The sequence below is a fragment of the Ictidomys tridecemlineatus genome, chromosome 4 (assembly GCF_052094955.1).
Source record: "Ictidomys tridecemlineatus isolate mIctTri1 chromosome 4, mIctTri1.hap1, whole genome shotgun sequence".
NCBI lineage: Eukaryota > Metazoa > Chordata > Mammalia > Rodentia > Sciuridae > Ictidomys > Ictidomys tridecemlineatus.
Genome location: NC_135480.1, coordinates 192,900,649 through 194,029,884, shown reverse-complemented (window position 1 = coordinate 194,029,884; position 1,129,236 = coordinate 192,900,649). Strand labels below are relative to the sequence as shown.

Sequence of the window (1,129,236 nt, the reverse complement as noted above, 5' to 3'; positions counted from 1 at the left end):
AGTATAAACTAATTCTAAAATGTTACTCCTCCTTTTTGGGGGATCACCATTGAATATATCCTGTGGCCTAGACAAGCGCAACACACTCATCACGAGTCTTCCAGTGTTCAGATTCATATCTTCCAAAGTCTCATCTTCCAACTCATCCTTACATCTTACAGTCAAAATCATCTTCCCAAGGAATGAACAGGAGTGCTTCATGCCTTCTTAATAAAGTATTGAGGCTGTCTGTGGTCTAGACCTCAGGCCTTTAGAGGTAGATGTAGAAATTAAATAAATCTAACATGGGTCAGTTGTGTCCTATTTTGATTTCTTCCTGATTATGTAGTGTCAAATACTTCTTCTACAAACCATGTAAGAAGAAGGAATGAGCATGTATATTATTGCAGGCAAGATATAAATACACCCCAGAACTAGAATAAAAGGAGTGAATGATTAGAGAAATAGAAGTAGGTGAAAAAGAAGTGGTCATTCTCTCCATCTTTGGAAAGGTGAATCTTTGATGGTCAAAAGGAAGACTGGGAGAAGATCTTCTAGACTGCTCTGTGAGACGTTAGCACTTGTGTCTTTTGGAAGTCTTTCAGGAAAGCTTTCTTATGGTGTCTGGAGAATGTCTTATAGTGCTTGAAAAGATGGTTCTTTTTGATGAGAAGTTAATGGGATTAATATAGTGTAGTGTACTGAGGCATACTAACCTTAATCAAACGAATCTCAGTTCTGTATGCCTCTTCCAGAGAGCAACCCATGTGTCCAATACAAATGACAGACTTTAAGCCTGCTGGCTATTACACCTTATTTTCTTACCTTAATAGACTTATCACTGCATTATTACAATGGAAGGCAGAGGTGATTAATTACTATGTGGGTAATTCCCAGTAGGGTAATAATTACCCCCTGAGCACAGATGCATGGAAAAACCACTTAGTTTCCCACACCTTTCATATGCAACAATTCAGCTCAAAACCCATATTCATTCGGTCGATGGAGGAATCCCATTTTTGTTAGGGACTTAGAAATATTTGATACTAATTAGCAGATACTACATATTCAGTTAGAAGTCAAAATAGAACACAACTGATCAATGCGGTATTTAGTTAATATTTAGTTAATTCTACATCTATCTCCAAACTAAAGTGATTTAATGTAAGAAAAATTTATTTCTTGCTCATGAAATGCTCAATGAGGATATTTGTGATCAGGAGCAGACTTGGAATGATCCACTAATCCAGGTTCCTTTTATTTCATTATTCTGCCACATTCCATGGGCAGCTCCTAAGTTTGCTGCAGAATGTATGAAGAATGGGGAAGACATCCAGACACTTGAATCCCTCTACTTTAATCATCTCTGACATGTATCTCCTCTCATTTCTTTTTTTTTTTAAAGAGAGAGGTGAGAGAGAGAAAGACAGACAGAATTTTTAATATTTATTAGTTTTTTGGCGGACACAACATCTTTGTTTGTATGTGGTGCTGAGGATTGAACCCGGGCCGCACCCGTGCCAGGCAAGCACGCTACCACTTGAGCCACATCCCCAGCCCTCCTCTCATTTCTTTGGCCAGAGCTAGTCTCAAGACCACACCAACTGCAGTGGCTCTCTGTCTTAAGTTTTAGTTTCCTGAATCACTGTGAGCTCCACTTCACAGCCCCAATTCTGTGATGTGGATGGGAACACAACACTTTGTTCATCACTGAGATATCTAAATCACAAACTTACTACTTATAAGGTCCATTCCATGCAAGTAAAAGAAAATAAGAAGAGTAACAATCATAACATAGTCTGGTTCAGATTTATCCTTGGCATATCTAGAGCCAAATCTGATTCCATCCAGCTTTCTAACACTTCTAAATTTCAATTTTTTTTTCACATACTGACACCTCTTAAATCTGAATGTCTCATAGTAGATAATGTATTAGAATTATATTTGGCAGAGCTTTTTTTACCTTAGTGCTACATAAATTAATAGTATATATTATAATCAGTGCATACTATGTTCAATGAAGAATAGTTTGTCTAAGAGGGAAAAAATAAGTTCTGTTCAAGTCAATAAAGGAAATAAATGGCTAAACAGAGAAAAAAAAGAAACTAGTTTCTTAAAGACACTTTAGGACATTTATCAGACTAATATATACTTTGCATCTACTAAAGGAGTAGAGTACTCAATGTTGCCCAACTTTTTGGACCCATGCAACTCTTTTATCCTTCGGCACTTGTTTTCAGTTCAGAATTGGTTCATGTGCCATGATTCAATGCTTCTGTGGTTTGTAAGACCTTACATTAAGACTTTGACTCTTATTAACACATGCCCAGCCTCCCCGGAGAGCTCTGTCACTTGCTCCTCAGCATTCACATAGCAACCATCTGTCATGCTCAATGGGGACAAATTGTCATCCTTTCTCACTAGGCTTCAGTTCCTTGATGACAGCAGCCAACTCTGGTCTGTCTGTGCACACACCACACCTGTCACAATGTCCCATACCTGGGAAGAAATTCAATGCACACCACGTGTATTAGTAATTATGATAATAATTTTGGAAAATAATATCCATTGACTTGAGTCTCTTTGCAGAGAGAGGCTAATAAGATACAAGAAAGGACAGATTGTCTCTGTTACCTTCACATTTCCAGCCCTAATGTATATTTGCTATCCATATGTAATAAGTGCTCAAAAAGCTTCAAAAGAAAGAATGAGTAAATTATATATAGTCAGCTAAATTTCTCCCATTTTTATCAACGGCCCCCAAGAAAGGAGAAATGTAAATGCCTTTTTTGACTCTCCCCCACTCCGTTTTTCTTTTTTTTCTAGAAGGCAACCAATGTCAAAATACTTGAGCAGGTTTCTGATGCAATCCTGCACTCGACGTACAGAACATTTCATAAAGCATTACTTTGCGTGACCCAGGGTTCTTTGATAGGTATCTTTGGAAGGAAGTGGGCAATGACGTGGGTAAATTGCATTATTTGTCAGGTAGCTGGTCAGTTGCACAAGGGGCTTTCCTTTCCTTCTATCTTTCACACGGGAGGAACCTAAGAAACGGGAGGTGAACAATATCCCAGCTGTGGAAAATAACACATGGAACACTAACAAGGATCCCATGGATATTTTCCTTGAGGGACAAGAGACATAATTCAACCTAAAGAGTCTGAATGCTAGTCAGAATTGAGATCAACAGCCCTAATGCAATGACTTTATTTCCCAGACCTTGTACAGGTCCTGCTTTACCTTAGCCATTATGAGAACCCTACTTTCATTACAAAAAATTGCATTAACTCTGCATTAGTCCATTTTTGGCTGCTCATGACACAATCCCACATTTTAAAGAAAACAAGTGTTTTGCAACTCACAGTTCTGGAGGTCCAAAATTAAGGTGCTGCATCTGGAGATGGCTTTCTTGCTGGCAGAGTCCCTAATGGCACAGCCATTACATAGTAAGACCAGGAGCATGTGTGTGTATGAGTGCCTCTTCAGCTCACTCTACCCCTTCTTTTAAAATCACCAAGACTCACTCACGCCAACTCCACCCTGAGTAGTGTGATCTGATACTAATTGCCTGTCAAAGCACCACCTGTAAACATCAGAGCAGGATTATGATTTCATCTTCTCAACGTTTCACATTGGGGATTAGATTCAACACAAAAGACCTTGAGGGACACACCCATACCACAGCTGAACCAAACAATAGCTACCTCCAAACTCTGTTCCTCATGTGTTTTCTCCATAGTGACTCCTGGGCCTTATGTTTTTGTTTTTGTTTTGTTTGTTTTGTTTTGTACCAGGGATTGAACCCAGGGGTGCTTAACTACTGAACCACCATCCCCAGTGCTTTTTTTGTATTTTATTTAGAGACAGGGTCTTACTGAGTTGTTTAGGGCCTCACTAAGTTGCTAAAGCTGGCTTCTGAACTTGTGATCCTTCTGCCTCACCCTCCTGAGCCACTGGAATTACAGGTGTGTGCCACCACGCCCCGCCTGCTTTTCTTTTTAAAGAAGTCCAGGCAAGGTATTAGTCACAGAGTTCAGCATGCATGGCTAGCTATACCCTGCTTGGCTTGGAGCTGTTGATGGGTGGGGAAAAGGGAAGTAATCCTACACGGAGAGGCTCTTCGCCTTGACCGAAGAGCCGGCAAGAGTGGAAAAGGGACACAAATAAAAGTAAACTAGCAAGTGGGCACTTGGTGAAGGTGAAACTATTTCAATCGACTCTTTTACATTTTATGCTGATGCAAGTATCTGCCTCCTTTCTTGTTTTGAGTCAAAAAGGAAAAAAGGGGGGAATCCCCGCCCCCACCTTCATGGTCTTAGAAGTTTGAAGAGGAGGAAAAGAAAGAGAAAGAAAGCAAAAGTTTGGATGTGACACGGTGGAAAGGATTACACTTAGGGTAACATGAGAATAGGTTTCAAACACTGAACATAAATGCGCTTCCATCTTGACTCTGCATTTTGAACCTCATCAAAGTGACGGTGCCTTTTTCATCTGGCTCCTCTGAGATCACGACAGGGAACTGATTCGAATAAACACCTCCTGAATGCCTCAGTAAAGGAAAGACTCAATGACACACGTGCATTTTGGCACGGACTCTGGGTGAGATTGGGAGTCCTTGCTTCTTGCACCTGCCTCCCCTCCTCCTTCCCATGTGACTTCAAACAAGCCACTTACCTCTGGAGACCTTTGTTTCCCTCTCTGTATTAATCCTGCTGCAAGGAGACAATGGTCAATGCAGGCTAAGACTATGGAACTGTCATAATTTTGTCTTCCATTAATGCTTCATGAAAGTTTCTTACTGCTTGTGCAGGAGTATCACCCTGTGCTCCTTTCTGAGCACAGTTTAATCTAGACTGGTGTCCTAATATCCTCCATCTTTAGTTAGATGGAGACTTGCATGGCTGAAAGGATGCACAGTCAATGGCACATGGGACTCCTGTTCCTTCGTGGGTCAGAGTTTCATTTCTGTAATTGGTTCCAGTCACTAAATGAGCACACACCACCTTAACCAGGGCTACTGGTATTGACTATGAAAAGGAGATGGTGACTTAGGGTGTTTTGGGACAACATACAAATAAATAATTAAACTTGTCCTCTCAGGTTCCAGCCTCTGCTTGAAGAAACTCCTCCACATCATCTTCTCCAGTGCTACATTAAACATCTGCTCCTCCCAGTCCCACATATGTACCCACACCAAATCCAAGTGATCTTGCTCTACTTTAAACATATTGTCCTGGCCCTTAGGATTATTGGTCTATTTTGAAAGGTATTTTGTCTCCACTCATATCTCTGCAGGGATACCAGAATAGATAATACATCAACCTATAGTAAAAAGAAAATCAATTAATGAAAGACAGGAAGGAGGAACTGTTAAAAATCATGTTTTTACTTGTTTGTTTAGTTTTACATTTTTTTTTTTTTTTTTTTTGCAGTGTGGAGATTGAACTCAGGGCCTCATGTATGCCAGGCAAGCACGCTGGCACTGAGCCACATCCCCAGCCCTAAAAGCAAATTTTAAAGGTTAGAAAACAATTCATAGTACAACTGCCCCAAACAAAATAAATTGACTTGAATCAACAATAAAATACAATATTAAGCTTAAAGGTGAGGAAATTAAAGGCAAAAATAAGTTGTGTGTGTAAGGCATTAAGTGAATACTCCATTTTCTTTTCCTGAGCTGCTCTGGGACTCCAGTCAGCATTGCCCGAGGAAGGCCAGAGCCCCTGCTGCCTGTGAGCCTCTGCCCAGGTGTCTGCTCCATTTCCACCAATCACATGCCTTTGCATCTGCTTCTGCCTCAGCCCAGCTGGAGAACACATGCTAGGGGACAAGCACTCTGAAATCTCTCCTCTACTCTTGGACACTGTTTCCATGGAGGTAGTTCATTCCCAGCTAAATCCCTCACCTTTGAATGTGCTGAAAAGTAACTTTGAAATTACACTCAGAGCCATATGGCAAAGCCGAGGGGCAGCATATGGTCACAGATTGCTCAGTGCTGATCTATAGCATCTTAAGCTCACCTTCTATTTCTCTTTACTCAGAAGGCAGCAGTAGGGTTGGCATTCTGTATTTTGAGCTACTTTGTCCTTCTTGTGGGAAAATGAGTCTCCTAATCTGCATCTGTGATAGAATTACTTTAACTTTTATGGTCACAGTAAGGGCAGTGTACAGAGAAATATTTATATTTGTGATCCCTGGGAAGTAAACTGATAAGGAATATTTACAGTGTGGTCTGTCCAATAAAAATGTGACTCTCTGATAAGCTTTCACCTGTCAACTCATGTCATACCCATAAATCCTGCAGATTAGGACAGATGAGTCCCCTGCAAACCAATGCACAGGTTTGTGCGTGAGATGGCAAGTGGAAAGAGGGACTCTGCTGTCAAACCATGAAAGCTGAGTTTTTTTGTTTTGTTTTGTTTTTTTAAGGAGCTAAAATGTTTGAAGAGAAGGTAGTATAAAATAAAACTGGGAGATCAGACACAAGGAATCAAAGAAGAAGAATAAGTAGGCAGAAGAATGGGTGACTCAGGACCTATCTCTGAAACCACTGGCCCTTCCTATCCCACCTCAACATCAATACCAGTGTAACTGTAAGGACAAAGAATGCTACCATAGTTGCAATACACTCCAGAAAGCAGGACTGGGCCAACAAGTAATGGTTTGGCCACACTCTATCATTAGCCTCTTTCATGGAGTTGAATTACTGAGAAGCTGTTGGTGAGCAGGGGCTCTGTCCTTCCTCGGGCAAATTACTGAGATGTTGGTGAGCTGGGGTTCTGGAGCTCAGGTTGACACAATGAATGAAAGACTTCTCTCTGAGCAATATCTCCAACATAGGAGTTGAGTGTTCAGTGGATGAGGATAGGAGTAGCCTCATATCTCCTTATCTTGTCTATATCAATAGGTATGACTGCTTTACCACCTGGAATAAGGATGACTGGGCTTTCAGTACTCTAAATGCATAGGATAGAGCTTCCCTCCAATTCATGGGGCTGGACAGAAACAGTGAGCACCATATCTTCGAGGCACTCATCAAGAATTCAAGCTCAAAAAGGTAGGGAGAGCGATGTGAGGAAAGCTGACATCCTGCCCTTCCTGGAAGATCACTCCTCTGCTAGGGGCTGGACTGGGGACAGAGGGGATAAAGCCTGTGTCCTTGGTAGCACCTGCCTAGAGTCCAGTTTTTGTCTCATGGAGATGGCGGTGGGAAGTGAGTGTTTTGGTTCACATGCTATAGCTCTCACTGTTCCCACTGAGTATTAGTAGATTTTCTTAAACAGATGTTTATTCACTTGCTATATGCCCTTTGGACTATTCCAGAGACCTCAAATGCCTGTGTGGGTGTGTAAATAATTTTCATCAATTTCTAAGAGGGACATGTCCACGGAGCACTTCATGATACCATGACAGAAGTGGCCTATAGGCTAGTTGTACACCAAAGTTAACATCTCAAGCATAAGACCTATAATCATACATAGGCTATCAGAGAGAAGAAAAGGAGGTAAAGAAATAGAGAAAAGGAAAGAAGAAGAAGAATGAGCAAGATGAATAAAAGGGGAAAAATAAAAGCAAGGAGATAGGGGGGAAATACATAAAAATTAAAAAGAAAAAAATACCCAAAATGATTGAAGTTGGGTCAAAGATAGCATGTGTGTGGAGTAAGTGACACAGTGTGGACCTCACTCACACTGGCCCTCAAAAAATCATTTTGCCTTCTAATATTGGCCATTTATTTCCCTGTTCATAGCAATGCTAAGTTTCTTAAAGGATATAATAAGTTCCTGGATGGAGGGGTCTTCTATTTCAACATAATGAATCTTTCTATTCTTAAAGGACTAGCTTACATACCATTTACTCCAGAAAGCATCCCATATTCACCAATACATCCCTCAATTTCTGTTTTTTTTTTATTTTTTCTACTGATTTACCTATACCTCATTTCTTGATGATAACTTCTAGATTTCCTTGTCTCCTGCTTATTCCCAAGTTCAATCTACTATAATATCCTTGAAGATTCTTCTAATGTGTTTCTCTAATGTTATTCACAATGAACATAATGTCAATAACCCTAACTAAGAGATAGATAGATAGAATGTGCAGAGGGAGATTGGCACATAATGTGCTCATATTGTCCCATCCATCATAGGAATGAATAACTCTAAATGAACAGATGAATGAATGGCAGAAATAATGAAATGTGCATATGAGCAGATTGGAAAACCAAGAAAAAAATAACTCAGTAACCTCCGAGGAGAAAAGAGTAAAATCATAGGAGGAAACTGAGATCTGTTCTTCTGGGCCATGCCACCATAACTTGCTCTGTGACCTTGAGCATAATACCTACATCTCCCCTTTAATGGACGGAGGTACACTTTCTTGCTCAGAGTCTGACATGCTATGCAAAGGGATCTGTAATAAAACAAAATGGGAAACAGAGCAAAACTCTAAGGAATTGAAAATTTAAGAAAACCATGCTTTAACTGAATTTTAAAAATATATAAAGAGAAGATGACTGCTGCTATAAGATGCTACACTCTAGGTTCCAGAAAGATGTTTTCCTTCCCTTCCCTCCATTACATCATCAACTCAAACAAAGAGCCTATAACTTTGAAATGTTTATTTTTAACAAAGAGAGAATGCTGGACATAACCTCACAGTTTGGAAAATCTTATGTCTCCAGAGTTTTCAGGCTAGATAATTGGATCAGCCTCATCTCACAAATACCGCTAGCTCCCAAGTCCATGGAGAAATTTGGTTTAAAATTGCCACTCAGAGCTGTGAGGGACCTTAACATCTCAATTAAATAGTTGACATAAGAACAAAAGGCAAAGAAAATGAGAAGGTGGACTGACTAATTCCTGGAGGAAGTGAATTCAGTTCCTCCATTGCACAAAACATAATATTCATTTAAGTAGAGGTTGTCAGAAGTTATCAGCTCTGAATACAAACATATAAAAGTGCAATAACGAATAATTCAGCAACACAAGGTATCCAATTTCTACATGGGGGATTGAAAATTCAATATCTAATTATACAAGGGAAATTGGGGCCCTTTGGACTTCTTCCAGGTAGCAGAACACATCACTCTGGATTTATAATAAGGACTCCCCAAATTAGCCCAGACTTCTAGATAAAAATTTACTAGCAATCAGCTGTGTCAAATGCCAGGAAGGAATCAGAATCACATTGACATCAAGAAGAGAAGATGCCTCCCATAGATTATATAAAAAATTTGACCTTCAGAAAACATTTCCATCTAGAGTTTCTTCTGTCTTCAGAATTCATGTGGCATCACTGAAGTAAAAACATACATCTAAGGAGAAGAGAAGGAAGTTAAAATCTTGTCCTGAAAATAACTTCTATCCAAATCAATTAATAAAGATCCTTTAAACCTTAGACAAAGAGCTATGGTCAAATGTGGAAGTAATAAATGGTGAGGACAAGACAGCACTTCATGTCACAGTCCTATTCCAACTTAGTAAAGAGGAATAGAATGAAAGACCGGCAGAATGGAAATTCCATGGTGGAATGGAAATGGAGCATGTTTTAGGGACAGGTAAACCTGACTTTGAGTCACTTCTTTGCAATTTGCCAATTGTGTAACTAGGCTACTGCTCTAGTCCCATCTATAAAAATGAGTAAAAGGACTTTTTAAATGAGTTTTCCCAAAGGATAACATAAAAATATGCAAAAATATAGTACAGAGACTGGTACACAGTACATTTAAAATACCATTATCTTCATTTTTCTTTCCTTCAACTTACAACTTAAAGGTTTTTATGTCCATAATTTTCTTCTCTGGGTACTATTGGTAGGATTAGAGCATATAATGATGGTGATTGCAAAGGAGATCATGTGATACACCTCACCATGCTCTGTTTGGTATTTCCTTCAGCTTAGATGTATATTAGCCAAGGGTATTGAGGTTAGAGAGGGAAATTAGACCTGCTATCAAGACACTTGAATAGTTCCCCGATGCATTTACAGTATAGCCTGAAGAACATCATTAACCTTTTAGGAACTTAAATTATGCCATCCCTAATAGGGACCCATAATCTAAACTCTGTGCGATAGCTAATCTGCACTGACAACTTGATTGGATTATGAGATGCCTAAAATTAAGAGACTTCTTGGTGTGTTCATGAGTGTGGTTTCAGAAATGATCGGCATATGTGTCAGCAAACTGAGTAGGGGGACCTGTCCTGAATGTGGGTGACACAGCCCAATAGGCAGGGGCCTGGATGGGAGACATGAGGAAAGAAGAAGGAAGCCAACATAGACACAAGCCCCATCCTTCTCCAGTGGATGCTTAGATTATTGCTGTGATTGCGTGAGGACATCATAGCCCAGCTCCTTCACTCTTCCCAAGCAGACTCCGATCAGTGATTCTCCAGGGCGCTTCCAGGCCTCCAGTTTCAGACTGGAGCATGATTGATTCTTCTTATTCTGAGCCTTCAGATTCCTGGACTGTGCAGCTACTGGTTCCTCCAGCTCTTTAATCTACAGAAAGCCACTGTGGACCATCCAGGATCCAATCGTGGGAGTCAATCTAATAAATCCCTTTTTTTGTAATCATACATATACATACACATTTCCTATCTGTTTCTCTAGAGAACACTGACTAATACACTTTGTATTCTGCTATTTGGATTTTTAAAAATCTTCACTGATCTAGATCTGCTCATCAAATTATTCACATACCTTACATGAAATTTCCAGTACTTGTCTTAAATTCATAAACCATTTTACAATTGAGAAAGTGCTTTCTCATTCACAAACTCAAAATAAGCCCTAATAAATGTTCTCAACTGTGATGTGAGAAATAAACTTCTCTTCTATGTGGAATTTTTTTTAATTTTTAAATTATTTTTTAATTTTTATTTTTAGATATATATGACAGGAGAGTGATTTTGACATATTCTACATACATGGAGTAGAATTTATTCTAATGAGGGTCTGATTCTTGTGGTTGTACATGATGTGGAGTTTCTCTGGTCATATCCTCATATATGAACATAGGAATGTTATGTCTGATTCATTCTACTTTCCTACTCTCATTCCCACTCCCTTCCCTTCATTCTCCTTTGTTAAAGCCGATGAACTTCTACTCCTCACCCCCTTGTTGTGTGTTCGCATCCACATATCAGAGAGAACATTCAACCTTTGAAATCTTTATACTTTTAAAAAATTTTTCCTTTGTAGCTCTTATTCTACTTTAGCACAGTAATTTTAGAGAGGGGTTAATTTCCATTGACCTACCTGACTGGCTTGTTTGTTAAATTAACTAATTGCCCTCACCTCACCTTCAACAGGTTCATGGAAAAACAAAATGAGGCAATGAACTATGGGATGAAGGACTCAGATGATAGTACAAAGCTTTATCTTACAGGCTGCTATCTCAGAAGTAAGGCAGAGAGCTCAAGATACCTCACTAACTTGAAAGTCATTCCAAAATGAAAATGTATTAGGATTACATTAAGTGGAAAAAGAGATACTCCTTGTTCTTGAAGACATATGGTTTTCATGAGATGATAGATATTTATCAACTAAAGCCAACTTAAGTGAAGAAAGTAATTTGAACATAAAGGGCTAATTTTCAACATGATTTTTCAACCTATGATAGTAAGAAAGCACCTGTTCTACCACCTCTAAGCCCACTCAAAACATTCCTCTCATCTCCTATAAAATGGATCAAGTATAGATGTTTTGTCTAAGATATAGATATTCTTAACAGTAAAAACATCCTAATTTTGCCAATAGTTTTCAAATTATATGCAGTGAAGTGCTGCAGTCAGCTAGCTAGACAAGGGAAGTTCCTAAGTCTTGGTGTAAGCTCCGCTACCACTTAATGTGTGAATGAGAAAACTAGGTTTCCACTTTTTCGCCCTGCATTGATTTCTGAATGTCCTTTTCCTGCATTGTTCTATGATTCTATTTTGCAGTATATTTTAATTTGCAACATTATTAAATACTTTGATTGTAAGTTTTTACTCATGACATTTGTATTTTTGCTTTTCCACTTAACTAACCAAGTGCTTTGATTAAGTTAATAAACCTCCCTGTGCCTCACTTAGTTTCTCCTAGAGAGCTGGTAGAATAATTATAGTGATCCTATGGGTTAGGTGGAAAATAAGAGATGACAAATCTAAAATGTACTCAGAATAGTTTATGGTACACCCTTACATAAATAAAAGTAAGCCACAGCTGTTATTCCTCAAATAAATTATAAGATCGTTGCTACTTGGACCACATATTTCATGTCTCAAAGTGCATCTCTGTAAATCCCATAGTAGATAGGACAGTGCTGGATATGGAAATATTCACCTAATAAATCAATACTGACTTATTGTAAAAATTAGTCATGGAGGTCTCCAGGGACCTTATCAGACATCTTTAAAATATTCAGTAATAGAGGTCTTCATTAGTGAGGAAAAGAGAAATATTCTCCCGAAACAATAGGCAGGGCAAGTAATTGTGTGTGTGTGTGTGTGTGTGTGTGTGTGTGTGTGTGTGTTTACATTAACACCCCTACCTCTAGGCGAAGTCCAGATAACAAGAATTCAGCACATCTTCACAAAGGCTTAAGGTTCTGTGTTCTTAAGCATTTATTGCTAAAATGGACTCTACTCTTCATGAAGTCTAGTGGAGAAGCAGGCCTACAGAGATTTCATAAGACGTCAATAAGGGGTGTGTACACAAGAGCACACATGACAAATGCTTAGATATTTTTTTTCGCCTAGTGCTGGGGATTATGTATGTTATGCTTAGATATTTTTATTCTATACATTCTTCAGTTCCAAGGTCATCTCCATAAAGCTTTTTCTGATAAATTCATCTAGAAGCATCTGCAACATTCTCCTTAGTTCTAGAGAAATATTATCTGTTACACCTCCCAGTTTTTATATGCATGACTAGGTAATGTTATTTATGCACATACCTTAAATAGAGGCAGCAGAGTGTGGACTTTGAAATCAGGCAGATCTAGATTTAGAATGCCACTCTGTTACTTAGCATCTAAGCATCCTTGGGAAGATTCTCTAATGGCACCTATACATAAGAGGATCTGGGGGAACGTTGAAATAAAATAGTATATGTAGATGAGCAATAAATCTGCTTCTTCCTCTTCATTCTTTTTCTCTTAACCATATGTCTGGAAGTTCTTTGATGACAGGAACTACTACTATAGTGAAATTCCCTTCTCAGAGAAGGACAAGCATCTTAACGAATTAAAATAAGACAAAAGAAAATAAAACCCCAAGGTACATCCTGCTTGTTAATGGAGAAAGCAAATTGACTTGTTTTTAGAACACTTCAAAGAATTATTGAAGAAGATATAACATTGAATGAAGGAGAATCATAGATTACCCCTGACTTTATGTCTTCATGTTCAATAGAAATTATATATGTTTTGAGAAGTGACAGGGGATTAGAGTTCCTTAGTTGAAATAAAATCTACATATGTACTGATAATAAGTCTAACAGAAAAAAAAATTAAAAACTCACAGATTTAAGTACCATGTACACACACACACACACACACACACACACACACACACACACACACACCAGAGTCAGGGACCTGAAATAGTCTGTACTCCTAAGGGAAAACTAGTAATTAAACCAACAGGTAAGGAACATTCAGAGATAATTACCAGTAATACTCAGACACACGTCGAATGATTAATAGCAATAGATACCAGGGAGGTGATTAATAAAGAGGCAGGTATGTAGAGATAAAGCATAAATGATTAGAATAAAACTCTCTTCAGGCCTTGAGGAAAGACGAGGCAAGGCAGAGGAGTTTGTCTTTCTAATCATCTGCCACTAACAGGGTCATGTGGCATCCAGAAAAACAGGAGAAGTCTGAGATGAAAACTGAAAAACTGAGAAATTATTCATATGAAAGCCTTGAGCAAGTTCTTAAACCACTCTGTCTCAGAATCCTCCTCTGAAAATGGAACACAGTAATATTTCAGGACTTCCCCAGCTTTGTGAAAAGACTGATTATTGCTGATTTCCTTCAGTGTTAATTTCAAATACTGAAATAAGCAGTTGAGAGACTGAAGGAAGACTGGGACAAAAGTTGAAGAATAAAATTTACAAGGGACAAATATTGAATATTTGCCAAAAACTGAAACTAAGAATCTCTGAGCTTCAAAATTCCAAGTGTTGATTCATGGGCCAGGAAGTAGGTGTTGAAAAATTGCCAGTTAATAGCGTCTCTGTGTAAATTCAACAGGTGGGACGTGTGCTCTGCCTTCCTGGGCAGGATGCCTTTCAAAGCTCTGAGGAATTCCTGCTTTCCACTCACTTACCACAAGCTCAAAAATTAAGTACTCCCATGTCTGTATCTCAGGATGGTCCTCACAGGCTACCAGCACAGGTAGATTCAAGAACAGACCATAAGTAAACACCATCATGGGCTTAAAACCCATATCTATAATGCCAGATAGTTGAAAGGGTTTCCTCTTTCCAAATAAATTCTTCTTTACTTATTGACTTACTTTTTCATTGAGTATTTGTATTTTTTCCTTTATTTCATTTTTTAATGGGCACATAATAATTATACATAATTAGAGGGTCTCATGTGATGTCTCAACACGCCTACATTATATAATATTCAAATCAGGGTAAGCATATATCAGAGTAAGTATATTAGCTCCTCAAAACATTCATTATTTTTTGTGGTGAAGACATTCAATACTTTCCTCTAGGTGTTTTGAAATACACAGTACATTATTGTTATCTATGTTCACTCTGCTAAGTAATAGAAAGAAAACATCATCATGAACAGACTTCTACCTCTTCCAAGATCTATTTCCCTGACACTATTAGGTCATTTGTCAATTAATTCTTGATTAAATATTTCATTTTCTTGCTATATGGGGACCTCTCAGGAGAAAAGACATTTGGTTTAATATTTTGGGGCACTGACTACCTAATTTGGTTATTTATAAGATTTGCAGAGATTGTTTTCACCCAACTTGAACAAGTGAATTTAAAGATTGCCCATTATGTTGCTGTGCACAGAAAACTCTTCCAAGGCTCCATCACTCTTAGCCATATTTTTTGCCTGTGTTTATAAGAACCATCTTGTCTCCCAAACTTTGTCCCTATAAGTAGAAGTCATTCTCCACAATATTTATTTGGCAGTTAAAACTGAATGTGGTGGAAGAGAAACAAATATTTCTTGCACATTTCTCATTAAATCTCCAAAACCTCTTTGTAACTTATCTTTAATCTTTTAGAGAAAATTATATTACTAAAATCGTCCAGCACTACCAGAAGTTATTACTTTTTGTCTCTTGGTCATAGAAACTGCAACCCAGAAAAAGTTCTTGTTTCCTTTGCTAGGATGTAAGAATTTTGTTATCTTGGTGAAACTGCAGTTGAGTTAAATCAGGAGAAAAGAGATACCCAAAGAAAGTATTCTTCAAAATGTTAATATCACCCTCACCACTGTTGAAATTCACTATTGTAACATGCATACCTCTATTTTTGTCTTAGACAGAGTTTTAATTACATTCCACATACTAACATAATGAATAGAAATAGAAATATACATCTGGCTTATAAAATGTACAGTTATACATACTCAACTTGTAAATCTCCTCCTCTGACCATCCTTACACAGATTTATCCTTTACAAAGCTACCCTAGAAATAAGAGTACCAGCCATTGGTGATGTATTCACCCATTAACATTACCTTCCCCTCAGATTTTTCTTATGTTCTCCTGTAGGAATAACCATATTGCCTTTCACTAAGGAGGATTTAGTTTTTCAGCTGCAGATGGGCTCCTTGATTATATTACTGGATCAGGATTTTTCTTTCCCCCTGATCTTGGTCATGGTTTGTGGAGGATCAATTATACTTCTGCACTCTGATGACTTTGGGCCTAGTCACGTGATTTGCTCAGCCAATAACATTCATGTGCATGTAAATTAAGCCACAAGGTTTGCAGTGGGTTGTTTAGATTTGTCTCTTGCACCCCTAACCTGTACTACAAGAAGATTTTTAGACCATATAAAATGGTCAGAACACAAAAATTAACTATCAACTTCATCATCATTATCGTCATCATCATCATCCATCACATTTCAAAGCCCATGAGCAGAGTCTGACCTACATTAAGGCTTGCTGCTGTGTGTGCTTAAAATGAAGTCACCGCTACATCCATCTAATGAGGTGATAAAAGCACTACCTATAATTCTAGACTACATATTACTATTTTAAATGTACTTTAATACTCTTCAAATAATAAAGTCTTCTGAAGAACACTCTAAGGGGGGAGATAAGGGGCAAGTAGTAATACTCAAATTTTAATGATTAAAAAAAAAAACCTAAGGCTGAAAGAGATTAAAGGATTTACTGTGAAATGTCACAAGTAGTTGTGCCAGAGCGTAGGTAGAAGGAATGGGCTTAAGAACATAATTTTTTTAAAAAGGATGACTTACTTGTAAGTCAATTCCAAGCTCTTTTGGGATTTAAGTGTTACTCAAAATGTATTTGTTAAAAATAAATATAAAAGTCCTTAGGCTTTTAGCTCCTGTGTGTCTCCAGAAAAGGATGGGTCACTGTCCTTTTCCTCTCTCCTTGGGGATATTTGACCACTTCTCCTTGTCAGTACCTTGAGTTGGCTTTGAACAAATCAAGTAGACAGTGAAATTAGACCTTGAGTATTTAGAACCCAAGAATTCAACTGTCCCTTGTAAATGGATCGTCTCTGATCTTCAAATCCTCTACTGGATGATTTGGCTACATCTTATAACAGTCCACATTTATTTCCTAAAGTCTGCAACCCATTCCATCTGGTTAATCCTCTGGTTACATTCAGAGCATATTTGTCATATTTTGCTGATTTCTATCTCTGTGAATTTACCTTTATCATTTTCCTTATTAGGAATGATTCTGGCTCTCTCTGAGCAGGACAGCATTTCTTAAACATTCTGGTTAAATCTCAGTGCCTCCACAACTTTCCCTCTAATTTACTCTTGCATATGTTGACCCACCCTTTCAGTCTGTAAGCTTTCAATATGACACAGTAAGTGCCAAAAAGAGGTCTGGGAAAGTGGTAATTGCAATTAAGATGAAAAAAAAATTGTATATGTATAATATTAGTGCATTTCATTACAGTCAGTCTTTGGTCAGTCATAGTTCATCCCAGTATTTTTTCAGGGCAAAAGTTGACTAAGAGGAAGAGAGAGATGTTAGCATCAATGTTTCATATTTATATAGGGTCAAGTATACTTTTTCAAATAAAGCAATCATATTAATAAAGTCAAACTAGCATTAGTATTTTTAAAATAAAATATTTTTTCTCATTATAAAATAGAAATATATGAATATTCCTAGAAAAACTTGGAAAATATCAAAGAAAAAATGGGAAGGAAGGAAAATGATACCCATGTCAATGACAAGACTCAGATACCTATTTGTTACAACATTTGACAAAATATTGCTAGTAATCTTCTATTTCACATATTGACTTTTTGTTTATCATTCCCAACAATATAAAATTTAAAATACATAACAATTGTAGGAAAAGATGCTTCCATTTCATATACACAAACATTTGAATTGCAAAGATAACTCACTCACTCTAGCTTCTAAGTGAGAATAATCCAGGAAAGTCAATCTCTTCATTTCTTGTAAATAGCACATTCACATCTTCTCCATTCTCTTACAATCTGCCTCCTCCATGTGTGGAGAATTTCCTCTGCCTTTTCTGCTTAACTAGTCTATTTATTCCTAAAACCCACATTGATGTAATATATAACATTTACGTTTTGGAGTCAGTTAATATTCACACTTACATTTTTGGAATTAGTTGCCTCTAAAACTTAGAATCTTGCCTCTGAATTTTGTGTCCCTCACTTATAAAATGGGGATAATATACTTGAGCCAACAGGTGACAATGAGGTGTGGTTCATGACTAGTACCTGGTGGAGCCAGAATTTAAACTAGGTTGGCTGTATCATAATGCCCCACAAGGATGAGAAGCTTCATAAAAATAATGCTGTTCCAACTACCCCCTGTAAATTCTATAAGCAAACTGTGACATTAAGGAGGTGGTCTTCCCAGATATGTACGTACCACCTCCATTATCTTAAGCCAATTCTGACATCTACACCTAGGTTCTCATCTGCAAAATGAACACACTAATAGTCCCTCCTTCACAGGAATGTTATGGAAAAATAAATTAAGTGATGCATGTATCTGGCACATAGTAAGACTTCAATAAGCTGGGCACAGTGGTGCACGCCTGTAATCCTTGGGAGGCTGAGGCAGGAGGATCTCAATTCAAAACCAGTCTCAGCAAAAGCAAAGCACTTTACCTTTATCATTTTTCTTATTAGGAATGACTCTGGCTCTCTCTTGCGCAGGACAGCATTTCTTGAACATTCTGGTTAAATCTCAGTGCCTCCACAACTTTCCCTCTAATTTACTCTCACATATGTTGACCCACCCTTTCAATCTGTAAGCTTTCAATATTACACAGTAAGTGCCAAAAAGAGGTCTGGGAAAGTGGTAATTACAAATAAGATGAAAAAAAAATGTGTAATTTTTTTAAGCAACTCAGTGAGACCCTGTCTGTAAATAAAATACAAAATAGGGCTGGGGATGTGGCTCAGTGGTCAAGGGCCCTTGAGTTTAATCCCTGAACTCCCCTGCAAAAAAAAAAAAAAAAAAAAAAAAGATTTCAATAAGTGACTCAATTATTTTAATTATTTTATCATAATAATCGCAATGAGAAAATAATAATAAAGGTGAATCCTTGGGCCTTTGAGGTACTCAGGGTTTTTCTCAGCCTCTGTAGTTTTCATACCATGTGTCTTTTATCATTCCTCTTGAAGGATGTCAGCAAAGCTTCCTTAAAAGAAAGAAAAAGAAAAAAAAACTTAAATGCAGACATTTTATGAAAAGGAAAAATGGGTAAAAAATTGATGGTCATAGGAGAGCCATCTTCCGAGACTGGCTGCTGGCCATCTCTCCTTCTGATCCACTGCTCCCTCCCAACCCAGTACATCCACTTCATCAAGAATCTTTGCAGGGAAAGGAAGAAAGAAAGACAGGGGTGTTCTGGAGAACACAGGGACAGGACAAGAGGGAAGGAACGAGAGCATCAGAGCAGAGAGTAGGACAGGCCAGGTGAAGACAGGAAGGGGAATTCAGAAACTGGAAGGAGAGAAAGAGAGGGGAAAGAGAAAGAAAGGAGGAAGTGGAGGAAAGAGGAAGACGAGGGCAAAGCGAAGCAGAGGTAAAAGAATTATGAGTATGGAGTTACATTCTAAGAAAGAGAAAAACAGTAAAGTCAAGGGAAATTGGTAATAATAAAAAGAAATACAGGACAAGGGGAAGGGAAAGTGGAAGTGATGAAAAGAAGAGACAAGAAAGGAGAGTGTGAAAGGAGAAGGAGAGGGCGGAGAAAACAGAATGATGAGCAGGAGACTGGCAGCTAGAGATGCGGTAAAGGAGAAAAGCAAGAGAGAGGAGGAGGAGAGAAAACCAGACCAAAGGCAAAGAAGACACTGAAGGAGAAAAAGAGGTGCTAGAAACTAAGGCATTACTGCTGAGGCCACCAGTGCCATCTCAGCTGGGATGACATGAGATATCACAGATTGGGTGGCTTAGATGACAGTTTTCTCCTGGTGCTGGGGAACGGAAGGCCCAGATCAAGGGTCAGTTTCTGAGGATGGCTGTGTCCTTGTGTCATGGATGGCCGTCTTGTCTTCCTGGAGGAAAGAGAGACAGAATGAGAGTTACCTCTCTGGTTTCTCTCCTGGGGTCATGGAAGTATTTCCATCTTGAATTTTCCAACATCAAGAGCTCAACTAAAACCAAACGTCTCTCAAAGGCCTCACCTCCTTGTATATGCAAATTTGGGTTTCCACACTTAATGGGAGTCAGTCTATAACAACTAATACTGGTAATAACAAACACACTGAGGATGGAAAATAGTAAGAATGGATTTAGCACAGTTTATATACGTTGGTCTCCAAATGAAAGATTCTGTTATAGTCATTCTAATAACAAAAATAATTAAAGTAGTCCCTATGAGCTCTCCTGTCTCTAATGGCAAATCACAAGTTATTTTAAACTGAACGCCTCCCTATGGATTCCATAGCTCTCTTTTTTATATTGTGATTTTAAATGTAAGATCATAAATGACTTCATCCCTCCAGGGTTATGTAATTTAAAGTCATTTCAGAATATTTCATGAATAGCTTACCTTGCTGAGTCACAACAGGTATATTTAGGCAAAAATGTGGAGGGGAGAAGGAAGGATGAGCCTTAGTTCAAGGTAGTACCATATTCTTATTTCACTTAAATCATTTTGATCAATGCTTTAATCAATGTTTGGTCAATTTTGTGTCCTGAATAATTAAACAACACAAATGAGGAATTATTTAAGAGGAGTGTAAGGATGAGGTCTGGAATAATTCTTGATGATTCAGGGGTATACCATAAGAAAACAAAGACTAAAACCATGGATTGCATAAATTTATAATCTCACCATCCATATTTTATCAAACCATGCTATCTAAATAAGCCATCTCTTTCCCCAGTCCCAAGGAATAATTGACAAATTTCTCTGGAAAATGGAGCAAGTCGAGATCTGCCAAACTTTGTGGATTTTTTAAAAATATTTTTATTTATAGATGGACATAATATTTTTATTTTATTTATTCATTTTTATGTGGTGCTGAGGATTGAACCCAGTGCCTCACACATGCTAGGCAAGTGCTTTACCACTGAGCCACAATGACAGCCCAAATTTCATGTTTACTTTAAGAAAAAAATAGAAAACTTTTATATAAAATATATGGAATTTTCTTATATATTTTAATTTCCACTAATAGCACTGAAAAATCCAAAGTTTAATTCCTGAAAATCATTTATTAACAGGCGATGAAGATGAATATGTTCCCTACCAGTCAAACTGTATGCTATTTCCTGGTGCAGGGTCTAGAATGAATTTTTGCAAGGAAAGCATATGATGTAGAAAAGTCATTATTTTAGGCGGGGGGGGGGGGGGAAAGACAATGAAAACAGAGCAACTTTTCTTCTAGAAATGAGTCCCAGAGTGACTTGTTACAAGTTCCAGAGATATCTGTACAAAGATGTTCGTCACAGTGTTCTTTAGAAAATTAAATCATGCACACACACCAATACCTGAAAACAACTTAAATGGCCATCAATAGGGCCCCTCACTAACTGAAGAGCAATCTATGCTCATACAGGGACATATTAAGTGTCCGTTAAAAAATGGTCATTCTACATTTTTGATATGGAAAAATAACAACTTGTTAAGTGTAAAAAGCAAATAAAGTAGGAGTGGATAGTATGATTTCATTTGTGTGGAATTGTGTGTGTGTGTGTGTGTGTGTGTGTGTGTGTGCAGGTACAGGAAGAGAACGAAACATCCACAAGAATGTTTGTTGAAATATTAACAGCAGCAGCATTAAGGTGACTTATAGAAATTCTTTCCTGTAATTCCTATATTGTTTAATTACTTTTATTAAACACTTAAATTCTGAATGAATACATCATGATACAGTAATATATGCATAATTATAATTTTTAACAATAATGAGGGAGAATAAACAAAAATTTTGGTGGGTACATGTAGATAAGATGAATTGTTCAAATTCTTCACAGTAAGTTAGTATGACTTTGTAGTCAGAAGAATGGGTATATGTTTAGAATAAATAAAAGTGAAAAGTTATATGTGTCATGAACACTCTATGGTGACTGTGCTTTTCTCCTCACTTGACTTTGACCTCCTCACTAGGTCAGGCCACAAAGGAAAGTGGATTTCACCTTCTCATTTCCCTTAAGTGCAGACCAAACCTCAATGGAGTCCTGAAGTCCCTTTCACAAGTTCCACAGATCTATCCCTAGTAGCCAGCGAAAGGCTAGCACAGGGTAGATGGTGGGTAAAGGTGAGTTGTTTAAACATATAATATATCACACGTAGACAGGTAAGAAGCTTGTTACAATCAGTTTTCTCCTTAATCCACAGAGCCCTTCATTTTCACTTTGCTGCCCTGGTTCCACACCTGAGTCGTCTGCCCAGGAGTGGTCATGAACATTCCATTCCACTAAGCTCCTGTACACTCCTCAGAACCCTCTCTTAATCTAGTAAGGATTTCTTATCAGTTCTCCCTGAGCTGCGTCTATGTGCCATACACTGCACTGGGTTCTAGACTTCTGTGTGGAAGTTTGTGAAAAGGGTCTCATGACTACCAGGGAGACACAATTAACAGACTGCTAGAAAAAAAATGAAAAAAATCAAGCTTCAAAGAAAAAATTGGGGACTGGGGATATAGCTCAGTGGTAGAGCATTTATCTAGCATGCCTCAGGCTTGCCCTGGCATCAATCTATAGCCAAGGAAGGAAGGAAGGAAGGAAGGAAGGAAGGAAGGAAGGAAGGAAGGAAGGAAGGAAGGAAGGAAAGAAGGAAAGGAGGAGGGAGGGAGGGAGGGAGGGAAGGAAGAAGAAAGGAGAAAAATTCATTTCATCTATAAAAGTCCCATTTTATTCTGTAATTTTTGGAATATTCTGTCCTCCCTTAAACTTTATTCCAAATGCTACCATTAACTCCCACAATATTTTTCTCTCAATAAGAACAAGCAACTTTTTTGGGGGGCGGTCTCTCCTACCATTTGCAAGACTTTCTTAAAGTCAAACTCTCTCTCTGTCCTGGGGTTCTTTTACATCACTAGGATCTGTATAAAGTATATTGTTTTATTAATTTATTTTGTTTTACATTTTGCATAGGCAAAAAGAAGATGTCATTCGTTGTTCCTTTCTATGCTCCAATTCCTGTGCTAGCTGCTTTAGATGCAAGATCGCCTTCAATCCTAAAAAGAAAAGAAAAGAAAAACAAACAAACAAACAAAACAAAACCCACTAGGAGCTCTGCATAATGTGATGATGGGACCCAAGTCAACCTGCCTCCCTCCATTTCTGAGGAGAAATAGTTCACAAAGACTGAAAGCAGGTTTGAAAGCCTGGTCTGTCACTAAAACCCCTTTTTCCAACTCTACTCTTCTAAAATCCAAGGCATCTTTACAAATAAAAATTAAAGGGCCATGAGAACCAGTTTAAAAGAATTACTTTGGTACGCTCTTTAATGGGTACTATGACATGCTTTCATTTAGCACATTTGTAGTAAGTAAATGAAGTTGGAAATTGGGTGGAAGCAGTCCTGGGAAGTGATTCCATCTTAATTCACTTCGGGAGCTCTTTGTTTTACCTGATAGTTTAAAGGTCGACTTCACCATTTTGGCTGGTAAGTTCTCTTGAATTCTTATTTTGTGGCATTTAAATGGACATACTCCTGGGACTGCATGGTAAGGACAAGTGTAAATCTGGGAGTTCATCCTGCTTGTGGCAGGAATGATATCCACAGTCCAGGACTTTGATGTTCCTCAGTTCTTCTCAAATCTGCCAGTGTGCATCCCTCTCTCCCAACTCACAGGGTTTTTCAAACATACCTATACATGACAACGAGTACGTCTTTATCTAAACCATCCTTTTCCATTTTGCTTATTATACTTGAGAGCAATTTTTTTATTTTCTTTTCTCCTCTGTATCATAAACTTGTTTCCACCCTTAAACATCTCAAGACGTTGAGCATTCTGAAAGACTCCTGTCAACATGTCAAAGTATTCAGAGGGGCACAATGTGTGGGACTGTCATGTAATTGGAAGAGATACTATATTCTATAGAGAATGATAAAAATAACTATGACAATGTTAATAATTGATTCATTTAGGTGATGCTGTATAGACATTATATTCTTCTTACAAAGTAAGAAATACAAAGTATTTTAAGATAACAACAAAGAAGAAACTTTCTTTTCAGAGTATTTTTTTTTCTTTATGAAAATTGTGTCTTGCATAATCCTAGCCTACAATATGTAGCAGTAATTCTTTCTCTCCCATGGATGAGTAAATACCATAGTAATCCTATTCTCCCTTGCCATGCTCTATCCCAGTCTAATTAGGAAGATGGGGATACAGATGCAAAGATTTTACTCTATTATGAACCCAGTGAATAAAGACAGATACCTGTGCTTGGCTCATCTCTGTGTTGCTCACAATGTCTAGTACTGCAAGACATAACTGTCTAGTTGCTGAATGAAAGATGAACTAATCAATGTCATTGGACATTCCCTACATGTCCTTAAGCCCAATTATGTGCTTCCCCCATATCATCTGATGGCTCACCCACTTTTTGATACACACCAGATGCCCATGTGCCCAGAGAACACCTGGAGAATCATAGGTGGAGAGACCCAAGGTCTTCAAAGGTAGGATCAAAAGAAGTGCAGTTCACTCAATTTTATATTATTAGTCAAAGTATCTGAGAGAAAAAGCACCATTCTCCTCCCCAACATTTGAAAGCATATATCAATGATGATTACACTACAAGTTCATATTTACTGAGCACTTACTGTATGTCAAGCACTGTTTCAAGTCCCTTATATACATTAATTAATTTATTTCTCACAATAAGCCAATGACATAAGTGGTATCATCTCAATTTTATAGATGACAAATCTGAGGCATAGAGAGGTTAAGTCACTTGTCCAAGGTTGAACTGTAAAAACCAGACAGAAAGTCTGGTTTTATGAACAATTTTTAGCACAATCTTCTACCTCTGTAGACACAGGAATCAGTCTAAGCTGATATTTAAGATATCTTTAAAATCTCGTTCCAATATAATATACTTGTAATGAAGAATCAGAAGGAATGCATTATTAATTCAGAGACTCTTGCTCAAGACCCAGGGAAGAAGCCCATAGATATGCAGTTCAGATAGACACAGGCAAACTGGAATAAATGCTACTGCAGCTATACATACAAAGAACAGAAGGAAAAACAACACAGGAAAATATCTAGAAATATATTGTGGGAATAGAAAGGCCCAGAAGTATGGAGGTTCACGATATGGTTAATTTGATATGTCAACTTGGTTAGGCCACAGTGCCTAAGGTGTTTCGTCAAATACTAATCTTCAGGTTACTAGACCAATAATTTTAGATGAGATTAACATTTAAATCAGCAGAAGACTTTCAGTAAAGCAACACTCCATGATGTGGGCAGTCACCCTCCAAACAACAAGGGTCTTAGAAGAAAAAGGATGAGATTGCCCAAGAAAGAGGGAATTCTGCTTCCCCACGACCTTTGGATGAGCACTGCAACATCGACTCATTGTTGGGATTCCTGCCTCCTATCCTGCCCCATAGATTTCAGACTCACCAGCCCCATAATGAGTCAAGATAATTAAATCTTGCTTGTTCTCTGTATTTTTTCTGGTTATCTAAAGAACACTGACTAATACGATTCATCTTATGTTTTCCAGTGGCAAGTGTTCTGATACAGCTGAAGTGTAACACTGTGTAACGAGCATGCACAGGGTAAGACAGGTTGATAGAAGCTGGGTCATAGGAGGCCTTAAACACCAGCTGAAGAACTTGTATTCCAATGGAGGAGGGAGCGTCACAAAGACCTCTAGAAAATCTGATGAAATAATGGATGGATTCAAAGGGAGTAAGACAGGAAGCAGGGTCCCAATTAGTTGGATATTGAAACCACCTATGTGAGAGAGTCACTCAGACATTGGAAGCCCTCTCCCCACAGTACCAACAAGTGTGACTGAGAGACTCCTAATCCTGAGGCCCACCTCCTGCAAGAATCTTGCACCCACCCTCCAGAAGCCTGTTGCCTCTAACATCCTGAGATTGAAAAGGAACAGGGTGATAAAGACCTCAAGAAACCACTTTGAGAGCCCCCAAGAGCACAAAACACCCCCATATTTGGAATCTCAGACCTTAAGAGGTAGAAAAAGACTTCTTTGCTGCTTAAGCTTCTGCAGGTTATAATGATGAAAATTCTATAATCTTTCCCCAGGGAAAAAAAATCACATTTATACTTACATAAGATTGTACAGGCAAATTCAGGATTCACAGAACACACCTCTTCCATCCACAGATACTCTAGGATACCTGACAAGAAAGCCTAATGTCTGGAAGAAATGCTAGCCAATGCAGAACTCAAAGCTGAATGAATAGATCTGAAGAGTGTGGCTCTCACTAAGGACTTCTTCACTCACATCCAGTGAACCGTTCTGGAGGTGAAGACACATAAATAGTAATGAGATAAAATAAACCAAAGACTCCTTCTCCAAAAAAGTTGTATTAAGAAGATGAAGGAGACACAGACTCACGAGAGACATCTGGTTCTGGGGATTTAGGAGAAAGTATGCTCCACTGACCTGGGATCAAAGCTCAGCTTGCTAGTAAGATCTTCTGAAGATGTCTCAGTCCCTTAGAGATTTGGCTTTTCATTTGTAAAGCATGAATAATATTTCCCTGGAAGAGGCATTCCAAAAGCTAAAGGAGAGACTACAAAAGAGTCTAATGCTGGTAGTGCTGACATCAAATACAGGTAATGAAAACCAGGAATAAAAGTGATTTTTGCTTTGCTCAGTTACTACCAAAACCACCAGAGATGTACAAGTCTCTTTGCGTGTTAATGACGAATATAGCCTTGTCCATCCTTTAAGAGGGCTGCAACCACCACGGTCTTTTCTTGGGAAAACAGAGGAGGTGTGGGCTCTCAAGAGGTTGTGGGGAATCTCATAGGGAACACAGTTTGTCAAGATCAAAACCCAGCTCTTTTAAACTCAACTATATGTTAGATTGATGCCTGGGGAACATCAAAAATAAACAGATGCCCAGCACTCCTTATTTCAAGACCTGAATCTCTGAGCTATGAGATTAACATTTAAATCAGCAGAAGACTTTCAGTAAAGCAACACTCCATGAAGACCTGAGACAGGCCTCTCCCATCTGAGCAGTACATCACCCCAATGCCTAATAAGGTGCTTCTTCAAACCTATTTCACAGTCCTCATATAGTGGGAGGCAGATGAACCGAGGCAGGAAGTGAAACACAGTGTTGCAGTACAGCTGTTTAAATTAAGGGAGTAGGGCTTAGAACCAAATTATTATTGTGGATTCCCCAAACATATTGTGGAGGGAAGTTGCTGTGAGGACCAAGTAGGTTGCAAAGCATCATCATTTTTGTAAACACAAGTGAAAGCAGAAGGATTTCCAGGGGCAAAGGTCTGCTTTTCCACTCAGCTTCTTATTAAATGGAAATTCAGAGGCCGGAGCTGCGGTCAAATGCAAGGTCCCTTGAAAGATGAAATACATGCAAATGTTTGGAAATTCTAATGTTTGATCTCAGAGGTTTTCATAACCTGCATGAGGTGGTTCAGACTGCCAAGTATTCAAACCATACATGCACAACGAGATGGGCATGCCTGGTGGGGAAATGATAACTCTGGATAGATAATATTAATACTGATTATTAGTATAACGAAGTGTGATCAAACCGCAATCAAAGATTCACTAGCATTATCAGCACCATGAGTTTAGCATGCATTTAATTTCCTCTGGCCAGACAGTTTATATGTGACATATTGCCTTGCTCACTGCTAATTCTCCAGCAGCAAGAATATTTTGTGGTACAGAAGAGAGGCTGACATACACACATGACATAAATATAAATACAAGGAAGTCCCCACTCACTAACTCGTAAGGGGTCATTATTATTTTTATTACACAGAGAAAGAAGCAGACACTTAGATACAATAGATGCCATGTCAGAGTCCACATGGGGCCAGGTTCCCACGCAACTGGATCAGGCATAGATCCTCATGATAATTAGGGATATTGAATATTTATTTTGAGCCAAATACTGCACTTAAAATTTTTCATATTATATTTCCGTCTTCCAACTCCTTGCAGGATAGACATTAGTGCTCCCATTTACACACAAGGAAAATAAGGCTTTCCAAGTGTAGAAGCCTGTTCTGTGCCACTATAAAAGAATTCCTAGAACTAGTAAATTATAAAGAACAGAGTTTTGTTCCTCACAGTTCTGGAAGCTGGAAAGTTCAAGGTCAAGGGGTGTGCATCTGGCAAAGACCTTCTTGCTGTGGCATCCCATGGTGGAAGTTGGAAGGGCATGAGAACACATGATGGACAAAAAGAGGAAGGGAGACTAAACCTTTCCTTCCACCAGGAACCTACCCCTGCATTAACAAAGCTACTCTCAGGGTAACAACATTAGACTTCTTGACCCAGTCACCTATTAAAAGGTCCCACCTCTCAAAATTGTAGCGCTGAGGATTGAGCTTCCAAAACATGAACTTTGGAGGATGCATTCAAATCATAGCAGAAATATTAAATGATATTTCTCCAGAATTTGAGTCCTTGGAGAGTAGCAACTCCTGTTTCCATCTCTAGCACCCTGTTCCTTAATAGGTGCCTGCCACATAGAGGTTCTTAAAGAAGACTGGAATTAAATAAATGAGCAAATTAGTAGTTAGTTGCTCTGTAATCCTTCCTTCAATTTATAGCACTAATACCATATACAATTCTTAGAATCTTGAGAATTAAAATAGACCTATGATAAACCATCTCATCTTTTGTCCCATGAATAGCTGTAGAGGAGATAAAATAAAAACCTACAGTTTCCAGCTAAGACAAAGAAGTTAATAATCTGGGAGGCTGGGCCCAGAAAGAATCTCTTCCTAAGCCATATATGTACTTTCATTCATTAAAATTAGACTATTCCATAAATTCACCAAAAGCCGATTCATGAGTGGCCACTGTAATTGAATTGTACTGATTCTAATCATTGGCAAGAATCTAAGTAGCTAGTTTAGCTCTATCACCCCATTGGGTGGGGAAAAATGTTGTTTTTCAGAAATAGTATTTCAGTGATTTTCTCATTTATACTCTGGTTTGAATATGAAGTGTCTCCCACAAGGTCTTAAGACCATGTAGCCATAGGTGAGATAATGAGATTATGAAAGCTATATCCAACACCTAATTCATTTAATCACATGCCTGACCCAATAACATCCCTGAAGCAATGTACTCTGAATGTTCTATGGTCCCCAAATTCAACACTACAATAGCAGTATCTACTCGTGAATCTTTCTCTTGGTTTACCATGATGCATCTGTCAACCTAAAAAGGAAGAACTGTGAAAAAGCCTCTGAACCAAAAAATCCAGCATGTTAACCTACCAGCCATATTCCCATAACTTAGGTCATTCTAGAAGATCCAAATAGATATTAAGAAACATTACCACTTTACTTATTCTCTCATTTATTCTATTACAAATGCAATAAGTCTTATTTTCAGACATAATCACTAATAAAAAGTCTAATCAGACTATGAATAAATAGAACTTTCATAAGGTTTGAACAAATTCTATCAAATGTCTCTTACTAGAATATATTCAAAGATACAAATAATATTTAGAAATATTTTTAACCACTAAAAAGTTCAAACAAATGACATTTGCTTATAACCATTACATGTTGTCGAGAGTCTAATATTAATTTTAAAAGATTAATTAAATGATCAGATACATTAACTCTAATAAGTAGTTATTACCTACCAATTACCCATCAGTATCAACATTTATAAAATAAATTCATGTATTTTTTTTCGTGATAACTGGAAGTGTGTGCATTCCAAGGATATTGCATAAAAGCCAAACCTAGTTCAACACTGTAGATAGAGAAAGGTGGCTAGCTGGGGGCTCTGGATTCTCAACCTTTCCCCCATGGGTAGGATAGTGGGGCCTCCCAAATGAAGTATGATTTCCAGGTTTTTCAGCCCATAGAAGATTAAAAGCAAAAAAAAAAAAATAGAATCTGGATTAAAAAAAAAAAGTCATTTCCAAACAATAAGTCAGAAAACAGGAAAAAAACATAAAATTCAGGTAATTGATTTAGTCAGCTTTTTGTTGCTGTAACTAAATAATGCCACCAGAGCGATGTGGAGGAGGAAAAGTTTATTTAAGGACTCACAATTTCAGAGGTCTCAGTCCATAGACAGCTGGCTTCATTCCTTGGGGCTGGAAGTGAGGTGGAACATCATGTCTAAAGAGCGTGGTGGAGAGAAGCAGTTCACATGATGAATACGAAGCAGAAAGAGAGAATCCACTCATCAGATACAAAATATACCCCAAAGGCACCACCCCCAGTGATGCACCTCCTCTAGCCACATCTTACCACCTGCAGTTACCATTCAGTTAATACCATGATAGGATTAACTTACTGATTGGGTTGAGGGTCTCATAACCCAATCATTTCTTATCTAAACCTTGCATGTTCTTACACAGGAGCTTTTGCAGGATACCTAATATTTAAACCATAATAGTACAAAAATATAGCAAAAATGGAACTATTTGGTAAAGAGAAAATAGTCTCTGCATGCCTCAGTAAGATGTCTCTTGTGAGAATTTCAGTGAAATCACAGATGAGACCATGAAGCACAGCAGCCCATGAGGTAGGCACTCAGTACCTGGAAGATATTAAAGGTTCCAAGACTCAAGACACAAGAGCAATAGTGGGGCCAAATGTTTCATTGGGCCAAATGCTCAGGATGTCTATTTCAAACAATCGCATGAAGACAAATTGTGATCTGATGTTCCTATTGATAATTTCAGAATGTTTGCAATTATTTTTTCAGAAAGATTTTCATTTAAATTGTTAAAAAGAACAGTATGTTCTCTTAAAGTTTCAGTTTCAAAAAGAGTCAAAGCAGAACACTTGATTTACTGAGAATGCAAGATAAATAAAAACAGTCTCGCAAGTATTCATCATCATAATCTCCTCCACACTTTTACAATTCATTAGCGGCTATATGTATCTTACCCCAGGGAATGCTGCACTTGGTTCCTATCTGCTCTCCTGAGCCACTTCATGTCCCTGTGGATATACAGGTTCACTCATGGTTTATGTAAAACCTACCTCACTGCACAAAGGATTCCAGGCACTTGTAGGGGAAACATACAACACAGGAGTAAGAAAAAATAAATCCATACAAGGGAAAATGTATACACGTGTTTCAATGGAAATACTTGCAGATAGGTTGCATCCAAAAATAAGGATCAGACGTGGTAGGCATATCTAACAAGTCCAAGTTCTGAGAAGCACCATAGGTTGTGAGTGGCGAAGGCAGTGTAGTTGCCCAGAGAGCGAAAAAAAGGGAAAGAGGGAAATCTGTGAGATATCTATGTAGGTATGAATGTAGATACATAGGTTTGTAGCTACATTATAAATATCTATATTTAATGGAGGGTAAAATTGAAGGGTCTAGATCAGCAAATGCTCTCAATCATGGAGAAACGGTGCACATTGCCATAAGAATTCTCTAACAGAAAGTAACATGAGTAGGGTGGGGTAGGGGCGTTAGTATCCCCTTCAACTTCACCTTGGGCTTCTGAGAATTTTTTTCTCTTGAGGGCTCAAGGGATGGTCCATGGCAACCACTAGTAGGAATTTTGAAGCAACAGAAGAAACTATCCTGCACAGTGGACAGATGACAGAAATACCCTCCATGGGAAGCCATGCCGATGGTAAAGAGGGGTCAAGGCTGGGGGCAGTGAAACAATGTTTGTCACCAGTATAGCAGGGCTAAATGAGTGGCAGTGACGGTGTAGATGCTACATCATCTGGGTGGGACAAAAATGCTCTTGTCCTGCTTGCTCCCTAGATTCAGGCTCTGTCCACCACTTCCTCTCTAGCCTCTGCCCTTCAAAGACCACGCTAAAATTGCTGTACTGGGTCTCTAGGTTTTCATGATGCAGAAAACAAGAACCATAGAGACCTGAGAAAAGGAGGAAGGAAGCATAGGAAGTGCAGGAATCACAGCTGGAGGTTAAGTGCATTCTTGAAGGACATAAAAAGCCTGCACCAAAAAGGGACAGAGAGTTTTTAGTTTCTCTTTAAATTTTTCTTTCTTTCTTTCTGCTCTTGGTTTGTTTTCAGGAATTGTGCTAAAAACCGATAGCTGCAAGGAACATGGCTTGAAGGAAAATGAGGATTTTAAGGATTTTAAGGATGGTGGATGTGGTCCACCTATGCCATCCCTATCATGGTATTTAAGGATTGCAAATAAATGTGAATTTATGCTGAAAAATATTTTTGGTGATTTTGCCATGTTACTAATTATGGTAACTAAGACTGGACCACAGAGGGCATGGCATCGGAAAAACTGCCCAGAAAGGTCATGGAGCAGGGAAGGTACAAGAGCAATATGTGTTGGTGGGCATCTGTGACAAACTTCCAAGGACTTAAAAAAACAAAAAACAAAAAAAACATGAGGACAAGAGTACAACAGCAAAACTCTTAAGGGGATGGGAGAAGAGGAGGTTTTGCAGATAGGAACAGAATCCCTGGTCCTGTGTCAAGAGGTGGAGACAAGCGCAGTGTGAATTACTGCGGTTAATGAATTCACAGGCTCGTAAAGTGGGAAAAGGTGGATTCTATGTAAGTTATAAAAAGAGGATTTCCCCATGTGCTTATAAGAAGATTGTTCCCAATCACCTAAAAGGGAAATTGAAATTACTTTAACATGGTAGCAGCAGCTCATCATAATGTGACTTTCTTTCCAGCCTCCTCTTTGACTCGTTCCCCCGCAATTGACATCCTACATCAGTGACTTCCAGCTGCAGAAGGGTTTGATCCCCTGCTCTGGGCATTTGGCACAATCTGGGGGAAGGTGAGGGTTGCTCCAGGCACTGATCCACTGGATGCAGGAAAGGAATGCAGCTGGCACCTGGCAATATGCAGGACAGCCCGCTGGACAAGAGTTATCTGCCCTAACCATCCGTGCAAATGGTGACAAATGTTACTTTAAATGCACTGAACTTTAAAAAATTCTCCAAGCTTGCCTTGGTTTCTCATGGAGCCATACTGTGGTACAACTCTTCTTTCTTCCTGGAAAATATTTCTCTTTTCTTAAGTTACTAACTGCACCACATTTCCACTCATATCGGTTCATCTATTTGAGAGTTTCTTTGGCTTTTGGAGAATAATGGAGGTGCTATTGCTTGCATCCTGCTATTGTATTTTGTATTGTATTCTGCTATTGTGGAAATTCTGTGATCTGCATGTCTGTTCACCTCAGGGACTCAGGAGGCTGAAGGAGGAGGTTCACAAATTTGAGGCTAGCCTCGGTGATGTAACAAGACCTCAACAATTTAGCAAGACCTATTGAAAAAGTAAAAAAAAAAAACAACAAAAAGGACTAGGGATGTGGCTCAGTGGTAAAGTTAGCCTGGGTTCAATCTCCAATACTAAAAGAAAAAAAAAGAAACTCCATAATTATTGATAATTGCTTATTATTTTCTCTCTAAATCTATCACTATAAGTCCACAAAGATATAATGAGGTGGTCCCTCATTATATGAGATGAGGTGGCTTTTCATCTTTTTGTCTCTTAACTCTCGGCATTGTGTGATCAATAACTGTTGATTGAATGGATAAGCAACTAAAGTTTCTTAATCTCTGGGGTGGTTTATTTCATTTTAAAATTAACACACTAATATCTACTGTACATTCCCATATTTCTTGTCATGGTAAAATAAGACAATAGATGGTATGTTGTTTAATATTTTTCAGAATGATGATACCTTCTGTTTACCAACCACCTTCTATGAGTTTTCCCCTGGGTCAGATGATTTCCAACCTCCTCCCCACTTTCATGTGGAGCTAGGGATCAAACCCAGAATGTGGTTCATATTTGGCAAACATTACCACTGAGTGACAGCCCCAGCTCCATGTAACACTTCTAGTTGTCCCAGTTGGTAAGATGTAGTACCAATTGAACAGACAGAAACAGCTAGGCATAAGGAATCCAGGTGATTTGCTCAAGATCACAGACGGAGTCAACAGCGCATCTGAGGCTCAAATACAAATTTTGGGAGCAGAGAGATGGGTGTAGATGTAGACATCACTGCAAACACCCTACGTGTCAAAGATAGGGAGATCCCCAAAGATAGGAAATGCATCCAACCTAGTAAAGGAAAAGAATTTTTCTTTCTGTCTCCTGACCCATGGAGATCTCTCTTGAAAAATCTGGAGCTTTAAAACCACAATTACCCCACCTGATTAATCAGAATTGTTTGTTTGTTCAAAGAGGATAACTCATTATGGAAAATATGCATTATAAGACCATAATATATGTATTTATTCAATTAAGTCTAATGTATTATTTAAGGCTTGGTGGGTGATATTTATCACTAGCAAATGCTAATTTATACAGATTATCAGAGTCTAATTAGGTGCACAGCTTGTGGGGACAGCCTGTACTTGGAAGGTGCAGCCATGACTTGGTCTACTCTGGGCTGATGGATTTATCACAAGGTCTGTCAACCTATGCCACATACTCATTTTGGACCATAAGCAGGTTTAAAAGTAAATGGCTGAACCCAATTACCATGGCTCCTTCTAATTGCTTGTGTGAGCACCTTGGTGCTCACTCACTCCTGAGGGCTTCCTGTGTGTCACACACCCCCTTGTGCATCACTGCTCAATGTCACTCTGCCGAGCTGAGATAGTATTGGTGAAACTGTGGTCTTCCCCCTAAAACCAGCACAGCTATAAGCTATATTCAGGAGACAAGGGGGCCCATCTTACAACCTTCACTCAACAAACAAACATTGAAAAGTTACTCTGTGCCAGGCTTTGGGCTGGGGCTAGAGGATATGAAGATGAATGAATGAATGACCTCTGTATCAACAGGAAGGTGTGGCACACTGCTGGGGCACACCCTTTCACATCCTACACTCTAGAACTAGAGTAGAGGCCTGACTCTGCCCAGTACCCGTTGTATGGCCAAAAGAGAGTGCTTTTAACTCTTGAATCCCTGTCTCCTCATCTATAATGGGGAAAGAACGGGTCATTCAATGTCACTATTCATAAAAAAAGAGCCTCAGGGGCTGGTCTGTGGCTCACTGGTGGAGTGCTACCAAACATGTGAAGGTGCTGGGTTCAATCCAGCACTTCCCACTTTTTGATGTTACTTGCAAACTTGCCCTTTTACCCTTGAAGATCCGCCCTCTGGCTCTTGGTCTCTCCTCCAGATATTCAATCACACCCATCATTACTTGATTTCTGTTTCAGACTTACTGTAAGTTTTCCTGTGAGATGAGAATATGCTGTTTATATTTCCTATTCTGAGCCATCTACATTAAAAAAAACTCTTAACAGAAATGTTCGTGTTCCCAGGGAATCTATTTCTCCCTTCACCCTAGCAGGGACAGCTTCTATGTCTTTCCTTAGATTAAAAAAAAAAAAAAAATACCCCACTCTCTGTGGTCCTCGCCGGGCCAGAGCTCTCTTCACAATTTTCTGAAAGAAACTCGTCAGAGAGAAACTCCTGAAGATTGCAAGGCCCAACTCGGCCAAGAGAACCTGGAAAAGTCCCCCTGTGTTGACTGTGACTCTTGCCTATTTGCTTGGGATGTGCTACACTTGAAGAGAAAAAAAAAAGGACCAACTTCACAGAGCATCACTGTGTGGGAGCTATTCCTGCATGAAGATATCATTTCTTTGCAACTAAAAGAAGAGGGAAAGAAAGACCTAGATGGCCTCCAAACACAGCAAATATGCTACCAAATTTAAATCCTGAATGACCTCAGAAAGGGCTGTCTCGGGCTTCTAAGGTAAAAGTCTCAATGCCTGGGAGCATCCGGCTGAAGCACAGTTTACAGGAAGCAGCAATTGGAATGAAATATTTAGCAAGGTGAGAGAGCAAGTCTGCCCAATCTTAGTGCATCTATTTCTTCCACAAAGAAAAGTTGAACTCATGGTACTGATCACATGATATGCCCCACACCAGGATTCTGTACTCAGCAGTCTTACCATATCTTACTATATTAATGTCACCAGTGAAGTCAGCAAGACATCAGGAAAGAAAGTAAGCCTCTCTACACATCCTTCCACCTGGTCTCCTCATCCTTACTCACCTGCTTCCGCCATTAAAGGTCACTTCTAATCCTATCACTGAGGGACAATTCCTGTGACTTGGTTTTTCTCTCATTAGTGTCTTCCTTAGAAAACCTAGCTTCATCTATACGAGGCCTGGATCTCACTCATCCTTCAGAACTCGACTCAAAAACAATTAACATGTTTTAAGCCCATGCTTCCTACTAGACACCAGTTAGGCATTTTGTTCAACTCTGAATTTGTGCAATTCTTTCTTTGTTTTGTTTTAAACGTTTTACTGGTTTTTAATTAGTTTTACATGAATCCATTTATGCACTTTGATCTATCATACATTGATGGAGTATAATTTCTCATTTTTCTGATTGTACATGTTGTGTGATCACATCTGTCATGCAGTCGTGTGTATACATAAGGTGATAATGTCTGATTCATTCTACTATCCTTCCTATCCCCAAATCTCCTCTCCTCCCCTCCCTTCACTGCCCTCTACCTAATCTAAAGTAACTCTATTCTTCCCTAGTCCTCCCACCACTCTGAATTTATGTGATTCTTGTGAGCACTATTATTATCCCCAATTCACAGATGAAGCAACTGAGAACCAAAACAAAGGACTGATATGTGGGAGAGGTGAGATTTGAAGTTTGTGATTCAGTCTCCCATTGGAGTCTCCTTCCCTACACTTCTACAAGGATGCTGTCCATCTGTGAGTGTCCCTGGGAGGTTTCTCTTGCCTTTGATCTTCCTTCCTTTAGATAAGGAAGATCCTTATCTATTCCTTTCTGCTCAGTTCTCCTAAGGTGCTTCCCTTGCATTTAAATCCTCTCTCTCTTACCTTTTTCTTACTGCGCTAGTTCAGGGCTGAATTCATGTCAGTTTTATTTTACTTCCTAAGAAAGACACGCAGTGGGGACTCAACAAATATCAGAGCATGGAAATGGTATTCCAGAGCAGAGCTTCACAATGTTTGTGCAGAATGGATGCTATTCATTTTAACATCCAAGAGGTCATTCTGTAACACTGAAAATCTAGGGAAATATTCTGTGATTAAACAAAAGATTTCCCCTTTCCTCATTTCTTCTCTGTGCAATACTTTGGGTTGAAAATGTTCTCTAATAAACATGCTGATTATGAGTGTGTTCAGGAGTTTTTGTTTTTGTTTTGTTTTGTGTTTGGGGTTTTTTTTTGTGGGGGGGAGGGGGGAGATTTTATCTCCGCAGCAGGAAATGAGGAGGGAGAGAGAGAGGCAACTGTAAAGAAGCCAATTTGTTTTTTTTCAAACATGAATAGAAAAAAAAATATGACTTAACCAAGAAATTATCTCTAAAAGCCCAGGAAACCCCCTGCCTGTCCAAACAGACAAAACACACAAATATCCTATGTGTGCTTTCGTGGGTTGTTAATTTGGTGCTGACGGTGAAAGGGAGCAGTATCAGGAGGCCATAAATACACACATGCAAGACAGGGAGCAGAAGAGTCAGCAGTAGTGGATGCACAAACTATCAAAGCAGTGTGGAGGGGCTGAGAGCAATTCTTATGCACAGGTGACGTGTCTGGGGTGTCTGGGAGTGGGCCTCAGTTCTCTCATCCTTCATCGGCTCTTGAGTAAGTTACCTTACCTTGCTCGGTATTAAGGATCTCATGGATGGCTTTTCAAGATCCAGATGCTCAAGCCTGCTGAGTCAAAATCTCTCCAAGCGGCACCCAGAAATCTTTAAACCCCCGAGGGCCCCCTGTAAGTCCTAGAACTGAACTGAGGTGCAGAAATTTTGCCCTAGGCAATGGGTGTTGGATTCCTATTTTGTGACTGGCTGGGGGAACAGGAGATAGAAGGTCCACGTACCCTGGGTACAGCAGCAGAGAAGGGCTAGATTAGAAATTGGGAGAATCGTGGATCACTGTGGCTCAGTGAGGTATCTGGGCCTGATGTGTAGAATTGCTGTCTATATCACATTTCCCCAATTGTCCATGTACTGTCGTCCATGAAGCTGACCTTCTGGGTTTTGAGGGGCTATTTTCCAATAGCTACTTCATTATAACCATTTTAACTAAAAAGTTGAGATCTTCTCAAAACCAATCCCTAAATATGAAGCTCCTTGTCCTTATAGGTATGGGTTTTGCAACAGCCAACATCCAATTTGGCCCCCAAGGGTTCTGGGAAACCGGCACTCCTGCTCCTGTGTGGCCTGCTTCTACAGTGAATGGAGCCAACCAAAGTAAACCAACAGATAACTTAAGGTGGTGGAACTGTGATTTCTAAAGCTGACCATAAATGACACTGAACCTTGGCCTTGTTCTCACGGATCACCCTCCCTAGGAGAAGTCAGGCACTGCGTTGTGAGGAAATTCAAGCAGCACTGTGAAGAAATCCACAGGGCTAGGAAATGAGGCTTCTTGCAACAGTTACGACCAAGCTGCTGGTTGAGCCATCGTGGAAACAGATTGTCATCTGTCCCCATCATCGGATGGTGTCAGCCCAGGCAAACACACAGGCTGCAACCTTCTGGGAGGTGCCGAGTCTGAATCACCCCTAAAAGTTTCCTGAAATTCTGATCCACGTTATCATTGTTTTCAGTTCCTAAGTTTTGTGGTATTTATGTAGCATTAGTTAAAAAACACACTTTCTCTCTCGCTTGTGTCTGATTGTGGCTCAAAGAGAGCCTAGGACTAGGTGATGCCTGTGGATGTCACCTGGCATAAAAACAATGGCTCTATATTGAACACTAAGCACTTCACATATAGGATCTCAGTCTTCTCCAGAAACAAACACCTTTATCCTCATTTTAAAGATAAAGAAATTAAAGCTTAGAGAGGTCAATATGTCCAAGGCTTTGGATTTAATGGATGAAATCAGAACTTGGGGGGGAAAAGAAAACCCAAACCTGAACCTCGGTTGCCTTCTAAGTAAAATGGGGAAAATGATAATACAAGACAGCCGCTGAAAGAATGCTATTTCATGATGCAGATGTTAGTGAGTTACTATAAACCTTAACAGCTAATACAAGAGTAAATTATTGTTTTTATTATTATTATTTTTGTCTTCATACACCAAGCTCGTGGAGATTATTGGATTAGAAGAACCAATAATGACTGCCCACCCTGTATCCATGGAAAGGCCCCTAACTTTAAAGGCAGTCAATACGCCCTTCTTCCCCAGAACATTACAAAAAACACTGAATAGCTATTTATTGTCTTCCAGCTATAATTGATTATGGGATGAGAGTTGTTTTGTCGATCTTCCATCACAGTCCTTGAATAAAAGGTTAGTAAATAATAATGATAACAAAAACCCACAACACATTCTCTCTCACCCACGCAGTCTCTCCAACTCGCATCTCTTTGCAAAGTCTTTACAAACACCAATGTCGGGAAAAAAGAAATTTTCCTTACATTGCATCATACATAGTGAAGAGAAAAATCACACGAAAATGGTTCTCTTGATTCCCCACCCTCACATCACCACTGGTGTGGATGAGTGACCAGGGGACAGCGGGTCAGAGAGGAGGAAGGAGAGAGAAAACCCACGCCCAGAATTTCCAAGCCAGAGGGAACAAGATTATTATTTTTTTTGTATTAAAATAAAAAGCACAAATCAATTTCACTCAAACTCTAAAAGCAGAAAGGAATGGAGAGTTTGACTGATAGTGCTTAGAAATAAACAATTTCTGGAAACTGACTGTGACTTAAAAATGGAGGAGATTTGCCTTCACAAAACAAAATTGGAGGATGGCTACAATGTCCACACACCAGCACCGGTCTCCTGCACACATGCCCCTCTCTGGACATTGCCTAGGCTTCCTGCTCTGCAGATGTGCTGCGGGGTCTCTTCCAGACACCCATCTTCCTGATGTGGGGACTGATCTGCTCGTCATTCCTTTCCCCTGGCACTGCCTCCCGTCACCTTCCAACAACAACAAAAACAACACACACACATCACAACACACAACAAACCACACACGCAGTACACACACACCACACCACAAGCCAGGGTGCATCGAGTCCCCTTCTCTTTTCTTGTAAGTCCTGTAAATTCTGCCCACCTCCCCTCTCTCTTTCAGTTTCTACTCCAGAGCAACAGGAAAGACAGCGGAAGTCAGGGCAGGGGCTCCAGGAGGGCCTGGGCAGTGGCCACTGGGGCAGAGAAGAGCCAGGCTCTCATACACAGGGTGCAGGGCGGGGCAGGGTATGGAAGAGTGGGAGCAGCGCAGGGGTCAACAAAAATCTAATCTGAAACTCATTTTGCCAGAGACTCTAATCAAATCATCTCCTCAGCCCAAGGAAACTTCTGGGAATCCGTTGCTGTGCTCTTCCTCTTTCTCTGTCTTATACTATGCTCCGTACAGAGCCCGACAATGACCTTGACCTTGGTGCTGACACTCCTTTCTCCATCCCCTCCACTAACACACACCTGCAGCTAACACAGAAGCCACATTCCCCTCATGCAGGCCACAGGAAAGCAAGACAGTGAGGACGCGACCTGAGCAAGGCAACACCAGGTGCAAGGGGGAGGTCCTCTCCGCTGATCCTCTGGGGGCCATGCCAATATTTTATTCCTTTCCCCATCAATACATTGGATAAACTCCTCAATTGTCCACAACCAACGCATCAGCAAGCCACCATCCTTTCTCTCCCACAGACAAAATCCCTGACCGAGAAGGAGGACACTTGGGGAAACTGAGAGTGGGGTCTTACAAGACTTCTTATTTTTTTTAAAAGTGGATAAAACTCCGAAGTTCTGCTTTCTTTGTGGGCAGCATATTGGGCCACATGTAAATTCTTTCCAGAGATTCTGAACAGACCAGAGATTCAAAAGAATGGAGCCTGCCTTTCCACTTCTGAGAGCTACTGTCCTCTCCTGGCCGTCCCTCCAAGCAGCTCTGGCCTCTAGTCCTGGGCACCCTTCTCTCCTGGCACTTTAAACACAGCCTTGAAAAAAAAAAAACTTCAGATTTCTCATTTCTTTTGTGGCCCTGCACTGCCATCATGTGGCAGACATTGGCACTGCACCCACCAAAACTATGAAAATCAATGAAAACTTAAATGGGATAAGGAAGAGCAGGGATGGCCTACAAAAGGTTTCAGGTGGTGAATTTCCATACTCCTTACTGTCCTTCAAAGATACTTGGAGGTTTTTTTACACATCTTTTCATTCATTAGTCCCTCTCATGGAATGTCTTTCCCCACCTGAAGTACCTTGAGAGAACATATAAACAAGCAATAAATCACCTTTCTGACCTTCAAACACAAATTTTATTCATTGTGATTGTAGCACATACCAAACTCATAAATTGTTCAAGAATTAAATGGAAGTGAACTGACAGACAGTGGAGTCTACGGGGTTTTCGTCACTTCCCAAATACTCAGAAGTCTAAAATGCATATGGAAGGAAAGGTAAAACACCACGAATAAATGAGTAGTTAATATTTTAGCTACCCTGAACTTCCTTAGTTGGATTACCCCTTCTTTGCAGTACCCTGGATTATATCTGAGATGTCTTGTCCCATGACTTAACTAGTGGAAATTTGGGTGTATTCAGAGAGACAAGGTGAACCATAGTTATAATCGTTCCCCATCTACACCAAAGCACATGACCTAATTACACATATTAGGGACTCAATATAGATGTTGGTGAAAAAGATAATAGATAGAAATAACACAAAATTTGATAAGAAAGCAAACTGGCTGCAGAATGGATATGAACAACACCAAAGACATCACATTCATGACTGTCAATCTCTTGATAGGAAAAAAAAAATCGTCAAGGATTGGTGGTACTAAATGAAGACCACGGTGGACTTTTCAGAAAGAATGTCTTAGAAAGCAAGTTAAAACCAATAGGAATCTGCCTTAGATGAAGGAGAGGATGGTATTGGGGATGCGTGGAGGACAACATACTGAGAGCATTCCAGAGCAGACATAAACCATAAGAACCAAAGGGCAGCAATATTAGCCACAGACTCTCAGGCTGGCACCAGAAGCCTCTCTCAGGCTATAATCTAAATGGGTATCCACTGCAAAATCACCCTGCTCCCATGACCAGACAAGCGAGCAGAATTCCCCTATGGCTCGACACATTCGATTTCATAGATTGTTAGGCACATCCTGCCCAGCCTCTTCTTTTTATAGAGGCATAGAGGGCAAAAGTCTATTCTGGTTCTGAAAGATCACTTCCTATGCCTTGCCATGGGTCAGGCACATTGAATGTGCTTAATAAGTTGTTCAATACAATAGCCTCGTGGCACTCTTCTTTCAACAAATATTATCAATTCTTCTAGAATATGCCAGGCAGACATCTGCTTTTACTGCAACCACATGCAAAAAGACTCATACCACTGGAAGCACAGTCAGGCAGGACCTGGCAGCCTCTGCCCACCGTGGTGGATGCTCCCCGTCTCCAGTGAAACAGTCACCACGAAGCCCTTGGAGTCAGTCAGCGAGAGTCTGGAAGTCTCAATACTAATTGCTGGCTTATGCATCCCTTCTGTGCATATTTTCCTGATGAATAGAGTTATGATTATTTAATTTGTAATGGACCAGAAGGGACTGATTTTTACCATGGCTGATGGCCAAGAACAGAAGATGCTGAGACCAGGAATATTTCAGAATGTATCTCAAAATAAAAGAGAGTAGCCAGGAGTTTTCTTTTCTCATTGACAATATTGTGGATGCCTCCTTTTCTATTGACATGGAACAGATTACCTCATTTCCTCCTCCCGCTGTCTGGTAGAGCTGAGCACTAAGGCAGGAGTTATCACAGGAATCACAGAGGATGGAGTCCAGAGAGACCATGGAAACGGACTTCTTTGGGGTAGCGGATCTACAGCACTGGCGCTGCTGTGCTTGAACAACCCACCCACGTCAGACCCTGTTGATCTGTCCTGAGGCATCTCCTTGACTCACTGCTCCAGTTTCATCAGCGTTGGCATGTAAGATCAGACGCACCAAGCCCGCGATCTTGGAAGGATGACTTCTCAAAGCTGCAGGTAGGATCAGAACGAGAACTTGGGTTATCTGCTACCCAAAATATCTTTTCACTCTCTCTTCTGAATGCAAGCTTCCTGAAGATAAGCTTGAAAAATTCCCTTGGGATTTTAGTAGTAGTAGTAGTAGTAGTAGTAGTCGTCGTCGTCTTGGTATTTATTAGTATTCAATCAACATTAAGTTTGATTCCTATTCCGCACCTGTCCACCCAGTCCTGAGTTCAGAACAGACGGCTGTTCTCTGCCCTCTGGAAGCAACTCTGCACCACACCCAGCTCCCCCTCTGCCTTTGTGTCCTTCCTCCTATGGTTTTAATTGCTGAAAATGCCCTTTTTGCTTCTTCTCCAGGATGCTCTGCTCAAAATTCACCAGGATCCCAGCTTCAACTTTATGTAAGATCATCTTCTCCAACAAACATCAACGTCTGCTCTCTCTCTCTGATATTTTCTAACATTTTGTTCCACATCAAGATTCTCATTTGACTACTTGTGCACCTGCCTGTCGGCCCCACCAGACTGCAAGCACAGAATCTGGATCACATGTTTTACTTGCTGATGAATTGAAGGTGCCTGGGATTCCAGAGGCTCCGGAGGATACATTTTAGTCAGATTAAATCTAGTTCCTAGGAGTTGCACAATAAAATTTAAAAATCATATAATTTAAAGTTGGAAGGGGGTCTTAGAGATTCTGTGACTCAAGATGGGAAATAGGTTTTACTTTAAGCCTAGTCCCAATCCAATCATAGGGACTTCCTGACCAGCATAGTCAGACAGAGGCAAGGTCCTGCTTCAGCTGGAAAGAGAGCTGCACTTGTTTTGTGAAGTTGGCCAGAAGTGATAGAGGAGGAGTGTGTGTCTCCTCTGCCATCGAGGATTCAGTTCACTTCTTCCTAGTTTATTTTAAAGCCTGCAAGCCATGGTGGATGAGGAGAATTTGGACTGTCACTCTGAATTTGAATGCTCTGCCAAACCTCATCCTCCAGGAACTTCGGTTTCACGGTGTGTGAGATGAGCACACCCGTTCTGCCTCTTCTCTCCTCCCCAGCTCCTTGTGGTCCTGAAAGTATTTTACAAAACCATGAAGCAGTGTATAAATGCATGGTGATCTCATCCCACAGGGCTCTTCCCTCAGCAACCTCAGAAAGAGGGAATTCAGTCCTAAAAAAAAATGATATTCTATGATGGAAGCCGGCCCCTTGTGGGTCTCCCCTGTCCCATGCTCTCCCTAAGCTTCCTTCAGTTCCTGGAGTAAACCTCTTCCCAGCTTTCGGCCTTTGCCCCTGCAGCTTAGCAATGCCCCCTGTGCCCGAAACTTCCACAAACTCAAGGGGATGCTGATCTAGCTCTGAGTAAAGAAGTTAATGAAAACTGAACTCAGCTAGTTTCCAGAGACACAGGCCAGAGGAAAAATATACATATTTTTAAATGATGAATATGAGCCAGTAATTGAGATTACTTATTAGTGTCTGGTCCCACACACCCCAGCTCTTCCCTGAGCTGCTCAACCCTTCTTTCCACACGTATTCCCTACACACTCTCCTTAAAGTTCCATTAAGCAGGTCACCATGTCCCCACCTGTTCCCACGCCAGCCCTCCTCCACCTCTCTCTCTCTTCTTCATAGCACTTACCACTGTATGGAAGTGTTACAGCTATGTACCTGCTAAATGTTTACCACTTATCTCCATCTTCTAGAACTCAAGCGCCACGAGGGAAAACACGCGGTTCCTCCTGTGTGCTGCTGTTTCCCCATGGCTAGGAGTGATTACGAAAGGCGCTCAATACGAACACATTTGCTAAATGAATAAATTGCTTCATCTGGTTGTTCGGAGAATGTCTGCTGAATGAATTAATTAATAATTACTTTTTCTTGGTAGCAACTGGGTATTTTTTTTCCTATTTTAAACTTAAATTGTTTTCAGTTATCTAGGGGATAAATTATTCAAGATTTTAGAATATCCACCAAGGTTCCTGAAGCTCTCCTGTCAGCCTTATCTCTGCAAATTCAGCTCTTCTTAAAGAGAATAAACAGGGCAGGTAACTCAATCCAATCACAGTAACATCTTCCCTAGCACTTCTGGACAATAAATAAATAAGCTAATTCTCTTGTTGGTGCCAGGGTTGAACCTATATGCTGAAATGAAGCTATTTTCCAAGGACTTTATTTCATTTTCTTTTTTTTTTTTCCTGTTTTCTCCTACTTTCTCCTACTCTCTTCCCCACCCACATGTAAGCTTAAAGAGAATTAATTTTGCTGAATTTGTCATGAGCCAGAAATGGCAGTTCATTACCCAAGGACAGCAGGAGCAGGGGGGAATCAGGGCAGTAGGTGAGGGTAGGTGAAATATACAGTCATTTAAGAGTGCACAAATCATCCATCTGGCATACAACCAGACTTCCTGACATCTAAAATGTCTCTAATCCCAGTTCTGCTTGGAAGGAGAGGCAGAAACAGATCTGTTCTTCTCTAAAAGTAGAAAACTGGGGAACCCAGAGAGGTGACATGACTGACCCAAGGTCACTTGTCCCTCCTGGTGACCAAGTTCTGCTGTGAAGACAGAAACAGGTCTCCCTAAAGCTGCTATGGAGCTTGGCCACATGTGTGTAATTCTCCTGTCCCTGAATGAGAAGAGAACTATGGAAGAGAAACCACGCTAATAAAAATCAAATCCACCCAGACCCTGTGGGGACAGGCAGATCAGAACAGACTGTTTATTAGTGGTTGAGATGGTGCAGAAAGTGAGAGCATTTATTCGTTATTGGTTTATACTTGCCTAACTCTCTCTCTCAGAGCTGCCCAAGGCTCTTTCTGACTTAATTTTAAAGTTCTAAATTCTCTCATGGACCTTTGTGAACCTGGAAGCATCTAAGAAGCACAACAAAATAGTGGTGGAGGGATTGTGAACAAGGATGATTGCATAAGGTTGGACAGGTTACTTAGACTTGGAGATTGAATGGCTTCCTCCAGCTGAACCTGGAAGGAGGTACAGAATCCAGATCTGACTAACTGCAATGTGATTGGTTCCAAGATAAATACGTGACCCAAGCCAAGCTAACATGAGCACACCCTGGGACTTCATCAGAATTATTTGTAGATATGCACTCTCTTTGGGATTTCAAACTGTAAGGAATAGAGAGTCTTAGAGTGTGGAATCAATATTCCAAGGTCCAAAATAAAAAGCTCACTATAGGATGTGGAGGTGGGGCTCATCAAGGCTGGAGGGATTGGGGCTTTTGAAGGAGCATCAGTTGGCACAGATGCTTTCTCTATCCACCTACAACCCTGTCACCATACTTTATTGTGCCCACACATACATGGCCCCAGAAGTGCACACCTTCCCTGCCAATGGCAGGCACGTCCTGCTCGACCCTCCGTGGGATACAGCTCTGACAGTACCTCTCACAGTCTCTCCTGCACCCTTACTTGCTCTCGCCTCTTGTGCTTTCTGACCTCCCAAGGGGTTTTTCCATCCTAACTCTGTTCCTCTCAGACTCTCCCTCACATTGATCCTGACCTCCCGCCAGCTCCAAGCCTGGCCCATTGCTTCCCTTCCCACCCCCAGGGGCCCTAAGTTCTCTCCATACAGAGTTTGGTATAATCCAAAGAGAAGAAGCCCAAGTGGTCAACGAGGGGCAGATACTGAGGGTCCTGGTGAAATGTCAGTTCCACCTCAGGAGAGATGGGGAAATGCTGAAATAGATTTCAACAGGGCCTTCAACTGAGAACCATCTTCATACAACTTTTCTGTCCCTCCCTGTCACCTTGGGTCTTTTTGTTGCCCCTTGCCCTTGTCACTCTTGGGTCCACACACGTGAGCTCTGTGACTCTAATTCTTTTTTCTTCTCGAAATTTGATCATCCTTCATCTTTGGAGCCCTGGGAGCCTGACCGACTTTAAGGGGCTTGGAAGGGCCTCTGGAGGCTGGTCATAGGTTAACATGACTTAATCAGTGTCTCCATGAAATTCCCAGGGTCGGCCAGGGTCTCACATTTTTTAGGTGTCTTTCATGGGCTGCACTTACATCTTAGGTGCTATTGACCCAAGGTAGCATTTTAAAGCTCTAAATTTTAAAGTTTGAAGTTCTAAATTTTTGGAACCAATTCTCTCCTTAAAAACCAATTCTCTTCTTAAAACCTTTGTGAACCTGGAAGCATCTAAGAAGCACAACAAAACGGTGGTGGAGGGATTGTGAACAAGGATGATGGCGTAAGGTTGGACAGGTCACTTAGACTTGGAGATTGAATGGCTTCCTCCAGCTGAACCTGGAAGGAGGTACAGAATCCAGACCTGACTGACTCCACTTGTGGTTGGTACCAAGAAAAACACCAAGCTAACAAGAGCACACCCTGGGATTTCATCAGAATTATCTGTAGATATGGGCCCCCTGGGTACAAGGCCTCAGGACATTCTGTTCCCCTCAGCAGGAATGCTCTTCTACTCCTGTCCCCCCCCCCCCAGCTGGTTAAGGCTCCTCTCTCTGCCAGGACTGTTTACAAGTTACTTCCCCTGGAAGGCTTGCCTTTCTCCATCTTTATCTTTCATCCCCAGGCTGAGAGTCAAGATGACCGTGAAAGTTCTAAGAAATGGGGCCAGGATCCAAGAAGACCTGAAAGCAATTACTGCCCTACTGGGGTAGGAAGGGAAGCAATGGGCCACGGCTGGAGCTGGAGGGAGGTCAGGATCCATGTTAGGGAGAGTCTGAGAGGAACAGAGTTAGGATGGAAAAACCCTTTGAGAGGAGGTCAGAGGGACAATAGGTGAGAACAAGTGAGGGGTACGGGTGAGATTATTGAGGTACTGTCAGAAGGTCTACCTTCTCCTAAAGTAGAACCCGACCTCTTCATAATGACACTCAGTATCTGCCCCTCATGGACCATTCGGGTCTACATCTTAGTTGCTACTGTTTTCTACTTTGGATTATCACATTTTTGTTGGCAGGTCTCTGTTACTTGGCTGGCATGTTTCTCATTATTCTCAGTATCTCTCTTGGTGATCCTTCATCTATAAGAGAATCCATTGGAACCAACTCTCTCCTTCCATTCTTAAAAGCTAAAACTCTTAAGTTAAAATTAGAAGATTTTATGTATTTCTCAAGCCAAGTTTTACTTGGAACTCAGTGAAGAACAGATGTGATCATCCATTGGGTTTGGTGCATATCAATCATCTCATCTTGGCCAATGAGATGTAAAGAAACATGGAGGCTGGACTTGTAGGGCAAAACCTTAAAAGTCATTGGGCAAGGTAGAATTAGCAGGGTATACTTCTTGACATTGACAAGACAAGGGATGAGATTACTTTGTGACGGTTCAGGAAACCACATTTACTTAGGGAAATAGAGACCCCAAAGAAATTCAGTGACAGATTCAATATTTAATAATACTGCCCATACACAGGTACTATGTTGGGAACTATAAACAGTTAGTTATAAAGTCCCATTCTAGGATTAGAGTAGGGAAAAAGACCTACAGACGGCAAGAAGGAAAGACACACAAACATTCTTTCACTCTGCCAGTCATTGTTTTATGCTTCTTGTAGAAGAACAGCAGAGACTAACACACAGTTCCAATCCTTGGTGTATGCAGGTGGATGGAGACATCAATGTTCTGACTGAAGGGATTGATTTCTAGAAAGGACCTATCTTACTGTTACAATGGAGAGTCAATGACAAACTTAAATAGAAAATTGACTTTGGTATGGCTTTAGAAACATTGTTCTGGTAGTGTGGTAGAAAATAAACAGCAGAGGTCAAGAGGGAGTTTGGTAGATAAGAGAGAAGGTTGTTTCAGGGTTGAGGGTTAGATATGACAGCCCAAAGGGCTGTGAGACCCAGTTGAGGATCTACCCCAACTGGTTTTGAGAGAAATATAGAAGCTAAAACTTTAGGACTTAAAGAATGAGGGGATATGTGGTATATGGAAGACCAAGGAATCTGTAGAATATAGCAATACAGTGTTGTAAGCACTACACAGGGAGGAAACTGGTCAACCAAATATGGCAGAATGGCCAGGCCCAAGCACTGCAACAGGTGCATGAAATCCTTGTCTTAAAATGCTTAGGTGGAGAGTCCAGAGGAATGCAGGCAGGCATGACAGCCTAAGAAAAGCAGAAGGAGTGTAACTGGTCAGAGGAGCATATGGAGCCAAAGACTGGCTTAGGTCTGGAGGAAGGTTGTGAAATCTTAGTTTGGAGTTTAATATACAGGCAAGAGTGGATTTTAGGAAGTATAGAGAAGCGGTCAAATGAAATGTGAGCTTTATATGTCACTCTGGCTGTTCTTTGGAGGATGAGATTAAGAAGAGAGTGGTTAAAGGTCTACCTTTAAGCTATTATTATAGTAGTAATTATGAAGGACTAACTTTGGTAATGATAATAGCCTGAACAAAAAGGAAGTAGTAAACACATGAAATGTTAAAAAAAACACAATGCCAAAACTTACTGAACTTACTGAAGAGATCAAGAATAACACCTTTGAAACAGACATTATTACCTTATGTACATATATGACTGCATGAAAGATGTCATTCTACAACATGTACAATTAGAAAAATGAGAAATTACACCCCATTTGTGTATGATACATCAAAGTGCATATATACATTCTACTGTCATGTATAACTAGTTAAAACAAATGATAAATTTTACAAAAGGAATAACATATGTGTTTGTGATTTGGGTGACAGATTGGATGGTCATGACATTAATGAGATAGGAAAATCATGAGTTTTAAAAGAAGATTTCTTCTTGTTTAAGCACATTGCTCTTGAAGTGTCCATGGGACATTCAGGTGTAAACATTATAATTGTAGTTGTGGGTCCAGAACTGGATATTGAGATATGATATTTGATAGGGGATAGCAGAAGCCATGAAGTAAGCAAAAGTACAAGTGTACAAGATTTAAAGCAATTTTTAATGTTTTTGTTGTATGATAATTATACATAATAGCTGGGTTCCTTGTGACATATCCATGTATACACATAACATAATATGCCCATTTTAAGTGTAGAGTTTCAAAAGATTTGAGGAAGCAGATGATACATGTATTCATAATTGAGATACAGAATATTTTCATCATCTCAGAGAGTTTCCTCATGCCCAGTTACAGTAAATTACCTCTTCCCATTCCCAACACTTGCTGCAATTAATTTGTTTTCTGTCGCTTACAAATTTGTCTTTTCTAAAATGGCATATACATGGAAAAATGCAGTATGTTATCCTTTGTGCATGGATTTTTTTTAACTTTCAAAATTGCTTTTAAGATTCATCTGTGTTGACGTGTATGAAGTTTTTTATTGCTGGGTAGCATTTTACTGTACAGTTATATCACAATTCATTTATGCACTCATCCGTTGATGGACATTTGAATTCTTTCCAGTTTTTTTTTAACTTGGGAATTAGCTGTTAGTGATATCTAGATCCAAGTATTTCTGTAGACATATGCTTTCAACTCCCTTAGTAAATAATAATGGAACCTCTATAATACAATCTATGAACATTGAAGAAAGAAATTGAAGAAGACCTCAGAAGATGGAAAGATCTCCCATGTTCATGAATAGACAGGATTAATATTGTTAAGATGGCCATACTAATCAAAAGTAACTCAGATTCAATGCAATCCCCATCAAAATACCAATGTCATTCTTTTAGAGAATTAGTGGGAGAAAAGACCTAAAATTCATTTGGAAGATGTGAATTTGGTGTCAACATATCTTATATACAGAGATATGATAAATTGTAGTATAAAGGTGTATTAAGAATTGTAATGCAAAATAACAATGACAATAATAATAAGAGAGTTCATGTAAAAAAAATAAAAATTTTTAAAAATAAAAAAATTAAAAAATAAAAATAAAAGACACAGAATAGGAAAAGCAGTTCTAAGCCAAAAAAAGCAATCCTGAGGGAATCACAACAGCTGACTTCAAATTGTACTATAAGGCTATAGTAACAGAAACTGCGTGATACTGGCATAAAAATAGACATATAGACCAATGGTACAGAATAGAAGACACAGAAATAAACCCAAACCTCTACAGTCATCAGATCCTTGGCAAAGGTGCCAAAAACATACACTGAAGAAAAGAGAACTCTTTAACAAATGGACCTGGGAAAACTGGCTAACCAGAATGCAACTAGACCCTTCTCTCTCTGCTTGCACAAAAATCAACTCAAAGTGGATCAATGACCTAAGAATTAGACAAGAAACCATGCAACTCCTAGAAGAAAACAAAAGGCCAACACTTCAGCATATAGGCACAGGCAACAACTTTCTCAACAGAACCCCTAAAGTCTGGGAAATAATGTCAAGAGTTATTAAGTGGGATGTAGTTAAATTAAAATATCCTGCACAACAAAGGAAACAATTGGTAATGCGAAGAGAGAAACTACAGAATGGGTGAAAATCTTTGCCAACTCCCCTTCTGACAGATGATTAATATCTGAATATACAAAGAACTAAAAAAACTCTACACCAGCAAATCAAATAACCCAATTAATAAATCAGCAAATGAATTAAATAGACACTTCTCAAAAGAAGAAAAAAGTAGCCAACAAATACATGAAAAATGCTCAACATCATTAACAATTAAGGAAATGCAAATCAAAACTACAACGAGATCTCATCTCACGCTAATCAGAAAGGCAGTCATGAAGAACCCAAATGATAATAACTGCTGGAGAGTACGTGGAGAAAAAGTAACGCTTTTGCAGTGTTGATGGGTTTGTAATTAGTACAACCACTATTGAAATCAGTATGGATGTTCCTCAAAAGGTTAGGCATGGAACCACCACATGACCCAGCTATACCACTCCTCATATTTATTCTGAAGCATTAGAGTCATTATGCTACAATGGTATCTGCATACCCATGGTGACAGTAGCACAATCCATAATAGCCAAACTATGGAACGAGCTTAGGTTTATCAATGGCTCAATAGATAAAGAAAATATGATATACATACACAATGAAGTTTTGTTCAGACAAAAAGAAAAATGATATGTCATTTGCAGGAAAATGGATGGAACTTGAGACCATATGTGAAAAAAACATAAGTCAAATTCAGAAAGTCAAGGGACACATGTTTTATTTCCTATGTACAGAATAAAAGACACAGAAATAAACCCAAACATCTATAGTCATCGGATCCTTGAGAGGAACTAGAGAGGAAAGAGGGAAAAAAAAAAGGTGGGGGTGAATCTCATGGAAATCAAAGGGCAATCAGTAGAGGAAACCGACCAAGGGGTAAGGAGTGGGGAGAAGTGCCAGGGAGTAACATTGGCCAAATTATATTGTTATATCATAGGCATGCATGTACAAATAAATGTAACAGCACATCCTATCCTTATGTACAACTATAATGCACTAATAAGATATGGAAAAAAAATAACTAATGGAGTTGTTGGGTTATATATTAAGAGTTTGGTTGACATATAAAATTTCCAAACTATTTTCCAAAGTTGCTATGCTATCTGGCATTCATGCCAGTAGTATTTGAGATTTTCCAGTTGTTTAACAGCATTGTCAACCCTAGGAATTGTCACCTTTTAATAGTTTTGTCATTCAAGTAGATGTGTGGTGATAGCTTTGTTTAATTTTAGAATATATATGCTGAGCATTTTTATATGCTTAATTGCCAATCTCATGTCTTCTTTACTGAAAAATTGATTCAAATTTTATTCTCATTTTTAAAAATTGAAACTGCTTTTTTCTCTTGACCAAAATATTCTTTATATATTATGGATACCAATGCATTAATCAGATATATACTTTGCAAATATTTATTCTCAGTATATGGTTTAACTGTTTTCTTTTATGTTGTGCTGGAAACCAAAATCTTCAAAAATGCTAAGCAAGCTCTCTACCACTGAGCTACCTCCCCAGCTCAGACTTACTTTTTTTTCTTAATGGTGTTGTTTGAAGAGCAAAGTTTTTCATTTTGATGAAGCCTATTTTGTTTATTTAAAAAAAATGTTTGTGTCTTTTGTGTCTATTTTTAAAGGCTTGTTCAATCTAAGACCACATTTTCACTAATATTTTCTCCTATAGTTTTTATAGCTTTACCTTTTACATTTAAGTCTACATTTCACTTCATGTTAAGTTCTGGGTATTCTATGAAATCAGGGGCAAGGTTAACCTTTTCCCCATATGGATATACAACTGTGCCAATATCATTGTGGCAAAGATCATCCTTTCCATGTTTAATTGCTGTGAAAACTTGTTGAAAATCAATTGAGCATGAATGTGTCTATGATAGTATATATGTCTTCATGCCAATACAATTGGCAATTACATTGTCCCAATTAATGTAGCTTTAAAGTGAGATTTGAAGTTAGCAAATATGAGTTTTCCAACTGTTTCTTATTTTCAGAAAATTTTTTTTACTTTAGCATGGCTTACACTTTTATATAAATTTTATAAGTAGCACATCAATTTTTTTTCAAAAACACAGCAAGGATTCTGATAATACAAACAGGGGAATTGAATATGAAGGTAATTTGATGGAGAATTGACATCTACAGAATATTGAGTTTCCATATCTAAGAAAATTATCTCTGTCTTTACTTAGGTCTTTAATTCTCTCAGCAACATTTTGCTGGTTTCAAAGTAAATCTATGTATTTTTGTTACATGTATTCCTTTTTTATACTTTGGATGGTATGGCAAATGGTCTTATTTCACTTTCAATCTTTACCCATCAGTATATTAAAATATAGGTAATTTTGGTGTATTGACCTTATACCTTATGTTCCTGATATATTCAGTTATTTACACTCAGCTTATCTATCTATCTATCTATATTCTGAATACTACGAGTGAGATTCACTCACTTGGAACAGTCAGAAAGATTTAGAGTTTCCGCCCAGAATATGTTCAGACACTCCTTGGAGAAGCAGCCCCTAAAGTCCTAAGACATTGATTCTATGGAGAAACTCCTGCAGATAAATAGACTTTTTTAATTTCCATTTTTCAAAATTACTAAGAAAAGTCTCATTGAGAGCTAAGAGTTAAAGATACATATAAAATATCGCTGCCTACACCTGCATGTATTGAAATGATCAGGGCGTGAGAAAGAAATGACATCAGTGTGAGATTTTTCTTAAGGCACCTACCCTACCTCCCATCAAATATTTCTCACCCTGGATTCAGTGCAGAAGTCCTGGGGGGCAGGCCCACAGGAAAGGTGGAAGATCACAGGGCCATAAGTGTAATCCAACCACCACTTGCAGGCAGAAAACGAGATTTAGAACTCCTTACCTCCAGATTCTAGTCTCATCAATTGTGCCCCTCATAACCTAGTCATCTCACTCCTTATTCCAAGAGCCACAGTTGCATGAAGTTCTTCGGGGTAGGGGCGAGGGTTCGTACTGGAGGTGGGAAAGCAACACTGGCGGCTATTCAGTATTTTCCAAGGAGGTTCCCGTCCTTCAGGTTGATAAACCTGACACAGAGTGCAGCTCTAAGTTCCCTTCTTCTCAACCTGTCCTCCTTCATTGGAGGACAGTAAAATATAAGGAGGTAGAAAGGGAAAGGATGAGAGTTCCCTCCCTTTGACATGGATGTCCTGGACTTTTGCCAGGAAGTTTTCCATCCAACCCCTTGGACATGAACAAGCTCAGGTGAGAGTCTAAGCAAGAAGAGTTCCCTGTGGAAGATGAGCTGGAGTTGCCCCCAAACTCACCATCTTCGCCTTCTTCTCCACTGCTAGAGTCTGAGGAGCTTCTGCCTTCCTCCTCTTCTATGTTGTCTCTCTTCCTGTCCTCTTTTGATCCCTTGAAGGATGACAGTTGGCCTGTGTAGTCTCTGAAGACTCTGACCCTGGAACCTACAGCCCTCACTCCTCCCCAAGCCCTCCTTGAAGACTCTTCTGATGAGGACTGCAGATCTTTTCATCTAACCTTGGAATTTGGGCCTCCACTCATGCTCCCATTCTTAGATTTATTAAAAGTACACTCTGGTATGCAGAGTATCCCTTAGGAGACAAATTCTGAGCCAGACAGAGATCCAGATCCACCTTGTACTGTTTCTGCAGCTCCTCAGCCTGGCTCTGCAGGATATGCCACCAACATCTGCCCATGCATTCCACAGGAGTACATGTTGCAGCTGATTACTAGAAAATACATCCTTGTAGAACTTGTGGTAGCCATTCATGGATGGCTTCTTGGGTTCTCCATGAAATTTCACCTTTTTGGGGAAAGTTATAGTCTTTGGAAGAGATTTCATTCTTTGGCATTTCCTGAAAACTTTTGTGTTCCAGATTGGCACCTACTGGGGACAACCAATTTCTTGTAGTTCTGAACTCCTTAGAGAAGTTCAGATGTTTCCTGCACGTTTATTTTTTCCCCTTTAGGAATGTTGTTTATCATCTAAGGCTAATGCTTTCAAAGTGCACACTGTTTTTTAACTCTTAAGAAATTCCTAACCATTAAAGACTTTACATTTCCCTAGACAAATCTTTAAAAGCTACTTTTTTCCCAGTCCAGAGATGACTGGGTTATTTTGAAGTGCTGGCCAACATTGAATGGAAAGTTACTTAGTATGCATTCCAGTAACCTCAGGGTATCCTTCTTGGACCAGGGGTCTTGGCCCTGAGATGACACTGTTTCAAGTTTTTTGAGCAGTGTATAAGGTCTAAGTTTTGCAGACATAGCAGCAGAACCTCAAGGTTCTTCTCTCAGACTCAGCAGGTAAATTATTTCTGCCAAGTCATGTAGTGTGTACGATTCTATATTTCTGAAGATTTTATAATTAGCTTATAATTGGTTTTTATGAGCATTTGAAGCAAAATCCACCTAAGATACATTCAGTTAGCTTAAGAGTTCTGTTTTCCCTGGAGGGCAACCAAAACCCCTCTGAGGGCTTCACAATCTAGTCAATTACAAACGTTTCTGAGCATCTGTCCAGAAAATTGTTACTGAGTTAAGAAAATTATCATTTTTATATTTCTAGATGCTGGAATCTGTTGACTTACTTTAAGGAATACTGGATTTTTTTTAATAGGACATAAGCTACTTTATGAATAGTTTAGCTATTTGGAAGGGGGATAAGCAAATTTTTATGTCTTAAGACTATGTGTTCCACCCCATGGTCCAGTTTAAGAACTCTCTCTAACAAAAAGCATAGACAGTGATAAAACTCACACACTTTGTTTCCATTTACTTGAAACTCACAGCCCTATGCTGCCTCTGCACAATTTTTACAAATAATTGTTTCCTGTGTTTTCTCTAGTTTTCCAGTTGGTCATACTGATAGTCTACGCCATCTTACTTTTTCATGGCTGGAAGTAGCCATCCCTTCAATACTGGTGACAAGAAGTTGAACTTCTTTATATTATTTTATCCTTACAATGACTCATGGATATATACATTTATTTTCCCAATTTGACAGACGAAGTCATGTAAGCACAGAGGGTTTCAGTGCTTGCCGACTGCTGCACAGCTAGCAAATACAGTTCTGAGATTTAAACCAGGTCTTCTCATACCAAAAACCATGGCTCATAATGACAACAAGAGTAATTCTGATACCCAAATAAAGCTGTAATTTCTTTATTATTTTTTTTGCAAAGAAATAAACTATGACAGATATTATTTAATAATATTTTTTTAATCAGCATTAAAAAATATGCTTTCTAGGACCAGAATTTCATAAATTTGCCTAGTCATAAAAATCACTTGGGGAACTTGATAAAAACACATATTTCCAGTCCCTACTCATGGAGGTTTTGTTTTGGCAATCTTAGGATGGGGCCTACATTTTTACAAATCACACCAGGAGACTCCTGTGATCAGACAAGTTTGTCAAACATTCCATATGAGATGCTTTTTATTGGCTGCATGAGATTTAATTATGTAGATATTCTATAATTTAATTTCCAGTTCTCTGCTGGTAGATTGTGGGGTTTAATGACATTTTAATACTGAAATAACACTGTGATGATCAGACAAGTGCATATCTCTGATTATTTCCTCAGAGAACCATGGCATTTAAACTCATCTCTCCAGCTCTATGATTGAGTTTCATATTCATGGGAATCTACATCAGTGCTTCGCTACTGCAAATTATTCTAAAAATGTGGCCACTCAGGGATGGAACACAGCCTAAGAATTGGGGGAAAGGAGATGTATGAAGCCTAACTGTATAAACTTCATTGTTTGACATTTCCCTGACATTTATCAATTTACATACTTTAAACATCCATTAGCATTATCCTGGGTATTTTCCTATTTTTCTTCTTGGATCATCTCTGCAACCTCACAGGAAACTATTACCCTGGTTTCACAGATAAGTAAAACTGAATTTTAAAGTGTTCATTGTCCATAGTTAGTAGAATAGTAATTGAATATATAAATTGAATATATAAATGTGTAGGGATCAGTGCTAAGTATAAAATTTTATATCACTTAACCTTCAAGAAAACTATGTCACTAGGTGTGTTTTTTTCAAAGACAAAGTAGTTACCATTATCCTCTTTATTCAAGTGAGGAAAGAGAAAAAAGCTCAGAGTGCTAGAAGATTTTGTTTACATTACTATAATTTGTAAGTGGCAGACCTAATATTTGGAGCCAGATATATTTTATTCCCCGACAATTTCTGTTTCCCAACATGTTATAAATGTCTTCAATTCAGCCATCATCAAACTCTTATTTACTTTCAGATTTAAAACAATGTTCCCTATACCCTCTCTAAAAGTCTAATAAAATGTGGAATTTAAAAAAGTGTAGGAGCTGTCAGTACACTTGTTTTCTTGGAAGATGGGAGAGGGTAAGACCCTATTACTAGAGTCTGAAACAGAGATAAGATAATTTCTTTTGGAGCATTTGGGAGAAACAGACCTAAAATCCCCATAAGAAAGATGAGTTGGGGAGCTCTATGTATTTAATCTTTTTTCTCTTCTCTTTTTTTTTTTTTTTTTTTTTTTGGCAGTGCCAGGGATAGAACCCAGGTCCTTGTACATGCTAGGCAAGCACTGTACCAATTAATTTTAATGTTAATGAAAAAATATATCAGTGCATCTTCATTCTTACTCTGCCGGTGGGAAAAGAATGGTCCAGAGGGTGTGTAAGAAGAGGGAGATGAGGTTCAGATTTTAATATTGGCTTAATAATAGCCAGGTGAACCTGAGCTGACCATGCTATCTCTCTGACTTTCATTTTCTTCATTTGACAAACTAGACCAAATCTAATCAGAGAGTGATTGCAATAATCAAATGAGATCATATATCTAAACAGCTAAGTTCTCTATTGGATTCATACTACACCCTTATTATTTGGCTGTTCTTTGCCTTCTCATAAGGTTTCCTCTTCACAGTGTGCTTGACCCAGCTCTGCCAGGAGACTGCTTTCAAGCCAGCCCACTATGGTACCTGAGACGGTTTCTGAGAAGGTTTATGCCTTAGTCAGAGGCAATGGTTTGCAATAATAGAACAGAAACTCTTCTTCATCTTCAGCTCTTTACTTTATAGATAGTAATTCTTTAAAATCTGAGCTTGCAATTGTAAGACTAGTTCCAGATTGTTATTTTAACCCTGATACTTAAGGACCTTGGTAAGTCACATTGGATGCATGTGGCATTGTTTTGAAATGGAGATGATAACAAATGGAGATGATAACACCCACATGACAGGGACATCTCAAAGGAGATAGTGGGTTGGGTGTTTTGGACACCACCTGTAATCCCTGTAGCTCGGAGGCTGAGGCAATAGGGTCACAAGTTCAAAGCCAGCCTCAGCAACTTAGTGAGACCCTAAGCAACTTAATGAAATCCTGTGTCAAAATAATTTTTTAAAAAAGGCTGGGGATGTTGCTCAGGGATTAAGCACCCCTGGATTTAATACCTAGTACCAAAAATAAAATAAAATAAAATAAAAAGGAGATACTGGTGTGAAAATGTAGTGTTGAGAGTTTGTATTTCTTTCTTCCTTCCTTTCTTTTTCTTTTTGCAAGAGAAAAATCTTCTACCTTTTTGAAAATTATTCATTGGTTCTTTTTAATTATACATGATGGCAGAGTCCATTTTTATGTAACTCTACAAACATGAAATATATCTTATTGTAGTTAAAGTCCCATTCTTATGGATGCACATGGGAGTGGGATTCACTGTGTAGTTTTCACATATGTACATAGGAAAATTATGTCAGATTCATTCCACTCTCTTTCCTTTGCTTACCCCCTCTTCCTTCCCTCCACTCCACATTGTCTTATCTATTACACTTTGATTCTTCCCCTTACTGCCGCCTTTATTTTGTGTTGACATTCACATATCAGAGAAAGCATTCAACCTTTCATTTTGGGGAATATACCGGCTTATTTCACCTAGCATGATAATCTCTATGTCTATCCACTTGCTGGAAAATATCATAAAGTCATCATTCTTTATGGCTGAATAATACTCCATTATATATGTATACCACATTTCTTCATTCATTCATCTGTTGAAGGGCACCTAGGTTGGTTCCATAGCTTAGCTATTATTGAGCTGCTATAAACAATGATTTTGCTACATTACAGTAGAATGCTGATTTTAAATCCCTTGAGTATATACTAAGGAGTGGGATAACTGGGTCAAATAACCCCATCAATAAATGCGCAAAGGAATTAAACAGACACTTCACGGAAGAAATATTAATAGTCAACAAATATACGAAAAAACAATATCTTGCAATTAGAGAAATGCAAATTAAAATGATACCTAGATTCTAACTTACTCCAGTCAAAGACAAAAAGAACAATAAATGTTGGTGAGCATGTGGAGGCAAAGGTTCACTCATACATTGCTGGTAGGACTGCAAATTGGTGCAACCACTCTGGAAAGCAGTATGCAGATGTCTCAGAAAACATGGAGAGATTGTGCTTCTAATCCTGATACTGCCAATCTATAGTTTTGGCTCTGACATTTTTTTCCTCTCTGGACGTGCACCTTGCACTTCTGGCTAAAAATTTCTTTGAGCTCTCTGATAGTCTTTGATTCTGACTTGACCAAGGTCTTATCCAGGTAGATAAAGCCCACGTTGTCACACTCCTGGGCTTTCCTCTCTCTGATGTGGCTTGGAGGGAGATGTTTCAAGAGCAGCCTGCTATGTTATCTCCAAATCAAAACCGCTAATGGACCCCCACAAAACCTTCATCTGATGTGCATACCAGGAAGCTCACCTGCCTGCTTCATCTGTGTTATTCCCTTGTTGGGAAGTTTATCAAGTTTTGATTTGCACTTATGTTAACAAAGAAACCACTTTGCCCTTATGTCACGAAACCTAGTTTCCAGTGCCAGCTATTCTACTGTGTGATCTATGGCAACACTTTCCTTTAGGAGGAAAAATGTCAGAGGACATAAATTGAAGATTTTTACGTCTGCTGTGCCAACAAAGACAAGTAAGTGTGACTCATTGATGGAACAGCGAATAGTTCAAGACCCCAAACCCACACATTAAGTTTAGGTGAAAAGGATCAAGGAATAGCATAATTATTGCCTAACTTAAGTTACTCCTGGTGACTGATGTAGCTGGAACTATAAAATCCCACAGCTTTAGGTTCCTCGGACCTAAGAAACATCTCACTTCACACAGGAAGTGAAAGTCAATGACTCATGGGTACATTTCTATGAATGTAAGAGAAACCACAGGAGTCCTCTTCTCTCACCTGAGTCCTTACCTCAAATACAATATTTTTTTTCTACCTTAGAGACATTAAAATAGAAACAAAGTTAAGAAAGCATTGAATGAAGTCCATGTTGTGATTTTTCTCTCATCCTCAGCCCCTGTTCGGACTCTGTGGCATGGGCTGGTTTGCTGAAATTTCTTCACCTTCGGAACTCAAGTTCCTCTAGTTCTAATCTGTAGGAACTATGTTTTCTTGGCCAAGATCTACTCATCTGGATCCAGCTGTGCCTGAAGTCTAAATCTACATTTTCTAAATACACAAATTCTAATTACATGTCTGTTTCCCAGGAGAGTTTGTGATATCCCTATCCGTTACAATTTGAAATACATCTGCTTGATGGAAAAAAAAAATGTCTGGCTGATGAAAAAAAAAAAATAATACTTGCTCTTTCTTCCTCATAGGAATGTTATAAATATCTGATAAGTTAACAAATTCTTTTCACCAGCTGTGGTTCAAGCTTCAGATGCTACAGTAGGGGCTGAGAATACAGTGATGAATAAGATAAAGACCTTGCCCTAGAGGAGCTCAGGCTAGTCAAGGAGACAAACTCCTACTAAAATAACTACAGTGTGATATTTCTGACCGTATTTATAATAAAGTCGTGAAAGGGAATGAATTCATTTCTCTAGAGAAATCAGAAAAGATTCCACGGAAGAGTGAATGAGAAGAAGCCAGGAACACTGGAAAACATATCACGATACACAGGCAACTTCTGGCTGAAAGCATATTATTTCCAAGCTTGAGAAACTCCAAAGAAGAGACATTATAAGAGAAGAGCTTCCAGAATAAGGTGATCATAAAGCTGAGAGTTGTGATCAGTTCAAGGTGACAAAAATGTCTATGTGAAGGAACGTTAGATGGAAGAATATTAGATGACAGTTGATCTCCGAGAATGAGGACTTTGCACCTCACCCTCTAGGGGTGGGAAGCTATCAAAGTCATTTTAAGGTTGTGATCATACAGAGGGATTCTGGAGCTTGCAGCCTTGAAAGTGGGACAGTGCTACAAGAGGATCAGCTCCTTACCTGTGGCTTTGGTTGTGTTGGGCTGACAAGAATTCATGAAGGCAAAACTCGCTTCAGGAGAAATCTGTAGTGAAATGTGAGGTTTGGGCACTGCCTGGTTTAACTAACAAGACTGAATACTGATGATGAAGGAAACCATTGGATTCAGCTTCCTTCTAAGAAAGTTTATTGGATTCTGGGAAAAGTAGAAGCCCACCTGCAAAACTGTCTTTTCCATTTCCCCTGCACCATATATATATATATTTTTTTGCCTTTCTTTGGACATTATGCCAATTCATCTCAGAAGAATTAAATATTTTTATAATGAATCAAATGCTCTTGACGGGTGCCAGATTGAGGAATCTGGAGGAGGAAGCTTGACATGCTCAAGTTCCTCATACCGCGATGACAAGGAGGAGACTTATGTGTGCTGAAAGATGTATCATCAAGCTGTCCACGGGCACCTCTCTGGCCTCCAGATACTGGTTTAAAATTAGACACAATCTGGAAGGCTTTCCAAGCCAAAACCAGAGTGTGACGTCATGTGAACATTCTTCCTTCTTTTTAAATTTGGTGGAATAAAATTGGAGCTTGTGTTGGATCAAGTTCTAGAATTATACTGAAAAGGTTGCACAGGGAGTCTTCTGCCTCCCTTCTTTGCCATGTTCCACTTTGCAGGGTCCCTGAGTTGTAGAGTTCAAAGATCCTCCAGAGATCACTAGCTCGGCATTTTACTAAGGAGAGAAGCAAAGGTGAGAATCAGGCTCACAATTTGGAACAACTCCACAGTGGCCTTGAAAATAAACAGAGAGGCCACTAAGTCTTTTTCTCTTTTGATGACCACGCCACTGGACTTTTACTTAAATGGTCATCCCCTTCGCCAACCTGAAAACTCCTTCCTTCTTATTCTCACCTTCTCATCACACAACTGTTGATAATAGTAAAAAAAAAAAAAAAAAAAAAGGTCATAATATCATTATGGAGTGTTTGACCTGGGTCTAATACATGCCAAATGCTTCACACATATTAACACTGATTGAATAAAAGCTTTATGAAATAAGTATAACTGTATTCACTTTACTAATTAGGAAGGAGTCTTATAGAGTTTGAAATGTCCCCAAATCAGACAGTTAATAAATAATAAAGCCAGAATCCAAGTCGTGATCTGTATCAACTTGTTATGCCATATAACCAGCTCAAGCCTGCTCCAAATTAGTCCCCTCTATTTCTCTCATCTTAGCAACTTCCATCAAGTAGAACTTTTAAGTAGGAGTTAGAAAATCCAGTTGATTAGTTGATTAAACAGTTGCTTTTTTTTTTTAAGGAAGGAAACTGATCAACTTTTATTTTTTTTCTTTTTCTTCTTCTTTTGTACTGAAGATTGAATCCAGGGGCACTCTGCCATTGAACTACATACCCCTCCCCAGTCATTTTTATTTTTTATTTTGGGACAGAGTCTCACTAAGTTGCTGAAGCTTGCTTTAAATGTACAATCCTTCTACCTCAGCCTCCCCAAGTTGTTAGAATTACAGGTGTGTACAATTGCACTTAGCTTCGTCCTCATTCCCCTTTCATCTGAAGAAAGTTCCACTTTCATTTGGGGGATGAGCTCTTCCTTCTCCTATTGTTTTTTTAGTGTATTTATCATAATAAGGTATTGGATTTAGCCAAATATATTTTCTGCCTATATTGAAATTAGGTGGTTCTTTTCCATATACTTAACATTAATTGTTTATTTTATGTTGAACCAACCGTGCATTCCTGGTATGAACCCCACTTGTATATAGCTTATAAATTTCCTTTTTATGATGACTTTTTCTTGCTTTGTTTTCAGGATAATACTGTTGTCATAGTATGAGTTTTCCTTTTATTTTATTGAATAATTTAAGATGGATTGAGATGAAACCCCATGCAAAGAGAAGTGGAATGACCTGATTGCTGAGATTAGAAATTATTAAGCAACCTCTGCTTCTCTCTTCCATTTGGAGTTGAACTCATCTCTGCTCTTCAATGCCATCAATGTCAACAAGGAAAGACCTGTCATCATCTACCAGTGATATGTTCCTGTCTTTCCTAGGATTCACTACCATGATGACTATTTCATTGCAGTGTAAGTCATTTCCTTCAATATCAACTTTAACTGTAAACAAAGTTTATATTTTACATTCCATTCACCATCATTCTTTGACTTTTTTTTTCTCATTGGCCTAAAACTTGAGCTGGAAAGTTTCATTCACCTTTCAGAGCTTTTGGATTTTGACAATATTGAAAAAAGAAACAATTTGATTATACCTCCTGGGAAGGACAGTGGAAATAATCAGAGGTAACTAACCAAAAGTTACCATAGCCATTAACAGAAAGAATATAGGATTTGGAATTGCAACACTTGGATCAGGATTAAAAGATAAATATGCTAAGTAGTATGTGGGATATTGTCTACGGTGTTTTGTTTTGTAATTGTTTTATAGTAATAGATAGACAGAATTGCCTTTATTTTATTTATTTTTATGTGGTGCGAAGGATCAAATCCAGTGCCTCATACATGGTAGGCAAGCGCTGTATCACTGAGCCAGAACCCCAGCCCTTTCTACTGTTTTAATCTACTATTTTTCCAACGGGCTAACTGCATTAGGTTAAGGTAAAACTTTTCATTCTGCTAAGCCTCTGTTTTCTCTCTGAAAATGAGAAAATATTTATATTTATATAAATATTATATATAAATATAAATATATATAAACACAAAAGGTTTGCTAGAGGTGGTTCTAATTGGCTCACAAGGGCTGATTGTACCCACTTCTTTTCAATTCCACTTTGGGAATAATTCTCCATAGATATTGGAAAATGTTACATAAGTGCTTTTTTCACCTAAAGACCCAGCTGTTAAACATCAGGAGCCCAGACCCTATCATGTTTCTCTCTAGCGTAAGTACACGTGAGGGATGATGCTGCCCCTTCTATTTATAGCTGGGAAGTTCCTGGGTTGGATTTATCTCTTGATAGAAGATAGGCAAAGTCAAGAAGAATGCAACCCCTGGTCATCTGCCATTTAGTTTCCCAGTAAACACAAATCCCATGATTTCAGGTCCCCTCACCCCTCACTTATTCTCTACCAACTGCGGCTTGGAGGACTGAGTCACCCACATGAATAGATACCTTCTGGTTTCTTTCTGGTCTCCTTCCAACCAATCCATCTCCTCTAGATATCCTTTCAAGGCTAGCAAACCAATAATTAGCTTGGTAATTAGCCGTTTGCAAAGGGCTCCTTGGACTTCACTACTTTTAATCTATGCTACTTTCTGGTAAGTGATGATTTTATTGCCACATTTTTTTCCCCCAGGGGGAAAAAAATGAGACTGAAAAGCCATTTCTACCTACTATCCCTTGAAACCTTTCCTCTTTCCTGTGGCCTTGAAGTAATCTGCCAATAAGACTCTTTCCCTTTATACTTAACCTTTCTTTTATAGGGCCTTTACCTCACTATAAACATGATCAGATTTGATAGATCATTTAAAATATAATCTGACCTACAGTTCCTGCTCACTCTCTACTAAGCATGAGACTCTGCCTCTCCTTTATCCATCTGTCTTTATCGGTGAAAACTTGCTATGCTCATGTCCTTCTCCTTCCCTCTTCCCCATTCACTCTTTAATTACTCCCAAAAGGGGAGAAAGTATAGGAGGTTGACAAGGATCACATATTCCAGAGTCAGACAGACCTGAATTTGAGCCAAGCTCTGCCACTGACTAGCTTTGTTTCTGAAACCAAAGACTCTTCCATGAGTCTTGGTTACTATCTATTAGTGGAGAGATAGCATCTCCTTCACAGGACAGTCAGGAGGATTCCTGGATGCATGTAAAGCCCTTAGAGCAAGACCTGAGAGTCAGAAAATATCAACTATTATTATTGGTAGTCTGTTGAATTGGACATTTTGGAGTCGTTGAGTCTTGATATTTTATTTTCCTTGACATTTAAGGCTGTGTATTCATCTTCTTCCTATCTCCTATAGGACAATTTTCTCTGTCTACCTTAAGTCTCTGTTATGTTTCTTTATTCTTTTTTTCCTTTTATAGGTTAGTGGTCATTAGCCTGACCTTATTGACCTACTGTTCATGCTACTGCACACTCACTCTGAGTTATCTCATTGGCTCCAAGTCTTATTTATAAATGGTGCCTACCAAATAATTGTCTTCCATCAGACCCCACTTTTCAACTTTAGAATTTTTGTCTTTTCTTGGATGACCAAGAGGAATTTAATCTCATTAGGTCCAAAATAAGACTTAGCATCATAATTTTTAAACTTTTCATCTTTTAGTATCTTCTATTCCACTTGGTAGCATAATCATGCACCCAGTTATCTAAGGTAGAACTGTATATATCGGACTTGACTTTTCTTCCTGATTATTTCTGATACTGAGTTTTTTATCCTATATACATATGCTGGGAGTCTTTGTAGTGGGGTCTGTTGCTTTCAAAAATATGTGCACATCCTGATTTCGGGAACTCATAAATATTCCCTTATTTTGGAAAAGGGTCTTTGCAAACATGACTAAGGATGGAGATGAGAAAACCATCCCAGATTATTGAAATGATTCCTAAATGTTGTCACCAATATCCTTACAAAAGAAAGGCAAAGGGAGATTTACGACAAAAAGAGAAGAAGAAGATGTGTGAATATAAAGGAAGAGATTTAGAGTGATGTGACGCAAAGCAAAGAACAATAAGCAATGCCAATGATCACCCAAAGATAGAAGAGGTAGAGACCCATTTCCATGAATCTCTGCAGGAAGCATGGCTCTGCTGACACGGGGATTTTAAACTGTCCTCCAGGCCTGGGAGAGGATAAATTCCTGCTATTTAAACCCTTATGTTGGTGGTGATTTATTACAGAGGCCACAGGACACTCATGTAGCCCTCTTTTCTCCATCCCACTTTATGACTATATTCTGAATCCCACTTTTCAAATCTGGATGATGATAATAGTTTGTCTCTCCTCAATTTGAGTCTGATCTCCTTTCAAACTAGCATCCAGCAGGTGAAAATGTATAACACAATGGTTTTTCTCAGCCTTAAACATGGCAAACTCCTGTACCCTCACACAGCACTTGATCTTTCAGTCTAAAGCTGCCATTCTCTCCATGGACACAAAGTGTCCTCACTTCATGCTTCATGAACAGCCACTCCCTGTGTCCCTTGCACTCACAGAGGTGCCTGTTATCTGCCATCAATCTTTGTATACTGCCTGCTCTTTTTATGCCTCTCTCCTCCTCCGCCTCTTCCTTGCTACTCTGAACTTAGTACACATTTTAATAATTAAACGTTTTGTTTAATATTTATTCTTCAACAAGCTGTCGGCTTCTTGAAATGAGAGGCAATATTTTATTTATTACCATAACACTTATTTTTCTAATACACCTTATTTATTTTCAAAATTTCTAGTTCTTCCTTGAGTCTGGATATGAACAGATGCTAACCAGAATTGGATTGCTGGAACACAGCTAATATGAATGTTGTCTTTTCATCTAACTGAAATATCTTCCTGTGATTAATTGTCATGATGACTTTAATGGTATCTTAAAAGGGTTGTTCCACATACATCCAAGCCTGCTTTTAGATGCTGTGCTAGTGGTAGGACCACAGGCTCCCTGTCAGTATAAATCCATAAGATTTTTAGCATACTCAAATAATTAATGGAATTCTACCTACTTCAGGAAGTCTTCAACTAGTGAAGTTGAAATTGCTCTTTTCGCCACTTCTAACTTATTTTGACACAGTGTCCCCCTGCATTAGATATTCCTAAGTTTCCTTTCTTATTTCCCTATACACATAATTTGGAGAAGTATACATATATCTGTGTACATATAGATATTTAGATACATTTGAACATGATTTTGTATAAGTATGTATTTTTATGAACAGAAATATCCATCCACATGTAGGTATAAACATATGCACATATTTATACTTGCATACATATATATTTCTTTATATAGTTGCCATGTTTCCAGTTATTTCATATAATTGAGTAAAGGTATAGGAAAACATACTTTAGAAAAGGATCAAAATAGGTACAACTGTGAACCATACTTTTTTAAACAAGAGAATTTAGCATTTCATAGTTCAATCCCTTATTTAACAGATAATAAAAATTGAAATACAGTGAAGAATACTGACTTACCTGTTGTCACTGCATGAAAGAGGAAAATAATTGAAACAATTACTGGTATGTTAATCCCATTTTTTCCCTCTAGTTTGTTGGTGTGCAAGCTCTTAATCTGCCCTTCTCTGAAAATGTTTCTAACTCTATTGCTTAAGACTCAAAATAATTCATTCCTTGTCTGTAACCCCTAACCTCCATCACCCTTGCCAGTTTCCAAGTGAAATCTTAAAATTTCACACTTTAGAAAATAAGAAAGATCCACTACTCAAAGGCCCAAGTCAGATGGATCTCTTCAACAAGTATGACACTAATAAGATTTACCCATACAACCAGGGTTTGAAACTAGTGGTGATAACTAGAGAATTACCCCCAATAAATATTTGACATGATTTTGGGAGCAATAAAAAATATATATGTATTTTTCCCACGGTTTTTTCTTGGATGAAGGATAGAAAGACACTAAAATGTCAGATAATTGTGCCATAATTCTTGCTGGGGAAGATTATGGTTGTCTAACAATGGGCCAATTTCTCTGCAGGTATGAAGATGTGTCAGACGGGGCCATGAGTCACCTTTCTCCACAACAACAATGTCAGAGTCCATGGGAAACAATTTTTGGAATCAATCATGAGGTTTTGGGTAAGGAACAATTTCCTAAACTGTTTTCACACTTGGATAAAAATTTTCTACAATCCATAAATTCTTAATGTTTTGTTTGTTTGATTTCCCCACTGCTTAAAGATGTATATATTTAATCTCAAGACTCAAGAATCCAAGAATCTGGAGGAATCTTAAAGCATATGCCAGTCTGTCCCCAGTAGATGGTCAGCTGCTATTTAATATCCCTGCTAAGAAGTCACCAGTTAAATGCCATGTAGATATATCCATTGATTAGGAACTTACTGATTCATGAGGTAGACCAATACAATCCATGATAAATATGACTCAAAAATCTTTCTTCCTTTTCTGAGCTGTACTTCTCTATAACTTTCATTTTATGATCCTATTCTGTTTTCTAGAGTTGCATGAGTTTAAATCATATCTTTCTTCTCCATGATAAGTGTCAGATAAGTGAAGATAGATTATCTTCTAACCATTTATAGAAGGACTGCCAAAGTTCCCATCATATGTCCCAAAATGGGGCCAAAATGGAGCCAACACTGGACATTGGCTGACACGAAGGGTCTACATGTTCATTGGTTTGGGGTCCCCTCAAAACAGAATCTGAGGCAAGAATTCAAGTTCAAGTTGTTTATTAGGGAAGTAATCCCATACAGGGCATAAGGAAGTGAAATAGGGCAAGAAGTAACCTATAAGAATGAGTTATCAAGCGAGTCACCATTGAGCAAACTGGACCTAAATCCTGGGAATCTTTGGGGAAAACATGGACATACATGCCAGGATGACTCAGGAGGAGAAGGAGCTGGGGTGTTTATCCACCAACTCTTTTCAATCATTGCTTAAAGACTTACCTGGGAAATGTTAATTCCCTAGACTTCCAATTCACTACTACAAAAGAAAAATAGGATCTGGAAGCCAGACAGCGGCCTGAGACAAGGAATAGAGGTGCCGGTGGTTGGAAGAGATCCAGTTTCCCTAAGAAAGATAAGAACTGAGAAAAAAAATGGATGGGACATTAGCAGCGTCTGCTCCTCCCATGGGTGGTAGTCTAAGGAGTGGTGAGAACACAGTGAGAATACAGCAAATTGACCATGGGTTGACATATGGAAAGCTTCTATCTCCTCTTCTCAGCAAATGGAGATGTGAAAACAGAGGAGTAGCAAATTGCATGAAAAGCAGACCATACATCACCCTCTTTCTCTAACTTCACAGACTGTAAGCCAAGTCAAGCCTGTTCTGCTGGACCTGTGGACGAGGTTAAAAAAATAATAAGTGTCTTGACATGGTAAAGATTTATGAAATTCAAATTTCAGTGTATGAAAACTTTATTAGAAGAAAATGACACTTATTCATTTATTTATTGTGCATGGCTGCCAAAATTTCTGTAGACCCCTGTACTAGAACCTTCCACAAGTACTGTCTGTACTGAGGAGGTGAGAAGAATTAAAATCTCGAAGATAGATTGGAATTAATATTAAGGTGACTAACACTAGTAATTAAATATAATATATAGAACATTCTAATACCTGAAAGTGACTCATAAGTAAAGGAATAAGCCCATAAGTTTGTTAATGAGACTTCCCCAGAACACAGTTGAAGAATTAAAACCACTCTTATTTAGACTCCAGGGAGGATATATTCACAAACATCCATCCTTGATGCATGTGTTTAGAATTCTTTTGATATCTTCATACGCTGAAAATGAAGCCCAACAACCAGATAGTGCCTGTAAGTCCCCTGCCCACTCCTCTGACCACAGCCTCTGTCACTGTTTTCCTTGCTTGTTGGGATTTATCCCTCTTTATTGCCACTCAACTTGCTACTCTTCCAATGGAATTCTTCCCATAACTCTATCCTTGTGGTGCCCTTCCTGATTCACTCCATTTGCAGCCCTTTGGATGGCTAATCCCTTCTTATGTTTCTATGTTCAGCTTAAATATCACCAGCTCGGGGACACCACTGGAAGTTGACTCCATCCTGCCAGGCTATGTTTTCTGCCGAGAGTCAATATGTAAGTTAATTTCATATTTCTCAAATTGCTTGCATACTTAAAACAGACTGTGAGCTTCAGGAGGACAGGAGTGTCATCTCTTCTGTGTCACTGTATTCCCAGCTCCTTAACAAGTTGCCAATACTAGGTGCTCAGTAAATACGCTTTAAAGAAATGAATGTGCAGATTTTAGGATAGCAAAACGAGAACATTCAAAGATATTGTCATTTGGAAAAATGGTGTTGATCTTGCAGACCTGATGACTATGAATCCTAGCTACACTGTTCAATTAGAATATAACATTCCTGGGCAAATTCCTTGACTTCTTAGAATTCCTAATGTGGATAGCAATACCCACTTACCTCAGAGCTCGTGAACATGAACAGGATAACAATGTCTGTAAAATCCCTAGGTACATGGTAGGTTCAAAAGAGTAGCACTTCCTTCTTCATTAGTACTAGGCTGAAGTTGGTAAGGGTACTATAGGAGGGAACCCTGTCCAACAATCTCTGATCACAAGACCTAGATATTCAGAAAGAGGAAGGGGATGAACTGTCCCTTCATCAACAACCCAGCTGCAGAGTCATGACTGAGATTCACATTAGCAGTCTCCAAGTCCTGAATACATTTTATTCTTCAGCCTGTCTCCATCTTAACACCAGACATCAATTGTCCTCATTCTCCAGAGATCTTAGAAGTCAAATGAGATGCCATGTGTAAGGCTCCCTGTGCTTACCAAATGATGTTTGTGTGAAACACTTTTGCAGCAAACTCAGAGAAGATGTCCCTCATTCCCACAGCAGCCTGCAGCCTAAGCAGAGTTTAGCATTGCAGACTGATCATATTCTGATTTCCCTAGTACTCATATATCCAGTTTGAGACTTTCCATGTTCTGGGACTTTAATGCTCTCTCTAAATAAAGTAGAAAAATGACGAAGCCATGTTGTCTCCATTTCTTTCCCTCCAAAGTATCTCATGAGGACGAATCCTCTACCATCTCTGGAGCAAACTAAACTCTGCAGAGAGCATCACTCCATGAAAATAAGGATTACTCTGCTCTAAATAATAATTGGCCTGGAGAGTTGAGATTTGACTGTACTTTGGTCTAGCAGAGAATTAGCCCCCCAAAAAAGTGAAGGAGAAAGTTATGATACAGTGGAATCATGTACTAGAGGAAGCACAGAACTGAGAGTTTGGAGACCTGGGTTTAGTACTGACTCTGCCAAGATCTCTGTGTGGCTTTTTGAGAGTTCACAGAAACATTCTGCATACTAGTTTTCTTGCCTATAATAGTAGGTGGCTGGAATAGATTATGTCTCCCTCCCTTCTTAGTCTAACTTGCTAGGACCATTAGTTAGATGTGACGGAAGGGATCAGAGACAGCAGGTAGGCACGAAAAGCTCAGGGACCTATACAGGAGAAAGTGAAGAGGGGGTGGGAAAATCAAAGTAGAAGGGATAGAGAGACGAAACAGAATCGGGTTGGGAGAGGCGGGGTGGATTTTACAGATCACCCTTGGAGCTTTGTACACCAGACACTTGAGAAGGAGGTGGCTGAGGAGATTGGCTCACATGCTTGAAGAATCTCCATGAGAAATTGTGTTAATGAAATCTGCACGCGGTTTGCCCCTTTCTTGTGCCTTCTGCTGCCCGGTGGATTATCTTCCAGATTGGAGTGTTTCTCATCTCATTTTATTTTGTTTCCAGAGAGAGACAAGGGCACTGAGACCATCTGTTCTGGTGTTCCCCTCTGGATTACTCCCCACCTAGGGGCTTCATGGGAGGGAGGGAACCGCATCCTCACAATTTCTCTCCTCTGTGCAAGAAAACTCCTGCGAATTTAGAGTCCCACACGTCCTACCCTCTTGTCCCCAGCCAGCAGCACCGCCTCCACCCCACCACCAAGCACACAGCTGGCAACAGTGCTGTTTCCATGGTGATAATGAGTGGCAATAGGCAGTAATCAAGAAGGGTCGCTGGAGTCATAAGTCATTAGATTGTATTTAAAGGGACACCGGCACGTTTTAAATAGTAAATTATTTTCTTATTGCTGCCTCCTCCTGCTCCAGTTTTCCAGCAAACACTCCACTGGCCATTTATTTCACAGACTTCATTTTCTGGGAGTTTGTTTGTTTGTTTGTTTGTTTATTTGGTTTGGTTTGGTTTGGTTTTTGCATTTGGACAGTAGAATCAGATTGGTCACATTCCCAACAAGGAAATCCTATGCATAGCAGATAGCTGTCTTCATATTAAGATTTAAGGTGAAATCAGAAAGGTAGCCTACTCACCATAGTGTGCATCCACAAGAAATTAATTAAAAGATATAACTATGGGTAAATGGCAGAAAGATCAATAGAGGGAAGGGAGAAGGGAGGATAGAGAAGGGGAAAGAGAGGTAATACAGTCTGAATTAGAACAAGATATATTCCATGCTTATGTGATTTTGTCAAAATGGATTCTGTTGTCATATATAACTAAAAAGAATCAATAAAAATAAAACAGACAAAAAGATAGCCCAACAAAACAACAAAAGTCCTTTCCTATCCCTGGCAGTACTTAAAATTTCAATATGGCGTGTTCACTTATCTGGTCCTTTACACTGGAGTTTCATGTGTCTTACTGAAAGTCAAATGGTCTTAGGGATTTGGCATCAACTCACCGGTAGCTACATTTCAGAATAACAGAGCCTTACATTAAATGTGCACTCAGGATACATGGGCTAGAATTTGAACCATGGCCACAAATGGATACCTTGGGAAAGTCAGTCTTAATCTTAAAGATAATCTCCACATCCTGGATTATGATATTTAGCTTGAAGAGTTTTGGGAAGATCAACTGAGATAAAATATGCATATTCTTCATGCAGCATGCTTTTAAAACTCATTTTTATATACCAAGTTCAATATTGGTAACATTGGTCATCTAGTAAGAAAACATTTCTCTGATGTTGATGAGGCAGAGTGTGGGAGGGTATCTTACTGTGTGACATTGCTTGTCTTTTCTGAATTATTTGTTTCCTACTCTGCAAAATGGTGATGGTAATTGGTGAGGTCTAGATTATAGAAGACATCAAATGACATAAGCCACGTGTATGTGCCCTCATATACACTGCTCAGTGTTACCCAAAGGTAAGCTAGGGTCATTTACAAAGAATCTAAAAACAAGATTTGTTTCCACTTTTTTTTTTTCCTGCTACAAACCTTCCATTTGAAATCTAAACTAGTGTCTCATTAAAGTCCAATCTTCTATGAGGTTAAAAATAAATTTCTCATTTCACCCTGTAATTTACACTTGTATCTTTACTGCTTCCTCTTGGTCTCCAAAGCTGAATGTTGTCTAATGGTCTTATTGACAACCTGAGATAAAATAAACATGTTAATGCAGAAAAGACATTCATTTGATATGGGGAGTGAGGGAATTGGTAGTGAAATGGTTTTACATAACAGGTATTCCTCATGGCAAAACATACAATTATTTTAGAGATCTCTTTATGAAACAAGATTTAAACTAAATTGCATCCCATTAATATTTCTCCCTGACTGTTGGGCTCAGTTTTTTAATTAGGTAACAGCCGAGGCAGGGCACAATTTAGATACACAATGATCCATCTTCTATATTAAGAGATATTAATAATAATATTAGTGATTAATTATACATGTCACCTCACAGAAGTCCTAATGCAAGTATAAACAAGCCTCAGCAACCTGGGAAATTCAGCTTTGCTTATTCTCACACTGAGAAGGTGTGCATCTGTAGCTTTATTGCATAAATCTTATCATTAAATTCTCCTTTCAAATCACCTCATATTTGGTGGCTTATTGCAAAAAAAAAAAGAAAAAAGAAATATATTATAAATGTTTTCCAGTGTCTTGTATTTGGAACTTTAGCAACTTATATTTCATCTGAAAATAGCACCAATAAAGGTTTTATCACACAATTTCTTTTATCACTATAGAAACTTAATTTTAATTCCTTCATTTCATAAAATTCTTCAGGTTAAGGGTTATATATTAATTTAAACCACTATCAAAATTGTTAGTATTACCATCAGTGTTGAATTGAATTTCTGTTACTTGAATTAATCTGATCTTATATGCTAAGGTTATAAATTTACAGTTCTAGAAATGCTCTTATATATTTCTTGCATTTATTTATTGCAAATCTCTTTTTCTGTCTCTGGGAGCAATAATTAATCTATTTGCAATACGCACTTAACAGAAAGAAAATTGTCGAATGTCGAGCAGAGAGAGAAGTTTCCTCTGCTTCCCCATATCCCTCTTGTCAGCCGTCAACCTGATTACTTCACATCTGGATGGCCAACAGCCTCCTGAAGTTTATTTCATACCCAGCTGCCCAGTGTAGTCCAGTTCTTCTATAGTTCATGCTCATTTCCTACAAGTGCACCAAGTGATAAAAAGAAGGGCATGCTTATTCTTGGTACTTTCTTACTGGCTTGTGGTCCATCTTGCTTTTTTTCCTGTCTCCCACCTATTGACTAACATTAGAGTACTTAGCTTTTCTGTTACCATCCTTGCTCTGGCCCTTGGATTATTCTGCATGAGTATTACCTCAGCTATGAAGCAAGTTTTCTCAACATTATCTCTACTGACATTTTGGATTAAATAATTGTGCATTGCTGGCAATTTCCCTGTGTACTATAGGATGTTAAACAGCATCCTTAGCCTCTATCCTCTAAATGCCAGTAACATCCTCCTCTAAAATTGCAATACTTTAAAATTCCCCCTGGAGAGCCAGACCACCCCAATTGGTAACCAATGGTCTAAAGGGGAATTAGAGTCAAAATTTACCAAGAAATCTTGACTACCATGACAAACAATAAGATACCATGTAGTAGATGCTATAGGGCAATCAAAAGTTGGTACAATTAGAGCTACTTCAAAAGACATCTTTATTGGAAAGCTAAAGTTTAGAGGACACTGGTTAGGAAATCTGCAATAGCCTGGGATAGAGATAATTTGGTTCTGAATTAGAATAAGAGTAATGATAACAGAAATGAGGGTTTGAGTTGAAAAATATTTTGGCAGTCAATGTATTAGGATAAAGCAAATAATTAGATGAAGGAAGAGAGGTAAAGAATAATTAAAATGACTCCTCACGCTTTCTGTTTGAGTGGCAGGAGTAACAAGTGATGGTGTGATCAAACTTGGATTTGCAACCATCCTGCTTTATGGTAGTAACCAGGTAATAGCACCTTGTTGACAACATGGCAGCCACCCAGAGCACCAGGTGTGTATCTATTTACCTTTTTGTCCTCATACATATACAATATCTGAAATTACAGAATACTAGTTTCATTTGCATGTCAAGAATGGCTGAAGACATTGAATATTTGTTCATAAAATGTTTGGCCATTTGCACTTCTTTTGAGAAATCTCTATTTGGCTCATCTGCCCATTGGTTGAATAGTTTTTTTTGTTCCTTTATTGGAAAGGTTATTTATTATCTGGTTTTGAGTGGTTTTTTTAAAGTTCTTTATATATTCTGAATGTTAATCCTCCATTGGAAGTGTAGCTGGCAAAGATTTTCTCCTGTAGGTTGGCATTTTATTTTGTTGATTGTTTTCTCTGCTGTTTCAGAAGGTTTTTAATTTAATACCATCCATCTATTGGTACTTGCTATTATTTCCTGAGGAAGTCACTGCCTGTTCTTGAAGATTGAAGTGTTTCCCCTATGTTTTATAGTTTGAAAGTTTCTGGTCTTGTACTAAAATCTTTGAGTTGACTTCTTTGCAAGGTAAGAGATGGGGATTTAGTTTAAGTCTTCTACATATGAACATCCAGTTTTCTAGTACCATATGTTAAAGAGGCTATCATTTCTCCAATGTATTTTTTTACACCTTTGTCAAGAACAGATTCCATCTCACTATAGTCAGAATGGCCATCATCAATAGTACAGGTGCTATAGAAATAGGTATGGCAGGTTCCTCAAAAAACTAAAACCAGAATGACCATCTGATCCAACTATATTACTCCTTCATATTTATCCAAAAAAATTAATGTTAGCACATTTTAGAGTTACATGCATACCCATGTTTATTGCAGCACAATTCATAATAGCCAAGTTATGTAATCAACCTAGGCTTCCATCAACAGATGACTGGATAAAGAAAACATGGTTTATATACTCAATGGAGTTTTATTCAGCCATAAAAAAGAGAATAAAATTATGTCATTTTCTGGAAAATGAATGGATGCCGGATGGCATCATGTTAAGCAAAATAAGTCAGAAATACAAGTACCATATGTTTTGTCTTACATATGGGAGCTGGTGGGGCGGGGAGAAGAAAAAAAAAAGGGAGTCATCATGGAGCAGAGAGAACAATAGGGTAGAAGAAGGGCTGAACAGGAGGAAAGTGAATTAAGAGAAGCTATTGGAGAGGGAAAGTGAACAGATAAGGTTATATTCATGGATTAATATCATACTAAAACCCAAAATTCTGTATATTTAACATTTACCAATAATTTTTTTATAAAGATTGAAAAAAGAATACTAGCAGTTGTCTTTTATTGAAAGCCAAGCAATGTGCTAGTATCTACATGAAGTTCCCCATAAGTCATACAAAAACCTTAGGAAGACAGGGACTTGATTCCCATTTTGAAGCTAAGACAACTAAGAAGCTGGGAAGTTGAAAAATTTGAATAACAGGACACAGAAGACTAAAGGCAGAGCCAGGTCTCAGATCTCAATCTGCCCAAGGTCAATGTTTCTTCCTTTGTGCCACCTTGTGCCTTCAATTAAAACCCTTCCTTGATTTCTTGTGTTCTCTTACCCATGAACAGATGACTCCCCAGTTTGGAATGAAGAGGTAATCAAAGGATCAAAAAGGGTTTCTATAATCACCTCCCACTTTTCTTCCTCTTTCCCTTCCTCCTCTTTCTCTTCCTCCCTGTTCTCCTGATTTGGGCATTCCTGTCCATTGCACAGAGGGATACCTTCCCCTCTCCGAAGCACAGGGCAACAGCTTAGCAGCTGCCTAAGGCATCTGTGAAATTGGACTGTTCTTACAAGGCCAGAATGTTTGGGCTGAATGTCAATGAATCTAAAACATGATGGAATAATGTACCTTTCACCACCACATGTGAGTTAAATGATTACGAGCAAAATTGCTTGGAGCAAAGCTGTGATATTTGATCAAAGCCAAAATGTTAGAAAAATGGCTGCAGTTCGTTTTCCAAAACCATGACTGGATTGCTTTCCACATTCCCAGCTGAACCTTCTCTCTCTCTCTATCTGTCTCGGAATTTTTCAGAAAAGGAGGGATTGCATAATCACTGAGTTATTTATCAGGTCTGTGTCTCATACAGAACTGTAAGTAAACACAAGCAGGTGTGCAATGGGAATGATTCCCCCAGGAGACGACAGGAAGGGGCAGGTCCATGTCAATCATCTCTGAATGATGAAGAGGTCTGTGCCTCTGGAGATCTCTTATACAGCAATCATAATGCTGCATTAGTGGTAGGATATGGCCCATGGTGGTTATGGCTTTCAGTAAGAAGTAGACAAGGCTTTGTAATGCTGAAAATAAAAATAATTATGGTGTCAGAGGTAACTGTAGACTATGGGCATAGAACAGAAGGTTCTGTGGCTAGGGAACCGTATATACATCAGCAATAAGAAAAATGACAATCATGACTTTCTTAAGAAAATCTTCACTGAAAACCTTACCTTATCCAGAAGTCTTTTTTATTTTATTTTTTTTCTTCTTTTGGAAGAGCTGGAGATTGATTCCAGAGCTTCAAGCATGCTAGGTAAGCACTCTACCACTATTACAGTGTTACAATGCCTACCTTCCAGAAGTCTTAAATGCAAAATTTGACACCTTTATTATTGAAAATTGATTCAAGGTAAGAATGTCTTCTTTGCAATGTCAATAAAAGGTAAATCAAAAATCACAGCCACCCATGTCAAAGGAAGAAGAAGAGAGGCAACATTTTCATGTGGTCTCTAGGTTTAAAGTGGCCTAAACTGTCTGTGTCCAGTGCTAAATAAGTAGTAAGGACAGTAGAGATAGCTAGACTTCCCATTCAAGTAGAAAGTACTCATCCTTTCAAACAGATGAGCACTAATTAGTAAAAATAGATGGCATAAAGTACAGGAAGTGATAACAAAAAGTAGCTCAGAGCCTGGTTCTTATATTTAAAACATGGAGACCCTATCCTCTAATAAAATGCGATTGTGGTCTTTAACTTATGGGAATAAACTAGTAAAAATGGTAGGCAATGGGAGAAAATGAGAAAGAGGGTACAACAGAAATCTGCTTTCTCCACTCTAGCCTATGCACATTCTTTCTCCTTGAGATTAACAATAAAATATACCACAAAAGATATGAGTAGACATCTTAACTCCCATTAATATTATTTAACAAAGAACAGATGCATAGGAGAAAGCTCTGTTTTTGATAAGAACTTCCCAAGAGCTAACCTGAGAAAAAGATAAAGGAATTTTCACAGTGCTTTGGTAGATACCTTTTAGCTTCGGGTTTCCCCCAGTTATTGACAGCAGCCCAACTGAGGTGTGTTATGTGTGAGGACAGATGGGTTTTATCATCCAAGCATCTTATCAGTCCCCTTCCTTCACATGTGTTCCATTTAGAGATGGGTTTTGGAATATATGCACACTGCCTTAATCGCTTAGAATGGAGATGTCGAATAGCAAAGTGAATATATATTAGCAACCAGGAACTCAATATGTTGAAAATTCCAAGTCTTTGGTGCGTCTGGATTTGCCTTTCTCTTGTCTTTCCAATTGTATGGTAGAACTTTGAAAATCAAAACCATCAGACCTCCTTAAAACAAATTGACCTGGCCTCACCATTTCTGGGCCACTTGTCTTTGAGCAAGTTACATAAGTCCCTGGACCTTTACTTTCAGAGAGAGTTACCTCCATTATATAGACAAAGAACTGAGATGCAGAGAAAGTAAATGACTAAACTAAGGTCCTAGAGCTGGAAACAAATGTTTTAAGTGATATAGGTTATCTCACTTTGTGCTGATACTCACTCTGGGGAGTGCATCCCATTGGACTCTGCTTACCAATGAGCTAAGTTATGTACTTTCAATGTTCATTACTCCATGTTTGCTAATTTGCCTACTTGCTAAAATTTATTTGCAACCCCAAAATCTGTACTAACACATTTATTTGTGTGGTCATTCACAGACATGTGCTAACAGTGAAGAATTTGAGTATTCCCAGGTACACGTTTCCAGCTAAGGCAGAACCAGGTGTCACTCTAGCCTTTTGTTGCACCCTCATTCTGTAAACAGGTGGCCTTTTCCCGGTGTATTTAGTACCACATTTCTTGCATTTTTTGGTGACATATTTTGTTGGTGGTGGTGATTTCACTGATAAAAATGTTCCCCAAATATGGTATGAAAGTGCTATCTAGTGTTCTTAAGTGAAAGAAAGTTATAATATGCTCCGTAGGGGTAAAAAAAAAGAGTGTTAGATAAGCTTTGTTCACACCTGAGTTACAGTGTGGTTGGCTATTGAGTTCAATGTTAATGAATTGGCAGTGTATATGAAATAAGGTGTCTTTAAACAAATGCACACATAAAACAAGGCTATATGCTAATTATTTAATAAAAATGTGGTGGCCAGAGCTCGTTGGAACCTGATCTTATATTTTTCTTAGGAGCACTGGTTCAATATCTGCTAATTCCAGCACTTTATAGAACATAACCACTATAAGTGGCAAGGATTGATGTATTTGACATACATTTCCTCAAGCCACCTGTGTGCTAGTAGGATGGTCAGCATGTCTCCTTATGACAGATAAGGAAAGCGAGAAGCAAACACATGCCATAACTTGTCCAATCTGCTAATTCAAGTCCAGGTCTCATTTCCAGGTGCCTGAATTCTTTGCCAGGAGTTTTCTGCAGCAGATTGGCCTTCTAGTAATCTCTCTCCCATTATTTTGTGTGTGCCCTACAATAGGCATCTCTGGAGGAGATACACATTAGAACCAATTTCCTTATCTGCTTTGCTTCATGCATTCAAAGGTACTCTTGGAAATGTCTCTCTATTAGAATGGGCTCCCATTCCAGTGATTGACAGTTGTTTGCATAAATAACAGCTAAGCCAGCTAGTTCTGGACTCTGAGGTGAGATCTAGTGCGACTCCATCATTTATAATTCATAGGGCCTTAAATACTTGGGCACTCTGATCCTATTTCTTCAAGCAAAATATTCCCTGCTCACCTTTTCTCACAAAATGATTCAGTTTCTGAGATTTCAGGGGCCAGGCGCTGTAGTGTTTCATGGCGAGAGTATATTTAAATTAAATTAAAACACAACTGCTTTCTTTTGGAAACTGTCAGCTTATTAAAGAAGACAAGGGATGTATATATACCAAAAAATAAATAAATAATGAATATCAAACACTAAGTAAAGGGTCATGGAAATGATACCATCGGTTACTGTGAAAAGTCCTGCTTCCTCCAGTGTTGAAGTATAACACCAGAGAAGATGCCAAGGCAAGTGAGGAGTAGAAAGTAAGAAGCTTTATTAAGGGATAGTACAACAGACTTCTCCTGGGTGGAAGAAGGGGACCCAAAGGTGGAATCCCTGGGATGAGGAAATGCTGTCCCTTTTATGTGGGTAAAGTTTCCCTTGTTCTCCTGCATTCTTCTCCCTTACCTGTTCACTTCCCCTCATCCTGCATAGTGACTGGGGGATGTGGTGGACTGGCCAGGGGGTGAGCAGGTGGACTGGGGTGAGGCAGGAAGGGAGTTGCAGCCCAGGGGGTGTTGATTAGCAGCTCCCCTCTGCTCAGGAGTTGCTTAATTAACAACCTTTTGGGGAGGGGGGAGTATCAAAGGGCTTTGGAGACATGAACATTCCATTCTCCCAGGGACTATTTCCAATTTCCCAGGCTCAAATCAGACTCCATTTTCTCCATCAGACCCGATTTACCTAGCCTCACTGACCACCTGTCTTTATATCTAGCTTTAGAAAGAGAAGAGGGAAATGTTACTTCATCTGGTATGAAGGCAAAAGAAAGAGAAGACAAAGTAGGAAATGGGTCTAGGAGTAGCAGTGATAATGAAGATAGCTGTTAATAGTAGAGTATTGAGTATGTACTTGACCTTTGCAAGCACCATATCATGTCTATCTACAAGAATACATTATGGACAATTCATGCAATGGAATTCACAGAGCAGTGTTTCTCAACCTTGGCATGATTGATATTTGGGGTCAGGTAATTCTTTCTTTCGGGGGTATGACCTGTGTATTATAAGATACTTTGCACTATCCTTGGCCTCTATCCACTAGATGCCAAAAGTGCCTCCCACCAAAATGTAACAACTATATTGTCTCCAGAAGCTGTCAAATATCCTCAGAGAGGCCAAAGCACCCTGGTTGAGGACCAAAGCTCCACAGTAAATTCACATGTTGTACTAGAAAAGGAGAGAGTCCTATGAGTTAGACAGATGAGTGTTCAGATCTTGGTTATCTGGTCATTTGGGGATTTCTCTGACCATCTTTTTCAGCTTTGAAATGGGAGAAATACTAAGAAAATCAAGGTAAACAAGTGAAATTAGATGCATAAAGTGCTTACTTTGGCAGTGGATACACAAAAGGTACTATTTTTATTTAACCTTGCAATAACCTAGAAATTGGGAGTTTATCTCCATTTTTCAGAAGATCCCACTGAGAACAGACAAGTTAAAGAGCTTGCCCAAGGCCACTTTTTCCTCAAGGACAAAGGCAAGCAGACCTGCCTGGATTGTTTTAGCCAATAACTGTTTCCATAGATGAAGGTAAGATTGGCAAAGGAAGAGGGATGTGGGGTATAAATCAGTCAAGAAGGGTAGGCATTGGAAGGGCTGGTGCCCAAAAGCTGCACTGGGGATCACATGAGGTATTTCTGGTCTAAGAAATGAGGAAAGCTTTTAATCTTTCCATTAGAGAACTCTGACCAGGTAGAGAACCAAGAAAAGAGAGACTGGAGGAAAGTATATTTAAATTAAAAATTCAACCCAAAGATATAATTTGGTGAACCTTACAAACACTAAACCATTTGCAAAACAACACTAAATAAATACATGAATCTACCCCTGAATATACCAAAAGGAGTTTCATGAGTCACACCTTTTCTCGGTCCCAGATTCATGCTGTCAAGAAGGTATAGTGGCCTTACTCACATTATTTATTCTAAGATACTAAGCCAGAGGTTGGTCCCTTTTGGGAGTGGAAGGATTTCACTTTAATACATTTCTCATTTTCAGATCGTTCCTTGCTTGCTGATCCAATCCACATTTTTTGTATCCACTGCATTAGTTTATGACTGTATAGACTGTCATCTGTTTAATTGATCATTTCAAACAAATTTGCTACTGAAGTACATATACTGTCCCACCTTGATATTTTTTAATCTTTTTGATTCATTGTTATAATCACAGTCTCATTTCTGTTTTTCATTTGGGCCTATTTTCTTTTCTTGATTATGTGTGCCAGAGGTTGGTCTTTTTTATTAGCTGTTTCAAATACGAAGATACTAAGCAAGTGGCAGATTGAAGAAAGCTGGTGGTTTTCCTAAAGGAGGCAATACGCAAGCAGAAAGATAGAGAAGTTTGCTCTTATTCAAGCAACAATGAGAAGTGCCTTCAATGTCCCAGAGTCCTAGGGCCCAGTCCTGGCTCTGCTGACTGCAATCTCTGTGATCTTGGTCACCAATCCCATCCCCAATGTCCCTAAAAACTGCAAAGTAGGAGAAGGGAGATGGACCAGGTATAACCAGGTCCCTTTCTAATGGAAGGTAACAGGAATCTGAGTTTGCCCCACCCTTGTGGGCTCAGGGGCAGCTTCTCCAGCTATCTACTTTTTAAAAGGCCACCGTGTGGCAGCCCTGGCTCGGCAGAGCACTGACCTTTTCAGAAGAAGGCGTTGTTGTCGGACATTTCCGTGTTCACTGCTCCAACCTGCTGATCTGCCCTGCCCCTTTTCTGCTGAGAAACTGAGCTTTCTTCTTCCCTCTCGTCTCGCCTATTTCCCACACTCCCACTCACCTGAGAACTGTTCAGCTTCCAAGCTAGAGAGGGCAGGGCTCATTGTGGGGGCGAGTTTTCTCTCACCATCTGTGTCTTACCACCTTGCAATTAGGAAGATCTCTTCTCAGGCAGGCTTAACCCTCTCAGCACCAAAAGCTACTCACAGGTCAGGACCAAGAAGGAGCACAGAGACATAAGGAACTGAGGCCCAGGAAAAATATTAGAATACCTCTAGTGGCAAAGCTGGTAGAAGGGCCAGGAGCTCCCACTTCTCAGTCTGGTTTTTACTGTCCTTTCCTGAGCCAACATGAGTTAGAAAGAGGTCTTATTTATACTGATAAGCTGAGAAAATAGAAGAATTTCAAACCAAAGATTCTAAATCACCGAAAGAAAAAAAAATAAATGAAAATTAGTCAACTTCATGATTTGTTAGTGATGAAAGGTGAGAGGCATGTTCAATGTTAATAAAATCTACCTTGACGGCTGGTCACTAGGATGATGCCCACCGGATCGTGGCTTTTCATGAAGCCTGGATTGCCTGAGCACTTTATGACCACGACCTTTTCCAGTACTGGTTTTCAGAAAGGGAAAGTACTGACCTTGATTTGCATGTGAAGGTGCGTGTGGAATGTTGCTCTGTTACTGTTCAGTGATGTAGCTGACATGTCTAAGGCAGAGCCTAACACATAACAGGTACTCAGTGAATATCTGTCAAAGGGCTTTCTGGTCCATGCAGAAATTAATATTTGCACAGCTTGTTTTGGTAGGGAAAAAAAAATCAACCTGAAACCAAAATATCTGATTTTATCTGTAAATATATTGCCATATCTCATCTGGGCATGACATATCTCACTGAGGCTTAGATTTCTCAAAATCAAAATAATGGTTACCAATTTTAAACAGTTGCAAGGATTCAGTGTATTGATGAATGACCAAAAAAATAAGCCAGACTGATGAAAATTTGAGATATCCGTACTATATAAAACAGGTTTTCTTAGTCTGGGGATTGGCTTCGTGAAACTATCTCAATCCTAGTAAGAGTGTATAAAATCATTTGGATTTATTTATTTTTCTGACAAACAGATCCTCAGCTTTCATCCAAGTCTCAAGAACATTTATGACATCCAAAGTGAAGTGCCACTCACATAAAGTAAGTGTGGCATCATGGCTTTTAAAATAGCCTAGCAAATCCTAGTTGATGTGCCAGTTCTCCATCGATGGCTCCTCAGCCAGCTGGATCTCTACTCCTGGTCCTCTCAAATGGGCTCCTGAGGCCCACCCCTTGCTCTGACCCTCCACTCCCAATACCTGGTCTGAACTTCCGGTCACCTATGATCTCTGCTTTAATTCCCCCATTCACCACTTCCTCTGAGAGTTCCAACTGACCTGTTTTGAGTCCAGAGACCGCAGAGGCAGCTGGCCTCTATCTACACTCTGAATCCATTGCAATATAACATGATCTTTCTTCCCCAGATGTTTCCCTCCATCCCTTCCTTCAAGAAAGATTTATCAGGCACCTAACATTTAGTATTCCATACTCCCTTAATGAGTTAATTAATGTTTTTACGCAACAAATATCATTTGAGTGCTTATTATCATTAGTGCCAAAGAATAAATCCTTTCCTTCCTGATGTTCACATGAGTTAGAGGACAGAAAGATGAGTTAGGTCTTGCCCCAGCCTTCCTACTGGACACAGGATGTCTGGAACTTTGGCAGCATTCGTCTCCAGAGTAAGATTTTTCAGTCTTTAATTTGCAGACAATGGGGAGTCTTGAAGTTTTTAAGCAAAAAAAAAAACTGACACGTGTAAAGTGATATTTTAGGAAGTTCAATCTGGTGACATCTGCAGGGTAGACTGGAAGTGGCGGAGCCTGGGGGCAGGGAGTCTATTACTGTAATTGTCAAAAAGAAAGGTAATTGGACGTCTAGGCTAGGACGGTGACTTTGGGAACAGAAATAAGAGGAGAAATATTGAAGGCGTTACAAAGAATCAGAAAGATGAAGAAAAGATATCTCCATCACCCTAACAGACAACGGGCAGAACTTCAGCCCCCTCTCCCCAGCTCTCCTGCCTGTTTTCTTCACTTCAAGATAGTTATATGGCTTTTAATATCTCCTTGGCATGTATTTTAAACTTCAACTGCCCTGTCACCATCCATCGCCCACACTGTCATTAGGGACTTGTGTGATGCGGCTGCACACTCATAGAGGAAATTGCAGGCTTGCATGGCTCAGGTGTCACCCAGAAAAGATGGTTTCAAAGGTCATCTCCTCCCCTGGTATCTAAGGACCCCTTCATTTCCTCTGACTCCCCTCCCCTAGTTGTATTTCAAGGGTTCTGTGGGGTAAAGAGAAAAGGAATCAACAGGACACCCCTGTTGTGTCTGCCGCCTCACCAGGACCAGCAAGAATCTGCAGGAAAAATGACAAGGGCACCCAAGGAGAGTCAGTCTGAAGGAGGAGCAGGGTGGGTGAGGGAGGCGCCGTCACCTGCCATCTCAGCCTGCTGAGCGCAGTTGCAGCTGGTAATTACCAGGAAGCGACGGGATGCCCTACCCTCTGAGAAAGCCAGCTCTGGGAAAGTTTTCAGTGCTTGGGGCTTCCAGATTGATCTCTTCTCTGTTCCTCATGTGTAATTCTCCCAAAGGACTTCCTCCCCCACCCTACACACACACACACCTAGGCCCTTCCCATTCAGGACAGAAAATATATCTTTAGCTTCACGTTCAGCATTTAAGATGTTTTGGGTGAGCCATAGATACCTAGGCAGTCTCAGAATTACACCAGTCCCCCTCCTTCCCCAACACCTCGCTTTGCACTGAAATTACCACTATTGGTAAAATAGGTTGTTGCTATCAACTATCAAAGTATTCCTGGAACAGTAGCCCTCTAGATCAAACGGTACTGACTCAAGGAATGAGGATCCACCATGACCTTTAGTCTTTTCCTAGGCTCTTGAGACTGTCTGATCCTTGCTTGCTTCTGCCCCACAACTGCTCTCCAAATCCCCAACAACAGGACCGGTATTGATATGAATGGGCAGAGCTCAAAAAAGCAAAAGCTGTACTTCTGCCTGAATCTCTGTTGTTACTCTGCCTGGAATTTTCTGCTACCTGGTCCCTGTTTTTGGAATGTGCTAGAAGCAGAGAAAGCAGCCAGGCAAGAATGGTGATGTAGGGGGTGGATGATATCAAGCTCAGAGGCAGGGTCCCCGCCATAATGTTCTCACCGTTAAAGACGCCCCTCATGTACAGCGGTTCTTGTGCAGCATCTGGCTTATCCTACTCAAGAAAAATCACTTTCTCCTGTCATGCAGATGACTGACAAAAGCCTGAGAAAAGTCACAGGCTGCTCAAAGTAATTGACACAACTCGGAACCTCAACCAAAGCTCCTGAATCTGGTGCCTTGGGTGGGCTGGAGAAAGTTCACTTGAGTGACTTTATCATCTTTCTTAGGGCTTATTCTAAGCAGAGTCTTCAGGCTGTTGGTGAACCAGGGCTAAGATGTAACATGTACACACACACACAGAGATACACACACACACACACACACCACACACACACACACACACCCCACAGTTTGGTAAATAAAACAACATGAAGTTAAATACTCTATAGTGAATTTTAGCCTGTGTCTGCTATGCTATTTCAGAGAAGAGGAAGAGGAATCTTACATTAGCTACCTGTCAGGTACTAGTCTCAAGTTACTAGTACAATGTTCCTTATAAACAAGTCATTTTCCCATAAATGTCAATAACTGTTGGCCAGCATTGCATAAAAATCTAACAGACAATTCAATAAAATGGACAAGGGCTATATACCCTGAGAGTAGGTATGGACTCAAAGCAGGCACCCAGGTGTCAGGCTTGGGTCATATCATTACTGACAACACTGCCATTCAGAGAAGTCAGTCTATTTGTCCAAAGTCATAAGGACTGTGGTAAACTCTTTGTGCACTCATAAGGAACAAGCTCCAAGATATATTGTTCACCCAGGTGTAAAATAGTGTGCATAATATATTATTATTTGTTGTGAGGAGTTTGCTTACTTATTTATGCATTTATTCATTCATTAACTTATACATTCATATAGACTTTTTCCGGGGGAAAAAAAATTGCAATGTTACATCCAAGTAGAACCCTGGAAGTTAAGAAGGGGAAAAGATTAAGGTTTTGCTATAAAATTCTTTGTACCGTTTGAATGTTTTGGGCTATGTGTATTGTATTACTTGAAAACAAGAGCATAAAACATGGCCAAGTTAGTAAGTAGTGGAAGTGAGATGCAAACCCAGGACTCAACACACTGTTTGATGTGTTGAAGTAAGTAGGGCACTGAAAGTGATATGAAGGAGCTAGACAAGACCACAGAGCACCTGGGGAGACCTGTGAGCCCAGACGCAGACACAGAGATGTGAATGACAGCGGCGAATCTGGACGACTGTCCTGCTAGGACAGCTGGCATGTAACAGGCTCCCAGGGAGAGGAAGTTGTAGGGAGAGACGGGGTCAAACGGTAGAGGTGCTGGAAGCCCACCTTCCTCCTTTAGACAGGTCTCCAGCTGTCACCAGGAGAATGCTATATTTGGAAGCTACTTTCCTAAATGGGAGCATTATTAGCAATTGTGTCAAATTGCCTTTTCCTAAAGGTCCCTTCATGGCTGCCAGAACTTTAATGTTAATTGGACAGATTGTCTTTGGATTTGAAACACAAACTGTGATTAATGAAACAACTGTTAACGAGTTTGGCCGGAGGTGGTTTCTCCACCTTTCTTCTCCCGCTGATACAGAATCGACAAGGTCCTGCTGTGTGTTTCTGCCCATGCTGCCTGCTGAGGGAAAACTGGCAGCTTGGTCTGAGGAGGAAGATGTTTTAGACCTGGACTCCAGTGTCGCTCACTTTCTAGATGGGGAAACTGATTCCCAAAGAGGGCTGGCTCTCAGAAAATCCAGGGAGTGAGTGGCAGGGAAGAGTTAGAATCCAGGACCAGCATTTTTTTCTAAAAAGATCTGTATCCACCTTTGATCCTTCCTCTGTCTTTCCCAGCTTCTTTCTGTTTCTTTCCTCAGTCATTTTATGAGATTTGTCCCTGTCTTGCCAATCAGTGTGTCACACATCATTCCCATTCCTCTATTGTCCTCAGTGCAGGAATGGAAGGATGGAGGAAGGGGTTAAGGAAATGGACTTTCGAATCATGGAAAACGGGATTTGTAGCTCATCTCTCCTGTGTAGGGGCTTGGTGATCTTGAGCAGTTTCCTCATCTCCAGTACTAGCATAATGATACCTTACAGGGCACTGCAAGAATTAGACGTGTAAAGTGTTTAGCACACAAACTAAGTGATAGTGCATATGGTAGCCATTCACATCACCTGTTTTCACCTGTCTCAACCACAAATCCATCCTCATATGCCAGCCCTAGAGCATCCTGTAAGGTGTGCCTTGGGACTGTGATCTACTGTTCTGGCATCCTGGCAGTATGAAATAATACACACCCATCTTGCATGAATGCATGGAATCTCACAATAATTTTAACAGCGAAATGTTAAAGACAAAACTTAGTTTAAAAGAAGAAAAAAGCTAAAATTTAAAAAAAAGAAATCCTGACATCCCAGAAACAAAGAAGAAAGAATGACAAAAAAAAAATGTAGGGCTGACCAAAGAAAAGTGTGGTTAGCGTTTGACCCCTACTTTTGTCCTTTGGGATTTAAGAATGTGATTTTAATATTTTTGGCAGGTTTGGTCCTATGAGAGGCAAACAACAACAAAAAGTGGTGATCAAGACCTTCAAACAGAACTGAGACTCTGAAGGGGGTGAGGCCCATTCATGAAAGAAGACTAAAAGGAATTCCAGCCCATTGCCCATAAAGCTGCCGAGAAATTTATCTCTGGTCAGAGATTCAGATAGCAAAAAGAAAAATGAGAGTCCCATAGTGTTTGGGTGGTAGTTAGTCCTGTCCTGTGTAGCTCTACTAACAGAGGAGAGTCCAAATTTATACCCACTCTTAGTGCAGGAGGGCCAAGCTAAGATAAAAGAGAAGGGACAAGGACCTTCTCCTGCACAATGCCCCAGAGTGCCTCCAGCCGCACTCTAGCTAAAGAGCTCCTCTCTGCAGTCTGTTGACAGCTGAGTAAGTTTTAGTCTCCATCACTGCTGCATTTATTTGGGGGAGGGGGGAGCGCTTTGCACAATAAATAGGATAAGCAGCAGAGCAGGCAAAGCTGATGAGATTGGTATTGAACTGAAGACAGATCTGAAGACCTTGTTCGAAATGTAGCAGAGGAGAAAAGATGAGGAGAAAAGAGATTATTATATGCATAAGACAAAATGAGAATGTTCCAGTTAATTTCTAGAAGAAAACAGCAGAAATACAGTGAAACAGTGAAGCAGCAATGTTTGCAAAGAGAATTTCTGACATTTTATAGTATTGAAAACACAAAACAAAACATGAATGTTCTTATTAAAGAAACATGGATTCCAAGGATAAGAAATAAAAATGAAAAGTGTCTCTATAGATTTTGTTCTCCTGCATGAAATGGTCCATAGAGCCTTATTTGGGGTCTCTGACTTGGAGTTGAAAGGATACATGTGCCTGGTCTTTTCATAAGATAAAAATGCCTGATTTATCAAGTCTGGTACCTGTACCTATACTGAATCCTTACTATCATGAATCGCCTGTACCACTGGACACAATTTTCCCCATTTTTCCTTCAGAGAGACAGTCCTGAGGCGCTTTCTACAGAGCTTCTCGGGGATTCCTATGGAAGACAGTTAGCCAGGTTGGAAGAGCAGACTCCCCCACTGGAGAGATTAGCAGGCACCCAAAAAAGATTTAAGGACCTAATTATCATCAACTGGGAAATCATGTGGATTGGGATTATGAGAGTTTGAGTCTGGAATGTGGAACACAGGTGGTTAGGGAGAATTCCTTGACATGTGAGGCTTTTCTGGGAATTGGACTTAAAATTCTGTACATGCTCTCTCTAGGTGAGTGTGCCATAGTCCTTCAAAAAACATGTATATACTCTGCTTTTATGAATTGTGTCAAACTGACAATGTTGTTCAAAAGTTCTGCAGCTAACTTGTGTGTTACAATTTCAAACTATAATTGCTGTTTGTTTCTCCTAATACGTCCATAAACGCACTTTGAAACTCCTTTGTTAGGGAGACACGAGGTTTTTGTGTCTTCTTGAAGAATTGACTCCTATGATTTGAAATGCCCCTTTTTACTTTTTCCCTTGAAACCTACATTTTTGATGTTAATACAGCAGTACCAGTTTTCTTTGGTTTAAAATTTGCATATCAGCTCCATTTTCCATACATTTACTTTGAATTTCTTGGCATCTTAATAAAGTGTGTCACTTATAAGCAGCATATACTCAGGACAATTTTTTTAAATCTGTTGTTTTGGGATATGCATGACAGTAGAATGTATTTTGATATATTATATATGAATGGAGTATAACTTATTCTAATTAGGATCCCATTCTTGTGGTTGTACATGATGTAGAGCTACCTTGGTTTGTGTATTCATATGCAAGAATAGGAAAGTTATTTCCAATTCATTCCTATTCCCCTCATATTCCTTCCCTTCATTCCCCTTTTTCACCCAATGAAGTTTTGTTCTTCCCTCCCTAACCTCCCTTGTTGTGAGTTAGCATCCACATATCAAAGAAAACATTCAGACTTTGGATTTGGGGGGCTGGCTTACTTCACTTAGCATCATAGTCTCTAGTTCCATCCATTTACTGGGAAATGCCACAGTTTCATTTTCTTTATGGCTGAGTAATACTCCATTGTGTGTGTGTGTGTGTATATATATATATCACATTTTCTTTATCCATTAATCTGTTGAAAGGCACCTAGGTTGGTTCCATAGTTTGACTATTGTGAATTGTGCTGCTATAAACATTGATGTGATTGTCACTATAGTAAGTTGATTTTAAATCATTTGGTTTTAAACCATGGAGTGGGATAATTGGGTCAAATGGTGGTACCATTCCACATTTTTCTAAGGAATCTCCATACTATATTCCATAGTGATTACACCAAATAGCAGTCCCCCCAGCAATATATGAGCACATCCTCAGCAGCATTTATTATTACTTGTATTCTTAATAATTTCCATTCTGACTGGAATGAGATGGAATTTCAGTACAATTTTAATTTGCATTTTCCAATTGCTAGAGATGTTGAACATTTTTTCATATATGTTTTGACCATTCATATTTTTTTCTGTGAAGTCCTTGTTCAGATCTTTTGCCCAATTATTGATAGGGTTAACTATTTTTGTTGATTTTGTTGTTGGTGGTAGTGGTGGTGTTAAACTTTTTGAGTTCTTCATATATTCTGAAGATTTATGCTCTGTCTGGCAAAGCATTTCTCCGTTCTCTGGACTCTCTGTTCAGGTTCTTGATTGTTTCCTTTGCTATGAAGAAGTTTGTTAGTTTGACTCCATCCCATTTATTGATTCTTGAATTTACTTCTTGTGCTTTAGGATTCTTATTGTGGAAGTCGGTCTCTAAGCCAAGATGATGGAGAACTGGGCCTAGTTTTACTTGTAGTAGGCACAGGGTCTCTGGTCTAATGTCTAGGTCCTTGATCCACTTTGAGTTGAGTTTTGTGCAGGGTGAGAAATAGGGGTACAATTTAATTCTACTTTCATTGTAGAGGATTTCCAGTTTTCCCAGCACCGTCTTTTCTCTAATATATGTTTATGGCACCTTTGTCTAGTAGGAGATGACTATATTTATGTGGTTTTGTCTCTGTGTCTTCTGTTTTGTTCCATTGGTCTTAATGTCTGCTTTGGTGTCAATGCCCTGATGTTTTTATTACTATAAAATAAAAACTATAGTATAATTTAAGGTCTGGTATTTTGATGCCTCCTGCTTTACTCTCTTGCTAAGGCTAAGTAGTGCTTTGGCTATTCTAGGCCTCTTCTTTTTCCAAATGAATTTCATGACTGCTTTTTCTATTTCTATGAAGAACATCATTGGAATTTTTATAGGAATTGCATTAAAACCTGTATAGCACTTTTGGTAGTATGGCCATTTTGACATTATTATTTCTTGTGTATCCAAGAACATGGGAGATCTTTCTGTTTTCTGAGGTCTTCTTCAATTTCTTTCTTTAGCATTTTGTAGTTTTCATTGTAGAGGTCTTTCACTTCTTTTGTTACATTTATTCCCAAGTACTTTAAATTTTTTTTGAATCTACTGTGAAAGGAATAGTTTTCCTGATTTCTCTTTCAGCTGATTTGTCTTTGGTATATATAAATGCCACTGGTTTATAGGTGTTAATTTTATACTATGCTACATTGCTGAATTCATTTGTGAGTTCTAGAAGCTTTCTGGTAAGGTTTTTTGGGTCTTATAGATATAGAATCATGTCATCAACAAATAAGGATAACTTTAGCTCTTCTTTTCCTATTTGTATCCTTTTAATTTCTTTCTCTTGTTTAATTGCTCTGGCTAGGATTTCAAGAACTCTATTGAGTAGGACAGGTAAGATAGGGCATCACTGTCTTTTTCCAGTTTTTAGAGGAAATGCTTTTAATTTTTTCTTTCATTTTTAGAATGATGTTGGCAATCAATTTAGCTTATATAGCTTTCACAATGTTGAGGCTTGTTCCTCTATCATTAGTTCTTCTAATGGTTTGAGCATGGATGGATGCTGAATTTTGTTACATGCATTTTTCTGCATCTATTGAGATAATCATGTGATTCTTGTCTTCACGTCTATTGGTGTGATGAATTATGTTTATTGATTTCTGAGTGTTGAACTAACCTTACATCTCTGGGATGAACCCCATTTCATTATTGTGCACTATTATTTTAATAAGTTTTTGTATGTGATTTGCCAGTATTTTATTGAGAATTTCTGCATCTATGTTCATCAGTGATATTGGTCTGAAGTTTTCTTTCCTTGATGTGTCTTTGTCTGATTTTGGTATCAGAGTGATACTAGCCTCATAGAATAAGGTTGGTAGGGTTCCCTCCTTTTCTATTTTATGGAATAATTGAGGAGTATTGGTCCAAGTTCTATTTTGAAGGTCTGGTAGAACGCTGTTGAGAATTCTTCTGGACCTGGGTTTTCCTTTGTTGGTAGGCTTTTGATAGGGTCTTCAATTTCATTACTTGAAATTGACGTGTTTAAATATTTTTATGTCTTCTTGATTCAATTTGGGTATGTTGTACATTTGTTGATGTCTTCATTTCTGTTTTATTGGAGTATAGAATTTCAAAGTAGTTTCTGATTATCATCTGTATTTCAGGGTTGTCCATGATGATATTTTCCTTATCATCAAAAATTTTAGTCACTTGAGTTTTCCCTCTTTCTCTTTGTTAACGTGACTAAGGGTTTATCAATTTTATTTATTTTTTCAAGAAACCAACTTTTTGTTTCATTAATTTTTGAATATTAATTTGGTTCAATTTCATTAACTTTGGCTCTGGTTTTAATTATTTCCTGTGTTCTACTGCCTTTGATGTTGATTTGTTCTTTTTTTTCTAGGGCTTTCAGATGTAAATTTAAGTTATTATTTGTTGACTTTCTGTTCTTTTAATTAATTAGCTCAATGCAATGAATTTTCCTTTTAGAACTGCCTTCATAGTGTCCTGGAGGTTTTGATATGTTGTATCCAAATATCAATGTCACTTAACTCTAAGTATTTTTTTTTAATTTCATCCCTAATATCCTTTGCTATCTGTTGGTCATTCAAAAGTGTATTGTTTCATCTATAAATGCTAGGGTAGCTTCTATTTTTCATTCTGTCTTTGATTTCTAAATTCTTTCCATTATGATATGATAAAATAAAAGGCATTACTTCTATATTTTTGTATTTGCTAAGAGTTGCTCTGTGGCCCAAGATACAGTATATTTTAGAGAAAGATTCATATGCTTCTGAGAAGAAAATTTATTCAGTTTTCAGTGGATAAAATATTCTGTATATGTCTATTAAATCTAAATAAGTAATTGCATGTTTTAGTTCTATAGATTCTTTATTTAGTTTTTAATTTGAAGATCTATTGATTGGTGAAAGAGGCAAATTGAAGTCACCTGGTTATTTTGAGATTGTGAGGTGTTTGTTTTATGTATGTGGATGCTCCATTTGGGGGATCATAAATATTTAAGATTGTTATGTCTTGTTGAGTTATAGTTCCATTAGGCATATGAAATGTTCTTCTTTGTTATTCTGGTTAATTTTGACTTGAAATCCATTTTATCAGAAACTCCTGCTGGTTTAAGATATCCATGTGACTGATGAGATTTTTTTTGCATCCTTTTCCTTCAATCTATGGATGTCTTGGCCCCTCAGATGAATCTCTTGGAGAAAGTTATGGTTGGGTCTCATTTTTAAATCCAATCTGCCAGTCAATGTCTTTTGATTGATGAGTTTAGGTCATTTACAGTCAATGTTATTATTAAAATATGATTTTTATTCCTTTTCATTTTTAATTATTTCTCATTTTTAATTTGATTTAGTCTATCCTTTGATTGACTATTCTTCTAGCATAGTTCCTCCCTTTGTTGGTTTTTAGTGTTATTTTTCATTTCTTCTTCAGAAATAATTTTTCAGTATGCTTTGTAGTTCAGGCTTTGTAGCTGTGAATTCTTTAACTTTTATTTATTATGAAAAGTTTTAATTTTATCATCAATTTGGAAGCTTAATTTTGCAGAGTATAGTATTCATGGTTGACATCCATTTTCTTTCAGAGCTTGGTATATATTATTCCAAGACCTAACTTTAAGACTCTGGGTTGAGAAATCAGCTGAGATCCAAATTGGTTTTCCTCTAAATATGACCTGTCATTTCTCTGGAAGCCTTTTGGATTTTATTCTTATTCTGTATGTTAGGCATTTTCAAAATAATATGCCTTAATTTTGGTCTGTTGTAATTTTGCATATTTTGAGTCCCCATATGCCTCCTGAATTTTATTTTACATTTCATTACTAAGCTTTGAAAGTTTTTCAGATATTATTGCATTGAAAAGATTATGCATTCCTTTGGTTTCTATCTCTGACTCTTCATCTATCCCAACAAATCTTAAGTTTGGTCTTTTCATATTATCCCATATTTCTTGAAAATTCTGTTCATGGTCTCTTAACATGTTTTCTCAACTTTGTTTTCAAGATTATGTGTTTTGTCTTCATTTCCTGAAATCTGTTTTACAAGTGGTCTAGTCTGCTGGTAATACTTTCTAATAAAATTTTGATTTGGTTTATTTATTCCTTCATTTCAAGAATTTTTACTTGGTTGTTCTGTTTTATTTTGTTTGTTTGTTAACCAGAATATCTATTTCTTCATTGAAGTACTCTTTTTTCTTTCTGTATTTTTTCCTTTACATGTACTTTACCTCACAGATCGATTTAACTATGAACATTCTAAACTACTTCTCTGACATTTCTTCCACGGTGGTGTCAGTGAATTCTATTACTGAAAATTTTTGGAGCAATTTGTTCACTTGCTTTTTCTTATTGTTTGTGTATCAACTCATCTCACAGTGGACTTTGAGGAAGTAGAGTTTCTACCCTGTGGACTTAAGGCTTCCAGTACCTTTTCGTTTAGGGAGTGTCTTAGTCAGCTTTTTCACTGCTGTGACTAAAGGACTTAACAATTGTAGAGTAGAAGAGGTTTATTTGAGGGCTTACATTTTCTGAGGTCTCAGTTCATAGAATGTCAGCTCCATTTCTCGGGGCTCAAGTTGAGGCTGAGCATCATGGCAGGAGTGTGTGGAGGAGGAAAGCATTTCACATCATGGTGAGTCAGAAAGGTGACAGAGACTCCATTTTCCAGATACAAATATATACTCAAAGTCATGCCCCCAATTCCCTCCTCCTCTAGCCAGACCCCACCACTTTAGTCACAACTCAATCCCTATCAGAGGATTAAATCACTGATTGGGTTAAGACTCTTACAACTCAACCATTTATCCTCTGAACCTTCTTGTATTGTCACACATGAGTATTTGGGGAATACCTAACATCTAAACCATAACAGTGGGAGAGAAATAATAACAACAACTGATGCAAGCAATTTATCACATTAAACCAACTAGCTCTTACTATAAAATCTACAATGCTGATTGTCAAAGTAACCAGAAATTATATGATCAGTTATTGCCCATGATGAAAACAGTAAATTTATAAAATGTTTTACAACTTTAAGTACTAAACAGAGATAGAACAGCTGTGATGTGGATGAATTTAAAGAAGAAGGAGAGAAAATAGGCATAAAAATTTAAAGGAAGAGTGAAATAAAGAATAGTAGAGGTTAAATGTTAGCAGAGAAGAAGAAAGAGAGTTAAGGGAAATTGATAAGTGAGATTAAAATGTATAAAATAAAAATTTAAAAAAGAAAAGATTACAAGAACAAAATCAACATATAATCAAACATCTTAGTCCTCAAAATACTGAACTGTGTAAAATAACTGCCTTCAACAATACTAGAAATGCAAAAAATAAAGATATATGAATATGTACAAGTGTCCAGTTAAAGATAAGAGTTTTTTTAAGAGGAAAGAAGAAGAGATGGAGTGGTAGAAAAGGGTTTGTAAATCCAAGAGATGAATAGGGAAAATGCAGAGGAGACTCAGGATGTGTATATGAGGGGGGAGAACAAAAAAAAATGAAAGTAAAAGAATTCGAGGAAGAGAGAGAGAGAGAGAGAGAGAGAGAGAGAGAGAGAGAGAGAGAGAGAGAGAGAATGAGTGTTTGGCTGTAGCAAGAAGAAAAAAGAAATAGAAACATAGGAAAACAGATTTGTGAAAGAGGAAATAGAAAATCAATCCAATATATAATAATCAAAAACCCTAACCCTCATAAAGCAGTGCACAAAAAAGCTACCTTCAAGAAATGCTAAAAATGAGAAAGAAGAACCAAATATGTATGTGTACAAATTTATAAATATCCATCTTGATTTTCAGCTTCCTTTCTCAGTGGGATGCTATGAGGTGCTATGGAAGATACATTTGGCTTCGCTTCCTAGGTATTGTTGCTTCTAGGTTCCTTGAGATGAGTTTCTGTAAGTGGCGTCCCCAGGGCTGGGGATTTGCTCTGGTATAGTCCCAGGTGTTTCACTTTGTGGGAAGCTTTCAGGCAATAATGAATCGAAACACTTGTAGGACTATACCCCACTACTGTCCTCAGGACACCACTTGTGGAAAGGGGTAGTAAGTCCTTCACTGGTTCTCTTGTTCAGGGATTGTTGTGGTCTGGATGTATGGTGTCTCCCAAAAGCTCATGTGTGAGACAATGCAAGAAGGTTCAGAGGAGAAATGATTGGATTGTGAGAGTCTTAATCTGATCAGTGAATTAATCCCCTGACAGGTATTAACTCAGTTGTAACTGAAAGTGGGTAGGGTGGGGCTGGAGGAGGTGGGCATTGGAGGTATATCTTTGAGGTACGCATTCTGTATACGGTGAATGGAATCTCTCTCTGCTTTCTGATCATCATCATGGGATGCTGCCTTCCTTCTCTACTCTCTGATACCGTCCTGTTCTGCCTCACCCTGAAACCCAAGGAATGGAGCAGCTGTCCAATGACTGAGACCTCTGAAACCATGAGCCCCCAAATAACTTTTCTTCCTCTACCATTGTTCTGGTTGGTTCTTTGAGTCACAGCAGTGGAAAAAAAAAAACTGTGTAAAATAGTGATGCTGCCCTTTCTTGGCTTCTCAAGGACTGTTTCTGAGCACTTAGCTCCGTCGCCCTGCCCCATTCAGTTTCTCTTTGCACACTGCCAGCTTCAAGGGATAGGAGAAGAGGAGCAGGATTTCTCCAACCTCTCTTATCTGTATTATCTGTATTCAGCCATGTTCTTAAAATATTAAATGGAAAATTCCATAAAAACAATAATCCCTAAGGTTGAAATTGTGTGCTGTTCTGAGTAGCATGATGAAATCTCACACTGTACCTCTCCACTCTGCCTTGTGTGTGAAGCATGCCTTTGTCTAAAGGATTCATTCTGTATTTACTTTCTGCTCATTTTCACTTAGTAATTGTTTCAGGTGTCAGGTCAACTCCTGAAACATCTCAGTGCTTGCATTCCAATAACCCTTTTAAGTTAACAACTACCCCAAAGCAAAAGAGAAATAACACTGGCAATTGTATTAGTGTATTTCTATAATTGTTTCTTATTACCATGAGTTATTGGTAATATCATAATGTATCTAGTCCATAAATTAAACTTTGTAGTAGAAATATATATATAAAAAAGCATAATATATGTAGGGTTTGGTATAATCCATGGTTCAGGCATTTACAAGGGGTCAGGGAATTTATATATCCCCTGTGGATAAGGGAGGAATACTGTACCATCTTCCTGTTTGTTTTGTGATAGTAAAAGCAAATGTGACTCCATTTTGTTTTGTGACTCCATTCTGTAAAACAACCATGCCAGGTAGAAGGATCATGACTGGGGCAAGATGTTCTTTTCCTTTTGCTATAGAAACCTTTAAGAACACGGAACTACCTAATGGGGCATTGTTTCTGTAACTAGGGTAACGTGGCTCTGTTTCTGTAACTGGAGTGATTGGGCTAACTGTGATTGGTTAGGCTTCCCGCCGCTTGACTGCACTGTCCTGCTTCTATAATCTGGCTTGCTTGCATTGGCTGGACCCCCAAATATCCCTTTTGTAGTTTTCAGGCTTATAAGGAGCTCATCTGCAATTGTTCGGGGCTGATCAGGGGAACAGCTTTATATTCTGGTCAGTCGCCACCAGTGTGCTTCAATAAAGGCTTGATTTGATTATGCGTGAGTGGTCTGGAAGTCAGTTTATGAAACCCTGGGATGAAGCTTTAACTATAACAGTTTCCCACTTATATCCCTTACTGTTTATTTCTATGTTGTTTGTATACATTGGTATTTAAAGTTAATCAAATACTATTAGTATTTTATTCTAACCTCTAGCACTTAAAAACAAACTAAAAAAAAAAACTATGCCTCTGTTGTTCTGCTAGTTACTCTAGGTATTTAAATAATCTACCCTTAACTTCTCACAATATAGTTTGAACTAATATTTTACCATCTCATGTATATTTGAGAACTTTATTATAGTGTAATTCCACTTATATGCCTTTTGTTCTTCCATTTTATATTTTATTTTTATATATGTCTCAAATACATTGTTATGACTTTTGCCTTATCCAATCAATTTGATTTTTAAATAGTCTAAGGAAGAGAAAAATGTATTTTTATATGTATTTACTCACAAATTTATCATGTTTAGTGTTCTTCCTTGCTCTCTATACATCTGATTTTTTTGTGTTACAATTTTCCTCCAGCTCAAGTAATTGTTTTTAGTTATTTATCAGAGTGGAAAACATGCTCTTGATTTTTGTTTTCCAGAAAACAATTTAATTTTTAAGTAAATATTTATTGGATTGGTGATCCCAGTTAATAGTTACTTTGGTTAATTTTTGATGAGCACATTGATGTCTGTCTTCCATTACTTCCTGCAAGAATTCAATCAGCATTTCTCATATGTGATATATATATATATATTCATTCCTCTCTCCTTCTACTATTCATGTTTTTTTCATTTTTTCTCCCTGGATTAGGATAAAATTTAACCATGGGAATTAAATGTGGTTTTCTTCATGTTTTTCTGCATGACATTTTCTGAACTTCTTGGATCTTTGAGTTGCTATTATGGAAGTAGAATACATGTTAAAATATTACTCTTTCTCATTTCATTCTCTGTAACGCCAATGAACAATACTTGGTATTACAACATTAGTTACAAAGGGTCTGATATATCTTCTTCAATATACTTTTTTTACATCCAATTATTTTTATTTCAGGTAACATTATTATTTTCAGTTATAAAATACTTTTTGCTTCCTTTTTGAAATTTTATAGTCCTTCCTGAAATTCCACAACTTTCCTACAGTTATATTAAACTTTTCTTACACATTTCCTAACCTACCATTTTTGCTTTTAAGTTCTTGTCTGCTAATTCCAACATGCTGGGTATCAATAGGTCTCCTTCTATTGGATGGTTGCTTTCTCTTGACTACAGATTACATTGCCATGTTTGGTAGAAAGCCTAATAACTGTTTTATTATGAACTGGATATTATAGATGATGAAGTATGAAGATTCTGAATTAAGTTATCTTCTTTTATAGAGTCTTGAATTCTATTCTGGCAAGTAATTAAGTTACTGACAGATCACCTAATCTTACAGGCTTAGATTTGAGTATTGGAAAAATTGTTGATTTTAGTTTTCTCCTAAATCTTTAATCTTGAGACCTCTATTTTCTTCATTTCAATGAAAGGCCAACGTATTTACAATTTCTTCTAATAACTAAAGCCCAACCCCAAATTCTGTCTACCATGAGGTGGACAGACAGCTACTGGAGTTTATTCTCAGAAATGTAAGGCTCCCAGGTGCTGTTCTGTTCATAGGCTACTTAGATTCTCCACTAATTGATGCACAGTGTGAATAACAACAATAGCAGCTGAAGAACAAATTCTTTCATTCTGACATCAGGGCATGTAACTTACATGTCATCAAGCTTGCTAGCTTTCCAGTGTAGAATTCAGGTTTTTGGAACACCTTCCTCTGGGGTTCACTCTTTTTCAGTGTTTCTCCCTATTAACTTCAAGTTGCTCTCTTGTCCCAAGTGCTATCCTTTAGGTTTTTAGGCAAATAAGACTGAACATCCGATATAGTTTCCAAGGCATGTGAATGGACAGTGTGTTCTTCATGTTCATATAATATTCCATGAGTTCTTGCATGTCTTCTAGGGAGATGACACAAATGATGATATTGATGAGAACCAGGGAATAGCAATCTCAAGATAAATGAGTGACTGAACAATGACATGAAGTCAAACTATACCTTGCACTATTGTGTTAATGGGAAACAAACTTTGTTGGTTATTGGTTATTGGTTACTATGGTGGAGCCAATTTAACACTGTACAATGGGATGTTAAATGTGTATAGGCATATTTACTTATTTATTTATTTAAATGCACATAAAATTTTCAAAATATATTTGCTCAAAAATTGATTTCTAGTCTCCTATTAGATAATATGTTCCCCCAAAAGAGGCATGCTGTGGCTGTGTTCAAAGTTTAAATATAGCACTAATTGCAAAGCACAAGTCAGGTGCTACTTGCTTCTGTTGTTTAAAGAATACCAGTATAGGCCATCTGACAATTCCCCCACTACTGTTCTTTGTTCTAACTGTCGGGACTGTCCCTATAATTTGTCATGAGGGCATTTGGGCTTCACTGGATTTGCAAGTGCACTGTTTATTATGAAGTATTTGGCAGTACAATTTTCTCATTAGCCTGTAATATTTAAGATAGTGTGATACTCCCTTCCACTACATCATTTCCATGATGTCACATTAAATCCCTAATTTGCCAACTAAGCCAATAAATTAATTTCTTAGTGCATGGAAATATCTTTGGTTACAACCCATTGCTGAAAAATAATAGTTTTGACATTGTAAACATTAAAGTGAGGATAACGATAATGGCAGATGAAGAACAAATTCTGTCATTCTGACACCAGGGCATGTGACTTACATGTCGTCAAGCTTGCTTGCTTTCCAGTACGTTAAAAGACATCAGAATCTGGCATTGACACAGTTATGAAAAATAAATACAAACATGAGCTCTTCAATTAGGTGACAGTCTTAGTTATAAAGCAATAATTTGGAAAATCTAAGGAGTGCTAACAGTATTTTTAGGCTATCAACATATTAATTAGCATACAGACCCCCAAATCAATATATTTTCTTTAGCTTCATATAATAATGAAGAATTTAAACCAAGGTGATGGTTCATCAGATTAAGAATCTGATTTCTGACATTCATACATTGTAGATGGGACTGCAAATTACAACCACTCTGGAAAGCACCATGGAGATTCCTCAAAAAGCTAGCAATGGGAGGTGGGGGTGGGAACTCATGCCTGTAATCCTAGAAACGCAGAAAGCTGAGGCAGGAAGATTGCAAGTTTGAGACCAGCCTCAGCAACTTAGCAAGAGCCTGTCCAAAAATTAAAAAAAAATAAATAATAAAGATTTAGGGATGTAGCTCAGTGGTAAAGTGCCTCTGGATTTGTTGAGAGCCACAGCCAAAGGGGCCCCAGCAAACTTCCAGCTGCCAGCAAACTTCCAGCTGCCGGCTGATGATTGGCTCACAGCGGCCCCAGCAACATCTAGCTGATTGGCTCCTCCACGGAGCTGCTCATTGGGCTGTTTCCCTGCCCTTTCAGACCACGGAGCTGCTCATTGGGGGACTTCTTTGGCTCCGCCCACGTGACCCAGCCAATCGGCCTCAAGAGCAGGAGGATTGTGGGTGGTGGTGAGGTTGGTGTGGGTGAGAGGCTTGTGGAAGCCGGTGGTGGCAGTTGGGCTCTGAGGGTTTTTTTCCTGAGGAGCTGTTTTGCTTGGCGTTTGTAGTTCTAAAAATAAAGTTAGTTTCTTTTGACAAGTGGCTCCTGAATTGTGCCCAGCCAGACTGCGGCATGGATTCAATCCCTGATACCAAAAAAATAAATTTAAATTAAAATTAAAATTAAACAGGGCTGGGGATGTGGCTCAAGCTGTAGCACACTGGCCTGACCCGGTTTCGATCCTCAGCACCACATACAAACAAAGATGTTATATCTTCCGAAAACTAAAAAATAAATATTAAAAAATTCTCTCTCTCTCTCTCTCTCTCTCTCTCTCTCTCTCTCTCTCTCTCTCCCTCTCTCTCTCTTTAGAAAAATTAAAATTAAACAAACAGAAAAAAAGTTAATCTTATGACCCATCCATCCCATTTCTTGATATTTATCTGAAAGAACTAAAATCAGCATAGTATAGTGATATAGCCACACCCATATTTACAGCAGCACCATTCACAATAGCCAAATGATGGAATCAGATAAGATGTTCATCAATCGAAGAATGGATCAAGAAAATGTGGACTATATATGCAATGGAATTTTACTCAGCCATAAAGAAGAATGAAAGTTATGGCATTTGCTGGCACATGGTTGGAAATGGAGAACATCCTACAAAGTGAAATAAGACAGACTCAGAAAACCAAGGGCTCAATGTCCTCAATCATATGTGGAAGCCAGAGGGGGAAAAAAGGCAGGAAGGGAGAGATCAGATATCACAAGGATATAGGGAAGATCAGTGGAGTAGAAGAAGAAGATGGAGAGTGAGGGAAGAGAAGGGATGAGAAAGGGGAGGAAATATGGAATGAATTTAACAAAATTCCATTAAATGCATATATAAATAAACCATAGGGAATTTCACCTTTAGGTCTGTGTAAAAAAATATCAATCAAAAATAAATAAGTGAAAGGAATGTCAGTAGAACAGAGAAAGGTGAATAGGGGGAAGGAGGAGGAGAGATAACGGGGAGGGGACTGGCGACTGAAATCAAATTCCATGCATGTACAGTTTTCTCAAGATGAACCCGACTACTTTGTATAAATATAACAATCTAATTAAAACAATAAATGAAATAGAGAAAAATTTTTAAAAATAATAATAATAATCTGACCTCTGCAGTCAAGCTTTGCAAACTCAAATGCTTATCTGTTGGGGTGTGATCTTGGGCAAGCACCTTAAATCTTAAATCTTTGTGGTTTTATTTTGTTTCTGTTTCCTCAAATTTAAAATGATAATAATAATCGGATTGAGTATTGTCTGTTCAAATTCACAGCATCCCTGTGTTCCTAACCGCTCTCCCGGATGACAAGGCCTAGAGGATTATGATCCACATTTCTATACCATCTTGCCAGTTTCATTCCAATATGATTTTCTACCAATGAGCTGGACTTCTGCAAGTTTACAGGACAAAAAATAAAGGAAGACGACGCATTCTTCTCTCTACTCTAGCCTTCATGGTGGCAAAAGACTTAGCAGATGCTGGGAGCAGCAGGCAAGAAGATTGTCCCCTCCATGGAAGGTGGTGGCCTTAGTAGCAGACTCCTCCAGTAGGTATGCAGTAGCTGACACCTGCAGTCGCAGCAGCAGACCCTGCCAAGGAACTAGTCATCATCCACTCCAGGGTGTGTCTCAGACTCCTGTTCCTTCATACACCAAGTTAATTTAGAGTTGAACTCTGAAATTGTAGATATTATGATCTGAAGAGGGAAGATTCTGTCATATTCCAAAGAAAGTGAGTTAGTATTTGTTTGTATAAATAGAGGTTAATTTAGTTGGGAGAAAAATACAAACTGCATGTCTGTGGGAAAAGCCTGAATCTCAGTTCAATTATTTTGGCCATAGTTGATTCACTTAATCCCTTATCAATGCAAGAGTGATTTAATGGTCAATCAGATATTTGAAAATAATTTATAAGCTGAATCTGGGCTCTCTATATCTACCTCTGTGCTTTCTAAGATTTGCCTCTCACTTTCCAGCAATTGAGACAGCTCCCAAATTTTGACTTCTGCTTTTGAAAGCAAAACTACCAAGAACATTCTATCAAAGCTTTAGATCCTCTGAATGATGCCAACTAGGATTTTCCCTATGCTGAGATACGCCATGAAAAAGAGAATTTAATTTTTCTTTTGTGTGTCAACTCCCTCTCTGATATAACAAATTTGGATCATTCTTTATTGCTTCAGATAATAGTTTGTAGAAGTTAATCTTAATATTTTGTCCATTGTTATAGTTCAGATAGGAGCTCATGTACAAAAGAATGCAAGAATGTTCAGAGGTGACATGATTTTAAATTATGATAGGCCTGCTCTATCATAGTCTAATCAGTAGAATCCACAGCTATAGATTAACTGGGTGGTAACCACTGCCGCAGTCTGGCTGGGCACAAATCACGAGCCACTGAAGTAGGAACAAACTTTATTTCTGAACTCCACCAGCACATTCCACACACGCTGGGTGGGGGGGTGAATGCCGAACACCACGCCATGCAGCTCCTCCTGGGACACACTACTCCAACAGGAAATCCCCTCTCCGGAATTCCCTCCTACCACACTTCCCAAACCAATGGAAACTCTCCCGCTTGAGAGCTCCAAAGTAGCAGGCCTAGGCAGACAGCAGGGGTTTAATCTCCAATTGAATGCACTTCTTAACACATTATCATCTCAATGGCTTGCTGGGGTCACCTTTCAACCAAAAATGCCATGCGTCAATCCTACTAGGCTATGGCTCTCAGCAAACCGTAGCAGGTAGGTTGTGGCTATATGAACTAAGTCAATGGGGGTGTGCCATTGGGGTTTATATTTTGTCCCTGGTGATTAAAGCGCACCCTCCTAACCCCCACCCTCTGTAATTGCTGATTACTGGGTCTTCAGCTGTTTCTCTCTGTCACACACTTTCCACTAGGATGTTCTGCCTCACCTCAAGCTATGGACTAAGCTGACCATGGACTGAACCTCTGAAACCATGAACCCAAGTAAGCTTTCCCTCCTCCAAGTTGTTCTTGTCAGGTTTTTTGAATGTAGAACTAAAAGGTGATTTAAACATTCATTGTTCACTGTTGTAATCAGTGGGAGAGCAAGTCAGACAGAGATCCATTTGATCGTTAGTAGAAGCAGTTGTTGATTTGCCCTCTTTTTTTTGGTGTAAATATTTTTGTATATTTAATTGATATATAGCTGCATAACAACTTTCTCCAAAATATAGTGGTTTGAGATAATAGTTCAATCCCCAGTACCTTTTTTTTTTTTTGGTACTGGGGATTGAACTCAAGGGCACTCTACCACTGAGCCACATCCCAGCCCTATTTTGTATTTTATTTAGAGACAGGGTCTCATCGAGTTGCTTGGAGCCTTGCTAAGTTGCTAAGGCTGGCTTTGGACTCATGATACTCCTGCCTCAGCCTCCCGTTGGGATTAAAGGTTTGTCCACTGCACCTGGTCAGCTGGTCCTCTTACAAGAGAGCTGGCTTGGCAGAGAGAAGAATCAAAGGCTTTTAGTCTCTTAAAATCTGGTTCAGAGCACCTAAAATGCCATTTCTGTTGCCTTCTATAGGCCAATGCATGTACCAAGCCTGGATTCAAGAAGAGGAGAAATGGTCTCCACCTCTTGTTGGAATAGTGTCATCAGGGAGGAACAAATGGAACCTATTTTTAGAGACTATGTAAAGAACTAACCAACTATGAAAACACATGCCCTGCCCCCCCCCCCACACACACACATACTCACATATATAACATTTTGGTGAACTGAAAGAAGAGAGAGCTGTGAAAGTACAAACACTTCAATTTTTGTGTTTTGCACCTGAAGTGTTAGACAAAGCAATAAAATTTAAATACTTATTAATTCTAAGCAGCTGAGTTCGTACATAGTCATTTGCAATACCATTCTGTTGGTTTTCTGTTTGTTTGTTTTATAGGTTTAAAAACTCTTCCAAATAAAGGGCTTTTAAAAGTCTTGAATCCCTGTGTCTGTTTCTGTGGATCCCACAGACTCCCAGACACACCCAGGACCTGGGTGTCCAGCCTCCTTCTGGCTCTAACAGACTGCAACTCCACCTCAAGGAGAAACCGGCAGGATCCCTCACCACCCCACCCGAGAGCCCTGCTCCTGAGCTCCTTCTCCAGTGCCTGGGGCCATTCAACTCCCAGGCTGCTCCTAATCACGCTCCCAGTCACTCTGCTCCATGGAGGTCCTCTTCATCAGGATGTTTCCAAACCCTGAACGCTGCTCATCTCGCCACTCCCCACCTCGTTACCAGCATTGCTCACTTAAAAATGATCTACCAAGAGAGCTCCAGACACCACACTACCAACAGGGTCTATCTCCCTTCACCATCCATCAAGCTGAGGAGAGTGATTAGAGAAACTGTAGGAAAACAGGACTGTCTCTGCTGGGGTCATACCGGGGATTTCGATTCCCTACAACACCTTCAAGGAGGTCCACTTTGAAACAAATGAGAGTTCTGAGAAGCTTTGCTGACGTATGAGAGGGAATTTTATTCATTAACCAAGTTTCCTGATCCCTTATATGAAAATAATGATAATGTGATATATGAAAATATCCTGAAGGTTAAGTGCAAAGAAACCCAAGTCACAAGTGTTTACTCAACCTTGTTTGTAAGAATTGAGTATATGAAACAACCTGACTGCCCCTGTCTGGGTGAATAATGACATAAATCACAGTATTTGCACACAAATGATCAGTATCAGCCATTTTAAGAATTGAGGTAATATCATATGCCCTGACAATGGAAAGATTCTCGTATTTTAAATTAAGACCAAAATTTATAGAGGTTCTATGGTTATATAGTATGATCCTACTTTTTAAAAGGTAAGATTTTGTTCACAGGTATATACTGTTATATGTTCAAGTAAGAAAAAAGTTAACAATAACTTTCTTTCAATGAATACCCCTTTCTGCCACACTGTCATTTAGTGTGCACATATACCTACTTATTAAGTCATTAATAACCCTCACAGCATGGGGTTGGTTTTATTATTGCCATTTTTGCATACGTGGAAATTAAAGGTCAGAAAAGTTAAGAAAATAATTTCTAGTCTTCTAGCTAGGAAATAATCAAGTTTGTAGGTGCTTATTAATTCACCTACCACAAGAGCCCACATGCAGGCCTAGGGTTGGAGCTCAGTGGTAGAGCAAATTGCCTAGCGTATGTGAAGCCCTGGGTTGGATCCTCAGCACTGCATAAAAATAAACAAAAAACAGATACTGTGTCCATCTATAACTAAAAAGATTTTTTAAAAAAAAATGATCCCACACGGTTGACCAGTCCACCTTACTGCTAGACTTCTCACTTTTCCACTGTACTAACTAACAACATTATCTTACCCATGGCTTTGCCAATGTTCTTCTTTCCTCTAATATTCCTATCTGACTTCCTTTAGTCTGGAGGAAGATTTTTTTTATTGAAGCATCCTTACAAATGGTAAGATTTGCATTAAGATTCTTAAATCTATTTTTTGAATAGCTAAACTATACACATTGTTCAAAATGCAAAAAAAAATGATATTTAATGCCATTCCTCAGTTCTCCACAGCAAAGTTGACCAATATGCTGTTTCCTGTGTAGGTTCTCTAGAAGAATTTCATTCATAAACAAGAAAGCACATACAGGTATTCCTTTTCACATTTTTCCACACATACCAGAACACTATTCGTATTCATCTTATTTCTCACTTTTTATCCACCCTGTATGACTTAGATAATTTAATACCTACATGTGAAAAGAGTCCCCATTTTTTCAATTTCTTTATATTCCATTATATGCAAATTATCTATGTATTTAAGGTGTCACCTATTGTTAGACATAGGAGTGGTTTGAAATCTTTACTCCTACAAATGGTGCTACAAATTATTAATAATTTTGCATTCATTTATGTACCTATGTACAATTCATTACTAGAAGTAGCATTGTTAATGTATAGATGTATTTATAACTTAAATATGTGCTTTCTGATTGTGCTCCAAAATTTCTTACCAAATTAGACTTCTACCAACAATGTACAAGATTGCTTCTCTCCTAATACCCTCATCAGTAAAAGATATGGTCAGAGTTTTGGGTCTTGGGTAATTTGAAAAGCAAAAAACATTGTCTTAGTATAGTTTTAAATAGCCTTTCAATAGAATCCAAAAGCTGAGAAAATTTCAGATAAGATCAACCCAAAGAAATCCATGCAACTATTATATATATATATATATATATATATATATATATATATATATATATGCCAGCTGAAGGATATTGAATGTTTTCCCCATAAAGAAACCATAAATGTTTGAGGAGATAGATTTGCTTAATATGATTTCAACAGTATACAATGTATATTGAAACATCACATGGCACTCCACAAATATGTTTAATTTCTACATTTTATATATCAGTTATTTTTTTAAAAAAGAAATATACACAAAGAACAATTACTGACAAATTTCTAAAAAAAAAGTGTCTGAAAAACTAAATTCTTAAAACAGTGAGGGAAATAACATCTTACCTATTGAGGAAAAGCAACTTGAACTGCAGCATATTTCTCATACAGACTAGAAATGCCACAATATTTTTCAAGTGCTGAAAGAAAAGAATTACCAGCCAGAATTCTATATCCAGGAAAATATCCTTCAGAAATAAAGGTAAAAGCAAAACATTTTCAGACAAAGAAAACAGAGAATTTGTCACCAGCAGTCTAACTCTATAAGAAAAAGTAAAAAAAAAAAATTCTCTACAGAGAAAGGAAATGATAAAAGAGGAAATAATTGGGAAGGAAGAAAAATCAATGGAGAAAGCAAAAATATGGGTAGGTGAAATACATTTCCTTTCTTTGGGTTTGTCTATGTCTATAAAACTGACGTTGTTTAAAATGTACATGGAGGAACTACTTAGGCAATATATTATAAACAAGGGAGGGTAAAGGAATGTGAAGTTTCACACTTCAAACTGGCAAAATGTCAATACCAATATGCTAATTAAACTAGGTATATATAATGTAATACCCAGAACAAACACTGTACTCTCAAAATAACTCTAAGTAAATAAAATGGGAATTCTAACATTGTTTATATAACCAACTGCAAGGCAGAAACATCAAAATAAAAAGAGGAAGCAGAAAACATAGATAATAAATACAAAATACGACATAAAACAGAAGATTTAAGCTCCAATATAACAACTACCATATTAAATTTAAATGATTTAAATACACCAAGGACAGAGACTAGAGGAGCAGATTGAAGATATCAAATGTATGCTGTCAACAAGAAACACTTCAGATGTAATGATGTGGGTAAGTTAAAAGTAAAATGATAAAAATATGTATTGTAGAAACACTAATAAAACAAAACAGAAATGTTTATATTAATATTAAATAAATACAGAATTATCAAAGATAGAGGGACATTTTCCAATGATAAAAGGTTCATTCCACAAAGCAGACACCAACGCTAAGTGTATGTGCTTCAAACAAGAGAATTGAAAAATACATAAAGCAAGATTTGATGGAATTGAAAGAAGAAATACACAAATTTACAATGAACTTGAAAATTTCAATACCCCCTTCTTAGCAATTGACAGAAAATCAGTAAGGGTATAGAAGAACTAACTCTACAGCAGTACTTTAGTATCAACAGTAACATACACGAAGACCTAGTTGAAATTTATAGAACATCATACCTAACATCAGAACACATTTTTTTTAAAGACAGAGTGTGTGTGTGTGAGAGAGAGAGGGAGAATTTTTTAAAATATTTATTTGTTTTTTTTTTAGTTCTCAGCGGACACAACATCTTCGTTTGTATGTGGTGCTGAGGATCGAACCCAGGCCGCACGCATGCCAGGCGAGCATGCTACCGCTTGAGCCACATCCCCAGCCCAGAACACATATTTTTTAAGCACCCATGAAACATAAACCATACTGTAGTCCATATCCTGAGACATAAAACAAACCTCAACAAATGTAAGAGAAGGGAAAAAACACATAGAAACAAAAGAGCAAAATACAACCAAAGCAAGCAGAAGGAAAGAAATAATAAAGATAAGAACAGAAATCAATAAAATTGTAAGTGAAAACCACAGAGAAAATTCATGAAAAGTTGACTATTTTAAAAGATTAAGCCAATGACAAAGATAAAGAGAATGCACAAATTGTTAATATTGTAAATGAAAAAGGACATCACTACAGATCTCAGGATATAGCACCAGGGGAAAAGAATTTTGGGCAACTATACACACATAAATTTGCCTACTGTAAGTGAAGTACACCAATTTTTTAAAAGGCACAAACTATTCTATTTTACCCAATATGAAATAATCCTTAAAAATTTTTAGGACAGCCCAAATATTATTAAGAATTGAATTTATAATATTAAAACTCCCCGAAACAAATCTTCATGCTCAGACATTTTCACTGGAGCTTCTACTAAACAAAGAAGAATTAGCCAGGTGCAGTGGTGCAGCCTGTAAACCCAGTGGCTAGGGAGGCTGAGGCAGGAGGATCATGAGTTCAAAGCCAACCTCAACAATGGTGAAGCACTAAGCAATTCAGTGAGACCCTGTCTCTAATAAAATACAAAAAAAAAAGGCTGGGGATGCAGCTCAGTGATTGAGTGCCCCTGAGTTCAATTTCAGGTACCCCTACCCAAAGAAAAAGGAAAAAAAAAAGAATTAGCACCAACTCTACATGTGTCTTGAAGAAAGTGAAGGAGGACAGATCACTTTCCAATTTGTGTAATGGAGTTAGAATCACTCTCATACCAAACCCAGACTGTACAAAGACAGCCCAAAGATTTAAAAAAAAAAAGAAAGAAAGCTATACGCAAATATTCTTCATGATCATTGATGTAAAAATCTTTAATAAAACATTAGCAAATAGGATTCAGCAATACAGACAAAAACTTATGCACTATAACCCAGTGGGGTTTATTATAGAGTCATAGGTTTTTCAATATTCAGATACTTCAGTATCTCAGTTTCTGAAGACTGGTTCAACATTTAATGTCAGCCAAAATAATTCAGCATTTTAACAGACTAAAGAAGAAAAATTACATGATCGTATCAATTGACACACACAAAAAGCATTTGACAAAATTTGTTGAAAGACAATATGTCCTTCTCAACAAGATCAGAAACAAGACAAAGACGCCCATTCTCACCACTCTTACTCTACACAGTACTGGAAGTTCTAGCCAGTCAGAAATCAAGAAAAAGCAAATGGAAGTCAGATGTATTGAAAACAAAATGCAAAATTATCACTATTTACCTGATATGCTTGTACCCATAGGAAATCAAAGGGATCTATAAGACCAACAACAAATTTCTAGAATTAATAGACTAATTTTCAGCACATTCACAAGACATGAGATAAACCTATGAAATTCAATTGCATGTTCTTATATTATCAAAGAATATACAGACACCAAAATGTAAAATACATTACTGTTCACAATAAATAAAAAAAATCTTTAGGTGTTAACTTAATGAAAAAAAAAATAGCTCACAAATTTTATACTGAAAACCTTAAGATGCTATTGAAAAAAAAAAAATCTAGTGAAGTTACTCTGTTCATGGGTGGGGAGACTCAGCACACTAAAGTTATCAGTTCTCCACAGATTGATAAACACTTTTAACACAATTCTGGGTAAAAAACCTCAGCAACATTTTTTGGTGGGTATTAACAAGGATAGTTTGAAATTTATAGGAAAGAAAAGAACTTGAATGGGCAAAACAAGTTTTTAAAATGAAGAATGAAATGAAAGGAATTATTCTACTTGACTAAAGACTGTGCATCCACAACAGTTCCAAGTATATAATATTGCATAGAGAGAAAAACAGATCAATTCAACAGAATGAAAAACTTGAAAAATAGATCCATCCAAATAATGCCAACTTATTTTTTATGAAAGTGCAAAAGTATCACATTGAAGAAAAGACAGACTTTTCAACAAACAGTACCAGAGCAATTAGACATCCATAGGCAAAGGAGCAGGATAAGGAGGGGAGGGGAAAAGAGACAAGGAGAAGGGACAGAAAAGGTTTTGGAAGGGGAAAGGGCACACACATTACAAATACATTCACAACAGATTACAGATTTAAATGTGAAATGTAAAACGCATTTTTTTAAGAAAAAAACATAGAGGACATCTTTGAAATCTGAGGGTAGGCAGAGAATTCTACAAATGCACAGGCACTTTATTAAAGAAATTCATAACACAAAAGACTATACACAAAATTTATAGAAACTTTATTCTTAATAGCCGAAAACTCTAAACTACACTGGTGTCTATCAAGGAGTAGATGCTTAAAAGATCTGTGATGTATGATGTCTTAGTCCATTTGAGCTGCTATAACAAAATACCTAAGACTTGGTAATTTATAAGCAATAGAAATGTATTGCCTATAGTTCTGTTGGCAGGAAAGTTAATGATCAAGTTCCCCAGCAGCTTTTGTGTCTGGTTGGATGGTTTTCCATAGATGGCACTCCCCTGTGTACTCACGCAGCAGAAGAGGGAAGGAAGATGCCTCAAGCGTCCTGTGTAGAGGCCCAGTTCCCATTCATGAATGTGATGCCCTCCTAACTTAATTCCTACCAAAGCCCTGCCCAACAGTGGCTATTAGCTTTGTGCATATGAATTTGCAGTGAGAAAATCCAACACTAAGATCACAAACATGGAACACAAGTTAGCAATGAAAATAATAAAACATTAATGCACAGACCTCTAGATGAATGTTTAGATAATTAGGCTGAGGGAAAAATCCTTCCCAAAAATTGAATACTCTTATGATTTCTTTTATAAGACATTCTTGAAGTGACACAGTTATAAAAGTGGAGACCATATTAGCATTGCCAAGGGGTTAAGGCCAGGGGAAAAAGAGAGATCACCATGAAGATAGAAAGTCCTGAAACCTAACTGTATTATGTAGACATCCTGTTTGTGATGTTGCACTATGATTTTGCAATATGTTATCATTGGGGAAATAAGATAAAATATACATTGTTTCATACAACTGTATGTGAATCTATAAATATATCAAAATGAAAATTTAGCCAGGCGTAGTGGGGCACACTTGTAATCCCAGTGGCTTGGGAGGCTGAGGCAGGAGAATTGCAAGTTCAAAGCCAGCCTGGACAACTCATCAAGGCCCTAAGTAATTTAGCAAGACCCTGTCTCAAAAAATAAGAGTTGAGGATGTGATTCAGTGGTGAAGCACTCCTGGGTTCAATCCCTAGTACCCCCTCCAAAAAAAAAAGTAGAATGAAAATTTAATCGGTATACTGAATTTTCCTATCTAAGGACATTGTCTTTCTACTAGTCAAATATTTCACAGAATGTTATGCTTTCCATTCATACAGATCTTCGGTATTTCTTATTTGTTGCTATTATAAAAGCACTGTTTTATTTCATTACATTCTCTAAACGTTTATTGTTCGTGCTCATGGAAGTTATTGATTTTGGTATGTTAATGTTATTCTCATACACTTCATGGAATTCTCTTATTATTTGTAGGTTTTCAGTTTATTCTCTTAGGTTTCCCAAATACACATTATGTCATCTGCAATTATAATCACTGTACATGTCATTCCCAGTGTCTATGCTTCTGTTTATTCTCTTGTCAAATGGCACTGCCCAGCATCTTCTGTAAAATAATATTAAATCATTGTTGAGGGTCCTTTTGTTTTTGTTGTTCTTATTGATGGTAGACTTCTTGTTTATTTCTAACTTTTAATGGAAACATTTTAGAATTGGTTCTCTTCATTAAGCTGTATATTTGTCAGATTAAGGAAATAGCCAAGTCTCAATAATACTGTTGAGTCTGATAGTATATTCCCTTTTTCAAAAGCCCTCAATAAAGTCAATAGAAATGCCAAACAACATCGGGTGCAGTGGAGCATGCTTTTAATCCCAGCAGCTTGGGAGGCAGTATAGTAGCATCCCCTTTCTCCACAGATAAGTCTTGACTGGCCTTCTCCAGAAATCTCCACCATAACTGACTTTAGAACTGTCAGCAAAAGAATCTCTACAAAAGAATTCAATGTAGCTCAACTTTCAATTTTCGTGTTGCCCTGTTTTACTTGGCCACTGGCGGGGAAGAAATCAGCACTCCAGGTGCTGGACACACCCTTATTAGTTTTTCACAAACATGTATCCAGTATAGTTGTTTGTAGAAATGTGTGAACAAGGCCTCTGGCCTTGAGCTGGGGCTTCACAGAGATGTCTACATTTCTAAGATAAATTACCAACTGGGCTCCATGGTAACAGCTGGCAGGGGGAGGAAAGAAAGAGAGAAGAAGCTCTCCCCTTCTCAGGTGCTGTCCTTGAAGGGTTAACTTGCCCAGAACAGTGATAGAAAAAGCTGCTTTTATGTGACCTTCTACAGATTGTGAACTTCTGAGCCCCTCCCCTTACATACTGGGTATAAAATTCTAAAAACTACCTGAACTCGGGGTTCAGGGGATTTATTGATTGAATACAGCAAAAGCTGTGCCCTCTGAACCTGGCTGCAGCCAAATAAAAAACTGTTTCCTGCTGCCCTGCCTTGTCTGACCCTACAGCAGCAGAGGCAGGAGGTTTGCAAGTTCAAAGCCAGCCTGGGCAATTTAAGGAAGCCCTCATCAACTTAGCAAGATGGTGTCTCAATATTTAAAAAAAATTAAAAAGGGCTGAGGGTGTAACTCAATGGCTAAGTGCCCCGTGTTCAATCCCTGCTACCAAAAAATAAAAATAAAGAGAGAAACAAAGAAAATATTGAGCAAACCATAAATGCAAGCCCCATGTATCTTTTTTAGTTTTCTAGTATCTACATTTTAAACAGTAAAGAGAAATAGGTAGAATTATTCAATTATAATTTTACTTAACTTAACCTAATATAGAAAATAATACTACTAATATATAATTGAGACAATAATTTTTAATGAGATACTTTGTATTCTCTTTAGTCCTAAATCTTTGAATTCATTGTGTATTTTACAGTGTCAGCACATCATTAGGGCTAGTCCAATTCCAAGTCTTCATAATCACATGATTATTCCATAATAATGGAATAATTATTATGGAATAATAAATGAAGTAGGGGCTACTTTATAGAAAGCATGGTTCTAATGGTGTTCTTTTGTTTTCAGGAAAATACCTAAATACCTTACCCTGGAATTAAAAGGACTGCCCAGGAGGTCCTCTGCTGGAAGCTCTGTTTCATCACTGATTTCCTGGGCCTCCAGTGACCTTCTGCTCTTCTTCCTCCTCTATTCTAGATATCCCTCAGCTCAAAGCCAGACTGACCTCTTATGGAAAAGCCCCTTTTCCTCAAGTCCAAGTTGGGTTTCTCTTTTCTGCATTCCCATCACAGCCTGTTTCCAACATTCTCCCACTTTGCTCCCATTTGGCAGTCTAAATTCTGTCTTGAGACTTTATCTTGCTCCCCTTATCCCTAATACAGAGTGCAATGCACATAGTGGGCACTCAGCACTCATTGCATTATGAAGAAGAGTGACTGCAGGAGAGAGAGGCCTCCCCACAGAGCAGAGATGGGTAGTCCCGCTCGCATTTACCAGTGAAGGCAGTGGAAACTTTGAATACAATGATTAAGATGGAAGAGTTAGAACAGAGTCTTAGAAATGGAGGAAATATCAGAAAAGAAAGTGACATGATAGGCCCACATTAAAACCTATAAGTCATGACAGCTCAGTGTCCAGGTTGCAGTGTTAGAGAGCGAGATGGCAGAATGTGTTAGCTTTTGCCCACATCTTGTTTGGAGACAGGATGTAAATTCTAGGAAGTACATAACAAGAAACATTGATTTCTGCTTTTGAACCGTTTGTTGGGTTAATGGTATGAAAAGAAAGAACATCTACCAATCACTATGCTGAAATTTTAGTCTCTTTTCCAGGTAGAGTGACCGCTTTTAAAGGAAGATCCCTGCCCATAAAAACCTGGACAGAGGTGTTGCTGAGGTATTTTGATGCCGAAAGTCTCTCTTTCTCACTGGGCTTAATATTTTTTGTATTTCTCACTTTTTAAGAGATTTCTCATTGCTCCTGGCCTATCTTATGGCCCTTCAAATGGAAGAAAGATGCATTTGCTCTCAAAAACTGATAGCCAGCCTGACCCATGTGGTACGTATCTTTGGAAAATTATTTTAAAATAACAATGAGAACAATAAAAATGGATACTGTGTGCCACACAATTATTATGTGTCAGATACTGAACCAAGCACTTTATCTACATCATCTCATTTAAATGTCATGAAATTTTACAAATAAACGATGAGCTTATGGTCACATACCTAATAATTAAGTAAGCTGGGACTTGTTCCAATCTAATTTCAAAGACTACATATTCCTACACTCTTATTTTATTACTTGCAATTTATCAAGCCATATAGAATTCTGTTACTGAAAATCTCAGTCATTAATCTTTGCTTTTGGACAACTCCAGAACATTTGGATTCATACTTATTTTCAGGGAGAACTCCATCCCTGGTTGCTTCTGGCCTTATTATTAAACGGAACAGAGACGCTTCCATGTGTCTGCTACTTTCATTCCCCATGAGAGGATGGACAAAATGATTGACTGAGACCCCTTCACACATGGAGCCCACAGCAGCTCACCATCAGGTGCCTTCTGTGTAAGGGTCAATTAAGATGTGTGCATGATTGTAAACCAAGGTGATGAGGGACAGATGGAGGAATCTGGTCACCGTGACTGAAGACATTCTAACAGCTGTTGTGTGGGCATAGCTTCACAGCCACTTAGCCTTCGGTGGAGATGGTATCTTGTCAATAACTCTTAGACAAAAGCAAAAACATTTGTCTTTGTGATTCCATCTTTAAATGCTGTAACACAGGGGAGAAATATTGCCAGACCCTGGTTCAGTGGTACTCAGCTTTGGCTGCACATGAAAATCACTTGGAGAGCTTTCAAAACTCTTATACCCCAGGAGAAACACCCTAGAGACTAATTTTCCCAGAATCCCTGAGAGTGAGAGCCAAGCATCCGTATTTATGATAGCCCTGTTCCCCGTATGATTCCAATGCTCAGTCAATGAGAAAATGACTGCCCTAAAAAGTATTTCTCTTCCTTTATCATAGTTATCAAGTGGAAAGTAACCCAGCACTTAACATAGTTTTATTGTCAAGGTCTAAATTAATTCTATTGCAGAAAGAAAATGTAGTCTATTCAATATCAATTCTTTGAAATATTTTATGCTTTCTTTATGGCCAGGCATGTCATTAATGTGTGTGTATATATATATATCTTACATGCTTCATATATGTGTGCACTTCATATATTTTAGAGAAATTATATTTACTGCTTTTGAATATATAGTGTGTTTAATTATATACTCATATATGTACAAATAGATATATAATGAATTTTGTTAATTTTGTTGACTATTTCTTTCTATTTAATCTATTGGTTTCTGAAAATGATATTTTAAAATCTCCTAAAAGTGCCAGGTTCCATAGTGCACATCTATAATCTCAATGGCTTGGGAGGCAGAGACAAGAGGATTGCAAGTCGAAAGCCAGCCTCAGCAACTTAGCAAGACTTTGTTTCAAAATTAAAAAAAAAAAAATATTTTAAAAAGCGCTGGTGGTGTAGCCCTGGGTTCAATCCATAGTACAAAAAAAAGATGAAATAAAAACTTCTTATAATGGTAGGTTGCTTGCCAGTAAAATAATAATATAAATTTTGCTTTTCTAGTATGAGAATAAGTTGCTAAGTGCATCCAAGTTCTTTATTATTTGGCTTACTGGGTATTTTTTATTTTGTTGAGTGATGTATTTCTTTATCACCAGTAATGTTCTGAACCTGGATACTTTTTGATGGGGGCCAAGGAGGTGGGGGTGGGTATCCAGTATTGTCTCATTCTTTGCCTTCAGTTTAATATGTCATGTTACTTTCCTTTATTTTCCAAACTTATGTGATTCTTAAATGGTTTGTTTTAAGGAACACTGTAACTGGATTTTCAAAGTCCAGTCTGATACTTTACCTTATAATGACAAAATTTGTTCATTTAAACTAAGTGAAACTACAGATATATTTAAACTTATTTCTAACAACTTTTTCCTTTTTCCCCCCCTTGATTCCTCTTGTGTGGACTTTTTTAATAGCATTATTCTCTTTTGAAATTTTAGGAGTTCTGAGTTATATGCCTAAATTTTAGTGGTTTCTCTTAATTTTTTTTTCCACATGAAAAAGTAATCTTAAATTTTAACCACTTCTATAAGTATTCCAAGTTTAAATATTTCATAAATGTAACAAATAATTTAGAACAGATAGTTTTTCACTGAACACCAGTCCCTATCATGGCACTTATTGTCTATTTTTCATTATTCATATAATTATGGTTAATGTTACAATCAAAGTTTAGTTATATTGGCTGGTATTTTATCAATTACTGAACTGAAATTTTTTCATTCTTTTTTTTTTTTTACCTTCATTATCATTTCTTACATCATCCTTCTGTGTCCACATTTTTCTTCTGTAAATGCATACATTAATTCTTCTAGCAACAGGCTGAAAGTGTGAACCTCTCAGTCTTTGCATTTTAAACAAATGTTTTATCTTGCCTTTAAACATGGCTGATAGCTTAGATGGATGTGAAATACTTTTCCCCAAGACAGTGAGATATTCACCCTTTGATCTTTGCACACCATGGTTGCCAAAGGAAATAAGTCATCTCAGTCTATTTTTTATTTTATTTATCTATCTCTATCTACCTATTTATTTACTTACTTATTTATTTATTTTTGGTACTAGGGATTGAAAACCCTGGAGAACTTTACCACTGAGGTAAATCCCAGCCCCTTTCATTCTTTTATTTTTAATTTTGCGACTGGGTCTGGCTGAGTTGCTTAAGACCTTGCTAAATTGCTGAGATTGGCCTTGAACTTGTGATCTTTCTGCCTCATCCTCCTGAGTCACTGGGATTATAGGTATACACCACCACACCTGGCCACAGTCCTAATTCTGTTCCTCTCTGTCCAGTTTGTCTTTCATTGCCGGTCAGTTTTAAGACTGGTATTTGCCTTTTTTCCCACTGTTTCACTTAATGAACAGATGTTGGTTTGTAACAATGAATTCTTCTGAGTTAACTTTCAATTTGTGGAAATGTGTTTATTCAGTTCTAGAAGAAGCCAGAAAGACTTCTTGAAATTTCTCCTCCATTTTATGGGGATCCCTCTAAGGTCTGTGTACCCCTGCAGGGTTTAGTTGGAGCTCTAAATGTACTTGATATCTTTTTTTGTTTTCTGTTTGCTTTCCTTAATTAATTCCCTGGAGAATTCTAGATGAGCTTCTTCTTATTCTGTTTCAAATCATTATTTTCCACTTTTTTTTTAACTAGGGTTTAATCCATTATTTATGTCTTTATGTAAATGATTAATTATCCATTTTCAAACTTTCTAATTGTTTTATGTGTGTGTGTGTGTCCATATTCTCCTTTCAGATTTCTGCTTGTTTTCTAATTTCTGCTGTGATTAATGTCTTTCTCTCCAAGATCTACCTACATATTCTGATTATAAATCTTCAGCAAATATTCTAGAGAAATAATTTTTTCATGATGAATTCATGTGTTGTTGTTTTATTGTGGTCCTGGGGATCAATCGCAGGGCCTGACACATGCTAGGCAAGCATTTTACCACTGAGCTACATCCCCAGGCCCAAAAGTGTATGTGCGTACCAGTGTATGTGCGTACCGGTATATGTGTAGGGGTGTGAAGCAGCTCCCTCCCTTCATGGAGATTTCAGTCCTGAAAGAGGGTCAGCTTACATGTGTAAGTCATATAGCACATTAATAGTCTGGAAATTACCTGCACCTGTTCCTCCTGGCTCCAGGCTAGAACGTTTGCTAGGGGCTTCTACCTGTGTAGTGAAACCCATCAATCTTATTCAAAGTGTGGCCACAGACTGCTCCACAACAGTTAGTAACTTTGGCAAAACAGGCATAGAAATTTACACAAAGGTGCTTGAAGCTTTTATATCAATTTGAAAAAGTAATTTCATTTCTATCAAATCTAACACAATACTATATCCTTGTATTTTGTACACCCATCTATATTTCATTTTCTATCTCATTTTAATTGAATTTCCTCTCCCCCCTAAAAAAAACCCGCATTGTTCATGATTAAAATAAATACATATCCTCTGTTCTGCACCAACTATTCAAGAAACATTAATTTGGAAGTTCTTCAGATATGTGATGTATAGCAGCAGGGGCTGTGTTGTAGTTTTCTTGATCCTAAGACTATGGTCTGTGCCCTCCTTCCTCCCTAATTATGCAGCAATGTGGAAATGACAACCTGCAGCAGCAGTCAGAAGCCTGTGTTTTCCAGTTTCCCTTTATGTTGTGGGTAACTTGAAGTAAATCAATTTGACATAAAACGTTTCAGTTTCATTTATCTGATGGGCATAGAGGGTAGTCATCAAATATATCTCTCTGTACCATTTGAAGAAAAAAAAATACAGTCTCTTCTGTACTCTGAGACTTCTGCCTGGTTCAGACTGGCCCCAGAAGGAAATAGTACAAAAGCCTACTAAACCAATAACCAATATTCTTAAGGTCAAAGGCTGGCTTGGATGCTGACTTACTGACTGACATTACTGACAGATTAGCCTTTATAAAGGATAACTATTCCTTGGGATAAGTAATAAGCAAGGGAGAGGTTTTTGTTGTTGTTGTCGTTGTTGTTTTGTTTTGTTTTGAAAAAAAGAAAAAGGAAGAAAGAAAACACATTTAAAAAGTACAGGCCTCCTGCACTGCTATCACCATCGCTGCCAGCCTGAGATCCCCTGTAGGTCTTCTTTCTGGATGCTGCTGCCACAGAAAAAACCACTGCCCTGGATGCAATTGAAGCCCACACTGCTGCTGATCTCAGAGATTGCCTGGAGACAATATCCCCACAGCTGTAGTTGTAGCTGCTGCTGCAGCTGCAGCTGCTGCTACTGCTGACCCTCTGCCTGCTGCCAACAACCACCAACACTACTGCTGCTACCACAGTTTAGAGGACTGCTTAGGTGGAGACTTCAGGTTGGACTGCACCCATTTTGGTACACCAGCCATGGCCTGGGGCCTGGGTGCCAGCAGGTTTACCACCATAAGAGTCTCTGTCTGGGGATTCCAGCTGGGACCTGAAGGTCCAGTGTGGGGAGCCTGCAGGTTTGGAGGAAACTGGGGTCCTCCTGCTGAGAGTGCTGGTGGTCCTTGTCTTGCTGCTGCATCTTGGGGTTGCTCCTTTGCATGTGTGTATCCCAGGTGGTCTCTCTGCAAGTAGAAGCAGCATTGAGATTTTGAGAGTGCAGGGGGGCTGAGCCTGAGTTATCTGAAGCCCAGATCACACGCGTGTGATAGAGACTGGGTTTTCGAGGGCTGATCTGGGTTTGGTGATCCTGAGAGACCTCAGAGACAGGGATGAAAAACTGTTGAATACTAACAGAGACAGACTTTCCAACAAGATTGGTTTCATTTTTTGATACACTAATCTCTCTACCATATTTGGGACAGGGTGTTTTTTATGCATCAGTGTGTAGAGGACAATGATATATGAATGGTGTTTTGCATTTTTGTTGTATTCTTATATCTTTAATTTTTTTCTCTTTGTTCATACTCTTCCTCTCTCTTGTCTATTTTCTTGGATTTTCTTTCAAACTTTTCTCCAACCAACAGCCTATCTCTGTTGGCGCCTCTTCCGCTCTTCCTGTGAATTTTTATATCTAGCTTCTCTCTTCCTCCATTGCGAATAGTGTATACTACTACACTACTTCTATTCTCTTATCCAGCATTTGAAATTTTAAATCGTTTTAGCAAATATTCTGTTTGTAATGTAGATAGTTATTGAACTCATCATTTTGGTTTAATGCAAGAAAGCAGTAGACACCTTAGTGGAAGCTATTAGGTTTAAGGCTATATATTGTATACACTGAGTGCTGTTGATATTGGTCTCACCTGTAAAGGCAAAGCACAGGAAACCTTCAGGGGCACTATAGGTCTACAGGATAGAATTTATTCTGCCTTAGATCCGTACTTTTAGATGGGATAACAATAACAACATGAAAAAACAAGGGAATAAAGCACCCCAAGCAAACCAAGATGCTTCAACAACAGAAGCTACTGATAACACAGTAGAAGAAATGTCCAAGAAGGAGTTCAGATTGTATATAGTTAAACTGATATGTGAAATAAAGGATAGTATAAGGAGTGAAATCAAAGAAAAAAAAACAGGAAGTGGAATACAACTTCAGTAAAGAGTTAGAGATCATGAAATGAAACCAAGCAGAAATCCCTGAAATGAAGGAATTAGAATTATAAATTCTGAACCAAATTATAAATTCAACAGAAAGCATCACCAACAGACTAGACCACTTGGAAGACAGAACCTCAGACAATAAAGACAAAATATATAATCTTGAAAGTAGAGTTAAACATGTAGAGAAGATGATAAGAAACAATGAACAGAACATCCAAGAATTATGGGATAATATGAAAAGACCAAATTTAAGAGTTATCAGAATAGACGAAGGAGCAGAGATACAAACCAAAGGAATCACAATCTTTTCAATGATATAATAGCAGAAAATTTCCCAAACCTAAAGAATTAAATGGAAAAACAAATACAAGAGGCTTATAGGACCCCAAAATATACAAAATTACAGCAAACCCACACCCAAGACACATTATAATGACAATGACTAATACAGAGAATAAAGATAAAATATTAATGGCTGTGAGAGAAAAAAAAATCAAATTACATATAGGGGGAATCCAGTTCAGATCTCAACTGATTTCTTGACACAGACTGTCAAAGCTAGGAGGTCCTGGAATAATATATTTCAAGCTCTGAAAGAAAATGAATGCCAACCAAGAATTTTATATCCAGCAAAATTGTTTCAGATTTGAAGATGAAATTAAAGCATTCATGATAAACAAAAATTAAAAGAATTCACAACTAGAAAGCCTCCACTACAGAACATTCTCAACAAAATATTCCATGAGGATAAAGTGAAAAAAATAAGTAAAAACCAGAAAAGGGAGGATCTACACTAAAGGGACATCCAACCAAATGAGAAACTATTTGGTATTTCATCTCACTCCAGTCAGAATGGCAATTATCAAGAATACAGACAACAATAAATATTGGTGAGGATGTGGTAAAAAAAAGGTCCACTCATACATTGCTAGAGGGACTGCAAATTGGTGCACTCACTACGGAAAGCAGTATAGAGATTCTTCAGAAAATTAGGAATGGAACCACCATTTGACCTAGCTATCCCACTCCTTGGTTTATACTCGAAGAACTTAAAATCAGCATACTATAGTGACACAGCTACATCAATGTTTGTAGCAGCTCAATTCACAAGAGCTAGACTATGTAACCAACCTAGGTGTCCCTCAATAGATGAATGAATAAAGAAAATGTGGTATATATACTCAATGGAATATTACTCAGCTTTAAAGAAGTGTGAAATTATGGCATTTGCCAATAAATGATTGGATTTGAATAGAATCATGCTAAGTGAAATAAGCCCATCCCACAAAACCAAGGGCCAAATGTTTTCTCTAATATGCAGATGCTAATTCACAATGGCAGGGAGAACTAGGGAAGAATAGCATTACCATAGTTTAGGTAGAGGGGAATGATGGGAGGGGTGAGGAGGGGATGTGGGGATAGGAAAGAGTAGAATGAAAAAGACATTATTACTGTATGTATATATGTGACTACCTGACCAGTGTGATTCTGCAACATGTATACTCATAAAAGTGAGAAATTATATCCCATCTATGTATGATATATCAATGTGCATAAATGCATTCTACTATCATGTATAACTAATTAAAACAAATAGAAAAAAATTTTAAATAAATAAAAAATAAAATGTACAGCGACTTGCTGAAGACTATCATTAAAGTTTAGGTCCATTCCAAAGTCTATATGGGCTATTTTGTAAAATATCAAATCTGGACAAAGCATTCCCCTTGGCAATAAGAGAGGTGGTAAAATTCAAACACTGTTGCAAAACACCAGCATTATTTTCATAGCAGGGACTTGGAATCTCGTCCCAGTTGGAGAGTGCTCACTGAGCCCTGCCTCTGGCTTCTGTCACATTGCTTGCAGATGCTTGTATATAAGAGCTGACATGTCACTAAACTCTTCCCTTTGTCAGAGCTCAGAAGCTGTGACTGACAGGCACTAGACAAGGCAGGGGAAGCGCACGGCCTTGACAACTAACAATGTGTGTTTACCCAGATGTGGCATGCAAGTCCTTGGGGAAAGGATGTGATTCACCTGCAGGCTGATCTGTGCCATCCTCTCTGGGTACTGCTTCCCTCCTCTCCTTCACACCACTCTCCTCCACTTTCTGTTGTCTTCTGCATATCCTGACTCCAACACTCACCAGCCACATTATCTCTTGATTACAGGTCAAAATCTACATCAAAAATGCGATAACAAAGAAGAATCCTGTAGAACAAAGCCTTGTCTGTGCTTTGGTAATTTTTTCCTCAGTGATGCTTTCTTTCCTTATCTGGTGACACCATAAACTGAGCCTTTGTATAAACCCTTCCCTCAAATGCTATCCGTATATTAGTCACTCTTAAAGCACTATTTACTCACGTGTGCATCCCTCGTGGAAGATTAATATACACATTCAAGTATTATTTGGTTTGATCTTCATAATAGCAATCCGTTATCAATAGGTCAATTGCTAGATATGTCAATTTAAAGATTAGGAAATTGAGGTTAAAAGTAGTAAGTCAACAAATAAATTATAACCCTTATGTGATTGGAACCGGGATTATTTTTTTTACCTCCAACTATGCTCTTTCCTGTGTAATAGTCTAATTCACATAGAGTTCTATGAGAACCCTATTGTCCAGGAAACTTGGGGTAGAAGGATCAAGGTAGTAGATAAGTTGTTGGTCCTGCCACTTTATGTCCTGCCATTGAGGGGCAAATGCCCAGGAAGCAAGTTTCCAAATACAGGAGAGGGTATGGTATTCCTTCAGCATCATATATTTATTTGCATTTCCGATATGCTAACTGCCAAAAGAAAATTGGGAATGAGAATATTCAGATGATAAAGATAAGAGGTAATGGAGATAATAGGTTTTCTACCATTCTGCTTTGTGATGTTGGAATTCCTATGAAGAAGGGTTCTTCTCAGGCATTCCTGTTTGTCTTACAGGTTTAGGAATGTCATGTTTGTGCTAGATCAGTGCAGGCAGAATACTGGAAATAGCCAGCTATGAGGTGGGTCGGAAGCAGCCATTCACTTAGTAGCCTAAAACAAGGAGCATAAATCCCTCTGAACCATAGTTTTTCAATCTATGCAGAGACAGTGGCCACTGTAGCATACATATCAGCTTGTACAGATTGGGTGAAATATGTCCAAGGAAAGCGGTTTGTAAACTATAAATTGGAATACAAATATTAGTTCTTATTTTGTTAATTTTGCCTTTTTTTCCCCAACAGCATAAGTTTTATTCTAAATAGTGGGTTAACTTATTGAAACTCCAAACTTTCATGGACACATGCAGAAATAGCAATTGCAATTAAATATAGCATGACCTTGTGGAAACCATTTAACTTTTCTACATCACTGTGCTCCCTCTTAGAACAATCAGACAACATTATCCTCAGTCTCACCTTGAGATGATCAAGGTTGTATATAATTAGGACTGTATAATCACACATTTAGGATCCTGGGTAAGTGTGTATGTGGGGAGGGGGGTGTGGACATATCCTCTGTTTGCAAATGAAGTGTAAATTCCTTAAAGTAAGAAGCCATATTTCTTTCTGTCTATAAATTTCATAGCATTGTGGAATGAAAATAAAATTACTGACTATCAAAGCAGGATAAACTTTAGCCTCATTTAGCCTAATCCGATCATTTTATAGATAATGAAATAGCATGTCAGTGTCCTGAAAATAGGTGATTTGCCTAAGATCACTCAGCAAAGGTTGGCTTTAAATGAGACTTTTGATTTCCAGCTGCTCCTACATCCCATTATACCTTAGAATAGGCTTTTGACCTATAATTTTCAAATGAGTAAGGAGCAACTAAAGGAATTTACCATTTCTTACACTAGAAAGTAAATCCAGTGGCCAAAGACATTTTAATAAATACTGTGCTTTCATGGCTTTTTTTAAAAAATGAGATATGATTTTCAAAATCTCCAAAAGACAGCAGTTGGGTTTTTCCAATGTTCTTTGAAAACAGACTCCTTTTGGAGGACAACAACTATTGGCATGTAGTAAATATCAAATAAACATAAATAGATAAACAAGAACTAAAAACAGAAAGTCTTAGAATTCAGAACCTGCTTCTCTGTCTTGCTAGCTTCTTATAACCTATAGGATCTTCAGCCTCTTCCCATCATCTTCTGCCCTATAGTGGAAATAGGAGGACCTACCCTACCCAATTCAGGAGGAATCTGTGAAAGTGAATTTCCTTGGACCCACAGAACCCAAGGTAGTAACTCTCATTTTTAAGCACCAGCTATTCTTTAATTTGGGGAAACAGTTCTCTCTCTCTCTCTCTCTCTCTCTCTCTCTCTCTCTCTCTCTCTCCCCCGCCCACCCCCCTCACCCCAGAACTACAGGTTCCTTTACATTGCTCTACACGATTCTCAGTGGAGTTACATGTTCTGACCTCATCCTGATCCCTTGGTGGGGTAAAGAGGTAGAGGTTAGAGGTGCATACCACCCCAAGCTGAAGCGATCATTCTCTTCACTGCTATTTTCACTTTGGAGCTGAGAGGGGGCCAGGCAATCCTCTCTAGCTAGAGCTATAAGAGCTCTCACCTCTCTCTAAACTTTCCTTTCTTCACTACCCACAAGCTACAACTCTGACACCCCAAACTGAGTTCCCATTTCCTGGCTTTTCCACTTATTTCTTCTCCCAAGAATGTTCTTCTCTCGGATATCTGCTAAGCTTACAACTCCCCATCATCCACGCCCCAACTCCCATATCACGGTCTCAACGTCCTTTCTAATCACTGATGGATTGATTGGCTTCCCTCATCCTTCTGTATCCCATGACTTCATTTTATCCAGGATTCATCTTCTGGAAGATCATGGATTTTATATTTGCAAGTCCATTTTATGGGGGTTTTGGGGAGGGAGAGGTGGAGGGAGATGGTTGAAAAGAAGTGTGAAGGATCTGACAGATGTCAAACGCCAATCATTTAAAGCCATTAGTCAGCACGGGGAATACCCACCATAAAACCCAGGAGTCCTCTTCCCCTGTCTGTGTTCAGACTTCTTTTCAGAACACTTCCTTCTGACACGTCTGGGTCTGGGTTATTCTGGAAGGCCCTAGCTATCTCTATGGCTCAGCTGAACACCTTCTAACATGCAATTGCTTTCTCACCGACAGGCCTGGGTAAGCATCAATCACAAGAGAGAAAGCAGAAGCCTCCTACGCCTGCTTCCATGTTGAACAACAACCGGCTTTGTTTCACCAGTGAAATATACTTTTTAAATGTGCAGTAAAGAAAACCAATAGTTGGCAGAGCAAGAATGACCCCTACACACGCTTCTCCCTGTGGGGATTTGGAGTACAGTTGTTTATTTGATTTTCCAAGGAGTCAGACCTAGCTGAAGTTGGCTCAGACAGCTTACTCTCACTTCGACTCAGCTTCCAACTTAGGAAAATATCCACGTTCTGGCCCATGGTTCATGTTGGATAAACCTCAACAGAGACATGAAGAAGAAGAAATCCAAGGTTATGCAGACAGTCAGATAGTAGCAATTATCTAAAACGTTTTACTTAATATTTGACACTTAACTCATTTAATATTCACAGCAATCCTGCAAAGTTGACTTTGTTATTTAAAAGGGAGTTGAACTCAAGAGAGGTTAAATGACTTGTCCAAGATAACGCAACTGGTAAATACTATCCAATGTGGGCCTAGGAGGGCTGGGTCATTTCTGTGTCCCCACCTGGTTCAACTCAGCTGACTGCTGCCTTGAAAGACGGGGTCCTGTTTGTGATATTCTCACTCTCATGGTGTCACTGGAGAGTGTCCCCTTTCACACACTTTTGTGTCACCACTCAGAATCAACTGTACAAAGACTCCCACATTTCCATGGCAACTGCCACCTCTGTTCTCATTTCCCACTTTATATTATTCATCTCAGAGCAATTTTGTAGACAGGTGTGATTCCAGGTTACAGATGGGGAGGCACAGAGGGCAGAAGCTAGTCAGCAGCACATCTCGGGGCCAGGATGCACAGCTGTTCCCACAAAGCCCCCAAAGTGGCAGCCAGCATCATATCTGGCTTAGATAAAAAGGTTAGTGACTGCATATTTCCCCAACAATCCTTCATTGAGCCTGTAAGGCTCCCCACCCATGTACCCTGTGAGCCCAGGTAGGTCATTTAATCTCTTCAAGTTTAAATTTCTCCTCTATAAAATAGTGACAGTGATAGTGGTAGTATCTTTTCTGTAAGGTAAAGGAGCAGATTAAATGTTACAATGTGCATGAAATATCTAAGTCAATGCCTAATATTTTAGTAAATGCTAAAAAAATAAAATAGCATTTCTTTGCAATCTCTGTTCAGCTTCTGTTTTCATGAACTTAAGAAGAGCTCAACTTGATGCACACTGACAGACAAAATTTTTGAAATTTCTTTTTACCTATGAGGATAATTTTAATATCAATTTTTCATTGTCCTAGATAAACATGTGGGACTTGTTTTGGGGGGAGAATTTTACCTTGACTGCCTATGAAACCAGTAAAAATGGCACAAGTTCATATAACTGTCCTGTCTCCATTACCATAAGACCAATGCTGACCTAGGCACAGTTGCTGGGCTTCAGTCAGATATGCCACCTCCTGAGACCCAGACCCAAAGCTCTCCCTGGACTGATTGATTAATCCTTAGAAAACTCCTGAACACAATTCCTGCACCCAGGAAGATCCTTGTGGGGGACTGTTCTGTGTTTCAGAATCTGCCTCAAGCCTAACATATACATTTCTCAGGATGTGTTTGCTGAGAGAGTTTCTACACAAAGCATGCTGTAAGCTCCTTGACAACAAAAACAACAACACATAAATTGAAAGATACGTGGTGAGGCATCTTACGTGCATCATCTTAGAAAATACACAGTGCAAACCTATGGAAATGTAGCCGGAAATGAGGGTCAGGACACTGAAGTTTGGAAGCAATACTTTACTAGTGGCACCGCAGCCCAGAGAGATAATTCCCAAAGTCTGAGCCCCAAGCACACCAGGACTTTTAGTTTTCTACATAAGCAAGTTTGGGTACATCAAGGCAAGGGAGTTGGTGCGATTTTATTGGAGTGTGTTCTACATTCCCTATATGGGTGCAAGTTTGTTAGGAGCCAAGGGACTTATACAGCTTAGGGAATTTTATTGCACTAAGTCTACAGGGGGATTATTCTGTCCCCACTGTTTTGTTCCCTGCTTCTGTTACTGTGGTTATCTATAAGGACCTGTTAACCACTGCAGTCCTCTGTGGTTAAATGTCAGTATGCAGAGCTGCTGTGTCAGTGTGCAAAAGCACAACCTATCAGCTCTTGAACTGCTGAAGTTTCCAATTTGCTCCACCACAGAAACACCCTATCAGTATCCCCATTTTACAGATCAGAGAACTAAATCTCAGAGCAGATAACAGTGACACAGTCAAGATTGAGCCCAGACTCAAAGTCTCCAGAGAGAGAGATTTTAAGGGGCATCTCTTCTCATCTTCACCTACGCACCTGACTGCAACAAGCCAGCCCCTCCCTTAGGGGGAGATTGCTGCTTTGCAAGATGGTATGGCTTTGGGTGTAAAGAGTGATAACTGTTAGAAAGTTGTTTCTTTACTGTGTTTGATCATGATTTTGGAGTTTATCCCCATTTAGTTGTGGATCAGTCCTCTGGAGGAAATGGAAACAAATTCTCCTGCCTTTCCCATATGTTAGTCCTTGCGCTTTAAATAAATCAGTCCATTGACTCCAACTCTGGGAGATGGATTTAAAGCAGGGAAAGAGAGAGTATGTTAAAATAAAATAGTCATTAAATACAACAACGATGATATTAATAGTAGTTAACACTTTATAAACTACTATTTTTTTTTCTAAATACTATCTCTCAATACCTATGTTTCTACTTCCAAGTTTCCAAACAAAATGTTCCTCCCTTGCTGTTAAAATAACCATTATTTTACCTGTGAACTAGAATACCTAATGACAACTCTATTAGCAAATTTTGCATTTATATTCCATGGAGTTAAACAGACTGGACTTAGTGGATTGTAGCTATTTAGCTCTGAATTCTTTCCTCCTAAAATGTACCACTACAGGTGGATGGAAACCAGGGCCTTGGTTGGGCTCTGACATATAGGGAAAAGAGATCTCTTGGAAAATTTGGAATGATTCGTTAATGCACCTTCCTAGAGACGGCTTCCAGTCTTCTCTTTGACTCCAGGACTGAAAATGGTGCTGAGTAAAGAAAACAGAGGAATAAATAATAAGCACTAGGCAGAAAAAAAAATCATCAAGTATTATAGACTTTGCTGTCGGTGTCTATGGCATACACTGTCCCAAACATATCCCTGTGGTCCATGCCAGAGTTCATCTGAACATTCAGAAGACACTTCCTGTAGACATCATCAGCTTCCTATCTCCAGCATCTGTTCATCCTCTCCAAAGTTTTTCTCTGTCTTCAGGTATGGTATCGGCCCACATGGGCAGAATGAAAGATCCAAGGGGTTAATAATGACAGAGGAGCAAACTTAACCAACAGGAAATAAGAACTGACAGCCAAATACCGGAGCTTCCTTGATCCTCGGCGGGCGGGACAGTGATGATGCATGCTCTGCAGCCTCTTGATGGTCCCTAGAGGGATCAGGAGCCGGTTGCCTCCGCTGCAGCACATTCCTTATTGACCGACCTCCTTCTCTTGGATGGCTTGCTCATCTCTCACCTGGTTTTCTGGAATTGCCTCTCAAGCAAACTGTTTGCATTCCAATGTTTGTCCCAGCATCTGCTTGCAAAGAAATCAAACCTAAAAGCCTTATTGTTAATATTCAAATGGTGATCATAGCTCCATAGGTCTAGTGAGAGCAGTAAATAATATTTACAATGTTTTGGCACAGAGCCTGGACCATGAGTTCCTCTTGGGTGAGGAAACCCTCCCTTCCCTCAGCACATCTCTCTCTTTATTCTCCTGTTCCTCTTCCTCCACCTGCTTCCTCCTTTCCTCCTCTCTTCCCTGATGGGGGCACTGTATCAGTCATCACATAAAAGGTTTAAGAACAAATACTCAAGACAAATTAAAATTGGTGGGCACAAAATTAAGTTAGAATTGGGAAGCAAATATCCATGACTTTAAGGTGAAAGGCTGCTGTATCTGGAGCTCACTTGTATTGGGTACTGACTCTACTGAGTATAAGTAAATGTAACTTACTGAGCAAGTCTCGTTAAGTGATTTTAATAAATATCACAGTGCTCTGTGGACTGTGTTTTGTATACAAAACCAGATACAGACCATTTTTACTAACAATAAAACCCTGATGATATTAGATTTGGAGGGTCTCAGACAAGGGTCAACAAAATGTGGCTCACCACCTGTCTTTGTAAATAAAATGTATGGTTTTATGGGAACTCAGTGATAATCATCTTTTTACATACTGACTGTGGCTGCTTTTGAGTTGAGTGGTGGTGACAGAGACCATGTATCCCATAAACCCTAAAATATTTATTATCTGGCTCTTAACCGAACAAAATCTCCTAATTCCTGGGAAAGGAAACTGCTTTGATTAAAAAATATATCTAAAGTACAAAAGAAAGCACACACTCATACACACACACACACACACACACGCACACACACACACATTATATATATATATATAATTCCACACCATGAATCCATGAATAGTGTTAGCTGTCCCACATTTTCTCATTTTTTTCCTTTTTGGTCCAAAGAACACTTTAGTGGGCAGTAGAGCATGCCATCCAAAACCAAAAATAAAACAGGCATTGCCTTTTTTAATTATAATAGAGAAATAAAAATTCATTTTGGGTATGATAAGATGTGACAAGGCAACATTGTTGACCAAGGCACAGCCACTACACCTCCATCTTCATGCTAATGGGCAAATAAAATCTATTCCAAGAGTCGCCCAGGCCTTCACAGTTCTATATATAACAAACATGATCCTTTTAAAAACAACCCAAATTATACATAATGCATGCTCATATTCTTAAACTGATCTTTTAGAGATGCTAAAAAAAGATTGCATATATTTCAATTTTCCCAAAATGTCTCTTTCTCTAACACCAAATATTTTTTTTTCCCTTTACAGAGCTCCAAAAATTCTGGAGAGTTTTATAAAGAAAAGAAAGAAAGAAAAAGAAAAAAAAATCAGGTCTGAACACAGTATTCTACTGCCTGGAAATCTCCAACAATTACTTTTTTTAAATAGGACTAACTTCATATGCTTTGATTCCCTTGTCTGCTTAACTTTTTCATTTCATATCCTGATGATGACATCTCCATATGGTGACACCTGGCATACCCAATGGCATGCCCTTTCCTGCCATTTTCTGAACCATGTCCTTCTCCATTACCAAACTTTTGTTGAGTTTATTCTTTCTGCCTAGAACACCCCACTTCCTCACATATTAATCTTTTGAAACATCTTCCCTCCTAACCCCTGTCCAGATATTGTCTACTCATAGGGACCTTCCTGGGTTCTCTTGGTCAGAAATAATCTCTTCTCCATTCTTTCTCATTTTAGTTAATAGTTTTTTTTAAATCTACCTACTTTTTTCAGCCCAAAATTTAGCATCATGCTCCCTCTTCCTTTCCTTTGCCTCTCATATCTAACTCGTCTCCCAGCTTAACCCTAACATACACAGTTATGGTTAGGTTCACCCTAATGTACACAATGAATCCATCATGCCTATCATGAGACACTCTCAGTTGACTACTGAACAACACTTTACCTTTCCTTTCAACCCAGCATTTTTTTTCCCTCCAACTCAGCACTCCACTTCAGTAGACTAATGTGTTTCAAAACAAGATCATGTCATTCCTCTGTTTAAACTTTCTTGCAGCATAATCTTGTATTTGGAATAAAATGCAATCCTTAAGAAGCCCCCGGAATAACCCATGCTCTGATTCTGACCACTATTCTCCAACCAACCAGCATCATATACTCTGCATTCTTTCCCCCACCTCTGCAATACTCTTTCCCTCACCCTGTACTTTCTTAGACTAATTTTTATTCATAACAAATAAAAAAAAGTCTTCTGGGAGGTCTTCCATGACTCCTGAATGCAAATCAGGGTCCCCTCTATTACCTTGCCTTATGACACTTGGTTTCCTTCATTCAAAGAGTCCTTGCAAGTTGTCATTATATATTTATTAATGAGTAACTCTAGAATGTTTGCCTTTCCTTCTATTCTGTTAGCTGTAAATTTATGAGCCATATTGTCTTGTTCAACACTGTATACCTAGTCCTTCTCAGTATTTTGTATACAATAAGTTTTAATTAAATATTTGCTCAAAGAGGAAATGAATAATTGAATGAAGAATTATATACTATACTGAACATATATGATATTATTGAATTTGATTTATTCATACTCACTGTTGAATATCAGAGTTTTAAAAAATGTGCACTTATTTCCCCTTTTCCCCTTGTGGCTCACAGGCAGGTAGAATTCATTAATTCATCATCTTGGTGTCTCCCACAGATTCTGGAAGCTGAACTCTCAATACAAGGCTGATAGGAGCCAGATGTCTACTTATTGGAGTATAGTCTTACCTCTTTGAGACTGTAAGCATAATAGTAAAGGTTTTAATCTCCAGGGCCTGGTGCATAGTAGTTGTTAAATGCTGGATTAATGGACACATGAACACATGTATCTCTACCAGGATGTCAATGAATCAATATCCTACCAATGAATTCAGAAATGCAAAAATAAGCATGGTATTTGACTTTTTTTTCCTATTGACATTGTTTTTGGCATTGCTGGATCATTTTATTGCAGATGATTTCAAGTCATGAAAGTCCCTGATTGGGGCACTATGCTGGGTCTGGAGGTCAGAAAGCTAAGTAGGATCTAGCCAAACTTGAGTTGCCCACCCAAGTCTCTGATTTAAGTAACTCATGGTTTAGGAAGGTAGAGAGAAAATTAATGCATATGGATGATACAGAGTGGACGATGCTGTTTGGGGCCCACACAGATGCCTATCACAATCTGGATGCACCTAGGTCTAGCTGCTGTGAATACAACGGTTGAATTAAGTTTATAGGATACCCTTAGTCCCTTCATGGGAAAATTGCACTTGTATGCCCAGGGCACTCACCTCCATTAAAGGGAAGCCCACAGCCAAATGGATACCAAAAGGTACCAAAGGTAGCTATTTTACTTCAACAGTGTGTCCTGTCCCTGTGGATCATGCTAAGAGTAGGCTATGCCTCAGATCATACCATAATGGTAATTAATTCTTTCGCCTCCTTACTCTGCTTCACTCCATCCCTCTTAGAGTATATTACTGAAGCTCCTGACTTCTATTAATCCCATGGAACCAAACCTCAGTCTCAAGGCTGAGCTTCTAGAGAATGCCACTTAAGCCTTCAGATACTAGGTACTGTGGCAGGGAAGGTTATAGATCTGTGAGAGCAGGAGAGAGGTATCAGATGTGGTCAGAAATCCAGAGCCTGAGATGTCTTCTTGGGTGAGAGCCATCCTGAATAGAATCTTATTTCTAGGCAGGGAGTATTTTAACTTTGGAGTAGGGAAAAGTAGAAGAGTAACACAATATAATGAAATATGCCCTCTGACTAGATTTAACTAATGTCAACAATTTTTCATAAATGCTTGTCAACTTACACAGAATTAAAGATCACCAATATAATAGAAAACCTCTATGAGCAGTTTCAATTGTAAACTTCCTCTTATATCATCAGAAGCATTTTTCATCCTGGTAATATTGTTAGAAGCTTGCAATCATATATTTTTTAGTATTTTTACATTTCCACAAACCTCACATAGCATGATTTAATGCATTAGAAAAGGCAATATGTTAATACCATAGGGATACCCTGTGAACTTTCTCTTTTAGTCTGAATGTTATGTTTTGGTGATATGCTCACGTTAATGCCTGAAGATCTACACATTCATTTACATTACTAAATAGCAATCCATTAATGTGCCTTATCTTGATTTCATTTTTCTTCTTTCTTACCTTCTACTAGATTTATAGTGTTATCTTTATTCCCTCTTTTTCATTGGAAATTATATATTCCATTTGGATTAATTTAGAAAATACTCTTCAATTCAAACATGCACGCTATATTTAATATGATTTAAAATTAATCAATGTTTCTCCTTTCTAGGTGAATACTGTGAGATGCATAGGATCCTTTCTTCTCTTATCTTCCATGTTTATTGGCAAGTATTTTTAACATATCATTTTAGTGGATGTGCATATGTATATATGGATACGTATGGAGGCATATATTTGAAGTTTATACTTACCAGTATTTGCTGCATTAATTTTAGTGCTATATACTCAACATTGATTCTTATATCCCACACTGTCCATTTAGGTTCAGTTTCCTTCTTACTCCAGGTTTTCAACTACTAGTTCTTTTGGAGAGGCAAGCGAGCAGACAACTAAGTCTTCTTCTCTTATTTCTGAAAGTGCTTTCATTTTAATCTTCCTTTTAAGTGATAGATTAACCTGTGTATAGGATGTGTAGTTGCCAGTAGTCAGGTGAATAATCATCACTTTCTTATGGATCTCTCTGTCCTTTTTTGTAGCTTTTTTCAATTTGTCTTAGATATGCTATCATATTGATAGAAGATATTTCAGGAATGGGCTCGTTTTTCATTGTCTTACCTAGGACTAGATATGTTGTTATATAGATAACGGAAATGATCCATTTCCATACAATTACCACTCTGACTTGGATTTAGGTTCTAACAGATATGTGCTAGATGTTCCTATTCTATTCTTTAGGTATAATTTCATTTTTTAATCTTGTATCAGTAATCTATGTTCTGGGTGACTTTCTCAGAGCCTTATTCCACTTCACTATTTTTCTTATCTTCTAGTCAACTGTAATATTCATTTGATAATTTTTAATGCTGCAACCTTCTTTATTTATTTATTTATTTTTGTACTGAAAATTGAACTCAGAACTCACATAACCACTGGGCCACATTCCCAGCCTGTTTCTAGTTTTTTGGTTGTTTTTGTTGTTGTTGTTGTTGTTGTTGCTGTTGTTGTTGTTTGTTTTCTGTTTTGTTTTTGAGACAGGATCTGACTAAGTGGCTTAGGGCCTCGATAAGTGGCTGAAACTGGCTTTGAACTTACATTCTCCTGCCTCAGTCTCCAAAGTGGCTGAGAGAACAGGCATGTACCACCATACTCAGCTTGCAACTATGTTCCTAGAAATTCTTTTTAAATCTTGTCCTCCAGGTGCTCCAGGTTCAAACTTCTGTTCTTTCTATATATTCGTCTGTTCTTCCCTTATAAATTCTACCTTCATTAGTCTCTTTTTGCCACATCAAACATGCTTACTTGAAGTCTCTTTTACACTATACACTAGTCAAATTTATATAGCATGGATTATTCCTTTTCCTTCACATACTTCCTCCCCTTCATTGAAGTTTGTTTCCCTGTAAGTGCATACTAGCAAGTCATCTCATAAAGGTTTATTATTGTTTTTTACATTCTGTATTATAGAAACATCCCTATAGATCTAACAGATGGGAGGCCTACTCTTAATACCAACGCTTTACTTCTGATTTTAGCACTCCAAAGTTCACGGACAGTTAAATCCCACAGGCCTATTAGAAACAGGCCAGGGATTCTGAATGCTCACAGGTTACACTTATTCCCCTGGGAGTGAAGCTGGTACATAGTCCTCATTCCCTACATGGGGTGTTCTTTGAGGATACTGTCTTCAGCCATGACTCATATCCACATATAACCTCTTTCTGGATTCTCTATTTGTTGTTCCAACTCCGGGTCCCCCTTCATTGCTGGCTTTTCAGATTTACCTTTCTATGCAAAACAGTGGCTGTGTGGTGCTTGCTTTTATTATATTTAATCTAGCATGATTATGTGTATAGAGTAGGAGCTGAGATGAGTCATTTCACATATGCTCAGGCCTCTACTTTCTGGATCTGAGCTAGACCTTAAGACATGAGTGAGTTAATCAGGCCAAATGGGGAGGGAAGGCTATTTCAAGTAGAGAAAATTACATAAGGAAAGAAGTAAGAATTAGCATTGTGGGTTCCTTCTTGTAGACTGTAGATACAGACTGCTCCCCAGAGCCAATGGAATGAGTCACCAGAAGGGGAGGTATCTGAAGACAAATGTGAGAAAGAGACCAGACTGGGTCAGAGTCAGAAGCACTGTCAGCCATGGGACCAGGAATACTGAGGTGGGGGCAGGAAAGTTATTGTGGCAAAAAGGATGAGTCCATATCATGATTATCTCTTGGAAAGATGCTGGGTTAGGGAAGGGTAGACGGACCTCTCTGACCAACACAGCTCCTGTGGTTGAGCAAAACACATACCCTGCACATGTGGATGAAACGTGTTCATGTACCTTATTCAGGACAGGGTTAGAGGTGGGGAGAAAAATTTTTCCAGCACAGCATAAGGTTTCTCTGTTTTCCCCATGGCTGGACTTTCCTGATAGATGTGGGGCAGTATAAAACTTGGCTCTGGAACATGGGAGGATCTTGGTGCCAGTGCAGGAGAAGTTTGAACCTGGAGCATCTGGAGGACAAGGAGAAGGAAAGATAGGACCTGTGTAGGAGTAGCCACTACCCTCACTATGCAGAGGACCTAATTCTGGAAAAAGGTGCCTTAGGGCCTTCCAATATGCTTGGCAGAGGGCAGAGGCAGAGCCCACTTGGAGGGGTGAGGTTTTGGCTGCTGGTTTCATATTGGCTCCCCAGAGCCTTAGGGTTTTCAGCAGTACCTCAGGGGTTCCCTCTTTGGAATAAAAGCCAGGGAGAGCAAAGTAGGCTGAAATGAGCATCTTCCCAAGCCTGTGTGCAACAGAGATGTTTCTGCTTCTAACCAGAAAAACATACAAACAAACAAAAAAAAACCACAAAGGAGGCTTTTTCTTTGTAGATTTTTATACATTTTTTAATTGACATAAAATCAGCATAAAAATTCACCATTTTAACCATTAAAGCGCAATGCAGTCACTTTTAGCACATTTAAAATGCTGTGAAATTATTGTCACTACTTACTTCCAGAGCATTTTCATCACCCCAATGAGAAATCCTGTACTGGTTTCCCATTCCCTCTTTCCTCTTGCTCTTGACAATCACTAATCTATTTTATCTCCATGGATTTGTCTATTATGGATGTTTTATATAAGTGGAGTCCTATAATATGAAGTCCTTTATGACTGGCTGCTTCCACTGAGGATACTGCATCTGTGTTATAACATGTATCAGTGCTTCATCCCATTCTGTGGCTGGATATTGTTTCATTGTATGGATATGCCACATTTTTAAAAAATACATTTTTAGTTTGTAGATAAACATGATATCTTTATTTTTTTCCCTCTGTGGTGCTGAAAATTGAACCCAGTGCCTCATACATGCTAGGCAAGCCCTCCACCACTGAGCCGCGACCCCAACCCCGACATGCCACATATTTTCAACTATTCAGGAGTTGATGGATATTTGGGTGGTTCTCACTTTGTAGCCATTACAAGTAATGCTGCTATGTAAATTTGTACACAAGATTTTGTTTGAACATATTTCAACATTCTTGGGTTTAAAGAGTTTTAACTGAAAAAGATACCATGTCTTTTTTTTTTACTCACCCAACCCCCCAAAATGATGCTTCCTATCATAGATTCCAGATGTAATTAATGTTTCCTGTTCTTTAACTTTTAATTTTTATTGTTTTTTAAAAATTATGCTTCTTAAATGGAAATATGAATCCCTCTAGAGGTTTGTGGTGATATGCTTGTGGGCACAGGAAACCAAAAGAGAAATACTGCTTAACTTTTTTGTAGCAAAAATTATTTAAAATTGAAAGAAGAGGAAAAAATGTTTTTTATACAAAATACAGAAAATATCCAATCTTTCATTGATTCTGAGACAGTCATGTTTTAGCACCTCTGAAATTAGAATGTATTTTACAATCAATGCTATGCAACGGTTTAATTTGCAGTGTCTTTTTCTTGGTGACAAAATAACAATGCATTAAAACAAATATGTCTTAGATGGAATGGATTGGGGCATTATGGAGTACAAGCTACAATTCGCATAAGATTTTAAGACAAAAATGGGGGACTTTGGAGCAGCCCATCAATGCCTATAATGTTTGCAGTGTTCCCCAACCTCTCCCTGCCTGTAAGGCTATGGGACACAGTAGAATAAGTTGTGCCTGGCATCATACGGTTCCCAAAGCCCTGTGTAGGTGGCTTTGCCATGGCCCACTTCAGGGTCCTTAACTCCTCTTGAAGCCAGAATTAGACAGGCAGTCAATACAGATAGGTAAATCGAGTCAGGTCAGATTAAGGAGGCCAATTTTGAGTGAGTCTGGGAAGTTGGAGACTGTCGCCTGAGGGACTGAAATGTTAATTCCTTCAGAACCTTTCCTCTACCCTTATCAAGAACCTGTCCCTCGCTAACCTGTTGCTAAGAATTGCCCCTCCCTACAGGGAGTTACAAAAGTTGCTATTTAATGTGACCTGGGCTGCTCCATCTTGCAGAAGGTGGGCAGAAGAGAAGAAGAATCTTCTGCCCACCTGTTTTCCACCTTTTGTCCATCCCACCCAGCATTCCTGGGCCCAGTCAGAGGCAGGAAAGAGAGAGATAAGGGGAAGAGAGCAGGAGAACAAAAGAAGCCTAAGACCTATAAAAAGGCAGAACACCCTCACTTCTTGGGATACCAGGATACCAGCCATGGCCCTCTTCTCCCTCCTGGGAGCAGAACTGATAACCAGCAGTACCACTCTCTGACTTTGTGTGGCCACCTGACCTCTAGGATCATGGTGCCCACTAACATCAACTCCAGTGTTGGATAATTCCCCCTCCCCCTTTTTGTGTGTGTGTATCTTCCCCCTACAGAGTTGAGACGGACATTGTTGACACGTATTTTATTTTAAAAAGCCATGGGAAAAGCAAAAGGAACAAAAGAAGGAAATGCAGACCCTACGCAAACTGTCAAATTTTTAATATTGTGTTTCTGTTGTTACCATCCTTTAAAAAAAAAAAAAAACTTTTGGTAAGGGCTCAATTTTAGCAGAAGGCAAATAATGACCATAAGGAAGCCTTGGCTCATGTTCCCACCCAGTGGGGGGTCAGCTGTTCCTGCCATTCAAGTTCTCCTCACCCAGGAAGTGAGTGCCTGGGCTTCCTAGATTCTTGGATCCCTGCATGGCCAACTTCCTACAGCTTGGCTCTTTTGAAAAAAAAAAAAAAATGTGGTCTGAACAAAATGCCTCGCCTTTTGTCCATAAAATGGCTTGGGAATCACTTGACTAGCTAGGAGAGTAAGGAGTCTTGCCAAAACTAGAGAGAAAAAAATAAAAATAAAAACAGAAGCTCAGTATTTTAGCTAAAAAAAAATTAGTTCTGCATTTTCAAAGTGCTATATTCACTGAGGAGGGTTGTTGGGGATTGAGCAGTATAAGCTGGTGAAGCACTGCTAAAGGATAATCATCATCTCTACAACCATTCAGGTTTTCTGTTTGTTTTCCAGAGCAATCTCTAGGAAGAGATCATTTCAAAACTAATGAATAAATTTTCACAAATTTAATTTTAAAAAACAGAAAACAGCAACAATTTATCACTAGATTTAAACCAAACATTCAGTGTTGCAATAACCAGGGGAGTGTTTTTTAATCAGATGAGGGGTACACAGTGGCCAATCCCTCTCCATATGCACTTCCTGGTTTGGGGGTTTACACTTCTAATAAGAGTATGAGGGCTTCTCACTGAAAACAGATTATTTCTGACATCTGAGATTATCCTTTCTCAATGCCTCTTGCCTAATGAAAGAAGCACACGCAGCAGTATTCATTCTGGATAGCAACTCAAGGAAGGCAAATACAGGTTGAGCCATGTTTCTAAAATAAACTATTAAAATTATTAGTGGAATCAAAACCCTCATCTATGGAAAGGCTGAAGGAAATGGGATTATGTAACAGAAGAAGGAATACTCATGCATGCTGTGGATGCTGTGGGTGGGAGGGCTAGAAAGGAAATGTCTGCAAATACGTAAGACATTGAGTGAGAGCAAGATTTGGACTCACTGCCACACAAAGGAGACAGCTGCTGGTGTGATGTGAAGTGGACAGGCTATGACTTTCTAATACTCAATTTGTCTCAAGAGATCAAGGTGAGCTTTAGGAAAAAAAATCTCAGTTCTTCAAGAAAGGAGAGGTGCCAGCTAAGGCTGCTCACTATCAGTCACTGGATCTCCTTCATCGAAGTCTGTCAGTTCAGTGAGAGAACTTCATGACCCTTAGCACCCCTTTAAACTTGAAGTTCTAATGTCCCTCAGCCTATGAGGAGGAAGTAGATCCTCAGCTGTCCACTGGCTAAGGAGGACCCTAGGCTTTCAGCATTCAGGGCTCTCTAATGCAAGTTGCAAAGCAACTCAACCCAGCAAGATCTTGGAGAACAACAATGAAAGCAAGTCCCACCTGTCCCTTTCTAGCAATCATTTAGTCATACAAATTAGGGATCACAGGTCACTTCTTTTCAGCATGTTTACATCTCCCTTCTGAATCCTCAGTCTCTCTGCAGGTCATACCTAGTCCATTGAAAACTCTGCACTGTTCCCCAGGCACTACTTGGGAGGAAATTGCTGGCCCTGGCACCAACAGCATTCAAACCAGCAGTGTCCTTTTCTGGTGCTGCAACTCAGGCAAAAATGTTATCTTTAAGATGGATGACCCTCCTGCCAGCAATTGCTTGGATGGAGTGTTCATTCAAACACCCTGGGCTACTTACCAGCTCAGAACACGGAAATTGTGCAGGTAATTTCTACCCACCATCCAATCTGTTTCTTGCCCACCCTCATACCAGCTCCTATCCTGTCCTCCCCAAGATAAATGTGACATTATAAACACCAGTTTAGGATCTCTGACACAGCAGGTGCAGTTAGAGACTTCCAACACCGTATTAATAAGAGTCCTAATGAAGAGCCAAAATAACCTACCTGTCACAGAGGTTATGTCACCCCCTAGGAAAGTTAAAGTGGCAAGTCATACCACACGTGGCGAATTTTTCTTTTGTCTCCACTTCATTCCTTCTGCCTCTCCTCAACCCCCTCTTCTTTATGTGTCTCAGTTCTTACAGGATGGTTTCAGTAGACCTGAGCTGAGTTGCAAACTGCCATTCATCGTCTGTGCCATTGTTGGGATGAGCACTGAAATGGGAAACAGAGGAGCTGAGGGGGAGTTCTCCAGCACTCCCTCCACCTCTCTGTCCAGCGGGAACCTGTCATTTTAGGAATCTACCCCCAGCCAAGAATAAATGATGCTGTTGCAAGGATGGCAGATGTAAGCTTTCGCCAGAGTGACCCTACCTACTCCTGCAGATTTAGAAATGAAGGGCAAGCTTCTGCCCTGAAGAATTTCATAGCCTAGTTGCAGGAGTCAGCAAACATTTTCTAGAAAGGACAGATAGTGAATACTTTGTGTTTTACAGGCCAGACACTCAGATTCACTGTTCAGTTCTGCTGCTCTTACCGCAGAACAACCATAGACAATATTTAAACAAATGGCGATGGCTGTGTTTCAATAAAATTTGATTTACGAAAACAGGTGGTGGGCCAGATTTGACCCACAGGATGTCATTTTTCAGCCCGGATACAGTGGGAGAGACAAATAAATAATACAGCTATTGCAATTTTTGACAGTGAGTGATAGGCTAAGAGAGAAGCAGCAAAGATAGCAAGGGAAGGCTTCCAGGAAGAGGTGAGTTGGAGCCATCACTTGAAGGACAAAGAGCTTCCATAAACATGCTTGCCATTTTTTCCTCCTCCACCAACATCTTCCCCAGTAGATGGATTATCTGTGAGGTCGGACTTTGAGGTCCCTGTAAATGATAACTGCATCTTAGCCACCTCTATAAACTCCATGGTCATGTTTAGAGCTTATACTTATTCAGGATTCAATCAAAAGTTGAAGGGCATGTAACTTTCACCTCTGTTTGTACCACTGCTGATTTTCCTCCATTTCCCTGGAGGATGGAAATCCTGCTCCACTCTGTGCTACAGGCAGGGAGAAGTTTTGTGGCACTGCAAAAGGGTCTTAAGAGCTTGCTGGCTGTTAATCTCTATCCTAGAGCCCAACTGACATTAGCATCATGGTCTGCACTGACTAGCTGTGCAACCTTGGACAGGTAACCTTTCTATGCCTCAGTTTTCTCTTCTGTTAAAAGAGCATAATTATAGTATTTACCTCAGAGAATGTTTCGAGGATTAAGTGAGTACAGTATTTCAAATGATTCCTGGCAGAGAGCAACCATTCATTACGTGCTGGCTGTTATTAACATAGCAAAGCTAGGCCCTGTCTCTTCATAATAATCTTGCACCTCTGTCGGGGGAGGGACAAAGAGGAGCTGCTGGTAGCTGGTGACATGCATTTGAGAATTCTAACCCACTTCTTCACTCCAGCCTTATTTGTTTGTTGTTTTAATCTCTCTGCCCTCGGCTGCTGCACAAGGAGAGGGGTTGATTGGCAGCTTAACTGTTTAAAATCAATATAAGGAGCTCTTAGAGATTAAAGCAATTTAAGCAAGGTACTGGCTGAGGTTGGGAGCTAAAACCGCTCTTGAAGAAACAAGGGAAGGAGATGAGGAAAGTGGGTCAGAAATGAACCGGCGCGGAACTGTGTGAGCGGAGGTGAGATTACAAGGCAGCAGCACGACGTTTTCTTCAAAGACCGTTTCTTTTTATAAAAATAAAATAAAATAGAACCCAAAGCCTAATCTCAAAATTGTTCCCACCTAGCACCGATTGTTCCAGGGACTTAAACACCCGTCTCCACCCTCTCCCTGCCCCCATGACCCCCACCCACACATGCACTCACCTTCCCCTGCTTTAATCTCTGTGGGAACCTCCTCGACAGGTAGAAATGGAGAGATTATTACATCTCAGCTTTGTTACTGATGCCACATAAGATTAAATCCTATCCAGCCCAGGGACCAGAAGAAGGTGCAAGGGAGTCACCATGAACAATCTGGGGCAGCCCCAACCAGGTATTAGATTTAGTTCACCCAGGCTGATCTGCCTTACAAAGGGAACTCCGTGGAGGGGAGGTGAATTTGTTTAATTTAGATACATTTAAAGAATTCCAAAGAACAACAGGAAGCCTCAGTATTTTTCTTTCCCATTTGTCTCTGGCATCCACTGGAACTTCCATTTATTGCACATTCTCTTTAGTACCTCTTTTCCTTCTTGCTGTGCTCAAGAAGTTAAACTTTATAGACTTGACAGTGTTTCATGAATCCAGTAATTACAACTATTGCAACCTGGCCCCTAATAGTCCCTGCCCTATTTGCACCCCACGTGGGTCTCTTACTGACTTAACCACATAACCTCTCCTAGCAATGAATCATGTGTACAGTTAACCGGAGTGTTTCCCTACCTTGATTCCTGGGTAGATTTCTCAAACTCCTCCTACAACACAGGTAAATTCTTCATGCAGGAGGAAGCCCACATCTGTGGTATTCACTCATATGAAGGTCTTGGAGGCTTGAGATCCATGGCAAAGACCACTTATAAAGAAAAGAATTCAACCAAATGAGGATTCATTTAAGCAGGTTGGCATTGATAGTATAGACTTCATCCCTATGTATTTTGGAGTCTTCTTCAAGTCAGAATAATACACAAACACACACAAACACACACACACACACACTCACACATACACACACAAAAAATGCATGCACACAAACACATCTGAAAAAAACAGTTCTTTATTAAAGAATATATGTAATGCGATTAAAGAAGGAATAATAAAAATAGAAAAATTGCCATTTTGCTACCATGAAAGAAATAATTTATTCAATAAGGGGCCAGTAAGAGAAGTCAAAGCCATAGGGTGGAAAGTTCTTGGATAACAGGATGTTCACTGAAATACAAGCAATCATCCCACATGTCAGCTTTTAATTACAGGAGAAAAAAGATCTCTTGTTATGTAGAAACCTGGTGGCCACCACTGTAACCAAGTGATGAATCATAACAACACCAGTAATGGGGTGAATTGGCATGATGTGCCTGCTGATGTCAGTCAGTGCTAATTACACAATATCTTGCCAAAAATGTGAAAAAGTATCTTGTGATGAGAGAAAACAAAACCCCCACATTTGAGGACATTGTTAAATACAATTAGCTCAGACTCTCAAAAATTGCCAATAACAAAATACAATAAATAGTGTAGAGATAGACAGATACATAGGTCCACGGGCACATACACAGGTACATTACATATATGCATGAATGAATCAGATGGTGATTGTATATGTATTAAATGAGAATGAAGAAATGCATAAATCAAATGCAATGAGAGCTCTATAATTGTATCCTCTATTTTTAAAGGAACTCTGAAGGACATTTGGAGAAGGCTTGGGCAATTTAAATGTGAATTACATGTGAGGCTGTCACCACATCTGTGTTGCATTTCTTGGGAGTGATAGTGGTAATACTGTTACATAGGACAAAGGTCTTAGGCTCTACAAATAAATCCTCAATATTTAGTGTTGAAATGTCATGGTGTCTGTTAACTTCAAATGGTTCCAAAAAAAAAAAAAAAGCCCATGTGTATGTGTATGTGTGTGTGTGTTGTGTGCATGCACACACATGCAGATAAAGCAAATGTGGCAAAATGCTAGCAACTGTCAATTTAGATGGAGGCTACAAATGCTTTCACTAGAGTTTTCCTTTAGTTTCCATAGTTTCTTCTGGTTTTCAGTCGGAAATGTTTCAGCTACAAACTAAATGAGATGGAAGAAACACCCAGCTCTTTTCAAATGTAGCTACTTCTTAAAGGGTATACCAAACTTGGGGGCAACGATCCTGAGTTTCCTCACCCTTTTTCTCTTCCTTAACCATTGCCCTCAGATTTCCTCCCCTCTTGACACATGTGTTCTTGAATCACAAGGAGGATTGACAGTGCATGTCACAGTGCTGAACCTGGATAGGGAAGGGAAGAGGATAAAAATGTGTGGCTAAAGTGGAGAAAAGTGTGTGGAGGGACAGTGGAAGGGAAAAGCCCAGCTTATGCTGGTGAGGGGCTAACACAAGTTAGGAGGACCAACCTGGCTTCCAAGTGACCCTTTCTCTTCCTTCTCTTCCTATTTAGCCTCACTCTTCCTGGCCTCCACCTGGCCTCCCACTATTCTCTTAACCATTCCTGTTGCCCTAGAGGGCCAGAGGCTCTCCATCCAGTGCCAACAACTGGATTAGAGGCTGCAATTATAGATGTCTTTGATGAAATATCCCCAGGTGTCATCAGGGATGAAGTCTGACTGTTCAGAGTCCTCTTTCTGATTCTGTCTTGGAAGCTCTGAAGACCACAGTATCCTCTTAGGCCACAGTATCTGCCCTTCCTTCTGCATTGCCTGCCTATTGAGCAGGGAATCCGAATACCTAGGAAGCGGCCTCCTCCTCCACTGTCCAGCAGACTGATTGCTCCAGGGACCTTTGCTCTGTTCATTTGCCTTTTGAAGATCCCCTCTTAATGTTCTATTTTCCAGAACAAGCGAGGGCTCTCGACTAGCCAGCTTCTGTTGTTGTTGCTATTGTCTTGCCCTTTAATTAAATCTGACGGCTGGGCAGGCATGTTTGAGCTGGAGGCAAACCGAGGCCAAGTGGAATCAGGGCAGGGTGCTCTACCTCTTGAAAGCTGGAGTCTCAGCACAAAGCCCAGAGTAGAGCAAAGAGAAATCGATAATTCTCAGCCAGACTCATTTTTAAATGTGAATGGTGTTTGCTATTAGCAAGGGAGGCGCATGGTGAGGAGTTTCTCTCGGGTTGTTTTTGTTGTATTCTTGGCTTTTGACTTATGGTCTTCACCTCGCGGTCCAATTCACCATTGTAATATCAGTTTTAAAGGTAGAGAGTGATTCACCCAGAAAAATGACAGTTACCACATTAATGAGTGTGTGTGTGTGTGTGTGTGTGTGTGTGTGTGTGTGTGTTTTATGGGGATTGAACTCAAGGGTGCTCTACCACCAAGCTGTTTTTATTTTATTTTGAGGCAGCATCAAGTTAAGTTGCTCAGGCTAGCCTTGAACTTGAACTCTGCTTCCTGAGTACCTGGGATTGCAGACATAAGCCACCATGTCTGCCTCACTGGGCAATTTTTTGATAGCTTATGGAGTGCCCTGCAGTGTGGCAGGTCTATACTCATGGGAAGAGGGAAAAGAACATTTATCACATCACATCACATCACACATACAGTTACCTATGATAAGATAAGCAGAAACAACTAAGGAATATCTAATAGGAGAAGAAGCGAGTCAGGATAGGGACAGAGAAGGTACTGGTGAGGAAGTGATGTAGAGCTGAGATATTCAAAGTCACAGGAATTAACCAAGTAAAGTGTATTTGCACAAGTGTGCTGTGTATGCTCAGGTGTGTGCAGGCAATGTGGAGGAGTGTGATTGGGAAGAGAGAACAGTGCTACAGATAAAGGGAATAGCTTAGGCACAGACCGTGAGCAGGGAGCTAGGAAGGTAGGTGCTACCTTCACAGACTGGCTGCTAAAGGAGAAGGTGTGGAAATCAGGAGATGACAGTTATATATGCTACTAATTGATAGCATCACTCTAGCATTTTGAGGATAAAAGACTCAATTTCCCCAGAAATATATACATCACCCAATATCAGTTGGACCTTAGATTCCACTACTAGCCAATATCATCTTTGCCTTCTTCTGACCCTTTATTTAACAGTGCAAAGCATAAGCCAGTTACTCATTGATGTTTCTTGCAGCTAATATTGAGTGCCTACCATGAGGCAGGCTAGATTCCACTCTGAATAAACCCCACAGAAACACCTCTCCTCACAGAGTTGTGCTGCTTCTTTTCCACTGTGTAGAATTCTGGATTCTTGGAACTACTTCTAGGAGTCCAGGAAGCATGATCATTCCTCTCTCAAGTAATGGCTTTGCCATTTAATTCCAGTGGTTGCTCTGATTAACAATGTACAATGCACTGGAAATGGATAGGCAAAGGGCCAACTTCACCACTCTACATTAAAAAATGGGAAGGATTTTGAATTTGCTGGGAAACAAAGAAATAATAGGGATGAGGTATCAGGTAAAGAAAAAGGAGTGTGTGTGTGTGTGTGTGTGTGTGTGTGTGTGTGTGTGTGTGTGTGCTGTTGTTGTTGTTGATGATGATAGAGTCTTGGGAGAGAAGGGAGTTCAGAGGCTTTTGCACATAAGGAAGAGATGACCCATGAGAAAATAGAGGGGCTTTGATTACATGGAGTGTTAAATTTACATAGAATTGGTTTCGAGGTTTGGGAGAGATGGTGAAATAGCAGCTACCTCTTCCCTACAGAGAAGCAAGCATAAAGCAGAAAAAATAAAGAGAAGAAGAAATGAACTTCCCCAATTAAAACATCTCACTGTCACATTCCATCTAAGTTAGCCATGATGTAATTCAACCTCTTTCTGAGTGGTATATTACTTCAAGAAAGAGATGCCTGCACCCAAAGTTTTCATGACAGGAAGAAAGGAAAAATTGCAAGCAATAAGATGAAAATGAGATAAGTAATTTTCATGCAAAGAATAATAAAAAGATGTGATAAGAAAAATGAAAGAACCGTGAAGCTAGGAGGCTGTTGATATTTTAGAGATCACCAAAGATGCATTTGATTCTTCCCATGGGTGATGAGTGAATGTGGTAGAACTCCAAAGACATGAAAAGAAAAATAGTTTCTTGAACAACATTTTTTTATATTTCCTCAATATTTCTCACAATAGAAGCAGCCAGTTATAACTTTTCCTTTCTCATATGAAGCTCTGTAAATTAGACTTCCTCCTCTCTCTAGTAGAAATATTGTAGAGTAGGTCAGGTTTTCCTCTTAATTAACAGAAAAATGACGAGTAGTAAGTATGAAATGCATGATGTCTTTATGGAAGACAAAAGGCTGCACAATGTCTCAATATTTATCTTCCACTTGTAGGATAACTTACATAAATTATCACCTGAGACTTGAGGTCCTACACCTTGTATTCTCTGTTCTCCAGGTAAAAGTGTATCTAGTTGGTTCTTGACCTCAGATAAAGGAATGCTTGTAACTTTGAAAATTACTTTCTGGGAAGGATTTTCCTAGAGTATCTGACACATTTAGTTACTTAATTTTTGTTACTAATTGGAGGGAAAAAAGTGAAAGCAGTATTCTTTAGCTCTTGAAGACCCTGAAACCCTTGTATTTGGCTAAGATCCATGCTTAATTAAAGAAAGCTGGTATTTCCTGCAACACAGGGCCACTAAAATAACAATGAACAACCCAGCAATGAAAAATGGCCAGGTGTGGATGGGGAAATTGTACCCTAGAAGCTCAGAGATCCTAATTTTCAATTGCTTGTCCATTTGTGTGTGTGAAATGTACTATGGGTATATAACAAATACATATATATATATATATATAGTTATATATATAGTTATATATATAGTTATATATATATATAGTTATATATATAGTTATGTATATAGTTATATATCCATTGTAATTGGTATGTACACATAGTAATATTGAAGTAATATACCACTCACAAAGAGGTTGAATAACATATATAATATAATATGGGTATATAACAAATATACACATATATATGCATATAACAAATATACATAATAAATACATATATATAATAGATCCATAGTATATTGTATATGCACTTACAATATATAGGTATATATAGTGTATTAATATGTGGGTATATGTGAAATGTACGTAGAGTATATTACATATGTTTGTATATATGTGTGTGTAGATAGATAGTTGTGTTCATGTATTTTCTAATTTTTGCAAGATGACATATAAATGAGGAAAATTATAATTCGGCTTAGAATGTTAAGTTCAACAATGGCACACTCCTCAAGAGTCCTAGCTCAAGACTTTGACTGAACTCTGTAGCCCCTCTCTGATATATGCCAATTATCCTCAGGCAATATGGTGGTACTCACCATCAGGGATCCCACAGCCTTGAAGCAGTTGCCTCTCATGAGCACTGGCAGATGCACATTTTACTAGCTTTCTTGGAAACAGAGAGTTTCTGGGCCCGGTCCTGGAATCACCTCATCTTTTCTCAGTATTAGAACCATGGTCTTCTATAACACCCCCACTGTTCCTTGAGCAAAAGCAGATGATTTCACAGAAGCCACAGTGAACAGGCCTGTCAGACTGCGAACTGATCTGGGAAAACAGAACCTTAAGTCCAGCAATGTACACCCCAAAAGTGTGGCTGCTTAGAGTGGTTACAAATTTAACACAATTGCTTGGAAGAATGAAAGTAAAATGATACTTCTGGGGGTCATGTCCAGACAATGTTACTTCCCAGCCAGATTTTACTTTTTTTACACCCAGTAGACATGTTGTAAATAAAATCATACCCCAGACATGAAAGCACAGTTTTTATCTAGCTCCCTCTTATTAACTCCCTAACTATTACCCATTTTTCTTCCTGTATGGACCTACAAATTGTATAGTATGACTCATTTTGAAACACTGCTTTCCGTTTTTTTTAAGCCTATAAAACAGTTTTATTATCCCTGCGGTTATTTTGCCCAATTCACAATTTCAGTATGTTGGGCACTGATGTCTTTTTGGAGAGTGTAGCCCATTATCCAGCAGCTAAATGCTTGTGAGACATGGCTACAAATTCCCATATCAACCCCTTCCCTCCAACCATGACCTCTGGAGCAGAGTTGAGGGGTTTTGTTTCTTGTTTTCCCCCCTTCAGGAATTCTGCAAGTCTACACGATATCTTAATTCAGTTTAACATGATTCTGTGTTACATAGAATTTTTAATGGTTGGAAGGCTTCAGAGCAATTTGGGTAAGTTTTATCTACCCCAAAGCCATCTAGGTTAATAGAGAGACTCACACACTCCATCCTTTCACCTCCTGTCCTTCACAGTTCTGCTTCCAAAAGGGATCAAAAGGTTGTGCCCTTCTCTTTGTAGGATTCCAATTATCTTGGATAGGTTCATTACCCCAGACAGAGGTACAGAAAATGGCTTCTCAGAAGGCCTCTGCTGCTCAGAGTACCAGTGAGCACTTGCTGAATATTCTTTCATGTTAATGGAGATATTGACTTTAAAAGTATATATCACTCATTATCCTCTGGGATACTCTTTAAAAATTATGTTCACACATCCATCAGCAAACGATTGCCCTGTGATTTCAGCTCAGTAATTATCATTCATACATTGATGAATCATTCATGCCCACTGATTGCTTTCTCCATCTAATAAAATAGACAATATGACTTTGTGGTGGAGGGTTCCAGGGTTTCCCCAGTACCCAGTTCCACTCTCCTCTGGGGCACAATTTAATTTTCTACTTCCTCACTGCTTTGTAGGTAGGACCACAGATCTAGTTGTAACCAATGAAACAAGAGAGGAAGTGATATAAGTTATCTTTGAAATGAAATTTACTTATGAGACTGCCTTCCACATTGAGCACGGAGGCCACACTTCTGGAAGAAATGTCCTGGGTCCCTGAGTCACCATATGGAAGATAGTTGCTTTGGATGGCCACTTGGAATTTTCATGAGTAAAAGTATACCAGAGGTTTGCTAAAGCATCGGAACCTTCTTTGGGTTTGCTATCATCACAGCATAATCTGTTCTTTCTTAAGCAATAAAGAATTCTGCCATAATTAGGCATAATATCATGTGGCCCAGGGTAAGATCGGGGCCATTGTAAGATTTAGACTTTATGACTGGCCTCTGTTATACATACTGTCCAGTTTATGCCAAAGCAGTTACATGAGGTTCTACCAGAGATGCAGTAAACTGAATGGTTTCCTACAGTCCAGGGTCTACACATACAAGAGACTATAGCAATTCCTGTGATGTGAATAACTTCACTCAGAACAATACTATTCATCATTAGAAGTAACAAGTTCATTGGTTGTATGGTTTGAACATGAGATGTCCCCCCAAAACTCCTGTGTTAATGCAAGGATATTCGTGGGTAAAATCAGTGCCTTGTGAGATCTGCAACCTAATCAGTTCTTCCTAGTTTGAATGGATTAACTGAGTGGTAACTGTAGGCAGTTGGGGCTTAGTTGGAGGAGGTGGATCATGGCCCATCTTGCCTGTGGCCTCTCCCCTTTCTCCCTGCTGTTTGACCACCATGAGCTGAGTAGTGTTTTTCCATCACACCCCTCCACCTTGATGTTCTGCCTCATCTTGGACTCAGACCAGGGGAATCAGCTGACCATGGACTGAACCTCTCTGAAACCATGAGGCAAAATAAACTTTTTTTTCCTTAAGTTTTTCTTGCCAAATATTTTGGTCACAGTCATAAAAAGCTGACTAATACATGGGGGCTGTCGTAATCAAATATTACTTTGATGACATTTCATAAAAATCTTAGTGGTTTCCACCGGAATCATTTATGTTCCTGATTCACTCATGAGTTATAGGTTGTCTACAAAGTTAGGGAAGAATATTCTTTGCTTCAGGTTGTCAAATTAATGTAAGTTTGTTGTTTTTGTTTTTAAATTCTGGGCCCAGAGGCTATCTGAGGCATTTTTTTTTCTGCCAATGGAATGGAGGAAAAGAAAAATACAGGAGGCCAACACAAATCAAGAAAATCAAGGAAGCACATTTATATCCTCTATTCATGGCATGTCTGTAGAAAAAATATGGAACAAAATAAGCCACGTTGCCAAGCTCAAAGTGATTGGGGTGAGGTAGAGTATGGATGTCATCTCTATCTGCTCTATTGAAGACACATCGGAGGCACATGATAAAGGACATTGGTGTAGAATTCTATTAAAGGGAAGGGTAAATATAAGAAAATAAAAGTGATTCTGCCAAAGGAACCATACTCATATAGAGAAAACTAAGTGAAGATTGTTTATTTGAAATGTTTGTGAAATTTTAAATTATCTTTCCTATCTTAGGGTTCTCTTCTAGAGGGAAAAAAAACAACTATATATATACATATATATGTATGTACATTATATGTATGATTATAAATATACATGTGTGTGTGTGCATGTATACATACACACATATATATTCTAAGTCATATACATATGATTATAAAAGGGGATTTATCAGATTGACTTATACAACCAGAAGCTGGATAGTCCCACAATGGCCACCTGCAGGCTGGAGAGTTAGAGGAACCGATAACTTCACAGCCCAAGATGCTGAAGCCTCAGAACAAGAGAGATCCACGATATTACCCCCAGTTCAGGACCTGAGGCCTAGAAACTCCCTGGAGAATTACAGGCCAAGTCTGTTTTGGAAGAGTGAAGGATCTGGAGCCTGATGTCTTCAGGCAATCACAGCAATAATTAAGAACCCCTTCAAGAAGAACCAGGCTTGCATCTGCTAAACATCTCAAAATTCCTCCCACCAATTCCAAAAAAGCTCCAAGAACTTACAGATCACATTGTCGGTTAGCCATAGCAGTGACCCCACATCTGGGTATCAGTTTCTGTTTTAGTCAGCTTTTCACTGCTGTGACTAAAAGACCTGATGAGAACAATTCCGAAGGAGGAAAAGTTGATTAAGGGCTCATGGTTTTAGAGGTCTCAGTCCAGAGACAGCCTGCTCCATTCCTGGAGCCTGGGTTGTGGCAGGACATTATGGCTGAAGAGTGTGGTGGAGGGAAACGGCTCACATGGGGATCAGGAAGCAGAGCAAGATAAAGCCTCCACTCATCAGACACAAAATATATGTCCCAAAGTTACCCCCAGGGACCTACCTCCTCTAGCCACACCCTGCCTGCCTTCAGTTATCATACCGTTAATCCCATCCGGGGGATTAATTCACTGATTCAGTTAAGGATCCCATAACCCAATCATTTCTGCTCTAACACTTCTTGCATTGTCTCACACATGAGCTTTTGGGGGACACCTCACATCTGAACCACATTTTCCCAACATCTCATTCAACGACATATTCACTGTTGCATGGTTCTGAGGCCTTGTCTATTGATATATTATGTGTTTGTTTGCTGTTTATTTTACTTATTGCTTTTTGTATCATGGTCACCTGATAACTAACACTTATCTTACCCCCTAATTTGACAAAGAACATTTTCATTTTCTTTATTTTGATAAATTATCAAATTGCATATAACTCCTGATTTGATCAATTGATTTTCATAATGTTGCTTCCCTGGATTGTAAAACAAATGTACACAGTCAATGCTAAATGCTTTTTTTAATTTTCCAATTTACTGTTTTTTTTTTGTTCCTGTTTCAACCAATACACCAGTTGAGTTATAAGTCATTTTTTATTCTTTCCATTGTCATCCCACAAAGAAAAATCCAGACCCCTCTTTTGGTTTTCATCAGAATCATTCCTAGGATTCTGTTTCAGGGAATAGCCATCATGATACTTGTAGTCCATCTTTTTTTAACCTATCTTTTAAATGTGGGGAGCCTATGACAGGAGACACAGTAGGAGAACCATAAATCTTCTGCTAAACTTCTAGCTACTGTGGTTTTGAACTGCAGCCTGGTTTTACTGTGCTTGCCTGGTTTTACTGTCCTTACCATTTGGGAGAATATCTGAGGCAGGAAGAACCACTGATATTCAGACTCTGAGCCTGTTCTTAGAGCATATGTGCTGGGAAATAAGTTTTCTGATTCTAAGTCAAAGAACATGGGCTGAACACCTATGTGTTAGGCTCTGCTCTAAATTCTGGAAATAGAGCAACAAACCAAACAGGAAAATCCCTGCCTTTATGATTTTCCTGTTTGGTTTGTTTTAATTATATAATTTTAATTATATAATTAAAAATAATTATATAATTTTTACTATAATTATTAACATATTAATTGTACAAATTAATGAGATGCACTGTGATATTTCCATACCTAATACACTCAACATTCATTGATCATGCCTATCCACCCTTCTCTTACCCTCTCCTCCTTCCCCCAGCTTCCCTCCCCTTCCCATAAGAATTCCTCTTCTTGTGTCAGTGTCTTTTATTTGTCTTCTTTTTCTTTTTTTCTTTGTTTCTTTCATTTTATTTTGTTTAAATTTTCACCTATAAGAGAAAACATGCTCTCTGTGTCCAGCTTATTTTGCAGAACTATTACTTTGATAAAATCCTAAGGAATCAGCAAATATATTTTTAATAATTTCAAAGTAAAACTCTTTTGTTTTTTTTAATCTTCCATGGCTTCTTTTACTGGGAAAACAGCCTCATGATCAAACAAAGGGGAAAAATAAAGTTTTACTCCCCTTTCAATATACACTCCTTTTTTCTTTTCAGTATTAGCAGCAAGGCTAGATAGAAATTCTTTGAGACATCTGGAAGGCTGCTATTGGATGTCCACAATGGCAGCAATGAGAATGCTTTGTTTTCCAGGTTCTCCTGGTTAGGAGAATGCACACCCCTAGGCTGTTCCTCCAGCCACGTACTTTCAACCTGCCTAGCTGAGCCCTGGAATCAGCATGATTTCCAATGGACGCCTCAGCCATTCTTATGATTAGCTACGCTTGAGAATCATGGCAATAGGAGGAATGAAACCACAGGTCCAGGCCCTAAGCTCCATTTTCTTCCATCACAACAAAAGTGCAGTATAGATATCTTTGTCTTTCTTTTATAAACAACAGTCGTATTTACAAGATCACATGGTTAATAAGTGGCAGACCTAAAATTTGAACACAAAGTCCCAAGTTCATCTCCAAAGCTCACACTTTCTCTTTCACACCAGGCTTCCTCTTTATCTTCTTATTAGTTCTCCCATTCACTCATTCAACCTTTTCTTCAGGCATTCATTTATGGAGTGTTAGAGATACATGACATGGGACGAAGGGGATGAAAAGTCTAGTAAAATTCAAAGAACTCAAAGTTTACCAAGTAGACTTTGATTGAAGTCTTTATAACCTGTCATGGTAACTAAGTGGAGAGGAAGCTCAGCTGCAGCTGGGGAAAGCCTTCTGGAAGAAGAGGCCCTGCAGAATGTGCATAGTTAGGGCCAGAGGGCCAAGCATTCAAGGTAGCAGGAACAGCAAGAAGAGAGGCCAGGGGTCAGAAAACAGAGCTTAGAGGAAACTGCGAGACTAAAGAGGTAAGGTTTTCACAGCTACATACTAATGTTGGAACATTTGAAACAGTAGTTGAGATGGTCAGGTTTCACATTTACATCTAGATTTCAGAATCTGTTTGAAAATGGGAAGATATTGCAAGGCAGGACCTATATCCCCAAGACACAATCCACTGAAACTAAGCAATAGCCTTTCCCCTCGCTGATTGTCCTGAACATCTGTACACATTCATATTTTGTGCTCCACCACTGTGTACATTTGAGCTCGCTGCTCTTGAGGAGATGTGGAGCAAGTGGTGAGAGATGGAACTAGAAAGATAGCTTGTGAGTTTGCATGTTTCTTTCCCCAACGGGCTAGCTAATGAAAGAGCCAATGGAAAATATTGAGCCTTCCTATTGTTAACATCTTAAATGAACTCTTAGCATCTCCTACTAGGGGTGGATAGAGGCAGAATGCAGTGGTAACCCTGGACAAGTTCACTTCTGCCTAAAAATTTACAGTCTGCTAACTGATTAGGTATTCTATAGACAGAGAGTGGGCATATAGACAGGGTATGGGGCTGTGGGGCAATGGACCTAGCTAACCAGCCTTTTCTTTCAAGGTAAATTAGTTGGTGATTGGTGACATCCTAATCATCCATTATTACATTGCAGTTTGTTCTGAGACTTACATGTTTATTTGGCCAGTGAGAGAGACAGTAATGGCTCAGTAAAGGAGAAGACCCATGAATGTTTTGGCATTTTTGTAACCTAGAGATAAATGCTGGAACATAGGGCATTGGGAGTCAGAGAGAGAAAGATAGGGAGAGGAAGAAAGAAAGCCAAAGAGAGAGGGTTAGAACTACAAAAAGAAAAAACATCAGCAAATATATAATGAGCACCTACTATGTGCTAGAAACACTTACTTTCGTCCAACTAAGGGCTAGACTTGTTTTGTTTTGTTTCCTTCTTGGTTTTTTGCTTCTTTGTCTGTTGTAGAGGTAAGTATTCTGCAAGTTATTTATCTGAATATAAAAATAGACATATATGAAGTTGATGGGGTAGTTAAGCCAAAAGCAGATGGAAATTATTTGACAGGAAACATCCAGTTGTATTCAGTTTAAACACCCTTGAAGATGGGCTTTAATAAATAAGTAAAATACTGACTCAGCTCTGTGAAGTTGAGTAAGGGCAAGAACATGAGTTTTGAGTCACGAGTCCATGGCTAAAACACTGCTGTGCCACGGACAATCTCTGCAGTGACATACATTTCTTGGAGTCTCAAATTTCTGTTTTATAAAATTGGAATCATAGCTCCTTTTTTATATTACAGAGTTAAGTGTGATTTAAAAGAGATCTACATTTTCAGACACACAGTAGGCACTTTGTAAATAAGGCATCATCTTTCCTCTTAGTCTTCCTTAATAACATGGGCCAAGTCATTAGCAGTTCTGACTAGCTTTCTTCAATCTGGAAGATAGGAAACAAAATAAATTCAGGTCTCCCAACCTCTAAGTGAAAGCTCATGAAAAATAGATGTTTTCTTACATCCTTATTTGGCTGCCTGCAAATTATGTTTCCTGATGCATGCTGGTTCTTCTGCTATTCCATGACTTCAGACACTGAACTTTGAGTCTTTGTCACATCAACAGCACCAAGTAATTCCATACAGAAGTCTGACATTTCCAGTTGAAAAAAATAAATTGATTAAAATTCAACAGGCATGTAGTGTTCGGCATTTAAAGGTCGAGGAATCTGGGGAACTATCAACTGTAAGATAATTCAACATTTAATGTGGGTGGGGGCAACCAAGATGTGTTTCTTTGCTTCTCAGACCCAGCATTTGACTGCTAAGAACATAATTGTGACAAATTTAATTACAGCCTCAAGACAAGCCATTCATCTTGGAGGGGTCTTTGTGGCTGAGCTCCCCCAGAGTAAGGAAAGATCAATCTGACTTTCCTTGTATTACTTTTTCACCTCTTTGTTAGGCAAGAAAGCATCCTTTTCCTTGCCTGAGCTCTCTGGATCAACTATTCCTTTCCTTTTGGAATTCTCAGGATGACGGCAAGCCAATTGGTCATTTGCTTAAAGACCAAGAGGATCTAGACATTCTGTAAATCCTGAACTCTGACATGACTTGTTATGCACCATGCTTGGCATTACATAGGCATTATGGATGTCTCCTGCTCCTGATTATATAGCAAACTGGTAGCATCAGACTGGCATATTGTAGGTAAACCTGCAATGAACTCTTGTTGATTGAATGAATTAAAAGATCATATTTCAAATTTAGGCTCTTTTAGATAATATCAGGTTTGGAGCCAGTTATCTACCCTGAGCTTCAGGTTGCATCAGAAGCTTCAGGCATTACGGTAACGCCTGCTCACAGTTGTTGTGCTATCTACCAGTTGGGCTTTAAATTAATGGTTCCTCCCGCAGACCAGGAGCTGCTTTAATGAAGGATGGGTCTCGCCAGCTGTCCACACTGACAAGGTGTACTGGGTTCAAAGGAGCTGGCTGCAATATGAAACTAAGAAAACAGTAAAGAAATCATGCAGCACCTGGGCATGAGTTTCTCAGGTTGAGGATGGGACTGCTCCGAGACCTCAAGGGTCCTCTTGCAGGCTGGAATCTCTTTATTTTATAAGGGGACACACAAAGGGGCTTCAATGGAATGTTTTTCACCAAATAAGGCAGGGGATAAGGTTTCAAAAGGGGGGTTGTCCAATCCCAATGGGTAACACCCAAGTCTAGGGCTAGAGCAACCTTCTTTACCAAGTGAAGGTGGAGGTCACTTGCTTCACATAGCACGTGGCATGTGATGCCAGACCAAACAGAGCCCTTACTCAAGGCTGGGAAACAATGCTCAGCCCATGAGCAGGATGGCCTCCTACAGATGGGTCTTATGGGTTAACCCATCTCCCCATTTCCTATAGTACCCAGCACAATACCAGGAAAACGTTAGGTGTTCAAAAGTTATACAATGCACTAGAATCTAGACTGTGGTAGCGCCAAAGTTCTGAAATGGGATTCAGGAGGTGAGGTCAGGTCAGAAATGACCTCTAGGTTTTAATTTCTGTCAAATGACGGATGGATGTTCAAAAGAAAAACTCCAAGGTCCCATTGAGTTCTGATATGCTTTAGTCCTTATTCCTGTTTTACCAGGATTTCAATCACTAGGGAATATTTATTGACACTTAGCAGTGACTGAAATTACAGCAAATAAAAGAGTTGTCTTGTGAAAAGATGAGATGTCTGAGGGGTGATGGGACTGCTCTTTGCAAATATCTGAAGAGCTTTTATGACAGGGCTGCTGATCGCTTGTTCTCATTTTTACTAAGAGGCACAGGCCTCGGTTATTCCAGGCGGGGATGCAATTAGACAGAAGGAGAGCTTTCTTGATTACTTCAGGGATAAAATGATGCCGACTTTCAGTCTCCTCTACAGGTGAGAGCTGGAGTCCCCAATGAGTCAATCAATGAATCAACAAATATTTGCTAAGCCTGCTTGCTGCTCATTTGCTTCCTCATGACATTTTACTCAAAGTATGGATCGTGAACCACCTGCATCCGAATCACCTGGAGTTCATGTTAAAAATGCAAATTCTCAGACTCGCCTCTACTGAATCTGACTCTCAGGGCTTAATATTTAAAATCTGTCTCTTAATAAGCTGCCCGAGTGATGTTTCTGTACGTCCTAAAGTTAGATAAACACTGTCCATTGAGTTCACAGCCATAATCAATATATTCTCCCAACCCGATGGCTATTAGATCAATAAAAATGGCACATGCCATTACGTACATCATTTATTGCAGTTGCATCCACCCTGAGAAGTAGGTATGATCTCAGCATAAGAGATGAATAAATGGATGCTAAGTGACAAAATGACACACCAAGAAGTGGCAGGATCAGGGCTTGAACTCAGGTCTCTTGACTCTCAGTCCACTATCCCACAGCTGCTTTCCTGACATGATGGGTTCTGGGAAGGGCATTCTCTGTGAGAATCCAGTTCTGCAGCCATGACCTTGCATGTGTCTGAAAGAGGAGAGGAGGTCAAAGAAGGTCACAAAGAGGCAAGCTTATCCATATTCATGTTGGTCTGCTAGCTGTAACTTCCAGAGAAGAGACCAAGCAAGGGATGGATCTCTAGCTCCCTGAGGAGATGCTGAGTTCTCAGAACACAGACTTTTTCCCCTTTCTTTTAAGGAGGACATGGGATTTGGTGTGTGATCTCACTGTGACCCCTACAGGTTGCTCAAAGCCAAAGAAGCTGATGACCTCCATCACAGATCTCGGCACACAGGAAGGACTCCAGGGAGCCACTTTTCAAATGGCCCCCATTTACATGGCTCCTTATAATTGCAAAATAAAGTCTCCCTTTGGATTCTCAGTTTCTGGAGGTCAGCAAAGGGCATAGAGAAGCAGGCCCCTCCTTGCTTTGGACAAGAAGGCTAATGGGCGATTATCAGCTCGCAGAACTGACGATTCCACAGTGCCTTTACCAAATAACCATTTATGTCCACTATCAGAGATCACCCATGTGTGTGTCTGAAGTGCAAGGCAGACTTGAGGCAAATGAAGTGGATTTTAGGGGGGTTCTCTGAGCCTCTTCCTCAGCAGCTTTTTGATATTTGGTACATAGACTCAAACCTTTAATGCGTTTCCAACCTGATTTTTAAAGGGTTAAAATGCCACCTGGAATATGTTAGGGAAAGCATTACTGAGGCAGAGAAATGTCTGGGATGTCTTCCCTTCTTAATATAGTTATTTTATTCAGCTTGCATTTAATTTCAGATGAAGGAGCTGGGGCTACAGAAATGACTACTTAACAGTCTCAGTTTGGAAGAGCTCATGCTCTTGCAAAGAAGCAAAAAAAAAAAAAAAAAAGTAACCTACCACTGAGGATGGATTAATAGAAGAGATGACAGGGCAGGATTATCCCAAGGGGGAAAAAAAGATAAAATTAAGGTCATGAGAACTGGGCAAAGGGAAGAAAATTGCAGGGGTGGCTTGGAAAAGTTATTTAACCTTTCTGGACCCTGGTTGCTTTATCTCAAATGTAAGGAACTCAGATTAGTTTATCTCAATGGTCCTTTCTGGTTTTAAGTCTGTGATCCCACTTCTATTTTTACAAATATAAAAGCTACTAAACTTAGATATATGACTTGTTAAAAAATACCAAGTATGCCACAATGTGTTTCCCCACTCCTTGACAAAAACATGAAAGCTGCCTTAGACTCCTTAATGAGTACCTAGAATAACGGTACCCATTTAAAGATGAATAAACTGAAGCCCAGAGAGGAAAAAGCACATGTTCGGTGACACCTGAGAGTTAGTGGTTGGCACTCTTGGCAGGCAGCTTTCTGGATTGTGAGTCAAGAAGAAAGCTGATGCAATGCATCTCTTTACTGCCTTTTGTGCTGTCCTGGGTATTTTTTTTTTAGAAGACATTTTCAGATATAAAATCACTTTATTAGTTTTGGAACATAAAATGCATTATGCATGCCCAGGATTGCTTTTAGAACCAACATGTTTAACAATATGAAAGGTGCATGAAAAAAAAAGGAAGACAGACTGTTTTTTAAATGGCAAAAATATGAAGAGAAAACAAGTATCTCTTTGCCATGCTCCTGTACTTCTTTCCTTCACATCTGCAATTTGATCTCTAATTACAGACTCTCAGAGGTGAGGCTGTGAATGTTATGGAGACAGTCAAGGAAATGGTAACGGTGAGAAATAGTGATGTTGGTGTTGATGAAGTTGCCAAGGACATCAGTGTGATTATACGACTGTCCATCTATTTTATTAAAAACGAAAGAAAGACTAAGATAATAAATTAATTTATTGCTGGGCACAGGGTATAACAGCTGTAATCCCAGTGGCTTGGGAGGCTGAGACAGGAGGATCAGAAGTTCAAAGCCAGTCTCAGCAATGGTGAGGCACTAAGCAATTCAGTGAGACCCTGTCTCTAAATAAAATAAAAAAAAAAAAAAAACAGAGCTGGGGTAGTGGCTCAGTGGTTGAATGCCGCTAAATCCAATCCCTAGTACCCAAAAATAAAATAAAACAAATGAATTTATTGTATCATATACATGAAATGTAGATTGGTAGTACAAGGTTCAGGTTAGAATTGATCCAGTAGAGCAGCAAAGTCACCAAGAAAAATACCAAGTGTTTTCTTCTCCTTTTTCTATTTCAAGGTGGGCTTCATATTAACTTTTATCTCACTGATGGCCTTGAAGTGGTTTAATGCAACCACCTGTGATACCTACACCCTAATTTGTCTCAAAGGAAGGTTGAGCCTCACTGACAGGTTCTGAACCTGTCAATCATTGGGCCAACTTCAAGCACTTATACATTCTCAACCAATAACTGTTAGAGTGATAGCATTACGTTTGTTGAATTACTGAAATCCCTGATACTTCCTTGTGCTGGGGGAGAATTTATTTCCTCCCAAAATTCTATGGATATGATACAGTGTGTAAGAGGGTAGTAAAGAGGCTGAATCACCAAGTGCATTAAAATACTGAGGGTGGAGGCAATGGTTAGGGGTGATGCAGATGATGAAGGTGGTTATGCTGATGAAGGTGGTAAAGCCGCTGAGATAGTAAAAGTGATGATCATAATAGCAATGGTGGCAATCATAGAGAGGTGGTAAAATGAAGTTGACGAGAGTATGACATTAGTAATCAGGAAAAAATAACAATAGGCCAATATTCAATTATCAGAAGCTCAGTGAATTTCATGCTTATTGCATGTGACTTTCTAAAGTAAATTGCCCCTGGTCACAGCTATCGTTAATACCTTTATTTTATTCAATTGCATCTCTCTTTTCTGGCCAAAGGTGATTGGCCAAAGGATGTACACCTGATCCAGGAAAATCAAGCCACAGTTTGGGCTATAATAAGTGTATTAGACACTTTTGATCAAGAATTTTCTCCTTCAATTTTTACAAATTGTAGACAGAAGTTGAAAGGCTCCTGGAATGGCCAGCCCAATGTGCCTCATTATATAGGTCATTTTGTTTGTTTCCTCCCCACCCTCACTATGCTTCCCTGCCCTGTTGCCTTGAGGTGTTACCATGTGACATAACCAGACCAGTGGGATGTGAGCAGTCACCATGCTAGTCCCACAGGACAGGAAGCTTCCAACTTGACTATATAAATTGCCTGGGTTTTTGCATACTAAGCCAGGCCCATAAAAGCAGCATGTTCTAATCAGTGGCTTCCTTTTCAGCCTGGCTTCCAGAATGAGAAGACACTTAGAATCTGGCAAGTCTAACAAGATGATAATTGAGACAAACCTCAATAAATATAAGAATTAAATATTTAAGTTATTTGTTATACAGCATAACCAACATAATAGCTGACTGATACATTTATAGACAGCCCTGGAGCTAGCAACATTGTATGTAACTATGAGAGAACATAGAACATGTAAGAACTCAAAGGAAGTTGGTCTGCAGAAGAATTTAAAAAATGTTTTAACCTTTTTTTTTTTTTTCCCTTGGAAGAGCTAGAGGATCTAGGGTTTGATCTCAGGCCATGAAGATGGCAAGATAAATGTAATAGTGGACAAAATACATTGAAACAGAGCTCAGGCTTTTAATAGTGTAGTAACTTCACTTCTGCATCAGTCACCCATCAGTCATCAGAGCAGCAGCAGGTCCACATGGGACTGAGAATCTCCCATTGTGAGAGGCTGACTAGTCTTTGACTTACTTCATCTTAAGGGCAGGCGTCTCACCACAATTGACTCAACCCCCTTCCCTTATTGAACAAAATACATAAAAAGAATCATGTTTAATACTTAATGAATCAAATATCCTTCAGCCTGGATCCTGTCTCCCAACACAATTTTATCTCATGATTCAGTTACAGTTTTTGTTAAAACATAGACATTCAGTGAATGGTGGCATTTTCTCTGTTTTCTGTAAGAGAGAATTTCTGGATATGAAATATTTTATAAACAATCTGAAGCCTGCCTTACCTTTTCAAATGTCAACATAAACATTAGATAATCACCACCAGAAATTTAAAAAAAAATATTTCGGTAGAATCTCAATTTTCTCATCTGTAGAAAAGACACAAGAATCCCTTCATCTCAGGGATTGCATGCCCATTACGTAAGAGGGCATTGGGGTAGGCTGCCTGACAAGATCTAACTACCCTATAAATGACAACAGTTTTTAATATCAGGGGAAATAGGAGGTAGGACCACTGAAAATAAAGGAAGTTTGGAGAATTTGTGAATTAAATAGCTAAGGCAGAGACCCATAGGAGGCTGTGCAGGAGAACAGGGAGAACAAGTGAGGTAAACAAGCCTGCCCAAGCGGATGGGAAAGGAAACCCAGAGTGTCATCCATCTGTCTTCTGCCTGCACCTGCTATTTATTTACTTTTCAGCTTCATCAATTGAGGACAAATTATTTTTTTCTAAAATCTCAAAACATAAGGAGAAAAGAGAGAGGTGGAGATAAGAGCAAGCAGGGAAGGGAAAAGAATAAGATAATAGCTCACATTTACCAGACGCTTGAGCACTTTGCATGAATTAATACGTTTACTATTCACTGCAACTATAAGGGCAGGTGACTCTTGTCCCTATTTTATACTTAAGAACGGATGCAGAGATATGAATGATTTGCCCAAGATCTAATAGTAAGAAAGAGGGAGAACACACATTTAACCTCAATGATCTCATTCCAAAGAAAGACTTGAAATCCCTACAACATACAGCATCACAAAGTGAGCTGGCATGTCATGGATCAATGTCCTAGGGGATGGAGGAACAAGAAAAGAAATATCATCCATCCTCTGCAGTTGGACAGCTCTTTATGTATACAATAGTAAGAGGTTTTATTTGGAAGCAAAACAGTTTAGAGAAACCATTCCTGACTCTTTTACCTACAGGTGGCATTTGGTTTGGGGTATTTCATAAATTTCTTTGAACCTCAGTTTCCTCATGTGTACAACCTGTAGATCTCTTACTTACTTGTGTGGATCAAACAATAATAGGACAATCATTATGTGACTGTTGTAAAAATTAAGTCATACGATGTAGGTGATTAGTGCGTGGTAACTGCTCAATAAATGATACCTGTTATTATGATAATTGCATGTTATTATTAAATTAGTTGCAGAGAAATAATCAAGAAGTTCTCTATCAAACTGTAATATTTTTCCAACTTCTAGTGACTGGGGAGTTTTTCCTTAGTGTCAATATGGTGGGTTACATATCCTAGAGGAATAAAAAGTATGAACAAGGCTTGGAGGTTAGAAATTCCAAAACTGGTGCTCTGAACCCACTATTTCAAGAATTGGGGAAGCCTATGCTACATATGAGAAATTAACTGCTAAAAAAAAAAAAAAAAAAACAAAAAACTTTAAAGGAAATCCTTAGGACCTTAATGTTTCAGACCTTTGTCACTTAGGAATTTCTGCTAATGGGAGAAATAGTCCCCGAGGGATTTCCATGCCAGATGTCTTACCATAGGAAGACCAAATAGATGCAGGAACTACTTCTGCCACATTGCCAAAGAGAGGCCATGGAAAACTCTCTTCTATTAGAATATTTCTCCATTTATTGTTTACTGAAAATTTTGGAGGTGCCACGAATCAAAGCCATTATTTGATTGGACCCAGTTTCTAGGATTTTATTATTTAGATCATGTCCAGTTGTAACCAAGTGTTTTCAGGTACATCTCCTTGTGTGTCATACTTGTTTAGTCAAGAATCTGAGTCATAAAAATAGCAGTATCTTCCCACAACATACAATGGTGAGATAGAAACCAAATAGCCATAGAGGAAAATCTTTAAAAAAAAAAAAAAAAAAGGTGAGAGGCAAGAGTGCTATTTCTGTCACAATTCTGGATAAATATTTTTAGACTCTCCCTAACTTAGAGACAGATAATATTCTCTGATTAGCAAATAATGGCTGTCTTATTCATTCTTTTCTTTAGTTCATGGCCAAACCTGCTGGCATCTTGACTTTGCACCCTGAGGTGTTAAGACTATGACAGTCTTTGTTTACAACCAAGTAAATATCTTAGCCTATTTCCTTCCTGTAAGAAGCTAAAGGCTTAGAGACTTTTTAGAACATGAGTAATGTCAATTACTTTTAGCTCAAGCTGGAGGCCCATTGTTGATACAACTCCCTTAAAATCTTTGTGGACTTACTATATATCAGATTAGAGTCCAATTCTTCTGCCAGAAGTTGAAATTATAATTCTTTTGATATGCCTCTCCTTGCTTTAGCCATGCTTTGTGTTCTATGCTTTCCTTGAAAAAAAAAAATGTCAAGATACAGAGAAGCCCCTCTCTGTCTGACTGAGCAGGGCCACCTTAAATATTCTGATGCGTCACAACCACACTTCTTACCCATCAGACCTTTTTTTTTTTTTAACCTTATGAATTATTTACAATTTTTGCTAAAACCAAATTTTGGATGAAAATGAATTTTCTTATTCATACTTCTGACATACCATTTTAGTACACAATGAAAATGGTACAACAAACTTTCATGCATCATTAAGCATTTTAATCTATAAATCATAGTTATGAATTTTTTGGACATTTTGATTAAAAAAAATTCAATTCAGTATTACCCCCAAAGAATATTTAATTGTAAAGACTTTTGACCATAGTTTATTCCCTCACTTAATCCCACGGTTACATTCATGAAATAGGATTATAATTTCAATTTGACTGCTAAGGAAAAGGCAGTTCAGAGAGATCAGTGCACATTCCAAATTATAATGCCATTAGCATAACTGGCATTTAAACTTCAATGTGTCTCTCTTCAAAGCTAAAGCATTGACCATTTAGCTCCATTGTGTCTCATCATCATAATCTCCCCCTCTGGTGTTACACTTTACAGATTACCAAGCATGATTTCATTTGATCTCTTTTAATCCAAGCCTGAGAGATTGAAGAGAGGGGATTATCCATCAGATCAAATAGAGGTCTATACTAAAGTATTAAAAATATAAAACTCACTCTTCTCTTACCCTTAACCACAAAACAAAAATAAACTACTTCAAACCATCTGCCTCTGTGCTTTTAAAAAATGCTTATGCCTCATCATTTCAACCAACCAACATGCCTTTCCTGATAACTGGCAGGTATAAGTATTTAGCTGCATCTTATATCTTTCGTCCTTTGTCTTTCCTTTTACTGAGTTTGGTGCAGTAGAAAATATGTGTCTACAGTTGGGGAAAGGTGTCATCATCTGTGAAAATGGCGAGTGTTCCCGTTGTGGCATAGTCACAATATTGTTCACCTAAACAGTGCTCTCCAGGAGGGTGACAACAGTGTACAACAATTTATTTTGCATTTTATAAAGAACTAGAAGAGAGGAATTTGAAGTTTCCCGATACAAAGAAATAATAAATGTGTAAGGAGAGGGAAATACCAATTGCCCTAATTTAATCATTACACATTGTATACAGGTACTAAATTATCTGTACCCCGTGGTATAATTATTGTGTGTCAATCAAAAAAGGAGAGTGTGATATTCTGGCTGATGACCAGTATCAGCTGGATTCATACTCAAAAGCCAACAGAAGCAATCTTCTACTGTGCTTTTTAAATTTCTTACTCAAAAACATTTTTAAAAATTGGATTTGGACTTCTCTGCATTTGCTGATCATTCAACGTTTTGAGCTACCACCTAGTGGCACTGCATGCCAGCCAACAGTTCAGGGCGGGCAGCTTTGCTATGATCTCTGTACACCAGTTTGCTTATTTTTTACATTTTGGCCTTTGTGTCTTATAATTGTGAATGGAAAGTAGGAAAAAGCAGGTGCTGCTACTTATAACAAAACCAAAGATAGAATAAGCTAATACAATCAAGGAAAAGATGGAAATAACTCCACAACCGTGGATCAGCAATTGTGTGTGTTCTGAATATAGGCTGCTTTGAATTTCAACTCAATCAGTTAATGACTGGAAGATCTGACACAGACTATTTTTCCTTCGTGTAAAATGGGGATTATGATAATCCCTTCCTCATCTGTTGTATGAGGGTTAAATTACATAATTATAAAAGGTAGAGAGATTCTTTAAGGCGGTGGTTCTCAAAGCAGAGTCCTCTCACCAGAAGCATCAGCAGCGCCAACAGCACCTGGGAACTTGTCTGAAATGCAAACTCTTGAGCCCCACTCCTCAGCTCCTGAATCAGAAACTGAGGGGATGGACTCAGCCACCTGTATATTACCTTGCCATCCAGGTGATTCTGATGCACCCCAAAATTTGACCATTGTTTCTGTAATTTGTGATGAAGAGACACAGACTCAGAAGTTAGATATTCTAAGTTTAAATCTCTCTTCTGCCCTTTAGTAGTTGCATGATTGGACGTGAATGATATAACTTGTTAGTGTCTCGGGTTTTCTCAACTGCAAAATAGGATGATATTTTTCCCAGATCTGTAATGAGAATTAAAATGCATATAGATGCATACACATACACGTGTGTGTGTGCATGTGTGTATGTATAAGTGTGCATGTCGTGTAAGCTATCCATAAATGATGTTTTGTGATTCTCATTGTTTTATTACTTTTGACTTTAATTGCACTTAATATAGTTTTATAATTAATTGTGAAAGAAAATCAAAATAAAAATATTTATATGAAGTATTGAAAGTATATTGGAAAGATTTTTTTCTAACAGTAGATGCAAACAATTTTATTAATTTTTCTAGATATATAGGAACAGGACCTCCTGCACAGCATGGTAGTCTGTAGTGACATGTGTATACTTTTGACCATCAGGGACTTTTTAAGGAATATGTCATTTCAAAATGTGCTATCCTAGGAAAACATCACTAGCCCCAAGCTAGATTCTCTCACCAGTGACTTCCTGGGCTGCCAAGAAGGAAGAGTTGGATGGAGAGAGAAAGAGGGAGAATGCCCAGAGCCTGCCAATCAGAGCCCTGAAGGCCAACCCTCCCCCCCACTCCACTCCACAGTGCTCTTACCCTTGGCCAGAGGCCCACTCCAAGCAATACCAGTGGGACAGAGAGGCTGATGTCCCTCCTTCCAGGTACAGCCAGAGCAGGTGTGACCAGCAGGCTCTCTGAGGACCCCTGCCTCTGGGGCTGCAGACAGGCATCTCTTGAGGAAGCCAAAAACAAGGGAGACCGGGAGAAGGCAACTGCAGGCCAGGCCTCAGGCCATGGAGGCTTTAGCTATGCTGGGCCAGGACTCAGAGCATAACAAGCCCTAACCTGCAGAGGAACAGGAAATAGCACAAAGGAGCTAATCCAGGTGCCTACTCCCTTTTCTGCCACTAACTCCTTTTCAGACTCTGGACAAGTCCCAGGCCCCCTTCGAGTTCCTCCAACTAAAAAAATAAAGGGATTGCTGTTGGGAAAATATAGGATTTTAATGATTTTTATGCAAGCAGAAAATCTACCCTTGATGGATGTGTTTTATAAAAAAAATGCCCTTGACCTTGCTTTACCTTCTGCCAGCCCCAGTAATCACCCTCGTTTCCAAAGTTGGTACATATCTCCCCATGTGCCATTGCTGTTGTCATGGCAACGCTGGCATCTCCACATGCCTGACCCCAGGCTTTTTATGTACATGACTGAGTTTTTGGATGGCAGTGTTATCTCCCCCTCCTCCATGATTGGCATGGCCATAGCCATCGCTGTAAATGTCCCAGGTGGATCTTTACCCGCAGGATTTATGGGCAGCACTGATCTCCTAATATTTCCTAACTTAATAAATTTGCAAAAGAAGGATGCACTCATGTTTCTCCTAGTCCCCTTCGTTTTTAATTCTCTTTGCTTTCTCTATGCTCACATTTCCTCTGAACCTTGATTAGGAGAGAATATACATGATTTGGGGTCATAGCTGAACCTCAGAAAGTCACATAACTTCTCTGAGCCTCTGATTCCTCATTTATAAAATCAGAGCAGTGACATGTATAGCCCAATGCAGTCCCTGGGAAAAGCAAATGAGTAAATTGGCATAAGGTGTTTGGCCCAGGACATGGTGCCTAGCAAGTTCTCAACAAACAAGCACTAGCATTATTAACACCGTCACCTCCATCATCATCAGGAACTTCTCTATTTCATGTTTGTCTCCCTTCAAGACAGCAAACCCCATGAGAACAAGGATATTGTGTTCTGCTCACTACTGGTTCTAAAACCAGTGGCTGCTACAAGAATAGGATCACAAAACATTTGTGAAATAAACATTGGAAAGCAGAAGCCAGGCAGAGGCTTGGGAAGCATGGTGTGAATACATGAGGGAGTGGGCTTCCGTGTGCTGTCAACCTGGAGGGACTGGTTCTCCCCTACGGCACATGTAGCTCTCTCTTACCATCAGCTTCTCATCATCTGGACTGGCTTCATGGGAACTCTTTATTGCCACTCTTTGTGTACCTTCCCTAAGCCATTCCTCCTGCCCACCCCCACTCCCAGGAAGCCACCACATCAGTACTGGGGACATTTATTACATGCATTTCCTAACCAGGGTAAAATCTGGTGGCTTCACATTGAAGATAACAAATAATCAGATTATCCACAATTGATTTTTTTCAAAACTAACAGAAAACCAAGGCTATTTATATGACATCTAATACCCCAGAATACAACGCTTCAAAACATCAGGCTCATTTTGCCTCAGCCATTGTGTGGAGCTATTAAATGCCTTCTGAGAATGTACTGGGTGCCAACCACCGCGCTGAGCACTCAGGGAAAAAATGCAAGTCCTTCTTGGGAATAAGAGTAACAGTACAATGGGGCGAATATGGCAATACAGGAAGCATAAGTGGCACATTATTTTGCTGGATGAATCAAGGAAGCCTTTCCTGAAGGAGAGATGGTTTAGTCAGCTCTAGGACTATAGGACCCAACGAGAAGACCTGTAGAGGAGAAAAGGTTTATTTACGGCTCACGGTTTCAGAGGTCTCAATCCGTAGACAGCGAAGTCCATTCCTCGGGGCTCAAGGTGAGGCAGGACATCCTGGCAGAAGAGTGTGGCAGAGGGATCCAGCTCCCATGTCTATTAGGAAGCAGAGAGAAGTTCCACTCACCCCCAAGCCACTCCCCAATTCCCACCTCCTCCAGCCACACCCTACCACTTCAGGTACCACTCAGTTAATTCCTATTAGGGGATTAATTCATGGATTGGGTTAAGACTCTTACAACCCAATTATTTCTCCTCTGGACCTTCTTGCACTGTCTCACATGTGAGTTTCTGGGGAGACCTCACATCCAAACCATAACAAGGGACATCTGAGCTAGGCCTCTCAGGAACGTGTGAATTAATGTGAGAAAGGAGAGGTGTGTGTCAACGTGCAGATAGTAGAAACCCGATGCTTGCTTGAAAATCCAGGTAGATCCAGGGGAATGCTGATAATGACAGTAAGACCTACAATAACAGTAATAGAAACACACCAGTAACTCATCTGGGCACTTGCCAGATGCCAGACCTGTTCTTCGTGTCTACATGCAGGGACTCACAGAAGAAATAGAACTGAGGGCAGCAGGGTGGAAAGGGGCTGGGACCAGCAAGACTTCAGAAATAAGGTCTACAGCTCATCAGTTTTGTGAGTAGGGTAGGCATGAGGGGGTTGGGGTTTGACTTAGGGTGATGGAGAGTCATGCAAGGGCATAATTCAATCTGATCAAGTCAGTGTTCTAGAATGATCACTCTTACGACATGATGGTGGACAGACAGGTCTGGGAGGCAGAGGGGAGGCTTGGAGAACAGTGAACTTCTGGAACCACAGAGGGCAGAAATTTCTGCACTGGAATCAGAAAGCAGTGTCAGAAAAAGGAAAGCACTTAAACGTTATGTATATGTACAAAGACAGACGGGATTGACTTGCCAAGGGCCACACAACCACAGCTGGGCCCAGAGCCTATTTTCAGATCTCAGTCTCTCTGTGTCTGCAGTCTTCACTGCTTTCCCTCCATTCCAGTGCCTCTCAGATACCAGAAGCCTTGTGGCGTAACCAAGTCATCGCTCATGCTCTGGTCTTATCTACAAGGCCACTGACTTCTCTGAGAGTGGGTTTCCTCCTATGTTAATGGTAGTAGTAAGACTTGCCCTGCACACTTTTCTGCTTTGCAAATATGAAACTGTGACATAAATTGAGGGCTTTATTATGAACATAACAAAGAGAAAGGCAGGTATGATGGGGACAATGACCACAACTCTCTAGACCCAGCTTCTCTTTGGTTCCACAGACAAGTTCGATTTGGTCATTTTATTCCTCTCTATGCCTTGTACTGGCCTCCTTTTTCCATCCAAGGAGAATTAATCGCTCACTCTTCTCTTGCCCCATTAAAACTAAGACTCAGGGTTCATCCCTACATCAAACAGAACTGGTCCCTTAAATAAAAAGTAATTCTTAATAGATGATTGTCAGTATCTGGTTCAAGACCAGAACCTCCTAATGTCCAGGACTGTGAGACAATTTTACATGTATATACTCTCATGTCCAAACTTGAAAGGCCAGAGAGTTTCTTCTAGTGCGTTACTTAATTATTCGGAGCAGAAGTTGCCAGCTACCAGAAATGACTGCCTGCAACATGTAATTTGCCTTCCAAACAAGCTCATTTGGGCTTTGACATTTGACAAAAAAAGGTCTGGGAAGCTGAGCTGTTTGGAAAGGGTGTGTCTGCAATCTGACACTGCCTGAACTTTGGTGGGTTGATTTTTACAATCGCCAGATCATCAAAGGTTAAACTCATTTAAATTCTCTCTTTACTAACAAAGAAAGAAAACAAAATGTCACAAGCTGCCTTAACCTACCATCCTTAACTACATGCACTGGCTGAGGACTCTTGAAACACTCTGAGCGCCTGCAAAAGGTGCAGGGAAGTTGGCTAAGAGTTCATCTACTATGCCCCTGTGTGCACTCTCTCCATGCTTTTCCTCTAGGAAACTCCAGTTTATCAAACTCCAAACTCCTGTTCTGTCAAAATCAACTTCATATAAAGCCACCCCCTCTACCATCAGCACTCCTTTTACCTGGTACCCCTCCCTCTCCAAACATCCACTGGATGGTTAGGTGCCAGGCACGAGCTGGGCACCCAGCACATACAGTTGACCATGTGTCTGTGTCCAGGCTTCTGTTCCCAGCTCCCTCCCCCCTTGCCACAGTGGTCCTCCAACTGGCTGCCCTCCCCGACTTCACAGCAGTAGCACCCTGGAGCATTCAGATGAAGCAATGAGGCGACTCTTTCCCTCCTGTGACACAATATTGCCATGCTACCACTTAATGTGGGTCACAGAGTCTTTTTTATTAATTAGCTTTTACAAATAATTATTTGGGACTCACTGTATGTCAGGCATGCCGTACAGGGTATTTGGAGATATAACAATCATGCAATGATTCAAATGAGCCACAGCCTTTGCCCTGACAGTGCACAAGTAAATAAACAAGCCCACACAAAGCCCAGAATAAAATGTACACGGCTTCAAACTCTCTAGTTAGGAAACAAATACTGTAAGAAAGAATAAGGCAAGACACCCGACATATTGGTCTGAGGAGACCAGAAGAGACCTCTGGAGTCGGAGGGAGAGACAATCTAGGTAAAGCCCAGAGCGTGAGCAAAAGATGAGAGACCCCCCTGGTGGATTCCAGAAGGAGAGGGTGGCCAAGCCCACTGTTCAAGGGAAAGTACTGAAGGTGAACAGGTAAGCAGGGAGATGGCTACCAAATACCTTTCAAGGTGATGCTCCTTTACCTTGATTGAACATCTGAATCACCAGGGGAACTTTCTTTTTTTTAAAAGAGAAAGAGAATTTTTTAATATTTATTTTTCAGTTTTCGGTGGACACAACACCTTTATTTTATTTTATGTGGTGCTGAGGATCAAACCCAGCGCCCCACACATGCCACATCTCTAGCCCACCGGGGGAACTTTTAAAAACTATGATGTCCTATCCTCATAAAATAAAATAAAAATCAATTGAATCTGAATCCTAGGGAGAGGGGCCTGAGTGTGTGAGCTCCCCAGGTGACTTAAAAGTGTAGCCAGCATCAAGAAGACCCACTTAGGGACCTCACAAATTAGCCCCACCTCCCTCTTTAATTTTGTCTCTGTCTTACCATCCATTCCCTAACACTATTCCATAAAAAACCTCTCTTCCCTTTACCCTCTAACCGTTTTCAGGCCTCTTCCTTTTTTTTTATGTGTTTGGTTTCCTCCGCTTAAAATTCAATCTCCCTTCCTTGACATTGTTTAGGAATGTTTTTAGCTGAAAGTAACCCAAACACTAAGAACAGCTTAAATCAACAAAGGCTTATTTTTCTCATATGTTTCCAGGAAGATGATGATAGGCACTATTGCTTCAGAGACTCTATGACCTACAAGTCAACTTTCTGTGCAGAAAGAGGGGGAAATGAACCTCAGGTCCCTTTCATGAAGAAAATAAGAATGTTCCTAAAAGTCCCAACCTGACAGAATCGCCTTGTATCCCACTGGCCATTCCTATATCAGAGTTCAGGTTTGGCTGCAAGGGAGGCTACAAGAGTGCCAGGTAGGTTTAAAATGATTGACTTAGATCCCTCATGCTCTATGGGCTTGGTGCTATGATGCTGTAATAGGAAATAAGAGGTGATATTTATCATATAGAAAACAAGTTCTGAATGCCTAACATGCTCAAGGGAATCTTGTTTCATTTCATAAAAATGAAAATCATGACCCACAGAGGAAATGTTACATACCCAGGGTAACTGGGGCTAGAGGTAATGAGAGAGAATGAAGTAGAAGTGACACCGGCCCCTAAGTGTTTATCAGCCATTTAAGATGGGGAGATTTTTATGGGAAGGGAATGGCATGAGGAGTGGGAACTCCTCCTGGGAGGAGTGGGCACAGGCCTATATCTTTGTAAAATGCAAATCTCTAGTGATCGAACCATGCTTTCAAGTTTGGAGCTGCAGAAAAGCAAGAGACACATGGGGCCTCTGTAACTGACCCTGAGGATTTGAGCTCCAGAAAGGTGTTATCAGGTACAGGAAAGGGGCGAGGAATTCCAGGGTTCAAAGAAGAGGACCGGAGCCCTGCTGTCAGTATCTCTGTGGATTCAGTAAGGAGATGTGTGACCAACGAGAATCTGTGCTGGTATTGGATGCTAAAACTGCCATTAATGATTTCAGCCACTTCTTTGATTAGTGCACAGACCTGACATCCGGAGAGAGGCCACTTCCTCTAATGGTTCTTGTGGATCATACACTTACACTAAGACCACATCCCCAGATGTTTTTGGAATTAGGAAACAAACAAACAAATTATTTTAATCAAAGTCTTTTCTTCTGTGAATGGGGGACTGGATAATAGGCTCTTCCTCTAGGGAAACGGAAGGACTTGTGCCAAGAAATATGAATGAATAAATTTATCAGAGTCTATTTACTTTCAGCTCCTGTATTAGTCAACTTTTTGTTATGACAAAAATTACCTAAGGCAGCCAACTTCTACAGGATTTTATAACTTACAGCTTTGGAGGTTCTGAGTCCAATATTAGGCAACCCTATTGGTTTGGCCTGGGATGAGGGCTCAGATATGCTACATATCATCGTGTCAGTATATGTAGGAGCCCATAGCCATATCTCAAACCAGAGCGGAGAGAGAGAGAGACAGCCAAGAGCCCAATGTCCTACACTCCCTTTTGAGGTCCCCAAAGACCTAACCACTTCCCATTCAGTCCCATTTCTTAAAAGTCCACACTACTTCCCAATATCACCACTCGGAGGTCCAAATATTTGACATATAGACCCTCAGAGGACAAAAGCAATTCAACCACACCTAAAACAAAGCAGATCCCGACCCCTGACTCATGGGTAGGTGGAAGCCCATATCATCTTTGGATAATTCCAGCTCTGATAATGCCTACCATTATAAGCCTTGTTTTATTAAATATTTCCAATATGGAGAGGTAGATTCATTGTCATCCTCATTTTTCAAATGAAGAAGCAGAGGCAAAGAGAGGTTAGGCAGCTCTAACTGGAGTTGTTAGGATTAGAATGCAGCCATCTGGCTCCAGAGCCTGTGCTCTGACCTGATATCCTGCGGACTTCTGTAAATTCATTGCAGTATATTTCTACGTTTAAGGAATTTCTTCCTCAAAGGTATTTGAAATCTGTTTTTCACTGCACTTTCCAAGCCCAAGACTATCACAATTCATCCATCCTATCCACCATGTGACTAGAAGCCACCAAAGTGAGCCACAAACAAACTAGAAGCTATCCTGATTGCCACCTCTCATTCCTACTCCTTCAGGTTTTCTGTCCATTCCTTTGTTTACCCAGTTTTCTCTGACCCTGTGCTTAGCCCTTAAATTGCACTGATTTGGGCTTCTGTAGTTTTGATCTGTATGTTTTTAAAAGATAAGGATTGTCTTGCCTTCTGTCCTTGAAATGGATCTCCTGGATGCTTTGGCTAATTTTAAAGAACAAAGTCAAGCCCCCAGGGCTCCAATTTCAGTGTCAACTAATTCTGCTCCAGACCCTCAAAAAGTGTGCCATCTGCCTTCCAGTTTCACTTTTGTCTTTCTTAGAGTCAATTTTTGCAGCTAGCATTTTATGAGCTCTTGTTTTATATCAAGAACTGCACCAAGCACTTGATCTGTGTTGTCTCAATTATTCTACCACTGCCCCCCCCCCAAATCTATGGAATTGGTATTATCTCTATTGTACAGGAAATAATGGAGCCCCGGTGAGGTTCAGTCACTTACCTAAGTTCACACAACTGTAAGTGGGGACATCGGACCAAAAACCCATGTCAACCCAAGACCAGATTTCTCTTTAGGTCATCTCAGAACAAATCTGACTGTCTTTAGATGATGGTATTACTTAATAATTCTCACATTTCCATGAGTCTGCTCCAGTTCTAACAAGTCATAGATCTAACCTCACTCCTCTTTCTTGGATGTACCCTGTGTTAGGTCCACTTTTATAGAGCTCAGTCTAGACCCCTCTCTCTACTCCAGGTGTGCTCTGATTAGCACAGCATGTTCAGTAAGCCTAACACTTGTTTTTATCCTTTGTAGTCTATTTTCAGCCATAAAGCGATATATTACTCCTGCAGTCTCTAGGATCTCAATCAACAGAAATGATTCCAGAGAAAATTTGCTACTGAATTTGTCTACTGTTACCTGTGAAAATGGACACAGCAAGTGAACGTCAAGGAGATGCCAGGAGAAACCATTCCCAGTGAGAGGTCTGTTAGAGGATCCCTTTGCAATACCCGTGGGGGTGGTTTTGACTGAGTACACATTGGCTCATATGTAAGGCATTACTCTATACCAGATGCCAATGGCCTAGTTCTTTTCTGGAAATTTCCAAGGGGGAAAGGCTAGCTAGAGGCCATCTGATATCCTTACCTTTATGTTAAACTCAGCAGTTAGTGTTTTTGATGCTAGGCCCTCTTGGTCCTTGTGATCTGTGACATAATGGAATCAAATTAAAGGCCCATTTACCAGCTTTATTGCCGATTATTTATAATACTTTGGTTCCAAAGTGCTTCTTTATAGAGTGCTTAAGCTGCCATCTCTGGATAGAGCTCGCCATAAATGTCTTCACATGCACAGCACATTACGTCCCATAGCCGCAGCAAAAAAGGGAAAAGATTATTCTCAATTATTTCATATAGTCTATTTTATTGTTTTATTGTAATAAACTGTCATACCTTATGCCTCTTTAAAATCAATAGTTTGCATTAAAAATAATGAAGCAGGGCTATTAATCTTGCTTAGCATTTCTGCTATTACTTTCTGATAGTGAATCTGTAATATAGCAAAGGTAATAATTATTCACTTCCAATCAATAGGAACATTTTCAAATGCTCTATGTGTCCCACTATGATTGCATCCATGGGAGCTGATGACAATGCCGGGCGGGGGGGGGGGGGCTAGTAAATTTACAGACTCCTGGTTGGCAGAAGTCCTCCCTGCCTTCCAAGCATCTGTCTGCACATTCTCCGACTCCCAGAGCATCATTTTTAATTCTTTAAGACAACAGATTGGTTAAATATTTGGGCTTTGGAGTCAGATAGCCTTGGCTTACTTCCAATTTCTCCTACTTACCATTAGCAGCTGTGAAAGACCCTAGACATGTCATTTATATATACTGCCTCAGTTTACTCATCTATGAAAAGGAAAGGATAATCTCTACCTTGCAGGATTATTGTAAATATTATGTGCAGAACTTCACGAGATATGCTTTTCACAGTGTCTGAAATGCAATAAGCTTGCTATGAGTGATAACTACTATTATTATGCCAGGCAGTTTGGGGTTGGTAAAGGGCCTAATAGATTCTTGTTTCCTAAAGAATTAGTGACCAAAGCAGGTGGAGTGGCTGGTGCTATTTCTACCCCTCTGTTCCTTCAGATCAATTTGGCATACAAAGTTCTAGCTGTGCTTTCTGGTGGTCCTCAGTGTGGGGACTTGAACCTTGACAGAGGAAATTAAGCCATCAATTCAGTTGTGATGCAAGAGACTTTTAAATCCCAGTGCTTTGCTCTTTAGCAAAATCTCTGCAGAGACGGCGCAGGAATGAACACTTGGCTTTGTCAGTAAATACCCTTTGATCAACACTCAAGTCAAATATAAGGAGAGTAGAGATGAGGAATGCTTAAGCCATAATTGATGGCCTGGCTTTTCCGATCCCATTTAATTCAATTCAACAACTGTTTATTGAACAGCTAACATGTGCCAGGAGAAAGGCAAGGTGCTGGAGGGTAAAGAGATTCAAAGAATAGTAAGGCATAATATTTGCTGTTTAAATATCTTAAAATCTAGGCAAAGAGACACATGTCACCAAAGTAACCTGCATCCAAAGTGCAGAGAGGAAGATTGATTCTCTCTACTAGGGAAAGGTTATTTGAACTGAAGCATGAAAGAAATGAGTAGAACTTCATCAGGGAAATGGAAGGAAAGAATATTGTGGGTGGGAGGGACAAGGAAGGCAAATGTCAAAAGGTGGGCAAGCATATGTCCTAATATAGCTCTACTAGTGTAGAATTCTTCTGGAGGACTCACTGCCAAAAACACATCTCAGGGGATACACAGTCTCAGCCTGAGTTTCTGGTCCACTCACTATTCTTCAATAGTCACCCTAGACTCCTAAAACTAAACCACAAAGTATTTGTGCTTTTTAAACTAAGTACCTTCTGTTTTACATCCCTTTGAGCTTCCATTTGCTGTTCCTTTGACTCTTTTTTTTATTGGTTGTTCAAAACATTACAAAGCTCTTGACATATCATATTTCATACATTAGATTCAAGTGATTTATTTTTCCACCTGCATATTTATTCTTCTGGGGAACTCAGTTCAAACATCCTCTCCTCTATGAAGCCTTCCCTGATACTCCCAGATAAAAACACACTGTGCCACAGTTCTGCATATCTAGAATGTGTGACTGTACGTGTGAATGAATAAATACATGGGAGAATGGAATCGTGTGCAGTATATTTAGAAAATGGCAAGCTGAAAGAATTGGGACAAAGCCTCCTAAGGAAATAGTGAGTTGGACTCATATGACAGCTAAGAACTGGTTTCATTTTGTGGTGCAGAATCATTGGAGAGCCTTGAATACAGCTGCAGATTTCCACCATTGTTCTGTAAGAAGATGAATCTCACAGCAGTGTGTGGAAGAAGTTGGCATGGGGGAAATTAGAGGCAGAGTGACCGATTTAGTTGATGAGATAACCAAAATGAGCTATAGTGAAATGCAGAGAAGGAAGTGAGGAACATTTTACAAAAGGAACATAGATGCTGGCAAAAGATTGATCAGAGAGGGAAGAAGCATATAGAGGTGGGTATGAATCTTCTCTTATAGTTCCTCTTATCACTAAAGAGAGGTATTGGGAAGGAGTGCTCTTTTACCACTTCTCCTTGACCCCCTCTTGTTTTAGGAGGTAAATTACTAATCTGTTCAGGTCAGATTCCTAGGACAAAGATTTTTTAATATACAACCAAATAGGGTCATTTGAGCATTAAAAGGTAATGTTTAAAATTATGGACTCTTCTATACTTGGCTTTCATTTTAGTCATATCAGTAAGTTAGCTAATCAAATCTGCATCTTCGCCTTCTCTCTCCTGTCAGTAACTCTAGGACTCTGGTAGTCAATATATGGTTTGTAAAATAGCATTAGCAGTATGAGGAGCTTACAGAAGCGTAGAATCTCCACTCCAAAGCTACTAAATCAGAGTTTGCATTTTAATCAGATTCCAGGTGATTGTTTTGAATATTTAAGTTTGCAAAGTACTGTTCTAGAAAATTATCTCTTGGATGCCCCACAACTACCTAGAAAACCTAACTTTTCTGCTAGGCTACCCATTAGAATCACCTGGGAAACTTTTTTAAAATCCTAATTCCCAAGTCTACATTTTAGAACAGTCAAACCCAAATCTTGAGGAGTGGATTCCAGATAGCGGCATCTTTAAAGATGGCCAAGTGATTCCAATATCCCATTGAGGTTGAAGACTAATGTCCCAAAGGTGAGATTTAGATCTGGACTCTCCTTTCTCCTCCCCCTTGCCCCATCTAGCCGTTAGCTCTAAGCCAAGTGCTCCGGTCCAATTTAGCCAAGAGATCAAATTTGGTTTATGGAACAGGTCCCACAAAAAATAAGATGGAATTTTGATTTCTCATTTTCTGTTATCATTTTTGTTTATTGTCCTCAGGATTTTTGCATCAGGAGGAATAAGCAGTGTAAGGCAGGATTCAGGGATTCTCATGTGTCTCCTAGTCAAGTACTGTATAATAATGCTCCAACCAGCTACCTGTCATTAAGGCAAAACTCGGATCTGCATGCTAGCAAGAATAGAAACACAACTGACTGAAACAGGAAAGAGGAAAGCTTCCAACTCCGCACGCTCTCTCTATGCCTCTCTGTGTGAACACCCTTGCCTGGCACATGTCAGGCATGCTGTGCTGATTATTTCATGCAGTAACTTTCACCTGTTGAACTCGGCTGAGTTTCCCCCACTCCTCAATATTGTAGATGGAAATATCTGACCAGAGGTTAGATTCAGTCCATATTTTATATGATGAAACAGTAATGAAAAAAGGAAAACAGAACATTAATTCTCTGTGATGATATCACCAAGAAAGGAGGGAAAAAAATCATCCCATGAAGTTGGTTTTATTGTAATAATATAGGGCAAGCATTTGTCTGAGTCAGGGTCGGCAGCTGCCGGTTATAAAGCACTGTAATAATGAAGACCAAATTGAATTATCTTCAGCCATGATTAAAGATCAAAGAAGATTTTTTTTAATAAACTCAGTCTTGTTTTTCTTTTTCAGAGATGGTTTAGGTTAAGCTATCAGCTAAACTGAGATGGAAAAGTGAAGGATTTTTTTCAACAAAACAGGCAAGCAACAGAGAAATGCAGGAATGGACAGATGCATTTGGGGGTGGATGTAAAAGCAGGTAGCTGTACAGGTAAATGAACAGCAGGCTCTGAGGTAGACAGACTCTCTCCAAGGGCACTCAAGGAACAGGACCACACCCCTTATTGCTGGAAATAGTGTAGACAAGAAAAAATCATAACAAAAAATATCAGCTATCACTTTCTGAATGTGTACTCGGAACCAAGGACTGAATGAGATGCACTATAATATTTATATGATTATCTGAATTAAAAAAATAACCCACTAGGGAGGTATTGTTTCATTTTTATTTTTTAAAGTAGCCTAAAAAGGTGTAATAATTTGCTTCAGGAATTTGTGGAGTTAGAATTTAAATATGTTTATCTTACTCTTAAACCTACAACTCTTTTCCTGGCGTATTTTCTTCCAATTACCATAATTACATTAACATTGGGGTGCAGGAAGAGTGAATGCACTTGAATGTCCCTGTGCAAACAGGAGACACTTCCTTCAGGGGAAAAAAAGAAAAAAAAAAAAGATGCACTTCCTCCCACATGTAGTTCTTTTAAATTTCAAGGAGTTGCTTGACCTCTAAGATCACATCCATGTTATGTAAATGCCCACATTAAGAAAGCTTGTCCCAAAGACTTAATGAGTAGAAATCGGAAGGAGAAAAGACAGACAAGAAAATGCATTAGAGAATTCACAAGGAATGTGTTGGACTTGCTCTGTTTGGAGCAACTATATTTTTGGAATTTTGTTCTCTTAAAATTGTCTTTTGAATTAACATAATATACATGAATTTGCATAATTTCAAATTAATGCTTAAACAGCCCTATCAGCCAAAATATATCTGGTGTTGGGAGAGGATGTGCACACTACCAATTAGACTTGTGTGATGTCAATCAAAATCCAACCATGCTGTGTCTGAAAGGGGCCTGAGCCACAGTGACATCAACCACAGGTCATTCTCTACATAAGGATCATACTGTCAGCACATACTCTCCAGTGTAATAGAATGTGCTTTATTATAGTGAAGTGATTTTGTTTTCAACGGATTATTTCTGAAAATACTACTTTTTAAAATGCGCTGGTGTCTAATGTCCTATATTTTCTGTGGGCTGATTTGAAGCAATGTAGTGCCAGATATACATAAAACCAGCCTGTAACCTCCTCTGCTCTCCTCAGCACCAGGGCACTGACTTTTCCTGACCTCATGTGCATTCCTCAACATGCATGTGGTCCTTTATAACTTCTTTTCAGTCATTTTATTCTGCTTCTGCTATATTCTGTTTTTCCTTCAAGGATGACTTTCATTTCTCTCTTAAGCTGATGCCATCTGGATTAATTCAATTCACGTACATAGGAGAAAAATTTGACTTGAACTGGTCCCCACAGCCCTTCTGGACATCACGGGGTGAAGCCATTGGCCACTGTTGGAGATTTAAGCCATGACAGATAATATAAGCATACGAAAGAGGAGAAACTCAGTTTAGAATTTTGAGCTTGCATTTTGTGCTTTTTGGCATTTTTTTTTTACTAGTGGCATTTATCTGACTTGACCTTTACATTATCAAAAGGCATTCATGTGATTCTGAGAAAATGGTGGAGTAGGAAGCACCAGGAACCTGTCTCTCCACTCGACAACTGCACAGCCAGAATCTGTCCAATAGAACTCCCTTAGAGCTCTGAGTTTGTTGAAGGCTTGCAACTTGCAGGGGAAGACCTGGGCAGTAAATTGTGGCTAATTCTGGCCAATTTCAGCTGTTATCACAGCCACTACCCATCTTCCTACCGTACCCCTGTGACTGGCAGCTATGCACATGTTCCTGCAGCAGCTTCCACACGGGGTAGCCAAAAGGTAACCTTTCCTTCACATATCAGGGACCCAGGAGCTGATTGCCAAATGCCATTTTTGATCACAGAGGTGCAGACAAAGAGGGCAGGAGTCATTGTTGTTATACCTCCTTCAACTGTTGCAAGTCCCACTGACTGAAGTGGCTGCCAGGGGACTTAAAGAGCCAATGTTCTGATATTTAAACCCATTCATATTCATATTCATTCTCTCTCTCTCTCTCTCTCTCTCTCTCTCTCTCTCTCTCTCCTTTTGCTCATTTTTGGAGACAGATGATTAAAGAATAGAACTTTCAAAAACAACTGTACATACAAAGAAAATTAGAAAGGGGCCATGAATGCCCAGGGAAAGATATAGGCTCAGAAAAGATCTGAGAAGGTCTTGAGTTTACACCTCAGGCTTGCAACAATAAAGAAATCAAATCAAAACAAAAACAGGAACAGGAACAAACACCAGAAATCTCCGTAAAGGGGAAGTATTTGATATCCAGACACATCCTATTAATAGAATCAACTATCTTGTTTCCAAAAAAGCAAAACAAAACAAATCAACAAAGCATACAAAGAAACAGAAAACTATGGCCCATTCAAATAGAAGATAGGGCTGGGGATACGGCTTAGTTGGTAAAGTGCTTGCCTCAGGTACACAAGGCCCTGAGTTCAATCTCTAACACCACAAAAAAAAAAATAAATAAATAAAAGAGTAGATAGACAGATAGACAGATGCATAGACAGGTGATAGATAGACAGAAACTGTTGCTAAAAAAAGACCTTATGACAAATTTACAAAACAAAGATCTTCAAAGGTAGACGGTGATAAAGTCAAGGAAACAATGTAGAAACAATATGAAAATACCAAGAGAACTTTGCAAAATCTAAAAGAATGCCAAAAAACAAATTTCTGGAACTGAAGAGTAGAATAACTGAAATGAAAAAGAAATTAGAGTGATTCAAAGGCAGATTTGAGCAGCAGCAGACTGAGTGAACTTGAAGACACAAACATGGAAATTACTGAGTCAGATGAACAGAAAGTGCAAAGATGGAAGCAATTGAGACCTCAGTTCCTGATTAGCCTCCCACGGTTCTCTTCTTCTTTTAGTACTTTGAATATAGCTGCACGCTACTTTCTGGCCTCTAAAGTTTCTGGTGAGAAATCTGCCGATAATCTTATTAAAGATCCCTTGTATATGATGAGTCACTTCCCTCTTGCCACTCTTAATATTTTGGGTGGTTGTTTTTGGCATTTGCAGTTTTGACAGTTTGATTATATTAGACCTCACTGCAGAACTCTAAGTTCATTGGACCTTGGGGATGTTTCTATTTGTGTCTTTCATCAAACTAGGAGGTTTTCAGCCATTATTTCTTCAAATATTATCTATCATCCTCTCTTTCTCTCTTCTCCTTGGGACCACCCAAAATGCAAACATTGATCTTTTTTATGGTCCTGAGGGTTCTTTGGGCACAATTCATTTTTATTCAGTTTTTTTCCATGAGGATCTAGTGTGGCCCCATATTGACACACTGGAGGAAAAAATGGCCACACCTCTGCTGAGATTCCACGGTTTTACATCAAATGCCAATAAAGGAATCTAGGATAAAGCCGTGGGACACTGGCCCCTGGAAAGGCAACTGACCTGCCAATATATAGTGCCCAGTAGCCTCAGAAAGGTCAGGACTTTTCTGACAGACTGTAGGATTCCATGCAGGATTCATATAGTCCCTTAGGGGTTCCCAAACCCAGGCCAGCCTTCAATTCATTGTGTTGCCACAGAGCATAGCCTAGATTTCTGGGAAAAGAGAATAGTAAGAATGAAGCAGTGCTGTGGGGCACGGTGCTTCTCTAATTTCAATATAGAATTAAGACACTTGCAGTCTTGTTAAAATGCAGATTCTTATTCACAAAGTCTGGGTTGGATCTGAAATGAACTTTCAAATATGTCCAAGCTTCTGGGGGTATTGAGCATCTACCTGGCCCATGGGTCTCATTTCCAGTAGTAGTAGAAGAGCATGGAGTTTTGGAGTCATGCAGACAACTGTTTTCTGAGTGAGCCCAGGGTAGTCACTTAATTACTCTGAGCTCATTTTCTCACCTAGAAAAATGATTCATCTCCTAGGATTGTTGTAATATGATTGTAAATACTTAGTATAGCATTCTAGCACAATAAAACATAGCAAGAGAAAATTTTCTACCACATCTTTTGTTTCCGTTCCTGCCTGCCCCTTGAGTAGCTAATTTAATGGGCTCTCCCCCCTAAGCCACTGAATTGGCCATGTACCAGTGGGTGGAACTGCTTCTGCTCCTGTCTGGGTACATTTTGCCTCCTTGGAGAAAGACAAGTCAAGTCTGGACATCTACCGCATTTCACTTGTGCATGCAATTGAGCAGCTCTAGCTGTAACTATTGTGCAGACTTCAGGGTAAAAGACTAAGCAGACTGCTTAGATGTCTAAGCCTCGTGCTCCCAGTAGGCTTGTATCCAAGCTCAGTATTGGAGATTTATTGGTTAAGCTATTAACATAGACAATCTTTGTCTCCCACATGGATATTTTTCCTTATATAGACCATTATCTCAGTTGACAGCCATCAAAGTGTATCAGAAGCAGGCTACATTTTGACCATCTATTCAATTCCTGGCTTGTTATATTTCCAGCATATTTTTCAAAAGTTCATCTTGGTCTCTTAATCATAACCCCTGTCATTCCACCACCTGTACCACCCCTTTCCCTCTTATTGTCACCGCCATCAGCATCATCAGCAACAGCTTCATCATCGTCCACAGAAGACACAACACAATTTTGTTCAATTTGAAATGCACTGAACTTGCGGAGTGTGTGCTGTGCCTTGGATACTGTGGTCCTGTTCTCTGCATTTGCATAGAGGGAGGGACTGGCGCCATGTGAACCATCTGAGTGAGACTGACATACTTGTTATAGGCACTGGAGGTATTAGGCTGAGCAACTCCAAGTCCCTGCCATCAACTGGCCCTGGGGATGAAGAGATCAAGAAGAATGGCTTCACTCAGTGACTCCAGAAAACTTGGGTCTCAAGTGGTGATTTTCATCAGTGAACAGGAGGACAGAGGGAATGGGAGGGAAAAAACAACAAAGTCTCCCCAAGCTTAGAGACTGGGCTGGAAAAGGAGGAGCACGCTGGCCTTGAACAAATGCAGCAGCCAGGAGATCTGCTCACACTAGCTACAGGATTCTTATCTGGTTTGGACTTTATCTGAAATTAAAATCATACCTGACATATGAGGCCCTGGAAGAAATGCATCGTGCCTTTCCCACCTAAGATTATCTCTGTCTAGTTTCTGTGCAGTAAGAAGCCTGGAACAGAAACCTCTCTCCCCCCTCCCTGCCCCTTTCTTTCTGGAAGGAAAGTGGTCTTCCTTTAAGCCAGGGCTTATAGAATGAAATCTGAGGATGGCTCTATTGGTCACAGAGTTACACAGTGGCTTCTGTTTGGAACTGGAGTCTGTTTCTAGGTCCAGAGTAAATTCCTCCTCTTCTGCTCTCTAAGGCTCATGTGGAACAAGCACAGTGCCCGATTCTTGGTGGCTTTTGATGGCATCACTCTAGTTATTTCCACATTTCTTACTCAATCTTGCAAAAACCCTATAACAAAGATGGAATTACTATTATCATTTTACTGCTGAGAACACTAAGTCTCCCATGGTACAGGAACTTTTAAACATAAACTTTGGATTAAAACTCAAGTTCTTTAAGTCTGACTCAAAACCCTTTTTTATAGAGAATGGATTGATCTGTGGGTCACGAGGTCACCATACCGACTATTCAACTCTATGATTATAGTGGGATAAAGGATAATACAAAAATAAATGAACAGTTCTGTGGTTCCAATATTGTTTCGCTGTGTTTACTTATAACACAGGCAACCAGTACATGGGCTATACATAGTTTGCTGATCTCTCTTCTAGAATGTTCTTTGAAATCTTACTAAGTATACATTAATTATCTATGGCTTTCCATTCTGGGTTTCAAGGTTCTAGGGCTTTTAATCCAGACCTGGTCTTAGGCCTAAATCCCACCCTGGTATTTCTTATGCAACACATGGTCCCTATCGATTTGCACTATATCCTCACATTAGGACATGGGCATCATTAAGGTAGATGACCCACATGCCCCTTACTTAGCTTCACAGGATGGCCTATTATTTAATTTTAGGAATTCTTTCATATTAAGTCTATTAAGCTATGCAGCAGACCCTTTTTTCTATCACAGTTTCAGAAAAATACATACATACTTTTTTTTTTCCTACTAGTAGTTTTCCTATTGACCATCCACAAGGGCAAAAAGCAAAATGTTAAGTCGTAACTCAGGGAAAGTATTTATGCCATGGGCTGAGATACTGTCAATCGGGTATTTACTTTTCAGTAAAGACTAGAGATGAATGAATAGTTAGCATGTCTATTAAACTCTCTATCAGACATCAGGTATTGTAAGTGAGCCTCTGAAAAGGGCTGATTGGAAGCACAATCAAATCCTGCACCAAGGACTTAGAGTGCAGATAATCTCTACTGTGGATTAGAGTAAAACCCACAGTAAAACTTTGGCCATTAGGTGTTACACATGAGAACTGATCATGTATTATCTTCTCAGAGAAATAGCAACTAGAGAACATTTTACAAATACAATCACAATATCATCCCCTCATGGAGATGGGAGGTCATGGCTTGGGATTGTCAGAGACCACTCTAAAAAGAAACTAGCAGATGCTCAAACCAAGAGATGATAACTGAACAGGAAGCCTAGGCAAGACAAAAGATTAAGATGAAGTCAAGGAAAAGACAGTTTGAGAAGCCTCCTAAAGTTAATTGTAAAATCAATGTCCAATTTCAAAGTTTTGATACAAAGGTGGACCAATCTATCCTAAAGGGCCTGTAAAGGAAGAAAACTGATTTGTTTGATATGAATGTATTCAAGATTCTTAATTAGCACTCAAGAAATTTGCTTCGTACTCCAGAAATTTTGGTGAAAGGATAATCCACTGGTACTGTACAGCAGTATCTAGCCAACTTCTCTGTGAGAGATGATCCAAAGAATCAGAAATCCAAACATTTGGTCATTCATTCACAGATTCATGCATGTATGTTTTTATTCATTTATTCATGCAAGCACTCATCTATTCCTGGATTAATTTGCATAGTGGCCTCCCAAGATATATTTAAATGCGTAAGTACAGGAATTCATTTATTCATCCATGCACAAAGTCATTTATTCATGCATCTATGAAACTTTGATTCACTCCTTCAGTCGAGGATTCTTAAAAGTATTCATTAATCTGTTCAGAAAATTGCCATTTAAAACTTTCTGTACAAAAAGCATTGGATTAAACTGTGTGTAGAATGAAGATGATTTCCTATACTCACAAAGCGCCCACAGGAGAGGGAGAAAAAGGGATGAGGCTTCCAAATGCTAAATATTATGGCAATACAAAATACGTGTTGCATGCAGAGCTTCATAGACGTTCACAAGCAAGGAAGATTCGCTTCCATTTGGGGCTGAGGTGTGAAGTGTAAAAATAAGTGGCTCAAGAGAAAGTGGTCTTTTATACATGATGAATGATCAGTAGAGAGAATTTAGACAAGTTCCTCTAGATCAAGGGGACCCCATGAGCTTATACAAGGAGATGAGGAAAAAAAAAACAATGATACACAGAAGAGGCTGAGGAGTGATGGGAGCTCAGTAGGGCTGGGAAACAGGGATTGGAGAAGCACAAGACACTAATAGAAGCATGAAAGACAAATCATGAAGCACCTTGGATGTCAAGCTAAGGATATGGGACTTGATACTATACGTAGTAACAAGCTGCTGATGTGTTGTGCAGAGAAATCTATCAGAAACGGGCACAGAGAGTTTGGTTAGGTAAAGGGATATAGAGCTTGGACTGGATTTTCTGTGATCATCATAATACCAACAGGTGTCCTTGAAAACAGAGGCAGGTAACTTTGGCCTCTGCATGAGCCAGCACACCAGCAAGCCCTTTCCTCCCCACTGCACCATCGACTGCATCATCAGCCTCAGCTCCCGTCACCACTGAGTAGTCATCAGCCCTCTGGCTACTGGAAGAAGAACAGAGCAGACTGGGGGATGGTGGGCGGGCAGCATTACCCACCAAGTGACTTCTGGAGTTTGTCTTCTTCCAGCTAGCCTCTCTCCTCCCGATGCTTCTCAACCTTGGCCTGAGCTAATGAACCTCAGAGAGCAAAGCTGTCTTTTGTTTGTTTGTCATTTTGAGGTTTTCTGGTTGATTAAGATCTACACCAGCAGGAGGATATAAAATCACCAGCAATTCTTAGCTGAGGATCACGGGGCACTTTCAACCCCTCCTGACAAAAACGCTGAACTTAATATAAAAATGCTGTCCCAACCACTTTAGATGAGAGAAATTGTTAAAAGGATTTTTTTTTTCCTTTCCCTTTTTTCCATCTGAATTGTTATTTTTTTTCCCCGGCCCTCTTATCATTTTCTGCTTTGTTTCACACCCCCTGTAAATCAGGTATCTTTTTTAAAAGAGCAAAAATTGAATGCCTAGTTACAGACAAAAACTACAAATGAATCTCACTCTGTATAAGGGCAAAGGGGAAAAAAAAGTGATACTTGGTGACACTTTGAGGGTTACTTTTCCCCATCAAACCCTGATCCTTCCTGCCTGTGGACCATTTTGGCACCTGGCCCAGCCCCTCCCCCAGGCCTAACCTGCCTCTTTGAAACTCCTAACTCTTACTGGGGAAAAGAATGCAGCTCTTACTGCTCCAGTCTTCTGGGGGAATGTAATTATCTAAGCTGGCATAGATCCAGGACTCAGCTCCCCCATGAAAAGGATTTCTTATGAAAGATTAAGTGGTAACACATATGTCAACAGCGCTCCCAGCTCTGGAGTAATTCTGAGCAAACAAGAAAATGGCAACCGTTCCTGTTTCCAATCTGGAAACTCTCCCCGGGTCTCTTGGTACCCCAGGTGGCAGAAAGCTCTTGAATTTGTTCAGGTGTTGTATCAAGGGAGCCAACAGACAGGTGAGAGGGACAACAGGTTTATCCACTGTGAGCATTAAGGGAATGGGAGCCAGGGAAGCAGCTGGTATGGAGACAGCCCTAGGAGGCTGGCTGTTTTAGGGATGCTGCACGGGCCACCAGGCCTGCTTAGCCCCGGCCTCCTCCCTGGTTCCTGTAGCCCTCCGCCTTGGCTGGCATGGCAACACTGCCCTCTGCTGGGCAAGCATTGTCATCACACCCCACCCAAGCTCCCAAGGCCAAGGACTATGGCTGGGAGCATGATGGGGAGAAGAAAGGCTTGACAACCAAGCACCTCTAGGGTCAGCTGTGTGTGACTGGAGTGTCAAGAGTCCACATCTCTGATGTCTGCTTTAACCCGGGGTTGTGGAATCAGACAGCTCAGCCCTGCCATTGCTATGTGGCCCTTTCTGAAGTTCATCACAGAATGAAAGTCACCTACATTACAGGAATAGGGTGAATACAAAATGCATGTTCCCTTTTCAGCAAGGGCAACCACACATCCTCATTTCCCCAGGATGGTCTCAGTTTATAGCTGTGTAATCCCTTCTGTTCTTAAAAGAGTGCCATGCAGATGATGAATTATATGGTCAGACTATCCATAGTCTAGGATACCCTGCCTGTCAGAGCAGCTACTCCATGAATCCTAGTCTCTCTCTCTCTCTCTCTCTCTCTCTCTCTCTCTCTCTCTCTCTCTCTCTCTCTCTCTCTCTCTCTCTCTCTCTCTCCTTTATTAGAATGCTGTTCTTCTGCTGTGGATGCCTGTGTTCCTGATTGAAGGGACAGGTGATGCTGTTTTCTTTCCTTTTCTTTCTGTGTAGCAAACTAGACATTAGCTCTCCTCATCCAGTAAAGAAAGCAGCATAATGCCGTTAAGAAAAACCAGTGGGGATAGGGAGACCTAGACAAACAAACCAAGCCAACAAACCCCAGTGAGAGCCTAAGCAAGCCCCCTTCCCTTCTCCAGGTAGGAAGGATGATAAAATATCTCTAGCAGAGACGATACAAAATTGCCGTATGTATAGACACAGCAATATAATGTACATTTATTTCTTCCAAGCCTGACAAATGTGGGGAATTATTGAAATGTCCACCACTATGAAAGCTCAAATCAGTGACAATGGCCAAATTTTGTTGCATTGATGTCCCTGAGGAGAAGCTGGCACCAATGCCAGGGTGGCAGCTGATCCACAAATCTATTTACATAAATTTGCATTGGTGCGATGTTGGAAAATAAATGCCGATGTTAAGGAGAGTGGTTTTCTTCTAGACTAAAGCATCCAACAGAGCATAACAGCAAAGAGCCCTGGCTCTGGAATCTGGCCCCGTTACCTTCTACTTATGCGACCTTGGATGAATTATCACCTCAGTGTACTGTTTCTTTATCTAGAAATGGGAATTACAGTAACACTCTGCAGAAGGTTGGTGCAAGGATTAAATGAGTTAACATGTATGAAGGATTTAGAGAACCCCTGGCCTATTAAATGTTCAAATATTAGCTACTATTATTATGTCAGAATCTGCCAGTTGCCCCCCCCTACCATCAACCTCAGTAACATAGCCTCTGTGGTCTCCCTTCTGTAAATCATAAAAGTTGGAAATTTAGAGCTGGGAGGGAGGGAATTCAGAACCTCTAATCAGTCATTTTCCAACTTTTATTTTATTTCTTCTAAAATAACCATGGAACACTTTTTGAAAATGAAAGCTTACATGGAAACCCAGCAGGAGGAGCCAAGCAGCATTGTGGTTAAGAAAATGGACTTTATAGACAGACAGGTCTGATTTCTGGTTCTGGCAAAGCTGCTTATTAGCCTTGTGACTTAGGGCAAATGATTTACCTTGGCTTGAAGCCTGTTTCATAAAGTGTAAAATTGCAATAGTAATTGTAAATATTTCATAAGGTTGTTATGAAGCTAAATGACTTCACACCTATTGAGTGTTTAGTGCAGTGCCTGGTACCTAATAAGGACCCAATAATTATGTTAACTCTTGAGATTTTAATAAGTGAAAGAGATACAAGCAGAAGCACTCCAGATGAAGTAGGCAAGAGAATTGGAACTACACAGGGGGATCCAGGGAGCATCTATGACATTGCAGAACGCAACTTAACAGCTCCTGATCTAAGCCAACATTTGGAAACCAAGATCCAGAATTTTCCCAGCCCCCAATCACGCCTAATGTTAAAATTAACATCTCCCCTTGCCCCTAGCCAGGGTTCTAACTGTGCTACTGTCACTTGGTGGCTATGTGATAGTCCTCCTCCCTGCTAGCCCTTAAAGCCATGAAACAGCTTCTGTGGATTAAACACTTTTTTCCCCAGACAGAATGTGGTAGACCATGCAGCATCCCCTGCAGTCGGTTCCCAATGGGGTGAAAGTGTCCTGAACTTCCACTTCTAACATTTCCTGCTCCCTTCCTGTGCCTTCCACAGCTCACAGCTGGAGGGTGAATGAGTCATTTGGTTAAAAATAAAAACACTACCATCCTTCCCTCTAATGGCTTTGTTCATGATCACTGCAGGCTGGCACTGATATGTATTCAGAGCAGCCAGGGACAGCTAGTGGGCAGCCCAGAAAGCTGGGCTACCAGAGATTTGTCATCACCTTTGATTTGTTGAAACACAGGGATCCAGCCAGCCCTGCCTTGCCTTGGCTGTGGCTGATATGAGGGTCTGAACTACATTAGCACAGGGTAGAAGAAATGTCCAGGTTCCAGAAGAAGACTGTGATGGACTCAGCAGTCCCAGAGTCAGAGGATAGCCCACAAGGAATTAATCCAATCCCTTCATTTGACCAAGACTCAGAAATGCAGAAGAACTTATCTCAGGCCGCTTAGCTGAGGTTCTGGTGTGTAATAACTGCTATTGCTACTAGTACTTCTCTTTGCCGTGCCCAGCACTATGCTAAATCCTCTGTGTTAATTTTCTCATTCAGTCATCAAAACAATTCTTGGAAGTACACATTGTTATCCTCCTCATTTAACAGAAGAGAAAAACTGCAATTTAGAGAGGTTATTTGCCAAAGCTCCACCAACTAGTGTGAGGTTGAATAGGAAGATGTAGGAAGTGAATTCATTTGAGCCTGGAGGCGGGTTCCCAAGCACTGAATCCTCAACATTTGAGGATTTATTTGCTTATCGATGTGCTGAGAGACGAGGATCATGCCTCATTAATTATGGAATCCCAATTCTTAGCATAGTACCTGATCAAGAACAAGCAGCTTGCACATATTTGTTGAGTTCGTGTGTGATGACCACAATATTCACCCCATTAGGAGCACAGTGTTTCTCCTGATTGAGGTATTGGCTGCTATGAAACCTTGCTCAGGGCGACTTCCACCAATGAGCTTGGAGCAGCATCTCTCATCATTCTCCATCAGACCCAGTCTACACCTCATATATGATCAAACCGGGGAGAAGAAATGGTTTGCTGGGCTCCATTCAATGTGAGCTTCATCTCAGCCTAGTGAACAGCAAGGCTTTTCAGCCTCACCAAGATGGACAGCTTGAGTTTGGTAAGTCTTTGTGGTAGGGACCTGTTCTGGGCCTTGAGACAGGCTTAGCAGCATCCTCAGCCTCTACCTCTCAGGTGCCAGTAGCTCTTTCCCCATGGTGACAAATGAAAAGGTTTCCAGACATGGCCAAGTGTCTCTAGGAAATAAAAGCCCTGATGTGAACAACCCAGAATCTGCCCTGGCTTTCACATCATCTAGCTCAATATCCTTGGGGAGGTCCCTGGCCTTCTCCTCTTGACCCCCCCCCATGCAAAAGCCAGAGGGAGGTGCATTATAAATGGGCCGGATGATTGAGCCAGCTCTGATCCTTTCCTACCTCAGGAGGGGGTGGACTTAATGATCAGTTGAGAAAATTGGTGCTAAGTGCTTTGGTACAGGTATGTAACAGTCAGAATCCATTACTTATGCAAAGGGCAGGGTGGGGTGGAGAGAGAATATTATGTTCACTGGATTTGTAAAGCCTCACAAATCATGTCTTCAACACAAGGAAAATAATGGAAGCCCTATTTCAAACTGCCCATCACTCCCAGGTACTCACACTCTGAATTCTTTACCATAATGTTCATGATTTGAATCCCTCCTAATTCCTTTTCTCATTCTTTTCTTAATAGTCGGTTAAATAGATAGGAAGATAGATAGATTGATTGATAGGAAGATATATAGGTAGATAGATAGATAGATAGATAGATAGATAGATAGATAGATAGTCTACAGGAAATAGATGATGGTGGTGATTAATTGATATACAGATGAATAGATGGGCATATAGAGATATTCTACTGGTTCTGTCTCTCTGGAGAATCCTAACTGATATATTAACGGTCATTATCATCAACAATGTTCATGTATAATTCATTCAGTTAGCTATATATTCCAGAAACTGTGCTAAGCTCTAGAATCAGACATAACTTCCCAGATGAGATAGAGGACTTGATTCTACATCTTCCTGCCATGTAACTATGAGCTCCTCTTTGGGGAAATGGGCATAATATGTGAGTTACTCAGCTTTTCATCACTGTGACCAAAATGCCCAGCAAGAACAACTTAGTGGAGGAAAAGCTTATTGTGGCTCATGATTTCAGAGGTTTAGTCTATGGTCAACTGACTCCATTGCCCTGGGCCTGAAGTGAGGCTAAGCATCATGGGAGAAGGACACAGCAGCAGGAAGCTATAGTCAATTCACAGTGGCTGGGAACCAGAGGGCAGGGGGGAACTGGGGGACGAGATCAGATCTCTAAGGGCACACCGGCAGTAACCTAACTTCCTTCAGCCATGCCCCACCTGCCCATAGTTACCACCCATTTGTCCATTCAAATTAAAATATGATTAGGGGCTGGGGCTGGGGATCAGTGGTAGAGCGCTCACCTGGCACAGGAGAGGCACTGGGTTTGATGCTCAGCACCACATAAACACAAAATAATAAAGGTATTGTGTCCACCTACAACTAAAATAAATACATTTAAAAAAATTATGATTAAGTTATGGCTCTCATATCTAATCCTTTCACCTCCTCTGTTAACAGAGGAGTTTGGGGGAATACCTCATATCCAAACCACAACAGTATGCCTCCTCCTTCTGCCCCAGATGTTCTGCCTACCAGAGGTCAAAGATGGAGGAGCCCTTTCTAAGCTCAAAAACGACTCTTCTCTTGAAAGAGATGGTTACCTGTGGTGGAGTCAAAGAAAATATCACCAGATGTGTAAGACCGTAAACATCCCAGAACCCAACGTTTTGACTATGTCTTCCACTGGTATATATTCCATGCCTCAAATGTGGATGAATGAATGAGAGATTCTACCATCCCAGTGGCCAGCTTGGAAAACCAGGGTCACTTCTACCCGTGCTCATGGAATACGTCCCATCCTGCAAAGAAATGGAGAATGATTTTTCTACGAATTCCTCTGGAACCGCTAGTTTCAGGTTTCTTTGGGGGAACAGAACACTCTGCCCAACAAAATCTCATGCAAAACACACACTGTATAAACAGAAGCGACTTGGGTTGAAGTGTGTGTGCCTGGTGAAGGGGGTGTAGGTCCCAAAGCGCCCTGACTTCTACTCCCTCAACCACCCTTCCTTCCTTTCCTCCCTTCCTTTTTCATTTTCTTTTCTGTCCTTTAACTTCTCTTTAAAATCTTGAGAATTCCCTTTTAAAAGAATCAGCCATAAATACTTTGGGCAGAATTTGGGTGTCATCCAGAGGGCGACTGAGCCTTCTCTGTGTTTCTGATTCAGTGAAAGTGATTTCTCTTCTTTGAGCCTCAGATTTCCCATCTCTAAAATAGGAGAGGTGGCATGACATTGAGCGATCCTGCCAAGCCTAAGAGTCTAGAACAAATAAGAGGCAGTCATGTAACCTATCTGCTTCTTCCTCTTTTGAAATGTTCCCTTTTATGCTATCCTGTAGCCCCACCCCTTGCTTCCTGAGGAAATCAAAGGCCAAGGGGGGACCCCACGGCATAGATTCAGCAGCAGCAACCAAAGAACACTGTAGGGTAAGTGAGACAACTCAAGCTATCTACTGGTGCAAGCTGGTGTCCACATAAATGTGATAAGAAATGGCACCAAAAGACCTGCAGCCTGTGATAGCAGACAGGACCCTACGTTGAGCTCAAGTGAATGAAGGCACAATGACTGGGTCAGGTTCTAGGCAAATGAAGGAAATATCAGTGTCTATTTTCCAACTAACTGCAGAATAGCATTCAAACATTGTCTGGCCACTATGTATGTGTGCTATGTCAAAATACCTTCAAGAACAAATAAAAGATTTAAAAAAAAAAAAAATCTGGCCAGAACCTACATCCTGGCCCCCCATGGGTCCCTGACTGAGAAGAGTTGTATTTTCCTTCTTTTCATTATCTCATTTGTATCAGATGAATATTTTATATGTTCTCTTGGCTGAGATGGGACTTACTTTCTTAGGATGCTCTTTTTCTGCCACATGAATGTACACATCTCCTCTTGGAACTGCTGTTTCCTCGACTTAAAATTTCTAATATCTTGCTATTTTGATTCCGGCTGCCAGGGTGTCAGAAAGTTTATCTTCCAAATCATGCTTCCGTTACTCTGGAAATGATCTTAGACAACTTCAATGAGCCTTGGATTTCATACCCATTATTCTTTCTTGGTCAGGTTCCCAGGTTTGTGAGATAATCAAATTATTCTATAAATTTTCAAGCGCATTACAAACTACAAAGATATCATTCAAATGTTAATGCTTTTGTGGTCTAAATAGCTATTTACATTTCCAAAACCCTTTCATCTCCACAGTCATTTTCCAAATTGGGTGCCAGGGAAGTCTAGTTCCATGAAATGAAAATGAGAGTGCTCTAGGGATGAAAGTGCACAGAAGAAATAAGACAGAATTTTCAATTATGCAAATGTCTTTATGCAGACCTTCTCAGCACCTTTAAGCAAGAAATGTTTTCTATACACAGAAGGTTTTTTCTTTAATTCTTTTTTTCTTCTTCTTCTCTTTTTTTTTTTTTTCCTCCTGGGGATCACTTGTCTTCGTTTTCTAGAACTAATTTAACAAGAAATAAAATTTGAGAACTACTGATATATATAACCTTCTATCAAGGGAGATGCAATGTAATGACCACTTGAAAACTCAAAGTCAGGAAATCTAAGAAGGCAAAGCACAAAATTAGAAATTAGGTCACTTTTTTTTTTTCTGGACTCTGGAGTTGTTTCTCCTTATATATTTTTTTACTCTGATTCTTTTTAAGACTTTATCTGGTTACTTGCCAGAAATGCAAATTCTCATTCCCCTCCCAAGGCCTACTGAAACAGAAATTCTGGGGGAGGGCTTGGCAACTTTTGTTTTAACAAATGCTCTAAAGTGAGCCTGACACATGCCAAAGATTCAGATTCACTGATTCTGAATCACTGATTTAGTTACTCGTTAATAGTGCCCTCTTTCCACTCCATATGTCCCCGTTTGGACAATAAATTGGATGATTGCATTAAACATAGCTATGCTGGTTAAAATATTTTGATATATAATTGTGGTTCGTTTTGGTAAACAGCAGCTGCATGCATACACACACAAACACACTCGCACTCACTCACATATACACATCTGAACACCCAATCCTCCTTCCCTGGGATGGGATGGGCCTCTGGACACTAAAGAATTAATGTCTGACACCCCAGAGCACCTGTATCCTCTCTAGGCAGGATACCTTCTGAACCATCCCTGCCCTTATTGTGACAATTAAGTGATTACCATATTAAGTGCTTAGCACAGAATCTACTATACGGGAAGAAACCAATAGATGAGAGTTATTTATAATTGTTTCCTAATGTTACTATCACCTTCTCTGTGCCATAAACTGGTAAGTTTGGTATTCAAAAGTAAAGAAGGCAGAATGACCTCTGCTTCAGAGAGCTTATAATCTTACTGGGGACACTGAACAAAAACAATGGTGGTACAGAGTGACCCATGCATTGGGTCACTTGCATTGACTTTGGTATCATGACACTTGTTCTAACCATCCTGCCTCTGTGCATTACTGAAGGAAGACTAGAGCTTTGAATGAATTCCAATGATAATCAGTGGTTCCCTGACCAAGGAGAGTGGGGTGGGCATGGAACTGTGTATGTGCAACAACATTTGTTGAGTTTTTCTATAAAGTTACAAAATAAAATATTTATTGTTTTCTCTTTCACCATGCATCATTGGATTTTGCTTTAGAATACAAAATGATAGCATTACAGTCTGGGCATTCTGATCTCTAAATGGGATCTTGCTTTCATTGTTCATGCTATCTTTATTGTCCAGAACTAAAGCCTCAGTTTAGATCTCCTACAGACAGAGCATATATCAGCCCGTCTGGCATCAACTGAATATCTGTATCACATGATTGCTAATGAAGTTATTTTTTTTTCCTTTGATCTGCAAGTTAAGCCAGGTAAAAGCAGAAGTTGAGGCACAGAGAGAGCTGAGCATGTTCACACAGGTGCCAGGAGACCTGGCTTTTGTCTCTGAATTCCTGGCCCTGGCTACAATACTATGCTTCCCTCCACTTGAGCATCGCTGTGTCAGGGGGACAATGGGTGAGCCGAGACTGGAGAGAAAGCTTATGTGAGTGTTTGAAATGGGTTGCTATGTTGTGCCCATGCCATCTCTGTTTTGCCAAAGCTCGGGACAAGAAATGCCAGAAAGGAAAAAGGAGGAGGGAGAAAGAGAGGTGACAGGGACACACACAGTGTCCCCTCCCAGTACTGTAGGGCAGTGCCAAGGCAGGGCCAGAGGACCCGTTACACCAGACCCACAGCTCTGAGGGGGCATCACGCCACCCCAAACTGCCCCCAGCTTTTTCTGGGGTTAGGTCAGGAGAAAGAGAACCACAGACACTTTAGGAAGAGCCCTGGGTTGAGTCCCTGTTCTGCCATTCACTGGCTGGGCCACTTTACCAGCTCTGAGGCCATTTAGTATGTGTAAATGGAGACAATTGTAATGCCTGCCTACCAGGGTTACAGCAAGGATTATTAAGGGAATTAAATGAATTAATGACTATAATCCTCTTCCCTCAAACAAGGACACACCCCTCATCACCCCAGTCATCCTATACTCTGATGTCTAATCTCTGCAGGGCTGTTCTTGACCTTCAACCCCTGTTCCCTATTGTCCTTCCTATCCCTATTCTGACTTTATTTCTCCCTGCAGAACATGCCATCATCAAACACAGTGAATATTCTACATGTTTACTCACATGTCTCCTACGTTCATAGGAAATCAAAGTTGTCTGTTTTGTTTATCATTTTGTTTCCAATTCATAGAGCAGGGCCTGGCACAAAATAAACACAGAATTGTGTAAGTTGACTGAAGAGTGAGTGCAAATATATCAGATGTTTATTTTACATTTTCAGAACTATTTGTTATGTTACCAGAGTCAGAAAAAAAAATATTGTGTTTTTTTTTACTATAATGAATATGTCTTGCTACATAAATGAGAATAAACTATAAAAATGCATAATAAAATGCAAAAACAGTTATGGGAAAATGTCCTGCTTAAGCTTCCTCTTGCCACTTCCTCCTCACAGGTGGCCACTGTTTACTCCTAGTAGTCACAGGTGCATAAACATTCACATACAGGACGAGTTCTTTCGGGCACATACTGCATGCCTGGCACAGCTCTGAACATTGAGTCTTTTAATTTCTTCAAGGATAGGATAAGATAGAAGCTATTTCTACTCCAACTTACAGAAATGAAACAGAGTCAGAGTTGCTTTTTCTTTACTATATGAATGGGACCATATGAAACCTATTAGTTCACATGTGCTTTGATCCAGTTCAAACCTGTCATAATTAGTAACCTTGACATTAAACCACTTTAGAGTAATATAGGACTTTAATTTCACCACAGTCACTTACTGGCTTTACAATCTTGTCCTGAGCCTCATCTGAATTAAGTGACCTCAAAACACTTTCTGTTAACAGTCCATGATTTTGCTCTACCAGCATCTGTCTAGCTCCTCATCATTTAGCCCTTCCCTCTGGGACTGAGTGCTGGGCAACCTCCTCTACTTCCCAACCCATTTGTGAATTCTGATCCCCTTTGAGTTTTTATTTGTACCACTATTTGATGCCTTTTTCCCTTGTACCAAGGAATGGGTCCCTTTCCACTAATGGGAATATTGGAAGACGGAAAGAGTATAGCTTCAATCTTTAAAATGAGCAGATGCTCAAGGGAGCCAAGCAGGGGAATAAATTCTTGCTTTTGCTGCTGATTCGATGGTGTTTCCCTGCTAATCAGTCAACCTCTTTGAGCCTCTAGTTTCTGGTGTGTTAAATGATATAAGTCCCACATTCCTGTCTCATGTGTCAGAAGCCTAATATTTTGGGAGAATCTACACAATCCTAATGAACTCCAACAATCTCTCACAGTAATGGAGTGATTTACAAGTTACACAGTACTTACCAAAGAGAATGATTTCTTAGACTTAACACATTGCAGAGGTGAACCTTATGGATGAATATATCTAGTGCTTCCCAAATTCTGCTTTATACTCCCTGGCAAGGAGTGCCCAGGAGATATAATGGCAGTCCATGAACTCTATCCAATATTTCAAAAATGCTAACGGGAATCATATATTTCCCCAATAAAAGCAGAGTTTAATTGCTTTTGGTGGGAATTATATCAACTAAAATTGGTACTTATTGGAAAGCTAATTATCCTTTATAAAAGTAGCTTATTAGACATAACTTTTGACATGTTGGGGGTCTATGGAGAAAGAGGTATAAAATGAAAAATTAATTTTAAAAATATGGGAGCCTTGACCATAATTATTGCCACATTTTATACATGAGGAAGGTGGAGACAAAAGAAGCAAATTATACCCTAAAATTATTTCCCCTCTTCTTCACCATTCCTTTCTTAGATGAAGCCTCACTTCTCCCCTGCTGGACTCGTGCACCAGAGTCCTGGCTGGTCTTGGTTGGCACTGCCTTCTTCCACCTGTTCTTCAAATTGCAACCAAAGTGGCCCCTTTGGGATCCCCTTTCTCTACTTTGCTTCACCCTGATAGGTTGACATTCTCTGATGATTTCTGGTATGATTTGGATATGAAGTGTACCTGCCAAAAAAGCTCATGTGTCAGTGCAGAAATGTTAAGAGCTGAAGTGACTAGACAATGAGAACTATAATCAGTAGTTGACCCATTTGATAGATTAATCATTAGAAAGAACTATTTTACTGGATGATAAGTAAGGGTAGGTAACAGTGTGGCTAGAGAAAGTAGGTCATGAGCTGAGCAGCTTTCCTCTGCCACACCCTTCCACCATGATCCTCTGCCTCACCCCAGACACAGAGCAATGGAGTCGGCCAACCATGGACTGAACTTCGGAATCATTGAGCTCAAAATAAACTCTACTTCTTCTAAGTTGCTGTTTGGGGCATTTTAGTCACAACAATAAAAAGATGACTAACAGAAATTGGTAACAAGAAGTGGGGTCATTGTTGTAACTAACTATTTTGTGGCTTACAAGGTTTTGGAACTGGTTTATGGGAAGAGTTTGGAAAAGTTTGGAGCTGTTGGATGGAGAATCCTTTGAATTTTGTAAGCAGAGCATAATGATTGATTCTTATGGGAACTCAGAATACCAGAATGTGATGAAAATGTGGACAGTAAAGACTGTGCTCATGAAGTTTCATAGAGGAATTAGGAACCTATTGGGAATTGAAATAAAGGCCATTTATGTTGAATTCCGGTAAAGAAGTTGTCTAATTTTGTCCATGTCCTGAGACTTTCTGTGAATTTGAATTTAGAGGTGATGAACTGATTAATTTGTGGAGGAAATTTCAAGGCAGTTCAGGATCCACACCGTACCGTGAGTATTGCTGGCAGTGCGTAGCCAGGTTTACTGGGAGAACTGAAAGAAAAATACAGAGAGTAAAAAATTGAAAAGCTTTCAGTTTGTGTAGAGAAGAAACACAGATAAAATTAAGGACAAGGAAGTTGTGGATGCTGAAGAGATTACCACCATCAAAGAGAAGCTAAATACTTTGCAAAGAGACAATAGGAAAGATGCCTTGGGAGCATCTCAGGAAATTAACAAGACCATACCCATGACAGGCTCAAATATGTAAAAATAAAAATTCCTCTGTGAAGAGACCTTAGGGGAACCATACTTTCACAAGGGTGTCTAGAAATCTCTTTCTCCAGGATTTGTATTACTGTTCTCATCTGCCCAGGCACTTAAAGGCCACTGCAGCCATAGTCCAAGAGTCCTTCCCTACTGCTAGAACTGGAAGCAGATCTTGGCATTGTACATGTGATGCTGGGTCTGAAGGAATGCAAGATGCTGGAGTTAGGGGGATCATGGAGACTTCCACCAAGATTTCAAAGATGGTGTGAGAAGGCCAGGCAGAGTATAAACAGGGTTGGAATCAATGCAGAATGCCCATGAGATGGTTATACATGAAACTGTGAGAAGAAATCTGAAGCTGCAGTGGAGAACTTTAGGATTAAGAGATACCAGTAACTTGGAAAGTTTGCCAAGAAAAGCTGCTAGCTGTGCACAATGTGAGCCTAAGTGAGAGGCCATGTGGCTGCAATTTGAAAGGCTGTAGGGGCAGAGCAGCTGAAGCCCTTGGAGACCACATCTCACTACCATGTTCCCTACATGCCAAAAGTGGAGCTACAGGACCTAGTATCTGCCCAGCTGGGTTTCAGTCCTATCTTGTTCCCATCCATTTTATCTGTGCCCTATGTCTCCCTTTTGTAATGGAAGTGTTTACTCTGTGCCATTATATATTGGATACGTGCAACTTGCTTTTGATCTTTACAGGGGCTCACAGCCAAGAGTTTGCCTTGAGTCTCGGAGCAGATTTGGGAGTTTTAGGCAATGCTGAAACTGTTAAGACTAGGAGAACTCTCGGAAATGGACTAAATGCATTTTGCTTTATGAGATGAGCATGAGCTTTGAGGGGCCAAGGGTAGAATATTATGGTTTCGACATGAGGCCATGACTTTCCACAGAGCAATGCTCCATACCATGGACCGAACCTCTGAAATTGTGAGCTCAAAAATAGACATCTCCTCTAAGTTGTTCTTGTCAGGTATTTTGGTCACAGAGATGAACCGTTGATTAACATACCTCCCCAGGCTACTAGGATTAAGTCACTCTCCTTAGCTTCGAAGGCAAGACCCTTCTAGATCTTGTCAGCACTTTCTCAGAATCCACCCTTGATGGTGTTACATCCCTGACTGCAGTAGGCCTTCTCCCTGCCCCTCTCTCTTTCATCCCATTGTTCTCATTTCCTCTAATTTTGATTCATTCTTCAAGACTCAGCATCATCAAAACTGTTCCTGAAAGCCCCGACATCTTCACGCCTTCACTCCAGAAGGATTGGGTGCTCTTTGCACTGTAGCACTCCCTCCTTCTCTCTGGTATGCACTTCTACTGTATTTCTATTTTCCTAGTGGAAGCAGGGTTGCTGAATAAAAGCAGCATTTGGGGGAGAGTTAGGAGTCAAATCCTAGGTCCTCTGCCCACTGGGTGAAGGGCTCTTGAGCTATAGAATGCTGCAAGTGTTTGAAAAACTCAAGCACTTGGCTTTCTTCTCCAAAGACTTCATATTTCTAGAGGGAAAAAAATAATGTAACATTGAATTGGTTTAGAAACAACTTTAGATAACCAGAGAGGATAGAGGGGGTATCTTCAGAACCCTTAGTGGACAGATTACATCTATCCATAATGGAAGGATATTGTAAAGGTAAAATTTCTAAGCTGATTCTAAACTGCAAAGCCTGAGTTAAAGTGTAAAAGACTGGGCATTGTAAAGTTTCTAAACTGCAAGGCCTGGGTTAAAAAGTAAAAGACTAGGTATTGTTAAAATTCCTCTGCTACCCCCAGAACCTGTAATCCCTGTAGCTGTTAGGACAATACTGGAACTGCCCAGTAAATATCCCCACTGTTTCCACTGATCCCCACTGTTTCCACTGGTTGTCTAATAATCTGGGATTCTGAGTAGCTCGTCACGTAGTCCTTTAGGCCCTAGAACCAATCAGTTTGAATGTGTACCCCGCTTAGAAGTAACCAATCACCCCTGCCCGGCCTGTTTCCACCAATGAATGTGCTAATCATGTCTCAGAGTTGTTGTTCAGTTTTCCCGTGCCTCATGATGATTTGTTCTGATGTATGCCAAGCCCCCCCGCCCTCCCCAAAAAGTGTACTTAAGCTCTGCTTGACCACTGCTCTGGGCTCTGGGCTGCTCTATCTTCCTGAGTGAGCCTTGAGCCCAAGCATGCTGGTTCAATAAACTCCCTCCTGCCAATTGCATGAAGCCAGTCTCTTGTGTGGACTCTTTCTCCAACACTTCGCTGGACCCTTACAATATGAAAGAGGCCTAAGGGCAGAAGCCCAGAGTGGAAATGCCATCCAGGCAAGGGATTTAGAGCAGCTTCCCTACAACTACTGTTCAGGTGCAATGAGGCCAGGGAGGTTCCCTCACTTGAATGTGAGAGAACCCACATAGTGAATTGGTAGACTGGGTCCCATGAGATCAAGATCACTTAAAGGATATTTCCTCTGTCCTTTCTACTTTCCAAGATTCATCAGGCCCTTTGCCAGACCAGGGGGCCAGCATCTTCTCCCATCTGCTTACAGGTGCAGAACTCACTGTGTCACACACTTGAAAAACATTTCCTTACCTTCCCAAGCCTCCAGGACCTAGCCTCCAACTGCTGCTTTAAGAGACATGAAAAACAGTAAAAATCAAGGGGACCCAGAGTTCTATAAACATTAGGGACTCATCTCTTAATTCACAAAGGACTTTTTCCTGTATTCTTGGGCTGTCTCACAACCCTGGACAATTGGCAAACCAGAATATTTTTAATATTATTTCTTTTTTCAAAGGAGAAAACCAGGGCTAAAAGATGTTACATGATTTTCTTGAGACATGAGTTATAGTATCTCTTTGTGCTAAAAGGAAAATCAACCAAAAAATGTTGAGTTTTTACCTCCACTTTTCTGTGAAATCTGATGCAAGTTACTGAACCTCCCTGATCTTAAGTTTTCTTATTTGTAAAGAAGAGACAAAAATGATATCATTCCTCCAGAGTCACTGTAAGATGAAATGAGATAATGTGCCTAGTATATAGTAATGGACACATGCTAATACTAAATACCTGTGACTTAAGGACCCCAGATTTTGAACTCCAAATCCCCTTCTTCCTGAGTATTCTGCTGTAAATATACTCTGAGGCTTTAGATTTGTGATTTAATTTCTTGGGCTATAAGCTTCCCTCTATTAAAAGGTCCTAGTGTTACTACTCAGCTTGTCTGAATTTTTGTTCCTTGAAGTTGGGAGGAAGAATTACAGTTTCTCTCACACAGGATTATTCTGACAGGTGAAGACAAGGCTTGAAAAGCACTTAACACAGTGATTGGCACATAGTCAACACTAAATATAAACTACCTATTATGACTGTGGTTGTAGCTGATATTAATATCACAACCTCCTCCTCCCCCCATTATGAAACAGGATACTATAATGGTCAATTTGAATTGTCAACTTGATTGGATCAGGAGATGTGAAGATTGCAAGGCTTCTGGGTGTGTCAATGAGGGTGTGTCTAGAAGTGCTGAGGTGACTGTGGTTTCCATTGACCTTAATAACACAACAAGGGAATATAAAGAAATGCCCTAAGGGATCTCCTGCATTCCAGGAGTAAGCTTCCTTACCTCCATTGTGGAATAATAGTCCAGTCTCCCCTTGGTCATCTGGATCCATGTAACTGTCTCCTGACCTCTGAGTCAACAGGCTAAGAAAGGCACTTTGAACAAGCTCAGAACTCTTGAGACTGTGGGAACTCTTAGGAATGGACCATATGTATTTTGCATTGTCAGATGAGTGTGAGCTTTTGGGGATCAGGGACAGAATGTTATGATTTGAATGTGAAGTGTCCCCCAAAAGCTCAGTGTGAGACAATGCAAGAATGTTCAGGGAAGAAATGATTGGCTTATGAGATTCTTAACCCAATCAGTGAATTAATCACCTTATGGGATTAATTGAGTGGTATTTGAAGGTAGTGGGGTGTGGCTGGAGGAAGTGGGGCACTGGGGGCGTGGCTCTGGGGTATATATTTGTATTTGGTGAATAGAGATCTCTCTCTCTGGCCCTGATTGTTGTGTGAGCCACACCCTTCCCCATGATGGTCAGCCTTGCCTGTATCCCTAAGAACTGTGCTGGACTTCTACAGTCTAAAACCTCTGACACCTTAGCTCTCAAATAAAATTTTCCTCCTCTACCATTGTGCTGGTCAGGTCTTTCAGTCACAGCAGCAAAAAAAAAGCTGACTAAAACAGAAATATATCAGTAAAGTGACCAGAATTCAGATCCATTTGAATAGAACAGAGATGAGATTCCTGTAATCCCACTAACAAAGGCCTTTTCCTATAATTGACCTTAAAGAATCATCCTTTCTCAGGCCTTAAAAAGGCTTTCAGAGGTATCTACCAATATTTAAATTCTCTCTGTGACCCCTACATGAAGTGGTCATTAGACATACACTAGACTACCTCTGGTAATGGGGATCTCACCACTTTATAAGGCAGCCAGTAAGTTCTATATGCTAAACCTGCTAATTCTCATCCAAATGCAATTCACAGTAGTTTCTTACTTTTCTCCCACTTCTCTCCTACATCTCTAGCTGGATCCTCAGAAGTCATAAAGAATCTGCAGAAGCCAAACTTCAACAATATTTTTCTCCAGACTGTAACAAACTTGATTCGTATTTGTTGGCCATTTTTTTTCTCCTTCCTTCTGGAAAAAAAAAAAAAAGTCTTAAGCACATTTCAGCATTCGAAGAATTTTTTTTTTTCTTTCCTCCCCGTCTGCTGGTTCCCACTGGGATGAAAAGCAATAAAAAGTCAGAAAGAAGTATAGGTTTGCCTTCTGGCTTTGTCACTTAGACGAATAACACCGTAAAAAAACGGTGAATGCTATCGGTTAAAGCGAACTCCTTCCTCTGCCCTGTACATTTCACCAAGTTCTGATGCAGGGGATTTGGACAGGAAAATCTTTTTCTGGAGATGGATAAGTTGGCAAGTTAAAGATTTTGCATTAAAAACAGATTCTGGTTATAATATCCTCCTGACAGTTGCATTTCAGTCCCCCTGTTTTGTGAATCATGTAAATAAATCTCAGGGGGCACATTGGGTATCTGGGAATATCATGATGTATCTGCCAATCAGAATGTAATAAAGAAGAGCAGCTTCCAGCCAGCCCTTACAGCTGTCAGAGGGTCTGTCTGCCTCAGGGTATTATTTCTCCTTACCCACCCTCAGCTTCCTCCTCTGCTTCTTCTCTTTCTAATGTCCTTTGTATTTTCTAATCAGAGTCCCTGATCTGCCACTGGCTTCAGGAAGTCGCATGAATAAACAACTGGAGAGGATCTTGTAATATTTCACACTTTCCAATGAAAACTCTGGTGGTTGGGAATGTTAATATTTAATCACAGATAAAGTGTCTGAAAAGTTGCAGGAGAATTTTCCTTTAAGATATGGAGGTACTTGGAAAGTATTCTCACCTTGTACAAAAACCTCATCAGTCAAATAGTCAGCATGTGGTGTTAGGAAAAGATGCCAATGGGGCTGACTCTCTCCCCTTGCCAGGGGTTCAATGTGAATTTGGAGCCCAGAATAAATGCAAAATAGAGAAAAGAATTCTTGATTTATCCACTCTGACCAGTTGGAGCAAGGTTAGCCAGGGAAAGGTGTACACTGTACCTTTGATTTGCACAAGAGGGTCAGAGTCTGGGTAAAAAGAATGACTTTGAAGCTGGATATGGTGATGCTTACCTGTAACTCCCAGCAGCTCAGGAGTTTGAGACAAGAGGCTCACAAGTTCAAAGCCAAACTTAGCAACTTAGTGAGACCCTAAGCAACTTAGCAAAGACCCTCTCTCAAAATAAAAATAAAAAGGGATAAGGATGCAGCTCAGTGGTTAAGTGCTCTTGGGTTCAATCCCCAGTACAAAAAAAAAAGAACTTTGAACTTTTCTCCTATGTCAATATAACCCCATGGAGCTAAGACTAAACCATAAAATAGAATTAATACTTGTGTCTCAGTATATAATTTATAAAGTGTCTTCTCACCTATTGTATCATTGGAGACTCCATAGGTGTGACTGATAAGTTCTCCTTTCATCAGGAAGGGTGTGGAGACATGAAATTACTTGCTTGATGTTATAGAGTATTTAGTTGCTTTTTAGATACAAGTATTTCTGACTCCAAACTCATGGCTTTTTTTCATTAAAGCCCATTTTATCTCAACAGGTAAAAGGAAGGCAGGTCTGTTTGTGGAAAAGATGGCAATGATGGTGATGGTGATGGTGATGGTAAAGGTCTTGGCAGTAATCCTAAGAGAGCTGCCATTATCTTAAGATTTGGAATGCCAAGGGCCAAGCCCTATTTCAGATACTTTCCATAAGATACCTCATTTTATCCTTATAATAGCCATTAAATGGATTTGTTATCATGGTTTACTATTATAATTTCATTTTATAGGTGAACAAATTGAGTATCAGCAAGGTTTAATTACTTGTTTAAAGCTGTGTAAGAAATTACTCAAACCTAGTTCTGGAGATTTAAAGTTTTTCTGTCTTTCTCAAGTCAAAAAAAAAAAAAAGAAAAAAATGCAAAAAAAAAAAAAAGAGGACAAGGTGGGGATGTGATGTTTAATTTTATATGTTAATTTGTCTGGCTACAGGGATGTTATTTTATATGTTAATTTGCCTGGTAAAATAGTATTTTGGAGTATACTGTGAGGGTAATTTTTGAAAAGATCGGCCTTTGAATATACAGACTGAGGAAAGGTCGCCCTCATCAATATGGGTGGGCAGATTGAAGTCCCTCGCAGGCATGAATGGAACATAAGGTAAGAGGGCCAGTTTGCTCTAGGCTTAAGCTGGGACAACCCTCTTCTCCTGCATTCAGAAACTAGCTCTCCTGTTTATTGGGCCTTCCGGTTTAGACGGGAAATGTGTCATTGGCTGTCCTTGGGCATGTAGAATTCAGGGGCTGCCAGCAAAGCTGATGTACCCGACATTCTTTCAGGACTTTATTCAGTTAAGGACGCTCAGGCGACAGGTAGTGACACACACGAGCCTGGAACTGAAGAAAGAACTGGATGCAGACCAGTAGCACCAATTATGTCCAGGCACGAATTGAGAACCTAGTGTATGCAATTCTAATATACACACGGACAAATTGGACAGGGATTTGTAAAATCCTCGACATCGGTAATCAGGAAATAATTTTCTAGCCATGATAAATACTGTTTCAGCAGATTGTAGGAGGTTGGATTACAAGGAGTGGGTGAAGTCAGAATGGTGAGTGAGGAAGGGCAGGTGACAGCAGACTATGGGTGACTTTATGGTCAAAAGGAGGGTACTATAGCCGCAAAATGGCTTAAAGGATTATCAAAGTCAAGGGTGTTTTCCCCTACTTCTCATAAGATAAGGATTGAACATTTTCATTGGCTGGAGCCTTCTGCCGTGGAGGGGAAGAGATTGAAGATATGAGAGAGAGAAGGGCTAATCAATGGGGAGATCGAAGGCGATGTTGGAAGACGGTAATTCAGAAAGGAGGGTCACCTTCCTCTGAGGCTCCAGGAATATTAAAGATTTGGATCACTGAATGAGTCATATCAGATTTCTGTAGCAAGAAAAATCTCAGTGTATGAGCAAGGGGGAGTTATGTTCAAATTCTAATTCTGTTATTTTCTAACTCTCTGATCTTGCACAAGTCATCTTAACCTCTCCGAACCTGAGTTTCTATGTTTGTAAAAAGGATCCAGGGTAGACATGCCAGCACCCAACTCCTGGGATGTTCCAAAGCAGACACCCCCAGCTAACCTACATTGCAACAGCTTTAGTGTCTCAGTCACTTTTTTCACAGTGCCCCTGGGCCAAAGGAAATACCTAACAGTTCCATTGAGTATGTGTGTTCAAATGGTTTAATAATCAGTGTGTATGTTTTGTCACTTATTACATGAAACTTGGAAATAGATAATATTATCATTTCATTACATGAAACTTGGAAATAGATAATATTATCATTTCCCACTTATATCTCAGCAATCAATCCCATGCTAAGCACACCTGTGGACACTACACTTTCTCAAAGCTTGGAATAAGAGTGGACACTGCATTCCCCATTTTCTGATCCCCATTGACCCTGACATATGTTTTAGTCATTTTTCATCTCTGCCGTGACCAAAAGACCTGACAAGAACAATTTTACAGGAGGAAAATTTTATTTGGGGACCCACAGTTTCAGAGGTCTCAGTCCACAGACAACTGTCTCCATTGCTCTGAGTCCAAGATGAGGCAGAACATCCTGGCAGAAATGTGTGGTGGAAGAAAGCAGCTGGGAGCCTGGTATCAGGAAGCAGAGAGAGACTCCCCTCGCCACGGACAAAATGTACACTTCAAAGACCCACCCCCAGTGTCCACCTCATCCAAATGCATCCTACCTGCCTACAGTTACCACCCACTTGAACCCTATCAGGGGATTAATGCATTCATTAGGTTAAGGCTCACATAACTCAATCATTTCACCTCTAAACCCTCTTGCATTTTTTTACACATGAGCTTTTGGGGGGCACCTCATATCTAAACCTTAACAACATGGTGCTTAATGTTTTAGTAAACTGACTGTTAAAGCCCGGTATCACATATATATATATACATCACTGTATATATATATATACATATATATATACATCACTGAAAGGAAGTTAGTTTCAACATCTAAGAAGGAACCAATGAATCATAAATGCCCCAGTAGTGCATAGTATCTGGCAAGTGTCAAATGTCACAGTTTTGTCTCCAAATTGGTAAATATCACTCAGTTGCCCCCCTCTACATTTTTTATGGCTCTTGAGCACTCTTTGTACATATTGGGAATCCTCATTCTAAAGACTAAATTAAACAATATATGCATGTTATGTATTATGCATGATAAACAATAAGCACTCACAAATTAATAAGATAGAATGGAACATCCATGTAAGGGCAGAAAAAGGACAGCAGGGGAGGGGAAAGAATATGAACAGAGAAATATCAAAAGAGAAAAATCCTAATGGTCGATCCAAGCCCTATAGTGGGATTAAGCTTCCCTAGTTGTTAGGGAAATAAAATCAAAACAACAATGAAATAACATTTTCACCCATCTGATGCATGAAAACTAAAGATTGATTCCATCTAGTTACGGATGAGGGTGTAGGAAAATAAAACTCTCTCATATTGCCAGTGAGAATATATATTACTGCAGCATTTTTAGAAATTAAACTGGAAGTATCTAATAAAATTTAAAAATTGTATCCATTTAGTATAGCAATCCTACTTGAAGGAATCCAGCATAGAGATAAAAGTACCAGTACATGCATGAATATGTGATCCAATATCTTTATTAGATAATTGTTTATCATAGCATAAAACAAAGTCCAAACCAACCTGAGTGTCTGTCGATACTAGAATAATTCAGATGTATCTATTCCACGGAGAGTTGTTTAGTTTTAGAAGAATGAGTTAGATGTGTGTATGGACCAAAAAGGATGTCGGTTAAAAAGACTAATGCACAGTAAACAGGTATAGCAGGAATTTGTGTTTTTTTCCCCTAAGAAATAAAAGGAAAATAAGGTTATGTTTGTACAAACATACAGAAAACCAAGTAGGATAAAAACTAACATAATTATCGATATTTATTAATGTGTATGTGGCTGCAAACAGGGTACGATAGGGAAAGGGAAAATTATCTATGTTCGTATATTAGTTTTGTAAGTGGTAACCAGCCTTTATGGCCCTTAGTAATATAAACAGTAAATCCAATGATGTGTGTGTTTGCTTTTCGTTTGCTTTCCTTTTTTTTTTTTTTTTTTGTTGTTGCCATACTGGGGATTGAACCTAGGGGTGCTCTACCCTTGAGCTACACCTACAGCCCTTCTAATTTGTTTATTTTTTATTTTGAGGGTCTTGCTAAGTTGCCTAGTCTATCTTTGAATATGATCCTCCTGCCCTGGTCTCCCAAGTCTCTAGGATCAGTGGCATTCACCACCACCCTCTGCTGCTTTTCCCCTCTTAAAAGTGTTTGGCACACCTATAGCCCTGTGCCTAGCAGATAACAGGAGGTTTCTATGCCTTAGTAGTACCTCTGATTTTCTGTGTGTCTATTAATTTGCTGCATCTCCCTCTCCCTTTTACTTTCTCTCCCTCACTCTTCCCCTCTTCTCTTTCCCTCCTGTTTTTAGGTCAGATGATGGGACATAGGCATGAAACAGAGCCCCTGCCCCTGAGGCAGCTTAAAAAATCTGCTAGGCTGAAGATCAGCATATTTTCAGATAGAGAAGAAGGAAATTGAGGGAGATTGTGCCAGATGGATGTAATTTCAATAAAGAACAGGGTAATTCATCTACTTAGGAAGGGAAGGAGCTCAGGACTTGAAGGGAGTAATGGCGTGGTTTGCAATGTGAAGTCAACAGGATATGGATGGAGGGATTGTCATTCAGTGATCCTCCCTGGGTAGTTGCAAAATTCAGCTGTCCAAAGGCACGAGGAGTCTGGGATCTACTACTGTAGACAGCTCCTTTGGAATCTGATTCCTTCTTTCTTTTTTCAAGACTGTATCTAAGATGTGTGGGCAGAGGGACTCTGCTCACCTAATGCTCAGCCTTTGCTATGTTAGGTGTGCTCAGAGGTGAACTGCTCTTGCCCATCTCCCCCAATTCTGCTCACAGAGGGAAATGCCAGATTCCCTCCTCCCACACCACCCAGTAGCCTGATCCTCCTCCCTTACCCCTCACCACTTAGCCTATGCACTGGCCTGTCTTTTCAGCACCAAGCAGACCTGTACTCTCCAGCCAGGTCTCCCTGTCTTCCCGCACAATGGTTCTGGCTAAGAAGGAAGAAGGGTCAGATGGCAAGGCCACTGGGCTGGGCTCCCACAAGCTGTGTCCTAGTTATCCAAGGGAAGCTGTGAGGAGCTGCCTCACTGTGGTCCTGCCTTCCCTCTCCCCACATCTCTTTCCAAGTCTGAAGAAATGATTCAGCCAGCCCCAGGAGAAGCCTCCTGCCCAGAAAAAGCCAGGCCTGAGGAGCTGCCATCAGACCCCATTGTCTGCGTCCTGGGACAGCTGCCAAGGCCTGGGCAGCTTGGCTGGGGATGTGGAAAGGCCCTGTTCTGATCCCATCTGCTCAGAGTTGGAGAAAGAAGCCAGATCTCCTCCTCCCCTTTCCCCTCCAACCCCAAGCTCTATGGATGAGTGGCTTTTCAAAAATGAAAAACCAGAGTCCTGTCAAGCAAGTCCTCTTGCTTGACAAAGATGGAATCTATATATAGAAAGGTACAACTAAACTCCACTGCCGAGCAAGCAACCCCAATCTGGCATTCAGTTTCTGGGGTTTTCCTCCCTTTCACGGCACCTAGCCTAGGGTCCAGGACATAGTGGTGGGCCAGCAAATGTGCTAGACTGACCTGCTGAATCTTGCTCAGCATCATTCCCCCCACACAAAGGTCTGCTGTGCAAATACCCCTCTATAGGGCCCACTGAAGCATCCTGGACTCCTCACTTTCCAGCCCCAAATAGCCTCAGCCCCTCTTCTGTTGGCAACATCTTTCTAAATATCCTGCCACTTTCAAAGGACATTCCAAGAAATACAAGTGAAGGTCTAATATACATATTTTGCTTTTCCATGTAGCAGGTATAGTAGACCCAGTACCTTATTCAATCTTCACCATTGCAAGGGTATAATTACTTTTATTTTATAGTTATGAACAATGAAACCAAGCGGTAACTGATTCTTCCAAAGCCCTCTTTTTAGAAAACCCTAGCCTGTTTCCCTTGCTCCAGAGGACCCAACACCACGTAGGAGATATCCATGCTGCTAGACCCCTTTGACAGTTACGGCTTTCCTTAATCATCCACCTCAGGAGTTCCAGGACCCTCCTTTGGTTTAATTAAGAATCATGGAATCTTATTTCTTGGAGCCAAAAGGAACTTGAAGGGATCATCAAGCTGAGCATCCTGTACTCAGGACATAACATGGCCTTCAGGTGGTGTATTAGTCTCCCGGGGTGCCATGACAAGTTAACATGCACTGAGCCTTAAACACATGAACTTATCATCTCACAGGTCTGGAAGCAAGAAGCCTTGGGTCAGATTGTTGTCAGGGCTGTGCTCCCTCCACAGTCTCTAGAGAAATGTCTTTCTCTGCCTCTTCCTCCACTGGTGGTTGCCAGCCATCCCTGCATTCCTTGGCCTAGCGCTTCAGCATTCCAACTTTCACCTGTTTCCACAGGCCATCTTGCTTCTGCATGTGCTTGTGTCCCTGTACCGGAGTCAATCTCTCTTTGCACTTCTATAAAGACACCACTTATTGGACTTAGGATGTACCCTAACCTAGTATGACCTCATCTTACCTTAATTGCATCTGCAAGACCCTACTGACAAATAAGATGACATTCTAAGGTTCTAGATGTATTGTCATCCATGGAGGATATGTTCTAACACCCCGGTGGATACATGAAACCATGGATGGTACAAAATTCTATATATTTATATAAATATATATATATATATATATATATATATATATATAGAGAGAGAGAGAGAGAGAGAGAGAGAGAGAACTTTTAATTTATTAGGCACTATCAAAGATTGACAAAGATTAATAAAATAAACATTTCTAACAATATGCTATGAAAATTTATGTAAATGTGGTCTCTGTCTCAAAATATCATATTGTATTATAGTTAGTTTCTTGTGCTGATGTGACGTGGTGCAATGCCTACACAATGATATGAAGAGAGGTGAATGACGTAGGCATGGTGACTCAGGCTGCTACTACATCAGGCTTACTTGAACACGGGTTCTATGATAAAGTAAGAGTTGATATGATAGTGTAGAGGGCTACTGAGCACCTAATGGGCAGGTTGTGTACACAATGTGGATACTCTGGACAAAGGGATGCTTCATGCTCTGCAGGATGGAGTGGGACAGTACCAGATTTCGTCACTGCTACTCAGAAGGGCAAGCTATTTAAAACTGCATTGTTTACTTCTGAATGTTTAATTCAATATTTTGGGGTTGCAGTTAACACTGAGTAACCAAACTAGAGTAAAGGAAACTGTGGATAAGAGAGACCACTGCACATGAAGTTGGAGGCACTATTCAACCCAAGACCAACAGTGTAACATGACACCTAGAAGGGTGAACTTTAAGCCCAGATCTGCTCCTTGCTTCCTGTGTGACCTATAAATCTCTTAATTTCTTTGAATCTCAGTTTCCTCATCTGTAAGACAGGCACAATAGCAGTGCATATTCAGAAGCTGGTTGGGAAGAGTCACTGTCACAATCCATGTGGAGCGCTGAGTCCAGTGCCCCACAGCAACAAGCAAATAAGAACCTTTCTGCCTACCTGCTGGTACTTGGGGCCAGAGGCTCTGAATTCCAGCTGCCAAGGGAAATCCTGGCTCTGTCCCTTTTAATTGTGTATAGATGGACAAATTGATCCTATGAGCTTTCATTTCCTCATTGTAACATGGAGAAAGTACTCATATCTACCTCATGGGTCTTTACCTGGGGAGCAGCACATGAAGTAATGCAAATAAGGTATATAAGAGGTGTCTTAGCCAGTTCCCAGTAAGTGGCAGCTATTATGATATTAATGTTTCCCATTGGAATCCATATGATATTCTGCAATCATCCATGTGATAGGCACAGACTCAGCAGATGGGCCTGGGTTTCTGGCAAAGAACAACCAGAGCTTGGTGGGCCATCAGGAACTTGGCTTTTCCCCAGAAGGGAGAGCAGCACCAGGCCTAAGGTACAGAGGCCAGGCTCATCTGTCCTTAGCCATGGCTCAAGAGGATGAAGCCCTCTCGTGTGTGGTTGGCTCCCATGCAGTGGATGCCCAGGGGATGTAGGACGTGTTCCAGCTTCTAGACTGAGCAGGCCCCCAAACACACACACACACACACACACACACACACACAATGGTGGGTCTCTAGCTGCCAGGTAAAGGTGACCTAGGAGATTGGGATTGGAAGGATGTCTGGGGAGCTGAGGGCGGAGAAACAGTGTGAAGCTCATTAGTAACTGACTACTCTGGTGGAACAGATCTCTCCCAGGAGCCATAACTCTGTCCCTGGAAGAAAGAATGATGAGTGGGAGGTGGCTGAGGCTCCTGCAACCCACATCTGGGGCTTGGCTCAGCAGAGCTGAGTCCCAGGCTTCTCCAAAACCCCTGCCTGTCCAAGGAAAAGTAAAAGCTGCAGCATAGAAAAAGGAGAGGTGGGGTGCTGAAGGAGGCTGGCTCGTGGGCCACTGGGTCCCCTTTCAGCAGGCTGCCATTCCATCTGTGCCAGTGCTTCCATGGCTAAGGATACGTTCCCAGCCTTGAAGAAGCAGCACTGGGGTGGAGGAAAGACCATTAATGCCTGTGCCCTGTATCCTTGGGTTTCCCTGGGTCCCCACGCCTCTATGTGTTCTTGGATAACTCTATCTATTTAAACCTCAGCTTCCAGATTTGTAAAATAGAAATACTCAGAAATTTTTTAGAGTTGCCATAAAGATTAAACAATTTGACTTAAACGAATCTAATTCCTCCTGGCTCTTCAAGTTCAGCTCAGCTGCCCCCTCTGCCTGGTTGCCCTCCCAGATGAGACTTCACTAGGTAGCCCCGGTCAATGCCTGCTGAGCCCTCCTGTATCCCTCTACCATAACACCAATCCTTTGTTAGTAATTTGGTGTTTACTCGTGTGTCTCCCATATTGGCCTGTGAGCTTCCAGGGGACAAAGACTATCTTATTTGTTTAGGCATTCCTAGTGCCCAGAATAATTCCTGACACAAGATGAGTAAATGAATAAGGAATGAATCTAGTTGGAAAAAAAAAATAAATAAATCAGGTAGGTTTTTTTAAGGCAGCTTTTATAATGAAAGTACTCTGAAGGCACAACAAAAGTATACACTGATGGATAATTTGCTCTCTCTCCTAGGGCAAATTTAACAGAGGTGCATACAGAAAGATCTTAAGTAAAAGATCTCACAAGTGGGGAAACCGTTACTATGTGCCACAGGCACCAGATTCTGCATTTCACATTAGTCATTAAATCATTACCAGCCCTTGGTCATTATCCACATTGTGCACAGGAGAAAATGAGGCTCAGAGAAATGGATTAACTTGCCCAAGATCACAAAGCCAGCAGCAGTCGAGCCATTGATTGGAGCCTTGATGTGCCTGGCTACACAGCTTTGGTCCTTTTCTTCAGGCCCCTTCTGGTGTAAAATTGAAACTGTCTAAAACTGGGAAGCTTAAAAGATAAATGAAAGAAAGGAGAAAAAAATAACAGGAGGGGAATGTACACCCCATATATAAATGCTCTTTCTTTCTTACCTAGGTATTGGCTAAGGAAATATCACAGGAAGCGTTTTGGACACTGTGTATCAGAGGACCCTAATGAATTAAAACCATGTTTGTTGGAAGTAAATTTTCTTCCCAGTCCTGATTATAATGGAAGTGACTTTGTGGTCATAGGAGTCTTAGAAGGGCCAGGGGCAATAAAGGTGAGGAAAAGAATAGGAGAAAATTGTCCTTTCGCTTTTCTCAGAAGGAAAAAAAAATTGCCTTAATATTATAAATTGACCAAAGTTCAGGGGGGGGTTTAAAAAAAAACTCTTGCTGTGTGCTCTGAAAAAATTCCAACGTCACTCAAGTGGATGGTAATCCATTATTTATTAGCCTTTGTTAGATGCCAGGGGCTTTACATGCATTATCTCCTTTAGTTCTCACAAGACTGCCCCCATTTTACTGATGAATACAATGAGGGGAAAGAGCCAGGATTCAAGTAGCTAACATGTGGAAGAACCGAGGTTTACAGCCAAGGTTATCTAGCTCTGAAGGGCACCTGCCTCTGTAGATCCAAGGCACTGGGGTAGGATTTGTGCCCGTTGAATAAGCCAAGAGTCTAGACACTAAGTGAGGCTCGCTGTTCAGTCTAGTATAAATTGAAGTTTTGTTTTATTTTATTCTGAATCACTCTTGTATTAATTCTGAACTCCCTAGAGTCCCCCACCCCTTCCTCTCACATTTCCTGGTCTAAGAACAGCACTAGCTATAAGCTCATGGAAATCCAAGGAAATTCACCAGATTCCTTCTTGTGTACAAGAACATTTATCACCAATCATAATATGAAAAATAAGTAAATAAAATTAGTTCCCAAAACACCCTAAAGTAGACAATTGAGCCATTAAGCTATGGTGCAGTTGCTGTATGTGTGATATTATGCAGCAATAAGAGATTATTTGTATAATAATACTTAGGGACACAAGCATAATCACTTGTCTATAATATATGCTACGTTTTTAAAGCAAGTGATAAAATCATATGACCAATAACATTGTAAGTGGTTTTTATTTCCTTTTTTTTTGGATAATTAGCATGTTACCAAAATTCTGTAATGAATATCTGTGGTTTTGGCAAAATGGAAAAATAATCAACACTTACTTGTAACATGCATAATAAACATTCCAGCCACAAAACCCCTTCAATTGTAATGATAAAAGGAACTGTTTACATGCACACAAAAGGTAGAAGAGAAGCGCCAAGCCTACAGAGAAATCTGACTAAATATGTGGCATCTGTTCAGGAAAAGGAGAACATCTGCTTTCTGTCTCCCGAAGAGTAGATAGGTTTGAATGACAGCAGGATGGATCTGGGTTGACTACATGGAAGGACCACCTGAATTCAATGGTTACCCAAGCACACTCCTGTGCATGTTGATAATCAGCATGGACAGCATCAAACCCAGAATTGAGTCATAAGGACAATAGCAGTTCCAGCCACACAGCACAGACCATGTGCCATGTCCCTTTCAAAATCTAACTGTAACTGATACATGATACCCATGTAACATATAAGGAAACCAGGTAAATGAGATGCTTAGTAGCATGTAGCTAGGAAATACCAGAGCTGACCTTGGAACCCAGGTCTATTTAGCTCCCAAGCCTGGTATCTACCACACTATGCTGATTTTCTTCAATTTCTTGCCTAAAATATTCTTCTCAACAAGCTGACTACAGTGCCCAATATTTTTAATAAATGTTTTCAATTTTAGAATACTTCTAGATTTACAGAAAAACTGCAAAGATAATGCAGAGTCTCTATTATAACCCATACCCAGTTGCTCTATGATTACATTGATATGTCATAATTAGTGAATTCACATTAACACAGTGTTATTAATTAACATCCATATATAGTCACAATTTCTTAGTTTTTATGAACATCCTTTTTACTTCAGCTTCTTACCTCACCTTTTTTTTCATCAGGTCTCTGTAGGTTTCTCTTCTCTGAGACATCTTCTCAGACTTCCCTTGTTTTTTTTATCATCACGACAGTTTTAAGGGGCACTAATCAGGTATTTGGTAGGATATCCCTCGATTGGGATTTGTCTGATGTATTTCGCACAATTAGACTGGGATTGTGGGTTCTGAGGGGGAAGAGCAGAGAGGCAATGTGTCATCCTCATCACCCCTTATCCAGGTAGATACTATGAACATGACATCACTGATAATGTCCATAGAGACCACGCAGACAAGACAGGGTGATCTGTAGATCTCTCCACTATAAACTCACTATTTTTTCTTCTTTTAAAACTGGAATATTTAGAAAGATGTCAGCCTGCACGGTCAACATGTAAGGGGTGGAGGGAGGTGGGCTCTGCCTTCATAAATTATTTTCAATTTTTCTGCATGGGATATGTGTCTGTGTTCCCCATTTATTTATCTACTCCCTCGTTGACTTAAATAAATATGGATATTTGTTTTATACCTTGAATTTAATCTGATATTACGTAAACTTTCTTGCATTGGTTAAATGGTTCCAGCATTGGCCCCTGGGAGCTCTCACAGTTGCCTCCTGGGTTCCTTTGACATATCACCTTTCCTGGCATGAGTGGTTTTTGTAAACAGTGTCTTGCTTTCTGGCACTGTGAGATGCTCTAGGCTTACCTTATGTATTTTTTTATTCCAGTCTTAAAATCAGACACGTCTCCAAGTAGCTCTGGTCACTTTTATTGAAGAATGGTATTAATCAAGATATAGGTACTAGGTGTGGTTATTACTACGACTTCGAGAGTGTCATTGCTTATAAAACCTCTCAGCTGGCAGAGCAAGGAACTATGGAACAATGTGCCTATATTAACCTGTGGCTATGCACACACTTATAAATTTTTCTGTATGTAACCATCTGTATCAATATTAAACAAAGCATGAGTTCAGGTTGATGCATCCAACTCTAGTTCATTACAACATGGATCATTCTAGATTCATTTCTTGTTTAACTATAACTTCCCCCTCTAAGACTGAGAAACATGGCTCTTCTTATTTGCCATTCATTTAGTTAATTGTTCAGTTCAATATGTGTGTATGAATATGTGTATGTGTGTGTGTGTGTGTGTGTGTGCAAGTGTGCATGTGTATGGTTTCAGAATTATAAACCTGTATCTCTCCTTGAAAAACAACTTTTCCCACTAATGTATGGCACTTAGGCATAGTTTCTTTTGCATTTATTCTTAGGGATGCCAATCATTTCCAAAATTACTTAGGTCATCACCTTTTTTCTCGCCACCTTTTCCAATGAGATCATTTCGTACATTTGTAATACAGTTAGATTCTTTTGTCACTTAATGCATTCTATCCTGAGATTCTCTGAACTCCTAAATTATTTTTTTTAATTTGCATACATCAAGGTTCAATCTTTGAGCTGTAAAATTCTCACTAAATCTGTATTTTAATGAGGCTCTCTCAGTGCTGTAACTTTCACAGGTTCTTTCCAAGTACTATAACTTTTAAAAAATTATTTGTAACTCACATATGATAATTGTACACATTTGTGGGATTCAGTATGGTGCTTCCACCCACTGCCTACTCCCTACTCCTGCTAAAGCATTACCAATCAACTTCCTTGAATCTCAGATCCCTATTGATTATGCTTCCAAGCCTTGCTCAGGTAAAACAGGAATGCAAGACAGTCTAAAATAATAGAAATGTCCTTCACCAAATGGGTAAAGTTCTGAAAAATGTTTATTGGCTTTGCTATGGACGGACTCTAGGAGGATTTCATAGTAACTGTTCTTCCCTTTCCATCCATCTTCCAGAGATCCAAGAAGTTCTCCTCCAGGTCTTCAACATAAAATCCTGGTGGGCTTCCTGGAGGAAAAAGCTGTAAAAGTATGGTAGACTACATAGGACTGAGGTCTCCAGGCATTTTCTCACTTCCATGCTAGCTCATACTCAGCCATCAGAAATTCTTCAAAATTTTCATTTCAGTGCTTCTACAAGTGAATGGTTCCAGTCCCTTTTGCTCCTGGTACTTAGCAGGTAAGTTCTGTCTCTCAGGATGGTGCTGTTTCTCCAGGTTTCAGGGTGGTGTTCTGCCCTGTAGCCTTAGTTCTCTAATGAGTCTAAGAAAATTCGCTCATTTTTCAGTTCGTCTGCTTTTGTCTTTTAATTAGGAAGCACTGATTTCTTCCAAGCTCTTCACGAATCAGAGATGAAATCCAGGGTGCAAACTTTCACCAGTAGGATTCCATGGCTCTGAGTGAAATCATTTCAATCCCTCATTATCGCCCTCTTATTTCTATCTGGGGGGAAAAAAAGATGAGGAAACTTACTCTTTTCAATTATAATACAAAGATGAACAAGACCTTAGCCCCAGCCTTTTGCTTTTCAAATAAGAAAATTGATCGCCAATGGTGAAGGAGAGCTGAGCACAAACAAAGAGTGTGATCCATTGGTACTGGTCACTGAGACCAGCTTCAGGTGGTCTGACTTTGGGGGATATTTGAAAGCCAATTTCCAGAGAATAATTCACTCAAGATGAAATGTCGGGAATGCCTTCATTGACTTTCCATCCCAGCACTTAGCCAAACATAGGACACAGAGCAGGTGCTTAAGAAAAAGGGGTTTGTTATTGTTTTTCATGAATTGATGAGAAAAATAGGTCATTTCCTGTCTTGTTACATTCAACTTCACAGATGGTCAAGATTTCTTCTGCTGTGAACAACAGAACTATAATTAGATATTTGCTCTCCTTCATGTCTGCAACATTCCCCCACGGTCCTTGAATTAAGGATCAGTCCCAAGGTGGCACTGTTGGGAGATGCGTTAGTCAGCTTTTCATTGCTGTGGCCAACAAACCTGGATAGGAACCAATGAGAGGGGGACAAGCTTATTTTGACCATGGTTGCAGAAATTTAGTCCATGGATCACCGACTCCCTTGTTCTGGGCCTGAGGTGAGGCAGAGTATCATGGTGGAAGGCAGAGTACAGAAACGCCCATCAGTTCCTGGTAGCCAGGAAGCAGGGAGAGAGAGGGAGGATTCAGGGGAATAAGAGAATAAGGGAAGTCTTCCAGGGACCTACTTCCTCTAACACACCCCACTTGTCCATAGTCACCACCAACAACAGTAATCCCTTCAAATGATTAATCTGTCAAGTGGATTAATCCACTGATTAGGCTACAGCCCTCATAACCGTTTTACCTCTGAACACTCCTACATTAACATTAGCTTTGGGGAGACATCTTATATCCAAACCAAAACATTCTGACCATGAACCCCAAAAGCTCATGTCCATCTGGCAACACAAAATACATTTATTTCATCTCCAAGAGTCCCCATAGTCTTTACAGTTCCATCATGGCCCAAAAGTTCAAGTCCAAAGTCTCCTGAGACAGAAGGCAAATTCTTGACTGCAACCTCCATCACAATTAGGATAATTTGGACAATTATCCTAGTTTCCTGAGAGCCACAGGAATGGAGAGGTTGAGAGGTGAGGCCAGCGAGCCACTGAGATGATGATGGTTATGTTAAACTGTGTATTCAATTGTATATTAGACCCCTGCTGTCCACCTCCATCTAGGCTACTTTGGAGTTCTCCTGGGGATTCCTGGAGAGTTCTAATTGGTTGGGGAAGTGCTGGAAGAGGGATTTCCGGTTGGTGGTGTTCCTGGAAGGGCCATGTGGGTGGCATTTGCGGGAGTTCGGATAATAATGGAGTTCCTGTTTTGAACCTACAAGTGCCTCTTGGCAGCTGGGTTATTTTGTACCCAGCCAGACTAATTGTCCAAGATAAGTAGTTTATGCTTATAAGGTGATTATCTCAAGAATTTTGTTACAGTGATGGAACACTAACATGATATTTTACCACATTTAAACTTTTTTTTAAAATCACTACAATTAGATATTAGGCAAGTATGGTTATCAATAAACTCATGATAGGTGAATTTGTTTATTTTTATTTCTTTGTTTATAATGACACAACTTATACATGAAAATCTTCATTGTGTATTTATATAAGTTTGCAACTGCTGTCTAATTGACTACCCCAAATAAAAAACCTAAGGAACACACATTGTTATTATTGCTGTTGAGTTTATATATCTGCAGAATTGTTCTTCTCTTCTAGCTTTGCCTTTCTTAGGTACCCACAGTTTGCCATGTAAATTGCTTTCATATGGCCTCAGCTACACTCTCCTCCATAAAGCAGAGTCTTGGGGAAATGGCTACAGTCCCAAAGAAATTGAACAGGAGTACCCTTGAGACCTAAACACAGAACAGAAATGGTGCATTACTATCCCGCCATACCCTTTTGGCCAATGTAAGTCCAAGACCAATTTCACAGATAGGAGACTCTTCTCTTGAGGAAACAGGAGAGACAAGTTTTTTAGCAAAGGATATGGATCCAGGGAAAAATGAAAATTTGTGGCTATTCTTGCATTTGCTGTGCAGGTGTTTAATAATTATCCTAATTGTCCAAAACTCTGAATGGGGTTATACTGTTATAGGTGCTGAGTTTAGAAATGATCAAAATATGAAACTTGGACTATTCCTTCGGTCAATTTGTATGCAATAACAAACTTCCAGTAAGTAAGTAAGTTATCAAGGTATTTGAATTTCTGCTGCTCTGGGAAGGAGAGGGGAGTCTCTGCTGAGCAGATCATAAGTTTCCAGACAGGAAACAAGAGCCCTAGAGGATGTCTTAGCTCAGCGGCCAGACTTTTCAGGTGAGATTGACATCATTCTAGAGCAGCAAGTTTCAAATCTTGGATCTAGATCATTCCTCTGACTTTATAATTCATTAATTGTGTATGTTTTAATAAAGCGGGCAATTTGTATATATGTCTCAGATTCCAATTCTTTGCTTTCTCTTTCTGACCACTTTTGGCAGTTGAGCTAATGGTCAACAGGACTTTCACAGATATCACGTCATTAGGCCTTGAAAACAACCTTGTTTTGCAGATCAGACCATGGAAGTGCCTCGCTAAACTCACAGCCTGGTCATGTAGCAAACCAGAGCTCTCTCTGATGTTTACTGACTCCTAGGCTCACACTATAAGGGTTATCCTCCTCTCAAATACCTTCCAGTATAAACCACTGTCTCAGCTACCATGTGTTACAGAGGCCAGCTCTGTGGGCTTTAAAATGCATTTTTATAGACTGACTCATTTACTGCATTATCCCAAGTGGGCCTTCGGGAATTTCAAGGGAAAGATAAAGAAACTCATAAACACACGACAAATCCAAATCCAGTTACATTTGCTATAAATAAAAGAATTTGTTTCCCACTCATTCTACTCAGTAAAGACTTGAAGCCAGGAAGAACTCTCATTAACCTCGTGTCTTCTCCTTATTAATTGTCAATAATAATAACCAGAGCTGATGGTCAATGCTTCATAGATCAAGTTATTAATCGGTGTTGATGACCTTATTATTGTCCATAATAACAGTGGCATGATTAGATGCCACTCTTCTCTTCCCATTCCAAACCTCCACTGATTAATTCTCATTACACACCCTATTTAAGTATCTTCCCTCTTATTTTTCAGATGGTAAATTAAGGCACACAGAAGACAAATTCCTTTTGTATTACCACTAAGAGAGGTCATTTCTGGATCTTGGTGTGTGAGTCCTGCACCCTGAGAGGCATGAAGGAATTAAACAGCAGACTTTAAAACTGTAATAACCAAGGTATGAAGCTTGGCTCTGCTCCTTGACCTTGAGCAAGGATTGGCCCTGTAAGCCTCAGTTCCTCAAGTACAAGTGACCTGGTAGGATTATTATAAAGCTCTTGGCATTAGTGAGAGTCACTCAACCAATGAGCTTCTATTTCCCTTCTGACTTACTTCTAAGAATTCCTTGAGATTAAAATTTTTATTAAAAAAATTCTCCAAAGGGGATATAACCCTTGAAGTTTGTCACTCTCTTATTCTATTCTTGCATTAATTCAGTATTCATTTTCTGCATTTGTTTTGCGTACAAGACACAATTTTCAATGTTGCAAAGAAGTATTTCCATAAACGTGGCCTTCGGGTTGTATTAGAATCATCGGGAGAAATTCCCATAAGGTAGATTCCTGGAAGCCATTAGGAATCTACTGCTTCAGAATCTCTGCAGGCGGGAACCAGAAATTTAAGTTTTCATTAGTACCCTTAACTAATGTGATTCATCTGCACCATGAAATTTTCGTTCTGCTATTAACATACTCATAAACTACAATTCTTGTTTTCCAGGGTCCTAGAGATTCAGAAGTGAAATCATATGTGAAAATTAATATAACAAAGTTTATAAAACAACTAAGTACCCTAAAGAATGTTCAAACAAATTATTAGGGTATTTGAAATAAGAGAGAATATGTATTCCCAAAACTAATCAATAAATTCTCCTAATCAAAAATGGTAACCTATGTTTCATGAAGGTTTCACTATGGTCAAGATTTCAACTTTTCCTTGTGGCTTTTTTCAAAACATTTTTTTTTTTTCCAAAACCATGCCATTGTGGTTACCCTATAGTGTTCTTTGGCATTATGGCAGCAAGAAATTTATCATTCATTTGTTCACCAGGCAAATTTTGAGTATTTTTTTTGTTTTTAACATACAGAATCCTGAAATTCAAAATTCTTTTATTTTAAACTATGGTAAAAGTATGGTTTCCAAAATAGGACTCTTAAACTCAAAGATCCAGACGTGAATTCCTTACACTCTGCTGGAATGGTGTTTCCCTGAGAGGTGGGAGTGGAATTTCCCTGCTCCTGGTCCAGGAGAGAGATACAGCATTTCAGGCAAGGCCAAGTAAGGACATGTTAAAAATGCAAAATATTATCCCATTACAACTGAGTATTAGACAACAGTTTCCCCTCCCAAACTTCAGTAGCTCCAAAGCCATAAAAAACCTATAACCCATGAGGAATTCTGCAATTGTGTAAGAACTAACACCTCCATCTCTAACCTGTAACACATACTGATCTAAATACTCAAATACATTAACTATTTTCTCATTCATTAATTTAAGCAGAGGGAAGAGGAGGAGTAGGTCCATAAGGAACCACTGTCTCAATTTCAGAGATATTTGTACTCAAATTCTTATCCAGAAAGCTTTCTTCTTGTGAATCTTAGAACCTTATACTTTAAAGCACCCATAGGCAGTTCTGGGGGGCGGGTCCCCATCTTGCTACAGGTGGTATCCATTTGGACTTTGCTCATAGCTTGCTTCAATATATAAGAGCTGGAGGAAATATAGCTAAATCCTTCATGTAATCAAATAAAATGTTCTAAAAGATGGAGGGAGACTTTTTTTAAAGTGGTCCTATGAAATAGATATGTGTGGTATTATAACACTGTATAAAGGTTCTTTGTGATGACAAAAAAGATGAGGAAAAATAAATATTAGATAAAACTGATGTTTTGCTCTTTCAGGCAAAGCATGGATTCCATGATCACTCTTCTAACCGTAAATGTGTCTTTCTTTACTCCCATGTGAACCAACAGGAGGATGGATATTATTTAAACAGCTAGACATTTAGGAAGGAAGCCTATTCTAAAATGAAGGAGCAATCTCAATGGACAAAAGCATCATCACCTCCAATTGCAAAAGAGCCATCCTCTTCTCTTCCTTAGATTTTAACGTTCCAATTTTATTCACTCTGCACAGAAAACCCACAAGATAAGCACTACTTTGAACATTCTGCAAATGAGGATACAAAGATTCAAAGACACTATTTCTTCATTAGAGTAATGCATATTAAAACCACAAGAAGACATCATTGCATCTACTAGAATGGCTACATTTTAAAAGAAAAAGAAAAACAAGGACTGGTAAGAATGTCGGGAAATGATGGTCTTCTATATTGCTAGTGGGGATATAAAATGGTGCACATAGGTGACTCCTGCAAAAGGTTAGCCCATAATGGCACATCACCCAATAATTCCACTCCTACAGCGTATACCCCAAACATGGCAACAACGAGTCAGATTCTTACACACCAGAATTCATCACAGCACCATTCATAATAGTTAAAATGTGGAAGTGACCTGTCTTCATCAACAGATAAATGGATCCACAAAATGCACTCTATACTTGGAATGGAAATTATTTAGTCTTCAACAAAGAAATTTCTGATATGTGTTGCGATGCAGGTGAATACTAAAAACATTTTGCTAAGTGAAATAAGCTACATACAAAAGGACGAATATCGTATGATCCCACTTAAATAGAAGAAAAGAAAAATCATAGCAACAGAAAGTAGATTAAAGTTGAGCAGGGCCTGGAGGGCAGGGAGAACGGAAGGCTATTGCATAATGGGAACAGTGAGTTTCTGCTTGGGATAATGAAAATGTTTTAGAAATAGACAAGGGTGATCGGTGCCCAACATGGTGGTAATTAATGACAATGAGCTTAATACTAAACATGATGAAAATATCACAATTTTATACAGTACATACATTACTAGTATATGACAAGAGATGGAGTCGCCTGCCTAAATTGCGCAGTGACTAAGTGGCACAGATGAACGGCAAAGCCATATCTGTCTGAACCAGCTCCCTTTAATACCAGATCAATCTTGCTTCCCGCACTCCAAGGAGAGGGAATCACAGATTGTAATGGAGACACACACTTACATTAACTCCTTTGTTTTGTGTAGAAATTGTCCCTTTCCTTTCTTGTCTTTAGCATCTACCCACTGGGAACAAATTATGATTTTCTGTGACTTTCGATTCTATCGTCTAAGGACCTCAATCCCCACTCCCCCACCAACCCAACTGGCTGGAAATACCAAGATTTGGAAATTTTGTATTCATGTCATAGCCTTACATGAACAAAGATATTGTACCATGTTATGAACTTTCTATTTCCCAATAGTTATCCTTTAATAAAGGATATATCAGTATTGATTCTGTAGAAGGAGATCTCATGTTACAGTCTACACCAGAGTCAAACACCCACGGTCCGTGCTGGAGTTCAACAAATAACACTATTGAACTTTGTCCTTCTTTGAACTGGAGGGAGATAAAATAAAACATCAATAGTCTTTTCCTACTTGGTCCTCACTTAATTTAGAAATATAAAAAATGAGAGTAGTTGGAAAACCCTGTTTCTGGCCTGTTCTCCCACCATCTGGCTTGAAAATATGACTGACACATAATCAATACTGAATAAATAATGGTCATTATTATTATTATTTTTAAACCCTCAGAGATGCCTTAGCCATGGTATCAATAAGCTAGTGTAGTTGGGTAATAAGCTGTAAGGTCCCTTTCTACACATATTTTCTAGAATTCTTACATTTTTATGGGTAAAATTAAGAGAAAATCAATTCTCAGATCTATATCTTTCAATCCTCTTCTCCTCTCTCACTGGGGAAACTTTCTTTCTTAATTTCTAAAGGTTGCTGTTGTTGTTAACCATAACTCATTGTTTTCCACACTTGGACCAGTTTTTCTTCCCTGGTCCCATTATCCCATAGGCGAAATTGACACTTTCATGGCCTGGTGAGTGGAGTGTGAAATAATTAAATGTGACAAGACCATTGCCTTCAGATTAAGTCCAACTCCCAAATAGAAGGATTGATTTTCCTCCAACTTATGACAAGACATGGGTCTGACAAGTCAGCACCCAAAAGGAGGCTTTTCAGAGAATTCATAGCAGGCAAGAGTTGGGCTTAGAACGCAAGCTGTCCTTTGTGTCAGGACATAGCTTGCATAAGTCAACTCCCTAATTCATTTACATTGAGCCAGGCCTGTCATTTGTGTTAATTAAGAAAAGGCCAATCTACACTCTGGAAGTCCATGTTTGGGAATTCAATCAGGTCCCCATGGGGATGTGCTGATAGAAATAGAAAAATATTCATTGATGATTAGCATATCACATTGCTAGTTATAAAACAGCACTTGAAAATCACTCTTTAGGAACCTAATTGTTCTGCATACTCCCAATTACAGCTTTAACTTGCTAGGCACACTTTACAGAAAATGCAAAGAGGAACCTAATATACTGAGAATGAGTGGACCCCTGAACCACCTGCATTCAGCTTCTCCTATTACAATTTGGAGGCTATTCCTCTTTTTTCTGGTTCCATCCCAGAAGAGGTAACTTACCTGATTGGTGAGTTTGACCCAAATAAAGGAGCATGCAGGGTCCAGTCTGTACCCTTGTTTGATTGGCTTTCCTATAGGACAGGTGTATTCTGGCTAATTCCCATGCAGTAAGCCTAGTTGGATGAATTCTTTCTCTGAGAGTAGAGGCCTCTGATTATTCACTGTACCCATGACTGGGCAGGTGAGCTTAATTTATTCAGAAATGAACTACAGGCAGGTTCACCTGGGCAACAGCCCTGAATGCTCATAATCTGAGAGCTCTATCAATAACAAAAGTGATGCCTGTTTTGTTTTTGTTTTTGTTTTTGTTTGTGTATGTGTATGTGTGTGTGTGTGTGTGTGTGTGTGTGTGAGTGTGTGTGTTTAAATCCTATGTCTATCTCTAAATGGGTTCTAAACACAGGTAGAAAAAAATAGGAGATTATTTATTGGTACAAACCTTATATTCCACAGTGATATCCAGGACAGAAGCCTAAAATTATCTCCTTGTGGACTGCGAAAGACCAAACCTCTCCATTTTACACAATATTTATAAAGGTTACAGGATTGGAGGTGAGAGATCCAGGTTCAAGTTGAAGCTCTCTAACAAAGTTAGAAGTTTTCAGAAATCTGGTGCTGAGCTCACTTGGGTTAGCATCTTGGACCTGCCACGGAGGAGTTTGCTAACTTTGGGTATCTTATATGAGTTCTCTGTACCTCTCTTTCCTCCTCTGTAAATGGAAGAGAACCAATGCCTGCTAAATGAGGCTGCAGTAAGGATTAGATATGATGGCAAGTGTAAAGAGCTTGGCAGCTCACCAACATATACTAAGTGTTCAATGTACTATGCCATTGGAGAGGCTACTGGTTTTTGCCTTGAGGAAATTACTTTCCTTCTGACAGCCTCTATTTCCTCATTTGGACAAATAGAAGGGACAAGACTCCGATGTTTATAAAAGATCCCTCCAAGTCTATGATTCTATTTTGCAGACTATGAGAATAAAAATGTGGTACGTGTGAATTTGTGCACCTACGTAATTAGGGGATTTATTGGAGCTTACGAGGTTTATGTCTGTGCCTCACAAATTGTTGTCTCCTTTCTAAATCTCCAAAATCTTTCCATTACTGGAAAACACCAACAGAGGGCATCAGGATTTAATTCTGGGTGAGTTGCTCCTGGAGGCTAAGGTTCCGGTTGCCTGACAAGTCTCTAAGCAAAGCTGTTTCCCAACAGGAGTGCTAAACATTTTACTCTCCTTCTGACACCCCAGTAACCTCCGCCCCTTCTTCACTGTCTGATTCCAGGGCGTAGGCTTTGGCTTTGGTTTCTAGAGTGTCTCCCCGGGGCCTGTCTGCCTTTGCCTGGGACATGGGATGACGGCACTTCATGGAAACAGAACAGTGATTAATGACATCTGAGCTCTCTCTGCTGAGTGCTGAGTGCATGTGGGTTAGAGAGCTTGATCTACGCAAGGGCTGCTCTCTGGTCTGGCGCCAGGGCACCTTCCAGCAGGCATGCAGAACGGAGCAGCTGAAGGCAGGGGATGCTGAGCAGGGAGGCCAGTCCCGGCACCCAGTGCACACACAATTCCCTTAAGAAATGAGGTAAACAGCTGGACTGTCCCCTACCACAGTCCACCCACTTCAGAGAGGTGTAGTTATACTATAATCTGAGAACACTTGGACCTCACATTAGGAGAAAGGACTCCATTTGGAATCACAGTATTTTCTTTGTCACTTACTAGGTGTGTTCTTGCCCAACAAATAACTCCCAGAGTCTCATTTTCTCAATCTGCAGAATTAAAATAACCCCAACTGACTTCCTTCCTTCCGTGGTGCTGGGAAATAACAGGGAAGCTTATGATAAAAACACAAATGTCTACATCGAAGGTCGTGCTTCATCACCACCGTTAGTCCTTGTTGTAGTTCTGTGGTGGCAGCAGTGCCATTAGTATCTGCTGGGTTGTAACTGGACTCAGAGATAATGGGCGTGGTAACTGTTAAGAACCCAGGCCATGGAATTACATAGTCTGAATTCACACCCACCTTCGCCCCCACCTTGTAATTCACATACAACCTGTAGAATGGAAATCATCAAAACCCAGGTTTTGCAAGAAGCATTCCCAATGTGGCACAGGAAGTATTTAGAGCATGTTCTGGAATTGAGTCATGATTAACAAATGGTAACAAATGGTAGTTATCTTTATTATCATAATTATTATTCTTCCTAATAAGAGAAGGTACTCTTTAAGGATGTTCTAACACCTCAAATCTGGAGACTGACTTGACTCTCTAGGGTCCCTCCTTTCCTCAACTGCCCCCCGCCAGCATGCAAACTATTTCTATCCTTTTCTTGCATGGTAGGGTTTTTGGGGTCCTCATCTAATCCAATCCTCTCATCTGACAAATAGGAAAACTGAGGACTAGAAAGGATGGATCCATAGCCCTTGTTCACAAAACTGAAAGGATGTGGACGAAATGCCAAATCTATTTTGCTCATCTTTTGTTTCCTCCACTGCAACACACTGACTCTTGGAAGGAGTTAATTGAGTTAGTTAACTTCTTAAACATCGTGAAGTTTAGAAAACCTGCCCAAACCCATCTAGAACGTTTTCCTTTCTGACCTTCCCAGGCACCACCCCAGTGAAGCATTTAGAAAAGCAGCACATCCCTATCCTCCTTTGGGGACTAGGGAGGAAATATAGAGGGAGAGAAGAAATAAGAAAAATAGAGAAGGGAAAGGGTAGGAGAGAACAGGGTGGAAGAAAGAAGGGAGGGAGGAAGAAATTCCCCTGTGGCAGGCCCGGTGCTTGGCACAGAACATACCTATTTATTTAATCTGCACCCCAATCTTTTTTTTTTTCCTGCAGCACTGGTGCACCACATTTTAAGTGGGAATCGATGACCACCTCCAGTTTGTTAACAAAGAAATTGTTCCTTAGAAAGTTTAAGGAGCTTGTGCTGTGATCATCACCCAAGTCTAACAACATCTGTAGGACCTTCAGAATTATTCCATGTGAATTAAAGGAACCAATATTCATGTATTTGTTGGCCTTTGACTTTGGATTTAGAGACATTTCCCCTGACTTCGATTTGAGACACTTCACATGTTTATTAGTTTGTTCAGTCATTTTCCTGCTCATTCGCTCATCTATCTGTTCATCCATTTAACAAACACGTGCTGCATACTTATCACCACAGATACGTAAGGCCTGCTGTCTTTTCTCCTACCCAACCTCAGTGTGGTGGATTTGTCTACTGGTTGTCGTGGATGTACACACCCATCTGCAGGTCAGCAAGACAGAAAGCATCTGCCTTTGCATGGAAATGCAAAGAAATCCAGGGCTGCACATCCACAAGGGCCAGCACTCTGTTTTTGCTCTCTTCCAGGGAGGAACCCAAGCAGCATGAGATGCCTAGTCCAGGCCTGGGGTCAGTGAGTCCTTGCCATCCTTGCCTCTGGGTCCCTAGACAATGGGATGGGTCTGTTCGCTCAGAAGCTCCACTCCACAGGGACTTTGATGGTATATCAAGCAAGGGTCCTATTTAAGTCCTTGCAGGCTGACCTGACAACAGAAGAGAAGAACTCAGAACGTCAATATCAGGGTAAGGGAGTTCATCTGTATTAAGACCGTGGGGGTGTTTCCTGTGATCTGAGGAATGGTTCCTTTATCAGGTGTGGTGGAAAGAATGGTGAACATCAATGATGATCATGATCAAAATCATTTATCCTAGTGGACTGTTTATCTGCTTCTTCTTCTACTAGTTGACAAGAGCAGACATTTATGAATCAGAAACTGCGTAACTTGACATTTCCATCTTTTTTAAAAATAATTTTTAGCCAAGGGGTGGGACATAAAGGATTGAACTCAGGGACACTTGACCACTGAGCCACATCTCCATCCCTATTTTGTATTTTATTTAGCGACAGGGTCTCATTGAGTTGCTTAGCACCTCGCTATTGCTGAGGCTGGCTTTGAACTCACAATTCTGCCTCAGCCTCCCCAGCCACTGGGATTACAGGTATGCACCACCACACCCAGATGATGACATTTCCATCTCATTAGAGTGCTTTGAAATAAACTGGTGTGACTGTTTTTTTCTTTTGCACCAGGAATGATTGAACCCAGGGCACTTACTCACTGACCCATATCCCCAGTTCTTCTCTTTTTTATATTTTATTCTGAGACAGGCTCTCCTTAAGTTGGTTAGGGCCTCACTTAGTTGCTGAGGATGTTTTTGAACTTGCAGTCTTTCTGCCTCAGCATGGGAGTCACTGGGATTACAGACTTGAGCCAGAACACCCAGCATGAGCATATTTTTAAACAGGAGATGCTGTTACTCTTCATGAATCATGAAGCAAGTACATGGAGAATCCAGGGTTTTAGCCACATTTTTTTTTCCTGCTTGCCCCTCTTCTTTCCTTGCTCTCTGTAAAATGTGACTACCATTCTGTTAGATTAAATCAGGGGTCACGCCACCCAGTTGATCATCTGCATTCCTCCAGATGTTATTAAAACTTTGATGCCCAGGCTGCGGAGGGGATTCATAATGTACTTTATTCAAGATGCACCAGATAATTATAAGAACCAGCTACGTTTGGGAACCCGGGTTTCAGGGGACCCCAGAGAACACAACCAGACCCAAGATTCCATACTTCTAGTATCCTTTTACCTGTCAGCTGGAAAGTCAGAAAAGGGGGGCTGGGCTCCAAGTGGAGAAGCTGAAATTGAGCCTAAAGCCATTCATTCTCAATTCTCCTCCCATGGGCCTGCCCATAAATCTCAGCCGTTTGGGAATGGAGCCAATGCAGATCAGAGGCATTTTCCCCTTGAAGCATCTAACGTCTAGATATGTCGAGTAAGTGGAGCAGCAAGACTGTACAAGCTCCGCTGGCTTGGATGGCGCAGCTCGTCCAGACTCACAGGACATTAATTAACAGCCTCGCTGCAGACTCTCTGTGCAGAAGACATTTTCCCTGATCTCTGGTATTTGGCCCACCTAGAGAGAGTTATTAGCATCCCCTTCCTCCTCCAGATCCACCCCTTGGTCCAGCCTCATCTTCCTAGACAGTTCTCTTAAAGCAAGACCACTTCTCTGGGATAAGCCAAGAGATAGCCAGCTCTGTCAATCACCCGCTGTGTCCCCCCAGATAAGTCCTTATTCTCCCCCTCAATCTTAGATCCTCACATGGCTTCTTGAACTTCAATAAGGATAAGAAAACTTGAGTTCATTTACTTCTCTGGGATATGACCTTAAGTTTCTATAACCTAGAGTTTAAGAGCACAGGTGCAGGAATCAGGCAGATTTCACTTCCTATCTCTTCTTTCCCACTTCCTGACTGTGCAATCTTAGGTTAGTCACTTTACTGCTCTGATTTCTTGCTTTCCCCATCTGAAAAGTAAGGATAATTATGGTACCTTTGTTACAGAGGGGTTAGGAGGATTAAATAAAATATGTACATACAGTGTTTATATGTGGAAAATGGCAACTATTACTGTTTTCAGTGATTACTCATGTAATTAGACAGGTATGCAAGCAGATAATTATACTAACACCCTAAGTCCTTGGACAGAAACAGCAGGAGTCTCTTGATATCCCAGTGAATGATCAAAACCAAGAAGTGTTTGTGGTAGGATATTAGATCCGAGTTGATTAAAATATGAGTAGTGGCCAGGTGAGAGCCAGGAAGCGTTTCTTGGCAATGTGGACTCTCTATGCCGTGGACACTCCACTACCCCCATTCTCCCTAGTTTTTTTTTTTCCCCTTCCTGGCCTGGGTTCAGATTCTCCTTCTCAAGGCCTTTGCATTTCGCTGTGGATTCAACACCTGGCAAGTGCTCACTCACCTTTCCTTCCACCTGGCACTGCATCCAGAGACCTGTTTTTGATCTTATCTCCTGTCCGTGGTCTCCCTGCACCTCTTCAGTCTGGCAGAAGTCCCTGATACTGAACTTGCCTGGATATAAGCTTGTCTCCCTTCTTTCCATCCAAGCTTCTCTGTTTTATTTCTGGCTGATCAGGGTAACTGTACACCCAATTCTGCTGCTAACTGATCCATCCTGCTAACCCTCTGGGATTATCTCATTCTGAATGAGGAGACCTCCTCAATAAGAGAATAGTAAAAGGCTCTTGGAGAAATCTACCTTTGTGTATTTATTTAATCAGCAAATATTTATTTCACCACGCATCATGAAAAAAACTGGGATGCACTTATGACGCATACTTGCTCCCAGGCCCCAGGAAATTGGTGGTAAAACAGGAAGACAATCAGATAGAAGAACTCACACTGTGGAATGAATGAGGGGTGTTCACAGGCTGTCAGAGCATAAAAGAGAGCATACTGCCTCAGTCACTGTTCTTAGCTGAAAAACAACACCACCATCAGGTAATTTATGCAGAAAATGAATGGGTGAAAGGAACGTATTTATAGTGGCTCACAAAGAGCTGGGCTTGTACACCTGAATCATGGTGTGGGAATGTGCCAGAAGACCCCATACTGCTCCCTTGACCAAAGACATACACCCTAGGCAGCTCACACCATCTCCTTGGGTACTGGACACTACAACTTCCTCCTTCTCTGAATTGAATGTTGGATCATTTTATTCCAGCCTGGTTAGGAAAGAGATTTTGTGCATGTGGCTTCCTCACATCACTGATGCTTCCATAAAGTCGAACTCGGTTATGCCTGATGGTCAAGCTGAAACTGAAGCTTCATCAAATGGAGTGTAAGGCAGGACCTTGTCCTACAGAGAAAGAAACAGTGTGCATTCAAAGCTGCTGAGCATTCAAAAGAACAAGACAGGTATCCATGTGGATCCCCACTGGAGAATTTGGGAGGGGAATCAGGAGTGGAAGGGAATGTGAGAATCTTTGCAGAGATACTGCATCTCAACTGAGCTCTAAAACAGGTTGAAAAGTGAGCCAGGTAAAGACAGGCCCTGGGGAGTGGCCAAGGTTGATGGGATGTCAGGTGCACAAGATTAGAGATGGGAGTGGATGATGCTTCCAGGAAATAGCCGTGGCTGAGCATGGCTAGAATGTAGATTTGGAAGCGGTGGGGCGAGGGGGTGAAAATGGAGGCTGGAATGGTGAACAGGGCCAAGACCCCCAAACTTTAACTCCCCTCTGTTGATAAAGAGGAACACAAAACAAAGGAGCCAATATTTTCCAGAGACACTAAAAGAAGAAGATAGCTACACGTTCTAAGACCATTTTTAAATGTCTCTGATGTTTCATTTCTTCTTTTATTGAAGACACATCATTGCAGCTCATTTGAAAACTCCCTGTAAGTAGAAATCCCTCACCATTATGGAGAATTTCTACCATAAAATCATACAGGCGTGGGCTGTTTATGGAAGCCCGACACATTCCCTGCAGGGGATGTCATTTTGTATTCACAACAGAAACAGCTCCAGGGTCCCTTTGTAAATTGACACAGGAGTGGTGCCTCTCCCCGTCTTTGGTCTGCTAGGCTCACCTTGCACCTGTCTTCTTCACCTGTGGGAAGCACACCTGACACTCACCACTTGCACACTTCTAAAGCCACACCCATCCTTACCTGCCTCTTCCTAATCTGACTTTCTCTGGTCTTGAGCACCTCACAGACCTCATTTTCTCAAGGGCATATGTACCGTACATTAGGAGACCCTCTCGCAATGAAAAGCGAAAGACGCTCTCACCACTTTCACAGGTAAAGAGTCCTTTTTGTGAGTTCTTTCCAGCCCAGGAGCTCAAACATAATCCGTGTACTTAGCATTACTATTTTAGGGAAATTAAAAGCTCACACCTGGGCTGCAGTGCACACGGAGAGCTCAATCTCAATGCCAATTCAATATGAAAGCCAACTCAAGGCCTCTCAAGGAAGGGCCCTCTCTTCTGAGATAGGGTTATCCATACGCAACACAGAGATGTATATTGAAGACCACTGTGCAGTCATCCATCATGGCAAATGATGGAGTTTAGAGGGGAATGATCACCCCCAAAGCTTTGTGAAGCTCTTCTGTTCTCAAGTGGAAAGGATGTCGTTTCCTTAGCTATGTCCCTATTTGGTGTCGGGCAGAGAGTATTACCTCTTTAAATCACAATGGTACCACATGCAAGTCACTCTCTGAGTCACTCTTAAGCTTAAAGATGAAGGGATGGCAAGATAAGTATATTATTACCTCCTGGAATTATCACCTCTTGAGTCAAGTCCAGAACCTTTCCTTCTTCTAGGTAAATATCCAAACGTCTGGAAGGAGTGTTAAGTGCCACTTTTGAAGTCAGAACTCTTCGAGGTGCTGTTTAGATTGGTTTAGACCATGGGATCTGGAATTTCCTGGAAACTGATCAAGCTGGAGTTGCCTTAACGTCCCCTAAGAAGAGAAAGGTATTGAGGGGATTCAGTGCTACCTTTCCATCTTTATTTATTTCTCTCTCTTTTCCTTTTGTCTCTGCACCTGTTATTCTGCCTCAGGAACCGCCTTCTGCTTATCCTTGGATCATGGTGGCTGAACAACCTTTAGCTTTCCGTTGCTTTTCCAATAGCACCCAGTCACAGACCCTACCACAGACTCCCGAAAGAGAAATCAGTGAGCCTAGACAAATGTGTCTGCTCCTAGCTGCCTGTTCCAGTCTGCTGTAGCCAGGGCAAAGGGCTCCCTGGCACATAGCACAAATGTGCTATCATCATCAGGGTTTCCACACATGCAGCTTCACTAAGGTAGGATAGGAAAGCACAGGATTTTAGAGCCGTATTAGTCATCTCCTGTTGCATAACAAATTGGCCCAGGATTTAATGGATTGAAACAACAATAAATACCTATTAGCTCACAGTTTCTGGGGATCAGGAATTTGTAGCAGCTAAGCAGAGTGGTGATAGCTCAAAATCTCCCATGCAGTTGTAGTCAAATATCAGCTAGGACTATAGTCATTTGAAGGCTTGAGTGGGGCTGAGAATTCACATCCATAATATAGCTCTTTAAATACCCCAAAGTTGTTGCCAGCTGTTTCTAGGAGGCCCTGGCTGCTCCCCATTCTGGCCTCTGCCTTTGCTGCATGAATGTCTTCATGAAATGACAGCTGGCTTGATCCTAAGCAACCATTCCAAGAGACACCAGAGTGGTAGTCACAGTGCCTTTTATGACTTAGCCTCACAATTCACATACTCTTTTTTGGAATGTCCTGTTGGTTACACAGGTCATCCGTATTCATGGTGGAGAGGGAACTTTTAAATGAGTAGAGTAACAGAAGGTGAGGATGATTAGGGGGCCCCTTTGGAGGATGCTACCAGAGCTAACATGAGTACAGGTGTCTAGGGACTCAGAAGTAGCATTTCCCATTGAATGTCTCAGGCTAGTACTTTTCTTCTGGGTTATCAAGAAGTTGTCCTTTAAATTCAACATGGTTCTTTTTTGTTCTAAATGCAAAATTAAATCCAACTTTTAGTATGAGATGCTTCACAGCTGGTTAAACTACATATTCATGATTTGTAGGCCACCATTCACCCAAGAGATCTGTTCTAATTTCCCTGGAAATGTGCTGTAGGAGCCCCTGTCGAGAGCAGTGCCTAGCTCAGTGTGAACCTAGAGTGACTGCCTGCATATAGTAATTGGTGACAGTGATTGATAGTTGGTTGAATGTGGAAATACTCTTAAAGAAGGCAAGGAGGGGGCAAAGAATTCATGGCTCCTATATGGGAAATCTAAATGTTCAAAGCTTTGACATCTACAACACTGGCCACTCTTTCAGAATCTGAACTTGACAGAGGAAATAAGAAACTAAAGTAGAAAATTAAAAAAAAAAAAAGAAAATTGTATGTGCCCAATGCCAAAGAGAAATGATTCTAGAAAGAAGATGAAGCTATGGGATGCCTAAGCTGATAAAATAGTGTGTGTTTCAGACCCCTTAAGTTGTATAGAGAATGCTTTGTGGGAGACCTTAAGCCAGGAGATCTGGCTCCTAATCTTCAAATTAGGTACGCTGACTTTGATTCTCCAATGTAGGGTAATGGGGACAAAAAGATGTATTTTGAATTTTGATTTGCTTGTACAAAGAGACATTGACTAAGAGCTCTGCCACTTGCTAGTAGTGTAACATTGGGTAAGAAATGTCAGCTCTCTGAGCTCCGTTTCCTCATATGTTAAAAAAGAATAATAGCTCAGCACTCACCTTGCCTGATAACAGTGCAGTTCTCACCTCACCTTGATACTGTGGCAAATATCAAAGTCTGAAAAGCTCTTACATACCTGTAAAAAGCCCAGGGAAGCTTCTGAATGGTTCAGTAAGATTTGGAGACTCTGGTAGTCCTTGTACTTTGAAAAACAGTTGTTCCTATAGGCGAAGGGTGGAGGCTGGAGGGGCCCATTCCAGGTTGTAGAAATACAAATCAATAAGGCTATCCATCATAACATCAACATCATCATCATCATCACCATCATTTGCAAAATGGGCCTTTCTGATTATATTAGGACAACTATTGGACCAGTGTCTCTTGGACTATAAGCAATAAAGCTCAGAATCTGTAAGCATGTGCTTCTCCCCTGCGGACCAGGAACTTGGAGGGTGGCATCATGCAGAATGAAGAAAGCAGGCACTGAAAACAGCAGAAAAATGAGTGTGGGCCCTGGAAAGTCCTGGTGTTGTAACAGTTCCCAGCTTCTGTCCTCTCTGAAGTCTAGCCTTGGTTTCCTCAGGAAACTGTCCCTTTCTCCAAACTGATCATTGTTTCTCCTTTTGTATAAGTTGGCTTTCTGTTATTTAATTAAAATAGCTCTACACAAAGTACTTTCTATGATGAAATTTTTTTTTAAAAAAATATTATCTTTCTGTAGAACTGACTTGGCTGATAATAAGAATACCTACCACACAGGATGGCTGGTTAAAGGGCTTACTACATGACCAAGGTCACTTATCAATGCTTATTCTTATGGGAAGAAAATGTCTGAATTCCAAGCCCTGAATTCATTCTGGACTTTCTAAAAGCTAACTCATGGTTGTATACATTCAAGGGGAGGAGCTTGGGATAGGGAATATCTTCCATGTTATAATGAGTCATTGTTCCCTGTGATAACGGGATGACTTTCAAGTAATCAAGATTCCACGTTAAAATTTTCTGCCATATCCGTGTGGAAGGCAAAAGACACCCCAAGCTTCCAGTGGGAACTCCCCAAATGAAAACCTGCATCCATGCTCAAAAATCCTGGAAACAGGATAATTGAGATTCTGGCTGAAGCCCGAGTGAACAAAGATACTCTAATTAAATTCTGCATAGGAGCTAATTAACCCATTTATGTGCTTCCTTCCTTTGTGCAATAGAGGATGCACACAACCAGCGTTGGTGTATCTGCAACCTGTCAGAGTATGTGTGTGTGTGATTTTTCCCCCGTAGAGTCAAGTGGGAGGAGGGAGGCGCTCTCCATGGGATCTCCTGGCTGTAATTCACCTGTCTTGGGCGTCTGTTTAGTTTGGCTTTTAACTCTGCAAAGCTCATGCCTGCTTTGCTCTTTAGGGAGCTCACAGAAGCCTTCCTGTCATCAGATCTGTTTCCTGACACTGGTTCATCAGACAGTGCCAGAGCTGATAGAGGGAGTCACCTTGAGTGAAGGGCCTTGGTGTCCATGTCCGGCGTGGGCAGCCCTCCTGGCTGCTCAATATTCAAAACCGCTCTCCTTGTTTTGGGATACATGATTGGCAGGGCAAGTATTTCAGGAGGAAGATTCCTCCCGCCCACTCTAGCCAGGCGGCAAAGGTATTTGCTTCCTCGGGAAGGAAGTGATTTATCTGTGGGAGAACACTGCTTCAGCAAAGTTTGCGTAGGAACAGCCTCTGTCCTCGCAAGCCTCTCTCTCTCTCTCTCTCTCTCTCTCTCTCTCTCTCTCTCTCGTGTGTGTGTGTGTGTGTGTGTGTGTGTGCATGTGCACATTAAGACAGCTAGAGGAGAGATAGAGACATCGAAAGCATCATAAAAGGCTCTTCTTTCTACAAATGCTTCAAGACAGACTCGCTGAAAGACCTCGGACCTCATAAATGGATTTGTGCCTAACTCAAGGCAGCTCTGCTTTTTTTTTTTTTTCTTTCTTGCTTTTTTTTTTTTTTTCTAATTTAGAATTAGTGAGGGTGCATTACCAGTGGCTTTATGTGAACCATTACAGAGAGGAAACGGTCTTAAGAGAGATGTAGGTGGGGGTGGGGGGGAGCAAGGAAGCAATAAAGAAAGAGAAATAAAGGGAGAGAGAAAGAGATTGCAGGGGGTGGGCAAAGAGAAAGCAAACATGTGAGTGTAAAGGGTTTGTAAGGATTTGGGGGTGTAACTAGTGAGGGTGGAGTATGCATTTATGTGTTACCTTTAGCCAGAGTACTGAGCCTCATGATTATCTCATCTATTGTGCAAATTCAGGGAAGCAGTAGTTTCCCTAGAGAGTTGAGCTCCTCAGTGACTTAACTTCAGTCAGTTTTAAGATAAGCTGGGTAAGTAAATAACTTTAAAAAATTTTTGATGACCAGAAATTCATGTCATTATCAATCATTCATTTAACTATAAAATTCATCCTAACATATTAGTAAAATATAAGAATCTCAAGATAACTGAAGAAATAAATTCATCAGGTCAATCAGGAGTATAAAACTCCTGAGTCAATATAATTCATGTATCAAATGGTTTTATTTCAAGTCTCCGCTCAACATTTCATAGGAAACTGAGTTAGTGGCAACTGTTTTCCTCAGCCATTGGAACATATTTTCTCACAATGTAGAGAGTTCTCTATTCTGGGCAGGAAGGAATGGATTAATTGGCAACTAAGAGGCTCCATCTCTGATTACATGACAATAGCTGTGACCCTGGATAACTTGCTTAACCTCTCTGTGCTCCTACATTCTCATCCGCAATGAGACCACAACACTGTCTTTCTCACCTACCTCATATTACTGTTAATACAGAAGTGAGGTTTTAGTTGTGGGAGTTGGAGAAGTTAAGCCCCTGAACAAAACGCAAGTTTTTATGGATCTGCACAAACATACACTATTCATGATCATGAATACATAATGCACACTCTGTTGAATGAGCTGTAGGTGTTTTGTGCTTTGAATGCATTTGCCTGGAGATCTCAGCCTGTAACTGCATATAATAGGTGTCCTCTGTGGGATGTAACCTAGGTGACACTCTGCACATTAAGCTGCACCTGTGCCCTGGTGGAGAGAAAGCGTTGACAGATCAACATATACCCAGGTTGAGAGAACAGAGGCAAGAGATCACAACACCAAAGCCTGTCTGCCCATCAAAGCCAGACCAAAATGCTACTTCCCTCACAGAGCCTGCCAGGGCTCCTCTCTCCAGAAGGAATTACTTTCTTCCATATCTGGAATCACACCGTATTAGCATAGCCCCAAACTTCATGTACCTATGCCAGGCCTGCAGCATATTCAGATGGCACCAAATAAATAGGACTCCAGCCCCTTCTGAAGTCTGCAACCTTGATTCCACAACTCTGACCCTGACCCTGAGCCATCCCTCAGATTGGATTACACCTTGTTTGTCTTCTCCTGGTTTTCAACTTCGAACTAAGTCAGTACATAGTAGCACTTTCTACTTGCTAGGATTGTGCTAAATAATGGGTATACCCATGGCCAGCAATTCATGTCTTTTGGTTACGTGAATATTAGCATTTAATGGGACAATAGAAAAACAATTCCAATCTTCAGACTGAAGAATGCACAGAGAAATTTCCAGAAAAGGTGATGTCCATTGTGACCCTTACAGGCTGAAAACAGGTTTGGGGGGGGGGATGCAGAATGTTCTAAGCAGCTCTTTCTTTGGGTGTTTTCCATTTCCGGCTTTGCCTTGTGTTGGGCAGCTTTGCACCTGATGCTGAGTGCTGCCATCTCACCTTCAGCTCTCACCCCATCCCCTCTGCCTCTTATCACCTGCACGGATTGGTCCAGCATCGCCGTCCCTTCTTCCTTTTGACCCTTAAGGTGATTGCTTTTTCCTAGCCTGCTAAATGGCTACCAACCTGTGTCAATGCTGCTTTTACATGTAATTTTTATCACAGCTATTTGATTTAGAACTCATCTGATTTTCCCCATCTGACTGCCAAGGTACAGTTGATCTTTTTACTTCCACCTAAATACAGATTTCTATCTTGTCACTTTCTGCTTTAAAATCCTTCAGTGACTCTGCCTCAGTTCTATAATTCTGGCCGTGACCCGAGCCATCCCTCAGATTAGATTACAGCCTTTGTCTTCTCCTGGCTTTCAACATTAATGTAAGTCAGTACATGGTAGCACTTGTACCTTGTCTCCTGGGGTACAAAGTCACTCCCGTGTGGGGTTCACTGTGCCAGATTATTCAGAAGGCAGGAACTGTGTCTTCTTCACTATTTTGTCCCCACCTGAATATAGCAGAAGCAAGTGAACACGTGTTACGTGAATGAACTGATGTTCTTATAAACTCCTATTACACAAACAAATGTTAGGAAGAAGGCTATGTCAGAGGCTTTGGCAGTTCAGAGCCCTGTGTTGTTCTTTGATCGATAGGTGGGACCTATACAAATGTGGTGGTCCACACTTTTAGCAATTGTCCCCCGCCTGTTACATCAGTCCCGGAAGGCAATGGACTAACTTGTGATCCAGTCCCCTACAGAGACCTCTTTGGGCTGGCCTGTCCACCCATCTCCCCTCTGCAAAACAGAAAAGAGGTCCTGGTTCCCTGAGCTTCCTGCTTCAAAGGCGTTTAAGCTTTTAATGCGAATCCTGATTAATTAACAAGGGCGCAGGACTTACATGCATTTCATGTTGCTTTTATCTCTGGGAGAAAAGAAGCCTTTTGGCAGATACTTTCTGTTCACTGTCTAGTTCAGCATTTCAAAGGGCAGGCTTTGATGGGCTGAGCGGGTTACCATTTTTTGTGTGTGTGAAGGGCAATGACTAGTAATTAAGGGACAGACCCCTTTATGTCAACTCAAGGGGAAAAAAAATCAAATTCAATCTAAGTTTCACCCACAACTGACTCTAAGTGTGGGAGTTGGAGGGCTCTGCCTGGTGTTGAAGGGCACAGGCAAAGGGATCCAGGTGCGAGGCGTGGAGGTGCTTCTCTCTTGTCTCCAGTGAAAAAGCGAACATTTGCTGATCACCTACTGTGTGCTATGCCAGGTTTCTCTCATGGTCAAGCTAATTTAATTTTGCAGAAATTAAGTTTGGGAGTCATTAAAGAATTTATCCAAGATATAACAAGCTGCAGAGCTACATTTGGAGTCTGGTAGGTGTGACTCTGTTCTTTCCTACAAATCTGCATTCTCTCACTCCAGCATGTCTCTCTTTGTTCCTTTCTGCCGCCTAGGATGGAACCCAAGGAGGACTATTTTATATTCAAATAATTCACTCATTCCTTCAGCAACTAACTGGTCAATACCATTTAGGGTTTATGTTGCACCTGGTACTCACCCTATGTAGACTCCACCACGAACTTTTGGTAGGTAGTGTTTTATTCATCTTCTTAAGTGAAGTATAAACTCTTAGCAAGCAGGGACCTTGGCTTTCTTAATTCTATGTCTTTATTGTTTCATACAGTGACTGACACAGAAAGAGTTTCAAAAAACAGTTGCTGAAGTGAACATTTGCTGAGGATCCAGTGTGGTGAGGTGACCAGATGCTTCCCACCACCCTAGGTTCTACTTATCCTTTCTTCTTTAATAACTGCTTTTCATCACTGTCACCAAAATACCCATCGAGGACAATTTAGAAAGGGAAGAGTTTATGTTGACTCATGGTTTTAGAAGTCTCAGTCCATGGTCTTCCAACTCTTAGTCTGGACTCAAAGTGAGGTAGAGCAACATGGCAGAAGGGCTTAGCAGAGAAGAACAGCTCATCTCATGTAACCAGGAAGGAGAGAGAGAGAGAGAGAGAGAGAGAGAGAGAGAGAGAGAGAGAGAGAGAGAGAGCGAGAGAGCGCCAAGGGACAAGATATAATCCCTAAGTGCAGTGACCCACCTTCTCCAACCTCCCCCACCTGCCTACACTTACAGTATAGCCGTCATTTCAAATTATTAATAAGTCAAATGGATTCATCCACTGATTAGGTTATGGCACTCCTAATCTAATCATTGTGCCTCCTCCAATGACACAGGATCTTTTGGGAGACACCTTATATCTAGACTAGAACAAGATTCTCATTTTTACCTGGAAGGTCATACCTAACTGAATGTCTAAAAGCATCCTCAGTTCCTTTGCCCTTGAAAATGACTGTAACTAAAGCCAGACCGTGGGATATAAACAGAAGTGCTATGTTGTGCTTCTATAAAGTCTTCTTTACTCTATCGGCTATTAGCTCATGCATTTGATGGATGGAACTCATACAGCCATTTTGGTTTGTGAAGCCCACAGCCACGCTCTGGAACTTAAATGTGGAAGTGGTCTAGATCCATGAGCACCATGGGATTGCTAGAACAGTCCTGAGCTAGACATTTCTGGATTTGTTTTATGTGAGAGGTAAATAGGTTTCTCTCTTATTTAATTCGCTGGTTTTAGTTCTTAGTTATCAGCAATAGGTCCAATCCAAGCTGATAGAACTATGTGCAGAGCACTGTCCCAGGGAATTGGAACTATGCTGGCAAATGTGTCCCATGAGGAGCTCACGGCCATAGGAGAGCTTCTGTGCTGTGTCTCTGAGCTGATGTGACACATTCCATTCCAGACACATTCATTTTCTTCCAGCCCCCCAAATGGCAATCTCCACTAGGGAAGAAAATATGAAGTGATAGGTGGGATCTGAATCATGAAATACCCTTACAGGATGTTTTCTTGGAGGAGATATCTTTGATTTTGGCCTTGAACATAGGCAAGAATTGGAATCTAAAGAATGGATGTAATTGGGATTAAGTTTTCGACTCCAGGACCAGAAAATACAGGACATGTTTGGGAGAAGACCAGAGATTCTTCCATATGAAGTACATGAAGATAGCATGTGGTGGAATATCTGTGAGCATCGTGCTGGAGTTGGAGCTCTGGGGTTTGAATTCCAGCTCCACTGTTCAGTACTATGTGAGTCAACCAACTGAGTCCACTAACCTCCATGAGCCCCATGATGATTAGGAGAGTGGCTCCTACCTTTAGGGGTTATCATCAAAATTAAATGAGTTCATATGTATAAAGGGCTCAGAAGAACATCTTTTCCAAAGGACTCCCTAAATGTCAGGAATGACTGTCACCACACCCCAAAGCTGGAAGATTTACTTGAAACCACAGCAAGCAGAGCCCTGAATTCCATGTTAAGAATTTTGCACCATTGTTATAAAGGCACCAAAAAGCCACTGGCAGTTTTCGAGCAATGTTGTGGGTGATGTCATCAGAGCTATGTTTCAGGAGATCCTAATATATCACCATTTGCCATGTTATTCTGCTTTCTCCCGCCCCCCATCATGTACTGACCTAGGAGCCCCCTCCTTTTCCCAGGATGCACCAGCACCCAGCAGTTTCCCAAGGCTCCCTGTCTGATGGCTGACAGAGGCAAATTTGCTTTTTCAGAGACCTGGGAAGGGAAACCCCATGGCTTACAGTCCCTGGGCCCAATGGTCTCCATCAGATTTGTTGAAGGATGTGATTCCTGTCTCACTCCCCTCCCCTCTCCCTCCTCTGGAGTGGTGTTATCAATACTGGCATTCTGTCACTCAGCCCTGAAATATAGGCCAGTGATGGCATCATAGCTGGGTGATGTGAGCCTTTCTTCCCTCCTTGGTGACAATGGGAATCATGCCATTTTCACAAGTTCCTGTAGAGACAGTTGACTTTATGCTATAGACAAAATTCATGTGTTCAAGCCCTAACCTCCAATGTCACTATATTTGGAGATAGGGACTTTAGGAAGCAATTAAGGTCAAATGAGGTCATAAGAGCTAAGCACTAATCTGCTAGGACTTGTGATGCTTAAAAAAAAGGAGGGGGTATCTCTCTTCCTCTATATCTCCTTCTTCCCCTTTCACCCTCTCTCTTCCCATTCTCTCCTTCTCCTCCCAGAACATGCACAAAGGAAAGATTTCATGAGAACACAGAAAGTGGCCATCTGTGGTCCAAGGAGAGAGTCCTCACTAGACACTAACTCAACTGGCACCCCCATCTTGGACTTCTAGCTTCCAGAACTGTAGGATAATAATTTCTGATGTTTAAATCACCTGACATGTGAATTTTGTTATGGCAGCCTTTGCAGACTCATACACTATACCTACAACCACAGTGCATTGAACAGTCTGTTGATGAACACACGTAGCTTCTGAGCTTAGGAGCCAATTGAAGACCACTTAATACAGCAAATTGCACTCCTCTATTGATAACTTAGCAATAACCTCCTAATCTTCCAGCCCATTGATAAAAGATGCATTGGATTCCCTTGTACACATTCCAAGCTGCGGAGCTCTAAGTCAAAGTGATATTCCGCCTGTGACCATTTAGCAGCTATAAAGAGTTGTTTCAGCCCCTCCCATGCACACATACTTCTTCCTAACTTACGTCTTATTGATGTTTTAAGCATCTCCTACATAAGGTGTTGTGCGCGGACACCCAGAGAGACACAAATCACAGTTGCAAAAAATATTGGAATGCAGACATTCTCAAACCAGGGCCTGTCTTGTGTGGGTAAAAATAGAAGCAGAGCAGGGGAAAAACACACACGGGCAAAGCCACACTGTGTGCACACTCTGCTTCCCTCAGTTTTACTCCTTGGGAAGATAACATGAGAATGAATATTCATGTTGAATAACACAAGGCTTCGGCCGTGGAAACATAATTATTGTTGTTATTTTGAATTTCATTAGTGCTTCCCAATTGTAAAGCCCATTTTGGTGAGTAATTTTGTTCCTTTCCTCCCTTGCCTTTCTCCTCCATATTTCCACCCCTGCCCAACCTCCCTATCCTTTTCTGAGAGCTAAATCAGACACTGTCATTTTTACGGAAATGAAAAATCTGTAGCAAAGAGAGGAAGTGACTTTGACATAGAAATAACCAATTGCGGCAATGAAAATAATCGCTGGGAAAACTTGCTGGAGGCTGCCGGCCACCCATGCATCGAGGGGGGAGCTGCGTGATCCTGGGTGCAGGAGGAACATATTCTGGCTCTGACTTCCCTATCCTCAGCAAGGAGCCAAAGTGGGCTTGATAAATGGCGGTGACAAACTGTATCCTTGAGCTTACTTCCTCCACCTTTGAATGGGTGCTCACTTATCACATAGCTTTGTGACTTTTCACTGGGCTGAACTGGGCCTTTTCTGACTGATTAGAGAGGTGTGAAGAAGAACAGCTGCAATATACCCACCCCTGGGCAAGTGCATGACAATGTTCTGTAGCAGTTCCGTGTTACTGTGTGAAAAATTACCCTAAAATGAAGTGTCTTGTGTATGGGGATGTGGTGCTGGGGATTGAACCCAGGGCCTTGTGCATACAAAGCAAACACTCTTCCAACTGAGCCATATCCCCAGCCCCTATGAAGTGCCTTTTAAAATACTAATTATCAATAATGAGAGCTCAGGTGTCAGAGACTTGGTTGGAGTTCTACTGATCTGGGCTGGGCTTACCCATGGTTCTGTCAGTCAGCTGGGATTCAGCTCTAGGATGGGCTAGGCTCTTAGAGGGACATGTGAACTGGGAAATATTTGCTCCACATGTCCTCATTGTCCTGGGACTAATAATCTGGTCCAGGCATGTGCTTATCTTTATGACAATAGAAGCACAAGGCAGTAAGTAGAAATACACAGGACTCAGAACTGGCCTATCACCACTTCACCTCATTCTGTTGATTAAAATAAGTCACATGGACAAGCCTTGACTGAAGGCATGGGAAATAGACTCCACCTCCTCAGTGAGAGAATCTGCAAAGTCACATGGCAGAAGTTACAGACACATGAGAGAGGGGAGGAACTGAGACCACAACACAATCTGCCTCACTCGGCTGTCCAATTGACTCAGGAAGGACCTGACCTGGGCTACCAAGGGATGAAGTCAGAACCAAGGCTTTTGGACGCTAAAAATCTTCCCTGTCCTTTTTACCCATCTCTCACAGTTTGGCAGCAAAGACTGCACTTATTCTTAAATCTGCACATTTCAGTCAACGATTTCTTTTTAGTAATAATATTCCAGAAACCTGCCCTCATGAAGTGAGGCACCTAATAATTCTTGGTATGGCATCTCATGATTATAATTATAATTTTCAAAAGGGATGACGTGATGATGTTGCTAGCTTTCATTATGAAGTTTCATCTTAACTCTGAGAATGCAGAATAAAGGTTATAACCAAAAGCTCTGAAGTAAGACTACACGGGACCCACTCTGGCTACTGGGTACCAGATGGAAGACTCCAGACAAGGAATTTTATTTCATCCTTCTGAACATTAGCTTTCCTATATATAAATACCAATGCATACAGCTCCCAGCTTTTAGAGTTGTTGAAAGGGCTAATTAAGAAGGGGCTTCCACAGCATTTAGCACGCTACTTGGCATATTATAAGTACTCAATAAATAGCACTATTACATATTATTTTGTTGCTACCATATGCTAAACATTGTGCCAAGTGCTGCACATGTGGTGCCACCTTTAAGTTGCATAGTGATTAGAAAATAGATCCCTGTTGATATTTGTCTTCTCTGACCTAAAAGTTTATTTCCATATGGCTGCTGTCCTCAAATTTCAAGGTAGTATTTTTAAAGGGAGCAAAATGTCCCAACTTATTCTTTGGAGCTGAAAGTTGCTAGTTTTGGTGGGGAAAGAAGTCATGTGCTCCTTTTGGAATATTGAACCCTGAGTCCTGAAAAAAAGTCACCTTTTCTCCCTGATGGTCCATTTGTCCCAGCCACCTGCTCTTTCAAAACACAGACACAAACAAAAATCCTAGGTAGCACCAATGCACATGCTAAATGACTTTTACTCCCCATTGGCCTGTGTCCAGGGCCAGGGAGGCTGCTCTTCAATCTCAGCTCCATTGATGTCTTCCCCATGGTTTAGGAACTTCAGCACCAGGCGCCTGGTTCCTGGAGCTCTTTCTGGGGAAATAGAAGGCAGTGGACACAAGTGGCCTTAGCCACACCTTTGGAGTGAGTGGGTGGGATAAGCTGGAGAGTGTGACAGAACTGGTAAATAGACATGAAAAAAAAAGACAGATAGTGAATTTTATCAAGGTTCAGACAGTGTCCTGATGGACATTGAGGTCACACTGTCGGATCCAGATGTCACGAATCCAGGATTGTGATTTACAGATGATAATGACATTCCAACTCAGCATGCTGATAACCTCTCTGCAATATTGGAAGGGGACAAAGGTGTCACTCAGCAATCAGAAAATGACCAACGAAACCCTATCCCTGTAGATTTTTATTTTACCCCTTGGGCAACTTCTACTAACTCATTTTCTTCAAATGGATGCAAATGCCTCCCATCTGTCTGGGACTTGCTCTTAACCTGAGATAATGGGAATCTGCAGCGAGAGAAGGATCTTTTTGAGCTTTTCTATCCATTATCACTCCTCTGATTACTTTGGTGCCCTCGCATGTGATTCAAGGATAATCAGAGTTTGCACATGGACTGCATTATGAATCCCCGGTTCTCAAGCTTTCCCCTAGTCACCATGGAGCACCTAGAAGCCAAGTCCAGTCTGTTTACCTCAGAATATCCTTCCACTAGCACAATGCCTGACATGAAATAAGTATTCAATAAATTCTCATTGAACTAATGAGTGCATTGGTCTCCCTGGGTCCTGAATCTCCCTCTCTGGAGCTCTTTAATCATTCATTTATTCATCTGTTCATCTGCTCAAGAAATATACATTAGAAATGTGCCTTCGAACTTTGCTTGAGTATAATGAGATCAGGCAGACTGCCATGAACTTCAAGAAACTCGGAGCATAGGATAGGAGTTAAGGCTTTGTATCAGTCAGCTATCCCCACTGAAACACTCTGTAATAAAACCTCCCTGAAACTCAGTGGCTTAAAGTGCAATCATTTATTCTTCTCCAAAGAGTTTCTGGTGGCCTGGTTTAGGCAGGCATGGCTAGGCTGACCTCCAAATTGCTGGGTAGGTCTCATCTGAGCTCATACTTCTAACCCTATGTGGACCAGAAATCTAAGGAATATGTTCATCTCGGGGCAGTAGTGGATATACAAAGAGGAGGACCAACTCCATAAGCCATGGCCACATCCTGGATGCCAATATCCACTGGCTGTTGTGCATCACATGGTCATGCTCAACATCAGTGAGATGTTTTTTGTTTTGTTTTGTTTTGGTTCTGGAGATTGAACCAGGGGGACTTAACCATTGAGCCACATCCTCAGCCCTTTTAAAATATTTTATTTAGAGACAGGGTCTTGCTGAGTTATTTAGGGCCTTGCTAAGTTGCTGAAACTGGCTTTGAACTCATGATCTTCCTGCCTCAGCCTGCCGAGCCACTGGGATTATAGGTATGCACCAATGCACCCAGCAACATCTGTGAGCTTTGAGAAAGGAAAGGAGGAAGGGGGTGAATAATTCGTGGACAAAAATCTAAAGCATCACTGCCTTTGATTGCAAATGGCATATGTAGTGGAAAATATTCAATTTAATAAATAATTTACACAAGGCATAAGGACATGTGAAGACAAAAATATTCCGTGTAAACTATGAGAATCAGAAATGGCCCTGAAGATTGCTACAGTATGTGTGTGCATCATCCTAGTCAGAGAGAAAAGATCCAGACACCCAGACATTCCCAGGACAGGGAATGTGGAGTATGGGCTTGAAGGAGTAAGGACATTTATTTTGTTGGGGGCATAGTTTACAGACAGAGAAACAGTGACGGGGTCAATCGCAAAGGTTATTTGGGGACTTGGACTTGTATATCATGCTAATGTGTTACACAGAACCTAACACAGCAAAATTAATTAAAGAATAATAGGAAAGAACTAAAGCTAAAAGCAAAACAAAACAAAACAAACAAACAACAACAACAACAACAAAAAAACAGGTGCATAGTACATGGGCAGGATGGATGCTAGACAATATATTAGATACTAAGAATCTCCATGGATGTCAGGCAGAATGAAGCACCAGTAGGCTGAGGTGATAAATACCAGGCATTACACTTTTTTTCAAGTATTATTTTTTTCCAGTGAATCTTAGTGGGAATCTCAAGCCCCAGGCTTTAATGCCGCAACTGCAGTATATCTCTTTCCTGCGCAGCTCCCTCCTGCTTCCCTGTCCTGTCTCCTGCTGCAAGAATCCCTCCTGCCTTCCAAGGAGAGGGGCTTTTTCCAGCTGCTAGCCAGCTGCTGAGAGAGGAGAGATGCTCTCTGGAGCCCAGGAGACAGTGCAGAGCAAAAGGAGATCTTCTCTTGGTCTCTTAAGTCTTCTTCGCCCGCTGGCCCACCTCCCATTTAATATGCCACTAACTTTCAGAAGCATATAAGAACGTATGGTTCAACATAAGCCCTTCTAAGTTACAAAATAAATTCAGCAATTAATAAATGTTTGCATTTATTCATTTATTCCTTAAATAACTCCCCGAGCACCTCTTATGGGTCAGGGGCTCTCCTGAGAGCAGGGTACACCCCAGTGAACAAGAGGCAAAAAAAAAAAAAATTCCTTTTCTTGTAAAGTGTACGTTTTGAATGGAAGCCTATCATCCATCAGGGAAGCAGCCGTGATGGAGAAAATATCGACTCCGAAATGATGTGAATCAGTGAGCTCTTTGGGGGAGAGAGTCATAAGAAGACTCTCTTAGGAAGCCTTCTGCAATGCGTCAACAAGGAAGAGTGAGTGAGCACCTGCTCTGTGCCAGACCTGCCACCTGACACAGGGACTCAGTCTCTCCTGGCCTGATTTCTTAATCGGTATGAAGGGAGATGATTGTTACCCCCTTCCCAGGGTTCCTCTGATGAATGAGACATGCTATGTTTGCAAACAGCTTGGGAGAGTACCTGGCACATCAAGCAGCTTCGTCTAATGCTGAAGACAGACAAGAAAATACTTTTAATGCAACAAGATGAGATGCATTTTCTGCTCTAGGTAAGAGCAAGGTGCTAAGAGCAAAGGAAAGAGGGGGCTGAACCCAGACTTAGGCATTAAGGGAATGATGTTAAAGCACAGAAAGGGGAAATAGCATTTGCCAAGTGCACAGATCTTGGTGCTGGACAGTCTCTCTTATTAGTTAGAGAATTTATTTATTTATTTATTTTTTTGCAGTAACTGTATGAGCTAGTTATGATTCTCCCCCTTTTCCAGATGTAGAATCAGGTCAGTGATTAAACACTTTACACTTTATACATGACATCATGGCAGAGTTAATACCTTAAGCCAAGTCAATTTATACCAAGCCTGCAGCAACTTTGATTTCATTACTGTTGCTTTTGACTAAGGAGTTCAAGGATATTGATAAAAACAGGCATTTATCAGTAAATAATATACCGATTAATGGTATAGACTAGATACTGTACTTTATGATTTTACTCTCTACGCTGCTACTGTCTTCATTCAATTCCATAATGAGGTACTCTTGTTACTCTCAATGAAGAAACCAAAATTCAGAGAGATCAAGTAATTTCTCCAAGAGCACCCAGCAAAATATCACAGTCAAAATCTGAATTGAAACAAGGAGTCTGATACTGGAATCTGTGAGCTTGTCCTCCATCCGTGCTCCCTCTTGCTAGAGGTGAAAAGAAGTGTGTGTGAATAAAAATGGTTACTAGTTGGATTTTGTTTTGTTTTCACTTTAATATCCAGTTAGGGAATAGTAGAGGCAACAAGCAGAAGCAGACATTCTTTGGAAAGGAGAAAGATGGAAAATTCTTCATATGTTTGAAGAATTTTCGTGAAAAGTGCTCCACCTGGCTTCCCCAGAATACAAAATTTGAATCAATAAGTAGTAGTTTCAACAGGGAAGATATAAATCAGCACATTCTCTTGGTGGGAGCCAGAGAGGTAGAAGCTGTTCTCAGCAGAGACTTTGCATTCCCCACTCTCCCATAAGCAAGCTGTAGGCCTCGTGCCAAGGTTGGGGGTGGGGGGACACACACAGTGCATCCTGCAGTGGTCCACCTGGGACAGCCCAGACAGGCTCGCTGCGAGACTCCTCTGTCCTCTCTCGCTCTATGCAAATCCATTCTCTACCTAAAGCCAAAGTACCATTTTAAAAATGCATATCTGACTCTGCCATCCCCTTCCTTAGAATTGCCCGTGGCTTTCTACTTAAATTAGAATTAAATCCAAACTCCTTACCAGAGCCTACATAGGCCTGAATAATTTAAGTCACACTAATTTCTGAGGCTCGTTTCATTCTTTCCCGGTCTTCTTGGTCAACTCTGTATCCAGACTGACTTCAAATGTCTGGCTCCCAGAATCTTGCCTGCCCCTCTTGTGGCCTTTTGTGCTGTGGCTTCCTTGGCCCGCAATTCCCTCTGCAATAATAACTCCTATTCATCCTGCTAGGTTTCTAACCAGTTGCCACTCTTCAAATCAACATGCACTTGACCCTCGTTCCTCTCTCACTTCGGTTTCATGGAACCATGTTCTTTAGAGATTAGGGAAGTAGCTCAGTGGTACAGCACTTGCCCAGAGCATCCTGGAGGCTCTGGGTACCAAGACGGCCCCACAAAAACAAACACCCAGAAAACCTTTCAATCAAATATTCATTGAGGATTATTTGTGTTTGTCTATCCTTGATTTAGACAGTAAACTCCACGAGTACAAGAACCATTGTAAGTCTCGCCTGGGAAATAATATGGCATGGTATTCCCCAGGCCTGGAAAGTAGTGTTCTGCAATATTCCATGAAGGGGAGGGGAGGAGGAAAATGGGGAAGGGGAAAGGCAGGTTCTTTTGAGCTCAATTCCACACCCCCCCACACACACCATGTTTTATTTCTCTGAAGACCAAAGCCTCAGTTAAAAAATAAATAAGTAAATAAATACAGTGCCCCAGCTCTGAGAGGAGGAACTTCCCCTAATTTTCTCTGGATTTCACTGAAAGCCTCTTAAAGAGATGGAGTGAAGCTGTACCTTCAGGACAGTGAGAACCTGCTGAGACCCAGTCTTGCTGAGTCTGCGGATTATCATCAAATCCAGCTGGCTAAGTGGGTCAGGAGAAGGGCGTAGCCTCTGCCTCTCTGAACACATTCTGGCATGGGCCTGGGAATTAGGTTTGCACAAAGTTCTTGAAGAGAATGGAAGGGACAGTGAAAGAAGTTTTTGCATTGGAAGTCAGGAAAATGAGACACCCCGCCCCCGCAGTGTGACACATGCAGAGGCTTTAAAATCAGTCTATCTTGGGGGGCTCCACCTCACATCATCAGCCAAGCTAGCACCTGCCCTGAAGACAGAGTACCCTTCAGTGTTATAGACAAAGAAGTAATATTTAGGGAGATAACTTGTCTAAGGCATGAAAACTAGGGCGTGGGAAAGTTGGGCTTTGAATCCTGGTTGGCCTGGCTCTGAGCATTGCTAAATGATATTATGTAAAAACTAAAAACAATAATAAACAACAACACACATCCACAAAATTTAAAGACGCAGACTGTTCAAAGACATCTGCTCTCTCGATACTCTGTTCGAAGTCACGCAGTTATTAAATGGCAGAGTTGAAATTAAAAACCAGTGTTTCCTTGGGCAAGAATTTGTGCTTTTGACCTGTGGGCGTGCATTCATTTACTTATGCAACCATCATCGTTGGTGGCCTAAGACATACCAGGTAACAAGCAGGGAACAAAAATGATAAGGAGTCCTGTATTCATTGAAACCATAATTTCAGCAGGGGAGACAAATATCAAATATCACTCCTACCAAAGCAGTTGCCATCATCATTATTTGAAAGGTGGGAAACCCTTAACTCATACACTATTACATCTCTACCCCATCCCACCCCAAAGTTGGAAGGACTTTATCCAATTAAAACACTCAGCATATTTTAGGCCCTACATTTTCTGTGGTCCTCGATGCTTCAAATATAAAGCAGAGATTTAAAATCCCAACTTCACAGACTAGCTGTGAGAACTAAAAAGGAAAAAAAAAGTGTGGTTTGTTCCTAACACATAGTAGGCATCCAGTAAATGTTTGGAAATCACAGCCCCGCACTGAGACAGCCTTCGCCAGTTCAAAATATAATAATGAAATAATGTGCTGCAGGAAGACAATGGCCCCATGCTCAGGAGCAGAGAATAAAGCTTGCACTTTTCATCAGCAGTATGCGTTCGAATGCACCAAGTTAGCGGTTCAGGATGAATAAATACAAAGCAGATACTGAAGACCTATTTAAAAAAAATCTTTACTAAAGCGGGGTCCCAGAAGGAATAGATTTCAGAAAGGTGGAGTCAACAGGACCCAGAAAGAGGATCCTCAAAATGCACCAGTATTAAGATTTGTAAGAAGAGATCCAAAAGAGCGTCACCCGTTAAAACGTGTTAATGATGAAAGATGACCAGTGTAACCAAGGAGGAAGGAAACAAGGGTAGATTAAATGATTAAGTAGGCAAAGAGGTATGGAGACTTGGGTGCTTGCAAATGAATGATGGGGATGAATTAAGGATGAGCAGATTTGGAAATGCAAAGGATGAATGAGGAAAGAGAGGCTCTCAAGGAGCATCGGGAGGATTTCGACTGAAGAAGGATATGAAAGGACTGTAGTAAATCACAGAACAAGAAGGGGTTGATTTAGAGGACCGAGGACAGGGAAAGCGGGAGGTAGTGAGAGGTATGAGCTGGAGAGAAAAAAAAGATAATAAATTTGAGAATTGTTAAGGGAAAGAGTCAGAGAAGTACTGAATTGAAGCAGAAATCAGTCAAACAGATGCAAGAGGAAATGAAGAACGACAACGGTGATTAAAATATTCTTCCATTTTTCACGAAAGAGAAGTTAGAGACAATGGCAGAAGTTTGCCGTAAATGTTCTGGGAATGGAAATGAGACATGGAGACGAAAGTAACCAGGCAGAGGTCACAGAAGGACCACATAAATAGCTGTAAGCCGCTGGAAATGAGCTCCTTTTCACTATTACAGATGACCTACTATGTGCCAGACAGCACTGGGTGCATCTATTCCTACCGTAAGCTCATTCAACCTTCCTATTACCTGAAGCTAAGAGAGGTTAGAAGTCTTGCCAAAAAAAAAAAAAAAAAAAAAAAAGTCAGCCAACTTATAAGCAATAGAGAAAAGAAGAAATTTGAACTTTTATCACCAGGAGAAGTTTCTGAGTCTAAGATAGCAGTCATAGGTATATTTATAGTGATCTATTTTAGATCCAGCCACAATAAAAGGTAAAGATTGACCATAATCTTGTCACTGATCCTATTCCAGCTGATGGAGCTGAGCTCAGCAAAGGTCAAGATACTGAGGAGTTGGCAGAGGGGAGGCCAAGAGAGAGAGAGAGAGAGAGAGAGAGAGAGAGAGAGAGAGAGAGAGAGAGAGAGTGGGGCTGGGCGGGGGGCTGAGATGCTGAAGGGAAGGAGAGGTAACAGGATGTGCTGAGTGATGAATGGAGTCCACGTGCTGGGGAGAGCAAAGCAGGATTAAAAAGACGGTGTGAGTTACAGAGAAGGCAGTGATTGAAACCACAGAAAACAAATGGGGGAGATCCCTGGGCACAAAGAGGATGGATGGGAGGTTGAGCTCAGATGGAGTCAAGATGGAGCCCAAGATAGCACTCTCCTGTCCTGAACCATGGTTTATTTGTGTGCTTGTGATCATCTTGAGGCTGAAGGAGGAAGGGCTGTTGAAATTGCTTGAATCCTGTAAAGCCGGGAAGGAAAGAGGAGAAAATACAAAGAAGAAGGAAGGAAGCATGAAGGAACAGAGAGAGGGAGAGTAGGAGGGATGTTTTATTGTAGAATTAAAGAGGAAGGTCTCTTTTATCTTCTGTGGAAGCATGGCTAATACCCAGTACAGTGCCGGTCTCAGAGTTAGACCTCAATAAACATGTGATCATTTCGTTGGCAAAATGCTTACTTTGCATCTCTACCCTGAGTCGGTTAACTACTGGCTGGTGGGCAGACATTGATAATAGAGATCACTTGGCCTTTGATATCTTACAGCTCTAGCTTTAGTGGGGAAAATATATCCAGACAATACACTAATAAATGGATAATTAGTAAAATATGGAATAAGTGCAATTAAAAACTTGAAAGGAGGGATGAAAGGACATAAGGGAGAGGGCAGAAAGGGGATTACAGACTGGTGGGGGGTCATCATAGGGAAAGTGCTATTAGCTGTATGTATGGGGAGAAGGAGAGCATGCTGAGGGTGGAGGAGCTCTGCAGGCAGAAGGGCGGAGCTCTGGGAAGTTGGGAAGTACTTAAAATACTCCAGGAGCAGAAGAGAGATCAGTATGCCTTTCAGAGTGCAGTGGTGGCCAGGATTGTGTAACAAGAGGCTGGAGGAGAAACCAGCAGGGAGATACCATAAGATGATTGGATTCACTTACAACACTAATGAGAACCTCATAGGTGCTAGACAGTTTCATACGCCTAGTCTCATTTAATTCCCATAATGAACCTGAGACGTGGGTACTACTCTCCCCATTTCACAAATGGGAAAACTAAAGGTCTACACATGCTATTACGTGACCTGACCCAGTAGGTAAATAGCAAAATTGCCAACCCCTGCTTTTCCAATGACACTAGACACCAGTTTGCCTCATTCACATGGTATGAATGGATGAAAGGATTTAGAAAAACAGAATAGATTATGGATGAGACTGAAAAAAAAAGGGGGAAAGAGAAAAATATCACAAAACTACCTAGAAAGGCAAATATGAAGTACAAAAGGTAAAGCAAGAGGAAACATTTTTCTGGGGAGATTGGGAAGAAGACAGAATGAAGGGGAATTTCACATCAATGTAGTCAGAAATGGAGGTATAGTGGGCCCTGAAGAAGAATAAATTTAATAAACAATAAAATGTAACTCATTACATCAATAATGAATTGTAACTCAACAAAGTAAGGAAGGGAAAAGGGGAGGAAGGGGCAGAGGGGGAGAAGGGTAGGGGCTGATGGCCACAGGACTGGGCCTTCAATAGTGAAGAGGACTGTTACAGCATATTGGAGAGGGGTGCAGAGGGGCTGGTGCAAGGCAGACAGAACAGGAATTCAGAGTCAGATTTTCTTGTGTTCCATCTCTTGGTCACCACATGGTCAAAGTCAAGTATGTTAGCTTCCCTGAGCCTCTGATTTCACATCTACCAAATGGGACAACAAGTCCTACCCCAGTTACTACTGGCATTATGTATCAGAGTAATAGTTAGGATTTACTGAATACTGTTGTGGCTTGGATATCAATTGTCCCTTAATGGCTCACACGTTGAAGGCTTGGTTATTAATGCAGGAGTGTTCTGAGGTGGTACTCTTGGGCAGTGACTGGATCATGAAGGATTTGACTTCATGAATGGTTTAATCCATTGATGGATTCATAGGTTAAATGGACTTCGGGAAGGGCTTTGTTACACAAATGGGTCTTTCTTTGATTCTTGACCAACATGAAGTAAACAGCTTAGCTCCACAACAAGCTCCCTGCTATTGATGTTCTGCCTTCCCAAAGGCATAAAAGCAATGAAGACCAGCAACCATTAACTGATAACATGAGCCAGAATGACTCCTCCTTAAGTTTGATTTTTCTCAGGTAGTTTGTCACAGCAATAGAAAACTAACACATCCATCTCCTATCTTTTAAGGGGGTTGTGAGGAATTTCTGAAGCCTCACAACCACCACAAGGCAGGAATTGTCATCATTCTTTGATATATTACATAAAGTTCTGAAATCACAGAGCATGTGTTCAGAAATATGAGTTCTTTTCCTGTGGTCATTCCAGAGTTGGCACCACCTACTACATAAAACTGGCACTCCTTGTCTGCCTTTCCATACTGTCTTCATTTACTCCCTCTCTCCCTCACTATACATTCTCCATTTCCCATCATCCAATTTACCCTCTCTGCCCTCCATCTGTTTTCACCTTCTGTGTTCTCAGGCAGGTGTCTTGGTTGCAAGCAACAGAAACCAATGCTGAATAATTTAAGCAGGAACTGAATTCAGTAAAGGGAGCTTAGATTACATAGAATCACCAGAAGGATACTGGATCTTGGTTTAGAGTACCAGAAATGAAGAGCACCACTCAAAATCACAACACATAACTGGACTGGTGAAGATATTGTTGCAATCACTACCAGGTATTAACAGGGCAATTCACATGGTTGGCACCAATGACACAGGACTCTGAGCATGCAGAACCAATTCTGGCAGCAAAGAAACTTGGATGTCACTACCTCCAATGTTGCGACTTTGGCCCCAGATGGATTATATCTGGTTCCAGTTTCCTTCTTGACATCTGAGATAAATAAATCTGATTGGTGAAGTCTGTATCATGTGCCCAACTCCTAACAGTAATGGAGACTGATAAGTTATCTAGAAATTTTATCTTCTTCATGAGAAGTAGGCTGTACCCCAGAGAATGGACACCCCCTGCAATGTAAGAAAATGATTTGTTCAGATGGAAAACAATTGGAAAAAGTTTCAAATGCCAGCTTTAGCCTGAATTCCCAGTCCCATGTTCTTATTTCTTTATGGCTCAGCTCTAATGCCACCACCTCTGAGAAACTTTCTTTGATTTCTCTGAGCAGAACTCACGACATACCTCATAGAAGAAACACATGTCCACCTGCCTGCCTGATACCTGAAATAAATTTTTTACGTGACTCATGTCTGCATTCCTTTCTCATCATTATCAGTTCAGTAATGGCAGTAGCTGTGTTTGCCCATCTCTGCACCCCCATATAGAGCCTGGTAGGATGTTTGCTAGTGAATGAATGAATGAAAGTTTTGGTCTCATTGGACAGGCCTTTGTACCAGAGGTCCATGAAGGACTTGCACAGACTCTGCCTTACATAACGGAGCCCTTTTTTCCTGGTGTGCACTTCTATAAATGGACTATGTCAGCATATTTGAAGAAAGGGCCATAGAGAATCAGAAAGCCCCATTGCAGAGGATAGTGGCGGATTGTAAGGGTACAAAGGAGAGACTGAGGGAGGCAGGGTGACATATTTTGGAGGAGTAAATGAACTGGAGCAGGCATCAGAGAGGCAGGAGACAGTTTAGAATCAGAGGACTTGAAAGGCCAGATTCCCTCCCCTTCTCCATCCTTTGGGTTCACAGATTAGTAAACTGAGACAGGAGAATCATATACCTTACAAAGCTCAGAGAGATAACAGACCCAACTCTGCTCATGCAGATTAGCCATTTACAGCATCTTTGATGGGTGGGTTTTTCCAAGGTCACTGAGGACAGTGGAATTTAATGGAAATAGACAAGGCTTTGAAGTCTGTAATTCAAATCTGAGCTCTTGAGCTCCTTAGTTGTGTGACCTTGGAAAGTCCTTTCACTTCCCTGACCTTCTGATCTCAGTTTCCTTGTATGGGCAATGGAAATCATAATGCCCATCTTATTGGATTATGGCTATGTATGAACACTAACATATATACATGTCTAGCACTTTAAGGATGCTTACTAAACATTATTATGAAGTCTAAAGTCACAAAACAGATACCCCCTTATTTTCAGTACTCAGCCTTTACCCAAAGTTATACAAAGGCAAAAATAATGTGATAGGAGAGGCAAAGAGCAATTCATACGAAGGGTTAAAGATAGTAAAAAGGAGAGGAAAGGGAACAGCTAGGAGAACGTTTAATGCACAGAGACTGCACAGAAGTTGCAGATGGGCAAGCCAGACCCATGTGGGAAATGGCTCAGAAATTACAGGGAGGAAACATTTATAAGATTAAAGTCAAGATGAGGAAGAAGAAAAGAAGTGGAAAGATGAAAGAGAGAACAGAGAGTGGCAAGATGAAGAAAAGTAGGGGAGAGAAGATGAGGGCATACATAAGCTCTGGATCCTTGCTGAGATGACCCCTCCTGGAGGGCTTGAACAGAGACAGAATCAGCCCAAGGCCAAAGAGTGCTCTATTTGAGGTCCTAAATTTACAGCCCAACTTGAATCTCGGACTAGAAATGAAGAATTGGTGAGCAGCCCCTTCCCCTGGGAAGTGGGCAGAGGATCTCCAAGCCAGGGTGAGCCAATAGTCAACTATATAATGGATCTCTACCCAGTGCCCTTTTCAGGAATTTCACACACAGAGCAAAAGCAGCCAACTAGAGCTGCTCCAAACTGGGAGTAAGGATCCAAAATAAAAGTGCATATGTGGGCTGCTTAGCAGGGTAGCAGCTAGGGGGCCAGAGCAGTCCTGCTGGAGTTGGCGAGGGCAGTGTGGTGTTAAAGAGAGTGGAGTTCCAAGTCTCTGACTGTCTACTAGCCATTAGTGAAACCACCAGGGAGGCCTCCTTGAGGGGTGAGCTGTGGTCTTGGCAATGGAAGGATGAATGCGTGAGTTGCAGGCAAGTGGGTGGGAAGGGGGTTCTAAGACCACAGGAAGTTATTTTAGGGACTACAAAAAGGTAGGGGACTAAAGACCCTAAAGACTGGACTTGTCCTTGGGCCTAAGGGGAGTCAAAGTTATGTCTTAGCCTTTCAGGGGCTCGCTGTACCCCGGGGAGGCGGGGCCTTGAGCAGGGCTGGGCTGAGGCGCGCCCCCAGGTGCAGTCTCTGGCTTGAGCGAGGGGTGGGGTGAAGCGAGGAAAGCTGGGTTGAGCTAAGGAGGTTAGAGGGGACGCGAGTGGGTCCTTAAGTGTTCGAATTTTGGAGAGGAGTGTTGGGGCTAAAGAACGTTGTGAGGACGGCATTGGGGGATCCTGGGAAAGGGGAGGGAGCGTCTGGGACTTGCACGAGGCCGGGCGGAGCCTCCGAAACGCTCGGGGTCTGCCGGGGGAGCCAGGGAAGACGGGCGGGCGGCGGGGCCCGGGGAGGCGGCGCGGGGGGGCGGTCCAGGGCCGATCGGGAGGCGGAGCCCGGAGCTGGGGGCTGCTGGCTAGCGGCTCTGTCGGCTCCTCAGCTTGGGCGTCCTGGTTCGCTTTGGCGTCCGCGGTCTCCGTCTCCGCCGCTGCCTCCTCTTCTTCCTCCTTCGCCACCGCCACCGCCCGCAGCACCGCAGCCCCTCCCGCCATGGCCGCCGCCGGCGCCCGGCGTAGCCCCGGCCCCGGCTTGGCGCTCCGGGGGCGGCCGAGGCTCGGCTTCCACCCGGGGCCGCCGCCACTGCCGCCGCCACTGCTGCTGCTGTTTCTGCTCCTGCTGCCGCCGCCGCTGCTGGCCGGCGCCACCGCCGCCGCCTCGCGGGAGCCCGACAGCCCATGCCGGCTCAAGACAGTCACGGTGTCCACGCTGCCCGCCCTGCGGGAGAGCGACATCGGCTGGAGCGGCGCCCGCTCTGGGGCCGCGGCCGGGGCCGGGGCCGGGGCTGGGACCGGGGCCGGAGCCGCCGCCGCCGCCGCCGCCGCCGCCGCCGCCGCGGCTGCCGCGTCCCCGGGCTCCGCGGGCTCTGCCGGCACAGCCGCTGAGTCGCGCCTCCTGCTCTTTGTGCGTAACGAGCTGCCGGGGCGCATCGCAGTGCAAGATGACCTGGACAACACCGAGCTGCCCTTCTTCACCCTGGGTAAGACTAGACGCCGGCACACGCGGGATCCCAAGGAACCCTGGACCCCTAAGTGAGGCCAGACAAGTGGGGGCGCCCTGGGGATCCCCACCCAGGCTGCCCCGAGTGGGGTTGGCAAAGGGCAACCTGAGGGCCCCGGAGGGCGCACAGGTGGTTGGAAAGGAGTGTGGTGCAGGAGGTCCTGGAGAGAGCGCGACGGGAGCCCGGGGGCGTGCCAGTGGTCCCGCATTGGGGACCTGTCCCTTTGCCTCTCAGTCCATATATTGAACTGTGCCCCATCCATCCCGGACGCCAGAGACTCAAATCCATGAGTGTACACTGACTATAGAGTCTCGGTCAGCCCCCTCTCTGAAAACAGTTCGCGATCAACCCTCCCACTGCTCCTCCAGCCACGGTCACTGGCCGCCCACGGCTACCACCAGCTGGCTCTCGCCTTAGAGTTATGGGTTCAGCCCTTCCAGACAGATATTCTCGAGAATCACAGCGGACTAGCTCCATTTATAATGACCAAGCCCGCAAAAGCTCATCTTCTGTATGGGCTGGATGACCTTGGCCAAGTCGCTTCTCCTCTCTGAGCCTTAGTTTTGACCTTCCGTGAAATGGGGCTGGAATCCATTGAGTGATTTCCGAGGACTGGGATTCTGATTCCAAGGTCTCCACTTTTAGATTGGTTCTCTACCCTCGTTATCGCTTTGGTTTTCTACTCTCCTGGCAGAGAGTAGGTTTGTCCTCCCAGCTCAATCCCCCGGCTAATAATAATAACTTAACAGCAAAAAAAGGGAGGGGAAAGGAAAGGGTGGGTGTAGGGGGGCTCAAACGGAAAAGTTAATCAGAAAGTTCGCCAGCAGCTTTGCTGCCTGCTGATTCCCGGCGCGAATCCCGGAGGAGTCGGCCCTTCCGTGGAGCTGTGGGAAGCGCGTCTGATTTCCCACCCGGGTAATTGATAGCTTAATTATCTCGGAGAGCGTTTACAAAAATGTTGTTCCCCCTTAGCTCTCCCGCGCTTGCTGCTCGCTGGCTCTCCCCTCCCCTCTTGGGGGAGCGGGCCCGATTGGTTGTCTGAGCTGGCCAACAACAGCGCCTTACAGGCGCCGGGGGTAGCCAGGCTCCCGACCTCTCTTCCCGGGGTCCTTGGGCTCTGGCATCGCGGGGGTGACCGGCCCTTAGGTTCCCTATGCCTGAGCCTCCGGGGTTAACTCCTTGCTCGCCAGAGAAACCCTGCAGAGTAATCTATGTACTAGACTTAAACTCTCCTGGGAACCCTGATATTTAAAAATGTATTTTGTGACACCCCAATTCTCTTCCCCTTTATTCAGGCTGCCTATGGGGATTTGAGCGAGTGCCAGGCTCTCTCCTGGTCTGGGCTTGATCATCCAGGTTGGGGCCGCCCTAGGCTCTCCTGGCTGGCTGTAACCTGAGAGTGCAGAGCTTTCTGGGAGGCAAAGCAGGAAAGCGTCTTACAGGTTCCCTGGGGACTTCCCACGGAGGCGCGTCTGACTTGCAAGGCATACAACACACACACACACACACACACACACACACACACACACACACACCAGTACCCCTTCCCACGTGCACCTGCAGGGCTGTCCATGTCCATGGAAGTGGATGAGAGTGGGGGGTGAATTCTTTAGGCACTGAGCTAAAAAAATTCGTCTCACAGCTCCTGTTTCCTGGACTGGCAGAGGGTGTGGGAAGGGTGGCGTGAGGGGCGGTGGTGGGGAAGTCCTGCCACTGACATAAAAGATAACCCTTTGTGACACTTCCAATCCTCCAAATTTTTCTACTCCAACGTATGGTGAGAACTCAGCTCCTAAATGGCCATTCAAAGGAGGGGGAAGGGAATCCGCCCTTGAGTGCCCTGACTTGGCACTGAGAACCCCAGAGCATTCCAGTTCCTCAAAGATGTGGAGGACCAAGTCCAGCCAGCCATAGATGCCCCAGAATTCCTGGATCTAGCAATCCTTGCCATTTTAAACTTTTGCTTTCAAGGGGATGAATGCTTGGGACTCTGAGGCAAACCCAGTGAGGAACTGGAAGTCTTGAATCCACTAGGATCCATGTGTCAGCTTGAGAGTCCCCCTGAGTCCTCCACTTGCAGCCTTCTGCTCTCTCTGACGCACAACTGCCGAGCCTTGCGGCTGGGGACTGCCTGCCCCACAGAGTGGCCAGGTGCTCTCTTCCTTGGCAGCACTGAGCCCTTTGGATGCCTGCTGGGATTGGGTTCCTACCTCCTCCTCCCCCAAGCGCCCTGGATGGCAGCTCAAGTTCTCCGACAGGGATTTGGCTAGCGAGGTAGTCACCAGATGGCAGGGTATAGCAGGAGCTGTGTAGGGAGACGTGGGCTTTTTATTTGTGTTGGTCTTCGACTGTTTGCATGTAAACACGGAGTGCACAATGAGCTCTTGGAGGGCCAGACTGGCTGGCAGTGAGGGTTGTGGTGGTGGTAACGGGGAATGACATAAGAGTTGTTCATGGTCATCTCTTTTTGAGGTCCCAAGGCAACCCCATCCCATCTTCAGACCTTTTAAACTTCCTGCCCAGTGGTTGTCTCTGGTGAGTTAGGCAAGACTTTCTCTACTAGTTTGTCTGTTCAGGGAATTTGGAGATGACCAGGTGCCACAGCTAGGTGTATAAAGTTGGGGCCAAACCCTGCCAGTAGTGGGGAGTGTTGAGTCACCACTAGGGGGTGATGGTGTCTGCCAAAGGCTTCCTGACATGCTTTTGGGTCCTGGGTCCAGAGTTACTATTGGTAAAACATTTCTGTTGTTACAGTGGTGGTGGTGGTGGGGGGGAGGGCAAACAAACAAAAGGTAGATTTTCCATTTTACCCTAAATTCAGTTTGTGAGCCTCAAAGTAATTCTGCACACACTGCCTACCCTCCCCATTCTCCAAAGTCACCTTCCTACCTGGCCGTGCCTCACTGCGTTTTGCCTTTTTTATTTGAGTGATTGGCTCTGTTATTGGTAACCTCTCAATGGAAAAGGACTTTTTTTCAATTCTGTTCCTTTTCATATTTCTACTCTCTCCATCAAGTCCCCGCCTGCTTTGTGTAGATGGAAGTTTCCCTCAGATGTGAAAGATCCCCCAAGTTTCTGTGCTTGGTTCTCTTTTTTAGAATCTGATTATAAGTCAATGACATTGACAAAGTGAATTTCCCTGAAAGTGATTGAGAATGGCAAGTAGTTATTGAATCTTTAATGTATTGCTCAGAGTTTAACTCTTGCTGTGTATTATTAAGGCACACAAAATGCATAGAGTGGGCACTACTGTTATTCCCAGTTGACAGATGAGGAAGCTTTCTTAGAGGTCAAGTACCTTGTCCAAAGTCACACTGAGAGGACATGGTATATCTAGAACTGGAATCCCAGTCTGTTTGAGACTTATCTCCTTGGTAAATGCCATCCTGGTATTCTGATCCTACACACTATGAGGGTATGGCACCAGGCAGATAAGCAGAATAGCCATTAATAAGACAGGGACCTTTCTACATATGAATTTCAGTCACATTGGTGGGCAGAAGTATCAGCTTTGAAAGTGAGACATGAGTTAAATGACCTCCAGTGACCCTGGCAGCTTAAAGTTCCATGACTCATAAGATGTCAAAGGGCATTCTTCTCAATGGTGCCCATGAGTGATAAAGACCATACATTCTGTGAACATCAGGGAAGAAAGACATCTCCATAAACTTGCAGAAGATTTGGGACATTTTCTGGACCAGGAAAAAACCTGGGTAGGTATTGAAGGATTTAATAGAATATTTCAAATGCTGTATGCTAAATGTGGCTTGGGAACGTAAGGTTGGTTAGGATCTGGAAATCTCCACCCTGGCTCACTGTGACCTTGAACAAGTCATTTATCCCCCAGAGCTTTAATTCTTTGTGCTATAAAATGAGTGGGTAGATGAGCCCTAAAATAGTCCTTTGGTGTAAAGATCCTGTGAACTTGAAGTGCCCTGACCTACACCGTGACTCTGACTAGCTCCTCTTGCTTCTTACTGTGTGTTTCCCTGTGCATGGGGGTGTTGGGAGGATAGATTGAAAGGAAAGGCTTTGAATAGGAGCAACTGCCAGCGCAGGGCTTCTGAGGTGAACCTGCACGCCTCTCAGTCCTCATTTACCCCCAGGCAGCCCCAGAGTCTGCTTGTGGATTTAGCTTTCATGCCCACAGGTAGGGAAATGTCATCCTTTTTTCTGTGCTTGATAGTGGCCAAGCCAGGCAGTTTACCACCTGCCTTGATTCAGCAAAAGGGGGAAAAAGCGATAACATCGAACAACTACTCATTGTCAACATTTCTTAGTGATTTGCTTTGCCATGTAAACCCTACAGGAGAAGAGTGTGCTCTGTATTGGGGGAAGGAAGTCTGCAGAAGGAAAAGCCACCCAGGAGTATATCTTTAAATGTACCCACCTGGGCAGGTCCTCCAGTATCTTGGTGGTCTGTTCCAAAAGGATGCTCTTCTCAAGGAGCTGATTGGTCTGGGTGGAAGACAAAGATGTAGTCTGGAACTCTAAGCTTGGTGTCCAGCAGAGGTTCCTTAAAATACAGATTAAAATGGATACTCAGAGAAAAACCTCCAGGGGGAGCGAGGGGCCGGCACTTTCCCAGAAGCGATACAGGGAAAAGGGAGTTTGGCTAAAGAAAAGCAATCCACAAAGGGCTGGAGAAACTTGCTGCATATGTCCACACACAAGGAGCAATCCGTGTTTCGTGGGGGATCTGAATTTAAAAAAAATGTTCCAAAGGTGCAGAGTGGAGCTGAGTACTACAAGAGGGTGTGTCCCATGGAGCTGTCCAGCAACCCCGTGTGCTGACCTGCATTGTGGCAAGATCCAAATAGAGTGTTCAAGAGGAGACTAGCAGCTCTTTGGCAGGCACTTGAAGGAGGGACCCAAGCCTTGGGAGACATTTGGACTGTTTGCCCTTTTTGGTTTCTGGTTTGATTCTGAAGGTTAAGACCCTTCTTTCAGAGGGAGGAAAAGGGGTTACAAATAGTAGTAAGGTCTGTAGAGATTTCTGACCACAGAGTATTCATTAACATCACTTCCAGTGTTCTCTGCTGTGTGTGAGAGATTCTGGGATGAAAAATAGGGAGACCTTGTCTTGAAACAAAGCTAGGTTTAAAACCGTGTATGCAGTTTCCTCATTGGGATACCAGGTTTCTTATCATTAAATGAGTTATTCAGGTAACACTCAGATTTCAAGGTTCCATCTGCTTTGATACTCCACATTTCTGGGACATTGTTAATGAGGGTCTTGGATAGGGGTTGAGGTATTTAGAGAACTCTTATCTGAGTCTTCTTCCCTCTTCCATTCACTTTCCTTACTCTATACCCTACCCTACCTCTTGCCAGCTCAAAGCTGATGAAATCTATTTAATACTTAGGGCAGAGAGAAGTGCATAGTCTGCTCTCAGCAAGTTCTTTGTTACTGAGGGAGAAATGGGGCAGGGAGAAGGGAGGAATCCGTTCAGTTGTCAGAGGCTTGGGCTCTGGGCTCGGGCCATGACAACCAGATTTTCTATTTCTGGGGGTGTTGGGGGTCAGTGACCCCAGCGAGACAGCAGAAGCTATGCAAGCTTTGCTGTGACCCAGAAGTTGATTGTTTTCCTGCGCTGAGCCCTCGGGTCACAGATATGTTCTATGATTCTCTTTTGCAGCAAGTGGGGCAGGAGGTTTGACCAGGACTCTGGCAGGCAAAGCCTCCTTCTTTGTGTGGTGTTCTAGGCCCTGTGTGTCAGCTGACAGTGGGAGCATCTCTGCTGGAGGAGGAAGGGTGGAGACTGACCGTGGCCTCCTGGGTGACATCTGGAAACTGTTACTGCAGCAGTTCACTTTGACGGGCTTCTAGCAGCACACACTCTCCGAGAGCATCAAATTCACTGTTTCCACTATGTGTGGTGACATTGAAGTTCAGACAAGGAAAGGAACCTACAAGAGGGCCCACAGCTCACACTTAGAGCTAACAACCTTCAATTCCACTTTTCCTCTCACAATGTGGGACCTCTCACAGTAGTACTGGGTTTCCCTAAGTCCAGGATCTCCTCCTCTTGCCAAAAATAAAAATAAAAAAATAAAAAGACCTCCAAGGAGAAAAATCTCCTTAAGGATTAAATTTGTTCTCCTGCCCAGGTAGGTGGAAGAAGTCTCTTCTAGGAAAGGAAAAGAAGAGTTGGGTTTCACCTTGGAGTGGAGCTGCATTAGGGAGATGCTTCCGTTACAGAGCTGATGCTTTCCCAAGTTCTCACACTGACCAGCTAGTGGCAACAGAAGATTAACTATAAGCAAGAGAGCTGGCTTCCCTGCCTAGCGCCACAGCCTTTCCGCCCAGAAGGAGGCAGGCAGCAGGGCCTGCTCTGTTATCTAGTACTTGCTCTCTGCTTTCACTAGCTTGTCCCTGCTGACTGTAGTTCTTTTGGACGTAGCCCCCAGGAAGACCTCCCTTCTGAATGAAAAAGGGGTAGGTGTTGTCCACTCAATGTAAGATTCAAGACTGGAATATTTGCAGCTTCTGTACAGCATAGAATATACAAGCAGTGCAGTCTGGGAGTTGAAATTTGACAAGGATGTTGTATGTTACCAAGCATTAGGGTTTTAACCATGTGAGGGAACCACTGGAGATCTGTGTTTCCACACCCCCTCTCTGGCTCAGCAGTTCTGTCCACCAGAGTTCCAACACTGAACTCCCTAGTCTGGCTGCTTCTAGCCTTATCCTCTTTAATCCAGCCTCAGTACTTGCAGAGAGAGTGATTTCATTAAAAGCCCAAATCTGATAATAGTTATCTTCTTTTAAAACACTGACGGTTCCTTATTGTTCTTAGGGTAAAGTTCAAGCTCCCTACTGTAGTAAAAGTTTCATGAGTACAATCTGCGGACTGCCCTACTCTAAGAACCCTTCCTTCTCATTCTGTGTCTGCCTCCCCTGTGGGAAAATTTCTTCTCATCTTTCAAAACTAAATTCTCATGTCTTTGAGGTCTTTCCTATGTCTTCGCTCCAGCATTGAACACTCTGGGCCTTGGTCCCACTGTCAGTATAAAGACCATTATAGAATTGGGACCATTGAGCACCTGTGCTGTTCCAACATTGTGCTGGTGCTAAGGATATAGCAGAGGACCAAATACCAGGCACTCTTGCATGAGAGAGCCTCTATCCCTGTGTGTACCTGGGGGCTCATATTTGTGTGTTACTCTTTGAGGACAATAGCAATAAACATAATAAGTAAATTGCATAGCATGTGAGAAGATAATACATTCTGAAAACAAAACAAAACAAAAAAAGCAAAAAAAAAAAAAAAAACGGAAAAGAGAGCCAGGAGTTCACAGGTGAGGAGACTGGTTTTAATATTTAGCAGAGTAGAGCAAGAGGAGCTTATTGAAAATGGGAGATTGGAACAACAACTAGACAGAGGAAGCAGTTAGCCAAAAAGATTATCTAGCAAAGGAATGTTCCAGGCAGAGATGAACTGCAGTAAGGCCTTACTCAGGAGCACCCTGGGATTGCTTAAGGCACTGCAGGAGGCTGGTGGGGCAAAAGTAGAGTGCGCCAAGGGAGGGCAGGAGCCAGCCGAATCACCCAGGGATATATGGACAACAGTCAGAATTTGGACTTTGGTTCTGAGTAAAGTGGAGAGCAGTGCAGGTGAGAGAGGATGGTGGCTTGGAGTAGACAAGCAATCTTCATAGTTGTGTGTCTCCTCCCCTACCTGCCAGGCTTTCCTGTGCACCCCATGAGCAGCAGACACACACCTCCATTGTCTCTGCAGCTGCAATGTCTCACCCTGTACTTGGCACGTCATAATGTACAGGAGATCTTAGATAACTGGTACCCTGATTTTGCCAATTTTCATCCCAGAATCCATACTGGGCAAAACTAGAGAGGTGTTGAAGTCCCACTTTTTCATTAAAAATGAGCTTACTGCCACCCCGGCCATGGAATGGTCCCTCTTCTGAACTCTAATTGCCAGTTCCTCTACTTTCTTCTGTCTGCTGATCATCTGTGGTGTTGGTAGGATGGTAAGGAGATCATTTGATTAGAGGGGAGAGTGCTGCATTTAGGGAAGACCTCACCTTGAGTAGCTTAAAAGCCTACAGGATTAGAACCGGTACACCACGGCAGACAGAGGCATTGAATAGTTAGGGAGATGATACACCATGCTCTGGGATTATCAAATATCAGAAGTGGAAAGAATTTAGCACGGTATCTAAGCAAATCACTTGTTTCTAAAGATGGGGAAGTCAAGGTCACCGTGATAACCCAGTGATGGAGCAGATGCCAGATCCCAGATCTGCTGCCTCCTAGTCCAGTGTGTCTTCCCTCCACCTTAGAGGAAGGTCAGCTTAGGTGACCAGGATGGCAGAAGTGAAAATCCAGCACAGTGTCAAGTAACCCACTTTGTTCCTGATGTCTTCCACTCCAGCACTGAACCCTTTGGGCCTTGGTCCCACTGCCAGTATGAAGACCACTATGGAATTCTAAATGACAAACATGGTTCATCTTAAGTAGTAGGTGAGCTCTGGAGCTCCGAGGAGTTAAGAAACACACCTTATGGCAAAGCTATTACATGGCTAAATTCCGTCTAATCCCAGGTCTGCCTGGTTCCATAGACGTGTTCTCTCTGCCTTGTGTGCTGCACAGCACTAGAGGTACTCTTGAGTTTTTGTCCCTTAACAAACTCTTTTCTGTCCTATCTCTTCCTCGTTTCATTACCAGGAAGTTGTAGATCTTTCTTAGATACAGGAACTCAGGTGTCACAGCCTCACAAGCCCACGGGGACCCAGCACCTTCTTTCTCTGTTGCCAGGAGCTGACTCTCCAGCTGCCAGCACCTTTGCCCGCTCCTTGCTGCCCTGCAGAGAGGGCACCAGGCCTTGTCCCAGACCTGCTTGACAAGCATATTCCTCCTGTGCTTCTGGGTTTCCTCCTCCCTTGCCTTCCTCCTTGCCTCCCACCTTCTCCCTTCCTCCCACTGCCTTCCTGCCCTTCCTCTCTCCTGCATTCTTTTTGTCTCCTTCCCTTACCCTTCCTTCCTCCCAACCCTCAAGGATTTCCCACCTTATGCTATGTATAGTATACTAAGGAACCTGAGATCTGGTGCTTCCAGGAATTTATGTAAGCTCAATTTTCTTTCTAGTAATGGGAAGGCTGTCTGTTGTCGGAGAAGCAGCCCCTGTTTGGCTACGTGCATGTTCTCAGCCTGTCTCTGCCCAGCCCCAAGTAGGAATTTGATTTAAATTTTAGTGCTGTCTAATAGCACTGTATAATTTTTTTTTGTTCCTATCTCTAAAATGGGATGTATGTGTAAAAATTACTGTAGAGGTGTGTGTGTGTGTGTGTGTGTGTGTGTGTGTGTGTGTGTGTTGCTGAAGAATCCAAATAAATAGCAGACATTCATCTAGAATATTAGAACTAGATAATGTAATGCCTTTGAGATCCGACTCAGCCCCCTCACTTATTTAGCAAACAGAAGTGCCTTTTCCAAGTTCTCACAGCTAATCAAAAACAAAATCTAATTGCTAGTTCAGGCCCTCTGACTAAGAGGCGGTGTACTGGAGTCGAACGTGCCAGGTCTAAGGGCATAAAACTCTGGAATCAAGTCCTCCATGGACTCCTTTTTAACCTTAGACTTCATACGCCACTTCTCTGAGCCTTTGTTTGCTCATCAACAAAGTGAAGAAAACCCAGTCATCACTTTTCTGGGTTGCTCTGAAATTAATTTTGGAAAGCTCTCCATAAACCACATTTTCATCAGTGCCCAGAGGTGTGCACATTTTTTTTTTTTTTTGTACCCTAAGGCGCATGATCCTTGTGGAAATAGTTGTGTGTAAAGCACCTAGCTCGGCGTCTGGCACACAGTTTGCGTTCCATGCCTCTTTGCCACCTGGAGTCCTTTTTTTGGAAGGAGGTGGAGGTATGAATAAATAATGATTGTGAATTTCCTCCCTCTCCACTTCCTACTCCAATGTGCTTGGCCTATGCCTCTCCCTCCCCCCATTTTCCCTCCTCAGCAAGGCACAAAATGATGAAGTTGACCATTCATTGATCTCATCTGGTTCTGGGGAAGGCGGGTGGGGAGCAGGGAACTCCAAGGTCGTCTGAGGACAGTTTGGACAGAGAAGCATTAGAGACTGAGTCTAAGGCAGGTGGGTGTAGGGGGTGGCAGGCGGGTGGATTGCTTTCCCTTCTTGTGGCGGTTGCCTGACAAAGCCTTACTCTCAGGCACCCAGGGAAGTCACGAGTGGTTCTGCAAGCAGCCGAAAAGGGAAGGAACATTTCCATTAGCAGAATCAGCAGAAAAGAGATTTCCAGTCACAGTAATAGCTGCATTTGGGGGAATCATTTCAGTGGTGGCTGTGGGTGGAAGAGGAAAGGAGGCGGGGAGACAAGGAAAGGCACAAGGAGACGTCTGGTCTACTTGCCCAGAGCTGATAGCACTGAGTGACAGCCAGGTGACAAAGGAGGGCAGGGTGACTACTGCTAACCGGGGATGGTCCTTTGACCAACATCCTGGATCTTCCACCCTCCAGATGGACAGAGCTTCTTTGCAGGGAGTCCCTGTGGGAGGCTGTAGGCTTCCTGGATGCTGCCTTTGACTTTGCTCCAATTACCTGAATTACTCTTTTCAATACTTGCGGAGCCAGGAACAACTTCCTTGGCTCCTGGGATTTGTAGAAAGAAAAGGATCTTGATTTAGCTCAGTCTTTCCTAAATTTAGCTTCTTTTCAGCATCCCCTTAGAGCCCAGGTTCTCAAGGCCAGAATTGCCAATGCACCTGGGGTGGGGCTGGGGAACCTGCGCTTTAAGTGTCCTGAATCCTTGGCAGGTTCCTGGAGGACCTCTGTGAGGTGACCCTGTGCACACCTCTTCGGCCTCACCTCCTGATATTCCTTTTCCCATTTGTCAGCCTAGACTCACTGATGACTTACAGATTCCTGAGGGCAACCTGTGACCTGCATATTCCTGACCCCAGAATGAATATGCTGTTCTGTCTCCTGAGATCACTTTGCATCTCTTGATACATCAGACCAACTCAGAGACTCAATTAAGCTGCTTCCTCCTCCAGGGCCTCCCCTCAAGCTTGGTTACAATATTTATCTTCTGAATGCCTATACCACCAGCCAGCTATGATTGCCATATTTAGTAAATAAAAATACAGGATGCCCAGTTAAACTTGAATTTCAGATAAACAATGAATAGTTGTTCAGTACAAGCGTATCCCATGGAGAACCTGGGACATATTTATGCTAAAGATGCCTCACTAGTTTCTGAAGTTCATTAATTGAGCATCCTGTGTTTGATTTGGAAATGCTACGGGGTGCTGTGGTTTGTCTCTTCCTCCCATCTGGGAGCACCTCACTGGTGTTTGGTTGGCCCTACACCTTGTTTATCCACATCTCCTCATCTTGGGAAATCACACTGTTATCCAGCCAGCTTTTCAAGCTAAAGGATCATATTCATTTCTTTCCCTTGCCTCTTTTTCTTTTGGCCATTCAACTCTTAATTTTACTTCTGAAGTGACTCAAAATCCACTTCTCAAAATTCTCACTGCCACTTCTTTTGTCCAAGGCACCGGCCTTCCCTGCTGATCTCCCTTGGCTTGCCCATCCCCTTGCCTTTCTTTGTTCTATGCAGTGTACAGTCCACGGGCCAAATCCAGCCCTCTACCTGTTTTTCTTTTTCTTTTTCTTTGTTGGTATGGGGGATTGAACCCAGGGGCGCTGAACCATTGAGCCATATCACCAGCCCTTTTATGTATTTTATCTAGAGACAGGATCTCATTGAATTGCTTAGGGCCTCACTAAGTTGCTGCAGCTGGCTTTGAACTCATGATCCTCCTACCTCAGCCTCCCAATCTTCTGGGATTATAGTCATGAGCCACTGCACCTGGCCCCCTGCCTGTTTTTGTTATGGCCTTATGCCTGTTAATTAAAAAAAAAAAAGTTGAAAAAAATCAGAAGAGGAATAATACCTCATGAAAAGTGATAATTATACAGAACTCAGATGTCAGTGCCCATAAATAAAGATTACTGGAACATGGCCACAGTCATTTGTTTCTGTGTTGCTCTGGCTGCCGATGTTCTGTAGTGGCAGGGTCCAGTGGTAGCCACAGCGTCTCAGTCCTGCAAAACTCAAATATTTACTAATTGTCCTTCTTAGGAAAAGCTTGAAAATCCCTGCTCCATATAGTGGCCAAGTAATCTTTTCCAAAAAAACAAATTAGATCTCACTACTTCCCGGTTTAAAACCTTCAATTGCTTCTCATTGATCTTAGGATAAAAATCCTAATTCCTTTTTAGGGTCTACAGAATTCTCAATCATTCGCCTCCCTTTCTGAAATTGTTTTTCATCTTTTCTCTCTTGCCCACAAAAAGTGAATCTTACCTCCTTCAAGGAGTCTTCCCAGACCAAAGAGTGGCACCCTGTACACCTCCCTCCCATAGCTTTCTAGTCCATTGGTTTCAAAGCCTTTAACTGTCTGCTTGAGCTCTGTAGTTAGGAGACATCACACATATAGGTGCTGAGTACACACCATCTGAGAAAATGGGCAGGAATGGGGATGCCAGTTTGTGAATACCACCTGAGAGGGAGTCTACCTCATCAGGTGTTTCTCCTGGGAGATTCAGAGGAGGATTCCAGTGGCTCAAGTTCATGAAATTTTTCAAGAATCACCTGGTTTTTAATAAATGCTACCACGTGTTGGTTAAGGAAACAAAGTTAAAAAGGCCTGTTTCCCAATCCCCAGAACCAGCCCTTGCCTCACCTTCCTTGCAATTGGACAGAGTTTAAGACAAGCCAAAGGAAGTCCCCGTGGAAAAGGAACTCGTGGAACCCAGGATCAGAGGAACATGGCGGGGAGGGCTGGAGCTTGGGTGCTGGGATTTGGTGCCATTTCTGCTGGGTGTTATGGTCAGGCTGATTTTCTGGGCTATCCCCATTTCTAATGTGATGAGACGAAGCCAAGTGGTTTGTGAGTGGCTTCTCAGCCCTCTGGGCTCAGCAGGTGCTCCTGGGGGAACTTCTGAGGCTGGAACTGCAGCTAGATACAGTCCACTTCCTTCTTTCCCACTCGGCATCCTTCCTGGGCCCTCTGAAGATCAAACCCTTATCTCTGAACCCAGGTGCGACCGGGGTTTTCCAGTCCAGTCTCACACTAATTTGTTAGGGAATCTTCTTCAATTTCTTTCTCTTTGGCCTCCCCCAGGGAGAGAGACTAGAGAAGCTGACCGTTCAGCTCAAAAATAACCAATTACCTGTCTGCCTGTAGTGGGCCTCCTACTGTCTCTCCCTCCTCTTCTCTGTCCTCTTTGTTCTTGGAGCCTCTTTAAAACATCTCTCCAAAACCCAGAAGCCTCTAGGGAGTTGCCCCCATTCACCTGGCTCCCTGCCTCCAGAGAGGGAACAGAAGGTCTCTCTTCCCCACAAGGGATAGCAGGTGGGAGGGCTAGGCACTCAGAAATGGCTGCTGCAAACCTTAGAAAGCTAAACAGGTTTTGCAAGCCTAGTAACTACAGAGCCGTGCTAGTTTGGGAGGTAAGTGCCTTCTTTCTGTGACTTAAAAAAAAATGACAATCCCCTCTTCCAGAGGTCTCACTTAAGATTAAGGAAATGTTCTAATAGCCTATTGACCTTCAGGAAGTTGGGGAAGATTGGACCACATAAGATACTCCAAGAAATTGCTGCTGGAATTCCAGGTGCCTGGGCCTATGCCCATCATATAGTAGAAAGTTAATAAATATTTGTTGAAAGAAAGAAAGAAAGCATGAATAATGAACAGAAAATATGTGTGGTCCTTCTGCCACTCTCTACTTCTGTATCCATGACAGTCACTTAACTGAATGAAGCCTTAGAGTCCTTCTCCATGCAAGGCCTTATCAGTTACTACTAGTCAATGAAAGTTAGTATTGGTGATGAATTTTATTGACATTCCCTAGACTGAACCAATTCACTTGCATACCCTGGTCTCTTAGTCCATGCAGTCACAATTCTGTGGTTCCTCCATCCCATACTCTGTGCTGGGTTCCAGGGCCCCAGAAATGCAAGGAGCTCACAGTCTATTGGGATAATAACACTGTACATTTTGATTTGCAAAGCTCCTTTCCATGAGTATTTTTTTGTATCCCATATTACGGATGAAGAAATGGCCATTTGGAGAGATCAAGTCTATTATACAAGGTCACCTGCTAAATGAAATTAGATATATTTATTTTGGAAAGGAAATTTTATATCACTGTCATGAAGGAAGACCAGAATAATGCTGTAAATGGAAGACAGCCTGTAAAAGTAAGCATGTAACTGTGGAAGTTAAAATACAAAACCACTCACGTGCCATCTAAATTCATCACTCACACAATAATGTTGTGCAAAACATTGACCAACCCAAGCACAGAGGGATGGATGGTCCACTAAAATTCAAATTGTGCCCACTTAATTATCAGATTTCATTTACTCTGTGTATGTGTATGTGTGTGTGTGTGTATTTTTGAAGATATACTTCTTGCCTCATAACTACCATCTTTTCAGATGCAACTTCTGTGTCCCTTTACTGCTTTTAGAATCACTTTCCTGGCTCACTCAAGAATGGTTATTTCCCAGGCATTCTGTGTATTTAGCACAGTTTATATTTTCAAAGAAATACGATCATTTAATTGCCTGTCTTTCTTACTAGTCTGTATGTTTCTTAAGTTGAACATCATTTCTTTTTAATATCTGTAGCTCCAGTAACCAGTGTGAGCATGTTTATTAAATTTCTAACCTTAATTTTTAATTTTTACAAAACGAATACAAGCTTTGAATAAATGCAATTCAGGAATTGTGAAGGAAAAAGGGAAGATCTCTCCTCCACTTGAACTTATTCCTCAGAGTTGGTCATAAGGAAGAGATTGCTGGGATTCTGGGGATTGTGCACATACATGTGCCCAAATAACCACTTTTGTTGTAGTAACACAGAGGAAGTCACTCTGCAAGTGTTTTGCAGGTCGCTCAGGGATGTGGATGAAATTTTCTTCTGATTGGTACATTGGCTTTTAAAACTGGGTTCTGTCAGAGATCAGGGGACTATTTGTTGCTCTGGATTTCAACCTAAGAGATGCTCCACATTAAAATCTGTCTGTAACGCATGGGCTCTAATTTTCTTTGAACAAGAGATTCTACAGCTTTTAAAAAATGTTTTATGAGCACAGCACTATGCCCAAACCACTTTATTGATATTTATTCTCCACATACAGTATATTGGAAAGAACAGTGTTAATGTTTCTCTCATGATTTACAGAGGTTGCATGATTGGAGAAAGCTCACTGGCCATCTTGCATTTAATATTAGACCTTAATTAATTAACCTTAATTAATTAATGCTTTACAAAGGCATGTTTGAATAGTAGGTCAGTAGGCTGTTCCAACATTACTAGGCCTAAATATCTACTTGCAAATTTCCTCTAGGTCTCAAAGACCTTCTTTACTCTCTCTTGCTTGATTTACACACACACACGCACGCACACGTCTTCATGTACAAATATTCATATGCCCATATGTGTATGCATACATATATTCACGTTCATACATCCATGTATATATGAAATGGAGACAGAGGAGGGCACAAGAAGAGGGGATATGACAATTCTGTCTGGAGAAACAAAAAAAAAAGAAACTGAACTTTGAGCAAGAGAGGTGATAGAAAGGAACATTTATTCCACGAGTCGGGGGTGGGTATCTTTTTCTTCCTGGCATGGTATTTGACATGATTGACAAAGCAGTTCTTTTTTTCCTCCTTTCTTAAACTTCTCACATGAGTGGGTAGACAGACAATTCTGGGGAGGGCTACCTGGGTTTAGGCAGAGTTGCTAACCTTAGTAACCCTTATTCCTGAGGCTATTTGGATTGGCAGTTAGTCAGTTAGTAGAAAGTCTATTAAAGCAGAGAATCATAAAAAAGTAATAGATACACCTTAAACATTTCATTTTAACTTAAAATACCTAAGAGTGCATACATTTGCCAACTTTTGGATATAGGCCCAAGGCCTCTTTCTTTGAGTCCAGGTCAGCTGATTGGAGTCCTATGTGATCTTTCTTGCATAAACCATGCTCATAATGCACCAAATATGATCTCCAATGTTGGTTTCATTAAAGGAGACTGAGGACTTATAGATGCTTGCCAACAGATTATAGAGTTTTATGATTCCTTTCTAATTTTTTATAGTTTTCACACCTGACCTAACTCACTAACAATATATTTAAGTGACTTAAAAAAAAAACAGTAAAATCAACTTAGCTTTATGGATGCGCATAAATTTTTAACTTGGACCTTATTTCATTAAACTCTAAAATTATAAGAAATTATAAGAAACACAATAAGCATAAACAGGTTTGGGGAAGAAAACTGGTTCCCTATAAAAATGCAGCTCAATTGTTTGCAAGGTCCTTTGAGCACCTGAAAGGAAACCTCTCAGTAATGCCCACTCTGGGGCCCCAGGATGCTGTAGAAAGATGGCGTAACACATAGGCTCACCTGGCAGTCAGTGGAGAGAAGGCCAGATTTTGAAATACATATGAGTTTCAGGTTGGCATTAGGTCACAGCAGTTTTAGTATTTGAGCTTCTAGCTATTATTTTGCCCAAAACTGATTTTAAAAATAGGAAATAGAACCCAGGAGAAGAACCAGGAGTGTAAGTCATCGACTCAGAGTCTGTGGTTCCTCCGAGGACTCCACAGTGATTGCTGCCGATGTCCTTTGGCTTTGGGATTGCTTTCTTAGGGACGCTTTCCCTGGTGGACAACCGAGGACACTGTGGAATACTGAAGTGTCCTAGTGTGGAATTTGCTGCATGATAGACTTGCTATTAAATTCCCACATCATACTGAGCCCGGGGAATAATCCACCTATTTCTTTGTTCAGAGGTAATTTTTCAATATTCTTTTAAAAATAGTTAAACATTTTCAAAGAATCTTTTCTGTCTATGACCACGTGAGCCGTGATTTCCCCCTCAGTCCCCCTATCCCCTCCCATACCAGGGTACAGTTGTACACAACTCTAGCCACACATCAATGTACCAGGTGGTTCCATCTTAGAACTCTTGGGACTCCCTGGCCTCATCCATACCGGGCTCTCATTGCCTAGAGAGAGGCCAGAGCCTAGAAGAGGTACCACCTTGCCTGAAGTCAGAGGACCGAAGAGGCTTCTGACTGCAGATCCAGAATAGCAGCTCTGTGTTCTTTCACCTCCACTGGGTTTCCTGGCATGCCTACCTGCTGGGGAGGGCTGGCCAGGTAATGAGAGGGCAGCATGTGGGAGCAGGCTGCCAAGAGTGCTATGCTTTATGAGGTGCAGAGTATAATTCAAAACCCATTTTGGGGACGTCTCGCCCCATAAAACCTCCTCTGTCAGGAACGACTGGGAATTTGTTGTAACTTCCCCTGCACGTGTTTTTTTTTAAAGACCTCTCCTCTCCTTATTTTGCTCTTTTCTCTGCTTCCTTTCTTTTACCCAATTCTTAGGGACCTTGCCCTGGGGTCCTCACAAGCAAGGGGACACGATGAATAGCGTTGGCATTGGGGGAAGGACTCCTGCAGTGTCGGCTAATGGAGTGACAAATGATTGTGAAAACACTTATCTTTCTTGGATGATTTTTTTCCTCTGCAAGGATATTGGCTCAGGAGATGACTTCAGGGATCTGCCTTCTACAATGATAGTCCCACTTTTAGATGCCATTCTTATTGGGGGCAAAATAAGGATCTCATCCAGCTCTCCATAGTGTAGTCCAAATAGTGGCTACTCCTTCCTCATTTTCCTGCCCTCTTCATGATGTATCACCTCTCTCCCGGTCTCCTGCAGCCCTGTTCTGGCATCTTCCTCCACGTAGATACTTTATGTGCAGCCTAAAGAATCCTTCCCACAGGTTCTTTCTCTCTTGCTTGGACTCCTCAGTGGAACCCCACTGCTTCCAGGATGGAGAGCAAATTCCCTAACATCTAAGTCCACCACATAAACACCAAATCCACCTGATTATGCCTCTCTCACACAGTTCTTCTGCCTACGTTTCAGTCAAACTGGGCTTCTTACTGTTCCCAGAGAATAAGCTATCTTTTCCAATCAGCAACTTTATTCACAGGGTGCCCTCTATCAGGAGCTTGGCCCACCTGTATGTCTGTGGTGGAAACACATCCATCCTTTTACAATCTACTTTCTCCATAGAAACCTCTATTCTTCCTTCTTTTCTGCCCTAATTCGGCTTTGAACAACTTTATTCAGGAAATGTTAACAATTGCTTTCTAAGGAGGCCTCCTTTATGTAGAAATATCAATGTTCTTCTCTTATTTCATTCTCTACCTGCATAGTTCAAAATGGTAGCTGCTAACCTTTTGTGGGTATTGAGCAGCTGAAATTTACCTAGGGAACTGAGAAACTAAATTCTAAATTTTACCTAATTTATGTTTCAATAATAGTGGAATATGGCCATTCGCCATCACACCGGACAGCACAGAATATGCCCACTATTTCAGAATATTGTATTGGATGGTACCAAATATGAGATCTCTGACGGAGTGGAAGGAGTCTTCTCTTTTCTGTTCCTTATTACCTACAACAGGGCCTATTTTTGATTAGATGCCAGCAAGTGTTGGTACAGTGAACTTTGTGGCAAGCAATTATGTAACCTACAATTCCCAAAAGCTCCATTTTTTTTCATTTTTTAAAGATTTACATGACAGTAGAGTGTATTTTGATGTATTATATATACATGGAGTATAATCTCCCGTTCTTGTGGTTGTACATGATGTGGCATTTCACTGGTGGTGTATTGATATATGGACATAGGAAAGTTATGTCTGATTCATTCTACTGTGTTCCTATTCCCATCCCACCTCCCTTCCCTTCATTGGTCTTTGTCTAATTCAATGGACTTCTATTCCCACCTCCTCTGTATCAGAGAGAACATTTAGACTTTGGTTTTTTGGGATTGGCTTATTTCATTTGGCATGATATTCTCCAGATCCATCCATTTTCCAGCAAAATTCATAAAATCAATCTTATTTATGGCTGAGTAATATTCTATTGTGTATATATACCACATTTTCTTTATCCATTCATCCACTGAAGGGCCCCTAGGTTGGTTCCATAGCAATTGTGAAGTGAGATGTTATAAACATTGATGTGGCTGTGTAACTGCAGTATGCTGATTTTATGTCCTTTGAATATATATATCAAGGAGTGGGATAACTGGATCAAATGGTGGTTTCTTTCCGAGTTTTCTGAGGAATCTCCATACTGATTTTCAGAGTGGTTGAACAAATTTGCAGTCCCATAGGAATGTATGAGTATACCCCAAAGATCCAGTTTTAAGGAAGGAGTGCAAAGCAATTTAATTTTTTAAACATACAAATATCGTTGATAAAAATGTTGCATCATAAGAATTCATTTGCAAAGCCTAGGATGTTTTGTAGGCCAGGGAGTTGTCGATGACTCTCGCTTAGCAGGGAATTCCAGGCCCCTGACAGGTCACTTCTCAGCCATAGCTTGCCTTCCCCCCTCCTCTCTCACACCCCATGCCCAGCCCATGTTGGCAGTGCGGCTTTAGGAAGAGGGGCCCCAGGAGCTCCTACTCCCTGGGAGACAGGTGCAGATGGAGCTGTCTGACATGAGTGCACAGGTTTGAGTTTCCATGGATGTTTGGTAGAAGATTTATAAGTGTTTCTTTGAGAAAGAATTGAAAACTCCCTTGTGAGGGGGATGGCATGAGAATGGAATGTGTCTTGCCCTCTCTCTCCTCCCCTCCTCCTCTCATTCTCCTCTTTTCTTCCTCAGTTTCCTCCTCATTCCCAGCTCTTTGCTCTCTTCTCTTTCCTCTTTGCTCTCTGTCTCTGTCAGGGTCTCTCTCTCTCTCTCTCTCTCTCTCTCTCTCTCTCTCTCTCTCTCTCTCTCTTTACTTTTAATGTCGTCTTTCTTCTCTCTTCCTTCCACTCTCTCTGCGTACACCTGTGTGTCCCTCTCTCAGTCTTCCTTCCTCTCTGCTCAGGTCTTCCATTCCCTGTCAGTCCCCTTACAATCTCTAGTTTTCTGTACAACTCACTCCTATCTGCCTGCTTTGACCCCCCAAAAACTCACCCAAACCCTTTCTTGAGGAGCATGGCTGCAACTGCATGCTCAGGACAGGTCCCCTCTCCTCAGAGCCAGTCACTCCAGGGTGGTATTTGCAGGAAAGGAGAGAAAAGAGGAAGGCACTCATGGGCTGAGATGGGCAGGGTTGTGCAGGGTGCGGTTCTAGCTGCTTCCTAATATCAGGGCTTCCACCTTCCAGACAGGGAGAGCTTCTTGGCTAACCTCTGTTATCAATGCGATTCCAAGTGTCCTGAGTGACCTGAGAGGGCTCAGTGGCTGCATAGTCTGTGTTCTACAAATTTGACTTTGACCTTGGCTTTCGATGTTGAGGTGGGTTTGTGAGGGTCCGATAGACAGGACCTGAGTATGTTGTTCCTGTTTTGCTGAACATTCAAAGCTTTATTTTGTGACTCTGGTGGGCTCCTCTGTGGTAACCTTTTCAGCTGTTCTTGTGTTATTCATCATCAGCTCTTTTTAAAAGCTTCCCCCCACCCCTCAGGGCATTAATACATCTTCTGGATAATTTCAGAAGAAATGTTGCAAGACCGATAAATTCTCTTAAGAAAGCATCTCTTCCAAAATTTCAACCATCACAGTACAGATATGAACAAAAAAAAAAGCTTTCTTCAAAAAAATAAGATTTTAACCATAAGTTGTGACAGACAATTAAAGGCCTCTGAGCCAAGTCAATATATCCCTAAAATATCACGTGTGGTGTTCTCTGATGTGATCAGAGGAGATTGCCTTTGACCATAACGACAGATGTTAACGAAGGGTGTAAAAGTCTAGTAGTCCTTTAAGATAGCAATCGTTATTGAATCAAGAAGAGTCCTTATTTAAAAAGCAAAATAAACAAGCAAAAGCAGCAAAGCGAGGAGGAGAAGGAAAAGGAGAAGGCAAGGAAAGAAAATAGGTGAGTAACCTGTGCCTGTCTGCAGGGCGGACTTCCAATTTGCTTCTGGAAGAGAACTGGAAATAACTCTTGTCATCCTTGAATTTCTTCCTTTGTTTCCCCCCATTTCCACTTTTAACCTGTAATCAAACATATTGATTTTCCTCCTTTTGGATCCATCCATTTCTCTTCCATCTTTACCCTGGTACCAGTTACTGTCATCTCTGGCCTGTAATTCAATCATCTCCTAATTGGTCTCTCAGACTCTTGCTCCTACTTCCCATCCAGCCCTTCCCAACCCATTCTCCTAAGCTGCCAGAATAGCTTTGTAAACAGGTGCATCATTATGCCTCTACCTAAATTCAGGATGACTTCCCATTATGCTTATAATGAAATACACGGTCCCTAATCAAGGCCTACGTGGCATTCCACCTTAGCTGTACATTAGAATACTTGAGAAGCTTTGAACAATGCCAGGACCTGAGATTTCCCTTAAGCCAATTAAAACAGTATAACTAGTTTGGCAGTTTCTTATTAAACTAAGCATGCTTTTGCCATATGATCCAGCAATTGTATTCTTTGGTATTTACCCAAATAAATTGAGAACTTATGTCCTTACAAAAGCTTACATAGGAATGTTTGTAGCAGCTTTTCTCATAATTGTTGGAACCCAGAAGGAAATGAGATGTCTGTCAGGGAATAGGTAAGTGGATAAACAAATTGTAGCACATCCTGACAATGGAACATTTGTCAATAGCAAAAATATGTGTGCTACCAAGCTATAAGAAAGATGTGGATGAACCCGCCAAGCATATTTCCAAGGGAAGGAAACCAATCTGAAAAGGCCGTAATATGATTTCAATTCTATGACATTCTGGAAAAGGAAAACCTATAGGAGACAAGAAAATGATCAGTTGAAATCAGGGGCTGGGTTGGGGTTGGGGTAAGGGGTGAGGGAAGGATGGCCAAGCAGAGTACCAAGGACTCTGGAGAAGGGAAGGTGCTCCAGGTGATAGAGTGATGATGGACAGCTCTTCTCATACATTTGTCACCAACCCTCAGAACATATGTGACAGAGGTTGAACCCAGATGTCAGCTATGGACTTAAGTTCATAAGCTATGGATATGGCTCATCAGATGTAATGAATGTGCCACAATAATGAAGATGTAAGTAATGGAGGAATTGTGTTGTGGTAGGGGTTGGTGGAATGTGGGAATTCCCTGTACTTTTCCAGCGATTTCTCTGTCAATCTAAAACTATTCAAAAAAATACAAATAAAGATTTTTTAATAAAAAAATAAAGTTAGGACCCGAGACAATCAAATCAGGATAACTGAGGAGTGGGCCAAGCACTGTTTGTGTGTGTGTGTGTGTGTGTGTGTGTGATCCCCCAAGGTGATTCAGGTGATGCCAAGGTACAGCCTGGTTCAGAGACACTGCCCATTCGGCCATGCCCACCTCCCTCTTCCCCTATAATGTTTTTCACTGGCTTGCCAGGCGCCCCCCCCCAGAGGTCTTCCCTAGCCTTTCAACCTTAATCAATGTCCATATTCACTTTTCTTCTACCACAGTCTTTCTGAAAGTGTCCTGCCATTCCATTTGCATTTGAGCACTTGTGTATACATATATATTGTCCCTGAGTCCCTCTAGACCAAGCTCTTTGGGGACAGAGACCTTGTCCGTTTCGTTTAGCATGGTATATACCATTGTGCTTCTCACAATGGTGCTTGGTTCGCAGCTGGTACTCAGTAAGTGTCTACAAAATGAATGAATGAATGACTGAACAAATAAGTAGATTCTTATACTGCTCCTGGCCACCACATGGTGGCAAGTCACAGTAGGCCATGGGGAAGAGTGATGGGTGGCTGGAGTTAGGGAGCAGAGGTGTGCATGTACCCTACTTCTACTCCCCTGGGAGGTTGCAGAACACAGAAATAATTTCCTTAATGACTCATGAGCATTCCCCACAATTTCCTTTGCTCTCTGGCTCGTGGCCTGAGTCCAGCATGTAAGTAAGGAAAGGGATGAGTTAAATTTGTCTCTGTCATTTTTATTTTCTTTCTCTGTAATAAAGTTAGTGTTCGCTTGGTCAAACTGCAGTATAATGCAATTAGGCTTGTGTGTTCCCATCTCCTTCAAGTGCCATGGGAGTGACTTCTGCTACTGTGGGAAACAGCTTTGTAGTCAGTGAGCAAGCTGAAAGAAAAAAAAAATCCCAAAGCCTCTTCCTCCCCACCACCCCACATTGCCAGCCTCCTTTCCTGCTTCTTTCATATAGGAAATTAAATTGCTTTTAGATTGTGAGCAAAGGGAAGAGTGATGTAGAAACAGGAGATTCACAGGTGCTTTCTGAAGCAGGGAAAATTGCAAAAGATTCCTTTAATCCTCGCCTGGGTGGGAGAGAGAGGTACACACATACTGCTGGAGCAGCACAGTAGGATACAGTTAAGAATTTATCTTGTTATTGTTCGACTTGAGTTCCAGCTCCTGGCCTAATATCTACAGTTGTTTCTTTGCACTTTCAATACATTATTTTATGGTCAATGATGGGTAACTGATGTCAGATTTATGAGGGCAGAGAGCCTGTGAGCTCTTTGGGAGGATATGGAGAGGAAGGTAGGCTGCTAGGTTTTTAGTCCCCTTGAGACTTGGGGAAAGGCTGGGGAGACAAGGCAGAAGACCAGTGATGAAGGGCTCAGTTAACACGGAGCTGCAGAGAGGCAGTCTTGGGCTGTGGAAGGAAAGCTCTGGTTTCTAAGCTTGGGTATGCGTCCCATGCTCTGAGAGTCTCAAGCACATCTGCATTCTAGGCCAGATCAGCTGGATTGGGAGGAACCACTCTGTTTACTTAAGCAAAGGAAATGTATAGAAAGGATTTGGGATCCTACTCTCAAAACCAGAAGAACACAGAATGGGAGTGACTGGGGCTGTGGGCCAACCCTTCCTTACAGACTTCTTTTTGACTCCCTGAGGCGGATCTTGAGCTGCATGAAGTATGGTTAGATGCCACTGGGCCATATGATCTTTTATGCATTAGCTTTTGCAGCAACACAAAGCATCTCATTTCTAGACAATCTTTGACTTTTCCCCATAAGGACGATGACCTTATTGTGGCCTACTGTGCATGCCTCCACCTGTGCCTAGAAGTCAGAGCTCAGCATCTCCTCCAGAAAGAAAGAGCTTTGTCTTAGGGAAATGATGCTAGAAAAGATGCTGGCCTTGTGGTTCAAGATCTGTTTAGGTCTCTGGCCTGAAATCCTGCCATTTCCCCTGTTATTCTCTGCTTTTTCATGTCTGTTGGTCTCCTTTTAGAGCCTCTCATGTAACAAACCTGCTTCTGCCCATGGACCTTTGCACAAGCTTTGGTTGGAAAGGTCTTGCTTCTCCTTCCTTTGGCTTGGATAACTCCAGTTAATTTTTCAGATTTCAAGTAAAATGTCATTCTGTCTGAGAAGCCTTCCCTGACTTCTCAGGTCACAGTTGGTCTCTCTATTTTATATAGAAACTCCTGATATTGGTCGCCCTTCATCAGATGTTTTAGTTACATATTTATTTCTATTTGATGTTTATTTTTCACACTATCCTCTGGAAGCTCCGTAAAGACAGGGATCTGATTTTTATTATGTGCAAAAAAAACAAAGATGTTTGTGGAATGAAGAAGAAATCAATACATAATACAATTTCCAGTTCAGTGAGCGTTTATTGAGTGACTTCTGTGTACTAGATCCTCTGCTAGAGACTAGAGATGAATTGCTGACTAGGACTTAAATCCAAGTCCCAAAGTTTCCCAATTTCTTGGGCAGGAGAAGTTTTAAGTTCTCCAATTTAATCCATATCCAACCCCAGGAGGTCAACAGGATGTGCACTGCAAGGCTCAGAGAGGTCAAAAGACCTGAGCACGGTCACACAGTGAGTCATTGGCAGGGGTAAGATGGAGGCCTGAGCTTGGTAACCCCTGAACTAGTGCCTTTCTGATTCTTCCATTATATAATGGCATTAATGTAAAAGGACTGTCCTTCACCAGCCCAACATGTTCTCCTCCTTTCTCCTTGGAAGGAAATAGTTTTGATCAGGCAAGAGAGGAGGTGTGGCAGGTAGGGGAAAGGAAGAGCTTAGCAAAGGGGGGGGGGTGCTGCAGTGCAGTGCACATGATTTCCCTTGCAGGAGGTTCAGTGGTACCCATGGTGGTGGAGGAGTTGAGAACTAGCATCCTGGAGCGGCCAACTCTCTACTGTCAGAAGGGGAGACGTTCATCTGGGATCTGCAGCATTCACTTCCTATCCTTGCTGCTTTCCTGCTCCACCCCACCTGCCATCTCTTTCTCAGCTCTCTGGCCCAGAAGTACAATCTGAAAGCAACTCCTGGTTCATTTTGGACTCACGATGGTGGGTTCTGTTACAGTATCTCTTGCTGCCTAAAAACATCAAATTATGGGGTGCCCAGATTTGCCAGACCAAGGCAGCAGAATGGGTGCACATCCCCTTCTTTCTGACTCATGCATCCTATACCCTGCTTTACTTTCCCGGAGGCCGTCTGCAGGCACCCCCCCCCTCCCCGCTATATGAGAGTAGCTGACTTCTAGCACTCTCCAAGCTGGTGACAGAGGGTGGTCTGGCAAAGACGCAGTGTTCTTTGACTACAGACTGAGTTTCTACGATGGTGGGATTGCCTTTGTTATTTTTTTTTTTTTGTCTTGCCTACGAGTGTGAAATGTCTGCTTTCATTTTTCTCTCTCCTTTTCTCCCGATCTCTGTCAAAGAGTGACAGCTTCTCTAATTAGGCCGTTGAGAAGGTAACCTTAGCAACTGAGGGCTGGCAGTGGAGAAAGTGATGGGGGTTCCCGGTGCCCCATTTGCCCTAGCACTGAGCACTCTGGGCAAGACACCTTGCCTCCTTCATCCATTATCAACTTCCTCTGGCCCCCAACCAGGGCTGGCTGCAAACTGCCTGGGCCTTCTCTGCTGCTATGGGGAATTCAGCCACAGCGCACTCCTTCCTTCCTTCCTTCCTTCCTTCCTTCCTTCCTTCCTTCCTTCCTTCCTTCCTTCCTTCCTTCCTTCCTTCCTTCCTTCCTTCTTCCTTCCTTCCTTCCTTCCTTCCTTCCTCCGGGATTATAACTTCTGGGTGCAAAGGACTCCCTTGGCCCTGTTCTTTGATCTCTATTTCTCTCTCTTTTCTTCCCTCTCCTTCTTCATCACTTTTCCATTCTTATTCTCTCTTCTACTCACTTTGCCCTCTGTCTTTCCTGAGGGCAGGTGGAAGGCTACAGGTCTATGCATGCTTGGTTCATCAGGACAACCCACAACCTTTATGAGGACATTCCATGGTCCTCATCAAGCATTTGTCCTCCTACCCCAACCCCGCACAACTGTCTTCCATGCTTACCTCCCACCCAGCCGACTCCTTCCCATCCTTCAAAGCTGTTTTCTGGTAAATTGTTTCCATACAGTCCCCCTGCGTCCCTCGTTCCCATTAATGGCTCTGACTCAAACTCCTCAATCAGTTCTTTTTGTCTGGACCACATACTCTAGAAAAAACTTTCTTTTAAATTGTTTCAATTTTTGCACTACATGGTTTCCTGGATCTGACTTATTCTTCTCAATGGGTTAAAGGGATCACATATTCCTTTATGTTCTTTCTAGTCGGCATATTAATAGGCATGATGTTGTGCTTATAATTCCATTCACTTGCTCTGAAATAAAAGAAATGCTATGGTCTGTTTCCTGAAGTGTAGGCTCCAGAAAGCTTCAGAAATTCTGAGAATATATATAGTGAAGTTTATCATGATGGGTACTCAGTATATTGGGACTGAACTGTGATGGTCAAGGGGGTGTTGAGGTATTGCTTGTGGATGGGTGTTCATCCTTCCATTTCTCTGTTCTCCAATATTTTGAATTCTCCTTCATCTATTTTTCCATATACTCATCCTGCCACTGATCTGTCCACCTGCCACCCACCCCTCCTCCTTTCTTCCCCTCCATCCATACCCATCCACCAATTCTTCCTCTTTGTTAAGAATTGGAGTCGAGATTGGAGGAATGATGTGGACGGTATTATAACCTCAAGGTGCAAAACAGTGAGAAAAAATGCTGCATATGTTCTGAGCACGTGAGAGTATGGAACCCCAAATCCGGGAGGGGCTTTAGAAATTGTTACATTTAACTTTCTGTGAATAGCAAGGAGACCATGACCCAGAGGAAGTGTCTTCCTCCGAGTTGCTCGTCAAGAGAGCAAGATGGCATTGAAAGAACTGTGGAGTTGAAGCTAATTGCTTAGTTTAACTCCCTTTCACAGATGGGAGAGCAAGGTTCAGAGATGGAGAGGCAGTAATATCATATCTCAAGTCATCTGAGACTGCAAAACTGGCATTTGAGCAGAGATCTTCCAACTAGATTAGGTTCGGATGTTGGGAAAGGACCAGGGACTCACTCAGGTGAAGATTGCCTTGGGTTTTGCTTTGTGTCTTGCCTTGGGATCACCGGCCCATTCTAGCACTTCCAATCTACCACCCCTCCTGGTCCCCAGACTTTCCAGTGTGTCTGGTGTTCTGCCTAAAACCGGGCTGTGTATCCACAGCCCTTTCTTTTGCCATCCAGCATAACCCTGTGCTATCTACTACTATCCTCACTCGCCCAGACCTGCCCAGCAGCTCCATCCCACTGTCCATATTTGAGCTGCTCTGAGGCTGTCCCCAGGCAGTGCTGAAGCCAGATCCCAGGCGCCATGGAGGCGAGTTCTCGGTGGCTGCCGAGAGATAAGTGGAGACGTAAACGGTGATTTTCTGGCCTGTGAGCCCCTGTTCGTGGATTTCATCTTTTAATGGAAGTGCAGTAAATAAAAGCCGTTTTCACGATATACCCAGCAACAGGTCAGGAACATCTGAGCCTCTGGAATTGATAGAAGGGAGCTGAGCGTAACAAATCTCCCCAAATTGCACCCGGCTCCACTTGTGCAGGCTCCCAGGCTGCATCTCCCAATTATTGTGTGAGGCAATTATTTCTAAGCTGGAGCTTTTGGAGAATAAGGCATGTGGATGAGGGTGTACTTCCCTTGCTTCTTGCGAAATAGAATGTTCTTCCCATTTTGTTGTTCGCATTGGAGCCCTGATTAAATTTTACCCTTTCTCCCCTCCAGTATCCACCCTGACATTCCTTAGAGGCTGAAGTCATTTTTCAAGGCTCATTCAAGTGACACCTCCTCCAGGCAGCCATCCTTTGCCCTGGGTGTGGTTTCAGTTCAAAATCATAATTTTACAATTGAGCTTAAACTTACATGCAGTGGAATGCATAGCTATTAAGTGCACTTTTGAATGAGTTTTGAAAAATGGAACTGAGACCATTTCCATCATCTCAGAAAGATTCATCTACCCATAGGCAGTCACTGGTCTGATATATGTAACTATTAATTAATTTTAATCTATTCTTGACTTCCTTATAAATGGAATACAGACATATATACATATAAAATCTAATACACACGTCTCCACTTATAAGGAAATCAAAAATAGATAAAATTAATTAGTAGTTACACACGTGTGTGTGTGTGTGTGTGTGTGTGTGTGTGTGTATGTGTGTGTGTATATATATAATAGGTCAGCAAACTATGGCCTACAGGACAAATATAGCCCATTGCCTGTTTTTCTATGAACTATAGGCAAAGAATGTTTTTTACATTTTCAGATGTTTAGAAAGTTCAAAAGAAGAAAGACGCCAAGTGTAGTGGTACATTCCTATAATCCTAGCTACTCAGGAGGCTGAGGCATGAGGATTTCAATTTGGAGGCCAGGTTCAGAAACTTAAGGTGATCCTATCTTTAAAAAAGGAAAAAAAAAAAAAAGAAAGAAAGAAAGAAGGAAAGAAATTTAAAGACAAATAAAATCTACGTGGAATTTCCAGTTTCAGAGTTTATAAATAGATTTATTAGAACACAGCCATGCTTATTTGTTTACATATTGTCTGTGGCTGCTTTCACACCATATTGACTTTTATGATGGAGATAGTCTGGCCCCCAAAGCTTAATGTATTCACTTTCTGACCCATTACAGGGTTTCCTGGCCCTTGATCTAGCAGGCACCCTGGTTTCTGCCATCCCAGCTCAGTGTAAGGGATTCATGCGTCTTGTGCGATTTGATGGTTGCCAGGTGGCCACGTGCAATCCCTTCAGCCGGGTGTTGCGTCTTCTTCCTTTGAGCTCGTAGGCTGGAATGAATGGACATAAAGGTCACTTTCCCCACTGCTACCTCTCTCTGAGCCCATGGCATTTGATCCATCATGACCTATTTTCCTGTTGGACTGGGCTTGGACTCAGAACTCATTCCAGCTAAGTGCTCCAGGAATTCACTACTCACGGATTGGAGTTGGGTGTGTCTTGACAGTCATTTGCCATCCCCCGCCTACAAGCATTATAAGGGAGAGCAAAGATTCAGAGAAGGTTGTTATCAAGGAACCTGGATTAAATCCCTTGGCTACCACTTACCGTCTCTGCATTTGGGCAAGCTACTCAGCCCCTCTGAGCCTGTTTCTTTCAACAGTGAGGATAATAAAAACTGTCTCATTTTTTGTGTAAGTGTTAAAAGGAATATAGATATAAAATGCATTGTTCAGCTCCCTGGCATATAGTAGATACTAAGTGAATGTCTCTGAATTTCCCCAAACCCATGGTGCTTTCTGGTTAGGGAACTCAGAGTCTTCCTATTTATCTATTCCTCAAACCTCATATTCTATTCCCTCCATGTATGCTCCCTCATTGCCCTTTCTTGACCTTCCAGCTTCTCTTGCTTGGACATTTGCCAGCTGGTCAGCCCTTCTTGACTCCCTTCATTTCATGCTGCACAAACAGGCCAAGAATGTAATGGTGTTATTCCCCTGCACACAACCCCCATCCGTATCACATGATTCTGAACATATAGACATGATCAGTCCCTGACTACCTTTCTGGCCTGATGTGCTGTAGCGCTTCCTTGTTCCCAACACTCCAGCCACATTGACCTTGACCTCAGTACTTCTTCAGAATCTCATCTCTACTCTCCTTTTGGTTATGGGTTTTCTTCCCTCTGACCAGAACACTACTTTTATATTTACCTTTTTCGTCTTGTTCACTATTTAAAAAAACATTATTGAGATAAAGTTCATATGCCAGAGCACTTACTCTTTTTCATAAGCAGTTCAGCACCTTTTGTGTAATTATAATTATCGCCACTGTCTAATTCCAGATTATTTTATCACCTAAAAAGAAACACCATAACTGTTCACTGCCCTTCCACCCCTGACATAGCTACTAATTTATTTTCTGTGTATATTGGCCTGTTTTGGACATTTTATCTAAATGCAATCCTTCAACATGTGGTCTTTTGGATCTATTTCTTTCATTTAGAAATGTGTTAGAGTTCATCCACGCTATAGTATATATTGGTGTTTTTTTCCTCTTTATTGACAAATAATATTCCATTGCATGGATATACCACATTTATTTATGCATGCATCTGTTGAAGGACATTGAATTGCTTCCATCCAGTTTTCAATTAATATGAATAATGCCTCTTTGGACATTTGTGTGCAAATTTTGCACAGACATTTATTTTTATTGTTCTTGGGAATATGCCTAGAATTGGAATTTCTTGGTACTATGGCAATTCTGTATTGAACTTTTGGAGGAACTGTCAAATAGTTTTTCAAAGTGACTGTACCATCTTTACTTCCCACCAGCAGAGCATGAGAGTTCCTATCTCTCCACATCCTCATCAACACTAGTTATTATCTTTGCAATTATAGCTATCCTTGTGGGATGAAGTGGTTTCTCATTTGCTTCTTTCTTTCTTTCTTTCTTTCTTTCTTTCTTTCTTTCTTTCTTTCTTTCTTTCTTTCTTTCTTTCTTTCTTTCTTTCTTTCTTTCTCTCTCTCTCTTTCTCTCTCTCTCTCTCTCTCTCTCTCTCTCTCTCTCTCTCTCTCTCTCTTTGCTGGGGATTGAACCCCTGGGACTTGCGCATCCTCACCACAGGCTATACTACTGAACTTCACCCCAGTTCTGTTTAATTCATTCTTATTTACCCTTTAGTCCCATATCAAATGTCTCATGCCCAGTAGTCCCACCCCCAGCTAGAGCAAATCTCACTGTTCCTTCTGTGTCCTGTGACCTTTTCCTCCAGAGTATTATTAAGTGGCCCACACACTCACTGTAACTTCAAGAAGAGTAGACCCTTTATGATATATTTTGAGGTTCCAGCATAAATAATGCTATTGAATAAAAATATGGATGGCTCCTCTCTTCTTTTCCAGAGCCCACCTTCTTCTGCCACGTACTCTCACAGTCTGCCCTTTCTTGCTCTCTCAAGCCTTTCTTGTTAGCTTCCCGTCTTCCCTTCTGGCCTCTAGCCTGGCCCCTCTTTATCCATCTTCCATAGCAGGGCTGGATGGATCTTTGTGAAACAGCTTCTTCAAAACACCATGCCACTCCTTCCTGTTCACTCAGAAAACATCCCTGCCTATCTATTACATTCCAAATGAGGTACAAAAATTTCATCCATTTCAATGGAAGTCTCTCAAGGTGACAGTACTGTAATCCAGCTCTTGATAAAATATACGGAGGAGAGAACAAGGAAGGAGCTATCTTTTTATTTTATTTTTACTTCTGAGTTTGCTCCCTTGTTTTCAGCTCTTTGGCACACATCTTGCTGCTGCTGAGGAGGAGCTCTAAGCTCCTGGAGGACAAGGAAGTATCTTATCCATCTTTGGGCGCCCCACAAAGCCTCACAAGTGCCTGGTTTGAAACTACTGTCAGTAAATGTTGGTTCACTTGAATTAAATTTTATCATTCCTCCCTGGAGAAACATTTACATGCTAACAGAGGCCTTCAAAGGCTTAACTGGAAGGATTAATGGTGGAATGCCAGGCATTAAAGGCAGACTGGTTGGGGAGAGATTTTTGGAGCCAGCCAATCACTACCACCTCAACTTGTCAAGGATGCCTCCTCTACATGAACTTGAGTCCACTTTTCACCTGGTCGGTGGGAGGCAGGTTAGTGAATCTTCTTGCCTGCAGTGAGTCCTTTTTTCTCTAAGGATCATCTTGCCTCACATTCCCCTTTTTCTGCTGACCCCCTCACTGAGGACCCCAGTGATGGGGGGGTGCATGTTAAATTCTGGTCCTGATGGCCAAAGACATGTCCATCTACTTCATCCTCCTGAGTAGGAGGATCCTAAAGGCATCTGAGAAATCTGAGGAGGGCAAACTGTGGAGAATGTTTTTCAGAGTTTCACAAGTGCTACCAGGTGAAAGAGCAGAAATTTGAACCCATAATTTGGAGGCATACAAAACTTTTCCCCAAACCCGCATTCCTTTCGGGAAAGGGGGCAGGGGATGAGTATTACTTAAAGGAAAGGAAGGGAATTAATATTGGATGCTCATAATATCCCCATGAGGAAGATGATGTTGTCCCCACCCTGAAAATAAGAAATCAGAAACTCAGTGGGGAAAAATGGGTTGGCTGAGGCCTCAGGCCAGCCAGGGGCAAGGGTAGCCTCCTGACCCTGACCACTAGAGCACAGCACCTCCAGAAAGGGTCTGAAGCTGAATGAAGTTCCCCTGCTGTCCAGTGGAAATGTGTCTTAATGACACGGATATCCAAAGACCCAGAACTCGAAGCCCTTGCTTTCTGAACCTGCGTTGTAGCCAAGGACAGATCCCACCTGTCTTCCTCTGCTCTCCCTACCTGGGAAATGAAGGACTCAAACCCATCTGCCAACTGCTTCCTGATCTCATATGTGAAAGTAGATTTCATTGTTTAATTTATACTCTTCTAAATCATCTCAACACTCGTAAAGCCATTCTTTATGTAAAAATATAGACACAATGAAATTATACCAGGCAAAATGTGCATCTTCTGTTGGTGTCTCCCATCTCACTTCTGCCCTTTTCAGACATCATCTGTTAACTCTTGGGTGTGCCTTCTCCCTATGGTTTTATACCACACGTGTGCATGGCACAAATATGCACCTCTCATTTTCCCCATATCTAGGATCATTGCTTTGTTATTCTGAAATTTGTATGTGTGCATTTTTTTTTCATTTAAAAAAGACTGGAAGTCTTTTAATATCAGCACATTTGTAACTATCTCATTATTTTTAATGACCTTATTCTGTTGTATTATTACTATTAGTTGTGCCCTATTGATAGATTCCTATTGACGTACATTTATGTGGTTCCTAATCTTTCATTGTGTTAAAATATGCTACAGTGGGCTTTCATATATATATATATATATATATATTATATATATATATTTTTTCATGCATATATATGGCAACTATGTGTGTGTGTGTGTGTGTGTGTGTGTGTGTGTGTGTGTGCGCGCGCATGTATTTCTGCTGTGTTTATTTCTGTAGGTGAGATACCCAGAGGTAGTATTACTAGGTCCAAAAAACATGGATATTTTCAATTTGCATAGATATTGCTGAATTGCCCTCCAAAAAGGCTATACCAGTTTACACTCAAAGAGAGAGTCAATGTGGAATTTTAGATGTGGCGACAAGTAGATGGGGATTTTTGAGGGTCTAGGACACTGTCCATCGCCCTTCAAACCACCTTCTGCAAGCCATTAGCGATTCTGTTTACAGGTGAGGCAGGTCCTGCCCCAGGTGCCTTCCATGCCTGGTTTCCTGCAGTTGAGTGCTCACATGGTTTCTAAAACAGGGTTTTAGAAAATACTTTCCCAGAACAGGGAGGTGGCTTGATTAACCTTTTGCCCTCTTCAGAGCCCTGGGTTTCTTGAAAAGTTCCCAGTGGATTGTCAGGGACTGGCAAACAGCTGACTAATAGGGGCTGTGGCATCTGGCCTTGCTTGGATATCAGCCAGGTGCCTAGGAGTTTCAAAGACCTCCCAGCTCCCTTGCCCATCCCTAGCAGAGGCCCACTACCAAACTCCCTGAATAATGCATTGCCTGGATCCCCTCTGTCTGATGGATGGCTGCGTTTCCCTTCCTCTGCCTGCTTTCCCTCTCCTTTATCTGCCTTGTTGTCTCTAAACCTTCGGCTGAGCCTTGAGCACAGGCATAAGGAGGGAGTGGCTGGTTTCTGAAAGATGAGTTGCACAGCTAGTGGTCTTTTTTCAAACAAACCCTAAGATGCTGCTGCTTCTTTCTCTTAATCTTGAGTCAGGACAAAGGCAAGTAAACCAAAATGCCAAGCATTTCTTGAGCTCCTACTATGCGCTGGAGGCCATACTGTGTGCCCACACGGATGGTATTTCATTTGTCCTCCCATGAAGACATCACAGGCCCTATATTCAAGTGAAGAAACTGATCCCAGAGATGGGACATAACCTAATTATGGCTGGACTCAGAAAATCTGGGACAAACCCACTCCTAGCCCAGGCTTTTCCCCACTGTGTCTGGGTTCTGAGAAGGAGAATTTCATCTTAAGCCACACACATCAGAATTCAGCTAATCCTCCAATACATATTTCTTAGTATTTCCTAAGAGGCAAGGTGGCAAATCATCTACAAACATTTCCTACAAAAACCAGAGAATCACCAACTTGGTCTTGAAGTCTCCCCTAATAACATTTCATCTGATTTTTTTCTATTATTCATATGAATGTGCCAAATGCTTTATCTGTGACATTTTCCCAGAAGCTATGTGCCATGGTAAGGGGGAAGCAGATTTGGAAGTTATACCAGATTGGGTTCAGATTCTCACCTTAGCACTTAGACACTCCCTTTGCCTCTGTGAGCCTCCGTGTCTTCTTTAGGAAACTGGGCTTATTAGTTAAGTATATTTCTACATACTTTATTAGGCTGAATAATGCCACCCTCAAGATGTCCACAACCTAATCCAGTAACCTATAAATAGTCTATGGAATTTGGTGAAAAGAGCTTTGCAGATGTGATTAAGTTAAGGATCTTGGGATAGAATGATTATCCTGGATTACAGTCACAAAGGTCCTTATAAGAGTCCAGCAGTGGCATGAGACTCAGGGAAAGATGTGTGAAGTCAGAGGCACAGAGATTGAAGATGCTATTCTGTATGTTTTAACACTGGGGAGGCACCAGGTGCTGAAGAATGAAACTCTAGGAAGTGGAAGAGGTAAAGAAATGGATTTTCCCCTTTCCTTTTCTTCCAGAAAGGAAGGCGGCCCTGTTGACATCTTCATTTTGGGTCCAGTAAAACCTATATTGAATTTTGACCTTCAGAATTTTGATTTAAAAAGTGTATTATTTTATGTCACTGTTTGTAGCAATTTGTTATAGCAGCAATAGAAAACTAATACACATCCTCACTACATGGTTTGGGTTTCTTAAAGTCTGTAAACTTGAATTTGAATCTCCTGTGCAGTATAGGGCTAATGATAACTCTTTAATAGGATTTATGAAGAGTGCATGAGATCGTGTGTTAAACAAAATACCTGGCATGGAAAAATGCTCAGTCTTATGAAGGCCTTGCTTTCCTTGGCCTATGGTTGGGTACTGGTAGACCCAATATCAGTTGTGGAAGACTTTGGTGAACTTGTGTAGTTGAGTGCAGGAAACACAAGCTTTCATGTCAGAGTCACAGTCTTAAACATCAGCTTTGACATTTATCAACTGTGACCCTTGTCACCATATATCTAAACCTCTCTGAAAGATGACAATCTTGTAAGCATAAATTCAAGCAAGGTTAAATTCCATGAATATTCTATGGAAACAGTGCCTCAGTCACCTTCCTGCAGATAGGGCAGGGCAAGGACTCCACCTTGTCCATCTCTGTCTTTAGGATTTAACATGTGCATGGCACACAGTGGTGCTCAGGGACACTGGCTGCATCAGCCGCATCATGATGGGAGGGAGTTTGGTCTAGCCCTATCAGAATGAATCATGGATCTTAGAGGTACTCTCTGTAAGGACTTGGGATCAGGGAGATTCACAGAAGGCAGAATTGATCCTAAAGATGGGCCTGCTGCCTCAATCCATTAGAAAGGGCAGGATGGGGACTAACATGAGGAGCCTTCCATTCTGGATTGATATATTTGGTTTGTCCACACGGTCAGGCTTCTGTCCAGACTGACTCATTCCTCCTGCACATACTGCCCATAGCTCTTCTTTACCTGTAGCAGGTGCTCAAGGTGAACAAGGAGGCTGGGCCCTGTCCACATCCACACAGGGCGGCTTCTGTTAACCCCAGGTCTGAAAATGCAGTTTTATTCAAGACTCTACTTGCCCAGTGCCTTGTCTGGTCCTGCTGTGTTGCCAATTAGAAAGGATTAATAAAACAACACAGCGAGGGCCTTTGAACTCTACCAGACCTGGAACCTTCTCTGGTGTTTAAATGATTTCTATCGTTATCCTTTGTTTACTGCCTTTGAGTTCATTTCCAAGTCTCGCAGCTATGCAGCCTCTCCCAGTCCATTTGAATTAATTTGGTGAGCAACGGTTTTGAGTTATTGTTGTCCAGATTAAGTCATCTTGTGATCTTTTCATCCACTGTCTTTGTTCTTCTATTGAAAAGCTATCATGTTTGTGGGTTGTGATCTGTGCTTTTTTTTTTTCCCCTTCTTTTTTGTAACCCCAGCCGGATGCAACCTCTACTTCCTTTGTTTTCTTGGGTTGTGTCCAATTTGTAATAACTCTTGTTGTAGAAGAACAATAAAAATGGTAAGACATGTACCCTGCCAGCATGAGGCAGAGACTGGCATTCAGTCCCAGCAGGAGCGATGATTAGTGGCTCTCCTTGGACGATTTGCTGACCCGTCCTGGGACCTGCTTTCTGGTCTGGAAAATGGGAAGAATCAGTGGGTGATTGAATGGGTTGCTTTACTTGGAAATGCCTGTCACATACCTGTTGGAAGCACTTTTGCCCTCTCCGAGTTCTTAAAGCTCTATTTTAAGTATTTTTCTCTTCTGTCTAAAAGATCAATATGACATTTGATGTTTTAAAAAATTTAAGTGTATGTTCTGCTGCTGTTCTTCCGTGACTTTTTCAGAAATAATTGTGAGAGCTTCACTAGCTATATTAGCTCCCTCCTGGAACACCTTAGGATACACGCTGTCCAACCTGCTGATTTGTGTTTTCCCTCAATTGCTGAGTATTCCCTTAACTGCTTGCTGTCATAGAGGCTTCTGTGAGGTCTTAATTACTTCCTAATTGTCCACATTTCTTCCCTTTTCTTTTTTTTCCCTTTCTGACAAAAGACAGATTATCAAAGATGAGTTCAGGATCTTTGCCACCTTGGAGTCATCATTAATTTCCTTTCTTCCTCATTATGAAGGCAGGAAAGTGTCCCAGTCTGCTGTCTGATTTCCCACCTGCATTCCTTTTTAGAACTCTTGATACTCTCAGCATCTCTGTAATCACATTTCCTCAACCAAAGAAGCCTTTCTGAATGGGTGCGCCTGACACTTGAGAGGCCCTTTTGACGGGTCTGCACTCCTTAGGTGAACCTGAGAGTGTTTCACTGCATCGGAAAACAGTTCATTGAGGTTTGATATTTATTACATACCAAGTTACCATGTGAGGTGCCAAGGATGCCAAAATGAAGATTACCCCGTCCTTGGTTGAGTACCTCATGGACGTAAACATGAACTCAAATAATAAATACTAAGATGTAAAAGTTCATAAGAGGACCCAAGGGAATGCAATCAATGCAGGCCGCAGACTTATGAAGTTGTAGCAGGTGAGAATCTCAAAAAAGCTACATACATACAAATATATACACAAAGCAGAATATCTATGCATGTATACACATATATATACAAATGCAGCAATCATAAATATTTATAATTTATATAATATTTATGTATGTATATGTAACTTACATAATAATTATGTATATAATTTCTGCATTTGTAAATGAAATGATTAATGCCAACTTTTTAGGTTGGGCATACAATTTGGTAAACTTTAAAATGCATGGCTTATATTTACCATTTAGTAATGATTAATGTTCCTCCACTAACAATTAGAATAGTAATGATAATGACAGCAAGAAAAGTATGTATACCACCTTCCCCACATTCACAAGCATGTGGCAGATTGGGGAGTACCATAACCATCAATAAAGAATGAAGCAAGTGAGTCTCAGAGAAGTTTTGTGACTTACCAGACTTAATGCCATGACTAAGAAGTGTTATAACCATGGTAATCACGTGCAAAATATTCTAGCTCCAAATCTGATTTTCCATTTTATGTCTCTTCCTTTAGTGCGATTGCAAAGAAGAATCTGCTTGATGAATTTGCAGTAGATTCCTCCTTGCAAACAAGTGAGCAGAAGGTTATCAGTGAAGAAATATTGGGTGGCAAAACCTGAGGATCTGGAGCAGACATTTGCTCCAAATTATTTTAACAAATTATTTATCTATGAATAATAGATAAAATCAAGTTAGCACCATTCACTTGATACCTCCCGTATGCTAGGAATTATGCCTAATATTTTATATTTGTCATCTCATTTAATAATTGCAACCTTTTGAAGTAAACATCATTACTTTTTCCAGGTTAGAGATGAAGAGACTGAGGCTTAGTGAGTAGCCTAAATGCATAGAGCTAATAAGTGGTGAAGCTAATAAGTGGTGAATCCAGGATCCTTAGTGTGTGACTGTAGAGACAGCCCTTAACTCTCAAATGTCCATACAGATGAAGCCAGGTTGCAAATTTAGCCAACGTTGGAAAGCCTTGGTAAGACTTGCTAACTAGAATCACTGACTGATGAGCAGCTCAGGCTCCCCACTTCACTCCTTCCCCTCTGGGGTAAGAGTCAATGAGCCATGAAATGACCAAGGGGCATCTGAAAGAGAGAGGAAGAGCCAGGAATAGAGCTGATTCACCAGGGACATAATCAGCTCTTGAGTCATTGTACTGACTGGACATTAATGTGCCCACACTGGCCCTGGGGACTGCAGTTTGGCCTTGTGCAGCTTCTGGATTGAGGATGCTTAACAAGATACTGGAAATGTCAGTAGCTATTTTGCCAAGTAGCATTAGGGATTCCCTAAGAACTCTGCTCAGTCAAGACCAGCCTGCTACTTCTCAGAGAAGCAAGCTCTTTTTAGATGAACAGCCCAGTAGGAATGCAAGATGCTGAGAAGGTGGGCAAAGGCAGCAAAAGACCCCTGTGTGGGCACAGGGGACGTGTTGCTGGCTCTGAATGAGCTGGTGTGCAGAGTGGGGGTGGGGCTTCCTCTCTCTGAGCCTCAGTTTTCTCCTCTAAAGATTAAGGAAATTGGGTTGTGTGACTCTGCAGGGGCCTCCCCAATTTAGCATTCCAAATCCACTGAGACCGCATTAGTGCTTTGACATCCACAAGGTAATAACAAGGTTTTATGAAAATGCTTCCCATCCTCCAGATACTGTCTAAGGGCCTCAGGTATCATCTTACTAATCCTTACCCCAACCCTAGGAGAGGAAGTTCTAAGACTTGCTCAAGGTCATTCAGCTATTCAGGGGCAAAGCTGGGATTCAAGCTCAAGTTGTCCAGATCCTGAGTTCACATTTTTAACTTTCTTGGAAACCTTCCTTGGAAACACTATTCCCCAACTGGCTTTTGGCAGGTGAGAGGACTTTTACAGGAATAGCACTAAAGGAATTTCAGGCATTGCTATTTTTGTTCAACTTTTGCTTGGATGAGGGAGGTGAGGTAGGGAGTGATGTTACCATATTAAAAATATAGAGGACCTTTTAGTTTGTAAGATGGTATGAGCTTGAATTGAAATAGAAGACTCCCTGATGTGCAGGGCACCATCCAGGTGGGCTTAGTCTTGGCTTTCCAAGTCTTTGGGGACATTTGATAATGTAGAATTGAAGAGTTTGGCCTCTGGTGCTAAAGGGAACTGGGTTCAAATCCTGAAAATCACAGTCTGGTCTTGAATATGTTACTTAAGGACTCTGATCCAGTTTTTCACTTATAAAATAGGAATTCTAGTTGTACTTGCTTTAAAAGGTTTTGGCAAGTATCAAACATCTGCATGTAGATGAATTGCTTTCTAACCTGTCAGTATTCTTCAAATGATTAAACATGACTGGAATGTGGGTAACCTTTTGGGGTCAGCTGTTTTTTGTCCTTATTCTTCTCTCTCACATTGTGCCAACCTCAGGACTTCACAACGGCTCAGACACCCTGTGCTTTGGTGTTCACCGAGCCATTGCGGGGCCAGAGAGAAAGAGTGTGATTGATTTGCTTTCCATTGACTGCTCATGATGAAAAGTTGTGTTCCCCCCCCCTTTTCCTTCTTTAGTCCTGGGAATTATATTTTTTTTCTTAGAGTTGCTAATGGAAAGCACTGAACCAAATTCCCTCAAATTGAATTTGGCTGCCTGAATTGTCAGCTTTCCATCTACTATGCTCCCCCGCCCTCATCTACTCCCAGGGAGAAGCCTCTACTTTTGCAAGCACCATTATCAATAGGCCTCTAAGCTGGACTGATAGAGGGCTGGGGCATGGATGAAAGTGGGACTCTACCTGGAATAAGGCCCAGCCGGTAGCTCCTGCTCATGGCTTGTCGACACAGCCAATGTACATGTTTTTGATGCCATAAGAAGGCAGCCTGGGTCTGTGGATGCCAACAAGACAGGAAGTCAGATGGGACAGGGGTCCCCTTCCTAGTACTAAAGTGCTGTGTGACCTTGGGGAAGTTGCTCTGCCTCCTATTTTTTTTTTATTAGTGCACATTAATTGTGCAGAATCGTTGGTTTAATTGTGAGGCATTTGTACATGCACAGAACATGCCTCCATCATTTCCACACCCCATACTGCTCTCCCCTCTCCTCTTCCCTCTGCTCATCTCCCTCTCCTTCTCTAGCAGTCTCTACTTCCATGTTGTCTTTCTTCCCTTGAGAGTCCTCATATGAGAGAAAACATGTGATTCTTGTCTTTCTGAGTTTGCTTCTGTTCAGGTCGCTTCCACCTCCCTGCTTGTTAACATGCCTCAGAAGGGATGTATGAGTTCACTGATGAAGTCATTTGTTCACTCAGGGTTTTGGAAATATTCACCAAGGGCCAGAGTGTTCTGGGCTCTAGGACTAAGTGACTAAATACCTAACCTCTCTGCTTGGGAGAGAGGTCACAACTTGAAACAGCATCTATTTCCTACCTTTAGAGAGTGTTGGGTTGAGAAGAACCACAGATCATTGGAAACAGGTCATTTTAGGGTCATCCTGGAATGCAGTAGTTTGATGACAATGGCCTGGGTCTCGGGGTCAGAAGGCAGGAGCTATGTGATCTCAGACAGGTTATTTGACCTCGACGAGCCTAGGTTTCCTACTTGTTATAATTTCCTGGCAGGATTATTGTAAAGATTAGAGATTCTGTGTTTACTGTTCACTGAAGAGTGTCTGGCCCCCGAAAAGCACACAATAAGTGGTAGCTATTATTAATAATAATGATAATGTTAATAATGGATGAGAAAGTGCTTCCTAAGCTACAAAATCCTACACAAATATAATGAATCATTATAATCACATTACCTAGAGACTCTTTTCCCAAAAGGTTCTAAGAGCAATCAGGATCACTAGTGCTTCAAAAAAAATAAAATAATATTATTAAGCACAAGTAGAAGGACTCTGTATTTGAATAGCACTCTTCCATTTTTAACAAATAGCCATGGCGGGAAGTAACACTTAAGAGAGTTTATTAATCCAGGCAGGCTCGTACTTTTTGTTGGCAAGTATTATCTCGCATTTTTGTAAAATTTTCTGTCTTCATTAACAGCACTTTAGTTTCCCTTAAGTAAATGATGATTTATATGAAATGGCCCCATTTTACTTGACCTGAGTTCAGGCAGAACTATTCTGTGCTGACACCTGCAATCAAGGTTCAGGGCATTTCTTAAGCCTACAAATGATTATTCTTCCCGCTGTGTTAAATGCACGGTAATCCTTTGTCAACGGGGACTTGGCCAACTGTGGATTTGTGATAATGGGATTTGTATTTATAAACCCACATTTTAAAATTGTATGTTATTTTTATATATGAGTTTTTCAGATCAATTCTCTTAAACAGTGCATGACAGTTGTTATTCTGGTCCCCCGGATGGGAAAGCATTTCTATAAAGATAGAAAAAGAAGAACTATTTACCTTTCCTATTGGGTTAGGATACTGTCTCCACCCCTTGTGCCCTTACCATAGTGATATCTGCAAAACTTAAGTTATCCCCATGAAGAAAGGAGATGGAAGGTACAGTCACATGCCAAACCTCTTCAAGCACCAGATATAAGTTTGGGAGTTTCCTTCAACAGTTCTCAATACTACAACCTTTCCTGCTCACTTCTCTCTCTCTATATTTTTTAATGGTGCCTCCTTTAGTTTATATTGAGTGTAAAATTCAATTGTAAATGTATGTGTATGTGCACATCCTTGTAATGTTTCCTTATCTGATAAGAATTCTAGATCTCTCAAATCTCTCAACTGTTGAACTTTTCTAAGGTCAAGGAAGAATTGCTGCATAAACATTATACTAGCTTTGTGAATTCTGTATTCCTAGTAAGTTCTTATGCCTTGACTACTTCCAGATCATTAGCTACAGTAAAGTCATTTTCTATTCACCCTCACTTTTCTTGTGGTCAGGTTAGGACCCAGGACTGGTATTCTATTCATAAGCAAGAAACTGAAGAAGTACAAATGGAAATTGTTAAAACAGCACAGACTACATTCTGTAGAGGAAAATATCATATGGAGCTCATTGTATGGAAGTGAGAGAGGGCACCGCAGAGGTAACTGTTGCAGATGGATGGAGGTCTGACCTAAAGTCCCTCTTTCTTCAAGGTTCTGAGATTCTAAGTGAGGCCGAAAATAACACTGGGTGAGAGCTAGCCAAGTTCAATATATCTGAGAAAGAAGAGCCTCAGTGGTTTTATAGATAAATTAAATATTTCCTTCAATTTGCACGATAGTTACAGAATTTGTAAAGCATCAGCCATAACCCAGGCTCCGTCTTAGAATCTGGAATCAGCTGTGGACATGCAGAGAGCACCTCAGCCTTTGGGAGCTCACCATCCAGTGGAAAGGTCAACAGAAACGTGGAATTCATGTGCTCACTGCTTATCAGGAACAGGCACATCTGCAAAACCATCACCTACGCTCACATTGATCTCTACAGTGACCCTAAGAGATTTGTGAAAATATCCCTACTTTACAGAGAACAAATGTGAGACTAGAGGCATCGAGGCATAGGTGCTAGCAAAAGGCTGCAGCATTAATATGCAGCAGAGCCTGCAGGAGAACCCAGGCCCTCTCCTGGCTGATGTTCTCCACCTGCACCATACAGCCTTTCTCCAGTGCGGTCGTCACAGATCTTTCAGTCCTCATCTGTGAAATGGGTGGCCTTGCTCTCACAGGGACTCTCTCAGAAATCCAGACAATACCATGCTGTGCTGGTGTTTGTTGTCATTTCTTGTGTTTATTGTTGTTGCTGCGAAACAGCACATAAAATGGAGAAGTAGTGAGTCCACCGAAGACAGCCGCCGCCATTCTGCCCAGAAAACATCCTTACTAATTAGAGAACTCACTGAGGAGGAAGAAGTGAATGCTATTTGTGGCTCAGAGCAGGTGTTCTGAGAGCGCTGGAGTTGACAAACCAGGATGGCAAAGTGGTGGTTCTAGTAGGTATAGGGAGCTCAGGCACCAAGGCCAAGGTCATGAGCGTGGCCTGAAATCTAAGTGAGAAGATGCAGGGAAACCTTGGGTCCACATATTATAGTAAGGGCTTGTTCCTGCACTATAGGAGTAGTAAGGAAGAGGGTTTTATCAATGTCTAGGAGTGAAAAGACTTACATTTTTTATCCCAGATTCACACTGACTAGCTGTGTGACCTTGAGGAAAATCCCACTCTTTCTTGGGGCCTCAATTTTCTCGTCTTTAAAATGGGGATGCTAATCTCTGCTGGGCCTTCCCATGCTGAGAACTGTTGTAGTATTGAGAACTGAGTTGATGGGACCATCAAACTGGAAAATACAGATAAAAAGATCTGTAACCTAGAAAATGTTCCTGTGTATTTTTTAATATTAATATCTACCATTAATATTATCTGCCAGCCATTGATATCATCAGTGTCATCACTGTGTATTTTAATTAAGACATCTACTGAGCTGCCTGGGCTGACTCCTGGAAGTCACTGGTTTTGTAAAGTTTAATCTGTTCGCTTATTAAATAAACATGTGGTGGGTGACTCTGGTATGTAAGGAGCTGTGCTAGGTTTTGTAAAATGAGTACGACAAGGCCTCTGCCCTCAAGGAGTGTTCAAGGGGAAATGAGCAGAGGCCTTGGATAACTGCAGAACAGGGCTCGGTTATGTAATGCGTCAGGAGCGCAGAGCAAACAGAATGCTTTGTTAACTTGTCACATTCTGCAAAGGTGAATCTGCTGTTTAGAAAGAGCTGGGAAGGAGCTCAGAGAGCATCACCTACACATAGCAGGAAGGGGAGAGCCTGCCTCAGAAACCTCCAAGCTCCCAGACAGGGTCTCTTCACAGACAGGTATAAGCTGCTTCTCCTCTCACCTGAGCTCAGATGCTGGCTTGGCCGGCCCCCATCATCAGAACATGGCAGACTTTCCTGGCCAAACTGTTAGTGATATTTTGTCGAATATTTCAGATTCCTCTTCCTTCTGGGCTGCTAGATTTGGACTTCCTGGCCTGTTTTTCATCGGATGGCTCACGTAACTGAGTTGAGTAGAAGTGGTAAATGCCACTGGTGGCCCAGAGTACCGACCTGCTGGTGAGGACTTTCCAGAACTCTCTTTTGTCCTCCCACATGGAATCTGGCAATGTTACACTGAGGGCTGCCCCATCCACCTGGGTCTTGTAGAGGCTATTATGAGTTGAGACCCCCTGCCAATCTGGCATGAACATATAGTGTGAATGAATGGTTATTTTCTAAGCTCCTGAGGTTTGGGAGTTGTCACAGAAGCATACTTTAACTAATGCTAACTGATGCAGGAGCAGTGTTGAGACAAAGCTATGGCTTGGATGTTTGTGTTTCCCCACCCAAATTCATTTGTGAAACCTAATCCCCAACGTGGTGGTATTAAGAGATGGAAACCTTGGGAAATGAAGAGGATGAATCGATGAATTGTGGAGTCCTCATGAATGGGATTAATGTTTTTGTTAAAAGGACCCAAGAGAGCTTATTTGCCCTTCCCTTTTCACTATTCATGGACCCAGGGAGAAGGTGCCATCCGTGAGGTTAGAGTGAGCCCTTGCCAGACACCTTGACCTTAGACTTCTGAGCTTCCAGAACTGTGAGCAAAAGTAAATCACCCAGTCTAAGGTATTTTGTTCCAGCAGCCCAAACGGACTAAGAAAATATCAACGCCTGGTTTCTTATTTTTTTGTGCCCCTTACAGGGTCTTTGATGGTGCAGGGTAGAGGCTCAGAGTTCCTGATGCACTTGGTCACTCATGTTCAAGCACAGCTACTCCCACTAGTCAAGGATGCTTTTCCCAGGATTGCTCAACCAGCACCTTCTCTGTTTTGAAGCTGTCAGACCCTTATTTCCTGAGGCTCAGCTGCCTCCTAATTTGCAACAACACTTGCACCCCATCCCCCAGCTGTTTGTCTTGGGAGAGGTATCTCATCAACAGTGTTTGGGAAAACTAAGTAAATCTTGCCTGCCTTTTATTGCATACTTGATTGAACTTGTCAGAGAATTCAGGCAATTTCCAAAGGTTCATATTTGTCTTTGCTCACAGAAAGACCCACCTGGCCCATTCCTTCTTTTAACTTTACATCTGTGGTGACAAATGGCCTGGCAATGCCTGAGAGACAAACCCTGAGGGACAGATAGCGAATGCGTATTGGGGTTGATGCTCAGAGGGAGTCATTAATCTGCTTTGGCAAGACCTTGGACCAGTCACTACCCTTCTGGTTCTTGATTGTCTAAGTTATTGGAGAAGGAAGCTGAACTATATGGACTTCCTCTTCTGAAAATATTGATTGGATCTATTACCCTGTAGTGGGTGCTGTGGAAATTTAAAGAGGGAGTGGAGACGGTCTCATGTTAGCAGCAGGCAGTGAGACCCTTTCTCAAAATGCTGGGCAGTGGCAGTAAACCACAGCTCCCAGTCAGTCGCTCAGTCTCTGTGGTGTACCATCTTGTTAAGTTACAATGTTTGGTAAGCCAGGTGCATTCCATGCATATTTTACTTAAAATACTCTTGAAATGGGTTTCTTGGGATGGAGCCCTCTCATAAGTGGAGAAGCATCTGTATATATGGGTCATGTTTTAAGCCAGGTGGCTTAAGGGTTAGCGGAGGTGGGCAGTAAGAACGGATGTCAGTTAGCTGTGAATGTGAGCCAGAAAGTGCTAACTTTCAGGATCCATGACTGTCATGCTGCTAAAGGATTTAATCCATGTTTAAGCAGGTGAATATGAAACAAAACAGCCCACCTTTTACAGGTGAGGAAAACAAGGTTGCACAAAGAAACACTACACACTAGCCATCCTAGTAGGTTAGGAGAAACGTCATGGCTGCAAGAGGCATGGCTATGTTACATATGGACTGATGGCTGATGACATGCGAGGTCTCCCATGCCAGGACTCAACCTGGCTGCCCCACATCTGCATGTTGTGTCCTCCACCCTGTTGACAGACCCTCTTTATATAGCCTTGTCCCCTTTCCTCTCTCCCTCATCTCTCGATTAGCAAATCCTACCCAGACTTTCAATCAGGCTGCTATCTCTCAGTCCATAAGTTATAACCAAGAATGGCCTCTCTCTCTCTCTCTCTCTCTCTCTCTCTCTCTCTGCTGATTTTTTGTAGCATGCTCTGCATGTTCATACGTGATCTACTCCATTTTGTAAATGTCTTACAAAGAACTGGGATGGAGTAGAACCCATCCAGGATTCTCATGTCCTTTCTGCCACGAACAAGCTGACCTTGAATGATTTTCTTATTTCTTCTACGTTTTGGCTTACTTTTAGAATTGGACTAATGATGCCAATTTTGCAAGACTGTAGAGAGAATGACATAAGATAGTGCATGTAAAGTACTTATTTCTTTTACTATAAAGCTATCCTCCAATACTCACACCCCTCCGACCCCGTGTAACTTGTACCAGTAGGTGATTAACACATGCTTGATGAACGAACATTGCACACAGACCTGCCGTGTTACATCAGTCAGCATCCTGGCAGGAAACAGATGGCTGTTTCTGAAAAATGCAGACTCAGACGCGAGACCTGTAGAGAGAGTTGAGGATGGGTATGTGCAGGACCCAGGGAAACAATCAGAGGTAATGAGGCAGTGTAGGCCAGCATCGGGGAGGTTTTGGTCATCCTGCAAAAGCAAGAGGGATGCTAAACTTGGTTTTGGTTTGGTTATTGGTGCTTCATGCAGGAGGAGGGTGCAGCAGGGGTTATTACTTAGAAAATTTGAGTCATTGGGAGAGTATGGATGGTCTCTTATGCAGGTCTGATGTGACTCAAGAAACCAACAGAAAGGATGAGGTCTGGGTGTTCATTGTGGTGCCAGGGGGAGTGGAGTGGAGTGGAGTGGAGTGGGGTGGGGTGGGATGGGTGGGAGTCCCCATGCGCAGGTAGGGGCTTGCAGCACTTGCGTGGTTTGAATGGCAGCCAGTGCCAAGAGGAGGAAGCATCCCAGCTTTCTTATCTGCTTGCCCAGGTAAGGGACACAGTGGGGAGAGAAGCAGCGAGACTTCAAAGCTGTCTGTAGTCACACATCAGAAGAAGGAGTCAGACTCTGTCCTTATTACACGGGGAAGCTTTTGCCACCCTGAAGCTCAGGAGCGGAAACAGTGATACCAGCAAGAGGGGCCTGTACCAGGGACTGGCCGGCAGGAATGCCCATCCCCTGTTGATACCGCAGGTCAACAGGGTGGGGTGAGGATTACAAATACCCCATCCTCTCTATCCTCCACTGTCTACTGATCTCCTCCTGGTGGCTGTCCTTTGCAGAACCCATCTGGAAGGCAAAAGAACCTGGGTGACATACCAGGTCAGCCTGCTGGGGCATGGGACACCCAGAAAATACTTTGGGGACAGGGCAGAGTAAGCAGAGGGTAACAAGCATGGGGTAGGACTCATGAGTCATGGCAGAAACCAGTGAGGTCATGAATCTTAGCAGCCATTGCTCATGGTGCACACGGTATGAGCCAAGCTTCATGTTAACCACTCTATAGACAGTGTTGTTGGTAAATTCCCATGCAGTCATAAATAGGCATTAGTTTTTTTAGAGACGAAGAGCCTGAGACTCAAAGATGTTAGAGGAGTCTTAGAAACTGGTGAAGTTAAAATTCACACCCAACAGTTAGACACCAGGCCCTGCACACTTTACATTAGACTTGTGATGTCCCTTCCCTGTTTAGGGACTGGGAAGTGCCCCAGATTGAGGTCTCTGGCTCAGTGAACTGAGCCTTCCACAGAGCCCCCCACCTGGCTTGGCATAGTCTACTCTTCATTCAATGCTCTACGTGCTGTGCCTGTGTGCACGGCATTTTCTCACATTTTCATTCTTTTAGGAACTTCCCAAGGAGGTAATGGGGTCTTCACTTGAGAGCTGAGGAAATTAAGTCTCAGAGGCAATGAAATGATTGGCCCAAGTCACACAGATTACAATGAAGTGGAGCCTCCAGGGTGCCAGGCATGGGAACCATCTATGCCTCCCACATAGGCTGAGCTTTATTTCCTTTTGAGAATAATAAGCAAAGGGTCCCCCATTAAATCCCCTCGATCTGCTGGGGGAATCTTCTGTTCATATTCAGGGCAAAGCTACTTGGTTCGTCATTGTGCAAATGCCCAGATTTATGTGTCTTTCCTTTTCATCTTTTCCTTTTCTTTCTTTTTCTTTTATGTTCTCCTTTCCCCTCCAGCCTGACTTGGTACAACCTTTTCCTTGGGTAGAGAGTTGGAGCCAAACCCCTGATGGAGGTCACAGGAATGGCAGCCCCCATTTATCTCCAAACCCCCGGGATTGAGAATTTATTTGTGATGTCAGGGCTTGGCACGATTTAGAATAATTCAGGGATTTAAGTCCTGAGGATATGAGAAATAAATAATGTCACCCATTCCATATATAGGGTCAAAATGCAAAAGGGAAAAAAAATGTGTGTTTCTATGAGAAGTGTAGAGGAGATTCTGAAAAATGCTAAGTCATTCTAAAGCCAAGCTTTTCAGAGGAGAAATTTCTATGTATGGTTATCTAAAATACCCCCCGCCCCCATTTTTGTAGATGGGAAAACTGAGGGCAGAGAGGGAGAGGGACTTGTCCATGGTCACATGAGGGCCATCAGTAAAGCCAAGGTCTAGTGTTCCTTGGACCATGCCAGGCCCACCCTGGACTCAACAAAGAAAGGGACTTCACTTGATCCTGGTTATCTGAACAAGCTCATGAAACACTGTGTCGGCATGCCTGTGTGCTCAGCACTCTCTCTCTCCTTGACTGAAAATCCGTGAGGAAGCATCTGGGTAGCTTTGCGTGCCTATGTTCTGTTCATCCTTGAATTCTCACATTCTATAATTTGCAAATCCTCACTCGACTATTAGCTACATCAGAACCTGTGGTCTTAGACCTCCATATTCCCTTGAGTTTTTCCTGATTTCTACATTATAGTTCATTCCTGCTATGGTTTAGATACGAGGTATCCCCTAAAAGCTCTGGTGTGAGACAATGCAAGCAAGTTTAGAGGTGAAATGTTTGAGGGTTTTTTTTGTTTGTTTGTTTGTTTTTTTTTAGTTGTGGATGGACATTTATTTATTTATTTATTCTTTTGTTTGTTCATTTATTTATTTATTTATATGTGGTGCTGGGGATCGAACCCAGTGCCTCACACATGCTAGGCAAGTGTTCTATCACTGAGCCAAAACCCCAGCCTCTGAAATAATTGAGTTTTAGCCATCCTGATTAGGGATTAACTGGGAGGTTACTGTAGGCTGGTAGGGTGTAGCTGGGGAAGGGGGATCATTGGGGGCATACTTTGGGGGCACATATTTTGTCCGTGGTGAGTGAGAGCTTTTTCTGCTTCCTGATTATCTTGCCCTGAGCTGCCTTTCTCGATCACCTGCTTCTGCCATGATCTTTTGCCTCACCTCCAGCACAGAGAAATGGATGCAGCCATCTATGGACCGAGACCGATGAAACCCAGAGCCCCAAATGAACTTTTCCTCCTCTAAAATTGTTCTTTTCAGCTCTTTTGTCACAGTGGTGAAAAACTGACTAACACAGTTCTCATTCCTGTTTAATTTTCTGTCTTACCACCTAGATTGTAAGCTCTTAACAGGAGTTGTGGCTGTCTTGCTCTAGTAGTAGGTATGCCTAGCACACAGCCAAACAGCAAATTTTTGAGAGACATATGAAGGAGTGAAACCCAGATTATCCTAACCTCAGAGTGAAATCCAGGATCCTCGGAGTTCTGGAGAGCTACCCACTTGCCCCAAATATTAAAGACTCCTGAAGATGTTCTTTGATTTCTGCTCCTTCACATTTAATAGTCAGTCAAAGCCAATTGGTTTGTATCTATTTTCTCTTATTCCTTGGTTTCTTCCTGCTGATCAAAGCTGCTGCCCACCATTTTTTAAAAATTTTCACCAACTTTTAATATATGGAATATTATTACCAATGCAACAATATATTTCACTTTCTACAGACACATACTTAGGCTTTATCATTTTAGAAGTAATATTTACTCTTCTCTCCATCCTGCACAACAATTTCTACAAAATGTAATCACATATAATTTATCAAGATCTTAAAGTTTGACCCAGTTTGCACATTCTAATTATTTCAAAATTTAACTTCTTAACTCTTGCTTCTATATTTTGTTCTTTATCAAGTTGTTCTTGCTTATGTAGTCATTGTACATCTCTTCCCAACTTTCAGAGGAACTGAGGCTCAGAGAAGAAACGTCACTAAGATGTGCTGACACCAAGAGAGAGTGGCCAAGTCACAGGAGATCTGTGATCTCTGCTCTACTCCTTCCCCTGCCTCTGATAGTTTAGGATTAAACTTCTTGTGTTCTTTCTTCAACTTGATGATGTGTCATCATTAGAATACTCAGAATAAATCTGCATTGTGGTATTCAGATTTCTTGTTAAATACTCATGCAATAATTTCACATATACTGACCACATATTCACACTGCCCTGCCTGCTGGTCAGGACTCCCCATACTTCACTCAAGAACTCACAGATGTTAAGAAACTTATGATTCCACAGAGTGGGCGATAAGGCACCAAGGTCAGTTCTTTGCCTCATATTCAATGGCATTCTCCTGAATGCTGGAACCTAAATGGGTACATAGAAGATGCTTGGCTTCATCTTGTACTTCATAGTTGGATGAGCACTTAGCATATAATAGATAAATCTTGAGGAAGTGTTTGCCTTTTTTGATAAAAAAAAGGAAGAAAAAAGAAAAGCATCACATTTAATCATGATTTTCTATAACGTCAATTTTTCTTTTGGAATGATAAAAAAGCAAAAAAAAAAAAAAAACCACATTACCTGCATTTGTGTTTTATATCACTACTAGAATTTTTTCTTCGATCCTCACAGCAGCCCATTAGGGTTTAAGTGCTTTCTTTCCATTTTACAGATGATAAATCTGAAGCTCAGAGGTGTGGAAAAAAAAAAGTTAACCAAGAGTTGAACATCAGGAAGTACAAAATGGGAATGGGATGGTCCAGAATACAAATTTGAACCTATTTACATTTATCAGTTTTTTTTTTAATTGAATCTATGTCTTGCGTTACACTGAGAAAAGGGCTCCGAGAGACATGACAAGCCAACCAGGATTTACCCATAAGTAATTTGATTTCAGTTGAATTTAAATGATGCTCAACTTACCCCCAATTCACAGATGATGGGAGACTGACATTCCTGGAGTGGGTTGAGGGAGGAGAGTTCCGTGGTGCAGCCTCTTGCAACAAGGTGGGATTTATGAAGGAGAGTTTTGATGGATGGGTGGAACCTCAAACAGCAGGGACGAGGTAAGACAGGATGAGGAAAGCAGAGGAAAGAGATCTGCTTGAAGGGTTTGGAGAGAGGCTATCGAACAGTTGGATGCAAGTGGAGGAAATGATATTTCTCCAGCAGCCCCTGGAGCTCTCTTCGTTTCTCTGCTCTTGGGACTCCTAGGGAACAGATGCTGAGAAAGTCACTTCCAGGCACTGACTGTCATAAATTACATGATCATTTCCTCACTGCATGTAGGTGCCACGAGAGGCTGGTGGTCTACCAGTTTGTGATTAGAAGTGGTGCCCAGGGTGGCTGAAAAAGACAATTGCCCCCAGTTTAACCTCAGCCCTTTTCTCATTCAAATGATTGGGAAGGAAATGGGATTTATTCTTCTTCCCTGCCCTAAAGCAGACTTTGCAACTCTAAAACCAAGGTATTTGTAATGTGACAATTCATGTAGGGGATATAGCCGTTCCTCTACCCCATATTGTTCCCAGGACTTGAACCTGGCAGTGCCCCTGATTGGCTCTGTACATGTGTGAGTGTTTGTGCAGAACGTGTGTATATATGGGGTGTGGGTGAGTGTGTGTTTATAACCTGACTTGTTCAACTTTTGCTTTTTTCCCCCTCTGAACACTCCCATTAATAGTATTTCCTGGGTAGGTACTCATAGACATATCCCGGTTTTTAAGAAAATGAGGAAAATGCTTATTAAATACCAAATACGATAGCTCCTCAATATAATAATGCTTTTAATACAAGGAGGTAGGTGATAGGACCATCCATAATACCCCAAGTGTTCAGTATTAAAGGAACCTTCCACCTCATACATGCCAATTTCCCTATTTTTTTTTTTTTTTTTTTAGCTAGGGAAAACTAAAACCCTAAAAGGGGAGTGACATACCCAGGTCACAGAAACTTTTGGACTGAATTGCTGTGACAGGCTGTGTTTACTCATCTCCATTCAAGTACTCTATTCATCCCTTCAAAGGGCGAGGTGCTCACATTTCCAAAAGGACTATATTATAGGAAATACTTGACAACAATTTTGGGAGAGCCAACATTTATAGATATTTCTTCCTCTTTAAAAGCAACACTAGGGATGTGGTTGTGGCTCAGTCAGTGGTAGAGAACTTGCCTAGCATGTGTGAGACACTGGGTTTGATCTTCGGCTCCACATAAAGGTAAGTAAATTAATTAAAGGTCCATTGATAACTAAAAAAAAAAAAAAAAGCAACATTAAAGCCAGTAGCTAAAATAGACAAGATTTGGCTTAGGTCTCAAAGACCTGTTTAACCAGATACTAAATACTGGTTTTAATTTCCTGTGGTCCCAAGCATGGTCCCAAGCACCCATAAGCATAGTTCTTGAGATGGAGAAAATGATAATGCTAAGGGTAACTTTAAATTAGTCTTCTTAGAAAATGAAGAAACGTTCCTTTCATCCAATTCTCTTGGTAATACTTAGAACCTCCTGTGCCCATGGGAAATCTGCACAAGAGTTCATCAGAAGACAGCTGGGAATGCTTTTCCTCCAGTCTATGAATCCTCATTAGCTTGTTTTAGCTCAGCATTCAAGGCCAAGGCGATAATCTCAAAACCAGAACCTTTACCAACCTCATAACTTTTGCTTTTGTGGGCCCTTCCTCCAGGAAAACATTCTAGAATCTTTTCTGATTATTTAAAATATTTTTTCAGCAGTGTTGGTACAAAGATGACTATCTTAATGCTATACATGAGAACACTTTCTTTGGCCTAAAACTTCATTTTTTTATTTGCTTCAGGTTTTAAGAAAAATTAAAATATTTTTATTGTCCCAAAAGTACTGTGGGCCCTGGACACTGCAGCATAGGTTTCATATCCATTTCTTGGTGAAATGGAGGAGGGCTTTTATTCTTTTTTACTTTCCTTCATTTTTTTTTCTGTAATTGCCCCTGACCCAACCAGTTTTGACATGCTTGAATTTTCTTTTCACATTTTAAGCAATCATATTTTATACAGAAGCCCATTGAAATTAGAAGTCAGACTGAACAGCTGTGGTACCACTGTTTAATCATAGAGCCCTTCCTGGTATATTGCTTGAGAGAGAATAAAGGAGCTACTTTCATGCCTTGCATTTGCTTCCCAAATTTGCAGAGTGAAACCTGAAGAATGTTTTAACTGGGGGCTCTGGCACTTGCAGTAAATGAGGTCACCTCCAATATTCCACCTCATTTTCATTGTTATCGAAGTAGGATAATAATCCTAATTCTTAGGTTATGTGTAACAGTTAATATGGGGTATGTATTGGCACACATTAGGTGTCCTAGAAGAATCTAGATCCGTATCCATCTCTCCAGGGAAATCTAGCCCCTTTCGGTATTATAAGACCTTGCTTTTGTGTTGGAGACTCTTGCTTTGGATTACAAAAGTACTGTCTTAGCTCTACCTTGTAACTTTGAGAAAGACATTTCCTCCCTCCCAGCCTAGATGTGTGCATCTACAAAATGAACATAAAAGCCATGATTGCAGTGGGGTTGGGGAGAGGAACTAATGATAATGTAAGTAGTGATGATTTGAAGCCATTTACACACCCTCTAGTTGTAAGAGGTCATCCCCATTTTTCTCTGTCACCTGCCTTCTCTTGTTGTTTGCTTTCCTGCTTTTGGTCCTTTGGGGAAGCATTTTCCTTCAGCAGTGCCGTGAAGGGACAGGTATGCCATCCACCACTTTGGCTATAGCCTGAAGCCTGCTCCCAAGTCCCCCCGCATATTCTCCAGCTGCAGGCCAGCCTCTGCCTCCAATTTTCCAATTCCAGCTGCTCCGAGGTAGCCAGAGGGTGTTTGATTGCTGACAGACTCTGGCATCACAGCAGAATCCAATCAACTCTCTTTCAGCCCAAGAATCCCCTTTAGATTGTAATCAGTGTCCATTCTCTCTCTCTCTCTCTCCTCTCTCTCCATCCGGCTCTGGTCCACGGGAATCATGAGCACTTCTTTTGATTCTCTGTCCTGGCAGCCTCTGCTCCCACTCTGTGTCTTTGCCCGGAGGCCAGGCAGCTGGGTCTGGTTGGTCACTAGCTCACTGTGTTCTGTGGGATGTGCCACGTTCTCTCTCAGAAGCCTACTGACCATTTCCAGAAGTGGCTTTGTATTATCCACCACACAACACTACAGAAAGAAGGTGAGAGAGCATGCTTGAAACATACTTGGTAAATGAAAACAACTGTTATTATCATACTTTATTATTTTTATCTTCAATTACAACAACTTCTGCAGTCTCAGACTCTCCATGTGAAGCTGAATAGTTTCCACCATGAAGGTGCTGAATGGTTCATTTGTGCAAAGAAATTCTGGCCTTTCATTTATTTTTCCCATTCAATAGATACTGAATGTGCAAACCACTCATTTTGGGTCAGGAGCCATCCTAGGCCCTGGAGATAAAAGCCATGCAGTCATTTTAACACTAACTTAAGTACTCACCTGGACCCTGGTTGAAAGAAAAATTATTTCAAATGTTCTACAAATATATACCGGGACCTTCTGATTTGGCAGGAAGCAAGGATAAAACTATAAGGAGGAAAAAATAGGATAAGAAGCTTCTAGCCCAAAGTAAGAAATAAAAATAAGACAAATTTTTTCATAAATAATTATTTAGACACATTTTTAGTAAATGCCTTAAAGGAAAAAGGCATCAAGTATTTTGAGAACACACAACCAGGGCATTTATTTTTGGCTGGAAATTCAGGGAAGACTTCCCTAAGAGGTAAGGTTTTTAGCTGAGATGAGTTTGAATTCACTGGGGACAGGTGGAGGAAGACATGTTTTAGAAAGCACAGCCGTGAGGAGCCGGGATGTGGGTTCTGTGACCATGAGTGGGCAGATGTTGCAGATGGGTAGGAAAAGAGGGAAGAGTCATAGGCACCTAAGAGATTGTCTGGGGCCAGATCATGCAAGGTCTGGTGGAGAGGAATAAAACCTATCCTGAAACAACCCAGAGCTTATTTGAAGAGACAGATCAGTAACAAAACAATAAAAACTCTGATAATTATTCAGTGCATGGGTACGCAAAGGAAACCACAGTTCACTTCGTTCTCATGGTTCAAGAAAATATTCAAAAAGTGGGATTTGCATTTTGAAAGATAGGAAGGAATCTGCTGCACAGCTGTAGGAGAAGGGTGAAGAGTGGACAGTACGGAGGGCCTGGCATAGGCCAAGCCTCTGTGCTGCAAAATAGCTTGGAGATTTTAGGGAGCTAGCTCATGTCAGGAATGGGACAAAGAAGCAATGAGAAAGGAGCCCAGTGAGGGACCAGATGGTGAGGGGCCTTCTGTACCACAGGATGGTGAGTTTAAAAAAAAAAGAAAAAAAAAATATATAAAACTTTTCTTTTAAAAGCAGTTTTAGGTTTATAGCAAAGTTGAGCAGGAAGTACAGAGAGTTCTGTGCACTCCATGCCTCCCCCTGCCCCTAGCATCTTCCCCACTAGCCTCATTCCTGCATCAGGTAGTGATTTGTTATCATCAATGAGCCTACAATCTTTTGACCCCAAGTCCGTGGATGACATTAGGGTTCACTCTTGGTGTTGTACATTCTGTGAGTTTTGACAAAGGTGGGGTGACATGCACCCACCATGGTCATTCAGACAGAGCAGTTTCACTGTCCTAAGAAGCCTCCATGCTCCGTCTTGCTCATGCCTTGCTGATTACCCCTGGCAACCACTGCTCTTTTCACTGTGTGCCCAGTTTTACCTTTTCCAGAATGTCGTATATTTGAAGTCATAGAATATGTACCCTTTTCAGATCGGCTTCTTTCATTTAGCAACATGCATTTGAAGTTCCTATTTAGTGGGGTTTTCAGAAAGCAGATGACATGATTAGGTCAACTGAGTGATGGGTGGAGGTCAAGGTGAACCAAATCAAGGAGAAAGGCTGGAGGCTCTGCTGCTGGTCATTGGAGCTTTGGGTCCACATATTTTGATGCTGAAGTCAGAACTTGAAAGACTTTGGTCTTTTCAGGTGCCAGGCTGTCATCCTTTTGCAAAATTGTGTCATTGGGCATCTGTGATCCAACTCTTCAACTTGACCTGTGCTGCACAGTATGTAGCTATTATTTAAACTAAAATTAAATAAAATTAGATTTTCCGTTGTTCAGGCATATTAGTCACATTTAAACACTAAATAGGCATACATGCTACTGCATAAAACACTGGACTGTGTAGATGTAGAACATTTCCACTGTTGCACAAAGTTCGATTGGACAGCACTAAATTAAATCTTTGTTGGATTTCTTGATGATTTGCTAGGAAGATTATGAACTTTGGAGTCAGAGATGAGTCTGAAATTGCTGTCAAAACATTTATTAGTGATGTAATATTTTTATAATGGTAAAATATGTATAACATAAAATTTGCCATTTTAATCGTTTTTTAATGTACTACTTAGTGGCATTAATTGCATTCACAATGTCATACAACCATCTCGGCCATCTATTTCCCAAACTTTTTAATCACCCAAACAGAAACTGCAGCCATTAAGTAACTCCCCATTCCATACACATCCCCAAAGCCTGGTAACACTGCAATATACATCTATCTCTATAAATTTGCCTACTGTGGGTATTTCAAGTGAAATCATTCAGTCTGTTCTTTTTGTGTCTGGCTTCTTACATTTAGCATCAGTTTTTAAGCCTTGTTCATGTTGAGTGAGGCATGTGTTAGAACTTAATTCCTTTTTTATAGCCTAATGATACCCCATTGTACATAGATACCATTTTGTTTATCTGTTCATCTGTCAAAAGATACTCAGATTTGTTTTCACCTTTTGGCTTAGTGATGCCATTTTGAACAATTGGCTTAGTTTCTTTGCACTTCATTTCAATAAAATGGGTATATTAACCCTTAAATCCCAATTTCAGTGTAAAAACTAAAAGAATTACTAGAGATAAAGCAGTTGGGATAATATTTTCAGTTCAGTACAGTAATCTTTGATATAAATTCCAAGACCCCTAATGGATTCCTGAAACTGTTCATAGTACCAAACATTACATATACCATGTTTTTCTTATATATATTTTTGTGCTTAAGTTTTGGAAATAGATGTTCTTGATGGTTATGCAACATTATGAATGTAAAAAAAAAAAAGGTTAAGTAAAGTAAGTCTTGCTTGAAGACAAGCACTACAATACCACAACAGTTGACTTGATAACTGAGATGTTTACTAAATGATTAACAGGAGGGTAGTATATACATTATGGATACACTAATCAAGGAAAATTCATATCCTAGATGGGATGGAACAGGATGGTGACATATCATCATGCTACTCAGAATAGAACACAATTTAAGCCCTATGAATTTTTTTTTTATTTTTGGACTTTTTCATGTAAAAATTTCAGACCATATTTGCCTGAAGGTAATTGAAACTGCAGAAAGTGAAACTATAGTAATGGGAGACTACTGTAGTTGACTGTTCTCCTCCCCCTCCTTGTCCACCTCTATCTTCTACCTCCTGGTACCTGCATCCCTATGCATCCTAGCTCATAACTGCTTACTAGTTGTTGATTCTCCCATTAGCTCTGATTTTTGGACTCTAAAATGTGAAGAAAATATTTTATTTGATCTTCCTGTGGTTCATGTGTGGGAGGTTCCAGATGGGTGGATATTTTACTTATCAAGTGTCCTGGGATGCAAATGATAGCCCATATTCCTCATTAAACTAATAATTCCTCCGAGGGGAAGTGCGTGAAAGTCAGTGCTGACATTTAAAGGTAGTTGCAGTCATAAGGAGATTACGACTTAAACTTGGATAGTTTTTCTTGGACTAGATTGGAAATTCGCATGAGAGAGTAATTGTTTTCTGAGGCCAGACCTGTGTTCTCTCCAGTCCAGGGCTGGAGGCATATACTCTGATTTCAATGGATTGTTTCTCTCTGATGACCATACATTGAGAAGGTTAGGTGCTCCTACCCAAAATGGACAAAATTTTAGGAAAACCTGACTTCCGATTCAATTAAAAAGACATTTACCAGGATCTTCCTTAATCTACTTTAATCGGTGTCCTAGGGGTTTAGACAGTGAGGACATCCAATTATTTCCTGTGACATAAAACTTGGAGATAGGTAACTTCGGAGCTCCAGATGTCAGTGTGCTGGACTGGAGCCTCTGTGGTGGTCCTAGCCTTCTCTTTGAGTCTTCCAGATGGTTATAGCAACCCCAGCAGGCATGAAGGAGAGCAGGTAGAAAGCGGATCTCTTGTGAGCTCTTCCCTTCATTAGAGCTGGTTGTTCTTAGAAGTGCTTCCAAAGATCTCATCTTATGACACATTAGCCAAAAATGAATCACTTGGCCACATTTATATGGGGCTGTGAAGGTGAAGGCTTTTTTTTTTTTTTGTCTCTTATCTGGAGAAACTTGAAATTGATGGAAACTTGAAGGGAAGAACAGTTTGTACCCTCTGTGTAGTCAGGGAAGGCTTCATGTGGACAGGGATATGTGCATGAAATATTGAACAATGTCAGATTTTTTTTTTCTTGGTAAAGGCAGCTCAGCCTGAGAGCCCAGTTTTTGAGTTGGTGCAAGAATTAGGAATTTAGCTTTGCCTTGTTTTATTTCATTTTTTTTAAGAGTAGGGTGATAAAACGCCACAAAACAGAAAGTGAAGCTTAAAAATAATTTACAGCTGAGCACCATGGTGCACACCTATAATTCCACCAAGTCGGGAAGCTGAGGCAAGAGAATCCCAAGTTCAAGGCTAGTCTGAGCAACTTAGCAAGACCCTGTCTCAAAATAAAAAAAAAATAAAAATGACTGGAGGTGTAGATCAGTGGTAGAGTTCCCCTTGGCCCAATCCCCAGTACTGCAAAAAATTAAAAAGTAATTTACAGAAATGATGGTATAGTACACCTTAAGTGTCAGGATTAGGGGTTTGGACTTCACTCTGAGACATGGGGTAGATATTAAGGTTTGTGAATGGGCATTGTCATGATTGGTTTCCCTAAGTCCTATTACCTTTTTATATCTTTTGATCATTTGCCATCATGGTTTTTTTTTTGTACCTGGGATTGAACCCAGAGGTGCTTAAGCACTGAGCATCATCCCCAGCCCTTTTTTGTATATATTTTTTTAAATGTAGAGACAGGGTCTCATTGAGTTTCTTAGGACCTCAGTTAGTTGCTGAGGCTGGCTTTGAGCTTGCAATCCTTCTGCCTCAGCCTCCCAAGCCTCTAGGATTACAGGCATGCACCCTTGTGCCCAGCTCATGGGTTTATCTTGCGTCTTTTGTTTCTGAATTTGTCAGTTGTACCCACTTGTCTTTATCTTTCCCCAAATATTCTTTCTTGTTTCTGGCAGAACAAGTGGCAGGCAGGGTGGACGTTCGGTGTACAAGGAGAACAAACAGGCTCTGTCTTCCTGTTTGCAAGTCAAACTTCATAAAACCGCTCCACCTTCCCTATCTACCGCCCACATGGAAATCCTGTTGGAGCCAACTCTGCAGGGGGAAGAACTGTGGTGTGGCTTGCTGCTTTCCCATTTAGTTTCTTCATTAATGGACCAGACCGGCTGCTTGACTTTGCCAGTGCATCTGAAGTCACTCTGCTCCCAGCTGACAGGCTTGCTCTGCCCTGACTACTTAGGTGGGCCTCTAATACCTTTGCCTGGCCTCTAAGACTCCGGGACTAGTGTCTCTCTTTCCCAACCTCATTCCCTTCTGCTCAGCATGCTCTGCCACCATATCCAATACACAAAGTGCTAGCAACACCTTCTCTATTATTCTGAGCACATGTTTCCCTCTGACGACCGTGTCTTTGTTTGGTTTTCATTTCTCTCTCCTCCGAACTACCTTACAGGAATAATTAATTTCTCAAAACACTTTGGAAGCACTGTGACTTAAAAAAAAAAAAGACTCTTAGTTTTGGAATAAAGATTTATAGAAAATAGACACAGGTGATACAGCACTACAGTTTGAATGGGTTTTGTTCCCCTGACCTCATGCAGAAGTGTATTCTCAGATTCTTATGTTAACCCATTGTGTGCCATTATCCTTAACTTAAATTGACCAGTTTTATGGATGTCTTAGCAAGATTTTATAATTTTCATAGGTTTCCTATATATAGGACAATGGGACATAATAAGTTAATGGTATGAAGAGAGTAGGAATCTAATCTGATTACAATGTTTAGAAATGGAACCATTGGGTAGTAGTGACATTTGATTACATTAGGTCATTAGAGTGATGCCCCATGATTGGATCTTTGTAAATTTACAAGGAGAGGGAGAGAGATCACACAGAGATGTGACTCCCACCACGATGTAATGCAGTCAAGGAAGTCCTTCGCCAGAGCCTTTTATGCTGTTACAAGTTCCATCTGCCAAGCCTGTAGGCTAAAAAGCAAAATAAAACAACCTCTTTTATGTATAAAGTAACCTGCCTCAGGAATTTTGTGATAGTAATGAAAGGCTGACTAATGCAAAGATTTTCTGTATGCCTTTTTACAAGAATGCCCTAATGTCACCATCATACAGTACATATGTCAAAATGGAGAAATCAGAATTTTTTTGGGGGGGCGGGTAGCTGTTAATCATAGATGTATGCAGATTTTACTTATTTTCACCAACTGTTCTTTTTCTGTCCCCGGATGCAATCCATGCAGCTTTTAGTCCTCAAGTCTCTTTGGTGTACTCTGATGTGAAATTTTCTCAGTTTTTCCACTTTAAAAAAAATTATGTTAATATAGTTGAGAAAAAGCAGAGTTCAAGTATTTTGTAGGCTACTCCTCAGTTCAGATGGATCTGTTGTTTTCTCATGATTCGACTGAGTCCATGTTCTCTTTAGAGAAAGATACCACAGAGGTGAAATGCCATTGGCAGAACATCAACTTAGGGAGTCTATGACATCAACCTGACACCACTACTGACATTCGCCTTGATCTCTGGGCTGTGAGTTGTCTATTAGATTTTTCCACTAAGAAATTGACCTTCACTTACTCTCCTCATGAGAAGTGAGTCACTCGGGATAGTCTACACTGAAGGAGGGGGATTAAGCTCTATCCCTGGGGTATTCTCTCTGGAATAACCATCAGTGTTTTTAGTTTTAGCACCTTACTGGTCCCTTGACCTGTGAACCATTCCGTTTAAATATTCCTTCTGAACCTGAGTGTTCCCCCCTCTGTGTCATGAACAGGGCCCCTTATTTGTCTTTCCACTGTGGAACAGTGGACTCCTGAAGACAGGGACCATGTCTCATTGTCTGGTTCTACAGAAGTTAACCCATGATAAATCCCCAGGACTAAGTGTGACCTAAACATAATTTCCTAAACAGGGAGGCCAGCCGTGTAGGCTGTCTGGCCCTCACTTGTTTTCTGTTTAATAGGTGAACAGTTGGGACTCAGTAGTGTCTCAGCCAGGCATAGATGAACATGTCCTTTTACCCTATTTGACCTTGGAGATCCTCCATGGAGGGGCCAGAGAATGAATACCAACTCTTCACCCACCCTCAGTCTCCCGTCTGCTGCACGTGCACACGATTTTGCTGTTGGAGTTTGAGGACAGAAGATAAAATCCTTTCTGACCCTGGTGCCTGATGATCAATGGGCTTCCCGACATGCTTCACTGCCCTCGCCTAGCTCCCTGGATGGCACCAGTTGCCACTCGATAAATCCATAAAAAGACAACTCAATTGTTTTGACTTTCGTCCACCTTTTCCAGCGATTCTTCTTTCCCAAGTTAATGGGGCAAAGGGAGGCGAGTCACACCATGAGAAGCTGCACACACTTTCTTTTTGGACAAAGACAAATGCTTCTGTGTGCTGACAGGATCATAAAACATGAATTAGGAGATCAGCTATTAATGAAATACTCCAGCCTAATAGTATGGCAATGAAGCCCCTGGCTTTACACAGAGTGTTTGGCACTTGTACAATAAAAGCTTAAATATATCTCTTTGCCTTTCCTTTTTCTCATTGTAAAGTTGACTGAAGTAGTTTAAACCAGAATTTTCCAAACTCTAGCCCAGAATAAAGTGCAGAAAAATGACCGTATCCAAATAAACACATAAGCACACGTACTGGAGATTCATAATAAGTCAGAATATCAAATAAATACACTCTGGGTAGACTTAGAACAAATAGACCCATTTATCTTGGCTTATCTCAGCATTTCCTGTGCTTATTTATGGCCATGGAACACCATGTTTCTGATTAATTTCTTATTCACATCGGGTTCCATGGGACATATTTTGAGAATCAAGCATGTACTCGACACTGTTCAACATGCACATGAGGGCTAAGAAGGAACATTGAAAAAAGTACCTGCAGGTTTTAAAGAAAAGTGTAGCCAATCTGCAAATATTTGTCCTCATTTGTCTCATGTCTTATTAAATAAGAGCAGTAAATTTTATGCTGACCTACCTGGAAAATTGCCTTGAATCCCTGGTTCATTTTTCTTTTGGCCAAATTGCTCAATCTTCCCTACCTTGGGATCAGGGTTGACTTGAACTCCCAGGCCCCGGCTCAACAGGCCTCCTCAATTAACTACCTACTTACTTACAAATAGACTATTCTCCTCTCTGATTTTAAGCTTGGTACCATGTTGCTCGAAAACATTGAAAACAATGAGAATGTAAGTTTAGCGTAATCTTTTGATCTGGCAATAGACTCTCTGATTAGAATTTTTTCATTTCCTCTAAATTCCAACAAAGCAGCATGCACAGGGCTTTGGAATCTAAATTAATATGCCATTTTTGTCTTCAGAAAGCTGGGCATAACACCCGAGTCCCTAGGCCTTCTCTGCCCTTTAGCACATGTACCCTTGTCATCCTGTGCTGGGAACTCCGCACAACATGACGTGTGAGGTCAGGTCCCCGCTTGGGTTCCCTTTTAACAATTCACACCTTCACTGCCCTTGAGAGTCTGCTTCTGTCTTTGTGTGGTCATAGCCACCATATTCTTGATTTTTAATTTATTGCCTATTTCTGATGTCCAGAAAAAGATACCTGCTTTATATTTATATGTAAAGAACAAAGAATTGGGAGCAGTTGGAACAGAGAATTATACTAGATGAAGCAGAGGTCGTTTCTAGCTAGCAGCGTAATGCAGGGCAAATTCTTAACCTGTTTGAACCACAATTTTCTCATTTATCAAATGGGGTAATGATAAGTCCTACACACAATGCTGCTGCTGTGCCATTACAGGGAGACTTAGCAGAGTGTCTATTATAGTACGCTGAGCAAAGAACTGACTCCTGAGTTATGGTGCAACCTTCTAGTGATAGTGTGAGCAAATGAGATAATGAACCAGGAAGTGCTTTGGTCATTGTGGAGAGCCATTTGTGTAAGAACAGTGTATTTACAAAACAAAAAAACACCTCTCCACAAAGCCTGCTTGGTAATATAGAGATTGCTTCTCATCTGTCCACCCATTCATGATTTTGGAGAAAATTTGCATTTTCTCTTTGACCTCAGCCACTTTATATTTTCCAGTTTCCACCCCAAAGTCTCTTGGCTTTACACAAGTCCCTTGGATGACCTTGGGTGCCATATGTACCATGTGATCCTATCTCAAGTACCATGTATCAAGTATCTATCTCAAGTATCTGAAGCCGCAGGATACCCTTGAGATGGTGGGTAGAGTGGTTTAAGTCCTGACCAACTTAGTCATGATTAACTGCATCTGTTCATGTCATCTAGTCAGTTACCATACATTTCATTTTCCCCAGGGGTCAAAGGAAATGCACACATTGTCAAGTGTTTCATATATATATATATATATAAAACTGAATGGTTATAGGGAGATATATATCCATTTAATGTATGATATTTAGTAGATACATCCATTTAATTCTCATTGCAAACCTAAACATATAGGTTTCTATTCTACAGACAATGAAATTTCAGCTCAGAGAAGTTAAGTAAACTTGTCAAGGTTAGCAGCGATAGGATTTGAGCTGAAGGTTTACATGACTTTAATAATCATGTACCATATTAATCACCTTGAGAAAAGAGATAACCCAGGGCAGATTCATGTGCACCATGGGCAGGAAAAAGGAGATGAAGGAGAAAAATCACATGAAGGCAGAGTGATTTTTTTCCCCATGTTTAATGGCTTATTTTTGCCTAATGATGTACCAGGAGAACCTAAATTCTATCCTTGATTTGGTATCATTTTTCATGTCTGCAAAATGAAAGAATTGGGCAACTTGTCTTGGATTAAGATAATAGGGTTACGGAGTTTGAGTACAGGTGGATTCATCGGGAGTTTAGTGTGGTTGGTTGGACAAATGCTGTCTAGATGGGTGGTCAAGTTCAGGGTTCAGTAGGATGCACAGATCTAAACTCTACCTGAGAAGTTGGTAAAGGCCACCTTGACTACATTCTGTTTCTTTGTTTCCTGTGTCTTTTCTTGACTTGAGATCTTCAAGTTCTTTTTTAAAGTCACCAAAGCCCTGGTGGAGCAGCATGGAGTCCTGGACAAGGACTGAGATCAAATGAGTCTGACAGTCGTCTCTGTGGATCATGCAGCTTGGGGCAGATTGAGAACATTCCTAAGTGTCCCAAGGCAGTTAGTCAAGGAAACATTTAGAAAATGCCTGGAGTCATCATTTCCTTTTCTTCTTCCCTTCCTTTGTCCCTTAGTTTGCTTCATTTTAATGAAGATTAAAATGTAGGCCAGAATGGGAGTCATGAGAAAACCAGAATAACAGAATGAACCAGCTAATGAGAAAAGAGAGGTATGAGGTGAAAGAGGAAAGGACAGAATCGAGGTAAAGGAGCAGGAATAAAGGGATGGGGTAGATGAGAAACAGAATGTGAGGTGTAAAAGAAGATGGACCAGGGAAGTGTAGGTATTTTCTTGAAACAAGATTTTCCACTGGTTCTCACAAGGCTAGCTTCTTCTCATTAGACCGCTCCTTTTAAATGTTACCCCCTCAGAGTAGCCTAGCCCTCCCTGACCTCCAGGTCCAAAGGAACCCTCTGCCTCTGTTATTCTCTGCCATTGCACCATGCTCATTTTGCCTGTGGCCCTTCCAGTTGTAACCATATATATATATATTTGTTTTTGTTTTGTCTTGGTTTTTGAGTAAGAACCAGGTTGCCTGGGTTTGACAACTGGACTGTACCTTGTGTGATCTTGGGCAAGTTCCTGATCTCTCCTGGTGACAGTCTCCTCATCTATTACCTACAGGTTATAGTAGGGATTTTGTGACAATAAAATGATTTACATTGGAAGTACTTGGAATTGTGCAAGGCATGTTGAAAGCTCTCCAAAAGCAGCTGTGTTTATCATTCAGACTTGCTGATGTTTCCATGTCATAGATCTATGGAGCAGGGACTTTGTATCTGTCTATTCTCTACTGAACACCAGAACCTCATCTTTGTCTGACACATATTAGGTACTCAATGTATACGGTCGAATGAATGAAAGAATGAATGCAAAATACAGGGTGAGTGAGTATCAAGAGCTACTCTTGAGGGGTGGAGGACTCATTGGACCACAGGTGGCTCCAGGAAGTCACCTCCTGGGCTCCTATGTCTGTGGAAAGCACAGCTTCAAAAACAGCCTCTTTTACCCCAGTGAACCCACCTACCTCTAACCTTAGCTCCCACATGGTCCTGGATCTCCATTTAGCCTCCACCTGCCTCAGGCGAAAAAGGTCCCTTGCTATTGTGAAAGTTGCTGTGTCACTGTGGATATCCACATCCTAGAGAAAATAAGTAAATAAATAAAACTAATTTATGTTTAGATAAAAAAATATATATCCGGGCCCTTAGGAAAAATGAGTGATGGGCTTCCTGCTGGTATTGCTCACAGGATCTCCACCCAGGCTGTTCCTCCTCGCATTCCTCTTACCTCACCCTTCTCATTATTCTTAGGTCCAGAGTTGAAAGCTGTGCTCATTCTTTCCTTAGCTTTAGGCACAGGGATGAAGAAATGAAAACAAAATCAATCACCATGAAGCAGGAGGATGGATTGCACAGAGGAAGTACAGCTTCCTATGCAGGGAGCAGGGTTGCTTGGGACTCTGTCACTGTGCACAGGTTACATGTGTACACACACGAACGTGGCCACCCCAGGCACTGCTGTTTCCAGAATCCAGATTTTTTACTGAGAATCCAGATGCGGTACTGAAAGTTAATGTGGCTGACTGCCTTTTGGAATGAGTGAAGCTGGGAAGGGGCTGGGTCTCCAGGGTTCTGGGCTCATTTTGGCTTAGCAAATTTCTGCACTGCCTTTGCCTTCATCAGCCTCCTGCGTGGTGTCCCCCTTCAGCTCTCAAACCCGCCTGCAGGATTCACTTCCATACATGCAGTGCTTTGAAGTCTTATTAGCTGTGCCGTGGTGTATGGTGTAATTTTCTCCTGTTAATTTTGCCTTTGGGGATGGGTTTTTCTTCCACAATCTCATTTCTCCTTTCTCTCTCTCTCTCTCTCTCTCTCTCTCTCTCTCTCTCTCTCTCTCTCTCTCTCCCTCCTTCTCCCTCTCCCTCCCTCCCTCCCTCCCTGGCTCCCTCCCTCCCTCTCCTCTATTTCTCAGTTTCTCTACTGGAACTAAGGATGAGGCCACCTTGGGAGGTGATTTCCTGCTTCAGGAACTTCTAAGATGTCTAAGACGGAGATGCCCTGGGTAGCATTTTCTGAGTTGATTAAGTTCCTTCTTCCTGCCTCTTTTTCTATTCTTTCCCTCTCCTTTTTTTTTTCCTCCTGTCTTTCTGCCTGCCTTCCTTAATCTCTTTCTCCTTTATCTTTTTAACTCACTTAATTGTTCATTTATTTGTGGAACCAGGGTTCATGCCAAGTGGAGGAAAGGTACAAGAATGCAAAAGTCTCAGCCTTTGAGAAATTCATATTCTGGTAGGAAAGTTGTTACAGGACTATTTAATGTGTGGTAGAAAGGGCTAAGAAGGAAGACAATGTGGGGGAGAACAGATGGTACCGACTGTGTTGAGAGCTGGATCCTGACCCATACATGTGGGTGGAGTTAGAGTGCTTCATCCACTCCTTGGTAGCTGAGACATCTTGGGCAAGTTATTTAACCTCTTTAAGTGTCACTATTCTCCTTTGTGAATGGGGTTGAAAATATTAGTATCTATCTCATAGGGTGCTTGTGTTGCTCGTGTCAAGTGTTAGACACAAGTATTAGAGATTTCTGCATAAACATTACCCGTCCTTGCTACTTGCCACTGACATTCCATTTCAGCTGATGGTGTTTGCAAGTCTGTCTTAGGAAAAGCAAGTTCAGGTACTGTGGTGACCAGAGAAAGAGTTGTGGATGAGTTTTTTTTTTTCCCAAGCTTTTTCTTCAGGATGAGAAGACTTGGTACAAGTAGAATTTGGCATGGGAGCAGAGTATAGTTCAGCTTGAGAAAGAAAGGGTCCTGGAGATTCCTCTGTATCTGTCGAGTGAAAAATCATTTCATTAGTTAAATCTTAGGTGGACCTGTCTGCATCCTTAAGGAAGATTTGCTCTGTGATGCCAAACAAGGAACAACAGTATGGTTGGGCTGAATAATGACTCCAAAAGACATCCACACCCTAATTCCTGAACCTGAGGATGATACCTTATATGGGAGGGGAGAAAAAAAAACAGTCTTTGCAGATGTGACTGTAAGTTCACATTATTGAGATGGGGAGATCATTTTGTCTTATCTGAATTAACTCAGTCCTAAAATAATCACAAGCATCCTGATGAAAGGGAGGCAGAGGAGGATTTGAGTGAAGACAGAAGAAGAGGAGTAAATAGGATCTCAGAGGCAGAGTCAGGCCAAGGAAAGCCAGCAACCAGCCCAAACTGGAAGAGGCCAGTCATGGATCCTCCTGTAGAGCCTCTCAGAGGGTGTGGGGCCCTGCCAATAAACTGATTTTGGCCAAAATAGATGAAGTTCCAGCTTCCAGAATTGGGAGAGAATAAATTTTTATTTGTATCCTCCCCCAATCAAGTTTGTGGTAATATTTACAAAAGCTGTAAAGAAGCAAACAGAAAGAGTCAAGATATTTCCCTTTGAATGAAACTAGACAGGACTCCTGCAGGCTACCTTTTGTTTCTTGAAGCATGGCCTCTCTCATCACCCCTCCTTGCTTTGATTTTTTTCTATGATGAGGGTGAGAAGCAGAGATCAATGCCTCTGGCCCAGCTTTGCACAGGAAGCCAAGAAGGAGCTGTCCAACATACTTTGCTCCTGAAATTCCTAAGCCCTTCTGTCCTGGGGTTTTGAAGGACATCATTTAATGGGATCTTGATGTCATCAGGCACTGCTTTTTCTCCCTCTACTCCACAGTTCCCTACATTTTCCAGAGAAGATGCTGCTGAAGGTGGATGGCGCACAGGTGTATACAGGCCTCCTGATTCCCACGCACCATTCCACACCCACTCTCATTTGTTATGTAGGTTTTACTTCTATATAAAGATGTTTGGGGGTAAAAAAAAACAAGGCTCTGTTCTAAAAACACAGTTTTCAAATTGTTAAAATAAATATTCAACCCATCCTCCTTTACTTTGTAGGTGAGAAAGCAGGGACGCAGCCAGAAGGGATGAATGACCAAATGTTCCTGGTAAATTGAGTCAGTACTGGGAAGTGAACTTGAGGTCCCTGAAGCCCTCTTCCTGGCACTGACAATGATGGCCTGCACTCACCAAATCACCCATGGAGGAGGGTGTTCACTCTGAGAGATTCCAACTCACTGCTAATTAGCATTTCCCACTTTCTATATGATTTCCAAAGGGCTGCTCACTCTCTGAGGCACATAAATCAAATTATTTCAACAAACATGGATTGATTTTGTTGATTTTTTTTTCAGCTAATAAAACTGAGTTCCAGTGAGGTAAAGTGACTTGCCAACAACTGGGCAGATAGAAGTGGAAGAATGGAGGATAAAAACTCCTGACCATCTGGCACTTCAGTGTGTGTGTGTGTGTTTTTCAGGCTTAGCGCTGAATTGTCCTTTTCGCAGAATGGGAATGCCTTTGTGGGAGGAGACCATTCAGGGACTAGAGTCGTTTAGCAGCAGTAATGAATAGACCTATGCTGCTTTGTGACGTGACATAAAATGGCGATGCTAAATATTATCTCTTCAACCATAGGTGATATTATTTCTTCAACCACAGGGAGAGGTGACATTTGAGCAGGACTCCATCTAGCCATCCCTGGCTATCGCTGCAAACTTGAGTCCACATTTCAACTTGAGTCAGACAGCTCATATATTCTTGTTTCCCTAAATGAAGAATGCACTCAAGCAATTGGAAACAACTTCTGGGACAATCTTATTCCATTACCTCTAATGGAATCGAGTGTGTGTGGCACATCGTGTGTGCTGATATTTTGCAGAAACAAGGGGGGATTTTCCTATTACTCTGAGGATGGATGAGATGTGAAATGAACTCCTCAGAGACCTCTCCCTTTGTCACAATAGAGCTAGTGAGTCACATTAGAAGATTTGGGTAACAAAATGCATTTTTTCCCTTCCCTCCCTGCTTTGTATCCTTCTGTGCACTTGATGACTTCTTTCTCATGCATTTCTCTCTCTGCTAATAAATTTGGTGGCAAGAGGCCCACATGAAAGGCCCCTATAAGCGGATTTGCCTTGCTGTTTAAGGAAATGTCACTGCTGTTTGGAATACAAAGAACCTACTTTGAATATGGCATTGTCTTTTGCTTGATTATTTTCCAATTTCCTTTTTTGTCTTCTTTTTGTTTTCGTAACCTCCTGCTCATGAAGACAGGGAAGTTTCTGCTTCCAGCTTAGAGGCTGTGTCTGCCTCTGTCTCTCACCATCTGTCTGTGTATCTCCGTCTCTTGTGTGTAAAAATGTTTTGGCAGATCGTTCCTATCTCAGCGAATAAAGTACCCATGACAGAGTGAAAAGCAGCGACCAGAAAAGAAACTATTTGATTCATGAGCATCTACTTTCTCTGGGGTCCATTTCTACCTGGACTATTTCCTTCTTTCTTCCCATCTTCACTTTTATTAAGTTGTTTTCTCCTCCAAGCGTGACACAAGATTTCCTTGCACAAGGACTTTAAGGGACACAAAATGTAAGAGCTACAATCGTTCTGAGAGAGCCCCTGAGCCTCCGTGTGTCTGCACTCTGACCTTGTAATCATGGATTAATCTTGGCATCCTGGGGGAGCCAGCACTATGTTGGAGCTGAAGTCTCACCAGGGCTGCATGCAACTCTGGAAGGGTTATCTAGTAAGGGTACAGCTGGACCATGTTGCTGTTGGTCATGGCGAGGCTGAACAGGTCAGAAAGACTTGTCCAAGGTCACGCAGTGGTAGAGGAAGGACTAGGGTCTTTGTCTCCTTGCTCTTATTTTCTGTTTCATCACATGCACCTGAAGGAATAGAGATCTTAGAAAAACAGCAACATCATGCCTTTTATGGGCAGTTTATATCAAGATTTTCCCTTCCCATGACATCATTTGAGCATGGTAACAGGGATTCTGTGAGATGGGCTAAGACTACCCTTGGCATCACCTTTTAGGAAGCCAGGACAGTGGACCAAGGGGACACCACAAGGAAGGGGCAGAGCCAGACTCTTCTGTTCTTTTGGCTTCCGTTGCTGCCAGTTTGACTGCATTCCCCCAGTGAAGCTTAGCATGGTCGATGGCCTTGGCCATTGGGCTGGAGGAAATGAGCCGGGCACACAGAACATTCTTCTTCTATAACCCCTGTTCCCACCAGGCTACTTCTGTCCTCCCCTCTTTCTCTTGGCCTGGAGGGGTTTGTGGGAAAGGGGATGTGATGTCGCAGCCATTTGTGCTTCACATCCAGGGCACAGAGGTTATGCCAGGAGCCACGTCTTTTCCTCTACAGACCTCTGTTTCCATCTCTATAAAATGCTACAGCATCAAGTGGGCCTCTTCTTACGATATTTTTTGGTGAAAGAGAATATTTCCTGACTTAACAGATTGGTGCATTAAAATCCATAAATATTTGATCAGCATGTGGTCCTCAGAGAGGCTCCTGTCAGAAAAGCTGAGTGGTATGTGTGCCTCTCGTCCCCTTTCTCTTTCTCCCTTCACCTTCCTCCTCCCCTCACCCCAAACATTTGGGTAATCTATTTACTAATGAACTCAATATTAATGTATCCATTTTTCTCAGTTAGTGTCAGGTTTCATTAGGAAACATGGGAGGCCTGACATTAATCGCATGAAAAATGGGTCTCAAGGAAGCTGTTGGGTTCCTGCTTCTTAACGGGAAAGTTTCCCCAGGAAAAGGCCTGGTATTTCTCTTCTGTGTTCTTTGCACTACAAGGTCGGTGAGGGAAGTGTGGCAAAAGCAGATTGTGTGTATGTGTGCGTGTGTGTGTGTGTGTGTGTGTGTGTGTGTGTGTGTGTGTGTGTTGATGTCAGGAAACCTCCTGGAGTGGAATGGGGGATCCTTGCTTTCTTCTGTCTCAACAATGTACAGATCCTCTGTGCCCCTCCTATCTCAGCTCAGAGTGGTGTGGTGTGGTGGAGAGAGCACTCATTTGAGGCTCATGTGGATTCCTACCTGGTCTTGCCACTTAAAAGTTGAATGACTGGAACTAAGTAAGTTTTTATCCCCCATGAATACTACTTTCCTCATCATCAAAGTGGGAAATACTGCTGCCAGTTCTTAAGAGAAAAATGGGTGGTGGTAGACAGTGTTGTAGCCAGGATCCCATGAACCACTGAATCTTTCCATACCCATTACCTTTTCTTATTCAGAGAGAAGGCTTGTGTGAAGTAGCAGCTGGTAGTCCAAACGGGTCTACAGCCCCCTTTGACAGTCTCTATTGTGGGGTCTGACTGTTCCATGGACAGCTACATAAACTCATGTGGTTGATGAGAAAGGAAAACCAAAGCTGAATGATAGAATTTACTGACCAAGGTGTGAGGTCAGGAGGGGTAGAAAGGAGAATTCCCAGGGAGAGGCAGGCTGTTTGATTTCTGTGGCCCAGTCTGAAAACATCTTACCAACCATTCAGGAGCTAAAGGTTGGAAGATTAGTAGCAGCGATGGGGATTGGCAGAAATACCTTCCTCTGTATTTATTTCACATAAGAGATTTATGACCTTGTTAATAGTATGTAAAGTAGTAAAATAAAAATTGTCTAGTGTAGTACCTAGCACATGTTGTATACCTAGTAAATGGGAGCAGTGCCCTGAGGTCTGCCTCAATTCCTCTAATCATTTTTCTGAAATTATACAAGGAAAAATTTATCTTTCTCCATGTAATGTGTTGAACACTTATTTCTATGTCTCAAACTATATTTTATCATCATTTTTTTTGAATTTATCATTTCAACTAGTGGCTAAATTCCTTAGGGATAGGACCTTGTCTGATGTGTGCTAGCTCAAAATAGGACATTTGAAAACATTTTTGAAAAGTTTTGAAAATGGGAGAATAGGCGAATGGATGGATAAACTGATAAATAAGAGTTTTGGGATAAAGAATTCTTACAGATGTAGGCAAGAGTTCTGGATTGTGGATCTAGATAATAAAGGATAAGAGGGTGTGTGTATTTGAGGGATTCAAAGATTGAAAGACACATCCATTGAGGTCATTTTGAGAGTGGGATTGGATCAGGGCACCCTGAAGGGTGATCATATAAGAGATTTGTGACCCTTTTAATAGTATGTAAAATACTAAAATTAATTTAAAAATATAGTGTGATGTTGCACAGAGGACCTGCATTCTCCCCTTCTCAAGTCTGAAATGGCAATCTTCCTAATCCTCTTCTGTCCAGGTAGTATTTGAGGGTGAAAGGCTGATGAGGAAATATTAAACATTGTGGAATTATAGATAGATCAATGATAGATACATAGATTTTCACTGACTCCCTATTTATTTTGTAATATAAAAACAAAAGTTGATTCAGACCGACTCACAGAATAGATTTGGGAGAACATTTCCCACAAGGCAAAGCATGATAACATCTGCTACCTCATTTAGCTGCATCACAGAAGATGAGCCAATTTATTATACCCATTAGGTTGATTTGCCCAGGGTCATGGCAACCTACCCTGCACATTGCCCCAGCCCTAATACCTAACACCTTGGGTATTAGGTTTAGTACTAGTGGGTACTCCTGCTTCTCCCCTTGATGGTGGGTTCACTCCGTGTGCCCTAGTGTTTCACTTGGACAGTGTCTGTTTATTGGATATTTGAAGAGAAGTTCCTCACTTTTCCTCCCATGGTTCCTCGTTGTGTGATAACTGCAGCATTAAAAGGGAGCATCAACAGTGAAAAGTATACATGTTGGGGTTATACAAATGCACAGAATATACCTAAGAGTTTCACTCCAGAAAAGTGCCTTTTTCCTCAAATCTTCAATATGTCCATCTTAAAAAGAGGGATTACTCTTTTCACCTCAAGAATGTGTTACAAGAGTTACTTGCAAACCACTCAGTGCAGTACCAGGCCTGGCCCCCTCACGTAATGGTCCTTTGTAGCACGTGGTAGTAATGAAGAAATGAAAGTGACCACTCTTTTCATGGCTCCCCATTCTAACTTTTCAAAGATTGTTGGGATGGGCCTTAATGGTCCAGAATTTTGATCTCTGCAATGCAGAAGTCACAGGTCATTCCCCTGTGAACAATGAAGTAATTTTAATCCCTTGGATAATCCATCTAACAGATGGCTGTTTTCCTCTCCATTTGGCCTCCGTGGACTTTTCTGTAAAGTAGGAGCTCCCCATTTCATGGTAATTTTTTGCCTCAATGCAGAGCTGCCTTAGGGGTATGTGTCATTCCTTTCCATTAAATATGATTTGCATATGTGTATTTTAAAAACACAGCTTCATTAATTCAATGTTAGCATTATTTGTGCTTATGTATAATTTTTTTATATTGTTCATCTTTCCAAAAATAATGCTAGATAGCTTATTTATTCATACAGACTGTGACAGCAAACAGATACACAGCTGAAGGGAAAAATGGGAGATACACACTTTGGAGGGTGGATCTAATAGTGTTTACATTTCTTTTAAAATTTACTCTTTATGACAGAACCTTTCATGACTGCTAACGCTTCTAGTTCTGGGAGAGCGATATGACGTGGCCCCTTGGAAGGCACAGACTCACAGGGATCTGACACTTCCCAGTTGCCTGGAGCCATCTGAGAAGTGGGAGGAGCACTGTGGTGGTCCTTTTAACCAAGTGGAGAATCAAACACCTCAGTGAGGCCAGGAACATTGTAGAAGATCTAGGCTGACTGGAACCTCAATGGCAGGGAGTATTTGGGAGTTGCTATGTTGCTTGCAGATCACCAGGCAAGAGTACACATGAGATGCAATTATTGCTTACCAGAATCTGGAGGCCAAGATGGGCTCCTTCCTGCAGATAGGAGAAGGCAGAGACCCAGACAAGCTTCCTTTTTCACTGGGGGGAAGCAGTGCAGCAAGTGCTGATTCTCCAGGTTTCCAGGTCCCAGAAGCCCTGATTTCCCCTTTTCACCTCTTGAAGAACTTGCTTTAATTCTTCAGAGCTCTCCCCCAGCTGGATGTCAAGGAAACAAAGAGCAAGTTAATCTGGCACGAGGGGGATGGAGGTTAATTTGTATAAAGGATGAGTGACATCTTAGGAATGGATGATTCCCCATCTAGTCTCCTGGGAGCTGTGCACCAGCATTCGTGTGTGTGTGTGTGTGTGTGTGTGTGTGTGTGTGCGCGTCACACACACACACACACACACACACACTTTTTGCACACACCTCCCTCAGACTCTCACCATGCCCTAGCACCTCCTTGTTTATAAACAGACTTAGAAAAGAGCAGAATGGGAAATTTTTGCATGCCTGGTGGTCTCTCTCTCTCTCTCTCTCTCTCTCTCTCTTTTCCATTCCAGACCTCCTGCCTCCTTAAGCTGCCTACACTCTCTGCCAATTTGCTCAATGAAGCTGTCGTGTGTTGTTAATATTGTCAGGATTTATGAGCATTGCTAAATGTGTGCTTGGAATAATTTCCTTTGCTTTTCTTTCTTTTCTGTTTTTCTCCAAAGAACAGCATGAAAGGAGAATGGTGATATTTCACCCCTGGGTACAAATATAGTGGGTTACAGTCTTAAATCTGCAACTGAGGTGCTCTGTGATCTTGGACAAATCCTTCTTTCCTTCTTGCTTTGAGATCTCCATGTGTATTGTTAGATGAGCTGATATGTGAGGGACCTTATAGCTCTAGGATTTTATGACTAAACAGATTTATCATTCAGTAAATAACAAGACTATGAGAAGGTCTATTCTCTTTTTGTGAGCCTCAGCTTCCCCATGTCAGATGCAGTGACAGCTTTTGGCATCAGTGTCTTTAGAGGTCCAGCAAATTAGAAACACAAAACTGTTATGCTCCAAGTAAACCTGTACCTAATTGCTTGATGATACATCATTATATTGACCTTCTTGCATGGGGTGTTTGTAGGGGTTGAAGTCCAGTACAAACACAGGAGCTTAAGCTGGAGAAGATAATTTGTAAAATCGTAACATTTTCCTTCATTTTTCATTCCTTCAATTTTCTTTCCCAAATATTTATTGAGTGCCTGCCATGTTCCAGGAACCACACCAGGTTCTAGGAAACCTAAAAGATCCAGTAAGATTTTTTTTTAATCTTTGGGGAAAAAATAACAGCCAATAAACATTTAAATACATAAGTGATGAAATTCAACCTAGCAATAAGGTCTATGAAGACAATTAAGCAGAGTAATGCAATGGAGAGCTTTGGGGGTACAGGATGGGTGGGAGTCGCTGTTTTAGACAGAGTCTTTAGAACAACTGCCAGGAAGTGGCAAATGACAAGAATGAACCACAGGAAGGTCTGAAGAAAAAAAAGCATTCCAAGAAGAAACAGTGATGTCACTTGGTAAAGCCACCAAGTCCGGGGTGAGCTTGGTGTCTAAAGAGAATCTCTCCAGGAGGCTGGAGGCAGGCAGAAAGGTGCACATGATGAGAGGGGAAAGCATGGAGTAGGTCTAGCTTTGGGTATCACCGCTGTGCTCCCTACCACCAGAGGAAGCCCTGCCAGTTCTCCTGTAATCCTCACAGTCCTGAGGGAGAACATGGCTCTTGCCATGTGACCCATAAAGCACAGTCCCCAAAAGGTGGTTAAGTCAGCTAGGCTCAGGAATCAGTGAGTGGAGGCCTGCACCAGAAGCAGATCTTCCTGACTTCATGGTGCTGTACACCACACGGGCACTGAGGGGTCCACTTGCCTTGCCATGTTCCTTTCATGGCCTGCAGAGAGAAGTGACTGACAGGGATCTGCTCGGAACAGGAGACCTCCAATTATGGCTCTCAGGCCAAATCTGGACCTCCACTCCTTTTATTAGAACCAGCCTTGCCCCATGTGTATGTATGGCTTCTGGCTGCTTTCTCATTACATCGGCCAGGTTAATTGCTACAGAGCCCGGACTGCCTGCAAAGCCGAGAATATTTATCATCTGGCCCTTGACAGAGAGGGCTTGCTGACCTCTGGAGTGGAGCTTAAGTTGGGGAGCGGAACCAAATCTTCCAAACTAGTCTTCCTGCACCAGGCCGTGAATCTGGAGGAGGAGGCGTGTGTGACATGGAAGGGGCAGAACACTGGCTCCCTGCCAGCACTGGCATGTGACACCAAGAGCACCATGTGACTCCAAGAAACCTTGTTCCTCTCTCCCTTCAGTTATTTGTGTTTAAAATGGGCAAGTTGGACAAGATCCGTAGCTTCCAGAGTATCTTAATAGTATTTTTCATGGAAGTCCTATGTGGACTTCAGTATCTAAAAGAGAATTTAAACATCATTTTAATTGAACTTCTCCAAAACCCCTGCAATGACCCCACAGCACCTTTGTGGGCCTCACTAGATAATGGTGTTTGGGGGGCAAATTGAAAAACACTAGATCATTTTAGGGTTCATTGCAGCTCCCTTATTCTTTGTAATGAACCTGGATGGGTTCCTGATATGGAGATGTTGAGAAAAATGAGTTTTCTTCTCTGTAAATTAAATTTTCCATTCAAAAGCAAACACATTATCTTTTTTTTTTCCTCTGGCCTTCAATTTCCTCATATATGAAATGAGAATGGTCATCACACCTCCGAGAACCATCCTGAGAATTCAATGAGGCGGTGCGTGCCACCAGAGGATGCGGTAGATTAAGCAGGAGCTGGGGGCATGGTAGACAAGGGTTCAGGCATCAGCTTAAAAAAAAAAGCTTTATTGAAGTATAATTAATCCACATGCTATATGATTCACTTATTGAGAGTGCACAGTGCAATAGATTTTAATGCATTCGTGGATACATGCAACCATGGCCAATTTTAGAACATTTCATCACCTCAAAAATAAACCCCACCCTGTTTTGCTGCCATCTTCCTACCTCCTGACCCCTCCCCTGGCTTAAATAACCATAAATCTGCCACAGGGACAGATGATGAAAATGGGATTGTAGACTACCTAGTATTTTGAGGCTGGCTTCTTTCATTTAGCCTGATGTTTTCAGAGTTTGTGCATTTCGTAGCACTGATCAGTTCCCTGCTTTTAAGACTGACTGATATTCCCTTGCATAGTGTACGTTAGTTACGTGCTCATTGGTTGATGGTCACGGGGGAAGCGCCCACCTTTGGATTAGCTTGAACAGTGCTCTTATAAAGGTTTGTGTGCACATTTGTGTGTGAACTGGCATCAACTATGGCTTCAGACAAGTGGCTTAAGCCCTTAAGCTTCTGTTTTCTCATTTATTAAATAGCTAATCCTGTACACTTTGTGGGCTTGTTTCAAAGGTTCTGAGATAAAGGATGGTAACACATCGTACACAGAGCTTGACAGGGTAGATTGCTGATGAAGTTATTTACTATTATTATAATCCCAAAGTCATTTTCAAAACGTTTTCAATCCCAAAATAACAACAACAACAAAAAAAACACATTTATTTATTTATTTTTCTATTTGTCCCCTTTTTGTTAAGTCAGGAGCTCTGTGGTAGAAGTCTATCCCCTGAGATAGGCCTTATGTTTTCTAGTTTAGGGGTTATTTTCCCTTCAAACAGAAGCTGGGGAATCTTCCCAGTGAAGTCTGAAAATTAGCATCTTAGAATATGTGTGAAAATTAAATGGGTGTAAATGGAGAGAAGAAGGGAAGGGACTAAGAAGGCTATAGAAAGAGGAAGGTAATTATCTTTCTGCCTTCCACCTTTAAAAGGGAGAAGAGACCCTCCCTCCACTGCATCTTTGCAATGGAGTTCAGAAATTAAACTCACAGACTTTAAAAAAAAATCTTTGATAGGCATTTGTTTTAATCTTCAAAAGCTCCCATCAGGGGCAAAGGTTCCCACAAAGAAGTTGTATCAGAACTGTGTTAGTAATTAATCATGTTCCAAGAGCACCCACAGCGGACCACGCTCATGGTACACACTTCCTATTTATTCATTCGTTTTTTATCTAGTATTTACTATTTGCTATTTTCACTGGCATTGATGGGTAGATGCTGCAGTGAACAAGACAGACAGTTCTTTCTCCATGAGGGCACAGCTGACCTCATTTAATCCTCACGGCCCGGCCCCCTTCAGCGAATGAGAACATGAGGCTCAGTCCACTAGGCTGTCTAGTCAGCAGTAGGAACCTCCTGCAATTCCTATCTCCAAAGCTCTTTCTCTTTTTATTAAATCATGCTATTTAAAAAAAAAATAATACAAGAGAGCAGATGTGACTCCTGCAAGCAAGACACTTAGCGTCTCCACTACCTAAATTTCTCTTCCTGGGTCAGTGTTGATTCCTCTGTGAATGAAAGAAGATGCAGCATTTTTGTAGCATCTGCAAGAGAGATGTCTGTTTCTCTTTCGAGTGTTCAGTGCTGTAGGTCACTGTGTAGGGACTGAGGGTCCTTCTCTTCTGCTTCTCTGCTGTTCATTGCCTGTGTTCCCAGTTCACTCCACAGACTAACATGGCTGTCCCAGCTCCATCCATTGCATCCAAATCCTAGCCATGGGAAGGATTCAAAAAGTTCTAGAGGAGGAGATGTCCCCTTCATTTGGGGAAGTCTTTAATTTGAACCATCTTCCATTTTTATCTCTTTAGCCAGCACTCCCTTTCTTAGTTGCAACTAACTCCAAGGGAAGATGGAAATTGCCCAGTAAGCTTGGCAGATTTCATTATTGCTGAAAGGAGAGGATTGTGTTTTCAGTTGCCGAGGTAGGATGAGCCGTCTCTGCTGTGTCCTCTCTCCCCACATGTATTCATGGAGGCCGACAGAGAGGGTGGTGTAGGAGGTGAGGAGAAGGAAGGAGGAAAGTCCTTGGGCTGAGCTCAATGCTTCACACCAATGAACCAGCTGCACTGTTGAAGTCAGGATGGGGTGTGTCAGCTACTGGTTCCTCTCATGCCTACACCCAAGGCTTCCTGCCTTTGCTCTTCTCTTCTCTTCTTGGCATTGAAGTCACCAGTAATGTCCAGGGTGTCTCACAGGAACCAACCTAGAGAGGCTAGGAAAGGAGCTTAGCATGAAGAACATTGTTTTTTTTCATCCATCCTCAATGTTGGGCTAAGATCTCCTTCACTGTGTCTCAGTTGAGCAGATTTTTCTACCATGTTCATTGGGGCTTCTTAAAGCTTTAGACTAAAGTATATAAAAATGAACAGGAGTGCGGGACTCAGAATCATTCCTTTTTTGGAGTTACTTAGAGCCACTTGGTGGGAAGGGATAGTGGGAAGAGCCAGGATACACTGAGTAGTCTCTCCTTCAGGGATTCTGACCATGCCAGTTTATTACTTGGATAATGATGAAGCTGTAGGTACAAAAGAAGCAAGTGGGTGTGTAGCCATTAGGAGCAAGGACTGTGGAGTTGCCAAGACCTGGTCTTCAGTCCCTGCTCCACCAGTTACTGGTGACCTGGCTTCAAGTGCTTAGCCTCTTGGAGCCCTAGTTTATTTTGCTGGAAATAAGAGTAGTAACAGTTCCCACTTCATAGGGCAGTATGAGAATAAAAAGAGAGAGTTCGTGAGAAATTCTAAGCACAATCTCCAAGGACAGTGGGTGCTTACAAATGGTGGTCAGGTTCATTATTATTTCAGTGTTGAGCCCAATTCCTGGAACATAGTAAACAATAAATGGTAGCTATTATCCTCACAATCTCCTGGCTTTTCTGGGCCCTGCATTTCTGACCTCAGCAGCCACAGAATGCAGACACTTTATATGAAATCCTGAGAGCTTGAACCTCTTGCCAAGGATCTTGGGGAAAGAAGTACATGCAGCCTCTTTTCCTCCTCCCTGCATGCTCCCCCTGTTGTGTCATTTGGTTGATCCAAAATAAAAGAGTTGTCTCTCAACATTTCCTCCTGGTTCTCCTCGCTCCTTCCAAAACCCACCTGTACTGCATCCACTCCCAGCAGCCACAGATGCCCTGAGTAGCATGTCTAAAAAATGAGCTTGGTCTTGTCCTTCAAGGGAAGGGGCCTTCCCTTCCCTTCACCTCTTTCTGCTGGCTCTCACAGGAGTATTGAGTAGCTTGAGGCATGATGAACGCTCTCTTGTGCTTACACATGCCTGGCCAAGGGCTGATCCCTACATGAGTAGTGCAGAATGGACAGGAGACAGTGAGTCGTGTCTACCGCATTCCTATGATTTGTAAATCCTGTTTCAGTTATTTGAAAGACTAGAAAATGCATGTGATAAAACTTTCACAAAGGGAAAAAAAAAAGAACTTGGATTGGAAGCAGGAAGTGGGATAAATAAAATGCAGAGCCTGGAGAAGGTGGAACAGCTGCCTCTGGAAGCCTTCTCTAGCCGGGGGTCACCTTTCCCTTCTCTGACCCCAGGGGAGGACTGGGTCTCTGCTCTAAAGGTCAGACTCTTTGGGATGACATCATGCCTTCGATTCACCTTCCTTTGCCTTTCAATCTCCACAGGGCACCCATTCTTTTCTCTTTGTACAAGAATAGCTCTGATCACCCAACTGTAATGGATTTCTTCATTGCTTGCTTCCAAAAGTGATCCTTTGCTTAGTCCATTCATCCTATGACTCTCTGCCGGCTCATTCAAGGGGCAGGTGGTAAATGCCTGGATCCAGGTTCCATATTTCCATCCTGAAACAGCCTCAGCCTGGCTGAATGACCTTGTCAAACTTCAACCCCTTGCTGTGCCCATTTCCCTGGGATGAAAAATGAGGCCACTCAGCAATTGCTGCCAGATACAGGGGTGGTGAGGGATTAGTTCATAGTCATCAGGAAAATGCTTTTTCATATGTATGGAATATCCAGAGAACAGCAATGAACTCAGTAATTATATTAATGAAAGTGGTGGGGAATACCAGGGGCTATTTAGCCTGAGGTCTTTCAAGGGGCAGAGCACAGCAGAGAAGTGATTCTAGATGTTGGCAGATATTCAGAGTACTCCCAAAAGTTCTCAAACCTGGTTTCCCTCCCTTTTATCTTCTAGACATTCTATCTGTTGAGCCCCGGGATCCTACACATTCTTCTTCCTCTATCCCAACATATCCATCTGATCAGGTTTCCCAATTTTGTACACGACCTTCAGGTACTAGACTGAGTTCCTTGATCATGCCCATGCAGAAAATGACCCCATGCCTGGGGAAAGGAACTGCTCCAGGTTACGGAGCAATTACAAAGACTTGGAACTGAAACCCAGAATCCTAGTCTAAGTAAGAGATCTCCCAACCCATAGCTTCTTCTCTCTGATTTTTGTCTCTGGACCTTACTAAAATTCCCTAATGTTGGCTTTGCATTTAGGCCTATTCATTTTGGGGGAGCAAACAGTTATTGAGCACTTACTGTATATCAAATTCTGTGTTTGGCTCCAAAATGAATGAGAACAAATCCCTACCCACAAAGATGGTTGGCGTGCAGGTGTGAAGTATAGAACTGCACATACTAGGTGTGTAGTAAACATGTTGAATGATTGCTTTATTCATCACTGGGTCCCAGCTTCTAGGATAATTCCTGGAATGTGATACTTGTTCAACAAATACTCAGTGAATCATGATGACTGAGATCTTAGCAGCCTCTCAAGGGACCTCAGTGTCAGTTTCTTCATCTTCCAATTCACTCAATATGTGCTGCCAGGTGGATCTTCCCCAGACACAACATCAGAGAGTGCCACCATCTCTGTACCTAGATGGCACTCTTCCAGCAGCTGCCAGTGCGCTACCAAATACATGTACACTTGGTTGCTTGGCAAAATATTTGACTTTCTCCGATGTGGATTCAACTCCCCTCTGCAGCCCTGCCTTCGGAATATGAACTATCTAACTTAATGTGTGCTTCCCTGCTGTATACATTCCCATGCATTTCTATCTCAGGACCTTTGCATGTCTGTTCCTAGTGCCTGGGGTCCATGACCTGTAGGTCCTGCTGTGTGTCCTCCCGGAGACTGATAAGGAATTAAGGTGATCGCAATGTGCCTTGAAGGTTTAACTTATATCCATTGTCTCAGCCACTGGTGAACTATTTACCCTTGTCACTGACCCCATCTCAAGTGTCATTTCGTTTTTGATGGCTTTCCTATCACTATCAACACTCCCTTTCCCTGGTCCACCCCAGTTTCTCGAAGATGCTTTACCTTGGCACTTGGAACATTTCATCACTCTTATTCATTCACAGATCTGCTTCCCCCTGCTCCAAGCTACTAGCTGTTACCAGGGTTGTCACTGTGCCCCTATCCCCAGCCTAATTCCCTAATGCAAAAGTGGGTGCTCTAGGATTTTTGTATGGAAACCCAAAAAGGCACAGTACCTTTTGCATTAGGTCTTTTGTCTGCTCTTTTCCCTTCCCCTACGCCACCATTGGAAATGATTTCTTCATTTTCTGCTGCAGAATTTTCTCTGGGCAATCTGATATCTCTACTGCTCTCATTGGTATTGTTTGCATGCCTGTTTTATTCCTATGATCTGCGATCAGCTTCCAGGTTTTAGCAAAAAAAAAAAAAATGGGAGTATGGGAATGAAAGCTTATTTGAGTCTGGGCCCCACCATTAACTTGTTCTGTGACCTTGAGCAAGCTCTCTTTACCTCCACAGACACACCGAGTCTCCACATCTACAAGGGAAACATTGAACTAAAATTAGACATATCAAACTGGCTGCCCACAGGCCACATCTGGTGTGTAGATATCATTTTGTTTGGCTCATATAGTATTTTATTTTTTAAAAAAAAATCATATAAGTTTCCAAAATGAAGGGGAAATGAGAAATTTCACACAACAGCTGGATTTGCAGCTTCTCTGGAAAAAATCAGAAGAGCTGCCAAACCTGGGCTTCCTTCCTGCTGGGCCCTGTGCTGGTGGGGCTCAGTCCTGTTGTCTCTTCGGAAAGCAAAGTGGTTACCCCGCCCCTCCTTCAGGGTAACTCCCCAAAGCGGAGTGTCAGGTGCCATTTGTCATCAGGCCTGTGCTGCTGTTTTCCCATCCATTCTGCTGCACACATTTATAGGACCTGCTTGGAATCCGAAAGCTTTGAGTTTGGGACTCCTGAATGGGAAGGTTATTAAGGGCCCTATTTGAAATGAGCATCTCCACTTCCTTCCTCTACCTTCACTCATCATCACCCGCTTTTCCAGCCTCCTCATCTCTCAACTATCCCTGATCCTGCTCCAGTCATGTGTTGGGGAGGGGCGCGGAGGAAAGCAGCATTATCTTGACAACAACAGAACATTTTTCCCTTCCTGTAATCCCTGCATGTCCATCCTAATTACTTCCTTATCAGTCTCCATGAGAACATGCAACATGGTCACCCTTACTGCGTCTGGTGGGAAGGGAAGAGAGCCAGAAGAGACTGTGACTCCAGGAAGGAGACCGGGGGTCCAGAGCCATGTGCTCAGCTCCTTTATCACATGGTCAGGCTGGGTCTCTCCAACTCAGACCCAGGACCAACAGGACTGACTGCTCCAGTGGCCAGCAGCGAGGGAGCCTGCAGGGGCCAGAGCCACCCAGGAGCCAGAGGAGCATGCCGCTGTGGGCCTCTGGTTGGAGGCAGAGGTGAGAGGTGGGGACCGGCCCCCAAGCTCAAGGCTAACATGGGATAGTCTTGTGCTCTCTTGAAGGGGGAACTAGATTGGGTGCTGGACTGGGAGGAGTCAGGCCTGTCATCAGCCTCTCCCTCAGGGCTCACTGCCAGAAATCTCCATGTCAGCTGGCGTCTCTTGTCTGCCTATTTTACTAATAAATAAGTTACACTGGTGATTCCACAGTCTCCCGCCACCAGCTCTTTTAGTGGCAGCTTAACCCCTGTTCCTTAACTTCAGTGCTCCTGCAACACATCCATCCCTTGCCTTAGACTCCCTAGCAGCCCCCTGACAACTCTGTAGCTATGTCACTTGCTGTGCTCTGTCCCTACCCCAAATCTGTGTACCAGCCATGCTGATGTTTTTTCTAGGTCTTTGAAGGATCCATGTTTCTATCTGTTGTTTACTTATTATTCCCCCCACCCCACCCCGTTCCCTCTAACTGGAACAATTTTTTCCTTCCTCTTGCCTAGGAAAACCCTACTCCTCCAATGGCCACCAACACAGATGTCATATTCCTGTGAGCTTCCATGACTACAGCTGGCTTGGGGGTCCTTCTTGGCTCCCACATCATCATTTCCTCACATGACATCGTGTGCTATAAGGGCTGTTTGACACCTCCTTCTCTCCAGTTGGGGGGACACATGACCATGTCTGTCACATTTTTCAGCAGACACAACATCTTTGTTTATATATGGTGCTGAGGATCGAACCCGGGCCGCACGCATGCCAGGTATTCCCAGCCCCTCTGTCACATTTTTCATTGTGTTCCCAGAGCCCAGCAAGGCACTGAACTGATAGTTAGGTAGTCAGTAAATATTTGTGGGTTGATTGAATTTAGTCAAATAGATGTAGATGCAACTCACTTTTTTTCTGAGTGTTTGTTTCCTTATCTACAATGGCATGTCTTAATAGTTACCTTGCTAATGCACAGACTGAAAGCAACATTTATATAAAGGAAGAAAGACAATTTAGAATATCTGCAATCTGGTCCCATGAAGGAAATAATTAAACTCAATCCTGGATACATTTCACAATGGAAGTATAGATGACCTCTCATCCTAAAGATTTTTTTGTGATTGCTAAATTCTTTCTCACCCACCTCTCTCACCTCCCACCCAACCTTGTGGGTGAATCCAGCATAGGTGTTTCAAAGATGAAAGCAGGAAATTAACAGCATCATGCAGGGTGGGGCTAGAGTGGAGCCCCTCATCAAAAATGTTGGGAGTTCCTTAGCTTGGCAAAGTCACAAGCAATTTTGGAAACTAAGATTCTAGGTTCCCTGAGGAGATTGTATCTAGGATGAGCCAGAGTCAAGAAGTCGATTCCAGACACTGAGTAAAAGCAGGTAGAATCTGATGGTGGTGGGGGTGGGGGTTGAGAGGGAAGGTTTTAATGAATTTCCTAGAATGCCAATTTGCATTTGAGAATGAGGCTTCAGGGTGTCAGAGGTGGGGCAAACAGACTATGTCCAGATCAGTTTAATGCAGCCAATTTTCTGTTTTTATAAAATAAATTATGCCTTTGAAGGGAGTTTTGTGTGTGTGTGTGTGTGTGTGTTTTTGTGTATGTGTATGTGTGTGTATAAAGACTCACTATCTCTGCATCAGACCTGTTGTGGGAATGGATGCACTTCAGCCTTCAGGACTGTCAATCAAACATCAGTGCTAAAACTAAATTAAAAAAAAAAAACCTGTAGAGTGGAGGAATTGGAATTGGAATTGGAATTTTTTTTTTTTTTTTTACCATTATTAAATTCCAGCCTTGACTCTAGGAGAACAGAAGGAAAAAAAAAATATCATTGTTCTTATTCCAGCCCCCAAAGGTCCCTATTACTGGATAGGTGGAAGGAGTGTAATAATGCCACCAGAGACCAGAGAGAGTGTTGAAAGTGCCCACAGTCCTCTGCTTTGGTTCATGCTGCTGTAGGGGGAAACCTCCCATTGCCCTGGATCTTAGGCTGCTAGCCTGGAGCCCCACTTGTGTGTGCGGGGAGCCCAGGCACACAACTCAACACTGCTCATCCTCTCCTGCCTGCTGCTTTTCTGTCCACAGTTGGAAGGATGAACTCTAGGGCCCAAGGGCTTACGGCAGACTCTATAATCAGCTGTTATAAGAAGCAAGACAGGCCAGTATGTGAGTGGAAAGACAGCAGGTCAGACTGGAAGAATGGGAGCCAGACTGTCCTAAGATCATATGCCCAGTTGTGCCATTTGCTGCCCATGTTATACTGGATGAGTTATCTCTGCTCTCAGGGAGCCAATTACTCTCTAGAAACTTGGGCTGATAATAGCCTACAAGGCAACATTGACGTGAGGACGTGCTGAGATAGGATGCTATCTCAGGGACTGACACGTAGTAGGCGGTCATTAAGTATTAGCATTCTGTTCCTGCATTTACTTGTTTCCTGTTAGGGCTTGATGTTGGCATGTGGGGATTTAAACATGAATAAGGCGGAGACACTGCCCTCCAAGAGTGCAAGGTTTAGTTCCAGGACGCAGAGAGATAGCCATGGTGTGATAGAGAAGTAAGCACCTGGCTGCCAAACAGAAGAGGGGTCTCTCTCCCATCTGTTTTTAGGAGGTTCTAGAAGACATGGAATAGGAGGTGACCCTGGATTGGCAGGACCAACACAAGCTTGGCGGGTGGTGAGGTGAGAAATGGTTGGGAGGAGAGAAGATTCCAGGCAGAGGGGATAAAACGCTCAGCCTGGAGCGGTGTGAGCTAGATACTGTGACTTACTCAGAAACCTAGAAGTTTAGCTCTGTATTATGGGATTGATTAATTTATGACTCTTAACAGGAAGTGATTTTGCCCTCAGGGGACATTTGATTAAATTAGGAAACATTTTTGGATGGATTAGGGGATAATGCCAATTGCATCTAGTAGGTAGAGGCCCATGATACTGCTCAATATCCTACAAGGCACAGGACAACGCCCCTCAGAAAGAATGACCCTGCTCAAAATGTTGATGTTTCACCCTGTTGAGAAATCCTATTCTAGAGCATCAGAAGCCTGCCTGGAAGGAAAGGTGATCACATATCTGATTTAAGATGAATCACAGACTCTTTTCTATTCCTGTCCCAAACATCCCCTAACCTGGCCTCAGTGGTGACCATTCCTCTTAAGAAATGAAGATTCAGGATAATGAGTTGAAGATGGTATCTATGGTTTGTTTTCCTTCTTCTGAATTATTCACTAGCAGCCACTTATACTTGACCTGAATCGATTCGTCAGGTTATCTAGTTGTTTAGCAAGAATTGCAGGAGTGGATCACAAAACTTTGGATGGACATCTGTAAAATTCCAAAATTTTACAGATTGGGTTGTTTATAAGGGCTTGTTTATAAGGCTGGAAAGACCAAAGAGGGATCTTGTGATTTGGGGCTGATACCTGCATTCAGAGACATTTATGATGTTCTCAGAGGCAAGAATATTTTGTTGCACATCTGCTCTTGACCCAGAACTGCTCTAAGGAAGGCACTGCATAATTTTCTGCATAATATCACCGATTCTTCCATTCACTCCATACATATTCACTGGGCACCCACTGTACGTCAGGTACTGTTTTAAGTGCTGGACCTTGTTGTTTGGTGATCACCATTTCACAGTTAATAAAACTGAGATCCAGTGAGGGGATGTCACTTCCCAAAGTTACAGAACTTGAGCTAACACCCAGAGTGCCTAATTCCTAGGCAGCTCATCTTCCCATGGATTGAAGCATCTGTGCCTGTCACCACTGAAATGAGTACTTTGCTTTTGGTTTGCATTAGGCAACACGAAGTGAAAGAAACGGGCCGAGCACAGTGTGTGCCCTTGCCGGACAGAGGGGAAGAGGAGGTATGCACTTTATGCATCTGGAATGAGCCTGAGCAAGCAACAGGCTAAAACATCATCAGGCTGCCCAGCACCTCAGCCGCCTCTGCAGGCCTCCCCTTCAATTCCAAGGCTTTCTTTGATCCCTGCAGTCTCAGGCAGGGATGCAAAGAGGAGAGGGGATGCTGCTCTTTCTGCTGGGACATGCTGCATGAGGAGATTTGAGTGGCAGTTATGGGAGCTTGGGGTGGGAGAGAGACATTCTGACTCCTTGTTCAGACTGGTGGGAAGGAAATCAAAGAGCCTAGAAAGGGGCAAGTAGCACATCTGAGGAGCTGTCCAGAGTCTGGGAATGTTCCCTGGAGTGCCTGACTCTGGTCACTAAGGAGGGGCAGAGCAATATTGTGCAGTCAACATGGACTTCAAAGCTAGAACACCCTGGCATAGGAAACCCAGAGCTCCCGGATGCTGTGAACTCCTGCAAGTTGCTCAATCTTCTTCAGCCTGTTTCCTAATTTGTTGAGATAATATAATGTAACAATTCTTGTCCTTCAGTGTGATTCCGAGAGGCAAATAGGGTCCTGTCTGGAAAGGGCCTGGCCTGTGGTTAACTCTTTTCATCTTTCCTCAGAGAATCAGGCAAGACTTTCATGTGGTGTTTTTCCAACTCTGCCTCTGCATCAAGTCCCGCAGGTGGAAGCTGATTCAAATGCAGATTCCTTGGTCCCTGTCACGTTTCCTGTTTGAGTCCAATCGGTGTGCGACCTGGAGATCTGTGTTTCAGCAAGCAACCCAGTGGTCCTCGTTGTAGCTACATCCCAGTTTCCTCTGTAGTTAAACAGGGGAAATAACCCCTTGATGTTCTCTAAAATCAATGCATCTCTTACTGCTGATAAGGTGGGTTGTTTAATTTGGCCTTCCCCATTGCCCTGTGAAATAGGTATTGTCGCTGTGTCCATTTTGTGGCCGAGGCAAGAAGACTGTGAGGTTTATTTAATTCAACGTTGACTTGAATCGACTTCCAACGAGTCGGTGCTAATGTTGCTGAATGGAACCCGCGGCGAGGGAGGAAACTGCTGGGGCTGGCAGTTGGCGGCCTGTGTCTTCCACTAACACGTCTTGTGGTTTGGGGGCACTCCCACCTCCACATCTAGATCTCACAGCCTCAATTTCCTGATGTGTGAAAAGGGACCCAGAGGCAGTGAGTGAACTCAGACATCTCGTTTGCTCTTTAGAAACACCCATGAAGCCGACCGGAATGAAATCGTTGTTCCCGTTTTATAAGAGAGTAAAGAAAGATAATTTGCTTGAGATCATGCAGTTATCCAGTGGCCGAACCATGGCTTCCTCCTTATTTTTACCTGCTGTGCTTTATGCCCCATGGTGCTGCTGGCAAAAGAACTGGATCAAAATACAGGTGAAAACTCACCGAGTCTTAAACCAACATGTGGAAGGTGGAAGTGTACATCTGCATAAAGCATCTCATTATGGGGCCTCGCTACATATTTAATAAAAAGCATGTCCAAAGAGGAGCACAGCCCTTTAATGATTACTTCAATCTCATCAGAATAAATGGTTCTTTTGGAGCAAATGTTTCGCCCCTTGGAAGAGAAGGGATTTTTCCCAGGAGTCTTCGGAAGAAGCAATTTTCTAAATGGTGCCCTGTATAAAACAAATGTGCCTTAATTTTCCTCCCACAGTGACTACTCCAGTCCCCACTGCCCCCCTTCTCCTGAACAGAGGGGCAGCTGTGCCAGTGCCAGGCGTGGTCCTTCTGGAACACTTTATTTTCACAAAGTGCTTTATAACAATAAGGCCCCAGAACCTCTGCAACATGGGGCCTTTTGCAGGGCAGCACCAGTGGGAGAAGCAGCAGTGGAGGACTCAGTCACAGCACTCAGGCCATCACCCAGCATGAGCACCTGAGTGGGTTTTCCATCACAAAATGAGGACATTGGATGTGTTCACTCTCCAGTCCCTCCAGGAGCATCATCAATGGTTTTGTTAGCTCGATGATACCTGGAGTCTGCCTAGGAGAGCCCCACGCTGGGCAGACAGAGATGGGGTGACTCATTGCTCAAGTGCACCACACAATTAAATTAGCTCTGACAATGTGATCCTGGAATCCCCAGTACCAGAGGCTCCTTAGCATCTGGTGATGCTCACAGGTGTCCTCCTCCTCCAGCCAAGAGGAAAGAAAGTCTAAGGCAGAGCAAACCCAGATGGGATCCCCCAGAACTTTGGCTCAACCTAAACCGGAAAAGTGCTGTGGTCATGTTGGATTCAGATGCACAATGATAACCAGCAATAGCTGACATTTATAGAATGGAGAATCGTGTGCTTGGCAAAGTTTAGGTGCTTTGCACATAGTAACACGCCTAACCCTCAAAAACCCCAGTGATATAGGCATTATAGACATTTTCCTGTTTTACAGATGGGGAAACTGAGGCAGAGAATATGTGAAACTTTCCAAAGGCACACTGATTAGTGGATGGCAGGGGTGGGATCTGAACCTAGTTAGGCTGGCCCCAGAGAGTATGCATTTGTCTCTGTGCTCCCTTATCTTACTAATGGGTATGCAACAGCCTTGCAGTATAGCCCATCCCGCCTGCGTTTCACTGTGATACCAAAGAAAAGAGGATGAAGTCAAAGAGAAAAGGACTGATGCTGTCTAGCTCCTTTGATTTGGTGTCCTTTCTGAGCTCCCAGCACTTCTAACAAGGAGTATGACCACCTCACCCATCCCATTTCTCCAGCTCTGCACTAGGTCACATCCCCTTTCTGGAATAGACAGATAAGAGCTGGCACTCAGCCTGTTTCACAGTGAGTCTGGACCTCAGTGCTGTGGCCGGGGAGGGTTGCTTTCTGTGCATGGACTGAGCCCTGGGGAATCCTCTCATCAGTTCTCCCAAGGCTGAGGGTGTGATAAGCCCGTCCTGGCTGTGGTGTCATTAGCTGGCAATGGATAGAAAGAAGTGCTGCTTCTCCCAGGAGCAACTGCAGGCTCGTGAGGACACTTAGAATGTTGGGGGGAAAAAGAAGAAAAACAAAGCCCAGGCTTAATAATCCTGAGATCCTGATAGCAAGGGGAGTGAAGGGGCTTGGAGAATGAATTGGGCATCAGGAAACGGGAGTGAAAGTCTTAGTTCTGCTATTAGTCTATTCTGTGATCCTGGGCAGGAGACTTAGTTGTCTTGGATCCCCATTTTTCCCACCTGTAAAACGAAGTCAGGATATGCTCATTAACTTATTAACCCATCAAATGCGTACCCCATGCCTGATATTTCCCAGGCATTATTTCAGGCACCAAATAATGGCTGGATGGAGTCACCCCTTAGTTGCCTTTCGATCCTTGCATTCAAGGAGTCCACAGGCAACCACTTAGTATTATGGTGTGCAGGCGAAGAGTGTGTCTGGAGGCAGATATATGGGGAGGCCTTACCAGGCTCTGAAAGACCATCTAGGTACCAGGTGATTTCATTATCATTAAAAAAACAAAACTTCCAAATGTCTTATTTCAGTGTACTGGGAAAGATGGGATTCTTGTGTATATGAATGCATGTGTGTGTATGTGTGTATGTGTGTGTGTGTTATGTGTGGTGTGTGTGTATGTATGTGTATGTGTGTGTGTTTGTGTGTGTGTGTGTGTGTGTCAGAGAAAGATGTAACAGAGGAGGAAAAGGGGGAAGGGGAGGAACAGGGAGGAAGTGGGAAGAGATGAAGAGACAAGAGAAGGAGAGAACTGAACAGATCCAGGAGGGCTCTCCATTTATACACCTGGGGCCCAGATATACCCAGAGTCTACCCTCCCAGTCTTCATTCATTCAGCCCCCCTCCATCTTTCTTGGGACAATTTCTGCTCTCTCCTGTCTCTCAGGGACAAAATGATCCCCAGGCCTACGTGTGCATCTGTGGGGTATTCTGCCCTACAGTGCTTATCCTCCCTACGTGAGCTTGGACAAATCACTCCAAGACCCCCAAGGCCCAATTTCCCTGTTTATTCTCCCTACAGTGTCCATGTGGAAAACTGAAGGTGCCGGCAGTGCTCCAGTGTGGGGGAATCAGAGGGTTGCAGCCATTCCACAGAGACAGGAACACCATTCTGAGCAGGGCTGTCCTAAGACACAGGGCAACCAGCAGGGGGAGCACCATCCCGTATTCTTCTTGGGCAGGGCCCTGGGCACCTCCATGAGCACTCTTAGCACTGTTTCATGAGCCACCAATTGTGAGGGCTGGAGTTCAGAAAGGCCAGTTGGGAGGGTCAGTTTACAATTACCTTTCTTGCTTCCTTTTTTCTTTTCTCCCTCCCTCCTCTCGTCCCCCTGTCCTGCAGGTTAGATTTGCTTTCCCTTGGTTATGGGTGAGATATCCAGGAACAGGGAGGGCAGCTGATTCACCAGAAGGTGCTGTGCATTGGAGCCGACATGTGTCACACAATTCACAGGGGCATAGTTAATTGCATGGGCTGGAGAGCTCAGTCTAAGATGTGCACAGTTCTACTATTTGTCAAATCTTTGAGCATTTCAGCTTTTTTTTTTTTTAACTCAATCCAGATGTTTTAGTTAGCTTTTTTGCTGCTCTGACTAAAAGACCTAACTGGCACAACTATAGAGTAGAAAATGTCTATTTGGGGGCTCACGGTTTCAGAGGTCTCAACCCACAGACAGCAGGCTTCATCCCTCAGGGTTCAAGGTGAGGCTGCACCTCTTGATGGAAGAGTGTGGAAGATAAGAAAGCAGAGAGAGAGGTCTCCACTTGCCAGGTACAAATACATACCACAAAGCCACACCCTCAATCCCTACCTCCTTCAACCACATACTACTACTTCAGTAACCAGTTAATCCCTATCAGGGGATTAATTCACTGGGTTAAGACTCTGACAACCCAATCATTTCTCCTCTGAACCATCTGGTATTGTCTCACATGTGAGCTTTTGGGGGACACCTCACATCCCAACCATAACACCAGAAGATGGGATTGATGTGAATATCTACCTCTTGGTGTTGTTGTGAAGGCCTAAAGGATTGCTCCTTGCATTACTTGGAAGAGCATCCATTGCTTGTCATGACTGCCATCTGCCACACCGTGTAATCAGGACAACCTGGACCCTCAAGCCTGGGAGTTTACTCTCTGAAGTTTTTCTAGTTCCAAGTAGTGGACTTTTTTTTAGTAGTTGGCTTTCTTTTCATTGTCTAGTAAGGAGCACTCCCACTTTAAGAAAACCTCCAGGCCAAGATGAAGCTAAGGAGACAGAGTGGGGAGAGGTACCGGCCCGTGCTCCTCACTCCATGAGGTGCTGAATTTAAACAAATGATACTTAGCATCATTAAAAGTTTTGGGTCCCCCCCCAAAACAAAACAAAACAAAACAAAACAAAAACAAATGTGCAACGGTTTGAAGAAAGGGAGAGGAAATGAACATTTTCTGAAAACTATGGCAGATTGTACCCGAATCACAGCAGCCCCACCTAAGAATATACCATTATTCCTTTTTTATAGATGTGGAAACTGAGCCTTGGGGACTTGAAGTGATTTGTCTAAGCTCACATGTCTAGCGAGGTCCAGCTGGGGTCGTAATCCAGGCTGGCTCCAGAGCCCCACACTCTTCATCTGCCCATCAGCAGCACAGGCTGGTGATCAGGCTTGGCTGGCAAAGAAATATGTCCTCGTGGTCTTGACAGCTTATCGAAGTTCCCAGACAATGCCTCAGGGTTGTTATTCTTAAGGGAAACTGGGAAATAGGCAGCACAGTTTCACTGCTGCTGATTTATGTAAGGATTTTTTTTAAACATTACTGTCTTCATCCCTGGAAGTAAGAGAGAAGGGAAGAACATGACCTTGTATAACATTTGAATGTTCTAAAGACATTTTGGAGGACTTGAGGTCACTTAGCTAGGTGAGATTGCCTGTGGTTCCACTAAGGCTGGACCTCCAAGTCCAAGGGATTTGGATGGAAGACATTGAAGTAGATTGGAATAAGGATTGAAAAAGTGTCATGAATGTGTTTTAAAGGAGCTAGTCATTAAGTAGCATTACTCCGATGAGATGTGAGTGGAGAGATACATTAAGAAAACCTAGGCGGCAAAGAAGGCAGTCACAGGACCCTCCAATGCTTGACTTAGATTTTGTAAATTGGTCGGCTTTACTTAGATCTTGGCAAAAAGAAATCTGAAATGGGTTCGGGGAATTGGAAGTGCTGCTCCTCCCCATTTGGCTACTTATACCCTGACACTGTGAACCCTGAATCTTCAAAGCAGATGCAGACCCTGGGCCTCCTGGGATGCTATTTGTTCAGAATGAACTAGATTCCCATCTGCATATCACTGCATTTAAATGTCCAGGGTGGGGACCAGTAGGTTAACTCTGTGTGTGTCTACCCTACCCTTAAGTGAAACAGACATGTTGTTAGCACTGTTTTATGAAAACAATCAAAACCAAAGCCCCTGGTAACCACAGATGTCTCTGTCCTTTTCAGTGAGGTGTCCTTGGGGATTGGAGCCTTAGAGAGTCCTCTAGCAGTGCATTAGAAATCTGTTAAATGCCTCTGTCTGTTAGCAAGGGAAGCGATACACAGTGCTTTTGTTTTGTTTATGAAAAGGAGGGAATGGGGGGGGGGAGACAGGGGCAGGAAGAGAGCTTAGGAAGCAGGGACCAAAGTGTCAGAGCACAAAAAAAGATTCAGAAAAAAAAAATGTAGAAGGCTGAAGATGCATTGGCCTTGTTGGATTTTGTTGTCAAGGTCTTCTCCCTCCTGTGCCAACTTGCCTTCAGACAACGGAGTTCTACTCCTCCATGCAACTTGATCCCTTTGCTCTGTGCCATCTATTTACAGGAGGATTGTGTGCTTCATCCTGAGTTCATCCTAAATGTCCAACACCTGTTGGGACTGGGTAGTGTTCAAGGATCCTGGCTTAGAGAAGTTTGGTGTCTTCATTCAGTCACCAAAAGACAGTGGCCCTCAGCTACGAATCAGTGACACCCATTGACTTGCATATCCTCAACATTTGCCCAGAAAGCATGTCCCATCTCCACCTGACAAGCACCTCTCCCTTCTTCCTGGCCCCACACAGACAAGACCTGTTCTGGGGACTTCCCTGGTTACCTCTTAAAGCAGCATGACGGGTCTGCTTCCGAGTGCTCCCTGTCTGTCAAGCGCAGGCTTCAGGAGCTGCCCTTCCTGTGCTGTATTAGAGTGCATTTGGTGACCTGAATGTCCACTTGGCTACCCTAAGGCCTCGTAGAGGAAGGCAGGGACCTTTTCTGACTCCTCCCTGACTCTTGCCCTGCACAGACTGCTTTGGAGGTCAAGCTCAGCAAATATGAGAAAATCCAAAGGGAAGAGCCAGGTCAGAGCCAAAGCCCAGGTTTCCATTTTCCTGAGAATCTGTCCTAACCACGCACGTGTCTTCTCCAAGGCTCTTTTCATCCAAACATAGCACAGGGGACACAGCGGGGTGGGGTTGAGTTTGCCACCTGTGTCAGGTGAAAACACTCTGAGTGACGCTTCTAAATATGGGTTCTGGCTTCATTTCCTTTGTCCGGAGTTAGGCGGGGAGAGGGGAAGGGATATAAGAAAAGAAACCATGTTGATAAACAAACTGGTGGCAGCAGCCTCTCGAGTTTGCAAACTTTCATCTGGCAGTCAGACATCGCCGAGACAGGCAGAGGCCACGTGGCCTCGCTACTGTTCCCGTTGTTTTTTTTTTTTTTTTTACAGTTTCTACTGGCATCTTAAGTGGATTCCACACATATTAAAAGTGGAAAAGCCTTCAACTTGTGATCCCTTCATTTTAGAAGTAAGGCAAACCAAAGCCCAGGGTGGAGAATGAGCTTGTTCCATGTCACAGAACAGAAGTGAATGGCAGGACTGATGAGGAGCCCTGGACCCTGAGTCCTTGTCCCTTGTGATTCACACAAGGGATGAACAAAAGGGGACTTATGAATCGAGACTAGACTGGCAAGTCCCAAACCTCCAGGGTCATACTTACCCTTTGTGACCATAGCTGTGCTTTCTTTTTCTTTGCTTTAATTTTTTTCTCTTTTTTTTCCCCTAAAATAGTCTATTACGTATTATAAATGGAAATTCGAATATCATAATGACACATGGAAAACCAACATTGCTTACTAAACTGAGAAGGCCACTTTAAAAATAAGTACTGTGAAAGCAAAACAGGACCATTCCATCCCAGCCTGCTGAGGCGAACAGCCCGCCTGGGGTTTGCGCCCCAAGCCTGCTTTCTGGGGATTGGTAAAGACATGGCAGCACCTAACAGGCACTTCCTCCTCCTGCCTAACAAAAGGGCTGAAAGAAAGGGGAGAGCATGTGACTTTCTCATTTTGTGATTCTCTATTTATTATTTTGATGGAAATGGACTCATTGTACTTGTTCTCTCTGCATTTCTGCATTTTCCCACACTTTGGGAAAAAAAAATGGCCTTTATATAGTAGCAGCAAAGGCTTTTCTCACCACCTTAGTAATAGCTGATGTGTATCCAATTGTGTATGACCTCCTTTTACCCAGGGTCAGCTGGATGTAAAGATGGGGAGACAGAGGGATGGTAACTGCCCCCACAGCTTTTTAGGGACTAACGAGCAGAGCTGGGGTAGACCTTGGTGATGTGCCTCCCGAGCTCCACCTTAGCTGTGCTTTCTGGTCATAATGGGGTGGACTCTGAGGCCCTTTGGAATTATTCTCTCAAGTCAGGCTAAGAAAAGCTTCAGCAGAGATATGAGTGTCCTGAAAAGAACATTTGTTCATTTAATAAATTCATGAGCCCTTATTATTTTATCAGGCATTGTTCTTGGCTCCAGGGGACCCAGCAGTTAACAAAATGGGCAAAACACCTGCTTCTGTGGGGCTTATGACCTACAGTCTGTGTGGGGTAGTGTCATTAAAAATAACAATGAATGTTTTAGACAGGGTTTTTTTTTCTTTTTTTTTTCCCCCTGTCACTCAAAGACCTGACAAGAACAATCTTAGAGGAGAAAACATTTATCTGGAGGTTCATGGTTTCAGAGACGTCAGTCCATAGACAGCTGGCTCCATTCCTCAGGGCTTGAGGTGAACCCGAATATCATGGTGGAAGAGTGTGGGGGAGGGAAACGGCTCACATGATGATAAGAAAGCAGAGAGAGAGAATCCACTCCACAGGTACAAAATATATACCCTGAAGCCACACCCCCAATGACCCACTTCCTCCAGCCACACCTCACCTACCTTCAGTTACCACTCAGTTAATCCTGTCAAGGGATTAATTCACTGATTGGGTTAAGAGTCTCATAACCTCGCCATTTCTCCTCTGAATTTTCTTGCATTGTCTCACACACAAGCTTTTGGGGAACACCTCACATCCAAAGCACAACAACGAATAAATCAGCAAATAATGATATCTATTAGGAGAATAGGTGGCAGACCTTCTGATTTCTTTTTCTGAACTTGTTCTTGTGCACTGAGTGATTTTGAGCTTATCTCTCTCCCGCCACTTCTGCTTCTGTAAAACAAAGGTGTGCATGAGATGCCCAAGGCTGAGACTGAGATTCTGCGTGGGGCTGTGCTCCCGTCTTGCTGCAAAGGTCAGGAAGAAAGTAGATGACAATAAATACCCTGAGCTTTCCGTTTGGGCTGTGTTCCAGCAGCCAGAATGACTGGCATCTGCCTCTTGTGGGAAACTGGGCTCTGGAAATCATTCCTGACTGGTCATGTGCAGGGTCTGCCGGAGATGATTTCATTAGGAGGATAAATTTAGAAATCAATTATAGGCGTTCTGTTGTCTTCCTCATGTCTTCTCGTAAAGCAGCTATTTTCTTTCTTTCTTCTTCCTTTTTTTTTTTGTAAGTCTACCATTTATTGAGGACTTGTATCTATGCCTGATGCTGTCTTAAGTACTTCACATGCATTATCTCAATTAAGCTTGAGCAGCCCTGTCTTAAATTGGGCTCTCCAGAAGCAGACCCTGGGTGGAGGAGATGAGTGCAAATAATTATCTGAGAGGTGATCCTAGAAAACCCATGGGGAGACAAGCAGGCAGGGAGGAGAGCCAGTGAAGGGTGTAAAATGAACAGGGGACTGCAATGGACAATGAGGACTTCATAGTATACAACATGCCAGGATTATCTCAAACTGGGGCACTGATTCTCCTCCTCCCACCTGTCATGGACCAAAAAGTACTCCTGGTTAGAAGCGGGTAAGTAGAGGGCATGAGAGCTTCCTGTTATTTCTGGTCTGTCCTTCTTGAAGGCTGGGATATCCTTTGGGCAGAGACTATAGGTGCCTGCAGGAGAAAACTCTACTGGCCTGGACAGTCATCCCTCAGAATCCATGGGTTCCAAGATCCCCAGTGACGCCAAAATCTGTAGTTGTTCTCATCCCTTATATAAAATGGCATAGTATTTGCTTATAACTTAGTCCATCATCATCAATATTTTAAATCATCTCTAGATTACTTCTAATACCCAAACAACGAAAATGTCCTGTACTGCGTAGGGAATAATGGCAAGGAAAAAAAAAAAATCTGGGCACGTACAATTTTCCCCACTGGTTAAGTCTGGATGGAGAACCTATGGATATGAAGGGCCAGCTGTACTAGAAGGACAAGTGCCAAGGAAGAGGTGGCAAGGTTAAGACTGTATTGGCTACACACCTCGTCAAGTCGCACCCTCTCTAACCATGTTTCAAAGGTGAAGGAGCTGAGGCTCAGGAAGGGAACGTGTCTAACTGTGCAAATTGCAGGGCCTGGTACAGAATGCAAATGTGGGGCCACTTGTCAACAACTTCAAGATGGCAATAGAGGAGTCATAAACTAAGTGTGGGGCCCTTCTGAACACTGGGTCCCGGGTGTCTCTTAAGTCATGTGCCCAGGAAGTCAGCAGAAGTCCAAGACCCTGGAGCACAAAGTGGCACTTCTGGGTCCCCCATTGGCCTGACATCCACACTTGTCTCCCACACTTCTACTCATAGTTCTTCCACTGCTGTTCAGAGTGGAATGGATAATGTGGGAAAGGAGACTGGATTTCCTTTGAGAGGGCTGCCCACTTAGGCAAATTCCTTCCCCTCCCCAGGCCTCAGTTGGCTCACAGGTAGAATGGCTTTGCTAATCCGGAAGCTCCAGAGTTGGAAGGACCGCCCTCTCTTCAGCACTTGAAGAGCTCAGAGGCATCTGCCTTTCTGCCTTCTGGATTAGCAACCTTGGGGTGAGGATTTCTCAATCTCAAAATTGCTTGGTTGGCTACAAAGCACATTCTAAAAAGTGGGTTGATCTCAGGGTCAGAGGGCTGGAGGAGTCATTGACCACACCACCACCACTTCCGATCAGTTTTGCTATCTCTAGATGATCTCTCAGGGTCCATCCATCCATCTCTGGAGTCTTACGCTAAGTGACCACCAGTCTCATGGGAATTAGTTAAAGCAGATAGCAAATGTGGCATTATTAGGAAGGGTAGTAAGAGGACTGTCTTTAGCCAGAGAAGCAGGAGGAAGGCTCAGGAGGTCTGAATGCTGTCCCCCAAGCCAAGTATGTATATGTATACACATATGTGCACATGAATATATAATGGGCAAATATCGATAATTGTGGAGATCCTATGAAAAATGAACATAAAAGTCTTGGATAATTGATGCTCATTGTTGTGATCAGACTTATGACAAGGGACAGGGCATGTTAGAGGCCTTTTTTTTTCCTCTCCTTCACTTATTTGGAAAACATATTATTTTAAATTTTGTCATGCTTTAAACACACCATAAGACAGGCATTGGGGGAAAAAAGGTATTTATAAAAAAAAAAAAAAAAAAACAAGCATTGGCCCCAAGAGTCTAGGTGAATGCAAATCCTGCCCTGTTTCCACAGCACTGCCAGCATCTCCTACAATGAAGAGCTCAGTGCATATTGTTAAAAAAAAAAAAAGAAAGATGCACTATACTTCTCTTGAAACTCTCTTCTCACTTCTTTGGCCCATTCTCCTTTCCTCCTTTTGTTCCCTGAAGTATCTGTCCTTCTTATCTCCTCATCCAGTTCCGCATGTCCTCGTAGGCTGGGGAAATGCCTCTGAAGTGCACTGGTGCTCATCTAGGAAGCTAAACTCCTGAAAATGCACTTGAAACAGGAGGATTCCAGAGTCCAGGCAGGAACACGTGACTGGTCAGCCTCCTGCCAGATTCCGATGAGTACTGAAGGTACTTTGAGGCAAGCAGAGCTGAGTTTGGATCTCCATTCCTGCTCCCTTCTAATACAGTCAGTGCCTTAGACTAATGTCTTCACTCTGGGAATCTTAATTCCTTTTCTGTAAAATGGGCTTGCCTGTGGCTCTCTCAAAAGTGTTCTGATGATGCAATGGATTCCATTATGCTGGGCGTAGTGCCTGACCTTGGAAGGGTGTGAGGAGAACCACTGCATTATGTCCACTCTGGTTTTTCTTGATCTGACATCCAGGACACTGGCTCTGGCTTCCTGCTTAGTATGTGGAACCCAGAGCCCCATGGGAATGTCTCTGGACTCTCTGGGGCTTGGCATCAGCGGGCCTTTTTCTGCCTCATGTCAGTCTGTCTCTTTCAAGGACATCAGGCCGAGGGGATGAAATAGCAAATCAGTGGATTTTTTTTTTTCCCATAACAAAATCAGAAAGGATTAAGTGGATGGACAGCTGGGGAACAGGGCTGTTCTGCTCTTCTTTGCTCCACGATGGCCTGTCAGTCATACTAGAAAAGAAGAAATAGGCTTTCAGGAAACTGCAGGAGAGGATTTGGACTTTCTCCTTGAGTGCAAAACAAGGCCTCCAGGGGAAGAGATCCAGAGATAGTCCAGGGGCTCAGAAGGACATTCCCCAATGCCAGTTATGTGCCTGCTTATTTGAGGACACAAATGAGAACTTGGGTATGTCCTTAGGTTAAATGTCCCCACAGCAGTATGTACGTGAATGCCTGAGTACCCATGTGTATGTCTGCCCATGAATGTGGCTGTATGCAGACATATGAAATAAGCCAGTGTGCACGTTCGTCCACATATTCATGATTGAGCATGCATGACAGAGGATGGGTAACAGAATAGGTATGAGGCTGAACTAACTGCACATACTATGTGAGAGTGTAGGTGGGAGGGTTGCACAGGTTCTTCAGGTTGTTGTGTTGGTGGTGTTCATGCATGTGCAAATCTACCTGTGGATACCTGTTCAGGTGTGTCAGGTGATGATGCCAGAAAAAGGAGAGAGCAGTTTTGCACAATGTATATGTGAAAAACTTCAGATGCTGTATCATTGGTGTCTGTTTTCATATTTGAACACATCAACTTGCGTGTGTGTGTGCCTGTGTGTGAGAAAACAGCCACATGTGTGAGCACCCTGATGATCATCTTTAAGGAGACTGAAAGCTTTTCTGGCAGTGGACAGATGCAAAGATTCATGAAAACATGCATCTATGAGAACAGACTTATAAATATGTGTACTTACCTGGTTGAGCAACTTTGAAGATATTTTTAGGTTGTGCAAACATGACTTCTGGTGTACCTGTAACTCACCAGGCCTGATTTCCCTTTTATTTATTTATTATTATTGTTATTTAGTACCATGAATTGAACCCAGGGGCTCTTAAACACTGAGACACATCATCCCCACCCCTTTTTATACTTTATTTTGAGACAGGGTCTCGCTAAGTTGCTGAGGTTGGCTTTGAACATGCAAACCTCCTGCCCCAGCCTCCTGAGCTGCTAGGATTACAGGTGCGTACCACTGTATCCAGCCCCTTTTATTCTTTCTAGAGATGATTTATCAAACTTGGCTTTCACTGTCAACACCAGTAAACAGCCTGGTTCCCTCTATGATAATCACACCTGCCCATTGCAAGGGCATTCCTCCCAGCTTCTGGAAGGATGGTTCCTTCTAATGTATTCACTGTGGACAGGAAATGAGATGATGGTCTTGGTGGTAGCAACTATACCACCATATAAGTGGTCGTTAAAGAGAAATTTGCTGAAAAGATAAAATGGCTATAATGGAATAGATATAATGAATGGAAGGGACATTGAGGGCGTGAGCCCTTCTTCTCCCAGTTGTCATTCTTAGAAAAAAAATGGTACAGCGGAGATGCATGTATGGAGATTCATCATGTAAACTAAATCAGGTGACAGACTTCACTCTGTTCTCTGATTGCATAACACCGTCTCTATAAAGAAGGAGAATGAGATCAAAGCACCTTTCCCGCTACCAGTCTTTTCTAGTAAATGTTCTAAACAGCCTCAGCAGGTACTACAACTGCTTCCATTTTATAGGTGAGACAAGCGAGGTTCATGGAGGAAGGTTCCTTTCTCAGCTGACACCTCAAGTCAGCGGCAGAGCAAGGAGGCTACTCAGAATCTAGCAGGTGGAATGCAGAGTCTGTCCTTGAAGTCAAGAGCCTGGAGTCTCACCAGCCCTGCTCTTGATTGGCTCTGTAATCTGGGACAAGCCCCCTTTCCTCTGTATGGTTCAATCTTCTTGATTCTAAGTGAGAAATGGAGACTCAAGGAAATGATATGTGACAGCTGCCAGCAAAGGATCTGGGGCAGTGAAGTGCTTCCAGAAATGTTTACTGAGCTGACACAAATTTGGAGTTTCCATGGTTCTGGAAGTAGAAGAACAAAGTGCATGGGGCCAGTGGAGATGTGACAACTCAGACTCACGATTCCTAATTGGACACCCCGAGAGCATTCCAGATTGGAACCATAGTTCTCCAAAGAGGACGTTCAACAGATGTGATTCTTATTCTCCAGGAACTTACAATCAAAGACAAGCCTGGGTGCTTCCGAGCTAGTGATCCCAAACATCTCTATTAACTGGAGCAAAAGCAATTTATTTGTGTAGCACTGAAGTTCGTGGTGGTTCGAGCAGCATTGACTGCTGCAGACCTGACTGAGCACAGACTAGTGCCCATCCTTGTGTTGACACGTACCTCAACGCTAGGTACTTGTGAATTGATTGTTACCTGTAACTGATGGCAATGCTGGGAGAATGGAAGAGAAGATGTACACACAGCTGGGAACCCTTTAAGCATTAAACCAGTACCGGGCATTCTGTTATTTTTAGATTAAGTGGCTCCATTATGCCAGGCACTATTCTAGGCACTGATTACAAAGATAAGAACCAGTTCCTGATTCCCTGGCCCACGCTCCAGTAATTATATTATTTTCCTGAGTTTACATAATGAAAGTGAGGCTTTGAGATGTTAAGTGGAAGGATTTCTCAACTAAAACAAGGGACAGAGGTGACCACACAGGTGGCTCCTTCTGAGACTAAGCTCTGGCCCTTCACTGGACTGGGGAACATGAGTATTCAAAATCCAGAGGGACTTCCAGTCTTTCCTGTTGAACCACTTGGATTCCATTTTCTAGACATCTTCCATCAGGTTGACTGACATTGATCATAACCTCCACTTTTGCACAGAGAATATTGTATTTAATGCTCTTTTTTCATGAATTTCTTCCTTTACTTCCTAGAGAAGGACTCAGAGGAGGGATCAGTCCCCCTTTCTGGAAGAGGAGGAGACCCAGAGCCAGAGATAGAAATGTCCCACCTAAGGTTACAGAGTGAAGACAAGAATGGAATTTTATTTCTCCCCTTGCTATCCCGGGTAAAATGGAAACAATATTCCATGACGTCACCAGGGGAGAGGTATCTGGCATTTAGACTGAATAAAGAGGTGGCCCAGCAAGGTCCCAGGACTCCTGGTGCCTGACATCCCTGGAGAAGGGCCTGATTTGTCAAGGACAGACACTCTCTCCTGGTCAGGAGAGGTGGTGAACCATTGGAAGTATTTTTTCCTCCCCTTCTGATGCAGTGAGAAATTCCAGAAGGTAGATCCCTGTTTCCTCCATCCCACCCTCAGTCTGGCATCTTCTAATCGGCCCTTCCCTGCCACAGGGCACCATCTGTGGCCAACCTAAATTGGACTGAATGGTGTGGAATTGCAAGTCAAAAGGGTCCTGTAATCATTCCGCTGACGCCCGGGGCTCTGTGCTCCAGCACCGCCGTTATAAATAAGGGTAATGGAGTAGCGGCTGAATTACAATCAAGGCTGCTATGAACACACCGAACAGGCACAGAGCTTATTTAAGGAATATAGAGGCAGATTATTCTCCCAAAGCAGTGCAGTTGGAGCCAATCAATAACCACTCAGTCCCTCAAATCAGGGCCACGGAGACTTTGATTAGGAGGAGGAGGAGCTGAGGGAAATATGGTAGGATCGTGCTTGGGGAGATCTTCAATATCTGTTTGTTCTGTGCTGCACAGGCCCAGTGAGCACTGACTCTGAGCTGGGTGTGGGGCAGAGGCAGGCAAGCAGGGTGATGAGGCCTTTAGTTTGAAGGAGCTCAGAGACTTGGGGAGCAGAAGGTAGGTGGGGTGTGAAATAAGTAAAGCAATGATTCCCACGTAGTGCGATAAGCAGAGCAGCGGAAAGACGTGGGGCAGGGACACCAGACCCAGCCTTGAGGAGAGCAGTGGCTCACAAAGCAGGAGACAGCAGTTAGCTATTGCTAGCATCAACCTCAGACTTAGTGGCTTAAGGCAATTGTTTTTGCTCATATTTAATAAGGGCTGGTGACTTAGGCTGGGTTTTACTGGACGGTTCTTCTAATGGTCTGATTTTTTGTGGGCTCTGTCCTATGTCTGCAATCTGCTGGCATGTACTCTGGAAGCTGAAGACCCTCGATGCATGTGCTCATAGATCTGGTGGTTAGCAGCAGGCTTTGTCTGGGGCAAAATGTAAATGGATGACATTTTTTTCACTCTCCGGTGGCTCCTTCACAGGACAGTTGTGGCACTCCCAAGAGTGGGAAAGCCCTAATATGCAACTGATTTTTCAAGTCTCTGGATGTCACCCTAGGTATTGCCCCACTGGTCAAAAAAAAAAAGTCATGCAGCCAGCTCTGAGTCAAGGGGAGGAGAAATAAACTCACATATCAATGGAGCATCTGCAATGTCACGTGACACTGGTTTTTAGGTAAGGGTAGAAGAGTCATTGACTGTTCATATCATCTACTTACAGCTGAGTTCAGAGGATTAGGATTCAGAGGCAAGGCAGGCAAAAAAAAAAAAAAAATAGTGAGAGCAACAGTGAAGTAGACCATGCAGGAGCACCTACTGGTCATGGTTGGCTGTGGCCCAGGCCACTTGATCCAAACAAGGCTGCTTTGATAGGTGCCGAGCTGTACCGTAGTGGTCACGTGAACACAGGGGCAGGTAGAGCCGTACATTCTTAGACTGAGGAATTCTTACCTGGTGCTTCCTACTTCTGAGTCTCAGTCTATTTCTCTTGCCCTCTCTATCTCAGCATTTCAATCCTGCGTCTCACCTTGCTGCCCCGTCTTTACTTGGGCTCCTGTTTTAATCTTGTATCAGTCCATATTCATCAATCTCCTGCTGTTGCAGAAAGTGCTGAGCTACTGAGGAGAAGACAGGAGATAAGAGTGATTCCTGACCCCAAATAATCTTGTCATCTAGCAAAGCCAATGAGAATGGGGGAGAGGGGGTGAGTGAGACTAGTGACTGGGAAGGGAGTAGACACCTGCCAGGGAGTTTCGGGCTCAGAGGAGGGAGAGGGCCTATTGGGCTCCATTCTTCAGAGAGGCCACTTTAACTGAGTTTGAAGGATGGGTAACATCCATGAAGACAAAAGAGGAGATCAGGGTATTCCAGGCAGGTGGCACAGGATGAAAAAAGACTGGGTGGCAGGGGTGCTCCTTGGGGCCAGTGGATGGTGGTGTGGCTTTTGTTAAGCTTTGGATTTAGGCCAAACTCTGACACCAGGGTGGAATCATCCCAGGAAGTCCAGCCTCTCCCTCCACTCTGCAGCCAGCTGGTAGAGTGGGCATGGGGTCTGTTCTATGTCTTGCTCTCTGTTTGGGTACTGGTTTCTCCAAGGCTTATTTTTCCTCCCTTACTTCTGACTGCATGGTCTGCGCTCCCCCGACTCATCACACTTTATTACCTGTCACGTCTGAATCCACACATGTGGCATGCAGAAGCGGAGCCCCCTGGGTTGGGGATTGACAAGTCAGACTCAGTAAGGAGACAAAGGAGGCTTCTAGGCAGCATGTTCGGGAAAGACCGAGAAACCTGGCATTATGAGAGAATTTTATCATACCTCCACCCCCAGGCTGCTTAATTCACTTTTAGGAGTCAAGGACCTTCTGCCTCTCTTCTCTGCTCTGCCCCTTGTGAATCTTTGCCTCTTACAATGTGACAAGAAAAGCCCTGAATTATACGGCTATGTGACTTAAGGCAATTTGTGTACCTCTCTGGTCCTTATTTTCCCAATCAATAAAACAAGCATGTGAGATTGCTGCTATCCAACACTGTACACTCTATTTCTGTTGTGCTTCTCCATGATTCCAGGTCATTGCTATAGAAAGGACTGAAAAGGGATAGAGTCCAAGTGGTCCAAGTGGAATAGGCTCAGAGGCTGTTTGCGAATGAAGTGGGAAGTTATCTCCATGCCCGCTGCTTCCTTTCTCTTCATATTTAGTACTGTCACATACACCCCCATTGCTCTCAAAACAACCTCAGTCTTCTTTCTTTGACAGTGGTGAGATGGAAGAGTGATGAGAAGCTCGACAGCTGACAGGGAGTATCCATATGCTGAATGCTGTTCTAGGCTCCTTCAGATTCTCACGACATTCGTAAGAGATTGGTTTTGTGATTCCCATTTTTCCATATGAGTCAAGGGAAGCTCCGAGAGAGGTAAACTTGACTTGTTAAAGGTCAACCCAGAAAATGTAGAAAGGATCAAAAATAGCTTAGCTCTCTCTCATTGTAGGACAGAACGTATCCTGTACCTCTTTCTCAGATGTTTGCATCTTAAAAACAGAGGAAGCAATACATAACCCCAGTGAGTGGTTTTATAATACCCAAATGTATAAACAGAACCTGGGAGCAACACAGAAGGGTGAGACTGTCTTGGTGGTTATTGTATCACACCTCCAGGATGAATACAAACCCTCCATCTCTTTATTCAAACAAACAAGCTCCAGTTCTCATCTCAGGAGACACAGCATAGAGCATGCTGAATTTGGAATCAGGAAATCAGGTCTTGAATTCATGTTCTGCTACTCACTAGGTGGGAGACTTTGGCAAGTCGGGTTATTCTCCACTGAAAAATTGATATTCTAATATCTACCTGGCCTATGTGGGTTTCCCATGAAAATCAAATAAGAAAATGAATGAATGTCCCTAGCTCAACGCCTAAGGGAGTTTTGGCAAATGTTTCCTTGGACATCCTCTCTCTGCATTAGTTTTGCATTATTGTGGGACAGGGAAGGGGGGAGGAGGAAAAAAATTCATTGTTGAGATAGAAAGAGAACGAGAGGTGGGGGAGAGGGAGAGAATAGCAAACACATGAAGAAAATAATAGAGTATAAGGAAGTTAAATGACAAAGAAAGAACCAGTGTAAGAACCAAAAAAAAATTTTTAGCAAGGAGGAGGGAATGGTTCTGGAGAATATAACTAGGAGTAATGAGAATCAATTCCATCAACCCTCCATCTATTTCCAAATCTAATCTGAAACGATATGCTTTTCTCCCTTGCCAATATCTCTTAATTCTTCTCTTCCCCCTCCCTTATTTAACTGGGTATAACTGTATTATTTATCTCCACTGAATGGCTTAGGAAAACAATTTTGTATAAAAGATACAGTTCCCAAAGGAGGTGGAAATGGGCAGATTGGAGGCTCAGGCAGAGATAAGCGCTGACAGCTGGGGTGGGAGGGGGAGTCTGAGGTCCTCCTGGGATATCCTTCTCCAACTACTGCTTCAGGGCCTTGGCTGTGACAAAGCCCTCACCACCTCTTCACCTTCTATCCTCCCGGGCCACCTCCTAAGCCAGCACACCATTACCATCATCCTGCAGGCATTTCACCTGCCTGACATCAGGAACTCTATAATTATGAAATATCCACAATAGACAATACCTCCTACTCTTTCCAAAGCCCTAATCCATGAGAAGCATTGGGTGACCTCACACAAACTCCCAGAATAGTTTGTGCATCCTCTTTGGTGGCCACTGCCACACAATGGTCACTTTTGTTGATCACTTTTGTTTTTTGCTCTCCTTGACTGTGATTTTTCTCGAAGACAACAAACTTGGGAAACGTGCATTGCATGTTGCATTTCTTAAACAAATGTTTACCGTACACCTACTACATGAGAAGTACTGAGGACACCAGTGACCGAGACAGACATAGCCCTTTGCTCAGAATGAATGATTAAATAGGTAGATGAACAAGCAAACTGAAAGAAGCAAGGGGACGTGCTGCTGTAGACCAGATCACAAAGTCTGGGAGGGCAGCAACCAAGCAGATCTCTTCATCTAGTCAGTCCTCGGGGCCTAGCACTGTGTCTGGCACATTTTAGACAGTGCATCAGTAATTTGTGAGAAATACATTTTGAAGCCGAGGATAATGACTGCATTTGCTTTCTGGACTAACTGCAGAACCTTGCAGATTTGCAAGCACGTTGCTATGTATGGCCTTACGTTTTCCCAACTCTACATTAGATGTGATGTAAGTAGGACAGATTGTGACCCTCGTTTTACAATAAAGAGAATTATGGAGGCTCTGTGATTTGTCCTCAATCAATTGGTATAAAGGGAGCACACAAGTCTGCATTTCTGACTTAAAATGCAGTGTTCTTTTCACTAACCCAAGCTCTCCGAGGAGGTCAGAACAATTGGGAAACATTCACCATCCATCCACCCATTAACTCTTCTACCCTGTCGTTTTTATTTTTGACATGTAAACAGCTTCATTAACCTCTGAACCACGGTTTGGTCTGATTGCACCAAGGAACTCCAAGTGGGACCTGGAACTTTCTGTCCTACTAGAAGATAGTCCATGGGCAAGACTTGACAGCCCCCTTTCCTTTCTTTTTGGGACTGGATATGCAAACCTCTGTCTGCTTCCTCCACAGTGACGGACTCTATGGTTCCTGCTGCCTTCTCCCCACTGTAGCCCTTTGCACATGCGCAACCCTCTTGCCTCATTGCATTCACACCATTGCTGCACCTGAAGGGCCTTCTGTCTCATAGATATTTGTTGAACTCTGCCCCTCTTTTAAGACTCCTCCATGACGGAAAAAGTCATCTCCTCTCCTCTAAGCTTCTTACTTCAATTTAAAACTATTTATAGCATGCCTTTGCTCAGCCTCTTGGACTGAGCTCCTGAGGACAGAGCCTTTCAATGCCACATCTCAGAAAATGTTTGACTAACCGGACTTTTAAAGGGAGTGTAATATTTGCATAGGTTACAGAGATAATTTATATTCAATATAGAAAATACAAAGAAAAATGAATCACCACATCATTAAAATCACCTCCGATCCTATCATTTAAAAAGTACCATTCTTGATGTTCTGGTATATTCTTTCCAGCTGTCTATACACATACTTAAAAAAAAAAATCCTAAGATTGCCTATTTTCTATATAAACTTCTTCCCTCTCACTCCATGACAATGTAAGCTCTTTGAAAGTTAAAATTATCCTTCTCTTCATTTGCATTCTCCAAGGTGCCTAAACTTGAGCCAGATGCTAGATACATTTCTATGGAGTTGCTATATGGGAATCACGCCACCACTGATGTCCTGAGTTGCCATCACTTCTCTCTTTCCTCTGTGAATACCCATCAGAATCCAGATATGGAGACAGCTCAGTTCAATTTGCAAAACATTTATGGAGCCTAGACTCTGTGTTCAGCCACTGTGCCAGGCTCCACACTGCACAAACGACTCGGACATATTCCTGCACCAGCATCCAATGAGAGAGGTTAGCTGTGTAATGAGATCATTTATTATCTATCAAAATGATGAAACAGCATACTGTGACTGCACATATGAAGTAATACACAACAAATGTATCTGGGTAGTGCTTTTAACTATCCGGAACATGCCAAGAGCTAATTTTTTTATATTATCGCATCGGATTCTAAAAGTAAGTCCAACATCAGGCACTGTTATTATCCTCATTTGGAAGATGGGGGAAACTGAGGCACAAAGAAGTTAAGATCTTGTCCAGAGACACAATAGATTGAACCAAGGGGAGCTGGGATCCAAATTCAAACAGTTGGTCTCCAGAGCACGTGCTGTTTTTCAGCAAGAGGTATTTCCTCCTTTTGGAAGCACAGAGGAGTGCTTAGCTCATAGGGATCATGGAAGGCTTCCAGAGCAGGGCACAGGGTTGAGTGGGGAGAGCTTTTAGAGACTCAGAAAAAGCATCTTCAAAGACAGTGAATTAGGAAATAGCAGAGTACAGATGGTCTCTGATTTTCAATGGTTTGACTTAGGATTTTTCAACTTTGTGACAGTGGGAAAGTGATATGCATTCTATAGCAACTGTCCTTTGAGTAACCATATGATCATTCTGCTTTTCACTTTTAGTAATTATTTGGTAAATTACATGAGCTGTTCAACTATTTATTACAAAATAGGCCTGTGTTAGGGATTTTGCAGGACTGCAGACTAATGTAAGTGTTCTGAGCATAGTTCAAGTAGGCTTGGCTGATTTATGGCAGTTGGCAGATTAGGTGTGTTAAATTCACTTTTGACTGAAAATATGTTCAACTGTGTGTGTGTGTGTGTGTGTGTGTGTGTGTGTGTGTGTGTGTGTGTCACATGGAACCCATGGCCTTATGCAGGTGAGGCAAGTGCTCTACCTTTGAGCTACATCCCCAGCCCTAATATGTTCATGGGTTTATAAGATGATGGGTTTGTAAGTTGAAACACATCTGCAAGTGTGGTAAATTACAGAACTATCTAATGAGAGTTAACATTTAAGTTCAAGGAAAAGAGTGAAAAGAGGTAAGAGTGGGGAACAATGCCTCCTGTGCCAGGTCACAAGGGACCTGCTATGCCAGGCTCATGAAATTAGATTTTATTCCAACAGACATTAGAAACCACAGAAGGATTTTTTGAGCAAAAAAAGTGACAAGGTCAGGGTTATTAGTTAGAAATTTCATCCTGATGGCCATTTGAGGATGGTAGGAGAAAAAAGGAAGGTATTGGTTAAAGGGCCTGCTGAATAGCCTCGTTTTGCCTTTCGAGATCTGATTTACGCCCATGTCCACCCTGTTGTACACTCTGGAAGGCTGACCTGTCTGTTTGCTTCAATTAAGCACCCCTGGGTGTCCCACTAAGGTTGGCTTCTATGAGATGCCTGCAGGAAATTGGCGGTGGGAGAGGAGTGAGGCTGGGGCATTGGACAGTGCCTCCCTGCATTTGCCATGGCTGGGTTATAATCCACCTTCCACCGAAGACTACAGGTGCCACCTGACAGCAGCATCGTAGTAGCTCTTTCCTACAGCTGTGGCACCTTTAGGGTTTAATCACTACCACTAACCCCCACAACCTTGTGAGGATGCCTTGCTGTGGCCAACCTTGGGTGCTTCATGCCTGCCATTGGTCCTCTTGAACCGTGCTCAAGCCTTTGTCAGTGGTCCCTTAATTAAACACTTCTCAGTGACGTTATTGAATGTCTCTTTGCTTCTCAGACGAGTCCCCCAACTAGCACAGAATCATTTGCCATAGCCCACGAGATAAATGACAAAGGTTTGCATTAATTAACCATTGTAGAGAGTAGAAAGAGGACATGTTTCTGCGATTATGTCCCCTACCTTCTCAGCAGGTCCTGCTGCATGATGATCACCCAGGAGTGCTGGAACAGCTAGTGGCAACGATGGTTGAAGTCACCGTCACTACCTTTCCCAACTCCACCTAGGCAGTGGGTTCTTCTATGCTGTCTTCTGTGATGTCTGCTCCCCCGCTCGAGGCAAAGACCATTTAAGAACTCATTGAAAGTTAGTTCTCTCTGAGTTTCTGCAAATAATTGGCTGGAGGGTCAGCTGGTACCGTAGAATCAGAAGGCCTGTTAGTTAACCACTGGGGAGATGTTACCAAGATGGCTGGTGATCAGAAGAGCTGCTTATTTTCATAATGACCTTCAGGAATTAAATAAAAATACAATGAGTGCCATAGATTCGGAAGAATAAGCCAATTAAAAGCACAACATGCCTTCGGGAGTTTTCGTTTCTTTTCCAGGAGGCTGAAAGGCATCCGAGGCAGGATGGCAGTCTACCCAGAATTACTGATGAGGGCTGATCCTCTCTCTTGGCTTTTGCAGGATGGTTGAGGGGATTTGAGCCTGTTGAATATTTCAAGAGCTGCAGCCCATGGGGGGAGAACAGAGAAAGGTGAAAAGGCAATCCCTGTGTTTCTTTATGATTCCAATATAAACCCGAGCTCTGCAGGTGGGGGGAGGGGGAGGCCAGCGCTGGAGTCAGCCTACCGCCGGAAGGCATGGCGCACCAATTCTCCCACTTTAATATCTGCTGTTTCATTTTATATTCATCATGTCAGCATAATCTGCCTTTATGGGAATCGTCTTGGTTCCCGACCAAATGCGTTTAGTCCCTCTTTTGCTTTAAGTTTGATTGTAATATGACTTGAAGACTTCAATGAAATGTTTATATGGAAGGACTAGGGGAAGAAAAAAGGAAAAATGCAATTGGAAAATCAATCAGCAGGGAATTTCAAGAGCTGGCTTTGGTCATGCTACTATTTCTTTGACCTGTTTTTAATGGACACAGGACTGGCTTTCTGATCAAGTGGACTCCACTGGTTCCCTGCTGCACGCTGAATAAAATACACACTCTAATATAGCATTCAAAGCCCTTACTTCAGTGTGTGGACTACAATTCCAGCCCAACTTTCTGCTGCACCCTAAGGTGTGTGTGCAGCTTCCTGCTCCTGAGATACCCAGCCAGTCTCTAGCTCCTTTTCTCCTCTGAGGAACACCAGTCCTTTGCAATGCCCATGCATTGTGTCTGGGGAGTAGTCCTTCATCTGCAAGCTAAGAGGGTCCCATCCCACCTTTGAATTCTCATCAAATCTTTACTTATTCTTTGATTCTTTGATGAGACTCTACTCTTTGTATTCTATTTTTATAACCACCTTATTATGGATAAGTGAAAGTATGTGTATGTGTATATACACATAAGCACATATATTATGGCAATTCAGTCATTATTTATTGAGCACTTATTATGTGTCTAAGCACTTTTCAATGAGCTCTAGAAATGGAAGGAATTAAGACAAGCAAGTTCCCTGAACTTCTGGAGAGACAGTAAACAAATGTTCAAGTGAATACATAAAATAAATCTCTAATCATGATAAGTGCTGTAGACAGTTTTTTTTTTTTTTTTATAAATGGAGTATAACAGAGATCAGATGAGCTCGGAGAGGAGCACGTTGGTCAGGCACAGACTTTCTGAGCATGTGTCATTGGGACTGAGAGACAAGTGCTGAGAAGCAGCAGCTTGCGAGTTCTGAGAGGAGTGTTCCAGAAAGGTTGGACAAAAGGTCTGTGTGCCCTGACACAATAGGGAAGTGGTCTGTTTGAGGAACAGTTGTAAGATCTGCAGGGGTGCAGCAATGTGATAGAGGCTGCAGGAGGAGATAGGCCAGACTTGAAGAGGGTACATGTGTGTGTGTGTGGACAGCAGGCTGGGTAGAATTTCTATTGCTGAAGGACCATGAGCTCCCTGAAGGCAAGGGTTATGTTTCATCCAACTCCATTCTCTGAGCTACTAAATGGCCTGGGGTTGAGTCAGTTCTTGATAAAGTTTATGGAACGATTAACTAAATGCCTGAACCGATGAATGAATGGCCAAGGCCTCTGGTTTCCACTAAATCAGTTTTCTCTTTGAGTTCTTGTGCTCCCTCCCACCCCAACAGTGGTTTCTTTTCTTTGTAATAGAGCGAGTCCAGAGCCATTCTCTGTGATTCAATATTTACTGTGTTTCACACACTGTTATTATCATTTAACGTTTACTGTCTGCTGACTGTGCACTCATCGCTGGAGCAAACAAAGAGCTCAATCTCGTTTTGGTTCGTGGGCTAATTTAGTCAAGGAAAAGGAGACAATACGAGTACGACTGGTGGAGGAGAGATTGCAGTGACTGGAAACCCACGGGCTCCAGCTGAGCACGAATCCACCTTGCACCAGTCACGAACACCACCACCCTCTGTTTTCTGTTCTGAATGTGGAATCATGGGAATGGAAAGCTGCTTTTGCAGTGGGATTCAGGCACAGGAGAAAGGAGCTTGGATTCCCACCAGCCTTCCTGGTGGAGATATATATATATCTATAGCTTCCTTCTATAGGAAGCTCTGTCGGCCAGCTGTGGCCTGCCTTGGGGCTTTCTGTAGGTGTCATTCCAGGGACTCTCAGCACATTCAGTGCCTGTCCAGCCAGCAGCTGAACCCTCCTTCCTGAACTACGGAGTTTGACACCACTATTTCTAGTTACAACTGTCAGCACCGGTTCCCTGGACCTCTGCTTCTGGACTTTGTGGCACTCTGAGAAAAATGACGGAGGTGCTGAGCAAGGCCATTTACCGTGTCTTCACCTTCCTGGAGCCTAGCTGGTGGGCGCCACAGAAGGTACTGCCCATGCCTTGGGCACTGAGGCTGGCAGGTGGGTGGTGGGGGAGCCTTTCACCTCAGCCAGGGAGGGAGAGAAGGTGCTGGGGAAAGACCCAGCTGGTTCCTCCACCTGGGTACCACAGTGAACTCAGGGCCCTTGTGAGGCTCATGGGCCTAAGAGATGATGAATTTTTGTGATTACCTCCAGCCCTGTTTAATCCTTCAGGCACTAAGGGAATGCCAAGTATCGGGGCTCTCGGCTAATAACTTCCTGTGTTCTGGCCATTTTGTCTTTCACTTGGAGTCAGATGGGAAGCCCGTGGAGGATTTCGAGTGGAGAGGTTAGTGGTACGAGACGACTTATGCCGTGGCAAGATGCCCCTGGCTTCTGGTTGAGAACAGACAGAAAGGGCAAGCAGGGAAGGAAAGAGCCAAGATAGGAAGCCCTTTCAGGAAAGGAAGGGTGTCATCTTGGCCCAGGTGGCTGAAGCAGAGGAGCTAAGAAGGGTGGATGGATTTTGAAGGATTTCCTCTTGGGAGAGACGGCAAGCAGTCAAGAATGCCTCTAGTATTTTTTTTTTTTCAGAGTAACGGAAGGGGGAATTAGATCCTATTCCTATTAATAATGATGATGATAAATCGATAGCTAACTTAAAAATTCATAGCTAACTTTTTCTTAGCACTTATTAAGTGCCAGACATCCTTCCCCTAAGGGCCTTTTATTACAAACCTCAAGGAGTTAGTCTGTTGGGAATGGACCATACACAGACACTACAATAGACTTTGGTGAGTAGATATCGTCTCCTCATCTCTTCAAGGTGATTCTTTTCATTTCAATGTCACCATACATGATGAGATGATTGGGTAAGGAAAAGTTCTAACTTGTTCTGCCCAGCAGTCTTTGTTGAGTGTGTGTGTGTGTGTGTGTGTGTGTGTGTGTGTGTGTGTGTGTGTGTCTACTTGTCTACTGATGGAAGCTCTTAAGGCACCTTGTCTCCCAGAGTAACTCTTGCTTGGTACAGACCTGGCATTTCTCCAAGAGCCCCACCACCCTTCCACTGTATTCCAAGATGCACAGATAGGCCTGCCCTTCGGGGACACTTCCATGGATGGATGCATGCCTTTAGTAGAAGGCACTGGAACAAGGTTACATGATCCCAGTGCAATGGGTTTGTTGGTGCTTGTGCCATTCCTCTTCTTCTCTAATAAGAGACTGATGTTGGCATGACAGAATACTAATCAATACTATTCAAATGACAATTAAAAAAAATTTACAGAGGGGGGGAACAGTATAGAGATAAGAGTTAGGATTTCATGTCAGGAGACCTGATTTAACAACCTGTTAGAAAGTTCTAACTTGTATTTATCAGACCTTGGTGTATGGCTTTTCAAGTATTTTTAAGACACGGAACCTTTTGTGCCAACACTCCCTTGCTTGGGATTGCAGTGTATACGCTAAGAAAATGGAGCCACTTTCATCAATGCAGAAGAAACAGGCTCAGAACAACTCCCTGGCCAAGCTCCTTTCCATGCAGGACCACCCTGAGAGTTGGCTGCTCTCTTGGGTCTCTCCGGCTCTAAGCTTCTTCCATGAAACCTCCAGCTCAGCTTGTCAAGAATTTACATGTCAACTCTATTCCTCTCACAGATCTCCTGCATTTCCTCCCAGCTGTATAGCCTCAGAAGAATGGGGCACTTTCACACTTTTGTATAGTTTCATTGTATTTTCAAGTAAAAAGAATTACCTTTTCATCCATGGTGTCAAAAAAAAAATATTGCAACAGACAAACTGGTCCAAATTTCTCTCTCTTACTTGGGACAGATCTTGGCCACTGTTTTGCCATCTATAAACAGAAGTGATGATCCCTGGCTCACAGATTCAATATAAGGAAAGGCATTTTGGCATAAGTCAATGGGTCCTGAGCTTCTGACTATGTTTGGCTCCTCCCCCTGAACCCCTACCCCAAGAGCACCAAAGTCAGACATGCAGCTCACCCTGTGCCTTGGGTCTTGTCTTGTAGAGATGTCTGGTACGGCCGCGGACATCTCGCTGGTGCACTGGAGACAGCAGTGGCTGGAGAATGGCACCTTGTACTTCCACGTCTCCATGAGCAGCTCTGGGCAGCTGGCCCGGGCCACTGCCCCCACGCTCCAGGAACCCTCGGAGATTGTCGAGGAGCAGATGCACATCCTCCATATTTCCGTCATGGTGAGTGAGCGGGGATGTGATGCGGGGTGGGGAAGGGACAGAAAAGAGAAGAGTCGCAGGGAGGCAGGAAAGTGTCAGCAGATGGAGGGAAAGAAGTGGCCAATTGCAAGAGGTTAGGCTGATAAACGGCAGGGCAGATGGATTCTGTGGCATCACCTGGGATGATGCGTCCCCATCCATCATCTGTCAGCTGTGACAAACTAATTGTGCTTCAGAGAAGAAAATAAAGGGTCTCCAACTCCTTGGCCTTTTGGCTGACATCTCTGGGAATAGCTGTTTAACATCTGTCACGTGCTTGGCCTGCTTTGCTGAGGGCTGAGGTTCAATGCTCCAAAATGCAGTTGGCCTTTCCAAGAATGACTGAACAAACAAAATTGGAATAAAATCAGAACAGGCTGTGGTTCCCAAGTGCCCTGAGGTGTCGGGGGCTTTAAACTTCACAGCTACACAGTGGCTCCTGGAGACGGGTTGTCTGTAGCCAATGCAGCCCTCTTCAGAGACCCCTCCATTAGCCTCATGATACGGTCGTGCATGTGGCAGCAGAGGGGAAGGAGACTTACCCAAGGTGACATAGCGAGGGAGAGAGGGAGTCAGTTGCTCTTGAGCATTCAAACCCACTTGACTCTGGCAACAAAATCTGATGTCCCCACTCACCCTGGTTTTCACTCAAGAATGTGTTTACCACATGTCAAGTACTATAAGGGGGCACACTTATGGAGCCCATATAAGGGCACAACGATCTCATTATACTTCTGCCAAAAACGCATGATGTCTGGCCTGTCACCCTCCACAGTATAGATGAAGTTATGGGTGCAGAAAGCTCTGCTTCTGTTGGCTCATTCAAAAGGCTATTGGGGTGGAATCACTAAGTGGTAGTCTGAAAGATATGTATTACTGGTTTCTTTAAAAGAAAGCTGTAATTAATGGCTTGTGTGGTACATAGAAAATAAGCAAATAATTACAATTTGCAGAAAGCACAAGGTCTTATGAGCTCAGGATAAGATCTAACGATGGCAATACCTGCCGTCCCCACCTCATGTTATAATCCTCAAAGCCACTCTTGCATTATTTTCTCCATTTCTCCTTTAGCATGGCTCCACCAGGGACATGAGGGTAGAACAATAGTATCCCCAACCTGTGTCTGAGAATTTGCAGCTCACAGGGATGAAGTGATTGGCATAAGTACCGTCTCCCTTCCCTTCAATTCTTCCTTGCACTCAAGAGTCAGTATTTATGGAGACTGTACCGTGGTTCCGACTTTTAGTTTCGGTCTCTTTTACTTGTTTCTTTTTAACCAACACAGTTGCATTAAGCATTCTGATTAGGACTGAAGTAGAACTTGGAAATTTTCTCTTTTTGGAAAAACATACACATACCCGAGCCAGATAGCAGCGTTAATTTTGGACCTAACGCATGCTTATCACGTGGAGGAACAAATCAAGGCCTTTGTGTTATTCATGGAATGAGTGTGATAGACTTTTCCACATATATATTTAGCAAATGATGCAGCCACATGCCAAGACAAGTGGGTGCCTGTATGCTAACTTTGGGGTGCAAATTTGTAAACACCATCTCAGGGTATTTGCTGAGTTCCTTGGGGAGCACGGGACACTAACTGATGTTGAGGAAGGTTGAGGATTGTGGCTGCTCTTCTTCTTTTGACAGTGAGATGCAGTTTTGATTGATATTTATCAGACATTTTCTGGTTTTTGGCACGGCATTTGCTTACATACATTCTTCTCATAACCCAGTAGCTTATATCATATTATCTCAATTATAAATGAGTCATGAATGTCCATTTTCTGCCTTTAGGGCTTTAGTTTCACTAAGTCAGATTGTCTTCCCAGAATAGTGTTCAGTGAGTTCAGCTTGAAAAGGATAACGCACTATGACCTAGATGCCATCGAAATTCCCTGTAATCCAGGATTTGACTGGCAGAATAGGGACTATGGAAGTATATACTAGACCTTCCCCAGCTCCAGGCTATCATCCCTTAGTCCTTTCCATCATTTAGAGATCCATGCTCTGGCTCTCTTCTGCCCCCACTAGGGATAGGCATGTCCAGGACACACTGCATCCAAAGGTCTGTTGAAGCAGGTATGTGGATGAAGACCAGCTGCTCAGAGGTGGGACCAGCCTCTGAGAATGCTGCCCACCATGTAGAGGTAGAGAAATGGATGGTTATAATTGTAGACTCTGGAGATTGGGAGCCTTAACAGGAAATGCTAATCTGCCACTCTCCTCTCTGGATCATCTTGAGCTAAGTATTGTCCATTGTTTCTGTCATCTGTAAGTTGAGAGTTGTATTAACTCCTAGGGTGTATACCAAGTCCTTGAATCAGAGAAGGTTAGCATGTGAGAACATTTGCTTCTATTATTGGGAGCATTTCAGGTGAAAAGTTTGGTATTTTCTGATTTATTATACTCTTTCCTTTTACAGAAGGCCAAACTAAGGTCCAGTACAGTTAAGGACTTTTCTACAATTCCTCAGTCAGTTAGCAGGGATTATGGAATCACCAGGTCTCTTTGTGACTTGGACTCTGACCTTGTAGGTCTGGCCACAAACAATTCAGAGAGAACAGAGTGTTTGTTTTTTCCTCCCTCAGTAACCATTGAAAATGGCATTCAAGATGGCAGACTATGTCTTCTCCTTTCACAGAAAAGAAATATGTCTTCCGGTTTCATAGGAGAGATATCTGAGACTCAACAGATCGTTGACTCTCTATGAGTATGTGGCTAGCAAAAATGCGGTTCTGGGGCCAAGCTTTTATGATGCCAAACTCATGTTAGGTGGCTATTGGATGAGCCATTATTTTTCATTTTTGGTTAATATTGGAATTAGTACATGAGAAGACCCAAATATTTCGTCATATCTTAAAGGAGTCTGGCTGCTCAGGTCTATGGCTCTGTCTCCTTTTCTCAGCACAAACATTCTCTCTGCCCATGCAGGGAAATCAGATCCCACTCTGCCACTAGAACATGCTATAATCCATGCATGCCTAAGTGGAACCAGCATGCTCCTTAGGCTTATTAAGTCCTGAATTGAGTATCTCCCTGTCCTGAAGGGTTGTATCACCTGACTATTAACATCCCAAAGGGTGATGCAAGAAGGTGCTCAGTGAATCTAGGCCAACAGAAGAGGGTAGACTGTCATCCCCCAGATTCCCCAGCCCAGCTACTCGGAGCAGTTGCATTTCCCCCTCAGCTATTCAGGAAGCAGGATGCAGAGAAGAAAGCAAAGGTTTGGAATTTAGCTGAGCTGGCTCGGAACCTAGCTTCTCTTATTATCTGCTTCCTGTTGGTTGTATTTTGAGTGAGTTCCTTAACATCTCTGAGTTTCCAGATCTACAAAACAAGCTTAATCATACCAATCTCACAATCTTATTGGAATGAGTACAATATATAGTAACTAGTAAACTATAGAATAAATAGTAACTAGTATCCATCAGGGCACATAGTTGTTACTGAAGTCCTAGCATGAGGCCTGATTCCAAGGGTTCCAACCAACCAGGTCCAGCCACTCTAAATCCAAACAGAAAAAGCAAAACAAACAAACAAACAAATAACAACAATAACAAGACAGGAAAGAAAATATATTCAGTGTAGATATACTGGGAAGTAGGTATGTTGTTTTTTTTCTGAAACCCTGGAATCTGCCTTCCATGATGAAGCTTTTTAAATTCCCTTTCCTGCTTGTTATTACTACCTTTTGTTTAGGTTTTGGGGCCAGTGTCCAGTCCTTCTTTGTTGGAACGCCGAAATCAGTTCTCAGGTGTAGGAATGCAGGAACTGTGAGTGTACCACAAATATGGCTATTAATATTACTTCTAAAAGACTCCAATCTAGGAGTAAGAAGATTTAGGGTGCAGTCATATTTTTGCTGCTGTATTGCTGTCTGATGTAGAGAAACAGTCCTAATACCTGACATTTATTTTGCTTATTTACTACGTGCTAGGTGGTGTTCCAAATTTTGTTTTACATGCATCATCACATTTAATCCTCACAACAGACCTTAAGGTGGATACTCTTCCTTAGATGAAAAACCTGGAATGTTAATAAAATGAATAGCTGTGTGACCCTGATCACACAAAGGTTAAATGGTCAATCCATTCTTTCATTCAGCAAAGGCTAACCTCTGTCCTTAAGCTGTGTGGTAGACCCCCATTTCTCTTCTCTGTTGCTAACTTACATTAAAAACTTTCACATGTGAATTGCAAAGACTCCCCTTGGTATGAAATCCATGGTTATATTAAGAGGATTTATAGCTTAGAAGCCAACTCCAAGATTGGACAATGTCTCTGTTGTTAGCTTTATGTATTTGGCTGAATCACCTCCATCATTTACAAAACTAGAATAATATTCCCCACTTCTTAGAGATTTTTTTTTCCTAAGTATTGCATGAGGTCACACTCACAAGTGCCCTGGACAATAAAAATAATGACTGTTATTACTGAAACCTTTCTACGGGCCAGACACAGTTACGTGAGTGCATTATTCTGTTTAATTTTTCTCATACCTCTATAAGACAGACATTGTTATCATCCCTCATTTACAGATGAGGAACGTAGGAGTTAGTGAGGATTTGCTGTTTGCTTGTTGACATCACTAGCAAGGATAAAGCTGGGTTTCTCTCTCTTGTCTGTCCAAATTGAGAGTCTGTGTTCTTGGGCATGAACCTGACATCCAATGAGTATTCAAAAACCAGTTATTAAAATGTTGGCGATAGGGCTGGGATTGTTGCTCAGTAGTAGAGCGCTGGCCTAGCACAGGCAGGACCTGGGTTTGATCCTTAGCACCACATAAAAATAAAGGCATTGTGTTGTGTCCATCTACACCTAAAAAATAAATATTAAAAAAAAAACGTTGGCTATAATGTGGAGGAAAAAATGTTAGCTGTAGTGAGGGTCTATCATTCTCACTATTTATGGAGTATTCACTTGGATACTCAAAATACTTGTTAGATTTTGGAAACTTCTCAGGTAGGGAGAGAGGGGTTGTTCATTCCAGCAGTTTCTAGATAGGAGTAAAGAAACCCAAAAGCAGTCGTGGAGAGTCAGAGGAACCTCTTGACTTGAATCCTCGGCCTTGTTCATCTGTACAAATCATCAGGGTCACGCACTCTATGCAAACTTGGTTTGAGATCTACATATACAATCTTTTTGATATTGTTGTTCTTTTTAGATATACGTGACAGTAAAGTGTATTTTGACATATTATACATACATGGAGTATATGTTATTCCAATTAGGATCCCATTCTTGCAATTGTACATGAGTGGAGTTTCACTGATTGTGTATTCATATATGAGCACAGGAAAATTATGTCTGATTTATTCTACTGTCTTTCCTAGTCCCAGTCTGGCCCCTTTCCCTTCGTTCACTTTTGTCTGATCCAATGAACTTCTGTTCTTCTTCCCCTCCACCAAACTTAGAATGGAATTACTATTTGACCCAGTTATCCCACTCCTCAGTATATACGAAAGGACTTAAAATCAGTATTGTACATGGACACAACCACATCAATGTTTATAGCAGCTCAATTCACAATAACTAAACTATGGAATCAACTTAGGTGCCTTTCAACAGATGAATGGATTAAGAAATTATGGTAGATATATATAATGGGATATTACTCATCCATAAAAAAGAATGAAATTATGGCATTTTCTGGTAAATGGATGGAATTGGAGACTGTCATTCTCAGTGAAATAAGCCAAATCCCAAAAACCAAAGTCTGAATGTTCCCCCTGGGGATATGTGGATGCAGATGCATATGCCCTCTTGAACAGTCAGGAGAGTGCCACTTGAGTTTCTTGCTTAGAAAGTGGGAGGAGTTTACCTGCTTCAGGCAGCCTTGAAATTAAATGCAAAGAATCCTAGCAAATATGATGAGAATTTCTTGCTTCTTCTTTACAAATTAAGTGTTGTCTTTATTTTTGTTTTTTTGTTGTTATCATTGCTATATTGGCACACAGAGATACATTTTACTTTTGCATTCATCAAAGTTTATTTCAACAAAAATAGTTATCTGGGTTGGGGTTGTGACTCAGTGGGAGAGTGCTTGCCTAGCATGTGTGAGGCACTGGATTCTATTCTCAGCACCACATACAAATAAATAAAAATAAAGATCCAATGACAACTAAAAAAAAAATGTTTTTTACTTTTGGTTCAGAGGTACGTCATATGGCTTTATGTTCCCCTTTGCCCCCCCCTTTAAACAATGGTATCATTTTGATATGGTATGTCTTGTCATAAAGAAGCCCACAGAAATTATTATAGAAACTGCTTAAGATCAATAACTTTCATCATGACTTTTTTTTTTTATCTTTGGACTTTTTTGTGTGGCAAAATGTTTTTAGAAGGGGATGAAAGGAAATGTTTGGTTTGATGTAGAAGAAAAGATTTCCGAGGGCACTTTTCTTTCAAAAGGTGTGTCCCGTAGGAAATGCTGCAGATTTGTACTATCAGGCACCAGTGACAGAAAACTGTAAAGGGACCAAAATCCCATCCACAGCAGGACAAACCTTTCAGTGCATGAACTTTCCAGCCGTGGAGTGGCCCAAGTCAGGGAGTAGTGAGCTCCTTGTCCCCAGGGTACATAAGGAAAGGCTGGAAGCCTATTCATTGGGATTTGGAGAGGAATAATAGTTAAATTAGGTATCTATTGTAGTTCCTTCAAATTTAGATGATCTATAATTCTGTGATATAATAATATATAGAAAAATACTTTGAGGATTATAAACTGCCACATAAATCTTTGAAATTATTATTACCAGTTTCAATCAGTAGCTTTGTTTGAAGGATCTGTAAGATGTTGGGATAATACTTAATAACGCTTTCTGTGAAAGATGGGTTTAGATCATTTGCCCATGAGTGCATGTGTTCACTCTCAGCACGTCACTCATTCCCTCATTCCTTGGTTCAGCCAGTCAGTCATGTAATGGTCTATCGGCCCACTAAATCTAATAGTGAACATTCTATCTGCAAGGAAAAAAAAGTTGGGAAAAATAAGCTTCTTTAAAAAAAAAAAATCAGCCACAGCTCAGAACAAGTGAACTATGGAATTCGACTGCAGAAAGTGCTCATATATTTTAAGTTGCATTAATAAAAGACTTGTTTTCTGAATAAATGGTTCTGGAGGTTCTGGAGGAGACCTGACATGTTGTGGAGGGTCACGTGTTTGAAGAAATAACAGATTCGAAAAATGTATGAGAAATGAATCAAAATATTGGAGAATCTTAAAATAATAGCTAAGCAGGACTGTTCCAGGGCTTGGTTAGTGATCTAATACTCAACACCCGTCCAGTCCTGCAGCAATCTCAGTTCAGTGGATGTCATTATTCTTCCTCTTCCACCTTGACAAAACAGACACAGAATGTGACTGACCGGTCACACTGTGCCCTCAGTGTGTCCCACGGTTCACAGTCGGGCTCCATGGCTGACTTGCTTGCGGAGGGACTGGAGCAGGTGTTCTCTGTTTCCATCTCTGCATCTCTAATGGGTCCATGCCACAAGGGCAGCGGGTGGGAGTGATAAGTATTGGGCTGCCACCTTGTCCTGGCTTTGTACAGGTCACAACTCTGCCATTTGTAAGTTCATGTGCCTCCCAGGGCCTCTGTAACAAAGTGCCTCGAGTGGAGCACTAGAGCAACAGGAACGTATTACCTCACAGTTCCAGCAGCTTTCTAGTTCAAGTTCCACGTCTGAGCAGAATCCTGCGCCCTCTGCAGGCAGGAGGGGAGGCTCTGCTCTGGACCTGTCTCCTGGCTTCTGGTCATTCCTTGGCTTGTGGCAGGTTAAATCCACTCTTCCCTTGACACTCTGCTTGTGCTGGTGTCTGTGTGGGTATCTGTCTTGGTGCCTGAATTCTCCCCTTTCTCTAAGGACACTGGTCACATTGGATTGGGGCCTACCCTAATGACTTCATCATAACTTGATTACCTCTGCTAAACTCTAATCTCCAAGTAAACCCATGTTCTGAGATGCTGGGGTGTAATGCTTAATTTTAATTGTCAACTTGATTGGAGTAAGAGATGCCTGAGGCTAAGAGGCTTCTGGTGTGTAAATGAGGGTGTGTCTAGGATTGATTGGCAGGTGTGCTGACTGAAATGAAGACCCTCCCTAAGTGTGGGCTGCTCCATTCAGTAGATTGGAGGCTTGGATGGGATAAAAATTGGAAGAACTGGAAAGCAGCAGAGGCAAGCTGAATTCTTTTTGAATGCATTCTTGATTGTTGCTGTGATCACCTGAGGGCATCGGACTCTGGCTTCTTTACTCTTCTAAAGTGGAATCTGCTAATGATTCTCCCCGGAGGTTCCAGAGGCCTTTGGTCTCAGACTGAAGTAGATTCTTTGATCCCTCTAGTTCTTAGGCTTCAGCATCTTGAACTGCACAGCTACTGGTTCCTCCAGGTCTCCAGACTGCAGACAGCCATTGTGCACTTCTGTCGGTGTAAACCAATCTAATAAGTCCCCTTTTTGTAATCATACTTCCTATTGATTCTGTTCCTCTAGAGAACTCTAATACATGGGGATTAGAATTCAAACTTTTGTTTGTTCGTTTGTTGGTTTTGAAGAACCCAATTCAATTGATAACAATTAGTGCAAGTACTGTGTTGTGTATAAATGATACTATTTAATGATGCTCAGAACAACCAGGAAAAGAGAAGTCAAGCTTTCAGTAGTGGGGAAATGGATCTTAAATTCTGGTGGTGGAAAGACCAGGTGATGCCCATAAAACAAGTATCTATGCTTGGACTTGGAGTTCCAGCTCTGCTACTGATGTGCTCTGTGACCTTATATAAATCATATGTCTTCCTCAACCTCACTGTCCCCATCTGCCAGTTAAGATCAAGCTTTTATCCATTGAGGAGACATGCTGAAGCTTAGTAACATAATTACCATGAATATCTTTTCACATAAACGGCCCCGTATCTGTAAATACCATTCCCTTCTGCTTTTCAGAAAGAGAAATGCTTTAAAATCACGAATATACTTTTTAATTTATTCCTTTAAATCAATTAATTTATTTGTTATAATTAGTTATTCATGACAGCAGAGTACATTTCAATTCATAGTACACAAATGGAGCACAATTTTTCATTTCTTTGGTTGTACATGAAGTACAGTCACACCATTCCTGTCTTCATACATGTACCTAGGGTAATGATGTCCATCTCATTCCACCTGTCTTTTCTGCCTCATTTCCCCCCTTCCTCTCCCTCCTCTTTGCCCAATCCAAAGTTTCTCCATTCCTCCCATGCTCCCCCACCACCGTTATAGATCAACATCCACATATAACAGAAAACATCTGGCCTTTGGATTTTGGGGATTGGCTTACTTCACTTAGCATGATATTCTCCAACTCCATCCATTTACCTACAAATGCTATGATTTTATTCTCTTTTAAAGCTGAGTAAAATTCCGTTGTGTGTGTGTGTGTGTGTGTGTATCACATATATATACCACAGTTTCTTTATCCATTTCTCTACTGAAGGGCATCTAGGTTGGTTCCACAGTTTAGCTACTATGAGTTGAGCTGCATAAACATTGATGTGACTATGTCACTGTAGTATGCTGTTTTTAAGTCCTTTGAGTATAGACTGAGGAGTTGGTTAGCTGGGTCAAATGATATCTGCATTCCAAGTTTTCTAAGGAATTTCCACACTGCTATGAATATACTTTTTATTTATCTTTAAACATTTATACCACCTGAACACTGTAGCTTGGGCCTGACTTTCTTCACCAACAGAGATTCAGTCAAAGCCAGCTGGGGCTTTAGCCAGGCTTGTGGGCAAAGTGGGAGGATAAGCCATGGCTTCTATCTGCAGGAAATACAGGCTGACTTGATCAGCATTTAGGAACATGCCGTAGGGAGGTGAAGTAAGCACAGGATTCGGTATCAGAAGGCCTGAGTTCAAGCTTAGATTCCACCACATACTGGTGACAAGCTTCATGTTTGATCATTTACAAAACGGAAATAAAATTGAAATCATGACCTCACACTGAGATAATGCACATGAAAGTTCTTGGCAAAATTTCCCCCAAAGCAATAGAACTCTAGAATATGGTTGAGATATCGGAGGTGAAAGCATGTTAAGCCTCACAGAGTCCAACTCTTCTAGATCAGCCATCTTTTACCTTTTTTTTATCCTACAAACAATGGAACCCGAATCTCAGTGCCTGGCCAAACAGCGATTGGTTTCTCACACGTCCTACACATCGGCAGCCCCAGTGGCTGTGGCTCACTCGGCATGTCCTCTGGTTTGAAATTTTGGCTGAAGGGGAGTCCTACTTGAGATGTTTGTTTTTCATGACAGAGGAAATGAGCAAGAGAGCTGGCTGAAATCTAAGAAAATGTGGAAATCTAGCTGATGCTAAGACGTGGGCTCCCCGCATTCTATTGGCCAAGACACATCACGTGGAGAAAACCAGAGCCAATGTCAGGGGGGATGCAAGACGCCACCCCTTACAGGGATGTGCACATCAACATTGGCAAATAGCAGAGTGTACACCATCCCCATGAGCTTGGAGAGTGGGTGTTTTCCATTCCTGCCCCATTAGGCTGGGCCTGCGATCCAGACCAGCCAGAAAAGTTTGACAAGGACATCCTGGAGACAGCAAGAGGCAGCTTATGAAAGGGGCCCAAAGCGAGTTCTATGGAACCTTCTAGCCAAAGCCGAATGCGGGATGAAAACGTGTGTAGCAGAAGTTCTGCGTACAGCAGACAGAGGGGGCCAGAGAGGAACACAGAGAGGAAAAAGAAACTTCAGCCAGAGTTTACTGAGAAGATATTCCATACCAGTAAATAGAAACTACCAGAAACAGAACAGAATAAAGGGATACTAAGAGAAAGGAGAGCCACAAACTGTGTGAGAGAGAGAGAAATAAAGGGAAATTGGCAGGAACAAGCCGAGGAGTCAGAAAAGAGCAGCAGAGATAGGAGAAGAACAAAGAGAATAACACACATCGAGAGAAGCCAGCAGGGACAGAGAAACTAGAGCAAAAGTGACTTGGAGCTCAAAGCCAAGAAAGAGCAGAGCGTGTGGCCTGGGTGGAGGACGAGGCCTGGGTGAGTGGAGGCAGGGAGGAAGTCAGAGGCTGGTTGAGGCTTCCCCAGCACAGTGGATCCTGAAAGAGGAGACAGAGGGCAAAGTGCAGGAGCTGCCATGCCCAGGCCTGGAGGAAGGGAGGGACAGGGAGGTCCATGCAGAGGAGTAAGTTGGGGAGGGGTGGGTTGACAGGACAGTTGAGGGGAGAGTCTTCTTAATGGTCACCCCAAACTGTCCACTCCAGTTGCTGCTTCTACATTTTATTTCCTGCAAGGACCTGGGTCCTTCACGTGGTATTCTGAGAGCGACACAGAAAGAAAGGGGTGCACATATGTTGAGGTGATCAGCTGGTTGGGCTCTTCCCCACAACCTTGAGATAGCCCACAGCATAAATGGGTGATAAGCTTTGTTTTGGATATCTTGGAGCTTATACTTCCCATTTCTACTAATTTCCTAATTTGCTCCCTTCTTCCCTGTGCTTAAAAAAAAAATCAGCTTGATTTGATGAAAATAGTATGGTCCTGGAGGCAGACAACTGTGGCTTCAATTGATGGCTCTTCCCCTTATTGCTGTTTATCCTTAGGTGCAGAACTAAACCTCCCTGTTTTGTTTTGGTTTTTTTTTTTTTACTTTCTACTGAAATGTAAGTGAGATTATGGAGACCACATTCACAGGGCTGAGGTATAAAACAAATAATAAAAGGCTCATAAAGTATCTGATTATAGCCTTCAGTAGAGGTCCCTTTCTTCTTTTTTGCCTTAACATTTTTTTTTTTCTAATTTGTTGTCATGCTTGGCCTTCACAAACATCCTTCGAGCTACGTTGGGCAGAAGTTATTAAGAATATCGACTCTAAAGTACTGTTAAAATAATCAACTAACTAAATAAATGGGGTAGAAGAGATAGTTCTTCTTTACAGTAGAATTTCCAATTAATAAATGTAAAAGGAAAGAGGAAAACAGAGAGTCACCATTAGGCAATCACCACTGTAATAATTACTACTGACAAGATCCACCGATGTGTACCAAAATTAATGAGAGAAACTTTGGAAAGAAATAGGATATTTTCAGAGTCTCAAAGTACCACTGCCCTGGGTATTTGTGAGTTACAAAAGAAACATAGTGACTTTGCTATGGAGAAATATGGCGGATACCATTTCCTAGGGTGCTAGCACAAATGGTCACAATCTCTTGTTGTTTTGGAGGCCACAAGTGTGAAATGGAGGTGTTGGAGGTCAGCTCCCCCAGGGAGTGCCAAGGGAAGATGCTTCTTCTCTCTTCCACCTTATGGGAGCTCCTCCTATAAATAAGTCCAACTACAGCCTCTGTGCCCACATCGTCTTCTGCTCCGTTGTCTGGTCTCTGTTTTAGGCACCCGTGTCACTGATTGAGGGCTCACCTCCACAACTCAGGATGCTTCCTTTTTGCAAGGTCCTTCATTATGTTTAGGACAATCTTATTTCTCCAAATAAGGTCACATCCACAATTTCCCAGGATGACCGTGTGGACTAGTCGGTCTTTCTAGGTTCCACTCTTCAGCCCTCCACACCACCCCAACCTAGTGGGCCAGGGCAGTGTCACCTAACAAGACATGTCAGCATCATGAATGAGCTGGGAAGGGCACCGCTCCACTTCAATGGTACTCTGGCCAAAAACGTGTGGCCATTCTCATGACGAGAAACCATCCAGCAAATCCAGCGAGGGGCATTCTAAAAAATAATTGACAAGCACTCTTCAAAAGTGATAAGGTTATAAAAGATAGGAAGAACTGAACAGCCGTCCCAGGTTGGGGGAGCCGAGGGAGGTATGACAATGAAACATCACGTTCTTGGTTAGATTCTGGACCAAGGAGAGGACGTGAGTGGGAAATCTAGTTAAATTCATGTAAGGGCCTGTGGTTTGGGTCATCCTGTTATCTCATTGGTGGCTTCCTGGTGTGGGTTATTTTATCATGGCTGTGTATGTTAACCCTGGGAGAGACTGAGCAGAGAGCATACAGGAGCCTTGCTTAACCTTGCAACTTCCTGAGTCTGTAAGTTCCAAAATAAAAAGGCTGAAGACAAAAAGCTAGTGTCTACTCTGGAAGTTGCTGCTTAGGTTCGCATCAGATGAGCACCACTTTAGGTGCAGTGTGACCTTTTAAGTGGCTTAAAATCTCTGTGCCTCACTTTCCTCCACTATGTAATTATAATTTCTACAATTAAAAAGATGTCACCTTATTTTTCAGAGGCTATTATAAATGAGGTAGTTTTCCTCATTTCTCTTTCAGAGGATTTGTCACTGGTATATGAAATACCTTTGACTTGTAGGTGTTGACTTTATATCCTTCTACTTTGCTGAATTCATTTATTAGTTCCAGAAGTTTCCTGGTGGAATTTTTTGGGTCTTCTAGGTATAGAATCATATCATTGGCAAATAGTGCTATTTTGAGTTCTTCTTTTCCTATTAGTATCCCTTTAATTTTGTTTTTCTTTCTAATTGCTCTGGCTAGTGTTTCAAGAATGATGTTAAATAGAAGTGGTGAAAAAAGGGTATCACTGTCTTTCTTGTTCCAGTTTTTAGAAGGAATGCTTTCAGTTTTTTTTTTTTTTTTTCATTTAGAATGATGTTGGCCTGGGGCTTAGCATAGATAGTTTTTACAGTGTTGAGATAAGTACCTGTTATCCCTAGTTTTTCTAGTGTTTTGAACATGAAGGAATGTTGTATTTTGTCAAATGCTTTTTTCTGCATCTATTGAGATGATCATATGACTTTTAAATATTTAAGTCTACTGATGTGATGAATTACATTTATTGATTTCCGTATGTTGAACCAACCTTGCATCCCTGGGATGAACCCCCACTTGATCGTGGTGCACTATCTTTTTGATGTGTGCTCTATTTGTTAATATGAATTGAATCACATTCTTCTGTCGTATATAACAAATTAGAATTAAAAAAAAGATGTAATATGGGTGTAGTGTGTATAGATGTGGTATTGATGAGCATTTGCTATTGCAATTGATACTGCTACTCTTTTTTTAATTTTATATATATGTAAATATATAAATACACACAACACACACACACAACACACACACACACACACACACACACACACACACACACACATATATATATATATATATATTTAGGTGGACACAATATCTTTATTTTATTTTTATGTGGTGCTGAGGATAGAACCCAGTACCTCATGCATGCTAGGCACAACCCCAGCCCGATATTGCTACTCCAGTGATAAAACTGAGACCTGGGAGGTTAAGACACCTCTGTTCTAAGATCAAACAGCTAGCTTGGCATGGTGGCACACACCAGTAATCCCAGTGACTTTGGAGGCTGAGGCAAGAGGATTGCAAGATCAAGGCCAGTTTTAGCAATTTAGGGAGGCCCTAAGCAACTTAGTGAAACCCTGTCTCAAAATAAAAAATCAAAAAGGCTAGAGATGTGCTCAGTGGTTAAGCACCCTGGGGTACATTCCCCAGTATAAAGAAAAAAAAATCACACAGCCATCATCTGAGCCCAGAATTAAGCCTATGTTTCTGATTCCAAATGATCTCTCTGCTCCCTAATACCTCCTTTCTTACAGGGCAGGGTGCGTGCATAAGGACCTTCCAGGGGCCCATCTCCATAACTGCCAATTACCTGCCTCTGCATGACTGAGGCAGGCCTGACCCTGGCCTGTGGGAGAAGGCAGGCAGCTCATTCTACCTGGCCATGAATATTTAGAAGACGTGAAAGCAGAAATCCCTGACTTTATTTTAAGAAAGAGTTTCTTTTAAAAGTCATTTCGTTCAACCTCTTCATATTAGAGGGAAAAATGAATACAACCACAACATATTGTATCCGGGTCTCCAGCAATGGCTGATGGTGTCATGTGGCATGTGAATGACAGTTGGCCTTCCCATGGGGACCCCTGGCAGAGAGTGCATATATGTGTGTGGTCCCTGCTACACCCTTTGCCTACCCTCCTCGGGTCTGAACCACACTCAGCCTCTCCCTCTATTCCTGCAAGCTGGGGGAGCTGTACACGTGTTTTAAGTTCAGCAAGACTATATTTCACTTCATTGCGGTAATCATCCTGTCTGCTAATCCACTGATACAGTCAAACAATTACCCAATTCAAACTTCTGCTGCTAATGTTCCCCAGCTCAAGGGCGTCTTTAATAGCAAAATAATACTTGTTTTTTCTTCCTTCCTTCTCTGTTTTTTCCTAATCTCTCCCGGATGAGACATAACATTAATTACAGCAGTTAACTGAGATTCTGTCTCTATTACCGCCTGCCACCTTCTCCATCTTGGCTTCCGCCTCCAAAATCTCTCTCCTGAATGAAGGAGGGGAGGGTCGGGCAGGTGTGTGGTTGTGTTTACTTACCTGTCCCCTGCCCACCTCCTTTGTGTTGGATCTCAAGTCAAGTCGAAGCAGTGCTTTTGCCGGGGTGTGCGTGATTGTGAATGTGAGTGTGCTGTACGTGCGTGTGCTGTACGTGCGTGCCCGCTCCATAATCTAGCTGTCATTTTGAGCTAATTGTGTTGTTTCCTCTTGTGTGGAAGGAAATCTTATCTGTTTTGGATTAAAATTCAATGAAGGTCATAGCGGCTGGAAAACTTACCAGACTGCTGCAATTAATGTTCATTTGGCTTTGATAAATTGGAACATTCCCTTCAATAGGACTGGAGTGGATTTCAGAAGCAGTAATTCTTCCATTAACTCAATGATTCTGCCTGTGAGGGAGGACCTTGTCCTGCTTTTGTTTGTCATCTGTCACTTGGAGGAACTGGGCATATGTCAGAGATGATTTATCGTGATTGCAGTGCTTACTTGTATGGGAACATTTAAAGCCACTAATTATGTTCTGCCCCCTATAAATTGTTTGATTAAACAAAATGCAAGGTTGGAATTGGAGTAGAAAAATTTTTGAACCCCTGGGTTTCCAAAATTGTATGATTATTTCAATTTCCTTTCAAGGGCCAGGTGGAAATCAATCTATCAGAGGGATAAAGCTGAGCATTTACTATATGCCGGAGACCATGGGGATTATTTTACTAAATTCTTAAAACAGTTCTTTAGGATAATTTGCCCATAACACCTGGGAGGAAATGGAAGTCCATAGATGGTCAACATTTCATCCAATATCAGCAACATAATGTCAGAGACCAGGTGTCTTGATTCTAAAGTCAATGTGCATTGTATTTTTTTAATTGCCTAATAATATTTTATTAAATGGTATTGTTTTGTTGTCAGAGTTTTACTCGGTGTGGGACAAAACATTCTTCCTATACGAGAATTACCTGGGTTGGATTTGCAGGTTCACGCAGTAGTTCCATTTTTAACTTTTGAGACGTCTCCCTACTGCTTTCCATAATGGCTGCGCCAATTTACATCCGAACTAACAGTGTGCACAGGGTTCCTTTTCCATCAAGTCGTATACATTAAACACGTACAACTTTTTACCTGTCAATCATATCTCATTTTTTTGCATTTTACAAAAACGAATAAATTAAACCTGCCACCACCGCTGAAAAGGACTAGCTGGATGTGTTTGTTTAAAAGGCAGTTTCCTGGTCTCTGCCCCAGGAATGCCAGATCTGAATATCAGTGCTGGGTCTGGGGAATCTGCGAAGGTAGAAAATCTTAACCTCCAACTTATTCACTTGTACACTTCCAAAATTATTCTTTCTCACAAAACCCTGCCAGGCATCTTTATCTTACAGATCGATACACAGAGACACATCAAGTTAAATGGTCTTGCCCATGTCACCCTCTGTGTGGAAAGATGGAGATGGGATCCAGACCCTGTGTTGGCCTCGCTGACAGCAAACCTCCTGTTCCTACAAAGAAGCCCTACCTCGTCTACCCCTGTCCTTGTCTCTCTAGTCCCCAGTCCTCCTTCTCTAAAATTTTTTGAAGGCACCAGCAAGAGCAGCTCTGGGCTTTTCCCCACGGTCACTTCTTCAGTTGCTGTTTTATTACTGTCCTGATATGTCCTGATGCTCCCCTAATGAAGTGTCCAGAGGCCTGCCTTGTCTTGGCTTTCATTAATAGGGAGTGAAATACGTTGATGACTGTGCCAGAGGCTTTGTTTAGACCCACACGGAGCCACTGCAGGCTATCCAGGGGGAGATGGGGGCTTCACCCACCCCTTTCTCATTGCAGATGGTCTCAGGTGAAGAAGTCTGTCCTGCAGGACTGGGATGGGCCATTGCAGCGATTGCTGCAGCCTGGTGAGAGGACTGGAGATTCTGCTGGACTGGGGTCTGTCAGTCCTTTCCTAATGGTGTGATCTTAGGCTAGTGTTTTTGTCCTGCCTGAGCCATGGTTTTCTCTAATGTGAAATAGAGTTGACAGTGGTATCTCTTCTGGCAAAGGTCACTGTGACAATGCGAACTTCCATAGGAAGTGTTAACTGGGTTTATGATAACTGGAACTTTCTCAGTAAATTGTAGCTCTTCTTCAAGTCCAAACATACCTGACCAATTGACATTAATAGAATGTGGTCCTCATTAAAATCTCTACTAAGTGTGTGCTCTTTATAGTGTTGTTTTATAGCAGAGGAGACAGAACCTCTGTCTTACTAAGTGTCACACAGTTGGTCAGTGTTTTAGTTAGTTTTTGTTTCACAGTGAACATCATACCGGACAAGAACAATGTACAAGAGGAAAAGTTTATTTTGGCCCATGTTATCAGAGATTTGGTCCATGGTCACCTGACTCCACTGCTTTGGGCCCAAGGTGAGACAAAACATCATGGCGGAAGTGTACAGTGGAGGAAAGCTGCTCAGATCGTGAGGGCCAGGAATCACAGAGTTCTATTCACCAGAGACAAAATATAAACCCCAAAGTCACACCCCAGTCCCCACCTCCTCCAGCTGTACCCCACCTGCCCAATTACCACCCAGTAAATCCATATCAGTGGATTAATCTGATGATTAGGTTGCAGCATTCATAATCTAGTCTTTCAGCTCAGAAATTTTTTACATTGTCTCGCACATGAGCTTTTGGAGGACACCTCATGATTAAATCCAAACAGTCAATACCAGAATGAGAAGCCCCTGTGTCCCTGTTGAACATGCATAGGTGAGGCCAATGTAGAACATTTGCCTGAAGTCATGCAGACAAGCATTGGGAGATCCAAGGTGAAATTTGTGTCACCCTTCATTTTGAGATTCACAATAGCAGATGCTATAAACTGAATTGTGCTCCCTTAAATTCATACACTGAAGCCCTTCCCCTAGTGTGACTGCTTTTGGAGGTAGAGCCTTGGAGGAGGCCTTTCAGGTTAAATGAGGTCCTAAGGTCGGGGCCTACTGGTGTCTTTATAAGAAGAGACCCAGCGATGCCTGCAAACAGGAAAGGCCAGTGAAGACACAAGATGACTCTCTGCAAGCCACAAAGAGAGGGCCCCAGAAACCAACCCTGCTAGTGCCTTAATCTCCTGGAATTGTGAGGAAATAAAGCCACAGGTTATGTGTTATTCTATCATGGCGCCCTAAACAGATGAATACAGCAGGGAACTGTGTTCTTTTCCCCAGAAGAAAAGCAAAATTAGGTAAGAAGAAAGAAGATGATCATAAAGCAAAAAGGGAACAGAGAGAAGAGAGGGTTTTAGAAGACAGGGGGTGCTGACGTGGAATCAACTGTTAGACGAATGGATTGGGAGCGAGATGACTGGCGGATCCTGCCACTCGTTACATCTGTGACCTCTTCATGGCATTGTAGCACTGCATGCAGAATCAGAGATGAGAGGGAGCAGAGCTGATCATAAATATCATCTTCCCTCTAGTGACTACCATGATTCTTCTAGTATATGCTGGTGTGGTCTTTGTCACTTAAGACTTCATTACATTTTTATGAAATTTTGTCTTTTAGTGATAATTCACAGATGGTATATGTAAGAATATTCCCATTTTATGGCTGAGTACACTGAGAATGCCTGAGATCACATGCCCACACAAGACTTGGATTCTGGGTCTTGAGCCCATGCTGTCCCTACTAGCATATTGATTAAAACTAGTCAGCCTGGAAGAACAATAACAGAGGGGGAGCCTACTCCTCTTATGGCCTGGAGAGAGGTGTCAAATCTGTCAAAACTTTACAGTGGTAGAATAAACTCTCTATGATGAGACTTGAGGGAAGCGCGTGGTACCTCACCTGTGGGAAGTATGACACAAACAGTGGTAGAATTTTGAATCCTCTTTATAGCTGGGATATCCTGTTTCTTTTACCTTAAATTTAGGATAGGAATTCATACCTTCAATGATTGCATTGAATGGCATGAGGTAACCCCAGCTTCTTGCTCAGAGTAGTGCCTGGCATCCAATAGATACTCCATTCATGGTGACTGTGATGGTTATTGTGAGTGGCCTCCCAGGCATCCCGCTGATTAGAGATTCCTCAACTGGAGCATCTCTCAGATCAACCCAAGACCAAGTGGATGTTTTTTCTGATCTGCTCTACCCCAGGCTGCTGTCACTAGACTCTTACTTTTAGAAGGCCAGTGGTCAAGGGGAGGTGACAGTTGGGGTCTTGGAGCCACCCTGGGGACCACCTCCTGTTCCTGGAAAGGGGGAGCTATGCCTGGCCTGACCAAGTGGCACAAAGTGAAAAACGAGTTTGCGAAGCAGCAGCAGCATCTGTGTCATCGTTTCTGCACCAGGAGGTCAACTGGCTTCATAAACTGTGTTGCTGCCAGAGCGGTCTTTGTTTAGGAATTAATTAGGAGCAGCAAAGAACTGCTGCCCGTGCAGATTTCGGTCTCTGGAAGTTATAAAAAGCAGATGGATTTTAAGCAAATGCATTTTTTTTACCCTTTAACACTATGTGAAAATGTCTGTGTAAGAGCAGGAGGCACCAGAGGAAGTGGCATTGAAAAGGGACACCTGAGCCCTCTCCTTGTTCCACTCCTGTATGCTCAGATATGTGGTCCCATCATCCTGGTATTATAGTCTCCAGGGTCTTTTTACTCACCCTTACCTTATATAGTCACCACAACAGTCCAGAGAAAAGGAAGTTATCAACTACCTTTAATATGAGAGAGGACGGAGGCTTTGAGGGGAAAACTTCTCTGCCGGAAGTGATGGAGGTGAGGCTTATATCCAGGGTGCGGGAGTCCCTGGTCAATGCCTTTAGCTCTTATGCTGTTACGACATTTCCCTGCCTTCCTGATAAAATGTTGTCCACATCCATTTTAAAGTACCAGTTAAAAGCCGAGTGAGGACTGGGTACTAGGATACACACCTGGAATCCTAGTGACTTGGAGGCTGAGGTAGGGGGATTGCAAGTTTGAGGCCAGCCTCAGCAGCTTAGCAAAGTTCCCAGCAATTTAGCAAGACCCCATCTCAAAATAAAAATAAAAGAGGGAGTAAAGCTTGGTGGTAAAGCACCTCTGGGTTCAATACCTAGTGCCCCCCAACAAAGAAAATTAAATAAAAATTAAAAAGGAATTTTGAAGAAAAGAAAGGATATTTTCTTGTAAAAAAAAATCGAGATTTTCATGAGTGCATCAATGAGAACTGTTTATGTTCAAGAACTGACTCTATGTTGACAAAACTTAATCACCCTCAGAGAATTCATCTATTTTGTTATGATCGATGATAATAATAATGCTCACTAATATCTGCAAATGCATTGTCAGTTTCAAGATAGTGTTCACTCATTTACTCTTGCATTTTATCCTCAAAATCACTCTTGGAAATTGTAAGGTAGCTTTTATGATTTTTATTAGTCTCATTTAATGAAGATAAAAGTTGAGAAACAACCAGTATGTCCAGTGTTATACCTCTACTCCATGGAAAATCCAAACATCTTCACACCAGATATCTGAGCATCCCCTGGGGTGAGCTGAGAGTCTAGGGAGGCTGGGTGGTGGCCGGTGAGGAAGCACGGGTGACAGGGGCCACTGGGGACAGCTGATGCTCATAGTATCATGGCACACTAGAAACACAGACACCTTCAAGGTCTTGGTTTATGATCTCTGAGACTCTCATTGTCACCAAAAGTCAAATACTTCATAATTCCAATTGCTGGAGGGGTCTTAAATTCATAGAATCGAGTGGAGTGGTGGTTGCTAAGGGTTGGGGTGGGTGGGGGAGTAAGCAGTTAACAAACATCAGGCATAAAGTTGCAGTTGAACTAGATGAGCAAGTTCCAGGGAGCTGTGGTACATACTGTTCCTATGTCTAGGGGTCTGTAAAGAATCATGTTATTGTTCTTACCATAATAACATTTTTTTTTTTTTTTTGGTACCAGGGACTGAACCTAGGAGTGCTTAAACACTGAGCTACAAATCATGGTCCTCCATCTTAGCTTCCCAAACTGTTAGGATTACAAGCACATGCCACTGTGTCCTGCAAAACAAATATTTTAACAATGAGAAAAGCCACTTCCTGGAAGATACAGAAATTCACTTCTTCAAATTCACTCAGGAAAGTATTTTAACATTAAGGATCAAAAAAAAAAAAGGATGGATGTGGGTTTAAATCCCAAATTTCCTATCATCTTCTATCTGACTTTGGGGAAGTTTTTAGTTTTATTTGAGACGTGGCTTTCTTTTCTGTAAAATAGAAAAACTACTACAAATGGGGATGAAGATTCAGTGAGACGATTCTATGAAATGGATGGCACAATGTGTATCACAGAACATGTGCCTGCAAAATGAATGCCATTAGGAGGTAGATAAAAGGGAAAAATATAAGACTAGGGCCAGAACACCCTGGGTCCAACACTAAGCCCAGTCATTAGCTATGTGACCTTGGGAAATTACTCGAATTTTCTAAACCTCAGTCTCCTTCCCTATAATTCAGAATGATGTTTAAATACACTGTTTCAATACTGTTTGCATTAAAATAATCTATGACAGCAATCAGCCCATGCTTTGTCCTCCTTGGTTCCCAGGGGGTTCTATGCATCCTGTCCCACCCTTTTCTCTCTCAGCTAGATGTTCTTCAAGCAAACAAAACAAGCCTATGGTTCCTTTCCTGAAACACCATTGTTGACATTTTCCCTTTGGGTCCTGGAACAGGAAAGCAGATCTGGATTCCAGCCATTTCTATAAAAATCTTCCTCTCTTTGTGGGGTGATGTGTCCCCTCCAAGCACAGATCTAGAGGGGGAAAGTGGTATTAAGTGTAATTTAATATGCATTTCTGCATTTGGGGAATACCTTGGGGGGGATTTGTCTTCAAAATGTCATTCTTGCAGCAAAGACACCTGTTATGCTAATGGTGGTGCTTTAGTTTCTCCATTGGGGGCCTGGTTGTTTTCTTAGCAGAGCTACTGTGAATACATTACACCCCATGCAGTACTTCCTGGTCTAGCATCTTTTACTCTTTCTCAAATGTAAGCACCTTGGATTCTTAATTTGGCCTCCATAATGAAGTACATGGCTGGGAGAAGTGCTTAAGTTAGTGTCCTCATCGGAGAGAATACCTGATGGGAAAAGCCTAGAAGAGAAACAAACATTTATTGAGCCATTGCAATGTACCAGGCGTCCCACTGAATGCTGTCTGTGCGCTGCTATTTAATTCACCACCGCAATGCAGGGTGGGTATTTGTGTTGCTGTTTTTCAGATAATGAAGCTGAAGCTGAGAGAGGTTACAGTTTAGTTATTTATTCAACTACTATTGCTCGAACAGTCCTCCCACACCCCACTGTGTGTCAAGCACTATTTTAGACCTCTAGAATTGTCATTTGGTCTACAGACTTGTCAACAGCATTAACCAGAGTGGCCAACGTGATACGGAGGTCCCAGAGGCATGGAACATCTCCACTAAGGCCACACTGTAGGAACTGGTAGAGCTGGAAATTCAAATATAGATCCGACCAGCCTTGTTTGAACCCTTTGAAATAAGGAGATGGGACTTAGAACTTTTTAATTCACCTTTTCAGCTTTCCTGATCCCTCCCATATGCACAAGTACTATGTTAAGCACTTCATTCTCATTCCATTATGAAGGTTTCCCTACCTTGGGTGCTGAGTCAAATATGCAGGGAATGAAAGGTAAGCTGTGTCAGAGTCTAAACCAAAGACAATGGAGGAAAAGTCAGTTCCAGCTCGAGAGATCCAGGGGAGCTTCTTGGAGGAATGGATTCAGGCCTTCACTATTGTAGGCTTGGAAGTCAATCAGTAGTTTACAATTTCTGCCTCTTAGTCAAGATCTTTTTTTCTGGTAGATGACAATGGTAAGATCCTGGAGCCAGAAATGTGGCTCATACCCACTCACTTTCTAAGAGGTTATTAGACTCTTAGCATCCTGCCAACCCAGATAATTCAATATTGACTACTTTGCTCCAAAAGAGGCTGAGGATCCATCAACACAGGCAAACAGCCCTGGCTCTCACCCATGAAAGGCTCATGACTAGAGAGGGATGAGAGGGGAGGTCAGTGTTTAAGTCATTCTTAGTTAAATCAGAGACAGCTTGGTGGGGGTGATGGCAAAACCAAGTTTAGAAGGGAGCCGTATAAATGATCTGATATCCCAGTGGATTTCAGCATTTTAAAACAGAAACTTTTTGTCAAGTGAAACACTATGTGGACAGGAAATATGTAACACATCAAAGTGGATCTACCTTGGCTGGAAGTTTGGAGGAGCTGGGGTAACAGAATCTTAAACTATGAACTCAAAGCTGTGCCTTAGGTAATAGGGCTGGAGAACTCCTATCCCCACCCTCCATATATACAAATGCTATGGGCTATCTCTGCACCACGCATCCCAAGGAAGAACTATGCCTTAGAGGCAAAGACATCCCCAGAGTCAGTGCTGAGCTGAAGGTGGCAGCCACCTCTGGTGTCTTAAGGCGTCCCATATCATTGAGAGGAGGAATTGTTTTGGTTTATGTGTTCAGCTTTTTATTTCATAATGATTTTAGATTTATAGATTTTCAAGGAGAGTACGGAGAATTTCCATATATCTTTTGTTCATCTTCCCCTATTAGTAGCATTTTTCATAACCATGGAAAATTTGTTAAAACCAAGAGGTCACCATTAGCAGAACATTATTAACTAAAGATCCTATTCCTCTTTTCCCAGTTTTTCCACTGACATCCTTTTATTGACCCAGGATTTTATCCAGGATGCCATATTGCATTTAGTTCTCATGTCTCCTTGCTTTCCTCCTTCTCAGTCTTTCCTTGTTTATTATCACCATGACACCTTCCAAGCGTACTGGTCAATATTTAGTCAGATGTCTCTAAATTTGTGTTGGTCCTGTTTTCTGATCATTAACCTAGGTATAAACTTGGAGGAAGATTTCCACCAAGGTGAAGTGCCACTCTCCTAACATAACAGGAGGGACATGGTGTCAGCATGACTTAAGAGTGATGATGTTCAATTTGATTGTTTTTTTTTCAGATAGTGTCTGCTGGCTTTTTCCACTACCATTGCTGGAAAAAGATAAATTCAAAATGCACTTCTCCTTCCATACTCTTTGATTTATAAGCAAGTTACTAAATGCAGCACACATTCAAAGAAAGGGGGATTAGTATCCACCAACTGGAAGGAGGAATGTCAAAGAGTTTGTGGACATTTGTTAAAACCATCACAGTCATTAGTAAATATTTGGAGATTTATTTTGAGGCTCTGTAAATATCCCATTTCTCCTTAAAGTTTTTTGTCACTAATTTTAGCATTCATTAGTTGATTATGCCTGCAGCAATTTATCACTGTAATAGAGAAAAGGGATTTAAAAAAAACAAAGCAAAACAAAAACAAAAATAGGAAGAAGAAAAAAGAAGGAAAATAAAAGTTCATACTTGCTAATGTCAACCTCTTTTCTAGGTGCATCTGCCTCATAAGGATAGGCATCTAGGAGAAGAGGGCTGATGATGCTCAGCAGGCTTTCTGTCCTTGTTCCCACACAGGGATGCCCTAATTGGCACCATCCTAACACTTTCAGCAACCATCACTCTTGTGCTGGGGATGGTTCCTTTAGTTATCCTTATAACTAAAGGATCAACATGGAGCAAGACAGCCATACTTAACTATTCCATTTTGTCTGAGATATACTAAAATATACCTAGTTGTTGAAGGTGGTAAAGAAGAAGATGTCTCTTAATTTAATAGTCTCTCTCTCTCTCTCTCTGTGTGTGTGTGTGTGTGTGTGTGTGTGTGTGTGTGTGTGTGTGTGGCTATGCCCTTGACTTGGAATAATCATTTAGAGCAACTTGAATCCTTAGTGAGGACCCATTTGATCTTGGTAATGAACCATGGTTCACTTGAAGCTTAATGATGAGAAAGTGCAGGCAAGTGTGTAAACTGGTCAAGCCTGCCCCAACCTATGGGTATCTGGGGTGGGTCATTGGCAGTGAACATATCAGCTCAGTTCATTTAGTTACTAGAGCAAATCTCAAGGAAGAAGTGGCCTTAGAGATGAGCCTTGAAGGATTGAGGTTGACAGAAAGCACTGTAGGCAGAATATGCATGCAAGCTTGCAAGAACTTGAGCATATAAGAAATTCCTTATCCATTCAAATAGGGGATTTCTGCCCATTGTGCCTAGAATCATTTCTGATTTTGAAAAATGTGACTACATGCATCACTAGAACAATCCAGCAATGGAAATGTTCTCTCTGCATTTTTAACATCTTAGAATGCCAACCCAGTATCAGTAATTGTTTCTTAATTGGTTGGTGGGCTGATTGATCACTGGTTGGTAGATTTAGGCCCATTCAAAGATTGTCTCATTACCATTTGGGCTTTGTAACAACCCTGTTGGTGTCCAGCCAATGTCCCCTCAGCACCAATCTTTCCGTGAATGCTGACCTGACTTCCACTTGCCAGTGAATGGACTCTCTGGCTGACAGCTTCCTCTGGCAGCTCAGTACCCCTCTACTCATGCATGGGGCAGGCCAGAGTGCCAAGGAATCATTGGATCTTCAAGGGAAACCCTTAACTACTGATTGCTGGCAGTTGGTTAACGTGTGCTCCATCTCCCTTGCCCCTCCAGCAGGGTAACTCTGGGGCTGTTGTTTCTCAGAGTCCCCTAGTTGGATACATCTCTTCTTGTCCACAACAAAATCTGGCTTAATATCCTCTCTCTTATTGCCCACTTTCTTTTCTGTGTCTCATTTACCTGCCTCATTCCCAGTGATTACTGAAACCATTTCCCAAATAAATGACAGATAGTCCCCATCTTCTGATGTTCAACTTCGAATTGTTCTACTTTATGACAGTACAAAAGGGTTACTCATTCAATAAACACTGTACCTTAAATATTTAGTTTTGATCTTTTCCAGGGCTAGTGATATGCAGTGTTCTCTTGGGATGCTGAGTAGTGACAGCAAAGTGGTATCCCTGTCACCTACACACTCATGAGGGTAAATAACATATATTCGACAGCATGATGTATTGTTAGGCTGGGATGTTCAGTAGGCCAGATGTATTAAGTGCTTTGATAACTCCATGATATTTTCAATCTCTGATGAGTTTATTGAAATGCAATCCCATCATAACTTGAGGAATATATGAATTTACACTCAAATTTCTGACTTCTGAAATGTTTCTGGAAAAAGACAAATTTCAAAATGCACTTCTTTGTGGTCTCTTTGATTAAGGTGTGTAGGCCCAGAGAGAGGAAAAGATGACCTTTACTTCTAGCTGTGGCTCTGAAACAGATTGGCTAGTTGAAACAAAGAAACACACTTTCACTCTCTGAACCTTATACTTATAAGGGGAAGAGGCTAGTTTCCATGTCACCAATGACCTTCCACTTCCTGGAATCGTGGTTCTGAGCTAGCAACAATGTAGATATACCTTCTTTTCTAATTATGTCTTTTCCCCACTTCCACAACTAGGTATATTTTAAGATGAAATGTCAGACAAAATGGAGTAGTTGGATATGGCTGTCTTGCTCCACGCTGATCTTTTCCTTAAAGTAAAGGAACCATGCATTTCTTCCTTGAGATTTGCTCTAGTAACTAAATAAGCTGAGCTGATATGTTCACTCCCAATGATCCACCCTAGGTACCCATAGTTTGGGGCAGGCTTGACCAGTTTACACACTTGCCTGCACTTCCTCAATGTAGACACACCTTCTTTTCCCATTATCTCATTTGTTTAAGGAAATACTTATGCTTTCTGCCTACCAGCTCTTACTCTCTTAAGCTTCACACTTCCAGGATTTAGGAAGTTTGGATATCCTGTTTTTTTAGGAGCACTTATCTGTGGTTTTGAATGTAAACCTAGATATGGGGAAGGCTAATCACGTTTTCACCTCCCTCCTCTCTCTGTCTTCATCCCTCTCCCTGCACTGACTTTTCTACTTGCATATGTGGAAGTGGACTCTCCTGAGACTGAAAACTCTGGCCTCTTTTTGTTTGTTTGTTTAACTGAATATAATAATAGATACCATATTTGAGAGCTTAGTCTATGACAGGCTGTATGTCACAAGCACTTTCTGTAAATCATCTTATTTATTTCTAAAGCATGGTATCAGGAAGGTACCATTATTATTTTACCATGAGGAAGTTCAGAGTTGGATGACTTATTCAGTTGCCAGAGTCATGCTGTCATTAGCGGTGAAGCCAGGGTCTAAACCTCGCCTGGCCTAAGTGGAAATCCTGTTTTACTCACTACCTGTCCTTGTGAGCAATGAAATTTGACAAGTTGAACTTGAAAGACCTGGATGCACTTCAAAATATAATTCCTAAGCACTGGGTAAAGGTGGATGCAAGGGCAAGTAAATAACTCAGGAGCATGAAGAAAAACACATGTGGGTTTATTGGGCAGAGAGAAAAGTGAAGGAACAGTGTTATCTGGATACCCTAAAACATTATTTTTTTTCAATTTAGATTTCATCAGTACATCCCCATGGGGAACAGGGAGATTCTGATGTGGTTCGGCATTTCTTGGAATATTGTGCTCATTTGTAATGTTATCTTTAAGAAAAATACAATCAGAATCAAGTGTGTCCAGGGAAGATTAACCACAGGGTAGTGAAAGAGTGCAAAACCATATTACCACAATTCTGAAAAATAAGTAGGAGGATTTAGGCTGGAGAAGAGAAGATTTGTGGATCTTGGCGGGGATTACTTCTTCAAAACCTGAATCTCTCTCAAAGGGAAGTGGGAGTTAAACTTGTCTGGTGTGGCCTCAGGACATGGAAATCAATGGCTAGAAGCCACATGGTTCTCGTGATTTTAGCTCTGTTTTCAAAAGGAACAATAACAAAAGTATTCAAAATTGGAATAGGATATTTCAAGAAGTGCTGTTTACTCCACCAAGTCTGTGTTTATCATAAAAATATGCAAATAATATAAATCAAACTCAAACTGGTTAAAGGATAAATAAGATATTTTATTGCTCAAATAACTTAAGTATCTAAGGCCACTTTAGTTTCAGGAATGGTGTTGTGGTTTAGATATGAGGAGTTCCCCCAAAACACATGTATGGAGCAGTGCGAGAATATTCAGAGGTGAAGCAATTAGATTATGAAAATTATAACCTAATCAATGGATTAATCCATTGACATGGGCTGAGTGGTAACTGTAGGTAGGGTGTGGCTGGAGAAAGTGGGTCACTGGAGGTGTGTCTTTGGGTAAGAAAAGCCACCAGAACACAATTGCCATTTCCTGAGCTTCTTTCCTTCTCCATACCCTTCCACCATGATCTGCTGCCTCACCTTGGGCCCAGAACGGTGGAGTTGGCCGACCAGGGACTGAACCTCTAAACTGTGAGCCAAAAGAAACTTTTCCCCTTCTGTGTTGTTCTTGTCTGGGCTATTGGTCATGGTGATGGAGAAACTGACTAAATAACACAAATTGTTAGATAAAATTGTCTCCACAAAGTCATCAGGAGTCTGTGTATGTCTTCACTGGTAAATTCTGGATAGATTTCCTTCTTCACCAAACTCTTGCCTGGACATAAGATTACTGTATACTTTAGGATCTCCAGAGAGAGAGAGAGAAAGAGAGAAAAAAAAAAAGAGTGCTTCTTATTTTTTTTCTTTTGCCACCTTTCAGTTTTTGTAGTGCAGAAAATATTTTTAGCAACAAATGACCAAATTATAAGATGAGAAACAGAAAAAAAGTGAGAATGAAGATTACCAGAGACTAGGCATACATGGTCATACATGGTCCCCCATGGTATTTGGTGCAGGAAGAAGAGAGTTTTCAGTACGGTGGGAAAAAAACATGGTGGACATATTGTAAAGTCACATGCTTTTGCATATGGTGGTGTGTACTGGTTACTATTAGGAAAAAGAGATAATCTCCCTCTTGATTTAGTAAAAATTACTATTACCTCTCAAATGTCTACAAGTCCCTTGAGAGTGGGGATCAAACCTAATTTGTTGTTATTTCTTTCTTTGTTTTTTAAAGTTTATATATGACAGTGGAATGCATTATAATTTTTCTTACACATATACAATGCAATTTTTCAAGTCTTTGGTTGTATACAAAGTCTATTCACACCAATATACTTTGGATAATAATGTCTATCACATTCTACCATCATTTCTAACCCCATACCCACTCCCTTCCCCTCCAACCCCTCTGCCCTATCTAGAGTTCATTTATTCCTCCCATGCTCCTCCTCCCTACCCCACTACGAATCAGCCTCCTTATATCAGAGAAACATTTGGCATTTGGTCTTTTGGGATTGGCTAACTTCACTTAGCATTATCTTCTCTAAGTGCCTGGGCAAAATGTCATTTGTTCATGTAGCCATTATTTATTAAATTTTTGTTGTTCATCACAGATTTAGTGGTTTAACATCACATACACACACACACACACACACACACACACACACACATTATCTTACAGTTCAGCTATTCAGAAATTCAGAACCAGTCTTACTGGGTTCCAGTTGGGGTGTTGGCAGGACTGTGTCCCCTCTGGAGACTCTAGAGGTGGATCTGCTTCCTTTTCCTCTCCAGCTTGTGGAGACCAGCCACTTTCCTTGGCTTGTGTCTTTCTTTTTTTCCAGCTACAAAGCCAACAAGAGGGGTTGATCCCTTCTCCCACTCTATTCCTCTGACTTCCCCTTCTGGGTCTTCCATTTATAAGGCCCTTGTGTTCCATCTGAATAACCCAGGGCAATTTTTCCTAATGATGTTAGAGAATTAACAACCTCAGTTCCATTTGAAACCTTAATTATCTCTTGCCACACAAACACTGAATTCAAAAGTTCTGGGGGATAAAGATAAGGGTATCCTTTGGAGTCCTTTTCTGCCTATCACAGATCCTAAACAAGTCACCACTAGGTTTCATTTGGTTGACCCTGCATTGGGCATCCATCCCTGAGTCTACCTTCAGGCCAGCCAGATCCAAACCATGTGGAAAGTGAGTGTAGAAGGAGGCTTCACTTAGTTTTTTCAAAGGAATATGAGTTTTTTTTTATGAAAGAAGAAAGAAAGGCTAAAAGGAGGCAAGACAAACAAAAACTGTCAGCCACCATATAGGGTAGAGATACGGAGTCTTAGGAAGGAGATGGGATTAGTGACTGCAGAATTTTTTTCTATTCTGATGTTTGAATAATATATTCTATGGCTCTGCATAGCCATGGGGAAAGCAAGTTGCTGATCCCTTTTAATGATATGAATTCTAAGTTCTACTCTGGATGACACTCGGAGAATTCCTAGGCTCCAATTTACTGTCTTGTTTATGTGGTTTTCTGATTCCTAGATGTTGGAGGCTACTAGAATAATGCCATTAAAAAATGTTCAAATAATATTTTTTTTTAATGAAAGAGTAAGATATTTCTTACCTGAGGAAAAAAATATTTTTAAGTCACTCCCTGAAAGATACCATGACAGTCTTTGATAAAATAATTCAAGGGACCAAAGTTCCCCAGGAAAGGAAAACAAAAACAAAAACCCTACTTCCTAAACTTTGTTTTGAGAAAAGCAGAAAAAAAAAAAAAAATCCGGGGCTTCCCATAACTGAACATTTCCCCTCCCTGCCTGCTGCTAGCTGAAATTGGATGGGACCATGAAATCCTAACCAATTTCACTCCACCACAGGTGCCTGCAGGGATACATTTCTAGTCAAATACACAGTTTAGGGCTACAGATGGTAGAAGAGATAGGAAGCGAAGGTAGGTGGGAATGAGGAGAGTCCTGAGAGGCATTTTAGAAAAAGGGATGTGGCATTACTTTCCCTTTCAGACTCTACAGTCCAAAATGTTCAAGCAGGGGAAAACTTGGCTGATCATAGACAACTCCCGAAGAATGCAGGTACAGCCGACAAGGTGGAACCAGGTCCTCCATACACACTTCACGTGCTCTGAGGCTATGCAGCTGGAATTGAATTGAGTAGATCAGTTACCCCAGCCCTGAAGAGCTTTGGAGCTGTCCCAGGTGCTGAACCAGCACGTTGTCCTGCCTATGGTTTGGCCTAATTTCTGCTGCCAAATAGTCTCAGAGTGCCTTGGTCTCTACTTGTGACCCAAGGTCTATCTATAATTATGCCTCTAAAACTGAGTGAAGATATACAGGATTTTTTTCCTGTTCCCTCAAATGTGACTTTGTTACCACTACAATGTAAGCTACGTCAGAGCAGGGAATTGGTTATGTTTACTCTTCTCTCTGCAGTGTCTGGAATAATGTCTCACTCATACTGGATTCTCAATTCATTTGTGTCAGAAGCATTTCATAATCCCATTGTCCTCACTGTCCCACTTACTGTCTCGAAGGATACACATGTGCATACACACATAGATATGTAAACACATATGCACATGAATACACCCAAATAATCAAAAGATCGATGGGGTATTTCTGTAGCTCACTCTACATTTCAAAACCAGTCTCTCCATTCATTTTAAGCTATATGTTATCTGTCTCTTATCTGTACATGGCTCCATGCCTGGAAGGTACCTGGTAGGTACCTAGTATTATTTGTTGAACTGATTAGGGTAACTTCACAGAAGAGAACAATAAAGTTTGGGGATCAGTAGATGACCCAAGGCCACAATTAGTTAATGGTGGAGAAGTATGATATTTCACGTACCTATCACTAGAAAGGTCAGCCACTCTCTGGACCTCTCAATGCCTTCACCTTGGTGACTCAATTCAAAGACCCCCTGAAGAAATCACTGTATCTGACCTTCTGACTCTTCTCAATGGCATCACCACTTTTCTGACATCGGACGTAGTGCAGATCCTTGTTATATCTACTTTCTAACAAATTCTGGAGGCATTTAATGCATATGCCAGAGGATTTGAAATACATTACCAAGAGGTGAAGTTTGGAGCAGAAACCATGTGACTTCAGACCTTCCCTTGATCTGGCACTTGTCAACCAGGGGGTAGAGTGAAACAGTGACACATGGTTTTCATGATGGGGTTTTAGAAGAATAGTGAGGATTCCCAATTCCCTTTATTAATAACAGCCCTCTCACCTCTGTTCACATGGTACATTGCTCAAAGGAGCTCAAATCCCATCACCCAACAATCGGCAAGGGTAGAACCAGTGCGCTGCTCTGCATTCATGTGCTCTGTTGGAGGGTGAAAGGGTAGACGGCTTCATAGTTGAGTCAGAGTCATCAGGGTAAGGGCTAAAACTGTGCTGGATCGTCTTCTACAGAGCCCACAAGAATTCCACAGTCATATACTGGAGAGAAGGGAAGACAAGAAGGACTAATAAGAAAGGAAAAAGGCAGGGAAAGGAAGGACAGGAAGTAGAAGGGAATATAAGGAAAGGCCAAAAGCCTTCATTGAGCAGCTACTCTGTGCCTCCTTTTATGAAAGTCACTGCCACATTCATTATGTTAGTAGATGACATTTGACATGCATACTGAAAACAGAAGGATGAATTCATGCTTTAAATCTTCCCAATCCTGTATGATTCAGTATTCACATTTTACATAGGATGAGACTGAGATATAGGACCCCGGAGGGGAGGATTGCAAGAACAAGAACTGAACACTGTTAATTTTATCCAAAGAAGGCTCTAATAGGCACTGGGAAATGGAGCAATTGGAAAGACACTCCTCCATGAGTGCCCACAATAATATCTATGTAGGAGCTACTATTATTACTTTAGACCTAAGTAAACATAGGGTCAGAAACGTAAAATATCTCGCCCAAAGTTACACATTCATTCATTCATTTTTTTTTACCTTTACTAAATAACTACAATAAGCAAGGAATGCATTAGAAAATTCCAGTCATTCAAGAGTCTACTGATTTGGTGTGTTTCTTTCTGGGGTATCGACACTGCCTCTAGACTAAAGGATGAAAGTGCAGGTGAGGTGGAGAACAGAGAGGGGCAAAGACAGATATTCCAGGCAGAGGGAACAACATATGCAAGCACAGAGACTTCAAGATACAAGGACACGGTACTGCCTTCTTATGAGAGCAAGTGAGTTGTGGAGGATAAAGCCAAGGATGCTTGGGGAAGTGGGTGGGGGAAAGGTGAAAGAAGTTTAGTGATAAAGACTTGGTTTCATCCTTCAGACTACAGCAGAACAGCAGGCCCCTAGGAGCAGGCCAAACTTGGGCTTCAGCAACGTAAATGCTAAGTGATGGAGCAGAAGTGCCCACTCCCTTGCAAAACCCTGTGTCCAACACTCTTCCCACCTCCGTTGCTGTAGCCTGTCACACAATGACCAGGCAGGTGCTGCCAAATGAGAAGGAAAGGGGAACAGAGGAGTAACCCAGTTTGAGTCTGAGTTGTGCATTGAGAGGCTTAGCTGCGTAGTAACAATTTGCAACATTAAATTGAAATGGGGTCTGATTGGCTGGAAAGCACTTGGCCTACATTAATGCCCACAGAGACTCTCTGGGTCTGATTAAGCTGCAGATTTTGCTGGGCCCTCTCCTGGTGATCCATCATTATTCATGTCAGCACCAGGCCTGTCAGCCTCTCTCCTCCACCAAAATTAATGAATTGAACTCCACGACCCAAGCCTTTGATGGGATGAGACTCTCTAAGTCAGCACATGTCTGTGGGGTGGGCCATGATCGTTCCTCCTTTAGGAGAGCCTCAGCCACTCTCCATTCTTCCTCTTACCTTCCTCAGCTGCTGAGCTGGCATCCTGAATAGTGACAAAGGGACCCAGGAATAAGGCAACAAGATATACCTAGGCGCCTGAGAACTGAAACAGTCCTTGGAGCAAGCTATCTGGCTGTATCCCTACTTGTGTAGCTAAGGGGAAGTGAGGCCTAGCCCTGTCCCACAGTGACAACATTAGAACAAATCTTGTCTTTTCTCTGATGTCTTTCTTTTTTAATGCCTTGATTCCTTTGCTGTTTTACTCCTCATTTCTCATATTTTTTTGAGAATGAAGAAGGGTATAAATCATTTCCCAAGCTTACCAGTGGAACCAGAGTTCGGGCTCTCTCTATTTCCTCTATGTCCTCTGACTCTGACATCAAAGCCAAAATTTCCTGTGATGATTGCTGTCATGCAGAGAAAAAGACATTAAATTGTGTTACTGGCCTAGAAAGAAGCTTAGAGGTCACCTTCAATTCCATCTACAGCATCCCTGTCAAGAGATCTTCATGCTTAAGCTTGCATGGCTCTGGTGTTAGAGAGCTCACTACTTACCAACATTATCTTTCTATTTTTTGGACAGTTTTACCTATTGAGAAAGTCCTGTTCACATTGACCTAAAATTTGTGATCATGCAGTTTCCACCCTCTGGTCGCCGTTCTTCCATCTCTAGTGGTGGAGCTGAGTCTGCTTTTTCTTCTATGTTGGATTCCTTTGGATCCTTTACACTGGTTTTCAAGCTGCCCTAAGGACAATAGCCTCCTTCCCCAAATACAGTCTGTAAGTCATTAGTGAGATATTAAATTCATTTAATGAATCAAGACAACATTTTCTGCAGTGAAAGAGAATGGAATGGAATGAAACAGAGGATATCAGAATACATTATAAAAAGTAAGACAAACTTTTTTTTCATTTACTCCTGGTGTGCATGCACGTGGATCGGGGTGAGGATCAGGGTCTGTGTACAGAGTCCCACTAAAAAAAATGTTTTCTTACCCTGGGTGGTGTTATAAAACACCTCAGGAAATATTGTGGAAAGTCTTCTTTCTTTAACCTAAGCATCTTTTGGACTGGATTCCATTCGATGTTTTTAACTATTTGTTCCTATCTTAACCTTTCTGAACTTTAGTCTACTTATCTCTTAAAAGCATGGAAAGTTATGTATCCTCCATCTTTCCCAGGCTTCTTGCAAAGATCAAATATGATATAGAATGTGAAGCTCACTTAGAAAGTAAGAGAATGAAAGTTATAATAGTAGTGAGGGAATGATGATTGTAGTCATGAGAAAAAGAGTAGCAATTGTTTCTCTTCTTCTTTCTTTATTTCTCCTTCAACTTCTTCTTCTCATTTCCTGATTCTCCATTTTCCATGCTATTTTGGTCCAGTCAAGATATTCTTCTGTTATCTCTTAAATCAAGGAACACCACGATTTGGTGGGATGGCCATAGGCTTTGTGAAGAAACACAAGTTCAAGTCTAAGTTCTTTCATTGGTATTGGTGAGTGTTTGAACCTCACGGAGACTCAGCTGCTTTATCTTGAAGATGGAATTCTTTGTGCTTAACAAGTGACAGGTTTTATGACTGAATGAGTGGTCAACATGGGTGGTACATGTACAACTCAACAACTACTAGGTCCCTTTAGCCTCTGCTCTCCTCCAGAGCGGTATTTCTAGAACTGTACCAGCTACAGATGCCCAGGTATCCAGGAGCCAATCCTGCAATCCCCTTTTAACTCAGACCAAATTGCTGTTCCTTGGATAAATGGATATCTCTAGATATATGCTTCCAAAGTCTGTCTTTCTCAGATGTTCCCACCTATAAGTAATGTATTTGGGGCTTGAACAACCTGGTTAAATCTCAGCTCTAACATTATTCATGTATAACCTCAGGCTTCTTCTGAATCTCTTGCTTTATCAGTGAGATACAGTCTTTCAAGGGGTCTGGGGGTTTAATGTGGTACTATGTGTAAGGAGGGGCTTTAGTACATGGTAGATCTCCAGTATAACCTCAGTGGGGGTATAGATCCTCTCATTTCCTGCTATGTCTCCATCCTTGCCTGGGTCTGACACCTAGTGGGCCCAAATAAACTTTAGGAATTAAAAATTTTAAAACTCTCCCATCCTTTCTCTAAAATATGTTTTCCCCAGAAATGTGACTCTTTATATCTAATATCAGCCATAAAGAGTCTTTACCAATTTTTAGGGGTCTGGAATGGAACCAAAGAGTTCTGGTTCCCCATCCCTCTTCAACCAGAGTAACTTCCACTGTTTACATTTAAGATACATTTAAGATAGTTAAGATTTAATTTCTTGGCCATGAGGAACCAAAGCCAGCTTCTTTAAATCAGTAGATTTTAGAAGATGGGTCAAACCCATTTTATCACTTATGAAATATTTAGTGGCTCACAGCAAGCATTTTTAAGAGAAATAGAAAATGACAAAATAGAATGGAATGAGCTATATAATAAGAAGAGAATATGATGAAAAGGGACAGAAGAGAGCAGAACAAAGGAATTCTAATAGAAAAGAATAGAAAGTGATACAGAACCAAAGAGAATGGAACAGAATGTACCATAATAGAGTAGAATAGACCAGAAGAGAACAGAACATTTTAGCATAGATCCATTGTAGTAACAGCAATTTTTTGTGTGTATGAAAACTTTAGGTCAATTATATATGTATACATATGCATGTACAACTTATATGTGTGTTTATGTATTTACTGTTTGTTTATTTTGGCACTGGTGATCGAACCCAGAGGTGTTTCCCAGGGATGCTACATTCACAGTTTTTTAAGTTGCTGATAGTCTTGATAAGTTACCCAGGTTGGCCTTGAACTTGTGTTCCTCCCACCTCAGGCTTCCCAATCATTGGGATTACAGGCGCCTGCCACCATGCCTGGATAACCCCATGTATTTATTACAATGGCACATGAATTAAATGTTCCTGCTTTAGGTCATAGTACTCAGCAATGCACTTGTTTTCTTGCTTCAGTTGTCACTAAGCTCTCCAACCAAGACAGGTACCATAATTGATTCCCATTTTGATCCTCCCCATCTTCTTATCCTGGGTGTACCCTTCACAGATGCTCTGTTGGTCAAACCAAATGGCCAAGGAAGCACTGGTTTTGTTACTGTAATCCCTTCAAAGATGTGGTAGCATATATATATATATATATATATATATATAGAGAGAGAGAGAGAGAGAGAGAGAGTAATATTATATAAATATTAAAAATATGTGTAATATATGTAATATTATTATATTAATAATAAAAGTAAGTGCTACTTCAGAATATTGATCACTAGTGTTTGGAACAGGTCACATAGTAACTGTTTAATAAATGATTGCCTTTACTGTTATTGCTCCTCATGCTGAACTACTACTGCTCATCTACTGCATGCTTCAGGCCTCTTGTCATTTATTCCTCACACTGTTCTGAAGTCACTATTAATACACCCATTTGGCAGGGGGAAATCTTAGACTCAAAGAGGAGGAGAAACAAAGCCAGCCCTGGAACCCTCAGCCCCAACCCTCCGTTAGACTCAACAGTTCCATGCTCCCTGAGCATGTCAGGAGGCTGCTTGGGCAGGTGAGGCGAGCAGGCATGAGCTGTAGCCTCAGAGGGGCATATGAAGCTATTAGGCAGCTAAGAACTCTGGGTGTGTGGCTGGTTGGGGATGGGGGACAGAAGGCACAGGAATCACTCAGGTTCCTGTATTTCCAACATCAGTGGCCCTGAGACTGACCCCAGCTTCATTCTAGGACAGAATGTCATCACAGACCCAGCATCTCCCCTACCATTGTGTCTTATTTCCCCTTTTATGGCCACAGTGACGGCCATCAGAAATTGCCTAGTTAGAGGGATAGAGCAGTTAACTGTTGCTGGAATTCCCTAGCTTCCGTTTCCTTGTTTTTCAATGGAGGAGGTACCCATGACTTCTTTTGGAGGTGTGATGAGAATAAGAATGCAGAGACAGGCAGAGATGGACGCAGGAGCTGCCACAGTGGACCCTAACTACATGGAGATATTCCTTCCCCTTTGGTGGCAGTGACCAACTGTACTTGAGTGGCTGGATGCCTGCCATACCAGCTCTTTCTCTAGCCTCGGGGAGCCTGTCAGCAGGAGGGAGACAGCCTTGGAGATGGACAAGAAAGAATTTCTGAAACAGTCCCTCGCCTGGGGCCCTGATTGCCACAGGGCATCTCAGAGGCATTGCTATTCTTGGTCTCAGGACTCAACACTTCACTGCCTTTCCACCGCCCTGGCCCTCTGAATCAATAGATTCAGGTAGGGAAAAAAGGAAAACCTCATCAAGGGGCTTCCCCTGTGACCAGGAAGATGTTTACCCTCCAGGGGTGCAGGAGTGTCCATCTATCATGATATGGTCTGGGGCTCTGATGCAGCTGCCAGTGACCATTCAGGGTGCCAGGCTGCAAGCTGGACTCTATCTTTATCTTTGTCATTCTCATCAACTGTCATCATTAGACAAATCAAAAGTCTCATCAAAAGTCCACGATGCATTTGTGTTCCCATTTGTGTTCACAGGGGAGAGTGCTGGGGCTCAGAAGTGAAGTCACATGTTTAATTGATAATAACAGCAGCAATGGCAGCTCACATCATATTGCATTTTCTGGGAATCAGGCACTGTTGTATGTACTTCATAGAGCACTATTCATGCTGGGAGTCCTTCCATGCCTGTCTGACTTCTGACCCCAATGCCTGCAAAGACAAAAGACTTTAGAGGAGCAAGAAAGGGCTTTAGCAAAACCCTGACACAGGTTTAATCCATGCTTCCACATTGCAGGCTGTATCTCTGCAAATTCCTAAACTTTGCTGAGCCTCAGCTTCCTTATTTGACAGATAAGAGTGATGATAACAGCCTCATAGAGTTGCTGATTAAATGATACAAGACATATCTAGTCCCTGGCAAATATAAAAGACTCTAACAATGTAGTGATGATTTAATTTTTTTTAAAAAAGCCTTGTGGAAAGCACATAGTTGGATAATCCTGGGCCATTTGCACTGTGTGGACAGAGACTGTCTCTGTCCTGATCCTTGTTCTGTCCTTGATGGCAGTGCTGCATCTGGCACATTGAGGATATGTAACAGTACTAGTTGAATTACTTTCCAGTGAATTGGTTGACTAAACGAATGAATAGTGACTGAATGAATGCAATTAATTTAGGTATTTACAGCATTGTCATAATTTCTATCCAGGCTTTGCTGAGATGAAAACTGCCACCTTTGAGCCACAAATAGGGTCTGGCCACAGACAGTATGTAAGTGCACAGAGTGGGAAGGGAGAAGTAGTTGGCCAGGTAGCAGCCTGTAGTCCCTTAGGTATCTAGCTCCATCCTCCCGGAGAAATTTGCCTATCAAGTGAGCCTGGCTTTGGCTTCCATATGATTTAGACATTCATCCCCATCATCATTAGACAATGCACAAACCTTTTTTCCTTTTCCAAAGACACATCCTCCATCCTCTAGAGAATGTAATTTTATCAAAGACTGTTCTGAAGGAATTTAATTTGAGAGGCTATTCAAGCCATTTTCTTGTCTAATATTCAGAAAAGAGAATAGTTCTGCCTTCTTGGGATTGACCTCGTCTCTTAATGGGCCCCCAACTTGGACTGATGGTCTGCCTGGGGCATTCGATCCTTTGGGAAATTTTTTTCTCCACCTTGTTACCACTACGTCTTTCAGACCATCATCTTTTCTGGCAAAAATCAGTGCTGCTGCCTCTTCTTCCCTGTTCTCCTGGCCTCCGGATTTGCTTTTCTCTGATTTATTCTCCACACTGCTACTTGCATGGATATTCTAAAGCTAAATCCCATCATGTTGATCTCCTAATAATAACTAAGGGGCCAGAGGCTCCCCATCTCTCACAGGAATATAATATTACATTATCATAGCAAAGGCTGTTTTTGGATTGGATTCTTTCATTCACTCATTCATATATTCATTGAACTCTTATTGAGTTCCTTCCCCATGCCAGGCACCTTAATAATCACCAGAGATACAGATACAAATGGGACCCAATCCTTATCCTCATGGGTCTTATGTTTTTATCAGAGAAAAAGATGATGCACAAAAGCATAAATTTATATGAGATATTATATTATCAGATTTGTAATGGTATCATGGGGGAAAATGAAGTAAGATCATGGATAGAGAATGACAGGTGGTTGTGTTTTAAAAGATGACCAGGGAGCACTTCTCTGAGAAAGTAGCCTTTGCTTGGAGTCACGAGTGAGGTGAGCAAGCCTTGCAGATATCTGGAGAAGCAGAGAAATAGGGTTCCAGGCAGGGGACAGGGCTCTGACTGACATTCTGTCTCTATTGCTTTCAGTTTATGATCTTAGACGAGTCACTTTGTCTCTGTTTTCCTCAATCTCCTCTATAAAATAAGGTAGCTCCCTTATTTTAAAATAAGTGATATTTCCCACATTTAGCTTCACCCCTAGAATCCTCATGCTCTGACCACCCCCCAACACACACACTTATTCGTGACTCAACCTCATCTCTGACTACTCCCTACTCCCTTCATCCTCTTTCTACCTTCTCTTCCCTTCATCTGGGTAACTCATTGTTTTCCTCTGTCTTCTCCTCACCTACTCACTTCTCCTGATTCACTCAGCTCCACTTTCAGGTAGTAAGTGAGATATTGCTGCCTCCTGGAAGCCTTTAGTGGTCCTCCCACCCCAAGGCTGGGGAGTGGTCTCATGTGCTACCCTCTTTCTAAGTCCTCTCTCGGTGGCACTGTCTATTCGATTGACAGTGTCTGTGCCTCTCCTGAGACTTTGAGTTTTGTGAGGCCATCTGAGTCAACTCTGACACATAGCAGGCACTCCCTGAGTGTTTTTTGAATGATTGAATGAATGAGTGAGTGAGTGAACAGTTTGGGAAGAAAGCAGGATCAAATAAAGGCTAGAAACAATTTTTACAAAAGCAATCCATTGATAAATTAATAGAGCAACGTAAATAATTTTTAAGCGTTAACTAATGAAAATGTCCTGACCGAGAAGACGTGATGAAAATTTTATCAAATAAAATCACTCTTTGTATGTATGAAGTACTTTACAAGTGATCAAGCCTCTGTCTCCATTTCCTCATGGTAGGAACCTCAAAGGGCAATGCAATTGTGACAGACAAGATCGACTAGGTGGAAAAGAATGGGATTAGCATGGAGACCTGCTAATCTGACTTGCATTCCATCGCTGGCCCTGCCGGTTTCCATGTCTCCATCACTGAAGGCCAGGAATACGCTGGGCATGTGTGTGTGTGAGAGTTGTGGTGGTTGGGGAAGGGGGAGTTCATAGGAAGCCTTCTTGACTCAGATGTCCCTGCAGGGGCAGCAGCAATGGATCTGCTCCTCCATCCATTTTCAAAAGCAGTATTGGCACTGAGTGGGGGTGGTTAGCGAGTTGGTTTCTAAAGAAAGGGAGAAAGTAGTGAGGAGCCAGTGACATTCTCTGGGAAGAACACCACCTGGAGAGCCCTTAAGTCCGAAGTCCCAACAGGCTGGGACAAAGACGGCAACAGGACAGAGATGCTCATGTTGTCCTGGGAGTCCAGGGACCTGGATTTGGGCTCCAGCTCAGCTGTCTTCCAGTTGTGCAATCTGAGTAATTGCCATTTTTCCATCTGGCTTTATTCTCTCCATCTTTAAAATTAAAAATAAATAAATAAGAGAGAGAGAGAGAGAGAGAGAGAGAGAGAGAGAGAAGGTCCGTGGTTAAGTCACGCTCCTTGGAACCCTAGGGATTTGTGGCCGTGTTTCAGGGCCAAGGGGACGGTGGTGGAGGATAAAGAGGCAAAACATGCTGACTGTTTTGCCCTCTTCTGTTTTGCCCTCCCTCTTAGAGAGACTATCCTTTTACATTTTTTTTTTTGTGTGTGTGTGTGTGTATTGGCCTTGAGTGTAAAATTTTATTTGGACAATGGGTTCTGCTACAAAATAAAGTTTGAAAACCTCTGGGCAAATGATCTTAATGGCTTTCCAGTTTGGACAATCCGTGAAAGGAGAAGCAGAGTGAAAAACTAAAGCCTTCCATTTCAAGCGCCTGGTCGGGGAAGGAAAGAGGACAGGTTGCAGGCAGGCAGAGGTGAGAGGAAATGGAAAGGACAGGAAGAAGCTGCCCGTGGTTTTGTGACTTTAGGATCTAAGACGGGAGAACAGACTTACCGCTGATGCTTTCTTTTCCTCCCTTTTGCCTCCTTTTGCATTTTATTGTTTTTTTTTTTTTTCTTTCTTCTTTTCTCCAAATTCTTGAGGAATTTGCTAGGACTTCAGTGGTTAGGGGTTGTCAAACTGCAGCTGTGTGCTTTCTTTTTCCCACAAATGTAACTTCTGGAAGTTGGACATGAGAACACACGTTTTAAATAGACAGTGGAAAGGAAGATTCATCATAGTCCAGAGGTGGACGCAACCAAAAAGAACAACTGGCTCAATTATCCCAGGGTACCGGTGGAGAAACTGAGTCCTGGAGAGTGAAGAGCCCCAAACCTCCGTATCAGCAGTGAGCCCCATCGTCCATGTAGCTTCAGTGAAGTCTAGGGTGTACCACGTGGGGTGGTTTAGGGACGGCGTGGAAGCTGCTGGCCTTGGAGTTAAATACAGAGCTTTAGTACTATCCTTTATGCATCTTTATCTTCTCCACGCTGGGCTGTCTGAGGTTTGTACTTCACACCACCTTTTCTGCTTTTGGATCAAATACATGATTGTATAAACTCTGCAGAAACTGCACAGACTTTGCTCTTGTCCTTAGAGAGTACAATCACTAGACCCGTTCTTGTCCGTGTTCAGCAGCCCCAGACAAGGGCTGAGATGACAGCCCCTGCTGAACACACATCTGTGTTTGCAACGTTCCCAGGGCTTCCATTCCCTTAAGGATTAACCTAGCTCCACGGCCTCATTTCTAAGAATCGCTATGATGCAATCATGCAACTCTCTGTCTTCTGCCCCTCCTCTAGCCTCTCCATTAGACAACGTGAACTTCTTGTAGCATGTACAGTGCCCCGTGATGTTAAAGGCACTATTACCCACGCTACTGCCTCTGCAGTACTTAACTCTGTACTTAACTCTAGTTAAGCCAGAGTGGCTTGTGTTCATTGTTTATGAGTCAGTTCTGACTTCAGCTTAGTCTCTCATGGCCTTTTCCCTAATGTTTAAATTGTGTGATGCCCTAAGAATGTGCATGGCCCCAGCTTACTTCCATAATGACGTTTATCTTGGTGTTGTCAGGGGGCCTCATCCTGTCTGTTGAACTGCAGGACAGGGAAACCCTTGAGGTCAGAGACTACATCATATTCTTCCGCCAGCTCTTGGCACAATTGACAGGTATGGTGATAAACAGCGTCAGTGGATCCACCTGCGGCCCTGTGGGCCTCATTTTCCTTCTCTGTCGGATGCTGAGATTTGTAAGGTCACAGGGCAGGGGGTCTCTGAGAGGTACAAATGAGACACTGTATTAAAAGATCTCATGAGTCATGCTTTACATGAATAAAAAGGTTGTCATACAACACAGATTAGTCTTACCAATGCCTACTGTACCCTACAGCAGCATGCCAGGTGCCTGAGACTTCCATAGCCTTCTTCCTCTGCTTCTCCTTCCAAAATGAGGCGAGGGGGGAGGGTATTTCTAGGAAGGTTGCACAGCCAGGTCTCAGGATCCACCCCATAAAGATGTGGTTCACTGCCTTCCAATTGCATTTCTGCCTCATTTTGGAGGAAGGGGCTGCTGGCCCTGGTTGGGAGCACGTGTTTTCTGCTTCCGCATATATGAAAAGCCCAGATTTACGCCAGGACTATATCAGGGAATGATGATCCATCCCTGAAACCCTCTCACCTGTGAGGCAGGTGTAGTGACCCCCTTATTACTAAGGCGGGATCTCAGAGCAGAAAGGCTGCCCCTCCCTGAGGATGTAACAGAGCCAGAATCAGAGTCCATGTCTTGGGAGGGATGGACGGGAAAGTTTTATCTTCAGGCACTCAGTTATAGTTCGATAGAGAAATAAGTTCTGCTGTTCCGTTGCACAGTAGGATAACTAAAGATAATGATAGTATATTGTGTATTTCAGGAAATCTAGAAGAAAGGGTTTTGAATGTTTTCACCAAAAAAGAAACGATAAATGTTTGAGGAGATAGATATGTTTACCTTGGTTTGAATATTACACAAAGTGTACATGTATGGAAACATCATATGGTACCCCATAAATGTGTACAATTTTGTGTCAGCTTAAAAATATATGAATAAATTTTTTAAAAATTCAAAACCAGAATCCATGTCCCTCTGCTCCTCCGTCTTCATCAGTGACAGGCAGTCACCCTGGGCAGGTTTCTGTCCTACAGCCAGGAGGGCAGCGCGAGTGATAAATGGTGCAGGCAGTGGATGGCCTCAAAAGGCTTCGAGATAAGGAGGCGAGCCATTCATCCTTGCTTTTCCTGTCTTTATCTTTACAAGTTTCTTATTAGACATTCTCCCCTTGCTTTTTCAATTAACATTCCTGCCTGATTCCCTTTTATTTTTCTCTCCTATTTTATTACAATAGTTTTTCCTCGTTCTTCTTTACAGAATTCTTTTCTCCACTAGCCTCCTGTCATGGTCTGCCTTATCAGGGCTTTTGCCTCCTTGCCTCTTTCTAGAATGTTCTTTCGGTTGGTAAATTGGGCCTGGTTGTTTTCCAATTCAGGATTTCTCACAAGACGGGGTCCATGCACCTTTTCCTATTCCAGATGTTCCTTCAGGGTCCAGTCAGGACAGTCACTCCAGAGCCAGTGTCCACTCTCCTTCCATGCCAGCTCACAGCCCTGCAGGGAACCTTGTCATGTAGCAATCCTTTGTTCCCCTGCCTGCCCACCTCACCGCCTGACTGTCAGAATGGAAGGACTTTGAAGGAAGGGCATACTTTATTCACCTTTTATTCCCTGGTTTCTAGCGCATGCGAGATTTTCAGTCGCTATTTCGCGAGGTAGGTGAAGTAATGTATCTGGCACCTTCTTGTCCTCTTCCCCAGAATCTACAGATCAAAAGGCTGATGTCTGTTCAGGAAAGATGCTGGCAGGAAGCTATTGAACTGGCACCTCCATAGCATTTTACAGATTATAAGCCATTTTACACACATTAATTCTGTTTGATTCTTACAACCACCTGTGAGCTGGACAGCAAGGGGGCTGCGTGACTTGTCCTGGGCCACACAACTGGTGTTCCTTGGTGCCAGGATCTGCACCCTACCTGACTGCTGTTGCCCTAGGCCTTGGTTTCTCCTCTAATGAAAACACTACATCTTAATTACAACAAATGGGGAAAGGAAAAGCCAGAGTAATTATTGGTGACACATTCAGCAAGTGTGAATCTCTTGGAAGAATTGAAATGCTTTCTTTCTGTACCTTCAAGGTCTTTTTCATTACTCCTAATTCCTCACATTTGTATATCAATTGAGAGGTTTGCAAAGTGATTTTTTTTTTTCAGTCTTGAATTCCATTTTCCTCTTGCTCGATTCAGTGGAATGGGCAGAATAAGGTCGCAGCAAACATATTTCTATTTTGTCTTTTCTTTGCTATGCATTATGCCAGGCATCATGGGTGCAGCTGCAAGCAACTAATTAATTGTGACCTTTGTCATGAGGGAGCTTAGAATGGAATGGGGAGGTGGGCTCGTAAATATTTGTGCAATATTTACTAGAATTTAGGAAGCAAAGACTGGGTTACACAGAGGCCTGGTAAGGAGTGGCTGAAGATTTTCAGAAGGCAGAAGAGACCTAAAGAACATAAAGAAGTTACCTGGGCAGAGGGTGGTGGGGGAGAATGTACAAGGCAAGGGGAACGTGTGGTGTTAATGCAGAGAGGCAAAAGGAAGGCTCATTGGAGATTCCTGGGAGTTACACAAATGAGGAATTGAATAGCACAGAGGAGAGGGTCTTGCTGACATCACCCAGTCCATTCAGGTGGACTGAAATCATAGCTGAGACCTCTGTTCTCCCAGCCCTATGTTCACTCTCCTAGGCTGCAACGGGGTCTCCATCTTCTGAAAGCAGAGTGACTGCTCTAGGAGCAGTTTGGCCACCTGTGTCCCAGCACAGAACCTGAGGACTAGAAGGCGCAGGCTCCATCTGCTGAGACACCAAAGGCCCTGAGCCCTGTCCCTCTGCCACTCTGCAAACTGGGCCTCCTGCCACTTGAAGATTAGTCACAGATGCTGCAAATGCATCTGAAATATTGTGTCAAAAAAGACGTGCGGCGGCATTCTGATAGCAGGCTTATTAGCCTGTTATTATCCATTCACCCAAATATTCCAACTAATCAGCCTTCAGATGGGCAGGATTAATTGGTTACAATCCTAGCACTGGGCACATCTAATTGAAATGGATGTATTCGCCTTTCATAATGGGCAGCTTATCCATTGCCATTACACAGAGAGCACGCCCTGGCCTGTGGGTTTTGCTATCAGGGCCATTACCAGTGGAGGCCACAGCAGGATGAATGGAGCTCTTTCCTCACGTGCTCAAGCTATAGCCATCTTCTGCTTGCATCACAATTATCAGCTTTCTGCACAACCATCTCTCCTAAAGGACTATGAGCTACTTGAGGGCAGATCTGCATTCATTAACATTAGGTGCAGCTGCATGTCACTATAAAAGCCAAAATCATAATGCTTTAAAAAGTGAAATTGATTTTTCTCTCATAGAAAACCAGTCTGACGATAAGAAAAGCAGGTCTGATATGCCAACTTCACCTTAGGACTTCGGGAAAATCAATTGCATGTTCAAGTCCCAAATAAAAGGAAGGGAGGGAGAGAAAGGGAAAGAGAGTGAGGAGTGCTTTCAGATGAAGCAGTCTCTTCTATGGGGACTTTTTGGAGAGCCCCTGCTCACACTTGCACCTGTATCTCATTGGCCAGAATGTGGTCCCCTGGGATGCAGTTGTCAGCTGGGCTGTATCAGTTCAAATAAAACCAGATCTGTAACCAAAGCAGAGAGGGAGACTGTGTCCTGGGAGCCACCTCCATGTATTTGGCAGCCTGGCTGCTCTGAGTCAGTGTCGTCATCCTTGCTCACCAGAGGGAGGGTTAAGAATTTTGGTTAAGAATAAAGGTCAGATAAACCTGAGTATAAATGCTGGTTCTGCCATTTATAGGTTGTACCTTGATCAAGCTTTGGTTAATTTTTTGAGCTCGGTTTTTCTTCACTATGGAGATAGTTGAACTGACTTTATAGTTTGGTGATCATGAAATGGGTGAATTCTAACGAAGGGCTTATCAGGGCCTCACATAGTGAGCCATCAATAATTGATAACCTCTGGGATTATAACAGTTGTCATTATCACTGAAGGAATCATAGACATGGGTATGATATTCTATTTTAAGCATTTCTGGCCTTAGAGTGAAAAACCTCCTACTGGCCATGTGGCCTCTGGCATGTTGATTAACCTGTCTGAGACTCTATTTCCCCTCAGTAAAATAAGGATAATTTGATCTGCTCTCAGTTATGAGAATCAAAGAATTACTTTCTGACATAATAACAGTGAATATTAGGCACAGCACAAGCTCAGGAGTCAGACAACCTAGTCTCACACCCCAGCTCTGCCACCTCTTAGAAGTGTGACTTTGGCCATATCACATGATCTTGCTGAGCCTTGGTTTCATTATTAGGAGAAGGGAATAGAGGTAATGCCCTCACAGATTTCTTGAAAGAATTGTTGGCAATTATCTACGCAAATGCAGGCTGCCTGAAAAATCGAAGGCTCTAAATAAATTGCAATGGTGATTATGGTGATGACGTTGATGTGGACGGTGATGATGACAATGGATCATTCAGTATTTATTGAATGAATGAATAAATGAAAGAATGAATCAACAAGCAAAATAGAAGCCTGGGATTAGGGCAGAACCCTCCCCCTGCAGAACCAACCAGAAGGGAATGCAGAGTGCTAAGTACCCTGGGGGATTCTGAAACCTGCTTTTGCTCTGGGCAGTGCCAGCAGTACTTGGCAGGCTCCGCACACCAACGGGGACCACATAATGTGGATTGCGGGGCTCCCTTAGGGCAGCCTTCTAGTTACGTCCTGAGAGAGCAGACTTTCCAACTGAGCATCAACTCCAATCATCCTTAGGTGTTCCTGTCTCCTTTTAGAATTGACTCCCCGAAGTGACTGGGCCCTCAACCATGTCTCCAAGGCTACCTATATATATGTAACCAGGCAGGATACCATAAAACATTTATTACGCAGAGGGCAAGATGATAACATTACTTACGCTTTTGCCTTCTAACAAGAGGCGATAAAACCTTTATGATACCTCCAACCAGCATATCCCTGTTCCGTTTCCATGTTATTCTTGCTTTTCCAGCCTCCTCCCGAGTTTCCTCCATTAAGCACATCGAGTACTAAAGACTTGGAGCTCATTTGGTACAGGGAGAAACTCAATTATATCCACCAGCAGAGTGTAAAAGGAATGGAAGTTTGAGATATATTTATAGGTTACAGCCTCTAGGTGGAAACTTGCCAATTTTCAGTCCAGCGATCTATAGGAATGCTTAGCAGGATGTCGGCTAAGTCCAGGGGAACCATTCCAAATGGGAAACACGCTCTAAGAGGATTTATAGTAATGCGAATGTCAAAGTTAGCTCCAAGTTAAATGAAACTAATTGGACCCTATAGAACAGAGATTGTAAACTGGGATCCCAAGACCGTATCTAGGCCACCGATGAGTCTCTGTTTGTCCATAATTGGGCCACCCAGTTTGAAAAAAAAAAATGGTAACCCAAGCTTGAAAGTCAGTTTCATATGAAAACAAAGATGGTGGGTGTGTGTTTGCAAGTGTGGGACTTTTGCATGTTCTGTTTACAGTTCGCCCACACTCTTCATTGGTAACAGTCAGCTGGATTTCAGTAGCAGATAGCCCTTTAGGAAGATCACATGGCTTCTGATTTACCAGTTTCTACCACTCCCTATTGTCTCTTTTATTACAGCCAGTTCCTGTCCTCATTTATGTGCTGGGCAGTTAGTTGTGTTCTGGCCTCCCCCGTCAGGAGATGCTCACTGTTTGCAGGGATACAAATGTCAAAATGACCTCCAGCTCGAACGAAACACGATGGCTCCTTTAGAAGGTACCCCCAGATCATAGGAGTGCAGTTGTCAACGTCCCTCCTAGCTGACAGCATAGCCAGACTAATCCATTAGAAGCAACTCATGAATCCTGCACACTCTGAGGAGCCACGGTGTCAGCTCTGAAAAGCATCAAAAGGACAAATTCACCTCGGTGGAGTTTTGTTTATTTGTCTCCGCTCTTGTCAGAGCTGATGGTCCCACTGGCTTTGAATGGCCTTAGGCTTGGAAAAGGCAGATGGCATAGAGAGAACTGTCCTTTCGTCCCTCTCATCTGTAGTGGCTCTTTTAGGGTAGACAAAGAGGAAGTCCAAAACAGCTAGATGGAAAGGAGAACTGCAAAGGGACTCCAAAGTCAGGGAGAGAGTGTGGGCATCATGCTGGAGAATTGTCATTGTAATTATATGGAAAACAAGGCAGAGAGAACAATATCCTATAGGAAGGCAGAAAGCCCAGGCTGGATCCTCAGCGGAGCCCTAGGGTGATGCAGGAGTTTGGGCAAATCACTTCCTTTGGTTGGGCTCCAGATCCTCATCCTCAAAATGGAGGATAGACTGATAAATTCCTGGCCCCAGCTGGAAGAACTGAAGAAAGGCCCCTGGAGTGGCTCCCAGAGAACCCTACTGATTTATCTGCCCAGGGCGAGTCAGCAGGGTGTGTCTGGGGGCAGCTCTAGGGTCTGTTCTGAATTTGCAACCACTCTGTTTAATTCTTGTCCTCCTGGCCTCTCAGCCCTCTGCTGTCTGGCTCCGCAGTATATCCAAGGCTTGTGCCTTTTTCCTCTTCCTTCCCTCACTCTGTTCTAGATGTACCAACCTCATCTTCTGGAAACTTGCCCACATAACCCGTTGATGCCATTGCTTCAGGCTGTAAGGTCTTTTTTTTTTTTTTGGTCTGGGAAGAACGCAGATTTAAAGCTTAGTTCCTCCTCCTTTAGGACTTCCCTTGTCCCCCTGTGTCTTCAGGCACAGGGTCCTATCCAGAGTTGACTGATTTGGGGATTGAAGTCCTGGTCCTGCCACTTACCAGTGTGTGCCACACAGTCTGTGGGGAGAACAGCACAAGGAATCTGGTGTTTCAATTCTTCCCAGGTCACTGGACCACTCAGTTGACCAGTAGTTCATTTTACTCACCAGTGTTCCCATGATAGATTATTTAAACTCTCCGAGTCTCAACTTGTGCATCCATAAAAAGAATGAAAGTGATGCCGAGCCTATAAGAATTAAAGAAGAGGCCAGCATACCATGACTCTATACCTAGTAGCCAGTGTGTACCCAAAGCTTTCTTCAACTTTGGAGAAAGGTCTGCATTTATTTTTACACTTGGTCCGTGCAAAATCCTAAGCACCAGTCATATGACCGCTTGTCCCTTAGTTTCCCTGTGAGCTCTGTGATTTGGAGCTGGAAGCATCACTTTTGTGAGAAATGAAAATGGTTCTCCTTTGCTATTAGGGAGCTTCGGTCTGCATTGCTTATGCTAATAAGTGGGGGATGGGATGGAGGGGGGAATGAGTCTGGAAACAGGAGGAGGCCCTATGCAAATGTTAGCTCTTTATTATTCTTCCTAACACTAATAGCTCTTTTTCTCTAGTGGCAGCCCAGAGCCACTTGCTGCCCAACAACAGTGGCCCAGATGTTGCCAACATCTGTCTGCTTCTCTGGGCCTTTTACAGAGAGGGGGAATAAAGGAGCAAGGAAGGATCTTATTAGGGAAACCTGTGAACAGGTTTCACAGCCTCCTTCTGCTCCCTTCCATGAATTTTAACCTCCTGGGAAGGAGGGGCCTCTTCTTATCCATCTCTGTGCCCCAAGTGCCTTGCCCAGTGCTTGGCTTTGGGGGATGCCTGAGAAACACTGGTTGCTTTAAGTGCAGGGACTTGGGGCTGCCTGCAGTAATGCTGTCTGCCAAGGTGACAGGGACTGTTGATTACCTAAGTAGAGAAAAGAATGTTACAGAACTGGGGCCCACCAGGAAGCTGAGGCAATGGGAAGACCCCGCCTTTGAACTCCAGTTCTTATGATCAAATCAGAAAGATTTCAGACATGTCATTCAGAGTAATGGGCGTGGGTTTATAAAAGGGATAGACAAAGAAAAAGGGGACACTCTCAAGGGAGAAAGTGTGTCCTCTCAGAGAAGAGAGGGACAATGTGCCTTTCCTGCACTCTGGATTTACTGGAGATCCCAGGGAAGTTTTCAGAGAGTCCCACCCAGGTCCACTTCTTGAGTTTTGACTGATAGCAGGGTGACATCAGACTTTCAATTCCCCACTGTCACGACAACTCTAGGTCACCTTGGCCCGCGCTGACAAATTCTAATTGGATTCTTAACCATAAATTCTTACAAATTTCATGGTTAGGAGGAATCATCCTTATCTCCCTGAGTTTCAGCATCTGGTCTATGAAAAGGGTCACAAAAGTCTCCCCCTTTTGGGTAACATGGGTTCCTCTTATCAGCATTATTTTTGTCCTGCAAATAACAGATGGTTTGCTGAGAATATGATATAGCCTGTTTACTTAAGCCAGGCAAGGCTTCAGGTAAATTGCTTCATGGAAAAGAAAGCATATGGGAGTCAATATGATGGGTCCATTTTATAGAATTATTCTCTTAACCTCATGTTCTCACCATTGGCATTGGTCTGTCCCTTAACAAGATCAGCTTGAGTTTCAGGAATCTGAGGGCTGCTGTTTTTTTCTGTGAGATCTTGGAAAAAACAAGGCTTCAGTGATCCCATTGACAAATTGATGTATCTAAGGTTTTATGAAGAATTCTTTGTCAGATTCATACTTGGGCGTAATGGAATATCTTATAGCTGGAAAAGACTGAAATACTTTTAAATTTGAATGTAAACAGAGCATGTTTTTATTTTTCCTTTTTGTGTATTTCTACTTGTGAGGGAGGCAACTTGGCAAATCCAAGGATAATAGTTAATGACTTTAAGTTACCACTTAGTACCAGGAACGTTATGTATTTATTAGCTTCTTTAACTTTTACAACAGTCCTCGGAGATGGTTACTGACATCTCTGTTGCCCTGATGACTAAACTGAGAATCAGAGAAGAAAGTTCATTCTCTTAAGTTATTCACTTAGTCACTAGATGTAAATCAGTGAGTGTCTCCCAGAGTTCTTTCTAGATTTCTCTACCACCAAGAAGCAATGAGTTTGTGAGCTCGCGGCATCAGTGCTGACTTTGGATTCATCGATGCATGCACTTGTAAGATGTTAGCACTGGGGGGCCCTTGAAAGTCATCCAGTTCAACCTCCTCTAGAGATGGGGAAGGTGAGCAAGAACTTGATGAATGTAACTTATCAGCCCCCGCCCTGTTCCCGGTGAAGCTGAATTCTGTCTCTGCCACCTACATCTGCTCATCAGGAGAATCTTCAGAGGGAATCCAGCCCCTTCATCACCGGTGTCTGTGGTTCTGCAGGAATCCTTGGGAACCAGTGGAAGCACTTCCCAGAGCATGGGGAGGCTTTAGTCTCCAATGTGCTTCTCCCTTCCTCCCTTCCTGTATCCCAAAATGAGTGGGGGCATCATTATCAATAAAAATCTTTCCCCTCCTTCTGGGGAGCCAAGGTGTAGCTGTAGCTCTGTGACAGTGAGATTTCACCCTGTAGCATTACTATAACCATCTTTCCATAGCTAATGCAGCCCCTGTACCAGGCTTCTTTGGCGGAAACACAGCTTTGAGTCTCCTGGGAGCTGGGCTAACCTGAGAGTAGCACTCTTGTAAATCCTGGAGAGGAGGCACCCAAAATTTCAAATTTCCTGTAGCTCCCCAGTTGCAGATGGGTGCAACAGTCCGAAGAGAGAGTGAGGAGAGTGGAATTCAACTTTGAGAGCTATTGAGTTCATTGACTATCCTTTCCCCTAAAGACCTTCAGCAAATCACCCAATCTCTCTGAGGCATAATGTTCCTACTTTTAGAAATAATACTGATACTAATATTAATAATAGGATTACTTTATAAACTTGTTTTAAGAAGGCAGACAAAATGGGTAGGGTGGGGCTGGCAGACAGAAGATATCAGCCAAATGGTCATCTTACCTGCTCTGTGAATCCACCATTGTTCTGCATTTTATAATGCAGACCACTGGGCATCCATAGTGAGTACCTAAAGCAACTACCCTATTTTGTTTATAGGGGAGGAAACTGAGGCAAAAAGTGACGCCCTTACAATGAAATCAGTGATAGAACTGAGAGTCAGATTTGGAAACTAGGGCTCCTCACACTCCATTGACTTGTGAAATTCACCCATTTATTGAGCAACTATTATGAGCCAGGCCCTGTTTCAGGCCACTAGAGCTGGGAAGTAGTCCATACATGACACTTCTACCCTCGTGGAGATTGTAGTCTGGTACAGAGTGAGACCCGTGTGTCAGGGCCAGCCCCGGGATCCCATGTCCAGCCCCAAGCTCCTTCTCCTATGCTGTGACATTTTTTTTCACACACATTTTTTTTGGACAAGTTTCCAACCAACCGATAGTGTGGAGTTTTTCTCAGTGCCCACCCAGTGCCAGAGTCTTTCCAGCCTTCTTTTTCCAGCCCAGGACTGAAGACTTTGTGACCTCCCCAGGGTGGCAGTGACCACAGAGCCCCAAGCCTGCAAGACTGTGGCTGTCCATGGTCTCATTCAGCACCTCAGAGTTTGGCATATTACTCAGAACCTGGTAATGCTCACGTGTTGGTAATGGTGGGAGGTGGTATGGGATATGGAATTGCATCTTAATTGTTTATTTCCAAGTTTTGCTGCACAGTAGCCCCAGGTTTTTGGACAACTTATTTGGTGGCTGTTCCTCAGTGTTCCAGTATATCCAGTGGGACATCTCTTCATTCAACCTCATCCACGTGTATATCTCTGCATTCCCTGGAACCGAGGGGCCTACAGCTAGATTAAAGCAAGTTCAAGTCCTCTGAGTTCAAATCCTCAAAACCTGCCTTTAGTTTCCTGGAAATGTCATTGATTGTCTCTGAGATTTGCTTTCCTTATCTGTAAAACCGGTACAAAAATACATTTTCTCCCTATTTTCACACTCAAGACCAGGCTAGGGTAAGGTAATGAGTGTCTCACTCCTAGTGAACCTAGAATTTAAAGGGTTGCTTCAAAGCTCAATAATGCACTGATTATGATTCTTTTAAAAAGATTGCATTGAGATATTAAATATCTTGATTGTGAGATCTTTGGAGTTTGCTGGAATTTATTTATGTGTAAGACAAACATCTGAACCCCTCAGCCATGAAATGTAGTCCAGCCATGGAATGCATGGTAGCTCCAATGTGGTACTAGGAGGAACAGCCTTTAAAACCCTAGTGCTGTGGAAATATTATTGTTTTTGTTTTATATTGTTTGTGGATAGTCATACACTTTTAAATGGGAGGAGATTTTTCTGGAGGGCAGGAGAAACCGTCAGATTTTTCTAGTGATTCTTACAGGTCTGATTTCCAATAATGGATCTGGTACAAATTAATATTGTAACCGGGAACAAATTGTTTAGCCTCTTTGTTTTCTCACCTGCAAAATAGGTATATTAACAGCAACCTTGCAGTTTTCCAGTGAGGACTGATTTATTTAACTAAATATAATCTGTCGTTGCCAATGAATGACATGCAATAGGTTTGAAAATGGGATTTAGCACTTTTTCTTCTAATACACTGCAAAACAGTACACACTAATTTCTTACCTAAAACCCTGGAAATCAGTAATACATGAATCATCAGTAAGCAGTTTTCTGAATTGACCACCAAGGAGCCAGGGCCTAAGACATCCCAGGGTCTAAGACAAAGGCCTTGCCTTCATTTAGTCCTGGTGTTCCCCTTTGCTAAAACAGAGATTATTGTGTTTCTAGTCTGCTCCATGGAGCTCTAGAATTTCAGACTCTCAACCTCCATTTGAACTGGAACAGCTAATTTCTTTTTATGATTTTTATTCAGAAATGGGTTGCCCATTAAACATTTTCAAAGGGAAGTGTTCAAAAGCACTCATAATCCTAACAACGTCAGCTCACCTGTGTTCCCATGGATTTCTGACATTTGTTTGGAAAGTGGGATTTTAGTTTAGAAAGATGAGTGTGTCTGCCTCCACTGGGTTTCCCCACATAGTTGAGCATCTGCTCAGCATGGTGTGAGGGGTATGAGGCACGTGGCTGGTTTGGGAGGGATTAGCTGGCACTGGAGGGGCATGGAGGAGCAAAAAGAGAGGGGATCATGACGAGGTGGTCTGAATGCCAAGCACGTCTATATTTCTCCACTGAGTTATTAGTTTTACCCTCCAACCCAAACACAATCTGTGCCTGCCTACGGCTGGCTCCCTTCTCAGGCTGGAGGCAGGCAGCTGGGTACTACTGCTGTCTTTTCTAGTGTGGGGCGTGGAGGGATTGGCTCTGGCCTCTTGCCCTCTGCCTGGTTACATAGTCTTTACCTTCTCCTCTAACTTGCCCTTCCTGCTGCCCAGCCTTTGCATACAACACGCTCCCAAAACTCCATCCTGTTGCCCGGAAGATATGATGTATTAAAAACATTTTTGGTGGGGAGTCACTGGTCCAGATAGTATCTTTTAGGCATCTCCAGTTCATAATGCAGATCTAAACAGCATTTTATAATAGAAGAGTCCTATCAATTGTGCATTTAATTGGCATGAACACACCCACACACATATAAAATTTATGGCTGACAAAAATTACAGAAACAGAAATTTACAGAGTTAGGTCATTATCCCCACAGTTACCCTGAATGAGCTTCAATAATCCAGAGTAAAAATAGATGGGAAACACAAACTGCTCTTGCCTTCTTTGCTCAGTCTCAGTGCCCGCCACTCACAGCAGATGCCTCTCTGCCCCTTTCTGTTTGTTTGTTTGACTCTTTCGTTTTCTATTTAAATCTATCAAATCAATTATTGCAGGATCTGAGTCAAATAAATAAAAGCAAGACATTTCGACTGGATGGTGAAGGATGAGCAGAAACGTGTTAATCAGCCTTCAGTCTTTGCAGCATAGCAGTAGTTTGAGAGCATGTTTTAATATTGTGTATGTGAGCACACACACCTATTTATGTGTAAACAGCATTGACAATTTTAAATGCCTCTTCATGGGCTTCATTCTGTTTGAGTCTTCCAACTACTCTGGGAGTCAGGTAAGGGAAGTTGTATTTTGCCACTTGACTGATGAGGAAAGAAGAGTATGGGAGGTTGAATGACCTGCCCAAAATCTCATTAAAAGGATTAAGTCCCCACATTCTGGCTTTCACTCTGCCTGATGCTGGTTTAAGTCCAGCAATTTTCCTCGATGACTTGCTTTTGAGCTAGGACCCAGTGCTCCAGACGAACTGGACACAGCCTCCTCCCCATTAGCAGCCTCAACCCAGTAGCATCAGCAGAAGCTCCCAGCTGCTCTCTGTCTCTTAGAAGGACATGCAGCCCTGGATCCAGGGAGTTCTTTGCCTCTTAGGAGATTTTGGGCAAGTCATTCAACCTCCCATACCCTTCTTTCCTCATTAGTCAAGTGGCAAAATACAACTTCCCCTTACCTGACTCCCAGAGTAGTTGGAAGAATCAAACAAGATGAAGCCCATGAAGGGGCTTTGAAAATTATCAACCCCATTATTAATAGCAAAGGCTGGAGCTCGAAAATCCAGGCCCAGAAAGTGGGAAGAGGATAATGCCAGGATCCATCACTGAGCTAAAGAAAGGAGCAACAGATTGAAAGGGTCCATGGAGTACCAAGCACACTAAGTGAGGAAGAAGAAGGGAGGGAAAAGTCCACACTTACTTGTATTAGAGAGAAATTTTGGAACTGAATGGATCAAGAAGGAAAACAAGGTAAATGCTTTGTCCCAAGAAAAAGAAAAGGAAAAAGAAGAGAAAGAAAGAGTTCCCTACAGAAGAAGGATAGACAATAGGGTTTCCAGGTGAGTATAAAATAAGAACAATTCACTGAGAACCTTCTAGGGACACAAGTAATGGGCACGGGGTTGTGAAAGCCCCACATTATCCACACCTGGCTCATAAATTGAGAGATTTAAACAAGGAGCAAAGCAGATGTGATTAACATTTTGTATTGGTTTATGAGAAAGGTTAATTTGGAGGAGGTGGCAAAAATGGGCGCTTCCCCACCCTGAGAGGGACTGGCACTCTCTGCAGTAGAAATGGTCCCCAAGAAACAGAAGGGACGGCAGAGGTAGAACAGAAGGCTGCTTCTGGAATACTCTGACTCCTTCCCACTGTGACGGTGGGGAGTGAAGGGACCTAGCTGTGGGCACCAAGACCTCCTTCCAAATCCACTCTGCCTCAGTGGGGGGAGCAAGGGGATGGGCAGGAGAGAATGTTTTGGGAAATTAGTCCTGATCAAATCCAGAGTCTGGCGAAGAAGCATTTCCTTCTAACCCTGCTCAGAGTATGTAAGTGCACATTTTCATTTAATCCTCAGAATAGTGCAATAAGTTAACACCTGGATGCCCATTACCAGGATGGGTAAAGCAAGGCTCCCAGAGGCATTGGGAATGGACACTTGCCCTTGGCTGCTGCTCTTGTAACAAGACTTCTCTCGAATGGCTTTTGTGACTTTGTTGTACAGCCCCATGAAGAGGCAGGGTGAAGATCTTACTTCAGTTCTATGTCTCCAGAAACCTCCTATCCCCTTTCCAGGTTGGTTCCCAGGGAAGGGCTGGTAAAGACATTGATATCAGAGGGAAGATGTGCTCAGTTAGCATCCCTCTGACATCTAGCCTCAGTAGGCATCCTCACAGTCTGGACAGGGTACAAGAAAGAAGCCTGTGACCAAAATAAAGAGATTCGCATGCACATAATGGACTGAGGAATGGAATTAAACCAGTACTGGAATCTTTAAATAAGAAGCCCCTTTCCTCTCTCCTCCCCTCCTTCTATTCCCTCCTCCTCCAACTCTCTTCCTTTCCACTGCCCTTTTCTGTTCACCACCTTTTCTACTCTCCCTGACTCTATCTGCCTCTTTACAAAGTCACCCTAAATTCTTGGCTACTTGGACTCATCCATTGATAGGGAGCTACTTCTTTTTCTATCTCCCCAAAATTTCACGTGCATTTCCATTTGGGTTTTAAATCTGTGCAGATCAATATATTGATTACTTTATTTGTACAAACTCATGAGATTGATTTGTTTGTCATCCCCATTTTCTAGACACAGAATAAAGAAACCTGGAAGAGACCACACAGCTACAAGAGTGTGTTAGGATTTGAACTCAGATTTAGCAGATTCAGAGTCTGAGCTTTGGGAAGCTATACTGACAGATATAATAAGAACGGGGGGAAAGCCAAGCAGAGGAGGCACACGTGTAGGTAAATATGTGCCAAGGAGTGGGGGTGAGGACTACTAGAGAGGCCATGCCCTTGGTTATAGTCATGGTTGACTCTTAGCAAGAATTTCCATTTTGTTGGTCACTCTGCAAAATGCCTCATGTAATCCTACAGCAGATGCTACAGCTTGTAATGTCTGGCACAGATGAGGAAAATGAGGTACAGAGAAACAGTCCACCTTCCTGTGATCAGAAACTGAGACAGTGCCATGGCTGGGATGTGAACTCCTGCTGGACTTCAACCATGATTTGGCAGTGCTAGGCCAGCACTATCAGGTTGGCTTGTGACAGCACCATTCTAGTCTCTGACCCAGCTTCCCCCATGCCTCTCTGCACCCTTTCCTCCTCTTATAAACAGATACCAGTCATTGGATTTAGCCAGTGACTTGGATTAAGACCTCCTGGACATAGTATTCTGCAGGATAGTTAAAGCCCAGGTAGTCTTCAGGGTCAGGCAAGTCTGGGAATGATCAGCTGTCTCTGGAAAAGCCAAGGAAATGAAATGCAGGCTGTGACTTTGTCTTAAAGAGTGAATGAGTTTGCTATGACAGGAAGGAGCTTTGTTTATTTTAGGTGACTTCCAGTTTGAAGCCATCTCTGTGCCATTCCTCTGCATGGGTACTGCTTCTGCCTTCCCACAATGGGTACACCCACTGCTCCTCTCTTCAGCATAGCCACCAGGGGCAGGAAAGAGGCCAAATTCCCAAGTTCCCATCTTGGTCATTTTCTTTTCTGGCTGAATGTGCTCAGTTTACTTACTGTGGATTACTTCAGAGATGCTCAGATCTAAATAAGGACCTCAATATCATTCCTTGGCAAAGGGGGTTGAATAGTATCCCCTCCAAACTCATGTCCATCCTGACCCTTTAAATATAACCTTCTTTAGAAATCAGGTATTTATGGACATAATCAAATTTTAAGATGAAGTCATCCTGTGCTTAAGGCAGGCCCAAACCCAGTGGTGGGGTCTGTGGAAGAGGAGGATGAAGAAGAGGGAGTGCAGAGAGACACAGCGAGAAGAGCACGGTGTGAAGGTGGGCTCGGAGAAGGGAATGGTGTCGTCATAGCCAAGGAATTCCAGGAGCCACAAGCATCTGGAAGAAGCAAGGAAGGGGTTTTGCCTTTGAGTCCCTGGAGGATGCACATCCCTGCTGGTTCCTTCATTTCTGCCTTCTGATCTCCTGAACTATGAGAGAATAAATATGTCTTGTTTGAAGCCACCTACTTTGTGGCAATTTTTAAAGCAGCTCTAATAAATTAATGTCCTCCGTTTCCTTGGAGGCCCAGGACCAATGGGAGGTTTAGGAATAGGGATTTTTTTTACAGGGTGGTCCCTGTCCTGCCTCCATCTATTCCTCCAGAACATTTTGGTTGATTCATAATGCACAGGGCTCTGTAGGATCCCCCAAGCCCAGGTTAGTTGCACTTGAGTGGGCCCAGGCCCCTCAACAATATGAGTAAAAGGTGACTCTGTGACCTGGCATTTAATCCTGTAGCTATGAGATCAACTTCATCCAGTTCACTGGCAGTTTAGACAGTTCTGGGCTCACCCCAACTTTGTGCTTCTACCTTAGGCTCTGATAGCCTCTGAAATGGTATTCCCTCTTGGATTGGCTATCTTCTTGGCTTGGGGAAGCTATCACTGATTCCATTGGGTTACAGTGTGGTAGGGCTCTGGGTCCTTGTAGTTTACCCTGGACTTGAGCTATAGACACTTGTCAATCTAGAGAGCTGAGCTCTGACTGCTAAAGGAAGGGCCTTGGATAGCTTTAGATGTGGAATCTGGGGTGGGGAGGAGAAGGGTTGTAGATCTGCCTTGGGGCAGCTCAATGTGTGACAGCAAGGTCTAATGGATCAGATTTTGAGATGTTCAGCACTCATGGTGGAGGGGTGTGAAGGGGGCAGCCATCAGTGTTATAATTGGGATTTTCAGTGAATCAGGAGAGAGCTTGGCTCTCCCGGGGTTGCCTGACCAATTGGCAAGGGTGGAGGAGAACTCAGTGGTGAATGTTCTTAAGAGTAAGGCAGTAGGTGGATGGGCAGTTCTCTGTTAATTCGGAGGACTCAGGAAATTCTGAAGTCCATGTTCTTACAAACCTAGGAGGCATGGAGCAGGAAAGTGGAGAGGAAAGGGTGAATCTTGCCTACTCCGCCCTGGGGGGCACAGCAAGGACCCTGGCCAGTTTTTGCTGCCTGCTCCTGTTATTGCACAAGACAGCCTCCTGTTGAGTCTGCTCTCTTTTCCCTTCTCGTTGCCTGGCTTCCCGTGCTTGACTTTCTGCCCCTGTAACTAACTTTCCTGGGGTGTTCCTGATCAGTCCCAGTGGGGGAGATCCTGAGGCCATCGCAACATGCCTTCAAGACAATTGGCAGCTCCATCACCAATGCTGGAAAATGGCAGCAAAACAGTGCTTCTAAGAGACTCCTATTGTGTGACTTGTAATAGGTTTTGAAGAAGCTTGATGGATAGATGATGAAAGTATCAGAAATATTGGAAATCCTCTGGATTTGCAGCTTTGCTTTTTGTGGTCTCCGTCTCTGCTAGAGTTACTGGTGGTGTCTGGATTCTTCTCTCTCTTTTATGACACTTACTGCATTGAACACTGATGTGTATAAATCACCCTGCGACATATGCGGGTCTTTTATAAACATGATTCTCAGTGGGGCCCTTACATAAAGAGAGCTGTCATCAGGATCCTTTTAAAGCTGGAGGAACAAGGAAGACATAGTAAGGCTCAGTGAGGTAAAGTGAATGGCCTGGGACTGTGCAGCTAATCAGACAGGATTGACACCCAAATTCAGTGCCCTTTGAGCTACCTCATGGATGCCCCTTTCACTTAAAATTTCATTAGTTCCATCCTGATATGTATATGAACAGTATTAGCTAATAGATGTAGCTACCCACTTGCCTTTTATGGATGAATTCTTGGATCTGACCTCCCCTCACCCCTTTACATTCTGGCTTAGAGTCTCAGAGGATTTATAAATAAATAAATAAATGATTGATCAAGCTTGGATGCAGTCCAAATTTTTCCCTTTATCCCAACAGCAGAGAGAAGTAACCAGCCATTTGCCTTCAAGCTGCCCCTGTGAATAGTACCCCTTCCCCAGGAACTAAGAGGGAACAACAATAATAATTTCTTCATTCACTAAGTATTATTCCTTCTTACAACCCTATACTGCAGGCTGAGGGCAGGATTCAGAGTGATTCAGACTCAGCGTTTTTCCCTAAGGGGCTTCAATATTTATTAAATACTAACAACACACTAAGTAATGTTCTTGGTACTGAAGATAGAGTAACATTCATTATGACTATTACTAACAGAAATCCCATTCCATTAAGGCAGTAAACAAAGGTAACACATTAATGTGTAATGTAATGGCAGGGCAGGTAAGTGCCACGAAGAGAGTTAAAGTGAGGATGCACGTGGAGGTCCTGCGATGGAGACAAAAGTGGAGGGCCCTTACCCACAGGAGCCAAAAGGGCAGATTTTACTGATGGGCCTATCTTAGTGACAGGTCTAGCCTTGCCTTGCTGCTGTCCCAAATCTCCTTTTCTTTACCTCTGACTTCTAAAGAAGCCAGCATCAGACTGACTTGTGCCAACAGCAAGCTTCTTGCCCGTGTGAAACTTACTTTGCATGTACTAAATATTAATCAAAGTCTTGGAAGCCTCCAACTTCCCGGTCTCAGCTATCCTTCCCATCAGAAAGCTATTATTGGCAGGGTACTGGATCTCTTCCTGTACCCGGGAGCCTAGATTGCATTCCCAGGGAGCCACGCCCTGAACCATGGATGCAGTTTCCATATACCACCCACTCTGCAGACACAGGGAGCATTTAAGGTCAGTCACAGCCGCATGCAGCAGATGGACTTTGGGTTCTGGAACCAAATGTGTGCCCTGGCACTGAGTGACTTTGCAACCTTGGACAGAGTTACCTTCGGGAGGCTCATATTCCTCATCTGTTAAATGAAGAATGCGTAGCTTATTTGGCTGCTATGGCCACCTGTGAGCTCTCTGCTGACTTCCTTCATTAATAAGGGGGCAAGGCAGATTGAAGTTTTCTGATTTCTTCCTGCGGTTGTTTTTCCTAAGCCAGAAGTCTTTAAATCGTTGTTTGTGCCTATCGTATGGTGCTGGGGATGGAACTCTGGACCTCTTGCTTGCTCTTCCTCTGAGCTCCACCCAGGCCTAAACCAGCTTTCAGCGAGTGCTGGTGTGTTCATTTCTTTTGTGCATTCATTTTTTTAATTCTCGGGATACATCACCCAGTGGAGGCTGTTATATTCCACTCCCAGATCAAAAGACCCAGGCTCTGGACATTGCATCGACTGAGGTCCTGCAGCTGGCAAGTGACATGCAGGTTCTTCATCCACCAGCCACCATGCTGTTTAGTTGGTTACCCCATGCTTTCGTTGTGCATCTTGGTTATGAGTGTACTTGATTGGAGGGGAGGCCTCCCCTCTCTAATTTGCCTTTAATTGGAATTGCAAGGAAGTCTTTTTATTCCCACTTCCTCTATGATTTGCACTTGGAAGCTGTGAGAAAATCTTTGCTCCTTACTGTTTCCCTCTGGCATAGAGCTTATCAAACTGTGCATTACAGTAATTATCTGCCTACTTATCTATTTCCCCAAATGGACTGCATGCTCTTCAAGGGTATATCTGTATATTCCTACATCCAGGCAGAAGGACTGGCACAGGGTCAGGATGTAACAATAATAGTAGTAACAGTTAAGTCAAAGAATATGGTGAGTTCAGTGTTTCCTCCTGGTCAAGGGACACTTGAGTCTATGCGGTTTCATCTAATTCCCACAACAACCCTTTTTGGCGAATGGTGTTATTCCCATGTTAGAGGTGTGAAAACTGAGCTTCACAGCCAGGGTGTTCCAAGGTTGCATTATGGGCAGGTGTCAGCTTGCTTCCAAGTATGCTCTTGACCCTTGTCAATGAGCAAACCCATGAGTGAGGGCAAAACTACTCTCTGATCACCCAGCTCATCTGTTTATCTCCATAACTAAAGAATAGGAAGAAAATCAATCTCTTCAAGATACTCTCTCCCACCCTCTCCCTCTATCCATCATCAGAGTGGGGTTGGAGATGGAATTTGAGAGGCCACCTGAGGATATGGAGTGGGATACTGATTTGAGCTAAATGGCCCCTGAGAATTATCTTCAGCTCTCTATTACGTACAGATGGAGGATTGCCAGACAGAGGCAAGTGTGTCTCAATCACCTTCCCTCAGAGAGGCATTTATAATGGATTCATTCATTCTTTCCTTCAACGAGTAATTGAGGATCTACTAGTCACCATGTGCCATTCACATTCATGCAGAAATAAATAACCATTATTTTCTTTATCACTTCTCAATTTAGAAATAGAATCAATGCATAATGAGGCCTACTTGGTGTCAGACCCTGAGCTAGGTCCTGGGAAAACAGAGCTGATTCAGAAAACCCTCAAGGGACCCTGAGGTGACGGGGGATAGTTGAGCTCCTTTTGCTGTGCCGCGTGCTCTGGCAGATGAAGCATGAGTCACAGAGCGACCTAACAGGTGGGCACTTAACCCAGCCAGAGAAGGCAGATTTCAGAGAACTTATGAAGCTGAGGCTTAAAGGACTAGACAAAGAAGTGGGGGAAGGGCGTTTCAGGCAGAAAGAGCTGGGTGATCAAAAACACAGAAGCAGAGTGGCTAACTTTAGAACATGCATCCACACCTGCAGTGTCAGGCAGGAGGCCATAGCCACATGTATCTATCTCATCTGTTCCCCCAAACACTTTCAGGTTCACCTTTGTCTTTCTAATCGAAGATGTTAGGGCTGCAACGAGTTGGAAATCATCCAATTTCACCTACTTGCCACAAAGAAGGAAAGGGACAAGGTCATAATCTCACATCTTGGAACCTATAATACGAATAAAGCTAGGAATGTCTCATGCTATGGTGGAAGGGGCTTCACCCTACAGTGTATCTAACTGTTTTCCCTTTGGGAAAGGATGCTAATATTTTCTGAACCCCACTAATTGCAAAGCATTATGCTAACAGCATTTAATAATGCCATCTCATTCAATTCTCCCTAAATGTTCTCAATTAGGTGTTAAACATAATTAACAGATGAGAAAACTGAGGAATCTCAAGTAACTACCTCAAAACCAAAAACTAAAATATAGTACAGTCATGACCAAAGCCATGTCTTACTGACTCTTGGGCATACACTGATACTGTGTGCTCATTAGCTGTCCACTTGATAAATTTCTGTAGGATTTAGAGTGCTTTCGTAGGATCTGGCTTTGTTTCTGAACTGGTCTACAGATGACTAAGGATAGTTGAGCTGGAGAGGTGTGGGTGGGGGATGGATATATTCCAGAGAACCACACTGTGTTTTTAATTTATTCCTTTGGCAGTATCCCGGAGAATAAAACAATGTCTCTAATACATACATTATAAGCAGATGACTTGTTTAAAATAAAAATCTGTTTTATTTTTCTTCAAGAAACCTTCTTAAATAGGTCACCCAATATCTGTCTAGGGGCAAAGAAATGTATGAAGTATAGCAATTGTAGACACATAAAGATAGGTGTGGGAATACTTTGGCAAATGTGAATATGTACATACACATATACATGCATATGCATACATATCCTTATCTGTAATTTTAGATTTGTCTCCCTTTTAAATTAATTATTTAGGCATGTAAACATATTTCTTCATTCAATTAAGCACTGGGATCTTGCATAACCCATTGGGGTATGATCCAGGAAAAAAAAACTAACTCATAGAAAGGTTCCTTCCTAATCCAGAGAGAGAATCCAGACCTCAGTGTCATCCTTGGTATCTCCTTCATCCTCCCCCTCCCTGATAATCTAACACAAGTCTTTCCATCCTTTGTATATGTCTTTTATCTACCTTGTTAGCTGACTCCACACCTCCACTGCCCTAGCTACAGGTCTCAACATCTCTTTCTTTGGATCAGAGATTCTCCATTCATTGTACTCTGGTCTTTCGTGCCAGATAATTCTTTGTCATACATGACTTTCCTGTGTTTCTAGGGCATTGATAGTTTCCCTTCTCTCTACCCACTAGATGCCAATGGCATTTCCTGCCCCCGTTCAATGTACTTTTTCCTAGGTAAACATCTGGTTTTGCTATCACATTGCTTGAAAAAAAAATCTCTAGATCCTTGAGGGCATATCAGAAGCTTACATTTGAGACTAGGTTGTTCACCAAGGAGGCCTGCTTGACAAGACCCGGAGCTGTAAGATGCAGGACTCAGTAGGGAGGGGTTTGTCTCCAGCTGTGCTCCAGTTATGGTACGGGGGATGGTCTGGGATTCATGGGGGAGGGGAAATAAAGCCTAGGAGATCATTCAGCATGTTTTGAATTATCACGATAAAAGGCTTTGAAATCTGGGACATGGGACAGCCATGGAGAGAAATAGAAGAAGCTATTCTAGAGGCCAAATTGTCATGATTCCCATGTTTCTTAGCAACTTTGGAGGGTCCTGGCTGCATATTCTTGCCTCCAAAATCTTTGTAGGCTATTCTGTGATTTTGGACAAAACACTTGTATTTTCTGAGCCTCAGTTTCCTCATTTGTAATACTTAGGATTTGGTCTATTTTCTAAGAAACCTAGACCTGAGACCTGGAGGAAACTTCACAGAAGACTCGGAGACCCAGGCCCCTTCCCTACCATCTTTATCACTCGGCAAATCGCCAGATAGAATACCCCACGGATCCCCAGTCCACAGCTATCGTGGGGCTGTCTGCCAAGGACCAGAAACAAGTGGCAGGAAGGGAAGGACATTACTTGGGAGAATATGCATGTACACAGCTCTGAGGATTAAAGGCCCGTGTTCTTATCGCTGCTGAACAGAGTATTATAAATCCAGTCTTAGAATACCAAATCCCCTTGCGGCTTGGCCGTTGTGAGGGAATATTAAAAAGGCCGGAGACAGAAATAATCAGTTTCCGAATGACACATTGTCAAATAAAGCATTCCCCACATTGTCCCTTTCTTTCCTTTCTCTGGCTCCTTCTCCCGTGCCTGGATATTTTAACATGAAAAATAGATGAAAATGAGGCCAGGCTGAATGGCGTTCTAAGTTTGACTTTTCAGAAGGCCAACTTGGTGGGGTGGTTTCAGGGTGCTTTTATTTTTTTTTTCAACTCTCTATAATTTTTCCATTTTTGATATTGTGTGTGTAAGCAAACCGGCTGCAGTTACTAGCATACAGGAAAAGGCTGAACAGCAAAAAAGGGGCCTTCCAAGCTTTGATCGGGAGCCCTGTGGATGCAGGGGTGAGAACTAGTTTGAAGACGTGTGTTTTGCCTCCCTCTAGCCAGTCTGGTCAAAATTTTAGGCTTCGGGTGGTTTATTTAGCACCTTTTGTGGAGTAAGCTCTGGTGAACGTCAGCTCAGGACCTGAAGTGGGAAATGGCCCACCAGATGAGAAAACAAAGCAGAGCAGCCAGATCACCCTGGGGGTCACCCTGACCTGAAGAGGCAAAGATGCTCCCTGAGGAATTGATTTCTAGGCTTCGAAGGCTGGGGCTGGGGGTGGGTCAGGTGAGATGAGCAGGTCAGCTTCCTGGGGAGCATGACTAATTGCCACACACTGGGTGGCTTGAGACAAAGGAAATGTATTCTCTCACAGCTCAGGGGCCAGTAGTTCAAAACCAATATGTCAGCCAGAGTTGGCTCCTTCTGGTGGCTCTGAGGGGAAGCTTGCGATGATCCCTTGACTTACAGATGTATCCCCCGAGTGTCTGTCTCCATCATCATGCCACCGGTCATTGGATTTACAGCCCAGCCTAGTCCTGTATGGCCTAATAACACTATATCTGCAGAGACCCTCTTTCCAAATAAGGTGACCTTCTGAGATTGCAGGAGGGTATGACTTTCGGGTGCCACCATTCAGCCCACTACAGGGAGTAAAGGAGAAAATTCCGGACTGAGAGAGCAACCATTAAGCAGAGACCATGGGGGATCCTACTTTGGGGAAGGCTCTTCCCTCGGTGTGTCATACCTCAAGGTGTGACAGGGACAAGTGAGACTTAGGCGGAGCTGAGGCAAGAAGAGGAAGCAAGGATCCAGGTAGCAGCGTGAGACCTCAGATGCTGGGCCAAGGAGTCTGCTCATGACTTGGAGGGCCCTGGGGAGGTAGGAAACAGGTTTAAGCCTAGGGATGGAGTAAAGATTTTAGTTTGGAACAAAGGCCTAGGGAAGCTGAAGGTGTGGGGGCTGATATTTGTGGCGCCAAACCCTTCATCCAGGGCTTCTCTTGTCTTTTCCAGTCCTTAGCATAGCTCCCCTCTTTGAGACCAGCCTCATGTTAAAGAGAGCACAAGGAGGTAACATATTGTAACTTGTCAAAGGGAAGAGAGCAACCGAGAGGTAGGGGCTCGCATGCCCCAGACTCGTGTTTCCCTGCTGCACCACTCTGCCCTTGACTTCTCCTGGCCTGTCCTTTGCCTGGGGAATCTGAGACTCACTGTCAGTAATTTAAGAGGAGCAGGCTGATCTTGCTTAGGCAGATTGCAGAAGGAAGACCCCAGAAAAGATGGGGGCCACGCTTGCTTCCCCTCTTCTGTGTCTTCCCCAATCCCTGCCTGACAGCCTAGTGAAATTCCCAGCTCCATAAGGAGAAGAGAAAATGAATCACACCCACACCTGTGCAGCTTACAGTCTCACAGAAACAAATTCCAACTAACAGATTGGCACTTTTGTTTCCGGGGATTTTGAGCTATTTCTTTGGCCTTATTTGTCTTGGGCATCCCTAGAGCGAGCACAGTCCAAATTGGATTTGGCATCAGGTTGTCCTTGAGGCCAGCAGATCCTCAGCTTGCCACCCCTGGAGCTTTGGCCTTCTCTTCACTTGCTTTCTGAAGACTCAAATCCTTTTCCCTATGTTCTTTCCTCCCTCCTGAGCACCCTTCTTTTCCGCAGCATCTTCTGCATCACGGGGGCCTGCGTTCACTCCTGCAGGATGCTCAGAGGCTGAGCACCCTGGCCTGCTGAGCCCTGATGGATTGCTCCTGCTTTTCCATTTACTTGCCCTGGCAAAGGAGGCTGGTGAAGTGGGAGTAGATATAAGGGTCAGAACAACAGCCAGGGCCCGTGCAGGTGGATCCTGAAAGTCTATTCTTGCTATTGAGCCACCCATCTGCTTTCCTTGGGTGAAATGTCCCAGTAGGACAGAGGCAGCCACATGGCTCTTTTGAGGTCCTCTGTTATGCACCGCACTCTTCAGTTTGTAAGGAATTCTTCAGCTGTTTTCAGATTTGTTCTGCACAGCAACCTCGTGGGGACAGTGATTGAAAATTTTTCCTACATCTCGTGTTTACCCTGTGCTGGGCACTAATAAGTACCCTACAGCCTTTGGCTCACATCTCACCTCCCTCTCTAAGGAAGTTTTGGACTGCAACATTTTACATATATTTGATCAATTATACACACAGAGAGATACACATAGATATATACATATACTTGCCTTTGTTTAATTTGCATTATTGGCTTTCAATTTCTGACACTCAAACATCCCTTGGGATCTTGAAATAGTCAAGGGGCCCCCGTCTAGTGCTGTCCACCTTACCTGACCACCTTTCAGCTTATTACCCTCTCCCACTCCCCACCTTCAGTAGAGGTGCTGAATTGTAGCTTAGTGAACACTTGCAAAAAGAGCACAATAGTTTCCCAGGATCTAGGTAATCAGAGGATGGCTGGACCATTTTAGTGAATAGGCTTCTTCTTGGCCATAATTGGTATCAATCAACAGCAGTCACCTCCTTACCTGCAAGATAATGAATTCAGGGTGAACGTGTAACTTCTTTGTGACATACAGTATAAATAGTTATCAGGAATTGTCTTTGTCTCCAATCATGTTCAAGATAACAAACTGATCACTCAGAATCCTAAGTATAAAGACTTCAGGTTAAAAAAAAACACAAAATAAACACATCAAAATAAAGATTAGCTCTGCTTCTCACCCTCTGAATTTCAGAGCCTTGCCCCCTCTTGCACATAAGTAGGTATCCCCTTCCTGAGTCTAGGGATCACTATAGCCAGGACTCAACAAATTGGACCTCGAGCTTCCCAAGATGAAACACCACATAATGTGTAGAAACAAAAGAAAACCAAGGAAGACCAGATCATCCACAGACATGCTTCTGGTACAGAGGAGGTATGGGGTCAGGAGAAGGCAGACTTTCCACTTCAAGCCCCTGGCAGGTGCCTGATACAGACCTATCTTGGAAATATCCCTGCCCTGAAGGAACTCACAGACCAGGTTACTTCATGAATCTTATGGATCATGAAAAATATGACTATGCATACATTAGCTTTTTTTTCAAATTAATGTCTAATATGCAGGCCCAAATATTTAAAGAGTTGCATATGTTAAAGATAAACTTCAGTTTGTTTACCTTAAGCTTCTGATTCAAGGAAGCCCCCAAAGGTACACTTTAATCCATTCATCCATCTACTCAATCATTCAGCAAATACATATTGAGCACCTACTTTGTCCCAGGTCCCTTTTTGAGCATCAGATTCAAAGACCCGTGTTTCTGAAGATGAAGAAAATATAGACTATGTAGAAATTATGCTTGACTGAATAATGCTCTCTTGTATTTGTAGCAGGATGTAGGAGTGGCTACTGTCTCCCGATCCCTAGGTGAACTCGTTGTAGAGATAGGAAAACAAGGCTGAGAGAGCATTGACAACTGTCCTGGGGTCCCTTGGCTGTTGGGAGGCAGAGTCCAAGCTCACAGTCTTGATTTCCCAACATTCAGGAAGCTGGATTGCTCTGACATGGCCATTTTCCATCTCATTTCCTCCTCATGCCAACCTAGTGAAGCAAGAAGAGCAAGGACTTTTATTTATCCATTATACCTTGAAAAGCAAGGCTCCAAGGAGTCAAGCAGGTTGCCCAAGGTCACAGTTTTGTGGTGAAAAGCCAGGTTTGGAGGCAATGTCTCTCTAGCTCTATGAACCCAACGCAAGGATCTAGACCCAGGGTGAAGGATGGGAAAATCCCCAAAGAGCCCTAACCCATCTGCTTGTTCTTCCTTCCTGCACCAGGGTGGCCTCATTGCACTGCTGCTGCTGCTGCTGGTGTTCACGGTGGCCCTGTACGCCCAGAGGCGCTGGCAGAAGCGCCGCCGCATCCCCCAGAAGAGTGCGAGCACAGAAGCCACTCATGAGATCCACTACATCCCCTCCGTGCTCCTGGGTCCCCAGGCCCGGGAGAGCTTCCGCTCCTCCCGGCTGCAGGCCCACAATTCTGTCATCGGAGTGCCCATCCGGGAGACCCCCATCCTGGATGACTATGACTATGAGGAGGAGGAGGACCCGCCCCGGCGGGCCAACCACGTCTCCCGGGAGGATGAGTTTGGCAGCCAGGTGACCCACACCTTGGACAGCTTGGGACGGCCAGGCGAAGAAAAGGTGGACTTTGAGAAGAAAGGTGAGTCCATTCTTCAGGGGACATTTTGGCGATGGGGAAGAGATTCAGGAGATGGGTTTTGGGGAGAGAGGTTGTGTCCTCTGGAATACATCATTTTGGATTTATGATCCACCTCTGTTAGATTATCATTTTGTCTTCTTTGGTCCATTCAATAATAAGGGAAAAAAGAATGTCATTGTTCCTAGAGTGGAAGTTTGAGTGGCATGACAGAGCATGCAGTCTAGTACTCCCCAGGGTTTCTAGATACCTCCCTTGACAGCCTTACTATTCAAGGAAGAGTTCATCCTGTTTCTGGACATCACTATGGGAAGGCCTCCCCTGTAGGACTTGCAGTCTACGTCCTTGATCCTGCCTGACCATAAAGAAAGAGAGTCTGATCTTCCTTCTCCAGGGAAGCTCTTGGAAACTGTGACAACAGAAAAGGCACCGTGTAACTTCTGTAAATCAATGTCAGTGAGCATCCCCAGCTTCTTCTTCTGTCTCATGTGAAATACTTTGCGACATTTCCTCCTGGCCACCATCCTCTAAATGGAAAGCCTCGGTTTTCCGATCCAGGAGCCTAGGGCCTGAGCTGACATTTTTTCTCATCCAGGTGGGAACACTGGATGCTGAGCAAAAATCAGACTTAGACCTCCCTCTCGCCAGATATCAGCTCCTGCTGATGCAGCCTGAGGTCACCTTTGTTTTGTGCAGCTGTTTCTGGCTCCTGTTGGACCTTGTAAAGACTACCACTGCTCACTCTTTATGAAACATGTAGCAAAGACCCATCTCCTTTGTCCTGTTAAGGGACCGATAATCATTTGGGCGCAAGCACAGGATGTGTTTTTATTTGTTTTTATAAGCATTTCTGGCTCCAACTTGTTTACAGGTGGAGCCGGGATATTTTCTTTTAGAGAAATGCTACCAAAGCAAAGGTTGTTTTTTTTAAATTTTTATTCATCATCTTTATGAAGTTAGTGATGGTGATGAGTTAAAGGTTTGGCCTGGATATGCCACTGAAACACTGATCCTCTTCTCTTGTGAGCCTAGAGGCACCCTCTTTGCTTGGTCCCAGCCCTGGATCTCTGGACTCTGCATTCTTTTTGCTCCTAGGGTTCTCTCTCGGTTCGTCTTTCCATGAGACTGCATGTGCAAATAGGAGCAGTGTGGGATACTGTTTCAGCAATATCCAGCACAGTGACTGACACTTAGTAGTAGACACTCTGCATAAAAAACAGAGATGTTTATGAAACCAGTAAATTCAGGTAGGATGTTGACTCTTGCAGTGGACGACAGCATAGATTTTGGAGTCATATGGACCCTGGTTGAAATCCTGCCTCCTTTACTTACAATGTGATCTTGGGAGAATGGGAATTCGACCTCCTGAGCCCTACTTTCCTCACTGAATACCTAATGTAAATTTCATACAAAATATATGAAAAATACCTAACCCAAATAGTAGTGCCAAACTCCCAAGAATGGTTTCTGTAGACCACAGGCCCTAAGTCTTAGCTGCACCTCTGAGATTCTGCTTAATCCAGTTACAACAATCCTGTCCAGTGTCTCTTCAAATTCCAGCTGCCATGGGAACCTTTACCTCTCTCTGCCAGATCTTATGCTTCTAGCGATGCTTCTGTCGGTGTTCTGCCTCTATTGACTTTGAACTTACCACACTATACAATAATAGCCAGTTTCTCTTTCTGCCTCCTAGACTACCTTTGGAGATCTTCCAGAGCAAATACACGATCCTCAATCTTTGTTTCAGCAATTTCCAGCACAGTGACTGACATTTAGTAGTAGACACTCTAAAAATAGCTGTTGATGGATGATTGAAAGAACTGATCAGTCGGTCGATCAAGAAAAACCCAAGCATCCGTCAGGGTCCAGAGTGCTCAGCTCCAGGTTTCAAGCAATCTTACTGTCCTGAGTCTAGAGATGCTAGAAACTAACGTGTCAGCAAAGGACATTAATAGCAATGACCAGAACTTGGAAGAAAGCAGAAGGGTTGAAGATGAAAGGGTTGATGGTGGTCAGGAAGGATCACTGATCACCACCAAAGGAAGATACCAAGATGCACCAAGCACAGGCAAATTTTCATGCCTTCTTTTTTCCCGTCCCCCCACACACATACACACACACACACACACACACACACACACACACACACACACACTCCACCTTCAAATGGAGAAGAGCAGAACTCCAGAATGAGGAGGCAGATAAGGGAAGCAAGTCACTAATGGTTGTCTTGTTTGAGTGTCTCGTTCCCCTTCCTTCCTTCCTCTTCCACTACCTGCCTTAGTTTCCCAAGTAAGGAGGAAATACAGTGATAGAGTCTGCACTCAAGAGGCAGAAAAGCCAAGGACAGTATAGAGGTAGAGTTTCCCAATCAACATTACAGCTCTGTGACCTTGGGCAGGTCACCCTCTTCTCTCATTAAAAAGTGTGATACTAATATTCTGCCTGGCACTGCAGTCAGGAAGCTTAAGTGAGATAACACGTGTCGAGGACGGAGTACACAGCTAAGGTTCCATAGGCTGTGCTGTTCCTGTCATTCATACCATGAATCTCCAAAGTGGTTACACTGTGCCACACACCAGAGCAGACCTGAGAGAGAGAGATGAGGAAATAGAACCTCTGCCCACAAGGAGTAATATGTGACCCCTGCTCCTGGGAGACGCACTGTGGGGAGAAGGCCAGGAAATTGGAGCCAAAGCTTGAAGAGAGGCCACAGCTCTCTCCATGCCATTCAGTGAAGATGTGGCAGAGCTAACCCAGAAACCCAGACCCATGGGGCCACTGCCCAGACTTCTGGCCAGGAAGAATGTCTATTCTAGACAGGTGTCTATCATGCATGGTCAGAATGGGCTGTATAGCATCAGGGTGATGACCAGTTTCATTGGGGGTTGGTACTTTTTTTTTTTTTTTTTTTGGCGGGGGCGGTGGTACCAGGGACTGAACCATGAGGCACATAACCACTGAGCCACATCCCCAGCCCTTTCTATCTTCTATTTCAAAAGCAGGCCTCACCGAGTTGCTGAGGCTGCCTTCAAACCTGTGATCCTCCTGCTTTAGCCTTCAGGGTCACTGGGATTAGAGGCAGGCACCACCATGTGTGGCCCAGACCTGTGCTTCTTAAATAGAATAAACTTTTCCATTTCAGCTTCCAGCAAACTCTCTCTGTAACCTCAATGATGGGGGTTGTGACAAGGGCAGCACAGAGGACAGGATTGAGCTGGATCCCAGGAATGTGCAGACTAGCTCCTGGGAAGTGGGGAAGAGGCTCTCGCCTCCTCTCCTTGATGGGAGGCCCTGGAGTCTGCACACGTTCCTATCTGCTACCCCATGAGGGCGTAAGGATGGCTCTTCCTCTTGCATTTCCTTTAAGGAGAACTCTTTTCGAACAGTGACAAAGCCAGACTCTCATTCTCTCTCAACACTAGTATTGAGAAAGTCCAAGTAGAAGCTATTGAAAGAGAAATGAGGGGTGGGTGCAGGAGAATAGGCAGCCAGGCAGAGCGCAGGGAAGCAAATTCCAGACTGGATTCCATTCCTTGGTTCAAGGCTCTGTGACCTCCACCACCCTCTAAAACACTCTGTGTCTGTGCCTCTTCATCTCCCCTGTTTTCATCTCACCCAAACGATCCTTTCCACAGTCCTTTGAGTGGGCTCCAGTAAGAGCAGCTGAGGAGGAACCCAGAAGCGCAGGACACAGGCTTTTTGACTCCAGATAGGAAACTGATCGCCCTGTCCGGGGTGGCTGCTAGTGGCTCTCCCATAGCATGGGATCTTCCAGTGACTGTTCAGGTCAGGTGCGTGCTTTGTCTCCTCAGGTGGCCCCCCAGGAGGGAATCTTGAGGCTCTCTCCTTTATGGGATGGGGCCTGGGCATGGCCACAAGAGCTGCAAAGTGTGAGCAGATTCTGGGCCACCATATAAAATAAATACCAAAATACAATTAAATAGGAGCAATGGGGACTATTGTTCTACCCCACAGCAGGATGACTGTAGTTCACCAGAATTTATTATATGCTTTATAAAGAACAGGAAGAACTCAAAGATTCCCAACTGTGCCAGTCAGCTTTTCATCACTGGGACCCAGATACCTGACAAGAACAGCTTAGTGGGGGAAAGGTTTATTTTGGCTCCCGGTTTCAGAGGTTCAGTCCCTGATCAGCTGACTCCACAGAAGAGCATCATGGCTGCGGAATGTGGTGGAAGAAAGCTGCTCAGCTCATGGTGAGGAAGGGGAGAGGAAGCGGAGAGGAAGGGGCTGGAGGAAGATAAGCCTTTCTGGGACACACCCCAAGTGACCAGCCTCTGTCACCCAGGTCCCTCTTCCCAGTAGTTCATTCAGCCATCAGTGTATCAATCCACTGATGAATGTATCAGTCCAATGATTAATCCACTGATGAGGTCAGAGGTCACATGATCTAATCATTATCGAAGAGATCCACCTCTGCACCTTGCTGCACAGGTACCATGCTTCCAACACACGGACTGTGGAGGACATTTGGATCCAAACCATAGCCCCAGCACAAAGAAATACATGTGTAAGAAGACAGAAATGTAAATCGCCATGATTTATCATTATACATTGTATATGTATATATGTCTCTATGATACCTGTATCAAACCAACACACTGTAACCCATAAATATGTATAATTAAAAAAAATGATCTGGAATTGTTTTAGTCAGCTTTGTCGCTGCTGTGACTAAAAGACCCAATCAGAACAACTATATAGGAGGAAAGGTTTATTGAGAGGCTCTTGGTTTCAGAGGTCTCCTTCCATAGATAGCAGCTTTGTTCCACGGGGCTCCAGGTGAGGCGGGAACAACATGGCAGAAGAGTATGGCAGAAGGAAGCAGCTCACATGGTGATCAGCAAGCAGAGAAAGAGAGAATCCACTCTCCAGATACAAAATATATGCCCACAGTCACGCCCCCAATGAACCACTTCCTGGAGCCACACCTGACCTATGTCCAGTTACTACTCAATTATTCCCATCAGGGGTTAATTCACTGATTAGGTTAAGGCTATAAGCCAATATTTTCTCCTCCAAACCATCTAGCATTGTCTCACACGTGAGCTTTTGGGGGACACCACATCTAAACCATAATATGATTGAAAAAAAAAATGATCCCACCGCTTTGAAATTGTATCACCTAGGGTCAACCTCACCGCACATTTCATACTTAGAATTTGCTTTGAGATTCAAGCTGCTTCATCCTGCTTGAGTTCTATCAACCTGCTTTTCAGCTCAGACTTGCAGATAATAGAGGATACACAGTGGAGACTGGAGGGAGAAAGTTTCATTACAAAGTGACAACTGCCTAGAGTTCCAGGGCCTGAGGGTATTGTGCTGAGCAAGGCTGGTGTTCAACTGATACACACCATTATGGCCGCATCTTTTGTTAAATATGGAAATTCACTCTGATGCCAGTGGGGAAGTAGTTCAGTGCCCTGAGCCCTCCTGTTCCCTCCTGCTGTCTGCACAGCAGACAGAGCCTCCCCACGGCTCTCCTGAGCTTCCCACTACCTGGCCTCTGGGTGGCTTTAAGATGCTACTCAGCACCATGGCTGGCATCTTTTCTGGCTGGTTAAAGCCTGCAACTTAGAAGTTCTCAGGAGTTTTGAATGTCACCCTGATGTCACCTGAGCAAGTTGCTGAGAACTTACCTGTGTAAATGCATGAGTGCTCAGCACTATGTCTGACGCATCACAGAAGCTCAGTGCATGCTAATTCCAATTCTCTTTATCCCTCCTTAAATTTATGTTTCCCTTCCCTGAGTAGTATGCATGGATGCATGAGGAAATTAAAAGAACAGATTTGTCATTTTACCGAGGAATGGGATAAAAAATGGATGAATGGATGTTGGGTTTTTATAATTATGTTTTATTATTAGGAAAGAAATGCATGCTATTTATAATGGGAGGCAGAAAGAATAGGAAGGAAAAAGGAGGGAAAGAAAGAGAAATTTTAAAAAAAAGAAGTTTGAGTTATACAAAGGAACAACTAAAAGTTCTACCTGTGTCTGTCTCATTCCATGCTAGGACCCAAAGGCTGACCCTTGATAAGTTTGAATTACATTTTTCCAGCATGTATGTATATTACACATATACATGGTATACATGTGTTTGCCTTCAGGTATGTCCTAATGAGGTCATCTCACCCACATATATCTGCACCTCTTTGATATTTTACTAAACAATGTTTGAATAGTATATTTCCTAATCACCCACGCGTACCTACCTTATTTCTTTGGTGGCTGTGCAGGATCCCATAATGTGAACCACCCAGCATACCAAAGCTGACTTTACAATTCCTCATTGTTGACCATTATCTTAATTTTCTGCACCTAAAACAAGTTCAGGGCATCTTTGCACATAGAGCTATCTAGGTAGCTAGCTAGATACATTGTTCCTGTGTGAGAATATTTCTGTAGGATAGATATGTTTCTAAAAGCACAATCAAGGCTCAAAGGGGGATACCCAGGTGTGATGTTGGTGAGTATTACCATGTTTACTCATTTTTAAAATATATTCCTACCCTCTCAAAGGAATCTACACATTCCTCCCCCACACAGAGGCACCTCAGTAGCCCATACCCCATGACGTCCACTATACGTACAATATTGAGGACCTTTCTGGTCTTATTCATATAGTTGCTATTAATTCATTTGTGCAGTTTTCTCTTTTTAAAAAAGATCTTAATTTAAAATAACATTGGTTCAAATTCCTTTTGTCTGTCAAAAATCAGCCTTCTTGGCTACCATGAATAATGATTGTTTTGGTGAAGTGATGCAGAAGGAAGGTTTCTCTCTTAACTCCATTCAGGACCAAGGATGGAGGAAGGAAAGAGAAATAGCATCCAATGTCATCAGTGGCCCACAGGGATGGAGGGGAAGGTGCCACAGTCTTTCTGACATAGGAGCAGCAGGTTGAACCTTATCTGGGCTCAGGATAAATGGGATACTTGCTGAGTGGGTGGGGAAGGGGGGCAGTCACTGAATGAGTAAGGGCCCTGCTGCTGTCCTGTGCCTTCTCTCATTAAGCCATTGTAATTAACCCTGAGCAGAAGATGGATGGGGAGGTTGGCCTGGGAACTACCGCTGCTGCCACTGTCACTACCCTTCTGGAACTGCCCATGAAGTATTTCATGGACATCTCACAGTAAACCTATGAGAGATGTACTAATATGGTTCCCACTCTTCAGAGGAGGAAACAGAAACAGAGGGGGTTGGTACCATGCCCAAAGTCACAGAGCTGGAGGTAAAATCACAGAGCAGACTTTACCTTTCAGGTGGCTGAACAGGTTGAGACAGGAGAGCTGTTACTGTGAGGGGCAGAGCCCCATGGGAATGAGCTGTTCCACACTGAGGACCGTGACCCTTAGGAAGGCACGGAGCTCTTAAAATTCCAGGGATAGTTAAAGCCCAGTGCCCCCGGGCTTGCTTCACCCACGATCCTGGCAATTAAAAATACATCCATTCTCTGCAGGACTAAGCTGCTGCACAGGAATTCCGAGTTTCTCAGTTGAGTAGTGCTCAAGAGTGCAGGGAACTTGTGTTGGGTGTCAGTAGATCCCGAGGATGTGAGAAACCAAGAAGCTGTTTTTAACTCACTTTCTGACACTTCTGTGACTGTCAGGTAAATGTCACCTGTGTATAGTGCTTTCTGAGTTTTCAGAACTCTTTCTTAGTCAGCCCCTCCTTTAAGACTTTAACCTTGGTGTTCCTGCTTCTTCACACAACACCCACTCCCCTTTCCTCGTCAAGCCACAGCAGTCTTGCTGGTGTCCCCACTAACATGTCACCTCACCCTCACATTACTAATGGGTGTTGCTCTTCCTCACCTCCTCTCCTCATCCATCTCCACTCAGCAGCTGCTGTTACAATGGCTGTGGTCAAAACACTCTAAGCTGAAAGCAATCCCAGAGCTCTTCTTACTCTTGACTCTTATTCTCTACTCTCCAACCACAGCGGCCTCCTCTCAGTTCTTTGAATTTGCTAAGCTCCTTCCACCACAGGCCCTTTGCATATGCCCAAGTTAACTTTGCCTGGAGAAGTCCCTCTCTTTCCTTCTCCAATCTGTCATGGCATGGCTGACTCCCCATCTTTCTGATCTCAGCCTGAATGTCACCTCCTCAGACAAAGCTCTTGTCTCTATGTGAATTCTTCTCTTTTGTCTATTGTCAACTATCTTATGTGTTTCTTTAGTTGTGCTTTTTATTGTTTGGACTTATTTATTAGATGATTTAATTTTATTACTAGGCTGAGATTTCCATGACATCAACCAATGAGTCTCTATTCCATACATAATAGAGACACCTGATGGGCATTAATAAATATACATTGCATAGGAGAAATGGGTAATGGATGAGCACATAGAGGGATGCTTTAGCATCATTCCATTGGCTAGTAACTTCTCTCTGAACTTCTTTTCTTTGTTTGCCCTGGATATATCTTGTTTAGTATTTTCAAATTAATAATTTGTAGAACCCTCTCATACATCTGATAAAGAAGAGGTACTCGTCCAAAGTTAGAAATTATCTCAAAGTGTATAGCTATGAGTAATGGAGCCACAATTGGAACCTGGCTTTGTCTAGTATCCTGATCCAAGCATGGTCCGGAGATAACATAACATGCATCAATCCTGCCAATTGAGCAGGAAAGGTAGGACATGGGCATAGATGCCAGCCAGCTACGTCTTTTAGAGCTGTTTGTCCAAAATGTTGAAAAACAGCAGCCACAAATAAGGAATGTTTTACACTGTATCCTCCCCATGTGTGTGAGATATATGTATCTGTAGTGCCTCAACAGGAAGTTAAGCAAGAGTGCGTTTCCTTATTGCATGTGGCCTGCTCTGAAGTCTTCTATTATCTTTCTGTTGCATTTCGGAGGCTGGTGTGAACTACTGGATTGATTTCACAGTATGTGAGTGGAACATAACCCAAGCCTTAAATCTTCCCCTTCAGAAAGGTTAATAGAGTGCTAGGAGACCCATGGTGGGGACAGATCCTGGCCACTGGCAGAGCTCCGTGCCTGGACATCTCAAGGAGAAGAGAGGCCTCAGAGTAAAGGGCTGGTAGAAGAAGCTGGCATGGTGACAGAGGCAGGCAGGGCCCTCAACAGGGCTTTGTGTCTCACCCTGCCATTCCCCGTGGCCAGCCCATCAGTGACTTTTGCCCAAACCCAACTCCCTTGGTCCTGTCATCTCTGCATTTTATCTTGAAACTGCTCATTGTGCCCTCCTGAGGGACACTTGTAGCCTCCTTTATCTTATTATCTAAGGGACTTAATTCTTACCCCCCAAAATGTCCCTTGTCCTCTGATCCCCGCGTAGGCAGCACCACCATTCTGAAGACACACCCTCTTCCCAGCTGTCCTGCAGCCCTGGTGGAGGTTGTCAGAGAGCCTGGGACATCCTTCCCTAAAGGGCACACTGCCAGGGTCACCCTGGGGGCTACTGGCAGGACGAATGGGTGGAAGTGCCGGAACCAGAGCATCAAGCTGGTTCAGTGAGATGGTTCTGAAAGACAATCCCCAGCCTACAGAGAAGGGGAGATTGGAAATGACTTCTCAACACCAGAGTGGCCTGGCATTCATACACTAAACTGCCACTCCGCTGCTCTCCTCCTTCCAAGCACCTTCTGAGTTCTGCATTGCAGAACGTCCATCCCACAGACTGGTGACTGTGCCCTCTGTCTCCCTCATCAGCCATCTCCGCAGTCAATGGCCATCCATTGAGAGAGACAGGCTGGCATTTGCTCCCTGTGTCTTCTCCGTGGATACCCTTCTCTCTCACTGCTCACTCATCCATTCATAAGTCCATTCATTTACTTAACAATGTTTACAAGCACCTATTATGTGTTTAATGTAGACATGCAAAGCAAAATAATAACTGGTCTTCCCCTAGAGCTCACAGTGTAGAAGCACTCGAGGCTTTATTTTATATCCCTGTAAACATTTATAGAATGTCTTCTTCAATGCAAACTCTGTGTCAGTGAAGCCTTTGGGGAGATGTGGAACTTAGCTTATGTTTGGGGAAATTGAGTCACTCACCTACGACCCACAGAATTTGATGGGGAAGTTGTCCTATGTCCCCAATTAGAGGTTAGATTCATTTTTCTCTTTCTTTCCTATGCTGATTTTATTCCTGAAGTATCCTCTCATTTGGCAAACAACTTGTTACATCTATCCTGCTCTCCCCATCCCCCTGGAATCTTAAAGATCTTACTCGCCTTCTCTTTAGAAATATGCAAACCAAAATTTGTAGCCATTTATCAAGGCTGGAGTAGCTGGATTGCAGATTAGACACAAATTAGGTAATCCCTTCTATTTCTCAGACTGTGAAATTGCACTATAATCTGTTTCCATTCCATTTTCTTCTTAGGGTTTATTAGGGAAGAAAGGAGGCAAGATATGTGCTTCAAAATAGAGTCCTTAGAAAGAACCAGTCTGGAGGGTTCTCAGATTTGAATTTTCTTTTCTTTTCTTTTCTTTTTTCCTTTTTTCTTCCCCAACTGATGCACAAAGCAAGTACTGCATGTGGCACGGCACGGTGTCCATTTTTGCTTCAGTGAATCTCAGATGAACAAGGTCATCTGAGACCAGACCCTGCCTCAGAGGCTTTTCTGCCTTTTTTCATTGGCTCCTCCTCCTGACCTTGACCCTGGGTCTAAACGCCCAGTCTCAGGCTACAGAGAAGCCCTGCCTCAAACAGGTAGGAGCTTGGTATCTCAGGCAGCCGTCCTCCAAGCTGTCTTCATGCTCTCTAAAATAAGATATAGACAGAGAATTTGTCATGGAATCACAAACAGGAATGTCACCAAAGCTGTCACCAGAGCCCCTTAAAATGTCACTTCCCAGCATTAATTGCCACGATAGCAAAACAAACGGGTGTGCTCTGAACATTTGCTCTTCCCTCCTCCTCCTTGGGGATCCTCTTCCCTTCATCCCAGCTCCCTTTTCTCCCTGCTCCCTCTGAGCCCCCCCCCTCTTTATCTCTGGGGACCCTCGGGGCATGCTGACTTGATTAGACTGTGCCCAGCAAGGCAGCCCCACCGCACAGTGACAGATGAGGGTGAAGGAGGTTTGATAAATGCCAGAGGCTGAAGAGAATGTTCCCTGATTGATCAGAGCTGGAGCAATTTCCCAGCAGTCAGGGGACTTTGTACCTGTCTTGGCCTCCCCTGAAAGGGCTGGGAGCCACCCAGGGAGGCTGACTGTCAGAATCCAGGGCAGCTCCTCCTCAGGGCTCCTTCCAGGGAGCACCTGCCTCCCCACCTTGGGAATGCAGTGGACGAACACCATCACCCACAATTCTGGTCGGTCCTGGTTTTTCCTAATATTTTCTAAATATACACGTTACATATGCTCACTGTGGGAAACTTAAAAATAAAGAAAAGCATTAACATTTTTTTTCCCAGGATGCCTATCAACCATAGTGACTTTTTATTATTTTCCCATCTTTTCCCTTACCTGTTAATTGGTTTTTATCATGCTTTTTGATTTAATAATATAAGTATTTCAATATGTTTAAAATTCTGTCTTATGACTGCCTCATATTTTATTTATTGATGCACTTTTTTTTCTTCGCTATTTTGTATTCAACAGCAAAAAAAAAAAAAAAAACATATTTGGGTTTAAATTTGTTTTTCCACTATCCTGTATTATATCCTCAGGGTATATTCCCAGGAGTGGAATTATGGTGTCAAATGGTCTGAATGTTTTAAAGTTCTTGATATGTATTTAGCTCAGCCTCCTTTTTCAAGTGTGTCTCCATACACACTTGTTCAATAAGAAAACGCTTCTTCATTCATTAAATCCACACACAGCAGTAAAGCACCTACTGTGTGTTGGAAACTATTTAGCACACCGACGATAAAGCATCCGGGAACTATTTAGCACAAATAGAAAATACATGCGTATCTGTTTCTGTAGTGCAACCTTTCTAATGCAGAAAGACTATAAAGAAATGAACAAGGTTGAGATAATATACAATATTCAATGATGATTATTATAAAGTGGGATAAATGAAACAAAAAAAGGACCTAGGGTCTGCAAAAAAAGTTATACTGATGAGCAGGGCATTTGAGGACTGAACCATGGAATATGGTTCAGAAGAAGTAAGTCATTTGGATATTTGAGGAAAGAGCTTTGAGACAGAGAGGTAGCAAGGGCAAAGGCACTGTGGTATCATTGTATTGAGCATTTAAGGACTAGGAAGCAGCAGCAACAGAGAGAGAGCACTAAAATAAATTAGGTCACAGGACACTGGAAAGAAGGACTAATAGAGCCTGGGAGGCTAGGGCATTGACTGTCACTTTTAGTGAGTGAAGACCGTTGGTAGAATTGATTGATTTCTTACAAACACAGTAAGAAATTTGGGCCAAAAGAAGAAGGAAGGATTTAAATATGGACTTGGTATCAGGAAGGGAGAGACCAGAGTGAAGAGACCAGAGGATAGAGGTTGCACCCTGGAATCTCATGGGTAGAATTCAGCCTTTGGGTCTAGTTGGGTTTTTGTTTGTTTGCACTGGGACATATTTTAAACATTTGAATTAAGTTGTCAATATTTATAAATTACAAAATCTCACATCAAAATCTGCATTTCTCCTCTATTTGTTGAGTGGAAGATCCAGGAGCCCCAAGCTTCTTTCTGTGTCTTTCAGCATGGGCAGGAGCTGAGGGGTGGCACCTCCCTTGGAAGGGCTGCTTTCTCTGGGTTTATCCTGAGCACCTACAGGTCCACTTTCGTAACTGACCCCTGAGAGCTCTTGAACTCTGGACTTGTCTCAGAGCAGGGAGAAATTGAGATGGCCCTTAAGGCTGGTGGGTCTGAGCAGTGGGAAGCGGTGGAGCACCTTCCACAGTGGCATGCAGGAGTCGGAGGGCTTAGGAGATCTAGGTCCTGCTGGACAGGGGGACCTTGCCACTCCCCATTGGCACAAGGGGCAGAGACACTCTAGTGTCAGTAGGGAAGGACTCTACCCCCTCTTCTCTCCAACTCCTTGGTTTTTGTGTTTCTAGCTAGACAGAAACTGTCTCTGGCAGATCAGAGGCCCAGAGACCTTTGAGAAATTTGGCAGCAGAGGAGAAAGTAGTCAGCAAGTCCAGGTTCACCTGTCCAATGCACAACACGTGGAAACGGGAGCAAGGCCCCAATGCCTGTGAGGCTGTCTCCTCTCCTCCAAAATGCATTTTTTTTCCTCCTGGATTCTCTTGCAATTTAAGGAGATCAGGTATATAAAATGACACAGTGCTTTGAATCATTAAGGGGAAGCTCTTATGGACTGTCCTTCCTTCCTCCCTCCCTCCCTTCCTTCCTTCCTTCCTTCCTATTTTCTTTCTTTTCTGAAGTGTTCATTGTGTGTTTGGATATTTGAGGAAAAAGCTTTGAGGCCCAGGGAGAGGGACATATGTATCTAAGGTTACACAGTAAGTTAACCTGGATGTGTGGGGACAGGGGTCGTGGTGGCTGTAACACAGACTTTTCTAACTTTCTAGGCCATGTCACCTTAACATTTCAACCATAGTTCTCCTAAATGGGTGCTTTTTTCTATTCCTATCGTGGGCCTTGATCCTGACAGATTGTAGGAGACTATTAAATATATTTAAAATGCATGAATGAGTGAACGAATGGATGAGTGAGTGAATGAATGGATATCACCCTGACTAGAAGGGACTAGTTTGCTTGCCAGAGAAGAGGCAGATGGACAGCAGCTCTCCATAACTAGGTCTGCTCACCCTCTTCCCTGGATGTATCACTGCCATTCTTTCCCTTCTTTATGGCCTGGGATCCTCTTGTGTTATTCTCCTCCTGTAAGGCATTGCTCAGAAGGTGGAAGTCTCCTCTCTGAGAAGTCAGGATGTAGGGTGGACAAGCCCTTCTGCCCCACTGTCTCTGGAGCAGGGCAGGAAAAGATGCTGGTCTTTTGAAAGCCGGCTGATCCTGGAGGGCCAGCTCTGTGGCTCTGGGGTAGAGGGCACCTACTGCTTCTCACTTAGACAGGTGCAGTTCTGCACTCCCAGCCTGGCCACTATCCTACATGCTAGTAGATAACCCCACCACCCCAGGTACTTGCTCCTATGTAACTGAAAAACTGTGGGTGCTCTTACAGGGGCAGCCCATAGATCGTCGCTCCTTGACATTTCCAAGGCAGGCCTTTATTGAGTGCCTTTTCTTTTCCGGAATTTTAAAACTATGGAACCTTAAACACACATGCTTCCTCTTGTGTGGAATGCACTCTAAAGACCATAGCACCTGGGTAATGTGGCCAGGACCACACTGTTTGGGTCAACCTCGCAGACAGGACACAGAAGTGGAGAGAGAGGCAGCTTCTTCCCTGGGCAGCACTGCAGATGACGGGGGTGACTTAGTTATCACAATAGTAAAATGAAGGTGTCAGTTTCACAAGAATGTGGAAATATCAAACAACTACGGGAGTGAAGCTTTTGATAGACTGCAGCATATCACAGCGTAGATGGCAGCTACTCTGCACTGTCACTTTGTTATCATCTTCCCATTATCTATAGGAATTTGTTTCCAGAATGTGTGCACTGTGTGCATCTCCCTCCCCGCCCCTCTCACACACACACACACACACACACACACACACACTCACACACACACACACACACACACACACTGCTCTCTCTCTCTCTTCTCCATATCCCTTCTTTCTTTTCCTTCTTAGTCTTTGCAACAATTTGACCCGTTATCCACAAATGTGTGCCTGTCGTCTGTCTCTCCTTAGGGATTCTATCTATTTTGCTCAATGTTATGCTTCTTGTTTAGAACATTCCCTGGCACAGAATAGACAGCAAGTAAATAATTGAGTGAGTGGACGAATTGAATGAGTAAGTGAATCAATGAATGACTGGCCTGAAGTGTCTTAATTCAGCTTTTTTAGGATTCAAAGAATTGGTTACTTAGTTCAGCTAATGGAGGTTTATTTTTAGTTGCAACTGGAGTAATATTAGTTCCTCTGTATGGACCAAGCTCTGAGATCAGCACTTAATACTGACACCCTAAATCCTTAAAAAAGAAAGAAAGAAAGAAGGAAAGAAAGAAAACAGAAAAATCCTGATGGAGTTGGTATCCCTTATTACCTCCTTTTTCAAATGAGGACACCAGAGTAGAAGGAGTGTAGATAACTCGCCCAGGATTACACACCTGTCAGAAGCAGGCTTCACACGCAGGTCTGCATGACCTTGAAGTGCTGACATTTTACTGACACTGTGTTAGCCCTACTGTGTGTGGGAGAACTGTGGGACCATGCCTGATCACAAAACAATCTCAGGCTTCATGGAGAACAAGCCTTTGCTCAGATCAAACAAGAAGTGACACATTGTTTCTGTCTCAAGTAGCTCTACTGAATTTAGCATGTGTCTCTTTTTCTCTGTGCTTCTTTCAAATATGTCTAAAAAGAATCTCTCTTTGCCTCCTCACCTGGGTGAGTCCTTGGCTTCCTCACAGCTTCTTCCTTTGGCTCATCTCCGTTCCTCAGGAGACAAGCTCTGCCTGAGTCTTTTCTTAGGTCTCCTATTCAAACACCCCATGAGAGAATTTGTCATTTAATATTGACTGTCCTAATGGGAAGTTCCTCACATATCATCACCCACATGCTAATCTGAAGCAGCCACCTCTGCTCAGACATTGGCCAAGATCCCCTGAGCTTTTCCTGGATGGTGGAGACCTGGGGCACCCTGCAAGGAACCCTCTGGATTATGAGGCACCTGCATCTCCTTTTTACTAAAGCAGGTGGCTGTGGGTGTGTCAGACCCTCAAAGCATCCTGTCCTGTCCAGAACAGTGAGGAGTCCATCTGCTCAGAGCAGGGCCACTGTGCCTTGCTTCAAAAGAATCTGGTTCCTGAAAGGCTCAGCTTAGCAAAGAGATAAATCAGAGAATGGCAGATTCTTTTCCTAAATGCCTCTTTATTTTACAAAAGCATTCACCACAGGATTCCTTTCAATATCTAGCACTCCACTAGCGCATATAAAAAGAGAGGGGAATTTTTACCAACTTTCAGCTTACCAACATGTTTAAAGACCTACTAGTTTATAAACCAAAGCATAGTCATAATGGTAGGACTTTCTAGGAATGGTCAGGAGTAGGATGATGGGTGTGGACTGGGGCAGATGTGGTTGTGAACACTGTCCTGCATAGTGCCTTGAGTTTGGATAGTTAACTAACCTGTTAGTCTTAGATTTTTCATCTGTAAAACTGGCTTAATCATATAGTCAAACTCTCCAGGTGTTTTCAGAATTAAATGCAATAATATATGAATAGTCTGGTGCAGGGGCCACATTCCATAAATATCAATAATCTTGCAGAAATCATATTCCTTTCCTGGGCCATAAAGATGCCTTCCCACCTGTATAGTGAGCAGCTTGGACCCTTATGGGTCTGAACCTACACTCTTCAGTTTCCTTCTCTTTTACCAGAATCCTGGGACTGTTGAGCTGCACGTGGATTGAGATCAATGGAAGCTGAGCCACAAGTCAGTACCATGTGCCCGGCAGGCATGGCTAATGGTGTGTGTATGTGGGAGAGGTTATTAGGAAACCCAGGGAAGAAGAGAGGAAGGCTTTCTCTCATGTAAACCCTTATCTACTCACACTTCCTTGTACAGAAAGGATGTCAAGGGGTGAAAGGGCTTCAGTAATGAGTATTTGGAGCCAGCTAGTAAGTGGCAGAGGGCAGTCTCCAGCCCATGTCCATAGCCTCCTGGCTCCAGGACTATTCCTCTAAGTGTCCTAAGGAGGTTGGCAGAGAGAGATATCACTTCCTCCTGATTTCCCTGGTGAATGAAGCCTTCAGAGACCAGATGCATCCACTTCATTATAATTATGTTAAGTACGCCTGATTGGCGCTGTTCATCACCCCAGGAAGCGGCCTCGCCCAGCCCACAGACAGGCTGCCTGCTTTGGCTCGGTGAAGCTCCAGCTGTGTCCTTGGCAGTAAAGGCCTGCTGTACCCTGGGCTCTCTTTCAGGAAGACAAAGCGGTGGTATGCAGAGAGGGCACGCACTCCAGTGAGCTCTGCCTTCAGCCTGCCTGTGACCCAAACTGCCCTTCTCCTTCCTGCTGCCTCACCCTCTGCAGGCTCTTGACTTGTGTATCTCAGGAGGAAGATGAAATCTAAGAAAGAAGTTGCTCTTGAGTGCTAGGGTTAGGCCTGAGGTCTGGGAGTCTCCCAGCAGGACCTTGGAGGAGAAAGCAGTTTCTATACTGTCTCCCCACATCCTCGGAGGTGAAGATGCTTCCCTCTTTAATGGAGCCAGAGGGTGGCACAGAATCTTCTGATAGCAAGTTCTGCGTTTTGTAACCCAATTGTCCATGCATGGGTTTGAGGAAGGGGGTGTGTGGATTTTCATAAGCAAATGGGTGGGGCTGGTGAATCAGAATGACTGCATGTTGGAAGGAGGCTTCGAGGAGGAAAATTAAGTCCATGAAAGATTAAGCAGGCAGGCAAAGTGATGGAATAAGGTCCCTCTGTAGGACCTTAGTTAGGAATGTGGGCTCTGAACCCAGGCTGCCCCAGTCCACTCCTGAAATTTACTGGTGCTCACTATCCCAACTGTAAGCAAGTTAATAAACATCTCTGTCTCTGTCCCATCTCTCACTGTCCTCATCTCTAGATGAGGAGAATAAGAGGGTGCATTCCCAAGCTGTTGAAGACAAATGAGTTAATACATGTCACAATGCTTTGAAGAGTACTTATTACAAAGAAAAGGCTCAATTAATATTACTTATTTTAGTGTGCTGAGAGTCCTCTGCAAATAGATTAGGCGCTTTGTATGCTGCTTTATTTAATTCTCACAACTACTCATCAGTTTGTTCATTCATTCACTCATTGACCCAATGCTGAGACAGAGCAGTGGTAATGGCTGGCCTGCCACTTGCTCTGGGAGACGTTAACCTCTGATGGGGGCATTGGGTCTGAGATTGGAGGCCAGAACCAAGGCAGCACACAGTTACTAAGGTCATTCATACATTCATACAGAGCAGCTGGGAGGGAATCATACTGACTTCTCAGGGGGTTACTTGGCCTCTACTGGAGCAGTCAAGGAGTCCTCTCTGAAGGAGAAAGGTTTAAGGTGGAGTCAGAAAGACACACAATATCCAGCCAAAGCTGAAGGTGAAGAACAAAAGAAGTGACTTTTGCAAAGATAAGCTCAGCCCATTTGATAACCCTGTGGGCTCAAACACACAGGAGCCTGGGCCAGAGAGTTATTTCACAAAGGTGGAAATGCTGAGGCACAGAAAGCTGAAGTCATTTTGCAGAGATTATGTAAGCGAGCTGAAGAGCTCAGTCTACCTGAGATGAAGACTTTTCTTCTAGCCCCGGTAGAGAGGATGCCATAATGGGTGACTCCAGTTGCTTTTGCAGCGAAGAAATAACAATTGTGTTCTAAGGGATGAATCACACATCCCATGGCCCAGTACTGGGATGGCATCAACCAAAGCAGTGACTTAGAAGGTTGGATGGGGCAGGCCTCAAGTGCCCAGCTGCATTTGGACCCATCTGTTCTAATCCCCGAGGGGTTGCAGGTTAGAACTGGATTAATTTCAAAACAGCCCTGTCCAAGCTCCAGGGTTTAATATTGCCTGTTTCTCTTGGGTCACTCTTGGTGTGAGGATGCCCTGCTCAGATCAATGGTATTTAAGTGTTTTCAGTTTCTCATTATTCTGTGCGTGTGTGTGTTTTCCCTGAAGCATGCTGAGTTCACTGAGGGAAAGGCACAGGACCTGGGTGAAATCTTATTTATTTTTTTGGAAGGCATACGGTATAAAATCATTTCTCTCCTGACATTAATATGCATGAGGCTGGCTTGCTCTCCCTTCCTTGGGAAGTATGGGCAAAGGGGAGAGAGCCCCATGTGACTGGTGTCATGGCCCTACCCATGGCTGCTGGCACCCCATTAATCAGGGGGGAACAGCAGCCTTGTGAACTGTGAAATTGGCAGCCCCCTGACAGCTCTGGGGCCCAGCCAAGCAGGGACTCCATTTCACAGCTGGAAGGTGGCAACCTGGAGGGGGAAGGAGGGCTCTGGGCGCAGTGGGCCAGCTCGATCGTGCTCCCCTCTCAGTCTCCACAGACCCCAGGTGAGTCTGGCAGAGGGAACTCCTCTTGATTAACGTGAGCAGGGAGAGGGAGGAACTGGCAAGAGAAGGAACAGGCAGAAGGGTAATGGCCTTCATGGCAAACACTGAGAGCCTGCGCTCTGGGCTCAGAAACTCGGCTGTGTACTTTTCATGGATTCCTTTCTTTAATTCTCTGGTGGTGTCATCCTAAGCCCCATTTTACAGACCAGGACAAATAGGATCTCAGAGAGATCAACTGTTTCAAAAACGAAGATGTGGCAGAGGGAGGAGAGGGACTTGTGTCTGACTCCAGAGTCTATGCCTGTCTCCTAGCTACTGACCCAGCTGCTCTGCAGCATGCTGTGGGGAACAAAGCAAAGAACAGGAGGGTCTCATTTATTCGATATAAATTACAAACTGAACGCTCCGTGAACCAGGTCCCAGCTGTAAGTACAGGGCTCTGGGGGGATTTGTACCCTAGACAAGTTCGTGGCTGTGTATCAGAGTCAGGTAAATGTGCAGTCACAGCCACAGAACAAGGGTTTGATAGTGTGGGCAAAGTAGACTCTCAGCTCTGACATTTACCAGCTCGGATCTGGGGCAAAGTGGCTACTCGGGGCCTTAGTTTCCCCATCTCTGAAACAGTTATAAGATCACGCTCAGCTTATCTATTACTGTGAATGTTAAATAAGATGTTCCATGTAAGAGGTTAGAACAAGGTTAGTGCATACATTGTTGCCATGAGGGTGCTGGAATAAAGATAGAAACAGGTGTCCCAGGAGCACACGAGAGATGGCACTGGAATGTGCCAAGAATGGCAGGGAAGACTTCCCATTGAAAGTGATGTGGGAGCTGAGTTCTGAAGATGAGAAATTCATCATTTCCCCCAGGGGCTGGAAGAGGGGATATGCAAAGGCTCTGAGGCAACACAAGACAAACTGGCACATTCTAGGAACTAAGAGAAGTTAAGAGTGACTGAAACAGGGGACATGTACAGTAATGGCAGACTGGAGAGGAAGACTGGATCCTTCATCAAGAAGGCACTGGGGAGCCCCTGAAAATGTTAACTAAGTAGTGCCACACTCCATTATTATTATTATTATTAGAGCTAGGGATTGAACCCAGGACCTTGTGCATGCGAGGCAAGTATTCTACCAACTGAGCTGTAACCCGAGTCCACACTCAGTTATTTTTCTTCCCAGAAAGGTCATTAAGTTGGCAGCTTAACCTTAGGTTAGAATTAGGACAAGGAGCAAAAGATGCGTTGAAGACCACTCACTGCTGGGATCCAGGTGAGAACAGCGGAGGGAGCGTGTTCCAGGAGAGGGCACCTCAGTATTGATCAGGGCGTGGACCTCCCTGGGTTTTATTGAAAGCTCCGCTGCAGATCTGCCATTTGAATCAGGCACCTTGACCTCGACCTCAGTTTCCCCGGTGCTAACAAGACCTGGTGTTTTCTGAGGGAAAATCCAGGTCTGCCATCCTATATCCTTAAACTGGAGGGTAAAGAAGGGAACATCTAAGGGAAAGAGATGGCAAAACAAAGGCAAGGGGTAAGGCAAGTCCCTAAACACAGATTTTTCGACAGACCTACAGGTCAATGGCAGATCTGCAGTGGGGCATGAAGGGAAACCTGGGCTTGGGGACCTAAGAGTGAGGAAGAGAGGGCTGGGGGTGTGGCTCAGAGGCAGAGTGCTGCTTAGCAGGCACAAATCCCTGGGTTCCTTCCCAGCACTGAAAAGCAGGAGAAAGAAAGAAAGAGTGGGGAGGGAGGGAGGGAAAAGAAGGAAAAAGAGAAAAGGAAGGAAGGAAGAGAAGGAAGGAGAGAGTGGGGAGAGAGAGGCAGAAGAACTGTGCCTCTGTCCCTTGGATGGCTGTAGGCAGAGTAGAGGTGCCCTGATGTCCCCATGTGCACTGAGGGCAGTATGGGGGGATACAAGACCCAAGAGAAATGCAAGATGAGAAACCACTGAGAAGTGGAAGAAGAGGGGTTTCCTTTTAGGACCTGAAGAGAATAATGGTGATTCCTTTCCTATTATTATAAATGACAAGTTTACTGTTAAGGAGAACGGCTCACCCAAAGTGATTCATTTTACCTCTTGGAGACTGTTCTACCATATGGGAGACAGAAATGACAATGAGTTGGGTCATACACACACACACACACACACACACACACACACACATATATATATATAATTTGTATGGATTTTATACACAATATGTACATACAGAGACATAGTATGTGTATTTACATATGATTTATAAACCTATGTTATATACACACATAATCTTATCCCTCCTGAAGAAGAGCATAAGCTCCATGAGACCTGGAATTTTAGGTCTCTTCACACATACGTCCTCAATCCATATTGGTTGAATACATAAGCAACGAGTTTATTGTGTACAAGGAAGACAGTAAGGGATCGTGCAAATATAAGTCATTGTGTTACTAAAGACAAGTCTCTCTCCTCTATCTTGTTTGGAAACAAAGGAGGAAAAGAAGGAAGAAGGAGCTGGGAGAGGCTGGAGGCAGCTTGGTCCAAATCCTGAGTGGTTAGCCTCCTGCTGACACAGCCTTGTCTGTGGGTGGTGGGCTCAGGAGCACCCTGGCTGCAACACTGTGTCACATCCCCAGGTTGTGGCTGCTCTGTGAAGCCAAAGGGGGCTATCCCTCTGCCCTACATATTCAGGGAGCCAGTGGCCTAGTGCTTGGACCCCCAGCCTGCTCCTTTTCTGTGTCCTTGCTAAGTAGATCTGGGGAGTGAGGGTTCTAGTGCCAGGCTGGACAAGCCCTGAGCCCCCATCCTACCCTGCCAGCAGTGACGTCGGCACATTGTCCCTTGATTTTGTTCCTTGCAGGTCATGCTTGTCCCTCCTCTGCCTGCCAGTTAGTGGAAGGTGTTGGGAAAATTGCTGCTGGTTTTGGTCTACGCTGGCCCTTCATGTTGGAGACATGTCTTCTCTTGTGGCTAAGCCCTTGGTGGCTGTCAAGTTTGAGCACACAGGCCTGTCCACAGCAGTGTACAGGGGTCAGTATCATAAGACCAACTAACTTCCTTTTGCCCTTCCTCTTTTTGTTTGGTTCACTGACAGACTCTTGAGTACCTGGCCCCTGTCAGGCACATTCCAGATGTAGGGACAGAGCAATCCTCAAACTAGACAAGTCCCTGTCCTCATAGAGCATCCATTCTCCTGGGAGCACTGGACATTCATCAAAGGAACCCTTTATAGAAACTTGAATGCATGTGCTGTGGTGGAGGAAAGGACATGGGAAGTGAGAGAGAGAGAGAGAGAGAGAGAGAGAGAGAGAGAGAGAGAGGAATTTGGCATTTGGCATTGCTCTTTTAGAGACCATACCTGCCATGGCTTTGAGGCAGGTCCCAACAGCAAGGGACATGGGGATGGAGTTGAATTTGAAAAAGGGAACATTTTAGAAGGTGAGATTGGAGATGGTGGGATCACAGAGAGCCTTTGAGGTGACCCTGAGGAGCTGGAGTTTTGCTCCATGAGTGGTTTGAAGACATCGGAGGGTGTGGAGCGTTGGCGTGATGAGTCCAGAGGTCTGTCCTGAAAGGTGCTGATTGAGAATCTTAGAGGATTCAGAGGACACCATGGAACTGGGAGAACAGGAGGTGGTTGCATGTGGTGATGACAGGACTTATGACAATACACATCGAGTGGTGGTTGTGTTCTCTCTGACTTGTCATTTGCAGCCTCCCAGATGAAGGAAGCCGGTGGTGAAAATGAAAATCTGAGGACCGGTTACTGACAAAGTGCAATTGGTTCACTGCTCTCTAGAGCAGGATTTTTTTTTTTTTTTTAATGTTGGTCTTATGTTTGAGTTTCTGCCTGAAAACATTTTTAAGAATGTTGGGTATCTTCAGTTTCTTGGGAAGAGGATCCACAGCCTTGTCAAAAATCTAAGTGTCCAGCTGTAAGCAAGAGTGATGAGCCCTGGATTAGCTCTTCCAAGATTGTAATTGATGAAAAACTCAGACCATCAGATGGCTGCTTATCTGGATCTCTTGCCTTGGAGCTCATGAAGCTACCTTTGTGCAACTGGCTTTGCTAGGGTGACATTAATGCAGGGTAGTGGACAGCCAGACTGCCTACCTCTTCCAGAATTCTCTTTTCATAGCTGTTGGGTTGGTACAAAGTATCTGACTCTTGTTCCCTGAACTTCCTATCCATGAAATGGGATAATAATACCCAAAGGTTAGTTGTAAGTTATAAAAGCATAAACTGCTTGGTACAGTGCTTTGGCCCACATAGGTACTGTTTTTATCATTGGACCTGCTGCAATTCACTTTAATTTCTTAGATGACATGGTTGAGGACATTATTGACATTACCTCACAAGGAGCACAAAAGGAGGAACATTGTCTTCAGGAACCAGCATCAGGACTGCTATGTTCTCTGGCCAGGTGGTTATTTAAAAATTTTGCCATCTGGCTTTAATAACCAGATTTCTCTCTTTGGGCATTGTGCTGGGATGCTCATAGGGTAACTGGAAGCTGAAGAGCTAGGAAGGGCATGAAGTTTATAGATGTTCACTCTGAGTGCTGATCTTTTCTGTGATTTTGTTTTCACATCCTTGTATCTATTGTTCTTTCTCTTTAATCATATCCTTAAAAAAATCCTTATAAAATTTGTTTTAGTTTGAATTATGAATTGCTGTAACCATGCTATAAAATAAGTAAAGTAATACACTATACTCCCATACTCTTACATAGTACCCAAATTGGAACAGATGTAACTATTTTGTGGTATACATCAGATCTTTTTACATATAAAATGTTAACTTATGTAGCTAATCATTGTCACTTTTTTTTTTTTTTTGGAACTGGGGATTATACCCAGGGCTGCTTAACCACCGAGCCACATCCCCAGCTCTTTTTAATACTTTATTTTGAGACAGGGTCTCACTAAGTTGCTTAGGGCTTCCTTAAGTTGCTGAGGATGGCTTTGAACTTGACCAATTTTATTCCTTACTACATTAAGGCTGGTGTCGTGTCCTGTTTGAATGTTTTTAATTTTACTTTGTAGCCATGATTATATCTAGAATTGTTCTGTGATTTTAAGTTTTAGATCTTTTATCATTATTACCAGCATGCTATAAAAGCTCTCACTTTTTCAAATCCTTGACAACACATATCAGACAATTTATATTTTGCCAATCTGTAGCACATGAAATTTTAACTTTAATGCTGATTTAATTTGCATGTTAGTGATTACTAATGAGGTTAAACATCTTTTCTTATATTGCATTTTCTTTTTCTGATTATACCTTTTGCACATATTTTTTGATGGGTTATTTTCCTTATTTGTTTTTTAATTGGTAAAGATTCTTTATAAATATTGATAATAATTATTTAAAAAAAATAAATAGGTCTTTGTCAATTGAAAATATCTTCTTCCAATCCACAACTTACATTATAATTTCATGAAGAGAATCATTTCCCAATTTTGAATATTTTCATTTTAATGCTACAAAATTCTATTTTTTCACTTCTAATTTATGATTTTTGTGGATGACTGAAGAAATCTTCACTATCCTAATGTGTTAATGATGTTCTCGTATTTCCTTTTAAATTCTTAAGCAGTCGTTTGTCACATTTGGGTCTTCAATCATGGAATTTGTGTGTGGATAGTGTCATGGAGATTTAATTGTCCTTATTTTCTCTCATGGATAGCTACCTTTCCAGTCTACTATGTAGGATTCACCGACACTCTACCAATTTATAGTGCCATAATCTAGGTGCATGCAAAAGTCAGTTTCTGAGTTCTTGCTTTCTTTCCACTTGTCTATTTATTGATTTCTATTCTACTGATATACTGCTTTTAATTAATTATTATGTTTTTATAATGTGTTGGTGTCATACAGGGTAGAAAGTGTCATTGTTCTTTTTATTTAAATATCTTGGCTAGTTTTCTTTATTTAGTCTTCTATGTGAATTTTATGGTAAATTCTTACAGCCTTGCTGTCGTTGAGATTGTCATTACATTGAATTTACTGATTAATTTGCAGAATTCACAAAACACAGATTTCTCATCCGTGAAATAATACATTTCCTTATTTAGGCCTTCTTTTATGTCTGAATAGAATTTTAATATTTTATTTATGCACATATCACTGTGCTTTTATTACATCTAATTCCTAGGAGTATTGCCACTTCAGTTATAATCACAAATCTCATCTTTCCACATTTATTACATTTCTTAATTGTTGGTTTCTTATGTATACAAATACTTGTTTTTCATTGATCTTGAATCAAACATAGAAAATATTATTTTTTGCCACTCTATATTTTCCTTAATTTTCATGTGAAAAAAATTCATGTGATGTTTCACTATCATTTATCAAATCTGTACAGCTTGCATTTAAATTATCTTGTCCTAAGGCACATAGATGCTAGGTTTTCCCTTCAGTATTGAATTAGAATCATGACAGAGCATATTGTTTTCTTGTATCTTATTTTAAAGGGGATACTTCTAAAATTCTGTTATTATATACAGCATTTATGTAGGTTTTTGGTAGATTACCAAATATTAAAAGTTAATAAACTTTTGCTAGCAAAAAAAAATTTTATTCTGTTCCTATGGTGTTTACATTTAAAAACTATTTTACTTATTTATTTATTTTGTTGGATTTTTTTTTTTAGTTGTAAATGATAGTAGAGTCCATTCTGATAAAATTATACACATGTGGAATTTATCTTATAGGGAAATATGAGAGAAAATTAATACTGATATTTTTAAAATGTAATTCTAAGTAAACATCCACTAAAATATTCTTAGCAATAAACATCAAAATTTAAAATAGAAAAAAAGTTAGGATTAAGGATTAAATTTTATTAAATACTCTTTCTGTATCATGTGAGATAGTGTTTTTTTTTCTTTTAACTTGACTGTGAAGTTTATCCCTATAGCATCTATTCTTCAGTAAATGATCCTTATACTTTCTAGCATCTGTATCAAATTTCAATATTAAAATGACCCTAGCTTCATTAAACATGGGATTCATACAGCCGTCCCTCTTAGGTTATTATGCTATTATTTATAACAATATGTATGTTTAACTGTTTTGTGAAATAGGGGCTTTCTAACAAAGTTTGCTAGAGATTTTGCTTAAATCTGTCTGGACCTGATATTTTTTGTTTGTCTGTCTGTTCTTATGTAGTAATTTTTGGCTGCCAATTTAGTTGTTTATATGGCTATTTCATTTATCTGTTTCTTCATAAGTCAATTTTAGTATTGGTTAGTTTTCTTAAGAATCACTGATTTTTGTCCAAGCTATCATATTTTTGGAAATAATATCTCTCGTGAGTTTAACGTTATTTATTTTAATAGGTAGCAGGTATTGTGTGTGTGTGTGTGTGTGTGTGTGTGTGTGCGCTTGTGATGAGTACCTGTGAGCATATTTGTATGCTTGCCCATGTGTGTATTTACAAATACAGGCATACCAAAACACATATTAAATCCTATTCTCTTCTACTTTCAGTTATGGGTTTAATGGATTGGGGACAGGGGCTCATCTCTTAATCTTCTTAGAGTTGTGTTTATTTTATTAGTATTTTTAAAATTAGTTCCTAATTTGTTGATACTCTTTATTATTTCTTTTTATCATTAAATCTTAAATATTTTTTCTTCCTGTATTATTATGTCTGTCATTCCTTTTTGAACTTCTTCAATTAAATCCCTAACTTATTAATTTTCAATCTTTCTTTCTTTCTTACCAACACATACATTAAGTGTTATAACTTTCGTATAAGTCTTGCTTTATCTTTAGATGTCAAGTTGTGCTATGTGGTGTATGCATTGCTATTTAACTCAAAATAATTTTCAAATGTCTTTATATTTTTCTCTGAACAAGTATTTACTTCAGGCATTTTTTGTTAACATTTCTATGCATACTTTTAAAAAGCTTTTTATTACTGACACTAATTTTACTGTATTTTGTCAGAGAATATGATGTGATACTATTAAATTCTCTGTTATTTGTTTGGCTTGATTTGTAGCCTGGGGCATGGCTATTTTTGTAAATGGTTACTGTGTGCTTGAGAAATATCATGTGCTTTCTAATTATTGGACAAAAGAGTTCATGTGTAGCCATTAGACGCTATCTGTTAATTTTATTGACCTAATTTCTTTATCTAGTTTCCTCCCCCCCCCCCCCGCTTTGGTTTTTTTGTGATTACTATTGTTGTTTCTAAGACAGTTGTGCTAAAATCTTCCGTTCAGAATCTAGAATGATTGATTTCATTTATTTTTACAGTTTTTGGATTTTGATCTGCTATGTGAAGGAGGTATGGGGTTGCTATTTATTGCGGGCAATCAGTCCTTTACCATTATATAGTGAGAAACTTTATTGCTGATAATCCTGCTTGCTGTTCTTTTAGTTACTGTTTTTTTTTTTTCCAAGATAGCTTCTTTCATCTCTTCTCTTACCTTATAAAAGACAGAGCTATGGCTAGAAGAGCAGATGGACTGGTGGTTCAGAGGAGAAACCTGGGCCTAGACTATCTGATCACTCATGGATAACTAAAGATGCATAATTGAATCTGCTTTCACCCATCTGTCACGTGGTCAAGTCACCTCATATCAGGGATTCTAAAGACGTGGCCAGAGAATGATATGAGCAAAGATTCTCAGTGCAAGTTCCATGGAAGGCAGAGCCTTCCCTGTGTCCACTGGTCCATTCAAGAACCTAAAACAGCACCTGTCACTTAGCAGGTTCTCAAAACATGTTTCCAGTGATTGAATTGTTGAATGACATTATCTCAGCTGGTCATTTTTCATTGCCTTCTTTGCATTCTGGAGAAGAACCTGAATAGATTCACCACCCACTGTCATTCCCACTAGGTGGCCACTTGCAAATCATGCCCTACTCTCTGAGCTGTAGTGGAGCCACAGTTATAGAGACTGTAGAGATGCTTCTCCCTATATTATCCCAAGTTCATGAGGAACATATGAGACAATGCAAGTAAATTAATACTCCTAGCTCACTATATATATATATAATGACAGCAGAATGCATTACAATCCTTATTACACATTAGAGCACAATTTTTCATATCTCTGGTTATATACAAAGTATATTCATACCAATTCGTGTCTTCATACATGTACTTTGGATAATAATGATCATCACATTCCACCATCATTAATTACCCCATGTCCACTCCCTTCCCCTGCCATTCCTCTGTCCTATGTAGAGTCCGTCTATTCCTCCCAGCCAATATGTGTGGAGATTTCTTTGAAAATTGAGAATGGAACCACCATTGGACCCAACTATCCCTCTCCTTGGTCTATACCCAAAGGACTTAAAAATAGCATACTACAGGGACACAGCCACATCGATGTTCATAATAGCACAATTCACAATAGCTAAACTGTGGAACCAACCTATATGCCCTTCAATAGATGAATGGATAAAAAAAAATATGGCATATATACACAATGGAATATTGCTCAGCAATAAAATAGAATAAAATCATGGCATTTGCAGATAAATGGATGGAGTCAGAGAAGATAATGCTAAGTGAAGTTAGCCAATCCCCCCCCCAAAAAAAACAAATGCTGAATGTTTTCTTTGATATAAGGAAGCTGATCCTAGCTAACTTTTGAAAGGTAGCCCTGTATATTGTGAAGTTATATAAATTTCATATTAATTGAACAACTTTCAAGTGTATAATATATATTATGAAACTACCCTCTAGACTGAGAAGAGATACCTGTGCCTCCCAATACAGTGTCCATGAGCCAAGTGTGGCTATTTAAACTAATTAAAATTATTTAAGCTTAAAAGCAAAGTTCCTTGGTTACACCAGACACATTTAAAGGACCCAACAGCCTCATATGCCTATCGTATTGTACAGAGTCTGGGGAATCCCACAGCCCAGAATATGGACAATGTCATTGTTGCCGAGTGTTCTACCAGGCAGCCCTGCAATAAAATTCTGAAGTTTCCTTTCTGTACCTTTCTGGTCAATATCCACCCCGCAGTGGCAAGCATTCCCCTCGCTTCCCTTACCATCTGTCGGTATTTCCTGGTTTTTGTCTATGCAGATCATAGACATGTGCTTTCTTTTTGTCTGGCTTCTTTTCATTCTGCATATTATCTGCAAATCTCTGTGTTATTGCAGGTACTGATAATTTATTCTATTGCTGTGTAGTGTTCAATGATACCAATTTTTCAATACATATATAATTCAGTTTCCCAAATGCTAATGTTTATGAAAGTTTATTACAAGCTAGGCTCTGGGTTAAAGATTTACTCAAGTTAACACATTTTTCCCTGGTACCTACGCTTGGAGATAAGTACTCCTATTATTCCCGTTTTATAAATGAAATCCATGCACAGAGAGTTTAAGCAAGTCACACAGTTAGGCAAGGGCCCAGGCAGGCGGGCTTTCTTGGAACTGCTGTTCTGGACATGACACAACACAAACCTTCTCGCTTGCTTTTTATCAGATATTACATACTCGTGGTTCATTTTAGTTAATTGGGCCGAGGAGGCTCATGCCCCGTTTCTTCCCTTTTTTAGTTCAAATTCCTCCTGCAAAATCCTAAAAGTCATCAGAAATTATTTCAAAGTCTGTGCTCGTGAATGATGCTCTTGTCCTTATAAAGCTCAGGAGCTCAGGAGCTCAGGTGATGTAGTTGGTGCTGATAGTGCTATCCTTGATCCCTTCAAGCCCAGCCCAGAGCAATACTCCCTCTTCACATGGAGCAGGGGCAGAGCACACAGCTGGGCTTCTCTCTCTTGGTAAATGTGTTTACACAATCCACTGTGGATACCCGGTACATGTCACTTGGCAAGGTACTTGATGCTCACATTAATGTGTGGGAAAAGCAAGGCTGTTTTGCCAAGTCAAGTCACCTTGCTTCCTCCTTCTTTCCTGAAGGTCAAAGTCAGAGATGGGCTGAGTAAGCATGTTCCTGTCTTAGAGCATTGTGCCGGCTGCTTCTCTATTGAGACCCTCTTCCCTTCAATACCCATCTGTCTGCTTAGTGACCTGTCCTGTTCTCTGCATGGGTGTTACTCCTTCCATAAGGCCTGCTCACCTCCCTGTTTTAAGTAGCACCCACCTCCCCTAGAAATTTTTGTTTCTCCTCTCTGCTTTATTCTTCTTGTTTACTCTTTAGCATCTGACCTGAGACTTTATTGATAGGCTTAGTCTCATCTTTCTCTCATGAGAAGGAAAGCTTCATGCAGGTAGGGAATATGTCCCCCTCCTTCACTGAATCCCACTGCCTGCACCAGGATTGTCACATAGCAGGTGATGGATCAGTATTAATAAATGAGTAATAGATCAATTTGGAGGCAGACCAAGGCAGGGGTCACATGAGGAGGGCACACCTAAGGGAGAAGAGAAAATGTCAGTGGATACACAGGCACAGTGTAGTTGGAGGGGTTCAAAGGAGGGTACAATTTGTAATCCAATTAAAACTCTGCAGCAAAGGAAACAGAGCCAGAGATTTATTTAGCCCTTACTGTGTAGCACACCCCTGTCTTCTTACTATTAAGTACTTATGACTTAATGACGATATGTGTAGCATTTCACATGAACTTTGATAGTTAATGCCCACAGTAACCTTTGCCAGGAGACCATTATTACTAATACCTGTGTCAAAAATGAGATGAGGGACATGCTCAAGTTCCCACAGCCAGGATGCAGTGGAGCAGAGGATCAACCCCAAGACAGTCTGATGTCAATGCTGCTCTCCTTCCTCAGGCCAAGTTGACTCCTACAAAGGACAACTTAGTTCAGAGGCAACTCTGTCCTAGGGTTTGCTGTTCATGGGACTCCTCTCCTTGTGCTGGGGGCTTCCTCCCTCCACTAGGAGAGGAATTAGAAGCTGTGGACTGGTTCTTGCCCTGCACCGTGTCAGGCACAGCTTCTAGGCTGCACCTCGTAGGCACCCATGGAAATGTTTGTTAACGTGGGTTTTGCCAAGGCTGGGCTGTGTTTGAAAGCATGTGTTGGCAATTCTCAGCTCTTCTTTCTGGTAGCTTCCTTCTGCTACATCATCCTGTCATTGTTTGGGGGAACAGCGTGGGCTGTTTTTTTTTTTTTCCTAGTCTGTGTTTTAATAATTAATACCCTCTGCTTAGAAGTAAAGTTTATCCAAGAACAATCATAAGCAAATGAAAGCTAAGCTGTGAAATTGTGGCTGAAGAGGGAGACACTATAAATAAACCCCCAGCCCACATGCCTTTTTTTCTTTTTTTTTTTAATTTTTTTTTTCTGATTCTCACACACAACCATAAATGTTTGATAAAGCATTTTACTTATTTATAAATCCTGTCACAGCAAACAGAAGCATTTGGACCAAGTTCCCCTCCCCACAGCAAACAGCTACATTTGGAAGACAGAAAGACCCCCTGGGTAGAAAATGAATGAGAATTTTTTTTTCCCTTCTTCCTTTTTATTTTCCCTCAGGCTAGAAAGATTTAACTCTGCTCTAATTCCTCCATTAGCAGCCTCTATTTATAATCACTACCGTTTATTGAACACCTATTCCGTGCCAAGCGCTCTGTTGAGATTTCCCAAGGTATTGCCTTAATTCCTTCAACTCTCCAAGGAGGCATAATTGTCCCCATCTTACAGCCGAGGAAATAGAGGCTTAGGGAGGATGTGCACTGTCTAAGATCACAGTAGTAATTAACCAGTGAACAGGCAAAACTGAAAAAGATGCCTGTCATTCTTTAAACATCGTTGTTTAAATTGCAACTTAGATTCAATTTATGAGTCATAGCCCACATTTAAAATCATGAAAACACAAATTGCAATAAAATAAAAGAGAGAGCAATAGAGTAGGAGAGAATTAAAAGTATTATAGTACATTACATTAGCATTGCTTCATGCAACCTTTGTTCTGCTGGGTAGAAATAGAACGTGCTTATTTTCTTAATTAATTTTTTTATTTATATAGGACAGCGGAATGCATTACAATTCGTATTACACGTATAGAGCACATTTTTTTTCACATCTCTGGTTGTATGCAAAGTATATTCACACCAATTCGTGTCTTCATACAGGTACTTTGGATAATAATGTCCATCACATTCCGCCATCATTGCTTATTTTTAATATCATTTTCAGTCCAGCAAGTGAGAAAGGTGGTATTGCTTTTAGGACTGGATGCTTCTACCAGACATGGAATTCCTAACTTGAGATCCATGGATGAATTTGGGGGCATGAGTGTCTAGAAATCAGTAAGGATTATCCACAACTGTTCTGCATGAAGCTTTTTTCTTAAAACATAGGACTCGGACTAGTCTGAGTGAAGGACTTCCATATTGCATCAAGTTGCCCTCAAGGGACTGTGACCACAGTGTGTCTATCACATTATACACATCCTGGTGGAAGTGAATAATGCAGTGAATTCTATTCCAAATAATTTGACGTTCAGTTGGGAAGTGTTACCATACTCATCATTTTCTTAGCCCTTCCAACACCTCATTGTCTACTTAGCCCCTCCCCTTCTCTTGACTCTTTCCCCCTGCCTCAGCACTGCCCATCATCCTCGGAGCTCCTCCCACTGCACTCTTAGCTCTTCCCAAAGAGTGTAATACCGGAAGGCAGTGACCCTTCAGAGATGAAGAAACTGAGTCCGAAATAAGCTGACTTATTAACGTCCACCATTAGTGGCCATCCTGTTACAATGCCCTTTCTCCTCCAGGCCACCTAGATAATCTTTCTAAGGTATAGATCAGTTCTTACCCTCCTTGTGCCTATAAAACATAGCTCTTAGGCTAAAGCCTGAGTCAGGTACCAGCCTGATCTTCTTTTCTCAGCAGAAACGATGCTAATCTCTTAGAGCCCATTACCTTCCCCTACTGAAAAGGATGCCTGTTATTCTTTAGACATTGTTGTTTAAACTGCAACTTGGATTCAATTTATGAGTCATAAATTGTCTTACTCAGTGGGGGGGCATTATTAGGCATTCTCTCTCCCTTTCTAGAATATAATGTCATTAAAAATCAGGCCAGTATCTTTGGTGTATATAAAAGGTGCTTAATATTTATTGTGTGGATGATCTTTTTCCGATTCACAATTGGTTTTCTTGATCACTCCACTCTTGGGTTCAAGAAACAGAAGTGTTTCCAGTCAATCTATCAAATTCCTAGAATGACATTTCTCGGTTGATGAATTCATTCACTCACAATATTTTCAGCGTTTTTATTTTACTCCTTATTTCTTAGCATGGCATTATGTACAGGAAAAGTGGTTACAGTCAGAGAAGAAGTGTTAGGGAATCTATTCAGATCACTGCAGAATGTCCTGGCCATTCAAATGTAATTGCTAAATAATGTCTGAGTGATTTGATTGTACATGGCTTAGAATTATATGGATTTTATTTCTTCTTAAATGCACAAGAATTTAGCAATTAAGGGAAGATGATTGGAGGAAAAGTATTTTAGTGTGATCAATACCAGATAGATAGATAGATAATAGATAGATAGAATGTCAGATAAACAGACAGAATGATGACCAAGATAGAGACAGATATAAATAGTATATTTCTTGTGACAAGGATTTGGGGATTTTTTATTGTCCAGATGATAATTTTTCTCAGTTAGTCTTATCCTTCAAAAATTCTAGTTGTCTTTTGGCCTAGTTTGGTTTTGCCTTTTTATGTCATCTTTATATATTTAAATTCAAAACAAATATCACTACCATGTGGGCAGTGAGTGGGGATTTAAAACCACTGCTACATTGTTGATGTGTACAAAGCCTGAGGTGCCAGGCAGATTGGCTGTTGTCAGTTCACCTTTGAGGAAACTGCAGTCAACGGAGGGAAGCAGTCAAACGTGATCCTAGGTTCCGGGCCCCTTGCTGGGTTCCTAGGCTGTGTTTGTGATTCTGCAGGAGTTCCCAGGCTGGAGAAGATACTGGGCAGTAAGCACTTGTCATGAGGGAGATTTAGGTGTTGCTATTTAGATCCTTCAATAGAGGGACTCCCGAGTCCAGAGGGACATCAAGAAACTTTTCTAAGTAGCAGAAAGCTGACTGGAGATCTGAAGGACATGGAGCCTTTAGCTAGAGGAGATGGGGCTGGGAGACTTAAGGGATAAGAGGGTGAGAAGCCAGGTTTGCCTGGGTGTGGCTCTCTAAGGGAGGGATAGGTGCAAGTGATGAGAAAGCTGTTACCCTCCAGGTTAGAAGGGTCTTTCTTGCAGGCCATGGGCTCTGTACAAGCATTAGACAGTGGATGGCCACTAAAAGTCTTCGGAGAGATGACTTCATTTGCTTTTTTTTTTTTTTTTTTTTGGTACTGGGAAGGGGCAGAGCTATTTGGTATTTTATTTAGATACAGGGTCTCACTGGGTTGCTTAGCACCTCACTTTTGCTGAGACTGGCTTTGAACTTGCATTCCTCCTGTCTCAGCTTCCCAAGCCACTGGGATTATAGACATGTGCCATGGATTCTGGTTCCATTTGCATTTTTGATAGATCAGATTGACTATGATGAGGAGGGTGGGTAAGACATGGTGAGACTAGAGAGGAGCGAGATGGTGGAACCAAAGGATTTGTCAAGTGGGAAACTACCCCAGTGGGCCAGGGCCAGGGCTCTTCCTCGTGACTTGACTTGATGCAGACTCCACATCTGCATCTTTATTTTTGGCTTCTCTCTTTCCATTCCCCTGTCACTAAATGAACATACACTAAATCTGCAGAATGTTATGCAGATGCTGGATATTATTATCAGCATCATCATTATTAATTTTACAGATAAGACTCAATGCCTATGCATTGAGAAACCCGTTAACTGAGTAAATTAAGAACTGTTTGTTATAAGGGCTAATAAGCATGTTTATTTGTTCCCTATTTCATCCTAGAAATACTTTTCACTCCATGAATATGTTGCAGAGGTTTGGAAACCTTAGATAATCAGTGTGCTTCTTCAAGTGCTGATGTTCCTGTGATCATTTTATTTTATCTTCTTTTACTGGACTTGACATTTTAGACATTATACTAGACATTTTACATCTGTTTTTATATTGAATCTTAGATGAATTTTATGGGGAGATGTTGTTTTTCCATTTTGATAGACTTGGGGAGAAGAATTTAAGAATAATGAAATGACTTGCCCAGTAACTCAAAGGTATGAACAAAAGGTATGATGTTTTGGTACCAGAATTTCAAATATCTATAGTATGCAAATACTATGCCGAGAGCTTGTGGGGGATTCACAGTGAACACTGTTGTTTCTCACTCTGGGGAAGCTGGATTCTCATGGCACAAGTGATTATTTATTAATGTGAACTGATTATAGAACTTTCATTTGGCATTACATGATGGCAGGAGCAGGAAAAGAGATTGGTTGAGACTTGTGGGAATCACTTCAAGATGGGACAATCAGGCAGGGTGACACAGGAGCACTATGAAAGGAGCCTAGGGCTTGTACAGAATCTCAACTTTGCCCCTTGCTGACCAAGTGACTTCCAAGAAGACTGGCATCTCCCTCCAGCTGTGTTTGTTCATCTCCAAGGCAAATATAGCAATACTGACCTTGTAGAGACTGAAGGTAAGTATTGATTGCCATGTACTAAAATCCCAAGTTCAATAGTGAACTGACTCAGCCTTCGAGAGTGTAAATGCATGTGACTAGAGAGGTAAAGAATGGACAGGGCAGTGTAAAGGAAACATTTTGACTTGGGAAATAATGCTGAGAATTAATAAATGGGACAGCATCAAGTTGAAAAGTTTCTGCATAGAAAAGGAAGCAATTAAGAACGTGGAGAGAGAACCTCCAGAATGGGAGAAAATCTTTGCTAGCTTACTTTTTGACAGAACATTAATATCTAGAATGTATAAAGAACAAAAAACATCAAAAAAGAAAAAAAACCCAGGAGACTCAATTAATAAATGTATTAAATAGACACTTTTCAAAAGAAGTACAAATCAGCAGGGTGCAATGGTGCACACCTGTAATCCCAGGGGACCTAGAGGCTGGGGCGGGAGGATCACTAGTTCAAAGCCAGCCTTAGGGACTTAGTGAGGCTCTAAGCAACTTAGTGAGACCCTGTCTCTTTTTTTAATATTTATTTTTTAGTTTTCGGTGGACACAACATCTTTATTTTATTTTTATGTGGTGCTAATGATCGAACCCAGCGCCCCGCATATGCCAGGCAAGCGCGCTACTGCTTGAACCACATCCCCAGCCCTAGAGACCCTGTCTCAAAAAAATGTATAGAAATGCCTGGGGATGTGGCTCAGTGATTGAGCACCCTGGTTCAATCCCCAGTACCAAAAATAAATAAATTCAATTGAATTAAAAAGATGTATAAATGGCCAACAAATATATGAAAAAATGTTCCACATTATTAGCAATTAAGGAAATGCAAATCAAAACTACACTGAAATTTTACCTCCTATCAGTTAGAAGGGCAATCATCAAGAGTATAAACAATAATAAATGATGAAGAGGATGTGGAGAAAAAGGAACTTGATAGTTTTGGGAGGTCATGGCCTCTTTTCCAAATACCTTTTTCCCCCATATTATTTATTGGTGCGTTATTATTCTACATAATGGTGGGATTTCAAGGGTCCATGAAAACAATATAACAATATAATTTGGCCAATATCATTCCCCAGTTTTTTATACTGTTGGTGGGATTGTAAATTAGTTCAGCCATGCTGGAAAAGAAGTACGGATGTTCCTCAAAAGTCTAGGCATATAACTACCATATGACATAGCTATGCCAATCTTTATTATTTATATTAAAGAAGTAATGTCATTGTACTTTATCGATACATGCATACCCATGTTTATATCAGCACCATTCACATTAGCCAAACAATGGAACCAGTCTAGGTAGCCAACAACAGAGGAGTTCACACACACACACACACACACACACACAAAGGTGGTATATTTACACAATGTAATTTTATTTAGTGATAAATAAAAATGAAATTCCAGGAAAATGATCGGAACTTGAGGACATTATGTTAAGTTAAATAAGACAGACATAGAAGGTCAAGGGTCATATGTTTTCTTTCATATATGGAAACTAGAAAGGAAAAAGGAAAAGCAAGGTGGGAAGGATTTCATGAAAATTGAAGGGAGATCAGTAGAGAGTAGAGAAAAGGGATGGGATTGGGGGGGAGGGAGGACGGGAGAGAAGGGAAGCACTGGGAAATTATATTGGCCAAACTTTCTTGTTATATTATTTGCATGTACCATGTGTAATAACAAATACCACCATTATGTAGAATATTAATGCACCAATAAATAATATGGGGGAAAAAGGTATTTTGAGAAGAGGCCATGACCTCCCCAAACTAGCATGTGGCCCATGTGAGCAATGTGGTTGTGAAGCCTAGTGATTTAAGTGCAGCCCATGAAGTCAGACTGTGGGTTCAAATACTTCACTTTCTCTCTACCAGCCATGTCACCTTGGGGAAGTGCACCTTCCTGAGATGCACTTTCTTCATCTGTTAAATGGACATAGTAAGAAATTTTTCATCTCTTTAAGTTATCCTGGGACATGAATGCTGACAGTATTGGCACTCAGCAAGGTGCCAACATAAGGAAGGTGTTTAATTAGCATTGGCCAAAGCCATTTGTCCTCCAGCACACCTGCTGAGAATCAGAAGCTGGGTGGTGGAGGTGAAGCTCCAGGGAAGTTCACAGCAGGAGAAGTGCACCTGCCTGGATGGTTTTACAAAGGCCAGGGGGTCCTGTGGAGAACCCGGAAGCTCTGTGCCTGTGCTCAGAGCTCTTGCTCAGGCCCATACCTCATAAAGATGTCTCTTTAACAGCCTCGAATCCAGCCAGGAATAACACAGTTCAGGGCCCCGCTGGCTGCCTGGAGGGGAGGGTGGTAGGTGTCTAGGTAGACTAGGAGGCTGCAGATCTGTTTTGATTTGATGGTTATCGATCTTTCCCCAAACTTCATGCAACATTAGTCTGGGATTCTGCTGCTTGTTCATTAATGCCAGAGCAGAAGCTTCCTCGGGGCTTCTCTTCACTTTTCATTTACACCCAGTGACAGTCTCTCCAGGTGATGCCCTGGAGTGTGAATCCATAAAACAATACGTTACGCAGGCCAAAGGGTTCTTCAGCCAGCTGAGCGCAGCAAAAAGAGCACAGGGCTTGCAGGAGGGTGACGACCCACCTGCCTTCTCCTCCTGACCCTGCTTTAGCTGTTGTGTGCTCTCTCTGGGACTCAATTTCCCCATTAGTAAACTAGAGTTTTGAAAGTTTCATAGACCTCCAAAATTTGGTGCTTCTAATTTTAAAAACCTAATGGAAAAGGTTTGAAATTTTAAAAACCTAATGGAAAAGATTTTTAAGTTGGAAATATATTTTAAGACAGATCTTTATGTATTGAACCAATTGGGTACTGATCAAAAAAAATCACTTAAGAAGATCAAGTGCTTTGAAACTCAGGGTAAAAGTAATGGATAATCCATCCATTGATTCATTCATTAGACACAGTGAATGCCTGCTCTGTGCCTGGCACTCTGCTGGTCACTGGACGAACCATAGTAAATTTTACAAACATGGTTTTTGTCCACATAGAACTCGTTTTCCACTGGTAGCCATCACATATCACTGTAAATATGTTTTACAGAAGCAGGAGACTATGACAAAGTGGGAACAAAGAGCAAAAATATTTAATCTAATGGGAAAAAAAATCAGACTAGTTAATGGTCAATCCAAGTTTTAGCCAAAGAAAATAAAATTGTTATTTAGAATCATAAATTATACACACCAATTGTCTCATGATAGGGAGAATGACCCAGGAGATGCAGACTCAAGCCGAATTCTGCCATTTCCCTGCTAAGTAATTTTCATCTAGAGATGTCATGATGAGTCTATTAAATTAAAAACAAAAGTTCTGGCTCAGGTAGAAAATCACTATCTAAGAAAGTAATAGGTGTTACAAATATTGTATTGGAAAGCTGTAACTGGTATTCTGTTCAAGAATGGTCCTGGGGATGCAGTGTTTCCTACCACCATTTATATTTTTTTGAGTAGCACTATAGTATTAGTTTCTAATATTGCCCCACATACAAACTTAAAACATTCCTTTGACTCTGCTTAATCAACATCAGGTAATACAAGGTCTCCAAGTAGACCTAAGAGAGCCCTCCCACTACACTTGCCAAGAGTGAAGGCCCCTTCCACATTCCTTCCAGAAAGGAAGAGGTAGGTCGTACAGTGATGCCATTTCCCAGGAAATCCCCTGTGCATCCTGCCTGCTTTTACAAGTGTTATTTTTAATATACAGTTTTCTAAACAAGAAATAAGAGAAGGCTGGTCCTCACCACCACCATTATCTCCACCATCATCATCACCATCATCCTGGTTGCTGGGTATTTTGTGCCAGACATTAACATATTATCTCAGAGACTTGAGGTATTTGGGTAAAGTAAGCTGATTATATAAATAAGATTTCTGAGAATTGCAGAAGTTCAAAAACTGCCAAAGCTGCACAGCTGGAAAGATGTCATCAGTCCTTTTGATTCCAAGTCTAGTAATCTCTTTAATGTATATACTTTATCATTTCCATTATCTTTACTACTAACATCATACCACCACCCATGACCGTCATCATCCCACTGTACCTCTCAAAAATATTCCCTCTTCAGAGTCAAGACAGTACCCAGCTCAGCATAGGTGGAGTTTTTTATGTTACATGTTCAGGATATTTATAAGCTGGATTTTCCACATCTTTCATTTCATTTACTAAAAAATCCTTATTGAGTGCCTGCTCCAAGCCAGTTGATGCTGTCAGCACCGGTAATGCAACAGTTAATGAAATGGATAGTCTTTTTATTCATTTAGTTTACATTTGGATAGATTGAGGGGAAAATAATCAAATAAATGTTATTAATGTTTAATGAAGAAAAAAATCAAAGCAGAACAAAGCAATAAAACAGGAGCATACAAAGAAGCATTATGCTTTTTTAGAGCATAACTCTGCTGTTATGCTACAACTCTGCTGTAGCATCTCAGTCATCCTCCAACAGCTTTCTTAGGAAGGACTAGTATTATTTCTCTTTAAACAGATTTTTTTTTTTTTTTTTTTACAAACTTTCTCTTTCCAAATCGCATGACTCAATACTGCCTCTGTGTCACCGTGCTTACCAACCTTTGACGTGAGCCCTGCACTCTAGGAATTAGGCCTTCAGTGGTATGGTGTCCACAGTATAGTAGGAATTAGAGCAATAATTTATTTTTTAATATTTTTTCAGCAAATATGCACTCCCCCTCAACCACCATTGGCAAGGCACACTTCCCACTGATGTTCGGATTAGCCATGAAACTTTGCTTTGGCCACTGAGATATTAGTGGGTGTCGCAGCACAAGGAACATTTGATATTGGTAGGCACAGTAGTGTCCTTCTTATTGTCTTCTCATATAGACCCCATAGAGATTGTTGGCCCAAAGCGGACGAGAGACCCATGAAATAGAGCTGAACTCAATTTGCCACTTGAAGTCTAGCTGAAACTTTCTTGGGTCATCTGAGCCCCACTTGACCCATAGATGTATGAATGAACTCTCCGTTTTGGTTTTGGTTTTCTGCAGTGGTTTTTAATTATAAAAATTAGCTAGTAATAGAATGAAAGGATGAAATCTCAGCTTGTGCTTTCCAGGTCTTCACTTTGGTCAGGTTCCTCAGCCTCTTAAACCTCTCAGTTTCTTCACCTGTAAACTGGCATTAAGAAACAAATTTCAAGCCAGGCATGGTGGGATAGACCTGTGGCCTAACTATTTGGCAAGCTAAGAGGATGATCACTTGAGTCCTCAAGTTCAAGACCAGCCTGGGCAACATAGTGACTATCTCAGAACAAAACAAACCCAGAAAACTTTATGGAGACACCTTAATAAGAAAAATCAGGTGGTAGATGGTCAATACATTTTTTTCTCTACATCCAATATCCAGGTAACATGGATATAGACTCTGGCCAAGTTTTCTTCACTGCTCTGCTCAGCTCCTCGCTGACTTTTTGAGCCTCATTCTCATCTCTTAGTGGTGACTCCAACCTTTCTTCTCTTTTGCTGAAGAAATTGCAATAAGCACGTAGTACTCATTGGATAGTCTATGCTGGTATTTGAGATTCCGATATATATTTATAATGATTTTGCATTATTTTAATTACAGAGATGCAAGGGATGGTATGGGGTGGGGATTTAAAAGGAAGACTTCCGAAAAAAAATGCTCCCGGAAAAATAACCCACAGTTAGAAGATGACAGGCCTGCAATTGTGGTCATAATTGGAAATGGCACTATTAATACAATACTTATTCATTCTATATAAAAAAAATGGAAGTGCTTTTTGCAATTACCCCATTCCAAATGAAATTAACATTCCATGGCATTTTCCATAAATGGTTTGTTTGCACACATCGGTGGAGACAATTAGCTTGGAAGTGAAAGAGTGCTTAGTAGAGAGAGGATGAGGTAGGGAGGGTCAGGCATATCAGAAGAGAGAAGAATGCAAAAGGCATTCAGACTTGCTGAGGGTGAGTAGTAAATATCAGAGGGAGCAAAGTGTCTGATGTGTGGGAGGATGAACATTAGACATCCAGTGACTGATGACCAGCGCTGGGCTTACCTAGTGGGTCTAAGCCAGAGAGAAATTCATGATCAGCTCATTGAACAGGTGAGGAATTATTTGCATTGCTTGTGTTTGCCTGTTTCAAGTTCAGTCCTGCATGAACTCCCTGCTCAATCATCCAGTGCCTTCCATGGTTGTCTGCAAAATCCTCTGTCTTGCCCACAACACAAAATCTGGGGTGGGGGGTCTCACCTAATGATCTCTGCCTTCCTCTCACCTGAAATTGATATAGGAAATGCCTCATGTTGTGACTTGGCTTTTTTCTTTTCTGCAGTGAATGTTTTGATTTAGTTTTATAATAAAGCTATCAAGGCAAGAAAAATATCACTGACATGTTGTCCTTCTGTAATTGAAGAAGGACACATTCAGGCAACTTCTGTATATATTGGGGTATAGTCAACCCTAAAGCTTATGGTTATATATCATTCCTAGGAGTACAACCGTGTTACTTTTCAAATTCTTTCTGTCTCCTCTAATTCATATCTAGATCCTGTAACTTCTGTCCATGAAAACTCATATAAAAAGACATATACATACATACATACATACATACATATTCAAACAGATATTCTATTTTCTACTTCTCTTGATATTGCAATGGTTGATTTGTGCTTTTTTTGCTAGTCTGAATTTATAAAACCTCCTTGAATTGTCACTAGAATTGGAACTGGATTACTATATCGACTTCATTAATAATTAATATTGAGACCTTGAGCACAATTTGAATTTCAGGCTTAATTTCTTCTTCTGTGAAAAAGAAATTATTGAAGTATTTACCTCCTATGGTTGTTGTGATTATTAAATTGGAAAATTTAGGTAAAATTGCCTAGTACAGTTCCTGACACATGCTGAGTGGCTCAATATAGTTCAATTCTTTTTTTTTTTCATTATTATCATTACCTGTTCTTTTCCCTGAATCTCTCTTTCAGTGACAGTCATATTGATCTTTTTAAAGTAAATCTCAGACAGTCCAACTTTTCTTATCATTATGTGCTCATATAACCCTGTTATACAGGTTGAAATACAAATGCTTAGCTTGGCATTGAAGCCCCTTTGTAGTGGGCCACACCCTTCCTTCATCTCATCAATAGCAGTAGCACTCCAAGGACTCCAGCCACATTCAATCAGCTTTTGGACTGAATCTGACTTTGCATTTCTGCACCTTCCTATATGCCACCTAGGAAAACTTTACATCTTCTTTCACACACCACACTCAAACCTTCGGGTTGCTTCAGTGCCTGTGTTTTGCAGGTGACTGTAAATGGAATCTCTTAGACAGGAGATTTCACTAGCCTTTCTAGACTGAAACTCTACCTTGTCCTCTTGTCATTTTTTTTTATTTCAGTGCTTAAATCCTCAGTTTATGGAAGAACTCCTTTTGGTGTCCAGGCCCACTCAGTCCAACTTTTATTTAACTTGAACTTGCAATGATACTTTGCATTTTCAGGATTTTTGAGGTATAACTCTGAAATGCCACAGGGGCGAGATTGACTTCCCACAGGTTTCCTACTGACTTGGATCCATGTGGTTTTGGGGGGTTTATTTTTGTTTGTTTTGGTTTGGTTTTCCTGCTAGTCTCCATTTGTTAGAGATGTGCCTGTCTCTCCTCTACTTTCCTCTTCTTTAAAATATGACCCAGGGTAGATGCTTTGCTGGTTTAAAGAGCCAGGTTTGAGGCTGTGGGCTTCCCTCCCATCCAGGTCTTTTTTTCTCGGGCATCATTAACATATCCCAAGTCAGTGGACACTTGTCCATGTGCTGCTCAACTGGAGACTTGCCATCACATCTCAACTTACTCCTGTCTAGAACTAGATAATGGATTGGTTGTTCCTGAGCCCAGGGCCTGGACCAGATGGATTGTGTCTAGGTGTGTGTGGGAGGGGAGGAGAAAGGAGAAAGTTTTCCTATCCACGTAAACACAAGGTGAATTTTCTAGGCTTCTGCTCAGGAGAAGACTTTTCAAATTAAGATTTTTTTTCCTTCTTCTATAATTATAAAATTACTTTAATGACTTCACTGTGGCTACTGGAGGAGAATAAAAAATAAGAGCATCAACGTTGAAATTCACAGGATGATGTTCATTGTGGTCTGACCTGCTTTTTATCAAATGTTTGAATCTCTTCTATGTTATTTTGCAATGTGGGATCTCTGCCTGATTATTGCTAATTTCTGGGAACTTAATGCCTTTGTAAGATCTTCTTTTTATTGTTATGCAGTAGATTCATGAAAGGACCGATATGGCGATTACAGTTATTACTATTTTTATTCTTAAGGTAAAGGTCCTGGTCCACCAAATGGATCTAAGTTTGAAACTCAACCTTCCCCCTCACCACATAGGTAATTACTCGGTTGAATCTCGACTCAAGGGGTGATTTTGCTGCTCCAGGGGCATGTGGTGACACTTTTGGTCATCACTACTTGGGGAGGGAAATGCTAGGGTGAACTGAGTAGAGGCCAGGGTTGCTGCTGGACCTCCTACAATGTACAATAACTCTTCGTCATGATAATTCTCCACAACAAAGAAATTTCCAGGCCCAAATGTCAGTAGTGCCAAGGTTGAAAAACCCTGTCTTAGTCAAGATTCTTAATCTCTCAGAATCAGTTTTCTTTCTTTAAAAGAGAGCTATAAAAAGTGTTTTTTTTTTCTGTGCAGTGACATAGAAGTGACACGAAATTATATCTATAATATTCTTTAGCAGATGTCTGACCTAGTATAATCACTCAAAAATATTAGCTCTCATAATTATAACACATACAGATTGAACATCCCTCATTCCAAAATCTGAAATCCTTAATATTTTAAAATTTGAAATGTTTGAGCCTCAACAGGATACTTGAAAAGTTTGGGATATTGTAGCATTTCTGATCTTAGATTTTCAGATTGAGGATGTTCAACCAGGAAAGTCCATACAAACATTAAAAAAAAACAAACAAACAAGAAAAACCCTCCAAAATCTGAAACACTTCTGGTCTCAGACATTTTGCATAAGAGCAAGTCAAACTGTATAATGTCTGCAGTGTGGATCCTGGGAATCAGCTACAGCAATACAAATGTGGGGCATTAGTATTAGAAGTCACAGAAGAACTGTGGTCTTTCAAATAATCGAAGTCAGCTAATTTCTACTCCCTAACAGAGTTTTATTGTTCCTCATGATACTATTACAAGCTTCCATGTCAGACTAGTTTCTCGTATCTGGTCCTGCTCTACTGGGCTAATCATAGTCTTAATGTGACACTATCTCAACATAATTTCTTGGAATGTTCCGAACAATGAAGAGCAGAGCTGTGTCCTTCTTGGTTCTAAATTTTATGTTTCTATGAGCATTACCTAGGAATATGGGTTATTTTCTCACTGGTTAGCTAATTGCGAGCACATATCGAGCTTTTTCTGATGCCCAAATTACTGAAAGAAAAATAAAGAGTAGAGAGAAAAATATCAAACTGACTTTGTGCTTATAAAATCTACATTATTGGTAGATTTGGATGCTTACCTCTAACCCAGGCGCGTGAGGTCTGACTTCTGTAGATTTAAATCAGGAGGGGACTAGCAAGAGATAAAGGAAGAGGAAGAGGAGGAAGAAACTCAGAGGAAAGAGATGGATCATGGTGTTTATGACCCTGGAATCCCCCTTATCAAAAAAGCCATTGGAGTGTGAGCTCCCTTCAAGAGTTATCAGGATCTCCCAGGTTGCCATGAGACGAGCTCAGTTTGGAGGTTCTGTCTCAGCTGTTACATCTCTCCTCCTCTCTGGCTCTTTCTTTTATCACATTGCTCTACCTCATTGTGCACATCTAGGAAAATGAGAGCATTCCTCAAGACCTATTCGCCCGTGCATGCAGCCTCCCTGTGCAAACGGCTCCCCAGGATGGATCTGTATTATTTCACCAAAAAACATCAGAGGAGGAATTTGTTCTGCTCCAGTGAAGACATGATTTCCAGTCCTCTGTGCTGCTGTAGCTCAGTTTTTTTGGCTGCTTCCTGGGAAAGGGACAGAGGAGAAAGGAGGCATCCAGAGTACTTAGCTGAGCCAGTTTTAACTAGGGCTAAATGAGGAGAGAAAAAAAAAGATAATTCAGGATTATCTAGCTATGGGATGAAAACAATTTAGGAGATACATATGAGGCCCACACCACATGGTAGCCCCACAGAGGTGTCTGGGACAGCCCCAACACTCCATGTTCCTTCTCTGCCTTCTGTTTTCCTGTTTATATTTACAATTTCCATAGTAGTTAAGATTATAGAAGGAAAACAGGTCTGGGCTCCAGTTTTGGGCTTCCGGCCTGCTTCTGTCCCCATAATGATGATGGTAATGTCACCCACTTCCCAGGCTTGTGATGAGTGGCATAAAGGTAACAGTGTCTAGTATAAGCACTCAACAAATATGAGAAATTTGCATCGCTATTGGTCTTATTTAATTTTTTTATAGGTATCCTCATTGGCATTTAGAAAATGAAAACTGAGGCTCAGAGAGGATATGGTGCTGTACTCAAGGGTGAGCAGATGTTAATGGAGTCAGGCTTTGGATCTTGTTGTCTACGATAATAAAATAATTTTGCACCATCTTTTACCTTCATTGCCTTATCTCACCCCTTCATATGTACATTATCTATTTAAGGATATAATAGGGCTGCATTAATTTCACTCCAAAAATCTTAAGGATGTAAGAAGCAGAATTCGGAATTCCATGATTTACTAACAATAGTGAAGTGGGAATATTTCAAAGTTTTGTAGTGACCCAGCTTACCAAATGCTTTGACACATAGATTTCACAATATACTTTCTTTTCTGAGGCTCAGAGAGGTTGGTGAAATGTCCAGAGACACAGAGCAAGTGACTTAGAACTGATATCATTTTCTTCTGCCTCCAGATCTTCACTGAGTTTTCACTTCAGGATTTTGTGCTAACCAACCGATTTTATTCTCTAGCTTTCTGCTTGGGATTTTGTGTGGTGGTGGCATATAATTAGGAATAATAAAGCAAGTTTGCTCTTACCGTCTTGGAGAAAAGGGAAATTGAAATTATAAGTCATTAAATGGAAAATCCCAAGCTTTATAGTAACGCCAACTCAGCCTCAATCCATTATTGTCTATATATTTAGCCAGTCTATTTTAAGAGTTTAATATTCAGAAATAGGATGTATTTATATGTGGCTGCATTAATTTCACTCCAAAAATCTTTGCCATTTGCTGTAGTTGACTTACATGTGCTTAAATTTATAACTCCCCTATTGCATTGGGAAGATTAGTTTAAAGGAAAATGGATGAAAAATCTGCCGGTTGGGTAGTGAGAATAGTACAAGTTGGGTGTGGGGCTCAATGGTAGAATACTTACCTAGCATGCACAAGGCCCTATTACCACTCACACCCTCCCCCCACACACACAAAGAGTTGAACAAATTACATATTCTGTTCTCTCATTATCTCCTCCTGACCCTGTCATGGGTGAGTTTTGCACTCATGTTAGAATTGCATATCTTGTACCCTGCATTGAGTGCCCAGCCATAGATACCCTGAAACATCTGTCCATCGATTGAATAAGCATAGCCCAACTCTGAAGCCTGCTAATGAATGTGTTGGTGAACTTCAAGTCACCGAAGGAGACTGCTCCATTTCAGATGGTTGTGTTTCTGGGGTCATCCTCACAGTGATTATTAATATGATCTAAGGGGAAGTTGGCTGACAGGGGAATGGTTCCTCCCATCCTCTCCAATGTGGAAGTCATTCATCAAACCATATTTATTGACCCTACTTTAGAACAAGCCATTAAGTAATATTTGAAGCTCTGTCATTTATAGGCTGTGTATGACCCTTGAAAACTTAATTAACCTCTGTGGGTCTTACCCATTTGAAAGATGGAGGTAATGACATGTATCTTGAAAACTTGTGTATCTGTCAGTCATTGTGACAACCATGCTATATAACAAATTGCCACAAAATCTCAGGGGCATCCAAAAATAATACTGATTAGACTTGTGTCTGAGGATCAGATGGAATATTACACTCATCTCACTGGGTTTACTTGTCATCTACATGTTGGCTGGTGTCAGGGACCCAGGTTGTAGGTATTAGGGCAGCAGATCTGTGCTGCAGAGATGTGAATCTGTGGTTCACTATTCGTCCTCCTAGACCAACATATTAATTGTGACAAGTTCCCCTTGGTAGTGGTAGGTGTCAATGTGTCAGCAGAAATGGGTGGCACCTCTTGAAGCCCAGGCTCAGAACTAGTACATGCTGACTTCCACCCGTGTACCATTGGCCATGACATAGCCAAGCCCCAGCCAAGGGACAGTGAAAATGAGTGAAGATATGGGTTCAGGATGGATGAAGAAATGAGGATGTGCATCCCATGTCTTATGAGGATTACATTAAGTGATGGCTCTGTTTACCTTAAAACATTCCTTATCACATAGTAAACCATCATTGACAAATGCCATTATTGTGATTATCTGGCTAATGAAATGCTTTTGGCAAATTGGAATAATATATTTAGGTGAACTCTGGTAACAGATCAAGCTGACTCTCTGGGGGAAGAAGTGAAACCAGGAGGAGGTTAAATTTCTGGAGAGGAAGGGAGTAGAGGCAAGAGAATGGTATTTTCCCCTTTCTGCCAATGACCTTCCAGAAAAATGAATTCTCCTCCCACCAAATGATGGTGCTGGATCTTAGCAACAAGTTCATATCTTCCCAAGTGTTTTGCACAAAATGCCTGCAGTCAGGACCTAATGATCTCTCTGAGTTCAAAGCCAAAATCTGATGAGCATGACAGAGGAAGTATGAGAACAGACAGAAGACCATGGCAGAAGCTGCATTTGTATATGTTAGAGCTCTGTTCAGGTTCTGGGTTATAGCAAGATCCAGAGAGAACCATGACCAGGAAGAGCTGAAGAAGACTGGTAATGGGAATCCTGGATGCTACTGGAGCCAGAAATAATAAGATGGAAATCTGAGAACCAGAATTCACAGATCTATCTTCCTTGGACTGTGGTATTGACTCCATTCAACCATTGGAATGTTTTTTACCTCTCTGGCCTCCACACAATGGTAATCCAGTTCTCTAGGGTGACATTAGTTAAGGGAAGTGGAAGTGCTTTGCAAACTGAGGAGTGCGATTCCTGTAACTGTTACATCCGTCTTGGTAAAAGCACATTCATTCACATTTAGAACTACAAGATGTTGAGGCTGGAAAGATTCTTGGAGACTCTGTGTGTTCTGGCTAGGGAGCATGGAACCAGCTCCATGAACCTGGAAGATTTTGTGTTGTTAACAGAACAGAGGAAAATATCACTGAGTTTAGTTCCATCACTCAAATGTGGTGCAGTTCTCCCAGTTGAAATCATGACCATCCTGTAAGTCTACAGTATTAACTGATAGGCCCAAGATCTTGGGTATAAGAAAAGGCTCTTCCCTGGTTTTCCAATTTGTATTTGTTGCTGTTTGTCCATTTGTCTCGTCTGCAGGCACTTGCTTGAAGATAAGCTGTACCAGGCACCAAAGGTTTAGGAAAATGGATGGGAGAGAAAACTAAAAAGTGAAAAAATTCTATCCATCATTTTTTTTTATCCCTGAGAGTTGGGAAGAGGCAGCCATTCTTAAAAATGTATACATGGGTTTTGAATTTGTTCTAGTTGTGAGATGTGCTTATTATCTGGCTAAGGAACACTGCCTGTTTTTTTCCTTCTTTCCTTCCCTCCTTTCTTCTCTCCTTCTTTCTTTCCTCCCCCCACCCTCCACCTTTTCATCAAGAGGTGACTCTTGCATGAGATGGGATATTGTGTCAGTGACTGAACGTGCCCAACTCGAAAACTTGATGGTTCTTTGCGTTTGTGTGGGATTTTTCTAGCTGAGGTAATAACTTAGAACTGGGGGTGTCTTCTATGACCTTTCCCCCAATCCTGGCATTTGAATGAACCCAGTGCAAAGCCAGAAGACACCGACCGATCAGTATTAGTAGACGTGCACACCTCCTGTTGGTTGTGTGTATCCTATGTCTGTATCTTTCTCTCTCCTTGTTGAGAAGTTTATCTTAAGCGAGTCGTTCATGTGATTGTTGAGGCTGCAGGGTGGGGCCAGCAGGCTGCAGAGGGGAGGGGAGAGTTGATGTTGTGGCACAAGTCTGAAGGGGACTGTTCTCTCCTGCTCTGAGAAGTCAGTCTTCTATCAAGTGCATCAACTGATTGTCTGGGGCTTATCCAAAATTTTGGAGAGAGATTTGCTCTACTCAAAGTCTACTCATTTAAATGTCAATATCATCTAATCAATACCCTCACAGCTACATCTAAAATCATGTTGGATCAAACATCTGGATATAGTGTCCTAGCCAACTTGACACGTAAAATTAATCATCTCAAGATCTGAGATGAACTGTATTCAACAAAAATTTGGGAAACATGGAAGAGTCGTGTAAATAGGAGACAGGAGCTTCAGGCCTTGGTCAGTTGCTGTCTTCAACCATGACTCTCTCTGGTCGCCTTTTATTTATATCTGAATAGAGGTGGAAATATGTAGTCTTGAAGAGAAATCCCAAAATGGCCATTTTATAATGCCAGCAACTTTCAGAATGAATAAAGCAAGGGAGAAGTGAAGTGATACGCCATTGAGCTGAAGGGGTAATAAGTGGCCATGCGTACTCCTTCTTAGCTATTACTGTGTTCCAGAAGCTCTATTAGACACTGTACATGCCTGAGTCCAATTAGAAATCCTGCAAACATTTACAGAGGAGGAAACTAGGGTTGCAAAAATGAAAGCAGCCACTCAGGGCCACATAGCTGCAGAGATGGGAATGAACTTGAGTGGCCTTTCTCACTTGTACTGGACAACGTGGTCAGTGACCACCGGCTGCTTATTCTCTGAGCATCATTCTATAATGAGAGAGAAGTGACAGCATGCGACATGAGCTGAGCTTGGGACTCCCATACTGGACAGTCTTGGGGAAGGCTCCTCTGGCATTGGAGACCAGTCTCTAACCAGTGGGACTCACTGGTTCCAGCCAGGACCAAATTGCCTGGGGCTCCCTTGCCAAGATGATGTAAATTGGAACTGGCTATCAGAGTCACTTTCCAGGCCTGAAGAAGTGCCATCCAAACTCAATGTCCACCTACCAAGCAGACCAGAGGCAGGACTTAAAGGGTGCAATGAATGGAGCTGGAGCTTCAGTTACTGTAATCTGAGTCCAAATCTCAGTTCTGCTATTTCTAGGCTGTGTGACCCTGGAAAACCATTTAACCTCTCTGAGTTTTAGTGCTCATCTTAAAATAGGAGTTAATGATCCTTGCCTTTCAAGGCTGTTAGGAGGAATAAATGAGAAAGCATAAGGAAATGCCAGGCTCCTTTCCTGGCAAAGAGTTGTCGCTCAAGAATTGTGAATTTTTCTTCTAACACAGATTGAATGTGTCTGAAAAAATTAAAGAGGTGATAAAGTGCTATCAAAACTTGAACTCAAACCTATACATATTTCAGTAGTGGAACATCCTGGGTGCTGTTGGGAGGAGGAGAGAGCAGTGCATAACAGTTTAAGTATACAGTTGTCAAGAATCAGTGCAGACAAACATGCAGAGCCTGCTCTGCAAGGTAGAGGAAGAGGCAGAGGCTTGCCTGGTATCTGGAAACCAACAAGCCCCTTCTGCCTTTGCAAAGGGACTATGGCTCAGCCCTCTCTCTGGGTCTTCTCTTTGGCTCTTTCTCTTTCTCTCTCTTCTTTCCTGTCCTTTCCACGCCCTCCATTCTCTGTTCTCCCTTATCATCCTCTTTGCCCCCATCATTGATTATTGAGCATGATTCTGCCTTCCACTCTGTTTTCTTCTCCTCTTCCCTCTCTCTCCTGCTCTCTTCTCTCTCTTTCCAGCTTGGCCTGGGCTCCAGGGCTTCTCCCCTTAGACCCGGGTGGTTCACTCCCATTAAGCTCGACAATCTCTCATATGTCAATTAGAAAGAGGCAGCATTCCCCTCGTCTCCCTCCCTTTCCTCGGCCTGCCGCGATGCTCAAATCAAGCACCATCTGTTGCATTCATCCGGGCCATGGTGAGCATTTTGCCACTCTGGGGAGGCAGAGCTTGGTAGGTACCAGGAGGTAATAAGGCTTATTTGAACAACTTGATGCATTGATATTGATAGAGCTGCAGAATGGGGGCTGGAGGGGTGCTGTGAAGAGGGCGGCATGCAGGACGAAATTGGAGAGGGAAGAGATACACACTAGCACTGGCCCCCTCAGCCCGCCTGGGCTCTTGGCATTGTTGCCAAGACAAAAGCAGCCAAACAGATGGATAGGATTTGCTACAGTTGGGATCAGAAACCCTTGAAGCTCAGGGGAGCAAACCTTCTCTCTCCATGTGTCTTTCCTCTCCCCCAGCCATTTAAGTTTATATCAGCTCAAGGGAAAGAACATAGAAATAACAGGACAGGGATACAATGACCTTTAGAAATTGCTGAATTTCAGAGATAGGAAGAACAGAGAGGGGATAGTGTATCAGTCATTTTCTGTCTAGACAAAGAAGCATCCCCAAAATATAAAAAGATTTTATAAGAATTCAATGAATCAACTGTTTGTGGAGGTCTAGGAAGAGCAAGGAGAGTCAACATGTGGAAATCAAGGTACCAGGGACAGGGCAGGACAGGAAGCCACTATTAGCTGCTGGAACTGAAGGGGGAGGGAGAGGAAAGTGGTTTTATTGGTGTGAGATTTGGAACTGTGGAAAAGGGAACCCCTGGCAGAAGATGTGATTACCCAGGGTCCTTGTCTCTATCAGATATGGTACCGAAACAGGAATGGAGTGAGGGAAGAGATACTCCACACTCTCCCTTCCCATCTTTAGCCAGAGCATCCTACTGGCCAAACCCACCTTGCAGCCAGATAACATGGAGCTAGGTGATACTGCCCCTAGGGACCTGCCACTGGGACAGATGGGAAGAATGCACCTGGGGAGCATGGTGGATCAGCGGTGCCAATGGAGAGCAACCAGCACAGATCGGGGTGTGTATGCATTCTGTCGCCTGCACTGTGCCAGAAGCTCATGTTCTTTACTATTACAGATACTTCCTCTTACCTCTTGGAAGGGATGCATGCATGGAGTCTCCCTAGAGGCTGGCTCTCTCTTGTGAGTGTGTGACCCAAAGAACTCAAGTCTCTACTCCACACGGCCACTTAGATGTTTTGAAGAGACCCCTAAGTTTCCATACCTAAAACCAAGCTTGTTCGTGCCTATCAAATGTGGACTTTTACAGGGTCCCTGCTCTTGATGAGGCACCATCGTTCCACAGCTGTGAAAAGCCAGAAGACCAGGAGTCAATCTCAAGTTCCCCACCCCATGTCTGCCCCTTTCAGTCTGCCTTCACGACCCGAGGGTGTTTTACCTACAATATCACTCTCAAGGTTGCCCACTTCTCAGTCTCTACTATTCTACTGCTTCTGCCTCTGTTCTCTCTACTACTCCACCTACATCCCCATCTTTACCGTGTCTGCACTACTCCAGGCAGCCATCGTCTCATACTTGGGCTCTGGTGCTGCTGTGTTATCTTCCTGGTTGGTCTTCTCATTTTCATTCCTGTTCTTTCCCAGTAAATTCTTCTCTCTTTTTTCTAGAGAAATCTTCCTTTCATGCAAATCTCCTGCCCCTCTAAAACCTTCAGCATGGTCCATCCTTCACAAGGTCCAAGGAGTAAGGGTCAGGGTTAGGCTTCCTGTTTCTTCTCCTGGGTTATCTCATGTCACTTGCAGTCAGTAATTCAGTACCAAAGGCCGGTTTCAACCCTTTCCATAGTCCTTCTCCCTAAAAGGTCTTCATTTAGACTGTTCTGTCTCTTTTTCTGCACTCATCTTACCTCTCCAACACCCAACACTTTCTCCCACTTGATGATGCATACTCTTCAGACCCTAGTCACGTGCCCATTTCCATGAAGCACATTTCCATTATTTCCTAGACAAGGTCATAGTCTTCTTTAGATTGTGTTTTAGTCTGACTGGACTAAATAATAAAATACAGTGGACGGTGTGGCATAAGCAATGGTTTTCATACAGTTCTGGAAGCTAAAAGTCTAAGGCCAGCAGGGTGAGGTTTTGGTGAGGGTTTTCCTCCTGGCTTGCAGACTGTCACCTCCTCTTTGTGTCCTCATATGGTGGAGAACAGGGAGAGAGAAAGAGGTGTCTCTCTTTCCAGTCCAATCAGATTATTGCCCTTCCTTATGACCTCACTCAATTTTACTTACCTCCTTACGACCCTACAAAAATGAGAGTTTGCTGTTGAAGCCACCAGTCCATGATGTTTTGTTAAGCCAACCAGTCTACAGTGTTTGGTTGTAACAAGAGGTGTTCCTCTTGTTCTCACCAGAGGCTCGTGATGGATTTTCTGTAAATGCTGCTGAATGAAGAGATAAATAAGTGGGGAGATGAGCGAATGAATGAATATTGACAAACCTAGGGGAGTCCCTCTATTTGAGAATTTCAGACAGTTCACTACTTGTTCTGGATTCTTTTACAATGGCTTATCTTACCTCTTTCAATTCTGGGTTAAGTCACTCTTCTCTCTGGGTTTAAGGAATCAAATTGGGCCTGACATTGCTTCTCAGAACTTTACCTTCCTTTGGAGGGGTCTTCTCTGCAGGCTTGAGTAAGGAGCTCATGTTTGGAGTCTTATTGCACCACGTCAAGTAGGACCTAAGGGAGGTATCCTTGGAGAGGGGAGCAGGAGCAGTGAAGGAACTAGAATGTCGCCACACAGCTCATTCTGTTGCCTGTTGTCTTTTCCCTAGACACCAAAGATTATCCTTCTGTCCCTGAGGATGGGGCTTCTTACAGAACCTGCTCTCCCAATCTGCCCTCTGAGTGGCACCTACCCTGCAGACATACCTGTCTAATGGGAGGATATCTGGAGGAAATAGGGGCACTTTAGCCGTGGGTGCTGGGATGTTCAGGAACCTTCTTTGTCCAATCCGATGAAACCTCTTCAAAGAAAGTCTTTGGCACCTGCCGTCTCCTGGTATCAGACAGAAGGTAGCTGAAGAAATTCCCTCGCCTCCGGAGACAGAGACGGAGGGAGGGCTGAGTTTGAAGATTTCAAAGTCAAGGCTGTCTTTGGGAATGTCTCAGAACAAAGGCACGGGGGCCATGTAGCAGCCCCCCGGTCTTCTTTCTGGTCTCCCCTCCTTGCCTTTCATGTTGTCTTTCTCCTTCCTTCTCAACCCTTGTTGGTTTTTCCCCCTTTCCTTTTATCTTCTGCCTTTTTCTCTCTGCCTTTCTGACCTCACTTTCTTCATTCGCTGGAACTTTCTAACCAGTCGTTTTGAAACTTTGTGGAAATCCTGCTAGCAAATCATTGGAAGGTGTTGTTTGTAAAGGGAATGTCAGACTAGAGATCCTAAGGTGTGACTGCATCACTCGCTGGCTTGGAGCAAGTCACACAGCTCGTTTGCAGACCTCAGTGTAAGCTCCGTATAATGGGGATATGGTGCTAAGTGACCTACGTATCCACAGTACTGGAATTTTATCTCCTAGGACGTTGAGTGACTTTTGCTACCACTGCCCTGGTTCAGGCACCATTGCCTCTGACTGGCTACTGCAAAAGTCTCAATGCTGATCATCTCTCTTGCCTCCATTTGCATTCTCCACAGTCAAATTAATAATTGTTAACAAAGAGGCTCAATTTCCCATGAACTTCCTATTTAAAGCCCTTCAGTAACAACATTTTGCCATTGAGATAACATCCAGATTCCAAATGTGGTTTACAAGGTGTCTATCTCCCTCCAGCTGTTTCTTACCATCTACCTGTGCAAGCTCCATTGCACCTACACTAAGGTCCTTTCTGTTGCTCAAGAATCATGCTCCTTCTGGCTCCAGATTATCACACATGCTTCTTCTGGCCTGGACACTTATTTTCCAGATTTCCCCACCTCCATCCTGATCTGCCTTTGCTAATTTACACTCATCCTTAAGATCTCTGTTTAGATATTGCTCTCTTCAGAAAGCTTGGAGTGAGATGCTCTAGAGTTCTAAACTCTCCTATCACATAAGTGTTTGCAGGGTTAGCCTTGCTGGGATTTGTATGCTACCAAAGAATGAATTACCTGAAATGCGGATTGTATCTAAATTGTTACCACTGTATCCCAAGGGCACAGGGCAGCGCCTGTAACATAGTAGGTGTTCAATAAAGCTGACGTTACATCTGTGCTTATGCCCATGGCGTGTGGTTCTCTATCTCCACGGGGTCAGGGAGGGAGTTTTGAGACTCAAGGTGGCCAAGCCCGGTCCTCCAGGGGCTAAGGGTGGGCCAAGCCCTAATCTCAGCCCATTGCCACCCTGTATCAGCAGCTGAGGCGACGCAGGAGACAGTGGAGTCCCTGATGCAGAAGTTCAAGGAGAGTTTCCGCGCTAACACGCCCATCGAGATCAGTCAGCTGCAGCCAGCCCCTCGCAGCGCCTCGGCAGGGAAGCGGAAGCGGAGGAGCAAGTCTCGAGGTAGGCTCTCCTGGCACCTCTTGCCAGGAAGACAGCAGGCTGTCCTAGGGTCCCAGAGATGCTGGAAAGACTTCTTCCCTTGCTTGTATTGCTCATAGAACCCTGTTGCACTTTGTCCCTTATAAATCCCCTCCGACAAAGCAGATCTTTCCCCCTGGGGACAGAGCTCACTTCTGGGAACCCCAGCTTCCTCATCTGTGAATGGGAATGGGTCCTTTAAATTCTGGAGGAATTAAGAAGATTAGCAGCAATCTATGGGAAGCTTCTAGCACCAGGACCTGCAAACAGTAGATGGTCTTTTAAATTGTGGTTGGTGTCAACCTGGAGAACTAAGAGTGAAAAGACTCCTTGACTGGAGGTCAGGAACACGGGCCCCCAATAACAGGAAGTCGAGTCTAGTCTGTAGGAAAGGAAGTAACATAGTGATCAAAAGCATGAGTATTCTGAACTAGAAAGAATTGAAGTCAAGTTTTTGTTCTGCTAGTATGTCACTAGGCTGTCACTCTACTTCTCCAAGTAGAGTGTTTCATGGGGTCCTTGCAATATCTTAATACAGTGCCCAACATTTCATGAAGAGTAGCATTTTCCTTCTGCCCCTCCTGTTGATCTTCCCTCTTCTCTTTCCCTCTGCTACCTCATCATCTTCCTGGCCATCTGTATGACTTTGTGTATGTGAGGAACGCACTTGGCACGGCCTGATTTCCAAACCTGGTCTTTCTTTTCAGTCTGCATCTGGTTGTGTTTCTTCTTGCCTCTCACTTTTCAGCTTCCAATAACCAGCTCTTCTCCATGGCTTCGGTGGCCGTCTGGCACCTTCAGAAGCATTCAGGCTGAGGAACATGACATCCAAAGCCCCAGAGAGTTTTGACCGCTGTCTCTTCTAAATCCATGAGCTCTGACCTCTCTCTGTGTCTCTCCTCATACCACTGTCTCTGCATGAAGTCACCTATCTGACCCTTATAAATAATTTATTTACTCACACTTTATTTATTCTAGGCAGCAATATACATCTTATTTTGTTTGATCATCAGAGCGACCATATGAGGCAGTACAATGACAATTCCCATTTTATAGATCATCTCACTGAGGCAGAAAGAGCTATAGTAACCTGCCCAAGGGGACAGACAGCCTAGTAAGTGTGGTAGATCCAGGAAAAACCCATCAGAGTGAGTTTTTAACTAAACCATCAAATTCTACACAAGTGAAATCCTACCTGTCTTTCTAAGTCAAACCTAAGGCGTGCATTTCCATGAAGGTATCCTGTGTGGAAGTCACGATTCCCACTGGGTTGTCCTAGTTTTCCTTTATACATGTGTTAATCACTGGATTCATTTTTGCATATTGTAATTTGCTTCCGTCTAGCTCTTTTAGCTGGGCAGAAGGCAGGGATTGTCTTATTGCTTGGGTGGTGTTTGCATTTCTGGGCCTAAATCAGTGTCTGACACATGGGAGATGATTGCTGTTTGTTGAAAGCATGTCTATGTCTCACTCCTGTGCGATCGTGAATCCTGTGAAAACCCCAGATCTGCATGTTAAGCTGAGGCCACACATTGAAAACGATGAAATTCATTTTTGGAACTCGTGTGCTAAATAGCAGTTGCCTTGAAGTCAGAAATGTCTCAGTGCTCATCCCAACCCCATCAGTTTCCACTTGCATGGCTTAGATAGAGTTATCAGCCCTCTCTGAGCCTCAGTTTCCCATTGCACAAAACCATGATCCTTATATTAGAAGATTGCTAGGAGGAGCTGAAGAAATGACAAATGTAGATCACCTGAGAATCTCCAGGAAGCCTGTATCAAGAACTGAATAAATGCTATTGTGAATTTTTTTCCCTACATTGAGCATTCAGGGACACTCAAAATTTTACTGTCTTCCCTATCTATCTTTATTCCTTCAACATCCACCAAGAATCCCCCTCCCACATTCCCCTAATTGTATACCCCATAAATACCCTTGACTTTAAGTCAATAAGCTCTCACTTCTTTATGTGTTAGTATCGCACCTTAAACATCTTTATGTCACTGAATTATTTTAAAATATCCATTTCATGCACCATGATTTTCTTAAGCAGCCTCTACAATTAGAAACATGGGAGGTTTTAATATGTCATCATTATAAACAATGCCTCATACAAGTCTTTTGTGTTTTTTAGTTTTTCTTCTTTCTTTTGCATAATCTTTGCCTTCGCTTGGAAATCTCTCTCTCTCTCTCTCTCACACCCTGTTAGAGTAGAATTTCAGAGTAAGATTATTAGCGTACATCCCCTTGACCTAGATTGTGATTGGATAGCATGCTGTTTTAATTTACAAGTTAGATGGGTCCTCAGAGAATGAATGCATGAAGGAATCCATTTGAATCTCCTCAGTGTGTGTCCAATTCTGACCACTGTCATTTCTTACCTCCTCCTTTCAACTACACCCTTTTTTAAAAAATTCAGTTCCCTCAAAGTAGGTAGAGTAACTTTTTTAGAAATATCAATCAGATAATATCACTCTCCTGCTTTAATAGTTTCCTGTTTGCCTAAGAATGCAATCCAAATTCTGGGACACAGCCTGCCCCACACCTTGTCAACCCTGTGTGATCTGAAGCTGGCGAGGCTGTCTTCCCTAACATCACCTGCTCTGCATTTTTTTGTGCTTCAGCCAAACCTGTTTCTTGTTTTCCTTCCTGTTTCTTGAACAGAGCTAAGGGTTCCCTTCTTTAGAGGCTGAGAACTTACTAGTCCTTCTTCTTGCCATGTCTCTTTCTACACTGCCCCCCTTTACTACTCATCCTCCTCCTGTCTGGCCCCTTCTCACCTTTCACCCCTGGGCTCAGAGTCAGCTCCTCAGCACCATCTCTGGTGACCAGCCAATCAAAAGTTCTGCTCCTTTGGGTACCAAACTTGCTAGGATCTTTTACATAATTCTTTTGAAATTTTTTTTTTGCTTTTGCTTCCTCCGAGTAGTAGTTTAGTTTAAAATTCATTTCTTTTCTTGTTTATATGTGTTCCTCTCTCAAAGATATGCCTCAAATTTATAAACCTTCATGCATAGGCAGGCAGGGTTTAATAATATTTATTGACTAAGTGAGTGTATAGGCATCCAAAAGTGGCTCAGTTTTATAACTTTCAAATTGATGGTGTAAGAGGGATCCGTGCTGAACCAAAGCCTCCTGGTACTGACCTCCAGCAGACCCCACTTTCCCCATAGACATACTTCCTGACAAGTAGCACATCAACTGTGCTCAAGGGCATGCTGTCAAAGCCATTACCAAAAACAGCTCAACAGCATTGTGCTTGCAAGTTTGCTGCCACCATCAGGAAGGATTTTGTGGGAAAGGGGTGCAGACAGTATACATCAGCCCTGCACTTCCAAACTTGTTTATCAAGATTTGCTTGGGGGACTGGGGTTGTAGCTCAGTGGTAAAACACTTGCCTCACACGCATGAGGCACTGGGTTCGATCCTCAGCACCACATAAAAATAAATAAATAAAATAAAGACTTGTGTCCATCTATTTTACAAATAAAAATAGATTTTTTTAAAAAAAAATTACAGATTTCCTTGCATAGAAATGCATGAGTCAAAGCAAATTTTTGGAAATTCTGCTCACTCCCTCTTCCTCTTGGAGCTTTCTAAATGTCTTTTCATCTATTAAAGACAGTGGGCTGCAGTACAGAGAGCTGGGCTGCTTTGTTTAACCCAGTGTCTGTGATACCATCTTGTGCACAGATTCTGCTTTTCCCCCTGGAACATTTATTAACATCTTGTAGAACAGAAGTATCCTCGGAAACACAATTTTAGGCATGCTCCCTTAACCTTCTCTGACCGCCAAAAATCTCAAATATGATGGTCCGAATCCTGAGTCTTTCATTGTCTCTCCCCTCACCCTGCTACTGAGGTGGCTGTGGGCCTTCTGGCCCAGAGTGGGAGCACCTGGCCTCTCTTTGCTTCATTAGGCTCCACGCCCACTCCGTGTGGCCCAGCGGTTTCCAGCAGATGGAGTGGGTGGCTGAGAACCGGTGTCGTGGAATTGAGCACATGGCTGAGAGCAACTCCAATGTGTTTTTCATGACGGTGGCTTCCTCCTGAGAGGTCTAGGGATGCTGAAGTACATCGTCCTTCATCAGACAGTGGAAGGCTAGCGGAGGACCTAATTGCTGGCTCCGTGTTTGTGACAAGATTTTTATGAGGCAGCTGTTAATAAGTAGCCACTCCCTGGTGGCCTCAAAGGCCGTGAAAAAGAGGTGTTGGCATTCAAATAGGGCTGGGGAGGATTTCTTGGAGTATGCAGAGGAACTTCATGAGTTTCCTGCAGTTTAGGTAGTGCTGTTTAAAAACAGGACTCTGTATTTGGAAATTAACTCTGTCATTGGCAAACCGAATGATCTTAAGCAAACTAAGAAGTGCTGGACACAGCCTCCGTTTCCTCTTCTGTAAAGTGCCAACCTCCCATGTGGGTGCAGAATAATACCTGACAGATGCCCAATCCAGCACCTGGCACACAGTCCTCCAGGAAGATGAGCCAGGGTTATCAGTGACATCAAGATCCTGTCCATCGGGACCCAGATCCCCACACATCCATCCCCTCCTTCCTGGGCCATGGTGGCTGCTTTGGAGGAGGTTTTGTTCTCCCTGATCCAGATTCCTGCAGCAGCCTCTTCCTCCAGCCTTGTGGTCCACAAATCCATCGTCCACCCTGACAGCTAGAGTGATCTTTGGAAAACACTCTAAATCTGGCTCTGTCACTCCCCTGCCTACAGCACTTTCCTTATATTCTGTCACCTGCACGACAGTGGGCTTTTTCACTCTTGACGTGGGGGCCTCTGAAGGCAGATGAGAGTGGACACACCTCCAAAGGGTCTCCAGCCGTGCTCAGAAGGCACTGGTGATCAGGTCTCAATTCCTCTTTCCATCTTTATGAAAACAAATATGTGCCACTCTATTGATGATGTGAACATGTGTCATTCAGTTTAAATTGTGCTCTACTATTTGTCAGTTAACTGATCTAACATTTGCGCGAGTCTTCAGATAATTTCCTGTCCCAGGAAGGAGAACTAGGAATAAGCTGATGAGTAAGGGGAGGGTAGCGGTACCTTCTTTAAAGGGCTTCCATAGGACCAAACAAGCAAATGCCTGTAAAGCTTTCAGTACAGGCCAGGCAAAGGGCACACAGGTGTTCAATTACTTGCTATTCTTTTCACTGTGATTATTACTCTTACTTTAGTCAATATTATTACCCCGTGCAGATGCATGTACTCTAAAATCTTTAAGATGAAAAGCACATTATTTAATAGGACAGATTAAGAAGTTGGCCTTGAGCCAGGCATGGTGGCGCACGCCTGTAATCCCAGTGGCTCGGGAGGCTGAGGCAGGAAGATCATGAGTTCAAAGCCAGCCTCAGCAATGGCAAGGTGCTAAGCAACTCAGTGAGACCTTGTCTCTAAATAAAATACAAAATAGGGCTGGGGATGTGGCTCAGTGCTGGTGAACTCAGTGCCCCTGAGTTCACTCCCTGATTTAAAAAAAAAAAAAAATGGCCTTGTCTGCTATATAAATCTCCTTCCTGGACTGGGCTCCACCCAACCTGTGTGTACCTCCCACTTCTGCACTACCATATTCTCCAACCTCCTTGGCCATATTTTCCGTCCCTCAATCTGACTTGCTTTCTGAGTACTGATCATGTTTTTCTTGAAAGACTCACCCCTTCGGCAGAAAATTGCAGGCAGAAAATTGCTACTCATTTTCTCAATCCAACTTCAGAGTCTTCTCTGTGTAGCACCTCCTCAGCCCTTACCCCAGGTGCAGGCACCACCCTTCTCTCTGTGCACTCACAGTCCCAGGGCTGTTCATCATCACAGGCCTTACTGCCATCGGTCCTAAGTTCATGTGCACATATCTGACACTTCCTTCAACTCTCACAGTTCCATGACGGAAAGAACAGTGGTTTGTGCTGTCTGTAGCCCCTGTGCCTAACGAAGAACTGGAATAGGACATTAATTGGCTGAATGATAAAAGAAATGGCTGGCTGTAAGCCTGGCTGGATGGGTAGGTGTTTTGGTAAATGGGTGAATGGATAGATGGATAGATGGATAGGAGAATTTAGTTAAGAGAGTCATGGAATGCTGAAGGTAAATGAGATGCAGAGTAACCTACCATCTGTGGTCATTTAGTATGTTCTAGGCATTCGGCTGTATACCATCTCATTTAAAAGCTCCCGATAGCTTCATAAGATGAGTACTATAATCACAGTCTTTCAACAAAGGAGAAAACTCAAGCTTGTACTATTTAAGTGGCTTGTCCAAGGTTAACCGACTGGTATATTATGTAACTTCAAAGCCCACCTTGAAATTCTCGGATGACTTGAGTTCTACTCTTAAGGTATCCTGGATAAGGTCTTGGAGCTGTGAAATGATATCAGTTTATTCTCATAACTAGAAGTCAGTGTATACAGTTTCCCTTGCGCTGGTTTGTTTTCTGTGCCATCAGCACTGCTGTAAGAGTGTGTAAGAGCTCAAGTTTTCGTAAGGCGAGGTCATCTCCTGTTCCTGCCCCTTTCAGGCTCTCTGTGGCCTCAGGGAACCATTCCTGTCCTCAGGAACCCCCGATGGCTGAGGGTGGATCATGCTCTATGCATTGTTTTTAAAAAGCCTCCAACCAAATTTTTTGGAATGCCACACAGGTATAGGTTGTGCCACCCATCTCTCTGCCCTCCCCCATTTAATCATTTATTGAAGGAAGCAGGGGATTAGATATTCATTACACAATGAATACATGGAGGTGGTGTGGGCCTGCTTGGGGTGTTTACGAAACCAGGAGAGTAATTCAAGAAAACGTCATAGAGGAGGTAATCCTTGACTAACACATTGGATTTAACTAGGGAGAGAGGGTGGGAAGACACTGCTGGTAGAAGAAAGAAAACATGCAAACCTGCTTGTAGGTGGCACTATGCAGAGCATTATGGGGATATCTGGAGGAATATGTGAACCAGGTGGTGAGGTGACATGGCATCAGCTCCTTCTTCAGGACCAGGCCCTGAAATTTGTTCCCATCTTTCCAGCTGTCCCCCGCCCTAACACTGGGAGGAGAGGCCAATTCTGTCTCCTTTATTCATCCTAATAGATAAGCTCTCGTGTGTCCTTCTATTGTGGAGCACTGTCCCTAGGACGCAGGCTTATGCTAATACATATTTTTTTCTTCTTTTTATTAGTAACTGGCTATAAATTATTCACTTAGTTGGAAGAAAATAGTCAGAAACATTAATGACTTTAAATTAGTTGCCTTAATGGGTTGTTGCTCTGTTTAAATATTGAACGGGCAGCCCCAGGATCTGTCCTTGTTTCTTTGGTCCAGTCTTAGTGCTCCTGATCTTTTAGCCCTTGCAGCAGCCTTGTATGCATATGACTTCTATTTGGGAAAAATTTGAAAAGGCTTCATTGAGACACTGCCCCTTTGGACAAAGAAGTTGATGTTGTATGGTAGAAATGAAGTTCTAACATGCAGTAATTATAGGCATTCGAAGGAGGACTAGATAGACATCAGTTGCCTGGAGACTAGCCCCAGCTCTGGATGAAATGATCCCTCTTTTCACCACTGTTATGGTTTGGATGCGAGGTGTCTCCTATAAAAAGCTCATGTGTGAGACAATGCAAGAAGGTTTGGAGAAGAAATGATGAGGTTCTAGCCTGAAGCTAATCAGTGAATTGATCCCTGGTGGGATTAACTGAGTGGTAACTGGAGGCAGGTGGTGTGTGGCTGGAGGAAGCGATTCCTTGGGGGCGTGGCTATGGGGTATATATTCTGTATCTGGAGGTGGGCTCTCTTTCTGCTTTCTGATCATCAAGTGAGCTGCTTCCCTCTGCCACACTCTTCCACCATGATGTTTAGCCTCATATTGAGCCCTCAGAAACGGAACCAGCCTTCTATGGACTAAGACCTCTGAAAATGGGAGCCCTCAAACTTTTTGTCCTCTACAGTTGATCGGGTTGGGTCTTTTAGTCACAGCAGCAACATAACTGACTGAAAAAAACCACCTGGTGCTGCTTCACCAACTGAGTCTTTCTCTTTTTTCTCCACTTCTAATATTCAAAACTTGCTCTTTCTTGAAGCAAACAAACAAAACCTTTAAGGCTACATTCTTCATGAAGATTTCCTCCAAGCTTTGATAAGCTCCTTCCTGTCTTCCTTGAGCCATTTGTCCTTTATTACCTTTTATTAAGAGTAATTTATGGCCACTTCACATCTTTACCCTTAATGAATCTCAAGTGCAGCAACTAGGACCTGGCTGATCTGTGTTCCCACCGACTAGCCCAGTTCCTGACAATATAGCAGATGCTCAATTAATATTTGATGAATTAATGGACAGCCAATCAACCTGGCTGCATGATCTTGGACAAGACCTTGCATTTGCCAGGCCTCAGTGTCCCCATCTCAGAGGCTCTGTGGCAACATTCTCAGTTTCTGGAGTCAGAGAGGTGTGGATTCATATCCCAGCCCTGGAGCCGACTTGCTTAACTTTGTAAAATGACTTTTGCACTAAATCTCCATTACCTGATGTGCACATCATACAATCATACAATCATTCTCATAGGGAGGCTGGGAGGATTAGAGGTAATGTATGTAAAGTGCTCAGCAGGCTGCACTGAACATAGTAAGTACCTAATAAATCTTTGTTGTTGTTAATTTGGAAAGCAAAGGTGATGGGTTAGATAATTTCCACAAATCTCCTCCAACTCAAATAGCCTTTGATTATAAATCAGACTGGGAAACAGTGTTATCTGGAGAAATATCCAGAATTGGACATTTCTGGAGTCAAAAAAAAAAAAAAAAAACCTAGTTTGAAACCCAGCTCTGTCTTAAGTGCAGTGAACCCTCAGGAAGACTCATTACAATCCTCAGGATCCCATCTGTGGCACCTGGGGATGTGGTAATATCTGCCATTCTCCATTTCCAGAGATGGTGTGAGGATGTGCTCAAGGGCTGATGGAAGTGATCTTTTAAAGCTTGCTGCAGATTAGCCATGCTCTGTCTCCAGAGCCCTGACCCCTTCACAGGGAATGACATGCACCTGTGATCAGGGACCGCCCTCCCAAAATGTGCAGCCAGGCGCCTTGCCACTAACAACCTAGTGATCCCCAGGTTGTGTTAGGCTGAGATGTAGGAGAGCTCATCTGAAGTCAGAGCACACGCTGCCTCCATAAATCTTCCCTGACGTGTCTGTGAGAGAAGTTTGCCTTCTTGAAAGTGTACGTCTCCTCCAGGTGGTTTCCCTTGTCCGTCTGAAATATCTCAGGGAGCTCTCAGTCAATTCTGTGTGCCCCGACGAGTGGAGAGGCAGCCACAAGTGGCCTTCACAGAAGGCTCTGGACCAGGTCCCAGAGAAGCCTGAAGGCACAATTCTAGATTATTTCTTCCATCAGAATGGTGTTGCTAAATAATAAAACACCCTGAAACTTAGTGACTTAAAACAGCAGCCATTTCTTTAACACCTAACTCAAGTGGAGCATTTGGGCTTGGCTTAGCTAGATCTCATCTGGGCGGGGCAGACTGGCTGACCTCAGTCCTGCAGCCTTGACCCGCTGATGTTCCCAGGCTAGTTCACATGCTGAGGGTTCCAGAAATAGCAAGAGCAGGAGCTGCAAAGTCTTTGGAGGATTGAGCTCAGAGGGTACACATCATCCTTTCTGTTTCATTCTGGTGGTAAAAGCAAGTCTCTTAGTCCATCAGAGGTGGAAATGGATCTCAAGGTTAGCTGATCCAAACTCCTGTGGATGTGGAAAAGATGGGGAAAACTTGTCACTGTCACGCAGAGAAACTAACAGACCCAGGAAGGAAATTCAACTACCCAAACCTACAAGACATTCTCTTTTCATGCCATTTGGGCATGTATAATCATGTAGACCATATTGCCTACGTGCAGACTGACTGTTGGGGTGATTCTGATGAAGCTTGCAGTTAGAAATCAGCTGCTGTCATCTAATTCATCTATAACCAAATGGGTGAAATGCATAGATTACAGAGAGGCTTTGCATTCCCCCATGCCTGCAGTAAACAGGGTTGAACATACTGAGGCCATGGTGTGGAGAGTCTGAGATGTGAACAGCTTTCAAGGTGTGCCCCAAATAGGGGCTTAGGGAAAGGGGTGGTGTAATTGTTGCTGTTTTACCAGGGTCCTGATTGATATTTCTATATTAGGTCTCAATATTTGGGGGGAAAGTCCCAACTCAAAATAAATATGAACATATATGTATGTGTATACATATATATATACACACACATATATATCAATCTCATGCACACACTCATAGATATAACAAAAACTTTTATATGGAAAGAAAGTGGGAGGGAGGATAGTAAACTTTAAATTATCATGTTACACAAAGTTGATAAGGGCCTTGTTCTAGTCCATATACACATATGCATGCACACACAAAAAATGTTGGACAAAATGCATCTTTTAAAAATGCAAGAAACTGTATTGATTTTTTTTTTTTTTGGTATTTGCTAAAATTTGCTTTGTGTAGTCTAAAATGTGGTCCATTTTGGAAAAGTTTCCATGGGCAGCTGAGAAGAAAGTGAATTTGGTTGTTGATAGCTGGCATGTTTTAAGGATGTCTGTGAAGTTTATTTGATTAATGGTATTTTTAGATCCGAAGAGTCTTAGTTTATATCTGGATGACCTAGCTCTTGCTGAGAGAGGTGGGTTGAAATCATCTCAAATTATTGTACTGAGTCTTTATGTTAAGTAATCATATCAAAAATGAAGAAAGGAAGCACTTAGGTATAAAGACTGAAGAGATGCAAAGTCAGCCTATGAGTTTGGAAGCTCATATCCTGGTAGTGCTAGGTGGAAGAGGGTGGAGTGGGGTGGATTAAATAAAGAGGACCCATGAGCCTGGAAAGAGGAAGGATGAGGTAATAGGAATAACCTCAAAGTGCCAGAAAACACAATAAATATAGTTTGCATATTAACATTCAGAGTACATTATATTAAACAAAATCCAGTTATATGCTGTTTACCTAAGAGTCTCCTAAAACATAAAGACACAAAGCTTGGAGTGAAGGGAAAAGAAAGATACACACTAGACAACACTAATCAAATGAAGACTTCAGGGAAATATACATTCAGGGCAAAATAAGCTTTACATCAGCAAGAAGAAACAAACAAAAGTAATCCTCAGGAATACAGAGTCAAAGCAACTGTTCATCAGGAGAGAAATAAAAATTGTACTTACACCCACTAACAACACAGCTTCAAAAATATAGAGATAAAAAATGATAGAAATACAATGTTAATTAATACATAGACAAAGTGAGAGACGATTTTACAAAATCTATTAGACTGAGTAGACAAAATAATAGCAATAAAGAAAATGCCATTGAAAACATGATCCAATGAACATATATAAAATTCTACCCCAGAGGATGCAAAGTTAAAGATTTTTTTTTTTTTTAAGAAGTGAGAAATTCTCTTTATGGATCTTGACATCTTATGATCTCAATTTTCTGGCTTTGGCCCAGTTTCCTGAAATTTTATCTCTCTCTTTTTTTTTTTTAAATGATAACTCCTTGCCACACTTATGACTAAGTATAGTTTGACTTTTATCCCTTAAAGACATTTATTCCAAATCAGAGGTGGGTGTAGGGAGAAGCAATCTATGTACACTGATTTCATTTTATCTTCCTTTTCTTTCTTTGAGGAGGGAAGGAAGGTACAGGGAGGTTGTGGTTAAGGCCAACGCTTCTGGAAAAAAAACAGTTCCTGTTGAGGCAAAGTGGTGACATTTTGTTTCAGTCCCCATTTCTCATATTTCTGCTACAAGCCACGGGAGCCATCATTTTGTCTGGATGTCATTTTCTCCTCTCCTCCATGTTACTTAGGTCTGATCTAGCTGTAGAGACTTGCAGAGAACCCTCTAACACCTGACCTGCTCCTACGTCTGCGTCAGCCCTGTCACCTTGCCAAAGAGCTGGCTGAGACAGGTCATGCGTCCCCTGCAATGGAGCGTTGTGATATCAGTAGGAACCTTCACAGATTCTACGGTGGAGAAGGGTCTCAATGTTGTCTTTTTGTTTTCAGGCAGGACTGGGTAGAAATAACGCCACAATCCTGTCATTTACAGCAGTATCAGAGGCAATGGAGATTACTATGTTAAGTGAAATAAGCCAGGCACAGAAAGACAAGGACCACACCATCTCACTCGTGTGTGGAGCCTGAAGAATTTCTCTCAGAAGTTGAGACCAGAGTGGTGGTTATCAGGGGCTGGGAAAGTAGAGGGAATGGAAGGATGGGGAAAGATTTTTCTCTGGGTAAATCAGTTACAATTAAATAGAAGCAAGAAGTTCTGATGTGCTTTTGCACAGTAGAGAGACTACAAGGAACAATTATGTTCACGCATTTCACCAAGCTTCAGAAAGGACTTTGAAAGTTTCACCACATAGATATGATAAGTTTTGGAGGAGATAAATATGTTCAAACTGGTTTAAACATCATGCAGTGTGTACATGCATAAAAAAATACATGGTACTCCATTTAGTATGTACAGATTTGTTTTTACGAACTAATTAAAAATAAATTTAAAAAGTAAGAACTCCGTAAGATCTCGAAAATTCAAGGTTAGGCAATTGCAATGGTTACAGTGCCCCAGAATGCCTAGGATCTATGAGAGATTCTGATCTCAGTTGTACTGAAAGCAGCTTCTGTGGTCCCAGCATGATCACACAAGTCAGACTCTGAAACAATGTCTGTCATAGGAGGAGGCTCTTCTGTGGCTGTTATAGTTTATTCTCATTTCTTAGATTCTCTTCCCTCCTGGTGTGTCTACCTAAACTGATATTCTGGCCCTGAATCTCCAAGATGGCTTCCATTCATTCATTCTACTGAGTGCCTACCAAGTGTTAGGCACCATGCTGGGTCCTGAGACTAACAGGAAGATCAGACATACGAGGTCCTCATCCGTACGGGGCTCAAGATATAGATGGAAAAACAGGAAGTCGGCCACTCAGGCATTCAAGTACAGTGGTTAAGTTGTGTAAGTGCTTGAAAGTAAATGACTTTGTTGTTGACCTGTGTCGTCGTCCACCAAAACGACAGTGAAACCAGTTGGGATTCCTACTCCTTTGCCATGGCTAGAAATCAACACTCTCTTGATTCCTCCAGCAAAGATGAAATCAGAGAAGGAAACAATTCTGAGGCTAGTGTAGTGTTTTGTTCTTATTCTGTTTCCTACTTGGGGACATACAGCTAATAGGAAGCAACAGCAATGATTGGTCCCCGATTTTGTGCCAGTTACGGTTCCAGGTGCTTTCATGCATGTTATTCTGTCACACCTTCTTCTAACCCTTATTGTGTCAAAGAAGTTGATATTCTGGAACAGGAAGTAAGTTGCCCACGCTTGTAGGGGGACAGGGCTTGGAGGTAAAGGTGGATCATCTCCTTCCAGTGTCCCATCCTCTCTCCTACCTTTCAGCTGTGCTATCTGCAGTGCCTGGCTCCAAGTCTTGTTTGCATTACCTTTGTGGGGTCTCTGCATACACATGGGCCTCAGGGCTTAAACTGAAATTCAGCAGAAACGAGGCAGCAACAGAGAAGAATCTTTCACTGAATACCCTAATAACCCTGGTGGGATTTTTATTCATTTTCTTGCCTAATTATTATTAAGAATATGCCATCTGTGTAAATGAGGTTTTATGATTTTGTTGTAAACTTTGGTGCAATGCAACTTGAAAAAAAACTAACCTTTAATCTCATTCCATGATGAAAAATGTTGGTTTGATGTACAACGTCTAATTGCCCCTACCACGTGTTGGAAATCCAAATGTAGCTAAACATTAAGGTTAAATGATGATATCACAACTTACTCAGTTTGCATTTTACATTCAATTGAAAACACAAACCCCCTCGCCTCATTAATCCTTTGCAATCCAATCCCTCCCCCCCCCTAAATGAAATGATCCTTTTGGGACACATTTATATCCTTTTAACAGCCGCCTGACAGTTCTGCTGATGGAGTTTGTATCCAACTTTGTTACTGGATAGTGACAACTTGCCCTGACGGATATGTGTACATAATTATTCTCTCACAGTTAGATTTAATTAATGCTTACCCTCATCATGATCTTGCAGCTAGCAGGCTTTCTCTGCAGGAGCAGTTAATGGCAAAAGGATTTCCTTTTTAGCCAAGAGAGACTCCAAAAGGCTTTGTAAAACTTTTATTTTTTTTTAAGATGGAAAAAAAAAAGAAAAAGAAAACAAAGCATTCAAGCATGTTTAATCTGCTTCCTTTCCACATTAATGCCACATATGAACAAATTTGAGGCTGCATATAGGGATGGGATTTTTAAAACTAATTTCAGACTATAAGAGCTGCTAATATGAGAAACTCTGACAGACCCACAGGGAAGATGTGTAATTTTTAGTATGGTGGCTTAGGATCCAGGCCCCCCGGCTTCATTTTGCTTGTCTCCATACAAAATATGCATGTGTGTGTGTTTTTCTAACCATCTCCCCAAATGCCATCCAGAGTTCAATAATAAATTGCTATGTGAGAGAGGAGATATTAAAGAGAAATGACGGGGGAGACAGAAGGAGTATGAAGATAAGATTTGGAAAGAGATTATTAAGAAGTTCATAATAAGAAAAGGGAGTGTGTTCTTGTAAAACCCCATTAGTTGGGAATACTTTACAAATAATCTGTCCCAGTCCATGCTTGTGAAATATTCATGTGCCATTTGCTTTTTATTACCGTAATGGCAATGCCTTGTGTTTGTAGAGAGCTTAATAGTTTACAACACATTTTCATATCCATTATCTTAGGTGATCTTTGCAATAACCCTGTGAGACCAGCAGAGAAACATTCACAGATGAGTAGACTGAGGCTTGGAGAGGGTTGAGTCACTTGTGTAAGTTCTCACTGCTGGAAAGCAGAGGAACTTGGCATTGAAGTCACAGCTTCTTAAAGCCAGATCCAGCGCTGCTGTTTTTACTACTTTATGCCAGTTCTCTTTAGGTTTTAAAATGCATACAGGGAAGATTTATATGAGGACTCAAAAATCAGTCCCTCCAGGCCTTCATTTGTCTTGCTAAAGCGTCAGCAGACTCTGAGCTAAAAAATACCATCTGAGATGAGAGTCATATGATGCTACTTATTTTAATGATTACATACAATATTAATGATCATTATTGCTGTGAGTTGTTATGAGAGATTTCATCTAGCAAGATCCCAGAGGCTAGACGGGAACTTGGGGATAGAAGGGAACACGTCCTTTCTCTGGGAATAGGAGATAGTGTTTAAAGGCCTTGACCTTGAATCCTCAAGAGGCCCAAAATAAAGTATCAGGAAATTCAGGACTATGGAGTGGGAGGTAGGTTTGTAGAAACCATTTCATGATCCAGATTAAAAAAAAAAAAAAAAAAACTGAGGCAGGAAGAGGGGAAGCAGCTTGACCATGAACTAGTGGCAGACCTGGGAACTCCACACCTGCCTCACTGACTCCCAATGCTAAGCTCAATCCACTTACACCCAAACTGTAACCTTAAATGGCAGAAACCTCAGAAATCTCCTTTCTTATAAGTGAGAAACAGGCCTATAAAAAGAGAGTGGCTCATCAAAGATCATGTATGGACCCAGAGGCAGGACACCAAATCACATCCCATTAATTCATATCAATTCAGTTCAATTTGACAGTATTGTGTGGGTGTGTGATGAGCTGGCCCTGTGCTCACCACTGTCATGACACTGACCTAACAGAGCACAGACAGGCATGTGATGCAGATGGAGGAAGAGTATGGCTTTTCACTCATATTTGGTACTGTGGGTAAGAAAGGTGTGAAGCTGATGCAGAGGGAAATCCAAATCCAAGTTTAAATGAGCTGACCTTGGAGAAGAGGACCTGGGAGAGGAGGATAGGGAGGACATCCCTACAGCTCCAATTACTCTCTTGACTGCTTGCTTCCTAATGTTTTCTCCTCTCTGAGTCCCACAAGATTAACACAGGAGTTGAAGAATAAGGGCTAGAGCTGGTAGAAATACAGTCACTTATGTTTAGATACACTAGTATCATCTGTTGTTATTATATTCTTATTTACCAAAGGTTTATTCCTCACCGTGCAGCATGCCATTTTTCAATATACCATCTAAGTAAATTCTCATAATGTCCTTGTAAAGTAGGTATTATTATTACTATCCCCCTTAAAAGGTGAGAACTTTGGGACTCATAAGGGAAGGTATACTTGCCAAATGCTAGATAGCTGATCAGTGGCAAAGCTTGGATTTGAACCCAGATCTGTCCAACTCCGAAGCCCAGTCACTTAAGTGTAACACCTATGGCTCCCTCATTGAAGCTGGTGGCTGAGGCCATGGATGGTGAAGCTTGATACCCACAGGGTCTGTCTTTCAGTCCTCATTGCTCTAGGCCACTGACCCTCCAAGAGATCTCCTGAACACACAGCATCAACGTCTTCTGAGAACTTGATGGAATGTCGCTTCTCAGACCCTGACCCTCCGAGCTAAAGCCTGGTAATATGTGTTTTAACAGCTCCCCGTTGATACGGTGGCAAGACGAAAGAGAGAGCCACAGCATTCAGAAAACGTCCCCATCCTTGACTTGCTCTCATGGAATCTCCAGGCCTCAGGGATGCTGTAGGTCAACAATTTCAGCTTCTTTTGGAGCTCTGTGCTATTCATCTGGTTCCTGATGTTTTGTGTGTGCTGTTCTGTCCTTTGTGGATGATCAAAGTCAACTTAAAAGAGTAAGATTTGCAAGCTCTGTGAGCAAGCTCCAGGGAACTGGGACAAGATGTGTGTAGACCCTTGAGTCGTAGCACCTGTCTGCATTGAAGGGGGAAGTTCCAGAGTAGCCTCTGCCGCCGCCTCCATAAACCCACCACCAGTGACAACCACAACTGGGGCCATCTGTTGTCTTTGTAGCATGAGTTTCTTCTTTCTTTTTTTTAGTCATTTGTTGATGAACAAGCAAAGGGGCGGATCTTACTGTCTTTCCCTGTCGCGGCCTCTGGCCAGCCAATACAGTTGTGCATCCACTTATGCCTTACGTTGAATCTCTTCTTTTTCCCCACAAGGTGGATGACCCCTGGCAGTTTAGTTAGTAGTGCAACAGTGTCTGTTTTTGACTTGAATGCTTGAATCCACATACAGACCCGATACCCCTCTGTAAAATCTTGGCTTTTCCTCTCTTGCTTCCATGTGGCCACAAGGACAAGATGAATATAAGGTGTTAGTGCTGTCTGGTGGATGACGAGGGACCTGGGCCATCTGTACAGTTTATTTATGCTCTCTGACCTTGCTTGGATTTGATCCTGAAAGTGCTATTTTCATCTTTTGATGAGACTCTCACTCTGATCATAGGATGGATGACATATGCTGGGTCTGACAGAACCAGCCCATGTTATCTGCTGGGTCATGGCTATATTTGCTCTTGATAAGATCCAGTAGCACTCCACTATGCCAAAGGAGTAGATCTCTGATCCAAATGATATGACTTTACTTCAAAATGGTGGAGGTCTATATTTGTGAGTCTACTATCTGGCACTTGCTATAAACTCCATGTAGTACTGATGGCCACCAAGAACTCACACAGGCTTCAGTGAGTCTAGTGGTGCAAATGGAGACTGCTGTTTCATGACCTAACTGCTGCAGAGCCTTCTCCTACTGCGTGATCCATTCGGAGCTAGCAGCCTTCCATGAAACTTAGAAAGTGGGTCAGGGCAGTGTTCCCAAATGCGTCATTTGCTGTCTTCAGAACCCAAAGAACCCCACACATATTCTGCATTCCTCCTTCAGGTGTGAACTGAAAGATGCAGAATACTTTTCTTTTATTTAAAGGGGATGTGATTACATGCCATAGGCTAATGAACCCTAAACGCTTCACTGATGTGGTGAGCCCCCGATTCTTCACGGGATTTATCTTGCACCCTCTGGAGTACACATCTTACCAAACCCTTGAGCACACTTTCACTTTTTTGTTTAGCTGGCCTAACCAATGTGACATTCTGTGAAGTGTCCAGGTAGTCTGTGTCCCTCTAGACCATGTGATGACAAAGGATAGGACATTTGAAATAGCCCAGGGGCAAAACTATAAATGCAGAGTCGTGCCCACCCCATGTGAGTAGAAACTGGATTTGATCTGCCTTCCATCCAGAGATGGAAAAAATTTTCCAGATCAGTGGACGCATCGATACCCCATGGGGAGGCTATGTTAATTGCCTATTGCAGGGATACTGCATCTAACAGCTAGAATTGACATACAACTTGTTTGATTTTTCGTGACTCATTCTCTACCCTTGAAATCAGGTTCAAGGGTTTGGTGAGATAGGTGCTGCAGAAAGTATAAGATAGAGACTATGAAGAATTGGGGGTTCACATCAGTGAAGATTTCAGGGCTCAGGAGTATATGACGGGCTATTGCATCCCTTACAAAGTAAAGAGAAACTCTGAATTTTGAAGGGACCAGACTGGTAAATTAAATATAGATATGAAGAAGACTACAGCTCCTGTATCCATAAAGTCTTCAAGAGTAAGCCAATCACTTCCATTGCCCTCAAGATGAGGGGCTAGTTTTGGTTTCCTCTCTTGGCTACTGATGAAAATGCCGACATTTGCCTTCCCCATGAGGATGTTTTTATCACAGAATCTAAGGAAACCATGAGAGGAGTACTCTTCCAACTGTTAAGCATGTTCATGGCAAGGTGCCTTTGGGGACTTGGGAAATGACCATACCTCTGCTACCTAGGTCCATTCTGTTACATGGCTTCCCACATCCTCCACTCTTACGTATTCCTTGGGTCCCTGGGTACCAATGTCAACTTATATTCAACTGACTTTGAAATGTGTGGCTACTCCCCTTATCCTAATGTATAATGATTCAAATAGCCGCAAGTCCCGCTGAGGAAGGCCTGGAGGAGACATTACCACAAATGCGGTGGGGTTCTAGCCGTCCATAAGAATCCCCAGGCTCTCCTGCAGTCACTGGTTTAAGTCCATAAACTGGGCATGCACTAGATGTTGGACAAAGACTTGTCCTCAGAACGTGATGACTCACTTTACAGGAAGTTCTCAGAATGTGTGTGGGAAGGTGGAGTTTCAGTCATTCACAGAGAGGTAGGATAAAGTTTCCATATGAACCACCACCTTCTTCCGTTCCTGAGTCTTGTATCTCTCCCAGGCTCAACAAGAGCCAAAATATTTTGTAATTCTTCTGTGTTTCACAATTATATAATCTCTGAATATGTATCATTTCCTTTAATATAAAATAATAGCTGTGCAGAGTGTAGGAATTAGCTTTTCATGTTCTGGCGCTATTTTATCTGTTCATCTCTATCTGGAAAAATCTACCTAGAGGAGAGCTTCTAAAGTCAAAAACTTCCTATGAAATGTAGGGTAATATTCAACACCACAGTATGAGCTTCGAATTTTTGTCACTCTCCAGCCAATTCCTGCCACAGAAGAAAGCTGAAAATGTAAGGATTAGTATCCCTGTTTTTCATATTATATATTAAAAAATTAAATATGTTTGAAAAGACCAGAGAGGTTAAGTAAGAAGGAAGCAGGTTCAAAAGCTAGGACCCAGTCACGTGTCATTCTAGCACTCATAAGTGTATGCTATGGTATTAACTGTGGAGTGAAAAATTCAGGAACCAGCAGATGAGAGAATGGGGAAGGGGCAGGGGCCTCTGTGGGCCACTGCCCAGTCCATCTACTCCTTAGAGCATACGTGGGAAAGCACATCTCAGCCTTAATAGGGGCCTTCCATCCTGGCCACACAAGTCTTGGGCTTCCCATTCCTTAAGCTTGCAGCCAATTCCTTGGCACATCAGAGCAGTTGGGAAATAATACATCATGCCCAGTAAAATAAAATTCATTCCTTCTCTTCCTTTCCTTTCTTAGAGTTCCTCAAAAAGCCAAATAGGTGAGTTTCTGAAAAGTATGTGTTTGAAGGAGATTGATACACTTCCATGTAAATCCTCTCGTCGTTTGGTTGATCTGTCTGCCTGAGCAGACGATTTACAATTTTCCCTTCAACGATCCACTTTTGAACTTTTCTGCTTTTTTCATATAGCAATATCTATTCATGCATTCAATAAATATTTATTGAGTACTTATTATATATCAGGCACTGGTCTAAATAGAGAGGGTAGTGATGATAAGAAGGGGTCCTGAGCCTCCAAAGTTTCTAGTCTAATGTAAGAGAAAGGTAACCAATGAGGAGATGACTTCCTCTCAGAGAGTCATAAGTGAGACCAAGAAAATTAAAGTAGGAAAAGTGAGAAGAGATTGATGGGGCAGCAGATGCAGGTGGTCAGTGAAGGCTTCTCCGAGGGGGTGAAATGTGTGCAAAGATCTGGGTAAAGTAGGAAAAGCACATTGCAGGCAGGAAGAGAGCAGTATTATGACCCTGACCAAGGTTAGTGTATTTGATGGCCAAGCAAGACAGCCTGGGTGTGTGGGGCACTGTGAGCTAGCAGAAGGAGACAGGCTAGAACATTAGCCTGAGGCTACATGATTAGGATCCAGTAGTGGAATTTGGAGCACTGTCCTAAGATTGATGGACAGCCATTGGAGACTTTTAAACAGAAGGAATGGCTGTGATTTATATTTATAATATGACCTCTGTAGCTAATGTGTGTAGAACACACCTTGGGAATGTTAAAGTAGAAGGATGGAGAATGTCAAAGAGCTCATGTCATAGTCAGAGGGGGGATGAAAGCTTAATCTAAGGTTGCAGCCTTGGAGCTGATGGGAAAAGATCAAACTTAAGGATGTGCTCTCAAGTAGAGAAATGGGATGTGGGTATAGACTGGCATTCTCTAGGAGACAAAGGGGACAGCAGTGACTACCATCAGAGTTAAGGTCAGGACTGAGACCTAGGGTGGAGAGACTGGCACAGTAACCTGCTTAAGGGAGATGAGCAAGAATACCTACTTGGGCAGGTGATGGTATCTTATCTGAACCGGATGATAAGTCTATATGGGGCATATAGAATTCTTTTATCAGGAGAGAAAATGGGGAAGTTAAATGGCATTCCTGAAGCCATATGACAACGCTGATGAAGACCTAGGAATTCTAAGCTTAATTAATAGTTCTTTTCATAATACTGACCTGTGAATCTTTTTAAGCAATAAAAGAGTTAGCTGGCACTTTTACACTTGCAGGGCATGGGTAAAGGTTAATAATTGTGTTTTTTTTAGATAACAGAAATTTTACAAAGGTATCTCATCTGCATTTCTTTCTACTGTTATGAGATCCTGGGTCTTCTGGGTAGGAGCTCACACCCAGAGATTTGTGAAGGTGACCCTGAGATTGACTACCATGTCTGAAGAAAGATGGAGTATAACAACTGCTTTAAAAAGATGCTATTTTCCACCAGAATGGAAATGAAGCAAGGGTGGGGGCGGGGTGGTAGCTCAGGGAGAGGAGAAGCAGTCCCTCAGCACATGGGGGATATTTCTGTTTGGGATTAACTGGCTAATAACTCAGCAAACAGGATTACATTGGAGAACATTTGTAGCACCACGGGAGGTGCTGGCGAGAAGTGCTCTTGCTTTATTCCTTCTGGTTAGCAATTGTTAGCACCTACTGTGTGCCAGGGACCACACCAAGAGCTGAGCAAGGGGAAACGCCCTTACATATATTATTTTGAGACCTTATGGGGAGATCTTTTCCCATCCCCCAAACAAGCCTGGACTTTTGACAATGCTGAAACTGTTAACTATGGGGACTCTTGGAAATGCACTAAACGTATTTTGCCTTATGAGATGGGCATGAACTTTTCGGGGGACACCTCATCTAAATCATAACATCTCACTCTTTATTAAAATAGCATTATTGATACAACTCTGGGTATTAGAACTGCTTTGTTTTCCTCTTTGATTTTTCCTTGCTTTTTAACTTGCCCCTCCCCTCACCACAGTCTCCCAAAGCTGTTTAAAATCCCAAACTTGTCCAAGAAAGAATGAGTGCAAATAGCAAATTGAATTTGGTCCCTTTCACTTGGATCTGAGCTAATTAAATTTAGCATTTGAATAGAGCTCTTCATAAATCTGCCACAGAGAATAATGAACCTTTTCTAGCTAGGGGGAAACTGAGGTCCTCCATCCCCAACATATGCCTCTTCTCTCTCTTTTCCACCTGCCTGAGACCACAATGGCTTTTTGAAGACATCGCTGTCATCACCACCAGTCACCATTGCCAAGCATTAAGTTACCATACTGTCCACAGAAGTATAGGGGCGCAGCTCTGGGTGTGAAGACCACAAGCTGATCTTAATTTAGCTCTTTGCTGTCATCTCCTGGACACATGGCTTCACACGTCAGTTCCATGATCTTTTGCTTATGTTATGGAATCGTTATATGGACTTAATTAGATGGTGAATGGGAAAAATGCTCTTTTGCTGATGCCAAGAACCTCCCCTCAACACTCATGCACACTTTTTAAGGTAACTGTTGTCATCTGGAAATCCAGAAACATCTCTGTTAGCCACAGGACAGCCACCAAGCCATGGAAGGCAAGCAAGTGCCTGTGCAGCTTGAGCTGCTTTGAAAAATGAATGTTGCAAAGATTTTGGAGCCAAGCTTCCTCTCTTGCCTCCCAGAATTGCAATTCTTCTATGATGGCCCAGTGCAAAATGAGAGGTTTTTGTTTTTTTTTGTTTTGTTTTTTTTCAATGAAACCCTATATCTTAGCTTCAGTTCCTGCCTTGATCTTCCAAAGCTTGTTTTTCAGTTAGCAATTATCGGAATCTATTTACCTTGACCACTTGTCTTTGTTTACTTGTTTGATTATTCTTGCATAGACAGAATAATGCACATCAGTGAGACCCTATAGTGACATCAAGTCTTAAAAGCATCTTAGAAACCCCTGCCTTGCTTCATGGAAATCCATGTGTTCTCTCTTCTTTCAGCTTCTGAGTGCAGCGCTAAGCCTGATTCTATTTGTCTCACGTGATTATCCTCTCTGCTCTCATCCCAATCCAGGCACATTGAATCTGTCCTGACCATTCTCTCTTACACTCCTAGAAGTGTGAACAACCCCCTGCCATGTGACCCCACATCTTCCTTAGTTATCTACATGGTGTCCTTCTCATCCTTTACTCTGTCACCTGGGGTGTGGCTGACTTCCTCCACCCAAATGTGCATCCCTTGGTGGAAAGGATTATATCTTACTAATAGGCATACCTCAGCCTCTTGCACAGGTTTTAACATTTAGTAGGTATTCACCAACACAGGTAGTGTGTGAACAACAACCCAAAAGTAGGAATAAAATAAAACTCCAAATGTTTTCTCAATGGCACAAAGTTTTCAGCATTCAATGTGGAATCTCATTTAAACCATGAACAGCAGTATCCATTTCATACTATTCCCATTTTAAAGATGTGAGACTTCAATTTTTAGGAGGTCAAGCAGCTCACCAAAGGTCAATATTAATGGTGATTATTACTATGTAGCAAATTACTTGATAATTTTGTGGATAACAACAACCACCTTTTTCTTTTCTCACAATTTTGTGGATCAGGAATTTGGGTGCTTCTTACTTGGGGTCTCTTGTGTGGTTGCAGTCACACATCGGATGGGGCTATAATCATTTGCAGGCAGGAAAAGCTCAACAGGGTTGAACATCCAAAATGGCCCACTCACATGGCTGCTATCTGATGCTAGCTGTTGGCTTGGAGCTGAGCCCCTGGGACTGTGGACTCAGTTTTCCTCCACGTGACCTCTTCAACATTGTTCTTTGGGGAGTCAAACCAGTCGCAATTCAAGAAGTCTATCTCAACTCTACCCTGAAGAACTAGGTTAAGCCGCATGGACTTTTCTGACCTTAGGATCAGAAATTTAGCATGACCAGGGAAACAGAATTAGAGAACCAAAACACAAACTCAGATATTCTCACTCCAAAATCATTCTCACTCCAAATCCAATCATTTTTTCTACTCCATGATGGATATATATGATGAATGTTAAATAAACAGATTAATTCAGAACTAATGTAGTGTATCAATGAAAGCCTCAGTTATATAGATAGATAGAGGAAGAATTATTCCGCTAAAAACACAATTTATGATGAATTATTGAATTGTCTCTGTCCCAATTTCATTCCTGAAATGCAGAGAAGTGAGGCCACTCATCCACCTAAGATTTCCTCTACTTTGTTTTTTTCATTTCTTAAATATGACCACCAAGAAGAGGGTTATTCAGTTACAAGTTGTCTTAAAGAATAAATTTTAGTTATATTTAACCAGGAACACAATGTTGTTCTTAATCTGATATATGCCATAGATTTCTTATGTTCTTTATGGAAAGTTTGTTAAGAGCCCCAGAGTGCAAGCAGAAAAATAAAAATTCCTTTAATTCATCATCTAAATACCACCAACATTGATGTTACAATTTTTACAAAGTTTTAGAAAATATTCTTCTATATGTGCAATTTAAAAACCAATTTTCAGCTTGGTGCAGAGGTGTACACCTGTAATCCTAGAAACTAGGGAGGCTAAGGTAAGAGAATCACAAGTTTGAGTCCAGCATGGGCAACTTACCAAGACCCTGTCTCAAAATAAAAAATGAAAAGGGCTGGCGGATGTAGCTCAGTGTTATGGTGCCCCTGGGTTCAATCCCCAATAACTCAAAAAGAAATCAATTTTATTAAGTACAATTTATATACAGCAAACTACACACAATAAACTATATCAACTTACAGTTTGCAATTCAGTGAGTTTGGGAAGGCAGTTGTGTATATATCAGGGAACATTCCCCCAAAGAATCTTTCTGACCTTTTGCCATGTGATCTTTCTACCCACAACATTCTTGCAACCACAGATGGGCTTTGTGTCACTGGAGATTGGATTTGCCTTTCTCTTATATGAATAGGATCTTATACTATGTACTCCTTTGTGTCTGTTGTCTTTCTTTCAGCATAGTGATTTTGAGATCCACACAGATCATTGTACATATTAATAGTTTCTTTTTAATGCTAAATAGTTTTGATTATATGGAAGTGTTCTATTTCCTTTGTTCACCTGTTGATGGACATTATAATTGATTCTAGTTTTTTTTTTCTTTGCTGTGAATAAAAGCACTGTGAACATTTATTTATAAGTGTGGACATATATTTTTATTTCTCTGGTATAGATAATAAGGCTGTGTTATCTGGGTCATGTGGTTGTTACTATAGGTTTAACTTTTTCAGAAAACAGTGGGTTTTTTTTTAATTTTTCAAAGTAGATGTGGGATGCTCATTGTCATCAACAATATGTACTAGTGTTACTTGTTCCAAATCTTTGTCAGAATTGGTAAGGCCAATTTGATTTTAAATGTTGCCATACTAATGGTTGAAGAGTGGCATCTCACTGGGGTTTAATTTGTATTTTCCTAATAACTGTAGAGGTTGAGGATCTGCTCATGTACTTACTATAATTTATACTTTTGAGTTATTTCTTCAGGACTTTTGCAGACTTTGTAGTTAGCTTGTTTATCTACTTATGATAGAGTTAGATGGAGTATTCATATATTCTAGATACAAGCCCTTTTCATATGTATGTATTACAAATATTTTCCTCTGTTCTGTGGATTGTCTTTCCCTTTATTAGTTTTGCCTTTTGAAGAGCAAAAGTTTTTATTCATAAAAAAACAAATTTGATGCTTTTGCTTTTATGGTTCATGTATTTAGTTTCCTAAGACCTTCTTCGTCCATTATAATGTCAGAAAGAATTTTCTCTTTTGTTTTCTTTTAGAAGGTTTACAGTTTTAGCTTTTACATTCAGTTCTGTGATCCATTTGAAGTTAATATGTATGAATGTTATGAACTAAGGGGCTATCTATATTCATTTCCTTTATCATATGACTCTCCAGTTGTTCCAGCACCATATGTTCAAAAAGACTTTCCTTTGGCAATTTTATAAAAAAATTAAATTATATCTATTTCTGATCTTTCTGTTTTGTTTCTTTGTTCTGTGTGTCTATACTTTAACCTACACCACATTTTCTTGGTTATTAGAACTGTATGGTAAGTCTTGATTATTGTATTTTAAAAGAACTTTGCTATTTTTGAGTTATTTGAATTCCTATATAATTTTAGAATCATCTCACTAATTTCTACTAAGAATATGCCTGCTGGGATTATAACTAGGATTGCATACAATCTAGAGATAAATTTGGGAGGGATGCAGTTTAAAATATACAGTCTTCTCAATCCACAAGCCTACTATTTCTCTCCATTTATTTAGGTTTTCTTTAAATTCTTTGGGCAGTGTTCTGTTTTCATTGAAGAGACCACACACATGCCATTTGTTAAACATATCATTAAGTATTTCAGAGTGATTTTTTTTTTGCACTATTGTAAGTGGAATTGCTTTTGAAATTTCATTTTCCAGTTGTTTGCTGCCGGTATGTGTGCAATTAGCTTTTTGCATATTTACATTTTAGTTTTTAAACATACTAAAATCACTGATTCTAATAGTTGTTTTGCAGATTCCTTGTGATTATTTTTGTAAATTATTTTTTATACTAACTACAAGCAAATATGGTTTTATTCCTTCCCTTCAATTTGAGGGATTTTTTAAAAAAATATATTATTATTTTGTGTTATACAGAACACCAGAATACACCCAGACATTATTACAAAACTATGAATACAAGCTGCTTCAAAATCGGGCCCAAGCACTTCCCACTCCACCTTCTTTCCACTCCATTGATCTCTCTTCAATCCATTTATAGTTTACTCTTTGCCTTCATGAATCACGTGCAAAAGTTCAGTCAGATTTGTTCCACTCTTCTTCCTTTTTCCCATCCTTCTTTCCTCCTCCCCAATCCCTTCATCTACTCTACTTTTTCCTCCTTGATATCCACCTTGTTTACTGTTTCCTGAGCCTTGTGAATTGTGCATGTCTTACACTAAATTTGATAAACGCAACCATTATTCCTTTTTTTGTTTTTGTTTTTTACTGTTTCACTGTTTATTTTGTTTTTTTTTAGACTTCAGTTTTCTGTTTTTAAAAATTTTGATATTGTCCCAGGGGTGACTTAGTCATTAATTTTTGTGACCTTTCTTCTTTCTCTTCTTCAGATTTCTAATAATCTCTCTTTAAGACCATGGTTTTCTTCATTCTATTAAGCCTGTATAGTGATTATTTATTTATTTGTTTATTTGTTGTTTCTCAATACTAAAACCTCCCTTTGTTTGGTGTGTGTGTGTGTGCATGTATGAGTTTTTCAATTTTATTCATTACACCATCATTTACCTAACTGGTCACAGTTGTAGTGATAGCATGCCTATGTGATAATTCCAGCATCTAGATCATCTTACAGTTGGCCTTTGCTGATTATCTTTTCCCTTGCAAATAGATACAATTTTCCTGGCTCACCATATGTAGAGTAATTTCAGATTGAATTTTAGACATTGTGTATTTATTGAATAGAGACTTTTGTTATAATCCTCTATGAAATGGTGACATTTTGTTTTTTTAAGAAAGTTAACTTGGTTAGGCTCTGTCTTTACTGTGATGTGAACGTTTTTCATCATCTTCAGTGGAGTTTATTGGAGTCTGTAGGTATGATCAGAGGTCAGTGGAGATGTAGCGGAGATTACCTACAGATTGTAGATTTCCCTTCTAGGGACTCTCTTTTTCTTGATTTCTCTCTCACTTTCCAGTAACTTTTGAGATCTGAGACCCATCCATTGAGTCAACCATTCAAAATGACAGTCAAATTTCTTTGGCGCTTTGATTGCCTGAGCCATGCCTAAGTATGTCTTAACCTTAAGGGAAAACTTTGAAAATGCATTTTATGCTGGCTCCTTCCTCCAATTTTCAGTTTCTTTCCAAAATATGCCTGCTTTTATTTTCTTTTCAGAACCATTAGTTAATAGTATCATATATTTTGTCCAGAATTTATTGTTATCTGCAAGAGGGTAGTATATTTACCATCTTATTCATAATATAGGCAGAACCTCATATCTATTTGATATTAACCATTTATTAATATAGATTTTGCATTTTTCTATCCTCCTTTTTAAAAAGTGGGATTGCAGCATATTTTCTATAATATTTTATCAACATCAAAATCTGTGGGATAATCTAACATCATTCACTCTTCCCCTCAAGTTGGACATTCAGGCTCTTTTCCATTTTCTAGTATTTATACATAATATTACTATGAGTTTAATGGTGCATAAAGCCTTGCCTATATTTAGGATGGTTTCCTTAGGGTGAATTCCCAGAAGTGGTTCAAAAGAGATGGACATTTTTTTAAGACTTTTTATATTGCCAAATTGCTTCCCAAAAGGGCTGTACAAATTTGCACTGCTTGCAGCAATTTAGGAAAATGATCATTTCATAAAACCCTTGCCAGACCTGGATATTAGTAAAACAAGAACTAACATTTCTATTTCAAAATATGAAAAAATTGTGACCAAAATTTTATGAACACATATGCACATAATATTTTAATAGCAGAGGATAGCTCTTTCTAATCCTATGTTCAGAGACTCTAAAATGAAGTAGATGTATTACAGACAGGAAGACCCTGAAAGCTTGAAAAGCTGAACAAATAATCACACATAGCTATAAGAGGAAGGGCATTGGAAAAACACAGAGGGAGAAAATCATTTGTACAGAAAACTAAAAGATGGGGGGAAAGGCCAACGTGCCTAACAGTTTAGCCCAAACTTATGAGATTACTCCTGGAAAGGCTGAGACTTCAAATTTGTCAATGCAGAGTGGGCAAATTTGAAAGAAAATGAACAAAAATAAAACAAGCTTTTAAAATTGCTTTTGGAACAATAAGAACAAGAAAATGATTGTCCCATTGCATGAAACAACTGAAATCTTATTACCAGATGAAAGTAGAGAACTAAATTCATTCTGAATCTGTCAGATCTGTCACTTAGATCTAAGGGGAGGAAAAAAAAATCCTGAAAACCAGAAGAGGAGAATAAAGATGTTTCATAAGGAATGGAGTCGACCATACATACAGAGGAGGTAGTATTTGCTTTCAAGTGTCTGTCTGCCTCAACTTCTGTCTCCAGGTGCAAGCAGATTACTTTCCCAGGTGCTAAAATGATTTGAGGATATGTTTCCAGAACCACAGAGTTGGTTGTGACCTTGAAAGAATCAAGGCAGGCAGAGGAGCTTCTAAAATTCTGAAACACCAATCTTATTCTGCTTACAAATAGGTGCTAACAAGCATTTGGAAGCATGATTTTGATTCTCACAAACAATGAAGTCAGTTGGTCAAATATTCATGGTGGGTGTGTTGGAAGGGAAACCAGGATCATACAGGATCTTTATCATGAGTACACTAAGAATAATGCTAGGCGAACTGCATATCTACTTGTAATGTTTTGTTGCCCTGCATATTAGGGAGAAACTGCAGACACAGGATATTTGGACACCAAGATATTTTCCAAGCATCTCATGAACATAGTCATCTCTGTGTTTATCTTAATATTCTTTGTCCCCAATTCAGTGTCAACTCCGGATGCCAGAGGGTATTTATGCTCTTCTCTGAACTCCATATCCAGTTCTTGGTATTATGGGCTTTCAACGGATACTTACTGAATGAACAATGTATGTTTGAATCCAAAGGAAAAAAAATTCTAGACTGCTTGATAGTATGGTCAGATGATCCATTTTTATTTATTACAGAAAGGGAACAGTTAATGGGCTGCTATTAACCTGTGGATAGTTCTCTAGCCATCAGCTGTCAAGGTCTATTCTCCATATGGCTTTCTCCAACACTGATGTCAATGTCTTAGGTAATGGAAGACCTGCCATGGGATACCGGCAGTAGTAAGGACCCCATTAATCTCCCCAACCCATTCCTCCTCCTTACTGTCTGTGTGGCCTTGATGAAGACACACGCTCCCTAAGAACGTTAATTTCCTGATACTTAAAATGGGGATGATCACATCAACTTATTTGTACTATTATCTGTACTAACTGATTTTTAAAAATATTTATTTTTTGGTTGTAGTTGGACACAATACCTTTATTTTATTTATTTTTATGTGGTGCTGAGGATTGAACCCAGGGCCTCACAAGTGCTAGGCGAAGCACTCTTACTGCTGAGTTACAACCACAGCCCCTACTAATTGATTTTAACATGCATAAGTTTCTTGTCAGGTTGCTTGACATTTAACAGGTACCTAGTAACTATTAATTCCTTTTCTTACCTCCTGCTCCTTTTCATGTTTATCCAGTTCACAGAGGACATGCAATGAGGGAACAGTGAAAACAGGAGTTCAGAGGATTAGGATGAAATGTATCTTGAGAGACGAGAAGAAAGGGCTGAAATATGCAGATACAATTTGATAGCACAAAATGTTCTGTACTTTGGTTGAGAAAAATCAATTTTACAAATACATGATGGCCAAGACCAGCTTTATTTGCAGTGCATGTGAACAAAGAACCATGAGCAGATTGAATACAAGGCAGCTCCCAGGAAAGCTGCAGCAGTTCTGGGCTGCACAACTCTTAAGTCTCATGTTCAGAAAGAAGGAGCTGATAGTCTCTTTCTGCTCGGTGCAGGTGAGATCTCAGATGAACTGTGAACCCCTGGTTCTGGACCCCAAAACTTAGAAACAACTTGAGCCCTTGGAGTACATTGAAAAGAATATGACAAAATTAATTTGAAATGTGGGTTGCAAATCAAGATCACTAGGATTTAAAAATAATGATCTAATACCTAGTGCTATAGAGGGTATAGTGAACTAACCACTCTCCTGTGTAGCTGATCAGGATGAAATCACTACATCCTTTCTGGTAGATAACTTGACAACACAGAGCAAAACCCTTAAGTCTGAAGATCCTCTTTGACCCAGTGATTTCCTCTTTACTTTTAAGAAAACTCCACACCGGGATGCACAAGGATGTGAATAAAGATTTTTCTAGAGCTGAGAATGTAATTCAGTGGTAATGCACTTGCCTAGCATGTGTTAGACACTACAGAAAATCCCAGCACTACAAAAAAAAAAAAAGATCTATAGGAATGTGTGATGTGATATAGTAAAATTTGAAAACAATGTAAAATTTATAAACAACAGGGAACTGGCTAAATAAATGATCATATTGATACAGTGGAATATTTGAAGACATTAAATGGTATTGAAAGTGAGTACTTAATGAGGTAATATTTATGACATTATATTTAGCTTTTAGTTTCTCAAGCAATCTATGTTCATTTTCTTAAAATGGGGGAAGAAAAAAATCAAAAAGAAGAAAATCTTAGTATTCAGAGAAAATCACTATTGATGTTTTGGGAATATGGATATAGATAGTATACAAATGAAGATATGAATGTATATATATATATCTATATATATATATCTAGATGTGCGTGCATAAATTCACATATGTGTATGTATACAATAGAAAGAAATAATAGAATAGTAATAGAAAAAGTGAGAGGCATGTAATTAGGTTTCAGTATATATATTTCTGACAAAAATAAATGAATTAGCTTATGCATAGATTTTTTTTAACTAAACACTGTATACTCATTACGAGATAATGACATATTGTAAGGACTTATGCCTGACTAAAAACCTCAAGTAAGTCAGTTGGAAATAATAGTATTTGGCTTAACTATTATTTTTTATTTGAGATTTTTTTGTTTATAAATTATTTTATAACCCACAATGCATAGTTTTTTAACTTTATAATAAAATAATAACTAGAAGAATTGATGGGAATATTTAGTTTGGATGGAAAGATTATGTGAGCATCCTTCGGACAACTGAAGGTCTATCATACTGGGTCAAGGAACAGCCACATAGAATCTATGGGGTGGAAATTACAGGGAATGTGATTCCAGACCAATCTTAAAGTCTCAAATCTGCCCTTTCACCCACATTTACCTTCTAGACCTCCCTTTGCATTCACTCTCTGCTTTTCCATTTATGGTCTATGTGACCTTGAGCAAGCAAGCCATTTGTAGTGTCTCACCCTCAGTGATTTCATCTTTCAAATAGCGATACCTGTCTTCTTCAGGCATCATGAGAGTCAAATGAGTTGCTATCTTTGGGAAAGAAATAAAGGTGTTAACTGCTCTGCAGTACTTGCTGGATGTTAATATCTTTTGCATACATCATTTTAGTAACAGGACAGACTTAGGACTTGGGTCTCTGGACACCCAGTTCATCTTTCCGTTGCCTAGGGCTACCATATGGTGATAGCTTAGAAGGAGTCTGAACCTTTTTATGAAACTGGACAAGGGCAGTGTTCTGATTGCCTACATAATCCCGTACTTGGTGTCTTAAAACTGCCACCTTCTTAGGTCCTGGATTTTAGCAGTCAGGAATTCATAAAAGATAAAAGAGGTGAATTATCTCAGCTCCACAATGACTGGGCCTCATCTGGGAAACTCTGGGGACTCAGATGACCACAGGTTGGGATCAGTTAGAAGCTTCTGCCACATTTTGCTATTAGGAATGGCTTGGCTGTCTCGGAGGCTTGGATCACCTAGGGAATGTTGACACTTACACATGGTCTCTGCACACATCTGTGACTCTCAAAATATGGTACAGGAGTGTTCAGAGAGCCAGAGTTTTAGTAGAGCCAGGTAGGAGCTGCATTGCCTGCTAGGCCTAGCCTCAGAGGTCTCAGTCACTTCCACAGTATTCTGTGGATACTAGGCTCATCCCTAAGGCCATCACAGATCCAAGGGCAGGGAAATGAGACTCCACCTTTGAGAGGACAGGACAAAGCTCACATGGCAGAAGGGAGTATGGAATGGCAGATTGTGTTATGGCCCTCTTTGGAAAATACAGCCTCCCCCAGGAGCAGGGGCTTGTTCCAAAAGATGGAGCTTCATGTTCACAAAATAGGAAATTAGCCTGGGAGAACTTCTCCCCCATCGTGGATAAATTGAGTATCTCCCTTCTTGGAGGTTGGGACAATCTCACCCTGGGGTGACTGTATCACACTAAAGGTCACATAAGGAATGGGTTTAAACTGCAGCAATAAAAACATTTTATCTTTTAAATTCACATAATTTTATTGTCTTTTTTTAGCAAGCACTAGAATTCACTGGAGGAAATTTATAAAATATAGATGAATAACAGTAAGAAAAAAAATTAAATACCCCAAATCTTATCATCCAAAGAAAAACCATTTTAATACTTCAGCATATCTCCTACAATCTTTGTGTGTGTGTGTATATATTTGAAAAACATAATACGATTGTTTTATACTTAGAGTTATATGATAGGTATTTTTACACTTGGTTTAGAATCTTGCATAATAATATCTCAGGATGACTTTTTGTTTCTTTTCAAATTAAAAATATAAATACTTTTATTACACATGCAGTGGAATTTACACCAAATATCATCAAGTGAACAGAGGCTTATCCAAGTAGATCCCTCTTTGTATTCTTCTCTATATACTGTTTCAGTCAACAATGATGTATCATGGAAAATTTTACTTGTCAATAAATATAGATTTATGTCACTGTATTTAATGGTCTCATGAAAGTCTATTTCAGAGACATGGCATCATTTTTTAAAATCTTGTATAAAAGGACCTCTGGATTATTTTCATTTTTTCTGAAATCATAATAATCATGTTTAATTATATTTTTATAATAAGAATTTTTCACTATAAAGACCAATTTTACAAATTAACTGTTAATTCCATAAATGCTGCAGAAATCCTTTTCCCTGGGGGTTCAGACAAGTCAGAGATTGAATCTAGATCTTGTTACTTACCCAACTGTGTGACCACAGGTAATGACATCCACTATCCTTAGACTGTGTTTGGTTTGTACAAGACTATATGTAGTATCCTCTATATAAAGTGCCTGGACTGTATAGCAAGTGCTCCATGACAGGTAATAATTGTGATCAAAATACCTCCAAGAGGTGAATGCATATCTGTGGTTTAGCCCTAAAGCTGACAGCCTTTGAAGTTGTGTGGTTTAGGGGATATGGGAAGTTGTAACCTGATTCTATCCCTTTCCCATAACTGGCACCATTTGTATTCCCTGGATAGTTGGGGGTCAGATGGAATTTTGCATTCCTGAGCCATATATTTCTTTATCTGGTGCAGTTCTGGGCAATCTAAAAATGCAATATCGCTGTCACCAGCTTGAGGAAGACAGGGAGCTTGAATAATTTACCATGTCACCACCATCCATCATGATAGCAAGAGCAGGAAGTGCAGTGTGGAAGGACTGGGCCAACCAGAGGCTGGTGAAGCAGATCCATGGGCAGGGCAGCTCAAGCAGAGAAGGTAGATTTGCAAAGAAGAGCAGCAAGTTAACTCTTAGAAGCCCAGGAAAGACCATGCAACCTCTTGTTCGGGGCTCTGCAGAAGCCATATCACTTTCAAGTTTTCTGGATGCCCTGATTTTTCCTAGAGCAAATCGGGGGTCAGATTCCAAGAATACTACCCAGGTATCCATGTGGTTTGTGGAAAACTTCTAAATACCTCCAAGTATCTCTACCAGCAAAATTGTCATATGAAATTCCCATAGAGAAGGCTTTGCTAAGCCCCAGAATATTATTCCTACAATACCTTACATTCCTCACTACCAGAAAGAAAACTTAAAGTTAATTCAGGAGTTTTTTTGTCTGTTTTATTCACTTCATCCTCAGTGCCTTGAACAGTGTTTGATAGAGTGGGCACTTAGGTAATGGGTATTGCATGAATAGGCGGATGGCTGATATTGCTATAATTTTCTGAGGCGAACCCTGGGTCTGAGATGACTGAATGATTACCCTCTACACCCTGAAATAGTGTGCTGGGGCCCTGCAAGTCTGAACTCTCGGCCCTTTTCAAAGCAGCTTTGCAACACCTTCACCCTATGTCCCAACTGTCCCTCTTCCTTTCCCTCGTAGCTCTCACCTCCCCCATTCTGCAGTCCTCTGATCAGTCTAGTGAAGCTGCAAAGAGAGCCTCTTTTTTTTTTAATGTTCTTTTGAGCTAAAATTCACATCACATAAAATTAACCATTAATCATTTTAAAGTGTATAATTCATTGGCACTTAGCACATTTGCAAGGTTGTGTAGCCATCACCTCTGTCTAGTTCCAAGACATTTCCATCACCCTCAAAAGAAACCTGTACTCATTAACAGTCACTCCCTAGTCCTCTCCTCCCTCTTCCCAACCCTGGCAACCACCCGTCTGCTTTTCACCTCTATGGATTTACCTTTTCTAAATGTTTGATATAAAAGGCCAGATGTGGTATGATTCCAATTATATCTAGCTTCTTTTACTTTGCAAAAGGTTGGTGAGGTTCATCAACACGGTGCCATGAGTTTGCATTTCTTTTGTGGCTCTATAATTCCGTGTAGGATGCCACATTTTGTGTATCCTCCCATTGTCCGATGGGCACTAGTTACTACCTTTTAGCTTTGCGATTAGTGCTGCTATGAACATCCATGAACACATTTCGTTTGAATACACTATCTTTAGTTATTTGGGGCATATGCCTAGAAATGGAAATCCTAGGTCATCTGGTAATTCTGTTTTAAGGAATCACCAAATCATTTTTCACAGTGGCTCTCTCAATTTTTATTCCCACCAATAATTATGATGGTTCCAATTTTACTACATCTTCACCAACGTCTGTTTTTTGTATTATTTATCTAATGGCCAACATGGTGGATATGACTTCATATCTATGGTTTTGATTTGCCTTTCACTACAGATAATGATATCGAGCATCTTTTCTTTCTTTTTCTTTTTCTTTTTTTTTTTTTAAAGAATAGGATTGTTGGGGCTAGGGTTGTGGCTCAGTGGTAGAGCATTCACCTAGCAAATGTGAGGCCCTGGGTTGTATCCTCAGCACCACATAAAAATAAATAAATAAAATAAAATTATTGTGTCCAACTAAATAAATATTTAAAAAGAAAGAAAGAAAGAAAGAAAAAAGAACAGGGTTTTTAAACTTAACAAAAGCTGGGTTCCAACATGGGTTCTACTGTTTGTGATTTGTGTGATCTTAGATAAGCAATACTGACATTCCAAATAGTGGTTTGTCTTTCACTCAAATGAGTATGATTCTTACCTCTTAGACGTCTTCTGAGGTCTAAATGGGGTATCACATGTGAAGTGGCCAGAGTTGTTCTTACCAGGCTGTGGTATGTGCTATGCCATATTTTTTTCTTTATATTTCATTTTTTCTTTATTACTTTTTAATTCTAGCCAACACCAGGACACACCCTGACATTATCACAAAGGTACAAAACTCAACCAGCTTCCAATCAATCCCCAACACACTCCATTACCACATTCTTAATGGCTCTGAGATCACTGAGGACAAAGGAACTAGTGGCTCAAGGAGTAAGGCCAGAGAATCCAATAGTTCCAGTAAACAGATTGCCTCCTCTTTTCTCTTGCCAGTCTCTGACTATCCCTACTTTCTCTCAGCCCCTAAGTGAAAATACTAGAGCAGGCCTGTATAATTCATGGCTGCATTTTAGTGCATTAAATCACCAATTTTATATTAAAACGCTAACGGGGGGCGGGGGCTTTTCACCAGCCATCAGAATCATCTCCAAGTCAGTCTGTGATTGGCCTATGGCCCCTGCAGATTATATGAGCACTTAGAGTCCATATGCCTTGGGTGGCTGCCACCTTCCTTTCTGAACCAGAGTGTAGAGGTGACCACGGTTACCCATCAGTATTCCCTTCCCTCCCATTAAACTCGTTAAGGAAGGAAAGTCCCTCTAGTCTCACCTTCTTGATCTTTGTTCACGTACAGAATATCATTTTCCTCATAATGACAGTGTAAACTCAAGATTTATTGTTTTAAAAATAAGTTCAGAGAGATTAGGTGCTGTGCCCAAGGACACATAGCTAATAAGTGAGATGTAGCATTAGAACTCATGTCTGATTCTGGTAGCCTAATTTCTTTCTAACAAAGGACGTTATCTCTAATTGTTCATGGATTAAACTAACATTGAAACCAAGAAATAAGTCTCTAAGAGCCTTGAGAGCTGGAACACTGGAACAGTGTTGTTTAATAGAATTCTAGCTACATCAGCTTTCAGCCAAGTCTCTCTTTTTATTTATTTATTTATTTTTTAAATGAACACGTTCCTTGGTTCCATAGCTTATTCCACTCTCTCCCGTGCCCAGATCCTGGAGTCAGTTATACTCAGAGATCTGTTGAATAAATGCCTCCAGAACTGTGCCTTCTGGTGTGGGGCACATGAAATGTGGACTGTCTGGATTGAGATGTGATATCAGTGGGTTTTGAAGACTCATGAAAAATATAAGATAATTTTCTGTTATTTACATGATGACATGATGATGGATTACATATATTGAGTGAAATATATTGTGAAAATTTATCTGCCCCACCCATCTAATGTGGCTACTAGAACATTTGAAACCCAAATGTGGCTTGCATTATATTTCTTCTGAGCCAGCTGTTCTGGAGGCAGTCTCTCTCAGCCTCAGTTTCCCCCTCTGAAAATGATCCCTGAATACTTAACAGGAAGGTAAAGGGGGTGGGCAGGTATGGGAATAGAGGGTTGACCCAAAGGGGAGTCATTGCGGTAGATACGTTGGACAGTGTCTGTGTGCTTGGACATGTGGAAGGATGGAGGGATCACTAGGATCCTGCTGAACTTAATCAGAGCTGCTATAATAAACACCATTGCAAAACTCAGGGGAAGAACAGGAAGAAGGGGAATGTGTGTCCTTGTAATGGAATCAGGAAATAGACTGGCTAGTCCTTAGTGATTAACTCATCAGGCATTTGTGTGCACACATGCACACCACACACACACACACACACACACACAAACACACACTCTTCTTTCTCTTCCAGCTGTCTCATATTAGCTATGAGACAGTGCAAGTAACAGACCCAATTGTTACTCCAGCTTGGCCATTTACTCCCTCACATCACCTTTGTGAGACAGTTATTGGTCTGTAAAACAAGGTTGATGATACCACCCTTTCAGGGATGACTATGGACATTAAATGAGCTGTTCACTCATATTTTATCATACCCTAGCACAGAGATGGAGTAGATTCTGCATCCACTGGCAGAGTTTGAATTGTGCTTCTGCCTCTTACAGCTGTGTGAATCTGCTCATTTCCCTTCAACTTTATTTTCTCATCCATTCCAATGGAAATGAAAGGAGTGTCCTACCCCGGAGGGTTCTTAGGAAGACAAGACAGAGTGCTTCCAGGGTTTAGAACAGTGCCTGCAAGAGAGACAGTGCTGTGCTAGTGTTAGCTGTTCTTATTGGAATTGCCTGGTGACCTTTTTGACACCCACACTAGACTGTCCCAGAAGGGAAATAACTGTCTGAATCCTATAGGCCACATTTGTTAACTGTTGGAAAGGCATAGTAGGTTGTTATGGTTTAGATATGAGGTGTCCCCCAAAAGCTCACATATGAGACAATGGAAGAAAATTTAGAGGTGAAGTGATTGGGTTATGAGAGTCCTAAATAAACTGATTGGGTTTATCAGTGCATCAATCCCCTGAGAGGGATTAAGTAGTTGGTAACTGTAGGCAGGTGGGGTGTGGCTGCAGGGGGGTGGGTCCTTGGGGGCTTCACTTTGTCTACAGTGAAGGAGTCTCTCTGCTTCCTGGTGCCATGTCCTGAGCTGCTCTCCTCCACCACACTCTTCCACCACGACATTCTTCCTCAGCAGTAGCCCAGAGCAATGGAGTTGGCCATCTATGGACTGAGACCTCTGAAACCATGAGCCTGAAATAAACTTTTCCTCCTCTAAAATTGTTTTGGTCAGTTCTTTTGGTCATAGCATAAAAGCTGACTAAAATGTGGATCATTTGTTTTGTCAAAGGAGGAAAGGTAAAAAGGATGTAGGACCCAAGGAAGGTCTAGAGGGAGGATTTATCTAGAATATTTAAAAATCTGGGAGTGGCTATAAAGGGTCAGTGGAAAGGGTCTGGGTGGACTTCTACAGGCACAGGCCCCTCCCTCCTGCTCTCCTGCTCAGAGAGCAGCAGGAAGAATGACAAATGCTTCCTGTACACAAGGAAGTGCTTGATTAGACACCTTTATTTTCCCCTTGGCTGAGAATTATGCACAGGTAAACAAAAATCTTCCTTCCTCTTCCACCCCTTCATGCACATTTTTTTTCCTTTTATTTCCTTCCCTTTTTTCCCCCTTTATTTGTAGGAGATGGTGGAGGTGTGCATAAGACCATTCCTGATGACCCATGTGTGGACAAAGAACAGCTGTTTTTGTCCTTGGATTTCCCTGTTTGTTTGCTATCTGAGGGAGGTGTCAGGGGGATGATAACTCATCTTTCCATTTTATGGAGCATTAAACCAAAAGGTACCATAGCAAGAGATTCAAAATTTGAACTTAGCCATCAGTCCTCCTTGTTTTCAAAATCCAGCTTCACTCATTATTGAAAAATTACTTTCCTTTTCCAATCCTCGTTGTGTCCACTATACAGAAGAAGAAACTGATACCTCCCTCTTACTGATAATGAGTTTGGATAATGTATGCAAGGCTTATAACACAGAACTAGGTACCTTGACATTTGAAGTCAATCTGCTTTCCCAAGGCTTTTGCTCGAGTTCTTCCAAGGAAAGTAATTTGTGTACTAGACAAACACAATCCAGATGGAGTAAGACAAATTAGCCCTAAATCCTGACTCTCCCACTTATCAGGGGTGTGACTTTTGGCAAGTTAACGTCCCAGCATGTTCTTTTATCTTTTCTTTATTATCTAGTTTGTTAATTACATCTCCCTTATGAGAATATCATGATGGGGATTGCATGCCATCTTGTACACAAATCTTCTAGGTAGAGAGTAGATTGCATAACAACATTGCTGGAAAGAATGAATTGCAGTAACAGTATTGCAGAAAATGTGTTTGCAAGTGGAATTTCTGTATACTGAATGCCATTTCAAATCCCTACCAGAGGAAATTACATAGTAAATTCTTTCGTGAATTGAATAACATTTTCCTCTAATCTATGCTTTTCTTTTCCTCAGGTGGAACTTTCAAGTACATGATGGGTTGGCATAGTTCTTGACTCAAAAGATACAAAGGATTTACATGGGAAAGTAGCCTCCTTCTATCCCCACTCTTCAGCCACTCAATTCTCCACCCAGGATAACCACTTTTACTGGATTCTTGAGTCTCCTTCTAGAGACAGCCTATTATTTAGATGTCCAAAACATCATCCATTAAAGAGTCCTCAAAATCGAACCATTCTCTCTTGCCCACCCACTCACCCCCAACCTTTTTAGAAGCACACTCATCTTTGCTTTCTCCTTAAGGTAAAGAGTTTGCCCATCTTTTAATCCCTCTCTTTCTATATCTCATCCTTAAAAAAAAACAATTTAAAATACTCAAAGTAAAGATAATAATTATCCATATTCCTAGCATCAGAATTATTTAATATCAGTTCCTTCCAGCCTTCCTTTTTTCATTCTAGGTGATCAACTGTTCTTAGTATAGGACTACATCACCCTTTTTCCCTGCACAGTGCCCTGTGCTTGTCTCTGAAGCACCTCCCACACCCAATCTCATCCTCCTCCTCATCCTCTCTGTACACACCCTCACCAAAGCCCTCATCTTTCACCCGAAGGATCACTGAGCCTCTCCACTGCTCTCCCTGCCTGGCACCTATCTAGGCTTGGGCATCCTCACAGCATTCCTGCTGGTTCACAGGCCTCATCAACTCACACTCGTTCTCTGAAACCTTCTTTGACACCCAATATAAAAATCACACCCCCACTTTCTCCTCAACTTGGCACTCAAGGATGGCCAAGGTGTGGCTCCAGCATGTTCTTAATAGCCAGCACAAGACCTGCTGTTGCCTCCAGCTGCCCATGGGCTCCATCCTCGGGGATGCTCCACAATTACTTCCTCTTGGAACTCCTTTTTCTACCACTGAAGCCCCATCCATCCTTTAAGTCCTGACTTAAATCTTCACTCCTCCATAAAACCTTCCCAGGTCCTTCATGTTGAAATGAATTGCTCTCCTCCATATTCCTAGTGTCTCATTGTGTGGTAAACATAAGCCATGAATTAGGTTTAAGGCTCCTAAGGATCCCATTTGTCCGTCTGACTAGCTTATGATTCCCTGGCTCACCAGGACTGAGTCACATTTATCAGTGTCTCCAGTGTCTGGCTCTGGGCCTGGCATATAGTAAGCCCTTGATTGAAATGTGTGTGAAATTAAGTTATTGCCTGGAGTGTATTTTTTTAGAGGTAGGCTCCACATGCAAAGCAACAGTAGCTCTCCACGATTCAGGGCCCACTGTAGACTGGTATTTTACATATTCTGTCTTCTTTAATCTGAAGAGCAAACCTCACAAGGTTAACAGTATTTCTCTTATTTGAGAGAAAGCCCTGAAAGGTGAGGTGTCTCTTCAAGGTCACACAGCCTGGAAGATGCCTAGCGGTGGTTGGAACCCTGCTCCGCCTCACTGCAGACCCTGGACTCCTTCCCATTAATCATGCTGACTCCTGGGTGACTGGGGATTTAAGAAGAGAAGTCTGGGGATGGGGCTGCCCGTGTGTGAGATGGTTGAGGGATTTATCAGGCTTCTGGAGGTCTGTGAGGCTCACTGGTGGATTGTGCTTTCTTGCAGGGGGGATCAGCTTTGGGAGAACCAAGGGGACTTCAGGTTCAGAAGCAGACGATGAAACACAACTGACGTTCTACACAGAGCAGTACCGCAGTCGCCGTCGCAGCAAAGGTAACAGAGTCCTTGGGAAGGTTCCAGAACCAGAGTTTGTGGAAGCAGATTTTGTGATCAGTGACAAACCTAAATTTTCTCCATTCTGATTAACATGGAGCTTGGTGTCTCCTACCCTGGCCAGACTATTGACCTTTGTTTTTCCTGCTCTCTTCTCTATTTTATTTATTTTGTCCTACATCATCTATCAAAGGTCTTGAGATTGTTTTTTTAATTTATGCAGTTTTTAAAAATTCAACACATGAAATGAAATAACTAATCATATTGAAAGAAACCAGGAATAAGAATAATTACTGAAATTCAGGTTGGATTAATTCCAGGTACCCCATGTCTACCATGTTATGTAGTTCTTAAGAACTGCTGACTTAACTCAGAGATCCCTCGAAGGAAAAATGTAAAGGTAAATATACTCATAAGTAAAATGTACAGAATCTATGAGAGAGAAATGGGCATTTATTCTTAAAATTCCATTTACATGATGTTGACCAGGGAGAAAGACCTTAAGGTGGTCCCTATAAACAAGACTTTAAATGGGTTTATAGACAGTATCTTCGACAGATATCATCTGGGATAGGCTGAGGTGTAGCTCAGTGATAGAGCATTTGCCTAGCCTGTGTGATTTCAATCCCAAGCACAGAAAAAAAAATCAGTATTGATGCATTATTTTTCATCATGATAGTCAAATTCAGGTGATGTCAAATTGCTGGGGCAGAGCTCCATAAAGGACTATCCTTTGTACCCAAGGTCCATAGTTCTCTGATGATTCAACATGCTATATATATGAAAACATAGCATATTTCAGGCAATCATCTGTGAATGTGAATCCAGTTCTTCATCTCCTGGCATTTTATAAGAATAGGAAATCAACAAGTGTGAGATTGCATGTTTGGAAGAGACTCTGGGAATGCAAACATGTTCTCCATGCCAATGATGGGGCCATCTATGGGCTCTGACTACTACTGAAAGGAAGGCAGCTAAGCAAGACTGGAGCACCTGAGGCAGGAAAGGGGGAGAGAAATCACCCCCACCAGCCTTCCTTCATGCCCTTTACCCACTCACCAGAGATGTTCAAAGAGCATAGGTCACATAGCCTCTTTGGGCTCAGTTTTCTCATCTGTAAAGTGGGCTTTTACAACTATCTTATGGAGTTGGGAGATGGATTTTGATTAAGTTTTATGCCTGTGTAGGCTGGGGCAAAATGAGGTAGACATTATTCATGTTGGTTCAGTTCTCATTGTGACTATCCCTGTCTCCCTGTCCATGGTGCCTTCACGGAAAGAATCCTGTATGGGGAGTGTTTCCATCTCCACATCCCCTGGGAAGGGCTTGCAGCCTCTGCAGCCATTAGAATAATGGGGCCTGCCGCTCACTCCTGCCCACTCCTTAGCTTTCTGGAATTTGCTGCATTGGAGATTTAGAAGTCGGTGATCGATGATTCTTGACCTGTCTTCTCCCTCCCCCAATCCGGCAGCCAGGATGAGGGCTGGGGGAAGTCAGTGGGTCTCCTTCACAGGACTGGGCTATTTACAGCTAATTGGAAAAACATCCATCACTGAGCGTGGCCCCCATAAATCGGAGTTAAACTTAAAAAAGAAAAGCAAAAGCAAGCCCCAGGACAGGAGATAAACGGTTTGGCCTGGTGCCTCCGGCCACTCCAGACGGCCAGACTGTGTTCAGGATAGTGAGGACAGGCGACAGGGCTGTGACACCCTCCCTGTCTCCCTCGCTGGCCCTGCTGCCAGCGGAATGCCAATCCGCTTGCTTCATCTCTCTCTTCCACTTATTTTCCACTAACGGCACCGCTCTCTTCCTCCACCTCTCGTTTCTGCCACTTATTTCTCTTCCTGCTCAGTATCCTGGGGGGTTTGCTTACTTGCTTGCTTGATTTATTTCTTTTCTATTTTCTCTCCTCTTCTTTCCATCCTCTATCACTGCCTCTTCTCTTCATTCCCATCTTTTCTTGTGATTTCTATTTCTTTTTATCATCTTCTCTTATTTTCTCATATTCTTCCTCCTTTTTTTCCAGATATTTCCTGGTGTCTTTCCTTCCTCCTTCCTCCCCCCTTACATACTACAACTGTTTGTTCAACACCAACCATTTGTCTAAGCACTAGGGACACAAACCAAGAGACAACTGTAAAACTCCTGTTTTTTTAGAGCTTCTATCATATAGAATAGGAAGAAAAGGGATATAAGGAGGAAGGGAACTGAGAAAGAATGAAGGCATTTCATGTTTAGATTCCCTAGCGTGACTACCCTACCCTTGTGTAGGATCCCAGGCACTTGACATTGCCTTTGGTGTTCCATTCTTGACATTGCCCTTGGTGTCAACAGAAATTGTCAACAGAAAGTTGACATTTACTGATATGGGTCTTGCTGCTGCGACTGCTGCTGCTCTGATATTTTGTGGAGCACAGATAGTGAATTTGGTCCCGGCAAAGCCTCTGTCCCAGCCAAGTGAACTCAGGAGTGCAATGTCCAGTTCTGCAGACTTCCTGATCCTCCATGAAGGGTCTGTGACCCTAGACACTCCAGGAGGTCGTTCTGAGGCGTAGAATTATTTGCCATCCATAAAGCATTTCAGGGGGAAATTAGGCGTGGAGAGAATAAGTTTTGGCAGAGCTAATCCACTGAGGAAGGATCAATGGATCAACTCTGTGTAGGGAGAAGGATCTCAAATCTGCCTCCACCTCACTGTTCAACTTTAGTTTAGTCTCACTCTTATCCAGGCCTCTGTTTTCTTCTCTGAAACATGGAGAGTGGAAGGGTGGGAGCTGGTCACATTTGGTCTCTGAGGTTCCTTCTCACTTATGTGTCCATGGGACTGGCTGTGCCTCCGTGAGAATCCCCTACTCTAGAAGTGCACCTGGCTTCCATTCTCTAGCTCCCTTTGCATCCTGTTTGCCTCTCGCCAGGCCCAATGCCTACTTCTCTGTTTTGGAGAGGGTGTCTCAACAACATGGTTTTTGTCATCCTATTAGCTATGCCGATTGTGTTCCTCTTCTTTATACCTGCAGGCCTGTGTAGACTCCTATCACCCAGTGCTCTCCCCACCCCTGCCGCTGCCATCTAAGCTCCTTAGCAAATGTGGTGAGTCAGCAGTTCCCTGTGGTCTGCCGAGAGCCATGCAAGTCAGCCCACTGGGGAGATGAGATGTGAAATGCAAGGAAGTGGGGAAGAAAGGGATAGAAACACCAGGAAGGCATTAAGAATGATCATTCCATAGCATTTTGGGACTCCATATCAATTCACTGGGTCCTCTTTAGTTCTATCTGAAATGTAGGATCTGAGCTGTCATTCCCAATCTCAAAGCATGTAGCAATGGCCAAGGCATTTATTGGATTGCTGCCATCTTTGAAGTGCTCAGAAGGAATGTAGGTCTCTGGGGTTATCCAAGAGTGATAGGAACAGTGACTTCTAGACCTAAATGTGCCTCCATCTTTCTGTGTGACCTTGACTGCCTCACTTTCTCCATCTCTAAATAGAGGTTTAAGAGGATGCTCAAGAGCAACTCAGTCAACACTGGTTAGGTTATTGCCAGGCACCCTGCACTGGGCTTCATAGTGTTGGGGAAGATGGTGGAAGACCTTGGAAGGCAAAGCGTGACGAGTAGAACTGAGCACTTTGGTTACCCCTGCTTTGTGCAAAGAGAGATGGAAGAATGATAGCTAATATGGGAAGGGTGCCCTGATAGAGTTGAGACTAGAAAGTAACCAAGATCTCAGACAGAGATTTGCCAATTCCTGACATGAGCCAACAGTCTCAACATTCACACTTCTAAAATTACCCTTACAGAGTGATTGTGAAGGTTAAACAAAATCACCATGACCTCCTTTATAACTTTGACTCCTGTGGACAAATTCTCTCTTCTGCTGCCACTCTAGTCCTTGCCACCAAGATCCTGTGCTTCCAAACTTCCCAACACCCTTTAACAATGATCTCACTTGTAGTATTACATCTCATTCTCCATCCTGCAGCCAGAGTGATTACTTTTTAAAAGCTTATGTAGGGATTATGTTAGAAGTTTCAGTACCGTCCTTTACATTTAGGATGCAATGTGAGCTCCTTACCACACCTTCAAGTGCGCCTGGTTTTGCTCTGGCTCTCCACCCAGGGCCCTCTCTACTCCTGCTCCCAGCATCTGCCCCCCCACCCCGCCTCCCCCGGGCTCCTGCCAGAATCTTTGCAAACGCTCCCTCCTAGAACTCTCTCCTGTTCTTTGACTGGTCCCCCACTCACTGAGATCTCTACTTAAATGGCATCTTCTGTAAAGTCATCCCATACCTCTCTTACTTTCCCTATTCCATTCCATACCAGATTCTGTGATGCTTTCCCTTTGTAAACCTCATCACCACAGAAAGTTGACATTTACTGATATGTTCTCTGGGTTAAGTTTGTGTCCTCCACTGAACTGGAAATTTGATGAGAACAGATAGACTGTGCTCAAATTTCTATTCCCTGACACCAAATATAAGGATGGGTTACTATTTTTGAATGAATGAATGATGAGAAAATGAAAGACACATCTGCAAGAATGTCGGATGATTATAGTGCTCAGGCGGATGCTGCTTTCCTGTCTGCCCCTCTTGTTTTCTCTCTCTCCATTCCCATTGGTGGAAGAGGGACTCCTCTCCCCTTCTTCTTCCTGCTCCTGGTGAACACCACTGAGGTTCCCGTTTGTCCACTGCAAGGCCACCATTGAGGGACATGTCTGGTTGTGGATCTGAGTGCTGATATTGAAAACTCTACTCTGCCATGATTCTTGGAACATCAATGGAACCTCTGTCACTGAGAGAGACGTAAAAATGCCAGAAGGCTCCATGGCAGAAAAGAATACACCAGGGCTAATGATGGCGGATAGGTTTTTGTACATGGCTCTCTTTCTTAGCATGTACCATGAGAGAACTAGTGCTCCATTCATCCAGACATGGCTGTGAGTTCTGACCTTAACTCATCCCCTTTACTTGGCTTTAAATGGGCTTTTAACCTCTTGGTTTTTCCTTCTGTATAAAATAGAGTTGTCAACTCTGACCTCAGAGTAAGAAAATGTAGATAAAGAAAGTTCTAGAACTTACTCAAAGGTGTTCAATAAATGTTTATTTCATTTCATTTTCCTTTTCCCTTTAAAGTATTCTGGCTAAAATCAGCTGAAATCTCATTTTCACCCATAGGATCTATTAAAAAAATAAAATTTATGATATTCTCTGGGAGCACCCATGATTTCCCTATGCCTCAGGTACTTTGAAAAGGTAAGAGAATTGGGATTATTTGTGAAGGTGTTTGGTGTGTCCAGGTGGAACTTCATTTCAAGGCAGAGAACTGCAGTAATCACCATGGCAAGTTAGGGATGATGGAGGGGAGACAAAGACTGAGAAACAGAGGCTAAAGGATCAATTTGTGGGTATTGGTGTAATTTCCTAAATAAGGGATCAGCAATATTTTCTGTAAATGGCCAGTTAGTAAATCTTCTCTGGTCTGCCAGCCAGTCTCCTCTGGAACCTTACAGCTACTATACCCTGAGCGCCACCGTAGACAACAGTATGAATGAACACACATCAGTGTATCTTTGTTTCCTGTATCTTTGTTTCCTGTATCCAGATTTTACCTGTAGGTCATAGTTACCTGACTCTTGCCCTAAATCCCTTACCTTATATAGGTAGCCCATACCTGGTCCAGGAAGCATGCTTGAAATTTCATATTGCTTTGTGAAATGAGTCCAAATTCATATCATATTGAATATGCTGCCTAAAGAGCCTATTTTATCAAGCAGAGTTTTGTATCCGGTCATGTAAATAACCATCCAGGCTAACACTTGTTTCAGATGTGTTCATTCTGATGGTATTCTGCAGAGTTAACTAATGAACTCACTGATAAGATAGCTTACTTGGGTAGATGGCACTGAATAGCACCAAGAACGCAGGACTCAGAAGTCAGGAGGTGTGTTCTTAAGTCTATACCTCACTGCTAACTAGTCTCGTGGCCCCTGGCAGGCCTGTGCCCTCTCAGGTCCTCAGTTTTCCTATGAGTCACAGAAGGATGTTTATGTCACATCATCAAGACTGAAGCCCACTCCAGTTCATCTGTATTTGTGGGATAAACAACCTTGGCAAGCATGATGGTGGGCTGTGTGGAAAATGGGGTTTCAAGGTGATTATAATATCCTGGGGCTTGATGATGCAGCTCACACAGAAGTGATGCTGATAAGGGCCAGCTAGAGTATCACTAGGTTCAGATGAGATGTGCAGATGGTGGGTCCAGCCCCAGGCACAATATGGAGCAGGAGATAGAACAGCTACAGCTGCTGGGTTGTTTTAGCAGTGTGAGCACCCAGCATGGGCCTCCCATCCCAGCTCTGGCCTGCCGCTGTGTGGCCTTAGGCATTTCTCCATCCCTCTCTGGACCTTACTCTTTTCATTTCATCTAATTGTTGCCCAGACAGTTCTAAATATTCAGATATTCTGATTCCCGTTCCCATGCACATCCTCTAAACCTTGATGATGAGTTCCTTGGTAGAGAGAACTGGGGCACAAATGTCACTGGTTAATTTTTTTTTAAGTTTGGCAGTTAAAACTAGGATTTTCTATTGAGATAAGAACTCTTGCATTTTAAGCAAAACTTTATGTGAAGACATGGATATGTGAATAATTTCTTTATGAATTGTCTCCCTCCTCTCCCGTGCCTCCTCTCTTATACACACACACACACACACACACACACACACACATACATACACACAGTTTAATACAATTTCAGCAGAAAAGGTCATGTGAGGGAAAGTTCCAGCTGTGTCTAGAACATCAATCTCTGCAGAGGAGGCCAGAGATTCATGTTTGGAGACGGCTCTGAAATATAAGCTGAGAGTTCTGCAGAACAGTACCTGCCAAGGTGGGAGTGCTGAGGGTACATGGTGCGCTGAGTTATCCCCAAGTGTGTGTCTGTTTGAATGACAGGGGATGAGGCTGGAAAGGGTAGGTAGCCATGTCTCGAGAATTGACAAAGTTGCCTACTTCTGAAAAAAGGGACTTATCCGATCACAGGGTTTCTTCAGTCCTACAGATAATCCATCGACTTTTCCTTGGTGTACACACAGAAACCAAGGCTTAGAGAAGGGAAGCATTTTCACCAAGGTCTTGTTTCCTTAAAGGACAAAAATCAAATGGGGCAAAATATTCACGAGGTGAAGCAGGACAAAAGATCATACAGGTGCTCTTGGTACTTTTCTTGTTCTTGTAACAATTTCACAAGTTTGAAGTTATTTGCAAACAAATACTTTCAGAAAATAGTGGTCCTTCTAGGTTGTACACAGACTTTGGGATCAGCAGGCAGGGGTTTAAATCCTTGCTCTGACATTTTCTAGTGGCATGACCTATGGCCACATGCTTTCCTCGGGCCTCAGGTTCTCCTGGTGAAAGCAGGACAAGTCTAGTAATGGCCTTTCTATTCCCCTTTAGGACATTGAGGGGACTAAATGAGGAATATATGCAAAGCGCACTTAGCCGTGGTGCCAGCCCAGAGTACAGTGAGTTGGCACCATGTATCCGTGTGCAGTTCACACACAGCTCATGGCCTCCTCCTAGCATGACCCACAAATTGATTTTGCTAGTAGAAAAGGAAAAGAACTCACATTTCCACGGTGGGAACATGGATTTTGGTGGTCCTGACTTCTGGGGAACATTGTGATATAGCTTTTACTTTCCGTGCCCTCTGCTTCTTGGCCGAGGATAAACTTTCTCACAGGCTCATCTCCTGGCTGCCCTTTGCCAGCCTGCAGGGCACACCCTTAGGACCTGCTTCTCAGGAAAGAAGAAACACTGCAGACAGCTCAATCCTTTCTCACCAGACTGACCTGGAAGAGCTCAGGGTCATCAGGGAGGGAGTGGTTTCAGAGACATGCAACAAGTTGAGCAGCTTTTCCCTGCACAGTGGGGATCCCCACTGAGACAACATGACTGTGGGCTCCAGACAATGCGCTAGAGGCCCCACTGTGAACATAATGGGACCTCATGGGGTGGCTTTACTGGATATCCAAGGTGGTGGTCATGGGCACAGGGAAGGTGGGGTAAGTTTGGCAGGGTAGAGTCAGCATGGGCGGGTGCCACATGAGCCTGCAAAGAAAGAAGGGAATGAGGGACAGAGGGAGAAAGAGCCACCCAAGAGAGGATCGCACAAGTTCTGGAAGTCTGGAGACTTGGGTTGTCATCTTGGGTACACTCTGGTTTGGTTATGACGTGTCCAGCACAGCTTTCGACATCTGTTTTCTATCTGTGAAACAGCCAGGTGGAACCTGACGCTAAGTCCTTCTCCATGACACCATTCTGAGAGTCCATGATAGAAATGGGCACAGCCGGGAGGGAGGAAGAGGAAAGGAACCAAAGAGACCACTTTTGTGTCATTGAATTCTCTCTATACTGGTCTGTACCTTTTAAATACATCATCTCATGTGGTTTTTCAATAATACCATGATAAGGGATGATTTGTGTCTCCATGTTTCAGATGAGGAAATAGAAACTTGAGGGTTCGTTTATCTGATTCCACAATGAGATAAAAGGAGCTGGGATTTGAATTCTAGTTGGGTTTCACAATCTGGTCAGCCCATTATAAGGATCTATGAGATAAATCCTGATGTGCATATTACGGTGCCTAGCAGAGGTATATACTTGGCAACTCAGTACCAGGGAGGAAAATTCCTGTGCTTGTGCAGGACGCCTGATCAGACCTTTGTAAACTTCCTAGTGCCCATTCTGTCACCCCTCCAGGAGTGGGGGGCAGCCTGGGAGCAGTTGACAATAGGAATAGGAATGGTCAGCACCCACCAGCTCCATCACTGAGAAGTTAGTCACTACAGGACAGAGGTTGCATCTATGGGACCAGCCTCCCAGAGCACGCCCAGCCAGTGGGGTTCCTTGTATTTGGTCAGGGTGTTAGTCAGCTTTTCTTATGGCTGTGTCCAGATGGTCAGACAAGAACAATGTAGAGGAGGAAAGTTTATTTTGGCTTGTCATTTCAGAGGTCTCAGTCCATGGTCAGCCAACTCCGTAGCTCTGGGCCTGAGATGGAACATAATGTTTCCAGAAATGGATGGAGGAGAAAAGCAGCTCTGGATCTGGCAATCAGGAAGCAGAGAGCTCCACTCAACAGAGACAAAATATATACTCCAGAGGCATGCCACCAGTGACCCACCTCTTCCAGCCACACCCTACCTGGCTGCTGTCACCACCCAGTTAACCCATATCAGTGGTTTAATTCACTGCTTAGGTCACAACTCTCCTAATCACTTCACCTCTGAATATTCTTGCACTGTCTCAAGCTTTTAGGGGACACCTCATATCTAAACAATAACAGGTATAAAAACATAGGACAAGGGGCAGCCCAGTTTGTGGGAGCCAACTATGGCCATTGCTTCCCAACTCTACAACAAGTGATCTCACATTGGTAGCATGTGATCAATCATGGTGGAGGTGTTTGCACCAGGGAAATTGGTGAATGCACAAGATGGAAGTGTCCACTTTTCTCCCTCAGAAAGCCATTTGTGAAACAATTACTGGCACACTGCTGGGGAGAATTGTTGGTAAGACATAAGAATTTGGGCTGGGCTGTAGCTCAGTGGTAGAGCACGTGCCTGGCATATATGAGGCACTGGTTTGATCCTCAGCACCACATAAAAATAAATAAGGTATTGTGTCCATCTATAACTAAAAAAAATTTTTTTTAAGTAAGAATTTAGCCTCTGATTAGGATTCTACAACTATTCTCTACAAATAGTCCAAGCAATCCAGAATATTCCTTGGAGGATTATGCATAAGGTATGTGGTGGGCAGGGGGAGACGAAGCAAACCACAAAGTTCAAGACCCCTGGTAGAGAGTCCCTTTTCAGAAGCAGAAGATGACAAGATTATCTGGAGAAGCCAGATAGGAGTTTGGACATTCTGATGCCCCCCACTTGGGGAACCGGGATCAGATCAGAGCCAGGATCAGGAAAGGCATCCTCCTGTGTATGGAGGAAGGACTGTCGGGGCTAGGTAGTTCTTTAGCCTAAATGCACCTCAGAATCAGAAAGCTTTAAAAAAAAAAAAAAAAAACTACACTGTACTTTCCTCAGACTCATTATGTGAGAATATCTGGAAAGCTTTAAAAAACTACAGTGTACTTTCCTCAGACCCATTACATGAGAATATCTGGGCAAGGAGGGTGCTTCTTGGTATAAAATCCTAATTTGCAGCCAGGGTTAAAACCACCCTTTTATAGCTTCCTTGACGTAGTCAATAGTGCGTTCCTGTTCTTCTGGCTCTGCATTCCTATCAAGTATATCTTCCTTTACCCAAGCCAGGAACTTGAATAATAATTAAACAGCTGATAGAAACCATTTATTGAATGTCACTTTTGTGCCAGATCCATTGTACACTCTCTAATCTCCCTACAAAATCAGCTATGGTCCTTGTCTTCACAGTCTAAAAAATGAAACTGGAACTGGGCAGAATGATTTCTTCAAGGTCACAAACCATATCTACACCATAACAGGTAGAAAATAGTCGTAGGGCAGAGGTTTGAACTGCATTCCAGTTGACTCCGAACACTTCTCACGACACCCCAGAGTGGTTCCCTAGGAGAACCTTAGTTTTCTTCTCCATCCTTCCCATTCAGAGCTCTGGTCCTGGTAGCTGGCTGGCTGTGATTTGCAGTCATCTGAAACCTTACTCCAGAGGGTTCCAGTAGCTAGCACAGGCTACTGGAAAATTCTAATTCCCCCTCTCAGAGATGAGATTGGGAATTTGAATTCCTTTTACTGAAAGAGCAGTAAAATGCAGAAACTAGCTTTGATCTACGCCAGCGTTTGGCCCTATTTAATGAGACAAAGAAGAGAAAAATTATGTATTCAGAAATTGTTAGGGGCTTTAAAAACTTCTTTCTGATGTCTCTCTTCTCTCCCTTTCCTCAAACCTCAGAGGAAATGGATACTGACTTTCTTTCTCTTAAAGGTCCCTTCTGGACCACCTCTACCCAAACCTGCAGAAACATCAAGCAGTCTCAGCAAATGAGGGTTCCCTGAATGCAGGGAGAGAGCCAGCCAACTTCAAAAAACCCCTTTCCAAGGCCTGACGGTCCCTGAAATATTGTTTAAATTGTTCTCAGTGCTTCCCGCTCCTTTGCGATGCCAACTGGCTGAGCACCTGCCAACCTTGCATGGAGTGGAGGGAGACGGCTGTCAGGAATCAAATAGGAGACCAAAGACAATAAAGCAAACATGTCGTTTTTAGTTGCTTACACCAGCGAGAAGGAATAATCAGTCTCTCTCGCTTTCTTGTTTTTCAACTAGGCTCAGCAGGATTTCCCCTCCTGTTCCTCAGAGTGAGAGATTGCGACTCTCTGCTCCCAGCCCCAAGCAAGAACATTCTGTCACCCCTGTTCTCCCCAGTCCTGTGGGATGGCCAGGATTCTCTTATCCTTGCAAAAATTCCCAGACAAAGAGGAAAAACTGCAGGCCACACTTGCCCGCTGCAAGCCAGGAGCTGTGCGGGGTGCCTGTGTGTGTGGTGTGACCTCATTTATTCCTGGCTCTTGGTTTGGGTGGATTGAGGCAAGTTAGTTTATCTTCCCAACTCTCAGATCCTTCCTCTCAAAACTTTTGGTGCCAATCTCAACTTACAGGGATTCTGTGATGATTACACAGTATCACGGGTTATGAGTGTAAGATGTGGGGAGATGGTGAGCAAAGGGCTGGGAAGGGGAAGCTGAGGCAGATGGAGAAAGGCTTTTCCTGCCAGGTTCATTCATTTATTCCACCAACTAATGTGGATAATTCTATGGCACCAAAGGCCAGGAAATAGACTAATAATGGGCTGCGCTTGAGAAGCTGGCTGATATCATCCCAGGGCAACAGGAAAGGAAGAGAGTCTTTCACAAATAAGCACATACACGAGTATATCATTCTAAACTGAGAAACGCCTCGAGTAAAAAAGGAGGAATCAATCTCACGAAGGGGGTAATCATGAAATGAATCTTCAGGGAACCAGTATTAAGGCTTCTATGAGAAGGACAAATTTAAAAGTGGCCCAGTGATAAACAGAGGCTCATCCATGTCTTTGTTTCCTGTTTCATCTTATTTCGGTTTCAGGAAGGTCACCCTTTGCATAGTACAGAGGAATCACAAGGAGAGACTAGAGGCATGGAGAAGAGATAGGAGGTCGCATGGGACTCTGGGTGAGCACGGGATGGGTGGAGATCAGGAATATGCTAAAAGTGCAAGTGGCTGAGCACAGTGCCTGAGTGGCTGTAAGAAGAAGAGCCACTGAGGACTGCTAACGATGAGTACGGGTCTCCAGCGCAGGAGAGGATCACAGCTGGGGAAGGCGGCGTGAGGAGGTTTTTAGTAGAGGAAGGAATGACCAGAGTCTCAGAGCTGCTGCCTTGAGGTGTCTTGGAGCCATCCAAGTGGAGACATTTGCCAACCAAATCTGGGCTGTAAGTCCAAAGTCCAGTCGAGGCATAACCGGGTTTTCCGCTCAGGGTCTTACAAGGCTGAAGTCAAGTTGTCAGTGAGGGTTGCAGTCTCAGATGGGATGCAGGGTCCTCCCCCAAGCTCATTTAGTTCTTAACAGAAACCGTTTCCTTGCAGAGATGTAAGGGATATGTCTGTTTTCCTGCTAGCAGGCTCCGCTCTGAGCTCTTAGAAGCCTCTCTCAAGCCCCGTGACATGATTTCCCCCCTAAGTAGTCCACAATATAGCTCAAGACGGGTAGGGTGGCATGACACACTGACTCTGCTACTTCAAATCCCCGTGTCTATCAGGGCTCACTTGCTTTGGCCAGGGCCGCCCAGAATAAATTCTTTTGTGATGAACTCAATCAACTGACTTTTTTTTTTTACATCTGAAAAATATCTTCACTGTTGTTGTATAATATAATCATTGAACAATATCATATTCTCAATCCTTCTCACTTTCATGAAAGGGAAATATACAGTGTAGACAGAGCTGGGACACTTGGGGACTCTTTTAGAACTCTGCCCCCTATAGGAGGGTAAAGAAAGGAGTCGGAGACTGTCCTAGGAGAGTGCAGACAGACTGAAGAGGCTGAGAGTTTGCCCTTCAGTAATGGATTCTGGGTTGAAAAATGTCCTTCTGTCAACATCTTGGGCACAGTCAAACCAAGTGCTATATGTGAAGAAAACAGATGCCACAGCCCAGGACAATTTGTCATGATAGCGGCTTAGAGGCTGCAGGACATATGGGTCCAGGATAGATTTGTGACTAACCACACAACATACTCAACATGCATAATAATGTGCATTAGCCTGAGTCACTCAGCCAGACCCATCCTGTGTTGGACTGGTGAAGGACTGATACTTCCTGGTTCTCATTGAGCAAATCTGCTGACCATCCAGCTCTTCTAATTGGAGGAGACTTTCGAAAGATTGGGGTCAGCTCTGGCTTGGGCGATAACATGCGGAAGAATCTTGAGCAAGACCCCTTGGCTCTCTAGCCATAAAATGGGAGATAGTGTTTGAGTAAATGACTTCTGAGGCCTCTTCAAGCTCTGAAATCCTTTGCTTTTATTCATTTAATGCACATTGTAGATTTCTGGAACAGTGTGTTTTTCTGGAATGTCGTGGGTTAATAAGACATGGCTTCAGCTTTAAGCAGCTCCCTCCTAGGCTCTGTCTGGAAGAAATCAAGATCACTGACTCTTAAATATACCTCTCTGCTCTCAGAACATCTGCAGAGGAGAGATGTTTCAAACACACTGATGATGGTACTCTTTGCTTTTACCATTTTTTTATACCAAGTAAAATAATAGAATAACACTGCTAAAGGAAAATTTAAAAAGTAGAAACAAACAATAACCTTCTAGACCAATGAGTGTTTCCTGTCTTCCCATCCTATTTATATACATCCTCTTTCCCAAAACATTGTAATTGTAATTGACACCCACGTTTTCACTCCTGTTGTGTCACCATATTTTTTTCGATGACATAACAGATTTTTCATGAAGCTTTGAACCTGAAGATACTCACTGTTGCATAATCTCTAATACTGAAAAATTAGAATGAGCCCAGATGTCCAACAACAGGGGAATGGCTAAGTGAATTATGACGCATCAACTTGTTAGAATATTGTGCAGCCAGATAATAAAAAAGAGTGATTTTTTTTTAAGTGGGGCAGAATTTACAAACCACAATGATTACATCTGAGGACAAACAGAACAATTCATTTAAAAACAAATGTGTGGGTGAATCACAATATGTTTGCGTGCATGTATTTATCTTTCTGTTTATTATTTATATCATGTCTTTTCCCAAAAGGGATTTGAGGTGGGTGGATCTGCTGGAGGGTGTCCAGTGTACAGTATACATTGTGATTAGAATTGTAGAGACAAGAAGGACGTGGTCTTTGGAGCCAGCCTTACTTAGTTATGAGTACTGGTGGTGCCAACGCGGGGCGTTCCCTCTGACTTATTGGTCCTTGCTTTCCTCAGCTATGTAATGGCTTCCCTTGCAGTTGCTCCTTCTAAGAGTGGTTACAAGGTTGAAATAAAACAATACAAGTAAATCATTTAGCATGGTTTCTGGAACATAGTGATAAAACAGTAGCAGAAGTCTGGCTGATTCACTACATACAAGAGGGAACTGTGTCTCAGCACTAGGTCAAATGAACCCAAAGGTCATTTAGATTGATTTGAAATCTTGAAAAATATGAAATAGCCCTCTTTCATTATTCATTGAAACCATTGCATGTCTGGTTTTGGGATCCTGGGAGACATGAACATATTTCTTCTTTACCTAATGAGAGAAACATTTTTTTTTTTTTTTTAGAGAGAGAGAGAGAGAATTTTTTTAATATATATATATATTTTTAGTTTTCGGCGGACACAACATCTTTGTTTGTATGTGATGCTGATGATTGAACCTGGGCCACATGCATGCTAGGCAAGCGCACTACCGCTTGAGCCACATCCCCAGCCCAAGAGAGAGAGAAACATTTTTTAAAAAGAAGAAGAAATATCACAAGTGAATATCCAGGTGGAAAGGGCCCTGGTCCATGAGACTGGTCTTGTAAGCCATCCTTGAAGCATGCTGTTTTAAGTAATGGACATTCCTTCACCCCTTAGCATGGTACCCAACCCTATGCACATAGTAAACATGCTTGGCTTATCTATTTTAATACCAATATTGGCTTATCTAACAAATATCTACTTTGTAAGTTTAATCCGGAGTTTTATTTCATTGGATTGGGTGGAGCCTGGGCATCTCTTCTTCTTCTTACCCTTTCTCTTTTCCTTCCTCTTCCTCGTCCTCCTCCTTTCCTTTAACCTCTCCAGGTGAAGCTCTGGTTAAGAATCACTGCCTTATGGCATTACACCAAAGATGAGTAAGACTAGTGGTCTCTGCCCTTGAGTTTTTTACAAGTTATAGAGAGTGCCAAAAATAACAGAGGATATTAGATCAGTCAAATTCTGCGGCCTCAGTTTCTCTCTAGTAAAATAGGTGATAATTCAATAGTGTCCTTCTTGGCTCTACAATTCTGTGCTTCTAATTGCAATGCACTTTTTAAAAACAAAACTAAGATAATGTTGTAGGAACTAGGTGTTGATAGCTGAAGAGGCATGAAGTAAGGGGTTTTAGATACCTAGAGTCTGTAAATCAAGAAGGGCTTCTTAGAGGAGAAAAAAATTGGAAACAGATGCCTAAATAATTAATGGTGAAGAACTTGAAACAATGAGAAGACAGGCTCTTCTGGTCTCCAGGAGAGACCTCTAGTAGGCCTTCTGGCATTTAAGGCCAAAGTAATTTCTGTTCACAATACTCATACTGAAATCCTGCTCCATGGGCCCTTGGGGACAGAAATAAGTGAATCATAGTTTCTTCCCTTGTAGACCTCACCATCGTGTGTGTGTGTGTGTGTGTGTGTGTGTGTGTGTGTGTGTGTGTGATGGGGGGATCAAATGTGCAAAACAGCTATTGTAGAGAGCAATAGTGAATCCTGTGCTGGCACAATTGAAGAACACCTGAGGCACGGTTGCCAGAGCATGGGATATCTGACTGAGTCATGAAGAACAAGATAGCATTGTTCAGGGGAAGAAGGAAGAAGATTCTTCCAGACCAGGGGGACCATGCAAATAGAGTGAGATGGAGCAGAATTCCCATCCCTTTGTTAGCTCTCAAAAAATTCCTGTTGCATACAGGAAGGAAGAGAGTGAGCATATAAAGTTTGTGGGGCACAGAGCTAAAGATGACACTGGCTAAGTGGTTTGGATTTGTCATGAAGACAATAAGAGGCCATCAAAGGATTTCACCTAAGAATCGATGTTTTCAGCTTTATATGGTAGAAAAGTCACCTGAACAGGAGTGGTGTGAGAGACCAGTTAAAAGGCTATTGTCATAATTTAGGATGATGCTCTATCCATCATCTGGGCTGAGGCAGGGGCAGTAGGGATGGATAGAGCATCTTTGTTACAGGATGTAGTCAGAGGCCACACCCCCCTACCTGCCTCATGTGGTCCAACCCCATCACCATGGCAACAGCCTCTTTAACATCCTTGGCCAGAGAGAGAGAGATAAGAAACTCTTACATCTGTTCCTGGAGGTCCTGCCTCTATTTCTTTCTTTCTTTTTCTTCTTTCCCCCCCCCTTTGATTGTATCTGATCCAGCCTCACTGGGTAATTGAGTGTTTGAGAGTGAAAAATTATCTCAGCAGCTTGGCCCTTATCTTGACAGCGAAGCAGCACTTTTAATTTAATTTTGTTCAGAGACGCACGGGTAACAAATTTCACTAATCGCCCGGCTGTCGCCCTCCGCATGGTAACGAGCCGTTTGTTACCAGGCAGCCCAGCATAAATACATGTGGGAGAACAAGCAGGGGAGAGAGCCAGGGGTTGGGGAGGAAGGAAGGAACATCTGAGATCAATAGGAAGCAGGCCACGGCTGAGATCAGGTGTAGAATCAGAGATGGGAGGCTGGGTGTGTGGCGCAGGAGAGGGGTTTTGGAGCTGAGCTCATGAAGCTCCTCTCTTTGCCTCCTATGATCTGGGGTACAACTTTGATCAAGTGACCAGCTCTCTCTATCTTGGGTTTCTCATCTTTGCTGTGGCAGTTAACATCCTTTACCTCTTTGGGTTATTGTGAAAATTGAATTGGAAGCTGTATCGTCAGTGAACAATATTCCTGAATACCATGCCATGATATTCCCAGGGCTGGTAGGACATTAGAGGAAAAAACTCCAGATCCCCATTCAATGATGGTCAGGACATTCCCTTCAGATTCCTGTACCAGTTTTACATGCATTCCTCCAGTGATGGGAAGCTCACTCCTTCTTGATGCAGCCAATAGATGTGACTCTTAGAATTATTTTGCCTATTCTTGCATGAATATACATCCCTCAAGGTTTCACCCTCTGTCAGCCCCAGCCCTGCCTTCTGGACTCTAGAAAGGAGTAAATCCTCGGCCTCCTTCCTAATTAAGCTACAACCTAGATTTAGATATGGAAATAACATTGTTTCTCCCCACATCCAAGTCTTCTCATAACCAGCTAAAAATATCTTGTAGAAAAGCAGGGCTAGAAAAGTGCTTATATGTCAGGTGCACACTTTGCATTTTTTTTCTATGGGGAAATTGAGATCCACAGAGAGGAAAAGGAATTTTCAAAACAGCCATCTTTGAGTATGTATCTATGATGGGTTGAACATGCTGCCTGGGTCTTCCCCCTTTACCCTTGCAGTATGAGATCTTATCCTGACTTTATTAATGAGGAAACTGAGGAACAAAGAAGAAAAGCAATTTGCTTGAGTTATAGTTTTAACAAGCGTCATGGAATCAGGATTTAGGCTCCCACTGAACTCCAAGGTCTACAAGCCCTTTCTGTTGTAATTTTTGCCTCAAATTGGACAGTAGCCCAGAGGTGAAGATGTAGCTACGCTCCTTAGTCGTAGAGTCAAGCTAGAAAAAGTTGCTTCGTAGGAATTTTTGTCTAAGAGGTGGTCTGGATCCCCCCCCATGGTATATGGGCCAGGAAGCTAGGGAGCCCATGGAAAAGCACCAGACAGTCTGCCCCTCCCCCAGCCCCTGCCTTGCAGCCCCCTCCTCCCTCTCACCACTGCTGATGGGTCCTTGGTTCTAGATTTATGAGCCTTCTTGGTGTCGCTCCTTCTTCCATCTGAGAGGGCTTGACTCTTCCCTCTCTCAGCTAATTAAAAACCCAGCCTGGGCCTGCAGCCTTGCATCACAGACTGCTGGGCAGAGGCGCTGACGCTGCGCTGATAAATCACTCCCTGGGGCCAGGGGAGGCTGCAGTGTTTGTCAGAGGAGCTCGGCTCCTCATGTGCTCCTTTGGGAGACCTGAAGACTGCTGCAAATGGACCATGACCACCCCTGGGTACCCCAGGAGGGGCTTCATTAGAAACAGAAAGGCAGGAACCGCTTGAGGCGGTCGGTCGGGTGGGAGTGACTCTGGAGTCATCTGCTGAAAACACCTGTTAGGCCGTGTCACTCCCTCAGATACCTTTGATGGAGCTCTCGTGGCCCTCACCATAAATTCTCAGCTTCTTAGCCTGACTTTGGGTGAGGTGTATCATAGCATTTATGAGTTGCCTTTGGAAAATATGCAGACCTGGGTGTGGATCCTGGGACCCCTATTTACTTACCTTGGATAGGTTATTTAACCTTGAGTGTGTACTTCACAATCTCCACGGGTGAAATGGAAAATAAAATGACATATTGATAGATAGACATGTGTATGTAACTACACAACATATATGCATGCTTGTGTGTGTGTGTAATTTGTAGGATCCAGTGCAGCATTGTGGATACAGTTCTTGGCATAGTCTTGGGCACTCTGTGTCATCAAGTAGCTGCTGATATGGCTCCTGCAGCTGTAGCATTCCCCCTCCCTCCATTGATACTCGCACTGTTGAGTGCCGTGGCCCTTTTGGTGTTAGCCAAATCTGGCTCTTCAGCCTGAACTTCCATCCTTCTGTTTACATTGTCACAAACACAGTCTGCCATCTTGACCTGCTAATTTCCTCTGGGCCATTCTGTCAACCCAAAGTGCTTTGTCAATCTAGTTCTGTCTGATAAAACCTAAATGTCCTTGTAGGATTGGTTGGAATTGATGTCATCACCTTTCTGAAGCTTTCTCTCTCCTCTCCAAGACCAAATGTCACCATGGTGTCATGTGACTTAGATCTTGTGTATCATGGAGTCCTTACCTCTTCCTTAGACCTGTATGTCTCTACTTGTCCCTTTAGAGAGCGGGAAACCAGGGCTGGTGACTTGCTCAGACCTGTATTGCTAGTGCCTGGAAATGTGTTTGCCTTAGGAGGTTTGCAATAAATATGGGCAATTAGGATTGGAATTCCAAGTAGTCTCATTGCCTGTATTACCAAGGTCCTTCTCCCACCCAATTAGATTAGACTGCTTTATTACTTACTCACTCTTCCGCTCCCAGCAGGTGAGGCCCAGGGATAATAATCACCCTCGCCTAGACTTGTATGAATGGAGTGAACTGAGGCTCTCTGTGAGGATGACTTCCCCAAGCCACAGAGCTAACTAGTTCATTTCAGTCTTTAATCCGCTAGGGCAGGCTTTATTCAATTCTCAGCTTTGCCTGGTGGAGTCTGGAAGGATCTCTTGAGTTTAGTATTATTCTTACCTTCTCTGTTTGCTGAAGTGTTGGTAGCAGAGAAAAAAACTCTGCTCCCCCAAGGCCCTCTCTGGAGTTACCCAAGAGCGCCCCCAAGTGGTAGTAGACATCATTTTTCACTCCTCTGAGAGGAGCAACTCTGTTGGTTCATCCATTCATTCATTCATTCCTTCATCTGCCATGTATTCATCAGTAATGCCCTGAGTGTATATTCTTTTCCTTACCCCATAGTAGGTGCTAGAGATGTAAAATAAATTAAACTCAATTCCTGGACCTGGGAAATTTATAGTCTGTTTGAGAAGGCAAGTGACATGAACACAGAGATTTATAGCCCATTGTGACCAAAAAAAAAAAAAAAAAAAAAAAAAAAAAAATATATATATATATATATATATATATATATATATATATATGAAGAGTGTTTGTGGGGAAGGGGTCTCCCAATCTTGCCTGGATTGAGGAGCAGACAGTAGAAGGAGAAGAAATAAGGATTTCCTTAAAGAGATGAATAGTACATAAAATAAACCAGGCGATATCTGGGAGTGGCTGGAAAAACAATCCAGTAGTAAGAAGTCGCCCTGGAGGCGGAAGGCTGTGCTGAGCGTGGGATGAGAAAGGTCAGCCAGGCCTGGCTTTAAGAAGCCTCGGGACCCAGGCAAGCAAGCAGCACTTCATGCACAAAAACAGGGGTGTGCAAAAGCATTTCCTTCAGAGAAACACTGTCTAGCCCTCTCTTGTCTTCTTTGCATCTAGATCTTGGCTGTGTGTACTCTGTTGTCTTTGAATTCCCTGTTTTTTATTTGTTTGACACCGTCTCTGCCTGTCTTCATGTTCTCCATCCCTCCTGGGCTCTTTACAGATGACTTCTTGGTCTCCCTCCATCTCTCTTTTCCTTCTTCCCCTCATTTTCCCTCTTTCACATTTAGATTTGTTTTGCCTTACCTGCAAAACTGTCTTTGTCCATGCTATTGTTTTTTCGGGGGGAAGAAAAAGCTTTTTAGATACCCAACCCACCGTGTGCCACAGAGCACTGAATTAAAAGTGCATCTTGTCTTCCTTGTTCTACTAGTACCATGCTAAGACTTATTAGTGAAGCCACCTAAATTCCCTGTTACTTAGTTTCATCCACTGCTTTGGGAAAAAAAAAAGTATCATGTCACCAAGAACTCCAAGAAGCCCCCATAAAACTCCTTGAATGACAACCTGCATATCCATGAGTTCAGGGCCTCTGGAAAGATGCTCTAAAAGGCCTTGAACCAGATGAGATCAAAGTGCGTATTCAAAATGATTTCATTGTCTTTCTCTTTCCCCTCTCCCCTGTCTTCTTCCTCCCCTGTATTTTGCTCCTCCTGTGTCCCCTTTCAATGTCTTCTCAATTCCAACTAGCACCAGACAGCAAAATGTTTGCCTCCGAAAGAAAGCACTTCCCAATGCAGAGACTGATCTGTAATTGAAAGATGATGGTTTGGGCAGAAGGCATTTGTTTTCATCCTCCCAGCATTACGATTCACAGTGTCTCAAACCAGCTGCGACTCGAGGAGTCTGTATTAGATGCGGATTTAGCGGCCTCCCAAGGAGCCTGAAGTCTGAACAAGATAAATTCAATGATGTGTGCTATTCTGAAAAGGCTTCATTCTTTTTTTCCCCCCTCCTGTATATTCATTGGTGCATTACAATTATACATAATGGTGGGATTCATTGTTACATATCCATAAATGCACACAATATAACAATATAATTTGAACAATATTATTCCCCAGTATTTCCCCTTCCTTTCCCCTCCTCTCTCCCCTTGTTTCTTTCCTCTAAAAGGCTCCATTTTTGAAAACAATAAAATGACTTTTTATCACTCGGCAGATTGTTTTGGGGAAGTCGTATTGAAGCTGTGGAGAGACCTGGGATGGTATACAATGCAGTGTTCAAGAGCATGTTCTTGAGGCCTGAATTCAAGTCCTGCAATGGCACTTACCATCCACACCACACTCAACAATTCCTCTTGGAATTAAGGTCTTAATCTGTCAAATGGGAATGATGGTGCCTCTAGAAGGAGTTATTATCCTGATTACTAATGTTACCTCATTTAATTTTTTATCTATGTGTGAAAGAAGAGAACTCTGAAGTTCAAAGAGGTTAAGTTTCTTGCTAGAAAGTGACAGAATTAGGGCATTCATCTAGGTATGTGTGACCCCCAAAATTAGTGCTTTAAGCTTTGACATGCTGTGCCTCATATACAGGCCTGAAAATCTCTGAGTTTGTATTTTAATGGACTTTAAGTTAGGGGAAGAAAGGTGAATGGATGGGCATGGACACACAAGGGTATGGGGTTCTATAATTACAAAGGAAGGAAGAGAACAAGGAATGAGTCATTCATTTCTGCTCATGTTTGTTCAATAGAGATATATAAATACCTGTGTGGGCCAAAGGTATGATTGGTTCTGGGTTCCAAAACTGAAACTACATGGCCCATGCTCTAGCTGTTTCCAAATCTGGTAGGAGAGAGGGGTGCGTAGCTTACATAACGAGTTACAGATGCTGAGATGAGCTTGATGAACTTGATAGGGTCTTTATACTTCAGGACATCAAAGAGGTTGGGGTAAACCCTATTTGAGGGTCCAGTTGGAAAGGCTTACACTTAGGTCAGTTGCAATACCAGTGCCAAGGCTGGAAAGAAAAGAGGTACAAAGGACCATAAACATGAAGGCTTAAAATAACAAATTCTTTCAAGATATAGAGCCCAGAAGTTCAAGGCATCAACAGAGTGGAGTTCTTCTGGCAGCTGGGTGGGAGGAGAATCTGCTCCATGGCTCCACTCTGGCTTGGTGGCTGCGGGCCGTGCTTGGCTCTCCTTCTCCTGTCGGTGTGTCATGACAAGCCTAGCTCATCGCCTCTAGCCTCCCCTCTGCCTCGTCTTCATCTCATAAGGACACCAGTCATTGGATTTAGGGACTGTTCTTAATCCAGGATGATCTCATCTAGAGATGCTGAACTTAAATACAGCTAGAAAGACTCTTTTCCAAACAAGGTTACATTCTGAGGTTCCAAGTGGCCCTATCTATTGAAGGCCACAGTTTAACCCACTACAAGAAAATAGCAGACAAAAGGTTCAGAGGCTCAGAAACAAAACAAACAAACAAACAAACAAACAAAAAAAACCCAGAGGAGGCTGCACGCCCAGATGGGGTCCTCTTCAAACATCTCAAAGATCTTGGATTTGGGGAGGGGGCTGATATGGGAACACCCCTTCCATCTATATTTTTTTGTTGTTTTTTAGATATACATGACAGTAGGGTATATTTTGACATCTTATTCAGACATGAGGTGCAACCCATTATAATTTTGATTCCATTCTTGTGTTTGAACATGATGTGGCTTTACCCTGGTCATGTATTCATATGCGTATAGGAAAGTTATGCCCGATTCATCCTTCTGTCTTTTCTATTCCCGTCTAGAACTCAGCTTCCTCATCTGAAACAATAGGGATCTTCTGCATTGACCTTTAACATATTTCCAGCGTGAGTATTCTGGAACCCCAAGGTTTAGATCAAGGCTAGCAATGACTGGTAGATCCCAAAATAGCAGTCTGGGCAGAAGCTGAACTGCAGCAGCTTGTAGGAAACACGGGCCATCCCAGAGGCCCAGGCTGGACCATGATAACAGCCTCTAACACTGCTGTTAATCTTTAATTGGTATTTGATTTGATTTAACATGATCTCCTGCTTGTAAAACACCTTGAGATGTTTCTGCGTTGTGAGCGTGTCCTGGAAACGCTGGTTTATTGTATTAACAAGTCTCAGCCTGAACATAAAGGGAGATAATTAGAAACAGCAAAGTCCCTTGACACACTCAGGGCAGCCAAAAAGCTCTCGGGAAAACAATCCTTTCAGCTGCTTTCATGTATCCAAGAGAGAAAGCTGTTGGAGCAGCCCCAGTGCACAGGAGAGAGAGTTTGTTAGGGTCACTTGGCAGGGTATTTATAGTTCTCAGCTAGCTCTGCTTTGGCCCAGCTCTTGTGGTCCTATGAATCCCCAACAACCTTAGCAAGATTGTATGACAGCCCCTAGGAGCCCAACTGTGTTTCGAGCAATCTATTTGTAAGATCTTTTGGCATATGTGTGCTGATTTCAGTATTCACAGTGGCAAAGTTCCCAGGCTAGCCCACAAAAGAGGATTTACTTTATAGTAGACCAAAATGTTTTAGTACTATCCCACATGTCCAGGTGCCCAGATGAGGCCCACAATTTTCTTTCCTTTTTTTTTATATTTGAAGAGATGTACCTTAAGGGTGACAAAGTTATAAACTGTAGTTATTTCTAAGAATAGCCATAGTTAACACTTTACTATGCGATATATTTGAATTAGAGGTTTGCCTGACATAGTAAGTACATAATGAAAATCTGCATAAATTAATGTGGTCTTCCAAGGCTGTTCCATAAAAATTGTGCATAATCTGAAATGCACTTGAAATAAGAAAATACAAAAGGATTAGTTAGCTTCTGAGGCTGGCACGTGGCATCCTATTTAACTTCTCCCCTAGTGTGCCTGACGCACTGTAATAGCAAAAATGGTTTGGAGCCAAGGCTACCCCCTCAAAATTTTTTTGAATCCCTGGTCTTCCTGAAAATTGATGGCGTTTAGGAATAAGGAAAAAGTCTCCAGTATTATCTACATGCCTAATTATTATTATGAGAAATAGAAATAATATTGCTTGTACTACACATAAATATCATTTATAGAATTAATTATAAAGAAATACAACTTATGTATTTCTTTATGGTGCCAGAAGAGCACACACCCACACATACACATGTGAACACACACGTGCACACAGACCATCACCATCACTCTTGATGGCAATAGTATCCATGGGTACCCACTAACATGGCTGGGGATTGAGCACCGACTTCACTGAATGCATAGCTTATCCGTGTTTTATTCTTTAAGAACCTTTCTCTGACTCTCCATCTACAGGAATAATAGTTAACAATTCTAGAAAAAAATAACTTATTTTAAAATTGTGTTTCTTGGCCTCACCCCCAGAGATTCTTATTTAGTAGGTCTTAGGTGGGGCCCTGATACTATTCTATATTATTGTCAAGGCCCTCCAGAGAGTCTGGTCCACAGAGCAATGCAAAGCAATATCTACTGAATAAGGCTGAGGTGCTGCTGGATGAAAGCCTCTTCTCGGATACTAAGCATTGTGAGTGGTTTAAGGGCAGCTGTCTAGAGATTGCTGTTCTGGTCCAAAGTGAAAAGATACTCTAATAGTGTCTAGATGGGGAAGGCTGGCATGTAGGTGAATTCATGAGTATGCATTGGGGGCAGGCAGGCAACTCAGCAGCCTCATGATGGGTCCAGTCCTGCTGGAATTGGCCCCAGGTGGACATGCTTCTCACTGTAGTGAATTCCATGTGCTACACAGGGGAGGACTCATCCTGCAAACTAAAACCCATCTTAAAATCCCAGCTCTGCCTCTTACAAGCTGGATGGCCTTGGAGGATAATACAGTTTCCCTGATGCCCCGCCCCCATCTTGCCCTGTAGACATACAGTTTTTAATGAGGTTTAAATAAAATCACGTGGGTAAAGATATACTATTGCACTCTTGGGCGCATAGAGGTCTCCAGTATTACATCTCTCCCTTTCCTCTTTTCTCCCAACTTCCCTTTTTCTCCTTCTCTCTGAACAGGGATAAGAGAATCTTGAGTGAACTATGAATTGGGGGCCTTTTCTCCATCTTCACTCTCCCATTGAAAGATCAAAGGTGACAGTATTTATTTCCTTAATCAAAAAATGTAAACAAGCCATAGCCTGGATCAGCATTAACAATTTATACAACAAATCACATAATGCGCACTCCTCATACAGAGTCCGCAGCCTCCCACCAACTTCTGGATCTGCCCACTTAACTTCCTCCCAAATACCAAGGGCTCCAGCTGGACACTGCACATGCATCTAGGTCATCTGTGTGCAAACACAGCACCTGGACTCACTCAGATGTCCTCTCCCTGAGGAGCCAATGCAAATGCTTGAAATAATAAAAATGAAACTACAAATCAGCATAACTGATGTAGGGGTGAGGCTGCATTTTCATAAAAGACCTGGAACTAGAATTGGGCTGAATTTGAATAGGCAAGAATTCATGCTTTGTAAAGGGGAAGGTGCAGTGGAGAAAAGTAGTCAGTATAAAAATGGGCTGTTCCCACCCCACCCTGCCATGCATCAGGGTCCTCTGAGTCCTCCATAGAACTCTCCTTCATGCATTCTCAGGTCAATAATTTGTTAACATTTGCCATGTTCAAGACTCTCTTTCAAATACATTACATATGTTATTTCACATATTACCCACAAACACCTCTGAGGTAGGTTAAGATATTTTTCTCATTTTCCAGGAGAAGAAACAGATGAAGGAGGCTAATCTAGTGAGCTGCAGTGACCCTGAATTTTGGCCCTTAATGACTCACCTGTCCAAATTACCTTTGCCTCCTTGAAGCAGATGGCTTAGAGTTCTGAGCCATGGCTTCCTGCTTTTAACAATGGCACATGCCACTATTGTATTTTGCCATACATGACTGATATATGCAGTCCTGTTTTGTATTCATTTTTATATCTCTATAACTTACCATAAGGCATGGAAGGACACTCAGGGACAATATTACCTCCTCTGTATTGTGAAATAATTTTAGTTTTTATTTTTTGATACTATTCTAAACAGAAAGGTTACATCAATTGATTTCATAAAAACATACAAGTATAAATATACGAATGAGGACACTAAGGAAGAGAAAGGTGACATACGTTGCCTGAAGTCACACAGCTAGTAAATGTCAAACTGGAATTTCAATCCATGTCATCATCATCTTTTTTTTTCTTCCTTGTATTAGGGATTGAACCAAAAGCGTTGTATTTATTGGCAAGTAAAACCTACAAACAAAAAAGTTATAGTCCTATTCCCTTAAAGAACAATCCTCTTTTTAGTCTCATCAGGACAATATACATAATTTGTATTGCATAATTAATTATTTTGTTCTGTGACCTTGAACATCTCGACTAACAATGTACAGGTAAGAAATATTCACATAGCACCTTAGTAAATAAATGAAGACTATTAGAAATTATCCATTTACTAGTTTTGAAAAAAAAAATCTTCCTTATACCCAGAGCTGACTACAGATAGGATGTATTGCATTGAGAGATGAGAGATCCTTGTTCCAGGTGGATCTGTGGAAGTGAAGACCAGATGCTACTAAGGATAATCAAGAATAAAATGAGATGAGAGAATAGACCAGAAAATAATAGGGGGAAAAGGGAGCATTATAACTATAGGTATCATTTATTGAGTGCTTTCTAAGTGCCAGGGCCTCTCCAAAGCACTTACAAACATCATGGTATATACATTATCTCCATTTTAAAGCAAGAAAATGAGGATCAGAATGGAAAAGTAAATTACCCAACCTGTATCATCAGTGAGTGCTAGCAGCAGGATACAAACCCAGGTCTGGCTGACTCCAATGTCTACACTCTGTCCCTGAAATTTTTGGAGTTCTTAAAAGACATTTGTGTATGGTTTATAACTCTGACCTGGGTTTCTGAACATATTCCTGCCCTCCTTGGAAGAGGACCCATCACACAGTTAGCCCCATGATACAACCCAGGGCCATGCTGGAAAACTGGCTCTCTGGAAAATAAACAGTAAACCCATTGACAAAGCAAAAGCATTTAATTTGTAGCATTTTTTAATTTCCATGGACATGAACATTCTTCCATGGACATCATGGACATTCTACCATGTCCAATTTCCATGCCTAAGTTTAACAACCACCACTCACATATTCCTAAGAGTTGAAAGATTAGCTCTTGTGAGCTAATCTGAATCAGCTCTAACAAAGCATTGTGCCAATCTCATGGTTGAATAGAGATTGGAATTGCTCTTGTGTTTTTCCCTGTGTCCCTACTATCTCACACGTTTAGTCCTTTTAGGAAATATGGGAAGTTATAAATATTTGTTAATTAAAGAATAAATAAACCATTTGAATAATAAATGGGTAATCAAAACAGACTGGAGAGCAGGTATCATTGCCTTTAGCCCTGGAATAAGAAGGACTCGGTATCCCATCAGGCACTGTGTGCAGTAATCTGCATATCACCATGACAATGAGATGGTCTGCTAAAGAATGCCACCCAGGAGTAGACTTTGGGTACAGATGTCAATATACCATTCACCCTCTCACCTTTCCACTTCCCAGAAGATATGATTCTTCAAAAGCTCAATGACTCTGTCTCCAAATGTGCCCTGCGTTTGATGACATCTCCCATCCCTAGCGTCACCACCATGATTAATCCATGCCTCCTTTGTCATCACCATCAGTCTGACAGTGGTGCCACTGTCCTATAGCAGGCAGAGTGAGCATGGCCTCGCCATGCTGCCTTCTTTATCAGTTCCCTTCAGAGTTTCCCCTATTGTGTGGCTAAGGTCGAACTCCTTGACCCAGCCTCCAAGGTTCTCTCGTACCGGCTTCATCTCCTGCCAACCATCACCTTTTTCATTGCATTCATTCTGTCACTTGGGATGTTTTTCCTTCCCACCATCAGGACTGGGCTTAAGTGCCCTGTTCTAAGAGATGCTTCTGGTGTAATCACCTGTACCACCCTGTTCTCTATTCTGACATTGATCAGACTACACAAGATAGTCATGGCCGTGAACTCCTACCCCCTGCAGACCGGGAAAGTTCATGAGGATGAATGAGGTCTCCAGTGTTTCCATTTAACTTCCTGTGCTCGGCAAAGTGTCTGGCTTCATTTCTGATCTATGCAAAAAGGTCTTCTCTCATGGGTCAGAAGTCTGTCACCTGGAAGGTGGTGTTCCTGGAGTCCAGAGGCTGTGCCTTAGGATCAGACATCTCGGGTTCAATTTTTATTAGTTGAGTGATCATATATATGATATTTTATTTATGTAGACTTAATTTTACCTCTATAAAATGACTATAGTAACCATAACTCCATCAGAGTTGTAGCAGAGATGATAAGAGAATGTTCCATGCCAGGCACTTTGTCCAGTTCTCAGGACAGAGGAAGTACTTCAACATGGTTACTGCTCTTTTATTATTATTATTATTATTATTATTATTATTATTATGAGGCAAAGTGATATTTCTGCTAGAACTCTTGCGCACCTCATTCTCTGCACCAAGGAGATAATGACTGAATTTTATTTCCCTTCCTTTCAGAAGAGCCCATGAAACCTGTTCCCTCTCTCTGTAAAAAAGTAATTGGTTCAGGGCACTCTCCATTCACTCACTCATTTATTCACCCATTTATCAATTTATTCGTTAACAAAATATTAATTTAGCTGATACTCTGCTGAGGGCCATTACCAAGTAGGAATGACGCATTGAAATTTCCTTGCCAAGCGTACCCCATGCTGCTTAGAGGACATTCGATGGGACATTGCATGCATGCTTTCATAAGGTGACCTTGCTCAAGGACCAAGGCGGATCCGAGTTTAGAGCTGATCAGGTTTGAGGAAGTAACCGGCTCCTTGAGTTTAAGGCGTTGCCAGTTTAAGATAATGGGTTTTAGGGAAGTTGGAGATTGAAGATTATTGCTGGGATTAGGGTGTTCCTGCTGCTTGTTCCTGTTGAGTTCTCGTGAGATTAAAATGGGATTTGGAGAGAGCCTCGTGGAGTAGGTGAATTGTGCAGGCAGACGGCAGAAGGAGATTGCCCCTGGACCTGTGTGGAGGCGGTGTGAGAGCAGGAATAAAGAATTGCTGTTTGAACCTACAAAGGTGTGTGGTGGCTCGTGATTCTGGTGCCAAGCCGAGACATTGGCCTTGGCAATACTCAGTAGCAGTTTCTCAGAGAAAGTAAGGCAGGGACTGTGTCCTTAAGAAACACAGAGTCACATATTGGAAGGGCAAATTCTATATTCCTCTCTACCTGGTTATGCAACTTTGCAAAATAAACTTTGCAACTAGTCAGTTGGGTGGTTAGTCTGTTAAAAAAAAAAAGAGAGAAAAGATGCAATTTGTTGTATTCTGTGCTTTGCACTTTGTGGACGGAAGGAAGGATGGAGGTAGTGTCTATCATCCATTGTAGGATCAAAGTATGATTATGCACATTTTATCCTTTGAAGAACCTGATATTGCAAAAACAAAAAAAATGAAAACAACCAGTTCAAGGTTCTGTTGCCAGAAACTGGTAAATCTGGGAATCTGAACTCAGCTGACTTGCGATCGTATTTTCCACTCTGTGAGCTGCTGACTAGGGGAAAACCAAGAAGGCAGCAGTCTTGCTAATGATGCTGGTCTTGCTTGACAATTGAAATGGAAGAGGAAACTCATAGTTATGGTTCCCAGGGCTGTTGTTACTTCTACTCTAAGCACACCTACATCCTTATCTCTTCTTATACACTTATTCATACATTCGCATCTTCACACATATACATAGATTTCTATAAAATTTAGTAGGGTTTCTATTTGAGCTCTTAAGTCTGTTCAGGTGTGGGCATTTTATAAATAAATACGAGCTAATGTTGTTACTATTATTGCTCTCCCATAAATTTTACAGCACATGTAGGAAGCTCCAGGTGTGTGTAGCACCTGAATCATAGTTACTTAGGGAACCACCACTACCTTTTCCCTGCCATCTCTACCTTAATGATGCCTCAGTTCCTACTGTACTGTGCCCCTCCATCCCTGGACACGGAAATGAGAGCCCCTAGGGACAATATGGAGGGACTGTTTTTATAACTGCACAAAGTGTGTGACTTGGATACATCATTACTGAACAGTCCCATGGCTGGGAGGAACTGTGGAAAATCTGCAGGATCCAGGGTCTCTACTTAGAACAATGAACATTTATTATCTACCAGTAATAGTGATAGCAAGTAGAGTAGCTTGCAGTCACTCAAAATATCTTGAGCAATGTACTGGAGACTTTGCATGCGTAGAGTCATAAAGAAGTTAAGTAACTTTCCCGGCTATATTAGCTGACACTTATCAAGCTTTCTTATTATCAGCCACTGTGCTAACAACTTCTTGGTTTAAATCAAGTAATCTTGTGAAGTGGGTATTTTAATTATTTCTGTTTTACAAATGAGGACACGGAAGCTTTGAAAGATAAGATTACTTGTAGCAACATCCTCAACCAGCAACGAACGGTGCTGGTGCTTGATCCTAGCCCTGCGGGACTCTAAGGGCCATGTTCTGAGCTCTTTCTCTTTATGACTTCCTAAATTCACAGTGTTAAGAAATTATTGAGCTGCATTTCAAACATAATTTCTCTGATGACGGACCTTATGGGCCTTCTATTTCAGCAACTCAGCTTCCAGGCTTGATGTGTGAACACAGAATCTTTCAGACACGACTTGGTAGTGATAAAAGAAAGCAGCTCGCTCGCTTCCTCCTCTGTGAAGCCAGCCCTGATTTTTTGTCAAGCAGTTTTCAGGAGCTGCCTCCTCTCAGATCTTACAGGTTGTAAAGACTTCAGCAAAACCACCAAGCGTTTATCCCAGTCCAGGATATTTACACCTCCTCTTGGCCCTCTTGACTACGCTCCTCCAAGGACCCTACCTAGCTCCTTTACAAGTCCTGTGACTTGCCCATGGTTCAACTCAGATCCTGAGCTTGGGGAATTTTTTTTTTTCCTAATTAATGGAGGGTCTCTTCTGAACTTAAAGGTATGTTAGTCTCCAACACAGAATAGAAACTTTTCAGCCTCCCTGTTAAAGGCTTAAGTAGATCCTGGTATTAGCCATGTATTGCCATGTAATAATCGACCCTAATAATTGACCCCAAAACTAGCAGTTTTAAACAACAAGCATTTAATTATCTCACAGGCTTGATGGTCAGGAATTTGGATACTACCCTACTGGTCCTCTGGCTCAAGAACACTTCTCACGGGGCTTCCATAAAGTTGTCCACCAGAGCTACAGCCATTTCAACGCTCAATTGAGGAAGGATGTGCTTGCCAGCTTACTTATATGATTGTTGGCAAGGGCTGTTAGCCAAAGGCCACCCTCAGCTCCTTGCCCTGTGGGCCCCTCCATGGTGAGCCTACAGCATGGCATCTGGCTTGACCAGAACAAGAAAGTGAGACGGTCAATGACAGTGTGCACTAACTGTAACCCAGTATAGGCGGTGACATCTCACAGCTTCTGCTGAATTCTGCTTAAGAGAAACAAGTCACCAGAGGGTTGTAATTCTATACAAGAACTTCAACGCCTGGAGGCAAAGACCACTGGAAACCTTTTAGAAGCCACATGCTTCCATCCTTCTCCCTGTTTCCTTTTCTCCAAACCAAGTCTTCCTTTCATTTCGGGTGACATAGGCTTGTTCATATCCATATACTTGAAGAGTGACTTCCTGTCTTTGCAGAGTAAGGCCCCTCCTTCTATTCCAAGTGCCTTTGTTTCCCCTCCCTATCCCAGTAGCTGTAGAACCTGTCCTTTGTCTCAAGGTTTTTAGATCCTGATATATTTGATTGTTCACCCTTTGGGATTATGAAGCCCCTGCTGTATCTCCAGCACCCAATGCATTGCGGCCGCTTAGTCAATAATTAACCACATTTTGGTTGACAAAGTGAATACATGAATATGTGTTTGGGTTTTGCACACTGGTAGCACAGCTTGCCTGCAAGGACTGAAGACATCATCTAGGACAAAGTTGACTCTCCTTGTGGTGGACCGTGACTTCCTTTGTGATCTCTTCCTCCCAGCTCTCTGGCTACTGCTGCCCATAGTGCACTCCCTGTACCTAATACCTAATATCCCTACTCCTCCAGTTTACCTGCAAGCCCTGCTGTACCCTCTGCTAAACTGCATGTCCTTTTCTCCACCAGCCAAGGGTCATGTATGTTACCAGCCTCAGCTCTTGCCAGTGATTCTATGATCCTCAAACCTGGGTTCAGGTTTACTCCTCTGCCCTGACCTCTGCCACCTCTGTTCAGGGGCTCACTACCCCACTGGGCATTGGAGCCCTTGATGGCTTTATTCTCTATACCCTTAGCTTATAGCTCAGAGCTCGGCACAAAGTGGGCCCACAATAAGTATTGATTGATGAAATGCATTTCCTTCTGTTATGAATGGAGAGAGAGAAGTTCTGCAAGTGTAAGGGATTTGTTCAAAGACACAGCGAGGAATGGCAGAGCCTGTATTAAAAGGTGAGCTCCGGACACACAGAATAGAGCTCTTTGAACAGCCCTCAGGCACTTCCTTGACACTAAAAATGCAACAGAAAGTGGGTCTAGAATGTCCCCTGGGCTAAGACAACTATTGCTTTTTTGGAGGTGGCATATTGAAACCAGCAGACGTGAAAGGTTTAGGTCCAGAATGTCAGCCTGAAATGGGTAGCGGCCTCTGTGTGAAAATGTGCTTGGGCAGAAATGCCTTGCAGAACATTTTTTTCCTCCCTCTCTCTTTTTTTTTCTTCTTTTATCCTTTTATATTCCCTCCTCAAAGGTCTAAAGGCAAAGCTGTTTATCTCCAGATGGCTGTTTAAACACAATGCAGACGTGCTTTTGTGGAAATGTTAGTGGTCTGAAGAGGAGGGAATAGGTTGAGAAACCAGAAGATATGCTCCTAACTTGAAGATGGGCATGTGCAATCTAATGAAGACACCAGGTGCTTTTCTGATGAACCCCTGGGAAGGGACAGAGTGATCTGTCCCCCACTGGATTCCTGGTGCTTTCCTTTGCCAAAAAGAGAGGGTATATGCATGGAGTAAGAAGCTTGGAGACAGCTGCCTAACCTGATGCTTCTCAGAGTTTCCTTTGCCTGCAAGTGACATTGATGGCAAACAAGCCCAGCAACAACTAAGAGCCAGGCTGTCCCAGGGCTGAACAGCCCTGGTGTGAATCCTGGTGCCTGTTTGTGTAACTTATAGCAATATCTGAGCCCCTGAGCTTCATTTTCCTCATTTATAACACAGAGATAAGGAATTGGCCTCTGAGGATTATTTTAGAGAGCAAGTGAAATAATGCAAGTGAAGTACCTGCATACCCCCTCCCCACTTGGTTCACAATGGACACCCCTGTAGGATGTCTGCTTCCCTTGCCTTATTCTATATGTGAATGTTTTTTCATCTCTAGGCCCTTCTGGCTGAGACTTTCAAATTTTAAGGTGAAATACTTCAGATCCTTCATCCGGTGTCCTCTCCTGACATGATCTCTAATCCAATCTTGATGGCCTTCTTCAGAACTTAGACTTCTTGTCTGTATCCTGTTTAGAGCAGCTCCTAGATCTGAGCAGCTGACCTAACATGTGCCCTTGAGCAGATCACTTTTCTTCCCTGAGCTCAAGTTTCCTGATCAAAGTGGGATCCAAGGGTTGCTGTCCAACCAAAGAAGGAGCTAGCCGAGGATCAGCACAGCATAGATGCTCTGCATGTGTTTGGACTTCCTCTTGACTTCAATTCACCATCCCCAGGTCACATGGTCTTTTATCCACTCTGAGCCTTCCTGGGTTTCTGCTGGGGGCTCTTGGATACCAAGGTCAGTGATTCTATTTATTGGTCTTGCATTTAATGATGATCATGGTGATGATAAAGAAAGAAAAGAAGGAGGAATAAGAGAAGGAGAAGAAGAAATCTATCTACTGAGCTGCTTCTTTCAGGTGTATATTTCTATTTCATCCTTCTAATGGCCCTATGGAATCGCTGTCTTCCTGTTTAACAGATGAGGAAAAGGGGACCTGGTGAAAGTCAATCAGAAACCTAACCAGACTGGGATTCAAACCTTAGTTTATCTGACTCCAAAGTCTGTATTCTTTCCATTACTATAAAGATATACTATATATATCTTTCCCCTACTATGCATCAGTCTGTGAAGGTCCTTTTGGGGGAAATATTTGGGTTTAGTTCATCTTGATCATGTGTTGGTAGTAACCAAAGTATAATAATTGGATTCATCTAACATCCAGTTATCTGTGGGATGCTCATTTCCAGTGCCACAGGGAATGAGAAAGTTGTTAAATATACTGTCATTGTTCCAGGAGATATTGGTTAAGGTAAGATGTTGAGAGCCACAGCCAGAGGGGCCCCAGCAAACTTCCAGCTGCCGGCTGATGATTGGCTCACAGCGGCCCCAGGAACATCTAGCTGATTGGCTCCCCTGCAATGATGCTCATTGGGCTGTTTCCCTGCCCTTTCAGACCACGGAGCTGCTCATTGGGGGACTTTTTGGCTCCGCCCACATGACCCAGCCAATCGGCCTCAAGAGCAGGAGGATTGTGGGAGGTGTAGAGGCTGGTGTGAGGGTGAGAGGCTTGTGGGAAGCCAGTGGTGGCAGTTGGGCTCTGAGGGTTTTTCCTGAGGAGCTGTTTTATTTGCCGTGTGTGGTTCTAAAAATAAAGTTCCTTTTTTTTGACAAGTGGCTCCTGAATTGTGCCCAGCCAGACTGCGGCAGTAAGAAAAGTTGACAGTGACTCCTCAGAGGTGTATGGGGGACATGGTTATGGGAGCTGGGACCGACATGCTCTAGTTCTGCTCTGGTCAAGGGTGTTCGCCCTCCTCCTAACCTTTAACACAATGGGTTAGACCAACTGATCTGAAAGGGCTCCTCCATCTCTGTTTTTCCTGGCTCCATGGTTGCTTCCTCTGTTTGAGACACAGATGACAGAATCTGTTGGCAAAAAGAAGGATGGGGAACCTGTTTTCCAACTTCAGAACCAAAGAGCTACCTTGGAGAGTAGTGACCTGTTTGTGGAACTGTTGAGGGCAGGAATGTGTCCACCTGGTTAGAGTTGTAGGGGATTTCCATTCCACATTGATAGTTCTCCCACTGAAGGTTACCGGCGATACTGTTAAGAGATTTGGTATCCAGATCTGGATTTGAATCCTGCCTTAGCGTCTCAATAGTTCTCTAGTCTTAAGCTAAACTCAATTTCTCATTTGTAAAATGAGAAGCTAGCAAAGCTTTACAATTGATCAAATAAATTAATATCTGTAAGTTATTTAAAGCAATGGGTCATACATACCAAGTGCTTCGGAAAAGATGTCATTATTATTATTTACCATCATGATCATTGGTTAAATGTGTTTTCTTTTGAGTTAACAAGCTCTATAAGTTTCAGAGATGTTCAGGTTCAGGCTGAAGGGACATGGGGGAGCTTTGTAGGGAATTTCTGCCTTGTGTAACACATTGAGGTCAGAGTCCTTGGAGTTCCCTGTTATTCTGAGATCCTGTGATTCAAATTAGAACGGATGACATCTGAGAGAACAGTTAGGGAAACTACTGGGTTCCTGTGAGTTACAGTAATAAGGTCAACTTCCGGAAGATAGGAATTCTTTTGCATCTTCAAAAGCTATATACCTTAGACATGCTGAGAAAAGCAGGAAGGACAACATATGGGGTAGAGAATGCATGTGGCCAGTAACAAGGGAAAGGAAAGGCAAATACAACTGCAGCAGAGGGTATATGGATGATCAGGCAAAATCCCATTTTCTATTAGCTCTTAGGTATGGTCTGAGTATTAGGAGAAAGGGGTGAGGAAGAGGGAATGCTGAGACTTGAAGAAACCCCCGATTTTAAAAACAGTGTGGTCACCCCCAGTCACCACCAATCCATGGGGTCAGAGCAAGCTGTGGATGTGTGGCAGGAATGCTGAGATTGGAGATCAGCAGGTCTTGGTTCATATTCCATCTCTGTCCTTACTGGTTCAGAGACTCCACACAAATCTGTCAAATACTCTGAACTTCCATTTCCCTGAACTTCAAATAAGGGCAGCATTGCCTAGAGCTTACAGTGGGCATGTAGAAAATGAAAGATTCTGCAGGTAAAGCATCCAACAGCAGGTGTAGTAAATACTGAATTCACAGCAAACATTATTTCCCTGCTCTAACAAACTGTGGACCAAGGTCCATTGACATCACCTAGGGTAACAGGACAGGGACTTCTTCAGCAAGTTCTAAGAACAAAGGAGCTAGAAAGGTGCCTTTGATGGAACTGAGTGATGATAACTGGGCCTTATCTTTTACAGTAGCAAGGGAAAGTGACTGCACACTTGCTCTGTCTGGGTAGCACTGCTGGATCTTAGCTCTTCTTTGCATCTCTCTATTCCATCACTGGAGTGGCCTGAAATGGGGCTATATCTAGACAGTCCATACACTGAGAGGGCTAACACAGGAATCATCCACCAATGTCTTTAAAAGTAAATTTTTGTAAGTTAATACCAGCTGATGATCACTTGTGAATCTGAAACCCATCTGCCACTTTTCCTTCCTTCCCTCTTTCCCATTTATTTCTGAGCTTTTCTAGAACTTGAGAAATCTTTCGGATCATCCTCTCTACTGTTTCTCATCTGCACACTGCAATTTCACCTATTGAGTACGGCATCTTTTTCCTTTCCCTAATGCATTCCATCAGCCTGCTAAATATAAGTGGAATAGTCTTTAACCTCCTGAACTGGCCTCTTGTATCTGCTTCTTTCCCTTCTTTGCACATATTTTCCTGTGAATTTGAAACTCTATTTTCTTCCTGGAAACCAGAGACATATAGACAGTGGAATCAGACAAGATTGACAGTGAAACTTTTCTCCATCATTTCCCTCTAACCCATTAAGTCTTGAAATGAAGGTAACAACACCTGCCTTTGCAGGTTCTTAAGAAGTTCACATAGATCATGCACATGTAATCACAGAGCCAGCAACAGTTCATTACTAATATCTGCTAGTATTACAGCAATCTTTGTATAAATTATTAAACTACTCATTGTTTCCCTGATTTTTTCCATACAAGGATGTTTCTGCAATTATATTGATATTTTGGGAAAGAAGTTAAATTCAGAAGAATTTAATGAAAACCTTTTTGGGGTTTTTAATACCAAATATATACTCTGGCACTTTAAGAGGAAATGCAGAATGCAGTATGCTAGCTCATTTTTTTTGAATATGGAAAAATTTTCTTTTCATGAAACATCTTGTTATGTGGAAATTACTATACAAGCTCTTGGAGGCATTTGGATATATTTGGAGAGGATTGGAACAGGAGGCAGGGGCACAGATTCTTTCTTTCTTTTTTTTTTATTCCACTGTCTTTCCTTTTCTTACCCCCCTCCCTTCCCTCTATTCCCCATTGTCTAATCTATTGCACTTCTCTTCTTCCCATCACCATTCTCCTTATTGTGGATTAGCTTTCACATATCAGAGAAAACATCTGACCTTTGGCTTTGGGAACTGGCTTATTTCATGTAGCATGATAGTCTCCACATCCATCCATTTGCTGGCAAATGCGATAATCCTACCTTCACACTCAGCCCATGAGACCTGGGTCAGACACTTATAGCACAGCGTCATGGACAGAGTGCTTGCCCTTATGGTTTTTGGTCCAATAGTTCCTCAGTGTTTGAATGTGTGTTCACCATGAAGTCTCTGATTCTTCAATTGTCTACTGGGAATAGAACTTAGAATTTTGGTGAAAAGACAGATATTTGAGAGCAATTTGTAAACCAAGAAGAATTAAAAGACACTGGCACCATTATTACATCTTCATGACCCACACCCTTGTCAACCTCTTGTCACCACCTTGGGTTACCTTTGACTTTGCAGACATATCGCCTAAACTGCCATGGAGACACTCAAATACCCAACTGTCTACAGCCCCTGTGTCTGCTCCAGTGGCTTTAACTTCAATGGGATGCCACAATCCAAGGCTGAGCTATAGAAACATTCCTTATGCATGGAGCAGAGCCACCAATGGTGTCCCCCTGTGGCCTTACAGATGATGGTTGGCCTCAAGGAACACAGTGAGGACAGGTATTTTCAAGGGCTATAGGAAGAGGAGTTAACAGCCTAGCTTCTTCTTTTTTTCCCCCTAGCTTACTTTTATTAGGCTTTTAAAATTCCTTTTTGTGATGCAGAAAGGTTCCTTTGAAGAACTGCTGTCAGCATCAGGGGGGACAATGAGGCCACCTGAGTCCACCCATGGTCCCAACAGGCTACATCTAGCAGGTTGACAGAGATCTTGGATGGAATGGTTATCAGCTTGGACACATGGTCAATGGGTTTCCCATTCAGCTCCCTTACCTTTGAATACAGTCTCAATTGTATCCCATGCAAAATATAGGTAGTAAAAGGAAACTATCTCTTGAAGTTTCTGTGAAGATGAAATGATAAATATAAGTAAAATGAAAAATTTTACTTATATTATCTGGCACATAAGTTTTTGTGGATGATGATGACAATGATGACATTTTTTCAGATTTTATTTACTTTTCATTGGTGCATTATAATTAATTATAGTAGGACTCATTATGCTAGATTGATATATGCACATAATATAATTTGATCAAACTCATTCTCCAGGACCTTCTCTCCCCTTCCACCCCGTAAAGCCAATCTTTATACGGTATTGTAAAGAGTTTGAAAATGTAACTTTAGAAAAATAAATGAAAATTAGCAATATATGGTTTGGAGGACAGAAAATACAAGGAAACCAAATTGCCATTCTAAGTGACTAAAATAACTTCCCTAAAGAGGGGGTATCAGATACATCCTATTTAACCTGAACAGCAGAAGTTGGCTCATAGAGTGAGATTCAAGAACTATTTAGACAAATTAAACTGTGACTTGGATTGCTGCTTGGTAAGGGTTAAGTTTGCTGTCTCTGGAAGAATTCAAACAAGGGCTGGATGCACACATAACCAGATCTTAGAGAACAAATCTATGAAGGATGAGAGATGTGGGGAATTATGTATCATTTAAAGGATACCATGAATGGGCGAATGCCAAGGAAAAAGAGCAAAAACAGCTAGTTCAATTCAGAGATGGGGATTTGGGGGAGCCATGGATCCAGGAGGGGAGGAAGAAGGAAAGGCGCCCTATATGGAGACATCCCCCTGAAGTTTATGGAGAATCCAGACATCAGAAACAGGCTGAGGATATAAGGACCACATACTCTGGAGTATGTAAGAAAACTCCAGTTTCAAATATTCTTTCTTCCTGCCTCTAGCATGACACCTGCACTTGTCAGACAAGGTGTCCCAATTTTAGTTTCCAGAAATACAGCAGAGAGGCACAAAGTTTCTGGAGCTCAAGTGCTGCAGGAATCCCACGAGGCACTCAGCGAGGTTAATGAGGCATTCCAGAGATCTGCCACCCTGATGTGCAAGCAGATTGGAGCCTCAATAGAGGCTTTTTAAAATGATGTTTGACCAGACAGGTACCAATACTTACCAGAAAAAAAGTGAGTGAATACATTTGGCTAGTAGAAAAACAACCATATTCCACTACTGACATCTCTTGGTAGAAAGGGAAACATTTGGGCTTTTACTCATTCATTGAAAAGATGTCCACTGAGCACCTACTATATTCAAGCATGCTATAGGCATGGGAAATAATAGGAGGGCACTCAATATGAGGTCTGGCATATAGTGGGTGCATATTAAATAACTATGTTTGAATGAATTAACTCCAGATAAGGACATTGAGACTTGGAGGCATAAGGTGACTTGTCCACAGGAGTCAGCAGCCAAGTGTAAAAGCCAGAATCCCAGCATGAGTAAAAGGTTCTTCGATGTCCAGGTAGATGCCAAGTGATAGGCAGTGAGGTTTTGAGAAAGCAAGAGAAAAGGGCAGATACTGAGAGCTTACAGGGCCCAAGGTCTATGTCAGGCTCAGTGCTTTGTGCTGTAATTAGTATGTCCCGTGTAATTCAAACACCTTCTTTACTCTTTAGACATTATCATTGCCACATTGTAGATTTAAAAACTGAGATTCAGAGATTTAAAAACAGTAGGCTGCCGAAAGTTAGATAGCTATTAAAGGGACAGGTTTGCATTGAAATTCCCATGTCTAGAAGCAAAGTTGAGACTCTTTTAAGTGATCTTTCTACCTCCTGTGTCTTCCACTATCCTGAGTGCCTAGAATCCACACCCTTCACCGAAGTGCCTTATGCCATTTAAATAAAATAATTGCTTCTCAACATCGGACCTAGTCTTTCAGCCCTTGGGGATATCAGGAGGAAGGAATCAATGGGAGTGTAGCAGCTTTAAGTTTTCCACGCACAATGGTCTGATGGGGTTAGATCTATTTTCTTCATTGTAAGAAGTGATTGATTCAATTTCAAATTTAACTTAAATTTGATTTTCTTCTCTCAACCTGGCATTTCCAAACCAAGAATCAATCAAACCCCAAATTATAGGCAGTGTGTGGACCAACAATGCCAAGTTATTTCCAGTCGAATTTCTCAAGCCATGCATTTTATGCCATCCTCTCCTACCATGAGAGGAGTTGAAGGGTATGAGAGGGGAAATGAAAGGAAAATTAGATTATTAGCTTTCTCCAGCCTCAACAATCAATATCCCCTGTAGGATTGTATACTCCTACAGCGTAGCTCGTTCCCTGCAAGTGACAGGGAGGTGACTGTGGACAGGGATGTGAACCAAAGGGAACTATGACCATGGCCATCTGAGGAGACCCATGTTGTGCCTGGAACTTTTATTTACTGTTTTTTTTTTTTCAAACTAATTACATCTGTGATCTTTTCCAGCCTCACATTAATTCTGAATGAAGATTGCTTTTTCCGTTTACTCATGGAGACATTTTGACTTACAAGAGTTGGATCAGTTAATGAGTGTCACACAGATTTCATCCTGGAACCCTTGTCCTGTGATAAAGGGGGCAGTAGTGTGATACAGGGAAAGGATAGAACAGGACTGGTTCCAATGCAGTCTCTGACACACACAAATTGAGTGACCTTAGCTAAGTCATTTCATTTCCCTGTACTTCTCTGTAAAATGCAGATAGTGGCAACAATTTGCCCTGAGAATGAAATGAGTGGATGCCTACCTCCCCCCCCCCCATGTAAGCTTCAAAAACACTGGCTGTTGAGTTCATTATCATTTCCCTCATGCCTAGAGTAGTGCCCAGGGAGAGATGATGTTCAATAAAAATTAATGGGCTGGGGGCTGGGGTTGTGGCTCAGTGGTAGAGCACTTGCCTGGCATGTGAGAGGCACTGGGTTTGATTCTTAGCACTGCATATAAATAAATAAAGGTCCACTGACAACTAAAAAATATTTCTAAAAGATTGATGGGAAGTGATGGATGGATCGTAGTGAGCAATCCCCAAATGGAGGTTCCTTTTCCTACTTCTTGCAATGCGAGTGCTTTGCATTGTTGGCATGGGGATGGGGTAGGCATTATGGGATATATATATTTTCTAGCTTGCTACCCTCTAACTCACTAGAGCTAAGTGCTTATGTTCAATTCCATGGACCAGCAACTCTTAAGAAGTCACCTTTGTTTGAGTCCCACTGTGAAGTTTCCAGTTGCCATGGCAACTCCCCAAACCCCAGCGACTGCTCCATGGGCAGCTGGCCTTAGAGCAAGCTTGGCCAGTGTGGCTTTCTTCCTCCTGGACTTCAGAGAAAACTGTGGTGATTCAGACCTTCTCTGAGTAAGCGACTGCCCCAGGATGCTGTCCGTTCTTATTCTCCTTCTCACTTTCTCCCTCTTCACGTTTCCCTCCTTCATCATCTTCTCCTTTTGTTTTCTGATCTTGTAAAGAATAATTCAGTTTCTAATATGATAATTAGGAAGTATAATTAAGTGACCTAGGTGATACCGTTGCTTCAGCCAGGGCCCAGCAAGGGAGTAGGAGCAATCCCACTCCTACTCCTCAGCCGTCCTCCCAGGAGTCAGCCCATGGAGCCTAGGTGGTATTTCTAATAGTTGGGTAATTAGTAAAAGGAATGTCGTGGCCATATACGTTTCTGTGGCTATAGGGTCCAAGGATGAGAAATGCTTTCTTGGGGGGTGCATAGGGTGCTTTTCAATGCCTGGCTGGCCAGGGCATTCATTCCCCAGTGCCAAGAATCTCCTACTCCCTATCACACCAAGAATTACAACCAAGAATCTGTCCTTGCAGGACTTTTCCTCAGATATTCCTTCCCCCAGAGGAGGGTCCACAGAATCTCAAGTAGAAACTGGTATCAATTGTTTCAGAGAGATTTGTTACGTAATCAGTCTTGGAGTAATAATATGCTGACATTTTAAGATGAGATCTATGCAGGACACCAACTGAAGCTAGTCTGCCTTCTTTCTAGTAGAAAATATCGATGTTAGCTTGTTTATATTACTAAACTGTTTTTATTATTTGGGTTTGAAACAGCTTCTTATGGTGCTCAAATAAAAGATAAAACTTGTTGCTTTTTTTTCCCTGTGGTCATTTTAGGTTTTAGGGATTTCCCATCTTCTGACACTAGAACCATCTTATTATTTAACTAATTCTTCCAGTTAGCATTTATTGTATAACTGTAACAACTGCAAATGTGTGAATAGTTCCTACAATACTGTACGTTATCTCAGGACTGGGAATAAAGACAAGGATCTTATTCTTAAACTAAGCAACTTCTAGGTTCCAGGCAGCAAGCTGTGCATGAGAGACCAAAGACAGAGAAGATACAATCTCTTTCCTCAAGCTGCTCACTGTTTATTCAGAAAAATAACATCCATAAAGCAATCTCCGTGTGCGCTGTTATGAGGCTCTTCTTCCATTGGAACCCATTAGCATGGCCATGTTAGTTTGGCATTTCTTTTGGTCTGCGTCATGCTGTCACTAACATTCCTGGAAGTGATCATGCATTTAGTGAGATTCTACCACGTGCCAGACACTGGGTGAGGCACTGGGACAAAATGACAAGCAAAGGACATGGTGCTTTTTCTCACAGTCTATACACTAGATTCTAGAGTTTGGAATAAGATATTCAGGGAGACACAATCAATGAAGGATTTACATTTATGATGAACCTCAAATAGTGTTAGGGAGGGAGACAAGGAAATGAGCAGAGCTCTATCCAAAAAATCAAGACCTACACCAGTATTAATCTGATGGAGAGGCGGACTGTGAGGGCATTGCACCAATCCAGCCCTGCCAACACCTCGGCCAGGCAGGAGACTGCAGAGGAGGTATGAACGTAGGAGTCATCATGAAAGGCTGCAGATGCCAGGCTAATGAGCACAGATCATTTCCTGTGACCAGACACTGTAAAACAGCTCAAGGGGTTTCAGCAGGAGTGCAGTGGACAGATATGCCCACACCTCCCTCATCCTGCAAGCACACAGACACTAGGAGAGAAGGGGACAGGATGTAAAAATGCCAACGACATGGACTAAATAGGGCTGTGTGACTTTCATTTCTATAAAGGAGGAAAACAGAAGTCTGAATGATGACATCTACGTGTATGACCTTCTGAGATGCTGTCAGTACATTGAGGAGCTCAGGAAGAGGAGGGGGCTTTAATGAGAAGATAACGAGCCCTGTGTTGAGTGGATTAAATTTGACATGTTTGTGTGATGTCCACAGAGAGTCAGGAGGTTCAGGGAGAGAAGTTTACTCAAAAGAAAAGCTCAACAGGTAACAGAAATTTTGGAGGTATTGTTCTAAAGTTGGTAATCAAACCCTTGAAAACATATGTCAAGAGCAAAGCCCAAAACTTGAGAAACAAACTGGGACTCAGATCTTTTTGCTGGCCCAACGCACTCCTAGCCATGCAAAGACAATCGACTCATTCCACTGCATCCATTAAGTTGTCTTTAATTTTCCCATGTAAAATTCACCTCCCCACACTCAACCCTCTTGTCTAGGTCTTACACAATTTTTCTTGGAAGCCAATTAGCTGTGCATATGCTTGCTTTTTCTCTAACCTATAAATTCCTGAAGAACAGGGGCTATTCTTATTTTGCTCTATATGCATCTCACAAAGTAGGTTCTCAGAAAATGCTATTGAATGGCTATCTGTGAGACCCTTCCAGAGGACAGACATTAAGCACATTATGTCAGGTGGTCATCTCTGGAATCCTGTGAGCTGCCTCATCTACCTGAGGTTTGGAAAGTGAAGCAGATCACACAGCCTGAGAGGACTAAAGCCTAACTGTAAACCTAGGATTTTCCAACACCAAGGCATACACTCATCCCATTGGCCCTGCTAAATTCAGCCACACAATGCCATCCCATTTGTTTCTACAGAGAGTGGAGAGTTTGGTATCACCTCATGATTATCAAGAATGGCTACGGGGAAGTGGGTGATATTAAGATATATATATATAAATATATATAAAAAATGTAAGATGATGCTGTGCTTTTCAGTTTTGATTTAGAAAACATGATCTTTATATTAGTGTTCAATGGGTTTATTATTGTTATATTTAAATAAATTAATCTTAAAAAGAAATGGCTGCCAGGCTTGGTGGTGCATGTCTGTAATCCTAGCTGCTGGGGAGGCTGAGGCTGAGGCTAATGCAGGAGGTTCACAAGTTCAAAGCCAGCCTCAGTAGCTTAGGGAGGCCCTGAGCAATTCAGCAAGACCCTGTCTCTAAATAAAATATTTTTAAAAGGGCTGGGAATGTAGCTTAGAGGCAAAGCATGTGTCTAGCATGTCTGAGGCCCTGGGTTCTATCCCTGGCACCACAAAAAAAAAAAAAAAAAAAAAAGAATGGCCAACCAAATTGGAGAGGGATGAGTGAGACTAGCAACAGTTTTCAGAGAGCTTGTTTCTTGTATTGTTCCCTCAAAGAAATCCTCAACCCATTTGGCAAGGGAATTAAACCAAGACCAAATAAGGATATGCAAAGGAAAAGATGAGGGTTTTTCCCCTCCTTCTTTCTTTCAGATTCCCATTCTGTAAATAATAGGATTCCCAAACGCCATGTTGTCCCCATTTCCTCACCTCATGGAATTATGTGTGTTTGTGTCACCAGGTTTACTGAAGAGTCCAATGAACAAGACAGCCCTGACACTGATTGCGGTGAGCTCCTGCATCCTGGCTATGGTGTGTGGCAGCCAGATGTCCTGTCCACTCACTGTGAAGGTGACTCTGCATGTACCTGAGCACTTCATTGCAGACGGTAAGAGCCCTGCTTCACAGGTACCCCACTGTTACCTGGCACCTTGCTTCTTTGGCATAGCCCAACCTTAGAATGATAGGCAGTACAGGAAAAATGAAGCATCCAAAGGCTTTGGAAGAGTCCCTTATCATTTAATGTCCTGGATTATCAGAAGTAAATGAAAGATGTCTTTCATTCTACATGCAGCGATAAGGTTTGTTAACTATAGGAAGAATTCAAATGTGAATGCGGGAGGATGGAGCTACTTCAGAGAACCTACCACTTCTTATTATTTTTGTGGATCCTATTCCAATTTTAAAACACCCCCCAAAGGGTATTTGCTAATTAAATGCATATGACAGGGAAGATGGTTTGAGTTTTACTGGAACTTCCTGAATGTTCAGGAGAATATTCATATCTCATTCCCTGTTAACGGACTTTACAAGTATCTTACATTCTACCATTTATTCTTCGCCCAATTAAATTGAATTAATGAGACACTGTAGTCACTGCAGTCATTAGCAAAGCATGGTCCAAGAAACTGATTAAGGTGTTTGATATCTATTGCTAAAGTGCCCTCCAGAAAAGTCGTTTCAGTTTACATCCTTGGGCTTGGGAGGTTGGCGCCTGTTTCCCTGAACCTCTGTCCTCACTTGGCATGACTATCTTGAAATGTATTGAAGTTTAGTAGAAATAATCTTGTGAAGGCCATCATAGCTATGCAGGCTAATGAATTTTTATTTTTTTAATCTTTCACACTTTTTGAAAGTGTACTTCTTGATTAGTTGGAAGATAAATGTATACCTGTGAAACCGTCACCATAAATAATGCCATGATCGTAGCCATCACCCCTGAAGGTTTCCTCTCTCCTATTTTTGTATAAGAACCTTTAACATAAAGGCCAAAGGCCCAGCTCAAACCAAAAGAAGACTTCTAGCACCTCAGAAGCAGCCCCCATGCTCCCTACCCATTAATGCTCTCCAGAGGTAACCAACACTCTGACTTCTGTTAGCTTGTTAAGCTTTTAAACCTTTCTCATTGGATATACCAGGAATGTTTTTGAGATCCTTTCCCTCTATTCGTCAGCATTATCTCAAAGCAACTCAATTTTATCCCTGTTTTAAGTTATTATATTCAAACTTAACTCCTTTCCTTTAATTTGAGCTGATCAGAGCAAAGTGGAACTTTTACTCCTTTCTCAGAAATACCCATACTTCTATTAATGCAGTCTCTGACTGTTCCCACTTCACCATAGTGAATGAGCCTCTGCTTGTTTCTCACTTGGACTACAGATAAGCTCTTTATTATCTCTCATTTTATCTATACTCAGTTGATTTTCATACCTATATATACGTCTTTTTTTTTTTTGGAACAAGGATTGAACCCAGGGACACTTAACCACTGAACCACAATCCCTAGCCCTGTTTTATATTTTATTTTGAGACAGTGTCTTGCTAAGTTGTTTAAGGCCTTGCTAAGTTGCTTAAGGCCTTGCTAAGTTGCTGAGGCTGGCTTTGAATTTGTGATCCTTCTGCCTCAGCCTCCTGAGCCACTGGATTAAAGGCATGCATCACCATTCCCAAATGTACAAATCTTCTGGTTGGTCCCTCTGAAATCATTTGTGTCCCAGTGAGAGGTAAATGTGTATGAGAGACAACAGGGGGATGACAGAGGAGGCACAAGAAACAAAATTTACAGAAGCAAGTAGGCAAGTAGATTTGCAGATCTTGGGGCTGGAAGAACCTGAGCCTGGCTGGGAAATGGGGCTGGGTAAGCAGGAATGACAAAAACTAAGTCTGAAGGAATAGTAGGAAAATTTTAGCAATAATGGTAGGCATGTCCCCGACCTAATGTCCCTCATAAATCACTACTCAATAACTGTTCAATATTAGGCCTTAGGGATATTCAAATTTTAGCTATTTATTTGCATACAGTTAGAAGTAGAGGCCCTTAAATGATTACCTATCTCAAGGTTATGGTCAAATAGTTAAATGTTTAAGAGCACAGGCTATTAATGATACAAGTGTGAATTCCAATATTTTTTCCTATTGTCTGCCACTTCTGAAGGCTCGTGATTTACCTTCTCCTAGCCTCTGTCTCTGCATCTAAAAGATGGAAATAATATCAAAAATACTTATAAGGATTTTGTGAACACTACAACTCCCATTTCTTTCCCATATTTATAAGATGCAGCTGGGAAATAGCAAAATCAAAGGGGCACCTAAGAAATCTGCATATGATCTTGATGGCATGGAAGGACCAAAATGTGGTGAATTAAATGATGCCCCTTCCCCTGATGATGCCCTATTCTGACCTCTGTCCCCAATGTACTACTGTGTAACTGCCATGGGCTTGTCTGTATCTGCCTCTAGACTGGGATCTCCATGAGAGTAGCAGCTGATTCATTTGGGAGGAATGTTATCTCCAATGACAATCACAGTGCCTGGTCCATGATGGATATTCAGTAAACACATGTGACCTGAATGTGATGTGGCCTGAATTAAAGCAGAATTATTAACAGTACTATGGGATTCTTCTACTAGATTTCTTACAAAAAGGGACCCTGGAAGAAAACAAAGGTAGAAAATGAATAGGAAGCAAAGAGGTTTTTAAATGTATCTGGGATTTGTTTCAATCCAATAAGGGAAGACACAGATACAGAAATAACTTGTGAAACACTAAGTTTATCTACTCACAGATTCTAGGTACAGATATACAGTACATGATGCAGGGCCTCAGCCAGATACCAGAGTATATCAGGGGGCGTCAAGGAAGCAAGAGAGAAGAATGGGCAAGAGAGTGTATTGTAATTATTGTGAGAAGATAGGGTCAACAGGGTAGATAGGTTTAGGGTTAGCTAGTTTGAAATTTGGTAGGCTATGGGGTTTAAGAACAGGGTATCCTGTACCAGAACCCAACAGTGTTTAGGAAAGAGAAATATTATCTCCAGGGTGTATGAGACAGAAAAGGAAGGTGCATGGAGTCAGGGCTCTGTATTGGTTAATCTGATAAGAAAGGCATACTCCTGAGCACGTCTTTTGTTATCTGTAAGATGTGGTTAACCTCAGGAGGGCTATCTCTCACTGGTTTGGAAAGCTCAGGTACCAAAGTATCAAGAATATAGAAAATAAGAAAATACAGTTAATACAAAAGAAAATTAGATATAAGCATGGAGCCTACAAGTTCCAGAGTGTAAGCATGGAGGGCAGCAGTGGAAGGCCTTGCCCAGCCCAGCCCCTACATGATGTAATGTCTTGGTTAGCAGTGTATCCTCTGAAGTGAGAATGGGTGGGTTTGCATCTCAGTCCCATTGTTTATTGACAGTGAAACATAGGAGAGCCAAGTGATTTCCAAGAATCTCACTTTTCTCATCTATCAAATGGGGATTATTTTGAGACTAATGATTGACATAATGCATATTAAGTGTCTAGCCGAGTATGTAAACCTTTGTGATTGCTCAATCTATGACAAGTGGCGTTACTTGTATTCTTAAAACAGTTCATAGAGAAAGAGACTTTAGAAGCAGAGGCATGGTATGGCAAGAAGTTGCAGCAGACTAAACAGCCTAAATAGATGCCTTTAGCTGTTCTCAGGTGAATGGAACAGGAATGTGCCCCCCTCCAGATGGCAGTGCCAGTCCTACATAAGGACACATGAAATCCTCAGTCTTCTGGACCCCAGTAGGAAACCTGAAAGTAGCCATTACTGGCAGTGAGGTGGACAGCTGTCCTATAGTTCCAGGCAACTCCACTTTCCTACATGACCCCAGTGATTCCTATGATAGAAACTGTATGTATTGTTCATCTCATTCCCTTAATAGTGCTCCAGATTTCTCTTTATTTTGCCCATTTGACAGATAAGGGAACTAGAACTTGAAAAGGAATAGAATTTATTCTTTTATGAGGGTAGGGAAGGATATAGAAAAGAACAATCTCTTGTGCAATGGACTAGTGAGGTTTCTAGCTCCGATTCCTGGAGACACAAGGGTGGTACATAGGGGGATAAGAGAGAAAGCTAAGGTGGTATATTAATGCACTCCAAATCATCATATACCACCTCTAAGACCACTACCAAGTTTTAAAAAAAATACTATAATGAGGCCTCTCAGCATGAAAGCAGTTTGTGTCACGTGGGAGGATCTCTAGTTGGGCCCAGATCTCTCAAGGGCTATCACCATGGCAGCTCCCATTCTTTCTCACTCTCCCCCAGAAGCTCCATGCCTCGCTGATGTGCTCTTAGCCAATCACACGCATTGCGCTGTCCGTGGTGCTGAAGCACTAGATAGGGCTGAGTAATGTGTCCCATCTTAGGGAGGAAAATGAATTCTGACCTTGTGTTACTGCATGATTATACTTGATGCTTACTGCCCATTATAGGGAAAAGGTCAATATGACATAGCACTTGTCCAGAGCCCAGCTGGCAAGAGCAGTACATACTGACACAGTCCCCTTCCAGCTCTTGGCAAATCTCACCCCTTCTTTTCTCTGGGCTTCCTCATGGCCACCAGTGGCTGTTTGCCCTGCTAAGTACACACTGAAGACAGGAAATGCATCTCCAATAAACTTACTGAAATTATCATTGTTTCTCTGATCTATAAATTTGTCTGCATCTGGCTGATAATCCCCAAAACTAGTTAATCAAATTCTGAGGGTGGAGCCCAAGTATGAATATTCTTCACAAGAATTCTAGGTGGTCCCTAACAGAACTTTGAGAAAGATGTCTATATTTATGTCTTACCTTCATTCTATAGAACATGTGATCACTCATTTTTTTTTAAGATAGAGTGAGGAAGAGAGAGAGGGAGAGAGAGGGAGGGAGGGAGAGAGAGAGAGAGAGAGAGAGAGAGAGAGAGAGAGAGAGAGAGAGAGAGAGAGAGAGAGAGATATCACTCTTTACAGTCCTTTGGAATCCTTATAAGGCTCTTTGGTAAGGGTTTCTGGTATTCTTGATCTTTGACTTTATCAACACCCTATTATTAGAGCTCTCTGGTAGTGTAAATCCAATGATTGCTCATAGACTTTATACAATGTGAATTGTCTATCCTTAAGGTTTTATGACATATTAATTCTGGGCCTCATCAAAATTGCCAGGCAGGTAGTATTAGTTATTATGAAAAGCCTATCTTAGCTAAGATGTGAGTTATTATATTCTCCGAAGATCCCAATATAAGTCAAGATGAAAGTACTGCTTTGCTGAAACAAGTGGAGAAGAGATTACCTCTACACACTGTGTGTGAGAACATGAATTCGTAGAGTCATTATGGGGGAAAGTGTGGAGGTTTATCAAAAACATTAAAAATGGAACTCCTACATGACTCAAAAATCCCACTAACAACTATATACACAAAGGAAATTAAGTTAGAAGGTCAAAGAGACATCTGTACTCTCATGTTTATTGCAGCACTATTTTTCAATGGTCAAAAAATGGAAACTACCTAAATGTCCATCAACTTATGAGGGGAAAAAGAAAATGTGGAATAGATACGCAATGGAATACTATTCAGCCAAAAAAAAAATGGATGAAGGCCTGTGAGCTGCTGTTGTTACAGGGATAGAACTGCAGGTCATTATGTTAAATAAAGTAAGCCAGGGATATAAAGACAAATGATTTCACTCATACGTTAAATCTTAATAAGTTGATTTTAGCCAGGTGTGATGGTGCACACCTATAATCCCAGAGGTTGGGGAAGTTGAGGCAGGAAGATCACAAGTTCAAAGCTAGTCTTAACAACTTAGCAAGACCCTGTCTCAAAACTTAAAATAAATAAATATAAGGACTAGAGATGAGGCTCAGTGGTTGAGTGTCTGAGTTCAGTCTCTGATACCAAAAATAAATAAACAAACAAACAAGTAAAATAAACAACAACAAATTGATCTTGAGAAGTCAAGGGTAGCCAGATATGGTGGCACATCCTTCTAATCCCAGTGACTTGGGTGGCTGAGACAGAAGAATCACAAGTTTGAGACTAGCCTCAGCAACTTAGTAAGATACTGTTTCTTAATAAACATGAAATAAAAGGACTGGGGATTAAGCTCAGTAGTAAAGTGCTCCTGGGTTCAATGTCCAGTATCAACTTTTTAAAAAAATTAATAATAAATACTTTAAAAAATAAGTTAAGGGCTGGGGATGTGACTCAGTAATAGGGAAATTTCCTGGCATGAGTGAGGCTCTAGATCTAAATAAATGAACAAATAAATGAATGAATAAAGTTAAAAGTAGAATACTGGTTTCCAGAGTCTGAGGAAAATAGGGAAAAGGAAGGATGTGAAAAGATTGGCCAATGGATACTAAGTTATCGTTAAATAAGAGAAATAAACTCTGATATTCTAAGGTTGACTATAGACAATGATAGTATACTGTATGTTTCAAAAAAAAAGCTAAAAGAAGGGATTTAAAATATTTTTACCACAAAATGGTAAATGAGAAGACAGATATGTTTACCCTTGTGAGAACATTACACAATAAATATATGAAATCAATCTGTGATTTTGTGTGTCAGTTAAAAATAAATTTTAAAAACATGGGACTCGGAGATGTTAAGTGTTTTGACTGGGTTAACACACAGAGGTGAGGCCATGAATGCTTAAAGTCTATGAAATCCTAACCCAGTGTCTTGCCATGCTCCAAGCTTCCAGAGAGGAGAAAATGATAATTATTATTTGTCTTCAAAAAGGAGGGGCTTACTCTAGGAAGCCTCAGAAAGCAAAACTAGAGCTATCTGGGGGATAAGGAGAGTGAGGGATGGCAGTTGACGGAGTCTTGGTCTGGAAATGTCTTCTTCTACTATTGACTTTGTGTTACTTAAATGTTCTAAGCTTTGGTTTCATTATCTATAAATTGGCGATAATAGCAATACTTATCTCATAGACTTATTGTGCAGAATAAGTGAAATAATGCTCATAAAGCTTTTAGCTCAGTACCTAAGACCTAGTAATGGCTCAATAAGTCACATAAATGTTAGCAGTTGTGATAATATTTTCTTAATACTGGAAGGGGGTCATTGCAAGGTAATGAGTTCCCCGTCATTGAGAACCTCCAGAGGATAGATGACCATCCTGTGTGAAGCCATAGAATAGAAGGAGTGCTTTTGGGTGGAGTACAAGATATTTTGTTTTGGAGCCATTTTATCAGAATTGAAATTTTAAAACCACTTAAATTTTTAGGACTTTCAGAATATGTTTGTTTATCCTTTTACTGCCTCGTTACTGATCATCACCCATTTCTTTCCTAGTTTCAGAAAATAGGGTAAGACTTAGAAATGGGGAAAGGACAGGAATGGCCCTTGAATTTTTTTATGGCTAAATACAAACATATATACCTAAAACTATGATTTTATATTGATATGATTATTGCATAAAATTGCGTGTTGCAAAATGCGTTTTTATTTCTAATTCTTTTAAAATTTTTTTTTGTTATAGGTGGACACAATATCTTTATTTTGTTTTTATGTGGTGCTGAGGATCAAACCCAGTACTTCAGGCATACTAGGCAAGTGCTCTACCTCTGAGCACTCGCCTAGTGTTTTATTCAGCTTAATTTAAACTGTCATCCTCCTCTTTTTGGCCGAAGTGGAGATGGTGTTCAAGTCTTCTCTGTTCCCTGTAACTGAGTTATTTGGAGTCTGTCTGAGGACTCTTTCTGAGCCTAGGAAACCATCAAGTATGGGTGTCTGCACATTAGGATGGCTAGTTCATTAATATGCCACACGTGCACCTGTTTGTGAACACAAATTTGTTTACAATGAATCTTGTCTACATTTATTTGCTTCCAACCATACTTCATGTCTTTCAACCCTGGAGAGTAAGCTAATGTGTGGCTTTGTGCCTTTAATGAGGAGCGAGGTTCATCAGAAGGTGTAGAGCTAGTTTGCAGTGAATTTGAATACATGGGAGGAGTATTTTCAATTCTTAGAAGGGAAAAATTACACCACACTGAAAGTGGCTGCTGAGCCACAAACTGCCAACCAATTTATTTTTAAAGAGTAGCTCCCTGGACATCCTGCTCTCTGGAATCATCCCAGGCTTTGTTTCACAGTGTTTGGTGTTGACTGCAGATCCTTGAACATCATGGAACATGTTAATTGGTCGAGGTGCTTAAAATACGGCCTCTGCCTTTTCTCCCTCGTCTCATTTGCATGCAGTTGATGCTATTTGGGTAGGTGGACTGGCTGCCTCCTATCTGCTGCTTTCTGTAACTTTGCTAATACATTATTCTCCACCAGAATCACCGCCTCTTCATTACCATTTATTGTAATCCCACCCCTCTCTAAGCCTTGACTTAATTTTCTATTTTTTTCTTTAAAACCATCCTCAGTGCATCTCCCAGAGATAAGTGATCTCCTTTTCCATGATTATTACAGTCAACTCTATTTTTACCTTTCAAATGACTTCATAGTCTCTCTCCACTAACTTACTGTCATGTATGTATCATTGAAACAACTGCCTTGGCCAAAGAGCTGGCCTCCTACATTAAATCTAACCTCCCTAGAAAATAGAATGATGGTTTAAAATGAAACAAAATCTCAATAAGTGACACTTTTCCATAAAACTGTTCAATGTCTTCCTTTGAAGTTCGTTACAAAGACTGTACTTCTTGACATGGTCCTTGGAGGTCAGATCCTTGCCCATCTCTCCCATCTCATCTCCCACTATTGTTCATACTGGTTCCTTAAGTGGTCTCGGCTGCCTTCTGCCTCAGTGCCTTTGCACATATTTCTCTCTTCCTAAAAACTGTTTTCATCTCCCCGCTTTCCCCCATGGAATCATTGGTGTCGACCTCACTTTATTAAATCCTAGTTTCTGTTGATCCTTTACTAATTATTCCCTCTTGAACCCTGATATTTCCCCATCTTACTCATTTCCATTTATGGCTGCATACTGACCTCATTAATGTTGATCTCTCCCTCTAGGTTGGAAGCTTCATAAACCTAGAGATCATATTCGTTTATTTTTAGGTTGGATTTAGCACTTAGGACCCTGTCTGAAAACAGAGCAGGTGCTCCCCTATAAGCATTTGCAAGATGAAAAAGATTTTTTAAAAAAGGAAGCGATATGTTGTATAGGCTTAAATCTCCTCAAAGTCGAGGGCCACAGCGTGTTCATGTTCTGACCTATTGTGATGGCTAATTGAAGTTCGGACTCCGAAGACATATAAAAAATTGTGCCTGGGAAAGGATGATGGGAGGAAGGACTGGCAGGTGCACCCAGGTGGCCGGAAAATATGCGTCCCGGAGAGTGGCACTGCCAGGGAGATGAGGCTGGCCCTTTTTGATGATTGACTTCCCTCCCCAAGGTCTCTGCTCTGACCCCCAAAGATAAGAAACTCCAATCAAACTTACACTCCTTCCCTCAACACCGAAATGAAACAAGCTTTACCCAGAGCCCAGGAAGAAAGGGAAAATATAAATTGAGCTGAGATTCAGAACACCCATGGGGGAGGTGGCAATGAAATACCAATAAACCATATTAATATGCTGAAACCAGGAAGAATAGGTTGAACTCCAACCCAGACTTAATAACTATACGTGAGAGAGTACAGGGAGAAGGCAAGGCTGGGTTTCCGTCAGAATTAAAATGAGATCTGTAATGAAAGTGGTGATATAATTATAAACTGTGAAAACTTTTTCCCTTCTCTTTCTTCTTGTCCTTAATGGGCAGCTTGCTCAGAATGGGCTGGAGCTGGTGCTAAGAGCTGTGGATACCCCCTAGAGTGGACTCTGTTTTTTTTTTTTCTAAACCTCTTCATTAGGAAATCCTAAATCCACAAAACCGAGGAAGGAAAAAAAAAAAATGTGCTTCAGACCATTTCTTCCTTAAATTGTAACTGATACCCAGGTTAAATGTGGCAAGGGGCCCAGGGCGGGACAAACCCAGGAAACCCATTCTAAGCAGCAGAACATGTTCAAGCTTTTAAAGAGATCACAACAGTCAACGGGACTGGAATGTTTTAATGACACTCTGTGCTAAGACGTTGCTTGGCTTCCAACCAGAATGAATCCTTCCTAATTTCCCTCCTTAACAAAAGAGATAACTGAGTTTGACGTCCAAAATTGGAGACTAATTTCTGTGTTTTGATAGCAGATTGAGTCCAGAAATATGTTCCCAAGAACTGGGTGCAGAAGGTTCCTGCAAGGGATAGTGAAACTCAATTTTATCTAATTAATAATCGCATTCTGTTGTTGGGAGCAGAAGGCCACTCTGATTCTTGGACTAGGAGGAGGGAATTCAGGGCGGGGGCTTTGATGAGATGGAGCTTATGTCTGTAGTAGGAGATGCCCCAGCATTGTGAGGTTGGTGTTTGCAAAGTGGCATAGGATGGGGGCATTGGAGCAGTGCATGGGAGAGAGAAGGGGACGTGGAAGAGAGAGAGGTTAAGGGCACTGACTAGTGACCTAGAAGATAGGGGTTCTCGACCCAGTTCTGCTGCTTGCCAGTTTTGTTCCCTTGGATATATTCAGACACCCCCCTGAGCTTGTTTCCTCAGTGCTGTTCCTCCTTGCCTCAAAAGAGCACTAGTGGGCTGACCCATTGGAGCATGGACTCTGCCAACTGTGAGAGTAGACATGACCATGAAGATGGGGTACCTTTCACTCACTATTCATTCCTTGCTTTATTTAAAAAGGCAAATGAAGGGTTGAAAGGGGATGGTAGTGGATGAAGCTAAATACTGACAAATCTATTCATAACACCATTTCCTCCCCTCTCTGCCTCCTTCCTCTCCTCTCTGCCTCCTTCCTCCCAGCTTTCTGGCATGGTTTGAATCTGGAATGTCCGCCAAAGGCTCATGCGTTGAAGGCTTGGTCCCCACTGCAGCAGTGTTCAGATGTTTGGCCTTTGGGGAGTGGCTAGATCAGGAGGACTCCGTCTCAATGAATTGATACATTGATGGATTTATAACTGACTGGAGACTGTAGAAGGTGGGACCTATTTGAAGGCAGTGGGTCCTTGAAGGCAGGCTCTTAGACACTATATCCTGTTGCCAGTCCCTTTCTCTCTCTGCTCTCTGCTTCCCAGCCACCATGAGGTAGCAACTCTGCTGTATGTGCTACTCCCCACCATGATGTCCCTCACATAGCCCACAGTAATGGGGCTGAGCAACTCTGGACTGAAATGTCTGAAACTGTGAGCCCAGATAAGCCTGTCCTCCTCTAAGTTGATTTTCTCCAGCGTTTTGTCACAGCAACAGAAAACTGACTGACATGAATATTTGCTGATCACCTTCTCTGTGACATTCTCAAGTATTAGGGATACAGGTATGGATAAAACACAACCTTTGACCCCCCCTCCCCAGTTTAGTGGCAGTGAGACCAACAAGCAAACAAAAGATAAAAGATAGCAGGGCAGGATTCATAATGGCACTGTGCTGGAGGCTATGGAGATAGAGATGAGGGGTAGCCATGTGTGCAAGCTGGAGATGAGGAGGGGCCCCCAGAGGAGGACATCTTGATCAGGCGCTCTTAGAACTGAGTCTCAGAGCCATGGATGCTTGCCTGGAGATGGGTAGTGTCTAGCAGTAGGCTTCCCAGAGAGGGGTACGGCCATTTGACTTCATCTATACAGACACTGTTGTAGAATCCTCCTAATGGTTGCAATAACAGCACTGCTAATTAGAAATACGCCGGAAACGATGCTAAGTGCCAGGTGCTGCACTAAGTCCTATGCAAGGTATTAACCCATTTAATCCTATCACTCATGAAATAGATCCAGTTGTTATCTTCAGTTTAAGGGACATATGAAAATATAAAGGTCATGTGAACCCAGAGAGGTTATGTGACCACCTCCATGTCACACAGACTGGAACAGTTTGAGTAGAAATATTTCAAAGGAGCAACCACAAAGTATGGTGGAAATGTAAATTCAATAATTGAGATTAGGTTCTGGCTCTACCATCACTTGGCCATGATTTTGATCTGGCCTGAATTTCTTTATTTTAAAATTGCAGGAAGGGGAACAAGATGATGTTTAACATTTTCCTACCCTAACATTCTAAGAGCAGGAGAAATACTCTGTTTACATGCCTGTAGGATGTTATGCTATGTGAAATAAGCCAGACACAGAAAGACAAAAACCCATAGTCTCACCCATGTGAAGCTAAAATCAGTTTTGATCCTCATGGAAGTGGATGGTGGTTGCCAGAGTCTGGGAAGGGTAGAGGGCAAGAGGATGGGGAAGGGTCATAAAATTTTAAAAAAATCCAGCTAGATAGAATAATGAAATCCTCTATAGCACTCTAGGGTGACTATAATTAACAATAATCTATAATGTTTTTCAAGATAGCTAAAAGATTGTGAGTGTTCCCAGCACAGTGTAATAATAAATAATTGAGGCGAAGGATATGCTCGTCCTCCTGTTTTGATCATTGCACATTGTCTACCTGTGCTGAAACATCACATTGTACCCCATGAATATGTATGATCACTGTGTCATTTTAAGAAGGTCCCCCATCATTGATCCCATGAGGTGGGGAGGACTCCCAGGTTTCTCTGCAGCCATCATGCGAGTGTCCCCATCCTCTCCCCTCATGGTCCAGTCTGCAGCCAGACAGCCCTGGGCAAGAATGCTGGGAACAGAGGCAGCTGAGCAAACTTTCCACAGCCCACAAGTTGCCATTTGAAGAAAGCTTAGAAGGATCATAGCCAAGCTTCTGCAGGGACCGCAGGCTCCCAAGGCTGTCTGGATGAAAAAGAAAGAGGTGGAAAGCCAGGCTGTGGTGGGAAAGATACATCCCTATCTCTAGCTCTCAGCTCCAGATGCCAGGGGACCTTGAACATCTTAGATGCCAGCAAGCGCGTGGAAAGGGGAGAATGCATTGTATTCAGAAGGGAAATGATGAGATGAGATGGGAGGAATAATTAAAACCTATGCATCCCCCCAGCCCTGGGACCCACCGAAGCCTTGCTATTTTTCTTGCCCTCCCTACTCTGCCCCTCTGGATTATCTAAGCCAAATATATCTGCAGCTGCTCAGCCTTGGGGTTTCCAGAAGCTGCTGGCAAATTTATGAATCTCTGCTAATGAATGGCCAGGGCATCTTGTCCTGAGCCACAGTTGTTCCTGAGGCAAAAACCACCCCGGAACCTCCTGTGCTCAGAATTGAATATTGTCAGTAAGTCCATACATTCAGACTTCAGACTGGCACTTGCCAAGTATCTCTCTGCCTAAGGCCAGGACACCCATTATGGGAGATGTTCAATGTGGGTGAGGTGGGGGAAGAACATGAGATTTTTGAATCTGAAAAGCTCAGGTTCAAATCTGCACTCTTCCATTTACTAGCTATGTATCCTGGACAAGTCACCTCACTTCTCTGAGCCACCAAACATACTACCTATAAATGAAAAGCAGTAAGTCCCTGCTTCCTAGGATGGTGGTGAGGATGGAAAAGAGGATGTCATGAAAATAGCCAAAAATTAATCATCAGTTAATGCTAACCATGCCCTCCAAGGCTTTGCTCCTACTCCTCAAAGTGATAGGAGACCTGCAAAGCAAAAGGTTACAGTAGATGGCCAATCATAATCTGAAATGTTCGGCACGTAGACAAGAGTCAGCAGGGTTGCCAAGGAAGCCTGAAGTGTTCTCTAGTAGGAAGGTCTGGGAGAAGCTTCAGGGGTTGGGGGGAGGCAGTTTGCTTGGGCTTGTTCCCATTTGAGCAAACTAGATGGACAGGGATTGGGAGCACTCCTGTTGGAGATGGGAGAGAGTGAGGACAAGGCATTCTTCCAGGCAAGGAGAACAGCATGAGCAAAGGTCTGTCAGGAGCAAGTAGTGTCCAGACACCCAGGACCCCATGGAGACATGAATGGGACTAGTGGGAAGACCAACAAGAAAGAACAGGGTCCTCTGTGTTGGGTTTTTATCCTGGAAGCAATTAAGTATCACAAAATCACTGAAGGGTTTTAAACCAAGGTCTATAGGAGCCATAATTGTTTTTGCCAAAGACGATGCAATTTGTTAATTTGGGATTCATGTTATAGATTGTCCACATCTGGGTTCAGATGCTAGCTATATATGTTCATAACTGATGGTACCAATGCCACTCGACCCTTACAGATTATTTCTTAATCTATAGGGTTGTGAGAATTAAGTGAGATGTCTGTATTGGGTGGAATGTTTTGGCAAACAGAAAGTGCCTGGCACTGTTTTCTTTTGTTAGCATTCTTATCTTCCTTGTCCTCACTCTCCTTGTCTGTGGGTTTCTTCTGTTAAATGGTCTGAACTTTCCGTTGTGCACTCAGTACATTTACAATTACTTACCCAATGTCTAATTTGGTTAAGTCTGGGCTACACTCACACTTTGTCTGCCTAATACTTGATTCTGAATATTTCCATCTATGCAGGCTTGAGCTAGTTATTTAATCTCTCTAAGCCTCGGTTGGTTCCTCTGTGAAACAGGGACAATCACAGGGAATCACCTCTATGGGTTATCCTGCTTGGCATATATCCAATATTCAGTAAACATTAGTCCTGCCAATACTACTTGAAGGCTCCTAAGGACAGGGAAATGTCTTCTTTCTGTGAAAAACCCCAGTTTCACAGGTTATGTGAACTGACTGACCACAGTGTGAAAGGCAGTTTGAGGTTGCCAGAGATTAAGGCAAGTGACTCTAGGAGGAGTCTGCTATGCTTAGTCCCTATGATAATGTTGCAACAAGGACATCAGCAGTAAGAAAGAGGATAAGGGAGTTTCTTCAGAGCTGGGACTGCAAAAATAATTGCAGTTAGCGACCCAGAGAGATGAGAGTCACAGGTGATATGTCATTTGCCTCCTAGGATCCCCCAGGGGCAGGGGAACACAGATATTGATTCAAGAAACCCAACTGACTGGGTGTCCCTCTCCCTTATACCGTGCTGTAAAGTATGGGTTTGAGAGCATCAACATCAACCCCAGAGTCCTTGGCTTCAAAACCTAACTCCTCCTTCCTCCTCTGAAACATGAGAACATGGATGCACCACCAATCAGTCTGTTATTGTGAGGATTAAATTGCCGCCCCCGATCAGCGTGGGCAGCTGAACTTAAGGTCGCCCGTGTGAATTTCCTGTGATACCAAATAAAACATAGACACACACTTTACCTTTAAATCAAGCTTCAGGACAGCTCCTTCGCTCTCGGCCTCAAGTTCCCCAAACGGGAGAGAGAGGAAAGTCATGAGAGGCTGGCGAGAGACAGCTAGAGTGTTTGTTCGGAAGTGACCCTCGTTCTTTAGAAAGTTCCATCCAAAAAAGGTCAGGAGGGGCAGGGTTACAAGGACAGGTGACAGTAATTCGACCCCTGGGGCTGCAGGAAGGCACGCCTACGCCTGAAGACACTTTTGGCTACTTCAAGGATGGGACAATATCCAGGTCAATACGAAAGTGACCCACAGAGCCTCTTCCGATCACAGGAAGGAGAATGCCAGTCATTCAGCGAGAGTGCCCCCCCCACATTAAATGGTTGCTAACTGCAAGGGCCTGGCCCATGGTAGACACACACACGTAATTGCTATTATTATGATTCTGCTCATGCGCCAGCTTCCTGATATGAGATCAAGAATCAGATGTTTACCTCTTGGCTACATTTGTAGGGAAAAGACAGAAACAAAAAGGAAAAAAAAAAAAGGTGTGTAAATAACTCTGAAGATGGTACCATATTAGGACCTTTACAAATCCTGCCTAGATGAAAATTATTCATAAGAGATGTCACTGTGCTCTCAGCAAAATTAATTTGCCAGGTCTCTGCAGGCCACTTTGCTGAAGGCTTGAATGGTCTTAGTAATATCTTGGGTGATGTCTCACCACAGAACTGGGGCCAGCGTGGAAGATGCAGCAAGAGATCATCTGCAGCACCCACACAGTGCTGGTGTGACCTGAGATTGCAAAGCTCCTGGGGGTGGCTGTTTCTTGCTAAGACTCAAATGCAGCATTAACGTGCTGGGCTGAGGACTCACCTCAGTCACAGAGGCCAGCAAGGAGGCCCAGAATCCTGGGAATGGGAACTAGTGTCTTGTTTGAAATATGGAATCAATTTAAAATGGCAGCTTCTACCACTTCAGAAGGGAGTGTGGGCACAGAGGCCCCCACTTTGGGCATATTGCCAAGGAGCCGGCTTGGCAATTTTCTAAATTATAGACTATTAAAGCTGGAAACTATTTTTAGCCTTATCTTTACTCATTACCCACTTCAGGCATCTCACACACAGCCCACACGTAATGGCCATTTCCTTAGGGTCTAGATTCTCCTTTGCTCCTTTACAAAGATTTGTTTCCCTTTGCATAAATCCCCAGTCCCTCCACTCTTCCTGACTGCTGTGTTCTAGTACTTCGGCACTCAGCTCAGGTGTGAACATTTGCAGGAAATGTTTTCTGGCTTTGCAGAGGAGGTGAATGTCCTTGCACTGAGCTCCCAGAGTTCCCCGTTGAGTTGTCATCCCAAGGCTGAAGATGTTCCTGCATAACGTTCTGCCCAGCGATTTCCTGACTGAGCCATGTGCTGCTTCCAGGCAGGGACTCTTTCTTCCACCTCTGTAGCCTCCACATTGTGTCATAGTACCCAACATAGAGTGGGAACTCAGTATATGCAGATCCATTCCCCATTTAAAAAAAAAAACAAACTCACAGAATAAGTCTGAGACATTTAATCTTATTACTGTGATTATAGATCCTATTGCAATTTTATTTCCACACTCAAAATCAGTCGTTTGATTTGGCAATGAGGTAGATTCTTCAAAACCAATCTTGAGGCCAGTTAACCCAAGTAGCCATATTCCCAAAGCGCCATCCAAGATCAAGGTGGAAGGTGGAGATTATTCTCACTAAGGTAGAGCTCACAAAAGTCTGGGAGAAAAATAGAGGATGAGCTGAGCCTAAAAGAATGGATTGAGCTTAAAAAGATTCCCCCCTTCCACAAGGAACTCATCTGAGGATGGGAAGAGACTGGTCTAGGCAGAAAGTATTTAGCTTCAGCTTTTCCCCTATCCCAAGTTACTTGCTGCATCAGCTCTCAGCAGCACGTGACCTCACCCCTTCCCATCCTCACACCCCAGTAAGATCCACATAGGTAACAAGGTAACTGGGTTTTCCACACTCAAGGTGAAGGCACCATGTTAGCATTTGGAGCCCTCTAGTCCCTCTCAGTCCCCATCCTTCTGCCCTCTAAGGAGTATGTCCATAGCTAGAATCCAAATAAAATAATATTAATTAATTGTAAGAGTAGCAGGTAAAAGTCATTATGTACCTCTGATGTGGCAGTCAGTGTGCTACTTACCTACAATGCCTTATTCAATCTTTACAGAACTTTTTCACACATGGGACCAGCATTTACTTTATGCCCCTTGCATGTCATGGAGCAGCAGAGATGTTGTGCTGTGAAGGATAGACTAGTCTGGCAGAGACACCAAAGCAAATTTGCAGAATAGCAAAGTAACAGTGGTATTTGTTGAGTGGCTGTGTAGAATAAATTGAGGAAGAGAATTGGGATGGCTTGCTCAACTGTGGTGGTCAGGGAGGAGCTCTCTGAGGAGATGGCATTTAAACCAAGAAAAGAAAAAAAAGAAAGTGTGTCCCAGGCAGAGGGAGCAGTAGATTCCAATCCACTTGAGTGACTTGGAAGCTAGGACAAGGTCAATGTGGTTGGGCATCTTGAGCAAGGCGGGTTGCAGAGTTGAGCTGGATGTGGATGTGCCTTAATGGAATTCCTCTCAGATTCTTTTTTATATCTTCCTGCTCCCTGGCACTTTTTTCCTTGCTGTAGTTATTTGTACTGGGTATTAATCCCTGGGGTACTTTATCAGTGAGCTTCATCCCCAGTCCCTTTTATTTTATTTTAATTTTTTTGAGACAGGTTCTCACTAAATTGCTTAGGGTCTTGCTAAGATCTCAAACTTGAGATCCTCCCAACTCAGCCTCCCAAATCACTGGGTTTACAGGCATGTGCCTCAGTACCCAGCTTCCTGACAGTTTTTGCTGCTGCTGCCTTTACCTCCAGGCTTTCCTGAGAGTCAGAGACAGACCTCTTTTACCCGCTGTGGAACATTGCCTTAGAATCAGCCCCACTGTGTGTTGCCGCCCCCACCCTCCAGGATGGCCCCCTTCACAGTGCTCCAAAAACCTGCACGCTCAGCCATCCTGGTGCTCAGTGCCCAGCTGACAGTTGACCTCATGAGGTCTGTTATTTGAGGAAAATGACTAGTACTTGAGGATTTGAAATTTTAAATAATAAGTAAATCAGTGAAGCCGAATTTCAGGCAGTGAGTGGCAAGTATTTTTTAAAAGAAATTCTCCCCGCCTCACACTTGTTTAAGTCTGATTTTCAAAATCACTGTCCTTGTCTTTTGCCATAGAAGATACTATTGGGGACTCTCAGAGCATTTTCCATAATGGAAATGAGCAAGTCCAAAAGAAACACACCAGCAACTAATGGTCCTTTTTGCCCTGGGATACCGTCTGTGATTATTTCTCAGAAGTGATCTTTAATTGTTTCATCTAAAAGGTATGCATCTTCTTTGCTCGGGCTGTCTCCTCATAGAGGCTTGTGAATTGGATCCAGCTATTAGTAGCACTTACTAATTTCCTCTGAGTCTTGCTGGCTGCAGCGCCAGGCTTGGAACAACTTTTAATTTTGTTTTTAATTAAATTTCAGTTGTTTCAAATCATTCACTTTTAATGCCATTTCTTTGCAGTCCTCAGAGGCCACAGGAGCTGTGTGTTCTTGTTTATGCGCATACACAATCTGATGCGTGCATATCCATGGCACAGCTAAAGACTGACTCCTGGCTGAGGTCCAGAGCAGGAGCAGGCAATTAGGAAAGTAGAAATGAGTCACAGAATGGGCTTTTGTTTGTGCAGCTATATCCAAAGCTAATATGTTGCTTAAATGGGAGTCTTGGTTATTGTATTTGTTTTTTGCCAAACTCTATTTGAACAAGGCAGCGTTCTCTTTTATTTCACAACAGGATGATCAAATACATGTAGGTAGTAATAGTGTAAGAATACTAACATTTATTAAGCATTTATTATGTGTCAGGTAGTGTTTTAAGCACTTTACATGTATTACCTAATTTACATTAAAAGTGAGTAATTCGAAACAACGGAAATTTAATTTACATATATTACCTCCTACGTTCCTATGAGATCATTATGCACATTTTTATAGTGGAGGAAGGAAAGCCCATTTAACTAGAGCGTTATCACTTGGCTCATTAGTTGCAGGGCCAGAACACAAATGCTGGCTGCCTCACTCCCTATTTTTGCCCTTCAACACCGCACTGGACTCTCTCTTTCTCTCTCTCTCTCAATACAGTAGGGCTTCATTGTCTAAATGAATTTAACAACAAAAACAATGGCCATTGACTGATTCTTTGCAAAAGTGAAACAGTGAACTTCGGTTGGTCTTTTCTATGTCTTCCGCTATTACCCATTCCTGTTGTATAAATGCGATTGTGCACCGTAGGGGTTAATTTCGAGTCACAAAGTCATAGTTTGGCTATTTAACTGTGCTCTTTCAGATACTTAGCACCCCAGAAAAGACAATTAAGTTTGAAAGCAAAAGCATAAATATGTACCAATCGTCCTGCGTGTCCCTCAGTTTAGCTATCATCCTTTATTAGACTGTTAGTTCTAACTGGAAACAGAACTCAATGATTTTCTATCTTGGACACTTCACATATTTTTTCCCCTTTACAGGAAACATAATTTCTTTAACACTTCCACCCTCCGTTTTCTATTACAACATCACATGCGTGTGCATACACACATGTATACCACCCTGCCAGGAAGCCCATTGTTTTCTTTGCTACACTTGTTCATACTTTCAGTTGTGTAAATATTGGTACATGTGATTGTTTACCATTCTTACATTATGCACTCTTGATGGCTTATTCCCCACCCTTTTAGCCAGACCTAGCATGTAAGTGATGCGCACTGGACACGTGTCAATTGTAGGAGTTCATACATTCGGGAGTCAAAGTCCAAACCAGGCTGCTGAGAAGTAAAGTGATGGTAGATGAAGAAGGGTACCAGAAGTGTGGACTTGTGGATTCTATTTTAAGGTTTGTGTGGAACTTGTGCAGGATGCTTCTTTGTGACATGGAAATGATGGCAACTCTCCTTATCTTTCCCAGAATTCATAATAGGGTTTGGCAGCTGAAGGGTGATTGATGAGACTGCTTTTGGTGTACCTGAGCTGCAGCTCTCCTTTATTATCTTGCTCCTGGTACCAATATTATATACTTAGGCAGCTGTTCACATCCGTGCCAGACAATGAAATCTGTTCCATCAACATAACTGTTGAAACCTCTGATTTTTGGAAGCTTTGCCCCATGTAGTCCTTTGTAACATCATAAAACAATTAGATTTAGGCTTAGCATTAATTTGAATTATTGTCCAGTTTCCAGAAAAATATCTCCTGGAAATGTCATGAGGATGTATTACATGTCTTTGGAGATATTAAATATTGAATTACAATATTATGTCACCCTCCCCTGCCACTTTTCTCTCTCCCCCTCAATATGGTGTGATTTATGTTTCAGCTGCTACCATGGGAAGCTCGGTACTTAGAGAAATAACCAAAGGTGAATGTTGACAGAAGCCACCCCCCCACCCCAACAATAAAATATACTAGTACTGTGAACAGGTGTTCCTTGAAGTGAGAGGAATGGGAAGCAGTCTGGCGTTACCAAGCTTTGGATGAGCAGACCACAATTCTAGTTTTGAATCATCAGTCTTCTATCTGTGTGCTTTGGGACATGTACCATTAGCCTCCTTCAGCCTTAATTTCCTTGTCCATAAAATGGGCAGTGTTTCTAAGGTCAGTTAGATTAATAGAAGCAGCAGCAGCAGTAGCAACAATAAAATTTTTCATTTGAGAGGTGCATTCAATGTGTTAGACACGCACAGTCACATTTCATATTCGTGCAAATGCTATAAGTCAAGTACTTTTCATCCTCTTCTACATGAGGAAACTGAGAAAAGAATATTGAGCATGTTCCAGGGGTCTCTGAAATGGTGAGTTTAAGGGAACCTTTTGGATCCAGGTTGGCCAACCTCAAGGTCTGCACTTTCTGTACTGAAGCCATTTCTAGACAAAAGAAGAGAGTAGAAGGCAAGAGATCTGGAGGAAAAAGCAACACACACACACACACACACACACACACACACACACACACACACACTGACAGTGAGAGACAAAAGCAGGCAGGTGCCTGGGCCTAATTTGGTCGGTTGGCATTGAACCCACAGTGTAGTAATGAAACAGATCCGGGGAGGAATTGCTAATATGGTTATTCTTAGTACTCGCAGTTGTGAGTCGTCTTTGCCAAACAGCCCCTGACGTTAGTGCAGATTTCTTAGGAAAGGCAGAGAGAAGCACATCTCATAAGAAAGGACAGACCCAAAGAAGAAGGCACAGGACAGGGAAGGTAATTAAACTGCTAGATCCAAAAGGCCACAAGCATTTCAGTGGGTCCTTCTGCCAGCCATCCACATCTCAGCCACAAGTTTTGCAAATGTACCCAACATAATACTTGCCAAGCATTCTTCTAGGGCCCCTCATGCTTGCAAAGCATCTCCATTCCTTCCCTACCCAATGTACCCCAGGATATTGTCAACATCAAGAGATGCTACTGGAAAAAGCTTTAAGTCAGCCTTGAGGTAATGAGTGTAACCTGGGTAGGGGAGAGCAAAGTGACTTTTTCAAAATTAAACTATTGTCTTCCTGTGTCTCTGGCAAGACTACCATGTTGCACAATTTCAGGAGGCATTGTCTGCATGGGATATAGTTGTTAATGGAACTATCTGTGCTTATGTGTGTGTACTCATATGTATGCATATTTATGTGTGTGTGTGAATATATATATATATATATAATATATATATAAAAACTCATGCCAATATCCAATTGCATATACATATGCAAAATATGCAGTAATAATGTGTTATATTTATGAATAGACATATAATTATACCTAGAATACATGGCTTCCTACATAAAACGTGACCTCTAGAATAGTACAACATAAAGACCCTAGCCAAGCACTGTTCTGTCCATAGGAAATTTACTTAAATTTTATTTAATGGCCATAGAAACTTTATGAAGGAATATAATTCCCATTGTGCCGATAAGGAAATGGAGGAGGCTTGCCAAGACTAAGTGATTTGTTCCAGGATCACACAGCAAGTAGTGACTGGGCCAGGATTAAATCTGCCCTTCTTTGACTCCTGTCAAAGCTCCCATCTGAGCTCCCATCTCAGTTCATGTCTTACTTGGGCAGCTGACAGAGAGAAAGTGATTTTTCAGTATTAGAAAGTCAAAGCTAAAGGACCTTTGAGTTTTGGGAGCAACTGTCTACCATGTTCATTCAAGACACACTGATCCTAGATCAAAAAGAAAGCCAACATTGGGATTGGGCTTGATGCATACATTCCCAATGACATGATGAAGAATTTTTTTTAAAAAAGAAAATAAATTCTTAAATGAAGAGTAAATAACTCTCTACATCTTTAACCAAATTTCTTCCTTAAAAATTTAAACAAGTTAAAGAAAACTGAGAAGCATTGCATGACTTTGTTCTTTTCCTATTACTCTACTCAGCTTGGTACCAAATTGTTGTATCCCTGGGGCGGGGGGGGGGCACGGAATTCTTTTTTTAAATGTCAAAACTTCAAACATCCTTTGTTCAGACTCAAATACCCCTAACTCAACTTTGAAGCAAGAGCAGGGATCTATAAAGGCATGTAGAATTCTGTGGCAATCTGTTCCTAGCCAGACTTTGATCACGATCTGAGGTGGGGAATACAGAAAATGACAGAAACAGAGCTATTGCCCAGAGGAAATTTGGGCCTAGCACTTCAGGGACATCTCCATTTGGGCAGAAGGAGGAGGAACGAGATACAGCTTTATTTGAAAACTGCTATTTTTCTAATATAGAACACCCACAGTCCCAGTGGCTTCTGGAGAAGCCACCTCCTCCCTCGTCGCTTCCTCTGTCATATCTGGTGATGTGCTGTCAAAAGTTTCTTCCAGACCCTGACCCTCTCAAGTTGTCAACATTTCCTGTCCCAGGGAGGAAGCCCCAGCCTCGTGACCCCTCCCTTAGCTCCCCAGGATCTGTTCTTGGTGGTCCGTGTGACATCCTGCCACAAACCTGAGCCAGAGGTTATTACAACTCTTGGGTTTTCTTCCTTCCCTGACACTTCTCAGCTGTGTGACCTTTGGAAAGCCAGTGGCAATCACTGATCTCACTGGGAGGGTGGAAGTCACAGAATCCAGATTCTAGGTGTATACATTAGGTCATTGATTGCATAACGATGGGGTGCGTTGTGAGTTTTGTGAACTTTTGTAGCGTATCCTTACATCAGCTAGATGGTGCAGTCTGTTAATCACCCAAGCTACGTGGTATATGCATCTGGTATAGTCTGTCGCTCCCGTGGCCATGATGAGCAAAGCAACATGAACTCAAACCAAGCACAAGAGAAAATGATGCAATGAAGAGACTGGTAAAGATGAGCTGTCTGCAGCGGCTGCTGGTGTAATAGGCCATGGTGTTTTTTGGTGAAGTTATTTTTAATAGGTAGAAGCCTACAACCTAAGTAACGATACATGTCTACTAGTAAATACATAAACCAGCAACATTGTCATTAACAAGTACAAGTTCCATACATAGTTGGGCATGTCACACTTTCATATGACTGGCAGCGCCCTTTGTTTATACCACCATCACCACAAACACATTATGACAGCTATAATGTCACTGGGGATAGGAGGTTTTCAGCCCTTATCCTCTCAAGGGACCACGGTTGGATATGAGGTTCTTCTTTGATCAAAGACTCTTGATGCTGTGCCTGACTGCACTTCCCTAACCCCAATGGGATCTTAAGCCCATTGGTCTCTTTCCTTAACCCAAATTTTCTTATCTCTAAAAGAAGAGGGTGTGACTGCAGCAGGCATCTTTGCTGAAATGGAGTGAAAATGGATTCTCATGTGCAGGGTGAGATAATTTTACTCTTTTTATGTACACCAAAATGTAATATGTAAGCTCTACCAATACTACATAAACAGATACACAGTATATCTCTAGCATTACAATTTCATGGGTGAGACATGGTTTGTGAAAAATGTTTTAAAAGGCTTCTTAGAGAATGATAAAACAGTCAATTCTGGGACCAAAGAACTCTCAGTTTTCTGATATTTTGTAAAATTAAAATATGTAACTATTATAGCATCATAACATTTGGATTTGTTGTATGATGAATCGAAGAAGATTCCAATCTCAACCAAGTTTCTGTCTTCTTCAGTGGTTGAAAAAATTGTATTTCTTATAAAATGAAGCAAAAGAAAGAGATTGACCTCTTTAAAAATAGCTACTGGAACTTCTTGGGGTCTTCTTGGCTTCTTTCCCCCTCTTATCATGTGCATCTTATTCTCATCCTGTATCATCATCGTCTCTCTTCCAGTGATGTCGGAAGTATTTGGAACCAAGTTGTACATGTCACTGGGCATCTGAGGAATGGGTGAAAAGAGCACAGGTCAGACTAGGGCTTTTATTCTAAGCTCCATGAACCCCTGAGCAGCTCATGTATAGAACTGGGTTTATTTGTTGGTTTCCCTAGTAACACTGTGCATTTTGTGTTATAAACTTGAAAAATTTTATTCTGAAATGTAATCCATAGGGATCCCTGGCACTAAACAAAGATCAATGTGCGCAAATGGCAGAATGAAGAGACAGTTGTCAAATATGATGGTAGTAGTATGTTGATTTGCCATGCTGCCATGGAAAGTACCTTAAAATTTCAAGATCAATGGATCAGCAGGGTTGGCTATTTCTGGGGCCTCTCTCTTTGACTTGTTGACGGTGGCCTCCCATTGTGTCTTCGCGGGGTTTTTCCTCTGTGTGCATCTATAGTCTAATCTCTTCTAAGGAGGACACTGCTTGTATTGGGTTAGGATTCACCCTAATGACCTCCTTCAATTTTTGTTTACCTAAAGGAGCAAAGGGCCTGTCTCCAAATACCATCACTTCAAAAGGCAATAAGCATTAGGACCCCAACATGCATTTGAAGGGAACATGATTCAGCCCGTAACAGGTAGGGACCTTACGGAGGAACAGGAAAAGGTTGAAGTTGACCCCAGGAAATGGACAATAGAATGTCAGGAGGGAAGAGAGGACGAAGGGGAAGATCAGGGGAGCTGACTGGCTGATGATTCTCTCAGAGATCCCTGTAATGATGCTCTCAGAGACTGATGGCTCCTGGCTATCCAGATTGTCTCAAACTTGATTTTAGTTCCTGTTTTTGCAGTTTGATCACACATTCATTAAATAGTCTCAGTTAATGGTGGCAAGCCTGACTCTGGGCTCCGCAGGCTGGGGAATAGGGCATTAGTGGACACACACTTCAGGGATCTGTTGGGCTGATAGCAGGGCTGGTCTTCATTTCTCTTTCGTCAGAGTTTGGTTTTTCATCCTGTTCCCCTGTTCCGAGGAACGACATTTCTCCCAGGTCCAAGACCTCAACAGGTAGAAACCATGGTGATCAAATAGAGTAAGTGGAATCTTTAATTATTTCATATCCAAAGAAAGCCGAGAAAGACAAATGAATGCTTCTGGCCAAAACATTCCCTGCACCACAACTGGGCAGACCATCTTTCCCTGGTCGGCTACCCACTCACCACTGTGACCAGAGACTTGTTTTTGAAATGTTCATCCGTGGGTCTCAGAGGTCTGTCTCATGATTCGAGGTATAATGAAAGGGATTCGCAGCTGCTGTCTGGCTCTCCAGGCAATTTTTATCTGGTGACACCACCTTCAGTGGTATTTTTAGTTCTCATCTGTAGCTTTCTGTTTCTTTGGGGGCTGATGTGCCTCTGGCTTTTCAAAGAACATTACAGAGTGGCCTGAGCTCCCCAGCTCACCCCTGATCTATGCTGCACAATTACAGAAGCAGGCTTATAATCAATGTAATTGAAGATCAGAGTTAATGAGGACCTCCGTGCCCGTGCAGTCCCCTGAGCAAGGCTGGTCTTCAGATGCTAGATAAGGAAATGATTGGGCTGAACTGAAAATCCATTTGGCTAATTAGATGATGTATATTCCCACAAGGCAGTGGGAGAAAAACCTGTGTGTGTGCATATGTATGTGTGTGTATGTGTGTTATGTTGTGTGTGTGTGTGTGTGTGTTTAAAAATAAGGAAACATGACATTTTGAAGTTGAGAGCTTTTGGCAGAGATTTATTTCAGAGTCATTTCTCTCTGGGGGGATCTGTGTGAGTATCTTAGAGAGGAATCTTAGAGCACCCAGTAATGGAAGTGCATTTTTAACATGAAGCCAAGAAAATAAAACAGAAGTCCAGAAGAAAATTCAAGAAATATGAGGCACATGGAACAATGAATTTTACTCCTTTGCTGGGGAGTATTGATTCCCAAGAAATGCCAGACTTTGTTCAGAGAGTGCTTCTTGATACTCTTTGACTTTAATATTGCTCCTTTCTGCCTCATTCTCTCCACACCCACCCAGCATCTTCTGAGACTCCACTACACGCTAGGGACCATGCTGATTACAGAGCTAGATAAAGTGTGGGATTTGCCTTCAGTAAGATGGGATAAGAAACGGGGGAGGGGAATGGATACTCAGGCTTTGCCTTAGAGTTTCCATATCTGCTTTGACTTTCTGGTCTATGAACTTGGTAGCAAATGTCAGCTTTTATTCACCGAGAGCCCAGAGCAGGGCTTGATGCTGCATAGTGTCTCAAATGCATGAATGAGTGAACCTGCAGCATGGAATGTGAAGCTACTGTTTGAGTGAGATTCCTCCTAAGTATTAAAAGGGTTAGGAGAAGTATGAGCCTGGTCTGGAGTTGGGCCTTATGGAGTGAATATCACATGGGTTGCCATATAATGTGGAGGATATAGCTCATCATGCTTTGCTCCTTTTACCTTGACTTCTGTCTGGTTTCGTGTTCCCTTTCCCATCTTTCGGGGTCTAACTTAAAGGCTACCTCTCAAGGCTTCCTCTGTGAGCTCCTGTTTTTTCTTCTTCTTATGCCCAAAGACAATGTCTAGCCTTTTCAGGAAGTCCTCAACCCACTATAGTTTTTATTATAGATATCTGGGCATATATTTGATCACTCAAATATATGCCCAGATATCTATAATAAAAATTATAGATATCTGGGCATATATTCTCAATGAATTCAGCCCATTTCTCAGGCTCTAAACAGGGAGGGGTTTACTCAGTGTTAGTTAAATGAACACATTAAATTTGATACAAAGTCTCTCCTTTGCAGTGTCTGGTATGGTATGCCCCTGCTATAGCTCTTTGCTCCTTCCATGAAACCCGTCTACCTGAGTCTGTACTTTAGTTATCCATTTCCATGCCCATGGGGTATCTGAGAACTCAGGGACCAACATAGTGAAGTTCAAGTTTTAGTTTGAACTGGGAGAGTCTAACAGACTAGTCTTATTTTCTGGCCTTCGTGGGATGAAAAAACACTAAATTGGGGGTGGGAGAAGATTCAGAAGCATTTCTACTTCATAATACCATGAAGTGAGAAGAAATTTAACTTAGTCAAACAAGGAATTTTTGATATCATTAATGTACTTGACATTCTCTAAACTCCCAGCATGTTACAGGCATTTTACCAAGAGCCAAATTGATAAGGACTAATGAATCACAACCTGTTTCCTGTAGGAAATCAGTCTATTGGAGAAAACAAAAGTCCTCCAACACTGTCCTCTATGCACTAAAGGAGTTTGCAGACTACTGGAGGCGTGGTGAAAGGAAAACAGAAAACAACTCAACCAAAGTCCCTGTTTCCCGAGACAGCCTGGAATAAACGGAAGGTCCCAGCTCTGGAGGCTGAACCGTCTTGCTTCAGTTTTCACTTTTGCCATTTACTAATTGTGCAGATCTGGCCAGATCAATTTCTTCCCAAATTTCATGTTATCCTTCTGGAAAAAAAGATAAATACCTATCTTACAAGGCTGTTGTGAGGATTAAGTGAGCAGATTGTGTTACACATTCCCAGGGATGAACAGAAGACATTCCAAGGACAATAGCTCCCCTCCGCCATTAGACCACTTGTACATCTCTGTGTAGGGAAGAGAAGGTAACCTGCTGATTCAGTCCATTCATGTTGCTATATCAGAATGCCACAGATTGGGTGTTCATAAACAACAGAAAGCATATATTTCATAGGTCTGGAGCTGGCAAGTCCAAGATCAAGATACTGGCAGACTGATCTGCTACCTGGTGCATAAACGATCATCTTTTCTGGGTTCCTACAAGGTGAAAGGGGCAAGGGAGCTTTCTGGGTTATCTTTTATGAGTGTATGAATCTCATTCATGAGAGTTTCTCTCTCATGACCTAATCACCTCCAGAGGCTCAATTTCCAAATTCCATCCCACTGGGGGCTAGGTTTGTGGATTGGGGAGGAGGCACATCTAGTCTGAACTACCTACTTTCAAGCCAGTTCCTTCCAAGGAAACTCATACTTCTCATATTTGATACCTGATAACTAATATTCTATTTAAAATCCAAGTTTATAAGAAGTCCAAATAATAACCAACATGGCTCTGGTTAAGTGAGATTTCACAGTGTGCCCAGGACTTAACATTGTGATGCTGAACCCCAGTCTCCAGTTAGCACCAAGGCTTACTCGTTCCCCCAGCCACCCGGAATGTTGGTGGTTGTCCACTGTCAGGTGAGTTCTTACTGGAGAAATGTCCTTCATTGAAAGGGAACAGTTCATCCAAGGTTATGTCCGTTCCCCAGGGAAAACTCACGGCCCACGACTGGTAGAGGTACAAAGGCTGCCTTGACTTGAAGCAACTCAGAAGGACCATCCCAGTTCCAGAGTGCCCTGGAACCAACTAGAGCTTGTTGAGACTTTCCAGAAGTTTGACTTCCCCCCCTGCTCAATCCTGCTTTGCTTACCCGCTTACAAGAATGGCCCCCAAGCTTCCCGCATGCCAGTCTTTGTATCTGCATCTGTTTTCTGGTGATCCTGACCTAAGACAAATGACTTGTCTCATTGAATCTGGATCTTAACTCCATGAAGGGTGTGGGTATCCATGCTTTTCATAGGTAGTAACTGAGGGCTTGTTTTCTTGCACAAGCTGACAGAACCAGTAAGAGGATGTGAACTCCTATCTCGCTGACTGTTCTCTTTATTGCTGCACTGTGTAGCTTTCCTGAAGTAGCAGGATTAACCAAACTCAGCCCTGGGACACAATTCAATATCCATCCCTCAGTCTTTAGTGAGAATAAATACAAGAATTATCCATTTAAACAGCATGACTGTGCTTTTTTAAAAGAAAAATCTGTAGTTGATACTGATGTTCGGTGCCTTGCTCAAGGACCCATGTGACATGTTTCTGCTTGGGCTTAGTTCCAGTGGGGGAAATATGGCTTTGCAGATAGATTTGCATATCTTCACTTGCCAGAAATGTGAAATATGGAATCCAACAGACTCCTTCCTTTTTTTTTCCCCCATGTTTTAGCTGCCAAGGATTTTAGGGCCAGATTCAAGGGTGGTCATTTCCTTATCTCAGCACCTGATGCTGTCTGCTCCTGCTATTTATGTGGACACCTCTTCCATCCACACCAAAAATACTGTTGTCAGTTGAACTTTTCCCTGGAAACTTATTCTTTAGGTAGTAGAAATTATCATATTTATGTGAGTTAGAGAAGATCATCGCAGCCTGCTCTGCCCTTACCTGTTTCAGGGAACCTTTTCCACCCACAGCCTTAGGTGCCCTGGCAGCCAGTTGAGACTGCTGTAATTCCTCCTCCCTGACCATTACATGTTGGACCACAGCAGGTCACCTGAGCCAAACTGAGTCCCAGCTTAGGTCAGTTAGCAGAGTCTGATAGGATGTCACAGAGAGCTCTCTGTCAAACCAATCTGATACTTATTAACTGAATCCTCCTGTGGGGAATTCAAATTGCACCACTGAAGACTTTTGGCTTGACAGTGAAGTACAGAGAGGCAGACGCAGGGGAGAAGCCAAGCCATATTAATTGTGAAACACAATTGAATGTCTCCTGGAGCGGGAGGTTCCTAGATCTGCCGTGAATCCAGAACCACTCTTCCAGTTCAGCTTTATGAAGCCTCGTGCTGTTTGCAGTCAGATTTTTTTTTTTTAACCCTGTGAAATTCAACCTTTGCTTTTCTTTATTGATATCTATGTGCATTCACCATTTACAACCCATTTTCAGCCACCCTGAATGGCTGTTTCTTGCCTCCCCCAAAATGATGTATGCATCTGTGTTTGTGCACTGATGCATATGAGTGGAATATATTTGCGTGCACATATGATTTTATGTATTATTATGCATGCATGTGCAATATATTAGCCTATACACATGTAAGTGTGTGTATGTTAACTGTCTATCATATGAATTCATAAGGGGCATTTCAGGACACAGATCACAAAAACAGAGAATTCTGGCCTGTGTATGTTTCAGGAACAGATTTGCGTCATCATTGTAAAAATATTGATCACAATAAAAACTTGAATGCCCTGGCTTTTAGTCCCACCGGGTTAGAGCCTGCTGGAACTGCTTCACAGCTGCTCCATTGTCATAGATTGCACTGTTCCTTTGATCCAAACCCCACCTTGTCCCTACTGTTTCCCCAAATCAAAAGTTTCACTGTGTGACTGCAGAGTTTTTCCTTTGAGACTTTTTTTTTTTTTTTTTAAATCTGTTCCTGTTTCTGGGTCCCTCTCTCTATCACTTTAACTTTCTCAGAATAAAAATAACAATAAAAAATTAAAATCAGGCTGGGGATATTGTTCAGTGGTACAGCAGTTGTCCAGCCTAGGCAAAGGCCTGGGTTTGGTTGGTCCCCTCTCAGCAGAAAACAACAAAAAATAATAATAACAACAGCAAAATCCATAACACGACTAGAACAGGAGGCCTGGATATTATTTTCCTTTTTGACACTCAGCCAGTCTCTCCTATAAATCACTCACCCAACCCCTGTGGGCATTTGTGGTCCCTATTCTAGAGGCAGTGCCTGGATGACAGGGACTTTAGCTGTTTTATTCCTCCTGAAATTTAACATTTAATCATCCTTCACTAGAACAAGTCAGGTGCTGGCTAAGCACTTCATCCACGTTAATTAATTCCATCTCACAGCTGAGGTGGGCCTCATTAATATTTCCATTTACAGATGAAATCCCCAAGTCCCAGAGGCACCAAGTGACTTTAATGGCTAGTTCAGATCAGGACTTGAACCCACGTCCCCCTCAGTCCTCAGGACCTGCTCTTAACCCCTAGGCTGAACTCTCTCTCTCTCGTGTCTGATTTACCTCTGCCTCTGTTGACTTATGGCACCTTACTGTCACAATATAAATGCTCAGTAAAATGCCTTTAGACTCGTGAGATCTGGTGTCAGGGGCAGGGGAACGGTGGTTTGTATGCACCTGTCGGATCCTACAGCATCAGCAGCAAGACCCTAAAATTGAGGAGAAAGTAGCTGTCTTTCTCTGTTCATCCCTAGGGAGCAGCTTCGTGGTGAGCGAAGGCAGCTACCTGGACATCTCCGACTGGTTAAACCCGGCCAAGCTGTCCCTGTATTACCAGATCAATGCCACCTCCCCGTGGGTGAGGGACCTCTGTGGACAAAGGACAACAGATGCCTGTGAGCAGCTCTGCGACCCAGAAACTGGTGAGCCGTGGGAGTCGGGGCTGGGGTTACCCAGTGGGAGAGCATGGGCCGAAGGTGGGTCTGCCCTTTCTGCCAAGAGAGCCTGGATTCTGAGCCATTGACCGGGGGCTTGACATAAAGGCCCATCTATGCAGTTCATGCTTTAACCACATGCTTCCATTTCCTGGTAAGGGAGAAAATTTTTAGAGAATCACAGAAACTCAGAGTTAGAAAAGACCACAGAGAACACATCATTCAAGTCCAGGAAGGCAAATGGTCTGAATGTCACCAGAGACACAGCCCTGAGTTCAGATCCTGCCTACCTCTTGCTAGCTGGGTATTCTGTAACAAGATACTGCACATCTCTGAGTACCAGGAAATGAAAATAGAACCCAACCAACAAGCTGGGCATGGGGGCACACATCTGTCAGGTGGATTGTGAGTTCAAAGCCAGCCTCAGCAACTTAGCGAGGGCCAAAGCAACTTGGTGAGATCCTGTCCCAAAATAAAATATAAAAGGGCTGGGAATATGGCACAGTGGTTAAGATCTCCTGGGTTCAATCCCTAGTATAAAAAAAAAAAAACTAACCAGCAAGACTGTTGAGTAAATGATATAATACACGGAAAGTTCCGATTCATTCATTCATTCACCCATCATTCAATAGATACTTCCTTGAGTAACCACAAGAACATAAAAGTGGACAAAAAAGGCAAAAATCTCTGCCTAATGAAGCTTTTGATCTAGTGTGTGTGGCAGGAGACGCTAATTCTGCATGGTCTAATATGATTGCCATAAGCCATATGTAGCTACTTACTTTAAATTAATTGAAATTAATAAAGGTAAGTATTCTTATTCCCAGTCACACTAGCCAGATTTCAAGTGTTCCATAGCCTCATGTGAAGAGCGCTACCTACTTGAGCCACAAACTTGAAACATTTCCATGCCTGTGAAAAGCTCTGTTGGATAGAACAGCAATAGGCAGGTAAACAAGTACATATACATACACTGGCATGGGGGGGGGTGCTGGAGGGTAGGGCATAAGGAACCGGAAGCTGGAGATGGAGCAGAATTTGTCATTATAGAGAGTGGTCAGAGGAGCTTTCTCTGGGAAGGTGACATTTGAACAGGCACTTCAAGACGAGACCAGAGGAATCCATGCCAATATGTGGGGGAGAGCTTTCTCTGCAGGGGAAACTGCAAGGGTCAGCGACAGAAGCCCACAAATGGGTCATTGTTTCTGCACTGGCAGGAAGCCCAGGATGGCTGGAGGAAAGTGGGAGAAGAGAGGAGTAGGAGGTGTGATCTGAGGAACAGAAGGTGTGGGTCTGAGGGCAGATTCAGACTCTTGTATAGGGTGAAGTGAACTTTGGATTGTACTATGAGTGAGATGGAAGGTCCCTGGAAGAGTCTGAGCAGAGGAGCCATGGGACCTGACCTGTATTTTAACATCATCGCCCTGGCTGCAGCGTGGTGAGCCAACACCAAGCATGCTCACACATCCTGTGCTCTCACCTGGGCAAGAGTGAGTAGTGGCCTGGGCCACGGAGCTATGGGAGAAGAGAATGAGAACGTAATCAGCATCCGAGTGACGATGGAAAATTATTCATTCTGAACAGTAGGGCAGATCATGTTGCTAGACAGGGATGCCATGGCATGATCAGTGTTGGGTTAAGGGGATAAAGAGCTCAATCCTGGGTATGAGGTCAAGGTGACTGGTTAATGTCATGTAGAAACAAAGGATGGGCACTTGACTTGTTTTGAGGGCCATTGGCTGTATTGGTGTTCCGGAGCCCCAGTGTCTAGCAACTCTGCCTTAACAGGAAATGGAGGGGACATTGATGTGAGTGTTGACAGTGTGCCATCCACAAGACACTTCTGGAATGATGCCTGTCTGGCTCATGGCCAGGGGGTCCCACACATAGGAAACTTGTTTTCTTGTGGCTTTTGTCTGACCTTTGTTCAGTTCATTCCTGATTGAGCATTGCTCTGGCTCTGGGAACTCAACTTGGTATTCTTCCCAGGGTCTTGGGAAAACCCTGTCTGGGGAAGCACCTGATTCTTCAGATAAAAGCACAAATTCAATAATCCCCACAGCAGAAAATATGTTCAAAGATTTTTTTTACTTACAGATTCTGAGCTGGGAGGTTGTAATGAGCCACCCCTCCATCTCCTGTCACAAAAGGTAGGAACGAAGAGTCAGAGAAGGACGGGGGACGGAGAGAGATTCCACTGACTGTACATTGGAGAATAAAGTGTGGATCGCTTTAAATCCACTGGCAAATATTTGAGTGATCCATTTAAAGGAATTAGTAGAAAAGCAGGGAGCCCAGTGGTGATAGGCCTGCAAGATGCCTCTGAGTTCTTATGTCTGCTCACTGGTTTGAGCCATTTGCGTGGAGAGTTCTACTTCTAATGCCCAACAAGCTTTGCTGTGTTGTTCTGGATGTGTGACAAATATCTGGATTGACCACACTGAGGAATTGGAAGGCAATGTAGAGTTAGGAACCATGTCAAGGGTGACTTACAGAGTCCTGCTTTGGTACACAAAAAAAGTTAAACTTATATTCAAAATGGAAGCCAAAGTCACATAAAAGTATGAGCCTTCACTACAGATCTACAACTCAAATTCAAAGAAGAAATCTTAGCTGAAGATAGAAATGTGTATTTCAATAGCATCTGTGTGGATTTTTTTTTCTTTTGATTAAAAAAGAAGCAAGATTATTGATGGAAGGGAACCGAAAGGAGCATCTTCTGTGCCTCCCTCTAAGCTGCCCACACCAGGCAAGTGGTGAGTATTTGCAGGGCTAGCTTCCCAGATGATCTGCTTCTCACGCATGTTTCTGATTTCTGACGATCTTCTCCATTAGCCACAGGCTTGGGGGCACACTTCTAAATAGTGGACCATCCAAGGAGTGAGTATGTATTAGCCAGTTTAGAAAATAATCAGCCCTTCCATCAATATCCTCTGGAATTTACCACACACACACACACACACACACACACACACACACACACACCCCTAAGAATTGAAAGTATCATGAGGATCCATTCTGCAACCATCTCAGCTTTCTTGTGGATAATTGAGGTAAAAAGAGGTGACAAGATCAAGGTCACAGCTGGCAGATGGCAGAGCCTGGATTTCAGCTCATCTTCTAAACTATTGCTTCTGCAGCCCTAGAAGGATGTATGAATGGAGCCTGAGATTCTGTGGTTCTAATGAGCGGCCAGCTGGTGCTGATGCATCTGGCTCATGGACTAGCCTTGTGGCAGCAATGCCTTTAACAGTCTTCTTCCAAAACAGTCCTCCCATATTTACATGCTCAGCAAAAGGCTCAGATGTTAGATTTGTTGACTGAATCATCTTCACAAAACCATGTTCACTTCTGATGCTTCGTCTCCTCCCTCTGTTTGCCCTGTGCCCTGAGCTCTAAGGACACAGAGCACCTGCAGGTTCATGAAAGCACTATGGCCTCTTTCCCTGCAACCACTTTACAGGCTCTTTCCTCAACTGGAAATGCTTTTCTCCTTGGAGACCAACAGTTTCATTTTATTTCCTTCACATTCAACCAAACCCCCTTCCTCCCACAGGCTTTCCTGGTTCCCCTCCCTGGCCCTGACCTGATGGAAGGGTTCACTCTTCTGTGGTCACAGCCTTCTGTTCTTCGATGTGTCCTAATTCGTGTCCCTTTGAAGAGTCATCCTTCTTTGTCTGGCTCTGCACAGACTGGAAATTCTGTTGGGGGATGAGGGAGGGCAGTTCAAGATGTGTATCTCAGTCACCCCTCTATCTTTAAAGCTCAGCATCATGCCTGCTATGTAATAGGTGAGCAGAGAATCATGAAAATAGGAAGGAAAGAGTCGATTTCTCTGCTTCTAGAAACAATGACATATACCACTTCTAGCCCACCCTCACCCCCCACCCTATCTATTTGCATAAGAACTCAAATATCTTCAAGCTCTTGAGACACTGGGTCACCAGAACTGTCCAACAGCGGGTTATCTGAACTCCAGAGTACTCTTGCCTGGTCCTTACATTACGTCATGTCCTGAAGAGCATCCTGTTTTTAATTTTCCCCTCTGCTCCTACTCACAGTGTCCCACAAATGCCAGGCAGGGTCTCCCCTTGTGACTAGAACTAGAAGCTCCTCCCTCCAACTGAAATACTTTCCATTCTTTAATCATCTTCCCTCTTAATCCTACTCACTTAATTGCCTCTCATTTCCTTTTGGTAGAATGGATGACTCTACAGAATCATTAGAATCCTATGTTGACTTAAAACAAGATTAAAATTTGAATTATTGTTTGAAAATTTGTCTCCCCTGCTAGACTATAAGCTCATAAGACTGGGGACTGTATCTAATTTATCCCCGTATCCTTCTCACCTCAATGCCCAGCAAAGTGTCTTACTCTTATAAATCACTCAAGGCATAAATGGATGGGATTATCTACAGGTAAGAGTGGAAATGGGAACATAAGATCCCTGAATATATTTTCATGAGGCTTGACTGAGGGCCACTTTGTAAAATTTAGTTCAATTTGTTAGATTCAATTCAAGCAAGATTTTCTTAATTCCACAACTCATAAGTCTCTGTGTTAAGTGCTATGGGAAATCACAGACAAATTGGACAGTGTTCTTGTCTTCATGGATTTTACATTCTCACAGGGATAGAAAGAATCTTCTCATATACAGCTATTATAAAAAACATGGTGTGGCATAAATCAAGAAAAATGCATGAACAAAGTGCCTCTTGCCCGGAGAACAGGGAGAGATGTGCTCTAGATGGAGATTTCGGGAGATATGTCATGGAGACGACCTTTTAGCTTAGCTTCATAGAATGAATGGGGAGTATGGACAGGAGGGTGCTGTAGCAGAAGAAACTTAATTTTACAATAAGAGGAAGGAAGTTTGCATTGATTCTAGGAAACATCAGTGTAGTTGGGCTGGCATCTGGAAAATGTGCTAGGCATGAAGTGGAGGCAGAGAAGTGGGAGAGGGGGATAGGGTAAAACTGGCAAGGTAAGATGAAGAGAGCTCATAAAAAGGCAAGAATCAGGAAGGCTATATTGGCCATTGAAATAGGAAAACTGCTCTACATATCTTCCTGAGGAAATTTGTAACTGCCCAAAGGAACAGCTTCACCTTCTCCGTTGTCTTCCATTCCATTAAGAGTGTAAATTTCAGACCCTCCTTCTATGGGTCAAATCTGTAGGGCTGGGCAGAATCATGGAGTCAAAGCATTGGTCATCATGTCTTAATGATATTTTGGATGTGTTGATAAGAGGGATTATTTTTTCCCAAATGACAGGGCTTTTATTCACTTTTATTTACTTCTATTGCCTAATTTCTCTTGCTGGAATTTCTAGTAGTATATTAAATAGAAGTGGTAAGAATAGACATCCTTGTCTTGTTTTAGATTTTAAAGAAAATGCTTTCAGTTTTTTTTTTTTTTTTTTGCATTCACTACAATGTCGGCTTTGGGTTTGTCATATATAGTCTTTATGATGTTGAGACTATATATAGTGTTTATGATGTTCTTATTTTTTTCAGTATTTTTACTATGAACAGATGCTGGATTTATCAGGGGCCTTCATTTGTGTGATGAATTACATTTATTGATTTGTGTGTGTTAAGTCATCTTTGTATCCCTATGATAAAACCAACTTGGTCAGGATACACAATCTTTTTTTAAAAACATTTTTTAGAGAGAATTTTTTAATATTTATTTTTTACACAACATCTTTGTATGTGGTGCTGAGGATCAAACCCGGGCCTCACGCATGCCAGGCGAGCGTGCTACCGCTTGAGCCACATCCCCAGCCCCAGGATAGATAATCTTAATATTTTGTTGACATTTTATGAAGCATGTTTGCATCTAAGTTCATCAGGGATACTGGTCTATACTTTTCTTTCCTTGATGTGTCCCTAATCGGGTATTGTTATGAGGGTGATACTGGCTTCATGGAATTAATTTGGAAGTGTTCCGTCCCTTTCTATTTCACAGAATAATTTGAGGAGTATTGGTCTTAGTTTTTTTTTAAAGGTCTGGCAGAATTCAGCTGAGAATCCATCTGGTCCTAGGCTTTTCTTTGTTGAAAGGCTTTTTATCACTGCTTCTATTACATTGTTAGTTATTGGTCTGTTTAGATTCCCTGTGCCCCCTTGATTCAATTTTGGTAGGTTATATGTGTCTAGGAATGTCTCTATTTCTTCTAGGTAGTGTAAGTTTTCAAATTATTTCCTAATAGTCCTCTGGATTTCTGTGAAGTCTGTGGTGTCTCTCCTTTTTCATATTTTATTAATTTGAGTCTTCTCTTTTTTGATTAATTTGTCTAAGGGCTTATGGATCTGATTTATTTTTTCAAAGAACTAAAACTTCATTTCATTGATTCTTTCTGTTGTCTTTTTATTATCAGTTTTATTGATTTTGGCTCAGATCTTAAATATTTTCTTCCTTTTACTGGTTTTGGAATTAGTTTGTTCTTGTTTTTCAGGGGCCTTCAGATGTATCATTAGGTTGTTTATTTGTGGTCTTTCTGATTTTCTTTTATAGTCATTCATAAGTATAAACTATTCTCTTCTAACTACCTTTGTAGTGTCCCAGAGATTCTGATATGTTGTTTCACTATTTTTATTTGACTCTAAGGATTTTAAAATTTCTTAATTTCTTCAATCACTCATTCATCATTCAAAATTATATTGTTCAATCTCCACATGTTTATGTGGTTCCTGTGGGGTTTTTGGTATTGATTTATAGTTGTATTCCATCATGATTAGGTAAATGAAAGAAATTTTTACCATTTTTTTGTATTTGCTAAAAGTAGGAACTAACGTATGGTCTGTATGTTCTATTCTTGAGAAGATTTCTATGAGCATCTGAGAAGAAAATGTATTCAGCTATTGTTGAATGAAGTATTTTCTAGATGCCTGTTAAATCCATCTGATTTATAACAGGAAAAAATAAGATCTTAACTGTTTTTAGTACCTTGCCTAATATATGGGAGACATCAATATAAAGTTTTTACACTCATTTTAATAATCAATTATTTAGTCATTTATGTTTTCAGTTATGGATTCCATTATTATTTAATGAGATATATGCAACATGCAGCTCCATTAGATTATGTGGGAAGAGAATAAGATATAGTCTCTACTCTGTAGGAACTCTACCCTATGGTAGAGACACAGTAAGGTGGACATTCTTATACACTGGCCTTTCATTTGGTACTTGTGTGACTTTTAAACTTGCATGATGAAAAAAAAATTCACAAACTCTCAATCTTACTGCCAGCTTTTCTACACATTTGCCATTTGACCTTGAGTATGTTATACCCTGTGCACTTCAAATTCCTTCTCTTCTTTGGAGTGATGTACTTTTAGTGCAGGAAAGTTCCCCAGACATCGTCTCATCTGATCTAATGAGACTGAATGCCTCAAAGTCTCAGCACACTGCACAGTGTCACTCAGAAAATTAGTGGCAAAGATACAAATTACAGGCCTAAATAATTCTCAAGATATTTTGAAGCTCAAAATTCATGTTTCTATGACCTTTTAAGCACTAATAACTTAGAGTTTAAGTATGATTGAAACAATTTATAAACGGTATTTATAGCAAATTGAATTTTCTTTCCACAATTGATATGGACTTCAGTCATGTTCAGCCATCATCTTCATTTTATTTTCATGTCTTCAGCAGCCACTTTTCATTTGTAATAGGATATGAAATGAGAATACAGTGTGTGTGGTTATGTCATATAGCTGTCTCCTACCGTCCTAAGTATTTCTAATGTTTATAGATTGTTTCTATTACTGACTGAGCCCTGTGTTGTTAACGTTTAAAGGGACACAAGGGGTTTTATGAAACCATAAAGTCCAGGAATTCACAAAGATGGAGACTGACCTGGCTTTGAAGGAGATGGTAAAATTGAGGTTCCTAGATAATACAGCAGATACGTAGAACTGGGCTTGTGTGAGGTGACACATACAGTTAGAGATGAGATGTAATTATGTTTCTGGCAGACTTGAGAGGACAGAATAGAAGGTAAGAATATGTTAACAATCTTGGTCTTTGCTCATCTTGTTTATTGCTATATATACCTCAAAAAGGAACCATTCATTGATCCATATGCCTTTTCATAAATGAATGGATATGAAATTTTAATTGCTGAAAAGTCATGGTTTGATCCAAGGGTTAGGAGTAGAGTTCTAGTGTCAGTACCATGGGTAGTCAGAAGGACATTCTGCCAAGGACATTCTAACTAATGTGTACGTTGGCTAAATTGAGACTGATCCAGGACAGTTAATTCTCTTCTCACAGCCACTTTCTACCCTCAATGGGGTACCAATGTCCTTTTGTGGACTCAATAAAGGAAGCTCTGTCATTTAGTTTGGAACTAATCCTTGTCTAATTACACTGCTAGTCCCTGGGCCTCCATTGGGGAAATCCCCAAGGAAGTGCCACCTGACATGCTCTCCAGCTCACCATTCCTGTGTCCTGAACTCTATATAACCTGGATGAAACAAATCCCATCTAAACTAAGTAAAAATCAATAGACACCATTCCTTGTTATTCAAACATGAAAAATAGTGGAATCAAACATTCAAAACCACTTCCGACAAAAGCCACTGAAATAGAAACCACAAACCAAAGTTTTTCTGCTTACTTTTCATAAAATTAGTTATGAAAGCCCATTTTTTTTCATTGTATCTATTCACTTGATGCAGGTTCATTATCTTTGAATGGTAGATGAGAGTATGACACAATGGACAGATATAAATCACAAGTAAGAGAGGTATTGTGGAGTTTTGATGAGCTATCAAGATGTGCATAAATACGAAAGTGACAATAACATCATCTAAATTCATTATACAGTTTGTTGTGTGCTGAGTACCACGCTGAGACTTTTTGTAACTGCCTTGGTCTTCGTGACAACACTTTTAGGTAGTTACTATTGTTTGCATTTTTTCATAAAGAGGCAATGTCAATATATTCAACTGACATTCCCAGATTTGAACCTAGATAAAATGGAAAGGTACTGTTTTGAGGAGTCCTTGCTTAGCACTAAAGAATAAAGAGACATCTGGCTTTCTCCCTTTGATAGGTATTTGCAGAGAATTCTTTGAAGCAAGCATGAATCATTCGGACAAATAATTTATAGAATAAGTTAACTTGAAAAATAAAAGGACCCAATTGGGTTAGGGACAAGGGGAAAATGTAGAACCTAGAGGTGGAACTATTAAAGTATTTATGAATTATAGAGAAATTATTTGATATATCCATTGGTACTTTTGCTATATTTGGTTTAAATGTATTGTAAAATGTTATGTTGTGGAAGAGGATTGAGGTCTTTTACCAAAGGACAATCTATGCCAAAGATGAGGTCATAAAATTTCAGAGAGCCTGCAGCAGCAAGCAACTTTTCAAAAACCGAGAAGAACAAGAAGGTTACAATTGTCTATATGAAAATAGACTATGAAAACCTCTCCTTGCTGGTAACTTGTCAGTCCCACCAAAAGATAAGGCAAGCTTTGCCTCAGAACTTGAAAGAAAGAGGTTTTGAAAGAAAGAGATCTCAAAACTCATATTGCAAAGTTGCATAGAGGAAGAAGGTAACCTGAGATATCTCTGATGGTTATCTCTGAGTTGCAGGCACTGGAAGGGAGGAAAGTACACACCTTCCTTTGAAGACTGGATTTTATCACCATACATAGACTTTTAAATTAAGGACTATATTTAATTTTTATCCAACAAGTATGTTTCAAAATATATTAGGCCTCTAAAAATGGCATATGTCCTACTATTTCAAAAGTAATTCCAGGAAGCATCTAAATATAACAAATGGGTTTTTAATAAACAAAAATATGGAAACAGAAGACACTGGTAAAAGCATGGTTTGGAACTGGGTGTGCTCTGAGGATATAAAGCCTTGCCATAAAGTCCTGCATGCTTGGTAGTGCTGAGTCATTTCTGGTAGCTAGTGTGACAGGGTCTGTGCAGGTACCATTCTTTCTGCATAGAGCCTTCCATATGCCCCTACTTTTTATAAGCCCATTCTGTAGTTTGTTAACTCCTTTTGTCCTTCATGTCTCAACTTAAACATTACTTTGTCAAAGAAGTGTCCTTCAGATTAAATTATCCCTCCCATTAAATTAGCATGTTTTATGCTACAGTAGTTCTCTATTTTTCCTTTATAGTTAATAATAGTAATGCACATTTATATAGTGTTTTGTGTTAAGTCCTCTTCTAAACACTTCATAAATATTATGTCATTTAGTCTTTTAATAACTCTATGAGATAGATATAATCATATCTTAATTAAACCAAGACACAGCCCTATATATACATGGTGTCTGTATGTGTTTGTACTAATGTTTTCTCCACTACTAACAGAAAAAATATTTACAATAGTAACCACAGCATACTAATAATTATTAGATGAGTCCTCATGTCAGGGATGTTAAATGTAGAAAGTTTTGCATCTTATGATTAATGGAATGACATATTATTATCATCATTTTACAGATAAGTACATTAGACCACAAAGAATCAATGGACTGTCCCAAAGACATTCCCAAAGTGTTGGAATCTAGATTTTAATCTAGAAGTGTAATTTCAGAGTTTATCCTAACTGCCATCATATTCTATCAAACATAATTACAACTTGCTATTATATATTTGTGTGGCTCTATGATCAATTACTAGCTATCTAAGGGATCATGTGGTATATAAAGATAAGGGGTGTGCCTGAATTATTCACTGCTTTATCTCCAAACTCAGCCCATTGGCTAGCAGACTCTTAGTGTTTAATAGTGATTTTTGGAATGCATGCACAAAAGATGAAATACTGGGTTTGAAGACAAATTCCATGAGCCTCACTTCCTGGCTTTGTAGTTTACTCATAGTTTGATCTTTAACAAGTCACTTTTTCTCTCTGGGCCTCGGTTTCTCTACTTACAGTGAAGGGGACTCTTTATATTAGCTCTTTGCTGGATATTCTCCAGCTCTGAAATTCTGGGTACTAAAAGCTTTCCTGAAAGCCACTGTTATGCCCATCTCTCGCTTTGGAGGACACAGAGTGAGAATAACCAATGAATCCCGATCTCTTGGAACTTGACAGCATATGCACACAGGGACCAACACAAGTTTCTATACTTGATGACTGTTGTAGAGGTCAGTGATATATATTCTGGATTCAGATGGATGGAGAGTCAGTCTTCACACTTCAGACATTTTCCATCCCTCCTGCACCTCTGTTTTTCACTACAGTAAAACAATGGCATTAATGTAAACAATCGTTGGATGATTATTATGAGAATTGAAGTAGATAAAGCATATTGACACATTAGCCTGGTAACTAAAGCTCAACAAACATTAGCTATTATTGTAGCTTTGGCAAAAACATGGATTGAATGAAATGAGTATTCTAAGATTATAGACAAAAGAACAATTATCATGAACCTTAGCAGTCAAAAGATGCTTTGGGCGGGGGGGGGTGGGAGGTGGAATAATAGGGGCTCTAGAACTGAACAATGAAGCAAAAAGACTGATCATAATGCAGTGCTCCTGTATGATCCTAGCTACTAGCTACTAGTAGCTACATGTGACCATTTAAAATAAAATGCAAGATAATTCAAATGAAATACAGTTTAAAATTCAGCTCCTCGGTCATATGTACCAAATTTGAGGTGCTCAGTAGCCACTGTGGCTAGGGGCTGCCATTTTGCAGAACAAGGTACAGAGCATTTTCATTGTTGTAGCACGTTCAAATAGTGCTATGACAGAGTGGAATGGAAGTGCAGTTTGCATAAATGTCATTTCAATCTAGATATCTAAATAGTGACAGTGCTGTGGTACACTCTGGGTTATGTACTAAGATGCCCAGGAAGCAACGTACTCCCACTGCCTGGTCTTACAGAATTTTCATTCCAGTGCAGGGGTCAGCAGACTGTAATCACGAGCTAGCCAGTGTTTTATTCTAAATAAAGTTTATTGAGACATGGCCATGCTCCTAGTTCACATAGTGTCTATTATCATTTTTTGTGCTGCAACAGTCTACTTGAATAGTCATAAGAACTGGTTTGTGAATATGTTCATTTAACATTCAACTGGTATTTTTGAAGAACCTGGTTTAAGCAGGATATGGAGCTCTGACAGAAGGAATAAGCCATAAAGCCCTTTGCTGCCACATTCTAGCAGGGGCTGGGGCAGACAGAGAGTTAAATATAGTAACATGCACCGTAATGTGAAGAATATATAACAACGTGATATATAAAAGGTATCTCATGTTAGAAGACAATGGTGATGGGTGCATGCTTATGCTAAGGCTACAGAAAGAGGGAACTGTGGAAGTGGAGAAGGGCTGGGAATGGAAGCCACTATTGAAGGTGGGTGAGATGGAAAGGTGAGGGAGCAAGGCACGCCTTGTGGATATGTGGGGAAAGGATTGTTCAGGCCAAAGGAGAAACTGGTGCAGAGCTCTGAGGGGATTGTGCCTTGCATGCTCAAGGAGGAGATGTGCAGCTATACTAGGTGCTAGGAGGCCATTACGAGATGGGCTCAGAGAGAGGCCAGAGAGCAAGGACCATGTGTGAGCCTTATGAATGAAATGGGGAACCACTGGAGGACTCTTGGCAAATGAGTGTTATCATCTAACTTACATCTTTTTTAATATATAATTTTTCTAGAATAATTTTTGGTTGTTTATGGACAAAATATCTTTATTTATTTATTTTTATGTGGTGATGGGGATAGAACCCAGTGCCTCACACATGGAAGGCAAGCGCTCTACCACTGAGCTACAGCCCCAGCTCCCAATTTACATCTTAAGAGGATTCCTCTGGTACCTCTATAGGGACAGAGGAGGTATCAGGGACCAAAGAGATAATTCAGGGCACAGATGACAGTTGTTTGGATCAGAGTGGCAGAAGTGGCAGTAGAAAGAAGTGGCTGCAATCCAGGTATTGCATGCCATATGTTGCTTTTATTTACTGAACACCAATTATTTGATAGACGTTGCGCTCAGTATTGGAAATAGTGGGCTAAAGAAGCTGCTGGTCTGCTCCCTGGAGCTTCTACTAAACTGATTTCATGCTTTGACATCAGAATTAAGGAATTTATTTGCTGAGTCTCTGTGTGTGAGCTCCAGACCCAGTTTTCACACCATGTCTAAAGATAAAACCCAGGAGAGGATGACACCAAGGGCCCAGGATGAGAGGAGAAGGGAAACACTGGAATAAACATGTAATACAAGTGAGAGGCTGAATAGAGCTTTTTTTGACCATGAGGTCAAGCAGAGCTGGGACCATTGCAAGGTAGGTAAAGAGGCTTGGCACTTGGTCTCAGGTGGCAATCTTGTATTTGGTGGCAACTCTGCACTTGTGTGACCCTGAGTACCCCATGAATTTGGAGAGGGAAAAGTAACAGTTCGTGACCATTGCCTCTCCCACCTTCCACCTGAGAAGTCTTTAAACTCTCCTACAATGGCCCAATGGGAGTGTATAGAAGAGAAAGTTCCATGGCCCTGCAGGTCACCTAGTCTAGCTTTGTCCTTGGACCTTCAATGAGATTGTGGCCAGAGAGTAGGTTCACTCAGCAACTTAGTGAGTTGCAGAGCAGAAGTCACCTGACTTCTGTGCTGAAGCTCAATTCCCCTGCATCTTAAGAACATCCTAAGCAATCAAAATATTTTATCCTTGGGATGTGCACCTCCCACCTCCAGCTGAAGCTTGAGCCATGGCATTTGGGTACAGGCTTCTGGCAGTGCCCTTTGAGGCTTGTCTTGTAGGGATATGAGCATATGCATTCATTCCTGAAAAATGTTTCAGGGCAGAGCACCTGGGGCATGGCAGTATCCCCTGCCCAAGCTTCATAGATGTCTTATTTCACAAATAGTGACTAAGCCCAAGATTGACTTGGTCACCAGGGAGCGATTGTGAGAAACTCTGCCACCACCGCTGGCTGGTAATCTGGCTGTGTTAATGTTGGGCCCTATATTGGTTTTGGAGAGGCAGTCAGGGAAAGATGGAAAGAGTCTAGGCACTGAAGTCGGATAGGCAGACTGGGATGAAAATCTTGACTACGCCCCTGACTCTTGGTACTGTGTTGAGAAAATCACTTAATTTCCCCAAGCTTCCATTTCCTGCTCTTTATAATGAGGAGGAAAAGTATTCACCTTTGCTATATTATTGTCATGATTGTTCACCTGTGCAAAGTACTTCCTACATTATATGGCAAATATTCGTGTTCAGGAAATGGGAATTATTAAATTAGGGGCAAAAAGAACCCCCAGTGTTGGCAGTGCTTAACCCACAAAAGACTTAATCGTGATGGAATGGCAGGCATTATGGCAGATTTCTGAGCAGAAGGGGCCTCCTGGAAGCCACTTGAAATACACCACTTACTCTTAGCACTAGACTTTTTTTTGGTGATTTTATACCATCAGTAGGGGCCCACCCATTGCCCCACACTATCCTTTCTCCTCTGTTTGAACTAAAGGCTGCTTTTGATTCAGTGTGTGCATGTGTGTACACACACACTTGTCCCGGCCTATGGTTACAGTGTTGAATGGTCTCTTTATGAAAACTGTACTAGTTGGGTTTCTGTTTCTACCAGACAGTGGGGGCAGGGTATGGACTTATGTCATCACACCAGGAGTCCCCTTCAGGACAGGGAATCCAGGAATTTAAGATGCTCCATTCATGTCAGGGAGGTCAGGCAGCCTTGCTCTGCGAGGCGCGAACAGCCTGGCGCAACCTCTCAATGGCCAGAAATGGACATAATAGCGAAGGCTGACTCTGATGAGGCCTGGTGCGGGCCCCTTGGACACGCATTGCTTGATTTTAATGATTCATGATGATTCTCCATCATAGACCAGGAAATGTACTGTGAAAACGTTTTGTAAAAGAATGTGTGGCCTTAGTAATGGGAACTCGTGCTGTTCTGCAATTAAATCCTTGCTGGAAAGTGGGGGCTGCTGAGGCCACCGACTGGGGTGTGGCTGATTCGTGTTGCTGGGGAGGCAGAGAGAATGGGGTAGTCCGAGGGAAAGGAAGCAAAGGAAAGAAGGAAAAGGAGAGAGAGAAACAAAATGAGGGTGGGTGGAATTAACAAGAAATGGTCGTATTCTTTGTGGCAAGCAGCTTTACAGGCCCTGCCTTAGTTAATCTTCACATTTACCCAAGAAGAAGATGGCTTTTTGCCTCTTATTTGTGGATGAGGAAATTAAGGTGGATCTTGGGGCCTCTCTGACTCTGAACCTGAGTGTTCTCTGCAGAGAGCTATAAAAGAGAGACACGGAGAAAGAAGACAATAAGGAAGAGACACACACAGGGAGAGAGAGACGATGACAGAGAAGCAGACACCTAAGAGGGAGACGGGCACTGACTAAAACACACAGATGGAGAACAGAAAGGAGAGCCAGCGTTAGAAGGGGAAAGAGAATCATCACACAGAACAAGGACAAGGAGGTGAGGGGGAGCAAAGCCATGAATATGAATAAAATCAGGAGTGAGATTAGAAAGTGAAAATTAGCTGGGTTCAGCAGAGTGACACATTATGTCAAGTGGCATAATATTCCAGATGGAAGGGGCTGGAAATGACAGTGCTCTTGCTTCTTGGGGAAGCTAGCTATGACCCTGACCATCTGCCTACATCTGAGGTCGAGGTTGTTCTGAGGAGGAGACCTCTCTGGAAACCAGGGCAGACGTTGCTTGCTACCACAAGTGCACCTCATTTCCCCCAATTCCTGACTGGTTAAAGGAGAGGTCCCACCCTTCTCTGACCTGGGGTCCTCTGGTCTGTCTTGTTTTATGGCATCAATGACATGGACAGAACACGCAGCTATGGCCCTATGCATTCAGACGATACTCTGGGAAATCACTTGTCTTTTAGCTTTAATACTATAAATGCAATTTGATTTTAAACTACCAAAGATAACTGATGCATGGAAGGAAAAAAAACATCAATGAGTCTCTTTTGAAGTGAAGAACCCATTTGCAAAATGAATAATTACCCATGGCTTAATTTATTTTGTATATTTCACTTTGCTGTTTCAGGTTTTGTTCAGGCAGGCAACAGCTACATTATAAATCATCATGTGTTCCAAATGGCTTAAATATATATTTTATTCTTGCATTCTCATGAATAGGAGAGGACAGAACTTATGTTCCTTATGTTTTATGCTAGAAGGATGAATCTCGGAGAGATGAAACAGCTTCATAAGGCCACCCAGCACCTTGCATGAACACAGAGCTCCAGAGTCCCATGCCCTTGACAACCACATCACATCCTCCCATCTTCCTCCCCTTAAGCTCCAGTAGAAGTGTGGTGGGTAGACACGTAGGGTCATGCAGGTGGGTCATTTTAATGAAATATAGGGTCATGCTGAGCCCTTTTGTTCTTACATGGTTTAGTAGTGGGGATCACTGGCTCCAGAGTCCAACAGTTCTGGATTCAAATCCTGACCATGTTTCTTTCTAGCTGTCGAACTGAGGTCAAGTCATTTAATCTCTGCGAGATTCAGTTTCCTCATCTATGAACTCGGGACAATATTAGCACTTGCACATGGATTAGTTCATTGGAATAAAGGTGAAAAGGCAGATGGATCATATCATGTTGAGCAAGCATTTCCTAGCCAAGTTACAACCAAGGGATCAGCAAGGAATGTTAAGGCAACTGACTTTCTAGTAACCATCATAGCAAAAGCAGATAATATTTATGGAGCCCCTACTGGGAATTGAGCATTTTTCATATTGTTCACTGAAAAGGGCAGGGGTGATTCACTTGGAAATGAGGAAGCTGAATTTTGGTCAGAGAGAGAAGATTTTATAATCACAAATCCATTGGTTGATGAATGCAGAGCTCACAGCCCATTCTGACTCCATGCCTGTCCACCTGCCTTACGCTGCCTCTGTCCATTCCCATCACTTGGATTCAGCTATTGGGGATGACTATTTTTGTAGAGGGGATGGAGGAATTCCAGGGGCTACCTTCTCATACTGCAGATCAGGTCAGGATTCCAGAGTATCATTAGATCTTCTGACTGCCGCCAGGGTGCCCCACTGATTGAGTGACATGAGGGAGACCTCCACTTCTCATTCACTCTGTGACCTGCCTTTGCCCTCCTCCTTCCCTCTGTATGGAAAATCTTACTTCCCCAGGAGAGGGAGGCATGAGGCATGGTAGCCCAGGGCAGCAGCACAGTGTCTAGAGCCAGGCTGGCTGGATTCCTGTCCTGGTCTTTCACTTTTAACTTCCTGCAAGGTTCTTCACCTACTCTGGGCTTGGTCTCCTCATGTATAAGATGGGGCAACAGCCCTATCTCATAGGGTTATTTGGAGCATCACATGAGCTAATATAAATGCAGAACTTCTTGCACTGACTGGCAGTTAATGATCTTCCCAGTTCCCTCTTATTATTTGGGTTCCCCCCTCTTCCCTGGTGTGCATCCTGACCCTGGGGCAGAGCTCCACCTTCCTTCCTTTGGTTCCATGGCCTTTTGTACACACTCCTCTTTCAGCTCACATCAGAACTTGTAGCAGCAATGTATTTTCCTCCAAGTCACCCTCCTTGTATGATAGCAGCTTGAAGGAAGGAAATGGGATGGATTCATCTTTCAACTCCCATCTCCCCAAGCCAGGTACACAGCATTATGCAGAGAATCACAACTTTACTAAAGATGTAAAATCTTTAGACTGACCCAGGGAGAAGATCCATGTGAGGAGGAGAAAGGGAAGAAGGTAGTAGAGCAGTAAGCCTGGGAGGGGAGCTGTAGCCAAGAAGTGAAACTCACCAAACCAGAGAGGAAACATGGCCTTGGGTAGACCCAGCCAGGCCAGAGAGCAGCAATGCTAGCAGCGCCAGTGGCAGGAGCAATAATAACACTTCTGCTGACTGAAGACCATTTATGTGTTCAATAGTATGGCGGGTAGTTTAAATTTGTTATCTACTGTCCTTGTGGTTAATACATTAACCATTATATGAGAGTTAACTGAGGCCCAGAGATGCAGTGGTTGATCTCAACTGTGTGGTCAGTAGTGAATGAGTTGAAGATTCAGCCTCTCAGAATGGTTAGTGTCCTCCTTCCCCTCCAGGTCAATCCCTTGGCTCTCAATCCATTCCAGTTCATCCGAGAAGCTCAGAATACAGGGTTCTGGGAGGAAGCAGGGAGATGGTGGCGAGAAGACAATTTCTCGCCCAGTGGGCCCAGCTCTGAGCATCCTTACGGAGTATCTCATGGAGTATCCTTCCTGGTGATGAGACATGACTGCTCTGTGTCCCTTCCAGCCTCTTGAGGGTTTTCTTCACCCTCCATTCATCCTTGATTAGCCATGAATTTAAGGGGGGGTGTTCTCTCCATGTGCTTATCTTCTACACACTAATGCATAGGTAACCACATGAGTGGTTTGCTCAGAGGTAGAGGAGATTAGAGACAGAGGCAGTGGACCCAGTGGAGGAGGTCACTCTAGATGAAACTCTAGACCGGGGGTCTTCAAGTGACCTGACTATTAGCTTCTCCCCAGCCTGGGCCACTCTACATGGGCTGAGCCAGCACCACTTGTTCCTCAGATAGCCTTGATTAAGGACCCTGGCCTCCATCACCAGCCTGTGCTTCTGGAAACTTTTGGCCTGTGTTTGTTTGTCTTCAGGCTCTTGGAGCATGCTGACAGATGGCAAAGGAGGGCTGGCACTAAGATGTGGGCATCCAGCTTTGTCCCCAGTGTTTTGGGAAGGGCAAGGCTGAAATGTCTCACACTGGCAATGTAAAAAGTAAGGGAGACCAGAAGCCCATGCAAGGTGGCTTAGCTGTCATCAAGACCCCTCATTATACAGATAGAGAAACCGGGTCAAAGGAGGAGGAGTCCTGTCCCAGGGTACACAGGATTTGGGGCCAAGTAGGTGCCTAAACAGTCTTCTCTTCCTGGAATTCTAAGTGAGAGCTCTTTTTATTTCACTTCAATCCCATTTTTCTGCTTCACCCTCTTTGTTATTTTTTTCATTCTAATACTATTCCCTAAACTCCCAAACCTCCAGCAAATACTCTGTTCCCCAGAGAGATGCTGACTTCAAGACAGCATTTTAGAGGAAAGGTCATGAGTGTAACTTGAACAAAGTTTGGGAGTGTGTTTTGGATTTCTGAATACTACCTGCTTATTTTACATATGGGAACACTGAAGCAGAGACAGGTAAGATGATTTGTAGAGGAATCCGTGTTATAAAATATAATCCTTGATGATTCTGATTACATTCAAAACTGCCTGCGTTATCTCATTCCTTTACTAAGTTGTCATTTTTCCCATTTAATTTTTCTTTGCCTCCGATTCCCTCTCATCCTCTGATCTCTCTTTCATTGACCTCATCCCTCCCATGCCCAGGCTCTGCTTTTGCCAAGGAGTGGAATCAAGGCAGATCTGCTGCAAGAAGCTCTGTAGGGTCTGCAGTTGGATCTGCAGTGGGGGGTTGTACCCGTAGATCCAAGGGAAGTTAAAGCAGGAAAGGTAAAATGGAGGGAGAGACTGAAAATAGGGTCATTAGTGACAATAATGTTATAGTAGTGTGCCCGGACAATATCAAGGGCCTGAACGGGGCAATGACAGTAAGGAGACACAGGAAGGAAGGGTGCTGAGTGACACAGGAAATGTAGAATAGAAGAGTTCAGATACTGAAGGTAAAAAATAATAATGAAAATAGGACCCAGTTTCTGAAGTTTGGAAAGAAAGTAGTGTCATGACTTGTAAAGATGAAGTCATATATGTTTGAGATACCTCACAAGCTTTTGCTTTTCTGATAATACTGAATAGCGAGCACAGCTTTATACTGTCCACAACTCTAAGCATGTTGTTTCTCCTTGACACACTTGTGGGTGGACTGAAGTAGGCAGGATTCAGCTTCATTTGACTCTAAGCTTCGGCTGAATCCAGTTATGATCCACACAGCTCATCCTCCCTGAATCAGCCATTCCTTGGGGTATTTTTCTTATGACAAGAGGCAAGAGTACAAGACAGAAAGCCTAGCGGCACAAGCACACTTCAAACATTTCATATCATGTTTTCCACCATCTCATTGGCCAAGCCAATCAACATACTAAGCCTGAGGACAAAGAGTAGGAAAGAAATTTCCTTTTCACAGTCAGCTGTGGCAAAGATATTCATGCATAATACTATTACAGGGAAATGAATACTAGGAACCAATAATCCAATCTAATATGGGATAGTAAGTTTTCCTTTAGCATCCCCTTATCTCTCATTCTTGTGCCCTTTTCCACACTCTCTTAAGACTTGTCCTCTTAAAGAGCTAACATAGAGTTTGGGAGTAGACAATCAGATCTGGGCTTGGATGTTTACTCCTCTGATCACAACCTTGCGCAACTTCCACTCACCAAGTCTCAGCTTCATGTTACTTAAAGTGTAGCCTATAACATCTCCCTCCCAGTGCTGTCATAAATACCAGAAATCATTTGCATAAGATGAACATGTAGTTGATGCTTAGTGAGCTGTAGTTACGATGCTACCTTGAAAGTCAGTTTTTTCATTGACTTTCAATGAAAGTCAGCTTTTCATTGCTGTGACAAAATACCTGAGAAAATCAACTTAGAGGAGGAAACATTTATTTTAGCTCCTGGTCTCAGAGGCTTCAGTCCATGGTTAGTGGGTTTCATTTTTATAAGTGTATGATGATGCAGAACATCATGGTAGAGAGGGTATGGTAGAAAGAGTTACTCACTTAATAGCTGGGAAGGAGAAGGAGGAAGGAAAACGGGGAGAGAGACAGAGAAGGAGAGAGATTGAGAGAGAGTGAAGCATATCTAGGGAGAAAATAAATTCTTCAAGGTTACACAGCAGTGACCCATCTCTTTAAACTAGGTCCCATCTCCCAATAGTACCACCACTAGGGAACCAAACCTCCAACACAAGAATTTTAGGGGACATTCCAGATTCAAATTGTAACATTGTGCCTCTGGTCCCCAACGGCTCATGTCCATGTAACAGTGCAAAAGGAATTTAGTCCCTACCCAAGAGTCCTCAAAGTCTCATCAGTTCCAGCATTGCTCAAAAGTCCATGATTCAAGAAAAACCCTTAGTTGTGAGCTCCTGTGAAATAAAAAGAAAATAACACACTTACAACAAGCAAAAGTGGGAAAGGCAAAATAAACATCCCAACTCCAAGAGAAAGAAATAGGAGAATACAAGATAGGATTGGACCCAAGCAAGGACGGAATCCAGGAGGGTAAAATCCTGTAGCTCCTTATCCCTCACCTGGGGCACCTGTGAGTTTCAAAGGGCACAGGTAGCCCCTGCCCATACCATGGATGTGCCCATTGCAGCCCACGTGGCCTGTTCTGGGCTGGCTCTGCTTGCTGCCTGCTGGTTTCCTGGGCAGACTTTCCATGCTCTTGACATCTCCAACATCCTGGTGTCTCTATGGCAATTTTGGCTTCATTCTGATGGCTTCACGTGTCACCCTTTCAAGGCCTGCCTTCAGGACCCCAGACCCTGCCACACATTGCCTAACCTCCCCAGCCTTCCTTGGAATCTGGAGGTCTCCATGGCCCCATGATACTTGCATTCTGCAAGCCTATAAAACCAGCACCACATGGATGATGCTAAGGTCTCCTGCCATTGGGAGCGATAGCCAGGCTCTTGTGAACAGGGCTGCAGCAGCCTCTAAGTGCCTGGATGGCTGAACAAAGGGAACCTGGAAGATAATTCCCCAAGCAGCCCCATGGGACCAGGGTACCCTGGTACTCTTTTCTTAAAGCAGAGTCTTTGGAAGGAGTTTAAACTTTATGTCCTTGCACATGTGATGGGTGATAGGTGAGTTCTGGCCAACTCCTGAGATGCCTGCAAGGTATCTTTTATATTGTCCTGATGCAAATTATCAGTTTTTATTTTATATTTTAATGACAACCACTCCCTCTTTGGCTCTACTTTTACTTACATTTTTCTGGTCAAATTGCCAAGCTTTTCAAATATTCCAGTGAATGTCTTGCTCCCAATTCTCACTCTAAGTCTGGCTAAACACTGCCAGTAATACCCATGATACCACCTGAAAACTGCTGCCTCGAAATTTCCTTCACTAGTTTAATTAGTCCATCACCTTTAAACCCAAGCTCACACAAAGTCTCAGGGAATGGAAAAAAATATATACAGGTTCTTTGCCAGAATGTAACATGTATTGCCTTTATGCCAATTCACAATAAAGTCCTCATTCCCATTTGAAACCTCATGAGCACAAGTCTTTGTTTTCCACATTCCTATTAGCATTCTGTTCTTCTGAGCTCACAACAAATTTGTCCACTAACCTCCACTTAACAACCTTCTAGGGCTTCTCTAGCCTGCGTCTTCCAAAGATTTCCAAATTCTTCTCACAAACCAGTTCCAAAGGCTTCTGAACCACTTCTGAAAGTGAAGTCAGCAACAACTCCACTTCTCAGCACCAATTTTTCTGTGTTCATCTGCCTTTTGCTGCTATGACAAAATACCTGACAAAATCGACTTAGAGGAGGATACGTTTATTTTGGATAATAGTTTCAAAGATTTCAGTCCACGGTCAACTTATCCCATTGCTATGGCCTGTGCTAAGGCAGAACATCAGGATGGAGAAGTTGTAGTGAAATAGCTGCTCACTTCTTAACTGCAGAAAATCAGAGAGAGTGGGAAAGAGCAAGGAACTGAGGCAAAATAAATCCTTAAAGATCATGACCACCTCTTCCAAATAGACCCTACCCCCCGAAGTTTCATCTCTTCCCAATATTGACACAAGCTGGGGTTCAAGACTCCAACACATGTGCCTTTGGAGGACATTCCAGATTCAAAGTACAACACTACTCCTTGGCTTCTCCGGGCTAGTCGAAAATCAATTCAACCACCACCCAATATCATATAGGTATTATGAATTCAAGTCAGTCCTCACATAAAATTATACATTTGAACAGGGAAAATTGAGGAGAACAAGACGTAACCTTTAGTTTTAGAGGAACTTTAAAAGCAGTAGGGTGAGAATTTAAATGCACGGAAATCCAAGGTCCCTGCTTTTTTTTTTTTTCCTAACCCTCGATGTTTAGCACATAATAATGGTCAAATTAAATGCAGATCTCCTTGTTGTTGTCCTTGTGATTCTGATTATTGCTCGGATACTTGTAAATGGTCTAAATGACCATGAGCTTTAGATCTCATTCTGTGACCGTGGGCAAGGGATTAGTTGAGTTTCAGTTTCCTTATTTTACAATGAGAGCATTTGTACCTTCTTCTAAGCACTTGTCATGAGTGGGACCTGCCATAACATAGGTCAGGTATCTTCCACCACTGAGAGCAATAAGCGGGTCCTAGGTAATGTTACGTCCTCCCCGACCATGTGCCTTGGCCCTGAACTGGTTCTAGCAATACATAGGCAGAGAGGCCCGGAATGGCCCATTCAGAGTCAGAACAGACCAGGATGCTGTGCTTATTGTTCTGAAGGCCCAGAGAAATGTCTTTGCAAGCCACAGGGACAAGAAGAGTAAATGGGAAAGTGAACAGCAGGCTCCGTGTCTGGCCTGTGATGATAAGTGATGACTGAGTTGGAAGCAAGTGAAAATGGAATCATAAAAGGATGACCGGCTGGGAGGAGGGGAGCCAGCCAGCCAGGCGGGCTTGGGAAGGAGGCTTTGCACCTATCCAGCACTCTTTCAGACAGGCTGAGAGCACCTCTGAGCTGTGGGGAGCAGAGGAGGCAGCAGGCCCCTATCTCGCCTTGTCTGCCTGCACCTCCTTCGGCGGGAGGTGCCATGGACACAGATGTTAGTGATTCTGGAAGGGTGGAAAACAGTCTTAGGGATGGTCTCACTTAAAATGCCCCACATTTACAGATTAAAAAAAAAGCAAAGTCCCTTTGGCTTCGTAAAAGGCATTCCTTGGTATTATGGTTTGGATATGATGTGTCCCCCAAAAGCTCCTGTTAATGTAGGAACGTTCAGATGTGAAATGATTAGATTGGGAGAACTGTAACCTAGTTAGTAGATTAATCCACTGATGGATTAATAATTTGAACTGCTTTCCTGGCTGATAAGTGTAGGCAGGTAGATTGTGGTTGGAGGAAGTAGATCACTGTGGAACATGCCCTGGGGGGTTATATTTTGTCCCTGGCACCTTGCTGTCTCTGCTTCCTGGCTGCCATGACCTGAGCATCTTTCTTATGCCACTCCCTGTCACCATGATGTTCTGCCTTACATCAGGCCTACAGCAACGGAGTCAGCTGACCGTGGGCTCAGACCTCTATAATCATGGAGTCCAAAATAAACTTTTCATCTTCCAAGTTGTTCTTGTCAATATTTCGGTCCCAGCCATGAAAAACTAACACACGTGGATTTTTGAGACAATCTTTCAACCTAAGCACCTTTTTTTTTCCATTAAACTAAGATGCTGAACTGGCTCTGTAACCCAAGAACAATAATAAGAAATCAAACCACCATTCATTACCTTTTCAGCAACAAGAAAAGTGCCAAAGAGGATGCTGAGCCTTTTCAAACATGTCTCTTGAACCTTCCAGCAATATCTGATGTCGTCCTTACTACAGATAAAGAAAGAGGCCCCGAGGAAAAGGAAGCAGCTTGATCAAGTTTGTACAGGCTCTGAGGGCAGATCCGGGATTTAAATCCAGGATAAAAGGATCCACTGTCTGAACCATTTTATCACATTGGCCTTAGATGGTGAGCAGGGAGGCACTGACCACTTGGAGGTGGCTTAGAAGAGCACCATGTAGGATGAGCCCAGCTTGTCCATTAGGAAGGGGTTCTGTTGCTGTTCTCCAAGAGTTTATAGAGTGACACTGCATGGAACATAAAACGAGAACTCAATAAATGGGACCTGGGAGGCAGAAAGAGTAAATATCTTAAAACCAAAGCAGTTCAGGTATAGCTGAAGATACAGAGTCTTAGTAACCAGCATGATAGAAATTCACTTAATTGAATTCCCTTATGGAAACTACTTTAATGAAGAGATTAAACTTTTTTAGGTCTGCATTATTAACCACATATAAATGTATGTTTTTAATGTGCTTAAGGATATTTTAAATTCATTTAACTTTTTTTATAGCACCTGCTTGGAAATGTAATATTCTCATTATAGAAAGATTAGAAATGTCATAGGAGCACAAAGAGCAAAATTTGCTAGAAAGGCTTCAAAGTACACTTCAAAGTACACCAATGCAACAGAAGGAATACTGGTTCTGGTGGCCAAAGGCCCTGGGTTCTAATCCTGACTGAGACAGAAGCCAGTCCAGTGATTTGGTCAAATCCCTTCGATCCCTTAACTCTAATATTCCCTTCTGAAAAGTAAAGCCAGAAAGATGAAAGATGAACTAGAGGACCTTGAAGGGCGTTTTCTGCTCTCATATGGAATAGAATTCTGTTGTAGACATTTTGTGAGCACTTATGTTTACAATCCACATTTTCCTAGCAAATACCTTTCATGGATGGAAGTTTCTTGGAGTCCTTAGCAACATCATCATTATTCTAAATGGACTCAGTCTGAGTTCATGACAAGTATAATGTATTTACATATTAACTAATTTGTCCATCCATCCATCCATTCATCAAATGAGTTGCCTACTCTTCATCAGGTACTATACTCTTCATTGAGATAAGGATGATTAAGAAAATGTTTCTGCAATCAAGAAGTTCTAGTCTAGTGAGGGAAAGGGCAAATAAAAATCATTTCCCTGGCATTAGGCATTACTATTGTAAAATATGTGCTCTCACTTATTTAGCTTTTGTTTACGGAATGCCTGCTGTGTACCAGGCATTGCAGCAGATGCTGGGATGAGATGGTGAACCAGGTGGGTGTAACACTTTCTGTAAAGGATCTTTCATTGTGGTGAAAGGGGTTCGCAGTCAGCATGCTGTCCCAGGAGAGCTGTTCCTCAACAGCCTGGCTGCCCTGGGGGTGCAGAGACAGAGCTAGAGAAAGGAGTCACCAAGAAAAGGGGTTAATAACCCTCAGCTCTGACTGTTAGAGCATCTTAGAGCAGGAAATGCTTGGTTGCAAATAGTGGAGAATTAGCTGAGTCATAAAAATAGGAAATGTGAGTCAATAAAGCCAATAGCCGTGGCATTGATGGAGATCTTGCCAGAGATACCCAGCCCACTGCTAAGAATGATCTCAGCTGTGGCTAAAACTGTGTCCAGAGAACATAAGTTAGGGATTCAGAAAGGTAATGCAAAAAACTGATTCTTGGTGTGCTCAGAAATGAAGGACATCTAATATAAACTTTTGGTGTGCAGCTGAGAAAAAACTGAGGCCCATAGAGAAGGAAATTACTTGTGTCCCTAGAGTTAATATGTGAACATACACCAAAACCCTGGGGCCATCTTGGAATTAAAGGTAAAGGGGTGGAAACTAATTTATTAACCATGAACTCATTGTCTACCGGAGCTGTGAGATATACTTTTCACTATTATAATTTCTTCTTCCATCAGTCCTGTGACAAAGAGACATTACTATCAATTCCATTCTAGATATGAGAAAACGGAGACCAAAGAGGTGAAGCAGCTTCCCCAAGGCCACACAACTTCCCAGAGAGAATGTGAAGACTGAACACCAGTCCATCACCTGTCCCCAGCACTTGAGGGCTTTCCCTTCTGCCTATTTCCTGTTCTCCAGGCAGCCTTATGGGGATTCCTGGGGTGGATACTTCTCATTTTTAAAAAAATACGTATTTGTTGAATAATGAATGACAGTAATTAATGATCCATTGCTAGCCAAGAAAAAGTGGTTTAGTGAGCACACCTAGGAAATGAGGAAAATAAAAATGTAGCAGGACCTTTTTCCAAACAGACTTTTTATTGTCGCCAATGTTCCCCAAAAGGAGCTGTGCCTTTACCTGCAGAGCCACTGATAGGGGAGAGATGAGCCTCGGCCCTGCCACCAGAGCCTGGCTTCCTGTTCTGTTGCCCACAGTAACCATTTTACCTCTCCCGTTATGAATCATGAGGTCTGCGGCTTTTGGCAGATCATAAATCAGTCCTGGGAGTCTCGAGGACAAATCCCAGGACTTTTAATCTTTAATATTAGACGTGTTTAAGGTGGTGAATATTTCATGAAGGGGCGGGTCGCATTTTAACACATCGTTAGTGACTCCCACCCCACCCTGCTTGGTAAATTACTCCCATCCAAATTCAAGGCCCTCATCTCTTTCCTTCCACTTCCCTTAGCTCAGGAGTGGTCTGTCCAGTGGGTTGCACCCACCTACAGCACTCCCACCTTTAGAAGACCTCAGGTTTGGGGGTGGAGGCAGGGTTATAGAGAGTATTCTAGCCTGGGGGCAGCCCCCTCACGGTTCACCAAGTACCCAGAGAAGAGGAACCATAGATTACTCCAGTCTGTCGCTCCTTCTGTCTTTCAACAATCTTGTCATGAATACTTCAATGATCCCCTTCTGACCCCTTCTTCACTCCATATTCTGTTCGACTGCCATTTCAGTTCAGCTACTATTTATGAACCAGGCTATTCGCCAAATACTTTCTAGGTGCTGAGGGTACAAAGATTAAACAGCACTGCAATACATAAACAAGCGAGTTTTTTTTTTTAATTTTATCACTAGAATGCCTTATATAAGATGCACTGCATTACATTTCTAGTTCATCAGTGAAAAAAAGGAAGGTTTTTTTTGATAAATACAACATTTTGAAATTAGATCTGATGTAGTTTTCCCATGTACATATATGAAAACGACATAATGAATCCCACCACCATGTATCTCCATAAGAATGGGACTGTAACCAGAATAAGATGTATTCCACGCTTGTGTGATTATATCAAAATGAATTCTGCTGTTATGTATAACTACAAAGAACCAACAAAAGGAACGAGGAGCTATTGGTAATAGTTGTAGAACCTGCATTACCTAGTATCTTGTTTGTTACTCGTTTCAGTTGTACAAGGTTGAGAGAATCCTGAAACACAAGCTGTGTCATTGCAAGTAACATGAGCTTGTTAGCACCTGATTCAGTCTCCACATCCTCTTCAATGAAACAAAGATGATGGGAGACTTTTTTTTTTTCCTGTGACCTGCATAAAATAAGTTTACCCGACCAGATGAATTAACATGATGATGCTTTCTATTGTCGTTAATTTTGGTATGCGACATCAGAGTGTAAATCTGTCTTTTTTTTTTTTTAAATTACAAAGAGAAAAAGAAACTCTAAGGAAAATGAAAACTCAAAAGTCCATAAATACCCCATATTGAACAGTATGTTTCCATGGACATAATTTGAAAACTCTTGGGTCGGGCCACTCAGAATCACTTTAGGATGGAAGGGTTGTGGGCATATGTGTGTACATGTATGTATTTGCCCATGTGTGAATTGTGTGTATGTGTGTATAATCATCAAAAGATAGGAAGTAAGGCAGTCTGGCAGCAATAGCTAGATATTTACGAGAGCCATGAAGTTAATTACTCATTCACCTTACATTGTGGAGTACTAACTCTGCTCTACACAGTAGGCTGAGCCAACCATAGCAGTTCCTACCAGCACTTCCCAGGATGAGTTCCACAGAATGTTGATCCTATGAGTTATTCCACCAGCAACCCTCTCAAAGTAAAAAGAGGTGGGGAAAACTGTATGCATCACCCTCATGGAGAATCATGTTTCACTGGCTCCAGGGAAGGGTATAATATTTGCCAAACTTATTTATATTTTTTTTACAGAATCCATTTTTGGCAAAGTATCTGTGAGCATTCCACAAATATATGTTGGGGTAGGGGGGACAGTAAGTAAATGTTTTAAAAAAAAAGATTTCCCTCACCCTGAGAAGTGCACAGTGGAGCAGAAATTATTAACAGAGGACAGGACAGAGAGCTTCCGAAAACTCTTTTAGGATTCCAAACTGTAAAAATATACTAGGAAATGGGATATGCACTAGCCAACTGAAATGAACTTGGCTAACAGGAGAATATGTTTCAGTGTGGAATGCCAGCAAGCATTCATGCCACCAGATACAGACATGATCTGGGTCGGGGAGTGTGAATGGGTAGATGAATGTAAGGAAAAAAAAAGAGATTGAATGAGAGGAGAAAGGAGGAAAGAGGACAAGAGAGGAGGTGGGAGGGGAGGCTAGGAGTAGAGAGGAAAATTGTTTGACTCAGCTTTTTTCACTGTGACAAAATACCTGAGGAAAACCATTTAAAGAAATTAAAATATATTTTGGCTCCTGGTTTCAAATGTTTCAGTTAATGGTCAGCTGGCTCCATTTTGTTCTGGACCTGTTATGAGGGAGTATATGGTAGAAAGCCATGGTGGAGTAAGCTTCTCACTTCTTGTGGCAGGGAAGAAGGAGAAAGGGAAATGGGCCAAGGACAAGATAACTCCCAAGGGCATGCCTCAAAGGACCCACTCCATTCAACTAGTCCCCAAGTTGCCACAGTCTGGCTGGGCACAATTCAGGAGCCACTTGTCAAAAGAAACTAACTTTATTTTTAGAACTACAAACACCAAACAAAACAGCTCCTCAGGGAAAAAACCCTCAGAGCCCAATTGCCACCACGGGCTTCCACAAGCCTCTTACCCACACCAACCTCACCACCTCCCACAATCCTCCTGCTCTTGAGGCTGATTGGCTGGATGGCATGGGCAGAGCCAAAGAAGTCCCCCAATGAGCAGTTCCATAGTCTGAAGGGCAGGGAAACAGCCCAATGAACATCACCGCAGAGGAGCCAATCAGCTAGATGTTGCTGGGGCCACTGTGAGCCAATCATCAGCCGGCAGCTGGAAGTTTGCTGGCAGCTGGAAGTTTGCTGGGGCCCCTTTGGCTGTGGCTCTCAACACCAAGTCCTCCAATTTGCACCACCACTCCATAGTTCAATAAAATTATGGATCTGTCAATAGTTTGATCCAATGATGCTGGATCATTTATGAACTCTGAAGACTCTACCTCTGAAACACTGTTGCAATGAGGGACAAGCCTTCAACATTTGAGCCTCTAGGGGACATTTTCAGATCCAAATGATACAGAAACAAGCTAAAATTTTTAAAATAAAACACCAAGACAAAATATATAAGACCAGGAGACCACAGGCAAAAAAAAAATTAATTTTTTTCCTAAATAGGAAGTTGACAGTTTCTTGGAGGAGGTGGTGTTTGACTCAGGGCTTATGGATGATCAAGTCTTGCTCATTCAGGTGGAGAGAATTCAATTTTTGTTTACATACTTAAATAAATATATATTTTAAATAAATATATATTATCATAATTTAATCATTTGGAAGCTGACCCTTCCATTTGTAGAGCCTGGTCACTGGTCACTTCCTGTTTCCCTCATCAAGTTGGGAGGGCCTTCAGCTACCAGATTGCACCTTTGATCCCTGTGTCTCTAATGCTAAGCTGAGAACTTGGCAGCATGGGTGATAGTCTTATTGAAAGGATAAATGAGTGAGTGAACAAATGAATGCACAAGTGGATACATTTTTCATGAACCATGGTAGTCCATGATCCAAAACACCCTTTTTTAATGGGCTTTTTCTGAAACTATGAGTTCACTTTATTTTCCAGGAAAGCAAGGAACCAGGGTAAAGACTATTTCAAGAGGCAGCATTTCTCACAGTTCTTTTCTGTTTGCTTCCAGGAGAGTGCAGCTGTCATGAAGGCTATGCCCCGGACCCTGTTCACAGACACCTCTGTGTGCGCAGTGACTGGGGACAGAGTGAAGGGTGAGTGGCACGGGACATTGGGAATAGGGCAGTGGTAGACCTGTCCCTACCTCCTCTGTTGTGTTACTGGGTTCCCAAAACCTCCCTAAGGGAGAATACTTTCTCTATTAGAGATGTCCTCCTGAAAACCCCAGTGGGAAGCAAATCCTACTTTCCCACTGAATCACATTTTAGAATTAAAGGTACATGATTGATGAATCTTCTAGAGCACAAAGGCTGACATTTAAATAACCCCTCTAAACAAGAAGTGATCAATGAGGGCTGGGGATGTGGCTCAAGCTTGCCTGGCATGTGTGCGGCCCAGGTTCGATCCTCAGCACCACATACAAACAAAGATGTTGTGTCCGCCGAAAACTAAAAAAAAAATAAATATTAAAATTCTTAAAAAAAAAGTGATCAACGAAAGCTTTCTTACATGGACTGAAGAGGAATTGGGTTTCCTCACATGCACTCAAATATGGGCAAGTGAGAGCTGGGGATATAGCTCAGTTGGTAGAGTGCTTGCCTTGGATACACAAGGCTCTGGGTTCGATCCCCAGCACAACACACTTACAAAAAAAAAATCAAATATGGGCAAATGAATTTTTACATAAGTGCCGAGTCCTGCAGTAAAATGGAGACACTCCTTAGTAACGTGTAGAGGCTTTGTCCAATAATTACCTCTGTGGAATTTGAACAGTTGTCCAGATATGAATTCTGCTTGCTACTGACTAATGTTATCCCCACTGTTTTTTCTTTCCCCTGGCTTCCACAGACCTTGGCCTTATACGACACTTGAGAGGGGCTATGATCTGGTGACAGGGGAGCAAGCCCCTGAAAAGATTCTCAGGTGAGTTGACAGTCTTAATTTGGGGTATTATAATGGTGGGGAAGACAGAAATGTCTCTTAAGAAGTATAGTCATGTATCCTTGGACTGTCGATCCTGGGCACCTCTGAGATGCCCTGAGTAAGGCAGAACTCTTGCTAACACTAATGTACCTTCATAGCCCAGGTCGCTATGGGAACCTAATTCCCATTTGTCTGGTATCTAGATTTATAGATTTCAGGTGCCTGAACTGGAGGAGATATTTCTGATTATCTATTCTAGTGTTTTAAAAAAATGTTCTATTAGCCATAGAGCCTCATTTGAAACAAAAATCTCATATAAAACTTTAATATTTAAGCAGATAAAGACATAGGGAAAATTAAGTGCAAGGACTGGGAATCACACATTGGTTTGAAATGAATCTGAATCCATGCTCTTGGCCTGTAGGCCAATCTGCTCCTGATGACTTGGCAGTCGTTTGTGAAACTCCTACTGGGTGTAGAGACTGTGGGGGATACCAGAGCCGAAACAGTCTCTGTCTTCAGAGTTGACTGTTTACCCAGGGAAAGAAAACTAGACATTCAAAACAATGCATGAGCGAACTGATACACTGAGTTAAGACATGACCATTCAAGTTTGTGCCTTCGGGAATATAAGGGTCCAAGTTGGGTGGAGGAAGGAGAAAATGCCCTAGAAGGGATATAGGAAGAGGGGGCCCCTGTTTTCTTTTTGCTCTCTGCTTCCCGGGGAGTTCCCAATGGAAACTCTTACATTACAGGTCTACTTTCAGCTTGGGCCAAGGCCTCTGGCTTCCTGTGAGCAAAAGCTTTGTGGTTCCACCCGTGGAGCTGTCCATCAATCCCCTGGCCAGTTGCAAGACAGATGTGCTCGTCACTGAAGACCCTGCAGATGTCAGGTAGGGAAGTCATCTCCAGGACTCTGTACCCAGGACTTCTTGGAGCCCTGGACGTTCCTCAGTTTCAGGATCACAGGGCCTCCTGTGTAGGAGTGACCTGTGACTGTGATGGAGTCAGCTGATGGTGGATGTGAAGAACAGTGTCAACTACACCATGCTCCTAAACTCCTAAAAGCACCCTCCGCTGCTGGGCCTCAGTGCCACATATTGTAACATTATGGCTCTCATTTTGGGATTTTATAAAATAGAAGCAAGGCTCACATATTATCTCCCTCTCTTTGGGATTTTTAATGAGCTTATCATGTAAAAAGTTATTGCTTGCCAGTATATTGGAGAGTCATGAAGGCATCCGTTTGGAGAATGGGATGCTTTCTACTGTGATTCTGGTACTGAGGATGGACTTTGGGCTAATCTAAGTGTCCAGATGTCAGATCTCTTTGTTCTTACGAGAGGATGGTGGTTACATCCCTCCTTATATGTCTTGTACCTTGTAGAAAACTTCATTATAGACTTACTCTACTGTATTCTAATTACTTGTTTGCACATCATTCTGTCCCATTATGTGATGCACTTCTCAAGGTTAAAGAAAATAACTTATTTAGCTTTTTAATCTCTGGTTCCTGGTACAAATTGGACAACTACTAAATGCTTATTGATTTAATTAACTCAATGGTCTTAGGACTGATCCTACCACAATTCTGGAGCTCTCTATTAGAGATTTTTTTTCTTCTTCCAATGTGGTTAAAGGAAACCTTCCAGAAATCTTGATGTTACAAAAAATGGATTCTAGTTTTTCTTCTACATCTGCCTTTCACACAGATTATTGGCTTGTAAAAGTCAACATGATCCCCTGGAGTACCACCACTCCATGCTGTCTCTGGGCCATTCTGAATCAAGACACAATCAGTATGCCCATGGCATCCTGATAGAAAGCTCCTAGGACCCAGCTCTCCTACTTTGCCATATATTTATTGTCACCTATCACCTTTCACGAGGTCACCTTTTTCAATCTCTTAATATTTCCCAAAAGTGGTTGTTTGGAAAATAATAGATTAACCAAGGGGATAGCATTTAGAAGATAAAGCAGTAGCTACTATAACTAAGGAACTATGGTGGTTTTACACAAGTATACCAGCACACACAAATTGATTCATGGAAGATTATTATTATTTCCATTTTTTATCTAATTGAAGTTGACAAAACTTGAGGAAATCCTATGCTAAAGTCTCTCTGTATCACATATCACATATTGGAACAAGGAGCTTCTATCTGGTTGAAAGACCATTCTCAAAGAGACTTAATGAGCTTGCCTGAAATCAGCTGAAAGAAGGTCTCTGCTAGCTGTTCACTGAGTTCCATGCTGTTGACATTGCCTTCAATGTTTCAGGGAAGATGGAGGACAGATGTCAGACTGTATATTGGTCACTCACTCTGGTGATGCAAATGGCTGGGTGAGAATGCTACCTCTCCTGTGTGTGAGAAACGTGATCTCAGCCAGGTTCAAGTCCCTAAGCTTCCTTTCCTTTCTAGGATAAGGATGATAACAGTACCTTGTTTCATCCACCCAAGATATCCTATATGCCAAATAAGTTACAAACACTGTCTTATCCGATGCTTACATCAGCTACATGGGTTGAGGCTATTATTTTCATTTTGAAAATTGAAAATAAATAAATGAATAAATCAGAGGCACACGTGATGCTTTCTCTAGTAGGTGACAAAGCCAGGCTTAGACCTCTGCTCTGCAAGGGTGGATAAAACATTGCATGCATCACCATTTGAAAGGAGCTCTGCTAAATTGAGTTTTGCAAGCTGCACTAATAAACCTTGTTTGACATGACATTGCCCAGGCGAGCATATTATGGGTGTTCAAGGAATTAATAAGTTCCAGTCAGGAGATATGTTATAAATTAATAAATAATAGATCATAATTATAGATACCCAATAATGCTGCCATGGAATTGCAACAGAGAGATTAGGGGAAAGACTGTGGGAAAGCACAGGCCAGGGGAGACAGGTGAGTGTTCCAGTAGGGTTGCAGAGGAAAAATCAAAGACAATATTTTTATTTTACATCTCTTACAAAGTCTTGAGAAAGCTGGAGACCTCACTCTGCCAGAGGCAGGGCTGTCAACTATATAGACTGTGACCCTCCACAGTGGCTAAATGGAACACAACTGTTAATCACAAATGTTGGTGTGCATTTGAAGCAACTGGAACTTTCACATCCTTACCCTAGAAATAGAAATTAGTATGATCACCATGAAAAACCTGTTGAGCAGTATGCATTGCCGTATCTAATGTAAAGTCTACACATACCCTATCACCCCCTGGTTCCACCCTTAAGAATATGCCTAGCAGAAATGTGTATGTATGTGCCTCAAATAATACTAAAAAGAACACTAACAGTAGGCACTCATTGTATTGCCAAGGAACTAGAAAAAAAAAAACACAAATATCCATCAACAAAAAAATAGATAAATAAATTAGGAGATAATCCTATGATGGAATATCATTAATGAGGAAAATGAGGAAACACAGCTACCATGCAGTACACCATAGATAAATCTCACAATATAATACTGAATTATGGAATCTAGTCACAAAAGAATGTGTGTATACATATATATATAAAATTTCTTTTTTACATATATAATATATATTATATATGTATATATTTTTAAACAAATCTTAATAATTAGTAAAAACTGATGTTTGGGAAGAAAGAAAGGATGGGAATACCTTTGGGAGCTGGGGACTTTGGGGACGCTGATGACAATTGACCTCTAGATCTCAGTGGTTGCATGAACATGTTTATTAACGCTTCATCAAGTTGCACATTTTTTCCTCTATGTTGTACTTTTATTAAACATAAAGCTCATTGCTCAAAGTCATAAGATAGGGAACCCAGTTGAATCTCCTGGGTTCAAATCCTCACTCTACCACTCAATACAATGCATGAACTTTTCTATGCCTGTGTTTCCCCTGGAGGTTTGTGGAGATAAAAGATTATTTAAATCCTACAAGAGAGAGGTGAAGGTCAAATGACATGATACAGGTAAAGTCCTGAATCTGGAACATACCCAACTCAAGAGACATTAGTTATTGTGCTTGTCAAGGTGTGTATGGTATCTAGCAGCATAGTGAATGTTTTATTCTCTTTTTCTTTTTCATTTTTTTTCTCTTCCCTTTGATGAAAGGCTGCACTCAGTCAATGATGCATTTTCAAATCAACAGTATCTTGGTGTTGAGGGCTTGCACTAATCCCTGTGCACACCCACACATATACACACATACATAGTATGCCAGGTCTGTGGCTTTAAGTGTATTGAATATGTTTACGGAATGAATGAAGAGACACATAGAGGGCAGACATAGAGTTCTTTGAGAGGTTGGAAAAGTTTCTGGGCAAAGGAATTAGGTGATGATTCTCAGGAGAGAGAACATTGGAAATGAATCATGAATTGCACCTGCGATCTGACTGTGTAGAGTCCAAGGTGGGAGAGGAAGGGCCAAAGAAGAGAACTCTTCTCTGATGGCTCCTCTTCTCCAGCCTTCAGCAGGAAGCTGCTGGGAATGAGGATTTTTTTGCGTTGGAGACACTAATGATGCCAGCTATAGCCTCGGAGGAGCAAACCCTAGCTAAATTTCATACAGATTCCTTTCAATTCTGAAAAACTCATTCTGAGCCCCTCCTGTGTGCCAGGCACTGAGCCAGGACCATAGGAGTACAGAGATGAATAAGGCCCTCCCCTGCCTTCAGGAGTCTCGAGGCTTAGCAAGGAGCATGGAACAAGAGACTGACTTGAGAGATGAGATAATAGTCACTCATGGAGAGAGCAGCACAGCAAAGAACACTTACGGCTCCACGCCATGCCTTCTTCACAATTTCACCTGAAGCTGGTTCTTGTAAGAGAAATGTGAGAATAGCTATTATAGTTAGAATAATAACCATCCACAAAGCCCAGCTTTTGGAGCTTCTCAATGATTTTTCTATGATCTCAAATCAATGAAAATGAAATGGTAAAATGCTGTTAATTCCGGAAATGTTAAAAGAATATTGGAATATCAGATGCAAGCCAGCATTGCTCAGTTGGCGATAGTTTGCACATTGAATTAGTTCTAAATAGAATTAAGAATGTCTCCTTATTCTTTTGGCCTTTCCAGTCTAAGCATTGAGAATTTATTGAACACCTATTATATGGCAGACTAAGTACTGGAGATCTAGAAGAAAAACAAGACAAGGATCTTATTTTTATTAAATGAAACAAAATCACAAATAAGAAGATGTATCTTGTGACAGTTGAAGAGAATGGAGGGAGATTTCAAGGCAGAGGGAAGACACAAAGGTACAGGTGATCAGACTCACTTGGAGAAGGAAGTACTCACAGAGAAGAGAATACTTGGGTGAAATTTTCAAAGCCTACAGGAAGTTAGGAGGTTATTGCTTCTCAAAGTGTGATCCCAGGACCAGCAGCATCAGCATGATATAGAAACATGTTAGAAATGCAAATTGACAGACTCCATCTATGGTACATGGATAAGGACCCCCCAAAGGTATTAGATTATAAACCCTAGAACTTGTAAATGTCACAATATTAGGGGAAAAAAAAGAACTCTTTGCAGATCTTATTACTAAGATTCTTAGTAATAAGAATCTTAAAATAGGTTGATTATCCTGAATTATCTGGATGGGCCCAAAATACCATATCATAGCAAGTGCCCTATTAATAGAGCACACAGAGAAGTCAAGATGGAGTGAGAGCTTGGAGCCACACAACCACAACCAAAGAAGGGTAGCCACCATGGGAAGCTGGCAGAGGAAAATTCAGAGACTCCCCAGGGCTGCTAGAGAGAGTATGGTCTTCATTTTGCCCAGTAATACTGATTGGGGACTTACTGTTGTTTTTAGGGTCACTTCCATTTGTGGTGATTTGTTACAGCAACCACATGAGACTAATACACCCACTGAATCGGGTATTTCAGAGTTTAGCCCAACAAACTGATTTAACAAGGTGCTTAGATGATTCTAATGTCCACTAAAGTCTGACTACAAATAACAAGTTAACACGACAAGAAATGCATCTCGTGACTTGAACAGAAAACAAATGACATAAAGGTTTCACAACTCCAGGGTGGCAATAGCTTTAGACATAGCGGAATGTATATGCTCCCAGATGTTGCTTGGACTCAAAATTTCTGTCTCTTTTCAGGAATTTTGTTTTTCTCTGGATTGATTAACTTTCCAGGAACACTTTCACCTTCTATCCTAGGCTTGCAACCTGAGTTTAGCACCACCAGGGTAAGAGATGACTTCTTGCCCAGTGGATTAAGCAAAAGTCCTGGCACTGTGCAGTCACAATAATAGTTCATCCTTCTGTGACACTGTTCCAGATGAGGAACCCAATTTTAGCTCTGTTGAATATGTGAGGCCCAGAGTGGTCATGAAACTTGTTCAAGGTCACATGGCCAGTAAGTGGCAGCACCAGGATTTGAATTCTGAAAAGCCTGAGGCTCGAGTCCACATTCCTCATCTCCAGGGTATGATGCTTCCCTTTGGTCTATTTTAGGATATTGGCCAATATCCCAAACCAATGCCTAAAGGGACTAAGTGCTTTAGTTAGCCAGACCTGGGTTATTAACCCATCCTTGAAACCAGCAAGCTGAGGGAGCCCTTGACTATGTGGATTGAGGTGACAGATAGGATAGTCCCCTAGGGAAAAATCAGAAAAGGTAACAAATGAGTGTTGATAAGAAAAACACTCACAGATGTCCTCTCCAGGGGCAAAGTACAGGTCCTTGAAGGGTCATGCCCAGGGAGGGAGCTTCCAGTCTAATCTGGCTGCAGAACAGCAGTGTGGGATACATGGCGGAGGATGAAAGCAAAGAAGGACAGGAGATACAACATGCCTGGTGCTTTTTCCCCTTATGTGAGGACACTTTGTTCAGGGCTAAGGTTCCCCTGAGATGTTCCTGGGTGAGGACTCCAGATACTGAAATACGCCTTGGGCCCAGACAGAACCCCTATCAGAAACAATGTGTTCCAGAAACACAGACCATGCATCTTAAGGTGAAATTCCCAACAGATGCATGCCAGGTATTTACTTGCCTGTGGAATAGACGTTGTACCAGGCCCTAGAAATATTAAGACCAGAAAGGGGAAGGAGAAATGGGAAAGATACGGGCTTTGGAGTCATTCAGACCACAGGTGAATCCTGGCTCCACAATCGGTGAGCAACATGAGCCACCTGGGCCAAATCAGTTCAATTCTCTGGGCTTCCAAGTGAGAACCTGGAAGGTGGAGGTGCTTCTTGGGATCACACAACATAGATAGAGTGACTGGCACAGCGACTTTCAGGTAACTGGTGTTAAAAAAAAAATGGTGGGAAGTTTGAGTAGTAGTAGGAATTGCAATTCAAATTAGGAAATAACCATATCACACAGTGTGACCAGTCAATAAAAAGATACAGTTCATGGTATAGAAGCAGTACAGACACAAGACGTCTGCTTTCTTTTTCTGGATCACATTAGATATCAATAGGAGAATTAAGGAAGAGGTAGGAAACAGGACTTTTGAGTTCGGTGGGAATGGATGTCAGACAGTTGATGAATTACATGGGGACAGATGGCTTTGGCTGGACTGACCAAGGCAGGAGAGTGAGGGAAAGCCCTTGGTATGGCTTTTATATTGTGTGATACTCATGATACCTCCCTCCTATTAGAGATGAATAAAATGCGACATCTGGTCTTTGCATTTCCTATAATCTCTGCAGGTTTGTTAATGCTGTGTGTGATGGTGCACACATGTGCTTGTACATAGTAGGCAACCTAGGACACTTCCCTTTCCACTGAGGATGCTGATTCAGGGTGGGTTTCTTCAGCCCTGGCTAGGTAGAATCTCAAGCCATTAAGCTTCTCCTTCAATTTCCCCATTCCTCATCATTTAATCACACAAACATTCTTTTCCCAAAAGCACAAGAGAATTGCACTTACTTGCTTAACACACAGGAGATTCAACTGTTCCTTGGGCAAAGAATAGAGAAGGCTCTGGTGTCAAACTGCCTGAGTTCAAATCCCAGCTCCTCCACTTGCTATTGGACCTTGAACAAGATACTTAGACTTTCTGACTCTCAGTCTCTTCCTTGTAAATGGCAGTGGTAATTACAGCTGTATTTTTTGAGTGTCTTTGAGAACCGGATAACTTATTTAAACACTTAGTTCCATATTCATAAGTAATAATGACTAGCACTGGTTAAGTGCTTAATATGTGTCTGACCCTGTCTACGGATTTACAAGTATGAATTCTGACTCCTCACAAACACTCAATGATGTAGTTACTGTTATTTCCAAATGAGGAAAAGAGGCACCAAAATTTAAGGTATTTGCACAAACAGAACACAGTAAGTGGCAAGATTAGAATTTGAACCCAGGCTGTTGGCTGAGTGCTCAGTACATACTGACTACTAGGGTGGCAGGTAGGGTTTTGGGCTTTGTATCCCAGTCTCTGTTGACCATTTTTTCCATGGAGTGGGGGTATTCTTTATGCAAGTGAAATATGAAATATCAATGGGGGATGAGGGAGACCGTGTAAAGGGGAAGTCACCCTTGCACCCACAGCTGGATTTGGGCATGTGCCTGGCACTACCATAAACCTCCCTTATTTTAGGAGAATAAGACCCTTCTAATAAGCATTACTAAAGAGGCCACCACATTCCCTACTGCTTGGATCGCCCTCTTAGATTCTGGCTGCCTGTCATTCAGCCCGTGAGCCTGGAGACATATATATTTTCCCCATTTTAGTTTAGCGATCATAATAAAAGTGAAGTCTATTAGGATGAGTTTCTGCCCAGGCTCAGTAAATCTCTTCAAACACTGTTCAGCACCAGATTTCTGTTAGTCTTTGCCACTGGGGAGGCTGTGCCACGCACCAACTGTCAGCTCGGGTGGAGGGCTCAAGCCACAGCCTCTGCTAAATGAAACTCAAATGGAGACTTTGGAATATAAATATTGAAGTGACCCAGGTTGGATAAAGGGGAACCAGTTAGCTAAGCTTCTATCTTACATGCAAGAGATGCTAAATTATTAAAACTTTAATAAATGTAATAATAAATATTTGATGTTGAATTATAGAAGGCTTTGCAGATACAGTGAAACTGAGAAACGACTTGTTATATCTGCATTAGTAGTTAAACACTTTTCAAATGATACTTCTGATGCTGAGGCGGATCTGCAGATCTTTTGATTAAAAAGAGGGAGAGAGATGAAAGTATGAGTCTTGGCAAGTATGCTGGGCTGGGCATCAGAGTACCAGGGTTTGAGGCCTGAAGACAGAGATGCGTGGCCCTTGGGCAGAGACCTTCCACTCTCAGATTCACATAATTGGCCCATCTTCTAATGCCGAGGCAGTTTTAACCTCCCTTCCGTCCCCCTCTGGCCTGCCAGGGTAGTGGTTATAATAATCTTGAGTCTCCACATATAGCATGCCACTTATCACCAAGGATGAGTCCTCTTCTTCTTTGAATTGCAATGCAAAAATCCTCAAGAAGGACAATTATTGCCCGGGCATGTTTTAGGAGCGCATGCCTGGCTTAGTCATCTGTGATTAGGGGACAGCATCATAAAGTACAGATATAGCCAAGGGAAGAATTGAAGAAACATCCACTCCAAGCCAGGCCTTCAAAATCTCCCCTGAGTTCCTGTTTGTTTATCTGTCTTACAGGTTGGATTAAATTAGAGGTGGCAGATGTCAGGCATCTCATATGCCGACTGAGATAAATAGATACAGACTGTTGCAAATATTATGTTGGGAAGATTTCTGAGGCTTTAGATGATTCAAACGGGTAAACTGCCATGGTCCACTCATGATGCCTACCTTCAGTATTCGATGAGGGTTGTGAAGGCTCAGGTATCTGCCACCTCTGAAATGGGTGGTATTTAGGGGTTCTCCCAATTTCTTATCCCATGACTTGATGATTATATTCCCTTATCAAATGAAGAGAGATTTTTGGCTGTTAAAAGAAAAGATGGTCATACTGATAGAGATGTTGGGGATGCATTAGAAATGGAACCGTCCTATCCACAAGTCTCATCCATCGACGTTATCTCAGGGGGCATATTTGAAAGATCTCATCTTAGTACCAACATATTTCCTGAAATCAGTTTCTGGCATGTAGCAGCGTTGAGGCCTCCTGTGAAACTGCTCCCTCGGTACTGTCTGGCACCAGCCTGTCATTTGTATCGAAAACCAAACACTCTCATTTAAGCTTTAAACAAACTACCCACATTCCAGGGACCTTGACCTGCATTTTTCCTTTGAGGTATGTTTGAGCAATTATAAGCTCACAGACTGGGTGGGGCCTCCTCAGGCATTTTTTCACCCCCTGTCACCACATAGATGGTCCTAAGATGATAGAATCCCCTTCTGCTTGCAGATATCCCCTGCTCTGTTGCCTGCTGTGGTCTCACACTGTTTCCTAGAAACCCCTCTTTTGATGACACCTCAACAGGCTCTGCTTTCAGTTATGTGAACAGCAACTGAGGGGCAGTGTCCACCAAGATAAGCTAAGAAAAGTCATCATTTTGTGATGTTAGACCTGTTCACTGGGGCTACGTAGGTCCATTCACATATTTCCTTTAGTGCATCTTACTCTGCCGGATAAAGACCAAACCCCATCTAGAACACACGTCAGGGTGCAGTCTGGGCAGAGTGATGATCTGGCTATTTCAATGGTCAATTGGATGATCCTGTGTAGCGGAGTGTGACTCTTTTTCTGATCACCCCAAAAGGAAAATTGCTTTCAAAGAGGATCCCAGCTGCAAACAGGTGACATGTGGAATCGGGGAGAGTTTACAAAGGGAGCTATTCACAGAGTTTGGAGAAAGTGCTAGAAAAGCAGCATGGGATATGCAGGATCCTGTGGCATGTGTCACGGGATCAAGGAGAGGGTGAAATTGCCAGAACATGGAGAGAGAATCCCATGGTGCTGTGGCATTTAGTTAAGGGACACAGGCAGCTCGTGGTGACCCTGCAGGCAGCTCGTGGTGACCCTGCAGGTAGGGCACCAGGGAAATAAATTGTTCCAATTTCACTCAATGGGAGAAATGAACCCAGTGGAAGCCAGGTCCAGAGTTTGCTGAGGTCACCTCCTGAGGCAGGGGTAGGACAAACTGAGGGTGTCCCTGAAGGAGCACATGGACGCCATCAGCACAGGCCACACGTTCTTTCTTCCGCCCTTCCTTCAAATTATCCTCAAAAGTCCCTGCCTCTCCATGTTCACTGACACTCCCTTCCCGAGACCTTCTTAAGTAGCCTCACTGCTCCCTGCCCTCACCTCACCCCACCAACATGCCTACGCCAACCTCTACACAAAGTCTTTGCTCCCTGCTTGAGATCATTGAGAGCCTCCCCACCCCCAAGTGCTCAGAATGGGGGTCGGACTATGTCAGCTGGCACACATCAGCACTCCACCGTCTGGCCACCATCCCCCGTGTCATTTCATCTCCCAACGCATTCCCATTTGTTCTTTGCTCAAAACGCCACACAGTCTTCTTATCTCCTTGCCTTCCCTGGTGCTGTCCCTGAGCCTGAAATGACTCATGCATGGCCTCACAGTCCCATAGGTACCTGGGGGTGCTGCTCATCCTCCGTCACAGCCTTGCAGAAGCATTGCTTCCTCTGAGCAGCCCTTTGTGAATGTGCCCTTCCTTCCCTCCCATCCGCCAGCCACTGTTGCTTTGTTTGTATTGCTGGAATGTTCCTTCAAAAATTAGAGACAAAGCATCACATTGCAGTTCATTGTAGATGAGTATTCCAGCCCCCACCACATTCTTCTCACCTGGTCATCTGTGTGTTCCTGGAGGCCACAGATTGAAACTAAATGGTCATTGTAATTCCCAGTCCTAAGCATGGTAAGGGACTCAGGGAAAGGATGGAGAACATTTTGATGATACTGATTTCACATTGTTTTTTTGGTACGATCATGAGGATATTTTTATATTACCCACAAATATTGTCCACAAGTACTTCTGGGCTATCTCCAAGTATCACCTGATCCCTTTATGCATAAATATCGCTACCATCAAAATTTCCTGTCTTACAGTGTTTATTGTATTATTTGGTAGCAGATTATATTATCTCAAAGTGATTCCAAATAACACCAGTGCTTTTGGACAAGTAAATGGAATAAAGTTTTTAAAAGATAGGTTCCTGAAGTTTAAAATTTTGAGAATTCCTATTGTAAGAGAAGTGACCATATTGATTTCCTTGGTGACAGCTTTTCTAGGGCTGCTAATATGCTAATGAATGTCATGAATCTTTAGAAAATAAACTCCTCATGCGACAGTCTCCTCAACATTATTCTAATAGGAGCAGGTTCAGAATCAACCTTCCCAGAGACACACTTTGGTAAACCCACATTAGCCTACTGTGGCCCAGAAGATATATGAGTTAAGCTATTTGGTTCCCAGAGGACCTCTTTCAAAGCACCCATATATTTGGGGGGAGTGTAGGGAATTGGCCTCTTTTCTGCTGGATTATTTAGTCAGGATAGTGGCTGCTGAACTCCACATTTTAGCTCCTGGATTCTGCAAATGGCACAGGACCCTCACAGGGTGAGGGGAAGGGAGTAGCAGGTAGAGACAATGGCCGTGCTTGGGGAAGCAAGTCCTGGGAGGGGAGACAACCAAGATCCCCTAGAACTGGCAAAGAAGGAAGGATAAGGAAGTGCCAAAGAGAAAAATGTAGTAAGAGAAAAGAAATACTTCATAGCAACCCAGCCTTTTCCAACTCTACAGCCTGACAGAGCTCAGTCATTAGCAGCGCCAGAGCAGGTGCAAATCCCATCTCTGCCACTCACTATCTGGGTAACAGGAAACATGCGATGCTTCAATTTCCACATTTGCAAAATAGAGATAACTCTAGCTACCTTGTGTGATTGCTGTTGAGAATCAAGTGAGTCGATGCAGGTTATGTTTGGCACAAAAACATTGGCCATTATTGGTGTTATATTCAATTGTTGAACATGAATATTAATCCAGTGTAGGAGTCGCTTATTAGGCCCTTCTAAATTCTTGCCTTTTCAGAAGGGATTGTGACTCATGTTCTTTGTGTCCTCTGCCCTTTCTTCCTGAGGCTTTGCATGTGCTAAATATTCAGTAAGTGCTAATGACTAAGTTGTTTGAGTGCGACTGAAAGATGTTTCCAAAAAATTCAAGATTCAGAGCAATGTTATTCACAATAGTTCAAATGTGGAAGCAACTCAGTTGTCCATCAGTGGATGAACAGATGAACAAAATAGGGTCGAAAACTACAATGGAATATTATTCACCCACCAAAAGGAAGGACATTCTGACATAGGCTATAACATGGAAGAACCAAAGAGCATTATGCTAAATGAAATAAACCAGGCATGAGAAGACCAATACTGTATGATTCCACTGACAGAGAGGGGAAATGCGAATTGTTGTTTAAGAGGGGCAGTGTTGCATTTTGCAAGATGAAAAGATTTCTCGAGACAGATGGTGGACAATGGTTGCATAATGATATGCATTTGATCTATACACTTAGAACCACTGTATGTTATGTGTACTTTATCACACTAAGAAACAAAGTAGAAGAAATAAGAGAAAGTGAAAGTGTGCACGACCATCCAGGGCCAGCCATGCCACACACCTCAGTGCCTTCCTGGCTGTAGTGTTCCTGGTGCTGAGAGCCCAGTTCCATAGTAAACCTCTGACTCCCTCCACCCCTTTAGGGCGTCTCTCAGCCCTGCCTGCTGCCTCCTTCATACTGCAAGACCAAGTGAACTGTATTGAAATGGTGCCGCCTGGATTTGAACGTGAATGCAAGGGATAGATTTGGATGCCGTGAATGGTGTCCAGTCCAGCAGTGTGGACACAGTCTCTGGAAGGCAGGATGGGAAACAGCGAGGGCTGCCCAGGCTTCCACAGATTCTAGAAGGGCCTGGTTCTTCAGGGGAGTGTTTTGGTTTTCCACAAAGGCTGAGAAAACTAGGGGTCAAAAGATAAGACTCACTTTCTTCACCACAAAATGGGCTTTAAAAAGGTCGTGATTTTGACCTTCCCTGGCCCCATGACACATGGGGCAACCACTGGAAATGTTTTCAGTTGCCATGACCTAGAGGCTGCTGTTGGCGTCTAGCAGGTAGAAGCCAGGGATGTTGCTAGGGATCCTGCAGCACAGAGGACCGCCCTCCTCCGATGAAGAATTACTCAACTCCGAATGATGACAGTGCCAAGCTCAGGAAGCCCTGCCATAGATGAAGCTATATGATCGCCACTGAACAGATGAGAAAACCGAGGCTTAGAGCCAATGATTTCAGACCCATGTCTTTTCCATCATCACAGCCTCCTAGGGACCTGGCTGTAAAGGGGTTGGGACACAGTGCAGGCTATGAAGCCAGAAATGCAAGCATGAAGAGAAAAGCTGAGCTGCGTAGCTGTAGCCTGGGGAGACAGGACAAAGCATGGGTCCAGGGAGTCAGGTAGGGCTCAGGAGTGAGCATCAACCTCAGGTTTTTGAAACTCCTCTGAGGGAGTCAGAGGGGAGCTGTGCAGAGCCCCGCTGTGTTGTCCTGCAGCCCCAGCTGTGCAGCGTGGAGAAGCATCACTGGAGGGAGTCAGCCAAGGTCTGACAACAACCCCCTCCTCCAAACTGAGCTGGAAACACTCTGCCCTCCCTTGCTGAGATGGATTTTGAACATTAAAAAAAAAAAAAAAGTTTACAATCCCAGCCAGGCAGGCATAAATCACGGCGCCTCTGTGCAGCAGCAGCAGACATGACTTATGGCCCTATCACCATGACAACGGGAGCGCAGTGGCTGGACGCACAAAAGCGCCACTCCCGCCTGACAGGCCTTGGCTGGGCCCTGATGGAGAGGCAAGTGCTCCGGAGAAAGGATGTATTCTCCGGAACTCACTGCCCATTTGTCTTCATTCTGAACCCCTTGCTCTTTTCCTCCTCTCCCCATCCCCAACCAACAGGTTCTTTTCCTCCCTCTTTTCTGTATGGGAAGGTTTTTTCTTCTTTTAACCTGTTCTCTAGGAGGTTTACCCCCACCCCCACCCCCCCAAAAAAAGACCCCAATTAGAGTTTACAAAGACCTCAGTGGGTCTGCCTGCCTGGCTGTCTTCCTAACTGTGCGCTATGTTAATAGCTTCCATGCGTTGAGCATCAGTACACGTGGACCCCTTGCAGATATCTCTTCCATGATGCTGGCAAATCAGCTTTAGGTTTTCTTCCTGCATCCGAGTCATCTTCTGCATGCAGCTGGCATCGATTCCTCTTAACTACAAACCACCTTTTTGCCCTTCTGCTGCTCTCCTTGTCTCACCATGGAGACAAAGCCCACACTTCCCAAGGTGGTGCCCAGAGCCCTTAGGGATCTAGCTTCTCTCTGCTATTGCAGCAAGATCCCTCCTGAGAGCTCCATCGTTTTCTAGTACTTCTGGTTTCTCGGGCCTCTTATTCCTTCTGCCTAGAACAATCTGCCTCTGTATCTGGCTGCCTTCTGCTCATTTATCAGGGCTTCAAACACACCACCACCTCTAGGAAGCCTTCTCTGATCCTCAGGTCTGATGTAGATGCCCTCTCTCCTGCCCACAGCACTGACTTCCCCCTCCCCCACCGCTACACTTGCTCTCCAATCTCAGCTCTGCTGCATCTGCACAGTACACCGCATTCCTTAGTCCCCACCTCCCCTGCCCAGGCACTATGTCTTCTCTTAGCCACAGCTGTCAGCTCCCTCCCTCCTAACTGTGCTTCCTGCCTTCACTATTACCACCCTCAAGTTGGTGCCCCCATAGTGGTCAAGGAAATTGGTTGGGGTGAGGGAATGTATTCTGTCCAACTACAAAATCCAATTATGTCATTTCTCTGGTGAAACTTATTTTATGGTCTTTTGCCATAGAATTAAGTCTACATACTTGGCCCATCCTTAATGATACCTCCTGTTTAATATTCCATTATATTCTGTGCCAGCCAGCTAGGCTTGGACCATTTCTAGGGTAGTCTGTGTTTCTCCAGGCCATTGTGATCCCAGAATGTCTGCTCCCTCACCACCATCAATTTCCAAAGAGCAGGGCTACTCCTACCCATTCTTTAGTCTCCATTCAAATGCCCCTTCCTCCAGAAGGCCAGCTTATACTGCTTTAGATTAGTTTAGGTGAGTAGCTCTCTACCCTGGCTACATTCATGTAATTTGTGAGCTCTTAAAACTCCAGAGGGTTCCAGATGCAGTGGCACATACCTATAATTCCAGCAACTCAGGAGCTAAGACAGGAGAATTTGGCAAGTTCAAGGCCAGCCTTGGCAACTCAACAAGATGGTATTTCAAAATGAAAAGGGCTGGGGATGCATCTCAGTGGTAACACTGGGTTCAATCCTTACTACTAAAAAAGAAAAAAAAAACAGATGTTTGCTAGAACTTGTGGAAATTTTGAAAAGTGGCAAAATATTCACAAAGCCTTAAAATTTCTATCTCCTCACAAGTAATCTATTAAATAAGAAGGGAAAATAATAACCTTACAGCAGAAAAACCTGACCAACGTGGGCCACCTTAATGGAGCAACCGAGTTAACATCACAAATCAAGACCATCTGCTTCCTGATAGCATGCACTGAGAAGAACACAGCATAACTTTGCAGGTGCTCCTGCCAAAAATACATAACCTGAATCTAATCATGAGGAGACCTGGGACAGATCCAGATGGAGGGGCATTCTACAAAATAACTGACCTTCATCTTTAAGAATATCAAGGTCAGGATGGCAAAGAAGACTGAAGAGCTATTTTAATTAAAGGATTCCAAGAGACCATGGCAACTGAATGCAACCCACAAGCTTGGGCTTCTCTTTTCTATTAAGAACATCAGGGGAATACTTGAAGAAATTTGTAATTCTCTAATCATGCTATGCCAATGACGTCTCCGGATGTCAATAACTATGTTGTAGCTACAAAAGAGAATGTGATAGTTTTTAGAAAATGCACACTGGAGTTTTGAAGAATAAGGAGGAATCATATATTTAATGTGCTCTCAAATAGTGCAGAATAAAATAGTGTATGATAGCCTCCCCTTTCCCCGTGCCCCGACAGACATTACCTAAGTAGCTTGTAGCAACTGGCTTTTTCATTGGCACCATCAATTCATGGCTTCTTGATTTTCATGGCATTCTGACTTCATATGCAATTGCTTTAAAATTAAATTCATAAGAAAATGTACTGTAATTCAATAATAAATTCGGTGAGAATAATTTTAAAAAAAAAATATTTGATATGCTAAGAAACGCGTGCACGCGCGCGCGCGCACACACACACACGGGGAAGGAGAGAGAAAACAGAAGAAAAATTAAGATGTGTGGGTCCTCCAACTTTGTTCTTTTAAAATATTTATTTGATGATTCTGGGTTCCTTTTACTTTCATATGAATTTGAGAGGGAATTTGTTAATTTCAGACAAAAAAATAAAATACCACCAATCCTGCTGGGATTTCTATAGGGATTCCATTGAGCCTGTAGAGCAGCTTACCATCTTAACAATATTAAATCATTTACCCATGAACATAGGATGTCTTTCTATTTACTTTCTATTACTTATTTATTTTTTAGCATCATTTTCTAGTTTTCAGTGTATAAGCCTTGCACTTACTTTGCTAAATTCATTTCTAAGTATTTCATTCTTTTGAATGCTATTGGAATTGGGATTCTTCTAATTTCTTTTTCAGGTTATGCATTGTTAGTACAGGAAAAAGAAATAATGTTCATATGTTGACCTCATATCCTGTAACTTTGCAGAGTTGATTATTATTTCCTGTTGTGTGTGTGTGTGTGTGTGTGTGTGTGTGTGTGTGTATTATGACTTTCCATGTACAAAATCAATTCTTCCATGAATAGAAATCATTTTATTGCTTTTCCAGTCTGGATGCTTTTATTTCTTTATCTTGCCTAGTTTGCCTGACTAAAATCTCCAATATAATGTGGAATCGAAGTGGCAACAATTTATATTTAGTTTTAATTATTATTGTGTAAGTCTAATATTGCATTAAAATAAAAAAATTCTGTATGTGTGTATCTGTGTGTGTGTGTATGTGTGTGTGTGTGTGTGTGTGTATTCTGCTTCCAAAATTCTGATTCAGTTGGTCTGGATGTTCATAAAGGCAGTGAAATTTTAAAAAGGCTTGAAATTTCTGGATCTACCTCTCTGGAAAGAGGCCCTTGTCCTTGCCCACTGTAGCATGTGTTATAGTTGACTGTGATTTCTTGTTTAGTTCTCAAAAAAAAAAAAAGAAAAGAAAAAAACAACTTCTATTAGCACAGGGATGGTCACTTTCTCTTCTGGAAATCTCATCCACAGCAGTAGTGGCTGGTGCAAAGTGGAATGAGAAAACTTACTGTCAAAGTTTGTAATTCCCACAGCTCCACAAGATATGCAATGCTGTCCCCACTTTATGGAGGGGAAACTGAAGCTCAGAAAGGTGAAGCAATTTGCTATGACCACACAGTTAAGTCTTAGCAGTGGGAGACTAAAAGCCTTGCCTTGTCTATGCAGACCTAAAGCTGGAGCTCTCTAATGGGGCCTCTACCACATGGTACATTTCTAAGCTGACATATAGCTAGAAGATTCAAATCAGGATTTATTATCATGACAGACACATATTTGTTACTTGGTGGCCATAGGGTGAACTGACTCTTGACTGGACCCTTTAACAGCTAAGTCAATGGTGAACAATACTTTTTGACATTGATACTCACCCATCACATCTTACCTCAAACTCACAAGCTTCCAGTTCTTTCCAGGTGATGGTTCACCCCAGCCCATCTATGAGCATTTAGAGATCTGATCCTCATTACTCAGACAGCAGCAGCTCCTACTTCATGGACACTTTCTCTGAAGCAAGGGCTGGACCAATTGTCCTGCAGACACCCCCTCGTTTCTTTCACCACTGACACTTGGTTGATATTTTACACTTTTATGATGTTGTCATTCAATGATTGGAAATGAAACTATGGTTCTTGACTAGAGGCTAAGATGCTTATCCTCAGCCACAGAGATAATCAGAGAAAGAACCAGGATTTTAACAGCCCCCTCTGACGCCAGAACTCAAGTCCTTATTCTGTCTTGTGTTGCCTTCTCATTCTGCCCAAACTGGGAGGCCCTAGGTCTTGCTTACATTTCAGGATGTCAATACTTTTCCCAGTTGTGCTCATACTGTAGCACATATAACAGTCACCAGGAGGACTTAATCAACCATGGATTTTTTTTGTTCACTCTCAGATTTTCTGATTTAGTGGGTGTGATATGGAGCCTTTAAATTTATACTTCTAACAAGTTGTCAAGTGGTGCTTGTGTGTTGATCCATGGACCACATTTTGAGAAACGCTGCATGAGACTATTCAGGGATGTGTCAACTTTCCTTTACTGTGACAAAATGCCTGAAATAATCGACATAAAAGGAAGAAACATAGCGAGAAAAACGTGGCAGAAGCACATGGCAAAGGAGGTGCTCACCTCGTGGCAGATGAGAACAAGAGTATGAGAAGAAGGAACGGGCATCCCTTCAAGGGTGACTCCCAGTGACCTAACTTCCTCCCACTAGGCCCCACCTCCTAAAGGTTCTACCGCCGCCTCTTTTTACACCTTCTCAATGGCGGATCTCCCACTACTAAGGGTGAGTTGAATGGGTGCAACAGAGATCAGCTGAGCCTAAAATATTTTACAGTCTAGTCCATTGCAAAAAAAAAAAAATGTTTCCCACCCCCTGATCCAGATTCTCTAATCTAAGTACCCAAATTGTGGTCCTTGGTCCAATAGCATTAACATCCCCTGCTTATTTGAAATGTAGAATCTCATGCCCTAATCTAGACAAATTAAATTAGAAATGGCATTTTAACAAGATCCTAAGTGGTTTATCTGCATGATAAATATTGAGAAGCATTCCTTCTCAGTAATTAAGAAGCTGAGAGAGAGGACTTTGAAGTCAGAAAATTTAATTCTGCTATTCACTAAGACTGTGACCTGGGGTAGGTGATATTCCCTTTCAGCCTCAGTTATGTAACCCATATAATGGGGATACTCATAGATATGGGATTGTTTTAAGGATTGGAATGAAATGAAACATGTGAAGTCCTAGCTCATAATAAGAATTGGATTAAAAAAAAAAAGCCGTTGTTGCCAAGTGTGGTGGCATATTACTGTAATCCCAGCAGCTTGGGAGGCTGAGGCAGGAGGATAACAAGTTCAAAGACAGCCTCAGTAATTCAGCGAGGCCCTAAGCAAGTGAGCAAGTCCCTGTCTCAAAAGAAAAAAAACATAAAAAGGGCAGGGGATGTAGCTTAGTGGTTAAGCACCCCTGGGTTCAACCCCTAGTACCAAAGACAGAGAGAAAAAGAGAGAGAGAGAGAGAGCTTTGCTGTTAGAAGGATCCCTTTTATTCATAGATGTGAACATTGCAACCTAGGAAGAAATACGTGATATCCAAATCACAGTGGTCAAGTCACGAATGTGAATGTGTATTAAACACAAGGATCGCTGGCTCTGAGCCCATTTCATGACAAGTTCCATTCTGCTAGAATTGATGGATAGATGATAGATGGCTCCAAGTTAAAATAAACTCTGCCATTAATAAGCTAAATGACCTTGGGCAAGTATCTTCACCAAGGATCAGTTTCCCATCCAAGAATATGAACAACTAACTTCATCAGGCTACTATATGATTAAATGGCAAAGGATCAGTCAGTGCTGAGAAGATGGTGGGTGCAGGGCCTGGTTTGTAGGCAATGCTCCATAAAGGCACCAAAGAGATTCTGTTAAAAAAAAATAGAACAAACAAAGAATAAAATATGCCACAGGCAGCAGCTACCCCAGAGGACACTGAAAAGCCTGTGGACATTCTTGTTGGACAGCTGCCTCCTCTCCATAAGTCCTACAGGGGCTTGAAAATTCAAACTGGAAACTGGGGGTGCACAAATGAGTGTGCCGTCCCAAGCTCCTCTGGGCCTCCCTGCCTCTCTCTGAAGAGTCATGGGGCTTTAGCAGCACCTGGTTCCTGCAGCACTCCTAGGAAATGAGCTTTGTGAGAGTGTCTTAGTGGCTAATTCTCATCCCAAACAATTCCCCTTGGAAAGATTCAGGGGTCTAGGAGTCAAACAGATGCAGATGCAATTCTAACTCTAACACCACTTCTCTCTGTGGCCTTGGGCAGCTCACTTAACCTTGCTGTGCCTCAGTTTGCTCATTGGGAAACTGTGATAATTGCACCTTGTGTTATTCAACTGTAAAAAAACATCAATGAATGGATTCATGGGATGCCTAACAATTGTAGTTAATAAATGTTGTCATTTGCCTTAGGGGATGGGAGAGTTAAAATCACAAACTGTCTTTTCTGTCGCATGTTTGCAGAGGATCTCTGGGGCCAGAGAAGGAGAGCTGAGAGATAGTCACCTTCACTGCTTCCTTTTAGAATGGAGAAACTGAGGCACAGAAATAACACGGGACCGGCCCAAGGCCACTTTGTGGCACTGTAAAACAGGCTACCTGGGTACCCATAAAACGTCCTTCCTGTTTTAACAAGCTGCATGTCAATGGCCCAGTTCATCAAGTAGGTCCCTTGTTTTCAGAATAACCAGTTGCTGAGCCAGAATCAGGCCCCCATCAGAAGTTGTAATCAAAGGTAGCCTTGAGCCTTGGGGAGGCAACTCCAAAGGCTATTGCTCAGCCGGCTGAGGCAGAGGCTTGATGCCAATATCAGCAGCCCTGGGCTCCTGACAGCAGGTGTGGATGATGAATGGGCAGCTTAACATGATGGAGCAAATTGATCATTGCATCACCGACCACAACTTATTCATTTCTGCAAAGCGGGCAATTCATTACCCTGCATGTCACACTGCCCATGTCATTGCCAAAGAAGAAAGTACAAGGCCTCACAGCCTGTGCCTCTCATCACATCTCACCTCTTCTTAATGGGAGAATGCGTGCCAGATGCTCAAGGCTGCTCCAGGGCCCTTAGTCTTGCCAGATACTGGAGGCCATCTCTTCTCCACCAAGAAATAAACAGGGACAACCCCCAAGGGCTTTTAAGTCAGTCAACAATAGCAAATAATCGCCTCTTTCTGGCTCATCTTATACTCTCGGGAGCATAAGGTTGAGAAGAATTTTGAGGTTGCATGTAAGCTCAATAAGAATAAAAGCCAGGATTGATTATTGATGTCTTTGGTGGATCTAGAATAGACAGACTTCTGCCATGCTTTATCATCCACCCAGGTGTGGTGATGACTGGGAGATTTCATGCAATTCTCAAATCCTCTTTATTACAAATAAACTAAAAGGAAGTTAAAATATGGTGTGTAGTTATAGGCAATTAATGAAAGGCTTGCATCTTATTTTTATTTTAAACAGTTCAGTAGATCTAAACTACGAGATTTGGGGGTAAGTTGCAAGAAGTGTAAATTTAATAATAGTCACGTGATGTATGTTTCAATATATTTTCTTTCTGGAGAGATTTTTTTTTTTAATACAGTGGATTCAACATTATAGGTGGCCTTTGCTTGTTTTCTGAAATTTTTTTTAGAGGAAGAAAGTGAGGTCACAAGTAACTTCCTGGTAATTTCACAGTCACAAATTTTTACTGACCTCAGCTGTGGTGGCTCCCATACCTTCTGCCATCAAATAAACAGCTGGGCCTCATCTACACCATTTCTCTCCCATTGATTGCTAGAGTATGGTCCTTGTCGTGTCTGACTGATTTCTCTGCCTGAACCATGCATGATCTCATGCATGCCATTTTATTGAGGGCCCTTGTTCTATTGATATTCCCTCCCTCCCCTTTATCTTTGTGCTAATAACCAGACTCCCTTTGCACTCCTTGAAGAAATGAACCCTAAACAGCTTAACTGGGAATGGGAAGTTATTGGTCCTCGTGGCTGGAGAGGACTGTGATCAGCAATAGTCTCATGCATGGTGGTATCCAGAGCAGCAGAGCCTTGTCTATCTCACCTTGTTTCTCTTTTTTTTTTTTTTCTCTCTCTCTCTGTTGACTATATTGTTTCTAAGTTCTTCATGGGTTTGGAACTTGGGCACTGGGAGCTCTGGAGACTTCTTGTGCTTAAAGGAAGCCAAAAGCTTCTATTGTCTGTTGCTGTTGCATAATATGTGCATGTGCCCTTTGCTGGGAATCTCACTGATAAAGGGAATTAGGCAGCATGATTGGCCAAGCAGTGGGCAAGAACACTCGCATGTTTGTATCCTTCTACCCCCAGAGCCACGTGGAGTGATCAATGGTCACTTCGGGGGAGAAAGAAAGAACGAAAAGAATTCTGTGATGCTGCCATACGGGGTGGAAAAGAGAGGGTGGTCAAAGAAAACAACTTCCCTGACAATCTTGGACTTCTCTTTCAGTACTGTCCTCTCTTTTTCAGTTTTTCAACATTTAAAAATAAATATTAATAATTTAGAATAGCAATAATGATCTTACCTTAGTCATCTCATCCTGGCTGTGTACATATTAGGAAATTTGTTAAATGGATGATTGGGTTTTGTTATTTTCCTTTTTTCTGTATCCCTCTCTTTTCTCAACTCACTGGTGATTCTTTACCAGGGACGGTTTTGCTCCTGGGACAATTGACCACTTCTGGAAATGTGTGGGTTGGCAAACTGGGAAGTGCTACCTACACCTGGTGGGCAGAGGTCAGATATGCTGCCGAACACCCTATAAGACAAAGGGTGAACAATACAGCAAATCATCATTTAGCCCCCAAAGAGAAATCGTGACAAGTTTGAGAGTTCTTGGACCCTTTTTCTAGAGCAATCTCTTTCATTCTGGATTGCCTTGCACACTTTTTTATAGATCTCCCTGAGAGACTATCCAAACTCTTAAGTGATGCTAAAATAACAATCACCACCAAAAAAAGAAAAGAGAAAAAAAAATCCCTACCATTGACTGAACGTTTGCCATATGCCAGGCAGTGAGCTGAGTGTGCTTCGTGCAGCTGCCGTATCTAATCCTCAAAGTATTTTAAGATAGGTCCTCTTATTATACCTAAAGTCAGCCTTCTCGCAGGCAAACGGAGATTCAGACTCAAATCTACCTGATTCCAAAGACTGTGCCTTTAACTACTAAGCAACAAAGGTTCCGTAGCCTCTGGAACCCTCACAGCATCTGCCCAGAAGCCATGAAGGTAGTCCTAGTCCCTCCTCCTCCCAGACAGGACAATGTGCCCACATTCTAGAAATGTGCATGGCTTGACTCTGTGCCCATAAAACTCATGACCATAGTCTGAAGCTACTCCTATCCACAAAGACCCATTCTAGCAGGGCCAGCACCTTCTGATCAATGTCCACCAGGCTTTGCCTTCTACTCTGTTCCAGTCTTAGCTCATCTTCTTCCTACCTCAGAAGAGAATGCACTCAGCATTTCATGAAGTATGGGTGTGGCGTGGAGCCATATCTGAATTTCTCTAGTGCATATTTTTTCTTTTTTTTTTTTTTTGTACTGGGGATTGAGCAATCCAGAGGTACTTTATTACTGAGCTATATCCCCGGTCCTTTTTTATTTTTTATTTTGAGATAGGGTCTTGATAAGTTGCTGAGGTTCTCACTAAATCAATGAAGCTGCGCTCAAACTTAATGATCCTCCCGCCTCAGCCTCCTGATTCCTGGATTACAGGCATGTGTTACCATGCCTGGCTTTTAGTGTTTATTTTTTAAAAAATATATTTATTTTTTAGGTGTAGATGGACACAAGTCAATGCCTTTATTTTTATATGGTGCTGAGCATCGAACCCGGGTCCCCCCAGTGCTAGGCGAGCGCTCTACTGCTGAACCACAATCCCAGCCCTTAATGTGTATTTTTAAATAGTGAAAAATAAATGTTGTAGGGAATTCAAATAAAAAATTAAAAAATATAGCAGTTTACATCACTCAGAAGCAACAAATCATTTTGGCACTGGGGCAGACCTATCATAAATAGATGTCGCACATTCTAGAGCCCTTTGGATGACCACCAAACACAGAGCCTCAGAAAAGCCCAGTGTTTGCCAAACTGGAATTTCTTTTTTGTCACAGAGTGTTTGTTAACAGTTTATTGGGATATATTTTGAGAAATACTACAAAAAAAATCTTCTCTCTCTCTCTCTCCCCCCACTCTTCTCTCCCTCCACCTACCCTCCTCCATATAAGTGGGCGCATGCACACACACACACACACACACACACACACACACACATATACAGATGCACACACAAGTGTAAGTAAAACTCTGCATACAGATAGGGCCCAGGAGCAGCAACCTGCCTTCGCCCAAGCTTCCCTTTACCCAAGAGCAACAAGCAAACATAGTGGCTTCTAAATGCCATTTCTACTGAAAGGAATCAGAGGTCGTTGGAGAAATGGTGTTTTAGTCAGCTTTTTCATCATTGTGACCAAAAGTCCCTATAAGAGCAATTAGAGGAGGAAAAGTTAATTTGGCGCATAATTTCAGAAGTCTCAGTTCATAGATAACTTCATTGCTCTGGGTCAGAGGTGAGGCAGAACATCATGGCAGAAGGTTGTGCAGAGGAAGGCTGTTCAGGATTTGGAAATTAGGAAGTAGAGAGAACTCTGCTAACCAGGGATGAAATATATACCCCAAAGACATAGCCTCAGTGACCTGCCTCCTGCATTCACATAGTACCTGCCCACAGTTACCAGCTAGTTAATCCATATCAGTGGATTAATGCACTAATTAGGTTACAACTCTCCTCATTTAATCATTTCAGCTCTGAACATTCTTGAATTGTCTCACACGTGAACTTTTGGAGAGCACCTCATATCTAAACCAGAATAAATGTTTAACAGAGCTAAGACAAGGGAAGTGAAAGATAGTCCTGGAACATCTCATTGTGCCAGAAGGCAGGTCATAAGTATGGAGACATATTCAAGGACAGAGGAGTCAGCTCTGGCCAAATGTGGTGCAAGTTAAGCATTGAAATAAATAACTATAGTAACATTATGACCCAGTCAATAAATAAGAAGTCACCATTCAATAGTAATTTGCATTAATGAATGAAAGCACTAAAGTTGGATAAGGAGTGAAATATTTATATAATTCTGAAGCACTTTCCCACAAAGACAATAATTACAGAAGAAAAGGACTGGTAGACAACATCTAAATGGCTTGAATAAAGTGAACACCACTTTTAAATTTAATCATATTTAAGTCACATGCCACCTCATAGGATGCCCTAACAAAGACGTTTGGTTTTGGTGATATTCCTCCAAACATGCATGAGGCATAAAAAGCACCGAAACACAAATTGTAAAAAGATGGTGCTGAAGATGGGAAAAACCGGGGAAAGATACAGTCTGAACTTAAGAAGACTAAAAGACATGTCTGTGAAGGAAACACATGCTTCAGACCTGAACACTTTTCCTTAAAGAACATTGTTGGGACATTTCATCCAACTTGAATGGCACCTGTGGATTTCGTGGTGGTAATGTATCAGTGCTAATTTCCTGATTTTGATGATTACCTAGTCATTATGTATGAAACGGTTGTTGCTTGTAGAAAACGTCACTAAAGTACTCAGAGTGATGGGACATCTGGTTGGCAACCTGCTCTCTGATGATTTTTGGGAAAAGATTCTTTGTTCTGAACAGGAACATAAGAACATTGCATCCAAATTTTATTCTTTGAGGATGAGACTATTTCTCTGCTGGCCAACTTTGAACCAAAGGAATCTTGGGGATCTCTTTATGAATAGCAAAAGGTGCGGTATCTCCCCCATCCCTGCTTTTAGGAGAGAGTGTAGAGATCTGGAATACACAGAAGCAGAGAGAGAGAAAGTCATTGAGACGGAAAAGCAAAGTTGTTTACACGGAATTGCTCCGTGAGATTGGCAATGTGGTCCCTTTGGGAAGCCAGAAGGATCTTCCCAGAAGAAATAACAAGCTCAGCCACCTAACTCAAATGTCTCGATGAGACTTCCATATTCATTATCCCATGTGTTCCTTGTAATATCGACCAGAGACAAGAGAGAGCAGCAAAGGTGAAACTTACCGCACACTGTCAGAAATCCAGTCCCCCACAAGTCAGGTGGCTTCCCAGCCACATATCTGGCTGGCGATGTTTCAGGGGCTCAAATACTGAACGATGTCATTACAAAGCCCCTTAGAGTCCACCTACTGGCTTTCAAGTATACATTACATTGTCTTCCTTACAGAATGGCAATGGCTTGTGTATACCCACTGTGCATTGTCCTCTCCTCTCCCCATACCTCTCCCCCTATCCTGCAGGGCCCTAATGCATAATGGATTACCCTGTCTTCTTTTTGTGTTTACCTCAACATTAAAATATGATCTTGATTTTTGGTAAAAATCCTTCAGAGATCTGTGGTTCCAATTCCAGGTCTGGAGTTTGGAGTGGGTCTGGGAAAAGCCTTTGCAGATAAGGTGGCATGTTCATCTTCCAGCCTGCAGAGAGCCTGAGCTACTTACCCATCTCCTCTACCTCACTCTCTTCTTTCTCTGCATCCTTCTCCTCAAGAACTTGAGATCAGAAGATCCTCCTCCCTTTCTCCCAAGGCTCAAATATCTGACCTTATTGAGCAACACTCCTGAAATAGACAGGTCTGATTGCCTTACACACACACACACACACACACACACACACACACACACACACACACAGCCTTACTCGCCATCCCTGTTTCTGTTTTATCGTCTTCATCTTTCATCCCTGCACTCACAGTCAAAAATCATTATTATTATATTTCAAGAAAGTTGTGCAGCTGAGGAATTTATTAATTTTGCCCTTTAGCGACAGAAAACCAATAATCATAATCAGAGAATTTTTATAAAGAGACTGAAAGAAGAAGCAGGGGTTTAAGTTGGAGGTGGGGGAAATAGACAACCTCTAGCAGTCAGATGCTTTTAATGTCCACAGAATCTCCCAGAAGATGGCTACCCATTTAAGGTTCCACATGAATTAGTAAGCAGACTCAAGGAGGGGGGGTGGGGGTGGGGCTCCTGGAGGAAGGGAGACATCAATGGGGGCTGGGATGCTCATAAAAGGATTTCGGTAGGAAGTGGGATACGATGAGCTGAAGAGAGATAAGGATTCACAGAGAAAATGCAGGGGAAAAAAAAACTCTGTGTGTGTGTATTGCTCAGGGCTGTGAATTCAGCATTAAGAATAATATTGAACAAATAAAATAAATCAGAAGAGACTTCATAAATTTGTGTTCAGCAGAAATAAGGAGAGAGGAGGGAAGGGAGGGAGAGAGTAAAAAGGCAGGCAGTCGGGCAGGAAGGAAGGAAGGAGAAAGGAGGGAGGGAATGAGATTGCGGGCCATGTGGGAGACCAGCACATTTAAAGCAAAAAAAAAAAAAAAAAAAAAAAAAAAAAATTGCTATTCAGAGTTAAGCCTCGCTGCTTGTAATGTTTTAAATGTCAAGCTGAAGGTATGGATTTCATCGTGAGGAAATTAGGGGAGCATCGATGTTCTTGATTTTCGGAGCTGTCCAATCTCGAGTATATCCAGAAGATGAATCTGTCTTCTTTAAAGGAGCCTTTTTGAGATATAATATATGTACAATAACACTCACTCTCTGTAAGTTGGGCATTTTAATGAGTTTTGGTAAATTTCCAAGGTTGTATAACCATCACCAAGATCCAATTTTTATAACAGTTGAGTCTGGTTTCTTTAGATGAGTTGAACTGTAGCCATTCTTACATAAGCATGCCAGTTGGGGCCCAGTCTTGTAGGGGAGGCCAGAAATGAAGGTGCTGGAAGAATGAATATGTCTCTCTCTGTTTTTTATTCCTGAATCTGAGTTCCTTGAAATATGGACCCTGATTATCGGATCCCAATAATCATAGGTTCCCCATGAGTACTTCCCTCTTCTCCCGCAGATCCGGCATTTGTGTGTTATTTATTAATACTTCTTCCCTTGTCCCTTCCCTGGATTCTGTGAGCTCCTCAATGGTTTAGAATCACACCTGATTCATCCTTCTCTCTTCATTCCCTCACTTCCGGTGACAGGACCTGGTGCACAGTAGGTTTACGTTGAAGATGGTTAAGAAACTCAAGAACGTCATTAGTTGCAATTCTGGCTTTGTCTCTGCTATGGGAATGACATTCCACATTCCTATAGGGTGTGCCATCTAAAAATGAATGTGCAGTGGGATAGGGAAGAGACAGTTATGACATAAAGGTTCTGAGTTATGAATGCTATTTGGAAGTTCTAAGTCCAGTTCATGACCTGTGCACACTCATCTGCCTTTGTTATCTTTGAAGTCGGCCAAAACCTGGCCACTCCTTGAAGCCCTTGCTTGGTGTTGGGCTGAACATGGCCTCAAATTGTTTCGATATTCCTCCCTCTGCAAAGCATCTAAAAGTGTTCTCTAAATGTCACAGCGCTTGTGTCTGGCTAGCTTGACTAGGTGCAAAAAGGACACCTGCCTAGGGAAACCCTGGCAAGCTGTTCCTTTGGGGCCATGTGTGTGCACACCTGCTCCTGAGCAGTGACTCATTGCCTCAGCTTGTGCAAGGAAGGCAGGGCTTTCGTTGCAGGTACATATTCCTTTAATAAGCATCATGGTAAGATCACAAGTTTAAAGCTGAAGGCAAGACAGGTCCAATAGCTGAGACCACAGAGGGCCATCTAGGGCCCGTACTTAAGGATCCAAGACCTCTAGGGCAAAGGACCAGGTCATGAAAGCTAGCAGGATGGATGAAGAGCTACCCACCCCAAAGAGGATAGAAAGTCAGAAGTCAGAGAAGAGAGACCGATCAGGCAGAAGGCCCAGCATGAGAGATCAGACAGAGAGGAGTTCAGTAGAAGTACAAAGGGGACTGGAAGAGTGATCAGCTATGGTGGGAGGAGGGTAGGCTTCAACTGAAGCCACCAGTACTAAGTCCTGAGTGCCTTGGCAGTGGTCACATTACTCCAAATTGCCACCTCTTCTGGACAGTGCAGGACCAGAATGAGTTGATGTGTGTGTATGATGTAGGATGTGTGTCCTCCTTAAATTCCTAGAATTTTATAGCATGCAGGGATGCTTTGGGCTTACCTAGTTAGAATATATATATAATCTATTTTTTTTTTTTTTGCACCAAGGATTGAACTCAGGGGCACTGAACCACTGAGGCACATCGCCAGCCCTATTTCGTATTTTATTTAGAGACAGGGTCTCACTGAGTTTCCTTAGCAAGCCTCGTCATTGCTGAGGCTGGCTTTGAACTTGTGATCCTTCTGCCTCAGCTTCCCGAGCCACTGGGATTCCAGGCATGAGCCACCACACCCAGTACCTAGTTAGCTTTTGTTAATTTTTAAAATGATGAATCATAAACGTGATACAATTTGTACAAGGACCCAGAGCCTTTTACTAGCCAAACCAGGACAAGAATTCGAGGATTTAGTTACTAGGTCAGTGCTCTAATTCTCTGTTCATACTCTGTGACTGAATGTCTGGCAGTGCAGATCCAGTCAACAGTCCCAACTTGGTGCCTAACTCTGATGTCATTTGGTCTATGTAAAGACTATTCTGATGAAAAGACAGTCAGCATACAAGTAAAGATCTATGTACTTTAACAGCTGTGGTTCAATGTTAATTGCTTAGTTTGGGTAAATGTATTATGATGTGATGGTTAAATTTAACTTGACTGGACCATGGGTGCCCAGATATTTGATTAATCATTTCTCTGGATGTATCCCCTAAGGATTATTTTTAGATGAGATTAAATCCAAAAACTGTATTAAGGAGTGTGCCCTCCCTAATGTGGGTGGGTCTCATCAAATTAGTTGAAAGTCTTAACAGAAAGCTGACCCTCCCTCAAGTCACAGGAAATTCTCCTGCCTGGCTGCATTCAAACTACAGGCATCATTGTTCCTGGTTCTATAGCAGCCTGTCAGATTTGAGACTCAAAATTGGGCATTGGCTGTGCAGGTTTTGGACTTGCTAGCTTCCATAATTCTGTGAGGCAGTTCTTTATGATGAATTTCTCTCTCTCTCTCTCTCTCTCTCTCTCTCTCTCTCTCTCTGTGTGTGTGTGTGTTCTCTATATAAATTTATTCTAGATCAAAAGTTACAAAACTCAACAGTGCATCCTTATAATCCCAGCTACTCAGAGAACTGGGGCAGGAGGATCACAAGTTCAAGGCCAGCCTGGCAACTTTCTGAAACCTTATTTCAAAATAAAACATAAAAATAAGATGGGGTGGGATGCATCAATATGTACATTATAATGCAAGAATAAAAAATATGGGAAAAAAATGGAGGTGAGGGATGCAGCTCAGTGGTAGAGTACCCCTGTGTTCAGTCTCTAGTGCTGCAAAAAAGAAAGATATTTAAGAGAAGAAGAGGAGGATGGGGGGGGGGAGTTAGGGGAGAAACAGCAACAAAAAGTCAGATAAGAATCATAAATACTCCAGATTAGGAAAATCCCCCAGGGAAGGGACCTCAGAGTCCTCACAGGGCTAACAGGGTTCAACACAGCATTAAACAGTATGCAGTAACCAAGTTTCGGGATCATTTTTTCTATCTGTTATCATTTTTCTCCCCGAATCATTATGAAACCTGACTACTGTTTTTCATTATTTCTTCCTTTCCCCAGGAAGCTGGGATCTGTGAGTTTGATGAGACCACGGGAGATGTTCTATTCATCACTTTCTCTTTAGAACAGGGCCTAAAGCCAGGTGCAGTGGCATCTGCCAGCAGTCCCACTACTTGGGAGACTGAGGCAGGAGGATCACTTAAACCCCAGATTTGGAAATCAGCCTGGGCAGCCCAGCAAGACCCCATCTCAAAAAAAAAAAAAATTAACAGAAAAGATTTTTTTCCTCAATTTGGCCAATTTGAACAAAACACAACACATACAGAAGAATGACATGAATAATTTTATTTCTGCCTGAGTCTTTCTAAAATATACTCAACTAAATTTTATTGCAAATTAAATGTGTGATGAGCCTTTTGGTAGATAGAGTCATGAGAGATTACAGGAAAAGCACGAAGTCCCTGTCCTCTATAGGTGATAGCTTGGTGACAGCCCAAGAGTAAGAATAATAATTTTTTTAATTACTTAAATAATAAAATATCTTTATTATTAAAAATAATCATTATTTACTATGTGCTAGCTGTTCCCCATCCTTCACAGAGCTTCTGCTTCACCCTTAAACCACAGTACTGGTTCAGACACTGTCATCCTTACATGAGGGAGAAAATTGAGACTCTATGCGATCAAGTCACTGGCCCAAGGATGTCGTGCCATGGGCTGAACCCATGGCTGGCCCACCAGCACAGTCTAAGTGAGCGGTTGGCTACTGTGCTGCACATCGTTCTCCGTATGATTGATTCTATATTGTCTATTAATAGAGAGGCATCCATTCATATTGGTCTTTGTTTCTTCAGATTGTAACACAGAGTTTGACACATAGGGAAGCAGATGCTTGTTGAATTAAATGAAAGCAACAAACCTAAAGTAACCAAAGAGTGCAGAAGGAATCCCTTCCTGGGAATATCCTTTTTATTATTATTATTATTACTATTAGCAAGAAATATGTCCAAGAGGTGATCAATTCTCCCCTGGAATTATCCCTCCCGTGTACTTAAAGTAATGGATTGCTATAGGTCTGAAGAAAACAATATTGCGATGATCTATTGAGGCCCTGATGATATGCTGGGGTTTGGGCCGATGTGCTGTCTTTAAACAAAGCCAAGAGCAGGCTGTGCTCTCTGGGGCCCTTTCAGATACCAGCTGAAGGGGGAGGAATGGATAAAGGCCTGAAATCAAGCAGTTTATAAGCACTGCTTTGGGACCAGGCATGTTGTTGAGAACTTCAGGGGCCTGTAAAACTGCCAGCATCCAAATGGAGAGCTGAGGACCCTGTATCTTCCCCAGGAAGGAAATGACAGTATTTATTGTGGACAAAGGGAGGTGCATGTTTGGAGGTGGTGGTGGTGCCTGATTTTTGGATGGCATATTTATAAAGTGACAAGGAAAAGCCCCCAATATCAGGAACAGGATTCTGTCCTTATGGGCATAAATCTGTGGTTCAGCCTCTCAGGGTCTCAAGTGGTGTACTAGGCACAGAAGTGCTTACACATGAAGGAAGTACCATGTGAATGTCTTTACAGCACAGTTGTGTGTAGATTACCATCACGACCTCAGGTGTAAAGGAATGTCACTTCATTTTCTATCACTCCACTCCAATGCTTGATTGAAAAGTTATGCGTTAAACCTGCATGTGTTCTAGTTTCCTCGTCTGTAAAAAAGTGGGATTGATGTCTATCTCCTAGGCTGTTGAGAAAATTAGAAATTGTGTATGAGAAGGGCTTGGTTCACTGTAAAAGCCCTCAAACAGCAGACAGATGTGCCACCATCTTGTTTTGTGTTCTGTCTCTACTGCTAGATAGTGAGTTTTAGGAGCGTAGAAGCGACACCATGTTGATCTTGCAGCTGAGTTCAGCACATTGCTTTGGGAATCCAGGAAAAACTAGGCAACGCTGATATAACTGGAAATCAAATGGGAATCAGGTGAAGAATTATCAATTCTTTACATTTTCATTCCATTTGTACTTTTGTCTTCTACTTCAAATGAGTTTCTTTCTACTCACCTCTCAAAAAGTAAGACTGTTCTTGATCCTTGGAAATCCTCATTTATTTATTCATTCAACCAATAAATCATATAGATGACCCACTTGTACTGTAAGTTCAGAGATGGTAGTTATACCAAGTTGGTGACCTGGTGGAGAGAGAGTTGAATGCTAGTAAATGAGAGTTTGAGAGATGAGCAGATTTGAATCATCCTGCTTGCTTTCTGGAGAAAGGAGTAACAAGACCTAGCATGTTCCTGGACATGCAAGTCATCAAAGAAGACTGGAGTGGTGATTGGGGTGAAGAAGGTTATGGGGGAAAGGAGATGGCTGGTCCAGGAGTCAACTATGAAGAGCCTACTGAATTGTGTTCAGGAATCCCATCTTGCTTCTGAGGTCAATTTGAAACCACAGAAGGATGCATAGGAGAGAGAATGACTTGATTTTCATTCTGCAACCGTTATCTTCGCTCAGTGTGGAAGAGGCATACTGGGGAAAGTCAAGGTTGCTGTGGTAGAATTTGCTCAGCTCAAGATTCTCTTGTGAGACACTAAGCCTATGTTTATAGAGTTAAACTAAATTAAAAATCTGACACACATAAACCAAATGATGAAGGTCAGACCTTCTCTCATATTTGAGGCCTCTGGATTCTGACATCTCCCATCATTGTGTTCTTGCATCCAGCATTGTCCAGCCCCTAAGGAGGTAGATGAGACTCTGCCACCCACCTTAGCTAATCATTCTTCTTTTCCAGACACATAAACGAGGTGCCAGGCCTTGGGCAGAGCTGTGCTAAATGAGGACACGATGGAGATGTATGTGGCTTCATTTGTTATCTAAAGTCACTGAATTCACCCTTCAAATTGGACCCTTCAAGATTGATACTGCAGTGTTCAAAGGCTGTCAGACAACCCAGCCCTTACAGCTTACAAATTCCTGGTAGAGAGGAGTGACTTTTGGAAAATGTTGGTTGCATTCCTAGTGGCATGCTGGGTGGCTTTACAGTCTTAGAAGTCTAACAGAGTGCTGAGGACCTGATTCCAGTGACTTAAATCAAGCTCAAGCATTGGCACTTGACCTTGGGCAAATTGCATAACCCATACCATACGGTTGTTATAAGGATAAAATGAGGCCACGTGTGTAAAGTGTGTGCTACCTAGACAGCAGACAGGACATGGGGTTGTAGGAGTAGTTGTGGTGGTAGTGGCAGATGGTTATAGTGGGGGTATAATGGGTGGTGATGGCCATTACAACCGTAATGGCCACAAGGGTGGTGGCAGCGGTGGTCATGGTTGTGGTAGCATTTGGTGTGGTAGTGTGAATGATGATGGTACTGGTTGTGGCAGTTGGGGATGTCAGTGGATCCGCAGCTTGGTGGCTAACTACACTGCCACCTAAGCCAGAATGTAGTGGTATCAAATCCCAGATCTGAAGTTCGCTAACCATGTGACCTTATAGAGGTTGCCCAACATCTCTTTCTCAATGTCTCAAATGTCAAAGGGGGATAATGAGAGTAGTTAACTCAAAGGGTTGATATGAAGATTAAATCTAATGAGTTGAAGTTGTGAAGTGTGAGCATAGCACCTGTTCCGTGGCAAGCAAAATCACATTAAATAAATGCACATGTTGTTAATGTGCAAAGCAACAAAGAGCATATATACACCCCCCAAGTAGAAGCAGTGTTGTTGTTTCCCTGTCTTACAGATAATGAAACTGACACAGCAAATAAAGGGAGAAAATGGAATTTGAATCTGGTTTGGCCAGACAGCAAGAGAAGTGCTTCAGACCTTCCCCCCAGGAAGCCTTGTTCTCTGGCTCATTCCACTTTCCACTAGTAACCTGCAAGGGAGCATGTTTCTGGAATAATGGGAGTCCCTTAAAAAGCTTGCTCATACTGAATGTCTTCTATTTACTAGGCCAATGCATGAATTTATTTAAATGTGCAACCATTATGAGAAGAAGCCAGTATTATTTCCACGTTAAAGATGGAGCCTGCCTGTGAGTGTCAAAGAAGTTAAGCAACTTAATCAATTAGCTACTGTAAACAGAAGGGATCAGATTCAGATTCTGGTAGAGATGTCCAAAACTCATGCTCTTAAGCACTGGACTTTATCAGCCTTAAATTCCTACTATGTTGAATGGTGGAGTGTCCTTCTAGGAATTCCGTTCAGAATCTAGTTCATTTAAAATGTGAAACCCAGAAGTGTATGTTCAACCAGCACTGACATGAAGATCACCAGGGGATTTATCATTAATGGTTCATGCTATGTAATTATTGTTAACATCCCAGTGGGGTGAATATCACTCTGAGAACAGTAGTAACTTCCCCATGTTTGTACAGCTAAACAGGAAGAGAGTTGGGATGTGCACACTAACAACCTGACTCTAAAAAAAAAGCCTATTTTTCCAACAGACACCATATGTAGACAGTAGTGCTTATAACTGTCAACTGAAAATAATGGAACAGCCATCATTTATCTGTGCCATACATTGGCCTGCAGGGTTAAATGAATTCAGAAGCCATTTTTTTTCCCCAAGGCCATCACTTAGGTGTTTACCAGGCTGACAAGCTTCATTATGCTCTGAGGCTTGCTTGGGGGTATCGCAGTCCTCTTAAGGTTCTCTTAATGGCACAATCAGCTCTGTTAATTGCAAAGTGTTTTGTGTGCATTCACTGCAGCTGGCATGGCTCCTGATGGGTACTCCAGGGCCCTTTAGGGGGCTTGGAAGGAAACTTGCAGAATATTGGCACCTTTGCAGCTGTTGAGAAAAGAACCAGGGCTTCTTTGATCCAAGGCATCAAGGCTTCTCATTTGTGAAAGTGGGGCAGATATCCAGGAGGTATGCAATAGCAAACTGTGTGGTCATTCAAATATTGAAGTACCACTGGACTGGTTCTTAAGGAGCTGCTGCCTGACCTTCCAGTGCCCCAGGCCAATCTGACCCACTCTGCTAATTACTCTTTGACCTCCCACTGATGCCTCCAAAAGGACTAACACTTGCCGGGCTTGGAGGAACACACTTATAATCTCGTGACTCTGGAGGCCGAGGCAGGAGAATCACAAGTTTGAGGCTCGTCTAGGTAACATAGTGATACCCTGTTTCCAAATGAAGAATCAAAAGGGTTGGGGATGCAGCTCCATTGGTAAAGCACCCCTGGATTCAATCTCCAGTGCCACAAAAATAAAATAAATAAATAAATAAAAGAATGCACCAGAGGGTTGCAGGACCACACCTTCTTCAGAAGGCTGATAGGTGGCTCCCTGCAAGTACCCATCGTTCCCATTGTTAAATGCGTGACCATTATTTCTGCCTGAAGACATTATTCAGCCATAAGACTCCACTGCCCAGAGCAGTGAGACCATCTGTGTTTCCCTCACAGTCTAACATAGCTGGAATAGTCCACCTATTGTGTCTAAATGGTGGTGTTTTAGTGAACGCTGAACTTCTTTGGTCTTTTCTTTTTTCCTCAATAAAATTCAAGAACAATGCTTGTCAATAAGTAACAGTTTCTAAAGGGCTGCCATCTCCATTTTGTGAGGTTCTGTTTTCCTCTCTGCCTCCCTCCCCACTTGTGAAGTGAATACTCTGGTTTAATTGCCTAAGTGCTCTTGTTTCCGATCCAAACTTGTCTTGGCTTGCCAGTCTCATAAAGATGAGACAGAATTTCCAGACTTCTCTGCGGGAAGGGACTGCCTCATGCTCACCTTCGCCCTGGCTCCTTCTGTCGGCCTGCAGTGGTCCAGAGGAGGGGGTGGGGGCGAGGAAGCACAAACAAAGGCATCCTGAGATCTCAGAGAAAACCAGTCTTATCTACCTCTGCAATACTGAGCGAGGAGGGGTGGGGAGCTCAATCTGTCTTAAAGAAGCTGGAATGAGCTCTTCTTTTTCTGAATGTCCATTTAAAACTCACCTAATGTATTACTGGCACAATTAACCCTTAGGGTTCACTTACTATACATGGACAGTGGCCCCAAATAGACTCCTGCTTCTATATGAGATGGAGGCACATTTGTCTCTTGGGTGAAGCTTCCAAGGGAGTCAGCTCTTTGTCAGGTCCACGAGGTCCTGGAGATCTAGGCTCCTGCCAGCTTTACCTCCCTCCATCCCAGAGCCTACCTGACATCAGATACTCCACTGTGGGGCTCCAACTCTACCAGCCACACTCCAACAAGTAGAATGGAAAGCGCACCCATGGGACCCACCACCAGTCGACTTGTCCTTATATTTTATCAGACCATGTGTCTGTCTTCACCATCAGATGTGACTCTAAGAAAGTGGTGACTGTATCTATTCCATCACTGTACATTTGCTCCGGCATGATTTCTCCTGCAAGAGGTGCCAGATGGTAATCTTCTGAAAGCCCCTGCCTATGGAAGTGGTGTGATACCACTTAAAACTTCAGCATGTCCCACTGCCTGTGGCATCAAATCAAGCTCAATATCTTGACCTCTCTCCAAACGCCCACCTCATTCTTACAACTGAGTCAAACTGGCAGTATTTCTTTTCCTGCAATTTGCTAAGTTAGTATTCTTCTGTGGCCCTTGTGTTTGCTGTTACTTGTGTCCAAGTGGTCTCCCTTCCCCTCCACCTCGTCTCACACCCCCTTACCTTTTTTTTTTTGGTGGGGTGGGTACCTGGGATTGAACTCAGGGGCACTCAACCACTGAGCCACATCCCCAGCCCTATTTTGTATTTTATTTAGAGACAGGGTCTCACTGAGTTGCTTAGCACCTTGCTTTTGCTGAGGCTGGCTTTGAACTCACAATCCTCCTATCTCAGCCTCCCAAACCACTGGGAATACAGGCATGCACCACCATGCCCAACACACCCCTTCATCTTGATGGTCCATCTCCAGTGAGCTCTGGGCTCTAACCTGCCTCTTGATACTTGTCTGATTTCCCAACCCACCTATGCTTTGTCCTGTCCCCACTCTTATACTTTATTTTCCCATAAAAGAGATTTCATATCACTTATCATTATATGCAATTTTTGTTTGTCGACTGACTTATTTGTTTGGCTCTTTGTCGCCTGAATTAGAATACATGCGCTTAGTGGACAAAGGTTCTGGGTTGTTACCTGTGGAATCTTAGTGCCTGAAACAGTGTGTAGTACCTAGGAATTCATCAGTTACCAAAGAGGCAAGATTATATTTTCAGAAGTTAAATTCCACTCCCCCACCCGTTAATCATATCCCTTTTACAAAGTCACAAAGCAAACACCTAGGAATCAGCCTTAAAACCTCTGTTAATTCACCATCCTGTTGCCCGCTGCTTTGCCCAGGTAAGCAATCTGCCCTCCTACATTTTCCCAAGATGGGAGAAGAAAGTTTTTCTTTGGAGACCTGTGGCTAGGATGTGGTAGGCTTGCCAAGCTAAGCCCCCATCCCCACTCACGGTTCTAAATTATAATAAGATGCACAGGATCAAAGGGATAGGCAGATGGCAAAAAGGATGGAAGATCATCTGGAATGATGAAACTCAAAGATAAAGGCTCGAGAAGGAACCTGGCTTGTGGTGGCCAGAACCTTGCCAGGTACATCCCAGCAGGCTGAGGTTCTGATTCAGAGATGGTGAAACAAACGCTCAGAGGAGAGGGAGGAAAGGCGGGGGGGGAGTCTGAAGAAGTGTGAGCTGAGGAGGGCAGGAGGAGAGAGACCTCAGAGGTGACACCGGGGAGGGTGGGAAAGTGTAGATCCAGTAACAGGTAGACAGTAGGTAGTGACCCAGAGAATGGGGAGAGGTCTGGGAGTGGGGGAGGGGGCGTAGGGTTCCTGAAGCATCGGTGAAGGATAATCTGTGATCTTATGGAGGAGGGGGGAGTGGACAGCTGTGAAGTAGAAGTAAAGGTCAAGGATAATTCCCAAATACTGTCTGCCTTGGGAGTTTGCACAGGGAATTTAAGTCTTTATCATGCATACAAAGTGCTCAGTAAATATTTATTCAGTCAAATCCAATTTCTCTGCCTTCCCTGCTCTTCTACTCAGCTTTTCCTTTGTCCCAGATTATATAGAGAGTTCACTAATGCTCCATCCTAGAGAGCATCCCCTCTCTGTCACCCCATTCTTGCAGAATGAAACCTGACATGTCTCTCAATTCATAACAGCATGGCCAGTGCTAAAATCAGAACTAAAGGAACTCAATGCCCAAGTGCAGACATCAGCTGGCTTTGGGGCATGGAGATGGGTCAAGCTGAGCCCAGATCTGTAGTCATAGATGCAGACCTTCTCCTGCCTGCTCAACAGGTACCTCCTTGATACTCATACTCTACCTAGAGTTTGCAAACCCACAGCCTCCCTAGCAGTGATAAATACTGAACATGCACTATGTCAGCCATCCCAAGGGGCCCAAGTGGGGCCACCGGTCTAGGTGTCCTCCCCTCTGCTCCATCCAGTGCTCATCTATTCCTTTCCACACCCATCACAGGTTCCCATTAGCTTTAACAATGGGAAGTCGCTGACCTTCCATGTACAGTCAGAGCCCTGGATGCCCTGGATCTCCAGCAAGTATCCTTCCCAGGATATCCCACCAGCCGCCATTAATATTCGTGGACTGACAGCTGAGATTGACTGCCTCATTAGCAGGCGTCTTGTGGAACTCTGACAATAATTAACAACTCAACAGTCTCATTTGCTGGCCTATCAGAGAAGTATTCAATCAAAAATGTAATTTGCCCGATGCCTCCATTTAGCATAGGAAGACTATTTCTTCAAAGTTTTAAATAGTCTAATTAAGAGGGAAGAAATAGAAGGGGAAAAATTATTAACGGTATAGGTTTAATGTGAAATTGCTGGAGCAAATTAATAATGCAATAACCATTTTTAGCAGCTGTCTATCAGTTTGTGGGCCGGAGTAATTCAATTAGTCAGCAAAGGGCTGTTCAGATTAGACAGTGGGGAACAAGTGCCATTTTGTCTCCCAAAGGTGTGGTGAACTGTATTTCACTGGGTTTGGGAGAGAGAGGTACAAATCACTCCAAGATTCTGCAGAGAGGCAACGTCTGGAAGGAAATGTGCCTTGTAGTTGGAGCCAGTGAACTGGGCTTCTTGGGAAGATAGTCTCAGTGTCTCTCTTTGGAGTTGACTCCCTGTGGCATTGACTCCACAATGTCAACACCCTTGATAAGAAGCAAACAGTCTACCAAAGTCAAGCATTATAGGCAGGCCTAGCTTAGTACTCTGGCTCTGTGCCCTTCAGCCTAAGACCACAGCCATATCAACCAATGGTGTTGTCTTCCAGCATCTGCTACACTTCGGCCTTTGTCTGCTCATGAAGACCTTTATTTCTTCTCTTTTCTTCTTTTTTCTTTTTGCAGTACTGGGGATTGAGCCCAGAGACTCATGCATGCTGGGCACACTCTCCCCCGCTGAGGTACACTTCCAACTTATTTTATTTTGTTTTCAGACAGTGTCTCACGAAGTTGCTGAGGCTGGCCACGAATTTATGATCCTCCTGCCTCAGACTTCTGGGTAGTGGGAATACATGTGTGCACCACTGTATCTGACTTCATGAAAACCTTTCTCTCAAAAATGCTTCTTCAGGGTCTAAGCACCAGATCCTTCTGCTCCTTCCAGATCCAGCACATCTGCACAAAGCCAACCTTATTTCTCCCAAGCAAGCGTTCTTGTTCCCAGGTCCTTGCCAACCTTGAGGTCCTGCCACTTCTTCTTTGCCTGTAAATGGGAATAATTTGGTAGACGCACCTGGAAGGTGGTAAGGCTTAGGTGAGGACTGTCAGAGTCTCAGGCAATCTGTCTTTTCTTTCAGAAAGAGAGTAACAAATGGCCTGGATTCTAATTTGGGTCTGTCACTTCCTGGCTGTGTACACTTAGGTAATTTTTTTCCACCTCTTTGTGTCTTAATTTCTCTACTTTGAAAGTAGAGATATGAATTCTTATTTTGTTGACTTCTTATGAGAATGATGGATAATATATGAAAAGCCCGCAGTGCATAATAGATGCTTTAAAGTGGCCACCGTTGTTATTAATGCCCTTAATATCTTGTTGGGCTTACAGTGCTGACTCCATAAATGTCAGTCTCTTTACCTTTCCTGACATGTGCCTTTGCACCTTCACAAGGGTATTTTTATAGTCAACTCTTTAAATACATGTTTATTTCTTCTTTCTCTGCACCCACAGCTCTCTGTTCTTCTGTAAACTCGTGGAGTGTATGATTCAGATCATACATACTATACTCAAGCAGTGCCTAGCCATCGCCCTTGCATGTGGTAGGCTTGAGTAAGTGCTGCAGAAGCTGGAAGTACTTATAAGCTTATGTTAGAGCAGGAAGAACAGTTACCATGAAGACTTGAGGAATAAATATGAGTCCCAGGGTAGGTGGTAAACAAATTTGCATATGTGATTTTGTTCGAATATCTGAAAAGGTTAATTATCAGTGTTTCTAATTAGAGGTTAATTGTTAATTGTTAATTGCTGGACTTCAATGACAGCCACAGTGGGATCTGCATTTCAGCTCTTTCTCATGGACTTCTAAAGTCCCCTCTCTGATCCTCAGTTTTTTCATCTGTAAGTTGGATTGTCATGGACCTACTTTGAGGGTTGTTGTAATGATCCAGTGAGGTTTTGCACACAAAGCCATTCTGCTTCACAGTGAGGACTCTGTACATGGTAGCCAGTTTAGCATTATTTGGAAGTGACAGGGAGTTGGGAGGCCAGGGACAGTGACAGGGAGGGAAACTGAGGTAGATTGTAAAATATCATGGGAAATGATGAACCTATCTCTAAGGTGCAAGGTTTCTTAGCTCCTTGCAAGTTGAAAGCAAGGAGGAGATATGGTGGGCTGTTGCCCACACCTGCAAGAGTGTGCAGAGAGAACTGTAGCCAAAGTTAAATTGGAATAGTTACCCAGAAAGGAAAACCCTACAGGGGACTGCTGGTGCTGACAGCCAGTTGGATGTAGCAACAGGACAGCACAATAAGGTTTTCAATCACACACTTGCTTATTCCAAGAATGTTCCTGGTCCTAGGGTAAATGCAATGTGAAGAATAAAGATGCAGCAGAAAAAAATCCCCTTCCCCATCCTGAGGTGCTTGTGCTTGGAGAGGCGCTAGCACTTGGCCACAGGAGGGGAGAGAGCCTGACTGAGCCCATGCACTATTCTCTGGGAGCCTGCAGGTGTCCAGGGGATGACTATCCAGTATAGACTTCTGTTCTAACTATAGTCCATTCACCACAGCCAAGACAATTCTAATAGATGGAGCCATTCAGTCCAATCCAGTGGGCTCTATGAATACTTATGAGTGTTTTGTTATACAAGTGAGTTATCAGAGCCAGTTAAAGAAAGAACATGAACACCAGCGAAAGCCAGGAATGCAAAATACACCACGCTTCCTGTAAGTAATGATATATATAAACATAAGAGGCCCCATGATTGGAAGATTTATAATAGCTCTGCATTTACCACTGGATGACCATGTGACTGGTTCCCATGCTAAGGGCGCCTCATGCATTATTTCCTTTAAAGATAGAAATCAATCTTTTGGGAGCTAAGAAACCTTGCGCCCTAGAGATAGGTTCAGATGAGGGAGTTGGTGAAAACTATCCTAAGAAAAGCGAGGTGCTGATTGAAGGAGACAGAGATGCCCTGACATGTATATTCCTCAGATAAATGCTGAACACAAACAATGCAAATGAGTTTCTCTGGGGCTCCTGTTGAGTGTGCTCAAGGATAGATTGTCCAGACTGACCTCTTTGCTATACTTTAGCTAATTAATTTACCTAAAACTTGTAAACCAGGATTCATTGTTTGCAGGCTGTTCGCTCAATTATTCTTGCTTTTGTTCTGTTTTTATAAGTCCCAGTTTTGCTTTTATTCCTAAATAATATCCTGATGGTCCTCTCTCTCATATATATAGTGAACTGCATGTAACTAATTAAATGTCTCTGGGTTATTCTCTGATAAAGTCATTAAGAGACTGGATTTTGGAGTCAGCTATGCCTGAAATCAGAATCCCAGCTGTTATTCTGTGAGTGACCTTGATTTAACTTCTCTATTTTCTCACCTGTAAAATGGGAATTAAGAAACATCCCCAGTTCCTGGTTCTGTAAAAGATTTAATTAAAGCAATGCATATAAGGAAATCACTTAGGATAGTACCTATATCTCAGTAAATATTTAAATTATTAATGCCAGCATGGTCAGGCTTATTATTATGAGAGTTGATCAATATAATCATAACTATGCTAAAATGACTTGTTGTTTGCCAGCCCAGAGGTTGAAATGGTATCTGATAACATGTGAGCAGGAACCAAGAAGGAGAGAACAGATTCCTGCAAGATCAGACAAAGCTACCCAGGCTGCAGAAGGTATCAGAGAGAAATATATACCGAAAAGAAAGCTCTACATTAGAGCAGGGCACGAGTAAGGGATGGGCATTCATTACTAAAATCAATACATGTTTTGAGGGGATTTTAAATGTGGTACTGGGAACTCTGATGAGAGAAAGATCATTTAGAGCAGGAGTCCCAGGGACATCGCAGCTTTCTTGGACATTGTGGTGTTTTACCTAGGCCTCCATGGGAGGACAGGAGAAACCTTAGGTCAGGGATACTGCCTGAGGAAGGCTCAAGGGTGGTCCCAGATGGTGTGCCCAGTTTGCCACTTCAGAGGCAGCCTGATGGAGAATTCAGCATGTAAGGTTTGTAGGATGGGATGGTGTTTAAGTCATAAAACATTTTATTTCCAGACTGGGGTATTTCTATATTACCCTGTGGACAATGAGGGAATTCTGGACACTTGAATGTATATACATGTGTGTGTGTGCGCGCATCCCTCTGGATGGGAGGAGGGAAGAGAAGCCAGATACCAGGAAACTTGGTCTTCTTTAATTATTCATTATGTCCTACAATGTGAAGAAGGAAAGAAGGAAGGAAGGAATAAGGAATGAAGGATGGGGGGGTGGGGATTGAGGAAGGGTGGGAGGGAAGTAGCTCTCAGGGACCACTGGAAATGCCTAAGGACAAGGCAGATGCCAGAGCCAGGGGCTTCCTTTAATGAGTCTGAGTCACAGGAGACAGGAACTGTTTGGATGTGTGCATGCACATACATCTGCATGTCCTTTCAACCTGGGGAGAGCTGCCCAACTTTCTTCCCTTGTTCTGAGACTCCAGATAAGTTCTGGGAGGAGGAAGTGCATCTTCTGACCCATTAAAAAGCTGTTTGGAAGAGGACTGTGGAGAGGCATTCCTTCTCTCACTGGGAGACTCCTCAGCCCCCCAGGAGGTTCCTGGGAGGTATTCTTTAAATGCAAAACACCCAAGGGAAGATACTCAGTGAATGACTACTGTTGTGATGATGGTGGTGGTGAGCCCAGCAGAGTTGACAAAATGTTTTATGTTTGATGATTGGGAGAAAATAAATGATTTATTATCTTTTATATTCAGGACACAAACATGGGTGTACTCTTTTAGCATTGATCTGAGGACCAAGAGTCTTGGATTTTAATAAAACCTCCATTCGCTGGACTTCATTTTTCCCATCTGTAAAATGGGAGATGGGTTGTAAGCGCCTTCTCAGCTCAGGGTAACCTATTGAGAACAATGCACTCCTCACAGGAGATGCTTCCAGGGCTTTAGCTTTGGGGTCCTGCTCCCTGACAGCAAGTGCTTTCTGTGAGTGAGACCTGGTCAACAACATGCAGTGGTGAGATCACTGGCACCTGAGTAGGGCCTGGGTTGCTCTGCAGGGATGCTACAGAGAGCCCCTCACCCAGGTGGGAAGTTGAATTAAATCTCCTCTGCTAAACTCCATCCCAAATCTGAGATTTAAAGATTCAAAGTTGAATATGTGATTTCCATCCTCTGGCTCCTTTTGAGATTTCCCCACCGCCTACTACAAACCAGCTCCCCATTAAAAGTCTGGAAGGACTCCCCATTCCAGGGGTAAAAGCAGGTGTCCATCTCTCTAGGCCTGATTAACGAACATAGGGTCACATCACAGAATAGTTTCCTGCCATTCTGCACCCCTCACTCAACAGTTCTCAAAAATCAGAGATGATAGCACTTTTCCCAAGGCAGAAGTCTGATTTTTGCAAAGACAGCTCCATCTCTAAAGACAAGGGGGTCAAGATGACATGTGCAAGTGCTGACTTGAACTGTCAAGAGTGACTCTCATCATGGACTTACGCGGATCATCCAGAAGGGTGAACAGCCCAGACCTGGGAGCAGAGATACAAGTGCAAGCCCCTGTCCTCTAAAGACTCATTTGGGTGGTGAGGTGTTGACCACCAGAGGGAGACACAATTAGAGAAGGGAAGAGCACAGGAGAGAGCTTCCAAGCTGAGGCTGTCCAGTTGGGACATTCTGCATAGGTCCCCAGGTCTCACTGTTACACTTTTGCAAAGAAGAAGGCAAGCTTGAGATTTAAGCCAACTGTCAGTCCAAACCTTCATGTCCTTTTCCTTCAAGTGGCGATGCCCAGTCTTATCTCTTAGGGTTTGTTGCACATTCAAAGAGCCTCAAAAGCCTGTGGCAGACCCTGCAGTGCCTTTACCTCAGAAAGTCCCTTCCCATCTCTGCCCTGTGGGTGTGTTGTTGCAAGTCTTCCTTCTTCTGTTCCTCCTCCTTTTTTGTTTTTTCCTAGGGATGGATCCTAGGTTCTCGATCATGATGAGCATGCACTCTACCTCTGAGCTACACCCCTATCCCCCACTATCTCTCTTTTTCTTGGGGGGTGGGGTGGGGGGAAGTACTAGAGGCTGAACTCAGGAACACTGAACCACTGACTCACATCCCCAGCCCTATTTTATATTTTATTTAGAGACAGGTCTCACTTGAGTTACTTAGTGCCTTGCTTTTGCTGAGACTGGCTTTGACTCTTGATCTTCCTGCCTCAGCCTCCTAAACCACTGGGATTAGAGGCATGCACCACTCTGGCCCAAATCATCTCTCTCTTTTATTTTTTGGTACCAGGGATTGAACTCAGGGGCACTAGACCACTGAGCCACATCCCCAGCCCTATTTTGTATTTTATTTAGAGACAGGGTCTCACTGAGTTGCTTAGCACCTTGACATTTCTGAGGCTGGCTTTGAACTCACAACCCTCCTGTCTCAGACTCACTAAGCTGCTAGGATACAGGCTTGTGCCACCACACCTGGCCCCTACCACCTCTTTTTAAGAAGTATGTTTTGAGTTTAAAAAAAAAAAAGCAGAAAGCTTCTTCACTCACCAAACCTACTTCCCACCCCAAAAGCACCCTCTGCTTAGCAATTAAATATGCTTACTTCCAGCACTGTTGACATGCATTTACATAGGTAAATTTTAACCAGAAAAGGATGATACTGAATGTTTTTTGAAACTTGCACTTCCTGCTTGTACAAAGTCTTAAAGATGTGTCCATGTTAGTTCATACAAATCTACGATAACCTTTTTTTTGCAACTGATTAATATTCCATGGTATAGATGCCTTGTATCTGCTTAGCCACCAGCCAAAAATGCACTCTTGAAGTTATCCTATTTTTAATTATTATAAACAATGCAACAATAAGCAGCCTCACATTTTTATTTTTCTGACCATTTATTTTTGTTTATTTTTAAGTCCCAATGCAATAACATGAAAAAGTAAAAAATTATTTAAAATGTTGATAGGCACTCCCAAACTGTTCCCTGAATCTATTATTCCAAGGGATAAACTAGTCATTATTGAATAAATGGTTATTAAAAACAAATTATGAGCCAGGCATTCTGGCAATACATAAAATTAATTGGACATAGGGCCATTCCTGAGTAGCTCATAATTTGTTATGGGTGCGTACTTTATAAACAATAATAACTCAAGGTATAAAGCTCTGAGGCACAGCTCAGGGTAGATAATAAGCAGCCCTTCCAGGGAAGGGGCTTTTGACTTGTGAAAAGACAGGAGAATTATGGGTTATGTCAGCACTAGAGGATCTACAATGCTGTTTTTACAACTGATTAGTATTCCATAATACGGACGTATCCTGATCTGTGTAGCAACCAGCCAACAATGAACCTTTACATTATGACTTTTTTATTTTTATAAACATGACAACAATAAATAGCCTCATAGTCTTATTTTTCTTCTGTTCCAAGTAAGTGGTCAGAGAAGACTTCCTGAAAGAAGTGGCCCTTGAGCAGAGGCCCCTCCTATGGAAGAGGAAGGGAAAGAGCTCAAAGGGATGGGTATTGTTTGCGGGCACCTAGTCTGAAATAAGACGGGTTTTGAGGTCAGAGAGACCTGAATCCTGATCTGCTCCATGACCTTGAACAAGTGACTTAACCTCTAGGACTTTACTATGTTTATCTACTAAATGGGGGCAATGATTTTAGTTCTGAGTGTCTTTTACCATTTCTCCCTGTACTTAATGAATGTGCACAGAGGACCTGGCACTGTGTTAGAAGATGGGCATGCAGCACTGAGCAGACCACACAGTATTCACGAGCTGACTTCCCAGCAGTGGATGAAAGGAGGCAGTATATGGTCAAGAGCTTGGCATAGCCGGCATATCCGCTTACTCTATCATGAAGACACCGTAACATGAGGGGGACTTGCAGTAGACAGGCAGGATCTTGACCCAGGATTTCTTTAAGTGATCTTGAAAGTTGGCTATTTCCATTCTTCATTTTCTATTCATCTTCCCCTCTTCCTCTTTCCTGCTCTCCCCTTTAAATCATCCTGTTAATGTCACTTCTTGCAGGAGCTGGAGAGCAATTCTTCAGCTTTGAAGCCATTAAAATTATTTAGAGCTTGCCTGGACAGCATCACCAGCTGGCCTAGCTCATCTGAGCCTGGCAGAGGTACTGGGGGACCTGGGAAAGGGGCTGCTTCTGATGCACATCCACATGTTCAGTAAAAAGGTCCTTCGTCCACAGAAATTTCTTATGTCCCAGGGAAAAGGAAACTGTTAGAATCCAGAGCAACTTTACAGAGCACCTGACCCAACCCCACCCCATTATACAGTGTTGAGAAGAATGCAGAGAAGGCAAACCTTGGAACAAGGCTTGTCCATTCTAAGAAATGAATTGCAAAGATAAAGAAACAGTGTGTTTGCCAGCCAAAACCTGTAAACCACCACACTCAAATTCCTAACCTATAGCAATGGCAGATTATATATTTTTCCTTCAGATTTCGAAACGGTCACACTATGTTACTCAGGCTTGTCTCCAAGTCTTCGACTCAAGCGATGATCCTGCCTTAGCCCTCTAAATAGCTGGGACTACAGGTGCACACCCTCATGGCTAGCAAAAGTGGCATTTTAAAAAAGTGATTGGCACCACCTTAGAAACTCCCAGAATGCTTGTAAGGCCACCTGGGGAGGAAGGGCCTTGCAGCTTTTAAGGAGGATGGAACTTTCTGATCTTGATAAAGATGGATCTTTTTTCATAGGTCAGCAAACCTCGGAGGGTTCAGAGACATTTGGAAGAGGCTGTAGCTTTTGTCAAGCAGCATATCTGGGGTTGTTGAGCATTCACAGTGTAAATTCTTTTAGATATGTAACAGGAACTCTGTTGATTGTGGACGGTGAGTTCCCCTTCTGTATTTGGAGAAGTAAATGCCTGAAGATGGGAAGGAATTACCAAGCTCACACAGACATGAGGAACAAACTTATTTTAAAACTCAGAACTCCCAGGCCTGTCCCCCACCTTCCCGCCCACCCCCACCCCCCAACCATCTCTATCCCATAGAATCTGTCTTGTTCTTTAATCCAATCTGTACTGAACAGTAGGCTAGGAGCTGATTACCCACCACACAACAGCAACCAGTTCAGCTTTTAATCTCAGGCCAGGCCTCAAGCCAAACACTGGGTAGGCACAACCCTTGGCAGTAGGTACAGCTGTGATACCCATTGCAGAGATGAGAAAACCAAGATGCAGGGAAGTTCACAGACTTGCCCAAAATGACATAGGTAGTGAGTAAATAACAACTGTTTTTTTTTTAAATGTGGATTTCATTTCTTTTCCCATCCATAAAAGAAATATGTATTCACAAAAAGGAGGGAAATAGAGAAATTTTAAATGGATGCAGTTTTTAAGGCCTCATACAAATAAATAAACAATGTTTGATACATTCTGAGATTTGCTTTTAATTTTTTTTTTCAACTATCCAGAATCATTGCTGAAAGATTGTAATCATGTCCCTACAGCTTTGGACTGGGCTTCCTGTTGAACCTAAGCCTGTTCCATGTTACTCCCCAGTCTTTGTAAACATGATTTCTCTGCATAATAGGCCACATTATGGAGGCGCAGGAGGAAGGCTAGGAAGGGAAGCAGTGGATAGGAAACACGGCAAACACAAAGACGGTGGAGGATTGACATTCGGAGTCAAATGTAAACAAGAAAAGAGCAAAAGGGAGACGGTGAGAAGCTCCTGGGATTGGGATGTTATCTGATTTTCAGCTTCATTTGAGGCAGGTGTTTCAGGATGGCATCAAAATGCAGAGGAGAACGTGTGGCAAGAAGACTCAAGTCTTCCTAACCCCATATTCCAGTCTCAAGCCTAGTGAGACACATGAGAGGAAATTCCATTGCCTATGAGGCTGGCCCCTGTACCTTATTACCAGTCACCACCTAAGGAAGTCCTTCCTGCCCTGGTCAAAAAGATCTCTCCCTGCCCATCCACACAGGTATGAGGCACCAATTCAGGGCAAGGACCACATGACTATGTTCATGCCAGAGTCCCAGGCTTAGGGCTAAGTATATAATCAGCTCTCAAATAATTTTATAAAATGATTTAATTAACCAGTTAACTGATTAATTTATTAATTAACTCCAGCTACCTCACCTTGCCTTTCCTCACTCTTTCCTCTCTGCTGTGCTTATTAGTCATGAATGTGCATACAGAGTATTGATTTAAATTTTTTTTTAAAAAAATTAAATTTGAAGATTTAAATTTAAAAGGTTTGGGAGATGGCCTGGAATTCTGCATTTCTAACAAGCTTCAAAGAGGAGGCTGTGTCTCTTAAAAGCAGGAGTTAGGAAATTCCATTGTCTCCAAACCCAGGAGTTTCAGAAACCTGAATGCCTGTGGTATCAGAGGTACTGGGCGTAGCTGAACATGCATCCGTTCATTGATTCAAAAAGCACTGATCAAGCATCCACTGTATTCCAAGCCCTGTACTGGGAACTCGGAGCTTAGTTGAGATTTGAGTAGACCGGGTCCCTGCACCCTCAGAGCTCATGGTTTAATGAGTGAGACCAGCATGAATCCAACTACATGCCAATTAATCAACACTTGCAAACACCCACCCAGCCATGTGCCAGGAGGAAAGTAGGGCAATGTTATGAGAGTTAATTGGGATCAAGGGGCCTAAGCAGAGGGTCAGCCAGCTTCTCTGAGAAAGTTCCAGTTGATCTGAGCTCTAAGGGATGCACAGAGTTAAAGAAGAAAGGGGGCGAGGCAGAGAATCGCAGGCAGAGGGAACTGCATGTGTGAGGACTGTGGGCCGCCAGGGGACTAGGTGGTTATAATCCACAGGCACCCACAAGAAGTCTTTGACACTTAAACCAAATAATGACGGGGAAAGGATCACTATGGAGAAGTTAGCACTTTCTTAGCCGAATGCTGGAAGGAAGGACATTTCCTAAATTAACGAAGTCTGGGATCGATGGGAAAAGAGGGGATGCAGGTGAAACAGGAGGACCAAGTTGACTCCTTCCTGGTTTTGGAGGAAATGCAGCTCAGGAGAAGGGCCCAGGCTTGGATGTGAGACAGACCAAAGGCCTAGATTCAAAATCTATCATTTAGCACTTATCCTGGGCAAGTCATTAAAGCTTTTCTGAACTTAATTTCCTCACTGGTAGAGTAAAATTACAGTCTAGCAACTAGACATTTATGAGCTAATTTGTATAAAACAGTCCCATTTCTTCCCCCACTCCCCTCGACCTTCCTACCTCAGACACACACAGTTCATTCAGAGGAGAAGAGATCTTACGTTGGTGGCTCAGCACATTTCAGGGATGGTGGGCCATCACCGGGGCTGGGTGCAACAGCATGAACCCCAGTGTGTGGAAATAAGTTTACCTTCTAAGGGAAACACTGCCTCTCTTCTCACAAGTACCTGGATGTCGCGTGTTTGGGTGGTTTTCCTCCACACCAACCTATCTCCAACTCTCGAAACACCAGCTGGCTGACATAATTAATCTAATTCTGACACCATCTACCTGGAGTGGTTCATCTTTAAGATATTAGTTAAGGTGAAGGTGGAAAACTGCCTTTATTTCAGACACCAGTTATAAGCATCAGGTTCCCACATGTCTGCCTGATTTGGCTTGGGAATCGGAGATTCTCAACTCACATTCATTCAGTAACTTTCTAGAAGGACTCACACAACTCAAGGAAACACTGACTTGCATGGGCTAAAGGATATGATATGATAGGATTGATATGACAAAGGATAGAGATGAATAGCAAAGGTACAAATGGCAAGATCTTCAAAGGATCCAAATGCAGAAGCCTCTGATGCTGCCCTCCTGGCACATAAATGTGTCCAGCACCCGACACTCTCCAAACCCTATAGTTTAGGGATTTTTATGGAGTCCTTATCACATAATGCATGATGAATTACTAACTTTCCATCTCCCCTATCTTTCCTGGATAATGGAGAGTGGGACTGAAAGTTCCCAGCTTTTAATCATGGTCTTTCTAGTAACTAGCTCCTATCCTGAAACATGAGCCCACCAAGAATCACCTCATTAGAACAAAAGATGATTCTGTCATTCGGGAAATCATAAGGTGTTTAGGAGTTCTATGTCAGATTCAGAAGGAGACACCAAATATATGTACATATTCATATTCATACTTTCTAAGGAGGCAGTAATGAAAACTCAGTATCTAGACCCTGTGTTGGTGTGCTGCTGTGCTAGCCAACAGATATTTACCAATAAGTATGGTCATGGCCATGGGGAAACCCTTGGTCTTTTAGCAAGTCTAAGGCCACTGCTGTAGACGGGTTGCAGATTCAGTGCAGATATTTCCCTTGAATCAATGTTATTGACATGTCTGAGGGATATTGCTCCCTAAGGCAGGAAAGAAAAGTCTAAAAATCTGGCAAAATGGGGCATCTCTGAGAAAATAGTTTGTAAAGAACATTTCACACTTTGGGGAAAGGAGTTGTGGAGCTCTACCTGGTCCTGGGTTGTCTGTGAATTTGAGGATTAAAATATTCCAAGGCCCTATATAGGGTTTTCTAGCAGATAGGCCAGAGGCCAAAGCCCAGCTGTAGCACATGCTGGTTTCCTGACTTTGGGCAGGTAATTTCTCTCTACAGAACCCTAGGTGACTTATCCATACAATGGAAACCCCAGAATCCACCTGGCAGTGCAGTGGGGAGGGTGAGTTTAGCCAGCAAACATTAAACATCTCCACAGTGCTTCGCTTTAGGCGTCACCAATGCTGCCCCAGCAGTGGCCCAGGTGGAAAGAGGGTATGGCCGAAAAAGGCAGGCATGACTTTGGCCCTGCTGGGTGACAAAATCACATTTTCACACCTCTCTGAGCCTCAGAAGTGAAGAAGAGCAATGGTATGTGTGCAATAGTCTCTGACCATGACGGCCAAGGTTGAGGTACGTCTAGAAAGCACTTCCCAGTGCCCGACGCAAAGCAGGCCCTCAGTAAAGGGTAGCTGTGCTGTTTTACAAATGACAGAATGTTGATGATGGTTATCAATCAAACAGCAGAGATTGAGGTAAGCTTCAAGATGACTTGCATGGCCAAAGGGGAAAAAAAAAAGTCTCACAAGGTAGATGTGTCCTGCTGAAGTTCAGAGGTCAAGCCATGGGGTTTTACTCTTCGATTCCCATTGCAGGGTGAAGAATTCAGGCCCAGGAAGAAGTTTCTTTCCCATGTTCACATAGTGAGTTGGTAAGGGTCTACACTGGGCCTGATGGCAACTCAGATTCAACTTGTCTCTCAGTATTCAAGAACCTCAGCACTATGGCCCAAATCCTTCTTCCAGCCCTGTTCCCTGGCCTGTATTCCTTAGCAAGAACTATTCCCCATCTCAGCTCCACTTCAATCAGCTAAGAGCATTCTCTGTTTTTCAGCCTCCACACCTTTGCCCATTCTGTTCTCTGTGTCCAGAATGCCCACCCCTTCCCTTTAGCTAAGGAAACATTGCCACCGATCATGTTTGAAGCCCAGAGTCTAGAAATACACCCACAGAGGAAAGCAATGAGGAAATGTGAATGTCCAGATCCTACTGAAGCCCGGGCCCCATCCTTTCCATGAGGAGTGGCTCTGAACACACTTGGTCCACGTGGCACCACGCACCTTCTCACATGCTCCTGAGAGTTACAAGCAGTATAGATGATTTTAATGACGGTATTACTTCCAACTGCGTCTGTCCCATCTGTTCCTCCCCAATTACGAATGCAGAAACCCAGCATGTGTCTTCATTCTGGCAGTAGAGAATGAAATATAAGTGCTATAAAAGGAAGTATATTCTTTGAACAATACAGTTGGCACCTGTGAAGTTTGCCTTGGGTTTCAGAGTCTCCTGAATCTTCCAGAGCGAGCTGGAGCCTTCTTTAAGAAGACACCACAGCATGCCCAAGCCATTCTTTCCCTTCCTGTAAATCAAGGGGTTACCAATAAATGACAAAGCCAGGGGCATTTCATAGGCTCCAGAGAAGAGCTTCTAGTTCTGTGGAAATGACCAAAAACATGGTGAAAAGAAAACACAGTCAATGTGTGTGTGGTGGGGGTGGGAGTGTCGAGGGACCCGTATTTGCCTGATCAGATGTGCAAAGGAAGGGTTGAGGCGGGAAAGATGAGAAAAAGCAAGCTCCATGGACATAAGCAAAGTAAACAGAGTGTTCCTCCCACTGAGGAACCAAAGGCTCAGAAATGTTACCTGTAAGAGATCTCACAACAAGGAAACAGCAGCCATGAGTTCAAATGCAGATCTAATGTGGAAGTCTATGTCCTTAAGTGCCATACAGCCCCTGGTAAAATGAAACCAGCCCCAAGCCCCAGCCACAGGTGATTGATATCTCACCTGCACATCTTGATGGAGCAAAACCCAAGCTGGCAGCTCTCACCTCTGCCACAGAACAGACAGGATCAGACACAGAGAAGAAGAGAAAGGGCAGCCAAGTCCCAGAATTCACAAAACAAATCATTCTCCGGGCGAAGTACACTTTGGGGTGAAAGAAATCCCTAAATGTTTTATTAAAGGAATTCAACAACTACAAATATTAACAGCAAGGCTATGAATTATTTAAAATGCAACTACCTAAACCAGCCTATAAATTAAACATGAAAGGTTCTTGCCAGAAAGAAAGAGGCCGGGGGAGTTCCCAGTTCTTAGTGCTTAAGAAGGAAAAAGGCAGTCCTCATGTTTAATGAGCACCTACTGTGTGCAAGTGCTCTGCTTTTCTCAGTTGCCAGTGAAACTCACTCCAAGCCTATAAAAAAGAGAAATTATTTATTTATTTGTTTATTTATTTATTTATTTATTTATTTATTTATTTATTTATTTATTTATTTATTTTGCATCTTACAAATGCAAGACACCAAATGTTTGAGACAGAAAGTTTTCTGTATGGTCGTGTTTAGGTAAGAGGGAAGCTGAGGCTCTGCTAATGTTTGCTTGGATTTGAAGCCATCTCTATCCACAGTACCAGGCTGTGTCTCAGCTGGCAGATACATGAAGGTGTAAATGCAGAAAGCAAGCTAAGTGGGGTGGTGTAGTCCTGTAATCCAGCTACTAGGGAGGCTGCGGCAGGAGAATCACATGTTTTCGACCAGCATGGGCATTAGCTGCCCTGTCTCAAAATCTAAAAAAAAAAAATAAAAAGGGATGGAGTGGGGTATCTCAATGGTAATACACGTGTGTAGCCTGCGCCAGGCCCTGGATTTGATCCCTAGCTACATACACACAAAAAGAAGGAAGCAAGCAAGCAGAGGCTTAGACATGTCACATGTCTAGAATGGTGACCTGCAGACGCCAGTGCCTGAACATCACTAGGAGAGAAGCTTCTTGGAGTTAGACACACAATTGGCATCATTGATATTATTTCTTCTACTACTGGTATTATTATTATTTCTGGGCAAGTTTTCATTTTGAATAAATTTCAGAGTTATAGAAAAATTGCAGAGATGATACAGAATCTCCATATACACCACACTCATTTTCTGCTGTGTACATCTTACCATCCCATGGTGATAATTTGTCAAAACTGACAAGCCAGTGTGGCTTTTGACTGAACTCCAGACCTTTCCTCATTGGGCCACTTTTCGATGACTGTCCTCTTTTCATTCCAGAATCCTATCTAAGATAACTATATTTCCATTTGGCAATCACAGGTCCTGAGTCTTCCCTGATCTGAGACACTTTTCTCTGTCCTTAGTGGTCATGACCTTGAGCGTGAAGGAGAAAACCGGGCAGGCACTTTGTAGAATGCTTCTCTATTTAGGTCATACACTTGCTACCAGCTGTGTGGCAATGGATAAGTGACTTCAAGTGCCTTATCTAGAGTGAGCATGAAACAGGGAGGCATCCAAGCAGGTTGAGTATGCTTAGCCACTACGATGGCAATTTTGTGGGTCCCTTTATCTTCTGCAACATAGCTGGTCACTCTGTCTTGCTAGAAACACTTTCTTTATTTGGCTTTAAAGGCAGCATTCCCTCCTGTTTTGCTGGCAGCTCACAGGCAGCTCTTGCTCACCCTCCTGGGCTGGATGCCCCCTGCTTCCCGACCTCTGAGTGTTAGAAGGCATCAGATGTGATCTCAGACCTCTCACTCCTGCGGCGATTTCATTCAACATCAGAGTTTTAAATGCCAACAGCTCTGGCCCCAACCTCGGAGAGCCTCCATTTAGATGGGTAATGGGCATCTCAAATGTACCATGTCTGAGACTAAACTCATTATCCCCCCCACATCTTCCTCCCACAATTGGCCTCCTGCTGGAAATGGCACCAACACATTTCCTAGTACTTAGGCCAAAACATCTCTGACCAGTTCTCTCTCACATTTGCATTTGAATGGTCAGCAAATCCTTTCTTCTTCACCTTGAAAATGCTCCCATTGTTATATAATGTATCCACACCCCAGGTTGATCTAGCCCAAGCTGTCATCATCCCTGACCTGGGAGATGGCTGGTCTCCTCTTACCCATCTCTGCCACAGACCATTCTGCATCTTGGCACAAAATCTGGGATTATCATTTTAAAATTAAAAATCAGATCATGTCACCTCCTACCCAAATTCTCCCTCTCTTGGCTTTGCTAGTTCACTTGGCAAGAATTTGATGTCTTGGCCACTGCCGGTAAGGCCCCCTCTTGTCTGACCCTTGCCTTCCTCAACCATTTCTACCGTCGGTATCCCCTCTCTTCCTTGGCCTATCTGTTGTTCTTTCACTGCCTAAGTTGGATTCTATTCCAAGGCCTGGTCCTTGGATATGTCCTCTGGTGATGCACATCTTAGATGTTTAAGTAGCTGCATCAGAGTCTCTTGAATCCACTTATAACGCATCTATGTCATATTATAATATACAATGTTCATAGTAGAGCTGCATATATTGCTATACTGTTGCTCACTGTATGTTTCTGTTGTATTCAGGCTATATATCCAGCCTCTCAAACAATACACGGTGGCTCTGAACACTGAGGACTGTGCCAGATGCCTGCTGATCCTCACCCTGCATTTTTTGTCTTCTCTCTATTGTTTATACACGTTGATCTCAGCTTCCCTCTGAAGCCACTTAAGTTATAGCTTTCCTCCCACTCCAGGAAAACCTTAGGGAAAAGAAACAACCAAAAGAAAAAAAAAAAAAAGAAAGAAACCCGTAACCTTTATCCAGGCTAAAGATGGTCTGATGATACTTCTGGTTGTGAGGAGGAGGATGGAGGGGATAGCCTCTGTTAGGATTTGGGTATGAGACCTTCCCCCAAAAGCTCATGTGTGAGGCAATGTAAGGAAGATCAGAGGGGTTTTAGTCAGTGTTTTTGTTTCTGTGACCAAAAGGCCTGACAAGAATAATGTAGGGGAGAAATTTTGTTTGGGGGCTCACAGTTCCAGAAGCCTCAGGCCTTAGACGGCTGACATCATTGCTCTGTGCCTGAGGTGACGCAGAACATCATGGCAGAAGTATGTGGCAGAGTAAAGCAGCTGGGAGCCTGGTACCAGGAAGCAGGGAGAGAGACACTGCAGATCAGGGACAAAATATATGCCCCCAAAGTACATCCCCAATGAGCAGCCAGCCACATGCTACCACCAGCCTATAGTTACTATCCAGTTGATCCCTCTCAGGGGATGAATACACTGATTAGATTAAGAGTCTCAAAAAACAGTCATTTCACCTCTAAACTTTCTTGCATTTTCTCACACATGAGCTTTTGGGGAATACTTCATATCTAAATCATAAAAAAGAGTTGAAAAGATTAGACTATGGGAGGTGTAACTCAGTGGATTAATCCACTGTATTTTGCAGCCTTGGGACAAGACCAAACCTCTGAGCTATCAGAATCTTATTGAGAGGGAATTTGAGACAGAGGGAGGGTGACGACATGCCCCAGCCCTCTCAGTCAGTTACAGGCAGAGCTGGGGCTTAGGACCCAGGCCTACGGCTCCTAGGACCAACCTGGGATGATACAGGATTTCTCTGCAGAGATTACCTCTGGGTGTCCCTGTCACTGTACTTCTGCCTCCCACCCTTCCCATTCTTCACCACTTCCACCACATTCCTATTTTCAGTTCAAATGGTAATGATCTTGCTCTTACAGAGTACCTTTCTGCCAAATAGATCCCTGTGCACGGTACAGGTGTCGGTAACGGATATTATCCGCCATTTGTCTTTCTTAATCACACTCTGCTCCTGAATGTGCAGCCACTTCTAGGGTGAAATATGGCCCCCATTTACCATGCTGAACACTGATAGGAGAGCCCATGGAGGAAGGCCTGATTTCCCAGGCAGAGACAGCACTTTCTGAAATACAAGTTGGGAGACTTTCCTGGTCTGGGATTTGGGCAAGGTGTCATTTCTTGGAACTTGCCTCAGAGACTCTTCTGAATAGCTGCACTTCCCTTTCTGGTACTCTTGTGAGACCCAGGCTGCAGATTGAAGCTCCTCAGCCCCCAGGGAGAGCCAGGGGTACCAGTGACCTCATGCTCCAGGCTTTTTTGGCTAAAGCAAGAGAAACACTATTTTAGTCCATTTTCTATTGCTAATAACATGATAAATACCACAGACTGGGTGCATTATAAAGAAAAGAGGTTTATTTTGCCTCACATTTCTGGTATAAGATTGAGGGGTTAAGTCCCGAAGAGGCACAGGGTATATGGTTAGAAACAAGGAATACAAGATCCCTAGCCAAAGTGGTTTTTTTTTTAGCAGACCCGCTTTCGGGATAACCATGAGTCCAATGATCTATTCAATCACATAAATGAGTGAATCCCTTCCTGCAGGCATAGCTTTAATCACCTCTTTAAGGTCCCACCTAGCCCCACCTCTTGATGTTTCATTGGAGTGATTGAGCCACTTCAAACCACAGCAAATGCATTAAGCAGCTGCGAAACTGTAGGCCACAGGAAAAGGGAACTGGTCCTCCACGTCACTGAATCCATCGCTTTCCCTGTTGATGCATTCAATACATGGATAATGTGGGTAGGTTCTAATCCACAGCTACCTCTTCATAGCTGAGTGATCTTGGACAAGTCCCTTAACCTCTCTAGTCCCAATATTTTTATTTAAACAAATGGAATCATAATCCCAGCTGAAGGAGGTTTAGAGATTAAGATGAGAAAGTGCATGCAGCCCTCTTAGAAAAGACTATATAGTAATTGCTCAACGAATACTAGCAATTGCTATCGTAAATCACTAAGCAATTAATGGACAAATGCAAAATAGAAAACAGTAGAAAAATGCTAAAACTAAGCTTTACAAGGTTTTTGAGATTTACTCTATTCGTTACATAACAACAATAATAGAAGAGTGTCCTTTCAAGATATCCCTTATTTTTTGCTTCCTTCTCCTTTCTATCTGGCTTCTGTCTTTCCTGCACTTCTCATCCATTTTTTCTACCTTGTTTTTCTGAGGAAGTATTTCAAGCATCCCATTAATGGACTGGTGACCTCACAGAAGCCCTTCTACATTTCAATTCTGGGCAGGGTCTCTCCTGTCTCTCCTTCAACCCATTTCTACTTACTCCCCAGTGGTCATAATGTGCCAGGCTCCAGAGCACAAAAAGGAACAAGGTCCTAGCTGTGTCTCCTAGAGTCTGCTGCTCCACAGGGCACAGTGCACATAGGCAAACCCTCTTTCCTATGCATGAAGAGGTTGGGCCACAGCAAGTGTTAAAAATGTGGTGACCCAGACACCTGTCATTGCATAGGATTGGGGTGAGAGGAGGAGTCTGGAGGGCAGGTGTCTCCGTGCCCCACCCCCAGCCTGTTCAGCCATCAGCAACTCTACTTTCTGTAGTCCTTGCATCCAGATCCACATAAAATAATTTGATTAAGAGGTTATGCTTTTAAAAAAAATGTTTCCCTAATACAGAAATGTTCCTCTGATCTCTTTCTGGGATTTTCTTCCCAGGTGTATCAGTTCTGCAAGCTATAGACCATTTTTCAATCTTATGTGTTATTGGGTAGACACAGGGGCCTGGTGTCCTTCACCCTGTTCTCCTGTGAGCTCCTGTGGGGTAGGGCCTGATTCTCTCCCCTCTCAGCATAGAGCCTGGCACCCAGGAGGCCTTTTTCTGGACATTGGTAGAAATCTGAAGCTCAGATGGTCACTGGAAAGCAGGGAACTGCTTCTGCATGACTGTGAGGGCCAGGAATGGAAAGAAGAAAATGGCAAAAGAAAGCTACAGAGAGAGACAGGCTTGCACCCGGGGTAGGAAGCATCCCCCACCTGCTCCTCATTTGGATACATGATTCTGAAATGCTTTCAGTCAAAATACAACAGGGGAATCCTTGGTCCTATGCTCTAAATCATCATCACCATCATCATCATCATCACCATCATCATCATCATCACCATCATCATCATCATCACCATCATCATCATCATCACCATCATCATCATCATCACCATCACCCTCATCATCTAATAGAAAATTCTCTTTTATCTGGGTGCCATGAGCATGGTGAGCACTGGGGATAACCTCTAGGCCTCCACCCTTCCAAAGAGATGCAAGCCTCACACTTGCAGGCTGGTATGAAGGTCTATTTGTCGGTTTAGGAGGATAAAACATATTTATTTAATGTCTCATTGCTTGAATACAGACATTTTCTTATTATAGGTAGGTTTCTATTTGTTCTCTTGCCCTGGGCACCGGGAATGTTAGGGGAGGGCCATGTGTTTAGGAAGAAAGAGTAAGTGCCTGAGTGGGAGGTTCTGAAGAAGACCCACCTGGCCTTTCCCACCTACATTCGGAGGCTCCCTTCTGTACTCCGTAGAGAAGCCGGTGGCACCTTTGAGAGGATAAAGGCTGTGCTGGGAACGCAGTGATTGGCTGGCCTGCATTCAGGGCACGTTGCTTTCCTGGCGGATTCGTCGGGCCCTTCGTCTCTTTTTATATCCTGTGCCTGTCTTGGTAAAGTGCTAAGTGTTTTGTGCCGTTACAAATGCCCCTTTTGTATCACACCAACTCCTGCTGGTGGCTCCTCGCCGCTTACAATGGGTTGTGCATTTATTTCCGCTAGGACATTCAAAAAGAACACACGCTCTTCTGTAGAGGAAAATCTGCCTCCTCGCCCCCCTACCCTCCAAGTGAAGGCCAAGATTAGCTCCCGAGGAGGTCTTTCAGTTTCCTGAAATAGTCAAAGACACTGGGGATGGAGGAGGTGGCAAGAGAACCTCCAGGCAGGGGACACAAAGGGTTTCAGAAGAAGGGTCTGGCTCTTCTTCTTTGCAAAAGAGAGAACTCTAGAGGGCTTTCAGAGAGCTTGGAGGAAAGTTGGGTATGAGTGTCCAGGGACATTTGGCTTAGGCTTTGTTGTCACAAAGAGCTGCAAGCACAGACCTTTGACTTGCCAACAAATGAAGTGAAGCAGTCACACGGAAGCTCCGGAGGACTGAGAGGTGTTCCTCACACAGCCCTAACCTGGAGTTTAGTCTTCTGATCCTGTTTGTCATGTGAAGAAGAAGTGGCCCAGGCCTGCGAAGCAGACCCAGGAACCGTATACCAGGTTAACAATAGCTGACACTTCCACCGCCCTTAAACCATGCCAAATGCTGTTTGTAGTGATTTCTGCTTACTCATTGAGTCCTCGTGATTACTACCTTCAGAGTTAGCTCATCGTATTATTCCTATTTTACAGAAGGGAAACTATGGTCCATAAGGCTTAAGTAGATCATCTAAGGTCCCGTAGCTAGTAAGGGACATAGCCAACATAGGGGAGCAGGCCATCTAACTCCCAGGACCAGGTCTGAGCCTCAGCAAGGTAAGGCCTCTTGAGTAGAATCAGCCCAGCCAGACTGATTTGGGTCCTGCAGCTCGGATGCCTCATCGGGATTGTACCAGACTATTGGCGTATGAAGAAGAAACTGTCAGGGGGCCTGATGAGAGTATCTGCCCAGGGACGCGGCCTCTGTCCCTGCTGCTCCAAGTCTTGAAGAGATGGTCCCCAGAGCTATTCAGCATCTACTTTATAGCAGCACTGTGCTGGGCACCTGAGCTTTGCCGGAAGCAGGGAGTCCCTACTTGTGTTCTCATCCATGGGCATCAAACTGAGAGGGAGCAACCACACTCACAGGCAGCTTCTATGCTGGCTGGGGTGGCAGAGGGCCACTTGCCCCAGGGCACACAGCAGAAGTCCTCAATGGTGGAAGGCTGAGGCCCACTTCCATCTGCATGTAATCTGAGACTAAAACAATTTCCAGACACTTGGGGGGACCAAAAGCAGTGCAAAATGGGGTGAAAGGTGGTCCTGGCAGAAACCTGGAGGCAAGAAAAAGCTGGCCCCTTCTTGACCACCTCGTGCCAGTCCCCTATGGACACATCGTCCGGAGTCCTCCCCCATGGTCTGGGTAAAGAAGCCTTTGCAGACCTCTTCCTTTGGGCCAAGGCCTCTGCAGGGAAGAACACGAATGTCCACAGTAGTCTCGTGGCTAGGCCACACCACCCCTGGGGGAGCGCCTTCCCTGTGTCCTCTCATGTAATCCTTCTCACAAGGAACCCGAGACCTGAGGAGAGAATACGCCCCATATCCAGAAGCAGAAAGAAGTGAACTCAGTATCCAAGAAGAGTCAGAGGAAATGGAGGAGGAGGAGGAAATGAACAGGAAAGATAGATATTTGGAGAAGGTCATTTCAAGGAGAGGAGCAGGGAGGGCAGTGCCCCTGGGCAGTAAATGCCTGGTATTCCAGAGAAGGACCAGGGAGAGTAGTAGGAGATGTAGTCCAAGAGGTGACCAGTGGCCAGATGCTGCTGGGCTCTTCAGAAACATGGGAAGAGATTTGTCTTGGACCCTGATAGAAATGAGAGGCCATGGGAAGGCTCTGAACAGAAAAGGAACACGTCATCTACCAGATGCGAGTGAGTTTATCATGCAGGATTCGTCCTGTGGTTATCCTGCCAGCTTGACACCCAGTCTTATACAAATTGGAGCCCAAAGGCCTGGGAAGTAGAGGAGCCAGGGGTTTAAGTCCCAGTCCAAATGCAAAGGCATGAGAACTAGGAGCACCGATGTCCAAGGGCAGAATAAGATGGATGACCCAGTTCAGAGAGCAAACTCACCCCTCCATCACGCCATTCTGTTAGGACCCTCAATTGATTGGATGATACCCAACCACATTGGTAAGGATGAATTTTGCTCAATTCATATGTTAATCCTTTCTGGAAAAACCTTCATAGACACACCCGGAAATAATGTTTTACCAGCTATCTGGGCATCCCTTAGAGTTGGCACTTTAATAAATTCAATAACATTAAATTAATCATCATAGGACTATAGGGAGCCAAGAGGTCTCCAATGAAGCAGGGCAGGTAGGAGGGTACGGTAGTCCCTCAGGATGACAGCGGCCTGTACCAGGGTGACGTCAGTGGAACTGGAGAGAAGGGGTTAGATTCAGGCAGCATTTTGAAATTCAGAACTCCTTAGAATTTAGAGACAGAGAGATAGGTATTAGGCATGACTCCATATGACCCCATGGTCTATCCTGAGAGATGAGCTAGGCGTCAGGGAGAAAATAAGCCTGGGGGCTTTCTGCCTTGATAAATTGTTTTTAATTATTCTCCGAAATGATTTCACTGGGCTCTTTATTTTTCTCTGACTTGTACTTTGAGCAGCCAGTGAGAGTGTCCTGCCTGCTTCCTGTGGAACAGTAGCCCTGTGGGCTGCTCAGAGAGGATGGTTTCTATGGTCACATAAGTGGGAAATTCACCCTTCATTTTTCCCCCTTTGCATATTTATGACAAGCACTTGTGTGAAAAATTTCTGAAATAAAGGAACTTACCTAACTTTGATTAGCACCGCATATCTCAAACATCTTTGACCCCGAAAACTTTTTTCTCTAGCATATAGCTTCAGAATGATCTGGGAAAATATGATCTTACTTTGGTGACCTTCTCCCCAGGAGAAGATGATCAAAGCAGCCAGGTTTCAGTTACCCACGTAGCTTTGGAGCCTTCTATTCCTGTCAGTTCCAGGGCTGCCCTGGCCTTCTGGCCTCTTGCATGCTGTCTCTTTGCCTGCAAGGTCTTTCTGCCTGCAAATGATGCCCTTTAGCAGGACTAGCGCTCTCCTGTTCTCGTCCCTGGTTGCAATGAGATGGCATGTGAGAGAAGCCCTAAGGGTCAGGGTGCTGATTTCCCAGCTGATCCATTTGTTCCACGACCACTTACTGAGGGCTTATTGTGCACATGTCATGAGATTAAGCATGCCGGAAGACACGGATGAATCCAAGTTGGATCCTGCGCTGAGTGTGTTTGATATACATACGTATGGTCTTATAAGTTGAGTTTAAGTAGAAATTGTTCCTAAGAACAGTGCAGTTCCCTCTCTCTCTCTCTCTCTCTCTCTCTCTCTCTCTCATACACACACACACACACACACACACACACACACACACCCCACAGTATTCTGCACCAGGTTTTAGAGTCAGAACTTGGGCAAAAATGAAGCCAAGTCATTCCTTCTATGGGTGGTTTTTTGACAAATTCCTTTACATTTATATTTTTGTTTTCAGGAAAGCCAATAAAAAAGAAAAGAAAAGAAAGATATTTTTTGTTGTGGTAAATCATTTTACCCCATGGAAAATCTAGAATAAATGTATGTAGGATTAAACAAAAAAAAGAAGAAAAGAAAAAAAACTATAATAACAACATCAACAAAACCCTATAAAAAGAACCAGCTCCTGGTTGCCTGGCAAAGTCCGTTTACTGTCCACTCCCACTTATTTCCTATGGAACCTGAGAACCTAGAGGAGGTAGAGGAAAAGAGAAGGGAGAAGGGGGCTGAGCCGGTGTGTAGGGAGCAGGCCAGGGGCTCTCTAAGGTGCTCCTCGTCCCTCCTGTTGGATTCGCTGATGTCAGTCCTCCCTCCTGGTCTGCCTCCCTCTCTGCTGCCTTGAAGACTGGGTCGTGCATATTATTCAGATACTTTCTATTTTTTCCTCTCTGCTTTGCACTTCATTTCAAAACTTTCTGTTTCTGAGGATTGAGTTCTAGGAATTTTTCCTCTCAACGGGAAAAATCCTTGAAAATGATTTATTTCTACAAACCATGTACCATAGAAAGTGCAGATTCTAAAAAGTCATAGCCATGATAAAGGCAGGGAGCAGGCCTCAAGAACAGAGCCCCTGCCCACCCGAGGAGGAATCTTCCCAGGTTCATATTCTCCCACACCCCCTGAGCCTTGGCCTCTTCTTCTATAAAATGGGAAGCTTAGTTCTGAGGGTGGTAAATGAGGACCCGGCTTGGTGCCTGGTTCTCTACAAACGGTGGCTATGACAATCATTATCCTTGTTATTTTTATGGGAGGGGGGAGGTAGGTGTGTTATCTGCAAGGTGTTTGTGGAAATAATGACATGAAGATAAAACTGGATGTGGTCATGTGAAGGTGGGGAGAGAAGATTGTCTGCCCTCATAGAGGACACCAGGAAACCTGAGTCTCCACTCCAGCAGATCTAAATCGGGCATATAGCATGTTGCCTTGATTTTGACACCACCCCCTTGCCATTGTCATTGTGGAGTGGCCCCTCCTTAATACCCCCTGATGCCCACCAAGCCAGGCAGCATGGTATGTCCACATTCAGAGGGACCAGTGCTCTGTTCCAAAGCTGACTGGCACCATGAGACTTAAGAAAACATCAAAGCCCTTGCAAATACTGAGACTCCTGATTCCCAGGGAAATTAGGCAAGAATCTCAACTTTCAACTCTTTAAAGGAATGATTTTTTTTTTTTTCAACTGGAGTAGAAGAAACACATCCAGGATATCCGTGTCCTATTTTGAAGGTGGCAGGGATCACAGTCAATGGATGCAAATTTATGCCCCGGAGAGAAGACACTTGAGGTCACTCTGTTGGCTCTCAGCATTGTCCAGCTGGTGTCTCATGTCCATTTTGCAATGAGGGGTGGAGGCAAAGGCTAACAGAGAAGTCATTTACTAGACTCACTGGTCTTTTCTGACCATTTTCCAAACTCTTCTCACTTTATCAAGTACTCTCTCCTATGTCTCCAGACTGTGCACTGGACATTTTTTTAAATTTACTTCTAATGGATGAATTAATCCTGCTTTTATAAATTAGAGCAGAATCACTAAAGCTAAAATCACTCTGTCTACTCCACCTACGTTCATCATTGCTGGCCTGCGCCTGTCCCTGCTCTTCCTACCCCAAAATAGCTACTCATGTAAATGTGGTTTTTATCTTTCCTGGTCTTTCCAAAATAACTTTAAATGAGTTTTTTGTTGTTACTTCAGTCCCTTAAAAATAATTTTTCCATATATGGAACCTTCTTGTAGGAAAGCTACAATGTGTGCGTGTTTTCTTAAATGGTGTCATACTATATATATAACATTCTGCATCATGATTTTTCTTTTCCTCTCAGCAATATTTTTTGAGCTCTACCCATGTTGATAGATTCAGTTAGATTCAGTTCATTCCTTTTAACTGAACATCCCAGTCTATGAATACCCACATTTTATTCAGCTTTGCCTTAATTGAGGGATATTTAGGTTGTTTGCAGTTTTTGCTTCTATAAACAAGGCCTCGGTGCTCACCTTGCACATATACATCTTTATGTGTGTGTTCAAGTGCTTGAAAAGCTCACACTCAAACGCTAACATGCTCATTATAGATCCTTGTTATCTCTGTGAGAAGCAGTTTCCTGAAGGGCCTCTAATCCTCTGTTCTGTGTGTGACCATCTGGTTTTCAGAGCTACTGACACTCTGTCTGAGAGGGAACATAAAGATTCAAAGCTCACTATTTAAAGTTAGATAGATATCAGTGCCCAGAGAGGCACTGTGACTTGACCGCGGTCACAGTGCATAGCACTCAAGCTTGCTGTCCTTTGCCTGTTCTTATTACTTGCTGTTGCCCCTCCCATTTGCATTTGGCTTTGTAAAGGGTCCTTTTCAAGTTCAGTGAGCTGTAATCGAGAGCCTCACTTCTTGAGGTTATGTTTTTTCGGAGGCAGGGAGGTGATGGCAAAGTGGGCAATGGTCTTTTGCACATCCCTTACAAAATGATGGAAAAGGGGTGAGTGGAAAAGCACCCAGGTTCCTTGTCTCTGGGTGGAAAGGTTCTGGGATGCATCCAACAGTCTCTGTTGCCCTGGAAGTACACGCCTGAACACAGCCTTGTTTGCTTTCTTCCCTTTCTTGTCTCCTTTCTCACCCCGCCCCCAACTGCTTCCTAGGATCAGTTCCCGCATTGACTATTGGTACCCAAATCTGTGGCTCCAGATCTGCCCTTCTCACAACTCACTCTCAGACTCTGCCTGTATATCCCAGGCTCCATGCTAGGCATCGGGGATATACATAGGCACACTATATGATTCCAGGCCCTTAACAAGTACACAGAAACTCAGCTCTACTGACTCCCAATGTACCATTCTTTGGGCCCTATCACGTCTGTGCATTTGAATTCATTGACATTCTTTAAAAAAAAAATTCCACTGTCGGGGGGGGGGGGGCTGGGGTTGTGGCTCAGTGGCAGAGCACTTGCCTAGTATGTGTGAGGCTCTGGGTTCAATCCTTAGCACCACATATAAAAATAAATAAAGGCATGATGTCTATCTACAATTACAAAAAAAAATCTGAAATTAAAAAAAAAATTCCACTGGTTATCTCAGCAATACATCTGACTAAATGAAGTTTTGTTGTATGTAATAACTTAATTCCACTTTTTTTTTTTTGGTAAAGACCTGAAATATTAATCCTTAAACAGAGATTTTTATTAAAAACCAAGCTGCTGCCCTCATGCTCTATTGGCATATCAATTTTTCTGATACATATGTTTCTCCTCCCTCTGCTTTTAGTAAATGTTGATGTTAAGTTCAGTCTGATCAGTACTTAGCTCTTCTGGTCAATTTGTCTTATTTATTGATCTGAGCAGAAAATCAATATAGTCTTCATTTACTGTCCCGTTTAATGCATGGAAATCTGTGGAAACTATGCCCAAATTACTAGGATCTTTATAGGATACCAGGAGACTTCATCCAAAGCCTTTTAGGATGAAAACCTAATTTTCCTCTCTCTGTGCTGCTCACTTGCTTGAGTCTATGCCCATTCTCTTAAGAAGAGGGACTGAATGCTCCTGGGGTCTCCTGCAAAAACTTGATTTCAGGTGCTTACTAAATACAAATTGTTAGAAATAACAAGATGGTGCAGGGAACAGCAAACAGGTGCTTCCAAGCACCAAACAGGTGCTTGGAAGTGGCTCAGCAAGATAAACTGAACTTTTGCAGAAGAGTGTACTATGGGACAAAAGTCTAGCAAGCAAGCACCTTGGCAGGCAGTCCACCTTTTATCCCTAAGGCAACCAGCCCTTGCTCTGATAGGAGGAGCTTGGGGTTACAGTCTGCTGATTGACTGGTTTTCAGATTGGGGCAGGTTAAGGAAAGCGCCATAGTTAAAATGGCAGTGATTGGATCTTATGTCCCAATTAAGGCTAAATACTATTTTGTGGAAATAGACCACCAAACTTTCTATTTCTCACAAAATGAAGGTGTAAAGTTTGCTTTTAGAATGTGTTTGGCGTCAGAAAACTGTGCCCAAATACTCCCTCTCACAGGGTCATGGGGAGGACAGATGCTTTCGTAGTAAATCTGTAATGCGACCAAGAACACTTTTGAAAAACCAGTTGCTTTTGGATCTTAGAAACTGCTGTGGACTAGCGGTTTGGGTATCAACCAGACCCCGATCCTAATCCCACTCCTCCTCTGATTAACTGAGACCTAAGGCAAATTATCTGCCGTGTCTGAATTTCTGTTTCCTGGCCCAAAAATTGAGAATGACAATATTGTACCTATCCTCAGGATTGTTGTCAGAATTACAGACAGTGCAGGGGAAACTCTCCACAGGGTTCTGGGTTCCTATTGTAATGTGATTGCTACCTCTTGGCTTTGTTTTCTTTTTTATTGTAATGATAGTCATTGTCTTTTTGAAAAGAGCTTTTCACAATTCTTTGACACTATCAAATATCAATTAGCTTTCACTGGTCCCTACTATTTAACTTTTTTATTCCCCTTTTATGTTTTGGTGCTGGAAGTTGAACCCACTTACTTTTCTTCCCCCCCCCCCCCAATTCTGTCCCGGGGGAATTAACCCTAGGGCCTCAAGGATGTCCTAGGCAAGCACTCTGCCACTGAGCTACATCCCCAACCCTTTTTTACTTTGATTTTGAGTCATAATCTTGCTTCATTGCCCAGATTGGCTTCAAGCTTTGCAACTTTCCTGCCTGCCTCCAGGGTAGCTGGGATTTCAGGCTGAGTCCCCACTCCTGGTGACTTGGTTTTGAAGGACAAGAATAAAAGTCCAACTTCAGATTATTAAAGAAGTTCAGTGAGAGGGATAAGTGGAAGGCAAGACAGGGTAACAGAGGGATGAGTATGAACAAAGTATGTTATTTGCATGTACAAATAGGCAAAAATAAAACACATTAATCTGTAATTAAGACATACTAATTAAAAAAAAAAAAAGAAGAAAGTTCTACTAAATTCCAGATTCAGGGGCAGGAAAAGAGGCCCATGTGTTTTCTGTCCTGAAAATGAAAGGCAAGTGTTTGGAGTTTTCATCTTTTCTCTTCTCTCTTCTCCAGTTCTTTTCTGACCTGTATCTGAGCAGAGGAGGGCAAAGCAGCCTCTGGGTCAGTCAGTCCTAGCAGGGCAGCAGGGGAGGTTGGTGGTTGCTTTTCTGCAGATACAAAGGGAGTGAAGGGCAAGCAGTTCGGCTGCTGTATGGCATGTGTGCACTGATGGGAGAGATGTGGACACTCAGAGGTATGGTGGGGGGGGGGCAGAGCAGAATGTCAAGGACTGATCTCTCTCACGGTGTTGGAAAAGCAGCGGGAGTTAATTTGAAGGTGTGCTTTGAGGAGAGAAGGGAATTATCGACCTAAAGAGAATGAAGCTGTGGCAGCTTGAAATGGATGGGTTTGGGTAAATGGAAGTAATTAGTAAGGAGGGGAGGGAAGAGAGCAGAGCCCCCGAGGGAGAGGGGTTGAGACTGGGAGAAGCACCAGGAGCAACCACAGCCTCTTATGTAGAGTTCATCCCATGCCATGATCCAAGCAACTCGAGGATGCAGGTTCCGTTAGCCCCTTATAAATAAGGGAACTGAGGCCAGAGGAGGTGATAATTTCTGCAAGGTCACTGAACCAACCAGGAAGAGGGTGAAGCCAGACCTGCACCTAGATCTCACCTGCTTCAGAATCCCCAGAAGCAGACCCACCTGCAACTCTGCCAAGCTGTCCATCAGGGCATTAATTATACTTGAGAAAATGTGGAAACTACCATATGTTCTCTGGTAGGGGATTGGATAATTTAATAGAGTAACTTTGAAATAGAATATAAAATAGCCACGAAAATCCTGTGTTTGCAAGAAAAAAGGAAAGTGTCCTGAAATGTCCTTGGAATACTTTTTTTAAGGAAAAAAATTACAAAAATTCTAAAAATACACACGTAGTATGATTCTAGATTCTATATAGCATGTGAGTGTGTGTTAGAAAGAGAGAGAAGCACATATCCTTAATAGAGACTGCAAATACTTCAATGAGTAAAACTAACAAACAAAAATTCCATGCCCCTATACAATTTATTTTCTAATGGGAAGAAAAAAATAAATAGTAACTATAATAAAGTAAATTATTTTAGTCACTAGGAGTGGCTTGTGCCAGGGAATGAGAACTGCTTCTGCAGATACAGCAGACTGGGAGAGCTAGAGGAGAAGGGAGAACGGTACAGGGACCATAGGTAGGTTTGCCAGATAAAATACAGAGCCCTCAGTTAAAGGCAAATTTCAGGCAAATAGTAGATAATCACAATGTTTGGAAAATGTTTATACCAAGGTAAGTGGAGTTCATCATTGTCTACCTAAAAATTCTAATTTAATCAAGTATCATGCATTTTTATTTGCTAAATCTGGCAACACAGTGTTGCTATCTGATGGTCATCCCATGGCATTGACCAAGTGACATTTGAGCCATTAAAGCTATCTGGGGAAAGAGCATTCATGCTTGGATCACAGATAGCAAAAAACAATTGTAGAGCTCTCCTTGCAGTGGGATTAGTGGATTTGTTTTTCTTTTCATTTTTTTTTTTTTTTTGGTGTTGTCTGGATACCTCACCACAATAGCAAGGTATTATTTTTAATACAAAAATAGATTAAAATTCAGTGAGCTGGATACTGTGTGTGTGTGGTGGTGGTCTAACAGGAGCTGACAGTTTCTCCTGCCTTCTCTCTTTTGTGTTTACTCATTCTTACAGCTTCTGGAAAATTCTTAGGCTCCCAGCTCCCCTCCCACATGACACTCCCTCCCCCACATCAACAGGTCTGCCAGCCCTCAGACCCCATTGCCATAAATGTTCATGTAGAGAGCCAGAAGCAATGACCCTGCATAGTCCCTCAGAAAAGATGGAGTCTCCTTGGGTATGGCTTTCTCACCACATGAGGGCTATTTTCTCCATTTGTTGATTTTGAATTTATTTCATCTATTTAGTGTGGGTACTGGGGGGTTGAACCCAGGGACTCGTGCATGCTAGGCAAATGCTCTACCACTGGGTCACATCCCCAGCCCTCAACTGACTTTTTCTACACAATTGCTTGGACAAAATATATTCCACAGGATCAAGAATCATATGTGAAGACTTGGAATACAGCCCTTTTATTAAAGCTAGAGTGACTGGCAGCAGTATTTCTCAATTTATTATCATCGTATACACGATTTTAAGTAGGTATGGTTATTACTAAAGTAATAAGTGATATACTCATAATAAATAAATGGCTCATTTACATTTTGAAACAAAGTTTATATTGCTGGTAGATTAAATAATTCTTAAATAAATCTGAGGAACATGGGGAGCTGGGCTGCCACAGAGAACTGCTTGGAGGCTCCTACACACTGTGGGCACCAAAGGGGTTTTCCTTCTTAGCTTTTGCAACAGTTGATACCCAACATGCCTCGGATACTTGTGATTCAACCGGTTCTGAATACTTTGTCAGCAATAATTCATTCTAGCCTCAGAGCAACCCCACAAGGAGACTGGTATTGTATCATCTGCCTCACAGTTAAGAGCTGGGACAGTCTGGCTCCAGAGCCTGTACTTTAACAATATATATAACTTTTATCATGGAAAATGTCAACCGTTTACAAAAGTGGGAAGAATAGTACAGATGTTCCTCAGCTTATGATGAAGTTACATTCTGATAAAAACCCATCAGAAATTGAAGATGCCATAAGTGTACAGTGCGTTTAATATATCTAACCTATCAAGCTGCCTGGCTCAGCAACACAGTACACTGTAGAGTTCTGGATGGCTCCCCTGGAGATCCTGTGGCTACTGCCCAGTACCAAGAGAGAGGATCCTACCATGTATCATCAGCTTTGGAAGAGATTAGCATTCAAAGTACAACTTCTTATAGAATGTGCATCAATTTGCACTATCATAAAGTTGAACACTTGTAAGTGGAAGCCATGTGTGTTAGAGCACAATGGATTTCCATGTGTCCATCACCCAGCTAAAGCTACCTCACCTCCTAGATCAGTTGCTAATCAAGTAACAGTGATGCTGTTTGACCCATAGGAACCTACATTCATGAGAGCCTGCCTATATCCAAATCCTAGATCCTTCACTTGAATGCTTTGTGCATGGCTCTGTGCCTTGATTTCCTCATCTATGAAGTGAGGGTCACATAATTGCCACTCCACACTGTTGTGTTAAAGTCAGTATGGTGAGTGCCTAGCTCACTATTTGACATAGCGCAAGCACTCAATAAGCATTATAATCTAATCAATATCATCTTCCCACTAATAGAAGTCACAAAAGGGCTATGGTGACTGAATACCACCAAGCCAGACTGCCAAGCTTATAGCAAATGTCTGTCCAGTAAACAAAAGCAAAATATCTTGTGCTTCAGCCCCAAAGCTCCACCACACGGCTGATTACCTTTCAACAGAGAATATTTCCAGCCTGAGTTCATAATTAGCACTACTCAAAACCTTTTCAAAATACAGTCTTTAAGAGAAATTGTATACCAATGGAAATGTCAAGGTGCCTGTGGCTACTGTTATGTTAGCAAATAAACTGAACAATGTACACATTAGATGCATCAGTACCAGATATTTGGGTTCCAAGAATTTTGCTTTGCTGGCTCAGAGGCTGCAAATGAACTGGAATTGTTAGTCCACGTGAAGACAAGCTAAGAAACAGATTCTTCCTGTGCTAACCCGGAGGCCTCTAGCACCAAATGAAATTTGAGGCCAGGCATAGGAGTAAAATCACTGATAAGATTAATGATGCATTTCCTTTGTGTGAGCAGCTGCCTTGGACACAGCTTGGTTCATAATCCAGACCTGAAACTTATAACCTGAAATAGGTCATATCTGTTCTTAGTGTCACTGTTTCCTTGTCTGTAAAGGGACATTCACATAGCAATCATGAAACTCATTATGAGATCCCACGAGATAATAGTAGAAGTTTCTTTCCTCTCTATAAAGTGTTAAACATGTTAACTTCTACTAACTCTTTTCTTCCTTTGTCAGCAATGCCATTAATGTGTTGCCATTTTTCAAAGAAGAAAACTGGAGTTCAGAGAGGTTGAGTGACTTAGAATCGCACAGTTTTATTAGTGGACTTAATTTCAAGGTCTGTGTGCCAACGGACTATTTCATACCTATGTGCTTTGGGTGTCATTTATTTCAATATGTTTGGGGGGGGGGCAATGAATGATATCCTCTGCGTTCTGTTCATGACGTCCGGATGCCCACAGTCCTGAGCAAAGTGGATTCTCTTGATTACAACATACAGTAACCGGAAGATTTTCTTTAACTACCATGTTGAGCTATTGCTGCAATTTGAAATGTTTATGTGAGTCCCAGGCGGCCGATTATCTGGGTGGCAGGTGCAGTTAGAAACACGGAATAAGACGGGAGTTTATTTATAAAGGGCCAGATGAACTTGTCAGTCAATCCAAGAAACGTAACTGTGAAGGAACAGGAAATTAATGATTGTCCCCCTTGGCATAGACAGGCACTCTAATACTAGGACTGTGATTTGCTGGCTGTCAGCACATTTCTCGCTCCCCATTCCTGCTTGCCAGTTATTTCTGTCAATAGAAACTCAGTTCAATATTTCAGAAATGTTGATCAATAAACTCAGTACTTGCTGGTTGAAATGAGCCTCAGCATTATTTGGAAAAAGAGGAGAGAACTGGATTTCTTCCCTCCCTACCTCCCTCTCTTCCTGTCTTCCTTTCCTTCTTCCCCAAATATTTATTACACCAGCTGCATGTCAGACCCTGTACTGATCCCCGAGGATGCACAAATAAATGAGAAGAATGAATGTTGTCAGCAGACAGCAGACTCCTGTGTCCTAGTATGTGCCCCGGCCCAGGCAGATCAGGGAACCAAGGAGGTGGTCCGGCTGGTGACAGTTCAGCCTGAGAGGGTGGGTGAAGGGAGGGCTTCTGACTTCAAAGAGGAGGTAATAATTGAGCTGGGTCCTGGAATGTGAATAGGAGTTCACCAAATAGGCGGGGAGAGTAGTCATATTCAGAGAAAGAGAGAGAGAGAGAGAGAGAAAGAGAAATGGTTTGTTCCTGCTCCCTCTTGCATTATCTGCTCCTCTGTTTGTTTTTCTGTGGCCGCCTTCTCCTCCTCTAGAACGAGACTCTGGTGGGTTATAATACGTTACTTTGGGGGCAAGAGATAAAATATGAATAATACAATATCATAATATATCAAATGAGAACAATTTATTGAACATCTACCCTGTGCCAATAAGACCATGTGAAGGTCCCCAAGGACAATATGTCACAAAAGCCTCTGTCTGCACTACTACGTCTGACATGCCTACACACAGAGGGCATTTGATGAATACATTTATTTTAGAATGAGGGTCTGACAGTTTATAAATGTTACTGCTGACCTCATGCTATGTCAAGGATAAATAGTTACATTTTCCACATAAGGAGTTGACATATGTCACCTACACAGAGTGTTCAGAATTAGCCTTCATAATGTACACCGGATTATTTCACTCCTTTTGCAAAACCCTCAGTCAATGCCTTTGCTTTATACCTATAGCCCAGAGTCTGTACTATCACCTCCAAGACCCTAGACTGATGGGTAGAACCCAATCCTGCTTCTGGGCCTTTGCACCTGTTTTTCCTTCTGCTTATAACTTGCTTTCCCCAGCCTTGTTTTGTTTTTTCCAGAACTTCCTCTTTGCCTCTGCCCAAAGCCATCTTCTCAGGGGTCTTTCTCCGCCATCCAAAGTAGAGTGCCTACCTGACACTTGATAATCATTGAATTTGTCATGTCAGTTTATTTATGTGCTTTTCCAAATTTAATCTATTCAGCAACCTTATGAATTAGGCATAATGTCCTCATATTCAAGTAAAGAATTTAGAGCATAATTAACAATAACAACATCAACAGCAGCAATTTACTGAGCACTTGCTCTATGTCAAATGCTGTGCTAATCACTCCAAGTTCATTATCCCATTTGATTATCTCCATGACCCTACACCTTGATGATCTTATCAAGGAGCCCCTCCCAGACCACCTTATTAAATCAGCCCACCCCACTGCAGCTCTCCTGAGCCCCCTCCCCACCCTGCTACCATAGCAACTAGTGAACACTTAAGCTTCCTAACTCTTCAATTCTTGTTCATTTGTTTGGTGCCTGTTTGTACCCACTAGAATGTAAACACAATGAGAGTCAGGATGCTCTTACACCAAAACAATATATTAGGTTCATCTATTCACCTAATAGATGTTCAGTTAATGTCTTTTAATTTTTTTTTTTCCTATTCTTGCAATGCCAAATCCTCTCCCCACAAAATGAGGGAAAAAATTGCAGGAGAGGTCAGTTCTCCCAAGTTGATGGTCCAGTGCATATCTGAAATACTTCATACACCAACAGTGTCTCCTCTGCTTTCTTCCCTACACTTTCTTTTCCAACCAACAAGCATAGCCTTGTCTAGAATAAGACCTGTAGACAGCCCTGGGGCAGATAATCGCATCTCTCCCAGTACTAATGGATCTCTCTGACAGTAGGTCTGAGGCTAGGACTTCTTTACTACCTGAAAGTACACATCCTAATAGACACTTGGAGACTAGGGGATCAGCCCAAAAGCAGTGGACCCTTGGCTCCCTTGTCCACCTTGACCAGTTCCACACAAAGCCAACTCACCCCTCTGATAAATAGTAAAAATTAATTTTTCTTATTTTCTTTCTGTACAAGCCTAAACCTAAAGGTACTATCTAAGTAATAGTGCTGTGTTTTTTGAGAAATATTTGCTAAGTGATTGGATAAATGTATAAGCAGATGAATAAACAGATATGCTTTGTTATGAATGAACACAGAGCTCTATTGAAAATAGGGAAACTAAGACCCAGAATAGGGAAGTGCCGTGTCTGAAATGTGTCCCCTCAGAATTCACGTGTTGATCCTAACTTCCAGGACCTCAGTATGTGGCTAGACTTGGAAATCATGTCTCTAACGAGGTAATTAAGGTTAGATAAGGTCAGTGGAGTAGGGCCTGATCTAACATGATTTGTATCCTTATAAAAAAGGGAAATTTGGAGACAGACAGACATAAAGGGAGGACAATATGACAGTGAAGGGCAAAGACCAGAGGGACATGTCTACAAGCCAGGGGACCCCAAGGACAGCTGGCAAAGCAGCCAGGAGAGTTGCTGCATGGACAGGATTCTTTTGAAAAGGGGAGATTAACACACAGAGGAATGACAGACGGACAGGGACCACCCACAGGCCTCAGAGGGAGGCCTCTGACACAAACCCACCCCGCTGACACCTGGATCTTGGCTTGTCACAGCCAAGATTAAGCTGCTTTCTCTGTGGCACTGTTATTGCAGCCCGAGCAAACTAGCACGCGACGTGGCTCTCCAAACTTCCACGGAGCAGCAGAGCAGGGACTTAAACCCACATCTAGAGTCCAAGGCCACAGCTTTTCTCATGTCCTCCACGCCTCCAGGCAGCACAGTTCCTGATTTTGTAAGTGACAAAGGCTTCCAGATAAAGCCTGCCTATCTGGCTGAGAGATTGGGTTCATCTAGTGACTCCATTAACATTGACCTCCGGGAGCTTGCTGCTTATTACTCTCTCCTAATCCTTTCTCCATGTCTCTGGGGTGGAGACAAAGGCAAGATGACGGGTCCCTGTCTCCATGGCTTCTGCCCTCTGCTGGTCTCCCTTAGGTGGCCCATAGCAGGCATTCCTCCTGGTCTGACCCACCCTGAACTTCAGGATCCTCTCTCAGCACTGCTCCATAAAACCCAGGACCTTTGCCTGACTCTTCTGCCAACAAAACTCAGAACTTGCTGTTTCAAACCCAAATGCTCCAAAGTATTTTCTTAACAGTTTGGAGACATGGTCCTATTTATACTGTCGCCTTGCCTAAAACCCTCTGATACCTGGCCTGTGACTAGAGTCAGCACACCAAAGTAGACTTACCTGGAAGAGGTGCCCTGAATATCTTCTACAGGGTAGAAGAATACAGAGAGTTCAAGAACAATTGATTTCTGCATTCTCAACCTTGTAGTCACTGTGAAGGTTGAGGACATAGATTCAAAACATCTGATTGAACTAGTCATCAGATCATTTGCTCACCTGTAAGGCAGAGGAAGATAAGACACCCTAACTGATAAATCAATACAGCAGTATTCAATGTATATGTGTGCATGGGAGGAAGGATATGTGATTCCACAAAGCCAAATGGGTGCCATCCCCAGATAAAGGAGACATAGATATTATATAAATTAACATAAGGGCTGTTCACTGTGGCCTCACTCACATCTCCACATATCAACCCCAGTTAAATGCCATCTCCCTCTTAAAGTCTCTCTTAAAAAAAATATTGAGAGTGTGTTCGGGTCGATGCATTTTTTTCTTGCCTTTAAAAATTCTAATAACATAAACCTTTTATACATAATTAGCTATACTTGGAAATTATGACTTATTTTTTTTACACAGCATTTATTTGAATGAATCATAATGTCTATAGCTGTCTTCTCACTGTTGGACATTTAGACCATTTCCACTTTTAACCCCATCTTAGGCAATGCTCTGATAGACACCTTGGTAGGTGCATCTTCACCTGCATTGCTTATTTTTCCCCTTATAATTTATTACCATAATCACTTGGTCAAAATGTAAGAACACTTCAGGAGCCTTGATACATTTTGCAAGACTGCTTCCCATAAATTTTGGCAAGTTATATTCCCACCAGTGGAATAGGAAGCTAGCATCTTACTGCACCCCTGCCAGCACTAAGAATTATCATTTGACAAAAATGTTTACCTACCTGATTGTTGAAAACGAATACCTTCTTGTCAAATCGCTGCAAATTAAGACACAGGCAGACTTTTGGAGACTAGTTTAACCCCAGGTTTTCCTTTCCTCAACCCTATTTTCTTTGCAATCCAGTCTTGCTTGCCTTTTGCCTTGTTGCTTAGGGTGCTAACTCAAATATAATGACTGTTTTCAGCCCAGGATCCTCTGTACCTCTCCTCCTCTTCCTCTTCTTCCTCCATTTTTTTTTTCTTTTCTCCTTCCTCCCTCAGGGCCATTGCTGCTGATTCTTCCAAAATAATGGAATTCTTTATTTACTTTGAATAAGACTGTTTTTGCATGCAATTTAAAATTTAAAATGTATAAAGGTATTGAATTATTTCTCAATCCATGCTTCCTCCTCTTTCTGAGCTCCCATAGACATTTCTCATAGTCTTTCTGCCAAAGTAATCTCTACTTTGGAAGATTGTTGGATTCACTGGGCACAGAGGCATAGCTTATTCTTATCTGTGTCCCTGATAGCTCATAATATGGGCAAAACACAGTAGGTGCTTAATGATGGATGGATGGATAGATGGATGGATGGATGGACGGGTGGGTGGATAATTGGATAATTACTTCATTATTCCAAAAGAAATGAGTACTCATCATTTAAGGCATTGAATACCTAACAGTCTTATAATCATTGATGGCCAGTGAGCAATTAAAGAGGATTTTTCACCATGTAAAAAGTCATTAAATTGTGTGGCTAACCCTGATGCTTCAACATAGCAATAGTACTTATTCAGCAAATGAATTAACCAACTAGGGTTTAATTACCATAACTCACAATCCTCTACTAAATTTCTTTGCAAGTAGCTGATGGGCCAGACACAGCCCTTCCATGCCTGTGATTTCTGTTATATAAAGTAATTTGTTGTAGGCAGGCATAGGCACTTTGTGTTCTGCATAAGCTAGAGTTTCTTGGGGAATTGAGCTTCCTTCTAACCGGTCAACACCATGCAAAGGTTGCTGCAGCCACACAGGTATGGACTGTGAAGCACAGTGGAAGGGAATTCACACTGGTCAGACTTTGCTCTGTGCCTGGCAATGCATGTGGTGTCGCATTTTGTTTCCATATCTGTACGGCAAGGTAGGTGCAATAATCTCCATTTGACAAATAAGGAAGGCTCTGATTCCCCTCATGGAATCCTCAGTGCCGTTCTCTTCCCACCTGTCTGTCCTTTGTTCTAGCAACACTTGAAATTTCATCTTCTCCCTGCACACTCGTGGGACTGAGTACATTCTCCACAGTTCCTTGTCTCTCTGTTACTCTCCCTTTGCAAGGGTAGGGCCTACGTCTTCTCTGCTCTCTGGGTAGCCTCTTATGCTACTGCTCTTGTTATATCTGTCCCTCAGACACATTTTAGACCTCTTTTCTCAAGACTCTCTGACCCCCCCCCCCCACTGTCACCAGTCATTGCAGGCTATGTACACTGCCCAAGAAATCCTGGGACTGATTTTAAGCCATCCATTCTTACCGTAGGGTCTTCATTTCTTCATCTGTCAAATGGAAACAGCAGAACCAGGGACAATGCTGACAACTTTAAAAAATAATGTGCGTAACATCCCTTTACAGATGATTCCGTTCTGCACACATGGAGGGATAGTTAAAATAGTGAGCAGGGTCCTTGCTGGTGCTAATTTGGCAGTCCATCAACAACAGGCCCACCATTAGTTAATTTGAATGTCTGCAGCTCTTTGAGGATAAAGGACATCCCTACATACCTGTACAGACCTAGAACCATGCCTCATGGGTAGCAGGTGCTCCACAAATAATCTGTCAACACCATGCAAAGGTGGCTGCAGACACACAGGTGTGCAGCCACACAGCCTGAATCAAAATCGAGTGCCAGCAAGACACCTCTTTAGAAATCTTCCAGTTCCTAGCTGGAGGAAGCAGGTATTTTTCTGCAGCCTAGGGGATGGGAACACTTCCTCCAGGCTCTACCAGAACTAAGGCTACTGGGTGACATAGATTCCTGACCCTCCTACCTCAGGGAGATTCAGTGATATTTGAAGCAGCTCCCTTTGAAAGCAATCTGAGGGAGTGTTAAGTCCCGATTTTTTTCACACATGTAGAAACCAAGGCCCCAAGAATGAAGGGGCTTGCTCAGAATCACCATGAACTAGTGGCCAGAACCATTTGGAATCCAAGTGTCCAGACTCAACCCAGGGCGATTTCTACTGTTCTGCTCTCATCCAGCTCAGCCAGGAAGCATTTGGGGATTGCAAAGGATTCTCCAAAGCCCCTCCACGGCCACCTCTGTTAGTACACATTCCCTGTGGGACTTCAGCCGTCTGGCTTTCTGGATCTTTGCTGCATTTTTCCTTGAACACCCATGGCACCATCAATGGGCAGATCCATCACCTCCAGAGTTCTTGGTGTCCTCTTGTTGTTTTGTTTTATTTTTGTCATAAGGACACTTACCATGACATCTATCCTCTAAATAAATTTTTAAGTGCACAATCCACTATGATTAACAAGAGGCACTATTTTGTACAGCAGATCTCCAGAACTCATCCACAGTGCAGAACTGCAACCACATCCATCTTGAGGTCTATCTTTTCATCTCTTCTCAGACTATGATACTGTCATTCCCCAAAGGGAGGCATCAAGGGTACATGGCCTGAAGCTCTTGAAACCTTCATTCCTTTAACGGCCAATTTACTTGGAAGTTGGGCCAGGGCTTTTCCTTCTTTCATTAATTCCTCAGTAAGAGCTTTTATTATTTATTTATGTATTTGTCCATTCATATAAACATGCTGGAATTATTGGATGACCACCTAGTAAGTGTTATTGTGTAAAACCCTTGAGGTACAGAGATTCTGCCTTTAGATACTGAGAGTCTAGTGAGAGAAATACGATGTAAACCTGGCTCTCCTTCCCCATTTCTCTCTTCTTTACATTTCCTTTTCTTCCTCTTTCCTTCTTTGCTCCAACACTTACCCTCTCCCTCTCCACTTGCTTACAATGGAGTTGAGCTGTGAACACTTTACATCATTAAATACATTGAAATTGATACTCAGACGGCGTGGAAGTTAGAAATCCCCCAGCTTTGAGTTCAGATGGAGCTGGGTTTGGATCTCGATGAGCTGTGTGACCTGAAGCTAATCTCTTCGCCTCCACAGGTCTCATTTCTGCATCCCTGTAGCAGGGTTCCATGTGGTTTCCTTACAAGGTTGCTGTGAATACTACATGAGACAATGCAGGTGGGGAATTCAGTATCTTGGGAATGGTTCCATGATCAGCAATAATGAAAAATACTTAAGATTTAGTGAGACTTGGAGAATGTGATGAACTTAATTAGGCTTGGATGGATGAAAGAGGAGATAAGTGTTCCAAGACAGTGGGGATTTGTCAGCAGAGTAAATCTTAGAGGTACTGGCTAAGGAGAAGCTCATGGAGTTGGAAAGCTTAGTGGCTGCCCATCCCCGCCGTTCCAGCCACCCAGAACTTTTCAGAAACGTCTCCCCCAGGCTCAGCAGTAGCCAGCAAGTCTTGGGTTCTAGGATTCACTGTAGGCCACTGGGTAGTTCCTTGGGAAGGAGGCAGGAGCTGACTTATGTGTCCTCAAGTGGCAGAGGCCAGGCTGGCCTGGACAGAAGCCAGCAGCAGAGGTCCCTGGCAACATGCAGGTGGGACAGATAGGAGAGCCCAACACAGACTGGCTGCTGAGTGACAGCTCTCTGGAGACCAGGCTACAGTCACTATAATCACCACACCTTACCTCAATGCTCACTATCACCCAGGTTTCCCTAGAGACCCAGAGGAGGAAATGGAATGTGCAAGACAAGGAAAAGGGGCGCTGGCTGCATTTGTGGGGGTAAACAGCTCTCTTCCTATTGCCAAGGTCCTTAGCTTTTAATTCAAATCTTTCAGTTCCCAAATATGACACTGGGTGGAATTTCAGAGTGTGGTATTCTACAAGTGATATTCTAGAGGAGAATGTGGACTTTAGAGCCAGCTTCTGTTGGATTCATGTTAAGGCTCCACTGAGCTTCGGCTCTCGGAGGTCTTGCCTCTAAAATACTTCTTTGGAAACTTGCCAGCCCCTGACTCCCAGGAAGCAGGCGTCTTCCTACACTCTAGGTAATTGGAACCATCCCTCCAGGTTCTCCATAGAGGACTACAGGCTTTGTATCCCTTAGCCTCACTTCTCTCATCTGTAAAATAGGGTAATCAGATTTAACTTGCAGATTGAACTAGAAAATACCCATAAAACACACACAACAGAGCCCCTTCTCTTCTGCCCATGCCACACCCAATGAGCTCACTGCCGGTTTCTGCCGCCCTTCGCCTTCTCCCTCTGCTCCTCATTCTGTCTGTCTGTGCTGTTTTTCCAGCACCCCTCCTCTTCCTTCCTTCTCCTTTGCTCATCATCATTGTTGCCATCTTCCTTTGAGATCCGTATATCACTTCCTCCTCTGGGAAGCCTCCTCAGACCCCAGTAGGAGGGTCATGGCTTCCTCCTAGGGAATCTCCTGACCTATCTTCATGCATCTGTCCTAAGTCTTTACCTGCTCTCTCGGCCTTCTCCTGGGTCTTTCCTGAGGCCAGGGGACTTGTCTCAGCACTTCTGAGCCCTGGGCATCTAGCAGAAGGTAGCACCAGTAGGTGCTTGAGAAATTCAAAATGTACCCCCACCTTGTCATGCACAGCAGCACTAAATATGGGGGGCTGCAAAAGAAAAAAAAAGAAAAAAACTACTTTTATCCAGAAAGAACAGAAGGGGAGATGGGGAGGGACAGGGGCATGCTTGTTTGCACAAGGTGCAGTTCTCCAGTCACCATCACAATGACTGTTTAGAGATGAGGAAACGGAAGGTCACAAAGGAGAGGTCACTCATGCAAAGACAAACCTATAAGGACTTTAATTTTATTTTTCTGAAGCCAAAGTCTGTTCTCCTTTCACCACACCACGTGTGCCCCTCTAAGATGCAATCATTTTGATGTGATCATAGCTGTATTTTAATTTCCTGTCTCTTCCTATCTGGACCAAATTTGCTGACTATATTCACAAAGGGACCCATATTCAGAGAAGAACTTTTTCTACCAAAGTGTCAGTCTACCCAGGAGCTCTGCACCTGAAGTGCATGCTGGGGGTCCATAAAATTACATGAGAAGGTAGTGCACCTTTGCTTTGACCAGGCTACCACTGAAATCTACCATTTCTTCCAGACACAAGCAACAAACATGGCTGTGTTAACAGCTCCTGTGACTTTGTCACCAATAGAAACTACATGTAGTTTGATCATATTTGTTGAAGATGTCTTAAAAATAGTTTGTGCTCATCACTTCTTTGAATTTATTCTTCTTATTATATCTGCTACTAGATCTTTTTATTTAATACCAATAAAGAAGCATATACATATTATTATATTACAAGTAGCTTTATAAAAAGATTCCAATGAATGATTTCTTCCATAGTGCTTTTGCATTGGATTTTATGCATATAAACGCAGAATTCTAAGATGTGTTTCTCAGGCTTCAGCAGATTGACAAGAGAGTCCTGGGTACCACATAAGAGCTCCCTTCTTTGGGTTTTAGCAATTTTCAGGACTGATGAAAAGCCTGCCCTTGATAACATCACTACAATAGTAAGAGCCAGCGTACTGTTTTTGTTTGGGGCTTTGTGCTTTGGAGTGTTTCTCAGACTTTATTGTTCATTCACTCATTTGTTCGTTCATTCATTCATTCATTCATTCATTGTCCAATAAAAATCTGGTGATTGTTCTAAACACCGCTTTAGACTTTGGATTGCAGCAAGCATGAGGTAGGACAAATCTCCTACCTTCATGTAACTCTTATTATTTCTGTAATCCTTATGATTACCTAAGATTAGTTATTATCACCAGTGATTTGTGCACTAGGAAACTGAGGCTCAGAGAGGAATGAGCTGTTAAGATTCTCTGAGCTAATGAATGGCAGGGCTTGGATTTGAACCAGGGCTTCTTCATAGTAACATGTTTGAATTTATGTATGATTTCCCTACGAATTATGTAAATCCCTTGGTTTCCTCAGGTGAAAAACTATGGGAATAAATGGTTCACTCCATCTCCCTCTCTCTCTGTCTCTCTCCATTTGTATCTTTGAAATTGACCACTGATGATTGAAAGACTGAAAGCTACTGTCAGCCTTCTTGGAAAGCCACATAATGTTATTGATAATTTGAGCTGGAAGGACCCTTAGAGATCACCTCATCATTGTACCAATGTGGAATATGAGTCCCAGAGTTGGGCCCCTGATGCTGTCCCTGCTAGCGGGGACAGTCTCATCTACTCTCTAATGGTGGTCTCTCCTGTCTCAGGGAAATGTCCTCTGCCATCCTCCACCAGGGTCTCACAGGCTCATGAGCAGCAGGATACACTCCCAGTCAAGGGAAAGAGCCTGCTTCCTGAGCACCCTCTTCTGAGAACCTAGCCTCCCACCTCTGGGAGCTTCCCATCTTAATGAGCTTCACTGTGAGATAAGAATTGTGAGGGGCTCTCCATGGCTCCATGTAGGTATTTCATGAATAAATCATCTTCAAGCCTCAGCATTTGTCACTAAACCTCCACCGCCCGCCCCCCCCCCGCCCCTTTTCTTTTTAAAAATACTGATGAGACTTGCAAAGGGGGAGGGAGGGAGGAGGGGGGTGAGGAGGAGAATTTCATTACTGAGTACTCAGAATAAGTAGAGAGAGGAGAATGATGGCCTTGGAGGGCCAGTGGACACCATGGTCAGTGTGTAAGGTGGGGGCTGGAGACACGTCATTCAGTAGTCCTGGGGAAACCCTGGTGTGGCAGGACCTCACAGGCCACAAGCTGGTTTGGCTTCAGGCTTGATGCTGTCCAGGGAAACCTGCCCCTCCCAGCCACACCCCCAGTTCCCGAGGTAAGATTGGCTCCTCTGCCATATGCTGTCACAGTGCTCTGTATTTTAGAGCATCTATCACAGTTTGTAACTATAGACTTAGATACTGACATCGGCAAAGACATGGACACAGAAACCTAGACCCTGATAGAGACATAGTCATAGGCTTAGATTCAGAATTATGCATATTGCTGTCGAGGCAGGCCCTTGCTGAGTGGCTCTGTTCTGTCAATTGTCTGTGAGCCCCAGGAAGACAAAACCCACTTGTTTTCCTCTTTTCTGTACACCTGACCTCCAACCCACATGGTGAGTGCTGAGCAAATATTTAGTAAATGAACAAATGCGTTTCCAAAACATGACAGCCTTGTGTGGAGAGTCCCATTGGAGCCTGGTGGGCATGAGGGGCTTTCATATCTTTTAACTCATTGAATCTTGACCCACCGCCCTGCGTGTTGAATACTCTCATCTCTATTTCACAGATGGACAATGGACATCACAATCATTTTCCCTTTGTTCCCCAGACCACACAGCTGATCGGCCTCACGGGTCCCCTCCGCCTCTTCCTCCAGCCCTGTCCCCATTCAGTGAACAGCTGCGGCATGCCCCATGCGCTGGGGGGTATGACAGGGAAGGCTCTCAGCATACAGGAAGTTTCAAGCTACTCAAAGCCACAAGCAGCTTACAGGAAGCTATGAGACCACTCTGCACAGCAGTCCTCATCTCCACCTAAATTAGAGCAACTCATAATTGCTGGAGGAAGGGACCAGCCCCAGAACCTCAGGGGAGGAAGGGATCTTAAAGAGGAAGGAAGGATACCAAGGAAACTAGAGTTAGACACTGCCAGGGTGAACCTGGCTCTGTCACTGGGGCTCCCTGCCAGCCCTCTCACCTCTGTAGGTCCTGCATGTAAGGACTTGCAACTTTTAAAATAAATTAGTAACAATAATAATGGAGATAATAACAGGATCCCATAGAGTTGTGGCAAGAATTAAATGGGATGGTCCACGTCAAGTCAAGTGTTCTTACAAATTCTCAATAGAGATTCTCAGTAGATATTAACTCTCATATCTGGTGAGAGTGTACATCCCTCCCGTGAAAGCATGACTCCCCTCCATGACCATCCAGGTAGTGGCCTTCCCTCCTAGGCAATGGCCCTCCATCCTTAGCATTCTTGAAGAGGTCAGCAGTGATAATGGGAAGGTTGTGTGACCACCGTTGCAGAATAGCTCTGATTTTAGAAAAGCCTGAATCTTGAATCAAATGTATGAAATATGATATGTCAAGAGCTTTGTAATGTTTTGAACAACTAATAAAATAAATAAATAAGTAAGTAAATTAAATTTAAAAGAAAAGAAAAGAAAAGCCTGAATCTAACTTCCCACTCACTATTTCCCTCTCCTAAGGTCTTTCATTCACTAAATCTTTATAAACAGCCACCATGTTCTGGGCACTGTAATAATACTTCACCCATGTTATTTTCATCTGATCTCAGAATGGTCTGATACTCAAAATGCAGCCTCAGTTTCTCTTCCCATTAAGTGGGGGTGATCATGTCATTTGCACCATTGTTTGGGGAATGACTAAGTGGGTTGACGCATGTGGTGCTGAAACCATTGCTTAACATATGAATGTGCAGTGGGCATTTCTGTTGTTGTTATTGCCTTAATGATTCTTATACATTATTCACCCGTTATGAGTTTCACATGTGTGTGTTCCTACAGGTACCCAGGGTAATGATGTCCGTCTCATTCCACCATCTTTCCTGCCCCCAGGCTCTTTCCCCACCTCTCTCTCTCCTTTACCCCATCAAAGTTCCTCCATTTTTCCCATGCCCTCCCAGACCCCGCAACTATGGATCAGCATCCACTTGTCAGAGAGAACAGGAAGGGAACACTGTGTCCCCGAACAGCAGAAGGACAAAAGGGACAAACTCCCTCTGTCAAGTTCTTTGATAAGGACACTTACTCCCACTCACAAAGTCTTCCACTCCTCTCACAGCTTTTTGTCACTGTGACCAAAAGGCCTGACAAGGACAGTGTAGTGGAGGAAAAGTTTATTTTGGTTCAGTTTCAGTAGTTTGGTCAGCCTTTGTTTGCGGGGATTGGCTTGCTTAGCTTAGCATGATATTCTCCAGCTCTACCCATTTACCTGCAAATGCCATGATTTTATTCTCTTTTAATGCTTGTTACATTCTTAAGGCATTGTTTTGCAACTTTGAGGGACACTCAGATGGTAGCAATGCTTACTAGTTACTGGCACTTGCTGCATTACTATTTCTATTTTTCAGATGAGAATATGGAGGCCAGAGTCTAAAGGGGCTTGCCCCTAAATCTCACAGTGAATGAAGCTGGGGTTCTGCCCCAGGGCAATCCAACTGCAGACAACCTGCCTTTTCATCCACAGCTCTACCCTTTCTCATGTGGTTGGGTGCTGTGAAGGGTACACCCCAAGGTGGAGTGGGTGGGAGGAAAATTTGATTTCTATCAAGAGTCTGTTCCACCTCCCTCCTTCCCTTGGAGCTCAGGAAACAAAGTTGCCAGTTGTTACCAGAGAATGATTAGTGTGCACCTGTGGGGGGCTTGCCACTGTCTCTGCTCTGAGTCATCCATTCACACCTCTCTATGAGCCACACAGACCTTTCCTGGTGTTTATTAGCTGCAGGCCATGTCAGCGTCTGTTCCCAGCTGCCCTGCCTAGTGCTCACCCTGCATGGGGCTCGGGCCAACTGGAACCCAGGTGATACATTTTCACTTGGCCACTCAGGTAATGAGAGGATGGAAGCCTCATCTGGCCTGGTGGGGTCTGGCTGACTTCATTTTGAACGGGAAAAAAAAAGAATTAGGATGTCAGGGCTAGAGAGATGGCTGAAAACATTTTAGAAAAAGTTTGGACTTAGGTGCAGAAACAGGTGTAGAGAGACCCCCCCACCAAAAAAAAAAAAAAGAAAGAAAAACAGAATAATAATAAGCTCAGAACAGTATCTGGATCAAATATTTATTGAATGAATGAACAATGAATAAAATTGCATTGGGTTTTAGAATTTGGAAAACACATTTTATGTATCATGTTATTGTATTCTTGCAATAAATAATCTGCAGGCTTGGCAGCAAGACAGATAATGTTCCTATTTTATAAACGAGAAGTCTCAAGTTCAGGAGAAATTTCACACAGAGGGGAAAGAATGAGGCCTCTGGACCTGAGTATGCCTTGGTTCAAGTCCTAACTCCAAAACGGCTTCAAGGTTTTCACGGCCCTAAATCTGGAGGATGTTTGTCTTAGTTTCTTTATGCTACTATAACAAAATACACAGGCTCAGTAATTGATAATGAGTAGAAATTTATTTCTCCTTGTTTTGGAGGCTGGGAGGACCAGCAGGTTCATTGTGGGGTGAGCAGTCATCTCTGCTTTCAAGATGGTACCTTGAGCACCACGTCCTCCACAGAAAGGGAACACTGTGTCCCCGCACAGCAGAAGGACAAAAGGGACAAACTCCCTCTGTCAAGTTCTTTGATAAGGACACTTACTCCCACTCACAAAGTCTTCCGCTCCTCTCACAGCTTTTTGTCACTGTGACCAAATAGCCTGACAAGGGCAGTGTAGAGGACAAAAGGTTTATTTTGGTTCGGTTTCAGAAGTTCAGTCTATGGTCAGCTGACTCCATAGCTCTGGAACTCTTCCCTTGGGTTTGGATTTCTAGCGTCCATGATTGTAAGAGAATAAATTTCTGTTTTAAAGCACCTAGTGTGTGGTGCCTGTGATGAAGCTTCTAGTAAATGAATACACAGTGTTTCCCCTTTATTCCAACATGGACGGGGCTACTGTGGGTTACATGCATAGGCCAGGAGTCAGGCACCAGGGTTACACAAAGTTCACAGGTTCTGCCCTTCCCTTTCTTCCTCCTCTAGACAAAAAGGAACTGGACTCAGATTCCTACTGGATGGATGTACCATCACGAGAACTCTGACCCTCCCAAGACACAAGACACAGTTGCTGACCCTTAATGGTGGCATAAGGAAAGCTCAGGACCAGAAGCCTGACCTTGCCGCTCCTGAGACCTGCTTCCCCTAGCTGCCCAATAGGAAGGGAAATGTGTAGCTCCAAGGGCTGTTATATGGAAATCAAAAGAAACTGCCCAGCAAAGGAGCTGAGCACGGTTCTTGGCACATGGCAGGTGCTCAGGCCATCATACATAGCGAAGATGACCTTCACGATGAGTTGACCCCCGGTGAGGCCTGGATCTCTCCCAGGTCCCCTGATGCACCAATGCGACACCCCTCAGTCCACTTGGACTCTGCCCATAGGACTGCTCTCTCTCTCCCTCCACTATCAGGGCAGCTGTAAGATCTAACAGACACCACACCCTGGCTGGGATGGTAGAGTGAGCCCTTGGTGAGAAAATGCCTGCATCCAGCGCAGCCTGGTTCCTTTCCTCTCTCATCTTCAGACTCTTCGTCGCCCACAGGCAGTCACTTCCCTGCTAAACAGCCCTGTGTCGGAGCTTTGAGTTGTAAGGGGCACTGCCTACATGCAGCATGGAACAAGGTTTAGGCAGAGCTGGTCTTTCTAAAGCTCACCACCTCCTATTTGTATTGCCTGAGCCGTCTCTGGGTTCCACAGGAAGCCGGCATCCTTTGCTTATTTTTCTCTTCCCTCTGTTTCTCTCTCACTCTCTGCCTCTGTAGCTCTCTGTGGGTTCTTTCCCTGTGTCTTTCTTTTCACTTTCAGTCTTTCTGCTTCTCTCCCCTCCCCTCTCCCCTCCTTACCTTACGCCTGGGTTCTGTTTAGCTGGATGCTTTCTCCTCTTTCCATCTCCACTTCTAACTCCTCTGTTCTCTCTTTCCCTCTCCTGTCGTCTCCTCCCCCGCACCCTTTCCTGAGCCTTCTCTGTCTCCATTTGCCTGTGGTTTAGTCTCTGTGTCTGTCCTCGACATGTGTGTCTCTGTGCATCTGTCTGCCCACCCACCTGTCTGTCCATCTGTTCCTCTGCCCCTATTTGTCTTCCTGTGGATGTCTAAATGTGTTTCTCCCTCTCCTTTGCTCTTCTTTCTGTCTGGCAGTTTTTCTTATCCTCTCACTCTCTCAGATGGTCTCTCCTGTGTCTCGTCTCCCCCGTCTCGTCTCCCCCTCTCCCTCTCTGTTGCTTCCTCTCCCTCTGGGGTGGTTAATATTTTAATAGCCTTAATCTCTTTCCAGCATCCTCAAGTCTCGCCATGATTCAAAAGTGGCAAGTCTCCTGCGAGCTTCATTTCAGGAACTGTGAAGCCCCCACACCTGTCACCTCACAAGGGACAATCTGGTGGCTCCCCTTGCTTGTTCTCCTCTGTCTCCACCCTGTAGACCTGAACCTGAAGGATGAGAAATGAGAACCCAGAATGGGGACAGAGAGGAGAGTCTCCTGCTGGAGCAGGCTCCGGGAAAAGCACTGCCTGGTGGAGACTGCGTCTGTGGCTTCCGCTTTTCTTTCTTTCTTTTGAAAATATCTGTCTAGTGTTTGTTCTTCCCTGTGCGAGGGACTGAAGAAGGATGAATAAATCTTTAGACCCGTTTCTTTAAAAGCTTACAGTTTCTCTGGGTGACCATGAAGCCAATCTATAAAATCAATAAGACAAGAGATTTAAAAAATATGTTCAAAAGCCAAAGGAATCAATGCAAGTGGGGAAGGTAGAGAAGGCTGTACCAACCAGGGAGTAATAAGCCCTGGGGCAGTGAGGACCTTGCCAACATCACTGCCGAATCCCCAGTAGATAGAGTAGCGCCTGTCCGTAGTAAGCACTCAAGAAGCGTGGGCACTATGTGAATGAAGAATGAACAAATAGGAACAGTCATTCAGGAAGGTCATTTTCAGAATTCAGAGCTGGGCATCCCAGCCAGAAGGAAGAAAGCAGTTAAAGATTCAGAGAGGTAAAGGTACAGGTTGCAGGATGACACTCGAGAAATTTCCATTCCTGCTGCATTTGGAGTTCAGAATTTTAATTAGGGATGCTCAACAGGGAAACTCCATGTACATATACCCAAATCCCCAAAATTCCCAAATCTGAAATGCTTCTGGTCCCAAGTATCTTGGATAAGCCGTATTCAATCTGTATAGACTGATCCAGATCCTTCTTCAGGGCCAACTCACCCAGCCCTCAGCTGTGTTGATCAGTGGCTATTGGCCTGCAGGTATGTTCCCCCTGGACATTGCCTTCAACCACAGGAAACACCTCACCCAAGGATATCTGCTTCCAGATTGTAGCCCTCAGCCAATGGCTGGCTAATGTGGGCATGCAAAGCCCTGGATCCCTTGCCTTAATCCTGTACATCCATAAAGGGCCACCCCAGCCCCAGAGCTCCCCTCAGGATAACTCTTTACAGATACATCTCTAAAGGTTATTCAACACTTAACTGCCTTTCATAGTCTGCTTTTAGGGAACCTGACCCAGTACCCTGCGTTCAAAAAATGGAAAGAGGCATGTGGCCGGGGGATAGAGTGTGAGGATGGGGTGGACAGAGCTGGATGGGTAGACAGGGGCCAGATCACAGAGACTCCTTAAGGCCAAAGAAACTCATTTAGGCTGAGTTCTGCATCTACTGGGGAGCCACTGATGAGAGGAGTGTCTAATCAGAGCTGTGATTTACCAGGCTCAATGGCAGTCAGTGGAAAGATTGGACAGAAGCACTGGGATGAGGCTCAGTGGTTGAAGACTTGCCTAGCATGCTCAAGGCCTTGAGCAAATAATAATAATAACAATAATAATAATAATTATTATTATTATTATTATTATTGTTGTTGTTGTTATTATTATTATTTAAGATAGGACCGAAGTAGATAAGATTAGAGGCAGGACATGAGTTAGAAGACCCAAGACCCAAACTTAGAGCTCCAAGACTGCAGAGAATTAGAATGAGCAAATCTGTGAAGGATGGTCCAGAGACATTACTAACAGTACCCTTGGATCCTTCTGCAGCATGTGCATAACCTTTCTTTCACGGCTACCATCTCAATGAGCCATATACCATGGAAGAAATGTTGCCTCTTCCCACGGTCTCTGGTGTGCCTTTAACATCCCCTGTTGCTGTGGGGATCCCGCATATCCCCATGTGAGGGACTCTCTTCTTTGAGGACCTTTCTCCAGAAAATTGCACCAGGAACATTCTTCTGCATCCCTATGTTGTAGAATCCAACTTACAGAATTCTATCTTGCAGAATTTTGGCAGATCCATGGCTTATGGTATCTAGTCCACTCTTCTCTTTTGGGAACCTCATTTGGGAAAAGCCTGTGTTACCCTGAATCTCATGACCTCTCCACTAGCTTGTTGCTGACAATCTTGACAGTGTGACTTCTAGGCAATGGTGGAAAAAAACAACTATCCGATCTGGGCCCCAGGGCCAGACTCCTGTGTTTCTTGCCTCTGATGTCTGTAGTCTGGGACTTGGGAGAAGCCTCACGGCTTTTCATAGCTTCCGTTTCATAAATTGAATATCAGGTTAGAACACTGGTGTTAGAATAATAGAAATGCACCCATTTGTAGAGTTATTCTAGGGAGTTCTAGAACTTACAAAACAAATATGATCAAGGTCAGAGTTGTATAAGTAGGAAGAGCTTTCTTTTTGGACTCGGAAGGAAATGTGGTATAAACTTTAATTCTATCACATCACAAGCTGGGTGGCCTCCAACAAGACACTTGGCCTTTCTGAGCCACAGTTCACCTAGTGATAAAGTGGAAATCTCACACCTATCTTTCAAAATTATGAGGATTCATGAAACAAAGTTCTACGTCCATTTCTCTTTATTACGATAGGACTTCAGTCCCATGCCCTATGATGGCACACCTATTATTAATTCTTCCTTTTGAAATATTTATTTGTATTATTTTCCTGATTTTAAGCAAAATAAGTGATGATATCCAGTAGGATGGATTTTATTTTTTTGAATACAAACACAGTTGTCTTCAGGGTTTAACCATCCCCTTTCTCTCCAAGGGAAGAAGCGATGCTGTCCACGTACTTTGAAACCATCAATGACCTGCTGTCCTCCTTCGGGCCAGTTCGTGACTGCTCCCGGAACAACGGGGGCTGCACTCGCAACTTCAAGTGCGTGTCTGACCGCCAGGTGGACTCTTCAGGATGTGTGGTGAGTGCCCATTGGCCCAGGCACATGGTACCTGCCCAGGTACCAAGGCTACCTGTTCAGATTGATCCTTGTGAGGGGAAGCTGTCAGGGAGGATACAGTACTCAAAGTTCCTGCCCCGTGGCCTCTGGGATCATTAAACCTACCTCTCTGAATTGTTGGAATGATGATTTGAGGTATGGTAATTCAAGCACCTATCATAAAATAGATCCTTGAGGGGCCCTGATTTCTGGAAGCCTATAGTCCTTTGGGGAATAAGATAGAGCATGCCTTAGCCCTGTGAATACCTCAGGGGTAGGGGAGAGGATCACTGAGATATAAATAGTGTAAAACTTAGGTGATTTGCTGTGGCCTAGAAGGGAAAATTTCATTTGAAACCTAAGGTTTGCAATGGGTGCCTTGGGAAGTTGGTATTAGAAGTGGGTTCAAAAGATAAATCACACATCCAAAGATCAGTACATGGAGAAGCTTCTAGATTATGAGGTGATATAATGGAACTATTTTAGACTTAGGGATCAATAGGTCTTCGGAGGTGGATGGGCAACTGGAGATGTTACTAATTAGAATTCTTAAAGATTATAAGTACAGGGGCGCACACCTGTAACCCCAGATTCTCATGAGGCCGAGGCAAAATTGCAAGTTTAAGGTCAGCCTCAGCAACTGAGCAAGACTCTGTTTTAAAATAAAATATAAACAAGGTCTGGGGATGCACCTCCGTGGTAGAGCCACACTGGGCTCAATTGCCAGTATCACAAAGACAAAGAGGAGTCAACTTATCTTAGGAAAAGAGAGCAGATGCCAAGGCAGTGATGTGGGGTGAGGGATGCAGCCATTTTTGCATGAGTATGGGTATCAGGGAAGATAAGTGAGATCCCTGTTGGGATTTCCCTACCATTTTATTAAAATGGCCTAGGGTAGTTGTTCCAAGATTACAGCCCTCTAGGGGTTAGGTCCAGGAACCTGAATTTTTAACATGTGAAAGAGAGGCAGAGGTATTGAAAACACACTGGGAAAGTCTTGCCCCATGGTTAGTCTTGGCCTCACATCAGTGCTTCTTGTCTTGTCCCTTTCCACCCACTCCAGGCACATCTCTCACTATGTTACTTCATTCTACACTAGAGCCAAATGGAGCTGATTTTATATATATGGTTTTCTGTTCCTTTGTTTGTTTTTGCAATGCTGGCGATGGATCCCAGGCTCTTGCACTTGCTAGGCAAGCACTCTACCACTGAGCTACACTCCCAGCCCCGGATGTAGTTCTTTGAACATGTTGCCCACCGAATGCCTCACGGCCTTAGCTTGGGTTGTCCTTTGTCCTTTCTGCTTAGAGAGAATTGCTGTGCTGGCCCATGGAGCAGAGAAGTGGGCATATTTCCAGCTCCATCTCTTAGAGGAAGTCTTTCCCTTCTCCCTGGAGAAGGGGCGATGCTCTTCCTGGCATCATTACTGGTTCTTGTACCCACAGTTCTCATATTGTCTGTGATGCTCTACAGCACATATTGGCTCTAGAGTTTCTCTCTCCCAATAAGTAGAGGGAAAATTCAGGGAATCTGTTGACTCAGCTCAGTACTCCCACACTAGGAGGGGAGGGATGGGGTCAGGAATGGGAATCCCTGCTCTGGATTAAGCTCTCTGAATGAAACCCAAGGAAAACCGATACACCAGTGTCCATGAAGTACCTTCATACCAGCTGGGGAAATAGAGACCAGGAGACCAATGCACTAAGAAGCTTCTAGATAAGAGAATGTGTTATACAATGAAATTATTTTAGGCTCAAAGATCAACAGGTCTTCAGAGGAGGATGGACAATTCATGATGTTACTAATTAGAATTCTTAGGATTGTAGGTGACAGAAACTCAACACAAAGTAGTTCAGGTATAAGGGGAAAATATACTGGTTCCCAAGTGGGAGTTTAGGCCCAGTTGGATCAAGGGGCAAAAAAACCAATGTCATTGGGGTCCCACTCCATGTCTTAGTTCTGCTTTCCTTAGCATCACACCATTGTCTCCAGCTGGGCTTCCTCCAGTCAGTGAGTCCTACAGAACAGGAATACCTCTTTCCTAGTCCCTCCAACTACGGTCATAGGTCATGTCATTGGGCCATCTTGATTCTCACTCCTGTCCCTATACCAACCAAACTCATCTCTGGATGAGTCACCATGGGAGCTTCAGGCAGGAAGCAGCTGCAACTTCAGTGCAGGCCTTGAGATGGGGAAGGCAAGGAAACATGGGGTGCGGACCGCCGGAAAAGGAGCTGGTGGATTGTAGGTGGGTGGCCCTCCTCTGCATCTCCTTCAGGGTATTGCATACCAAGCCTTCCTTCTCCAGCGTGGAAAAGTGAGGCTCCTGAGGGAAAGGAGGATTTGCCCATGTCTTAGGGTCAGGAAGTGGACAAGACTTCAAAGGGTGTCCTGAGGCCATGTTACCTCCAAAATATGAGTGGAGTCTGACCTTTAGGAGAGGATTAAGTTGTCTGCCTCTTCCCTCCTCAGCATTAGTTATCTTTCCTGAAATAATTAAGCTTCTCTCCTTTAGGGTAGAGATCCCAGAAGAACGAAACCTCAGAATGCAGAGGGTTGTGGGTGTGTGTGTGTGTGTGTGTGTGTGTGTGTGTGTGTGTGTGTAGATAGAAGGTCTCTCACTTTCTCTGTCTCATTAATACATACTGGGAAAATAAAAATAGAAAGAACCTTCATTCCCTGGAGATTAGAGGAAATTCAAAATTCTGATGAGGTTGTCAGAGACCTTCATTGTATGAAGGCCGTAATGTGAAAACTGCAACTCCAGGGTTTGGTAGATGTCAGGCCAGCTCTTCTCTGTAGAATAGACGGGATAATCCCCACCTTCACCTGAGATTTAAGATCCCTTTCATTTCTCTATAGACTCCATTATGCCTGCAAAGAGAATTTTTTTTCTCATAGCCTCCCCTCTAAGAAACCGCATCTGGCATAAAAATCATCATAGCTTATATTTTAAAAACACTTTATATAGAGTTTTCGAAGCAAGTCTATGGCCAATGATCCATCCTCATAACAAAGCTGAACTATACTTTCCCTCCAGAAGTAGAATGACTTCCAAGGTCTTACCACCAGGTGGCAAGAGAGAGGACCAGGACCAGGTCTTCCATGTCACATTTCAGAGCTAGGGCCACTTAAGAGCTGGCTGAAAGGAGAAGCAAGAACCACGGAAAGAAGGTTGATGGAAGTGGATCGGGCTTAAGCCTTGACTTGGTCATTGAATAGCTATGTAATCAATTTTGACTCCTTAGTCTGGGGTTCTTAGTATTTCAAAAAGGAATGACCATCCTTGAACTTATAGATTTTCTATAAAATCAAAGAATGCAACTAGTGATAACTTGAGATTTTAAAAGTGCCATTTTTAAGTGAGATATGACCATATCACTGATAGTTGTACGTAGTATATGTGATATTTGCAGCCACACAAATTTAGAGGCATAACTGCACCAATTTTCTGTAATGTATCTATCTATAACTGAATGTCATTCCCTTTCAGTTCCATCCATGTGGTAATGGAAACTTAAATTCTATTCAGTTTTGGTTTTCAAGCTCTAACCTCTTCCTGAATATTTACATCCAAGATCAAGTGTTCTGAGAGCCTGGGCAGATGCCTCTTAGCATCTAGCCTGAGGATTCGTTTCCATGACATTCTGTTTAAGGTCATCAGGGGCCTAATGAATGTGTCCCTAAGGCATAAGTGAGGATGTTGGGTGTTGGGCCATCACCTCTCAATCTGGTACCCACTGTTTCTTTTGGCCCTCACCCATCAATCTCTGTCTTTCCTGTTATATGTAAGGACCTCTCCATTCCCACCTGATTCACAGGTGTGTAGTGCCTGTTAGCATGTGTTATTTGGTACTCTTCATTCCATCATGCTGTCATTTAAGGCTAGCTGGTTCCATCCATTGGGGAGCTTTCTCACATTTCTGAGACATGAGAGATACCCAACAGCTTTTCTACCCACCCTAAGGATCCCAGGCAGGCTCTCCGAAGCCCTGTTGATTTAAATGTGCCTTGAAGGTATCTGCAGTTAGCTGTTTTCCTGCCTGGGAAGAGCTTTTGACTATGCCTGTCATTGACCAGATGCTGTTGGGCAAGTAAGACACAGATGCCCTGCCCTCTCCTGCGCTCAGACCCGCCTGGTTTTCTATAGTCCTTCATCCCCTTTCAGCGTGCCTGCAATTAGCCTAATGGGAGTAGGGAATGGGATCCCTTTTAAGGAGACTCATTTACCTTATTTGACTTTCAATACTCCTCTCTCCCAGCAACTCAAATAGTCTTTACTTTCGTGACTGAGCCTAATCCATCACATATTCTTTTGTTATTTTTAAATTATTATTATTTTACCTTCTATGTCAACTTTGACATCTGAAACACAAAACAAACAATCTGACTTCTTCGCTTGGTTTTTCTGGTCCTGCTTTGGTATCCATTCCCTGGGACCACGTGTTCCCCTAGCATATAGTGGCTCAATTTGAGCAAGGTCATAAGGTGTGTAGTGGGTAGAATAATACCCTCCCAAGGAGGGTCACATTCTAATTCTCATAAACTGTGAATGTTACATCACCTTACTTAATGACAAAAAGGGAACTTAAATTTGCATATTGAATTAAGGTCACTAATCAGCGGGCCTCGAAGAGGATTGTCTTGTATTATCAGGGTGCAACCTGTGTAATAATGGGGGTTCTTCATTGTGGAAGGGGAGAGGAGAAGAGTGCATCAGAGTGAGGATATGTTGCTGGCTGTGAAGAGTGAGCAAGGGGCTTGCAAGCTAAGGTGTGTCTCTGGAGGGGTCTCTAGAAGCTGGACAAAGGGGCACAGATTCACCTCTAGCTCCTGCAGAAAGGAACTCAGCCTTCTTGACACTCAGACAGTAACCTTATTGAACCCCTACACCAGAGAAGTGCAAGATAACAAATTTGTATTGCTTTATGTTTGTAGTGATTTTTCATAATAGTAATTCAATACTAATGTGGGATGAAAGAATATGAGGAGGGAGGCTGATACATATGTATCACCAAAAGAGTTATTCTATCATTTTTATTTTCAGTTATTTCCAGGGAAATCTCATCTCTTGACCAGAGATGGAGGATGTCATAATGAATGAAGCATCAGAAAGGGATAGGAGCCCGAGTTTCCTTTCAGTACCCTAAATAGTGAAAAATGAAATGTTATAAATCTGACAAACATAATGATATCAGCAAGACACAGTTTTATTCTGTATAAGCATTCACAATTTTAATAAAGATAGAGGACAAAAACAAAGAAAACGGTGAGCACTTAATCATGGCATTGCCTAGAGGACACATCCACCTCCATGTCTAAGTAACTGTGCTCCCTGAAGCATTTCACTCATCCTCTTCCTTTGGATGTCCTGGTTTTCCCTACATGGGAAGAAAGCCTCCGGATCAACTCAATGCAGACAATCCTGCTATCAAATCCATCCCTCTCAGCTCCTTTGAACTGCCAGTCCACAGCTCACCTACCCAACATTCTATTGTTGCGTAACAAATTACCACAAAACTCAGTGGCTTGGAACACCTGCATTGTTCTGCTTGCAACTTCATGAGTCAGGAATTTGGGAAGGGTGCAGATGGTTTGCCTCTGATCCATGACAGATGGTTTATGTGGGTCTGGAGAATACATTTTCAAGAGGGACCTTTCACAGGTTCTGGTGCTAGAGGTGATAAAAACAGTCAGGTGATAGAGGCTGTGCTGGCCTTAGCTGGAGCTGTTGACTAGAGTGTTTGGATGGGGCCTCTCCATTTCTCATGCATGCCAAGGAGGTTGGACTTACAGAGGAACCATCTCAAGATCAAGTGTTCTAAGAGCCCCGGCAGAAGCCTTATTAGCATCTAGCCTGAAGAGTCATTTCCATGACATTCTGTTTAAAGTCATTAAGGTCAGCCCAGAATCAGTGGGAGAAAAGTGCATTTCATTTGTCAGTGAGAAGAAATGCAAAGAATTTGTGGCTATCTTATGTACCCATTTACCTCTAGCACTGAGTCACAGATAAGGGCTGCCCAAATATAGAGGGACTGTGCAGATACTGTGATACAGACCAGGACCTCTATCATTATACAAACTGGAAAACAAAGGACTAGACATGGCTCAAATTCATGCAGGGAGGTAGTGATGGAGTCTAGATGGACTCCTTCCTTCCAGTTGCACCTTTCAATGGTGATGGTCTTAGGCCCCAGAATCTATTCAAATATGTATTTAGCAACCCTCCTGTATCCAGCACTGTGACTGGAATAGGAGATAGAAAAATGAAAGCCCCATCTTGTTTATAAGCTACTCCAAAAGATGAGATTGACTTTAAGCGGGGTCATGGTATGACCTTGAACAAGTCACTTTTTCTGTGTGTGAGAATGCACAAGAGGATTTATGTGAGTATTAAGGAGGGAGGTGGTAGTGACGATGACAAACACCAAACACCTACTATGTGCTTACTGGCTTATATTCATGGCCACTTATTACTCTGCCCTCCTAAATTGGCATGATTATATCCGGTTGATGAAAAGAGAAGTACTAAAATATCGGAGCATCCACACGTACTGTGTGGTAGGCACACATCTAAGCCCTTTGCTTATTTTAACCAGTTTAGTTCTCAGATACTGTTGTGGCCTTCACTTTACAGTGAGAAAATGAAACTGGGAGGAAACGGGGAGGACCACAGCGGGTAGGAGGCTGGACAGGAGGGTGATGATAGACAGATTTGCATCCTCCCTGGATCCTAGGGAGGGATGCTGTCTTCTCAGAGCTGCCTCCAGTGTCATTTGCCAGGCTTTTCTCTGAATTCCAGACCAGTCTGAAACTAGCCCTGCATTCCCCAATCCCTACAAATCACCACTCACATTCCTGCCTCCCGTGCTTCATCTCTTTGTTTCTCTTTTGACCTAAAAAGCCATCTGGCCTTCTAGATGCTAGGAAGGACCACAGGATCCATGATGGCCCAGAGATGCTGAGAGGCAACAACAGGAACAAAATGCTGCCTTTTTAAAGTGAAGATGAATAAAGATAAGAATTTTCATTTATTTTAGGTCAGGCTCCTCATGGCGCTGCTCAGAGGGAGGCAGGAATTGAAATCTGGTTCAGTAAGGGAGAGCAAGCCTGCTTTTCTTCGCTCCTTATCCTCTTTCCCTTTTAATGACTCTGTTGGGCTGTAATTAAAGGGAGCAATACTCAAGAGGTCAGGGAAGACAAGAAAGAAGAATTAGCAGAGTGAGAAATCACTTTGGAGCATTGCCCAGGCACTAGGACCAAGGGAGGCTGGACCCCATCTGCCTGGGTGACCAGCCTTCCTGGTGCCTCCGTGGGGTCTTGGCCCCCAGGCAGTGGTCCCTTCATTCCAGAAGTGAACTTTCAAGGCTGACATGTCCCGTCAGATCAGCAGCATAGGTGTGATGGATTTAGAGTATAACCAGGATGGATTTTGCCAGCATCCAAAATGGGAGGAATGATGTTCACATATTTGTCTTTAAAAAAAGACAGGAGACAGGCATCTTTTTGGGGGACTGTTTCAGACTGTTAAGTTGGGAAACTGTAATTGCCGGAGCATCCCCTCTCTGGTGTCCTCATCACAGAGCCCTCCGGTCTATCAGGTCCACAGATGGAGAATCTCTGTGTGTTCCTTCTCCAGGACTGATACTAATGCTGTCCATAAATAAATAAACGAATGTCGTACATAATATCAGTCCAGTATTGCTGGTGAAGATACCTACAGAGAATGTTGGAGTGCTGATTATATTGCAAACCCTGGAATAAGTGCTTGAAACATATCATCACACTGAATCCTCACAGCCACCTTATAAAGGCAAGCATTATTAACTCCCAGGTTATCCATGAAGAACAGGCTCAAATAGCATGAGAAACTTGCCCAAGTCCAACCAGTCAGATCAAGGCAGTGCAGCAATTCAAGCCAGGTCTATCGAACTCTAAAGCCCATCTCTTAACACATCAGATGACCGGTTTCAGAAGCTGAGTGTAGTTCCCCAATGATAAAGTGACTGTCCCCATGTCAGGGAGCAACCCTTCCACCCTCAATGTTCAGGATTTGTTCTCCCTTCTTTGGACTCGGGAGATCCAGAAGAAGCTAAAGAGCATGGTTTTAGAAAAGGGAAATTAGAAACAGGTAGAAATTGAGACCGCAGCTGATTCAGTGCTTGTACACAGGATTCAAATTTGGGAGCACGAAAAGAGAAGGGGCTATGCGTAGCATCTTTCCTTTGAGATTTCCAGCAGAGCCCTCTTCCCTTCAAGCCCGGCAGGAAGAGGGTCCAAGATTATTTTGTATGGCTTTCTCATAAAGCCTATGCACCCTTTTATGACATTAAATATTTTATTCTACCCGTGACATTTGAAGGCCTGTCTATTTTCTCCCATCATTTGATTTCTCTGGGACCTGGTCTTTCTGGGTCTGATGGTATTTCTGGTAAGCCTGGTTTATGGGGTAGAAGTCATTATCTGATAAAGTCAGGGAACAGCCCCCACCCTTCCAAAGTGATGGCTTTTAACCCTTTGATTCCTGGTGTGAGGAAAAGGAGCACCAAACTGAAGGCAGGAAATAGGGGCTACAGTGCTGGTCCCACTGCCTGTTTGGCTGCAAACACTAAGTATTCAGGTAGACGTGCGGCACCATCTACCTACTCACATCTTGGAACCTAGAGTGGCAGCAGCCTGGGGAGGGGCCAAAGCATTGAACAGGTCCTTTCAGTTCTGGAATCCACGATCTCATGGTAAGTATTCGCTGAAGATGGTGGTTCTAATGCTGGAAGGACCTGGCTCTAACACAGGAAGGGCAGCCTGGGGCAGAGGGCGGGGCTTACCTCATTGGTTGGTGGAAAAGCAAATGGACAGGAGGGGAGATCTCCATCCCTGTTCCTCTCTTTTGTGGGCATCTCTGGACGGACCACTGACATTTGAATTGTACGTTTCATGCATAAGCCTCAAACACCTTTCTGCTTTTGGAAAGGTGTCACCCCCTACTTTCAGGAAGTCATTCAAGTGCTTGAGAGGATAGTTTCTGGCTTCAGAGAAACCTGGTCAAAATGTCACTCTCTCACTCACTGGCCACATGACCTTAGAACAAGTTACTTAAGACCTCTGAGCCTCAGATTCCTGTTGAGTAAAATGGGATAACATTCCTTACCTGACAAAGCTGCTCTTAGGACTAATGGAGGTAATCCATACTCAATGGCCCATGCCTGGCCCTGCGCAGGCAGGAAACATGGTTTCTGTTTATTATTATAATCTGGTATCTCCTGCAGGGATGGTGATGGTGACAGTGACAAGAACTAAGATTGCTTAAGCGCTCGCTGTGTTCCAGAGCACCTAAGGTGGGCCCCATTATTATTATCCCAGTGGCAGGACCAGCACCCTTTTCTGGCCTACAATTTGTTGCTCCTCTCCCCCACACCAGGAAGCAACTGGTGAAAACCCATAACTTTAGAAGGGTGGGGGGCCATCCTGTGACTTGAACAGGTAACAGCCTAACTGACTTCACTCAGGTCTGCACAGTTACTGAGATCTAGAGCAGGAAACGTAGGTCTAACAGCCCAGTCCTAGAACTGTTATCTTTAACCAGGGCAAATTATTCATGAATATCACTTGCGATGGTGGTCTAATACTGCATGGAGAGGAAGATGCCATTGGTTGCTTGTCTTCCTGGAAATCTTGATTGCTTCCAAGCTCACGGATACACCCATTGCTCGGAGCATCTTCTCTGCTTTGAGTTATTTCTTTAGAATAGATTCCCCAAAGTCTGAAAGGACAAGTTTCTAGTGTTCCAGGATTTAGTTAAAAATGGGGGAGGAAATTTAAAAAAAAAAAAAAAAAAAGAGTGAGAGAGAGAGAGAGAGAGAGAGAGAGAGCAAGCAAGCTGCACTTTTTTCCCCCAGTATTTTCTTGGTTTAGGGTGCTGCTTTTCCTTCAGGTTGCAGTTCAAGGACAGGCTAGGGTGTTTGGCCGCAAGAGTCCTTAAGCAGGGGAGTGATAAAATGAAAGTGGTACTTTAGGGAGTGGAGCCCAGTGAAGTGTGCAAAATGCGTGTGGGAGAGAGTCCAGCTGCAGGGGCGGTGCAGAGAGAAGTCAATGAGGCAGTGGGCCTAGGTCTCCTTCAGGCTGGAGGAGGTCATGAGCTATTCTGGGCTGTGCTTGGTCTCTGCTGAGCTCTGTGAATTCTGAGGCACCAGAATGTTGATATTTGGACAACTTTTCCATAGCTCTGAAGTGAAAAACTGGAAAGATTGTATTCTTCTTAATTATAATAATAGAATTTTTATATTTATAAGGTATTTTCCCCATATGGTCTTTAGTTTTCTTTTATCTTTAGTTTTATTTCCCATCTGGTCTTTAGTTTCCTTTTATCTTAGGTTTTATTTATTTACTCTTTGTGGTTTTTTTTTTTTTTTGTGTGTGTGTGTGTGTGTGAGAGAGAGTGTGTGTGTGCGCGAGCACGCAAATGTTCTCTGTACAATGAAACAAAGACAATGTGGCTGAGATGGGTATAAAGAGTTTTTTTAAAGTCCTTTTTCTCTACAGCTCCCTCACTTTAGAGGTGATTATGCCATGGCTGGTCTGTATATAGCACTCCTATACATTTATCCCCTATGCATATGTAAATATAAATAAGAATCCATATATGAAAGCTTAAAATGCATGTATAAAAAGTATTCAGTTTGTTTCTTTGGGATACTTTTCCATGTCAGAACTACATGTATTTTTTTAATTGGTGCATATTAATTATACAGAAATGGTGAGTTTGTGGCATACTGGTATATGCATATAACATAACGTTTCTTTATACATGCTTTTCAAAGAGCATTTCCCTTTGTTCTCCTCCACTTTAAAGACAACTGGCTCTCTAGCTTCATTTTAACCATGTATAATTATTTTCCTTTTGTCAAAAATAAAGATGAACTGCTAGGGGTGCATGTGTCCAAGATGCAGGAGGTCCTGGGCTCGATCCCTAGCATCATAAATACAAATAAATAAATTAGATCAAATTGAGACCAAAGAGCACAAAAACTGGTTAGCTAGAAATGAAGTATCCTAAATTCCAGGCTAGAGCTCTCTCCTACCTATTATAGCATTTTTCTTTTATCTTAATCATTATTCTTTCATCTTTTGTCATAGGTTTGGGACTAAGAGGATGAGAATTGGCATCATCATCCTATCATCATCATTATTAATTGCATGAATAAAGTCATTTTCTCAAATATTCTCCATTACCCCTGCCTCAAAAACTCTTCACCCATGAGCCCAGATATTTTTCAATCATTTCACTGGAGATAGCAAACACTGGAAAGGTTTCATCAGACACTTTGTAGCCTTTCTCCTGAGAAGATACTACCTGAGCAGAGTCACATGCATTTTTAGAGGGAGACAGGCTAGTTCATTAGAGCTAGGGTCTGGTGGAAGAGAGCAGTATTGGCTATGGTACAGAGTTGGGTATAAGTCCCATCCCTCTCAAGGGGAAGCTGTGTGACACTGGACACATGGTTGAATGTATCTGAAACGCTCCTATCTTTTCCATAAACTGTGAATGATCCTTGTACCTTACAATGTTGTTGGCAGGGTGCAATGTGACCACCATGCATGAGCCTAAATTGGTTTCATAATCACCCTTCCCAAAGTCTCTTTCTTTGGATTAAGAAGGTGCTATGGTGAGTTAGGACATATTCTGGCTTTTGTTTTGTTTATTTGTTTTCAGAAACTGTCTTCACCATCATGGAAAGGGAAGGATTCTTTTAGAAGCCCATGATCATGGGCAAAAATCTAGACTGAAGTGTTTTTCCACATAGCTAAGGATGCACTGAACTAAGTTAAGCTTGAACCCTTTTTACAATTTCAGAGTTGAACTTGTTTCTCCCTGAGGCTCTGTTCTTTCCACCAACCATCCATAAGTCAAAGCTGTACTTGCATCTATAGATCATAAGACCCTGAAGTCCAGCCTGCATTGGAGCCAATGAGACATGATGCCCCCAGCTACAGAGAACTGTAAACTGTAGGGAGAAGAAGTTTTCCATCTGGAAAAATTTCAGGCAGGAGTGGTGGAACCAACCTTTGTGTTGTTTTGGTTTGGGTGCCTTATTTAGGTAACAAAACATTTCAACTAAAAATCTTACCTCTTTGAATGATGAACTTTTTATATAAGCACATGCAAAAAAAAATGTTTAGAAGACATAGAGAGGAAAGAACAATTATCACTCATACCACCTCCACTCACTACAACCAACATTTTGATATTTTCTCTAGGTATTCTTCTATGTGATATACATAGTGAGCAATTTTATTGTGAAATGCAATATATATAGAAAAATGTGTAAAACGTTATTTACAGTTTCATCAATACTAATTAAGCAATACCCATTAAAGCATCACCCAAATCAAGGATAGAATGTTGCCTGTGCTCCAGAACCCCTCCCCAACACACCCACCACGTCTCCATTTTCTCTTTTAACCCCTTTTTCCTCTAGAGGTAGCCACCATTCTGACCTTTATGCTGATCGTGTACCTTTTATCTTTTCATTATAGTTTTATCACCTATGAAGGCATAGAGACATCCTTTTATCTTAATTCTGACTGTTGATGGTGGATCCTCCAGCATAGAGCGCATCTCACCAACATATGTAAAACTAACCTTTGCCTTTCGTTGAAGGCAATATTGATTATCAGACAATCTACAGTTTCATTTGCATTTTAAAATTCTGGATTCAGAGCTCACCACTGAAGTACTGACTAGGTGTCCGACCCACTTCTGGGCTCTTAAGTTACAGAGACAAACTCTGCACTGACCAGCAAGAGCTCAGACCTGCTTGCTCAGCCACCGGGTGGTTCTTAGGACCCTCTCACTGGACTCACCAGGTGCCTTCTTTCTGCACCCATGGGGCTACTTCTCCCTTCATGCAAATTCCCTCTGGTGTAAACTCTGGTTTGGGCTGCTGCTTCTCTCCTTTGAGTCTTTGGCACCAACACAAACATAATTTTCCCCCCCTCCAGCTGGTCTAAAACCTTGCAGGCTTTTTCTGAGGCTCTTTTTAAAATGCTACATCTTGAGTTCATCCTGGGTAAGGGGAGAACCTTTGAGTCAAGGAATGAGGGAGAGAGAGAGAGAGAGAGAGAGAGAGAGAGAGAGAGAGAGAGAACAAATGTCTTGAGTGACTTTTAAATGCAACTTTGGATCTCTGAATATTCATAGCACTTCAGCAAAATGGTCTTGCCATCCGCTTTTTGAGTGTGGAGCCTGTCTCAGGAAGGACAATGACCTGCCCACAGTCCCTCAGATAAGAACAGCAGTGTCATTGCCAGGACTCCAATCCAAGGACCCCAGGGCCTACTGTAGGAGGTTGACAGAGACTTTGGTTGCACTGGTTCTGGATCTGGACTCCCACACAGACTCCTGCTGCGGCAGCTGATGACATTGGTCAATGATACATCAGTGTTCTCATTTGTACAGCTGCACCTCAGCATGGGGTGGCCAGATTTCAGTGTGATTGTGGCCAGCACTTATTACTCAGTAAATAGTATCTAGAACACAGAATTAGAGAGACTCGTGGAGAGGCCTTCAAGGGCTGTGCCTGGGTGGGGTGCCTTGCCATTGGCTCGAGTTGATGCTTGATTCTCAGTGCCTATGACTTTCCTTCCACCCTCCTCCATTCCTGGAACGCTGGTCTTGGGGAGTCTCATCCTTTCCAATTCCCTGAGAGCCCAACATATATGGCAACTTTCTCCATTTAGGGATAGAGATCTTTTTTTTTTTTCTACTTTCTTTTAAATTGCTCTCTGCGACAAAAAAAAAAAAAATATGCAAACCATCCAAAATTACACTCAACATAAGCTGAATAAATATATACCCACAGAAGCATATGTTCAATGGCTGCTGCTCTATGCTTTCAAAGCCAACTAGCTTATAAAATCATTTCTCACCAAGAGTCCCAGCGATCAATGAGAAGGTGCGGCATGAGGATGCAGCCTAAAGCTGCAAATTGAGTTTTTAGTTACAAAGGACAGGAAAGGGAAACCTGCCAGGAAACCCCAGCAGGACTACAGGGTACCATGTCCCCAGCCCCAGTGCAGGCCTAGTGTGACCACAGGACAAGCAGTTCATGCCCAGGTACAGTAGTGGCTAAGGACAGTCCTATGTAGTCAGGCTGTCTGGATTCAAATCTTGCCCCTGCCACTGATTTTGTCTTATTGGACAGATTGCATTAAATATCTACGGTTGCTTTCTCTCTTCTGCCCCCACCCTGTGCCTCCCCCCACCCATATATATGTATGTATGCATATGTATGTGTGTATAAAGTTTATCATTTCTATTGAAATATACATTTGGTGATCTTCCCTGTTTTCCTAGCATATAGTCCTAAAATCCTTGGACTTCCCAGAGTCTTTTTGTATGTCATGTTGACTGGTGACTGACAGCCCCTAAGTAGCTTCATGAAGGGTGCAAGTCAGAAAGAAGACCAAGGTAGAATTAGAGAATTAGGACTTTTAGCCTCACCTCCCATCCTCTGGAGAGGGTACAGGGACTGAAGGTTCAGTCGATCTCCAATGGCCAATGATTTAATCAATATTGCCTATGTAATGAAGCCTCCATAAAGCCTAAAAGGGCTTGGTGTAGGGATTGGAGGTATAGTTGACAAAATGGGGGTTCCTGGAGGGGACAGACCTGGGGACTTAGCAGCTCCATGTCCCTTCCCACATACCTTGTGTGTATCTTCCACTTGGCACTCAGCAGTACCTCCTTTATATAAGCCAGTGGACGTGTTCCCCTGAGTTTTGAGAGCTACTCATGCAGATTAATCAATCTGACGAAGGTGCATGAGAACCTCCATTTCTGGCCAGTCGGTCAGAACACAGGTAACATAACCCAGGGCTTGCAGTTGACCTCCGAAGTGGCGTCAGACTTGTGGCACTCTGCCTTCAACCTGTGGGATCTGGTGCTATCTCAAAGTGGTGTCTGAATTGAACAAAATTAAAGACACCCCACTGGTATCCTATGAAGAATCCACCCGAGAGCCGATGGCCAGTGGAAAGAAAGCTCCACGTACTTCCAGGTGACCAGAGGTCCCAGAAGTGTTCTATGTTAATTGAGTTGTGAGAGAGTATGGAAGAAGCAATGGAGATTTTTTTCCTGACTCACACTACCTTACATGATTGTTTGATGAGAAGGTTTGGCTGAGGGGTTAAGAAAAGAGACATGGGGTCAGTGACTTGCTGACTCTAACACCTCATGCCTGTGTGACCTTGGAAACCGGAATGAACTTCACTGGGCTTCAGAGTCCCCATCTGTTAAGTGGTCACGACATTTACCACCTCGGGTGGCCACGAGGAAAGAACGAGTTAACGCCCATCCAGTGCTTAGAATTCCTTCCTCACACGTGCTCAGTGTCAGTCACACTAAGTCATTTTCTCAAAGTGGCCCCTTGCACACAGGCCTGTCTCCTGCATTCCTTGCCCAGATGGCCTTGGCTCTCTGCCACTCGCATAGACGGAATAGGACACAGGTCTCTGAAATTTTTAAAGACTCCAAACACTGAGAGTGTGAACCTCAAGAGAGAGTTCTCCACGCCTCAGTTTCCCACCGTGAGTGGTTAAAGAAGTGGCATCTTTCTCTAAATAGTTGGGAAGACTGAGTAAAGTCATGTGTGCTAGTAATGTTGCCCAGTGCCCCGTAGAAGCCATTCCCTACCAGCACCCTTAAACTGCAAGCTTCCACAGTTTGGCTAGAAGGTGGTCAGAGCCCCTGCCTTGGCAGCAGAGAGGGCTTCTTCAGTGGAAAGGCCTTTGGCCCAGCTCTGGAGTGGTGCAGCCTGAGCTGAGCCTCAGCTCTACCCCCCAGGTCTCACCATTGACCTTGAGAAGATCCATTACATCTCTGTACCTAGGGACCTCCTCTTTCACACAGGGCCTAGATCTCTGTCTTGCAGTCACCTGAGATGTAGAAGTCCTTTACGAGCATAAATACCCGTGTGAAAGTCAGCACAGTGTGGCTCCTTAAGTTACCAAAATGGTCAGTGCCTCAGTTTCCTTCTCTATAAAATGAGTAGGATAGCCATACCTGTACCGCCAGGCCGCTGTTCACATTATGAGTTAATATTCAAAATATTTAAAACACTGCCTGGCACACAGTAAGCACTATTAAGTGTTAGCTATTATTCTTATTAATGAGCTATACAAAGGCTATTTATTATCATCGCCAGACAGCTATTGAATAGACATTTTTTTAGGACTCCTGGCAGATTTTCTTGGGAAAGCATTTCTGGCCTCCCCTCCCTCAGCCCTTGGCTCTATTTCTGCCATATAAAACATCCAGAGCTGGAAGAACGTGCTTATTCCCCGGGCCCCCGTCTGACTAGACACTTCTTAAGGACAAAGGCTGCGGCTTCATGAGGCCCAGGGGACAGTCAACGGAACAGGCATTTGATGAACTAAATACCCTCTCTTTGCAGAGCCTAAGAGAGCTCTGGATGGAGAGGTAGCTTGGGCACTCACCAGAAGGCTGACTGGGGATTTGAGGGGCCAGCTGTGGCCAAGTTCTCACCCATCTCCCTATCCCTGGAACCACTCTGCTTCACGGTTCCCAGCTCAGGTGTGCTGATGGCCCAACCTACCACCCAACATCCTTGGAGTCACTGTCAGCCTCCTGCAGAGAATCCTGGAGGCCAGGCTGGAAAGACCCTTAGAGACCAGCTGCATTTTCCTCATTGGACAGTCAGAAAGACTGAGAACCAGAGAATAGGGCTGTGCCCAGTGCAGCCATGCTAATGCCCTGAGGCACCACTAAAGACAGGGGCAGGCAGTGACTGATTCCGAAAACCAGCCACCATAACCAACAGCTGTGTGCACAATTCCACATCCAGGGACAGGCTGCCATCCCAGCACTCTTCTTGATCATAAGCTGATTGAACCATGACATACCTGTCTCTGTGGTTTACCCAGTCCACCAGTTGGTCTGGCTTCTCCTTGAAATTCAGAACCGTAGAGGCTTCTACTTTTTTAAAAAATTTAAATGATGAGTACACATAACAGAGAATTTTACCATGTAACTGTTTTTAAGTGTATAGCAGTAGCATTCATTGCCTTCACATCCTTGTGCACCCATCTCCCAAACTCTTCATCTTGGAAAACAAAACTCTGCACCCATAAATAACAACCCTCTACTGCCCTTTCCCTTATCCCACAGAAACCTCTTTTATTTCTGTCTCTGTGCTTGTCCTCTCTGGGTACCTCATGAAAATGAAATCACATAATGTCCATGTTCTTGTGACTGACTTTTCACTTAGCATCATATCTTCCAGATTTCATCCACTGCGTAGCATGTGTCAAATTTTATTTTTTTTAAAGACTTAATATATCCCATTGTATGCACATGCCACATTTTAAAAAACCCATTCATCCATCCATCCATGGGTACTTGGACCACTTCTACCTTTTGGCTATTATGAATAATTGCCATTTGAACAACCGATATACAACTGTCTCTTCAAGACTTTGTATTTATTTTGGATATGAACCTGAAGTGGGACTGCTGGATCATATGGTCATTTTATTTTTTAAATTTTTTGAGAACTCCATACTTTTTTATATAGCACCATTTTATAACCCTACAAACAGTGCACAGGGTCCTAATTCTTCAAGTCCTTCCCAACATGTTTTATAATTTAGTTTTTTGGTGGTAGCTATCCTAATGGGTGGAAGGTCTTTCTCATTATGGATCTGCTTTGTGATTTCCTAGTGCTTGAGAAGTGGATCATCTTTTCATGTTCTGTTGGCCATTTTTATAGCTTCTTTGGAGAAATGTATATCCAAGTCTTTTGTCCATTTTTTTTTTAATTCAGGTTTTTTGGTTTTTGTTTTTCAGCAAAATCCTTGATCATCATCCACCTTGACCCATGACCCATGTACCTCTTAGGGATCACCTAGTCCCTCCTGTTGTTGATTCTTTTTTGGAGTGGGAAGCTACCACATTTTCACCCGCTCTCCAAACACCATGAATTGAGGAATAAGGGGAAGGCATTTCTATCTCAGAGACGCAGTTTCCACTTCTGCAGAAAGTGGATACTAGAGCAAGTTTGCAATCATGGTGGGCTTTTAGAAAGGGAGTGTTAGGGGGCTGGGATTGGGGCTCAGCGGTAGAGCGCTCGCCTAGCACGGGCGGGACCTGGGTTCAATCCTCAGCATCACATAAAAATAAGGGCATTGTGTTGTGTCCATCTACACCTAAAGAATAAATGTTTAAAAAAAAAAGGAAGGGAGTGTTAGGGTAACATGCAGTATAGTGCCGGTACGCCTTTCCCTTGTCCTCCTTCAGTGCGGGTGTACTGAGTGCTGCACAGATGGCTGGCATGCGGGGAGAATGGCCGGTTGGTATTTCACTGGAACTCAAGCCAAAACGAAGCAATGCAACCAGACATTTTGCTACATTCCAAAAAAATATTTACCAAGATCAAATATTAAGAGTGATAATCATCGTAATAACAACATTTGTTAACAGTTGGGATTTTGCTGCGTGCCAGGCACATGCTAGGGACATTAAATACCTTTTTTTTTCCCCTCATAGCAATTGTGTAGGTCTAATTAGGGTCATTTTACATCAAGAAAATTGAGGCTCAAAAATGTTATTGAAAGGACTAGCTGGCATTCCATGCATGTAAGTGGCAGCCCCAGGTGGGATTCAAGCCCAGTCCTGCCTGACCAACAAGCCGCCCTTGACTCGCACGTCATCCTGGGATGAAGAGAGGAAGCTGTGTGCATCACAAACCTTCTCAAATAACCATGGACTCGAGGAGAGACAGGCTGTGAGCACTAGTCCTCCCAGGTAGTGTGCGAGAGGAGGAGGAAGGACACTTTCTGACCAGTCAGTGCAGCAAAAGGAAGCTCACCCTGGGACTGAGAGTGTGGCTTGGTGGCAGAGCACTTGCTTATGTATGCATGAGGTCCTGGGCTGGATTCCTAGCACTGCATGCATGCATGCACGCGCGCACACACACACACACACACACACACACACACACACATTGAAAAGGAAATTGCATATGAGGATTTCTTTTCCCCCACGATAGCCCTGAATCTTTCCTGTAACCCCAGGAGGCATTTATTATTTATTGAGTTATTTATCAAGTCCATTTTAAAATGGTGCAATCAGAACCAGAACGGTGCATGACTTTCCCACAGTCTCATAGCTAGGAAGTGGTGACATCTGGCCTAGACTTCATTTCATTTCTGTCTCCTCAGCATTCTTCTGCTTTGGAAAATCAGGAAGAGATCCACAGAGGGGGACATGTAGGATTCTTTAGGGAGACTGGGGAGGTCTGATTGAGGGCAGAGCATGGACAAAGGGGCTGAGGTTGGATGGTGTGGAGGATAAGCACTATTTGGAGATACCTAAGGGGTTTCCAGGTGGAGGTGGAGGTAGAGACCAGGCGGCCTGATGGTTGGAGCCAGAGCAGGCTCTGCCTTCTCCACGCTGAGGTCTGGTGCCCCCTGGTGGTGGCTGCAGCTGCTGTCCTACATTGCCCAGGACTATTGATCCCTGTAGTCTTTATTGCCTGCCCACCCAGTCCCTCCCTCCCTGTCAGCGCCGAAGCCCAGCACAAATTGAACGGCAGCTGAATTGGCATGCGTTGATTAAAACTCCCAGTAATTATGGGCTCTTACTGGCCTGGTTGTCCAAATCAATGTCGGCATTAATAGCTGGACTAGCGGGCCTTGTTGACAGATTGAGGCTGAGCGAGGAGGGGCAGGGAGCTGGGGACTGGAGGGCCCTTCCCTCTCACTCACATTCCAGGCAGCACACTAGAGGTCCCCTGGGATGAGGAGAACCAAGCCCATTCAGTCTGTTATGAAAGCGATGGTTCATACTTGAAGAATTCAGCAACCCTTGCTTAGCTTATGTCATCTTCAATAGCCCTGATTGTAAAATGGATAGACCTTAGAGGTGTCCCTGAGTTTTGTGGGGATTTAAGGAGATAGTCTGTGGGCAAATACCAACCCATGGTAGGTGCTCAGTAAATATCTATTTTATTTCTTTCATTTGCTGTTTTTCCCACGTCATCTTCTTTCCAAGATGCTGTTTCGGATCTGTATACCCAAGTCGGTTACAAATAACCTCTCTGTTCCTAATGCTTCCAGGGTCCCTCATAGTCCATCAGAGGGTTTTTCTGAAAATATCTCAGAATCATAATGTGGCACTCACCAGCCTAAATAACAGTGACACCACAGACACACAATCTTCGTGTGGATCAGGGGAAGGGAGCGAACATGTGGCATCAGGGGATCTTCTGTGGCGGGCTGCATCTGCCTCTCACTTGCTGTGTGATCTCTGACAAGTCAGCTGCTCTCTCTGAGCTTTGGCTTCTCATCTGCAAAGTGGTCAGGTGGATACCGGTCGTATCTTAGAATTGCTGAGAAGAACAAACGCACTGCTACATGTTGCTGATCTTTTCTGTTTATGTGGACCCCTTGTATTTCTCCCAGAATGTGTTTCCCGTCTGAAGAAAGTAATGAGACAACCACAGGTACCTGTTGGGAGTACCCGTCATGCTCAGATTTCTATCGGGACATGTGATCTTGGCTGGTCCTCTAATAAGCCAAGTGGGGAGAGAGTTGCTTTCTCCAAGGTATCAGCATGCAAATTGAGACTCAGAGCCACAAGGGCACACTTGGAACGAGTGGCCAGACCTTATTCCAGCTATGTGTGTCCTATGTGATGGACAGTGTGCTCAGCCTTTCACACGCAATAGGCCTCACTGTTATGTTGTCTTGTTTAATCTTTACCACAATCTTTGGAGGCACTATACCTTGGAGGTACACTGAGATTATGCTGTGTCTAAGTCTCAAAGTGAAGGAACTCAAAGAAATTGAATCTTTGCTGAGCCCTTGGAGGACAACAAGGTTTTTCCCATAGGTCAACAGGGTCAGAAGCATCCTGATGAAATCTTTAAACATGTTCAGTCAATTCCAAGGGAATTCTCCATTTTTTTTCTCAAATACTTTAGAGCTGGTTCTCCCCCTTTTCATAGTTCATAGTTGGCTTGAACAAAAATCAAGCACTGCAACTTTTCCAACTTCCTGTTGTCTAATGTCTTCAGTTCATAGTGGTGGAAACAGACTCAGAGGGTTCCATGTGCTATCCTGAAGACACCTAGCCAGTTAGACAACAAGAACTCGGAGAGCTCTTCCCAGCACTTATCTAGGGCCAGCTGGGAACTGACATACTATCTTCAGCACCCCAGTTGCCTGCCACATCCACTGTGAGAGTGGTTTCCTTCGTTTCTTTGCCTTCTAGATGAAGAAACTGAGGTTCAGAGTGGCCATGTGACTAGTTCAAGATCAGTATGAGGCTTGGTCCCAGCTAGAACTCTTTTCATGACTGTACCCTGCCTCTGGGGGTTGCAAAAAGGAAAGAAGATGCCACACTGAGGTCTCCTGGGACCCAGGAAGGACAGAACTCCTCCTCTGGCTCCACAAAGAAACCCCTCAGCCTGACTTACCTTTTGATTCACTCCAGCCCCAGGAGAAGGTTTCTGATTTGGAAGTTGTTGTTTTCCCTTCTCCTGCTTGGAGCAGCCAGCCCTCCTTCTAGACCTGGAGGTGGGGTGGCAGAACAGCTCATTACAAATTTTGCACTCGGAGCAATTTGCATTCCATAATTAATGAACATTAAAATGCATAATTATAAACAGAAACAAATGGCTTGGTGATGATGAAGAACTGGGCCTGGAAACAGCAAGAGTGGGTGCCAGGGATAGAGGAGGAGGCTGAGGGGAGCAGGGTGGGGCCAGACTGGGGTGGAACAGCTGGGAGTGCCCCAGGCCCCCCTCCTCTTTCTCCACACTAGAACTGCCAGGACTTCAGACTTAGGGATCCAGACCCAGAGTCTTCCTGTGTATCCTCCGAAATGGAGCAGAACTGGGCTCTAATGCTCTGGATCCCAGCTGACCTGGATTAGACCTGGCTGTCTCACCTACATACTGAAAAGCCTCCCCACCAAGGAGCAGCCTTCCAATAGATGGGGTCCTTGTTAGACAGACCCACCCTCTTTCTCTTGCCCACTCCCAGTCTCACAGAGCCTGCCTTCCGGGCTCCTTTGGGCTCCTTTTATGAGCTCTAAGAAAATGCTTAGAGATAATTGAATTCAGTAACTTGGGTAATCTCTTCCAAGTAGCAAATCAAATCACTTCATTCCTGTGCCTACAGCCCTCCAAAGCCCTCCAGTTGCACTTAGGATAAACTCTAGATGCCTTCCTGGGGCTGGAGCCGTGGGTCAGCAGCTTTTTTGTATAAAGGACTATAGAGTAAACATTTCAGGCTTTGCAAGTCACATGGGTCTTTTTTTTTTTTGATCTCGTGTTGTTTCCTTTTTTAAAAAATGTAAAAGTCATTCTTAGCTTTAGGGCTGTGCAAAAACAGCCTGCGGGGGAGTAGACATCTTTTTTCTCTTCCTCTGGCTAAACACAACCAAAACCCCTGCACATTATCTATGACACAAACATACAGTTTTGAAAGGTGAAGAGAAAGCAGACCCACTAGGGACATTGGGACGCGAGGAAAGACAAGGTGGTCCATGCACTACGCTTTCTCTTTGCCTTATATGTCTTGGGTTTGGAACTGAAGGAGCCAGAAGCTCAGAAATGCCAATAGGCATGTGAAAAAAAAAATCCCCAAAGCATACTTTCTCTGCTTTCTCTAGCCAAGGTATCAGGGAAAAGGGCATCCTCACAAGGCAAAATTTTAGACAGTAACTGCTGAGCTCCAGACAAATCCCACAGGAAGAAACAAATGTGGACCTGCTCCCAGCCATGCCAGCAAAAGTCAGGTGGAGAGTCTAAATTTTAATTTTCATCAAGAGTAAGGAGAACCTCCATCCCTGGACCCACTCACTGTCAGTGGCAATCACATGACTTCCACCCCGAACCTACAATGAGGAGGTCCATTTCCCCTTCTTCTTGCTGCCATTGGTAGGAAATGAGGACAGTCACCACTGACCAGCAATAATGAGGCTATCTCCCATCTGTGTGGTGTCAGTGGAGTTCAAGTGGGGGACAGTAAGAAGGCATATGTACCACTGCCATCCATGAAATTATCACTGAAGTCATAGCAGATTCCCACCCCCATCCAGCATCACAGAGGGGCTTTCCCTCCGGGCAACTGTGGGAGCTTAGTGGAGAACCTGGGCTTCTGTTTGCTTTTGCCAGAGACAAACCACTTTCTCCTGCTGGACCAGTGTCAGAGGAAACCAGATGAAACAAAGTTTAAACAAATCCAAAGTTAAGACATAATAACATAATACCCAAAATGTCTACCTTTCCATTGATAATCATTTGTCATACCAAGAACCAGGACAATCTCAAACTCAGTGAAAAAGACAACCAATAGATTCCAACACCGAAATTAAAGATAATAGAATTCTCTGACAAAGATATTAAAAAATACCCATCATTTAAAAATGCTTCAACAAACAATCATGAGCACTCTTGAAACAAACGAAAAAAAACAGAAAGCCTCAGCAAAGAAATGGAAGTTATAAAGGGGAACCAAATGGAAATCCTAGAATTGAAAAATACGGTAAATGAGATAGAAATTCTGTTGATAGATTCAACAGCAGATTGCAGAGGACATATAATCATTAAACTTTAAAAAAGAATAAGCAAAATTACCCATTCTGAATATCAGAGAAAAAGTAAATTGAAGGGGCTGGGGATGTGGCTCAAGTGGTAGCGCGCTCGCCTGGCATGTGTGCGGCCCAGGTTTGATCCTCAGCACCACATACCAACAAAGATGTTGTGTCCACCAAAAACGAAATAATAAATATTTTAAAAAATTTTCTCTCTCTCTCTCTCTCTCTCTCTCTCTCTCTCTCTCTCTCTCTCTCTCTCTTTAGAAAAAAAAGTAAATTGAAAAGGAAAGTGAATACCTTCCCAAGGGTCTGGCAAACTGGTTAAAAAAATAAAACCACATTTTTGTCATTGGAGTCCCAGAAGAAAAAAATGGTGCTCAAAGAAATAATAACTTAAAACTCATCAAATTTGGAAAATCTGAAGATTCAAGAAGCTGAGCAAATTCCAGACAGAATAAAAACAAAGAAATTTACACCAAAACTTAATAGTCAATTTTCTTTATTTCTTCAAGGAAAACAAATCTTGAAATTATATCTTATCTATAGAAGAAATACAAATTTAAAGACAGAAGAATTCTCACAAGAAACCAGAGATACCAGGAAAAAGTGGCACATATTTCAAGTGCTGAGTAACAACTTATGTTCAATGAAAATATCCTTTAGGGATGGAAATGAAATCAAGATATTATCAAATAGAAAAAAAACGGAGAGAATTTATATTTAGTACTCTTTCTCTAAATGAATGTTTATAGGAAGTTCTCTAAACAGAAAGAAAATTATAAAATAAGAAATCTAGAACACTGAGAAGGAAGGAAGAATATTGCAAAAATATGAGTAAATAAACCCTTCTTACCCTCCTGATTTTTCTACATTACAGTAGATGGTTAAAGCAAAAATAAATGATAGCACTGTCTGATGTGGTCATAAATGTATGTAGAGGAATAATGAAGAAAATTGCATCACATTAAAGAAAAGATAGAAGCATAAATCATAAAGGGAAGTATGGATACTGTACATCACTTCAATTGGAAAAATGATTAATAGACTGGAGCATCTTATACACGTTAAAAACTATACAAAGAGATACACTAAAAAATATAGATACATCAAATGTGTAGGCAAGCTACAAGAAAAGCAAGGAAAAGAAAACAGAATTGAAAAATAGAAACAAGAAGACAATATAAAATGGCATACATAAGCATTAACATATCACTTATGAAATGTAAATGATCAAAGCACACATGGAATAATAAAAGTTAGAAGACTAGATTAAAAAGTATGGCCAAATTATATTTTGTCTACAAGAAATTCTCTTCACATATAATAATATAGATTGAAGGTAAATTGATAGAAAAAACTATATATAATGTAAATGAAACAAAAGCAGGAGTCACTATATTATTATTAGATAAAGTAACCCTTAAATAAAAGTACTAGGGAGGAACAAAATGTAGTAAAAACAGAGGTCATCCACCAAGAAGATATTATAATAATAAATATTTATGCATCAAACAATGGAGAAAAATGTGTGAAAAATGTATGAACTAATGGGACTAATAATTAAAATATACAAACCCATAATTATGGTTAAATACTTTAGTTTCTCTTCCTCATCATTTAATAAGACAACTAGACAGAAAATTTGCAACATTATAATACTCAATAATAGGATTTTTCAAGAGATATAGTTAAATTTATAGAATACTATGCACAATAATAGACTACATATTATTGCTAGAGCCTGCAGAACACATAGCAAGAGAAATGATATCTGGGGCTACAATAAAGGTTTCACTACATTGAAAGAATTCATGTCATACAAAGTATATTCGTGGGGTGGAGCCTTCATGAATGGTATTAGGGTGGTCAAGACAGGATATGGGAGGGTGGAGTCCAATGAAGCATAATATATACAGGTATGGAAATGTCACAGGGAAAACTATTAATTGGCACAATTAATATGAGTTAATACAAATTTTAAAGACCCAGAAAAGACCCCTTAAGATTCACAACAGACTCTAATAAGAAAACAAGACCAGAGAGGGTCTTTGTCAGCTGTATCAAAATACCATAGACTAGGTAGCTTAAATAATAGACATTTTTCTCTCATACTCCCAGAGGCCAGAATTCTGAGATCAATTTCTAGTTGATTCGATTCTCTAGTGATGTCACTCTCCACAAATTTTCTTCTTCCTGTGTCTTTATATGTCATGGATAGAGATGGAGCTTCTCTTCCTTCTAAGGACACTAATCCCATTCATGAGGGCTCCACCCCATGATCTAAACACCTCCTAAAAGTCCCCAATGAATATACTATTTTGAGGGTGAGATTTCAACATATAAATAGTGTGGGGACAGAAATCCTCAGTCCAAAACAGAGATAACAGAAAAATCTCTTTTAAGTTTTTGAAAACCAAAGACAGCATTCTAAAGCACCCAAGAGTTAAAGATAAAGTGTCAAGAAAAGTAAAAAATTGAACTGAATGAAAAAAAAATAAATATATAATGTGTGGTACACACATTAATTCATCCTTTTCTGGCAGTGTTTCTACAGCTTCATATTTGTAAAGGAAATGTGGTCTCCTAAATGCATGCATTAATAAAGAGGAAGTCTAAAATCAATAATTTAAGTTCTTAAGAACCAAGAGTAGGGAGAGAAAAATATATTCAAAGAAGCAAAGTATGGAAATCAATGTGATTGAACATAGAAAAATAATTCATAAAAATTACTGAAATAAAAGCTGATTCTTTTGGTCAACAGATAAATGAATCAAGGAATATGATCTATATAAGCAATGGAGTATTTTTCAGTCATGAAGAAGAATGAAATTTTGTCATTTGCAGGAAAATAAAAGTTAAGGGAAATAAGCTGAGCCCTGAACTGAATGTTTTCTCTCAATATAGAAATAAGCAAAAAAGAGCCCTTTAAAATAGAAGAGGAAACTAATTGGGAAGTGGAAGAAAACCAAAAGGAAGTGAGAGAAAAGGGTGGTCAAGACAGGATATGGGAGGGTGGAGTCTAACAAAGCATAACATATACAGATATGGAAATGTCACAGGGAAACCTATTAATCGGCACAATTAATATGAGTCAATAATTATGAATTTTAAAGACCCAAAAAAGACCCCTCAAAATTCTGATTCTTTGATAATATCAATAAAAAAGAAAAAAAAAAACTAGGAAGTCTTATATATATATAAAAGGGAGAAAACACCATTTAAAAATATCTGAAATCAAACAGTGGATATCACTACAGCCCCTGAAGATGTCAAAAGGAAATAAGAGGGCTGGGGTTGTGGCTCAGTGGTAGAGCACTTGCCTAGCACGTGCGAGGCACTGGGTTCGATCCTCAGCACCACATAAAAATAAATAAATAAAGGTTAAAAAATATTTTAAAAAAAGAAAATAAGAGAATACTGTATATAACTTTTCACAAATAGATTTAATAATTTAGATAAAGTGGACCAGCTTCTTAAAAACCTCATGAGTATAAAATAGATAATTTAAACAACTCCAATAAGAAAATTGAATTTGTAACTTTTATATTCCCACACCTCCAAATCTCAGCCTGAATAGTTTTACTGAAAAAGAATACCATGTGTTTAAAGAAAAATTAACTCCAATTCTAAAAAGTATTTTCCCCAAAACTGAAGAAGAGAGACTACTTCCCAATTCATTTGCAGGTAATAGCTTTACACTGATACCAAACAAGACAAACCCAGTGAAAAACCAGAAAATGAGAGAGTAAGACCAATAACCCTCAGGCATATAGTTGCAAAAATCCTTAACAAAATATTTGCAAATAGAATTTAAAAAGACATAAAAAAGAACTGTCTACCATGGCTAACTTGATTTTATTCCAGGGACAAGCTACTTGACCAAAATTTGAAATGTCTGTCAATATATTTATGGGCAAAACAAGAAAAAAAAATCATGGAATCAGACCAACTGATAAACAAAATTCAACAACCAAAATTATTTAAAAAAAAAAAACTTTTAAGAAAAATAGGAATAGAGTAGAACTTACACACATTGATAAAGAACATCAATAAAACCCCTGGGGTTAGAGTTGTTGGCTCAGTGGTAGAGTGCTTGCCTTGAATGTGTGAGGCACTGGGTTTGATTCTCAGCATGGAATATTAATAAACAAAGTCCATTTACAACTAAAAAAAATATTTAAAATAAATAAATAAAAATAAAAACCCTACAACTAACATACTTATGGTAACAGATTCAATGCTTTCTCTCAAAGATCAGGAATAACTATTATTGTTGAACACAATGGTAAATGTCTTAGCCAATGCAATAACACAAGAAAAAGGAAGTAAAGGTTCAAATTAGAAAGGAGTAAATTAAATAGATCACATACTTTTTTACATTTAAAATATCAAGAGACCTTGGAAAAAATTCCAAGAGAAATGAAAGAGTTCATCAAAGTCTCAGGATACAAGGGTACAATTATAGAATATAATTTATTCTATATAATTACATATAATTCTTATAGCCTAGCAATGAACATGTAGACACTGAAATTTAAAATTCAATGCCATTTGCAATCCCTAGAACACAATGAAATACTTAAATAGGAATCTAACAAAACATGTATGCTGAAATTAAATGCCAATCAAAGAAATAAAAAAAATCTAAATAAATGGAAAACATAATACATTCATGAATTGGAAGACAAACATCATAAAGATACCCATATTTCTCATATTGACATAAGAGCTTAAGACAATTCCTATCAAAACCTCACATGATTTTTACCAACATAGAAAATATTTTTCTAAAATCTATACAGAAAGACAAAGAAGTAAGGAAATCTACTTTTGAAAAAGAAAAATAAAGTCTGTCTTTCCTAGTTCTACCCTAAGTTTATGCTTCCCTTGCCTCATCCTTATTAACCTTTTATCACCTTATACTTTATTCTTTCTTCATAGTACTGTTTTATTCTATGAAATAATCATTTTACTTGTTTTATTATTAATCATTTGTTCTCTGGAGTTTAAGCTCCAGGAGAGCAGTTTCTTGGCTGTCTTGTTTACTACAACCCTTACACCTACTAAAACATTTGCTTGGCACTGAGTAGGTGTGCAGTAAGGACTTGGGAAGATAAGAAAGAAAAATAATCAACTAGTGGTTTCCATTAAGTCTCTCTGTGAAGGTTGGGTTTATTTATTTGTCATTTGTTAATTTATCCTTCATTTATTAAGTGCCTGTGGTGTGCGGAAGTGTTATCTCACAGAGTCTCCAGAATGCCTCTGGGGGAGGCACTGTATTCCCACTTTGGAGATGAGAACCTGGGGTGGGGGCTCTCTCCCAGGTGAACCAGCCTTCCCAGATGTGCAGCCAGGAAGCCTGCAGTGGAATTCAGTCCTGATTTCACTGCCCACATTGTTCTCTCCAAGCTGTGCCCCCACATAGATAAAGGAAACTGGAGCCCAAATAGGTTCATGGATTGTCCAAGGTCACAGGGCAAATGAGTGATGGTGCCTGAGCGAGACCTCAGGCCTCCCCTCTGGGGATGTCCGTACCCTAGACATCTCCCTTCTCCCATCACATCTCTTCCAGGAAGGCTTCCATGACTAACATTTCCTCACTCTGCTATTCCCCATTCACTCACATTTCCAGAATTTTCCTTTTCCCAGCCAAATTGTACCATATTTTATAATATTTGCTCTAGAATTAGTTCTTGTCTGCCAAATGTGTGCACTTCTTACCTCTAAAGCTGGATCCTAAGCTCCTTACGAACTCAGAACTGCAGCCACCCTTTGATTATTACTAGGTTAGGAACTTAATAACATTTGTCTCACATTATTATTCATTGCTGTGTGACAGATTATCCTAAATCAAGCATCCTAAAACAAACAAAAAAACAAAGACATTTATTACATCATGCAGTTGTGGAGAGTCAGAGTAACTAGGCTGTGCGGCCCTGGCAAGGTGGCAATCAGGATGTAGGCTGGGGCTGCAGTCATCCCAGCAGGCTTGAATGGGCTGGAGAATTCACCTCCAAGCCTGCACCTGTGTCTTTGACATGCCCGGCTTCTCTGGTTGTTATACCTGCAGGCCTCAGTTTCCCACTACAAAACCTCACAGCATCTCTCCTACCATCAGTTATTGGTCACATAGACCAACCCTGGTACAGTGCCATGAGGTATGGGGCCTATACAAGAGTGTGACCAGGAATTGTTGGGGACATTCTTTGCAGTTAGCTATGACACATATTTACCCCCACACAGCAATCATATAAAGATAGGAGAGTTTAAGTCATGGACCAAAGGTTACACAGCTTGTAATTGTTTGAATTTGGTTTGAATAATTAATAATTCAGTTTGAACTCAGACCCATTATTCATAGGTACACAATTATACATGTCTGTGGGATTTGCAGTTGTATATTCCTACATACACACAACATGCTTTGGTCCATTGCATTCTTCAGAAACCTACCTTTTCCCTCCCCTCCCTCCTCTCTCCCCTGATCCCCTTCCTTTACTGCAGACCCATCATGAATCCATAGAACATCCTGTCTGGCACTCTGCAGTTTCATCCAACAAATAACAAGTACCTACTATTGTGACAGCTGAGGACAAACCAAAGGTAGCCTATACTATGACAAATATTACATTTTGGTGGAGAAGACAGAAGATGAGCAATGGAATAATTGAAACAATGTACACATAATAAATAATGGCAAAGGGAGACCTCATCTTCCCCCCTTGCCCTCTAAGACATGGGCATGAAGCCCGTGGCAGATGGAGGGAGGATCCTATGGGGGTCACTGATACATCTGCTCCACTTACTCAGAAAGTCTTTCCCATGTTCATGATCAAATTTAGGTATAATTCTAGCTCTGCCTTTAATCTGCTGTGTGATATTAATCAAGATCCTTCCCCTTTCTGAACCTCAGTTCCTCAGCTGTAAATCATCTTGGGGAAAGAGATGGAGGCTCTGCAAGTTTGTCTTCATCAGTCAAATGCTTTAACTTAAAGGGTAGTGAGTAGCATGGAGAGCCCTGAGCTGAGACAAGGGGAGCCAGCCTCTGTGTCCTCCACTCCTGTGCTAAGGGACTCTGTGTGGTGTGCTGCTGCTCTCTGACCCTCAGTGTTAAAGCATGGAGGTCAGATCAACTCCAAGACCTGCCTTGCCCTGCTCTCTAAGACTGATATGTTTAGTAAGCAACAGGGGGTGAAGTGACTTGCCCAGGAGGCAGTAAAGAGCTACAGACTGGCAAGCCTTCCAGGCCCTGTCCGGCCACCCCCTGTGTGTGAGTCCCTCCTCAGCTTCCTCATCTATCCAATGAGAACAATGACAGGACCTGCTGTATTTATTTCCTCCAGCTACTGTAGCAAATCGACACAAACTGGATGGCTTAAAACAACAGAAATGTATTCTCCCACGGTTCTGGAGGCCAGGAGTCCTACATCAAGGTGTCGGCAGGTCCTAGGGCCCCTACAGGAGAAGCTAAGCCTTGCTTCTTCCAGCAGTTATGGTTCATGGCTATGGGTGTGCCAATCTCTGCTCCAAGTGCACATTGTCTTCCCCTCTATGTGGGTAATCTTGTTCTGCTTCTCTTATAAAGACATTCATGATACCATTTAGGTCAGCCAGTAAAATACAGGAGACTCTCCTCCTGAGCTTTAGCTTAATCACATCTCAAAACCTTTACCACAGACAGACGTATTCACAGCTTCCAGGTTCCAGGGCTTACGACAGGGAAGCATCTTGGGGAGTCATTATCTGTCTACTTCACTGGCTCATTTATTTGTATAAGGACTGAATGAGTAAAATAGGTCATGTGCTCATATAATGCTCGGGTTGCAGTGAGCACGGATTTGAAAACCCAAGGTGGTTGGGAATCAGTGGCAGATGGAAAGAACTGGGACTACTACCCCCCACCCAGGTCTCTCTTGTTTCCCAGTGAGATGGTCCAGTGCCCATCCCCGAGTCTCTGCAGACAGACAGAACCCAGCCCCCAGTGCCAGCAAATGGCTCCAAATGACCCTGTGACCAGGTGCCCTTCTGTCTGACAGAATGTTCAGAGACAAGCAGGGTTCTCCTCTGAGCTTGTATTAATATGTACAGCACTTCACTCACATGGAAAATTGATTTTTCTTTTTAAGCACAAAACGTAGCCGCTTTATAACCTTTCTGCAGCTTGACAAAGGCCATTTATAACCTACTTTCTCCATCACCCTTCCTGGTGCCAGTCTCAAATGCTCAAATGTCTCCAAGAACTCTCTTATGCATTCGTAATTACAAATTCTTCTTAGGCAAAATTTAATTTCCAAGAGGGCTGACCTCGTGTTTTGTTGTGGTGGTTTTGGGAAATTAATTTTGTGTGTGTGTGTGTGTATGTGTGTGTGTGTATTTTTATTGATGTCATTCAGAAGGACGGCTTGGGGAGGGGGCTAGGGAGCTGGCTGGACCGGAGACAGGGGAGGGCATTTTAATCAGTGATGTCCAGTGATGGATGAGGAGGGCTGGGCTCTGGGTGTTTATCTCTGTGGACAGGAAATGGCAGAAGGTTGAATGAAATTAAAACCTAGGTCCTCACTCTTCTGAAGGCAGGAGTGCTCCTATTGCTTCTCCGTCAACGGCGCTGGAGAAGATGAGCTCAGCCTCAGCAAATGATGGAAAACTAAATAAAGAGCCAGATGTCCCCAGTATCAGATCATCCACTCCCAGAGTGCTTAGCAGGTGCCACACACACTGATGAGAACGTGACAGCTGAGGTCACTGAAGGTGGGAATTCTTGGGGTTTGCTTAGAGACCAGAGGAGGAATGTGCACAGGGCTGAGCAGAGCATTTGAACATTTCGGTCGAGGAACCCTATTATTCGTTTAAGGAAGATCTGAGTTTAAAAAAAAAATCCATATATTCATTTAAGCTAAGGTTGCTACTTAGAAATATCACTTTGGAGGAAAATTTCAGGAGGCCAAGCTAGAGACCAGCAGGCTAGTTAGGAGGCTTTTGGTTGTTCCCAGGATTCCTTTAGAGTTCAAGGGACAAGGGCGGAGAAGAGATCAGTTCAAGACAGAAAGATAACTCACGTTCATTTTGTGAGTACCAACCCTTGCCGCAAATTCTGAAGTAAGTTATGCACCCTCATGATACCATTTAAGCCACACTAAAAATCCATAGGTGTGTTAGGCCCATTAAATAGATGAGGTCATTGAGAATCATAGAGGGGGTAGTAACTTGCCCAGGGTCACACAGTGAGAAGGACAAAAGCTGGAACTTAAGCTCATATTATTAGGGTCTCTTTAAATTATATCTGACGGCTTCCAAGAGTGACCTTGCTAGCAGCAGACTCTGTCAGGTGATAGCAATCCAAACAGGACTGAAGACAACCCAACAATATCCATAACTTTCCAAACACTTTGCAGACACTGTCTCCCTCCATTCTCACCACTCTATGAAGGAGATAGTCACAAAAATCCTCTTTCACAGGCAGGAAGGCAGAGGTTCAGAGAAGTAAAGGTTGTTTTTTTTTTTTTTTCCAAAGCCACCCAGCTATTAATTGGCCAAATGAGTCTTGAAACCTGTCTCTGTTGGTGTCTGACACAAGAGGCTCTCAGAAGGTGGGAGGAGGGAGTATTGGGGCCAGCCACCTCCTGTGCCATAACCACCCTGTTGCCCTCTTTCTGAGCAGTGCCCAGAGGAGCTCAGGCCCATGAAGGACGGCTCTGGCTGCTACGACCACTCCAAAGGCATTGATTGCTCTGATGGCTTTAACGGCGGCTGTGAGCAGCTGTGCCTGCAGCAGACGCTTCCTTTGCCCTACGATGCCACCTCCAGCACCATCTTCATGTTCTGCGGGTGAGTCTATCTGTCCCCAAGGCCCAGGTGTGGGAACCCACGAGGCCGTGGGGGTATGGGTGGGAAAATGGTCAGGAACTGCCGCCTCTCCAGCCTGGGCTGACCTTCAGGGAAATGGCCTCTCATTTCTATTCTGCTTCAGCCCAAGACATCAAAGGCAAGAGTATCACCTGATGAAGAGAAGAATGACAGAGGAAAAATAAATAATGGATTAATACATGCAATATTAGAGCCCCTGCCCCAGTTTCATCCAGGGTCAGAATATTTTCCTTGTGAGGTCCCCTGCCCCTTCTGCATGCCCTCCTGCAGCTCTGGGCAGTGCTGAGTGGAGAAAAAAGAAAGGATCGCGAAGGTGTTCACACAGGAACCACCAGGTGTGGTGCGCAAGCAAATCCATAGGTTTAACCCAGGTTTGAACCTAGATTCTGCAGGAACTCGGCAGTTGGAGTCCAGTATCAGTATCTGTGGCCCTAGTGCCCCATAGGTGAGGACGAATAATCATATATAGCTGGTGCCTAGGAAACAATACACTCAAAGTTTGTGTCATAGCTTGGGACTCAGGAAGAACTCAAATAAGGTTGTTGTTGCTTCTCATTTTCACAGTCCTGGGGATGAAACTCAGGGCCTTGGACAAACCGGGCACATGCTACTACTGAGCTTCATGCCTAATCCCTTAAACTGAATATTAAAAGTAGCAGGAGAACAAAAAAAAGGGGGAGCACATTGGAACTAAACTTGCTGAGTGGCATCAGGCAAATTGCTTTCTCTCTCTGGGCCACAGTCTGTCTGTGCAAAGAAATCACTGCACAACTATGGCTCCCATTTCTTCCAACTTACCTTGTTTTCCCTATGTGTAGTAGAGTGACCTCCGCCCCAGACATCACTTAGCAAAGCGTTTGGTCCTCAGTAACCACTCAAGAAAATAGCAGCATTTTGTTCTTCTCATGTCTTTTCTGGTTATATCGTCACATTAGAAAATTTGCTTATCTTTGACATTCTGTGACTCAGAAAAACAATCGTATGCTTGTGTCAGAAGGATTCCCAGTGCTCTCGTCATTGTGGTAGGAAAGCAGAATATGAGATGTAGCAAACTCTGCAGTCCATCTATCATAGAAAAGGGAGATGGGTTTTATCCCAGTTTACCAGAAAACTGATTGAATTTGCACGGTTCTAGTACACAGAGTTTAGTATTTATTACAGGGTCTCCTTTCCTGCCCCAGTCACGCTCAGGGTTGCAGGTGCCTTGAAGCAGGTGTTGGGGCAGCTCGCTGGAGGTCCTAGATATGTATCAATAAAATAAATAAGAAATAAATTAGCCTATGCGGACCTGAATTTATGGCGGTCTCTCCTCAGCCTAAGTGACTGCGGGGCAGTGTTGACTAAATTATGCATGGACTTGGATCTGCAGGCTTGCATACAGAATCAGCTGGGTCCTTATCATTGTTATTTTCCTCTCGGTCTCCTTGGGGGGAGGGTGTTCTTCTGTGGAAAATAACAACAGGAACAGCGGCAGCCGCAGCACTAATGGATTTTGACATGGGAAACTATCACCACCTTCCATCCAGAGCCCACGATAGGGAACCTTGGATTTGGTAATGCTGAGATTTTAATCCCATCAGGGCTGAAGACCCCTGACCTTCAATTGCCTCAATACCTACTACCTCAATATAATGATATCTATGAACAGTGCAAAATACTTAACATTTATGATTCCATTAAAGCTAAGCAACATGCTCAAGGCCTACGAAACACAACTGGGAAACACATTATTAATTGTATGACCTTGAACAAGTTACTTGACATCTCTTAGCTCTGGGCCTCAGTTTCTTCATCTGTAAAAACACCAGAATAATAGTCCCTGTCTATAGAGTTGTTATGAGCTCGAAAAACATTGCTTACATTACGATTTACATCAATATTTAAAGTGCTTTGGAACAGCACCCTGCATCAAGTTAGCACTATATATGTTCATTCACTAAAGTAACTCAAGTGAATGATCCTAATGACAGTCAACCATCACTTGCTCAGCGACCTCATGCCCTCAACATTTTGGTTTCCGGATCTCTGAAACGGACTTTCTTACCTTTTCTGTCATGGAAGGTCTGTGGAAGTTTGTTTGTTCACTTAGGCTGAGGAGAGACCGCCATAAATTCAGGTACGCATAGGCTAATTTATTTCTTATTTATTTTACTGATACATATCTAGGACCTCCAGCGAGCTGCCCCAACACCTGCTTCAAGGCACCTGCAACCCTGAGCGTGACTGGGGCAGGAAAGGAGACCCTGTAATAAATACTAAACTCTGTGTACTAGAATAAGAGTTGATTTGGGACAGAGTGTGTTGTGTGCTGTTAAGACCCATCCAATGCAGATAAACTGGACAACAAAGGAAATGAAACCCAGGTCTCCAAACACCAACTGAAGTTTTAATACGCTTTTGGAAATTGTCTATTAAGGATGCAAATGAGAAGTTACCCACATTTGTTAGAAGCACTGTAAACAATGAAGGCTATTAGCAGGTGCTTGTGAGAGAGCTGGTTGAGGGCGAAGTGGGAAGTTATTGAATTAAGCGGGAAAAACAAAGCAAATCCTTACTTACTCAAGGAGACCTTCCCAACTTGTGGAAAACTTAAGAGTTTTCTGAATAGGGACAGGTTTAATAATTCTGTTTTCAACCTGGGTTAATAATAACAACTGTGGGTGTAATCCCTAGTACAAAAAAAATAAAAATAATAGCAGCTAGCAATTTACTAAGCACTCCTTTTTAAAATATTTTTTTAGTTGAAGTTGGACACAATACTTTTATTTTATTTATTTATTTTTATGTGGTGCTGAGGATCAAACCCAGCGCCTAGCACATGCTAGGTGAGGGCTCTACTGCTCAGCCACAACCCCAGCCCTACTAATCACTTCTTATGTGCCATGACTGTAGTAAGTGCTTTGTGCACACATTAACTCATTTAATTGTTATAACAATTCTTCAAGAGAGGTGCTATTATGATTCTCACCTTACAGTTAAGAAAATCAAACAGTATGACTTGCCAAAGGTCACACAGCTGGTAAGTGGTGGCTGTCAATTATTCAAACCCAGTGATTATGGTGCCAATCAAGACAGATCTTATGTCAGTGGCTGGCCTCTGGACACATCTAGTCATGCCGTCTTGGGCAACTCACTCAATTTCCTTGAGCATGTGTGTTTTCATGTGCCATCAGAAGTGACTACAGCCCCACTATGCAGATCAAGTGAACCTGTGCAAGAATGAGCTGTCATACTTAATTAAGCCCTCAGTAAACCATAGTAATAGTTAGTCTAACAGGTGGAAAACCATCACATTCAATTATTTAATTACTGGATTTGATGTCTGGCTTGCCAGTTTATCTCCAGTACCTAGAATAGTGTTTGGCACATAGCAAGTGCTCAATTAGTAACTGTTAAATGAAGTTGCTCAAATAATGGAGCCAAAGGAGTGGTTCCTATTCACCCTTTCCAGCTGCATTTCCAACTATATCCCTCTTCCTGTGTTAGCCTCTTAGCTTCAGCCTCTGTGTTCTGACTACTTTCTGTGTCTCCTCTTCCCTTCCCTTGTATACCCTCTCCAGTCACATGTCCCTGAACCTTTAACTTGGACACCTGTTTCATCTTCTGTCATTTTTTTAGCAAGTCCCCCTGGAGTCCATGGGGTCAGCATGAGATGGGCAGCTACCCTGAATCTAAGAACCAATAACCATCATTTCTCAAGTGGGATTAGGACATGTATGGAAAATAATTTTTCTCTTTGTCTTATTTTTGTTTAGATAGATAGATAGATAGATAGATAGATAGATAGATAGATAGATAGATAGATAGATAGATTTCATTTCTACACAGAGGGCCTTATTAAAAGAGAAGAGGCTGCTTACATTTTGCCCTATATTCTAACTTATCCCAGTGAAATTCTGACACTTCCCAAAGACTGGACCTCTGCTAGCTGCCCTGATTATCAGCCCCTTACCAAGCCAAAGCATCCAATCTCTAGGGTTACTCCACTACTCCTCTGACTCTCCATTGTGGTTGCTCCATTACCTGGTTGACTCACTGGTACTGCCCCACTGTGAACTCCTCAGGAGCAGGGACAATGCCCTAGTCACCTGTGACTCTGTATTATCATTCCATACTAATTGACCTAAAGACTTCTTCAAAACTATAAGGGTTGAATTCCTCCACCTAAGGTTTGTTGCACCCACTCTGTGCCCGACCTTTAAGGAGATGCTAAGAGGGCCATGAATCATCAAGCACAAGTCCTAGCCCACCATGTGCAAAGAGGGTACTGTGAGCAGGTGGCTGAGCCTCACTTGGTCCTAACTGATGTTCACAGAGCACAGGTACCAATATGGTAGGCGGAAGCAGGTCAACTGGAAGTAGGTTGAGAAGGCCACCAGATACTAAGCTGAAGTATTTAGAAAAGATCTTGTAGGTGAAGAAGCATCACCTTCTGTGAAGAGCCTGACAAGTTACCTAGCAACCGAGTTTGTCGGTTTCATGTGTGGGTGTGTTTACAACGTCTGCGGTGCACACTGCCAAGAGAACTTAATTTTATCCACATAAATCCAGCACGGTTTTAAAAAAGCTGTTAATATAAAGATAGGACTGATCAGAGCCATTTGTAAGGAGCGAAAAGGAAAGGGAGAAAATGGTTTCAGGAGACTGAAATGAGAGAGTTGCTCAACATGAGACAAATTTAACTTTGTGCTTCTTGGCAACCAAAGTAAACAGAGAAAAAAAAATACCCAAACAAGACATAGTGGATCATACAGTCATCCTTACTTCAGAAAAAGAAAATTCTGATTTTCTGTTTTGTTTTCAGGGGGTCTACCCCTTTCCTTGATATCATCTGCTAAGAGATTTTCCCATGTATTATGTAAGGGAGAGAATTCCATCAATATTTTTAAAGTTTCCATATCTCCCAAGTGACTTAGAGAAGGAAACTGAGGCCCAAAGTTCTCAAAGCCAATTAGCAAATAAAATTGGGTTAGGAACTGGGGACATCCCAAGTATCTTTAGGACCTAATTCCCATGAAAATATATTCAAATTATGAGCTCAAAGAGCATGTGTGGTCTCAACTCATCCTTGTTAGCCTGTCTAATGTCCCTTTCACGTGATTTTAGGAGGAGATGAATTCAGGTATTTAATGTCCACAGTTAACTGGAAGCCACTTCTGTCCTTGTCAAAGTCTGCTCTGGTGGAATGGGGGCGACGACTTTGACTTTGACAGTCAGCATCCAGTTGCAGAGAGTGGAAGCCATTCTTCAGGCAAATATTCTTTGGTGGTTTCTGCCTAAAAGCATTTTTAAGCTAGTGCCTGGGCTGTCCCCCTTCTGACTCTTGATTAGAGGATGTGGACTTTCCCTCTAATAGTCCACACTGAATACTTTCAGGCTGGATTCTCATCAAATATTACAACCTGTGCTCTCTGCTGTTTAAACATTGGCCAAAGCTCACATGTAAGAAATATTCACAAAGAACCAAGAGAAACACATAATGTCCTTCCTTTTCTTCAGCTAAGTATAATTCCCATGGTTTTGTAACATACCCAGAGATTTTTTTTTTAAGTAAAAAATAAAAATAAAAACTAGAGAAGCTGAGTGACGAGGCCCATGTGGGAGAGTCTGCACTCAGTAACTGCCTCCTGCAAGTTCCCAGGACACCAGGGGATACTAAAGGCTCTGACAAGGTCCTCGGTGGGGAAACAAATTTCTTTGATTGTAGGATGCCATATTTTCTGCATTTTAACATCTCTGAAATGAGGAGTATCTTATTGTCAATGGTTTGATGGAGTTTAATTGGTAGTCGTTCTTTTCTATGATTTCTTTCTTTTCTTCCATGGTGTTAAATGAAATGCTAGTGTTTCTCACCATTCGGGTGGCTCTTAGTGTAGATCAAATACGTGAATACATTAGCCCAAGGTCCTCATGGACTCCTGTTTCCTTCCTCCTTTTCAACAGAATAGCCTTGCGTATAAAACCTCCAAGATGGCTTTCCTGGGAACGCAGTGTATCCCTGGGTGAAGGCTGGAAACCAAGACCACACAGAGAACAGCTCTACTGAGCTTCATTTTGGCTAATGTGAGGACAGTCCAGGGAGACTTCATGGGAAGGACTCTGGTGGCACTGGTTAGTGGGGTTAATGCCATCGAGAGCGTCAGCTGCTTGTCCTGGCCCTGATGACCCCAGGTGGGATTTCTCATGGTGTCAGGTGACAGGGTCAGCTCTGAGCAGCCTTCTCCTCTCTTGCCTTGATGATGGGTACGCAGGCTGACGCTCTCGTGCGTTCAAGTCTGTCTAGCTCCTTGAGCTATTCTTACCCTTACCTTTTCTCTGTTCTTATTTTTGTTTAGGATTTGATTCCCTTCCTTATTTTTTAAAAATAATTTCTAGTCTGTGGATTTCATTAAATCATTTTACTGGTTCCATAGACCTTTGAAAATTGGATGAATATGCAAATACATAAAAATGCTCTCTGCACAGAGAGTTTGAACACAATGCCATTTCTTTTTTCTTTTTCTTTTCTTTTCTTTTTTCTTTTCTTTTCTTTTCTTTCTTTCTTTTTTTTTTTTTTTTTTTTTTTTTGTGTGTGTGTGTGTGTCCCAATTTCCTCCTTTGAAAAACAAGCAGATTTGAGAAAGTCATTTGTGTTGAAGTGGAGAGAACAGTGGATTTGGAGTAAGAAGGCCCAAGTCCAGGTCCTGGATTTTCCCAGGTCCTATGTGACCTTAGTCAAGAAGATCAGATGTCCCAGGCCTCAGGGTCCTCCATGGTCATGTTGGAATGAAAGTACCCATCTGAAGGTCCTGCGTGTGAGGATTAAGGAAAAAGAGCTCCTGGGTAGACACATAACAAGGCTTGATGCCACCGTCTCCACAGTCCCAGTGTTACTCATCATGTGAGGGGTGTGTCAGGGTGACACATTTGTTGCCTTCAGCTAAAGTGCCCAGTTTCTGTCTTTGTACTTATTTTATGTTTTGCATTTTGGCATATGTATAAATATAATTTCTTGTGGATTTTGGCTCGTTTCCGATAAGCCTACGCTCTTTAGAGTTTCTGTAAGAAAATCTCCCAGACAACAGAATGTTCTGCAGGAGCTGTATAATTATGTGGCATCATATGAAAATAAAATCAAAAAACAGAAACCAACAACTAAACAGACCTTCATGTAAATCTTCCTGTGCCCCGAGGTGGCTTGGGGGAGAGAATTTCTTATATTCTAAAACTCAGAGAGGATCATTCGCCTTCCTGAGTCCCTGTGTTTTTACCACTCTGTCTCTAAGGGTCTTACTGCGAATACACCAGGCCTTTTATCTCTCCCTCCTTCCTCTCCTGCTAACCCATAATCCTTCTCCACCCCACGCAAAAGAAAATCACCATGACCTTACAGTGTGACCAGGTTAAGATCTCTCTCTCTCTCTCTCTCTCTCTCTCATACACACACACACACACACACACACACACACACACACACACACACACACAATTCACATTCACATGCACTCATACACACTTGGAGATTTGAACTTCTCAGTTTCATTCCCAGCACCATAATGACTGATCACTCTGCTTCTCCAAACCTGTTTCCTTATCCTGCAATGGGAGCAGGAGCTCCCTAAGAAAGCTGTTCATATCCTAACCTTTCTGCAGACATCCCCACAAACTCAGTGGTACAAAACAGCACAGATTTATTTCTTTATAATTCTAAAGGCCAGAATTCAGAATTCCTAGAATCTAGGCTTTGCATGATTACATTCCTGCTAGAGACCTTAGTGGAGAATCAGCTTCCTTTTTTAGCTGGTAGAGACTACCTGTATTCCTTGATCCTTTTGTCTCTTTCTTATAAAGATCACAGGGGGTTATACTGGGTCCACACAGATAACCCAGGATAATCTTTCTGTCTCAAAATTCTTTAGTCTGTCACATCTGCAAAGTCTCTTTTGCTACAAATTTGCAGATGTGACTGTTATTTTTTTGTTTCCATAACAAAATGCCTGAGATAAATACTCTTATAAGGAGAAAGGTTTATTTTTTCTCATAATTTCAGAGGTTTCAGTTTATGGTCCCTTGTCCCTGTTGCTCGTGGCCTGTGGCTAACCTGTGTGTGAATGTGGGATTATGAGGCAGAGGAGGCTGCTCACCTCATGGAAGAGAAGGGGGGTCAAAAGGGACAGAGGACAAAATATCCTTACTTCCTTCCACTAGGTCCCATCTCTGCCACCTCCCAGTCAAGCCATGGGCTGGAGTCCAAGCCTTTAATATGTGGGCCTTAGGGGTCTTTTGAGGATTAAGATATGGACACTTAGGGAACATTATTCTATCTATTAGAGGTTATAATAAGAAACAAATCACATCATATACCCACAATGTCCACTAGATCATGAAATCTTAAACATGGGCCTGAGGAAATTGCATATAGTGTGTGTGTAGGGGGGTATATAATGCATTTTTAAAAATTTATGCAATACATATAATGATTACATGTGCATAAATGTACATTGTCTGATGTATTATTTTCCAATGAAGGAAACACAACAAGTTATGTTCTAAAGTTTTGCTTTGAAGCAAAAAAAAAAAAAAATGAAGTCTAGAGAGAAACCAAAAACTGGGATCTGAGAACTAGTGGAAACAAAATTTATACTCCCTAAAGTATAACTGGGCTAATAATCAGATAACTCATAATAGCATGAATAATAATAATTACACAATTGCTGTTGCATTACTTGGCCACTACACAGTTTTTGTTTTGTTTTGTTTTGTTACTTTTTTTGTGGTGCTGGTGATCAAACCTAGGGCCTTGTGCATGCAAGGCAAGCACTCTACTGACTGAACTATATCCCCAGCCTTTACACAGTTTTGTTCTTTACCTAAGTTATCCCTAATTCTCACATCTGCTGTATAATGAGGATAGAAGTTACCTCATTTAACAGATGATAATACTGAGCCCTAGGAAAGAAGGAGATTTGGCCAAGGTCACATAGCTGGTAGGTGGGACAACCTCTATTTAAATTCAGATTAAATTAGCTCCAAAATTGACACATTGTTTCTCCCTTAAGTAAAGGGGCATGAAATCTCAATAAATTCACAAAAGTAGAAATCATACATGCTACTTTCTTATTAAGAATTAACAATGAAGGGGGAACAAATCTTTTTTTAAATAACAAATTTTTTAATAACAAAAACAATTTTTTTTTTAATAACTACCTTCTAAGTTCCGCTTGGATATGGGAAAAAAAAAAAGTCAGGCTGAAAACCACTTTAGAAATAAAGAGGAGCAGGAAAGCTGCATGTCGAACTCGTGGGATGTAGGAAAAGCTGCCGTCAGACAGGCCACAGCTTTTTGTAAGAAGCAAGAAAGATTGAAAATAAACAAATGATGCATTTGAATTAAAAAGCCAGAGAAAGAATTATGGAACAATGTAAAGAAAGCAGAAGAAGGAATTGAACTGGAACCGAGGGGAAAAAGGGAGTCCCATCAATAAAATACAAAAAGACTCCTTCAAGCAGAAAGAGAGAGACAGGGGAGAGAAGAAAAGAGAGATTAAAAATCACATCAGGAATGAGCTAGGGACATAACTATAGAAGCACAGAAGATAAAACAAATTTTATGAGAATGTGCAACTTTATGCCAACACACTTGAAAGTCTTGGTGAAATATATTATGTTCTTAGAAAACACAAATTGCCAATTTTGAGTCATGATGATAATAGAAAATCTAAGTAGGCAAATAAAGTGGAAATAAATGACAAGAAAGCTAAGTATCAACAACTGAGAAGAAGACATCAAGCCTGGAGATGGATAGGCAGGTCCTGTCAAATCATCTAGGAACCAATAACCTCTAACTTAGGTAAACTGAGCTCGAGAAAAAAAAAACCAAAATGACAGCTTTCTAATTTATTCTCTAATCCTAAAACCCAAACTGAGAAAATATGTGTTCATCCTTCTAGAAAATTTGGGGAGACACATTAGAAGTAATGACTTCATTGTGTTGGTAGGATTCCAAATCAACTGACATAAATCAATAACTTTTCCCAAATCACTAACTAGAAAATATAAGTGAAAACATGATCATCTTCTTGAAGTGACAAAGTATAATAATAGAAGCTTTCACTCTCCAGGGACACACCATGTTCCAAACATGACACCTTTAATTCTCACAATGGTTTTTAAAGTGGGACTTCTTTACAGATAAACAAACAAGGTTCAGAGAAGCTAAGCAGTCTGTCTGAGGTCACACACAGCCTGTAAGTGATGGAATCAGGATTTAGACTCTGTTGACCTGGATCCAAAACACATGCTTGTAACCTTTAGAGTGTAGTACCTCTCATAAATGTTGATGAATAAGACATGTGCCATACCTTTCTGACAAAAAGTCTAAAGCTTCAAAAATTTTTTTAAAAATGATAAATGGAGATATAAATTCTTTTCTGAATGAGAAGACTTCAATTTATAAAGAAGCTGTAATAGTTAAGGTGAGATAAGCTTTGTCGCTCTAACAGAAGAAGACCCCCTGCCCCAAAGAGAAACATGTACGCAGAAGTTAGTTTCTTATTCGTGCAAGGTGTGCTGTGATGGAAGCCACCTGCCTTCATCCTGTAATATGCCTCTGAAACACAGGATCTCCAAGCAGACCAGAGCAAGAGAAGAAAGGGGCCTGGAAAATGCAGGATGTTGTAGAAGGGCTAAGTCTCATCAGTACTGATTCCATTGCTAAAAATACAGAAGGTCTCTCCCTCTCCAGCCAATTGCAAGAAAAGCTTAGTCTACAGGGCGCACCCAAGGGAGAGGAACAGTGCAATGAATGAAAGAAAGTGTCACTGGCATAGCCCCCCCAACAGTGCCCAACACAGAACTGACTCTCCAATCATATATATATATATATATATATATATATATATATATATGAATGATTCTTAACTGAAGACTAAAACTTTCCCCCAACTTCAATACATTACCACCTAAAGTTAATCCACCACTTTCCAAATTTTTATGAGGCTTTTACCTGGCCTTTGGTGAGCTAATTCTAAAATTCATTTGAAGGGGAAAATAAGGAAGAGCACTCTAAAAAGTTTGAAATAGAAAATCAGCATTCATGAGGGAGAGAGGACTTACTTTATCCTATCCAAAACAAGTCATAAAGCTAGAGTGATTAAAAGATAGAGAATTATTTCAGGAATATATATGTAAGGAAATAGGAAAATCCCCAGCCACGTATGCATGCTATACATTGGGATTTAGTAATCTGATAAAATCACATTCAAATTAGTTGGCAAAAAGATGAACTTTTTAGGTAATTGTCTTCCTGATTTAAAAAATAGTTCAGTTAAAATAACAACTCTCACAGCATCCCAAAATAAATTCCATATATATTAAGTAATCAAAAACCAAAAAAATTATAAAAATGCTAGAATTATGGACAGAAAGATATTTTATCATCTTGTAGCTTTCTAAACATTGCATAAAATTCAGAAGCAATAAAGGACTAGAATATAGAAGTTATAAGCCATCAAAAGCAAGATTAAAATACAAGCACAGACTAGAAGAAGATTCTCATACATATTGGAGAGTGAAGAATAACTAATCAGAAAATATGCAGAGCATATGCAAACCAATAAGAAAAGACAGATATCATAGTAGTAAATGGTCAAAGCACGTGAACAGACAGCCTGCAGAAGGAGAAACCTAAATGACCATAACAGGAAAACATGCTGGACTTCACCAGTAATCAGGAAAATGCAAGTCCAAACAAAATATGAGTTAATTTTCCCACCCCAGAGTGGCAATATCCGACCTCTCATTCATCAATGATGGGCTTGTAAACTGGGTGAGCCTCCACAGATGGCAATTTAGTAGATCTATCAAAATTTTAAAATTCATAAAACATTGACCCAGCAATTCCTCTTGTAAGAATCTGTCTTATAGAAACACACACATGTGCACAGTGATATATGTATAAAGACTTTCATTATAGCACTGTTTGTAATAACAAATAGCTATAAACAGCCAAAGTGCCCATCAATAAAAATTAGTTAAAAGCATTATGTTGCATTTATACTGTGCAGTGCCAGACAGCCGTTTTAAAAGAACAGATCTATATGTTAGAGACTTGACAAAAAGAATCTCCAAAAAATTGCCTTAGTTGTCATTGCATGTCTCATAGCAATGCATAGTGCAATTTTCTTGATGGGTTTATTATTAAATGTCTATGCTGTGGATGTGTATTTAAATGCATTGGAAAAAAAGTCCTGGAAGAATACATAACAGATGACAGTGATGATCACTGGGACAGGATGTGTGGAGTGACAAGTGAAGAACTTCCACATCTTATTCTATAGACTTTGATAATGTTTACTCATTGACAACAATAATCTATTCACATGTGCAGTGGCATGCATGTATATGGGTATGTGGAGAAAGAGACAGAGACAGAAAATTCTATCTACTTTACCCAGACACCATTTCTTCCTATTTTCTGAGGGCCTCCTAAGATAGATAGGGAGCTAGATTTGATAGAGCACGTACATGTGTTCTACACTTTCATATGCATTCGATTCATCTCCACTGCAACTGTAGTAAGAGGAATTTACAGAAGCAAAAAGGAAGGATAGACTTTACCAAGGCTTGAGGACAGGGCTGCCTTCCAAGAGGCTTTTTCTTCTACTTTGAGCAAGAACTTGCAAACATTAGAAAGACAATCAGGGCATCAGTGTAGTACACAGGGGCATAGGAGGAAGCCAAGGAAAAGATTGGCAGCTTGCTTCATGCATGAGAAGTTCCTGGCTTTTCACTAAAGTGGTTTTGGGTCATGCTTTCAGCTCTGCTTGTCTCTCTCTTTCTTTCTCTCTCTCTCTCTTTTCCCTCCCTCCCTCCCTCTCTCCCTCCCCCTCCCTCCCTCCCTCCCCCCCCCTCTTCATTTTAGTACTATGGGTTTCACCCAGGAACATTTTACCACCAAGCTACATTCCCAATTCTTTTTATTTCTAATTTTGAGACAGGGTCTTGCTAAGTTGCTGTGGCTGACTTCAAACTGGCAGTCCTCCTGCCTCAGCCTCCAGAGTCACTGAGATTACAAGTCCACACCACTGTGCCCAGTTCCACCTTTCTTTTTTCTGCCTCCAGGTTGATTCTATGACTCTAGTATCAATCAGGTCCCAGCAACTTGCTTACATTTTCTTTCCAAACCACCTCACAGAGCCTCACAGTTCCACCTTTCTTTTTTCTGCCTCCAGGTTGATTCTATGACTCTAGTATCAATCTGGTCCCAGCAACTTGCTTACATTTTCTTTCCAAACCACCTCACAGAGCCTCTGCCTGGTCCTATGAGTTCCTGAATCTCTTTGCAGTCAGATTAAATGGATCTTCATTCCACCCTTTGAAAAAAGACAAATAAGAGAGAGCCTGCTTCATACAGACTCAAACTTAAAAATCTAACTATGTCATATTATGCAAAGAGAAACCACTGGATTTGAAGGAGACAAGAGTAAAAAAAAAATCTTTGCTGCTAAACAGGTCTGAATTTGAATGCTAACTTTGCCACTCACAGCGTGATATTCTTCATTTTGGGGTTCTCATATTGTGTGCATAGTAGGAATTTTATCCTTCTTCATGCTTAAGAAATAAATTTGCACATTGCCCAGTAGATAGAACTGCTCAATAACTAGAAATACCATTATTACTTCCACTATAGTAATGATTTTGTTAAGTGCATTGTAATATTTTTGTAGCCAGTGAATCTTGTGACCTCATGGCATTCTATTGAATTAAGTAAGATGGGAGGGCCAATCCTACATTACAGATGAGGAAGCTGGGGAACAGGAAGTTAAATGACATTTTGGATTCACATAGGTCACAAGGAGCAAAGTTGACATTTATATGGGACTTTTCAAATGTGTTACATATTCTTTTGTCTCTTATTAATTTATATGTGTCCTGTTCCCTGTGCCTAGCACAAGACCATGAAAATGTAGACATTTCTGGTTTCATTTGTCAGATGCTGAGACCTTTACTCTTCCTTGACTCCATCCCCACTCCAGTGCCCCATACTTTTCTAAGAAATCCTTCACCTATTGCAAACACTCCCAATTTGCAAATCTTATTTCTGTGTTTCATTCAAATGCCTGATTGGTCCATAGAGGAACCCATCTCGGCCTCAGAGGCATGTCAAGGGCCCTTCTGAGCTGTCAGGAAGGTGACAAGAGACCAACAGAGGCTGCTAGCATTGATAATTGAACAGAAGCCTTGGCCACTGCAGTGTGTGCTGTCCATGGTCCTGGACAGGTCACCTCTGTACTCCAAGGGCAATAAAAACCTTGTTTTTGCTACAGTATTCAACCTTTGTCGACAGATACACTGGGAATAGATTCTTGTTTGAGAAACTAGTTGATAATTCCCAGTGAATTGGTCTGTCATGCTCTCTTAAGTCTGTGTGTTCATGGAAAACCGTTTTTAAATTTGCTTTGTGCGTGGATGTGCATGCTGGTATCCCCCTTGGCGCCTCCAAAATGTCACAAATGACTTTCCTTGAATTTACCAATTTGCAGGATTAATATGCTTCTCTCCAGACACCTGTGCCCTAGATAGATTTCAGCCAGAAGAGCTGTCTCCATTCCTAAACTCTGACCTGTTTTTCAAGCAAAGGAGGCCTTTGGTTTTAGGTCACCTCCAATGGGATCATCCAGGATGCGGAGCTAACTCTGGACTCTGTTTTATCCTGCAGTTGTGTGGAGGAGTACAAACTGGCTCCCGATGGAAAATCCTGCCTAATGCTCTCAGATGTCTGCGAGGGCCCCAAGTGCCTCAAACCTGACTCCAAATTCAACGATACCCTCTTTGGAGAGATGCTACATGGTTACAACAACCGGACCCAGCATGTGAACCAAGGCCAAGTCTTCCAGATGACCTTTAGGTATGGGATGGACACTTACACGTTGCTGGTCATTGACCCAGATGCTGGGCAGGGGGAGGAAGTGTGGGCCTGATGGAACAGATACTTGTGGTACTGGACAGCATCTCTCTAAGATCACTGATACCCACCCAAGGAGTGCTAAGAGGCATCAAGATTCATTCTGTGAGATTCCTTTTCCATGGATCTAGCACTTCGTTGTTACACTTCCCATTTTTCTAGCTCTATCCACATATTTGAAATTGAATTTTAAATCATCCTGGTGGTATAGTTAATGGATTTTTTAAAAATTTAATTAATCTTTCAGTCTACTAAAAGTCTCCTATGGATGCTATTCAGGCAGTTCAAAAATAAAGACATTTAATGAAATAGAAAAATAAAAATTTCATCACCTAGAAATACCCAGCATTAATATTTTCCTGAACATTCTTCACACCTCTCTCTCTATCTCTATCTCTCTCTTTCTCTCTTTCTCTCTCTCCCCTCCCCTTCTCCCTATTTGTCTGTTTATACATGCTTGCACACACCTCAAATCTCAGTTAAGCTGTTTAGAAATTGCTTTTTTTCCCCAGGAATATGTCACAGACCTTTTTCCCCATTAATAACATGGTGGTGCATGGGAAATTAAAAAATCAAAAGGAGCGCTCATCAAATGAGAGGAATCAAGTGATGGCTTGTTGACAGGCTATGAGAATATTGGACAGGGAGGTTAATGGCGAAAGGCCTCCTTGGACAGCTAAAGAAACCAGGGCCATTCATGGAATTTATCCATGCCTCAAAATCTGAAGAGCCGCAAGATGGTAGAATACGTGTAATATGGTAGAATACGTGTAATATGATAGATTTCTAAAACCAAAAACTATATGTTTAAAACAGTTTTCCATGATTAAGGAATAGGGTATTATAATCAAGCTATATCCTCCTAATCATTTGAAGTCATATCTTTTAAAAGGCAGAACTAGTAACAAATCGGTATTATGGTCATCACTGTCTCCCTCCTCATCATATTATTATTAGTGTATCATTGCACTAGGAGTGGTAATGTGGTTATCAGCTATTAAGGATTACTCTATTTTAAGCTTTTCACTATTGCTACTATTGATGATAATGATGATGGTGATGGTAACGATGATGATGATGATGAATAAAATTAATTCAGCACATTCCTGGGGCATTCCAGCCTTTTCCATCATCTACTAACTTGTGTCATTCTCACACTGGTCCTGTGAGACAGAGACTATTATCATCCCCTGACCACAGATGAGAATCAGCAATTTAGAGTAATTTCTCAAGACCCCCTTCTCAGAAATGAGAGAGGCAGGATAATGCACCTTAGCATCTTTATTGGGCAACTAGGATCTCCATGTCACAATGGAATGTCAATGCCAGAGAGACTGAGTGACTTTCCCACTGTCACCATGAGTGATGTAAGTCATCTATGTAAGGCTGACTCTAAAGCCTTGCTCTTACCTTTGAATTCAGTATACCCCCTCATCTCTCATTTTAGAGAATGAGAATCAAACTATGAATTCCCTAAAAGTGTTCATTCTGTGGTCATCTCAGGCTCTCTGAGCACCTACGATGTCCCAGGTGCCATGATGGTAATTGAGGATACAATGGAAAATTAGATGTAAATGGCCTCGAACCTCCTGGCACTTAGGAACAGTTGACAGAGGGATCTTGTATATATATTTAATTTGCTTAATAAGGTAAAGATACAGGGCTTCAGGGAAGCCATTAGCAATGGGATCTAATTTAATTTCAGCTGAGTGTTGAGAATGCCACTGTTGGATTAGATGGCAAGAGTAGGCTTTGGAGTCTGCAGTTCAGATGAAGAATCTGTTAGCTAATACCTGGAAGGTGAGGGGCAGTTAACATTGGAGAAAGTATCAACCAGAGACAAATATTCTAAGAAGGGAAAGACTTGATGGTTACAGGAGATTAGAGTCAAGCTGTGTTGAGCAGGGAAGTAAGATGAATGGTGGGCTAGAGCCCAAACAGGGGCGGAGCATATGTGTCTCCTGAGCCAAGTCTATTCTAACACCTGTCAGAGAACTCTTAACTCACTAAAGAAGGGAGTATGGTGCCTGAGTTGCATTTTTCAACCTCGTGGTGGCAGTTTGGAAACAGATTGCATGGAAGAAAGTGGAAATGGGGGGTCAATTTGGATGTCTGTTGTGGAAATTGTGAGAGCACATTGGTGGCTTTAATCAAATAGGATGACAGAAACAATATTGGAGAGAAAGGGGATTTGAAGAGATCATTGTGAGGTCCAGTGAGTGGTTGCAAGAGAAGGGAAAGGCTGAGAGAGAACTCAAGGGTGACAGAAGTGACTGGCAGCCACACAGCAATTGATTGGCAGAGTTGGATCCTCCAATTTCCAAGAAAGTTTCTTTCTAGTATGCATATGCTCAAACCAAGGTTGAGGGAAACTTTTTTGAAAAAGCTTGGAAGAAATTTAAGGATAGTCTGGATGAACTGTACACAATGCTGAGATTCTACACTGCCAGTTTTCTATAATTTTAATAGTCTGTGAAACTCTGCCTTGAGCATCATGATGGATAGAAAATGTTGTTTGGAATCCAAAAGAAAGAGCAGATAAATTATCCCTTCCCTTTGAAAAGGAATTGACAAGCATGAAAGATGACATGCACAATTGAAAAATAATAGTGAAATTTAATTTGTGAAGCAGTGTTCTAAGGAATGCCCATGGTTTCTCAAGAGTTACCAGGTGAAGTCTTTTGAAAGGAATTAGGAGGAAGAACAGAGAGTTTCTCTGAGGACATGGCATGTGAATTGGAGTTTGCGGTGAGAGTAAAGAACAGTGTCTCTCGGGAGAGAGCTATAAGGGCATTTTCCTACCCTGGAAGGAGATTTTAAAGGCCTAGGCATATGGGTAAACAGGAAGGGTTTCAGGAAAACGGGCCTTCAGATAAACTTTGCTTCAAATCTCAGTCCCTTGCATGGAAAGCATTATCCAATGCCACGTTTTTTAAATGGGGTACTGTATTAGATGCCAGCTACTGTGTTAGGTACATTGCATGTTGATGCCATTTGATTTCTCCCAGCAACTATCAGAATGACTGCCGGGTGATAAATGATCAAATGAACTAGTTCCTGTTCTATTTTGTGAAGATTGGCATGCTTCAAGGGGAAGTCTCACATGAGTATCAAGTTGCCAAATCTTGAAAGGACTTCATAGAATCTTTGACTCTCATTTTACATATGGGGGAGGACCTCCGTCACAAAGCAAGTCATTGTTGGGCTGATCTATGTTCTAAGGGCTCCTGATTTCCCAGAATGCTTCCTTCCCACTACCAACAGACTGGTCAGTACTAAAGATCATGGAACCTGAAGGCTGGCCTGATTGTGCCCAGGCTCAGGTGGAACTTAGCCCATCAGGGTCCTCGCACTCTGCTCATTGTTCCCAACTGTTAAACTTTGGGCTGCCTCAATAGCTGGACCGGGGTCTGCCCTGATCTGCTCATGGGAGGGAAAAACAGTGAAGAGAGCAGGCATTTCTCTTCTGATGATAGCCTCAAGATGTGGGGAACTTCTTAAACTACCACTATGTTGGGATTATCCATTCCATTCAAGATTTCTCATCCTTGGCCTCAGTTAAGCTTCCTTTGTAATGATTTTCATCCCCAGACCCTGTCACCTCTTGGAGCCACATACTATGTCACCTGACTTCTCACTGTGGGAAGGCAGGCCACATTGAGTGAGTCTGTGTTGATTTCTTTCAAGTTTCCCTTCCAGAGCCCCAGACAGGGAGGCTGGAGCTTCAATGTCCTCCACATTCCAGAAGGCCTGCAAGTTTTTCAGCATCAAAGGCAATTGTCATTTTTCACCACCGCCTCCTTCCTTTCCTTCCTCTTCTAAGCAATCTCCGGTCCAGCCCTCGAGAGTAGCCAACAGGCATAGCCACCAGCCGGCCTGCCATATGCCTCATTTCCTGACAACCGCCTGGCCTGGAATTTCCAAATCACTACCAGCTACAGAGTGTCCATGTGACAACTACAGCTCAGCTTTGTCCCCCATCCCACCCCCCGACCTTCTCCAGATGACCACACCTAACAATTACTGATATCAAAAGAAGACTGTATTTTCATTTCCTCTCTCAAAATGCCCTGAAAAAGCAATCTGGACTTCTGCTTTACAAAAAAAAAAAAAATTAAATTTAAAATTCTGAACTAGACAAATGCTTAAAGATCAACTAGTTTAATCCTGACTCTTTGTTGCATAGATGGAGAAACTGAAGTCTAGAAATACATTATTTGCCCCATGCTCACAGTGATTGGGACTTCTCTGGGGCTGAAAGTTAAGAGTTCCTGACTCCCAGATCAGAACTCCCCTTGTTCCCAAATCCCTAATGTCTGCAACTTCTTTATATCCCATATTAGCTTCTGGCCAGGACAGCCACATGTTGCATGCCTGCTTTTAGTACAGAGATAGAACCCAGGGGCTATAGGAGCATGCCAATGTTATATCTAAGGAGCAATCCTAGGCAAAAGCCAACCATGGGAGGCCACCTCTTCAGGTTGCAGGGTGTTGACAGCAGCCTGTCTCTGGGCAATGCACATGTGGAGATGTTTAGGACCCCTGACCAGGCCAGGGGTCACGCACCATGTGTGAACACTAAGCCTGATGCACACAAAGAGGCAGAAAAATAGACCCAGGAAAGGAGTATCCAGAGAAGCAGTCAGAGAGACAAAGCTGAGGCAGGGTAGAGACACAAAAGATGGGAGATACTAAAGAAGAATCTGAGTAACAGGAAGGAAGAGCAAGCCCAGAGAAAAGTTTAAAACAAGGAAGAGAGCTTTGAAAGACATAAGGAGGCAGATGGCAGCGGGTGGAGGAGTAGAGAAACGATGAAAGATGGACTAGTTGAAGAGGTCTAAAGTGATAGAGAAAGAAGGACAAAGAGTTCATTAAAGAAAAAGTCAAAATACACTTATTCTCAGAGAGGCAATGCAGAATGTTTTAAGAGACTAGATGGTGCTCAGAAGACTAGGAATGAGTTCAAATGGACATGCATGGATGTAAAAGCCTTTGCTAAAATGTCAAGTTCTGGGAAAATGTGAGGAGTCAATGATCTCATGTCTGAATTGTCCCTAAACCCAGTAAATGATGTCGGGCTTTCTGTGTCTAATCCCTTTTAGGGCACAGTACTGGTCATAATGACCCACTATCAGAATCCCCTTTCCCTAGCTCTTGATCAGTGTGGGAATCAGTGGACTGTTGGAGTGAGATAAGCTCCTCAAAGCTTGGTGGTATTTGGTGTTTGTTTGTTTGTTTGTTTTTTATTTCTTCCCTTTTCTGTCTTTATCCATCCCACTTCATTTCTATAAAGACGAAAGATCAACCTAAGTTATAGATTGCCTGGATTTAGATAAATATCCATAAAGAACTATTATTGAGCTCAGAGCCTCAGAAACAGCAGTGAGGAGAGATTGCTTAAGAATGGGGACTTTGCAAATTACAATGGTACCTTTTGCAAAAGCTTCATCAAAATAAGACAGTGCTGCTGGCAGCAGACAACTGCTCACAGGCCTCAAGATTAACCTCCAAACAATATGAGGTTTACTAGAAAGGAACTTTCCAATCTAGTCTGGTTATCAGATGTGCACATTATATAGTATAAGAGGACAATTTTGGATAAGCTGTGGAATTTCAGGATTATGCACCCACAACCCATGCTTGGTAAAACAGAAAGACTCTCCTTAGGAATTCAAGGAAAGCTGGTCTTCATTAGTGGCACTTGTTCCCCATCTCAGGAGACTGAGATCCGATTAAGCGTCTCCAAAGCTGTCTGGTCCTTGGTTTTCTGGTGCTTTCCTGAGAGATGGTTGATGGTACATGCTATGCTGCATCTTCCTTTCTCCCTTTTATCCTGTCTCCCCTTTTCCCTCTTGAACCATGCCTGCGTGTGTGTGTGTGTGTGTGTGTGTGTGTGTGTGTGTGTGTATGTGTGTGTGTGTGTGTGTGTATTATGTCATGTCCTATACCATCTATACCACATAGTTTAGGTGTTTTCTCATATGATCTTTCCAACACTTATTATAAAGTAACCAGCAACAACTTGGCTTTACAAAAAGAAATCAGTGAATTAGTTTGTGCCTTCAGAACAATTTCCAAGGCCTCAATGGCTTGACATGAAAGCATTAATGGGTTGATTATAACACATGCCTCTTAAAGAATAGCAGAGTCCTGGTCCTTCTAGTATTTGGATAACTGGGATAACGGAAGAATCATCTTTATGTTCTTCCTTGAATGGTATTGTAGAAAATGGCAGATGTGGGATTTAGAACCGTTAGCTTTTCATGGCTACATCCACCATTCTATGCTATGTCCCAGTTGGGAATGTGAACTGGTTCCTATTTTAGGCCTGGAGATTGCCATGGCCTAAAATCCTTCTATACTGATGGAATTATAAGATCTTCAACTCTGAATTGGGATTTTAATAACCTGAAAGGATTATGGTAAAAATTTGACAGACTAATGAGCAAGAATTACATTAGGTCATCAATAAACATTATTTCCTCTCCTTCAACTACATTCTTCCCGCTCACCCCCATTTCCAGAAGACACCCAGTGGAGGAAGACTTTTTTATTGTATTCCTCAAAAACTCATCTCTGGCCTGGAGCCAGAGTCATCCTCTCAACATTCTCCAAACAACAGACATTTTTGTGAACAGGGTTTTAGTGAAACTGCCATGTTTGAGGCAGAAGGCACCAGTTCTCATGCTATGTGGGTCTGTAGGCAGACAGTTCCGCCGGGAATGTGATTTCAGGGTTTCCTTCCCCACTAAGGTGCTCAACCCAGCATGAGGGAAAACAATCTCTCTACTGTGTTATATCACCTATGTTTTACAGGGCCATTCGTTTCTGTCTGAGTGGTCTTCAGGGACATACAAGTTGCTAGGTGGGTGGTAGTCATGTCTACTGTGGGTGGTGGTAGTCATGTCTACTGTATGTAATCTGGTAACCAGCCCGTGCCCAGATCTAGAACTTCTGGTGCTATGGGACTGTCTCACCTCAGGGTGATACTACAAATATTTAATGATTGGCATAGAGTTAACACTGACCAATAGGAAAGAAAGTTCATCCATACAGAATGAAGATGAACCTCTGTGCACCAGTCTTCATATTGTCTTGCTCACCTCCTACCTTTCTTGATTTCCCTTTCCCACTATCCTCTTATCAACTCCTCTGGCCAATGTTCTGATGCCCTTATGCACAGTTGACATTATAAAACTATATTTTCTGGGTTTTTTTAAAGCCTATCTTTGAGAGACAAAGGCATTTTCCTGTGATATGTGTATAGACAGAGCAGATATACCATCATACTTTTTTTTTTTTTTTGGTGCTTAGAATTACACTGGAGCTCCATATCACTATTACATTTTTAAAAATTTTATTGGTGGATTATAATTATACATAATAGTGGGATTCATTCTACCATATTAGACATGCACATAATGTAACTCGAACCATCTAATTCTCCAGTACTTTCCCTTTTATTCCCCTCCTTCTTCCCACTAGTCTATTTTTTTATATGAGAAAACAAGCTCAGAGAGGTGAGGTGTGGCATCTGAAGTTACATAGTCTGTAAATAATGGAGCCAGGATTCAAGGCCTGCCCTCTGAACCACTCTGCAGTCTCTAGACCACCTGTGTGCTCATGCACATGTGTATGGTCTCAAGCTATGTGATCCTCTAAGATCAAGAAAGTACCTCATAGTTCATCTTCATTATTATACATGAAAACCCTATTGAAAGCTAGGATTTTTTATGGGACTCCCTCTAGTCAGAATTCAATACACATGAATTATACCAGCACTTCTCAGAGTCTAATGTGCATACTAGTCACCAAGGAACCATGCTAAAATATAGTTCTGCTTCAGTAGCTCACAGGTAGGGCCTGAGCCTCTGCCTTTCAAATGAGCTCCTCCTAGGTCTGAGGACTACTTTGTGTAACAAGGTGCTAAATCAAAGTTCATGCTCCGTGTAAACAAAAGCTGCCTAAATTATGGCTGAGAATGGAGAAGGCCTGTTGTTCCTCCATGTTCCTGTCTGAAAGCAGGAACCAAGACACAAGGCCAGAGGCACCAGAGAGCCATGAAGTTCCACAAGAGCCTCCTTCCCATAATCCTCTCCCAGATGACCAAGTGCAGAAAGTACATTTCTGTTTTCAGCAGCCAGGACAGACAGTCCTGTTCCAATCCAATAGGCCCTGGGTGTATTTTGTACAGTTCATCTTTCTGCTCATTAGGGCATGAGGCTGCTCAGAGATCAGTGCCATGATGGTCAGGGGGCGGGGGACTTATGCCAGACAGGCTCCTGTCCTCAGTGGTCCAACACTGTCGTTGGGTGCTTGGATCTGAACACTGTCTACATGTCCATTCTGGGATTTCAGCCATGATTGGAGGCAGCAGAAAGTTACTTACCAATGGGGAGCTGGGTTGTAGTATGTTTCAGGTCAAAGGCAGAAGACATAAACTCTTGAAAAAAGTCCATTGGGAGGGAACATTGACTGGAGTGAAACTATTATTCTTAAACACTGGTACAGAACCATCAATCCATTAGTTTAACTGGGGACAGAAAAAAAAAAGTAGTAAAATTAAAATCTAGCATAAGACGCCTTTTATTTTGAGCGTATATATGTGGGGGAGACCAGGGAATCGCAGTCTACTTTTAAACAAGGCCTCTCTAATCTTTCCCTCTATTTATAGTGAGAGAAGAAGGAAAAATAGCTGGCTTAATTCTAAGTTTCATTCTTAATGTTTGCATATCTAAATATACCCAATGTGGTCATTTCACGAGGAAAAACAAATTTTACATAACATATTTTCAGGGTTCTCTAACTAACTTCAAGATGCCTGTCTAGCCCACAAAAGGTGCTAAGACAACAGAAGTTAACAAGGGCCATTTCACATCTCTTCCCAGCCCCTCCCCCCTTTCGGTTTTGTTTTAAAATTTCTGGCTTCAGAATGCCTGATGCTGTCCTTTTTCCTAGGAGGGGGGATGCCTACCCAAGTCATTGAGACATCTGAAGCGAAGACAATTTTTAAAGAAGTGCAATTTCATTATGTTGAAAGCAGGCTGTAACTCAGGCTGGTCTAAGCGCTCTGAAGGAAAAGTCCATAGGGAACCTGGGAACAGATAAGGATAGATTGTAATTAGCACAGTAATTGTAATTAGCAGAGCAATTGTAATTAGCATAGTGATTGTTTGCTCATAATGGGTGCTTCTAAAGTGACTCCAGGCAGTTTGTTCTCTTAAGTATCTTCTGCCATTTCCCCCCCAAGATCCTGTTTACACTGCTAATACAATAATGTGCTTAGCAAACTCTTTTATAAATAAATACTCCAAGGGTACAGGCCAGCCCACCTCCTGACCAAATAACATGCCTCCTTAATTAATGGAGTCCACACCACTGAAATTTTACTATATTTACATCAAGCTAAGGCAACATTGGTAACTTCCTCTAAGAACAAATCTCACCTTGGAAGTCATTGATTATTGTTGCATTAATTACTAGAAGGCAGGAGATGACACTCAAGTGCGGAATGCACTTGAGGTCCGAGGTTATAGGTGTAGCTTTACCACTCTTCCCTTTTGTTGGTGAAGTTTGTGTTGATAACTGTTAAGGACTGAGCCACTAAGCACTGGGGATGCAAACACCTTGATGGCAGTCAATGGCTCTGTTGTTATGCAGATGAACCACTTCCTGAGTAAACTCACTTTGTATCTTCTTTGGGTCAAGATGGAAGAAAGCACCCAGCCTGAGGGAAGATAGTGGAGGCACTTCTTCATACCTCAGAGCAAAGGAGCAGCAGGGGAGAGTTCCTGGAAGAGGTGTGGATTGAGACCTGGAAGATCAGGAAATTAGCTATGTGGAAGAGTTTTCCAGGAGAGATTTTGCAGAGGGTCTACAGAAAAGAATGTCAAGTGGGTCAAGAGGAGGCTGGGGACTGGGGTTGTAACTGAAGGGTAGAAGGTGTACTTAGCACACAGAAGGCCTTGAGTGCAATCCCCAGCATTAAAAAAAGAAAGAGAAGGAGAGGTAGTGGGAGGGTGGTGTTGTAGAGCTAAGCCAAAGATGACGGTGGGTGGACTTTCAGGAAGGGCTACGTAAGCACCAAAGTAAGAGGACCATTACTAGCTCTAAGACAGTACAGTCTATGCTTTCTGAGCCTTGGTCTACTTACCATTAAATTAGGGAACATAACAGTACCTGCCTTTCAGGAGAATTATCAAGAGGAGGTAATGAGAAAAGTCAGGTTAAGATGCTTTGTGAAGACATGTGCAAAGGTTAGTGACATTTTCCTAACACAAATCCAAGGATCTGGAAGGTATGATTTATCCAGAAATACCCTGTTGTAGTGTGCACTCTGTCTCATTTGAGGTTGTGTGAGATGCAAATTCATCAGCATTCCTTTCTTTGAATTCCTTCCAGAGCAATGAAAAAGTCTATTCTAAACTCACATTAATAAGCCTATGCATGTGTATGAAGAAAATTAATTTTTAGGGAAATATTTCCATCTCAGGGAGATGCCCTGAATAGAAATGTACTTAGTGACAATTCCAGTGAAAGATATGATCACAGTTTATTGGATGTAAATTAATACAGAAAACTCCAAAGGCAGTGGCTGGGGTTTTATGTAACATCACCACTGAATAATTACTATGAATGATAATCTAGTGGAACACCTCAAAGGTTCAAAGGTGGCTTTTAAGAGTCCAGAATGAGCATTTATTTTTATGTCACATAAGACTGTCAGTGGAATCTGAGTGGACAGTTAATTACAGGCACAAGCCAGAGCCCAGGCTGCAGGCTTTTGGGTAGCCCAGGGCTGGTTAAATCAGTGCATACCTTGTGACACTGAAGCATCCAACCATCTTTCTGTTTTCCCAAGTGGTCCCTGCAACCTTGAATCTTCTTCAGTTTCTTTTACATGCTTTCTAGAGTAGGACGAAGGAAACTCAAGGAAGGAGTCTGTCTTCCTTGTTGTGTCCTAGTTCAGAGAACCAAAGTTACTTCAAAGAATATCCTTCCTAAGTTTCTATTAATTCCCAATTTTTTCAGTAGTCCATGAGGACCATACACTAGCAACATATGAGCCCAGAGGCCATTCGCTCACTTTATATCTGTGTTTGCAAAGGAGGTGGAAACATAGCTTAAAATGCAACTAAATTGCAATTAATTTCTTCCTCAGGCTTGTGATCCAACCCATAAATATTCATCAAATGCTTATTCTTTGCCAGGTTCTGGAGATCAAGCTGAACAAAACTCAGAGTCTACCACTGGTGTGAAGGGGAAAAAATATGTATGCTACTTGTTGGTGTCATCTGAGTCCTTGTTTAACTTTGTGTTTGGATATCACCTCACTCCTATGGAGAAAAGTTAAATTCAGGTTGAATTCTCCCCTGATGAGAGAAGTGAAACACCATGGCATATAATTGTGTTGGGCAGGCTTAAGCTTTTAAGCAATGTCTAAGATGGTTTTGCCCACCAAGGAACAATTTCTACCACTACTAAGAATGCATGATGTAAGGAGATTTACAAGTGTTGTTTTACAGATGAGAAAACTCAGACTCAAATGAGGTCTGAAGACTTGCCTGGAGTCACAGAGCTAGTGCCAGAGCCTGGCTTACCTGGGCCTTTCTGACATTTGGATGGCCCCTGCAACACAATGAATGGCTTTGCCATACCCCACCCAGATAGTGATACTGCTGGTTACCAGGTACCCATGACGAGTTCTGTGCCCTCACATGTTGAGGTATAACATTAGGGAAGCACACTGAGGAAACATACAGGGAGGGAGAAGGGGGCCAGAGCTGGTATCCTAGAATCCCAAGAAGTGAGGGTGTTTTGCCTTTTTAAATGTCCCAGGCTTCTTTCTTCTCCTGTTCTCTTTCCCTTATCTCTCTCCTTCCTGAGTAAGTGACTAGACCCTCCACAGATGCTCAGTGGGATGGCCAAAAGGTTGGAAGCAGATGGGCTGGAGGGGACAAGTTGGAGTGATCTGGGCAGGAGGGAAGCATAATTAACAACTCTCTGTAGGTACCATCCCTGGGATAGGTTACCTTAGCAACCGATGGAGCTGGGACAGGTTATCTTGATTAGGGTGGAGGAAGGGCTCTAAAAGCATTTGCATTTCAACCCCTCTCCAACATCTGGGACTCACCTGATTTACCTATCTATACTGACTGCCTCTTTTAATTCTGGCTTCATAGGAGTGTGTATGTGTAGACATACGTGTATATGTGTGTATATATAATTATACATATATATGATTTTATTGTGATGACAAATAATAATTGTATGTATTTATGGGATACAATGTGATGTTATTATATATATAAAATGGTTCAGTCAGGCTAATTAGCATATCTGTCCCCTTACATTCCATTTTACTGTGTTGAGAACATTAAAAGGTCCTTTTTTCATTTTTTTTTCTTCCTTTTTTGCAGTGCTGGGGATTGAACCCAGGGCCTTATACGTGCAAGGCAAACACTCTGCCAACTGAGCTATATCCCCAGCCCCTAAAAGGTCCTTTTTAAAAGCAATTTTGAAATATACAAAATAAATAATACATTATGATTAACTGTGGTCACCAATCTGTGCAATTCTTCCTTCCTGAGACTTTGTGCCTTTGACCAACATCTCCTCAGTGCCCAACCCCGACCCCACCTCCTACTTCTGGTAACCAGCATTCTACTGTCTACTAGAAATTGGACCTTTTAGAGTCCATGTATGAGATCATGCATATCCATCTTCCTGTGTCTGGCTTATTCCTTTGAGTATCATGTCCTCCAGGTTCAGAGAGGATTATTTTTAAAATAATCTTATTTATTTTAAATAGTCCTAGATTTATAGATAAACTGTTATGCTCGAATTCAGGACCCCCAAAAGACCACCAGAGACCCAAGATCCATGTAAGCAGCAAAGACGTGTTTATTGCGAGCTAGCTCGGTCCTCCGCGCTTGGGCACACACAGCAACTGGTGACGCTGAGAGGCCCGGAGCCCAGGGTTTGCAGCAGTTTTATACATTCTTTGGAGAAGGCAGGGATCTCAAATACATCATAGCATCTCTTAGCAAATCATCAAATAACAACTCTAAAACATGATTAGCACATTCACTGGCGGGAACAAGTTGGGTAGGGGTGATTGGTTACTACAAGAGGGGGATTCATTTGAACTGATTGGTTTGAGCCAAGAGGGGTGTTCCTGCTGAACTACATGGTTTCCCAACACGTTATCAACCACCATAAACTACTGGGACGGTCATCTGGCATCCCAGGTATTTCCCTGTCTCATGCTGATTGGTGGCTGCTAGGGAGTTGCTATGGGTCCCCACCTAGCCTGACTGAGTCAGGGACACCAGGTGCAGCAGATCTCTCCTGTTATTTGTAGATAAACAATTTAGCAGGGTGGGAATGTGCCTAGGAGTGCTCTGTGGGTCTTTCCAAGGATAAAGGTGATGTCTCTTCTTTGGACAGGCTTTGCTCTGAGGTAGAGGCTGGTTTTTCAAAACCACAAAGTTAGTCCTGTGTGATTTCCCATATACTCTGCACCCAATTTTTCCTGGTATATTAATATGGTATATTTATACCCATTAATGAACAAATTTTCATTCTTTATTGTTAACCAAAACCCATATTCAATTCAGATTTTCTAACTTTTCACCTAACATCCCTTTTGTGAATCAGCAAGTAATTTTGAAAGCAAGAGTTACATTGGACCATGTTAAACGGGTAAGGAAGTCTTGTTCAAAGCTACTACAATCAGGCAGACAGGTCTGAACTCTGTTCTATTGGAACAAAGTGCAGGGGGCTTTAAGCACTTAGGTGAACACGTGGAAGAGCACTGGAGGGTGGGAGTGGAGGCTGAGCTGTGGGTGCCATTTCCTGCCCCCCCCCCCCGCCCCGCCCCAGGGAGTTACTCCTGTCCTTGCATATTTCTCTGCTATTAGGCCAGCTGTGCTTCCCAACTGCCCCCCCCCACAAGTTGGGTCCCACCCTCCACAGAGCCTGCATGATTACATTTTGAAGATGGCCCATGTCCTTGAGAAAGATAGTCCTGGGTTGTAAAACTGGCCAGAAGATTTTAAAAAGGTTTACATGTTAAAGGGGCAGAGAGAGAATTCACAATTACAAATTTGTAAAGTAAGTGCTCTAAGAAAAGGGAATTCCTCCAGGACCCAGAGTCTGGAAGAAGGCTGTCTGGAGTTTAGTCAAGTTGTCCAAGTTGTCTCAGGGCTTGAGACCAACCTTGTCCCTACCGTGCACTCAGCAGTCTGTCTCCACGGGCTCTTCTTGGCTGTGACAGTTTGGTAGGCTTATTTTTAAGTGATAAAATTTTTTTACAGGCATTAAATTCAAAACTAAAAACCATACCAAAGACGTCCAATGAGGAGTGCTACTTATTTCTGTTTCTGTATGTCCCTCTCTGACCATCCTCACTTTTATTACTTTCTTGGGTGTCTTTCCATTGTTTCTTTATGTAAATACAAGCAAATGAGATTAAATATTGCTCCTGTTTCTTTCACAAATAGTACCTAAAATATATTGTTTCTTAAATTTTCCCCCACTTAGTGATAGCTCTTTCCACAAACAATAAGTTTACAGACATCATTCAGATACAGGGTGCAGGATCCCACGGATGAACACCACCTGGTGTGGAATGAAAGGGCTTCCCAGGAGGCAGAAAGGCCTGTGCTTTTTAGGCAAGTGACGCCAACTCTTGGGCTGTTTGGATCACAGGGGTGATTTTACCTTTCTCCGTTTCTGTCTCCACATACAGAAAATAAGGGTGATTACATAGCGATTCGAGACAACTGAATTGTTAGGAACCTAGTCCCAATAAAAGTGGCAGTAGTAATAAAAAGAGTAACAATTAGCAACAACACACCTTCAGTACTTACCCTGCACCAGGTACTAGTGTATCTTCAGTCAAAATAATTTGTGAGTAACCTATTATAAGCTACTCACTGCTTTAGGGAACTTGGAATACAATGTATTTAAACCCTGTCTTTAAGAGTTATATTCTAGTGTGGTGATAATGAACAAGTAAGTCTATACTCTTATCAGGTGCATGAAACCTAGGGAGAAGATTAGATTAAGTTTAGGAGACTGGAGTTTGCTGAACAGGGGACTCTGAGTTATACAGGGGACTGTATAACTCTGAGTTATACAGGCTGGACACGGAAGACTCCTTTGATAAGGTGACATTCCTACAAAGATCTTAACAAGTGAGGCAGTGAGCCATGCAGGTACCTGGGGAACAGCTTCCAGGCAGAGGGCACAGCAAGTACAGAGGTTTTGGGCATGTTCCATGAACAAAAGAAGCCCGAGTGGATAGAATGTATTAAAAGAGGGAGCAAATAGGAGAAAAGGTTAGAGATGAAGAGGCAGTAGGTATCGAGGTGGAGAACATGGGCAGTTTGCATAGGGCCCTATGAATCACATAAATACAGTGGTGGTGAGGCTTCACCAGTCTAAACCTATTCCTCCTTACAACCTGCAGCTTGGTCAAAGACACTATTAACACCCCACCCCCATGCATAATTATTTTTAACAGATGATGACATCAAAGTGCTAAGAGGTTAAATACTTTCCTCAGTGTAATTTGTCTTATAAATGGTAGAACCAGGATTGGAACCTAGGCAGTTTAGCTCAAACCTCTCCTCAACTATCCATTTCCTTCCCCCATTTACATCATTCAATTGGTGACACTTTCTGCTCCATTTGTATCATTTGTGGATTTTTCTCTGAGTAAAAAGAAAGAGAGAAGCCAGTGTGTTGCTTAGGTAAAAGGGGATTGTGATCTGACTGATGTCTTAAAAGGCTGGGACTGAATCGAAGTAATCCCCAGGCTTTGCCATGACCCAGGTGCAACATTGGTGGTTTGAAGCATGCTGATAGGAGTTACTATGCTAATGGGTGGGAAGATTCTGGGGTGTATTCTGAAGGTAGAGCAAGTTTACTGTTGAAGAGGAGGAAGCAGGAAGGCAATATTGGCTCCTCAATTTGGACTTGAGTCATGGTACAGATGGATGTGTCATTGTTGGAGTCAGGAAAGACTACATGAAGAATAGGCACAACAAAGAGGAGAAGAAATGAAAATTTGTTTTTGAACATGTTAAAATATGAACTTGATGGTGGAGATTTTCAATCATTTATAAAAGTAGATAATAGTGCAGTGAATCCCCTGGTTCTCATCTATACAACCTACGACTTGGTCAAAGGCCCTGGTCACTCTCCCATGCATACAGCATACACAGTTATTTCTAAAAGATGATGACATTGAAGTGCTGAGAGGTTAAATACTTTCCTCAATGGCATTCATTTTAGAAATGGTGGAGCCAGCATTAGATCCTAGGAAGTGCAGCTCCTCAAGTATCCCCCTCCCCTGCTCAATTCCTTTACTTGGATGATGACACTCTCTGCTCCATTTGTATCAGTGTGTTAGGCTGAGGGGTCCATGGGTCAGGAAAGGAAAGGAAAGCAAAATGTGAAGAAAACATGCCTAGGTTAAAGTTAACTGATAACACAGGATGCTGCATGTGTAACAGACCACCAATTGGTCTCAGTGAACAATTCAGTACTGCCTAGTAATATTAAGTGATGTTAGTACTGGTAATAATTGCTATTTATTAAGCAGATATCTATGGGCCCAGCACTCTGCAAAGTGCTTACATGCTGTGTCTTTGTTAATTCTCATGATGAGTTTGTGTGCAAGAAGTCATGTTACGTCCATTCTGCATACCAAGGCCTTGAGGCTAAGGGAGCTTAAGAAGCCATGGGGAGGGACTTGGAAGGAAGAGCAACATAGGCTGCAGTTTGAACCCCCGCAGACGTGACTGACCCCAAAGCCTATGCTGAAGAAAGAAAGGTTGCCGTAGGTTGTACAGACTGAGTGGGTCTAGACACGTGAAGCTGCTCCCTGGGTTCCTCTCTAATGTCACTGAGAGATCATCCTCAGTATATATATATATACAGTGGTATAGTGCTTGCATAGTCCTACACCACTGTTACATATATCATGGGGTTTGATTCTCCAGCACCATAAAACAAACAAATGGATAAATAAATAAATAGGGCTTGTGTAGAAGTTAATTAACAAGTTAGAAGGCAGGAAAGAAGGAAAGGGAAAGAGGAAGGATAGAAAGGGAGGGAGAAAGGCGGGGTAGGTAGGCTGGCCGAGAAGTTTCACTGAGTTTGCTTATAGGATTTTTTTTTTTTTAATAAGAAAAGGAACCATTTCATTCAGTCATTCATGCATCCATCCGTTCAAAATTCTGTTCCGACTAAATGCTAACATCTGTGCCAAGGTGACAAAGATATAAAAGGAGAACTTGACAGCAGCGGTATGTGCTCCTGTTGATAAACGTGATCATATATCTCAGTTCAACTAGGATAGTCCTTATTTATGACACTTGTTCGCTCCAGTTCATCACTATCCCAGAAAAAAAAGTTGCCTGGGTTAGATGACAGATTATATAGTGATTCTACATATTGAGTTCCTAATCTAACAAAGGAAAGATGCTTATTCAGTGACGTTTAGTAAAGTTACCCACACAGGGTGACATGTGGAAATCAGAGAGCCATGGCAGCCAGCACGCATGATCTTTGAGACTCCAGGCAGGCGCTCCTCAATGTCTAAGCTGAGAGGTGAAGGGTTGATAGAGGAAGGAAAGCGAGCCAATAAGAGCCGGTACAGAAAACACATCGTTCTAAGTGCTGATTTGTTTGGGTTGGTCCTCATGGATCCTCATTGCAGACACAGAGGTGAGAGAGAACTCAAGTCACTGCTCAGAAAGGGACAGGGTTGCAGAGTCTCTTTCCTCACCTTTCTTCACTTGGTAGATGCCTAAAGAGAAGCACATCTGTGACTGACTGAAGCCTCCCATGTGGGAGGGAATCCCCAGGGGAAGTAGAAGGATAATGGAGGTTCATGAAACATGCTCTCTAGGATTGGCCCAAAGGGACCTGTCACAGAGGTGCCAGAAAAGAGGCAGGAGAATGCCTATCTCCCCAAAATTAGCTTCTCTTGAAAAAAGTCAGAGGGGAAGCTTTTGTTCCAACAAAGTTATGTTAATATTGTCAAGTTGGTGCACTGGGTCGCTGAACTGGTACTTGGGGACTGTCATAATATTGATGGGGAGTTTGGCAAGTTAATTTTAAATCTGTCACTTTACTCTTCTACAACTCTTGCTCCTTAATAAAACTCCACAGTGATTGTGGGCTTTAGCTGACAGCTGGGGAGTGATCTTTGAGTCTGAAATTGGTGTGCAATGATTCTCTCTCCTCTCCCTTTCTCCTCCTGGTCCCTCCTTCCTCCTTTCTCCAAATCATAGATTGGCAGCTGGTAGTGAGAAATCCCTTCTCTTACAAAGAGACCCATTGTTCCAGCCAGCAGGGGTCCCTGAAAACAGTATCAACCTTGGATTTACAGTATCACCTGGCATTTGGATACTGACACTACCACTAACTAGCTGTGTAACACTATGTAGGCTACTTGAGGTTTCTGATCCTCTGGTTGTTGTGATATAAAATAATACATGTCAAAGCATCTGCTACAGTTCACCACCTTCCAGGTACCTTTTTATTTTCCCCCAACAATATGCAAGACATGAACTGCAGGCCTTGGACTCATATGACAAGTGAACAGAAAGCCACCCCTTCTAAACAGCTTTCATAGATCTAATGCTCACACTACATCAAGAAACCCACCAAAGATTCAGAAAGTATGTAATTAAAAAATTCCCCAACACTTTGGAGAGCCCCAGTGAGTTTCTAAATGAGCTTTTTGCATAACCAACTAATAACAGTTCTATTGAAACTCACCCCACTGAAGCTTCAAACTTTCATTTTCTCCACACCTGTGAGATTGCTTTCTCTGCTGGGGCTCCTGGTCCAATGCAAATTGTTGGAAAATTGTGCAAATATCTGAAGGATATAGACATGAGACATTTGCCCCTTGGGTCTGAGTTTGCCAGTTTCCCATTGAGTCAGTCCTCCTTTCCTACTCCTGTCCTCAACTTTGATTCTGACCTTTGCTTATACTTGAGTTCCATCTTCTCCTGTGTTTGAATCTATATCTTATTAATGTTGACCTACTATATTATTCTGGTTATCAGAATCACTCTGTCTGTACCACCAACCTTCCAGAACCCAGGGGAGGGACTACTTTCAGTTCACTTATCTTCATGAGCTTCTTGGTAGGAAGCCCTACTAAGCTGACCTACTCCTGCCTCCTTTCTGCAAAATGCAACTCTGAATAATGTGTGAATCCATGTTAGAGCCCTTGAAGTTCACCTCCCTGGTATTATTTGATCAACCATGTCCTGGAAGATCCAGTGCTAATTTCTGGTATTTATAGACATAAATGAGATGGTTTACAGTCATGGTGGGGACCACAGAAATGAGCACAACTGGAGGGAAACATGGAAGAAACCTACAAAGATAGATATGCTTTTCCAAACTCATGACATCCTTCTAGTGCCCTGTCTGACCCTCAGTCTTAAGCCCCTTTTGATTAAAACTTTCTGTGTCCTCCTGTGAACGGACAAACTGCTTATAGAAATGTATCATCTCCACTTTCTCACTTTCCAATTGCTCATCATACCTCTCTAATTTGATTTCTCCCACATTGCTCCCAAGAAATGCTACTCTAAACTAAAGTCACCAATGATATTAACAGTTGAATGAAGCGGAGCAGCTAAGAGCTTGGGCAACAGAATCAGTGAGGATTGTGGTTATTTAGTGAATGAATGAATGAGTGAATGTGTGAATGAGAATTGAAATTAACTCCTCATTGAATTAATATATATATATATATATATGTATACATGATTGTATGATAAATATCTATGTAGTTAATGCATGAATGAATTGGTCCTACGAATGGGTTAGTGAAGCAATGAATGAATGAAGAAGTAGATGAAGGAGAAGAGAGGTGTCCTGTGATGATGTAGCGAAACACTTGACACTGGGTAATTTATAAAGAACAGATTTGTTGTTGTTGTTGTTCACTGTTCTGCAGTCTGGGAAGTCCAAGATCAGGGCAATGAAAGACTCCGTGTTTGTGCAGGGCTGGTCTGCCTTCAAGACTGAACCTTGTTTCTGCCTCTTCTAGAGGAGAGGAAGGCTGTGTCCTCCGATAATAGAAGGGGAAAGGGGAATCACACTGGTGCTGCAGTCTGGCTGGGCACAAAATCACGAGCCACTCAAGCAGGAACAAACTTTATTTTTTGAAACTGCCGCCAATGCCGGGTACGAGCCCGCGAAGATCACACGCGGCGTTTCCCCCCCCCTCCAGTTCTCCCGGAACCCCACAGCAAGTTCCTCCCCAGGAATTCCCTCCTACTGCACTTCCCCAACCAATGGGAACTCTCCAGGAGTCCCGCTGCAGGCCGAGGTGAACAGCAGGAGTCCAATATCCATATGAATGTAAATCTTAACATAATCATTTCATCTCAATGGCTAGCTGGCGTCACCTTTCAACCAAAAATGCCATGCATCATATTACTTGGCTGTGGCTCTTAGCACACTGGCCCATTGAGCCCTTTTATAATGATATTGATCCACTCAAGAGGACACAGCCCTAATGAGCTACCCACCTCTCAAAAGGTTCCACCTCCTACTGTGGCTTTGTTTTTAGCTCATTTAGGGGACACAGCAGATCATAGTGGGAGGACCCATAAAGGTTACAGGAAGGAATGATAGATTATGAAGTTGTATCGGGTGGAGTTCTGTAGTTCTACTTGTTACAAGATCTTTAAATATCAAATATAAAGTGTAATCAGTTTTTAATGTGTAATCATCACTACAGTAATTAACCACTTAATCCTGACTGTACCTAAGAGTATGTAATTGTCCCCCTTTGGTTTCCCTCTCTTGAGCTTCCCAGGGGCCTCAGAAGAAACTGGCAGGAGTGTCTGTTCCTTCCATTTGTGTTCATTCAATCAGTAGTTTAGATTTAGGCTCTCTCTGGTCTCTTAAGGGACTTCAGACAGGTGTCAATCAGTCACATACAAATAGTGAAGTATTTCATGCAGCAGGGTAGACATTGTTTTGAAGTTTGATGGTGTAGCTGCTCTAGAACACCGAGAAAATGAAGTCACTATAAATGGGTGCTGAGTCAGGGACTACTTTGATAAGTAGGGGAACACTACGTTCTGCTTGGAGGTATAGCTGGTCATCAGAGGAGAGAGAAACTAGTTAGCACAGCATCCTGGGAATGGTTTTATTCAAGGCTCTCTACCCAAGAAATGCTGTGCGATACCACAGTATTTTGAGAAGCACTTCCCCCAGATATTTTCCCTGTGGACTTTTTAAAAAGAAGTCCACCTTCAAATAATCACGCAGACACCTAAAGAGGCTAAAGGAATTACTGCAATCACAAAGATAATAAAGACATGGCCAAATATTGAACTCAGGTCTCCCAAATTATATCCTTTCTACAGCTTACTTTTCTTTGTCCTTAAATCTGTTTTCTCTATGTTTTAGATTTCATCGTAAATTCTTGAATCGTGGTGCTGTTTCTAGATTTCTCACTTGCCAACATTATGGCACAGGTGTTTGGTATTCAGGGTATGGTTGCATACCACACATGGACCTTGCCTGGGAGCTTAACAGAAATGAAATATCCCTCAATCCCCAGAAATCCACTAAATCCTAACCTGTGTTTTAATAAGATCTTCATGAGAGTCTTATGCAAATTAATGTCTGAGTAGGGCTCCCATAAAGCAGTCGTCTTCAACCTGGGATCACCAGACTGACAACCTGAGAACTTGGTATAAACAGATTCTCGGGGCCCACGCCGGATGTTCTGAGTTACAAGCTCTGGGGGGTGGGACCCAGTGATATGTCTTGAACAATGCTTTCTACTCTACCCCCACCCCCCCTGGCTCCAACTTTAATTCTGTCCACAATGATTCCAATACACACCAGAGTTTGAGATCACTGGGCCTAGAAGAAAGGACACCAGATATTAGTTAATATCTGGGTTAGAATCCAAGTACCTTCACTTTCCACATGCAGGAAGCCACCCCCTCCCTGACATGCAGGTTCTTATAAGTAAAATTATCAGGAGAGTTGGTGATGTTCCAAGAGCATCCCCCCACACCCACCATTCAGATGTCTGCATTTCTGACTAGGAATCCTAAAAGCCCTTCTGACCCTCTTTTTCAAGCCACAGATGGGGGTGAGAAAGTCTCTGGCCCTAGACTCGTGGAGCAGTACCATATATCAGCACCTGATGGCTCTATTCTTCAACCAGATTCAGTTGTACCAACCTTCACCATGCAGCCTGACTCAGAGGCAATTTGAATTAATTTGGCAAGTTGGGCATCACATGCAATGCTATTCAGTATTTTGCTGGAGCTCAGATCCCCAACCTTTACTAAATCTCCTGCATCCTCTAATTTTATGATTTTGTCAGGAAAAGCTATCAAGTTGTCCAGGATGATTTGTTCTGCATGAACCTCCCGTGTTCCTTATCGCTCACTATTCCATTATCTCCTAGATGCTTACAGATTTTCTCTGGGCACATTCATCCAATTATTTTACTAAATATTGACACCAGGCTCACTGGATGGTGATTTCCAGAATTACCTCTCATTAACCTCCTTGGAAGACGAGTTCTACCTTTGGTCGGTTTCACTGTCACCACTCTCTGACCTCCTGCCCCTCCATCACAGACCCATCAACTCCTCTCACACGATGGCCTTAGTTGTTTGATTGAGATAGCAGTAATATTCCTCTGCTGCACCTCTGTTCTGTGCCCCCATGTCCTAATGTCCAAGGCCATGTTATAGATAGATTCAAAGGAAATTAAAGGTGGAAACAGCTTCTGAGAGGAGGGACATTGTAAGGAGAAAGCAGAAGTTTCATCCCTAGACACGATTGGATTGCAATCCTGCGTCTCCGTCCGAGGGTTTTATTCCCTGGGACAAGTGACTACATCTCTCTGAGCCTTGCTTTTCTTTTCCAGCTGTAAAATGGGACTTGGTAAATCTCAAGGGGAATTACTGAAAGGACAAATACATTCTGCTTTCAGTATCTAACCTGGTGGGAATCCCTTGCCCTGTTAGCATCAGTCCCCTTGCTGTGTGCCTAACCTAACACACCCCTTTTACCCAGGCATGGATGTATCTAGAGAGGAGATGTAGGAAAGGCCACGTAGAATTTGAATCCCATGGAATGCTGATCCAACAGTCATTACAGTGATTTATTATTTTAATTTCCTTTGAATCTATCTATAACATGGCCTTGGTTATTGGGTCATGGGGGCACAGAACAGGGGTGCAAACGGAGGAATACTGCTGCTATCTCAGTCAAACAACTAAGGCCATCGTGTGAGAGGAGTTGATGGGTCTGTGATGGAGACGCAGGAGGTCAGAGAGTGGTGACTGTGAAACTGACCAAAGGCAGAACTCGTCTCCATTTTGTAATTACCCGGCTCCTCCAGATACTTACTTAGACAGAAGCATATCACTGTCTGTCCATTTAGAACATGGACCAGATCTCGATGCTCACTCGCCCTTCAATGAGGTAGTCTGCAGAGCACACTACATTCACAGGAAAATCCAGTAAGCCTGATGTCGATAGAGACCCAGTCTTCCCCTGTGCCATGAGAGATGAGATTTGAGAGCCTCTTCCAGCCCTGGCCTTCTCTAATCCCCCCCCACACACACACACACATATTTGAGATGGAAGAGACAAATATGCCTAAAGGCCTAATTTTTTTCATTCTTTCTTTGTCCTTTGCTCTCATTGGTAAAGACACTGGGTGGGGAAAGATGAGCAGGGCTATAGGGTATCTCATCCAACTGCTGGAGCAAAACAAACATAAAGAATGAGTCCATATGAAATTAATCTCATCGATTTTTGTTTTCTCCTTTTCCTTTGAAACCTCCAAGTGTGGAGGTTATAATTGGGCCGTTTATTATTCTCTGCTGAGGGACTCAGAGGAACCAGCATCTCGGCGATCGGGAGCCCCTTGTTTACCTATCACCCTTCAGAACTGGATAACAGATTGTCCTCCTTTCCGGCCTGAGTCCCATTCCATTCCCTTTTATTATGTGTCCTCGCAATTCTATTACCTGTTCACGGTCTCAGTGACTCAGCCATAGTGGCCACAGTAATGATGGCTTTCAGAGCTCAGCTAATGACGCAGGCACTGAGGTGTCTCCAGCCCCAACAGCCGGCTGCATCTCAATTTAGCAGGATTTGAGACCGCCCGTCATGCATTATGCATGAGTGCGTGCCTGTGTGTGCACAGGGTGTGTGTGTGTGGGATTGTTGGAGGGGGGGGTGGGGTGCCATGCATTTATACCTAAGACCCTGCATATTGATGGTCACAGTGAGGGAAATGAGGTGTCTGATCGTGCAAAGCGTTGGCTGAGAGATTGGCAGGAGGGGAGGGAAGCATGTGCTGGCAAATATGAATGAGCTTCCAGCCTTCCCTGGATTATCCCTGCTCCTAGAAAGACAGGACGGCAGACTGGCTGAGAGCAGGGCTCTAGAGAAAGATGGCCAGGGATCAAATCCTCCGGAAGCTGTTTACCCGCTGAATTACCTAGTGCTGGGGAATTCAGACTCACCTTCCTTAACTGCATAATGGGATTCTAATCTGATGAGGGGATTAAGTGGAATAATGCAAGCAAAGCTCTGAACCTTGTGCCTCGAATGACAGAAGATTCTCAGGAAACGTTTTTGGCCACTGGTATTGATGGTTCCTTGCCAAAAGGGAGCTTCTGTCTCCAATGTGCTCCCAAACAGCCCACCTGACAGACCCAGGGTACCTCCTCTTCCCTGCTGATGTCTGTAACTTGGCCACCATGTAGAATAGCACACGATGTGTGTTCTTGTCTGTTCTGCCTCAAGTTCATTGGGTAACCTTGAGCAAACTGCTTCTTGACCCTGGTTCCCAGTCTCCTCATCAAATGAGAGGGTCAAAGTATGTCAGACTGTGTTTCTTGGAGGCGCGTGTGTTGGTCAGAAAGGCCTCAGGAACCGCTTAGTCCCAGAGAGATCCTGGTAGAACGGCAGCATCGGCATTGTGTATAAGAACAGTAAGTCTGGATTCTGCTACGAAAAAAAGGAAAGAAACTTTTAAAATATTGCTGCATCAGATTCCTGATGTCCATACAGGTTTAATATCCTATGATTCCACAATGTCCTGGTAGAAGGATCCAGACGAGCAGAGGATGCAGTTTCCTCTCAGACTGTGAAAGACAGGGTGTTCTAAGATGTGGAGCTAGTCTGGGGACAGTGCATCCCTTAAAAGTATGGGGATGTCTTCGACCTGTCCGTCTGGACTAGGGACGTGGTTCTGTAGGAGGGACGACGCACGATGATCCAATAGAGAAAATTCAATTCCACGTCCCACCTCTCACTTGCTTGGTGATATCAAGCAAGATTCTTGACCTCTCCAAGTTTCTCATGTATAAAAATGGGGATAATGGCTCCAGACAAGGGATGATAGAACATAAAATGAGATAATCCTGTGTATGTAATTTCACATTGCTTGGCATGAGGTATACGCTCAATGCAAGTTTTCTCTTCCCATCTTCCTCACCTGAATTCTAGATTCTGTGTCTATTGCCGTTCTTCAACGTCTGCCCTTGTGTTAAACACTCCCTTACAAGGGAGGCGTGGCCCCACCTGCCTTCCCTGTTATTAGCTATCACTCTTTGTGTGGCTCTGGCTTCCTCATGAACTCCCCGCTCAGCTATAGCACCTCCTCACTAGATCATACAGACCTCAGGAGCAAGACCTTGGTAGGAACGGAAACACTGTGAAGAGGAACTTGTAGAAAGGGAAAAGCTCTATGGTATCAGGTTGGGAACTGTAATGCAGACTCCCCCCCCCACACACACACACAGACAGGACTCAGGACTTTACAGTGGGAAGTCGGTGTGTTCTAAAGGCTCAAGGCCACAGAGATGGGGCAAAAAATGGACAGATAGAGCAGTCTCTCCTAATGGGAAAGCAGCAAGGATCAAAATAACATGGCGTGCTGAGCCGACTATTAAGACAGGTATCTGGGAAAGTAGGACGGAGGTCCAGTGTCCCAAACTGGCTCCTAGGAAGAGCATAAAACCAGAAGCAGGCTTAATTTTTCCCCTTCTGCTCCTTTATCTTTACTGCCTTTCTTTTGTCCTGCTGCTTCTAGGAAAGCTTGAGGCCAGCAGGAAAGACACATCCATAAAGAAACGATGGGCATAATATTGGGTGTGTGCTCTACAGACTGGAGTGCCAACTGCTAACCTGAAGCTAAGTCCCCTGAGCTCTGGCCTAGGGCTTCATAAACTTCCTTTGACTGGAATAAGGTCCGAGTGATTACGTCCAAGATGAGACTGCTGGCCAAGTCACGTGGCTCTGCCGTAGGGAAAAGACAGGTGAAGAGATGGTAGTTCAGAAGGAGGACACTCCTGGAAACGGGGCTGAGCATTTCAACCCACAGTGAGCCACTGGCTGACACAATTCCTCTAAGGAGCAGTTTACATGGTAGCACTCAGATGGCTAAGTCACTGCCTCAGCTGCCTGGCTGGCCTTCATCTGATCTGGACTTTACCTGGGCTTGACCTTTACCTGGCTTCTTTGCACTTAGATTGCCACCACAAGATGTCTGCTCTTTGAGTTTGCAATCCACCAAATATATTCCTCTTCACTCTTCCTAGTCCTGCCAGGAACATAGGATCCTGGTGTTTCTGAGAAAGAGAATTTTTAGGATGTTGCCTAAGCACAATGGCATGGCTTCCAAACAATTAGAATGGACTCCAGAGTTATCACATTAAACTGTCAGCCATAAACAAGAAAAAAATGTGTGCATAAGCATGCATGGAATGTTAGCTCTGATGCAAGTCCCCAAAACTCCATGCCACCTACGTATTTCCTTGTCTGCCTAGACTCTTGGCGGCCTGGCCTCTTGACTTTGACCATTTCTAGATGAATGAAGCCACATTCCAATTGCCATGGCCACCCCATAGTCCATGGTTCTGCATAGAGCCTGGAAGTTGACCCATAAACCCCTTCATCTTCCATTCAGTCCCTGGAGAGGCCACTTGGCCCTGAAATGAAAAAAGAATTTCTTATCCCTCATCTTTACCCCCAAATAATGAAATTTACATAAGTAATTTCAGGTAATGTGATTATAAGGATGCTACACACTGAGGTGACTTAGATTCATCCACTTATTTCTTCATAAACTTCCACTGTGTGCCAGTCTCTGTGTGAGGTGATCCAAGGAGACCATGAGTCAAATGCTATCCACACCTTCTTGGTGTTCATGAGTTTGAATGGAGAATATCAACATAAATAAAATATAGTACTTTTGACCAGTCTTGCAATAATAGCTACCACTAACTATGTGCTGAGTACTGTGTCATGTGCTTTTACATAGAGCAGCTCATTTCTTTGTCAAAACAACCCTATGATGCAGATAGCTGCTATACCCATTCTACAGCAGAGCACCCAGAAATGTTGAGAGTTGGAATGACATACAAAATAGGTGCTCTGTGTCTGGACATGTCTAGTCTGAGTGACAAACCTATTAACCCAATCTCTTAATCATCATGCCCTGCTAGCTCTATATTATGATAGAAGAAGCAGGGAGTACAAGGGTCAGTATGATACCGCCAGTTATCGGTGATGAGTCCTGCTTCTTCACATGTTGAAGTATAATGTTAGAAAAGCACGCCGCGGCAAGCATATAAAGCAGGGTTTATTTTAAAAGGGGTCACATAGTCTTCTCCCAGGAGGGTGAAGGGGGTCAGAGCTGGTATCCTGGTATCCCAAGAAGTGAGGTGTTCGGCCCTTTTTCATATGTTCTGGGCTTCCTTTGTTCTCCTGCCTTTCCCCGCCTTATCTTTCTCCTTCCCGTGTACATGACTAGGCCCAGGAATGCTTGGTGGTAAGGCCCAAAGGTGGGAAACAGGTGGGCTGAAGGGGAAGGGCAGGATGAAGTAGCCCAGGACACATTAACAACCTTATTGCTACCTGGAGGAAGGGCAATTTCTGGGACAGGTTTCCTTGGCAACAGGTTGGAGCAGGGGCAGGTTCTTGATAAGTGTGGAGGAAAGGTCCTGAAGGCATTAACATCTCAATCCCTCAGGAGACAGTCTCCAATTTGCCAGACTTGCTCAAAATTGGCCTCCTTGATCTGACCTGACTCGATTTACCTCCTTATATTGACTGCCTGTCTAATTCTGGCTTCAACTTGATGTAGCCAGGCTGCCGGGGAAGGTTTCTAAGAAGTGATGCCTGATTTGAATCTTGAAAGGAAAGGACGGAGGAATGAACATTTTAGGCAGAGAGATCGGCATTAAACAAAGTACAAAAAGTGAGATGAAAACACGTAAGACGGCAAGTGGTTTGGTTTTTCCGGAACAGGAGGGTCAGTGTTTGGAGGGAGGGTTGGAGAGGTGGTGGAGTTCCATGTAATGCCACCCTTGAGTCTTTGAAGGACATCTTCGTTGGCAAATTGGCTTAAGGAGAAAACTAGGTAGAAGAGTATACAGGGGTCCTTAGGGAAAAGCTCCTGCAGAGTCCTTCTCAAGAGCTTTTTACTGAGGAGTCTTGACTTTTCCATGGGGAACTCATTACCAACTTGAGATAGCGCATGTGAGTGTACCTGTGTTCAAGAACAGGAAGCCAACAAACTGGAGAGGGAGGCAGGTGAGGGAGGGGGCGACGGGAAACAGGGCTGGATAAGGAACTGCGCCAAGACGGAGGTTGTTTATCCCAAAGAAGCAAATGCTCAGAGGGAAAAGGAGAGCCGATGTGAGTCTCAAAGGTGGAGAGAAGGTAGAGAGGAAGAGTGCAGGGAGGGGGAGTCACAGGCCTGGCAGTACCTGGGGGAAATGACATCCCCCCTCTGGGGCCTGGGTTCCTCAAGGCAAAAGGGGGCGGGGGATATGTGGTTTTTCAGCATGACTTTGAGAATTAAAGATACGGTATATAAGGCACCTGCTATATAAGTAACACAACAAATGGTAGCTGCTGTTACTGTGATTCGTATCCTGGAGAATATGTGGGTGAAGGAAAGGCTAGTTTTGCATAGATGCCCAGGCCTGAATCAATAAATCAACTCTCTTCTATTCAGGTTGCACAATGCAAATCCATCACACTGAAGATTGGCACCAATTTGCACCACTGTCCCCAGTGTCAAATCCTCCACACTAAAAGTTGTTCTTTCTTTTTTTTTTTTTTAGTTGATGATGGACCTTTATTTTATTCATTTATTTCTATATGGTGCTGAGGATCGAACCCAGTGCCTCATGCATGCATGGTAGGTGAGCGCTCTACCTCTGAGCCACAACCCCATCCCCTGAAAGTAGTTCTTTTGCGGGTCCCCTCCTTCTCCTATTCCTGCAGTGTTTTTTGGTTTTGTTTTTTTAAACTTTCAGAGTCCTTGTTTAAGTTCCCAACACAATCTTAGCCTTCCCTTATCTCCTATTTCAAAGAAAAAAAATTCAAGAAGCCATCAGGCAAGGAAGGACATGACTACAAGCATCCCTCCCTGTGTCCAGGTGCACACCCACTCCTGCATCCACTCCAGTCTCAGGGAGGGGCCATCTCTTCCACTGCCTAATGCTCCTGCTATGCCCTTGAATCTTTCAGGTAGCCCGATGTCTTCAGCAACCTCTTCCCTTTTGTTGTAAATGTGTCCCTCTCTCCCAGTCTCTCCCTTCATCCCACAAATATGCTCATCTTTCCAATCTCACCCCTCCTCAAACTTTGATTTGCCTTCGGCTCCCACCTTATGTCTCCATTCACAGCCAGCCTTTTGGAAAGAGGAGTCTATGCAAATGGTCTCCATTTCCTCACTTCCCACTTTCTTGTCCACCCACCACAGTCTGGCTTCTACACCTATCACCCACAGGCACTGCCTCTCCCAAGGCCAAAAGTGCACCTGTTCTTGGTTCTAACCAATACACGCGTGTCACTTCATCTCGGCGCTTCTCTATTTAGCACCGTTGTTCACTCTCTTGAAAATTTCTCTGGCTTCTGTGTACAGTACACTACTGGTTTTCCTCCTGCATTTTAGATACCTTCCAGCTTTACTGGGACTTGTGCTCAGTACTCATGTCTTCTCTCCCTACATCCCTTCCCTCTGGGTTACAGACTCCCAGCTCATTCCATGCATGCTGTCTTCCAAATCTGTATCCCCAGCCTGCGTCTTCCTTCAGAGCTAAAGACAGGAGTATCCAACTGGCCAGCATAAATCTACTTGATGGGAAAAATATAACTCTCAGATGAATCTCCAACTTACCCATTTGATAGTCACCAGAATATGGATGAATTTTAAAATAATCATTTTAGATGAAATTGTCATCCTTTTCCATGTGGAGTGCTATAATAAAATGTCATCAACCCGGTAGTTATAAACAACAGACATTTATTTCTTGGAGTCCTGGGAAATCCAAGATGGAATCAGAGTCCGTGTCTGGAGAGAGCTCACCTCTGGCTCATCAAGGGCAGATTCTAGAAAGGGGCAAGGGTTCTCTCTCAGGTCTTTTCCATAAGGGCCCCTATCCCATTCATGAAGGGATTCCGGCCCTCCCAAATTCTCCACCTCCTAATCCCATCACATCACCTTGAGGGGGTTGGGATATCAACCTGGGAGGTTTAGAGGGACAAAAACATTCAGAAGAGAGCAATTTCCCAGCTGAAGTATGAGTATCGAAAGAGCCCAGGCAGGAGATTTGGAGATGGGAACAAGAAAAAGAGCCAGCCAACATGATTGAGGAGTGGCCAATGAGGAGAGAAGAGACCTGAGAGGGTCAGACTTCATGGAGTCTCCCATGCTTCGGGAGGAGAGTTTGGTCATCTGCATCATATGCTCCTCATGGGTCACCTAGGAGGAAGATGGAGAGACTAGTGGGTTTGGCAGATTGGAGATAATCAGTAACCATGGTAAAGCAGGACGTGTAGAAGAAACGTGACTGATCGTTAGTACAGTGGGCTGAGTGAGGGTGAGGGGAGAAATTGGAGTCAGGGGAGTGATCTTTTGAGAGACAAAATTTTACTCAAAAGTGGAGACGGAGCACTGGAGATGGGAGTGTGCCATGTATTTTAGTTGTCTTTTTACTTATCTGACTCCTCTGCTAGTGTGCTAAGCGCTTGAAGACAGGGTCTTTGTTTTTCTGCTTTGTTTTGTTTCGTTTTTATCTTCAGTGCTTAGGGTTTGGCACCAAGTAGATGTTTAGTAACTTTTGTCTTGGAAAGAGAACTAGAAATATCAACAATCGTGCAGGTTGTTTATGGAAGTAATGAGTTCTTTTACACTGTAGATATGCAATTAGGAAACGGAGGGTTTTCCTCCTCCCTTCCTTCCTCCCACTCTCCCTCCCTTTCTTCTTTCCTTCCAGAGATACTCACATGACTCCATTGCGCTGGCTAAGTCACTGTCACCCCAGAGGGCTCTCCATGAGGCAGGTACCCCTGCTCACAGAGGGGGCTTCTGCACAAAATTCTCCAGGGATTTCTGTTCCTGTCATGTGATGTGTGAGGGACAGACAGCACCAGAAACAAGTCCTGTGCATTACCAACATGTCTTTGAAGTCCCCCAGTGTCTTTTGTCTCTGGAACTGCTCAGCTCACAGACCTACACTGAATTCATGTCTCCTTGTTACTGTGCTATTAAGAGCTGTCAGCTCCCTCCATTCCTAATGTTCTCCTCTGCTTTGAAATGTTTTGTCAGATCTGCGTACGCCTAGAGAACAGGGGTTCTGAGTTCAGCAGAATGTGTCTTCCAGTGCATCCTCCCTGCCTGTCTCTGGGCGTCATGCTTAATTAAACTGGAACATTCTCCCTCTCCTCTCCCAAACCACCCCTCCCTTTTCTCACAGGGAGAGGAGCTTGGGAACCAGCAAAGAGCAGCTAGAGTCTGTGCAGAGGGGACACAGGGTGGGAGTGGGTTGGTGGGCAGGGAGAGGGGCACTCCTGCTGGTCAGTTCTGCAGGCTTACCCCTCTCCATTTCCTGACCATTGCACCACTGTGTGTGTATGTTTGTAGGTACATATGGTGTGAGTGTTTGTCTGGTGACATAAACACATTGCCTAAATGTGTGTGTGAATATGAATTTGTGTTTGTGTGTATATGGTGTGAATAGAAGTGAGCATGAATGTTTGTGTATTTGTATATTCAAGAGTGATAGTGAATCTTTAAAGGTATTTGAGTTTGCGTGTTTATGGGAATGTGAATGTGAAGATGAGCGTTTATATGTATATAAGTAGGAATGTGTGTTTTTGTAGTGTAGATGTGTGTCTGTGTGAATACAATGTGTATATGTGTGTGTGTGTGTGTGTGTGTGTGTGTGTGTGTGTGTAAGACAAATTTGAGGACTGAGACAGCATGGGTTTGAATTAGGGTAATTCAGCCCAAGAGCGTTCCTCCTGAGTGGAAGCCAAGTTCTACCTGAGAGCATCCTCTGATGTGGCAGAGCCGCCTAATGAACCTTCCATGTTGAGAAAGCCCTGTTCTCCCTCCTTGTCCTGCCCAGTCTACCAGATACCTGCAGCTGAACTTACAGATGCCTGGTCCCTGAACCTGGACCAGCCAAGGTCCCAAAGTTATTCAAAGCCCCCTCCCACAACAGTGTTTGGAGTTAAATGAGGATCCCAGACAATGCCACGTGCCTCCTCTCTGGCTGGCTCAGGACCTTAAACCACCACTTCAGGGATTTAAGCAAAAGCTGGCTTGACCTTTCTTAAGGCCATGTGGCATTGGGTATCCACATTTAAATGTGCATACCGCTTGCCCAGAAGGGTTTACTTCTGGATTTATCCTAAGCAGTCAGATGTGCACAGCTGTATTTACAAAGATGCTTACCACAACATGGTTTATGATAGTGGGAAGCTGGAAATAATCTAAATGTCTATCAATGGGGGATTGATTAAATGAATTATAAGTCTTGATAATGGAATTCTGTGCCGACAAGAAAAAAACATACAGCTGATTTTTACAAATTAGAGGAGAAAGATCCCTAGGGGATGCTGTTTGGTGAGAAAAAGACTAGCATATGCTGCAATTCCTTTTACAGAATTTTCTATACATAAGATGAGACTGCAAGCACAGAGGGACATTTGGAAGGAAATTTATAAAATATGAAGGTGGTCATCAGCAGATGAAACTTCAGTTGATTTTTAACTTTCTATTTTTTTAAAAAAATATTGCTGGATTTTTCCACAGAAATCAACTTTAACTATAGGATGGTGGGTAGGAGTTGGGGTGATACAGCCTATGTGGCCTTGAATTTTCCTTTCAATTTTAGCAAAAAGGAAGCTAATATTACCCACTAATGAGGCTACTAAATGTTAAATAAAAACATATCTAAGGTGCTAGTCACAAGAATGAGGTGGATAGCCTAAACAATGGCCTGTAGCTAGGACAAAGAGGTGACAATCCACAGGGCCACATTTTATCCCTCTTGGGCCCACACGTGTTCTCTCTCTCTCTCTCTCTCTCACACACACACACACACACACACATACACACACACACACGTACATGTACACATGCACACACAAAAGCACATCCATGAATACATATATACATGGCCTTAAGAAAGGTCAAGCCAGCTTTTGCTTAAATCCCTGAAGTGGTGGTTTAACTAAAGCCCTGAGCCAGCACTTGGCATTGTCTGGGGTCCTCATTTAACTCCAAACACTGTTGTGGGAGGGGGCTTGAATAACTTTGGGACCTTGGCTGATCCAGGTTCAGGGACCAGGCATCTGTAAGTTCAGCTGCAGGTATCTGGTAGACCGTGCAGGACAAGGAGGGAGAACAGGGCTTTCTTGGCATGGAAGGTTCATTAGGCGGCTCTGCCACATCAGAGGATGCTCTCAGGAAGAACCTGGCTTCCACTCAGGAGGAACCCTCTTGGGCTGAATTACCCTAATTCAAACCCATGCTGTCTCAGTCCTCAAATTTGTCATTAGCAGGCATACTGTAGAGGCATCAGCATTTCACACTGCTTCACTCATAGATAAAGAGGAATGATTCAGAATTAAATGAGGGGAGAAGAGGGGAGAGAAAAGCCAGAGCAGCGGGGCTGAATGCAGGTACAGAGCATTGTGAGGGCCTTCCAGAAGGACTGAGGACCAGGTGGATGCTGGCACCAGACCCATTATTATTTTAAAAAATTTATGCCCCTTCAGCTTCCAATTAAAATAACAGAAGCAGAAAATGCCCAGGTGTCAGCCTTGGCATAAAGGTGGGAAGACAATTACCCCAGAAACCACAAAGTTTTCAAAGAAGTGAATGAATGGAAGACTTTAGCTCGTTGTGAAGTTATGCACAGAAAAGGGTGAAAATCGAAAACTAAATAGATGTAGTTCAAACGTGAGCTCCTTCATTTAGGAGCCATAGTGGCAGGTTGAGTTTGCAAAAGGTGCAGAATCTTATTTCAACAGGCAGAATGCTTATCGGAGTGTGGCTTTGGGTGTAACACCATGGAAGGGCCCAGACTGAAGTCACATCATAAGCTGCCCTTCAGACTTGATGATGGCCTCCAATGACCTCTGGGAACTCTGGGCTGATGTGGCCCTTCAGCACTGTCCAAAGATGGACTGAGATCTCTAGACCTTCACCTCCCTGTCCCCAACAATGACCCGTTGCATCAGACAGGGGAGGGGCCTGGGTCAGGTGACTCTGTGGTCCATGCAGCCCCTAAGGGGATGAGAGTTGACAGCTGCAGGCACCTGGGTCAAGCCTTCACAATCTGAAGGGGACCTGGGAGTGTAGCACAGTTTCTGCTACAGTAATGACCTGAGCTTTTTTGATCTGCTTTGTTATCATGAAATTAAGGGCATATGCCTTATAGAATAGAAATGCTGGAAAAATTGAGAGGTTATGTCAGCATGTACCCAACAGTGTTCAGCCCCCAAGGGACCCTCAGTAAAAGGTACATTCCGGTTCCCTCTCCCTGTGCCTCTTCTGCAGTCCTCGTATCTGACTGGTACTGTGCTCTTGAGCTCCATTAAAGGGTTCCACTCCCTAGAGCCTACTACAGTGCTTTGCATGTGGTAGAAAAGAGAACTCCGGTGGAGCTTACTAAGTACCTACTATGGGCCAGACACTGAAAAGTACTTTCTCCACTAGTGACCCCTTAAGTCCTGCCCATGACCTTGACAGCTAGGTTTTAGCTCTTCCACTTTACCTATAAGGAAACTAAAATGCAGAGAAAAGCAAAGAACCTTGAGTTTGCAAAAGGTGCAGAACCCTAAGTCCCATAGCCAGGTGTTGGATTTGGATGGAAATCCAAGCCCCTTCCCTGAGCATCAGGATGAGATAAAAAGAGTATGGGTTTAAAGTAATCTTAAAGTTAAGGCAGTTTTCATTCTGCAGCATTTTGAGCAAGTGATTCAATTTCTCTGGGCCTCAGTTTTATCACCTGTGGAATGGGAGGGAGAAGTAATCCCAATTTTGTAGGATTGCATTAATCAAAATAAACCAAGATATTTCAAGTGGGAGTTCTGAAAACTTTTTCTACAAAGAGCCAGGTATTAAATATTTTGAATCATGCTGTTGTATGATCTTTGTTGTAAATACAGTAATCAATTCTGCTGTGGTGGGATAGCAGCCACAGACAATGTATAAATGAATCCATCCTCCTCCATCCCCTTAGTGTGTGGTGGGTGTGTTCCAGTAAATCTTTATTTATGGATAATAAGTTTTGAATCTCTGTAATTTCCCCCTTGTCATGTAAAATATTATTCATCTTCTGATTTTTTTTAATAACCAGTTAGGCATCTAAAAAAATCATTCTTCTCAGCTCATAGTTTATACAAAAATAGGTGGAGGGCCGGATTTGGCCTGCAAACGGTTGTTTGCCAAACCCTCATCTAAAATAGGGAGCCCGTGGAAGGTGCTTGGTGGATTTGAGCTCACATCTGCTTTCCACTTCAGGTTGCTGAAGATTGATGTGTTTTCAGCATTTGGATGTCAGCCATTCAGATTAGCTCTCCTAGGGGCCCTGCACAATAGGCGAGATAAGAATATCACCCCCATGCCAGAGGTGCAGACACTGAAGCATGGAGATCCAGGGAACTTTCCCAGCTCACAGATAGTTAGTGACAAAGCCAGGGCCTTAAGTCTCGAGTTTTGTACCATTTTCTCTTTCTGGATAGCTGTGGGAATGACAGAATGAAGTAATGGTGAGATCTAATATTAGTGCTAATAGAATAGATATAATTAAATCACTGATAACTAAGATTCCTACAGTGCCCTAGACCTTGTAGGTCATTTTGACTTACATTAGTACATCATTTTCTTTCTTCACTGAAACTCCAAGAAGGAGAGATTACTGGTAGCCCCTAACTCTCAGAAAACTGAGTCCTATCCTGTAAAGTTGTAGTCAGTTAAATGGTAAAGTTATGTGTCTGCCTCTGCAGGTCTCTGCCAGGGCCTAGAGTATCTTCCCTCCAGGCCTTTTAGAGTGTGGCATAAGGGTCAGGCTGGCTTGAACTGGAATCCTCAACCGCCCCTTTACTACTCTTTATTTCTAACCCACTCTCCATGTAGCAGCCAGAGTGATTTTCTAAAATGCAAGTCTCATCAAGTTATTCCCTTGCTTAAAATGCCTTGATATATCCCCATTGTGCCCAGAATCAAGTTCAACCACTTTAGCTCAGTGGACAAAGGCCCATGTTTCAAATATCCTCTGTCACTGCTCCTGGCCCTCACCTTCCCTGCCATCTTCCATTTCTGTACAGCTGCTTGCGGGGCCACAAGTCCCTCCTGCTTCCTTGTACCTCCCTCAAATTCCTTGAGCATCCTTGACTTTGGACATGCTGTTCCCTCTACCTGGAATGCTCTTCTATTTACCCTGCTTCAAATACTCCAGTTTGTCTTCGTTTGACATCAGGGAACTGTTGCCTCCAATGGGAATGTTTTGTGAACATCTTTTCCCCCCAAAAAAGTTAGATTGTCCATCCTCCTCTGCTCTCTTTCAGAGCTCTCTTTCAGTCGGGATCCAGGTTCCATGCTTGTCTGCTCAACTCTAGTATGAGGGACCAGCACACAGTCAGAACTTGAATAGACAGTTAATAATAGAGTGTATGAATGAATGAGTTTCCTGGGGACAAGAGGCAGGCCAAAGGCTGTCTTACTTACCTATCTCGCCCTAGAGCCTCATTTTATACCTGGTACAAATAGAATTCACTAAATGTTCAGTGAACTGATACCTGGATGGGTAGGGGATGGATGTAGGTGCAGGTGGATAGAGCTGTGGGTGATGAATGAAGTTTATCTGGGTTATGGTCCCAAATGTGAACGAGCCACAGTGCAGTGGGTGGTGGACAGTTACCTACTCCCCACAGGGCCATGAACAGGAGGCTTCAGCTAGAGCTTCTGACATTTAGCCATCCTTCTGGCATCTCAGTTCAACTCCTCTTCCCTAAAACTGCTGAGAAACTCTACTCCCCCACCTCCACGTCCTCCCCTCCTCCCCCAACCTCCGACAGTAGGTTTGGTGTTCCTACAGATGTTTGTATTCTCTGCAGCTGATGAAAATATTCATTATCTTGTTAGCTGCGGCGGGGAAGGAAGTGCAGATTTGCATTTTCTCGGCTAATCAGGGTGGCACAAGTGGTGCCTGTCACCGGGGCCTGTTCCCTGCCACCCCCACCTCCTTCTGCCTGGTAGAAGTGGGATTCCCCACCCTGCAGACTCTTCTTCAGTGCCCTCCCACTTTCTGAGGCACAATCCAAGAGGAAAGAAAGGAACCCCGGAGGCTTCTGCCCATCTGTACACACTAGTGATTTGCCCCCGAAGATGATTTCTTAGTGCACTTCTTCTGTGCTCTAAATCCTCCTGTGTTCCCAGCACTCATTCTGACCTGAGCTGCTCAGCCTGTCTTTTACCTTCTAAGGTCAGGGCCTTACATGGGCATTAGGTTTGTATTTTATAAAGTGCCTTTTAAAATCATTAGGTTGCTTGATTCTAGCAAAAGCCTCTAAGTTCTGTGTTTTCATCACTTTTACCAGAGTGACCCACCCAATAGGATATGGCCCCCAAGTATCGGTGCCAGGAAAACTTCTTCCTCCTTTTCTGTTCGGAATCAGTAAAGGCCACCTGGGCTGGCCTATGTCAGTGGTGGCTATCCTCCTGGGCATGGTAAGACTGGGGCTTTGAGATTAGGCTGTGTGTCCCAGGCTGGGCAAAGCAGAAGACCTTGACCCTGACCTGGGCTTCTATACCTGGACAAAGTAGAAGAACTATGTACACACAGATGTTCAACAGTAATGATATTCTCTATCTTCGTCCTGTCCCTATGGCCGTTCCCACATATTCAGGGAAACCTCAGGCCTGGCATCTGTATCTTTTCTTACTGTAGAAGAAACCTGGAGCAAGAAAATGTCAGACATCAAGCATACACTTACATGTCAACCTGAGGCGGTTCCATCGCATCCCTAAACACAGGGCAAGCACTTTTGTGTGTGAGGTGCCATTCTAGATGTTGGTGAAATGGCAGTTAATGGGACAGATAAATTCCTTGCCCTCCTCAAGCAGAGATGGGGATGCTGAGAAGGTGAGAGGAAATCAACATATATTTCTGGTGGTAGTAAGCGGTATGAAGAAAAATAAAGCAGGTTAGTGAATAGGGAAGCTCTGCTCCATACCACATGATCAGGCAGGCTTCTTGGAGGAGGTGACATTAAGCAGAAACATGAAGGATAGAAAGGGGTGGGAACTAAATGAGGGGAGTGAGACAGCAAAGCGGACAGAGGGAGTGGTACCTCTCCAATAGCTCACCTGCCAGTCAGTGACCCAGTAGAGAAGAGCCATGGAGCAGCAAAGATGAGTTTTAATATCAGTGTTGCTCCTTAGGTGCTGCTTGACCACAGGCAGATCTCTTACCCTTAGCAAGCCCGCGAGTCCACCTTTACCTGCAAATTGCAAACAATTGGCTGAGCCTGTTTGGAGATTGAATGCATAAACAGTTCTTAATACTCTGCCTGACGTGGTGCCATTCAATACATTAGCTGCTGTTGCTAAATGGGACGGAAGGTTGAGGAAGTCATTGTTTTCTTACCCGTTTATCTCCTCCAGCTACCTCAGCCATAGGTTACTCCAGCACCCCCTGAGCTCCACAGGAGAGGGTCTGTGCTGCATTTTACGGCCACAATGACTCACTTATTCAATATGTATCTGCTTGAGTGTCCACTAGGGTGGACACTTGGCCTGCCAATATAGGAATGGAGATGAGTAAAACAAACACTGATCCTTGAGTCACAAAAATCCCTGCCCCGGTGTTCTGGAGCTTTAAGATCTGTCCTCAATCTGCCCACAGACCCCAGAGAAATCCCAAAGCCCACGACTTCCAATACAGTGCCTGCCTGAGAATCAGCAAAAGAGACACACTCCACACGGGCACGGAGCTTGACTTGTGAGTAAGACAGAATTTCAGTCTCCCTTTGCCCCCTCAGCCTTGGCACAGTCTGCAGAGCCCTATGTGGAAGGCCCAGGGAGCTTCCTAATGGGCCAGACTCTTGTCAACATCAGTGGAAGCAACTCTGGACCTTACTTATTAACTTAGGTGTTCCCCCAAAGTGAGGGTTCCATCTCTTGCTTCATGCCTGTAACTTCTGAGAGCCAGCATGTGTCTGTGCCATGAGCCCTGGAACTCTCTGGGCATGGCAGCAGGTTAATGCTGCTCAGGAAGAAGCAGTTTGGACTGAGAGGAGCAGTCCCTCTTGTCATGGAGGACATACACAAACTGCTGTTCTTTGGGCAAGGCCTTTTCCCTCATCAGCAATAGGTTTTCCCATATTATTCCTAATTGTAGCAACAGCAATATTTATTGAATGCTTATTTACTACATTCCAGCCAGTCTTCTAAAAATCAAAGTGCTATTTATTTGAGTCCTTGAACAACGCAATAAAGAAGGTTATTTTGTTGAACTCATTTTATAGAATGAGGAAACTGAGGCATAGAGGGAGAACTTGTCTGGACTTTGATCCCTCAGATTGATATTCTCTTGCTATATGATTCTGCTACATATTCGTGCATACATTTATTCATTCCTCCATCCAACAAATTCTCGTTGAACACCTATCATTTATGTCAGGGACTGTGATTGTGCTGCCTGTATTTTATCTGATCCTTAATGAAATGTGGATATAACTTTTATCATCTCCATTCTGCAGCTGAGGAAATGAAGGCTCAGAAGGCTGTGTTCATTCTTTGGATCAATATCTATGGTCTAGGTCCTTGGGTGCGGGGAAGACCGTGTGGCATGTGCTGGGGAATCACGGAGGATGGGACCTGAAGGGCAGTGTGTGATCAGAGGACATCCTGGACCACACATGGAGGCTGGCTTTTCTTAAAGGATGCTGGCCCACATCCACAGATGGACAATGCAACCCGCTCACAATGATGCAAACACCGGAAAGACCCCCCCCATCAGCTGATCAGATGGTCCTCCCGACCCCCCACTTCTCTGCCCATGTTATCCCACCCCTGAACCGTTGGCATACTTTGTGACCCCCCACGAGCACCGTGCTCCCGGAAGGCCAGGAGCTTCCCACGGTTTCAGTAATTAACTTCACACATGCCAAAAAGAGAAATAGCATCACAGATGTGGTCGCAAATTTTTGCTAATTAACCATATGGTCTGGATTGCTGGGAGCGGGAAGGCACTCTGGGTAAGTGCTGGTTTCCTGGTTTTTTCCTGGTTTCTGGGGGTCAGGGGGAGCAAGGACTGTTAGGTGTGTTGCCACGTTCTCCAACACAAGGGCACAGAGACTCGGGGCTTTCCCACCACCTGCTTGGAGTACTCCCATCTGCTCCTCACTAGAAGATGCCCTGGGGAAAGGAGTTCCCAAAAAGGGAAGGAGAGGGTACTGACCTCGTGGACCGGAAACACCTTCGCCCATTTTAGCACGATGATAGGCTACAGCCTGGAAGCACTCTACTGTTGGGCAGAGGATTTGGAGAGATAGCCCTAGCAGGTGAGAAAAATTGTGGCATAATGAACAGAACACTAGAAACCTGGACTTAAATCAGGGTTGTCACTTAGAGCTGTGTGACCTTGGGTCAGTTGCTTCGCATCTCTGAAGTTAAGTCAGTCATTCAATCTCTTGCCACAGTAGCAGGACTATAATTATGGGTTGTGAGGGAAGTAGGTGTACAAACTCACTAAATCAGTGTCAAAGCTAAGCTCCTAATCATGACTTCCAAATTCTCTTAGTGGCTCTGGGAAATGGAAATCTGTTAGATGCAGGATTAGACTGCATGACCCCAAACAACTAATTATAGCAATTATTCCTATTACTGATTGAGAACAGTAATAACTTACTTTATTCCAGAGAGTGTGTTCTTCATTTTACTTATTTAAGATCCTCACTATCAGTCTAGAAGGTTCATAATTTCATGCCCACTTACTGATTAGGAAATTGAGAGTTAGATGGGTTAAATGATATGCTCAAGATCACATAGACTGGCATGGTTTGGGATTCAAACTTATTCATGGTTGTGCCAAAGCCTGTGCTCCTGAGTCCATCAGCAAAGTGGACAGCACAAAGGTTGAGCAACTGTATAACTCCTGCCTGAGAGCTGGTGGCCATGGAGAAAAAAGGGTCTGAGACAAACTAAGCCAAAATTGGCACTTATCTGAGAAAGTGCATGTATGAGTTTTGAGTGGCTGCTGTAACAAATTACTACAAACGATGTGGTTCAAACAACATGTATTTATTCTCTCACAGTTCCAGATGTCACAGCTATAGTGAGGTGAAAAATCAAGGTGTTAGGTGGACTTCCTCCTGGAGGATCCCAGGAAAAATCCATTGCTGGTCTCTTCCTGAGGCTGATAATCCTTGGCTTGTGGCCACAGTGCTCTGAACTCTCTTTCCATCTTTGAATTATCTTCTATCCCTTCTATGTTCAAATATCCATCTGTTTCCCTCATACAGACATAGAACTGGCCTTTAGGGACCAGTCAGATAATTCCAGATAATCTCCCTGCTTTAAGATCTTTAATTTAATGAGCATGGAGAGGTTAGACTAGCGGATCATTTCACTTCCAAGTCCCTTTTGCCATATAAGATATGTAAGTCAGTTGGGGCGGCTATGTAAGATGCCACAGACTCGGCAGCTTCAGCAATTTTCCCACCCTACTGGTGACTGTCAGTCCCCTGATCAAGGTGTGGGAAGGTTTGCATTCTTCTGAGGCTTCTTTCCTGGGCTTGCAGATGGTGCCTGCTCCCTTTGTCCTCACGTGGTCTTCCTTCCAGGGGTGCACCTTCCTGGTATCCATGTGTCCAAATTTCCTCTTTTTATAAAAATACCAAATTGGATTAGGGCCACAGTGATGGTCTTATTTTAACTTAATTGCCTCTTTAAAATCCTGCCTCCAATACACTCATATTCTGAGATGGAGAGTGAAGACATCATCTGGAATGACCATGAAGATGTCAACATAAGAGATGTTTGTTATTGTTGTTTGTTTGTTTGTTTGTTTGCAGGGGAGGTGTAGAGTTTACTCCTAACGGAAGCTAACACAGGTTCCAAGAATTAGGATCTGGTTCTCTTTGAAGGTGATGATTTAGCCTGCCGCACTACTTCAGTTTATATGGCAGCAAAGGAAGGAGGGCAACAGCTGGAGCCACTCCATCTGGCACCGAAATTAAAATCAGCAGCAAGAGCTGGGGAGCAGGGGGATGAAGGGTAAGGTCAGAACCAGGCAGTTGCGAAGCAGGAGGGTGCTGGGTCAAGAAGGGCAGTTTAGGATGACGACTGTGAGTAATGAGTACATGCCCAAGTTACACCCTGACTTGTTATTTTCTAAATCAGAAAGTATGGGCTTGGTGGGTTCAAGGGATAGCAGAGGAAGAAAGAGAGGCTGGTTTCTAATGTCAGGTTAAAGTGCCACGGTTCATGCTGGCTGGAGATTCAAGACTAGGGAGCTCTTCCTTCCAGGATGATGTGGTCGCAAAGATTGCAGCACTTATTAGGTAATCGGACTCAACAACTTCCCAGCTTCGAAGTCTAGATTCTGTAATCACGGACCAGCACACTTTTTTTTTTTTCTGTAAAGTTCCATAGTAAATATTTTCAGCTTTGCAAGCCATACAGGTTCCATCATTATACTCTGCCAGTGAAATAAAGCTGTCAAGTGCAATTTGAAAATAAGTGGGTGGGGTTGTCCTCCAGTAAAACATTGTTTGTAAAAATAGGTGTGGGTCAAACTGACTAGAGGGCTATCATTTGTCAACTCCTACTCTATAGCACTAGGATTTAATACAATACCTGGACTATGCATTTAATTATTATTTTAGTTAATAGACTATTTATTTGTGTGTGGGAGTACCAGGGTTTGAACTCAGGGAAACTCAAGCACTGAGCCACATTCCCACATTTATTTTGTATTTTACTTAGAGACAGGGTCTCACTGAATTGCTTAGCACCTTGGCATTGCTGAGGCTGGGTTTTGAACTCAAGATCCTCCCATCTTAGCCTCTCGAACCACTGGAATTACAGGCATGCACCCTCACTCCCGACTTTGTGTTTGAAGCAGTTTTATATTTGTAGAAAAATTGACATTAAATACAATACTACCATATACTACTTCCCTAAGTTTTGCCCATTATGAACATCCTTCTTTTCTGTAGTTGTTGCAACTGATGAGCTGCTATCAAGTCCACAGTTCAACATTGAGTTTTGGCAAATGCATCCTGTATCCACCATCCCAGTGTTGTTGTACAGAATGCTGCTACTGCCCTTAAAATACTCTGGACCCCATTTGTTCTTCCCTGCATCCCTGTCCTTGAACTCCTGGCAACCACTGATCCTTCCACTGGTACTATTGCTTGGACTTTCCAGAATTTCATGTAGTTGAAATCACACAGTATGAAGATTTTTTTATTCAGGCTCCTTTCTCTTAATAATACTTAAGAGATAATAATAATACTCTTAATAATAAGGTCCCTCCATGTCCTTCTGTGGCTACATAGCAAGCTTCTTCTTATTGATGAATAATATTTCTCTTTTTTTTAAGCTATAGTTGACACAATACCTTTATTTAATTTATTTATTTTTATGTGGTGCTGAGGATTGAACCCAGGGCTTCGCACATGCTAGGTGAGCAGTCTACCGCTGAGCCACAGCCCCAGTCCCAATGAATAATATTTCATCGTACGGGTATGCCATAGTTTGTTTATCCAGTCACCCAATTACAGGACATATCGATTGCTTCCAATTGCTTTAGCAAGCTTGAATAAGGTAACTATCAACATTCATCTTCGGGGTTTTGTGTCGACATGTTTTTTCACACCTTTGAATAAATACTAAGGAGCACAATAGTTAAACTTTGTGGTAAGACTGGTTAGCTTTGTAAGAAATTGCCAGTCTATCTTCCAAAGTGGCAGTACCATTTCACATTCGTACCAGCCATGAACTTGTCCTGTGTCTCCGCATTTTTGCCGACATTTGGTGGTGTTAGCATTTTGAATTGTAGCAATTCTAGTAGTTGTGTAGTAGCGTTCCTTCGTTGCTTAATTTGCAATTCCAGAATGGCATGTGATGCTGTGAATACATTCATCTGCTTATTTTCCATCTGTTGATCTTCTTTAGTGAAGTATATGTTCAGCTCCTTTGCTCACTTTTTAACTGAGTTGTTTGTTTTCTTATTTGGAGTTTTAAGTATTCATTGGACATTTTAGATAGGAGTCCCTTTACCAGATATATGTTTGCAAATGTCTATGTCATGCTGCCGGTCTATGTCATGTCTTTTTCTAATGATGCCTTTGACAGAGCTGAAGTTTTAATTTTAATAAAGTTCAACTTACCATTTTTTTTTTGTGTGTGTGTAGATCATGCCATTAGTGTTATATCTAAAAGCATATCACTAAACCCAAGGCTACCAATATTTTCTCCCATGGATCTTCTAGGATGTGAGTGGCGTTGGTTTTACATTTAGGCCTGTGATTTGGTTTAATTTTTTGTGAGAACTGTAGCATCTCTACCTAGTCTTTGATCTCTTTACTTTTATTTTTGGTTTTGCTTCACTTTTGCACATGAATGTCTGATTTTCCTCCACCATTTGTTGAGAAGACTTGTCTTTTCTCCACCAATTTGCCTTTCTTCCTTTGTCAAAGATTAGTTGACTAGTCTTGTGTGGGTCCATTTTAGGGGCTTTTTATTCTTTCTATTGATCTATCTGTCTATTATTCCACCAGTCCCACACTGTCTTGATTACTCTGGATTTCTAATAAGTCTTCAAGTCAGGTAGTATCAGGCCTCTGACTGATTTCTTTTTCAATATTGTGTGGGATATTCTAGATCTTTTACCTCTCATTTAAACTTTGGAATGAATTTGTTGCTTCTACAAAATATCCAATTGGTATTTTGATTGAGATTTCATTGAATCTATAGATCAAGTTGGGAAGCACTGACATTTTAACAATATTGAACACAAACATGAACTCTCTTTCCATTTATTTAAATCATTGATTTTTTTATCAGAATTGTATAGTATTCTTCATGTAGATGGTGTATGTATTCTGTTAGATTTATACCCATGTATGTAATTGTTTGGGGTGCTAATTTAAATGGCTCTGTGTTTTTTTTATTTCAAATATCAATTGTTCCTCACTGGCACACAGGACAGCAATTTGTATGGAACCTGTACCCTGCAATCTTGACAGAATCACTTTTTAGTTCCAGGAGATTTTTTTTGTTGTTGTTAATGTTGATTCTTTGGACTTTTTTTTTTTTTTTTGTACTGAGGATTGAACTCAGGGACACTCAACCACTGAGCCACATCCTCAGTCCTATTTTGTATGTTTATTTGGAGACAGGGTTTCACTGAGTTGCTTAGTACTTGACCAGTGCTGAGGCTGGCTTTGAACTTGAAATCCTCCTGCCTCAGCCTCTTGAGCTGCTGGGATTATAGGCATGGGCCACCTGGCCTGGTGATTCTTTGGGATTTTTACTGCATAATATTTTTGAAAAACCCTAAACCACATTACCATTAATGCTACTAAAAGGAAATTAACATTTTTTAGAGCACATATTACAATGTGTCCGGAGCTTTAAGAAATGAACCATCTCATTATTTCCATAAGTTACTACTGATAAGGACACTGAGGGCTGGAAAGGTATGGAAATCTGTCCAAAGTTGTAAGAGGCAGAGGCCGACCTTTAGTTTAGTCCTTCTTACTTGGAAAAAAAAATGTAACTGTGGTAACAGTAACTACACAGTCCAGTGTGCACACAGGCTGTTTATATCTGTTGTCCCTTTTAATCCTCATAATTGAACCTATAAAAGTAGGTACTAATGTGATCCTCATGTCACAGCTGAGGTACCGCAGGCTTCTGAAGTCAAGTAACTTGCTCAGTATCACACACTTAGTAACAGGTACAGCTCAAGATCCTCTCTTGGAGAGTGTGGGAAGGTTATTACAAAAAAAACCTGAGGCTCAGCCTAATCATGTGATTGCATATGACAGCATCACCAGTTGCTAACAAGCTGGGAGACCAGATACTGGTGTTTCTAACTGAATTCAATTACATTTTTATGTCGAATTGAAGAATACCAAAAATCGTGCTCATTAGTTGGTTTTTTGTTTTCCTTGTGACATACATTGGATTTATGGAGCACTTAAAAATAATTTTCAACTGTCCTCTAACGATACACACACTGCACCTTGGCCATGAAGCAAACCGGCTAATGTCCACACAATCTCCGTTCGGGATCTGACTGTAACTGATGTGGGCTGGAATTGAGCGAGAAGGGATGTGAGAGATGGCGGGGCTCCTCATTAGCAGGGCTTTGCAGAAAGCATGTGCAAATATTGCTGCCTTTCTACTGCCTTTGGCTGTTTTCTTTCTCCATTGCTAATGACTAATAAAAAAAAAAGAAAGAGAAAGAGGAGAGAGAGTGAACAAGAAAGCAATTGCTATTAGATTTTCTTCTACTACAGCAGGTTTCTCATTTTGCAAAAGCTCATTAGAGGTGGCTATACGGAAAGACTTCCAAGGTGCCCCAGGGAAAATGGAAAAGACAAAAGGGAAAAGGAAACTTTCAGAGATGTGACCCAGCCACAAATTCATAGCAGAATCAGCTGTCTAAGGGCCATGTGTTCTGTTTCCAAAGTCCACTTTATGATTTAATTTTAAACGCGAACATAAAAATAAAAATGTTCTCCCTTTCTAGCTATTACCAGGAATGAAGTTACAAATGAATCGATGCTGCAGGGTTAGTTAAAATGTGGCTTTGATTTTTTTCTTATGTGCCACTTTAAGTTGGAAGTTTTGAAATATGCCTTCCCTTTAATTTGCCCTCCAATCTATTAAAGGTTCAATTGCACAAACATTTTCTTTTTTCTTTTTTTTTTTTTTAGAATTTCATTTTAGTTTCTTTAATTACCTGTTCATGATTTAGGAACATGCTTTTTAATTTTGGTGTATTTGTGTACTTTCTATTTTTATTGTTTAATTGTAATTTTACTACATTATTTTTTTTCTTTTTTTTTATTGTTGGTCGTTCAAAACATTACACAGTTCTTAATACATCATCTTTCACAGTTTGATTCAAGTGGGTTATGAACTCCCAACTTTACCCTGTATACAGATTGCTGTATCACATCAGTTACCCTTCCATTGATTGACATATTGCTTTTCTAGTGTCTGATGTATTCTGCTGTCAGTCCTATTCTCTACTATCCCCCCTCCCCTCCCCTCCCCTCCCCTTTTCTCTCTCTACCCCTTCTACTGTAAATCATTTCTTCCATTTGTATTATCTTGTCTTACCCCTCCTTTCCTCTTAAATATCATTCTCACTCCCTTTCCCTCTCACCTCTCATCCCTGTTTAATGTAAATCTTCTTCTCAAGCTCTTCGTCCCTACCCTGTCCTTGTTTACTCCCCTTATATCAAAGGGGTCATTTGGTATTTGTTTTTTAACGATTGACTAGCTTCACTTAGCATAATCTGCTCTAATGCCATCCATTTCCCTCCAAATTCTATGATTTTGTCGTTTCTTAATGCAGAGTAATACTCCATTGTGTATAAATGCCACATTTTTTTTTATCCATTCATCTATTGAAGGGCATCTAGGTTGGTTCCACAATCTTGCTATCGTGAATTGTGCTGCTATGAACATCGATGCAGCAGTGTCCCTGTAGCATGCTCTTTTTAAGTCTTTAGGGAATAGACCAAGAAGGGGAATAGCTGGGTCAAATGGTGGTTCCATTCCCAGCTTTCCAAGAAATCTCCATACTGCTTTCCAAATTGGCTGCACCAATTTGCAGTCCCACCAGCAATGAACAAGAGTGCCCTTTTCCCCGCATCCTCTCCAGCACTTATTGTTGTTTGACTTCCTAATGGCTGCCAATCTTACTGGAGTGAGATGGTATCTTAGGGTAGTTTTGATTTGCATTTCTCTGACTGCTAGCGATGGTGAGCATTTCTTCATGTACTTATTGATTGATTGTATGTCCTCCTCTGAGAAGTGTCTATTCAGGTCCTTGGCCCATTTATTGATTGGGTTATTTGTTATCTTATTGTCTAATTTTTTGAGTTCTTTGTATATTCTGGTTATTAGGGCTCTATCTGAAGTGTGTGGATTAAAGATTTGTTCCCAGGATGTAGGCTCCCTATTTATCTCTCTTATTGTTTCTTTTGCTGAGAAAAAAACTTTTTAGTTTGAGTAAGTCCCATTTGTTGATTCTAGTTGTTAACTCTTGCGCTATGGGTGTCCTATTGAGGAATTTAGGGCCCGATCCCACAGTATGTAGATCATAGCCAACTTTTTCTTCTATCAGATGCCGTGTCTCTGATTTAATATCAAGCTCCTTGATCCATTTTGAGTTAACTTTTGTGCATGGCGAGAGATAGGGATTCAGATTCATTTTGATGCAAATGGATTTCCAGTTTTCCCAGCACCATTTGTTGAAGATGCTATCCTTCCTCCATTGCATGCTTTTAGCCCCTTTATCAAATATAAGGTAGTTGTAGTTTTGTGGATTGGTTACTGTGTCCTCTATTCTATACCATTGGTCCACCCGCACAAACATTTTCGAGCACCTCCTGTGTGCCAAATATGTTGTAGGAGCTCGATACGGAGAGAGAGGGCACAGTCTCAGGAGTTAGATTCAGGAAACAGACTTACTCGACAGCAATGTCCGTGCCCAGTATGTTTGACTTACATGCTAAGATCTTTGACTTTAACATTAACTACTATTCCAGAGGTTGTGGGTAACGTGTGTGGTTAAAAGACAGTCAAAATTACCATCAAAAAAGAAAAAAAAAAAAAAGAGCCAGGCATGGTGATGTATGCCTGTAATCCCAGCAGCTCAGGAGGCTGAGGCAGGAGGGTCATGAGTTCAAAGCCACCCTCAGCAACTTAGCAAGGCCCTAAGCAACTCAGTGAGTTGTCTCTAAATAAAATATATATATAAAGGGAGCTGGGGATGTGGCTCTCAAGTTTCTATTTTTCTTATTGCTAATCAAAAGCCTTTTGAGGATGTTAAATTAAAATTTGATAGAGTAGTGCATTCTATAGCAGCAATAATATCGTTTATTGAGAGCCTGCTCTTCTCAGGCCTTATGTTAAGCAATTCACTTTACAGACACTTTTTATCATTTCAAAAAGTAGGTGAGGCAAGGATGATTATTACTCCCATTTTTCTGGTGAGGAAACAAAAGCCCAGGAAAGTTTCAATGCTCTGCCCAACCAAAGCCACATCAGGCAGTGTGTCTGACTGCCAAGAGGACTTCAAGAGGTGACAGAGAAGACACAAGTTGCCCCATGAGAACAGGCTTCCCCATTTCCTTTGGTCCCTGTGTGCTGGAACCTTTTAGGGTACCTGTATTATTAGTTGAAGAAATGACCTCAGTGCTTAAGAAATTACCTTAGTCCCCAGAGAGGGAAATGACTTGCTACATTCCACATAAGAAGTGAGTGGCACAGCTTCACAGGACTCGGGTGCCCTGGCTGCCTATCCAGGGCAGAATTGAGGTGCATGAGGAAAGAGGGAGACAAGCCCTAAGATTCCGCCGCTGGTCTCATTAGACAGCAGGTGCTTTTGGGCACCTACTGTGTGTGTGTTTCTATGCTATATTCTAGGGACCAATGTGAATTGAGACCAGGCTCTGCCCCTGGGGAGAGTATGATGAAACATTTGCATGAGGTAAGGTCTTCTTAGGAACAGAACATGCCCTGAACTCAAGAATATGAAGATCCCAACGGGATTGAAACATTTTTAAAGGATCACTTCCGCCCTTGACCTTGATAAAACATGCAGCCAGACCCCTCAGGGACTGTGGGAAGTAACCCGGGCCTGGGGATGGAGACAGCTCTACTGGAGGTGTACCTCTAGGACAAGGCTCTACTCACTGCCCGTTGGAATAAGGGAAGCCTTCCCCCAGACCCTGCAGATCCGGGTAGGGGAGCAGGCGTTAGGTTTGACTCTCTAGCTGCATCTGGGCTCTGTGATCTAGGGCAAGACTGAATTTCCTATTTGAATCTCATTGATAGCATCTAAAACCCAGAGATAAGGAGGGAACCTTGTGAGACAGGTGTAGAGGTTGAGCCTGCTGAGGTCTGACTTTCCCCACCCCCAGCTCTAAAGTTTCATATCAGGGTATCAGGGTCTTTGACTTTTTTCCTTGACAACTGGAGGGGAAAGTTTGGGAAGACGCTCCCCAGGCTGTGATGACAGCAACTCGGCTTGTTCCCAGTGTTATGACAGGACAAGGAATCCTGGTGCTGACAGAGGCAAGGAGACGGAGGGCGCAGTGGCTGAGGAGGAGATAATGTTTCTCTAGCCTGCAATTTCTTTCAATTTCAGGGATCGCAATTACCAGGGCAGGAGTTAGTAACGGCCATGCCTGGAATGCTTAAGTGAGTTTGGTGCCACGGGCGGAAGCAGTTTTGCATTAGAGAGAGGAGGCCTGTGCAGGGGCTAGCCCAGGCTTAACTCTGTATGTACCCCGTGTGCATCCATGACACCTGTGTGCAGATCAAGGCAGGGCAGGGAAGAAAGACAGGGATGATCGTGGTTGGAGAGAGAGAGAGAGAATGGAGTGAAGCGACAGCCCCAATTCAACTGTACGTGAGTCTAGGAGGGTGACCTCACTTCTCTGAGCTCCATGTGCTCACCTCCGTCATGGAGATGATAATATCCACTTTACAAGATTGTTGAGAAGGTTGGAAACAAAGCCAGCAGATTACCTAACACATGGTGTGCATTCCGTACCCGGCAGTTACTGTTATTAATGTGGGCTTCCATCTGGGACATGCAACCAGCACACTGGTATTTTCAACAAGTCAACCTTTCATTTGTGAGCAAATTTAAACACTTGCTAGCATATTTTTGCATAGTTGCAAAGACCATGGAGTTAACACTGTTCAAAACCCAGCTTGTAGCTTCTCTGCATTTAACCTCTCTTAAGTCCCTGCTCCTTCATTAAAAAAAAAAAAATTATGAGAATATTTATCACTCAGTATTATTATGAGTGTGAAATAAGATAATATGTGTAAAGGCCCTTAGAATAATGTCTAGCACATTGTAAACAATCAGTTGATATTAGCTGTAAAAACAGTCCTTGTTGTTCTGTGTGCTGGATACCTAGAGAAGAAAGGGATGGGAAGGGAGGCGCAGATGACTAAGGTAATGACCCAGTCCCAATGGGAGGAGATTGATGTCCCACCGCTGAATTGATTGCCTCCCCCATACTCCCATCTGGCTAAGAGGTGTTCATTCATTCACTGAATAAGCACTTATGGAGCCCCTGGTGCACACATCAGCTACTGCATTGGGGCTGAATGTATAGCAGTGAAGAAGACCAATACGGTCCTTGCCCTCATACACTCATGGTCCAGTGACCAAGACAGGCAGTGACCAGGAACAACAGTTCAGGGTGAAAATGCTAGCAGAGGGGCAGAACTACAGACAAACAGACACCATAGTGGAGTGGGCACAGTGGCCCCAAGATGTCCATGTCCTAATTCCTGAAACCTGGGAATAGGTCGACTGATGTGGCAAAGGAAGCAGTAAACGGGCAGGAGGAATAAGATTTCTAATCAGCCTATTTAGAGAGAGTTATCCTGGAGTGTCCACCCAGTCCTGACATAATCACCAGGGTCCTTAAAGTGGAAGATGAAGGCAGAGGATGAGGTCAGAGTGGGTGAAGTGAGAAGGATTTGGTTTGCCTTGACTAGCCTTGAACGTGGAGGAAATAAACCATGAGCCAAGGAATGTGGGCAGCCTCCATTTGCAGGAGATTGCAAGGGAGTTGATTCTCCTCTAGAGTCTCCAGAAAGAATGCAGGCTTTCCAACACCTTGGTTTTAGTCCAGAAGTGCCTGATGGACTTCTGACTGACGGGGCTCTAGAGCTCTCAGATAGTAGGCTTATGTTGTTTTAAGCAACTAGGTTTATGGTGACTTGTTATGGCAGCAATTGAACACTAACACAGAGGTCCAATGACACATTTGCTCAGGACTTTCTTTTTTAGAAAATCTTTCTCTTCACATGATGGTAAAAATCGGGGAGGGCAAGGCTGAACGCAGAGGGCATAGTTAACAGGCTGATGCAGTAGTACCTAGGAGAGGGGCCAGTGGCCTCAGCCAGAGCAGAAGGCTATTATGCATGGTGCCTGTTCCAGACCCTGGAGTCAGACTGTGGAGGGAGGAGGGCACTGAGGAGAACCAGCCAAGTAGATCCCTGTGACAGAGAACCCCACCATCTGACACAGGAGGCAGACACGCAGAGCACAGTCATCCCTAGCAGAGTGAGTGATCTTGAGATCAGACCAGAGTTGAGTTTTGTGAAAGCGGAGAGACACTGCTTCCAAAGAAGGGGTCCAGGGTCAACTTCCCAGAGGAGAGGACACCATGAAGTGTGTCTGGAAAGTTCTCAAGAGGATCATGAAGCTGTGAAGAAACATCAAGCCTAACGGGTACTTTGAAAGGTGTTCGCAATTCAGGAAGGTGGTCAGGTGGTGAAGTGGGGCATGGCCGTGGACACAGATTGGGGTGTAGGTGGGGGATCAAGATGAAGGTTGGGCAGCCAATCCAGGTTCTGCAAAAAAAAAATTCAAACCTGGGAACTCTTGAATAAGTCACTTCTCTTCCCTGCCTCTGTCTTTTCTCCCATCAAATGGCATTAGTGGTCAGGTAGGGTAGCACACCCCTGTAACCCCAACTACTTGAGAGGCTGAGACATGAGGCTCACAGGTCAGAAGGCAGCCTGGTCAGCTTAGGGGGATTCTGTCTCAAAATAAAACAAAAGAGTCTGAGGATAGCGCTCAGTGGCAGAGTGCTCGCCTAGCATGTATGCGACCTGGGTTTAATTAGCGGTATCAGAAATAAAGGTAGGAAAGATGATGCTTCTCATTTCTGGGGGCATTGCTGTGATTAGAACAACCCCATACAGGTGGGTTATTGTGCAGCTAGTGAATTGACTTAGCAGCCATGATCCTTGAAACCACCCGGGAGGTGGGAGTCACACTGTGTCCATTGTGCCAAAGAAGAAATGGCAGCGGAGAGGACCTTCATCCTGGAGGTGACTGAGCTTGTCTGAAATGCCAAGGGCAGCAGAGACTGTGCTTGACATCTGACCATCTTTCAGCAGGTGTCACAGATAGCAGTGAGACAGAGATGGACTGAGGATGCTAGTAGAGGCAGAAAGAAGACTGATGGAGGACTTCTGAGGTGGACCCGTGCAAACGGATCTGTTTTTTGACCATGGTCAATACACGCAGGCATGCATAGAGGGTTCTGGGGTTCAGTGATAATGGGAGACTGGGAAAACATGCCACTGGAGTCAGCTCAGGGGCATGAGCTTGACTTTGGAGACTCACAGTTGCCTGATAGGTCCCACCATTCCTTCTACTCCCTACCACATGTGGTTGGTGATGGAGACCAGCAGGCTCTCCCTCCTGAGTCCCTCTCAAATCTGTGCCTCTCCTCTGTATTCTGCTATGCAGTGATTCCATCATTTCTTGTCTGGTTGCTGCAAAAGCTCATAACAGTCCTTCCTTCTGCCAGTCCTTCTTTTATTTTGTTTATTTATTTTTGTTTGTTTCCAGTTCATCTTCCAGCCCGTAGCCTGATGATCTTTCCAGTTGGATGGCATTACATTCCTGCAGAAAACCCTGCAGTGGGTCTCCTTGCCCTCAGAATAAAACCCACATTCTGCAGCTTCACTTAGAAGACCCATAAGATCTGAGCCTTCCTTACCCATTCTTAATTTTCACTCAGTGCTTTGCCATCTTATATCCTGGTTTCTTTGAATTTCCAGAATGTACCATGTGATCATGCTATTCTCCAACCCATCCCCCTTTGACCATTTCACATGCTATTCTTTCTGCCTGGACCCTACCCCATCTCCTTTCCTTGCCCTCTCCCTGGCTAATGCCTCCTAACCCTTCAAGGCTCACTTCTAGTCTCCATCAAGTGCTCCCCCTCAGTACTCTTCTGGTCCCTGAACTTCCCCTGTAAACCTTAAACTTTTCCACTCTGACCCATAACCATTTGTTTACAGTCAAGGGTTCAAATATTTTTTTTTGCTACAACTCAATATGCAAAACACTGTCGTCTTCATTTTCTGCAGCAGGCAAGCATGATCATTCCCTCAAGTTTTCATGCCACTAACAGAAAATAAAAAAGTTATTTCTACTTTCCAATTAGGGATATAAACCCTTCTGTGCAGAGTAAACATTTAGTTCATTCGAAGTTGAACTCCCCACCAGCCTGTCTCTCTCTTGTCAAGCTGTCTCCCCACTCCTGTGGGGAGGTGTTTGCTGCACTGAAATCCATTGTGATAAGGAGTTGTAAGTAGTCTTTGAGAGGGGCAGTGGGTAAGAACTCACTACCAAAGTCCAAGGTCACTAGGGGTTACCTGCTGACCTCCTGCACTGTCTCTGTCTCCACGGGAGCAGGGTGCTGTGCTAACAAGTCCTGACAGCTTTACCCCTTTTATGCTGTGGAGACAGGACTTAGGTGCTGACTTTAAGCGCCTTTCCTCGCCTAGTGCTGACTCTCCTGTGAATTTTCATTGGCTTATAGAAGGAAGGGGCTTACAAAATCCCCTAGAAAATGCCCTGATTCTGGGGGAGCAAACCTCAATGCCCGGGATCACCTGCCCCAAGATTTTTCCCACCCTCTTGTTGGTATCGTAAACATTTGTTGACTTCACTTCCTCTCTGGGTGTGTGTAAATGGAGGTGTTTTCACTTCCAAAAGGCCAGAAGAGGGGTTGTTGGGAAGCTTACATCTGAACTCTTCGTCTCTTGACCTTTCTCTTCAGCAATTTCTTGCAGCACTAGTAGCAGAAAGAAGGGTCTTTTTTTTAATGTGTTTCCCTATCTGGTGAGAACTCCCCTGAGGGACACGCTGTGCAGTCTGTACAGTGAAACCAATGATCTGAGTTGGCCAGGCCTGGCTTTTGATATAGAAGGGGACTTTTACTCTCAGCACAGCCTGGCTGGAGGTACTGCACAGGCAGCGCTGACGTGCGAAGCAGTGAGCCCCTTCTTTTCTGGCAGGAATCTGCTCTTCTGCCAAAGGGCTGACCGTGATCACTTCAGTGTGTGGCATGTTACAGACACATGATTTCTGGGGAGTGAGAAATGCATCGTTTTTACATTTTCAAAAATATCATTAACCTTGCACACATTAATGTAGTAAGCATTTGTACACATGTGTGTGTCGTATTACGTGAATGACTGGACAGTCACATAATTTTTGATTGTCCCTTTCCAATGCCTGGCATGTGATAGGAAAGATGGCTGGATGAATGGAAGGAGAAGGGAAGAATGCCTTCAACTAGGATCTGTAATTAAGAGCCACTGTGATCTGGCTCCCCTGGAAGGGCGCAGCTTCAGAGTGGGCTCGCAGGAGCAAGCGTGAGCATCCTTTTACTGTCACTGCCAGACCCTGAAGACCCAGCACCCAGAGGACAGCACCGACTCTAGCTCTGCCTCCCGTAGCCAGGGTTCCCACAGACATTCTGCACTAGCTCCCCCCCCCCCAGTCAGTTCCAGAGGAGGTGGGTGGCTTCCTCAAATCATACAGCCAGGGTGGTAGAGACCAGGTGAGATACAGATCTCTCAACTCCCTGTTTACGAAGGACACCAGATCCCAGCCAAAGTCACACCTCTCACTTGGCCCAAGACTCAGCTCAGTTGAAGATGAGGGATGGGGCACAGTTTCCAAGTGAGGCAGAGACCCTCCTCAGCATTAGGAGTCTGAGGTGATCCATCTGGGAGGCTCTGGGCAGCCTGGGAAGAGCCAGAGAGACAGGCAGCGAGAATGAGCCCTGAGCACTGAACAGCTCTCAGACCACAGCTCCCAGCTTCTCCCAAGTAAGAGAAGGCTGCAGACAGCCTGGCTGATCCAGGGTGATTTACCTCTCAGAAATACCTCAATTTAAATGCTAATTTCCCCAGAACTGAGGGTGATGGCTCTTGCGTGCTGGTTGCTGTATATTAATGTATCCAGAATACTCACACATATTCTTAAGAGGGGGAGGGAGAGAGGGAGTGCCTGGGAAAGGGTGGGGGAGGGTGGGAAAGGCAGCCACATCGTGTTTGCTCTTGTAAGCATGGCTGATAGGAAGGAAGCTGGGCATGGTGGGTGTGTTCTTGTTGGACTGTAGGATTTGCTTGCTTATAGGTGATGTGCAGGTGGTGTTGGAGGTAGAGGCCCCTCAACTCCACACATGGACTCTCCAAGACCCTCTAAGTGATTCATGGGATTCAAGAAAAGAAACTGCCATTATCTAAAAGTAACTCTATATAAATCCTTCGCCCAACTTCTTAAACTAAAGGAGTACCATTTTGCAGATGAAGTTATGAAGGCTGATAGAAATGAAGTGACCCCAACTACAGCCAGAATTTGTTTTCATGTCTGTATGACATCTAAGCCCAGGCCCATTCTACCACCAGATCCTAAGTCCACTTTGGGAATCTATTCACAAACGAGAGAGAAAGGAGACAGGAAAGACATATTCAAACTGGGTAGAATTGGACTGGCATCATGGAAGAAGTGGGTTTTGAACTGAGCCCCTTGTCTCCTCATAGTCCTTACTATACACACACATACATGCACAGGAGATTTGAGAAAGGTAGCAGTTTCTGACCACCTGAGTTCAATCCAGCATCCTGCCAGCTCCCTGGACACCTTCCCCAAGTGGGTGGATTCTCAAGCTGCTGTCTTCCCCCTGAGGTCATGGACTCAGCAGAACTTTCCCAGCAGCTGCTTTTCACAGCTACATTTTGCCTCCCAAAGATCTGATTTATGTGAAGGCCCTGGGCGCCCTCTGCTGGCAGAGGCCCTGCAGGACGAGGCATCACTGAGGCGGCCGGCAAGGGACCCAGGACCTGGGAGACTGTAATATTTACTCAGGGCTTCAACCTCCCCTGCCTTTCTCCCTCCCAGCTGAGTGCACTAGCCAGTAACTCCCTCCCTTCCATCTTCTCCCTCCTCATGTGCTTCCTCAAATCCCTCCCTGCTTCCTGGAAGCTCAGAGGGAAAACCTTCATCCAAGAAGGGGCGCCAGGGCCAGGCCCCTGTCTCCTGTGCTTCCTTCCACCGTTCATTTGGGGTCACATTTTCTTATAGAACAAAAGCGATTTGGCCAGAAAGCAGAGGCATTGGAGGACAGGAAGGTGATCGGAGCCAGGGCAGTATTATCTTCCCTACCCTGCACTTAGAAATAGGAGATTTCCATAGGAGATTTCAAATGGAGACTCCTGGATGGGGAAGTGAAAAAGGGTAGATTTGCCCTCAGAATGTGTTTACCAAATACACTCGGCGTGGAAATCCACAAATATAACTTCATCTTGTGCAACCTCCATTTCCCTGTTGCTTAAATGGAGGGGGGAGTATAATCACACTCAGCTCGTGACGTTGACATAAAGATCCGGGAGGTCACATTGAGCACAGAGCCCTGGTGCAGTCAGGTTGCAATGAACCTGAGGCCTCTTCTCTTAGCAGCAGCCTAACTGGGCTCAGTGCACCCATGGGTGCTATGCCCTTCCTACTTGGACACCCTGTATCTACTGTGGAGAGGACTTTTAGCATCCTGCATCTGAGCAGGATGCAGGAATGTGGACTCTAGGGCTGGATTATCTGAGCCCTCCCACTTCCCAGCTGCACAGCTCTGGGTGTTGATACAACTCCTTTGTGCCTCATTTTTTTAATCCTTAAACTGGGGATCTTCACAGCATCTACTTCATAGGATTGGGTGAAGATTAAATGTAAAATACTTAAACTGCCCCTGGTGCATAATAGGTGCTCAGTAAAGTCATGATTACTCCATTAGGCAGGCTGTGCAGCTTTTTTGATCCCCATTTTCCAGACAAGAACATTGAGTTTGGGGTCCTTTCCTCCAGGTTACTCAGCTAGGAAGCCGGGTGGGCAGAATGGAAACCCAGTGTCCAGAGCCATCACCACCTCCCAACACCTGGTCTCTCCTACCCAGAAAACAAGTGTGTGGGTCTCACAAGGAAGGGACTCTTGCACAGAAGCCCCCAAGCCCATCTAGATCCTGATAATCGGCTCCAGTGACTGAATTTCATGGCTGATTTGTATCTCCCTGGATAGGCTGGGAACATATGGAGGACAAGAAATGAATCCAGTCTCTCTCTGTGTCAGTAGCAGCCAGCCCTCAGCTCCTCCCGAGTACGTGCTCAGAAGGTGCTTCTTAACTGGAGAGGGCCTGGAAAACCCCTCCATCCCACCACACAGCTGAGGAAAGATGGCAAGGGAGGCATGAGGAAATTCGGTTCCTTTAGCTCTGGCTGCTGCTGCATGACACATGGTGGCACTTCCATTACTCAGAAGGCTGTCTTTTCTATTCACATTGCTTTCCATGCCCTCAGACTGGCAGAAAAACCCACGAGCAACCACCTGGGTGGAACCCAGGTTCACATCTAACCACAGGCATAAGCAAGAATGGTTCTACAGATAGACATGCCGCCCACCAAAGAGCTTGCTTAAATGGCTGGTGTAGACCTAGAAACTCACCACGAAGCATAATCATGTCCTGGGCAAGTAGCCCCAGATGGAGCCAGACTGGGTTCCAATGGGGGACCCTTTCAAATATGTCTATTAGCTATCCCTGTTAACTCAGAATCTCATTGTCACTCATATTATTTAAAGATAATAATATCCACCTTGGGGGGGTAGTTCATGTGAAGGTTAAATGATAAAATTTATATTTAATCCTAGCAAATTAGAAGGATGCTGTAAATAATAGAGAGGACAGTGACAAAGACAGTGCTGGTGATGCTGGGGACGCTGCAGATGGTCATAATGTCACCTCCTCTGGACGCAGACGTGGAGAACATGTTCTCTAAACGGATGACTTGGTGATGAGCCTCCAAGGTGCCTGGAGCATGGAGTGGAGAGGTGTAGGACAGACAGGAAGGTGACCCAGGCCACCTGACACTGTCACAGCTGCTTTTGAACAGCCTGAGGTCCGGGCTTCAAAGGCACTGCTTTGGTGTCGCGTATTTTCCTGTTCATCTTTATGATTTTCATTTCAAGGTTGCCCCTTCCAGGTGGCAAAATGAAGTGGTAAACATCCTCCTCCTTTTGTTCTTTTCCTCCCCCTCCCCCTCCCTCTCTAAATTATAATTAGTGTCTCTAACTCGGAGCATCTCTGACTATGAAGTGACCTCCCAAGTTAGATTTAATGCGGACATGCCCTTCATACCGTCCATGCCAACCGGTTATCAGGGTGCCTGCTTGCACACCCCAGTAACAGCAAGCTCCCCAACTCTCTCAGCAGGCTGTTGGGATTGAGCGAGGTCTGTCGTCTAGAGGAATGGAGCCTCCCTGTTCTGCTCTGTCACCCCTGTCCTCTGTTGAGGGCTCATTCCTCCAGGGGTCTGACTTCTGTTTCCTGGGATTAACCCTCAGGACAGGGATGGAGGGAGGCTCCTAAGAGGTTATGGCAGGGGAAGAGCATTAGCCTGGGAATCGGGAGACTGGAGATTGAGTAACCCACGGGTTATCATGAGCAAGTCACTCCCTTCTCCAAGCCTCAGTTTCTCCATGTGTCAAATATCTCTCAGGGCCCTGCCACCTTAACCAACGTCTACTTCTCCAAGCCTTCCTTCCCTAGTCTTGGTCTTCAAACACTCCAGACTCTTTAGTTCTCTCCCATCCTGGTCAACCTTGTAATTGCCTGTGCACAGGACAGTCACCAGCCAACTATGCCGTTTCTAGAGCACCGGAGGATGCCTTCAGCAATGGGCAGCTTTATTCCCTTAAGTGTCTACAACAGCCCTGAAATCTCCGTCTACTTTATCGACAAGGAACCCGAGGTTCCAAGAGATACAATAGCTTGCTGGGACACAGGCCGTCAGTGGTTGGGCCAGGATTTAAACCCTGTCATGAGCTCCGTGTCCTCAGAGCTGGGATTCTGGAAGCCAGAGGGGTCACAGGAAGCCACCCAGCCATGAGTGCTTCTGACCACCAGCCACCTGCCCCCTGGCCCTGCAGCCCCCAGCGGCTGCACTTGCTCCTTCAACGTGGCGGTCTCTCTGCTCCTCTCCGCAGGGAGAACAACTTCATCAAGGACTTCCCGCAGCTGGCCGACGGGCTGTTGGTGATCCCGCTACCGGTGGAGGAGCAGTGCAGGGGCGTCCTCTCCGAGCCCCTCCCGGACCTCCAGCTGCTCACTGGTAAGACACACGTGCCAGAGCTTCCCCAGGTTCCCTGAGTGCACGCCTGGCCTCCAGGTGGTATCAGCAGACCCTGAGGGACCCAGCCAGACCTTCTCCTTCAAGAGGATGGGGTGGGCTCCATTTCTCGGGCTCCACTGCAAGCAACGTAGAATGGGGGGCTTTGCTGAGACCAGGGCTCTGGGCCAGAGCAATCTTCAAGGTCAGGCAGGCGCCTCTCTGAGAATAGGAACGACCTTCAACCATTCTCACTGAGGCCTTTGACGCCGTGTCCATCAAAACCTGTTCCACTCTTCTGGACGATTTTCTGATTTGTGTTTTCTATTACCTTCAGTATTTGTTTTCTAGGCTCCGTTTTAAATCCTTCTAACATGAAATCAGTGTACTATCCCATAAGAGCCCCTGGCTCCTGAAAGCACTGGATTTTGCACATGAACCAACTGGTTTTTGCAGATGAACCAGAGCCATTGAGTGTAATTTCCCCATTTGCCAGATAAGGAATGTAGGCTCAGAAAGGTGAGGACCAGCTGAAGGTGACACAGCATACGGCCAGGACTAGACCCTGATGCCACAGCACCAAGTACTTTGTCCTTTCCACTCCATTCCCAAACCTCTCTCCCCCTGCTTACTGGAAATATGTCTTATGTGAGTTCTCCTGAGGCTTCCCAATTTTTTGCATCATTACAGATTGCCTTTCTACTCCTTCTTGTCTTCCTCTCCTGCTTATATGATGGGGGCTTTCCTAAGCTATTGGGCGGCACCCACTTTGTAAGGAGAATGGTCATCCCAGTAGATAAAGGAGCTCTCTCACGTAGGTGGTACTTGGGCCCCAGGGAAGACCCTGCAATGTGGCTGACTTGGGTTTTGAATCCTCCCTATCACTTGCAAAGCTCTGGGAGACCTTAGGCTAACTTCTGTTGAGCTGTCAGGTAAAAGGCATAGCTAGAGGAGAACGTGCACCTGGGGGCAGGGCCTGCTGGGGGCCCAGGCCTTTTTGTGCATTGTCCCATGTGTAAGTTCTCCAAGGCCACCTGGCTGTCTACAGATATGTCGGGGTTGAGCCTAGTCTTGTTTTATCTTCTATCTTATATCACCTCCCTGACCTGTCCTACTTCAAAGAGGGACCCAGATCCAGACCAAATGAAATCCCAGATGGAAAAGTTCTTGGTAAAATGTGCCTAAAAACTTCTATGCCTTCCTTCATATTTTATTTTTGCTAAGATCATAGAATTTCTGAGCTGACGTGGACTGCCACTTACATTCCATGTTCACTCAGTAAGTGAATCTCCCGTACTGATGAGGAACCAAATCTGCAATATCCCTGCTGAGGGACTGTTCCTCTCTGGATACCCGCAGTGGTGGGCAGCTTACCACCTCTCAGAGCAGACTTCTCCCTCGTTCATGGGGAGGCACTGTGCTCTAATAGAAAGGCCCCTGGAACAATCCTTGACCTTTGTATGTCTTTGGTCAGTTTCCTCCATTTGAGTCTTAGTAACCCTTTCTAAAAAAATGGGCTAAAACAAAAATTTCAGGGTTATGGTGAGAGATGGAGTTTATGCACTTAAACTGCTTGGTTCGCTATGGCTCTCTGGTAGTGGCATACCCTTTTATGATTGTTTTGACTCAGGGATCTTTGCAAGTTTCCTAATAAAGGAACAGTTGAAGTTTAAGAGTCATTATTATTATTATTATTATTATTATTATTATTATTATTTAATGGTCAAGAAAGATTCCTCCCCCACCCCAGAGCTTCATTCCATCCCTATCCCCAAGGACCCCAAGGACCCCAGGACCTGGAGCAGATTAGGTAAGAAGGTAGCCAGAAGTAAGAACCTGGATTGGGTTTATGACCAGGAATGGAAATGAAAGTGTTGTCAGTCAGTCACAGCCAACATGTAATGACTGAGGGGCTTCTATGTGCCAGAGTCTCCTCTAGACTTTACAGATGATGGGAAAATAGTACAGACCACAGCCTTGGCCACAGGAGGCTGACATTCCATTGGAGAATATTCCAGGCTGAAATGGAGGAAGGACCAGGGAGTTAGTAAGGGACGCAGCAATGACCTTGGCCTGTGTCCGAGTCTTTTTGTGCAATCTGTTTTCTCTGCCCTAAGTCAGAAACCCTGTCCTCCCCTCCACACCACCCCACGTTCCCACTCTCCTTTTCTCCCCAGCCTATGCAAAGGAAGGACAGGAGCAGCAGAAGAGATAAACAGAGGACAAATTGATAATCAAGCCACCTTGCTCCAGTGGACATATCTTTGGGATCATGAATATTTTACTTTAAAATGAAAGCCTCTACAAAAATTATATTATTCCTGAAAAGGCTAAGGAGGAAAGAAAAAGTTGCCAATAATGAACAACTTTAATACTGTCGTAATGTCCAGGATGAAATCATTTGTTCCAGTGAGATTCTCATTTTAATCTTGGTATCGAATATCTCTTTAAGTGCCTCCTCACCAGGGGACAAGACAAGAGGATAGGAAATGTGTCTGTTATTTGCAGAGGCATAAGAAAGCATGGAGACATAACAACAATAATAAAAACTGCTGACGTGCCCAGCATTTCTTTTCTAATGCATTTTTCCCCCAGATTATAAAGAAGAGTTTGCAAAGCTTAGGGTAGAAACTTTAGAAAATTGGAAATGAATATAAGACAGAAAGCAAGAATTTTGCACACACCCACTACCAAAAGTTCACCATTTGTTAATATTTTGTTGTGTTTTCTCTTTTTTTATGTGTACCTATATTTCCCAAATGAATTCTATGCAACTTCAGTCCTAGAACCCCTCTATGTGAAAGGAGTCCCATGATCAAAGAAGTGTGCACAGTCCCTTCATGGAGCATGAAATGCATCTATTAAAGGTGCTGAGGAATTCGTTTGTTTAGCCAATATATCTCACTCTTCTTTGAAATGTACATGTCCATGTCAAGAAATGGTGGTCTAGCCAGGTACAGTTGTGCACTCCTGTCATCACAGTGACTTGGGAGGCTGAGGCAGGAGGATTTCGAGTTCAAAGCCAGCCTCTGCAACATAGTGAGGCCCTAAGCAATTCAGTGAGACCCTGTTTCTAAATAAAATATTAAAAAGAGCTGGGTTTGTGGCTCAGTAGATAAGTGCCTCTGGGTTTAATACCTGGTACAAAAAAAAAGTGAGAAAACTCTTCTTTATGTTCTGGGAAAAAATACATTAAAAAAGAAATGCTGGGGGCTGGGGTTGTGGCTTAGTGGTAGAGCACTCACCTAGCATGCACGAGGCACTGGGTTCAATCTTCAGCACCACATAAATGTAAAATAAAGATATTGTGTCCACCTAAAACTAAAAAATATTTTTTAAAAATTTTAAAATTTTAAAAATTTTAAAAATTTGCCTCTGCAAATAACAGAAAAGAAACAGTGGTCTACACAGGAGTCAACCAACATTAAGGCACAGATAATAAAGGTGTTGGGCTTTTCCAGTGGTCTCTGTGCAGCTGCTCAGCTCTGTTACAGTTGGTGCAAGAGCACCAATGGACAGCAGGAAATGAACAGGCTGAAGTTGGCAGAGCCCTGGTCTCCCCTAAGGGACTATCTAGGTTACCAAAGGACTTCCACCTCTGTTACTGTCTTCACAACGTGCCTAAGAGACAAGGTCTGCAGAGACAGCTGCAGGGTCACAGGAGAAACGGAGACACACAGGGATGTCTAGTGTCCCGAGGCAAATTGCCAGTGGAGTTAGGTGGGATGTAGAGCTGACCTGAGATTGCTCTTTAAACGGGAGGAAAGGAACTTTCGAGCAAGAGAGAATAGTAAGATCTGGAGGTGGGTCCCAATTAAATGAACGTCCACTCAAGTCCAAGTCTCTGCTCACTGAAGAGGTGACCATAAACCGAGCCCAGAGCTTGGGGGCGGGCGCTGAATGCGAAGCAGCTGAATTCCAAGCTCACGTGGCATCTTCTTTCTTCCCCCAGGAGATATCAGGTACGATGAGGCCATGGGGTACCCCATGGTGCAGCAGTGGCGTGTCCGCAGCAACCTCTACAGGGTGAAGCTCAGCACCATCACCCTCTCGGCAGGTGAGGAGCGCCGTCGGGGCAGCCAGGGGACTTGGAGTGATTCGACACACGTTCCCAAGGACCTCGGGTGTGCCAAGCCCTGTGCTGGCCCTGGGGATGCCGAAGGAGCTGCCGGGGAGGGCAGGTGGACAATGCCATTGACACACAGCAGTCAGGTCAACACAGTAAAGGACAGCTGTGGGACACAGGAAGCCAGAGAGGCTTCCTGGAGGAAGGGGTGTCTGTGGGTGTGGAAGGATGAACAGGGAGGAGGATAACCAACACTCGTAGTCGTTCGTGTGTGTTCTGGAAGTATTTGAGGCTTGTGGCTTGTACGTTCTCCTCTGGCACCAACGCTTCTCTCTCTGGGCTGATTTTTTTTCCTGTCCCTCTCTCACCCTACCCCACCCCACCAACAGGCACCGCCCACTTTATCTGCATGAACCTTGGCTCCAGCAGAGGGGCAACTTGAACTTCTCAAAATGAGACATCTTTTTTCATGACTGTGATTTTGCCCTTGCTGTTCCCTCTGCCTGGATCCCCTTCCCTGGGGACCCAGATTAAATACTCCGATGCCCGGTCCCCCCTCCCCTTCCCCCAACACCTCCAGGAACCCTCTGTCCTTGAGCCCCTGTGTGGGAGTGCTCACGAGTACTCCATCCCTGAACCATGGACCTGAGACCCGGGTGCAGGGTCTGGGGCTTGTTTATTGCAGTCTCCCCGGAAACTATCACGCAATGAGGTCATTGTTCATCTGTGGGATTCACGGAAGAATTAAACAATAAATCAATCAACACCAGAAAATAAGACACAACTGAAGGACTCGGGAATGATGAGCCCTGGCCTCAGGTTTGCTCCCCTGGATCCTATTTGTAACACTGTCACAGGCTTCTTGTCTGTGTGCCTGCTAATTATCCATGAGTTCTTATCTTTTTAAATTTCTTTCCCTTTTTCAATATCACTTTGTTCACCAGCAAAATGGAAGTCTTTTAATTGGGAATTTGAGGACTTCACCCTCTTGGAAGTACAAATGGTAATTATTGCTGACATCTGTCAAGCACTTTATAATGTTTCATGTCTTGTGACTTACAGCAGTCCTATAAGGAAACGTAATTTATCCTATTTTTCTTCAGCTAAGGAAACTGAAGGTCAGAGAGGTTAAGTATCTAACCCAAGGTTGCACAGCTTGTAAGTGGCAGAACCAGGAGCAGAGCAGGGATTTGAGTGTCTCTTTGTCTGCTTGGATAAAGATCCACAAGGCTTCCCCAAGGTGTTATTTATTACTTAACAGAAACTATCTCATTATTAATACTGCTGTATTAATTACCCAGTCATATGAGTTAACAGGTTGATGGAGAGAGGTTGTTCTAATCAAGCGCCCATTCTTTGGGCCCTGTTTCTGTTTTCCCCACCCCCCCCCCACCTTGCACTTGTGAATATAACTGTGATGTTCCTAATAGAACTACAAAGATGTACCTGCTTTAATTAATCAGTAACGATGCTCCTGGAAGCCCCCTTATAAATCAAAATGTTGGCAAATTGAAGCTCATTTTCAGTGTTGGAGAGGCGCTTGCTCTTTGATGTGGTGCAGAATCCGTTGTTGTTCTTTTAGTGGTTGTGGTTGGGGTTCTTGCTGTCTTCCAGGAAGGCTGTCCGTGTGCCTGGTCGGGGTGGGGTGTAGGGAGCAGGCTGTGCCGAGTCACAGGTCAGTGAGGCGGGGCTTCTGCCTGTTGCAGGGCCCGGAGGGGGTGCTCCTCCCCAAGAGGAAAGGCTTCCTGGAGAGGGGTGACCTCTGGGGCCTCGGAGCATGGGTCTGACCTAGGGAGGAAGCAGGAGGTGACTTCGGGTATGTGAGGGGGTAGGTTTGGGGGTAGTGAGTACCCAGAGGAAGAAAGGCGGGTGGAAATCCCAGCTCACACTTGGGACAGATAAGAAAAGTGAACTGGTTGGTGCAAAAATCCCGTGTTTGTGGCTGCTGGGAGATGACCTGAATGCCCAGATGAGGTCAGTGGGCTTGATCCCATCAGCTTCAGCTCGGGAAGGCTGTGAGCAGGAGATGTAGGAACTCTAGAGGAGGGGTAGTTGGCAGATGCAGGGGATCAGAGAGCCCAAAGGACAGACAGGAGCCTGGGACAAAGTCTGCCTGGTCTTGGGTGCAGTGTCAGCTCCGGCCTCCTTCCCGCCATGTGTGCCAGTGATGCTGGGTTGATGGCGCTGGAGAAGGAATTCGCAGCATTCAAATATTCTCAGAGGATGCAGCCACTGACGTCTGTAGGAAAGTTCAGAGAACACCCGTCCCTGCTTTGGTGGCCCCCCGGGTGCTCTTTGAACTACAGAGCAACATGTTTTGGGGTATCATTTTCTTAGCTCCACATTCCCCTTTCTGAAACTTCCCTAGCAGTTTCGAAACAAGGGGTTCAGCCAGTCTCTAGGTGGCAAGGACTCTCACTAATCAGCCTCCCATTGCTGAGCATCCCTGGCAGGTGGCTTGCTCACGTGCCTGTTGAAGGAGGAAGGAGAGCAGCTGTTACTGAGTGACTGCTGAGCAGGCCCTGTGCCAGGTGCTGAGGACTAAGGACTAAGAAATAGAGCCCCTCTGTGGCGATACAGGGAGAGAGGAGACACTGCTGCATCAGGAGGCCAGGGCAGAGGTCAGGTCCCTGGCCAGAGAAGATGCAGAGCCTGGGTGAATACAGATGCAGAACTCCAGCTGTGGGCAGTTCAGGCCCTGGTTTACTTGGTGCACACACTTGGGAGAGTACACAGAAGTGGGTTTGCACCCAGCTCCTCTAGCTGGAGCATCAAGACAAGTCATTTACAATCTCTGGGGTTTGACATGCTCATCTGCTCAATGGGGGCTGTTATCAAGGATAACAATGTTATGGCAAAGATTAAATTAGATTAAAAGGGTAAATACATCTAATGGTGTGCCTAGAACGCATTCTTTGCTCAATCAATAGACACCAGATTTGACTTTCTGATTGTGACATTAAAGTCACCACTGTGGCCTGGCACCATGGCGCATGCCTGCAATCCCAGCAACTCGGGAGGCTGAGGCAGGAGGATCTCAAGTTCAAAGCCAGCCTCAGCAACTTAGCGAGTCCCTGCTCAGCAACTTAGTGAGCCCTGGGATCCATTCCTGGTACCAAATAAATAAATGAATAAATAAAGTTATGATCATGTAGATGACTGAGTTTTGGCCCTCCTTTTCTGTAGAGTCCCTCTTGAGAGCGCTATGTATGTGAGGGAACGATGTGAATGTTCCGACTGATGCAGCCAGCAAGCTGCCACTGTGGTCAGTAGTAAGGCACCAGATCCAAGCTGGAAAGGGCCCCTGCCATTGTGTCATTTGTGGCCACCTTCCTCTGAAGTCTGACCACCTACACATTGCTGTCCTTCCCGACAGGCTTCACCAATGTCCTCAAGATCCTGACCAAAGAGAGCACTCGGGATGAGCTTCTGTCCTTCATCCAGCACTACGGCTCCCACTACATCGCAGAGGCCCTCTACGGCTCAGAGCTCACCTGCATCATCCACTTCCCAAGCAAGAAGGTCCAGCAGCAGCTGTGGCTCCAGTACCAGAAAGGTAAGCCTGGAGTGCTGGCTGGAGGGGGCAGCTGAGCTGGTGCAGAGGGAAGGTGACTGGGGAGACCACTGAGCTTCCCCACGTCCAAATCTACTACGTAGAAGCTGTGTGTCACAGGCAAGTCCTTGTCCCTCTCTGGGCGTCACTTTCATCACAGGCAGAGGTGGGTGATGTTTTCAGGATTCTTACAGTTCAGGCATTTTCTGAAGCGCCAAGTTGACGTTCTGGGCTGCATCAGTCCTGACTTCTGCAGACCCTGTTACCCTTCTTTCTCCTTCAAACAACGGCTGGGGCTCAGAGCAGGGAATGGGTGTGGAATCTCCTTGACACCTTCCTCTCTCTGGGCTTCTTGGGAGAACCCAGGAGCGGCTCCAAGTCCTCTGGAAGAGACCACATCCAGGAGGGCACGTTCAAGTCTCTCTCCATGCAGGATCATCAGATCTTCTTTCCCTCAGATGTTCAACTATTATCAGACCTAGAACTCCCCAGACCAGGGGCAGGAGACTAGTTTCTGCCATTCACTTTGTGGACGTTGTCCCCTCCCCAGCTCAATTTTCCCTTCCTATGAAATGGGACCCTAATTAGCTATTCTTGTCCACTTCTCACATTAAAGGGGAGAGTGATTTTTGGAATAGCATTTTGAGAAAATTAGATACATTGAAAATGTGGATACATGTGTTTTAACAGATCAAATACATTCATCCCTCCATATTTCACACGTGAGAAGTTGAATCTCAAGACATGCAAATCGAGAGCCCAAGGACGCAGAGCTCATAAATAGGGGCAGTACCAGAAGCCCCGTGCTGGCTGCAAAAGCCCTCGTCCTTTCCCTCTTCTGACTATACTGAAGTGCTTCATGCTGTAATTAGTACTGTTAGCAGCAGCTAATTGGAAACAATGAGGAACGATGCTTCACCCTCATGCTTGCGTCTTCTGCATGGGGATCAGCCACCCTGTCTCCAAGAACTAAATCAGTCTCAACTCACAAAACCACAGAATATGAGCACTAAAGGGACCTTAAAGGTCTCAGTGGGCTCAGCACTCCAGGTTTTGCATGGGGGAAATTAAGGCTGTAAGAGAGCAGGAAACTTACTTCAGATCACACTGTTCCACTCATCTGCCCAGGAGGATATTCAGACCCCTTTGTACTGCTTCTTGGCTTCTGTACATTCCTGAATGGATGAAGCCCTTGTCCACCTGTCTTTGCCATCTCCAGAACCTTCCCTTTCGCCTTGGGGGCTTCACATCCCCAGTCATGCTTGCTCTCTTGCTTGCTGCCCGTGTGCAACTGTGTGGGGCTCGGGTGGTTTATAGGCAAGGGGACATAATTGAGTTGTCTGGGAATAGCTCGGTTTTATGGCTGTGACAATGACAGTCTTTAAGGAAGTGCATTAAATCAATAGAAGTCTCATTGCGCTACCCTATAAATAATGTGACACATCATTAAGCAGGGCAATAAGCTTCAGGACTTCGAAGTAATACAATTAGGTTATGTTTATAAAAACCTTCGCTCACAGTGGCCACTGAGCTAATTTGCTTCATGCCACATTCAGGGCCTGGGACACTCTCTATGCTAAATGTCACTCCATCTTCATCCCTGGTTGTTTCCAGGGCTTAGACTTTCTCATTCTAGAAAATTCCATTTCTTATATAGTGGCTAGATGGAATTGTCACAAGTAAGATGGGAGAGGGGGTGGGAAGAATGCTAAACTGGTAGCTGGAGGGCCTCCTTCATGGCCTGGCTTTGCCATAAACGTTCTGGCTTCACGTGGTGTTGTGGCTTTCCCTCTCTGGTCAACTAGACTACAAAAGCACCTTTATTCCTTACATGATCTGTAATTAATCCCAAGAGGCGTACAAGGATACCTCAAAACCACCTTGACCATTGTCCTCTCCATCTTCACCTGTGATGAGCACCTAGAAGGTACATCAGACACTGTCTTTATTTTTTATTGTTGAGAGTGATGCTAGGAAGTGAGGAGGTGAGAAATGGAATTTTCCTCTGCAGAACTGGAAGAACCCTTTGGACCTGGAGACAATCAGTGTCCCTTCTCTCCCAACTCATCAGTTATGTGTCATAAACATCTGCTAAACAGTGGAACCCAGACCGGGATGAAATGTGGGGTTGGAGCTGATAATTCTGGAGCTTTGGGAAGAAGAGTGGAGTGAGGTGCCAAAGTGGGGCAGCTGGGGGTTCACGTCTGAGCCCCCTTCTTCCACCCCTGCCAGATGACCTTTGGGCAAAGTAACTTCTAATTTCATTTTCCTCGTGTGTGAAATGAGGAATGATAATTCCTTTGCATGGCTTTTGGGAAATGAACTGAGATAACACAGATAAAATGCCTGACCCAGAGTAGGTGTGTGAAAAATGGTAGCTTAAAAGAAAAATCATGAGCGTTGGCTGAGGATCCTAGCTCTGGACCCAGCCCTTTCTAATAATGTATGACCCCAGCCCTCTCTTCTCCCTGTGATTATATATGCCTCTGGAAGGGACGGTCTCTGCAAATGTCTTTTCAACTCAGTAGACAGTGGGGGGTAGAAGGATGCTAAGACTCTTTAAAATCCATGAAATCTGAACCTTAAACAGTAGTTTCTCTTTGACTGGAAGCACTAACCTTGGAAGAGTTGGTCTGGGGAAAATAGGCCAAATAGGACATGGAAAATCATCTTAGAGATCTGATTGGCCCTCCACAGTTAAAAGATGGCCTTCCTGTGATTCTCCCATCTGCCCCCACATCAAAGAGGGCAAGAGTGCTTATGCCTTCATTTAAAAAAAAAAAATTTATTAGTACATTTTAATTTCCAGAATAAAGGGTTTTCTCATGACATATTTTTCTATGTAAGTAATATACTTCCTTCATAGAGGGGAGACCTGGGGCTCAGAGAAGAGAAGGGGCTTTCCTTGTCATCAGGTTCATCAATGAGGGAGATGGAGGTTGGATCCCAACCCGAGCCTAGAGCTTCCTTCCCCATAGACCCAGCATCCCTCAATACTGGGAACAAATGTCCCAGATTTCCAGATTTACTAATGATGGGCCCCTGGCTGCGATTATGATGCAGAGACAGCCAATGGAAACTACTGGAAAGCCAAGGGAAATGGGTGAATGTGCCTGATTAAAATATGTCCCATGAGAGATCTTCCTCTCATTCCCTTAAGGGCTTCTAAGTGTGCATTCCATAGGAGAAAGAAAAATTCATGCTTATCATTCATTTGTTCTTTGGTTCACCGAGCATGTCTCAAGTGTTTCCTCTCTGTGCACCTGGTGGGTGCTGGGCTTCTCAGTAGGTAAGATGTAGGCTCTTACATCTTACCTACTGAGTCGTTCATCGCCAGCCTACTTCATTCTCTCAGCAGGTCATCATTTACCTTACAGGTTCTTAAAACGAATTGGTAGACAACTGGGAAGAGGGAAGGAGCTGATACACGGTAGGACACCTAGTCCTTATCATGTTATGGCCTGAGCTTTCACTGGAGAGTGGCTTGTCTAGACCAGGGTGGAGGTCATTTGGATCCTTGAGAAAGAGCTCAGATCCATTGTGGTATCTGTTCTGGATACAGAAGGGCGTATGGTGGTCCATAATCTGTGAATTTCCTTCTCAGTAATAGAGAAAAACTAAAAGTTAGAATATAGACGTCTAGTTTCTGATGCTCATTCCATAGGGCATCTCAGGCATGCCAGGAATGACTAGAGAGATTCAAGTGAGCAGGAGGAGTTTTCTATTATTAGGTGGAGACTCTGGGCTTTCCACTAGTCCTGGGGAGACTGGAGCACTGGATGGCTCAATAAAGTGGAAGCTGACCTAATCCAGGACAGGGTGGGCCTCAGGAGCCAGGCAGAGTGGCTGAAGTCATCCCTGGATGCTCCAGGTCCCAGCCCTGAGGAGCATGGAGGCTGTTCAGTCTGCCAAGACACTCCCCAAGCACCCTGTCAAGTTCCCAGTGTCCTGCCCCAGGGTGAGACTTGCACCGTATGCTGTTATGCTCTTGATAGTTCTGTATTTTGGAAAGTTACCTTTCTCCTGATTGAGACTCCTTTTTGTGCTTTGGCTTGATAATATCCTACTCTGCCTAGCTGTGACCTTGATATAAGAGCTTTAAATCATAGTGGGCGAGGAGGGCCTCAGAGAATTTAACTACACTTGTGAAGTGAGAGAACTGTGGAGTTGGACTCAAGAAGTGTTGGAAGGGATCTGTGATTTTGGCCATCTTTAGTTTTCTACTTGGGGAGGAGAGTGATGGGTACATAAATGATCAGATGATTAGGTTTCTTAATGTTTAGTTGCCTCTTATTTCATGGAGAAAATGACTCCATAAGGTGACAGGTGTGTGTATGTGAAGGAATTGTGCGTGTGTGTGTGTGCTTGTGCGTGTGTGCGTGCGTGTGTGTGTGTGTGTGTGTGTGTGTATGGGGGGGTAGGCTGAGATAGGCAAGGACAGTGAAGAAGAGATGAAAAACAGAGAGATACACAAAGGCAAATCAGAACCCAGAAAGAGTAATAGAGAGATAAAGACAGTCTAGAAGCGCAGGAATTTACACAGTTAACATTCCTTTTCCAAGTGCACAGCATGCCAGGCCTGGGAAAGGGCATTCTCCACGTGAAGCTTGCACTGCTCTTGAGTTTTGATTGGGAGGATCCATGATAAGGAGATGTCCCCCAGATAAATACCTGTCATCACTTTTAAAAGGGGTTTTATCTCTATCATAATTTTCCAAGACTGTCCGAGAGGGAATGTATTTTTGCATTTCCATTTGAATCACAATGCACTTTTGAATGTCAGGTGAAACATTCTTAGACTGCTTTTTTTAAGGAGTTTTTGGCTGTTTGAAAGACAGATTAGGGGGTTGCAGTGCGGAGAGAAGAAAGGAGAGATGTAGTCAAATGTCACCTCCTCTGCCCCTGGCCAAGGGGCAGATGTGAGCTGGGGTACTCTCTGGAGCTTTCCATTCCCTGGGGGAACTTGCTTCAAAGACAGCAACAGACATGAAAGGACTTGTTCTCAGGATCTGAGACCTGCAGGGTGCTCGTTGACTTCCCCAGTGATTTAATAACCTGGGGGCAGTTTTTACTTCCCATCTTGCTTGACCTTTGGTAGCATTCGAGAGTGGCCTGCTTCTAGCCTGAGACACTTCTGTGCTTCTGTGGAACCAAGGCTCCCTGGGTTCCCACCTCCCTCCTTTGCTGCCTGTCTCCTCTGCAGGCTCATCCTCCTCTGTGGATCCAGTAAATGCTGATCTACAGGAAGCCTGTCCTAGAGGGCCCTCTTCCTGGGCTGTCCCTGTGAGAATCTATCATGCTCTATTGCCACCCCTATAGAGCTGACCTCTATACCTCCAGTTCCAAGCTGTTCTATGACATTTGTCATCCCACCATCTCCCCTGCCTGCCCGAACTCCACCCCGCACAGCCTAACACTTTTCTACTGTTCCAGTGAAGGTAACATTGTCTGTCTAGAGCAGAACCAGAAAACTCAGGTCCTTCTCAGACCCTCCCTCTCTCTGACTCCTCCCCATTTCCATCCCAAGTCAGTTGGAATGCCCAAATACCTTTGGAATTTGCCCACTTCTTTCCATCGCATGGCTGCCACTACATCCCAAGTCACCATCACAGCTTCTGGGGACTCCACTGTTAGCTCCCTACCTGTTCTTCCTGAAGCACTCATGGCCCCCATCAATCAAAAGGACACAGCAGCTCTGACGACATGTATTAGGGCTCCACAGAAATAGTGAGAGAAATAGGTAAATCAGTATAGGTGTAGACTTATAATAATAAGTTGCTTACACAATTATGAAGTCTGAGAAGTCCCACGATCTATCAAAGACAAGTTGGAGGCCCAGGAGAACTGACGGCATAGTTCAGGTCTTGAGTTCAAAGGCCTGAGAACCAGAAGATCTGGCTGGTTGCAGTCTGAAGGCTGGCAGGCTTGAGGTTCCAGAAGAGCTGATGTTTCCGTTGGAGTGTGAAGGCCATGGAAGAGCACTCTCCCAGCCCAAGAGGTCTGGAAGGAGGAATTCCTCTTGATGTGGGAGGGGTCAGCCTCATTGTCCTGCTCAGACCTTCAAATTTAACTGTAGGAAGTCCACCCTCATAAAGGAGGGCAAGCTGCCTTACATAGTCTGATGATTTAATTGTTAATCTCACCCAAAATCACCCTCACAGACACACCTGGGAGAATATTTGAACAAATGTCTGAGCTTCCATAGCCTAGTCAAGTGGCCACATCAGATTAACTGTGAAGACTGTGTCTGAAATGGAGAAACCTTCTGGGCTCTTCCTTAGTGCCTGTCACCATGCCTGGGTGCCTTGACACTGCCCTGAAGATAATTTCCAAATTCCTTCCCATGGCTTCAAGGCCCGGTCAGGTCTGACTGGTCCCTACCCTACCTCTTCAGCCTCCTGTGGCCCCTGCTATCTGCTTTTCAGTCTTACCGACCTTCTTTCAGATTTTAGAACAAGGGACAGTTGCAGTCCTACAACTTGGCCTTTGTTGCACATAACCTTGTGTCATTCATTCATTCATTAGTTGGAGTTTATCTCTGTTACCTCACTAGAAGCTGCATGAAGACAGGGACCATTCTTCTTGTCTCACCATTATAACATCATCCTTAGCTCGTGCCTGGCATGTAGACTCCCTGTAGTAATATTTATTGCATGAATGAATGGGCCTGGAAGGGTCACGCGTGTCTTACTATTATAGATAAAATGTTATATGTCAGCATTGTGTTTTATTGAGCACTGAAAGTTTTCATAGCTTTTTTTGGAGCCCTGGAGCATTCTCTGACTTAAAGACTGATAAAGGTTACTCATGTATAGAAGCGCTTTGATGAAGATCTGAGAGGCCTGGCTTTGGACTCGATAAGCCTGGCCTCTCCATGTCCTTGTGGCATGACCTTAAGACCGTCCTCTCTGAGCCTTAGATTCCTTAACTGCAACATGTGGGGTTAAAAATCTCAACCTGGACACAGTCCTGTGGGTCAGCCTGGTGGTGGGAGTTGAATGCAATCCCTTTCCTCTCCCCTTTCACTTTAGCTCCTGGGTAGCTAATTGTAGGATCAGTCTAGCTCTGGGGTAAGCTTTTTCTTGGAGAAAACAGGGAGACTGGAGGAGGTTAAATACAAGCTGGACACTTTGTAGTCTGCAGCATGCCAGAGGAGAGAGCCAACTTATTTCTTCTCAGAACCATGCAAAAAGACGATACAGGATGTGGTTCATTAAACACAAATAGGCCCATGAGATTGCCATTTCCACAAGATGAAATTACCAAAAAAAGCATTTGTTCCCCGGTTTAGATTGAGTCCATCTGGAACGGAACACCCTAGTCTTTTTCCTATTGGTGCACACCAAGAATAATAATCCTTCGCATGTGCTCGGTGCAGCACATCTCACAAAGCACTTTCGTGTACATTATTTCATCCAATTTACTCCTTACAACAAGTCTGCAAGGTGGGTGTTGGCATCTGCATTTCACACTTGAGGAAACTAAGGCTCAGAAGGGTGAGGTGACTTGTCGGAGTTCACACCAGGGAACTTGGCAGAGCAGGGATTTGAACCCAGGCTGCTTTAATCATGAAGTCGGTGTTCATCCAACTAAACCACAGCAGCCTCAGAGGACTTTTTAGATATTGGCATCAAACCCAAGGGAACCATTTGCTCTCTTGTTCTGTTTCTCTTATCATAGTTAAAAGAAGTGAAGAAAGCTAACACTCAGAGTTTAGATCACAGCTTGGGCAGGTGTGGAAATATTCTCTTTACTCACCAATACCCCTCTGCACAGCTTGCTTCCAAATCTTAGCTCAGAGGAAGCATTATGAGGTAAAACCAAACCCTAAGCCAGAGCTGGAAGAAGCCTCAACAATCACCAAGCCAGGTCTGCATTTCTCTTTGTACCATTATGAGCAAATGGTAGTGATTACCCAGAGGACTGCGTTGAAAGATGTTCTGAGCCAGGGCCAGGCTCTGTGGAAAAGGATGGTGTGATTGCTTAGTGATGACTGTCATGGGGATGAGAATAAGAAGGGATGAGTCATATGTAAAGTGTTTTCTATTCCTGTCTAGGTTATTTGTTGCTATTCTACAGATGGTAAAGTTGAGGACAGTTTCGGTAATATTAGAAATTGCAGTTGAGAAGGAAGAAATTTAGTATAACAGCTAGAAGTAATTTTTGTCTTCACCCTCCTAAACACTTGAACATATTCAGACTCCTGGTTGCCAGCCCCTCTGCTCCTACCCCACCACATACTCAAGATGATAGTCATTGGTTGGCAGATTGCCTGTTTTCTTATTTAGGAGATATGTGTACATGTCTGTGCACATGCATGTGTATGTACACACACACACTCATCATCATCATCATCATCATCATCATCATCATCATCACCATCACCATCACCATCACCATCACCATCACCATCACCATCATCACCTGAAACACTGAAGACTGTTCCTATTGTCTTTCTCCTTAAGGAAAAGAAAAAGAGACATTCCAGACAAAGATGTCTCAGATGTAAAATTGGATGTGGAGGGAGGCCTGGCACCCTTGAGGAATGCAGAGAAGTCTTCGACCAGTTAGGAACAGTAGCACCTAGATCCCCTCATGTTGTCCAGAGGAATGCTACTGGCTTCTCTGATAGAACTTTGAATGTCCCCATGCCTAAGTTTCCTAGATCATTAGAGAAATTTCCATTGCCTCTGTGCATTGCTGAGAAATGGCACAAACAGGAAAGGTTGAATCTTCAGATGCAAATTAAGTAAAAACAATGGCCCAGTCCAGGAAGTACAGAGGAACAGCTGGTAAAAGCCTCAGGACCTCACAGGTTGCTATGAAGACAACATGAGCTCCTGTGCTGGATTAACTGGTCTATTGCAGGAGCTCAACACAAGTGAGTCACTGGTACTCATTGTGCCCTCCCCTTACTAAAGGCCTAAGTCTCAATCAGTAACAACACACACATTTGTCCCATTTGCCAGAGGTGTGACTTAGGTCAAGCCATTTTGATTCTCTGAGTCTCAATTTCTTTATCTTTAAAATTAGCATAAATGCTTCTTTTGCAGTACTGTCATGAGAATTAAAGGGAATGTTTTAGTCAGTTTATTTTGCTTCTGTGACCAAAGATTCAACCAAAAAAATTGTAGAGGAGAAAAGTTTATTTGGGGACTCACAGTTTCTTAATCCATAGACAGCTGGTTCCATTCCTTGGGCTTCCAGGTGAGGCTGAACATCATGATGAAAGAGTATGGCAGAGGGAAGTGTCTCGAATAATGACCAGGAAGGAGGGAGAGAGAGAGAGAGAGAGAGAGAGAGAGAGAGAGAGAGAGAGAGAGAGAGAGAGAGAGAGAAACTCCAACTCACCAGATATAAAATTTATACCCTAAGGCCATAACTCCAGAACCTACCTCATCCAACCACACTGTACCTGTCTTCAGTTACCACTCAGTTAATCCCTTTCAGGGGATTAATTCACTGATAGGATTAGGCTCTTATAAACCAATCACTTCTCCTCTAAAACCTTTTGCATTGCCTCACACATGAGCTTTGGGGGGACACCTCATATCCAATCCATAACAGGAAACAATGTTTGCAGAGTCATTATCCCTGCACCTGGCATATAATAAATGCTCAGGAAATGCTAGTTATCATTATATCATCATTTATTGTCACTGTGAGACATAATTAAACCAAAGATGATCACTATTCATATTAGTATTTTTTTCATTAGTCCTCCACTGGCCACACATCCCAGTCTAATCTACCAGTTTTTGAATTTGCCCTGCTGGAACCTGGAGGTGGGAATAGAAAGTAATATTATCGGATAGCATAATCTGGAGCCCAGCAGCAAGGCCCAGGGAGTATGTTTGTGCAGCTGAATACCAAGTTTATATTGTTTAAGAAGAATAGGTAGGGCATGTTGTGTGTGTGTGTGTGTGTGTGTGTGTGTGTGTGTGTGTGTAGGAGGTGACAAAGGAAAGGGCAACAATGAGTCACATGTTTGAGTTCCTATGAAGGGTCAATTAATCACATATAATCTCGTAACCCTATAAAGCCTAGACTAAGCTCTGTCTTCCAAAAATAAAACTCATTTGCTTACAGCCATGTTTCTGATAATAGGCAGAGGCAGGATTCCATGCCTCTGCCTATTATCATTCCATTCCACTCGGCCCCATACTCCATGTGCTTTGCCCCTCCCCATGATGACAGATGGGGAGCGGAGGTGCAAATAATATGTAAAACCTTTAAATGATTAATTGTTTCTACTAAAGTACAAATTCCTTAAATGGTTTACAAATTTGAATTCAGATGCCCTGTACCAAGAGCTATATTCCAGGAGGTATATTGGCACTTCACATATAAAATCTCATCTCATTCTTTTTTTTTTTTCAGTGTATATTGCTCTCTCCCTTCAATCCCCACATCTCTCTCTTTTTTAAATTGATTTTATTCTTTTAAATACACAACAGTGGAATGCATTACAATTCTTATTACGTATAATAGAGCACAATTTTTCATATCTTTGTATATAAAGTAATTTCATCTAGTTCCTAAAGTGACCCTCTAAAATTGGTATCTTTATGCCTAGGGAACCAAGATTGAGGCTAGGAAGGGATAAAATATAATCCAAAGCCACAGAGCTGGGAAATGGTATCTCTTGCCTTCTCTTTGTTCTGTCTTTTCTTGTTCCCATCCTGTAATCACTTACCTTTTACTACTACTTAGCCATGGGTAGGCACTTAAGAGAGTGTATTAAGAGGCATTTCTCTTCTCACTGCAACAAAGACGTATCAAGTCAAGGAGAGTGAACAAAAGGCGGGTAGGTCAGCATTATTTAAGTCGACATGGATCTAGACCCAGATTCCAAGAAACACATGTTCTGGGTTAGAGCACAGACTTTGAACCAGATCTTCAGGATTGGCTTGACCATTGATAAATCACTGAGTTGGAACTGGCCTTGGTTGTCTCCATCTGATATACCAGCCTAGACCCAAAGCTGTCCTCCATAAAATAGTGGTCCTCAGCATCGTCCTCGCTATTCCCTACCATTGTACACATGTTCAGGGAGGTAGAAGGTTCCTTTTGGAGATCTTGGCTCACAAAGTCCCTGAGGTCTGGGGCACAAGAATAATTGAAATTTACAACTAGAAAGATCCTTAATTTAATAAAATTATCGATATAGATGTAGGGAATGAAGGGAGAAAAAATTTGCTCAAAGGGAAGCATAAATTAGTAGCAGGATTCGGCCTGACATAAAATTGACTCTCTTCCATTTTTCTTACCAAGGAAGTGCATTGAGAAGTAATTCAATAGATCAAAGCTATCTCTTTTGTGTTTGTAACAGCTTATATTGAGATATATATATATCTCCCATACAATGGAAAGTATATTTAAAAAAATTTCTTTTTAGTTGTAGATGGACATCATACCTTTCTTTTGTTTAGTCATTTTTATGTGGTGCTGAGAATTGAACCCAGTGCCTCACATGTGCAAGCACTCCACTACAGAGCTACAACCCCAGCCCATGGAAGGCATATTTTTGAGTCTTCTCTTCCAGTGGTAACTTTACACCAAGAAAAAGGTCAGGTGAATCCAGAAGCAAACATGATTGTCAATTAGTTCATAGTTGAGAAGATTCTCAACTACTCCTCACACTTTTCAATCATAACTCGTTTTCTGTTGCAGCTAGACTTTGTGATTCAGAGAGGCAGCTGGTGGGAGGAGCAGGTGACAAAACTGGCTGGCGCTAGTTATTACCCAAAGTGTATATGAGTGTGTGTGCATGTATATATGAACATATGAGCTAAGCTGACTGATCTACTCTGGCATTATTCAGAAAACAATTTTAGTGCCCACTGTTTCACGTCCTGTGTTAGATGCTGTGGATGAAGTAGTAATTTAAATGCTTTTCTGCTTTCATAGAGCTCATTCAAGCCTTGGAGAGTATTAGATAGGTAATGGGAAAGTCACAATATAACAAAAAAAAATGTAAATGGAGCAGAGTCTTAGGAGGATAAGAAACAACAATGAGGGAAGATAGACAGAAACCAAATCTCTCGGGGATTTATAGACCATTTAAGGAATTTGTACTTTAGTAGACGCAATTAAAGGTCATTTAAAGGTTTTATGTATTACTGCTAGCATTTGCATTTTTAAATTTAACTTTTTCTTTTTCTTTTTTTTTTTTTTTAAAAGAGAGAGTGAGAGAGGGGGACAGAGAGAGAGAGAGAGAGAATTTTAACATTTATTTATTTTTTCTTAGTTCTCGGCGGACACAACATCTTTGTTGGTATGTGGTGCTGAGGATCGAACCCGGGCCGCACGCATGCTAGGCGAGCGCGCTACTGCTTGAGCCACATCCCCAGCCCTAAATTTAACTTTTTCTAGTGTTCGGTAGACTGGGGATCAGAGAAAATATATGTGGGATGCTATGTCAGAGTCAAGATCAGTGAGGAAGCCATAGCAATGTTTCAAGGAGAAAAATAACAGTGGCTTATAATTTAGTAGCTATGAGGATGAACAAACATAATTTGATGTGAAAAATATTAAGTTGCTAATATGATGCTTCATTATTCAGCTTTGCATCACTAAAACAAAATACATGACACAGGCTACATATGAAGAAGAGGTTTATTTAGCTCCCAGTTTAGGAGGTTCAAAGTCCAAAATCAGGCAGACCTCATAGATTTAGTCTTTGGTGAGGGCAGTGTACAGCAATTGTGGAAGTTCACATTGGGACAAGCAGCTACACCTTGAACCAGGAGCCAGAGAGAGTTGAGTGAGGCCAAACTTGGGCTTTTATAGCAATCCTCTTGAGAAACCTACCAGGTGGCCCAGAAGAACTGCTTTCAGAAAGCAGTGACACCCCGCCCTCCACGGTGACCTAAGGATGTTCCACTTGGCCCCACCTCCCGAAGGTTTCACCACCTCCCCACAGCACCTTCTGAAGACCACACCTTCAATCATAATGGACCCTTCAGAAATGATTATAGCAGATGAGAACTTTGTGACTGAATGATGGAAGGGGAAGTGAAAGATGACAGTAATGATTAGAGATGGTCCCAAGCTTTCTGCCTTAAGTAAGAGGATGCTGGTGTTCCTTAGATGGAGCAAAGGAGGAGCATAGGGATGGAGGAGCTGAGTTGAGCTTTACATATGTTAAATCTGTTCCCTAAGGATATACAACTGCTCATACAAAATGGGTACCTAGATCTATACTCCTGGGGAAAAAAAAGGTCTGACCTGAAAAATACTGGTTTGGGACCCAGATGCATAGGGAGTTGAAATCACAGAAGACAGTATCTTCCAGAATAGAAATTAAGTTCCTCTTTTGCATTTTATTTCCTTGGGGAGATGTTTTCTCTCATCATACCAGTATCATTTCTGACATTTTATTTAGATGCTTTATTGCATTCAGAAAGACTACACCTTCTGCTCAGTTTTGGCTAGCTTTTACTTGCGTAAAATGTTATGGGCATTGAAAAATAGTTCTAGTACATATTTAATGGCAGGAATGAATAATTCTGTATCATAATAATTCTGTATCAATGTATCTGTCACCAGAGTAGAAGAGAAAATTGTATGATTTCAGGGGTTTTACTCAATTACTTGCATGTTTTATTTAGTTAACAGTTAGCCTTCTAGGAAAGGTCCAGGGCATATGTGCCCCACTCTGATGTGACCTTCTTCCAGTGTACCGATTGGTGCAAGTTTATTCTCCCTAGACCCTGGATCAGGTGAGGTGATATGCACAGAAAATCCCTCTCCATCTTTAAACCGTGATACTCCCCATTTACCTTTATTTCTGACACTTTTAAATAATCATTAAATGTTCCAAATTTCATATCCTGAGGCCTGAGAGATTTATTGATTTATTATTTTTAAGTTTAAATATGAAATGCCATTTCACAAAACGTGGCTTTATTCATGATTGCTCCCTTTGCTGTTAACTCAGTAGATAACTTGTACCATTTTCACTTATCATATTATGAAGTTATTTTCAACATTTAACTCTAAATATCTGTTGTCTCTCTTAAGTAGTAGGATCGGCCCCCCAACCAATATTTGGTTCAGATATTGAGACTAATAATACTATACATACATCAAGAGGATATTAAAAATATATCACACCCCTGATGAATTTTGGGGGGAACAATAGAGGGAGCTCCCAAGCAGGTCCACAGTGGCTTCAGAGAACAGGGAAAGGAGACTGGGTTGGTTTCTATATAGTGTGTGTGTGTGGGGGGGTGGGGTTTGGGTTAGGTTAGAGTATGTTCCAGAGTGCTCTCTGGGCCTTGCCTGATTTGAAGTTTCCTCAGGCACCAAAGGTGGCAGCTCCTAGTCTTTCTTATCAGCTTCCTCAGATTCGAGACTGAAGGGGAAGGAGGAATAGTGAGGTCTGAAGGCTTTTATCAATCTAATATCAAAGATGGATCTTTATTACAATTCACTACCGATGTTTGATTGATGACTGAAATGTGCCCCATATTTCATTGATTTCAACTTGAACTTGTTTAAGTAAGCCATTCAACCTTTCTATGAGGCCCAGAAGCCTGAGACTGGTAAGGGAGGTGAAAAATCCATCAAGTGCCTTAAAAAAGCCCACCACACCACTATATATGTGGAGAAGTGAAATGCGTGCCTTGGTCACTATCACAAATGTTTGAAACATTGAAGGGGACAAGTAACGTCTTAGTGTGGATTTAGTATGTACAGAGCTGACCTTGATTTATATTTTAGGTATCATTGAGGAAAACAACCCATAGACTTCTTGTCCCCAAAGAGACAATCTTGGATTGGGAACTATTTTTGCTGTCATTGGCAGGAAGAGCTGAGCAGATCATTGGCAATGGTCCAAGAGTCAATAGAATTATGCAGATGGGGCTGATTGTTAGCCAGGGCATCCTGTGCTAAAAGGACCACATGAAGTTTGGCTAGTTTTGCTCACTCTTGAGTCCTGGCTCCTTACCAGGGATGTTCCAATAAGGGCTAAACATTAGCAGCTTTCTAGCAAACTCCATCACATATGATGACAGTGATGCCAACTCTAAAGTGTTTGAACTCCATTTGCAGTTAACTTGTTTGACCCCAAGAAACTCCCCTGATATCCAATTGGTCTTGGAAACGGGCAACTTTCACCAGTACCATGCCATTTAGCAAAGTACTAGGAATCGTGGGGGACCCTCTACTACAGATGGATATGTTGAGCTTGGCTCTATGGTGCAGTAAAGAGGTCTCAGTGGCTACATTAAAATTTCTGGGTGTGGTTTCCATGATCCAATGAAAAATGGGCATCTGGATATGGAGGAGCCCTGAGTGTGACAACCAACCTGTTTCCAGGAAAGCCCAGTAAGCAGCCAGCAACTGCAGGTTTTTTTTTTTTTAATTAGTTAATTATTTATAGTTGTAGTTGGACACAATACCTTTATTTTATCTATTTATTTTTATGTGGTGCTGAGGATCGAAACCAGGGCCTCACATGTGTTAGGCGAGCGCTCTACCACTGAGCCCCAGCCCCAGCCCAGCAACTGCAGTTTAATATCCTACAGCTTGTGGCTGAGGAACAGTTTCTCGCACCAGATGTCCATGGACAACTTATAGCCATCAAGTATGGTCCTGAGACTTCAAGATGTATGACAGGAGATTGCAAAAGCCTTTAGTATGAATGAGCCTTTTGTTGCACAGGAGCTCAACCAAGGTAAGCCAATTTGTAATAGTATGTATGGGTTTTAGTGAATTTTATAAATGAGGAATATGTTGTCTCTAGAACCCAAAAGGCCTACAAGATATTGGACTTATTTTAATACTGTGGATGTGGTTTCTTGACAGTGTCAGGGGTAAAATTGCACTCAGCTAAATAACCTATTAGGTTGGACCTCAGCATTAAGATTGCAACAACCCACCAGGGTGCCGTTCTTTATTTCTAGGTTTAAGAATAAGCTAAATTGAACCATTAAATTTCAAAGCAGTGTAGATAATAATTCTTCTCTAAGTAGGTCTAGTATATGGGATTCAAGCCTTAAGATCTTGTTTTAATTTAAACCAGCACATATTAACTATTTTAACTAGTAGAAGAAGAGAAGGTACATTTTGGGAAGACAATTGTTAAGTGACAAAGATTTAATTAAACTTTTAATTTATTACTCCTTGGGTCAAAACATCCATTTCCTTTGTGGAATATTTAGTGTAATGGGGGCTGTGGAGAATTTAGTCAGGTAATAGTACTGATGATTAAGATTAGGCATATATATGTCTTCCTTACATGTCCTGAACTGTCCTCGGTAACTCCTCCAAGACGATAGGACTACTTAGTTCAAATTCCCAGGTGTAATTGGAATTTGAGCCCCAGTATTAAGGCCACAAAGGTTTGACCTTTCTGAGTATCGGCAGATGTTAAATGTTAATTCAGAACCCAGGTAGTAGAGGTGCAAAAACCAATTAGCAAACTTTTACCTTTGCTGTTGCCATGTAAAGTTTTAAAGTAACTTTCAGATTTCCAATTGAGTCCAATTTTGGACCTGGTTCAGTTTTTAAATTTTGTTTTGCTTCCTCTCTCTGTATATCAGAGTTTTTTTTTTTTTAATTACTATATGTGGTTTAGTATGTGTGTCCATCCTCGATGGTCTGTTCGTACATGTTGCTTCCTCCAGTCACAGATCTCATCATCAGGAACAATGTCTCCTCCCATGGCAACAGTTGCTTTATGTGGTTGAAAGACTCTAGGCTTACTTCCGGTTTGAACCAACACCTTGGCTCTACTCTTTTCCTGTAACCCTGAGGATCAGGATCTTTATTTGACCACAGTGGCTTAAAGAATAGCAGCTACAAGGGCATTTTTAAAAGTCCTGGTGAGCCATCTGCTTTTAAGTGTATGGGCCAGAACATTCCACATAACCTTCTTCCACATGAGTCACCAGGGCATTGGGAGTCCCCATCAGTGTCCTATAGAATGGGTAATGCCTGATTGAGACAAATAACCAAAACCCATAGGCTCAGGGTCATTCCTGTGAGCCTGGTGTCAGTCAGAGCTTCTGCTGGAATTCAGTCACAAGTTCAATTTGATACACTTAGGTCTCAACCAAGACACATGACTCAGGGCTTCTTTTCTCCTTTCTTTAAATGCCAATTATCAAAACTTCCAACTTAGCCGAGCATATCTATAATAGTGAATCTGTAGGGTTCAGCATATGCAGCAAACCAGCCCAGCTCACACCACAAGTTTGTCAGCAGAGAAAAAAAACAAGCAAGCAAATACACATGTAAGCCAGGAACAGAACCAGTTAGCAAATCAAAGAAAAACAGAAAGCCCTCTAGTGGTGGTGGTCATCTCCTAGACCCCTGCTTGTGTCCTCCTACAGAGACAGGGTGAAACCCCTGAAAGCATCATACAGATGTGGACACCAATGATGCTACTCTCACATCAAGTAGGTTAAGGTTTATTATTCACGTAATGAGACTTTCTGGTTCAAAATGACTTGGGCAGGTAAAGGAGACAAGCCTGGCTATTTGGTGGTTTGGAAGTAGGGTTAGAGTGAGGGTTCCCATGCAGGGGCTGTGACTTAGATGCTTTGAACTTCCTCCAGCTAGTACCAAAGGTGGAAGTACTTTCATATCCTTGTGTCCAGACAAGAAGCAGAAAAGGAAACTATCAGCAAACATCAAAAAATGAGTCAGACTCATTTTATATAAAGTTATACAAGTTACAGGATTAGTTTAGACTTTTAAGGGAAGCAATTTGATATTACTTCAGGAATTTATCATTGTAGTACTGGGAATTAAATCCAGGGACTGTCTACCACCAAGCTACATCCCCAGCACTTTTTAATTTTTTTATTTTGAGGTAGGGTCTTATTAAATTGCTAAGGCTGGCTTTCAACTTATGATTCTTCTGCCTCAGCCTCCCAAGTAGCTGGAATTACAGGTGTGCATTGCCACACCTAGCTTATTTAGGGATTTTTAAAAGGCAGAAAATTGACTTATGAGACAGTGTAAATCAGTGGCTCCTACTATTTGGATATATTAGAAATTGAGGAGAGGATACATTTCAAACTGCACCTTTGCCCTCTACCTCTAGGACTCCAAGGAGAATCTGAGCCATGCCCTATCATTCTTTGTAAGAATGGAGTCTCACGGGTCACGGTTACTAACAGGAATGGCAACGGCCTAGGGGAGGAAAAAAGAACCACTTGAATTATTACTAATAAGAAAGGCCATGGACATTGGACCTTTGAATGTAACGTTCCTCACTGGCATAGTTTAACTTGGGGCACAAATTTCTCACTCTTTCATCTACGTGTGCACCTTGATTCGTGGTGTTCTCCTTACTTTCAAGGCCCTTGAGCAACCAGATCATCTCAGCTAGAAATAGTCTTTGCTCAAACACCTGTCATGCCACTTTTATCTTACACCACTTATCTTATTCTTCAGTGTATTTGTATTATTTGTTTACATATCTTATCTCTGCAGCCAGACCACAGCTATCTGACTTGTAAGATTTACAGCTGATTCATCTTTCCATCCTTTACTCATATAAGCATTGCTAATAATAAACAGATGGCTTACATGTATTTAATCAGTAAAAAACAGAATCTCAGATATTACTTTTTTCTGTGAATATGCAATGCCATTATAGTTATAAACAAGATTACTGGGTAAATCATCAGAAAATCCTGATTTTACCTGTAGAGGAGAATACATGCTTTTAACTTACACAGATTCTTCATGTTTTCAATAAGGATTTCAGTTGAGTCACAAAATAATTTTCTTTGGGGTTTGTGTTCCTTGTATCTCAAAAATGAGGATGGCTTTCAGATAAATGTTTACTCATTTCAAAAATGCCTTGTAGCCTGCAGAGTGTTTTGTGTCATCTCTTGACAATAGTGCAGTGAAGTGTGAGACAATCCTGTTACCAATGAAGAAACTGAGGTTGAAAGTCTAAGCAACTTAATGGTCACAGAGGTAAAATAAGTCAGGGAGTAGGCTTAATTCAGGACCCCCTGCTTCTAAAATCCAAGTTTCTACTACCATGTTTTATCAATTCTACCTAACAATGAGATGTGTGACTTATTTTTGTCATTATTTTATAATTATTTGAATTAATATTATAACATGGAGGAAAAAAATCTTTTCAGGCTATCCATCTATGTGAATAGTTAAACACACATTTATAAGCTTAAATATTTTTTCTCTTTACATATTTACATAGATATGCATTTGTATATACTCTTAAAAATTCTGATTCCATTTACCTCTCAATTGCTTATCAAATAATTAGACTTTAGGTTTCATGTGTAGTTTTCCTAGCAGGATACATAGCTATGAATGAGCTTTCCCTCTGTCCCTCCAACAATCCAAATCTTCTTCCAATGGGCTTTTTAATTAAGCCAGGCAGTGCTGGACATGCTGTGGCACCCACCAATATAGGTCTGAGATCTCCTCCAGCATTTACTTGAAGAATGTGTATCAGATGGTCATGAAGTATAGAAAGATTTTGTCCTCTAAAATTGAAATCACATTTTCTAAATTAGGTACTTTTACATATACTATCCTAATAATATCTTTCAATTCTCACATCTTCAACCTTTTAAAATGTAAACTGTGCAGGTAGAGTGGTGCACAACTGTAATCCCAGCTACTTGGGAAATTGATGCAGGAGGATCCAAGTTTGAGGCCAGCATCTCCAACTTAGAGACACTATTTCAAAATTAAAAACAAAATTTACACCCCCATATTCTCCCAAACAAAACAGGCTGGGAATGTAACTCAGTGGTAGAGTTACCCTGGGTTCAAGTCCCAATACTGGCAAATAAAATAAATAAATAAAAATTGTCAACTGTCATATCCTTTTCCAGATGAGAAAACTAGCTCAGCAAGGTTAACAATTCCTAATAAGTAAACAAAGTCACAACACTTAGAGAGGTAGTGGACCAAGGTGGAGTTGATTCCAAAGTATAGGTTTTTTTCCTACTTATGTATACACAGTAATGTTATAACAAATATGCACAAAGCTGGGTGAAAACTTAACTACAATTCATATTGGTGAACTATTAAAATCATAGAACTAGAAGAGATTTTAGTAATATGGTTCAATATTCTTATTTTATAGATAGGAAACCACTTCTCAAGAGACATGGTAATGGCTAAAGTTCCCACAGCTAGCTAGTTAGAGAGGCACAGCTGCGATTCAGACAGAAGCCTAACTCCCAAGTTTCAGTGGTCCTCCACTAGAATGCATTGCTAGTCTCGGAGCTGCCTCACTGACTTCACACATAAGACAGGGACCCATGAATATTAATAATATTGACAAGATAAAGCCATAGGTCTGGAGTCAAAATGTGTATTTTGCTAAGCAGCTTTCTACTTCATACTGCCCTGCTTGTAAAATTCATCCAAGCATCTGCTGTTTCATATCTGTAATTTGTTCTAAGATCCCTTGAGGGGCTGCACATCCTGAGAGTAAATCAGCATCCTAGTCACATGTAGGATAGAGATCTAAGTCTCACATCAGGTTCTGCCTTCTCTTTCCCTCTTATAGAGCCGGGTAGCACTCCACTTTCAAGAGGCCATTAATTAATACTAGATAAGAAATACAGCTACTTAAGCATTACTTGCTTTAATCACAGAAATATGTAAAACTCAAGCCAAGTTTATTTGATTGGAACAATGAAAGTGTCCCTCTGTAGACTATCTCAGACTGCACCTCGATTGACCCTTGCAATCATTCAGACCCAGTCTCTGCACCTGGCTTTTGAAGAAGTTCAGAGCGACAGAACACTAGAGTTCAAATACTTTAGACAAGAAAGATAGTAGAATAATCTATGAAAAAGTAAATATATTAACATCATTTTTCAACATTTTAGGAAAGAAAAACAATGAGAAATGAGGGTGCATGGGCTAGGCACTGAATAAAAACTGAACAAATCAATGTTCTAGTATTTTAAATTCTGTGAAATCATTCAAAATGACACAGGAAAGAAGGGGGTCAACCAACGTAAATCAATTGTTTGCCACTATTTTATATTCCTTTAAAAGGGCTTTTCTGAGACTCCCTCATTATTCAATGTAAGGGGGCTGCACTAGGAAGCCTCAGTATACATGGGCCAACAAGTCAGGCGGATAAATGAATGAATTAAACAACTGAGGAACACCATACACAAGCCACCATAATATGTGCTGGTAGCAAGACATTAATTAGATACTATCATTAATTAGATATATAGACAAATAATAGAAACACAGTGATTCATACAGTACTAGAAAGATAAAACAACTAGTAGAAAGAAACAGGTGAACAGATTTACTTGGAGACTTGTGGGTAGGGGGAGGGGATACTGGAAAAAGGTTTTTGTTACCAAGTAGAAACTGAAAAGCAAAAAGGTAGGCATGAAGGAAATAACTGACTGGAGTGGCTGGACCACCCCATGCCACCAGGCATTATTTAGAGCAATTCAGTTGAAGAAATTAATAACCACCACCATTTGTTGAACTGAACCATGCATTTGCACATCTGTTATCTCACACCTTTCCTGGAGGAGGCAGGGGTCATTTTTTCATTTTCTAGAAGAGGAAGTTAAGTGACTTGCTCAAGGCCACATGGCCAATAAGATGGAACTTCTGAAGATTAGCATTGCTGTAGTTCAGTGGTGTTCAGAAAGTATTCTGTAGGTTCCCATGAGTTTCGCCACAGTAGCACAGGTGTGATCAGGGGAGAGGAGAAAGTAGCCAATTCTCCATTTCCACAAACCTGCATCAACCAGAGCAGCTGCTCTTTGATCTATTTTATGGGACACAAAAGACTTTATTTGGTACTGCTGCATTAAATAAAACCCACAACCACCTAATTGAGAAAACAGTTTCTGAGGCATACTCTGCAATTTAGTCAACATGGCAGATAATTAACTGTACTTCACACAGCCTAAAATATTCACATCAAAGAAGAAACAAAAACATTCAGACTGCACTTTGAATCAGCACATACCCTCTTTACTTGAGGGTCAAGGAATCATTGTGACTGAGAGATGGCAACTGAAGTAGATGATGAATGCCATCAAGTGACAGAACTTCCTTCCAAAAGTACAGGCAGCTGGAGTATTGCTGGTCTTGTTTACTTCAGGCCAGCCCACAATATTATATGCATCTTTCTACTACAAACCATGTGGCAAAAGCCTCACCAGTGTTACTGCCTCAGCAAGTCCCCCACTGATGGCAAAGACAGAGATCCTGCTGCTGGGTGCCACCACAGATAAAACGGCTCTAATAACTAATAGTTGCTTGTGATGCACTTTTAATTGAATCAATTTCCTCTTAATTACACAATCTTTGAAAACTGGATGCAATTTCATCATGGGGCTTTTTCCAGGTGAAAAGTGAAAGACAAACTAGTTCAACAAAATTTTACCTCTTTCCCTATCTTTTGTGGAATCTCATCACAAATTCTCTCACCTTTGGTCATCTTAAAGGCATAAGACTTTCTTCATTTTTGAACTGAAATTGAAGAAACAAGGTGGAGGCTCAGTTTTGAATAGGGTGTTTGTCACTGATACCTTGGCAGTGGGTTCCCATGTACATGGGAGTGAGATTTGGATTCTCTTTACATAATGATGCTTTTGGCTGAATTTTGACCGGGGTAGATTCCTGTGATCTCAAAGAACTGTCAAATCAGCATAGCACAAATTATCCCTTTCCTTGTACCCAAATGCCATAATTAATTAAAAGACATGAACAACAGTGATGAAGAAAGTTATCAATTATTTAATGCCTGATACAAGAATGGAAATAAATTCTGAAGCCAAACAATATACACTCACTGGAGAAAAATACAGAGTAACTATCCAACAGTTTTGATGTTTGTTTTAGTAATGAAAATGGATGTGTCCACCTCCCTGCTTTATTGGCCCTGGCCTGTGTTGTACAGTTTCTCATACGACTCAGCACAGTTCAGTGGAAAGAGGAAAAAAAAAACCAAAAAACAGAAAGCCCCAAAGGCTATTAAGTTTGCAGACTACACAAGCATTTCTCTTTGCTTATTCCTATCTTCCTATGCTGTGGTGTAATTCCAATCCTTTAAAAGGCAAGCAATTTTCAGGCTGAAGTCTTCAACACCAACCAACTAGAGTCAGTCCATTCTCTGGCACATCTGCAATGGAGACCAACCTAAGATGACACAAATTCCTTAGCCAAGAGTACTGCTTCCCCTAAGAGACTGTGTTCTCTCTCTCTTGGTGGCACTTAATGAATGTGCTTTCGCACTGGTGAAGGTGATCAAACCTGGAACATCATGCTACAGGGATGCGATGTCTGAAATGTCACTGAAATGTGAAGCAGATCCAATTGGAGCATGCACCCAGAATGCAACCAGAGTTGAAGAGAAAGTATCATAGATGAAGCACATTATAATAGGAAGGAAACAATGAACCACGGAATGACATCAAAGCCCAAAGAAATCAACAAGGATTTAAGCAGGGGGGCAAATTTCAAACACAGGGGCAAAAGCCTAAAAGTGGCTCTGTACTGAAGCCTTAGAAGTGCCTAGTTTCTAATCAAACATCAGCTAACACCATCATGTGTTCTATTTGGGGAAATGCATCTGTTAAAGCTCTAAATTTAGGTAGGGGATAGGATATGGTGTGGAGAGGGGAATAACAAACACTAAAAAACAGAACTTCTAAAATGCTAGAACAACCCAGCTGGAATCAGTACATAGGCCAAGTCTACTCTATAATACTGCCAACAACCAAGGAAGGACTAAGGGAAGGAAAATTGGCTGGGAGCAGAAGACTGGTATTTCTCATCCTCTAAGGGGTAGAATATCTTCTTAGATGGTAGCTGTAGATCTTGATGCAATGATCCCAACAGTCCAAGACCAATAGCTGTCCCTTAGGAGTGAGGGCAATGCCCACTGGACAGGTGAGCCCTTCTCGAATAAGGACACTATAGCCCCCACCCTTAGGAAAATGGAGAATTTCCTTGCGACTACTATCAGCCACGATGAGGTCACCACGGGCATCCACACACATGCCAGCAATGCAGCGGAAATCCTCATTCTCTGAGAAGAAATGGCTAATCTGGCGACCCAGCTGCCCATCAGGACCCACTGAACCGATGGAGAAACCACCCTCTAAGTGGTGCTCATTCTGCCTATTTTCCAGATTGAGGCCCAAGCCCTGGGTGAAGTAGACGGTGCCTTCAGCATCACAGGTGACAAACTTGGGTCGCACAGCACTGCAGAGACAGCTGTATTTGACCACTCCTGCTCCTCGGTCAACAGTAAAACACCAGAGTTTTCCACCTTCCACATCAGTTACCACGAACTGGCCAGATGGCAAGGCTGTGATGCCCCATGGTTTACTCAGCTGGCTCCTGTGACAGGCCACGCAGTGGCCATCCAAGGTATATACCTTGAGGGAGTTGTCATAGCTGTCAGTCACACCAATGAGACCATGGCAGTTCATGGCCACAGAGAGAGGAGTAAGATTGGGCAAATCAGCCCCAAGGAAGCTTAGCACGAAGCTATCAATGCCACTGGGGCTGCGGCGTATCTCTTTCAAAAAACCTTTGCGAGTAAAGACTTGTATACGGTAGTTGCCACGGTCAGCAACCAGCACCTCACCTTGACTGGTCACGTAGAGACTGACAGGAAGATTGAACATGCCTGGAGTGCTGCCTTTGGCTCCCATCTTCTTGAGAAAGAGGCACTGCTGGATACTGGCGGCTGCCTCAGAACTCCGCTGTTTAGCAGGCGAGGCTCTGGGGCTGGCAACCACTTCCTCGGGGCTCATGTCCATCTCTCTAAATGTAACAGAGGGAGAGGCAGCAGAGGCTGCAGCCTCCATGGCCCAGGAATCTTCCATGTTAACTGTCCGGGGCTTCTTAACAGCTTGCCCAATTTGGAGGGGGCCAACATGACCTACCTTAAGGAGCTCCACATCTTGCAGAGTGAGCTCCCGGGGCAAGCTGGCAGTGAGCTCTGGCTCCTCCTCATCAGCTGTCTCCTCCAGTAGGGCTACGTCAGCCTGCTTGATCTTGGCCAGAAAATAGTCACAGCGAGACACAGCCTGCACCTCTGCAATGTTAAGCAGGTAACTCTGCTCCTCTACCACTTGACTATTACACTTCTCAACTTCAGCCAAAGAGCCTGTGAAGAACTTCCGAGAGCGAGCCAACTCCTCCTGGACCCTGCGTTCCTCATGCCCATACTCCTGGAGGACTGCTTTATACCTTGCCTGAAGGTCTTTGGAGACACCTTCCAAAGCTACCTTCCGCCGCTGCAGCTCCCCCATAAGCTCCCGCAGACGTGTCAACTTTTCTCCAAAGTCCCGCCGCCGTTCCTCAGCTGCCTCTTTGACAGGGAGTGTACAGTGGCTGGGAGGCTGGTGGTCTGCCTCCCGGCAGGGCTCACACAACACCAAACTGCAGCTCCTACAGAATTGCCTGGGCAGCCGCCGCCCACAGGACCGGCACATGAGCAGCCCCACAGCCTCGCTGAGCCCAGCTGTGTCAATGATCTTCAGCACTGTCAGGTTGTCTGTGAGCTGAGTCAGGCTGGTTATGCGGGTAATCTTGCTGCAAAAGGGACAGCGAACCCCATTGATGCTACTAGCTAGTAACTTTTCCAAGCACTGGCGGCAGATGGTATGGCCACAGTGCAAGAGCTTGGGCCGTAGCTGCTCTTCTGTGAAGGACTCCATACAGATAGGGCATTCTAGCACTTCACGGAGGGCATCCAGGTTCAGGTGAGAAGCTGCTGCTGAAGCCATTGCTCTTCTTTGAAGGATCCTGCTAGCACAGCCCAGAACTGAACAGCTTAGCATTCATGCCGCAGAGAGTCGGACTCCTGCTACAGAGAAAAAGAAACCATTATTCATTTTCCATTGCATATATAAATTAATCCAGTTAAGAAACATTGAGGACAGCGACAGTCAGTCAGTTATTCACTTATTTAAGAAATATTTTATTGAGGTCTATCATGTGTCAGGTGTTGACTACACATAGGGAAACAAAGCAGCCAAAGCTTCACACAGTGGGCAGGAATCCAACAAGTAACCTAACTCCCCAAGCAGTTTCAACACTTGCCTGCAAAATATGTCACAATGCTGTCTCCCTTGCAGTTATTGTAAGGGTTGTAAATAACCGGCGAAACGTTGGAGGAAGAGACCACCAAGAGACTGCCTCATGCAACAGCAAAGGGTTTATTTGGGGACCAGCATGCTGAGGCTCACAGCTCACTTGAATAGACCAAAGAGAGAGAGAGAGCCCTGAGAACAGCTTAAGCAGAGCTTATATACTTTCCTTGGAGAGGGCAGGGGGGAAGTTCATTGACGGGTCAGGGCGAGTGGGCAGTGAGGGAGTGCATCCTGCAGTTTGGCAGTTGGGACAGCACATTCTGGGAACAAGATTAGCAAACAGTTCTTAAGATTTCAACAGTGTTTTGTTAAGCATATAGAAAAACGGAGTGACAAGTACTTATTTTATTAACCTTTCAGGGTTAAATAACATGATGAACAAGATGCCCTTGGCACAGAAACTGGCATGTAGTACACTAGTAATAAATGCTAGTGATTAACTTCTTAAAAAGTGAAGTTTACAACTTATAATCTATACTAAGAGAAAAGCACAGAAAAATATGTACAGAAAAAGGAATATATGACAGGAGGGTCCATGAAATAGTCTATGTGCACAGAGTGATGGATTTACCTAAAGGAATTGGGGAAGGCTGCCCAGCAGTACCATTCCTAAGAAATGTCATGAAAGCAATGAGTCAATGAGAGACCAAGATATTTTAGGCAAAGAACACGGCTTGAGCAAAAAACTGTGGAAGTCTTATTATGTCATAGAATGTATTGTGTCATGTTTGGGGACCTAGGAATCATCCAGAGAAATAGAATACTCTCATCATTAGTTTTAGGTAATCTTCAAAACATCAGACCAGAAAATACACGTCTTCCATTCATCTCTTCTCCAACTTCTTACCTACATACCCTCTCAGACTAGGTATCATGTACTATACTCAACACTAGGGTTTTCAGGGTATGTATAACTAAGTTTGACAGTGATTAAGATGGATTCATTCTAAAAATGAAGGGAAACAGAATTTTCTGACTGGAAATGGAACTTGATATGGGCACAAAAGAATGCAGAGAAATGTGAAGATGGAAAGGGGCACCAGGCAAAGTTATAAAGTGGGGGAGGATACAAGAAGTTTTGTGTATTGGAAAGAAAACAGAACACTAGCCCCTCCATGCTTTATTTTCCTTACCTGTAAAATAGAAATAGTACTGCAAGGTTAATGTAAGGAATAAAAAATAATATATGTAGGACATTGAACAGTAAGATGTGGCTTTGCATCAGAAAAATCTTAAAGTTTTCTTTTTTCTCAACCTTAGGTTAAAATTATGGGAGCATATGGGAGAAACAGAGTAAAGAGTTTGGAAAATAATTACAAAAGGTCTTTAGAATCCATATGTGCTTTTTGAAATTTCTTTTGAAGGGCAGATTGAAGCAACAAAAGCTGGAATGAAGTGAGAGAAATAAAAAATCAGAGAAACTAGTTTGGAAACTATAGCTAAATAGCCTGGGTGAGGTATTAGGGAGTCTGGTCTAAGGAGCAGGTAGAAATGGAGAGAATATATATCTGAGCCCTATTCAGAAGTGTAATTAGTAAAATCTGAAAATCAGTGGGTTATGGTAGAAGAGGCAGGGGCAGGGGGTCTGGGAGGAGAGCAATGAGCTAAGATGGCTAAATAGTCAAGCCCAGATGATTTTTAAAAATAGTAGCTCCTTATCAAGACAGATAATTTCTAGTTTGGAATACCCACTGCTTTACTCAATACATATTATGAACACTCCCATCTTCCTTGATACTATATAAGCTCATGAAGCAGACTTCAAGAAATCTCAGTGCTCTGCAGCCTTATATCACTGCCAGCTTATACCCCAAATTAGAATGAATATATCTAGCAAGGTAAGGCACATGGATAAATACAGCCTTTCTTAAATGCAAATCCTACAGCTGCACCTGTGCAGTCTTGTGACATGCAGATGGTCAACTGTCAAGGGAGGAGGAGGAGGAGGAGGAGGAGGAGGAGGAGGAGGAGGAGGAGGAGGAGGAGGAAGCGGCCGCCGCCGCCGCCGCCACGAACAAATTAGTTTAATTTTAAGGATAGTGAAGTCAGCTCAGAAAAATCTTTGCCCACCTCATCAACATTCTCCAGGCACATAGAAGGGAAGTCAGTGTAGACTGAGAGATTACAACAAATTTCCATCATATTTAACTTAGCTTTGAAATGCAATCTGACAGAGCAGGAGATATGCAATTTATCTAAGGTCAGTGCTATTTTCTTGATATTCCTAGTACTATAAGAGATTTCATCTAGTTCCTACTATGTGTTAGATACCATGTCAGGAGTTTCATATGCTTAATCTCATTTAATCCTCATAATCACAGTATTTTTATTATCCTATTTTACAGAGAAGAAAGCTAAAGTTCAGAAAAACTAGCTCAAGATCATACAGCTTAAACATGGTGGAACCTTACAGAGTAGATATCTTTACTTTTGTGTTTAACACAGCATTACTTCCAAGCTTTTTTCATGTTTTTTTAAAAATATTTTTTTAGTTATAGACGGACAAAAATACCTTTATTTATTTATTTACTTATTTTTATGGGTGCTGAGGATCAAATCCAGTGCCTCACACATGCGAGGTAAGCGCTTTACCACTGAGCCACAACCCCAGCCCCTTTGTTTGTTTTTTAAATAGTCTTGTAACATTTACTAACAAGTGTCCTCTAGGCTGAGCTGGGAAATGTTGCCTTATAACACATAATTTTCTTCTTAATAAAGAAGGAACAATAATATAGGTATGAGATTCTAAGTTAGATTGATTAGCTGAGTGACCCACTCCCATACATTAGCCTTACAACCTATTATGACATAAATCCATAGCTCAACAAAATGACAAATTACTGCATCATGAGCCCAAGGGGCCACATGTGGATATCTGAATCTGTGGAGGCCGAATTCTTAAATGCTATGGGTCTGGGGACAATAATCTACAAATACAGATAGAAACCTCAAGTCAGGATCCATACAAACTATCCCAATGCTAAAGTGATAGCTTCCTTCTCTCTTCTGTCATCTGGGACAACAGAATGGGGACAACATTTGGTTTGGATCCAGAGCATGTTACCTTACAATGTGCAGGGACATCTGTTCTTCCCAGAGCTGGCACTGCAGATCAGCTAATTTAAAGTCTGCCAGCTTGTAAAAGAACCAGCAAATTCTTCCCCTAGCTTTCTGGAATATCATACCACCTCCTTCAATTAAAAAGCTTTCTGCTTTCCTATCTAAGCCATCACCTTTAAAAAAGGAATTTACTATGCCCACATCCATACCCCAAATTATCTAAACTATCTACTATCTCTAAGGATGTCAGAAATTCCTGCCCTGCAGCTGCCATGCTTTTCCAGGGAAACACAAGTTACCATCACTGGAGCATCAGGTATGGAGAGCCTCAGATCTGGAAAAAGCCTGGACAGTTGTTCCTACTTCCATGACCTGGGAATACAACATTCAGATAGTTCTCAGCCGGAAATGGAACTTAGAAACAGGCAGATATAGTCTCATTCCTCCAGATGGACACATCTGGTCATTACTATTAAAACTGAGAAGGACTATAAAAGGAATTTTATCATCTCAAGTCTTTATGCTGCCCATTTTCTGCCAGCTATAAAACATGTGACCAACCAGAATGAAACCCTACCATGTTTTTTATGATCTTGTCTGCCTTCATAATCCCTTGAATACATTTCCTAGCAGGCACTTTGTACAACCTTTCAAAGTCTTAACCTGTCGATTTATCTAACCTCAGCTTATCCCCACCCCTTACCCTCTTGATGTAATTATTTATGCTGCACATCTCACACTTTTATTAGCATATCTCTTTGGCTCCTGAGAAGACTTCCCTTAAGCTATGTCTGCTCTTAAGATTTAGGAAAATTCTGTACTTATATCCCAGCCTAGTCTAATATCATGTGGCACCACTAAGTTGTCCCCAGTCCATGAAGTAAATAGAAAAAGCAAAAAGTAAACAGAACAAAACAAAACAAAAAGAAACAAAACAAACCACAAATCCCGAGGTCAGACAGAACCGGATAACAGCACTGTCATTTACAAGTTGTGGGACAGTGGCAAGTTATTTATCCTCTTGACTTGTTTTCATAGTTCATAAAAAGATTCCTGTGATGACTAGGAATACTGCATATGAAGTACTTAACCTGATACTGGTAGATATGCAATAAAAGAATGTTATTTACCATATATTTAATAACAATCAAAACAACATTAACAATAACCAGTACTAGTATTAACAAAGAATTTTGAAAGGATGAAGAATCTTTCATGGAATGTAAAGACACAAAGATTAATAAAAGGACAGGTCAGCTTTGGAGGGATTTGATTGAGAATGCTGGATATCCAGGCTAGGAACTAATGAGTAAATGAATTCACATCTTCTTGTGACCAAAATAAATTGCTTCCATTCCTCCTAGCAGAGACTAAACATGAAATACTAGAATTAGTAGTAATCTCAAAGAGTAACATAAATGAGAAAACTGAGATGAGGAGAAGGAAAATAATAACTCAGGGCAGAACTAGCACTAAAAGGAAGGAGCTAAAAATAAGCATTATTACAGATTAAGGAAGTGGGCTAAAAAACCAGGCATTCTGGCTTTGAATCCCAGCTCTAATACTTATTGTGGAGACTAGGGTAAGTTATTTAACTTCTCCATTTTTTTTTTTTTTTTAGTTTTTTTATCCATGAAAAGGGGCTTTAGAATAGTACCTCCTTCACAAGGTTATCATAAAAATTAAATGAGATTTATGTATGTAAAAGCACTTAGTACAGTACTAAGCCAGGCATACAATTAAGTGTGCAAAAAATAGCTTTTATTGTTATTAGTAGCAGTGACAACAGAAGCAGCAGCAACTGCCTGCCACTACCACCCAGCCTACAAGAAGAAATGAATAGGCCTTTTTCAATAGGCAGACTGTACCTAAGGCATCAGATACATGATTTAAATAATAAAATTCTGAGCCTTCTTGGAGATTGTTTTTCTTGATTATACAATCAAAAATCAGATGACCCAAGGTTTCAAGTGTTCATCCAATGCTTGAGTTGTCTATCATGTGGTAGTTGTCTAGAGGTCTCCATATCCTACATACATTATCAGCCTCTTGTAGGCTTGGAGCATGCAAAACTGGAGATCCCTAGGCAATTCATTCAACACATTTTTCTGAGCACCTAAATTGAGTGCAGACCTGTGCAAGATTTTTTTTTTTAAGAAAAAAAGAAACAAGAGTTTTCACCCAAAAACTAGACAATGTCTAGTTTCTATATTTCCTTTCACAAGACATAAAGTCTATTCTATATTGTACTATTAACACACTCCTTTTTTTTGTAGTTTATGACACTTCCTTTTATGTCAGCTTTCTAAATTATATTTATTCCTCATACACTTTAACACAATGCTATTCAATTCCATAATTATCTCCATGCCACAACGGTCACATTCTAGCAAGACTACAGTTACCACATGATAGTCACCTAATTATCTGTGTGGAAGAAAATTCCGATTAAATTTAGATTACTCAGGGCATTCAGGGAATCTGGAAACAACTAAAATAAACTGAAAAGTAGGGGCTTATAGTGAGACACAGGAATGTCCCCAAAGTTGCACCAGTGTGGGACACATAAATAACATCCCAGGATATTTCTAAAATATGTTTGTGAAAAAAGAAGCTTTCGCTAAACAAGTCAAGGATAGGTTAAATCAACAATAGGATTGGCTGGAAAAAAGAACAGTCTGACCTTTGTTTCTGACTTTCTCAAAAACTGTCAGAGTTAAAAAGTATCCCTTGCTTGGGGTAATAGGTCAGAGACTCTGGGTTCAATCCCCAGGAGCAAGGAAGGAAAAAAAAAAAGGTCTCCTGCATCTTCTACAAATATTTTGGTAATACCTATGCTGCCAATCTGACTCAAAGAATACAAACAAGGGAAAAGTCAACAACCTTTTCTGGGGAAGGTCCAATTCAACTGAACCCATCCAACTCTTTCTTTTAGTTCCTTTCTTTTCATATGATACATACTCATTTAATCATGAGGTCACCCCCACCCACCTTGATTAAAGGATCCAGAAGCAGACACTGGGAAAAGTACAACTGGTGATAGGAACTTGGATGATACTGACAAAGACCACATTAGGGTCATTCAAACCTGGGAAAACAACATTCCAGCTTTAACTTTGTTTTATAATTGCAATCTTTCGTGAAACAACTATTTATTGAATTTCAGGTACCTTTGATACATAACTCTTATTTTCAAAACTATGTAAAAACTGTAAATAAGTAAAGAAAACAATGCTCCAAGAAAAGTAACCTGTCCAAGATCTCCAAGCCAGTTAAGTAGGAGATCAGGGACCCAAATACTCATGTGTAACTCCCAGCCATAAAACCACATTGACTCAAATGATGTGTTACACTTCCCTAGCTGACTAGACTACCATTACCTCCAGGCAGAATCTGACATTACTCAGGGCATTCAGGGAACCTGGAAACAACTAAAATAAACTGACTTAAATCTGATTGTTCGACCACAGAAAAAAACAGAGGCAGGATCACATCAGTGTATGGAAAATGGTCCACTTCAAGAGCCTTGTACTCAGCAACTAGGGAGGAGAATCACAAGTTCAAGACCAGTTTGGCAATTTAGTGAGGAACCTGTCTCAAACAATAAAAAGGGCTGGGGATATGGCACAGTACACTCCTGGGTTTAATCCCCAGTACCAGAGCAACAACAATAAACAGCTTATAAATGTTTGCTTCTAACCATTCTCCAGACATAGGCACAGGGCTCTTTTAATAAAACTAGTATAATCTAATTTAAAAGATGGATCTGGGCTTGCATCTCTGCTTAGCCACTTGTGTGTAGCCTAGTAAGTCATTTAAACCTATTAGTTTTCTAATTTACCAAAATAAGGAATAAAAGATTATCAGCAAGATTGCTGGCCGGATTTACTGAGATAATGCGCATACTAAGCACTTTATTTGTATTTTTAATAAACTGAGACTGACAAGACAAGTGCTTGACCAAGGTCACACAGAAAATAAGCAAAGCAGTTATACTTCTAGCTTCTGATTCTAAGGCTTACTCAATTCCTGTTACATATTTTCGCTGGGGGTGGGCGTGGGTATTCCAGCAAAGTCTTGGCTCTCAGATCCAGTCCAGCTTTGTTTCTAAACTGGCTTTGGCAATGCTGTAGCTAGTCTTGGAGCTGATAGAGCCAATGCTATTCTCTCCCAGAGGAAAGAAGCTGAAAGAGATCACTGAGAACTGTAGTCACCCTCCTTCACAGTATGGTTGATTTTCGCCTGAGGCCCTGCAATGAGGTGTTTTTTCAAGCCAAGGGCCTCCAAACCTTATTGTGTAGTCCCTTGCTAGTCTTTTACCTTGCTATCCTCAAGCACCTCCCTTTATCTATTCAAGGTCCAGGTCTAACAGCAAACCAAGAACAAAGTACAGGGTTCCTCCCTATTTAATCTGGAGAGATTTACCCATCTTTAGAGTTTAACCTAATATTCAGTGATACTAATTGAGCAATCCTCCTTTTCAATAAAGGAGAATGGGCTTAGAAAATAAGACTAAGGAAAGAGGGAATATATGAAGTTACAGGAATGGCTTAACTGCTATTCCTACCTATGGACACTGGACAAGTTACTTCTTAAACCTTAGTTTGCTCATATGTAAAACTGTGTACAGCAGAGATTACTTAGAAGAATTGTTATGAAAAATAAGCAAGAAAGTACATATAAGAACTAAAAATTAATAAATTTGGAGTACCATGTATCAGACACTGGGCACCCTAATTTACTTCACTAAATCCTCACAAAAATCTTATGGCATAAATCCTGTCATTGACCCCATTTTACTGAAAACCTCTGAGTGCCTTTACTCTTTAAGTCATTCGAAACCACAAAGTCAGGAAGAAATAGGGCCAACATTTGAACCCAGAATATTTGACTTCAGAACAAGGTTCCTCAATTTTAGGACTATACTTTGGACCAAAAAATGCTTACTTTGTGGGGGCCATTTAACAGTATCTCTTGTGTCTACCACTAGAGGCCAATAGTATCCCCATCCCACTGTGACAACTAAAAAATGTTTCCATACATTGCTTCTGAGGAACCAAATCACCCTGGTAAAAAAAAAAAAAAAAAAAAAAAAAAAAAATCACTGCTTTAATAATGCAGCAATAAAAATAAATTTTAAAAAAACACTGCTTTATAACATGGCATAGGGCTAAATGCTCTTCAATACATGATTTTTCCTTTGTTTCTCTTCCAGCCCAAAAACCTCATTCACAGAGCCACTGCCTCTTTAAAGTAGAATAGATCTTTTGGGATTAACAGATTGAGATAATGGTCCACTCAATTCCCTAGAGATCTCATACATCTACTATAACTGCTTGGGGGTACAGAGAAAGGGAAGGATAGTTTCCCTGCTTCACCCCTCACCCTTGACTACTCTTCTTCCCCAAAGTCTTAACACTTTCAGCAATGGAGTAGTCAGATGGAGTCTCAGTGTCTCAGGATAAGAGGTCTCAATAGAGGGAGATTCTGCCCACACCCACCTTCAGGGAATATCACATTCAGATTCTCTTAAGACTTATGACTTTATTTCTGAACCCATGACTATGCAAAACTTCATACATATACACTCATATATAGTTTCACAGGTTACTTTTAGGTCCTTGGTTATCCAGAACTCCACTTCCCATGAGAGACTTCAGAATTCCTTTAGTCGTCTAACATACCAACCCACAAATCTCCCCAGAGGCCTTTAATTCTATAGCCCAGTTACAACATCCCCAACCCAGCATTCAATCCTCTCCAAATCCCGTTCCCAATTCACAATATAGAATCTCAACCTTTTGCACTGTACATTGCAACCTTGCAAACCTCATGAATTATTCACTCATGTGCCCTAAATCCCTCTGACATATTCTTTAATCCCCGTTTCCAAATCTCTCTAGCCTTCAACCTTTCTTCTCAGCTCAGCACCCCAATCCTGCACCTCAAATTTCCTCCCTCCTTTAATCTGAGCGCTCAACTCCATCAGGAACAGTGCAGCCCGCAAACCATACTCCTCCTTCTTTCATTGACCCTGCCTCACGTGCTGCTTTCAAACCTTAGCCAGGTCTCCTGCTACACCATAGACCCTGCTTCTTACAGATTCCCCTAGGAACTCACCCCTCGATCTCTCCCAGACCCTAATCCGGAAATTCCTTTCTCTTTAGCAAGGATCGCCCTAGACCTGCTTCCTCTGATCTTAGACCTTGCCCCCTACCCCGCAAAAGCCTAGCGCTCCTACATTCCCTGGAATCTCATCAAGGCTCCCCAATTCCTTCACGTTTCTAAAATTCTGCACCCAGATCCTTCTGGGGGCCTCAGACTCCCTCCCATCACACAGATGCTGCACCCGGCTGTCTTTGGAGCCCCCACATTACCTCATACCTCCAGAGACCGAGACGCTGCGACTGCGAATCTTCGCAGAACCACTCGCTCCCCTCCCCCAGCTGCATCTCCTGCGATTCTCGCCCCAATCCCTCCCGAGCCTGCCCCTCGCAGCCCCACCCCCACCCCGTCCTGCCTCTCGGATCCGTTCCCCAGACCCTGCCACTGGGGCGTGGGTCCCCGCCCAGCCGCTCAAACACCGCCCGCGACTCCGGCTGCGGTCCCTGGTCCCCTGCCCTCCTTCCCGCCCCCTACCTGACCGCCCGCGGCTCCAACGCGTCCACCACCGCCAGCCCACCCGCCCGCCGCCCACTGCGCACGCGCCGCCGCACGCCCCCTTATCGTGCTCCAATTCGCAGAGCCGCCTGTCCGTCATGGCGCTCCTCCCTGCCCCGAGGCATGCTGGGGCTTGTAGGCCAGAGGGCAGATCGCTCTGGGCCCAGTGGCGCAATGGGGCTAACATCGTTTTATTCAGCTTCCTTCCTGTCTCCTTTCGACGGATGAAGAAACTGAGGCCCACTCGCAACAGGAGTCTAGTTCACTCAGGGAGACGGAAACCAATCCAGAGCTCCGGGTTTGACTCCGTGTCGGCTTCTTCTGTAAACTGTCTTCAGTTGGTAGTTTCCAAGAATGCCTCAGCGACTCACAGAAAGGCCCTCGGAGCCTCAGCTTTCCCATCTGCGAAATGGCACAAGGGAAGACAAGCCCAGAACCCCAACTCCCTACCTCAAGCTCTCTATTTTTGCACGTGACACACCCTTTACTAGAGACATTATCTGAGCAAAAAGCTGCTCTTGGAAAGGACAGTTTTTCCTACTCACCTGGGAGACCCACAGCAGAGAGAGAGATGGGGAAACACTACAGCTTCTGTCCTCGCAGACTGAAGCTACTCCGAAACCCAAACCCGAGTCTGGCTTTGGGGAGTCGGGTGGGTGGTGAAGTCTTACCAGGTAAAGGCTGATCTGCTGGGTGGCCAGGACCTGCAGTCCCTAAAATAGCTTGGAGCCAGTTACCTGCTCCAGAAGGTGACCATACTGTGCAGTTTAAGAGTGAAGGGGGAGTATGTGCTGGTTTTGAAGTTCTGCTTTGCTATGTGACAGTGCATAATGATAAAACTACAGACAATACTTGCTGACTGGTGACAACTAAGTTATTCACCTCCATAGCTCATTTAATCCTCAGAACTACTCTTTGAGAGAAGATTAACGATGCCAAATTTAAATAACAAGGCCACCAGGTACTACCTGTCAGAACCTAAGAGATAAACCCAATCCTGAAAACTCAACTTCTTAATCTTGTGTAACCATTCTCCCCATTTCTTTATCTGTAAATGAAGGTGAGATTTGCTATGAGGATGAATTTAGATTGTCAATTAATGGAAGTTTTTTAAAAATTGTAATTGGCTCTTACCCACTCAGGGCTGCTGGATCCATAATCCCTAGCATTTCAGATATTGGGAAAACAGGAAGTTAACACTGGACATACGTCATGGCCTCCTTGAATACCTGAGACCAACAGTGCACTTGCAATTCAGGGCTGCATGGAGTTTGAACAGGCAGGGTAAAAATAGATTGAGTCAAAACTAGATGGAGAAGGGAGCCCCATTGGGGACTAAAAGGCCTGGAACAGATTTTGGTCAAAATTGGCCTCTGGTGGATATAGAGAGAACCTCAGGGAACAGGAGGGAGGGGTATTTACTCTTCCTACTTTCCTATGTACCTGCTTCTAACTCTGATCATTTTTCACAAACCACATACAGGTTGATCTTTATTCTTTTGCCTGTCATCTTTACCTGTGGGATATGAACTTCCCTGAAGGACATTGCCTGTTTGTAGTCATATCTGTTAGCACAATTCCCAGCATATAAAATTTGTTGAGTAAATAAAGCAGACTCAGAAATGTGACCTTAGGCAAATCAAATTGCCTGACTGGCCTGGAGTTATTCTAAGTGCAAAATGACTCACTGGGATCACTCAATTAAGTGTTGGCCATGTTTTGAGCACCATAATATAACAGGCACTACGTAGATATTCATGTTACAATTAATTCCTTCAGTTCCTTAAGTAGATAGTAGTAGTTCCATGTTACAAAAGAGGTAACAAAGGCTCAGAAAGAGGTAGAACTAGAGTAAACATCTAGTCCAGTTGGCTATGAACCACCATGCCAAAATTACCCACATTTGTGACATGAGCTATCTATTTTATTAAGGTTTGTTTATAAGACTCAAAAGAAATGTCAGTGCTCAGAAGTCAAGGAATTTGTGGCAGCCCTTATGACAATGTGATATAATCCTGTCAAGGAAAAGATTCTCATTTGAGCTGTTCTGAGCAGCATCACCAGAGAATAGTGGAATGTGCTCCTGAAAGTCTGAAGATAAAGCTCAAGCCATGCCTTTAAAAAAAATCATTTCTTCCTGTTACAAAAAAAAAGTGTTTATTTGACTGTCTTTTAAAAAAATTTTTAAACTACTTACCGGTTGAATTAATTGCCATGCTTTACACAAAATCTTTTTATTTTTCAAAGTAAAATAAGCACGCTGGAACTGTACTCATTTTTATTCTGTGGCTTTGCATGCACTGGCACAATATTAGCAGTCCTCTTACACAAAGACATTTAAAAATTCTCTTTGTGGAGCCCTTTAAATACTCTTTATTCAGCATTTTAATATAATGGGTTTTCATTTAACATTTAAATCACCTGTATCAGTTTCCTAGGGCTCTGGGAATCAACTACCACAAACTAGGTGGTTTAAAATAAGAAAAATTTATTCTCTCACAGTCCTGGAGGCTAAATGTTTGAAATAAAGGTATAAGCAGGGCCATGCTCTCTGTAGGCTTTATGAGATCTTTGCAATTATATTAAGCAAATTATCTTGTTATATTATGTGCATATATGAAATTCATAACAACAAATCCCACTATTCTGTGTAATTCTAATGCATCACTGGAAAATATAGGAAGAAAAAAAGAAAAAGATCCTTATTTCTTCCATATTCTGGTAGCCCCAGGCATTTCTTGATTTGAAACAATAGTTATATTGGATTAAGGGCCTGCCCCACTCCAGTTGATGTCCTCTTTATTGAATACATTTATGACAACTTACTCCCAAATAAGGTCACCTTCTAATGTTCCGGGAGTTAAACTTTCAACATACCTTTTTGGAGACACAGTTTTACTGATAACACCACCAAACTTTATGTGCTTTTCTCTTTAAAACAGGGATTGATAACTGGCAACATTGTTGAGAAAAAACATGAGATATTAGATGTAAAACATTTAGCATTTTATCTACAGTGTTGGAGTGTTTATTTTGCATTTATTATTTTTAAAAAATAAATTTACTCATTTAAGTACACCATTGTTTAGAAAGAGCAAGGGCTCTGGAATCAGCCCCATTTTCCCCAGAAAGTTATTTTAGGGAATATATAAGAAGATGATCTAACATGAGTCTAGATAACTTGTTGGAATTGACAAAGCTTTATAACCTTGGGCAACTTACTTAACATCTCAGTACTTTACTTTTCTCCTCTACAAAATAGGGATAATAGTAGTTATTTACAACATAAAATGTAAATATAAGGTGACATTAGATCTAAAGTGTTTAAAGTTTTACTGGTAAAGAATAAGTGCTCTGTGAATGTTAGCTGCTATTATTATTATTATTATTCTCAAAATATCTCCTTTTCTTCTGTCATTAGCAACTGAATTTTGAGGGATAGGAGGAATTTTTTGCTTACAGAATATAGGGGCAATAATTGTTAAGGGATAAAACTCTCACTACTTCCTAACCAAATTTGTCTGAGTCTAGAAGTTTACAATTACTAGAATTTTCATGAAATAACATAAAATTATATATGTCTATCTTTATTACTAGTCTATCACTATATATCAAATGATCCCCTAAAATGTTTCCACTTAAAATAATTACTCACATATTGTCTCACAGTTTCATTGAAACAAGAATCCAAGCATAGTTTTACTGGATCCTCTACCTTGTCTTCCAAGGCTGTGATGAAGTTATTGCAGTGGGCTGAGATCTCACCTGAGGGCTGGAACCGGAAAGAATACAATTCCAGATCCCTCATGTACTTGGCTAGATTCAGTTCCTTAAGGGCTGTTGGATTGTGGGCCTAGTTCTTTGCAGGAGTCTGGAGATTTCCCTCAGTACCTTATCACATGAACCTTTCCATGTTTCATTTTGTTATTCTCTATTTTTTATTTGTATCTATCTATCTATCTATCTATCTATCTATCTATCTATCTATCTAGTTAGTTAGTTCTAGTTCTTGCTAAAACTGACTCTAACCTCCATATACCATATTTAATACCTATATGTTTCTCAGTCTAGCCTAAACCTGAAACATAGAGGACTCAATAGGTGTTTGAATTCAATTTAAATTAAATATATAAAAGAAAATCTGAACAGAGAGTCAACTTTATCTACCATCATAATGTAACTATTATATTGGCTATATTTATATAATATTAACCATTTATGAAGATCTCTGTAATCCATTTACACATATTTATGATAATGCTAGGAATATAACAAGTGCTTTTTCAATAAATATAAATTTTGATATTTTATTTACCTAGTGTTGAAAAGTATTTGAAATTGTTTTTCTCTGGCCTTCATAGCTGTCAAACCAGTTATGTGTTTGTCAAGTTGACAAACCCATCTTTGAACAAATAAGACTCCATAAACTTCCTTGTGTAGGGAGGTTTTTTTCTTTTTTGATTTAGTTCCTTGAGCCGAAATGGTAACAACTGATTCAGAATTTTGAAGCTTTATTTTAATATCATATACATTTATATTCATTAACTAGACCCAGTTTATAATGGTTTGAACTAGTGTGATTGATTAAAAGGGGAGCAGTGATGGAACACTGGCTAAGCAGGTGTTTAATACATCTCTGTAGATTGAAGGTTTGCCTTGAAAGCATACAGAGTGTGGGGTCCACAACCACAATTCAATTCACTGATAAATGAAAGCTCTTGGATAATTTCCATGTTCCTTATTTCTTTTAAGCCCTACTTCTTAGCCTTGCTCCTAGGGTCCAGTTCTTCTTGGGTCTAGTCGTTTAGTCAAGTTTTCTTTATCTGGTAACTACCACTAACCAGTCCATCAGCTGACATTGTAAGACTGTCCAACTGCAGACAGAGTGTCAGTTGTGGAATACTCTCACCTCCATTCTACAAATTCTTTTTATATCATTGCTTGCCCAATGCTCTATTTTGATTTTTCCTAAAAATAGGAAATTTTTAATGTTATTTTAAAATTTAAAATCTAACATGTAAGTAATAGTTTATAAGGTGAATCTTATGAGAATTAAAAACTTCTGCTCTGCAAAGGGCAATATCAAGATAATGAGAAGACATGCCACAGACCTCGAGAAAATATTTGCAGAAGATACATTTGATAAAGTACTGTCAGTAAAAGCACAAAAGGAACTCTTAAAACTCAACAATAAGAAAATAAACAGCTTGATTAAAAAATGTGTCAGAACCTCAATAAACATCCCCCTGAAGAAAATTCATGGCTGTCACATAAGCGTATAAAAAGATGCTCCACATCACATTATCAGAGAAATACCCACTGAAACAAAAGACCTCTGTATGCCTATTAGCAATTTAACACTGGTAATACCAAATAGCTGACAAGACAGAGATCAGCAGGTACACTTATTTATTGCTGCTGGTGATACCAAATGGAACATCCACTTTGGAAGACATTTTGGTAATTTCTTACAAAGCAAAAAACACGCTCTTGCCATGAGATTTAGTAGTTGTACTTTTTGATATCTACCAAAGGAACTGAAAACATATCAACACAAAAGTCTGCACATGGACATTTATTGCAACTTTATTCATAATTGTCAAAACCTGGGAGCTATCAAGATATCCTTTGGTAGGCCAATTGATAAATAAACTGTGGCATATTCAGACCGTGTACCATATAGAGTGCTAAAAAGAAATAACTTTCAAGTCATGAAAATACATTAAATAAATAAATAAATATTAAGCAAAAGAAGCTAATCTGCATATGACTCCAACTGTATAACATTCTGAAGTTAAAAATCTTATCAGTGGTTATCAAGGGTTGGGGATAGGAGGAAGGAAGGAATGGGTAGAGCACAGAGGGTTTTTAGGGCAGTAAAAATACTGTGTGTGATACTATCATTTGGATAGATGTCACTATACATTTGTCCAAATATATAGTGCTTATAGAATGAGAAGTGAACTGTGGATTTTGAGTGATTATGATACGTCAATGCAGGCTCATCAAATAGACCATTCTGGTGAGAGTACCAATAATGAGAGAAGCTATGTGTGTGTAGGAATAGGGAGTATATGGAGAATTTCAATTTTGCAATGAGCCCTAAAATGCTCTAAAACATAGTATTTAAAATTACAAGTGAATATGAATTATAAAAAAATCAAAACAGTACATGATAAGAAATTTGAAATCATCCCACTTATTCTACTAGCCATCAATAATGGCCTTTACCAACTTTGTATAAGCCTTCTGCAAGGTGTCTCAATATTTTCTTTAAACAAATCTTAAGTATACACATTGAGAAAGAAAATGTTATAGTGAATCTGTGTGCCCCTTACTCAGTAATGCTTCTTGTCAAAATTTTCCTATTTTCACCTCAGCTATTGCTTATCCCCAATTTGCTTTTTGTTGCTGGGATATTTAAAAGCAAATCCAAGATATAGCATTCCTCCTGTAAATACCTCAGCATGTACCTTTAACAGATAATTATTTTAAACATAATCTCAATGTTATTATCCTATCTAGAAGTTCATATTCAAATTTTTAAAATTTGAATATAAAAATTTGGCTTTAAAATATCTGTTTATAGTCAGTATGTTTAAATAATGACCAAGATGCCTATATGTTGTACTTGGTCTCCTAATCTGTAATGATTATGTCCTTTAATTTTGCTTGTACTATTTTTTGTTGAAGACATTGATTTATTTGTCCTTTAGAATTTTCCAAATTGCAAACTTAACCAATTGTTTCCTCATGGTGTTGTTTAACTTGTTCCTTTATCCTAGGGAATCAATTGGAGAATTTTTTGTTCCTAGAAGTTTTTGTTCCTAGAATCCTTTTATGGAATGATAAAATCACTTCTCTGAATAATGTTTTCAAAGGGCATGTAAGAAAACACATAGCAAAAACAACAGAAAGAAACTGTATCAATATACTGTCATCAAAATATTAAAATATAGCAACATATGTGCTTCTTTATGAATGACAAGATGTAGTGGAGAGATATCCATCAGAATTTCTAAGTAGTGTTGAGCATAAATATTTTAAATATTTATAACAACTGTAAAGTGACACAAATATTTAAAATTCTATCAAAGTCATAGAAAATTTTATTGCTACTATATTCTTTTAGTTGCATTTATAATTTAGAAATGCTAAGTTGCAATTATAGGAAACTGAATATAAAGATGTATTTTTTCTTAGTACAAGTTTATAAGTTCATTCTATTCATGGATTTAAGAACTACCACCTGAAGCGTATAGCATCAGATCAGGATTTAATGTCTCATTGTACTTTTAGTCATGATAAAAATGATCAGCAGTTTTAGTTGCTATCAGTGTAATCTATCCATTAGAAATTTTCCCATTAGCCTTTCTCCTAATGGTTTTGGATTTATTGATTATAGTTGTCTAGATCTAATGTTTTATTAGACATTTTAATAGAGTGATTTTATAATTCTATCATTCTTCCTGTCTTTATTATTTACAATATTTCCAAAAGGAAAAATGTAGTTGCCCAGAAATTCAGTTCATATAATAAAAATATGATTCATAATTGATTCTGTTACAATTTTCAAAATAGTATGCTGATCTCCAAGCAATCACTAATAGTGACCAATGAGTTTTGTTGACTTTTAAATTTACTTAGTTACTTTGGGTGTTGAATTTAGTGTGAGTAATGTTATGAATTAATGGCAATTTATCTGATAAATTTCAATTTCTTGCAATCATTATTCTCTTTAGTGTTCATATTGTTTCATGTAAGGCTGATGTAAGCTACTTTAGGTTGTTTTCTGTGCCCTTTTGAAATGACCCCATTGGTCTCCACCCTGCTTTTTGGTACAGCAAACATCCTGGGTTTAGCTTTATACCATTCTGTTCCAGACCTGGATCAGGAATTTTTATTAAAGAATACTTTGTTCCTTTCAGTGGAAACAGAGTCTGAGCATTAGGACCACTTTTCTATAGTAAGGTCATTTTTTTTTCTAGGCTTTTTCAGGGACAAAGTTGTGAAATGTTGACTTCAAATTAAAATTTCAGTTCACAGATTTTTTTCTTAGCTTCTTTGACTTTATACTTGGATTGTTAGTCTTATGTTGAAAATCCTAAAGACAATAAAATAAAAGCTTGTTTGCAACACCACACAATATACACATAGTGGCTTCAAAGTAACAGTGTTCCACATTAATCTAATTGAAGACTTACTTGAAGATCATCTTTTATTTTGAATACTTTTTACAAAGCATATAACACCCAAATACTGCATTAAAATTTCTTTAGGTGCATCATAATTACATGTAATAGTTGGAAATTCACTGTGAGATATTTGTGAGGTATTTGTTCCTGAACACATCATAATTTGGAAAAGGGGATGTACTAGGGAGTGAAATTTCCAAATACTACATTTTTCTCTCATTTTCTTTCTTCTTCTTTTCCTTCTTTTTATTTTGCTGTTTTATCTTTTTCTTTCTCTCTTTCTTTCCTCTGAGATTACACCATACTTGGCCTGAATACTACATTTTAAAGACACTTGAAACTATTATTTTCTCCATTGTTTCTATCAATACTTAAATGTAGAGTCAGATCTATTTCTTTTACTTCATATATAATTTGTAGAAATAATTATGTCTTTTTGATTTTAAAAAATTATGCAAAACTTTGTGTTTTACATAAAACACAAAGCTAAAACTTATAAACTAAGATATACTGAAAAACTCTGGCCTTGATCTCTTCTTTTTTGCTCCCTTTATAGGTAACCATTTTATTAGTTTGGTTAATCTTTTTATTATTTCTTAGTGAAAAACAATATAGAAGCTCAGGGCCATGGCTCACACCTATAATCCCAGCTACTCAGGGAGCTGAGGCAGGAGGACAATGAATATGAGGGCAGCCTTAGCATATTAGCAAGACTCTAAAATAATTTAATGAGATCCTATCAGAAAATTAAGAAAAAAATTAAAGTTCTGGGGATTGTAACTCAGTTGTAAAGTGCCCCTGAATTAAATCCTCAGTATCAAAAAAAAAAAGTAACTGGAAACACATATATGCATGCATAAACATATTTATATTATATGTGTGTGTGTGTGTGTGTGTGTATATATATATATGTACTCCTCCCCTCTTTTTTACACAAAAGAATGTACTGTAAACATTCTCTGCACATTGTTTTTTCCATTTTATTTATATATATGTCTATATATTTATATATTTTTTTATATTTATATTTATAATTACTGTGTATCATATATAATAAAACGTTTCTCTATTTTCTTTGGTACATCGTACCTACCTCATCATTTAGATGCCTCACAGTTTTTCAACCAATGCTGTATTGATTGTCCATAGATTCATATTTCAAGAGTTTTATTGCTGATCACCATGATGTAATGGGCAGAAGTAACAGGAATTGTTTATTCAAATTCCAGAATTTATAACCACATAGACCTGAATCTCTTGCGATGTAGCAGAGTAGGAGAGAACTTAATATAGTGGAAAAGTGGTTAGAAATAGGACAGATGGGAGTGGGAGTCCAGCTCTTTTTTGGACTCCTGATTTCACTCCTATGATCTTCCACTTTCTCATCTTTAAAAAGCATTAATGAAACCTACTTTTCATTGATGTTCTGGTTTATTGAGACCAAGTTTGATCATGTAAAACAAGTAGCAGAATATCTGGCCTGGAATGCGTTCCTGTAAAATTGTAGCAGTTGTTGATGTTAACTTTACTGATTACCACAATTTTAAGACAGGGAATTTCTGATGGGTTTTGACCCTTTGTTTTAATTTAATTTTACTTTTTGTTGAATGGACACATTAGTCCTCATTGTCCCAAGCAGCACAGCTATAGGAAAGAGGGGAGCTAAAAAAGGAATTAACTCACCCTTGAACATGTTATGAAATGCCTGTGAACATTTTTAAAGGTGATCTTTTAACCTGCGTCTTGTTAGGATTTTGATAAAAACAGAAAGGCATGAAAGTGAGACTGTGATTCCAGTATGAAAGCAGTCAGAGGGTGGTATGCTCTACCATACAGCGACATCCCCAGCACTTTTTTATTTTATTTTTGAGACAAGGTTTCACTAAGTTGATGAGACTGGCCTTGAACTTGCAATCCTCTTGCCTCAACTCCCCCCCAGTTTCAGTGATCACAGTACACCACCTCACTGGCTGAGGGTGACAGTTTTGTTTCCTAAGGGCTTCTCTAACCAAAGCCTCTAGCTGACCCCATTCAGGTTCACACCCTCTGGGATGTTTTAACTTGGCAACCAACCTTGAAGGCCTGTTCTCCTACCTCCAGGTCATGTTCAAACAGCATAATCTGGCAGTTTTCATCCATAGCAGGACATTAGCATCTCAGAGACCTCTTTTTCCCTAAGCCTGTCTAAGAATGATCCCTTCTGGGCATTTTCCTTTGAATTCTACATGTGACTGGAAGAAGAAAATGGAATTGGGGAGGAAATAAAATCTGAAACCTTCCTTGAGGGGGTGAGTTTTGAGCAGAGTTCTTAGGAAAGTGGAATAATTGGATCCCAGGGAAGAGAAGACAGTCCTCCTATTAATGATGCTTTGACCTCCACTGAACAGAAAAGAGGCTTTGGAATTAGATGCTGAATGACCAATGGCCTTTGGCTGAATGTCACCTCCCAGAACCTCTATTTTCTCAATTGTATTATGCTTGTAAAAATTATAATATTCCTAGTCCAAAGCATTGTTGAGAGGATTCAATGAGATCTGCAATATGTTATGTGTAGCAAAGACTAGAAGGCTGGAAAATGTGTTTCCTTTCTACTTTCTCCCTGTTTCAAGCACTTATCCACTGCATCTTAAAAATGCAACTATATTGTTATAATAATATAAGTAAGAACTGACATCTCTTGTGTGTGTACTAAATGTCTGGCACAGGTACAAATTATCTTAAATTATCTTAACTTTATATTTTCACTGATGTCACTATTATTATATACATAAAAACACAGAGACTTCTATTTGTGTACTAACTTGTCCATGGTCACATGCAGGTCTGTGGCTAGCCTTTTATATGAATTAGCTAAAGGTGCTCCCGCTCTTTTATCCAGTTAAATGAGCAAAGACTTGACAAATACAGCTGGGACTGAATCCAATCCCTATTTGCCCTCTTCCCTTTTACAGAGCTCAACTTGTTTAACTAAACACAGAGACCCTAGAGGTCACATTTTAGTTTTGGCCAAACCTGAAATTCAAACTCATATCTATCTGACAGTCATATTGTATCTTTTCCTTTTCCACTGCCACCTCTTTCTGCCTCCTTTAATTTCTTGCTCTACTGTCTTCTCCCTCTGATATGTCTTCAGCCTCTCCTTCATCTCTTTGGCTTTTCCTTCCCAACTGGAATCTCCACACTCAGTACCACTAGTACTGAGTTTTAATTCATATTTTCACTCCCGTCCCAGGGAGTAGCTCCAAGCCTGGCACTGAATATTCAGGCCTTCTTTGCAAAGGCTCATTCTAAATTCTTTTTTCTTGTAGACTAGATAAGCCTTTATCGTCTTTCCTGTGGTCCTCAGTGCCTAGCAAGTTGCTTTGCACACACTAATTATTCTTTGGCAGGAAGGATCAGAACTAACAAATTTCCCAAGAGCAAACATCTGAAGTGGGCACTAGAGGGCAGCAGGAGATCACACATGGCCTTCTTGTTTTTTCCCCCAGCCTCCCATTACTGGTCGCAGCCTACCTTGTCTCAGGAGGCAGAAATAAATACTATGATTCAGTGCTAACTGGTCTCTGACTTTGGCCAAGACATCAGCCACTACTGAGCTACTGGGAAGTGGCTGAGGTTCTTCTCCCACAGAGGGTATGACCTTCCTCAGAGGAGTAACTGCTTTCACTTGAAGACAGGTATTTATCATTCTGAGCCCCAGTTCCCTCATGGGTACTAGAGGCAACAATTCCTAATTTGTAGGGTAATAATGAAGACCATATGAGATCATAGGTATAAATCAGCTAATACAGCATTTGAGTCTTAGAACATTGAATGAGAAATTAAGATCTCTACTTTACACATAAGGAAAGTAATATTTGGAGAGGGGAAATGACTTCCCTATGATTTGAAATGGTAAATTCTACCACAGTTTACAGAATAGGTAGAAAGCAGGTGGTTTAAGAGAAATTCCTCTTAGTTAAAGCACTAACTAGGATTCAAGGGATGTTTTATAGATTTAGACATGCATAAGAATTGAATAATGGTGGGATGAAGGCCAAGAGCCAGAACAAAGAACTTTGATGATGCTGTTGACACTGTAGAGCTGGAAACTCTTCGTTGAGTTCTGTTTCTCATTAATCCCTAAATAATCCAAGATTTAAGTACTCATGTTATTGACATTTTACAAATGATAAAATGGAGCCTTGGGGAGTTTAAGTAACTGGTCCAAGATCTTCCAGCTGGAAAGTGAAAAAGCTGGAATTCAAACTCAAGTTAGCCACTGTGTTATAGCTGCCTCTTTTATAATTGTTCTTATTTATTGTGTATTTAGGGAAAAAGCTAAGTAGATTATATCAGGAGATCATTTTCTTGGCAGTTTTGTTAACCTACCCTCTTCATTTTGGAACTCCATTGTTACTTCTGTTTGCTAAATGTGCACACTCATAGCACATAAGACATACACATTATCAGAATGCCCCATGGTTTCTGTGACAGGGATTTCACTCACCTAGTTGGCTGTTTAATCTTAGCATGACCTCTAAGTAGGGGACAGGCTTGCATACTGCAGATAAGACATGCAGACAGCATAAAGGACCTAAGTCTGGGTTTGGGTTTGATACTTAGGATGAGAAATGCAATTCCTGGATGAGAAGTCAGTCTAAGTTTAACAGAGCTTTCACAGAATGAATTGGAAGGCTAAAAAGTTCCACATTATTAGAAGGTTTTTGGGGTTTTAATTTTTGGTTTTTTACCAGAGACTGAACCCAAGGGTGCTTTACCATTGAGCTACAGCCCCCAACCCTTTTTATTTTTTATTTTGAGATAAAGCCTTATTAAGTTTCTTAGTGCCTTACTAAGTTGCTGAGACTAGCCTTGAACTTGCAATCCTCTGCCTTAGACTCCTGATGTTGCTGGTATTATAGGTGTGCACTAGCTTAGAAGTGTTTAAGAAGAACTTGGAGGATGATTTGGTAGTAAATGAAGCATTAGATGGGGATTTCTGAACAGGTGATTTCAAAACTCTTACTAGGTAAGTACTCTATCACTAAACTATATCCCAAGCCCTTTAAATTTTTACTTTGAGACAGGGTCTTGTTAAGTTACTTAGACTGACTTTGAACTTGGGATTCTCCTTCCTGAACCTCTGGAGTTGCTGGAACTATAGATGTGCACCATAAATTAGTCCATGGAAATGAGTGAGGATTGGGGTTATTGCCTGGGCACAGCAGGTGTAGGGAGAACCATTTTTTTTTTTAAATGGAAAGGACTCATTGAGCAAGTAGTGGATTTGGAGTCTAACAAATGTTATAGAAACAGAAAAATTGAAGGGAAAATGAGTCATATTCACACATTCATGTATTAATTAATTTATTCAGATACTTACCTATGTATGTGATATTATACAGTGAACTATGTGCTAAGAATACAGATGCTCATTAAAACTGGCCACTGTCCTTGTTCTCATGAAACTAAAAGTTTACTTGGCAAGACAGATATTCATTTAACATTTTTTTAATGTTAACATATTAACTAAAATTATAAATATGACATGCATGATAATGATATCAATGGTTCAGTTGATAGTAGGAATTGAGAATAGTCATAATAATCTATGAATATATATTTCTCTTAGAGGGATTTTCAATAAAATACACTTTACTAGGGACTTCTCCCAAGACGTGGGCCATAGCAATTTTTCTGGTTGGTTGCTGTGGATCCCCCAACTCCTATTTCTCTGGCTGCTCACTTTATGAAGATCCAATGTGGGGATACTTCACCCTCTGTTAGAATTCTTCTTTGGCAGAATGCAGAACAGTTTCAGGCTAGCTCTGTTTCCACATCTGGTCCAGGGGAAACAAGTAATTCTGTTCTGGCAACCTCTGGGAGTTTGCGCTAATACCTTTCCAGCCCCTTCTGTTCTTTTAACACAGGCCACCAGAACTTTTGACAGGTGAAGGTAGACCCTAGTCCGCTATCTTTTCAATTGCTAACAACAAACAAGCTCTTCAAGTGTCACTCATGAGGGTCCTTGTCACAAAACTTGGGGTCAGAAGATAGCATATTCCACATCCTGCCCGGGGTGCTGTTGACTCTAAACATGGTAATAGTTCTTTCCAAATAAAATATCCCCTAAATCCTTCCTTTTTACACTGATCTCTTTATTTCCTTGTTCTGGCTGAGGTTTCTAAAGTTATGAAACTAGTTAGAATTCATCTCCTTTGTAAGTTCTGCATCTAGGGGCATGACTTCAGGATTCTACTTCTATTACCTTATAGTGTCTCAATAGAAATTTCAATTTTAACATCCTGTTACAATAACAGCAACATAATTATAACAACCACAGCAACAACAATAACAACTAATATTAATTGAGGGCTTAACCTATGCCAGGCCCCCTATGTAATCCTCACAGTGACTCTTTTCGGCTGGTACTGTTATTTATAAAGGACACACTGATGACGCTGGACTTTCATCTGTGAGGCTGAGAAGTCGGATTGCACAACACAGCAACACAGGCCTCCCTGATGGTGTTTCAGCCGCCTGTTTCCCCTTTGTTAAGGATATTTGTGAGGATCCTTGAGTCAGACCTCAGAGTGACTGCTTTCCTCCAACAGCAGACAGTAACTCCACCTAAGAAATGAGCCCGTTTCAGTAATTCCTGGGAGGCCATTGCTGTAAGAAAGGCCATTCTTTAATGATATAAAAGTCTCACCCTTTCCCCCCCTCCCTAAACGTTTCTAATTTGAGCCCCTCTGGTCCCTGTGGAGCCTTTAAATGCTTCAAGTGCGAGCCTATTGCCAAAGCAAGCCTGTCTGACTGGAGAGGCAGCGCCCTGCACTGTTGCCGAATATTGAACAAACATCCGCGAAGCCTTGGCTCTCCCAGAAGTCCTTCGTCTGATGCCTTTGTTTTGTTTTCTGGCTGAGGGCAAGCAGTGCCATCACCTCCTGCCGAAAAGCCCTGGCTGCCCTCCCAACAAGGAGTTGTCACTTCAACTGAGGCTTTTTAAATTTTTTTTTGGTGGCAACAAAATAATACCCAGCAGGAATTTGGGAGGAGAAAAAAGAGAGTTCACTTGGCAGGTTCTCAAATGAATGGGTTGTAGTGTCATTGGAACTGAATCGGGCTTGAAACCAGACATGATCCTATTTTGGACGCATTGTTCAGAGGGATGGGAAATGTGAACAGAGGATAAGTCTCTTCAGAAAATGCTCTTTATCCTTGGCCTGTTAAAGGCAGCCTGGTTTAACCTAACTCTCCCCTTTCCCCAATGGCAAGAGTCTAAATGAAAGCCTAGAGGAGGTCAGAACAACTAGACAAGATCAACCCTTCATCTGTTGACATTTGGATTGGGAAAGCTTATTTTACCTTGGGTTGTATCTTGATTGTAATCGAGATTAGTTGTCATCCTTGTAATTCCCAAATCCTGGCTTTTAGATTCATTGATGCTTTGATAAGATAGCATAGTGATTAGTGTATGTGAACATAGCATATATTCCACAAACTTTTATTGGAAAAAAAATGTTTTTAAGCCTACTGTTTTCTTGAAATTGGGTAAGGCCGATGTAGGAAACAGCAAAACTGATACTATCTTTGTCTTCATGGAGTTTATACTCTTGATACATTAATAGTTGATGACAGATCAGGATGCTATGAGAATCTGTCATGTGGAAATGGAACACACATTGATAGTGAGGGAAGTTGGCACTTGAAATAAGTTCTGAAGGATGAGTGGAAGTTAGCCAAGAGAAGTTAGGGGCTGAGGGTGGGATGGAAGGAAGCATTATGCAAGAGAAGAGCCTGTTCCAGGATGGAGAAAAAGATACAAGGTGTATACAAGGAACTTAAAAGTCATCATAGTTGAAGGCAGAAGAACTAGGTAGAGCAGGATAAGAGATCAGACTGGAGAAACAGTGTGTTGTCTAGATCCTATATTGTCTGTGCCTCACCTTTTGGCTTCTGATGTTTACTCTAAGTATAAATAATGTCATGGAAGTTTAGCACTATAGGACTTGTCTTTTGAAAAGATAACTTTAGCCACAGGGTGGGGTTGGATCAGAAGCAATTAGCTTTCACAATTGTAATGGAATGGTTAATGGGCATCCCTGCTATAACTCTCATCTAAATCATAACTTAGCCATGGCATAACATTAGGAAAAGAATCTTATCTATAAATGTTCTTGGGACTTAGAGGTAAGCCCTTTTCTCTCTTTTGGTCTCCAGTTCCTCAAGTATTTGGCAAAAAGAGTTGGACCCAATTTTTTTTTTTTTTTTTTTTTGCAAAATTAGCCCTGAAGTTTGGCTATTAATTCTATGCTGCTATTGTAGGTACAGTTTTCAGCCTCAGTTTTTGGCTTTTAACCCCCACTTACAGGAAAGATGGACTGAAACAGCTGAAGAATTATGAAGTAGAATAGCAAAAATCTACAAATGAATAATTGTTAAATGAATAATTATATCTTTAATCCAATGTCTATGAATGTCTTTTTGATCAAGAGAATTTTTACTCCCAGCAACAGGTTACATTTCTTCCCAATTAAGTTATATGTACATGGCATGGTACAATGAGGGTTATACCCTCTGTGTTGAAATATGAAATGACAGTAGTTCAGGTGATGCATTGGTTATCAGAATTGCACAGTTATGTGCTGAGAAGATTACTAACTCACTGTGTGACCATGGAAAGTAATTTTCCTTGTCTGGGATGCATTTTCTCCTTACTTAAAGTGGGAGGGTTTGTACTAGATAGTCATATTCAAAAATATGTTCTTTCAATTATTTGTGTGTGGAGAATCGAACCCAGGGACTTAAGCACACTAAGCAAGAACCCTACCACTGAACTACATACCAAGCCCTCAAAATATATACATACACACACATAGATTATATTATATTATATATGGAGAAAAGAGGCTCCACTTTTCCACTCTTGGAGATTCACGATACATGTGTATCAATAACCTACTTGCTTCCAAAGTTTTTACTTTTTAACTGATCCATCATATTGCCATATATTAATTGGGACTAGAGCAGCAGTTGCCAAACTTTTCCTGAAAAGGCTCAGGCAGGACACATTTTAGCTTTGTGTGCCATAGAGAGTCTTTATTGTAACCACTCCATTCTGCCACTGTGGTCATACACAATACACTAATGAATGGGAATGGCTGTGTTCCAATAAAACTTTATTTACAAAAACAAATATGGGATGAATTTCCCCATGGGCCATACTTTGTTGACCTGCAGACCACAGCGTGGGCTGATTCCTAGTATCCTTGTAGCTCTGACTCCTTCCTGATCTTCTCCCCAAATGACTATTCCCTTCCAAGCTTGAAGTCACCCTTGTCCAAAAGCTATTCCTCTGGCCTGCAGTTTCAAAAGTTATCATCATCTTCTTTTGACATGCCTGTGTATAAGGCTGTCTCCATCTCCCCAGCTGCTGGGCTGCCTTCTTCACAGCCTTGTTTTGTTTATCTTAGTAACTATCCTTCTTTAATCCCTCTAAAGGATTGGTTAGCTGGAATTTGCCTTGTCTTCCTCCCCTGGAGCCTTTGATCTGATGCTCATGAGCATTTGCTGACAGCCAGACAGAAAAGGTGGAGCCCAGATCCCAGGCTGGAAGGCCCAGAGAGTAATGAATGAAGGCTGCGTTTATTTGTATTTCTAATTGGCAAGCCCATTTCCAGATCAGCTGCATGTCACTGCAAGCTGAGAGCAGGAGCAGGAGAAATCTCATTTTACTTTCAGTTCTCAGTGCCCAGGACCTGTGCCCACTGAGATAAGAGTTTACCTTGATTTCACCAGGCTTGGTAGAAGCTGCTGTCTGAATTAAGCTCTGTATCTTAGTACAGGATCTCTCTTTTTTGGCACTCAGATTGAGCATGGTACATCTTGGATGATACCATTCATTCAGTCTGTGATTTCAATGTAACCCATTGGGTTATTCAGATCACTTTATATCTTCAAGCTTTTTTGATGGAACTTAGAACCCCATCTTTTTAGGAAATCTTATATAGAAAGCTGGTCTTAGAGAAATAAAAGCAGAACTTCTCTATATGAAGCTGATATGAGGTTTCCAGCCCTGACTACTCAGTTTTCCTTTTGCCCTATGGAAGCAGTTGCTCAGGTGCTTCCTAGAAATTCTTGAATTCCTAAGAATTTTGGAGGCATTAGAATAGAGTTATGAATATAGTTTTAGCCAATCAAAGTTTTATAAGATCCATCTTTAACTGAGTCTTACATCAAGACTCATGTTAGGCACTGAGGTGGACAGGAATGGGTAACACAACCCCTAGGCTCCAAGAGTTGATAATACTGTTGGAAAAGGCAGGAGAAAATGGGAAAGGAAAGTGAACTTAAAATAAGATCTCATAAGTAAAAATATTTGTTTAAATGGAGTGTAAATGGCTAGAAAAGATTTGTTGAGACAGAGAAAAGCAGGAGAGGCAAAGGCACAGAGATAGGAAATACTAGTTGTATAGGTCAAGAAAGACAAAGCAGAGCATGGAGCATATACAAATCACATCTCAAGATGCACATGAAGAAGTGTGCAGGAAAAGAAGTTTGAACAAGGGAACAGGTAAGCACAGAAATAAAGGGGAAATGATGTCTGTTCCAAGCAGTACCACTTCCTATATCATCTGCCACTCACAACTGATTCCATTGGGGTCATTAAACCCATTTCACAGAATCAATGATGAGAATCTCCTGAATACTCAAGACACTTTTTCAAGGTTGAGGAGGCGTTATCAGGCAGAACTGGGATTTAAACTGAAATTGACTTGACCCAAAGCTTATGTTTCTTTCATTATATTGAGTTTCAAGGAAAATATAGAACTAGAGAAAAATTGTAAAGGAAGAGTATAGTTTGTGAAGGTTGACAGTAGACAGAAAGGAATTTCTGGTTGGGGAAAATATCTTTGAGTATTTGTATCTTTCAAATTGCTTGGAAAAACACTTAACCCCAACCTACCAACTTTAAACATGGAAAAATTGAGGGCTAGAGAGAGTAAAAGGATACCTCGTGTATACATGGCAGGAGAAAGACACCATTCTGGTCTCTGAATGCTCAGGCCAATGATCTTTTCAAGACATCATGCAAAAATCACTTTATCATCTTTTTTTTTTTCATTTCCAATGAATACCAGCTCCTTAGGGCATGCTCTTTGTGGGTTCAAGAATCTGGCCTTTTAAACAATACTAAATTCACCTCTACCTCTTCCTATTTTGTGCCTCTCCAGAGACCACAGAACTGGGCAGCAAGAAGGAGCTCAAGTCCATGCCCTTCATCACCTACCTTTCAGGTCTGCTGACGGCACAGATGCTGTCTGATGACCAGCTCATCTCAGGTGTGGAGATTCGCTGTGAGGAGAAAGGCCGCTGTCCTTCTACCTGCCACCTTTGCCGGCGGCCGGGCAAGGAGCAGCTGAGCCCCACACCAGTGCTGCTGGAAATCAACCACGTGGTCCCACTTTACACCCTCATTCAAGACAATGGCACAAAGGAGGTGAGCTCCCCTGGCCCAGCCACCAAGTCAAACCTGAGAAACCCTCCTACCTGTGGACTCTTTGTCCACGGGGATTGTCATCATCATCATCATCAACAACAGCATCATGGTGATTACCAGCATTTATTGATTCCTTATATTCTAAATCTTAGTGTTTCAATACAACAGAGGTTTTTTTTTATTTGTGCAGAGTCCTTAATAGATATTTTTGATTGATGGGTGTCTTTACTCTGAGAAGCGGTTCAGGGACCCAATCCTTTCCATCTTGTGCTCTATCAAACCACTGTTTCCATGGTCACTGTAAAAGGAGAAAAGATATGGAGCACTGCTCATGAAAAGTTTAAATGGTCCAAGCCTGAAAGTAGCAAATGTCATTTCAACTCCAGTTCCATGGATCACAGCTCAGATATTGTCCACACCAGTCTGCAAGAAGACGGAGAAATATATTCTGTGTGCCTAGAAGTAGACATGGGTTTGGTGAAAACCTAGCAGTGTCTGCTTCGATTCTATACTTGGGTTGTCTCATCTAATTTGCGTCCCAGTTCTATGACTTACTTAAAAATATTGGACATATTTGCATAAAATTGCTGACATGTGGGCATCTTTTTAATTATAAAATGGAAGTTCTGTATGGTTAATCCTAATGTGACATCTATGTAATAACAGTTGAGGAAATCTTAAAGATGTTACGTGATTTACTCAAAGTTAGTTTGCTTCAGAGCTTCCATGCCTGACTATGAAATGGTATCTCTTCTTTTCCTCGTGTCTCTCACTTTTTTAATAGGGTTTATTAGGACTTTAAGGAATCATGTGCATTATTTGGCTCACTGGTTTGTAAACTTATATTCATGGGACACTTTCTATAAATGCAACATTCCAGAACTCCAATTAATAAAACCAGGAATAGTGGTGGTTCTACTTCAGTGAGGAAAAGGAACATGGATAAGAGCATCTCTTACTTGGTTCTCATTCTTCCTTCTACAGCAGCTTCCAGAAAGAACAGGGCCTCAAAAAAAAAAAAAAAGTCAGTGTGGCAGATGATTGATTGTGTCCAATAGAACTCCATGAATTATGTGCCCCTTCCATAGTATCCCATAGGGCCAAGAGCTTGAGGGTGGCTGGAGGTCAGATAGAGCTTCAGAGAAGACAGAAATAGGATGGTAACAAGGATGTGGAGAAAGTGTCAGGTAGATGACCTAAGGAAGAACAAGGTCTGTGCAGAGACCCAAACCATTTCCCCATAATTAAGACCAAGAGATGTAGGAAGAATCAGAAATGAGGCCAGGGCAATTAGAAGAGATCTGATTATTTAGGATATTATAAAGCAGATCATGGAGTCTGGTCCCTGTTCTTAGAGCAATGAGATGATGAAGAACCATTATTAGAAGGAAGTTGATGGGATTAGAGTTGTGTGGCAGAAGGAGCCTCTATTAGAATCACCATTGGAGCAGTTAAATATAGTGTGGGTTATTTAGATAGAATACACAGTAGCAGCCAAAATTAATGAATGACAATAACAACTGTCAATGTGAAATGAGTAATCATAATGTTATGTGAATAAAATAAGTCCCAAAGATAGATTTTACATAGCAGAATGGGATCTACTTTTAAAAGTTAAAGCACACATATACCAAATACACTACCTTTCAGGAATAAATGCACATACAACCATTTTTAAAAGGGAAGCAAGGAACTGTGAACATAGGAAATGATAACCTTGAGTCAAGGGAGGCAGTACAATGGCACAAGAGGGCATAGGTCACATGTAGGTAGTCAAGTTCCTAGCTGGCTTTTATGGTGGTCGATTTGTAGGCGTCTATTAAAGAGTTGAATGTTAAAACTAACTCACTTATTAGCTAACCAAGTGAATAAATTATGACTGAGCATGACACAACAAGGTGCTTGAGTCTGAACCAAATATCATGAATAGTCTGAGTCTGTGCTTCCAAGGTCGCCACACTATCAAAAACAACCTTACGTCTCCAACCTCTGGCTGCAGGGTGACAACAGGTTATGGGAATGTAAGAGTGGACACAGGGATATCCGGAAGAGGGAGCCACAGCTTTCAGCAAATAACAAGGTGTTCTGGTTAGTGTATCAGTTTGGATGAGAAAAAACAGCACATTGGTGGCTATGGATCAAGGACTTTGTGAGTGATACTTTGAATATTCCCATTCGCTGCTCTGTGACTTTGTCCCCATGACTGCATTTTTGGTCAAATTTTCCTTATCTGCAATGGGGTACAATACAAACAAAGTCATGAGACTTTTGGAATATGCTCTTGGCGCGCATGTGTGGCAACAGGAAAAGTAGTGGTCCTTTTCCTTTTTGCTCAGGAATCAGAATTCTCTATGTCTGGAGTTCATGCCAGCTTCGCTTGGCATTGTTGAAATAGGTGTTCGTTATTTTGGAAATACAGTGCAGTATTTGTAGAATCTCAAGAGTGTGAAAATGGTCACTAGATGTCACTGTTCTCCTTGCAGGAGATCTGGAGAGCTGGAAGCTTTAGTCATTCATTCATTAATTCAGTATTTTTGGATATCCACTCTATGCCAACTACTGTGTTACGCTATGAAAAATGAACAGTCTGACAGATAGACATGGTCTTCATTTTTATTGTGTTTGTAGTGCTGGGGATCAAACCCAGGGCCTTGTGCATGCTATGCAAATATTCTACCACTGAGCTACATCCCCAGCTCCTACATGGTCTTCAACTTCATGGAGTTGCCAGATTGGTGGAGCAGACAGATAGTCATGAAATAATCACACAAGTAAGTCATATAGTGCAAAATCATATTGCGCAAAATGACAAGGAGATGTTTAGGCCAATGGGTTGAAAGTGTGACAGAAGGCCTTGTGGACTGGGAAGGCTTCCCTGAGGAAGTGGCAGTTAAACTGGGTCCTTGTGGTCAAATGCATAAAATGAACGTGGAAGGCTGGTTTGGGGGAAGAAGGAAGAGCATGAGAACATCCCATGTAGAAAGGGAGACTTCTTTGCCATCTCTGCATGCTGAGGAAAGGGATTTGACCAGGAGTTGATGGGCCTGGGCTCTGATACTGAGTAATGACATCGTCTTGTGCAAGTCCCTTTCCCTTTCTGGACCTTTCTTTTGCTCTCTGAAGAACCAGATAGAAAAAGATTTTCCCTAAGTTTTCTACAAGAAACTTTGTAGAAAATACAAGATTTAAAGCAAATCCTGTATGCTCTGTGCCACACTGGCTTGGATTGAAATCCTGCCTCAATCCCCTATTCACTGTGTGCTGCTGAATGATATCTGCAAACCTCAGTTTCTATGTATGTAAAACATAATTTCATAATTCCTACTTCTCAGGAATCAAATGAGATAATGAGTGCACGGTGCCCAGCATGTAACAGACAAATATTATCTAAGATTAGATAAAAATAAATTTTACCTAAATTTGTACTTTCCTTTTTCTTTGCTTCCCCTGGTACCTCCTCTTCTTGGTAGTACTTGATTACTTCATCGATGCTTAAAGTACTAGGAACATGACATTTTAAAGTAGGATCTACATTTTGTGTGGAAGAAACCATTGGTTGACCCCAAAAGGAAGATTATAAGTAGAGCAATTTTAGGAGCATTTCTTACTTAATAAACATTTCTGGATCTCACACTATATATAAAACATGCCACAGTTGGGGTTACACCCAAGTAAAAGGTTGTTCTTCTCCCATAGACCTTCCAATGCAGAATGGAAGTTTTCTATGAGAGCCCTGACTCCTTGAGCTGTGCAAGGTACTAGGTAAACTCTTGAGGCCCATTTTGTAGCATGGTCAAGGAACAACAGAGAGGGATATGACTTGCCTGAAGCTTGTGAGATGCTTCTAGCCTGATTCTGGATGACAGCCAGGGTGTGCTCTGAATGGCCTTGGGAACCATTGGACACTAACTTCTTGGGTGGCTGGGGTCTCCTTGGGTACATTCCAGTGAACACATTGGAAAGGATGATGCCTTCTGCCTCAGCTGGAAAGGAGCCTTTAATTATATTTTGTGCTGTGGTTTTGAACAAGCAAAGCAGGAAAAAAAAAGTCTTTATGATGGAGAATTTGATTAATGTATAAATCTCCTCCTTCCACCTGTTAAATGCCCTTATACAGCCCAAAGCCACAGGACTTGGCTCAGCAAAACTAGTGCTTAAATGTACATGACTTTGTGTGGTTGTTAATTTAGCCTGTGGGTGAAGTAGTCTCCATACAGGGAAGACAAAGGAGAGTTCCAGTGAAGAGCCAGATAGCTCTCTGCCTTTTACTGTGGATGTGTCCTTTCTTTTACTTCTCTGAGCTTTATAGTATCTATCCCTTTCCATTTCAGGTTTAGCAGTTTTCTGTATGAACTAGAGAATTAGAACACCAGGGATCTGCACTCAGCTCTGCCCTTGATTGTTATATGGTCTTGAATATACTTTCACTTTCTAGATCTGGTCTTTATTTCTTTATCTATGTGATGAGAAATAAGGCTACCTTCATCTAAGGTCCCCTTGGCACTGTGAGAAGATCAGATCTAACTTATAAATGGAATATGAAAGAGTTATTTTGAGATTAAAAGAGGCACCCCATCACCTACAATTTATTCTCATCCAGAGATAATGCCTCCTTCTTATTTTACTTTTTTATTAGAGCATTATAGTTATATACGTAGCTTGGTTTATCCCAACAAAATCATGCGTGCATGGAATCTGACCCAATCCATTTCAGTCCCCATTCCTACCCCCTCTTTTCACATCCCCCTCTGCCACCCACTCCATTGATCCTCCCCTTGCTCATCCATTTATCCATACTTGATTGGTGTTTCCACAAACACATAAAGGTGAAACTCGCTGTTGTATATTTATATATGCACACAATGTGATTTTGTTTAATTCAGTCCATTTTTCCTTCCCTTTCCCATCCCTCCTTCCTTCCTTTCAATCGCCTTCTTCTGCTCCAATGATTTTTTTTATCTTAATGGTATCCATTTCCTCTGCCCTTCTTTTCCTTATTGTACTCTATTTTCCATATATTGAGAGAATACATTTGACCCTTGATTTTCTGAGTCTGGCTTATTTCACTTAGCATGATATTCTTCATTTATATCCATTTACAGATAAATGCCATACTTTCCATTCATCTTTATGGCTGAGTAAAACTCTGCTGTGTATATATACCATATTTTCTTAAGCTCTTCATCTGTTGATGGACATCTGGGCTGATTCCATCATTCAGCTATTGTGAATTGTGCTGCTATAAACATTGAGGTGACTATATTGCTATAGTAGGCTAATTTTAGTTCTTTTACATAAATACTGAAGAGTGGGATAGCTAGGTTATATGGTAGTTCTATTCCAAGTTTTTTGAGAAATTGCCATACTGCTTTCCAGAGTGATTGTACTAATTTGTAGTCCCATCAACAATGTATGAATGTACTTTTCCCCTCACATCCTTGCCAGTATTTATTGACAATACCTAGTTTCATCCTTACATTTAATATTATCAGGAGAAAGGAATACATATCTTTCACTTCATTCCAATTATAAATCACTTATTAGCTGAGAGAAAGAGAGATTAAAATCTTGTTCTATTTATTTTGCAGGTCAACCTCTTTATTTTATGATTTGTAAAACTAAGGCCCAGAGATGAGGAATGACTCTCTCCAGATCACACAGCCAAATCTGTATTTGAAACAGGCAAGACCTCAGAAATATGATTTATTCCTCTGAGACTCAGTTTCCTCATCTTTCAGATAGATAATGGTAATGTTCCCCATGGTCTCATGTAGAAAAATTAAGAGACCATTTGCTAACATTTTGAAGAACAAAATACTCTTATAAATTGGATAATTCTTTTCTAGCCCTTGGATTTTTTTTCCTAGTACTTGGTATTGAACGCAGGGCTTCACACATGCTAGGCAAGTGTTATACCACTGAACTACATCCCTAACCCTAATCTTTAAATTTCTTGACTTTTAGCCCTGTGAGCATTTTTCTTCTTATGATGCCCTAGGAATAACCGTGTATAATTTTGGTCTTGTGGTTGCCCAATCTTCCTGCAGATCCTTTCTTTCTGCCAGAAAGATTTATTTGCTTCACTTCCATTACTTGGCCCCAAATGAGAAGAGAATTCCAAATGATACTCTTTGAAAATAAATTAACAAGTAAGCCCCCTCACCCTAATTATTACCACCAATACCAACACCACATCCATGACAACCACCATTACCGCTACCATCAGTGTACCACCACCACGATCACTACCACCGTTATCTCAATTGTGACCACGGCTGTGATGGCCAGGACCATCACTGTGCTTCCACCACTATTTTTAAAGCCCTGTCATTACCATCTCCTTGAATTAGGTGCTTAGTGGGTGCCAGATACTGTGCTAAGAAATGTGATGCAGAGGACAGTAAGGTACAGACTGTGCCTTCAAGGAGCTCACAGTCTACTGAATGAGGCAGAAGCCACATAAGCAGCTACAAGTATTTACATATGCTGCATTAATACATGATTTATTTTTAGATCTATAGGAAGCATTCCAGCAGTGTTAGAAGACAAATAGAAAAAAAAAACTCTGAAAGGGAGAATCTGGAAAATATCTTGGGGAAGTGAAGGTGGGTATTGGATAGTAGAAGAACTGAAGAAAGACTATTGATAAAGCGAAAAATACCTGTAAAGTATTTAAACTAAGTATGTTAACAAAATATTTAACAAAGTAGTAAAAATAATTTAAACTGTGCTAGGGCTTTACATGTTTTTTCTTATTTAACCATTCAGTACTTTATGAGGGAAGAACTATTATTATCCCAATTTAACAGGTGAGTGAGGCCCAGAGACTCTTGAACTAACATATGTGAGCAATCAAACCTCACCTAGTTGGAACCCATAGGCCAAATCCAACCTACTGCCTCTTTAATGATTATGAAACACCGCCATATATATTCATTTACATAATATCCATGGCTGCTTTCCTGCTACAATAACAGTGTTGAGTTCTATCCATAGAAAATAGGATGGCAGAGAAAAGTGTAAATTTCCCTTCCCTTTACACAAAAAGTTTGCCAAACCTTCTTCTAGACTAAGGTATAAACGAAAAGAAGGAGAATGGAAAGATTATCTGTCAAGCAGAGAGAAAAACCAAACTTACCAATTACTAAGTTCCTGGAATTTTAAAAGTTGCTTTGTATGTAATACTATGTATTCCCTCATTTTTTGTCAGCCTACATTACATTGAAGTATGTACTATTATGTTAATATCCCAAATTAAAAGACAAAATACAAACTTGAGACTTATAGACAGGAAAATGATATCTAAAGTCACTCAGCTAGTGAGATGCGGGGCAGCTGAACTCAAACCCAAGATGTCTTGAGTCAGAAAATTAAGAGTTTAGTTACTTTTGCAACAGATCTAAAATATTTGGAGAGGAAAACTTGAAATATGATAGGTATATGGTTAAGTTGTGGGCAATATTTTTTGGGGGTAGCAAGGAGACAGGGTCTCCCCATGTTACCTAGTCTGGATTTGAACTCCTAGCCTCAAGTGATCCTCCCACCTCAACCTCCGAGTAATCAGGACTACAGGTGCATACCAATGCACTTGTTTTCTGGGCAACTTGGAATGCTGCATTGAGAGATGTGTACTATATAAACTCTAAAGAGTCCTTCAAGATTTTGGGCCAAGGGAGAGATGTAAAATTTAAGAGAGATGTAAGGGAGAGAGGTAAGGTTTAGGCTAATCATGACAAGGATTAAATATGGTTTTAGGGTAAGAGTTATTCATTTGAAGTCTGTATATCCTTGACTTTAAGGAGTCTTTGGACCCACAATCTCAAAACATTTATGCAGAATTATGCATTTATTTGTAATGTTTTTCCTTCTGAGAGACAGATTCATGGCATCAGTAAATTTTCTGAATGTTCTTGACTTGCATGTTAAATTACTAAAATAAGAGGTCCAGTTAAGTTGGGAGGGGGTTTCCTGCAGAAGTCCATATATGAGATAGTTGGGGATAGTGGAAAATCAGTTCAAGTAATTTTAACAAATATTAATTAAGGGTTTCTTAGGGCCAGACACTGTGTTGGGCATTTGGAATACCTCAGGGAGCAAAGAAGGCATACATCTCTACCATCTGGAAATTTAGTCTCTACTGGAGTATATGTGAGAGACAGAACATAGAAATCACTTTGGTAAATAATATGAAAAGATGAGAAAAAAGAAATAATGCCCGGTGTAGTGGTGTATGCCAGTATTCCCAGCAGCTCAGGAGGCTGAGGCAGAAGGATTGCAAGTTCAAAGCCAACTTCAGCAATTTAGTAAGATCCTGTCCAAAAAACAAAAAAACAAAAAAAAACACAAAACATTAAAAAGGGCTGGGGATGTGGCTCAGTGGTTAAATGCCCCTGGGTTCAATTCCAGGTACCAAAATAAATAAATAAATAAATAAATAATAAATAGAATAAAAAATAAGTAGAACCAAATAAGAGAGATCAATCACATTTGTGTGGTGGCATAATCCTGGATTCCCAGCCATTTGGGAGGCTGAGGCAGGAGGATGACACATTTGAGGCCAGCCTGGGAAACTTAACAAGACTCTGACTCAAAATAAACAAAAGGGATGCAGATGCAGCTCAGTGGTAGAGTATTTGCCTAGCAAATTTGAGTCCCTAGGTTCAATCCATAATACTGAAAAGAGAGTGTTTAGTACATATCTGGATCTCAGAGTATCTCAGAGAGAATCATCACTTGGGGTGAGATAAGGACAGTGTTTGTTAACTGCATCTTCCTGGCTTTCCTTCTTCTGTTTCTCTGGAGTTAGAGTTGGTAATCTGCACTTTTCTTACCTCCTTGGGTAATTCTGATGCACACTGAGCTTGAGAACCACCAACCAAAACCATGGCTCACAATTCTTTCTCATTTTGAAATTTCTTCAGGGGATTCTTACATATAGGGATTAAGAAAATCAAGTACTTCTTATAATCTAACTTAAGTCTTCTCTACTATTGTGGAACCCTTCCTCTCCATCTTGGTGCATTCTGAAAAGGAGGTGCACTGGCTAGGAATCAGACTGTCAGGCAATCCTTGGCAACAGGGAAGATCAAAGAAAAGTAGGGGGAAATAATCCGCATATTACTCAACACACTCATGGTCAATTACAAAAGAGGAACTTAATACTTGGCTTGTCTACTTGTGAAACTGGGAAACAGCTTTTTCATGGGACTAGAAAACTAGCAGATTCATCAAGATATACAAGACATACAGTCTTAGCAAATGCAAACATTTTTTCAATGTCAAAGAGTAGAGCGTTTTTTATGGGACACTGAATTCAGACGTTAAACATAAGAAGAAAGAGAAAGGCAGAATGTCTTTCCCTTGTACTTCTGCAATGGTTCCATGAGCTCAGCTAAAGCACTGCATAGGCTTGTCTTACTAAATCTCTCCTCCACTTCATATGATAAGGATCATTATTACCTTTCTTTTCTAGATGTGAACACTGAGGCATTGAGAAGTTAAATCACTTGTCCCAAGGTTCTGAAAACAAGAACTGGCAGAGCAAAGGTTTTATCTGAATACCTAGATTTTGCCTCTCTTTCTACTAGCTATTTCCCTTCAACTGCTGCTGTTGTTGTTTACTGGGGTTTGAATCCAGGGTCACTGTACCACTAAGCCACATCCTCAGCCCTTAATATCTTTTTTTTTTTTTTTTTGCCACAGGGTCTTGCCAAGTTGTTCATGGCTTGCTAAGTTGCTGAGGCTGGCTTTGAACTTGTGATCCTCCTGCCTCAGCCTCCCAAATCACTGGGATTAGAGGCATATATTACTGTGGCTGACAATTTCTCTACAGCTTTTAAAATAACGTGTAGTTTATGGAGGCCTAAAGTATACTAAAAGCACTATCACTTCATTCCATTACCTTTCCCAACTTGTGGTTCTTTTTTTCTTAAGAGCCAAACTTTTTGAAAAAGTAGACTACGTCTGCTGTCTGCATTGATTTATCCCCATTAATTCTCATTGGAAATGCAATGGCTTTTCATCATTTGTGTTCCTTGTAGACCAATCTACTGCATTTGCCATGAATGGCCTGGTCTTTCTTTTGATAGTGTTTTCTACCTCAGTTTTTGTAATCTTGAAACCAGGGGTTCATCCTTGATGCATGTCTTTTCTCTCTGCCTGCATGCATTCCTCCAACATACAATTTGTTAACAAATCCTATAGGTTTGTCTTAAGAATTTCTCAAATATGTTTGCTTTGACTCTGTCTGATCCAAATCTTTCCTGTGCTATTATAGGAATACCTCCTAACTAGCTAATATTGACCCATGTTCCTTCTAATCTATTCTCTTTCTTGCAACCAGAGTGATATTTTAAGAACTAAAATATACTCAACAACATTTTCCTAATTAAAAACGGTCAGTGGCTTTCAACTGATCTCCTAGGATCAAGACCAAGGTTCTTACCATGGTTTACAAGGGGCTTCTTGGACTGAACCCTTTTAAAAAATTCTATTTGTTTTCTGCTGTGCTAGTGACCAAATCCAGGGCCTCGTATATGTGAGGCAAGCTTACTACTGGTGAGCTATGTTCTCAGACCTTGTGCAGAACCCTTCTAATTTCTTAAAACTTACCTTGACCTCCTTCCTTTGTTTCTCTGCTTTAGCCACAGTGATATTTTCCCAGTTTATGGGAATGCTATGTTTTATCCTGCCAAAGAGTCTTTGCACAGGCTGTTCCCCATCCTTGGCATTCATTTCACTCCTTTCCCTCCTTCTTTCCCCTTAGCAAACACTCATCGGATTGCCAAGCCTTCTCGAGTTGATAAATCCTCCTGTATGTTTCTTTGTTCACTTATTTTTTCAAGTCTCTTCAATTTGATTCTATAGCAGTTATTCTAATTTCTACATATGCTTTTTATTTTTTTTTGTAATTATTTGATTGATGTCTGCGTCACTTCCTCTACCTTTTATTATCTTGCTTTGTGATTATTTTACTTTTTTATTTTACAGTGCTTATGAGAAAGTTAGTTAGTGGCCTCAGGGACAGAAGAGATTATGCAGCCATTTGGTTCAATGCTAGTCTGTTTTTTGAGTCCTTCCTTCCACACCTTGCAAGAGATTGTAGAGTTTGTGTGTGGACATTTCCAGTGTTCCAGTGGCTGGCTTGGTGACTCCTGAGCATCCTGTTTCCCTCATTGGGAGAATACTTTTCCTTACATTGAGTCAAAGTATTTTCCAGTACATACCTAGGGATAAACCTCATGAGATCAGAGACTGGACCAAATTTTGCTCTGCATTGTACCAATAGCTTATAACACAATACCTGATACATGCTAGAAATTCCATGAATATATTTAAATAAGAATAAATGTAGAGAGTGCAAAGGGCACCAACCTGCATTGGCATGCTAACATGGTGCTTTCACACATACACCCTCTCCGTTAATCTTCTCAACTGTGCTAAGAAGTTAGCAATATTTACCTTCATTTTAATGATAAGGAAATTTAGTCTCAGTGTAAGCAACCATCCCTTGAAGCCACACAGGGCTAGCTCATGTCAGAGCCAAGTCTGGATTTCCTTTCCTCGCTGCCGTCTTTCATTCCACCACCATCATTTATCTGAGGGTGTCATGTGGTGACTGTCCCCACCAGGGCAGTGCTGAGCTTCCAGGAACAGAATGAGCTGCAGGCCCCACCAGTGTTGGAGCTCAGCCCTGTTCACAGAGACCTCTTCTTGGGTCATTAGGCAACTTCAGTCAGCAGTGATGCGAAGGGCACAGAGAATGCACAAACAATCCAACTCTCTTCTGTATTGCTCTCAAATCTAAGAAGAAGAAAAAAATAACTCATTCCAGATTTTTCTCAACATTTATCAGGCATTTGCCACTGAGAACAGCATAAGTTTGTACCATTTCACAAATAGTCTGTGTGGTGCCTTCTTTGGTCAACAGAGCCTGACTGTTCGGGATTTCTCAGAGCAGAAGTGTTCCTTGCCGTAAGTTCCTACCCTGAGAGGAGGGGAAGACTATAAGGAATGTCATTTCTTCGTGGGTCATTTATGTCTTTTTGGTTTTAGCTTTATCTCCAGCATATACCATTTTAGGGAACACTGTTAAATCCCAGGATCTGCTACCCACTCTAAAAGTAATTTTGTTTAGAAAAGCATGGCATAGATGAAGACAGAACAGCATAATGAAACTTTCTGTTCCTATCACCTACTTTCATCAATGATCAACTCATGGCAAGACTGCATCGCTTGCTCTCATCCATTTCCCCTCTGCAGTGGTAATTTTGAACAAATATCTCAAACATTCTATAATTGTACAGGTAAATGTTGAAGTCCATATCTCTAAATGTTAGGCACAAAAAGTAGCCTCTATACTACTACAAAACTTTTCAAATTAACAATAATTTCTATGTATTAAACATTCAGTCACCATTCATTTTTACCAGATTGTCTTATGTCTTTGGTACCAGTTTGTTTGTTCCAAGTGGCATCTAAATAAGACTCAATGGTTATATTTATCTGTTAAGTAGGTCTCTTAATCTATGGGTTCCTCCCTCCATCTCCTTTTTTATTTCTTGGGATATTGCTTTGATAAACTTGAGTTGTTTCTTCACAAAAATCCCCAAGAGCCTGGATTCTTTTCATTGTGATTGAATTCCCATTGTGTGATTTAGCATGATCTTCTGGCTCTTTATTTCTTGCACCTTGGTAGTTAGGCCTAGAAGGTTTGTTGTTGTTGTTGTTTGTTTGTTTGTTTGTTTTTGGCACTGGGGATTGAACTCAGGGGTACTCAACCACTGAGCCACATCCCTAGCCCTATTTTGTATTTTATTTAGAGACAGGGTCTCACTGAATTGCTTAGTGCCTTGCTTTGAACTGGTGATTCTCCTGACTCAGCCTCCTGACCCACTGGGATTACAGGCAGGTGCCACCACACACCATGCTAGGCCTAAAAGTTTTACTGGACTTGATTATGATTATTATCATTTCTTGACAATCAGCACAGCCAGAATTAATAGGCCTGTAGACCAAAATGATCACATAGAAGAACTTAAGCTTTCTCCTCCAGTAGGTAAGAGTTTCTTTATGCCTGATGCTGGCCAAATCTGTCAAGTCCTGGTTATTCTTTTTCCAATGTGACTTTTGGCAACGGACTCTGAGCCTTAATTCTCTCAGATGTGATATAAGGTTGGTAATAATATATCCTAATTTCTAAGCTTATTGTATTAAATGAGTTGGGTGACACCATGATCAGTTGCATGCCTGGAGCATAGTATATGCTTAGACAAACGCCTAATTGACTTTTCTTCTTCCTTTGCTTCTTCTTACTCTACTTTCTCCTCTATCTCTACATTTAATTATTTTATGATCACATACATGTCCATAAGGAAGGAAAGCATAGAAGTGATACCCTTACCTGTGGTTTGATCCTTTTCTACTCTATAAGGGCATGTGTTTGAATATTCATAGGAATGACTTGCTCCATGACCCTAAGCAGCTTCTTCCCGAATTAAGAGGACCGTAATATTGAGTCAAAATATTTTCCTATACATTTTCTTCTCTTCCTTTTTCTAGTCCCATCCATCAACACTTTAATGAGCAAGTCTTAGCTACTGACTTACTAGGCAAAGCATATGTTCTGGAATCAGAGAAATGAGGATTCAAATATCAGCTTGGCCACAAAATTTGTGTGCCTTTGGGTATTTTTGCACACTTCTCTGTTTTAAGTTTTTGTTTTTTCATTAATAATGTCTGCTTATAGAATCGTTTTGAAAATTAACTCAGATAATCCATTTAGGTTGCTTAGTAATAATGCTTGACATAAAAAGAAGCTCAATAGAAGATAGTCTTATTTCCTGGTTCTAAATAGTAGGCTTTCAGATATGTGAAGTCATTTTAGGTCTCAGTACACTTCTCACCTGCTGACCATTCCTAGTTCCCTGAACAATTTTTCATCACACGAGTCTAAGTCTTCATTTAGACTCTGTCTTAGTCTGTTTACACTGCTGTACCAAAATGCCTGAGACTGGACAATTTATAAAGAAAACAAATTGAGTTTCTTATGGTCCTTGAGGCTGGGAAATCCAAGATCAAGTGCCAGCAGGATTGGTGTCTTGTAAGTGCTGTTGCTGTAACATGTGGAGGGGAACACTGTGTCCTTACATGGTAGAAAGGATGGAAAGGAAAGAGAGTACTCCCTTCTAGGTTAAACCCTTTAGAAAAGGTATTAATCCACTCATGAGGGCAGAGCCCTTATAATCACTTCCTGAAAGTTAATTGCATTGGTAATTAACTTTCAACAGGAATTTGGGTTAAAATACTAGTAGACTCAGTCTTATCTCAATCATCCTGATTATAGCCCCTGAAATAACTCTAGTATATTTAAGTCCTTCTTAATTCATACATATGATGTATTGAGAGAGAAACTAGAACACACAGAGACTGCTTTAGTTGCCTATAGAGTTAAGAATAGAACCTAAGCTTTCAGACTTTTGAATTTGCCTTTGGTCATAATAGCTTTTATCTTGATTGTTGTGCATGTAGTAAGTATTCAAAGCACAACTTTTTTTTTTCTTTTTGGCTAAAGGAGACTAAAACTCAGGAGAAGGAATGTCTTGCAGCCTGTGAGTTATGCAGCTAGTACATAAACCTCTGTTTTTCTGGTTCTAATGCCTTGGTCTCAGCATGTAAATAATAAAGCTTCCATCATCATTGGCTCTTTCCCCACATTTTGAAAAGCCTCTTCTGTCATCAAACAGCATTTCTTAGATTCTAGAGCCCCTCCTGCCACTATTATCTTTTTCATTTTTCCTTGTTGGTAAACTTCATTCTCACCTTTTAGTCACTTTTCAGCCCCGTGGAAGCTAGATTCTATTGCAACATCTAATTAAAGTTTTTAACTGAAAACTCAATGAAGAACTTCTGTTGAGGCCATTCAAACCCCTCTTGTTAACCTTTTTTAAGGCAGCATATATCCACTCTCAGAAGAGCTTGAACTTGGTTCCTTCAACTTTAGCTTGCTCTCCAGCTGCATCTTTTATTGGTGGGGATAGTTATTGGTTCTCTTAAAAACATCAGAGGGAGCATCGCTAAATGGAAGCATGGTGGCTTCTTGGGAGTCAGGGTACATGTTAGTAGGGCTCTTCTCATTCCCCCACAATGTTTCGCCGGTTCTTATTTCTCAAATATGCAGATACCCATTTTGAATGGAGCAGAAGATAGATGTATATAGATACATAGATGTAGGTACATAGGTATAACTGTAGATTAGTTATTTACTTTTTATTTATTGAGGGTATTAGTTATATTCATGGTAGAAATAATTTGGGGGATTTAGTGAGATGTCATAGATAAGATCTTGGTTTTGGAGTCAACCAGATCTAGGTGTGAATTCTAATTTCATGCTTACTTATTGGATGCAACATTCTATTAGAGCTCTCTTTTGTTTTTCTTTTTTTAAAAATATATATACTTCTTTCTTTCTTTCTTTTAGTTGTAGTTGGGCACAATACCTTTATTTTATTTATTTTCATGTGGTGCTGAGGATCAAACTCAGAGCCTCACATGTGCTAGGGGAGCACTCTACTACTGAGCCACAACCCAGCCCTAGAGCTCTCTTTTCTTATCTGGAAGATAGAAATAACAAGAGGACCTGCTTCATAGGGTTCTTCTAGATATTACATAAGGTGATGTACAAAACCCAGATGGAGGGAGATTTAAGTTCTCACCTGACTACATACTATGGGGGATATAACTGAGTTGCTCAGGCTCTCCAGGGGAATCATGATGCCCTTTAACACTAGAGTTGTTATTCAAGAAAATTATGCATGTAAAGCATTTATCAATGCCTTATGTAATTTAAAACTTGATAGATATTAGTTATGGTTTCTTTCCTCTTCCTTTTCTCTCATTACCTTCCCCCTCATTTTCTTTTCCTTTTTGTCCTCCTGTCTTCTGCTCCTGTTTCTGATTAAAGTATCCAGTATGGAGTGGGTATAAGATAAATAGTAGTTGCCTTGCCTTCAGGAATATACCAATTTGAGAAACAAATGGATAATCAGTTCACAGAGACAAGGAAAGTCACATTTCCCCAAAGGCAAATAGTATCTCAGAGAGTTGATTACTATGACAGTTTTTTCCCCCAATAGAAAATATTAAAAAGAATACAATAATTCTAGGCAAGGGTAGACTTGTTTAGACCCTCTTTTTACATAAATAAACATGCCTAACTACTTTTTATTGTTATTTATTAATTTACTTTCATCTAGAGAATATTCACATTTAGGGCTTAGTCAATACTCATTTAATTATCAAATATATGCATGTGTGTGGATATGTGTATATATTTGAAATTATTTTAGGCACTTTACAAATGATACTTCTAGCAGTTCTTATTGGGGTAGATATTAATATATTCCCATTTAACATGCAGCAAGTGAAGTACTTCAACATTTAGAGAACTGAAGTCTCTACAATTAACTTGTGGCATAGTGGTAACACTAGGGTTTGCACCTAGGGTCTTGTTCCAATGCTGCACTCTTAACCTCTGTATTCTGTTGGTCCTGCAGCATGTGTAGCATCTTGTTCTGGGTTAAGTGATTTAGACTTCTCAGAGCTCAGTTTGCCATGATGGAAAGGTTCTGATGAACCTCCCTTGCATAACTTCCCCAGCCACATTTTCAAGTTTCCCTTTCAAAGCCCAAGGCAAATTCAGTACAGGTCTAGACTAAGCACACCCTCTCCTAGCCTCCCAGTAGCCTCTCCCTGCCTCCATTCAAAACCTCATCCATGGAAGCCCCATCAGCCAGAGAGGCTTCTTCCCTCTGATGCTTCCTAAGGGAACATGAACATTACTGGAAAAATGAGATCACCAAGACCACAGAAGGGAAATTGTCTAGTTCTTCACTCAGGGACTTGCCATTAACTTAAGCTAGCATTTAGCAATGTAAACTCCACAGTTTTGGACAAATCCTCCACATGAAACCTTTCCATCCGCCTCTCATCCCAGATGTTCTCACCACAAGGGAAAGGAGTTACTATCTGTCAAAGGAGAGCAGGCCTTAGAAGACAGGTCTTGTCTATTGGGTGGAGTTGGGATCTTTGGCTAAGGACTTCCCTTTGGGAAAATTCATGGGTTCTATCCAGTTTTTCCCTTCCAGGAGTGAATAGCCAGGAGCAACGCCTTTTAGGAGACAGGCTGGGAGGAGGAGCCATCCTGTGAAGAACTTGGATTTGTCCAACGCTAAGAAGCCCTTGGCAATTCAAGGTCACAGGGCAAGATGCCTTGGGAAGATGACTCACAGTTAGATGGATGAGGCTACTGATATGGCTGCATCTTCTCCCTGGAGTTATAACTGATGTTTCCTATTGCTCATAATTGGTCTGCTATTCATCACTTTCACAATTGCTATCAGTTCAGTGACAGGCAGGACAAATGGTCTGGAGATAGTTTAGAACAAAGTAAGCACAATCTATTGCTCTGATGACTGAGTCAGTCTATTAGGATCACATAATCTGTTCCTCAGATTTTACCATCCATCCATTCAATACTTTTCATACAAGAAGCAATTATTGAGCACCTACCTTGGATTATGCTTTGTATAACGAATTTCTGATACAGTAAGGTAAAGAACTCAGACTCCATGGGAAAGGGAAGACAGACAATTCAAGAAAATGTTGTGAGGTCACTAACAAATGTGTTGTCCAGTGTGAATGGGGGTCTTCAATTCTTCTGGGAAATCAGGAAAGGGTTTCTGGAGATTATAGTTGTGGTGAATCTTAAAGAATGAGTTTAATTTGATTGGAAGTAGGATACAGGAAACATAACACAGACAAAGAGAATTCATGTATTAAGACACAGTGGCAGTGGCATAAAATTTTGTCACCTGCGTGGTCCAGGACTAGTGGTGGTTCAACATATCTGGTAAATAGAATGAGGACAGATTATGGTGGTGGGTCATAAAGCTATGGAGATTGGTATCACTGTGAAGGGTCCTGTGTCAAGATAAGAAGCCTACTATTTAGACTTACCAAAGCTCTTCTAATGCTAAGCAACAGAAACTCATTGCAACTTTCTAAGCAAAAAAGGTTACAATGATAAAGTAATAATTTCTCATGTAACTCAAGGAGAGAGCACAAACTACATTCTCAGCAATAATCCTGGAATCTGTTTCTCTCTGTGCTTGGGCTGCCTTGTGTTCGTTCTCCTCCCCCGCCCACCCCCACCCCCCTTCTCTCACTTTCCCTCCTTTTATCTCATTCTCTGCCCCCCTTTATCTTTTCTGGCTTCCAGGTACATAGATAAACACATCATTCCTAGCCTAGCCAAGTCCAGTTTTATATCTAATACAATTCAAACCCTCAGAAAGACCAAAGATCAAGTATATCTAAATTACCAAGAAAGTTTATGAGTGGCCTAGTTTATATCAGTTAATTAGCTGTGGTCCAACTAGCCTTGTTCAAAGCAATTGGGATATTTAGTTCAGATTTAACCACAAACTATATACTCTGATACCTGGGAAGTAGCTATTAATATCCTGTAGGTTTTAAGTTTTTAAATTGTAGTATCCACTATTACAAACCAACCTATCTATAACCAAAGCCATAGGATAAAAAAGATAAGAGATTCTTGAACTTAATATTTATTATATAAGAATCTCCTAGGAATTTATGAAATCACAGATCCTGAAATATCTCTCCTAAGATTGTGATTTAGAGGGTGAGTTCAGCCTGGGAATCTAAATTAACTAGCAGGCACTCCAGGTCATTGATGAAACAAGGCCCAGGGACTTCTTCATGAGAGTCATTTTGTGGGGGAAAAAATTGTTTATATTTAAAAATCCATTTATAGAGTAAAATGTATAATTTGTATAATTATTTAAGATAAAAATGTGTTTAGAGAAATTTCCCATTTGTATCTTGTTATTCAAGGTATTTTATAACAAAACATTTGAAAATTCTTCTATATTCTTTTGGAGAGTATGGAAGATTTTTAAGCCAAGAACTTTGTCTCAGAATTCCTGGCTCTTTGCAGGAGGGAAGGAGGTATCAATAGGAATGAGGCAGAAATTAAGAGCACAAAATTATCCCGAAGCTGGACAGAGAAGTTTTCCAAGCTAAGAGAAAGTGATAGGGAGAGATATAAAGGACTAGGATTCTTGATATTAGTTAATTTATGATAGACCAATTGGTTAATCACCAACTGCGCTCTCATACTATATTAAGCATGAGAGAATGAATAGTAAATAAAACAGGGCCCCCCAACTCAGCATGTACATAGTCTATTAGGAAAGATGGATAAGCAATTGAATAGATGAGGAAGTATAACACAGTGCAGTAAGTTTTGTTATAAGAAGAGATAGAAGAAGGTGCATCACAACTGGAAGTGTCTGCTTCAGCTTTAGGAAGTCAGGGACTGCTACCCAGAAGAGGTGGTCTTTAAACTGAGACTTGATGGGTTAATGAGGGAAGAAAATTATCAGAGGGAGGGAAAGGTGTTCCAAGGAGAGGAAATAGCACTAAAAACCTAGCAGAAGTGAGAAGCTGCTGCCTGGTGCATAGAATGCTAAATGGGCAGTGGGAAGAAGTGAAGGTGGAGGGATAAATAAAGGCCAAAGACTTGGGGGGCCAGACTTCAGCACAAAGGCCTCCAAATGACTTATAGTAGTTGAGTAGGATGTGGCAGAATCTGTGACCATCATCATGGTTTCACATAATCAAGGCAGCCCAGGGTCTAGTTGGGAAACCATAGCTTCACATGGTTCATACACTCATGGTGATACCAGAAGGTAAAGCCCTCAGAAAGAAGAGTGTTTAGTACTGTTTTTGTATATGCAAGGTACATGAGGGCCAGAGAAGACTGACTTGGCCAAGGTTGAATATTTGCTGACAGAACTGGGATGAGCTCTCTTTCCTGGTCAGCTCCTGGCTGATAGAAGGTTTTGTGTAGGCCTAGAAGCTAGACTTGCAGAACTTGAAGAAGAATTCCACACTCCCAGATGTCATCAGAACCACACCAAAGTCAAAAAGCTCCTTGGACAAGTATGTGTGTCAAATGCTGCATTTTCCACCTTACCTTCTCAGGACTTGCCAGTGACTGCTAACATGTTAGCAGCTTTCAAGTTCTATGTAGAATAATCTGTGCAGTTTTGTTTAATGTAGTCTTTCCCACCTATATATGATCACAGAAATAACCTCCACCTTCCACTCCAATTTCATTAAACTCAAAGTCAATTAATGTCTCAATGAACTAAGAGATTCGTGGAAACACGTTTTGGAATGTTGTTCTGGCCAGTAAAGATTTGGGAGTTCTCAGAGCAAAGCTAATCATACCAATTATACCATCCCCTCCTGAGAATAAGTAATACCCCTCAATTACCATCTTTCCTCAATATTTAGGAAAGAAGACTAGACACAGAAGAAGATCGTGTTCTGAACAAGATGAGTTTGAATCCTAATTCCAAATCATTCTGGATTTGTGACATTCATCAAGTTACCCAATTGGAGAAGCCTCAAACTTTTTAAATTTCAACATATTAAGGGTTGCATGGAGTCCAGGTACAGCGGTTCACACATGAATTAAACTTCTTATTCAGAGGCTTCAGAGGCTGAGGCAGGAAGATTGCGAGTTCAAAGGCAGCCTCAGTAACTTAGTGAGGCCTTATGCAACTTAGTAAAATGCTGTCTTTAAATGAAACAAGAAAAAAAAAAAAGATTGGGGATATTGCTCAGTGGTTAAGCACCCCTGGATTTAATCCCTGGTACAAAACAAAACAACAACAAAAAAAAGAGTTGCCAGGAGACAATTCAACCTAACCAACAACTTATCAGAGGGTTAAATGTTTAGACTTTGGAACTTGTGAAACATGAGTTTAAATTTAACCCAACTAAATACAGACTATCTGAAAAAGAGGGCCTTAAGTTCCCTGGGTCTTCAGTCATATCCCCTACATAATGGGAACAGTAGGAGTACCCAATTCATGGTGTGACTGTGCAAATTAAATGAATCCTTATATGCCAAACACTGAACTCTATGTCTAGCATATAAAAATGTTTAAAAAAATGCACAGTGTTATTTTTAATGCTTTAAAACCTCATACTTCATCCTCTACATGAGATGATGAGAGCTGAAATATGGGAATAATTGACAAGAAAAACAGCTTCTTGCCTGAGGATCATTTAACCTACCCTATCATCTTGCCTCTGTACATCTTGAGAAACAGACAGCTGACAGAGCCCCATGTAGGTGTCTCAGTGGGATGTATATTTATTTCTCTAATATTTTTTCATTAGCAGAGGTAAGTGTTGCAGGAAGGGGGTTTGGCTGGCTCTAAATGCCTTCTTCTGTCACCTAGATTAAGGAGCTGTTCTGTTGGGCTCTCATCATTCAGGGGAGAATGGCTTGAAGAGTGAAGTTTATCCTGACAGCGGAAATTAGGTGTCGTTTCTGTGATTTATAGAGCCTTAGATTGAGTTGCACATTTCTTATGTAGGAAATGGGTCTTTGCCAGTTGGCATTTCTTCACTGAAAGGGGGAACTGAGACTGAAACTAAGAGATGGGTTGAAGGAGGCCAGGGGTAAAGATTGGGATTTGGAGCTGTGTCTCAATTAGACCCTTTGCTGTAGGTGATCTGGGCCCAGTATCTTCTAGGACCATTTATTTGGTTCTGTCTTAAGATTCACTGGGGTTGTTGAGAGCTGCTTTATCCTCAGGTTGTTGAGAGACTTCCAGAAACTAGTAGGCAGATGCCCTACCACAGGTCTAGAACTAGACACTATATTTCATCTTAACCAAAAGGCTGAGAAGCAATAGACCTGTATTAGGAAAGGATTAATAGTTGTCTATTCTCTTCATTTTACTCCTTCCTTTGTAAAATTATCCACAGCATATGTGAACTCTTCTATAGAGCAGATGTTACCTGGCAGGATATAAAATTGACTTTTTAAAAAACGGTTTGATTTTCCCAGCACAATTGAGCAGAGAGTATAGAAAATCTCAATATATGCCTTACTCAATATATGCCTTACCCATGTATACCCACAGCCTCACCCTCTTTCAGTATCCCCCCAGAGTAGTGCATTTTTGATAGTTGATAAGCCAGTGTTGATATAACATTACCATTCAAAATCCATGATTAATTTTAGAGTTCTCTTGGCACTGTACATTCTATGAATTTTGACAAATGTATAATGATATGCTACGGCATTATGAGATCTATGTCTATGAAAATGCCTGTATACCCACCAAAGCTCCTCTAGACATGTATGTAGTTGAAAGTTTCTATTTCCCTTTGTTCAGTACTCCTTTATATAATCATTAGTTGCAACCTCCTTTAAATAATCATTGAGGTCACTCACCATACCTACCTTCCTGCTTTGTTTGGGAATAAGAAGACTAAAGTTTAAGTAACACTACTCACTTCTCTCTGTGTGTTTTTACACATGCTACTTAATTATGCAGTCATTGATTTTAACAGGATGACCAATTAATCTCCTCAATGCCAGAGGACATGGACATGTTTTATTCTGTTCCTAGCTTTTTTCTCTTATCTCCTATATCTACCAGAGAAATGAATGATTGAAATCTCCTGCAGCCACTATGAGAGGGTATGTTGATGCTTCAATTGCACATGACCTGGGGAGATCCTATTCCAGAATTACAGGGTGGCTAGAAGCATGTATTTATGCTTTTGTGCAGATTCTGCTAGGATTCCTCTTCAATACTTCTTATGTTCAGAAGTCCTCACTTTCCTGACCAACTAAACATATTGTCAATATGGGCTCAGCAATTAGTTTTCCTACAAGTCAGGGGCATCAACCTCCCATCTCTCTTCAGGACTATAGAAGCTTTCTTATTTTATACCTTCATTCATTTCCTGGGAAAAAAGCTGTCAACCCACACTCCTCCAGGCAATAATCTCAGTTGTCTCCAAAAGGAAATTCTACTTTCATTATTCACCCTACCACATTTCAATGCCTTCAATGTAATTTGGTCTTTTTATGGTGACCAATTACGGTTCTGTCATCTCTTGCTAGAAGAGTACAACAGCAATAAAAATACAAGTTTAATCTCTGTCACAGCAAACTGTTCCACATCTATGAAGTTTAACACCTATTTTTGGAACCTATTATGTGTTCACAGAGATGATTCATATATCTGACCTTGACCTAGAAGAGTTCACTGTCTGATAAGTGAGAAGGACACAAACAAGAAAATTGCAAGGGAATGTGTAAGATGCAAAAAATGAGTGAAAGGAGAAGCCAGGGAGAGAAAAAAAAATCTCTCAAGGTATAGCAAGGTCCTGGTGGCAGGGAATATTTTCTGGAGTTCAGCAAGGAGGAAGAAGTGGGAGTACGGTACTTTCGACCAAAGGCACAGCAGGAAAAAAATGCATGGGGGTAAGAAAAAGTTAGTGCACTAGTTTAAGAAGTTGGAGTATTCTGGATCTTATAGTGGAGCAGTGGGGATCAGATGGGAGAAGAAATACCAAATGAGGAAAGTAGTGGAAAGTTTGAAGAAGTTCAAAGAAGAGGGTGGAAGAAGCAGATATTTAGGAAGCTGTGAAAAGATTCTGGAGTTGGTAATATTGGAGCAGGAAGTCCAGTCTAGAGGGATGGACATTTCCTGTAGGAAAAGCATTACTAACTTTCACTAGAGATAGCTGGGGTTTCAGGGAAGGAAGTTTGGTTTTGAGAAGGAAGGAGGAGCTGAGATAACCTTCAATTTTTGACTGGCAGCACCAAATTAATATGGATGATACAAATAGTCTTGGGGAACAAGAGCATCACAGACATACCCACATATACACATGGTGTTAGCTTTGGGCATTTATAAATTGGTTTGTTTCGTTCAGCATTCTCTATGAACTTTTAATTCAATTCAACAAATATTGACTGACTTTATGTTTCACGTTAAGTACTGTGTTGGGCCCTGGAATGGAGCCAGAGGATCAAAAGATAATAGATTATTTTGTCTTTAGAAAGCCTTTCCCTTCCTTATTTGGTATGGATCAGGCTGCCATATGACCAAGCTTATTAGTACTGTGGAGATAACAAAGTCCATGAGGCTTAGAGTGAGCACTTCAGGGCATCTTTTTGGAGTCTTGCAGATCATATCCATCTCAATATCAAAAATAACTGACTTGGTGTCAGCACATGAGACTCATTTTTAATGTAAAAAAATACAATCATTGGAAGTATGGAGTATGGGATTTAATTCACTGGCTTAGTGATGTCCTGTGTAGATGGCCCCAAATATCTTAATCAAATACAGGATGTTTAAAGTTTAAGATTCCTAAGACTTTGTCATAATTTTTAGAGCTGGAGGGGCCCCTTCCTTTGTATTCCCACAGTCTCTCGTGTGTTTTTCTTCATAGCATTCAAACCATAGTAATTTTAATTCTTTGTGTGTCTTTACCATTAAACCATGAGGGCTTTGAAGTTAGCCACTGGGTCTTGTTCATTCCCTTTCTTTACTTTTAGACAGCACATGGGCAGGAGTAAGAAGTTCAATGAATGTTTATTGAACTTATTAAACCTTCAAAAATATATCTTCTGCTCCTTCATTTTGCAGAATGGGGAAATTAAGGCTTAGAAAGTAGAATCACTTGTGCAAGTTCAAATAGGAAAGCAACAATAGAGTCAGGAATAAATCCTACTTTATTTTGATTGCTTAACATTTTTGTGGCTGTTTTCTCCTCCTGACCAACTTGGTTTGCTAACTAATTAGCTAGAAGTTGGAAGCATTTACAAGTTCTGGAAATGTAAACCTTTGTTATGAAAACCAATGACCGTGCAAACGGAGCCCTTGTATTATAGTAGATTTATTTTTTAGGTCCCTCTACTTCCTCATAAGCCAGGAGTCAATCATGCCCCCAGTGAAAGGTTCTGTTTTCCTCTAAGAAAACACCCCCACACGCACACACGCACACAAGCATGCACACACACACACACACACACACAAGTACATGACTCAAAGCTGAGCAGCTGAAAAAGTATTTTGGGGGTGAAATTTTAGCATTTAACTGTGTCCTAGAAGGTCAGGGGTGCAAGGATTCCAATGGATTTTCATTAAATTCCTCCCTTCTTCGTGTTGATGTGTAAACAGGGATAGGAAACCCACCTTAGAGGGTGATTTTGAGCATTAACTGGAGGAATAGAGTAGTTTCATCACAAAGTGACTCTATCACCTTGAACCAGCCAGCTAGCCTCTCCTGGCCACTGTATCTGCATCTGTAAGTGGATAGATTAGATGATTTGCAGACAGTCTTGTGAAGCTGGAACATTTTACGATTCTCCTCCCTTGGGATCTAATTGGACTCTGGATGGAGTGTTGCAAGGGCTGAGACGTAAGGAAAGAGTGATCCTGCACTGACACAATGCTGGCTTCTGCAGCTTTACAAGGGCTCCCTGTTTGATGTCAGCCTTTTATCAGAGCGTGTTTGTGCTCTATCCAGGGTTTGCCTGGCCATTGCACCAGTCCCCATTCTGTTCCTCAGGGTTCTGGGAAAGAGCCAGTGGAGACTCACAGGCAGGATTTCTTCCCAAGAGCTGCCTGGATGGTGAAATTCACAAAGTCCAGAGAGATTTCCTGTTTTGTTTTGTTTTCCACAAGCCCAAGCGCCTATCGATTACAAAAACCACATACAACATGTGCGTGCACACACACACACACACTCTCACACACACATACACACACACACACACACACACACACACACGCAAAAACAAAAACACATACACACACAAGACAGGATGTTCCCTCTCCATTGCTGGAGCCCAACACAACCTCACCATCTGTGTCACTTTTCCTGGATTTCGCCATTATGGTAATTAAGACCTTAGCACCGGCTGGAGATGTTGCTGAATCTTAAGCTCTGCGCAGTTATACACATTCGTTTCACTAAGGGGGAACCTACAAATGAGGGAGAAAATGTCCGACATTCAGCATAACCTCATGCCATACCATCTGGTTTCTGTCCTCAAGAGAGTGTCTCCCTCTGGTGCTGGTAGGAGAAGGGACTTTGTTCCCAGCATAGATTCTGGCACATAGTAGGAACAGAGTTCTTATTGTGTGTTTAACTTTGTCTCAGACACTTTATATGCAAACATTTCATGGAATAAGCTTATACCAAAAATAAATGTCTAAAGTTTGAATTTAATTGAGTACCCTATATTTTTTATTTACTGAATCTGGCCACCATACTTGACTTAACCCAGTGCTCTGAATGGTTGAAAGTAAAAGACCTGTACTTGGGAAAAACAGAGATCTTGTCTGGTATGATGCTTCCACCATTTTCTTGCTGTGTGATCTTGGGAAAATTGCTTCACTACTCTGATTCTTATTTTCCTCATCTGTAAATGAGGCTCATATTTGTCTCTCAGGACTTTTAAGGAGATTATATTTTTTTAAATTCACTTAAAGTACTTTGAACTGCCTAACTGGGTGCCACATGGTCATTAGATTTACTATAATTCTTTTTCATTTCTGTGGGTTCTATACTTTTCTCAGGTGAAATTAGATAATGTGTTCATCCCCAGGAGGAGATATGTGTAAGAACATGTGGTATGAATAATTGGAATCTTCTTGTCAAAACCTCTGGGAAAAATGTGATGGAGACTTATTCAATAACATTCTTGATACACGCATTGTACTTCTTGATTTGCATCCTGGGTAGTTATGAAGGGAGACTCCAGACCACATTAGACACATTCTGCACTTGAGTCCCCTGAATAATGCAAGATGGAAAAAGTGACATATGGGTTATCAGGTGTCCTCAGTGATAGATAGAATACAACTTTCATTGAAAAAGGACACAAAAAGTGAAAAATACAGAAGAAAATGAAAGAAAGTACAAAACACAAAACACACACCTTGCAAGGAGATCCACGTTCTTTGGAATTCTTTAATGAGAGCTTTAATGAGAGCTGTCACAAATTCTGAGTATAGGATTCAATGAATCACATGATATGTTCAACACTATTATAAAATAGGCTTTGTGTTAAATATTTCTGCCCAGCTGTAGGCTAAGGTAAATGTTTTGAGAAGTTTAAGGTAGGCCTAGCTAAGCTATGGTGTTCAGTAGGTTAGACATGGCAAGTGCATTTGCAACTTATGTTGGGTTTATCAGGCCATAATCTCATGGAAAGCCAAGGAGCATCTGTAATTAGACAGCGTGTGCTTTCTATGCTGTGATGGTCATAGCACATTACACTCTTGAGAGACAGACAGTGCCTAGCCATCCAAAGACTCGTGCCACTCCGTGCCAAACAGCCACCTGCCACCTGTTGAGCACTGTGGTTCACTCACCTGCTTTGGTCCTCTTTCTTTCTGTGGACAATGCCAAGACTTTCCTCTCATTGTCCTAGCTATACCACTGTTAGGATGATGAGGCCAAACACTGCTTTGCCAATATCTGTGATGCCCAGTTTCTGTGTTCCTATGAATACCTGGGAAATACACCTCACCTAGTGAAAGAAAGTCAGGGTGGGTTTCCCAGAGAATGAGATGTTTCATTTGAGACCAAAAGAGTGAGTTGGAGTACAAGAAGGGGAATATTCCTGGCAGAGGACAGGATATTAAAAAAAAAAAAGACAGTGAAGAATATTGGAAAATTAAATAGAACATTTATCATCCTTTAGAACAAAGGTCAGCAAAACATGGCCATCAGACCCCAAATGGCCTGCAGCTTATCTTTGTAATTAAAATTTTATTGGAACACAGCTATGTCTGTTTATTTAAATTATTGTCTATATCATTGTCAAGCTATAAAGGCAGGGTTAAGTAATTGTGGCAGAGACCACCTGGCCATAAGCTGAATGTATTTATCCTGTGGCCCTTAATAGAAACAGTTTGTTGTCTCCTATTTAGACAGAAACTCACTGTGGGTGGAAATGTTAGTGGTTGCATGAGAGTGGATAGTACTGTGTCAAAAAAGGTCAGAAGAGTGGTGAGAGATGAGACTTGGGAGGTGACCAGGAGCTAAAACAAGGAGTTGAGACTGAATCTTGAGGACTGTGGGAGGCTTCTGTAGGGCTTGAAGCAAGGCAGTGACTTTGGTGGGATGCACTGGAGCAAGGTATTTTAGAGGGCAAGTCCTGGAGTCAGACTGCCTTGCAGGATCCAAGCTCTGTCCCATACTGGCTGTGAACTTCAAGCAAGTTACTTACTTTCTGTGTGCCTCAGTGTTCCAGTTTGTCTGGTGGGAAATGATCATGGTATCTCTCATGTGGGGTTACTGTGAAGGTGGCATAAGTTAATGTAGATGGAGTTTCAGGATCAGGGAAGGTTCTCTCAGTGGATCCTGTTAGGATGGTGTCTCCATGATCATTCTGGCCCTTGGATAAGGAATTGCTTAGGAAGGGAGAATCTTGTGGTAGAATACTAGAGATTTAAGTAAAGAGGGCGTCCTGGGCCTAGGGAGACTGCTCCAAATCCCTCGAAGCTGCCATCACAGCCATGGGCATCTTGACCTTAGTCTCTGCACCATCGTCATTATCATCTCTTCTGTCATCCTTTCTTCCAGGCTTTCAAGAGTGCACTGATGAGTTCCTACTGGTGCTCAGGGAAAGGGGACGTGATCGATGACTGGTGCAGGTGTGACCTCAGTGCCTTTGATGCCAGTGGGCTCCCCAGCTGCAGCCCCCTTCCGCAGCCGGTGTACGTATGTATGGCCCCCCTTCCTTTGGCCACTCCTTTCCTGGACTTACTCTGACCTAGACAGCCTGGGATATCTTGGCTCTGTTCCAAGGTGCCTAACCAGATCCCTGAAGTCCCCAGGGATCTTGGGAAAGAAGGGACCTTTGGCAGAATGGAGGCATGGTACAGGGGTAGATGCTGATATCTAAGTGCATGTTATCTCTCTCTCTCTCTCTCTCTCTCTCTCTCTCTCTCTCTCTCTCTCTCTCTTTTTTGGTATTGGATATGGAACCTGAGGACACTTTATTGCTGAGCTACATCCCAGTCCTTTTAATTTTTATTATTTTAGTTTTGAGACAGAGTCTTTCTGAGTTGCTAAGGACCTCACTAAGCTGCTGAGGCCAGTCACAAACTTGTGATCCTCCTGCCTCTGCCTCCCTAGCCTATCAGATTACAGGCACGCACCACCACACCCGGCAGTGTGTGCTGTTTTAAATGAAGCTGTTTAGACCATAATTCCTTGCTTCACTCAGCTACTCAGCAAAGGTTTGCTGGGCCACTGACGACTGTTTTGTAGTACTACTGTTTTGTCCGTTCCTATTTTGAGCACCGGGGCTACTGAGATAAAGAAAATGTGGAACCTCTCCTAAGGAACTTCATTTTATTAATTTGTTCATCATATAATTCTGAATACCTGCTTTGTGCTGGGTACTGGGGAAAAAAAACCACATCAATGGACAAGAGAGGCACAGTCTGTACATTTGTGGAGGGAGCATTTTTAGTGGAGGAGACAGATACCAAAGGAAAATATGATTTATTTAGAAATTTTTTAAGTAAGAAAACACAAAGAGAGTAATGGGGGAGTAATGGGGGTAGACTTTAAGTGGAAGGGAGGAGGAATAGACAGGAAAACCTCTCTGAAGAGGCCTGAATTATAGTAGGGGTCAACCTGGCTGTTAACAGGCAGCAAGAATCACCGTTTAGGCAGAAGGAATGGTGTATGTGAAGGTCCTGACACAGGAACTTCACCTGGGGAAGCAGAAGCAGGTCATCCTGATTGGAAGAGTATGATTACAAATTTGTGTGAAAAACAACGAAGTGGGTGGGAGCCCATAACATGAAGCAGAGTCCCATGATGCACTTCTGCAGGATGAGAAGAATCATATTCCAAGACAGTCCTTGAAGAGATGGTGTGAGATGGTGTGAAAAAGAAAGAATCTGGGCTGGGGAGGAGCAGGGTTACCATTATGATCCTGTCTCCAACTTGCTGTGTGAATTTGTGCAAGACTTTTCCCCTTTTGGGGGCCTTATTTCCCCCATTTTGTGAAATGAGGGAATTATAGACTTTATTATCTCCAAGGATCAATCCAGTTATAACCTTCAGTCATTTTTTTATTGCTTTACTAGAGGATTCATTCCAGGATTCAGGCTCTTTTTGAGAGAATTTTAAGTACTAAGTCTCCTTTTGAGAGAGTTAAGGATATTGGACAGTTGACTAAGACATTGTGGAATTGAAGGGAATGGCAGAAAGATTGAAAGCTCCCAGGTTTGAAGTCACTGCTAATTTATTAGAAAATGAGCATCGCTGAGAATATAGTTTAAATAAATGGAAAACTAATCCATTTTCTTTGAGCAAAATAGAGTATTCATGGATTAATTTGTTAAATTCCACATGGATCTTAAAATGCAGCTCTTTGTATCCCTTTCATGGATGAGAAAATAGAGACCTCAAGAAGTGAAATAATTTGTCTAGGGCAGTGCAAGGTTTTGGTGGTGGATAGAATGAGGATCTGAATCTAAGCTGAAACTTTTGCTTCATCTGGACACATGCAGACTCTTGGACCCCAGCTAATGTTGGCTAGAAAACAAGGAACCTTTCCTGTCATTTCCTGTAGGCTGCGGCTGTCCCCAACAGTGGAGCCCTCCAGCACTGTGGTCTCCTTGGAGTGGGTGGATGTTCAGCCAGCTATTGGGACCAAAGTCTCCGACTATATTCTGCAGCACAAGAAAGTGGATGAATACACAGACACCGATCTTTATACAGGTAAGTTTGTGATTTCCCATTTCATTGGACTAGTATGAAAATGAAGGGAAACTTGATTTTCTAATGTCTTTGGGGACTTGGTATGATTTGGCTTGGGAAAGCATTAAGAAATTTCCTTGTTTGCTGATTTTTCTGTTGCCCATCGATATATGATTTGTTTTGTATGATTTTGAACAAGGTAAGATAGCAAGTAGTCATTGGAAAGTGTTTCCCTGGGTAGGACCTTCAAAAACATATATGAAAAGGACTAGTTGATTCTGAAGAGGATTTGGCCTTTCTTTTTTTGGGGAAGGCTTATAGGTCTCATGTTTGAAAACTTTGGTCTGTAAATATATTATTCAAAGATATTCAAAGAATAATATGATGGTTCTTCATGAACTGTACTTTGAGAAAGTAAGAATTAGAAATGATCTGAGTATGCAGGATCATTTACAAAACATCGCTTTTCAGAAGTCTGTATTTGCTTGTAACTCAGAATTTTCTGTTTCCTCTGAGTTCTTCTAAATTCCTGACACTGCCAAGAAACTAAGCATTCACCTGTGATCTGTATTGGAGGCTTATATTTCCTGCTCTCTGTTGCAACTTCCATTGAGTAATTATTCTTTTCCAGCCAGAAAACTTTAATTGAGAATGTACTTCTGTACCAGGACCTGAACTAAGTACTTTGTTCAGTGTCTCACTGAGTCCTCTCAACTTTAAGAGGCTTGGTGCTTACTGAGCACATTTTAAGGATCAAGAAACTGAGACTTACCCAAGGCTGTCCATCTAGAAATAACTCCTTAAGTTCACAGTTTTAATCCTGAACCATGACTGGGTTATTAAAAGAATTTAAAAGTATTCTTGCTTTATTCATTGCCCAGTTAGAATATAAGCACAAGGAGGAAAAAATGACTTGTCTGTTTTAAACCAGGTTGAATTCCCGACACCTGCATCAACTCTGGCATTCAAATATTTGTTGAATGAATGAATAATGAATGAGTGAAAGAACCTTCCTTTATTGTTTCCTTTTCTTTTTGTCGCTCTGCACCTTTTGTTTTTTTCAATCTTTCTCACTTTCCTCTCTGAGCTATTTTTGCTTTGCTTTCTCTGAAATTGAGAAGAAACTACTACAGCGAGGTTGTGGGTATGAAATAGGTCATAAAGGTGCAGGTTACGGAGGATGTTCGAAGCCACATTGGCTAGTGTTGGGATACTGGGATGGATGTGGCCTGTTTGATGATGTTGACTGGAGGGGTAGAGTGGGCTGGAGGAGGTGTCACTTTCTCTGAGGAGCTAGTCGTGGAACAATCATTGGGCAACCTGTTTTTGCTTCCTTAGTTTTTTTCTATCTTTTGATTCCATGTATGTGTTGCTTTTGTGTGTTTATTCAAGACTATGTGAGCATGTGCATATGTAAGTTTAAGGTATGTGTATTTGTGTTCATTGGCTTGCACTTTTATTTTTATGTGGTTGAGATTTGCCAGTATCTGTGAATGGGTGAGTGTGTATTTTATGTGTGTGTGTGTGTCTACCTGTGTAAAATGCTACTTTATAATAGCAGATACTTGTAGACCACAGATACCAAGAGACATGAAAGTTATCTGATGGTGGGTTGATACATGTAGATGTTCTACATCTCTATAGCATGCTTCTCTTTTCAGAATTAAAAAACAACAATAACAACAAAAACAAACTAAAAAAAAAAAAAAGAGAGAGAGGGAGAGGGATACCTGGGCCAAATGGTGGTTACATTCCCAGTTTGCCAAGGAATCTCCATACTGCTTTCCATATTGGCTGCACCAATTTGCAGTCCCACCAGCAATGTGTGAATATGCCTTTTTCCCCACATCCTCAAGCCTGATAATTTTTGACTGAATGTCAGACATTGTGATTTCTGCCTTATTGGATGTTAGATATTTTTTAATTCCTAAAACTAATTTTGTACCCCATTTTAGGAGACAGGTAAGTTACCTTGCAGTTTGAACTTGCTTTTAAGATTTGTTATGTGAAACTGGAGAAATGTGCAGTCGAGGGTTAAAGATTCCATATTACCGAAGGGAGATCTTTCTATGTATTTTACACAATAGCCCATGAATTAAGAGGTTTTTCCAGTATGGCTTATAGTGGCAGGAACTGTCACTGGTCCTTGTATAAGCACTGGGCATGGTCCCTTCTAATCCTCTTGGATTGGTAGTTTTCTTATATCCAAGTATCAATAAGTTGTTTCCTTATATCCATGCTGAATATTGAAGGAAAATCCTTCAGAGTTCTCTTCACATATTTTTCTTATTTCTTTTTTTAAAATTTTTATTGTTGGTTATTCAAAACATTACATAGTTCTTGACATATCATATTTCACACTTTGATTCAAGTGGGTTATAAACTCCCATTTTTACCTTGTATACAGATTGCAGAATCACATTGGTTACACATCCATTGATTTACATATTGCCATACTAGTGTCTGTTGTATTCTGCTGCCTTTCCTATCCTCTACTGTCCCCCCTCCCCTCCCCTCCCCTCCCCTCTTCTCTCTCTACCCCCTCTACTGTAATTCATTTTTCCCCCTTATATTTTTTCCCTTTCCCCTCACTTCCTCTTGTATGTAATTTTGTATAACCCTGAGGGTCTCCTTCCATTTCCATGCAATTTCCCTTCTCTCTCCCTTTCCCTCCCACCTCTCACTCCTGTTTAATGTTAATCTTCTTCTCATGCTCTTCGTCCCTACTCTGTTCTTATTACTCTCCTTATATCAAAGAAGACATTTGGCATTTGTTTTTTAGGGATTGGCTAGCTTCACTTAGCATAATCTGCTCTAATGCCATCCATTTCCCTGCAAATTCTATGATTTTGTCATTTTTTAATGCAGAGTAATACTCCATTGTGTATAAATGCCACATTTTTTTATCCAATCATTTATTGAAGGGCATCTAGGTTGGTTCCACAGACTTGCTATTGTGAATTGTGCTGCTATGAACATCGATGTAGCAGTGTCCCTGTAGTATGCTCTTTTTAGGTCTTTAGGGAATAGACCCAGAAGGGGAATAGCTGGGTCAAATGGTGGTTCCATTCCCAGCTTTCCAAGAAATCTCCATACTGCTTTCCAAATTGGCTGTACCAATTTGCAGTCCCACCAGCAATGTACAAGTGTACCCTTTTCCCCACATCCTTGCCAGCAATTGTTGTTGTTGACTTCCTAATGGCTGTCAATCTTACTGGAGTGAGATGGTATCTTAGGGTGGTTTTGATTTGCATTTCTCTGACTGCTAGCGATGGTGAGCATTTTTTCATGTACTTGTTGATTGATTGTATGTCCTCCTCTGAGAAGTGTCTGTTCAGGTCCTTGGCCCATTTTTTGATTGGGTTATTTGTTATCTTATTGTCTAATTTTTTGAGTTCTTTGTCTACTCTGGATATTAGGGCTCTATCTGAAGTGTGAGGAGTAAAGATTTGTTCCCAGGATGTAGGCTCCCTATTTACCTCTCTTATTGTTTCTTTTGCTGAGAAAAAAACTTTTTAGTTTGAGTAAGTCCCATTTGTTGATTCTAGTTATTAACTCTTGTGCTATGGGTGTCCTATTGAAGAATTTGGAGCCCGACCCCACTGTATGTAGATCGTAGCCAACTTTTTCTTCTATCAGACACCATGTCTCTGATTTGATATCAAGCTCCTTGATCCATTTTGAGTTAACTTTTGTGCGTGGTGAGAGAAAGGGATTCAGTTTCATTTTGTTGCATATGGATTTCCAGTTTTCCCAGCACCATTTGTTGAAGATGCTATCCTTCCTCCCTTGCATGCTTTTAGTCCCTTTATCAAATATAAGATAGTTGTAGTTTTGTGGATTGGTTTCTGTGTCCTCTATTCTGTACCATTGATCCACCCACCTGTTTTGGTACCAGTACCATGCTGTTTTTGTTACTAATGCTCTGTAGTATACTTTGAAGTCTGGTATCGATATACCGCCTGATTCACACTTCCTGCTTAGCATTGTTTTTGCTATTCTGGGTCTTTTATTTTTCCATATGAATTTCATGATTGCTTTCTCTATTTCTACAAGAAATGTCGTTGGGATTTTGATTGGCATTGCATTAAACCTATAGAGAACTTTTGGTAATATCACCATTTTGATGATGTTAGTTCTGCCTATCCATGAACAGGGTATATTTTTCCATCTTCTAAGATCTTCTTTTATTTCTCTCTTTAGGGTTCTGTAGTTTTCATTGTATAAGTCTTTCACCTCTTTTGTTAGGTTGATTCCCAAGTATTTTTTTTTTTTTGAGGATATTGTGAATGGAGTGGTTGTCCTCATTTCCATTTCAGAGGATTTGTCGCTAATATACAGGAATGCCTTTGATTTTTGCGTGTTGATTTTATATCCTGCCACTTTGCTGAATTCATTTATTAGCTCTAATAGTTTCTTTGTAGACCCTTTTGGGTCTGCTAGGTATAGAATCATGTCATCTGCAAATAGTGATAATTTAAGTTCTTCTTTTCCTATTTTTATGCCTTTAATTTCTTTCCTCTGTCTAATTGCTCTGGCCAGTGTTTCGAGAACTATGTTGAACAGAAGTGGTGAGAGAGGGCATCCCTGTCTTGTTCCAGATTTGAGAGGGAATGCCTTCAATTTTTCTCCATTCAGAATGATGCTAGCCTGAGGCTTAGCATAGATGGCTTTTACAATATTGAGGTATGTTCCTGTTATCCCTAGTTTTTCTAGAGTTTTGAACATAAAGGGATGCTGTACTTTGTCGAATGCTTTTTCTGCATCTATCTAGATGATCATATGGTTTTTATTTTTAAGTCTGTTGATGTGGTGAATAACATTTATTGATTTCTGTATATTGAACCAGCCTTGCATCCCAGGGATGAATCCTACTTGATCATGGTGCACATTTTTTTGGATATGTTTTTGTATCCGATTCACCAGAATTTTATTCAGGATTTTTGCATCTAGGTTCATTAGAGATATTGGTCTGTAGTTTTCTTTCTTTGAAGTGTCTTTGTCTGGTTTAGGAATCAGGGTGATGTTGGCTTTGTAGAATGAATTTGGAAGTTCTCCCTCTTTTTCTATTTCCTGAAATAGTTTGAAAAGTATTGGTATTAGTTCTTCTTTAAAGGTTTTGTAAAACTCTGCTGTATACCCATCCGGTCCTGGGCTTTTCTTAGTTGGTAGTCTTTTGATGGTTTCTTCTATTTCCTCAATTGATATTGGTTTGTTTAGGTTGTCTATATCCTCCTGACTCAATCTAGGCAGATCATATGACTTAAGAAATTTATCGATGCCTTCACTATCTTCTATTTTATTGGAGTATAAGGATTCAAAATAATTTCTGATTATCTTCTGTATTTCTGAAGTGTCTGTTGTGATATTGCCTTTTTCATCCCGTATGCTAGTAATTTGAGTTCTCTCTCTTCTTCTCTTCATTAGCATGGCTAAGGGTCTGTCGATTTTTGAAATTTTTTCAAAGAACCAACTTTTAGTTTTGTCAATTTTTTCAATTGTTTCTTTTGTTTGATTTCATTAATTTCAGCTCTGATTTTAATTATTTCTTGCCTTCTACTTCTTTTGCTGTTGTTTTGCTCTTCTTTTTCTAGGATTTTGAGATGAAGTATGAGATCATTTATTTGTTGGTTTTTTTCTTTTTTTTAAGGAATAAACTCCAAGCAATGAATTTTCCTCTTAGAACTGCTTTCAATGTGTCCCATAGATTCCAATATGTTGTGTCTGTGTTTTCATTTATCTCTAAGAATTTTTTAATTTCCTCCTTGATGTCTTTTATAACCCATTGATCATTCAGTAACCTATTGTTCATTCTCCAAGTGATGCATGATTTTTCCTTCCTTCTTTTATCGTTTATTTTCAGTTTCATTCCATTATGATCAGATAAGATGCAGGGTATTATCTCTACTCCTTTATATTGTCTAAGAGTTGCCCTGTGACATAAGATATGATCTATTTTTGAGAAGGATCCATGTGTTGCTGAGAAAAAAGTGTAACTGCTTGATGTTGGGTGGTATATTCTATATATGTCAATTAAGTCTAGGTTATTAATTGTGTTTTGAGTTGTATAGTTTCCTTATTCAACTTTTGTTTGGAAGATCTGTCCAGTGGTGAGAGAGGTGTGTTGAAATCTCCCATGATTATTGTATGGTGGTCTGTTAGACTCTTGAACTTGAGAAGAGTTTGTTTGATGAACATAGGTGCACCATTGTTTAGGGCATATATATTTATGATTGCTTTGTCTTGTTGTGTATGGTTCCCTTGAGCAGTATGTAGTGTCCCTCTTTATCCCTTTTGATTAACTTTGGCTTGAAATCTATTTTATTTGATATGAGTATGGACACTCCTGCTTGTTTCTGAAGTCCACATGAGTGATATGATTTTTTCCCAACCTTTCACCTTCAGTCTATGTATGTCTTTTCCTATCAAATGCGTCTCCTGTAAGCAGCATATTGTTGAGTCTTGTTTTGTGATCCATTCTACTAACCTGTGTCTCTTAATTGGTGAGTTTAAGCCATTAACATTTAGGGTTATTATTGAGATATGGGTTGTTCTTCCAGCCATATTTGATTATTTATGTTACTAAATATGGTTCGTTTTCCTCTTTGATTATTTTCCCCCCTTTACTGTACTACCTCCCACTGTGGGTTTTCATTGTTATTTTCCATTTCCTCTTTCTGTAATGTTTTGCCAAGGATGTTATGAAGAGATGGTTTTCTAGCTGCAAATTCTTTTAACTTTTGTTTATCGTGGAAGGTTTTAATTTCATCTTCCATCCTGAAGCTTAATTTCGCTGGATACACAATTCTTGGTTGGAACCCATTTTCTTTCAGTGTTTGAAATATGTTATTCCAGGATCTTCTAGCTTTCAGAGTCTGTGTTGAGAGATCAGCTGTTATCCTGATTGGTTTATCCCTAAATGTAATCTACTTCCTTTCTCTTGTAGCTTTTAAAATTCTCTCCTTATTCTGTATGTTGGGCATCTTCATTATAATGTGTCTAGGTGTGGATCTCTTATGATTTTGCACATTCGGCGTCCTGTATGCTTCTAGGATTTGGGATTCTGTCTCATTCTTCAAGTCTGGGAAGTTTTCTCCTATTATTTCATTGAATAGATTGCTCATTCCTTTGGTTTGGATCTCTATACCTTCCTGTATCCCAATGACTCTTAAGTTTGGTCTCTATGTTATTCCATATTTCTTGGATGTTCTGCTCATGGTTTCTTAACAGTCTTGCTGTGCTGTCTATGTTCTTTTCAAGTTGAAATACTTTGTCTTCATTATCTGATGTTCTATCTTCTATGTGTTCTACTCTGCTGGTAGTATTCTCAATTGAGTTTTTAAGTTGGTTTATTGCTTCCTGCATTTCTAGGATTTCTGTTTGTTTTTTATAACCTCTATCTCCCTGTATAGTTGATCTTTTGCTTCTTGGATTTGTTTATGTAATTCATTGTCTAAGTGATCTTTCATTGTCTGATTTTGCTGTCTAATGTCTTCCTTGAGACTCCTGATCATCTGAAGCATGTATATCCTGAATTCTTTATCTGACATTCCATCTGATGCAGCTATTACCTCTTCTAAAGTCAGTTGACCTGCATTGCTTGTGGTCCTTTCTTTCCTTGTCTTTTCATGCTGCTCGCGTTTCTTTCTGCTTGGTGAAACTGTTGTGTTATTGAATTTTCCCCCTATATATTTATATTGCTCTTGTATAGTTGAAAAGTCTCCCTTGCAGGGGCGGGCGGCAGCTGTGCTCCTCCTCCAATTGGGGTGATCTGTCTACCACGCCGGCGGGTCACTGGGCCTGTTCCAGGCGCGGGTGGCGGTTCTGCTCTCAAAAACTTGTCATATATATATTCCTCTTCGTTGTGTGTTTTTAACTTTTCTTAATGTTTCAGGCAGTAGGGTAAGTAAATCTAGTCCATGATGTTCCTTATGGTCCAGAAATGGAAACCTAAGATTTATTCTTCATTCTCCAGGAAACAGTGCTCTAATACAAGAGTTACTTTTCTTAACTAAGGTAAAACCTGCTTCTTTTTTAGTTATGTAGCCTATGGTCACTTGATGTCACTTTGACTCCTTCTTCTTCCTGCAGCCATTCACAAGGTTGAAAACAATGACATATCTGTCTGCAAATTTGCAGGTTTTTTTAACTTCCTTCTAGGACTTGACTTTCATTGTGCATTCTCCATATTAGCTCTTGGTGGGGCAACCGTCTTTGGGGAACTTTCCATACTACTTGTCATATATGGGTGTGTAATGTTCACTGGGTTATTTTGTATATGGATAGGCCTTTGAGTGTCTTAACTTTTCTCCAACTCTGACATTAACTCCCTGAGCACCGTGTAGTCTTATGGGATTTTAAGTAGTCCTAGAGCTTAGCTGAGTGCATAGTCAACCTTCTAAAATGTTTCTTGTCCAATTGGTGCTATTGATTGGAGGTGGATATCTGAAGCATTCACCTCATCTATTGCCTTCATGAAGGAATACAAACTTGAAGGAGTAGCTAACTTCTACAGGGCATAGTGCCACACTCTGTAATCCCAGCAACTCAGGAGATGGAGATAGCAATTTAGTGAGGCCTTGTCTCAAAATAAAAATAAAAAGGGCCTGGGTGAACGTCAGTGGGTTAAATTCACAGTACTGCAAAAAGGAAAACCTAAGCTGACTTCTAGTTTCAGTTTCTAAGATGCTTCACAGTGAAAGATATAAGAGCAGTCAATATCTTTGCTTGGTCTCACTTTCCTTTTGTGGGAATGGGAAAAATAACACAAATTTCAAAAGCTATTTTAAGAATCAACAATCAGCATAGAATTACAGGTGCTCACCTGTAATTCTAGCAGCTTGGGGAGGCTAAGGCATGAGGATCACAAGTTTAAACTTAGCAACTTAGGGAGGCTATAAGAACCTAGTGAGACCCTGTTTCAACATAAAAAATAAAAAGGGTTGGGGTTGTGACTCAGTGGCTAAGCACCGTGGTACAAAAAAAAAAAAAAAAGAAAGAAAAGAAAGAAAGAAAAGCAACTAGCAACTATCATATTCTTTGAGGAACATAATAGAAACTAACATACTAACATTTTTAATTGTTTCTTTATGATTTCCATAAATTTAAAAAAATGAAAGAAAAAAAATGTCAGGAAGAAAACAACAAATTTTAAAATTTGTTTAGAGTAGAGCTAGGATTACTCACACAGTTGGTCAGGTGAGGCCAGAATAGAGGAATGTGGGCTTTCTTCTTTGATCTCTCTTGATTTTTGTTGACAGCCACATCCAGGGCTGGAATTATTTACTTATTCACAAGCCTTATGTGCATGTGCACAGACATAGGTACACACATGAATCTCTCTTTCTCTTTTTCTCCTGTGTGTGCATATGAACACACACACACACACACACCCTTTTCCACTATTAAAATGTTCACTCTCTCCTGCCCTGCCTTTCCCTGGTTTTGACGCCCTCTTTATTTCCTTCAGAGAAACCATTGCTCTGTTGGTTCTGGGACAGTTGGGAAAGCCAAGCATAAGTAGCCTCCTGTTCCAGTTGTTTTGAGCAGAAATGGGTTTTGTTTTGGGGGGTGGCTGAATTTCCCGCACGCTAATCTGTCATCAGTATTAAAAACAGACATTTGGTTCTCTCATGTGTCCTCGTCAGAGCAATTGGCATGGGCTTCAGCCTCTTGGGCAGGGTAGACACAGGAGGGTGGGAGTAAGAAGCGGGGGCTGAGGCACAAGCAGATTTAATGAATCTAAATCCCTTGTTTGACCTGTGGAGAAAAAGACTCAGAGGACAGGGACTTGTCCAAAGGTTACATACATGGTGAATTAGGGGCAAAGCCAGAGGTAGAATTGCTCTCCCCACCAATGGGTATTTCCACCAGTGCATATTATATCTGGTATGATTTTATTCTGGTACAATAAACCTAGAGACATCTGAATGGCTGGGAAGAATTGGGTATCTAGCCACTGGAAAGCAACTAGAGGGTTGCGATCTTGTGGGGAGAAGAGACTATCAAATTTATCCCTTGCCAACTTCTGAGAATCATATCATATGCCAACTTCTAGAATCCCAGAGGCTCAGAGCAGAAGGACCAAAGGCATTGATTTCACCATCCTTGATGTAAAGATGAGAATAGTGAGAAACAAGGGGAAGGGTCTCACCTAGTATAATAATCCCCCCCACTTCCCCATCTGGGTATGTCCCTGCCACATTCCTGTGCAGATTTTTTGGTTATATGTGCCTCTTCTGCTGGGCCTTTTTTAAAAACTATTTAAAAATAAAAAATAAAAAGCCCAAAGGCTTCTCTCTTTCACCATGAGATTCTTAGCTTCCACTTTTGGCTCCCACTGAGGCAGCAGGGCCTTTCTGCTATTCCCCCACTGCTGCTCCTAACAAAAGACACAACATCTGGAGTCCACCCGTGTCCCTTTCTGCCCTGCCATCTGGGAGCCTGATGGGCCTCACCCAGCTGATTGATACCAGGCTTGTCCCCTGCCAACTCTCAACTCTCGTCTCTGTTTCTTCCTTTCTCTATTCTTTTCTAGCTCTTTCTTTCCTCTCTCCCCCCATTCTCTCTCTCTTTGTATGTGTCTCCTTCTCTTTTCTATCTATCTCTTATTTTCACTCCATGTCATTTTCTTCCCATGACTCAGCCTACCGTTTTTGTCTTTGTCTCTCCAAGTTGGCTCAGAGATGAGATACTCATCTAGATTCGGATCTGGGTCACGAAGGATGTCCAAAAGTTCAGAGAACATTTCTGTCCACTCCCAACCCTGTCCCATATCCTCTTCCTTCCTTATGAACATGTCTCATTTACATTTACATCTCTCCTCCCTGTCCCTGTCCCTGTCCCAACCCAAACACCATTCCATTTTAAAACTTAGAATGAAGAACTTCTTAAATTTAGGGGAGCAGTTACGGAGGTGATTACACATGGGTACTAATTTAAGGCGAAGGTGGCAAGACCCCTTTTCTCCAATAGCTGAGAGGACGTGTGACTATGATGGAGAAATTATATTGAAGGTGTTTATGAAATCCTGTAGAAATTACTCATGACTTCTCAAGGCATTGGGACATGACTGAACCATGCTCTTTGTCTGTGAAAGTAGAGGGGCTCTCACCTTATCTCTTTGCCCTGGACTAGCTTGAGGGAGGTGACATCAATAGAGACTAGACTCTACTCCCTAAACAAGAGAAGAGGTGGGTGGGTGGGTAGGAAATGGGTTTTATAGGGTGAGATACAAAATGTCATGACTGCAAACATCTGGAACTTATCTGAAGGTCTCAGAAAAAAAATGTTTCTTTCCCTTCAGTCTCTCCTTGGGTGAGAGGTATCAAGTCAAGAGCCTCCAAATAGAACAGGTATTTAGAATCTTAATTCTATCATTTCCCCATGCCATCCAGACTGCCTTCCATATCACAGAGTTCTTTACCAGTCACAAATACACTCATCTACCCGATGAATGTGTACGGAATTCTTGCTATGGTTCAGGTACTTCAATTCATGCTGGGCATGGAATGGTAACAAGAGAGGCCTGATTCCTGCCTTCATGGAGCTTATTGTCCTACCAAGAGAGTGAACAAAGTATGGAGAAGTTTCTGTGATAGTGTAATAGACATGAGATAACTCAAATGTTGTAGGAACATAGAAAAGTGGCTTCTAACCCAGTCTGGTGGTGTCAATAAAATGTACTCAGGAGAAGTATGCAACTGTTTGAGATCCTGGTCTTAGAAATTGGCCTACTGATTCAACTTCTTATATTCAAGACAGCCAGTCCCCACCTGGATGAAAAGACTGCACTTCTGGTCTTAGTACCCCTCAGCTTGCATCTGTTGCCCTTCCTATATTTGGTAGTAGCTACCTATTACAGATGCCAAGTGAAGAAAAACTAGAATCCCCTCCATACCTACCAGAATCTCCTACTAGACAAGTAATAATTATGCCAGGTAGCTTTCATACAGAGACTTTGTGAAGACCAAATCCATCCATGGTAGAGTTTGAAGTTCATATTTTAACCAATGTTCCCACCAACCTTCTGATCTCCTTTGCCAGTGTTTTAATTGTCTTGCTTGGTAAACACCTACCTAAATGCATGCAGTTCTCCATCTTATGTGATAAGATAAACAAATAGACAAACAGCTAGAGAACGGCATACAGTATAGAATATGGTTGCTAGTATATCATTAGTCACCAGTGTCAGTTGGGCTCTGTGTGCTCTCTGACAATCTTTCTCCTGGTCTTTTATATTCTTCATCAGCTTTAAACCTACCTTCCTTCATCCATAGAGAAAATATTAACAGTGAGTCCTTCGATTTACTTCCTTAAGAGTTGTAAGTCTGTATGCTTTTTTTACATACTTCCCCCTTTTCCTTCTCAGATAATGTAGGAGGTGCCCTTTTTACTCTCTAGTTAGTCTTTGTACTACACTGTTTCTTATGACTTCCTAATTTTTTTTTTTTTGGAAACAACATATAAATTCTCTGCTTACATCATTCTTCAGCAGATTGTTTTTACTATTCTTTAAGTATGTTCAACTTTTCTTCTTAAAACAAAGAAACAAACAACATACTTCATTTTCTACGATAATAATCCCCATTCTCTTCTTTGTAAACATACTTTGAAAAAATAGTCTATGATGGCTGACTCCAGTTTTTAACTTTCTTCTCATTCTACTATGTCTTCTGCTACTACCAGCTTACTGACACATTTTTCTTCATGAGCAACTGTGACCTCCATGTCATTAAATCCAATGACTATTTTTATCGTCACAAACTTACTTGATATTTTTTTTACATTCTACAGTGTTGACCATTATTTTCCAAAACATTTGATTTCCTTAATTCTTTTTATATCACCTTTACCTGGTTTTCTGTTTTTCTCTATGACTTCAAATTAGTCTCTCTTGCTGAGGCCTCTTGTCTTTTAAAAATTTTAAGGCTCCATATGGTTTGGTTCTGTATCTTCTTTTCTTAATTTAAATTCTCTGTGCTACCAAATCCACTTCCATAGGAAAGGTCAGCATATTTCTTATTCTTAGAGTTTTCCTTTTTGTCTCCACTTCATTTTGCTAAGCTCCCTACTCATATCCAACTAACCTTTATAGACATCTGCTATTTGATGTTTCGTAAGCTATCCAAACTCAAAACATCTTAAATAATACTTATTATCATCTCCCTACAAGTTTGCTCCTTCCCAACTGTTCATTTACTCTCTGTGTAACTAGTGCCTCTGTAAACTCAGTTTCTTAAAGTGAAATGATAAGCACTGTCTCCAACTCTTTTCTCTTATTCACCATTATATTCAATTCATAACGAAGTTATTTTGCTCTTGAATTTGCTTCTTTCTTTTTATTTCCATTGTCTATCTAAACCACCTGTTATCTCTGAAATCACCTTCTAATTAGTCCTCAGATTATGCTTTCTCTCCCTCTCAGTTCTCAATTCTAAAGCCAGAATTAACATTTTTTTGGGGGGGGTACTGAGTTGCTTAGAACCTTGCTTTTGTTGAGGCTGGCTTTGAACTCCTGCCTTAGCCCCCCACCCCAGCTGCTGGGATTTACAGAGTTACCATTTAAAATATACATTTAATCACATTTAGTGCCTACTATAACCCCTGGCATAACACATACACCAATACTTATTCAATATATAGGTATCACAATTCGTAAGTATCATACTCCTGATTTAAAAATTAAGAGCCTCTCTAACTCTTCTAATTAATGATACTTCTTGAAATGACCTATAAGTTTATGCATTGTTTCACCTACTTTCCCTTCTAGTTTGACTGTTCATGACACTGATTTTCTTTCCCACTTTGAGCTATGAACTCATGTCTCAGCTTAAATGTCAGTTTAAGCTACAACTTTGGCCACCCTCTTTGACTTTGTGAACTTTTAGCATTTTGTACATCTCCTGGCTAGTGCTGTTTACAATCATACTGAATATATTTAGCTTTGGCGATCAGGGGGCAGGGATTCATCATTTGCTTTTCTTATCACAATATTACCTTCTTCAGGGTGTAGTTACTTTTTTTTTATCATTCTATCCCCAGTGCCTCCTACAGTGGTAGGCATTTGATAAGCACCCAATAAAGACCTGAAGTGTGAGCAGGAAGTTGAGATAAAAGAAAGGTTTGGGGTTGGATGGGGATGGAGAGTCATCCAGTTAGTGGCCTTAGGGAATAAGATGATGGTGTGGCTGGAGTGTAAATTCTGAGCGATGGAATTAAAAGAGAAGACACCATAGAAGAGGTGAGACTATGGAGAGTTGTTTAAGACCTGCTAAAGAGTGAAGGTTTTATCTCCACGACTGCTCAATGAAGGATGAATTGAAGAACCTTTAAATCCATGACCTTATTTTATCCAAAAATTAATTCTTATAGAAGAGAAATACTGTCTTCATTTACAGATGAGGGAGTTGAGTCAGGCTTGTGAAGTTCACAGATGAAGGTCAAACTTCTGAGAAGTAAGCAGCCAAGAATTGATTTCATGTCTCCTGACTATTTAATCTATACTTCATTATAAATGAAAGATACATTTATTTTTTAATGATGAAGGCTTTTTCTTATAAACTTAAGAAACTAGGTTAAAAATAATTTGCAGGATTTACAGTCTAACATCAATCATATGTGTAGAAATGAGAGGGTTTGGGGGCGGGGTACCGGGGATTGAACCCAGTGGTGCTTTACCACAGAGCCACTGACCCAGCCCTTTTTACTTTTTATTTTGAGACAGGGTTTCTTAGAGCCTTGCTAAGTTGCTCAGGCTGGTCTCAATCTTGTAATCCTCCTGTTTCAGCCTTCTGAATCCCTGGGATCAGGAGCTCTGAGAGGGTTTTGAAATGTACCTGACACTTTCCTTCAACCTAGTACTATATAAAGTCAGCTCCCTCTGCTTCTAATCCACACTCCTTTTCACTGCTCACTGCTACAGTAATACAGCCAGAGTGAAGAAACCCCCAGATTCGGGGATCAAGAATGATGGAGTGGGCGTTTCCACAGAATATCACAGCTCCTGTAGTTATCCTGTGTGACTAGTTGATGCAAATCTGTAGGACGAGGGCTCAGTTTCCACTGTTTACCAGGAGGGATGGGCTGATAGGATTGAGCAGAGACATTAAAGAGATGGCCTGAGGATGACACAAGAGAAATAAAAGGCAGGATACAGCTGACCCTTCCCTGCTTTACCTGACATGGGGAGGTGAAGGAAGCTAGAATTCCCACCTTAGACATCATTGATTGACTTCTAAAAATGTTAATTACTGCTCCATTTTATCTCAAAATCTGTTCTTATGTTTCTCCCCACAAGAGGCGCCACCGGATATACTTCTAGGATGACTTCTTCATCCTGCTTTCTGCCTCTAGTCTTGCCCCTGTACTTAAGCTTCCTCCGTTTGCCAGTCATATCTGCTTACACCAATGTTTTCCCAAACAGGTTCCTCATATGATAACAGCATCAGGGGAAAAAAAATCCGAAATAAACAGCAATACTTTTCAGCATTATTGTGAGCGACAGTTGAAATGATGTCAGTTTTATGTGGGATGCTTGATACATGGAAGATTTCCCATAATCATCCATCCCTTTTCCTTTCTAATCTTCAATAATTGGTCTTAAACTAGTGAGAGGAAACCAGTGGCTACGTAATATTTTGAAATATATAAATAAATGCTATCATTAGAAATCTAGATGGTTTTAATATGTAAATGTGAATCTCTGTCTTCTTCTGAAAAGTAGGTTCTGGCAGGCTTGGGCTCACATTGCCACATGACCACAGTTGGCAGGGGAGTTGGGTAGGAACTGTTCACTTTACAGCACACATGCAAACTCTATGGTTTGTCATAGCCCCCCTCTTCCAGATTTTCTGGCATCCAGCTCACTCCATTAAAATATATTTGTATATTACATATTACTTATTAATGTGTAAAGTACATTATCTGCTTTGCTCTGTAAGATATTTGAATGTGTTATCTCTAATTTAGACCAGGTATAGAAAGGATCTTCTCATGAGATCCCCACCATATCTTGGAGTATTTGTGCCTGATGTTTGTCTGTAACATGGGCAAATGAGTTTGAAATAATTATTTAATAAGAAGAGAAATGTCTCATTAGAATTGCTTTAATTTCTTGAATATTTTCTACATACCCTACACAACTGATAGCTTGGTGAGGTATTGAGGATGTTCTCTAGATGTTTATTGTATACATTATTCGTCTTCTCCTAGCACAGGGTCTGGTTTATAAGAATAACCTAATGAATATCCATTAAATGAGTGCCCTGAATGAATAAGATAGCGATGCTGTCTTAAACTCATTTAATCCTCATCACACTTCTATGATGGAGTTACTATTGTTATCCTAATTTTCCCCAAAAGAAGAAACTGAGGCTCCGAAGTAGCCCTCTCAGTCACAGGTCCAGAATTCTAAAATGTCCTATTCACAGAATGCTTGCACCTTAGTTAAGCCAACCTCCTCAGATGAGGGGATTGAAATCCAGAAGTCAAGGAACTTCCCCTGAGTCTCCTGGTAAGTAAGTTATGGCCAGCGCATAGGTCTCCTGAGTCCCAGCACAGGGTTGGTTCCTCATACCTTTTGCTGCTGGCAACAGCAAGGCTTGGATTTTTCCACCAACCTTATTCCCAGTCTTCATACACTTCTTGCAATTAGCGTCCTTTTTCGTGAGTCATGATGTCCTGCCTCCCAAGGGAAAGATTCTGGGGACATCCGTGGAGCCATCTGAGAGGAGATCAAGGAGTGGTGCTCACCTGACCCCAAACTTCCACAGGGAAAATTCAACTACTTTGTTCTGATGAAGCCTCACCCAACCCAGTGGGGAAAGGTGAGGGTGGAGTCCTCTGGAAATAGAGGATTTGGTTATTAACCAACAATGAGGACAGGCTTATAAGAGAACAATTATGGGTCCTGTTGTAATTGCCCTTTAATCTATAATTGCCAGGTTTTCCTCCAACTCACCTTTGGAGACTGTTGACCTATTTGAAAGCCTCAGGCATGGGCGACATCAGTGATGTAGTGGAGCTTTCCAACACACCAGAGTTCCCTAGGAGGAATTCACTCCAAGTTTCCAACAGGACTTTTAGAATCACAGAAAGTCTGGATGGAACCATAGCAATCTCAGATGCTCCTCTACCCCATGTCTCCCAACCACCCCTTACCTCTCCCTTACATCATACAGATGAGGAAAATGGCTCAGGTCAAATAAATGAGTTGATGGAGGTCATTCAGAATTCCTACAGAATGTGATCCTGTAGACCCTAGAAGGCAGATCAGGAATTCTGGAATAATTCCTGCTCTCAACCCTGACAACTCAAATGTCAAAGAATCCCGTCACGATGACTGTGGCTTTGAGTTCATTCACTGATTATTTTAGACTCCTGGGCTTTAGGCATCCTTTGTGGGAGTCTGAGTTCTGCTGAGAATTACTTCCAGGGAAAGAGAATATCATTTAAAAGGCTGAACAAGATTGCATTTCCTTTATATATAACCATCTTAAGGGATATTTCTCTTATATTTAGAAAGAGGTGAGATCCCTGAGACAGCCTTCCCTAGAGCACAGGAAAGAGTAGGGGCAGGATGCCTGACAGAGTTATGTGGTATTTTGGGGATCAGTAGTACATCAAGGGGTCGTTTTATTACCAGAGAAGACCAATATAAGCAAACCTTTTTCTCTTTGTGAGTTGACTTTTAGGAAGTGCAGGCCAACTTAACATGTGAGGGCAGTAACAACACCAACCAACTTTCTCAGTCCCTTACACACTAAGCTGGTCACTTCACATCTATTTCCCTCTGCTTAGAATTCTTCACTGTTCCCCCTCCACAGTTGTTAGAATTGATAGCTCTTTTATAATGTTGGTGTTAATCCCATTCTCATCCTCACAGACAGACCTTCCTGACCACCCAAATATAAGGATCTTCTCTGCCACATTTCCCATACTACTACTTTCATGTCGTTTAGCATTTTATGAAATTAGCACATTTATTTATGTATCTGCCTATTCATTTTTTATTTTCCTGTTCTTTTTAAAAATTAGCTTTACTGAGGCATAACTGATATGCAAATGGCACATATTTGATGTATACTTCTTGATGTGTTTGAACATGTGCATAACATCCACACTGCCATCTCCACAACTGAGACTAAATATACCCCTCATCTCCACCAATTTCCTTTGGTTTGTGTGTGTTTTGGGAAGAACACTTAATATGACATATATCCTTGTAACATATTTTAAAGTGCCTGATTCCATATTGTTAACATAGGTACTGTGTTTTACTGCAGAGTTCTAGAACTGATTCATCTGCCTAACAGAAAGTCTGTACCCCATTCAAAGGCAATTCTTCATTTTCTTATCTCCCCAGCGGCTGGAAACCATCTTTCTATTCTCTGTCTCTTTGGATTAGACTATTTTAGATACTTAATGTAATTGTAATTATTCACTATTTTTATGTTTCTGGCTAATTTAACTTATATAATGCCCTATAGGTTCATCTATTTTGTTGCAAATGGCAGGGTTTCCTTTTTATTTTCAAAGGCTAAATGCTATTACATTGTATGCATGCACCACAGTTTCTTTATCCATTTATCTGTTGATGGAAATTGGATAATGAGAATAATGATATAGTGAGCATGGGGGTATAGATATCTCTGAAATTGTGATTTTAATTCTTTTGGATCTATAACCCAAAGTGGAATCGCTGAGTCTTATAGTAGTTTTTAAAAAAATATTTTGAGGAACATTTGTACTGATTTCCATAGTGGCTGTACCATTATACATTCCCCACAACACTGTACAAGAGACCCCTGCTCTAGGAGAGAAGCTCAACATGAATGAAGACCTTGCTTGTCTTATTCCCTACTATATCCCAATATCAAGTTATAAACTGTTATTATAAAAGGTCATGAAACCAGTCATACTACAAATTAGGAAGCAGAAAAGTATTTGAAATAAAGAAAGCCCAAGCAACAGGAATAGAATTTTTTAAAGACTTACTTCATACCAGGAATTCTCTAAGCATTGTTAGAAGTATAAAGCAATTAAAGGGAAAGGGAAGGAGGTGAGTTATATACCAGGTGTTGCTATATAATCATCAGAATTGTTTTGAAAAGTCAGATATGGTGACTTGGGAGGCTGAGACAGAAGGATCACAACTTTAAGGCCAGCCTCAGCAACTTAGTGAGGTTCTAAGCAATCTAGTGCAATTCTGTCTCAAAAAAAAAAAAATAGAAGTAGCTCAGTGGTAAAGTAGACCTGGGTTGAATCCCCAGTACCAACCAACCAACAAATAAATAAATACATAAATAAAATAATTGTTCTGAAAAGTAGTTCTTATCATTTTCATTTCATAGATGGGAACACTGAGGGTATGAAGTGGCAGAGCTGGGTTTTGAAGCTCATTCTCACTTAGAAGCCCATGTTTTTTATCTGTACTCTTGATAGTTTCCAAGGATTCCCTGAAGGGTGATTTTTTTTTTAAATAAGGACAAAAGAGTATAATAAAAAAGAAGTGAACTTTTAGGCTGTATACTTTTGGTTGATGGCACAATAGAAATGGTGGTCCTGGGTGTTGTTTCCAAGTAAGGAATCATGAGAAAACCTGTGCTCTGAGCCACTGGGGTCATATTCTGGGCCAGGGGCTAAAGGTCACCATGTTTTATACATTGGCTGCAGGTGTCCGATTGTCGTGTGCATGATGAGTCATGCTGTAGGAAGCTCCGATCTGGCCATAAGCTTCTCCAGGGAGTTCCAGGCCTATAGCATAGGCAGACAAAGTATGATAGAAAAATGAGATCCGAGGAGTGTGGTCAACTGGCTGAACCCAAAGTGAGAGAGCAGAATTGAGTGTCAGTGAGACTCTGTCCTCCTAATGTTTCTCACCTACCATTAACTATTTGGACAGCTGTCTTGAGGAGAACATGGCAAAAAGGAAATGTGACTAAATAGTTGAAATAATTTCATTATTTCAACTATTTCAACTAAATAGTTGAAATAATTGGTTGGGGTTGTGGAACTGATAGAAACTGGGGAACTGGAGAAAGTAATCTTTCACCTTTACCTGGAAGGATGGAAAGCATTTCAATAGTAGAGAACAAAAAAACAAACAACAACAACAACAACAACAACAACAAAAGAAATTCAGACAGAGGGAAGAATATAAACCAGGAAAACATGGGGATGGAAATGAAAAGTGCCTGGAGAAAGTAGTCTGAGAGAGAATGGAGTTTTGGTCAAGTGAAAGCCCAAGGTCAGGTTAAGATATCTGGACTCCATTCTTTAGCCAATTGAGAGTTATGGGAGGTGCTTTTGGGTTTAGGCTGTGATTAGAATACACCTCTTTATTCTCTGTCAAAAATGGCTGGAGGCAGGTGAGGTATCATGGTGGTTTCAGCATGGAGTGCACCTCACCAGCCTTGGCAGAAGAACAGAGGATTTCTTTTGGACAAGTAGAATCAAAGTAAAGATGTAAAGCAACTTGCTCCCTCCAGACATTCTCTGTCTTTGACATCCCCATGGGAATGGCATTAGCATTCTACTCCACCATCCAGGACAGTTTGATAATTTTTATTAATGTGTGGCCTAGTAAGTTGCCTCAGCCTTCATCCATCAAACCCTGCATCATGCCTTCAACAGCAGCCCACACCCAGTGCCTCAGAAGCCCATATATCATGCCTTGAGGCAGAGAAGCAGATTCCCTTTTATCTCCCTTGCAAAAGCACAGATGTTTGGAATGTCAGTAAATGCACCCAGCCTTCTCTGGGGTTCAGGCACAGCTTCTCCCTGGATGACCTCCTTGGAATCTTCATTACCATTGCATTCCAAGCAGATAAACTCTCCTTTTGTTCCTTCAGTCAAGAGCTGCCTCCACCCCAGTCTTTCAACTCATGTGTCATGGGCAACACATTTGTGCAGCCACATCTGCCTTGTCCAGGCACCGAGGCCATTTGCAAGGCAGATATTAACATTAATCAGCATCTGAAAAATTTTACGCTGTGACCTTCTCATGCCTGGCTCATTTTAGGCTTTCTCCACATCTCCCCTATATCATGTGAAGAAGGAAGGGAACACAGGAGGTCCAAAGAGAAGTGTTGCTGACCCTAAATCTCTTTGTGATTTTTGGTGTCTATGGGCTTTAGTTTTTCTGTCTGTGAAATGATGTAGTTATTTCTGGGGCCTTTACATGTTTAATGTTATATGACTTTAAGTCTCTAAGGTTATTAAACACTTATGCCATTCTCTTCTCTTTCATTCCTTTGTGGCAATACCTTCTGAAATTTTTATAGGAATATAATGTTCATGCAGAAAAGTGCACTAATCATAAGTGCAGATTAACGCATTTTCTTGAAGTTAACACAGCCATGTAACCAGTACCCAGATAAAGAAGTAAGACATCACGAAGCCCACCTGGACTTCCATTCAGTCACAACCCTTTTCTCAAGGGTGAAACACTTTGTTGACATCGAATGCTAACATTGACTACTTTTGCCTTTTTTTTCAAACTTTATGCAAAAAGTCACATAATTTGCCTTCTGTTGTGTCTGAATTCTTTTGTTAACTGTACTGTGAGATTCATATTTTTGGATAGAGTAGTTTGTTTTTCCTCCTCTTCTATATTTCTCTCTTCTTTGTCTTCCTCTTCTTTCCCTTTCACCTTTCTCCTCCCTTCTCCTCCTCCTTCTCCTTCTCCTCTAACTTCTTCTTCGGGGAAAATACCATTAAAAGGCTTTACATTTTTTGAAATGGAAAGATAGCAAGTTATCCTGGAGCTGAGCTTTTAGTCTAGAAAAGTTCTTGGGAATGACCTCTCTTAGTTATATAAAGGTAAGGCCAGTAGATTACCCATGGGGCAGAATTTAATGGAAGCATTTTGTCGCCTGACAAAGGCTGCCCCTTTGGTGACCTCCACAATGAGTATGTAAACCTCAAAGGTCTCTGAGGAGAAGCTATGAAAATTTGATTACAAATCATCCAGGACCTTCTGAGAATAAATGGGTGGAAGAGCAGGCAAGTTAAGATTGTCTCATCATCTAGGAGTAATCAGGATGAAGGAAGAAGTCTGATTGGTGTGTCTGATCCAAAGCCACAGTCTGCACAGCCACCTTCGCAGAGTGGGTACGACATAAGAATGAGGAATAAACCAAACTAAAGGGGTGGGCTAAAGCTTGTCCCTCTTGAGAGAGTGATATTACTCCGTTTGGGAGAGCCAGTGCTCCTCTCTGATGCCATCACCTTCCTGACTTAGCAGACAGCGCTGCAGAATTCCTGTTTTCAGTGTGGATATGACCTGGTAGATTCAGGGATTTCAGGAAAAGAAGAAAAGGCTGGCATGGTAGATCTGATAACAATTCTTGCTTCTCTCTCTGTAGGGTATTAGAAAACCTCAATTGAGTAAACTTTTAGATATCTTTTATACTCCAAAGGGAAAGAGGTTAGCTCTGAGAGAGACACTGGAGTTCTCAACATTGTATCCATGTGAAACAACTAGTCCCAATATTAAGTGTTTGTACTTCATGTTGTCTTTGTGATATCATTTGTTCAAAAATTATTTACTGAATTTCTATTAACTCTATTCAGTATGTTTGGAACATTTAGAAGTAACACTTCTTTGACTGTCCTCTGTTGTTCCTTTAACACTCCTTCATTTCTCCTACCTGTCTTAATGAAACCATTGTGTTCAGCTATGATTAGAAGGTTCCTTGTTACTGTGCCTTCCTGGTTGATGAAGCGTTTAATGGAGAGTGTTATCTTCATGAGATATTAAACACTACAGACACCATTTCTATTGCAAGATCTCAATGCTGGCATGTTGAGATCATTTCTATTAATAGTATAAACTATATAACCTTCCTTTACACAGGCTTCCTCAAGTTGATTCTGTGAGTTTAAGTTTTCCTATTTTGAAAGAAAAAGACAAAGTTGTTGGACCAGTTTGTATCTAAGTTCCCTTATAAATCTGTATTTCTTAGATCTCAGAAGAATAATTTCTTTTTCTTTACTTACCTTGTGTATATTTCTAGGACATGAGACAGCCACTCATGTGAATGGATAATACAATCATTTTTCAAAACACTGAAATGTTAACTATATACTTAAGATTTTTTATTTTTCTTTAAGTTCCTAATATTCTGTTTTGTTTTTTTAAAATCAGCATATATAGATGTTGGAGAAGAAAACTTCCACTTATCAAACTTTCTAGCATAATATTCAGTAATAATGAAGTATGAAGTCTATCATCCCATTTTATTGATGAAGACATTATTGTTCTGAGAGATTAATATGTCCAAGGTCAAGTATTATTTTTAGTTTTAATCCATCATGTCAAAGTCTATTGCAATAACTAGTTCTAACTTCTCCATGGAGTCTTTCCTAATTCTTACCTTTGGAGTCATTAAGATTCCAGGTTCTGAGATATCTTTGTTCCTAACCCTGGGAACCTTTGTCAATTGCTTCTTTTCTCACTGTGTCTGCTAGGTGAATAAATAGTCTTTTCATTCCCAAGTCTGTCATTCTGCCCCCTTACCACCCTGTGCTAGGAATTGAACTTAGGTCTTCGTGCATGCTAAGCACATGCTCTATCACCGAGCTTCTAGCTTCCAGCTCTGCCCTATTTTACAAGCCTTACATTTGCTGCTAAAGTGTTTTACAACATACCATCAAACAAAAGCAAGTCTTTCAATAGAAGGTCACAATTCTGGAAGGATCTTTTGAGTTTTAAGACTAAATTGGGGCATTAACTTCATCTTAAGCAGAGTTGAATTTTCCCCATGGCTTAGAGTGAAGGGTTTTCAATGACCAATGTCATTTGGGATCCTGGAAAGCAGAGGGTGGATATTTTTGGCATGATTTATGCCCAGTGCCTCATTCTTTAATTGACTCAGGTTTCTGGGTGGGGTTTCAGTTTTGTAGTAAGTCTCTGGACCTAGGACAAAAGTCTGGCCAGTTTCCCCTCAGGTCACTCTAAATGACAAGTAGGAAAATATGGTTAACCTTTTTACAGAGCAGAGATGGAAATGGAGGCTTCACATTCTTGTCTACATGGAAGTACAATCACTCTAATACTAGAAGAATAAGAGGGAGATAGTAGGCATAGGAATGATCACCTTCTGCCTTTCCATAACATTTCCTGCTTTAAAAGCTCTTGTTGTTGGGCTGGGATTGTGGTTCAGTGGTCGAGCATTTGCCTAGGATGTGTGAGGCGCTGGGTTCGATTCTCAGCACCACATATAAATAAATGAATAAAATAAAGACATTATCAATGTCTAAAATTTTTTTAAAAAAACTCTTGTTATTCATTGTCTCATCAAATGCTTACCAAAGTTCTATAATATGAGGTACCCTTGGATTCATCTTCCAATTATGTAAATGAGGTCAGAAAGGGAAAGCACTTCAAGCAAGGACATTTAACTAATAAGAGGTATAGTTGGTACCAAACTACTAAGGATGCCTGCTCTTGTTGACAACTAGCTACTCTGCAAGGATTTCAAGTAATATCAATCAATCCTTTCAGCAAGTCCTAAAATTTTATATCACTATCCCTAATATATAAATGGGGAAACTGAATCTGGGTTGTCAATATGTATAGCCCAAAAGTAATCATATGGCTCAGTCACCAACAGAAGTTACCTCTGGCTACACTGAGCCAGTACCTAGGTCTTTCTTAATGATCCTTCATATGGGTCAAGCCTTAAATGTGGATGTTCTAGAACAGTGTTGCCTTTAAACATGGCCAGTTCATCTTAGGAGAGCAGGTTCCTCCAGGTGTAACTTGGTGGCCTCTTGTCAATGAGCATTTGCAGATGATTTGGCAGAATCTTAAACTTGAGAACATAGCTCCTTTCAAAAGTCAAAGTCTCTATTAAGATTTTATCCATAAAGGTCACATTCTTGATTAATTAGTCAAAGTCCTAAGACCTTCTTGGAGTAATCACTACCATTTACTGCATACATCTGTATGCCAGACGACTGTGCTAAGTATATCAAATGTACTTTCTCAAATCCTTACAGTGATTCTGTGACCTAGAGGTTGTTATTCCCATTTTAAATGGAAAACTGGTACTTAATCAGGAAAAGTTGTTTATCTAAGGAAGAAAGGAATTTGAACCCAGGACTATCAGAGTCCTTCCTATTTCTGGTATGCCAAACTTTGTCTTACTAAGCCAGAAACATTACTTACAGAAGAGACTTTAGATGTTATCCAGGTCAGTTTTTGATCAGCTCCCACTTTAACAATATGGATATTAATACCCAATAGAAACAAAGAGCTTGTTTATTAAGAAGAATTTTTACACCCTGCATTAGCCTAATAGAGTAAGTTTTTAAAGCTGACATTCCCCTATTGGATTTTTCTGGGCTTGGGGATAAAGTTCATCATTGATATAAGGTCCTCCTAAAGTAAAGGCCTTCCTTTAGCATTGTTCTGGGCCCTGGAACATCAAGATCTAGAGGGCTACACCATTCAAGTTCCCTGGAAAATTCCCAGTAATGAATGACCCACCCATTCTTTCCCAGATCCTCTGCTTCTTCCTGAGTGAGACATAATCCTAACAACTGGGCTATGTCACATTTCGCTTTGTTTGGAGAGGATCATATTTTCCCTCCTCTTAATTGAGTGATTGAGCCTTTGTGAGCTCACAGATCTAATCTTGAGAGAGTGGTTGGGTTCAATTTGGTTATTGAGACATAATAGGAAGTGATACTTTGGAGAGTTTGGGTTAGAGGGAGTGATTGAATATTTTTCCTCCGTCGAGGCCCTGTTTGGGGGCAGGCAAGGGCTTCTCCCATGAATATGGACCCTTGTAGCTGGACTATTCCACTCAGTTAGTCTCACTGAGGTAAATTCTTGTATAGTAAAATCTGGGGAGACTGTGTCTCCCCCAGGTTACGTACTGGTTTTTGTCATCTTTGTTGAGACCATGTCTCGCTGGTCATTTCCGTGTCAAGGTTTGTGAGTGGGTGTGGTATTAGCAGAAGTTCAGGGCATCCAATTGTCTTTGGTTCTGGCTTTGCTTAAGCAATTTTCTCTGTGGTATTTGAAAAAGTTGCTTCTCCTCTCAGGCTCTGTTTCCCCATTTTTAAAAAAGGTAGGAATTTTTATCTACCACAGTCTCCTTTTGAATTAAGGTTCCAGGCAGTTAAAGATGATTCAATCTAACCCACACATATACTGAAGGTCTGCTGTGGGCCAAGCATTGGACAAAGTGTTGGGAATTCACTGGTGAACAAGAATAGGCAAAAGTTCTGTCCTCTTGAAATTTAGAGTCGAATAAGGGTCATAGACAATAAGCAATTAACTTTAAGCACAGTGACTTCTATGGAGGGGGAGCATGACTTTCCATAATAAATGACAAGGAGTTTCAACCTACTGTTGAAAAACTACTTTGGAATTAAAACAATTATTCATGGGATCAAAAAAAAACCCTTTTCTCTTTAAAAATAGATATTTCTGCTTGATTAATAGGACAAATCATATTGTTCAAAGTCAGCTGATCATCTGGTGATTAGTCTAAGGAGAACGTTATGCTTATTGGGCTGGAAACATCTGCTGGAATGGAGGACCCTGCATCTAGAGGGACTGGGCCATTGAAAGTTTAAGGGAATGCCTAATTCTGTGTTTGTTTATTTGATTAATATCTGTAAAATCCAGGAGATCAGGGACTAAGCTTTTGTCACTCAACAGACCCCAGTACAGTGTCTGGCACGTGGTTAGCACTTAACGAATGCTGTTGCATGAATGAGGTTGATAGGATATGAGCCATGGGTCAGATCACAGAGGGATTAGAAAACAGGCTAAGCTATTTGGACTTGTAGGCAAAGGAGAGGCTTTGAAGCCTTTTGAAGAGGATCATAAACAGGATCAGAGTTGCTTTGGAAGAAAGATAACTTTTCTAAACCTACTGATCAAACCGTGAGCTAAACTGTGAGCTTCCTGATGGATCTTTAGTCACTCTCACTTGTGTTTACATAGTTTCATGCACAGAGAAAGTTTGTAGCATGAATGGATGAACAAATAAACAAAGACACAACAATAGCAAAAACCACAAAAATGGCTGGAAAGATGAGGAGCAGTGTCCAACACAGGCTTGGAATCAGTCAGAGATGTGAAATCTCACATATTATCACTTATTATTCATGTGGCATTAAGAATGATACTCAATTTTTTTTTTTGTTTCTGGTGTTAGGACACTCAATGACTCTCACCCTTCATTACTCATGTTCTTGTCATAGCAAGGAGGCATGATTTTCTCAGAAAGCTGCAAAGGAGACTGTTTGGACCTTTCTGTCATTCTCTGTAGAGGTTATAATACAGTCCTGTAAACCTTAGAGCTGCCTTGTAAACCACCCACCTGAAGCCCTTCATTGATTAGTGAGTGTATCAAGCCCTGGGGATAGGAAGAGACTGATCTTAGGTCCTGCAGCCAGTTAGAGGCAGACTTGAGCTCAGGTTCATTAGTCTTCATGGATGGACAGTGAAATTATCACTGTATGCAAGAGATTTAATGAAACTTTAGGCCCTTCACCTTTACCACAATGAAATTGTTTTTGTGAGGGTCAGAGGTATAGCTCAGTGCTAGTACATATAATTAGCATGATGCTTAAAGTCCTGTGTTTGATTCCCGGTATGCACACCCGCGCGCGCGCGCACACACACACACACACACACAAACACACACACAGAAATAAAGAAATTTTTCTCATGACTTGTGTAAAATGTGTGAGCTTGGACCAGGCATGACGGCCTATAAAGCCAGCAGCTTGGGAGACCGAGGCAGGAGGATCACCCGTTCAAAATCAGGCTGGCATTTAGTGAGACCCTGTCTCAAAATAAAAATAAAAAAATAAAAAGGGTTTAGAATGTCATTCAGTAGTAGAGCACCCTTGAGTTCAACCTCCAGTATTAAAATAAATAAATAAATAAATAAATAAATAAATAAATAAATAAATAAATAAATAGAAAGAAAGAAAGAAAAGAATGTGGGTATGGCTATTTCATCCCTTTTGCCCTAAAGGTAGCTGTTTGGGGGTTTCTTTTTCCTTTCTTTTCTCCCAAAGGGAGAGGAAGAGTCAGAGGAATGGTGTTAGTGAAGACAGAGAACATTTTTGCTGTGTTCAATATTATCTCCCCAAACTTACACTCCTCCAAAGACTCCTGGGACCACAGTGAGGAGGTGTCCAGAGATTGTAGGCGATTATAAGTGAGACCATTAAGGAGAGAATGGTGGGTTAATTAAAATGTTCACATTTACATCATCCTACAGGGTTAAAGCAAAGACAGGTTTACAGACTATCTTGTTCCACTTTCCCATTTTTCACAGAAATGGGATAAGATTGGCTCAGATCATGTACTATGCCAGTCCAAAGATGAGATCAACTGGACCTGACATTGTATCAGATATAGAAGACGAAGGAGAATTGTGGGGGGTGGGGTTCAAAGATGACATTTGCATGGATGGGTATGTTTCTTCATTGAGAAGAAAGCCTTGGGAAGTAGAGTTGCTTAAGGTTGAAGATCTTGAGTTCCATTTCAGATATGTTAAAGCTTGGGGTACTTGGAAACATCACATAAAGATGTAGCAAGACAGACAGATGTGAGGACCAGAACTAAGGGAGCAGAACCTCCCGGGTAATATAATTTTGAGTTGGATTATAATGGGTAAAGCATGCAGATTCTTTATAAAGTAAACTGACTGAGTGAAATGTGCTGGAGTCTGAGCCTTCAGCCCCTCCAGCAACAATCTACTGGGTTAAGAAGGAGTAACCTGAGGGAACAATTTGAAGTGTTGGGGGACAGGACAGCTAGTGAAAGAAAGCTTCAAGAAGTAAGAGAGTAGGGCTGGGGATAGAGCTCAGTTGGTGGATGATTGCCTTGCATGCACAAGACCCTAGGTTCAATCCCTAGGACAAAAAAAACAAAGAAGAAGAAGAAGTAGTAGTAGTAAGAGAGTGATAACAGATTGAAAACCTGAATTTTCCAAAGTCACTCTGCTGCAAAATGGCATAGCCAACATTTGAACCTAGGCTTATGATTCCTGAGGCCAAGCTTCTTCTAAACTGCTGTGCTGCCACCCAGCCATGAAGCTGGCTTGATGGTCAAATGCCCATTATTGCAAGCAGAGCTGTCCTTTTCCTTCCCTGACTCTCCAGCTCTCCAGACCCCAAATGCCCTCAGAAAAGACTGAGGCTTAACGGAAGGAAGGTCAACCAGAACTTGAAACTCACTCTGAGAACACTAAAGCTCCTTTCTGCCAAACTTTCTCCCCACCCCCATCCCCAGGGAAAGGAGTCCAACAAAACTTCAATTCACTTATAATTGCTCCACTCCCAGAATTAGAAGGATTTTTTTTTGTTGTTGGTCTCCTTCTAACACCCTCAACTGATGCTTTTACAAAACTGTTATTTTAGGGCTGTTTGGACTTGTTTTCTACATAACTCTTGTTTTCTATTATTTCTCTCTTTTTCCAGGGTTCAGACTAATTAAAGGAAGTGTAAATCACACCTCGTTTGCACAAAATACCTTTCATGAGGCCTGGAAGCAATTTAGCTCCTGTTTGCCAAAGATCTTTAGGAAAAAAAAAAATTCCTCTTGGTTTAAAAAAGATTAATTTCTTGGTGCCAAAAAAACCCATTAAGCGCACCTCCCATTTCTGGGATGTTTTATGGTTTTCATGTGAAAATGGCAGCCAGGGAAAGAGAGGGAAGGCTAGGCTGGTTCTGCTATTACATCTGGCTGTCCTGTGCCACCAACTCATCTGCCCCACATCAGAGAACAGCTTTAAAACAGGGCTTTCAGAGTAACTGGAAGATATGTCACTATCTGTCTTCTGCTCCCTGTTCTCAGCCTAGATTTGACTCAACCCTCAGGTGATGTTTTCCCAGGGCTGTGAGTCCTTGATGTGGAGGAAAGCTTGGCTCTCAACAAGAAGACAGAGTGGACTGTCTTCTTGGACTGTCTCTGACACCCTCCATTAGAGATCTATTCTTTGTTCAAGCTCTTGCTCCCTCTGCCCCCACTCCATGTCCCTGCCTCTTCTGTCCTGCACTGAGCTTAACCCTCTGAGTTTTCCCTGAAGCAATAACATCCTAAAATGTGACATCAAGAAGGGCCCAGGTTATCTTCTAATTTTCTTATTTCATAGATGGCGAGACTAGTGAGGAGAATGGTTTGTCCATAATCCACAAATATGGCACAACCGAGCCAAAGCTAGTCCCCAGGAACATGCAGTTTTAGCATTTTTCCTATTCCTTCATTTTTTAAAGATGACTTTACAAATTCTTTTTTTTTTTTTGTATTAGGGATTGATTCTAGGAGTATTTTGTTTGTTTTTTGTTGTTTTTACCACGGAACTACATCCCAGGCCTTTTTATTTTTATTTTGAGAAGGGGTCTTGCTGAGATGCTGAGACTGGCTTCAAACTTGTGATCCTCCTGCCTCAGCCTCCCCAGTAGCTGAGAGTACAGGTGTGCACCACCATGCCCAGCATAAAGATGACCGTTGAACACTAGAATTCCAGACAGCAAGACGGTGGGAGAAAAAGTCATAGGCTTTGAGTGTGTGTGGGCGGGTGATGTTTGCTTTGCTGGTCATGTTATACCCTAGTGATGGTTGCATCCACTACCTTCTCCTAAATTAAGTTATAGAGAAAGGAAGAGCAGAGCTCAGCTAGTCATTGAGCTAATCATTGGTATTTGCCATTACAAGGAGAAAACCTTTGGTGACAGATCCTGAGTTAGATTCGTATCTCCATCCATTTTCATCTGGGTGAATTGAGCAACTCTTCACATGTTTCTAGGCATTAACCACCCAAACAAAGGGTGGGGGCGGGGGATAAAGAAGTACTGCCCTCCTAGGATTGTTGGGACAACTAACCGAGCTGGTTTGTATACTTGACCCATAGTAGCCACTCAGTAATTGGAGGATGTAGTTTTTCCAGGTGCCTCACTTCTTGAAAGTGAGGAAAAACCTGTGAATGTGACCATTTCTTGGCTTCCCCTTTCTCCAAGTATAGAATTTACTTCCTAAGAAAATAAGTAAATAATAATACAAAAATATTTGGAACTTATTAAAGCATGAAATTTCCAGGCTGCTTTTCTGCTGATCTGAAACTTCTGTAATTCTTCCAAAGAGGAGAAAGTTCTGTGGACAAAAATAACTTTTATCCAAGAATGTATTACATACTATGTTTCCTCAGTATTTTTTCCATTTGAAAACCCAACTTTTAAAAATAAAATGTGCTGGGGCTTGTGGGTGGGGGCAGGGCTTGGGGAAGAAGAAGCAAGATTATTGTTTTAGGAGTTGGCATGGTAGAATAAAAAGAGCACAGGCTTTGGAGTCATCCTGGGTTCAAATCCTGGCTCTGCTACTTGCTGTCAGTATGACTTTCAACTTTCTTTTCCCACTCTTCTGAATTTCTGGTTTCCTAATTTCAAAATGAAATGATAAAAGTTCATAAAATTACCTGGTAATCATTGTGAAAATTAAAAATGTTCTTCAAACAAGCAGTAGCTCACGGCAGGTCCTCACACCTTTAAAGAAGTGAGAAAGAAAGGATTCTAGAAGAAAGGGTCCAAGTAGTTCCAGAAGGGACCCTGAGACTCAGAAGATCGGAGTTTGGATTTCAGTTTTAATGATGACAAGGACTTACATCTCAGTTTCCCAGTCACTGAAATGGAATTCAATATGGTGCCTTTGAAGCTTGTCCAGTCTTCTCTGGATGGACTGCAGCGTAGCCTTAGACCCTGTGATCATCATTGCTTTCCCGGGTTATTATCATCTTTTTCCTAATAAGTAGTCTTCTCTGCTGTTACCTCTCTGATCTACTTTTCACTTTACCATCCAGTGGGAAGATCCTAGAACCCATCATAGTTTCTTAGCTTTTAAATACAGTCCTCATTTCATAGTGTGGTTTATAAAGTTCTCCAAAATCTTATAGCTTCTCTTCTCTTCAAACTTGTCTTCTTACATCCTCTGTCCTGCCCCTGACTCAGTTTTATCTCTGCCACTGCAAATTGTAATCTCTCTGTTAAAATGTCCTTGCATGTCTCTCCAAGAGCCTCCACCTCAGCCTGCAACTATTTTAGGAATTTTACCTACAAACCCCCAAATTATTAGATTTATAAGTTAGCCTGGAGTGGTAGTACATGCCTATAATCCCAGTGACCTGGAAGGCTAAGGCAGGAGGATCATAAGTTCAAAGCCAGCCTTAGTAACTTAGTGAGACCCTAAAGTAACTTATTGGGATCTTGTCTCAAATTAAAAAATAAAAAGGGCTGGGGATATGACTCAGTGGTAAAGTACCCCCGAGTTCAACGCCTGGTACCAAAAAACAAGACACAAACAAAAAAACCCCCACAGATTTGTAAGTTAGACCACATGACTCAGTCTTCTTGGTCTAAATGGCTCATCTGTAAAATGGGATATTAGTCCCTTCTCCGGGAAGTTAAAAAAAAAAGAATGAATTATTTTTTCCATATTTTATTGGTGCATTATGATTATATAAAATGGAGAAATTCATTGTTACATATTCATAAATGCACAGGATGTGACAACATAACTTGATCAATATGATTCCCCAGGTTTCCCTTTCTCTCCCCCTCCTTCCTCTTCCTGGTCTCTTCCCTCTACTCCACTGGTTTCCCTTCAGTTTTCATGAGATTCCACCCCTGAACACACATCTTTCTTTCCTTTTTCCTCTCTAGTTTCCACATGTGAGAGAAAACATAAAACCCTTGACTTATTTTATTTAAAATACTTTTCTCAAGCTGCATCCATTTTCCTGCAAATGACATAATTTTGTTCTTTTTTATGGCTGGATAATACTCCATTGTGTACATATACCATATTTTTCAAAGGTGGAATTAAATGAGATGACTGACATAACTACCTGGCATAAAGTGATTGCTTTTTGCTGGGTTAGTCCTCCCTCTTTCTGTTTTCTTAACTCAGATTCCGTGTTGTCACAGACTAAGTGCTCATCACACTGGATCACACCAACACACTGTTGTGCCTTTCTCTTTTCCAGGATGGGGAATTAGTTCCTTGAGAGTCTTCGTGGTTCTGCACTTGGGTTCTGATTTCAAATTCTTGTCCCATCCCTCACAGTGCATGACTCTAGATGAACCTATCTGAGCCTCAATGGTCTCACCTAAAAATAATGGGAATAGGAACAGCATCTATCTCACAAACTCGCCATTAAATAAGCAAATGCACATAAAGTGCTTAGCAGAGTTCCTGGCACACGGACCTCTGTACACTTCTGCTGTTATTGTTGGTGTTATTGTTTCTGTATCCCTAGTGCCTGCCCCAGAGAAAAGGCAATGATTGTTGACAGGATCAAAGCGCTTTGTAGGCAAAGGGAGTAAGGGATGAGCTTTCTGATGGTTTTCAAAGGAGAACTGGTAATGGATACAAGGCGGGGCTTGCTTTATGTGATGATGGGAGCAAGCCAGGACACTCTTGATCCCCCGAGCCTTATTCTCTTCCTCTTTTGTTTTAGACTTGGGATGGAGGGTGAGAAGGGGAAGATGCCCAAAATGTTCAGTGTGGGGCAGGCACGGGCACAGGCACACAGAGAACTGACAACACATGAGCTGGAAGGGCTGTCCTTGGCAGTGTGCGGTAATCCTGTCCTGAAGCACTTCCTGCATTCCCGGCCTAGCCTGGCACCCTTGCACGCTCTCCCCGAGGCCCTATCAACCCGTAGGATCATCCTCTCCTCTACCAGTCCCCTGTGGGTGCTACCCAAATCGTCTTGCCTTTTCTTGGTCTAATCGGAAGCTCTCTGTGGCTAAAATACCTTGAGCCTGGGTGGTAGAGCATCGTGAGTTTGAATTCCAGCTTTACTACTTAACAGATTTGTAATGGGGTCCGATGACTCAATATCCTCAAGCCCCGTTTCCTTACCTGTAAAATAGGGATATTAATCCCCGTTCACAGCGTTGTCATGTGGATTATGTGAAACACCGCAGGTAGATTGCCAAGTCAGCGCCTGATATATTGTAAGTGCGTCTTAGGGGATTAGTTCTCCTTCCTCTCCTCGTTGTCTACACTTGCATCTGGACACCCTTTCACACCAGCCTCCTGGACATAGGATGAGTTTCCTGTAATGGGGAGTGTTCAAAGCGGGGCCAAATGGTGCCCAAATGTAAATGGAGGGGTGAGGCCCAGAGACCTTTAGGGTTCATTGAAATGTGTAATTCTGCTCGCTGTAAAATGCTTCCAGGTTGAGAAGGTTGGTGTGAGGACAAGGGAGCCTCTTATGAACTTTCTGCCCCTCCTCTCCTCTTCCCTTGCTCCAGGGCCCTGAGCTTTTCTCCCAGCCAGAGTCAAACTTAAGTGGAATAATTCTCCATCATGCATACTTCTGACTTCCCTCATCAACTCACCGTGAGAAAACATCCAAATTCTCCTGCCTAGCTTTGGAACACAAGCCAAATGGAAGGCCACCAGTCACTGTTTTAAGGGGAAATGATTAAGGAATCAGTTCATGAGACCAACTGCAGGAACCATTCTACCTGAGCCTTTTTGCATACTCTCGTGAACAAAGCCTTTTCCTTAGGGATAAATATCAAGAAATCTAGTTAGGTTTGCTTTCTCAGGCTAAGACCTTGAAACCAGCTTTTTAAAATATTAATTTAACAAATTTTTATCGATTACCTATTATGTGCAAAGCTAGGCACTTAGTTGGGGTATGCCATTCATTGCTTTTTCTCTGACAAGCTATAAATTGACTCTGTGAAACCTACAGATTTTAAGGTGGTCTGGATCCTGCCAGCTCTCCAAACTCACTGCTCTCTTGGGACCTTTTACTCAGCCACACCAGTGCAGCAGCTCTACTTCCTGAAAGACTGTGCCATATTATCCTTTTTTTTTTTGATCTTGCTATCCTTCTGAATTTTTATTTTCCTTGTTATAGGTTTTTAGAATGCTTCTGTCTTTCATGCAGTAAATTTGTATTTTTATAATCATCTAAATTTCATTTTAGAAAATAAAGGAAAAACCTCAAGGAAAGCTACACTGCTCCTAAGAAGTTCAGTTTCTAGGTTGTGGCAATTGAGAGGTAAGAATGTGATATATTCGCCAAACAGGCGGAATTCGGAGTAGAAGGACATGATGCTACTTGGGTGAAAGGAAGACAGAAGGCATTCTAGGTACACATATGAAGGTCTGAAGATTGGGACTTGTAAGTCACACACAAGGATAAGGACACAAGAGTATGGTTTAGCTGGAGTGGATGCTGGAGGGAATTAGACTGAGGTCTGATGTGCCTTCCCTTGAATGCTAGGCTGTGGCACTTGACTTTGATCCTGTACCAAGCGGGCAGTTACTGACATTTAATGTGCAAAGGACTAACATTGTAAGGTCCGTCCTAAAGATAAAAGAACAGAGATGTTGCTTTTGAATATTACATCTGACGAAACAGGGGCTTCTACTGATTGACTTGGCTATCGGCAAAGGGGCAGGTGGTCTATGTTCAATCTATAGAAATGGGCAAATATTTTAGAATTGGCTTTGACTTCTTGAAAGGAAAAAAAAAGAGCCAATCCCCTTTTTCAAGAGGGAAGTCGGTTTGTTGTCTTTCTCAGCCTTCCCAACAGACTAAGTCCTGGCACATGTTCAGGGCACCTTCCACTGGGATCAAGGAGCTGTTTATTCAGCTTATCTCAAATGCAGGCAGCCTTCTCTTTGCATAGCTGCAATAAGCTTGCCCTCAGGGCTTAGAACACAATTGAAGTGGGCTTGAGGTGGCGTGGGGGACCAAACAGGAGCAGATATGAGCAGGCCTGGGGCCTGGCTCTGGCCCTTGAGTGTATCCTTAGCTATTTCTGTAAAAGGTATTCTACTAGCTCATGAAGGCCTCATCCCCTTGCCCCTCCTTCTGACTCCAAAGTTGGAAAATTATGGCCCACGTACTGCCTGCCTGTTTTGCAGCTAAAGTTTTATTGAAATTCAGCCATGTCCTTCATTTACATATTCTCTAGGACTGCCTTCCTGCTACGATGACAGTGTGGAGCACTTGCAAGGGACTGTATGGCTTCCAGAGCAGGAAATGTCTACTATCTGGTGCTTTACACTAAAAAGTTGTGCTGACCCTTGATCTAACTAAGCTTCCTCTGTCCTTCAAAGTATAGCTTAAATTCACTTCCTCTGGAAAATTCCTGCTGACTTATTCGACCTCAGATGTTTGAGGACACCTATTATCCATACTCCTCTCTCCTTTCATACGGATCTTTAAAAAGTTTTCTCTAAGAACAATGTGAACCTCTTTTGAGTGAGGACAAGTTTTAAACTTTCTGTAAAGTCATGCTCGGCTGTGTTAGCCAAGCAGAAGTGTCTATATTTTGGAGAGACATCTGGTGTCATTTTCCTCTGTCACTGACCAGAGTCCTTTCTCATCTCTAATTTAGCATAATAACATAGTACCTGCCTATGCAGGTTAGTTCGGGGTCCAAAGAGATAAGCTAAAACAAATTTACAAAAGCAAAAGCAAAAACATAAAGCATGATTCTTATAGAAATTGGGATTCGATAGTAATTGAATTATGCTGCCTGAGATCTTGCTTTGTCCATATGTTCAGACAGATTTTTTCTCTCAGAGAATTCTGGAGGGGAAAATGTTTCTGTTGCCCATGTCTTTTGTGAAAGAGTGCATACGGTCTCCCACTTTTCAGAAATTCGTAAGATACATCAAGGGCACTGAGCTACTCTGTGGGAATGATATCTATTTAACTTTATTAACTCTTTATTTTTCAAATTTAGCTGTACCTTGAAATAACTTATGAGAAATAATATTCTGGAAAACACTCTTTGGACCAATGGACCAAGTGGTCCTGTGGTCCTCCTGTTGCTGTCAACCTGAATTTACAGGAATAGACACTGCTTATCAGAGCCTCCTCTTTAGTCACAAGCAAAAAGAATGCAGTGAAAACCGATGTTATTGCATGAAATGCTGCCTTGGTTCCGTTTCTTCTATAAGTCAAGAAGCAGTAAATGTGCTTGTCCCCAAACCCCAGGGATATTATCCACACTAGTTTTTGAGCTTTCTGCCTCCTGGTGTGTGTGTGTGTGTGTGTGTGTGTGTGTGTGTGTGTGTGTGTACCAGCTGTATGCACACTTTTCCCTCCGAGAAACACATACTTGGGCTGTTTCAAGTCCTGGGTGCCTCTATGGCTAGTCCTTTTTCTCAGAAGGGTGCCTTTGACCCCTTTATGTTAAGTCCACTGGAATCTTTTCAGTCCTCATCTTGCACAGTTGACCCCTCCTTCTTCCTGGACCTGAAACCCTTGGCTGTCAACCTGGAGTCCCTGTTGCAAAGAGGAAATTGAGACTTGGGAAATTATTCCCCAGAGGAGAGCATGAAGTCATCAGGTAAATGTGGGTTTGTGATTCTCATTGGAATATAATGTGAGAGCAGCTGGCTCTTCCACTAGTGAGGACTAGCACACATTTTACAGACTCATTTCCACGAGGCTGTGACTTGCATAGGTGATCAGGAAAGCCTTCTTCACCTGCTTTGGACACAGCTACTATGTACTCAGTATCTCAGTGCTCTTAATAGATATCTATTTCATTGTCAAAATTGTGTCATTTTGAATAAAAAAAAGTTATATGAGGACCCTACCCTATATCTCCAAAGGAGAAATAGAAGTCTCTATCTTTCCATTCTATAAGGAGTATGGAAGTCCCAGGGGTTATCTATCAGGAAGGGGAAGAGGCAGCCTGTTTGTTTCTAGCACCGTTCATGATTCATGCAGCCAACAGAGGGCGCTCCCACACCACCTCACAGAGGCGGGGAAAGATCTGGGCCGATCCAGGGAAAAGGCGGCCAGCTGACCTTTCTCCAGGCTGTTCTTGGGTTGCCAGAGCAGCGGAGGTGTCAGCTGAGAGCGGTCACAGCCTAGGGAGGAGAAGGAAGGGAGGGAGGCTGGGGCTGGGGCACCCGAAAGGGGAGGAAGAGCTGGCAGGGAAAACACTCAGACACATTTCACAGAGACGGAGGCAAAGGAAAACACAAAGAATGTGCACATTGTACTTGCAAATAACAAATACAACGGACCCCACGCAGATGCAGTCTGCAATCAAGAGGTTCTTCTTACATCATAAGATGCAGAACCACACCACGAATGCAGTCCATCCCATAATATAGAATATTGTGTTTGTATAGAGATGACTGTACACAATATATCACCTCACCCAGCTAAACAGTAAAGAAGACGATACACAAACATGTAAACATATGTGTAAGCACCTCACCCTCAGGAACCTCAAGCTATCTATGTACAGTGTATGAAGCACACACAGAAAGCGTGCAGGTACATACAATAAAGATCACAGAACATACAGAGAAACAAGGACAATGCAGAGCCCTAACACCACCCCACAGGTACACTAGAAGGCACATCGTAGATAAACAGCAGAGATGGGCAGATGTGTAAGTATAGCTGCCTCCCCACCAGCATAGCAGTAAGGACATATGAGCAGTATGCCATGTTGAGCCACAGATAACACAATACCTTAAGTGGCATCCATGCAACTAGCACATACTGTCAACCCTCCCACTCGCTGTGTAGACACTGCCCACATGCATCTAGAACACTCAGAAGGTAGTATTTCTCTAAAAGAGAAGGGGGAGGATCCAGATGTGGGAAAGAGAAGAAAAAGAAGGTTGTGAACCATGCAAAAGGGGACAGGGAATAAAAGGAGAGTGAGGAGAAGACCCAGGGAGACCGGAGTCCAGTTCTAATGCTCAGCTTTGCCTCTTTTCCTCTTTCCACCTCCATCATTATAGCAAAGAGCAAGCTGGTTTCAGGTGGCTTCCTTGGGGAGGCCACACAGACTTGGCGGCTACAGCGGGGGATGATGGTGTCCCTGGGAGAGTGAGCCACCAGCCTGGGACCAGGGCTGAGGCCTAGTGCCTCAGCCAGGGCAAGAGCACCAAGCCACATCTCCCTGAATCCCTGCAGCTTCCAGCTCCTCTCCAGGGAGGTGTGATCCAGCCTTCCCCTTCACATTTAGTCTTCATCTATGTGTTGCTCATAGTCCACATTTGACTCTCTCCATGCAGCAAGTATTGCAAAGAAACAAACTCTCTGCAGATGTATATTTAAAGTATATTTCTTTTAAAAATGAGGTGGAATTTGAGTGATCTTATCCTAAGAAGGATTATCCTACCAGAGAGGGCTGTACAGGTCAGGAGGGTACAGGACTCAAGCAAGGCTTGCTTATTATGTAACTACTCAAATAAAACTCCTTTCTTGGAATCACAGGATTTTCAGTGAAATAGATTCAGATCAGCAAACTTTCCTGAGAAACCAACCTGACCCAGAACAATGCAGGCTGCTGGGATAAGAGACTTAAAGCCTACCTTCCGAAGCATACTGTCTAATGGGTATAGAGATATATAATGTAAAACGGACACAATGAAGGGTACAGTGTTAAGTAAATATATAGAATGTGGTTCTTTTTATATTAATAAGGAAAGGGGGACATTATTTGAAAATCTAGGACATGTGCTGTGCAGGATACTTATGTATCCATTATCTCAATGAAAATTCATAAAACAAACTCTGCAAAACAGGGATTATCTGATCCATACTAGAGACGAAGAAACTAAAACTAGAATGTGAAGCCACCTGCCCAAGACAGAAGTTAGAAGTCCAGACTCAAACCAAGCACTCTGACTTCAAAGCCCCTGTCTTTCCTACTGTGTAGTACTAACTAAGCATCCTTTAGACTTTTAAAATCTTAAGCAAGAACCAACAGAAGGGAGATACAGTCAAGGCGAAGAGACTCCGAGTTCGATGGCATAAAGAGAACGCCTTGGGCTATAAAGTTGCTGGTCCTTTCCCCAAGACCTTCTGTGCTGTGGCCTTGGTGTCTGCTGTCACATCTCAATTTAGGTGCCGACATGCTGATTCTCTAAGTTCCTGGTACAGCCAGATGAATCTCCTGTTCCTTGAGTTTCTCAAGGTGTCTATAGGTAGAAAGCAGAAGAAAGGGCAGCCAAACTGGTGGAGGTGAATGTGGGTAGAGACTGAGTAGAACTGAATTTCCTTCTCCAATCATGTGGTCTGGAATCCACCTTCCCTTTCCATATGACTGCGTCTCTGTTATGGGTCCTCAAATAACAGCAAAGTTGGAAGGAATGTTTGGGATTCTCTAGTCACTTTATAGGTAGAAAAGCTGGGGTCTGATCGCATTCCTTATTGTATCACTGCTATATCATGTTTCATAATCAAAATAACAAATACTTATTAAATACATAATATGATACCAGGAGCGATGCTAAGCATTTTGCATTCATTTTGCTTCGAGGAGAGGATTTACAATGCTCTAGTTTGGTAGGCCCTTTGTTACTCTCTTGAGTAAATCAAGGCTCAGAGATGTGCAGTGGTTTGCCATGAGGTCACAGCTAGCCGGTGACAGCACTGAGATGCGAACCAAGTCTCTGACTCTTAACTCTCACTCCTAAGTATTTGGTCTGTTGCCTTCCTGACCCATCTTGAGAAATGGGAAGAAACAGTTGTCCAGGGATGCCTAGAACTCAGGTGCAAAGAAGAAGAGCTTGTTCAATGTCATAACCAGATACCAAGCTCCAGGGCTCTGGACCTCTCATTTGCTTCCCTTCCTACTGTTCCTGGAACAGGCTTGGCCCTATCACTTTGATGGAAGTTTGTTGTAAGAATCAAAAAAGGCTTCACTTTGCCTAGAAAGTATCTCTGTGGAATACTAGAAAGTGGCATTCTCCTTGTCCTGGTCCTTTCCTCTCTTTACTGTTACCTAATTGCTGTCTCCCAATTGACGTCTTTGGGAAGGGGACCCCCTAGCCCCCAACCCTTGAAGGGTCGCCAGACTCAGTTTGGTCAAGCTCATTTCATCTAAAAAGCATGAGCTTTCCTCAGTGGAAGCCTGAACTGAATAGTTGGCCCTGGGTCAGAGAGGGGCCAGACTCAGCTTGGCGAAATAACTGCCTGGAGTCTCTGCACCACGGTTCTATGTCTTGAGGATGGAGAGCTGGCTGCAAAAGCTGGGAGGCCACAGTGTTCAAATATTGTTGTTTATTCTGTCTCTTATTCAACAACAGGATTTATGCTGGCATTATCCAGCTCTGTCTGCTGAGATTTGGCTACAGACTCAGATTCCCAGGATGGGAAGGTTAATGGCTGCCTTTGTTCTCAAATACATTTAATTTTCTCCCCAGCTTTTCTTGGTCTTCAGTCTAGTTAACATCTCCAAAACCCCCTCCATGGGATGAGTTCACTCTAGGTTGATCCACTTGTACAATATTGAACTGAAATACCAACTGTCTTGGTCCCAACAAGGAGGGGTCTTCAGGCTTTACATTTGAAAACTGGATCTCAGAATCATTTCTTTTTAAAATGTGCATTTCCTAATCTTTGTTCTGATCTGGGAACAAAGAAATCTCATATTTGGGGACTTAATCTGAATTGTAAGCAACACCTAGAACAATATTAGACTTTGGTCAAAAAATATAAGTGTTTGGATAATAGCTTCAACTCCACCATTTTTAAATTACTTAATCATATCTTTAAAGTGGGGTAATAATGTCACCCATGTATGTAGCAAAGAGTCAGTGCTCATTAACCACTTTTGACATCTCTTCCTCCATCCTCCTCCTTCTCTTCCTCCTTTTTCTTCATCATCATCATCATCATCAAAAGCATAGTATATCTGAAGTTCAATTTCCAAGCTGTAACATAAAGATAACAATTCTTACCTTAGCATTTGGGTGGAGGGGTTTTGAAATGAAAAAAAAAATGAAATGAATAGTGTCTGGCAGATGACAACATTTCAATAACTGGTAGTTTTTTTCCTTCCTTCCTTCCTTCCTTCCTTCCTTCCTTCCTTCCTTCCTTCATTTCTTTCTTCCTTCCCTCTCTTCTCAATTTTCTTTTATAAAACAATCCTCACACTGTAATCTTTCATTTTGACATCATGACTCTTATTTTTATTTATTAATGTGTGTGTGTGTGTGTGTGTATGTGCGTGCGCGCGCACATGCACACACACACTAGATTGTCCTCAGGAGCACTTTACCACTGAGCTACATCTTCAGCCCTTTTTGTTTTTATTTCAAGTCATGGTCTCGCTAAGTTGCTTAGGGCCTCTCTAAATTGCTGAACTTGGCCTTGAACTTGATATTCTTCTGTTTCAGCCTCCCAAGTCTCTGGGATTACAGGTGCATGTCACTATGCCTAAATTTATGTCTCTTATTTAAACCACCTCTTGCTGTTCTTGCTTTTTTCTACTTTTTTTTCCTTCAATCTGACTTCCATACCACATTAAGAAGGGTCATCCAAGGCCTTGGTGTTATAGGCCTTCTGTAAGTGCTCCCTATCAGTGGAACCTACGTTTCTAGGGACACAAGAGCCCCCATCCACCCCTTGAACCTGTAGACAAGCTGCATGTGTACAAGGTTTCCAGCTCAGTGGCCTGACAAAGAACAGAGTCTCTCCTGAGAAGAGTGCTCAGGATTGAAATGAAACTATGGAGGACCGTCAGAAGATGCCACACAGAACAGGAACCTAGGCTTGAAGCCTTGCAAGAGATGTGTGAGTGTAGGATCAAATGGCTCTTGAGATCAACCATGTACTTTTTCTTCCCAACTTCATTTTTAGTGAACTCTCACTGGCTGTGTGAATTTGACCAGGGTGGAAGTATTTACACTCTGGAAATCAGCCAATACTACAAATCAGCACCTTTTTTTCTCCCCCCATAGAGCCATTTGTTAAACAGTGACCAGCACTCAAATGAACCTCAGTCTCATCAACTGTGTGCAAGTCACATGACCTCTCTGAGTCTCAGTTCCTTCATAAGTTGCATTGGGGATAATGTGATAGTTTGGATCTTATAAGAAATAGATGCTGAGATGGGATAACACATCCAAGAATTGTTGTAAGGGAAAGGGGTCTCTCTCTGTGAGAGAAGACAGGGGTTTTCTGTGAAGACTGGGAGCCATCAGACTGTGGGGAGTGACCCTGAGTGAGAAAGAATAGGGAGTAAAAAGGTGCAGAAGTATCTCTAACTGTCACACAGTCTAATGGAGTCCTCAGGGAAGTGAACCATCCAAGGAGGATCCTGTATCTTCTAGAACCACCCTGCCTCAGTATCCCTTCCATGTCTAGTCATTGTGCAGGAGCAGCTTATAAGGAAGCATGGCTTCCACACAAATCAGAGATAAAATTCAGAGCACCCAGACGAGGGATTTTGGTTAATTAATCCCCCTGTAATTGGATTTCTGCAAGGTACATTCTTATGGCTGCCACGGATGGTAACATATCAAATCTCATTCATCTAGATCACATCATGCACCTTTAAAAATGTTTTCTAAGTACCTAACGTATGCCAAACACTATGCTGAGTCCAAGGGAAGAGCAAATGTTCAAGAACACTGTCCTTAAATTTCTAGACCTCATACAAAGGAGACTGTCCAGTAAATAGACATTTCAGGATAGTGTAAAAAAAAAATAAGTGGATGCATAGGGGGTTGAATAGAAAAATAAGTGATTGAACTGGTCCTTGAATGAGCTCAGTATCAGGTGAAATGGGAATTCTAGGCAGAAAAATCATCAAAAGCCCAGAGATATGAAAGAACATTGAAGATTCAAGGACTAGTGAACATTGATTCAGCATAATTGTTAAGAGTGAAATTAGTGAGAAATGACCCTGGAGGAGGAATCAAGGCCAGACAAAGCTAAGGAATCAGATACAATTATTTACTTTGTAGAGTATAGACAAGTGAGGAATGTTTCTGACTTCTCATCAAATTTATATCTTTGAATGACTGCCGACTGCAATTTGGAGGCTAGACTGGAGGGGTAAGACAGGAGGGAAGAAATAGCATCAGGAAGCTGATCCCCCATGGAAAGAGGCAGGGACAGCGACTGTAGGGAAGAAAGTCAAGGGGCATGTAGGAGATGCAGCCTACATCAGCAGATGCCTCTGAACACAAGATTAGAGTGCAGAATATAAGATGGTCTTTAACTATCTAACTTGTGTAATATGTACGAGTGACCAGAGGTCTTTCTATAGACCTTCTAGATCACAGTTTTCATGCTTCCGGTGATAATCCATTAGTGGACTGTGAATTCAATTTACTGCATCGTGGCCAACATGTTAAAGTATGTAAAGCATATTATATACTAGATTGTATTACATGTAGCAAGGGTAAGGATTATGTCATAGTTTGTATTTCAGTCATATACACATGCATGTATGTACTAGATTGGGATGGAAAATATGTGAATCATAGTGAAAAGAGTTTTCTAGCTCTAGTTTATGAGCTCTTATAGGATAGGGCTGTGTCTTGTGCCTCATAAACTCATGGAATAAATACAGAGTTGGAGGAGGACTTTGGTTCTACTTAACTTAGAAAACTTGTGCCATCTAAGCACAACCCTGTCTTTCAGTTGGAAAAGGTGCTTACAGAAGTTAAGTGATTTCTCCATAATCAAATAACCCTCATCACGTGCCTTACCAGACCAGGGTTAAGTAAGAAAATGAGTACATCTATGTGTGCATTTATAAATGAACACAGATTGTTAATTAATATATTATAATTACTTGAGTAAGTGACCAAGGGAATAGATGAATTCATGAATGAATTACTAGATGAATATATGACTATGAAAAGAATGGATGAAGTCACTTTAACCTTCTGAGCTTCGGTTTTCTATAAAATGGACAAAAGATCCCCCTTGCAGTATTTTGGTAATCCGTGTGCTTTGCAAAGAGGAAAAGAAGGATGAGAAGGAACAAGAGAGGGCAGCCTACAGACTGAGTCTGTGGACTCCCGGCCAAAGAGTGAAAGATTTCTGAATGACCCCAGGCAGGGGACCACAGCCAGTTGGTATTAATCATGTGGCCAGAACAGACATCAGCCAAACTTGACCAAGTGATGATGGCCTCACAGTAGACTTTGTTACGCACCCATTTATTGGGTGAGCTATTAACTGGCCCAGCATGGGGGTAGCAAGGCGCCTGACATCAGAGAATGAATGAGGTGTTTGGGGTGGGGAGAGATGGGCTCTTTCCCCAGCTCTGGTCTGCTGAGTCATCCCCAGCCCTGAGTGCTGCCACGCCATTATTCATCAGTCCCATGACTAGAAGCCAATCAGTTTCATGTATTCTTGGCCACCTCAGAACACTGCATGATTAGTTCGAGGGAGAAGTGCATTAAAGTGAAGAATAAGAACCCAAAGAGCCACCTGAGATCACTAAAAGTTAACCAAGCCTAAGTCATTGTAACTATTAGAATCAGACTTAGGTTTGAATCCGGGATTCTCTAATTATTTGCTGCCTGACACTGAGTTAAGTCACTTTAACTTTCTGAGTTTCAGTTTTCTATAAAATGGACAAAAGATCCACCTTGCACTATTTTGATAATCCGTGTGCTTTGCAAAGAGTTTATGGCAGATGACGCTTGCTTTCTTCCTCCCTTCTTTATTTTTTGAACCTTCCCATGCTTTTCATTCATTCATTAATTCGTTTATTCAACAGATATCTGTTGAAAGCTTACTGTGTGCCAGGCACTGGGGTGATGAACCAAAGAAACAAAGCTCTTTGCCGTCATGGAGCCAACATTCTGAGGTTGCAGAGTTACACAACTCCAGAGAAACCATTCACAAAGCTCTAAGGGATGACTCTAGAAGGAGAGTGAGACAGTTTTTTAAGTTTCCAAATGTATATTTTGTCAGAGGATGATAAATGATACAGAAAAGATGAAAAAAAGAAAACAGGAGGGGTGACCCGCACAATTTAAAATAAGGTGGTCATAAAATAGCTACATGAGTGCAGATACTAGAAAAAGATGGGAGACCTGGAGGAAGAGTATGCCCTACAGAGAGAAGAGCCATGCAAAGGCCAGAGGTGGGCACGTGCCTGGTGCATCTGGAGGACAGCAGGAACACCACTGTTCATGTATCTCTATTTCTTTTGGGAGAATTTTTAACTAAAGTTCAGGCCCCAGGTAATTTTCTTGGCCATCCTGGGTAGATGAAGCTCTCTGTGATATGTGCTTATATCTGTCCTTATTCTTCAGGGCATGATGGCAAGGCTCATACTTTCCTTGGTCATTTCTGTGTCTTCAACACTAAGGATGCTGGCTTGGAAAGAATATTTAGTTGAATGTGCCATTGAATGCACACACAAGCTTTCTGCTTAATCAGTGCCTCCCCATCCTTCAACCTTCAACCTTCAATCTTCAAGGTCGGGCAAAGGCTTTGCATTTTCCCTGGAATATCGTTAGCTTGCAGAGACCATACTCTCCTCTCCTTGAGCTGATCTCCAAAGTCTGCTCAGGAGACTATCAGTCTTATGGAGTGCTAATACATGAGCCACAGAACATAAAACGAGTTCTCAGATCAGTTAGTTTAGATGATTGTTGGCTAATCAAATGTGAGTGGGCTTCTTCATTCAGTGACTTTGTGATAAAGGACATTATGAATCTCACAGTTGGTTAAGGAAAGTGTTTTTTGACTATGGTGCAGCTTTTCTCTAAAGGAATAAATTTTAATCCACTTTAAGAAATACTAAGTTGAACCTTGGTTGGGATTCTCCCATCATCTGGAATGCTCTTTGGATTACCCTCATCTAATCTCTTTTTCTCTAGCTCTATGACCCAGGACAGCCACCTTGGTTTTGGTTTCTACCTCCCACTTTCCTGATGAGAAAGGAGCTTCTCAGACTTCAACATTTTCTTAGCTAATAGAGAGCCTCTAATGAAGTGTAAGAAGAAGGAAGGGTTGGGCTGGGGATGTGGCTCAAGCGGTAGCGCGCTCGCCTGGCATGCGTGTGGCCCGGGTTCCATCCTCAGCACCACATACAAACAAAGATGTTGTGACCGCCAAGAACTAAAAAATAAATATTAATATTCTCTCTCTCTCTCTCTCTAAAAAAAAAAGAAGGAAGGGAGGGAGGTAGGGAAGGTAGAAAAGAGAGAGGAAGGATTGAGGGAGGGAAGGAGAGAGAGAGGAAGCTGATGGAATTAAAGGGGGACAGTCATGACCCTCGCCTGTTGAGGAAGAGGGCATGGCTTTTCCTTTCTTATCCTCCGTGGATACCTTCTCAAGTAGGCTGGACAATAGAAGTTTGGCAGGTTTGTTGGTGCTGTACAAATTAAATTAGTGGTGGTATGTAGCAGCTTGATACCCATAAGGACAGGATCTTTATCTCTTTCTCCCTAGGGCTTATAGGGGCTGCCAACAGGCCCCTCCAGATTTTGACAAAGAAGACTGGGTTTCTTCTGTCTCGTTTTGTCTGTGTATTTCTCAAAATCACTGTCTGCTTCTGTTTTTCTCTTTGGTGGTCTCCTTTGTTTCAGAAATTTGGAATGACTCTCCAACCTGGAACCTAAGCATGCAGCTAGACTCTAGGAAGGAGAAGATGGTAATTGGCATTGTATAGAGAAAAACAGAATTTATTTCATGTGAATATATTTTATTTGACTTCTATTCCAATAAGTAAAGGTTTCTTGAAATTCTACCTGTACCCCTATAACGGGCATAAAGGAAAACAAAGATGAGTAAGTCCTAGCCATTGTTCACCAGAACTTAGTAGGGGAACAGACACTGAAAGGTGACCAAACACATCATCACCTTGCATATCAGATCAGGATATATAAGGCAAGAGGAGAATCCAGGTGGGGGTTTTTGGATGATTTATGCTCATGGAAATCAACATTTCAACATGTATGTTGTTTTTTTAACATATATGACTTCTCTAGCTGATTTTCCTAATATCTTTTCTCAGTTTCATTTTTACAAACTACCCGGGGTTTACACAGTCACCTGTTTGCTCACCCTATAGCATAACAACACAGGCCTATTGTTCTCTGCTCCTGTACTTCCTTTTCCCTTCTTCTGGCAAACACCAGTCATGATGTGTAGTTTGAATTACTTTCACTTTCTCGGCAAAGCTTTCCGTCTTCCTTTTCTACTCTTCTTCCAGACCCAAAACATGAAATACTTGAATTCTGTGCCTCTAAAATAATACTTATCACTTCCACTATTCACCAAATACTTGTTGGATGTCTCCCTGGTCCCAGAGACATTCTGATAGACGTTGGAAATACATTCGACACCAGGGAAAGACATTCTCCTGACGGCACTGAGTGCTGGCAGCTTAGTAGAGGGAGAACACATCAACTGAATTACAAAACTAATAAATGGGTAAGGAATGAGAGTCCAGAAAAAGAGAACTTTCATGTGCTAAAGTCTGAGGCTCGAGCAAAACTGGAACGAGGGCCTGATTGATGAGCGTGTTGAAACTTCCTGTGAATGGGAGAGAGGGAGAGGCAAGGAGAGGAATAGAGGAGGAGAAGGGGTGAGGAGATCCAGTTTCCTCTGGCTCTGATGTAAAGCTTTTGGATTTTATTTTAAATATAATGGAGTATGAGCCTACTCCTTAAAATAAATATCTTAGTGTATATATATATATATATATATATTAGTATATATATATATATATATATATATATTAGTATATAAAAATAAATGAATAGATAAATAAAATAGAAATTTGGGGACAAGACTGTTTTATTCATCATCACTTTAGTGACCAGAAATGTACCTGGTATTAAAGTGATTAAAAAAAAATATTCATGGAGCGAGATAGTGGATTGTGATGTAATGAGACTTTTTATTTTACCAGTATAACTGAACTGTTATGTGGAGAATGAACTGCAAGGAGGCAAGAGAGGGATGCATATAAGGAGAAGAAATATTTAAGTTATATGTAATTACACTGTGGTACTCACTGGGCTGTGGTCATGTGGTTCAGTTAGAGTACAAGAGCCAGGCAGTCGTGGGTTCAAATCTCAGTCCTGCAACCATGACCAGTATGACTGCAAATGTATTGCTTTGAGCAGTTTTTCCTTTATCCACAGAACAGATCCAATAATTGAGAAAAGAAGAACATGAAGAATGATAAAGTGCCTGATATATAATAGCTTGGTAAGAAAGCAGCATTGTATAGAGGCCAAGAGTTCAGGTTCTTAAGTCAGATTTCTTAGGTTCAAATCCTGATTCTGTTACCAGCTATGTAACTTTGGATTAGTTTTTTTTTTTTTTTTTTAAGATTATCCATAGCTGTTTCCTCATCTATAAAATAAGGGAAATAGTATTACAGGTCCTCAATCCCCTATTTATGTGTTTGAGACTCCAAATTTTGTTTGGATTTTCAGAAAGATAATGCAGTGCCTAGACCTTTATAATTTGTAATGTTCTCATTTGGGTTTATGAACAACACCCCTGTAATCAAAGTTCTTACTTCTGCAGTGAGACATATACTTACACAAATATGCTCATGAGAATAAAGAAAAGAAAAAAAAGAGAACATGGATCATAATCAATTCTGATAATTCAAATAAGTTCTGGAAAAAAAAACTTAAAAACTGGGCATGTACTCTAGCTTGCTTCTCAGCATAGCCACAGTGGCCAGGCATAGAATGTGCACAGCATGTGTTTGTCAAATTCTCTCTTCATAGGTGAATTTTTTGTTCATCTGGTCTAATGAGGTTTCCAAGGCCTCCATTCTCTGAATTGGCCTGTAGAATGAAAAAAAGCTTAGCCCAAGGGATTTACAGTAGAACAACGGCACCACAGAAGAGTTTCCAAGGGTCCTGAGTGCCACATTTAACCCTTGAGAGAAGAGGAGGGGCGTGCGCCCTTTGCACCACGAAGCTTGGGTCTCACACAGAAGGCCAGTCCCTTTGTCACTGGTCAGCAAGAAAAAAAGTCAGGCAGGTGGAGTCAGAACTTCTTCCTCTACCCGCCATGGAACCTGCACAGAGGCAACCCTGGATTACTTGACTTGTCAACTGATATGTTCTAAGCACCAACAAGAGTGACTGGTTCATAGTAAACAATAAATATTCACTAAATTAATGAAGAAATGAATTAGAATAAGCATTTGTTAAACATCAACCATGTCTTCACATCTAGTAGATAATCATCTTTTTCTATCTGAGAAGTGGAGGCTCGGATAAGCTCAAGTCAGCAGGATACACATCTTGGCTTTAGCCCTCCCTCACTCTTCCGTGTCCCACCATATCCGGTGTCTTGTGACACCCAGACTAACCTGGGATCTGGCAGGTTCCTCCTGTTGGCAGGGCAGAGCAGAGCAGGGCAACTGGGATCGCCATTGAGATATAGATTGAGCCAGGTAGTCTGAGAAAGGACAACACATCCAGAACCCTTAGTTGACCAGAGCAAGCCTGGAAGTTTCTGAGGAGAGATAAAACTTTCTCAGACCAAATATTCCTGGACTGCTTGGGTTTGCTTCCCTGAGCTGAACTTCCTGCGCCAGAGCAATGCCACTGCTACTCTGTGGGTTCATCCTTCTGAGAAATGGTCTATGCCCTTCCATAAGCTTTCTTAGTCCAAAGAGCAGAAGGGAAACCTATTAGGTAATTCTTGCTCAACCTCGCACTACATGTGTGACCTTGGATGAATCATGTTTCTTGGTTTTTCCCTTCAGTGCATGAAAAAGGGGTGCAGAGGTGCAGAGAGAATCAGAGACAGTGAGTATAAAATATTTTGCTTAGTTTCTGTTACATCTGTAAGCCCTCCTAAGGTGAAGCTGCTACTGTTGCCACTCTTTGCATTGGTATTTTACTCAAAGGTCTCCAGCTCATCCACAACATCACTAGCTGACTGTGGGACCCAACGTGGCATGGGAACTGTGTTGACAGTAGTCTGAGAATCCTGTGAGAAGGACTCTGCCCTTCATCTCAGTCCCTTAGATGTAAGACATGGCCCATAGTGGACTCCTGATACTGATTAGGTGAAAGAAAGACTAATTAGCAGGATGAACATGATTGTTCTGTTCATCAGCTTGTAGTTCAATAACCAGGCTTCTGCAAACACGAAAATACTAGAGTGTATACTTCTTCCTTTGTAACATGGACACTGCCTGAAGAAAATACAAATTCTGACCTACTAAGAAGCCAAAGCACAAAATAAGTATGTAAGTGTATGTTTGTTTGTTATGTTTTACTTTTAGTCTGTATTATCACTGTGCCTATTTCATCCTTGGTATTTATAGTTGCTCAAAGACACAGAAAATAGTGTGAGTGTGTGTGTGTGTGTGTGTGTGTGTTTATGAAAGTATGGAAAATACACACCAATATGTTAGCAGATTTTTTTTAATGAAATGATTGCAGAATATTATGTACCTCATAAATTTAAAATGTTATTATTTTTTTTCTTTGCTTATGTATACTTTCCACCGTTTCAATGGAGAAACCTGTTTTACACAATTTATGTAGGAATGTGAAGGTACACCTAGGATCCTCCAATTTATACTACTTTTCTTTCTTGCTTGCTTGCTTTCTTGCTTTCTTTGTAATAGGTTTAAAAATTTCATTTGTTGAGTACTTATTACATACAGTGTCTACATCCATCCACCTGATCACCTGCTCAGTGGCACCATATTCAACATGTGCCATGTGAAAAGAAAGATGTTTCCAGTGTTCTGTTCTGAATTAGAGAAAAGAAAGATGTTTCCAGTGTTCTGTTCTGAATTAGAGAGCCTATCATGTGCTTGGCACTCTTTTTTTCTTTTCTTTTTACATTCTCCGACCCCCCCTTCCTTTTTTTTTTGTATGAGGGATTGAACCCAACGCACTTAATCAGGGAGCCACATTCCCAGTTCTTAGTTATACATGATAGTAGAATGTATTTTGACATATTGTACAAACATGGAGTATAACTTCCCATTCTTGTGGCTGTACATGATGTAGAGTTAATACTGGTTGCGTATTCATATATGAACATAAGAAAATTATGTCCGATTCATTGTACTGTTTTTCCATTCCCATCCCTACATCCTCCCTCCACTTTACCCTCCTGCAAGCCCTACCCCATCCATGCATACCTATATACGTGTAAGCTCATAACTTCAGCTTTCTAGGTATTTACAGAAAATTAATTAAATGGGTGGAAAATTAGTTCAACTCTGTGTATGGTCACAGTCCATTTGCTTATGAGCCAGTTACTTAGGGGTACCTGTATTCCCATAATCCTGGACAGCCAGAGCTGGAAGGACTGTAGGTGATCATTCAGTCTTTGTCAACTTCCTCTCCCCACACCTTCTAATTCAGTAAATCCCTTGTTCAAACACAATTTAGGAAAGACCAATGTGATAACATCAACTTAGGAATAGCTTAGGAATTTCCTTCGAGCTCCTTCTCAGTGGACTCAGGCACCAGCAAGAACAGGAACTGTGTCTCTCAGGAACTTCTTGCTGTGGTGAAGTGGGACTTGGGCACTTGACTCAGGGCTCTCTTCGTACTCGATTGCACTTATTTGTTCCCCTTTCTCATCTTTTCTGCTGGAAACTGAAGTATGTGGAGGGCAGGGACAGTGTCTGGACCATCCTCCACTGCTTCCTTGGTACCTAGCTTAGACCTGTGCACATGGCACATGTTGAATATGGTGCCACTGAGCAGGTGATCAGGTGGATGGATGTAGACACTTTCTGCCCCACCAGTTGCAGCCAGGCCAGGGTTTATGATGCCTCCAAATGACGGTCCATATCCTCACTCACACAGGGGCATCTCAGAACTGGCAGCCTATGAACCGAGCTGCTGTTTTTCCTGAGTCATAATCAGTCCCACCTCATAGCCCTGCATACTGAGGCTTGTCCTCCCTAGAAGCTCCTGTGCTCAGCTGAGAGACACTGGGTTGAGGATTTCCTTTCCTTTTCCTCTTCTTTTCTATTCAGCTGACCCCATTTATTGTTCTATGAATGTAAAATCCACAAAGAAATCCATCTTCCTTTCTTTCCCCTTCCCCCTCTAGAGCCAAGAACAAATTCCTCGTCATCCTCCTCCTCATCCCCTTCCTCCTGTCCTCCTCCTCCTCCTGGACTTCAGAGCACTGTCCAATAGTTCCCAGAGGTCAGCTTCAGCTGAGGTCTTCTGTGAGCTGGAATGGCCTGGAGGTCAGGGGCCAGTGGTGGAGTGCACTGAATTGTTGGGAGAGGGGGAGGACAGCTCTGTCCCACTTAAGCCCATTCTGTGCAGGTTTGGCTTGTCCTGGTTTCACCCTCGTGCTCTGCTCTATTTCAGGCTGGGAGCTGAGGGCAGTGCAGGAGAAGGGGCCTGTGTCCCGGCCCCTGACTCACTTTGGCTCAGAGAAGCCGGCTGTGTGCAAGTAGGCCGGCCTGTGCAGCTGGCCTTGTCTTTCTTCTTGGCTAGGGAGCAGAGAGGCTCAGAATGGGGGAGCTCAGAGAAATCACAGGGCCTCTTGCTGGGGTGGCCTCTGGGCAGCTACGGGCTGTTTTCTCTGGCCTCCACAGTTAAAGGGCACTTGACTCTTTTCAGGTTGTCTGTAAACTTACTTTTCTCCCTTAGGGGTGTTGATGGAGGACAACAGCTGCTCCTGAATGCCCAGGTATCACTTTGGTCTTCCAGAAGTTCTGTGCTGACAAACTAAAGCTCATTGGATCCCCTTTAGAATGTTCTAGCTGGCAGTTTTAGGGCTTGGAGAGCACAGATAATCTGTCTCCTTCCTTGAGAGACACTGGAAAATCATCAATTAAAGTCTCTCCTATATCTTTTTTGAGCATCACCTTCACAACTTTACCATACCTAAGATTTTATAACTTAATGTGCTCCTAAAATTGACTCATTTCTTTATTTTAGGTTAAAATCAATGATTTCAGAATGGAAATTTATATCACTACCGGTAAATGGAAAACCAGGATTATTTGCCATAAATAGAAAATAACTCTAAAAATAAATACTATGAAAGCAAAATAATTTCATAAAATTCTAGACAGACATTGTTACCTCTGGAAAGTTCTGAGCCAGAGGCTTGCTCTCTTTTTTTTACTTAATCATAAAACATAAAATTATACATACTAACAGGGAACCATGTAATGTTGGAATACATGTGTACTTTGTATAATGTTTAAACCAGGGGAAATATCTATTTTCTCAAACATTTCTCATTTCTTTATGGTAAGCACATTTAAAATCCTTTCTTCTAGCTTTTCAAAATGCATAGTGCAATATTGTTAGCTCCTGGACAAGAGCACACCATAACTTCTTGCAACTATCTAATCATAATTCAGATAATATCCATTGGCCAACCTTTCCCCTGTCCCCTCCCCTCCCCTCTCCTCATCTTCATCCTGCCCCTTAGAAGTACTATATCTCTTTTTTTTGAAAAAGGGAAACTACAAATGTTACAGAGGTGTCAAAATTGTATCAACACTAAGTCAAGCCATTCTTCATGACTGAATTTGAAAAACTTTAAGAAATTTAGGAAGTGTTATTTTTTATTTGTTGTTTTTAGTTATACATGACAGTAGAATGTATTTGACATATTATATATACATGGAATAAACTTCTCATTCTTGTGGTAGTACATGATGTATAGTTACACTGGCTGTGTTACTTTTTAAAAAATTTCTGTTTTCATTAAATATTTGAATTTGGATGTTTTCCATATCATGTAGCCCAATAGAAGGTTTTTGTTTACGTGGCATATTTTTAAATCTGTGAAAATAGTGGGACTAGACCCAAGTACACCAAACTCCAGAGCAAGTTCTTCTGTCCCTTTAGCAATACCAGGTTGCCTCTTTGAAGGAAGGTAAGAATTTTTTTTTTTTTTTTTTTTTAGAAAAATGATCTCTGTGTGTGTGTGTGTGTATATGTATGTGTGTGTGTCTGTCTTTTTTATGACATTGTGGTATTATTTTTGGTGTTATTGCTATCACTTCATACTTTTCCACCCTTCTTAAGAAGCTCATTAAGATGAAGTGAAATAAAAGGATTAGTATAATGATAAAGTAATAAAGTGGTCTGAGTTAAGCTATAAGAACTAAAAGGTGAATCAGTCACGAGCATACTGAACTTCAATTATGAATAGTTCGTTCATTCAGTCATTCATCCCTCATTTTAGCAAGTATATACTAGGTGCATCTAATTGCAGCTAATAGAAGACCCTTTGAAGCCAGATATCCTGTACTTCTATAGCAGTTTCTTGAAACTTCAATTTTAGCCCAGGATCAGAGCCAAAATAACAGAACTCTCACCCAAAATTTGACTTCCCAAGATTTCCTAAGAGAGAGAAAAACTGCTATAACCTTTGCTGAGTGCTGACAATGTGTGCAGGACCTGGCTAGGTAAGTGCTATTGTCCTGCCTCCTGCGTGGAAAAGTGGAGACTCAGATCAGCACTTTGCCCAGGTCATACCAGCATGAGCAAAAACTGGAGGAAAGCTGACCTGGGCTTCAGTCTTCCTGATTCCAAAGCCAGCATTCTCCCTTCCCACCACATTTCAGAGCTACATGCTTTATAAGCATTTGACAGCAGAACATTTTTCTAACATGTATGTTCTACTTCTTTGCAAAGCTGAACACTGTGTTGGACAGATGGTTGCTGCACAGAAAGTATATGCTGAGGGTAGTAGTGACATAACAGATCTGGAAGCTCAGAGGAAAAAGGGGAAGGAAAGCGAGCACTGGCTGCTGTCCCAGTGCCTGCTGGACTTCACTCCTTCACCTGCGGCCACTTTGAGGTGAACTCTACAAACATCTAAAGTTGCATCTTTTTATTTATTTTTAATTTGGGAACTAAAATGAAGTGAGGTCAGATGGGTTATTGATCAGTCTTGATTTAGAGGCAAAGAGGTAGACTTTCTGGCCTCATCACTGCCATGTCTGCAAACTCACAGAATTTTCCCCAAACCATCAAAACGTTAAAAAACGGGGTGAGGGAAGGGTGTTTTTCAAGAGGAGTTCCTCCTCCTCCTCCTCCTCCTCCTCCTCCTCCTCCTCCTCCTCCTCCTCCTCCTCCTCCTCCTCCTCCTCCTCCTCCTCCTCCTCCTCCTCCTCCCCTCCTCCTCCTCTCCTCCTCCTCTCCTCCTCTCCTCTTCCTTCCTGAGTCTTCAACTCTGTCTCTCCTGGCCCCATCTTCTGATGCTGCATGATCTTTTCTGTACTAGGTCCAGGCACCTTCAGTCCCACTGGCCTCCCCAGATGAGACCTTCCCCATTCTCTTCATGACAACCATAATGTCAGAGATGTATAAAGGAAGACATAGGACCCACCACAAGCTATCAACTGCCTTATAGAGGTTGGTTGACCATGCTCATAGCAGCTTGTGTGGATGGCCCCAAACCTGGTCCCAGGAGAAGCCAAGTTTCAGGATGCCAGGCCTTGGGATCTTCATCTTTGCCTGAGCCCTGTGCTGGGATGATTTGACATGCAGCACACACAGCAGAGTCACCTAGCTGTAGAATTGCTGATCAGAGGAGCAAGAAATCAAGGGCTCAAATTCCAGTTCTTCTGTGGCTTGAGGTATGAGCTCCAGCAAGTTTCTTCTTTCTCTGGAACTCAAAATAATGAGTTTGGACCAGATTAGCAGTTTCCAAACCTAGGTTATTATACCCTAGGGATACTTTGAGGTATCTCAGGAGTCACTGAGGAAGAGAGTTAAAGTGGACAGGAACTGGAGCCCACTCACATCCTGTTGCAGCAGAACGCCTTGCCTCTGTCTGCTGGGCATTCCTATGAGATTTCACTGCAAATACATGGTCTCCTTTTCAATAAAAGGGTTTTTATTGTTATATTGTTATATTTTGTGCACGTATGAATACACAACAACAAATCCTGTCACTGTGTACAACTATAATGTACCAGTAAAAAATGTGGAAAGAGAAAGAAAAAAGAATGAAAAGTATTTATTTTCTGCATACATACACACACCAGTTCCCCCAGAAGAAATAAATGAAATGAACAAAAACATTAATTCCCTAGTAATGTGCCCGTTTTAGATGTCAGATCTGAAGCATGGGAAGGAACTGAACTATGAGAATACTGTTCTCAATCATCCCCACTTTCTCATGTCCCATGACAGAAGAACCTTAGAATCTTTGTTGTCAGGAGAGTTCAGGGTGCCCACTTTGTCCTCTGTGAGCTTCAGGGAAAAGGAAGCAAAATACTGATGGGTGTCTTTTGTTTCTCTGAAAAGTCTTACTACTTATTTCAAAATCTTTGACTCTATAACTCGGAATGAGGCCTTGCATGTGAAGTTGCTCTAGATGGCCCAGCCTCTGTTTCTCACACTTGATGAGACATCATCTTCCTTTTCTCTGCCTCTTAGAGTTCTCCCTATTTTGTGAGAGCAGGAGGTCCTAATCCCTCACTTTCCAGCCTGATTTCTTACCCCCTCATTTTCTACTTTCCAGCCTTCTTGAACTAGAGCACTCTAGGGAGAAATAGGGACTAAACCAGATGGATAGGAGTCAGGGGATAGGTGCTGAGAGATAGAACCCACTTTTATATGTGTCTTTGTCTCTCTCTCTCTCTCTCTCTCTCTCTCTCTCTCTCTCTCTCTCTCTCTCTCTCTCTCTCTCTCTCTCTCTCTCTCTCTCTCTCTCTCTGTGTGTGTTGTGTGGTTTCTGGAGGGAAAGTCAGTATGGGCAAAGTAGATAAAGGCACTGACGGTTGAATCAAGACTACTGACCATGAGGATAGGGACGCCCCCTAAATTGAAAAGAGTGGAGGAGAAGCAATTCTGGAGGAAAGGAAATAGAGTGCCTGGAAAGTGAAGTCCCAAAGCAGTCAGGAAGGGGAGACTCAAGATTCTGGAACCCATGGCAGGCACTAGTTTTATGGAGCTTAAAGGACACCCCTCCCCTCCTCTTGGGCCTATATGAAACCGGAGAGGAGGAAATTATGTGTGATAGCAGAAGAAAGGGGATACACGTTGATTTACTCTGTGTTCTCAGTAAAAGATGCAGGCGGGACTGGGAGGAGGGAGAGCTGATTTAAATCCAGCAATGCACTGAAGTGTTTTGCAGTGTGTGGTCCATTTACATCAGAATCACCAGGGAGAGCATGTTATAATGCAAATGCCTGGACTGGCCCCCAAACTACTGAGCCAGAAGTTCTGGGAATATTGAGTTTTTATGCTCTCTAAAGGTAATCCTATGTCAAATGTTCAGATTCACCTGTATAAGAATCTCCTGGTGATGATGAAACCAAATTAGTTTCCCAGAGGGCTCCCTGAGGCCTTTAAATGCCCCTTTTTTTCCTGGCTTCACATCCTGGTTTCCTGTAAAAGGCAGAGCAGACAGGGTTTCCCTGGGCACATCGGGCTTCCTTTAGGCACACAGTCAGGTTCCACTGTGGCCACAAGACTATTTGTTCACATGGGGGCCAAGACTGCTTCTTCTCCCATCAGGCCACAAAGCCTTACAGCAAGACCAGGCACCTTGTAAGTCAAGAGACTCTGAGTTCTCACCACCCTTCACCTTCACCTAGGGTCTTTTGTCATTTTTTTAGAACAGAAATCCCTGCCTATCTCACAGGGTTTTAGGAGGAAGGAATGAGGCCTTGCATGTGAAGTTGCTCTAGATGCCCAGCCTCTGTTTCTTCAGGGCATAACAGCATCCTTGAACTACAGCTTTGAAGGGTTCCTTCTGTCCTTTCTGCATCTCCTCCTTGTCCACACCACTTTCAGAAAGTGACTGAGCTTCACTTGAATAATATAAGCCATTCCTCTGAAGGTCACTCCAGGTCAGGACAAATGCAGGATATTTTCTTTAAAGTCATTACCTTATTCTAGGTAGTCCTCACTTATTATCTCTGTTGTGCCCATAACTACCCTAGGAGGCAAAAACAAAACAAAAACAAAAACAAAAACAAAACAAAAAAACTTACATCTTTGTATTGCAGACAAGGAAACTGGTGCCTCCAAAAAGATGGATAACAGGTGTTAGAAACTAGAATGAAACCTAAGTCTACCTGAGTCCACAACCAGAATCATCATCTGGACATAAATCTGATTGCTTAGGAACTTCCAACTTTTTCATCTGATATAAAGGGGCCAGAGTGCTAAGTGTTACAGGGGATGAATAGGGCCCTTGATGTGGAATTGTAGAAGGAGGAAATGACTCTGACTTTGGTGGTCTGAGGAGACTGATGAGGAGGAATGGAAATAAAACAGGGATGTTTTACGTGGGATTCGAGTGGTTGTATGAGGCACAGGATGCCTATGTATTCAATTGGACAGAATAGTGAACATATCAGTGGCAAGGATGAGAAGGTAGGAAACTCCTACTTACCTGTGGGAAAGTAAATGGTCTTACAGGTAGTGTCAGAAGCATGCAGAAGACTCGTGAGTGTGGACATACTACAGAGACAGATGTGGGGGGCCTCAAATTCTATGCCTGGCAGGATGTCTTGGGGAAGGGACTCCGACAGAAGTGGGCATTAAACAAAGGTCTGCAGGCAGAAAAGGTGAGGTCTTTGGAGGAGTTACCCACATGTTCACCGTGGCAGGCACACGGGATCACCTGCAGTTGTTCCTTATCCCTAGCCTGAATCTTTTTGTCAAGGTTTTAGGAACCTCTCGGCAGGCATCACCTTGCAAAAGAGCATCCATCCTGCCTGCTGCCTGGATTGAGCAAGAGTCTGGAAGCAGAGTGAGGAAGCCCCAGCTGTGAGTCAGACTGCCCCCACGCAGGCTCCAGCCCTGGGCTTGGGGCCCCAGCTGGGATGGGAGCTCTGGCCCGGTTGCATTGCTGAATACGGGCTGTACAGCCAAGAGTGGCTCAGAGCTGCCCTGACTCACTGGGAACGACCCGAGCCGCTCGTGCCCCTCTCCTGGCTCCCAACCCTCTTTTTCTTCCTCCTGTATGATCCACCCCATTCTTTCCCCTTCTTTCCTATTCTTTTCTTTTACTCTCTTCTGCTAGTTTTCCTTTTAAAACATTTTTTTTTGTCTTCTGCTTTTCTTTATTTTCAGCTTCTTCCTCTTCCTCCGAATCCTGTCATTATTTTTGTCACATGCAATGGGATTCAGGAGACCCAAGTTCTTGACAAACCACTGGCAACTCACTAGGTGACTTTATACTCACTCATTTCCTTTCTGCCTTGATTTTCCCAACTGTCCGGTGAAGCAATAGAGTTAGCTGGAGTTAACTAGTTAGCAGTAGTTAGTTAGCTAGAGTTAGTTAGCAATAGAGTTAGACAAAGAAGCCCCATTAGGGTTTCTTCTGTAGAATCCTTTGCTTTACACTATGTCACCTCTTTTATTAATTTGCTAAATGACAGCACTCATAGGAGGATCTCAGCATTTATTTATTTAGGGTCATGAAGCTAGATGCTAGCTGCCTACTAAAAAGTTTCTAAAAAGTTCTGTTGCCCAGATCTCTACACCAGAATATGAGAGAATTTATAGGAATGTGACCCAGGCATTCAGTTTTTGAACAATTGACCCTCAGGTGATTCTCCTGTGCAAACAGGGTGAAGAACTGTTGATTTAGAAGCATCTGTCACTTGGTTAAGGTGGAGAGACTGAGGCACTGGGGGCCCAGAGCTGGAAAAGAACACTTTTAGAGTCACACAGTGAGTCAGTGTAGACAGAACCAGAACAAAACCTCCTCTGCCATCCCTGTCCCCTTGGCCCTGATTTTGAATCATCTTAAGCAAATGCCACGGCCTCTGGTGGAGCCAGTCAGGAGAGCAGCCTCCTGACTCTGCCAGAGCCTGGCTTTGAGGCAAGACCCAGACACAGCCCCATTAAGCCCAGCAGTGCCTTACGGGAATCGCTCCTGGCTCCAGCTTCGAGAACAAACAGAGTGCTTGGGTTTTCTTTGGCTGTATCCTGGGTTGGGGAGCTGGGAGGGGAGCACCTGAGGTCGCAGGTTTGCTGCTATTCTCTGAGGCAGAGTGTAACTGCCAGAGGCAAAGAGTGGAGACAGGTGGGCTGAGTTTGTCGGGGTGCATGAGCAGGGTACACCTCCCAGAGCTGCCGCCAGCAGGCTGCCTGAGAAGGCACCCCACGTGGAAGCCAGGGCCTAAATGGGAGTGGGACATAGAACCTCACCTTGGGTGGCAGTCAGGGAAAACTTGCCATGTGAGCTGACTCCAAACAGAGCTTCTAAGGTGTATTTGAACCCGAAATCTTCCTCCTAGATACTTACTGCAGTAAAAAGAGGCCTCAGTTGGGATCTTAGTTGTAGCTGCTATTTATTGAAAGCTCCCAACCTTCCAGCTACTGTGGTTAGTTCTTTATACTTTATAGTCAACTTTCAGGTGGCTTTTTCACAGATCAAGTGGCAAACTAGGAATGATTAATTTGCCCACCTCACGGAGGAGGAAACAAGATCACAGAGGTCAAGTCTGTTGTCTCAGTTCTGTAGCCCTGAAGGTACATTGCATAGGAGATACAGAATTCAAACTCGGATCAGGCCCATTCCAAAGGGCAGCTTCCACCACTCCACAGCACTGTTTTCCTATGAATCAGCAGACCTAGGTTGGAATCTTCACTCCTTTCATGACAGACCATGTGACTTAAAACAAGCTAATTGACCTTTCTGAGTCTCGATGTTCTTCTCTGTAAATTAATGCTTGCTTTGCCTACTTCACATGACGGGTGTGAGGATCAAATGAAAGTTGGACATGAAAGAGGTTAGCAAATAACAGAAGGATAGACAAATGGAAGAGATTATTGCTGTTATCACCAAACACAGCTGTGTCCACATGTGAGGAACCACCATCCCTTGTACACCTGTCCACACTTGTGACCTTGGCCATCTCTGGCAACCTCTTTGGTTCCCAAGGACTCAGGTGGAGGAATGGAAGGGAGAGAAAATAATAAGAACCTGTTTATAAAATACTTCACATCGCCCGGATGAAAGCTTCTAGATAAATATCACAGCACCACATAAATAAAACATAAATAAAATAATATTATTTATACCTCCTCCAGCCGGCACGCCTGTAGACACTGGCATCGAAGCTGAGGGCAGCTTGAGAAAGTACAAAGAATGTGGGCTTTGGAGTTGGTGACAAGACTTCAGCTTTGCTCCATCCACGTATGGGTTGCCTGACTGAGGGACTGGTTCCTTAGAATCTTCCTCACCAGAGAGTTGGAAATTAAAAAAAAAAAAATGTATCTATTACCTGACTGTAATAGTAATTAGACAAGTTTCTGTACATATCTCTGGTACACGGCTTATCACCACAGATGCTATTTGCCTCTCACATGTCTGTCTTCCTCATTCTACTGTAGAGCTCCAAAATGCATAGAGTTTCATTCTGACATGATGGGATATGCTCAGGAAATGTCCATTTGTTTCTCCTGTAGTCCTCTCAGAGTTACTCCTAGGTCAAAATGCAGATCCAATTCTGTCTCTAACTCAATATATGACTCAACTGGAACAGAAAGTATGTAGCATAGGACCCCAACTAGCTGAGCTGTCCAGCTCTGCTACTTCTCCATCTCTGAAATGGGGATATTTCTACCTCATCTAGGTCTTTGTTGAGAGGGTTAAATAAAATAACTGTCATTTTTAATGGGAACTCATTGTATACTGGACTGGTATATTTGATTTTACAGTGTCATTTCCACTGCGATCTGAATACCCTACTTCTGGAGCCTTTTATGCCATTCTGTAAGACTCAATATCTTCAGTTTTCACATTTGGATGAGAAGATTCAGGCGACACCTGATAATCCTCAAGTCATTGTCCTCACGTATCTCTTTGCTGACCTCTGCATACCTGCAGTTAGGGATGCTCAAATCTGTCTACTAGAAGTCAAGAGGCTAGAAATTGGTTCCCACTCTAGAAATAAGCTTCTTTTAATGTGAAATGAAGAGTCCCTCCATGAAAATAAATGATCAGCTCTCACATGGGTAGCACTTTTTACTTCATAAGGTTATAAATCAACAGGGACTCAGGTGCCAATCATTTTCTCTGGGCCACTCAGCAATGCTTATTTTGGTGCTAGACTTGTATGTTACCTATCTCTTCATTTCTGCTATCTAGAGAAAGCATTTGGCCTTCGTCCTGTATTCAGAAAATGTTTGTTGAATGCCTTCTAACACTGACTACATGGGAATAGACTTAAAATCTTTTTTTTTTCTGTTAAAAATTGGTAATTATAAATCTGGATTTTTTAAAAAATTGATTTTTAAAATGAAACTCCTTAAACCATAGGTTTTGAATAAGTTTCTCTCAGAGTTTAAGTAATCCATGGCTAGACCTCAGGACAGAAAGCTGTACAATGGAACAGCTGACAGTATGGAACAGGGTGAGTGTGATCTGATGCTCTTCTGCCCATGTACATTCCTATAAGATGTATGCATAAGAATTTTCAAAGGTGAATTTTACCACCTTGAAAATGTTTGAAAACTGACTGCTTTGAAGTAACATAAAGAAAGTGGGATACTCCCAACTGAGACACTGCATATAGGAGAGTGAGTGCATATGAAGACTTCAGTCTGCACTTCATTCAATTTGGGAGCAATACTTTCTATATAAATCTTTAGGGCACTTGCACAAGTATTCCAAGACCTGTGTAATCACAGAAACTGGTGGCACCGCACCTTAGCTAGGAGCTGGAGCCCCAGGCTCTTTCAGACTCTGTTTTCTTGAGGATAGCCCATGGCCCCAGGCAGGCGGCCCCCCATGCCAGGTCTGGCATCCCCGGCTCAGAGTTGGCGCATCTGGGCATTTGGCCTAACTCGGAGCCAGGAGCTGCCAGTGCAGTCCAAGAACATTGCTGGGAAGCTGGAAGGAACTGCCCCAGAGGCTCTGAAGCAACAGGGTCCATCCATGTTTTCTAAGGCAGAGAGGGGAGCAGGTAGTGGGGCCAGGAGCAGGCCACTGGCAGTTTCACCAAGGGTCTTCTGGCTCAGGTTCCAAAATAAGCGAGGCAGAATGTTTCCGCAGCTGGGAAGATGAGGGAATCCCTCTGAGGCCTTTTTATGCCTCATGGCTTTTTATGTCCTTAAAACAGCCACAGAAATGTCTCCCAGTTCATCTTCTGTGCCATGTTTCCCATTGATTTGGCTCCTGGAACATTGCTGTTGTTTGCTGCTGTGGTCTACAGGGCTGGTCTCCAGTACCTAATTCAAAGTGTGACCTTTGGTGTCTTTTAGGTCTCCTTGCCCTTACTGGGTTCCAGTATAAACTTCTGATATCCCCAAATACCAGTTGACCAAATAACCCGCGAATAAAAACATATAACTGTTGGAAATGTGATAGAATTGTCAAAAGTACATGAAATCTGTGTAAGTTGCAGGCCCAAGTCATCCTTTCTTCTTTTTCTGAGATGTGAAAACATAGAAAATCACTTATAAAATGGAAGGGAAAAAAAAAAAAGGTGGACCATTTTAGGGAAAGACCCACCACTCTCAGAACTAAGACATGTGTCCTTTGTCAAAGATTTCTGATACTGAACAACTTTTGGGGTCAATAGAGTGGGAGGTCTTCTCACAAGGTAAGTCACTTGATTAGACATAGAGGACTTTGGGGTTGTTCCTTTCTTCTCCATTTTTCATTCAGATATCTTCCTTCTCCCCATACACTATATATTCCTTAGTATGACTATTTCAGTGCAAATTTCAGGGTTGATTCATCATAAAACACTAAAATGTCAGCCATGAAGTACCCTTGGAGAGTCTTTAGTGCAAATCCCTTGGTCTGAAAATGAGATCCTTTTGGCAGCCTCTTCCCGAGAGCTTCTACAGGGAATTTGAACATTGCTAACTCAACCCCTGTTTTCTCTGTTGGACTATCTCATATCCTAATACACATTAGCGGGTTTTAGTCATCTTTCTCAGCTCATCTTAGATTTTCAAAGGGAAATGACAAGGCCTGAACTCCATGTTCTCATTAATGCTTGTCCACTGGCTCGGCAGAAGACACCAACAGGAACTTCACAAGCATCATTCTGACGTCACAGGTAGTTCTGGGGCCAGTGAGTTGGTCAGCAGGTCCCAGTAAGTTGCTGAGAAGCTTCTATCAGCTCCAAATTCACATGAGAGGAAAACAAAATTCCATCATAATGTTGACCATCTGTGGATGAGTACAATTTTTTCTAGAGAGGTCACTGGAGAGGGGGATAAGGGAATTATTACTACAATCTGTAAGGGATCACTGGTCCAACTAAGAAACATAGTGGATGGAAGAGCAGTGAGTTATTCTACCTTGTGGAACTTTTGTTTTATAATCAATTTTAAGCTTCTTTTTTTCAAGTGGCAATTTTTTAAAAAAACTATGGCATGTTCAAGAACAAGGTGTATCTGACCACTTTATACTATAATCCTTAAATCTGGAGTTATCAAGGACTCCTCTCATTGCCTTTTAATATTTTCTATTCATCAAAAATACTTGCAGATGGTCTTTAGGGTGCTTATACAATTAAACTAATAGTCAAATTAGTCTGGGCTATCAACACAGACACTATATAACATTTTTTGGACTGGATTATTCAAACAATGAACACCAAGATTATTCCAAAAATAACAACCTTAAAACAATACTTTATGAATGGGACTAATACTTTGATACTTCCAAAATGTTATCTGTTTTCCCCAGAATATATAATTTGACTTTGTTCAGCTTTTTCTAATTTGCTTTAAAAGTTGACATTAAACTTACTTTTTCCTTGTCACCCTTGCAATGATCTTTGACCAAAAATATTAAACATATCAACATGAAATGACCTGATTTTAAAACAATTTGTTCAATTGAAATGTTGAGATTTATTAGATTATCTTATAGACAATGGATCTTATATAATCTTATAAACCACTTGAAAAGTTTATGCAGCCTTTTTATCATTAAAAATAAATAATAATATTATATTGGGCATGGTGGCACATGCCTGTAATGCCAGCAACTCAGGAGGCGAAGGGCAAGAGGATCATGAGTTCAAAGCTAGCCTCAGCAATGGTGAAGCACTAAGCAACTCAGTGAGACCCTGTCTCTAAATAAAATACAAAATAGGGCTGGGGATGTGGCTCAGTGACTGAGTGTCTCTGAGTTCAATCCCTACAACCAAAAAATAAAATAAAATAATATTAATAAAACTATCAGAGTTTGTTGGTGCTAATTTAAGTTTGTAAAACTTTCTTGAAGGCAATTAGCAATATACATCAAAAGACTTCTTTGGAGAAAAATTGTTCATAAAAGGGTGTCTGTGACAGTGATAGAAAATAAATAAAAGAAAATCATTTAAATATTACTATTGAAGAAAGCTGGTTACAAAATAGAATTTGGGGTACTTTAATTAAAGCACTTCTAATTGTATGGTATGGATGTCTTTTTTGAGAACTGAAGGGAATCTCATAAATCAAGAAGCCTGAGGAAGAGGAGAGTTGTTGAGACAACATATACTATTTTTTAGATCTTTTAGAATCCCATCAGCCCAGTCTCCTTCTTCCTCTATTTTCGAAGGGTACACCAGACAGTGTAGTTACTATCAGTCTAGTATTTCATCCTGCTGACTGTCTTCATAACACCTCAGCTCTAATTCCTGGGGAGAAAATATTTTAGGACCACCTTGTGTCATTTTCACTATCAAGTCTAATCAGCTGTGATTAAAGGGATAAAGTTTCCTAGGAAAACTCATAATGCAAAGAGTCTAGTGGTATGCGTGCCAGGGTAGGTTCTCAGATAGCAGAGTTATGAACTGGGTAGAACTCAGTGGCTTATATAATGAAGATACCCCTTTTCTTATGGGTATGTGTGTTATCTATTGAAGCAAAAAGGACTGCATAAGTATATTCCAAAATATTCCCATATTTTCATATTTAAATCTGCCATATGATTTTTGGCAGATTTAAATTTTCCCTGAATTTTCTGTAATGAATATATTTTATCTTTTGTAAAAACAAAAGTGTTTAGAATGGCATAAATTTAATCTTTGTGATGGGAAAGGAGATCCCATATTTTCTATAGAATGGGCATATTGAGACTTGGACAAATGACTCAGAACTGTAACAGCCTAAGATGGGCATGACTTTGGCATATTTCCTTTACAGTGAATGCCTGTTTCATATTTTGTTGAGAGTATAGTTGGTGTGTGGTGTGTGTGTGTGTGTGTGTGTGTGTGTTCTATTTTTCTCATTCGATGTGGAGTTCAAGATTTTCCTCAGAGTATTGCCTTTTGTAAATATTTTAGTGTGTATACGTATAAGCTGTTTCATCCTATGGTTCTCCCAGATATTACAGATAATTTCTCCAGCATTGGACATTTAGGCATTTACAATTTCTCACTTATTTTGCTAAAAAAAATATGGGTCTTTGCATTTTAGACAAAAACTCATGTTTTATAAAGTCTGGCAACTGGAAGGAATTTCCAAATCTACTTTAAAAATGCATTTCCCTGATGGGACTTAGAAATAGCTCTTCTCTTCTTCCATTCTGTTTCTTCTCTTTCTGCAAATCACATCTGTGGTGTGCCCTCCTCAAGACCAGTGGCTTTAGACAGCCTGGCAGGTACCCTGCACACAGACCATCAGGTGGGACTACAGGCTGGATGATCATTGGTCCTGGACAACCCACTGAGGCTAAAAGCTGGTGGCCAAACTGTTGGCAAACACATTTTGACCACAGGCCCAGAGTTTCCCTTCTTCATGTGTTATTCCATTCATCCTCAGGTCTCTGGAGATCTAGGACTCACCGAGGATTAAGAAATGAAGCTCCACATATAATTAGGGGGGGAAATGGCAAGAAATCATTTTGCAATTCTCTTCCAGCTTATTTCTTTCAGTGGAAGATGAATTTTAACAGCTGTGAGCTTTTTCTTATTTTTTTCATGACTGTGATCTGGTGCAGGATCTAATGGATGGTGAATTTTTCCATCAGACATGAATAAAAATTCAAACTAGAGCCAGAATATCTCAGAGCCAAGAGGATCCTTAGAAATAAATCCATTATAGAGATATGAAAGCTTAGAAATGGAGCTGGAAAAAAAGATACCCAGTGTTTTGTAGCTAGTCACTGACTAGAAAAACTAGACACACCTCACTAGACTTACATATCCTATTTTATCACATCAGGATGTTCATTTTAAGAGCCACTTTATTTTAGGTGCCAATAAGAAAGCAAAGAAAATGTTGCCAGCTGAACTATAATCCAATGTTTTCTTATCAACTGAATTTTATACTTTATATTTATAGAAAGAGCTCACGTATTCTGATTATATTTTATAATACATCACCCTTATGATATAAAGCAAAATGACTGTTCAGTTATTCATAAAATTTCTTCAGATTTGGAATTTGCCTTTTTCAAATCTCTTTTTGACTTAAGGGGGTTGAATTTTGTGTTTTTTCTTTTCTTTTTACTGTTATCCTTTCTGCAAACAGAGAGTTGGCAATACTGCATTTTTCCCCCCTCATTTTTTTTAATGACTTTATCGAGATGTAATTTACACACCATAGAATCACTCATTTCAAGTGTTTACTTTAATAGTTTTTATACACATTCACAGAATTGTGTAACTATCACCACAGTCCTTTTTCCTTTCCCTTCTCCTCCTCCTCCTCCTCCTTCTTTTTTCATTTTTACTGAATATTAAGTGTTAAGCCCAGGGGTGCTTTACCACTGAGCCACATCCACAATTCTTTTTATTTTTTATTTCAAGACACACTCTCTAAGGGCTGAGCCTGGCCTGGAACTCAGGTTCTTCCTATCTCAGCCTCCAAATCACTGGGATTACAGGTGTGAACATCCATGCCCAGCCTACCACTTTCCATTTTCAACACTTTCCCAAGAAACCTCATACCTGATAACAGTTACTCCTTATTTCCCTCCCCTATTTCTTCAACCCCACAAAACTACTAATCTACTTTCTATCTCCATAGATTATTGGGTTGGGAACATTCCATATAATTGGAATCATATCATGCACAGTCTTTTGTGACTTACTTCTTTCACTTAATCCTAGAGGTTCATCCATGCTGTAGCATGTATCAGTACATCATTTATTTATATTGTTGTATTCCTTAAAAGAAGACCCTATGAATGTCTCTAGGATTTTCATGCAGTTTTTAATGATGATGCTTTTCTGGTATTCTAGTTCCTGTTGGTTAATATTGTCTGACAATATCAGGATTCATATTCCTTCCACAGTTATTTCTTTAGTAAACTGTGGCCTAAAGTGTCAAGGGTTGTACTTATCTAGTCAGATCAGTAAGAACGACAGCCAAGTTGGCATGGGCACAGATGGTGACACCGGCTGCCTGATTGATGGACATTGTACAACATTATCACTTGTAGGACGCGTCAACTTCAGACATAGCCTAAGGCAAAATGATCATTTTATAATTAATAAAACATGAAATATCTTTTTTTAAGGTTCTAGGATTGAACACAGGAGCACTCTACCATTGAGCTGTATCTCCAGCCCTTTTTTCAAAATTTGAGACAGGCTCCTTCTAAGTTGCACTGGCTGGCCTTGAACTCAAATCCTCCTGCCTCAGCCTCCCAAATAGCTGGGATTAGAAGTATGCACTATCATGCCCTGCCATGAAATTTATCTTTAGATAATTTTTCTTAGGTCAACATGAAGATTTCTTACTCTGAACATCAGTAAGCACAGAGTAAGGACACATAGCCCAGAAACTTGAAGGAATATTAGAAGTCACAGCTAGTGGGACTGGGGTTTTAGCTTAGTAGAGCACTTGCCTCGCATGTGTGAGGCTCTGGATTCAATCCTCAGCACCACATAAAAATAAATAAAATAAAGGTATTCCATCTACAACTAAAAAAATGATTAAAAAAGAGATGGATTTCTTAAAAGAAAGAAATAAGTAACAGCTAGTTGTCATATAGTAATTTCAATCCTGAATTTGGAGTCATAGATCTAGTTTCAAATTCTGATACAGCCAAGTGAGAAAGTAGAGTGGCCTTGTGCAAATTACTAAGCCTCTCTGAGCTCCAGTTTTATCCGCTGTGAAAAAGAAAGCAGCCTAGTTCAACACCTCTGTCCTGAAGTTTGATTTCCTGATTATGTATTAGGATTCTTTTCCCATGTGGCATCTGCCCCACTTTTCTGATCCTGAGAGAGTCAATGGAGTCCTCTGATAGCCACTATTTTGCAGGGGACATCTTCATAAAGCCTGAACCATATTTAAAACTTTTTTAAAATTTGTTCTTTTTAGATATGCAGGGAATAGAGGGAGGATGGGAATAGGAAAGACAGTAGAACGAATCAGACAGAACTTTCCTATGCTCGTATATGAATACATGACCCGTATAACTCCACATCATGTGCAACCACAAGAATGGCATCCTAATTGGATAAGTTATACTCCAAGTATGTATGTCAAAATACACTCTACTGTCATATTGAAAACTTTTCTCCAAGAAACTCTTAGATTTTCTGGCTTTGGAAACTCAAGTTCAGTCAGTTTGCATTAAAGTACAGTTATTCACCTCCTAGCATTTTCCAGTATATTTAAAGTTCTCAATGTCCCTACCACACATACATATCACACATACATATTACACATGCCACTCTGCCTCATATCACGTCTGTAGGTCCCAGATAGAGGAGAAATCTGCAGTTGTCAGATATACGATAGAACTGCCAAGTGAACCTGAAGTTACCAATATAAATTGCAAAACCAAAAATCACAATTCTGTTTATTCCACCAGTATGTAAACAAGGAGAAATTTTAGTGAGCAATAAGGACAAATGAAAGAGAAAAATCTATGAGCACTAGCAAGCAGAGGAATTTTGGACCACATGCCAGATAAACTTTTTCAAATGCAGTGACACTCTATTGCTGTTTAATATCTGTGCATTCATTCATTTAATAACTATGTATTTAGTGCCTGTCACATGCCATGCTCTGTCCTAGGTGCTGAGTATTCAATGAACAAAGGAACTGGTCCTGACTACCGAGGGGCTGTCAGATGGATCTGTTGCATATTAACCTGACAGACTTGTAGGCAATTCATAGTTTGATAAAGACTATGAAGGGAAGAATTAGATATTAGGATGAGGGCTAGGGAGGACCCTATTTAGTTTAGTGTTCTCATATTGAAAAGAATCTTCTGTTTCTTGACTATTGTATTAATTCATTTATCAAATATTTTATTTTAATTAATAAGTAAAAATTATGTATATTTATGGTAGGTGGCATTTTGATAAACATATACCTTGTGGAATGGCTAAATTCAACTATTTGACATTTGCATTACCTCTCCTATTTATCTTTGTGTGTGTTTGTGTGTATGATGAGAACACTTGAAATCTACTCTGTACAATTTCTAAGTATACACATGTTTATATTAACTGTAGTCATTGTGATGTACAATAGATGTCTCAAGATTATTCTTCAAACTAGCTGACATTTTGTATCCTTGACCAATATCTCTCCACTATCTCCCTACTCCAACTTCTGGTAACTACCATTTGACTTGTTTCCATGAAGTTTGTATTTTTAGAGTCTACATTTAAATGAGATTGGGTGGTCCCTGTCATTCTGTGCCTGGTTGATTCCACTTAACATAGAGTCCTCCAGTTTCATCCATTGTATTGCCAACTACAGGATTTCCTTCCTCTTAAAGCTTCAGGAGGATCCCATCATGTATATGTACCCATATTCTCTTTCACCAATGGATGGACACTTAGATTGATTCCACGTTAAGGTTGTTGGGAACAGTGCTGTGATAAACATGAGCATGCAGATGTCCCCTTGATATGCTAATTTCATATCCTTAGGATTTGAATGTACTGGTGGGATTGCTTGTAGTTCTATGTTTAATTTTTTGAGGAACCCCCATACTGTTTTCCACAACAGCTGTACCAATTCATGTTCCCACCAATAGTATCATTCTGAATCAGCATCTTCTCTCAGAACTTTTTCTGGTCTTTTGTGATAACAGCCATTCTAACAGTGTGATGTGACATCTGATTGTGATTGACAATTTTGAACTTTTCTCATGTACCTTTGGTCCTGCATATGTCTTCTTTTGAGAAATGTGTATTCAGGTCTTTTGATAATTTTTAAAAATTGACTTGTTTACTTACTGGTTTGAGTTCCTTATATATTTTGCATACTTATAAATATGCTCTCTTATCAGACTTATCAGACTTATAAATATCCTCTCCAGTTCCATAGGTTGTTTATTCACTCTGTTGATCCTCCCCTGCCCTTTGGCTATGTAGAAGCTTTTTAATGTAATTCAACTCATTTGTCAATTTTCCCCATTTGTCTTTTGTTGTTGTTGTTGTTACCTATATTTGAGTGTTCTATCAAAAAGATCCAAATGGCTATGGCTATCATAGAACCTCCCCCCCACCCCGTGTTTTCCTTCAGTGATCTTACAGTTTCCGACCTTATATTTATGTCTTTAATCCATGTTGAGTTGTCTTTTGTATGTGCTATGAAATTAGGGCTTAATTTCAATCTTCTGATGTGAATATTTGGTTCTTGCAGTTCCCTTTATAGAACAGACTATTTTTCCCCATTGTGTATGCTTAGCATTTTTTTTCAAAAATTAAATGATCTCAAATGAGTGGATTTATTTTTGGTCTCTATTCCATTCCATTGTCTAATAACTTGTGTGTCATCAGACATTGTCTAATAACTTGTTTGGGACCAGAATTGGATCTGAACACCTATGATATATATATCAGACTGAGCTCACCAAGATGTTAGAAATTCTGTTAGGAAAGCATAGGAAAGATCACAATGACTGAATGATTATTTTTTCTGAAATTAAATTTTACTTTATCTCTTATGTTTCCTACTCACACCAACCCCATAATGTGAGTTACAACATGGACAATTTTGGTAATGGCCAAAGGTGTTCTTCTGGGTCTGTGTATCACAGCATATGTATTGTGTGTATCATATCACAGATAGTAAAGAGGGGCTGTTAGATATTTCTGTGACATGGCACACACATGTGCAGGTAGTGTATGTGCTGAAAGCATATATGTCATGCTGGACCTGTGTTCTTTGTGTGAATGAAATCAGCCCCATGCTTGCCTCACATGCACAAGGCCATGGGTTCAATTCCTAGCACCAAAAAAATTAAAATTAAAAAGAAAAAGAAAAATCAGCACCAAATAACAGAAGTATGTGTGGGTTAGAGCAGAGGACTAGAGAGGGTTCTGGAGGGTCTCACTTTTGTTTTGGGGAAGAAGATAAGGTAAAATAACCTACCAAGTTGAGGCAACAGCCCAAGAATAAGCTCAAAGGGATGAAGCCATAAGTCTGATGGCTGAATATGGCAGAGAGGATGGTTTATGGAGAGAGTGGGTCTGGGATGGTGGTGGAACTGTATTGTCTAGGGCAATCCTAAAGACTTTAACCCTTTCCTGAGTCCATGGAGGATAATCACTGAGGACCTTTAGTAGGGGACCAATATGGCAAGAGCTTTGTTTAGGTTGGAGTGAGAAAGGAATAAGAATTCACAATGGGAATTCTCAGTACATCCTTCTGCCACTGTTGAGAATATAGGCGACTTGACTTAATAATTATCCTGTAGCTATTTTCCTGGGTTACCCTTCTTACTCAAATACAGGGATCAGTGTTAGAATAAGAAATGAGTATCATTTTTATGTGATGCTTGATTTACTAACTTGCTACGCTGGGCATAAAGAGAAGAAGGTAGTTGTACAGAAGCTCCCAGGTTGGATAAGGTGAGAAGAGATGAGCAAGTTCTAATCCTGACCTTGGAATTCTCCTGATCCTGGGCTCTGCTGCTGCTTCACATGCCTCGCCTTTCATCCTTCAATCTGAAAATCTGTCAGAAGAGCCCCAAAAGGAGCATGATCTATATTGTCCACATATGTTCCAATTACTGTTCTATTTTAGTCCTCTGTTTCTAGTAGCTTATGAGTTGTGGATCAGAGATGCCAAGACAGCTTAGAGAGAGAAGCAGGCACATCTCTACAGAGAAAAACGGGAACTTTTTACATGTAACCCTGAGAGGCAAATATAATTTTCCATATAGAAGATGTGTAGAGGGCTCATTCTGGTCAACTGGACCACAACTAACAACTCTTAAAAGTTGCACAGGAAACTTTAAAATTTTCAAAGCAATTCTGCCCGATATTTTCTTTTCAGTTCATAGACCCCCAACATAATAGGAATTTTCATGTCTATTGACAGATAAGGAAACTGAGACTCAGAGATTTTAAAGGCCACTCAACTCATAGGGCAGGAAAACTGGACTGGAACTCAGGTCATCTTGTTCTAAATACAGACCTCTTTCCATTACCCCATGCTGCCTCCCAGAAACCAGTGGCAGCCTGCGAGAGAAAGGTGTTTCTGGCATCTCAGCCCAGAAGGGAACTCTGAGCACATTTTCCCATGGAAACATTTTCATCCATGCTGGTTATGATCTATGGCTCAAATAGTAAAGTACTGTGTTTTAGCAATTCACTTGCCTTCCAGTCAATATAGTTACATTTCACATAGCACCCACGAGGTAAGGCTATAACTAAATAGAAAAAGACATTTTTCCCACTCTGGTGAGAGATGAAAACATACACAGAAGCTACTCAGAAGTAATACTTAATACTTAATACTTCTCCCATCGTGACTCACTTTTTCTCTTCCTTTCGCTAGGCAGTGCAACCCGCATTAGAAATATTTGTCAATGAAATGGGGGAATAAACATCCACAATAGAATTATAGAGCAAGACAGATCTTAGTCCAACTCTTAGCATGTAAGCTTTGCCACTGTATGACTTTTTTTTTTTTTTTTAACATTTGGCTTTTCTCAGTTCACCAAAAGTTCTACCAGCACTGTCTGTAAAAGTTATGCCATGTACCTATAGCCCCAGAAAGAATCTTCCTCATGGGACTCAGCTCTTGATTCTCTGCTTTGTGAAGGGCTAGTTCTCATTATGGAAGGCTTTTGAAATAGCAAAGTAAGAATTTGGAATTAAGGTCCATGAACTGCATGGTTTAGCAAATTGTGACTTTAGGAAGTAATGTTTGAAGCTGATGTCACATGCTTGGTTAAACAAAAATGTCTCAATCTACCCAACCCAAATCAAGTGCATCCTATTTAAGCCTTTTTACCTCAGATATGTCCATCATCGTCAAAATTACAAGAGCTCCCTATTAGTTAGGGCCTACTTTGGACCAGGGACTGCTAGGATCTTTCTCTATCATATTGCCAGTGCTCATAATTCTGCAAGGAAGGTGTTGGGGACATCTGTGTTAAAATGAAGTGATAGAAGCTCCAGAGGGTTCAAACCAACCCCAGGCCACCATTGCTCCCTGTTTACACCAGGCCATTGCAGGAAGCTGAGTCAGCTCTTCCAGTGACTGTGGTTTTGGTGTATTCTCAGCAATATGCAGGCTTATTCTTCTCATTTTCATTACCCTTTCCTTCTGATCAAAATGTCCAGAGTGTTTAAATCTCCTCAAGAGCAAGTTTGTGTCCTTGTGTCTGCTCTTGATAGACTTTCTGTCTCTTCCTTTGCTAGCACACTGCCTTCTGTCACTTCTTATGATTGTCATTTAAAAAAAAAATAGTCTCTGAAATTTTTTTTGATGGGCTTGGCAATGACAAAATCAAACTTATCTTAAATAACAAGTTAATAATTCTCAGTTGAGATCATAAGAATCTCCTATAACTCTTGGATACTTATCCTAACTTCCTATGGATAAGTTTTGCTGTAATTGTAAGGTCTTTTGCTGTTTCTGCAAATGAAAATGTTTTTTGGGGGTTGTCAGGGCACATGAGGTACTTTTGAAGCAAGAAGTTAGCCTTAGTTTGGAAGACAAGTCTACCCTGGAATTCCTAAATTTTCTAACTAGTATTGTTTATTCATAGTTAATACTTGTACCAACTCACTGAAAATAGCATATATTATAAGGCAGATTATAGAATTTAATGACAGACATGGATTTGTGAATTAGCTGGGGAATTTATTTGCTGTGCAGCAGGGGTCAGTCATTCAGATTCATTTTTCAGGCCTGAATGATGGGAGTCATCACTTCTTTCCACTTCTCTTCTTCCTGTTCTTCCTCTTCTTCTTCCTCTGCTTCCTTCTCATCCTACTCATGTGTATTGTACTTCTAATGAAGATGAATGTAGATCTAGAAAATAGAAGAATCACTTCAACAGTCTCCTAGGGCCCAGCTCTGACTTTAAAAATGCCCAGTGACAATACTTCAACTCTGCATTTGAGGGGCACAAATTATTAAAAACATGAATAGCTTTATGTTTTATCCTCAAAATTGGTGTTCACTGTCTGTGCAAGTTTGGAGATGCTCATTGATGTTGCACCTCCATTTCTTCAACTGAAGAATGAGGATCATAATTCAAACCTCATGGCACTTCTGTGAGGATTAGAGAGATCCTGTATCTATAGCATCAAGCCCAGCAGCTGGCATATGACAAGGATCTTGATACTCAGCCTATGGGTGGTAATCCCCAGAATTCCTCTAGGACCAATAATTCTTTAAATAGATGGGAAAATCAAGGTCCAGAGAGGGCAGGTGAGTCACAAAGTAAAAAGTAAGTCAGAGTACAGCCCAAGACCAAGCCCAGGTTTCTCTCCTCTCCAGAGAACCGAAGGGTCAATGACTTGCTTCCTCCCCTGCAGGACTTGGCCATAACTAGTAGGCAAATGGAAACCTTGGGGCCATGAAGTAAGTCATCCCCTCTTCAAAGAACGGAAATGACTCTGAAGGGTAATTGGACCTCTGCTTCCTGGCTCTCTGGAGCTTAGAGATGGCCAAAGCAATACTCTTCCTGTCCTCTCCCACACATTTCAAACTCGATATCAATTTCTTCCTTTTGTGGCTGCTTGAGGCTGGTCTAGCACATGGATACTTAGCTGCCTACTTCAAGATAAGGGCCAGGGCTTTTGTTTGTGCACCAGGCTTTTGCAAGTTCTGTGCCTTGGTGGGGAAAACATGGAGAAATCACTCCTCACACCTCCAACTCCTGTGGCTTCCCGCCTAAGACAGAGGGTCTCAGGTAACATCTCTTTCCCAGTGTAGACTTGGATGTGGAAGTAATAACAGGCAATACAAGCTGATGGAGTAGAAAGGGCTTTAGATCTGAGACTGGAAGCTCTCATTGTAGATCTCCCTTTGGTCACCTACTAGCTGAAGGGTTTTAGAGATGATTTTGCAGCAACCTGGGCCTCAGTTTATTCATTTTAAAAGTGTGAAACAGAATCAGCCTCTTAGGATTTCATGGTGAGCTACACATTAATCATTTAATAGCCACTTACTGAATACCTACTATGAATTAAACACTATTCTAGAAACTGAGGATAGGGCAGTAACAAGCTGCTATCATGAAGTGAATGTTCCATTGAGGGTAGGGATGATGTTAAAATAATGTATGAGCAATATGATGTCAAATAGTAATATGTACCTAAAAGATAGATAAACCAGGGTATGAGACAGAATTTGGGGGATGCCTTCTTAGTTAAGAAGATCAGGGAATCCTTTTCTGAGAAGGTAAAGGTTGAAAAGAGACCTGAATGATATGAAGAATTGAGCCATGTGTCTAGCTGGGTGAAGACGTCCCTAGGCTGAGGACATGGCAGTAACAAAGGCCCCCAGGGTATGCTTAAGGAACATCAAGCAGGCACAGTCATTGACATGTAATCAGAGAGTAAGAGCAGAAGGAGCTGTGGCTGGAGTGGTGGTGAGCTCCTGGATTTCCCGAGTCTTACAGACCATGGTGAGGTGTTGATAAACATAAGTTTCACCTACACCTACACTAGACCAACATGAGTGCCCCTGAGCCAGAGCCACTTCTCATTGTTTTGGGAACATATTTTATGCATCAAGAGAAAGCACTTGGCTAGACATGTTACATCACGTTGAATCCCATCAAACTGGGATTACTTTTTAATTCCTGTTTTACCGAAGAGGACATAAAAGGCAAGAAGCCCAGTTCTGTTGGATTCCAAAGACAGTGCTTTGCCTGTGATGGCAGACTTATGGTGGTTTTAAAAAATAAATGTGATGAGTATCCTTATCCATGTGTATCCATTGGTAATCTAGTGGAAACAGGGAGGCAAGCTGGGTGCCAGGGGAAGTTGTTCAAGAGCAGAGTCCATGGATATATGTCTAGGTGGTTCCATTCATCAACAATTTTAATGTGATTAAATGAATGAATAGGCTATTGGATACTGGAAAGCATGTGGAATATGAAGTCAGAGATCTGTTCTTATTCTTGGTTGGTGTTTCACATGATATGACTTTAGGCAAATAATTTCCCCTTTCTGGATATTGATGTCCCACTTGTACAGTGCATTTCCTTTGATGTTCTAGGATCTAGTGTTTATTGAGAATGTAATACATCTCCATCACTTGTTTAGTATGTGAATGTATATCTAACGCCACTCTTTTCTCATAAAACTCATATCTTGGCTCTGCCATTTGGCAAGTTATAAACCTCTCTGGATCTTGATGTATATCATCTGTGAATTTAGGTAAATAGTTAAACTGGGCCTAAGAGTTGCTGTGAAGCTGAAGTGAGGCAAAATGCATGAAACTAGGCATAGTACCTAAAACTGAATGCTAAATTACAGGTACTATTATTACTGTTATTATTATTAATTGAGAAGACAAGACAGAGATACAAGCAGTAATTATAGATATATCCATTCTTGACAGGGTTACTATAAGTGTCAGTAGAAGATCTTAATAAATAATTAGTGATTATTCTCTCAATTATTCAGGCAAAATGGTTTGTGTTCTTAGATCTCAAAAATCCAGGTCAAGACCTCTTCATGGTGCCTTCCCTGCTCTCTCTTTCTTGCTATTCTCTCTCTCCTGACCTTGGCTGAGCCTTCTCCCAGGAAGGTCAGGTACACTTTCACAGGTGTTGTAATTCACAGTGCTCTTGCATCTGAAAACTTCTAATTGTATATATCAGAGACACATATTAATCATTCATCAAGTGTTCTTGTTCTAGCAAATAAAATGTTCAGAAAATTTTTCTTATGTGTCAATGTGAAGCATCGTTAACGAAGGGGTACTACATTTCTTTTTCATTTTTATGATGTGCACAGAAGTACCATACAGGCTAATAGTGACTCTCTGAACTTCCATTTCACAGTCTATAAAATGAAGCCCAGAAAATGATGTTGCCTCAGGCTCCCCTTGGCCTTGGGTTCCAAAAAGTGGGCACTGTACTACCTCCACTCAGGAAATCAATCGGTGTGATTGTAGAGACAGGAGCTGTGATAGAAGTTGTGACTCCTTGAAGACCTTGAAGACCTCTGGGTCCCTGGAGTCTTGGCCTTAACTATAGGTACCTGTGACCTGAGAGTGGCAATCCTACCTGTGACCTCAGGGTTGTCATGAGGATCAAGTGAGGAAAGAGAGTGCTTCCCAGAGCTGAAGGAGCTGTTCAAATTCAAGGGATAACTTATGTTCACACACAAATACACTTTTACAAATATGCTCTTGTATGTGTAAGTATTTATGTGTATAGAACAATTAAATGTGTGCGTGTGTGTGTGTGTGTGTGTGTGTGTGTGTGTGTGTGTAGTATGTAAAGCTGTAAACCTACCACAGGGCTAGGTATGAAATAGAAGCTAATAAAACATGTTTACTCATTCAGTGTAACCCAAGGCGGGTATTAAACAGTAGGAAAAACTGACCAGCCAAGTTTTCCAAGCTTAAAAACCCTTTTATAGATTTCATTGTGGATTGAAGAGAGGACTTTGTTCCTCTTTTCTATTTAAAGGAAAATTTTAATATAAATGGATAGGTGAGGATCATTTTAATAGAGAGTGAAAAAAAATCTATGTGGGTAGGAGGGATGGATAAGAGGAATTGGATGAAAGCGATGGTCACCCCCTAACTTTCCCTCCTTTCCCTCCAGATCATTTGACCCAGGGAGAGTCAGGGTGAGAGGTCACTCACGCACGTTGCCCTGTCAAATGGCTCAGGGCCATCATCTCCAGCATAGGCTCCTCTGGTTTTTCTTCCTGGCCTCCCTCCCGCCTCTCTCCCTCCCTCCTCTCTCTCTCCCTCCCTTGGTTTCTTCCTTTCTGCCTTGGCCTCTTTCTGTCTCCATTTCTCTCTGTTTTTATCTCTACCTGTGACCCTTGACACGTATGTGCGCGCACACACACACACACACACACACACACACACACACACTGCCACTGTCTCTCCTGTCTGTTTCTATCTCCATTTCTTTGAGTACCTGAGCCTCTCTTCTCAACTATGGACTCTTCTGTGGTTTGATTTCTTGCTCTGCCTCTCTCTTTCTTCCCCTCTTTCACTCACGTTCTCCTTTCTCTGTCTCTCTGTCTCTCTGTCTCTCTGTCTCTCTCTCTCTCTCTCTCTCTCTCTCTCTCTCTCTGAGTCTCTGTCTCTCTCTCTCTTACACACACATGGAAATTTCTCTCTCTGTCACCTTCCAGGTCCAACCTCCTTCTCAGTGATTCACCTCAGCCCAGTGAAATGGTGCTGCTCGCACGACCAGAAAGCCTGACTCATCTTTGACCAGGCCTTTCCTCTTCCCTTCTGGAGGCTGATGGCCTCCTGGGATGGACCTGGGAGGAGAGAGTACATTTGTGTGTGCATGCACACATGTGTATGTGAGGAAGAAGCAAGCTCAGAGAATAGAATGGGCTCAGGATCTCATTCAACCCCCCGGGGGTCTGCAGAGGCTGTCTTTGGAGGGTGGTGATCAGATTTGTGTTTGAAAGTTGGTTCTTCTCCTACTCTAGAGAAGAAGAAAAACAGAGACTCCTTTATATTGAAGGTATCTGAGTGATCTACTCACTACAGGCTTTGAGGCTTATATTTAGAGAAGGCAGGGAAGCTTTGGACACTTGGCAGATTTCAAAACTCTGGGCATACAGTTTGTGCAGTTCTGATTGGAAAAGAACAAGAAGTGCTAAATACACAAGAATAACTCACTTTCCTGGTTGGTGGAGTTTTCCCTTTCTCCTTACTACACATGAAGTATTTCATGAATTGGTATTTTTCATAACAGCATTAAAAACAATAGAGTTGCCTTTCATACTTGGTATTTACCATGTACAACATACTGTGCTAAATTCCTTGCACACACTAGATAAATCTTCAATGTGATTTCATTGAGACAGGTCCTTTCACCTCCATATTACAGACATTGAAAATGAGGATTAGCAACATTAAGGCACTCTTAAAGTCTAATAGTTGCTTACAGTGGTTTAGCAAAATCAGGATTCAAACCCAGGCAGAACACAATGTTGCCTTTTCTTCTCCAAAGGAATTTGATGTTAGTGTCTTAGTAAATTTATCTAACTTGGCAAACTTGCAAATGGCTCAGTAGGTCCAGGTTCCTGGTTTGGCACCACAGGGCTGACTGTAAAGGTGTACTAGTCATGGGTCAGCTCACAGTTTAAATGAAGAGACAAGAACACATGGCATAGTGGCTAAAACCCAAGGTCAGGAGTTAGGAAATGCCTGATTTGGTCCCAGTGCCTCTTCAGGTAGATGCATTTCTTTTTTGAGCTTCGGTTTCCCCTTCGGTGTGAAGTGAGAATTTTTACTTTCATCTTTTTGTGCAACACTGTACAGAAGGAGAGGGCTGCAGAAAGATAAAGGCATTTCTTGTTGCAAATTGAGAGGAGTCAGAGGGTTAACAGGTAGCCAGCGTGGATGGCTGAGGGGTGTAGCAGAGGTTTGGCTAGGTAGAAATCTGAGAGTTGAGCAGACAGCAAGAAGCAATAATATGGCCAGGTGCGGTGGTGCATACCTGTAATCCCAATGGCTCTGGATGCTGAGGCAGGAAGATTGTGAGTTCAAAGCCAGACTCAGCAATTTAGTGAGGTGCTAAGCAACTCAGTGAGACCCTGTCTCTAAATAAAATACAAAATAGGTCTGGGGATGTGGCTTAGTGATCGAGTACCCCTGAGTTCAATCCCCAGTACCCACCCCTCAAAAAAGCAAAAATATCAGTTAAGGGAATTTCCTAGGGTGCCGTGATCTGCATCTAAACAAAGAGCCCAGGGACACCGGAAATGAGGAAGCAAAGTGCTAGAGAAATAAACAGGAAAATACTGAACACTGGGGCCAAATCAAGTAAAGGTTGAGAGAAAACTTGATAAACACGCAATGGTAGTCATTTGGTTTGGCAGAAGGAGATGGACTGATTCTTACTGATTCCTACAGGAAAGCAGGTAAATCCCTCGAGTCTTTAATCAGTGTCCTTTCACTTAAGATCCAGGGGTCTCATGGAATTACTCAAAGATTGATGCACAAGGAAACCCTAGCACCCCCACCTCCCACCCCACGGGTTTTCTTCCATCTGGAAGGAAGCCATGCTTGTTCACTGACTCACTCATTCTGCGTAAGTCTAGGCACTAGAGCTCAGATGTTGAATAGGTCAGGCTAGGTTCTTTTTCATAGCTCCTCCAGGTTCATGGTTGCATGGAAAAATGGCCAACAGGTAATTACAGGACAATGAGTTAAAATTATGGTGGAGAGAGGAGTGTAAAACTCTGGCAACCCACTTGAAGGACCCTGAACCTTGCTGGATAGAGGCAAAGAGTAGCAAAGAAAAGATTTTTGAAAGATAATAGGTATGAGCCAAAAATTAAATGAGCATGTGTTTTCTCAACATGTTTTACAAAAATTTTTGGCCAAGTCATTTGTTATTTCCAGCATCATCCCTCCCTCAATTCATTCAGTGGATTTAAAAAAAAAAATTTAGTTGTAGATGGACACAATACCTTTATTTTATTTACTTGTTTTTATGTGGTGCTGAGGATCAAACCCAGTGCCTCATGCATGTTAGGAAAGCACTCTACCACTGAGCTACAACCCCAGGCAATTTGGTGGATTTTTAATGAATAATTACTGTGTTCCCCACACTCCTTTCGATACTGGGCAGATCATGAACAAGGTGGACAAGTCTTCTGAATTCACAGAACTAACATTTTAGTAACAAAATGAAAAGAGGCAAATAAACTGACAAATTTGATCATTGCAAGCTATCACTAGTGATAGAAGAATTGTATGAAGAGGTATAGCTGAGGAGGTGGTATGGATTTGCATTAGATGGGGTAGTATGCAGAGTTTCTAAGAGGTTGAACTCTGGCTGAGTTGAAGGAAGGGAGGAAGCCATCTTTTCAGAAAACTAGAGAAGAGTTTTTATTAACTTCAATCTCAGCAAATTAGCCATAAATTACTCATAAGAGTATCCTCATTACCCAATTCCTTTCTCCAGCTGAGAAGTGAGTTAACTTGCTGGCATTGGAATTCCTCTGTATCATGGAAGGATGGGTTTCCAGGTAGGTAAATGTTGTCATTAACACACTTTGTCTGCCATGGTTTGTTCTTCAGCCTGACTATTGACACACACACATACTCCAGAGGTATTCATTTGACATTTTATCTTCTTACTTTGAACCACGTGAACCATTTTGAACTTATATATGAACTTATATATGCATTATGCTTTGCAGATTATGAAGTATTTTTGCAGACTTAATTTAATTCCCTCTATAAACCCTTTGTCGAGTAGATACTGCCATCCTCACATTAGAAAATCAAGGAAAAGATTATGTGTTTTTGGTGGGGAAAATAAAAAAGCACACAGGTTCACCCTGGGTTCAAGTCCTCGATTCACTTTTGAGTAGCTGTGTGATTGGGCAACTTGCCTCCTCTCTAAGCATCTCTTCTTCACAAAATGAGAATAATAGCTCTGAACCGGATTGTGCTGTTTAATCACATTTGTGGACAAAGGACTCTTAGGACCCACCATCAGCAACTTCATGGTTTCTGCCTTTTTGCGCAGAGAAGGAGATGTTGAATGAAGTGTTCAGCTCAGAGAAAGCTGGAAGTGTTTGAGGAACTGAGAATCTGATGAGAAGCACATTGTGTAGAGTTGATTCTTTCCATTTCACAATAGCATACCATTTGGAAATGTGACTTTAAAAGGAAAGAAAAGAAAGGAAATCCTCTATGAATAAGTGCTTCTAAGGCAGCGACCATGTCCTGTTGTCCATGAAAGAGTAATAGAAGACCGGAGGGAGCCTGGCTTTCCTTCTACCTCTCTCCTCCTCCTCAGTCCAGTCCCCAAATCAACTCTCCTCACACATGTTAGCAATACCCGCTCCAGCCAAATGCATTAGCATCATTTGTCCTCGAGACTGTGGGGATGACGAGGGCTTTTATGGCCCTAAAAATTAATCCAACTGTAGAAAAGGAAAGCTCTATTAGCCAAATGCATATTAATGCTGGAGCTAATGTTATTAAATTCTGTATTAATAATAAGTTGCAGGACTTCTTGGTAGGTCTCATGTAAAAGCAACCTTTGCAATTCTCTCTTCCTTGCTAAGCTGTGAACACCACAGGGAAAGGGCTTTGTTTGTGTGGTTGAGAGCTGTGTCCACTGTTGTAATCCTTTCCCTGGCACCTAGTGGGTGTCTAGTAACTTCTTGTGAACTATTTCAACAGCGAGGCTAACAAGTTTGTCCTAGACCTCAGTGAGGAAGACATAGCAGTTGTTCCTTCTGCAAATTCCTCAAGGGGAGGCATCTAGTCATCGTAGCAGATGCCTGTGGAGTTATGCCACATCCTCTTGGTCCATGTCCATTTCAACTGCAATTCTGTGTACACTGAGGCTCACCTTATGCTGCCAGTGATCACAAATGCTTACTCGAATTTTTTGTCCCACAGAAAGATCCCTTAGCAAGCACAGCTATGGTGTATGTGGAAATTAGCACTCTGGGTAAGGGATCAACTAATGGGGATCTGAATCTGGTGGATAAGCACTTCATCTCCCTGATTTCCAGCAAAATATTCTGGGACACATCCAGCTAATTTTTTTTTTTTTTAAAAAACATCCCTGCAAAATGAAGCTCTCATTGCTTACAAAAATGGTGCATCTATATAGTGACTTTTCCTGTTCTTTGTCTCCTTCTTCACTTTCCCCCATGCCCACTTCCTAGGATAACCTTCCATATAAATTATTTGCACCCAAGTCATTGACTCTGCTTTTGAGAGAGCTCAAACTAAAATGTTCTTCTTTATCTTTGTGCTCCCAGCCATTAACTCAGTTTACAACGTGCAATAGACAGTCACTCACTAGACAGATATTTATGGAGAACCTGATGTATATAGGCCCTATTTTATAAGTGAATAAAATTGCTTTCTCATAAGGCTAATAGTAGAGGATGCAGACAACACAGCAATTCATCAATAGATGAGACATAGCAGTACATTTTGTGAAAAGAAATAAAGTAGGGAAAGGGGGCGTAGTTTGACAATGGATGTTCCTTTAGATAGGGTGAATACCATAAGTCCTTTCTGAAGAAGGGCCATATAAGCAAGGATCTAGTACGGAGAAGAAGTGAGCCCCCCCAGACACTGGAACCATAGGTGCAAATATCCTATATTTTTATCATATGAAGGCTTATATTTTTAGAGTCTGACAGATCTAGATTTGAATTTTAGTGTTTTTATATGAAGTAAAATCTTGGGAAAAATGACTTTAGATCTGTGAACACTTGATTTTTTTTTCATTTACAAAATGTCAATCATAAAAAAAATCATTTGTGTCTGGTAGAACTCCTGGTTGCAAGTAGCAGAAATCAAATGGAAACTACTTTTGCAGAAAAGGAAAAACACTGACCTGTGTATCTAAAATATCCAAGGATAGATCAAGCTTCAGACATGACTGGCTCCACAAATTCAAATGATGTCATCATGACTCAGTCTCTGTCCCAGGAGTTAGCCTAATTGATCAAGCGTGCATCACTTTCTTTTTGGCATCTGTCATAGGATCTCTGACCATCACATGGCAATTTCAGAAGGATGTAAGAGATCTTTGCCACCTAAATGATGTAGATTGAGATTGAGGGAGAATTGATGACCCATTCTAAAACCGGCATGTTGTTGGCAGAAAGAATCGGGGCATTTCTGCAAGTCAGACCAATGGTATCCACTGGAGTGTGGACTTGAAGATGAACCAGAAGTCCCTTAGTACAATACCTGGCACGTGGGAATTTTTAGTAGATATTCCCCTTTTGCCTCTTTTTCTTTCTTTTTTTTTTTTTTTAAATTCTTGTTTTCGTGCCAATCTCTTCTTCCCCATGCCACGAGAGTCCCATTTACTGCTAACATTTCATGCAGGAAACAGCCTGGCTCTCCCAAGAGAGACTTCAAATGCCCAGTATTGGTGTTGAGGGGTTGGGAGTGGATCCAGGATTCAAACACTTAAGTTCAATTTTACAGAACTCTATAAACAGCTGCATGGCCAGCCTTGTGCGAGGTTCTGGTAACTCAGGTGTGATCAAAACACAATTTCCACCTTAAACATCTCATAGTCTGGAGTCAAACATGTAGCAGGAAAAGCCCAACTTCATATCCCAAAGTTCTGGTTCTAGCCTTTTTCATTCCTAGGTGGATCTTTATAAGCAAGATATTTAAAATCTTCTTTTACCCTTATTTCCTCTCCTATAAAAGCACAATTAACCTGATCCATTTGGTTGTATTTAACTTTAATCCAGGTAGATTGTTTTGAATATAGGTAAAAATGTCAAGCATAGTTCATACCACACAGTAAGAGGCAAGTAAACATTTCTATATTCTCTCTCCTTTTTTCTTTGCAAAATTGCTTCCCTTTGCAAAAAAAAAAAAAAAAAAAGGAAGTTTCTTGGGAGTTAGATGTTATATAATGTGTCTAAAAGCAAATGAATTTGATAAATAAAAATGTAGCCTCTAGACAGATTAATGAGATTTGATGGAATTAAAGTAGAAGGGGCCAGGGGAGCACTGACATTTGTAAGCCATCTATGGACAGGATATACTATATATGTCATCTTATTGATTCCTCACCTGGTTCTTTGAAATAGATATGACCATATCCTTTTCAGATGAAGAAGTACTCTGCACATTTAATCACTCATCCCTAGATAAAATACATAGTTGATGAGTGGTGGGCCTGGCTTCAAAACTAGGCCTTGTCTTTCCCACAAACCAACTGTCTTTCCACTAACTCATACATCTGTACCTTAAAGGTGAGCATCATTACATACTGGGTTTTTGAATTTAAGTAACATTATGCTTTGGAAGGAAAGAACTAATTGCAAGTGTTAGGTGTGAGGCCCTTAATCTCTGAAAGTCTACATTTGCCCAAGTGAAGGAAAGATGGGGAAGTGCACAGAGAGCCCTGCTTCTCCTTGGGTGTGATGCCCAGTTATTGTTTATGCAGTTACTGGTGCATAGTCAATACCTATTTGGAGTATGTGCAAGTTACAGAGAGCCCAGCCCCAGAGCAGCCACTAAGTTCCCTTGGTGTTTTCTGAAGAATACAGAGTCCTGAGTTGGAACCCTTTCCCTACCTGAGCTAAATAACTCACTGCATACCCCCTTCCATTTTGGAATTTCCTTACTGCTTTTCTCCCAACCTGTTTTCAATTTGTTCTTGTAGCCAGCTTTGACTATGACCTCAACCCAATCAGAAGGAAGAAGGTGAGGGGAGAAAAAGAGGGAAAACAAGGAGAGAGAGGGTTGTGGAAGTGCTGAAAGGAGAGGGAGAGTTGAGGAGGGGGGTGAGGCCTTTAGGAAAATTGCTCTGTGCTTTGTTGCTTCTTTCTGAAGCTGCAACAGAATCACGATTAACCTCTTCTGTGGAACATAATGAGAGTAGGGCTGGAGTCTGAGGGGATAAAGAAATGTGTGGGGGTCTGGTCCCAGCCCACTCGGGTTACAGCCCCAGAAGAGCTGTAATGGGGAACAGGCACATTCCTGAACAGCGACTTCCAACTCCCTGTTTTCAAGGAATGGAAAACAGAAAAAAGATTGTTAGAGACCTGGTAAGGCTTGGGTGAGGAGGGGGGCAGCATCCTGGGTTCATGGAGGGTTCTCCAATGGGAACATGTCATTGTACCCAGGAAGCATCCCAGGCAGAGTAGCCCAAGGAAAGGCTCATGAAGCTCAGTTGCAAGAGAGCTGGATTTGGCTCTGGACTCTGGCCCCTGAGTAGCTGTAAATCCTTAAATTAGGGTGCAGTATTCCTGATCCCCTTTTTCAACAATGGGATGTGGCACAGTTTTAGAATTCAAACATTTTTAGCTTAGCCTTAATTTTTTTCTTATTTTATTGTTGCATTATAGTTACATGCTGTAGTGGGAGTTCATTGTTACATATTCATACATACACACAATATAACAATATAATTTGATCAGTATCATTCCCCAGTATCTCCCCTTTCCCTTCCTTTCTCTCTCCTCCCTGGTCCCTTTTCTCTAGTCTACTTTTATGTTCTTTCTATTTTCATGATTTCTCCTACACCTTTTCCCCCATTTTTTTTTTCTCTTTATCTTTCTCACATGAGAGAAAACATGACCTTTGACTTTCTGAATTTGGCTTATTTTGCTTAACATAATGTTCTCAAGATCCATCCATTTTCCTGCAAATGACATAATTTCATTCTTCTCTATTTAGCCATAAAACTTTTAAGACAGGTTTCTATAAACAGTCTTTTAAAACTAAATAAAACACAGACCATTAGCATATGACCTAGATCAAGTCAGAGTTGATCTGGTTGGAGGTTAATAGAGGAGACGCACTCTAGTCCCCTCTATCATTAGTGTTCATCCTTACCTTTGAGGTTATATATTTTCTAATTGGTAAACTGCTGTTAGAATATATTATATATCAGAAACCTACTGAATCTCTCTGTTTCTTCTCAGATTTGTTTCTTTCTCAGTAATTCCAGATTTAAGAAGATGGCAGAAAGGAACCTAACATGGTACCTAACATGGACCTAACATGGTACCTATTGTATAGTCAATGCCCAGTAAATATATATCATTCATGCTGAAAAAAGTGGTCAGAAATTGAGGAGAAAGGGCTCCTCTGGCAGCTTTGAAAGCCCTTTAATTCTCCAAATATCTCACAGGCAGGCTTATATAAATGATCCTAGACCACAGGAGTTTTTGTTCCATATCTACCTCCCACTCTGGGTATGGCCATGGTCATGCCACTTTCTTTCTCTGACCTTCAGTTTTATCATCTATGAATGGCAAAGTGTGTATTAAAAAATGTCTAAGTCTTTATCTCTGTTACCATGACAAGAATAACAACAAAAACAATAATGACAGCATTTTTGAGCCCTTACTGTGTTAGGCATTTTGCTAATAGTTTATATACAATATTTTATATGATATTCAAAAAATTATATTAGATGCCATTAATTTTAGCAGATAAGAAAATAGATGTACAAGGTTAAAGAACTTGTCCAAATCAAGCAAGTGGGATTGTACCAGGATTAAGTCCTAGGCAGTGTGAATTCTGAGTGCATGTTCTTAGCCACTGCCCTGTATTACTACTTATAAGACTGTACTGTGGCCACATGTGGAGTATAGTACATTGTAGAACCACCACCATACTGTGGTTGAACCTCACTGATTTGTATTTGTACATAGAGATGCTCACAGACCTTTTTAGTATCCCCTCCACAAGATGAGGAAGGGGACTGAGGGGTCACTTCATTCACCTGTCTGCATCTACATTGCATTTAAATCTTCTGAAGGAGTGCCAAGAAAAGCAATCTTACAATTTATCCTATGAGGCTGTTCATGTATTTAACAACCCTTCCTGTTGTTGGATTACAAGCTGTAGAAGGTCAGGGACCATTTGTTTTATGGTCTCATTCTTCAGGCCAATAGAACTAAGAGAGGTGTATATTCAATTGCAAATTGAATAGCTTTGAGGAAGCTTAGTTTTTAACACCCTCATTTTGAAACTTTCTGTAGGAGGCAGCATGGTATAAAAGAAAAGGTAAGGCTTTGGAGTTAGAATAGGGGTTCAAATCTCAGCTCTATTCAGTCCTCATTTTATACTCTTGATCTTTACTTTGGGGATAAGAACATGTAACTTATGTGGTTGTTGTTAGGATTAAATGGAAAAAAAGAAAAGTTCGTACTAAATGCAGGTTCCTTTCCTTTGAACTTTCCTTGAGATCATTATACAGATCTAGTCCCAACTAGAACTGGACACTTATATGCACCTATAGTACCCTTGATAGGAATAGTTACATTTCAAGTTGTCCAGCTTTTCCACTTGAATTAAACCTATGAACATTAAAACTGTTTAGAACTTTCTCACTGACCTGATCATGTTTATGGAAGTTTTATCCATGATCCAAATTATTCTGAAATTCATGGAAATATCTAGAAAGCTATGCCCATTTGAAAATGAATGTCAGCCATCTTTTGGCTTTAAGGCAGTTAATTAATCCTGGCCACAAGCATACTGAATTCCCTCATGAAGAGCCAACTCTTTCATTGGCTATCTGGAAATAAATTGAAAAGCAGACAGACGTGGAACCAAGCTCAAAGAAAACAAATATAAGCAGCCAGACTTGAAATCCTGGGAAACCGAATGAAACAAGACCCTCACTCCATCCAATGAATAATTCCATGTTTTCCCCTCTTTTCAAAAAATTTTTTTTTATCACATACATTGCTCTGCTTTGGTATCTGTTGGAATGGAGATGTTGTTGGTTTATGATTGTAACCATGGAAGAAATCGACCATAAGAGGCTTGCAGATGAAATGAGGGATGCCAAAAGTCATGACAAATATGTTTTGTTTACCTCTTCACTTTACTGAAAAACCTCTGGTTCTAGAAATCTTTATTTCTTTCTAGTTCTTGGCTTTACTTTCTAAACTTGAAACACACAAAAGAGATATTAACTTCTTGTCATGGAAAACCGAGACTTTGAGAGGCTTACCGGCTTTCAACAAATAGTAGCAATAGATTTCAGCCCATGTCTGTCTTATAGTTGAGCTGAAAATGCATATTGCTGACATAATTCTGATTAAGACATTGAATATAGTATCCTGGTGCCAAGTCAATGAACTGTACATATCCTTTGCAAAAAGCTACCCATCAGATCTGCTATATTAGACTACAGAAGAGTTAGTTTGACTGAATCCCAGGACAATCCAAACAATTCAACCAAACAAATGTTAAAAGACTCACTTTTTAGATGAAGAATAAAATGTTTCTGTTTTATTTTTTTACTGCACTTTTTTAAGAATGAAATTTTTCTTTGAAAGAGCAATAGGAATTGTAGGTATATTCTGCTCAACCAGCTTCTTGATGAAGGATGCCCACGTGTCTTTTCTGAGTTCTAATCTTTTCAAGTTCTTAACCAACATTGTGGTTCCATAACAGTTCCATTTCATTGGCTTGTTTATAATCCCCAACGGGGAGGACATAATTGAACCGGCATTATTACTTAGAAATGTATGAAAATACAAAGCCCAAGGAACTCCACAGAAGGCATGATGAGGAACAAAGAAATAAGAGTTGGAAGGCCCCATTTTATTTGATACTGTGCACTGTAAAATACCTCACATGCCAACTTTGCTCCTAAATCATCCCATTTTAGAATTAGAAGGGAACTTGGAGGCCATTTCGTCTGGTTCATTCACATTATCTATTTTTAAGTAATTGTTATTGATATCTTTTTCTTGTTAGAAAAGCAATATATGTTTATTGAAGTTAATTTAAAAGTAGAGATAGAGCAAAAATAAGATTAAAAAAGTGCCTGTTATCTCATCCTCCAGATATAGCAACTATTAAGCATTTGCAACATTTTCTTTCTTCTGCTTTAAAATTCATATATATGTAGAATTTCCACAAAATAGATTATTCTGTAATATTATAGCCTGTTTTTTTAACTTAACAATATGCCATGATATCCTTTTATATAACTTCATGTTCTTTTACAAATTATTTTTAATGGCCATAAAATACTCCATTGCATGGTTGAACTATAATTGAATTGATATAGCCATTTCTATATTGTTTCTATATTGAGTTATCTCTAAATATTTGCTATGTATCACCAGAACTATAGGATTTGCGCTTCTATCTTAATTTTGCCCTTATAAATTAACCATGTTATTTTATTTTATTTTTATCAAGGCTCATAAAATGATTCTAGCACCTTAATCTTATAAAAGAGAAAACTAAGTCATAAAAACGAGAATTTTGTTGCCCAAAGCTGTACAGTAAAATATATATATGCTGTATATATACATATGTGTTTATATACGTGTGTGTGTGTGTGTGTGTGTGTGTGTGTAGTAAATTCTTATCAGAGCTAAGACTACTCTTCTTTGCTTTCTACTCTTCTTTGCAGAGTTCTCTTTTTAGTAAATCTCAAATGCTCCCTAACATCCAATGGCTAAATTGACATTTAGAAATCATGGAGTTTGAGGATCACATAGATATAATACTTCTTCCACTGTCCTTTCCTATACTCATGACCTTTATTGCTAATCACTCATAGGACTCTTTGCCCTTGACTGTCTACATCTCTGTCCTCACAGCATGATCTCCATGAAGGCTGTAACAGTGTATAAGAGTAGCTACGCGACATAAAATCTCTTTTTTCATTAGTCCAACCTCTTTGTTATGCAAATAAGAAAAATGCAATCCCCAAAAAAGAAAGACTTGTCTAAGGAGTTAGGAAGAAGTTAATGATTAATGTCAGTGACAAGGCCAAAATAGTTACTCTAGCAGAAAGGAAGCATAATCCCCTTGTTTTCTTTTTGTGTATTTTTATTATATTTTATTATATTAATTTACTTCATTTTAAGCTTAATACAAGCTTTATAAAAAATCTTATAAAAATTTTATAATTTTATAATTTATAATTTTCTAAGAAAAAAAATCTTATAAAGGTAGGTATTAGCATTCCCACTTTATAGGCGTAAAAATTCAGGCATAAATTTGAGTGAAGAGTTATCAGGGCTAGATAGTAATTAGTAACATTTTCATATCTTGTGTTTTTTTTTTTCTGCCCATTAATCATCCTGAAGGTAGTATCCAGACTTTCAATGGGTTTGGACAGCAGGGCATGAATGTTGGCTCATCAAGGCCTGAGCTGGGGAGCTCATCTGTTTTTGTCTCCCTCCAGGAGAATTCCTGAGTTTTGCTGATGACTTACTCTCTGGCCTGGGCACATCTTGTGTAGCAGCTGGTCGAAGCCATGGAGAGGTCCCTGAAGTCAGTATCTACTCGGTCATCTTCAAGTGCCTGGAGCCCGATGGTCTCTACAAGTAAGACGTGATGGGTATGTGGGGAGTGATGGCAGGATGATTTCAAGCCTGGGAGGGAAGGTAGCACTTATTCTCTTCAGGTTATCCAAATGTTTTATTAGACAACCTATGTGTGTACGTTGAGGTTCTGAGGCTTAGAAGTGTCCATTTGGGAAGTATGGTCACTGGGAGTCACAAAATCAGTGTGCTCAAGAGCCCAGGGAAAGAAAGCAGAAATTCAAAACTATTCATCCTACTGACAGAGAATCTGCAGCCCAGAGGGGAATCAAGATCACAGAGCAAGTTATCTAGGAGAGCTGGATGGGAACCATTGCTTACTGCTCTTTTCTGCCCTTTAGAAACATTATATATCTGAGACATATACACACACACACACACACACACACACACACACACATATACACACACAGAAGTATCTGTACCATTACATCTCAATGGTACAATGCGTAAGTCACTGTATTTAAACCTTTGCAGATGAAGTCATTCTCAGATTCATTTGTTAATTTCAGAAAATAAAAGAGGCTTATTTTTCAATCATTTCCTACCTTGTTGAGTATTGCTACATTTGGATGGCTTTCTAGAGACTGATTCTCTTCATATACCCTAATTGTGGATCCATAGGCCATCTCCCTTAGTAGCCTAGAAAGCTACATTTGTTAAGAAGCTAAGCCTTGTTCATCAATTATCCAACTTATTCATTTATTCTTTTATTTCATCACTCAGTGATTTATTCACTCACCCATTCACCTATCCATCAACCCAACATTCTGCCAACTTCCATTTATCTCTCCCTCACATCTTTCCTCCCTCTTTCCCTTCTCTATCCATCTCATGTGTCCATTTATCCATGCTTATATTTCTTCATTTCATTCACTCTTTCATTTAGCAATTGTTTTGTTTACATTTTTTTTACTCATCATACCTCATTTACTTATATAACAGACATTTTCTGAGGGTTTCTTATGTCTTGGCACTGCATTACGGACTTTAGGCATGAATGTTAACTTAGCCGAGGTCCTATTCTTAGATAACTTAGAATCTAGTGATAGTGTAAAAGGCCATAAACATTGTATTCAAGTCTGACTTTAGTCCTTTTAGTTATATGACCTAAGCTCTGCCTTTGTAAAACAGAAATAATGAAACCTAGTTTATAGAGTTAAATGATAATTAAACATTAATTAAACATTGGGGTTAGCACAGTATCCTAAGTATATGCTCAATAAATATTAGCTTCTCCACAATCTCTGAAACTCTCTCACCTCTAAAGCACATTGATCTCCCACTTCTGCTTGCTTTATGAAAATACTGTGACTTTTCCAAAAACCATGGTGCCCTTTTGAGTGCTTGACATATTCAGGCTTTTTGCTAACGTCCAACAGATTAGTGCACCAAACTCAAGAACATCACTGTAAGCTGGGAATTGGACCTTCCGACCCTGGCTCTGCCACCGGGTGTCTCAGAGGCTTTGGGGTTCAAGATTTCTCTTAAATCGCTTGGGAGCGGTGAATAGTCTATGGCAGGAATCTCTGTACTCTGCTGTCAGAACTCTTTTGTGAAACATCTAGACTTCACAGTGAGGGTAGAATGTACCTCAGGCATCAAAGAATGACTGCAATCCTCATAGTGATTGGTGGAACTGAATTCAGACTTTACATCCTGACCAGTAAGCCCTGCCACTATGACTAGATTAAGAGGCATAAGGTCCTCTCCAACTCTAAAAGTTCTGATCCCATGAAGAAAATAGCATTTTCAGAATTTCTTGGTGGTTGTCATCTGGTTCCTCTGTCCCTCGTTAAGGGTGATGACCAGAGGCAGACAGACCTAAGTTGAAATCCATGCTTTCCCCTTTATCAGATGTGTGATATCAAGTTACTGAATGAGGTGCTCAGCCTTCTGAGCCTCCACTTCCTCCTGTGGGAAGTATAGATGAAATGGTGTCTGGCTCACTGGGCTCTTAGGAGGCCCCCGTGAGATCATGTGCAAAAGGCTTTCTGCTTGGTGGTGAGCTCCTGGTAGGAGTCTAAGAAACGTCAGCTGTTACCCCTGTTGCTGTTGTTGCCCTTGGTGACTGTTAATTTTAACTTCCTCCCTATCCATTCTTCAAGGGAGAGAGAGCAGTTAGCAGAAAGGGTCAGAAGGAGTAACCATGTCTCTGGGTGGCATTGTAGGGGACTTGTGTTGGATAATGCGTAGAGCTCCGTTCTATAGAGCGATGAAACATTTTATGGATCTGCAGAAAAGCAGTTAACACAAGAGATGCCATATCAGTTGCCATCCTCCAAATATGATGAACACACGTGCCCTTCTTCTCCTCCCTGCCTGGCACTTTTCCTACTCACCTCTTGAAGTAGGGAGCATTCTTCCTCTGTCCTGGAAATGTACTTGTCCTCCCTATCTCTGAACACTTCTTTATTTTGTTTATTTATATATTCATTTATTTATTTTTGAGATTGATTTTGTTAATGGCCCTGGGATCTGGGCCACTCTGACCAGGAGCCAGAGGGTTATTTGGAATGTTCTCTCATCCCACTGGCGGCCCTCCTCCTATGATGTCTGACCAACGTGGTCTTGTGTTTTAAGACAGTTCCCAGTGTTCTTCTTGGGGTTTCTCCTTTTCTTCTTGCTAGTTTCCTTACCAAAATTTGTTTTCTTCTGTTTGAGCCAAAAAGGCCATGTGAGGCAGCGGAATGAGCACAGACTTGAGGGACAGACTGGGCTGGGTGTGGATCCTGATTCTGCCCTGTTCGTACTCCTAACTTGACCCCCGGCAAGTCATTTTTACACTGTTCCACATGATAGTTTCTTTCTTTGGAAAAGAAGATTGGTAATCTCTTCTAGTTCATAGAATTACAGAGAAGAGGATTGAGTTGAGAAACTACAAGAACAGGCTTTACCAGAATGCCTGGCGCAGAGGAAGGCTGCAGGAATGTTAACGATTTTTTCTTCTCATTTTATTCTTCTTGACTCAGTCCTTGGTTATCAATGTCTTTTTCTTCCAAGAACAACCCTGGAGGAACTTGTCCCTATGAAGCAATTTGAAATCCCACTAGCCCCCAAAGGAACGACCATCCAGAATCCTTTGGAAAGAAAGAAGAGAAGAGAGAGTGGATTCAGATGAGAGAAGGCTCAAAAAGAACGTAGTTGAACACAGCCTGATTGCAGTCCCCCCATGTAGGCTTCCAAAGAGATTCCGGTGTCAGGAGACTGGAACCCCCCGGCTCTCCACCAGGGATCCTGGGTTCACATCCTGTTGCCACCATTTCTGCCTCTGGAACCTTGGGCTAAACATTCCTATCATTGTATTTGCTGTGCCAATTCAGCATGTTTAAAATGAAGATGCACCAGATCCCCCACAGCTTGAGAGTTCTGCATACTTTTACCATGGAATTTACTCTCATTCTGTCTCTCCTTATCCTCCTCCTGGGCTCCTGTCTTTTCAATTTCTCTAACTTTTGTTTTGCCCCTCCTGTGCCTCTCTGTTTCTCTGTATCTCTGTATCTTTTAAAACCTTTTCAGGAAAGTATTTCTTTACAGATTCCTATCTTTGTCTGACATTCTTTTTCTTTTTTCTTAATATATTTAAAAATAATTTATATATATATAAATTTATATATATAAAAATGTTCATTCCACTGCCTAACATGGCCTTTTTGGTTCAAACAAAGAAAACAAACAAACAAACAAACTATACACACACACACACACACACACACACACACACATATGCCTTTATTTTATTTATTTTTATGTGGTCCTGAGGATCGAACTCAGTGCCTCTCACAAGCTAGGCAATCACTCTACCATGGAACTACAACCCCAGCCCTTACTCCCTTTTTCCTATTTGTTATCCTCTTAGTTTCTGCTTCTGTATGTGTGTCTCAGTCTCTGTTCCATTTCACACTTGAATTACATTCTCTCTCTCTTCCAATCTGCCCCCCATCCAGCCCCATTCCCTCTCTCCACCCATCTAGAAAGGCAAATTGCTTTTGCAGCCCCTTCATCCATGTAATTTCACACAGTGCCTCAGGGTGAGACCAATTGGAAGAGTGAAAGTCAAGTCTGATTTTCTGTCCTAAGCTCACCCTGGTGTAACAAAACAGAAACATCAGCACCCGTGCCCTATTTAAATTGAATTTCCTTGTTTGTTTCATTTGTTTTGCTTTGAATGAAAACAAACAAGAACAGCAGAGAGAGGGGGGTGGGTACCCAGAAGGTCTGCGAGTGCAGCCAGCCCCTGTTTCCCCTGGGGTGTTGAAATCCAGGGATGACCCTGAACAGGAGTTTCTATTCAGTGCCAGTGACTGAGGCCAGTCTGGGCATCTGTGGTCCCTGTCCTTGCCTGGCTAGAGGCTTAGACACCCTTCTTGTAGCTGCTGTCCAATTTCCTATTACCCAAGGTAATTAGCCTCTGTCTTGTCTTGGCTGGCTTGCTTGTCTCGAATCATGGATGGCTGCCAAAGGGTCCTCAGCGAACATACCAGCAGCAGCCAGGCCTGATTCCTGGGGTGGGGGACGCATTCCCACACATCCAGAGGCTTGCACCAAGCCCACCCTGGCTTCATCCTATGAAAGGAGTGCCAAGGGAGCCTGGGTACTGCAGCCAAGTGCCAACATCCATGGTGGGAACAGAGTCTTTAGAGGAAAACTCCTTAGCAGGGGTGAGTGGGGTTAGAGGAATAGTGGAAAACCAAGGCCCTGGAAAAGGCAGGGCATTGAAACAAAACAACAAAAAATGAAGCTGAGGTCAGGTGTCAGACTACTCTCAGCCATACCTTGGGCCACTTCTTTCCTCTTCTCTGGTCTTAATGTTCACATCTGTGTTAGGAAAGATTGATGCCAGTCAGTGCTAAGACTTGCGTTTCCAAAGGTAAGGATGGAGAGTTCAAACCAAGATCCTGATTCTAAGTGTGCCACCTTATTTTTCTGGAAAATAGTATTGTAATACTTTGTTGAGAATTTATTTTATACCAGAAACCATGCAAAATACATGTGCTGTCTCATTTAATCCTCACCCAAACCCTACCATAATGGTAGCCTATTCTCATCATTTCCCATATCACAGATGGGAACACCCGGGACCTAAGGGAGTAATTTGTTTGCCCAAAGTCACATGAAAAGGAGATAGAGTTGAGAGTCTTGCCCAAGCTGACTCTGATGTCCATCCTCCCCTCTACTCACGTGCTGTCCACGTCTGCCCCCCACACATGTGGAGTTGTTAGGAGGACCTGCTGAGGGTTGGAGCTGAAGAGGGCTTTTTAACTGCAGGCAACAGTGTTGACCACAGAAGAGGACCAGACATGGGGACAAGCAGGCCCAGATTATAGCTTACAGGTTCTGGGAGAAGGAACTTCTTGCCTCATGTTTCTTTCTTATTTGTAAAATGGAAATAAGCAGTCTTATCCATAAAATGGACACAAATAATTATACCTCCCAAGGTTGTTGCAAAGATTAAACTATATCATAGATGAGAAAATGCGTGGACATTTTCATTAGGATTTGAGCACCTGTAAAGGATTATCAGAGTCACTCCATGTTTATTGAAGAATAGCAATAATAAGAAGAATAAATCCTTCGAATCTACACTCTTAGTACTACCACCACCATCACACATACATGAACATACTCACACATTTTTAAATTAGAACTTTGCAATTGGCCACAGGTGGTTTTTTTTTTTTTTTTTTTTTTTTTTTTTTTTTTTTTTTTTTACCTTGGCTCTAGTTCTTTCCCTCTGTGTAGCTTTGGGCAAGTTTTGTCACCTCTCTGTGTTTTCATATGTAAGATGGCATTATAATAGTTCCCATTTCCTGGGTTGTAAACATACAATGAGCTGAAACATAACAAAAGACCAAAGCACTGCCTGGCTTATTGTGGGTGTTTTACAAATGGCAAGAGGAGGAATAACCACTGTGATTACTATTTGTATATATTTTACCTTAGCAATCATGCCTGGAATGTTGACAACATCATGTTCTTAGCATTCTGGTGGGAGAACAAGTTAGGTCTTCATCTCTCACTCTGGCCCCTTTACTCATCATTCACCAGGCACTCTTGCTACAATATGCCAGTCTCTTCTTCCCACAAGCTCTTTATCTCTGCTGTTTCCATTCTTTGAGGGTCTTCAATTGGCTCTCCCCATTATTGATTTCTTGTTTTCCCTCAAGTCTGTGATTAGATAGCACCTTCTAAAAAGAACTTCCTTGAAAATTTTCCCTACCATTGATCCCAGTTGCCTCATACCGACAGTCAAAGCTACGGTGCTTACCAAAGCTGCAATTATTTAGTATCTGTTTACTTGTTTATTGTTTGGTTTTCTCACTGAAAGGACACAGAGCAGGATCTATATCTTTCTTGCTCTTCCTCTATCCCTGATGCCTAATAGAGTGCAGAGATATCAGTTAAGAATCCAATAAATACAATAAATGTTTGTTCAATGATTTGATGTTTTATCAAAGGGCTTCTATAACTCGGCCCCCATGGCTTTGCTGATTGCAACCCACGGGGTCTTTCTTTTTGCTTATTTTTTTCCTACTCTGAATAATTATTTTCTTTTATTTATTTATTTATTTTTATTTTTAAACTACACAACAGCAGTAGAAAGCATTACAATTCTTATTACACATGTGGGGCACAAGTTTTCATCTCTCTGTATATAAAGTATCTTCACGCCAATTTATGCCTTTATACATGTACCTTGTTGTTGTTGTTTTTCCATTACAATTCTTAATTCACATATATACCACAATTTTTGTATCTCTGTTTGTATATAAAGTATGTTGACACCCAATTCAAGTCTTCATACATGTACTTTGTATAATGATGTCCATCACATTCCATGATCCTTGCTAATCCACTGCCCCCTTTGTTCACCCCCACCCCTCTTCCCTATCTAGAATTCATCTATTCCTCTCAAGCTCCCCCTCCCTACCCCATATGAGTCAACATCACTATATCAGAGAAAACATTTGGCATTTGTTTATTGGGGGGATTGGCTGACTTCACTTAGCATTATCTTCTCCGATGCCACCCATTTACCTGCAAATGCCAAGGTTTTGTTCTATTTTAATGCTGAGTAAAATTCCATTGTGTATATATGCCACATTTTTTTTTATCCATTCATCCACTGAAGGGCATCTAGGTTGGCTCCACAGTTTAGCTATTGTGAATTGTGCCGCTATAAACATTGATGTGGCTGTGTCCCTATAGTATGCTGTTTTTAAGTCCTTTGGGTATAGTCTGAGGAGAGGAAAATAGCTGGGTCCAATGGTGGTTCCATACCCTCTCTTTGCTTATTTTTGCCCTATTTCAACAGCTTTCCTTAGAAGACATCTCACATTACTGGCATCTTTTAATCTCAGGGACCTCCTCTCATATCTTCGTATCTTCATGCATCACACTCTCAGGTGAAGACTGCACGTACTTCAACACTGCTACACTTTGCCTGGTCTCCCAGGACTCCCTGTGAAATCTTGGTGGAAGTCTTCATTACCCCTAACTCCAGCATCCTTCAATTCTGCAGAACCAGCACCATATGGTTGATGTTAATGTCTGCTACCATCTTGAGCAGTAGCCAAGCCTCCTGGGACCATGGCTACTGCAACATCTGAATGTCTGGGCAACTGAGCACAGTGAAACAATTTCCTAGGCCCCCCTGTGCAGTAAGGCACTACAAAGGTACTTTCAAAGGAATTTTTTCTTTTACACTCTTGAGTCCGAGATGGGTGTGGTCTTGCCTATTCCTGAGATGCCTTCAAACCATCTGTCCTATTGTCTCTTTGTAAAGTACTTAGCAGCTCTTTAGTGGTTGTAATCTCTTTAACAACCACATCATTCTTGTCCCCAGTTTTATTTTACTGTCTTGGCAAAATTTTGTAAGTTTTTCATATTTTTACACTCTCCTCTCTGCTTCTTGTTTTCACAGTAAACTTGGTTAAAAGTTGCTTCAATATCCATACCACTGCCTGAATGCTGTGCTGCCTTAAACTTTCCTACACCAGATGACCTAGTACATCATCTTTAAATTCAGTCTCACAAAAAGTATCAAGACTTGGGAAAATATAGCCTACTTCCTTGCCAGAAAATAACATGCTTGTCCAATTTCCAATAGTCCTCCTCTTCTGAAACCTCATGAGCCTAGTCTTTATCATCCACAGTCCTATCAGCATTCTGGCCTTCTGAACTCCCATGAGAATCACCCATTAAGCTCCACTTACAACATGCTAAAGTTTTTCCAGCTTGCCTCTCTAAACTTCCCCAAATTCATCCTTTCCTACAAACCACCTTCAAAAGCTTCAGAACGACATAGTCAGGTTAGACACAGTAACAAGACCACTTCTCAATACCAATGTCTGTTTTATTCAAATTTTTCATTATTGTGACCAAAAGACCTGAGAGTAAAAATGTTGAGAAGGAAAAGTTTATTTTGGCCCCCAGCTTAAGAGTTTAGTCTACCATCAATTTGGGCCCATAGCTCTGGGCCCAAGGTGGAGCAGAACATCCTGGTGGAAGGGCATGACAGATGAAGCAGCTCAGGACTTGGTACCAGGAACCATAGAAAGATCTTCATTCATCAGGGACAAATTTGGTAATTTGGTAATTTGGTCCCCAAAACAATAATCTCAGGCAGTTGCTATTATTATCATCCAACAGTTAAGTCTACCAAGGAACAGAGAGGTTAGATAACTTGACCAGAGTCATGAAGCTAATAGGTGGAGAAGCCAATATTTGCACCCAGCCAATTCATGGCCAATGCCTAAACAGGAATTTACCACACTATATTATGGTAAGAATTAGGGATGTTGAAGTGACAGGAGTCAGCAGGTGGAAGCTGTGGGAAAGAGATCTTTTACGTAAAGATCTATTTCTAGATGTGTTGGAACAAACATGCAAAACAAATTTTCAGTTCTCCCACCAAAAGCTAAGTGGTTACCCTAAATTCCAAACTTTGTCTTTGCCTCCAGCCCTCCCAGTATTATGCAAAGAGTTGAATTCTGATCTTGAGCATACCTACTTCTCCATAAGGGTAGACTCACAGTGCTGTGTTTTTTTTAGTAGCTGTTGATCTCCAACTTTCATCTGCTGTTGTTTCTTAGTCTCTAGATTCCCACATCTCTGAAAAGAAAGTCAGACCACTGGCCCAAAGATACCATTCCTAAAGCCCAAGGGGTATGGACCACATCCCTTTCCAGGTGCAGCCTGGGTAGCACACTGCTGAAGCAGCCAGAGCTACTACCACAGATACTATAATTATGTATCAGATGAAATCCCAATGCTTCTCTTTATTTACATTCCTACCCTATCCTCTTCATTTCTTCTCTTTGTGCCAAGAATCAGCACAAAGTTTACTGGAAATAACATGAAATTCATTGGGAGCCCTCCAGGCTATCTTTCAAAAGTGCTTGCCCAGATGATGGGAGATGAAAGACCCAGGGTCATCTGCCACTGGTCCTGAATAGCTGTTGGTCTTTGGGCAAGTGATTTCTATTTGGGAGGTCTCAGTTTCTCCATTTGTTAAAGAGGAACTGAAAGGAGCCATATCAAAGGACCTTTTCAGAATTCAGAGGCTGTGCATCTCAAGAAGTGATGGAGGCAAGGAGAAAGACCACATCTCTGGCAATTGGTGAGGCAATTAATTGTCTGAAGCTGGGTGAAAGAATTTCATTCAGCTTATGGCTATATACTCTCTCTTAGCTTCAGTGACCCCCTCTGTTCAGTGGATTTCCTGGCTCAAATTCCAGATGTGAACCAGCCAAACTTGGAGGGGACTTCCAGCTCCTTTGAGAAAGGAGATGTGCATTGAGGAAGCTTTCCCTGCTGACCAGTGCCTAGGTCACTGCAGCCTCTGAACCAGTGTAAGCTGAAGCCACCACCCAAGGTGGATCCAGGACATACCAGGGAAAGAAGCCAGGAGGGCCTGACACAGTTCCTGTCCTGCTCTTTTCTGACTTCTTTCCCACTGTAAAATTTTACCATAATTATTTGTTGTTTTTTTTAATTTTCATTCCTCTTTTTTCTTTCCATCCCCCACTCTGTTCTTTCTTCCTGCCTTTCTTTATTTTCTTTATTCCTTCTCTTTTTCCCTCCCTCTCTCCCTTCTTCCTTCCTTTCTAAACTGCTCTCCATATTTTCAACATCTCTGCTTTCTTGTTTTGTCCATTTTTTATTGCCTCTGTCTGATTTTTCTTTGTTATTTTTGCTCTCTGTTTTCTTTTGCCTTCTTGTTCTCTCTCTCTCTCTCTCTCTCTCTCTCTCTCTCTCTCTCTCTCTCTCTCTCTCTGTCTTTCTCTCATAAATGCTACCTCCTATTCTGTGTCAGTCTGGTTTTGGATTTTTTTCTTTCTGGCTCCCTATCGTCTCCTTGCTCTCTCCATGACTATACCTCCTGTTCTTATCATTTCTGTGTCTATCTTGCTCGGTCCTAGGATCTCTTTCCCTCCATTCCCTGTTCCTTTCCTTCCTATACCCTTATATCCCTCACCTCACACCCAGCTTAAGTACAAGGGTCTGTGCCTATTTTAGGCTCTGAGCTGAACAGCCAGCTGAGTGTGACCAAGGATTCAAGAGGTCACCAGGATCCAGGGAATTCTAATGTCCCCAAACTTGGGTAGAATGTAAACTTCCCTGGCTTTGGTGCCAGTCCTATTGGTCAGGGAATGAGGGTAAGGGGGGCAATCTAACGGCTCAAATCCATTTAACATCAGGTCATACTGACCTCTCCAAAGTGCGCAGTTGAGGGCCCTGAGAGGGGAAAAGCTGTGCTCAAGCCAGAAGCAAATACAGCCATGTATCTTAAGCCAAGAGAGACTTGCAGAGGAAAAATAACGCTGTTTTTCAGCCGACAGACAGAGAGGCTCCTAAAACCTGCTGGGGACTCTCAGGCAGGCTGTTTCTTTCCTCAAACTGCATCAGGATTTCATGCAGGAATGGGACACCAGCCAGGGTTTTAGGGGGACAGGGCACAGACTGCTCCTTCGTACTTGGAGGGGGATGGTAAGCTGAGGCTGTGCTGCAGAGTTTGACCTTGAATGCCAAGCAAAAGACCTGAACTTTGTCCTGCAGCCAATGAGGAGCTAGATGAGACTTTGGGGGAGGGGCAGGGTACCTGTGCTTTATGGTGACAATCCTGACCATGGTGTAGAGGACAGGCTGGGTTGAGTTGAGCATCTGGGAGGCCACTGGGTACAGGTAAAAAGGGAAGGGTAGGGCCCTCATAATTTGGGATTCCCTGAGTCTGTCCCTGAGTGAGCAATGTGCCGGGCCAAAGTAGAGTAGCATAGTCTTAGCTCAGTTCTGCAAACATCTGGAAATAGCTTTTCCTTTTCTTCACAACTGATTACAGTGGCCATCTACAAGGTGCCTCATGCTAAGGTAGGCACTTGGGATACAGAAATAGCCAAGCTCAGCAAAGTGTCCGCAGCCACAGTATTTCACAGCTATGGCAGTGAAACAGAAAGGACCAGGCTGTTATATGATGCCAAACTCATGCTCTGATGGGAATGCCCTGGGGCTGTGGAGATACAAAGGAAGAGCTCCAAACCGGTACTCGGTACTCGGGATTCTCTGCAACAACCTCTCAAAGAATTGAGGAGGGGTTGTTGTGAGTTGAATTGTGTTGCCTCAACATTCATGTATAGGGAAAGCTCAGAATATGACCTTACTTGGAAATAGTGTTTGCAGATGTAATAATTTAAGGATCAAGATGAGATCATACTGGATTAAGTTAGTCCCCAAATCCAATGACTGGTATCAGCCTAAGAGGAAAGGAAAGGCAATAGAGAGGAGATGCATGTGAGGAGGGAGGCAGAGATTTTAGATATGCTATTCCACGCCAAGGATGGCCCATCTGAAGCTGGAGGAGGTTAGGAAGGATGCTCCCTGAGAGCCCTCTGAGGGAATGTGACTCTGATGGCCCTTGATTTCAGACCTCTAGCCTCCAGAACTATAAGGCAATATATTGGTTGTTTCAAGCCACCAAACTCATTTTATGGTATCATCAGAAGCTCATGTGGAGTGAAGAGGGTTTCAGGCAGAGGACAGATTGTGGGGTGGCTGAGAAACAAGAGGTAGCATGGTACAGCAGAGAGGGTGACTGGCACACGGAGGTCAAGGGAAAGAAGGAGAGTTGAATACAGAGCAGGGACCTTGGCAGGACCTTGTCCATCATATTATGGGTCCATGAGGAGCATGGGAAAGCTTCAGGGGAGATAATAGTGTAATGTGCTTCATGGCCACAGAGAACAAGGGACTTGTAAGAGAAAGATGAAGCATTTGAACAATGCCCAGGGGAAAGGAAGCAGGTCACCAAAGGCCCTAGAAATAATGCCTCTAAAGAATATTTGAGTGCCCTGGATTGTTTGTTCATGTTAAACAGAAAAGACATGGGAGGCTGAGCCCAATGTCTTTAGCCTTCTGCAGAGTTGTGCAGGGTTAAAGGGCACAGATGTGTTCACTCTGACCCCACAGAGCTGCAGTGCACTGTAAAGCTACAGGGGAGATGGATTTCAGCTCCCTGTCAGGAAACATTCTATCACTGGCCCTTAGTGGGCTGGTGATCTCAGATAACTGTGAGAACACCGTGCTGTGGAGAGCAGAATGCACATGGGCATGAGGCAAGTGCTCAGCCAGGCTTTGAAAGGAGGAGTTTGGTAGTGATGTCACCCAGTCAGTGTGGCCAAAATGCTTGATAACAGGGAGAACTGGGGCCAGTGGTAAGCTACAAACATGGTGAATTTAGTTCCAGCTACTCCTTACTATGTGAGAATGATGGTCCTGAATTGACAAATCTTCTAAGCCAGATGTTTCAGTGAAATCTCTTAATTAGTACATGTTGGCAACCAATTTACAATTGGCCAAATAAACCAATTCGGAAGGTTGTAATTAATCTGCGGTTTGTTATTTTGGGACCTCAGTATATATAGAGAGAAGCCTAAGAAACCTGCAGGCTTCATAGTCAAAATAGAGCCAGGATTAGAACTTGGGAACCCCAACTCCCAATCCATGGCTTTCCCAGCAGGCTGCTTTCTATCTCAGCATCACCTTGTTACAAGGTGGGGTCATAAGCTCCACCTAGATTCTGTGCCCAGCTTTGTACCTGTAACAAGGTGGGGGTCATAAGCTCCACCTAGACTCTGTGAGGTTATAAGCTCCATCCATGGTGGGTCATAAGCTCCACCTAGACTTTGTGCCCAGCTTTGTTGAGCATCCACCTAGGGTTTGCCAAAGAGCTTTGTCTTTTTTTAACCTCAGCTTCCTCGCCATTACGACGGGATCAACAGAAAAGTCCCTTCCTGCTCTTAGCATCTGGGACACTAACAATGGCACAAACTAGAGGCTGGGCCCTAACCTTTCCCTTTTCCCATCACCCTGGCTGCAAGCTCATCACTGCACAGTGAGGGCCGTCTCTCCACCCCTTATTCCCCACTCCATCTGCGAAAGAGGCTGTCACTACAAGCCGTCTTAAGGTCATCACTGGGAAGGTGTTAGCCGACTGCAGGGGATCACCATTAATGATGTGTAGGAAGTCAGAGGCAAGACAGAATCCAGACTTCCAGAATTTTTCTTTCTGCTCTTTTCTCCTTTCCCCCAAGGACAGACTCTTCCATCACCAACAACCCTATTCTGCTTTTATATTTGAATCACCACAGATTAGTAGCACTTGTGACCACAGCATCACTGACTTTAAAGCTATCTTTTTGGAGAAATTGAAGCCCAGGGCAGGGACCAGCATCCCCACCCAGGTCACTCAGACATCCAGGGGCAGAGCTGGGCTGCCCCAGGGCTCTTAAGTTCACTATAATGCACCTGTTGCTCTCTTGTGCTAGATCCTAGTGTACATGCACCCCTTATCCTCTTGAGTATCTGAGAGGTTAAGAACATGGGGTTTTGAATCACACCATCCTAGGTTCATTTAAATCTCAGACTTTCTGACTGCACTTATTTTCCCTGGGTCATAATTTCTATATATGTAAAGTAGGGATATTGCTACTCCTATGAAAGAATTTTGGTGTGAAACAAATGCAAAGTTCCAAGGAACTGGGTCTCCAGCATAATATCAAGTACATATATAAGATTTTTCTTTGATAGGTCTTCATCTGGGATGACCAGGGGACTTTTGCTTGTCTAATGCTCTACTCTCTGTGTACTTGCTCACACTTCTCTGTTCTCCTTAAACATCTCCCAGGAGTCCTTTGGACAAGAGATGTGACCAATGTGGGAAAGGATCAATTTTCCAAAACATCTGACATAACAAATGGGTTCTACTGTTCTTTGAACCCATCCTTAATATAGCTCATAGTGAACTAATATCGCCAGTGATCCAAATGTAAGACAAGTTTCAGAAAACCATGAGTTAAGTACCTGTAAATTTCTAGCATATACCTTGGCACTTAAGTAGGTGTTTTATTCAGTGAGCACCAAAGATTAATAATAGACATTACAAGATGAATGGACAGAGTCAGTCTTTCATGTAAACAACTGTAGCTATTAGCCAAGAACATAGTAATGGTGTGCTCTCTGCCTGCTAATCACTGTCACTGTAGACTGTTTATAGAACTCTATCTATTACATGTCAGCAACATCTTTAAGTCCACTGACTGTTTGAATCTTATAGTACTCTTAACAATATATCCACAATGGTGGGTAATATGATTTCCCATTTTGTAACTAAGGAAATTAAGAAAGAAAGTCTAAATATGACTTGCCAAGGTCACTTAATAGTAAATGACAGAACTATAATTATATCACAAATTGGCTATAGGGCCTACACCTGTGTATTCTTATGCATTTCTCTCTTAGGCACTGGTCAAGTGGAATTTGAAGTCTTATGACTCAGATGGAGAGGGCTTTGCCCAATGTTAGAGACAAACTTGCAAGCAGTTAATTCTCCTTGAGTTAGAAAGTAATTTGCCCCATTATGAAGGCTTGAGAGTTTTGAGGAAGATGTGATCTCTAACAGCTGGTACCCCTTGGATAAGAGCCTTTGAGCTGACTCTGGAAGAGGTCATCATTGAACATTTAAAATTAGGGAAGTTATTTTTTATCACAGGCAGAAGGAGTGTTTGAAATGAAAGCAAGGGTGATAAATTGAAAGAAAACATGGGTGACAGAATAGTTGAGATATACAGTGTATACGGTTAGAGAAGAAGGATTTATAAGACTTTGTAATGCAGGCTAAGGAATCCTTGATGGGTATTGAGCACTAAGAAGACCACATTTGCATTTTAGAAAGATCTAGGGGGCATATGACTTAGAGTAGGAGAGACTAGGGTAGGGAGATGAGTTAGGCCCATATTAAAGCAGCTCTATAAGAGATGATCTGGAATTAGAACAGTGGCAGAAGAACAAATGATCAGAGTCATGGGATACGGGGTTGTTGTGCTCCAAGTATATTTTGGGAATCTATCAAAGGACACTACTAATAAGGTAGACTCAGGAAGAAGACACAGCTCACGATTTGAAATTAAAAAGTCTGGGTTCCAATCCTGATTCTACCAATTCGTAGGTGAGGGACCTTTGAAAAAATTGTCGACTTTGGAGGCCAACCTTTATCCTGCATCTAAAAGTGAGAACAATGAATTCTACTTCAAAATGTTCATGTCAAATTTAAATGTCCCACGTGTTCATTTCTGGCACCTAGTAGGCCCTTTATTCCTGCGAACTTCCTCCTGCCCTTTCTGTTTTCTTCACCCTTCTTGCAGTACACATTCACATTAATTCCCTGTCTCTCTCCACCCCCTTCGCTGCCCAGCTTCCCTCTCGCTGTCCCTCTTTCCCCAGGATGCCAGAAATGAAATAACATTCTTTGCGTGTTTGTTCTAAAGCTCCTGGCAGCCTTCCCGCAGACCCCTGGCTGGGTCAGGACTGATTTGCATTAGCATGTGTGAGGCCAGCCTGAAGGGGAGGGAGAGGCCCAGTTTTCAGGGAGTTTCATCAGGCACCCTTGCCAGAAAAAGGAGAAGTTACTATTTCTTTCTGGGAAACATTCACAGATTCAAACAAGCAAAGGAGCTGGTTTGCTTGTGGAGAGGCTGTGGGTGGGTGAGCTGCATATCAGACTCCCACAGCTGTATCCAACTCCTTTCACCCTTATCACAGGCCTGTCCCCAGAAATCTCTCCTCCAAAGTGTGCAGTAACTGAGTACCAAGGAATAGATCTTTCTGGATCACGTCTGTGTCCTGTAGCAGGGGGAAGAGGCAGAGCACAGGAGCAAGGAAGATACTCAAAAACTACAGGATAAACAAACAGCACTTCTGCTGGCTTCTTGATGGATCTTAAATTCACAATAACATCCCTTTTTAAAAATGCACAGAGTATAACCCCCTGAGACTTTTTTCTTTGTTTTTGCTTTAATTTTGTGAAGTTCTGAATAATATGTTTTCTTGGAGTCATGACTGTCCTCCAGGAATCGTGACACCCTTGTCCAAATCTCTAGCCAGTGGGAAGCCAAGAGGACACCCCTAGAGGTCACTCTGGAACACCATTGGCATGATGAAATATGCTGCTTCTTTAGGCAAGAATTGCACCATTTACAGAGAGGAGGGGCAAATGGAGTCCCTGCCTCTTTATTGAACATCTTCCCCTAATTTCCTGTTATTCTTCTCCAGTTCTTAACCTGAAATGCCCATGTAAACACTGGAGTTCAAATAAAAGTATCAGTGATATGAATAGCTACTACTTAAAAAGTACTTTCAACATGTCAGATACCATCCTAACTGCTTCCCATAAATTATCAAGTCCTCTCAATGAGGATAGTATTCCATATCCCTATTTTATAGTTGAGAAAATCAAAACCCTGAGAGTAAAAAAAAAAAAATTGCCAAGGGTCATGTCACAGATCAGTCACAGAGCCAGGATTTGAACTCAGGCTAGCTTCAGAGCCCAAGTGCCTAATCATTGACTGATCCAGAGGCCACATTACCATTTGATGAACCTCCGAGGTACCAGAGCATGACCTCTCAGTCACCACAGGGCTTTGGCAACTCTCTACCAATTTGTTGATTTCTCAGAATGGAATTCCCAGAACTTATAATCTGAATTACGTACTTTATCCCTTCCTTTTGCTGTAATGGTAAAACTTTGCAATACATATTTACACATGTGTTACTGTATGTCCCCTGTTAGACTTGACAATTCATGGGGTAAAAATGGAATCTGTTTTGTTTATCTATGTCTACTTAACCACACACCTACAGAAGACTCTCATGCAATATTTATTTCATAACAAATAATGTGTAAATAAATGACTGTATATGTTACATCTAATCATAACTAGAAGTATGAGGTAGGCACATTTTTTTTTCTTGGTTTAGAGGTAAGGAAATAAAGGCTCACAGATGTTCAATAAATTGGCCAAAGTCACTAAGGAAGTAAGTGACAAAACTAATATTTGAAAGCAGATCTTTCCTGACCTCAGAACCCATGCTCTGACCCTCTGCCTATATTACCTCCTGCTACGGCCTAAAAGGGACAGAAGAATGAGACAGTGTTTGCCTCAAAAGTTTTCACTTCTTCAGAGAGAAGACAGATGTGTGCAAAAACCTCTATTCCACAGTCCAATTTAAATTCATGAACTGACTTTATAATATCATATAGACCTATAATATAAATGGACAAAGTGCTTGGGAGAACAAGGAAGTTTTCTCACAGCTAGGAGTGACATCCTCCCGCCTTTCTCTATTATCAGTGCACGCTTATTCTTTGAGGGTATATTCACATGTGACATCCTCCCTATTAGCATTGGTGCTTGTTTATTTCACTAGTTTTTGAATGACCACTTCTCTGTGAGGTTCTGTACTACATTCCTGGAACCCAGAGATGAACCGGACATTGTTCCTGTTTCCACAGAACTCACAATAAAATGTGATCAGAGATATGAGAGCTCAGAGGAGCTCCCAATGGAACACAAGGGAATGCCTCTCTGCCTAGTGAGAGCTGCCCCAAAGAATGACATGACATTTTAATTGAACTAGAAAGGATAATTAGGATCTGTAAGACAAGGCTAGGGAGAGGAGGAAAATGGTTTTCCAGGGAGAGGAAGTCATATATGCTAAGTAACTGAAGAGCAAGGCAACCTGGCGGGTATACAAACCATGCTCAGTGTATCATGGTGCAAGGGAACCCATCTGGATGATGAGACTAAAGAAGTTGGTAAAGCTCAAATCATAAGGAGACTTTTGGCCAAGCTATTTAAGGAGTATGAACTTGAGGGTAAAGAGAGCTGTTAAGGGTTTGAGCCAGCTGCTGAGATTTACTCTTGAGGTGGATCATTCTAGCTCATTTACTGGGAATGGACAAGAGATAGGACAGAACTGTGGGAAACAAGTTGGGAAGATCTTCAGTGGCCTTGCTGGGATAATGTCACCACTCCTGTGGGGAAAGGTAGGGACATGGGATGAACAGTCCCACCCAAACCATATTGAGAATTGGAAAAAAGATTCTCCAGTGGATACACAGATACCATGCTTCTAGAAGAAAGGGTAAAGGAAAGAAAACTGAAAACAAAAGCTATTGTCCTCAGAGTCTTGTTATATCATTATACAGATGAGGGAAACTCAGAGGGCTAGAGTACAGAACAGAGTCCATATCTGGGTCTTTTTAATGCCAATGCCCTGAATGCCTAACAGCGGCACTGCACTCCTCACCTTCTCCTTCAGGTTCTGCCTGAGGAAGGTAGGAAGCCCTACAAGGTACAGCAACTAGGCTTATGAAAAGGAAATAGGTGAGGAGGGTCACACAGAGAATGGGCTGACACAAGTTGTAAAGCCAGCTGCCTCCAAGTTCCAACCCTGTATCCAGACTGCAGGAAACATTTGCTGAGCCAGTGACGTCAAAGATCATTGTCGGGCAGTGAATGCGAAGGTGGGTGGCCAAGAAGCTGGAGATCAGAAGTGCTTTGGTGCCATCTTAGTCCTTGGACCATTGCAAATCTCACAGAGATTTTTTTCTTGCAAGAGGGGGGAAGTTTTGTCTTCAAAGTCAAGGTGAATGCAGCACAAGGAGCCCTGGACCAGTGACTGATTAAGTGCCAGCTCTATCACTCTCCCACTACGTGTGTCCTTGATTTAAAAGCCCCCATGCCACCCTCCCCTCAAGCATCAAATTCTCTGAATGCAAAATGTGGGCAATAAACCCTGCTTTGTCTTGCTTTCAAGGTTATTTGTGCAATAAGCTCTGCAAAGTGTAAATTGATAGGTGTCAGGGATGTGTTTGTTTGTTTTAATCATGAAAACTAAAATGAAAAGCAGAAAATATGGGGAAAGCATGATAATCCACCATGAGCCACCGTGCAGGATGAATGCATGGCAATACTTAGTCATGTTTGCTTCAGAACTCTTTCTTTTCCCCTAAAAGAAATTAAAGTGATGGTACATTTGCAGGCAACTCTGTCCCCCTCATCTGTCTCATTCTGCTCCTCCTTTTCCTCTAAAAACACAAACAATGTCTTGAATGTGTATTAGTCCGATCTGCAGAGCAAAGACGGTTTATTTGATTGCTGGTTCTTTAATTTCCACCACCATCCCTGGTTGCACATGTTACCCAGTTGAAATTGTAGCTGCTTCACCTGACACTCTCAGTTTATATCATTCTTGTTTACTATTAGTACCAATTTAATTCTTCTAACAACCATGTATTCAAAACCAAGGCACAGAAAGGCCAACAGGGGCTTATCTTTCTCCTGGGAAACTTTACCCCCTTTTTATATCAATACCTGTAAGAAAATAAATATTTTAATAATGTATTCTTCTAATCTCCTGCTTACGCAAAGCCTTACGTCCCTGAGAGCTTGTCCAGCGATGGCAAGGTCTTATCAGGGCCGGATGCCCCAACCGTGCCCGGCCAGCCTTTGCCTCCATTCTGGCAATTCAAGGTTTTTTAAGGTTGATGTGTCCAGTCGACCAGAGAGGCTTATCTTCACAGGGCAAAGGAAGCCGGATGGTGACTGGGGCTCTGAGATATTAGATGAAGGCTGTGAAGGGTTGCCTGAGTTCAAAGCAGCAATCAAACCTGCTGGCTAAAACAAAGAGGTAATAGCATGGTGAAGAGCAGAGGGCCCTGGTGGTGGATGAAACAGACCTGGGGTTGAATCCTACATTCTGCTGCATCTCAGGCAGATGTCCACCCACTTCTCTCTTTGCACTGCTGTCAGTCCTTACCATATAGCATCCCATCATGCATTTGCTTTGAGCTCACTGTGTGATCTAGGACAAACTGATTGCCTCTCTGAGCCTTAGTTAAATGAAGAGGTTGAATGCGCAACTTGACAGACTGTATCCTGGAGCTAGCAATTCCTCAGCTGTCAGAGTGCTTTGAACTTTCTTTTAGAAACCAGGGATGACAGAGGAGGCTTCCCTCAGCTGCTTCCATCCCCCCTGCATGTTCCACCTCCATTGAGAATCCTACCCAGATTTCAGAACCCATTGTGCTTCATCATCTTTAATGTTTCATTGGCAGCCTGGACCAAATAGTCCATCTTTACATCAATGATTTGCATTGCCCAACTTCACACGGTGTTGCTTTGACCTTCCTAGATCAGTGAGGGCAACAACTCCCAGATTTCACCTAGGGAAAGGCTTTGCCAACCCTGTATGCTTTTTCTGAGTAGTCTTAACAGTGTCTAGCTTCTTATCCTGTCTTAGTCACTGTTTGTTCATGTGAATGTGGTGGCTTACCTATGCTGGCAGGGTTGTAACAGCCTTTGGGTTTAACATAGGAATTACATAGCCCGAAACCACAAATTTGGTTTCAGAAAAGGTCTGGAATTGAACCCTGCCCTGGAACCAAGCATTTGTGTGATTCAGGGGCTTATTTAATCTCTTTCTTCATCTGTAAATATACAGACATATGGATAATATGGCCTACTACTTATGACTGTAAGAAGTAAATTAGAAAACCCATAGCCAATGATTGGCAAGGATGATTTATCATCATCCTCTCTCTCTCTGTCTCTCTCTTGATAGGCAGCCTCTGGTTTTTCTATTTCCTTCAAATTCCTTCTCCCTTTTTGTCTTTCAGTGCATAGGGTTTGCTAGACAACATCTGCTTTTATAGCAACTGTTAGCAATGACCCTTGGGTATAGGTCGATTTCTACAATACTATGGTGTGAATAAATGGCCACTTCCACAGGCAGATGGAGCAGACTTCCTAAGTCATTGAGTTTGAAAATTATAATTCCTTCTTGTCTTCTTTCTTGGCATCCTGCTTTTCCCAGCTTTCCAAGGCTGAATCTTGGAAAAAGGATCCAATCTTGCCCTGAACGATGAACATGTAACTTCTCACACCCACCCCATCTTGCACCGCTCCAACATTTACACAGATGCACCTCAGAGATAGGCTCATCGGTGTATTAATGGACACACAATTTCCCAAGGAAGGCAATCATAACTAACAATGTGAATCCATATGCTAGTACTGGTGTGCTAAGTTTTTATCAATACTTCACAATAACTACAGGAGGCAAATAACATTAGTATCCTTACATTACAATTGAGGGAAATCAGTCTAAGAGAAACAATGTTATTATATCTAGATCTCAAAATTAGTTGATAGCAAAAATGTAATCCTCATAAAAATCTGTATAAAACTAGATGCATCATCATGTATTCTGTCAGCACCTTACATACATGCCTACCACACTCACCCAACCTGATACATATTATCACCAGACCTAGAGGTGTACAACCATTATGATGTGAAAAGATAGAACTATCCTTTAACCCAAAGAAGAGAATATTATCCTATTGTCCCTGTATTATAGCCAAACCTACTGCACTCCTAAAAGGAACTAATTGGCTCAAATAGTCTGGGAATCAGTAGCAAATTTAGAGCACATTGAACTTTTATTCTAGCCATTGTTTATACCAAAGTATATTTCTGGCCATTTTCCAACACCCACCCCTCTCATGGCAAGAAATTGTCCTTTTCAAAAAGGATACAGAATTATTATCAAACAGCATAAATTAAGACAGGAATTCCTGAAGAAATGAAATGTGGAAGGGCCAAGGATTAAGAATCCTGGCTTAAAAAAAAAATCTGGCTTTGAAACGAGGTTGCCTAGGACTGAATCTAGCTCTGCTATTTTCTAGACAGAACACACAGGCAAATTACTTAACCTCTCTGACCTCCCATTTCTTCATCTGTAAAAGAGAGGACAATAATAAAACCTACCTTATGGGACTGTGTTGAAGCTAGTTAGGCCTTTTAAGGACATTATAAGCAGTTGATTAGTCCAAAGGTGATACATCTGAGGTGTAGTACTTGAAAATGTCCCATGAGGGCATCCTATTGTAGCAGAAAGAAAGTAGTCTTTAGAATCAGACAGATTGGAGTTCAAACCCTAGCTTGCTAATTAGTGGATGGATGAGCTTGGGCAAATCATGCCAAACCACAGATTTAGTTTCTTCAATTAAAAAATGGTGATAATAACTATTATTTAGTAGGACAAAGGGAGGATCAGAGGCAGTTCACGTAAAATTCCTAACAAGATGCCTGAACTAAAATGTGTGCAAAATACATGGCTGCATGATCTACAGTTCTTGAATCAGTTTTTCCCTGTTATCATCCACAAATGAATGAATCATGTATAAGTCAGGATAGGCCAAAGTTAACAACACCAAAATATTAGTACATAATCTAGCAGAGACTTAATTCTCATTCAGCATATTCAGTACAGATAGGAAACTTTTCTACCAGTCACTTAAGGACCACACCAGTGGAAGCTCCTCCATCTTGGCACTATCCCTACTCAAATGCATTGGCCTATGGGGTCCTCATGGAAGAGAGGGATGGAGAAGACATTTCATGGATAGGAAGAATCACATGACCTAGCTAAAAGGGAAAGAAATTATATCCTAGGAGCTGAGAATCCATGGATAGTTTTTATGTAGGAAAGGCCACAATTTAAGTGCATAGATGAATGGATAGATGCATAGATAGATAGATTGATTGATTGATAACTTGTTTAATTATATTGACATTTTGTCCTGAAAAACCATCAAAAGTTGAAAATATCAGTATCATAAGTCAAAAATGTACTTAATACATCTAAGCTACCAGATGTCATAACTTAGACTATCTTACCTCATATAATTTATTGAGTACTGTACTGGAAGTGATAATATTTGTGTATACAAGGACAAACACACACACACACACACACACACACAGAGAAATATTTGCAAGATCAAGTGGGGATATAAAACTAATTGATTTACCAAATAAATAACTATACCGAAAAGCATATATATTTTGAAAACAGAGCTAGATAAATGGTGTTAGAAGTATAGCATGTGGAATGGGGTTGAACTTTTAAAAGGAAACCTTGTGCCTCAAAATGGCTTTGAAGGAGATAAGGGAAGAAACTGGGGAGGGAAGTTTCCAGATGGAGAAAAAAAGTGAATGTTGTTAGTTACGAGCATGTCTAAGGTTCAAAGTGAAACCCTACTTGATTGAAAATAGTTGTTTGTTTCTGTGTACCAGAGATAGAAAATGCAGATGAAATCATTAAGGGTATTAATTCTATTATATATAATTATAATGCACTAATAAAAACATAAAAGAAAGAATAGTAGTTCTTGCTACATACTGAGCAGCTGCTACCATTTGTCAAGAATTGGGATAAGTGTATCTTACTTTGGAAGACCCCCTTCAAACAACCCTGTGAGGCAGGTGGGACTGTGCTTATCTCCTTGGCAAGAACACCAAGACTGGTGGAGGTGAAGTACTTACCCAGTGTCTGGCAGCCTTTAAGCAACAGAGATGTTATTTAAACATAGAACTTTCATCTCTTTTAAGTCCCTACCCCTAAGGGCTGTACTATACTAAGGGACTGCAATAGTTCCATTGCAGTTCTCAGACTCCTACCTTTACAAATAAACCAAAGCTGCACGATCCACTTAAGGTTTTACTGAAGGTTTCCTGTTTTCTCTTTAAGTAATGCTTTCTACTTACAGGAAGAAATATGGCATGGGTTGGGACGGAGGTGCTTGCTCAAACTCAGAAATCAGAAAGCTAAACATAGAACCAGCTTCTAAACCCCTGCCAAAGCCACCATTATCCAGGCAGGCTCCTTCTGACTGACTCCAGTCTTTCAGTGTGTGTGTGTGTGTGTGTGTGTGTGTGTGTACGCGCTCACATGCTTACAGATGCTGGGGATTGAAAGAGCTTTGCCCTTGCTAAGCACATGCTCTACTGGTGAGCAATACCCTCAATTTCTCCATTGATTTTTGTTTATTTTTAAATAGTTTTTTTTTATATTGAATTCACATACTATGAAATTCACCTTTGCAAAGTATACAAGTCAGTGGATTTTGTTTTTCAGATATTCATAAAGTTGCGCAACCATCACAACTAATTCCAGAACATTTTCATCACCCGAAAAAGCAACTCTGTAGAACATTAAAAGTCATTCCCATTACCCCTTCCTTCTAGCCCCTGACAACTCTAATCTAATTCTTATCTATAGGAATTTGCCTATTGTGGACATTTCACATAAATAGAATCATACAATATAAAAGCCTTTTGTGCCTGCTTTCTTTTATTTAACAATGTTTTTAAGGTTCAGTGAAATTGTAGCTTGAATAAAAACTTCATTTCTTTTTATGGCTGAATAATATTCAATTATATGGATGTACCACCTTTTGCTTATCTGTTCATCAGTTGATGGATACTTGGGACATTTTCTACTTTTTTGAATGTTATGAAAAATGCTGATAGAGAAATATGAATGCAAGTGTTTCCATGGGTATGTGTTTCCAGTTATCTTTGGTATGTACCTAGAAAAACTGTTGGGTAATGTGGTGACTCCATGTTTAGCTTTGACAAGAACTGCCAAACTGTTTCCCAGTATGGCACCACTTTGGATTCCCACCATCAATACATAGAATTTCAATATCTCCACATCCTTTCTAACACTTTTAATTTTATGTCTTTTTGATTACAGTCATTGTAGTGTGAATGGACTCACATCTAGTTGTGGTTTTATTTGCATTTTCCTAATGACTAATCACAGTGAACACATTTTCATGTAGTTACTGGACACTTGAGTTCCTTCTATTAGGAAATGTCTATGAAAATATTGTGCCCATTTTTAAGTTTTTATTCATTTTATAATATTAGACTATAATGCTTCTTTATATATTATGGATATTAGACCCTTATCAGATATAAGATTTGCAAATAATTTCTTTTATTCTGTGAATTGACTTTTAACTTTCCTTACTGTGTTCTTTGAAACACAAACATTTTTTATTTTGATGAACTCAATTTGCCTACGTTTTTGGTTGCTTGTGCTTTTGATGTGGTATCTAAGAAAACCATTGCCTGATCTAGGGTTATATTTTCTCTGTCTTCTTCTAAGAATATTATAGTTTTAACTTTTATAGGTCATTGGTTCATTTTGAGTTAATTTTTGTATAAGGTATTCAATAGGGATCCACTTTTTTGCATATGGATGCCCATATGAATCCATTTATTGGAAATATTTCTCCCATCTAATTGTCTTGCCACCCTGGTTAAAAAAGCAATTGAATATAAATATATTGGGGTTATTTTTGTACTCCCAATTTTATTTCTTTAGCCTATATCAATCCTTATACAAATATCAGAAAATCTTGATTACCATAGATCTATAGTGAGTTTTGAAAATGGGGTGTGTGAGTCCTCTTTTTTTCAAGATTATTTGGAAATTCTGTATACTTTGCATTCCAATAAGAATTTTAGGAATAGCTTTTCAACTTATGCACACACACACACACAAAAAAAATCACTGGAAATTTTTGACAGGGTTTTTGTTAAATCTATAGATTAGTTTGGTAGTATTTACATTTGAGCAATAGTATGTCTTCTAGGCCATAAGCACAGGATATCTGCATTAAATAACTTTCTTTAATTTATTTCAAACATGTTCAATAGTTCTCAGTGTACATGTCTTGTTTTTCTTTTGTTGACTATGTTCTAAGTGTTTTATTTATATTTATTTTTGGTGATACTATAAATGGAATGATTTCCTAGTTTCATTTTTTATTGTTCATTGTTTCTATGTAGAAATACAATTGATTTTTATATATTACTCTTATAATCTGCAACCTTACTAAATTTTTTTAATATCTGTAATTTGGGGGGTGGTTCCCTTTTCATTTTTTATACAAAAGTCATGTGTTTGCAAATAGAGATTGTTTTACATTATTCCTTCATATTTGGATGTCTTTTATTTATTCTTCTTGCTTAATTGCCCTGTCTAAAATCTTCAGTGCAATATTAAATGAAAATGGTGAAAGTTAACATCCTTGTCTTACTGATCTTAAGGGGGAAATTTCTGTCTTTTACTGTTAAGTTTGATGTTACTTGTGAGTTTTTCATAGATGTTTTCTATTGCATTGGGGAAGTTCCTTTCTATTCATGGTTGAGTATATTTATTATGAAAGGGTGCTGGTTTTCTTGAATTTTTTTTTGTGTATTTATTGAAGTGACCATGTAATTTTTATCCTTTATTTAATTAGTATTATGGAGTACATGGGTTTATTTTCATATAAAGAACCAATCTCACTTTCATGGATTAAACTCTACTTGATTATGGGGCATAGTCCATTCTATAACTGTTTAATTTAGTTGGCATTTTCTTTTGTGTCTATATTTATAAGGGAGACTGGACTGTAGTTTTCTTGTGATGTTTTTGTCTGGCTTTAGTATCAAGGTAATTCTGCTTCATTGAATTAGTTTTCTGTTTCCCCCCCTGTTATTTTTTGAAAGAGTTTGTGGAGGATTGGTGCTAATTGGTGTTTACATTTGGTAGAATTCACCAGTGAGGACATCTGGTGACCTGTTGTTAAATAGGAAAAGAAAGCAAGATACATGAGGGAAGGATTTACATAAAGCCACAGTGTTGATCGCAGCCCAAACTAGGGCTTTAGAGTCAGGCAGCCCAGGGTCAAGATCCTAGCTCAGCTGGTGTTGCACTTTCTTGTCTCCATACTTACTACAATTGAAAGTAGGTATGGTTGTTGGTTTGGAACTGATGAGGAAGCTCGGGCTTGTAGACATGGTGTAACTTGCCTACACATCCAGTGGCTCAGCTGGAGCTCTAATCAAATCCCATAAAACGTAATGCTTTTATTGCTTCCAACACCCTCCAGGACCATTACCTTTAAATGATTTGGCTTGATTTGATCTTCAAACAGCACTGTTACCACTTATCCCACTTGAGCATCATAAGTAAGCAAGATCCTCAAGATAACATTTACTGTACCAAGCTCTGTCTAGGTGTTACCCATGTTATTTCACTCTTATCTCAGCCTTGTGAAACAAATATTGTTGAGTCCATTTTATAGATAGGGAAACTAAGACTCTCAGAGATGATAGAAACAGGACACAGACAAGGTTTGCAGACTTAGTCCTTCAGACTCAAAGTACAGGACTTTTTCATCCCCCCGACTCCCACCTCTCTACCAGTGGGAAAGCAGAGCTTGACTCTGAGGTAGGGACTGAGCTCAGCTTAAAATCTGTAAGAACTACCCTGTCTATAGTGTTCCCTAGCTTAATATCCAAGGGCAAATCCAAGGCAGTGGTCTCTGCTTGGCGTCTCCTTCTCTGGGCTTGGCTCTGACAAAATGTGATGTCCAAAGGCACCATCAAAGAAAAGGGGCGTTAGGATCAGACATGGAGGAGGAACAATATCAGTGTTGGGAAGAAAAGTGATATTGCTTCTATGGTGAGGTCTCTTCCTTATCAAAAGTTGGGAACATGTAGTTCATCCTCCTAATAAACTCTAACCTCCTCTGAACTGAGACATAAGACTTAGTTGGGACCAATGACTACATAATAATTCTGCTGATTGATTTCTTTAATGCACGATTCTATAAACTATTTCCACTGTATCTGCTAAAAGGACTCCTAATGGAACTTAATAGGGTTCTGTACTTGTAAATAAAACCCTGATGTTCTACAGATATACCCGAAAAATAATAATAATTCTGTTGACTTGGAAATAACACTGGCCTTGGAGTGAGTGGACCTATGCTGAGTCCTGAAGAACTACTACTACTATCTTTGAAGCCTTGAAAAAGTAAATTCAAATTTCTCCTTGTAAGATGGATTTAATCCCACACACTTCTTAGGTAATTGTAAAGAGAATAGAAGGCAAACAAAAGCTGCCAGCACTGTCACTGGATAAGTAGTTGCCCAAAAAATGTGGGTGGAATCTCTAACACACTTATATCCAAAATGACTATTTGGTTGTCACAGCATCCCTGTGGGGTTATCAACAGAGAGGTACAGAAAGGCCAAATAATCTGATCAAAGCCACATGGCCAGTTAATGACAAAGCAAAACCTATAAATCATGTTCTCTTTTTATTTTATTTTTTAACATTTTTTAATTTGGTCTTTTAAATTATACATGACAGTAGAATATATTTTGACATATCATACAAACATGGAGTATAACTTCCCAGTCCTGTGGTTGTACATGATGTGGAGTCACACTGGTCATGTATTCATATATGAACATAGGAAATTATGTCTGGTTCACTCTCCTCATTTCTATTCCCACCCCTCCCTTTCTCATTCCCCTTTGTCTAATCCAGTGAACTCCTATTCTTCCCTCCCCCCTTATTGTGTGTTAGCATTGCATATCAGAGAGAACACTCATCCTTTGTTTTTTGGGGACTGGCTTATTTCTCTTAGCATGATAGCCTCCAGGTCCATCCATTTACTGGCAAATGCCATAATTTCATTGTTCTTTATGGCTGAGTAATATTCCATTAAGTATATCTACTACATTTTCTTTATCCATTCATCTGTTGAATGGCACCTACGTTGGTTCCTATATCTTAGCTATTGTGAATTGAGCTGCTATTAACATTGATGTGTCTGCATCACTATAGTATGCTGATTTTAAGTCCTTTGGGTATATACCAAGGACTGGGATAGCTGGGTCAAATGGTGGTTCCATTCCAGGTTTTCTGAGGAATCTCCATACTGCTTTCCATAGTGGTTGTACCAATTTGCACTCCCACTAGCAATGTATGAGTGTACCTTTTCCCCTACATCCTTGCCAACATGTACTGTTACTTGTATTCTTGATAATTGCCATTCTGACTAGAGTGAGATGAAATCTCAGTGTAATTTTAATTTGCATTTCTGTAATTGCTAGAGATGTGGAACAATTTTTCATATATTTGTTGACCTATCATATTTCTTCTGTGAAGTGTTTGTTCCTTTGCCCATTTATTAATTTGGGCATTTCTTTTTCTAGTGTTAAGTTTTTTGGGTTCTTTATATACCCTGGAGATTAATGCTCTATCTGAGGTGCAGGTGGCCAAGGTTTTCTCCCATTCTCTAGACTCTCTTTATATTCTTCACAAATCATGTTCTCTGTCTCGCAGTTGAATATACTTTCAAATTATGCCTTTCTGCAATTTTTTTTTCAATACTGGGCACTGAACCAGAGCCTAGTACATGCCAGGCAAGTACTCTAACACTGAGATACATACCCAGCCTTTTAAATTTTATTTTGAGACAGGGTTCTGCTAAGTTGCCCACTTTGGCCTCAAACTTTTAAAACTTCTGCCTCAGCCTTCTGAATATCTGGGATTACAAATGTTGTGCCACCACACTTGGGACAAAATTGTGTCTATAACTGAAGTTGTTTAAAAAATCTGTCTGGTTTTCAGAGGTGGGTCCAGTATACAATAAAGATATAGGATAAGTCCACAATTTGTTCAAAGACCTAAGGAATACAGGTTGGAGGGGGGATAATTGGACATTCTGTGCATGGTTCATTCTTTATCCGGAGACCATAAAGTTAATCTGCATACTTTGCTCTGAATCAACCTATTAAGCAGTGAACATATTCCAACTAGGAACAATGGCTGATCCAACTATGTGTTATTATTTGATCCACCCCCCTGGAAAAAAACATAGGAGGAGAGGGCCAAGAAGGAGAAAAAAATGAAGGTCAAGGATATTGACTACTACTAAAGCCAACCTAAATTTTAGACTGAATCTTTCTTTAAAAGGGGTTAGGTTATTTGAAAGTGAATAAATGAACTAGAACATTTGCATGGGTTTTGTCTATCCAAATCCTCTGGCTTATTCACTTCTCAAAGGATTTCCAGATGGGAGGGTAAGAATTGCGTCCACTTTTTCAAAAGAGAAGACAATGAGTCCTGTAGAGAACTGACAACCCCAGTTTGCAACCTAAGAAGAGTCCATCCAGGTAGCACCTATTTCAAGATTTAGTCCACTGCTTTGGAAGAAGGAAGAAGGGAAACATCTAAAGCAAACACATAGCCTCCAGTGCATTTTTATTAAAAACTTTTGTGCTACTGCATCCCATTTCTTATCCACCTGCCCATCTGTCTACAGTTCTGAGTTCCATGAAAGCAAGAACTCTTCTTTTTTATTTTTTATACTCCACTGCTTAGGAGAGTGTCTGGCTCAGGAGGTATTTTATTTGTGGTGAGGCACACACAGGGGAGGTGCTGGAATAAATATTCATTCACTCTTCCATCAGGTACTAGAAACATGTTCAACATGAATGAGTTGTAAATTAATTTATGTCTATTTAATTTTACATGGCAATACTGTAATGATTTATTTCAGAGTTGGAGTGTTCATGGCACTGTGAATTTTGGGAAGTTGTGTAAACGGCAGTGAGTTTAGGGCTAGTAAAGAGATGATCGTTGAATTGATTGTAGATTGCTGTCACCTCTGTCTGAGCTCAGCACCAATATTGGTCTCTAGATTTGGCCTCCTGCCAGCTCCCCACTTCCCTGCCAGCTCATGGCCCTGGAGGGGTTGAAGGACATGCCAGTGTGGCAAGCTGGTGCTTAGAGGGCAACCACAGACTGCCTCAACTCTGTCCTAGCCGGAGCCTCCCAATCATTCTTCAGATGGGCTGTTTGGAGTAGAAATGTAACTAGAATTGAGTCAATATCTCTATGCTGGGCACTAGAATTAAATATTTACGTTGGCAGAAATCATGGGTTGTCAGCCTAAGTTGGCAGGTAGGAAGGTGAATTTGGGGTGCTAGGGGGTGAGTGGGCCACTTGTAGACCAGAGCAGTAACCTGTAGTATCCCTTGCTCACTCATTCCCAAGGCTCCTTTTGATTTTCCTGAACTAAAGGAAACAGATATCTTGCCTGGTAGTCGGCACCCAATGAAGGAACCTGGATATGTGAGCCTGGCAGCCACCACAGATCACCTTGGCCAGTGTCCTCATGTCCCAGGCCAGAAAAGGGAGAAAAGAGCTCAGTAGGACCTGCCCAAGGACACTGCTCATCATTCAAAGTCAGCACCCAAACTAGAGTCTAGGTTTTCAGCAGGCAGTTATGACATCCAACCAGGTGACCATAGAAGAGCTGTGACCTTGGACCAGTCACCTGAACTCTTAAGCCTATCTATAGGATGGAAATGATTTCTAACCCTGAGAGCCAATGAAATATTGTGAGAAAGAGCTCATGCCTCAAATACTGCCAAAACTCTACATCAAGGTCTGTACAATTTCCTCCGAGGACCAGAAAGTAAGTACGTTAGGCTTTGTGGACCTCATGGTCTCTGTCACAGTCTCTCTAGTGTGAAAGCAGCCACAGAAAATACATTAAAAACAAACAAAAAAGGAGCGTGGCTGTTTTCCATTAAACTTTATTTACAAAAGCAGGCCGCAGGCCAGGTTTGGCCCACGGGCTGTGGTTTGCTGACCCTGCTCTGGATGCTTGGAAGTTGTTACAGTTACTATTGATGACATAGCAAATGACCCCAAAACTTAGCAGCTTCAAACAAATTTTGTTCTCCTTATGGATTCTGTGTTTCAAAAATTCAAACTGGACACAGCAGGTTGGACTACATTTGCTCCTTGAAGTGTGCAGCCTCAGCTGCAAGCTCTCAAACCTGTGGTGACTCAACTCCTTGGGTTGAAACTATTTGAAGTCTCCTGCATGAATCTGTCAGGAGCCTCAGCACCAGACCTGCTCGAGCTCCTACACATGACCTCTCCACGTGGCTTGGCTTCCTCGCACCACAGCAACACCAGAGTACCCGGGTTTCTTATCCGAGGCTCAGGATTCAGAGCCAGAAATTTTCAGCAAGCAAGGTAGAAGCTAGCTGCCTTGCTTTGTAAGACCCCGACTTGGAAGTGACAGAGTATCTCTTTCACTGTGTTTCACTTAGTCAAAGCACTCATGAGCTCACTCCTCATTCAAGGTGAAATATCAAAAAATTGGGGGGAGTTAAATCCATTATAGGAGAGATGAATAACTTAACCATACACACATTGAATCATAGTTAACACTTACTTAGCACCTACCACATGCCAACACCATGTTATGTTATGCCTCTAGCATCCATTTGAGATAGGTAATCCTCTCATGCACATTTTAAGGACAAGAACGGAGAGGTGAATTCACTTACCTGGGGTTATAAAGACAATAGGTTATGGAACCAACATTTTAATTTGGATAATCAGGTTTTGGAGTGGGTGGCAAGCCCTGAAGGCCCTATGGGCCCCGCCTCTTATGTCATGAAAATCTGAATACTCTTTCCACCACTTGGGTAGAGCTGAAGTGGAGACCTGAGCCTTTGGAGTACAGGGTGTCTAGCAGTTTTCCTACCAACGGCCGATTGTAGACATTCCTTCTCCCTTAAATCTGGATGCACACTGTCTGGGCACTGTGGGTAGTACCAGGGAAAAGGGACGCTACTCAATTTTGTTTACAAGAAGCTTAAATACAAGTGGGGAAATAATCCCACAGGATGAAACTTTTGTCCTCATATTTTAGATACAGAAACTGAGGCTCAGTGGCTAAGTTGCTACTTGTGCAGTAGCTGGTACAGCCCAGATTAAAACCCAGAGCTGTCTAGTTAGCAAGCCCATACTCTTGGCCACAGTCTCCAATGGAGAATACCCCTAGACTATAAGAACTAACCTATTCCTCAGAGGTGATCTCGGGTCAGAGACTCAGAGAAGGACGGTTAGTTAGATGTCCCCGGACATCCAGCTGCTCAGACCCAGAGCTGGCACTGGGACTTCTCAGTTCTCCCACCACCTCTGACTGCTGCATTGTGCTTTAGGAAAGCAGGGATTTGGGGGGGGGGTGATGGTGGTGGAGGTGGAGGGGTGAGCTAATGGGAAGTTGTTTGCCAAAGCTGTGTGGGGGGAAGGAGCATTTTACAAGACCAGGGCCTCTGGCCTGGAAACATCTGTTTCCCTTCAAATCAGCGAGGAGACTTTTGCCTCCCCAGAATGCCTAAATCATGTGGCGGCTGGGGAAGAGCAGGCGTTGGCCTGGAGACTTCAAACGCATTCTCCTGTACTCTCGGGGACCTGGGCTTGACGTGGGCCTCTGGGGTTCTGTCCTTGTTCTTACCCCCTGTCAGATCTGTGAGAAGCTCTCACCGCCAATTAACTTCTCGGTTTCATTTTCTCACCCCTGCAGCGAGGAGGTCTGGGGGTCTTGAATGGGACCAGCAACGGTCCCTTTCCACCCACTCTCCCTGATCTCTAGTAGGGCCACTTGCTCCAAGTGGGGGAGAAGTCAGTGTCTAGGGCAGCACATGATCATAATGCCCATGGCTGTGGCTCTCTGATTGCCAGACATCATGCTCAGCACTTCTATGCAACTTCTGCCTTCATCCCAACAACGGCCCTGCCTGGTGGGTTGTCATGTTGTTATCCCCAGTTACAGGTGTGTAAAGTGAGACAGAGCTCCACGCAGCCCAAAACTGGGGGAGCAAAATTTAAAACCAGAGTATCTGATTCTAGAGTCAGGCCTTTAGCCTTTCTGCTATTCCCCTCCCCTCTGGTAACCCTTCAATCATTTATTTTTACAAATGAGAAATCTGATTTCCAGAAAAGGGAAATGAAACTGCCAAAACAATTGTGCTGTCCCTTCAGTCTGTCACTCACTCTGGCCGGTATTGGCTCAGCATTGGTACACCTGGCATAGGTGTTTAGAGATGGGCAGAGCCATCTTCTGGTCCTGTAGACACTCACAGACTCAGAGGAGCAAGAGAGAAGCAAATGGGCACTCACCTAGCCACAGGGTAGGTGAAGCTTGTGAAAGAGAAAGGCTAAGCAGCTCTTTCAGAGGGGCCCAAACAGGCTTCCCGAAGAAGATGAGGTCTGAAGATGCTTCAGGGACAAGGTGGAGGGGTCAACTGAGGAAGGGAAAGAGCAGCCCACACAGCAGGTGCAGCCTGTGCCAAGGCAGAGGTAGGAGCTGTGTCTGGAGTCTTGGCTATTGGATGCATCCCACAAGGACACAGCAGGGAGCAGAGATGGACAAGCAAGCTTGGACCTGTAGCTAGAGATTATTTGGGGCTCAAGGATCGAATTGTATGTTGAATGGATGGACATCCAGGAGCTGTAATGGGGGCTCCGCGTTCAGGAGTTTCTCTTGAGAATGATAGACTTTGTCCTGGGCATGGTGAGGCCGAGGAGGGATGGCAAAGTCCTAATGAGGATGAAGACACCCTGAAAATGCATTGGAGAGGCCATCCCAAGGCTTTCCCACACGCTATTTTGTTTATTTGCTTGCTCCTTTATGCTTCTCAGTGTTCTAAGGCCGTATTACTTAGGTACTTGACATCTCACACCACTGTCTTTGGGCTCACACTCAGGCTTTCAGCCTCTGAGGCCAGTGTTCTTTTCTCTGCAACAAGGTTAGGTAAAGAATAGTAATGGGTTGGGCCTTGAGGTTCATGTTCCTAAAACATCCATTCAACTTGACCCTTTGAGCCACCTCTTTTATAATAAAAGCTTCCCATTAGTAGATGTGGGCCTAGGTCACCAGCTGCACAAGAAGCATGAGAGCAGCATGTTCAAGAACACGGGAGGAGGGACCAGGCAGGCTGGTGTCTTCCCTCTGAATTTACTGGCAGTGGCTCTCTGTACAGGTCACCTTCCCTTCTGGGCCTTGCTTTGTCCACTCCTGAAATGAGGATTCAAAGTTAGGTGATGACTCAGGAGTGTTAGTTCACATTATCACTGCCTCACGGAGAGGATGCTTCACAGAGGTAGCAACACCCTTCCTGATGCCCTGGGCAACACAAAGATCTCTCTCTCTCTCTCTCTCTCTCTCTCTCTCTCTCTCTCTCTCTCTCTCTCTCTCTCTCTCTCTCTCTCCCCTCCCCCTCTCCCCCTCTCCCCCTCCCCCTCTCCTTCCCTCTCTTCCTCCCTCCCTCCCTCCTCTGTATCTCTCTCTCCCAGCCACTTCTTCATTATCAAGGACCACAACTTTCTCCCCCTCACAGAGAGCCCCTCCAGGCCCAGCCTGGTCCTCTAACAGCTTTCAGATGTGTCTGGATCAGTTCTACAATTACAGCTGAGACAGGCAGAAAGCGTATGGCCTTGTGACTTTTGACCCAAGCTTGTGAGGTTGACATCTTCCTCTTTGGCTCGCCCCCCACCCCAAGCAGGGCAGCCTGTGGTCTCCTGCATCCTGAGGCTTCCACTGACATGTCTGATTATTTCAGTAACAAAGTTAGAAGCTGCTTTTTAAGAAACAAAGAGTGAACCAGGCCTATTATGATGATGACTCTCTCGTTGAGTCTTGATCCTCAACTTGTGAGATGAATACTTTCAGCCTATTTTACAGGTAAGGAGACTCAGGCTCAGAGAAAGTGAAGTGACTTCCCAAAGAATGCTCAGCCTGCAATGGGAGGAAACAGGAATTATACCCAGATTTTATAACTTAAAAAACACAAGACTACTTCTATCACCAGCAGGCTGCCATTTGTGCTGCCCGTGAAGCAGAGAGTTGATCCTGCTCCTCTGGTGGAGGAAATGTATTGCAGAAGCACCCCCCAAAACATAAGTGGCCAAAGGGAAAGCCCTGTTAAACATTATTTCAAGCCTTCTACCTGGAGGCTCCATTTGTTTATTTCACTTACTACAAACCTTCCATGTGTTCCTTGAAATGCATCTCTTTCTCTTCAGATTCTAGTGAAACATTTTTTTAAAAACATATATTCTTGTTCAAATTGTGTGATCTTTATTTTTTGTATTTTTATTAGTGCATTGCCATTACACATAATAGTGGGGTTCACTGTGACATATCCAGAAATGCGTATTTCAGTCCTCAGTACTTCCTCGTTCCCTCCCCATCCCCGATTCCTTTCCTCTGCTGCCCTTCCTTCTATTTACTTTTTCAATTGGTGCATTACAATCATCCATGAAAGTGAGGAGTGAAAGAATTGGGCATTACAGACCTTGTCCTCATGCCTCGCTTGTGTAATTCTTGAGACAGCCATGCACTGTCTGTCAGATGTTCCCCATTCGATTGATGGAGAAACAAGTTGAACAATGAGATGCAGTGCACTCAAGTTCATTCATTCACATGAATCTTTACTGATTGCCTATCACATGCCTAATGGAATGAGGGAGATAGCTATACTCAGACTGAGGAGTACCCCTGGGCATGCAGGCTAGGGTTTGGATCCTGCCTCTGCAGCTTTCTAGATGAGTTGGTGTGTGGATGGCAAGTGCTTTCCCAATGTTCCTCAGTGTCTTACCTCCTCACTTTGCCACTTGCCTGTTTTCATATCTCTGAGTTTCTTTGTGGTCCTATTACCAATGCTTCTGCGTGGCTTACCAATGATAACTCACTTCAGAAAAGGCTCACTTTTCATATCCATCCACCCCAAACTGGCGAGGTGCATCCCAGTCTGCCTATCACAGATGCCCAGTACAGAGAGGAGAAGTGAGCTTAGAGAGGTGAAGTGACTTCCCCAAGGTCACAGACTAAGGAATATGAACCCAATTATGACTATCTCCAAGACCAGGCTCCTTCCTCTGTCACACTTGTGTTCCTTTTCAAGTTTTGATTCATGGAATCTTTTATAAAAACAACCTTTGAGGCATGAAGTTATGGGGCATTGAAGCTACATGGGCTCAGGCTCTCGAAACCATTGACAGCAGAAATGGTGGCAGAAAGTGAGAAGTGCAAGTTTTAGAGTAACACAGAGCTTAGGCTTGACGTGTTCTTTTCCTAAATCTATGAATTTGGAAAAATTGCTTGGCTTTTATTTTTAGTCTCTTCTTCTGAAAGATGGAAATAATGAGGATGATTATTTTAGCATGCTTTTATAAGATCAGGAAATTTCTTGAGGGGGCACTACTCCATGTAGTGGGATTTAGCAAGTGTAGCTGAAGAAATTGTATCTGCACAAAGTTGAGGGCTACAGACCTGTGGCCAGAAGCAAGTATCTGGCAGAGGTGTGATGCCTGAGCATTGGAGTCAGTCAAGCCTAGGCTTAAATGGCCAGTCCAGGAATTACTGTGTGACTCTGGGCAAGCTGCTTTCCCTCTCAGGGACTCAGGTATGAAATAGAGAGAGTAATAATGCCTATCTTGAAGGATTTCTTGAGGGAATTGGCTGTGAGCAGGTAGGTAAGACTATTTAGATAATGCTTAATGCATATTAAAATCTTAGCATATGTTAATTACTATATACAACAAACTCATTGTTATTAAGTGCCTAATATCTACAATCAGTGCTCTCTCATTCTAAAACTTGGCGATTGTAGTGATATACCCATTGTATAGCATGAGTTAGTTGAGGTACTAAAGAAAGAGGCAAAAATATGGGAACACTAGGAGTTTAGGGTCTTCTGCTTAATATAGGGAGTCCTCTACCCACTGGACATCACTGACTCTACCCTTGACCTTGAAACTTGGCAACAAAGGATCACATGACAAGAACAGGCCAATTGGATGGAAGATACTTCTATTCCAACTTCCTTTCCTCCAAACCTTACCTCCTCTGGAAAGTCTCTGCTCCCTCCTTAAACTTTGTATAAACCATAGAACTCAGAATCTGGAGATATGAAAAGTCACAGAGTGTCCCTGGAGGTAGACAGGGACTGCTTTAAAAAAATTTCTGTGCTCTTGGTTAGACCTGAATCCACCAGGTGTGCATTTACCATTTCCCCCTTCTGAGGCTGCACGGGTTATGTCCACTACCACCAACACAGCATGGGGCATCAGACACATGACATCACAGGAGCATAGGGACGCGCTTTGTACCTAGAATAGCTCCCAGCTCCCTCTCTTGACATACAAGGTCCCCACTGACCTTCCACCTGCCCTCCCTTTGCTCTATCCACTCCAGCTATCTATTCCTTCAACAGTCTGGGCTCCTCCTCTCCTCAGGGCCTTTGCACTCATTGATCTTCCTGCATGACATGATCTTCTGCCAGGTCTTTCTCCCATAAGCTGATTCTTTCTCAATATTCAGTTATCATCTCTAACTTTCCCTCTTCTAGAAGGCCTTCATGAACTACATGTCGAATGCACATACATTCCACTTTTTCTCATTATTCTGTATTGTTCTTTATCATATTTATCATTATCTGATTTTTTTTGTTTATGTGTTTAGTCTTCAGCAAGTAGGAAACTTGACTCCCTTGTTCACCTTCATAACCTTAGCACCTAAACTAATTCATTCATAGTGAATGAAAGAACATATGAATGTGTGTGTAGAGCCATAGGGCCACACTGGGGCTGACTTCTCACGTCCTAGACTCGGTCTGCTTGAGTTCAAACCCCTATTCAGTCCCCCAGTGACTATGAGAACACAGAAAGCTACACAGTATCCTCCTTCATATAATTTGAGTGACAATAATTCTCTGCCTTTTAGGCTTGTTTAATTGCAAATTAGGAGATTACGTGCCAAGTGCCCAGCATGCATTCAATGCTCAATGAAAGTTTTACAATTATCCTTCTTTTTTAAAAAAATATCATTTCCTTGCAGTGTAAGCATCCCTGAGTTCTTTGTACCACTGGTCCTGTACCATGACTTTGTGCTCCTTCCTTTAACTTCTGATGCCTTCTGTGAAGTCTGAGCCTTGTACTCTCTTTGCTTGCTGTGATATAGGTTCACTCTGTATGCTGTGGATACACGGGGGAGGCACTCTGAGCTGAGCACAGTGACCCTGAGGACCGCCTGTCCACTGGTGGATGACAACAAGGCAGAAGGTAGGTGACCTGCCTCCTCACTTTCCAAGTAGGTTTCACATTTCCTCTCTGTTAAGTTCTCCATCCAACAGTCACTAACGAGCACTGTGTGTGCATATGTGTGCACACATACATATTAGCACAGAGAGAAAAAGCTGAAGGAATTAAGGGAGCAGGAAGAAGATGGAACTAAATTAATCACGGGTATGAAGGAAAAATTTGAGATTGACTAGTAATATCTTTGTCAGTGGAAAAACTGACTAGTAGGTAAGGAGTGGTAGAGTACCAGAGCCCCTTAGTCTGGCCTTCTTAGGGACCAATCATTTTCTTCTATTTAAGTCTATGCTAGAGCTGGCAAATAAGTGGCATTTAGAACAATACTTCACCTTTTTTGTGCCTTGGCAGACATCATTAATTGATCACAGCACACTGTGGCCTCTGACTCAATGGTGGCCTCCAAATCCTCATCATAGAGCTACTCCATGCCTATCTGTCCAAGTGAGCATGAAAGAGTCAACTTTTTTTTTTTAAAGGCAATGACTGCATCTTTTTTTTTATTAACCTTTATTTTATTTATTTATTTTTTATGTGGTGCTGAGGATTGAACCCAGCGCCTTGCACGTGCTTATGAGTACTGTACCACTGAGCCACAACCCCAGCCCAAGATTAAACTTTTTTGCTGCTCCTGGTCATTTGACAAAAACGACCTAAAAAAATATAACCCATCAATCAAATCCACTATATAAATGTTTTGATATAGTTTCTACATCTAGACAAATTAAAAATAACGAATAGAAACTCATGGGTCCTGGTCACCCACTTTAAGTTGAGCAAATATTTCCCGAAAACCCTGGTGTGAGTAATGCTATGAAGACATGATTTCTACCTTTTTGGAGTTTAAATTCTGGATGGAGAGACAGACATGACTTAATAAGAAATTTGATAATACGAATTTCATGTGTTATCAGATAAGAGGAAATTGACCTCAAGAGCAAGGAGATTTGGGATATTTTCTTATTTTAATCGTTGTTATTTTAAAATAACATTTTTATTATTACTTTAAAATAACATATACACTTGATTATAAAACAAGAATAAAAATTAGAGGGAAAAAATAATATAAAGTGAATCTTTTTTCCTGGTCTTAAGGTCCTCTAGATTCTCCTACAGGTAACTATTGTTAGTAATGATTTGGGAACCCATCAAGATTTTGATCTGAGCCTTCAAAGGTAAAGAACTGTTCCTTCTACTCATGACAAATTCACACTGCACTGGCTAGTAGAAATGACGCAGGGCTGGGAACGTCCCTGCTTGGCAAGCAGAAGAGTCAGAATTTTCTTTAAAAGGTTTTGGAACAGAGGCCTATCAGACCTGATTACAGAAATGTGTTGGAAATATTACAGAGGGGAGGTAGAATGAGGATGCTGAGTTGAACCAAGTCAATTTATTGAAACCTCTGCATTTGTTTGGAATTTCTGTTAAATCGCGAGCTCAATAATCATATCAATAATTTGTATTTGAGTATTGAGTGTTTTATATTCATTTTGTTTTATTTCTCTAGGGCCTCATACATACTAGGCAAGCACTCTACCAGTGAAGTACAGCAAGCCCCACATTCAGTTTTGACTTAGCTCTTCCAGTGCACCCCCAGAGTAGCCATTATTATCTTTGGTTACTAGGTAGGAAATCAAGTGCAACTGGTCACTGACATACAAAGGGCAGATTTAAGATTTGTCTGTGTCCACAGAGACCATGCAAGTGAGTCCTGCACAACTGTGACCTCCTTGTTATGAGCCATGCCTCTGCCCTCCCTTTTCCCCACTGGGCAGTGATCTGTTTCTGTACTTCTTTCCTCTCAGAGATAGCTGACAAGATTTACAATCTGTACAATGGGTACACGAGCGGAAAGGAGCAGCAGACGGCCTACAACACGCTGATGGAGGTCTCGGCCTCCATGCTGTTCCGAGTTCAGCACCACTACAACTCCCACTATGAAAAGTTTGGTGACTTCGTCTGGAGGAGTGAGGATGAGCTGGGGCCCAGGTATGGGTTTAGGAGCCTGAGGAGAGGGGCAGACACTTCCTGCTTCTGATTGGTGTTGCTGGACCCTTTTCTCATAGACTTACAACGAACTTTATCAAATAAATAAAGGTGATGATCAGTAGAGGCATGTCATCTTTAGAGATGGAAAAGGGGCAGCAAGATTCACTTCTTACTGAAAATGTATTAGGATACATTCAAATCATCTGGTAATGGGAAAATAGCACTCTCTGCCCTTAATAGAAACTCAACGACTAATTAAACGGTCAATAGAGTAGAACAACAAAAACTGAACAAAGCAAAAATATTGTTCAATTCCATCAGAGCATGAGATTTTTCCCCTATAAAAGGGAGATCAACAAGAGAAATGTTAAAAACACAGTTCCAGAACTATTCTTCTTCTGAAAGAGAGGCAGAGACAGAAGGAGGTAATCTAACCACTTTTTCAAATGTGATTCATTGTTATTTAATGTCATCTGTGATCAACTTGAGTACCATCTATGATCCTTTGGCCTAAGCCAGAAGAACTCCTTCTCCTTCTACCCTTTGGTAAGCATTGTGTTTGGAGGAACTGAAGAATTTCCGAACAGTTGCAGCAAAGTGCCTGCCAGCAGGAGTGGTAAGAGATAAGAAGGCAGAGGTCAGTAGGGGCCAGATCCTGAATGCCCTTTAAATAGGGTTAAGGAGCTTGGATTATCTCCCTAGGGTAATGGCAAGCTTTTCAAGTGTTTTTCACAGGGAGGTGATATTATCAGATCTTCAAGGAAGAAAGATCCTCTGACTTCAGTTGGAAGCAAGGAGCAGAGAAGTTAAGACAAGAGAGAGGCCCTGAATGCTGTTGTGATGATAGGCCCCGGGAAACAGGACGGTATTCTCAGCCAGGGCAGCACTGGTAGCACCGGAGAGAATTGCATGTCTTTTGGAAATACTCCAGGCTTTAAAAATTCAAAATGCCCCTGTAGAAGATTCTTCCTATTTTTTTGGATAAGGAAGTTTAAGTCTTATGGGGTTCGATGAACTATCCAGAATTGCACAGCGTTTGGCATGGAGGCCACTCCTGCCTTAAACTCTTACCCTGGGCTCTTGTAACACTTGCAGTGTCTTCGGAGAATTTGAGGCCTTCAAGGGATGAGATGAGAGCATGGTCAAAGGATAAAAGGGGGCTCTCCTTTGGTCAGCCTTATCAGTTCTGTTGGGTCCTGAACCTTAAATTTTTCCCTTTCACATTAAAGGAAGGTTCTTTAGATACAAGCTAAAAGAAGGTAGATTGGCAGGCAGAAGCCCCGAGCACCAGATGAAAGCCACTCATGAGTCATCTTGGCTGCCATCTTGCCCCTGGACTGGGAAAGGTGCTCCACTTTATTGGGCTTTCCCACAGGGCTCAGGGACTTTGGGTGGAAGCTAAACCAGAGCTCCACTCCTGATTCTGCCTTTACAACCTGCTAGGATTCTTTATGATCCTCCAGAACATAAATCTTTCAGAAAGGCCTCCTGGCCGCCCACAGAGGCAGGACAACACATTCAGTGACGGGGGACTGTGATAACCCGCTTGCCTCCATTCAGCCAGTCTTCAGCCACTGTCCACCAACCCCCATCCATGTCACCCAGCTTCCTCATTTTCTGGTCTTTCTAGTCTCCCGAAAGGGATCTGAGATTGCAGGAACATCCCCTATTGATTGCATGAACATCCCCTACTGGTATGTCAACAAGAATCAAAAGAACTGCATCCTAATCCATCCTGGCCCTACTATTAAACTCACTGTGCAATCCTGGGCTCTGCGCCTTTCTGGCCTCCAGTCTTCTTTCTGTAAGATGATCTGGGTGAAGAGATGCAGTAGAATTATTTTTTAAAAAAATATTATTAGTGGAATTATTTTTCCTAGATCAATCTTACCTAGAACCACAGGTTTTAGAAGGCCAGCCCCTCAGAGAATTCCTTAAAATGTAGCCCATTTCCTTTATTACACTCTCATGTTTTAATTCTCTTCATTGGAATCACCAGGTTTTGTGTCTTATATTTGCTTATGTATTTACTTACATATTACCTCTCTTCCCACTGCATTGTAAGTTAAGCACAGTGATCCTTGATGTTCTACTCATTTTTGGAAGTTGGTGCTAAATAAGTTCTTACTAAACAATTGAACAATGAAAGCAATCTGTCAGTGAGTGGACAGATAATTACTGAATGGTTGTGGTAGAAGCTAGAGTGGGTGACCTGGAATCCTACCCGCTGGGTCTCTCCTTCTGTGTGCTGTACCCCCACACCAAGGATCCCTACATCTGTCCCACAACTCAAGGTTCTATAATGGATTGCAGTTGGAAACAACTGAATTCCATGAACTTTAAGGTTTTCTGACATTCTAACAATGCAGTGTCCTTGCAAATATTAAAAGACTTGAAGAGACCTCACTTCAATAATTGATTTATTGATCCATTTAACGTGCTATGTGCCAGGCCCTGTGCTGGGGGCTGGAAATAGAAGAGTAAAGAAGTCAAATAATGCCTTGTACATGGCTCAGCATCTAGTTGGAGGGAACGGGTCATAAGATGAATGCTATAAAAAGGAGAATGGGAAGACATTTCAGAGCAATTTCTTTAAAATATTCATGTGCAAGAGAAAAAACTGAGGAATTTGTTAAAATTCATATGAATTTAGTGGTCCAGGATGGGCCTGAGATTCTGCATCTCAAACAAGCTATTAGGTGATGCCAAGGTGACTGGTCCAGAAAACACACTTGGGTGACAAGGTTTTAGATGCGGATAGCTAGATGATCTCGTCCATACCTGGAGCTCAGGGAAGAATGCCTGGTGAAGAAAGAGAGGGTGAGGCATAGTATCAAAGAAAAACCAGGAGTCCTCCAGGTGGAAGGGGGAGGGTATTTTCATTGGAAGGAACAAATAGTGCAAAGATGAGAGAGGGTAAGGTAAGAGAAAATACTTTAGTCAGGAACTATAAATATCTCTAGAGCAGAGAGTTCAAGGTGAGAGGGAAGGGAAAAATGAAAAACAAGGCTGCAGAGTTTAGCAAGGGTCAAATCATAATGGCTTTTGTGAGTCCAGTTCAGGAGTTTGTTTCTTCTCTCTGAATCCGAGTAAAGGTTTTCAAAAGGGGAGAAATTTAAATAAATTTTCTCTGCCTCTCAAGGGTTCCCAAGTGTACAGAACATCAAAGTGTAAAGGAGAGAGAGAGCAAGACATTTCTCTGGAGCCAGGATCCTAGGGTTCATGTCCGGGAGCTTTGTCACCTACTTGCTGTGTGACCTTGGACACATTCCATCCCTATTTTGGACCTCATTTGTAACATAAAAGGGCTTACCTACAAAGTCCCTTCCAGCTGGGAAGCCAAGGAACCAGAAAGTCCTGAAGGTCATGGAGACCAGAAAACGGATACAATATGTGTAGAGCGTTTTTTCACCTCCAGTCCAGTATGTCTTGTTTCTCAGGGACCCAAGCTGGCTAGGGAGAGGAGAGCTTTTCCCAGGGGCAAGCGGATATGGGATGAACTCTGTTAGGATTCTCTTGGACTATGTAATCACCAAACCCCAAAATGTTTTGAACTCCTCCCTGGATCTGGGGTTATACGACCCCCCCCCCATAAAATTTAGTGACAAAAGGGCATTTCTTACCTCTGCCTAATAAATCTATCAGGGAAGTGTTCCCCAGAGCCTAGTTCTCATGACAACTATAGGTTACTGCAAACAGCTGCTCAAAGAAGGCCTGCTGACACCCAGCTGTCCCAGCCATAAGGTTCCTATTAGGAGACTTGAAAAACTGAGCTCATAGGTGGCCAGGGACCAGAATTTGCTCCGGTCAGAGCATCCTTGACCACTCTTAGGCTTCTTTATATTTTCAGTTATGCTTGATCCAAATGATAGGGTAGAGAGAAAAGAGCAAGTACTTGAAGAGATTTGGTTTCAATGAAACTGATCTATCTAGAGCAGGAATGGTATGCTTCCATGGCAGACATTGCTAACAGATCACAGAAATTACTCCAGGCATGGTTCAGCCTGAAATCCTTCTCAACGTGGCAAGGAAAGGCATTTTTTCCCATCTAAAAAGAGTTGGCACATCCATTGCTATAATCTTAGCGAAAATAAGCAAGTTGGGGTAGTCACTGTACGGACTTCTAAGATTGCATTCATCTCTTCCTTAGATATCTTGGGTTAACTCTCTTCCAATTTAAAAAAAAAAGTGTTTTGTTTATTTTTTGTTCTTTTTAGATGTACATGGCAGTAAAGTGAATTTTGATGTATTATATATAGATGGAGTATAACTTCTTATAATTAGGATCCCACTCTTGTTTCACGGGGTGTGTGGAAGTTATGTCTTATTCATTCTACTGTCTTTGCTATTCCCCTCCCCCTCTCTTCTCTTCATTCCCCTTTGTCTAATCCAAAGAATTCCTATTCTGCCCCCTACCCCACCCTGCTTATTGTGTGCTAGCATACACATATCAGAGAGAACACTCAGCCATAAATAAGAATGAAATTATGGCATTTGCCAGTAAACGTGGAACTGGAGACTCTCATGCTAAGTGAAACAAGCTGATCCCCAAACACCAAAGGCCAAATGTTCTCTTCCAATTTTTAAGATATTCGGAAAAGAACAGATTTAGGCTCAGATGACTTTATTTTTTTCTGCATATTTTAACATTTCTGAAATCAGGATGGATTGTGTATAATGAAGATTCACATTCATTATATTCTTTCTCAAAAGGCTATTATTTTCATGTACATTTTTATAAGTAAATTAGAATTTTCCATAATTCTGGAGTTCACTATGACATTTTTGTAAATGTATTTAACATAATTTGCTCTGTTTAATACTCATCACTACCTCCTTCCCATCCCTCTTTTCTCCCCCAAACCTCTTCCTCTACATTGTTGTACTTCAATTAATTTATTATTTTAATTGGTACATTATAGTTCCACATAAAAGTGGAATACATGTAATATATTTGTACTTGCACATAGCATGATTTGTTCAGTTTTATTCTGCAGTTCCTCTACTCAGCAATTCTCCCTTGTATTTTCATGAGGTTCTCTTTTTTAAAAAAATTCCTTATTTTTCTCTAACTGCCACATACAAGAGAAAATATTTGACCCTTGACTTTTGGAGTCTGGCTTATTTTACTTAGCAGGATGTTCTCATTCCATCCACTTACCAGCAAATGACATAATTTCATTCTTCTTTATGGCTGAACAAAACTTCATAGTGTATGCATGCCACATTTTTGTATCCATTCATCTCATCTATTGTGGCACACCTAGGCTGGTTCTATAACTTGACTATTGTGAATTGTGCTGCTATAAACATTAGTAGGCATGTATCACTATAGTATGCTCTTTTAGTTCTTTTGGATAAATACCAAGGAGTAGGATCGTTGGATCATATGGTGGGTTTGTGAAAGCAATCACATCTCTTACATCTTGGAATAGAGAAATACTAGTAAAACACACTATTACTTGGAACAATAGTGTCAAAAAGTCCCATTTCCTTGCTGATAGTATAGCAAGGTTGGTTATCATCTTGAAGTCCATATTAGCTCCAAATGAAATGGTTTTTGAGTCAGTAATTCTTGCTGTCAGTCAAGAAATTAATTCTTATAAAGGCCTCATGATTTTTTTTTATGATGCAATGAGTAGGAGAGGAATTCAAATGTAAATGTTTTTACTAGTAACATTACAAATCCTATTTCAAATCTGATGTTGAGGATCTATGTCCACAGGCAGTACCTGAGCCTTTTGCTTGAGAAGGGAGATGACTGAAGCTTAACTTTTTTATTGAGGACATTTGGGGAAATGATCCTTGTAAACCACTGAGAAGCCATGAAACCATGGCTTTATTAAATAAATTCATTAGAACATCTTTAAATATACATGGGTATATTCATGTTTTCAAAATGGAAATATATTTATTTTATTACACTCCAAAATGATTCTTGCCCAGTCTGTAGCATATAAATGGTACAGAATTATACAAAATTAAAAGTTTGATGTCTGAACCTTATAATCCCAACCCTATTTCAAAGATAAGATTGTTAACAGGGTACAATACCTTCCAGGTATAGATATAGATATAAGCATGGATATTTACATTAAACATATAGGAGCTTAGTGCTAATATCTTTATCAATAACCATACCTACATCTTCACGATCTCTACTGTGTTTAGCAAATATATATACTAAATATATATACTATGTTCTGTTATGTGCCGGTTTGCACTTAACAATATACTGGTCAAGTGTTTTTTTCCCTATAGAAATGTGTTGTCTTTTGAAGGGCCTTTTATTCAGGTAATTATGTGACTATATCACATATTAGTATAGTTCTCTATTAAGAACCAACTGGATTTCTTTCCATTTCTTTACTATTGTCAACAAACTTGCATAAGCCTTTTGCCCACCCGCCTAATTATTTTCTTAGGTCCACGTGAGGCTCTTGTGCAATTTCATTCCCTTTATCAACCCCTGCTAGAGAATTGCTGGATTTTGAAAATTAATGTCCTCAGTTCAAATTCACCTATATTAATCCTCCTTCTGGTAGAATCAGGTTCTAGACACCAGAGTACCATACATGGTCCAAGAAGCAGCTATTATGGACCAGTCATTAAGTATTATTTTATCTCCTGAACAATAGATTTTGAAGATTAAGCAATGGGAAAAAAAATCAGTGGGTTTATATAAATTGCCCGAGATTACACAGCTATAAGAGTTGAAACACAAATCCAAAAAAAATTGTCTTCTGATGTCAAACCAGCTGCCTGTTCAGTATAACACATTGTGTCCTAAGAGGACTACACAGCTAGAGAATACATTATGATTCTCAACAGAAATATAATGCTTCAGCAATAAAGGAGGAAGCATGAGTTACGTTGACTGGGAAGATCTGGAAGATTCCCTGAAGATGAAATTTCAGCATGACTTTGAAGTATGGATGGAATCCCAGTAACTATGGCCCTCTCATCTCAATAACTCCATGCTTTGGTGCCAACCCTCCCCACCGCCATACTCCCCCCGCCACACTCCCCCCCCACACACATACACACCAGCATAAGAGACTCGTATTCCAACTCCGACTGCCAGAAAACTCCTTTCTAAAACATACTTGATTTGCTCACCTCCAGTGACAGGGAATCCACCACCATGCTGAAAGATCCATTCTATATTTAGATGATTCTAGTTTTAACAGTTTTTTATAAGTTATTATATTGAACCAAAATTGATGTCTGTCAATTTTAGGGTGGTTTTGTCAATAACACTGAAACGTCTTGCAGCAGGGACTTGAGACCCTATTCTTCACTCTGTCACTCTGACCAAGTCACATGACGAGCCACAGGCTCACTTTTACCAGCTAAAGACCAGGAAGAAAGTGTACACATGAGAATTGTGAGGGTTGGATTTAGATGATACTTCGTGGGTACCCACCTAGTGTGTGCTCAGGTATAGCTCTCGTCATCCCTGACCCTCAGATTTTGCCTATGTGTCTTCAGTTGTTAGAACAACATAACCATTTGCCTATGTCCAGTCTTCTCCTCCATTCCTGCTTAGCGGGCTTGCTTTTGAGTCCCCCTTGAGCATCATCATCCAGTTACAGTTTGTAAACGTCCGTCTTACCAGAAGAGACTGGGGTTGTCCAGCTGTGGCCTGGCCAGAACAGCATGAATGAAGTCATTACTTCCTTTAGACTACCCCTCCACATTGAGAGGTTGTGTTCCAAATTTTCATAACCACATCATGCCCTTGACTCTCATTAAGCTTAGGGTCAGCTCACACACAGACATTTCAGCTCAACTGCAGGAGGCAGAGGGGAGGAAAAGCAGCCAATGGGAACATTTCTGTGCTGCCACTCTTCCTTTTCTCCATCTCAGAGCACCCTTAGAAGTTAGGTCTCTGTCCGATAACCGTGACAACAGCTGATTGGGTAATGATGCTGGGAACAGAATGGTGGGTCAAAGGTTCTACAATTCCCGGAGAAGTGGCCTCGGGTCCAACCCCTTACTCCTCCACAAGCCATCACTGTCTCATTCTTGCTTGCTAATACATGATAAATTCATATATGGTGTCCCTTCTTCACCTCTTGCCTCCTATCCCAGTGGGCCTGAGTCCTGATTCCAATGAGGAAGACTTCATTTCCGGTATTTTAGAAAAGTGGTCATTCTGACCTATGATTTCCCCTCTAGGGAAAGCTTGAAGCATGCCTGGCCTTTGATTTATGCGTCTCCACTCCCTACGATTTATTGCCCAGTACTCTTGCCTTTGGTCTCGCTCACCCCTCCTCCTCTCCCACCCCAGAGCATTTCCAGCCCATCTCTTCATACCTTTCCCTTCTGAATCATCCTGTCTTCCTTGTCTAAATGCAAATGCTGGTTTACAGTACTTGTGAATGCCTCTGATAATTGTTCCATTACAGCCTCACAGTCCTATAAAATAAATATCTCTATGTTTTACAAGTTAGGAAACTGAGGCTCAAGGAGGAGACGTGACAGACTGGGCTGCAAAGTCTGTGTCTTTCCTACTCTCAATGCTTCTTTGAATCATGGCTAACATTTAGTTAGAGCTGATCTATTACCCATGTTATCTTGCTAATAACACATTTTAATGATGTGGGAACGTGGTTAGTGGCATTGAAGAACTTGCTCATGATCTACTTAGCTGTTCAGTTAGAGAGTGAAGACTTGAATTAGGGACCCCAGAGCTAAACTCTCCATCTTGACTCTATGCAATCAGAAACCGTGGTTCTAGATTTGTCTGTTATTAAACTGAGGCATTCCTTTGAGGCAAGTACCTTTCTCATTCCAGACCTGTTTCCCCATCCTTATGAAAGAAGGCTTTGCCTAGCTGTGTTCCAAGATTCTGTTTTTTTTTTTTTTTATGAGATGTTGATGGATATTTATTTATTTATTTATTTGTGGTGCTGAGAATCGAACCCAGTGCCTCACACATGCTAGGCAAGTGCTCTACCATTGAGCCACAAACCCAGTTGCCCTAAAATTCTTTCTGAGGAAATGGCTAGGCCTTTGGAGGCAAAGCATGTTGGAAGAATGCCCTTTCCAATCTCATGTTGTACTTGTTGATTATTTTTGTGAATGCCAGCCCATGGCTCCCTGCTGCCCAAAGGAGAAAATCCAAGTCCTTCAGCATAGCATTGAAAGGTCTGGATGGTTTAATCTCTGCCAAGCTCACTGGCCTCCTACCTGTTCACTGCCCCAGCCATTTCTATTAACTGATGGTTTATGCTCTCTCTGGTATAAATTGGAATGATCTATTGCCTCTGCATTTCTATCCATCTGAAACATTTGTTCATTATTGAAGACCTAGCTGAGCCTTTATACTATTTGGGAAGACTTTTCTGATACCCTGAATTGATAACTAGGTATCCATCTCATATACTCCAGTGGTACCTCCCCTGTTTTCCAACCCAGGCTCCTGCCACTGCCTTATTCAGACACATAAGGCATAAACCAGTTCATCTCTGTCCCAATGCCTGGTATACAAAGAGCACCCAGTAACACAAGGGTGCTACGTAGTGAGGACTCTGGAGATGATAATTTCTAGTGCTTACCATGTAAGCTTTTCTGAGCTTACCATGGGACAATTTTTTAAGAGTTTTACATCTATTAACTTGCCTAACCCTCTCCATTACCCTCTGAGGTGAGTACTATGCTATTCCCTTTTCATAAATGTGAAAACACATAAGCAGCTTTTTACTAACACAGAGAGAAAAATGTAACCCATAACCCTAAGGGAAGTTATGATTCCCATTTTAAAGAAAAGGCAAGGCTACAGAGGCACAAGTGGTGAAGCAGTTCACTCAATATAATAACATAGCTGGCAAGTGGCTGAGCTGGGATTTGAACTTGAGCCTAAAGGTGCGCCACTCACTACCTGCTAGGTCAGAGATAATATCGGCACTTGAGGGAACACCAACGCCTGGCTCCTCCTTCTGCTGTTTTTCATGCAGTCCCTGCTTGTGCACTGTGTCCCAGCCACAGAGTCTCAGAACTTCTGTGCAGTCTCTTAGCTCTATGCCTTTGCCAGTGCTGCCTGCTAGGTCTTTGACCATTTCTCTATCTAACTCCTATTCATTTATGAGGTTCAGCACAATTTCCCCTTCAACTAGGAAGTTTTCTTCAGCATCCCCAATCCTATGTCTTCAGAAGCCTACTGTGACCTTTTTTTTCCCCAGTCAACACTCTTGTCTCCTATACTGTCGTCTCCACTCATCTGTCTTTCCGAATCCTGCCAAACGGAAGTTCTGTCGCATAATACATGCTCAGTTAATGAGGAGGTCTCACACTGTCTCCTTGAACTTCACAGGAGCTCCATTTTTTCAAAGAGGCCGGTTTAGAGATGTTCAGTAAAATTTCCAAGAACAGAGTAAGAACTCAAACAAAGAGAGATGAGAAATAAACTCCTCAGCTCCTCCTGGGGGAGCAGAGTATGCTTGCCCGAGAGGAGGGCGGGGGGATGTGGATAGAGTGTGATTATGAAGTGGTGAATTCTTGGCACCTCAGGAAATATTCCACCCAAGTGGTGAACTATACAAAGAGGACTTTTTGAAAGGCACCTCATAAATCGTGCCCACAAAACATAACACATAAGCCCAGTCCTTTTTTCAGCCACCGCACAGGTGCCTAACACAGTCTCCCATTTGTGGGGTCTGTTGTCGTAAAACTCCTTCCCTCCTGGGGTCCCAGAAGGGCATGCAGAGGGCAGCAGGAGAGAGAGCCTCTCCTTTAGCGTCACAGGATCCCCGGGCATCTTGAAGATGCCGGAAGGCAGAGAAGGTGAGGCACCCACCTGGACAGTGGAGCTGACTTGTAGTGTGACCTGGAAAAGGACATTCTATGCCCTCTCTAAGTCTCAGTTCCCATATTTTAATGAGAAGAGGTCAATGATCCCCAATTGGGGTGATTATGCCCTCCTGCAAAAGACATTTGGCAATGTCTGGAGCCGATTGCATTTTCCTGACTGGCATGGGACTGTTATCTGGCGTATGAGGCCCCAGTACGCTATAAATATCCTACATAATTCCTCCTATACACCTGCCTTCCAGTGCCACGGTTAAGAAATCCTTGACCAGGTGATCTCAAAGATCCTTCCTTGCTTTGACCACCAGCCATGAGATCTTGTGGATCCTCTTTCTAGTGCATGATAAAAGGTTCCAGATAAAGTTCCTAATGATGACACCAGAGTACAGAATGGTTCTTGCTAAGATGAGCCTTCAGTCTGTCCTTGATCCTGGGCCATCCATCTATAATCATCTTTATAACGGTAGCCCCCAGGGAAGCTGAGTCACAAGCATGGGGCCCTTCTCCTATGCAATCTCACCCAGCCAATTTGTAAGAGTGAGACTGTCATCGATATTTTAGAGATGGGGAAAATGGAGCACAGAGAAGCTATGATTTGGGTACATTTGTATTTCTTTAGCCTATGATGAGAGACAAGCACAGAGGGTAAGATTTCCAAATTTGTGACTGCAAGAAAGTGATGTGAGAATGAGAGAAGCAATAAAGTAAATAGTTGGAGAAAGAACACATGGATTCAGGCCTAGATTCCACTGCCCAACTCCAATTGTCCCCTTGGTATTTGGCCTTGGTCAAATAAAGTCACTTCTCCTTACCTGTTAAATAGGAGTAAAGAGAACAGATTTTCACGACTGATGTGAAGATCAAATACAAGCTTTAAAACACACGTAAAGTACAGACTCGGTGTCCAACACATGATCAATGACAAAGTTTAGTTATTTGTTGCGGGGTTTTGCCATCAATGTAATAATTTCTCTTTGGCTAAAGTCCTAAAATTTGTGTCCTTCTAATTTCTGGGGGTCCCCTATTCTTGAGATGAAAGTACTGGTTCAAAAATGAAAATATCACTTTCATTTTTTAGGCTTGCAAACCGAGGAGGGTATGTTGTAAGGTGATTTTTTAATAGGTGTTTAAAAAAATATCACACTTAGGAAGTCATCAGGGCAAGATGTCTTCATGTGACTGTTGACCTTTATTTGCCACTTCAAAGGCCTCACAGCCCCTGCTCTGGACTTCTTCCTTAACCGTTGCTCTCTCCTTGAATTTTCAGGAAGGCCCACCTGATCCTGCGGCGGCTGGAGAGGGTGAGCAGCCACTGCTCCAGCCTCCTGAGAAGCGCCTACATCCAGAGCCGCGTGGACACGGTGCCCTACCTTTTCTGCCGAAGTGAGGAGGTCCGGCCTGCGGGCATGGTGTGGTACAGCGTCCTCAAGGACACCAAAATCACTTGCGAGGAGAAGATGGTGTCCATGGCCCGAAACACGTACGGGGAGTCCAAGGGCCGGTGAGGGAGGGCGCTGCCCTCCACGAGCACAGAGACTCTCCTAGGGGGAGCAGTACTCTTGTGGATGGATCCTGGGGCCTGGGTGGGCTGGGGGACAGCTGAGGATGGGCCTGGCAGAGGACGCTCGCCAGCAAGGCTAAAGCAGACTGCTCCTCCTGTGGATCGTGGACAGAGAACTTTGTAACCAATGGAATTATTCATTTTCTCTATCTTTTATTTTTTTCTAAGATATTATTTGACTCTATCAAACGTCTCTCCTTTTTAAAACTTTTCTTATGGATGGAAGTCATTTGGGTGGCAGGAGCCTTCAGGTGGAGACCAAGCGGCCTTTCCTTTTCTTCCTCCTTCCTGCCGTGCCCAGCTTCCTTCCTGCCACGGAGCCCTGGAGGAGACCTATGGAGAGACAGTTTGACCTCTTCGGCATCAGGAAGGAAGCCCTAAGGATTGTTGCAGTGAGGAAGCTTGGGTCTTTAAGGACTTCTCTCTCTCTCTCTCTCTCTCTCTTTTTTTTTCTGGACATTACTGAGTTTGCAGGACCTCTGCTTCTTCCTGTCTGCCCAGAGTCCCTGCAGGACTTTCTGTGCATTAAAAAATTCCTATTGTCTCTCTTTCTGCTTGGGTGCTGTTTCTTACTACTAATGAAGTGTGTTTGTAGGACTTCTGTTTATTCACTAAACAGATGTTTACTGAGTAGATACTATGTGCTGGGCATAGGACAAGCAACTGAAGACTGAGGAGTTCTGTGTACTCAGGGAACATAGGGTCTAGTAGTTATTAGAGAGAAGCAATCTGGCGATTTCAGACTGTACCAGAGGGAAGAATGGAGGTTCTCTGAACTCCTTGATGGGTCATGAGACCCACTGGTGGGATGCTGAGAAACGCTTCCTGTGAAACCTAAGCCCTCAGAACGAGGAGAAGGGGAGGAATAACCCAGACAAAGCTGGGAAGGATGGGATTCGCTACACGGTGAGAGAAAACAGAAAGTCTAACTCATTGAAGGTTTGGAGCACTTTCATTTAGGACATGGGTTGAAGTAGGAAGCGGCAAGAGGAGTAGCTAGGAGCTCAGCAGAGCATCTAGTCTTGAACAAGAAGTTTGACATTATCTTGAAGTCGCCTGGAGCCACTGAAGGACTTTACCAAGAGTAAAACAGTTCACTTACTCTTTAACAAAAATTGCTCCAGCTACAGTGTGGAAGATGGATGGAAGAAGGCCCCAAAGAGAGGGTGACCACTGTCATTTTCCATTCTGATGGCAGAATGGACCCTGTGGTCATGTGGGAGATGTTCCAACACTGGGCTTTCCTTTTATTTATTTATGTTTAGACTGCTTTATTGAGGCATAATTGGAATTTCCTTTTAAATGGCGATCGGGCTGTCACCCACGTGTTCCCTGGGAGGGTAATAGGGACAAGGAGGAATTTTGAATTCTCAACGCCATGGTATTAGCACAGACGAGCCACCTGGCTGGAGGAAATGAGATGTGGATCAGGTATATTATAAGGCGATGATGACACGTGTTAGGAGAGTAGAGACTGTGGAGATTCAGAGGGGGAAAGAATACCGAATATCAGTCAAATACAAACTGTCAAAAGGGCCTACTGCTGAGCGTTAATAAGTATAGATGAGATCCGCTATCTCTTTCCTGAAAACCTACATGCTGAGGTTTGTTTCTGCAGTAATCTGATCCACAAGAGGCAAATGAGGAATCTGAATGAAAAGAAAGCAGAGATTCATTCTTCCAGACAACTTAGGTGCCTGCAGAGCTGCCTCATCTACAACCATCTAATCTATGGGTGCTCTTTTAAGTCATCTTATATTATTGGGTTTATGTTTCTACAAAATACAGCTGGAGTTTAGACACCTTCTATGTTGTTGATGTCTCCTCTCTTCCCAGGGATAGTATGTTCCAAGAGGAACTAACATTTTACCAGAAAATGAAAATGAGAAGTAATATTCACCATTCATTGAGAACTTGCCATGTGACAAGCCCCGTTCCGAGTGCCTCTGATGTACATCCTTCCCTGAATCCTGGGTCCCAGGCCTTTGCTGAGCCAATCCATTGCTACAGCTTTCCATTTGCTTGGCTCAACCTGAGGAAAATTTTAGCTAAATCATTGCAGAAAATAAAACTGCCCCAAACGCTGGTGATCTGAGCCTGTTTATTGGCTATTGATTTTAGGTAAGGAGCTTGACATCTTAACAGTTTTCTCACCAACAAAATGGGGTCAATGATAGTCCGGCTCTTGGTGGGATTGTTGTGCATCTCGAGATATTTGGTCAGGATATGTCCAACCCAATATCTAATAGCATGCTCTAGATGGGATTGCTTTCTCCTACTAGAGAAAATATCCACCATGTTATGAATCGTAGGGAGATAACTAAGAAAGTGTATCTGGGAAAGTCAAGAGAATTTGGAGTAAGAGGAGGAATTAATGACTAACAGCTCTGTGAGATATTAATCATAAGTAATATAAAACTTTAACTAAAAAGAAAAATGGTCATAAAGTGGATCTTAATGCAACAGCAAGCTGTCCAAGAAGAAGTGTATGATTTTTCCTGAAGCTCTCAGAGACAGAGGTGGTCCTTGAGAATATCTGCCATCCAGCTGTCCACACTCATTCTCCATCCACACCCCTTTCTGGTTTCAGCTTCCTTTTCCTGGCACTGTAGTCCTGCCCCTGCGTGCACGCACGCATGCTCACATGCTTGGACACTGCCATCAAAGGGAGTTAGATCAATATTTGTAAAAAATGTTTTCCCAGAAAAAGAAAGAAAAAAATCTTGAAGAGCAAAGGAGGCTTCTAGGTCTGGGGCCCTGGCCAATGCAGGGTGAGGACTGATCATTGATTCATGTGCTGCCTCAGAAAACACCAGGGCAGCTCATGTCCCAAGGTGCTGGCAAGGATGGGACTTCTCGTGTGGTCTCCACCATCAAGTAAATAAGTTGTGAACTTATGGAGCTGTATGTGCACCCCTAGGCGCACAAGAAGTCACCCTTAAATGAATCCTTTTCTTCAGCCTTGTTTATGTGTGTGTGTGTGTGTGTGTGTGTGTGTGTGTGGTGTGTGTGTGTATGTGTGTGAGAGATTGAACCCAGGACCTCATGCATGGTGTGTAAGTGCTCTACCACCAAGTTATATCCCCAAGCCCAACCCCTTCTCCTGTATGGTCAAGAAATATCTCCTCCAGGCAAGCTTCATTGCAGAGACAAATGCCAATAACTATTCTTTTTTTTTATTAGTTGTTCAAAACATTACAAAGCTCTTGACATATCATATTTCATACATTTGATTCAAGTGGGTTATGAACTCCCATTTTTACCCTGTGACTTATTTACACAGGAAATGAGAGGTGTAATGAATTCTGTCATTGGAAGGCAAGCAGTCATCAGGAAAACCTTCACAGTGGAAGGATGTATGAGAATTAAGAAAGTACAGCAGTCAAGACAGGGCCTGTGGGCAGACAGACTAGACCCGTATACAGATTGCCAGCTATTCCCCTTCTCGGACTATTCCTTAAAGACCTTAAAAGAGCGTACTATAGGGATACTGCTACATCAATGTTCATAGCAGCACAATTCACAATAGCTAGTCTGTGGAACCAACCTAGATGCCCTTCAATAGATGAATGGATAAAAAAAAAATGTGGCATTTATACACAATGGAGTATTACTCAGCACCAAAAAATGACAAAAATCATGGCATTTCCAGGGAAATGGATGGCACTAGAGCAGACTAAGCTAAGTGAAGCTAGCCAATCCCAATAACTATTCTTTAGGGAATCCTCGTTATATCAATGGCTCTACAATGCTTATCTCATTTAACCATGTGCAAAACAACCATGTGCTGTTGTGATCACAACTTGAAAAACGGAGATTTAGGCAAATTGAATCACCTGCCCCAAATCCTATAGCTCATAAAGAATGATTTTTGAGTTAATGAAATCTAAACTTGGGCACACAAAGGAATTCCAAACTATGAGCTCTGTACTTATTTCTTCCCAGGCAAATGGATACAATACTCCCATTCTTCATCTTTAGTCAAAAGCTAAGTTTAACTTCAAACAAATACCTGAGTATTAATTTCCAGGTTTGGGATATTGAGGTGAAGAAGACTTAGTTCCTACCCTTAGGGAACTCCCAGAATTTGGTTAACTAAATATAATGTGATTAGATCAGACACTTTGGAGTCAAGCCAACCTGAGTTTAAATATTGGCTGTGTTATTTACAGTGAGGAGGGGCTGGACACTGAGAGAAACTGGGAAGGAGAAAAACTATGGTCTTGCTAGGAAGCTCAGCTTAGCACATATCAATTTAAGTGCTCTGAATCTCACTGTCCTCATCTGTGGAAGGGATAAATACACCCCTTCAAAAGACTGTTGGGAAGATTAAATTAGATAATGCATATAGAGCCATCTGGTGCTTCACAGCAAAAGTTCTCAGTAAATATCTATGATAGCTATGATAATGACTTATTTACACAGGAAATGGAAGGTGTAATGAATTCTGTCATTGGAAGGCAAGCAGTCATCAGGAAAACCTTCACATTGGAAGGATGTGTGAGAATTAAGAAAGTACAGCAGTCAAGAAAGGGCCTGTGGGCAGACAGACCAGCACATCAGTACGAGTGTATCCTGTTTGAGGGACAATGAGCAAGTGTGTGGGTTACAACATGAAGAGGCTGTCAGAGTGATATCCTACTGGTCATTGAAAGAAGAGGTGTGATGTAGCTAGATAAGCATTTTGGAAAGAACTTTTTGTTCCATAATAGCTAATAGAAGGAAGAGAGACACGGGACTAGATTGAAGACTGTAGGAATTTTTAGAAGGGAGATGGGAGGGCTGGGCTAGGGTCATTGCAAGGTAAGGCTCCATCTGAGAGGTCTCCAAGAAGTTGATTCAATAAGGCTTGTTAACTAACTGGCCTGGTGACTTGGGTTTTCTCTTTTCCACTGTTTAAGTGTTAGACTGGGCAGAACTAGCTGGGGCATGAAGTGGACGATGAATCACATGGGTTTAATGGGCAGTGCATAGATGAGGCATGGTTTGCAGGTATAATAACTGGAAAGTCAAAGAGCCAAGAATATCATTGGCTTTATGTGGAAACCATGCATGGACTTGTGTGTAACCACGCACAGTTATGCCGAAGAAGAGTGAACCACTGGACTTAGGCAAGGAGTCCTCCTCCTCCCTCTCCTTCACCACCATTACCCCTCCCTTCCTTTCATCATCATCTTCATCATCAGTATCCTTATCTTTATCAATATCATCAATTCATTTCTTAGTGGGTATCAGATCTTTTTACATAAGTATTATTTGATATACTTCTCCCAACTCTGTGATGTATAAATTATCATCCCCCTTTTATTGATGAAATAAGCGAACCCCAGAGAATTTAAGAAATTTCCTAGTCTCAGGCAGTTAGTATGTGACAGAGCCAAGTTCCATTCCAGATCTCACTGACACCAGCATTTTTACTACAATGTTTCATCTTGAGCTGGAGAGCTCTGGGTTCTAATCTTGCCTCTGACATCAGTGGCTGTATGACTTGGAGCAGGCCGTTCACCCTCTCTGGGTTCTGAGTTCCCCACAAACCCCCACCACACTGGGGAAAATACGTGTCAGGGGCCTGAGGATTTGTATTAGATGATGACGTGTGTGTAAAGATTACTTTTTCCTTCTCCTTTTTCTATTCACTGTCTCTCTTTGAGGTTGACAGCAGCACAATGATTATGCACATCTGGCCAGTCTAGAGAGGATGGAGGTTTCAAATGGAAGGCCTTGGAAAACTGGGGATCCCTGACTTTCCACTGCTTCTGTAATACTCCATCCGCACTTCCCTAGAGATAATCCCTGTCACCGTCGTGGTCAACAAACCACTGGTTACTAATGGTCCAACAGCCCGAGCATGGCAACTTCTCCAGGCCTTAGTTTTCCCCTCTGGCATTGGGAGAAATAGCAGTCCCCCACAGAAGGATGAAATGGGTCAATGTATATCAGATACTTAGAACCACACCAACATGCAACAAGTTTGATATAAATGTTATACATTGTCATTCTTGTAACCAGTGCCCCAGTCTCCAGCATCCAGAAGTCTTGGAAATGCCTTCTCACACATCTTCTCTAGGCCTCTGCATGTAGTGCCCCTCTCCTAGGAATGGCTTTGCAGCTGGGAGATCCAGCATTAATGTCATTCAATGGCTCCTAATGCCTTCTGTCTCTCTCAGAAGCAGCAGGAGATTTTTGCCTCTGGACTCTCATAGTTGGATTCCTTGCTTTCGTTGCAGAACTCTAGGTCATTCTCTTCCACGGGATTGTAAGCATCAGCTGCATAGGACTCCCTCTGTGTGCTGGACCCTTTCAATGGACTTTATAGCCAGCACCCAATAAAACTGAGCTTGATACCTCGACGGAGGGAACCCTCAGGTAGGAACCACCAGCAGCACCACAGTTGCCCGGATCCCTCAAGAACGGTGGTCCTTGCGATTTGCGCCATCAGTATGGCATGTGAGGGGCCTGCAGAGAGGTCCACGGCCAAACAAAACCCACAGGCTTTGTGTGGGGTGTGCTTTTAATTGGCCTCTGCCCATAAAACTGCCAGACCCTGAAAGGTGTTCACTGTCTGTCTGTCTTTGGAAACTTTGCTCCATGTGTTTGTACACGTGATAGCCAAAGCCAAGCTGTTCTGTTTTCCCGTTTTTATAAGAGTTGGCAGCAGGGGAGGGCGAGGCACCACAGGTGTGCCCTGCTGGACAAGCAGGCATGTGTGTCTGTGTGTGTGTGTGTGTGTGTGTGTGTGTGTGTGTGTATGTGCACGTATGTGCTCATACATTTAGGAGGGTGGGAAGGGGGTCAGTTCAGCTAGCTGCAAGCACACCAAATGCGTAGTTAAGAACTCGGATTCTGGACACAGCCAGCTCTGGCACTAGCCAGCTCTGGGTTTCTCCAAAACCAGTTTCTTCCCACTAGTGCCCTCATTGTGTCTTCATCAACAAGTTGGTTGGACTTGAACTTCTTTGTGAAATCCTTCAGCTTTCATATTCTAGGATTTCCAAGTTCCCATGTTCTGCACTGGAAAAGGAGTGGGTAAACACTCCTATAGATTTGAGGAGGACATTGCTGTTTACAAAGCAAACTCCTGGAAGAGAAGAGTTACTTATTCTAGGGAAGTGGCTCTGACCTTACCACCCAAATTCAGGTTAGGAGTTCCTCCTTTTGGTTCTCCCAATCTCCATATGTCTTTGATATTTCTACTCAGCTCATTGGATCTGATGCCCATTTCCCTCGCAAGATGTGAGCTCTTGAATCTGGCCAGGTTTTATGTTTCCAGGAGTGAGAGTAGATTGAACCATAGGGTAGGTGCTCAGAATGTGTGCTGATGAGCCCGGTGCAGTGGCTCAGGAGGCTGAGGCAGGAAGGTGGTGAGTTCAAAGACAGCTTCAGCAAAAGCGAGGTGTTAAGCAACTCAGTGAAACCCTGTCTCTAAATAAAATGCAAAATAGAGCTGAGGATGTGGCTCAGTAGCTGAGTGCCCCTGAGTTCAATCCCCAGCACCAAAAAAACGTGTGTGGTGTAGTCTCAAAACAATTCTTCCTTGCCTCCTCTAGAGCAGGGCTCAGGATCTGCACTTTGTTGATGAAAAAATGAAGGCCAGGCTAAGGATCTGTGTCCAAGCAGTCCTGGGGGCTTCTCTCTCCTGAATGCCTGACCACTTATTTCCCTTTGGAGTCTTCCAAGAGGCCCACTTGTGAGATTTTTGAAGCACTGCTGGGGGACTGGAGACTGCTTACAGAAAGAGGAAAACTATTCCAATGTAAAACACTCTCCACCTCCATCAGAGAGGCTCGTCTCAGAGATTCATAATAGAAGAAGAGATTTCAATGACAAGGGCAGTCAAGGCCACTTGTTGAGCACTCTCCAATGGCAGAGTCTGTGCCAGGCTTGTGAGTTGTGACATTGCCCCTTGTCTCTGTGCTCACCCCACTTAGGAGCCACCAACAGTCTCGGTGGCAGAAGGGAGATTGGGTTATTCCCTGATTTGATCTCCAGTGCATTCCTGACCCCATGGTAACCCCAGGCCCATCCCTTTTCCTGAACTTTGGGCAGGTCGGAAAGGGAGAAAGCCTGAGCACTCCTCAGGAATCAACGCAAGTGCCAAGTCAGGCCAGCCTCTCATGGTGGTTTTGCAGCCCAAATACCAGCCTGCTTGTGGTTCATTAGGTTTTACGATTAGAAAATGACGTAGTTTCTTCTCTCGCAAGCTCTTCCACTTCACAGTCAATGACCTTCCTGGGGCAGAACAAGAAGCAAGTGCTTTGGGGGGCCATCTGTAGCGATTACCAAGGCAAGTTTGCCTTACCAGAAAAGCTAAACAAAACAAAACAAAAACATGATTGATTGGCTGTGTAGCCTTGGGCAAATTTCATTGCATGTTAGAATCTTGATCTTCCACAACTTAGAGAACTGGGACCAAACATCAAAAGGACCCAGAAGGTTGGAGGAAAACACAGATTCCTGGGCCCCCACTGAGATTCTCTTGGGAGAGACTTGGGAATCTGTATTTTTGTGTGTTCCTTAGGGTGGCTATGTTGGGCGCCATGTTTGAGAACCATAGGTCAAGATAATTTACAAGAGAATTTCCACTCAGCCTGTTGAGTTTCCACTGGGAATATACTAAGATTAGGTTCCATCTTCAAACACTGCAATCATAGTCATGAAGCTGAAGGCAGGGATTCCTTTGTTGGGGTTCAAGAGAACAGAGATGACCTAAGATGAGGGTCACTCAGGGAGACTCATATAAAGGACTACTTTTGGGGAGCTGGATAGGTGTGGTGGGCAAGTCTGAGGTGAACTTTCCATCACTAGAGAGGTACAAATTGAGAGAGGTGTTCAAGTTGAGATGGCTGTTATGTAACAAGGGAAAAATGCCTACAGAAGGAATCACTAAGGGTAGAGTGATTCTGAGGAATAGGTGGTTTGACTCAAGTGAAACTTGAGTGCAAATACCAGCTTCCTGAAACATGGGATTTTCGCAGATTTGGAATTCAATTTGTTCACCAGAAAAAAACAAGTTATCACCAGGTTCATCTATTTAACTAGTGTGCTAGGAAGACATTATAAATAAATAAGAAAGACTCTGGCATACAGCCTGGTACATAGTAAGTGCTCAGTGAAGGCTTGTGGTTTGTCATTTCTTTCTTTAGTTATTTTCTTGTGCATTCCCTTGACATCAGTATTGGTTCCCACAAAACTTGACTTCAGGGAGAAAGAGATTCGCACCCAACCTCATGTTTTATTACATAAGACTTGGAGACTTGCACCAAAAACAAATTCATAAAAGAAAAACAGAACAAAAGATGATTTAAGGGCAGTAGTTTTCCTTAGTTGACTGGGGGTTTGGGGCATGGGCCACAGTTGACATCTTTCTCCCCTTGTTCCTTTTAAATCTTCAAGTGAAACTTTCAGTTGGGGATGGGCTAAGTTCAGAGCTCACTCAGTACCACTATAATTGGTTTAATAGTATTTGAACTTGTTTAATCTGCATATCCCAGTGTCAGTGGGATGTAGCAGTCACAAAACACACAGCAGTCCTTTATGCCAAGCAAAAACGTCCCCAGTGTTCCCAGGCAGCAGTGACACAGGTAAAAATGGTACTGGATTCCACCTCCTGCTTTATTATCCCAACTCACTCCAGGTGCAATGAGTGCAGGAATCCTGTATTCTGTCCATACCCTGCTCCTGAGACCCTTTGTCTTATGTCCTATACCCAAGCACCCAATAGGCTTCAAATTCCCTGTCCACCCTTTGTTTTTTCAGACTTTTATACCTTTGTTCATCCTGCTTCCCAAATCACATGTACCTTAGCATCTTTTACCCTCCGTCTTACCGTGGTGGACAGTATTAATTTCTTTTCTAGTTATTCAGCAACAATGACTCCTTCCCCCAAACACCCTGATGTCTTTGAAGGGAGTGGAGAACCATCTCTGCACAGCTCCATTGGGGTAAGGTCATGGTGTTGTGTTCTCCCACTACAGGTGATTCCTCTTCTACCCAGCCACCTGACCTGTGTGTGGTTATCTGGGGCCTTACTTCCAGTACCCTGCACCTTGAGCAGACAGAAGCAGGAAAGGAACAGCTAGAGTTTATTGCGTTGTAGAAACTGGATGAGATTTTTGAGGTCTTCTTGCTACTCAGCCCCTACAACAGCCTGATTTTTCTAATTCATTCAAGTCTTCTTCAGTCTTCCCCTACAGCTTGAAACCCATGAGCCAATTTCCCCCAAATGCTTGCAGTAAGTTTCCTCTGGGCCCAATTCTGTGGTCTCCTTTTGCAATCTGTGAACCCTGGCACAGATATTCAACCAACATCCAATACTGTTTTCTTTAGGAAGTCCTTTTTGTATGCTAAGAGACAGGGCTTACTATTCATTCATGATTTTCTTCTAGAGGACCTACTATGTGCTGGGTTCTGTGCTGGGCCCAGGCTACCTAGAGTTTGCCTATCTGCCCCTCCTCTGATACACCCAATCATCAGGGATCCACTCCCATGGTAGTCTTAACACACTATGTTGGAAAGCTCTGGGTTTTGTGACTCGTCTCCCCCGGAGCCTGTGAAATCTCCAAAGACGGTGCAATACTCCATTTAGCTCCAGGCCTCTCATGCCAGCATGGTGCCTGGCACAAAGTCGATGCTAAATAAATGCGTGTTGTGCTGAACTGACTGACTTCTGGGGACTCCCTACAAAGCAGTTTCTGCCTTAAAAATCCAAAAGTGCTTTGAGAACTAACCCAGACACTGTTGTGTTTGGGAAAGCAAATAGGAAAAAAAAAAAAAAAAGGGCCGTGGATGTGTGCTTAGCTTCAATGAGGCCTTCTTTCGCTGTTGGTCTATTTTTAAAAAATCACCTCTAGCAGTAGCCATGACCCAATAAGCACTTTGGTGACTGGATGGAAAGATTTCATCTAAGAGTACTAGTAAAAAAGCCCAGTAAAAGGGATTCCCATTCCTTCTCTCCCTCCACACCCTCCTCCCTTTCCACAAGAAGCCTTAATGGACCCTCAGTGCAGTTCTGACATGATGGAAACTGCAAAGAGATGGAATTTCCACACTGGACGGAGAACAGAAGAATGTTATTCTTCACACTGCCACCTCGGAACTGGCAGGCTGCCGCTGGGTGGGAGAAGGGGTTGCAGGAGACAGGGCGGCAGAGGCTGGGATGATGGCATGTCAGGCCTCCAGATGTTCGCTCCTCACAGATGGTCACCCAGGGCTTGTCCCACACATCTGGAGGGCATCAAGACCACAGCTCACATCTGGAGAGCAATTCACCCGTGACGAGTTTCTCTCAGTGATGTCTCTGGTCGGATCCCCTCAGCATGGCCGATAGGATACCCACTTTACCAAGGGGGCTCCCAAGACTGTCATGTGGTCTTGGTTAGGTAGCAATAAAAATGACAATGAATATACTGATCATCAACACTCACAAAGCGTCACGATGGGCCAGACTCTAGTCTAAGCACTTTTATAACATTAGCTCATTTAATCAATGTGACGTTTCTTTGCAGTAGACATTTTTATCCCCACTTTACAGACAAATATAATGAGTCACGCAAGGAAGCAATTTGCTTGAGAGTGTGATCAGGGCCACTGGCATACTTTAAACCCAAGCAGGCTGTTTCTTTCCAAACCTATATTCTTTTTCCTTGTTTTTTGTTAGAGATGGAATCCAGAACCATGCACATGGTAAGGACATATTATACCCTGTATCCCCAAATCTATGTTTTTAACCTTTATTTCCTTTCTATCTACAATGCCTATCAAGGGTGGAAATAGAAGCAAGTTGACTCCTAATTTCACTTCACTGTTTAGAGTATTATGTAAAAAAAAAAAAAAAGCATGAGTCTAGTTATGAGACCATTCATTCATTCATCCAAACACATTTGCTGGGTGACTATAATATTCCAGGCACTGTGCTGGTCAGTGGAGACACAGTGTAGAGGGAGAATGGTCTTACAACCCTATTTCCCTTGGTTACATGTGCCACATGCATGGTGACCACTCTTATCTCTAGTCTTGAAACCTAGCCTGACACATTTGGGGCACTTAATAAATATGTGTTGAATAAATTGATTATCCATGCTCTCGAGTAGTTCAGGGTATAGAGGAGAAAGACTTACATGTAAATATATATTTATTTCCATTACACATGTGTAACAATCATAACATATATCAGAGAGAGTTTTGAAATCTACAGTGGAGTCTGAGATGGGCTGGATGAGCACCAGAGTGCGAGCAATTTTCTGGCACTGCCAATATTTTAGCATGGCTGAAATAGGTATTGTAGGTGGAGTATCTATCAGATGTCTGGACAGGTAAGCAGGGACATGTCCTGAAAATTTGGGCATTATCTTATTGAGCAGTGGCAAACAAATTTTTTTCTTTAACAGGTCACATGGTAAATCTTTTGGGCTTTGTGGGACATATGGCTTCTGTCACAGTTACCTACCTCTTCTTCATGAAAGCAGCCACAGGTAGTATGTGAAAGAGCGAACATGTCTGTGTTCCAATAAAACTTTATTGACAAAAATAGGCAGAGGACTGGATTTGGCCTGTGGGCTATAATCTGCTGATGCTTGCTGCAGGGTCTCGGGTGCCACTGATGTAGTATGATTAGTTTTCCTTCCATCCTTCATTCCTTAAGCATTTATTCAACACCTATTTTGTACCATATACAGTAGCGATAGCATTTCACTTGTGTTGCTTACAGTCTTGAGGGGCTAGAAGAGTCAATTGTAGCAACCTGACAAGTGCTATGGTGGAGGAGAAGCAGAGGGGTCATGAGGTCTCAGAGAGGGGCCACTAGACAAGCTCTCAAGGCTGAACACACCAGCCTACTCTAAGAATGTAACATCTGAACTCTACCCTGAAGGACAGATGAGAAGTATTGAAAAACTGTTCCAGAAAGAGAAAGGCTAGAGTGTCTGTTCCAGAAAGAGAAAGGCTAGTTGTCTGTCTGAATGCAGTCTCACAGTGGAGCCTGAGCCTAGAAACCTGGCTGCTTATCAGCTCTGCAACTCACTGGAAACCAGAAACCTTCTCACTCAGAACCCAAGGATGTCAAAGGAAAGCAGGTCAATCGGGGAGACCATCTCACCTCCCTGATTCCTGGTCGTTATTGAGAGCCATAGTTTAGTCAGAATGATGCCTGGCATTTTTGCCAGAGGGAATGGTTGAAAGGTGACCCTGCTCTGGGATTAGGGCGGATCCTGCTGCCTCAGGCGCCTGCTACTTTGGAGTTCCCATTGAGTTCTCGCCGGGTTCTGAGAGAATTAGCGCACAGAGCCCGGTGGAGGCAGTGTGTTCCCGGAAGTGTGTGTAGAGTGCCGGTGAGACGTCGGGAACCCTACAAGGCTTTGTGGCGGCTCGGTTATTGTGCCCAGCCAGACTGCGGCAGGTGGTAGACCCCATCCTCACCTGAGGAGGAGGGGCTTGGCCACCCCTCATCACGGCCTGGGAAGACTAACACCCAATTTCCAGTGAAACTTACCAGACATCCTGGGTAGGGGTTCCTAGTCTTGATTGCACCCTCGCCTTCTCAGGTGTTTAAGCATCCTTCTGTCAGTCCCAACCCCCTACCTGGCACTAAAATTTATACACTAGCTTTCTGCTTTATCAACCAAACTCTCCTCCATATTCAACTTTTTTTTTCCAGACATAGGCAATTGGAATGTACTAAGTATTAGAATTATTGCTTGTTTTTTAAAATCAGATTTTCTGTCTCCAAACAAATGCTCATCTCAGGAAATCTTAACAATAAAAGTTTTTTTTTTTTTTTTTTTTTTGCGGGAGGGCTGCCTTCTTCAATGAAAAATGAGAAAGATTGGTGTTTTAGTCAGCTTTTTTACTGCTGTGACTAAAGGACCCAACCAGAATAATTGATTTGAAGGCTCGCAGTTTCAGAGGTCTTAATCCATAAATAGTAGGCTCCATTCCTCTGGGCTCGGGTGAGGCAGAACTTCTTGATGAAGGAAGAGTGTGGCAGAGGGAAGCAGCTCACATAATGATCAGGAAGCAGAGAGAGAGAGACTCCATTGGCCAGACACAAATATATACCCCAAAGCACAAATATACACCCCAATTCCCACTTCCTCCAGCCACACCCTACCACTTCAGTTACCACTCAGTTAATCCCTGTCAGGGGATTAATTCACTGACTGGGTTATGACTCTTACAACCCAATCATTTCTCGTCTGAACCTTCTTGCATTGTATTGCACGAGAGCTTTTGGGGGACACCACCTCTAAACTGTAGCAATTGGTAATCAATACATAATTTTTGTGTGGGCAACATTTCCAGAGTACTGACATACTTTGTTCTCTTCATTGCTTTTGCTACAACCTAGGGTTTATGTCATTCATCAGATCTGCATATGTACTGAGGGATGGTATCTAACTCAGTCCAAACTTACTCACATCTCCCTCAAATAATCACAGAAGACCTACTGTGTGCCAGAGGATACAAATTGAATAGTGGCAGTATCTGCATGTTTCTGAGGAATAGAAGCACATAGAAAATTATTGCCTAAGGCAATTGAGGAAGAAATAGGGACCAATGGGGATCCAGAGGGCTGATAGACCTGATCCAACTCAGAGAAGGCCATGAGGAGTGTCATTGGGCATATTTATGTTTGGGAGTTCACATTCATATTTCCCGTCCTTGCTTTTCATGTGATGTGAAAAGTTATTTAAAATTTCTTGCCTCAACTTCCTCATTTGTAAACTGAGAGTACTGATCATTACACCTGACTCCGTGGATTACTGTGCATGCTAAGTAAGTGAGTGAGCTTTTCTAAGCTGAAAAATGAAGAACGGAACTGAGTGAGCTCTGTATAGGTAGGGACGTTGTTCCAGGTAGAGGGAGCACTCTGAATCCAAACTCAGAACCAAGACAGCCTAGCATACTAGAGTCACTGAAGAAGTTCCTCACGGCAGGATCGTTTTCTTTTTAAGAAAAAATTTAATTTTTTAATACAAATGGAGCACAACTTTTTCATTTCTCTGGTTGTACATGATGAAGAGTTATACCATTTGTGCAATCATATCCATACTCAGGGGTAATAATGTCCATATCATTCTACCATCTTCCCGTTAACACACTTCCCTTTCCTCCTCCCTCCCCCAGTTCAATCCAAAGTCTCATCCTTCTTCTCTTGTCCCCCTCCCATTATGGATCAGCATCCATTTATCAGAGGAAACATTTGGCCTTTGGTTTTTGGTATTGGCTTACTTAGCACTATATTCTCCAATTCCATCCATTTATCCATAAATGCCATAATTTCATTCTACATTAAGGCTGAGTAGTATTCCAGAATTGACACAACAGCTTATTTATCCATTCATCTATTGGAGGGCATCTCAGCTGTTTCCACAGTTTAGCTATTGTGAATTGAGTTGCTATAAACATTGAGGTGGCCGCATCACTATAGAATGCTGATTTAACTAAGTCCTTTGGTATAGATGGAGGAGTGGGATAGCTGGATTAAACTGTGGTTCCATTCCAAGTTTTCTAAGGAACATCCATACTGCTTTCCAGAGTGGTTGTACCATTTTTCAATCCAACTAGCAATGAATCAGTGTACCTTTCCCCCCACATCCTCACCAGCATTTATTGTTGCTTGATTTTTTTTGATAATTGCCATTCTGACTGGAGTGAGATGAAATCTCAGAGTTGTTTTAATTTGCCTTTCTCTAATTGCTAGAGATGTTGAACATTTTTTCACAAATTTGTTGATTAATTGTGTATCTTCATCCGTGAAGTGTCTGCTCATTTTCTTAGCCCATTTATTGATTGGGTTATTTGTTTTTTTGGTGTTAAGTATTTTCAGTTCTTTATATATCCTGGAGATTAGTGCTATATCTGATATGTGTGTGGTAAAAATTTTCTCCCATTCAGTAGGCTCTCTCTTCACTTGATTAATTATTTATTTTTCTGAGAAGAAGATTTTTAGTTTGAATCTATCCAATTTATTAATTCTTTATTTTACTTCTTGTGCTTTAGAAGTCTTGTTAAGGAAGTTAGGTCCTAAGCCAACATAATGTAGATTTGAGCCTGCTTTTTTTTCCCTAGTAGGTGCAGAGTCTCTGGTCTAATTCCTAGGTCCTTGACCCACTTTGAGTTGAGTTTTGTGCAGGGTGAGAGATAGATGTTTAATTTTATTTTGCTGCATATGGATTTCCAGTTTCCCCAGCACCATTTGTTGAAGAGACTATCTTTTCTCCAATGTATGTTTTTGACTCCTTTTTCTAGAATGATATAACTATATTTATGTGGGTTTGTCTCTATGTCCTTTATTCTGTACCATTGGTCTACGTGTCTACCATTGGTCTACATTTGGTGCCAATACCATGCTGTTTTGTTACTATAGCTCTGTAGTATAGTATAAGTCTAGTATTGTGATGCCTCCTGCTTCACTCTTGCTCAAAATTGCTTTGGCTATTCTGTATCTCTTATTTTTCCAAATGAATTTCATGATTGCTCTTTCTATTTTTATAAGGAATGTCACTGAGATTTTTATTGGAATTGCATTAAATCTTGGCAAGATCTTAAAGTGAGGGAAGAGGAGAGAATAGATGAGGATGGTAGCAAAAGACAAGACTAGCAAGATAGGCATATTATGTAAGCTATGACTTTGGACAGCCATATTTTTGGAGAAGTGAACTTATCTACAGATTTTAGGCTCTGAAGACAACCTAAATTTACAGGTGAATGGAGTCCTAACAACTGGTGCTTTGTATGTGTTAACTTGAGTTCCAGGAGAGCTGCAAATGTTTGAGATGAAAGCATTTGGCAGAGAGCTTTGTGGAAACTATTTTTAAAATATCAACACAGAGAAATATTTGTAAAAACTTTCAGGAAAGCCATTCTGCTAGTGGAGGAGAAATATCAAGATTTGCACTTAGGTCTGAGATGGTGCACTAAATGTTTGGAAACTAAGGTCTCTCTTTAGCTCCATGGAAATGAGATTTTAAAGTTGGTCCTTGGAAACCTTGCTTTCCTGGTCTGTGCTGATAGAAAGATGTGTGTGTGTGTGTGTGTGTGTGTGTGTACAGATTAATGGGTGGATGGATGCACTTGATGTCTGTGCTTCAGGGATTGTAGGAAATGGGACATCTGGTCACCTCCTTTCCTACACATGGTCTGTATTACCTTGACATATTTTTAGTCAAGAAAAGGAATGTGTTCCGTATGGTGCAAGGGTATCAAGGAGAATGAACTGCTTCTTTTCGTGCAAAGCCCAGACAGGGCTATAGTGGGGTACCAACAGGGATGGATTAGATGGGTAATCCATCTGCTGCTTCCTGTTTCAGTTACTGCCCCAGAACCACGAAGTCATTCCTCACCTGGGCACCCCCCTAATTCTCACTAATCCAGCCTTCCCTTGGTCCCAGAGCCCCAGGGGAGCACCCCACCTCCTAGACAAATTTGTGTTTGTCTATGCTTCTTCAGACGCTTGAAGAAGGAAGGGGAAATGAGGACATGCTTATTCCTCAAGGCTTAGCTTACATGCTGCCTCCCAAGCTCTTCTCCAGCCCCATCTCTGGTGATTACCCACATGTAAGTGATCTTCTGCTCAGACCTAATAGTTTATAGTTCTGTTAATGTATTTCTGAGCATTATCCCTCGGCAGGCCTTGGTCCAAGCTATGCCCTCTGCCTAGAACGCGCCCTTCTCTCTTCTTTGTCTTCCTGACTCCCACTCATGTTCAAAACTCCACTTGAGCATCACATTCTTACCCTGAAGTCTTTCCCAGACTTGGTCTTTGACATTGGAATTTAAATATGTGCTCATTCTCCTATCTACACAGATAGGAAATTCCCTGAGGGCAGAGGCCATGTAGTGTTTATCTTATTCACTGGGGAACCTTTATCACCTAGCATATTAGATGCATGCACACACCAACTTTTGAAGGAATTTGCATTTGTGGTTTTCAAAGTGGGCTCCCCTTCATCAATCAGCAGCAACAATATCACATGGAAAGTTTTTAGAAATGCACATTCTTGGACCCTACACCAGAACCAATGAATCAGAAACTCTGAAGTGGGGCCTGGTAATCAGTGTTTTTAACAAATCTTCCAGGGAATTTTGATGCATGCTAATGTTTGAGAACCCCTAGTCTAGAAGAATGGATTGGTGTACTGTACTGAGAACACCAAGGCTCCTAAGAGTTCTGTGTAATCCAATTTCAATAGAACTCAAGGGCATCATGCTGTGGATACAAAGTTCTTTAGTAGGAGATAAAATGGGGGATTTTGTGGGCAATTCTCTGTGGATATAAACTGTTAGAAAAACTCAGGGATTATCCAGGTCTACAGTGACATATATCTCTGCATACAATTCTCTTTTCCTATAAAAAATGAATTGGAATGGATTGGACTCCTCACAGTCTTTCTGGCTACTCTGTGGTCCCTAAACACTAAAATATTAATTGCATGTATGTGCATTTTAACTAAATTATCCCACTTCTTTTTCTTTCTATCCTCAATATCTAATTCATCACTGACAATATTCTACCACTTCCAATAACTCTCTTGATTCCAACTTCATTTTTCAGCTGCTGCTACAGGACAACAGGTCATTTTTCACCTGGATGGCTCCTAGCCTCTCAGCAACCTGTGTTCCACACAGTGGGATCCTCTCAAAACTGAAATTTGTTCATGATATTCTATTTCCTAAAAACTGCCATGTGTGTGCATCACAATCAGAACAGTGTCTAACCACATGCCTGCCAGAGCAGATCCCATTCATTGGCTGTGCACATCTCTTGCCACCATAACATATGCTGGCCTGATCCCAGTCAGTATCCGCAACACTTTGCCTGAGAGCTTTTCCTGGTGGCCTGAACCTTTTGTGCCCACCAGTGTGAAAGGGGATTGTTGGAAGATTAATCCCCTAGGGGAATTCCTTGACCAGTGACTGATGGGAGAGATTGGCAAGTACTCTAGCTGCCTAGCATCTCAGAAGTGTACTATCCACTGACTTGCTTCTTTCCTGGGATGACTCATTTGCAGCTGCTCACTGTGGTAACCTGTTTGATAATGCACCCTCTTTTTGGCTATAGTCACATTCTGGTTTCACATGCCATCTCTGTTTTTGCTAGGTACTGGGATCATCATCTTAATAAACTGCTTGTATTTGAATCTTGCCTCAGGGTCATCTTTTGAAAATACCCAGATTAAATATTTGCAAAGCTCTTGGTGGTTTTGTCTCTGTATAACTCTCTACCATCTCTCTTCCCCAGTGTGGCTCCTAGGTCCCTTTTTCCCCAGTCCAAATCCCACTGGTCTGAACATGAGCTTTTTCCCACACAGTCGTACCCTACTTCACCTTTTCAGATTTTGTGCATGTTATCTCTGCCTGCAGCATGTATTGTTTTCCCCTGGGATGATGGTTTCCTCTGTTTACAACACTTCACATGCTGCACACCCATGAGCTACATGCTTGTCTCTAAATGTGGTTGATAAACTCTGTGACAGCAGTGGCTGTGAATGTCTGAAGCAGGCACCACTCATATCAGTGCTTTTAGTCCAATGCATTACACACAGTAATGTTCAGGAAATAACTGTTCAACACATGATTGAATAAATGATGCATATATTTTGTGATGTTTACTGTGGTGTGTATGTGGAAATAAATTATTTGTAATGTTTCAACTACAAAGATGTTGTCTGAGGGAGTCTGTCCCCTTCCCTGAAACCTCTGGGAGGAATTCTCTTTGGAATGCCATGGATTTAAAGAGATAAATGAAAGCTATGCTTATACAGAGTATACTCTCTAAGAACTATGGGGATAACCATCCCTCAACCCCGGGGTGGACCACAGCTAGGCTAGTGTCAAGAAGAGAGAGAATAGAGCACCCCCAAAACTGGGGTCCTTGGCTGCCTTTAATGACCACCACCATTTTATCTTGGAACCCAGGCTTCCAAGACCTTATAGAACTCTGCATCCCATCAAGAGCCCTGTGGAGAGAACTCAGAGACCAGGAAGCAGCAAAGCAGGTAGGTCCGTGATGTCTCTGTTGTCTACTTGTGGGCTCTGGGCAAAGAACAAGTTCAAATTCTGAATGAACTTTTGTCAATTTTCCTTTCTGTAAAATAGAGCAGATCAGATCTTTTGCTTTTACATCACGCTCTTGGGAACTCCAAAGCTCTAGACAGTTGTTGCTGGGGCTACCCTGGGTTGGTTAGAGAAAATTAAAATGGACTATCTAGGAGAGTTCTCTTCCTTACTTTGATTAGAGACTCTCTTTTGATTTGTTGACATTTCCGTAAATACAGCACTCAAAGAATGGATTTGAGATGGCAAATAGATTTGGGAATCTTTGATTGATTTGATTACATCTGAGATAGCCTCACAGAGATATGAAAACCAGAGAAGGAAAAGGCAGACACTGTACTGGGGTATACAGTTACGGGTATATGATGATAACACCGGACAATTCTTGGGTAAAGCGGATTAAGAACCATCTGGCTCAGTCTGGGTTAGGATGAGGTTCTCTGAGGTTCTAGCCTCATTCCCTTCACTGTTTCTGCACCACTTTTCCATGGCATCTCTTAGGAATCCATCATGGTGCTCAGCTCGACCACAAGAGACCCAGACCAGCTTTTCCATCTTCTTCCTGGTCATCACTATCCCCAGTGCCTACACAAGGAACCATGAGGCTCAAAGATGAAGTGGCTTGTTCATAATGACAGTGACATAAGGCAGGACCCTACTGGCTTGTATTTTCATAGTACCAGTGCATGTGGCTTCTGCTCTGCAGCACTACCACAATAAAAATCAGACTTCACCATGACTCTCAAGGGATGACCATATTCAAACTAGAGCAAATAGTAAAATAATAATAAGCAAAACATTGATGTCATTAGAATCTGGATAGGGGTTGGCCTTCAGAGGGATGGTAATGGGAATCTTTGAAAGGACAAGAAGACTTCTGGGGTACCAGTAATCTCCTATTTCTCAATGTAGGTATACTTAATTCTATTCAGCTTGCGAAAATTCATTAGGCACTTGAAATTTACATTCTTTTCTGTATGTGTATCATGTATCAATATAAGTTTTGTCACAGGCAAAAATTCCCCATAGAAATAAGACATTTTTTTAAGCAGTTTGGGGAAGAGGACTGAGATTCCACTTACTTTCAGCCACAAAAAATTAGAACTTAAATTATTTTCAAGTCAGCAAAATGATTTAAAATATGATAGCTTGTTATTGGATGTTTGATTTATGTTATATTTCAGCTATTACGAATAACTTGCTTCAAATATGTATGTGTAGGCCCTTTTTCAATATCTGTTTTGGGGGTGTATGTCTTTGAGAATTGTGGAGTTATATGGTAATCCTACATTTGAATTTTTGATGAACAAAAGAACCATCCCACAGTAGCTATAGCATTTTTACCAGCCCACCAACAATGCATGAGGGTTCCAATTCCTCCACATCTCCAGCAACACTTGTTATTTTCCATTTTGTAAAACTAATAAATAGCCAACCTTTGGCTTTACTCTTTAGAAAAATATCTGTCTAGGTTCCCTGTCCATTTTTAATAGGATTATTTGTCTTTTTGTAATAGTTCTTTATTCTACATTTTAGAACCTTAGCATATACATGCTATGCAAATATTTTCTCCATTTTCTTGGTAATGTTCTGTTAATGTTATTGAAGTTCAAGTTAAGTTTTTCTTTAGTGGCTTGTTCTTTTTTGTGTCATATCTAAGGATTCATTGCCAAACGTGAGATCATGGAAATTTACCCTTATGTTTTCTTCTAAGAGTTTTGTGACTTTATTTTTTTACTTAGTTTGTGATCTGTTTTGAGTTAATTTACATATATGATATGAGATGAGGGCTAAACTTCATTTGTTTATGTGTGGATATTCAGTTGTCCCGGCACTATTAATTCTACTTTGTTTATTTTTGTACTTCATGAAAGTGGAGATTATATGGTCTATCCTTTTTGTGTTTCTTTTAGTCAGCATCATTTCTGTGGGATAATTCATGCTGTTATATGAGGTTGTAGTTCATTTATTCTTTTATTTCTCTATTTTTTACAGTATGGAAATTGAATCCAGGGCCTCACACATTCTAGGAAAGTGCTATACAACTGAGTTACATCCTAGCCCTTGTTATAGTATGTCAATGTATTTGATATACTCAAATGCCCCCCCCACACTTCATACTGTTGGGGGGGGCATTTGAGTAGTTTCCAGGTTTGGGCTATCATGAATATAGTTGTGCACATTCTAGAACATGTCTTTTGGTAAACATATGTGTATATTTTAGTAGCATGCACTTATAGGAGTGGAATTGCTAGCTCTTAGGGTACACTTATCTTTAGCATTTAAATACTATCATAGCTCCTTTCTAACTAGGAAAAGACTTAAAGAAATTTTTCATGTTTCTCTTTGGGAATAATTATCCTCTCTGTTGTTTTTTGCATATGAGAAATAGGAAATGGGGAAGATAGACTTATGAAAATTGGGTGAGCTGGAAATAAACTTATTTCCCAAATAGGTATTTTAATTTCAACTTAAAGCTTCCCCTCGCCATGTGCTATGTTTCTTCTTTCTATAAACCAACCCTGTCTGCCCTTTCTAAAGAGTAAATGAACTGGAATGTGTTAAAATCCCCCTTTACCTTCAGTAAACTTTACCTTTAATGTCTACAACCTTCCAGATTGTCCACCCCAGAACACCTACCATCAGAGATAAAAGAATCTTTAGAACCCAAAAAGTCTACTACCATTTTGTGAACTGATAGGGAAGATTGAGGACCAGAGAATAGAGATTTTCTCTAGCCATCAGGAACACTGGAGCAAATCTTTACCCCCATTTTTATCATGACAAGGAGAAAAGATAGCACAGGGAGCAAGTGGGAAAATCTGCCATTCCTGGATGAAAATCCTGTCTCTGCTACTTATTTGCTGTGAAATTTGGGTAAGGCACTTTATCTCTCTGCACCTCAATGTTCTTACTCATAGAACAGACTTAAACATACATGTTTATACCCCTAACACGAGTCCTGAAGAATGCATAGAGGGTAACTGTTGAGTGACTGCAGCTTCTGTTTAACAACTATTTTAAGGGTTGATTGCCACATCCAGCTGGTGAACAGAAGATAGGATAGCTAAAGAAGTACACAAAGTCTGCTTTTCTCCTAGGTATTCAAGATCAGTGCCATTTAAAGAACCAAAATTCAGCAAGTCATAGAAGTCAAGTTCTGGCAAAAATACTCCACTTAGTACAAGTGATAATATACATTGGTAAATTGTACAAGGAAAACAGGATAGTGCGAAGATGATGATGTGCACGTTCCAGCAAGAGTCATTCTCGCCAAGCAGAGAGAGTACTCTCCAGGGAGGGAGAATTGGGGCTCTTATATATCTCTGGGGAATCCCCTCCCCCAACCCAAACCTCAACTCCTCATTGGACAAATAAAGAGGTTATACCAAATACAAAAAGACAAATATAACATGTGTACCAGCACTCTCTTTCCCATGTCCATGATAGGTGGTAGACGGGAAAAACAAAACTATTTGTTCTTCCATGCTCACACTCAACACTTCTGCAACCAGGTTTATGGGGATTTCCCCCTCACTATCCAACGCTCCAGCACCAGCAGGAAGTCCTATGAATCCATTTAATTCTAACATTGACTAAAGCTACCACAGACTCCACAGGCAGGCACAAAAGATGATCTCCTACTTCAGACACCGATCTCAGGTCCCCGTGTTACTCAAACTTCTGTCCAATTGGGCTACAAACTGGGGGTTCCCATGATTACCTTCTGAAGTCGTAAAATTTGCTAGAGTGGTTAAGAGAACCCAGGAAACAGTTTAATTGCTATTGCCAATTTTTACTCTAAAGAATATTTTGATGGAAATAAATGAACGGCCAGAGGAAGAAACAAATTAAGATCTAGAAGGTTCCCAAGAGCAGACACTTCTGTTTCGGTGGAGTTGAAGTACACCACCCTCTTGGCACCTGCATGTGTTCACCAAGCCTACAATCTTGTAGGAATTTTTACGGAAGCTTTATCACACAGACATGCCAATTTTTAACTCCAGTTCCTCTAAAGATGGGATGTGGGGATGAAAGTTTCAAGCTTCTAATCACAGCTCAGTTTTTTTCTGGTGATGAGCTCATATCCAGGAGACCACTATGAGTCACACCATTAGAACAAAAGATGCTCCTATCACCCAGGAATTTCCAGGGGATTTAGGAGCTCTACATCAGAAACGATGGATAGAGACCAAACAGATAGCTTTCATTTTATTACAAGGGGCTATGGATAAGGAAACTGAAATTCAGAGAATTGCCTGAGGTCACATTATCTTTTTTTTTCCCAAGAGTCTGGCTGCAGCTTCAAAGTTCTTCTCAACTGAGCATTAAAACTACTATCAGTCAACCTGTGCTGATGTGACGTTGAAGCAATTCCCATCCTTGGGAATATTTAAATAATCGTGCTTTTGGTTTAAACAGAGTCAAAATAGTCATGACAAGAAGGAATCAGTGTAGAGTCTAAATCTCAAAAAAGTTCAAGTTTGCTGCTAGGTCCTCTCACTACAAAAAGTCACTGACTCTCACCTGCAAAGATCGTCTCAGGAGGCCCATATCATAGTGTTGTGTGAGAATTGATAGAGAAACTTTTAAGATGTATCTTAAGATGCACCTCTCTCACACCAATCTTTGTTATTGCCCCTTTGAAGCACAAGTCAGAAATTATGGAAATGTGCTGATTTAAAGTTTTTAAGATTTGACTTCATTCTGGACCAATTCCATAACTTGGGCCTGTCACCATGATGTGACCCGTATCACAGACATGGAGGCAAGTTGAATGGATTGCAGAATGGGTGATGTGATAGTGATGCATATTATCCCCAGGCAAATATTAAGAAACTGAACTGGGCATACTGCATTTCCTCCCCTCCACGCCATTGCTATTGCAGAGTGGAGCCTGCTGTGGGAGTCAAGGATGGGCTGGAGAAGTGGGAGAGGACAGGGTCAGGACTAGTATCTAACAAGTACCTACTATATAAAAGCACCCTGATAGCACTTAAATTATGACATACTTTCCCTAGGACAGTCAGATTTCAGATGTTAACATTGAACCCCATTCTAAAGACAATGCTACTGAAACTCAGAGAGGTAGGATACTGCTCAGGATAACACAGCATGTCTGTAGCTATAATTCCAGATCCCACCTGACACCATCATTGTGACTCCTTCCCCAAAGTCTTCCTCTCTCCTACTGAGAGCTCATGATGAAACCACCACCGTCACTTGAATTTACACATCTACATGCCTCATCGCTTGATCTTAGTTTCTAAGCTGGTCCATGAAAATAACTGTTTTCTTGATCTGAGATTTTACTATTTCAAAAGAAAATTCATGGGGACTCTATTTTCTGTTTGTTTGTTTTCTGTCAACCTAAAACTTTTCTTAAAGACAATATCTGTTAATTTTAAAAAAAGAAATCTAAATCAGTGTAAGGCAGTGGCATATGAGTTTCTAGAATTGTAGAATGTAGAGACTCTAAATAGAGCTTCACCACATATTACCAGAAAATGTCCTCTGCCCACCCGCTGCTACCACTTTCATCTAAACAGCCATCATTTCTTTCCTGGACTACATAATGTCCTCTTCACTCTTAATATGCATCTGCTCTGAACTCCTTCATCTTTCTTCTTTGTACTGCATCCAAGGGTGGGGGTCTCTCTCAACCACAGATCTGATTCTGTACATTTCTAAACAGCATTCCAGAGTTCCATCTTTCTGTCAAGATAAACTCTGAAATCCCTGGTGTCCTTAGTGTGGCTCACGATAATCTCTCCATCCTCTTGGACCATATCACCCTCTCAGCTACCTAAGCACATCAGCCCTCTCCATTAGTCTCTCAGTTCCTTGAGGGTGCCCTTTTTGTTTTGTTTCTTTCCAAGAACAGTGCATCCCATTGCTTCCACATTGCACCTGCTTTTTCTCACTGCTGACTCCTCTTGCTTTGGCAAGGGTGAGTGACTTGCTCAAGGTCACAGGGCAGAGGGGCCCATGAACTTGTTCTTTGATTACTTATCCTTGTACAGTAGGATGTTTCACCCCAAACCTCATCCCTTTAGAGTTTTTAAACATCTAGTCAAAAAAGCAAGGTTCCTGGGTTGAAGGTTGAAAGTCTTGCTTTTTTCCCTAGGTTAGGGTTGCCATACTGAAGTGAAAAAGTGGGGAGACTTGCGGGGTCAGTGTAGCCTGATAGAATACCTGCACTGCACTTTTTAAATGTCCATGACATTTTCCTTGTTTATACACATTCTGAAACTTAGGTGATTACTATAAGTAGCTCAATGCTGAGCATTTCTGCCTTCTTTGAAGTGAGAGAGGAATATTTTTTCCCATTAGATCATGGAACTGAAACCTACTGTGTGTGTGTGTGTGTGTGGTGGGGGAGGTGGGCAGGAGAAGACACTGTACCTAAGAGCTCACATCTTCTAAGAGAAAGCTCTCTGGCCTGTGATGTTCTGTAGCCATAGACTAAACAAAGGAGGATAAAAAGCTTATTAATACTCTCTTAATCTTTCTATTTGGAAAAAGTTTATCTCTTTTCATGAACCTGTTCAATAAATTTTTGTCTTGATCTTCATAGTGAATTGAAGAGAACTACATAACTGCTTTCTTTTTTATCACTTGTCTTAATCTGAAAATAACTAGTTACCTTGAAAATTTAGCAATTTTTTTGTGTGGCCTCCCTTATGTCTTTCAGTGAATTATGTTTAAAAGACTTGATAAAATGCATTGTGGATAGTTCTTAACTTCCCTTACCTCACTCTTGTATATGATTCTTATTGATGTCCCCCAAATGCCTTTCTGCAAAATTCAAAAATTTTCAAGAATCAGCAGATAGATATTTTGACTTAGCTTAGGGTGTACTGCTAGCCAACAGCTCCATATACACTAACAATAAATTCATACCATAGAAACACCTGTGCCAAGACTTGGGTACTTTAGTGCATCCTGTTTTTATTCTTTTAAAAAAGGATATCAATAAAATTCATCTCTTGTTAATACTTGTCATAAGCAGTTTGGGTCTCATGATAGTCACAGTAAGAGCTATCGCAATCTGTCCCAGTATTATTCTAATCATCTTACATATTGATCTTGTTTTAATTTTAGTAAAAGCCTTATGAAATGGGTACTTTTTAAATTTCCATTTCACAGATGAAAAAATAAAATCCCAAAGCAATTTTATAACTTTCCAAAGATCATGTAGCTACTTAGTGATGACAAAATGAACAATGAGATACACTAAACAGATAGAAAGCAGCAACCAGTTCAGTTTAGACAGCTGACACATTTGAAGAACTGGGTGATTAAGATTTCAATTAAAAAAATAAAAATAAAGAATATACTGGAATATGCTGCTGCAGAAAATTCAAATACAAGATATAACTAGAAGTGAACTCCTCAGAAGTGGAACTTTCTTATATTATGTAAGAATGTCTTCCAATTTTTGCATATGTTAAATGTAAAATTC

The 1,129,236-nt window shown here is 41.8% G+C and overlaps 2 protein-coding genes, 2 long non-coding RNA genes and 1 other non-coding gene across 13 annotated transcripts; 2 read left to right on the top strand and 3 right to left on the bottom strand.

Annotated features, from left to right (window-relative positions):
- Positions 1 to 18,734: 18,734 nt before the first annotated feature.
- On the bottom strand, positions 18,735 to 83,221 carry LOC120889877 (uncharacterized). Its single transcript, XR_013437266.1, has 4 exons — positions 83,103 to 83,221; positions 29,894 to 29,965; positions 19,556 to 19,720; positions 18,735 to 18,858 (listed from the first exon to the last, which is right to left on the bottom strand). It is a non-coding gene; the product is annotated as an uncharacterized LOC120889877 (long non-coding RNA).
- Positions 42,078 to 44,628, top strand: LOC120889878 (uncharacterized). The gene is made up of 2 exons (XR_005734069.2): positions 42,078 to 42,800; positions 43,146 to 44,628. It is a non-coding gene; the product is annotated as an uncharacterized LOC120889878 (long non-coding RNA).
- Positions 83,222 to 249,852: 166,631 nt separating the features above from the next.
- On the bottom strand, positions 249,853 to 249,930 carry Trnat-ugu (transfer RNA threonine (anticodon UGU)). Its single transcript has one exon. It is a non-coding gene; the product is annotated as a tRNA-Thr (tRNA).
- A 14,375-nt stretch (positions 249,931 to 264,305) lies between these two features.
- Astn2 (astrotactin 2) lies at positions 264,306 to 1,102,263 on the top strand. Of its 5 annotated transcripts, none has more exons than XM_078048074.1 (23): positions 264,306 to 264,988; positions 381,987 to 382,174; positions 452,649 to 453,033; positions 508,997 to 509,143; positions 550,674 to 550,781; positions 596,100 to 596,246; positions 627,692 to 627,859; positions 658,432 to 658,516; positions 659,271 to 659,345; positions 660,101 to 660,238; positions 752,574 to 752,724; positions 786,021 to 786,187; positions 800,925 to 801,113; positions 861,653 to 861,777; positions 865,727 to 865,831; positions 869,217 to 869,396; positions 924,636 to 924,901; positions 953,411 to 953,544; positions 955,419 to 955,567; positions 1,048,216 to 1,048,357; positions 1,087,224 to 1,087,324; positions 1,089,163 to 1,089,346; positions 1,101,426 to 1,102,263. In XM_078048074.1, exons 1-23 carry the CDS (start codon positions 264,502 to 264,504, stop codon positions 1,101,661 to 1,101,663), a joined length of 4,059 nt encoding a protein of 1,352 aa, XP_077904200.1. In that variant the 5' UTR covers positions 264,306 to 264,501; the 3' UTR covers positions 1,101,664 to 1,102,263. The 5 variants fall into 5 exon arrangements, with proteins under 5 accessions (XP_077904200.1, XP_077904201.1, XP_077904199.1 ...); XM_078048075.1 differs by having other exon boundaries at positions 508,994 to 509,143; positions 660,113 to 660,238; XM_078048073.1 differs by having other exon boundaries at positions 508,994 to 509,143.
- Positions 892,111 to 905,271, bottom strand: Trim32 (tripartite motif containing 32). Of its 5 annotated transcripts, none has more exons than XM_005320886.5 (2): positions 905,201 to 905,271; positions 892,111 to 895,215 (listed from the first exon to the last, which is right to left on the bottom strand). In XM_005320886.5, the coding sequence occupies exon 2, from the start codon at positions 895,187 to 895,189 to the stop codon at positions 893,174 to 893,176; it is 2,016 nt and encodes a 671-aa protein (XP_005320943.1). In that variant the 5' UTR covers positions 895,190 to 895,215; positions 905,201 to 905,271; the 3' UTR covers positions 892,111 to 893,173. The 5 variants fall into 5 exon arrangements, with proteins under 5 accessions (XP_005320943.1, XP_005320944.1, XP_013212201.1 ...); XM_005320887.4 differs by having other exon boundaries at positions 892,111 to 895,212; positions 905,201 to 905,257; XM_013356747.4 differs by lacking the exon at positions 905,201 to 905,271 and adding an exon at positions 904,939 to 905,028.
- Positions 1,102,264 to 1,129,236: the final 26,973 nt, after the last annotated feature.

Excerpts from the sequence above, each read along its gene's own strand:
- Astn2 (XM_078048073.1), top strand. The coding sequence starts at position 264,502 with ATGGCCGCCGCCGGCGCCCGGCGTAGCCCCGGCCCCGGCTTGGCGCTC. Across the intron at positions 596,247-627,691 it reads TGAGCACTTCATTGCAGACG|GGAGCAGCTTCGTGGTGAGC; the intron begins GTAAGAGCCCTG and ends GTTCATCCCTAG. Across the intron at positions 865,832-869,216 it reads CACCATCACCCTCTCGGCAG|GCTTCACCAATGTCCTCAAG; the intron begins GTGAGGAGCGCC and ends CCTTCCCGACAG.
- Trim32 (XM_005320886.5), bottom strand. The coding sequence starts at position 895,189 with ATGCTAAGCTGTTCAGTTCTGGGCTGTGCTAGCAGGATCCTTCAAAGA.